We start from the raw sequence: 1,153,433 nt of genomic DNA, 5'->3' as shown, positions 1-1,153,433 counted from the left end.
TCTCATTTTTACCTCTTTGTATAGTCTATTGTAATGTACTATTTGAATTGATGTATATATGAAGACAAATCTGGTCTTGGACAGATATATAGTTAGAAAGGAGAAGAGTGTTTTAATAGCCTTTTCACATAATCATGGATATTTTTATTACTACACCAAAACTTGGCAAATGTTAGTAGAAAGGTTGGTAGAAGAAAGGTAGTTTTAGGAATATGAACACATATTGATGAACTTTAATGTAACTCTGTACCTATTATCTATTTTTATTTTTGCTTTTCAGGCCCCTACCCATGGCATCTGGGAGTTCCCAGAGTAGGGGTCAAACTGGGGCTACAGCTGCCACCCTACACCACAGCCACAGCAACATGGGATCTGAGCTGAGACCTACACCACAGCTCATGGCAACGCCAGATTTCTGACCCACTGAGCAAGGCCAGGGATTGAACCCGCATCCTCATGGATACTAGTTGGATTGTTTCTGCTGCATCACGATGGGAACACCTATTTTTATTTTTATTTTATTTTTTTAATGGCCGCACCCATGGCATATGGAAGTTCCCAGGCCAGGGATTGCATCAGAGTCCAGCTGCAGCCTACCCTGCAGCTCTGGAAACGCCAGATCATTTAACCACTTCACCTGGCTGGGGATCAGACAGGTGCCTCTGCCATGTCCCGAGCCACTACATTTGGATTCCTAACCCACTGTGCCACAGTGGGAACTTCCTTTGTAACTTTAAAAATCTGTTGATTTTCTTGCACTTAGGTGATTTTTCCTCCCGTACATAATTTCATGACATCATTTGGAAAATATTAGCTTACTGAGTTATGCAGATCTTCCAAATGTCGACACATACAATATCCAAAAATAACACCTAACATCTTATCAGAAAGTATTTAAGTATTGAGACCTGTCATACTTAGGGTGGCAGGTATAAGTTTCATATTTCTAACTCTTTTGTAAGCTTGAATTTTATCATCAGCAACAAATACTTTCATCTATTTTTCTTTGACAGGCTCACCTCACTCATTTTTTTTTTTTTTTTTTTAGGGCTGCACCCACGGCATATGGAGGTTCCCAGGCTAGGGGTCTAATCGGAGGTACAGCTGCCAAGCCTACGCCACAGCCGCAGCAATGTCAGATCCGAACCGCGTCTGTGACCTACACCACAGCTCACAGCAACGCTGGATCTTTAACCCACTGAACAAGGCCAGGGATCGAACCCAAAACCTCATGGTTCCTAGTTGAATTTGTTTCCACTGCACCATGACAGGAATTCCTTGTCACTCATTTTTAAGGAAGTGTCTGCCATATACCCAAGTCTGAGTAAGCACAGTTTGTATATCTGTTCTTTCATAACTCAGACAGTTGCCTGAATGTTTTTTGTTGAGAGAGCCATCATATTTGTAGGCAGCAGTATTTCTTTATGTGCATTTTGTTGTTACACAAAATTAAAAAAATATATATTTATTTATGGCTGTACCTGTGTCATGTTAAAAGTATATACGTTTAAGAGTGGAGATGAGTAAAAATAATTTTTACCTCTTCATTAAGGACATTCTTAAGTGAAAAGGCTCCCGTTCCTTTTTTTTTTTTTTTTAATAGCAGTGACTGCTAGTATAGTAGGGATCATTGCTTTGATTCCTGCTAAGGCACTAGCACTTTTACTCAGTATTATTTTTGCACTATGGGAAGAAACAAACAGTATTTTTGTATTATTTTGGGGGGCCACAGGAGTCTCTGGAAATCATCTGAAGAGGATAAGCTTTGCTTCTTCCTGATTTATGTATGTTTTCTTTGGGCTGTGCTTTGATAATGGCTGTTGAACAGTATCACTCAGCATTCAAGACTCAGCTTTTCCCTCTGAATTCTAGAAATATCAGGTCGATGTTACTTCTTTCTTCTGCATTGTGTTACAGTATTTAGCAGTGTGACTGTGTGAACTCCTTGAAGGTATGAACTGTCTCTTTATCTCAATGTATTCTTCTATACCTGGTTCACAGCACCTGACCAATAAATGCTTGTGGAATGAATGAGGTGACTGAAACAAACATTTAAAAAACCAAACCTAGCCTAGAATCCTTTTTTTTTTTTTGGCCACAGCTGTGATATGTGGAACTTCCTGGGCCAGGGATCAAACCTGACCCATGCTGCTGTAGTGACAGTGTCGGATCTTTAACCTGCTGATCCACACGGGAATTCCCCTGGCTGGAATCTTATTAAAAGAAGAAATACCCTGTATACCTCTATTCAGAATTCCTGGGGGAAATGGTTTTGGGCACAGAACATTAAATGTTATTTACAGTGATAACCCAGAGTTATACTTAAAGGATAAAATTATTCTTATTGGTCTTTGGTTGAGAACAGCACTTCCATGCCTAATAAGTGTGAGAATGGATCAAAGGAGCAAGTTTGAATGCCTGTCTTTGTTGAAAACTCTTTGTAAAATACGAATAGAAAGGACTTCCCTTGTGGTGCAATGGGTTAAGGATTTGGCCTTGTCACTGTAGTGGATTAGGTTGCTGCTGCGGTGTGAGTTTGATCCCTGGCTGGGGAATTTCCATGTGCTGAGGGTGTGCCCTCACTCTTCAATTCCCCACCAAAAGAAGAAATTAAAAAAAAAAAAAAAAAAAAAAGAATAGAAAGCCCCTTCCTTAAAATTACTTAAAAAAAAAAAAAATCAGACTTAACATGATAGGCTTGATCATGGTAAAGGTTACCATTCCATTAAAATCAGGGACAAGATTGGTGTGACTTCTTCCTCATTATTGCTTGGTATTAATTCTATAAATGTTAATGCAGTCTGATAGGACAGCTAAACATATGCAAATTAGAAAGAAGCAGTGTTGTTTTCAGATTATATTGTCTACTTGAAAAATCTGAGACTGTATTTTGAAAATTATAATAATCAAGAAGAGTTACAGAAAGTTAGCTGTTCTTAGAAAAAATCAGTAATTTAAAAATAATTTCAGCAATAATTTATTAGATATATAATATAAAACTATTTACAAAAGGATCCCAAAATTATGATTTCTCTTTTGTAATTGAGGACATTTAAAGCAGATAGATAATTTGGACAAGTTACTTAATTAGAACATGAATGTTTAAGATCAGGGCTTTTTTTTTTGGCCACACCTTGGCATATGGAGTTCCTGGGTCAGGAATCAGATCCTAGCCACAGTTATGACTTGAGCTGCAGCTGCAGCAATGCTGGATGTTTACTTAACCCACTAAACTGGGCTGGGGATTGAACTTGGGTCCCAGCACTCCCAAGATGCTGCTGGTCCCATTGTGCCACCAGTGGGAACTCCTAAGGTCGGTGCTATTGGCTTGAGACTCTTAGGTAAGACAAATTATTTAAGAAATCTTTTACTGATTTTCCTCAAATGTATTTAAAGTTTCAAGTCAGCTTTTTTAAAAAAATGTTTTATGGCTGCACCTATGGCATATGGAAGTTCCCAGGCCAGGGATTGAATCTGAGCTACAGCTTGAGACCTGTGCCTCAGCTGTGGTAATCCCATATCCTTTAATCCACTCTGCCAGGCCAGGGATCAAACTTGTACCTCCACAGTGACCCAAGCCACTACAGTCAGATTCTTAACTCTGTGTGCCACAGTGGGAACTCCTGAAAAAATATTTTTTTACATTTCTTTTTTAAAGTTATGAGAAATTCCAAACTTACAAGTTGAGCTAATAGCATATTAAATCCAAAGCACTTGTGGCCTAAATTCAGAAATTACTAGTTTTGCTGTTTGTTCTGTTTTTTTCTTTTTGTGATTATGTTTTAAAGCAGATGTCTGATACATTTCATACCTATGTACTTGCATATGCATGACCATTTCAGCTTGGCATGCCGTAAGAAGGTGGTGTAGACTGAGTAGCATGAACAACATAAGTTTTTTTTTCTCATAGTTCTGAAGGCTCAATATCTGAGATCAGAGTGCCAGCCTAGTTAGGTTCAGGTGAGGGCCATCCTCCTGTTTGCAGATGGCCTTCTTACAGAGTCCTCACTAGCAGAGAGAGTACATTTTGTGATAAATCTTCTTATGAGGGCACTAATCCCATCATAAGAGCCCTACCCTCATGACCTCATCTAAATTTAACTAATTACCATAGGCCCCATCTCCAGATACTGTCACACTGTGGGTTAGGGGTTCATTGAATGAATTTTGGGCTGAGGCAGGGGCCACAGATTAGTTCATAGCAGTGACTAAAAGATTTGTACATTTTCTTGTGCGTAATCACAATGTCTTATCCTATCTAACAGAATACAATTCTTTGTTGGCATCTAAAACCCAGTCTGTGTTCACATTTCCACAGTTACTTAAAGTCTTTTTACAGTTGATTTGTTAGAATTGGGATCCAAAAATAAGTCCATGTGTTACATTCTTGTTATACTTTTTAAATAAGGGTAACCAAAAGGGTGGTTTCAAAAAGCAGTGCAGTGGGACAGCTGAATTTTTTTCCATCAACAATTGTAAAAAAAAAAAAAAGGAGGAAAGAGAGGAGGGACTGCTATAGAGTAAAAGTTACTTAAAATGCAACATCAAAAAATGTAATATGTGGGCCCTTTTTTTTTTGAATCTATATTCTAACAACTCAGTTGTGATAAAGGTGGCAGTATCCCGAGTTCTCTACCTAGAAAATAGGGGTGTATAAACATTTGAATTGTAAAATAAAAAATAACATTCTGAAAATAGTTAATTAAGGATTTTTATATTGTTCACAAATTACGATCCTAGTTTAGTTTTAAAATTCTTAATACACTAAGGAAAATTTTATGTGAGGATATTGTTAAAAAGTCAAGATACTGTTAACTCATGATATAGCTTTAAAAACTTCTTCAAAGGTGAATTTATCACAATAGTTTAATAAAATTTTCCAAGGAGCACTGCTGAGATGTTTTTGACTTTAGTGAATATTTGAGGTGAAATGACATTATTGAAATATGATTTTAACCAGTAGGTGGCAACAAATCAATATGTGAGTTTATTTTTAAGAAAAATCACTGGAGAAACAGTATAGGTAATTAACAAGGTACATTGGATTTTTTTTCAACAAATAAACATTTTGGGCTTATGTCCTTAATACATGTTTTTAACTTGAAAAATTGATAATAAATTTTATTTTTGTGTGATATGCATAGTTCATTTTAAAGCCATGATTGATTTTTGATAGTTAAATAGTTTATAGTGTTTAAAAACTGAGCAATATAGCAGTTATTTGGTTTACTAGTTGGTAATAACAAATAGTGATGATTTGGAGAATTTTTTTTTTTCTCTGTTTATTAGAAGTTTAGGAGTTTTGGAGTCCCTGTCGTGGTGCAGCGGAAACGAATCTGACTAGGAACCATGAGGTTGCAGGTTCGATCCCTGACCTTGCTCAGTGGGTTAAGGATCCGGTGTGAGCTGTGGTGTGGGTTGCAGACGTGGCTCAGATCTGGTGTTGCTGTGGCCCTGGTGTAGGCCGGCAGCAGCAGCTCCAATTGGACCCCTGGCCTGGGAACCTCCATATGCTGTGGGTGCGGCCCTAAAAAGGACAAAAATAAAAGACAAAAAAAAAAAAGTTTAGGAGTTTCCTGTTGGCCTAGTGGGTTAAAGATTTGGCACTGTCACTGTTGTGGCTCAGGTTCGATCTCTGGCCTGGGAACTTCTTGGATACTACTATTTCTTTTGTCTTTTTAGGGCCACACCCATGGCATGTGGAAGTTCCCAGGCTAGGGGTGGAATGGGAGCTGTAGCTGCTGGCCTACACCACAGCCATAGCAACGCCAGATCTGAGCCCACATCTGCGACCTACACTGCAGCTCACAGCAATGCTGGATCCTTAACCCAGTGAGTGAAGCCACAGATTGAACACACATTCTCAGGGATGTTAGTTGGGTTCGTTACTGCTGGGCCATGACAGGGACTCCCCTGGCCTGGGAACTTCTGCATGCCATGGGCATGGCCAAAAAAACAACCAAAACCAAAAAATAAAAAACTAGCACCGTGTGATAGAAAAATTTGGGAAAAATCATTGTTTATCAATAAGGGCTTGTATTTCTGTGATTATTGTAGTGCTATGCTCTAGATCCATTGGTATTTTTATCAGCTGTACCTACAGCAAAATTGGAAAGTTTGATAAATGATGTAAAAGTGTAACACTTTGTGAAGTTTCCCAGTAACTCAGTGCAATATATTATTGGTGGATGTACATATATTCTCTGTGTCTTATAAAGCTTTATGAGAATGGACTGGTAGGCTTATACCATAACGTTAGTAAGTGCTGTTTGGAAGTAGGAGAGGAGATTGGGACACAAGGCTTGTTTTAAAGGGTTAATTTAGTTTTGTTTTTTTTTTTTTTTAATAATTAGCAGTTGTTAATTCTTCTTCTTCTTCTTTTTTTTTTTTTTTTTCCGGTCTTTTTAGGGCCACACCCATGGCATATGGAAGTTTCCAGGCAAGGGGTCCAATCTGAGCTGTAGCCACCAGCCCACGCCAGGGCCACAGCAATGTAGGATCAGAGCCGTATCTCTAACTCATACCGCAGCTCATGGCAATGCCAGATCCTTAACCCACTGAGAGAGGCTAGGGATTGAACCCACGTCCTCATCGATGCTAGTTGGGTTGTTAACCGCTGAGCCACGATGGGAACTCCAGCAGTTGTTACTTATGAAAAGTGGGAATGAATCTTTATTACAATACTTTTTGTTCTTTCCTGTATCTTTTGCATGAAAATCGATGCAATTGAACATAAGTAGTCTTAAGCAGAGTAACTAGTGGTTATAAAATCTTGGAGTTCCCTCATGGCTCAGTGGGTTAAGGATCAAGTGTCATTGTTGCCGTGGCTGGGGTCACTGCTGTGGCACAGGTTTGATCCCTGGTGGGATAGTTTCTTCATTCTGTGGGTGTGGCCAAAAAACCTCCCCCAGGGAGTTCCTTTTGTGGCTCAGTGGGTTTGAATCTGATTAATGCTCATGAGGATGCAGGTTTGATCCCTGGCCTCGTTCAGCGCGTCAAGGATCTGGTGTTGCTGTGAGCTGTGGTGTAGGTTGCAGATGGGGCTTGGATCCCACGTTGCTTTGGCTGTGCCGTAGACCAGCACCTGCAGCTCCGATTTGACCTCTATCCTGGAAACTTTCATATGCCTCAGGTATGGGCCTAAAAAGAAAAAGAAGAAAAAAAAGCCTCCCCCCAAACCAAAACAAGCAAACAGAAAAACAAAACAAAATGTTAATGATTTGTGACTTCAAATTTAAAGAAATTTAAAGATATATTTTTTGCATTTTCCTGTATGTATAAACTAATTTTCATTATTTAATACTTGATAATAGTTAACATTTTGGGTATTTTGAAATCTTTGCTCATATTTCTGATGTAAATTTAAATTCATTACAATTTATATAAACATTTGTAGGATTTTTGGTGGTTTTTTATTTTTTATTTTATAAACATCACTTCTGTAAGACATCTTATGTACAGCTAGTTTTGAGAGGAGGAAGAGTTATTTTTAGGTAAATAGGAGTCTATGGAGTGATGGTATGAGCAATACTGTAGTTTTTATCATTTTTAGAGTGATTTTTTTTATTTTTAATTTTTTTGTCTTTGCCCATAGCATGGGGAAATTTCTGGGTTAGGGGTCGAACCTTTGCCACAGTAGTAACCAGAACCACAGCAGGTACAACACTAGATCCTTAACCTGCTGAGATAGCAGGGAACTACTGTCTTTAGAAAGAGGAAACTAGTATACAATTCTGTTGATTATATGTATATACTTCTTCCTCATCCGTGGCAACTTTTGGTTTCATGTTTGAATTTTGTTAGGTGGATAAACACAAGTGACTATTAAGAATGTACGTTTTCCCATATAATGGTGTATAGTGTAGGCACTTGTACACCTCTTGATACTTTAAAATACCGTCTTTCATCACTTGCCCTTGTTTCATGTGTCTCGTTCATGGTGGTCCTGGGTCTTGGCTGCCCATGGCCTTGGTGCTGCTCTTTTCCCTACTTTTCATTTGGTGTCTTGGTTCTTCCTTCAACCATTGGCTTCGATGTACCTTAGAGAATTCTTTTGTAGCCATCACCTCTACAGTGGCTTCTCTGTTGTGTTCTCTTCGAGCCGTCTTTTCCTCTGTAGCACCTACAGGAAATTTCCATTGCTTCCTATGCTTTTTGCTCATTTCCTTGCTAGACCTAAGTAAGCTCTGTGAGACCAGGGCTTCTCTGCTCTACCAAACCCTCTGAAAATTCATGGCCCACAGCAGTGTTTGGAATGTTGTATGCATAATAAATAAACTTTAAACAACAATGAATAAACTGTAAAAATTTAAGGTTTGCATGTCAGAACTCATTTAACTTTTGTCTGTTCATCTCTCCTGTCTCTTCATTCTGTAGTAATGAATTTTCCTCTCCAAAGCAAGATTGTGCTTTCACGATTAAGATTTTGTTGACATTTTTATGTTTCACCTTTAAGACATCCAAAACTGATTGTAAAATATGTGAAGCCTAATCTAGAGTAATTGTGTAACATTTCTTTGCTTTAAACTACATTTATTATGCATTGAGTCATTTCTTATTGTTATTTGTGGTTACTAAGGATTTAAAATTTAAATCTATGGAGATAGTGTTTTAGTCTATGATTAATGTCTTTCCTGTTTAAACTAGAAAAATCTAGTTTTGAAAACCTGCTAGCATGAATATATAATAATTATCATTTAAATTATATATTTTGGAGTTCCCGTCGTGGCGCAGTGGTTAACGAATCCAGACTAGAAACCATGAGGTTGCGGGTTCGATCCCTGCCCTTGCTCAGTGGGTTAACGATCCAGCGTTGCCGTGAGCTGTGGTGTAGGTCGAAGACGTGGCTCGGATCCCGCGTTGCTGTGGCTCTGGCGTAGGCTGGTGGCTACAGCTCCGATTGAACCCCTAGCCTGGGACCCTCCATATCCTGCGGGAGCGGCCCAAGAAATAGTAAAAAAACAAAAACAAAAACAAAACAAAACAAAAAAATTGTTGGAAAAAAAAAAAAAAGGTGTGTTGCAGACTTCACACCTAAATAATTCATCCTGTTACCTAAGAACAAGAACTTTTTCTAAAATACAACCACAATGTAATTGCCACTTTCAAGAAACTGAATATTCATAATATGATATTGTCATTTTATAATCCACATTTAAATTTTTGCAGTGATTATGTATGTATAAAACTTAAACCCCAAATCACACATTGATGTAGATATCATGTTTCTTAGTTCTCCTTAATTTGGGATAGTGTTTCTGAAATCTTTGTAATGAAGAGCCAGTTTTTCCTGTTATTTCCAATTTGCTGTGGACCAATAATTTTATAAAATATTTTTATCATATATATTATATATGCATATTTTACAAAATACAGAAAGTAAATCACTAGAAAATAAAATGGAAGAAATAAATACAAAATATGCCTTATTTTATGTATTTAAAATTATTTTTAGTATAATTGATTTACATTGTTCTGTCAGTTTCTGCTGCAGGACTTATTTATTCATTTATTTTTTATTTCACTGCTTTTAATGTATTATTCCTTTGTCTGTAAGACTTACTTTATTTTATTTAATTTTTTTTTTTTTTTTTTTTTTTTTTTTGTCTTTTTGCCTTTTCTAGGGCTGCTCCTGCAGCATATGGAGGTTCCCAGGCTAGGGGTCTAATTGGAGCTGTAGCCACTGGCCTACACCACAGCCACAGCAACTCGGGATCTGAGCCGCGTCTGCGACCTACACCCCAGCTCACGGCAACGCTGGATCCTTAACCTGCTGAGCAAGGGCAGAGATTGAACCTGCAACCTCATGGTTCCTAGTCGGATTCGTTAACCACTACGCCATGATGGGAACTCCTGTAAGACTTACTTTAAAAGTCAGATTCTGGGAGTTGCCGTGGTGGCTCAGTGGTTAATGAACCCAACTGGTATCCATGAGGACGTGGGTTTGATCCCTGGCCTCACTCAGTGGGTTGAGGATCCAGCGTTTCTGGCAACTGTGGTGTAGGTCACAGACAGGGCTTGGATCTCGAGTTCCCGTGGCTGTGGTGTAGGCTAGCAGCTACAGCTTTGGTTCTGCCGCTAGCCTGGAAACCTCCATATGCCAACGGTGCTGCCTTAACAAGACAAAAGAAAAAGTTAAATTCTACCATCAAGTTAAAGAAATTTTGAATTCTGTAAATTGTATACTTACCTTGTCATAGATCCGTGATAAACATTTTCTTACTGATCTGTGAAATAAGTAGCATTCATCCAGAACAGTTTCTTAGCCTCTTTTTTTAATTGGCCATGAGAGTTTAAAAGGCCCGGCCAGTTGTTTTATAGCTACATTAAATTAATTAAATTCTTTTTTTTTTTTGCTTTTTAGGGTCTCACCCACGGCATATGGAGGTTCCCAGGCTAGGGGTCGAATCAGAGCTACAGCTGCTGGGCTACGCCACAGCTCCCAACAACGCCGGATCCCCAACCCATTGAGGGAGGCCAGGATTCCAACCCGAATCCTCATGGATAGTAGTTGGATTCATTTCTGCTGAACCACAGCAGAAACTCCTATAGCTACATTTTAAAATTTGGATTTGTCTAATTGTTTTGTTGTGATTAAAATCAGATTAAATACTATTGGCAAGAATACAACATAGGAGATTTTGTATCCTGAGTGCATCACAAATGGGAGACATCATTACTGCTAGTGTTAATAATCACTTGGTTAAAATGATAGCTTCCAGGTGTTTTGATATCATAGTGTTTTCTTTTTCCTTTTGAAATTAATAAGATACTTTGAGACTGTATAAATAGTGTTTTCTTTTCCCTTTTGAAATTAATAAGATACTTTGAGACTGTATAAATTTATGATATGTAAAATCATACACAGTGATTTTAATATCCCTTGATGTTTCTTGCCTGGATCAGATTTTGCAGCTGTGGGTTGAAAATGGTAATTGTCTACTTCTCTTATCCTTTTAGATGATTAGTTGTCATTCTTTTCAAAGAAGACATGCTTTTGAAAAGAAAAGCCTTCTCTGCTCTAACAGAGTTCTTAAGCCACAGAGTAGAGACAAGTCCCATCTCATTTTCCTACAGGATGCATGTCTGATGTAGGGAAGATAGAACTGGATGTTTGTATTGGTCACTTCCCAATTTCCTTTCTCTGTCTTTCCCATCTATTGCTGCCCTTTTGTTTCCCAGTGTTCTTAGTTTTCCCTAAGCTCCTGGTTCAAGAACCTTATCTAACTTTGCCTTGGTCTTTAAATATCCTTAAAATATCAACTCTTTTTTTTCTCTCTGTTAAAACATTTATCCAGTCCACATTAATGTATGAAGTTTCATTTATTTTCTTTAGCTTTTCAAATCTATTTGTATTATAAGCAGAGATTTCTTGTAAGGTGAGTGAATGAACTAGACATGGTGAAATATGTAAAGATTCAGGCAGTCTAGGAGAAAAAAAACTTGGTGGGGGTGTTTGAAACTGGGGAGCAGCATATCCTGCAATCATTACTATGCAGGCTTCTATCTAAGGCTTGACCCCAACTTGGTCCTTTGTTGTTATTGTTAATACTCTTTTTTTTGTGTGTGTGTGTGCCATACCCGCAGCATATGGAAGTTCCCAGGCTACGGGTCAAATTGGAGCTGCTGGCCTATGCCACAGCAACAAGGGATCAGGCTGTATCTGTAACATACATTACAGCGCACCGCAACACCAGATTCTCAACCTACTCAGCAAGGCTAAGGATCGAACCTGCATCCTCATGGACATTAGTTGGATTCGTTTCTGCTGAGCCACAGTGGACACTCCAGTTAAAACGTTTGACTCCTGGACTGTAGATTAATTTAAAACTCCCCACCCTGCACCCTCAATCTCCTGATGATTCCAATCTATTTTGTATGATGTTGGGGTATATAACTGAAATGAGCCAAGGAGTGGATAGAGTCATTTATTTGGCTCCTTTGGAAAAAGCTGATAATTTGTGTTTCTGGTATATTCTAGAAGAAACTTTTGTACATTCAAGAGTTCTTTAAATCAGCTCATCCAAATTTAGTGCTTTCTATCTTTGAGCAAGTGTTGGGCACCTAGTGTAAATGGGCATTGCTGTAGGCATCAGGGGTGCAGTAATGAAGGAATAAATGTGGACCTCACACTCCAGCATCTTGTAATCTAGTTGGGGAATCAGGTGTGTAACAGATAAGTATGTATTTCAAAATGAATGCACAGTGATGGGAGAAGAGTCAGATGCTATGGGAAAAGTGTAACTGGACTTGGCAGGGAAAAGAAACATTTCTTGAAGGTCAGGATATTGAGAAGAGGTGAAAAGTCAGGAGACTGTGGCAAGTTTATGTTTGACAGACTTTTTCTGTAAAGGATCAGATAGTATTTTTGGCCTTTTTGACCACATTTCTGCTACAACTGCTTAACCCTGTGATTGTAGTGCAGAAAACAGTCATGGACAGTAAAGAAACCAAGAAGTGTGATGGTGTTTCAGTCAGACTTTATGGGCACTGAACTTTGAATTATGTATAATTTTTGGGTGTCATGAAATACTATTCTTTAGATTTTTTTTTTCCTGCAACCACTGAAAAATGTAAGAACCAGGAGTTCCTATTGTGGCTCAGTGGTAGCAAACCCGACTAGTGTCTGTGAGGATGTAGGTTTGATCCCTGGCCTCGATTAGTGGGTGAAGGATCTGGCTGGTGTTGCTGTGAGCTGAGGTGTAGATTGCAGACGTGGCTTGGATCCCACGTTACTGTAGCTGTGGTGTAGGCCAGCAGCTATAGGTCCTATTAGATCCTAGCCTGGGAGCTTGTATATGCCACAGGTGCAGCCCTAAAAAAAAAACAACAAAAAAAAAAAACCAAAAAACAAAAGTAAGAACACTTTTAGCTCATATGTAACAAAAACAGGTGGTGAGCTATAGTTTTCTGATTCCTAAAATATGGTGCTAAAAATCCAATTATTAACTCTTTTAAAAAAAGAACTCTTGGACTTCCCGTGTGGCTCACAACATAACTACTTGGCGTTGCTTCTACAGTGGCTGTGGCTCAACCCCTAGCCTGGGAAACTCCATATGCCGCAGGTGTGGCCACTTGTTAAAAAAAAAAAAAAAAAAAAAAAGAACTCTTGCGTATTAGACCTGTAGTCAGTGCCTGGATTATGCTTTCAGTAAGACATACATTTGTAGATAGTGTTGAAAATTATAGTATTTCTGCACCTCTAGCTATTCTTTTAAAACATTCCAGTAATTCTGGACATTGAAAAGAAAGGATGTTGGAGATTATCAGAGTGAACATACAGAGGGGCTTGCCTAGTGCTCAGAAAGCCCAAATTCCAGTCATGATCTTGCCAGTTACTGGCTGTGTGTAATGTTGGGCAGATTGTTGCACTTTTCTGAGCCTTGTCTTTGAAAATGAGAAAATAAACTTAGTGCAAATACTGCTCAGAATTATTGCAAATAAGAGTATAAAGTATCATGTAGTGCCAGCTGTTTCTGGCATCTTCAGATATATCATGTAGATATAAGATGGCATTAGTTTGTGTCACCAAGATGTGTCCTTGAAGAATTCAGACATCATGCAGATTGTATCTGTGCTAGGTACTGTTCCAGGTATGGGGATGCAACAGTCAGTAGAAACTTTTCTGTCCTTATGGGCTATAAATTAACAGACATTATGATGTATCAATTATAAATGCTATGAAGAAAATAAAGATAAGGTGATAGGCATGGCATATGGAGATGATGGATGAGGCGAGGATGGGAGAAAGCCTCTAGAAATGATGCTTGAGTAAATAAAGACATTATGGATTTGGGGAGATGGGGGAGCTTTCAAAGAAATAGAACATACAGTGTAAAGACCCCGAGGTAAGAAAGAGCTTAGTATATTTGAAAACCAGAGTCAATGTCAGCAAGCGTAGATTAGATCACCTGATGTATGGAGGTAGTGGACAGATTTATAGAATCTGTGGACCATGGAGAAAAATGTGGATTTAATTTCGAGGATTAAAAAGCTTTTGGAGGAGTTCCCGTCGTGGCGCAGTGGTTAACGAATCCGACTAGAAACCATGAGGTTGCGGGTTTGGTCCCTGCCTTTGCTCAGTGGGTTAATGATCTGGCGTTGCCGTGAGCTGTGGTGTAGGTCACAGACGTGGCTCGGATCCCGCGTTGCTGTGGCTCTGGCGTAGGCCGGTGGCTACAGCTCCAATTCGACCCCTAGCCTGGGAACCTCCATATGCCACGGGAGTGGCCCAAGAAATGGGAAAAAGACCAAAAAAAAAAAAAAAAAAAAAGCTTTTGGAGGATTTTAAGCAAAGGAGTGAAATAGCCCAGATCTGTTTAAAAGTTATCCTTTTCCCTTTCTACTTTTTCCTGAACAGTTTTGTCTTGGAGCCATTAGGTGGAGTATAACAAGGTAGGCAGTCAAAGTGCAAGGAGATGTGAGGAGCTCTTGTGGCCCTGAGCAGCATATCTGGCCCTAAGTAAGATGAGGAGAGTGCCTGGGACAGAGTGTCTATGTTGGGAGGGCATGGCAGCTGTCCCAAGAGTCATAGACCAAGCAGTTAAAGATAGGATCTTTCTGACCTGGTGGCCTGGTGTGGGATGCAGTAGCTCAGTCAGGGTGAGGAGATTGTGTTAAGGGTTAAGCAGACTGAATGGGAAGTCATCCCATTGCCCCCACCATATACAGGGGTAACCTGGGATGGTGTATGAGGATTAAGTCATAATAATCTTATCAATCTTGATGGTTTTATTGTAGTTATCTGGACCATCCTTGTTTTTAGTTTTTTTTTTTGTTTTTTTTTTTGTTTTTTTTGGTCTTTTGTCTTTTGTTGTTGTTGTTGTTGTTGCTATTTCTTGGGCCGCTCCCGCGGCATATGGAGGTTCCCAGGCCAGGGGTTGAATTGGAGCTGTAGCCACCGGCCTACGCCAGAGCCACAGCAACGCGGGATCCGAGCCGCGTCTGCAACCTACACCACAGCTCACGGCAACGCCGGATCGTTAACCCACTGAGCAAGGGCAGGGACCGAACCCGCAACCTCATGGTTCCTAGTCTGGATTCGTTAACCACTGCGCCACGACGGGAACTCTTGTTTTTAGGTTTTAAAGAGGATGATGGAGCATTATGTTGGCAACTAACCCTCAGGTGGTTTGGGGACAACATTTCTTTGTACTGTACTTTAGTGCAGTTTTGTTGTTTCAAACCTGAAAGGAAAAAAACAAACCAAACCCGACGATGTCAGTCTGGCTTGCTTCTCTATGGGGAGTGGATTGTAGAGTGGCAGGAGACTCAGGGAGGAGGCTGCTGTAGTCTGGCCTGGGTGGGTTGTGATGGTGGATTGGGCATGTGGTGTTAGTGGAGGAGCAGAGAAGGGTCAGATTGCAGGCTTATTTTGAGGTACAACTGACTGGATTTGTTCATGAGGTTTAAGAGTCAAAGATAGCTTCTTAATAAATTGGGAGAACGGGATTAACACATACTACTATATATAGAATAGAATATATATATAGAATACAAGGTCCTACTGTGTAACGCAAAGTGGTTACTCAACGTTCTATAATAACCTATATGATAAGAAAAATGGATATGTGCAAATGTATAAATGATTCACTTTATTATACCCATAGCTTCTTAGTTTTTTAAAAAAAATTTTATTATGGTTGGTTTACAGTGTTCTTTCAATTTCTGTGGTACACCAAAGTGACCCATACATATATATACATTACACATATTATGTATATAATGTATCTATCTGTGTAATATATATGCACACATTCTTTTTTCACTTTATCCTCCATCATGTTCCATCACAAGTGATCAGAATAGTTCCTTGGGCTATACAGCAGAATATCATTGCTTATCCATTCCAAATGTGGTAGTTTGCATCTACTAACCCCAAACTCCCAGTGCTCCCACTTCCTCCCTCACCTTCTTGGCAACCACAAGTCTGTTCTCCATGTCCATGCGTTTGTTTCTTTTCTCTAGATAGGTCGTATACTAGATTCCAGATATAAGTGATGTCATACGGTTATTTGTCATTCTCTTTCTGACTTACTTCACTTAGTATGAGTCCATCCATGTTGCTGTAAATGGCATTATTTTGTTCTTTTTAATGGCCAAGTAATATTCCATTGTGTATATGTACTTAACTACATTTTCTTAACCCACTCATCTGTTGTTGGACATTTAGGTTGTTTCCATGTCTTGGCTATTGTGAATAGTGCTGCAGTGAACATGGGATGCCTGTATCTTTTTCAATGAATGGTCTTTTTTTGGATATATGCTTTGGAGTGGGATTGCAGGATCATATGGTAGTTCTATATTTAGTTTTCTGAGGTACGTCCATGCTGTTTTCCTTAGTGGTTGTATCAATTTCCATTTCTCAACAGTGTACAAGGATTCCCTTTTCTCCACACCCTCTCCAGCATTTGTTGTTTGTAGACTTACTGATGATGGCCATTCTGACCCATGTGAGGTGGTACCTCAATGTAAGCTGCTTAGTTTTTTAAGGCTTCAGAAATTAGGGAGCAGTGATGCCAGTAAATAATGCCATGAATTCATTTTTTAAAAAGATAGGTTTTGCCAGAAGAACAGGTTTCTAGTCTTAGCTCATCCATTGAGATGGTGGGTGTACTTAAGTTTTGCCTCGACGTTTCTGGTTCTGGTTGCTTCATGTGGACAGCATGGTATAGAATGTTTACAGTGTGGGCAGTAGGCTGCTTTAGCCATGCCAGACCTTGATTTCAACAAGGCCTATGATAGTCTTTTGTGATACTTTGTTAAAAAGCTGGATGTGGCTTGTATGATAGCATAACAGGTAGGTAGTTTAACTCTTGTTCTCCAGAAGTATTAATACAGCTTCCAAAGAGCTTATTAGTGGTGAAGTGAAATACTTTGAAACTATTTTGTTAACTATTTTTATCATAGACTTAGATGAAGACAAAGATTACTTGATTAAAATTAGTATATGTTGGGATCTTGAGAACTGCCATTTGAGAGGATACAGTTGAGATCATAAACTTGCTCGAATGAGATGTGAGCTGTGGTATAGGTCGCAGACACGGCTTGGATCCTGCGTTGCTGTGGCTCTGGTATAGGCCAGCAGCTACAGCTCCGCTTAGACCTCTAACCTGGAAATCTTCATATGCTGTGGGTGCGGTCCTGAAAAAGCAAAACAAACAAACAAACAAACAAAAACTTGCTTGAATGAAACGACCTCTAAGTGATTGCTACTGATGAATTCCTTCAGTTAGCTTCCCAGTATACCTACTTCATTGTACATGGTAGACTTTACAATAGGGATAATTGATTACTGATGGATGCATCTGGTAAATGCCAGTAGCATTCCTACCCTACCCTTGCTTATTCAAATTATACATGAATTAGTTTTCACTTATCAATCATTTGGTCAGAGTGTTTTTAAGGAAAGACAGTTTGAATCCTCCTAAAAATTTGTTTCTGTTGTGTGTACTTGAGTTGTCTTTTCTTATCTTTTTTTTGTTTTATGACTTTTATTTTTTCTAGTCTAGTTGATTTCGTCATTTCTTATCTTTTTTTTTTTTTTTTTTTGTCTTTTTGCCATTTCTTGGTCCCGCGGCATATGGAGTTTCCCAGGCTAGGGGTCTAATCGGAGCTGTAGCTGCCAGCCTATGCCAGAGCCACAGCAGTGCGAGATCCAAGCCGTGTCTGCAACCTATACCACAGCTCACGGCAATGCCGGATCGTTAACCCACTGAGCAAGGGCAGGGATCGAACCCGCAACCTCATGGTTCCTAGTCGGATTCGTTAACCACTGCGCCCCGACGGGAACTCCGTCATTTCTTATCTTGAAAGAAGCTTTCTTACGTGAAGTTTTCAGCCAGTTAGCTTGGCTCCACTATAGAAAGGTATGAGTGATGTGTCCTCAAATCACTACTTTAGTATTAAAGGTTTAGGTATGTTTATTTATTAAATTTTTTTTTTTTTTTGCTTTTCAGGGCAACCCCTCAGCATATGGAGGTTCCCAGGCTAGGGGTCTAATCAGAGTTGCAGCTACTGGCCTATGTAAGAGTCACAGCAACGCCAGATCCCAGCTACATCTTTGACCTGCATCACAGCTCACAGCAATGCCGGATCCTTAACCCACTGAGCAAGGGCAGGGATCAAACCTGCAACCTCACAGTTCCTAGTCAGATTTGTTTCCGCTGTGCCATGACAGAAACTCTGATTTAGATATATTTATATTCTCTCACGCATAATATAGATAGATGTATTTTTACATCTTGGAAATTACTGTGCTCTTTTCACTCTGTCCTTAAAATATTGTCCTTAAAATATTGATTCAAGAAGTTCCCTGAGTTCCCATGGTGGCTAAGCAGTAATGAGCCCAATTAGTATCCGTGAGGGGGCAGGTTCAATCCCTGACCTTGCTTATTGGTGAATTAAGGGTCCGGAGTTGTTAAAAGCTGTGGTGTATGTTGCAGATGTGGCTTGGATCCCATGTTGCTATGGCTGTGGTGTAGGCCGGCAGCTATAGCTCCAATTCGACCCTTAGCCTGGGACTTTCCATATGCTGCTGGTGAAGCCTAAAAAGACAAAAAAAATAAAAAATAAAAAGTTCCCTGGTGGCCTAGTAGTTAAGGATTTGGCATTGTCACTGCTGTGTCTTGGGTCACTGCTGTGCCATAGATTTGATCTTGGCCCCAGGAACCTTGTCGTGCAGGTGGCGCAGCCAAAAAAAAAAGTTCACCCTAAAGGTAAGAACAGTTCTCCTGTGTTGTGTTACTGTGTAGCATCTTGTACACTGGTGCTAAGTTACATAATAAGTAAATGAGGAGGAAGACTTTATTCTTAACATTCTGAACAGTGCCAGTAATATTTTATTTGCATTAAAGATCTGTCCTTATAAAAAGTAGTATACTGCCTGCAATGTCTTAAATTTGAAATATGGGTAGGTGTTTCAGAGAAATTTCTGTGCAGTTCTGTGTGCTTTGTGGTTTGAAATTTGAACCTTAGGAGGAAGTTGTTTGCTGCCTGACATTTTCTAATGTTGCTCCTAACGCAGACTTAAATGTTTGTCATTGCCTGTGCACATAGAGGCTTTACCTTCACTGGTTTTTGAATTTTATTCATGAAGTTGTAGTGTGTACTTTGCTCTGGTGTTCCCCTACCCTCCCCCTGGCATAATATTTCAATCATTTGGGTAAATATACATTCTTACTGTTTCTTTTCATAGATCATTTTTTGACCCAGTGTTTTCTCTCCAGCTGCATCTGCATTATGAGTCATGGTCTCCTAAGGTGTTGAGAAACCACTGAGCATTCCTGGATGAGGTGGAAATCAGTGACTAGTAAATGAGTTATCTGTGCAAACTTGGAAAAAATTGAGGTGAACATCACAAAATTTTAGATTAACCATTTTAAAGTGAACGGTGGCAGTTGGTACACTCACAGTGTTGTGTAACTACCAGTGCTATTGGGTCCCAAAATGTTGCATCATCTCCCAAAGAAATCCCACTCCCATTAAGCAGTTGCTCTTTATTGCTCCCTCCTCCAACTCATGGCTGTTACCAATCTGCATTTTGTTTCTATGGATTTACCTATTCTGGATGTTTTAGATAGTAGATTCATAAAATATGTGACTTTTTGTGTCTGGCTGCTTTCACATTTCTTAATATTTCTGAGGTTCATCCTGTTGTAGCATGAATCAGTACTTCATTCCTTTTATTGATGACTAATATTACTTGTATATACCACAGTTTTTGTACCATTCATCCATTGATGTATATTTGAGATTTGGGTTGTTTTTCCTCTTTTGGCTGTTACAAATAGTGCTGCTATGAACGTGTGTGTGTGTGTGTGTGTGTGTGTGTGTGTGTGTGTGTGTGTTTGAGTACCAAGTACCAATTTTCACTTCTTTTGGTTATATACCTAGGAGTGAAACTGCTGGGTTGTATTGTGATTTCTGTGTTTAACTTTTTGAGGAACCACAGACTGTTTTTTCCAGAGGCTATGCCATTTGATACTCTCTTCAGCAATGTATGAGGGTTTCTCTGCATATTTGCCAACGCTTGTTAGATTCCTTTTCTTTTTTTCTTTTCAAAATTATAGCTGAATTTGTGACTGTGAAGTGATACTTCATTGTGGCTTTTATTTTTATTTAACTTTTTGATATTTTAAATTAAAAAAATTTTTTGATTGCACCTGAAGCTTGCAGAAGTTCCCAGGTCAGGGGTCAGACCTGTGCCACAGCAATGACTTGAGCCACAGTAGTGATGCTGGATTCTTAACTGGTAGGCTGCCAAGGAACTCCTGGTTTTTACTTTTTATTTGCCTTCTCTTAATGATTAATGATATTGAGCATCTTTTCATGTGTTTGTTGATTGTTTTATCTCTTTGGGAAAATATCTTTTCAAGTCCTTTACTCAGTTTTTAATTGGATTATCTTTGTTGTTGAATTGTGTTTGTTATATATTCTAGGTATTGGACCTTTATCATATATAGGGTTTGTTAGTATTTTCAGTAGTTTGTCTTTCACTTTCTTGATCATTTCCTTTGATGCAGAAAAGTTTTAAATTTTGATAAAGTCCAAGTGATGTATTTTTCTTTTGTTGAACTTTCTTTTTCTTTTTCTTTTTTTTTTTTAAGTACTCTAAGAATCTGTTTCCAGATTGGAGTTCCTGGGTTTCTTACATTCCATGCCCCAATCCCCCACTATGTTTTCTTTTAAGAGTTTTATAGTTTTAACTCTTTTTGGATTACATTGATCCAATTTGAATTAATTTATGTTTATAGTTTGAGGTTGGAGTGTAGTTTAAATTTTTTTTTTTTTTTTTTTGTCTTTTTGCCATTTCTTGGGCCGCTCCTGCGGCATATGGAGATTCCCAGGCTAGGGGTCTAATCGGAGCTGTAGCCGCCAGCCTACGCCAGAGCCACAGCAATGTGGGATCCGAGCCGCGTCTGTGACCTACACCACAGCTCACGGCAATGCCGGATTGTTAACCCACTGAGCAAGGCCAGGGACCGAACCCGCAACCTCATGGTTCCTAGTCGGATTCGTTAACCACTGCGCCACGATGGGAACTCCTGGATTTGTTTTTGCTGCTATTTTTCCTTTCCTTCTTCTCTTGTTCTTTTCTACCTATAGAAGTTCCTTTAGTATTTGTTGTAAGGCTGGTTTAGTGTTGCTGAATTCTCTCAGCTTCTGCTTATCTGTGAAGGTTTTGATTTCTCCTTCAAATCTGAATGACGGCCCAAGAAATAGCAACAACAACAACAACAACAAAAAAAGACAAAAGACAAAAAAAAAAAAAAAAAAAAAAAAGGGAGTTCCCGTCGTGGCGCAGTGGTTAACGAATCCGACTAGGAACCATGAGGTTGTGGGTTCGGTCCCTGCCCTTGCTCAGTGGGTTAACGATCCGGCGTTGCCGTGAGCTGTGGTGTAGGTTGCAGACGCGGCTTGGATCCCGTGTTGCTGTGGCTCTGGCATAGGCCAGTGGCTACAGCTCTGATTCAACCCCTAGCCTGGGAACCTCCATATGCCGCGGGAGCGGCCCAAGAAATAGCAACAACAACAACAACAACAAAAAAGACAAAAGACAAAAAAAAAAAAAAAAAAAAAAATCTGAATGAGAGCCTTGCTGGGTAGAGTAATCTTGGTTGGAGGTTTTTTCCTTTCATCACGTTGAGTATATCATGCCACTCCCTTCTGGCCTGCAGAGTTTCTGTTGAAAAATCTGCTGATAGCGTTATTGGGGTTCCCTTGTATGTTAGTTATTTCTTTTCCCTGGCTGCTTTCAAAATTTTCTCTTTGTCTTTAATTTTGGTCAGTTTGATTTGTATGTGTCTCGGGGTGTTCGTCCTTGGGTTTATTTTATATGGTACTTGTTGTGCTTCCTGGATTTGAGTGAGTGATTCCTTCCCCATGTTAGGGAAGTTTTCGGCTATTATTATCTCTTGGTATATTTTTTCTGTCTCCTTCTCTCTCTCTCTTCTCCTTCTGGCACCCCTATAATACGGATGTTGGTGCGTTTCACGTTGTCCCAGAGTTCTCTGAGACTCTCTTCATTTGTTTTCAATCTTTTTTCTCTTTTCTGTTCCGCATCCGTAATTTCCACTAATCTGTCCTCCACCTCGCTTATTTGTTCTTCTGCCTCCTGTATTCTGCTGTTAGCTGCTTCTAGTGAATTTTTTATTTCAGTTATTGTATTTTGCATCTCTTCTTGTTTAAGTTTTCTATCTTGTATCTCTTTGGTCAGTGTTTCCTGTAAGTTATCCATCTTTGCCTCCAGTTTATTTCCAATGTCTTGCATCATCTTCAGCATCAACAGTCTAAAGTCTTTTTCCTGGAGGCTGAGAATCTCCTCATGGCTTAGCTGTTTTTCTGGGGTTTTTCCTTTCTCCCTCATCTGAGTTATAGTCCTCTGTCTTTTCATTTTTATAGGTTTTTGGTGTGGTGACCTTCTTACAGATAATAGAGTTGTAGCCTCTCTTACTTCTGCCCCCCTGTGGCTGAAGTCAGTATGGGGGCTTGGTGTAGGCTTCCTGATGGGAGGGGCTGATGCCTGCCCCCTGGTAGGAGGAGCCGATTCTAATCCCTCTGGTGGGTGGGGCTTAGTCTCTGGATGGGATTAGAGGCAACTGTGTGCCTGAGGGGTCTTTAGGCAGCCTGTTTACTGAGGGGTGGGGCTGTGATCCCACCTGGGTTGTTGTTTGCCCTGGGGCTTCTCAGCAGCTGGCTGATGGGTGGGGCCAGATTTTCCCAAAATGGCCACTTCCAGAGAAAGGCACTGCTGCTGAATATTCCCGAGAGCTTTGCTTTCAATGTCCCTCCCTTACAACAAGCCACGTTCACCCCTGTTTTCCCAGGATGTCCTCCAAGAACTACAGTCAGGTTTGACCCAGATTCCCTTGGAGACTTTGCTTTGCCCTGGGACTCAGTGCATGTGAAAGTCTTGTGTGCGCCTTTTAAGAATGGGGTCTCCGTTTCCCCCAGTCCCGTGGAGCTCTTGCGCACAAGCCCCACTGGCCTTCAATGCCAGATGCTCTGGAGCTCTTTCTCCCTGTGCCAGATCCCCACATGTGAGAGTTTGATGTGTGACTCAGAACTATCACTCCTGTAGGTGAGTGTCTGTGAACCAGTTAGTTTCCAGTCTGTGGAGCTTCCCACCCAGGAGGTATGGGGTTGTTTATATAACGCCCCTCCTACCTCTTGATGTGGCCTCCTCTTTTTCTTTTGGAGTAGGGTATCTTTTTTAAGGTTTCCAGTCCATTTTGGTGAAGAGTGCTCAGTCTTTAGTTGTGAATTTTGTTGTTTTTAGGAGAGAAGTTGAGCTCCAGTCCTTCTATTCTGCCATCTTAATCCTGTCTTCTGTGTATGTGTTTTAAAGCATCAGTGTTGCTTTACTCTTTTGAAAATTAATTTATCTTAAATATATAGGAAAACCAACTTCAGACAACATTGGAAATAAAAGCGTAACTATTTAAAGATTTGATAAATGGGGTTACTAGAAAAAGAACAGTTAATTATTGGGGGAAAACTGGAAATGGTGTAAAAAGCAGCTTATATTATTTTTCTCTCCCCTTGGATTAAATTTAAGAGTGCATGTTGAAAATAAAAACTAAAAGTTGTTAAAGTTAATTGTTAATATGTTTCTAAAAAGTTTTCAAGAATGTAGTTAAAATAATTTTAAGCCCTAATACTATTGCTAATGAATGTTAAAAATTTTTCATAAAATCACAAATACCTGGAGGCTGTTGTACTTAAATGCCTATATTCTGGGTGACTAGTATTTAATTCTAGATAATACTAGAAAATTGTTTTGTTTTGTTTTGTTTTTTAGGGCCACACCTGCAGCATATGGAAGTTCCCAGGCTAGGGGTTGAGTTGGAGCTACAGCTGCTGGCCTATGCAACAGCCATAGCAATGCCAGATCATTGAGCCGAATCTGTGACCTACACCACAGCTCATGGCAACACCAGATTCTTAACCCACTGAACAAAGGCAGTAATTGAACCTGCATCCTTATGGATACTAGTTGGGTTTGTTACTGCTGAGCCACAACAGGAACTTCCGAAAATTCTGTTTTAATTGAAAGTCTTTGATGTATTGAAAAGGATATTGGCAGTCTTCAATTAGTTATGTATAAAAGTTTAAAATAGTATATTAGTTTCATTTTCACAGAAATTAAATATGTAAAGGGTGATATTGTGAACATGTTTTTCTTGACTGTGACTGTCAGTTTTGAAATATTACAATTAAACAGTTTTTTATATATTACATGTTTGTGTTTTAGTTGAGATTTGACTTCTTGGTTTACTTGAAAATAGTGTTTTCAAACATGATTTTTCCTCATGCATGTAAATCAGTGTTTTATAAATTGACGTATAGTCATTTGATTTGTGACTGTCTTTGGTGTACAGTGATTAAAAACTCGGCCTGTGAAATACTGATACCTCATTGCTTTCCAGTGCCAGGATTTTGTACCAGGGTTTAGTGGCAGAGCCTGAAGGACATCTTCCCTGAGCCCAGAAGTTGTACACATTCTATAGTTCTCGAGTTGTTTTCTAGAGTTAGAGCTTTACCTAAAGTTCTAAAAAGAAATCGGGCAGATGTCTCGGAAAAAAAAAAAAAAAGAAAGGTTAATTAAGCTTGCACATTGACATCTGAAGGGCAAAATAAAAGTAAGTTAATAAAGTCCTTTGTTATTAGGATGTGACAGAAAGAATATAAAAGGCTCAATCAAGTGTTGAATGAGATTTTTATTTAAATTGCTTGAATTAAGGAACTTCATACAGACAATGTTTCTTAAACATTTTGCGCTCAGGACTCTTTTAGATTCTTAAAAATCATTGAGGAAGAGTTGCTGCTCTGGCACAAGGAGATCAGTGGCAGGTTGCAGGTACAATTCCCAGCTGGTACAAGTGGGTTAAAGGATCTGGTGTTGCTGCAGCTGTGGTATAGGTTACAACCGAGGCTTGGATCTAATCCATGGTCCAGGAACTCCATAATGCCATTGATTTGCCAGAAAAGAAAAATAAATTTGTTTGGTTTATATCTACTGAAACTTTTTGGAAATTAAAATTGAGAAACTTAAAATATATTAACTTGTTTAAAAGAATAGTAAACCCATTCCATGTTAACATAAATAGCAAACTTTTAAATGAAAAAAATATTTTTCAAAACAAAAATTAGAATGACATTCTTTTATATTTTAAAAGTTTTTAATGTCTGGCTTATACTAAAAGCTAGGTTCTTATAGGTGCTTCTGCTTTCAGTCCATTGGAATATGTTATTTTGGCTGAAATACATGAAAAATATTATTAAGCCCATCCCATGTCCTTACTTTTTTAAAGCAATAGCTTCATTTCATTCATTTTTGCGAGAAAGTGTCTGCCAGGTAGGTACCCAAGTGTCTGTCGGGCAAGTAAGAGAGGTGTTTCCTGGAAAAAGGGACTAGTGCTCAAAACTAAAAAAAGTGCCAAGTCTTTTTCCTTGAGATACCCATTGATGCATTACAAGTGCTTCTTCTTTTATCAGATAGAATATGTATTCAGGGTTGAGATTTACTAACATTAATGTTTTACTCCTTCATTAAGAACTCTTGTAAGTGAAACTGGCATTACCTTGACTGCAAGTCCTTGTCAGTGAATCATAGAGTGACTCCTACTGCAGTTTGGGGCCACTACCTTGATTGGTGTTTTGGTATCAGTTCTTTAATCCTTTGTTGCTTTTACATTGTCAGTGCAAATGTCAGCAGTGAAAAAGGCAGTTAATATTTTGGTATCATTATGAAAATTGTTTTGCCCATTCCTGCTGCATGTGGAATTTCCTGGGCCAGGGATTCATCCTGCACCACAGCTGGGTGACAACGCTGGATCCTTAACTGGCTGCACCACAAGGGAACTCTGAAAATAGTTTTGTATCTGATGGATTTCTTGAGATTTGTAAACCATACTTTGAGATTTTCTGGCAAGGATGGACACTCCCTCTGTCGAATTGCTGAGGTATCTCTCCTTCCCTCCCAGAAGAAAGAGGATCAAATCAGAGTCTAATTTTCAAGTGTGATGGAGAGGGAAGGACTTTCTTATTATTCATTATCATTTAATAAGCCTCTTGACTGCCCTGTAATTCTAGATATTGTTGTACCTTATTTGCAGATGCTGAGAGATTAAATAATTTGCCTAACATCATAGAATCAGTAAATGGTGGTTCATGGGCTGAGACTAAACTCTGGGTAAAATCAAAGTCCATATGCTCTTCCCTAAGCCAAACATGTCTCCAAAAGAATGTCAGGGTTCCTGGAATGATGTAAAAGCCGGGTTAACTGTTGCACCATCCTGGTATCAGTTTCTTTTCTTGTCATTAATCTTTTGTTATTAAAAATAATAGGAATCTTGGGAGTTCCCATCGTGACTCGGTGGTTAACGGAATCCGACTAGGAACCATGAGGTTGCAGGTTCAATCCCTGGCCTTGCTCAGTGGGTTAAGGATCTGGTGTTGCCGGGTGCTGTGGTGTAGGTTGCAGATGCGCTTTGGATCCCATGTTGTTGTGGCTCTGGTGTAGGCTGGTGCCTGCAGCTCTGATTGGACCCCTAACCATATGCTGCAGGTGTGGCCCTAAAAAGCAAAGCAAAAAAAAAAAAAAAAAAAAAAAAAAAGAATAGGGCTCTTGATTAGAAAGGTGCTCATGAAATCAACTGATATTTTCTAGATCTTTGATCTCATTTGTGAAATTGGAATAAGGTCAAGGAATAAAATATTGCCAAAGCCAGAAGTCAGGAACATAGTTTATCTGGTGGGCTCTCTGGTTTTTAGCGTTATCTGTACCAGCTTGCTATTGAAGGGCTTACTTAACATGGAGGAAAGTAGTAGTATTGAATAAATACTGTGCTTTACCTAGTCCTTTGGGAGTATCTTGAATGAATAATAGATACACTGTGCAAATTAATGCTACTTTCTATTCCTTTCTGAACAGCTATTTGAGAGGTAGTTGCTACTACTTAACTCTTTCTCTTCAAGTTTAAAGGCACACTTTTTTTTTTTTTTTTTTTTTTTTTTTTTTAATGACCCTATCAAGAGCACATGGAGTTTCCTGGGCCAGGGATTGAATCTGAGCCACAGCTGCGGCAATGCTGCATCCTTTAACCCACTGTGCTGGACTGGGGATCGAACCCATGCTTCTGCAGTGAGCTGAGCCACTGTGCCGCTGCGGGAACTCCACATTTTAAAAAATCATCTAAAGTATCTTTTCATTTAGTATAAACCGTTTTATTTTGTGTAAAAACAAGATTGGGAATTTTAGGATGCCTACTAGGAAGCAATTTCAGAAAACCTCTGGTAGGGAGTTTCTGTCGTGGCTCAGCGGAAACGAATCTCACTAGCATCCATGAGGACACAGGTTCGATCCTGGCCTTGCTCAGTGGGTTAAGGATCCTGTGTTGCTGTGAGTTGTGGTGTAGGTCAGACACGGCTTGGATCTGGCATTACTTTGGCTGTGGTGTAGGCCAGTGGCTACAGCTCCAATTTGACCCCTAGCCTGGGAACCTCCATATGCTGCTGTGGGTGTGGCCCCAAAAAGACAAAAAATTAAAAAAAAAGGAAACTTCTAGTAATGACTATTTATAATTTGAACCACAGGTTAGGAGGAAATTGATCAAAGAATCTCAGAATTAACAAAAATTTATTATACGCTATTGTGTAATAAATAAATAAAGGATCAGGTCAAATACAGTTAACATGGATTTTTATTATTTGTGTGTTCATCAAGAATACGTGTAGGAATTCCCATTGTGGCTCAGCAGATTATGAACCCGACTAGTATCCATGAGGATGCGGGTTCAATCCCTGGCCTTGCTCAGGGAGTTAGGGATCTCGTGTTGCTGTGAGCTGTGGTCTAGGTCACAGACATGGCTTGAATCCTGTGTTGCTGTGGCTGTGGCTAGGCTGGCAGCTGCAGCTCTCAATCTACCCCTAGACTGGGAATTTCCATATACCGTGGGTGCAGCCCTAAAAAGCAAAAAAAAAAGAAAAGAAAAAAAAATATATATAGGCTTACCAGAGGGATGAGAATACAAGTGTGTAATATTTAGAATGACATAGTACTACAAGGGGCTGTAAGAATTACCTAGTCAAATTCTTTTAGAACTTAAGAATTGTAGAACTTATCTTTAACTGAAATCATGTCCAGGAGTCTTAATTTTTAAAGCATAAAAGGTAAATGATTGAAATGAGAGTCATGGTTCTGGGTTCTCGAGCTTGTTTGGCAGGTTCTTTTTGCCACTGCTGAGAGAGCCTTTGATTAATGGTAATAAACAGCATTAACATGGACTGAGTTTTCATTCTGGGTCAAGTACTAAAATACTAAATGCATGATTTCACAGTTGGAAATCCAGTCATCTAACTCAGCTTCTCAATTTATCTCTGTAGAAACAGGCCCACAGAGCTTAAAGAGTTACCCAGGGTCTGAAACTAGCTTAGAGTTAGTGTTATTAAAATCCTTTTAATCAGTTTAGCTAATGGCATGTGTGTGTGTGTTATTTTCTCAGATGTGAAAGTAGTATTTGTTAATTGCAAACAATTTTGGGTTTTCAAAGGAGTATAAAAGAAAAAATATTTAACTTCACCAGTTAGGGATTGATCATATTTTAGTATTGATGTTTCTAGTTTTCTTTATAAATTGTTTCTTTATTAGAAAATTGATATACTTATCATACCATTTTGATATGAGTCTTTTATGGTTAGTAACACATTCTAAAGCATATTCTCTTTTTCATAAATATTCTTTGTAAGAATGATTAATGAAATTTTATGAAATTTGAACAGTTTATTTAATGGTTTCATTGTTGGACATTTATGATGTTTGCAGTGTTCTCCTCCCCCTCGCCTTTTTACTATTTGATGCTTTAATGAACTCTTAATGAGCATAAAATTTCTCTGCTGTTAACCTCTAGATTTCAAAATACTGTCTCTACAAGTGTTTAAAAATATATTTTGAAACATATTTCAAAAATTGGTCTCTGGAAGGTGTTGCTAGTTTTTACATTCCTAAACCATGTTTGTTTGTTTTTTAGGGCCACATCTAAGGCATATGGAGATTCCCAGGCTGGGGGTCGAATTGGAGCCACAGATGCCATCCTACACCACAGCCACAGCAAAGTGGCATCCGAGCCATGTTTCTGACCTACACTACACAGCTCTTGGCAATGCCGGATCCTTAAGCCACTGACCGAGGCCAGGGATCTAAACCCCATCCTCATGGATACTAGTTGGGTTTGTTAAACTGCTGAGCCATGAAGGGAACTCTTCATAAGCCATGTTATTAATCTCTTGAGAGTTCTGGACAATTGCTATTAAAATAAATAATAAATAAATAAATGCTATTAAATAATAATAAATAATAAATAAATAATAATAATAAATAATAAATAAATAATAAATAAATAATAAATAAATAATAAATAATAAATAAATAAATGCTATTAAAATAAATAAGCCATTATTTAAATCTACATTTGTTTAATTATAAATGAGATCATACTTTCCTCCTTTGTATTTATTATTTCTGGTGTTTTGTTGGTAAATTCCTAGTATTTTTACTTTGCCTGTTTTTCTGTCATTGTTTTTTTTTTTTCTTTAAAAAATAAGAGTTAGGAGTTCCCTTGTGGTTCAGTGGGTTAAGGATCTGGCATTGTCACTGCTGTGGCTTTGGTTACTGCTGTGGTGAAGGTTCGATCCCTGGCCTGAGAACTTCCATATGATGTGAGCATGCCCCCCCCACCCCCACCCCCCCGCAAAAAAAGAGTTCAAGAAACGTAATCTTCTGACTCACTCCCCCAATATACACTCCAACAGTCCCTGTCATACCTGTTACCATTTTTACTAAGATTTAGAAAAAATTATTAATTTTTGGCAGAAGATTTAGGTCTTTAATTTTTCAATGTATATATTGTCTGATTATTCCTTCTTTTGTAATGTTATCATTATCAGTAGTCATACATCTATTAATTAGGTGTTCCAAAATGCTGATACTGTAATTTTGCTGTTCTTTCCTTTCTTTATTCCTTTCCTGGAATGTCTTCTAAAGAAGTGCCCCCATTTCAACTGTTTGGATACATCAAGTGCAGTTTGTATAGGAAAGTTAACATTTGGGAAGTAGTTGATTTTACTAGTTTTTTCCCAAAAGACTAAAAACATTGCTTATGGATTTAAACATTTTTGTGTGTTACATTTATTGATGTGTAAATTGTTCCATCTGTGGCCAGCAGGAGCTCCTGCCATACTGCTGATAAGTGATGGGGCTAAGTCCACCTGTTCTGACCTCAGCTTTTGCTTTCATAAACTATATGCACTCTGTGGAACTGAGCCGAGTATTCCACGATGCCTAGAAGAGAGGAGAGGCTCACTGAAGATTGCTGGGGAATAAAGTTCATTAATTTGTTACTCATCAGCATGGCAAACATATGCTAGGGATACAGTATTGACCATGACTAAATCATTTCAGGTAAATGCTCTGGAGATTATAATATAGGGCGATATGATTAGTGAGAGAATATACTAGTTTAGGCTTTGGTAAACAGAATAGTTTTTATAAGGTCTTATGCACCTGGAGTCTGTAATATAAAAACCTTGCTTCTTAACGGCACCAGAACAAACCACAAAGTCATTGAGTTGGGCTGTGTTACATGAGTTTATGGATAGAGAAGGAGTGATCTGAAAGAGCACTTGAAAGTGGAGCTCAGAAATGTCTGTTTAAAACTTTAAGATAAAATTAAGTTTGTTAAGATTTGGGAGACTGTGTACTTCTAATTCCTCTAATTACATGTGCTAAAAGTAATTCTATGGTTAAAATGGCAAGCTATTCTATGTTGAAATCTACAGGAAGGAAATCTCTTGACTGTGAAGTAAAAGACTCCAAATTTTCAATCTCAGAGTTTGTGGTCTTTGAAGAAGCAACTTCTCTGGCTTCCTTTTCTGGAGTGATGGCTGTTAGAATTTACTGGGAGCAAGCCAAGGTGCACAGTACTACCTTCTTTGTGGGGGGAAAAATACACCTCTGTTACAAGTTTGGACATGATATCATTTTGGTAGAAGCATTGCTTAGTGAGTTTTAAAAAATCCAAACCTGAGTCCATGCTACTTTTAACAAGTATTTTACTCTCTAAGGTCTAGAAACATAGCAAGATCATTATCTGGTGTTGTGGAGGTACCTGAGTGAATGGACTTTAACCAGGCCAAAGTAAATGTTGAAATTCACTCCTTTAACCTTTCCCTTTCTGTTGTTTTTTCTGTTTTTTCTTTTTGTCTTTTCGCCTTTTCTAGGGCAGCTTCCGCGGCATATGGAGGTTCCCAGGCTAGGGGTCTAATCGGAGCTATAGCTGCCGGCCTACGCCAGAGCCACAGCAACGCGGGATCTGAGCTGTGTCTGCAACCTACACCACAACTCATGGCAACACTGGATCCTTAACCCACTGAACAAGGCCAGGGATCGAACCCGCAACCTCATGGTTCCTTGTTGGATTTGTTAACCACTGCACCACGACAGGAACTCCTTGTTTTTTTCTGTTCATGATTCCTCTTTAAAAGAAAAACAAAACTCAAGACTTTGTTTTCTTCCTACCTTTGCAGTTACTGCTTCCTCCTTTCATTGTTTTGGCAAGGATAGTTGAATGGATACATTTATTAACAAAGTTATAGTTCTTACAGTGAGGGCCCACTTTGCTTTATGATTTTGGTATTTAACTTGCATGTATATACTATTTCTATTTCACATATAGCAGGTATTACATGTTTTTCAGAGAATAAGCTCTTCGTTCATATTCTCCATGTTCATTTCTCATTTGCTCCTCCTGTCTTCCACTACGGTCTTGGTTTGTCTTGGGTGACACCTCTGCTTCTGCTGAGCTGCCATCAGGACTAGTTCCTGGGAGTTCCCATTGTGGCACAGTGGTTAACGAATCCGACTAGGAACCATGAGGTTTCAGGTTCGATCCCTGTCCTTGCTCAGCAGGTTAATGATCCGGCGTTGCCATGAGCTGTGGTGTAGGTTGCAGACGCGGCTCGGATCCCGCATTGCTGTGGCTCTGGCGTAGGCCAGTGGCTACAACTCTGATTTGACCCCTAGCCTGGGAACCTCCTATATGCCGTGGGAGTGGCCCAAGAAATGGCAAAAAGACAAAAAATAAATAAATTAAAAAAAACAAAAAAGACTATGTCCTCAGATATAGGCACAGGGTGCAATTTGTTCTGACCCTGAGAATTTACTTCTTAGAGGGTTGGCTACAGCATAGGGGTAACAGGCTGGATATAAAATTGACAACAGATTGAAGAGCATAATAAGATAAGGAGCAGCAGTGAAGTAAGTCTGTGGCTTTGGTTGAGATAAAATAGAGCATCTGTAGTATCAGTGAGGGCGGGTCCCACGCTTAGGGAGACCAGCATATATGTGGTCCTTGGCAGTGCCAGGGAGTACAGGGGGTACATGGGGCAGAGCTGCCCATATGATGCCTGCCTGTTGCTGTTTCCTCTAGTAAAAGGTAAAGAAAATTATGTTACGAAAACAGATACCTGCAGATAATTTACAAAGGTAGAAATGTGAGAAAATATCATTTGACCAGTAAGAGTTTTTTTTATTGTTGTTGTTATTTTTCTTTTTCTTTTTTTTTTTTTTTTCCCGTAGGATTGTACCTGCAGCATATGGAAGTTCCCAGGCTAACGGTCCAATTAGAGCTGCAGCTGCCAGCCTGTTCCACAGCCGTAGCAATGCTGGATCCGAGCCACATCTGTGACCTACACCACAGCTCACAGCAATGCGGAATCCTTAACCCACTAAGCAGGGCCAGGGATCGAACCTGAGTCCTCGTTTATACTAATTGGGTTCATTACTGCTAAGCCACGACGGGAACTCCTAACTAGCCAAGTTTCAATTTCATTGTTTTATATGGTATTGTAACTCTAAAAGAACAGCTTCTTAACTTAAAAAATTCCACTTTTTAATCGAGATATTCACATACCATAAAGTTCACCCATTAAAATGTATAATTTTGTGGTTTCTAGTATCTTACATAGTTATGCCACTTTTATGTAATTCTAGAACATTTTCATCACCCCATAAAGAAATCCATCCCTTAGCAGCCTGGTCCCCCTTCTCTCTTCCCTCAGCTTCTAGCAAACCAGCCTGCTTTCTGTCTCTATGGTTTTTCCTATTTTGGAAATTTCATAAAATATATGACCTTTGTGTCTGGCTTCTTTGACTTAGGATATTGTTTTTAAGGTTTACCCACTTTGTAGCATGTATCAGTATTCATTCCTTTAAAAAAATCTGGCAAAATACACACAAAATTTGCCATCTTAACCATTTTTAAGTGTGCAGTTAAATACATTCACTTTGTGAAACCAGTCTCCAGAACTCTTTTCATTCTGAAAACTGATCTTTTGTACCAATTAAATGTCAGTTTCCCATTCCCTTCTCCCTGCAGACCCTCATAACCAGCATTCTACCATTTTTTTTTTTTTTTTGGTCTTTTTTTTTTGTTGTTGTTGTTGTTGTTGCTATTTCTTGGGCCGCCCCCACGGCATATGGAGGTTCCCAGGCTAGGAGTCGAATCGGAGCTGTAGCCACCGGCCTACGCCAGAGCCACAGCAACGCGGGATCCGAGCCTCGTCTGCAACCTACACAGCTCACGGCAACGCCGGATCGTTAACCCACTGAGCAAGGGCAGGGACTGAACCCGCAACCTCATGGTTCCTAGTCGGATTCGTTAACCACTGCGCCACAACGGGAACTCCGCATTCTACCATTTTTTGTGCCTATGGATTTGACTGCTCCAGTTATCTGGTGTAGATAGAATCATATAGTATTTGACTTTTTTGTGACTGGCTTATTTCACTTAGCATAATGTCCTCAAGGTTCCATGTTGTAGCATGTGTTAGACTTCGTTCCTCTTTATGGCTGAGCAGTAGTCCATTGCATACATACTTATGTATGTATGTGTGTGCAGTGGAATATGTACCGACACACACGTTGTTTATTCATCTGGTGATGCACAATTAGGTTGTTTTCACTTCTTGGCTATTGTGAATAGTACTACTATGAACATTTAAAAGTTCAAGGATTTGTGTGAGTTGTTTTCAGGTCTTTAGGGGTACATACGTAGGAATGGAATTTCGGGGTCATAGGATATAGTTCTGTGTTTAACTTTTTGAGGAACTGCCAAACTGTTTTTCACAGTGACTAAACCATTTTATATTCCTACCAGCAATATGCAAGAGTTCCAATATGTCCACATATTTTATAAAATTTACTTTCCCTATGTTTGATTATAGATTAATTAAATTTTTTTAAAATTTTAAAAAAGTTTTTACTTTTTTTTTTTTTTTTATTTGATACAGCTACACCTGTGGCATATGGAAGTTCCCAGGTTAGGGGTCAAATTGGAGAGCTGCAGCTGCCTGGCTACCCCACAGCCACAGCAAAGCTGGATCATTAAACTACTGAGGGAGGCCAGGGATTGAGCCTGCATCCTCATGGACACTATGTTGCATTCCTAACCCTCTGAGTCACAGTGGGAAATCAGATAGCTTTTTTTTTTGTCTTTTTGCTATTTCTTGTGCCGCCCCCGCGGCATATGGAGGTTCCCAGGCTAGGGGTCGAATCGGAGCTGCAGCCACCAGCCTACGCCAGAGCCACAGCAACGCTGGATCTGAGCCGCGTCTGCAACCTACACCACAGCTCTCGGCAAAGGCCAGATTATTAACCCACTGAGCAAGGGCAGGAATCGAACCCACAACGTCATGGTTCCTAGTCAGATTCGTTAACCACTGTGCCACGATGGGAACTCCGAAATCAGATAGCTTAATGGGCTCTATCACACCTGCGGGTATATTCCTGTGCCTCATGATCCTTGGAAACTTAGAATATTTCACATAAAATTCCTTATTTTCATATTCTGAAAAAATGAGATTCTCTGGTCCATGTCACCATTCTTTCATGATTGCCATTTGCTAGACCTGAGTTGTGGTTGACACCCCTTTTAGTTAGTTTGCCATATTCCTCCACATCCCCCCATCTTAGAGGAGGCTTGCTGTCCCCTAAGTCACTTGGGATTAGATCTCTGATCATGCCATAAACCATATTTCTCCCTGGTTGGCCTTTTGGTAGACAGTAGATAGCCGATAGTTTGAGATTTTGGTTTCTGCAAGTAAAAAAAAATTTTTTTATTATAGTTGATTTATAGTGTTCTCTCAATTTCTGCGCTGCAGTAAAGTGACCTAGTTACACACACACACCTTCTTTTTCTCACATTATCGTCCATCATGTTCCATCACAAGTGCTAAGATACAGTTCCCTGCTCCATACAGCAGGATCTCATTGCTTATCCACTCCAAATGCAATAGTTTGCATCTATTAACTTCAAACTCCCTGATGCAAGCTTGAATAAAATGAAATGTTTAGAAGTTCCCTTCGTGGCTCAGTGGTTAACGAACCCGACTAGGCTCCATGAGCATGTGGGTTCGATCCCTAGCCTCACTCAGTGGGTTGAGGATCTGGCGTTGCCTCGAGCTGTGGTGTAGGTCGAAGACGCAGCTCAGATCCCATGTTGCTGTAGCTGTGGCATAGGCGAGTGGCCGTAGCTTCGTTTGACCCCTAGCCCAGAAATGTCCATATGCCACAAGTGCGGCCCTAAGAAAGCAAAAATAAATAAATAAAATAAAATAAGTAAATAACAATAAATAAAACTAATTGTTTAGTTATTGGGAAAGTTTATCATTCTGAAGTTCCTCAGTTAAAATTTTTCTTTTTAAAGATTTTGACATATTCTGTATGTCAATATATGGTTTTTTGGTTAAAATAAACTTTTCTTACCTTCAGCAAATTTTGTGGACTGGATTAGAAAACCTTTAATTCCTTTATGAAATTAAAGGTGAAATTTTGTTACTTATGTTTGAAATTCTAAGGCATTAAAAAATTGTGTTCTTGGTGTGACTGTATGTAAAATTTATGTGTACTTTTTGAGGAGGCATTTGGTCCATAATTCCCATTTTTATAGGGGACTGATCACAAGCCCCAGAGCAAAGTAGTGTGGCTGTAAGAAATCAAGAAGTGCTGCAGAGCTTTAAGCAGGGCAGTAATGGGATCGTTTGCTGTTTTTGAAATTTGACTGCAGCACTGTGAGTCCAGTGTTAGAGAAGTGAGACACCAGGGGCATGGGGTTCTGGTAGGGGGCAGAAATGGTGAGGGCTCCAAATAGAATGAACAAAAGGGAGGGAGGAATTACACCTGTTTATTTTTGCTGGATTTAGAAGTCCTTAGGTTAATTTTGAATCTTCTTTTCAGATAAAGATGAGTGAATACTGGCAGTACTGAGGCCAGCTATCCTTTTAGTAAGCTACTCTACAGACTGAATGAAGGAAAGGGTAATAGCCTCATAGCTCTCTGTAGGAGAAGAATCTTGCTTGAATAAGCAGACACTCATGATTTTACTTTGAGCAGACACTCAAAATATAGGCATCAGGTGCTTTAGGCACCACATACAGACATGGTCCTGCCAATAGGAGGTAGTTACTGGTACCAGTCACCAAACTGAGAATAGCTTGGTAACTAAAGGGGAGAGATCTTATTGTCTGGGTTTCAGTCGTGAGGTTCACCACTTCCCTCTCTGTGCTTTAGTTTCCTCAGCTATACCTAAGAATCCTGAAAGTATCTCCCTGGAAGGATTGTTGCAAAGACTAAATACATATACCATGTGTAAAATGATTACGATGGTGTTTGATATTCAGGAAGCACTTAGTATATACATTGCTTCTATTGCTGTTATATTTTTATTAATGAAGAGGTCTACAAATAAATGAAATTTCTATTACATTTTGTGTAGTTACTGTAATTATAAACAGTATCATAGGAAGAAATTCTGTTAAAAACCAGAAGAATACTGTTTGGCCTGCATTATGTTATAATGCTTTTTACTTGGCCACCACAATGTAGATTAAAGTCCATATTGGGAGAAGTCTGTACATGACCACAATCTCCTGCCCTTGTTAATTACCCTTAAATAAAAGTTCTAGTAATGTAGTACTTTGCATATAAGCCGTTTTGGACATTTTTACATGTAAAAGCAGTCAGCATGCAGCAGAGTGGTTTTTCTTTTTCTTTTCTTTTTTTTTTTTTTTTTTGTCTTTTTGCCATTTCTTGGGTCGCTCCTGCGGCATATGGAGGTTCCCAGGCTAGGGGTCTAATCGGAGCTGTAGCTGCCAGCCTATGCCAGAGCCACAGCAATGCGGGATCCGAGCCGTGTCTGCGACGCCAGATCGTTAACCCACTGAGCAAGAGCAGGGATCGAACCCGCAACCTCATGGTTCCTGGTCGGATTCGTTAACCACCGCACCACGAAGGGAACTCCCAGAGTGGTTTTTCTAGAGCTCTGCAAAGTGAATGCTTGGGAGGTAGAATGGGGGAAGTATTCAAGTGCCATCTCAGTCTGTTTCATACAAGAAACAAGCCCTGTGCTTTCATCAATAACTCCAAGGTAGATATTGCTATTATATTCCATTTTTGTAGATGATGGTTACGGATAGTAAGTAACTTAAATTTTAGGAGTTACGGAGTTCCCGTCGTGGCGCAGTTGTTAACGAATCCAGCTAGGAACCATGAGGTTGTGGGTTCAATCCCTGGCCTTGCTCAGTGGGTTAAGGATCCTGCATTGCCGTGAGCTGGGGTGTAGGTCGAAGATGCCACTCGGATCCCGTGTTGCTGTTGCTCTGGTGTAGGCCGGAGGCTACAGCTCCGATTAGACCCCTAGCCTGGGAACCTCCACATGCCGTGCAAAGCTGCCCTAGAAAAGACAGGAAAAAAAAAAAAAAAAATTTAGGAGCTATCATTCAAGTCCAGGCAGTTGACTCATACTCTTTTTTTGTTGTTGTTGTCTTTGCTATTTCTTGGGCCGCTCCCGTGGAATATGGAGGTTCCCAGGCTAGGGGTCGAATCGGAGCTGTAGCCACCAGCCTCCGCCAGAGACACAGCAACAGGGGATCCGAGCCGCGTCTGCAACCTACACCGCAGCTCACGGCAACGCCGGATCGTTAACCCACTGAGCAAGGGCAGGGACCGAACCCGCAACCTCATGGTTCCTAGTCGGATTCATTAACCACTGCACCACGACGGGAACTCCTGACTCATACTCTTAATCACCATGGTATATATCACTTGGTTGTTAAATTATTATTGTGATTATAAAAAATAAAGTGTATATTCTTATTGTAAAATATATGTAGATAGTCAAATGTGGAGACTTTAGAAATGTAAAAAAGAAAAACCTCAGACTTAATTATATAGCCCTTTGAATATAAATTCATGTGGATTGTTTTGCTTCATATTTACTGGTATTTAGCCTTCTGCAACACACTATACTGGAGCATTGAGCTATACCTTTGATATTTTTTTTCCCAAGAAGTCTTTTTAAGTGTAAAAGTATAATGTAAAAGGTAAGGTTTAAATAATACTTTGAAACAATAAGAGAGAATAAAAAATCAGAATGTATCTACTGCCAAATGAATCTCACTGCCAGCCAGTGCTGTAAGGGGGCAGGAAGCTTGTCTCACCTGCCTGTCCTTGTTGGTATTCATAGGAGTCATAGATCACCAACTTAACAGACTAAGTTCTGGAGTAACCTGCTTACTTATTGGACATTGGAAATCGTTCGATTCTGTATGTCTGCTTTTGGTTAATCATTTGTTTATCCTTTTTAAAAGATCATGGATTTTTTTTTTTTTTTAAATAAGGCTTTCTTGAATGAAGAGAAGCCTCTTTGTATCTACCATGGCAGATGGAATGGCATTTGTACTTCTAAATTTTTCAGTAGTAAGACTACTAAAATAACACTAACATTTATTGCTTTAGTTGATCCCCCCTTTTCCCTATTGGGGAAACCATAGTTAAGTCTCCAAGATAGCTTATAATCTCTTTTATGTTATAATATCTGACCCTTAACCCTAAAACTTCCTTTTGAGCTGAGGCTTTTATGTTTCCAGACCATGTTCAGTTGCACCCGCCTGATGTTCAGGTCTCTTTTTCCAATAAGCAGAATGTAAAATAAGAGGGAAAAGATTGTATTGCCTTTGTAGAACTAGGATGGCTTGATCATTTGACACCTGATCATAAATGTGTGCTTGTATTTCCATAATCAGGTTGTGAATTTGTTTCTGTTTTCAATGTTGTAATCACATCGTCCTCCTTCTTTTGGATAAATGCTCCTGTGATACTTTTAGTTTTAATTCTAAGAAATGTGTGACTTTATTCCTCATTTTCTTTTTAAAAGTTATTTTCTACTTAAGTTAGAGATGTATACAACTGAAGGTGGCATCTTGCCAACCCGAGGGCAGCAGTAAGCCAGCGTGTCTTTCTACATGACTGTTTTTTCTTTGTTCAGGCAAAGTAATATCCTGCTACTTTATTTTTTATTTTTTTATTTTTTTGTCTTTTTTTTTTTTTTGCAATTTCTTCGGGCCGCTCCCGCGGCATATGGAGGTTCCCAGGCTAGGGGTCGAATCAGAGCTGTAGCCACTGGCCTACGCCAGAGCCACAGCAATGCGGGATCCGAGCCGCGTCTGCAACCTACACCACAGCTCACGGCAACGCCGGATCGTTAACCCACTGAGCAAGGGCAGGGACCGAACCCGCAACCTCATGGTTCCTAGTCGGATTCGTTAACCACTGCGCCACGACGGGAACTCCTATCCTGCTACTTTAAACATAGAAAACTCCTCTCTTCTTTACTTCATGAGATTTTAAAAGAGTACTGTTTGCTTTGCTTGGTTAAGAAGAGTTGACCAGAAGATGACTGGTGTGGTCTCTTGAGCTTAAAAATTTCTACTTTAACAGTTTGGTTCTAATGATATGTTCTTTGCAATAATTCATAGTTATAATGATTCTCATTCATGTTTTGAAACTATTTATGGTATTTTTGGTAAATGTATTTAAAGGCACAGAGATACAGAGTGCAAAGATTAAGGGGCTCTAGGGCCTGATTAAGTCCTTTAAAAAGCCTAAAGCACTGCTTCTTTTCTCTCCTTGCAAAATGAAATATGATAATACTAAAATGCAAATTAAAGAAAATTAGAATTCTCATTGTTACTCAGGGCTTTAAAAAGTAAATAAAGGAGTTCCTGTTGTGGCTCAACATTGTCTCTGTGAGAATGGCTTTGCTCAGTGGGTTAATAAAGATCTGGAGTTGCTACAAGTTGTGGTGTAGGTTGCAGATGGGGCTCTGATTTGATACTTAGGTGGGAACTTTCATATGCCACAGGCGTGGCCATAAAAAGAAAAAAAAAGTAAAGTATCGCTCTTAGAGAAGTGTACTTTTGATTTCTTTGGTACCCCTCTTTTGTTGGTTCCATAAGCATGCTGAAGGGGAGCAGAGTGTATGCCACCCCAAAATATGCCAATTCGTTAAAAACATTGTTTTGAGCTAAGGGTGGTTGGCCCTCTGCCCTCCTACATTATGTCTAAAAACATTACGTAAATTTCCATTTGTGTTTCTTTTTCCCCTACCAGGAAGAGGAGAATGACTCTTAATTTGCACAGCAAGCCTTAATAGAACAATCCTTATTTACTGTATATCCTAGTTATCCTCTTAAAATTCCACCTCTCCACCCAGAAGCCCCAATCCCCTTTCCTTTGTTTAACTTCTTCATTCTTTATCACCTTTTGTTAAGAAAGTATGTAAGCCCCACATTCTAAGTTTTTCAGTGTCTTTTTGCATTGTGTGGGTAAAAAAATGTTTTTTCCTCCTATTGATATATCTTTTTATCAGTTTAATTTGCAGATCCCATTCTTTGAATGTAAGAGGGTCGTAAAGGATTTTTTTTTTTCTCCTTTAACAGGTGCTTCATCTTTTTCCTTTTGGGTAGTTCTGCACTGACTTTCCTGTAAATTATGCACAAAACAACTAAAATAAGATGGAGAGAAGGCACATATTTTATCTGGAAGAAGCTTTTTTCTTTTTATTTTTTTTTTCTTTTTTGTCTTTTTCTAGGGCCTCTCCTGCGGTGTATGGAGGTTCCCAGGCTAGGGGTCTAATTGGAGCTGTAGCCACCAGCCTACCCCAGAGCCACAGCAACGTGGGATCCAAGCTGTGTCTGAGACCTATACCACAGCTCACATGAATGCTGGATCCCTAACCCACTGAGTGAGGCCAGGGATTGAACCTGCAACCTCATGGTTCCTAGTCAGATTCATTAACCACTGAGCCATGATGGGAACGCCATATTTTTAAAAGTTATTTCACTAAAATAAACTAAATATTAATTCCTTTTCATGGTCTTTTATATACTGCTGTTATATAAAGTAATAGGCAATAAGATCTTGTTAGGTAAATGTTCTGTATTGTCTCCAAGGTTTTAGTGTCACAGAGAACATAGCAGTTTGTAAAAATTGATCTAAAGCATTTTGAACAATAGTATTTATTACCACAGCGTAGATGCTTTTAGACTATAGCCTGGAGTGATAGTTTCTATTATTCATTTAGGTCAGGGATCTTCTTTAGGTGGTAGTTGGTTTTAACATCATAGTCCAGGAAGGCTTTTAGCTTTTCTTTTAGCAAGAAGGTGACCCTTGTCTGAGATCTGTAGGCCTCACATAGCAATTACTAACAACAATTTGGGGCTAGGGCAGTCCTCAGGTGCCCAGAGTGGATTGCTTTTTTATCCCTAGTCTCTGGGTTCCTAGAGTCACAAATTGTTTTTCTTCTTCAGGGCCGCACCTGTGGTATATGGAAGTTCCCAGGCTAGGTGTCAAATCAGAGCTGCAGCTATTGGCCTACACCTCAGCCAGAGCAACTTGGGATCCGAGCCGCATCTGCAACCTACACCGCAGCCTGCAGCAATGCCAGATCCTTAATCCACTGAATGAGGCCAGGGATAAGAAACTGCCATCCTTATGGAGCTAGTTGGTTTCTTAACCTGCTGAGGCACAACAGGAACTCATAGAGTCACACACAATATTGAAAAGAAAAGGTAGACCAAATATTTTGGTTTTTCTAGTTTTCCCCTTTTACTTGCCATTAGTCATATAACTAAGGCTTAGGATATTATCTAATGGGAAATGAAGGGTTAAGACAAAAGTCAGTCTCAATTCTTTGAGCAAGACCTTTCTTTTTACTTTAGTATGCATACATGCATATTATGCCTTGTTCAAGAAAGAATTTAAGGTGGCACTTTTCTGTAGCTTTCATAGCCTGAGAAAAACTTATTTATAAATGTATTTACACTTACTAGTCTCAAGTTGAAATGGATCTAGCTTCCAAGTGGTGTGTACTTACTCCAACAATGCTGCCATTGTACCTCAAGGTCTTGTTACGCCTTTAGATTTTGAATATGTTCGGTGGTTATAAATCTTTATCCTTTGATGTTAGAAATAATTTTTGGCTTTGGCTAAAAGTCTTTGAGTGCCAGACCTCGTGAATAACCTGGATAGACAATCTTGGTTGTTAGAGCTTTTGGTTTATTGTTTTTGACTCATGAGCTATGAGCCAGAATGGTTTCAGAATGATGGAACCAGTTTCTAAGCCACAGTTAACTCCTTGTTAGATCCAGCAGCTTTGAACAATGGGTCCAATTGACTCTTGGTCTTTTGGGGATTGCTCATATGTTAGCAGTGCCATTGAGATCAAGTAAACAAGTTAACATTTTCCTCACTTGTGATTTTGATATGGATGTTTTCTTGGGTTTGGACTGTAGCAAAGTTTTCTATCACACATTTCTTTTCAGGTTATGAGAACTTTTATCTTTAGCTCTAGTAATTTTCTCAAAGTGCCATTTTTTTTTTTTTAAAGCTGTTCATGGAAGATCTAAAATAGAGAACAATTTGATTGGTCTTTATTAGTGAAAAGGTTCGGAACAGTCTTCACTTCCTTTTCATATATTTATTTGCCACTGTCCCTTCACCTCTACTGCCTCTCCCCCTGCACCAACTTTTTCCTGTGTTCCCTGTATAATCTTTCAATTGGATGAATCAAATTGTTACTTTGATGCATTTTATAAATGAAGAAACAGACTTATGGAAAATGAGATTTACTTAATTTGAGGAATTGGAGATACTAAGGAATCAAAATTCAAATCCCATAGTTCTTTCTTTCATCTTTTCTTTAGGTTGTACCCATGGCACGTGGAAGTTTCCTAGACCAGGGATTTGAACTCTTGCTGCTGCAGTGACAGCCTGAATCCTTAACCCACTGAGCCACAAGGGAGCTCCTCAAATCCCAATTTTCTAACTCTGGAATTGAGAATTTTTTTTCAGTATGTAATGCTGTCATGATGGAATCAGTAGTACTTTCTTTAATTTTTATATTAATGTAAAAATTATGAGCTTTCCCCCTTTCTTTCCATATATTTTACTTGCGGAATTAATGCCATACAAAATTGAATGATAATTCTTTGCCTCAATGAGGTCATTCTTACATTTATATGGAGTGTATACATGCATTCATCTCAACTGATTGTGGTTTTTTTATTTTATCTTACTGATGTCTAGTTGATTTACAGTGTTAAGTTCTACTGTAGGGCAAAGTGATTGATTCATTTATACATATGTACATTCTTTTTTATAAATACTTTTCCATTAAGATTTATCACAGGATATTGAATATAGTTCCCTTTGTCATTCAGTAGGACCTTGTTTATCCATTCAGTATATAATAGTTTGCGTCTGCTAAGCCCAAACTTCCAGTATGCCCCGCTGCCCCACAACACACCCACATCTTCTTTATCCATTCACCAACTGCTCGTTTTTTGGCTTTGAAAATAGTTGCTGCATATGAAAAAGTTACAGTATATTTTTCTTGTGCCTCTGCCTTTGCTGTTGCCAGAAAATTAGTTACATTTTATAGTCCTATTTATGTTTGTTTTGAAACATTAGTTTGTGTTGATGTTAGTCATGATGTAAGATACGTAGCCCTAAAAGTCACACTTAAAACTAATACTTGCAAGTGTTCTAATATTTGGTCATTTAAATTAATTTGTGTGTTTAAATTAGGTTGAAGCATGAAGAGTTTATTTGTTAAATATTATATTTTGTGTATGATGGTATCCTTGTGTGCTTGTGAGGTGAAGAAGTGATCATTTTTATTTTGGGAATATTTTGGACTTGTATAGATGTTTGTGTTGTATTCTGAGTTTGGATTGGAGTAGTTTATGTCACCCATCACTGACTTCATTCTGTGGGGACTGTGCTATGGGCATTCACTTCAACACCTGTTTGGTGATAGCTTCATTGGAAGGTATGAGTGTTGGAGAGCAGTGGGTCCCCAGATAAAAATTAGAATGCTTGTGGGAAAGGGGGCTAGCTGCACCAGAAGTTTCCTGTGACCTGTCACTGCCTGCCAATAAGCAAGAGTTTATAAACAAGTGCCACGTTAAACACTCTTAAACGTTAAACACAAATGCTTACAAGCTCAGTGGAAATAATTTATATAAAGGATTCTATCCATCCTGTCATATATAAGATAAGCCATTTTGGTGACCTGCATTCCTAAAAGGCATTGTATCACAATGGGTTATGCTTCTTGTGGGTTAAGGGCCTATAACATCTCTCCTGGGTCTATGGTACAACATGAGAAAAGGTTAATATTTCTTTTTTGACTTTTTTTTTTTTTCCTTTGTCTTTTTGCCTTTTCTAAGGCCGCTTCCGTGGCATGTGGAGGTTCCCAGGCTAGGGGTCTAATCAGAGCTGTTGCTGCTGGCCTACGCCAAAGCCACAGCAACGTGGGATCCAAGCCGTGTCTGCGACCTACACCACAGCTCATGGCAGTGCTGGATCCTTAACCCACTGAGCAAGACCAGGGATCGAACCTGCAACCTCATGGTTCCTAGTTGGATTCGTTAACCACTGTACCATGACAAGAACTCCGAGAAAAGTTTAATATTTCTAATTAATTTTTTAAAATTCCTCTTTAAGATGATATAGCATACTGATTTTCCCTAACTAGAAATAAATAGATTAACTATAGAATTCTTTTAGGTTCTCTCTCTCTCTTTTTTTTTTTTTTTGGTACGCCTTAAAAAAGTGACAAGATAAAGAATACTACCAGAAAGAAATAATTAAGATTTGGTTAAACAGAAAAAATTATAGAACATAAGAGCACCAAATCTCAAAGATTAAAGATCAGGGAGTTCCCATTATGGCTCAGTGAAAATGAATCCAGCTAGTGTCCATGAAATCATGGGTTCAATCCCTGGCCTTGCTCGGTAGGTTGAGGAGCCACTGTTGCTGTGAGCTGTCGTGTGGGTCGCTGATGCAGCTCGGATCTGGTGTTGCTGTGGCTATGGCATAGGTCAGCGACTCCAGTGCTGATTGGACCCCTGGCCTGGGAACCTCCAGATGCTGCAGGTGCGGCCCTTAGAAAAACAAAAAAGATGAAAAAAAGGTTAAAGAACAGAGAACTGAGGCCTAACAAACTTCAGCATCTCTTCCCAAAACTAATAAAGCCTTGGAATTTAACCTAGGTTTTGTGACTCCAAGTCCACTGTTGAAATTATTGAGAGAAGATGCTTGATACTTAGGTTGTGGAAGGAAGGATAAGATCTAGAAGAGAAAGGTATACTCTTTGTCAGATGCTCGCAGAAGTTTGGCAAGAATGATAATTGAGAGTTGCCTGTTAATCTGGTAATCTTTATCAGCAGCTTTTATTGAGTGCCTGCTGTGTCAGGGGCCTTGTGTTTGAGTTCTTAGGAGTACAGAGAGGAGGACCTTGTCATCAATTCTTGTGGTCAGGGTGAGGGAGGAGGGAAGATGAACCTTTGCACTCTTTAGTAGTGACAGACACGATCAGATGGTCTCTCAGGTTTCGTTCGCCTCTAAGATTCTGTGACTCTTTCTCAAGCTGCCAGTCCCTGGACTACTCTCCCAGGGTAGAAACTCTGGGAGTCTGTTTTGGGATGTGGGGCATGTGGGATAGGTGAGGTTTTCTTCAAAGCATGGGATATGATAGAAGAAAGTATTAGGGTTTCAATTAAAGAAAGTGTTATTTGTTCTGCAAATAATGAAAGTGAAGCTTCCCTCTAATAAATATTTAGATGCAGTTTGTTTGTTTGTTTGCTGCCCCTGCAGCATATATAAGTTCCCAGGCTAGGAATTGAACCTGGGCCATAGTAATGACCTGAGCTGCTGCAACAACAATGCTGGGTCTTTAACTTCACAAGTTTCTATAATTCTTAATTTCTGAAAAGTTTTTTTTTTTTTTTTAAATAACCAATACCTTTTTCAAACAGGTTAGTGAAATGTGAAATTCTTTTTTTTTTTTTTTTTTGTCTTTTTGCCTTTTTCTAGGGCCGCACCTGCACCATATGGAGGTTCCCAGGCTAGGGGTCGAATCAGAGCTGTAGCCACCAGCCTACGCCACAGCCACAGCAACTCGGCACCCGAGCTGTGTCTGCGACCTACACCACAGCTCACAGCAATGCCGGATCCTTAACCCACTGAGCAAGGCCAGGGATCGAACCTGCAACCTCATGGTTCCTAGTTGGATTCGTTAACCACTGTGCCATGATGGGAACTCTGAAATGTGAAATTCTTAAAACAAGTTTTATCCCTCATCCTGTCTGTGGGGTATATGGAAAAAAACTCATTCAAAAAATGATGTAGATGACTGGAGTTGCTGTCGTGGCTCAGGGCTAATGCACCTGACTGGTATCCATTAGGATGCAGGTTCGATCCCTGGTCTTGCTCAGTAGGTTAAGGATCTGGTGTTGCTGTGAGCTGTGGTGTAGACTGCAGATGCAACTCGGATCCCAAGTTGCTGTGGCTGTGGTATAGGCCAGCAGCTATAGCTCCGATTCAACCCCTAGCCTAGCAACTTAAGATATCTGCAGGTATGGCCCTAAAAAGACCAAAAAAAAAAAAAAAAAAAAAAAAAAAAAAAAAAAAAAAGTAGTGTAGATCGAGTTCCTGCTGTAGCACAATGGGGTTGGCAGTCTCTGCAGTGCCAGGTCACAGGTTCCTTACCTGGCCTGGCATAGTGAGTTAAAGGATTGGATGTTGCCACAGCTGTGGCATATGTGATCCCTGGCCCGGGAACTCTGTATGCATCATGGTGGCCAAAAAAAGAGGAAGAAAAATCATGTAGATGAAAAAGATGCTACTCAAAATGTTGAGATAGGGGATACAGCCTTTAGTTCAGGGGGGCTATGGGATATTTGAACTTTACTTGGAAATATCAAACTCTCCTATCTGAATGGGGTAATCAGTCTTAAAATTGGGTAAGTCAGACTCTCGGTACAGTGGGAATAGTAGCCCCCACCTCCATCCAGGCCCTGCAGAAGAAAAGATACTAGAGGAACCAGGGCCTTCTTTCCTAGGGCCAGTAGAGAAATTGTGCTCTCGGGCAAGCAATCCTGTTAGGGCAGGAAACAATCCTTTTAGAGTTGTGAAGGAGGATGTAGGGAATTGCTGAGGATTCTTATGTTCCAGTGGGGACTAGGGAGGGGGCTGGGAAGTTAGGGCAGATTAGTGGTGTTCAGACGATGTGGATAATGTGGACTGATTGGGCTGTACGGATCTGGGAAGTTGGCAGTTTTAAGCTGGTTTCCTTGGTAGTGATGAAATCACTGTGTGGAGGTCAAATGAAGGCCTCCTGGGCAAGGCAGGCTCAGTTTGGTGGCTTTACGTCCTGCTATCCTGCTGGGCTGGTAGGGAATCAGCCCAGAGAGTTGTTAGGCCTTTTATTTGGTAATTTTGATTGCTTTTGTATTATAGTAGTGATTGGATCGAGTTTTGTTTAATGAGGTTTTTAGCTTTTTAGTCCCCTAAAACATCTTGCCCAAAATACTAGCATGCCAGAAGTGTCTGCCATGAATACAAAGTGGTTGAGAAGAATCCCTTCCCCCCAGTAGCTATTTCCTGAACAGCCTCATTCTTTCACATCTTTGTATATCGCTTATGGTATTTCCTCTTCCTAGAATGTTATTCTCTGCCTAGTGAACTGTTGCTCAGTATAAATACCACCCCTCCTGTCTGTTAGCTGCTGAGTCCCTTCTCCTGCCATTGCACATGGGCTTACTCTGTTTTTATACTGCTCACTGTATATTTTAGAGTTGATCATGTTTTAGTGAGTTGATCATATATTCTTATATCCATAGGTCAAATATAGGTGCTTAGAAAACATTTGTGAAATTAATATTGTGGTCAGGGCCAGGACTTTGATCAAACAATAAAAATAAAAAATAATTGATACTTTGCTGCATAATATACAAAAATTAACTCAAAATGGACTCTGAACTTAAATGTGAAATTTACAGACAACTAGAAGAAAGCATTAGAAGAAAAATCTTTGTAACTTATATGTTGGCCAAAAATTTCTTAGGTAGGATACTAAAAGCATAATCAATTTAAAAAATTGGACTTCCAGAGTTCCCGTCGTGGCACAGTGGTTAACGAATCCGACTAGGAACCATGAGGTTGCGGGTTCGATCCCTGCCCTTGCTCAGTGGGTTAACGATCCGGCGTTGCCGTGAGCTGTGGTGTAGGTTGCAGACACGGCTCGGATCCCGCGTTGCTGTGGCTCTGGCGTAGGCCGGTGGCTGCAGCTCCGATTCAACCCCTAGCCTGGGAACCTCCATATGCCGCGGGAGCGGCCCAAGAAATAGCAACAATAACAACAACAACAACAACAAAGACAAAAGACAAAAGACAAAAAAAAAAAAAAAAAATTGGACTTTCATCAAAGTTTTCTCTTTAAAAGATGCCTTTAGAGTTCCTGTCGTGGCGCAGAGGAAACAAATCTGACTAGGAACCATGAGGTTGTAGGTTCGATCCCTGGCCTCTCTCAGTGGGTTAAGGATCCAGCGATGCCGTGAGCTGTGGTGTATGTAGGTCACAGATGTGGCTCGGATCTGGCCTTGCTGTGGCTCTGGTGTAGGCCGGCAGCAACAGCTCTGATTAGACCCCTAGCCTGGGAACCTCCATATGCTGCAGGTGTGGCCCTAAAATGACAAAAGACCCAAAAAAAAAAAAAAAAAAAAAAGATGCCCTTAAGATAACAAAAGGAGAAGCCACTAATTGATAGAAAATATTTGTAAATTACATATCTGATAAAAACCTTTTATACAGAATAGATAAAGAATTTTGTATACTCAGTAATAATGAAAGTTAAAAAACTGGGCAAAAGACCTGACATTTCACTGAAGAAGATAAATATGTAAAAAGATGGTCCATTTTGTCAGTCATTAGGGGAATGTAAATGAGACCATGAGATACTTCTGCACACCTTTTAGAATAAAGAGAGATGGTGTCAAGTGCTGGAGATGAATTGGAGCTGCTCGACCCCTTACATGTCATACCATACAACCCACTCCTGGGCTTTACCCAAATGAAATAAAAACTTAGGTTCATACAAAAAGAGTCGTGCAAGTTTTATAGCAGCTCTTTTGTTTACAAGTGCCAAAAATGGGAACCATTCACATTTTTCTCAACTGGTAAATAGATAAACCAACTGTGACACATTCCACTTAGTAGAATATTGCTGAGCAATAGGAATAATTATTTATTATTACCATTACAGTACCATTTCAACTAATATCATTTTAACAAATGGATGGCTCTAACATGTATTATCCTAAGTGAAGGAAACCAGACTCAAAAGCACGAAGATTGTGCAGTGGCATTTGTATTGGAAGAGGCAAGATGCTGGGACCTGGGCGTGGGGGAGGTTGGTTGTAGAGTGGCCTGGGGGAATCATTCTGGGCAATGGAACAATGGAACTCTTTTGTATTTTCTTTTTTTTTTTTTTTTTAAGGGCTACACTTCTGGCATATGAAAGTTTCCAGACTAGGTGTTGAATCGGGGATATAGCTACCGGTCTACGTCACAGCCATAGCAGCACCACATCAGAGCCCCGTCTGCTACCTACACCACAGCTCATGGCAATGCCGTATCCTTAACCCACTGAGCGAGGCCAGGGATCAAACCCAAATCTTTGTGGATACTAGTCGGGTCTGTTACTGCTGAGCCATGACAGGAACTTCACGAGTGTCTTGAAAAATCTGCAAATGTTGAATAAGACAACATTTAGTGAAGTTTGTTATTAAGGAAAATGTGGCAAGGCGTGATATATGTGCCTGCTGCACCCTCCCTTGCGTTTTCAGTGGTTGTGACCATTGTGGTTTGTAGACTGTCACTTCATTCTGTCAGTATTGTTTTCATAACTTGGCCTCTGTCCACTGGTGCCAAGTAGAAATGTGGAGACAGAGGGAGTTTCCGTTGTGGCTCCATGGTTAACGAACCTGACTAGGATCCATGAGGATGTGGGTTCGATCCCTGGCCTTGCTCAGTGAGTTAAGGGTCTGGCTGCCATGAGCTGTGGTGTAGGTTGCAGTTGAGGCTCAGATCTGTTGTTGCTGTTGCTGTGGGCGTAGGCTGGCACCTGTAGCTCTGATTCGACCCCTAGCCTGGGAACTTCCATATGCCACGTGTGCGGCCTTAAAACAAAACAAAACAATTCAGAGACAGAGTTTTGGGTGAAGGAGAAAAAATAACTTTTCTTGCCTTGCCCCAGGCAGAGGAGGCCACAGCAGGCTAATGCCTTAAAGACTGTGACCTCCCTTGGGGAAAAATTGCATGGAGTTTTATAGTCTAAAAGGAGAAAAACACGGTTTCAGATGAGAATCAGGATTTGGACACAAATGAATTCTTTCGGGGAATCTTACTCATCAAGCTATCATCAGGAGAAAGCTATCGTCAGGAGATCTCAGCATGATCCTTGCGGTGGTCTTCTGGGTTATTGCCTAGAATAACAGTTCTTGCAAAAAGGGCATATTGATCAGAAATTAGAACTAGGAAATTTCCTAAAAATATCATGTGCTAGTAATCTTTAACTCAGAGGCAATTGTGCATGGGGTGCCTAAGCTTTAGCTCACAGGTGACTACGTTTAGGGTGTAGTCAAACAAGGGAGAAGAATAAGGAAGGGCTTCTAGCTGCTCGTATTAATTTCTAAAAGAAGCGTAAAAAATACAACTTTTCTCTTGGGTGTATAAGATCCCTTGAGAGGGAACCAGGATCCTACCCTAAGGCTGTACTATTGTTGCTTGACTGTTCCTCCCTTGTCTTTGCATCCCCTCCCTTCCCTGATCTGCAACTGTGTCTGAGCTTGCCCTTTGGAACTCGGGGAAGGCCATGGAGGCTGAATGAGGCCTGTTTCCTATAAACAAGAAATGAGGCACACAGAAAGGTTTTTGTGCCCAGGAGCCCCATAGGGCCCTGCTCAGTTACAGTGTATTATTGAACAACATGTAAAACTAAAAATGTGTAATTGGAAGCTGGTTTGCTGTTTCTAACAGTCCATTCTAAAATAAAATTATTATTTCATTTTGATGGTTTTGTTACACTTGTGAGTTATTGTTACTGAAGATTTCCTAGAGTAATGCCCAGTGGGTGGGTGGGGGAGCTTAATGAGTATTCTTTTTTTTTTTTTTTTTGTCTTTTTGCCTTTTCTAGGGCCCCTTCTGCAGCATATGGAGATTCCCAGGCTAGGGGCCCAGTCGGAGCTGTAGTGCCAGCCTACGTCAGAGCCACAGCAACGCGGGATCTGAGCCGCGTCTGCAACCTACACCACAGCTCACGGCAGCGCCGGATCCTTAACCCACTGAGCAAGGTCAGGGATCGAACCCGAAACCTCATGGTTCCTAGTTGGATTCGTTAACCACTGATCCATGATGGGAACTCCTAATGAGTATTCTTAGTATCTACATTTTTAAGTTTGTTTATGACACCTGAACCCCACCATAAATGTTATTGTGACTCCCCATAACTGTTATGAGAAACAGTATATAGTAGTGGCTTCTGGTGCCAGGTTGTCGGCGTTTGTCCCCCAGCTTTGCTGTTTTTTTGCTGGCTGTGTGACCTTGGGTAAAATTATTTACCTTCTCTGTCTCTGTTTCCTCATCAGTAAACAGGGATGATAATTACACTGCTGGCTCCATTGAGGGTTTGTGTGGATGAAATGTGCTAAAGGAAAGCTCTCATAACAGGTAGCATGCAGGGAGCTCAATATCAGTGTTAGCTGCTGTTATTTTTGTTGCAGTTGTTATTTTTTTTATACTCTGTCACTCAGTATCCTCATAAGCCTTCTCTAAATGTTGAAATATGAGAGTGGCTATGATGCTGTTTCTCCTTTGGCTCCCTGAGACTAGATTTCTTTAGTTCTGGTTAGAGTCACCTGACTTAAATCCTATTTTCTTGTCTTGTTTCCCTGCAATTCCTGTATCTTATATTTCATTGCATATTTGGTTTTTAGTAAATATGCTTGATACATTTGGAATCTGCCTTATGATGAGTCTTATATAAACTAATTGTAAACAGTTTGTTACAGCAGACCCTCTTCTATGTTCAGAGGTACAAAACTATTTCATTGCCTTAAAAAATATGAGATTGGAGTTCCCCTTGTGGCTCAGCAGGTTAAGAATCCAACATTGTGAGGATATGGGACCCCTGGCCTCACTTAGTGGGTTATGGATGTGGTGTTGCCACAAGCTGGGGCATAGGTCGAGGATGTGGCTTGGATCTGGTGTTGCCATGGCTGTGGCATAGGCCGGCAGCTGTAACTCTAATTCAACCCCTAGCCTTGGAACTTCGATATGCTGCAGATGCAGCTGTAAAAAGAAAAAGAAAAAAGAAAAATGAGGCAAAACTAAATGTATCTCAAGTTAGAAACCAGGGAGTTTTGTTTTAAATTGAGATTCGGAAACCTTAGTAAATTTAGAGGACTGAGTACTGTCAGGAGAACATCAACTTGTTTAGTTCTCTGTGTACTGTGTTACTTTTTTAAAATTGAGAAGTGCTCTCAGCACAAAGCTGATTGTGTTTTTCAGAGTATTTTGAAGACGTCTATTAAAAAGCACTTGTGGAATGGTTTGCGGAAATGGCTCTGAGGTTTCAGAGTATTCTAGTCCTCTTCAAATCCATTCTTCAGTAGGAAAAAATAAGACTTGTTTTTTAAGCTTGATGGTAGCAAACTGATTTACTAGACTTTTCTCTTTGTGGGGTTGAATTGGGTAGTGTTCATTAGAGGGACATAAAAGAACCATGAACTCATTCGCTAGCAGTGTTATGCCCTCTATTGTGAGAATTTGAGGCAACTCTTGCGGCCCCTTTTACTACCTATATAAGGCACCTTCACTGGAGAACCTGAACCCTGTTTCTCCTTCCTAGTGCTTGGTAACTTCTGTTCTATTCTCTCTCTCTTTCTCTTCCTCTCTTTTGGCCGTGCCTACAACATGTGGACATTCCCCAGGACAGGAATGCCTATGTAGTGCCCTATGTTGCTACAGTGACAATGCTGGGTCCTTAACCCGCTGCACCACAAGGGAACTCCCTGTTTTCTCTCTCTTTTAACTTGCTCATCTAGGTACTTCATTTAAGTGGAATTATACAATATTTGTCCATTTGTGTCTGGCTTGCTTCACTTAGCATGTTTTGAAAAGTTCATCCATGTTGTAATGTGAGTCAGAATTTTATTCTTTTTTATAGCTGAATAATACTCCACAGATCCAATAATATATATATTTAACCTAACATATCCAAAGTAGTATCATCTTAACATGTCATCTTTTTAAAGGTATTATTGAAGTATTTTTCTTTTGTTTTGTGCTAAGCATATCTGGTAAGACTCGCCACATTTCAGGTGCTTAGGGGCTAACCGTGGCTAGTGATGGCTGCACAGGATAATGCAGGCCTGGATAAGGAAAGGGTTACTTAAGATTACTAAGTGGCACAAACTTTTTTTTACAGGAAAAGTATTTGCTGAAAGACAATGTCAGAGAAGATTTTAGTTATCAGACATAGCAAAAAAGGAATGTAAAACAATAATGAAGATCCATGCATAGCTTTTCCTTTGTTTCAAATCTCACATGACATAGGAATCTTTAGAGGAAGAAGTATTCTGCTGTGAATTTTTTTTTTTAACTAGAACTGATGGTAAGAAAACCTAAGGAACTCTTGTCAGGATTTTTTTTTTTTTTGTCTTTTTTTTGCTATTTCTTTGGGCCGCTCCCGCGGCATATGGAGGTTCCCAGGCTAGGGGTCGAATCGGAGCTGTAGCCACTAGCCTATGCCAGAGCCACAGCAACGCGGGATCCGAGCCGCGTCTGCAACCTACACCACAGCTCACGGCAACGCCGGATCGTTAACCCACTGAGCAAGGGCAGGGACCGAACCCGCAACCTCATGGTTTCTAGTCGGATTCGTTAACCACTGCGCCACGACGGGAACTCCTCTTGTCAGGATTTTTTATTTGATTCACACTGTCCTAAATACAGTGCTGGTAAACATTAGGTAATTAATGTTTTGAGTAGAAAAGTTTGAATAATGAGTAGAACTGGAACATAAATTTGCAGTGAGTGCCATAGGGTAAAAAACTTGGTAAAGAACTCTTGCTCAAGCTGTGCAGTTTTTCCTTTCCCTTCCTTAAACTTTGGGGACTGTGCCTGGTGTGTGTCCGTCACACACTCTTCTGACTCCTTGGGCTGTCAGGAACTAGGAGCATACAGATAGGGTATAGACTGGATGGATATGTCCCCTGGCAGCCCTTTCAGATGTGGCTCTGTGTGTGCTATATTACCCGCAGGGATTGCATTAGGTATGAATCTTGGCCCCAGTGCAGGTGGCCCAACATCTTGTGGATCATGTAGCCTGGCCAGAAAAGATGAATTGGAATAATGCCATTCCTACCTCAGGAATTTGGATTTCTGAAACTGAGAGATTAGGTCAGTTTGGGAGGGCCTATCATCGTAAGATGATAATAGTATTGAATTCAGAGTTTAGTAGACCCAGGGCCAAGTCTGCCACTTTATAGCTGGGTGACTTTAGACATGTTAACTTACATGTTAGGCTTTTTCCCTCCTTTACTTATCTATAAAATAGTGATGATATTTATGTTTTCATGAAGGTAAAGAAATGTAATCCCTACCAAATTTAAGAGTTATTACTGCCATTATAATACAAAGCAAAGGTTATTTTTGTCATTGTAATGTAGAAGAGCCTGGCATACTTTTATTTTCCACATGCAAGTTATAGAGCTGACTATTTGAGAAAGAACAAAGCACATGCCCAAAGAGAGAATCAGGTGTACTGTGGCACTGGGACCCTTGAAAGAGCAGGACCAGAACTTTTTTTATGAACCTTGATGTAGGACTCAAAACATTCGATTATTATAGACAGTTTAAGGAAGAACTTTATGTACACTGTGAAAGAACTATCTATCGATAGCTTTCTTAGCAGGTTAGAACGAGCCAGTTAGAAACGAGCTTATATAGTGACTATATAAGGGGCAACATAGAAAAGCAATAATAAGTAAAAGGCAGTCTCTTAATCTGGAGCCCTTGTGGCAGAAGCTGACCTTCGGCTACCTTTCAGAGGCCCTGAGAATATCAGTGTAGTGCCTAAAATGAAAGGCTTTGAGGTGGCCAAGAAACTTTGTTGTCCTCAGCATGAAGGTTTGAATCCAGCATGGTTTAAATAAGGTAGGTAATGTTTCAACTGTGATGAGCACATGGTTGTCCAGAATCGCTCATTCCTCGAAGCCTTGGTAGCTGAGGTTTACTAGTATTTCAGAGGAGGGAGTAAGAGACTATGCTGTGACAGCAGTGGAAAAACTCAGAAGGTGACTAGGCAATTGTTTTAGGATAAACAATGTTCTACTTTTGTCCTGGCACATCTTTCAGTTATTCTTCTGGTTAAAAACATTTTTTAAAGTTATGATGTCTTTGGGAGTTCCCATCATGGCTCAGTGGAAATGAATCTGACTGGCATCCATGAGGATGCAGCTTTGATCTCTGGACTCGCTCAGTGGGTTAGGGATCCAGTGTTGCCATGAGCTGTGGTGTAGGTCGCAGATGTGGCTCGGATCTGGTGTTGCTGTGGTGTAGGCTGGTGGCTACAGCTCCGATTCCACCCCTAGCCTGGCAACCTCCATATGCTGCAGGGGCGGCCCTAAAGAAGACAAAAGACCAAAAAAAAAAAAAAAGTTATGATATCTTTTATGCATGTAATACATGAATTATAAATGTAAATTTTGGGAACAATAAAATAGATACCTGAATACCCACACCCTAACTCAAGAAATAGAGTTCTTTCAGTCCATTTACTACTCCCCCCGCATCTACATTTGTAGCCTGAGTCTAAATTTCAGACAGAGTTTAGAAAAAGTTAAGTATTTCATGTGAGTTAGTATATTTCAGACTGAGGAATTGTTTTGTTATTAAAATGGATAATTATGTGACTAGAAGGAAGTTTTTTTTTTTTTTTCTTTAGGGAAGACTAAGATTTCTTTCTTTCTTTTTCTTTTTTTTTTTTTTTAGGGCCGCACTTGAAGCATATGGAAGTTCCCAGGCTAGTGTTGAATCCAGCTCCTGGCCTAAGCCACAGCCATAGCAACTCCAGGTCTGAGCCACGTCTGCTGCTTACACTATGGCTCATGGCAACATTAGATCCTTAACCCATTGAGCTAGGCCAGGGAACGAACACGTATCCTTATGGATACTAGTCAGGTTTGTTACTGCTGAACCACAACAGGAACTCCAAGACTAGAACTTCTTAAAGGTCTGTCCTTGAGCCATTTTATACTTAACTCTTTAATGCTGTAGTTCTTTTGTGGGGAGTGCTTCTTGCTCTGTAACTGCCCTGCACTTTACTTTCTTGTGAGCACATGCCTTCTTCCTCTGCATGGTCTAACAAAAGCGCATCTAATAATTTAGATGGCTCTACTTAGAAAATTTAGTGTTTTTTTTTCTTTTTTCTTTGCTTTTTAGGGCTGCAATTGCAGCATATGGAGGTTTCCAGGCTAGGGGTTGAATCAGAGCTGTAGCTGCCAGTGTACACCACAGCCACAGCAACACCAGATCTGAGTTGTGTCTGACATACACCACAGCTCATGGCAGCTCTGGATCCTTAACCCACTGAGCGAGGCCAGGGATCAAACCCACATCCTCATGGATCCTAGTAGGGTTCGTTAACCACTGAGCCACAAAGGGAACTCCTAGAAAATTTAGTTTTTATTTTAAATTGTCACCTATAGGATTCTCTTTCTCTACAGCAGAAGTTTCATAAGCACTCATTATGCATTAATTGAGACTTGCTCATTTTAGGGTTGCTAAATTAATATATACACATATGTATATATACATTTGCTTTCTTGGTATTTTTTAAATTAAAGTATAGTTGATTTACAGTGCTGTGCCAATTTCTCCTATACAGCAAAGTGACCCATTCATTAATATATATGTGTGTGTATTTGTATATGTGTGTGTATGTATATATATATAATATACATTCTTTTTCTCATATTATCTTCCAACATGCTCTACCCCAAGAGATGGATATAGTTTTCTATGCTATATAGTAGGATCTCATTGGTTATCCATTCTAAGTGTAATAGTTTGCATCTACTAACTAACCCCAGACTCCCAGTTCATCCCACTCCCTCCCTGCTCCCTTTTGGTAACCACAAGTCTGTTTTCTATGCCTGTGAGTCTGTGTCTGTTTTGCAGATAGGTTAATTTGTGCCATACTTTAGATTATGAGTGATTCATATGAGTGATATCATATGGTATTTGTCCTTCTCTTTCTGACTTCACTTAGAATGAGAATCTCTGGTTTCATCAGTGTTGCTACAAATGAATCCCTGTATTTTTAGATAGGTAGTTTTTTTCAATTCACTGATTTATTTCAGCAATTTTGTTTTGTTTTAGGAGCCTGTTCATGATGGAATTAGAAGAGACAGACTAAATTTATTTTTTAATGCTAATTCTAAATGGCCAATTTTGTACAACCTCCATAAGACTCCATTTCTTATGATAGAACAGTGTCAGAAAAATTCAGCTGTTCTTTTTTTCCCCTTCAGTATAACACTCTCAAAATTTCAACAGAACATTGCTTTGACCTTGATTAAACTGTGAATTTTGTTTGAAAGTGAAAATTGGCATTTTAGAGACTATTTATAATGGTGTGATTGCAGTCTTTATGCAGAGTGTCCGTTCGAAAGCCACGTAACCATAAAAGGGACTTTTTTAAAATGGAGTATCCTTTGGTAACACTTAACATTATTTAAGAAAATTATTATTTTTTATTTTGTTTTTGTTTTTGGCCATACCTGCAGCATTCTGAAGTTCCTGGGTCAGGGATCAAACCCAAGCCACAGCAGTGACCAGTGCCACTGTAGTGACAATGCCAGATCTTTAACCCACTGAGCCACCAGGGAACTCCAAGAAAATTATTGTTATTATTTTTTTAAATGGCTACACCTGTGGCATATGGACATTCCCAGGCCAGGGGTTGAATTGGAGCTGCAGCTGCTGTCCTTCACCACAGCCATGAAAACACCAGATCTTTACCTACTGAGTGAGGCCAGGGAATCAAACCTATATCCTCACAGAGACAACATTGGGTTCTTAATCTGCTGGGCCACAACCAGAATTCCTAAGAAAATTATTTTTAATTACACAAGCAATACCTATAAAAAATCAAGTGCAGAAGTGGTAAAATCCCCCTGTTCACCATTCCTCATCCCACATTACATCTCCAGAAGTGAGGAAGACCTTTTTCTAATCATTTGGGCATGTATTCTTCACCGACTTTATTTTTTACTTACGTATGCATGTGTACATACCTACATAACACACCTGTGAACATACATATCTATACTAAAAGTATCTAATTGTGTGTATTCTACAAGCTGCAGTTTTCTCAGTTTTGGAGACCATTCAGTACATGTAGATCTGCTTCATTCTTTCCAAATGCTGTGTATGGTGAATTTACCGTAGTTCATTTAACAATTGAGTGTTGTTCTCCATTACTTGCTGTTGAATGCAGCGTTATGATGAACATCTATTTTTGATTCTCCTAGAACATGTGAATCTTTTTCTAGCTTAGATTTGGAAGAAGTGAAATTGTTGCATTATAATTATTCCCTACATGAAAGTTAATAAATAGAATATTGTTTGGCGTGATTGACTAGTTAATAGTGCTCCTGAAATGAATTGTGGTTTGTTTTTTTTTTTTTTTGTTTTTTTTTTTTCCATGGCCAAGGCATTTTAAAGTTACCAGGCCAGGGACTGAACCTGTGCCACACCTGTGACCCAAGCCACTGAAGTGACAATGCTAGATCCTTAACCTGCTGTGTCTCAGAAAAACTCCTGAATTGTATATTTGTAATATCATTTTAGTTAGATAGGGAGGACAGGGCCAAGTATAAAAGTATTTTCAACACTGCACTAGCTATTCCCAGTCCTCTGCACCAGGATTACCTCTGGGACCTCTTAGGCGTTATCACCCCAAGAGAGTGATGTAGTATGTCTGCAGATCAGTACAAATAACTCCTTGGCATGAAGGGAAAAATTAAATATAACAGATACATCCTGAGACCTTTTTTTAGAATGCCCAAGGTATCTAGCCCCAATCTAGTATGTAACTTACCCCTAAAATGCAGTCATATATAGCAGAAAAATTTGATTTTCTTTAAACTTTGAATATAAGTTAATGACTTTTTATCCCCCCCAAATGCTTAGCATAGTATACGTGTGTAATGATTGTTGTAAGATTGGTAGAGAGGAAGAAAAAGATTATTTTTAGGGCAGGGGACAGCAAGATTATAAACATGAATTCTGATTAGGTTCATATTTGTAGGATTGTGTTACAGCTTTTGTAAATGTATATATATTTTTAATGTCAGCATATGGAAGTTCATGAGCCAGGGGTTGAATATGAGCTCCAGCTGTGATTCATGCCACAGCTGTAACATAAATGTTAAAGGATCCTTTAAGTCACTGTGCCGGGCCAGAGATTGAACCTGTGCCTACACATCAACCCAAACTGCTGAAGTTGGATTCTTAACCCACTGTGCCACAGTGGGAACTCCTAGCTTTTGAAAATATTATTAATAAAATTAATGTTTAAACTTTTTTAATACTGAAAAATGGAAGGACATTCTAAGTAAAGACATGCATCAAGTGGGAGTGGTTGAAAGCCCATACCCTATATCTAGGCCTCCTGGGTTTAGGTTCCCCTTCTTGGTCACGTAGTACCTCTGTGAATTGTGGCAAGTTGCTTAGGCGTTCTGTACTTTAGTTTCCCTTTCTGTAAAAAATAAGGATGATGGTAGTATTTATCTAACAGAGATATGGGATTATTAAGAGAGTTATTATATGTAAAGCAAGCAGAAGAGTGCCTCACACATTGCAGTTGGCATGAAATGTTGGCCGTTACTGTTTTTGTTTTTCATTACATATTCAGTGACTATAATCTTGATGTTTAATCTTCAAGCATTATTGTTTTAAATGACCAGAAACCAGCGATTCAGTACAGGGCTAAAGATGATTTGGATGAAGAACTTTTACTCTGGAGTATTGACTAAAGGTCCTTTTGTTAGAACAAAGCTAAGATTTTTTTGTGTCCTTGATATTTTTTCGGTGTTGGTTCTTACATATGAATATGGAGAACTAGTTCAGATTTCCTGTTTGTGTAATTGGTAGGAAATCCCACAGACAGCAAGACAAGAATAGAGTGTTTTGCTAAAGTGTTTGTGGTACTTCCTAACATTTTGTAAAGCAATAAAGCTTGAAAGTAGACTTACTATTGCTGCCATTAAAGATTTTTATAGAATAAGGGACAAGTGATGCCTGAGGTGAGAATTTTAGGATTTACAAATGAGTGAAGTGATAATTGGCAAAGTTCCTGAGGGGGTACTGTGTGGGTGTACAGACACAAAATGAGTTGTGGAGAATCGACAAGTCTTATAAATAGCTCCATGAAATTTAATATTTTTTCCTCAGCATGACATAGATTTTAAAAATTTGCTTTTCAATCTCACTCACCTGTTGGATGTCTTATTTTAGTTTTGGCTGTGTAGTTGGTTATATTTCTACTCTGTGTTCCATCAGAACTTCTTTATGTGACCTATAAGATGCTGTCAGAACAGGCCCATACCAGTGTCTCTGGCTTCATTTCTTACCAGCTCTTCACTCCTGCCAGCCACCAAAACAGCTCAGATGGCCTATGTGATAGGATGCTCGGTAGCTTTGCTTATGCCTTTTGCCTATTTAGAGTGGGCTTTTCTTTCTTTCTTTCTTTCTTTTTTTTTGACACTTTTATTCCATTTTTATTTGTTTTATTTTTTTTAATCAGAGTTGATTTACAATGTATACCCAGTTATACACACACACACACACACACACACACATTCTTTTTCTCACATGATCCTCTATCGTGTTCCATCACAAGTGGAGTGGGCTTTTCTTTCTACTGGCAAAGTTCTCATAACTCTGATAAGCTCAAATGCCTTCTCTCTGGCTGTTCTTTCTCCCAGACAGACCTCTCATTTCCTTCTTGCAGGCTGTGTAGCACAGCTGTGGAGGTAGGCTGTGGAGCTATACCTTCTGGGTTCTCATCCTGACTCAGCAGCCTGCTGACTCTAGAATCTCTTTTCTTTTATAAATTGAGATAAAAGTTAAATCACTTTTTAAAACCATTTAAAAGTACAACACAGTGGCTTTTAACATATTTATAGTGTTGTAAAAACATTATCATTACTTAATTTGAGAACATTTTCATCACCCTAAAAAGAAACCAGTGTGTATCCTATTCTCCTGCCCTTCAGCCCCTAGAGCTGTTTTCTGTCTCTATTGATTTCCTTGTTCTGGGCATTTCATACAAATGGAATCATACGTGTTTTGTGTCTGGCTTGTTTCATTTTCTGTAATGTTTTCAAGATTCATCTATGGGAAGTTCCTGTTGTGGTGCAGTGGAAACGAATCCGACTAATTACCATGAGGTTTTGTGTTCGATCCCTGGCCTTGCTCAGTGGGTTAAGGATCCTGCATTGCTGTGGCTGTGGTGTAGGCTGGCAGCTAGCTCTGATTGGACGCCTGGCCTGGGAACCTCCATATGCAGTGTGTGCGGCCCTAAAAAGAAAAAAAAAAAAAAAAAAAGATTCATCTATGAGGTGGCATACATCAATACTTCATTCCCTTTGCATATGGATGACACCGCATTTTGTTTCTCCATTCATAAATTAATGGACCATATGGGTTGTTTCTACTTTTTGATTGTTATGAATAGCACTATTCTGAATAGCACACAAGTTTTGTGTGAACTGTATGAACATGTTTTCAGTTCTCTTGGGTTTTTACTGGGGAATGGAATTGTTGAGTCATATGGTACCTCTTTGAGGAAGTGCCAGGTTGTTTTCCAAGGAAGAGGTATCATATTACATTCCCACCAGCAGTGCATGAAGGTCCCAGATTCTTCATATCCTTGCTAACACTTGTTATTGTCTTCATGATTATAGCCATCATGGTGGCTATAAAGTAATATTTCATTGTTGTTTTGATTTGTATTTTCCCAATGACAAATGATGTTGAGCATCTTTTCATGTGCTTATTGGCTTGTTTGTATTTCTTTTTTCCAGAAATGTCTATTTAAATCCTTGGCTCAATTTTTAAGTGGATTGGTTTTTCTTTTTTTAGTGGTCTTTTTAGGCCCACGTTTGCGGCATATGGAAATTGTCAGGCTAGAGATCAAATAGAGCTGCAGCTGCTGGCCTATGCCACAGCCACAGCAAGGCCAGATCTGAGCCACATCCATAACCTGTGCCACAGCTCGCATAGAGTAGTGAGATCCTTAACCCACTGAGAGAGGCCAGGGATCAAACTCACATCCTCATAGCCACTAGTCGGATTCTTAACCCGCAAGTGATAACAGGAACTACAGGGTTTTTGTTTTTGTTTTTTTTTTTGAAGTGCTGAGTTGTAGGAGCTGTTTATATATTCTGGATGCTAGTCCCTTATCAGATGTATAATTTGCAAATATTTATTCATTCCGTTTTTACTTCCTCCTTTTGTTTTTTCGATAGGATCCTTTGATGCACAACAGTTTTTAATTAAGTTCATCTGTTTATTCTTTTTTGTGTGTGTGCTTTTGTGTCATATTTAAGAAACTTTAGCCTAATCCAATTATCTGATTTATACCTTATATTTCCTTCTGAGAGGTTTTTTTTTTTTTTTTTTTTTTTTTTTTTTTTTTTTTTGTAGTTTTGAGCCTTTATATTTAGGTATTTGATCTAATGCATTAATATTTTGTGTATGATGTGAGGTAGGAGTCCAACTTCATTCTTTTGCATATGGACATTCAGTTGCCTCGCACCATCTTTTGAAGAGACTATTCTTTTTCTCATCAAATGGCCTGGGCACTCTTGTCGAAAATCAGTTCACTGTAATGTGAGAGTTTATTTCTGGACTCTAATTCTATTGCATTGATCTGTATGTGTATCTTTATGCCAGTTCTCCACTCTTTTGATTACCATAGCTTTTTAGTAAGTTTTGAAGTTGATGTGTGGGCCTTCCAACTTTGTTGTACTTTCAGTATTGTTTTGGCTTCAGAGTCCCTTGCATTTCCATATGAACTTTAGGGTCACTTTTCCATTTCTGTAAAAAAAAAAAAAAAAAAAGCAGTTGGAGTTTTAACAGGGATTTTACGACTTTGTAGATCAATTTGAGGAGTATGCCACTTGGAAAATAGTGAACCTTTAAATTCATGAATCCAGGAAGTATTCCATTTATTTTGATCTATAATTTATTTCAGTAATATTTTGTAATTTTCTATGTATAAGTCTCTCAAATTTATTTCTAAGTATCTTACTCTTTTTTTTTTTTTTTGGTCTTTTTAGGTCCGCACCCTCAGCATATGGAGGTTCCCAGGCTAGGGGTCGAATCGGAGCTGTAGCCGCCAGCCTACTCCACAGCCACAGCAACTCGGGATCCGAGCCACGTCTGCAACCTACACCACAGCTCAGGGCAACACCAGATGTGTAACCCACTGAGCAAGGGCAGGGACCGAACCCGCAACCTCATGGTTCCTAGTCAGATTCGTTAACCACTGCGCCACTCTGTATCTTACTCTTTTTGATGCTACTCTGAACAGAGTTGCCAGCTTTGGAATCTTTTTTTTTTTTTTTTTTTCCCTTTTTAGGGCTGCACCTGCAGCATATGGAGATTTCCAGGCTAGGGGTCCACTCGGAGCTACAGCTGCCGGGCTCCTCCATAGCCACAGCAGGATCCAAGCCACGTCTGTGGCCTACACCACAGCTCATGGCAACACCAGATCCTTAATCCGCTGAGCAAGGCCAGGGATTGAACCTGAAACCTCATGGTTCCCAGTTGGATTTGTTCCACGACCGGGAACTCCTAGCTCTGGAATCTTAAAACAAATTTTTAAGCTTTCAAAGCTTCACTTTCCTTGCATGTAAATGGAAATATTGAGTACCTACATTCTCCAGTTGTTGTGAGGATTAATTGAGTTATATATGGGGCTTAAATAAGCCTGATGGTTCAAGGTAAATGTTAAATATTAAACTGGGAACTCTGAGAGGAGGAGTTTTGCCTTACCTATTTTTGTGACATTTTTTTTCCTCTTCCTCCTTAGGTAGCAAGTTTGGAAAAATTGGACTACATCACATCAATTTTAGTTCCCAAGTTTGAAAGTTAATGTTGGTTGGGAGTTTGGGACACTAATTCCTCCTTATATCTGCATATTTTGATATGGCTTGTTTTCTTAAACACATAAAGAAATCTTGCACAATAATTTTGTCATCTTTTAAGACAGTGAAATTTCTTTTTAAGATGATTGAGTGAGCCTTGGCTTCTTGGTAAAGGTGCAGTCCTTTATAACCCAAAATTGTTAATGAAATTAAACTGTCTTAATTTAGGACATTGTAAGTCATAATTTTAGAGAACCAAGTAGTTTCAGTTGTATATTAATATCTACTATGAAAAACTGCCTTTAAGTCAAGATTATAAAAATACTTCTTTTTTCTGAGTACTAGTCTATGATGTAATTTCTAAAATTCATAATTGTATCAGTAAAATATACAAGTGATAATTATTCTGTAAGTATAAAACAGAGAGAGCTTTAAAACTTGGTTTCATGGTGAATAAAGAATTGGTTCTTGCCTGGAGTGTAACAGCTCACTTATCCAAGAACTTGTGTTACTTCTTCTCTCTCCTCGATAGAGCCAGGGTAATAGATGCTTTGTTCTGTTTAGTGGCTAGATTAACTTTTTTTTTTTTTTTTTTTTTTTTTTGGCTTTTTGGCTTTTTAGGGCCACACCTGAGGCATATGGAGGTTCCCAGGATAGGTTTCGAATCAGAGCTACAGCTGCCAGCCTACATCACGGCCACAGCAAAGCAGGATCTGAGCCATGTCTGAGACCTACACCACAGCTCATGGCAATGCCAGATCCTTAACTCACTGAGCAAGGCCAGGGATCAAACCCGCAACCTCATGGTTCCTAGTCGGATTCGTTTCTGCTGCACCATGATGGGAACTCGTGGTGAGAAACCTGAAAACAGTTTTCAGGGATTAGTTTCATTATATTTTATTGCTAATAGAAGGCATTGATGGTGAGTCCCGTAGAATTAGGAATTCATTTAAACATTCATATTTTCACACTTTAATGCTGTTTTGTATATGTTCCTGAAATCCCTCATCATAAAAATAACAAAATAATGGTAGCAAATACTGTGTGATGAACTTACCTTTTATGGTGTTTGGATGGATGATCCCGGGTCTTGGCAGCCCTCACATTGGTCTCTTTCTGCCATCTTGCTTGATGGCTTCTAGGGGATGGATGAAGATAAGAATCCTGATTTTAGAGGATTAGCCCACTTTTCTTGCTAAGATCTGGAAATCAATAACGCATCTTTCCTTTTAAACTAGTATTTCTTTGGATTATAAATTGCACTCCGAATAATAATTTTAAAAGTGACAGACGGAAAAACATTTCATCTAGTAAATGAACTTTCTGGTAAGTGGCATCAGCAGCTACTTTAGGTTTTAGACTAGAAACCTAAGCAGCCTGAGACCACCTCCTCCTCCAGTACCGATTCCCTCTCACTTTTCCACCTCCCACCCCCACCCCATTGTAGAGTTTGGAGTGACCACATTGTATTCAGTTGGCTTTCTGCCATATTCAGGTACATAAAGTAATCCTGTTTTGGATTTGTAGAAGGAGGAATTTTGATAGAAAAAAACTACTTTTAAGGATGGGGGTGAAATTGTGACTTTACCTTGAAAAATATAATCATATTCTAGAAGTAAACTTACTTTATTTAGCAAATTCAAGTTATAGTTGAAAAACATGTGCTGAGTTTTATTTATTTTTATTTTTATTTTTATTTTTTTGCTTTTTAGGGCCACACCCAAGGCATATGGAAGTTTCTAGGGTAGGGGTCCAAGTGGAGCTGTAGCTGTTGGCCTACACCACAGCTCACAGCAACACCAGTTCTTTAATCCACTGACAAGCCCAGGGATCAAACCCACATCCTCATGGATACTAGTTGGGTTTGTAACCTGCTGGGCAACAATGGGAACTCCTGTGAGGTTTTAGAATAAACCATCTTGCGCACTTAACAGTTTTTTTTCTGAAGTGCTGATTGTTTTTGGCTTATGTTTTCATATTAAATTTTGTGTACAGTCCACCCCCAAGGGTTCCAAATCTGTGGATATTGAGGGCCGACTGCACTGCGTCACCTTATATAAGGGACTTGAGCATCTGTGGATTTTTTGATCAGCAGAAGGTGGAGTAGGGGGCCCTGCAACCAACCGCCCCTCCCTCCACCCTGTGGATACCAGGGGATGACTATAATACTGTTACTGGATATCTTTTAAGTAATAATGCACTTATAGTGTTGGATAGTTTCGCAGACTATTTAAGAGTATTATTATTTCCCCTCATTAGTCTCTCATAATCAAATACTTACTCCTTAGAAACTTAGCATGTTATTGTCCTTATTTATTCTCATCAGTTTACTAACCTTCTTAACTCCTCCTATATTATCATTTTTCAGTGAGTTTGCCTGGGATTGTAACATTTCTTTGTATGGTCCATCAGCTTTGTCAAAAGTTTCATCCTCTTTTGCAGATTTTCAGTCTTTGCTGTGGAGTTGCATTTTATTTGAATTATTGGCCTGTGTGAATTCGAGTGAGAGATTGATAAAGGAGGCGTATGATGGGTGAGGGTAGAGCCTGGTGATGATCAGGGACAATTGTTTAGTCAGTTCACATGATTATTTTTGCACAATTTTTGCCTCTCTATCCATTCTCATCACAAAGAAGACTTGAGTAATGAATGCTAGGATAGCAAGGACTCCTTTTTAGGCTAGACTGATCTTCAGAGTGTTGGGCAGTTAATCATCGACTTTGTAAATGTCTCAGAGAGCTTGCTTTTTACTCCTGCCCCTTAATGAAGGTTCTCTTAGGTGTCAGTCTCTTGAATTTTGAGTTAGGACCTCACCGCTTGGTCCCAGATGGTAATATCAGGGATTGACACCTGAACCAGAAATGTGTACCCTCTTGTGCACTTAAACAGGAGCCCCTTAAAGGTACTGGCTTAAGTTGGAGACATCAAGAGAGAAGGCTTGTAAGCATGCATCCCAAGGCAGTAGAATCTGTGAACATGTGAAATAGAAGCAGTTAATTGGTAGTGATAAGAGACATGGAATTATGGTCAAAGGCGACCTCTAGGATGGGGAAGTGTTAAGGCAGAGAACAATTCCTCTGTGCGCTTCGTCTCATGAATGGGCATCAAGAGCTTCCCAGTCTTCTAAAGAGGATTCTGATTCTGAGGACTACTGAGCCTTTTTCCTGTTCTTAACTTCTAGATGAACTCTTGCCATATTCTCCTGTTGTCAGAAGTAACCTGAGCACATACCTGATTGTTGTAGCCTGAAATGGCTCCAAATTTGGCAAATGAAAAGAAATTTAGTACATCTGTTAGAATAACACCCATGTAGGTCTAAGATTTTAGGTAGAACTATCTGCCCAATTATGCTGTCTTATTTAATTTTCATTTCATAAAAGTAAGGGTCTTGTCTAAACTTATGCTTGGTGTTAAGTGATCTTAAGGGACACAGTAGCATATCCTCTCCACGGCCGCTCTATGTTACTCTTATGCTGCTGTTGCTCTTAGGATTCAAGGTGGATTTAAGCCTGCTCAGTTTCTCTCCTAGAGTCTGAACCTTTTTTTGTTTTTTGTTTTTCTTTTTTTCTTTCGTGTTTTTAGGGCCGCACTCGCAGCATATGGAGGTTCCCAGGCTAGGGGTCTGATTGGAGCTGCACCTACCGGCTTGCACCACAGCCACAGCAACGCCAGATCCCAGCTGCGTCTGCGACCTGCACCACAGCTCATCGCAACGCCGGATCCTTAATCCGCTGAGCGAGGCCAGGGATCAAACCCGAAACCTCATGGTTCCTAGTTGGATTCATTTCCACTGCACCACGATGGGAATTCCAGGTCTGAATCTTTGAAGCACCTCCTTAACTGGACTATGTTTTGGCATAGTTATCGATCACCACTATTCTTTGTCAGGGTTCTTAGGGATTAGTCAGCCCTAGACCCTAAGTGTTGCAGGAGTCATGGAATTGATGTTTTTGAGTGGAAAAGGAAATATTAGAGATAGTAGGCCATTCCCTAAGAAAGATGTGGTCTCATGGGGAGTGAAACAAGTAATGTGTGTATTTTAGTAGTTCTGTAATGCCAAATGTATGTTATATACAGGGGAACAGAGGAGACAAAGTGTATTCTGTGTGGGAAGATGTCAGGGAGGAGGTAATGATTGGGCTGAGATTAGGAAAGTGAGTTAGGTGTGCAAGGGAAACAAACTGGACAGTGGCATTCCAGGGAGAGGAAAGTGCGTAAGACTTGGTGGTGTGAGAAAGCATGGTGTCTTTGGAGAGTCACAGAGTGGAGCTCAGTATTCCCGAGGATAAAATATATTAAAAAGGAGATTGGTGACAGTGATAACCTAAATGAGACAAAGGTACCAGTCTGGGATCCCTCAAAAATGTCTGGCGTGGCGTGGGGGAGAGCAATACTACTGTTGCTCTCTAAGATAAAGACTGTAATAGGAGACGTTAGATTGGGAAATTGATGGGGTTAGTTTTGGACATTGCATTCAGGGAAGCCAGAGATTATCTAGATAGAAATGTCAGGTAGGCCTCGAATGTAGTTCTGGGTTGCAGGAGAGAGTATTGTGCTAGAAATTCAGATTTGGTTATCATCAGTGTCCTGATGGTCCTCCATGGTTGCGTTATGTCAGGGGTGTAGACAGAAGAGTCAGTGAGTGGAAAGAGAGTCATATAAGTATCACCAGCATTTAAAGACTGGGTTAAAAAAAATGATCCAGCAAAAAACTCAGAATTGTAAAAAACCCAAAAGTGTTAAAAATACTTATGAATAATGTTACTTAAAAGTTAAAGTTATGACTAAAAAATCAACTTAATCATAATTGAAAATATGGTTATTTACACTCCATGAGTACTGCTTTCTGATTTATTTGTGAAATAAGAAAGTGTGGCTTTTTTGTACTGGTTGGCTGGAATGTATAAATGGAGACAGTGTATAGTCAAATAAATAATGTATTTGCAAGGTTGTAATGCTGCTGCTTTGAAATAACCAAGAAGAGGTAGAGAAAAGAGTAATTTAGAATTGTGGGGTAGAGTGAATGTCATGTTTTAAAATTTGAACTGTAAAAATGGACCAGATCTTTACATTGATTCATAAACCAAAAGAAATTCTAGAAGTGTCCAAGATTTATAGGCAAAAAATGAAATTATGAAGCATATTAGAGAAAATAGGATAATGAAAAAATTTTTGGTGAGGGGGAAGTTTTTCTAAGTTTAGCGGGAAAAGCCTAATTCATAAAGGAAAAGACTGGTGGAATGAATTGCAGAAAAATAAAGCATAAGGTCCTGAATACTGTGAATAAAATAGAAAAACAACCAACCGAAGTGGGGGATGTATTAGCAGGGTGTGTAAGAGAGGGTCCCACATGTGGTCGTGGTGGTGGATGACTTAGGTGATCAGGGATTACTGGGGAGGCCAAGGCCCTTAGCCAAGGGTGTTTGAATCTATTAACATGAAAGCAAAGCCCCCCAGGATTGTGCCAGGTATTGTGATGGAATGAAACCCAGTGGCTTCTAGACAACTTAATGAACATGGGGAGTAATCAGGTCCATGGATGGTATTGATAAGGATTAGGTAAGTAGCATAGATGGAATGCCTGGGCCTCAGCGGATACAGTGTTAACATCGTATTTGAGAACATTCCTGAACCTTTCAGTCCTTCTGGAGCTGTAAACAAATCCGAAGCTTCAAAAAAAATGTGAAACTAATTTGGAAACGTTTCCCTGTATTATTTGAAACCTTTTTGGTTGTAGCTTCCAAAAAGCCACCAGCCAGAAAATGGTTTAGTGCTTTAATTTTTCTTTCTAATAAGATGGGCATATACTTCATTAGAGCTGTGTAGTTTAATCATGCAGACTTGTAGCTTAAGTGCACAGGTAATACAGATATACCGAAATGTGGAGTTTTTGTCTTTGGGGACTGAAAAATTGCCAAGATGAAGAAGAATTCAAATGTCGGAGTTCCCGTTGTGGCGCAGTGGTTAACGAATCCGACTAGGAACCATGAGGTTACGGGTTTGATCCCTGGCCTTACTCAGTGGGTTAAGGATCCGGCGTTGCCGTGAGCTGTGGTATAGGTCACAGACGAGGCAGGGATCCCGCGTTGCTGTGGCTCTGGCGTAGGCCAGTGGCTGCAGCTCCAATTAGACCCCTAGCCTGGGAACCTCCATATGCCACGGGAGCGGCTCAAGGAGTGGCAAAAAGACAAAAAAAAAAAAAAAAAAAAAAAAAAGAATTCAAATGTCTCATTCTTAAAGTGGCTAGTTGATAAACAGAGAATAATTTTCTAAATTGGAAGGCTGAGATACAGATTAAAGTTTAATTTCTACATATAATAAAACTATCATGAAAAAAGGTTAAGGTTGGTAGTAAGAAGGAGAAGGTGGATTAAAAGCATAGAAAAGCTATTTAAAGTGGAACAGACCTACTGTACTTTATTAACTAATTGAACACATATTTATTTAGGATCCCATCCTTTGCTCAGCACTGTCTAGCTAGGCAGAGAGGGCTTATTACTTTGTGCTAAGCACAGCGCTACACGCCTTTCATGGGTTATGTCATTAAATCTCACAATAGCGCTTCACGTAGAATTGTTGCCCCATTTTATAGGAGAGGAGATAGAGGCTTAGGGAGTTTAAGTAATTTCCCCAAGGTTATATGGTAATTAAAAGTGACAGTAGAACCTGCTTTCAAATCCAAGGCTGTTTGGCAGTGGATGGGAGAGAGGGGCGTTACTGAGCTTTCACTATGGCACCAGGTGCCAGGGTCTGTAATCCACATAAAAATCCTCAAGGTAAGTTTCCTTATCATCACCTCAGTTTAACCACTGTGCTGTGTGCTCTACCCAGTGGTTAGGTAGTTTGGCTCCAGCCTGTGGTACATTCTGTTCTCACATCAGATATTCATGCTAGCTTTATAATGCCCTTTGGATGAAGTTGTTAGCTTAAATAATTTGGAAAAAGTCTTATTTTCAACAGCATTGAGACAGTGTTTATGTACAGGTCCATTGTATTTTATGCAATTAATTATTTTCCTTTTACATCTCATATTCCTTGGATTTCTGGAATCAAGATTCTTAAAAATTAAAATTTGTTTTGCCCTTAAAAAATAAAAACAAACCCAAACTATCGAGATCTACTTTGAAATTCTGAGATTGCCTACAGTATTTCAGTGGTACTGTATTTTATTTTTGGTATGTGAATTTTTAAAATCTTCAATAGGAAAGGACATTTACAAATAGGAAAACATCTTTATATGTGAAATAGTCTGAGTAATAGGATCATGCCAGTTTTATTCACATTAAAATTATGTGCTTTAGATTAGTGGTTAGGTTTTTTTTTTTCTTTTCCCCCTTATTTTTACCATATTTTCCCTTTTAGTGTGTAATCTTTTTACCAAGTCAGTATCAACAGTCTTTTAATTACATTGAATTGGTGCTTACATTTCTGTTGTAGATAGCATTGTCAGTTCTCTCCTAAAAGGACAAGTATATTATCTGCTCTGTAATTGGGTGTTGCTGTTCACTTGTGCTGTGCTGCGAAGGAGGAGGGGAAAATTAAGGTGTAAAACAGAAGTCTTTTTCTAAAGGAATTAGGGAGTAGATATTAAATATATCTTTAATTACAGACAATCAATAAATTACAGCAAAGGTTAAAAATTTATTAATCTAAAAATTGGGGTTCTGGTTTAATATTTCATTCTTAAGTGACAAAAATGATTCACTGAGCCATATTTTTCAGGGCTAGTGAAATAGAAGTAGCCAAGGGTTGCCTGTCTGTTCATTGCAGTCTTCAACATTATTCCCAATGCTTTTCAAATTATCTAGTAAATTAAATCCAGTTGTAAGCGTTTTGGGCTTGTATTTTATTTGCTGCATTTAAAATCTTCTTGCAGAGCCTTGCTAGTTCTACCTTAAAAAAAAAAAAAACACCCCTCTGCCTAAAAGAAATGGTACTTCCTGCTTTCATAAACAGTCATGTGCATAGTTTAGCGAGGCCTGATGCCTCTGGAGCTTTTCTCTTTATAGCACCATTGAATCCCAGTCCTAACAGAAGTACTGCGAATCTTGTGGCCTCATTTTGAACAAAAGGGATTAGAGAAGAAAAATCTCTTGATATAAGGCTTGGAAGCAAGGACAGGCAATCTTGGTTGTGAATATTTTCTGATTTTTCCAGAAATCAAGCAGAAGATTGAGCTGCTGATGTCAGTTAACTCTGAGAAGTCGTCCTCTTCAGAAAGGTACAGCTACATCTCTTGCATGAACAATTAATGGTGTAGCATTGCTAAGAAACAGACCAGGACGTATCTTTTTTTCTTGTCAAGTTTGCTATGTAATGTATTGTATTGCATGCTGGTCATTGTGCTGTATTGAAGGTGTCTATTTGGGTGAGCTGTTCCGCTTTTACAAAGGGTAATTGATTTTTTTTTTTTTTTTAAATAGTGAAGCCAAATCAGCTGCAGCATGCACACCATAACACAGCAGAGTGCTGGTTCATGTGTGACAGCTGTTGAAGGCTTTAAAAAAATAATTCGCTTAGCTAACAAACAAAAATCTTGCTTTCTTTAAGGAAATACTAGTATTAGATTTTCTGTATATTTTGAGGTTGTTGTCACGTAAAATTACCAATATTATTTGTAAGATCTGGATTAAAAATACTTAGCTTTTGGTTGTAATAAATATTTTCTTATGTGGAAAGGGAGTGCCATTTGTAAATAGCTTAGGAATTGCATACCCACATATTAGTCACATTCTGAAAGAGAGATATGATGCTTCTTCAAGTCTGTGCTAGGAAATGGAACAGTCACTGCATGCAGTAATGGTTCATGCCTGCAGGTAAGGACAAAATGACTCAGAAGTATTTTTAAAGCAATTATTTTATCTGTCAATCAAATGATTATACCTGTAAGGAGATATTTCCTTAAAATGCCTGTTTTACTTAATAAATAGAATTGATATGTTTATCTCAAGTCAGAAATGAGGCTGCAGTTGCCTGTTTTGATATGTAAATGTATGTTCACTTCTGTTTACCAAAATTGCTTATACTACATAATATTTAAATTGAGGTTCTTGGGCATACAGTTGATGCTTACTTACCTTTCTGTTTGTTACCTAGTAGTTTATACCTAATGTTGATATTTTGTATTTAAGGTGTGTTGATTTGTCTTTTCCGTGGTTAGTTTTCAGGATTATCTTTTTGTTCATAGATTTAATATTTAGGAAAATATCACCGAGAAATAATTTGGTAGTTGAAGAATGACATAGGAAAAACACTGGGGAAAAATAGTAGGTGAAGAACTCAGCATGGTAAAATGAATTTAATTATTGTACACTAGCGTATGGAGGACATGATCTGCTGACAAAATCCTGACATTAAATCGATTTATTAGTATAATTGGGTGAAGGGCTCCTGGCTATAATTTAGGGAATTACAAATAAGAGAGATGTTACTGCTTTCTTTAAAGGTTGAAAATAGAAAAATTTAGACACATTTGTGTTTATTTTTATGTAGCTTCTAACTTCTGTTTTGTGACTAGCCATCCAATTTTAAGCATTCTTTTTGCTGAGATGAAAAACAGTCTTCAGCCCTGTGAATATTCTGCCAGTAAAATGGTGGTGATGGGAAGGGGACAGGGTGGTGTAAATAGTGAACCAACGGGGTGCCAACTGTAATGTTAGAGTTCTCTTACTACGAAAAGCATTCTTAATGGCATGACAGTAATAATTATGTTGGCTTTTTGAGTAGCATGTGTTCTCTATTGATAAATAGAAGGTTGAGCAGAATGGATGACTGTTATTGAGAAACAAGTTAGGAATGAGTGACGTTTTTATGGTTAAAATACCCTCTTAGAAGGAAAGACTCAAATACTTTGGTGATTATATGTATTTATTTATTTTGAAATTATTATTATTGTTTCACCTAAGGTCCTGTCGTTAAATTTGATGGAAAAGGAGGATGAATGGGGACATGGTTTTAAAGATTAGAAATTAGCCACTGTGTTTATGACAACTTTATACACAGTTTTACCAGAGCTTGCTGGTTTTGTTAATCTTTTGGAGGGATGTGTACATATTTATTTGGCAGTCATGATATGCTGACTTAATGGATTTATAAATGTAGTTTATGGGTCAGCCAACACTTTGCCAACATAGAAGTTGTTTCATTGACGTAGACATATTAAAAATAAAAATCACTCTCCCCCCCAAAAAAAATCATACAGTGATGAATAGTCAGATCATTTGTCCTTTTAATTTATTTGGAAGAAATAGAAAAATGAGAACGTGAAATTAAAAAATTCATGGCCTAATAAGAATATCCTTTGCCCAGGAATTTAATAGTTCATAGTATCATCACCACTGCATTCTTCAGTTCTTTATTCTCTAATCACCTACATTTTTGAAGTCTTCATTTTATTTTAGTTATTTGAGGCATGGCATGAGTCTTAGAGATGCCTAGAATTTACCTATGGTTAGTTTCCCATGTTTTTATTGGTAAAAAGGACGAAGAAACTCTGTCTGCTTTCCTTGATGAGGGGAGAAAGTTAATTGTTCGTAAGAAACCAAGCTATCATTTGTCATGCCTGATTTTTGTTACCATCTGCACTATAAAATGATCGTTTGATATTTCAGAGAACTGAGGGGAGGAATGGTGTTTTTAGGTCCAAAATAGAGTAGATATGTATATATAAACAGTGATTTGATATTCCTAAAAATCTTTCCATCTTATATTTTTAACCTGCTTAATTGGAATTACTAGTCCTGAGACAGCTAGTATTGGTTGAATTTTTTTTTTTCAGACAACTTCTTAAAATGGAAAAAGCAAAACAGAAAATAAACTTTATCTTTTAGATCCTTAAGGATCCTCTATTGAGAATACATGCAAATATGGTATGAAGTAATATTATAATGAAGTTTTGAAGGTTATTTTATATCCTAAATTAGAGAATGTTATCTTGACAGATCTCAATACCACCTTGAAATCTTAGGTTATTTTTTTTAACAGAATGGGAGGGGCATCCATCCAATGTCATTTGGCAGGGGAGGTATGGAGTACTTCTTTTAAGAATGGCTGACTCATAGGACAAAAACAAATGGGGTGACAAAAGTTATATTTTTTGGTGTTACATTTTGGGAGAAAGAAAAATGTCAACTTACGCATTTTTAAAACTAAGGACAGAAAACATTATTGAGTGAATAAAAAACAGATGAGGCTGATTTGCATGTTATTACCAGTTAAGAGGAAGACATATCTGTGGCAAGAGAGTGTCCTTCTGTAGATTTTAGGAGTAAACCCTACAGTGAGTATTTTCTTTTTAATCGAGCTCCTGTTGAATGAATCAATGTATTCAACTTAAATATGGTAGAGACAAGGGTCAGGCACAATTTTACTTTTTGGGGGGGGGGGTTCTTTTCTAGGGCTGCACCTGCAGCATGTGGAGGTTCCCAGGCTAGGGGTCTAATTGGAGCTATAGCTGCCAGCCTACGCCAGAGCCACAGCAACGCCAGATCTGAGCCGCGTCTGCGACCCACACCACAGCTAATGGCAACGCTGGATCCTTAACCCACTGAGTGAGGCCAAGGATCAAACCTGCAACCTCATAGTCCCTAGTCCGATTCGTTAACCACTGAGCCACGATGGGAACTCCCACAATTTTACTTCTTTATCTACTCCTACTTAATGTAAAATAAAAATGAATACTTATTTGATACAAAAATTAGGCTTGCAAGATTTTGTTTCTTCTTGCTTTTTCCTAGCTAGAACACTCCTGGAATGAGGAAATTTATGGGATTAGAGTGGGTGGGGAAGAGTAGTAGTAATAAAGGTAATAGCTAGGAAAAAGTAGTAATCATTTATTAAACGTTTTCAGACACTAGTTCTAGTGAGGTGAGAAAATTGTGTGTATGTTGGGGGAGCTATTTGGAGGACTCTGGTAAATCATTCCAGAAAGATCCGTAGTGTCCCTAGTGAACATTTTTGTCAAACTGTATTACTGTTTCTTCATTGAGCTCCTGAACAGAATTGGACAATTCTTTTTTAATTTAATTTAATTTTATTTTTTGCTTTTTAGGGCCACACCTGTGGCATATGGAGGTTCCCAGGCTAGGGGTCTAATCGGAGCTACAGCTGCCTGCCTACGCCACAGCCACAGCCGCAGTCACACCAGATCCTAGCTGTGTCTGCAACCTACACTACAGCTCACAGCAATGCTGGATCCTTGACCCACTGAACGAGGCCAGGGATGGAACCCACAACCTCATGGTTCCTAGTCGGATTCGTTTCCTCTGCATCATGATGGGAACTCCACAGAATTGGACAATTCTTAATCAGTACAGAAGAGCTGAGCCCAGAGTGCTAGAGCTATGATTTCCATCTAGGATGACTCCAGGGAGGGCTGAAGTGGTTGTGAGATGAGGGGCTTGAGAAACTGAGAATCTGTATTCACACTAATCATTACTCTCATCGGCCTCTGTTAGCTGTGAATAGAGTTTTTTGTGATTAATAGTGTTGACAGTCAGAAGTTATCTAAATATCAATGCCTCATAGGATTATATTTTCTCAGAATAGATACTAAGAGGATCATTTCTTGTTGTATATGTATTTTTGACATTTTTTTGGTGTTGAAAGGGGTCCTTGTACTGGAATGGATAAGTAGTATCCTAGGTCTTTAACATCCCACAAAACTAGCACATAGTTGATTTGACAGATTGCTAGTTACCTTTTATTTCTTGCTTTTTAGGGCCACACTTGCGGCATATGGAAGTTCCCAGGCTAGGAGTCACATCAGAGCCGCAGCTGCTGGCCTACACCACAGCCACAGCAACACTGGATCCAAGCTGCGTCTGCAACCTACGGCACAGCTCATGGCAACAACGGATCCCTGACCCACTGAGCGAGGCCAGGGGTCAAACCTGCCTTGTCATGGTTACTAGTTGGATTCCTTTCCGCTGTGCCACAGTGGGTGGTTATCTTTTTAAAAAGAGAGAGGGAGAGGGGAAAAGTATATAAAAAATAATGATCTGTGGTCTCTGTTCTGTCATATAAACAGGATTGGTGGAGAGTGATGGAGATTGTATGTTGTCCCTCTGCCACATAAAGTCGAATGAAACATACAAAGAACCTGTCCTATTTTTGTGTTTGTATTTTAATTCCTTTTCTTATTTTGGAGCCTCTTCAGTGAAGAGAAAAAGGGCATATGATAATAATGCGTGGTTGCAGAAAGCAAAAAGAGAAGTCTGGAAGAATCAAGAGAATGGAAGGGAAAGAATAAATAAATAAGGATGGGACCAGATGAAGAGAGAAGAAAATAAAGGATATTCAGTGGAAAATGATCCAGGGCCAAGGTGTCTCTTATTTGCTCTGTGTTGAATATGTTTTCCTCCATGCCTCTGTAGTGAATAAAGAGGGAGAGGAGAGCCAAATTTTAGAAAAGATTTTCTCTTCATTGGACCTGCCCCCTCTCTTTTCCAACTCAAAGGGTAGGATGGGCAGTTACTGATAATGGCATACTGAAGTTCCCAGGCTACGGGTTGAATTGGAGCTGCAGCTGCTGGCCTCCTAGCCTCGTCTGCTACAGATCCTTAACCCACTGAGTGAGGCCAGGGATCGAACCCACATCTCATGGATAACAGTCACGTTCATTACTTCTGAGCCACGACGAGAACTCCCCATCTATTCAATCTTTATGCTTTCTTCTGTTTTTTGTTTTTTCTCTGCCGCCGCAGCATATGGAAGTTCCCAGGGCAGGGATTCAACCTGAGCCACACTTTCAACCTATGCCATAGCTGTGGCAACATTAGGTCACCGCACCCACCCATGGATCAAACCCTCCCATGGCAGAGACAATGCCAGATCCTTAACCCACTTTGGTGCGGCAGGAACTCTGCTTTATTCTGTTTTTATTTAATATTTAGTAATATTTAAGTTGAAGATATATATGGAAAGGTGCATAGATCACAGATCATTATAAAATTCAGTTTCTTGATTTTGTTTTTTCTTTTGTAGTTAATGGTTTATGTGTTGTGTCTAAGAAATCTTTGCCAAACTCAGGGTCACTTAAGATTTTCTGCCAGGATTACTTACGGAAGTTTTCAGCTCTTAATATTTAAGTCCCTGATTCATCTTGGGCTTTAGAATTAAGATAGAGATTGAGATTATTTCTGCACATGACTAGTCAAATGTTTTATCTGTTTTTGAATATTCTATGTAATGGAAATCCTCTGTGTACTCTTCCAGTCAGTCTTCTTCCATCATTACCTATGTGAGATTCATCCACATTTTTGTGAGTAGTTGTATTTGATTCAGTCTCTTTGCCGTATGGTATTCATCATATGAATATACCTCACAATATATAAATAATCTATTTTACTACTGATAAGCATGGAGGGGGTTGCAGGTAGTGCTATTAGGAGTAATGCTGCTGTGAGTATTTGTATACATGTCTTTTGGTAATGGACCTTTCATGACATTTCTGTTGTGTAAATTCCTAGGAGTGCAGTTGTTGAGCTTTGGTGGATATTGCCAATTCTCCAAAGCAAATGTGCCAGTCTTCACTCCCACCAGCTGTGCTCCAGGTCCTTGCCAACTGGCTGCTGTATATGCTTTCTCCCTTCCCTTCCCCTTCCCTCCTTTCCCTGTTAACATTCTGGTTGGATGTGCCAGTGTGACCCAGGGTTTGAGCCTTTTTTGAGAAGGATTAGAAGCAGATAGGGGACTACTTCTGAGTACTGTCTTTAATAAAGAAGGTCAGAAATGAGAAGTTTAGGCCAAACAGGAGCCATAGGATGTAGTCATCTGAGGCACTGCTCTCCCACTGACTGCTTCTAGTCTTTTACCTGGCTTCTAGAGGCCATAGGTGTTACCACCAGTTTTCAGATTTGGTTTCAATAACAAAACCATTTCTTATCTGAACCTTATTGGAAACCTCTCTTGTAAAGCATAAAAGAAAAGCTTGAACTGGGAAGCAGGGAAGTAACCAGAGCCCCAAAATTGTTGGTACTTAACCACCCGCCCCTGACAACCACTCTCTAGAGCTCTGATCCTCTCTACTTTAAAACTCTTGATGTAGGTAGGCCACCTAGGTCTGACCAGGAAATTATGACATTTTTTGTATGTTTCAAGTATTAAATTTTATATTGTTCATAGTCTCTAAAATGTTAATATCATATACCAAATAAAAGTGTGGTATGGTCATAATTTATTTTGTCTAGAAGCAGTTGTTTCTAAATTATTTTGTTTGTTATATATTTAAACTTTAATTCTGTTTGCTGTTGCTTCTTGGAAGGGTTGCCACATTATAGCCAGAGCAAACTTTTCAGAATGCATATCTGCTCAGGTAGGTAACTCTACTTTACAAACTCTTCTGCTGCTTCCCATTGTTTTTGGCATAAAGGTAAACTCCATACCTGGGCCATTGAGCACCTGAGTTCTCCAGCCTAGCTTCATACTCCTCAACTTTGGTCAGGTTCCTCCTGCCTTGCTGCTCCCATTTCTTTCATCTCAAGGAAGCCCTGCCTAGCTCAGATTACACCTATTATAAGCCCTCACAGAACCACGCCTCTCTCCTTTGTAGCATTTGTCACAGCTGCTGTTTGACAGTGGAGAGTATTGGTGACATTTGGTCTGTTTACTTACTATTAGCCCCAACTTAAGATCTTAAATACTGAAGAGCTTACATTACAAAATGGCGTTTATTTTATATCATCATTACATTTGTTTTAATGTAAAATGGAAATTAAAATAAATCTGAACACTTTTTATCTCTGAGCCACACTGGTAGCATCAAACAATAGCCTTTTATTAATACCATACTTTTTTGTTTCTCTTTAACTGTGATGAAATGCACACAACATATAATATTTTTATTATATGTTTTATAAGTTTTATAAAACATATGTTTTATAAGTTTTATAATACTTTTTGAAGGTTTCTTTTCTTTAGAAAGGAATCTTTGCATCCCTACCAGAATGGCAGAATCAGTATTATTCGCCTTTAAAAACAATTACTATTAAATCCTGTCTAGATTCTGTTGTTTGATAAAGGCTTCAGGCCTGAGCCATATGCTCCCTCTCTGTTTACAAGGGAAATTAAATTGGCCAGTGTCATAAAAGGGCTTAAGTATGTGTTAGCACCATAGTGAGGCTTACTCTGTTATATACTCATATAGACTGAGAGAACCTTGGGAAAGAAGTTCCCTTGGTGGCTCAGCGGTAACAACCTGACTAGTATCCATGAGTATGCAGGTCGATCCCTGGCCTTGTTCAGTGGGTTAAGGGTCCGCTGTTGCTGTGAGCTGTGGTGTAGGTTGCAGATGTGGCTAGGATCTGGCGTTCTATGGCCGTGGCATAGGTCAGCAGCTGTAGCTCTGATTTGACCCTAGCCTGTAACTTCTATATGATGTGGGTGCACCCCAAAAAGAAGGAAGGAAGGAAGTACATTGGGAAAGAAGTTATTTTCACAGTGAATGATTCAAGACCTAGTCCAGAGTTTCACCTAAGATCATTTTGTATACCAGCAGTGGCATTTCCTCTTCACTTAGGGCCCTGCCTAAATGGTAGATTGGGGAAATTTTTTTTTTTTTTTTTTTTTTTTTTTGGTCTTTTGTCTTTTGTTGTTGTTGTTGTTGCTATTTCTTGGGCCGCTCCCGCGGCATATGGAGGTTCCCAGGCTAGGGGTCGAATCGGAGCTGTAGCTGCCAGCCTACGCCAGAGCCACAGCAACGCAGGATCCGAGCCGCGTCTGCAACCTACACCACAGCTCACGGCAACGCCGGATCGTTAACCCGCTGAGCAAGGGCAGGGACCGAACCCTCAACCTCATGGTTCCTAATCGGATTCGTTAACCACTGCGCCACGACGGGAACTCCCAGATTGGGGAAATTTTGAATAAATGTGAGCAGCTATTATAAGAATAACAATGGCAGCCATAAAAAAAAAACAACTGCTTTTAACAATCATATTGCAGATCCCTTTGTAGGATAATTCTTTATGTGCCAGTAGTTGGAAGAAATGAAAACTAATTTTAGTATAGATTACGTTTGTTATCCACCTGTCTTCCACTCATCCATTCAACATTTACAGCAGCTGCTATATGCTAGTCACTCGGTTATTGGGAAATCAGGGAGCAGCAGAGGCAGCACAAAAGCAAAAGAAGCTTTGATGGGTAGCTTACCCCTGACATACCTTGGTGAGTTTCTTGGGTATGCAGGGCTGAGTACTGTGTCATGGATGACTCCATGGTCAGAGGCCATTTGTACTCTTTGAAAGGTTACAAATAACCAACACTAACAGTTTGGAGAACTTATTTTAAGACTAGAGCTGTGATGAAGGGTTACAAACACAGTTATCTACCAAAGGCCACTGTAAATGACTAATGAGGGCCTGCTGGGGACCCTAGCCAACCGGAGACCACAACCCCATCTAAAGAGGTGGCTTTGGAGTTCCCGTCATGGCTCAGTGGTCATGAACCCGACTAGTATTCGTGAGGACGTGGGTTCAGTCCCTGGCTTGGATCTGGTGTTTCTGGGGCTGTGGTGTAGGTCAGCAGCTGTAGCTCCAATTTGACTACTAGCTGGGAAACTTCCATATGCCTCAGGGGTGGCCCTAAAAAGACACACACACACTCACACACTCTCTCTCACTCACACACACACACACACACACACACACACACACACACACACACACACACGGCTGCTGATCACTTCTTTCTATTTACTGCCATTTAGAAGAATTTGAAACTTTGATTTTCATATAAGATTTAAATGATGGCACATATACAAAAAAAGCCAAAACAGCAAGTGATGGCACAAATTAAAAACAAAACAAAGCAGAAACTTATGTCAGCCTTAAAAAAAGAAGAATATCTATTTCTCTAAACTCGGTTCATGGTAAATGTTATTCTGCTGGTCTGTAGCACATTGATTTACGACTTGTGAGCCACAGACCTATGCAGATTTACTCTAAGGAGATACAAATCCTATGAGTACTAAACATTATCTATAGAATATAAACCAGACAGTTGTCTTGCTAAGGGATGTGTTTCTGGGTTTTTCTGACATTTCAAATGTGCAAAAACACCTCTGACCACTCCTCTAATAACCACATATTAAGATACCAAAATTCAATTAGATATCAACTCTTTGGAGTAGGAAGGGACCCCAAAAGAGATGTGTTTCTCAAGCTGGGAAGTTGGTATGTTTACTCATTTATTCTACAAATATTTATTAAGTAGTCATTGTCTTGGAACTTAGATTTTTTTTTTGACCTTTTGTCTTTATAGGGCTGCACCTGCAGCATTTGGAGGTTCCCAGGCTAGGGGTCTAATCAGAGCTGCAGCCGCCAGCCTATGCCAGAGCCACAGCAATGCAGGATCCAAGCCACATCTGTGACCCACACCACAGCTCACAGCAACGCCGGATCCTTAACCCACTGAGCGAGGCCAGGGGTCAAACCTGTAACCTCATGGTCCTAGTCGGATTTGTTCACCACTGAGCCACGACGCGAGCTCCTGGAACTTAGATTTTAATAAATAATCTGAAAATTACAGAGGCAGAACAATGTTCTGTTTGTGCAAATGCCACCTGGATCCTTTTTTTTCCCTACCCCTTTCCCCTTTTTCTTTTCACCCTTTATCCTCATCCCTTTACACAAAAAAAGATTTTCGGGGCTATTTAAACTAATATCTGCAATGCAATAGAAAAAGCATCAGAGGAGTTCCCGTCGTGGCGCAGTGGTTAACGAATCCAACTAGGAACCATGAGGTTGCGGGTTCGGTCCCTGCCCTTGCTCAGTGGGTTAACGATCCGGCGTTGCCGTGAGCTGTGGTGTAGGTCGCAGACGCGGCTCGGATCCCGCGTTGCTGTGGCTCTGGCGTAGGCCAGTGGCTACAGCTCCGATTCAACCCCTAGCCTGGGAACCTCCATATGCCGCGGGAGCGGCCCAAGAAATAGCAACAACAGCAACAACAACAACAACAGACCAAAAGACAAAAAAAAAAAAAAAAAAAAAAAAAAGAAAAAGCATCAGAAAATACAGCTCAGGGTAGAAAGTTATAGGGGAGGACAGTCAGATCTGTGGTGTTTGCCATGCAGCTACTGAAGGTGTCTTGACGTACTTGGCTTCAGTTTTACTGACAACCATAACATTGCTGTTATTATCTATAAGGAGAAATTACACTAGCTTCTGCAGGAGAACTAAAATTTTCCTTAATTATGATGATTATTAACATAATCTTTCCCACATATCTCAGAAGATAATATTTATTCATTTTAGAAAATTCAGATAAAAAAATAAAAAACACTATGCTTTTATCATTAAAAGCCATTATTAATTTTTTGTTGTAAGTTTAATTTTTTTGTTTTAGTATACCTATAAAAATCAAGCAGGTGTACTTAAACATTAATAACACTATCACCTGGGAGTTCCCTTCATGGCTCAGTGGTTAATGAACTAGACTGAGAACCATGAGGATGTGGTTCGATCGCTGCCCTCACTCAGTGAGTTAAGGATCTGGTGTTGCCATGAGTTGTGGGGTAGTTCGCGGATGTGGCTTGGATCCCGTGTGGGCTGTGGCTGTGGCTTAGGCTGACAGCTGCAGCTCCGATTTGACCCTTAGCCTGGGAACTACTGTATGCTGCAGGTCGCCCCCCCACCCCCCGGTTAAGTAAGTAAGTAAATAAATAAATAACACCATCACCAACAAGAAAACCCAGTATCATATGACAAATTATTTTTGAAACTAGCTTTTTACACTTAACATATGCAATTTTTATAATGTTAAGTAATCTTAAGTTAGGTAATTTTTTTTAATGGGATCATTTTTTAAAGGCTGCATGGGATAGAGGCCATGTTATGGATAGATGTACCATCATTTTATTTATTGAGTCTTGGTCTTAGAAATGGACTCACCTGCAAAGCCAACTTATAAAGCCTCTTTGATAGGGATTATTAAACTGCTTTCAGAATGGTGCAGCCTTATGCACTCACTGGCAGTGTACAACGAACCTTTTATTTACTCCCTGCTTTGAGATTCTTACATTAGTCTTTTTTTGAGTGTTGAATATATGACTCTGATCAATATGTTAGATAGTACTGACTTACAGTCCCTTTGCTCCTTGGCTCTTCCCTCTAGTTAAAGCCAGATACTGTTGTGGTACCTTTGGTGTTTTATCAGTGTTCTGTGAAAGCGAATTCAGTATGATCAACTTTTTTTTATTTAGCTTTTTAGGGCCACACCTGCAGCATATGGAAGTTCCCAGGCTAGGGGTCTAATCGGAGCTGTAGCCGCTGGCCCACACCACAGCCAGAGCTACACCAGATCCAAGCTGTGTCTGTGACCTACACCACAGCTCACGGCAACGCCGGATCCTTAACCCACTGAGTGAGGCCAGGGATCAAACTTGTGACCCTCTGGATACTAGTCAGATTCATTTCTGTTGACCATGACAGGAACTCCCAAATTTTAATTTTCTGAGAGATTTCAAGAAGTTAAATGACCCAAGCTTCTCACTCCAGACAGATGATAAAGCATTCAACACAGATGGTTGGTTTTCCCTTTTTATTTTTTAAAGATGTACAGGAATTAAGATTCTTCAATCTTCCTTGTTTAACCCAGGCCTCGTGAATGTTTAATAAGTATTCACTGACTATTGCAAAATTTAATCATCTTTTAAATCAGGTCTTCCTTTTGACAAAATGAATTTGGGGGTGGTGGTGCTGGAATTTGAATCTTTTGTGGGAGTAGGGGTGGGAGTGTGCTTTCTTCAGCCAGAGAACTGGAATCTAAAATCCAAATCCTCAGGTCAGGAGTTCCTGTCTTGGCTCAGTGGTTAACGAATCCGACTAGGAACCATGAGGTTGCGGGTTCGATCCCTGCCCTTGCCCAGTGGGTTAAGGATCCGGCGTTGCTGTGAGCTGTGGTGTAGATTGCAGTCACGGCTCTGATCCTGCGTTGCTGTGGCTGTGGTGTAGGCCAGTGGCTACAGCTCTGATTAGACTCCTAGCCTGGGAACCTCCATATGCCTCAGGAGCGGCCCTAGAAAAAGGCAAAAAGACAAAAAAACCCAAAAAAAAAACCCAAATCCTCACGTCAGCCTTGCAGACTAAAGAAGCAGCATGGCAGAAGTCAGAGTGAAATGAAATGTTGCGGTACCATCTGGGAACTCTAAATAATTCCATAAGGCTGGGAAAGAGGTAGAGGAAAGGATAGGAAAATCGGTGAGAGAGTTGTTGTACCCTGGTGGCAAGGTCTCTTCTGTGCAGTGGTAAGATTTTTGAATTTTATGCTCTAGTTTACAAGAGCCATTGAAAGGTTTCAGTAAGGAAGATCTTCTGCTCATCTTGAGAACAAGTACATGCTCCTCTGGGCATAAGTAAGGTCTTTTAAGGAAGTTCAAAGATAAGACATTTTTCCTTCTAGGATTGAAGTTGTAAGATATCCTGTAGAGTTGGTGGCAAAATGTTCATTGGTTTTGGAAATGGGTGGAAAATTACAGCAGAACTTAAGTGTTTGAGTGACAAAGGGCAGATGAATTCTTTGATGTTGTGAGGATTACCAAGAGAGGCATGAAATATGTTTCTCTGCAACTACAGGTTCTCATATTAAGTGAAGTAAGTCAGAAAAAGAAAGACAAATAGCATATGATATAACTTATATGTGAAATCTAAAATATGCTGCAAATGATCCTATCTACAAAATAGAAACAGACTCACAGACATAGAGAACAGACATGGTGGTTGCCAAGGGTTGGAGGGGAAGGAGTGGGATGGACTGGGAGTTTGGGGTTGGTAGATGCAAACTATTTAGAATGAATAAGCAGTGAAGTCCTGCTGTATAGCACAGGGAACTATATCCAGTCACTTGTGATAGAACATAAAAGATAATATGAGAAGAAGAATGTATGTATATGTATTACTGCATCGCTTTGCTATACAGCAGAAAATGGCACAACCTTGTAAATCAGCTATATTTTAATAAAAAGAAAAAAATATGTTTCTCCAAGGCTTTAAAAAGATGGTGGTTCCTTGTTTGTTTAGATAGGTAGAGATACTGTAAAGACAGATACTTAACCTTGTATTTTTTCTGTGTTATGGTTAATGATCACAGGATCCTGATAATCATGAATATGAAATATTAAAAACATGATTGACTCAATTTTCTGTCACATTTGTAATAGTTTGCCCTGTGGATATATATTAAATATCTCTTCTGTAAATTGCTTAAAATATTCTAGGCCAGTGCTGTACAATAGACTTTCTGCAGTGATGGAAGGTTCTATATTATATAGGCTTGCTTTATTGAGCATTTGGCTGCCATGCCCAAATAACTAAATTTTAAATTTTTTTTTTTTTTTTTTGTCTTTTGTCTTTTGTTGTTGTTGTTGTTGTTGTTGTTGCTATTTCTTGGGCCGCTCCCGCGGCATATGGAGGTTCCCAGGCTAGGGGTCAAATCGGAGCTGTAGCCACTGGCCTACGCCAGAGCCACAGCAATGTAGGATCCGAGCCGCGTCTGCAACCTACACCACAGCTCACGGCAACGCCGGATCCTTAACCCACTGAGCAAGGGCAGGGACCGAACCCGCAACCTCATGGTTCCTAATCGGATTCATTAACCACTGCGCCACGACGGGAACTCCTTAAATTTTATTTAATTTAAAATTGAAAATCACTGAACATTTTCAATTGAGAATACCAGTGAGCTCTGTTGTTTTAACTTTTTTTTATTTAGAAAAGAGTATTTTTTTTTTCTTTCCTGAGCTCCAACCTATTCCATTTTCTTTTATTTTGCTCTTTTTATCCTGATAGTACTATAGTGTATGGGTAAGATGGTTTATTTCCTTTAACTCTTTTTGGTAATATAATGGAAATTGCATTTCCTAGTTATTTATTCTTTGATAAACATATTTTTAGCTTATTTAGAAGATGCTTAGTTCCTCTTCCCTTTAAGGGAGAAAATATCACTTAATTATTTGTCTTCACACCACTTAACTAAATTTTAAATCTTCTTTTTAATGTTCTGCTAAGTTAACACTGTTGGAAGATGTTTAGTTTTAAAGAGAAAGATAAAATGAGATAAACGTTTGCAGATGTGTTATATCTGATGAAAGAGAAAAAGATAAATAGGTGAATTTATGGTTTAAGGTATTCAGTGTGTACACACATTCACAAACACATACATACACAGATTATTCTGTTTGCTTTTCTTGACCTTGTTTTAGCCAGAGCTTAAAAAAACTCCAAAATTTTGATTTGAAAATCACATTTTATCCCTTTCACTAGGCCTCCCCCCACCCCCATCAGTTTAGCAATGATTGTGGTAGTAATCTTTGGACATCCTGTTTTGGGGGTCAGGATAATCCTTGGCTTGTGGGAGGAACCTGTGTTTAATGCAGGAATAAAGAATGTTTACAGTTGTGTTGAGTACAAAATTATGTTCATTTATGGAAGAGGAAGTCTGATGGGATTAAACATAGGATCGTGAAAGTTTTTTTGTTGCTGTGAAGCTCAGCATTTTTCTTAAGAGATTAAAAAAATTCTTCCTTGCCCTTTGAGTATTTTATTTCAACAGTTTGTGTTTAAAAAAATGAAAGACTTCTTTATAGGATCCTTGGCTGCCTGTCATATAAAATACACCTTGATCTATCTGTAATTTTTTTCCTCTCTTATTTTATTTTTTGCTTTTTAGGGCCACACCTGAAGCATATGGAAGTTCCCAGGCTATCAGTTGAATTGGAGCTGTAGCCGCTGGCCTACACCACAGCCACAGCAATGCCAGATCCGAGCTGCATCTTTGACCTACACCACAGCGAGGCCAGGGATTGAGCCTAGGTCCTCATGGATACTAGCACATTCATTTCTGCTGAGCCATGACAGGAATTCCCTGATTTTCTCTTTAGTTTAGGACTGTCATTTTTTTCCTGGGCTTTTGCAGTTGAAGGAAGAGAATACATTGAATGAGCTGGGCAGTGTCCAGTTCATCCTCACTTTATTCCTCCACTCTCATATCCCCCTGAGGATCTGAGGTCAGCCCTGTTCCCAGCAGCGGCCTGGGCCCTCCTTGGTGTTCCTCTAAGGAAATACAGTTATTACTCCCTTACATTAAAATATTTACTGGTTACTGACAAAGATGGAACTGATTTTCATAATAGTAAAACTTACCTGCTTTCCCCCACTTGATAGTTTAATGTAATCACAGATTTTTATGGAGAACATTCACGGGCTTCTGATTCTTAGAACTAGATGTTATGAAGTATCTCTTTGTAGAAATACTTTTAGATAAATGCAAATCAAGCATTTTCCGAGAAATTTCTTCAAATTTAATGTTTTAAAAGTGGATCCATTGAAGTTAACCTTTTCTTAAGAGGAGGCTCTTGCTAGTTACTTGATTTGGTACTTTTTGTAATTCTTAGCTTTGAAATTCCTAGTTATGGTTCATTGGCATCAGGCCTTGCATGTATGTAGCTTAAAACCTGTATATCGCCAATTGTGAGATTATATAGTGACTGACATCATTTCCCTTAATAAGTCCTACACAACCAAGAGCAGCCTTTTTTCCAGTGATGCAGCACATCATTGTTTCTTTCTCTGCACTGTTTGCGTATAAGCATGTGGTGCGAACAATGTATTTAAATTTAAAAAGTAGAACAACATCTGCCTCAGTGTTATGGTCATGTTTTGAGAATTACATGAGCAACAAGAGCTTACATGAAGAAATTGAAATTTACCTTCTCGGAGTTCCCGACGATTGTGGCACAGTGGAAATGAATCTTGACTAGGAACCAGGAGGTTGCGGGTTCGATCCCTGCCCTTGCTCAGTGGGTTAAGGATTCAGTGTTGCCATGAGTTGTGGTGTAGGTTGCAGACGAAGCTCAGAACTGGTATTGCCGTGGCTCTGGTGTAGGCCGGCAGCAACAGCTCCAGTTAGACCCCGAGCCGGGGAACCTCCTGCTGCAGGTGTGACCCTAAAAAGACAAAAAAAAAAAAAAAAAAAGAAAAAGAAAAAGAAAGAAAGAAGAAAGAAAAGAAATTTGCCTTCTTGTCTCCTATCATTCCAAAGTCAGAGCCTTATTGAAAGGTATGTTGGGAACATCTGTCACATTATCAAAATTACTGTTTTTCCTCTAACTTTAATACAGTTGAGACCGTGGAAGGTAAAAGTACATTTATGAATGATTTAGCTCAGTTATAAGAACTCTTTTTATCAATCAATCCAAAGCATTTAACTTGTTCTTTTGACCAGGCATATGTAGATGACTAGGATGTTGAAAATATCATAGCAAGTTGGCAACTGGAAGATTCAGCTTATCTTCCACCCTTGTTTTCTGCAGGAGGAAAATTGATGCCCGAGATAGTGAAGTGGTTCATCTGATTTTCCAGATAGAATTCTTGTAAACCAGTCACTTTTAGTATTTAAAGTTAAGAAGTCTGGAGTCTTGGAACATTGCACAATGGGATTGGTTTGACTAATTCTCTTTATATCTGTTCCAGTCAGATCATGGAAGAAATAATGTTAAACACCTTTCATTTTGTAGCATGTTTTCCTATTTGCTATTCATTAAGAAACCCTTGTAGATACATGGTATAGATGGATCTATTGACACTTTATAGGTAAGAAAACTGGTACGTTTATGATTTAACAGTGTCAACATCTCGGTTAGTGGTACAAGTACTTTCAAAGCCATGTTTTGCAGGTCCAACCCCTGTGCTCAGGACACATTGTCTGAAAACAGAGATTTCAAGTATTTTTATGTACCAGGTGTCCTTAGTCAGGTTGTATGCATTTAGTAAGGGTTTGTCCTTTTCATGTCCCTCTCCAGTAACCTTAGCATATAAGCATCAAGAAAGAAAGGGATTAGGCGTGCCAACTTTTGCCATGAAACAGAGCGAATAAAACTGGCACGCTTTTGCTATTTTCTGCCCTCTTTCTCATTCTGGTTTACTGATGTTTATCTCAATGCTTCACATGCAGAGCGACGTGATTCTTGAAAATATTTGATCCACAAAATATTCATGTAAAGGGAAAGCTTCCCTTTCCTGGAAATGTCACTCATTAGCAGATTTCACTGCTCTGCAATCCTCTCTCTCCTGACAATTTTAGGCAATGATTCTAGACAGTTTTTAGGCAGATGCTGTCATTAACTGGCCACCTCTCAGCGTTGGTAAAATATATAGTTGTCTTTAATATTCAGAACATCTGGCACTGAAATACATAGATATGCTTAATACAGGAAGTTCCTGTCTTGGTTAGTGAAGAAGCTGGAGTAGAAGATGAAGTAAAAGTGGTTCTTCTCAGTTTCTTTTTTAATCTCTCCTTCCTCAGGGTTTCTGCCCAAGGTCTGTTGTTCTTGCTGCATTCTCTCTGAAGATGATCTCATCTTTCATGTTTCAATTCTCATGTTTCCATGGTGTTGAGTACCATCTGTATGGTGATCACTTTTGAATCTCTACCTTCAGCTCTCCATTCTGAGCTACAGACACATATGCCCAGCTGCCTACTTTACATCACTACCTAAATTTCTATTGAAATGTCATATTTAACCCACCCTAAACCAAACTCCTTATCTTGCTTAATCCTTCCTGACTGTGCTGGTAGATAGGTTATATGGCCAATCTGTGCTTCACTTTTCTGTTTTGTACAATGTTGTAGCAAGAGGGAGACTGAATAGATAATCTTTTTGGTTTATGGCTGCCCTTAGGGGCTCTGCAATCAATGAGCAGAATTATCCTGTGTGTAACCTGTCTCTGTGGGTTTATATGTATATTATAAATATCTTTGAGCAAAAGCAGAAGGCAACAGGATACTTTGTGAGGTCCATACAAGGATAAAAGGAAGTTCCATAATCTTACCCCAGCAAACAGTGAAGATTTTTGCTGATGTGTATATGCCACTTTCAGGCTTTTTGTAACAGCTGCTGGAGTCACTGTCATCTCTCTGCCAGACTTACTCATGTTACTACTTGCTCTTTTTTTTTTTTTTTTTTTTTTGGCTTTTTAGAGCCGTACTAGTGGCATGTGGAGGTTCCCAGGCTAGGGGTTGAATCCAAGCTACAGCTCCCAGCCTATGAGACAGCCACAGCAAAGCAGGATCCGAGCTGCGTCTATGACCTACACCACAGCTCATGGCAATGCCGGATCCTTAACCCATTGAGCAAGGCCAGGGATTGAACCTGCAACCTCATGTTTCCTAGTTGGATTCATTTCTGCTGCTCCACGATGGGAACTCCTCATGTTACTTCTTAACTGCCAGGCTTTACAATTTTGGGGCCCATCGTGACTGGGAGTTGCCCTTCCCAGGGCTCTAAACTTTTGTAACTGTGCTCTTTTTTATTTTAAAAAGTGAACATTTATAACTTTCTATGGATTCAAAAGACTCAACATTACACTCTCTCCTGATTTTCCTTACAGACTACATCTACTTGGTCACTACTAGCTCCTATCGAATCCTTTGCAGAAATCCTTGCCAAATTTGTCCGCTCCTCTATGACTTTATTGCATTGCCTTTACTCAGCCATTCCTTGCCTCAGGCCTCCAATGATGCTCAATCTCTAGCCTTCCGTTTGTGCCATTGCCAGGATTGTGTTCCTCAAGAGACTCTTTTATTTTTATGTTTTGTCTTTTTGCCATTTCTTGGGCTGCTCCTGTGGCATATGGAGGTTCCCAGGCTAGGGGTCTAATTGGAGCTATAGCCACTGGCCTTCACCAGAGCCACAGCAACATGGGATCTGAGCTGCATCTGCGACCTACACCACAGCTCATGGCAATGCCGGATCCTTAACCCACTAAGCAAGGCCAGGGATCGAACCCACAACCTCATGGTTTCTAGTCGGATTCGTTAACCACTGAGCCACAATGGGAACTCCTCAAGAGACTTTTTAGTGTAGCTTGAAGAGCTCTTTCACAGCCTTGTGCTCCTCATCTTGGAGTATCCTACTGATCTGCCATTATTGGTCCTTTCCCCCTTTTATCTTCCCTACATCCTCTTCCCTCTGCTTTGTCCTCTGGACTGCTTAGGTATTGTCTTTGCTCTGAGCTGCCACTCACACTCCCTGAGGGCCCTTCTCCCTGTTTTTGTCTCCTAGTGTGCCATTTATACTTCTGTACCACACTGAGAGAGAGAGACAAGGAGTTTTACCTGTCTGCATCAGTAGACATAAATGTTTATTTGAATGAAGACTTTACAATGTATTTTCCAGTTAGTAAGGAAATTTTCTCTAAGAAAAAGTTATTTTGTCTTTTTTACTAGAAAATGTTGGACAGTATCTTCTTTTACTCTTTTCTGAAAAGTTTTGCTAAATGTTACTTGCTGTAGCTGTTTTACCTCACCTTCCTGTGCTCAGAAACCTTAAAGGACTCCTGTACTTTCAGTGGGGTCTCCAGGGGCTTCCCTCTGGTACACCCTTTACTTCTGGAAACACCTACCTGGTGTCGAATTGCCTGTGAGCCATGAGCCTTGGCAGCAGGCTCATTTAATTAATGGCAGAGTTGGGAGTTTAGCTTACGCTGCTTATTTGTCTAGTACTCTTTCCCTTGTGTCTGACTGAAGGCAACATCCAGAGTACTAGGCAAAGCTTCCTAGATTGGATTGAGAAAATTTTGTTTATGTCACTTCTCACATTTAAATTTCAGTGATCTGCTGAACTGTATGTGTTTATTAATGTGCTCTAATTTATGGATAAAATAATCTTTATAACTGCAATATGAAGTTTTATACCTTTTCTCAAATTCAGAGTTTATTAATATTCTCAACTTTGTTCACAGTTCTAAATTCACCACTTATTATTTGTGTTTTGCAAGTGACTTTAGGATTTTAATTTTAATCTTGCCATCTTTGCTCCTTCTCACGTTCCCCACCTGTGAAGTGATTCATCTTGACTTGCAGAATTAGGATTGGATTGTAAACATGTCCAGGCTTTTTGAGCCTTGGCCACACCTTCTACCAGAATAAATAAAACACTGAAACAGATAGGTATATTTGAAATGTTACTTTCTTGGCAAACTGAAAATCTTTCTAGCTTTCTCTTCTCATATTCAATTTATGGCTGCAGTCTGGCCACAAATTTGGATTGGAGATCTGACTTGCCTTAAGATTCATTGGTGATCCCAGTAGGCTGTTCATTTGGCTGCTGCAGACAAGCCTAGGCCATCTCTTGAGTGGATTTAAGCTAAAAATAGATGATTCATTTTGGGTTGCAAAGCACAAGCTCTGGATTGTTCTTTGTTACTTGTTTCAGATCAGACTTTGTGTGCCTATGAGTGAATCTTTGTATATACATTTGAACCTAATAATGGGTTACTTTGCTTTGCTTAATATGGGATTTTATGTACATCTTCCCCCTCCCCAAGTTTCCAGCCTCTTCTCACAAGCAGGCAAAGGGAGGAGGGGGTGTATATCAGATAACTTAGAAATCTAAAATGGAGGAGTCATTTGAGATCATGTTCATTTTACAGATGAAGTAACAAATATCTGTCCATCATTCACTAGGTTAATAATGTCACAAGATGGAAAAGACAGTGGGAAATCTGTAATTTTCTGTTTTAGAAATATACCAAACTTACATTGGTCCTTGGGCTTGGAGTAAGGTTATCACACAGAGTTGACAGTGGCCCTGAGGACTTCTTCTATGGGGAGGATTTCCTTATCATACCTTTAAGATTTTTCCAATTATCTGTATGAGAGTGGTGGTAGCGGAGTAGCTGATGATGATGTAAATCCTTGAGAAGTTTTTTGGTCATTTTTCTGAAAGATGAGGGGGCCTGTGGAGGGAGGAAGAGGAGAGTTACCATGGTAGCAAAAGATCCTGTCTGACTTGATCTTCATCCTACACAGAATCTATAAACACACGATGCATTTATAGAATTTTAGAACTGAAAGCAGAATGAATTATTATAGAGTATTTGGCCTTTGGTGCTATGAACCAGAGGCTAAATCCCAACTTGTTTAAGTCTTAGTTTTTTCCTCATATTTAAAATAAAGATGATAATGCCCACCTCACATGGAGTTGTGAGGACTTAAGGAGATAATGTATATAAAGCGGATGCTCAAGAGGTGGTGGGTGGCATCATTTTTAGGAGAGGCCATGTGCCATAGAGAAATGGTCATATTTTGGAATCCAGCCAGGTTTTTGATTGTGCTTGGAAAACTGAATTACTTTATTACCTTGGGCAAGTAGATAACCTTCTCTGCGCCCCAGTTAATGTATCTGTTTAAAATAAGTATAATAATACACACTAGTTGGGTAATCATGGGATTAAACTGAGGTAATGTATGAGAAATGTTTAGGCCAAGATAACAACTCAATAAATGGTCTGGGAGCTGGTAGATGCTGCACAGAAGGAACATCTATATTTAGCCCATCAGGCCTGTTATATACCTCACTTTGCCACCATCTAATTTTGGTAGCAGGATTTGAGATTCTAGAAGCAAAATTACAAAAAAGAAGTTTATATCTCTTCCCCCTCCATACTGTCTTTTGGTTAAAGGTATTTTATTTAGTATTCTTACATCATTTCTCTGTTTTCACTTAGAGTTCTTGCATCTTTTTGCCTTTGAACTCTTCCTTCCAGTTTGACAAAATGGTTCTTGAATATTTTTAAAAACTCAAAATGATAGTAAAAATAAAGAGTACAGACCATAAGCTAGAATTAGTACCACCAAAGGTTACTTTTATTAAAAACTTAAAACACTTAAATAAATATTCAGTAAATATATCTGGTAAAAATATTTGATAAATAAACATGTTGGTAAATAGCAGGTAAATATTTTCATTTGTGGTAGTTAAAATACTGCAGTAAATCAAGAGCATATTTAAAATAGAACATATGGAGAAAATGTATTTTAGAAATTACTCTTTCGAAGCAATATTCTTTCTTATCACCCAAAAATCTTTCCATTTTTGGAGACAAGTTAGGTTCGAAGGTTAGCTGTTAGTTCACTCTCTACTTTCTGAAATTATGACATATGTTTAGTTGGGTTTTTTTATTTGTTTTTGTTTTTGTTTATTTGGTCTTTTTAGGGCTGCACCTGTGGTGTTTGTAAGTTCCAGGGTTAGGGTTCAAATCAGAGATGTACGTGCTGGCCTATGCCACAGCAACAGCAACGCAGGATCTGAGCCACATCAGCAACCTACACCACAGCTCATGGTAACGCCAGATCCTTAACCCTGATCGAGGCCAGGGATTGAACTGCATCCTCATGGATACTAGTCAGATTTGTTTCCACTGAGCCACAGCAGGAACCTCTGCTTAGGCTTTTAAAGTTAAAAAAAAATTTTTTTTCCTTCTTCCTCTTTTTGTCCCTGACTGTTTATAATTTCTGTCAGGATGTATATGTAGAGAACTCTAAGCCAGGCATAATGTTTGGTGCTTCACTTTTTTTTTTTTTTTGTCTTTTTGCCATTTCTTGGGCTGCTCCCACGGCATATGGAGATTCCCAGGCTAGGGGTTGAATCGGAGCTGTAGCCACTGGCCTACGCCAGAGCCACAGCAGTGTGGGATCTGAGCTGCATCTGCGACCTACACCACAGCTCATGGCAACGCCAGATCCTTAACCCACTGAGCAAGGCCAGGGATGGAACACTAGTCGGATTCGTAAACTACTGAGCCACAACCAGAACTGCCTCACGTGATTTTTATATCTTTTCTGTGGTCTTGGGACTCAGTTTGAAGGAATATTTTATTTAAATTTATTTTATTTTATTTTATTTTTTTGCTTTTTAGGGCCACACCCACTGCATAAGGAAGTTCCCAGGCTAAGGGTCGAATTGGAGCTACAGCTGCTGGCCTACTCCACAGCCACAGCAGTGCAGGATCCAAGCTGAGTCTGTGACCTACACCACAGCTCACAGCAACACAAGATCCTTAACCCACTGAGAAGGCCAGGGATTGAACCCACAACCTGATGGTTACTAGTCGTGCTTATTAGTTTCTGCTGAGCCACAATGGGAACTCCTGAAGGGATATTTTTAAGAATGTTCATTCCATACTTCTTCTTTCAGATAAAATGCTTATATCTCTATTGCTCCATAAAAGGATAAAAATAAGTTTATAGAAAATTTACGGAGTTCCCGTCATGGCGCAGTGGTTAACGAATCCGACTAGGAACCATGAGGTTTCGGGTTCGATCCCTGGCCTCGCTCAGTGGGTTAAGGATCTGGCGTTGCCGTGAACTGTGGTGTAGGTTGCAGACTCGGCTTGGATCCCAAGTTGCTGTGGCTCTGGTGTAGGCCAGCGGCTACAGCTCCAGTTGGACCCCTAGCCTGGGAATCTCCATATGCCAAGGGAGCGGCCCTAGAAAAGGCAAAAAGACAAATAAATAAATAAATAAATAAAAGGGGGATAAAAAATTAAAAGCTTGGTGGCTCCGGCTTTCTTATTCTTAGCAAGCATTTATCACTATGTTTAAATCTGTATTGGGATTTTTCATACTTTAATGTTTTTTTTCGTGCTGCTTTATATTGTAAAGCAGTACTATTCCTATATCTAGTTCTATCTAACTAGATTTTATTAATTATGTTTTTATTTTTGTTCTCATGCCATTGTATTTTGTCAGCTCCTAGGAATATGATTGTAACAATATATTTTGGTATTCAGTTATTTTCCTCCTCCAGCCTTCTTGAGGTCTCCGACCCACTTATAGGGGAGAAAACTGAAAAGACGAGTTATCTTGTTTTGGGTGTGAAAAAATGGGATGTACTGCTTTAGTAGTACATTGATAATTCAGGAAAAAAGTCTTTTGTTCTCTTTGTGTTTTTTATTGAGTGACTTCCTGTGCAAAGACAAATTGTGTCATCATTTTTTTCTAGCTTAAGAAGAAGGAAGGTGTGGAGTTCCCTTGTGGTGTAATGGGTTGAGGATCTGGTGTTGTCACTGTGGTGGCATGGTTTCTATTTCTGTCTCAGAAACATCCACATACTCATGGCTTGCCCCACCCCCAAGAAAGAAAGAAAACATGATATCTGTGTTTTGTACTTTCTGATGCTAATTATATTTTAGGTTTTTGTTTAAAAAGTTTTTCATTGAAATTTTTAATTGGTTGGACCTACCCCCCCCCCCTTTTTAAGGTTTACCTTTTTTCGAAGTGGTAAAAACAAATTGTGCTCTAAGTAAGAAGAAAAGACTGTGTAATTCATATCCTTTTTGGATGAATAAGACTATTTCTTAAGTAGGAGTTGCTATATAGTAGGCTCAGCTATTGTGATATGTAGGGGAACTGTATACCTGGATTTGCCAGGGATAACTCCAATTTATGTATGTTCAGTTGGCTTATTAATAGTGGACGGAGGGAAAGAAGCCTGTTCACTCTCACAAGTGTATTGGGTGATGAATTATGTGGTTGCCCTCCCCTGGCTTAATGACTTCATAGATCTCCAATGTGGTTGCTCTGCCCACACTTTCTTTTCTGGGGTCAGAATGTTCACACAGACATAAAGCTTGGGAAAGGGTGCTCCAAAATGGTTGTGGTTGTTTCTGTCTTGGTGAAGGGATGGTAAGTACTATTACTTTCCTCATTATACTTATCTGTACTTTCTAACTTTCTACTAAGTCCAAGAATTTTGTTATTAAAACCAAGCAAAACAACTAAACATGCTTCCCAAAATTGTTTCATTTTAACAAAAATAAAGTGAAGACTGTGCAATGGTGAGGCCTATCATTCAGTCTTTTGTCTGCTGAGCATACGAACTGACTGGCTTTTTTTTAACCAGAAATAGAATTTATTTGAATGAGAAGAAGTTACTGGAACAGCAGAAAGCTGAGGGGAGTAAGAGAAGCAGCAGATACCCTCAAGCTGCTGGCTCAGTCTCAGGACCTATGGCCACTGGACACACCCCACCACTGCAGCTGAACCCCCTCCCACCTTGATTTTCCTGCCTGTGACCTTGAGTAACTCCTTGAGGGTAGGAGTATTCCAAGCTCAGCCTGTGCCATGGCCTGTGCCTTGGTCTCCAGTGAACCAGGGGCAAATGACATCCCACTCCAGGAATGGGATACAATGCTTTTGGGGAACTTCAGTTTGACCTTTTTTTTTTTTTTTTTTTTTTTTTAAACACCATCAGTTCATGGTGGAATGATGATGACAATGATGATAACAACAATAATGATCCTGATCTAGTTATCCTAATATTCATCTATTAGGAATATAAATGAGGTGGGCAGTGCCTTTAAGGAGAATCTGCTTTGACTTGAAAATTGTTTTTTTTGTTTGTTTTTTGTTTTTTGGTCTTTTTGCCATTTCTTGGGCCGCTCTAGTGGCATGTGGAGGTTCCCAGGCTAGGGGTCTAATCAGAGATGTAGCCACCGGCCTACGCCAGAGCCACAGCAACGCGGGATCCGAGCCGCGTCTGCGACCTACACCACAGCTCACGGCAACGCCGGATCGTTAACCCACTGAGCAAGGGCAGGGACTGAACCCGCAACCTCATGGTTCCTAGTCGGATTCGTTAACCACTGCATCACAACGGGAACTCCTGACTTGAAAATTGTTAATTGCCACTAGTTGGTGCCCCACATAATGTTATTTTGCTGTTGTTTACCCTGTGTGATTCAGCCCTTACATAGAAGCTCTTGGCGTTTGTCTGGTTAAGGGAGTAGGGAATACTTGTTATTTTGACAGAGGGATTGATTTAGATATATGCCTTACCTTTAACTCTGGGTTATTTTGCTCATGAAATGTGTCAAACCTAGTAATACTGTGGCTTTTTAATTGTCGGAATATATTGCTGCTGTTATTGGCAGTTTATAAACATTTAAATGCTTTCCCCTAAATCAATCTAATATGTAAATGTTTATAATGAACCTAAAACCAAGCAGGAAAAATAGAAATATCTTCTGTTAATTGCTCTGGTTGTGTTTCCTTGGGTTCTTAAAGTTTGCTTTTGCCTTTAATAGAGCACCCAAGTAGTAGACACCATCTATGTGGCAGCTCTTAACTTATTAGAGACAAGGTATTCAAATGTGCCCAGTAGATTGCATAATTTAGTGAGCCTTGCAGTAGGGAGTGGGGGTATGTAGGATGTTATGACAAGTAATATTTGTTAGATTTTCTATTCTAATATTCTCCTTTAGGTTTTAGAATTGAAAAATCATTTGGCAGCCTAGAGAAAGGTATTTTAGAAGGTTACACCTTTTCAAACCAAATTTGATCAAAAGCATAAAATTTGTGGGATTTGAGGTGTCCTTTCTATTTGCCGCTAAAATGCCTTGGGTTTCTGGTAATCTGTCAGAAAGCTGATGAAGCACAATGTTCTGGCTGCTCTTCAGGCCAGGACCTGTTTTGGCAGGAACCGTATCACCTACTATAATTTAAAGTGAATCCTCAAATCAGTGTCTGTCTCTTCAGAGACATTATGTCATTCTCTACCTGGCAGCACTGTGTGAAAGAAACAGTGTTCCCCAACTGCTGTTTGATTCTGTCTATATTTGTGGAGGTGGCTCTTTTGGTTGTTTTCATTTATTGATGGTTTCTTAATAAAAGTCTTGAAGTGATTCATCTTAATTGTGTAAATTTGGTGTTTGACCCCTGGTGTGCATAAAGTCTTTATTGACTCCTGTTGATATATTATGATGCATTGATTTGCCCTCATCTCCTTTCTCTCTCTCGCAAGCAAATTATAGGTCACCGTTATAATCAGTATCATAGAGGGGAAAGAGGCTTGGTTTATGTATCAAAAATTTTGGATTTTCTAATCTTGTTTACTAGCTATGTGATCTGGAGTGTATCTCTTACATTGTCTTAAAATCTGTTTCCTTACCTGTAAAATGGGAATAAAACCTGCTTTCCCTCTTATAGCACTATGGTATGAGAATAAATGACATTATTTTTAAGTGAATCATCCACTTATTTATGATATACACCATTATTTTATTTTATTTTTTATTTATTTTGTTATTTTTTTGTGTGTGTGTTTTTCTCTTTTTAGGGCTGCACTGGCGGCATATGGAAGTTCCCAGGCTAGGAGTGGAATTGGAGCTGTAGCCGCCGGCCTATGCCAGAGCCACAGCAACACGGAATCTGAGACATGTCTGTAACCTACACCACAGCTCACAGCAACGCCAGATCCTTAACCCACTGTGCAAGGCCAGGGATCGAACCCACTACCTCATGGTTCCTAGTTGGATTCGTTAACCACTGTGCCATGAGGGAACGCCCTATTTTTATTTTTATCTTTATTTTTTTTCATTTTTTATTACTCAAATGAATTTATCACATCTGTAGTTGTATAATGATCATAACAATCTGATTTCACAGGATTTCCATCCCACAGCCCAAGCACATTCCCCCCACCCCCCAAACTGTCTCCTCCGGAGACCATAAGTTTTTCAGTGTCTGTGAGTCAGCATCTGTTCTGCAAAGAAGTTCCATCTGTCCTTTTTTCAGATTCCACATGTCAGTGAAAGCATTTGATGTTGGTGTCTCATTGTATGGCTGACTTCACTTAGTGTGATAGTTTCTAGGTCCATTCATGTTGCTAAAAATGCTGGTATTTCGTTCTTTTTGATGGCTGAGTAATATTCCATTGTGTAATGATTTTTTTTCCATTATAGCTGGTTTATGATGTTCTGTCAATTTTCTACTGTACAGCAAGGTGACCCAGTCACACATACATACATACATCCTTTTTTCTCACATTATCATACTCCATCATAAGTGACTAGATATAGTTCCCAATGCTATACAGCAGCATCTCATTGCTCATCCACTCCAGAGGCATCAGTTTGCACCTGTTAACCCCAAATTCCGAGTCCATCCCACTCCCTCCCCCTCAGCAACCACAAGTCTGTTCTCCATGTCCATGATTTTTTATGGAAAGGTCATTTGTGCTGTGTATTAGATTCCAGATTTAAGTGATATCATATGGTGTTTGTCTTTCTCTTTCTGACTTACTTCACTTAGTGTAAGAGTCTCTGGTTCCATCCATGTTGCTGCAAATTGCATGATTTTGTTCTTTTTTATGGCTGAGTAGTATTCCATTGTGTATATATACCACATGTTCTTAAACCAGTCGTCTGTTGATGGGCATTTAGGCTGTTTTCATGTCTTGGCTATTGTGAATAGTGGTGCAGTGAACGTAGGAGTGCATGTGTATATTTCAAGGAAGGTTTTGTCCAGATATATGCCCAGAAGTGGGATTGCTGGGTCATATGGTCATTCTATATTTAGTTTTCTGCGGTACCTCCATAGTGTTTTCCATAGTGGTTGTACCAATTTACTTCCCACCAACCGTGTAGGAGGGTTCCCTTTTCTCCACACCGTCTTCGGCATTTGATATTTGTGGACTTACTAATGATGGCCATTCTGACTTGTGTGAGGTGATTCCTCATAGTAGTTTTGATTTGCATTTCTCTAATAATCAGTGATGTTGAGCTCACACCATTTTTTTCTATGCTACTAAGAATGATAATTCACTGCTTATATTAATCTATGACACACCATTGATTGCAGAAATGCATCTTGCTTCTACAGATTATAAATGTAAAAAATTAATGTACATTAGAATCAATGAAATATGTTATATTCGAAAGTTCCATTATCCTTATTGCTTTAAGAGTGATATTTTAAAAACCACAGATATTATGATGTCATTTCTCTACTTAAAATTCGTCTGACTCTCATAGCCTAAGGATCAAATAGAAACCCCTAATATGATGGCAAGGTCTAGCATAACTTGGATCAAAAAAAAGTGTGGTGTCCAGGCTAACAGCATTGGCATTACCTGGGAACTTTTTAGAAATGCAGCCTCTCAGGCTCCACCACATTCCTAGAGAATCAGAAACTCCATAATAGATTCCAAGACTCTGTGCTTTTAACAAGCTCTTCATGAGCTTCTGATATTTGCTAAAGTTTCAGACCCACTGATCTAGGTCAAACCTAGTCTGAGTTTCTTTTTTTCCCTCTTCCTCTAATGTACATATAGAAATTAGAAAAGTACTGTGACTGCTAGGATGTAAGGTGGGTATTCTTCTCCTCATGAAATTGTCTCCCAGAAAAGAGCATTGTACAAAATGTCTCATATGAGGGGAAACTATCTCAGTGACTTTATTTTGAATATAATTCTTTGTGATGATATTATAAATAAAAATGATTTCAGTCAATGCTTAGTTTGGGACATTTTTAGAATTCAGTAGTAGAAATAGTAAGAAAAGAAAAAAAAAAAGTTAGGGGTTCCTGTTGTGGCTCAGTGGAAACGAATCTGACTTGTATCCGTGTGGATGCAAGTTCGATCCCTGGCTTCTCCCAGTGGGCTAAGGTTCCAGCGTTGCTGTGAGCTGTGGTGTAGGTTGCAGATGCGGCTCAGATCCTGTGTTGCTGTGGCTGTGGAGTAGGCCAGTGGCTACACCTCTGATTCAACCCCTAGCCTGGGAACATCCATATGCCACCAGTGTGGCCCTAAAGAAAAAAAAAGTTGAAGGTATTTAACACCAATTTTGTAATTATTCCTCGTAGTTGCAAGTACTGATTGTCTTTCTAAAGCGTTTTAAAGATCACATTAAAAAAAGCAAAATGATAAGTGATTGTGATTGTACTGTGGAGATTGTGAGTGTATGAAATCAAATGCAAAAACTAAGTGACCTGAATGAATAGTTATTTCTGACTTGGGATAACAGTTCCAATTAGGATAATGGTGGCAATATCATACATACTTAAATAAAACAATAACAGTTTATCTCAAGCAACTTAAGACGAAGATGCTGTCTTTTGGAAAACTTACTTTAAAGAAGAGGTTTTAGGAGTTCCCGTCGTGGCGCAGTGGTTAACGAATCCAACTAGGAACCATGAGGTTGCGGGCTCGGTCTCTGCCCTTGCTCAGTGGGTTAACGATCCGGCGTTGCCATGAGCTGTGGTGTAGGTTGCAGACGCGGCTCGGATCCCGTGTTGCTGTGGCTCTGGCGTAGGCCAGTGGCTACAGCTCCGATTCGACCCCTAGCCTGGGAACCTCCATATGCTGCAGGAGCGGCCCAAGAAATAGCAAAAAAAAGACAAAAAAAAAAAAAAAGAAGAGGTTTTGATAATGGAACAAAGGAATGAGGAGGATGCATGTGAAGCTTTTGAATAAACTTGCTTCGTGAGAGTGAGGAAAACAATCTGAGCAATACTGTGAATTTAAAAATTATTAAGTATTATATTTAAGTCAAATATTAAATACTATAAATAAACATTTTGCTATTCCATCTCTATACTTAAAAAGTCACTTCAAATTTTAGGGGAACAATTACCAAATAATTGTTCCTAATGATGACATCACCTCTCTACCTGGAATTGTCTATCATGTCTTTCTCCTTATTGTGGGAAGACCTTTTTATGTTCTTTGAAACTTTGTTACCATCTTCTCCATGTCTACTGTGCCTTTTTTCTTTTCCACCCTGAGGTAAAGAGTACTTTTCTTTTGACCTCCTACAGCATCTGTCACATACTGTGTAGCATCAATGCACCTGTCTTCATTGCTTTGGTCCTTTCTATGACTTCTTTATTTCTTCTATTAATGTGCAAGTTATTTTAAGGCTCTATGGGGTAATGTTTAAGTGTAATGAGGATGGGCTTTCTAGAATGTCTTAGTTTGAACGATGGCTTTATCCAGTATTTAGTTTTACAACCTGGGGAATGTAATGTATGTGTGTATTTATTTATTTTCATTCTTTAAATCTTTATTGAAGTATAGTTGATTTACAATGTTACGATAATTTCTGCTGTACAACAAAGTGATTCAGTTAAACATATCCACATATCCCTTCTTTTTCAGATTCTTTTCCCATGTAGATTATCATAGATTATTGAGTAGTGTTCCCTGTGCTGCAGGTCCCCATTGGCCAGTCATTCCATACCACACAGTCCATGTGCCAGTCACAGACTCCTCATCTATCCCTTGGGGGGAGTTATTTAATTTTAATCTCCAGGTGTTGAAGATATTAATTAGTTTGTTGAATTATAGTAAAGATTGAATAAAGTGGCACATGAAAAACCTCGGTAAATGCTTGTTAATTATTTTTGTCTTCATATCATAGGAACCCAGGATATATTTCTTATATGAGATAGAGGTATTTTCTCTATTTACCCCATTATCTATGGATAGATCAGAAAGCAATTGTAAATCCATAGATGAAATACTAACATATGTCTCAAAATTTTATTAAGTAATATTATTTTCATTGTTTCAAACAGTATTTTTAAAATTATATACCTTAAAAAAACCACCCACAACCTCATCTTCTAGTGGCAATTACTGGTATATATGTTTGCAGTTCTTTTCTTGTCAAGTTTTTATTTTTACATACCTGAATTCACTAAAATACAGTCTCATTTACCTGATTGTAACTGGTTTAGGAACAATCTTATTAATGTGACTCTATTTTAATTAGAGGCCTAAATTTCACATAAATAGTGTGAAAGGTTTATCTGCGCTTTATCTTAATAACTATAAAATATTCAAATTTATTGTATTTTATACTTAAAAAAATGTATTGTTTTATCTGTAGGCTGGTTCATAGAATGAACAAAGAATAATGCAAATGTTATTTCTGTTGTAATATCCCCATACGTCTCCCCTCAAAATATTTTTCGCTCCGTTAATATATTTTCACTCCCATTTGAATTTTACAGGAATTGCTAAGAGGGCCTTATTTTATGCAAATAATTGAGAACTTCATAGCTTTTTCCAGTGATCTCCCCTAAGTCTTCTATGTCCTAGTTGTTCTCATTTGAAGAGCCTCTTAATGCATTATTTTTGTTGATCTCATCATCTGCAGTTGTCCGTTGGTTGGTTAGGTTCTCATTTGTCAGGAACTTTGCTACTGTTCACATCTATTTTGTTGTCCCCATGAAGTCTTCCATATTTTCAAGATTTTCAGTTTCATTGAATTGTATCGCCATTTGGTTATCAAATGTTTAGTTTCAGTGAAAGACTACTTTTTGCTTCATTAAACAGATCTGTTTGTCTAAGTAGGGAGAAATATTTGAATAGAATTTAATTTTATGGGGAGTTCCCATCGTGGCTCAGTGGTTAACGAATCCGACTAGGAACCATGAGGTTTCGGGTTTGATCCCTGGCCTTGCTCAGTGGGTTAAGGATCCGGCATTGCCATAAACTGTGGTATAGGTCACAGACGAGGCTTGGATCCCGCATTGCTGTGGCTCTGGTGTAGGCCAGCGGCTGCGGCTCTGATTAGACCCCTAGCCTGGGAACCTCCATGTGCTGCGGGAGCGGCCCTAGAAAAGGCAAAAAGACAAAAAATAATAATAATTTAATTTTATGACTTGTTAATTTGTTAACATTTTTGTGTTACTTATTTTCTTTTGTTAGTTAATTTGTGAACATTTTTGTGTTATTTTCTTTTGTAAACTCATCACTTCAGAGACTTAGATTACAAGTGTGTGATTAATTATAGTCTTCTGAGTACAATTTTTTATACGGCCATTTTTGCTTTATTGTGTTACTAACTCTTTAAAATTTATTTTAAAAATCTTATTTTTTAATGAATTCAAGAGTGATTCATATGGTCCTATAATATATTTGCTACTGTTTACATGGGTTCTTGATAATTGTTATATACCTTTTAAATCGAAAAATATTGGAATTGTTTTCCCTGAATAAATCCGTAAGACAGAATTGCAAGATAGCACTGTTTTAAGAGTTGTTGATACATGTTGCTCAGGCTTTTTAGCAGTTCACATTCATCAGCACTAAGTGAATTTCAGTATACTTTTTATCTCTGTGTGTGGTTGTTTTTAAAGAAAACTGTAACATGAAAGGTAAATCAAGGGAACCCCTTGGTTTATTTGCCTTTTTATAGGAGAGTAAATCCATTCTCTAGGTAAATTTTTTTGGCATCTTGTGTTCTTCCATTCGTTTTGTGTAAGTGTGCCAGATGAGTCCTTCTGAAGCACAGGTGGTTTGTCTTTTTGCTGTGTACTGCTCACTTGCTTTTCTACCCGTTTCAGAGCTCGCAGTGGTTTCCAGCATCTGTCTCTACCATCTTTGCATCTGAGTTTGTTCTGTTCCATGGTGCTGGCCACTGGCACCTGAAGCCCTACCTTTGCCTGTGTTCTCGTTACTGCTCCCCCTGCCTGATGTGTTCCATCCAGCTCCATCTCTACTGGAGTCTTAACATATCCTTTGGGGCCCATTTTAAGTGTATTTCTCATTTAGTAAAGGAGCACGTTTCTCTTTTATTAAAGGATTTTGTTGTGTTGGTCACACTCATCCTCAGGTGTTCTTGCTCAGACTGAGCCCTGCAGCGTGTGGCCTGTCGGTGGTATTCATTCCTGCTTTAGTCTTTTAAGGTTAAGAGGGACTGAGTCTCCCATTACAAAATGTCCTCCCCCTCCTGCCTGTGTTGTTCCTACAAGTCAGGACTAGTTCAATCCTACATCCTCTTGAAACTGTCCTAGATCACTGAGTCCTCATTATTTTCATCAGAAACACTTTGTTCTTAAATTGAAATTCTTGTGCAATTTTTGTCTTGGCTCCTGGGCTAGATCCCCAGGACACTGACTCTGCTTTGATTCTTCTGTTACCACTCTTACTTGATAGTATATGCAAATACTTTTGCCGTGTATGTGCTTGCTTGATATTTCTCAGCTGTTGGCCTCAGTACTGTATAGTATTCTTACCACGACTTATTCCTATTCTGTGATCATAGTACTTGACTCTAGAACTTTATTCCTGTTCTCCCTCTCCATTTGGGGGGGGGGAGGCAGTGTGGAATGAGAGGGAGGGGGAGAAGTATCTTTGTTACAGCAAATAATAAGGCTGTGTTTGATATAATGATGAGCTATCTAGATATCTGGAGTTTTGTTTGTTAGCACAAAAGGAATAGCTCTTCAAAGCAACAGTGTCTCTTAAAATTTTGAGGTGTTTATATATGCTTGCTTTGTTGAGATGAGCTTGCTGCAGTTTTCTTACTCTCTTGAGTATTTGCTTTTCAAACAACTGTTGGTGAGCTCGTGTCATTCCAGCTTCATTTCTACAGTGAAGAGGCAGCAAAGAGACTGTTACTTCTGTGAGCAGTCAATATAGCGGAAACTAAAGTGTTTCTATGTACACCGTAATATTTCTATATAATAAGTGCCATGTGACAATATATATTAGTTTGACTATAAAGTAAAAGAATATAAACATGTTTTGGCATCATTTCTACATCTTTACTATGGGCACGTTCTTGTTCATCTAAAGAACTTCTAATACATCTTTCAAATTCCCTTTAGTATCTAGATATTGAAATGTCATAAATTTTTGTTCAGAACATTTTTGAAAAGAGATGTTTTCAGAAAGTTGATGTGCTTTTGCACCTTCAGAGAGAAAATTTTAAAATGTTAACTAAAAACTCTAAATCCAGGCACTGTACTTTTCTAGTAATAACTACTCAATTTGCCACATACAGTGAGCTTTATCTATTTCTTTTATCATTTCTGCCATGTCATCTTTGGATATTGGTTTTGGCCTTCATTCATATTTTTGTTATTAAAACCTTCCTATTTTAAGAATAGTAGGTTAAAAATAGCTTGTGGAGGAGTTGCCATTGTGGCTCAGCAGTAACAAATCCAGCTGGTATATGTGAGGATGCAGGTTTGATCCCTGGCTTCACTCAGTGGGTTAAGCATCTGGCATTGCTGTGAGCTGTGGTGTAGGTTGCAGACGCGACTCGGATTCCGAGTTACTTTGGCTGTGGTGTTGTAGGCTGGCAGCTGCAGCTCTGATTTGACCCCTGGCCTGGGAACTTCCAAATGCCACGGTGCAGCCCTAAAAAATCAAAAATCAAAACAAACAAACAAAAAAACCACTTGTCAATACGGAGATTTACCCTTGTCAGTTATTTCCCCCTCTCCCCCTCCCTCATTTCTCTGAGGATCAAAGTAGGCTGTGAGATGTTTGCTGTGCTTTTTCTTACCTTTCTATTAATTACATATATATTTGGCTGCACCTGTGGCATGTCGAAGTATCTGGGCCAGGGATTGTTGTCACTGCAGTGACAATGCCAGTTGCCTAACCTGCTGAGCCATGAGGGTACTCCTGTTAATAATATTTTTTAAAAATAGGTTTTATTGGTATATAGTTGACTTACAAATTTGTGTTAGTTTCAGGTGTACAGCAGAGCAAATCATTTATACATATACATATGTCTGTCCCTTTTCAGATTCTTTTCCCGTATGGGTTATTGTCAGTATTGAATAGATTACCCTGTGCTATACAGTAGGTCCTTGTTACTTATCTATTTTATATATAGTAGTATATATATGTTAATCTCAAACCTCTAATTTATCCCCTACCCCCGTTTCCCTTTTGGTAACCATAAATTTGGTTTCAAAATCTTTGAGTCTGGTTCTGTTTTGTAAGTTCTTTTGTATCTTTTTTTTTTTTTTTTTTTTTTTTGCTTTTTAGGACCACACCTGAGGCATGTGGAAGTTCATAGGCTAGGGATAGAGTTGGAGCTATACCTGCAGGCCTATGCCACAGACACAGTAATGCAGGATTTGAGCTGTGCCTATGACCTATACCACAGCTCATGGCAACACCAGATCCTTAACCCACTGATTTTGGCCAGGAATGGAACCTGCATCCTCATGGATCCAAGTTGGGTTTGTTAACTGCTGAGCCACAAAAGGAACTCCCTGTATCATTTTTATTAGATTCCACATGTTCGTGATCTCCTATGATTTGTCTTTCTCTGTAATAATATTTTTTAAATGAAAGAAAAAAATAAAAATTACTTCTTTGCTTTTAAATGAAAGAGAAAAGGGAAAACAGAAGTAAAGAGGACTGTACAGCTCTAATGTTCATTCAACCAGTAAAACTTATCAAACTCATATTGCTATTTGCATCTACTCATGATTTTTTCTCTACGAATTTGCCTCTTTGGTATAATAATGTTGTGTTTGGTCACTGGCTTCTTTGATTTACCATAATGTTTTCAAGGTGCGTCCGTATTGTAGCATTTGTCAGTACTTCATTTCCTCTTTATTGCTAAATGATACTCCTTATTATACATTTTGTTTATTATAAATTTATCAGTTGATGGACATTTGGGTTGTTTCGGCTATTTTGAATAATGCTCCTGTGATCATTCATATGCATACTTTTGAGTGGATGTATGTTTTAATATCTCTTGGGTATATATTTAGAAGTGAAATTGCTGGGTCATGTAATAACTCTTATGTTTAACCTTTTAAAAAAAAAATTGCCCCCCTTTTTTTGTCCATGGCATGCAGAAGTTCCTGGGCCTAGAAATTGCCAGACTCGGACTTGCCGTTGTGGCTCAGTGGTAGCACCTGATTAGTATCCATGAGGATGTGGATTCCAATCCCTGACCCCGCTCAGTGGGTTAAAGATTCAGCGTGGGCTACGGTATAGGTCACAGAGTCAGCTCAGATCCTGCATTGCTATGGCTGTGGTGTATGCTGGCAGCTGCAGGTCCGATTCAACCCCTAGCTTGGGAACTTCCATATGCTGAACGTGCAGCCCCAAAAAGCAAAAAAAAAAAGGGAATGTGCCCTTTTACATTCCCACCTGCAATGTAAAAGATTTTCAATTTCTTCACATTCTTTGCCAGCACTTATCTTTTTTATTAAAGCCATCCAATTGGGTGTGAATAGGCGACTTCTGTTTTTATGTCCCTGATGGCTGATGTTTAGGCATCATTATTTATCATCATGTGCTCATTGGCCATTTGTATACCATCTTGGAGAAATGTCTGAAATTGAGTCATTTATCTTTTTTCATTACTGAGTTGTAAGAGTTCTGTATTTGCTTTTAGTTACGGGGTTTGGAGGTAACATGCTTCTGATTCCCAGGGGGAAAAGGACCAGGCAGCAGTTAATAGATCCAATTCTCCAGTGTTTCCAGTAATCTTAGCACAGAGGGTAGAAGAAGCCAGAGGTGAGGAATGATTTGCTTCTGAGTGCACATGAAAGAAATCACTGCCCTCTCTTGCCTTATATCCCAACCTGTACATTCTTTTGATTTAACCCTAAACTTGAGCAGTAAAGTCTGTCTTTTTGAAGTGAAGGTCTTTGCCGCTGCTTTTTTAAAGCGTGAATTTTGTTTCTTCCTTGAACACGTATGCAATCTTTAAAAAAAAAAAAAAAACCAAGCCAAAAAATGTTTTTCTCTTTTGCATCCTGGGAAATATGAGATAGTTCCCTAAATGCTTCATAGGTAAATATGATTTTATGTTTACTTAATTGAAAATAGATTTAATATTTTGGCCTATTTATTAATATATTTTGGAGGTCTTCAGATTCTGAAGACATGTCAACGGAAGTTTGTACTTGGTAGTGAAATGGTGTACTTTAAAGGTAATTTTATTAATAATATAGCTCATGACTTTTAAATTCCACTGCTCAGTAGAACTTTCTTTGATGATAGAAATGTTCTGTGCAGTATGGCAAACCAACCCTCCACCTGTGGCTGTGAAACACTTGAAGTGTGGCTTGTAAGACTAACTGCTAATTTTTTAGGTTATTTTGTTAATTAAAATTAAATTTTAAATATCCATATGTGGTAATGGCTACTTTACACAGGTTCTAGTCAGCATAGGTGTGTAGAAGCTTGCTTATCTACTGTTACTAGTAATCTATTATTACTTTTTTTTTAAAAAAAGAAACCCATGAGTTCAGTTGTAAGAAATTTTGTAAGAAATAAGTACAGTATATATTTTTAAGTATAATACATTTTTGGTTAATATTTTTAGTGAATTTATTTCCTGTTTTTGTCACAATCTTAAGAGTATGTGTTTTCTAGGTTCAGCCTATTAAACTTTATATATATAATTAAATTTCCGTTTTTGTATCTGTAACTGCAGTGTCAAAAATGGCCAGGCAGTTTTTCCACCAAATTTAGAAGGTATCTTTTAGATGTCCTGAGTGAAAATATAGGCCATGTGTCATACTTAAGTGTGGCTTTGGGAGTATGGTGGCCGTCATCTGTGGAAGCCCTGCCACACTTCATCCAGGACATGATAAAGATATAGATAGGAACAACTCATGGCGTCAAGTATGAGTCTTAAATAGAAAGCTCCTGAGACAGATGAGCTTAAGTGCTGGCTGGCAGCTCTCTGTAGTGTGCTCCAGGGTCAGAGCAGCAATGGTTCTCCATTGCTAATGAAGAGAGGTCAGTTGCTAGTCTTAAATAAAATCCATCATCCACTGCCTTTATAAGGAAAAAAGCAAGTGAAATTTTCCTGACAGTTTTTGGATGCTGGCAACATTCTAGGAAAGAGGATCTCTTATTTGATATTTTAATACCCTCTTTATATTTACGCTCATATGTGTCTTGAGATTAGGGTTTTTTTTTCTCATGAAAAGTTTAGCTTTGATTTAGCAATTAAACATTAGAAACGTTTTCAAACCAGGAAAGACGATTAGTTCACTTTAAATAGTAGATCAAGGAGTTGCCGATATGGCTCATTGGAAACAAATCTAACTAGTATCCCTGAGGACATAGTTGATCCTGGCCTTGCTTAGTGGGTTAAGCATCCAGCGTTGCCATGAGCTGTGGTGTAGGTCGCAGATGAGGCTAGGGTCTTTTTTTTTTTTTTTTTTTTTTGGTCTTTTTGCCTTTTCTAGGGCTGCACCAGCTGCATATGGAGGTTCCCAGGCTAGGGGTCTAATTGGAGCTACAGCTGCTGGCCACAGCCACAGCCATGCTGGATCCGAGCTGTGTGGTTCCTAGTCGGATTCATTAACCACCGGAGGCTCAGATCTCGTGTTTCTGTGGTTGTGGTATAGACTGGTGGCTTTAGCTCCGATTTGACCCCTATCCTGGGAACTTCCATATGCCGTGGTATGGCCCTAAAAAGACAAATAAATAAATAAAGAATAGCTCAACATACAAAATTCATGAAATAAAATCAGGTATAATGGCAAGATATATTTTCACTGACAGTTTGCAGTTTGATTTGGAATTCTAAATGCTCCAGAATGGAAGATGATGGCAAGCTGAAATTTGAGGCAACATTAACCAAGTGATAGGTGAGGCGTGCATTCACTGGGTAGTTAGAGTGTGTTAAGATCTTTTTTGAATAAAGAATATTTAGAATTCTTCAAAATACTTCTTTACAAAGCTTTGCATGTCCGTTTTGGAGAAAATGACAAAATGTTGCCAAAGACATAAAAATATTGTTAAACATAAAGTGACCAGAAGAGGGGCTGATTTAATATTGTGTGGAAGCCATTTCTTCTGAAATAGACTGTAAATTCAGTGTATGTATGTAAGTTGATAATTTGATATAAAATTAATAATTGCTGGGACAATTGCTTATCCATATGGAATAAGCCAATATCGCACTTCTACCTCACACATTAAAGAAAAACTCCAGGTGGGTAATTGTGTGCATTTGAGTTGAAGGTATATCCGTGTTTTATTCTTTTGTGACCCAGTATGTACATAGACCTTTCTGTGTATATCTGAAATATGTTTAAAGAAGTAATACTCTTATTACATGGAACACATGTTTTCTACTTTATTTCATTTTTAATGTGGTCTTTGACCCAGTGCATTGATATCATCAGGTACTGAGTGTAGCTTGACAGAGGATGCTTTTGAGAAACTCTTGTGTATGTGTACATGGAGATATGTGTTAAAATGTCAGTGTGTTTATGGTAGTGGAAAGTGATACATCCCAAACATTCATTGAGAAAAGGGCTCATTATACTGGCAAATATTCCAATGATGTAATACTTTATGATAGTTAAAAGTAAGAACTAGAATTATATCTATCACATGGGTAGATCTCAGAAAACAAATCGAGTGGAAAAAAATTATAGAGTGACACATACGGTATGATCCAGCATGATCTTTATTGGTGGTTTAAGCTGTATTGCTAAAGTATAAAAACATGCATAGGGATGATGGGTCTTAATTTTGGGATAGCTATTACCTTTAGAAGGAGGGGAGGAGTTTCTGCTGTGGCACAGGGGATCAGTGGCATCTTGAGAGTGCTGGGATGCAGGTTCGATCCCTGGCCCAGCACAGTAGGTTAAGGATACACCATTGCTGCAGCTGTGGCTAGGGTCATAACTGCAGCTTGGATCTGATCCCTGGCTTGGGACCTCTGTATGCCATGGGGCAGCCAAAAAAGAAGAAAAAAAAAGGGGGGGGTGGAGGGGAAGGAATTGAGGGGGCTTCAGTTCTGCTTATAATAACTTAGTCCTTCATTTAATCTGAAGCAATTATGACTAAATGTCAAGATTTGTTAACATTGCAGGTGGGTGTACCTGTTCTGTATGTTTGAAATATGGGCTATAATATAATAAACAAGAGGAAGAGAAGAAAGAGCAAAGGAGATGGATGAGTCTGGAGCCCTAAGTAGGGCCCAGATCACCAGAATTGTATTTATCTATTTACGATGTCAAGAATTTTGCTTTATCTTGAGGGCAGAAGGATTTGAGAAAGAAATGAGATCAGATTTGTTTTTGTTTTCTTTTTTTGCTTTTTAGGGTTGCACCTGTGGCATATGAAGTTCCAGGCTAGGGAACTAATTGGAGCCACAGCTGCAGGCCTACATCACAGCCACAGCTACACAGGATCCGAGCCACTTCTGCAACCTACACCACAGCTCATCACTGAGTAAGGCCAAGGATCGAACCCACACTCTCATGGATACTAGTCAGGTTTGTTACTTCTGAGCCATCTTTATATGTTGGAGCTGTTACTAAAAATCTTCAGAGATGATAGCCCATTGTATGTTTCATCATCAGAGATTCTGTTCTCTTGTTTGTAAATCAGTAGAGTGCCTAACACAATGCATGGCACATAGTTGGTCTCTAATAAATACATCTTTGAAGTTCAGTTATTACTTTATAAAGATAAAACTTCACTCTTGGAAGCATATTTTTACTTAAAATAAGAATATAGTGGCTTACAGTGAGTGAGATTAAATTAAGTATTTTGGGATAATTCATTGTAGCATGAGCCTTGTTTGTTTTGAGCCCTTCACTGGTCATGCAGTTTTATAAAGTACCAGTGGGATTTCCAGATTACACGTTTTAGTTTGAATTCACACATATATTAGTCAGAATTATAAGGTAGATAATTTTGTTGTATTTGGACATTTAACTTATTTTTAAAAATTAAGGATAGGAAAGGATTTAATAGATACTTTTGAAATTTGGAAGTAGTTTTATATTTTTAAAATACATGAAGTAGTTAAAATGTTTGAACATTTGCTATGTTCTCGACCTGATGGATTAAGTAGCAAGAGCTCAGTTACCCATGGTTCTTTTGTTCTTCATCTCAATTATCTAAAACACAGATGAGAAAAAAAATACAGTTTTGAAGTTTTGCAGTGTTCAAGGCACCAAGTCAGAAACTGAGTGGTGTGGGATGAGGTGGTGACAACCTGCATGTGGGAGGTGGGGGAGGTAAATGTGTGTGCAGGTAGCGGAACTCTAAGAGTGCGTGCAGGAAGTGTTGTGGCCAAGCTCTGTGGAGAATAGACCGTTCATGGTCTTGACTGTTGAAGGAAGAGTGTAACTAGAGAGATGGAGCAAGGAAGAATGGCCTTTAAAAGGCCGAAGAGACGGATTAGGAGATAACTCTGGTGGGGAGGTATGTATGGCAGGATGGCAGGGGCAGATTGGGAAGGAATGGCCTTCAGTTCCTCCTCCTGCCTGGATTATTCAAATGTGGAAAGAAAGCACTTTAGGAAGTTTGAAAAGAGGCTTTTTTTTTTTTTTTTTTTTTTTTTTTTCTGATACTAAACAAAGAATAGTTTTGTTTTGTTTTTAGGACCACCCCTGCAGCATATGAAAGTTCCTAGGCTAGGGCTCGAATCAGAGCTGCACCTGCTGGCCTACACCACAGCCACAGCAATGTGGGAGCTGCATCTGTAACCTGGGCCACAGCTGTGGCAAAGCCAAATCTTTAATCCACTGAGTGAGGCCAAGAATTGAACCCCATCCTCACGGACACTATGATGGGTTCTTAACCACTGAGCCATAATGGGAGCTCCTGATTTTTTTCTTTTTATGCTGTAGAGATGCACAGATCATTTTTGGAATTACTGCCCTTGGGTCCCTTCTTGGCAAGTGGAGTTAAGGTTGTGAAATCATGTGGTCTCGACATAGTTTTCCTGAACCGAGAGGCTGTGGGTCCAGTGGGTCTTTCCCCTCCGATGTCCATGTGCACTCTCTGATCATTTTGCACAAAGAGTAATTGCATCAATAAGTGAAAATTTCTTCTGTGCCATTTGTGCCTTTTGCAAGATTGGTTTAAAAAAATATTTGTATAAATGTGAAAACATTTAGATAATGCCTGGCTCATAGCAGGAACTAGAGTTTAGTTGGTGCTTTTTCCATCAGTAAAATTATAAACTTCCCTGATCTGATTCCATGTAATTCCAACAAAATACTCCGTAAGGTCAGGGGCCTTATTGCTCTTGTTCATGATGAAGCAAACCCGGAAAAATTTGATGCATGGCCAGTAAATTGTAGTTGCATATAAGTGCAAGTCTATTGGAAATATTTTACTTTTTAAATTTTTATTATTTATTTGTTTATTTTTATTGTTTTAGGGCTGCACCCACGGCACATGGAGGTTCCCAGGCAAGGGTCTATTCAGAGCTATAGCTGCTGGCCTACACCACAGCCACAGCAACGCCACATCCGAACTCCTAGCATAGTAACATTTTAGAAAGATACATTGGGGTTCCCCCTGTGGCACAGGGGATTAAGAATCCCCTGAGGGATTGTCCTTGAGTCGGGTGGCATGGTTTGATCCTCAGCCTGGTGCAGAGGGTTAAGGTTCTGGTGTTGCCACAGCTGTGGCATAAATTGCAGCTGTGGCTTGGATTTGATCCCTGTCCAGGAACTTCCATAGCTGTGGGTGTGGCTAAGAAGAAAATAAATACAAGATACCCATTTACTAAAGTAGAGGTCCTATTCTGAAATCTTTTGGAGCATCAGTTCTTTATTTATTTATTTATTTATTTATTTATTTATTTATGTATGTCTTTTTGCTATTTCTTTGGGTAGAGGTCCTATTCTGAAATCTTTTGGAGCATCAGTTCTTATTTATTTATTTATTTATTTTTGTCTTTTTGCTATTTCTTTGGGCCGCTCCCGCGGCATATGGAGGTTCCCAGGCTAGGGGTTGAATCGGAGCTGTAGCCACTGGCCTACGCCAGAGCCACAGCAACGCGGGATCCGAGCCACGTCTGCAATCTACACCACAGCTCATGGCAACGCCAGATCGTTAACCCACTGAGCAAGGGCAGGGATCTAACCTGCAACCTCATGGTTCCTAGTCGGATTCATTAACCACTGCGCCATGACGGGAACTCCTTTCTTTTCTTTCTTTTTTTTTTTTTTTTTTAAGCTGTTCTTACTTATATCTGCCTTTCTTTGCCTGTGTCTATGTATATTTGTTCTCCTTTCTTGTTTTGGAGTCATAAACACACTTGAGCGTATTACCAGTAGATAATCTGTTACATCCGGTAATAATTCTTAACCATGGGTGTGTGTTGGTCTCCTAGTGACATGTGCCCAGGCTACATTCCAGACCTCCTGAATCAGAATCTCCTGGTTTGTAGGCTGTAGTCTTCAGAAAATGCTTCCTCATGATCATAGTGTAGGGTCCTAAGAAACTATTGTGTTACAGAAAAGATTAAATTTTGCATGGCATTTTATAACCTGCCAGAAATAAACTCCATATTCTTCACTGAGAGGTGTCAAAATCTGGTCCCAACCTTTCTTTCTAGCATTTCTGTCTGCATTTTCCTGTGGGTAGTTTGTGTATTAGCTAATCTGGACTTTACTGCTGCCATACCTGTGTTCACTCCTGAGGTTCCCCTGCTTCCTCATAGGCCAGCCTCAGTTGTCCCTCCTTTTTGTCACTCCTTTCTCAATGGATTCCTTGGGGCTCATCTACCAGAGGGAACATTTCTGCCTTTCTGGGTATTTTGTTCATTGAACACTCTGGACCTTGAAACAGTATACTTTGAATATGTGTTGACTTAATTAAAAAAGTAATATTGTTTTTGAACCACTCTCTGCCTTGTTTTATATTGTTACTTGTGTACTTGTCTGCTCTAATCTGTTAGATGCCTGCTTCCATGAATAAATACTGTTTTACTCATTTTAACAATAAAACAGTTTAATAAATAGTTCTTGAACTTAAATGAGGTATCTTTTCTGAACTTGGGTAACAGAATTTGGAACTGTAGGGTAGAATCACGAAATTTATGACATAAAGGAAGGAGAGAATATAACAGTCCCTGTGTTCTCTTTGATTTGAGTTGGTGGTAAGTTCTGACTGATGGAGTACTTTATAGTCCCTTCCTCATGAGAGATACTAATTTGATGTTTTTCAAGATAGTCCTCAGTTGTCAGATGAACTTGCACTGAGATGGTACTGTGTTATCTTGTGAATACAAGGCGGAGTAGTTTGTAACATTTAGTTTCATGGGTGCTAGTTTCAGCACAAGCTTATGTTTTGAACTTCTCTTCCACCTTAGGTAAGTCTGTTATATTCAACAGTAAAGCTTTTGTTCTCTCTCCTGTTTAGTACTGCCTTTTCAAGGTAAAGAGTGGTTTGAAACTGGGCAGTATTTCCTATGTGTTAATGTCAATGATGGGATGGAAGTGGTAGTGGGGTAGGGAGGTTTGCAGAATTTCATCTTTGATAGTGAAAAGTATCTGACCTGAACCAATGGAAGTGTGATGAGAACATATGTTAAGAGCAACTTACAGGGGAGAATTCACTGGTGGATATGATGATATTTTTTTTTTTTGAGTCAGCTTGATTAAGGTATAATTTACATAAAATAAAGATTCACCCATTTTAGGTGTACAACTCAATGAGTTGTGACTATTGTAAATATAAGTGGTGTAACCACAGCCACAATCATGAGGTAACATTTCAGCAGTACCAAAGTTCCCCCTTTTGTAATCAGTACCGTTCCACCAGTCCTTAGCCTGTGGTGACCATTGATCTGCTTTCCAACACTGAAGTTTTGCCTTTTAAAAACTGGAATTATATACTGTATAGTTGGACTTCTTTCATTTTAGCACAATTCCTTTGAGTTCATTCATGCTGTCTTTATTGTTCATTGTCTTGTAGTGCTGAGTCCTTACTGCATTTTTTAGCCACAAGTTATCCTTCTGCTACCCTCTTCTTTGGCCAGCTTGAAATTGGCAGTTTATATGTTTAAGGGTTTACTTGATACCTAGTATCCAAACTGCACATAAGCATGACTTTTCTTGTTGGGAAGTTCATTAAAGTCAAATAGAAACTTAGACTAAAGGACTTGAATGTAGTGGTTATAGCAGTTACATGTGCATGTAGTAGTGTTTCTTAGAGTGTGGCCCTTGAACCACCTGCATAAGTCACCTGGGGTGCTTATCAAACGTGTAAATTCTCTCAGTCTTAGTGACACCATGTGAGTGGAAAAGTCTGAATGTTGTAGGTGTGTATGAGTACTACAGAGGACTCACGGTGGCCATCCTTCCTAAATGTTTCCTGTTTAGACCTGTCACCCGTGTCAGTCATCTATCACCTATTCCCGCCCTTCCAGCACAGCAGGAGACCTAGTTTCACTAGAAAGTTGGATTTTGCAGTTTCTAGTTGCTATCTGTCTAGTAGGACAAGCTTCCTTCCTGGTTCTCCACTCACTATTCATGTGACCTTGAACGTGTGCCTCATTATCCTTGTCTGTAAAAGGGGTGCCTAATAGCACTATAGAGTTGTTTGAGCATTGAGTTAATTATGAGTAAGTACTATTATATGAGTTTAATTTTTAAAATGTTATTTTAAGTATTATTTTCATTACCACCTTGGAAATATGAATTCATTGTTTTGATTTATGCATCTTTACCAGTTTGTTATCAATCACCATTTTTTCTTATAATTTAGACCTTCCTTCCTCGTCATTTCATGTCTTCCTGATATCTGTTCTTAAGAAGTCTATAAATGGTAAACAGTTTTTATTTCAAAGTATCTTTAATTGCTTTATGTATATATGTTTTCTTTAGCCACGTATATAACTGATAATGACAGTTATTGGCTCTTTGTGCTTTGATAATCTTACACTACTGTTGTTTGACTTTTTTCTTTCTTTTTGTCTTTTTTAGGGATACCTATAGCATATGAAAGTTCTCAGGCTAGGGGTTGAATCGGAGCTGCAGCTGTGGGCCTACGCCAAAGCCATTGCAAGACCAGATCCTTAACTCACTGAGTGAGACCAGGGGTCAAACCTGCATCCTCATGGATAGTAGTCAGGTTCATTACCACTGAGCCACACTGGGAACTCCTATATTTGGATTTTCAACTTTGCCCCAACCCTCAAGTTGTCAACTGTATTTTAAATGTTTTGATGATATTGTGAATGAAATTTTCTTCATTTGTCTCATTTTTTTTTCTAAGAAGAGTCTTGTTCTATGTGTGTGACATAATCTATCATCACATTATTAACAAGTCTCCCACTGATGAACATTTATTGCTCTTTGCAGGCATTGTCACTGCAAGAATCAGAAAGGTAAATTCCAGGAAGGTGTGCTGAGTTAAAGGATATTCAAATTTTGGAATCAGCTGTCAAACTTAAAATGAATACATTCTCCCTGTTTATAATTTTACAGCTAGAACTTCCAGTAGTGGGCAGTATAGAAAAATGTTCCAGGAGTTCCCATTGTGGCTTGGCTGAAACGGATCTGACTAGCATCCATGAGGATGCAGGTTTGATCCCTAGCTTTGCTCAGTGGGTTAAGGATCCGGCGTTGCTGTGAGCTGTGGTATAGGTCGAACATGTGGCTCGGATCTGATGTTGCTGTGGCATAGGCCAGCAGCTTCAGCTTTGATTTTACCTCTAGCCTGGGAACCTCCATATGCCGAGGGTACAGCCCTAAAAAGACAAAAAAAAAAAAAAAGAAAAAGAAAAAGAAAAGAAAAAAGTTACAAACTCTATTCAATTAATTTTATTTACTTATTAAAAGTAATGATAAGAGGTTTCTGTTTCTAAAATATTGTCTAGAGCAGCACTGTCCAATAGAACTCTTTGTGATGTTGGAAATGTTCTATTATCTGCACTGCTCAATACCTTAGCCACTAGCTCTTTAGCACTTAAAATGAGGGTAGAGTGACTGAAGAACTGAATTTTAAATTTTACTTTTTTTTTTTTTTTTTTTTTTTTGCTTTTTAGGGCCTCATCCGAGGCATATGGAAGTTCCCAGGCCAGGGGTGGAATTGGAGTTGCAGCTGCCGGCCTCAGCCATAGCCACACCGGATCTGAGCCACATCTGCAACTTATAACCACAGCTTGAGGCAATGCTGGATCCTTAACCCACTAAGCAAGGCCAGGGATCGAACCTGTGTCCTCACAGATGCCAGTCAGGTTCTTAACGCACTGAGCCACAAAGGGAACTCCAAATTTTACTCTGTTTAAATTCATTAGGCTGGTGGCTGTTTTACCATATAGTTATAGTTGCATTTTGATTTAAAGCTTGTGGAAGTGTGTAGAAGTCTTGTCTACAGTGGTACATTCTTGCATTATTTCCTGAGTAGCATGAGGCAATCATTAGTGGTTCTAGTAAGTTTCATCAATATATAGGTCTCTGTAAACAAGTCTTTTTTTTGGGGTAGGGGGAGCAGTTTACCCTGCACCTGCTGGCTTCAGATTGCCTACAAACAGAGCTTTTAAAATAGAAACACATGGGTCCTTAGTTTGCTAGTTCTTATATATATATCTCATCCTAATGTAAAAGATGGGCTTATATGAATTTTTAAAACATGGGTATTATTCCAAAATCTGTCTTTTGCCCAAAAGAAATTTGGCTCTCATTACTTACCTAGCTTCTTAATTCCTCTGGTCATTTCCGTTATATTAAGAAACTCAAATCTCACTGTTAAGGCCAAAATCAGATAATTTAACTACTCTGTCACTTACTGAGAACTTGGCAGCTGTATTAATTTCCTATTGCTGCATAACAAATTACCACACACCTAGCAGCTTAAAACAATGCCTATTTGTTAACTCACAGTTCTGTAGGTCAAAAGTTCGGGCTACCCAGTGTGGCTGGATTCTCACTAAATTGTTGGCTCTTGGCCAAGGCTGCAGTTCTCTTTTGGGGACTAGAGCCCTCTTGTAAGATAACTGGTTATTGGCAGAACTCATTTCCTTACATTGAAGTCCTTGTTATCCTTCTAACTGTTGCTGGCACCACTCTCGCTCCTAGAGGCCACATGCAGCTCCTTGTTATGTAGCCCTGATGAACACCTCACAACATGTATGTCTGCTTTTCTTCTAGGCTAGCTTGAGCACATCCCTAACTTACTCTGTGACCAGCCAGAGAAAACCCTCTGCTTAAAAAAGGCTCATGTGATTAGGTCAGGCTCACCCAGTCTAGCTGCCGTATGACATAACCTAATTACAAGAGAGATGTCATATTCACAGGGCTGCCCGCATTCAGAGGATGACTGTCATTGAGGCTCATTTTAGAATTCTGCCTACAGCAGAAGACACTTCACATTTAGTTTGATTTGCACAAAGTTAGAAATTCTCTTTTCACTAGAGAGTTATACATGAAGAAATCATTGTGGCTTTTCCCTCCCTCCCTAGCTGTGTGACTTTTCCCAGTGCTCCAGCAGGTAGCTTGGATGAGCTATTCTGAGAGTATATATATTTTGAGAATATATATTGATTCTTTTCAAAAGTAGAAATGGGAGTTCCCGTCGTGGCGCAGTGGTTAACGAATCCGACTAGGAACCATGAGGTTGCGGGTTCGGTCCCTGCCCTTGCTCAGTGGGTTAACGATCCGGCGTTGCCGTGAGCTGTGGTGTAGGTTGCAGACGCGGCTCGGGGCTCGGATCCTGCATTGCTGTGGCTCTGGCATAGGCCGGTGGCTACAGCTCCGATTCAACCCCTAGCCTGGGAACCTCCATATGCCGCGGGAGCGGCCCAAGAAATAGCAACAACAACAACAACAAAAGACAAAAAGACAAAAGACAAAAAAAAAAAAAAAAGTGGAAATGACAGGTTGCATATTTCCCAAGCAACCACCAAGAGGGGGATTGTGAGAAGGAGGGTGAGAGGAAGAGAGTGAGTTTCAGATCAGGTGGTAGACATGTGGAGGAAAGAAAAAGAAATTTGACTTTTGTGACTGTTCCTTGAATACTGCCTGAATAAATTAGTTTGAAATTTTCTTTGTTTTGGTTAAAGATTAATTGAATTAATGATTTCTTAAATTGTGTCAGTTGCCATTCAAGGTAATAACAAAGGAAAGTATTTCTTTTTTGATAAATGTGTAAAGTTTATTTGTCCTTTTCTTTGTTGAAGTAGAAAATAGCAGCCGGAAGGAAATCGGAACTCCTATCTAGTTACCATGGCAATTTAGAGCAGATGATGCATGCATTTTGCTAGGGTAGTTCAGTTTTTTTTCTCGCTGATAGAGCGAACATAGGGGAAAAATACAGATAAGCGTGATAAAGTAATCTTAGTATTCTAATGTCATATTTAAATAAAAATACTCTTGTTTTCTCTTTCAACTGCATTTTTATGATAGCCCTGTTTAGTAATAATTAGACTATTTGGTTATGTTTCATGTAGGGCAAAATAAATAGAGTTCTTTGTGAAAAATATCTAAAGTTGGAATTTCACTTTCTAATTTTTTTTTTTTTTTTTTGCTTTTTAGGACCTCATCCATGGTACCTGAAGGTTCCAGGCTAGGGGTCGAATTGGAGCTGTAGCTGCCGGCCTATATCACAGCCACAGAAATGCGGAATCAGAGCTGAGTCTATGACCTACACCACAGCTCATGGCAATGCTGGATCCTTAACTCATGAAACAAGGCCAGGGTTGGAACCCGAATCCTAATGGATCCTAGTCGAGTTTGTTAACCTGTGACCCATGAAGAGAACTCTCACTAAGGCTATACATTTTCTTACATTATATAAACATAATCTTAAATTACTAGTGGCTTATGTAAACTTTGAACAATTAGACTCTCAGTCTACTTTTTACAGAACTATATATTAATTTTCACTGTTAATGTAGTGGGGCAGTTGTGGAAGAGACCATGCATATAGATTGCTTAAATCTAAATGTAGAGATTTCTGGAATTCCCATCGTGCCTCAGTGGAAATGAATCTGACTAGCATCCGTAAGGACACAGGTTCAATCCTTGGCCTCGCTCAATGGGTTAAGGATCCTATGTTGCCATGAACTGTGGTGTAGGTTGCAGATGTGGCTTGGATCTGGCATTGCTGTGGTGTAGGCTGGCAGCTATAGTTCCGATTTGACCCCTAGCCTAGGAACCTCCATGTGCCACAGGTGTGGCCCTGAAAAGATAAATAAATAAATAAATAAATAAATGTAGAGATTTCTGATTTTTCTTGGAAATATATACTTTAAGGTGTAAAGTGGATATAAAGTGTACAACTGTATAGACTTTTGCTTTAAAAAAACATTTTTTGAGGTATAATACACATACTACACAATTTAGACATTAAAAATGTGCAATTGTGCAATTCAGGGAGTTCTCTTTGTGGCTCAGTGGTAACAAACTCACCTAGTATTCATGAGGATGTAGGTTTGATCCCTGGCCTCAACTCAGTGAGTTAAGGATCCAGTGTAGCCGTGAGCTGTGGTAGGTTGAAGACTGGCTCGGATCCCGCATTGCTGTGGCTGTGGCATAGGCCAGCAGCTACAGCTCTGATTGGACCCCTAGGCTGGGAACCTCCATATGCCACAGGTGTAGCCCTAAAAAGACAAAACAAAAACAAATGTGCAATTTAGTATTTTTTAGTGTATTCACATGGGTGTGTAATCATCACCACATTAGAACATTTTTATCCCTTATAAAGAAACTCTGTACCTATTAACAGTCCATCTCCATTTCTCTCCTTCTCTCTTTCCTCTGCTTCCAGTCCCCAGGAACCATTAATTCATCCTGTCTCTATAGGTTTGCCTATTCTGGACATTTGGTTATTTAATGGACTCATTCAACATGTAGTCTTTTCTGACTGAATAGTCTTTTGCGTTGAGCATAATATTTTCAAAGGTCATCTGTGTTGTGGCCTGTATCAGTACTTCATTTCTTTTATTGCCAAATAATAGTACATTGTAAGGATATATCCACATTTTATTTATTGATCTGTCAGTTGGGTTGCTTCTACTTTTTATCTGTCATGAATAACATTGCCCTGAACACTTTGCACCAGATTTTTGTGGCTGACAGGTTTTCATTTTTCTTGGGTATATACCTAGGAATGGAATTGTTGGGTTTTGTGGTAGCTTTAAATCCAACCTTTTTAGGAACTACTAGATATTCTGAAACAGCTGTATGTATATTGTATATTGTGTACTGTCCATTGTTATATTCCAAACAGCAACATATATACATTGTAGCAGGAGAGTAGTATAGCACAGCTGTTGGAGTTCCCTTGTGGCTCAGCAGATGCCATGCTAGTTGTATTCTTAACCTACTGAGCCACAAAGGGAACTCCAACAGCTGTGCTATACTACTCTCCTGCTACAATGTATCAAGGTTTCAATTTCTTCATTCTCAACAATACTTGTTATTGTCTCATGGGTTGTTTGTTTGTCTTTTAATTATAGCCATCTTGTTGGGTGTGAAGTGGTATCTCCTTGTGGTTTTGATTTTCCTTCTCCAAATGACTAAGGATGTTCAACATCCTTTCATATGCTTGTTGGCCATTTATATGTATTCTTTGGAGAAATAACTGTTCTAGTTCTTTTTTTATTCTTAAATTTGTCTTTTTATTGTTGCGGTGTAAATTTCTTTTTATATTCTAAATATAAATTTCTTTTGATTTGTATGACTTGTAAATATTTTCTTTCATTCTCTGAGTCGTCTTTACTTTCTCGATGGTTCCCTTTGAAGCACAAAAGTTCTTAATTTTGATCAAATTCAATTTATCATTTTTCCTTTATTGCTTATGCTTTTAGTGTCATATCTTAAGAAACATAGCCTAGCTTAAAGTAATTAAGATTTACTCATTGTTTTTCCTGCAAGTTGTTCATTTTGAGTTAATATTTATGTTTATGTGAGGTAGGGTTACAGTATTTATATATATATATATATATACACACATATATATACACATATTTACACACACACACATATATATATATACACACATATATACACATATATATACACATATTTACACACACACATATATATATATATACACACACACACATATAGCCACTTGTTTTGTTGAAAAGACTTTCTTTCAGAGTTCCTGTCGTGGCACAGTGGTTAACGAATCCGACTAGGAACCATGAGGTTGCGGGTTTGGTCCCTGCCCTTGCTCAGTGGGTTAAGGATCTGGCGTTGCTGTGAGCTGTGGTGTAGGTCGCAGAGGTGGCTCAGATCCCGCGTTGCTGTGGCTCTGGCGTAGGCCGGTGGCTACAGCTCCAATTCGACCCCTAGCCTGGGAACCTCCATATGCCACGGGAGTGGCCCAAAGAAATATCAAAAAGACAAAAAAAGAAAAAAAAAAAAGAAAAGAAAAGACTTTCTTTCACTATTTGTGTTTGCCCTATTGAAAGTATTTATGAGTCCCCCCCACCCCACCCCATAGCTTTCTATGTGCTTCTAGTAATTCTTATATATAACTTTTTGGTTTATTTTTTGAAATAACTTCTTGATTCTCAGTGAGACTGATGAAAGTGTTTCTTTTTTGAATCACTTGATGTATTTCATGAGTATGCACTTGGCAAGATCACCTCTTGATCTTTTATTTTTTATTTTTCTTTTAAACACTTGAGCCTTAACCAGGTTTTCAGGTGCTGTAGAAGCCACCAGAGACCACTTTGAAGAAGCAAGCCTTATAAACAGTGTAGCATTATTCTCTCCTCCATACATCTGCCCTAAGATAAACTTACTGGTGCGTCTCCTGCGTGTAGGCAGTAACATGGCTGGATGGGATGAAACAGAATCAGTGATGGGGAACATAATATTTGGCAGTTACAGTGTTCTGATCTTACTATGATGAATTGCTGATTTGAGAGTTGGTGATAATTGGGTGAAGCAGGTTACTAGGAGAAGCCTTAGAAAAAAAAAACTGGTGTGACCAGGAATCTCTGCCACACCAGCCTCTGATATTGTTGAATCTGAGGGTCTGGAGTGGTGCTATCCAGTAGAAATATAATCTGTGAGCCTCATTTGTAATTTAAAGTGTTCTAGTAGCTACATTAAAAAAATTATTAATTTTAGGGAGTTCCTGTCATGGCTCAGAGGTTAACGAATCTGACTAGGAACCATGAGGTTGTGGGGTTTGAACCCTGGCCTTGCTCAGTGGCTTAAGGATCTGGCATTGCCGTGGACTGTGGTGTAGGTCGCAGATGAGGCTCGGGTCCCATGTTGCTGTGGCTGTGGCATTGGCCAGCGGCTACAGCTCTGAATAGACTCCTAGCCTGGGAACCTCCATATGCCATGGGAGCGGCCCTAGAAAAGATAAAAAGACAAAAAAAAAAATAGCATTCATTTTAATAATTTAATGTATCCAAGACATTTTAACATGTAGCAAACATTAAATTATTAATATTTTACCTTTTTTGCACTAAAGTTTGGAAATCTAGTATATATTTTACACTTACAGCACATCTCAGGAATAGCCACTTTTTTTTTTTTTTGGTCATTCCTGGGGCGGCACCTGCAGCGTATCAGGGTTCCCAGGCTAGGGGTTCAAATGGAGCTGCAACTGCTGGCCTACACCACAGCCACAGCAACACCAGATTTGAGCTGTGTTTGCGACCTACACCACAGCTCACGGCAATGTCGGATCCTTAACCTGCTGAGCGAGGCTAGGGATCAAACCTGCAACCTCTCACGGTTCCTAGTTGGATTCGTTAACCACTGAGCCACGACAGCCACGCCAGGACTAGCCACATTTTAAGTGCTTAGTTCCCATATGGGGCCAGTGGCTGCTGTATTCTACAGCACAATTCTAGATGTTTTGATATGATAGTCGAAATATTACATCAACATTAGTCAACTTCCTCTGTATTTCACAGTTCCCAGACTCATCCCTTTAACTCGATAAGACTGGTTTGGGGAGATCTGCCTGCCTGTTCAGTGTGGCCCTCCCTCAGACTGCAGAGGGTCTAAGAATTTTGTTAAGCGTCGTGGCAGCTTACCAAATGGGTAAAGCGTAATTGAGAGACACATTATGATAAAGATACCTGAACCTCAAACTAGAGAAAGTGGGCCTGTGATAATTAGAATCTCTTCTCCTTTATCACAGATACAATCTACTTCATTGAGTTAAATCAGTATAAAGGAAATACCACTCACTGGTACAGTGATCCTTGCCTGGGCGTTATTTTGCCCCCAGTATCTGGACACATTTTTGATGGGAACAACTGATGTGTGGTGGCGGGAGGCCAGGGTTGCTGCTAGCGTTCTAGAGTTTGTGAAACAGCATCCACAACAGCAAATTATTTGGCCCAGGTGTCAGTGGTGCCAAGCATAGCAGTGCCCTGCACTCGCAGACCAAGAACTTCCAAGTTCTTCTTCCTTTTTCCTGAATTGTTACATAGTCTCTACAGGGAGTATATGTTGTATTTTGTTTGTTTCTTTGTTTCCTTTTTCTTTTTTGGCCACCCTGTGGCACATGGAGTTCCCTGGCCAGGGATCAGATCCAAGTGGCAGTTGCAACCTGCACCACAGCTGTGGCAACACCACATCCTAGAACCCACTGTGCCAGCCTGGGGATCATCTGCATCCTTTTTTTTTTTTTTTTTTTTATTAGGGCCACACCCGTAGCATATGGTGGTTCCCAGGCTAGGGGTCTAATCGGAGCTACAACTGCCGGTCTACACCACAGCCACAGCAACTTGGGATCCAAGCCGTGTCTGCAATCTACACCACAGCTCATGGCAACACCGGATCCTTAACCCACTGAGAAAAGCCAGGAATCAAACCTGAAACCTCATGGTTCCTAGTCGGATTCGTTTCCACTGTGCCATGACTGGAACTCCTGATCGTCTGCATCCTGGTGCTGTAGAGATGCCCCGATCTCATTGTGCCACAGTGGGAACTACTGTTTTTGTTTTTTAAATTTAGAGAATCTCTTTATTTTCTCATATAAAATTTCTAAGAAAGAAGCAGTCAGCTTTGAAAGTATTTCTGTCTGAGTATATTTGTCGACTAGCTAGATTTTGCCCATAACCATGAGCAATGGGTCTTGAAAACTTTTTCTCTAACCTCTTCCCTTTGGGGAAGTGGTGAGACTGCATTTCCTCTATACCTCCCCTTCCTCAGACCTCTCTTTTCCCTGGGACCATTTTACTTTCAGTAAAGGCAAGTCTGTTAAAAAGAAAATGAGCATTTGCAAGGCCACCAGAAAGGTTATTGTACTTCGTAAGGTCTGTTGGGATTTTTGAGTGTTCTGGCAGTGATGGGGGTGTTTGGTTGTGATGACTCCCTTTTAGTGGTCCATCATGAGGAATGGTTTACTCAGAATGTTATCACCTCCAGTGTCCTAATGTCTGTGACTCAAGGGGCTGTAACTTTGATTCTTCACAAATTATGTTAAGTAGAAATCAATCCAATCAGTCAATCCGAAAATGTTCAGATTATAAACATTCTTAGTTGTCCTCCCACAAGTAATCATACTTGCTGGTACTGGCCTTTAAAGTTACCTGTGGGCTGTTATCCCCACTGCATCCTCATTACTGCTGGTGTTTCTTTTGCCTCCCTTCATTGTGTTTTGATGGCAGACCACATAAATGAACTATAACTAACTACCTCAGGCTGAAGGCAGTGTAGTAAAGTCTGTCTGGGGACTCTTATATTTGGTGGGAATTTAGAGATCCAGCTTAGAAAGGGGGAGTGGTCAGGGCAGCTCCTCTGGCCTTACCTCTTATTAGCAGCTAGGATGAGTTTTGTACCCCGTAATGGCTGACTTTCTTAAGAAGGTTCCAGGGCTCTGTGCCCCAGGCCCTATTGCAGTGAGGACAGAGGATCTGGAGCCAGCCTTCCATTGTGTAAGGAGTAGCAGTGTTCCAAAAGGTGCTTTTAGAAAGGGAGCAGGCCGAAACAAAACAAAAAGGCCATTTTTCACATCGGTGTTTGTGGGATCTCCCTTCCTCCCCAGACTAGAGGCCCTCTTGTGTAGAAGAGTATATTAAGCATTTAGCCTTTTTGTGACAATCAGAAATGACTGTTGCTGCAGTGATGGATGGATTGTATTTGTATTTGACTACAGTAGATGTTTTCTTTATTCACTTTCTAGTTTGGGGCAGTGTTCTTGATAAGTAAGGTTGATAAATGACTGAATTCGTTAATGAAAATAACCATACACCACCTACAGTATATGTTAGCTTTTATGAATTGTCCAGGAAACCTAACCATATCCATACTGTTGCAATGAGGAAAGGAATTCTGATTTTAAAACGATAGAAAATAAGCCTTCCTTTTTAAAGTCCAGGGTTACTTTCCTCTGTCTTTTCATAATCTCTCTGGGATGTGTTCTAACTAATAATGCTGTGTATTATGAAGGGATAGTCTTTTATTTCACCTAAAATTCGTAATATTATAAGGACTTAAGAAATACTGAAGTTCTAAGTGAAAATGTCCTTGGCTAATAAGGGTAGTTTCTTCCCCTGGCCTGTGTATTGAAACATGTACTTTGAATTTAGCTAAAATGGGTGAAGTGACATTAATCAGCACCTCTTCTTAGTATGTGACAGTTACTGTTTTTTCCCACTCTCATTCGTGTCCATCATACAGGGTTTCACTTCTGAGTAAATGGGAATTTTCTTTCCTGTTTCAGGCCGGAGCCTCAACAGAAAGCTCCCTTGGTTCCTCCACCACCGCCTCCGCCACCACCACCACCTCTGCCAGACCCTACACCCCCAGAGCCAGAGGAGGAGATCCTGGGGTCAGATGATGAGGAGCAGGAGGACCCCGCAGACTACTGCAAAGGTGATGCGCTTGCCTCCCCACTAGGCCACCTGGGAAAGGACAAGGGGACTTGATGATGCAGACTACTTAGTCTTTATGAAATTAGCCTCTTGATGTCAATGTCATTTTAAATTCTTAGGTGATTAAATGTATAATGATGTACTTCTCGTGTGGCTCACAACATAACTACTCAGCTTTGCTTTGGCAGTGGCTGTGGCTTGACCCCTAGCTCGGGAACTTCCATGTGCCGCAGATGTGGCCACTTGTTAAGAAAAAGCAAAACAAACTATGGAATGATATCAGAAAGTATAAGAGGAGGTCTCGTCATGGCTCAGTAGTAACAAATCCGACTAGTATCCATGAGGACGTGGGTTCAATCCCTGTCCTTGCTCAGTGGGTTAAGGATCTGGCGTTGCTGTGAGCTGGGGTATAGATCGCAGACACTGGCTCAGATTTGGTGTTGGCTGTTGCAAAGCTCCGATTTGACCCGTGGTCTGGGAACGTCCATATGCCATGGGTGTGGCCTTAAAAAAAAAAAAAAAAAAAAAAAAAAGCTAAGGGGGAGAAAAAAGCTAAGAAAGAAAAGAAAAAAAAAGTGTAGGAGGTAGTGGGAGGACAATTTGTAAAAGAGAAAATATATATATATATGTACATACCTACTCACTTTGGGTACTTTGAAGAGGATTTAAATCTGCTGGTAGAATTAAAGATGGTATAAAGCAGGACAGTTAAAGATAAAAACATAATAAACCATCTGAGAAGAGCATAAAAAATGGAAGATGTCAGGCTCATACAGGGAGGCAGTTTAGCTGTTGTTCACTGTGTTGGATATAAGTTTTATGGTCGCTAAGACTAACAAGGAACTGTTCCTTTCTCTATGTAGCATTGAGTTACATAGTATGCATTGTTTATGGAAAGAAAGCCTGCATGTTTGTTTACAGAGACACACTTTTTCCTGGCATTGTACTCAATGAAAAAGATATTTTGTGGATTCTCCCATTGTGTGACATTATTATGTTTTCAGCTGTGATTTCACAGAATACATAGAAATTATTCCCATGGAATATTCTTGTATTGATGTTTCGTAAAGACCAAGAGCATATAGCTGACTCCTAAAAGGCAAGCATCTTGTATGATGAATATTGAGAATAGGTTGATCCAGACTCTGTACTCTGTGTAGACTGCACCCCAAGAATCTAGGAAAAAGGAAGAGACAGTCCATTTACTGCTTCCTTGGTACTTAAGTTACTCATTTGGACTTTACTTCCTTCTAATAGAATATAATCTAATACGGAGTTCCCGTTGTGGCGCAGTGGTTAACGAATCCGACTAGGAACCATGAGGTTGCGGGTTCGGTCCCTGCCCTTGCTCAGTGGGTTAACGATCCGGCGTTGCCGTGAGCTGTGGTGTAGGTTGCAGACGCGGCTCGGATCCCAAGTTGCTGTGGCTCTGGCATAGGCTGGTGGCTACAGCTCCGATTTGACCCCTAGCCTGGGAACCTCCATATGCCGGGGGAGCAGCCCAAGAAATAGCAACAACAACAACAACAACAACAACAAAAAAGACAAAAAAAAGACCAAAAAAAAAAAAAGAATATAATCTAATAGAATATAATCGTAGTCTGGAATTCTTAGCTTCTGACAATTGACAAGATATTTATTTGCTACAAATTGAGGAAAATATAAATCACATTCTATACAATGTAATAAGAGATGGCAGGCGCATTCAGGCCATAAAGCATTAATTACTGTGGCTCTGCTGTATTTTAGTATCAATTTTTCTAGCAATTGCAGGCCATTTATATTTTGGTTAAGGAACAATGTACTTTTTATTTATCTTTTAAGAGGAACAGAAAGTTGGAGTTCCCGTCGTGATGCAGTGGAAACGAATCTGACTAGGAACCATGAGGTTGTGGGTTCAATCCCTGGCCTCGCTCAGTGGGTTAAGGATCCAGCATTGCCGTGAGCTGTGGTGTAGGTTGCAGACTTGGCTCGGATCCTGCGTTGCTGTGGCTCTGGCATAGGTCGGCAGCTATAGCTCCAATTAGACCCCTAGACTGGAAACCTCCATATGCCACGGGTGTGGCCCTGAAAAGACAAAAAGACAAAAAAAAAATAAAAAGAGGAAGCAAAAGTTATCATTCTGCTGTGCAAGTTTAAGAAGGAATCTTCCACTCTAACCCCATTCTTCCATAGGTGTAGATTTCTATGCATAGAATCAATGTTTTTCTTAGGAAATGGAATGTTGATCTCTAGCATTTATATGAGTAGTGATTATCACCCCAAAGGTCTGTACATTATAGTATGGAAAAGAAGATGTTTTCTATCCTCCCTCTTAATCTGCATTTCTTGGTTTAGAAATAAAGTTAAAGGATGAGATGTGGGTAGTTACTTATTTAGCTTTTTAGGGCTGCACTTGTGGCATATGGAGGTTCCCAGGTCGAATCAGAGCTACACTTGCTGGTCTCCTCCACAGCCAAAGCAACACCAGATCTGAGCTGTGTCTGCAACCTATACCACAGCTCAAGGCAACAGCCAGATCCTTAACCCACTGAGGGAGGCCAGGGATCAAACCCTCAACCTCAGAGTTTTTAGTTGGATTTGTTTCTGCTGAACCAGTTCGGGAACTCTGTGGACAGTTATTTTTTGATTTTGCTGATTAGGCTAAAGCATTAGATTGGTCTGAGGGACCTGCTTCTTTAGCACATAGGCTCCACCACGCTGAAATGAGAACTGCCTGCCTCACACCTGGCTCTTCACTGTGTGGCCAGAGATTTGCTAACAACACTCTCATCCCTTTACTGCCTTTGGGGACCCCTCAGAATGAAATACAGGGCTATGAATGAAGGATTCAAGTTTAATTTTAGGTAACATTCACTCACTTTTAAACATTGTAAGAGTATTAAAGTCAGCCTCACTAAAACTTGTTTGAGATGTTAAGTTTTTTTTATACTCATGCACACATCTTCTCTTAGAATTTTGGTATGTAACTTGTGCCTCTAGTCAGCATTGCATGAGACAGATGCCTTACTCTGTGTATTTCGTGATAGAGACCATAACAGTAGGATGTACTGGTTGTGGCTTAGCGGAAATGAACCCAACTAGTATCCATGAGGATGTGGGTTTGATCCCTGGCCTCACTCAGTGGGTTAAGGATCTGGCATTGCTGTGGCCTTGGCTATGGCTGGCAGCTGCAGCTCAGATTTGACCCCTAGCCTAGGAACTTCCATATGCTGCAGGTGTGGCCCTAGAAAGCCAAAAAAAAAAAAAAAAAAAAAAAAGAGAGAGAGAGAGAGAAACTGACGTAAATGCATTCACGGAGCCCATGGAATTTATTAAGAATGTCTGGGAAAAGAACTGTGCCTGACCCCCACCTCTTGCCCCCAGTAGAATAGATGATTTTCTCTGTTGAAACAGTTGAGTTTAAGTTACAGACATGATGCTTTATCACCCCTGAGTACTTTTTTGTATCTTGCCTGCAATCAAGTTACATCTTCCAATGTCAACCACAATATGAAGATCAGGAACCTGATGCTGATACACTTCTACCACTCAGTCCTTGGACTCCATTCAGGTTTTGCCAGGTGACCAATATTATCGTTTATGTAAAACTGATGCATTGCAGCAGCGCATTGCATTTTGTTCTCCTAGTCCTTTAATCTGGAACAGTTCCTTAGTCTTTGCTTTGCTTTTATGACTTTGGCTTTGGGGAGGGGGGTGCGTTTTGGCTGTTCAGCGGCATATGGAGTTCCTGGGACAGGGATCAGATCAGAGCCACAGTTGTGACCTAAGCCGCAACTACGGCAATGCCAGATCCCTAACCCACTGCGCCAGGCCAGGGATTGAACCCTCATCCCAGTGGCTCCCAAGACGCTGCCAGTCCTGTTGCACCACAGTAGGAGCTCCTGACTTTGACATTTTTGGAGATGTAGGCCAATTTTTTATATGTTTCTCAATGTGGAATATCAAAAAAGTGTTATTGTATAAGAAGTTCCCGTTGGATCTTTGTGTGTGTGTGTGTGTGTGTGAGTGCGCGCGCGTGTCTTTTTTGCCATTTCTTGGGCTGCTCCCGCGGCATATGGAGGTTCCCAGGCTAGGGGTCAAATTGGAGCTGTAGCCACCAGCCTACGCTAGAGCCACAGCAACACGGGATCCGAGCTGCGTCTGTGACCTACACCACAGCTCACGGCAATGCCGGATCCTTAACCCACTGAGCAAGGGCAGGGATTGAACCTGCACCCTCATGGTTCCTAGTCGGATTCATTAACCACTGAGCCATGACAGGAAGTTCCCATTGGATCTTATCAGATAGTGCATGGTTTGGATTTATACCATTACAGTTGGTGTCAGTCTCTTGTTCAAGAGGGTGTCTTCCTGATAGCTCTACTGTGAAGTTATTCTCCCCGTCTGCTAATTAATAAATATTTGATTGATTGTTAGTTTGAGGCTATGTAAATATCCTTTTGTCAGGAAATTTACTTCCTTCTTCCTCTCCTTTCCCTCTTTACTATCTGTACCTCCCACCCATCCGTCTGTCTATCTCAGGTGGACTCATTCATGGATTTACTTTTTATTCAGTGGCTATAATCAGTTATTCTCCTTATTTGTTTCGATGCTGAAAATTTCCCAAATTGGTCATTAGGAACCCCTTCAGATAGATTCTATATCCTTTTGAAAAGTCCCTATCATTCTTTTCTGTTCTGTACATTATTTTTTTTAACTTAATAGAAGTCACTGTTTCAGCACCTACAAAGCTGTTTCATTTGTTGGATTATTTACTCTTTTTTAGTATAGTGTAAGTGTAAAAGCTTTTTTTAAAAAAATTTAAACATTTTTAATACAATTTTAAATGTTACTTTCCATTTACAAGTATTGCAAAATAGTGGCTCTGTGGCTGGAGCAATCTTATACTCAGTAGTTTGTACCTTCTACTCACTCACCCTTATATTGTTCCTCTCCCTCCCGACTGGTAACCATTCATCTCTTTCCTATTTCCGTGAGTCTGCTTCTTTTTTGTTTTATTCACTAGTTTGTTATTTTTTTTAGATTCCTCATATAAATAACATACAGCGTCTGCCTTACTTATTTCACTTTGCATAATTCCCTCTAAGTCCATCCGTGTTGCTGCAAATGGCAAAATTTCATTCTTTTTAAAGACTGATTAGTATTCCATTGTGTATATGTGTGTGCGTACACACCACATCTTCTTTATCCATTCATCTGTTGATCTGTCATTCTTTTAACATCTATCATTCTTTAAATCCTTTCTTACTTTCAAATAAGATGTTCCTGGTTCATTTTTTATTTTCCTTGCTCCAGCCTTGGATTCAGCTCTTTCTACAAGGAGCTCTCGTTCCTTTTGGTGAAGAATAGTATTTAGAAAACAAGTTCTGGGCATTAGATGACATTATAATTCTTAGGGTGTCACTGCTTTCAGCTCTCTTAGCACAGAGCTAAGGATAGACACTTCCTTTATGTTTATATATATATATTTCTAAATATTTACTTCTCTTTTTACTTACAGATATATTAAAATCCTTGAGTTTAATATAATATCTCATTTCCACTCTAGTATCAGGGGATTTAGCCCAGTTTTCTCACTTCTCATATCTAGGGTTTCTTTCTTTGGCACTAAGAGACTAAGCTGTCATTATCCTAATTATGTTTACTTATTTGATTAATATCCTTGTATGTAAGGAGTCACCCGTCATCATTACTGCCATTTTGGTTATCTGTCCCCTTTCCTAATTACCTAGCTTATTTATGATTACACATCCCTTGTTGCTTGGCATTACCTAATGGCTGTGGAGTGGATTGTTCAGGAAGGAGGAAGGGGAGGCATGGCTTTCATAGTCTAAGGGTATGTTTTGTATAGTCCGTGGAGCTGTCTTATCTCTATTCTGTCACTTCACCTCTCCTCTTGTCTCCTTTGACCTCATGTTTGGAGAACCTCTGCCTCGCCAGCCACTTCTCAGTACTCCTAAAGTAAAATAAGATACCAACAAAAACAAAATACACCATATCTTTTATCTCTCTTTACAAAAGATATTTTTGGTCATCATGAGAGTTAATGGTATTTTGGAGGGCAAAGTGTGGAAGGTCATCTGGGATCCCATCACCCAGCTATAGCTGCAGTAAGCATTTGGGTTCCTGTTTTTCTAAGTCATTCACGACTGACCAAATTATATCTTAACTTTTTACCTCTTTACTTTTATAAGTCTTTCCTTATTCAAAACTTGTGGAACTTCTGCCTTTTTAACAAAAAGGCCACTATTTAAAGTTCTAATATTGCTCATGCATTGCTGGTTGTTCTTATCTACTGGCTTTGCCAGTTTCTGTGGACTGGGACTCCTCTTTTCCTGCCTTCACAGCTAGCATGTTCTTGTCCCAGAGGATATGAAAGACTTGGGTTCAAAACCTGGCCCTGTTGCTTTCTATTTGTTTCCTTAGACAAATTCCTTTTGTTCTATGCTTTAGTTTCATTATCTCTCCATATAACATAATATGTAGCAGCACCTGTCACCTGTGACTTTATGAGGATGAGATAAATATGTGAAGTAGGACATACTACCTGATACATAGAAGATTCTGAAGAAATACAAATTTTATTTTCTTCAGTCCTGCTTTTGTTCCATCGTTCTCTTCTTGAATGAGTGCTCACCTGCACTTTTGTGCTACTACACCCTTTCATGCCGGCCTCCTTAGTGGTCTTAATTGCCTTGCTTGTGGTGGGCTTGTGTCTCTGGCATCTGTAGAGAGAGTGGTCAGCATTGCTTCTTGCTTTCATTTTTTGATGTTACCTGTGGTCTTTTTGTCTGGGGCAGGAACTGTAGAAGTAGGCTGTGCAGTTTATCTGGACTTTTGCCTCCAAGCTCAAAAGGATAACAGGGTCAGGCCCAGGTTCAGCCTGTAAATAAATAGCTCCAGGACACCCTTGTGTAATACTTGTCCACTTTTTTTAAGCATAAAGCCTCTTTGTCAGGACAAAACTTCCTCCTTTGGGGAGACTTTAGTCTAACGCGGGTTTTTCAGATTATGACCTGTACCACCTACCTCAGAACATTGGCAGGCTGCACTCTAAATCTTGAACTGGAATCCTTTGGAGTAGAACCTAGATGCTAAGTATTTAACAAGCTTATCACTTGACTTTTCTGCACATTGAAGCTAAGGTTGGCTCACCCGAGGCATGTACAATTTCTCTAAAACTCCAAAGCCATAGCTAAGAGAAATGACCCTTCCTTTTATTCACACTGTGTGACTAATTTGCTGTGTAAGGAGAATTTCTGTTTTGAATTACCTTATGTTCCAAAAATTTCCCAGAACTCTGAGCACAGATTTGCTCCAAAGATGAGTAAATGGTAAGAGTGGGAACATTGCTTTGGTATATCATGCAGCCTGCACTAACCGACTCCTCAGAGATCCTATTTTGTGGCTCTGCTAAATCAGTTTTAGATAAGTTGACACCTCACACAGTTTACCACTTGTATTATTTCTGGAGACATCAAGTTCATCATAATTGTGGTCTGACTTGGTACTAAAATGTGTCATTTCCTAAAGGCTTTTTAGAATCCCTAACCACATTTTATTTAGGCCCCTTCCTTATCACCACCCCTCACCAAGCCATAGCACTCATCATAATATACATTTATTTTTGTGTTTTTTTAAATGATTTCCTTCTTCTCAGTCTGAAAGATTTTCTGTAGTCAAGGGCTATATGTCTTTTCATTTTCTTGGTGTCCTGTGGCACATGGAATTTCTGGGCCAAGGATCAGATCTGAGCTGCAGTTGTGACTTAAGCCACAGTATGGCAGTGTTGGATCCTTAGCCCAGTACGCCAGGCTGGGAATCGAACCTGTGTCCCAGCACTCCCAAGATGCCTCCGATCCTATTGGGCCACGTCAAGAACTCCAATGCCTTGGTTTTTTGTTTTTGTTTTAAATGGCTGCACCTGTGGCCTATGGACATTCCCAGTCCAGGGATTGAATCTGATCCTTTAACCCACTCTGCTGGGCTGGAGATTGAGCCCTTGCCTCCACAGCAACCTGAGCTGCTGCAGTTGGATTCTTAACCCACTGTACCACAGCAGGAATTCCTGTGTGTCTTGTAAATAACCTCACTGCATTTGAACAGTCTGTTGTGTAGTAAGTATTGTTGTTGGATGAAGACGCTGTCTCTAGGTAAGCTTCAGCTGAGGGAAAGACAGTGCAGGTGTTACCTGTGTGTCTGAGAAGGCGTGTCAAGAGTGAGAAGGTTGACATGCCATGAAGGACACACAGTCGTCAAACAGATCCTTCATTTCTGCTGTAAATTTTCTTAAAATCACCCATAGTTCTCCTGAGCTCTTATATATTATACGTGTTTGATTGGCATTTAGATGATTTTCTGAAATTTAGACATATCTTCTTCAGAACCTAGGATAAACAATGTAAATAATTGCACACTAGAAAAATGTCAGATGCTTTTCTTATACATAAATTGTCTTTACCCGTGTGTGTTCACTTTCCATTTGCAGAAAGTTGAGACTGGTTGAACTTTATCAGAATTTAATGTTGATGGTTGTAAGTTCTCATTACTCTGTTTCTCTCCCCAGAATCTATGACAGAATCTTTGAAGCTATAAAAGACATGTCTAACCAATATTCCTTACATACAGTTGCCTTAGAAATGGCGTCATGTAGCTCAAGTATTTTATGGAAATATAGTCTTTATTTTGTTTGCTTGTTTGTTTGTTTTTTAAATGGGCCACAGCTGTGGCATGTGGACATTCCTAGGCCAGGGATTGAATCTGAGTTGCAGCTGCAGCAAGGCTGGATTCTTTAACTCACTGAGTTAAAGAATCCAACCATATCGCCACAGGAACCTGAGCCACTGCAGTCAGATTCTTTTTGTGTGTGTGTGTGTGTGTGTGTGTGTGTGTGTGTGTGTGTGTGTGTGTGTGTGTATTTTGTGTTTTTAGGGGCGCACCTGCGGCATATGGTCGTTCCCAGGCTAGAGGTCCAATCGGAGCTGTAGCCGCTGGCCTACACCAGAGCCACAGCAACGTGGGATCAGAGCCACATCTGTGACTTACACCACAGCTCACGGCAACACCAGATCCTTAACCCACCGAGGGAGGCCAGGGATCGAACTGGCATCCTCATTGTTCCTAGCTGGATTCATTTCCACTGCGCCACAATGGGAACTCCTGCAGCCAGATTCTTAACCCACTGTACCACAGCAGGAACTCTGGTTTCTTTTCTTTTTGATAAATAAAAAATAACCTTTATTCATTCAAGGCTCTTTTCTTTAAAACCACTAATGTTGAATACACATGTAATTCACTGAGGCTATGTGTGTTTTAAAAAATTAGTTGGCTTAATTTGGCTTACATGAAGCTTAGAGAAGAGACTCTCCTTATCCAAATGAAGAAGGAAGTAGATACTCTTGAATTTATTACATGGGGTCTCATTACATTCCTTTTTCTGGAGATTCAGGCGATTCTGACACTTGTCAGGCCTGTTGCTGCCATGAATCACTGGCATGGGTATTTATTGATCACTAAACTATAGTTGTCATTGCAGTTGTAGCCTCTGAAGCTTTCCTTTATGTAAAAGTGTTCTATTTTACTATAGGGGCTAAAAAAGGGAAATGAGAAACATCTCCTACTTTGTAGGAGTTTATGGCCTCCTAGATTTTGCTCCTAGGATGTAAGCTGCTTCAAGGCAGGGCCTTGCCTGTCTTGCCTCCTGCTCTGTTGCTCTTACCAAGATAGAATAATCTGGCCTGTTGAATGTGGACTGAATGAATGGACTAGTTAAATGCCTTAATTCTCATTTAGTGTGGTTAACTAATTATAGGAGGAGAAAAGATTTGTGAGTAATTAAAAGGAATGAGGTTGTATTTGGTTAGAGGTAAAGGAAAAGACTTCATAGAAAATGTAAAGGGGTCTTGCCAGTTAAGAATAATTGGACTTGGAGTTCCCTTCGTGGCTCAGTGGTTGACGAATTCGACTAGGAACCTATGAGGTTGTGGTTTCAATCCCTGCTTGCTCAGTGGGTTAAAGATTCGGCATTGCCGTGAGCTGTGGTGTAGGTCGCAGACGCAGCTCGGATCCTGTGTTGCTGTGGCTCTGGCATAGGCCGGTGGCTACAGCTCCGATTCGACCCCTAGCCTGGGAACCTCCGTATGCCATGGGAGAGGCTCAAGAAAAGGCAAAAAGACAAAAAAAAAAAAAAAAAGAAAGAAAAAGAATAATTGGACTATGTTGATGGGGGGGTTGGGCACTGCTCAGGGCAAACCCTGAAGACTGGGAGAGGTGTCTCTGAGAAGCTTTCGTTTCCCTAACAAATGGGCAAGCTACAGACTAGGTTAAAGAGTAATTTAGGCACATCATGTAGCGGATAAATATGAGGATAAGAAATTTTTAAATGAAGTAAATTAAAACATTATCTAGAAATAAATGTTTTTAAAACCCTAGGGAAGGCAGAGGAGAAAAAGAACCGTTGTGGTGTGATCACTTCTCTTTTTAAAAATATATGTAGATTGAAAGAACTATATCAAAATGTCAGCAGTAAGGTGTGAGGTTGGGGTGGAGGTTTATTTCTTTCTATACTTTTTGTCTAGTTGTTGTACACCGTTTGATGAAAAGATGCCTCTTTCCCCATGGAATCGCCTGGTGCCTTTGTAAATATATTCACTGTATGTATGTGAGTGTATTTATGGACTCTTTTTCTGTTCCATTCCTCTTTTGGTCTCCTGGGGCTCTTACTCCACACTGCCTTGATTTTTGTAGCTTTATATAGTAAGTCTTGAATTGGGTAGTGGATGCCCTCCAACTTTGTGCTTCTCTTCTAGAATGGTTTTTGACTTGCCTAGTTCCCTTGCATTTATGTATAATTTCAGCATCAGCTTATACCCCAAATTTTTAGACATGCCTTTAATAGTCTTGCATCTTCTAATCCATTGTAGGGGAGCAAAATTTGGCACCCCAAAAGTCTCTCGGTAAGTGGATTATTTCTAGCTGTAAAAACCCTGAAGACTCAGGAAGAACTAAATAAATACCTAAAAGAAATTAGATTCTAAGTTGAGGCATGTTACCTGACAGGAATCAAGCTATTATCAGAGATAACTGCAAAGAACATGGGCTAGATGTGGTGGGGAAGCTCAGTAGGATCTGGAATTCAGGATCCACTCTGTGTCTCTCTGTCTCTGCACAGCCCAGCACATATTTATTTACCAAACATTTGCTTTTCCATCTTCATGTGAATAGCCTTCCCTCCTCTCTTAAGTTCCAAAACACTGTGCCCAGCATCCTAAGACAATATTTATGGTCAGGGCTTAGGTCATTTTGGAGAATTACTCAGTTTTCCTGGGCCTATCCAATGTATATATGTCACGTGTGTGGTGTGTGTGTTTGTATATAATTTTTTGTTTGATTTTTCTCCTTTTAACCTGTCTTATGTAAATTTAGTTCTTAGACCAGCTAGAACAACCTATAAAGGTAGAGGAGGTTTTTTCCTCCCAGACACCACTAATATATATCTCTGTCCATTTTTATCAAATTGGTCAACTGGACCTGCACTGGGGTCCTAGCCTGGGCTGAGACCCCTTGTCTTGGTAAGGGAGGTTCTTTTTCCAGTTGGATTCATGCTGCCAATAATGAAACCCATGCTGAGACTGGAACACCACAGTCTTTATTCAACAACCAAAGAAAGGAGAAGCAGAAACTTAGGTTACAACTCAACTAAATCTATGGGAGGGTGGAAGTAGAAGGGAGGATTTAAAAGAGCGAGAGGAATATTCTTGAGTTATCTGTGAACAGCATTGTGGTTTAGAATCCGGAACTGATGCAACTTTCCTCTTCAGTCTTTTTTTTTGGACATTTCTGGTTGCTGATCCTGGCATCTGTCAGCTGTCTTGGTGCTGGTGGGTGTGTCATTTAGCATGCTAATATATTCCATTGCGTCTGTAATGAGGCTTATGGTCTACCAGAAGTTGAGTCTTCCACCATCTTGGGCCTAGCTGATTCTAACCAGTTCTTGTTTTTTTTTCTCTTTGTAGCTTCCTCTTGAAACTTAGATAAGAGTCATGACTTTGTCGTTGAAGGAAGGGCAGACGTGGTATGATTCTGGGGAAACAGACTTGGTAACACATTGATTTAAGTTGTCAGTTTTTCTCAGCAGTGTTTTATGTTTTCAGTATTGAGGTCTTGGTCATAATTATGTATTTTTGATGCTGTTGTTAGTGACAGTTGCTTTTTGATGATATGTGGAAATATTATTGATTCATGGACCATGTGTCCTGTAACTGCTCAATTTATTTTTTATTGTGATTTTTATTTTTTCCATTATAGTTGATTTACAGTGTTCTATCAGTTTCTACTGCACAGCAGTGACCCAGTCATAAATAAATATATATATATTCTTTTTCTCACATTATCCTCCATCATGTTCCATCACAAATGACTAGATATAGTCTCCTGTACTATATAGCAGGATTTCATTGCTTATCCACTCCCAGTACAATAGTTTGCATCTGTTAACCCAAAACTCCTAGTCCATCCCACTCCTTCCCCCTCCCCCTTAGCAACCACAAGTCTGTTCTCCAAGTCCATGAGTTTCTCTTCTGTGGAACAGTTCATTTGTGCCATATATTAGATTCCAGATATAAGTGGTATCATATGGTATTTGTCTTTCTCTTTCTGACTTAATTCACTCAGTATGAGTCTCTAGTTCCATCCATGTTGCTGCAGATGGCATTTTTTCATTCTACTAAATACTAAATTTTACTAAATTCCAATACTGCTTATGGCTGAGTAGTATTCTGTTGTGTATGTATACCACATCTTCTTAATCCAGTCATCTGTTGATGGACATTTGGGTTGTTTCCATGTCTTGGATATTGTGAATAGTGCATGTATCTTTATCTAGGAAAGTTTTGTCCAGATTTATGTCCAGGAGTGGGATTGTTGGGTCATATGGTTGTTCTATATTTACTTTTCTGAGGTACCTCCATAGTGTTTTCCATAGTAGTTGTACCAATTTACATTCCCACCAACAGTGTCCGGAGGTTTCCCTTTTCTCCACACCCTCTCCAGCACTTGTTATTTGTTGACTTATTAATGATAGCCATTCTGAGTGGTTTGAGGTGGTACCTTATAGTAGTTTTGATTTGCATTTCTCTAACAATCATTGATGTTGAGCATTTTTTCATGTGCTTGTTTCCATCTGTATGTCTTCTTTGGAGAAATGTCTATTCAGGTGTTTCGCCCATTTTTCAACTGGGCTGTTGGTTTTTTTGTAGTTGAGTTGTATAAGTTGTTTGTGTATTTTAGAGATTGTCAGAACATTTGAAACTATTTTCTCCCATTCCATGGGTTGGCTTTTTTTTTTTTTTTTTTTATGGTTTCCTTTGCTGTGCAAAAGCTTGTCAGTTTGATTAGATCTCATTGGTTTATTTTTGATTTTATTTCTATTGCATCAGGAAATTGACCGAAGAAAACATTTGTAAGGTTGATGTCAGATAATGTTTCACCTGTGTTCTCTTCTAGGAGTTTGATGGTGTCTTGTCTTATGTTTAAGTCCTTAAGCCATTTTGGAGTTCCCGTCGTGGCTCAGTGGTTAATGAATCCGACTACGAACCATGAGGTTTTGGGTTCGATCCCTGGCCTTACTCAGTAGGTTAAGGATCTGGCGTTGCCGTGAGCTGTGGTGTAGGTCACAGATGCGGCTCGGATCTGATGTTGCTGTGGCTCTGGCGTAGGCTGGCGGCTATAGCTCTGATTGGACCCCTGGCCTGGGAACCTCCATATGCTGCAGGTGTGGCCCTAGAAAAAGACAAAAAAAAAAAAAAAAAAAAAAAAAAAAAGAAAGTTTTTAAGCCATTTTGAATTTGTTTTTGTGCATGGTGTGAAGGGTGTGTTGCAGTTTCATTGATTTGCATGTGGCTGTCTAATTTTCCCAGCACCCCTTGCTGAAAAAAGACTACCTTTTTTCAGTTTGTTCATTAATTTTATTTGTGTGGTTTCTAGACTTTGTTTTCTTTATTTTCTGCCCACACACAGTCATTAATTATTTCATCGAAAGTGGTTTTCTTTTCCTAATCATTCTTTCTTTCTTGCTTCATTGCTTCATGCACTAGATTGAATAAAAGTGATGATAGACATCTTTGCCTTTACTGATCTTGAAGTAAATATATAGAGTTTTAGGTTGTGATGGAACCCATAAATTTAAAAGTCAAATGAAAAGCATAAGGCTTACAAAGGAAAAAAGTGACGTCTCAGTGGCCTTGGAGTAGGGAAAGAGTTTGTAGAGAATATACAAAAAGTATTAAGTATAAGATTAAAACAATTAAAAATTGGATTTCATCAAAATAAAAAATCTGATTAATAAGAGACATTTTTAAAAATGAAAAGTCCAGCTTCACAGTTGGAGAAAATAATTGCAATGTGTATAGTTAACAAAGAATGTGACTTGGAGACTATATCAAGAAACTGTCAGATTTTGGAGAAAGAAATGTTTTTCGTATTGATTAGGGTATATATGTTTATCATATATTAGGGAATCACGTCTAGATTGTAGTATTTCTCTTGGTCTCTTTTTAACTTCTTTCACTTTCTGCGCTGGGCATACATTTCTTTGTAGATAGAAAAAAATGTTTAAGAACGAAAAACTCATTTGAGGAACCATTGCAGATTTTGGACAGGGAAGTGCTGTACCTAAGGAAGATTAATTTAAAATCTTAAAATAATGGTGTTGGAGAGGAGAATGTACATATAAAAGAAAACAAGAGCAAACAGCATCACAGAGATAGCGTCTTTATCATTTTATAAACTATTGGAGATAGAGCACAATGATGAGAAAAATTCTAAGTCTTTCATCCTGGGGTGAATAGAATGGTACCTTCTAGGCATCATTTTTTTTTTTAAAAAAGGAAAAGACCTCTGAATTTTTAAACTGCTTGTTATTTCTTCTAGTTTCAGATATCATTTGGTTGTTAAAAAGCTCAGAGTCATAGGTGCAATACATCTCTAACAAGTGAAGAATTTACAGCATCTTTTCTATGTCCTAACTTCACCACAGCATTGTTCTGTTTTATTTTTTCTGGGCTATTTTTTCTTTGCCCCAGTTTCCTTCTAATTTTGTATCTTGTATTGTGGTTTTATAAACCACCTCTTTTTTTTTTTATTGAAAAGAAGTAGATTTGGTACTATTAACAGGAACAGTGAAATCATAGTCTGTAGAAATGTGATGAGTTTGACTTGATTCACTTGAGTTTAAAGAAACTGATAGAAATAGCACGAAAGTAGCTGAAGATATGAATCTGGGGCTTAGAAGAGAGGTCTGGCCTTTACCCTAAACTCCTTGATGATAGCCTCTAAGGGCTTCGAATGTCTGGAAAAAAATGTCTTGGGCCATACAAGGTAATCTGAGTGTAATTTGTGCCAGATGGGGCTTTTGAAGGGTGTGACCCTGAGGTTTGCCCTGTTGTCAGGCCGCCGTATCTACGTTAATGGAGCCCTAATAAAACTCTGTACCCCAAGGCTCGAGTGAGCTTTTGTGGTTGGCAGTACTGTGTGGGCATTGTTATTAACTAGAGTAATTGACACTGTCCACTGGGAGAGGACAGCTGGATGCTCTGAATTTGGGACCCTCCTTGATTCTGCCCCATGTATCTCTTCCCTTTTCTGATCCTAATCTGTTGCCCTTATGCTGAAATAAACTGTAGCCACAAATGAAACCACTTTCAGTGTGTTTCATGAGGTGAGTTCTTCTTACAAATTATTAATTACTGAAACTGAGCACAGTGTTTGTAACCTCCAAACCCACAGCTGGTATCAGTAGCGAGGGTGGCCTCTGAAATTCCTGTTCTGCAGTTCTGTCAGAAGTGGGGGCAGTCTTGTGGAATGATGCAAACCTTACACAAGTATTATATAGATTTGATAGGAAAGCAAGTTGTATAATGAAAGTTCAGTGAATAAAAAAGATGCAGGGAGGCTGTTCTGTGAAAAGCCTTTGACAAATTTCATGGGACACAAGAGAAAGAACAAGTGGAAGAACAGGCAGTGGTCAGGGAGGTAGGAGTGCAGTGGAAGGTGTGTGTTCCACTTGACACAGAGCAGGTTGAGGAGCTGGAAGGTATAGCCCTGTTGTTCCAAGTGGAAAATTCTTATACACATTCAGTTCTGTACTTGAAGGTTTCATTTTTGGGGTATAGATGGGATCTTGCTGGCAATCATCTTAAATATCTGTGATTCTTGTCTCCATCCATCAGCCCCTATGTAGTCTGCCCCTTTGGATCTGGACATCCCCAGAGGAGTTACTGTAGGATCTGGTCCAGAGTCACCGTGTGACGTCTGTCCTCTCTCCTGTGCTGCTGCCAGCACCCACCATGAGGGTGCTGTTGTCCAAGCCCCCCGGGTTGTCCCTACTCTGCTCAGCAGAGCAGGACTGTGTGGCATAGGTAGTGAGAGGGACCACCCAGATGTCCCCACTGCCTGTGGTCCCGCACCCCAGCGTGCCCATGATGTCCCACAGCCCTTCTCTCCACTGGCCTGCACGGCTGGTCCCTGGAGTCTGGGTTCAGAAAGAATTCACAGTCAACATGATGGCTTTGTTTTACTCCTTCTCTCTCCTGTCCTTCCTTCACCCCCTATGGGCTCACTGGTGCATAAAATTCCTTCCTTCTCCTAACTCCAAGTGGACATAGTCTTGCAAATCATTTCTTGCACTCTGACTCCTTTGGGCTATGGACTAATTCCCTAGGTGGACCCAGGCATGTTTGATTCTTTGGGATTCAAGGTGTAGGATTCTGAAAATGTTTACAGACAGAACCTGGTAATAGACAAATTTGGGGGTAATTTATTTTCTCTCCTCAAATTATCTTTACTGAGATAGAATTGACATATAAGGTGTACATTGTGTAGGTTAAAGTATTCATTTGATAGTTTACACATTGCAAGATGATTGCCACCATACACACCTCTGTCATTTCACACAACTATCGTTTCTTTTTTTGTGGTAGGAACAGTTAAGATCTAGTCTCTTAGCAGCATTGAGTTTATAATACATCACTATTGCTGTATTTTCTCCTTTATTTCCCACCTGAGGCTAGTATTCTTAGGACTGTATTGTTAGGTACCGAATCTAGCTTTCTCTCCTTAGCATTGATATTCTGGATTGGGTAGAATCATGATGATTTTTTCTATCTCTCTTGGATCCTGTTTCAGCCTGGCATTGAAAAGATTGAAATGAAGTAAGGAAGTTTCAGATTTTGTTGGAATTTTTTGGTCTTGGAATTTTTTGGTCTATTTTATGTTGTCTAGGAAGGAGTAATTGAAAATTTGTTATTTTTTCCCTTAAACTAGTTTTTAAAAAAATTGATTACATGAGGGTTTCCCTTGTGGTTCTGAGGAAATGAATCTGACTAGTATCCATGAGGACATAGGTTCGATCCCTGACCTCGCGCCATGGGTTAAGTATCTGGCATTGCCCTGAGCTGTGGTATAGGTTGCAGATGCGGTTTGGATCTGGTGTTGGCTGTGGCTGTGGCCTAGGGTGGCCTCTGTAGTTCCCTAGCCTGGGAACCTCCATATGCTGTGGGTGCGGCCGCAAAAAGACAAAACAAAATTGATTCATAAGATTCACACCCATTAAAGGGTTCATTTCAGTAGTTTTTATTTTGTTTTGTTTTTAAATAAATTCACAGAACTGTGCAACTCCTACCACTAATTCCAGGACATTTTTATCACCCCATAGAGATAGATGTCCATTTGCTATCACTCCCCATCCCTCCCTCTCCCAGCTCCTGGCAACCACTAATCTACTTTGTGTCACTATGGATTTGCCTGTTCAGGACATTTCATATGAACAGAGTCATATAGTCTGTGGCTTTTTTGTGGCTGGCTTCTTTTGCTTAGCATGTTTTTAAGTTTTATCCTTGTTGTAGCATATATCAATACTTTATTCCTTTTTATTCTGAATAATATATTCTGCAGTCTGGATACATAACATTTTGTTTATCCATTCATGAGTTGATGTGCAGTTGGGTTATTCCCACTTTTGGGATGTTTTGAATATACTGCTATGAACATTTGCCTATGAGTTTTTGAGTGGTCATGTTTTCATTTCTCATGGTTATATACCCAGGAGTAGAACTGTTGGGTTATATTATAACTCCATGTTTAACTTCTTGAGGAGTTGCCAGACTGGTTTTCCAAAGCATCTCCATCACTGTGTATTCCTGCTAGCATTATATGAGGGCTACATTTTCTCTACATCTTCACCAGTATTTGTTAATCTCTTTTCTATTTTAGCCATTGTAGGTAGTGGGTTTTAAATGGTATCTCGTAATTTTGATGTTGATTCCCCAAATGACTATTGACATTGAGCATCTTTTCATATGCCTATTGGTCACTTATATATGTTTTTTGGAGCTAGGATTTGTGTGTGTGTGTTTACATGTACATATGTAAGCATGAATGCATGCATACAGCTCCTTATTGCTAAGGTTGTGGCTCATGATAACATGTGTTGTTCTACTTAGGAGTGTCCATGAGAGTTTTCCTCCACTCTCAGTACCTGAAAAAGTTGTACCACTACCATCTTTTAATGTATTATTAATGCTATGATGTCCCTGTTTCCTTGTTGGCTCTCAGTGTTAGGAAGTACTGTATGAATTGAGGTTCATACCTGCAGTTCTGAGTGATCTTAAGTATATATTCCTATAGCTATTTATTCAAACTCTTTATTTCTAGTTCGAAATCATTATAAAGGTAGTATATGGTAGTAGTTAAAAATTCAAACGAAACAGAGAACAAGCAAAAAATTAAAATTCTCATATTTAGTATTTTATATTCTGTTCCACAGTCACCTTCTGCATGGCAGATTAAAGTGGCTTAATGTTTCATAGGTATCCTCCCAGAAATTAATGTGTGTATATGCATATCCATATATGTATAACTTCCGTAAATGATTGGTCTGTGTGTGCTCTCCCATAGTATGCTCTTTTCTTTCAGTAATATTTGTGGATGTATTTCCATGGGCCTAAATACACTTCTTCATCATCGTTTTCTGCATAATTTTCCATTCTTTGTGTTTACTTTGGTTAAGTAGCTTTGTAGTGATGAGATATTTCTGTGTTCTCAGCTTTCATTATTGTAAATAACGCCACTGGGAACTCCTTGTATATTCACTTACACGTTCGTCCAAAGCATAAATGTGTAGATGGGATTAACCAGTTTGAAGTGTAGTGCATTTGTGTTTTAAAACATGTCACCAGTTGCCCTCCAGAAAGATTATACTGACTTATACACTTTCCAGAAGTACACGAGTGTGGCTCCACATGCTATCAGCAGTAATCTCTTTGCTTTTATTTTACTCATTTGATTATTACTAAGACTAGCCATTGTATTTAGTATTTTAAAAATTTGTGTCCTTCATGTTATTTTTGACCATTTTGGTTTTTAAAACTTGCCGTTGTTCTTTTTTTGAGTGTCATATCATCTTGTATTTGGTTTTCTTAGAAAGTTTTAGTTCTTTGATTATAATTTCTTCATATCTTGATTATACTTTACTCTTCTTTGTACTTTTTTTTGGGGGGGGTCTTTTGTCTTTATAGGGCCGCACACGTGGCAAATGGAGGTTCCCAGGCTAGGGGTATAATCAGAACTTCAGCTGCTGGTCTACGCCACAGCCACAGCAGCTTGGGATCCGAGCCAAGTCTGTGACCTACACCACAGCTCACAGCAACGTTGGATCCTTAACCCACTGAGTGAGGCCAGGGATCTAACCTGCAACCTCATTATTCCTATTGGATTCATTAACCACTGAGCCACCATGGGAACTCCCTTCTTTGTACTTTTATGCAAATTAAAATCATTTTACCTATTTACCTTTTATTGATCCTGTCAGAAGCTTACTCAGCAGTATTTATTCTACCACCCATATTCACTGTGACTCTTACACCTGACCCCCTCATTAGAGTACCAAAATCCTTCCCTAGGACGATAGTAATTTGAAAAGGAAGAGTGTTTTCAAGAAGGACAGATTTAATAATAATAGCAGTGTTCTATTAAGCTACAGTATGAGGATGATGAAGGCAGAGAAAGGGCCAAGGAGCTATCTGTGGAGTAGAGGGTCTCTGGGGACCAGTGATCATGGTGATGTCAAAGAGAGGACGCGTTGGAGACAGCATAACAGATTCTTTGGTGAAATTTAGCAATGAGATGAAGAGAAGACTATAGCTTTTACGGAATGAGGCCAGGTGTGGTCAGAAGAAAGTCAATTTTAAGACAGGATACCTGAACATATTTCTAGGCAGAATAAAAATCTGAAGAAAGTTTGAAGAGCCAACAGGAAGGGAATCAGATGAGTGATTTTTGGAGATAGTGGGTTAATCTTAGAAAGATTAGGGCACATCTTTCTTGTAGATAATGGGGGGAGGTTTTGTTGCAGTGAGTAGAATAAGGACTGTTTGGGCCATTGCTGTGTAATGAATTATCCCCAAACTTAGCACAATGAGCCAACTTTTTATTTAGATTATGATTTTATGGATTGGGAATTTAGAAAAGGCAGAGCTGAGTGGAGTTTCTTCTGCTTCATGGTATCCGGGGCTTCTATTGAGACATCTCAAATGTTGGGGACTGGAATCACCTGAAACTTCATTATTCACATGTCCACCCCCCGGCACTAGATGTATTGGAAGATCAAGACTGCAGCTGAATGTGGCTCTCTACATTCTTTCCATGTGGTTTGGCTTCCTTACAGCATGGCAGCCTTAAGGAAGATGGTGGTCTTACCTGGCTGTATTCCAGAAGCGAATATCTAACTTACACAGAGCCACTTTCACTACCTTCTGTTGGTTAGAAGCACATCAGAAACCCACCTATATCTCCAAGGAAAAGAATAAGAGTCCATTTCTTGTAGTAGAACTTCAAGGTTCTAAAAGAGGCAGTGGTTAGAGAGATGCTGTTTCGGTTTTCTTTGGAGAATACAATTTGCCAGAAGAATACCGTAAGAAATTAGTAAAAGGACTTTGCAGACTTAGAGGTATGTATAGTTCTATTTTGGTAATAATCATTTAAGCATTTTTCCTAGGACATAAAAAATCATCTAATATTCTTTTTATCTGGGGTAGTTTATAAGACTTAAGCCTAAAGTCCACTAACTGTATCTAACTTGCTAGGTTGCCATTGGAGTATGTACAAGTTGGTACATGAGGTAGGCTTTCTGATGATCATTAAACTGGAAAGCGTTAATTACTGTTGGATTATAAAATGAGGTGGGGCTTTAGAATGAGGCTCAGAAAAATTAGTTCTGTTTTCCATATACGTGTCAAAGAGCCTTTACTTAGGGCATTTGAGGTCTTTCATCTCTAAGATCTTTGTTCTTTTCCCATTACTTGAATTCCTTTAGAAATAATGAGAATTTGGATTATTCAAAATGAATTATTCCTCTTTTTTTGCAAGAGGTGTAATGTATACCTGGTAACATGCCGGTAGTTGTGTGGCTGAGTCAGATACTGCTTTGTGCTGTGATACACTCTTGCACATTCAATAGCAGTAGGGAGTTCCGGTCGTGGCACAACGGAAACGAATCCGACTAGGAACCATGAGGTTGCAGGCTCGATCCCTGGCCTCACTCAGGAGTGACCTGTGGTGTAGGTCGCAGATGCAGCTTGGATCCCATGTACTGTGGCTGTGCAGCTGTAGCTCTGATTTGACCCCTAGCCTGGGAACCTCCATATGCCTCAGGTGCAGCCCTAAAAGGACAAAAGACAAAAACAACAACAACAACAAAAAAAACCCCCAAAACAGTAGGAGCATAAAATAAAAATAGGTCTTGACTTCACTTATATTTCAATATCTAAGTGTATATAGTTATGGTCTTTGGTTTAAATGGCCAGGAAACTGTTGTCAGTGTTTTTATTTTAAGTTTTTTTGTTACTAGGAAAAAAAATTTTTTTTTTAATTGTGAAAGAAATCTCAGTGTCTTCTGATTTCTGAAACTCTACTTTTCACCCAAGACTGTATCATCCCAAGACGGGTTGTTTCCCCAGTTGTACTTTTGCTTAACCAGAACATAATTAAGAACTAAGAAACAGAGTACATATGAAGTGTCCAAGTTTTTATACTAAAGCTCATGTTTACTCTGGAGACTTTTCCTTTTAAGATCTCAAATAATGTTTGTTTACTCTTCCTCTCCCTGCAAAGGAAGAGGGAAAAGGCTAAGAATAAGAAAGAAAAAATAAAAACTATGAAAATTATTGTAAAATTCCAGTAAGCATTGTAGCCTCAGCCTGCTTGATGCAGTGATAAATTTTTTTTTAGGCAGATAGACTTCATATCTTCCTCATCAGGGCGAAAAATCAGATTGGCATCAAAGTTTTGTATGGCTGCACCTTGGGCAAGAAGACATCAGATCAATACATTTGACATACTCAAGGAGAGAGAAAGTATGCATTCAAACTGACCTTCATTTATAAAGGTCCCATGTAAATTGTAATATACAGTATGTATGTAAGCCTTGAAGGAATATTTTTATCATGAGCCCTCTGGGAATCTTATTTTACAAAAAAGAACTTTAAATAACCAGAATAAATTCAGAGATATAGACATAAAGAGAGATTTCATAAAAAGATGAGAATACGCCTAAAAAAAATTAAGCCTGTATCAATCCTCTGGAATACTTATCTTACAGCATACTTTTAAGGCAGTGTATTAACCAGACATTCTGATGGACTTGATAGAATCACTATTTAGTTTTCATAGGCTGCATCCCCCCCCCACCCTTTTTCTAGCGCCGCACCCACGACATATGGAGGTTCCCAGGCTAGGGAACTGTACCACAGCCACAGCAACGCAGGATCTGAGCCGCATCTGCGACTTGTACCACAGCTCATGGCAACGCTGTATCCTTAACCCACTGAGCAAGGCCAGAGATTGAACCTGCAACCTCATTGTTCCTAGTCAGATTCGTTAACTACTGCGCCACGACGGAAACTCCCATAGACTGTATTTTTAAAATTAAAGGTAAATTTTATGTAGTAAATTTAATAGAGCCACGGTTTAGGTTCTTCTATCAAAGATATACTAAAGGGGCACTGTGCCTGGCACTGTGTACTTAGAAACAGTAGAAAGTGTTGGTAATAGATACAAAATGTGTCCATTAACTCTCTTTAATTGTGAATTCTTTTTTGGCCACCCTGTGGCCTATTGAGTTTCCAGGCTAGGGATCATATCTGATCCTTAGTTGTGACCTAAGCCACAGCTATGGCAGTGCTGGACCCTTAGCCCACTTTGCCATTAAACCAGTGTCCCAGCACGCCCAAGACACCGCCAATCCCACACTCATCCCGTTGTGCCACAGTAGGAATTCCTCTTTAATTGTGAATTCTAAGATTTATAGAGCATTTATATGCTCAAAGTACTTTCAGTGAAATTGAACACTTAGGTATATGGGTATATATGAGAAAAAAGTTCGTGACCCAAATTACGAAGTCAAGTAAATCTGTAGACTTGGCTTCTTGAAAACAGCCAATTAGCCATTTATAATCTGATGTTAACTCCTGTGCATTTTTAAGGACTCCTGCCGATCCCCAAGATGCATTTAAAATGTTGTGTACAAAAGCATTCTCACTGGATTAAGCAATGATTCAGAAATGTTCTAGACTGTTGAGTGTAGAATTTAATTTACCTTGTGGATTCTGGCTTGCCCCCTAGTGTGTGAGTTGCATTTCCACTGTGGGCTCTGTCATCATTGAGGGTCATTTCTGGAAAAGATGAAACATCAACATCAATGTATTTTAGAAAAATTTTGCTTGTAGCACCAAAATTATAGCACTAAAATGAAAAGAAATATAAATTATTGATCATAAAAGCAGAAGAGATCCTTATTTTTATTTGATGCTATCTAGAATCACTTTCCATTTTTGTAAACATAAGGAGCTATTAGTGTACTTTATACTTTAACCTCTTCAATGTTTGTGGATCTCGTGATTGCTGTGTTCAGCATCTTATGGATATTATCACAATTTGATATCCTTCTTACAGGTTTATTTTAAGTACTACACATTTTCAGTTTACAGTGTAATAAACAAAGTTTCTTACCTATACAGTTCTCTTGGCAGTGTTTTTATATGGTATGGCATTACATTTCTTTTTATTTCTTTTTTGTTTGTTTCTTTTGGTATTATATTTATATTATTAGTTCACTTTTCCCCGTCTGGTCATGAGAGAAAGGGAAATCTTCTAATGATATACTGTCTTGTTCAATTTCTTTTCACAAATAAGAATGAAGTCTAAACTTGCACAACTTGCACAACTCTCAAGGCTCCTGAGCAGTCTGATTCGAATGTACTATTCTTGTTTTCTTTCTTAACCTCAAACAGAACCATTTATTTTACCATAAACATGCCTTCTCACTGGTGTTAAGTTTCTTCCTATAGCTAACTCTTCTTCTGTCTGGGCCTTCCTTTTTCTGTTGGGGAGCGGACAGAGAACAAACCTCCCTCCAGTCCTTGCCTGTCCATCTTATGTTGCATTCTCGTGGTCTCCCTCTCTCTCCTTCCCTCCCTCACTCCTTCATGCCCTCACTCTTTCATTCTCACTGAGGTCCAGGGCTTATCTTCAGCCAGGAAAACCGGGAAATGTTTCCTAGGAGGGGGCCTTTCTCAAGTTTATCCTGAAGGATAAGTGCTATTATTTGTATCCTTTGTATGCTTGAGACTTTTTACAAATAAATACCTAGAATACATAGACAAAGATAAAGAAATTACAGAGTAGAAATAATGGAAGTCAGATTATGGTTGATAGGTAAAGTTTTATTAATAGAGAGATCTGTGCAGTTTGAAATTCTTGCAGATTTGCCTTTTGGCTTCTGAGTCATCAGAGCAAGGGAGGAAATCAGAGGTTCTAAGACCAACCGTTTTCTTAAGATGAAAACAAACTAGTTATTCTAAACAAGACTGTATGTTTTTGTTTTTGTTTTTGTTTTTTTCTGGTGCCAAAGGTAAATTATCATGAACCAAGACATTTTTGAGATTTACCCTTCTTGAGAGAGAACAGTTTAGTTGGCTACAGTTTCATGGGTTCTGGCAAAAGATACAAGACTCCTGAATCAGAGACAAAGAACTCTACTACTCACAGCATCATAGGCAGCCTGAGCTCATATTCACTGGTTCCCTTTACACTTCCCCCACCCCCAATCCAACAAGAGCCATGTGGATGCAGGCCCAGGTGGTTGTTCTGCACACTGGGTTTGTATCACAGCTGAGGAATTCCAAGCTTAAGAAACCCCAGTCTTTTATAAGGGCCCGCAACCAAATCTGTACACTTTTGTTCCCGAGGGAGACATTTATTATATTGGACAGCCCTCTTCAGAGGGAGGTAGTGTGTTTTCCAAGGTTGTCCATTTTAGAAACTTTTGAAAGGTAGTCTGGAATGAAGGTCATTAATGTCTCTGTTCAGAAGACGTGCAGAAATATGGTTGATCTGCATCAGGTTCTCTTGCAAGTTTACTAATAGTTTTTAACTGATGGGTGAATACTTAATTTTGGTAGAATAGAAAGAGCAGTGTTTAGAATCTGGCCAAGCTGGATTCCGGGGCTGCTGTCGCTTGGAGGCCTGACTGGCCCAGCAGATCTGCTTCCATGCTCCTGCCCACTCAGGTGGTTGTTGGGAGGCCTCAGTTCCTTGTCACATGGGCCTTTTCACAGGGCTGCTCACAGCAAGGCAGCCTGCTTGGCAGAGGGACGGGGAGAGTGAGCACTCAGAAAAGAAGCCACAGTGTGTATGAGATTTTGATAAGTCACAGCGTTTTTTCTTGGGAGGTGATATTAAACTTGAATGTTGAAAGTCTTGAATCTCTTATAAGAATATTTGAATGTTTGGATACATCGTTAATAAAAAGATGAATTAATTGTGGTAATCATTTTGTAGTATATGGAAATAGTGAATGATTATGTCGTGTACCTGGAACTAGCATAGTGTTGTAGGTCAGTTATATTTCAATAAAAAAAAAATAATTTGTTCCTTTTCCTTCCTTTCTTTTCTTGGCATTTGACAGTTGTCAGTCATCATATCTAGAGTATCAAAAACCTTTTGCTGATTGGCCTGTGCTGATGATCTAATGATTTAGATTATATTTTGGGCCAGTTAGTTGTATCATTTTTTTTTCTTTTTCTTTTTTTTCTTTTAGGACTGCACCTGTGGCATATGGAAGTTCCTGGGCTGGGGGTCAAATTGGAGCTGCAGCTGCCAGCCTATGCCACAGCCACAGCAATGCAAGATCCAAGCCGAATCTCTGACCTATACTGCAACTTGTAGCAACATTGGATCCTTCACCCACTGAGCAAGGTCAGGAATTGAATCCATCTCTTCATGGATACTAATTGGGTTCCTAACCTGCTGAGCCACAACGGAAACTCCTAGTTGTGTCATTTTTAAATAGCTATAGACAATATCCTTAACCCTGGCCTGCTGACTGATTGTCTGTGTCATTAGTCACGGTGGGTTTGGGTAGTGGCAGAACAGTAGCACACAGTCACGTAGCACTTAATATGTGCCCAGGTCTAAGAGAGTGAGGTAGGGTCAAGTACCCAGAGAAATAAAAGTAATCGCCCAATGTCACATAACTAGTAAATGCCACTGCTGTGATTGAAATCAGCGTCCCTGAATATAAGCACTGATCTGTATAAGTAATTGGCAGGAGCAAGGGCTTGACATTACTTGTTGGCTTTTATATTAATCTTTTTTTTTTTTTTTAATTTGTCTTTTGTCTTTTTTAGGGCCACACCCGCAGCATGTGGAGATTCCCAGGCTAGGGATCTAATCAGAGCTGTAGCCGCCGGCTGACGCCAGAGCTACAGCGACACCAGATCTGAGCAGTGTGTGTGACCTACACCACAGCTCAAGGCAACGCTGGATCCTTAACCCACTGAGTGAGGCCAGGGATCGAACCTGCAACCTCATGGTTCCTAGTCAGATTCGTTTCTGCTGCGCCATGACAGGAACTCCTATATTAATCTTTCACATGTTCAAAGTGTCTCAGTCTGTGTACTTTACACAATGTAATCTCTGTAGCCCGACTGTAAAAATTGTTTCCTATATTTATCTTATACTCAGGTAATTTTTGTTGTTAACCTCTTTAAGGGTCATAGATAAATAGGAATCCCTCTCTTTGGAGCATTTGCCTTTGCCCTGGTTTTCCCTCTACAGCTCTCTCCCATTCATTAGTGTTATGGGAAATACTTGATGTAGTAACATAACAGATAAATTTACATTCAAGAGTTTCTAAATAACAGTTTTTCTGATTGAATCTCCCCCAGTCTGAAAGGAGCTTGTGTCTTAATCTTCATTATTGCTTATTTTTTTGGTGTCTGACAGGACTAGTTTTACACCTTTATTATTGCTACCTATTTATATTTAGCATATTATTAATGTTTCTGAGGTACATATGATCTAAATTTTATTTTATTTAATTTTTTTTTTTTTTTTTTTTTTTTTTTTTTTGCTTTTTAGCGCCACACTTGTGGCATATGGAGGTTCCCAGGCTAGGGATCAAATCAGAGCTATAGCTGCCAGCCTACACCACAAGCACAGTAATACAGGATCCAAACCGCATCTGTGACTTATACCACAGCTCATGGCAATGCCAGATCCTTAACCCACTGAGTGAAGCCAGGGATCGAACCCAGCTGTCTTGTATTGAGAAAAGAGATACTGTTTAAAATGGCATTTTTAATTTTATTTTAGTTTTTCTCCCATTCATTCACAACACCAAAAAGTTAATTCACACTATAATCCTAATCATAAGGGAAAGGGGTACATATTTTAACTGATGGGTGAATACTTAATTTTGGTAGAATAGAAAGAGCAGTGTTTAGAATCTGGCCAAGCTGGATTCCAATCCTGACTCTCATGCTTTTTGAGTCCTCAGTGATCTCGGACGAGTGTGTAACCACATGCGTGTGTGCACACTCACACAGTCAATAGAAATGATTATAAAATATCCCAGTGTTCCCCTAGCCTGGGAACCTCCATATGCCTCAGGTGTGGCCCTAAAAAGCAAAAAATAAATAAAAATAAAAAAATAAAGTCAAAAGACCAACCATATATTAGGCGGAGAATATCTACAGCACATATAATGAAGGGCTAAGGTTTCAAACAAGCAAAGACATCAAGAAAATAGATTCCACAGAGACAAATAGGAACACAATTAAAAAAAAATACGTAGATGATATGATCAGGCAATTCACTGAAGAGGAAATGCAAGTGCCCAATAAACATTTGAAAATATGCCGAACTTCACTAGGAGGCAGGGAAAGGCGAATTGAAGTCATCAGATACTATTTCCCAGCCATCATCTTGGCAAAAATTTGAGAGTGGTAACAGTCTGTACAAAGAAAGGGCTGCTTGTACTATTGGTGGAAGTGGATGTTGTTACAATCTTTTCCAAAAGTCACCTGATACAATATCAATCAAAGTTTAAAGCATAAACTCTCTTTGACCCTACATTACCACTTATTGGAATCTAGCCTCAAGAAAACAAAATATGTGCCTCGGTACACATATTTGTAGATATCTATTCTAGTATTGCTCATGTTGGAAAAATACAAACTGCTCATCAGTAGTTCTCATTTGAATAAAATATACCATATTTTTATAACAAAAACTCATAAGAAAATTTGAGAACAGTAAAAATAATTTTCCAAATCAAAAAATAAAATAAAATATCCCAGTGTTGTTGGCCTGTTTGCCTTAAGTGACAGCATAAATGCCAAAAATCTAGAGTGGGCCTTGAGCAGACCTTTCATTTAATTTTTCCTTTTAACCTCCTAAGTTTGTTTCAGAGCATTTGGTGTCCAGCCTGCATGCATCGTCATGCTGCAGAGTCTCTCTGCTCTGCCCCCTTGTGGTTGGAGCTGGTCTCCACCTGCCCTGTGATTGCCTGGTCATCCAGACAGCTCCTCTTACCTTTGGAGTGAGTTAAGGGATGTGTTAAAGATGACTTTCTTTTTGTTATGGAAATTCTCAAATGTATAGAAGTTTTGAAGGAGTAATATAGAGAATTCTTGCATTTCAACCATTTTAACATTCTTGAAGAACTACTAACATTTTCTCTTACTTGCTTTATTATATGTATATGCGTGATGTATATGCATTTTTCTTGTGCTGAATTACCTAAAAGGCAGTTAAAAACATCATGATATACCACCCAAATCCTCAGCAAACATCTAAGGAAAAGGGCATTCTCCTATTATATAACCATGATAACATTGTGTTACACCAAAGAAAATGAATAATTCCATAATGTCATGTAAAATTCCTTTCTTATTTAAATTTACTTAATTATCTCAAGAAATGTCTTTTACACTTTGTTTGCTCTTTAAATCTAGGACACAATCATCATTCACCCATTACATTGATTATTATGTTCCTTAAATGCTTTTAATCTAGGAACTAGTCCCCTCTTCTTTCTGTCAGTTCCATGGTGTTGATGACCCTTTGTCCTTTTGTCATTTTAGGGCTGCACCCATGGCATATGGAGGGTCCCAGGCTAGGTAGGGGTCGAGTTAGAGCTATGGCCATTGGCCTTCGCCACAGCGACAATAACGCCAGATCTGAGCCTCGTCTGTGAGCTGCACCACAGCTCATGGCAATGCCAGATCCTTAACCCACTGAGTGAGGCCAGGGATTGAACCCACATCTACATGGATACCAGTCAGATTGTTTCCACTGAACCATGACGGGAATTCCCAACTTGTCTTTTCATTTAGACTTTTACATTCTAGATTTGTCTGATTCTTCATGATGTCCCCTTTTTTCTCTCTGTATTGCTGTAAACTTGAATTTATGTCTAGCAGCCTGATTAAATTCACATTAAGCACTTTTGGTAATAATGTTATATAGGTAATGCTGTTGTTCATTTTACATCACAGGTTGTCTCACTGTTAGTCACTTTTGTGATAGCCAGGTGTCTCCATTGTAAGGTCTCTTTTCAACTTGGCAGTTAGTAAGTATTCGAGGCTATTACTTTGACTCCACACAAACCGTCTGTTCCCTTGTAAGAATTTGACCTAAAAGTCAATCCATGGATGGTCGATCATTAACCTGGTCAGCTGTATTATGAATTGTAAAAATGGTGATCCCCCCCCCCCAGTTCTATCATTTTCTCCTTTTCCCCCTGTTTTCTAACATTCTTGTGATACAAACCATCCCCCCCACCCCACCCCAAGTTTTAGTATCAGCCTGGACTTAGGGATTTTTTTATTAATTTTTATTCATTGTGTTATAATCCATGTCAGTTATTTTTTTTAATGTTCAAATTGTCCCATTTTTGGTCAATGTGAGCCCTTTACCACCCTCTCTCTTTTGGTATGAATGACCACATTTATCTGAGTATTTTCTTACTTTCTGGTACAACATTAGTATCCCACGCTCACCTCAGACTTGGCCTAGTTCAGGCCTGGAACCATCAGTTTTCCTAATGAGGCTGGTTCCTTTGTTAGGGAATGGCCTATGGGGTGGGTGTTTGTATGTGTGTGTATGTGTATACATGCATACGTATATAGAGGAATGTATATGCGTGTACATTCAGTAGATAGTTTTATTTAGGCTCTTTTGCAAGACTCTGCAAGGACATAACTGTCTTAAATTAGTTCATAATGCTACTTCTAGTTAGTATTTAACTGTATAGGATTTAAAACTTTTCATACCTTAATGCTTTTTATCTTGAAGATCTCGGTTACCTTTTTTTTTTTTTTCTTTTTCTGGGGCTGTACCTGTGGTATATAGAGGTTCCCAGGCTAGGGGTCTAATTGGAGCTATAGCCGCTGGCCTACGCCACAGCCACGGCAACGCCAGATCCGAGCTGTGTCTGCGACCCACACCACAGCTCATGGCAACGCCGGATCCTTAACCCACTGAGTGAGGCCAGGGATCAAACCTGCATCCTCATGGATGCTAGTTGGGTTCATTAACTGCTGAGTCACAATGGGAACTCCGATCTTGGTTTCTTAATAATATTTATAGATCTACCTTTATGCTTAAGTTTTCCTTTGTTGGAAACAGAAAGATTAGTTGTATATGTTATATATATATATATATATATATATATATATATATGTTTTAAATATAAAGAGTAGTACATAAGTAGTAACATGTCATCAGAAATTTTCATTGATTTATCTTCATATCATTAGAAAGATGGTCAAAATCATTGTAGATATATTTCCCACAAGAGAGAACATGAGTAGCCACAATAGTGATAAAAACGATGCTCTGGAGTTCCTGCTGTGGTGCGGTGGTATTGGTGGTCTCTCTGGAGTGCTGTGATTCAGGTTCAGTCCCTGGTTCTGGCGTTGCCACAGCTGCAGTGTAGGTTGCATCACCTGTGGCCTGGGAACTCCATATGGCACAGGGTGGCCAAAAAATATATATCTATTTAAAAAAATGATGCTCTGGAGTTCCCATCATGGTGCAGTGGAAATGAATCCGACTAGGGACCATGAAGTTGCAGGTTTGATCACTGGCCTTGCTCAGTGGGTTAAGGATCCAGCGTTGCCATGAGCTGTGGTGTAGGTCGAAGATGTGGCTCAGATCCTGTGTTGCTGTGGCTGTGGTGTAGGCAGGCAGCACCCCTGGCCTGCGAAACTCCATATGCCGTGGGCATGGCCCTAAAAAGCTAAATAAATAAATAAATAAATAAATAAAAATAAATGATGCTCTGGACTTTCCCTTGTGACTCAGCAGGTTAAAGATCCTGCCTTGCCACAGTTGTGGTGCATATTGCAACTGTGGCATGGGTTATTACATCCCTGGCCTGGGAACTTTTATATGCCAAAGGTGCGGCCAAAAAAAAAGCTCAACCTCATTTCTTATTAATGCACAGTAAAAGTGGTTTACAGGTCATTGCCAACAAATATTTTCTCCTAGTTTATCACTTGTCTTTTCCTTCTTTGACAATTTGTCTTTCAAAAAGCAAAGTCTTTAATTTTGATTAAGTCCAGTTTATCACTTGAGTTTTTTAATAGATAATGTTTTTGGTATCCCAAGAAATCTTTGCTTCCCTCAAGGTTACAAAGGTTTTCTTTCTTGAAGTTCTGTAGCATTAGGTTTTACAGTTAGGTCTTTGATCCATTTTGAATCTGTCATAAATGATGTGAAGTTTAGATGGAATGTTTTGTGTTTTCTCTCTCAACATAGGGCTATCCAATTTATTGAAAAGTCTGTTCTTTCTCTACTTAATTGCCTTTTGCACCTTTGTCTGAAATCAGTGCTTTATATATTTCCATAAGAGCTTTAGAATTAGTTGTCACTTTATACAACAGAACCTTTTAAGGGCTTTTAACTGGAATTTTGCCTTGACTCTGTAGATCAGTTTGGGGAGAGTTGATGTCTTGGCAGTTTTCAGTTCTTTAACTGATGAACTCAATGCTTCTCTCCATTTACCTACACTTTCTTCAGTTTCTTTCACTGGCATTTTGTGGTTTGAGGTGTGTAGTTTTTTCCCGTCTTTTGTCAGGTTTAGCCCAGAATATAATTTTTAGGTTTCAATTTTTCATTGTTTGTTACTGATGTGTAGAATTACAATTGATTTTTTTTTTAAGGGCCACACCCTCGGCATATGAAAGTTCCCAGGCTAGGGATCGAATTGTAGCTGCAGCTGCCAGCCTACACCACAGCCACGGCAACTCGGGATCCAAGCTGTGTCTGAAACCTATACGACAGCTCATGGCAACACCGGATACCCGACTCACTGATAGAGGCTAGGGATCGAATCCGCATCCCCATGGATACTAGTCAGATTCATTTCCACTGTGCTACAAAGGGAACTCCCACAATTGATTTTTATATCTTAAGCTTCTATCCTGCTACCTTTATACACTCATTAATAACTTCAGTAGATTTTTTTTTTTTTTTTTTGGCAGATTCCTTCAGCTTTTCCATGTTGACAATCAGGTTGTCTGTGAATAAAGATAGTTTTACTTCTTCCTTTCCATTCCTGATGCCTTTTTCTTCATTTATTTTGCCTGATGGTGCTGACTAGAGCTTCCAGGTCACTGTTGAATAGAAGTAGGGAGAACAGATGGACTTAATCTATTCCTGATCTTAGTGGGAAAAGAATTCACTATTTCACCATTAAGTCTGATGTTATCCATAGGTTTTTTGTAGATGTTGTTCTTCTAGTTTTGCTTTATTGAGAATTTTCATCAGGAATGCATGTTGTGTATCATGAATTTTTTTCCGTGTTTATTGAGCTGATCATATGTTTTTTCTTTTTTAGTGTGTTAATTATGGTGAATTACATCTGTTGATTTTTGAATATTAAACAGATTTTTATTCCAGGAATAGACCCCACTTGGTCATGATGTATTCTCCTCTTTTATATGTAGTTTCATTTGAAACATCACCATCAGAGGGCTAAGAAACTAGGGTCACTGGGAAAAAAAAATGGTACTTAATATATTTTTTGATGATCAAATTTTATTTTAAAAAAGTTTTTTATTAAAGGATGGTTGATTTACAGTGTCTCAGTTTCTGCTGTACATCAATGTGAACTTAGTATTTTTTGTTAGAAAATAGAGAACCTTTTTGAAAATCCCTCCAGAGTATTGGCCCTGGTAGAATTCTGAACTTTTGATTCACTGTTCAAATTGAACCTGTTTTTGAGTTTCCATCGTGGCTCAGTGGTTAACGAATCTGACTAGGAACTCTGAGGTTGCATGTTCAATCCCCGGCCTTGCTCAGTGGGTTAAGGATCCACCTGGCCTTAAGCTGTGGTGTAGGTTGCAGACACAGCTCGGATCCTGCATTGCTGTGGCTGTGGTGTAGGCCGTCGGCTACAGCTCTGATTCGACCCCTAGCCTGGAAGCCTCCATATGCCAGGGGTGCAGTCCTAGAAAAGGCAAAAAGACAAAAAACAAAAACCAGAATAACCCCAAAACTGAACCTGTTTTTAAGCTCAGCAAGAGAAAGGGGGGAGTCCTTATCTGTAGCCAACAGTTCCCCCAAACAGCTAAGAATAGTTTCAGAATTGTCTGCTTTGAATGAAGCCTTATTAATGGTATGGGTAGATCTTTAGTTACAGTTTTTTTGGTTATACTTGGGGATAGGAGTCAGGGTGAACTTAATCATTGCATAACAGTCTATTACTGTTCTCTTGTGTGTACTCCAATCTAATATTTACTTTTAAAAAATGAAAACTTCCAAGTCATAAATGCATGATTTTTGTATTACATAGTATAAATAGTGAAGTATAAATCTATCAGTCAAACCTCTAAGTCAGGGTAATCCTCGGGTTCTGGCCCCTTTCTGGTGCTCTGCTGGAGGCCATTAGCAGCATCTCCCATGGTATTGTTGTTATCCTATACTCCCGAGTTGACCGATGAAGCAGCAGAAGGAGGAGTCCTTGTCTAGTCTGTGGCTGTTCTCAGGATTCTTTGTTTGCTGGACAGTGTTGGGGGCCATGGGGTGTCCTCTGCTAAGAGCCTTGTGGCACATGTTGTTTGCTAATTGCAGGATTGGAGAAAAGTGTCCATTTTCTCTTAATACCCTGGTGTTGTTGAGGTCTGCTGTGGGGAGATGCGCTCCAACCTCTGGCAGCCTGAGTATTGGGTTACCATTCTGTGAGAAGAGATTGAAAAATGGACTGTCATTTTCTGTAGAAATACAGGAGTTGGGATGTAAAAATATAGGATATGAAATTGTGTACATAAGATTTTCAAAATAAAAATTAGGATATGTTTAGTACTTTCAGTTTTTAATGTTTTTATTTAAGAATGACGTTGTTTAGTTGGCCTATTTTTAGGCACAGTATTCATAGCTAGTCTCTGGGCTCCTATGATAACTGGACCAAGCTAGTAATTTCTTTTGTTAAACTTTTAGTCTCATTGAGAAAAGGAATGGCTGTCCTTTGCTGTGATAGCAATGGAAATAGTGCTCATCTCTTTTAGCTCACATGTACACCCTCTGGCTGTTCTCAAATCTGAAACACAATGATACAGGTTTCCTCTTTATGCATAATTAAATTAGTTTTAAATTGACAAAATTTCACATTAGCAGTAATATGCAGTTAAGTGGTGATAGCTTTCAATTAAATGATCAAGTGTTCGTGTGTACTAAGACCAGGAAATGGTCTTCTGGGTATTAAAAATGAAGTGCACTTCTTATTGGTGAACAGAGCATGGGCTTTGGAATCAGACCCAGTTTGCAGCCCTGAACCTGCTACTTAGTGTCTGAAACTTTTGCCCATTTCAGCAGTGTGGAAATAACACTGTCTGCTCTGAGGAGTGAATTTAAGAAACAGTAGCCATCATTCATTTTTTCCTAAATACTTTGTGCTGTGAAATGTGGCTAGTTCCTTGAAGAAATGGTTTTGTGGACAGACAGACATGTCTGGAATTTATAGCATCCTTTGCTGTCTTAGAGGTTACTACTGTGCCATCCTTTGCTGTCTTAGAGGTTACTACTGTGCGTTGAGACATTGGACCTGAGAACCGCTTTGATCAAGAAATCTGCTGTGCTTTGTTCAACTTAGGGTTTCCCAAACAAAACTTCCTCTCCTTTCCCTCCCATGCTCCCCTTGTGGAAAGTCTAAACTGTTTGTTTACTTGCTTTATGGAAGTGGTTTTCAAAATAAAGTGCCTTGCATGGTACCCTTAATTTGTACTTGAATAGTGGTGTTTTTCTTTTCCTCTTTTTCAGTGTTAATTTTAGTGATTTAGTGTGTTGTGAATTCAGAGCCCACTTTAATTTTAATTTAGTCTTTTATGTAAGTAATAAGGCATTTTTTTTTTTTTAATTTTAGGGCTGCATCTGTGGCATATGGAGGTTCCCAGGCTAGAGGTCAAATTGTAGCTATACCTGGCAATCTATACCACAGCTTGCGGCCATGCCAGATCCTTAACCCACTGAGCAAGGCCAGGGATCAAACCTGAAACTTCATGGTTCCTAGTCGAATTTGTTTCTGCTGTGCCACAATAGGAACTCCAATAAGCCATTTTTTTTGTCCAATTATTTTGAAATATAATGGACTTGCAACACTGTTTAAGCAGTACAGCCTAATGACTTGATGTATGTATACATTGTAAAATGATTACCACAATAAATTCAGTTATTCACCCATTCACTCATTTAATCATTTGCAATACTGTATTTCTAATTTACTGTCTTTCAGTTCCTGTCTTTTGTCCAAAATGTTATATACTTTGATATTTATTTTTTGAATTTTATTACATTTATAATTGTACAAAAATCATCACAACCCAATTTTATAGCATTTCCATCCCAAACCCCCAGCCCATCCCACGAACACCCCAACCTGTCTCATTTGGAGACTATAAGTTTTTCAAAGTCAGTATCTGTTCTGCAAAGAAGTTCATTGTGTCCTTTTTTAGATGCTACGTGTAAGTGATAGCATATGATGTTGGTGTCTCACTGCCTGACTGACTTCACTTAGCATGATAATTTCTAGGTCCATCCATGTTGCTGCAAACGCCGTTATTTCTTTCCTTTTAATGGCGGAGTAATACTCCGTTGTGTATATGTACCATGTCTTTATCCACTCGAAGGACATTTAGGTTGTTTCCTTGTCTTGGCTATGGTATATAGTGCCATAGTGAACATCGGAGTACATGAATCTTTTTGAGTCAGTTTTCTCTGGATAGATGTTTAGGAGGGGGATTGCTGGATCAAGTGGTAATTCTATTTTTAGTTTTCTGAGGAATCTCCATACTGTTTTCCACAGTGGTTGCACCAATTTACATTCCCACCAACAGTGTAATAGGGTTCCCTTTTCTCCACACCCTCTTCAGTATTTATTGCTTGTAGACTTTTCATGATGGCCATTCTGACTGGTGTGAGGTGGTAAATGCCTTATAGTGGTATCGATTTGCATTTCTCTAATAATTAGTGATGTTGAATATCTTTTCATGTGTTTTTTGGCCATCTGTATGTCTTTGGAGAATTGTCTGTTTAGATCTTCTGCCCATTTTTTGATGGGGTTGGTGTTTTTTGTTTTTTTTGTTTTTTCCTTCGGTATTGAGCTGAGGAGGTGTTTACATACTTTGATATTTAAATCCAGGAAAAAAACAAGTGTAGTATGAGAGTAAGAATCTTAGAAACACAGTATCTAGGAGTTCCTGTCATGGCTGAGCAGAAATGAATCTGACTAGGTACCATGAGGTTGCAGGTTCGATCCCTGGCCTTGCTCAGCAGGTTAAGGATCTGGCATTGCCCTGAGCTGTGGTGTAGGTCGCACATGCAGCTCAGATTCCATGTTACTGTGGCTCTGGCCCAGGCTGGCAGCTGTAGCTCCGATTCCACCCCTAGCCTGGGAACCTCCATATGCCACAGGTGCTGCCCTGAAAAGACAAAAAGACAAAAAAAAAAAAAAAAAAGAAGAAGAAGAAGAAGAAAAGAACAAAGAAACACAGTATCTAGTCAAATTTTCTTGCTTTACTATTTCCACACAGTTTAAATATACATCAGCATTCCTGGCATTTCTTGAAGTATAACTCTTGGACCTCTGAGAGTTAGATAGATGTATTGGAGGATGTAGTTTAGATGATTTCTAATTTGAGCCTCTCAACGCTGGGCACAAACCACCTGTATCTTTCTTGAATGATTTGTAAGAATTTTACAGATAGAAAAAATGACAAGTAACCTTTTTGCAATAAAAACTGTAGATGGTAGGAGTTCCTGTTGTCGCACAGTGGAAACAAATCTGACTAGTAACTTTGAGGTTTGGGGGTTTGATCCCTGCCCTTGCTCAGTGGGTTAACGATCCGGTGTTGCCGTGAGCTGTGGTGTAGGTCGCAGACGCAGCTCTGGTGTAGGCTGGCAGCTACAGCTCCGATTAGACCCCTAGCCTGGGAACCTCCATATGCCAAGGGAGCGGCCCAAGAAATGGCAAAAAGACAAAAAATAAAAAATAAATAAATAAATAAAATAAAATACAGATAAAAAGAATAATCAAAATCTTTGTTTTGTTGCTAACATCATATCCTTCCAGCCTTTTTCTTGTGTTTCACAAAAACAGGTATCATATTACACTTGTGACTTTGTAGCCTGCTTATTTTACTTACAAAGCAAAGGGAAGGAAGGTCTTTAAAGATGTCAGTGGACTTCCCATCATAGTTTGGTGGAAAGGAATCTGCCTAGCATCCATGAGGATGCAGGTTGGATCCCTGGCCTTGCTCAGTAGGTTAAGGATTTGGCATTGCTGTGAGCTGTGGTGTTGGCTGCAGACCTGGCTCGGATCCTGCTTTCCTGTGGCTGTGATGTAGGCTGGGAGCTACAGCTCTGATTTGACTCCAAGCCTGGGAACCTCCATATGCTGCGGGTATGGCCCTAAAGAGAGAGAGGAAAAAAAAAGAAAAGATGTCTGTGAAGCCTTCTTACCTCCCCAGGCTTCTCTCTTAACAGGGTACTCTTCTTCTGCTCTTCAGTCCATTTCTTAGGGGGAGTTTGAGGTCCAGAAAAAGTAGTGAGGGAAGCAAATTCTCCTGATGGGTACATTGTTGTACAGTATACAATTCCTTGTTGATTATGCATAAACTCTAGGTGTCTGCAGAATTATGCAGCATACACCGCCCCCACTTTTGGTGATTTGTGTTGTACTGACTCTGAAAGATTTGCGTTTAATTTACTGCTTAGAAGAAAAAGAAGAAGTGAAATGTCAAAAGCTGAAGTATACATGTTATTGTGTACACCTTAACTTAAATATAAAACCTCCATTTATTGTTACAGCATGCTGGATGGTTCATTGCTTTTCTAAATTAAATTTTAAGAAAGCCTAACAGAAGGATACAGGATGTTTTTCTCTTGATAAAAGATAGTAGTTTAAAAGTATATTATTAAATATGTTTTTGATCTGGTTTTATTATTTAGAGCTTTCTTTAATGGTATTAAGAACTGATAAAGGAAGAATGAGTTTCCATTACTATTTTTCTGAAGTTTAAAAGTGTATGTTTGTTTGTTTTTCATTTTAAATAAAAGGTGGCTATCATCCAGTGAAAATTGGAGACCTCTTCAATGGCCGGTATCACGTTATTAGGAAGCTAGGATGGGGACACTTCTCTACTGTCTGGCTGTGCTGGGATATGCAGTAAGTGTTCGCTGCCATTTGTACTTTTGACTCCTGGTCTCGTTCAGCATCTTTACTTTATATAACACTGTGCGGCTGAGGAGCACATTTACTTCTGTTGTGGCATGTAAAGTACAAAGCACAGGCCTACCCCACTTAGCCATAGTTTCCCCTACTCAATGTGAAACTTATTAGCTTGTCATCTTTAAATACTGATTTTCTTTTACCTTTGTATCTGAAACTTATTCATTGAAATTGCACTATATTGGGATCATACTGTTTTTCTAGTAATTCTTCCATACCACAAAAACATTCAAATATAAAATAATATCATATAGGCCTCTCACATCAATGGTTTTTGACTTTTTAATTTAACCATGACCCATAATATGAAACTGCATTACTGCAGTACATATACATGTGTAGTACATGTGTGGCTGTGTGTGAACTGAAACAGAAGTGTTGCAAGATGACACTTTTATTAGACAAGAATAAACACAGAGCAAAAAGATTTTTTGACTCATGAACCCAGTACTTAGCCCTACAATTTGAAAAGTACTGTATGTATGTATGTATGTATTTATTGTCTTTTTAGAGCCACACCCATGACATGTGGAAGTTCCCGGGCTAGGGATTGAATCAGAGCTACAGCTGCTGGCCTGCACCATAGCCATAGCAATGCAGGAACCAAGCCTTGCCTGCACCACAGTTCACGGCAATGCCGGATCCTTAACCCACTGAGTGAGGCCAGGGGTTGAACCTGCATACTCATGGTTCCTAGTCAGGTTCGTTAACCACGAACTGAACTCCCTGAAAAATAGTATTTTAAATGAAAGCTTATTAAAAGTTTTTTTATTAGATAGAGTTCATTATAATGGTCATCTCTGCTGATAATATTAAATATGCATTTTTTTTAAGGGGGAAAAGATTTGTTGCAATGAAAGTTGTAAAAAGTGCCCAGCATTATACAGAGACAGCCTTGGATGAAATAAAATTGCTGAAATGTGTAAGTACCACAAAATGTGAATTATATAAGAAAAATTAGTGACTTAAAATTTTACAGAGGGATTTTTCTGGGTTTTGCTTTTTTCTTTTTGTTTGTTAAAATTTTTTTTTTTTTTTTTTTTGCTTTTTTAGGGCCGCTCCCACAGCAAATACAAGTTCCCAGGCTATAGGTCCAGTTGGAGCTACAGCTGCTGGCCTATGCCACAGGCACAGCAATGCAGGATCTGAGCTGTATCTATGACCTACAGCCTATGCAACAGCTCACAGCAATGCCGGATCCCTGACCACTGAGTGAGGCCAGGGGTTGAACCCGTATCCTCATGGATACTAGTCAGATTCATTTTTGCTGCACCACAACAGGAGGGAACTCCCTGAATCTTTTATTTTTTTAAGAAAAATTTCTTGGTTTTTTTTTTTTTTTTTTTTTTGGATGTATGATACTTTGTATTCACAATGTGACTTGTAAGAGTCTAATGCACAGCCCTGGTTATAAAGCACTGGACTAGCACAAAGCCCTGGTTCTCCTGACAAGGACACTGCAGCCCAGTCAGGGGCCGGCTCGCTGGCTCAGCTCTCTCTTGGGCCTCTGGATCCCACTTCTGCCCACCAGTGTTGAGAATGTTGAGGTTGCTGGCGGGAGGCCTCCATGGCTGCCGATGGTTACTAGTCTTTTGGTGTTTTTATTTATTGACTCTTTAAACTTCATCATCCAAGGACAGTTAATACATGACTTTTTGATAGCAAGAGAAACATAATCTAAGACTGCAGTGACCCACCCACCCCAAACAAAAACAGAACCAAACAAGCCCCATCTGACACCAGACCGTTGGAGCTGTAGCTGAAACGTGGGGTTGGTTCAGACAGGAGCTCCTGCATTTTGGGGGTGGGGGTGGGGCTCCCCAGCCAAAGAGGCCACATCTGGCCCCTCAGCTGTGGGCATCCTTTCTGCAAGGGCCGCCCCTGACAGGAGGAGCTGTGAAGATAGGGATTCAGTGGTCAGAGTGAGGGGCACCCTCCCAAGGTTACCGTACGTGCCAGTGCCTGAGACACTGCTCAGGCCAGGGGAGAGCCCTGGCAAAGGCCCCCTCAGTGTTCCCAAATCTGGAAACCACTAAAGGCACTGCCAGTGAGCAAGGAGATGCCAAGGCTTGGGGAAAAAATTTCTTTTTTGAAATAGTTTTGGTTGCTGTAATGGAAATGACTTTCAGTCTTTTAAATGCTTCTGTTCTTAAATTCATTTTTCTTTCCATAGGTTCGAGAAAGTGATCCCAATGACCCAAATAAAGACATGGTAGTACAGCTAATTGATGACTTCAAGATTTCAGGCATGAATGGAATACGTATCCTTTCTCGACAGTTCTGCTGTTTCCTAGTAGCTGAATTATACTATCATTTTTGTTTTTAAAAAATGGAAATTCAAGCCCATATAAACTTGTTTGCTCTGCTGTATCACCCTCTATATGAAGTCTCTAGGCACCATCACATTATAAGATTTTATACCTGGTATGCCTGGCAAGAGCCTTTCAAGAAAGTAGCATCTTACAAAATAATTTTTAAAACTACTTGACTTCCTTTTGAGCTCTTTTATTAATTTTAGTGAGGTTTATTTTTGCAGTGGTTGGAGGAAGTGTATGCCAGCACTTTTTTGCTTTAGATTTTTAAAAATCAGTACACAAGGGCTATATATCCTTCTGTAGCTACCTACAAAGAATCACGTGGAGTTGGGGTAGTAGAAGGAAAAATGGTCTGGTAATGTCAGCAAGTAAAGTTGCATTCAATTCTGTAGAGGATCATCTTTCTGCCAGGTCAACATGGGAGTGTATTGGTTTTATTTATTTTGCTCCTAGTTTGTCTACTTTGAAAAGGCCTGGTAAATGTAAAATGATACCTTTTCTGTACTAGTTGACAAATCTGACGTAAGCTAGTGCTTAAGGTAAGAGACTTCCATTGTTTTTCTTTTAAAAACATTTAGGAATACCTGTCGTGGCTCAGTGGTTAATGAATCCGACCAGGAACCATGAGGTCGTGGGTTCAATCCCTGGCCTTGCTCAGTGAATTGAGGGTCCGGTGTTGCCATGAGCTGTGGTGTAGGTCGAAGACGCGGCTTGGATCCCGCGTTGCTGTAGCTGTGGCATAGGCTGGCAGCTACAGCGCCAATTAGACCCCTAGCCTAGGAACCTCCATATGCAGTAGGGCGGCCCTAGAAAAGACAAAAAAAAAAAAAAAAAAAAAAAATTTATAATGTGAATTTTCCAACATTCATAAAATTAGAGTACAATGTAGTGAATTTGTGTAACTCTGATGCCCAAATTGAGTAATTATCAAGGTCTGGCTACAATTGTTTCATCTATCCTTTCTTGCTGAATTATTTCAAAACAAATTCTAAAAGTCATATCCTTTTATCGCTACAAATGTCCATGTGTGGGAATTCCCATTGTGGCTCAGCCATAACAAACCTGACTAGTATCCATGAAAATACAGGTTCGATCCCTGGCCTCGCTCAGTGGGTTAAGGATCTGGCATTGCAGTGAGCTGTGGTGTAGGTCCAGATGTGACTTGGATCCCGAGTTGCTGTGGCTTAGGCTGGCACATGCAGCTTCAATTTGACCCCTAGCCTGGGAACTTCTGTATGCTGCAGACGTGGCCCTAAAAAGCAAATAAATAAATAAATAAATAATTTAAAAATGTCCATGTACATCTTTGAAAAAATACAAACTTAAAAAAAAACCCATGAAACTCATCAAATAAAATAGAAATAATATCATGGAATCACATCATACTTATTAGTTATTCAAATTTCCTTGATAATGCAAAATAACTTTCTAAAGACTTGTTTGAATCAAGGTTATTTTTCTCCTAAGTCTTCTTCCTCCTGAGTCCGTATCAACTTACCTTAGTTGTTTAAAGATTAAATGATTTAATTACTCTTTGCTTTTTCAGTTTGCCTAATTCAGAGTATTTACTTTCTCAAAAAGACATTATCCTGTTGGAAATTAATGATTCTTGAAAGATGAAAGTTTCTTAGCCGTAAGGTTAGTTGTTCCCTTTCTTTTTTGAGTTGGGAGGCCCTCGTCCTAATTCTAGAAACACTGGAGAAGAAATGTGTCTAACAAGTAGAGCAAGGATGTTTCATAACTTCCCTTTTTCTTTTGAGGATGTCAGTTTTAACTGAGCTGCTCTTTGGTTGTTTGCATGCTCTGCAGTTTTGGAGAGAGCTCAGGAGGAGGTGAATGGTGTGTGGAAGGATCCATTGTCTTGTCTTCATCCTCCTTCTGCCTGGGACATTGGTATAGAGCAGCCCCAGGGGTGGCAGTGACAGCAGAGTAACCCTAGACCTGGAGCTCAGAGCTGATGGCACAGGTAGAGAGAAGAGGTAATGCCTTTGATTTCCAGAGTGGTCCTTCCATATTTTCATATGGATAGTCCTTTGTGTGCCTGAGGCAGTATCATGCTTCCCAAGGTTCAGGAATACTGAACGATGTTTTCAGAATCCTGTGAGAAGTGAGTGTGATGGATCTGTCCTGTGCTAGATCCAGATGTGCATTAAGCGTCAGGATTTTCTCTTCCTTCTGGACCTTTTTCTCTTTTATGTTATATTTGGAACAGGTCCAACATTTTGATATTTGGCCTGCTCAAGCCCAGAAGCCTGGGGACAAAGCCTACTCCCAGATTACACCCAGAATGACATCCTGCTTCTGTATCAACTAAGCCTTAATCCCCTAGGGAAGCACTCCCGTCACTCCTTGTACATTTTAGGAGGTTTTTGTATTTCTTCTAGAGATTGGACTTGAGGACCCCATCAGGTACCAATGACTGCTAATGTCGCTACACCCTTTGCCTGGAGATCTTTTTGCTGATGGCAGAGTGCTTTTTTCCCCTCTTGAGAGGTAGAAAGATGGAACTGGTCCTTCTTTGCCCCTGCTCTCCAAGTGAACCTGTTTGTTTATGGGCAGGCAGGGCAGTCCTTCCTTTGGTGTCAGATCTGGAAGGCAGTTCCTAGAACAGCTGATGGAAAGAAGGTTTCTTGGAAGAAATCACCCAATTGAGTTTTTTTCATATATACATTCTCTTGGCTGTTTTTACTGTTAAATAGTCCAGAATTGTCAATGCTTTGAGAAGGCTCAGGTCATAATTTAGAAGCTGTGGGCTTTGGCTCTGTATCTGCTACTAACTTGAGACCTTAGTTTCCATTTTTTTTAATGAGCTTGAGAAATAGTAAAGAACTTTTGGCTTTAGATCATCTGTGCATAAGTCTGTAGCACATATGTTCTCCAACATTTTAGAAATATTTTTCTTATTTTTGTTAAAAAAAATATATATATATGTGTGTGTGTATATATACATGTATATAGTCTTTTTAGGACCATACCTGCAGCCTATAGAAGTTCCCACGCTAAGGGTTGAATTGGAGCTGCAGCAAAGCCAGATCTGTGCCACATCTGTGACCTACGCCAAAGCTTGTGGCAACACTGGATCCTTAACCCAGTGAGCGAGGCCAGGGATTAAACCCACTCCTCACAGATACTAAGTCAGGTTCTTAACCCCTTGAGCCACAATGGGAACTCCTAAAAATATTTAAAGCAATAGCTATTATGATGATGTGATAGATCCAGATATAAAAAAATATTAAATCGGGGTTCCCATTGTGGCTCAGTGGGTTATGAATCCGAGTAGTATCCATAAGGATGTGGGTTCAATCTCTGAGCTGTGGTGTAGGTCACACACATGGCTTGGATCCTGTGATGTAGGCAGTTAAAGCTCCAATTCGACCCCTAGCCCGGGAACTTCCATATGCCGCAGGTGTGGCCCTAAAAAGGAAAAACAAAAATTAGATCAACTAATGATCTATTGTTCTTTAATATTTAATAGCCTATCTGTATGCCTCCAGGGGTGGACAAAACATTCTCACAAGGTTTCAGAGTCATTTATGAACTTCCTATATGGATGACATGAATATATTCATGTGACGGACTTTGGTGGATTATAGTTCTGGAGTGGTTTACTCGACTTTCTATTAAAAAAAAAAAACAAAACCCAAATTCCTGAAGCTTCACTTTATGGGTTGGTCTTATGGCCATGCCATTTCTTAAATTGTGATTATATATTCTTAAAAACTGGTTTGTAGGTCTAAAATTCATCTGGCGACACAGTGAAAGATATTTTTGAAGGAGAAAATTAATTGTCTTCACTGTGTTCAGTAAATTTCTATTTCATAAAGTGCTTTATGTGATGTATGGGATACAAATTTAGGTAGGCAGACAGGTCCCTTAAGGCAGGGGTGTTCTCTATTCTTTTCCCAGTGGGGCTCTATGAGGTTTCAATCTTGCTCATTTTTATTAAGGCTGATTGTCAGGAAGAGTGTGCTTAATGGAGTGAGTGGGCAGGTAAGTATGGGACTGAGTCACGGCTCTGCCACTTTTGCACTGTGTCATACAGGAGAGTTCTTTAAACTCCCTGAGGTTTACTTTCCTCATTCCTTAGTTTGTCCTGGGTACACACAAGGCACCCAGTAAATACTTAGTAAATGTTGGACATTTCTACTTAGATGAGAAACAGCAAATGACCACTTTTGGTGTTACTGATAGTATTGATATTGTATTTTATAAAGAAATAATTGTTTTCCTGAGTGCCAAGATGAGCTACTTTTAGTAATTGCATCACTTTAGGAAATGTATCCACAAATGATCCTTAACCTTGTACCAGATGTCTGCATGGTTTTCGAAGTGCTTGGCCACCATCTCCTTAAGTGGATCATCAAATCCAACTACCAAGGCCTCCCAGTACGTTGTGTGAAGAGCATCATTCGACAGGTGAGGCTTATGAAGGCAGCCTCAGTCCCCAATACCTAACTGGCTAGCCTTTTGACACAAATTCCTGTTTCAAAAAAAAAGCACATACATACACACAAACAACACATATGCACACATATTTTTTATATAGATAAAAAACTGTTTTTGGCTATGCCTGCAGCATGCAGAAGTTCTAGGCTAGGGACTGAACCCCAGACACAGTAGTATCAATGCTGAGTCCTTAACTCCTAGGCCACCAGGGAACTCCCAGAACTCTTGTTTTAAAAATATATACATATTACAGTACATAAAATTTTGGACTTGTTGAGTCAATTTTTTTTTCTTTTTTTTTTTTTTTTTTAAGGGCTGCACTTGAGGCATATGGAAGTTCCCAGGCTAGGGGTTGAATCAGAGCTGTTGCCGCCGGCCAATGCCAGAGCCACAGCAACGCCAGATCCGAGTCATGACTGCAACCTATACCATAATGCCAGATCCTTAACCCACTGAGTGAGGCCAGGGATCGAAGCTGCAACCTTATGGTTCCTAGTCAGATTTGTTTCTGCTGTGCCACAATGGGAACTCCCTCAAGTCAATTTTATATTTATTTAATGGTAAACCATTCTGTCTTATAAAAGGAGCAATAAGTAAATGTCAGGCATGTATTTCTTTTGGCATATTAATCTTTTTTTCAGGTTAAGTGATTTAGTATATTGAAAAATTATTTTATCCAACATCATTACTACACAATGTCCCACTTATTACTTCCTTAGAAAATAACACAGAAGAAACATTTTATTGTTGATTTGCTATTTCTAAGTATTTGGATGGTAAATATAAGATAATTTAAGGAAAGTTTAAGTTACGTAGGAGTATTATAAGTTATATAGGGAGTATTGTGGCTCTGTGGTAATGAACCCAGCTAGTATAAATGAGGATGCAGGTTTGATCCCTGGCCCTGCTCGATGGGTTAACGATCTGGTGTTGCCATGAGCTATGGTGTAGGTTGCAGACGTGGCTCAGATCTGGCATCACTGTGGCTATGGTGTAGGCTGGTAGCTGCAGATCTGATTCGACCTCTAGCCTGGGAACTTCCATATGCTATGGGTCAACCTAAAAAAAAATTGTTGGAGTTCCTGTCATGGCTCAGTGGAAATGAATCTGACTAACAGCACCCATGAGGATGCAGGCTCCATCCCTGGCCTTGCTCAGTGGGTTAAGGATCCACTGTTGCCATCAGCTTTGGTGTAGGTTGCAGATGGCTTGGATCCTGCGTTGCTATGGCTGTGTCATATAGGCGGGCAGCTACAGCTCCGATTTGACCTCTAGCTTGGTATCTTCCATATGCTGCATTTGCAGCCCTGTAAAGACCCCCCCCCCAAAAAAAAATTACTTTGACAAAAGAGAACGTTCACTTAGGTCTGGTTCCCTGTTGATACTCCAGGAAATAGTTACAGAATGGGAGTTTACATATATGGAAGATATCCTTTTAATTAGAAATATTTACCAGATTTTTTTTGGTGTGTGGAACATACCTGTGTTTGACTCATTTCCCTTTACAGCCTAAATTAGGGAAGTTTCAGGTATGACTTATTTTGGATTACCTATTCTGGTATAATTTATGATTATCATGGATATTTCTGCAGAGTAAGTAATATCAAGGAGGTTACTTGGTTTGCTTGAGAAGAGGGTGTGGTTTGGAGCCCCATCCTTGTCCCCAGGCCCAGAGCTTGAGCAAGACCTGCTTGGGGATTCCAGACCTTGATCTGGAATTCTTAAATAGGAAAAGAAGGAGTTCCCATTGTGGCTCAGTGGTTAACGAATCCAACTAGGAACCATGAGGTTGCGGGTTTGATCCCTGGCCTTGCTCAGTGGGTTAAGGATCCAACGTTGCTGTGAGCTGTGGTGTAGGTTGCAGACGCGGCTTGGATCCTGCATTGCTGTGGCTCTGGCGTAGGCTGGCGGCTATAGCTCCGATTCGACCCCTGGCCTGGGAACCTCCATATGCCGCAGGAACGGCCCAAGAAATAAAATAAAAATAAAATTTAAAAAAAATAGGAAAAGAATCAGGGAATGACTTACAGTTGAAGAATTGTGAATTTAAGAGATGTGGGTCTACAGAAGAACATTCCTGGCAGTTGTAGATGGTATCTGCATGCAGGCCTATATGTAGGATTTTTTTTTTTTTTGCCTTTATAGGGCCATACCCATGGCACATGGGAGTTCCCAGGCTAGGGGTCAAATCAGAGCTGCAACTACCAGCCTACACCACAGCCACAGCAACACAGGATCTCAGCTGAGTATGGCACCTACACCACAGTTCACTGCAAATGCCAGATCCTTAATCCACCGAGCAAGGCCAGGTATTGAACCCACATCCTCATGGATACCAGTTGGTTTCGTTACTGCTGAGCAGCAATGGGAACTCCCATGTAGGTTTTTAAATTTTATAAAAATTTCGAAGTTAAATTTGAGTGGTAAAAGCATCCTAGATTTTGCTTTTGAAATTGTGTATAGGTCACTTTATTTAGACTGTGTGTTTGTATTTGTCTTTTTGTACTGCAAATTGGCAGCTTATCTTTTAACATTATAGATGGTTCTTGAGAAGACGGCCTGGGGAGAGAACAGCTTCTCTCCATTGGTTTACCCAGTGAGGTACTACACTCCCATATAGTATTATGTATGCACATATGGCTAATATGGATTTGTGGGTAGCTTTTGTTGAATATCTGTTCCCTTTTAGATTTTATTTTATTTTATTATTTATTTATTTGTTTATTAACTATGGCCGCACCCATGGCGTATGGAGGTTCCCAGGCTAGGGGTTGAATCAGAGGTGTAGCCACTGACCTCTGCCACAGCCACAGCAACTCCAGATCTGAGCTGCGTCTGTGACCTACACCATAGCTCATGGCAATGCCAGATCCTTAACCCACTGAGTGAGACCACGGATTGAACCTCATGAATGCTAGTCAGATTTGTTTCTGCTGAGCCATGACGGGAACTCCCTTAGATTTTAGATAGTACCATTTTACCTCATTATGTTAATATAGCTAATATCTCAAGTGAGAAAAACAAGTTTCCTTTAATGTAGAGGTAGATACATGTGTGGAGGAGATTAGTATATTAATTGGAGTTATTCAATCCACAAATTACACTTTGGTATTTATAACTATTAGTGTCAAATACAAACTTTTTTTTTACTATTACTCAATGAATTTATTACATTTATAGTTGTACAATGATCATCACAATCCAATCTTAGAGGATTTCCATCCCACAACCCCAGCGCATCTGGTGTCAAATACAATTTTTTTTTAAAAAGTCATGTGGTTAAAACTCTGAATAAATTTCTTAATTATCTAATTTAAGAATTGTAATTTATCTCTCATAGATCCTGGAACTATTAAAAGATTTACATATTTGAACAAAAAGTAAATAATTTCAGAAATACCAGCTTGCATGAATGTCACACAGGTGCTCTCATTCCCTTGAACCCTATACTTTCAAAGATGTTTGCTGTTGCTATAGGTCATGGACTGTGTTGCCTCAACTCAGGCTTGGCAGATCAACCATTGGTAATTATTTTGTATCCCAGAATGGGAAAACAAAATCTACCCATTTTTAGCAAGTAAAAATGTCTGTAAATCCAATGATGAAATTCTTGAGAGTTTAATGGAACTTAAATGCATTCTTGCTGAAAGAACAAATGAGTTAATGAATGTGTTTTCCTCACTTTAATTCATGTCCATTGTACTTTGGAAACGAAGAGCTCTTGTAGTGTTTTATTGTTGCAGACAGATTTCAGGATGGAATTTTGATTTTACTTAGTCTATGCTTAGTTCTTGTAGGCAGTTTTTGTAGGACTCTTGTTTTGCTTTAATGTGAACCCATCTTTAATTTTCTTTAGGCAAAATATCATCATGAAATCTGGATTTTTTTTTCCCCTAAACTTACAACTTCCAAAATAGTAAATTGTTTTATTTCCCAGGTAACAATCTATTTGCCTGAATTTCCCTCATTCCCTTTGATTCACTGTGTGGATTCAGTACTATTGATTCCTGGGTAGTACTGGGCAAATCCTGTGTTAATAAACCTACTCAGCTCTGTCATTTCCCAGAGCAAGACAGGGTAGCCCAACTTATAATATTCTTTCACTGTGTGGCCTCCTTCACCTTTGAGGTTGGTATAGCTGACCGTTTTTCACTCATTCCTGTTACTGTCACTTGTCATGCTTCACCAGTCACTTAGCCATTGACCGTTCTGTATCTTATATTACTGTTCGTGTTCTTTCTCTTTGCAGCAACACAAGGTGCTTATCACCTACAGTCAGTACCTGTTAGGTTTTTCTCTGCTCTTCTGGAGTCCAGCCCATCTTATTACACGTCCCCATTTCAGATTATTCTCTTTTCTGTTGGCAGTTATCTTCCTGTGTAAAGCTTTGCTTTAATAATCTGTATCCCCACTTAGAAACCTATAGCGGCTTTCCATTGTCTGTGGTCTGAAGCTTAATGCTTTTGGCTTTTAGCAACCTATAGAGTGATAAAGCACTTGGGTTTTGGTGTCAGATAAAGTCCATTGTGTCCCCAGGTTCAAATCCATGGGTTCAACCAACTATGGGTTGAAAATAATTAGGAAAAAACATTCCAGAATGTTCCAGAAAGCAAAACTCAAATTTGTTGTGCAGGCAACTATTTACGTTTTATTTACAACTATTTATGTTGTATTTACATTGTATAAAATGTTGCCAGTAACCTAGAGATGATTTAAAGTATATAGGAGGATGTGCATAGATTATATGCAAATACTGCTGCCCTTTTGTGTAGGAGACTTTAGCATCTGTGGATTTTGGTATCTGAAAAGGATGGGGGGGTTGTACTGGAACCAAACCCCTGCGGATAACAAGGGACAACTCAATACCCTACTCTAGCAAAAGGACTTTGGCTAAGTTACTTAACTTCTTTAAGCCATAATTTCATCATGAACAAAAAGGGAATAATGATGAATAAAATGAGAATAACCTTCATTATTTGAATAAGTGTTAAGATGTCAAAGAATACCGCTATTAATAATTATAGATATTTATTCAATGCATACCGTGTGCCAAGCACAGGTATCTAGGTATTTGTAAATTTTTTTTTTTGCTTTTTAGGGCCGCTCCTTTGGCATGTGGAAGTTCCCAGGCTAGGGGTCTAATCGGAGCTATAGCTGCCAGCCTGTATACCACAGCCACAGCAATGCCAGATCTGCACCACAGCTCACGACAACGCTGGATCCTCAACCCACTGAGAGAGGCCAGGGATCGAATCCACAACCTCATAGTTCCTAGTCGGCTTCATTTCCACTTCAGCATGATAGGAACTCCCTGTACTTTGTAAATTTTAATTCAGTGAATCCTCATAATAAATCTATGAACTAGATATTTTCATTCTCTTTATTTTATGGAAAAGGAATTGAGGTTAAGAAACTTGGCCTTAGTCAAGAAATAACTTAAGGAGTTCCTGTCTTGGCTTAGCAGTAACGAACCTGACTAATATCCATGGGGACACAGGTTTGATCCTTGGCCTTGCTCAGTAGGTTAAGGATCTGGCATTGCTGTGGTTGTGATGTAGGCTGGCAGCTGCAACTCTGTTTTGACAGGTCACCTGGGAACTTCCATATGCCATGGGTGTGGCCCTTAAAAAAAAACAACAAAGACAAAAAATATCTTTAAAGGTGTATATGGTGGAGCAGAAATCAAACCAGATAGGCTTTGAAGTGCATGCATTTACATTTTCCCCAGCAGTATGTAATCTTTGGACTTAGACTCAGCTTATGTCCAGTAAAAGTTAAACCACTATTCTTCTTGTGAACCTATTTAAGGTCTTCTACCATCTGGTGAAAGCCCACATTTCGCCTTACAAAACATGATTCAGCTCCTGGCAGGTAAATTTCTTCCCAATCAATTAATCTTTTAAATAGGTAAGACACTTGTGTCCTTCAGGCGCACAGTTTCCCTTCTGGAGTCAACCAGGTTACCAATTTCTTTTCTTTTGTTTCGTTTCTTTTCGTTTTTCTTATTTTTTGCTTTTTAGGGCTGCACCTGAGGCATATGAAAGTTCCCAGGCTGGGGGTCAAATTGGAGAGCTGCAGCTACCGGCCTGCACCACAGCCACAGCAACATCCAACCTGAGCTGACTCTGAGACCTATACCACAGCTCACGGCAACACCAGATCCTTAACCCACTGAGCAAGGCCAGGGATCCAACCTGTGTCCTCATGGATGCTAGTCGGGTCCATTAACCACTGGGCCACTATGGGAACTTCCAGAATTACCAATTTCTTATGAATGGACATGTCCCTAGCATTTATAAACACATGCTGCTTTACCAAGATTTTTATTCTTAAATTTTTACTAGTTTTATAAGTTTTTCAGAGAAAATACTCATTTTGCCATTTTTAAAACTCCGCATGTTTCATTCATTTCTTTTTTTTTTTTTTTTTTAGGCTATAGGTAATACCATTCTTTATTTTCTACCCGTGTTTATAAAGCCTCAACCAAAATTCCACTTCTGTGACAAAGACTTCTCATACTACCCCAGTTTAAAGTGGTATTTCTTCCCCTGTCAGGATGCCTGCTGCCTACATTTGGTCCTTTTTTTAAATGACTTCATGGTCTTTTGGTATGGGCCAAAGTTTCCCAGCCCTCGCACTATTGACATTTTAGACTGGATAATCCCTTCTTGTAAGGACCTGTCCCGTGCATTGTAGATTGTTGAGGTGCATTGCTGTTCTGTGCCTACTAGGTGCCTGTATCAGCCGCCACCACCACCACCACCCCAACTATGACAGTTAAAAATGTCTGAACTTTGTGAAGTATTCTCAAAGAGGCAAAGTTTCCTTCCACCGAGAACAACTGGAATACAGGATTGTGTAAGGAGTATATGCCTTAATAATAGATTTAATTTCAAATTCTAATCTTGGCATTTACTATTTTTGTGACCACGATCAAGTTACTTAGCTTCTGTGAGCATGATTCCTGATTTGTAAAATTGGGATAATAGTACTTGATTTGTGGCTTTATTGTGGAGATTAATGTGGAGGGGCTGATGATAAAGCATTACCAGCATGGAATAACCTCATTGCCTCCCCAGCTACATGGTGAGTGCCTTGGAGTTACAGGTCACATGCTGTGGGTTTCACATCTCCTTGTAGCTTCCTTCATGTTGTCGGCAGTCAAGAAATGTTTTAAATGAAAGAAGAAATAAATATTCCTCTCATTCTTACTCTATTAAATGGCTGACCTTTCTGTGATTTGGCAAGCCCTTAGATAAACATTCTCACTTATTTTCAAAAAGTCATGGCATAATTGAATCAATTACTTTTCCAGGGTTCTCTATGCACTCTTATTAGTCCTTTGCTCTGTTCTTAGCTGTCCTCCTTTAGCTGTGGTGACCTTGTACAGAGTCTGGAAGGGCCAACCTGAGGCTTCTGGTGATGGTGAGGACACTTGCTTCTACCCTGCTGCTTCTCTGGCCTCAGACATGGAGTCTGTCGCCACCCACTCCCCTACCCCAACTTTCATTTCTTTTATTTAAAAATTTTTTTTTTTTTGCTTTTTAGGACTGCTTGCACAGCATATGGAAGTTTCCAGGCTAGGGGTTGAATTGGAGCAACAGCTGCCGGCCTTCACCACAGCCACAGCAACTCTGAGCCACATCTGCGACCTATACCATAGCTCATGATAATGCCAGATCCCCACCCCACTGAGCGAGGCCAGGGATTGAACCCTTATCCTCATGGATACTAGTTGGATTCATTTCTGCTGCACCACAATGGAAACATTTCTTTTCTTTTAAAATCAGCTTTATTGAAGTCTATTTTTATGCCTATCTTTTATTTCTAAAACCAAAAGAAGAAGAAAGTCACTGTGGAGTTCCAGTCACGGCTCAGCGATTAATGAATCTGACCAGCATCCATGGGGATGCAGGTTTGATCCTTGGCCTTGCCCTGTGGGTTAAGGATCCAGTGTTGCATGAGCTGTGATGTGGGTTGTAGATGTGGCTTGGATCCTGCGTTGCTGTGGCTGTGGTGTAGGCCAGCAGCTCTGGCTCTGATTAGACCCCTAGCCTGGGAACCTCCATGTGCTGCAAGTGTGGCCCTAAAAAGCCAAAATAAATAAATAAATAAAGGCAAAAAAAAAGAAAAGGCGCTGTGTTGACCATATTTGTTGTTTGTAGTGTGTTCATGATATACCTAAGGTGATCGTGTTTTTAAATGATGTTCCTAACTCTTTAAACAAGGCTTTTACTTTCGTATGTAATCAAAAGGATGTTATAAATAATAAGGATATTTTACTTTTTAAAACTTTATGATTTACGTGAGGTTGTGGGTTCGATCCCTGGCCTTGCTCAGTGGGTTAAGGATCCGGCGTTGCTGTGAGCTGTGGTGTAGGTTGCAGACGCGGCTTGAATCCCGAGTTGCTGTGGCTCTGACGTAGGCTGGCGGCTATAGCTCCGATTGGACCCCTAGCCTGGGAACCTCCATATGCCGCGAGTGCGACCCTATAAAACAAAACAAAACAACAACAAAAAAAACCTTTGTGGTTTAATTCATTATCCTTTCCAGAAACCTTGTAAAGAAGTAGCTGTTAGCCATTAAATGAAGCTTGGTAAGGCAAAGCTTTGGTTTTGGTGACTTTGCTATGACGTGCAAGTATAGCATGTAGCATTGGATTTTTAAATAATTACTCTTTCTATCGTTGTGGCTGTCACACATATTGATACAGTGCCTCTTTCAGGCATTCACTGTTTTAAGTGCTATTTTTGAATTACTCTATCCAGTCCTCACCACAACTTTATGAGACCAGGGGTCTTCTTTTCTTTTCTTTTTTAGGGCTGCACCTGTGGTATACGGAAGTTCCCAGGATAGGGGTCAAATCAGAGCTTTAGCCTTTAGTCTACACCATAGCTATAGCAATGTTAGATCTGAGCCACGTCTGTGACCTACGCCATAGCTCACAGCAATGCCGGATCCTTAACCCACTGAGCGAGACCAGGGATCGAACCTGTGTCCTTATGGATACTGGTCGGATTCGTTACCACTGAGCCACAGTGGGAACTCCCAGATCATGTGTGTTCTTATCTCCACTCTGAAGAAGGCGTTAAAAATCTTCCCTAGGCTCCACAGGGAAAGCAAGATTTGAATACAGGTGATGTAATCCAGTATCCATGCTTTCAGCTGTAGGGTAGTGTGAAATGTCTATATAGGAAGATTTGGGACCATTTAAAATTACAGCGTGTCTTGTGAAAAGTGTGCATTCATGTCTCTGTGGTAAATGGTTTTCTTTTGTGTTAATAGTACAGCTGACAGGTTGTTTAAAAGTATAGCCATTAGATCTTATTTAATTTGTAATATGTACTGCAGTATGTAAGCTAAGGGACTTTAAAACATCTTGCTTTTTCAAACCTACTTTCTGTGGGACAGGCGAATCTGCAGGTAATACCTAGAACCAGGGCCCCACACCACCAGCTGACTCACCTGTCACCACAAATGATTTTTGTTTTGTTTTGTTTTGGGGGCTGCACCTGTGGCATATGGAGGCTCCCAGGCTAGGCATCAAATTGGAGCTACAGCTGTTGGCCTACATATGCCACAGGCACAGCAATGCTAGATCCGAACTGTGTCTGTGACCTACGCCATGGCTCACAGCAATGCTGGATCCTTAACCCACTGATCAAGGCCAAGGATTGAACCTGCAACCTCATGGTTGCTAGTTGGATTCATTTCTGCTGTGTCATGATGGGAACTCCCCAGTGAAATAATTTAAATGGTAAATAAATACTAAGTGTAGACAAAATCATTTGTGGTGAGGGAATTCCCATCATGGTGCAGCGGAAACAAATCGGACTAGTATCCATGAGCATGTGGGTTCAATCCCTAGCCTTGCTCAGTGGGTTAAAGATCTGGTATTGCCATGAGCTGTGTTGTAGGCCGACGGCTACAGCTCTGATTCATAGCCTGGGAACCTCCATATGCCTCCATATTTTTTAGGGGTGCAGCCCTAAAAAATAAAAGAAAAAAAATTATTTCACTGGTCATAGTTTTCAGTGAATTCATTATGTTCATTATGATTGAGCCAGTATTGTTCAGTTTTGGAACAGAAAATTGATTTTAACTTGGTAAATATTTTTATGTTCTTGGATTTGATCATTGTGGTGCAATTCATATGATTCTGTACTAACGAATTCTCAGAATGTTGAATCAACTCAAATTCAGTAAAGTCGCTTCTTTCAAGGGAAGTAAGCCTCTTTCCCAACTTACTCTGTGGTGCCTCAGTGCTGGGCGCAGTTGTTTATTTTTCATCCTGATTATATTTAGAAGTGAAGTAGAGCTGCTAAATTTTCTCATTAATTCTCACTAGTCAGAGTTAGAACAAAGTGCAGAGGGTGATTTCAGGATGGAATGGATGAGAACAGGGTCCACGAAAGCTTTTGCTTGGGTGTGTATTATGGCAGGCATTTCCTATACTTCTCTATCAGTCTGGCATATGCTTGTCAGAGCAACTTATAGCATTTACCTCATGCCTGCTCTCATGAGGAAGAGAAATCCCATGGGAGCTTTAGCTTTCCCAGTGGAAAGCTTTCAGCTTGAGGAGATCCCTCTGCTGTTTCCTGCTGCACCTGCAGGGATCCATGTTTCAGTGAGATGCTGCTGCCCAGGGCTGCCCCTCTGCTGTCAGTGGCATTTCTCTTGGTGCTGCATTATGAGGCCTTATCCACACCATAGGTCAGGCCCTGTGTCCTCCCCCTGTGACCTTTGTTCAGCTGCAGGAGAAGGAAGGTACCCAGGTTGTGACCAGAGTCAGAAGACAAGATGGGAAGTTGCTCTCATTCTGTTTCTCTGTGCAGTTTAGAATTTGCAGGGAAGCTCGGGTGGTGGTGGGCAGGACCAAGGAGATACCCTCAAGAGAAGCTTTCGCACTATTCCCAGTGTATTCCTCCTTTTATGTTTGCAAGAAGACCTATTTCTAGTGAGCGAGGAGGAGAGGAGCCAGTGTGTGTTGTTAAGACCAGTTATAGATGGTCACTGGCATGGTTCATAGGTGTCTAGAAAGAAACACTAGAGAGTATCTTGACCAAGCTCTATATTTTATGGCTGAATTTGAGGTCACGGAAGGAAAGGACTTGATCTCATCCATAGCCAGTTCATGGACCAGAACTGGGTCTCCTGGCTCCCAGCCCTGAGCTCTGCTTGAAGCTTGCATTGCTGCTGACTGCAGGTCTGACTTCACATGGTGTGATCTGGCTCTTGAGTGGGATGCAGCCCTGGCTCTGGCCTATGGTTACACTGATCTTAGGTCTCATGGTGGAGCAGATCAGAGCTAAGGACCTCTGCAGCCTCTCCTGTCTCCTGCTGATGAGGCTAAGTTATCTTTTTTAGGCAAGAGAGACATACAGTGATATGGCAGGTGAGGCAACAGAGCATGAAGCTTGATTCATTGTTTGTTTTTTCCCCATCATAATTGTTCAGCATAAATAGTTGTAAGATTGCCCGTTATTATTATTTGATTCTGGATTCTGAGATGTTTAATTGCTTTAACTAACTTCTCCGGCTTGAGAACAGAAATGCTATTTTTGAAAATGAAACCATTCTTCTTACATAGCTCAAGATTTAAATATATATATATATATTAGTTCAGAATTGAAAGAATCAGAGCCCATTCATATTACAGATGGGATAAATGAGACCCAGAAAAGTTTGATAAGTGACTTAACAAAGTTATGGTTATTAAATCGTTGTTAATACAAGGCTTCTTTGTTCAGTTATACCATTTACTTTGATCTTCCTGTGAGCTAGACCTTGTGTTTGTGAGTTTTCCATAAATTATTTCTAATTTTTACCATATTTCTGTCTAATAGATATGTTCCCTCTTTTCTTCTTTTTGTCTTTTTAGGGCTGCACTCACAGCAAATAATAGGGTAGGGGTCAAATCGGAGCTACAGCTGCGTGCCTATGCTACAGCCACAGCAATGCAGGATCCAAGCTATGTCTGTGACCTGCATCACAGCTCATGGCAACACCAGATCCTTAACCCACTGAGCGAGGCCAGGGATCAAACCCACATCCTCGTGGATGCCACTTGGGTTCGTTACACTGAGCACAACGGGAACTCCTGCCCCCACCCCTTATAAATATGAAAGTGGAAGTTCAGACAGCTTAAATACCTTGCCTAGAGAATGAGCGATTGAGCAGTAATATAGGAGTGGTCTGAGTCTCAACGGTCATGATTTAAAAAATGCTCCATGTTTGTCTCTTAACTCTTTCCTATAAAAATTTGCTTATGTTAATTAACTTACTTGATTTGTCCCAGTAGTAGTAGTCTTTTCCTTGTGTTCATTGTCAGACATAAGCTGTACTTCCTGAGGAAGGTTAACCCAGTCGAGTGCAATGGGCAGTATTAAAATCTGGAACCTTAAATTCTTACTGAAAACATGCTGTACCTCATTGTCATTTGAATTCATCTTAACTCATTTGAATACTGATCACATTACCTGTTACCTGAGTGGCTTCACACACAGTAAAACAACCTAAGAACTGTGAAAGAACTAAGGTGGAAGGTTAGGAGCAACCTGTGCATGAGATGGAAGTGAAGGATTTATTTTTGAAAGATGCTTATGTTTTCATTTTGGGTTAATATTTGATAATTGAAATTTAAGTTGGAATAATTTAAAACAGTATAGGAGTGCCCATTGTGGCTCAGCATTTAACGAACCTAACTGGTATCCATGAGGACGTGGGTTCGATCCCTGGGTTAAAGCTCAGGTGTTGCCATGAGCTGTGGTGTAAGTCCTGAGTCGCTGTGGCTGTGGTGTAGGCCTGCAGCTGCAGCTCCAGTTTGACCTCTAGCCTGGGAACTTCCATATTTTGCAGGCGCAGCCCTAAAAAGCAAAAAAAGAAAAAAATATCCTCTAATAGAAATTCCAAAAAACAGAAAAACTTTGGCCTTGCATTTAGGTCACCACACTCTGTAATTTTTGTGATATGTATATATGTCGCATGTGTGCTTGTGGTATGTGTATCTGATAAGTATATGAATGTCTTGGTTCAGCAGTTTTTTTAGTTTATTACTGTAGTATTGCCTGGATACCAGGGCTATTAATCCTCTTCTCCTGCGATATTAAAAATGTACCCAAAGAAAAATACCCTTTACGGGCATGCAGATCATTGAGAGACACACCTCATACCTACTGGGGTGACTAAAATAAGACAGATAACAAGTATTGGCATGATGAAGAAATTGGAACCCTTGCACATTGCTGATGGGGTTGTAAAATGGTGCAGACATATTATAGAACAGTTTGGCAGTTTTCATAAAGGCAAAGTACAGGGTTACTGTGTGACCCAGCAGTTGCACTCCTAGGCACATGCCCAAGAAGAATAAAACCTTATGTCCACACAAAAACTTGCATATCAGTGTTCATAGTAATATTATTTATAGTAGCCATAAAATGGAAACAACCTAAACACCAAGTACTCCTCAAGGTTAAATAAAATGTAGTATATATTCCATGGAACATTATTTGGTATTTAAAAGAAATGAAGTATTGATACATGCTACATATGGATAAACCTTGAAGGTACTGTGCTAGTCATGAAAGACTACTTTTATCATTCCATTTATATAAGATGTCCAACCCAGCAAAGCAGATGAGTGGCTGCTTAGAGCCGGGGGAGTTAGGAGGAGATCGGGAGTGACTGCTAATGGGTACAGTATTTCTTTTTTGCATGATGAAAATGTTCTTACTTACATAGTGGCGATGGTTGCACATCTAAAAACCACTGAGTTGTAAACTTACAAGGATGAATTGTGTGACAGGTAAATGACATCTCACTGAAGTTACTATTTTAAAAAGTGTTGTGTATTAGGTGCATTTACTTTCATGAGCATAATTATCTCCAGAATGATAAATATCGGTTGCTTCTGGGAAAGAGCTGGTTCCTATGGGGGCTGAAGTGGGAGATTTTTTTTTCACTGAAACTATGCATCTTTTGTATTTTGTGGCTTATAATGATGTTAACTCTTATACAAATAAATGTTGAATAATAAAAGTATTAATATCGCTTCTGCTCTCTTGATTTTATATGATCAGGTGCTTCAGGGGTTAGATTATCTACACAGTAAGTGCAAGATTATTCATACAGACATAAAGCCGGAAAACATCTTGATGTGTGTGGATGATGCATATGTGAGAAGAATGGCAGCCGAGGCCACTGAATGGCAGAAAGCGGGTGCACCTCCTCCTTCAGGGTCTGCAGGTGAGGGGCTGAGCCATGTTTGTTTTGGTCTGCTTGGAGTCCATGAGAGCTGGCAGAGTTGTACATTAAAGGCAATTGAGTTAAAATGTGTACATATTAGGAGCTTATGTAAGAGCCAGATGACTAGAAATAACTAGACCTTTTTTCTTGAGAAGGAAGATGCCCCAGTTAGTTTGCATTCGTATTTTAATTACTGAACTTTGCCCTCCTTTAAAAGGTCATTTGAGAAGTTTCTGTTGTGGCGCAACAGAAACAAATCCAACCAGTATCCATGAGGATGCGGGTTTGATTTCTGGCCTCGCTCAGTGGGTTGAGGATCCAGCATTGCTGTGGCTGTGGTGTAGGCTGGCAGCTGTAGCTCTGATTCAACCCCTAACCTGGGAGCTTCCATGTGCCAAGGGTGCGGTGTGGCCCTAAAAAGCAGGAAAAAAAAGGGGGGTCATATGAATTCTTACCTGCTGCTTCATCTCCATTTGAATGTTGTCTTGTGTTGCCCACTTCTCTGTAGAGGAGCATGTAACACAGATTTCCTCCAGCAAACCTGCAGGCATCAGAATGCTTCCTTGTCTCCAGTAGGCCTAGTTACATCAACCTGAGTCTAACTGGTGGATTTAGAGTTATATACAAGAGTTCCCATAGTGGCACGGTGGAAACGAATCTGACTAGTATCTATGAGGATGCAGGTTTGATCTCTAGCCTCACTCAGTGGGTTAAGGATCCAGCATTGCCATGAGCTGTGATGTAGGTCACAGACACAGCTTGGATCTGGAGTTGCAGGGCTATAGCTGCAATTCGACCCCTATCCTGGGAACTTCCATATGCTTCGGGTGTGGCCCTAAAAAGACCAAAAAAAAAAAAGACATACAGAAGACCACAGGGTGGGAAAAGAAGACCAAGTGAGGAGTATTGGCATATACAGTTTTATTTCTGGTTTTCACAGAGTGTAACAGTGGCATTGAAGTGCGGACAGTGCTTTGGCCCTCGTTCACATCATCTCTTCCCTAGTGTGTTGTCAGGCCATCATGGGGATGGGAGGGCTTGAGCCTCCTGACTGTTGCATCTCTGGGAGATGCTCTGCCTCTGAACTGTGTTTTCTGTATACGGGCTATTTTTTAGATCATGAAACCGTAGTCTTTGTCAGGCTTTTGATGCTGGCCAAGTCAGCTCATATGATTTCTAGAATATTTGTTGCAGTATCTGATTTACTTTAGTTATTAAAACTGGTGAAATAGTTTTGAAACATAGATAAGTAAATTAATTGTTTTAAAATGTGTTAATTCATTTCATTGTCTATGAAACAAATTGGTTGAATGACTGTGTGACATTTATGAACTCTTCTCCATTTTCTTAAGTTATCAGTCAGTGCTTTGGGATTGACTTTTTTAAGTGAATGGGAATTTAATTTTAGATGAATAAGAGAAATGACTCCTTATGAACAACTATGGCTTGAATTTCCTTTGTGGTGCAAGTGGGTTAAGGATCCAATGTTGTCACCACAGTGGATTGGGTCGCTGCTATGGCAAGGGTTCTATCCTTGGTACGAGAACTTCCATATGCCCATGGGCACAGCCACAAAAAAAAAAAAGGCTCTAATATTTAACAGTTGTCGAAGTTACATAACCATAAAAGGTAGTAATTATTTCATTTTATAATTCAGATTACCTACATAAAGATAAGTATTTCTAAACATCTGTTTTGTTTTGTTTTTTTGTTTTGTTTTAGTGAGTACTGCTCCACAGCAAAAACCTGTAAGTACTTAGTACTTATTCTTACCTTCTCTTCCATGTCAAAAGCCACTGTTCATTCTTGAACTTCTCAAATTACTTCTCAAATTGTGACATTAGTTTTTGTTACTTTCTGCAACAGTTTTTCATTTAAGGCTTGTTTGGGCAAATTGAGTGTACCTATTTTTTGTTCCTTTCTTAAAATTTCAGATGTTATATATTAATGTAAAAGATGCTCATGCATATAAATGCTGAGTATCTTTTAATGCTTTGGTGTGGTGAGGTGATTTTTAGAGTTGGGATAATTAGAGCTGTCCCAAATTCTGTCTTTGTTTTCCTTATTTACTTTCTGGAGTGCTATTGGCAGAGTCTGGTAAAATGCGAGGTGATAGAGTTTTAAGTGTGGCTATTCCAAAAATATTTTGTTTCTGATTTGCCTTCAAGTTACCTGTTTTTTGAAGCTGCTGTTCTAATTTTTTTTTCAGCCAGTCATTAAATATGAAAGTATTATCTAAGTGGTCCTGTTAAATATTGAGTGCATGCAAATGAAACAAGCTGTTTGGAATTAAATCCTACCCCAGCAGACCTAAACCTGGCCTGATTGTAGTATTGCATGGGAGGTGTGCATCTATCTTGAGTGGATGGGACGCCTAAAAGTTTTAAGACTTTAATGAACTAGAAGCCTTTGGAAGGAAATGTACGGAGCTTCAGAGTTGCCAGCAGCCCTCAGTTTGGAATGGAAGCTCCAGTACAGAGGGAACTGTAAGAATTATGCCATTTGGCCTCCTGGGGAGCAGTTGTTTCCCCAGAATTCTGCTGGGGCTTGAGCAGCTTGTTTGGATGATTGATTCTGTGAGAGACTGGAGGTTCTCATTGCCAGTACTTTCCAAGTCAGATGGCCATGATTGGAGGCAGACTGAAACCGAGGCTTTTTCTTTTTTCCCCTCCGTATGCTCATTTTTTATAGTTCCTGCAGTCTTGGCAGCTGATAGCAGCTCATTGTGTGAGACCCAAACACAAACAGTGCTGTTGACCAACAATGAATGAAGTACACCTGTTTTGGCAGAGATTTCTTTTTTGGCAGACAGTTGAGGAAGTTGGGAGAGGCGATGTTGTTACTTTGTGGACAGGCAGAGCAAGTAAAACTTGCAAGAAGTGCTTCTTGTTCAAAGGCAAGAGTATCTGGGCATATTTAGTTCTTCTTGAGTTTAAAAAGACTTGTTGGGTTTAAGCTGTATCCCTCCAAGGACAGGAGCAGGTAGTGGTCCTGTGACTTGATTTACTGTTTCTTTTTTTCTGGTTTTGTGGTAACCCTAAACATGCCGTGGGTCTCACGTCTGGGCATGTGATTTTAATTGAATACAGCCTGAGAAAAAAACAGACTGTGTTGGTATTTGTCATGCTTCCAACAATTACACTATTGAATAGTGCCTTAAAAAGAAGCAAACTGACCGGTGGTATTTTCTTAACATGTTGTAGATAGGAAAAATATCTAAAAACAAAAAGAAAAAGCTGAAAAAGAAGCAGAAAAGGCAGGCTGAGTTATTGGAAAAGCGCCTGCAGGAAATAGAAGAATTGGAACGAGAAGCTGAAAGGAAAATAATAGAAGAAAACGTCACATCTTCTGTACCTTCCAATGAGCAAGATGATGAATATCACCCAGAGGTGAAACTAAAAACAGCAGAAATAGAGGAGGCAGCAGAGGGAGAGACTTCGAATAACAACGGTCAGTGCAATCTGGAACTCTAATAGCAGGGACCCCCCAGGTCACACATAGGGTGACTTAGTGCCACTGCTGCTGCTTCAGACATGAGGACAACCCTCTTCACCTCCTGATTGGAGGACGTGGGAGAACTGGCTGGTATTTGATTTGTAAAATGTATACAAGGAATATGTTAATATTTCTAAATATTTTTTTAAAAAACAGCAAGGTGGAGTTCCCTCCGTGGCTTAGCAGTTAACAAACTCGACTAGGATCCATGAGGATGCGGATTCGATCCCTGGCCTCTCTCTCAGTGGGTTAAGGATCCGGTGTTGCCGTGAGCTGTGGTGTAGGTTGCAGACTCGGCTCTGATCTGGCATTGCTGTGGCTGTGGTGTAGGCCGGCAGCTGTAGCTCCGATTATACCTGGCCTGGGAACCTCCATATGCCACGGGTGAGGCCTTAAAAAGCAAAACAAACAAACAAACAAATAATAACCCAGCTGGAAACCCTCTGAGGAACATCACTTATGTCTTTATCATGCTAGTGATTGTTCTTCATCTTGTAATTAAGTTTTAACAATAATGCACTCTGAGACCTTTTCTGAAGAAGATAAAAATACAGTTCTGTTTATATACTTATTTTGCCTAAGAGCTGCTGACTTTTTCTCATAAGTGTAGGCCAGGTATTTAATAAATAAAAAATAAGATTTAGAAAACCTAAAGATTTTCCCTGAGAGCCAGGAGGTGTTTGCTCTGTAGGACCTGAAGTTGGCACATTCAGATGTGTCTCTTGCTGGAGGAGATAAGTGCTGAGTGCACTCTGTTTAGGAGAGTGACATGTTCTGATTCTTACCCTTTAACTTTTTAAGGTGAAGCTGAGGACCAGGAAGAGAAAGAGGACACTGAGAAAGAAAACACAGAGAAGGATGAAGATGATGTGGAACAGGAACTCGCAAACATCGACCCTACTTGGATAGAATCACCCAAAACCAATGGTCATATTGAGAATGGCCCATTTTTACTCGAACAACAACTGGATGATGAAGATGAAGAGGAGGAAGATTGCCCGAATCCTGAGGAATATAACCTTGATGAGCCAAACGCAGAGAGTGATTACACATATAGCAGCTCCTACGAACAATTCAATGGTGAATTGCCAAATGGACGACATAAAATTCCTGAGTCACAGTTTCCAGAGTTTTCCACGTCATTGTTCTCTGGGCCTTTAGAACCTGTGGCTTGTGGCTCTGCACTTTCTGAGGGATCTCCACTCACCGAGCAGGAGGAAAGCAGCCCATCCCATGACAGAAGTAGGACGGTTTCAGCCTCCAGCACTGGGGATTTGCCGAAAAGTAAGTGTCCCTTTCCACTGGGTGTCTGCTTTCAGTGGCCCAAGTGTCATACTCTTGACAATTGCTATGAAAGGAGTTGGTTGGAAGTGGTAAATAGCTGCGTCTGTATGCATTAACCATTTTCCTCTTTTTTTTGAAATTAAAAAAAAACTTTAATTAAAAATTTACTAGGGTACAGTTGATTTATAGTGTTGACTCAATTTCTTCTCTCCAGCATAGTGACCATTTTATTACTTTTGTACTCATGAGTAAGTTAATGTAGTTTAAAATAAATTTTGTGCCACTAGGCTTTCTCTTGCTCTCTGTGTATCAGATCCCATTTCTGAGTTTTCTTCCTTCCTGTCTTTAGTGACATCATACATGTGCAGAAACCTTCCAAGTCTAGCATCTTACACCTGTAGCTTTCAAGCATGTGTAGTTTAATACATAATTTGTGCTTCCATCTCATAGTGCTATGTTTGGTTTTTTGTTTTTGTTTCATTTCTATTCAAACAAAAATGTTGTGCCTGCTCTTTATCTGTATTGAGGAAGAAGTGCCCTAGTTTATTCTGTAAGTTGTCCTTAATTATAGGACTATCCCATTGAAATTTTAAAGAAAGTGGCATGGGTTTAAATGTGTTGGTGACCTATATCAAACCTTGATTTTGAGAGTGAATGCTACATGACATATCTCTGACTGTGGTATGCTATAGGACTTCAGTCGGCGAACATGGGTGTCATGGTTAGTTTCCTTTCTGGCCCACTGTGGAAAAGCTCAGAAACCTCCTCTGCTCCCTCTGCTGACAAGAGTGTTTAACACATGAAGAGCCAGTTGATCAGCCAGCTCAGCACATAGCCCAAGATATTCTGCAGGTCCTTTCTTTCCAGCAAGCGAGAGAGCTACAGAGCCATTTCTGGTACTCATTGGTCTTAACTAATCATCTTAAGGATGTGGTTTTATTTCTTTTTTTTTTTTTTTTAACTTGAATTGACGTATTCTGCTCCTGTTCACCTTTACCACAACCAGAGGCTCTTTGAAGGTGCTTCTTAATAAAATGCTTTCATGAAGAATGTAGCTTCATCTAAGGAAAAACTCACTTCTCTGTCTCCTTTGCTCTCATTCTATTTCCAAACTACTGCTGATGCTTCTGGTTACCGTGCTAACAATTCTCTGATACTAGCTTGGTGTCCTGCAGTTTAAGTGAAGTCTGACACTTCTTGGAGATAGCATCAGAGTCCAGGGTTAAGGGCTCATTCCCACAAGACTGTCCCTTCCCATGCATCAGTCACAAGTCCACATTGTCACCTGTGCATCTGAATGATCTATTATAAATCAGAGATTTCCATGACTCTATCCTGGATTGGATTAATTTATTAGAGCGGCTCACAGAACTCAGGAAAACAGTTTACTTGCTAGGTTGTCAGTATGCATAGCGCATGGTGTGTGGGAAGGGGCCAGGCTTCCATGCTCTTTCTAGACGCATCACACATTCCTTCATATCACAGACACATTTTTCTTTTTAATTAACACATTGGGTTGTGTGTTATCATTGTTTACAGCTTTTTTTTTTAATGCTAGAATTATCCCTAATAATTTGTCAACTTCTTCAGGTTGGGTCTTAAGTCCTTTTGACGAAACCTGTTATTCGTTAAGTGCTTCCTTGCCCTTTCAGAACCATGTGCCCCAGGCTAGAGTCAGTTGTGTCTCCAAGTAATTGTTGCTTATTAATATAAAAAAATTTTATAGTGTACATAATAGATAGAAACAGTAGTATGTAAACTTTATAAACATACATATATTAAAATCAGTGTTCCGATGTCGTCTTTATCGATGGAGTAAACAGTGAAAGGGTTTAGTAATACCAAGTGTAGCATGGGCTCTTTCCCATTCCTTCTCAAAAGACGTGATAAAGAACATCTGTGTGAACATGGCACGCTCGCTCATGCTTCCATGCCTTTGCTAGTGCTTTTCCTCCTGTTTGTTTGGGCACACTTCTGTTCTTTTGCTGGGTTCTCTCTGTGTTCTGGCAGGTCCCAGTTCTTGTTTCCTTCTTTTCCTGCTGGTCATACTTTTCTTCACTGTGTGGTCATTGTTTGTTTCCACTGTCTTTCTTTTCACTGGCTGTCAACTCTGAGAGTGCTGTGTTTTTATCCTTGTATCCTCAGTATCTAATTCAGGGCTAAGATAAGCATTTATTGAGCAATGAGCCAACAGATCAGTGATACCAGGCTATGTTCTTCTACTCTTCCCTTTGCATTCACAGTCAGAATTGTACTTCTCCGAACATTGCATCCCTGTGCATCAGGGAGGAATAGGAGGTTTGTGTTTTCCATGGATCCCAGTCTCACACCAAGCTGATTTTGTTCATTTGTCCATTCCTTTGTTTGGAGGCTCTCAGTTTCGGTTTCCAGCCTGGGCTTTGGGTAACGTGGAGAGCCTCCCACATGGGAGGTGTTTTATTTCCTGTGTGGAAGGGGTATGGCCTGGAGGCTGGAAGTTGGCCGCCTGCTACTACAAGAACATGAAGCAAGAGAAACACTTTACTCAGTTTGTATAGATCCTTGTCATCAGCGGAGTGCATATGTTAAGGAATCAAAGAAAAGGTGGGGCCAGAATGAGAAGATTGAGGAAGGCTAAAGAATGTGAACTTCCCCTGGAGTAATTTGGTAGTGCTTGAAGGTTGAGAAGAGGAGGCAGGGGTCCTCTTGGGTTACTTATCTGAAAGACAGAGACCCTGGAGTAAGGTGGTACCTGTAAGAGTGTAGGCTGAATCCTTTGACCCTCACTAGGAGTGACCTGTGTCTGCAGCAGTGTTGTCTGGGCTGCTGGGACACGGCTCCATACTCATTTCACTCTAATTCTTTCTCCCTAGTCAGCTCACTGTGGAGCAGGCCAGAGAGGACTTCTTTTTTTTTTTTTTTTTGTCTTTTTAGGGCTGCACCTGTGGTATATGGAAGTAACCAGGCTAGGGGTTGAATCGGAGCTGTAGCTGGCAGCCTATGCCACAGCCACAGCAACTCAGGATCTGAACCGTGTCTGTGACCTACACCCCAGCTCACATTAAAGCCGGATCCTTAACCCATGGGGCAAGGCCAGGGATCGAACCTGCATTCTCAAGGATACTAGTCAGATTTGTTTACTGCAGAGCCATAATGGGAACTCCCAGAGAGAGCTTTTTAAAGCGCGGCGCGCGCGCACACACACACACACACACACAGTGTATTTCCACTTAGCTTAACCCCCAGAGGGTGTCACTCTCTGAAGCTTACAGCCTATGCAGTCTGTCCCCTGGCTGTTCTCCTTTTGCTGTCAACCCCCCCGCCCCCCCGCTCCCTTTATTTCCCTTGGTCATCTTGCACCTCCTACTCTGCCATCTTTCTGAAGGGGTCAAGCCAAACTTGTTTCTACCTCTTTGTGATTTGCAGTTGCTCTCTCCTCTGCCCAAAGCTTCTCTCCTCCGTACCTCCCTTCATTCAGGTCTGTCCTCAAACGTCACCTTCTCAGAAAAGAACCCCCACCCCCCCACCCTGCGAACACCCTCAACTGGTATCCATCTCCTTTCTCTGCTTTATTTTTCTGCTTAGCATATAGAGCTACTTAACATGATGTGTGAATCATTCATTTTATTTACTTTATCACCCATATTCCCAACTAGTGCGAAGAGTTTCCTAATTTGGGGTGTGGTGGCGGAACCGTATATGTCTTGTTCATGCTGTTCCCAGTGCCAGATCAGCATCTGGCACATAGCAGGGGCTTAGTATATACTTGGTGAACATAGGGGTCAGGTTTGGGCTTTAAATCTCCTAGTTCTGCTATTTTCTTAGGCTGGTACTAATCCTGCGCATATATATATATATATATATATATATATATATATATATATATAGTCTTTTTAGGGCCACACTCAAAGCACATGGAAATTCCTAGGCTAAGGGTTGTATCAGAGCTTCCACTGCTGGCAACACCAGGTCCGAAGTGCATCTGCGGCCTGCACCATATCTCACGGCAGCGCTGGGTCCTTAACCCACTGAGCAAGGCCAGGGATAGAAGCTGCGTCTTCATGGAAACTAGTGGGATTTGTTCCATTGGAGCCACAACGGGAACTCCTCTTCTGCATGTAAAGAGGTTCTTATCTTCCTTATAAAGATGTTTTAAACATAAAGAATCAGTGTGGGCCTAGCATGTGCCTTGCAGATAGTGATGATGGCTGTTTCATCACTGAAGCCCTGCTGGCTGACATCCTGCTGGTTCCTGGCATCACTTCACATTATCAGAATGACTTAGGCCCAGCTCTTCCGGAAGTGAAACCTGCTGCCTCCCTCTGCCCTCCTTGGTAGAAGCAGAGAGCAAGTAGGTGCTGTGATAGTCACATGATAGGTGGGCGTCAGGGGAAGTGATCTGACTTCTGGGCACACCAGAATTTGTGCGATTATATAGCAAGCATATGTGTCCCTGTGTTTAAATGGGCCTTTTTTTTTTTTTTTTTTTGGTCTTTTTGTCTTTTTAGGGCTGCACCTGTGGCATGTGGAAATTTTCAGGCTAGGGTTCAAATTGGAGCTGCAGCTGCTGACCTATACCACAACTCACGGCAATGCTGGATACTTCACCCACTGAGTGAGGCCATGGATCGAGCCCACATCCTCGTGGATACTAGTTGGATTCGTTATCACTGAGCCATGATGGGAACTCCCTAAATGGGCCTTTTGAGTGTTATAGTCTGGTAACCTTTCACAGATACCTCAAGCAGGAAACTATCATGCTGAGAAAAGAAATGTAAAATCGCTTTTGCTTCCTTTGTGTTCTTATATGGTTAAAAATTTGAGGTAAATTCCCTAGTATCATTTGGAATGCATTGCAGCTGTGTGACTATTTTACAAATGTGAACCGGAAGGATAACAGCGTGTCACCATAGAGACTCTGGGTAGTGATCATAAGCGAGAGATGTTAAAGAAACTGTATTGATGGTCCCTGAATTAACAGTGGTTTGACTTGATGATGGATGAAAGGCATTCAGTAGAAGCTGTCCTTCTCATTTTGAACTGTGATCTTTTCCTGGGCTGGCATATGTCATGTGATACTCTTGTGATGCCGGGCAGGGCAGGAGCTCCCAGTCACAGGGGTTAATACCTTGTGTGCTTTCAACCTCTTGTATGCAGACAGCCATTCTGTTTTTCACCTTCAGTATGGAATGCAGTAAATGAGAGGAGCTATTCAGCACTGTATTATAAAGTAAGCTTTGTGTTAGTTGTTCTTGCCCAGTTATGGGCTCATGGAAGAGTTCTGAAATATGTTGAAAGTAGTCTAGGCTCTGCTGTGATGTACTGCATGCATTTCGGACTTAGGATATTTTCAACTTAGAATGGGAATTTGGGGATGGTTCTTCATAAGTTGCAGAAGATATGTCCTGAAGGTGGGTGATGATGTGTTGAGGTATATTTCTTGAGCTGAACTGGACCATGTGAAATGTCTTCAAGGCAGCAGCTTGGAGTGGGATGGATGGCCCCTCACTGAGTCAGAACCTGCAGCTTCATCATCTTCTCCCTTCAGGCCTTTGGTCTGAATTGTTTGGGGTGGTGAAACCCACTGCTCAGCCTCCTCTCTCTGCCCTTGGGGTTCTGGTTGGTCCCTCACTGGCTGTTGAGAAGCCTTGGCCTTGGAGGGCAGTCAGGCTATGGCAGGCGGAGCACAGCCCCTGGATCTGGCCAGCCAGGCACTGCCTTAGCTCTGTTTTTGGTCTTTTTTTTTTCTTTTTCTTTTTTGGTAGAGGAGAGATGGTCCCTTTCTCTTCCTCTTTTACTGAGAATTGAGCCTCAAAGAGTTGAAGTCGGAGTTCCCGTTGTGGTGCAGTGGTTAACGAATCTGACTAGGAACCATGAGGTTGAGGGTTCGATCCCTGCCCTTGCTCAGTGGGTCAAGGTTCCGGCGTTGCCGTGAGCTGTGGTGTAGGTCGCAGACGCGGCTCGGATCCTGCGTTGCTGTGTCTCTGGCGTAGGCTGGCGGCTACAGCTCCGATTAGACCCCTAGTCCGGGAACCTCCATATGCCGCAGGAGCGGTTCAAGAAATGGCAAAAAAGACAAAAAAAAAAAAAAAAAAAAAAAAAGAGTTTAAGTCATTTGCTAGAGTCTTATAACTTGAAGTTGTTGAAACTTAGATTTGGGTCCATTTCTGCAAACTTCAAATTCTATTTTCTTGCTTGCTGACTTTCCTTGGTTAAATGACATGAGAGATTGATTCATTTAGCTGTTTTTGGTGCTGGCCATCTGTTTGTTAGGTCAGCATTTTTAGGTTTCTCTTGGAGCTCAGGTTTTCAGCCCATTCTCAGTTCAATGTGAACACCTTTCCCCTTCGTGTGGGTCTCTGTGCTGCTGTCCTTATTGTTTCTGAGCTCCTGTGGTTCGCCTCAACTCACACCTGGTCTTTGATGAGGCCTCCCAGTAGCTCAGCACCGTCATGAGAGGCGTGGGCCTGGCTGTCAGGGGTGGATCCACATGTTTGAGGAATAGATTTTGAGGGTTACACTGTTGCCCAGAGTTCTCTGGCGTTTTCTGGCCCTCCTGGGGAGCTCTGTGGGCGCCCCAGGTACTGGATGCCTTGCTCCACTCAGTGTCCCGTTCACAGCCTGGCCTTGCTGCCCGTGTGGGTTTGAGGTTCCCCAGCACTGGTCTGCTCAAAGGAGGGCTGGTCAGTCCCCCAGTACCCACCTTTGAGTGAACGAAAGGGTGTTTAATATTCTGCATTGACTAGGCTTTTCTCTTCAGTCTGTGATACTATTTCGCAATTACTTGTAAAATAAATAAATAAAACATCTCATCATTTCCAGAAATCTGAGCTTGTTGGTCAGTTTGATGTTTGATGGAGATGCTGACTCACTGCAGCATTTTCTCTTTGGGCCTCACCACACTATTGTTTCTTTGTCACTTGTCCCCTGGGTAACTGCTTGCTGCAAGCATGGTCTGGACATGTCCGTGAAGCTCTTCTGGCCATGTAACCCTGAGAATCCTAGCCCTACACTCACCCTTGAGAACCCCTGAGGGGACCCTGTGGTTGTGGTGGCCTGAGTATTTGACAAGTTCGTGAGGGACCTTGGAGGACCCAGGCTGTCTCAAGAGACCTCTGTTCTGGACTGTTTCTTTCCCAAAGCTAAACCAGAATTGATTAGTCTCGGCCTGTTTTTTTTTTTTCCCCCCTGCTTTTTAGGGCCACATCTGCAGCTTATAGAAGTTCCCAGGCTAGAGGTTGAATTGGAGCTGTAGCTGCCAGTCTGCAACACAGCCACAGCAATGCCAGATCCAAGCTGTGTCTGCAACCTACACTGCATCTTATGCCATTACCAGATTAATAACCTACTGAGAAGGGTCAGGGAACGAACTCACATCCTCATGAATACTAGTTGGGTTTGTTACTACTGTGCCACAATGGGAATTCCTCTGCCTTTAATCTGTATCTAATCTATATCTGTGTCAGCCATCATCTAACTCTTAAGATCTCTGTACTTGGCCCAGAGAGGGAGAGGTTAGGGGATGTGGGTCCCAGGTGTACTGTAGGTCATTTAGGAAGGGATTGGCCACCCACCCAGAGGATTCCTCTCTGCCCTCATGTTAAGTAGAAACAAAGTTATGTGCTGGATGGGGTCCATCAGGGAGCAGGCGTGATCCAATGAGGAGCAGCTGAAAGATACAGAAGCTGAGAGGGGCTGACCTCGAGACAAAGGATGGGGCTAAAGGACAATGGGTGAGGCAGTGTCCACGGGCTCTCTGGGCAATTTGCGCTTGTGAAGTATTTCCAAAGGTGGGGACCAAGAATTTAAATTCTCTTGAGTTCAACTTAGATGAGTCCAGGCCTAAATGATCACCCCACCACTTTTCTAGAAAAGGAGACTGTGCCCAGGAAACATTGTGTGCTCACAGGCAGACCACTTATCCCACACTAACTGTCCTGCCATTTGCTCATGCCAGCAAAAACCCGGGCAGCCGATTTGTTGGTGAATCCCCTGGACCCACGGAATGCAGATAAAATTAGAGTTAAAATTGCTGACCTGGGAAATGCTTGTTGGGTGGTAAGTAGAGTTTTCTTTTTAAAACATTTTGGTTGTGATTAGAAGATGCTCTTTTTCTTTTTTAATGTCTGTGTTCCCCCATAGTAATGCACTCTGTTCCCTTTCAGCATAAACACTTCACAGAAGACATACAGACACGTCAGTATCGATCCATAGAGGTTTTGATAGGAGCAGGTTACAGTACACCTGCTGACATTTGGAGTACGGCGTGTATGGTAAGAACGGCCTTTGCCATTTTCCTCTGTGTAAAGGCACATCCCTTTAATTCCCATGAGAGGACAGTCTCACCAGTGCCTGTCGTCTGAGCTTTCTGACCACTAAGATTGCCCACCTGGGGGTGGGTAACAGGAGAGTTGTTGCCTTGGGTGTCTTCAGAGTTGGACGAGTCCTTCTCAGGCTTGTCCTGGGTGTGTGTTTTGGTTTGGTCTTGTGAGAGACCCCTCATGGAGCTCTCCATAGCCCAAGCTTTGAGAATCAGACCCCAGCTCTGGTGATAAAAATGACTTGGATACTGAGAGCCTGCAGATTGTACACAGTTTAGCCCTCACTCAGGCTGTGGAGGAAGAGGAGACAGCCTTGACTTGGGGAAAGATTGCCTCTCTTCTTTTGTTAAGTAAATCTAGAGACTGTTCTGGCCTATTGCTTTTGGCTGTCCAGTCATGTCTGAGGCACCAGCAGCTGCCTATACCCTTTTTGACCGAGTCTCTTCCCATAGAAAGCACATCACTGTTTTTCTTCAGGGCTGTTTCTCTGATGTGACATAGCCATTTTTGCTACCAGTTGTGTGCATCACATGTGTGGTTGTGTCTAAACTCTCCTCAGCCCCACCAGTGCATCTTCTTACCTACTCCTTACCTATGAACTGATGAACCTGAACAGTCCCTTTCTTGTAAACCAGTTTAGTTTCTTACTCAGCCCTGTTTCCTAGACAGTTTAGTTTGGTACCTTCCTCTTAGTGAGCTGTGCTCTGTAGTCCTTTGTTGGAAAAGGGGGATGCTTGTGTCTGTTGCTTCAGGTGGTATTTCATTCTTTTCTTGTTCCATATTATTTTTCCTTCAAATATCCTCTGATATTTTAATGGAAAGATACGTATATAAAGCTTGGAACTTGTCTTCTCACCAAAAAGAATAAATATAATTGTTATTCAAGGATTAATGTAACATTTCTGTTGGGTGTGCTCTTTCTTATGACTTCTGATGCTAAAGTAAAAGCATTGTTAGCTAAAACATGAAAAAAGTAGGTGTTCTGTGTCTTTCAAGTTTGTGTGATTGGAGGCAACCAACATGGCCAAGTGGATCTGAAACAGTGTGCCTTTCTGTTCCCATGTTGCTCTGACCATTAATGCCAGATAATTTTTAGATTTAAGTTTCTCAGTAAGTATCAAAAACTGAGTCCTTTCCATGCTAGGTAGAAAAAGAATGGTTAAAAGAATTGGTGGACCTGTGATGGGTCCTTTGAGTGTAGGGAACTGCTGTGTGGAGAGGAAGCGGACTCCCTCTGCATGAGTCCTGAGGGCAGGACAGGGTGGAGGGGCCAGGAGGTGGTGGAAGGCAGAGGTAGGTCAGCAGAAGGGGAGCCTTTTCAACAGTTGGCGCTACAGGGGAGAAGTGTTCTGTTTCAGGATGTGGTGAGGTCAAGCCTTACTTGTCTCTAGCAGCATGGAAAGGGCTGTATCAGGACTGCCCTGAATTACACCCTGAAAATTCTTTCAACTCTGAAATCCTGTGCTTCTAATTTTGGAGTTAAAATTTGGTGATATAACCAGAAAAATAGGACAAGATCCCAGCTGTACTAGAATAATGATAGGGCTGTCAATTCAGTATTAGTAGGTTAGCTGTCTTGCCTTCCATGAGATAGGAATTGTCCCCTGCAGTTGCTGTGAATGGCAGCATCTGACACACAGGGAAAAGCATTCATCGCATCTTCTTTCGCCCCCACTCCCTGCTTCCCAGCAAATGAAGCATAAGCTCCCTCATTGCTTCTAGGGCTGCTTAAGAAGATCTTTTTAATCAGTGCAAGGATGATTTTCTGGAAGTGGGGCTGGCCTTCATTCCCACCCCAGCCCCTCCCTGGAGGTTGTGGCTTAGCGGTGCCCTCTTGTTCTTCATAAAGAACATCGTAAAGATGAGGCCATCTTTCCCCACCTCTACCCTTCTGTGTAACAGTTTAGTAGTTCACCATACCAGCTGTAATGAAGCTCCAGCTTGTTCTTGGTGGTCAAGCCCAGGGTCCTTTGTTGGCATCAGATCTTTCAGACTCCAGTGGAAGTGAGAGTAGTGGCTGGTATATGATCATTTGTAAGTGTCCTTGCTCTGCCAGGGAGGAACGCTTTCACAGCTGGACACAGACCACAGAGTGAGGCAGAGTAGATGGGTTATGTTAGTTGTTGAATCTCTTCTTCTTGAGCTTTGGAGCCCCTCCAGATTTAAATGTGTAGGATCAGAGAATTCTGTGTGGCTCTAGCACAGATTCTTCTGGTTTGTGTGTCAGAGTCCCTGAATAGGTATCATTTTATGGGCTCCAGGGGGAGTCCCAGTCAGTGCCATGGAGGTAAGAAAAGCCAGTTGGACAAATTTCACCTAACTTCTTCAGCACTGGTCATATTCCAGAAGGACTCCATGGCCTTATTTATTCGGAGTGGAGTACTTTAGTATGGGATGCTTCAGGAAGGAGGTATCCGGTTTCTCCAAGCCTGAGACCTGAGGCTGGTCCAGGGAAAAGACCTCTGAGGAAATTGGGCCAAGTGTAGAGGGAAGAACCCAAAGTTCCCAAGTACTGAAAATAAATGGTACAGAGTTCCTTCATGGGTCAGCGGTTAACAAACCCAACCAGGATCCACGAGGACACAGGTTCAATCACTGGCCTCCCTCAGTAGGTTAAGGATCCGATGTTGCCATGAGCTGTGGTGTAGGCCTTCAGCTGTAGCTCCCATTCGACCCCTAGCCTGCGAACTTCCATATACCACGGGTTTAGCCCTGAAAAGCAAAAAAAAAAAAAAAAAAAAAAGATAATGGTAATGGTTATATTAAAAGTAACTTTCTGAAGTGAAGGAAGAAAGGTGAACTTTCATGGTTTCGTAGTTGCCAGCATAAAACCAGCTGGCTAAGTACAGAGGCTGACGTTTTCATTGTGATGTCTGTCTGCCCTGTTGTCTGTGCCCTATTTGTTAAAGAAATCTTGTCACTCTGCAGAGAATCAGAACCAAGTAACATGATGGGGGAGCCTCCATCTTGCCCTTCCGTTTTTCTTTTAAACGATTTCATTGTTAGGCTTCTTTGACCTAAGTGTTTTCTTGGAACTACCTGGGTGCTGATCAAAATGCTCATCTTTCACAGAACGCTCACCTGACATATCTTAGTGTTAGGCTGTAAGAAATACATACAGCCAGATTTAAAGGCTTTTGAAAATTAATGAGAAGAGTGAGGGAAGGCCTGCAGGAGGGAAAGAGAAGCTGGCGCTCTCTTTGGGTCCAACACGTGGCTTTTGGAATCCTCTTTCTCTGTTAGGGTTTCACCCTTTTGTCTTGTCTTGTGTTCTGGGTGAGAAAGATGCTTCTGGCTACTTAGTGTGCAATCCGCTTGTTTCCTTTGGACCTGTGGCCAAATGTGAGGGTTTTTTACCCCAATCTGGGATGGGCCCAGTATCTTTATTGTTTATTGGGTGGAGAGGGGGAGACCCTGCAGTGCTCAGATAACCAGCTTACTCTGCTGAGACTCTGCACATCTGGGTCCTGCTCAGACTGTCTGGTTTAGGGCAGGGGTCCTGAGTTGATGAACTACTGTACAGCATGGGGTAGCTGGCTACAGACTTCCTTGCTTCCTTAGAGAAGAAAAATAAATGAAGAGATGTCCTAGACCAAGTGCGCCCCCTTTAGTTTGTTGAGAGAGGCCCCACCTGAGCTGACCACCTTCCCTTTCGGGTGCCTTCCCAGCACCTCATTGAGATGGGCGTGGGGAAGGCAGTGCCTGAGAGTAGTAGGGACGGGGTGGGGCCATGCTGCAGCCACTGATCCACAGGCATGGGTGAAGCAGGACCTGGCCCTCAAGGCCTTTGGAACAGCAAGAAATTAAGTATGGGAAAAATAAAAAAATGGGATTTAGCTCATTCTTATTAAAAATTCTTTTAAATTCTTGTTTAAAACATGTTATTAAAGAACATAGTATATGATCAACAGAGCAGTAGTAATTGCCATCTTTATATATTGTTAGCAGATTAAATTCATGGTCGTGATGTTTCTGTGAACAAGGGAAATAGATGCTCTGGCAGAAATGGAAACAAATACTCCTCCTATTACCCCTAGCCCCAAACCCTCCCCCCGAGCATCGTGGGGGGCAACTGTGTAATCAGGAAACCTGTTCTCCTTGCCGTCGTCGAGGTTCTGCACAGTGATCTAGCTCCTCCTGGCTCCAGGGGACAGAGCAAGCGTTGCTTTTTTGCATCTGGGATTTCCTTTGGTTGAGCCAGAAATGAATGAAGTGATGGTGAGTTGCTGTAAATAGCCCCGAGTTACTAAGACACTAAGGTCTTTTGCTTCAGGAGAGTGGTAGCAGCTGTGGCCTGGGCCAGGGTAGCCTGTGGGTTGCAGGCAGGCTCTGGGGTCAGACGGTCCTGGGCTCTGGACTTAGATTGTAGTGCAGTGCTCCAGCCAGACCTGTGCATATCTTCTTCCTGCAAAATGAAGCAAAGAGATAGAAGAATATTTCTAAAGCTTCTTTGAACTTTTGAGAAGAAGAAGCAGCCTGATGTTGAGCCTTTTCCAGAGGCTCTTTGGCTTGATAGATCCACATAAAATGTAGGTCTCCTGTAACCTAAAAAAGCTGCTAGCTTGGGGCCAGTCTCTGAAGTGCTTAGCATGTCATCTGTTGTATCCTAGGCATTTGAGCTGGCAACAGGAGATTATTTGTTTGAACCGCATTCTGGGGAAGACTATTCCAGAGATGAAGGTGAGTATTGCCTGCTGAATACCTCAGTCTGGGTCTCCTGAGAGTCCTCAACTTCTGAGAATATTGTGTTTTTGCACCGAAATAGAGCTGTGTTTCAGTTTTCAAATACCAAATTCAGATGCTTTCCCGTTGAGCTTGAAGCCCCCTCCAGTCGCAGTGAATGGGCAGCACCTCCTGGCAACACTGTGGAGGGCCCTTGGGCCTCAGCCCTCCCCGCAGCTGTTCGCTGCAGGCCTGAGAAGCCAGCTGGGAGAGGACAGGCTAGACATACCTGAAGCCTCTCTGTGGTCCTTTTGTTAATCGATCTGCTGCCCACTTCTCTGTCCTGTTGGGGGCTGAATTTAAAACCAGGGAATTCTGGCTTGAATTCCATCTGCAAACCTGACCATCTCCATGCTTATTTGCTTGCAGTGCTGGGGTGGCCTGGGGTGAGCTGGCATCAGTCACTGTTAATGCTCCACATGGGGCCTGAGGCCTGCCAGTCCCAGAAGCCTCTGCATGGATGTGCTGCAGACATTGTTGATTTGAATCTATTTCTGATTTTTTTACTAATTTCAATTTTTCCCCCTCTTCTTTTGTCCCATCCTTCCCTTTGCCTCCCCCATTCCCGTATCCTTTTTTTCTCTCCTCCATAGACCACATAGCCCACATCATAGAGCTGCTAGGCAGTATCCCAAGGCACTTTGCTCTATCTGGAAAATATTCTCGGGAATTCTTCAATCGCAGAGGTAGTACCTCTTCTTTTTGAAAAGCGCCACGATGCAGACAGAAACGGAATAGTAGCTGCTGATTGTAGCAGTAATGGTGATAAAGGCATTTCTCCTAAATTCCAAAAGCAACCCAGCAGAATTCCTCTGCTGATTTCACAGCTGAGAAGGAGACCGTGTTTGGCCCTGTGCTGCGGTCACCCTGTGCATCAGCATCTCTGTGGTGCCCTGAATCTGGCTGCTCAGGCAGAGTCTGTGCTCTGGTTCTTTAGGTGGTGCTCTGTTTCTGTCTGCGCGGGCGGTGGCAGTGTCTGCATGCAGTGTACTGATTAAACTGTCGTGTGTTTCTGTTTTGCTGGCAATGTTTCCCAATGCAGATCACATAGCATTGATCATTGAACTGCTGGGGAAAGTCCCTCGAAAATACGCTATGTTGGGGAAATATTCCAAGGAGTTTTTCACCAGAAAAGGTAACGGTATTTATGCAACACTAATTTTCAGCATAATCCTCTCCCAAACGGAGAAAATCGAGTTTGGGCAGTGGAGAAAGATCTGGACTTTTACAGCTGGGGGACTCTGCTGAAGAAAGCGCTTAAGAAATAAAGAATCATCTGATACCTGTGGAATAAGAATTTTGTAAGAGGACAACCTTCCTAAAATCCTTTTATCTCCTCCACACTTCTCTTTTAGTTTCAGCACCAATCCATGATTCCAGTATTTATAAAAATGAGTTTAAATGCTGTTTGGAAACCAGCTAGACTTACCTTTCCATTCTTCACATTATTCCCGGAGCCAGAGTGTTTTTGCAGTGAACAGAGGTGGCCTAGAGACTGGGCTTGATGACCATCTGTCTGTGTCCTTTCTCATCTCTCTGAGCTGTGTCTGTAGGGGGTATGGGCCTGCAGCGTCCTGTGTGCCTCACATTCTTAGGAACCAGATGTTGCTGTCCCAGTGCATTACCTCACACTGAACTGTACGTGATTTATTTTAATACTATAGTTCTTGGAGTTCCCATCATAGCTCAGTGGTTAACGAATCCAACTAGGAACCATGAGGTTTCAGGTTCGATCCCTGGCCTTGCTCAGTGGGTTAAGGATCCAGCGTTGCTGTGTGAGCTGTGGTGTAGGTGGCAGACACAGCTCGGATCCCGTGCTGTGGCTGCGGTGGCTCTGGCATCGATTGGACCCATAGCCTGGGAACCTCCATATGCCGCAGATGTGGCCCTAGAAAAGGCAAAAAACAAAAAAATATTGTAGTTCTTGATCTTCCCTTGGAATGACCCATAACAACTCTTTCCTTGCCCTGTATAGTCCCTAGTTAGTGATCAATTTTAAAAAAACACCCAGAAGCCCCCAAAATAAAGGGAATTTATTCTTACAGAACCCTACCACCACCACCACCACCCACTGCCAAAATCATCTTTGTGAGCTTAGCTGGACCTCTGAATTTGTATGTTTCCAGCTTAACTTTTTTTGGGGTGGGAGGGGTTTGCAACTTCCTTTTAAAAAGAACTTTATTTATTTATTTTTGCCTTTTTTTTTTTTTTTTTTTTTTTTTTTTTTTTAGGGCCTCACACACAGCATATGGAGATTCCCAGGCCAGGGGTCAAGTCAGAGCTATAACTGCTGGCCTATGCCACAGCCACAGCAATGCAGGATCCAAGCTGCGACTGCAACTTATACCACAGCTTACAGCAATGCCAGATCCTTAACCCACTGAGCAAGGCCAGGGATGGAACCCGCAACTTCATGATTCCTAGTTGGCTTCATTTCTGCTGGGCCACTATGGGAACTCCCCCGAAAAAAGAACTTCTTTAAAGTTGACGTGAGCAGAACATGGAGTTTTAGAAATTTCTAGGTGTACCAGATACTCTTATCTCCCCTGCTTTAGCCAAATTTGGAGAACCAATTTGACTTATTTTCCTTTGGAAAAAGGAGTTTTTGTAGAGTAATAACCTTTTATTATACATTGTGGTGATATTCAGTCACCCAGTCCTGTCTTAGGTTTTTAAATTCCATTTCCCTGTTAATGAGTGAGGCCTGAGGACAAACCATGCCAAAGATTGTGGTTTCCTGCTCCAGTTACTCTGAGACCATTGACCACAGCTCTCAGCATTATTGGGACCACTCAGTGGGTAACCTGTGAAATGTGTAATTAGATGCAGTTATTTTTTATTTCCTTATTAAAAACTCATCACAGAAAAAAAAGTTGTCAAGGAAAAACATTCTTTAGGTCTGTATTAATTTTGGTTCTGAGAATCTGGCTTTTGAGTCACTTGAGCAGGTACAAAGGTCCCCTTGCCACAGACTCTTACGCAGTCTCAAGTAGTGTTAAGGGCAATAAGATGGCTTTGTCGGGCGTTCCCGTCATGGCTCGGCTGTTAACGAATCCGACTAGGAACCATGAGGTTGCGGGTCCAATCCCTGGCCTCGCTCAGTGGGTCAAGGATATGGCGTTGCTGAGAGCTGTGGTGTAGGTCACAGACACAGCTCGGATCTGGCATTGCTGTGGCTGTGGTGTAGGCTGGCGGCTATAGCTCTGATTCGACCCCTAGCCTGGGAACCTCCACATGCTTCGGGTGCGGCCCTAAAAAGACAAAAAAAAAAAAAAAAAGATGGCTTTGTCATTAAACTGTGTTCAGTGGCAGAGCTGGGTTTGATTGTGCTATGATACTGGGCATGTCACGTCACGCCATCTCCGAGGCTCTGTCTTTGGAGTGATTTCCAGGTGTGTCCTGTGTACATGGAGACGTGAGGTAAGAGGACGTGTGTGCAACCCATGGCCGAGTAGGAGCAGGTATTGCAAAAGCAGAGTTACAACCGGGAAACCCTACGTGCATTATGATCTTTTAGCAACAGTAGTACTGAAAGAGGGAACTGTTGCTAGGAAGTTTCCAAAAAATGTTATTTGAACATAGTCGAAGCAAGGAAAAAAAGTTCTGGATGATTTCAGCCTGGGATTGTGTGGCTCAGAGAGTCCTATTTATTTTAGTCAAAGCAGACTCCTCCTTTCACATATCAGAATGTTTTCAAAGACTGTGGGAGATAGCCTGGCCCCAGGAGGACTTGGCTGGTGGACCATCTGCTCTCCGCCGTAACCTTCACCATTGTGCAGTGGAGGCTTGGCGGGGAGGGTGGCCAAGAGATAGCAGCCTAATCTGTCATGAAGATAAGAGAGCAGTGTTGGCCTGAGGATGCCCATGCTCAGGGGAAGGGAGAAGGCCTGGGAGGGCTCTGGACCAGAGCACCTTCTCCTCTAGCTGCGTGGGCTGTGGGAGCCTCGTTCCCCACCACCAGCATCAGGCCTGCTGAGGACTAACAGCCAGTCAAGGTAATCAGGGGTTTTTATTTAATTGTGCTGTTGCTGACTTTTCCTCTGCAGCCAGGAGCCATTTAGGGTGGCTGGGCTCTGGGTTCCTCTGTCCCTTGTCTCTGGTAAGGAACCAGAACTGTATACAGCAGGGGAAAAGATGAAGAGGAGCAAAAGAAGGGGCCTTGAACAGTGAGAAATGAAGTCAGGCAAATTATTGGCAGGCACCTCTGCCAGCAGCCTGTGGTCAGGTTTGCTCATGGAGACAGCTGCTCTGAGGCTTTCGCTCCTGCTAGGCTTTGCCCCTGGTCTGAGCTGCAGTCAGAAGGGGGTGACCCCTGCTGAGTCCCAGCCTAGGGCCAGCACTGGAGCCCCCTCCGTGAACCCATCTGGTAGGCACCTTCGCAGGTGGTTGATGAGTGATGCCTGGGGAACTGATGTCGGAGGCTGGTTGATTTCAGCTCACAGCTCTCTGTCCTGGATCCTTTGTGCTGGAAGGTGCCTTTCACATTGGCCTTTCCATAAACGCTCTTATTCCTCAGACAGCCTGACCACTGTCTGTGCCCAGAGTGCTTGCATGGGTCTTACTGTCACACTGATCACCTCGTTACGTATGTGTGCTTTAGGAATTGTGTGCGGGTCCTCGTTTTTGTTGTTGTTATTGTTGTTGTTTTTGTCTTTTTAGAACCCATGGTATATGGAACGTCCCGGGCTAGGGGCCAAATTGGAGCTGCAGCCGCTGGGTCTACGCCACAGCCACAGCAACATGAGACCCGAGCCATGTCTAAGACCTACACCACAGCTCATGGCAACACCGGATCCTTAAGCCACTGAGCGAGGCCAGGGATCAAACCTGAAACCTCATGGTTCCTAGTCGGATTCATTTCCCCTGTGCCAAGATGGGAACTCCTCCATGGCTTCTTTTTGAGGAGCTTATTTAAAGGTGACCTGCGGAGTGAAGTGCATCTGGCATCCTTGGTAGAGACAGGAGGTACTGTGGTAAGGAGAGTCATTTTTTTCTTTCCTTTGGATGATTAGGCAAGAAATCCCCTAAGTGACTGGGAATTGGAACTTATGCTTTTCCCTGATTATTGTTTATTACTGTAGAACTCATAAGGGATTTAGTTTGATTTAAGTCACAGAAATAAGGTTATGAAAGAGGACCTGTCATGAAATCACTTTCACTTCACTATTTGAGGCGGGAGGGTGATTGGGTGCATTAAGAATGTGTTTTGGGAGTTCCTATTGTGGCTCAGTGATATCAAACCTGAGTAGAATCAGTGAGAATGCGGGTTCGATCCCTGGCCTCGCTCGGTGGGTTAAGGATCCAGTGTTGCCGTGAGCTGTGGTATAGGTCTCATATGTGGCTTGGTTCTGGCGTTGCTGTAGCTCTGGTGGTGTAGGCAGGCAGCTATAGCTCCTATTCGAGCCCTAGCCTGTGAACTTCCACATGCCAAGGGTGAGGCCCTAAAAAGCAAAAAAAAAAAAAAAAAAAAAAAAAAGTGTTTTGGCGCACCTTCCCCAATAAGAGTGTGAGTATACATTTTGGAAGTAATGGGATCTTAATTGTATCCATTTAAATATTTTTCTAAAATACCTCTGTGCCAGAACTGATATAGAGAAAGGCCTAATTGAAAATTGCCATTGATTTGCATAGGTCTCATTGGGAAGCAGTGCAGATTGAGGGGGCTGAGCAGCAGGCTCTCCTACTCGTCATCCTCCTGAGTAGGAAGCAGATTTCACCCCCACTCCAAGGCCGGGGAAGAGTGGGGTCTGTGCATAAAAGTTAAAAATCAAACGCAGGAGTTCCTATTGTGACTCAGCAGCAACTAACCTGGCTAGTATCCATGAGGGTGCAGGTTCAATCCCTGGCCTCGTTCATTGGGTTAAGGATCCAGCATTGCCATGAGCTGTGGTATAGGTCATAGATGGGGCTTGAATCCTGTGTTGCTGTGGCTGTGGTGTAGGCCGGCAGCTACATCTCTGATTCGACTCCTAGCATGGGAACCTCCATATACCATGGGTGTGGCCCTAAAAATCAAAAAACAAACAAAAAAAGTCAAATGCAGTTAAATAGTATCTTCTTTCTTATGATTCAGGGGACAATGATTACTACTAGTTTGCTGCTAGTCTGCATTACTTCTTGGCCAGGCATTTTTAAATTGAGCTGTATATTTTGCTCAGGAATGTAATTACCATGCTCACCCTAGTAAGGTTTAATCTGCTAGTCATGCCTTTGGATGTGGACATTAGTCACCAAGGATCGTTAAGAAAAGCTGTCTTGATCAGTGTGTCAAGCTGTGGACCCATAGAAGTAAGCACTTCTGGGGATTTTGTCCCTATGTTGTCCTGCCGTGGTCTGAGTGTCTGTTTGGGTCCTTCCACCTCGTTCCTGACCCCTGAGGGTGACAGTGTTAGGAGTGAGGCTGTTGGAAGGTGCAGAAAGTCATGAACAGGTGTGGTGCCCGATAGAGAGACCCAGAGCGCGTGCTAGCCCCTTCCACCACGTGGGGAAACAAGTCTGACCTGGAAGAGGGCCCTCCCCCGCCCACGCTGGCACTCTGCCTCCAGGACTGTGAGAAATAACCTTGTACTTATCAGATACCTAATCAGTCATATTTTGTGGTTAGAGCCTAAATGGACGAAGACAAGAACCCGAGAAATGTCCCAGCCTTCAGGAGATGGGAAAAACGGTACAGCCAGGGGCATACTTTAATTGTGAGCCGAGCCACCCATCAATAGACATCATTTCAGTAAAAGCTGCTATATTGGGAATGGAAGTATCAGAGGAGACAGTTAACTTTACGGTTCCTGGTCAGATTCATTTCCGCTGTGCCGTGACGGGAACTCCAAGAGACATTTAACTTTAAAAAGAAAAAAACTCTGATTCTGGATGAGGGCATTGAGTGTGTGGTAATATATGTGATAGTATGGGTCAAACCGAAGATCTCTTTAACATAATGGGAAATTTCAAAGTATGCAAGAAATTTCTGTGTAGCCAAAGGACTATATATGCAAGAACAGCGTCAGGATAAGTGATGCCAAGTAGGATGGTGAGAAAAGTGCCCAAGAGGGTGAGACTGAGGAGCCGGGCCTTAAAAGAGACACTCTTCTTAATTTTAATGTTTGCGATGAAACTCGTTAGAATGTTTTTTGACTTGTCTCCAGAATTACCTAAAAAGCAGCAGATCCTCTTGTTTCTCAAGAGAGGAAAGCCCCATTAAAATAAAAAAAAAACAAAAAAAAAAACTGTAGCCTGAGGCTGGCGAGTAGCACAGCCATCCCCATCCCGAGTTGTGACCCACCTGTCCCTGGTAGTCCTCCTTGATCTGTCAGGGGTCATTCTGCCTCAGAGCTGGTTAGGAAGCCTGAGCGGCAGTGCTGCCCATCTGGCCTTGCTGGTCTCTTGGTGTGTGAGAGCCGATGCTCAAAGAAGGTTAAGTATTACTCAGTATTCTTTAAGAAAGAAAGACCCAGAGTTCCATTGTGGCTCAGCAGGTTAAGGACCTGACTTGGTGAGGATGCGGGTTTGATTCCTGGCCTTACTCAGTGGGTTAGGGATCTGACACTGTGCACGCTGTGGTGTGAGTCACAGATGTGGCTCGGATCAGGTGTGGCTGTGGCTGTGGGATAGGCAGGCAGCTGCAGTGGCAGCTCCGATTTGACCTCTGGCCTGGGAACTTCCATATGTTGCAAGTGCGGCCTTAAAAAGAAAAAATAAAGACTGGAAACAGTTTAAAAAGTAAAGACTGTCACAATCAGGTGTTTGGTTATTGGCAACATTTGTTTCAGCAAAGCATATCTTGGTATATTTTCTTAAAAGAAAAAATTGTGAAAGTAAAAGCTACTTTTATAATAGGAGTAGATACTGAAAAATTAATGTATTTTATCAGATTCTTTTGCTTTGTTTTGTATTATACATGGTGGAAATGGATTCAGGTTCTTTTGCTTTGTTTTGTATTATACATGGTGGAAGTGGAGGTAGCCGTGTTTCTTGCGTTGTGGGCAGGGCCAGAGTTGGTGAGTAGACTCAAGGCCCTTACCCATCAGACAAGTCTGTTCTTAGTGTTTCCAGCACAAGTTTGGAAACTTAGGTTTGTTCTTAAGAACCTTTATCAACTGTTTATAAGACAGCATTTGTTGTGATGACGGAATTGAACTTTAGAAGTTATACATAGGAGTTCCCGTCATGGCGCAGCAGAAACAAATCCAACTAGGAGCCATGAGGTTGCAGGTTCAATCCCTGGCCTCGATCAGTGGGTTAAGGATCTGGCGTTGCTGTGAGGTGTGGTGGAGGTCACAGATGAGGCTCAGATCTGGCATTGCTGTGGCTCATAGCTCTGATTAGACCCCTAGCCTGGGAACCTCCATATGCTGTGGGAGCGGCCCTAGAAAAGATAAAAAGACAAAAAAAAAAGTTGTACATAGAATCACGGCTGAAGTGAGTTTTGTTTTGTTTTGTTTTTTCCCCTTGGCATTATAGGGTTATTTCACCTATCTACATAATCACATATTTGTTCTTTTTAGAGGCGATACAATATTCTGTTATATTGCAGCATTAGTATGGAACTTAGAATTGTTTTGTGTATTACATGTTTTCCTGTTACAGACAGAATCTTTGCACATACAGTTTTTTGTTTGTTTTGCTGCCTCTGTGGCATGTGGAAATTCCCAGGCCAGGGACTGAACCGACATCACAGCAGAGACCCGAGCCACAGTAGTGAAAACGCTGGATCCTTAACCCACTCTGCCACAAGGGAACTCTCACACATAGTTTTTTTGTGTGGGATTATCTGGTCAAAAATATGTTAAATATTTAAGGATCTCCTTTGGAATTGTTTTTATCAGCTTATAGTGTGGCTGGTTTCTTATAGCTGTCCAGACTCGAATTGTTTTCATTGCTATTATGCAGATTTTAAGGCACTTCTCGTGGTAAAGGTTCTCTCTTTTCATGGAAGCTTGTACTGACTTGATGGAGTTTAGTTGTCGGGACTGAGCCCTCAGGAGTTGATTTCCTGGTTTTGAGTGGACAGTGCTCAGCAAGCCTGGACAGTGTTTATTCCAGGTCCTGATAACATTCTCTCCCTGCAGAGTTGGTGGTTTGCTGTATTATATGTGCATGCTTTGTTTGCTCTAACCTTGCCCTAGTGACATCAGCAGTCATTGTAAAATCAAGAGCTGCATTAGAGAAAATGCAGAAAGAAGCAACCTTAAGGAGTTCCTGTTGTGGCGCAGTGGTTGACAAATCCGACTAAGAACCATGAGGTTGCAGGTTCGATCCCTGGCCTTGCTCAGTGGATTAAGGATCCAGTGTTGCTGTGTGAGCTGTGGTGTAGGTGGCAGACACAGCTCGGATCCCGTGCTGTGGCTGCGGTGGCTCTGGCATCGATTGGACCCATAGCCTGGGAACCTCCATATGCCGCAGATGTGGCCCTAGAAAAGGCAAAAAGACAAAAAAAAAAGAAAAAAAGAAAGAAAGAAGTAACCTTAAAACAGAGCTGGTATCTGAGGGCATGCACTTTGAAAATTACTCTTAGGATCGTATGTAGAACATAGTTTTGATTTTTGTTGCTACGAAACATGCTACCATATGATCCTCCCCCTTTGAAAGAAATATTCAATAGTGTTCATCAAGTGGATGTTTTTCTCATCACCATTCTCTGATTACTGAGCATGTGCAGTTTTGTAAATATATATAATTCTGCAGTGAGCATTTTTGGGGTTGAGGGTGGATGGCTAGGGTTTATTTCCTTAGGCTGGATTCCTAGAGCTAGAATTTCCAGGTTAAAGAAGTGAGCATTCTGTGGTTGCTCGTACTTTGTTCTCATGGAGATTGTGTTTCTTGCCATGAGAAAGAACACATAACTCCTGTAAGATGGTAAGTCCACCTGCCTCAAGAGCAGGTCCACCTGACCTGTAGGCTCCAGGCTTAACTCATCCCTCGACCTCACATGGGAGCCAGAAGTTTATTTATACATAGCACCTTCCACAGGAAATAGCCTCTAATGACTTCTCTGCTGAGAATTGTGTGTACATAATGTTTACAACTCAGTAGAGAAACCAATTCAGGAGAATGTTTGTTGAAAAAGTCTAGGCCAAAAGGAAGAGTCATTGCTGGGGCATCACAGGTCATTTTTCCTTTTGTTTTTGTTATTTTCTGTGATATTGAAAATTTTTTATTATTATTTTTTATTTTTTTGCTTTTTAGGGCTGCACCTGTGGCATATGGAGGTTCCCAGGCTACGGGTCGAATCAGAGCTACAGCTGCCGGCCTATACAACAGCCACAGCAATACAGGATCCAAGCCTCGTCTTAACCTACACCACAGCTCACGGCAATGCTGGATCCTAAACCCACTTAGTGAGGCCAGGGATCGAACCTGCAACCTCATGGTTCCTAGTCAGATTCGTTTCCACTGTGCCACTATGGGAATTCCCTTATTTTCTTATTTTTGTCTATTTTTTCTGTGATTTTTAAAAAATTTTTCTCTATGATAAAAGAAAGGAGGGATGTGTGTCTACAGTGAATTGAATACATGAGTGAAGTAGACCAGGCCTCCTGAGAAGCCCTTTGTAAGCACAGCACTGACCCTCTGCTAGTGCACATCATGCACAGATGGCCCTGGTTGGTTAAGTTACTCTGCATGACGCTCCCGTCAGGTGCCTGGGTCTCCGAGGGTGTGGGCCCCTGGCGGCTGGGCCCAGAGGGCAGTGGGCTGAGGGGTGGGGGTGGGGGGTTGCTGCCAGCAGGCCCCTCAGTGGGCATGTCCTGTGGGACTTCCTGTGAAGACTGGTAACAGGCGGGGAAAACAAGTTGTTACTGACAGTCGTCCTATCATTTTGGCAGTTTGACTTAAAAATAGCTTTTGTTCCTACTATGAAAAAGGCTGTTACAGTTCACAGACCATTAACTAGTTTGTTAGTCACTCCTTGTCCGTCAGGGCTGCTTATAACCCACACTTTTCAGATGGCATTTGGCACATTTTGAAAATTATAACTTCAGGCTTTATAAATTAATATCCTGGTAACTTAGATTTTACAGCAAATATGTAGAGGTGGACAGTATTTAATTTAGGTTGACTCTAAAGCTTTGCCGTCCAGTATGTAGCCATTGGTTACTTGTGGCTATTTAAACTTAAATGACTCAAAATTAAAACTCTGCTCTGTAGTCGCACTAACCCCACTCCAAGTGCTCAGTAGCCCTGTTACGCGGGCTGGACCGTGTTGGAAAGTACAGATGGAGTATATCTCTCCCATCACAGGATGTTCCCTTGAATAGCGCTCTTCCAGAGAAATAGATTTCCTTTGCATGATAACCTGCAGAAATAACAATATGCAAATTGTAAAAAAAAAAAAAAATCCCAAATTGGAGGTGAGAGTTCCTTGGTCAGCCTTTGCAAATGAAAATATTCTGGGCATCCTCAGCACACTTTTAAAGAAACCGAGAACTGATACAAATGAACTCTTCCAAATGAACCCCTATTCATCAAGCTTGCTTGAATGGGATGCAGTCAGGTATCCATTTCAACATTGCTTGTGGGAGAGCTGGCCTTGTGTGTCATTGTGTGGAAGTTGAGCAGGTGGGTGTCTGCTCCACTGTACAGAACTCAGCTGGACCATCGTAAGAAATGCAGATTGGGAGCTTTCTTAACGTTGCCTCTTTTTCCCTGTAGGAGAACTTCGGCACATCACCAAGCTGAAGCCCTGGAGCCTCTTTGATGTACTTGTGGAAAAGTATGGTTGGCCCCACGAAGATGCTGCACAGTTTACAGATTTCCTGATCCCAATGTTAGAAATGGTTCCAGAAAAACGAGCCTCAGCTGGCGAATGCCTTCGGCATCCTTGGTTGAATTCTTAGCAGATTCTGCAGGAGCATTCTGAGCTGGCACATGCCCAATGCATTGGCCCTACAGGGGGACTCTCGTTCTTTAACAGGATTACAAGTGAGCTGGCTTCATCCTCAGACCTTTATTTTGCTTTGAGGTACTGTCGTTTGACATTTTGCTTTTTGTGCACTGTGATCCTGGGGAAGGGCAGTCTTTTGTCTTCAGCTTAGTAGTTTACTGACCCACTTTCTTCTGGAAACAATAACATGTCTCTAAGCATTGTTTCTTGTGTTGTGTGACATTCAAATGTCAATTTTTTGAACGAAAAATACTTTCCTTCTTGTGTTTTGGCAGGTTTTGTAACTATTTATGAAGAAATATTTTAGCTGAGTACTATATAATTTACAATCTTAAGAAATTATCAAGTTGGAACCAAGAAATAGCAAGGAAATGTACAATTTTATCTTCTGGCAAAGGGACATCATTCCTGTATTATAGTGTATGTAAATGCACCCTGTAAATGTTAAGTTCCATTAAATATGGGATGGGGACTCAAATTTCAGAAAAGCTACTCAGTCTTGAGTGCTTTGTAGCCTAAGTTGCATGTAACAGACTTTAACTGCTCTGAGGAGTTGTGCAAACTTTTCATTCCATGACAGTCTTTTTGCATTGAATTTCAAACAAATGGCTCTGAGTTATGTCATTCCCTACATGGCACTTTAAAGAAAGAAAAGACATGCTTCTCATTCTAAAATCCGTATTGTAGTTTAGCACTCCCATTCGTATTTTTGCATATTTTAATTAAAAATACTTTTAAGGAAAAAGCAATTTCACTATAAAAATGTGGTGGCCTGGTACCATGTGGTGTTGCCTCCTCCAAGCACTGTAAGTTAAACTCTACATAGATTAAATTGGACAAGAGAAACATGTTCAGTGTGTGGAATGAAAATACATTTATATATTTTTGGTCAAGCTCGCTCATGTTTGTCTAGAACCAAGATAGGGTATGTACAGTTTGCAGTGCAGTGGGCACAGTACTAACATCTTAGAGGTAACAGTGATTGCATTCATTCCAGAGTCAGTTTTGTATGTGGCTACAACAAATTTTACTAGTTCTTTCATTCTTTCCATGCACTGAATTTGAGAAAATGATTTTCCCTTTGCAGGTTGCACACGATTTTGTTTATGCATTTCCTTAAAATTGTAGAATCCAGGACACAAACCATAGTAGGCAATACAATTTTAGAATGTAATATATAGAGGTGCATTTAGCCTCTTTTAGAAATCAGTGGATTGAATGTCGTCTTTTTTTTAATTTTACATTCCTCAAGGTGCCTCGTTTTTCTTGACTTCGTCCATTAACATTTATCCATATGCCTCTGCAATAACTAGATTGTGAAAAAAGATAACAAATGTAACAATAATCCATTGTTTGAGGTGCTTGCAGTTGTCTTAAAAATTAAAGTGTTTTGGTTTTTTTTTTCCAGACATTGCCTTGGTCATTGGCCTGTATTTGAAGCGATAGAATCAAACAAACATTTCCTCTCCTTTTAATGTAGTGTAACCAAAACATAAAGGAAATACCAACATTCTTGTTGTAGGAAATACAGTTGTAGAACATGCATTAAGGCTTAATACGAAGAAATCATTCATTGTTTCGTAAGGGTAGGGCATGGATTTAGAAAAGATGCTGTAGAAGTTTGCACCATGGTGCAGTGGGTTAAGAATCCGACTGCAGCAGGTAGGGTCACCAGGGAGGCTCATGTTTGATCCCCGGCCCAGCACAGTGGGTTAAAGGATCTGGCATTCCTGCAGTTTGGACATAGGTCACAGCTGTGGCTCGGTTTCAGGCCTTGGACCAGGAACTTGCACATGCCACAGATGCAGCCATTAAAGAAAAAAGAGGAAAAAAAAAAAAGCTAAAGATTCATTACCTAGAATTTCTTTGATTCTTTTTTAGTAGCAGTGTTTCATCAGAAACATATGAATTATGTTTTGTTTGAACATTGCCGTGGTTTTTTTTGTTTTTTGTTTTTTTTTTTCGTTTTTAACAATGTTCACTGTGAGGGAATGAGACATGTAATCCTCTTAGGAGTTAGCGTTAGATCATATTGCTGTGAGGTGAACATACCATTCATTTGTGAAATGTGCATGCTCTGATTGAGGCTGTAGGTTACCGCATAGGTTCTGTGAAAGGTGGTGGCTGTAGACCGCTGATGCCATCCAGTTTCCACAGGAACCATTCTCACGAGAACCACAGAGTACATGTATGTCTTCCCTGAGTCCTTAAGAATTTTTATCAGGGTTATATTATAGCACACTTGAATGAAATTTGTCTAATGCAGTTTGACTCATGTTAGAAAATAATCCAGGTTATTATGAATTTTGTAAGGGTCCGTCACTTAGGATAAAATAGCCTAACTAGTTTACAGATGTAAAAGCAATTGTTCTAGAAAGAATACACATTTGTATTAGGTATAGTATGGTTTTTAGCAGATTTTTGGTGGCTTGATGATGATGAATATAAGCTAAATGAGAACCACAGGTTATGCAAAACACTAAAGCCAGCTTGGTGATTTTAGTTGAATGTCCTGTCTTCCTTTCTCTAGTCCATGTGAAGTCTTCATGGAAAATGACAAGCAGTGGATCACATATGTGGTTATAGCAGATTCAGAAGCTAGCTGTCTGGAAATTAGAACTGCCCCAAGGCAGAGAAAAAATGGATATAGAAGCCTCAAAAAAAGCGTGAACTTTCTAGGTGAAAGATGATTTACTAACTTGCTTCTTCCTATACTTGGATCATACAGCTAGTTAACAGGATGAACTACTGTTTCTGCTGGGGTAGAGAACTTCAGTTTATATCTGCAGGTGAAATTTCTTCTTGAATTCCACTATTTTCACCCATTAGTTTTTTAGTTTTTGCAATTTACAGAAAAGTTTCTGTATATGTTGTGTGTAGTAGGCAAATCTAAACCTATGAGGAATTAAAATCTTTAGGACAATCTTTTAAAAGGGGTGTGAATATTGATAGTTCATTATGCTAGTTAACTGTGTTTGAAACTATCAGGGGATGATGTAAAGCCATTTCTTCTTGGACACATTTTTCTTTTAGCAAATACCATAAGTGGAATTTAGTTTGATAAATCAAAGATGGCAAAGTTGACTTAACTTTTTAAAAAACTTGAAGATGATTAGGATTGAGCCCAAAACACGGCTGTGTTAATGTAGCTATTTTCAAAAGAAAATGGAAATTAAAAGTGTAAAACATGACTTACATTACTGCCAAATCTTAGTCTCTTTACTTTGTCAAATACACAGAATTTGTATACTGTGCCAAATTATGTCAAGTACTTGGATGCTCAAAAATGGGCTGACAAATAGTTTAATTACTATTGGATATACTTAATCCTTCTGAGAGGTAGAAGATGAAGAATCATTTATTTTTCCAAAATAACATTTCATATTTTAGCAATAAAATATTCACTTTGAGAGGCCATTTTTATTTCACTTGAGGAAACTAAGCTATAATGCCTTTTTCCTTTAGTTTTGTACATCCAAAACAAATTTTAAAAATTTCCTACTACAATTTTTAATACTACAGCTAGACAGGTGTTAAGGTTTTCAAATAATGTTGATTCCTCAATAGGACACTGGTCATGTTCTAACATGTACAAATAAGATATTCTTTGTTTTTAGGTAAACTGTTCCATATTTTCAGTTGTAAATGATCGTCTATAACTGAATCATATGTGATACTATAATGGAATGGATTCATTTTGTATGATGTCAGATGTAAGTAAATATGTGTAGCATTTATGTGGTGTGGTAGTTTCCCATGGCTCTTGCTCCTGCAAAAGTAACCTATAGGAACATGACAGGAACAAGCCCTGTTTGCTCACGCTTGCTGAAGTCCAGCGGATGTAGTAGTTGTTAAAAAAAAAAAAAAATGGAAGGCTCCTTACAAACTCTATTTGTATTCTGCAAAAACACTTGCTTAAACAGATCCCAATTTCAGAAGTTATACAGGACAATTTGGTAAAACCGACATAATTGTGATTTATTAACATGAATTAAAATGCCCAACCAGTGCTTCAATGTGACAGTATATTTAAAATAAAAAAGAAATTAAAGGCCATATACTGTACTACTTTCACAAAGATCACACAGTTTTGCAAAGACTTGTCCATATGTACAATGCTATATATCGAATGAGAAAAGCTGTAAGCAATTATATATGCAAAAGAAATGCAGTATTTACAGTTTTTCAGGAGACATTAAAAATCATCTATACATTAAATTACATTTTGCTTGCAAATAACCGATGAAACAAAATGAGCCAGGTCCACACCAAACTATAAAAACTTGTATTGCATTTTTTTTATACCTTAAGATGCACCCACAGAACTGCTGACGGAGAAAAAGAAAATTCTCATAGTGCCATTACTTAGCTGTGTAGTTAATGCATATGTATAAAATAATATAGAAAACATTCACTAAATGAATTTAACTGCAACAATAAAATGTAAGATCATGTGGCATCAAATCTACTGCCAGAAAAACAGCTGGAATGTTTACTTACAAAATAAAGATACCTAATACTGGCTTAACAGCACAGTTTAAAGGAATTTTAAAAAGCAAAAATGGGAAAAATACAAAGAGAGAGCACTGGTTTTTTTTGTTTGTTTTTGTTTTTATACAAAGTTTCATGTACAAGCTTTAAAAAGTACCTTAACAGGTACATATGAAATATACAGTTTATTTTACAGAACATTTAAAAAAATGTTTTTGGAGTCCATTCTAATGCCACCCTGAACCATGGTAATTGTTCTGAAATGTTGGTGGCACCTGTGCTCTGTGAATTGGAATCTGTCCAGGCACTGGAGATGCCTGCTGAGGTCCTTGAACCCCATGTGGCAGGGCCACAGAGCCAGGATGTGGACAGAACCCTGAAGCAGTAGGTGTTGGAATACTGTTTGGTCCTTGGGGCTGGAGATGAGGACCTGCAACTGGTAACGGACAATGTGGCCCTGCTCCAGAAGGCTGGTGTTGGGGTCCCGGTCCCAGCGTGGTGTGATGTGTAGCTTGTGAGGGATACGGTGGTACGGCTGGATGAGCACTTGAAGGGAAAAGTGGAGGTCCTTGATGAGGTGGATGATGTAAGGCTTGAGCTGATGTGGTATGATGACCAGAAGCCAAAACACTGGAAGGCGGAGGAGGAGGGGGTGGTGGAGGAGCTGAACTGACGACATGCTGGTGTTGTGCTTGCAGACCTTGGAGTCCTGTGGAAGGATGGGGCGGTGGATGGTGATGAGGGGCAGGACCAGGAGGTGGGGGTGGTGGTGGCAAATGGTGTCCAGCAGTTTGAGAATGAATATGTGACCCGGGGGTGACGGCATGAACAGGTCCCACTACGTGTGCTACAGGGTGTTGCTGATGGGAACTCGGCTGTTGTACAAGGTGTGGTCCTGGAGCAGGTGGTGGTGGAGGAGGGGGTGGGACCACAGCAGCAGCAGTCTGATGGTGAATAGTAGGGTTCTGGGAAGGCAGAAAGTGCCCTGGAGTAACGTGGTGTCCTGGAACTGTTTGCTGACTTGTGGTGCCAGGAAGTGCTTGATTTGGTCCTGATGTAAACACAGTTTGTTGGGAAAGACTACCTTTAAGCTGATTATAATTCTGAAAGTTTGCAGAAGGCTGCTGGTTTTGATAATAAGACGAAGAAGGGGGTGGAGGGGGTGGAGGGGGTGGTGCCGCGCTGCTCAGACTTTGTTGGTTAAACTGACTGTATGTTGCTGAAGATTGTCCTGAGGGTGTCTGTGTAAATAATGCTCCAGAAGTTGCCTGCTGAGTGTTGACTTGAAGGCTCTGTGCTGCTGGATAAAAATTTCTTTGAGGCTCCCGCTGAGGTGTTCCAACTTGAGGCGACTGTGAATGGTGAGGCCTGTAGGGAGAACTGAGCTGCTGTGAAGGCGGCTTTGGTGAAGGATACCCATGCTGTATGGGCGTGTGAGGCGTCGATGACTTTGGAGGATTTTCTGTGTGAGGTGATGGAGGACAGTGCAACTTCACTGGGGCAGAAGGCAGCTTTTGTGAAAGTTGCTCAGATGAACTGCGACCAAGTGGCTGTGAAGGATGATTTTTTGAAAGTGCTTGGGTGTTATTTAATAGCTGTTTTTGTTGGAGCTCTGTTTTCAAGTGAACACCATTCTCAGCTTCTGACACAATAACTGTTCCCTCCCAATGGGAGTCTGGTTTTGTGAGTATTTTCCCATGTGGTTGAACAGGAATTACAGGTCCAGGTGAACCAGGCTATGAAAAGAAAACAAATTATATAAAGTTAAACATTTTAATGTACATTGGAGTTTGTTGTAACTGTTTTGTTTTTGCTTTTTTTTAGGGCCTCACTTGCAGCACATGGAGATTGCCAGGCTAGGGGTCTAATTGGAGCTACAGCTGCCAGCCTACACCATAGCTCACAGCAATGCCAGATCCTTAACCCACTGAGCAAGGCCAGAGATCAAACCTCCAACATCATGGTTCCTAGTCAGATTTGTTCCCGCTGCGCCATGATGGGAACTCCTGTTGTTACTGGCATATAATGTTATTTGAGTATTAGTTTTAAAGGGGGTAGGGAAGAAGATAGTTCTGAGAAGACAGGAGATCAATTTCTGGTAATAGGTTTAAACTGAATTCCCCGAATTTTTATTGAACACATGTTAAGAAGTTACTATTTTTTTCCTAGGCAGTGAAACCTGTTCTTGACCCTTACTTAAAAGAACCCTACTAAAACAATAAGTTTCAAATCCGTAATTGAAGTTTCTGCACTCAACCTAATGAAATATTGGCTTGGGTAAATAAACTTGCTCACCAAACTATTTTGATCTGTAATAACTGTTATATTGTTCAAGTGCAGATAATCCAAGTGTAAGACTACTTGAATATATGATGATGTTCTTTCAGGGGTAAATCAATCTCAAATTCTTCATCCTCAGTTTATAAGGATATTGTCTCATTAGATGATAACGATCATCTTCATGATCCAGGATGGAGATAGCATTTCTTTAAATGGATGTCACACTTGTTTTTATAGAACTAACTGGGTGGTCAAATATACCATGAAAAGACTAAATTTTCCAAACACTAGAATAAGGGGGTGTAAATGGGGGCAGAACTCTTGGAGCAAATGTAAACTATTGAAATACATTTAGCACATTGGAACTTTAACAGGAAAACAGTGTCCAAAAATTATAAGCTGATATTTGGTACAGCAGAGAATCTGTGTGCATGTTAACACCCACTTGTCTGAATGGCCATGTTCAAAAGTCAGTGTTATTACCTTGCTCATTTTTGAAGGGCTTTTACAAGTATTATGGGAAGTATCTGGGGATGGACATTCATTTGTAGTCATGGGTTCTGGATTTTCAGGATCAGGATCTGTAAACCATAAGAAACCATAGAAAAACATAAAATTGTATGATAGATACTGCCTTTTACTAACACGTCAATCTACATTCTACTATTCAAGCCAAGTTTTTATAGAGAACTCTCTCCTTTCTGATTTTAAAAGGTATTTAAAACAACAACCATGATAGGTCATCTGCTTACTGACCTTCCATAAGTTCACTGAAAGAAGGGACTGGGCCCTTGGGTTGCAACTGGGGGATGTGATTTGAATGAGATGAAGGTGAAGACGGAACATGACTCGGTGAACATGGGACACATGGTGATTCTCCCCCTGGAGATGAAGCAGAAGCAGACCCAAAGAGAACATTAGAACTGTGGAGAAAGAGGGTGCAGAGTGATTAGCTGACACCACTTTGTGGAAAAGGAACAGGCTCACTTACCACTATCTTTATCTTTTCGGTGATCACTGAGAAGTAAAGCTCTGTGATAACTCCTCTCTCTCACTTGCTCCACTGAAGTTGAGGCAGTCCTACAAAATCAAGTCACATAATCTGTTCAAAAGCTACTGCTGGCTAGATCATTCTTTGCCCCTCGATGATCAACATATCCTCTCAGATCAAGACTTTTACTCTTTGGAGAAAATACTTTGGTGGGAAAATGGATCCCCCCGCCTTTGCAGTTCTCCAGAGCTGTTGAGATTTTTATATTCTTATTTCAGGAACTCAATTAGACTCCATCCCTTTGTCTTAGGCAATCACTTGGTGAAAAGGAGATGGGAGTTGAAGGGTAGCATATTAACGTTCAGAATGTCACTTCGGGTTACCAAAAGGACCAGATATACACCCCTTACAAATTACCTTGTGTCTGGATTATAAGACTAGCAGGAATCTCTCAGGGGTAAGAGGAGCAAAGAGCAAAGTGAATGTGGCCTCCTGCCCTTTGACAAGACCATTCTATGTCCAGCTTCTTCTATTCCTATTGAAGAAACACTAAACCATGGGTTGTTCTCTCAGAGTAACTGGTAGAGGTGGTTAAGAAATCACAAGAGGAGTTCCCATTGTGGCTCAGCAGTAAAGAACCCAATGAGTATCCATGAAGATACATGTTTGATCCCTCGCCTTGTTCAGTGGGTTAAGAATCTGGTGTTGATGAGAGCTGTACTCGACTCAGATCCCAGGTTGCTGTGGTGTGGCATAGGCCAGTGGCTGCAGCACCAATTCAACCCTTAGCTTGGGAGCTTCCATATGCTGTGGGTGCAGCCCTAATAAAAAAAAAAAAGGAAAGAAAACACAAGATGTTGACTGTGATAAAAGTTCTTTGCAGAGAATACCTTGTGAAAGATGTGAAAATCATCAGGGAGTAGAGACAAATGGACAGCACAGGCAAATACACAGCTGGTTAAAACCCTATCAGCAAAAAGGATCTTTCAAAATTACAATCACAAATGTCTATCTGCTCAGCCTTGGGAGAACAACAAACAGAAAGATAGCTGATTAACAAAAATTTGTTTTTTTCCAGAATAGCATACTTTAAATCTTTACAAGTAGAGCTCCATTCAAAATTAGCTATGTAAAAAGTGAAGACCTTGACCGGATGATAAAATAAAAGACTGCTTTCATTATAAGGTATACTACTTGTAGTTCTAAAATTGACAGTTTGATTTTTTAAACAGACTTACCATTGAACTTCTGGTTCATTCTTTTCACTAGTAGAGGCTTCCTTAACAGGACAGTTATTGGTGGTTTCTTCCAAAGTAGCATGATAAGCTGTAACTGGTGTTGGTAAAGGTAGGCTAGCAGTGCTTTCTACCTGCTCCCCATTTTCACTCCTGCTGGTACACCCATCACCACTGTTGCTGCTCAGGTTTCCACTTGTGTGAGGTGATACACTAACCAGTGGAAAGCGTTCTGCCTTAGAACCACTTTTCCTAGCTTCACGTTGTCTCTTCCGGTACTCTAATAGAGAAACCTTAAGCAAGAAAAATCAGGAAAAGCAAATCTTTTATTCTTGTTTGACATGTCAGAGTCAATCTATTTTTTTTTCTAAAGAGAATTACTATATTTACATTAGGAAAAATTTATGTAAAATAATTTGATTCTGAACAAATAATAATAATTAACAGTTATCAAATGCCTACTATAATCCAGGCATTGTATTTAGATGATTTACATATATTATCTCATTTAATCCTCACAACAACCCTATGAAATAGGTATATTATCATCCCCATTTTACAGATGAGGAAATTGAGTAACTCACTCACTCAAGGTCACACAGCTGGTGAGTGTTGGAGCCGGGATTCGAACCTAGGTCTTACTTGAAAGCCCGTGCTCTTTCCACTATACTATATTGCTTCCCACAAAGTTGCCAACTGGACTCTGTTACAAAAATTAAAAGCACACATCACTACAATTCTTTGACTTGCAAAGCAATAAGCCTGTTAACAAATAAAATACGTGTTGTAGTTTCTCCCATTGCTCTGAAATAAGGCATTCTAATTGTCTCAGTACGTCTGCCAACCAAATAATAGTGATAAATAAGGGAACTTATTTACATAATACTTATCTGTTAGTATATATCACTTTCCAAAATACTTTCATGTCCATGGCCTAAGTACTATAGATATTATGGATAAAGCAAGAGGCATTTCTTCTATACAGGGATGGCTATTCTATGTAAAATAAAGGTAATAGGAACACAAATATTAATCAATCCTGTTTATTTGGTTGGGAAGTGGTGATCATCTTTAAAAGGTACCCTTTCAAGGAAGTAACTCATCTTGAGGTTCCAATCTTTGAAACCATGGTCCTTATAAGAATTTTCCTTATAATGCTAGAATTTAGTTCTCTTTAAACATTATCTGAGCACTTACAAAAAAATATAAAATGCACATATAATTTAACTTGAATAACTAAAGTATGAATGCCTTATATAACATTAATTACCCTCAGAAGTAGTATGAAAAAAACATTATTAAAAGGACTATAAATCATTAAATTTGTAACCTTTTTCTTCTGTGGTGGATTCTGGGGTGTGCAACTTCCGTCGATCAAACTGTCATTAACAGTCCGTCCGAAACCAGATACAAGCCCATCTTCTGAAGTACAAAACACAGGTGTTTCCATAAACATGCCTCTAGTATCATCCTGCATCAGGCACTTTGACTCACTTATTCGGAAGCCTCCTCCAACCTCCAACTGATGTGAGGGTGTCAGGTCCCTCAAGTTAGAGTTCACTGAGAAGTTAACTCCTGTTCTATCAGGACTCTTTACCCAGGAAGAATATATTGGGCCCCGTCCAGAGTGAGCAGATTCCAGTTGGCTGTTAGAATCAGTCCTGTCATGTGTTGGTGTTTCCATGGTTTTATGCAAGGCAGTTTGCTCAATTGCATCAAGTCCCAGCTGAAGGTCTGACACAGATTCCTTTTCTCCAGGGCACTGCCTATTGACTTCAGTTCTATTCCTAGGGCTGGCATAACCAATAGTCTTTATTTCTTGCAGGCCCAGTTCAGATAAATTGGAATTTCTAAAAGGCCCCAGTGTTAACATGGTTGAAGATCTGTCATATCCCTGTTATAAAATTAAAAAAAAACAAAAACAAACCACAAATAACCACATTTCGTTTATTTTTAAATCTACCAATAATTTAAGCAAAATGATACTAAGAAAAAGTCACCCATTTAAAAAATCTTTTTTGAGTATCTCCTTACCTCTTGACTATAAGTGCGTCTCTTAATTTCTGGAGAACTTTCTGGGGAAGAAATATTCTACATAAAAAAAAGTAATCAGAATCAAAAATTAAAATATAAAATGAAACCCATGATATTTATAGAAAATGAAAAACTACTACACACTTTGGTTTCAAACTTTCTTTTCTGTTTTATTTCCATTCTTATATTTGCTTTAAGGTCAACTTGGTACATAGTCATTTAGTCTGACTATATGTCAATAAGATGAAAGTTACATTCCTCTTAATAAAGTTTAAATTCACATAAATGCATGTTCCAAATTTTCTCTTTCGGTTTCTTAAAAACTTTTTTTTTTTCTGCTCTCAGTATATACACTAATTATTAAAGAGGGAAAAAAGCTATTAAAGAAATCCCATCCCCACACGTTTTCGGATTTTTTTCCCATTTAAATTTCTCACCTCAAAGTGCATGGTATTTCCTGGTGTGCCAGGAGTTACTGGGGTAACTGGTGAATATATGGGCTTATAACCATTTCTACAAGCTTCATCATCTGACTTTATCCGTGGAGGAGTGGCAAATGATGGGTCCGTAGGAGTAATATCTGTGTGAGTTGGTGTAGCATATGGTGAAGGAGTAGGTGTGGAGGTTTCTGAGTAAGCAGATTCTAATAACTGATAAAGTCTTCTTTTTTTTAGTGGTGTAGTTAAATCTGTTGATGAAAGAATATAAGAAATATAATCTGTAGTATATTCTGGGAAAGACTGAAACATCAAAAATTTTAATTACGATGATTTTCACCAGAAAACTAAATTTCAAGGTTATTAAAGATATTACTGACATGAAGCAACCTCCCTCTCCGCCAACTTAGTTCGTCACACTATTAACAAGCACTATCTGGCCAGAAGGCTTATAGGCCTAGGGGTCTCTAAGACATCTTGCAAGTAGAGCTGTTTGTGCAACTGACTTCTTTCTTTCTTTTTTCTTCCATGAAACTGATTTCTAGCAGTCCTTTTGAATCTGTTTGATAAACAGCCTGCTAACTAGGCCCCAAATTCAACCATTAGCCCCAAGATACATGGTACTACAAATTAAGGTTTTCATATCTATCTTCAAAACATTAGGAGACAGAAACGAGAAAGTATATATAATGGTGTGTTTTTGGTAAGAAACATAATAAAAGCTGTCACATTCTCCACACTAAAACAATACTGAAAAGAAATTCTACCTGGAAGGGAACAGCTATCAGTTAATAATAGTGGACTTTTATTTTCACCATTGACTGTAGGACTTCTGGATCTTTCTTGACAGGGTGAATTAAATCTATGTAAAACTGCTGAGTTTTCTTCTTCTAAAGCTTGTTTCAACCACCGCTGAAATACATAAGACAAGAAATGAACAGAAGTTTACAGCTGTTTACATAGCTTATAAATAGTAAGCCAATTCCAAAAGCATTTCACTACCAGAAATGGTAGTAAGGAATGAAAATGTCATTTAGCTCATGCTAGATTTTCATATCCAAAGAAAAATTTACCTTCTTGCATGAACCAGATATATTTTCAGGAGGTTCTTTTCTTCTCCTTTTTTCTGAGAGGAATGGTGAGGTAAATCTAATATAGTGCTTAGGAGTAGAGTATACATGCGGACTGTAAGTGAGACCGGGTAAAGAATTGAGCTGTGTGGCTAACACTTCAGGATCTGTAGTTATGCGCAGAGGCCTTTCTGAAAGGCTATCTGAAGGTTTTCCTGTCTTCTCATTCTTCTCACTTAACCATTCATTGACCAAGTGCTAGAGAGAAGGAAGATTTGCATCACTGTATTTGTAATTATACAGATTCTCCTATAAAATATTCTATTACCAGATTTAAAGTTGATATATTATCTAAAATGATAATTATTTAATTCATTCATATATGCTATCTACGAAGTCAATATAAGTCAGTCTATACTTCCTTGATTATCAACTCAAAGTTTTTTTTATACAGTAATACTTTATAGGAACAAAACACACCATAGTTTTGGTAAAATAGTAAAAACTAGGAGATTTTAGTACCATCTTAAAAACCCAAACACTAAATTTGTTACTGCCTCTGTATTAGGTGTAAAATGTTTAGTTTGTTAGAAAAATCTGAATTGGGCAGTGCTTTTCTACCAGTCTGCCTATCAGAATCTCAGATGAGGCCAGTACATGTGTGTGCATGTGTGTATATGTGTGTATTTTAAAACTGTATATATTGATATATGTATGTGTATATATATATAAATGTAAAAGTTGTCAGCATTGACAATCATTATTGATTTTAAAGGGTTTGGAATCTAAGTTTTCATGCTTTGAAAATTCACATAATCCTTTTCTTAATGTTGATTTTTTTTTATACACAATGTACATTATTCAGTCCTTATTGGCTATATGAATATTCCTGATCCTAAAGTATAATGATTACTCATCTTTTTATTTTTAAACTAGTTAGTAAAGTTCACTTGTAACGGGCATGGAAATAAGGATTATGTTTGTCACCACAACAAGCACACTTTCTTTACTGCGTGGGCGCTTATCTTTTTTCTGTCTAGTTATCAAATGATAGGAGTTCCCGTCATGGCTCAGTAGTTAACGAATCTGACTAGGAACCATGAGGTTGCGGGTTCAATCTCTGGCCTTGCTCAGTGGGTTAAGAATCTGGTGTTGCCGTGAGCTGTGGTGTAGGTTGCAGACAAGGCTCAGATCCCATGTTGCTGTGGCTCTGGCAAAGGCAGGTGGCTATAGCTCCGATTAGACCCCTAGCCTGGGAACCTCCATGTGCCGTGGGTGCAGCCCTAGAAAATACAAAAAAAACAAACAAAAAAACAAACAAACAAAAAAACCCCAAAAAACAAATGATATTACTTCTACTATAAATGTAACTTTTAGAAAAAGTAATGTGTATATACGCACACACATATACACATTCTCACACATATATAGAAATAGATTTAAAAAAAATTATCTACCCACATCCTGTTTTCCAGAGATAATCACTATAAACATTTTGGCATCTTTTCTTTCCTTTTTTTTTTTTTTTTTTTGTCCAATTCATATATACGACCTTCCTTTCTAGGATAAGCAACAGAATGTAGTACTAAAGCACTTGGAGTCTGCAGCCAGACTAGACTGCTCAGGTGTGAATATCCTGGCTTTGCCACTTACACTGTGACTTCAACCAAGTTATAAAACTTTTCTACATCTCAATGCCTATCTGTAAAAGAAGAGTCATAAGAGAAACTAGCTCTACGGACAGGGTTACTGTGAGGACTAAAAGAGTTAATTAACTAAAGCTCTTCAATATCTGGCACAGAATAAGTGTTATGCATTAAACTGAACGAGGCCTTCACATTATAGGAAATCATACGTTGGTACTCTTTCAAACAGTGTGTTATTTAAAATGATAGTATGTATCATAAGCAGAACCTGTGGGGAAAACACTCTTTTAGAGAATCAGGATATAGGAACCTCTGTCTCAGACCACAGAGTTAAATCTATAGCGCCACAATAATTTAGTCATTTAATCTTGAAAGGGCAGAGATTACATCAAGTTCGTAATCAAGAAAGTAGCTTTTCTTGTAAACATGAGTTTTTTCTTTCTCACTAATCCAAATTACAAAAAAAAAAAAATAATTTGCAGTTAACTTTTTGTCCTCCCAAAGTCCCAAAGTGGGCAAAAACTGCTCGTTGTCAAACACAAAATACTGGCTTCAGGATCCAGGATTCAAGAATGTGAGCACAGACTTTGAATTACAGCTGTGTTTATCTCTTATCTCTTAACCCTCTGACTTGCCACTTAAGTATATTCCCAGGTTCATCCTAAATATTTACTAAAAATACTTCTTACGGTTTCATAAGACCTACAAACTACTGAATTCACTAAGAACAAAGATAAATTTGGTTTCAGAGTATTTTGTTACAGAAGTATGTCTGTGAAAGATCCATTTATGATCTACCCCACTCCCCAGAGAGCCCAAGGATTACCACTTTAGTATCTCTGCTCCATTCAGCTGTACTCAGAGTGGGAGAAAAACAAAGCTCAACAAGGGTGTTCTGTTATTTCTGAACTTACTATAAAAAAACCTCAGGTTGGTTTATCTCCCTGAGATCTTTCCCATAATTGCTTCATTAAATCTGACAATAGTTTTTCAATCTTTATTAATAAACTGATCTAAAAACACCCCTGCCTTTAAAATGTTCATTCTTAGTGCATTCTATGGAAATCAAGAATTTCTTCACATCTAATTCTTATAATCTACCTATACCATGGAATTTATTTTAAAAAAAAACCAAAGAATAAAGATACTATGTCTAATTAAAACCAGCTATTTCTGAGAAGTGTAATTTAGTACATAGGATAGGCAAAACCAAAGAAATCATGCATTGCAATACTAAAAGGAAGTCTTGATATTAACTATTTTAATATGTTTTAATAATGCAAACACTTAGGTTAACTGATTTTACAGTTTTATAATTCTCATTCTCAGTTTAAAACTTTGCAAGTATAAAAATTATGATTCATATTTCTGTCCCTTATGGGATGTTATAAATTATACTCATGTCTTAAAAATCTAGTTAATATTCTAAGACACTTGTTAGAAAATGATTCTTACATTTGTTAAGAATCATACCTTTTTTGTTTTGGGGTACTTTGTTGGACATTTATTAAGTGTTGGAACTTCAGTTTCAGCAATTATTTCTGCCAGTGCAGTTTCAGTTTCTGGTTCTATTGCAAGTACAGTATTTTCAATATCATTTTGTTGTGAAGTAACTTCTATATCAGGAGAAGATGGCTGGATATCCGAACACATGCTGACAGTTCTGTGTCTCCGACGCTGCTGTCCAATGTGAGTCCTACTCCGAGAAAAACTTTTTCTCTGCTTAGTTCTATTTACTTTGGCAGGAGTTGGCTTGCTAGCAGTTTCTTCTTTTGTTTGTTCCTAATTCAAAATACAATAGAAATACAATAGAATGGAACTTTTGATACTATGTTTATAAGTAAGTAGTTGAAATCTAATGGCATCAATCTGCCTCAGAACTTAACTTTTCCAAGTGTCTTTGTGAATTCTGATACACACTAAATTGACAGATTTTCTCACTCTCTCAAAAACAAAGCAAGTAGTTTCACATCTTAAATTCCAATATTCATAAGATTTGAAAAATACTACTTGAAAGGCTAATAATACTACACATCAAAAACTTTTCTGTATAGACATCATTAAACTCTACGTGGAAGTTTTATTAGAAAATGGTTAGGTGTGAGACTAAAACTAGATGTGAATAATAATACCTGAATAACTTCAGCATCACTGACAATTTGTGCATCTTTACATTCAGTTTTAACTTCAGTTTTGGCTGTGCTGATCCTTTCCAAAGCTTGTTCTCTTCTTTTCTCTCTTTTTTCAAGTCTGGCAAAGGCTTGCAGAATTGCTTCCATTTTCCGTTCTTCTCTTGTCTATGAAATTTAAATTTTAAGTGATAAATATTGTTGCTCTGAAGTAAAATTCCCAAGTCCAAATGTTCATGACAAATTAGAAAAAATTTTCTATGATGTTAGTGAATAAACACCTCTTATGATGGTAGATATGAGAGAAGATATTTATATTCATTTCACATCTTTCTGAATCCCAAACATACTGGTAAACCCTGTGATTACAAATATATTTCATGAAAGGAATACCTGGATGATTGAGTGTCAATGATAAAGGTAGAGCAAAACAAAGCCTCAAGAACGACAATCTTTTTTTTCTCAGTAATACATTAGTCATACATTTAAAAATAAGATCAGGAGTTCCTGTTAAGACCTCAGCAGAAAGGAATCTGGCATCCATGAGGATGCAGGTTTGATCCCTGGCATCGCTCAGTGGGTTAAGGATCCGGCATTGCCACAAGCTGTGGTGTAGGTCACAGACACAGCTCAATTCAACCCCTAGCCTGGGAACTTCATAAGCTGCAGGTGCAGCCCTAAAAAAAAATAGCAATAAGTAAGATTGAAGTTTCTGATGTAATGATATGTTGAAAAGGTTAAATTCATATGAACTTTTAAGGAGTGAATACATTGACATGTCATAGCAGGATATTGTAGGGTAAAGTTCTGGGTTCAAATCCTGACTCTACCAGTTACTATGTCTGTAACCCTAGGCAATTTAACAACACTGGTTATTAACCTTTTGAGCCTCTTATAAAACATGGGTATAATACTTAGAATGCACTGAATTTTTTTTTTCTTTTTTGGGCTGCATATAAAAGTTCCTGGCCAGGAGTCGAACTGGAGCTGCAGCTGCTGGCCTAGGACAGCAGCAACTCCAGATCCAAGCCACATCTGCAACCTATACCACAGTTTGTGGCAACATCAGCTCCCTAACCTGTTGATAAAGGCTAGGGATTGAATTCGCATCCACATGGACACTATGCTGGGTTCTTAATCCACTGAGCCACAAGAGGAACTCCCTCACTCAATTGTTAATGAGTTCAAATAGAAAATACCTGAATTTTCCCAACCTTACTTGGAAAATGGTAGGCATTTTTTAAGTGTTACTATTTCTACTCTGGCTCTCTTGCCCTCCAGTGTAATTCTTATAAAACATTCTTCTATCATCTGCTCTTCCTATCTACACTGACAAGTCAAACCAGAGACTGGAGAACAGCACAAGTTCCCTTGAGCATCAGTTCTCATTGGAGAGAGAACATTAAAAGCAAGACCCAGAACCTTGCCCACTGGGCCTGGTAAATGCTCTGGCTTTCAACCAGAAACAGGAAGCATGTATATCAACAGTCCAGTTCTCCAAATGAAAAGAACCAGGTCCAGGTCCTGAGGCTCAGATCTATTTGTCTTTCTTTTCACCCATATGAGGAAGAAGGAAAGATCAGAAACTCAAAAGTCTGGCTGCGTGGTCTTCTCAACATCGGAGCGTTAGAGTTCCAATAATTATCAGCAACGATTCAAGCATTAAGACACTTATACTATGGAAACCGTTACTTACTCTTTCCTGTATTGTTGTTGTGTGTTACACTCAGTAAGGGAACAAAGAAGTATGTAAACAAAACTCTTCTGAGAACCTTCTATGGTTAAATTGCCACACTGCAAAGTGTGTCAGTCTTATACAATGTGTTATCCTCACCCTCTCTATTTCACAGGTAAGGAACTGGAGGTCCAAAGAGGTAAGATTACTTGTTCATGGACACATATTTGCATCTTTGTATTCTTGTCTGGATGGGTCTTCTATGCAAAAGAAGACCTTTTTACTAGAACTGGAAGTTTTAAAGCCAAATTCTCTCCTTAAGTAATTCATGTCTGGTCTTTTAAAATCCCTTTACTCAAGCCCCTTTCATCTATGGTTCTCTGTATAAAAATCCTGTCTCCATATATCAAGGCTTCTTCTAAAACCCTAAATTTAGAAATCTGGAGTAGGCACAAAATGTTACTTTCATAATTGCTTCACCTGTTGAATAGGTATAGAGAGAAAAAGAGAAGAGGTTCATTATTGTGCTTCTCTTAAAAAAATTTAAAATAAATCTGGGAAAAGTACATTTTCCCCAAAGAAACAAACTTGTCTTAGACAGAATCATTTTATCTGTTAAAAAAAGTTTACCAATGAGCCAGGCACCCAAAGAAGGCATTTTCTATGTTATGATTATCCAGGGTTTTCTTAGATAGATATGAATCTTTGCCAAAATAAGTTACTTTGGCATAGTCATTATTCCCTTATTTTAGATAGTAAGAGTCAGAGATAAAGTTACTTGATATAAAGACAAAACTCATTCATTAAAAATTGAACTCCCTTGTTAAACGATATAACTTAAGAGTCAAAGCAATTTTTTAAAGCTGCTCAGGATCTCTTATACATTCTTTGACACATACAACCAGATATACACAGTATGTAATGACTGAAAATTAGCACCCATTTTACAGATCTAACTGAAAAATAAGGTATATATAGTTTGAAGTAATGATAACTGACTGTGCAGGGGACTAGAGAAATTAGGGGTCCTGTTTCACTCCAGCAGACTGTCTATAGACACACGTGGGCTGGATGCAGTTAGGTACTTGTCACATAAGACCACCACTAAGATCTGTCTCATAATCATGACTCATTCCAAGCTAATGACCATTCACATCTCAAAAGACATGATTATTCTCTGTGAGCTGGGCAATTGATAGACCCTGATTCCAAATTAGAATCAGACAGAGTTCCCTTTTAGGAATATAGCATTAGCTTTTGAGAAAATGTTAATGCTGGAATGTTGGGTGCTAAAACTAAATTATGAGGGATCGCTGATGAGATTTATAGATTGCTTTTAAGACATGGATTTATAATAACAGTACTGTAATTTTCTGTAAGCAGAAGAAAATCTGTTTAATATCTGTATAGGATTTTAATCACTTGAGGAGTGGGTATACTGAGAATTTTCATTTCAACTTTGTGCTTCACTGGAGCACAAATTTAACTTGAAGTCATGTAACTCTGTAACTTCTGAAGAAACTATGGAGATCTTCTTGTCCTAGCCCCCCTTCAACAAAAGGCAAAAACCTAAGGTCTTCATAATTAAAGGATTACTTAATAAAGAACACAAATTAAAGTTTTGTATACTATCACAACTGAAAAAAATAAACTGAGTAAACTGTTAAAATTCATTCCAGTTAGAAATATTTGGTCATTTGAAGCTCAGTAAAATAAGCTTATGTACTGTAGATGCCTTACAGTAGTTTTACAAGGAAATTTGCTGGTAGTAAATTTTAAGAATTGAGAAGGAAACAGATAATGAAGACATCTCAGTACTTGTGATTTACCTTTTTTACCTTGCCACCAAGTAGGAAGTGGCTCTTAAAAACAAAAAACTTGCCTCTTAAAGGAAAGGGAAACAACAGGGCCAACCTGCCAAATTACCCTACCTAAAGCCTTCAAATAGAGAAATTAAAACATTTCCTTACTCAAATAACTTGTCTTCTCCTTTCAAAGAGGAACTAGAGACTAATTTTTTTTTAATGGTTAAGATTACTGCTTGCCAATAAAATCATTTCAAAAGAATATGGCTGTGTAGTATCTCTATTTCTTCTCTATCACATGATGATATAGTTTATCCTCACTGTACTGTTTCCTGTTTGATGTCTGTTACTCCTTGTACCCCATCCTCCTTGAAAGCTGCTTCAGAACAGGGACCTTGCCTTTGTTCACCCAGTACTTCAAATGTATGCAGCATGTACCAAACACCCAAATATTTGTGAGGTAAATAAGAATTGTGTATACATTACATTAACTGTATGTATCACTGTTATTTGAAGGCATATAATGAAGTATTTAAACAAGATTTTTGGAAATCTTAAATTGATAACAAGGTAGCTGAAACTGAACATCCTCATTTTGTTTGAACAGAATCCCTATAAAAATAAACGGGTTTCTTTTTGCTCTTTGGTACTGCAATTAATTACTCATTCATTCATTATTCATTTTTGGAAACACAATTCCTAAACACCATGATGGAGAAAATGCAATCTTAGAAAATTAAAATTAGTAATCAGCATCAACCTAATTATGCTGTGAGGAAAGTAAAATGGATGAAACATGTCAGATGACTTTTCTGGCAAACTTACTCTAATTTCACTATTATTAAAAATTCCTGTTGCATATTCTAAAATGATCTAAATCAAGTCACTTCTTAGGGATAATAGTAAGAGCACAGATTCTGTATAGTAGTGTTTTCTCAGCATACGTTTGTTTTATGGAATAAAAATCTTCAGGATGTCATGTCTCACTACCAAAAAACAAGTTGCAAGGATGTACAAGTTTAGGAAATGCTAACAACAGAATTTCTCAAGAGTTTTTAAACCAATGTGTACTGGAAATCTCAAAGCTGGGGACATAGTATATACTGTTTACTAAACTCAACTGGCCACAAAGCTCTTTTTCACAAAACATCTTAAATTTTTTGATGTGAAGGATCAAGGATGAGAAAAGTGGGAGAATCCTATATCCTGGCAAGAACTCCAGGGCACTGCCTGGACTGTGAGGAAGCTTCATTTATTTTGCGCTCACAGGCCTATCCATGTATTTCCTCAAATAGCTATCAAGAACACTTAGTGGAGTTCCCGTCGTGGCGCAGTGGTTAACGAATCCGACTAGGAACCATGAGGTTGCGGGTTCGGTCCCTGCCCTTGCTCAGTGGGTTAACGATCCGGCGTTGCCGTGAGCTGTGGTGTAGGTCGCAGACGCGGCTCGGATCCTGCATTGCTGTGGCTCTGGCGTAGGCTGGCAGCTACAGCTCCGTTTGGACCCCTAGCCTGGGAACCTCCATATGCCGCGGGAGCGGCCCAAGAAATGGCAAAAAGACCAAAAAAAAAAGAACACTTAGTAAGTTCATTTACTGACCATCTACTTTTATAAAAGACACCCCCCTCAAGGAGTTGAGGCTGTGACGATGAATAAAACTGCAAATTCTTGCCCTTATGGAGTTTACATCCTAGTGATACACAGTTAATTCTAGACTGTCCGCTGCTGCTCGACAAGTTCAGGAATGTCATGCCTAGTGACTATCTTTTCATATTCTTTTGTTGTTCCTCAAATTTCTATCCTAACCATGAAGACCCCCCTGAACCACCTTCCATGGACTCCAGTTTAAACAATCTGACTATAATAAGCCATCAAATATTACCAAGACTGTATTCCCCAAGTACAGTTTTTCCATAAGGTTGTGGAAAATTATTTTGAAAATACAGTATTAAGAGATACTATAAAGGAGATGCTTTTCATTCCATTATAAATGGGCGGGGAGGGGAAAGCAAGCCTCCTTTTTAATTTAAATGTTTCTAAGGTTTTATATTTTAATCAATCACTTTTTTTAGTTCAACAAAATAAGGTAAGCTTCCCAATATCTAACAACCTTCCACACACCTCTGACAAGGTTATAGCCAGCTAACCTCACACCTCCATTACCACGGACCTGGGGGAGTCTACTCAGTAATGCCCTGGTTTTGGAATCAGGTGAGTACAAATAGCCTACTGTATTTCAACTTGCTGTATTATTATTGTATTTCAACTTACTAAATTTCACTATAACTGTGCTAAGATTCTCCCAAGTCAGATCCAACCCAAAGCCAAAGTATCTCTTACTAGCTAAAGAGAAAATGTCCAATAACCATCTATTCAGTTCCATACATGTAGCCACAAGTTAGCATTTGTAAGCATGTAATAATTTTTTGAAAAAAAATATTTTTATGGCCAAACCTGTGGTATATGGAAGGTTCCCAGGCTGGGGGTCAAATCGGAGCTACAGCTGCAGGCCTACACCACAGCCAAAGCAATGCTAGATCCAAGCTGCATCTGTGACCTATGCCACAACACCAGATCCTTTAACCTACTGAGTGAGGCCAGGAATCAAACTGCATCCTCATGAATACTAGTTGGGTTCCTAACCTGCTGAGCCACAGCAGGAAATTCGTGTGATAACTTCTTAAGGGATGGTGAGGAGAGACAAAATATAATGGAGGAAAAAGGAAGATATTAATAAAAGAATGGCATTCTAACCTGGCCACGTAATGATCTGAATAGTCTTTCATAAAATCTTCATTTCAAGTGATGTACAACCAATTTTATTTCCCTATATCCCTCCCACTCCCCCCCAAGAAAACCCCAGCCTTTAATTCCTGTCAAATGTGATTTATCACATTTATAACTACCTTGAGGCTATTTCCCCTAAAAAAATAACCATACATTCAATTCCAGACAAGCCACAAGCTAATATCTGCCTGTTTAAACATAAAGTTCATCAATAAATACTACCTACTTCATGAGATCCCTTCAGACTTAAGTTATCTATCATGTTCATATCTCCTTTACAACACTTCTTGCTTCATTGTAATTGTTTTGTAAATGCTCCTGAAGGCAGAGTTGTTATCTTCCATTCTCAACAAAAAGAATAAACCAGAAACCAAAATATATAAATCCACTGGTGCTATTTTTGGTAACTGAGCAACAACATGCCAATATTTGTGTATGACACCATTTGTGTAGGTAAAAATTGTCAAATGATCAGTTTCATATGGTTCAAGCTATACTACAAAAGGATGGACTGAGGTATATTTGAATCTGGACATTACATGGTACTATCTGGGAGGAGAGTATGACTCCTTTTACTTTATTTTATTTATTTATTTGTTTATTTATTGTCTTTTTTGTCTTTTCTAGGGCTGCACCCACAGCACATGGAGATTCCCAGGCTAGGGGTCTCATCAGAGTTGTAGCTGCCAGCCTACACCACAGCCACAGCAATGTGGGATCCGAGCCGCATCTGCAACCTACACCACAGCTCATGGCAACACCGGATCCTTAGCCCACAGAGCAAGGCCAGGGATTGAACCTGCAACTTCATAGTTCCTAGTCGGATTCGTTAACCACTGCGCCACGAGGGGAACTCCCCAGTATGACTTCTTTTATATTCTACTCTCATAGATATACATGAGAACTAGTATCTCCTTTTATAATGATTTGAGTCCTGTCATAGGACAAAATTTAAATCAGTTTGACATAAGTATCTCAGGACCTGACCTATCTTTCCAATTATTGATAAGCAGTATAAAAGGAAAACACTAGAATAACAGGTAGCCTGATTAGTATTTAAACTTTTTAAAACCAAATATCGGTCCACAAATACTAATATTTGGCCTGTGGTGGGGAGGATACCAATTGCCTAAGAATTCTAAGATACATGCTTTGCATTCCAGGCATTTGAGTATACCAACAATTCCATAATTAAAACATCAAAGCAAATATATCAATTACAACTAATTATGTTGCCCTGACTTTGAACGCTACAGGTTAAGAAGCCAAAGATTTTTAAATATTTTATTTTGAAAGGGACTGTTGGTGGAAATGTAAGTACAGTAACTGTGGAGAACAGTATGGAGGTTCCTCAAATAATTAAAAATATGATCCAGCAATTCCACTTTTTAATATTTAAAGAAAACAAAAACACTAATTTGATACAACCCAATGTTCATAGCAGCATTATTTATAATTGCCAAAGTATGACAAATGAATGGATAAAGATGTGATAAACACACATGTGTATACATACACACACAATGGAATGCTACTCAGCCATAAAAAGAATGAAATTTTGCCATTTGCAGCAACAATGGTGGACCCGGAGGGCATTATGCAAAATGAAATAAAAGACAGACAAATATTGTATGATATCACATTATGTGGAATCTAAGAAATACAACAGACCAGTGAACATAAGACTCAAAGATATAGAGAACAAACTGTTGGTTACTGGGGGAAGAAGAAATGATAGGGGATTAAGAAGTACAAACTACAAGGTATAAAACTACAAGGATATATATTTGGGGATAGAGCCAATATGCTATAATTACTATAAATGGGATATAACTTTTAAATATTCTGAATTACTATACTGTATACTTGTAACTTATATAATATTGTGCATTGACGGTACTTCAATAGAAAAATAAATACTTCATATCCCTTTACCAAATTCTAAATTTACACTTGTTTATTCCTATGAAAAACGCTCAGCTGCACACCCACCTTGGTGGCAGATATTAAGATGAATATGCTAAGAGATATAAAAACATGAAGTATTCATTTATATTAATACAGCATATATTATACAAAATCAGGATAAAAAACAGATTCCCAAGTAAGTCTTTTTGTCTACCCAAAGATCCATCATGCTCAACATTAACAAAAAGGGCATTTCTATTTCCTGGGATCTGAAAATGAAGATATTCTAAATTCTACCAACTTTCTCAGCATTGATGGAAGTATTTTAAAAGTAGCCCCATAGTCATATAATTAACATGCAAAATTTCATCTCCCTCCCAAAGCATTGTTACAACCCTCAAAGCCATTTGTACCAGATGCATGCCTCACACAGAAACCAGTCATACCCTAAAGTGATTTCTAAAGGTCTGCGAATTATGGGATGAACAGGCCAATAATGAAAATCTCATCAAGAAAGTGCCACAAGTAATTTGAGTGGATACAGGTAATTTATTAGATGTAACAATCTTGAAAAAGGTTCAAGATAATTCTTTTGGGTAGAGGAAGAACTCCTTTTTTCTTTGTAACCAGCTCCTTCAATATTTTTTCCTATTATTTGTTTTCCTTTTCTCCTAACACTACCCTGGTCCCATCAGAGCAGTGTTCCTGAAATCCTGAGGCTGTGAAACAGCTCTGCATTGCTTCACAATCAGTGTTAGAGGAATGACCATCAAGGCAATAAAACAGACTTACATTAAGGAGGCCTACAATGACCAAAATCCAAGATCTTACCCCAAAGTATATGATACCATGCTATATTCAATGGAATATAGCATGAAAATCAATAAAACATGAAAGAAGGGAGCATATAAATTAAAGGGGAGCAGGGAACAAAACACCCATACTAGAATCATCAATTGGTATGTATAAAATCATTTTCAAATCTTAAGGCAAACTATATTGTAATATTTTCTCAACTGGCCTAGACATTGTATCAATTGATAAATCATCATGGATTTTTAAGAAATTATCATCCTAGTATTTAATACGGGCTAAGAAGATTTTTGCAAATAAATAGTACAAGGAATATAAACACTAAACTTATTTGAATGAAAAACCTTATTTTATGATAGCAATATGAGATGCAGAAGTAGCTACCAGTGGGTTGGGTTTTTTTGTTTTTTGTTTTGGCATAAGCCATTTATTTAATGCTATTTTAAGCTTTAAAATTCCATTTTTTTGTTTTACATTAAATTATGAAGATAAAGGATACATTTAGTTAATAATGAAAGACATTTTGAACAGTAATTCTGGCATTAAAATTTATTAATAGTATTCAGCTTAGAAAAAAAATTTAATTCTTAAATGTCACAAATCCTAGATTGCCTAATGAACACACAATAAAAATACAAAAGATTAGTGGCAGTTTTTTCAATGGTAATGACAAAGCCAAATAGAAATGCTCAGTGACACATCATGTTTGCTAACTTGAAATAAAGAACACAGTAAAGGCCCTCCTAAGGCATCAACAAGAGCTCTGGGAAGGGTGACTAAATCCTAGTGACAGCATGAAGCTGTTCCTGGCCTCCCAACTTACCATCTTCCTTTTCCTTTCTGCAATTTGTTCTTCTGACTCCATTTCTACTTCATTGCTAATGGGAGTTTTTTCTTCTATATCATCAATAAAATCTGGTTCCTGAAAAGATGGAAATGACTGCCTTATAGACACTATTATTCCATATACAAACTATAGACACCAAACCATGTATTTCAAATGTCTTCCAACCAGAACTAAACATAAAAATTGCAAGTATACTTGAATCCATTTCAGAAAATTAAAAATGGTTTCCTAATTTAAGAAACTTCAAAATCATGCAATCAAATAGTTTAGCTTTAGCTTTTCAAATTTTAATAATGTTCTCTATTTTTTTGCTTTTTAGGGCCACACCCGTGGCACATGGAGGTTCCCAAGCTAGGGGTCAGCCACTGGCCTACGCCACAGCCACAGCAACCTGGGATCTGAGCCGCATCTGCAACCTACACCACAGCTCACAGCAATGCAGGCTCCTTAACCCACTGAGCAAGGGCAGGGATCCGAACCTGCGTCCTCACGAATGCTAGTCAGATTCATTTCCACTGCACCACAACAGGAACTCCTCAAATTTTAATAATGTTCTTATCTGGAGTTCTCTTCTGACTCAGAGAGTTAAGGGTCCAGCATTGTCTTTGCAGCAGTTCATGTCATTGCTGTGGTGTGGGTTTGATCCCTGGCCCAGCAACTTTCACATGCTGTGGGTACAACCAAAAAATTAAAAACAAAAAAACAAAAAAACCAAAAAACCAGATTTCTCTTAACTAACTTCCATCTGTTTAGAGGGAATATAACAAAATACTTCCTGGTGAAACAAATGTATAAATCAAAACTCTTTGCTCAAATTTATGTTATGTGTTTTTTAGAGAATTTCCCATCAAAAATCTTATGTCATCCCTATAGAATTGATTTTATGTCCCAAATATGAAAGAAAAGGAAGCATTATGGCTTATTATTTTAAATAAGAACATTTATTATAGGAGTTCCCGTTGTGGCTCAGCAGAAATGAATCTGACTAGTATCCATGAGGATGAAGGTTCAATCCCTGGCCTCACTCAGTGGGTTAAGGATCCAGCGTTGCTGTGAGCTGTGGTGTTGGTGTAGGTTGCAGACGCAGCTTGGATTCAGTATTGCTGTGGCTGTGGTGTAGGCAGCTGCAGCTCCAATTCGCCCCCTAACCTGGGAACCTCCGTGTGTTGTAGGTGCGGCCCTAAAAAAGATTAAACAGGAGTTCCCGTCGTGGCGCAGTGGTTAACGAATCCGACTAGGAACCATGAGGTTGCGGGTTCGGTCCCTGCCCTTGCTCAGTGGGTTAACGATCCGGCGTTGCCGTGAGCTGTGGTGTAGGTTGCAGACGCGGCTCGGGGCTCGGATCCTGCGTTGCTGTGGCTCTGGCGTAGGCCAGTGGCTACAGCTCCGATTCATCCCCTAGCCTGGGAACCTCCATATGCCGCGGGAGCGGCCCAAGAAATAGCAACAACCACAACAACAAAAAAGACAAAAAAGACAAAAAAAAAAAAAAAAAAAAAGATTAAACAAACACATTTATTATAAACATAAGGACAGTGTCATCTGGAAGAATTTTTAAAATTACCCAGTCTTAGGAAAATCTTGTATTCAGTTCTATTAGGATTTGCTGGCTGAGCTGTTTCTTAATAGTTTAACAAGTATTTACAAATTCTAGCAGAACCTGTATTTTATGTTTATACCTCATTAAATAACAGTATGGACTTAAAAATTTTAAGTCATTTTGCATGAAAGGTTAAAATATGACAAATCAATTTTCTTCTGTTCATTTCTATTGCTAAGAATCAGTACCTGATTATTTGATACTGAGAGTCTCAGTGGAGAAAGCTTTCTCTGTTTAGTTTCTGGGCTCTTCATTTTGTTCACTGTTCCTTCACAATCCAAAGTAATATTCTGATTTTGTGTATCTTTTTCTTTTGAAATATCCTTTTCTTTTTTTCCTTTTTTTCTTCTGGTTTCATAACCGCTATTGATATTTTCCATGGATTCAGAACTACGTTTTAGAACAGGGCACTCTGGATTTTCTTTGAGGCATGCACAATCCACCTTGTACTTGCTGAAAAGAAAACCAGTTAAAATATTTATTCAAGATATAAAACAAACTGTAAAGTTTTCTAATCCATTTTAAGCTGCAACTGCAAAAACTATATGCTATTTACTACTTAAAAAGCAATCTTTTTATATTAATTTGCATTCTCGGTAACTATGACAAGAAATTTTATTTTCTCATAAAGACACTATAATAATTAGAAGCTAATTTCTGACCAGAGATTGGGCCCTCAATCATAAGGATTACTAGTAATGGTTTGTAGAAAGGAAAAAACCAATAAATTAAAACAGGGTCTTTTAAAGTAAAATGGGATACCTTGTCTTACCTTAAGGCAAAAACCACAATTTACCTCAGAGTATATACAAAGAGTATGAGAAAATAAAATCTGACCTAAATAAAAAATACCATGTATGTATTGCTAAGTAACAATGAACACCTAACCCTAACTAGTTTATCTTATACTTTAAGGATGATTTCAATAACCAGGTTTAATAAGCTGCCTTGAAAAAACTGAAAAGTTATGTCTCCTTTTGCCTTTAAGTGTCCCCTCTTTCAAACGAAAGCTTGAAAAATAATCACACTATCTCTCATCTTCACAGCAGTAATAATTATTACTCCCATTTTACAGATGACATTAAAGCTCAGAGGGTGAATATCTTATCCAAAGTCATACAGTTAAGTGGTAGTTAATGGCATTCAAATACATGTCTGAGTCCAAAGCCTACACTTTTCAGGTCTTCACTATTTTTTTTTAAGACTCTATCCTCTTTATGTCTACCAACAAGATTTGGTTCATGTCTAGGATAAGGCTGAATGCCCAAACTGCAGTGAAACAATAATAGAAGCCTCCTACCTTGCACGTTTTTGAGTAGTTTAGTGTTTGTTCATAATAAAAAATAGTTTACTTTTCCAAGTTTCTAATACTCATTCACTTTCAACACTGGTAGAAAAGTACAAGTCAAACTGCCCAATTCTGTGAATCAGAGGTAGAATTCAAACACTATGGCCTACCCTTCACCTCTCAAATCAGGTGTTAACAGAAACTAGCTGGAAACTCTTTCTAGATATTTGCTTTGATTTTAAGATAACAGCACTGCAAGTAATAATGATGTCAAGGGCTAATGTTATTCAACACTTATTTTGTGTCAGGAATTGTTTTAAACATTCTACATGTGCTAAGACTTACTGACTCTTCAAAACAGTCTTGTTAGGTGAGTATTATTATTCTCACAATAAGGTAATGAGGCATAGAGAGATGAAGAAATTGGTCCAAGGTTACATAATAAGTGACTGAGCTAGGATTTGAAACTTAAGTCAGATTATAAAAAGCTTATATTTTAACTACTATGGGAAATAAGTCTCTCAAAGAAATGAGCAAAGACCCAGTAAACTAAATTTTCCACCTCTTTGGGAGAAAGGGTTAAAATATGTCTTTAACAATCAAGTGGAGATGCATACTGAAGGAAGAGGGATCTCACTGACAGAAAACATAATGGATATTAAAATTTTATGCATTTAAACACAAAATTAAAAAATAAAAATAAAATACAGAATAGGATAAAATGAACTGAAATCCTTATAACTCAAAGATTACAGAATACATAAAAAAGTGCCCCTACCCACATTGATCAAAACAAAACAAAACTACTCAGCAAAAAAAGTAACAGATGATTAGGCAATTCATAAGAGAGCAAACTCAAATGATAAATGAATATATAAAAGGATCCTTGGGCTCTTAAAATAATCAAGGAAAATGATAATTGCAAATATAAGAAGATACCACCTCATACGGGTTAACATCAATTTTTAATTTTAAAATTGTATACTAAAAAAATGCTGCAAGCAAGTAGAGCTCTGAGAGTATAAAATGGTCATTAAACCAAGTCTGGTAAAAAGTGAGGCTGTGCATATTTTATAAGCCAATAATTCCATCCCGGGTACCTATCCTGGAGAGAACATGTACATGTACAGCACTTTTATAAATCTAAAGGTCTACCAGTAGTAGAATGGATAAATGTCATCCACAGTGAAAAATAAATGAACTAGAACTACACATAACAATAGAACTGAATCTCACAAAAGTAATGAATAAGATGAATGCACACTAATATAGATTATAATTTACATGAATTTTCAAAATAAACAAAATTAATGGATACTATTTAGGGACACCTACAGACACTGCAAAAATGTTAAACTCACTAAATTAAAGATGGCAGTTTTATTTGGTAAAAGAGGGAAGAGAGATGCAATCTGCCTACTAAACATGAGGGGCTTCAATGGACAATGTTTTGTCTCTTAATCTGGGAAGTAGGCACATAGACTTTAGTATTATTATATTTTACATTAAATTTTTAAAATTTTAAATTAAAGTTTCCATACTCAGAATTCACTTTTTCCTTCTTCCTAGCATTTCACAACAATAGTCCTCAGAGTTTCCTTGCAGGATCTCCAATAAACCCTTTCAGTTTATACTGCAAAGAAAATTTGGCACAATTTATTTTCTTTTGAGGGGCAAAAAGTGAAATTATCCATTCCTACTGATTAACCTAATTAAGTGAATGACTATTGTGTATCCCCCACATAAATACAAGAAAGAAAAAAAGGAAAAATTTCTCAACGAAACAAGGTCAGTATTGTACTGCTGAATTAGGATTATTAATTATAATACTATGAGTATTTATATTACGATAATAAGAAAAGTGTGTAAAAGAGCTAAGCAACATGCTGTAACAGAAGCTGATATCAAAGTGCTTGTTTCCAAGTATTTTTAATTGCCTAATGATAAATTAAAATAAAAAGTTATAAAAGTAATAACAATACCTAAATTTTTATGAGGACATTAAGGAATTTTTCAAAACAACAGATATCACATTTATAGGCTTGAACTTACCAATTCCCATAGTCAAAATCAAAGGCAATAGTAATTTCAGTTCCTTTTGGAATACTTTGTATAGAATAAATGTAAAGATGTATGGTTCCATCTTCAATTTCATGCCTCACCTATCAGTTAAAAAAATTTTACATTTCTATAAACAGTTTTATATTTTTATAAGTTATTTTCTTTCTATAAGTAGTTTATATTTTTATGTTATTTTCTACCTTTAGAAACATCTCATCTTACAATTTTAAAAACTATTCAAAGTAATTCACAAATGCCATTAATTACAAGACATGTAACATAAATCAGTGGTTATCAACAGGAAGGAAGCACATTAATGCAAGCTTGATGCAGGCTCTAGTAGCATTAAATACTCTATTTCATTAATTTTATGATGCTTATTTTTTCACCTTTTAAAATCTCTGAAATTGGAAGTTTTACAAGGGCTGGCATCTTTTATTTGATGATATGCAGTAATAGTAAACACCATACTTTTCTATGATATACACTGTTATAGTACTCTACATGTATTAATTCCTTCAGTCCACATAGTACTTTTTTATGGAAAAAACTAAAGGAAAGACAAGATTACACAGCTAGTTAAGTCAAAAAGAAGACATGAGGAGTTCCCATTGTGGCTCAGCAGTTAACGAATCTGACTAGCATCCATGAGGACGCAGATTTGATCCCTGACCTTGCTCACAGTGCGTTGCTGTGAGCTGTGGTGTAGGTTGCAGATGCGGCTCGGACCTGGTATTGCTGTGGCATTTCTTTACATGCCACTTCTAAAACACAAGCTTAAAAAATTTTATAGTAGCACACATAAAATCTACTTTAGCTTTCAGCTTTATCTATTTTGATCAAATCAAAGAATATATTTGACTCATAAACAGAGCTTTCAGAATAAACAGAAAAGGCTAGTATTTTCTCTTACAAGGAACATCATAATTTTTTCAAATGCAAAGTAATTTAAGACCTCACAGCTGATGTTGCCTAAATTTTTGTAATGGAATGATGCTGAGTAGTATAAAATGCATTGACAGCTGAAGTGTTTTAGCCCACCAGATTCTTGTGCTTATTAACATTCAGACTCCACATACTCCCTACCCCTGCCTCCACAAAGGATTTCTAGAAGCTCACCTCTGCATTGGGTGTACAAGAACGCCTGATGAACCGAGCTTCATTACCGAAAGTCCTTGCATCAACACACATTTCCAGCCCATGAAATTTAGAATAGAATAAAACAAAAGGGTATGGTCTACAAAAAAGAAATTGCATTAGAACTATTAACATTTTGAATTTAAGAAACTTCTAAAAAATTCAAAGTAAGTAGGGAGGCCAAGATTTGAATAATAGGCAGTCTGATACCAGAACCCATTCTTAACCACTAGGTGAATTCATGCTAATAAAATTTTTACTTGCTCCTACAACCTTACCTTAAATCAAAGGTAACTGATTGAAGGTGTGAATTGGAATTTAAAAAGAATGATAAAAAGGGAGTGACTACTCCATCTGCATAAGGATTCATAATGGGATACCTTTATTAAAGTACCTATCTTTTAGTGCAGTTAAGATTTTGATTTATAGCACTATTTCAGATCGAATAGGCTGTAGAGATGCTTGTATATCTTCCATATCTTAAGTAAAAACTCAAATTATAAACAATAAGAAATATTTTAAGTAATTATAGTATATAGGCTGAGAATGTTATATCCCTAGAAATACAAACTGATTTCTAGACCTCAGAGAAGCAATGGTTATCACAAGATCACATCAACTCCCACCTCCCTCCCCCAATCAGTATTAAGAAAGTTGGAGTTGAAAGTGGTGACAATTTAATACAAAACCAAATCGAACATCTTAGCAATTATAAGGAATTAGGAAAGGTCCTAGATGGAAAGGGTTCCTTATAATCTCAGGTAATTAGAGTTTTTCATTAACATCCACCTATGTTGCTGCAGTTTAATCAGTGAAGTAGATTATTTTAGGAGTGTCAGCAAGATAGGGATGGATAAAAGACTAAGGAATATGTCTGCATTTTTTATGCTGTAATATTTTATTATAGTTGAAAGTTATCTTTAATCACTATTCAACCACACTCAGTTTTAAGTATTAAAATGATTATTAGAAAACAAAATATACATAAACACAGCACTGTGATAAAATAACCAAAAATTCGATACTTAACTACAGAAAATTAACATGGGGAAATAAATGAATATACCTCTTAAAGAAATATCCATTTGCTTCAAACTGTTCTCTTAGCATAAACTTCCCTCTGTATTCAATGATAAGTGCATCGGGAGGTAAATCTTTTGCAGATTTCAGAATTTTCTTATTCTTTTGTATATGACTCTAAAATCAAAGAAAAGGCTCAGATTACCAGATTGCTTTCAGTCTAAGATATACAGTAGAAAAGGGTTTGTTTTATCATTGTCAGACAAATGATGTATTTACCTCTACAGGAGGTTTGAACAGCAAATTGTTGGTATTCAAATCTGATTTATTTATCTCTTTTTTGTCCGTTCCATTGCCTAATCTCAGAGCTATTCTTTGTGCCTCCCTCTGAACACCCTCACTATACTGGTTATTATTTGCCTCTTCATATCGATCCATCCATGCTTTGATTTTTGTCTCCCATCCAAAATTTGAACCATCAGATGAAGGATCAATCTCTGGAGCTGAGCCCTAAAATGACAGAAAACTAAGCTTTAATATCTGGACTTCAAGTATTTATACATACACACACAATATGACAATCTATATAAAAGAAAACAATATAAAAGAAAGAAAGAATGAGAGCTTTTCTAAGCTGGTTCTAATGAAAAAAAAAAAAAGACCAAATAGTAGCTTACTACATTTTTATACTGCATGCCAGATACACATAAGTTGGTAAATTGAAGGAAGCGGAATTAAGTTGAATAGCTAAAATTTAAGCTTCTATGTCACTATTATAGCCAAATGGAGACTATCAAAAAAATTACAAATACCCAAAACTTTGGAGTCAATGTCAGCTAATGGTTAAGAAAAGATAGCATATGAAATTTTTTTCTGAGATTGCTACTATCTAGTTTATACTCACAGTTCTACTTAACCAGAATAAATCTGCACTTATGTAAACTACACATACTGCATATTAAGTACATACTTCTGATATAATAATATAAATTTAACATGTTTTACAATAACAATATACTTTTATATCTTAATTTCAGGTAATTTCCAAGATCTATAATCAATTGTCCATATGATAAATTCAATATGAGAATAAAATGTCTCAGAGAATGTGAATAAGGACCTTTAAGCTTCAGTGCTTATTCCTCCCCTATACCACTAATTAAAACCTGTAAGATAAGAATGCTAAATGCAAAGTAGTGAAAACTTACAACCTCTCAATAAGTTTTATGAATAGGTTTTTTTCACTGGAATGCAATTTATAGAAAGGCATAATTACCACACATTTAAAAATTTATTAAAGCCTAGATTCCCTCAATTAATTATCGGCAGTGTGAGGAAGAAAATCAACTAATGCAGATACAAAAACATACTGTACTTGTCAACAGCATAATTCAAACTTGAAGCAGATTTAACACAAAGTTTCAATTTGGTTGTTTGCAAATACTGTTCTTTTTTCTACAGTACTGAACACCTTGATGAGAAAACAGATTATTTCTATAAGGTATACAACCTAACAACTGAAATTTTAAGATCACATACATATTTTCTAAAGATTCTATATATGCTGTTGGATATGTACATATGTACATTAACACTTAACTAAAATTTACTATCAGTCCACCTTCCATATAAATAACTAATCTTTATTACAGAAAGTATCATTCTTTTCTATAATGAAACAAACTGTAGTAAGCTGCTCAACTATTGGATGGGGTAGGTTTATCTACCAACTGATATTTTATGGATTACATATTCTAAATTATAATGACCACTTGAAAAGGAAAATATTTTATTCAAATATGAAACCTTATATATTTTTGGCCTTATTTTTATTCCCTTTCAGAATTTTCTACAGTGAATATGACATACAAGACAAAAATGTTTTTACGGTTATTACATTAACTTCATAATATAACATAGCTATATAATGTACAACACAGTGATGCAAAATTTTTACAGATTATACTTCATTTAAAGTTATTATAAAATTTTAGATATATTCCCTGTGTTTATTATTATCCCTGTAGCTTATTTATTATATGCATAGTAGTTTGCACCTCTTATTCCCTTAACCCTATCCTGCCCTCCCTCTTCTCCCTCATTGGTAATCACTAGGTTGTTCCCTCCCTCTTCTCCCTCATTGGTAATCACTAGGTTGTTCTCTGTATTTGTGAGTCAGTTTGTTTTGTTATATTTATTCATTTGTTTTGTTTTTTTGGATTCCACATACAAATGATAACATACAGTATTTGTCTTTCTCTTATATGACACTACATATTAAGGTTTTCCTCAGCTTTATTAAAAATAGCTACTCAGTTTTTAATTTTTCTTTCTTTTTTGTCCCCTCTACCCACAAAGCCTCTACTAATTTGGTCTATCTTTAATTTAGCTCTTCTATATCTCTTGAACCTTTTTAATACCACAGAATTACTTTCTAAAGATCTTTTTGTGTTTTTTTGTGTTTTTTTTTCTTGTCTTTTTAGGGCCACACCCACAGATCATATGGAGGTTCCCAGGACTAGGGGTCGAATTAGAACTGTAGCCGCTGGCCTACACCACAGCCACAGCAACACCAGATCCAAGCCGTATCTGTGACCTATATCATAGCTCACGGCAGCGCCGGATTCTTAACCTACTGAGTAAGGCAGGGATCGAAACTGTGTCCTCATGGATGCTAGTCAGATTCATTTCTGGTGAGCCACAACGGGAACTCTTTAAAGATCTTAGAGAGACACCTTCAAGTTAAATATTTTGGAAGATGCACAAAGCACTTTTTAAAATTAGCCTTTTATTTATTTATTTTTATTTTTTGTCTTTTTAGGGCCACACCCATGGCATATAGAAGTTTCCAGGCTACTAGGGGCTGAACCAGAGCTATAGCCGCCAGCCATCAAACTCTCATTTTCATGGATACTAGCTGACTTCTTAAGCTGCTGTGCCACAATGGGAACTCCACACAAAGCAATTTTAAAGTTTCATTTCCCTAGTCACTTCTTTACATAATAAATGTAAATATTTCAGGGAGCTCCTGCTGAGGCTCAGCGGTAATGAACCTGACCAGTATCCATGAGGATGTGGGTTTGATCCCTGGTCTCCTCGATCAGTGGGTTAAGGATATGGCATTACTGTGGCTATGGCAGAGGCTGGCAGCTGCAGCTTTAATTTGACCCCTAGCCTGGGAACTTCCATATGCCGCACGTGCAGCCCTAAAATGAAAAAAAAAAGGCAAATATTTCAGTTAAGCAAAAGATGCTCCTTCCTCATTAAGCCTGATGCATTAAATAAAATGGGAAGAAAGGAAAACCACTGGAGCATCAATAGTTCCAACAACTTAATAAAAAACCTTTTTCAGACCTCTTTACTCCGGTGTCGAGAGAAAATCCCATAAACACAAGTTTAACACAGTAAGTATAAAATTTACAACTTTAACATATATTGAACATTTTATGAGACTTTGGACTTGCAGTATGCTGAGTGACATGTAATTAACATGCTTAAGAAAGACTTACAAAACTATGCAGGAATAATCACTGGACAGCTATTTAATGATCCATTTTCCAGGAATGTGGAATAATTCATAATTATTATGCTTTATACTATGGGGACCACAAGATACAGTCTATCATGCTCCGCACATCCTATATTAATTCTAGAAATTTGAGAAACTGATTATCCCTTACACATAACCTAGAAAGTTATAGTAACACTATATAGCTGATCTCTGTGATCCAACACAAACCTATCTTTTAAGGGGAGGCAGAGCTGGAAGCCCTTGCTTCTTTCAGCAACCATGGCATCTACAAAATTGAGGATATATTCTAATTAATTCAAGGGACAAGGGACTAGTTTGTACTTACATGGTGAACCTAGTATTTTGTATAGTATTTTGTATAGTATTTTGTAACTACCGACTTGACTAAATCACTAGAATTCCAACTATGCAAAAAAGTAAAATTTCAAATTGCAAATGTGATTTTGCATTTATATGTCTAGTATAGTAGACTAATACACAAAGTGGTACTAGAGACATGGAATACAATGATAACTGAAATTCAGATTATCCAAAATTTTAATATTAGTAATTCTTTACACACCTCTTTTTGTTTAATATTTTAACAGTGTTAATAAACTCCAAGAGTGGTATATTAACACAAATGGAATTCACTATAATTCCATTTTTGGTAAAGGTAATAAGCAATGGAATGACACACAATGAAGAGAGCATATGGTAAAGATTTTTGACAAATAACAACTCAGTAAGCTCCTGAATAATTAACAACTGATAAAAAGGACTTAAATTTAATGTGTTTACCTTAACTCTTGATGATTTCCTAGATCCTTCACGAAAGGCCTGAAATAACATGGAATTCTGAGTTAGTTTTTTAAAAACTGTATGTAATTAATAATGAGTTCACTAAAGCTTTTTATTTAAGTCACATAAATAACACAAAGTTTGGTAATGACCGATACAGCCAGAACTAGGACAATGCTGAAGTAAAGCCATCTAGAATTCTACACTACTACTAAAAATAAATAGACTATGTAAGAACATGAAAATATGTATAAGACACAATGCTAAGAAAATTTCCAAATTTTCTGTGATATTATAATCTTGGAAAAATATCGGATAAAAGTTGGAAGGGTATTCAAATTATTACAGTTATTCTGTTTATGTCATAAGTCATGTTTTTGGGGGATGAGAAAACAAGTTTGTCATTAATTCTATAAGTCAACTAGCAAGTAGTATTTGAGCACTTACTGGGACTCAAATAATAATCACTGTAGTAAACGGAGTTGTACTTAATAAATATTTAATTGGAGCTCTCTAATCAATTGGACCCCTAAGCTACACCTTCGATTGGACTTCCATATGCCACAGGTGCAGCCCTAAAAAGACAAAATAATAAATAAATTTTAAAAATTAAAAAAAAAGTATATGCTGCCTATTAAATAATCAAATAATATACAGAATTACACAAAAAAAATTCTTTTGGAGGGGGGGAAACCTTGGTTTTTTACCAAGGTATAATTTTACTGTCTAATAGATATACAGTCATTGTAGAAAGTATTTTTTCCTTTTATGACAAAAATCTTCATTAGCAATCACAACAAATTATGAAAAAACGGCTTATAAATAGTTTCCCACATCATATCCTGGTAATATTTTATTACAAAAATTTAAGTGAGACAAGTATAGACAGTAAGGAATTCAACAAATGTGAGGTATTATTAAAATGATTAAGACAAACAGCTATAAGCAACTATTCACAATCAGTATAAGCTCCTCTGTTTATAAGTTATTAAAAATTTAGAACTGTTATTTCTGTTTTCTAAAACAGCAACCTTTGTCTTATTTTAGCTTTTGCATTTCTACCATTAGTCTCATCAGTGATACTTTCAAAGCAGTTTGCAATCATATTTCTCTATTCCATTACAATCTTTAAAACGCACTACAATTGTGGAATTCCCATTGTGGCGCAGTGGAAAAGAATCTGCCTAGGAACCATGAGGTTGCAGGGTCGATCCCTGGCCTCGGTCAGTGGGTTAAGGATCTGGTGTTGCCGTGGGATGTGGTGTAGGTTGAAGACATGGCTTGGATCCTGCGTTGCTGTGGCTGGGGTGTTGGCCGGCAGCTGTAGCTCTGATTTGACCCCTAGCCTGGGAGCCTCCATATGCCGCCCTAAGAAAGGCAAAACAAACAAACAAACAAAAAAACCCACATTACAATTGTAAAATGAGGCGGTTGTTTTTTGTTTGTTTTTGCTTTTGTTTTGTTTGGTCTTTTTAGGGCCGCACTTGTAGCATATGGAAGTCCCCAGGCTAAGCATCAAACTGGAGCTATAGCTGCCAGCCTACGATGCAGCCACATCAGCACCAGATCTGAATCTCGCGTCTGCGACCTCCACAACAGTTCATGGCAACGCCGGATCTTTTAACCCACTGAGAGAGGCCAAGGATCAAACCCACAACTTTATGGATACTGGTCAGATTCCTTACCCTGCTGAGCCATAAGGGGCACTCCCTAAAATGAGTTTAATTAAGCTAGATCCTGTTACCTTTTCTAGCTACTATCCATTACTCTCCTGCCTTTCCTGTAAAACTCCTACCACTTCCTATCTACTCATCTTCAAAATAAGAAAAACTTACTTTTTTACATTTGGAAATGTTTTGTTCTTTCTCCCCACTTTTTTTCCTTCGTTTATCATTAACCTTGGAAACTCTTGAAGCAGTTAAAGTAATTGATGTCGGGGTATGCTGAAATGCAGTATATAATTCCACAGGAACCTCATCACCACTCTCAGTTGCACTGGTATCACCATCTTCAAGGCAAAATAAAAATTATTGCACAAGTAACACTTTTATTTCAAACAGTAAAACAGCAGTCCACATGACAAACTTACTCCCCCCATCTTTCTGAAGAATAAACTTTTTTTTTTACTTCCTCACTGACCTCATTCATAGTAAGACACATTTAAATGCAAACTACAAATATCATTTCTCACACATTAAACTAAAAAAGATACAAAAGTCTGACAACACACACAAGTGGTATAACTGTGGTAAGCAAATACTTGCAAACATTGCCAGTGGAAATTCAAAATTCCCTATGATGGGGAATTCAGCTGTATATAGCAAAATTCTATATGCACGGACCCTTCACCCAGCAACCCCATTTCTAGGGATATATCCAAAGATAAAATAGAAAAGGTACAAAAAACTTATCCAAGAAGGTTTTACTGAAGTTACTATTTGCAGTAACAAAAATAAGACAAAACAAATATACTGGAAACAACCAGATGTCTATAAGACAGTAAAAGTTCACTAAACTATGATTATTCAAAACCACCTATACTTGTATCAATATGTTTTAAGCCAAAGTGAAAGTAGTAGCCTATGTTACACCTTTAAATCCTGTACCTAAAAATGAAATAAATACTATTCCGCATGACCAACTAATGGATCACCATCTTTCTAAAGAGCAAACATATTTTACTTGAAGCCAGTACATTAGGAACATACAGGAAAATATTGATGTTTTAAATTTTTTATTTATTTTCCTCTAGTTTCCATATTTTCTAAAACAAATTATCATTCTATAAAATCTGTAAAAGTGTATTTAAAATCTATACCTGAGATTGTAAATTATATATTACAATCAATGTTCGTCTGTAAGGAGTTACATCTGACTAAAAATATGCAGGCCACTTATTCTCTCAATCATACTAAAATTAATTTAGTACAGATTCTTTTCACCCACCTGACATATTTTCCCTTTTCCGGCGTTGGAGTAGCACCGCCCTCTCTTTATCCAAACTCCTACAGTAAAATATTAACATGATTACTTTTCAAACTTTATAAATTTATATATGAAGCAGGTCTGTTTTAAATGTGATAAATTTATAATTTCTCTAATGTTCTTCCTGAAAAATGAACAGTATAAAATATATGTACTATTCCTTTACTTACAGTTAAGATTTAATCTAGCGTACAGAGCAGTCAATGCCAGTTAAGTGACTTTGTAAAGAAAACAATTTTTTTTTGGTTTTTTAGGGCTGCACCTGCGGCATATGGAGGCTCCCAGGCTAGGGGTCAAATTGGAGCTGCAGCTGCTAGCCTACAACACAGCCTTAGCAAGGCAGAATCCGAGCAGCGTCTGCGACCTACACCATAGCTGACGGCAACGCTGGATCCTTAACCCACTGAGTGAGGCCAGGGATTGAACGTGTATCCTCAGCGATGCCAGTCAGATTCATTTCTGCTGAGCTACGATGGGAACACCAAGAAAATAATTTTTCTTTTTTCTTTTTGCTTTTTAGGGCAGCACCCACGGCACATGGAGTTTCCCAAGCTAGGGCTTGAATCGGAGCGGCAGCTGCTGGCCTACGCCACAGCCACATCAACACCAGATCCGAGCCGTGTCTGCAACCTACACCACAGCTCACGGCAATGCCAGAACCTTAACCCACTAAGCGAGGCCAGGGATTGAACCCACAACCTCATGGCTCCTAGTCAGATTCATTTCCCTTGAGCCACAACAGGAACACCCCAAGAAAACAATTTTTTACTTAAGAAATGAATACTTTTTTTTTTCAAGCTGGATATTTAAAGCAAAAAATATGGGGGAAATGTTAATGTAATTAAAATAACAAGTGAAATTTTAAAAATTATAGTTAATTTACAACGCTGTGCCAATTTCGGTTATGCAGAAAAGTAACTCAGTTATACATATATATATAATACATTATTTTTTATATTCTTTTCCATCATGTTCTATCACAGGAGATTAGATGCAGTTCACTGTGCTGTATACATATATATACACACACACGCACACACACACACACATATATATATAGTAAGACCTCATTGCTTATCCATTCTAAATGCAAAGGTTTGCATCTACTAACGCCAAACTTCCAGTCTATCCCTCTCTCTCTCCCCTCTCCCTCTTGGCAACCACAAGTCTGTTCTCTTTGTCTGTGAGTCTGTTTCATTTTGCGGTTAAGTTCATTTCACACATTAAATTTCTAAAAGCAATGTACAACACTGAATTAGAATCCATTTTCAGCATTACTGTTTGTCTAAATTATTTCCATTTTTTAAATAAACACTAAATATTTTTTTTGTCTTTTGTCTTTTTTTGTTGTTGTTGTTGTTGTTGCTATTTCTTGGGCCGCTCCTGCGGCATATGGAGGTTCCCAGGCTAGGGGTCCAATCGGAGCTGTAGCCACTGGCCTACGCCAGAGCCACAGCAACGCGGGATCCGAGCCGCGTCTGCAACCTACACCACAGCTCACGGCAACGCCGGATCGTTAACCCACTGAGCAAGGGCAGAGACCGAACCCGAAACCTCATGGTTCCTAGTCGGATTCGTTAACCACTGCACCACGACGGGAACTCCCCAACACTAAATATTTAACAACTGGAGTTCCTGTCGTGGCTCCACAGAAACGAATCTGACTAGCATCCATAAAGTTTGACCCCTGGCTTTGCTCAGTGGGTTAAGGACCGAGTGTTGCCGTGAGCTGTCGTGTAGGTGGATCCGACATGGCTGTGGATCTGATATGGCTTGGATCCCACGCTGCTTGTGGCTATGGCACAGGTCGGCAGCTACAGCTCTGATTCGACCCCTAGCCTGGGAACCTCCATATGCTGAGGGTGTGGTCCTAAAAAGACAAAAAAGTAAATAAAAATAAGTCAATATTTAACAATTATGTAAAATATTTCATTAACCTCCTCCAGCCTCCACTCATGAACTACATCATCCATAGTAATTATTATATTTGTCCCACCCCTTCACAATGTTTCCACTGTCTAAACTTATTAGCATAAAGGTCAAATAACTAGATATTGTTCTTAGATGAGAGAGTAAGGGTTTTAGACTGAAATAGCTACTACCCAGTAACATACTTGCCTTAATATCTAATAGGAAATAAAATGATCTTAGCATCACTGATAATTCTAGTTATCAGAGAATAATAAGCAGCTAACACTCAACTGCCTCCCTAACGGTCAGTTTTTAACCAATTCTTACTGAATTTGTCCACAGATATCTACCCCTTGGAAAATATCTGGCAAAAGGCTATATAAACTATTATAAAGAGAAACAAAAATCACATAGGAACACCTCACTCATAATAAAGAAATGCAAACTTTAACACCGAGACTACCATTTCTCACCTAGAACCAACAAAAACCTGAGTCTGTCCAACACTGAATTGTGGGGCTAGGGAAAACAAGCATGCTTATCCATTACTGGTGGGAATTCAAAATTGTACAGCTCCTACTGAAGGGGAGTTTGGCAATATCCAACAAAATTTTACATACACATTTACCCTTCTGCTAAACAGCTCTAGTTCTTTTTTGTTTGGTTGGTTTTTTGTCTACACCTGCAGCATGTGGAAGTTCCTGGGCCAGGGATGGAACCCAAGCCACAGCAGTGACAATGCTGGATCCTTAACCCAATGCACACCACAAGGGAACTCCTGAACAGTTCCAGTTTTATTTGCAACTGCAAATGTCCACTCAGTGGGTTGATTAAACCATAATACATAAAAAAGACGGAACACCTTGAAGCTATAGAAAGGAATGAGTCAATCTCTGTATACTTCTATGAAGTGATCTTCAGTATATATTTTAAGATGAAAAAAACATGGCAAAAAACTCTATGTCATATACTATGGCTTATCTAAGAAGAATACAAACATATATGTGCATATTTGTTTCTAGTAAGAAAACAAACAATGAAAGGAATAATCAGTTTAAAAAAATAGTTATTTTTTTGTTTATTAACAGCCACACCTGCAACATATAAAGTTCCTGGGCTAGGGGTTGAATCAAAGTTGCAGCTGAGGCCTATGCCACAGCCACAGCCACACTGGATCCTTAACCCACTGAACAAGGCCAGGGATCGAACCCACATTCTCACAGAGACAATGTAGGGTCCTTAATCCACTGCAACACAAGGGAACTTTCGGGCACTGCTCATGGTATATAGTCAAGATACAAAAGATTTCAATCACAAGGATCCATCATGTTGCCTTTTCTAGCCATAACTACCTCCCATTTTCTACCCCTCCCATTCCTGACTTTTGGCAAACATTAATCTATACTCCATTTTAATAATTTTGCAGCTGTGGTGCAGATCACAAATGCAGTGCAGGTTTGATCCCTGGCCTGGGAATTTGCATATAATGCAGGGGCAGTGAAGAAAAAAAAAAAAAAAAAAAAAAGCAATATTCTGACTGTGATAACTGTATTAACAGTTTTGTAAGATGTTACCACCAGGATCTCTGTATTACTTCACAACTCCAAGTGAATCTATATTACTTCAAACTACCTAACCTATCTTAGGTTAGGCTTAATAACCTAAACCAAAAGTGTGTACCCACTTGGTATATAACCCCACAGTAAAATTCTTTCAAGAGACTTTAAACACAATAAATTAGAAGTTCCCATTGTGGCACAGTGGAAACAAATCTGACTAGTATCCATGAGGATAAGGGTTCAATCCCTGGCCTCACTCAGTGAGTTAAGGATCTGGCGTTGCCGTGAGCTGGGGTGTAGGTGGAAGATGCGGCTTGGATCTGCTGCTGCTATGGCTGCAGCATAGGCCAGCAGCTACAGCTCTGATTTGACCCCTAGCCTGGTAACCTCCATATGCTGCAGGTGTGGCCCTAAAAAGACAAAAATAAATAAATAAAAAATAAAAATGGGACAAAAATTGAACATAAGGATAATAACTGCAATAAACTGATATCCAATATGTTTAAATTCCTGAGTTCATAAAGATACTTAAAATTCTAAAAACTGATAAATAAAGGCTACAAATCAATGAGCATTTATCCTGCCTTTCCTCACTAAAATAACTTAAGAGAACTGAAGAGTTAATAAAGGAAAGTTTTCTATGGAAATAAGTACAGCTAGTAAGTGATAAGCAATGGAATTAATATGTCACTAATTTGTAACCCCTAATTAATGAATCTAAAGAATGACTATCAATGGGTCCTATCCAGGTATTATGTGTTACCTGATAGAACGAAGACTATGAAACAGTATTAACAAAAAAAATTTGAGGAGTTCCCGTCGTGGCGCAGTGGTTAACGAATCCGACTAGGAACCATGAGGTTGCGGGTTCGCTCCCTGCCCTTGCTCAGTGGGTTAACGATCCCTGGTGTTGCCGTGAGCTGTGGTGTAGGTTGCAGATGCGGCTCGGATCCCGCGTTGCTGTGGCTCTGGCGTAGGCCGGTGGCTACAGCTCCGATTGGACCCCTAGCCTGGGAACCTCCATATGCCGCGGGAGTGGCCCAAGAAATAGCAAAAAGACCAAAAAAAAAAAAAAAAAAAAAAAAAAAATTGAACTTAAATGTGATCACACATCTATTTATAAAAATATAGATACAGAGAAGTCTGTTAAATCATGGTAATGAACTTGGAAAACTCATCAGGATAAATAATTCAGTCCCTTAAAGAAACACACTATGAAAAGTCTGGGGTTGGTGGAGTAAAGGGTATAGATTTAGATTACTACAAACTTAAAAGAGATGGATATCAACCAATCAATACTTTAACAGTGGATGGATGATACAGATTTTGCTGCATGTACAATAATCGTTTTGTGGTCAGAGTTTTTTTTTAAAAGAATTCTTTTATAGATATATACTAAAATACATAAGAATATATGTGAATGAAATAATATGTTTGGGATTTGCATTAAAATGATATGTGAAGGAGAAAAATACACCTGTTGAAGCAGGGTAGTAGAAACACATGGGTTCATTATTTTTACATAGTTACTATTACTTGTATATAGTTTTGCAAAGTTCATAAAAAGAGATTTAAAAAACATAAAAGAAATGGGAAGAAAACACATTACTGGCAATAGGCAGAATGATAGTATAAGCCCTATGAAATTCTGTAACTAAGGGAATGTCCTAGTAATTCTTTAACATAGTGCATTCTAGTAGGGGGGGGGGGAGATGTCATCAATTAGAAGATGCACTATTATTTCATGCATCATTAATATAGTAAAAATCCTAGAAAATAAACCATGACACATTAGCAATGGAAAGATTTTTCCTGATTTTAGAGATATCAGAACGCAAACGAACCAATCATACAAATAAAACATGTATGAGATTTAATTAAATACAGTAATCCATTAATTGTTTAGTTCAGAATTCACAGATAAAGTTCTATTAACCAAAGATTACCTTAGTAAAACTACTGGCAATTTTATCAGTATGCACAACTTACCTAGGCTGACAACGTTCACATAAATATGTATCAGGAATATGCTGCCTGTCAATCCCCATGCAGTCGATATGTTGCCAAACACTTAAAAAAGGAAAGAAAAAAAAGCAGAACATATAAAATATTAAGATCATCCTTAAATTAATATTTTCTATTCCATTTAACTACCACTTAATAAGTGCCTACTTTGAATTTAGCACTGTAAAACATGCTGCGAAGAAATTCATAGAAATATATCCTTAGGGAAGTAAAACTTTGAGATACAAAAATAAAAGGACAAATATAGTATATTATATGTATGATATAAATTTCTAAAGTGAATACAAATTTGAAATGTAAACAGTATACAAATATTATTATAAATCACAAAGTGGAGGTGTCCACACTACTTGGAATTAATGGGAAAAGCACCCTGGAGACTGGACTTGAAGAGAACCTAATTTGGGAAATTAGGAAGAAAAGATATTATTATAGCAACATTTTCTCAACAGACACAGGGAGCAACAGCCAGAAGGCAGTTAATGTATCTGCAGAATGTTCAATTTGAGAAACAGAGGGGGATAAAAATGAATTAGTAAAGTGTAGTTAGATTATGTGGATCTTGGATGTCAGAATGTGTGTAGTTTTCCACTAAATGGCAACAGGTAACAACCAGGGGTTGCTTTGGTGGAATTACCATGTTGATTCAAAGAAGCTTAGAAACTAGAAGCAGAAAAATCAACTAAGAGGCTTTTCCAACATTCCAAAACTAAGTTGAAAAAGAACAACTAGAATGATGGCAGAGAAGATGAAGGTAAAGAATCCAAGAATTCATGAAGATAGAGACTAAACCTATTCTGTCCTCTATTTTTAATGTAATACATGGACCAGCTTGAAGCAAACTTCTCAGTGTTACCATTATATTTTATAGCCAAGAATTTTACCAGTCTAAGGTTGATATATCCTTGTTTCCATAAAAAGGTCTTAATTATCTTTACATAATAATGAGCTACTTTTGATACACAGCTACTAAGCTAACCGCTATGATATTGCTCTTTACTTTTTTTTTGTCTTTTTAGGGCTGCACCTGAGGCATATGGAAGGTTCCCAGGCTAGGGGGTCAAAATGAAGCTGCAGCTGATGGCCTATACCACAGCCACACAGTGCCAGATCTGAGCCACGTCTATGACCTATGCCAAAGCCTGTGGCAATGCTGGATAGTTAACCCACTGAGCGAGGCCAGGGACTGAACCTACATCCTTATGGATACTAGTCAGGTTCTTAACTTGCTGGGCCACAATAGGAACTCTGCTCTTTACTTCTTAACTGAGGATGTTGGAACAAGAACTGGTAGAATGTGGAATGTCATGGAATATGTATCAAAGAGGTAAGGGAAAAAGTATAGAAGAAAAGGAGAGCACCTGACAAGGAGAGTTAGAATAACAAATTAGGTTAAATTTGAGGGGTAAGTAATGATGTCATGCAGACAACAGAAGAAATAAAACTAGAAAATGGATAATCAGAGCTCTAAAGTCAAACTTGAAAGAGATGAGTAATGGGCAGGAGGTACATGAGAATGTAACAAGAATAGAGGAAAAAAGACTAAGCCTTGCAGTACAGGATAGGTTAAGCAGTAGAGAAACAGACTAACAAAAAATAAAATCATAGCAAAGAGAGCAGTTGCTAAAAAGCAAATACCTTGAATAACCCAAAATATGTGATCTGGTCTTTCAAAAATTTGTAGGCAGGTGTAAATCCTAAGGACTATTTCACTATTTTCTAATATAGATAATTCTATATTATATAGAGATTACTATCATTAATCAAAAGAAAAAGTTTAGATTAGGCATTAAAATAAAAACATTGTCAAATGGTATGTAACTTATTACATTAGACAAAATCTGCTACAGAAAAAGCTATTTTATATGATGGGTTATATGAATTGAGATTTGCTAATAAGTAGCTAATTAAAAAATGAGGAAAGTAAGTTATCAGTGAAGTTATATTTTTTTAAATTTACCTCCTGAATAAACTCACTGAGGTGACTGCTCATGGTAACAGTATGTACCACAAGTAATGAGAACTTGTCTTTAAATTTGAAAAAGTATCACAATATATTTTTACTACTAAAATTAACTCAAAGTATTAATATTACAACTTTCCATAAAAATATCAAATTGAACTTTCCACTTAAGACTAACTTTCCCCTTTTGGTACAGGTAAATCAACTTTCTAAAATATAACCTATAACCTTAACTGCATGTTTATATCAATAACGAACCACTCTCAATCACCTAACCTAATAGATGGGAACAAGATTATAAATAATGCAAAGTAATTTATTTTGTTGCAATGCATTTTTACACTCTCATTCAAATATGGGTATAGGTCATACAAAACAAATAATGAAACTACACCTTCAGGACCAGACTCAGGATATCCTGTAAATTATCAAACTTAATTACCCTCTACAGTCCACTGCTTAAATACCCTCTGCTTCCTACCCTATTCAGGGGATGGACTCAGTAACTTTGAGGTTGAAATCCTACTGTTCCCTCTCCATCCTCCCCAGCTCCCTCCCACCAGAAAAAAACAAAAACAAAAAAATGAAAACAAAACCCCACTTTCTGTCCCAATCACACCTTCTCTAGGGGAGGAGGCCTTTCTTGGTGGTTGAACCAGGGTTGGGGGAGGGGAGACTGTGGTTCTGGTTCAAGGAGACTCCAGTGTGCTGCAAGGTTCAAGTCAAAAGGAGGTGAGAGAGTCAGGTCAAACAAACATCAGTCAAATGTCTAATTCCCCCAAAATGGAAAATCACAGTTGATTATACAGCACAAATAATTCCAAAAGAAATACACAGGACTCAATTCTCCTCTCATTTCTATACTGTCTATGTAGTTGTATTACTACTGATGAGTGAAAAGAGAGATCTGATCGTGTATGAGTAAAGTTCAGAAATGACTGTCTGTTATTCAGTTAACAATGACGATTTCTACAACAAAAACAAAAAACTCTAAGATAGCTTTTCTCCTTGGGGCTTTTTCTAGGAGCAAAACAAACTGCACTGAGAGTAGCAGAAGCATCACTTAAAAAAAATGTATATATACATCAATTCCTTCAAAGTGACTTTATTTTTCCAACATTAACAATCATGAAGGTTATCAGCCATCAAGAAAAAAAACTGGTGTGAAATATTTTACCTGCATTTGTCACAACAGATCATGTATCCATCATCATGTGTAAAACCACATATGCACCTGGTTACATCAGTACCATAACTTCCATCCTCAGATGTGCTGATTGTAGTTGCACTGGAAGTTTCATCAAAATTAGGAGTGGTAAATATGCCTACTTCATTTTTGCTAATAAGAACTGATGGAGGAGGGGAAGCCGGAGGTGTTGGAGGAGGACGAGCACCATAATTATGGTCCTGATAATTAAACACAAATACAGCACAATATAAGTTCAATGGCAATATGAAATAAACAACTTAAATAAAATTTAATCCTTAACTTTAATATTCAAGAGATATGAAATTGGCCCATTTCTTCCTTAATACCTTTAAAATAATGACTTGGTGAAACCAGATATTAAATCATAATAGTGAATGAAAATGTCTATCTACAACCTTGGTCACCTTTATGATGTGGATTTAAGAACAGTGGTTTAAAAAAAACTCACTAAATGTGTGTGAGTTGCAATTATCTTGATGTGTGCAACTAAAAGAAAATAGAGGAACAAACTGGATATACTAATTGTTATTCATAACCTTCAATTTCATATAGTCCTTAGAACAGTATAATGATTTCCCTTTATTAACTCTTACTATACTTATGAATTCAGAAAACTATGCCAATTAAAAAATCTCAGGGAAGTGGAGGCTAAAGAATAACAAAAACAGTTACCAAAGACATTATCACCATGAAGTATACAACAGAAGTTTCAAAATTCTGGGTTTTTTTGTTTTGTTTTGTTTTGTTTGCTGCATCTGTGGCATGTGGAAGTTCCCAGACCAGGGGTCGAACCCACGCCATGGCAGCGACCCAAGCCACTACAGTGACAACATTGGATCCTTAACCTGCTGCATCACAGAGGAACTCCATAATTTTGGTAATTTTACTCTAGACTAAGTGGCAAAAACCTCTCATTTATTGTGCCTTAATAAATCACCAATGTGTCCAGTTCTGCTGCTGTTTCAATTTGTGCTCTGCCACTTACTAGCTATTCAACACTGAATAAATCAGCTTAGATAAGCTTTCCACTTTCTCAGCTCTGAAATGGGGATGAAAATTATACCTATCTTATGAGGTTGCTTTGAAGATTAAATGAGATAATACTTGGGGAGTTCCCTTATGGCAGAGTGGGTTAAGGATCTGGCACTGTCACTGCAGTGGCCTGTGTTACTGCTACATTACAGGTTTAAACCCTCGCCTAGGAACTTCCTATGCTGAAGGTGTGGCCAAAAAAAAAAAAAAAAAAATCAAAAAATGTTTAGTACAGAGCCTGATGTATAAGTGCTAAATAAGTGGTAATTATACAAATTACCATATAACTTAGAATCAACAATAAATAGTGTAATTCTACCTACCATCTTTTTATAGAGAAGGTAAAGAATTGTAACACTGAACTATTAATATCATAAAAAGCTAAATGATAATAATAATATAAAAATTTCTAGGAAATTCCTCTTACAGAATTTTAAATCCCTTGAATAAAAATTAGATCAATGAAAAAAAATTTAACTACAAATTACATACCTAATTATTTAGCTAGTATGAAACGATTCTGCTTTTTTAATATTCAGTTTTAGGCACAATACCAAACACATCAACTTTCAACCTCTAGATATAAAAAAACAGAGAGATACAGATCTATACATAGAAATAAAAGAATACCCTTCAAGAGAAACATTTGACACTTACCGCATAAGGCAAACCAATGTAACTGTGTGAATGATGCGAGCTGCTGGTATATAACTGGTGGGGATAACTGTTGGATTTCTCAACTACCACAGGGCTAGCTTCTACGGATTCTGGTCTGGAGGGAAAAAAGTTGCATCAAAGAAAATTCCATTTACTTTTATCAATTTAAAATTATAATTTTATAATTATTGGCTATTCAAAAAAAATGTCTTTAAAATGTCTAAAACACAGATATCTTGTGGATGTGATATATCCTATCTAGAGCCCATGTCATAAGCATTCCAAAAAAAAAAAAAAACACTTTTGCTTAAAGTACAATAAATGTCCCAAGTTTAAGTTCAAATATAGTTTCCTTGTCATTAAAAATATTATTAGAGGTTAAGCATTATTTAATATACTCAGTGTCATAAAGGACACTATGCAGAGGGGGTAAAGTAGGGAGAAATAATTTAAAGAAGGTTTAATCTATATGTATCACAATTTGAATGTGAAGTATTTATTTCACTGTTCAAAGCTTTATGCATGTGTTAGTGTGTCAAGACATAACAAAGCCTTGGAAATAGCAGAAATGTTAAGGAAGAGAAAATCTCATAATAATCCATAGTTTGCTCATGAAAAAGCACAAATAGCCCATAGAGTAAATCAGCAGTTCTGGCCTGATAATGGCTAAATGATAATGATGACCTAACCAACCAATGAAAAAACAGGGAGTAACAACTCACCCACTGTGGGTGACTTACAAGTTCCCTGGCCTAGCATTTTACACCCTTCACTTTCCCAATTTCCTCATTTAATATCAATCCTCCTGAGCCCTAGGCTGGTAATTCTTACTGATCGGTGTGGTAGTAAATCTACTTCTGAGGGCAATTCACACTAAAATTAATGTCTCCCTTGCATACACAACAACACAACTTGTTTCTGTACCTTTATTCTTATCAAAGCCACCATTTAAGATGACTTTCTCATAATAACCCTTGTACTTCCTCTTATTTAAAACCCTCCATTAGAATTTAGTATTATTTGCACTCTTCATGGTTTAAATGCTTCTTAATGTAATTACATTCTAATTAGTCAAATTTCTATTGTCAACTACTTCTTGATATACTGTTCGCCCCTTCACCCATTCCCTTCACAAAGTCTCAATTTAGCTCTAAGTGACTGGTGCTTGGGATCCAGAGGCTAGAATCAGTACAGGGAGGAGACATAACTGAGGTCAAGTGATTCTGAAGGATAATGCAAGTCTCCGATACGTTCTGAATATTCTGAAAACCATTACTAATGTAATGTCAATGATGTTATGTTAAAAATTGCTTATTCTTTTTTTAAAAAAGGAATGTTTCTTAATTCCAAAATTAATACATGCTCATTATACAAAATTCAAAACAGAAGTACCTAAGAATGTGAAAGACCTGTCTTCATCCAAACCATGTTAAGATGCTATGTATCCACCTTTAAATTTTTCTATCCATAAAAATATCTAAGTTGTTTTATTTGCTTGTTTTTCTTTTTTGGCCACCCCATGGCATACAGAGTTTCTGGGCCAGGGATCAGATAGATTCAAGCTGCAGTTGCAATATGAGCTGCAGGTGTGACAACCCTGGATCCTTAACCCACTGTACAGACCGGGGATTGAACATACATCTCAGTACTCCCAAGATGCAGCCAATCCCATCGTGCCACAACAGTAACTCTTAACTCTTGTTTTTTAAGTGAGAATATACACTACATATTCACAATTTACTTTTTCCCATCCTTCAGTGTCAGTACAATATGTAGCTTATTTTCGGTAATAACTGCTTATTTCATTATATAATGTACCGTAGCTTATTTAACAAATTCCCTATTGTTGGATATTTAAATTTTTTCTTTTTTTTTTTCAGTGTTAAAGGTATCGTTGCAGTTGTACACACTTCTATACATTATTTTCTGCATCCATGGTAGTATTTCTACTACATGGATTCCTTGAAGCAGAATTGCTGAACAAAAGGGTAAAATAGATAGATGCTGCCAGACTACCTTTGATTACAATATTAATTCTTTTAAAATTCTTTTAAAAAAAAAAAAGGTAGTAAGTGCAGTTTTAGCAATTTGCGATCTACAGTATTAATATTAAAGCAACATATAGGAATTATGGCCAGAAAAGATTCACTTTCATGGCAAACAATTTATATTTTAGAGTAGATAATGGTTGAGAAATTAAAAAAAAAAAAAAAATTCAGTGCAAAGGCAGGTTAAGTTCCAGCATGTAAACAAGCCATAGATCCTTTATATAACCTCATGATTCAAATGAAAGCTATTAAGTACTAGCAAGCTGGCAATGCAAAAAAGCAGAAATACTTTATCAAGATCCTCATCATTTCTAATGATGCTACTTACTAAAAATAATTTTAAAAAGAAGGTAACAATTGTTTAAAAAAATTGGTTGATACATTTTAAGGACTTTTCTAAACCGTAAGATAGTATTTAATTAAAAAAAAAAAAAAGTAACAGGACACCAGACATGTCTCCTAAAAAATCTTATAGTGCTAAAACATCCTTAAAGCACACAGTAAATCTGAAAACAACTTTGTGACAAATACCAAAAGTAAAACATCTTTTAGATCCAGTAATCCCATTTTTGGTAAGAAAGTAATTCCCACTAAATAATGACGGTCTTTTACTACTACTCATAAACTAGATATGAGTAGAAATCACTTAAATGTCCGATCAATAGATGATAAACCAAATCTTAACAAACCTACCATATTTCATATTTACATATGGACAAGAGCATGGCAAGAACTCACAGTAACAAAAATCACTACATTAAGGTCATAGGAGTTTTCTCAAAATCTCTTGGGCCATTATCGTAAAGCTTTAAAAAAAATTTTAGGAGTCCCCGTAGTAGCTCAGTGGAAATGAATCTGGCTAGGATGCATGAAGACACAGGACTGATCCCTGGCCTCGCTCAGTGGGGTTAAGGATCCAGCAGTGCCACAAGCTATGGTGTAGGTCACAGACGCAGCTTGGATCCCACATTGCTGTAGTTGTGGTGTAGGCCAGCAGCCAATGGCTCTGATTCGACCCCTAGCCTGGGAACGTCCATATGCCGTGGGTGCAGTCGTAAAAAGCAAAATAAAATAAATAAAATAAATTTTTAAAAATGTCTTAACTTCAGTTAAAGAGATAATATGCATTATTAAGTTTCTGTGTAAACAGTTGCTACGTATCCTGTTTAGCCAGTTTATATACTCACATAAATACTGAGTTAATACACAAGTATAACAATTATCATTAAGAAACTACATTAGTATAATATTACAATAAATAATTATGTATCAAAACATAAACCACAATGCTGTGTTCAGACCACAAATGAAACTTTCCTTACATAATTTTGATGTCACTTTTCTTTCTTTTTTATTATTTTTTCTTTTTATGGCTGCACGAATGGAATATGGAAGTTCCTGGGCTAAGGACTGAATTGGAGCTGCAGCTGAGGCCCATGCCACAGGCATGGCAACACCAGATCCAAGATGCATCTGTGACCTCTGCCACAGCTTGCAGCAATGCTGGATCCTTAACCTAAAGAGTGAGGCCAGAGATGGAACCTGCATCTCATGGAGACTACGTCAAGTCCTTAACCTGCTGAGCCACAATGGAAACTCCTGATGTCATTTTTCAAAGGGAGTTTGATATTTATTTGTATTTGTTCATACACTGCATCGTATGCATTTTTAAATCACTGAAACAGCAATCATTGACAAAAAGATGATCTTTATCCAGGGGAAGCTTTCTAAAAGATAATCATTCTTAAGTTTGGGAATTCGAAATGTCTAGAATGTTCAAAAGTAACAGGTAATTAAAGTATTCCCAATGCATAAGCAGTAAGGTATGGCCAAATGATCAACATCACCTAAATTAAAGATGAATTCATATTTCAAAACTCTGAATTCTGTTTCCTATAAGTAGAGGAACTGAAATGCAGAAAAGTAGACTCTAATATGCAATGTGGCTCTAAAAATGAAATAAGAACAGGGGACTTCCATGTCTAAGGCTGGCCATTAAATAGGCATAGGTGAGGAGTCACCTTTCAGAACTTGAGTTTTTATTTGTAAAGTTGGGATAAGTGTATCTGTTTCTCTCCCCAGAAATACCGATGAAACTCAAACGACACAAAGGATATGAAAATGCATTTTTCTCACCTATAATGTATTCAGAAATGCCTCAAGTGTAACTGTGACTATTTAGTCTAAAACCTTAATTAACTCCACAATAATTCAAACTTCTAACACAGTTTTAAGTACAAGTTTAGCTGGACCTATCTTAAATAAATCATTAAATTTTCAAGGTATCAAAATAACTTAATATTTCTTGAGCACCAAATATGTGCTAAAGTTCTTACACCGTTTATTTTTACTTTTTTTAATTTTACTACTTTGTGTGTGTCCTTTTGCCTTTTCTAGGGCCGCTCCCAAGGCAAATGGAGGTTCCCAGGCTAGGGGTCTAATTGGAGCTGTAGCTGCTGGCCTACACCAGAGCCACAGCAACTTGGGATCTGAGCCGCATCTGTGACCTACACCACAGCTCACAGCAATGCCAGATCCTTAACCCACTGAGCAAGGCCAGGGATCGAACCCGCAACCTCATGGTTCCTCGTCGGATTCGTTAACCACTGAGTCACGATGGGAACTCTAGGTTTACACTGTTTTTAAATGAATAATTTTAAACCTTTTAGTTTAAAATTTTTTTCTTTTTTTCTTTTTAGGGTCACACCCAAAGCATATGGAATCTGCCAGGCTAGGGGTCAAATCGGAGCTACAGCTGCCAGCCTATGCCACAGCCACAGCAGCAAGAGCAACACATGATGCAAGCTGTGTGTGCAATCTACACCACAGTTCATGGCAAAGCCAGATCCCCAACCCACTCAACAAGGCCAAGGACAGAACCTGCATCTTCAAAGATACCAGTCGGATTCATTTCCACTGAGCCATGACGAGAATTGCCGAAAGGTTTTTTAAAAAAACTATGTATGTTAAGCCAGAAGCATGTCAATGAAAAATCAACCCAATTTTATGGAATATTTTATATACAGATAAGGTATAGATACGTATGTGTGTAGATTAACACAATCTGACACAATGAGAAGTGACTGTTTTATACAAAACCTTGGTATGGGAATACTTTATTCCTCTCTTTAAAACTCCAAAAGTACCCCCTAGTTTTCATGTTTTAATATTAAGTGACTAAGAACCTATCCATACAGATGAGTTCACTCCTACCTCCATCGAACTACTGTTTCCAAAACATAGGTTTCAGACTTATTAACAATCTTCGTAACATGCCCCTTAAGCCCTGGTGACCATTTATCTTTCTTCAATAATATGTGACACAGAAAAAGGCCAAGTATTCCAGCCAGAGTATAATATACCTTTTACAAAGAAATTATATTCTCTTGTGATCCTTTTGCTGGATCCTCTTGACACAGTTTACTACACAAAGTCAGGAAATGATCTTATCTTAGTATTTCTGTCCCTGCCTATAGCAAAACATTTGCATTTTCTGTTGTCTCACGTTCTTCTTCAATCTGTATCACCATTAACATAAGCTTTCAGTACATGAAAGAATGAATCTGGAGATGTCATTACACAGTTTCTATTCCAAAGAAGTCATATAGGCATTAAAATAAAAGCACCCCCTAATAATGCTAGAGGAAGACATCACTGTTTATACCACCCCATCTGCAAAGTTTATTCCTATACTTTGTTTTCATCTATAATAAATTCTATTGAGTTTTTTTTCTAGGTTTTTTTGGAGAATTTACCTTACAGGCAAAGGAATACACAAACTGTAGTTCAGGGAATAGTTTTGTGATGTTCAACACATGTTTAAAGTAACTTGTTAGATTCTAGACAGGATAGAAAGACATAAAAAATATTCATACCCCTCTCCCTAAAGAGTTTATGATCATGGGAGGAAGAGCAAGGTTAGCAAAAAAGAGACAGGTATACCAAAAAATAAACCAAAAAAACAAAAACAGAAACAAAAAAACAACCCCATACAAGTCAAAAATAGGGTAATGCCATAAGAAAGGTATAGGTAAATGCTTTAAAAAACACTTTCCTGGAGTTCCCGTCGTGGCTCTGTGGTTAACGAATCCGACTAGGAACCATGAGGTTGCGGGTTTGATCCCTGGCCTTGCTCAGTGGGTTAAGGATCCAGCATTGCCATGAGCTGTGGTGTAGGCTGCAGACATGGCTTGGATCCCGAGTTGCTGTGGCTCTGGTGTAGGCCAGCAGCTACATCTCCGATTAGACCCCTAGCCTGGGAACTTCCATATGCCGCGGGAGCGGCCCAAGAAATGGTAAAAAGACAAAAAAAAAAAAAAAAAAACCACCAAAACCACTTTCCTTTTATGCATGACACTTTGATCTTTAGTCAACTTTCTAACTCTGTCCCCTAAAAAACACAATAAGCTAATCTGCTATGCTGCTAGATACATTAATAAAAATGATCCTTGATTGGTAAAGTAAGTATATGTGGATGGGAAAAACTATAAATAGGATGACACCGACTTCAACTTCCCCAAGATGCAGTGACTCCTATAACTGGCATGTCCCTTTCAGGGAACCTGGAAGCTCTGCCTATTCTTTTTACAAGAAATACTGGTTTCTGAGGGACATGTGGCTTCTAAATCCAGAAGACTCTCATAGCTGCCCAATGTGTATCTTATTTCCTTGTCTCTGACCAGTCACCTGAGGACTCAAGAAAATAGCTCCTGGATGGCTGACTGTACTTTCTCCACAGTTTCACACAGAGAGGAACACCTGATGCTAACCTCTGACAAGCTGTGGCTCCTATCCTATTTACCATGTAGAATAATGTCAACTATGGCCTATGGTAGTCTTGCAGGCCTGAATGTTCAGTTGAACCCAAAAAAAACCTTGCAGGAACTGCAAAAGATCAAAGTTCTAGGCTCTAGACTCTACAAAGTTCTAGGCTCTAGACTCTACTCTACAAGATTCAAGAGAAGAACAAATCTACTTGATTTACAGGAAAGATAAGAGGTAACATGAGGTTTCATTAGATGTGAAAATGCTTCTGAAAGATATGAAAGGACTTTTGAACATCTGAATGTTATACCAGGTAAATCTTCTATTGAAAAAAAAAAGTTTTAAAAAGCACTAATGATGGAGAAAGACAGTATCTCCACATATGGAAAAAGATAGGAAAAATGGGAATTCCTGTTGTGGTGCTGTGGAAACGAATCCGACTAGCATCTGTGAGGATGTGGGTTCCCTGGCCTCACTCAGTGGGTCTAGGATCTGGCGTTGATATAAGCTCTGGTGTAAGTTGCAGATGCAGACTGGGTTCTGTACTGCTGTAGCTGTGGCTTGGCCTGCAGCTCCAGTTCAATCCCTAGCCTGCGAAATTCCATATGCCACAGGCTCAGCCCTAAAAAGCAAAAAAAAAAAGGTGGGGGGGGAGTGGGCTGTGGAGTCTTTAAGGAGTATGGAGAGGTCAATTAGATTTCAAGATAGTGTTTATTTACTTACGCTACTTACGTAGTATATCTTACTAAGTAAAGTAAACACCCATAACAGAAGAAGGGAAAATTTTCTTTGTAGATTTGGATTTAGAGAAACATTACAATAAACTAGGTCTTTAGGTTATCTGTGTACCAACACCATCAAACACAAATTCAAGCACATGTGCTGAAATATCACGACAATATCTGGTATTAAGTGGCAGTCATCCAGGATGATTCTAAACATATTTCTTTCCTTAGCTCAAAATTAATACAGCAAAATTAAAACTCCAAAGAGCTCACAAAGCCCCTTGGAGTACAATCACACACCTCAGTTTGACTAGCACTGATTTTTTTTTTTTTTTTTTTTTTTGCTTTGTAGGGCTGCAATTGCAGCATTTAGAGGTTCCCAGGATAGGGGTCAAATCAGAGCTACAGCTGCCAGCCTACACCACAGCCACAGCAACTCGGGATCCAAGCCACGTCTGCGACCTACACCACAGCTCATGGCAACGCCAGACCCTTAACCCACTGAGTGAGGCCAGGGATCGAACCCACAACCTCATGGTTACTAGTTGGATTCGTTAACCCCTGAACCACGAGAGGAACTCCCTTGACTAGCACCAATTAAATAAATATTAGCAGCCAAATGTTTGCCGGGGACTATGAGAGATATAACTATAAGACACTGTCTTATCATTCAAGGAACTTAAAATAAGTTCCTTATCTCTACCTTAGAAGAACTCATAATAATACGGTTTTCATTCATTTAATAAACATTTGAGCATACATTACGTAGAAGACACTGAGTTGCTGGAAATCAAAAAATAAAGAAGTAAAGGAAGTAGTACTTTTCAAGAAACTGATTTATGAGGAAGACAAACAAATATATCAATGATTATAGTAGTGCCATCAGAGGAATGCATAGGGGCTCTTCATAATAGTTTAATTGAGTTTTAAAGAATGACAAGTTAACAAGCCCAAGAAATAAAGAGGTGGAAGAGATGGAAAAGATATTCCAGACAGAAAGAACACAATGCAGTCAGAGATATCAACAGCAAGAAACATTTAAGCATGTTTCTCCAAGAATGAGTGACATACCATCAGCATCACGACCTGTACCGCATGTTTTAATTTCTTACAATTCTACTTAATTGAATTGAATCAAAAATTCTGGAATTCCCGTCGTGGCGCAGTGGTTAACGAATCCGACTAGAAACCATGAGGTTACGGGTTCGGTCCCTGCCCTTGCTCAGTGGGTTAACGATCCGGTGTTACCGTGAGCTGTGGTGTAGGTTGCAGATGCGGCTCGGATCCAGCGTTGCTGTGGCTCTGGCATAGGCTGGCAGCTACAGCTCCAATTCGACCCCTAGCCAGGGAACCTCCATGTGCCTTGGGAGCGGCCCTAGAAAAGGCAAAGAGCCAAAAAAAAAAAAAAAAAAAATCTAAAGATCAGATTCAGCAATTTACTTTTTTTTTTTTTTTAAGGCCGCACATGTAGCACATGTAAGTTCCCAGGCTAGGGTTCAAATCAGAGCTGCAGCTGCCAGCCTATGCCATAGCCACAGCAAGGTGGAATCTGAGCCACATCTGCTACCTACACCACAGCTCACAGCAACGCTGGATCCTTAACCCACTGAGTGAGGCCAGGGATAGAACCCACATCCTCAAGGATACTAGTCGGGTTTTTAACCCATTGAGCCACAATGGGAACTCCAGCAATCTACATTTTAATTAGCACCTTCAATCTTACATTCACTGAAGTTTAGGAAGCACAGATTTAAAAGAATTGTTAAAATTCAGAGTAGACAGAGTTAAAGGTATTAGAGAAGGGGCCAGAGATGAGGGCCAGTAAGTCAGGCAAGGAATAGTTCAAAAAGTACCTTTGGTATCAAATCCAGCTAAGGAACATGATCTTTATCCTGAAAAAACTATACAGAGCCACTAATGGTTTGGCTGTCTCAAGGAATAATGTGATCAGAGTAGCAGCATGGCAATATAAAGCTGAGGGCTTCAAATGTGAGTAATCTGTAAATAATTTTCCATGATTCAGTAGGTTCTAAGTTCTGAACCTGATCAGAACAGGCGAGAAGTGCTACCTCTCCAAAACTCCTTCCTAAAAATAAGTTACCTTTTCCCAGTTCTTTGCTTTACTGAAACACACTTAGTACTCTGTCTAGTTTCAAAGTGATCCTCATGAGTATAGAGTGCCCAGGGTCCAAACTGATAACCTTTTTATTTAAAAAAGGATAGTAAACTGCACAACTTGCTATTACAACTGATAATTGTGCAATTTTATTGAGTTCCTTCAGTTTTCAAATACAGGACCAACCCACCTTGATGATTTACTTAATTTTTTAATAGGTACAGAACACCAAGTACATTAACCACTGTTAGATTCATCTGATACTTAGCTGCTTTCGATGATAATGTAGAAATAAAAGACTTTAAAATATCTTATTACTGAAAGAAGACTGAACTCTTAGTAATCTGGATCTATCAATTACACTACAAACAATTTGTAGTGTTGCCATTAATTCTCTGGCAGGCTTTCTTCTTAACACATGTTTTTAAAACCTTACCAAAACTGGTGTCATATGCCAAATATGCTTTAAATTATCTTTCCATCCATTTAATTTCATTTTGTTGTTTTATTTATAATAGCATCTTTTATTTGGCTTTTTAGCCACCCCAAGCCTTAGTCAGCTTCAAGGGCCTTGTTTTTGACCTCCAGCACATTACTAAAGAGCTTCCAAAAGCAGACCTTTACAGAGACTTCAGAGCTAAGAAAATAAAATTGTATTTTATTTTTAGGATTTTGTTATAGCTGATTTACAATGTTCTGTCAATTTCTGCTGTACAGCAAAGTGACACAGTCCTTTGTACATATATATATATATACACATTCTTTTTCTCACATTATCCTCCATCATGTTTCATCGCAAGTGACTAGATATAGCTTCCTGTGCCATACAGAATAAAATTATATATATTTATATATATATAATTATATATATATATATATTTTTGGCGTTTTTTCATGGCCACATTTGCTGTACATGGAGGTTCCCAGGTTAGGGGTCCAACTGGAGCTACCACTGTTGGCCTACACCACAGCCATAGCAACATCAGATCTGAGCTGCGTCTGGAACCTACACCACAGCTCATGGCAACGCCAGATCCTTAACCCACTGAGCGAGCCCAGGGATTGAATCTGTGTCCTCAAAGATTGTGGCACAATGGGATTGACCTTAAGGGGTGGCCAAAAAATAAAAAAATTTTCCTAGTTAAATACCGTCACTTTAAAAACACATCATCACTTGTAAAAGTTTTTATACTGGAGAACTATATATCCCTCCTACGTCTGCGTTCTGTCCTAATGCATTCTATTGTGGTCAGTACACAGTCATCCAAATAATGTAGTAAATTTCAATCTCTCTCATCTTATGCTATTTTAATTCTGCTAGTTTCCTAATGCCTTTCAGTATCTTGCAGCTTCCTGAAACAGGCACTAACCAGAACTGTTAAAGAACTACAGAACTCAACTCATTGACATCACACCAATTATTTAAGATGTTTTTACTTATACAAAGGACACTATAGAATTGGTGTCTTACATCTTTCTACCATGAAGAACTATAAAATATTTGTAGCTTTAGTTCTACCTCTCCTAAACAAGTGAAACAGATTTATCAAAGATGAGCATTCAACAATCATTCCTATGTATTAAGCTTTAGGATTAACCAAGAGACCTTTAAGCCATATGACTCATGACTTACTACTGTCTGTTTCTAAACTTTTTCACCCTCCCAAATAGGAACTTTGCACTCATTAAACAACCTACCCCCAGTGCTTGGTAACCTCTATTTTACTGTCTTTATTTGCCCATTCTAGTTTACATAAATGAAATCATAAAATACTTATCTTTTTGTGTCTGGCTTACTTTACTTAGCATTATGTTTTTAAGATTCATCCGTCTATATCATGTTTCAGAATTGTATTCCTTTTTATGGCTGAATAATATTCCATTGTATAGATATATCACATTTTGTTTATCTGTTCTCTTGATGGATACTTGGGATGTTTCCACCTTTTGACTATTGTAAGGCTGTTCTGAATACTGGTAATAAATATAAAGGTATCTGTTTTGAGCCCCTGGTTTCAATTATTTTTGGTACTTACTTAGGAGTAGAGTTGCTGGGTCGTAAGATAATTCTATGTTTAATATTCTGAGAAACCACCAAACTGTTTTCCATCTGGTTTCTTCTTAGGCCTTAATCTTTTTAAATTTTCTTCTGTTTCTTAAATACATTTTCTAGGCATCTGTACTTTGTAGACTGTACTGGAGGTTTCATCCACTACTATAGCTTTTACCATTTCCTATGTGCTCACAATTTCTAAATTATCCTTAATCTAATTCTATCTCATGAGCTCCATCCAAACAGCCCTCCACATTACCAGACCTCTTAATTTAGGTGTTTCATGACTATAAAGTACTTGTTTGTTGTAGAAAATCCTTTTCACGTCCCAGATTTTGGAATTTAAAATTCAATTAAATTTGGAGCTGGGGTCAGCAAACTTCTGTAAAGGACCAGAGAATTGGAAGAATATGGTTTCTGTTGCAACTATTCAGCTCTATTGTACCTGGAAAGCCAGAAAATATATGTAAATAAATGGGCATGACTAAGTTTCAACAAAACTTTATTTACAAAATCAGGCAACAGGCTGAGTTCAGCTCAGGCAATCTTAGTTTGCTGCCCACTTAGAGAAAGCAAACTTTCTGACTGCAATAAAGAGTACCATTTTTCTGATTGTAATGGTTTAGGCAACTACTGTGAGTTCACTGGAATAACTTTCTTTGAAAATGTAACAACTCAAGCCTTATTAATTTATAAATATTTCTTAAAGGTTTATATCAGTTACTGTTTTAAGTGTTAAAAGCACAACTCCATATCTAAAATCTTGTACTTATATTCAAATTCTGTTTTTCTCCTGCAAAATGGAAAAATGTCACTCTTTACTACAGTCCTGTTTTTCCACTTGCCCTCTGGATCTCATCCCTTCTTGCCTTTTCAAGATCTTTACACTTCACTCTTGCCTGCAGTTATTCCATGTCTCCTGCTTCTTCAGGAATCCTCTGTATTAGATCATTCCTCTCTTATTTATTATTCCATTTTAAACTTGTGCCCCCTGTTATTTATCATCCCATTTCTTTGTTCCTCTTTATAAAAAACTCCCTGAAAGAGTGTTTGTGCTCAACATCAGGCTGCAGAATACCGCTATAACTACCTATGTTGTCAAGCTAATTAATAGTCTGTAGTTTGTATAGACTTCTCAGCATTTGACATAAATAACCATTCCCTTCTCCTAGAAAGACTGAACTCTGCTGGCTGAACTTAACTGGCTACCTTTCTCATATTTTATCTTTTGCCCATAAATGTTTTCTTTTTCTTTTAACAACTCCATCTCCATCCAGTTGCTTAATCCAAAACCCTAAGATGTCACCCATAATTTAATTGCTCCTTTGCCCTGAATCTCCACATCTAATTCTTTCGTCAATCCTGTGCCTCCTTCCAATACACTTTTTTTTTTTTTTTTTTTTGTCTTTTCAGGGCCACACCCGTGGCATATGGAGGTTCCCAGGCAAGGGGTAGAACTGGAGCTCTAGCCACTAGCCTACAACATAGCCACAGCAATGCAAGATCTGAGCCACGTCTGCGACCTACACCACAGTTCATGGCAACACTGGATCTTTAGCCCACTGAGTGAGGCCAGGGATTGAACCCGAAACCTCATGGATACTAGTCGGGTTCACTACTGCTGAGCCACAACTGAACTCCTCCTAATTTTTTATTATTTTTGGCTTTTTTACGGCTGCACCTGCAGCACATGGAAGTTCCCAGGCTAGGGGTCGAATCGAAGCTGCATTTCCCAGCCACAGCTAAAGCCACGCAGGATACAAGATGCATCTGCGACCTATACCACAGCTCACAGCAATGCCAGATCCTTACCCCACTGAGCAAGGCCAAGGATTGAACCCACATCCTTAGAGGGTTCAGAACCCACTGATCCACAACAGAACTTCAAGAAGGTGTTTCATTTTAAAGATTACATCATCCAAATACCAGTTTACACACCAGGAGATGAGTGACCTAAGTGCCACAAACTCTAGAATCAAACCCTAATTTATCATCAAGTCACTGTGTATCCATGGGACATACCATATAATCACTCTGGGTCTCAGTTTGCACATTTATAAAATGAAGTCTTAATTCTAAGTGACATAATTATAATAGCAAAAAACCTCCCCACTAAAGCCCAGATTTCTTAAATTGGTTTAGTACTTTTCTTATTAAACTGCATTATCCCCACTAGTCTTAGGAAATTTACCAGAATGCTATTTATGTCTATGGATTAATGACCTGATGAGGTAAACAGCTTTACCTCATTTTTGTATTACAAAATGGTACTATGTGTGTCACTTTATTAGAGTTACACAAAGCCTGAGTTCTGGTTGGTAATCCTGAATCTATGCCACTTTAATTGTCACTACTTCACAAACTTTACAAATACAGAGAATATTTTTTGCCATTAAATTTGAAATTATGTAATATCTCCTTTTTTTTTTTTTTTTTTCTTTTTAGGGCCGTACCCACGGCACATGGAGGATCCCAGGCTAGGGGTTGAATCGGAGCTACAGCCGCTGGCCTATGCCACAGCCACAGCAACGCCAGATCTGAGCTGCATCTGCGACCTACACCATGGCAACGCCAGATCCTTAACCCACTAAGCGAGGCCAGGGATAGAACTCGAAACTTCACAGTTGCTAGTTGGATTTGTTTCCACTGCTCCAGAAGAGGACCTCCCAGTACTTCCATTTTTAAAAATGAAAATAGGCTATTTTCAAATGTGTTGTAGTTCTAAATTATTGATGAAAACTTAGAAAGCAAAACAACTACTATTTTGTTTGTAGTAATCTACCTAATATACTGCCACATTTCCCTGGAACCACTTTTTAAATTTAAAATCTTTTTTTTACCAAAATATCCTTATTCTTTAGAAAGCCATCACAAATCACATCCAATCCACATTATACATTCTTCTTTTTTTAAGAGCCTCACCCATGGCACATGGACGTTCCCAGGTCATATCGGAACTACAACTGCCAGCCTACACCTCAGCCACAGCTACACAGAATCCAAGCCGTGACTGTGACCTACACCACTGCTCACGGCAAGGTCGGATCCTAAACCTACTGAGTGATGCCAGGGATCGAACCTGCATCCTCATGGATACTAGTCAGATTTGTTTCCGCTAGGCCACAATGGGAAATCCCCACATTATATATTCTTAATGCAGATATTTTTAAGTAGTCACATGAATTGAAGATCCAGAGAGAGAAATGCCAATCATTAAAAGAAGCACTTAGAGAAAAAGGTTAGAATGATTGATTAAATAAACTCTGCTTCCTCCTGAAACTGGACTTTCATGATTTCCTGAACAAAATTTTAATTTCTTCCCTGTATAAACCTTCAAAATATAGTTGAATTTTAATAAGAAATTTATACTAGTGTGTAGTTTTCCTTTTAATGTTAAAACATTCAATACCACACAGATGGGTATAAGTAATGGCACATGGAGAGACTGGCTCCCTGCTACAGTAATGAATGTAAATGATCCCAAGTTCTCAATATGCTCCTTCAGCTTTGTGATCACAACTTGTCCATTTCTATCATTCTTGCTATAAATTATTATTTTGTAAGATATATTAAAATTACACATGATTACAATAACATACAAGAAATTTTTTTTAATGAGAAATTTTTAAATGAAGAAGTTTGGTGCAACAACTGTCCTCAGTTTATTACATGTGGCATTTTACTTCATTTAATTCATCCATTAACAAACCTTGCTCTTCTCATCTATGTGGCAACATGGATCTGGAGCCAAGAAACCTTGGGTTCAACTCTAACTCTTCACTTTTTATTAATTATGTGGCCGTAGGTAAGAGTTTAATCGCCTTGAGCTTCATTTCTTTTGTAAAATGGGAATAATACCTGCCTAACTTTTTCCTGGGGTGATTAAAAGATATTATACACTATATTATAGACAGTTGTTTGGATATGGTGAATTCTGTATTCAGTAACACAAGTAAAAAAAATTACAGGAAAAAGCTATTTATTAAGTATGAAGCAAATGAGAAATTCAACATCATTCTAAGAACAGTTCTGAACAATGCTAAGATAGTACTTTAAAATAGGCTTTTGAATATTAAAACAAAATCATATTTAAGTGAAAGCACTTCCAAATTAGGATAAGGAAGTCAACACTTTAAGAGCAGCAGAAAGTATCAGTTTTGTGATACTAGATTAAATATAAGGAAATCATAAACAGACATGTTTAAGCACTAGTGGAACATGAACAAGTAAAAAGCTCTAAAAACATTTCATTATACACAAAAGATCTTCAATTATATAAATTCAGACTAAAAGCACACAAACACTTCAACGAATTAATGAATTCTGTCAGCAGGTGGCTCTAGCGACACTTAAATAACTTAATATCAAATATTATAACAAAATACAGATGGTAAAAATGTAATGAATCTCAGCAATGTGAAGTCAAATAAGAGTCACATTAATACTTCAATCCAAGCCCTCTTTTTTAAATGAAGATACCAAAGTTTACAATAGTTAAGTATCTTAGGGGCTCACTGGTATCATAGCAAGAGAACAAAACTGAAAACCCAGATATGCCTCTTTAGTATTCTTAGTCAACACACAGGCATTTATTGTTTTGCCAAGAGTAGTATTAAAAATCCTTCTTCCAAAACAGTTCACCTATAACATATATATTGCATTTGCTAATGTGACTATTTCATCCAAAAATATACATAATTTTATAAAAGTTCATTATAAAGATTTCCAAAGCAGGGAGTTCCTGTTATGATGCAGCAGAAACGAATCTGACAAGAATCTATGAGGACGTGGGTTTGATCCCTGGCCTTGCTCAGTGCTAGCCTGTGAACTTCCATATGCCACAAGTGCAGCCCTATAAAGCAAACAAAGAAACAAAGATTTCTAAAGGAATATTTGCTGGCAATAATATTAAAAGAAATACAATGTAAGCAACTGTATTCTCAATCTCGAGAGGAAAAAATAATTTAGCTTTTCTTTTTTAAAAAGGCTAGGAAAGAATAAATTTAACAGCCCCATTTATACCTCTTCCCATTTCCCAGCTCCAGAAGTTTTCTTGTCTTTGCATATTTAACCAATTTAGTAATTCAGATGATTGGAATGTCAGACATAAAAAAGGTAAGAAGGAATAAATAAGGTCAGGTCAGTTAGGATGAAAAACATACAATTCTAATAAATAGCTGAACTCTGGCTCGATTTTCCTATCGAGTGATAATGGAGTCTAAGTTTTCTATTCCTCATCTTTGAGCAGAGACCTGAGAATACCTTTGTTACAGGCAGTCATTTATTACAGTAAATTTACTACTCCCAGAACTAAAGCTACTACTTACATGAACCATTTATAAAAATAAGTTACATAAATCATTTTTTGTAATAGTACTAGTAAAGGAAATGTAACAGAACCTAAAATCAATACATCAATAAGATCTGCCTCTACCACTTACCTGCTCTGTGACTTCAGTTTCCCCACCTATAATTTGAGAATAACAATAATCTACCTCATAGTTACATCTTTATCTTTCTTATTCAAAAATATATTGTTTTGATCTCACAATTTTTATAACTAACCTAGGCTTCATGGTTCTTTTCTCCTCTGAGACCCTACATTTCGTCATTTGGTCTACGGCTTCCCTGATTCAGTAGCTCACAGACATACGTGTTACTGAGTACTTGAAATGTGGCTAGTTCGAACTGAGAGGTGCTAGAACTGTAAAACATACACCAGATTTTAAAGACTGAGTATGAAAAAAACCATGAAATATCTCATTAATGTTTTTATACTGATACATGTTAAAATGATAATACTTCTATATATTTAGTCAAATAAAATGTAACAAAATTAGTTTCACTTTTTGTTATCTTTTTAATATGGCTAACAGAAAATTTAAAAGTAGATATATGATTCACATTATATTTCTATTGGACAGCTCTAATTTAGAGTTCTGACTTTCCAACTGATCATAATTTCAAGAGTAGAGACAAAAGTTTATACTTTACCTTCATAACCCTAGCCTCTAATAAAATACTCTCTACGTATCTGAAGCTTAAAAATGATGACCCAAAAAGTGCTTTCTCTTGGATTGTTAGTCTTACCCACTGAAATTATGCTAGAAGCAAGATTATTTCTCATATTAGCCTATATTTACAGACAAGCAGTTAATCAAAAATTTTATAGGTACAGCTTCCCAGTAATAAAAGCGGCCTCCTGATTATGCCAGTTATAGTCATTTTGCCAATCAAATTTAAAAAATTATGATTGCCCTTAGCTCAATTTTCCCTTTATATATACTATTATCTTTACATACTTTCAGTTGAACCAAGTATTATGCCAGGCCCTACTGAGAAAATTAGTCAGTCATTATGTTAACCTATAATGCTATGATCAGTATTCTTCAAATCTAAGGACAAAAACACAATGCATATAAAAACCTTTCTGCTAAGCTCTAAGACTGGCAGGCAGTCAATTTTCCAGGGCATCTTAGATTCTCTGGTACAGCAGTTGGCTTCTATTCATTTCTAGTCACCGGAGTCTAGATATTAGTTTTTGTTCATGCTGTGTAAAAGCTATTTTTAAATATGTCTTCTTCATAACTAGCCTAGTTATGTGAATGTGCCTACTTATCTGAATGGCCAATGTCTACAACTGCTTAAAAAAAAACTTGAGCAATAATAAAACATTATTTTGTTCTTTTTATTAAAGAAGAACAAAATAAATATTTATTTATAAATAAGTTTATAATTTATTAAACAAAGCAAAACAATTTTGTTCTTATTAAAGCAGATATCTCTAAATCATAGTTTTTATCGATCTTCACTACTCAAGTTATTCCTTTTTGCCTTTTTTTTTTAGGCGGTTCCTGTGGCACATGGAGGGTCCCAGGCTAGGGGTCTAATCAGAGCTGTAGCTGCCGGCCTATGCCAGAGCCACAGCAATGAAGGATCCGAGCCACCTCTGTGACCTACAACACAGCTCATGGCAACGCCAGATCCTTGACCCACTGAGTGAGGCCAGGGATCAAACCCACAACCTCATGATTCCTAATCGGATTTGTTAACCACTGAGCCACGATGGGAACTCCTCAAGTTATTCCTAATGTATTTTAAAATATTCCTTTTTGGTTCAAAATTTAGGGAGAACCAACTCTTGGCGAGATCATGGGAACAGAAAGAAGTAAAACACAAGATCCCTAATTCTGCAGGAAAGGCAAAACAAACTCAAGATGTTTTATAACTTAGTAATGACAGGAAAACAAATTGTAACAAAGAAGCTGGACTTGATGGGAATGAGTTTTATTTTGGAGATACAATAATCCAAGAGCAAATGTTACTACATATGGAAATACTAGATCAGAGTTTAGCAAACCCATTCTTCATAGATGCTGAACCAGACCTTCAATTTTTTATCTATAAAATGCTACAGGTAGACTAGATGAACTCTAAGTGATCAAATAAATGCCCCTTTATAGCCTCAGAATTAAGAATAAATGTGATCCAGTACCCTAATTCACCCAATAATCAGTACCTCCTAAATTTTATATTAATTTAATTTATAAGTGATATATTTTAGCAGCACAATTTCTTTTCTTTCCTTTTTTCTTCTTTTTTGCTTTTTAGGGCTGCACCTGCAGCATAAGGAAGTTCCTGGTCCCGTCGTGGCACAGTCGTTAACAAATCCGACTAGGAACCATGAGGTTGCAGGTTTGATCCCTGGCCTCTTCCTCGCTCAGTGGGTTAAGGATCCGGCATTGCCGTGAGTTGTGGTGTTGGTCGCAGACACGGTTCGGATCCTGAGCTGCTGTGGCTGTGGTGTAGGCCAGTGGCTACAGCTCCTATTAGACCCCTAAGCCTGGGAAGCTCCATATACCGCAGGTGTGGCCCTAGAAAAGACAAAAAAAAAAAAAAAAAAACCCAAAACAAACAAACAAAAAGGAAGTTCCTAGGCTAGGGGTCAAATCAGAGCTACAGCTGCCGGTCTATGTCACAACCACACCAATGTGGGATCCGAGCCACGTCTTGTGATCTATACCATAGCTCACAGCTCAATGACTTACTAAGTGAGGCCAGTGATCAAAGCCACAACCTCATGATACTAGTCGGATTCATTTCTGCTGGGTCACAAAGGTAATGCCCATATTTTTAAAAATATATACTTAATAACATTATATAGCCACATGAATGTAATAAAATGTAATTCTCTTTTTTTAAAAAAACATTTTGAAATAATTATGTAGCTTCACAGGATTCCAAAATACTTTAGCCTGGGAACCTCTTGCCTGTCAAGCCCTGCTTCCAGGTTTTTTCCTCCTTTAGTAGTGTCTCTATCTGGACAGATTAACTAACAATCAACTGTCATCAGAGTGCCTTGTTTTGCAATCTATTATTTTACAACAAAGTAACTTATACACAGTGCAAAAAAAAAGGCTTTAAAAACTGTATTATAACAATCATAGTTAATGAACTATATATTACAGGAATATTAGGGAGCGTCTCTGAGTATTTCATAATGGCAGAAGCAGGAGTAGTGAAAACACTTCCAGACCATTTGAAACGCCAGCAAAAGTAGAGTATTAACTGTATTTTTGTCTTTTCCTACACCAGATCCAGGAGCCCTAACATAAATAAATTTCCTTTTTTTTTTTTAATTAAATTCAGCTTTCAGTCAATGAGCATCCCACTTAGCACAACTACATAGTTAATCAGAGAGTAAATTTGCATCTTTCCATCCTCTAGCTTCCAACACTGTCAATAATAGAAGCTCTTACAATTTCCAAAACCAAATAAACACTCAATTTTCACAGCAATTACTTAGCATTAATGTAGTGGTCATTCAAAGTCAAGATATAAGGCAATCTATCCACACAATTGCTAAATGCAAATAGTCTAGAAGCAAGGTAAGAACCTCTCACTGAATTCATCAGAAATTACTCTTATAAAAGCAAAAAGTGATTGTCAGAATAATCATCTAGAAGGAAATACTCCATCCTTATTTTAAAATGGTCTGAATTTTGTTTTTCAACTGAACATTCTTGGTGTGCTTTTTTTTTTTTTGCTGCACATGCAGCATGTGTAAGTTCCCAGGCTAGGGGTTGAATCAGAGCTGCAGCTGCTGGCCTACGTCACAGCCACAGCAACAGAGAATCCAAGCTTCATTTGCGACTGACATCATAGCTCATGACAATGCTGGATCCTTAACTCACTGAGCAAGGCCAGGGATCGAACCAGCATCCTCATGGATACTAGTCGGGTTTGTTACTGCTGAACCACAATGGGAACTCCTCAACTTAACTTTCTAAAAAACAAAGCAAATCCTATGTTTAGACAGATATTACAAATTTAAGATTCAAATTTAAAACCAAATTACTTTTTTTTGCAACATGAAAAAAACTATCATGCTAAGTGAAGACAGCCATACAATGAGACACCAACATCAAATGCTTTCACTGACATGTGGAATCTGAAAAAAGGACAGACTGAACTTCTTTGCAGAACAGATGCTGACACACAGACATTGAAAAACTTATGGTCTCCGGAGGAGACAGTTTGGGGGGTGAGGGGATGTGCTTGGGCTGTGGGATGGAAATCCTGTGAAATCAGATTGTTACGATCATTATACAACTACAGATGTGATAAATTCATTTGAGTAATAAAAAACAAAATAAAAAAAAAATAAAACCAAATTACTTTTCCAATATAAACATGACAGATCTTAAAATTAAAAAAAAAAAAAACAATAGCCTATTATCTTGATCCTTGATGTCAACAATTAGCAAATGAAAAGACAAAAAAATCTGAAAAAGAGTATTTTGACTCAAAAGTTATTTTAAAAAGTAATTTCAGGAGTTCCCGTTGTGGCGCAGTGGTTAACGAATCCGACTAGGAACCATGAGGTTGCAGGTTCGGTCCCTGCCCTTGCTCAGTGGGTTAACGATCCAGCGTTGCTATGAGCTGTGGTGTAGGCTGCAGACGCGGCTCGGATCCTGCGTTGCTGTGGCTCTGGCGTAGGCTGGCAGCTACAGCTCCGATTAGACCCCTAGCCTGGGAACCTCCATATGCCACAGCAGCGGCCCAAGAAATAGCAAAAAAAGACAAAAAATAAATAAATAAATAAATAAAAATAAAAAGTAATTTCAGCTAAAAGAATTTTTGCCTTTAAACCTCTGGTATTTTATTTTAGCCAAGAGTCTAGAATGAGAAAAAAATATAAATGCAAATCAAACACTGTTTGGTTGTACTAAAATAATTATATGAAATATTTTGCTTTTCCCTATCCAAAATACCTATAAGTTAAATACTTACTCTGAGCCTGCAGCCATTTCCAAGTATGACGTTTCTGCTGTATCAACCCCCAATGGGATCACTATGCTCATGACGTTCGCCTCTGGTAAATTCGATTACTATGGAGTCCTATGCATTGGTATCCAAAACACTGGGGCATGCCAGCCACAGTGCTCATTGCAAACATCTAAGTGCATCCACAAACCCTGTATAAAAGAAAAGGGAATCAAAAGTTAAGAAACATCTGCATATACCCAGCAATAGTCACATCATAACAAAGGTAAATAAAATACATGAAGAAAGCATCTTTATCTTTTAATCTATATCAACTGGAATTTGCTCAGGGAGCCTCTAATGTTTATTCTTCTGGAATTAAGGTATGAGATTGTGATCAAAAGAAAAGCTTCTGATTCATAATCTCCCTTAGACAAAGAATTTAGGATACCAAAAGAATTACTAAGGCATATTGCTTAGTAAGGGACCAACAAATATCACTCATTTTGAAAGATAAAATAGAATTTCATATTCTACTATCCCAAAATAAGTCTTCCTGGTCCAGTGACTGATCTAACAATAAACTAACAAATACTGAATATCTACTGTGGACTAAGCACCATACCAAGCTTTTACATGGATGATCTATTTAACCCTCCCAACTTGAGAGAGAGATCTGCATTTTATGACTGAAGAATTCAAAAGCAACTAAGGTTAAATAACTTAAGCAAGATTGCTCAGTTAAAAAGATAAAACCGGGTTTTGAACCAATTCCATTTTACTCCCTTGAAGTGTTTTTTAAATTTTTCGATTTACCCTAGTAACAAAAATATATTCAATGTCAATTTTTCTAGTCTAAATTCACTGTTTAACACCTGCTATACATATTGTTTGTAAAATATCTACTTGAAATATTTTCAGCAATGGTACTGTAAACTTGGAACAAAACAGATGGAGATTATCCTATAAACAAGAGAAATAGTCAAAATTGTCCCTCTCATGTTGTACCTAAAATATTAAAGAGAAGTGTTTCTTCAAAGAGTAATTCTTGTACTTATCTTTAATTGTTACAAATAAGCTTAATACTATCCACTCAAGTTAATTCCTATTTCACAAATGATGCAGATAGTGAGTTTGTATCTCATAGGGAAAAAAACCCAAAATCTGGAGATAATGAGGTGAAAGTACTTTGAATTCTCCAAGAAAACTAGCCTTTACTTTTAAACCATGTACAACTGGGGGAGAGCTACTAGATACAAGTTATAATAAAAATATATAATAATAGCCAATTGCACCTGAAAGTTAAAAACATAAAGATATCTCTAACACTCACTTTATAAACAAGCAACCTACTGAAGAATCTTCAGGTTGCTTGTTTATAAAGTGGGGATTTATTCTCATACAGTTTCTGTGAATAAAATGAAATAATGATTATAAAGTATTTCATACACTTTGAGTTATGCATATTCAGCAATCAGCAAGTGGTAGTCAAATTAAGAAGAGTTGTTCTTATTTCATCAGCAAAAAACTGTGTGGATTACAAAAAACTTTCATTTAAAGAGTATTTTCTAATAGTTTTTGAAAATAAAATGTGTACTTATGGTTCTCTATTTGCTATGATTTTATTGTTTTTACTAAATTAAAATCATCATTTAAAAATAATTAAAGCAGGGAGTTCCCATTGTGGATCAGTGGGTTACGAACCTGACTATTATCCATAAGGATGTGGGTTTTATCCCTAGTCTCACTCAGTGGGTTAAGGATCCAGCATTGCCATAAGCTGTGGTGAAAGGCTCCCATGCAGCTAAGATCCCGCACTGCTGTGGCTGTGAGCTCAGATTTGACCCCTAGCCTGGGAACTTCTATATGCTACAGGCACAGCCCTAAAAAGCAAAATAAATAAATAAATGAATAAATAAAATTAAAGTAGAGTGAGAAAAAGGAAAAACTGTCCTAGTTCCTTTTCTTCACCTGTGACTATCTTACAATTACTTCATAAAAGTTATATTTATAATATATAGCAATATATATAAATATAAAAATCTATATATTTATTCTAAAAAGTAGTACTTATTAACCTGTACAAAGCTACAAAATTATAAAATTTCTAAATGACAAAATGTAAGCAATATATAAAACTCAATTTATTCTATTCAAATGTTATATTCTGTATTTAATTTTTTAATGACACTATTTTTAATTTTTTAAAATTTTTTTATTTTTGGCCTTGCCTGCAACATGTGGAAGGAACTCCTGGGGCTGGGGATCGAACCCACAACACAGCAGTGACCCAAGCCACAGCAGTGACAATGACAGATACTGAACCCACTAGAACATCAGGGAACTCCTGTATTTCTTCAGAATGCTGAAAACATGGACCTAAGAATAGATAATTACAATTTTTAAAGAAAATTCTCCTCCTTGTTTGTAGCAGTTTTCTTCAGCTTAGCTTATTTTTACATTGGACGCATAGGAAATCTTGTATTTTAAGTATATGCTGTTAAATATTTAGCTGTACATTTTTTTAAAACCAGAAGCAGAAACTGGAAAGCAGAAGTAAAATCATGATATATTCTTTTAGATAACTGAGTAATAGTTCCAACCTAAAACAATCTATTCGAGTATGCATTTAATAGTGCACCCCATTTTTATAAAAATATACAACCCTCAATAAACACTGTATTTGAGCTGTTCTATTTTGTGGGGGTTTTGTTTGGTTTTTGAGCTGTACCTGCAGCATGTCTAAGTTCCCAAGCCAGGGGTCAAACCCAAGACAAAGCAGTGACAATGACCCATAGCACTGAAAAGTGCAAATCCTTAACTGCTAGGCTACCAGGGGACTCCTGAGCTGTTTTTAAATAGCAAAGAAGAGCTTTCCATAAGCCTATTTCAGACAATAGCTTATATTTGTGTGATTACTGCCTGTCTTTCAAACTGTACACAGGGCCTGCAACAAAATAGGCACTCTACAAATAATTGGTGAATTAATTAAAGCACTCAGGATGAAGAATGCACCTCTGGCCTCATTAACTAAATGAGTTGTCAACCTATACAATGAAGTGCTATAAAAACAACCACACAACACCTTTTTCAGAAATGCCATCTCTCTTCTAAAATCACAGAAGCTCAGGATAACAACACACCATCACATCTGTAACAGAACCACAAACTCTGAGTTTGACTCAGCAGAGAAGATGATTTCAGTAATTTATTCACAAGAGGTCATATTTATTGAGACTGTAAAATGGCAAACATTTCACCATATTTATTAATACCAAAAACTCTATAGCTATTTAAAAATCCAGTTGATACTTAAATCATAAATTCATTAGGGTCAAATCACCACGCCTTTGAAAATAAGAAAAAAAGAAAGGGAAAGACAACATAATAAACAGAAAGGATATGAGCTTATAACACAGGCATAGCTAGAGAAAAGCAATTCAAGACAATCCAAAAGATTATCACAAAGCTTTCACATCTAATATGTGATCAAAATAAAAAAAAGAACACAAGTTCCCATCATGGCACAGCAGAAACTAATCCGACTAGAAACCATGAGGTTGCAGGTTTGATCCCTGGACTCGCTCAGTGGGTTATGGATCCAATGTTGCCATGAGCTGTGGTGTAGGTCTCAGACGTGGCTCAGATCTGGCGTTGCTGTGGCTGTGGCATAGGCTGGTGGCTACAGCTCCTATTCGACCCCTAGCCTGGGAACCTCCATATGCTGTGGGTGCGGCCCTAAAAAGAAAAAAGAGACAAAAAAAAAAACCAAACTGGTTATCCTACTGGCAAGTAAAATATATACAGAATACAATGAGAATAAATGGCAGCCGTTAAAGAAGTAATATAAAAGGAAATACCATGAGATGTCTGGTAAATCTGAGGTCCAAGAAAGAATAAATGTCTTCACAAAACCTGCTATCCAGAATAGACCTAGAAACCAAGTGAACATAGGAGTATTGAGCTGTTTTTAAATGGTATAAAATTATAGGTACTTGTGTCTAACATGGAACCTAAAATCAAAAGGGACAGCAGATATAATAAATATCTATAATGACAGCAGCCAATTCTTAAAAAGACAAATTTATTCTTCATCCTTCTATACAAATGAATGTAAACAAGTAAAGGAAACAATGTTAAATACCAAACCAAACTGAAAAGAAGCTGGGAAAAGATAGCATTAAAAACAAACTTAGCAGAGCAAAAGCAACCATACCAAAACAAAAACAAAACCCTAAAGTAGGAAAAATGAGATAAAATGCAAGGAAAAGCAATTAAATTAGAAAATAGTCCATGAGAAAAACTGGAAGACTAAGGCTGCTTTTAAGACCATGTTAAGAAATTCAGAAAACGAAATACCATTAAAAAGATGAATAACAATACCCAAAAGGCAGAAAGATGAAAATGAGAAAAAAAATTTTCTAAAATTACTTATAGAAGCACCCAACCCAATCTAACATAGTATCTTTAAGGAAAGGGTCATTTATTATTATCTTTCAGTCATTCACAAACACTTTACATAGAGCTCAGCAAATAATTAACATTAAATCCATGTTTACATTTTGGACATGTAATCCTAAGAGAATAAGTAGGTGAAAGTGGGGCTGAATTACTAATAGAAAAGAAAAAAAGAAACTTGAAAGAAACTGTGAAGGACCACATACTTGAGATTTCCTTTGCTTATAAATCAGAAATTAAACTGCCCTCATTATTCATTTAAGATTTTAGTTTTATTTATAGACACTGACTAAGGTGTAATAAAAAGAACACAGATAGATCAATATCTGTTACCAAGTTACCTAAGAAATGCTGGGCAATTCATTTCACTATTCTGGGCTTCATCTATAAATGGATGTAGGTAAGGCTGATGATCTTACAGTTTAAATCTTACAATCACAAGTACATTAACCAAAACAGCAAAATAAATATCAGAGTCTAAAAAGTTACCCCAAAAATCTGACAACAGAATGAATTATGTATTTTTTCAACTGGATTATTGTCAGTATCAGCCAGTGCTCCATCAGCACTTACTTGGTAAGATATTCAAACATCCCCAACTACAAACAGCGATGTAAATACTGAGGGCTTAGAATGCTTAATTCTCACAATGAGCCTATGGTGTAAGTACTTTTATTATCTCCATTTTACAAAGAGGCAGAGAGGTTAAACTTGTCCAAAGTTTCATAGCTGGTAAACAGCAGAATCAGATTTTGAACCCCAACAGCTGATGCTAGAACCTACATAGTAGTTTTCCTGAAATTAAAATCTGCCCCATGATTGGTAAAATAATCAATCTAGAATTTACAGTTAAGGTGAAAAAATTGAAAACTGCCTCTCAAAAAGAGGAGAAATTAAGTAAGTACCTAAGTGTTTCACTGCAGAACATCTGAACTGCATTCATTCTGCCAAGCAAAAGGAAACAATAGTAACAAAACCCAATTTGCTCCTCCTCCAAACTTGATCTACTTAGACTTATATCCATTCCACAAAAATGCACTGAAACATTGCTCAAAGTCCAAAATGTGTTTAAAGTATTTCAGGGACAGTACAAAGCACATACTCAAAGGATAAAGATTATCAAATTCCCTATTATTTTCAGGAACAAACACATTCCTCACCAGTAAACTGAAAGCAACCTGTAAATTGAGGGAACCAGGCTCCAAATTTGAAATTGCTACTGTACACATACATATACTCAATTCCTTATACAGAACTACTTATTAAGCAAAGACCACCTATCTAACCAGTTGAATTTTAAACTGAGTCTCCTTTTGATAACTATTTGATTCCTAAAGACAAAGAATTTTCACCAATTCAACTTACGCTATAATACTTTTTTATAGCAAATAAACTCTCTAGAAAAAAAGAAAATCTTCCTGTAGTCAGGATTAATGTTGATGGACCTACTGGAAAAATGGAAACCTATATATAAAATCCAATGTTCAAAAGGCACAGTTTCTGGTACTATATAAGAGCTTCACAGAGTTTCCATCATATTTTAGTACAGTTCCAAACACTACTACTAAACTCAATACCAAAATAGTAATGCTTCAGTTTTCACAATCTGCCACTTGTAATAATGGGTACTTATTCTCTTGAGACTTAGTTCCTTATCTGTAAAAGGAATAACCATAGAATTGTTTCAAAGATTGTGTGTGGCACTTGGTTAAGTGTTAGCTATGATAACCAGGTAACATTTCTAGGACTTAAATATTTAGGAAGAGTTCTTAAAGATGAATATTGGACCGTATGGTATCACCTATATGTGGAATCTAAAATATGATACATGTGAACTTATTTACAAAATAGTTCTCAAAAATTTACAAAATAGACTCAGAGACATAGAAAAAAACTTATGGTTACCAGTGGGGAAAGATGGGAGGTGGGATAAATCAGAAGTTTGGTATTAGTAGATACAAAAACTACTATATATAAAAAAGATAAACAACAAGATCATACTGTATAGCACAGGGAAATATATTCAATAACCTGTAATAAGCTATAATGGAAAAGAAAAAAATGACGATTGGAGAATAATTCTCAGCTACTACACTTGTAAAAGTAAAATAAACTAATTAAGAATTTCTGATCTATTCTAGAGTCCATTCTTGTCAATAAAGGACAAAGGATACTTCTGTACTGGACTGCAAATTCAGAGAATGTGATAGAACTAGTTTCACTACTTTAGCCAACAGCCAGATCTCTTTATTATAAACTCAATTATTGTCTTAAAATACAAATCTATACTGAATCATGGTTAGTAATATGTCATCCAGACTGTGAAATCATTTTACAGAATTTTTGTCAAAAAAAGATTGGCTCTATTAAGGTTAAATTCTTTAAAGAATAAGCCAATGGCAACCTTCATGATCTTACCCAAAAAGCACCAAACTACTCCTTTACAGTTAAGAATGAAGAACTTTCCCAAATCGCCAGTATTTGGTAATACTCCATACTAGCTTACCTTGTGACCCAGTTTACCTGATCTCTAGCATCCTAAAGATTTGATACTGGAATCAAAGTGAACTGAAGTATCAAGAACAACAACCTTGAAAAAAAAAAAAAAGAACACCAAGAGTGAGCCCTAGTGTCAACTACACACTTCGGTTGATAATGATGGGCCAATGCCGGTTCACTGAATGTAACAAGTGTAAGATAATGATGAGAAATGTTGATGGTGAATATGATATACTGAACTACCTGTTTGGCATTATATAATGGGGGTACCACTCTTTCAAATAGGATTTAGAGAAGTTTTTCTAAACATCAATTTTCAACCTGCTAAAGTACTAGTATGCTCCTCCATCACCACCCCAAAATAACCTTGAATTAAAATAATTTCAATACTGAAGTTTTTTAATGCACCATGCTGTTATTTTAAAATAGCATTTATCATCCCCCAAAGTGTTGGAGAACACTAAGCTCTAGTGTAAAATCTAGCAAAATGTGCCTTTTATGCAATTCAGTGATTATTTGGTTAGTCTCTGAGCATAAATGTACAATTTGTTTCCTATACACACACAATTTTTAGAATGAGTTTTTGTTCATACGTAAGTATATGTTTTTTTAAAAAAGTGATTTCATTCCAAATAGCTATCTATTTCCACATTCTACGTGCCACGTGTCCCACGACTATAAACCTTAGAATGCACTGCTTGATATACAAATGAGAAAATAAATCCCCAAATTTAAGAATCACGTCTTTCCAACTCTTTAAAAATCTTACTTTCATATACAACAGTAATGAGTACTGTAAAGCCTAACACCACATAGTTTTGTAAGTTCTAAAACTTACTTCAGTTACAAAAAAAAAATGTTGTCTACAGGAGCAATTTTTAAACTGTGTTTTCAATAGTCCCAACAGGATTAGGGACTGAGATAGTAAAAGAAAACAGGGAAGTTAACAAAAGAAATGAGAGACAACAAGTACAGATTTAAAAGAAAAAGTCTGAAGCTGCATGTTCTATGTGGTAACTATCAAATGGGAAAATAATATTAAGTGGAACACTACTTAACAATATAAAGAAATCTGGAGTTCCCGCCATGGTGCAGTGGAAATGAATCTGACTAGGAACCATGAGGTTGCGGGTTTGATCCCTGGTCTTTCTCAGTGGGTTAAGGATCCTGCGTTGTTGTTAGCTGTGGTGTAGGTCGCAGATGAGGCTCGGATCTGGCATTGCTGTGGCTGTGGTGTAGGACGGCAGCAACAGCTCTGATGAGACCCCTAGCCTGGGAACCTCCATATGCCGAGGGTGCGGTCCTAAAAAGACAAAAGACCAAAACAAACAAACAAACAAACACCAATATAAAGAAGCCAACTATGGATACATGCAACTTAAACGAATCTCAAGAAAATTGTGGGGTGAAAAAAAAGCCAGTCCCAAAAAATGTCACACATACTATATAATCTCATTTATCTAACATTCTTCAGTGGCAAAGTACAGAAATAGAGAACAGATCAGTGTGGTAGTGAGAGAGCACCAGGGATCCTTGTGGTGAGGGACCTGTCCTATACCTTACCTGTTGTGATGAATATAGGAACCCATACATGAGCTAAGAATACAAAGAACTAAATACACAACACACACATACACAAATAAAACTGAGGAAATCTGAATCAAATCAATGTGAATATTGTAGTCATATTGTACTACAGTTTTGCAAGATGTTACCATTGAAGGAAACCAGAGAAAGGATTTCTATTATTTTTTACAACTGCATACAAATCCACAATTACCACAAAGTTTTAAAAAGTGACATTAAAATTGTTGCCTTCAAGCTTTTTTGAGTATTGATAGAAACTTTCCTACTTATGAAATATTACACAGAAATCTAATCATTTTTATTCTAGGATAAAAATAATAGTTTTAATCTCCTATGCTTTTCCCAGTGATTGCTAGTGTCAACTTTAAGTGCTGTGTTACAGAGGCCACCGTCAGTTAAAATGGGAGGTGGCCACAGTAATTAGTGATATCTACTAATGAGCATAGTAGGCATTTTTACATTATTTGCTATGTCTGTGGTTAAAGAGATGGGCAGGGGGAATGTCTCTGCCTGCACATCCTCCCGCTTAAAAACCTAAGGATTCCTAAAGAATAGTTTGAAAATCACTAGCTAAAAGAAAACACTTACTGACTTAACGTGTGACATGAAAAACTTTTTTCACTGGTGAATTCTCTCATCCAAAGGTAGGGAAAAAAAAAAAAAAAAAAAAAAAAAAAAACCCTTCCAAAAAGTAGTGTTAGAGACTGGTGTAAATAAAAATCAAACAACATCAACAAAAAAAATCCTGTTATTTTTTTAGTCACTCAACCTATATAGACTATCAGGATGGTTTGTTCTTGGTTTTTTAGCCTTCAAATCAGTATGTCACCACAAAAGGACGTATTTTTTGACTGAAACAAAGTTCACAATAATTTTATTCTCACATTCTTTATTCTAACCTCAAGTAAAACAACATCCTCACTCTTCAGGATTAACAAAGTATTCCTTCTATCATTAATTATTTCTTCCAGACTGAGAACTTAAATCCTCTTTTTTCTCTATAAAAACAATGTGCATCAAACCTAGCTAATTACTTAGATTTAAACAAATCTTTTTTTTTTTTTTTTTGTACACCTACTCTCTACATTTTATTATCTCACACCTGGCTACCAGGATAATTTTCTAAGTGGTCTCTCTCCCTATTCTAACTTGATCTTTAAACCAGTGGTTCTCAAACACAGATCCACAAAATGCCACTTTTCATATATGCCTGGAGTTAGGATTTAAAAATAACTGTTTTGCAGGCCTCACCTGAGAGATTTTGATTCAGCAGGTCTGAGATGTGGCCTGGATGTCATTTTTTTTTTTCTTTTTTAACTTATGGCAGTTGCTCCAGTGGTCTATTTCAGAACACTTGCTTAAACACTGAATATACTTCAAAGCCCACTAGTTTCCTAATTTTGCCCTCTTCAGAAAAGCATAACAGGAGTTCCTGTCATGGCACAGCAGAAACAAATCCGACAAGGAACCATGAGGTTGTGGGTTTGATCCCTGCGTTTACTTAGTGGGTTAAGGATCTGGTGTTGCCATGAGCTGTGGTGTAGGTCACAGATGTGGCTCAGATCTGGTGTTGCTGTGGCTGTGATGTAGGCCAGCAGCTGTAGCTCTGACTGGACCCCTAGCCTAAGAATCTCCATATGCTGTAAATGCAGCCCTAAAAAGCAAAAAAAAAAAAAAAAAAAAAAAAAAGCATAACAGCTCACAGTAACAAGTTATGCTGCCTTGTTGCATATGCTAATATTCCAATATATATCCGCTGATTATGCCAGTCTTTTTGCTATTGTTGGCATATCCCTTGTTCATTCTCCTTCAAGTTTTCCAAAGTCATTTTCCTCTACTTATATCCATCACACCCAATAAATAAATATCTTATTAAACCTTCATGGATCGTTTAAATTACCAGTGCTTCCTTGAAGCCTTAACTTCCCAACTTTGATATCTCTGCTATAAAACTACCTTGGAGATCTCCAGAAGATCAACCTCCTGAGGACTGTTTCCTTATTTGTAAACAAAAATCTGACCAGGTTAACTCAAGAAACTTACAGGTATGAGACCTGTTATACACTCATCTCTTGCCTTCTTATCTCAAAGAATATATTGCTTATTTTTTTCACCACTGGTTTATATTTTGACGCACTTTTTGGAAACAAGGCTTAGATGTACAGCTTCCACAATTACATCATCTGCTTCAATCTACAGCAAGAATTGAGAAATTTATATATTAGCTCTCAAAGCCTAGAACACAGTGGCTAAGATACCACCTAAGTTATTCTTGATCAAACCACACTTTCCCTTTCTCTAGCCCAATCTTCTCTTCTCCTTTTAGATGAACACGAACATATCTTAAAAACAAAAAACAAAAACCTGCCACTAAAGAATGAAGATTGATTTCATTCTGGAAGCTTTTGTTTTTAATTACTTATTCCCCTTATTACTCTAAAATCTAGTTGTCCTTTAAGTCTCAATCCTCCCCATTATTAGTCTCCATCAACCATGGATTTTACCATTCATTCTTGATTTCCTATTGCTAGTCACCTATAGGATATATGTCTATTCAAATACCTGCCATCGCTGTAAAAACCAAACTTTCAAACTGAGTCTTTTTCACACACTTTCTTCCATTCCATCTTATTAGTACCCTATTCTCCCAGTTCTTTTTTTAATCCTTCTTTTCTCTAGTCTATTACATTTGGTCACCCAGTCTTTTGTGCCTCCATAGTGTTTCAGATTCACTCTTTGTCAGTTTCCATGGTCCCTACCACCATCTTCATCATCTGAATAATTTCCAACAATCCACAACCCTTCCAGCTTGTCAACATCAAGTTCTGAGTACCTTGTCTCCAAAACTGGAGGACATCTTAAGTGTTAAGATTCCCCCCCACCAAGATTATGGCAACTATTGCATTATTTCAAAATATAACAAAATTAATTCAAATCCATTCAACATACTTACTGAGCATATACATACTATGCTCTGGATACTACTCTAGGTACTGAGGAACGAGCAGTGAACAAAAATAAGCTGCCCTTAAGACACCTGAAATGAGCTAGGGCAATCTAGGGCAACCTAGTACAATCAAGGGTATTTTAGAGTAGTTTTCTTTCTTTCTTTCTGGCCGCACTTACAGCATGTCGAAGTTCCTGGCCAGGGACTGAACCTGTACCACAGCAATGACTAGAGCAGCAGCAGTGATAATGCTAGATATTTAACACTCTCTAGGCTACCAGGGAATTCCTAGAGTAGCTTTCTTATGTAGCTGCCTTGGATTAATAATTGGTACATTCTCATTACCTTGCCAAGAATTAGTCCTTTATAAGGCTCAATGGAAAGCTATGATGATTTTCAAATGAATTAAAATAAAAAAAATTTTGGCCACACCTATGGCATGCAAAATCTCCCAGGCCAGGGATCAAAACTGTGCCACAGCAGCAACATTAGATCCTTAAACTGCTGAGTCACCAGGGAACTCTTGAGCCTCAAATTCTTGATCAGTCACTCTTTAACCCTCAGTCTCTCTAGGCCTCTCATGAAAAATGGGTACAAGATCTACCTTGCAGAGAAAATAAGATATATAAACACACTGTAGATATTTATGGATGTTAGTGTCTTGCCTCAGAATTAAAGCCTCGAAATTTGTATTTTCCAATCCAATGATAATTTATTCAATTCCAATCACAATACTTTTGACTACTGAGGCCACTCGAATGGTTAAAGAACAGCAGCTTTATAACTGTAAAATTCTGAAAAATTGTCTTAATATTCCACATGCATCTAAAATATTTACTATAAAAATCTTAAGTCTAAAATAAGAATACTTTAATTTCTAAGTATTTAACAACCTACAAAATCAACAAGAGGCCAAAATGAATTAAAAAAGGAAAAGCACTTTCCACATTTAAACTGTCTAGTTTTACAAAATTTTTCCAAGTCCTCTGATCCCAAGACTTAACAGTATTCAAAGATCACTAACACAATATTATTAAGTCAACCATACTTCAGTAAAATTAAAATTTAAAAAACTAACAATATTTTAAGTCAACTATACTCCAGTAAAATTAAATTTAAAAAACCAACAAAGATCAACTTCTTCCTCTTCATACATCAATATAAAAACAAAAACCTAGAAATAGAAGGACTACTATATTACAAATAGAGAACTGAAACTTAGAGAAAAAAAACTATGCATCTTACTCTCAAAAATGAATTACGGCATTAGGAGATCTAAGTTTCTATTAGGAAAACTTTTAAAGGCATCACTGATAAATTTTATAATAAAAACATCACGAATGACGTTCACAAATACAATGATGCTATAGTGATGAGTATATCTGCTATAAGATGTTTATAACCACTTTGACTTTCAAACTTTATTGTAAAGACCTTTATGTGAAGAAATTATATATAAATTAAAAATAATCCACATTACTGAGCTGATTGGCCACTCTTATAAAAGGCCTTTTTTTTTTTTTTTTTTTTTTGTCTTTTTAAGCCCGCACCTGAGGCACATGGAGGTTCCAAGGTTAGGGGTCAAATTGGATCTGCAGCTGCCGGCCTACACCACAACTCACAACCACGCCAGATCCTTAAACCACTGAGGGAGGCCAGGGATCGAACCTACATCCTCATGGATACTAGTCAGATTCATTTTCGCTGAGCCATAAGGCGAACTCATAAAAGACATTTGAACATGGAGAAAGAAACTGTGAAGCTGCGGAATGAACTAGAAAGTCTTTCCACCAATCTGTAATGAACCATTTACTTTAGGACCTAAGAAGCATATAAACTTGAAAATTCTTTTAAATAATAGTTTAGGGTATACTAGCAGAATGCCTTTTAAAATCTCTTCTCTCAGAGACTTGTGGCTGCCCGATGGGAAGGGGAGGGAGTGGGAGGGATCGGGAGCTTGGGCTTAGACACAACTTAGAATAGATTTACAAGGAGATCCTGCTGAATAGCATTGAGAACTTTGTCTAGATACTCATGTTGCAACAGAAGAAAGGGTGGGGGAAAAAATGTAATTGTAATGTATACATGTAAGGATAACCTGACCCCCTTGTTGTACAGTGGGAAAATAAAAAAATTATATAAAAAAAAGATTACTTAAAAAAAATAAATAAAATCTCTTCTCTCACTCTAGAGTGAAAAAAAAATTTTTTTTTTTTTTTTTTAGGGCCGTACCTGCAGCACATGAAGGTTCCCAGGCTAGGGGTTGAATAAGGGCTGCAGCTGCAGGCCCATACCACAACCACAGCTTCAACAGATCCAAGTCATGTCTGCAACCTACACTGCAATGCCAGATCCCCAACCCATTGAGCAAGGCCAGGGATTGAATCCGTGCCCTCATGGATACTAGTTAGATTCGTTTCCACTGAGCACAATGGGAACTCCTAGATTAAATTTAAATGATAGATATCACAGCTTCTCAGATACTCCCAAAGTGATTACACAATAAAAGTACTCTCTGTTTTGGCACAACCATATCCTGTCTATAAAATCTGCCAGTTTTAACACGGAATTAAAAAATCAAGCAGGAGTTCCCGTCATGGCTCAGTGGTTAACAAATCTGACTAGCATCCATGAGGATGCAGGTTCAATCCCTGGTTTTGCTCAGTGGGTTAAGGATCCACCGTTGCTGTGAGCTGTGGTGTAGGATGCAGACACGGCTCAGATCCTGTGTTGCTGTGGCTGGCAATTACAGCTCTGATTTGACCCCTATAGGAACCTCCATATGCCACAGGTGTGGCCCTAAAAAAAGCCAAAAAAAAATCAAGCAATGACTACGTTAACATGTAACTAATAGGTTACTACTAACATACAGCAACTTGGTTACAATACTCCAAACAATTACAGAGTAAAATTTAAAAACCACACAGATTGATCCCAGAGATATTAGCCAATACAATCATCAGCTACTTCCCCTTAGGGAAGGTATGTACAAAAATCAGCAAGATAAAATTAGTAGCATAGCTACTACCATGATGGTTTCAAGCAGCACTGGTGGTACAGTGGTGAGGATGGCTGCTTTTCCATAATGCTTTCACAAATAGGGCATTCAACTATTTGCCACTAAATGAATCTAGTTTATAATACTATCATCATTAGAAAGACCCTAAAGAAAAATACAATTTATTATTACTATCTGGCTGTTCCTGTAGCATGTGGAAGCTCCTGGCAGGTATTGCATCCACATCACAGCAGTGACTTGAGTCATAGGAGCAACACCAGATCCTTAACCTGCTAAGCCACCAGAGATCTCTAAGAAGAGTTAAATTTAAATCTCACAAGATAACAAAGGCTATTGGATTTTAACGTGTCAACATATCTGTTAAATTTCAGAGACAAAAGAAATATGTTACTTCATTTAGGTTTGCTCCTATAAGCCCTACTTGGACAAACTAGAGTCTGATTCTGATAGAACATTTTTAGACACAGACCTTTCTTAGATCTAGACACAGACAAACCTATCTTATGTCCAAGATACTCAATGAAAAAAATAAAGTTACAGAATACAGTAAGATCCACCCCCTTTTGGATTAAACAGAAATCTGGATATAAAATAGGGACTAGAAGTTGAGAGTGACAAATATATATTATAAATTCTCTATTTTTCTTTAAAATCATCCATTAACATTTTGATGTCAAGCCAAAATATGTTTTGAAAATGGCTCCCCTAATTTGAATTCTGGGTTCTCATTCTCACATGAACTATATCTATAATGCACTGTGTATGGTTTTGGCTTTGGATTGTTCCAAGGTAAGAAATCACCTAGACACTTGTGAAGCAATCTGAATGAAGAATTCCTTCTAGATTTTTATTATTTTTCCACATAATCTTTTAGTTGTCTTACCAATACCTCACTTGACAACAATTTCCTTCAGCAATTAATTTACTCTTTATCAAGTTTTCCCAAGCATTTAACTTCGTTCTCATTTAAACAAATTCTCTTCACACTGACTTATCACTGGCTTATATAATATCTAATTAATATAAACACAATACAAATACAATGGGATTAGCCAATCTGGGAACAAATATGACTATTTTGAGCATTCAAATCAACTGGTGGAAACAGCACAGAGTAGTTTACATCAATCGACATGCAACCAGCATTAGTAGTTTTTAAAAAGGAATATTAATCCTGACGGTTGGTTAAATGAAAGTTAAAGAAACTTCTACAGCATCTACATAAAACACTTCAGGAAAAATATAGAAACTATAAATGGTGATCACCTCATCATAAGAGAGAAACTTGGGATGGGGGTCAGAGACTCACTTTTTTTCCTGAAACAATTACAGCAGAAACAGCATATAGAAATCTCAAAACAACTCTATTATCACCTATACTTCAAGGCAGAAAAAAAAAAAAAAAGTCCTCTGTAAGATAGGGTGATTATTATGTCCCTTTTGCAGATCAACAACCTGAGGCACAAAAAGGTAAGTAACTTGCCCAAGGTCACATAGCAGTACAACCTAGTTTAAGTGCAGTCAAATCAAAGTGGTGTGGTTCTGCAGTTTCCATTCTTCAGCCCTCTGCAATACTGCCTTTAAACAAGTACTGTTTGAGGGTGTTTTTTTTTAGGGCCGCACCCACAGCATATGGAAGTTCCCAGGTAAGGGTTGTGCCTACGCTACAGTCACAGCAATGCCAGAACCTAGCTGCATCTGTGACCTACACCACGGCTCAAGGCAATGCCAGATCCTTAATCCACTGAGAGAGGCCAGTGACTGAACCTGAATCCTCATGGATACCAGTTAGGTTCGTTGACCACTGAGTCACAAAGGGAACTCCTGAGTTCTTTTAAAAAGCACATATTACCTTCATAATCTTAAGATTTTTAGGGGGTAAACAAACATGTCCAAGTGTAACTATACAGAAGAAATTTTCCAGTGGCTGTCCCATAAAAGTTATACTCATAAAAAAAAAAAAAAAAAAAAGTCATCCTCTTTTATCCTGACATTCAAGACTCATCACAGGGAGTTCCCTGGTAGCCTAGCAGCTAAGGATTTGGCATTGTCACTACTGTGGCTTGGGTTGGATCCCTAGCCCAGGAACTTCCCCATGCCACAAGTGTGACCAAAAAAAAAAAAAAAAAAGACTCATCACAACTTGATCCAGATTGGTATTGCTATAATTCCAATTCAAGACTCTTCTGGGAACCAAAAGATCATCCTGAAATAGGATGTATAGAAACATTAAACATAGAGTATGTCATATGATATTACATAAGGACCAGTACTCCCTCTTTCAGAGATTCCAAAAGCCTGGCTTCTCAAGAGAAAAGTCAGCATGATTTCTTATCCTTTTGAACTTTTCTACAATAAGCATGTATTTCTTTAATTAAAAGGTACCAAAAATCCAAGAGTTCACTAGAGGCTCAGCAAGTTAGGGATCTGGTGTTGTCATTGCTAAGGCTCAGGTTACTGCTGTGGTGCATGTTCAATCCTTGGCCTGGAACTTCCACATGCCACAAGCGCAACCCCAAAAAACCCAGTAATAACAATAACAACAAAACAAACAAAAAACCCAAATCATATGCTACTTTGTCCTAAGAGTTATAGATGTTTGATGCTCTGTTGTATTACCATCTCACCAACCCCTTTTTAAAAAGTACTGACTTGAATATATGTTAAAAAAGAACTTGTCTCAATGATTTCAGAAAAAAACACTTTACTTCAAAAAAATTACTTGAAGTTCTTCCCTTTTAGTAGAGAAGGGAAATTGCACCATAATTAAAATACGTATCTTCAGCCTTGTTTTAGAAATCAAACTGCTAGCATTGGTAGCAAATCATAAACCTAAGCAACTGTAATACAAGGCTTATTTAGCAATAATTCTAAAAACTAAACGAGGAACTGGAAGGAATTCCCACTGTGGGACCACAGGATCAGTGGCGTCTTGGGAGCCCAAGGTCACAGGTTGGACCCCCAGCCCGGCACAGCGAGTTAAGGATCTGAAGTTGCCGAAGCTGTGGCTTAGGTCGTGACTGCAGCACAGATTTGATCCCTGCCCAAGGAATTCCATATGCCATGGGGAGGACAAAAAAGGAGGAAAAAAAATAATAATCTACTTAATTTCTGGGTGCTGAATTTCAAATTAGAGCAGACTCAAGCAACTACGTTAAATCCCATTTGAGTGAAAAACTGTGCAGAAATAGCATCTGACATTATCTTAATTATATACACTTCTCCTCCTCCTTAAAATTTCATGTACTGTTATTGAAAACACAAACTGTATGCATTTCAGAAAAACCAGAAGAGGAAAGAAACTTCACACAATCCCAATAATCCATTAACAAACCCTCCTAAAAACTTGGGTAAATGTGCAATCACAGTAAAAACTTAAGCAAGAATCAATAGACACTACATCTAGCAGAGGAAAGTCTGACAAGGAATATTTATACAATCTGAAACTATCTTCCCCAAATTACTTAATAATAGCAACATGAGAAACAGTAACTATACAATGGAGAAACTACTCAATACCTTAACCAAGCAAAGTGAACATACTAGTAATGGGCAAACATCAGCTGCCTCCAGATGATAGAGACATACATATTACTTATCTAGTATTCCAGTCAGAAAAGAAAAATCTGATTTTTTTTTTTTAAGGGCCAGAGTATGTGTAAGTTCCCAGGCTATGGGTTGAATTGGAGCTGTAGCTGCCAGCCTACACTACAGCCACAGCAACTCAGGATCCTTAACCCACTGAGCGAGGCCAGGGATTGAGCCCACATCCTCATGGATACTAGTTGGGTTTGTAACTGCTGAGCCACAATGGGAGCTCCAAAATCTGAATTTAATTATGAAGAAAACTTAGACAAACCCAAATTGAAGGGCACTGTATAAATAACAACTCTGTCAACGTCATGACAAAAGAAAGACTGAGGAACTCTCTTCCAGACTGAAGGATCCTGGATTGGCTACTTGGCCGGAAAAAAATGCTAATAAAGGGCATAACTGGGACAATAATGAAAATGGAATATAGACAATAATATAGATAAAAGTATTACATCAGTGTTACATTTCTTGAATTTAACCACTCTGGTTATCTAAGAAAAGATGCTTGCTCTTAGGACATGCATAATTAAGTATTAAGGACTCAAAGAGGACATGATGTATATGCTTTATACTCTCAAATGATTCTGAGAAAAATTTCTCAACAAGTACAGACAGAAGAGAAAAGCAAATGTGACAAAATGTTAAAAATCAGGAGATCTAGGTGAAGGATATGAGGGAAGTTTGGGACTATTCATTTGCTTGTAAATTTGAAATTCTTTCAAAAAAAATTTTTTTTCCCGCATTCCTCAACATAATACACACACATATATATTTACATTTTTAAATTTAAAAATAGAATCATCAGTTAAATAATTATTTCATTTTTTAGAGGCCCTCTCAGGTAGAAATATCTCTGGGAAAAAGGCAACTATGTTCAGATGAATTAGAGGTGTTTTTCTATTGCTCTCCATCCAAGAAACTTCCCCCCAACCCCCAAACAAACACCATAAATATTCACTGCTCTATCATCTCCTTAACCAGTCACCACTAATTAAAGGGATCAAGATGGAGAATAGTGGCTCTCTGACACCTTGCCAATTCCTGTGAGACCCAACTGTACTTTCTTCAAATAAGTTCTGTGAGATTTCCCTACAGCCTTATAGCCTTACAGCCTTACTTTAGCTAGCTGGAGCTGATTTCTGTTCCCTCCTTGCATCCAAACAAATCCTAAAACAGTAGGCTTTTGTGAAAGAGAAATAAATAGTGCAAGGGCAACAGTAGCTACTAATATTAATCTTTTGTCTGTGCTTCAAAAATAGTGTTTAGGTTGGGGCTTAATGCTAAGATGTAATAAGGCTGTGTCAATTCAACCAATTATGCAGTTTCATTTAAAGAGAAAAGCAAATAATTCTAAAATCTTACTTCCTCAAGAAGAGTTACTATGTATTAGACCAACCTCAGACTCCCATCACTTTATGACTACTAAAACACCAGTTCTAACCATCTAAATTGGTAACATCAAGAATCTTTCCATCTTTGCCACATGATTAAAGAGGAAATGGGCTTTCAAATTCCTGAAATGTATCTCTTTAAGTGAGGTACAAAAATAAGAGGAATTCAAGAGGTCTCTATAAAATCAGAAGTAGAAACTATGACTTATCATTCTACGAAATAAGAAAAAATAGAAGAGTGTATCTTTCTCAAATGTAGTTTCCTGATAGACGAAATTTAAAAAAAATAAAATAAATCTGTGCTTTCACCAACATCCTAAGTGATAATGGTTAATTATTTTCACCACATTCCTCACTTTTGCCAAAAACCAACACTGGCTTTACCTAATTCTCAAACAGTGAGAAAAAATGGAAAACATATTTAATCTTTAAACTTACTTAACTCTAAAGTTTAAATTTACTTAGTTCAAATTAATTTATCAGGGTAAATTCTGTTCAAGTCTTTAAATACAAATTATGTTTCAGGAGTTCCCTGGTGGCCCAGTGGTTAAAGACTCAGCATTGTCACTGCTGTGACTCAGGTTCAATCCCTGGCTGGGGAACTTCTGCATACTGTGGGTGTAGCCAAATAAGTAAATAAACAATGATTTAAATACCCTTAGAAAACGAAAGTCACCATAGATAAAAATTAAAAAAATTTTTTTTCTGGCATCAGATAAAATGTTAGGTAACATAATTATGTAAATTTGAAATTATAAATACTCCAAACTAAAACTAACTCAATCCTACTGTTACATTACTTAGCTTCTACCATAGGCTCAGGCCTTAAATGCTGCTCCCATGCTGGCTAGAACACAGGTGTGATTACTCAATATTATCTTTCTCAGTAATAAACTTCAGGATCAAGAACACTTACTCCTTGGAATAACTCTAAATTGAGCAATCTTCTAAGAGTTGCTAGAAAATTATCTCTTCTCCAACTGTATAAAAATAAAGCTGCACATTATCATTTTGTTTCTCATGGTGAACTGCATATAGGTCCTTCCTTAAAATTAAATTTCACATTTGAGATAGTTTTAAAATGCAAGAGAAAATTGGGAGTTCCCATCGTGGCACAGTAGAAACGAATCCGACTACGAACCATGAGGTTACGGGTTCGATCCCTGGCCTCGCTCAGTGGGTTAAGGATCCAGCATTGCCATGAGCTGTGGTGTAAGCGGCAGATGCGGCTCGGATCTGGCTTTGCTGTGGCTGTGGTGCAAGCTGGCAGCTACAGCTCTGATTAGACCCATAGCCTGGGAACCGCCATAAGCCACATGTGCGGCCCTAAAAAGCAAAAAGACAAAACAAAACAAAAAAAAAAAAAATTAATTAAAAATGTTGTGTAAGTCATTGATTATTTACTCATTAAATTATATACCAATTATTTGGTCATTAAAAGGCTGTTTTGATGGCATCTTAATGCAAAACATCAAAAAAGGATTCTGTGATTGACCAGTTGCATTGAAAATGTCTAACGTCCCAAAAATCTCTGGTAAATATAACCAAATCGGATTTTTGATAAAGCTGTAAAATTCACCTTACAAATATGGCTCCACTATACAGTTTAAAATAAAACATGATTTATGAGCTGTCCACAGGGAAAAAAAGAACTAATTTCACATCAATCGAAAAGATATATCAAGTGATACATAAGAACAACTATTTTCTTGATTTAAGTAAAAAGAATCCTAATTATCAATAGTTAGTAATAACTTCCCTTCCTTAAGAACATTTAAGAACACAAAGAAGATCTAATTAACTTAGCCAGGGTCGCTATCATTTGATTTTTAATGCGGCACTCAGGATAAATGCTCACAATAACCAAAACTAATTTCTTTTGGTTAACACTTACCTCTTTATAAAACACTCGTTAAACCACAATGGCAAGATCATTACAATTAAATATTGTCTACTTCAAAATCAGTACACTAAAAACAATTTTCAACTACATATATTGCTCTTTCATATAAAATAAGTTTTTAAGTAATATAAAAATATTATTCTTTCAATATCAAGAAAGAAATGAGGCTCCTACAACACTTGTACATTACAAAAAAGACAGTAAAAAAGAGCCAGTGAGCCACTCCAGTTTTAAATTCAGCCTACAAACTGGGTAACATTTACACAGCAATATCTCAACTAATACCTGTCTTGTTATTTTGCCAGTCAACAAACAAAGATAATTCTACCAGAAAGTAAAAATAATTATATATTCACCATCAAAAAGTCTCACTGAATTCAAGTATTTAATATTTATTCTAACACATTACAAGGAAAGTCTCTGATCACCCTTAATATTTGAGATGCAAATGTGTTTGCTTAAACAAAAGCTTTAAATTCAACAAGTAACTGAGCACCTACTATTTGCTAAGAATGAATCCTCTGGAGATAGAAGTTATTATACATTATTAAAATATTGTAAGAAAATAAACATAGTATCTCAAGAAAATTTCAGACCATTGTTCCTTAAGCAGTTTTTGATAGCCCTTCAAAGTCCTGTTGGTTTCATTCACCACTTATTTATTTTTTTCTTTTAGGTCTGTACCTAAGGCACATGGAGTTTCCCAGGCCATAGGTCTAATCGGAGCTACAGCTATTGGCCTACACCACAGCTCACAGCAACGCCAGATCCTTAATCCACTGACGGAGGCCAGGGATCAAACCTGAAACCTCAGGGTTCCTAGTTGGATTCGTTTCTGCTGTGCCATGACAGGAACTCCTCATTCACTACTTTAAACACACAATGGTAATGGCGCATCCTAAGTCCCCAAAGTAACTTTCAGAAAAGCAGAACTGTAGGGATTTACATAATACACTTTAAAAAACTAAAACCAAAAGTTTCTTCGAGAACTTTATGCATAAAATGGATGCATTATTTTTAGAAATAAGAAACCAATTTATGAAATTATAATTTCAGTAAGACCACTAAAGTATGTACTGAGGGAAAGAGTTTCTCCTAACTTATTAATTGGCTTATCACCTCACTTCATTTTTAAGTTCAAAAAAATCCCAGAGTTTACTGTGGTATATATGGTAAAAATTCTCTGGCTCAAAGCTGTGAGGAAAACAGACAAGCCAAAATTGAAGAAGACCTAGTTATCAGAGGCCTGGAGTTGAAGAGAAACGAGAGGCCCTGTAAAGAAAAGGTTCTAAACCTAAACTGAGATCAAAGGGATCCTCTAACTTATACTGACAACAAAAGGGAAGCATGATCAAAATGTGGTCTCTGAAAGTAAAATTTGCTCTCCAATTACATTACGATTTTCTACAAATCCACTTAAACAGATAAACAACTAATCTCTCAAACTCAGCTATCCTAAGAGCAAAGACTATTTGACTAGTTTTGCCCCAAGGGGCCAAATGTTTCAAAACTCTCTGGGAACAAAAATTATGCCTCACCGTTTAATAAATTTGCCGTGACAATCCAAAACATAGTCAATTGGAGTATAGATGAATAAAAACTGAGTATTTATAGCAATGTTAATTACACAGTACAATATCCAAAAAATAAATAAAAAGCCAGTCTCATAGGAACCAAAACATCAAAACAAACAAAAAGAAACAAACCTCAAAGCAATGAACCAGGCCAGTATGAAGAAAGCTCCTAGGAGTGAAAGCAGCTTCTCTTATAATTTCTAGCTTGATACTATGTGTCTGAGCCAAATAAATCCAAATGCCTTATGTGTCTAGACTTGATCAAGGTCACTATCAACACAAACATGGGTACAGACAGTGCTGACTGTATGACTCTAAGTATGACTACAATACACTAAATTTTCCTAAGAGTATCATGATTTTCTACATTAGGTCGTAAGTTTAAAGTTCCAACCTTTTGAAACACAGATCTTAACCACTTAGTCTATAAAACAAATGTACCACCTTTACATCAGCAGTTAAGGATCTGGATTACATGCTCACTCAGAGGATGATAAAAATGAGTATGGACCCCAAATCCCTACCCAAACTCTCCCCCTACCCACCAACATTTCAACTTAATAATTTCAAAGATTCTAAGTAAGGTTATGTACTCAGTCTTACATGATGAAACTTCCTAAGCCAGTAATTTCTACAATTATTTTGTAAATTAGAAATTTTTAGTTAATTTAACTCATATATGAACTTCATGATTCTTTTATTCCACTGTAAATATTTTAGAACAGAATTTACAGTGGAATAAGAGAATCATGAAAGGGTGTACCCTCTCCAACCTTTTTAAGTACTATTGGATTGAAAGGCACTTGTTTTACAGTTGGTACACAATCAGAATAGTCATTAACTGCCATTAATGGCCCACTCATATCTCACTGCTTAGTTCAGGTCAGAAAGACTGACCTCCCACCACAGAGATGAATTCTAATCATTCACACTTTTTAAAATAAAGTTAAATGACACCATTTAATTTTCTGCCCCAATCTGTAAGATTCTGATATAAGCACAAAATGGATTCAAGACCCTATTATTGATATGGTTTTAATTTAAAGTCTACTAAAACAGACTAAATCCCACATCCCATAACAGGTGGGATAAATGGGCATGTTTGGGAAGGAAAAAAAATTAAGAACTACAGCCTCACTTTTTTACTTACAGAATTCTGACAGCATGCTAGAAGACAATTTCAAAGGGCAACAAAGCATGGAACTCCACTTTATCAAATTCACAATTAATTAATCTAAGGAATTCCTAAGGAATGCTTTAATATATGGGAAAAATGGATGCAAAATATAATAGTGAGAACAAGTATCTCCACACCCAGTGAAGTAACAGGTTTAGGCTTGTTTGTACAGCTCCCTAAAAATTAAACTCAAAGAGTACAAAAACCAAAATTCAAAAAACTGGTCAAGAGTTGGATGGGAAACGTTCCACTCCAGATTAAAACGTTTAATCATACAAAATAGTGTAATACTTTACACTTGCTAAATATTTTAATTTACTTTGTTACTGAATAATAGACGCTTGGGCTAAACCAAACAGAAACTGTTTTTTGTCCCCAAATAATTTTTTTAAAAATATTCAAGAACACCCAGCCTCATTACTGAAATTTCTAAGGCTACCTGAGTGTTTTTATTTTTTTCAAAAGTGGTGTCATTTCATTTGCCTCTCAGGAAAAACCCATAAAATTAATCAACTAAAACACAGCATTGTAATTTGCAGTAAAATCAACACACTTGTGTAAACGGATTGGGGAAGAAAAAAAAAAACAAAAACCAGTCTTTTCATGTAAACATAATAAGCCTGTAATATGCTGCAGACAAACGCACTGCATGGGGTGTGGAGGACCCGAGCTGATTAGATTACCACAACATCAGCCTGGGGCCGCCATTTTTAGAATCTGTAAAGGACAAAAGAGGGAAATTTCACTTTTTACTGCCCATCTCTGAGATTCAAGGAAAAAACGGACTGTCTGCCAATTAGGTACTGATGTCTCCAGTCCAGAGTTGAATGCACCTCACTTAATTCTCTCCAAGGTCTCCAGAACTCCAAATACCTTACGCTATTCACATCTCTAAAAAGGGGGGGAAATGGGCAAAACGGGGTTTACTCTAAAGCTAACTCCAGCGATTTCCCTTCGACTTTAAACTGTATCGTTCTTGAGACAGAGTCTGGCAAGAACGGATCTCTACCGAACGGAGGCCGGTGGAAGAGAGCCCTCCGGATTGTTTTCTCTCTCCCCCTCCCCCGTTTAGCACAGTGAACCGTTTGTTTCTCTTCTGTGCCTGCTGCCACAGTGTTTGTGCCAATCCCTTGGTCAAAATCAGCTTTCCTGAAATGTGCCATATTGTGGCTTCTAAGCCTCCGGTACAGTAAAGGACGGCGATAATGCAAGAGGAGTGGGGGAGGAGACTGAGAAGGCTGGGTACTGGGGTGACCACCTCAGGGGCGGGTTTACCCTCTCCCGGGGAAGATGAGGAGCGGTCTCGTTCTCCCACAAAGGGAGAGACCCAGGGCGTTCTTTCCACCCCCTTTGCATTTATGAGAAAATTAAGCCACAGACTGCCCGGCAAGAATGGAAGTAGCAGAAGAAAATGGGGCCTATACGGGTTCCCAGCACCTGAACAAGATGCGGCAGAGGAAAGGGAGAGCTGGCAGCTCCTGGGACCTCTTCGAGCACAAACCCCACTAACAGTCAGAAGCCTCCCTCCTCACCCAAGCGGCCCTAACCCGCTGCCGGCGAGGAGTGCGCCCCCTCCCTAACTCCCACTCTCTAGGGGGTTTAACTGCCAGTTTCCCCCTTCCCCAACCCTAAAACCCGCCATAATGCTCCCTTTCTAGGGACAGGGAGGAAAAAGAATAAATTCGATTCAAACGAGCAACGTCTTGCCCCCGCCAAGACACCTGAGAGCCAACGTCGATTCCCCCCCGCCCCCCCGGAAGGATAAAGATGAGAAAGCCCCCTCCCCCTGGAAACACACGTCTCTCCATCCCGCAAGCCCCATGAACTCCCAAGGAGACGACAGGCACTGACCTGCGATGTTCACACACCAGACACCCGAACCCCGTTATGTGCTCGACCCCCAAGGAGTCTCTCCACACCTCCGCGGTCAGGCGACCCCCCGATAGCAGCCACTGCGGACACAGGACCCGGCTCCACACACCCCTCCCCAAACAGCAGCGCGAAGCCTCTTCACCAGCAACCGAGGAGTAGGGGAGGGGGCACCGAAGCAGTCAGCAGGAACGCAGAGGCGACGGCGAGGCTGCTCAGAGTGTCTATGCCCCCTCTGTTGCCGCTCCCGACTCCGGCACGGTCTCCGACTCGGCCCCCTGCGCCCGCTCAGTGTCACTGCCGCTCGCTCTGGGAAAATGGCGGCGACGGCGGCGGCGGCCGCGGCGGCGGCGGCGGCGGCGGCCGCGGCGGCGGCAAGTGCACGGGGCCCGCCCGCCCCGCTCCGCAGGGGCAGAGGGGGAGGGGACGAAGCTGCCTGCCGCCATTTTGCTTGTGGGCTGCTGCCCGCCGTTGCCTCTCCAGGGAGGCTCGAAGACGGCCAACTGGAGGCAGAGAGGTGGACAGAGTCTCCGTCTGTTTCACAACAGATGCATTCAACAATTCACTGAAGGTTTGGGGAAGTTTCGGAATTTGGTGGGATTGGTTCTTTATCCCTTTTCCCTGAGTAGCCCTCAAGTCTGGATATCGGTGAGCTCGCGCGCGCGCGCCACTACTGGGTGGAAGGATACTGATCCTAGGCCTTGGGAAAGACCCTTCCCTCTCCCTTCGTCCTCCCAAAAGGATGCGCTCTCTCCCACTCCCCAAACCACCTCTGTCCCAGCCTTCCCCTCCCCCTCCCAAGTCTAGCCTCCAGCGCTGGATGAACTCAGTTGGGGTGTCACTCGACGCCCACTAGGGGCTGAGGAAGCTCCAGTGCGCAGGCTCCGAGCACCGGATAAAAGCGGAGCTGGCGAGTCCAGCGCCGTCTCGATGGAGGAGCAAGAAACGGAAGAGGTCGGGGGGAGAAGCAGCAGGAAAAATACAGCCACCGTCAGCGCCGCCTCCCTGCCACGGTGTATCGGGGTAAAAAGCTGCCATTGCCGTCGGTGCAGTTGCCGTTGCTGCCTCCTACTTCTTTGGCCCCGGGGAAGGATTTCCCCGCCGGCGGGACTGTGTGCGGGGAGGGGAGCGGGAATTCCTTTATGTGGCGGTGATTAAATAAGGGAGGGACAGAGAGACGGTTATCTCGAAGAAAAAGGGGAGGCCAAAGAATAAATGGTTTCCCCAAACTAAAATGACACGGTGATTCCGGTTCTTGTTTTCGGGGGTCTCTCCCCGAAATGGCGCTTTCTGTCTTCTCGCTACCCAGCGACCCTGAGCGCCTAGTAAGCGGAGTGGGGAGAGGCAGAGGCGGTCCACGCAGCCAATCAGTGCCTGATGTGTCTGTCGTGCGCCTAGTGATTGGTTCGCGATGACCTCATGCTGCAGCAGCGGGTGGGGCCAGAGCCTTCGGGGGAGGCTGTTGCACAGGCAGAGGGAGAGGTGACGATGGTGGTCGTTGTCGCCGCGGCCGGTATGGAGCACAAGCAGTGGCGAGGGGAATCTCAAGGCTCTTCCCTGTTTTCTCCTGTCCTTGCGCGAGGTGAGGGCCCCGGCTCGGCCTCTGCGGATCTTTGGGGCGCTGGCGCGGACGAGGAGACACAAATTCTCCCATGACTTTTGTAACTGCGTCAGGGCAAGATGGCGCTGGGTCTCCTTGGGGCGCGGGGGGAGAGGCACGTCCACCGCCGCCGCAGCGCATGTGACCGGGCTGCATTCCTGTGGGGTTTGGCTCAGACCCAGGCCGGGGCGGGGGAGGGGAAAGGGCTGGGGCGGAGGAGACTGTGGTGCGGTCGACGTTGGCGGCCTGAAGAGGAAGAGATGGCTGTTTGAGAGCGCTTCCCCTCCCCCATACTGCTTAGCCGCTGTGGCTCCTGGGGAAAGCCCCCGGAGGGACGCTCCTCCTGGGGTGTGATGGCTGGTGGTGGAGGGAAAGGTTTGGCGCCCTATTTTCTTCTCTGCCTTTCTCCTTGCGAAGTATACTTACGTAAGATGGCAGGTCCCCGATGTGGGAGTCGAAATCCACCGTGAGTCCGAAAGGCCACTGGACTGAGTAGAAAGGAGAGTCTGGTTCCTGGGCCACAGAATGGAGGAGTATCGAGTGTTTTTTGAGAAAACCTAAATTTCAGATCCAAATAGTGTGATATTCCCTAAGTTTCGAAGTACGCGTATAAGGCGAGGTAACACCCGGGAACACTTTTCAATAATCTAAAAGCTACAAGAAACCAAGGAGTATATATCTGAATTTTGAAGGCCATTTTCATACTTCCTATTCCTTCCGTCTTAACTTTCTTCCCGTTTCTACTCTGTATATCCTACAAGAATGTTAATCTTATCAGTGGATTTGTTTTTTAATTTAGACGTGATTAGTAATACAGAATAAAAGTTGCTAGTGTTATCTGTGTGTAGTTGTGAGGCTGTTTTCAATACTTAGTGTTCCGTTTTTTGTTGTTGTTGCCCTCTTACTATCGTTTTTAAAAATAAAAGATGAAATTGTGATCACTTTTGGTAAATGTTATTCATTAAGATTCCTGAACCATTATGAAATATTAAACCTACCTCTTTAAATCATTTTTTTTAAATGAGTTTTAGTGTTTGGAACCTTGTAAAAGTGAAGATCTCCAGCATCTCAAAAGTTCTTATGTTCTATTTTGACATATTCAGTAAGAAAGACTAATATTGTTTTGACTCTTCCCACTTGGCTATTAGTAGCTATTAACCAGAGAAGATTTAAAAGAGCTTTGCTCCTTGGGTGGTGTTGAGAGCTGGGGGTTAATCAGCAAAGACTTTTGCATCTAAAACCTGACAATTTTTGACTGAAAACCTACATTTAGTGCTAGGAGGAAATGTTTGTTGGACCTGAAAAGATGAGTTTAATCTGGAGTTAAGGTTGTGCTGTTTGCTTTAGTCTTCGTTGTAGAATTGGTAGAAATAAAACAAGATTGAGTGCAAATGATTTTAAAAGTTCAAAAATATTTTCGTCCCCTCTGAATATAAATGGGCATTTTGCCTGTAGGAATTCTTGGATAATTTACATTTAAAGCAATTTTGTTCCAGTTTAGAAAAGAGGAACTAAATATTAAGTCAGTCATTTAAAAGTAATTTTCAGAATGTTATAGTGTCACTGTAGCTTAATAAGGAAAAGAGGTCATATTTCAAGCTAGTGGAAACAAATCCTTGTTTTGTATTTTTAATAAGTTTGTGTCCTCATTCCTCATTGTGAAATCCATGAACCTCTTGAGCTCTAATTTTTCTTTATATTCCTGTGGCATTTTAAATACTGCTTGCAGTTCTTGTCTTTGTCTACCTTCTTGCATTATATATTCTCCCTGGAAGTTTCATTTGTGCCTATTATTTTCTAATTAAAGGCCCAACCTTTCATCTCAGAGCTGCATGGGCCACAGGCTTCTTTAAACTCAAAAATATTAAGCTTGGTACTTGATTCCTAAGGACTTCATCTGTTCCCTAAACATTTTTTTGCCTCTCATCCTACATTTTATATGAATAATCATACTCCAACTTTCTTCACTCTATTTTTGTTCAAATTTTCATTTTTTTGGACGGTTGCAGTAATTTTCTAAGGTAGCAGGCATCCCAGTAAACTAAAACGCCTATGATCTAATGCTGTGCTGTTTGATGCCTTTGTCCACACTACCTGGATGAAGTGCCTCTTCTCTCTTGGGAAGCATAACTTGAGTCCTTCCCTCTGTAACTCTTTCAAATCCCCACTCCCAAGTAAAATGAGCCATTCTTTATATTGATGACCCAGCCCAGTGCTTGACCCTTGGAAGGCATTGAGATGTACATGTTTCTTTAGAGACTGATAACAAAACTTTACAAATAGACTGTGTTGGTCCATACTGTAAAATACTGGCTTTCAGACTTCAAAACTAAACTTTTTTTGACCATAGAGTTTTGAGAAGAGATAAAGGGTTAATGAGACTCAGTGGCAAGATTTCCTCCTCTTTCACGTGTGGGTTGGGGTGGGGAGGCAGATAGTGCTGCCCAAAAAAAATATAAAAAAAAAACTGGCCTTAGTATTTTTCAACATCTATTTCTTGAATCTAGCTGACATTTTTTACCTACATAATTAAATAGTATATAAAGATCCGTGATTATTTGGGTTTGTAATTCCTTGATCTCAGAGTTTGTGTTGTGGCTCAGTGGTAACAAAGCCAACTAGTATAATGAGGACTCGGGTTCGATCCCTGGCCCCACTCAGTGCTTTAAGGATCCAGCATTGCTGTGAACTGTGGCAAGTTGCAGATGTGGCTCGGATCTGGCATTGCTGTGGCTATGGTGGAGGCCAGCAGGTGCAGCTCTGATTCAACCTTCTAGCTTGGGAACTTCAATATGCTCTAAAAAGCAAAAAAAAAAAAAAACCTTGATCTGTTTGGGGTTGATCAAGTTGCTAGTACTCTTTACTCTGATACCCAATATGTTTGCCCTTGTGTTTTTGTCACTTTTCTTATTTTCATTTATGTATCACTCTGCCACCCTTTAGTAACAACATGTTTTATGCATTAGAAGGTTAGCATTCCAATAATAGGATTTATTAACATTGTGTGTAAAATAAAGCTTTGCAATAAGATTTATGAATCAAACTGAGATTTTAGCATAAACACTAATGACCTTTTTATCTGCTCTTTAAGTTTTTGGGGGGATTTTTGAAAATCTTTTTTTTTTTTTTAATCTTTTGACATATTTGCTGAAACTAAACTCAAAGTAAGAAAATACTTGATTTATGTGTGACTTTCCTGAGAGATAATAAGTTTACTAAGTACCTAAAAAACATTTTGAAAGTTAACTGACTTTTACAAACCAAAAAGAACAGGTCCATGGTCTCTTCCCTGCTGGCTATGTTGAGTTCAAGTTTGAAACATTGTTAATTTCACCTGGAAACCAGGAAAACTGATAGTATTCTGCTTCCACCTAAATGAAACCAGTAGGAAGGTGGCAAAAGCTTACAGAGTGCACCATTTTCTGGAGTGATCTAAGAAATATCTTATGCCATTTTTTCTTCAATGCTTATGATTGCTATAAACTCTGCATACCTAAGTGCTTATCTAGCATTTGTATTTCTTACAAGAGAAAACTGGGTGAGGGGGTTGTTTGCTCCTTTATTATGTGTGCACTACAGAACAGAAAAGGATATGGTCAACATTGTCTTTTTGAGGTATAGAATCAATGAACAACTATCTTTTATATGGTGCTGGTCCTGATAAATCAGTTATGGACCTAGGGTAAATGGTATCTTACCAACTGAAGCTTAAATCAAGTTAAATTATATAGAAATTTATCCTAGAGATTATATCACTTTAATTTTTTTCAGTGTCACTTTAATATTTTTTTATCCTCAGAAGTATTTATTTTTAAAGGTACCCCACCCAAAGTACACTGATAGTGGTGTCTCAGATGTAAAAACATATTCTGCTTTTCCCCTTTCAGTTGCTTTGTTCCTGGGATAGATTGGAATTCCAGCTCTAATTTCAATCAAATAATTTGCATTTCTACTATATTTAAGAAACATGGAACATAATTCCTATCCCTCACCTTTTCGGTTAGGTTGATAAACTATTCAGTAGTTTATAACAATCCTTTAAAAAATTGAATGGCTAAAAAGAGATAACTCTACCCATTAACAGCAGAAGTCAAGGGTTCACTTGTACCAGCTTTTGACTTTCACTGTGTAAAATTAACTAGTTCCCTTATCTCCAGACTCAGCCTTTTTAAGTTTTAATCTTGGGGAATAAGAAAAAGACTATCTGCAATTATTTACGTTTATAACATTTTGTGAAACGTCTGTGCTTTTGTGTGCTCCAGATGTGGGTGGTCTTACATAACCTATAGCATTTGATTACTTAGAAAATACCCCCTTAAAACTCCTGGTTTCTATGCTTTATTAGTTGCTACTCTTGTCCTTCATGTTTTCACTGGTTGCTTTCTTTTGCTTCTTAATTATTATTTCCTAGTGTTATATCCCCAGCGACCTTTTCACCAGTTAATCCCCACACTTTTACTTATTGATGACCTCATAATTTATAATCTCTCAACTCAACTGAAATTAAGTATCTTTCATGTCCCAAAGGTATTTCAAGCTAAACAAATTCAAAATGTAGCTTTTCTCTTTTGCCTGAAATTCAAAATGTAGCTTTTCTCTTTCACCTTTTGTTTCCTTTTTTAGTTAATGATTCTACTCTTCTAGCTTAATCTGAATAATCAGGCATCTTTTTCTTTCCTTTTTTTTTTTTTTGGTCTTTAGGGCCGCACCTGCAGCATATTGGAGGTCCGAGGCTAGGGGTCCAGTTGGAGCTGCAGTTACACCACAGCCACAGCAACGAGGAATCCAAGCTGCACCTGTGACCTACACCGCAGCTTATGGCAGATCCTTAACCCACTGATTGAGGTCAGGGATTGAAAACTCAGCCTCATGGACACTAGTTGGGTTTGCTACTACTGCTGAGCCACAATGGGAACTCCCAGACATATTTCTAAATCTTTTTTGCTTAAAAAACTCACTTAGTTCACAAGATAGGAGCATCAAGCTCAAATACACCCTGTGACATGAAGGGTCCTGCATCTGGCTTGTGAGCCTCATGGGTACCACTTGAGGTTAATATAACCTTAATTTAGGAGTTTCCGTTGTCGCTCAGTGGCAACAAACCCAACTAGTTTTCTTGAGGATGGAGGTTCAATCCCTGGCCTTGCTCAGTGGGTTAAAGACCCGGCATTGCAGCAAGCTGTGGCATAGATCACAGATGCAACTTGGATCTGGTGTTGCTGTGGCATAGGCCTGCAGCTCAGATTCAACCCCTAGCCTGGGAACTTCCATATGCTGTAGGTGCAGCCATAAAAAGGAAAAAAAATCACCCAAGTTTAAATATCTGCTTTTATCTAGAGAAAATGAGACATTCCCTTTGGTAATTCTGTTATCACTGTCAGGTTCATGTTCCTCTTTTCTCTTAGTTTATGAGATATTGGTAGGTAGTGTCTCATTCATCTTTGTAGCTAAAGTGCAAAGTGTCTGGCATATAACAGGCATTCAGTTTTGTTGCACAAATAATAGGTAATGTGCTTTGATGCCAAGTGTCTGAAAATTTTGCCATAGCGTGTATTTATGGTAATAGCAAGTCACTGATAAATATATATCATGCAAAAGGCTTTGGCTGACTATATACCATTATGCTACAAAACTTTGAGGGTTTTCTGGTTTTGTTTTCTTCCCCCCCATTTAACACCTATTTTTCCTGTGTTGTTAGCCCTCAATTCTGGTTTCTGCCATCCAGTTTTCTTCACTTAAATATTTGTACCTGTTACTGTGCAAAGTGGGGCTAGTCTCTACTCTGTTAATTTATAATCTAATTTGGGATTAAGCCATGTGGCTATGTACTCAAAGCATTCAGCCAGCAACTCGATTTCCGGGTAATGTGCTTGGCAGAGGAAACTGAATTTTTGAACTGAAAGGCAAAAATATTTGTGAATTTCAATAGTGGTTGGGGTTAGAGGCAGTGAAACAGAATGTATTTGCAGCCAGCATGGCTTTATGTGCAATGGCATAGAACAGGAATAGAGAAAATATGCTTTAAATATAAGAAATCCATTTGACTAGGTTGCCTAAAGGACACTGAAAGATAAGGCTGGCAAAGACAGTGGATTGGAACCATATCATTTCATTGTTTTTTATCTAGAGTCCTTTGCCAGTGAAGCTTAAATCATTTATTTTTCTTTTTCCTCTTATTTTGAGGAAATAAAAAGGGAAATGATAGGCTTAAGTATTACGGTAGACCCAGATCCTACTAACTCCACAGTGGAAATTGAACAATTAGTGAAGAGTCTGTCATGAACTAAGTTATAGATATCATTCCTAATATTTATCTCAATTTTAGATGGGGTTAGGGTTAGAAAGTTTTTGTTTTTTCTTTTCTACTGCCGCACCTGTGCCATATGGAAATTCCGGGGCCAGGGAATTGGAGCTGCAGCTTATGGCAATGCTGGATCCTTAACTCACTAAGCCATGCCAGGGATCAAACCCACATCATCAACAGAGACAACATCGGGTCCTTAAGCTGGAGTGCCACAATGGGAACTCTACTATTTTATTTTTTATCACATTTTTTCCTTTCTGGCTGCAAATGAGAGAGCAGTTATGAGATTTAGTGTGAGGCCTTCTCTTTCTCATTTATGCTCACCTGTTATGCTCTACTTGATCTTGATTGACTTCATTTCCTCTCTGTAAATTACTTAATTATCTACATATGTATAGCTTACTGTCTGACAGCCTTAGATGACAAGCTAAATGATAACCATTGCTATTGATAAATACTTGAGAGTCCTGACAATTTTTTTGTGCTGGGAATGTGTGAAGCACAGGCAACCTATGGTTTATACCTATACGGCAAAGGCTAGAACTTGTCGCTTTGCTGCTGTGTCAGAAAATATATCTCGATTCCTGATTTCCTTATTAAAATTTTAGGCCCCAAAAAACTTGTTGAAATACTTCAAATTTCATGTTAGCATTTTTGTTCATATTTGTACATCTTAAATTCCTTATGCCCATGCAAAGTGCATTTTTAGTGGCTTTTGGAACGTGTATGAACATTTGGCAATCAGCAAAAATTATATTATTATAATACGTATATGCCACCCTCATATGACCAAGACATTAGTGTTAAGCTGAATGGTAGCTGGCCCTCTAAAACTACTGCCGTAAGGAGTTCCCATCGTGGCTCGGTGGTTAATGAATCTGACTAGGAACCATGAGGTTGCAGGTTTGATCCCTGGCCTCGCTCAGTGGGTTAAGGATCTGGTATTGCCGTGACCTGAGGTGTAGGTCACAGACACAGCTCGGATCCCGCGTTGCTGTGGCTCTGGCATAGGCTGGCAGCTACAGCTCCAATTCCACCTCTAGCCTGAGAACCTCCATGTGCCACGGGTGTGGCCCTAGAAAAGGCAAAAAGACAAAAATAAATAAATAAATAATAAAACTATTGCTGGAAGAAAGTTGTAGTGGGAGTTTCATTGTGGCTCAGTGGGTTAAGAACCTGACTAGTATACATGAAGACACAGGTTTGATCCTGGCCTTGCTCAGTAAGTCAAGGATCCAGCAAAATGTTGTAGTGGAAGTCACAGATGCAGCTTGGGTCTGGTGTTGCTGTGGCATAGACCCCTAGCCTGGGAACCTCCATATGCCGAGGGAGCGGCCCTAGAAAAGGCAAAAAGACAACAACAACAACAAAAAAAACATGGTTTTCTGTACCAGTGCTTATTAGTAAAATCAGTTATTTGTGAAAAAGAAGTAGCTGCTTGCTTTTCTATGCATCAACTTTTTTCCCACTTACCATCCCTTGTCATCATGTGTTCCAAAAATAAGAATAAACAATACTTAGGTTATGTCTTCCATTTTTAAACTGTGAAGCAGGTCATATGTTCCCACTAAGATAAATTTTACATTTGTAAGTAAACTGAAATAGTTTTTCCTTGCCATGCATTTTTTGTGATGTAAGTATAATTTGTGTGACAATTAAAATGGAATCATTTTGAAATCTTTATGAATTAGCATAGTAAAGGAACTAGATTACAAAAGCAATTTCTGAGGTAAGGTTTGAGGAGTTGGGAAGGGGCCAGTTTAGCATTCAGGTGTGGAGTTTTAATTTAGTTCTTTGGAAAGGAATTCAGTGAAAAAGGATACCTACATAACAATCATAAAATTTGGCATTTTAAAATTCAGTGGTTACAGCCAGCCCAGCAAATTTCATAAAACTTAGGGTCCCAGAATGTTCAGGTGAAGGTAGAATGAGTGTTAGTCTTCTTTAGAATGAGGGAGTAGGAAGAATTTTTACATCACAGACTAATTTCACTTAAAGCTGTAAACTTAGTTTCATTTTTTGGTTTGATTGTTCATTCCCTTTGCAACCTCTCCCTCACTGGCAGAATTTATTTTCTTGCTTGCTCATTCTGTTGCTATGCATCAAAGAAGCACTGTGTACCAGAAGGCTTTAAGCTACTTGGAAGAAAGGTACTTATATAAGAACAGGGTAATTATTAATCATATAAACAGCCTTTGTCGAGGTGCAGGGGTAACCACATGCTTCTTAATCTAGGTCTTAAGTCTCATTCTCTATAACAGAATGAATGGTTAAGATGGAAAAGGCTCACATTCCATGTCCCAAAATAAAGAGCCATTGTTTTGAAGACAGAATAACTTCAAGGATATAGGACAAATCAAGCAGTGTGTGTCCATATGAGCTCTAAGATATGTATCAAAAATAATTATGATGGAGTTCCTGTTGTGGCTCAGTGGTTAACGAATCCAACTAGGAACCGTGAGGTTGTGGGTTTGATCCCTGGCCTTGCTTAGTGGGTTAAGGAGCTGTGGTGTAGGTCGCAGACACGGCTCAGATCCCGCGTTGCTGTGGCTGTGTAGCTGGTGGCTACAGCTCCAATTAGACCCCTAGCCTGAGAACCTCCATATGCCACGGGAGTGGCCCAAGAAAAGGCAAAAAGACCCAAAAAAAATTATGAAACTCCTGTTGGTCTCTTGGTAGACTTGTTGCAATCCAGAGTATATTAGAGGCAAAGGAAATAGTTGGCAGAGCTTTAGACCTAATCAAATACATTGATTCCCAGAGTTTGGGATTTCTTGAATGAATCAAATAATAAATAGGGAAACCAAAATAGTTGCTAGTTTTAGTTAATCTAAATAGCAATACTAGATCCTTGGTTTTATAAAACATTCATTAACAGCAAAGGATGTGTTCTCACGATTTAAAAAAATTATTTTTAAAAATTTGCTACATTGCTCTTATTCTTATTTTGCTGTGGAATACTGAAAAATTCTCCAGAATTCATTTTGGATTATTATTTGTCAATCATTCTTGTATCTTAACTTTCATTTTAATTGTGACAAGTTAGTTTTAGAAGTAGACAAATGTGTAAAAGTCTGATAAATTTCCAGTAGAATTCTATTTAAATTAGAATAAATCCATAAATATGGTCATTAAAATTATTTTTAAAGAATCATTTCAGAGCATCACATACTACAAAGAAATGGTATCAAAGATATGAAAATAGGATTACAGTTTGTGGAGTTTTTGTATATTGTGTGTGCTTTCATAGAAGTTGGGGTAAAGGAGATAAAGTAGAATGGTTTCACTGGTTCTTTCTGGGTTATAGGCTTACACGTGGATTTTCTACAACAGATAATTGTTACCAGAATGCATTTTTTTCAAAGTTCTAGTTTATAAGATAAAATGCTTATATATTATCTTTTAAAAAAAGGGCGGGGGGGGGAGTCCAAACTGTGTGGTCTCCAGCTTTTCAGAACCCAAGAACCATTCTCAATTCCTTAACACCTTGTGTCCATTATGTCCCTAAGAAATGTCCATTCTTAAGTTTTTTAATTTCTTAGTTTACCTCTACGTGTCTTCATCACCATTGCAACTACTATAGTTCAGGCCTGGGATAAGGTAGTGGGTCACTTTGAATATCTGCCCAATAAATGAGTTTTTATATATAAATCCATGTGGTGACATAGCTCACTCTGGCTTTAATTTTGCCTCTTCTAATCCATCTGTCATCCTTCAAAGTGATTTTACTAAAATATGAATCTGATCTTACTTGAAATCTTTTAATGGAATCCATGCTCCTTAGAGTAGCATACAAAGAAGATCCTGTGTGATCTGGTGGTTCCTTCCTTTTATCCAGTAAAAGATCAAGTTGCTGCTCCTTTTGTTGCTACCCACATTATTGCTTGCAGTTCTCCAAATGTATCTTGCTCTCTTAGACTTCATTTCTTTTGTATCATCCCTTCATGGAATATCCCCTTTATACCCCTTGTGAATGTATCCTTCAAGTGTTTTTCCTCTTTGAAGCTTTCTCTGGTGCTCTTCCAAGAAGTCCATTGTTTTATTTATAATTTCATGTACCTTTTACCCAATTCTACTGTAACACTTACTGCAGCTTGTTATTTCAAATCTCTTCACCCTGCTACAGTGTGAGCCCCTCCAAGGCAGTATTTAACTTAGGCATCCCTCAAATAAATGCATAGTGTTTGCAGTAATACCTAGGACATAGTAAGTGCTCAAGTAAATGTTTAATTAATTAGATCACTCTTTTCTTGGGTCTAAATATAAATCTGCAAAATCTCCTAAACTTTGGCTGCAAAGAAAAGAGATTAGACTTCCATGGCATATGGAAGTTCCCAGGCTAGGAGTCAAATCAGAGCTGAAGATGCAGGCCTATGCTACAGCCACACCAATGCCAGATCCCAGCCGCGTCTGCAACCTACAAGATCCTTAACCCACTGAGTGAGGCTAGGGATTGAACCCACGTCCTCATGGATACTAGTCAGGTTCATTACCACCGAGCCACAACAGGAACTCCCCAGACATGTATTTTTACAGTTAAAAGTTGGAAAACATAAATGGTAATGATTTATACCCCAGAAAAAAACCACTTTTATTCTAGAAGAAAGGAAAAACAAAACCAAGGAAAGTAAACTTGCATTCCTCTTTGAAGAGCCAACAATCCTAGGTAAAGCATATCTTAGTATTCTTGTCTGTCCATTGCAGATAAAATCCTTCTCTCAAAGTGTTAAATTGCATTGGGCAAGTGGAAAATACCCATCTATTCTCTGGTGTTTGGTTATAAATTCCTATTTTTCAGGTTTAACATGCCTTTCTGATGAATAATAATAATAATAAGACCATACAAGTACTTAATTACATTGGAGAGAAGAACCTTCCCATTGCAATGCTAACCAATATGCAGCAACAGTATTCATCAGGCAGTTTGGCACTAATTTAAAAATCACTTTTAAGGAGTTCCTGCTGTGGCAGAGTGGGTTAATGATCTGGCTTGTCTCTGTGGAGGTGCAGGTTCAATCCGTGGCCTGGTACAGTAGGTTAAGGATCCCACCTTGCTGCATCTGTGGTGTAGGTTGCAGCTCTGGCTTGGATTCCATTCGCGCCCAGGGAGTTCCCATTGTGGATCAGCAGAAATGAACTCGACTAGTATCCATGAGGATAAGGGTTCAATCCCTGGGCCTCACTCTAGTTTAAGGAACTGGCGTAGCTGCAAGCTGTGGTTTAGGTCGCAGACACAAATCTGGCGTTGCTGTGGCTGTGGCCTAGGCCAGCAGCTGAAGCTTGTAACTTCCATATGCCACAGGCACAGCACTAAAAAGCAAAAAAAAAAAAAAAAAAAAGAGAGAGAGAGAAAGACTACTAAAATTTGCAACACAAAATAAGTTGATACATTCAATTACACATATACCAAATTTCTTTTCCAAAGTGTTAAGTTGAAGGTACAGTGCCACATAAATAACTGGTAGAAAGATCATCACATATTTAACTCTCAGGGCAGAACTTAGTTTGTCATCCATTTCTAAGTACTTTATTGATTTTTCATTGAAGGCAGTCTCCCACCCCCGACTTGCAGCATGCCCAAGCTCCCAGGCCAGCGATTGAACCTGCACTACAGGCAGTGACAGTGCTGGATGCTTAACCTCCGGACCACCAGGGAACTCCAGAAGGCAAATTCTTATGCCTGGGTTTACAGTCATAGCTACCAAGCCTTTTTTAAAAAAATCCATTTTTAAAAGTTAGTTTCCCTATTACAGTCATGTTAAAATGCAAGTCAGTGGTTCCAAGCCAATTTGACTACCATAATTATCTGGGAAGCTTATTAACTATACATTCCTGGGCTCCACCCAGAGTTCCTCAAAACAAGAGCTGATGTATTAATTTCTTAGAATATAGCAATTCTTGAAGACCCATATGTTGAACTCCTTAGTGTGACCCCAGAATCCGCATTTTTCACAAACCTCTCATTCTCAGGTATTTTCCATGCAAAAGCTATTTTGATAAACACTTAGATGTATAGCATGAAGCATTTCACTAAAATGTCTATATAAAGCTACAATGCCAAGACAGGGTTTTTTTTGTTGTTGTTTTGTTTTGTTTTGTTTTTTTCCATTTCTTTTTTGGGGAATCACTGTATTGTTAGATTTCTACAGCCTGAGAAATTTCGACGTACTTTTGGAGTGGACCATCTCTTGCATTTTTATTTTTCCTTGAAGGTTTCATCAGAACAGCAATATAAATTGTTTTCTAAGTGATTCAGAATATTCTGATGGACTGGCCCATTTTTCTGTAGTAGATAAGGGTCAAGTCTTGTTATCCTGGGAAGCAGTCTGTCTTTTTGGGGGATGTTTAAGTTTGTTATGAAAAAGAAACCTTATTTTCTTTTTTTTTTTTTTTTTTTTTTGTCTTTTTGCCTTTTTGGGGGGGGCTGCTCCCACAGCATATGGAGGTTCCCAGGCTAGGGGTCGAATCGGAGCTGTAGCCACTGGCCTACACCACAGCCACAGCAACAAGGGATCCAAGCCGTGTCTGCGACCTACACCACAGCTCACAGCAATGCCGGATCCTTAACCCACTGAGCAAGGGCAGGGATCGAACCCGTAACCTCATGGTTCCTAGTCGGATTCGTTAACCACTGCGCCACAACGGGAACTCCGAAACCTTATTTTCTTTACTCCTCTTTTTAGTACATGTGTATTTTAAAGGAGGAGGAGCTATCAGCTGTTACTTTTAACATAGTGATGTATTGTCCTACTACCTTTACAACTAATTATTCTAAGAGGTTTAGACAATGTGATCTTTTAACTAAGGTTACTGCTATTTTCCCTTAAAGGTCAAATGGATAACTTTAAAGCCCAGAAATGCAATTCAGAGTAGAAAGAAGCATTCTTTCATTTAATACTAGCTCCAGTTCCTGGAGTTCCCATCGTGGCTCAGTGGTTAACGAATCCGACTAGGAACCATGAGGTTGCAGGTTCAATCCCTGGCCTTGCTCAGTGGGTTAAGGATGCGGTGTTGCTGTGAACTGTGGTATAGGTCGCAGACACGGCTTGGATCCCTTGTTGCTGTGGCTGTGGTGTAGGCCAGTGGCTACAGCTCCAATTAGACCCCTAGCCTGGGAACCTCCATATGCCAAGGCAGCAGCCCAAGAAATGGCAAAAAGACAAAAAAAAAAAAAAAGAAAGAAAGAAATGTAAAATTTAATTTACCCTATATCAAAATTAAGCCCAGCCAAGTCTTCCCCTGCTGATTCTGCCAAGCTAATTGCCTTGGTGTTTCACTGGATACTAGGTAGGGGTGGTGGGAGTTGCATTCATCCATTCATAGGCATCACTATTTATATACAGTATAGCATAGAATAAAGCATAAATTTGCCTCAAACTGAAAACCAACACATTATTAGCTATGGGATTCTTTAACCAGAAAGACAAAAGACAACACTATTGCATTTAAGAATATATGGGTAAAATAAATGTAGGGTGAGATGGGAAGAAATTATTTTAAGATGACTGTATTTTAACACCTCCTGCCTAATAAATTCATGATTGAAGAGACAAATGAGATATGGAATATAGTCTTTCCAATGTTCCACTATGATGTTAATCATTCTTCATGTTCAAAGAGGCAGTGAGGAATAATTTATGAGTGGCTACAATTATAAATAATGTCCTATATAAGCACCCAAGGGTAGAGATGAGGATGGAGTTATGGGTCTTAAGGAGAACTTGGCCTTCATTCTTTGTTGTTTATCATTTATGATTTCTGTTGCTCCTAGGGACTCACCTACAGTTATCACTATGAAGAATAGAATATCGTTATTTCTAGAACATGAATTTACACAAGTGCCAATTACATGAACAAGAACACTCCATTAAAATTTTTCTGAAACACTGTATCTCAAGAGAGCAGGTATATTTGTGGGCTACCACAATGCAGTCTTGCTCCATTCAGCATAAGCTTAACATATTAGTGGAGATGTAGAATTTAAGATTAGCCTAAAACCGTGTGAGGTTTCCAGTGCTGTCTGTCTTTAATGCATGCATTAGTTTGCCCAACAAGTGACTGACCTCTGTTTAAGTAGCCACAGTGATCTTGGAGCAGTTTATTATATCTTTGGTCACTCTTTTTGTCCTCTGGGCTCCTAGAATTGAATACAATACTCCAAATTGGTTCTGTCCCACAAAACATGAGTGAAATGAGGAACTGGATAGGTAGGTGACAAATAGCATACATTATTTGGATGTATAACTCACTCCCGCGGTAGACTACCAAGTAAACGAAGCAGTTCGATAAATTTAACCTTAATGTATTTATTTTTTTAAATCTTTGAGAATATTTTCATAAAGTAAGTTCTGTTAATGTTACTAGAACTACAGTAGCAAGTTTTAGGAGCCATTTGAGATGCAGGATGTTACATGTAAAACTATAAAATCATACACATGAGCGTATGATTAGTGTACCTATGTAGTAATAAACTTAAATCCCAGTGTAAGTTATTCTTACTTTATAACAGAGTTTCTTTTCCCCCAAGGTATAAAGTGTGAGTATATTTAATACTTGCTGCATTAATTGACCAAACACCATTCAGTGATAATTTCAGATACCAAAAAGCATTATGGTGAAGACCATGTTGAACCAAATATCCGGCTAGCACTTTGAAGTTACTATGATGATATATGCATTCATGAAATTGAGCTTTATTTACCTTTTTTCTCATTAAGGACTAGAATAGAAATGGGCAAGCTATAGCAAACATCGCCTGTGTTTTATAGTTGGGGAGTTAGAGTGTTGTTTATATTTTTAAAGGGTTATTGTGGGGGTGGGGGACTCTATGTGAATGAGACTGAAAGTCTAAAATACTTCCTATATGGCCCCCTTTACAAAAAACATTTTGTGGATTTGTGGACTAGAGCAACTAAAGGAAATATTTTGAACTTAAAAACAAATAATGCCAAAATGTAAACTGTTAAGCCAGAGAGCATGCTGATCATCAAGGGATCATTGGTACATAGAAAAGAGGGAAGGCATTTTAGCTAAGAAGTCAGAATACAAATACTGAGAACTGACTAAATGGATAGGCAAGAAATTATATACCCTCTGTCAGAGCCAATGGATGGAATAATACACTGTCATTAAGATGAATTTCTAATAATATTTAAAATGTTTTGATACATTTAAAATAAATAGTAAAAGGCTTTACACCCCGTCTCTTAGTGACACAGGAAGGAAATGGAAGTAAAGATAAATCACAGCACCTAACAAATTATAAACAAGTTAACTTTGCTTTCATGCATACTTCTCTCGTGGCCGCTTTACTTAATTTTTTACCTACTGAGTGCTAGGTAGGTGGTTGTACACTGCCCTCGCTCAGTGGGTTAAGGATCTAGCATTGCCATGAGCTGTGGTGTAGGTCGCAGATGTGGCTCAGATCCCACGTTTCTGTGGCTCTGGTGTAAGCCGGTGGCTACAGCTCCAATTCCACCCCTAGCCTGGGAACTTCCATATGCCGAAGGTGCAGCCCTAGAAAAAGGCAAAAAGACATAAATAAAATAAAATAATAAATAAAAGGGAAAAACTAATGGAATTGTCAGCTAAGGCCTGAGTCATGCTCAGTATTCAAAAAGAATAAACTAGTGGGATAAGTGACATTAATAAATGGAAAAGGGTTATCTGCCTCCTCTCAGGGAAAATTTAACCTTTAATTATGATATCACTAGGTAAAAGTTTTAATGCAGTGGAATCACAAATAAGCATACTTCTTATTCCTTGACAGACTACTATAAAATTAATCAGGAATAAGCATTGTGAAGATTTTCTTTTAAGATGGTAGACTCTTCATTGAGGGGTTGGCATTTTATAAAGCAATTATCAAAGCTATATTGGACTTAATTTGGTCACCAGTCCATATACATTCCCATGTGTACTTACCCTCTTTGGGCAACCTTTGACACATCGTAATATTTAAAACAGGGCTTTGTACTTAGTCACATCTTCCAATGAGAAGTTACTTCATGAGGCATTAATAAGTAATACATATTTTACTAACAGTTTCACATGGGAGACTGAGTAGGGGGTTTGAATCTCAAGAATTAATCCTATTTTGCTCACAAAATCCTGTGCACTTAACTCCTAAGTGTTTTTTGTTTTTTGGTTTTTTTTTAATGTGGTAAAAAAAATACATGAGGTTTATCTTACCAAATTTTATTTTTATTTTTTGGCCACCACACAGCATATGGAGTTCCCAGGCCAGGGATCATATCTGAATAGTATTGCTTCTCCTAAGCTTTTGTTTCTAACTTTCCAATTACCCAGTCTTACAAAAAATGTCCTCTTAGTCTTCTTTCTTATGCAGAACAATTTAGCAGTTGTGGGCAGTATACAGACTTAGCCAAGTATATTCTTATACTTGCTTAGAAAGTAGCAAATATGATCAGATTGTATGTTCTCCTTGGTGGCACGGATCGTTGGTGCAAGGTCCCACTGGGTATAGAACTGATAGTAAAGAGAATCCTGTAGCTGCCTGTCAAAGAGGGACATAGCTATAAAATAACATCTAACATCTTTGGAAAGTGCCTCAATGGATTTAGCCAACTAATTTTACCAGGTATTTGGCAAAGTGTGACTGCTGTACAGGTTGTTTTTTAAGACTTGATTCAGGTCCTGGGCCTGCAAAGGCTTGATTTGCTCTAGCACTTTCTCTAATCCCAGGCCCTTAGTCAACATTGATTCAAGGTAATGGAGGAAAACTGGTTTAATAAACTTGGAATACATTATCTCTGAGCTTGAACATCTGTAAGTAACAAAGCATTTGTAAAATAAGTTTTCCTTATAGAAAGGCCACATTTCCCCTCAGCACATCTTATTTGGCTGTGTTTCTTCTCTTTAATACAATAGAACTTCAAGAACCAAAGCCAGTTGGCACTTTTGCACAAATTAACTGTTTGGTGGCTCTGTGCCTCCATATTGTCTATTTAACTTGTAACTAACCAAAGCAATGATAGCAAGCAACCCTAATCTATTTATTTGCCTTTAAGCCGGTGGTTCTTAAAATGGTGATTATGGGTCAATCTGCAGAATTACCTGTGGTATCTATCTGGAGTGCAGGTTTTTGACAAACCTACCAAGTTCTAATCGTTCCTATATTTATTTTTATAAGATAACTACAGTCAAAAATAACATTACCTTTTTTTTTTTTTTTTGGTCTTTTTGCCATTTCTTGGGCTGCTCCCTCGGCATATGGAGATTCCCAGGCTAGGGGTCGAATCGGAGCTATAGCCACTGGCCTACGCCAGAGCCACAGCAATGCAGGATGCGAGCCGCGTCTGCGACCTACGCTACAGCTCACAGCAACGCCAGATCCTTAACCCACTTAGCAAGGCCAGGCATCGAACCCGAAACCTCATGGTTCCTAGTCGGATTTGTTAACCACTGCGCCATGATGGGAACTCCAACGTTACCTTTTTTTGAGATACTAAAACTGCAATGAAGAGATTGTCTCCTTTTAAAATACAATTATGAGAAATGATACCATAAAGTACACTCCTTATTTATGGGATGTTTTATGAAACCCAGTTCAATATTTTAACGAGACTTTAGGAATGCAAATATTATTAGAGTATAGCATGAAGAGCTATGAAGAAGAGTGTGTTTGAGCAATCATGGTTTCTTGAGGGAGCTATGAATTTACAGTGCAGTCCTACAAGAAGGGACAGAAAATAGCTATTGTGAACTGCACACTGATGAATTGCATCACATTTGAGATTTCCTGGTTCCTTTCTTCCTGTTGAACGTGAAAACTACATGGTTAAAGGTAAATTGATGTAAAAAAAGACACAAGTTCCCATTGTGGCTCAGCGGAAGTGAATCTGACTAGCAACCCTGAGGATTCATGTTCAATCCCTGGCCTTGCTCATTGGGTTAAGGATGGGTGTTTCCGTGGCTTGTGGTGTAGGTTGCAGACCTGGCTTGAATCTATTGTGGCTGTGGCTGACAGCTACAGCTCCAATTTTGACCCCTAGCCTGGCAACTAACTTCCATATGCTGCGGGTTCGACCCTAAAAAGACAAAAAAAAAAAGAGAGAGAGAGAGATACTTAAGTGTAGGATGTCAGAGAATAATGATACTACTTTCAAAAATAAAGTTATGGGGAAGAGGGAAATAAACCTGCCCAAATTAGTTAAAATAAAGAGATAACAATCTTAAAATTTGTATTTAAAAGAAATTACTTAGCTGCGTGGTGGTTTCAAGCATAATCTGATAATTGCTACCCAAATGACCGCTATTGGTAGACTTTCTTAAAAAGTTCCCCCCCCCCCGCCCGTAACGTTAGTAATCTGTGAACCCAGCCATTGGAAAATAAAGGGATTCCAGGTGCAGAAACCAGGCTTTTTGTACATAAGTAATAAAGCTTTAAAATACACCCAAAGTTAAGGATTAAAATAGAGCGATAGCTCGGAATTCTTCGTTTTCTGTTGGTTTCATAGAACCAAATTATTCGCAATAAGATTCGTTTCAATCTCCAGGAAAATATGCTTAAATGACCTTAACTGAGTTTCTTCCCGAGATACTTTCCGTGCTCCCAAATACAGTTTCTTAGCTAATTTTGTGCCATGACCTTTTGACAGCTCCAAAAGTCTCCTAAGAATAAGAATCCCTTCTCAGATCGCTGTAAATGTGTGCTGCATAGTGCCCACACAGCTCTCAATTCTGTCTACTGATTCGTAGTTAGGAATGCTTTGCCAGGTGTCAGAATTCTGGGAGAAGCCTAAGTGATGATGCTTGTAACTAATGTTACTGCAGCACCCTGTTCTAGCTGGGAATAAACCCTTCTCTCAGCTGACCTTGGAGGAACTAGCTCACCTAAGAGCAGCTGAGAGGCCACAGAGAAGAATTTGACTTTAGTTGGAAACATTAAGAGAAGTTAGACCTCTTCAAACATTCAGACCAATCATGACGAGCGAGAGGGTCCGGCACTCAATTTTGGCCTTTTGTAGAAATTAGTCTTTTCACAGATACATGACCGGCTTAATCATGCAATAGACACACCCAAGATTCCTCTTTATACTTGAGGAACCCGTTCACTTGAGAACTCGCTTGCTCCTGATGGGATGGCGTTGCCCTCCGAACTCTACCAGGCAGTCCAAAGCATTTAATCCTCACTTCTCGTCTGGGAGAGCAAGATGTGGGTGGCTGCGCAGCAGACGCAAACTCGTGGCTTGGCCGCGGGCCCGAACAAGCTGGGGCCAGGCGTTGTCCCGGCAGCCAGCGGGCTGGCCTGGCCGGTGAAGGGCGTAGCCGGGCGAATCTCTGCATCACAGGGGGCACCGCCCTCGCAGTGGGGGCGGGGAAAGGGAGGAGGAGGACGCATAGCCTGCGCCTAAGCCCCTTCGGTGCTGCAAAGCTTTGCTGCTGGAAAGAGTCTTTCCCCTCTCCGGGCGCCAACGTCCCCTCGCGCTGAACCTTCCTGGCTGCCGGGGGCCCCGCGCTCCCTCTGCGCCGCAGGGGTTGCCTCCCTGCTCGCGTCATCTGGGAGGAACTCCAGAAACGCACTTCCTCCGCGGCTGAGCCGACTTCCGCCCAGCGCCTTTGGGGGCACCGGGCCCCAGGGTTTTTAGCTTTGTCGGTGTTCAGTATCCTGTTTAACACTTTTTAACCCCATGCTCTCCTCGTGCCCTACAAAAACAATATAATGTCATTTCCAACTTCCCCAGGCTGCGGAGCCACCCCAACTCTGGCTTAACTTGGCACAACAGCCATCTTCGGAAATGCTGGTAGCCGTCAGTATGTCCATTGTCCTTCGTGGCTAGAGGAAATGACTGCTCATGACTCACGATGCTCCGCTTGAGGCCAGAGCAATAACGTCTCTGCTCTGGGAAGGACCCGTATTTGCAGTGAGTCTATCACAGTTTACTGGCTTACTTAATTTCTCTGAGTTCCTCTCATTTGTTGACGGATCAAATCAGGTAATGCATGCAAAGCCCTTAGAACAATACCTAAGGTGGTATCTAGCACAAAGGTTTAATGCAAGTAGGAAAAGTTGAAAGCCTCTATCGATAGATCACGCTCAATATCATGTTGGTTGTGTTAGGGAAGGATCCTCCGTCCCCTTCGGAATGGCCTTTTCCCACTGGTGTTTGTCACATGTTTCTTGAGTATGTTTGCCAGCTCTCAGGCCGACTTTCAAGCTCCTGGTTTCTAATCCTATCCAATTTGACTTGCCCTTACTGCAGAGCTTTGTACTGGATGAGTATTATGTAAGGATAAGTTGTACTAATGACTAGCAGTTGTCTATGCTTCTTACAATATTTATGAGGGAATGATAGAGAATTAAACATAAGAAAGTTTATCTTCCACCCCAAAATGGACAAACTCCAAATTTGTGACCAACTCATGGTCCACCGTATCTAGAGATATTGAGGAATAATTAGAACGTCTCCTTTCAGGCTAAATTAACTTGTTTCTATTGATTTCTGCATTCTCAGCAGGACTCTATAAAGTCCCTGCCCCTTCAAACACTATTCTCACTTCCCCAAAACTGAGGCTGAATACTGTCATACACCACAATTCCTACTGTGGAGTGAAATTATCTGATCTCAACACTGGTTGAAGAGGTGAGGTTCCTTATACTTTAGAACATTTAACTTTTATGTAAGTTACACTATAATAAAAAAAAATATCAAAAATGAAATGACATTGGGAAGTTCCATTGTGGCTCAGAGGTGATGAATCCGGTAGTATCCATAAGGATGCAAGTTTAATCCCTGGCCACGCTCAGTGGGTTGGGTGCCTGGTGTTGCCTTGGGCTGTGGTGTAGGTTGCAGATACAGCCGGGATCCCAAGTGGCTGTGGCTAGGCTGGTGGCTACCACTCCGGTTTGACCCTAGCCTGGGAACTTCATGTGCCTGCAGACGTGGCCCCCCCAAAAAAAAAATGAAATGAAATGACATTTTTAATAGTTAATGACATAGAAAGATGAACATATGTAGTTTGATGAAATCATGTGTACAAGGTAATCTCATTGTGTTTTTTTAAATGTGTATAAGGATATGCATCAAAATGTTAACATTTCCTATTTATGTCTATTTTTTTTAAATGTTCTGTATTGCTGAAGTTCTCCTTTTGTAATAGTGGAAAATAAAAATGATCATGTAAACTGTCTTTGAGACGTATGAGAGATGGATATTCTGTTAGCTAACTCCTTGATGTCCATAGAGGAAAATGATGATGTCAGTTTAGTAATCAAGAAACAAATATTATTTAGGAATAATCTAAAAGATGTTGCCTCTTGAAGTTGAGGATGCGGTCTTGTTCTTTTTCATTTTAAGCTTTTGGATATAGGTGTGGGTGTTTTTGTTTTTTTAGTGTGTCTTTACTAAATAAATTTTAAAAGGTAAAAATATATCTTAGTGTAATTTTTTAAAATTCATTTTCATCCAGGTTACCTGGTCCTTTTCCTTCACCACTCACCAGGCAGAGCAAAGAGAAATTAAACACCTAGCTGAAAGGCATTTTGAATGACAGTTTCAAGTAGAGACAGATTACAAATTGTGCAATATAAAGCAGGAGAGTTGGGTTTTTTGTTTGTTTTTTTTTTCTTTTAATTATGGCCTAGCAATACAGCTGCTTAATTATCATAAACTGCATCATACTCTTTGAGATGGCCTTTTGGCTTGAATCCATTACTGATTATATATCTTGTAGAACTGTGGGAACTGCATTATCAAAGCAGCTTTTTAAATGAAAAAAAATTTTTAAAGATGTAAAACTGAAACAGACTCAAAAATAGAGAAAACAAACTAGTGGTTACCAGTGGGGAGAGGGAAGGGGGAGGGGCAAGATAGGGGTATGGGATTAAGAGAGTCAAACTACTTTGTGTAAAATAGATAAACAACAAGGCCATATTTTTCTTTTTTTAGGGCTGCACCCATGGCATATGGAATTCCCAGGCTAGGGGTCAAGTTGAAGCTGCAGCTGCTAGCCTGTGCCACAGCTTTCAGCAACATCACTTCCTTAACCCACTAAGCATGACCAGGAGTCGAACCTGCATCCTATGGATACTAGTCTGGTTCTTAACATGCTGAGCCACAATGGGAACTCCCAACAAGGCCATATTGTATATTACTTTGTTATTACTTTTAATGGAGTGTATGCTATAAAAATATTCAATCAATCACTATGTTGCACACTGGAAACTTATAAATCAGTTGTAATTCAATAAAAAATAAAATGTTAAAAAAGTCACCGTTTGTGTGTTTGGCGCCCTCTAGTGCACTATTTTTAAATGACACAATTTACCCTTGCTAAGCTGTAAACTGGAAGAGGATGAAATGGAAATTTCAATCAACAGTCCCTCTCTGATTGATCCTCTTTTCCTGGCATCCAAAGAGACCTTACCCCTCTCTGCATCTACACATTATTTCCTAGCCATGATACTCACTAGGCTGTAACCTTGTACTAACTAGTTCCTTAATCTCTGAGCTTCAATTTCCTCATCTGTACAGTAACCCTAAGAACTGTAATGTGGATGTCCTGCACATAGTAGGAGCTCAGTAATCACTCACTTTCCTTGTATATTTAATAGTCAATAACAAACATGTTTAAAGTAAGTAGTTAATCTTGACTCAGGTGTTATAATCTGTTAGTTGGGGAATGTGAAGAATGTTAATGAGTAGCTAAAAAAATAAAGGATAAAACCCTGGGTGTGATTGTATTCTCTGGTCTCCTCTTATTGAGGCAATTCATGCCAATTCTGAAGTCTAGAAGCATGTTAAATTTCTTTGCATCCTTCACAATGCCTGTAATTATATACCCTTAGGAAATATCTGCCTTGTTTTAATGTTCATGGCAAATGGTTATAGAAAATGCAGAATGATAGTAAATATTTAGTCTAAACCTTTAAAGACTTGGATTCAAACTTCTGTTTTTTAAGCCATGGGCTCCAGATGCCTCTTTCTGGTTTAGTGTGGTTTCTTTTCTTTTTTTTTTTTTTTTTTTTTTTTGTCTTTTTTGTTGTTGTTGTTGTTGTTGCTATTTCTTGGGCCGCTCCCGCAGCATATGGAGGTTCCGAGGCCAGGGGTTGAATCTGAGCTGTAGCCACCGGCCTACGCCAGAGCCACAGCAACTCGGGATCCGAGCCGCGTCTGCAACCTACACCACAGCTCACAGCAATGCCAGATCGTTAACTCACTGAGCAAGAGCAGGGACCGAACCCGCAACCTCATGGTTCCTAGTCGGATTCATTAACCACTGCGCCACGACGGGAACTCCGTGGTTTAGTGTGGTTTCTGAACAGGCTATGGACAGTATTTGTGTACAGTGGGAAAGCAGCATGATTGACTAGGGAACCCATGTGAATCAGGATTTACAAATCAATGAGAGTAATTCCAGAATCCTCATCCATTCTCACCGAATTCCAGCTTTGCCTAGGCTATACATCTAAAATTTATATTCTCTCAAACATCTCTAGGAAACCACCTATAATCCTTCCCCTGCCCTGACAGACTTGGACTTTGGTGCTTAATATCACTCCCTCCTGAGCTCCCCAAGAGCCAAGTTCCCTAAAGAAAGCAGTAGGTGTTTCTGATTCCCTGAAATCCCTCTGAAGTCTTTGGTCTTATATATAATAAATATCCTCTTGCATATTTTTCCTATGTATCATATTAGGCCTGTCAATATTGTTTCTCCTTCCTACTGCCTCAGTGCTAAATCAGACTAATTTTTTTCCTTTTTCCTTTTTATTTACTTTTTTGTCTTTTGAGGGCCGCACCCGCAGCACATGGAGGTTCCCAGGCTAGGGGTCTAATCGAAGCTATTGCTGCCAACCTACACCACAGGTCACGGCAACGCCAGATCCTCAACCCACTGAGTGAGGCCAGGGATCAAACCCACAACCTCATGGTTCCTAGTCAGATTCGTTTCCCCTGCGCCACAACAGAAACTCCCAGATGAATTTTTTCTTGAAGATCTACCAGCTCACCATTAATTGAGCCTCTTTTATATGCTTAGATACCATGTTAAGCTTTTTTTTTTTTTCTGGCCATACCCACAACATGGCAAAAGTTTATAAGCCAGGGATCAAAACCGTACCATAGCAGCAACAGCACCATGCCCTTACCCACAGTGCCACCAGGGAACTCCAAGTATTTCATGACTTTACTTCTAACTCTCACAATCACAATCCATTTAGGCAGATGGTATTGTCCCTGTTTTCCAGAAGAGAACATGGTGCTAGGTCACCTAGCTGTCAGAGCCAGACTTCCAACCCAAGTCAGCCTCTAGAGCCCATGGCCTCCACAGTTATCAGAAAAACTTTCCAAGGGGAGAATTTAGAGTTATGCAGTCTTTAGAAGTGCAAGGAAAATCTTTCAACTCCCTTCAGGCACTCAGCCATCAGCTTTTTCCTTTCAAGAAAGTCCACTTATCTAGCCCTGTCATAATGATAATTTTTAGAACCATGATGGTTCACATTTGCTTGGCACCTTGCAGTTTTCAAAGGTTGGCCCCCCAGGGTGTCTCATTTTCCTTCCCAGAAAGCCTTTTGCATTCCTTATCCACTGAACCTCTAAACTAGAAGAGCAAGTTCTTTTCTAGCAGAAGATTACAACTGCTATTATTTATCCTCCAGGGGGATACACCGCGCATCCCAAGTCTTACAGCTGGAAACACTGAGATAAAGCGTATAAACGGAATCTGGAAGGGGAGGGATGTTCACATGCAGGCCATCCTGGTCTCAGCATGTTGGGCAATGAACTCTCCCAGTGGAAGCTGTGCCGCAGAATGAAAGGCACAATTTTGGCAGTCAAAACCACTTTCCCCTGTCCTTCAGCCAGGCCTTCCCAACACATGTGCATGGTTCACATGGACCAAGCATGTGGTCACCTGCTTTTCCTCCTTCCCCCCAACCCCCAACCTGTTCTGGCCCTTAAAAGGTTCCCCCTAGGTTTACACCTTTACCTCCTCCTAGGATCCCAGTGAATGTCAAGACCTGTGTGGGTGGAAGGTTATAAATCAGCCGCAGACACACAGGCCTGGGGGATGGGTGGCCTGGAGAGTAGAAGGGCCACGATTTGCAAACAAATGAGCCTCTTTCATCCCAGTGGGATTTTTGTTGTTTTCTAAAGCCAGCTGTTCCACCAGGGCACATCACCAGAAGCTGTGCTTTCTGGAACTTGCAGAAACCATAAGCACTAACAACAGAGTTGCCTGCATGTGTTTACTCTGCACAAGTTTCAGCAAAGCTTAGGGGCCTGGAAAAGTTTTGTTTTTTTAAAAGACCTCATTTTCTTCCTTAGCAAAATAGCTTTCATGGTTTTTGAAAAGTAGCTTAAAGCATAACATCAACCATCATTTTCTTCATAATTGAGAATTTTCACCAGATGACAGAATGGGTCAGATTTGAGAGATGTGACTAAATATAATTTAAGAAAAATTAAGTTCTGTCAGTTCTCAATTATGTGCTGCTGGAGGGACTCCAGAAAGAATTCCAGTGGGACTTCAATACATTGATCATTTACATTGGCTTTACAAGGCATTTTAGTCATTAACATTTTATATGGGTGTGTCTGCAGTTCTGAAAATTTACAACTGTTTACAGCAAATAACAAAGCTACTCGGTGAAGGTGCTGACAGGGCTAGAATGCTGTCAGATGACTTTTCCAGTCCCTGGACCAACTCTGCTTAGTGAGGTCTGGAAACAAAATGGGCTTTGGCCTTAGATGAAAAAACGTTTAAATCCTGATGCTGCTGTGTGACTTTTCAGATTTCTTACTTGGAAAATGGAGGAAATGAAATAATACCAAGTACCTTGACCATGATATCAGAATAACCTTAGAAGTTGGGAGCCAATTCTCAAACACAAACATGAAGTGTCCCCAGCATTCACTCAGGTATCACTTTAATCTAGAAGGATCCTGGATGGGTTATAAAATTCCATGAATAGACCAATGCTGCAAATTAACTTTGGTTATGGGGGCTTCGATAACCTCTCTAAATTATGACATTCTGGCTAAAGATTGTAAAGGGGCTCAGTATGAAGGAAGATCACACATTGAGCCTCCAGCTGGGATCTGACCAGTGAGCAGCTCACCTCAGACGGTAAGCACATTCTGTGATCCTATGAGCCATCAAAAAAGCTCAGTTTCTTTTAAGTTGCTGCTTCACGGTTTATCCTTTGTCACCTTATCCTGTTTGTTAATACATGATTGATTATTTTTTAGTAATTTATTTGGATTTATACTAAGTGGTAGATGTGGCCCTGAATTCCCAGCATTGCCTGAGAGGTGGGATGGTAAGAGGGGTTGTTTGAGCAGCTCTCCCACACAGAATCCCTGGCACTATATGTACAAATTCTCAACTGGGGGAAGAGGGGAGCTGGAATAAAGGGGGATGGGTTGGTTAATATCAGGCAGAAAGAACTAGAAAATAAGAGCCCAAGTATTTATGATCTGCCGAAGATGCCAGATGAATCTCTGCAGTTTCTTCTTCATCCCTAGTATATAACCAACATGTTCTGGATTAAGGACTCAACTGTTGATCACTGAGGTAGAATCAGGTCCTTGTGCCTATAAACCAAAGAAAGCTTGACAACTTTAACTGTCTGTTCTTTCCAAAGAGCACATTTGTTTTTAGAGTCAGGAAGTCAGAACACTGTTCTACTAAATGTTTGGATCTGGTATTCCTTAAGAGATGGATTCAACAACCAACAGCAATGCCAGAATACAGAGTGGCGGTTCAAGAGCATCAGGGGATCTGTTTCTTTTGTAGTGTGCCACCCTCAATGCATGGCTTCCAGTTTATAATCCAAGATAGCTATTCCAGCTCCAACCTTCACATCTACATTCCAGCAGAAAGGGACAAAGTGCAAAACAGCAATCAGGATATTGTGAGATCACTTCTCCCAACTCTGACCACATCTAGCTGCAAGGGAGGCTGGGAAACTTATGTCTCTGTCTAGCTAGAAATCCTGTTGTTACTTAAGAAAATTTCAGACTGGAAGACAACTCACAGTTTCTGCCATGGGATTCCCTTTCTGTGGTTTTCCTACTTGATTAATAATTCAAAGTGCTGAGTTTGAAGCCCATTGAATTCCCTGTAACAGAGAACACTGAAAACTAGAAACAGTTTTACCCCCTGTATTATTTTTGGATAGCTTATGTAATACATATTTATTCTTGGAGCAAAGAATAGAAAAAACAAATCAGTAAGAACTTAAGAATTAGCATTATAAGACTTCATCCCCCAGTGATAATATTAGGATTTTGGTGTTTTTCCTGATAAACTTGCTTAATACAAATGTAGACATAAATACCAATCTCTCGGGATGGTACTTTACATTACATGATGGCAGTGCTGATAAATGGTCTATATCACTGTGGAGGGGGGGGGGCTTTCATCTGTAATTTTCTTTTTCTTTTCTTTTTTCTTTTTTTTTTTTACAGCCACACCTGTGACATAGGGAAGTTCCTAGGCCAAGGGTTGAATCAGCTGCAGCCTATGCCACAGCCACACTGGATCCAAACCACATCTATAACCTATGCTTCACCTTGTAATAACAACATATCCTTAACCCACTTAGCAAAGCCAGGGATAGAACCTGTATCCTCACAGACACTATGCTGGGTTCTTAACCAGCTAGGCCACAATGGGAACTCCAAGATGACTTTTAAACATTTGAAAGAAAATAGAAATTTGGAGACCTGAATTTTACTTCCACCTCTTAATTGACCCCTGTGTGACTCTGAGCAAGTGACAAATTCTTAATGTTTCCATTTTTGTGTACACAAAATAGAAATGATATTTGATTCCTCAGTCCCCATTATAAAGGTAGTTATGAAAAACAAGTAGTCCTTCCTGTGTTCCTGGAAGCAACTTGGGGGCCCTCTACGCTGTGGGTGTTGAGGCATGTTCCCTACCCTGTAGAGCGGAATCCAACAGGTGAGGCATAAATACATGTTTTGAAGAAGGTCAGCTGGGACACATGCCAAGGGTTACTATTAAGGGGTGACTACCAACTATCATAATGTTCCTTGGCCCTTCACCCCTCTCTTCATTAACTCTTACCCAAGGCCCAAGTGTGGGAAGAGGCAGGAGATGAAAGTGGTCAGGTGGGAGGAGGTGCCTGGCCTGGTCAGGCTGCCATTTTTCCTCTTCCCCTCCCCACTGCAAACCCAAACAGTCCTAACTCTACTACTCCACAAATCAGCATTTTCTGCTTTCATGTCTTCTCCTTGCCCCACCCTCTTGACAGGGAAGTAGGAAAATGGAGATTTGCAGAAGTTGGTAAAAACTCATGTCAAAAGGCAGAGTTCCATTTCTAGATCCAAGAAAAACTTCCTGTTTTGTTAGGACCCTTCTTAGGAGCGGAAACTGGCTCACTCAAATGAAAACCGCAATGAATAATTTCACTGATTGGTACCGTATGTTTAGCAAGGCTAAAGTCCCTAGAGGAGGTTGGTGAATCAGAAGAGAAACCATCAGAAGGGAACTGTCCCCACATCAACCCCCAACTGATCAGGGCTCTTCCTCACTTCCTCCTCCACCACCCCCTGTAGGCACAGTGGCAACACACAGAGAAAAATAACTTTGGAGGCATGTGATGCAAAGGCAAAGGGCAGAGCCTCCATGGCTGGCTCAAGGATGGCACATCTGGGGTTGCTTGTCCTTTCTCCAGATGGATTTTCCCTTTTTACAGAAAGGTCTAGAAAAGCAGCTCTTTCACCTAGACTATGCTGCAGTAACAAGTCTAGAATCTTGGCTCAGTACCATGAAAGTCGATTCTTTCATCATGTGACTGATGCAGGCTGGTGGTGGAATGGGAAGTACAGACAAGGGAATCCTGCTCAACAGTCCTGGTTGACAGAGGCTTGGACATCAGGCTTCCACCAACCTGACAGTAGAGGAAGCACACACATGCTCTCCTTTGCACAGCCTGAAAGTGACACAGTTCACTTCTGTCCCAGCTGTTGGACAGAACACACAGGGGCTGAACTGATGGGAAGCATACAGATATATAGCAAGCCATCCATGACTCTGCCAACATAACACTTGAATGCCAAGTGCATGCTGCAACACGTAACGACAGCTCAGAATCCCAGACCATGGAAAAATTGTTTGACTCCATGTCGGCTGAGATGCCTAACAGGCAGCTCTCAGGTCAAAAACAGCCCACATCGTTCAGGGAGGATTCTTACAGGCACTGCCTATTTATTTACCTAATTAGCTCCCTCACAGGAACTGGTTGCTCGGCATGGCCTCACCATATGGTGGTGGGGGTACTGACATAGTGTGGTGTGCCTGGAAACATGGAATCCAAGCTTGACTTTTTAAAAGTCATGGAATTTTAAGCTGTTCACATTTAATTCCACAAAAATGACACCATAAAACTGGAGGATTGTTCTCTGAAGGATTGTTGACCAAAATTGTTCAAACTATGATTCAAGCCTCCTCTTGCAGTTGACTCATATCTGACTCTTGTCCAGTGTTTTTTATGCCAAGGCAGGGTGCTCTGTACTCATGATCCTACCAGTTAAACATACATACAGCCCATACATGGATGATGGAATTCTCCTGAACAAACCTGCATGCCCCTGCCAGGGGACAAGGAGTCACTTTCCATGTGAGGGCTTATCCAGGACGGGAGTTTCTCTGCCTGTCCCCACCCTCCCCACCTCTTTGCTCCTTGCTCTGGGGACGTTTTGCCAGCCGCCAAAAAGGCAAGAGAGAAGCAAGGGAAATAGAGCTCAGTTTGAGGCCGACTGACTTCACAGGGTGGTTCACAGTCAGTTTGTTTTACTTGGCCTGCCTTGGAGCTGTTTGGGGACATATGAGGTTCTTCAGCTGAGAGGCCTTTTCCAGACCTGACTTCCCCTTGGAATGACACATTATCCTCCCTTCAAATGTAGCAATTGTAAATTCCTGCCTGGGGAGCAGCAATTGCTTGGAATTACACACTATATGAATAAGCCAGTATGGGATTAACAAAGCTTTATTGTTCTGCAATCCTCTACTGAAACTTGTGAAAGTAATTTCTGGTGACATTACTTTTCCCTGCCTAGCATTTGACTATGCAAGGAACAGTTTTCCATCCTTTAATCGGTCCTTTTTAGTTGTCTGTAATAGAAACCTCTTCAAGTTCACGACGTGGCACAGTGGAACCGAATCTGACTAGGAACCATGAGGTTGCAGGTTTGATCCCTAGCCTCGCTCAGTGGGTTAAGGATCCAGCATTGCTGTGAGCTGTGGCGTAGGACGCAGACACAGCTGAGATCCTGTGTGGCTGTGGTGTAGGCCAGTGCTGTAGCTCCGATTTGAACCCTAGCCTGGGAACCTCCATATGCCATGATTGCGGCCCTAAAAAGCAAAAAAAAAAAACAAAAAAAACAAACAAACAAACAAACAAAAAAAACCAAACAACAAAAAAAAAACCAACAAAAAACCCTCTTTTTACCCTTTTATTGACACTTAACAAGACAAAAATGAGTCAGGTTTTTTTAGTTCACTTTTCTCATTCCCTTTCCCTCTCCAGCATGTTTACTGTAATTCCACATCTTAAAAGATTCTCAGATGTGTTGTGCCCCAAATACTACTTGACTGCTGTATACATATGCAATGCACACAATTTAGGATTCTCTCATTTACAATAGGAGTATATGCTATTTTTTAAAATAGATTCTCAGATGTGTTGTGCCCCAAATACTACTTGACTGCTGTATACATATGCAATGCACACAATTTAGGATTCTCTCATTTACAATAGGAGTATATGCTATTTTTTTAAATAGACAATAGGAGTATATGCTATTTTTTAAAATAAAATTGGAGCATGGAATAAAAACAGTGATCCCCACTGGTTTGTAACACAACTCTCATCACTGGTCTGGAAATGCTATTTTATTTTTTACTTTTTAAGGGTCATACTTGCAACATAAGGAAATTCCCAGGCTAGGGATCAAATCAGAGCTGCAGCTGCCAGCCTACCCACAGCCACAGCAACACTGGATCCTTAATCCACTGAGCAAGGCATCAATTGGATCCTATCAATCCTGCATCCTCATGGATACTAGTTGGGTTCATTACCACTGAGCCACAACAGGAACTCCTGGAAATGCTATTTTAAACATAAAAATGTTTTTATGACAACCCAAGGAAACAATTTGCATTTACTCCATTCAATTTTTAAAAAAAAACCCATTTCTTTCTCACTCACTTTTAATAATCTGCAAATAAAACTCAATAGTTAAGAATAAATCTACCAATATTTACTTCCTATCCAAAATTATTTCTAACAGGACCAATAGGGGATCTCTATAATGACAAAGTCTAAAGGTAGGACTATAAAAATGTTGAGACCAAGACATTATTTACAAACAGAATAGGTCTCTAAAATAGCTTCTGCTTCAGCGAATGTGAAACCAATAAGTTAGAGTTAAAATGGAATATTTTCTAGCTGGTTTTAGGCCAGTTAAATCTAATAAGGATCGTAAAGATAAGCAGCTAACTTGAAATCAAAATAACTATCGGGAACATTTTGTATTCCATTAATAGGTAATAAAATCTATGTACTGAATGAAAATATAAATTCTGATTACTTATTTATATAAAACTTTAGGCCCACATAATTATCAGTCCAAAAATAGCTTAATAGCACAATATTTTTAAAGAAGGCTTTGATGAAATCCACAAAAAAAACAATCTTTACTCATTTGTCCCTTGGTACCATCTTCTCAGATGCTGTAACTAAGTTGAGGTTTTTGTTTCAGAGGGAGTTGGAAGATATTTCAGATATGCTATAAGAAATATGATAATCTTGCAGTTTTTAAATCATTAAATGATGACCATGAGCTTAGTTTAAAAAAAAAAAAAAAGTCTATAATCTGCACTGAGAGGATGTTAATCTCTAAAGATATGAGCCAGCTTTTCCTATTTTTCAAACCAGAGGCTTTGAAGCATTTCCGCTTAGAATAAGTAAAAAGAAAGGGTGTTGCTGCTGTTACTAATTTCATTAGGAGACAGAACTAATTCCCTTAGTGAGCTTGTTTCAAAATTGAGGTGTAGATGAAATCCAATGCCACACAACTGAAGCTGAGTGGGCCTTATACAGACACTTGGCTCACAGACAGCACAAACAAGAAAGCTCAGTAAGTTCAAACAAAGTGGAGGCCAAAAGCACATAGTGATTTGCAAGGAGCAGAAGACATTTTCAACTGTTCCATAAAGAGACACTAAAGTAAATGAAAATCTTATGAGCAGGTTAAAAAAAAAACTAAGAGATTTAGAAGAACGGCCATCTATCCCAGATTTTTTTCTTTTCTCATAGGAATAGCACATGACTACAAACAAATGAGTAGGGAAAAATGACAGGAAACTTGAACTATAAACTTCCAGACCTCTGGTAACACAGTTTATAACAGGGTTCAAGTATTCAGGCTTGCTTCTAAATTAAAAAGAGAAAACAAAACAAAAAAACGCAGTTTGAGCCTAAAACATGTCATATTTGGTAAACTATTTGGGGAAATTCCGCCAAATCTGCAGGCCAAGTAATTTTATTTATTCTTCCCATCCAACCTTTCCATTTCGTTTTGCTTCAGCAGTTAAAAAAACTGAGTAGACATCTGGGATAGGCCATGTGCTCTCTTTTCCAAGAACACGTTGCATGTGCATCCTAGGCAGATAAAAAAAGTCTTTTTCTTCCAAGTTCAGGACCTTGTCACTGTGGAAGAATGTTCTCCTTACTCCTGTCTCCCACAAACGGCCGTATACTCACCCCTCGCCTCCCTGGACACAAGGTGATCACATTGCTAAGAGCTGTGCTGCGTGTTGGTGTCACGGGTGGCCGTGCCTAGGCGGGCATAGCTCTGAGCCCCAGAGGTCGCCCACATCACAGCTTTTCCTCCCCTTCCCTCTACTGGTGACCCACCCTATAGTGACTGACACGTTATGCTGCCGTGGTGCCTCCATTTCCCTCATTAGGACCAAAGACCTGCCCATTAGCTGAGGATCAGTTACTATCTTGCTCTTTGCCAGCTGTCTGTCTTCCTCTCCACCCTTCCACAGCCCTTAGCAGCTGGCACTCTGCTGGGGATAAGTCAATTGCTCAAAGCCTTGACTCCTCAAGACTTTGGTTCATGATCTAGACAAAGTCATTTCCCCCTGCTTTACTTTGTGCCCTGAAGATATCGATGGTTGCCCGGACCAGATCCTAGCTTGTCTTATCTATTGAATCCACCTGATTACCTCTTCCAGAGCCAACCTAGTCAGCCAAGTTCTCTCTCCGCCTCCCTCTTCCAACCAGCTGATGCTGCTAAAGTACTGACAATGATAACAGTAATTAACAATGGTTAAAAAGATTTGTCTATCTCAGAACTGTTCGATATATACTTTAATAATAACTAGAACAGAGAAACCAATATTAGGAGGGGTTAGTGACTTGCTCAAGGTCCCCAAAGAGTCAATAGCACAGCCAGAATTTCAACCAAATCCTGATGCCAGGTGTATTTCTGCTCCTAGTTCCAACATGTGGATTTTTCTCCCTATCAAGCAACTTTAAAGCACCAGTAGGGTGTCCTACAATTCAACTCAAATCTGACACTATCTGGACATAGCGTCAAATCCCACAGGTTAAAGGCTCAGTCCTACAAAAATCTGCAACACCTCCCCCCCAACCCCAGCCCACTTCACTTCAGATGTCAATCACAAATACATGTTGCCACCTGCACTCTGACCAACTGGCTATAGACTGGAGGTTCCAACAACTTCCTTGGTTAAATTAAATTACTTGAGCGACTCACAGGACTCAGAAAAACATTTTACTCACCAGATTAGTAGTTTATCACGTAGCTCAAGAACAGCCAGATAAAAGAGATGCACAGGGCAAGGCATGGGCAGAGGGTGCAGTGCTTCTGAACTTTCTGTGAGCATGCCTCGAGCTTCAATCTCCACCTGTTCACCAACCCGGAAGTGCTCCTAAGCCCATCCTTTTATGTTTTTCTGCAGGCTTATTACCTGCGTGTAATTGATTCAATCATTGGCTATTGAGTTCAATCTCCAGCCCTTCTCCTCTCCCCTTAGGTCAGGAGGTGGGACTGAAAGTTCCCACCTTCTAATCACATGACTAGTTCTCCTGGCAACCAGCCCCCATCCTTAGGTGGGGTCTAAAATCATCTCACTGACTTAACAAAAAGACACCTTTATCACTCTCATCACTTAGGAAATTCCAAGGGTTTTTGGAGCACTATACCAGGAACAGGGACAAAGATTAAATGTCTATTTCTTTTTCTTTCTTTCTTTCTTTCTTTCTTTCTTTTCTTTTTTAGAGCTGCACCCGTGGCATATGGAGGTTCCCAGGTTAGGGGTCGAATCGAGCTACAGCTTCTGGCCTATACCGAAGCCACTGCAACACGGGATCCGAGCTTCATCTGTGACCTACACCACAGCCCACAGCAATGCCAGATCCTTAACCCACTGAGCAAGACCAGGGATTGAACCCGCAACCTCATGGTTCCTAGTTGGGTTTGTTTCTGCTGCGCCATGACGGGAACTCCAAATGTCTATTTCTTATTATAAATCACAATATCACACCAGGTACATACTCTCAACCACAGGCCAAGGGTTTTCAACAATCACTGTACCTCAACACGGTTCCCGTGTGTGGTATGTTTGTCCAGAGAAGCACCCCTTGGGGCTGTGCAGAATCTAAGCTATGCAGCCTCCCGGTAGGCCTTGGACACCATACATTAGAAAACTGACATCTCTGTCTTTTTTTTTTTTTTTTTTTTTTTTGTCTTTTTGCAATTTCTTGGGCTGCTCCCGTGGCATATGGAGGTTCCCAGGCTAGGGGTTGAATCGGAGCTGCAGCTGCCAGCCGACGCCAGAGCCACAGCAATGCGGGATCCGAGCTGCGTCTGTGACCTACACCACAGCTCATGGCAATGCTGGATCGTTAACCCACTGAGCAAGGGCAGGGATCGAACCCGCAACCTCATGGTTCCTAGTTGGATTTGTTAACGACCGCGCCACGACGGGAATTCCTCTGTCTTTTATTTATGCTTCCATTACTTCAGCTGGCTTCACTACCAGTAGACAGGGCTTGTTGGAAACAATCAAACTTTACACCTGTGTGCAGCCATTCATCTTCTCTCTGAGGCCTGTGCAGGTTTCCCTGGGCCCTAGGATGCTCCAGATTTTAGGATACTGGTCCAAGCCTTTAGAGCTGAAACACAGAGAACTGAAGTAACTTGTCCCTGTCACACAGCCAATTAATGGCAAGGCCAGGACTGATGTTTCATGGCACCCAGGCCTTGCTAAGTAGGCTGAAAACAAGGAAGGCCACATTTTGTATCAGGGCTTTTGATGGCAAGCTATGTTGCTTGAACTTGTGACTTTCGCCTCTGTTTTAGTCTTTGACATGAAGCAGCAATAGAGGCCTGACTAAAAGGATGGTAGTGTTGCATATAAGAAAATTGAGGCATTCTTGCTGTGGTGCAGCGGGTTAAGAATCTGACTGCTGCGGCCTGAGTCACTGCAGAAGCATGGGTTCAATCCCTGGCCCAGTGCAGTGGGCCAAAGGGTCCGGCATGGCTGCAGCTGTGGCTGTGCCTCAGGTACAGCCATTAAAATAAAAAGAAGAAGCAGCAAGTTGTTCTGGAGGAACTGCTGCTACCACCCATCTTTGACAAGTACCAGGACTTTGTGAGTCCACTACCCATCTAGAAGCAGAACGATGTTCATTGATGTAGACACATATTGTGATTTAATTTACATCACAAGACAAAAGCAATTTCATAATAAGAGCAACTTTAGTTGAGCATTTACTACACAGCAGAGATGACTCTAAGTAAGAATTTTGTATGAACTTATTCAACCCGTAAGACAACCCTATGAATTAGATGCTTTATCACCCTCATTTTATGATAAGGAAATTGAGCCACAGAGAGGTCAAGTAACTTGTACAAGATCACACAGCAGGGAGAGGCAGACCAGGAACTGGATGTGTGCGTACTGCTAACCTCTGCACCAGATCTGCTTTCATGGGAAATGGGGAAGGGATGCTTTTAAAACCCAGACAGAGGGATCTGAAATTTGATGTTCAGAAAGAAAGGCAAGGACCAGGTATCAGAGAGATCCGTATTCCTAGGTTTAAGACTTGCCAAACCCACTGACAGGGAACCATAGATGACTTCATAGCCTGCAGTTAGCTTGTCAGAGCTTTTCTTTTTGCTCCAGGTAACTGTTATCCATCCCCGTGTGGTCTGTAGGCCATTTTCAGTGAGCTTTATAGTCACTTCAATTCCTAGGTTAAAGTTCAAAGAAGAGGAACATAGAAAAGGAACCAAAGAAAACTATCAGTAAAACAAAAATCTGGCAACTTTGAAACCCTTGTTGCATAACCCCTTGCTTGGGAAGAAATGCTCAAAAATCAACAAAAGGAGGAAAAAACAGGATATTAAAAGCCCCTTTTATTATGCTTTTAGAGGCTTACTGCAAGACTAAGACTATTTTTGCCAAAAATAACATACTTCCTCCTTACAATGTACACAATTTGGGGTTTGCTCGGAATTTTTGTGGGCTTTTTGGGAGTAAAACCGTAAGTTCTCACCAAGTTCATTTTCGGAAAGAATGTCCCTGAAGTGAACATACATCCAGGGAAGATGTTCCCTGGGTGGAAACAATGGTCCCACAGTGCCTGCTGGGAGTGATGTGTCCCAGAAAGCTTTGGCCTGGAGACTGGCATCTTCCATGGAGTCACTCCCGTGATGGAGGGTCTCCTTTGGAAGGTCTCGGTCCTATGCGGGGGACGCAAAATGACACAGAATCATGAACATGTGGGGGAGGGCCCAGGAATCCAAGAGAACTGGACTCAAATCCTGGATTCACCAACTCCTAGGGGTGTGACCTCTCTGACCCATCATTTCCTCGTCTGTGAAATGAGGATAAAATACCATCCTGCAGATTGTCATGAGGGTTAAATGAGATGTCAGACACACATGGCTCAGCACAGGGTCCAGAAGTAGGAGCTTAGGCTCTTCCACTTGGGAGAAGACTGGATCGAGCCATTTCGCTGCCAGCCAGGAACGGACAGAGGGAAGAAGCAAGACCTGAGAGAGCAGAGGGGTGAGGGAGGGACTGAAGGTCCAGGAGGGAGAGGAAGAGAAGAGGGAGGAAAATCAGCAAGGCAGGACTCACTCCCTTTTGTCCTCCAAGGTAGACTTGGTCTGGGGTTCCCTTTGTGACTCAACAATTTACGAACCCAACTAGTATCCATGAGACTGTGGGTCACACAGCAGGGAGAGGCAGACCAGGAACTGGATGTGTGTGTACTGCTAACCTTGTTCAATGAGTTAAAGATCCGGAGTTGCTGTGACTGTGGTGTAGGCTGGCAGCTGCAGCTCTGATTCCACCCCTAGCCTGGGAACTTCCATCTGTTGCGGGTGTGGCCCTTAAAGAAAAAAAAAAAAAAGCCTTGGAGTAAAATCATAAGTTCTTAGGGTGCAGTCCCCGGACCAGCAGCATCAGTATCACCTGGGTACCACCTGGGTACCACCTGGGTACTTGTTCGAAAGGCAAATTCTTGGGCCCCATCCCAGACCTGAATCAGTATTTCTGAGGGTGAGGCCCAGCAGTCTGTCTTCTTAAGCCCTCCAAGTGATTTGGACACAGGTAATGTTCAAAAACCATTGGTCTAGGCCCTTATGGACCAGAGGCAGCAGATGCAGAAAACATCAGGAGTAAAAGCAAAGCTTCTTACCCAGATTAGGAAAGTATTCCCCAGGCTACAGAATGAGAGGGAAGTGATGAGAGACAGGAGGGGCCAGGACTGAGTGCCAGTCTGCTTCTGAGTGAGCTCTGTGCCTTATGCCAGCGGGCTATGCTGGTTGCCTTGTGGCAGGTGTCTAGCGACCTACACTTGGTGGCAACCAGGCTTCCTCCATTGCCCGTCAGGCAGGAGAAATTGTTGGATCTCCCTTCTCCCTGCTCCATATGGACAGTCCCTCCTTCCATCATCCTGGAAGGTTCATCAGCTTTTGAGAAGGAAGGTGGGGCCCTGGACATCTAGTGGCATGGGGGTAGGGGAGGAGAAGACTTGCATTTGATTTGGGGTAGGGCTGAACAGAACCAGCGCAAGATAGCCCATGAGCCAGGGTAAGGACAACACCCCGGTCATCAGCACTGCTTGTGAGGGAAATTGACTGGCATTGAGCATCCATTCCTACCTCTCCCTGGGGTGCCTCTCTGTGTAAGCCTGGAAAGCTTACATCTCCTAGATGCTCTTGTAGTTGTGCAACTCACTGATTGTGCGAGTTTCAGAGAGCAAAAGCCGTCGGCTTCCTTTTCTTGGCTTGCTTGATCAAGATTCTAGTCGATGACAGCAGTGGTGGTTCCTGATCCCAACTTCAACATTTTTCAAGTACAGCTGCAGTGTGTTCATGAATACAGTAGTATCAGGGCAGCCCCTGATTCTCCCTGCTCCTAAACTGGGTCAAGGTTATAGCTCCTGGGAGGGCTGGGCTGGGCATCAGTTCTATGGATTTTCAGAGAGATTCCAAAGGCCCCAGCCCAGATGCTTGTTCCCTCAGTACTTCCAACTCTTTTATAAGCACCAACTTCCCTGTATTAATTTCTTTTGTGCTTAAATCCTAGTCTGGTTATATTTCTTGCACTAAGGATATACTATTTCAAAAAAGATAGGGGGCGGGGCTGCCTTTAAATTTAATTGGAGAACCACGGCATTTGTACAGAAACACTTATGATTCCAGAAAACCATGCCATGTACCAAAGAAGCAGCAGAGACAGCGTGTGTCTCAGAGGCCCCAAGGCAAGGGCACTCGCTGTCCCAGCTTTGTTAGGCTTTGCAGCAGGGTGGGACTTGAAGGAAATGTCTTCAAAGACCAAGCAGTGTACGTTCTGGCTGATTTTCCTGTTTCGGTTGACTTTGGCCTTCGCTTTGCTCCTGCTTCCTCATTTCCTCTTCCAAACCTTCTCTTGTGTAACTGCCCTCGTGGAGCTCTTCTCCTCTCCTCCTAAATATCAAGGTCCCTTTCTCCTTCCATCCTTTTACCAGCACAATTCAAAGTATGCACGTGACTATATGTTTCAATGCAGTTCATAGTTTGCAGCCAGCATGTGTAACATAAAGGATGTTATTTATTTCAAGGTGTGAGCCCCTGCTGGTTGCCATGCATTGTCCTGCATGCAGGAGGATTTTCCAGAGTTGCTATTTGCTATTTGTTAGGGGCGTTTCGGTTACCACCCACACCTAATGAGTATTGGATGAGCTTTCCACAAAGAACACAAATTTGAAATCACCCCTTCCTCCCAAGCCTGCAGAGCCAACCTGGACTGATCCTCCCTCTAGGAAGCACTTTCTACATGAAGACCCCAGCTTGGCAGGCAGGATTTCCTCAAGGATTTCAGCGAACCCACGTTTCTCCAGGCTACCCCAGTCAGGGGTACAGGTAAGAAGTAGGGTCTTGCATCCCCTCTTCTCCAGTTAGAGGTACCATGAGAGCTGCTCAAGTGGCTCTCCCACCAGCTGTGCTCACTATGTCACTGCACTGAAACCTCAGCTCCTACTCAGGAACCAACTGTCCCTGTTTTGCAGTCTTCTCATCTCCTCTTGGTGAGGTCACAGCGCTAGTGTCACTCCTTAAGAGAGAGAAATGTGGCCCTGTATTAGTCAGGGTTTTCCAGAGAAACAGAACTAATAGGATGTGTTTATATAGAGAAGAAGATTTAAAGAATTGGCTCACACCATTGTGGAGGCTTGGCAAGTCCAAATTCTGATGGTGGAGGTCAGCAACAGGCTGGCGACTCAGGGGACAGTTGTGATTTGAATCCACAGATTCTACTAGCAAGCCAGGATCAGCCAACACTGCATATGAAGTGGTAGGGCAGTCGGCTGGCAGGATTCCTTCTTGCTCCAGGAAGGTTGGCCTTTTGTTCTATTTAGGCCCTTGACTGATTGGATGAGGCCCACCCAAACCAAGGAGGGCAATCTGTTTTATTCAGTCTTATCCAAAGATTTAGCGAGTTCCGTTGTGGCTCGGGGTGACAAACCCAACTAGAATCCATGAGGATGCAGATTTGATCTCTGGCCTTGCTCAGTGGGTTAAGGATCTGGTATTCCATGAGCTGTGGTGTAGGTAGCAGACGCAGCTTGGATCCTAAGTTGCTATGGTTGTGGTGTAGGAGGGAAGCTATAGCTCTGATTCGACCCCTATATATCATGGGAACTTTTATATATCATGGGTGTGGTCTGAAAAAGACACACCCCCCAAAAAAAGTTCACTGATTTAATGTAAATCTCAGCCCAAAATACCCTCATAGAAACATCTAGAATCATATTGGAGCAAATACCTGGGCACAGTGGCCCAGCCAAGTTGACACATAAAATCAACTAACACAGACACTTGTTACTACATGCCAGGGCAGAATTGGCTCATATCCTTGAGTTCCTGCTGCACCTGCCTCTGGTGCAGTCATTTCATCATAGACCCCCTGGGCCCACCGTTCCCCTGACCTGGTATGGTTTCTCTTGGAAGTCTGTGACTGGGGTGGGGGCTGGTGAGGTGGAAGAGGGGTGCTGGGCTGGAAGTTAATTAGGGGAATGTTGGGCTCAAAATCTGCCCTTCTCAGGCATTTGCAGCCTGGATGTCCAGACCAAGCCAGAGAACTCTCTTTCCCTTCAGGTTTCTTTCCACAGCAACCTTTGACCCCCAGGTCAGGGGAAGACAGTTGCCCAGCCTTTACCAATATCTTGGTTCTGGAGCCCAAGTATGGCCAACCACTGTCTCTCCAAGAAGCCGAATCTCCAGCCTATCAGCTCTGCTAGCTCCTAGCACATGTCCCAAACTTCCTGAATCCATGCATGTGGTTGAGCTGAACCATGGTGACATTAGTCATGTTTATTTTTGATTGAAAACAAAGGAAAGCTGTAACCAAGGCCTCACTGTAACCAAGTGGTTTTTGACTTAAAAAGTTTCTCACTAACAATAATAAGACTATAAAAAGGCCCCAAATAGAAACTATATGTGTGTGTGTGTGTGTGTGTGTGTGTGTGTGTATGTGTATATATATATATATATATATATATATATGGTAAATAGGCTAAGAGACCAGACTACTCCTTCAGTAATAGAAGGTGGTTTATCTCTTTCACTGGAACAAATTCCTGTACACACACCCCCCCCAGTGCTGCCTCCGTATTTCCTGTTTTATTGAGATACAATTCACATTCCATACTATCCACCCATTTAAAATGTGTGACTCAGTGGTTTTCTGTATATACACAAAGTTGTGCAACCATTGCCACAAAGAATTTTGGAAATTTCCTCACCCCCCTGCAGAAAAAAACCCCATACCCATAAGCAGCCATTCTGATTTCCCCTCCAAACTCCCCAGACCCTAGGCAGCCACTGATCTACTTTCTGTATCGACGTATTTACCTACCCTGGACATTTCATATAAATGGAATCATACAATATGTGGCTCTGACTAATTTTTTAAACATAAAATTAGTTTCAATCTTGTCATGACAACAAGATAACCATACCAAGCATTCACTTCCTAGAGATGCTGGTGACATCGGTCATCTTAGTGCAATAGGCAAACAGGCATCCAAGCAGTAAGAAAGTCAGAAATTCTGAACTACAAGCAGCACCAAGCAGACAGAAATCCTGGATTCCGCGTAAGTTTGACTTATAATCAGAAGTCTCGAGAGGCTTTTAGTGGACAAGGCACTTGTGATCACATTGAACACTTCTGTCTGGCAGGCCAGGTGGCAAATTTCCTGGAGTCCAGCTGCACCCTTTAAGATGTATTTCTTGGGAAATTAATTCTCTTACAACCTGCGATTCTCTTCCCAAGGGGAAAGAATTGAAAAAAAATGAAATAGAGATTTCATGTTATTTCTATGTCCTGATTGAATAAGAGAAGGGCACAGAAGGTGTAAAATCAAATGGGCACAGCATCAGATCTCACCAAAGACCCAGACCTCATGTTCTACAATGTCGTGCATTTGGCAGATTGCGAGAAGAAAGATCTGAGAATCAAGTCAGTGCTTTGAAATGGTGAGACCAGCTAGGTTTTTAAAATAAAGAAAACATTCAGCTAGCTCTTAAATCGCCTTTCTCTATACTCTGGGGTATGGTGTTCCTTTCTCAGAGTCTGAGAATTAGAAGATGTTGCTTTAAAAGAAATAGGAGTTCTTAAACATAGGAGTTAAAGGATCCTTTGGCCAGTACACGAGGTGAGTCATGGACCTGTGTTTGTGACAAAGCTCTCTGTAGACTTCACGGTCTGGAGGTTACAGAAGGCTGGCCATTGGAAAAAGGCACTGCCCTGATGAGCAAACTTGAGCTTGAAGGGAAAGAATGACTATGTTTACATAACAACAATGAAGTGAGAGAGAAAGGGGAGAAAGGTGGAGACTGTCCATGACAGCTTTTTCTCAGCATGGCCTTGAAGGCAAATCCTCGGTCAGTAAAGTGTTGTGAGGATGCCTAAGCTTTGGGCAAGTGTGTCAGTGACAGAGGACCATGGCTACTCTCTTTCCTGCAAATTTATACAAAGCTCAGGTTATTTCATAGGCCCTTGGGAAAATGCCAAATTGCCTTCCCTCATAGCCCACACTTGGTTAGAGAAATGAAGAAAACAAATCACTCAGTTTACGCAGTCAATTAAGCTGGCAGACTAATACAGATTCTAAAAAAGGAAAAATCTGGAACATGGACATTACTGTAATACACTGCCTTGTACTGTTTTTTCTAATCCCTTGTGACTTCTTATCTCTCTATGTGCATTTTAATCTTGAAGGGAGGGATTTTCCTTTTATGCTGTTATTCTCTGTGTGGGGCACACAGGGGACAGGGCACTCCAGCAGTTTAAGCTGGTGCTTTGAAGCCAGGAAGCCACGTATAGGCAGGCAATGCCAAGACAACAGGGAAGCAGCAATATTTTCAACAAATTAAAGAATCAGCTTACCACTAATCAATAGTTAATTGTAGCATCTTGAAACCCATTCTAAGACCTGAAAGTGTTTTGGAAATTAATCCCATGAAGTGCATTGCACATTTCAGTGAACTAAAGAAAAGTCACAGTTTCTTAGAATATAAAAGGAATTTATATTCTAATAAATCATGTGTGTAATCCCTTGAAACAGTCTGGAAAATTTTCTTTTTATGGGGTGGGTGCAAAAGTGTTAAATGAAATGGAAAGACCAGGAAATAAAACACTAAAATTCTGTATTGAAGAAGAGTTTTCTCATTCTGGGAAGGAATCAACAACAACAACAAAACACCAAAACTTCATGCTGCTTTCTGAAGTGCTATGGCCAAAGAAAATAATGCAGGTATACATTGAATTAACTCAGATGAGTACAAAATAGTGAATATGTTCAGAAGTGGGAGTTGCTGATAAGTGGAAGAATTAGGAGAGAAGTTTGGGTGCCGGGATCCAGAGTAAGGAATTTTGGAGTTCCCATCGTGGTGCAGTGGTTAACGAATCCGACTAGGAACCATGAGGTTACGGGTTCGGTCCCTGCCCTTGCTCAGTGGGTTAAGGATCCGGCGTTGCTGTAGTGTAGGTTGCAGACACGGCTCGGATCCCGCGTTGCTGTGGCTCTGGCGTAGGCCGGTGGCTACAGCTCCGATTTGACCCCTAGCCTGGGAACCTCCATATGCCGCGGAAGCAGCCCAAGAAATAGCAAAAAGACAAAAAAAAAAGGGGGGGGGGGAATTTGTTGGTAGTCAGTCCTTAAATACAAAAGTAAAAGAAATGCAAGATAAATCCACAATCAAAATTAGAAAGTAGAAATTAGGGGATGGAAATACTGACCTTATGGCATTTAATGGTTAATGTGCCCCTCCCCAGGTGTGGCCACCCTAAATGGACCTGAGTCAGTTGTTCTCATCCAGGACACCCGAGACAGTGACCAGGAAGCTATTATAAAATCAGATGCCAGGGCCCAACTCAGATCTACTGAACTGGGGCAAGGTTTCTGATATTGGATAATTTTTACATATTTATTTATTTATTTTAAAAAATTGTTTTTGGCCAAGCCCACAGCATGAGGCATGTGGAAGTTCCTACTCCAGGGATCAAACACATGCCACAGCAGTAACCAGAGCCACAGCAGGGACAACACCAGAGGCTTAACCCAATGTGCCACTAGGGAACACCTAGATATTTTTTAAAAACTCGACAGGTGATTCTGATGCAATTGGGTTTGTGGACAAAACCTTGAAAATACACTGAAGTAGATGGGCTGCTTGTGTCCCTCCAAAATTTCTGTGCCAAAGCCTTAATCTCCGTGTGATGATATTTGGAGATAAAGCCTTTAGGAGATTTAGTTTTAGGTGAGACCATGAAAAGCACCCTCATGATGGGAGCATCCGGGCACTCACTCTCCCAGTGTAAGGACACAGCCAGAAGGCCACTGTTTTTGAGCAAGGAAGAGGACTGCCATCAGGAACTGAATCTGCTGACACCTTGGCCTTGGACTTTCAGCCTCCACAGCAGTGAGAAATAAATATCCGTTGTCTCAGTTACTCCCATCTATGGTATTTTACTGTGGCAACCTGAGCTAAGACTAGCATAAAGTTGACTCCCTACCCAGTAATGTTGGGAAAGCTGCAGTCATATCATAATATAGAGAGTTTTTCAAATAGTTTGAGGTCATATTTTCTACACAAGTTCAAACCTATATTATGCTAAGCCCTGGGAGGCTGGTGGGGGGGGTGGTAAATGCTAAGTAAAGCATCTAAGTCATTCATGGTTGGGTGGGAATGGATTCTGCAAAGATAAACTCCTTGTTGAAACTTTGTCCTAGTTGGACAATCTATTCCTTTCTGCAATACTTAGCATGATTTTTTTTTCTCCTTATACTTCATCTGTGCACACGCTTTCTTTGCCTCTAGATCATGAGCTTCAAGGAGGTGGTACCAGGACTGATCCATTTCTGCAGTCTCAGAATTTAGCTTAGTGCCTGGCACACAGTAAGTGCTCAATTCATGCTGAATGAAATGCTTGTTAAGTGAGGAGTACCTGCTGTGGCTCAGAGGAAACAAATCTGACTAGTATCGATGAGGACACAGGTTCGATCCTTGGCCTCGCTCAGTGGGTTAAGGATCCGGTGTTGTGGTGAGCTGTGGCATAGGTTGCAGACGGCTCGGATCTTGAGTTGCTATGGCTGTGGAGTGGGCCAGGGATACGAATCCCATTCTACCCCTAGCCTGGGAACCTCCATATACCATGGGCATGGAGCTAAAAAGACTGAAAAAAAAAAAAAAGAATAAAAGAAAAAGAATGCTTGTTAAGTGAATTATACCTTTACATATACTGAAGGATAAAGATTTCTGCCCATTCACCTACTAACATCAGAAATATTTAATAAATGTGCCATGTGTTAGATGCCACGCTAGGTGCTAAAGACAAAGCAGTGAATAAGACAATCTCAGTATCTGTCCTCCTGGAGCTCAGACCATGGCCCTTAAGAGTCTGTGATGGGCTCAAGCCATTTCCGTCCACACTCAAAACAGCACTTAGTTATCCTTCCCAGGGAGCTCACAGCTTCAAGAATGTCATCATCTTCCCAAGGTGAACACCAAACTGAGAGTTTCTCCTCCTTGTATGGAAAGTGAGGGAGAAAGACCCAAAGGGTTTCACTCTCAGGTGTCCAGATTATAGATCCAATGGAAGCAACTACTCTAATTCTAACAGATACTGGCCAGGCTCTCCCTTACATGCCTCTTCTAAATCAATCATGTCTGCCTTTTTTTTTTTTTTTTTTTTTTTTTTTTTGGCTTTACCCACAGCATATGGAGGTTCCTGAGCCAGGGATCCAATCCAAGCTGCAGCTGCAACCTACGCTATAGCTGGATCTTTAATCCACTGCACCAGGGCAGGGGATGGAACCCAAAACACCACAGAGACAATGCAGGAACCTTAACCTGGGAACTCCAATAATGTCTGCCTTAACTTTCTGTTTATTTTTCTCTGGACCCCCAAGTTCTTTTTATAACAGTAACAATCACCATTTACTGAATATTTACTATGCTCTAGGCGTCATGCTAAGTCCTCTCCACTTACATCATGTGGTCCCTCCAGGTATAGGGCAGGTACTATTATTATTATAGAGGAGGACATTGAGGTTTAGGGATGTTAAGTAAGATGCTGGGGGTCACACATCTAAGGGCAGACACAATTAGAGAAGTCCCATCGTTGAAGGCCAGGCAGTCTCTGATAGGAGTAATAGGCCACGGCCAGAATAATAATAGTAACAGATAACTTTTTTGTTTGTTTGTTTGTCTTTTTGTCTTTTCTAGGGCCGCTCCCACAGCACATGGAGGTTCCTAGCCTGGGGGTCTAATCAGAGATGTAGCCGCTGGCCTACGCCAGAGCCACATCGACTCGGGATCTGAGCTGCGTCTGCAACCTACACCACAGCTCACAGCAATGCCGGATCCTTAACCCACTGGGCAAGGCCAGGGATTGAACCCACAACTTCATGGTTCCTAGTCGGGTTCGTTAACCACTGAGCCACGGCAGGAACTCCAGCAGCAGATAACTTTTATTAAGCACTTATTATTGTACCAAGAACTAAGTGTTTACACTTTATTAGGGTGGGAAAAAAAAATTCTTCCTTACCCCTGATGTTTCCTTCCACACAAAGGAAGCTCTTCTGGCATAAGATTTCTTTCTTTCTTTACTTTTTTTCTTATTTGTTTGGCTTTTTAGGGCCGCACTCGTGGCATAGGCTAGGGGTCGAATCAGAGCTACAGCTGCTGGCCTACGCCAAAGCCACAGCAATGCCAGATCCCAGCCACATCTGCGACCTACCCCACAGCTCACGGCAACGCCGGATCCTTAACCCGCTGAGCAAGGCCAGGGATCGAACCCGCAACCTCATGGTTCCTAGTTGGAGTCTGTGCCATGACGGAAACTCCCCTGGCCTAAGATTCCTGACCTCTCCTTTTTTTTTTTTTTTTTTTTTTTTTTTGTTCTTTTGCCATTTTCCTGGGCCACTTTCTCAGTATATGGAGGTTCCCAGGCTAGGGGTAGAATCAGAGCTGTAGCCACCGGGCTATGCCACAGCCACAGAAACTCGGATCCGAGCCGCGTCTGTAACCTACACCACAGCTCACGGCAATGCTGGATCGTTAACCCACTGAGCAAGGCCAGGGATCGAACCCGCAACCTCATGGTTCCTAGTCGTGTTCGTTAACCTCTGAGCCACGACGGAAACTCCTGACCTCTCCTTTTTCCTTGACTCACTCCTCCCTAGGAGGCAGAAGGGGCAAGAGGCTGGGACAGGTTGGGGGAAGCAGCTTCTCAGTGGTGAGTATGGGGGTAGGAACCCCAAATACACAGCTCAGCTTCTCTCTTCTTTCTCTTGGCAGCAAGCCTCCTCCAGAGCTGCTCCTGGCACTGTCCTCCCATGATGCAGTGGTTTACAGGGACAATCCATAACTGGGAGCCCCCACCCCATCTCAGCCTGGGGGGTAGCCCGTCTGGATATAATCCTGGAGTTCACTTACCCACACATATAGAACCACTGACTCCAATATAAGAGCTATCAGTGATAAAGCTGACATTTTCATGCCGTTTGTTTGATTTCTTCATGACCATTCCGTAATTACCCAGAGCTTTGTAAGAGAGGAGGGATGGCCTTTATTATATTCTCTTGAATCCCCAAAAACGATTAACTCGTTTAATCCTAATAAGACTTGCATTAGAAAAGTATTCTTCTCCTCTCCGAGGAGGAAAGGAAGCAGTCCTCCTTTGGCCTCTCCCTTGAAAGACAAATATTTGCTCTCAGTTCAGGATCAGATGAAACTAAAGCACGTGACAGAGAGTTTGCAAACTGTTAATGCAGAACGAAGCGGAGGCCGGGAGGGCGGTGGTTCTGGCTCTGACCTGGCAGTAGGGCCCCGATCCATTACTTTCCGGCTTCCGGTTCCTTTTTATCGGGAAAGCGAGGGGTTCGCGTGGCTGCGGGTCGCAGCTCATTTCTTCTCAGACGTTCTGTGAGTCAGTGATGACTTGCCAGTGACTTTTTCCCCTGGCTTCCTCTGCGTCATTAAGGACTTTTGGATGCTGACTTTTCCCTTGATTGAGCTAGGCCCAGCCTCTGGGGGACCCGACATGCTCGAAACTCCCCCTCGGTAGTGGGCTCTGCCTTCTGAGGTTTGCTGCTTCGTTGCCTTTGGTTGCGCAGCAACATAACACACGCCCACACTTCCGGTTCCAAGAGTGTGATCTGCTGTCGTTGAAGGGGCTCTCCCAGGTCCAGCAACTCTGCTGCGTTTCCTTCCTTCCTCACAGTGATGATTGTGAGGCCAGATGTTGGTGAAAGAAACCCCCCGAGTCATTCCAGGGAGTTGCAGGGGCTGAAGCGAAAATCCTCTGACCCTTTCCCAGAAGAAATGCAATATCCGTCAGGTCAGCCTTCAGAAGAAAATTCTCAAGAAATCCAAACTTACTCTCAGAGCCTCATTCAGGACAGGGAGTCCTGTCATTGCAAAAGCCTGTCCTTTGATTGGCCTCATGAAATCTAGTTGAGTCACCAGGTTCTGGGGGCTGGAGACCATGTGGCCGGCCTTCACGCTAAGTTTCATCTGATTCTGAAACTCTGTGGTTTAACACCGGAAGAAAGCAAAATAGCAAAGAACAGGAAGTGGAAAAAACATTTTGCGTAGTGGAAACTACCTCTGGGTTCACCTGCGTTCCTCCAAAACAGTAGTCAAATTAGCCCAGATACCTCCTCTCCTGGGGGGGGCATCCCCACAAAGTGCCTCCCCTAAAAGGATTTGGTGGATGAATGTGATGCCCCAGTTCCTCAGACGGCATCATTAGGGGACCTTGAGGTTGTGGCCCTCTGCTTCCATAACAAGACAGCTCACTCCCTCATGCATTTTCTGAAAAAAAGAAACGTCGGTGGGGTCAGGACTTCAGGACAGAGCCAGGGCCAGGTTCTGAACCCACGTAAAGGAAATCTTGAAACACTGTGAAGTCCGGGGGACAGCTTCTCCAAGGGGCGGATCAGAGACGTGTGTTTTCTTTGGCCAAGGGGGACAGAGGAATAAGACAAGTACAGGTTTTGAAAGTGCAAAAAGGGTGGAGTGGTCGGTGGGTACCAGAGGGAAAAGACCCGGCAGCCAGGGCAAGAAAGGCTCCTCTGTCCTTCTGACCCTTGCCCTCACAGGACCTGCCTCCACCCATGACCAGCAGACACTTCCTCACTTAGGTGGGGGAGGGCAGCTGTGGCCCTCAGTGGCATTGTTCCCAGAATGAAAAAATGCGGGCGTTGGCAACCATATCAAAGGCCTTGAGTTGTTCAGAAACCTTTACCCCTCTGATCACCAGACCACAGAACCCAAGAGCCATTAGCAGCCGGTGGAAACTTTGGAACAATAGACTTGGCCCCCCGCCTATTTGTTTGCATGGCTTTCTGAAAGAGGTAAAAGGGCCCCAGGCCAATCCCCATCCTACCCATCTCGTTCGGGTGGGTTAAAGTCTGTGCTAAAGCCAGCAGCAGTTAGAGATGGAGCTGAGGTTAGCACAGGCCACTCTTGATAGACTGAAACTGGTGCGGACTGAGTGAGGCACTTTCCTCTCAGCATGCAGTTTAAAGGGGCGCCCAAAACCACAGTAATTCAGATAAATAATATTTAACGTCATCTTTACATTTTTTGTTCTTCATGGATTCTTTTGCATTTGTTTTGATTCTTTACATTAAAATACTGTTGATCTTAATTACTAACTTTTTGGTGCCCCCCCCCTTCAATTTTACCCCTGAGGCAAGTGCCTCAGTCACCTCACTCTAGACTCCACCCAGCTGAGAAATGATATTGTTCACTAACATTCAGAAAGAGGAGCCGTGGAAAAGCCCCGTGACAATTAATCAGGAGGTGGGGGCCCTTCGGAAGATGTGGAAAGTGTGGCCCAGATAACCCAGGCCTTGCTATTGAAGGTGGGTGAGAAAAGTCAGCCTTGTCACAGAGAACTCTGCCAGGGAATACAGCTGGAAAAGTGCCCTGCAAGAGCCCCCATCCAGCCCATCTGAAACCTTCCACAGGGAGGCTGTGGTAAGCCTTGGCAGTAGGCTGTTGCCCACTTGGTATCATCTGAGAAGGACGGAAAAGGCTCCTTTTTGCTAAGGTCATGTTGGGTACACCCACAATAGAGTGGTCGATCCTTTGGCTCTTAAAGTTGTCTTGGTTTTTAAAGAACCTGCCATTATAATACAACCATCTCTGTGGGAAATGATTATTGGCAGAGCTCTTAGCCGTGATGGACTTATTCATTCTTTCAACAAACATTTACTAAGCACCACACATCAGAAAGAGTAGGGTGGAGCGTCTCTTGTGGCTCAGTGGAAAGAAATCCGACTCATACGCTTGAGGGTGCGGGTTCGATCCCTGGCCTCACTCAGTGGGTTGGGGATCCAGCGTTGCCATGAGCTGTGGTGTAGGCCGCAGGCACAGCTTGGATTCCACGTTGCTGTGACTGTGGTGTAGGCTGGCAGCTGTAGCTCTGATTCAACCCCTAGCCTGGTAACTTCCATATGCCACAGGTGTGGCCCTGAAAAACAAAAAAAAAACAAAACAAAAAAGAAAGAGTAGGGTGTACCCTGCCCAATCTAATGGGGACGACAGGTAAGAACATCAGCTTTATGTACCAAAGTCATGCTAGAGGCCAGGGACAGGATGGTGGAAGAGCCCTTCATTCAATTCAGAGCTCTTTCCAGCTGCAGCTGCAACGTGGAAGAGCAGAACTCGGGGCAGGCTTCTGCCAGGGATTATAGAAAGGGATGGAAAGAGCTCTCAAAACACCCTTCATCTGTTTCATAGGACTAGAGAAGCCCTGGGCTTCACAGGACTAGAGAAGGCAGCCAGAACTTGGCTTTAATTCACAGAGGTCTGGCTGCACAACTCCAGGGCGTGGGGTTCTCATAGAATAGAGTGGCACTGAACAGGACTGGGAGGGCTCTATCCTGGCCCAGTGAGGACAATCTTTGAGACGGGGGAGCTCGCCCCTGCACATCTGTGGGCCTGTGCACCAGTGATCCTGACCCTCGTGGGCTGTGAAGAGGAGCCCAGGTCAGCCCCGCCTCTTGGATCTCTGCCCAGGGCTGACCTGACACTGTGGGAGTTTGCTTGGCTTTGTGGCCCTGGCCCAGCTCCTCTGGTGAGAAAGGGGCTGTGACCCTGGTTAGGCAGCCTCCCTGGGAGAGAGAAACCATTCATTCCCCTGGTGCTCTCTTTGATGTGCTTCCCAGGGGAGGTGGCCTGGGAGCTAATCATTGATTGAGTAGCCTGGGAAATGACAGGAGAAGGATGGATAGGAATGTTGCAGGTTCCTGAAACCTCTCTCTCTCTCTTTTTAAACAAGTAACCAACAAACGCTTAGGCAGCACTTTTATATACATCATCCTGTTTCTTTTTCATGACAGTACTGGTATGAGAGGCTCTTTGATTCCTGTTTTCCAGCTGAGGAAATTAAGTCCTGAGAGGTGATCTAAGGACTTCTGCATAAGACTGTCCATCAGCAGAGAAGCTGGGATCGAACCTTACATTCATGCCACTTTCCCTGTGTCACTCAGGCTCTGTGACCCCAAATGCTCCTGTGCCTCAGGCCAGACACCTGGAGTCATCCTTTCCTCCTCCTCCTCGCTGCCCCTCCCACACAACCCATGGCAAGTATTTCTACCTAAGAATGGGTATCGTTCTGCTCATTTTTCTCTATCTCCTGCCACCATCCTGGTTCAAGCCCCCTCCTCTCTTACCTCCTTACAGGTCTCTCTGCTGCCACTCTTGCACTCCCTTGGTTTTGGTTTTCTCTTCTTACTGGTTGTGTGTCTTTGGGCCAGTTTCTTAACCTCTCAAAGCTTGAGAGGTTAAGAAATGGAAATGAGAATCGCACCACCCCACTTGGGTTGTGCTAAAGATTCGGCACCATGCTGTGTTTAGAGCAGTTCCCCCAAGAGAAATATGAATTTGAAACCCATGTGTAATTTATAAACATTTCTAGTCACCGTATTAAAAAAGGCAAAAAAGTATAAGTGAATTAATTTTAGTAATAGAATCTATTTAGCACAATATATACACATAGTATCCACTTGCACATAGTAGTATTTTTTTTTTTTTTGCCACCTTTTGGCATATGGAGTTCCTGGGGCAGGGATCCGATTCGAGCCACAGTTGCAACCTATACCACAGCTATGGCAACACCAGCTCCTTAACCCACTGTCTGGGCCAGGGATGGAACCTTTGTCCCAGTGCTCCAGAGATGCCATGGATCCCATTGTGCCACAGCGGGAACTCCCATAATCAGTACTTTTAAAATATCAATGTTATATTTCATTTTTTCCCCCATACTTCCTTCCAAGTCTGATGTGTATTTCACTCTTACCACATAACTCAGTTGGAGGACTAGCCACATTTCAGGTGTCCAGTAACCACATGTGGCCATGTGGGCAGAGTGGGCCTGGTACCTACAGTGGCATGTTCGCTATTGGATAGTGGTGTGGCTGTTCCATGGCTCTGGCTCTCAGGCACTGGCTTCCTCCCCAGCTCATTGCTTTTGCTCTTGATTTTCCCTGCCTGCTGCCTTCACTGTGGGAGGTTATGGGACTGACTCTGAGGGGCAGAAGCTCTGGCATCTGTTTCCTGCCAGCAGCCAGACTGAATGTGTGGCCCATCATGCCTCAGTTTTCCTGTCTGCTCCTGGGGAGCCCTTCCACTTAGCTAACCTAATTATATCCAATCAATCCTAATATATGTAGCGTGTCTGGTGGGCTCCCCAGGGTGGGAGGGCATATTTTGGGTAAGGAGGGTTCAGGAAATGGCCCTTGGAAGTCAGGAGAAGAGGCCCAGCCACATCCCTGGCCTCCTGCTAAGGAGGAGGGAGGCACCAGGAATGCAGAGGACTGTGGTGATATTGGAGGGCTTCCCAGAGCATAGCTCTGAGTGTCTGCAGAGCTTACGGTATCCTTCCACGTTTCTCATTTTAGAAGAGTTTAGCTAGAATCATCTGGAGCCCAGGAAGAGTCTGCCCTTCAGTGGGGTTTCCTGACCCCATTCCTTCTCTGCCACAAATACGGAAACAGAACCTTCTCTTCGAAGAGCTGGGTCAGGCAGGCCAACTACAGGCCCTTGCCCTCAGCTTAGCTGCTGGCCAGGGGTCCTGGGGGCTGGGGGTCTGCTGCTTTCCTGCCCAGAGCATCTCCAAGACTTGGCTTTGCCCTTTGCATGTTTCTCAGGAATCCAGCTGTATTTGTTTGCTGGGGCCACCTCAACAGAGCTCCACAAACTGGGTGGTTTATCATCACAGAAAGGTATTGTCTCACAGGCATCAAGGTGTGGGTAGGATTGGCTTCTTCTAAAAGAGGTGAGGGAAGGGCCTGTTTCAGGCCCCTCTCTTAGCTTCTGGTAGCCTCTGGAGTCCCTTGGCTTAGACGTGATGTCGTTTCTGTGTCTTTACACCATTTTTGCTCTGTGCTTGTCTGTCTTGGGGTCCACATGTCCCGGTTTTATAAGGATCCCAGTCAAATTGGATTAGGACCCACCTTAATCACCTCATTCAACTTGTCTACCTTGGTAAAGATGCTGTCTCCAAACAAAGTCACATTCTGAGGTCCTGGGGTTAGTGTTTAAACATGCAAAAAATTTTTTTTTAATTTTTTATTTTCCCACTGTACAGCAAGGGGGTCAGGTTATCCTTACATGTATACATTACAATTACATTTTTTCCCCCACCCTTTCTTCTGTTGCAACATGAGTATCTAGACAAAGTTCTCAATTCTATTCAGCAGGATCTCCTTGTAAATCTATTCTAAGTTGTGTCTGATAAGCCCAAGCTCCCAAAAATTTTTTTTGAAGGGGGGGAGCATAATTCAACCTGTAACACCAGCCTAAGCTCCTCTGGCAAGTGTAGGCATCTGCCCTCACACCTGGGAATCCAGGAGGTGGGTGAGCCTCTGAGCCTTCCAGGGCCCGGCCACCATGCACTGCACTTCAAGTGTGTAGTGTATCCAACAGAACTGCCAGGATAATTACCCACAATTACCAAACCAGCCCACATAAACTCACAATTTCCTGGGGCGGCGGGCAATGCAATGACCAACAAAACTCAGCCGCTGCCCTTTAGAAAACGTAATCCAATGGGAGAGTTTGGACATAACCAAATAAGGAAACACAGGGTAGTGAAAAGTACAGACAGTAAAGCCATAGAAGGGCGAATGCTTTCTTGTGGTTGAGAGGTAAGGGGAAGATGCATGGAGATTCGCTTCGAAAGGTCATTCTGATTCCCAAGGCCAAGATGAGAAAGGCTGGGCATTCCAGGGGTGGCATTCCAGGGAAAGGTGGGTATTCCAGGGAGGACTGGATTGCTTGGCAGTTGGATGGAAGCAGCTGGGGTGAGAACAAAGCTTAATCGTAGTGAGCTTTTACTGCCATGGGGCCCATGGAGAGTTTTGTAGCAGGAGGACAACATAATGCAAATCACTAATTAAGGACATGAAACTGGTCCGTAAGAATGGGCTAAGAGGGGCTAAAATGGTGGAGGGGGGAAGATGAGGACTTGTAGGAGGCTGGGGGAGGGCTTCTATAGGGCAGTTACTATAGAAACCCAAAAGGGAGTTCCCGTGGTGGCACAGTGGTTAACGAATCCGACTAGGAACCATGAGGTTGCGGGTTCGGTCCCTGCCCTTGCTCAGTGGGTTAACGATCCGGCGTTGCTGTGAGCTGTGGTGTAGGTTGCAGACGCGGTTCGGATCCCGCGTTGCTGTGGCTCTGGTGTAGGCCGGTGGCTACAGCTCCGATTCGACCCCTAGCCTGGGAACCTCCATATGCCGCGGGAGCGGCCCAAGAAATAGCAAAAAGACAAAAAAAAAAAAAAAAAAAGAAACACAAAGAAAGGGATGGGGGTGGGGAGAGCTCACAGATCTTGACGCTTAGGTGTGGGAGAAAAGATAGCTTTGGCTTTTCAAGTCTGGGCAATTTGAAGAGGGCGGGTACCATTAAGGGCAGGAAACAGGGAAGTCTGGGTGTGGCTGTTCTGTTCCGTCCAGACACTCCCTGCCAGAGGTGGCCGGGTGGGGGTTGGGAGCTCCCCCTCCTCTGGCCTCCCTTCGATTGCCCAAAGTAGGAGTGGCCTCCTCTGACCCTGACTTCATTTCTTTCTGCTTCTGCCCTCAGAAGCTGTATCTTAGTCATTTAAGGGACTCTGTTTTCCCAGTTGAGTTCTTCACCTCACAATGAGGAAAAGAGAGAAGGGCAAAGGCCTCGGACCAATGTCTCGGAGACTAAGAAAGAGGAAGAGATAGCAGTGGTGTCAAACAGGTGTCTAACAACATCAGCTCAAGGCTGGCTCTGCACCCACGAAATGCCCCTGACACTGGCATCCCTCTTTTGGGGCAAAATAGACACCTATATTTGGTCCCTAGGTCCTGGCTTTTGTCCCTCTGAAATGCATAAGATATAACTTTTGTCTCCTTAGCAAAGCTTCTCATCTTCTATGTGTATAGGCTCCAGAGCATGCCTGTGGGGAGTGTGTATGTGTGGTGTGTGTGTTCCCCACATGGCATTTCCTCATTCCTACCCCATCTCAGCCCTTCTCCACTGCAGAATTGTCATAACCCCTGCTAGCCAGTTCTAGGGCCCCTGGCCTAATCAGGCAGAAACTCTAATGTGGTTAGGGAGATGTCAGCAGTATAATTGGGAAGTCATCGTCTGCTAATAAAATAAAGATGCTGGAAGCAAGATCTAGCCAAAGCCACTTTTTTTTGTTTTTGTTTTTTTGGTTTGGTCTCAGCTGTGGTCTGTTATCTCTGAGGGCTAAGAGAGGGAGCCCAAGGAAGAGATGAGGCTGGGGTCCCTACCACACCCGGACCAGGCTCATGCAGGAAAACATCTGGAAACATCCCTTAATTGTAAGGGAATACAGTGTACAAGATGCCAAGCAGTCAGGTTGGTAGGGACAATGGGGTTGAGAACTACAAAAGTCTGGGATATCACCCCTTCTGGTCTCAGCGCCTGCCACTTCATAAAATAATTAGATTCCTAGAGTTCTCATCATGGCTCAGTGGAAACAAATCTGACTAGTATCAGTGAGGATGCAGGTTCAATCCCTGGCCTCACTCAGTGGGTTAAGGATCAAGCATTGCTGAGAGCTGTGGTGCAGGTCTCAGATGCGGCTCGGATCTGGCATTGCTGTGGCTGTGGTGTAGGCCAGAGGCTGCAGCTCTGATTCACCTCTAGCCTGGGAACATGCATGTGCTGCGAGTGTGGCCCTAAAAAGACCAAAAAAAAAAAAAGTAATAATAAAATAAAATAGATTCCATCAGAAACAATCCAGATGCACTGCAGTAGGGATTGACTTAAACCATTACCTTTTACCCATACAATAAAATATCTGCAGCCATTAAAAGGGAGTGGTAGAAGTTGTTATACTGACATGGAAAGATGTTTATGATCTGTTGTTGAGGATATATACGGCAATATCTAACTTTTTTTTTGGCCACACCTGCAGCATGTGGAAGTTCCCGGGCCAGGGATTGAACTCATGCTGCAGGTGTGACCAGTGCCACAGTTGTGGCAACGCTGGCTCCTTAACCTGCTGCACCACAGGGAACTTCCAGTATCTAGTTTTTTGTGTGAAAAAATGCTGAAAGTGGTTATGTCCTAGGGGTATTATGGGTTATTTTTCTCATTATTTTATTTTTCTTCACTGAAAGTATACTACTTGTGGAGTTTTTAAATGAATACAATTACTTAGTTATTATTTAAAATTATTTAACGTATGCCATCAGAAATATTTCTTTCTTTCTTTTTTTTTTTTTTTGTCTTTTTGCCATTTTTTGGGCTGCTTCCACGGCATATGGAGGTTCCCAGGCTAGGGGTCGAATCAGAGTTGTAGCCGCTGGCCTACGCCAGAGCCACAGCAACTCAGCATCCAAGCTGTGTCTGCGACCTACACCACAGCTCACGGCAACACCGGATCCTTAACCCACTGAGCGAGGCTGGGGATCGAACCGGCAACTTCATGGTTCTCAGTCGGGATTCATTAACCACTGAGCCACGACGGGAACTCCGCCATCAGAAATATTTCATCCATCCTGAACTGGCAAGTAGCTTTAGATGGAGAGCATCTCTTGACCGCCCAGGGCAGCCATGGCCCTCCCCACCCCCACTCACTGTTTTCCATCGCAAAACTCCTGTCAGCACCATTGCTCTTCTGAGCCCTGCTGGAAAGGATGTGGGGATATGGGGCTTCAATAAGCATCACTGCCTTCACTGGGGGGGGGGTCTTAATCAGGTTGAGTGACTCTTGCTCTGAAATCCCAGTTAATCGGGTCCTGTAGGAGGTAAGGACTGGCCTTTCTTTCTCTCACCTGTTTTTCAGCTGCCAGCTGCTTCTCTCATGAATAGGTTTTCTTCTGGTTTCAGTTCCATGACTGCTTTCCAAGTGCTATTGTACCCAGGCCAGCTGGTGAGCAGGACTGGGTTTTAGGGTTATAGGGTTTTTAGGTCACACAGGGGTTAAGTACCATGGGAAAGGCAAAGACAAAGTTAGAAGGTCACCAAGAAATCAAGGGTCCAGGGCCAGGGGGAAAGGAGGTGGGCCTCCCTATACTGCGTGACCGCAGGGCCTGAGCAAGTGTCCAGTAAGTGGGCAGAACACAGCCAGGAAATCGAGTACAGGGTTCCTGCAGCAAAACTCTCAGGGCCTAAAGAATGCCCAGGTGTTCCTCAGACAGCTGTGCAGACTTTTGCCACTGCTTTGAAAGGTTAAAGTGAGTCATACCCACCTGTTCAGCCCTGCCTTGCCCTCCAAGGGGGACCACAGCTAGAGGTGAGAAATCCTCTTTTGTTCCCTTAGTGCCTGCAGCAAGGAGAGCCCAGAACCCCTGTGTAACCTTAGAAGCTCTTTGGTTGCAGGACTGCTGTCCTTTCTAAGTTTTCACTAAGACCAACACCTCCATCAGTGTCTTCATATGGGGAGATCTTTCTTGGAGAAAAGAGGAGCCCCAAGAACACCCAGGCTCCCCAGGACCTTGAACTCTTCTGAACTCTTCTTGGCTCCTCTGCTTTTTCTTCTAAGGATAAAAGAATTCCTACATGCCAATTCCAGGGGGGGTACAGCCAGAAAATATGGAGCAGGGGGTGCAAACTCTGCCTCTGACACTGATGAGCTACTTATTTTCTTTTTTTTCTTTTTGCCATTTCTTGGGCCGCTCCCGCAGCATATGGAGGTTCCCAGGCTAGGGGTCTAATCGGAGCTGTAGCTGCCAGCCTACACCAGAGCCAGAGCAACGTAGGATCTGAGCCGCGTCTGCAACCTAAACCACAGCTCACGGCAATGCTGGATCCTTAACCCGCTGAGCAAGGCCAGGGATTGAACCCGGTTCCTAGTCGGATTCATTAACCACTGCGCCACGACGGGAACTCATTTTATTTTTCTGAGCCTCGGTTTTCTTCATATGTGAAGAGAACAATGAAAGGTATATGCTTTGGAGTTGTGAAATAAGGTACCATAAAGAATTGAGAGGCCAGTGCTGGGAGCATACTAAACAAGGATGGACTGGAAAAACGTGTAACAACTAGTATGGGCTGTTCTTACTAGAATGGAGGGCAAGACTGCTAGAGCAGGTTCTGGAGCACCTCCTGGTGGTGTCAGGCATTAACTCATTAGCTGCTGAACTGTGGGGAATCTCCAGCGAGGAGCTGGGAGTGATGAGGAGGGTATTACTCTTTGTCAGCAAGTGTGAAGTTATTTAAACATTTCAACAGTTGAGTATGGCAGCATGCTACCTGAATACCAATTGTAATTCCATTGGGGGGTGGGGAGATGCACTGAGGGTTTGGGATGGAAGTGCTGTAAAATCTGATTGGGATGATTGTTGTACACGTAGAAATGTACTAAAACCATTAAGTAATAAAAAATAAAATATTTAAGGTAAAAAATTGTAATTCCAAATATTAAACATTAATCATGTATTAGAATAAATAAATATTAGCTGCAGGGCTTTTTTTTTTTTTTTTTTTTTTTTTTTGCTTTTTAGGGCTGCACCTGTGGGATATGGAGTTTCCCACACTAGGGGTCTAATCGGAGCTATGGCTGCCATAGGCCAGCACACAATGCAGCCACAGCCACACAGGATTCAAGTTGCGTCTGCCACCTACACCCCAGCTCACAGCAATGGTGGATCCTTAACCCACTGAGTGAGGTCAGGGATCGAACGTGCAACCTCATGATTATCTCCCTTAAGGTAGTGTTTTATTTCAGGTCACTATAATAAATACCTACACAAAAACCATTTGTTTACTGTAAAACCGTGGTTGAAGACAGCCTGGCATGACACCAGCTCCTTATGTATGTTCTACATGAGAAGGGTTCACAAGATTATAGTGCCAGGAAAGAGGTGTATCTCCTCCCTACCGCTGGCATTTTATTTTCTTCTGATGAGAGCTATGAAATGTACTCTCTTCTTTTTATTCAAGAAGCACAGAGTGAAATTTACAACTGTGTTACCTTTCAGGGTTTTCACATCAGCTTCTTCTTTTCCCCTTCAGTCCTGGGTTCTGTTTGGTTAAGTCTTTAGGTCTATTGTATGCCTTTCATTGTAAATTCAAAATTCTTTTTTGTTTGTTTGCTTTAAAGATTCAGGACATAAGTAAATCCAGCTGATTTCCTCACGGCCTTTCCTTGTCACCAAGCTGAGCGATGAAGAGCCTGCCCAAAGGTGCTTTGGCACCAACTGCTTTCAGGGCCAGAGGATTGCAGACTCTTTCCAAAATCCAAGACTTTCCCCCGACAGAGTGCTCTTTAAGGCTTATGATTTAACACAGACTTTGTCTTCTGACAGTGAGCAGGACTTCTGCTCTGCTTGTTAATTTCTTACAGGGATCCTGGCTCTGCCAGAGTAACTTCTGATCCACGTGTACTTGCCAGAATTCAGTTTCAGCGAGCTCTGTGTCATCATGGAGAGAAATCTAAGAAAGCAGTTATGGCTGCTGAACTTAGGGTTTAGGATTTATAGCTCTTTTATGTTTCCTTGAGATCACAATAGTTCTTGATATGCAAGGACATCAGCACACCCATTTAAGAGGGCTGTTAATCTCAGCCCTCTTAAACTTGATAGCCAGAATGTAAATAGCGTAAGGTCTGGTTTCAGTGACTGCTTATTAAATACTTATTATGTACTAGGCACATAAGTGTATTTTCTTATTTAATTCTCACAACAATTATGAAATATAAACATTTGTGTCCACATTTTCTAGAACAGAGGTCAGAGGTTCAGAGATGCTGACTAAGTGGTGAAGCTAGGATTTGAACCTACATCTGTCTCCTAAACACAGTTGTTTGAAAACATTATACTTTACTGTTTGTGTTTTGTTCCTTGCATAGAAGATTAGAGAGGAGAAAAACACAGCTGCTAGAATCAGAGTGAGAGAAAAGGAAGCCATTTATTATGCCTTTGACCCCCTCCAGCACACGTGGGGCAGGACTGTTCTTGGATGGGAGTCAGGTTAATTTTGTTTGTTTTTTCTTGGCCCCAGGCTGGAAATGACTTCTGACCACCCAGTGGCCAGTAGCTCCTGACAGTACATGTGGCAGCAGCTACACCATCTGGTCACACAGCCTTCCTCCAGAAGCCACACCCAACAGTCTACTCCCCTCCGCATTGGCAGAAGGAAAGTACCAGCAATCCAAGACCATGGGGCTCACCAAGAACTCAAATGCTTATTTAATAGAACATACGTGGCTGAAGAGATGTTGTGGTGTGAATATGTGTGTGGGCAGAGCAGCTGTCCTAGCACCTCTTATTATCTGTGCAAATGGGAGGATACTGGGACCAGGTGTGATGCTCCGACCACTTGCCCTTGGTGGGGCTGTATTTGGCTCTGGAAGTGTGAGGGCAGGAAATGTTAATTTAGGGCTCCTCTCGGGCCTCAGGGAATCCCTGAAATTCTAAGCAAACTTTGTCTTTGTGTGTATATGCCTATCTTTCTGGGGGCGGGGGGGGGGGCTTTAACTGTTGTCAGATTTTCAGAGGTGTCCCCAACCCCCAAAGGTCAAGAATCATCACTCCGGGACTGATTCAGATAATGCTTTGTTGATTTAATATTAACTGGTACTGATTTAAATTAACTTACCTTTCCGTTTGGTTGTCTAGGGATTTGGCTAGGTGGTGGGAAAATGTGAAGTAGAGTGAAAGATGTGTCACTGATTAACCACTGGAAGTTTAATCCAGCAGTTAAGAGTTCTGGGCTTGGTGTGACACTGCTGGGGTTCAAGGCCCAGTTTTGCTATTCTCTAGCTACATGGTCTTGGGCAAGGAATTTAAACCCTGTGAGCTTCAGTTTTGTCCTCTGGAGAAAGGGTGGATACCTACAATTCTACCTCATGATGTTATTGTGAGGGTTAAGCAAGGTAACAAACACAAAGTCTAGCATTACCTAAGGAAAGCCATTATTATTATTTGTTCTATTATTTCTTATTTAGCAGAGTGGGGTTTTTAATTGGTGGCGGAGTCTTTGTGGCAGGAAAATATCAAGGCTGTCCTTCTAGTCCCCCCACACGCTCAGAACAGGCTGGGACCTCCCCCATCAGCCCTCCCTCCTCCTCCCAAATCATTTACAGCTGGCTTGATTTTATGGCCAACCCACTTTCTCAATATCTTACTCAATCTCACTGTAACACTTGCACATTCCCCATTCCAGCCTGGTTTATCTCATTCTTCTTTTTTTAAAAAGTGTTTTAACTCTGAAGTATAGCAGATACACAATATCATATGTAACAGGTGTACAATATAGTGACTCACAATTTTTAAAGGTTATATTCCATTTATGGTTAATACAAACTATTGGTTATATTCCGTTTGTTGCAAAATATATCCTCATAGCTTTTTTTTTTATACATGATTGTGACTTTTACTTCCGACCCCTATACTGCCTCTCTCCTCTTTCTTCTCCCCACAGGTTTGTTCTCTGTATTTGTGAGCCTGCTTCCTTTTTCATATATTCACTAGTTTGTTGTATTTTTTCTTTTTCTTTTTGTTTTTAGTCTTCTTAGGGCTGAACCCGTGGCATATGGAAGTTCCCATGCTAGGGGTCGAATTGGAGCTACAGCTGCCAGCCTATGCCACAGCCACAGCAACGAGGGATCCAAGCCATGTCTGCAACCTACACCACAGCTCGATGGCAATACTGGATCCTTAACTCACTGAGCAAGGCCAGGGATCGAACCTGTGTCCTCATGGATAATAGTTGGGTTTGTTACTGCTGAGCCACGATGGAATTTCCCTGTTGTATTTTTTAAATTCCACATGTAAGTGATATCATACAGTATTTGTCTTTCTCTGATCTATAATGCCCTCCATGTCCATCCATGTTGCTGCAAATGGCATTATTTTGTTCTTTTTTATGGCTAGGGTTCCAGTGTATCTATATACCACATCTTCTTTATCCATTCAATTGCTGATGGATACTTTATTGTTGCTTCTATATTTTGGCTACTATAAATAATGCTGCTATAAACACTGGGGCACATTTATCTTTTTGAATTAGTGGGGTTTTTGTATATGAATCCAGGAGTGAGGTTGCTGGATCATATAGTAATTCTATTTTTAGTTTTTTGAGAAATCTCCATACTAATTTCCACAGTACTTGCACCAATTTACATTCCTACTCACAGTGTAGGAGGGTTCCCTTTCCTCCACATCCTTGGCAATATTTGATATTTGTGTTCTTTTTGATGATAGCCATTCTGACAGGTGTGAGGTGATATGTCGTGGTTTTGATGTCTCTTTCTTATTCATAGCCTGTAACTGCCACATAAACAAACACCATATTTTATATATATATACATATATATATATAAAATTTTTTTCTATATTAGGCATGCTCTCTCTCTCCTCATTTGGGCCTTACAGTAACCCTTTGAGGATCTCATTAACCTCTACCTTACTAGCCCAATTTTACAGATGAGGAAATTGAGGCACAGACACTGATTTTGCCTAAATCCACAAAGGTAGTAAACAGCAAATCTGAGGTTAAGGTCCAGATATGTATACCTCAAAGCCAATCTAGCTTGCTCTTATTTAATCATTTAGTTCCTTACAACTTCACTTATAGTATTATCTTATAGTATTAAACTTTTCATGTTATTTTATCTTCAGAAGTGTGTATATTCCTCAAAGACAGAGATGATTCCATAGAATATTTTTTCATATCTCACAGTACCTAGGACAATATCATGGGCAAAATGGGTACTCTATAAATACTTGTCTATGGATTATTGAATGATTATATGTATATGGGAAACAGTTGAAATATGTATTTTGTTTAATAATTTAACTACTTTAACTACTTTGTTGTACTATAAGCGGATAGGTTTTTTTTTTTTTTAAAGAATCATTTCTGGGGAGTTCCCATTGTGGTACAGTGGGAACGAATCTGACTAGTATCCATGAGGATGTGGGTTTGATCCCCGGCCTCACTCAGTGGGTTAAAGATCCACCATTGCCCTGAGCTGTGGTGTAGGTTGCAGATGTGGCTGGATCCTGTGTTGCTGTGGTTGTGGTGTAGGCAGGCAGCTGTAGCTCCTATTTGACCCCTAGCCTGGGAACTTCCATATGCCATGGGTGCAGCCCTAAAATTAAAAAAAAAAAAAATTAAAAAAAAAGCAAGAGAATCATTTCTGTACAATAAAATTTAAACATACATGTTACTACAAATACTACAATCTCTCTCTCTCTCTCTTTTTTTTTTTTAACATATACTTATACCTGGTCTTTCTTTTCTTTTCTTTTTTTTGGCTGCACCTGTGGCATATGGAAGTTCCTAGGACAGGGACTGAATCTGAGCTTCAGCTGTGACCTGCACCGCAGCAATGGCCTTGCCTGATCCTTAACCCACTACACAGGGCTAGGGATCAAACCTGCACCACCGTAGAGACAACTCGGATCCTTAACCAGCTGTGCCACAGTGGAAACTCCTACAATTTTTCTAGTATGGCTATAGAAAGAATAAAAACATAGTTGAAGTAATATTACAGGAAGTTTGTACATGAAATTTAAGCACTTGTACATTGCCTGGTGTGGAATAAGAGATTATTATTACTACTATTACAATGCTGATTATACAGTTATCGCCTGTTATTATCACAGAGCAATTTGCTCTGAGGGAATTCTTTTTTTTTTTTTTTTGTCTTTTTAGGACCACACCCGCGGCATATGGAGGTTTCCAGGATAGGGGTCTAATCGAAGCTGCAGCTGCTGGCCTACACCACCGCTCACAGCAATGCCAGATCCAAGCCACATCTGCGACCTACAGCACAGCTCATGGCAATGCCAGATCCTTAACCCACTGAGCAAGGCCAGGGATCGAACCCTCAACCTCATGGTTCCTAGTTGTGTTAGTTTCTGCTGCGCCATGACGGGAACTCTGGAATTCTTAATTCTAGCTTTAAAACACTGAGAAGGGGAGTTCCTGTTGTGGTTCAGTGGTAACAAACCCAACTAGCATCCATGAGGATGTGGATTCAATCTCTGGCCTCGCTCAGTGGGCTAAGGATCTGGTATTGCCGTGAGCTGTGGTGTAGGTCGCAGACATGGCTCGGATCCTGCATGGCTGTGGCTGTGGCTATGGCTGGCAGCTGCAGCTTGATTCTTCTTGGGAACTTCCTAATGTTTCAGGTAGAGCCCTAAAAATACAAAAACAAATAAACAAACACAGAAGGAAGAAGAGGAATGTTCCCTGTCCTAACATCTTTCCTTTGATCTTTACTCAGTCTTTAGTGTCATCCCCATTTTTGCTCAAGAGGAACATGAAGCTCAGAGAGGTTGTGCTATTTATGCAGGAAGCAGTGGAACCAGAATTTAAAGGCTGTGGCACAGTGGGTTAAGGATCCAGCATTGTCACTGCAGGAGCCCAGGTCGCTGCTGTGGTGTGGGTTTAATCCCTGTCCTTGAACTTCCACAGGATGTGGGGGTGGCCAAAAACCCACAAAAAAACCCTTATACGTAAGGCAGTAGGTGTACTTGTCTCCAAAGCTACAGCTTTTCTAACTACACCGATACAACTGTGACCCCAAAGCTTGTAGTTTAAAACAATAAACACTTGTTACTTTAAGTGGTTTCTGAGGGTCAGGAATCAAGGAGCAGCTTAGCTGAGGTTGCAAGGCATCCCAAGGCTCAGCAGGCGCTAGAGAAGCTTCTTTTAAGCTCCCTCGTGTAGTTGTTGGCAGGTTTCAGTTCCTTGCTGGCTGTTGCTAGAGGTCTCAGTTCCTTGCTATATAGCCTTTCCAGAGCCTTCCTGAATGTCCTCACAACACAGCAGCTGGCTTTTTCTGTGAGTAATGAGAGGGAAAGCCCAAGACAGAAGTCGTAGTATCTTAAAACCGCATATTGGAAGTGACATATCTTTGCTTCTGCTGCGTGCTGTTGGTCACATAGACCAGCCCTGGTAGAGGGTGGAAGAAGGTTACACAAGGGTGTGAATACCAAGAAGCCACTGGGGAGACTGGCTATCACAAATACTTGGGCTGATTTGGGGGAGTCAACTGGAAAGGATCTATGTGGTGGCAACTTCCTGTGCCAAGTACACTGGTCATTTTATGGGGACTCTTTAGGGGCACAGGGCACCCATTGATGTCTGCTCTGGGCTGTGTGTGTACTTTGTGCTGTCTAGCCTGACATAATATTTCTATATAGTCTGCTCCTGAAGCTCTAGCCCTGAGCAGAGAAGGGGCAGAGGACCCAATGATCCTGTAATAAGAAAAAATTTTTCTTTTTCTTTTTAGGGTCACACCTGCGGCATATGGAAGTTCCTGGGCCAGGGGTGGCATCAAAGCTGCAGCTGCCAACCTACACCACAGCAATACCAGATATGAGCTGTATCTGTGACCTATGCCACAGCCTGCAGCAAAGCCAGATGCTTAACCCCAATGAGGTGAGTGAGGCCAGGAATCGAACCCACATCCTCATGGATACTTGTTGTGTTCCCTTTTTTTTTTTTTTTTTGGTCTTTTTTGTCTTCTTTTGCCATTTCTTGAGCTGTTCCCGCAGCATATGGAGGTTCCCAGGCTAGGGGTCAGATTGGAGCTGTAGCTGCCAGCCTACACCAGAGCCACAGCAACATGGGATACGAGATGGGTTTGCAACCTACAGCACAGCTTACGGCAACGCTGGATCCTTTACCCACTGAGCAAGGGCAGGGATAGAACCCACAACCTCATGGTTCCTAGTTGGATTCGTTAACCACTGAGCCACAAAGGGAACTCCTGGATACTTGTAGGGTTCTTGACCTGCTGAGCCACAAGGGGAATTCCATAAGATATTTTCAAAAGCTGGGCCCAAACACTGTTCTTTTTTTCCCCTAAGCCCGCTGTTTCTTGGTAGGATTTTGGGGAAGGGACTTTTTGATTTTGTCTTTCTCTGGCTCATTTTACACATGAGATTCCTTACTCTGACTATAAACCATGGAAGAGCAGGTTTTCAGTTCTCCATCTCCTAAGTTATCTCTGGGATTTCCAGTCCACTGATGGGGTTAGTCCACTGTTTCTGGATCTGGTTGATCTTTTGGTTTGCTGGTTCATTGAAGCGTTTCCTGACATTAATCAATAGGTGCTGAGCTTGTTCACGTTTAGTCCTTGCTCAACCCACAAATGAAAATTAGAATCATGTGTGCTTTTTTTGGTATGTCCCTTCTTTTGAAAGCATAACCTTGACTTACCAGGCCCAGACAGCCACAGGGGAGAAGAGGGGCCCAGGTTGGAGTTCAAGAGCCACTGTCAAACAAGCCCTGGCTGCTTTGCAGTATTCGAGGGAGTTGCCTCTCTGACCTCGCTCCAAGTGTCAGGAGGTAACACAAAAGGTACCTGTGTGCATGGGTGTATGTTGAGGGGATGGAGGGGGCGGAGTTGGACCTCCTTTGAGGTCCCTGTCCCCAGGCAGGGCCACAGGGCTGCAGAGCCAGCATTTGTAAGTAATTTGGGTAAAGGGGAAGGAAGAAGAATGTGTGGCCAGGGCTCTGGTCCTACCAATTTTTTTTTTATTACTGTGGTAAAATATATATAACATAAAATTTACTCTCGTAACCATTGTTTTGGTTATATTCACTAGTTTGCTTTATTTTTTAGATTTCACATGTGATATCATATAGTATTTATCTTTGTCTGACTTATTTCACTTAGTAAAATGCCCTCCAAGTCCATCCATGTTGCTGCAAGTGACACCATTTTGTTCTTTTTTATGGCTGAATAATATACCATTGTATTTGTATACCATGCTTCACCTCTTCAACCGTTGATGGGCACTTAGGTTGTTTCCATGTCTTGGCTCTTGTAAATAATGCTGCTATGACCACTGAGGCGCAGGTATCTTTTTAAATTAGTGTTTTTGCTTTTTTTTCAGATGTATACCCAGACATGGGATTGCTGGATCATATGGTAATGTCTTTTTGCCTTTTCTTGAGCTGCTCCCACGGCATATGGAGGTTCCCAGGCTAGGGGTCCAATCGGAGCTGTAGCCACCAGCCTACACCAGAGCCACAGCAATGTGGGATCCGAGCCGTGTCTGCAACCTACATCACAGCTCACGGCAACACCAGATCCTTAACACACTGAGCAAGGCCAGGGATTGAACCTACCACCTCATGGTTCCTAGTCGGATTCGTTAACCAATGCGCCACAATGGGAGCTCTTTTTTTTTAGTTTTTTGAGAAATCTCCATATTGTTTTCCAAAGTCCATTTTCAGCATTTTTAAGTGTAAAATTCTGTAGCATTAAGTACATTTACATTGTTGTGCAACCATCACCACTATTTCATGTGCAGAGTTTTTTTCCTCATCCTAAACAGAAACTCTGTCTCCATAAAATAACTCTCCTTTCCCTTCTTCTTCCAGACCCTGGCAACCGCCACTCTACTTTCTGTCTTTTTGAATTTGACTCTTCTAGATACTTCATATACTGGGGAATCAGACAATATTTATCCTTTTGTGTCTGACTTATTCCACTTAGCATGATGTTTCCCAGGTCATCCACATTGCAGCCATTATCAGAATTTCATTCCTTTTTAATGCTGCATAATAGTCCATTGATGTATATATCACATTTTATTTACCCACATGTTTTCTGATGAATATTTGGGTTGTTTCCCACTTTTAACTCTTGTGAATGATAGTGTGATGAACATAGGTTTATGAAATCTGAGTATTTTCTTTTTTGTTGTTGTCAAAATGTAAGCATTTATTTCTAGAATCTTTTTTTCCATGAGTCTCTATTTTCTTTTCTTTCTTCTTCTTTTTTTTTAATGGTCACACACTTGGCATATGGAGATTCCCAGGTTAGGGGTCTAATTGGAGCTGCAGCTGCTGGTCTGCACCACAGCCACAGCAACACAGGATCCGAGCCGAGTCTGCAACCAACACCACAGCTCAGGGCAATGCCAGATCCTTAACCCACTGAGCAGGGTCAGGGATCAAACCTGCATCCTCGGGGATGCTAGTCAGATTCGTTAACCGCTGAGCCACGACAGGGACTCCTCATGAGTCTCTGTTTTCAATTCTTTTAGATATTAACCTAGAATTGCTGGATCCTATGGTCATTCTAGTGCTCCAAGTTCTGACCTTGGGTCCTCACTGTGTCCAAGGATCAGTTTGCTAAGGGAATGGGACATGGGGCTGTTCCACTATCTCTGCAAAGTGGGCTCACTGACTGGGATTTACCAGCATTATGGTACCTTGGGTTTCCATTGAGCACTTTGTGCTGGTCTCTGTGCTGAGTACGGTGTCTCTTGCATGACTCTGTAGGGTAGATTTGATTATTATCCCTCCATTATAGATTAGGAAACTGAGGCGTGGAGGTGTTTCATAACTCTCCATGGCTACACAGATTGGAAGTTCTGAGGTAGGATTCAAACCAGGACTGCATAATGGTAGCTCCTGTCTGTTTAATCTGTACAAAATTCTACCTTTCCAAACAGAGTGACCATTCAATTACTCAGCCAGGATTGACTGACTTATTTACCTAGCAGAAATAACAGCTTATGTGGGATAATTATGATAAAAATCAAAGACATAAGTAACAAAGCTAATATAAGAAGGCTCTGTGATTTAAGAGGTCCTCTGTTGGGGGGCTCCCTTCTATCTTTATGTTAAAATTTTTTTTCTTAGCATGCAAGGTGTCTGAGGGGGCCTTGTATGTTTCATAGAGTAGCTAGCTCTTTCTCTATTTGAAAGCATAAATCCTCAATTCTTCAGCTTTTTTGGGGGGAGGGCTGCGGCTGTGGCGTCACACCCAAGCCACAGCAGTGACAATGTCAGATCCTTAACCTACTGAGCCACTGGGGAACTCTGATTAGATGATGTTTTTAAGGCTAACCCAGCAGACCTACTGAAATGCACTCTGAAGTGTTGAGATCTGCAATGAAACGTATCACTAGATGGCAGTACAAATCAATTTTTTAAAAATCCAACTGCTTTCTAACTCTGTAAATTAAGCTCTAGGAAAGCATCATCATTTTTGACAAGATCAGGGCAAGAGAATTAAATTCAAAATGGGTTTTAATCACTAGAAGAGAATTCACAAGTATTTTAAGGTTTAAAGACCTGCAAAGTATAAAGGCTTTTATAAAGGAAGCTGTTTCTAAAATTTTAGAAGTTCCTGCTTTGGAGGGAGAAAAAGTTTTCATGTTTTGACTAGGGAAACTACACCAGCAAGATACATACATGTACTTCTGGGTTTTTTTTTCCGTTCACCGGATAAGAATCAGCCTTTAGTCTATAATTGAAAATATAGCTGTCAATTTAGTCCCTGGGGAAGTTCGTTTCAGTTAATGCCAGAGAAAAAGCCAGTATTTAAGTAATTTCAGGAAGCTAGAATTGACCTCCAGGTTGGTTTGACATCTGAGCCCCTGGGCCTATTGATTTGTGGCTGAGATAATGAAATAGCTTTCACCCATTAGAAGGGAATTCCCAGCCTTTTATTTCAGAGAGACGGTCAGGCAGTGAGAAGTGAGGTAAATGCATTTTCTCATCTCTGTTCACCCAAATTTGGCTCTCATAGGATGAATTTTAATGATCTAACTGGTATCCTGCCTAGCAGAGAGAATTAATGTTTTATTTTAGAGAAGGCCTAGAGTCAAAGTGGAAAACTAACTTAAGAGATGGATTCTTTTTATTTTTTTTATCTCCAGCTAGCATATGCAAATTATAATCTCTTCTAGAAAGTTCACAGGGAACCAGCATCAAAGAAATGGAATTCAGCTCATCCCTCCAAGAAACTGAAGTTTCAGGACATACCTTTCAAAAGACAAACACAGGCTGACAACTGCCTACAGATCACCAAGAGCCAAAGTGCACCTGAAAGCCATTGTCAAAGCACAGAGTAAGGATCCCATGGTTAAGAGTGTTCTCTTCAAACTTAAGGGCAAATCATTTAGCTGCTCTGAGCCTCAGATTCCATTTTTTTTTTAAACCTTTGTAGGGCTGCACCCGCAGCATATGGAGGTTCCCAGGCTAGGGGTCAAATTGTAGCTACAGCTGCCAGCCTGCACTACAGCCACAGCCACATGGAATCCCAGCCGTGTCTGTGGCCTGCTCCATAGCTACGGCAACGCTGGATGCCCGATCTACTGAGAGAGGCCAGGGATGGAACCCTGTCCTCAGGTGTACTAGTCAGATTTGTTAACTGATGAGCCACAACAGGAACTCCAGATTCCTCACTTGTTAGTTGGACACAATAATACCTCACAAGAGTGTTGTGAGGGCAAATGAGATAACGAATGGGAAAGCAGTTGTAAACTATATGGTGGCATCCTTAACATGGACCATTATTGCTTTTAACATGTTGGCCTACACAACCTCATTGTCACCCCGCCTCTCTGTCCCCATCCACAATGCGCATGTGCATACACACATACACACACACACACACACACACACACACACAGATTGGAAACCCAAGCATCATTTTGTTCTCTGATGCCCTCACATCTTTACCTATTAGTCTCCATTTCCACAACCAGATAACCAGAAGAATCGTCTATGTGGACTTTCTGCTTCTTCCTTTTTTTTTTTTTTTTTCTTTTCTTTTTTGGGCAGCACTTGTGGAAGTTCCTGGACCAGGGATCCAACCCATGCCACAGCTGTAACAGGAGCTACGGCAGTGATAACACCAGATCCTTAATCCAGTAAACCCCCAGGAAACTCTTGGACTTTCTGCTTCTAACCTAGCCTTGCTTAACTCCATTCCACTCACTGCAGAAGAAATAATCCTGTTAAAAGCTCACTGTGAGTATATTCTTCCCTGTTTTAAAACTTTCAGTGATTTCCCATGCAGAATAAAGTCTAAACTCAAAATAGCTGGCATGAAAAGCCACTGACAATCTGGCCCTCTTATCTAAGTCACATTGATGAGAGGGCCACATAGAATTCAAAGTGCGAGCGTTTGAATTGCTTCATCTGAGGATAGGTGACGTAGCCACAAGGGTTTGCCAGCAATTTTTCCTTCCTACTCCTTCAATTTTGATCTTGAAAATGTCCATCTGAAGCTTGCTTTTCTCTCTGGGGTCATTTTAAGTGAATCGTACCCAACCTTCTATAACTTCTAGCCTCCCCAAAGCTCCTGCTCTCACTCCCCTGTTCTGCCATGCTCTGCCATGATATTTAGCTTCCTTTTTGAGAGTTCACCATCTCGATAGAAGTCAGAAATTCATAACCCACTGGCTGAACCTGACTCCTAGATGTGTTTTGGACCCTTGCAATGTTGGTCTGCACTATGTTTAACAACATACACACTTATTGGAGAATTGATGTTATAAAAAATTCCATCTTGAGAAACTTGAAAAGCTAGCAACCCTAGTCTTTCAGATGCAAATGGCTACAGTCTACTTATTGTGAAAACTGTTTCTATAGCTGCTTCTACCTCTTCTATTTCAATTCTTTTTCCTAATTCACTGCTTACATTTCTATCATTTCACGACGACTGTTCTTGTCACCATCACCAGCAACCCCCATAATTTCCAAATCCAGTGGTCTCAGCTCTGCTTTGTCTTACATGAACATTCAGCAGCATTTGACATTCAATCATTCCCTACTTCCTGAAATACCTGCCCCCTCACCCCTAACCACTTGGCTTCCGTTATACTCCTTTTGTGGGTTCCTCTTAGTCTCCTTTGCTAGCTCCTGTTCTCTGCTCCACTTCTAAAGTCAGGGCGGCCTGGGCTTGGTCAGGGTCCTCTTCAATTTGCATATTCTTCCTAAAGGATCATATCCAGTCTTGGAGCTTTAAAAGCCTTCTATTGGCCATGTCTACTAAATGTATTTTTTTTCTAACTTGGATTTCTTCATAGGTGTCCACACATTTACATCTAACTGCCTATTTCCTGTGACATCTTCTCTTGAATTTCCAATAAGCATCTTGAACTTCAGCATCACAAAAAAGAATTTTTGGGGAGTTCCTCTTATGGCCAGTGGAAACTAATCCAACTAGTATCCATGAGAATGTGGGTTGGATCCCTGCCCTTGCTCAGGGGTCAGGGATCTGGTGAGCTGTGGTGTAGGTTGCAAACTCAGCTTGGATTTCCTGCATTGTTGTGGCTGTGGCATAGGCTGGCAGTTGTAGCTCTGATTCGACCCCTAGCCTGGGAATTTACATATGCTGCGGGTGTAGCCCAAAAAGAAAAAAAAAAAAAAAGAAGTTTTTGGATTTCCATCTCCCAAACCTTGTCCTCTTCCTCTTCTTCCTGTCTCAGTAAATGGCACCCCCATTTGCTCTCAGAGCAAAAAATCAGTAACAGTAACTCTCTTTCCTCTTCTTCCACATTCAATCCATCAACAAGTGTCATATTTCCAAAACATGTATCTGTAGGATATGCCATGATGTGCCCCTCAGAGGGGACGAGGGGACTCATGCACCCAGCTCTTCTATGTGCTGCCTCCTCCCAGCCCTCTGCCCTCTCTGGAAATTGCCCTCGCCTAAAGACAGTCACCACACACAAGGTCACATCCCTTTCCTGGGGACAAGCAAACCACACAAAGGGACGGATGCTTGAGGCCCGACTCCCTGATGTTACACAGGACAACTCTGAAAAGCCCTCCCAGCTTCACTGCTCACTGGGGGATCAGCTGAGGCCTCTTCACTGAACCTGCAAACACGGCCCAACTTCTCCAGCCCGTCCTGCTTTCTTCCTTTCCCTTTACTTCCCTGTCCGTGGGCGTTGACCCTGAGATCCCTGCATAATCCACTTATTTCACCCTGATTTTTCTCAGAGTCAGCTTCCCAGGAAAGCCAATCTGTAACCCTCTCCCACATTTCTCCACCTCTCTCCATCTCCACGGACTACTCTAGTCTAAGCCACTACCTTCTCTCACCTTGCCTACTGCCATAGCCTTTTCCCAACCCCTCTGTGCTACCATCCACTTTCCTCACAACTGTCAGTTATCTTAAATATCCAATTTGTTTTACCTTATTTCATTAGATAATATTTGATACCAAAATCTGTGTATATTTGGTTTTGAACCTTTAATAAGAGTAAAGAACAAATGCAAAAAGAACACAAAACTGACGGCAGTATGAATGTGAATCTCACTACATGTTCATTCTGATATAGTGCAAATTTTGTTCATAATATTTTGCATTTTTACAAATTGAAATCACTTTGGTTTATCTATTTGCTACAAAGTGTTGGCAACAAAATTCTTCAGTTCACATATTTTATTTATGTGAATGTCTAAATACAGACATTTCTTCAAAGAAACTTCCATATGTCGCAGGTGCAGACCGAAAAATAAAAAAAGCAGTGATTATACCAAATTCCCTTACCAACAGTATATGAATGAAAGTCATTCTAATGCTTTTAGGTTATGCCAATAAATGGATATTATCGCTGTGTAATTAATTTACATTTTTCTTTCTTTCTTTCTTTCTTTTTTTTTTTTAGGGTGGTACCTGCGGCACATGGAAATTTCCTGGGCTAGGGGTCTAATCAGAGCTGCAGGCCTAAGCCATGCCTGATAGAGGTACCGAGGGTGGCCTTGATTGTCTTGTTTTTTATTTTAGGGGACTACTCTTTACATGCCATAATTATACAAAAATAAAAATATTTTTTTGGTAGAAATTATTTCTTAGGTAAAGGAAACTTGTTTTCATTCATAGTTTTGAAAAAATTCTTGTTATCATAGATGGGTTTTAAGTTTTATCACATTTTTTTTGCATTTATCAGGAAATCATATGTTTTTAAAGTTTTACCCTTTTAATGGGGTGATTAAATAAATATATTTAGAATATTGTTCCTATTAGGATACAGGTTGGCCTGTAGTTTTCCTTTTTGAAATTGTCCTCAAAATGAGTTGTAGGACTCTGGCTTCTTGCTATTCTCTGGATAATTGTGTACGAGACTTAAGTAATCCATTCACTGCAAGTTTGATAGTTATTTTCTTCGTGGGAGACCCCCATTTTAAAAACCTGAGTCTAACACATAAAGAACTTTCTCTTTTCTTTTTTTTCTGTCTTTTTTTTTGGTCTTTTCTAATGTGGAGGTTCCCAGGCTAGGGGTCTAATTGGAGCTATAGCCGCTGGCCTAAGCCACAGCCACAGCAACGCCAAATCCAAGCCTCCTCTGTGACCTACACCTCAGCTCATGGCAATGCTGGATCCTTAACCCACTGAGCGAGGCCAGGGATTGAACCCAAAACTTCATGGTTCCTAGTTGGATTCGTTAACCACTGAGCCACGACAGGAACTCCCAAGAACTTTTTCTTTTATTTTCAATTTGTCCTTATGTTTTACAAGTCTCTTGTAAACAGTATATTGATAAGTTTTTAAAAATTCAATCTCAAAATCTTTTAACTGATTATTTTAATCTACTTCTATTTCTTTTTTTTTTTTTTTCGTCATTTTTGCTATTTCTTGGGCCGCTCCCTTGGCATATGGAGATTCCCAGGCTAGGGGTCCAATCGGAGCTGTAGCTGCCAGCCTACGCCAGAGCCACAGCAACGAGGGATCCGAGCCGCGTCTGCAACCTGCGCCACAGCTCATGGCAACGCCGTATCGTTAACCCACAGAGCAAGGGCAGGGATCGAACCCGCAACCTCATGGTTCCTAGTTGGATTCGTTAACCACTGCGCCACAACGGGAACTCCTTCTTCTATTTCTTATGTTACCTAATTTGGTTTTATTGCTTCTATCTTACTTGTACTTTTTATTTGTTCTCCTGTATCTTTTTTCTTTCTTTCTTTTTTTTAGTTCTACAGGTGTGGCATGTGGAAACTCCCAAGCTAGGGGTCGAATTGGAGCTGCAGCTGCTGGCCTACACCATAGCCATAGCAATGCCAGAGCTGAGCTATGTCTGCGAACCTACAACAACATAGCTTATGGCACTGCTGGATCCTTAACTCACTGAGTGAGGCCAGGGATTGAAACTGCATCCTCAGGGATGCTAGTTGGGTTCATTTCCATTGAGCCACAACAGAACTCCTCCTTTTTCTAGGTTTTTCTTTATTTTGGGGGGGGGGCCTTCTTTTGTATTGATTTAGTGTTTTTTCCTTTATTATGCCACTTTCCTTCATTGTTTTGAAACTACATCTTCTGTTAGAATTTTTATCATTTATATTTAACTTTCTAAAAACAGCAAAGAGAACAGTATACAGTGTATCTATTTTAGAGACACTACATGGGTTTGAAATAGTTCTTTGCTTACTAGCTGTGTGATCTAGAGTAAATTATTTAAACACTATGTGCCACTTTGTCCCCTGTACACTGGGGATAAACATAGTATCTCATTCAGAAGGTTGTTATGAGGGTTAAATGAGTTATTACACATGCCTGGTGCATTGTAAACAATCAGTTGCTAGCTATTATTTAATCTATACCTCAACTCTTTTCCCAATTAATACACATTTCTTTTTTGGCTGCCCCTTGGCATATGGAGCTCCTGGGCCGGGCATCAGATCCAAGGCCATGGACGGGGCAATGCTAGATCTTTTAACCCACTGTGTGGGGCGGGGATGGAACCCGCATCCCGGAAATGCAGCACCGCCACACTGGGAACTCCAATACACATTTCTTAAACTCTGATCATCTCATCCTAATTTACTGCCATTGTTATGCAGTATTTTAGTTGTCTTTTTTTTTTAATCACACAAATTAGATGTTTTATTATTTTGTGCAATGTTTATTTAGATTTACTCACATATGTCCCAAATTCTTTGCTCTCCATTCCTTTTTGAATCTCAAACCTTACTTCTTGACTCATTTTCAGAATTTTTTTCTGCATAGGTCTGTTGCTGGTAAATCCCCTTAGGTTTTGTTTATCTAAGGGGAAAATGATTGTATTCCATCTCTGGTCTTAAAAAAAGAATTTTGTTGTATAATATTGTACATCAACTATAGTACAACTTAAAAACATTAATTAAAAAAGTCTTAACTGAAACACAATTTCAGACTGATAATTATTTTACTTCAGCACTTCAAATATATTATGCTAATGTCTGTTGTATTTATCACCAGTCTTGAAATTATTCTTTTGTAGGCAGTATACCATTTCTCTTTGGTTACTTTTATGGTGGTTCCTCTGTCTTTGGACCACACATTTACTGTCATGTTTGAATTTACTTTTCATTTATTTTGCTTGATATGCATTGTGCTTTCTTGATATCTCCATGTGTGGATTGATATCTTTCATCATTTATGGGAAATTTTCATACAATTTCTAGTTAAATAGTATCTTTCCCTTATTCTATTTCTCCTACTGGAACTCTGATCAGATATATATATCTTCTTTGATCCTTAACCTCTTTTCATTTTCCAATCCTTTGGCTTTCTGTATTTTCCTTCTGGGTAATTTCTTTCTTTTTCTTTTCTTTTTCCTTTTTTTTTGGCCATGCCTGCAGCATGTGAAAGTTCCCAGGCCAGGGATTGAATTTGTACCACAGCAGCAATGCAATCCAATCCACACCAGTGACAACACCATATCCTTAACTTGCTGAGCCACCAGAGAACTCCATGGGTAAGTTCTTTAGATCTGTCTTCTAGTTCACATCTTTCCTCTTTAGTTATACTTAATTTGTATTTAATTTATAAATAATTTAAAAAATTTCAATGATTACATTTTTCAATTCTAAGAATTTTTAAAAAATCTATCTTATATCTAATGGATTCTTTATTTTTAATTTTTATTTATTTTTAAAATAAAAAAAAAATTTTCGCACATCGTCATGCTCCATTGTAAGTGACTAGACATAGTTCCCAGTGTTACACAGCAGGATCTCATTGCTAATCCATTCCAAAGGCAACAGTTTGTATCTGTTAACCCCAAACTCCCCAACCACCCCACTCCCTCCCCCTCCCCCTCAGCAACCACAAGTCTATTCTCCAAGTCCATGATTTTCTTTTCTGTAGAAAGGTTCATTTGTGCCTTATATTAGATTCCAGATATAAGTGATATCATATGGTATTTGCCTTTCTCTTTCTTTTTTTTTTTCTTTTCGCCATTTCTTGGGCCGCTTCCACGGCATATGGAGGTTCCCAGGCTAGGGGTCTAATCGGAGCTGTAGCTGCCAGCCTACACCAGAGCCTCAGCAACGCAGGATCCGAGCCGCATCTGCAACCCACACCACAGCTCATGGCAACGCCGGATCGTTAACCCACTGAGCAAGGCCAGGGATCGAACCCGCAACCTCATGGTTCCTAGTCGGATTCGTTAACCACTGCGCCACGATGGGAACTCCTGTCTTTCTCTTTCTGACTTACTTCATTCTATGAGAGTCTTTAGTTCCATCCATGTTGCTGCAAATGGCATTAAAAATAGAAGCATTTTTATTTCTCTTACATATAAAACATGATTATATTTTGTAATTGGTAATTCCAAAAACTAAAATTTGTGGGGCATGGGTCAGAATGACCATCATTAAAAAGTCTACAAATAACAAATGCTGGAGAGGGTGTGGAGAAAAGGGAGCCCTCCTACACTGTTGGTGGGAATGTAAACTGGTATAACCACTATGGAAAACAGTATGGAAGTTCCTCAGAAAACTAAAAATAGAATTACCATGCGATCCAGCAGTCCCATTCCTGGGCATATATCTGGATGAAAACACAGTTCAAAAAGATGCATGCACCTCCATGTTCACTGCAGCACTATTCACAATAGCCAAGACATGGAAAGGACCTAAATGTCCATTGACTGAGGAATAAAGAAGATGTGGTACATACATATATACAATGGAATCCTACTAAGGCATAAAAATGAATGAAATAATGCCACTTGCAGCAACATGGATGCAACTAGAGATTTTCATAGTCAGTGAAGTAAGTCATAAAGAGAAAGGCAAATACCATGTGATATCACTTATAAGTGCAATCCAAAATATGTGAACTTATATGTTCATGGCACGAATGAACCTATCTACAGAAAAGAAACAAACTCATGAACATGGAGAACAGACTTGTGGTTGCCAAGGGGGAGGGGGATGGATGAGAGATGGGTTTAGAGTTTGGGGTTAGTAGTTGCAAACTATTACATGTAGAATGGATAAACAAGATCCTACTGTATAGCACAGGGAACCATATTTTATCTCCTGGGATAAAGCATAATACAAAAGAATATGAAAAAGAATGCATATATGTGTATAACTGAGTCACTTTGCTGTTCAGCAGAAATTAATACAATGCTGTAAATCAACTATACTTCAATACAAAATAAATTAAAAAAAGAAAATAAAAAGAAATTAGAAGTCTCTGGAAAAACAAACTGCACAAGAGAGTCCTAATTCAAATATAAAGCAAATTATAATGTGCCATGATTTTAACAAGTGACAATGTAAGTGGGGGGAGGGAATGAATATTCATTTGACCCTAATGTTGGAAGTATTACCCATGAGTGGTATGCATTCCTGAACCTATGAAGAAGTTTATAAATATAATCTTTGTTCAAACCAGTGAGGGGGAAACACACACACACAGAGTTATCAGTAAAAAATCTGTGGGGTAACAAATCTGTTGTTAATTTTTTCTGATGATTATGTCTCGTGGTTCATTTGTGTGTTTAGTAATTTTAGCATTGTGAGCACTTACATTTTTGAGTTTAATTGGTGAGATCTGTGTGTCTGAGATCTGCCAGCTAACAGTGCCCTAGGAAATTTTTTGATTTCTTGGAGTTTCTTTGACCATATGGAGAGTGTAAGATCGAATTCCAGACTAGAGGGGGCCAAGTCTATGGGTTAAAAATTTCAGAGGGTGACCATTCCTCTCGTTTCCACCCTATTTAGAAAGAGTATGGAGACAGAGTTTTTTTCTTTTTATTTTTACGGCCACACCTGCAGCATATACAAGTTCCCAAGCTAGGAGTCAAATTGGAGCTGCAGCTGAGGCCCACGCCACAGCCATAGCAATGCCAGATCTGAGCTGCCTCTGTGACCTATGCCACAGCTTGTGACAATGGCGGATACTTAACTCAGTGAGTGAGGCCAGTGACTGAACCCGCATTCTAACAGACACTATGTTGTGTTCCTAACCCACTGAGCCACAATATGAACTCCAAGACAGAGTTCTTGATAGGCTTCTTTCGTTTGCTAGCATGAATATTCTTCCTGGCCCACCCTTGTCTAAGAAGTTGTGGCCATCTTCAAGTGTACTGGTTTAGGATGAGATTTTCAAATTCAGCCCAACTATTTCCAGTGGTCCAAGGCTTAGCCTCCTATTGCCTACTCTGACATATGGATTTTACAATTGCTTACACTTCATGGTCAGTTTTCCATTTACTCTTATTTTTCTTTTTTATGCTTTCGGAGTTTCTCTTACTTCTTGCAAGCCAAGCTGTGTATTAAAATAAGCTCACTGTGATTGACATAAGACCTGGAAATATTGTGTAAGGAAGGCTTTTAGGGTACCTAGAAGCAGAAGCCAAGGGTGATGTTTTTTTCCTTTTTCTCTTTTTACGGCCGCACCTGCGGCATATGGAGGGTCCCAGGCTAGGGGTCGAATCAGAGCTATAGCTGCCAGCCTATATGCCAGAGCCACAGCAATGCCAGATCCGAGCCGCGTCTGCGACCTACACCACAGCTCACGGCAATGCCGGATCCTTAACCCACTGAGTGAAGCCAGGGATTGAACCTGAGTCCACATGGATCTTAGTCAGGTTTGTTAACCACTAAGCCACGACAGGAACTCCCAAGCGTAATGTTTTTAAAATGTAAAAGTTTCCATCACTCTTCTATTAAGACCTTCACCTGGCCTTTTCTAACACTTAAAAATGTACCATCCATTCTGGCCTACCAAGCCAGAAGCTGGTTTCTGGCACAGCACACGTCTCCTCTCTGTCACCCTGTCCTACCTCAAGCGTAGCGACTTCATTCTTCCTGCTTTAGAGTCATTACACCAGTGGCTCCCTGTGTGCCATGTTCTTTACTCTTTGTATATATGACTGGCTTGTTTGCATCATTCAGGTCTCACTTCAAATGCCACCTGTTCATAGCAGCCTTCTTTAATTTGCTTCCCTACTTCTGCATCACATCACCGTGTTTGAATTCTCTCGAGGGCACCTATTATTATTAGCTGACATTTTCCTGTTTGTTAGCTCTTTGCCTACCAGCCCAAGAGACCCATAAGAGCAGGGACTTTGTTTGTCTGGTTTACCACTATCTTCTCAGGGTTTAGAAGAGTTCCTGGCGCACAGTAGGGATCCGTGCATATGTGTTGAATGACTGGAACTGAATTTTTGCAAATCATCGCTTTAGACACAGACCCAGGCTCTCCAGGGCTCCAGTACTTCCTACTGTCTCCCCAGCTCAGCTTGCTTTGTTCCACTAATTTATTTATCTCTCTCGCCCCTGCAGGCATTTGAGTTTTAAATCCCTGCTCATAAATATTACTCTAATTATCTTCAGCATTTGGAGAACACAGGCTGTGTTTTATGTTTCTTTTTTTCTTCAATGTGTTGCATATAGTAGGAGGGAGGGAATTAAAATTCATTGAATATCTCCTATCAGATAAGTGCCACAGCAACACTAAACTTCTTTACCGCCTCCCAACAACACTGTGGGGCCAGGTATTATGATGTGTTCATTTAATAGGTGAGGTCGCTGAAGCTTAGAGCTGTTTAGAGTCATACGGTAAACGAAGGATCTGGCATTGGAACTCCCTAGATAACACACACTCAGTGTGAACTATTGTGAAGGGGCTGCTCCTGTCTGAGGAACAGGTGGCTGTTTTCAATGTGCCAAAAGTTGAGATGGAGCAATCCATTGGATATTTCAGAAGATTTCAGGTCAGGTTTTATTTAACATTCTGGTTATTTACTTATCAATTTCATTCCACTGAGTCTATGGAGTCTATTTAGCTTGAGTTGTGTCTATGTTTGGTGAGAAGAGGCTTTGAAGATGTTAATTGTGCCTTCCACACGTGAGGGTCCTGCACAGCTCCTGATGGCAAATATTATGGAATCTGACAGCAAGGAGATTTTCTGAAGGTAGTTCTTTTTGTTAAATCACCACCTGTCACTGGATCACTGGACAAAGACAGATGCTGAATACACCGAATGTGCGCCACACAACCAAGCAATCTTTTAAATAACAAAATCTTATTTTTATTTTTATTTTTTTTACAGAAATTCAGATATTCCAACAAATTTCTTTACATTGCCTGGACCTTAAAAAAATTACACACAACTTTTGGACGCAATACAACAGAACAGAATGAGAAAGGGAGTCACTTTTTTTTTTTTTTAAAAAGATAAAAACGTACTTCTTATACTTAACATTTAGTGATTTACACGTGTATTACCTATGTACAAATGGTACATTGTCAATGATCCAACTTCAGAGCACTAAATTACACTTAGGTTTTATGGAAAAAACTTCTTAAAAACATTTGCATGTGGATAGGAAGTACTTTCTTATTTTCACAAACACCACAATTAGTGACGCAGGACTCCCAGTGGAATCTGTAATTAACATGGGTTAGAGAAAGCCAATACCTTCTATTTCACTGTAGGTAGAGGGGTACCTCTCCTTAAATAAAAGATGAATTCTTGAAAAGTTGTGTGTAATTAAATTTGGTAAGTAGGGTGTTTTGAATGCAGTGGGAAAGCGAATATTTAAAGCAACAAATGACTCCCAGAGTGATTAATACTTTAGAGAGAATAAGTATTCTCCTAACTTGGTTCTTTAGAAAATATGTATCTTTGTGTATTGGGTTCCACTTACTTGACTCTACCTGTAATTTACTTTTAGCCATTTGAAACAATCTCATCAATGGTAAAAAGATGGCTAGTACCAGAAACATTTGGCCAAATTAGGAGAACGATCCTACGAGAGACAAGGTAGAAGGAATGAACCATGATCTGTGTCTCTTCTTGTATTATCCTCTGTCTGCTGTTCCAGTGATATATGCCAAGTGGATCTCAATTTTGAATCTAAAAATCAAAGCATTCTACACAGTCACGTTTTCTACTCAGATACAGCACATGGTTTGGCTTACACCAATTACCCTTGCACATACATCTTAGCTTATGTTCATTCTCAAGCAATTGGCTACCTCAATATTAAATATTTTTCTGTTGCTGCATATTTGTAAGATATGTGGGGAGGGTGATGGTGGGGGAAGCCTGGGAGCAAAAAACTGTGAAAGACAACAGATGATTTGTCACTGCTTCCAAAGGTCAACCAACTAAAAAAAAAAATTGAGTGTTCTTGAAAGCAACATTAGTAAATAAAAAGGCAACTTACTCCTACCAAGTTTCTTTGACCTGTATAAGTATATATTCGTTTATTTCTAAGGCTATTAAATTATTATTTATTTTGTTAGTACCACTTACTATCATTTAGAAATAGATTTAACGGATTTTTTAAAAAATCATAATGAGTGCCTGTCAGTAAGGGGAAGAAAGGATATGGATTTCTGATTACATGTATGGCAAAGAAATAGGAAAAAAAGAAGATATTTTAGATGCCTAAAGTATATTAAATTTCTATCCATATACTAGGGAGAATTAGAAAAAGTGTTTATTTGATAGCAGCCTATATATTACATGTGAGCATCCAAGGTGAAAATGAACTTTCTATATTTTTCAGAGTTCCTTGATGCTGTTTCCTGAAAGATAGGGAAATCTATGTTGCTTGGGAACCTACAATGTAAAGATGTACTTCCTGTAATATACAGCTTGATGGAGTAATAGTATATGTCAGAAACACCTTCTCAGTAATAACTGATTACAGACAGATTAAACGCAACACAGACTCAGTAAAAAGTTTGAAGCGTTACATCTCTTAACTGAGTGGTTGTAACTAATTACACAGTGAAATAAATGAATGGCAGAGATGGGAACCAAAGGTCATGGCTCCTATGAAAATACTCAGAAGCATTTGCTAAGACGCTTCCTCGATAATCGATGTTGATCGGCTTCTTGGCTATTGAGATAGGAATAATTTAGGATTGATTGCCTTTTTTTTTAAATAGCGTTGAAAGATTCAAGCATTTAGTTTTCTGTTTGATTAAAAAAGGACAGTTTACAAACCTCAGTACATATATATTTTATAGGTTAATTCTAGCCCATTAATATTTCACTTCCTTCAAAATTATTTCCTGAATGTGATTTCTCATGAATGTTATCTGCCCTTATTCAATGGTGGTTTCCAATGAGCTGGTGTTTAATCCATGATCACATCTCCTGGAAAATCACTCCTATCTCTGCCGATCTATCTAGACGGTGCTTTGACGGTGGAGGTCTCACTCTCATCCATATCCATTTCAGTACTCCGACCTCTCCCAAGTGTCTTCCTTCTTGATGTGGATGTACAAAAGCTGTTATTCGATTTGTTTAGCTGTTGTTTGATTTGTTTTGTGCTCATTCTAGAGAATATTGGCTTAGCAGAACTGCAGAACAGGGTAGGGGGGATAGGGGAGAGAAAGAGAAAAGAGGGGAAGAACAAAAGCATCATTTACTGTCAGCAAGACTTTTGTGCATCTTTGTCATGGAACAACCACACCAACAAATGGTTGAAATGCACTTTAGATGTGTGATTTAAAAAAACTGAAAAGTTTGAGGTTTCCAGTCCATTAAACTAACAGCACAGTCTTCCTGGTGAGGGGCTGCTCCCCTCATAACCCAGACATGCATATTCCCTAGATCTGGGTGACGATCACAGGTTGCTTTGAGGGAGCAAGGAAGAATGCAAAATGATCCCAAGCATCACTGATTTTTCTGCCTGGCAGAGAAAATGTTTCACTTGAGTGTTTTCCTTTTCCTTCCAAGTTTTAGTTATTTACTTTCCAATCAACAACATTATAGCTGCTACAAAAGGAATGGTTCTAAAGATGGACAATCCACAATTCAATCACCTTGAGGCACCAACTATTTTCTTCCCACGTTTCTTTTTATTCCTTAAACGTGCACTTCTTTGGTATGGTTGGAATCACAGTACAGATGATATTTTTAACATGATACTAAAAAAATTTCCTGTATTTCCTCTCTCTGAATCATCAGCATTGGTTTTGCATGGCTGCATAATATTTCATTCCATTCTCATTCCTCTCCCTTTCATGATCAGTGTTCCATTCTCAACTACTTCACCACCACTAGATATGTAGGTAGGTTTCTGTTTCTTCTGTTATTATCAATAATGAAAGGTTTGCATATAAAACTCAATTTGTTCTTTCAAATTCTTTCTTTAGGACAAATTCTCAGGAGATGTCTGATTTGTCTTTTTTCCAACATATGAGGGACCATGCCTGTATGGATACAGACCACACATAGTATGATCAACTCCATTTTTGAATGATTTTTATAGACTTTGACATATTAACTGAGGGGCACCTTATATATTGTGAAGATGGGTCAGATTGGGACTGAGAGAAAACAGTTTGTTGGGTTTAGCATCACAGAACACTTAGAAACACACATTGTAATAAAATAATTGGCCCATTATTCAGTTATAATGCTCGTTCCACATCACAAGATAAGATTATGGTTTCTGACTAAGTGCTGGAGCAACCTCTGAAAGATTCTGTTGTTTTTTCTAGAATTTATCCCCTTGTTTTCCAACATGCTTTAAAAAATCTAAATGCACATTATGATTTTTAACGAACTTCTCTCAGTTTGAGAAGCTGCTTCTTGGTGAGAGAAGTTGCTTTAATGTACCCAGACTACACAGGGGATAATTGAAATATGATCATGTCATAATGAAGATTTGTCTGTCATGATTTTCTGAGCTTGAATCATGCTCGCAGAAGCCCTCTGGAAGGGGATATTTTGAAAAGCAACACAAGCAAGCAATCTGAGGATTTTACACAGCCCTAGTGGCACTGCTGAACCTTGAGGGGGTCTCTGCTTCAGTGTCAGGAAGGTGCTCTTGCTAGTTGGAAACCAAAGTTGGGCCTAGGGGTCCCTGATTCCACTGCTCCAGCTAGATTCACTTCACTCTGCATAATTTTCCATTTAAAATCCACAAAGCTGGAGTTCCCATCGTGGCACAGTGGTTAACGTATCCGACTAGGAACCATGAGGTTGCGGGTTCGATCCCTGCCCTTGCTCAGTGGGTTAACGATCCAACGTTGCCATGAGCTGTGGTGTAGGTCGCAGACGCGGCTCGGATCCTGCGTTGCTGTGGCTCTGGCGTAGGCTGGCGGCTACAGCTCTGATTCGACCCCTAGCCTGGGAACCTCCATATGCTGCGAGAGCGGCCCAAGAAATAGCAAAAAGACAAAAAAAAAAAAAAAAAAATCCACGAAGCTGAATGCCTGCGTTTTTCAGGAAGATTTGGCAAAGGAGCTAGCTGCGGGGATTGGGGAGTTGTGGGGAGAGGGAGGAGTGGATGGGGTTGTAAACACGTGAAGAAGAATAGGGAAATGGGTGATGAAAAGTGGCCATGCATATGGAAGGGAAGGTAACACCTGGAAGTGTGTGCTGTAGGGGAAGAGAGGGGCCAGAGGCCAGACCCCACTGTCTTGGGGTTCTCAAATAAATATACCTGATGTCATGATAGAAAAACCTGCTTTGGTGTGAACCGTTTGTTAGCCTCTAGGAACCAGAGACTCCCCATTTCTCTTTCCCCAGCTCTAAGCTGCCTGGTCTAGTTTTATGACATCAAGATGGGTTGGGAAGAGAGCAAATGGGGGTGGATGTGCTTTAGAGCTTTAGATCGGCACTCAAACCCGGGGAGAAGGGAGCTTCCTGCAGCATAGGCACCTCCCAAGGAAGACCCTGAGCCCTCGTGGAGGAAGGGAACATCCATGGCTGGTCTCACAGAGGTTCCTGCTTACACCCCGCCATCTGGATGCAGGAGCTGACGAGGACAAGTCATTCATCACCTACCTTCTTGGATCTTCTCTGGTCTTGGGTCATGGGTAGACTCCATGTAGCCAAATGCCTCCTTGGATCCCTCACTGTAATCTCACCATTGATTATTTAGCCCTTCCTTCTTAAAGCTCTCTTCTTTGTTGGCCATTGTCAACCTTGGACCCACATTCCCCAGCCCAGTGTTAACCTTGGCCGGGGAGCAGAGGAGTGGATGGGAAAAGTGAGTGAAGCCAGTGAGCCAGGCCTGAAGTAGGGGTGAGGCAAGTGTGGCTCCCCAGGTACAAGATTTAAGGAGGCGCTCACTCTCAGGGTCATGCAAATGCAGGGCGAGGGCCTCCTAAAAGTTTGCACACAAGGCTTGTCATTTGCCTCATCCTCATCCCAGGTCTGCCTGTGAGCACAGGCTGCACCGTCACGTGGCCTCCCGGGAAAGCTGGCTGGGCTGGGGTGACTCAGACACTGTTCCTATCGTTTGGGCTTTCTCCCCAGGGCCTGACACCCCTGTGCAACAGGAGCCCCAGGACACTCACGGAGTCTGCAGGCTGCGCTAGGCTACAGGAAACAGCACATGTATTCCCAGGGTGATCTGAACACCGACACTCCCATACCACACCAGGAAAACACTCTGCCGAAGGGGTACAATTAGAATGCTACTGCGATTACTTAATTGGCCTGCACAAAGCAGACTCTTCCACCCAAAGAGAAGCCAGCAGGTGGAAGAGGATAAAGGGTGGGGATTTCCTCTCCAGATGTTGGCATCATGCCTTCTGGCTAGGGACCGTGAGATGCCAGGGCCTTGTGCGGAATTGGGTGGCAGCATTAGCAGGGTTACACTGTGATTTTTGCTTTGTAAAACATTCTGCTTTTTTCTCCCCAAACTTTTGCTAACATTTCCCACGCACCATGGATGGAGCATAGCTCAGGGGAGGCAATTTAAAAGCTGTCATCCTTTCCCAGGTTTGTATAGAGCAGCGCTGAATAAATAAGTCATTCGACGCTGCTTTGGATCTTTGCTCAGTCGGGTTTGCCCTTGTAACATGTCATGGGCTCTGAGCCACTCATGTTCCATCTCCAAAGGGCTCTTTGGAGCCCTTTTCATAGCTGTCATTTGAATCACTGCTCCTGAGAGCAGCATTTATAACGGCTACATTGTCCAGACTTTCTAGATGCTGGTACTTCTGTAGATTGTTCCTATCTGACCTCTTCAGTTAGGGCCTGGAGCCTGCCCCCTGTCAGGACAGCTGGGGGGCAGCCAATGCCTGAGTGAGAAGAATACTTAGTGGAAAACAATCTGGCTCTTAGCAGAATGGCCTGCTGAATCTTTGTTGTGAAAATGAGTGAGTGCCGAATTCCAGGCCATTTTTTCTCATTGGCTATACAAGATTTGTCATTTTCTTCCACTTTATTGTTTCCAACTGCACCCGTGTCTAATGGCACCTTCTGATACCCTTCATCTCTGGGAGGTTGAATATAGTCCCCTGGAAATAATATTTCACCATCTAGACCCTCAGGTGCTCTAGCCAAGATCTGCCCTGCAGTGGGTGTGGCAGGTTGGAGCTTGCTGCAGATTCTCTGCCTTTCCTCTCGCTGAGAGATGGGGTCCATGTTCCCTTTGCTTTCAGTCTGGGTTTTTTAAAATAATTAAGGAAAGTTTTGTCCAGATATATGCCCAAGAGTGGGATTGCTGGGTCATATGGTAGTTCTATGTATAGTTTTCTAAGATACCTCCATACTGTTCTCCATGGTGGTTGTACCAGCTTACATTCCCACCAACAGTGCAGGAGGGTTCCCTTTTCTCCACACCCCCTCCAGCATTGGTTATTTTTGACTTATTAAGGATGGCCATTCTGACTGGTGTTTGGTGATACCTCATGGTAGTTTCAATTTGCATTTCTCTAATAATCAGTGATGTTGAGCAATTGCAGCACTATTCACAATAGCTGAGACGTGGAAACAACCCAGATGTCCACTGACAGATGATTGGATTAGGAAGATGTGGTATATATACACACCGGAATACTACTCAGCCATAAAAAGAACAAAATAATGCCATTTGCAGCAACATGGATGGAACTAAAGATTCTCATCCTGAGTGAAGTAAGTCAGAAAGAGAAAGACAAATACCATATGATATCACATATCTGGAATCTAATAGACGGCACAAATGAACCTTTCCATAGGAAAGAAAATCATGGACTTGGAGAATAGACTTGTGGTTGCCAAGCGGGAGGAGGAGTGGGAGGGAGTGGGATGGATTGGGAGCTTGGGGTTAATAGATGCAGACTCTTGCCTTTGGAATGGATTAGCAATGAGATCCTGCTGTGTAGCACTGGGAACTATGTCTAGTCACTTATGATGGAGCATGATAATATGAGAAATGAATTTTTACAAGTATGTGTTACTGGGTCACCATGCTGTACAGTAGAAAAAAAATAATGTATTGGGAAAATAAAAAATAAAGTGCTATTAAATTGAAAAAAAAAGAAATGAAAAAAATTATTTACTTATTTTTTATTAAAATATAGTTGATTTACAATGTTGTGCCAATTTCTGTGGTACAGCATAGTGACTATTCAATTTCTTTCTTTTTTTTTTTTTTTGTCTTTTTGTCTTTTCTAGGGCCACACCCACGGCGTATGGAGGTTCCCAGGCTGTCTAATCAGAGCTATAGCTGCTGGCCTACACCAGAGCCACAGCAATGCCAGATCTGAGCCGTGTCTGCAACCTACGCCACAGCTCACGGCAACACCAGATCCTTAACCCACTGAGCGAGGCCAGGGATCGAACCCACAACCTCATGGTTCCTAGTCAGGTTCGTTAACCACTGTGCCACGATGGGAACTCCTTCCCTTTCTTGTATTATCTTCCATCATGCTCAATCCCAAGAGATTGAATATAGTTCCCTGTGCTGTACATGTACAATTGGGTCTCATCAATCTGGGTTTTAAGAGTGTTGACAGTTTATTTTTTAACGTGGTTAAAAAACACATAAAATAAAATTTACTATCTCAAACTTTTCCCCTGTAGTTATTTTTTTAAAAGGAATTTCCAGTTTTCCACATCTTCTACAACATTTTACATTCTTACCAGTACTGTACGAGTGTTTCAGCTTCTCCATGCCAACACTTGTTGTTTTCTGGTTTTTCGTTTTTTTGTTAAGAACAGGTATCCTAGTGGGTGTGAAATGTTAACGTTTCTAGCAAGAATCCTTCCAGACATCAGTAGGCATATGTAAATAGGAAATGTCACATTTTACATGGTGTTTTATACTGTCAACGTGTTACAGTTACCTTTCTCTGCTAGTAAATATGGATTACCCTTTGTAATGACCATCTAGGGTTCTGTTATTTGAGGATATTATAATTTATTTAGCTAGTTCCCCATTGCTGGACATTTAGACATCTCAACCATTTTTCAGTTACAGTTCAGTAGTGTTCAGTGTATTTAAATTGTTGTGAAACAGATCTCTAGGACTTTCCATCTTACAAACTTGAAATTCCATACCCATTAAACAACATTCTCTTTTCCTTTAGGAACACACTTCCATCCCTTAGTAGCCACCATTCTGCTTTCTTTTTCTAAGATTTTGAGGCATTTAGTTAGCTTCTTTAAGTGGAATCATACAATATCTGTCTTTTTGTTACTGGCATATATTACTTAGCATAACATTCTCATGGCTCATCCATGTTGTAGCATATGGCAGGATTTCGCTCTTTTTTAAGGCAGAATAATACTCCACTATATGTACATGCCACATTTTGCTTATCCACTCATCTGCTGATGTACCTTTTGGTTGCTTCCACCTCTTGGGTATTGGCCATAGTGCTGCTCTTACATGGATGTACAAATACTTCTTCCAGATCCTGCTTTCCATTCTTTTGGATATATAGCTAGACGTAGGATTGCTGGATCATATGGTAGTTCCATTTTTAATTTTTTGAGGAACCTCCATACTATTTTATAGTGCTCTACTTTACCATCCCACCTACAGTGCACAAAATATTCCAATTTCTTCAGATCTCTCTGATACTAGTTATTTTATGGTTTTTGTTTTTGTTTTTTTTTTTGGGTGATGTCTCACTGTGGTTTTATTTGCATTTCTCTGTTGATTAGAGATGCTGAGAATCTTTAGTGTACTGGTAGTTTCTGACTCTCCTGCTGGAATGACCTCATGGAGAGGTCTTGATCATATGTGGAGAGGGAGAGCAGTCCAACTGAGCCCACCTTTCCAGCCATCCCTGTGAGGGGCCGACCTATGAGTGAAGCCTTCTTGGACCCTCCACACCACTGATCTACCTGCCAAATGCCACAAAGTGACCCTGGTTGATGCTATATAGAGCAGAAGAATTGCTCAGCTAAACCCTTCCCGAATTCCAGATCCACACAATTGTGAGATGCAATAAACCTGGTTGTTAATAGCCATCCTGCTGGGTGTGAGGTTTTTCAACAAAACTTTGACAAAGTTTTAAGCCACTAAATTTTGGGTAGTTTGTTACACAGTAGTAGGTAACTGGAACAGTGGGCTGATGCCCTTTCTCTGCAGATTGGCTGCATTTCATATACTGTAAATCACGCAACCAGCTGGACAGTTGGCACAAGGATCACAGGTCAGAAGAGTGCTGCCATATTTGACTTGAGTTTTCCTTCCCGACACATAATTTCTAGAGAAGCAATACCTGAAGCCCCATCCTCTGCTTATTGGTCTATCCGTATCCTCTCTTTGGGCAGTCGGTGGTTTATCCCTCAAGTGGTCTATCTGTGGATCTGTGCAGAAAGTAAGTGGGGCTGAACACACTTTGGGGCTGAATTAAAGTCTAACACTGCTTTTGGTTTCAGATTGATTGGCTCTATAGATGATGAGAAGATCTGAGTTGGTTGTGGTTGCTTGTATATCCCATTGCTCATCTTTACTTACTGGCCGCCCTCCCTCTGGTCAGTTCCCATCAGCATACTCTCTGGCCCCCAATTGCAGTGATGTAAGAAAACAGTGGGATGGTAAGCTACACCCGTCACCAGCCCTTCTCTATTCTTTAATGTCTTCTTACCCCAACTAGAAAGGCAATACTGGTACTTCTTTCTAAGCTTTGTGATTCAGCTTGCATCCAAATTCTTAGCTGTTCACAGCCTGAACTTTTCAATGGGCCTGGCTGTGACTGCAGCTGCCTGGTAGCATCTATAGTTTCAGTGCTGGGTGCCAGAGGCAGAGGGGTGGGAAGTGGGGAGAAAAGGAAAGAAGGGCAAAGTAGTATAATCTTTGGGCTCTTTGCACATAAGACAGTGACTGTGTTTATGTTTTTAGAACAGAAAGCAAGATACAGAATAGAAATAGCTTACCCTGAAGATGTCCCCCACCCTGCCTGTTATAGTTCATTCTGGTTTCTTTCTATCATACAGATTATGGAAGTTCCTGGTAAGATGGAACACGTGCCTCTGCAGTGACCCTAGCTGCTACAGTCAGATTCTTAACCCACTATGCAACACTGGGAACTCCTATCATATTTCAGTTTTATTTGCTTCAGAGTACTCCTCATGATCTGTAACTATCTCATGTATTTTCTTGTTCTTTGTTTTTCTCCCCCATCAGAATGTGAACTCCAGGCCATCAGCACCTCCTTTTTCTTGCTTACCAATGTACCCCCAACTCCTAGCCCAGAGCCTGACCTATGGTAGATGATCAGTAAATATTTGCTGAATAAATCAAGAACTAAGGAGCAGGAGAGGATCTAATAATTCACTAGGTCAGTGCTTCCCAGACTTTAATATGCTTAAAAATCACCCAGGTATCCTGTTAAATTTGCAGATTTTGATTCAATGGATCTGGAGTGATACCAGGAAATGAGCAGTGATGCTGCTGCTACTGGTCCCACACTCTAAGAGGCATAGTCCTGGACTGAGCTTCCTGAGGAGAGACCGTGTCATATCTACCTTTGTACTCTCTGCTCAAGGAGGTGTTTGGTATATAATACATGCTAAAGAATTTTTTGTTGAACAACCCAATTGATAAAAGGTCAAAAGAGCTAAATAGACATTTCTCCAAAGAAGACATATGGATGGTCAATAGGCACACACAAAAAATGATCAACACCACTAATAATTGGAGAAACACAAATCAAAACTACAATGAGGTACCACCTCACACCAGACAGAATGGCCATCATTAGTAAGTCCACAAACAGCAAATGCTGGAGAGGGTGTAGAGAAAAGGGAACTCTCCTACACTGTTGGTGGGAATTGGTAAAACCACTATGGAAAACAGTATGGAGGTTGCTCAGAAAACTAAATATAGAACTACCATATGATCCAGCAATCCCACTCCTGGATATATATCAAGACAAAACTATAATTCAAAAAGATACATGCACCCATATGTTCACTGCAGCACTCTTCACAATAGCCAAGATGTGGAAACAACCTAAATGTCCATCGACAGATGGATTAAGAAGATGTGGTATATATACACAATGAAATACTACTCAGTCATAAAAAAGAACAAAATAATGCCATTTGCAGCAACATGGATGCAACTAGAGATTCTCATGCTAAGTGAAATAAGTCAGAAAGAGAAAGAGGGAGTTCCTGTCTTGACGCAGTGGAAACCAATCTGACTAGGAACCATGAGGTTGCGGGTTCGATCCCCGGCCTCGCTCAGTGGGTTAAGGATCCAGTGTTGCTGTGAGCTATGGTGTAGGTCGCAGACATGGCTCGGATCTGGCATTGCTGTGGCTCTGGCGTAGGCCAGCAGTTATAGCTCCGATTAGACCCCTAGCCTGGGCCATGTGCCCCAGGTGAAGCCCTAAAAAGACAAAAGGCAAAAAAAAAAAAAAAAAAGAAAGAAAGAAAGAAAAAAGAAAAAGACAAATACCATAGGACATCACTCATATGTGCAATCTAAAATATGGCACATATGAACCAATCTACGAAACAGACTTAAAGACACAGAGAACAGACTTGTAGTTCCCAAGGGGAGGGGAGGGGGGAGGGAGTAGAATGGACTGGGAGTCTGGGGTTAGTAGATGCAACCTATTACATTTAGAATGGATAAGCAATGAGGTCTTACTGTATAGCACAAGGAACTATATTCAATCTCTGGGCTAGAACATGATTTAAGATACTAAAAGAGAAGCAATGTATATATATGCGTGTGACTGTTCAATTTGCTGTACAGCAGAAATTGGCACAATGTTGTAAATCAACTACACCTGAGTACAGAAAAGCAGTAAAAAAGTTGTTTGTTGAATGAATGGATGAACAAGGAGGAATTTTGATTGTTCGTTTATGAACATCTCTTTTCTCTGCTTCCTCCTCTTGTCCCCATTAAGGGATACTGTAGAATCTATTAAAGGCAAGGAAACAGGTACAACCACTTGGAAGGCTTCCTAAGGCATGTTGAAAATAGAATGTGGGTGCTGACATTCTAACACTGCCCACCGTCCAGTTTTAACAGGAAGTCAGTCTGTTCTTACACAGGTGGAAAGTAATAATGACCAGAAGACATGCCCATCGCTGGGGGAGAGTAGCACCCTCATTCTTAGTGCCTTTCACAGGAAGTCACGGGTCTACCTCACTATGCTATCCCCACTCTAGTGGCTTCTACATACTCTTTTGAGCATAGAAATGACACATTTTTTTCATAATTGTTTTGCCTTTCCATTAGAGGAACTAGCTCATGATGGACACTTCACTTTGTGGGCATGACAATCCTTTGAAGGTATAAATAAAAGCAAAATCATATTGAGTATGGACATACATGAAATTGCTTCTCCTTCCTGCTCAGCAAAGACCACCAAGGACAATGTACCATTTCCACATTCCTTGCTTCTGTCTATACCTGTCTCACCCCAGGTGTGCTCTCCCTCAAAGGTATGCCTCACAGGCTTTCTCTTCTCCAGACTCTATCTTGAGAGCCAACTGGCCTTCCTTGATAATGTACGTTTCCCGATTTTCTTGGAAGCATATCATTTTTTTGGTTAAATAAATATTTTCTCTGGCTTTGAATCCTCATCTCCCCACTTCCTGGCTGGATAACTCTAGAAAAGTTCTTGGACATCTCTGAAGTTCATTTGAAAGACTGGGGTCCTGATCAAGGCTTTCCTGATGACCGATTGAAATGATGCTTATAAGGAATTTATGACTTAATGGGCCCTGGCAAATAGAAGGAAGTCAATAAATGCTGGCAGGTTGTTTTTGTTTTGTTTTAAATGCAGAATAGCATAAGCAGCACTGTGTTATTCCAGAAATACCACAGGTATACACTAGCTACCAGTAAAGCATGTCAGCATTTATTTTTCCCTGAAAGGAGATGGCTCAATGGTTCAGACTGGAGACACTGGAGACAGATGGGGTGTGAATGACAACTCGGCCACTTATTAGCTATGTGACTTTGGGCACATTACCTATCATAGTTTCCTCCTCTGTAAAATGGGAATAAGACTAGCCTTGCTTATAGAGGTGTTGTTAAAATGATTATTATCCTAGACCTGATACTAACCCAATATTGTAAATCAACTATACTTTAGTAAAAAATAGTTAATACTTTGAAACTCTAAAATATGATAATTATTGTCTGGAGTTGGATTTTTACCTTGATGTTGTAAGGACAAACAAAAAGTAAAAATAAGAGGCTTAATGCTCCCTGCTGAAAATAAGGGAAGAGACTTCCTCCACACCTTCCTTTTTCTCAGAGCATTAAAAATCTTATGTTTTTTTTAATCTTTCTTTGGAATGTTGCATATCTTTTTTTTTTCTTTGCTGCTCCTTTGGCATGCAGAAGTTCCAGGGAAGGGCTTGAACCTGAGCTGCAGAAGCAACCAGAGCCACAGCAGTGACAATGCCAGATCCTTAACATGCTGAGCCACAAGGGAAGTCCTGAAATGTGTATATTTTTTATTTTATTTTATTTTTTTGTTATTATTATTTTTTAATGGTTATTTCCCCAATACAATTTTTTTCTACTGTACAGCATGGTGACCCAGTGACACATACATGTACACATTCTGTTTTTGCACATTATCATGCTCCATCATAAGTGACTAGACATAGTTCCCAGTGCTACACAGCAGGATCTCATTGCTAATCCATTCCAAAGGCAATAGTTTGTATCTATTAACTCCAAGCTCCCCAACCACCCCACTCCCTCCCCCTCCTCCTCCCGCTTGGCAACCACAAGTCTATTCTCCAAGTCTATGATTTTCTTTTCTGTGGAAGGTTTTGTTTGTGCTGTCTATTAGATTCCAGATATAAGTGATATCATATGGTATTTGTCTTTCTCTTTCTGACTTACTTCACTCAGGATGAGAGTCTTTAGTTCCATCCATGTTGCTGCAAGTGGCATTATTTCATTCTTTTTTATGGCTGAGTAGTATTCCGGTGTGTATATATACCACATCTTCCTAACTGAAATGTGTATATTTCCTTCTTTTTCTTTTTTTTTAGGGCCACATCTGTGGCATATGGAAGTTCCCAGGCTAGGGGTCAAATCAGAGCTGCAGCTGCCAGCCTTTGCCACAGCCACAACAACATGGGATCCTTAACCCATTGAGTGAGGCCAGGAATCAAACCCAAATCCTCATGGATACTTGTGGGGTTTGTTACTGCTGAGCCACAACAGGAACTCCAGAGATGTGTATAAATCTTTTTAGAAACTAAATAAAACTCCTGACTGCATCATAACCCAGGAATGTCCTTCTCAAGGACCTGGGAGCTATCTCTTTGAACAGAAATATCAAGGGGGGTAACCTCCGTCTCCCAGTTCCTGTTGGAGGGAAGGAGTCTAATTTCAGTGGGTACCTTACTTCAAGTTGCAGAACTACATGTCAAAGAGAAGTTCATTTTTCTTTTGTTAAAACCAATTAACTAACACAAACGGTCACCACCCAATTAACCAGGTAAATCTAGGGTGAACTGCCTATAATATATGGTGCTGTCAAGTCCTCTTGAGGACTAATTGTAATTTGTCCTGAAAACATGGATATAGTGAGTCATATCTGCGTGGCCCCACAAGAAAGTGTAATTTCATTCTGTCTTTGCGGATTGCCTGTGACGTGTACCACATTCTGGTTCAATGCTTATTCAATAATGAAACTCTTTTCCTTTTCTCCTGCCTTTATGGAGAGATTTTCTGAGCTGGGGGAAGATTTTGTTTTTAGTCATCTTACCTGGACAATGTATATTAATAAATCTATATTTGTGCATTTATATGCTTTATTTAATGCCAGTCCTCTTTCAGCCCAGAACTTACAAGAAGGAAGGGACTGTCTTTTGAAAATTTCTCAGAATCGGTGTTATTAAAAAGGGTTTACTAATAATTACCTCTTAAAGCTCAAGTGATGCTCCCCTTCTTTCTAAATACTCTACAAACTTCTATGAAATTATGGTAAGGCAAAGCTCGTTAAAACTGTAAACTCATTCTCTCCTTCAGGAAGTAGTGAGGCTTTTGTTTTTTAGGATGTGGATTTATGGTTGGTCTTGAGTGAGTCTAGCAGACAGAGAGTTCAAGATCATGAGGCATTACATGTGTTGATTACCACAAATTTAATAGCCCCAGTCCTAATTATCCATAGGGGTATTTGTTGTAATGAAGTAAGACATTCAAGTATGATATATGCTTCCTCTCTAGTCCAAAAGGAAGTAGAGCACAGAGCCAGTAAGACAACTGATAATCAAGATCTAATCAACACACACACATACACACACACTTCACAGTCCATTAGAGAAATAATCAAGAACTATGGAGTTCCTGTTATGGCTCAGCAGAAACGAGCCCGATTAGTATACTGAGGATGTGGGTTCAATCCCTAGACTTGCTCGGTGGGTTCAAGATCTGGCATTGCTGTGAGCTATGGTGTAGGTCACACATGCGGCTTGGATTCTGGGTTGCTGTGGCCCTAATGTAGGCCAGCAGCTGTAGCTCTGATTTGACCCCTCGCCCGGGAACTTCCATATGCCACAGATGCGGCCCTAAAAAGCCAAAAAAAAGGGGGGGGAACTAATGCATTTACAACATAGATATACATGGAGGGCATCATGCTAAGTAAAATAAATCAGATAGAGAAAGATATATACTACATGATAGGACTTATATATAGAATCTAAAAAATACATCAAGCTAGTGAATATTACAAAAGAAAGCAGACTCAGGTATAGAAAACAAACTACTAAACTAGTGGTTATAGGGAGGGGGAATACAAGGTGGGGGAGTGGGAGGTACAAACTATTGGGTGTAGGATAGGCTCAAGGCTGTATTGTACAACACGGGGAATATAGGCAATATTTTGTAATAATTGTAAAGGGAAAGTGTAACCACTAAAAATTGTATAAAAAATCAAAAAATTCCAAATGTATTTAATAAATGTGCAATCCATAAATGACTGGCTGACTTCAGTTAGCCACGAACGAAACAGAAGCACGAGAGGGGCTGAGAACGGCTGAATTGTGGAATATTAGGGCTTTTTAAAATGCAAAAGACGGAGTTCCCATTGTGGCACAGCAGAAACGAATACAACTAGGAACCATGAGGTTGCGGGTTCGATCCCTGGCTTTGCTCAGTGGGTTAAGGATCTGGGGTTGCCATGAGCTGTGGTGTAGGTTGCAGACACGGCTTGGATCCCGCATTGCTGTGCCTCTGGTGTAGGCTGGCAGCTGCAGCTCCGATTGGACCCCCTAGCCTGGAAACCTCTATATGTCGCGGGTGCAGCCCTCAAAAGACAAAAGACAAAGGAAAAAAATAAATAAAATGCAAAAGTGAGTGGATCTTTGTACAGCTTGGAACTTTATAGAAGTAATTATTTTCTGTCAAATAAATTCATTTGCCCAGCACTGCCCAGGAGGCTTCCTGTGGCCTCACCATCCCCGCCTCTCCTCGTGGGTTCCCCACTTCAGACTGTGCTCCAGTTCCCTGAACATGACCTTGTGGGTCTTAGAAGGAACCCTCCAGGTCTCTGTCCCTTTTGCCGAAATGCCCTTCCTCCAGTTCTCTAAGTGCCGAACGCCCTCTCATGGTTCAAATCTCAACTTGCATCCCTGGGGAGGCATTTCTTGGCCACTCCCTTCTCTCTTTTGGTTCCCACTTTGCATGAGGCATTCCTTACCCCAGCTGCTAGACAGTGAGCTTTCTGAGTGCAAGGGCTGCTTCTGATAAGCCTTTGTGTCCCAAGCACCCAGAGCAGGGCCCAGTGCATGTAGATGCTCAGCAAATTTCTGCAGTTTCTTGAAAGGAGCCTTAAGCATTGTTATGGACTGCTTGGATCCCCCATCACAAAAGAGTAGCTTTCTTTTTTCTTTTTACAATTGCACCTGCAGTATATGGAAGTTCCTGGGCCAGGAGTTGAATTTGAGCTGCAGCTGAGATCTACGGCACAGCTAGGGCAACACCAGATCTGGGCTGTGTCTGTGACCTTCACTGTAGCTTACGGCCACACCAGATCCTTAGCCCACTGAGCAAGGCCAGGGATTGGACATGCATCCTCACAAAGGCAATGTCAGGTCCTTAACCTACTGAGCCACAATGAGGACTCCCCCTTTTTTTTTTAATTGAAGTATTCTTTTTCAGATTCTTTTCCATTATAGGTTATTATAAGATATTGAATATAGTCACCTGTGCTATACAATAGGTCCATATTTATTTTATATATAGTAGTGCATATATGTTAATCCCATTCTTAATTTGTTCCCCCCCTTTGGTAACCATAACTTTGTGTTCTATGTCTGTGAGTCGATTTCTATTTTGTAATAAATTCATTTTTTTCCTCATATAAGTGTGTCATATGATATCTGTCTTCCTCTGTCTCATTTACTTCATTTAGTAGTACGGCAATCTCTAGTCCATCTATGTTGCTGCAAATAACAATATTTTATTTTTTTATTACGGCTGAGTAGAATTTCATTGTATATATGTACCACATCTTCTCTATTCATTCATCTGTTGATAGACATTTAGATTGTTCTCATGTCTTGGCTATCGTAAAGAGTGCTATGAACATTGGTGTGCATGTATCTTTTTGAATTAGAGTTTTCATTTTTTCTGGATAGATGCCCAGGAGTGGGATTGCTGGACCACATGGCAACTCTGTTTTTAGTTTTTTTAAGGGACTACATACTGTTTTCCATAGTGGTTGTACCAATTTACATTCCCACCAACGGTATAGGAGGGTTCCCTTCTCTCCACTCCCTCTCTAGCATTTATTGTTTGTGGATCTCATTTCTGTTCTGACTTTAGTCGGACTCATCTCTTTTGGAGGTGAAATGATCACATGGCTGTTCTTTTCCTTCCCCCTTTTTACTGCTGACTTTCTGACCTATGCTTGATTTTTCAAAAGTCGGCATGGGGATTTTCAGCAGATTAATCAAGGAAAACAACTCAGAGAAGAACCTCCCCTCTGCCTTATCAAGGGTAGTTTAAGGCCTCTGCCCTCTATATGGCTACACATGATTGTCCATGGGTTGTTCCTACACAGAGCGATGACTGCGTTGTAATGTCAAGGGTATGTCTGCAGGGGTATCTTCCTTACTGGGATTATGTGAGCCTGGATGACAAGAATTCAGCATTTGACCTCTGTGTCCTTATGATCGAGTAGCATGCCTGGTGTCTGGTAGATCCTTAATGTCTGTTTGCTGTGGCATGATGTACTTCTTTCTACTTTTAATAATTAGATTGGTTACTGGTTGAAGGAGTGAGGTATCTTAAAAATGTTTGAATATGAAAAACTCATCAGTGCTGTGTCTTTATTATCATGGTCCCCAGAGTGAGCATGTGTGTATGTATAACATGTATCTGGGGTTCTTGGTCTCGGGGACGGTGGTCAGAGTGGCTCTGTGAAGAGGAGGCCCTCAGCAGGTGGCTGCCCTTCCGATGACAACCCCAGAGGAAGTGCCAAGAGCTTCCAGGATGTAAGGCAGGACTGCTTTCTCCAACCAGGCACATCAGATCTGCTTTCTTTGGAACTTGTTCTGACTCTCAGGCTGTTTAGAGTTGTCACAAGCAAAACCCACTCCCAAGCCAGAAAGCCCCAGTTCACTTAACCTGAACCACAGTAACCTGCTTCCAAATGTAGCTCCAAGATTTCAGTTCTACTGAAAAACTTCCCTGAGTTCTCCTCTTCAGCTTTTTTCATACACAAGATGACTTTATGGTAGGACATCCATTTCTAGCAAATGATTTTGCAAAAGTCGACACACTGTAGCAGAGCCTCTTGGTTCTCTCTGCCACTTTCCCTTGGGCTTTCCCATTTCACTGTCCCCTGGATCAGTGTCCGACTGCCGTACCTTTGCCTGAGGACTTTCTCTGGACACTAGAGCCCTCAGGGGTGGGGGCAGACTTACCCGGGGGTGGGGGGCAGACCGGAAGTGCCAGGGGATTCAATCCCCTCCCCCAAGAGGTCCTCAGTGACTGATGAGGATTGATGTAGACATACCACCTCCCTTGCCCCTGGACTCCCAAGGTTCTCCAGTGGGACCAGGCTCCAGTTACCCAAGCAGTGACTTGCAGCTTCCCCCACCCCCTTCATGTCTCCTTCACATACCCTACCAGCATTTCCTGGGATCATTTCTCCAACAAACTACTTAACATGCCATACCTTGTTTCAGGGTCTGCTTATGGGGGAACTCACGCTAAGATCATATTCTTACAAAATGTGATGGACCATCGCCTTCCAGCTTCACTCTAGCCATTTCCCACAAAGCAATCAGTTTTGCTTTTTGCTCTGCTCTGTGGAGCTGATCTGATGTGCCACTAGTGGAAGTAGATATCATCTTTGTGGGGAAGTTTATGGGGGAAATGGCTGCCAGCATAACAAGCTTTGGCACGAAAAGAGAAAATACGATGGATTTCTTTACTCTAGGACACAAGAGGAAACTCACAAAGCAAATTCTCCACCTATAGTTAAACATCCAGAGTAGTCAGCTGCTTTGTGAGGCGACATCAGGCTTCCCTTCCCTTGACCCTTGGAGACCCAGGGAGGCCTGAAAGAGTTTTAATGTGATTTCTGGAATGTGCTTAACTTTCAGAGAGGGAACAGCTTAACCCCTGGGAGAATTCCATTAATATAATTTTCCAATAGAAAAGCTTCCCATTGCCTAATCTTATTAGCTCTGTTTTATGTACAGTTAAGTGGGTAAAAGCTGAGTTTGTGACTTGGTAATCGTGAATACATAATTTTTAAGTGCTTAGAATGTGGAACAAAGAAGAGATTTTCTATGTGTGCAGAGAGGAGATCCAGAACTCCAGAAATACCCATTTATTGAAATAGGAAAGGAAATAGGGGCACGGCTTATCTCAGTAGTCACCATTAAAATAACACAAGGGAGGAAAAAAGAACTAGTTACTCCAATCTTTCTCCAACTTTCCTAGCATATAAGACCTTCAATGAAACACTTAAACCACCTGTCAGTAGCTATTTTTACTTATATATATACTTTTGCTTAGTTTTGCATCAGTCATTCAACAAATATTAACTGATTATATATGATGCATCGGGCACTGTTCTAGGCACTAGAAACATAGCAGTGGGCAGAAGAGAGGAAGTCCCAGCTCTCACAGAGCTTACATTCAACCGGGGAGGTAGATAATAAATAAGTAAATACATTCTGTAACACATCAGGTTGTTTTAAGTGCTATGAAGAAAAAGAAAGCAAGGTAAGAGAAGAGTTGCTGTTTCGGGGCAGGTGGTCAAGGAGGGTTTCCCGGCATGAAGTGAGGGAACAAGATATTCCAGGGTCTCCACATTCTGAGCAAAGGCAAAGGCATGAGGAAGATTAGGGAAACTGGAGGCAGGAGACAGGTCAGCAGCATGGGTGGGGCATGTCCTGTGGGACAGCTAGACCATGGTGAGGCATCTGCTTTTATCTTTAAAGTGATGGGAAGTCCCTGGAGCAGCATATGGAGGTTCCCAGGCTAGGGGTTGAATTGGAGCTGTAGCCACCGGCCTATGCCACAGCCACAGCAACACTGGATCCAAGCTGCATATGCAACCTACACCATAGCTCATGGCAATGCCGGCTACTGAACCCACTGAACCAAGCCAGGGATCAAACATGCAACCTTATCATTCCTAGTCAGATTCTGTGCTGCGCCACTATGAGAACTCCAAGAATTATGTTATACCAAGTTCAACTGTGGCCATACGGGGCAAGGAGACTGTAGGAACAAGAGTGGAAGCAGGAGGATGGTTAGGAGGCAGTGAGGTGGTCTGGGTGAGGAGGGATGCTGGCTTGGACCAGGGTGGGAGAGGTGGAGGTGGTGAGAGGGAGTCAGATTCAGGATGCAATCTTAAGGCAGAGCTTGCAGGATGTGGTGATAGGTTGGATAAGGTGTGTGTGCGTGAGAGATGCTATTTACTGGAATGGGGAACCCTGGGGAAGAAACAGATTATTTTGGAGGATAATCAGAAGTCTAGTTTTGTACATGTTACAAAACTGAGCCACCTATTAGACCTCTAGGTAGAGGCACAGAGGAGGCAGTCAGACATAAGGATCCAGCCAGTGAGGGAGAGGTTGGGGCTGGTGACACAGATTTAGGAAACATGCCTTGTATGGATGGTATTTATTTATTTATTTAATTTATTTTCTTTTCAGGGCCACACCTGTGGCATATGGAAGTTCCCAGGCTAGGGGTAGAATCGGAGCAACAGCTGCCAGCCCATGCCACAGATACAGCAATGCCAGCTCCAAGACGTGTCTTCAACCTACACTACAGCTCGAGGCAATGCCAGATCCTTTAGTGGGGCCAAGGATCAGACTCGAATTCTCATGAATATTAACTGAATTCATTACCACTGAACCACAATGGGAACTCCATATGGATGGAATTTAAAATCACGAGGAACAGCAAAGGAAACCATTAAAAAAAAAAAAAGACCAAAAAGACAACCTACGGAATGGGAGAAAATAGTTTCAAACTATGCAAGTAATGACGGCTTAATCTCTAAAATATACAAACAAATTATACAACTCAACAGCAAAAAAACCAACAACTCAATTGAAAAATAGGCAAAAGACCCAAATAGACATTTCTCCAAAGAAGATATACAGATGGCCAACAAGCACATGAAAAAATGCTCATCATTGATTATTAGAGAAATGCAAATCAAAACTACTATGAGGTACCACCTCATACCAGTCAGAATGGCCATCATTAATAAGTCCACAAATAGCCAATGCTGGAGAGGGTGTGGAGAAAAGGAAACCTCCTACCCATTAGTACAACCACCATGGAAAACAGTATGGAGATACCTTAGAAAACTAAATAAAGAACTACTATATGACCCAGCAATCCCATTCTTGGGCATATATCTGGACAAAACTTTCTTTGAAATAGACACATGTATTACTATTCACAATAGCTAAGAGATGGAAACAACCTAAATGTCCATTGACGAATGGATTAAGAAGATGTGGTACATATACACAATGGAATACTACTCAGACATAAAAAAGAACAAAATAATGCAATTTGTAGCATTAGAGACTCTCATACTAAGTGAAGTAAGTCAGAAAGAGAAAGACAAATACTATATGATATCACTTATATCTGGAATCTAATATATGGCACAAATAAAGCTTTCCACAGAAAGTAAATTCATGGACTTGGAGAAAAGACTTGTGGTTGCCAGGGGGGAGGGAGTGGGATGGACTGGGAATCTGGGGTTAATAGATGCAATGAGATCCTGCTGTCAAGCACTGGGAACTATATCTAGTCACTTGTGATGGAGCATGATGGAGGATAATGTGAGAAAAAGAATATACATATGTATGTGTGACTGGGTACAGTAGAAAACTGACAAAACACTGTAAACCAACTATAATGGAAAAAATAAAAATCATTTAAAAAAATAAAATTGGACCTTAAAAAAAAATCATGAGGAGTTCCCTTCGTAGCTCAGCAGAAATGAACCTGACTAGTATCCATGACGACGCAGGTTTGATCCCTGGCCTCGCTCAGTAGGTTAAGGATCTGGTGTTGCTGTGAGCTCTAGTGTAGGTGGCAGATGTGGCTTGGACCTGGCATTGCTGTGGCTGTGGTGAAGGGCGGCAGCTACAGCTCCAATTTGACCCCTAGCCTGGAAATCTCCATATGCCATGGGTGAGGCCCTAAAAAGACAATAAATAAATATATAAAGTCATGCGTTAGGAAGGATTAATTTACTGGCTATAAAAGAGAAGGGGGGAAAGCCCAAGAATTGGGCCTTGTGCCATATCCACCTTTAGAGGGGGAAGAAGTGGTCTGGGAGCAACGAAGACAAGCAAGGGACTCTTAGTCCCTTTCAGCTTTAATCTAGACTGGGCAACTGGGTAGCTTTGCATTAAAAAATAAAACTGAGTAGCAAATAAAATAGAAGCCTCAGTTGTGATCATCTCTGGGATACAGAGGAAAGGACAGCAGCTAGGTCCTTTTCCATCAGTACATTCTGCAGTTGGATAATCTTGAAGCACTGAGTGCTGTGAGGGTGGGGGCATCTGAGAGGACTCTCCCCCATACAATTTCTCTCTGAACATTCCCTCCATCTCCCATTCTTCCTCCTTTGCCTTCTCTTCCTCCTCTTTTTCCTCCTCTTCATCAGTCGCCCAGCCTGGGGCTGAATTTTCAAGTGGTTCTAGGGCAGAGGAAGGCTTCCCCTGACGCATGGGTCACAGGCAAGGTCATTTTTCTTTAAACATCCATCCCAGATGGTTCACTAATTGGACATTCATTAAGGTTTGCAAAATGTCAGAATGTAAATTCTCCTGAAAGGGGAGTTTATTTGTTCTTCACAGTTCAGTGTGAATTACTTTAATCAGATAATCAGCTAATTTCCCTCCTAACAGCTGGTTGAGATCAATCTGTACCATATTCTCTATTAAAAATAAAAACTGGAGTTCCCGTCGTGGCGCAGTGGTTAACGAATCCGACTAGGAACCATGCGGTTGCGGGTTCGATCCGTGCCCTTGCTCAGTGGGTTAACGATCCGGCGTTGCCGTGAGCTGTGGTGTAGGTTGCAGACGCGGCTCGGATCCAGCGTTGCTGTGGCTCTGGCGTAGGCCTGTGGCTACAGTTCCGATTCGACCCCTAGCCTGGGAACCTCCATATGCCGTGGGAGCGGCCCAAGAAATGGCAAAAAGACAAAAAAAAAAAAAAAAAAACTCACTAGGAATATGGCAGAGATTCTCAAGCCTGATCACACATGAGCCTGACTTAGGAAGGTCATTAAAATGCAGAGTCTGAGGTTCCATCCTCAGAAACCCTCACTTCATGGGTCCAGATGATTCTGTTGCAGGTGGCTCTTGAACCATACAGGGAAATACTGGAGTGGAGAGAATTGCACAGGTATTTGGGGATCACAGAGTATTTCTGTGGGAAATGTGCTTGGCAAACTGCCAGAATGAAGACTTCTGGGAGTTCCCGTGGTGACTCAGTGGTTAACGAATCTCACTAGGAACCATGAGGTTGAGGGTTCAATCCCTGGCCTTGCTCAGTGGGTTCAGTATCTAGCGTTGCTGTGAGCTGTGGTGTAGGTTGCAGACGCAGCTCCCTCCATATGCTGTGGGAGCGGCCCAAGAAATGGCAAACAAACAAACAAACAAACAAAAAATTTCTGAACTGACCAAGAATAGGTTAAGTCTCAGGGGGGACCCTGAAGAAGGAGAAAGGAAGGGGAAAAGAGACCCCAGAATGAAAAAGAATGGAAGGAAGCTCATGCCTTCTCTGCGATGTTGTTAGCACCCAAACCTACCCTAGCATTCCCAGGATGTGCTTTGGAACTGAGCAACAGGCACGGGATTAGGTATTAAGCACTTTCCAGACACTGTCTCGTTTAATTCTCATCACCAGCCTCTGAGGGCAGTATTTGCTAATCCCCGTTTGTGGATTAAAGAGGTTGCAAAGGTTTTAAGTGGGAGAGCCTAGATCTGAAACCCTTGTCTGTCTGACTGCCAATTTGCGCGTTTACCCACTGGGTCACATTGCTGAAAGGCGCGGTCTGGGCATGGGAGCTCAGAGGGGAGCCTGTGACGATCTCCCAGATGCTTAGAAGTGCCAAGAACTCAACGGGGAGCATACCTTCCTCGGGGATGGGCTTGTTTTGGTGCCCCCTGGTGGCCGCTAACCTGTTGTCCTGAGAAGTGGCGGGGAGAAACTTCACTGAACTGAGTCTGGCTTCCCAGGACGCAAAAAATGATTCTTAAAATAGGGCCCTTCTCACCTGATCAAACACGCAAGTCCTTGACTCCCTGTATCTAAGCCTTTCCAGGGAACTCGCGTTAGACCTACATCCCTCATCTTCTGCCGAAGTGGCACATGACACACTAATTTCCAAATTACAAGCCACGACCTTTTAACCTGAGCACACACTGTCCCTCCAATCATTTAGGCCCAGAGAATCGGCTTCATTTTCATTAATCAGTAAGGAAAAGATCCCCTGGCTTCTCTACTCTACTAGGCCTGCTTCTATTTTTAACAGCTTGTCAGCCAAAGTACTAGAGGGCTAAAAATAAACTCACATATAACACAATTCTTCAGGTACTCATCTGCCAGGAGCAAGCTTAATTTAAGCTTAATACAAGATGAAATACCTTTAAGAAACACATTATTTCATGTAACTATTTATTAATATCTTTTTTAAAACAGTCCTCCGGTATGAACCCTTTGCTATAGACCTTGGTAATGAGAGGCAGAAGGCTGTGAGAAGAGATTTCTTCAGAATTACTTGGTCATAGTCCTGGCCAATTATAAAATGCTTTAGGAGCTCTTATCCTTAACTTCAAACTCCATCAGTCTCCCTTTGATTTTTTTTTTTTTTCTCTTTTTTGTCTTTTGTTGTTGCTATTTCTTGGGCCGCTCCCGCGGCATATGGAGGTTCCCAGGCTAGGGGTTGAATCGGAGCTGTAGCCACCGGCCTACGCCAGAGCCACAGCAACGCGGGATCCGAGCCGCGTTTGCAACCTACACCACAGCTCATGGCAACGCCGGATCGTTAACCCACTGAGCAAGCGCAGGGATCGAACCCGCAACCTCATGGTTCCTAGTCGGATTCGTTAACCACTGCGCCACGACGGGAACTCCTCCCTTTGATTTTTAATCTTAACTCTAGATCTCGGCTTCAACTTGATGTAGGTGAATTGGGTCATCTTGAAAAACTAGGGAGATTTAGCAAATAAAAATATATGATGCCTAAATTTCAGATAAACATCGAATGGCTTTTTAGTATAAGTCTGTCCCGAAGATTGTGTAGTTGGCCTAGGACTTCCCTGGTTTTAGCACTGAAAGTTTTATGTTTGGAAATGCCCTCAGTCCCAGGCAAATGAGGACAGTTAGCTGCTGTAAATACAACGTAAATCATCCACAGCTCTTGCAGATTTACCATCCCCTGAGAAGTTCTATAGAAGAGAGTTTTTTTTTTTTTAGTAACAGTTTTATTGGGATGTAATTCACATACCATAAAATACCTCTTAAAGTGCACAAATTATTGATTTTTTAGTATATTCATAGAGTTGTGCAACCAGCACTAATTGAAGAATATTTCCATCACCAGCGTGCCCCCATTTTCCCCTCCCTCTGGCCTTTGGAAAATATTCATCTATGTTCTATCTTTCCGGATTTGCCTATTCAGGGCATTTCCTATGACTGAAACCATGCAACATGTGGTCCATTAAGCATAACATTTTCAAGATTGATCCATGTTACAGCATGACTCAGTACTTCATCCCTTTTTATTGCCAAATAGCGCTCCACTGTATGGATATACCACATTTTGTTTATTCATTCTCCAGCTGATAATTACTTGTTCCTGCCTTTTGGCTATTCTGAAAAATGTTGCTCTAAACATTCTTGTACATGTTTTTGTGTGGAAGTATGTTTTCATTTCTCCTAAGTATTTATTCTGAGGAGTAGAATTGCTGGGTGATAGAATAACTGTTTAACTTTCTGAGGAATTTTCCAAACTGTTTTCCAAAGTGTCTGCACCATTTTACATTCCCATCAGCAAGCTAGGAAAGTTTCAGTTTCTCCATATCTTGGCTAACACTTGTATTTTTGATCACAGGCATCATAATGGGTGGGAAATGGGCATCTCATTGTGGTTTATTTTATTTTAATTATTTTCATTTAAACATGTTTATTATGGTTGGTTTACAATGTCCTGTCAATTTCTGCTGTACAGCAAAGTGACGCAGTTACACATAAACACACATGCTTTTCTCATATTATCCTCCATCATGTTCCATTACAAGTGATTAGATATAGTCCCCTGGGTTATACAGCAGGATCTCATTGCTTATCCACTCCAAGTGCAGTAGTTTGCATCTTCTAACCTCAAACTCCCATCTCATGGTGGTTTTGATTTGTATCACCCTAATGACTCATGATGTTAAATATCTTTTCATGTGCTTACTGGCCATCTAAAATTCTCATGTGTATCATTTGGAGAAATTATTGAACTCCTTTGCTGAGTTTTATAATTGGGTTACTTGTCTTTTTATTGCTGAGTTTTAACAGTTCTTGGATTTTTTTTTTTTTTTTTTGGCTGTGCCCATGGCATGTGGAAGTTCATGGGCCAGGGACCACAGCTGCGTCATAGCAGCAACCAGAACCACAGCAGTGACAATGCCAGATTCCCAATCCACTGAGCCACCAGGGAGTTCTTAGATATTTTGAATACAAGTCCCTTATCAGGTGTATAATATGCAACTATTTTCCCATCTGTGGTTTTTCTAAGAAATTTCTTTTTAACACAGGGTTCCCCAAATGGGACACTGGAATTCTTTATTTCAACTCTCTGTTAAATATTTAGTCTACACTGTGTGCCAGGCATTGGGGTTCCCAGGATGAAGAGGAGCTGCCAGGAGGAGCTCACAGTCTTGGATGTGGGGGGAGGGGGGGAAGAAGCATGCAAATGATTTTGGGGAGAGCAGGGAAGAAAACTTTTGAAAATATAGATGATCTCCATCTATCTCTAGTATTTGGTGCAACGTGAGGCAATTGTGAATGATAAATATTTGAAATAAAGATTAAATCAGTGGTTAAATAAATGGGGGATCCTCCTGCCTCTATTGTGGGTGGTTGAGTTTTGAGGTTTCTGTTTATTTATCACATAATTTAAATAATCTAAATTTATCTAAAAGGGTTGTTGAGGTCTGAAAAATTCCTATTTGCTACTAATAAGTAACATTTCCAAGACATTAATCATCCCTAAGGCTTTGAAGGTCTTGGCTAAAATGAAGCTATGTTATATAGGCAGAACGCTCTTTGACATAAGTCACAGCAATATCTTTTTTGATCCACCTCCAGAGTAATGAAAATAAAAGCAAAAATAAACAAATGGGACCTAATTAAACTTAAAAGCTTTTGCACAGCAAAGGAAACCATAAACAAAACAAAAAGACAACCCACAGAAAGGGAGAAAATATTTGCAAAAAGCGACCAACAAGGGATTAATCTCCAAAATATACAAACAGTTCATGTACCTCAATATTTAAAAAACAACTGAATCAAAACATGGGCAGAAGATTTAAAGAGACATTTCTCCAAAGAAGACAGACAGATGGCCAAAAAGCATATGAACAGATGCTCAACATTGCTAAGTATTAGAGAAATTCAAATCAAAACTACAATGAGGTATCATCAAACTACAAAGTTTTTTTTTTTCCTTCTTCATTCACAGCCTGTGGAGTTCGTGGGCCAGGGATTGAACCCAAGCCACATCAGTGACAACACCAGATCCTTAACCACGAGGCTACCAGAGAGAACTCCCTAATTATAGATTTTAATGTCATGGGATTAGGGGTGATGAATAAGTGGGAATTAACATGTATGTATTATGATTCTGAGAGCCTCCTAAAACTCAACTCATTTGAACATAAGAAAGAATCACCTTAATGTAAAAAGGCTTCTTTTTAGGCACTAAAACTCTGTCAGCACAAAGACGATCTCGAAAAATCTCTCCCATCTCTTTTTATATAAGTCAAATATTAATCAAAGCAAATAAATTAGGTTGCAATTATGTGCAACTGTGAAGTTTAGTATTAGGAGGAAATGCTTGTCAGTACTGTTAATTGGCATCAATTGCGATTTGTCCAAATTAACTTAATATCCAGAGTGAGCTTTATATTTTGAATAGTTTAATAATTAAGAGAATTAGAGAAATGAGGTTAGAGCAGCTGCCAGCCATAGATGGATGACATTTCTTGGGAGACCTATCACATTTTTGGGGTTACCTTCTGTCACCCCCAACATCCATGGTTCCATCAGTGAGGGAGGATCATCATGGGCCATTTCTCATCAGGGGTCTCCCAGTGCTTGCAAGACTGCTTATCCCTCCTTCCTCTCTGCGATCTCCCCCGCAGAAGCACTGCTGGACTTGACCATGACATTCTGAGGATGACCAAGACTGGTGTCATAAAGTGGGCACAATGGGAGGTCTTGCCAGGGGCCAGGCCTTCCATTCTGTGATCGCCCACTCTGTGGAGGCAAACACTGGGCAAAGGCAGTTTGAGAAAAAGATGTCACAGTTGAGATCCTTTCTTCTCTTCTGATTTTTTTTTGTCTTTTTTTTGGTCTTTTTTTGGCCTTTTTTAGGGCCACTCCTGTGGTATATGGAGGTTCCCAGGCTAGGAGTCCAATTGGAGCTGTGGCTGCCGGCCTACCCCAGAGCCACAGCAACACGGAATCTGAGCTGCGTCTGCAAACCTACACCACAGCTTATGGCAACGCCGGATCCTTAACCCACTGAGAAAGGCCAGGGATCGAACCCATAACCTCATGGTTCTTAGTCGGATTTGTTAACCACTGAGCCATGACAGGAACTCCTGAGAGTATCTGATTGAAGATGAGTCTTCCATGCAGGTGGGTCGGGGATAGCCATGCCCTCCACACATCCAGATCCTACACAGCAGCTTGGGTGTATCTTGGGCTGGCCATCCCGGAGGAATTCAGAGTCCTTAAGAAAAGTTCCCCAACCTTCCCTCTCAATATGAAAACTGGACCGTTGGTGTTTGGTGACATTCCTGCTGTCCCAGGCCACTTTGCTTTAGGGCTGGTAGAGTTTTCCACATGGGCTCCCCCACCTGGCTGAAAGTTTCATGAAGTCAGTTTCTCAGATGTGGGACAGTGCCTATTGGCAGTTGCCATTTATTTTGCTTTGGCCACAAGTGGGGCAGGCTCTGTGCTAAGAACCTGCCTACATCTTCACCTGTAATCCTTGCTCCCCGCAGCAGAGATCACTACTGCCACTTCACAGATGTGCCGGAGGCTTACAGAGGGAACAAGGTGGCTTGTGGTCACAGGGTTGGTAAGTGGCTGAGTGGGATTTGCCCTTGATCTGTGTGATATCAAACTCCATGCCGTCACGCTGTTAGCTGATAGTGTTTGTTGCTTCTTCATTTTTTCCCCTCTTTTTATGGCAGCACTTGCAACATACGGAAATTCCCAGGCTAGGGGTCAAATGGGAGCTGCAGCTGCCGGCTTACACCACAGCCATGCCAACACTGGATCCAAGCCGCATCTGCAACCTACACCACAGCTTGCAGTGATGCCATATCCTTAACCCACTGAACAAGGCCATGGATCAAACCTGCATCTTCATGGCCACTATGTTGAGTTCTTAACCCACTAAGCCACAACAGGAACTCCAGCATCTGTTGCTTCTTGGCTGCAGAGCTGTCTCCTGCACAGAGCGTTTGCACAGAGGGGGCTCCACAAATGTTTATCGATGGAATGAAACGACTCCTTGGAAGAGTGAACAGTTATACACTACTAACTTTGTGCCAGGCAATGATCAAGCCACTTTATGAATATACATAACCCAACAATTCCAAGAGGGAGGTCCTTTTAACATCCCCATTTTACAGGTGGGGAAGGGGAGGCATGGAGAGGTGAAGTCCCTTGTCCAAGGTCCTCTAACAAGCAGGCAGTGGACCTGGAATTTTACTGTAGGCATCTTGGCTGCTCCAGCGTCTGGGATCCTGAACGCCACACGCACTCCTTCTCCTGAAGGAACATAAGCACGTCCACAAAGTGGCTGTGAGACTTTTGTTTTGTTGGCTTGTGGAGGATTCTCTTGGTGTGAGGGTGGGCAACCCTGCACGAGGAAACTACTCTCGCAGGCCTACTTGGCCCCTGCAGGCCTATTCAGCCACTTCCGCCCCTGCATTCTACAGGCATCTGGTGCCTAATGGTTTTCTTGTTTATCTCTTCTTGGTGTGTAGTGGGTGACTCGGTACATTTTAAGTGAATAATTAGCTAAATGCAACCTCCTCCACATGTCTCCTGGCGGGGGAAGACATCAGCTAAGAGGGAAAAAGGAACGTTGAGAAATGATTTTGGAGATGCGAAGGAGAAGGCTCAAAGCTGGGAGGAAAGGTAAAGATGGAATTGTGAGAAAAAAGGATAGCAGGACTGAAACTAAGAATAACACTAAGTTAAAAATGGAGATTTTCCTCGCTAGAGAAATATGCGTCTGTATCCGCAGACCTGCTCAGCCAATATGAGAAACTTCTTTTCCAGGGCTGCTTGCCTGTTGGGAATGATGGATCCACGTTTCATGGAGTTCAGGGCCTGAGTCCCCCAGGCGCTGAAGTGGAGGGAGGAGGATGGCAGAAGGAAGAGAAAATGGGCTTTGTAACCAGAGAGAACTGGGTTCAAATCCTGACCCAGCCAGTGACTCCCTGTATGAGCTTGATGTCTCTGGGCCTGTGCTGGCACCTCTCCGATGAGGACAACAAACCCTACCCCCTCAGGTTATGTTTGAACTAAATGAGGACAACTGGAGGAAAGTACCTGGCCTGCAGTAGTTATCCGGTAAATGTCATCGGCCTTTTTTGGCTGCACTCTGCCATTCTGACTACAGGCATCTCAGGGTTTTTACCATACAGAACTCAACTGAACAGGAGTTGGTATAAGAGAGAAGATCCTAAAAACACAGCGGCTGCATTTTGATGTCACTGAAGCAAATGCAGAGGTTTTAAGCGGGATGCTTTGTCTGTCATTGGTCAGTGACCACAGCAGTTGGAGGATGCTCTTTGACAGTGGAGGCAGGGGGTCAATTTTGTTTGGCCAGAATGGAATTCAATACACTTGTAAGAATAAATGGAAATGTTTTCAACCAGAAGATCAACCTTTGTCCATTATTTTTGCATTGTTCACTTAACAGGATTTCGAGATGAAGAGAGAGAAGGAAAACAAAGGTCAAGGAAAACAAAGAAAAATATGATCTGGAATCAATACCACAAAGCCATTTCTACTCTTAATTTCTTTTCGGGGCAGGTAGGGGCTTTAATTAGAATAACCCACTAAGCCAAATAGGAAGGGCAATTAACAGAGCATCACCCAGCTTTGTGTAGCTGGGCTTTGCTGTTCACGTCAAAGACAGCTAAGGTTATTTCCAGACACTCAGTTTCTCAGCTGTACATCTTCCTACACATGCCATCCTGGGACTGGGCCCTTCAAGCAGCTGGGCTCTTCTCCCAGCTCTGCCACAGGCAGCCGTGTGTGCGTGTGCATGTGTGTGTGTGTGTGTACGTGTGAGACAGCTTACCTCTAACTCTCCTGAGGTGAGTGTTTTCTCTCTGGCTCTACCTACTTCCAGGTAGTTGTAAGAGCCAAAGATGAAGCTCTTTGAAAAGCTGGCCCCAGGGTGTGACACATCCAGTTCTGGGTCCAGCTTTGAGTTTTTCAGGGCTGAGGGGCAAGTGGATCCAGTACCCAGTCAGGGACCTAGGACCCAAGCAAGACCATAGCTCATGCACCGGCAGGTAGACCAGCCCTTTTCCAAATCACAGAGGTCAGTGCATCAAGCTTTCTGCTTGATGTTCCCCGGAGGGGAGCGGCAGTGTGACCCTGTGCCTGGGATCAGAGAAAACCTGTATCCAATGCAGCTCTATCAGTGTGTGAGCCTGGGCCATTGTTTATCACCTCAGAACCTCATTCTCTCATCTGAAAAATAAACTGAAGATAGTACCACCTACCACAAAGGTAAGCAGTGAAGATCAGAGAAAATGTGCTAAAGTGCTTAGCGCCTGGTGGTGGCAATACATGGCAACTCCCACATGAGTTAAGTCCACCCCGAAGTTCATTTTCCTCTTATTTCACCTGCATTAAAATTCAGGGGATGGGGAGTCTAACTAGCCCTGGTCTGTAACTCCCAGCAGGTGAGGGGCTGATTCTTACTGACAGACAGTCTGGCATTTTGGGGGAGCTATATTTGAGGCTTAAACTCAAAGGAGGTGAAATTTGGAGAGTATTCCATCTCCAAGTCAGTTTGTCTCCTTTTAATCCATGATAGTTTATTATTATTATTTTGCTTTTTAGGGCTGCACCCATGGCATATGGAACTTCCCAGGCTAGGGGTCTAATTGGAGCTACAGCTGTCGCCTACGCCACAGTCACAGCCATGCCAGATTTGAGATGTGTCTGTGACCTACACCACAGTCACAGCAACGCCAGATGCTTAACCCACTGATTGAGGCCTGGGATCGAACCTGCAATCTCATGGTTCTTAGTCGGATTCGTTTCAACTGTGCCACAATGGGAACGTCTCCACGATAGTTTAAAACAAAGGGCTGGAAGATGGCGCAGGAGAGGCACCCCAGCGCCACTTGCCTGAGCAAGGTCTCACCTGACGGGACCCCATGCCTCCATGAAGAAGTCACAATGCTGTCATAACAGACTGTCGGCCCAGCCCAAGCACCTGCTGATCTGCCCTCAAAAGCCCATGAGTTCTCTTGGTTCACAGTGTGGGACCCTAGCACCTACTGTGGACCTTGATGGAGAGAATAACCTCCAGGTACCTGTGCTGCTCAAAAGCCTGCCTGAAAAAAGGCTACCTAGGAAGCTGGTCTCACAGGAAAGGACTATATCCCCTCCTCCCGTAGGTTCTCTAAGGTGCACCACTAGCCATGCTTGGACAATCACCTTAGCTTCTCCCAGAGTCACCTTTGCTCAGAGGTACTTTGATGGTATGCCTAAGTTTCAAGAACTATGGAAAATCCTTTTTATTATACAGTTATAAAACTGCTGTCAAGGACACTATCCATTACATCACTCAGTGTCTCACATACAAGTTCTCTCCATAAGAAATTACAGAATTTTTAAATGGGAATATTTCCTTTTCTTCCCCCTGAGAAAATAGTACATTGCTTCTTTTCTGATGATGAGAATTATGCTTATGAAGCCAAGAAGCTCAGAATGAAATCTGATGCTCAGCCATAGGAACCAGAGTGACTCTTATGGCTAGTGTATTTGAACTGTGTTCCATTTCTTGGTTCTGATTTTTCTTTCTCTTTTATTAATAATACATGTATCTTCAGGTGTATGTATCACTTATTATAAATAATATATATAGATATAAATTTGTTATACTATATGCACATACTTTATTACAAGTGGAGTCAAATCCTTTTTTGGAGATGCAATTTTCTGCCCAGTAGAAGTGACTGGATGATGATAATGTTGAAGATTTGCTAGTTTACTCAAGGAGTTCATTTTTAAATAACCCTTTTCAGCATCTGTATCCCTGGGAAATCTCACAAATCTAATAACTCTGGGTTTTAGTTTTAGACCCTCTGTGGTCTTTGAAAAGTCATTTAATCTCAAGCCTTAGTACATGACCACTGTCCCATTTACCTAATAAAGTGCTATGGGGATCAAATAAAAGAATAAAACCTCTTTGAATTGAGGCGTTTTTGAAGAAGTGTAAGAGTGGACCAGCAAGTCCCAATTTGCAGAGCAGCACTGTTTGATGAGGAAAATGCAGCTGGGAGGAATGAGGAAGAAGGTAAAAGTGTGTGAAGCACTTTGCTTGGTATTTTCTGGTTGCTCTTCCAGATCCCTTCTCCTCCACTCAGCCCTGTGCCTTAGGAGGCTGACCCCCTTAAACTGCATCAATTGACTTCTTTTGCCCTTTTGGTTGCAGCCAATAGGAACACTGGCAGGAGGTTAAAGGATGCAAAGAGAGAAAGGTTGGGGGGATTTTCTTTCCTAATGGCCACAGGTTGGGTGGCAGCTTCCTTCTATGGAAGGCCACAGCTCCTGGGAGGGGACCTCTCCCACAGCTAGCCAGCTACAGAGAGCACAGCAGCTACACTCTCTGGCTTTTTGTAACCACTCCCTATGCAATGGCTCCCTCTGTTGGTAACCTGGGAAAAGTCTCACCACCCCTCCTGGTTCTTTTTAGTTCCCCCCACACCTTTGTAAACAGCTGCTTCAACAAACTCTCCTAAATTAGCCTGATTAAGCATGCCATCTGTTTCCTTTTGGGATCTGGTTGTGCCCTCACAAAACCTCCTTGAGGTAGATGTGATTGCTCATTTTATAGATGAAAAAGAGTCAGGGTTAAATACATTTCCCACGATCATGTAAATTGCAAGCTATAGAGCTAGATATCAAATCTAGATCTGTCTTATGCCCATTCTGTCTTATGTTCTCTTAGGTGGGTAAAATCTTTCTGCTATTATGTAAGGACCTCCAGGATAATGCTTAAGATAGCAGTGGTGAAGGCATCTTGTTCTTGACTTTATAAAGGGAGGACTTCCAGTGTTTCACAACTAAGAATTATGTTTGGGAAGTTCCATTGTGGCACAGTGGGTTAAATATCCAGCATCTCCGAGGTGTGGTAGAGGTTGCAAGAACAGCGCGTGTTTGATCCCTGGCCTGGGAACTTCCACATGTTGTAGATGAGGCCAAAAAAAGAATGATGTTTGCCAATGTTTTTTAGTGGATGCCCTATAATGGGTTAAGTAAGTTGTCCTGTATTCCAGATTTTCTGAATTTTAAACTTTTCTTAGCCAACGAGTACATGAAAAAATGCTCAACATCACTGATTATTAGAGAAATGCAAATCAAAACCACCACGAGATACCACCTTACACCAGTCAGAATGGCCATCATTAAAAAGTCCACAAATAACAAATGCTGGTGGGAGTGCAGAGAAAAGGGAACACTTCTGTACTGTTTGTGGGAATGTAAGCTGGTACAACCACTATGGAGAACAGTATAGAGGTACCTCAGAAAACTATACATAGAACTACCATATGACCCAGCAATCCCACTCTTGGGCATATATCTAGATAAAACTTTCCTTAAAAAAGATACATGCACTTGCATGTTCCTTGCAGCGCTATTCACAATAGCCAAGGCATGGAAACAACCCAGATGTCCATAGACAGATGACTGGATTAAGAAGATGTGGTATATATACACAATGGAATACTACTCAGCCATAAAAAAGAACGAAATAATGCCATTTGCAGCAACATGGATCGAACTAAAGACTCTCATACTGAGTGAAGTCAGAAAGAGAGAGACAAATACCATATGATATCACTTATATCTGGAATCTAATAGACGGCACAAATGAACCTTTCCACAGAAAAGAAAATCATGGACTTGGAGAATAGACTTGTGTTTGCCAAGCGGGAGGGGGAGGTAGTGGGGTGTATTGGGAGCTTGGGGTTAATAGATGCAGACTATTGCCTTTGGAATGGATTAGCAATGAGATCCTACTGTGTAGCACTGGGAACTATGTCTAGTCATTTATGATGGAGCATGATAATGTGCAAAAACAGAATGTGTACATGTATGTGTCACTGGGTCACCATGCTGTACAGTAGAAAAAAATAATGTATTGGGGAAATAAAAAATAAAAAATAAATAAAAAATTAAAAAATAAACTTTTATTAAATCACTAATGGTTTTTTTTTCTGTGGCTATAAGAATGATGTTGGCTTTTCAACTTTAATGGGATATATGATGAGTTTAGTTCTAGGCAGGTACACATAATCAAAAATTTTGGTGGTGGAAGATATTTTAAAAGAGGAAGCTGGAATTTCCATTGCTATATCCACTGATCTTGGAAATTTCCCCTAGTTACCTCCTTCCCTTCCTTTCCATGTTCTGCAACTTAGAGAGTTGGAGAGTTCCTCACTGGCTTGGGTTGAAGAGCATCCTGTAGTTATCCAGCTATATGACACTCTGCACAGCTTTTTGTCCCTCACAAACTTGGTAAGCTCATATCTCTATCTGAATCATTGTTGAGAATGTCAAACCAGGCAGAATTAAGGGTAAATCCCTGAGGTTTGCCCATGTGAGGTGCTACAGGGACAGCCTGGTCAGGTCTATGCCATCATGCCCAAAGGAATTTGGAAATGAATCTTGGATGGAACATGTAGACTAGAGATTTTGACATGTGAATCATTATGATTTGGGAGTCAATGAGAGGTAATATGATGGAAGCAGATAATATAGAGAAGAGAGGTAATACAGAGAAGAGCAGAGGATAAAGGTCAGAAACTTGTAAAGGGAAGACAATCTAAAGGAGGCAGAGAGGGGCAATCAAAGATGTACGCTGGGAACCAGGAGAGTCTAGGTCATGCTCGTCACGAGAGGAAATGGCTTCAAGAAGGTCAAGTAAGGTTGCAGAGAAACCCTGAGATAAAAGGTCGTGTGTGTGTGTGTGTGTGTGTGTGTGTGTGTGTGTGTGTGTGTGTGTCTGGGAGGGAGGGAAAAGGATTAGAAGCAAGATTAAATGCCAGTCCAACTCTGAATAGAGGCACTGGTTATGCTTTTTCTCTTAAGCTAAGTGGCAAGTAAACATGTGTTTATCACATTCTTTTTGTTTGTTTGTTTATTTTCTTTTTTTGGCTGTACCCGTGGCCCATGGAAGTTCCCTGGCCAGGGATCGAATTTGAGCTGTGTCTGTGCCCTACACCACAGCATGGCAATGCTGGATCCTTGACCCACTGTGCTGGGCCTCTGATGGTACAGGCAATGCCATAGAGACAAGCCAGATCATTAACCCACTGTAGGAATTCCCTATCATATTCTTTTTTGAATGCAGGAAATATTCCTAATAATTTTTTTGCAAGAACAGTGAATAGACAGTGGAGAAGCCTTCATAGCAGGAAGTAGCCTGGGACACAGCTAGAATTGACCAACTTGTTTTAACTAGATTTTAACTGCCACAGAAACTGCTATGCAGTGATGATTACAAACCACATGCCCCATCTCTCTCCTGCAAAACCTTCAGCCAGAAACTCCCCTGCTCCTCTTGGGCCTAGCTTTGCTTTTTATTATCAGGGATGGCACTGAGGAGACCAGTTTTGGGAGCACAGGATGTTTTAACAGCATTCAGGAAGGAGGAAAAGACTTTCAAATAGTGAAAGGTGTTAAAAATGATAGTTCCCCAGATTGCATGACATGCCCATAGGAGAAGTTTGGCTTGAGTAAGAACTCAAACTGGCTGTTATTCTGACATCATGATAATGCAAGGGAGTTGGAAACTACTTCCCCTGGAGAATTTGAGGAAGGCAAAAGTGCAGCTAAATGTCCTCAAGGAAGCTGGGGGCGCTGAGTTTTAATTCTGGACTTTCTATGGGACTCAACGTCATGGCAATCAGGAGCTTCTTGACACATGTTGACTCATTTTGTACCTCCAGAGCCTGGCATACATGTGTGTTTCATGGATTTAATACACAATGTATCACCATTGAAATAGAAATTGGGTGGCCACATGGTTGTTCAAAATATTCACATTTCACAGCGTCCGCTCTGATTCCTGCCTTATTAGGGAAAGGCAAACTTGCAGGGAAGTTGGCATAGTGGTGAATAAGAGCCTGCGTTCTGGAAGCTGACTGCTGAGAGTGAATCTCTGTTTCACTGCTGACAAGTGGAATAGCCCTGCTGAGCTACCACGTCCTCATCTGTAAAATGGGACAACATACTTGTACCTATTTCGTAGGTGCAGAAGAAATGAGATAATACAGGCAAAGCCCCCGACACACAGCAGAATCACAATGATGCAAGGGAGTTGGGGGTCCCTTAGCTGTTATCATGATTTCCTTTTTCTTTTTTTGGCCACACCCAAGGCATGTGGAAATTTCTGGGCCAGGGATCGAACTGCACCACAGCAGCAACCTGAGGCGCTGCAGTAACAAAGCTGGATCCTTAACTCACTGAGCCACAAGAGAACTCTCCTGATTACCTTTTCCTAATCCTAAAGATTCATGTCTAAGCCCTCTCTTGCAGCCTGAGATTGTCTTAAGTCCTCCAAACATGCAGGGTGTCCCTGATCAGAGAAGCCGTAAGGGTGGGTTAACTTGCAGACCCTGGCACAATGCCCAGGTCACAGTGCATCCTCAGTGCATGAGGACTTGGGAGAAGGAGTTGTTGAGAGAGACCTGCTCTCAACCTCTGGGAATTACAAAGCATACAAATTAGTCTTACAGAGCAAGGGATTTAGATTCTCACGCATACAATGGAACCATTGAATTCTTAGGCTTTGAAAGTACAATAATTCACTGAAATTGATGAAAGTGTTTGGAGGTCAGTGGTTCTCAAATCTTATTACCTAAGAGTCTCCTGGTTAAACTAAAAAATTCCCAAAGAATCAGAATTGGTAGATCTGGGCAGAATTGGTAGATCTGGGCAGAAAGCAGACATCAGTATTTTTTTTTTTTTCCTTTGTATACCTGTTGCACTTGCAGCCTATGCAGGTTCCAAGGCTAGAGGTCAAATCAGTCTCAGCTGCCAGCCTACACCATAGCCACATTAAAGCCAGATCCAAGCCACATCTGTGATCTAAGAGCCTTCACTGAGAAACTCTATTGGTTACTTCAGAATGTGATGGCTGTTGCTCTAAGGGCAAGAACCTTTTTGTTCTTTTACTTTTGGGTTTCCTTCTTCTTTCTCCAGTGGGTCAAAGAATGATAGGATTGAAGTGATCTTGGGTCCTAGATTGGGCTGGGAAAACCTGGGCCCAAGCAAGTTCTGCTGTTGCATAAGCATGGACATGGTTAAAAGATTTGCCACAAAGATCTCGAGTTATTTGGAACTCTATGCCTGAAAAACATCCAGAAGCACTAGTCTTCTGGATTGTTAAGCTAGAAGCCTATCCGTTTCTCAGTCTGACATTTCAGGAGGATTGTATTTTTTCTTTCAGGATTAAAAGAAGAAATACTCTGCAAGGCTATTATAAATAATTCAAAATCCAAGAGGGCTTAATGTGAACCATAAGAATATGACCTGCTGTTGCACTCCAAGTCCAAAAAGAATGTGTCCTGATCAGCATTAAAGAGTATATTACTAGGAAATAAATGCTAGGCCCATCAGTCTGCAGGGAAGACGTGTCTGTGGATCTCCATGATTTTTCTAAGGAATTAAAGTGGTCCAGAGTCTGGATGCTACCTTCGACCTCAAGTGGAGGCCACCAGCCTGCTCCATCACGACAGGGCGGTACATGGCGTCACTCTCACTTCCCCACTAATCTGTTGTTGAAAATGTTGCCTTGAAAGGCAATTATTAATCAGAACTAATTTAACAGGCTGTTAATGCCAGGAATGAAATTTTTCTTCAATTTGCAAAGCTGGGATAAGCTGATCAAGGAGAATGGAGCGATTTCACAGGAAATACATTAAGCTTCCCATGCCTGCCTAAAGAGCTTACCAGGGTTCACGAGGTGCAGAGAAAGGTGTGTTTGAGTGGATACATTACCCGTCCATGGAGAGTAATTATGAGGGATTTATGCATCATAGCAGGCCTCGATTTAGACAAAATTTTCTTAACCTGGAACGAAGGGTCAAGATGCAATATTCTCTTTCAAAAAAATTTTGCTTAAAATGTAGCCCCACAAATTTTACCTAGACAAACGGTGCTCCAGAAATGATATTTTCTGCACTTAAATCTGCTTTATTTACCTTTTTCATTCTAAAACTCTGAGGAGTTACGAGCTTATTAATTATCTTTTGAGGCGCCAGACTTCACATAGGAGGCTGATAAATGACCTAAGTCATTCACAGTATACTGGAAATACAGACAATTTGTGTTGAGTGTGAGAAGTTAACATTCTTGAGGACTTTGTTCATAAATTAATGAACTGACCTTACTCTGGAACTTCCACACCGCCCAGTGCAGACATGAGGTTACCTAGAAATGTGATGGGTGCTTATCTAAAAGCAAACTCTCCCCTCCCCCACCGCCACCTCTTAGGTTTCCTCCTGTTTCTTTCTTTTTTTTTTTTTCTCCTGTAGATGTATGGATACTAAGCTTAAATTAACTTTATGGAGTTTCCGTAGTGGCTCAGTTGGTTCGATCCCTGACCTCGCTCAGTGGGTTTAGGATCTGTTGCTGTGAGCTGTGGTGTAGGTCGCAGACACAGTTCAGATCCCACGTTGCTGTGGCTCTGGTGTAGCCCAGCGGCTACAGCTCCAACTGGACCTCTAGCCTAGGAACCTCCATCTGCCGCAGGTGCGGCCCTAAAAAGATAGACAATAAAATAAAATAAAATAAAATAAAATAACCTTTAGTCATAGATTGGGAACCTTTCCCCAAACAGGATTAGAATTTTCTCTGTTGACACTGCATAAGATTTGATGTGATTGTCTTCAAGTCACAAGGGGCTGTGAGCTATGTCATTTGCAGGCTCAGCGTTAGATGAAAATTGTTCAAAAAGCAGAAAAAAGTGCCATTAAAGATATTGAAATAGGCAGTTTTTTCTTTTTTCCTGTGGTTGCTCTTGCCTTCTCATTTCTTTTTTTCCTTTTATCCTTATTGTGGTAATTTGCACATAAAATAAAATTCGACACAAACTTTTTTTTACACATACATATCACACGTACACTTTGAGCGTATAGCTCAGTGGCATTCAATACACTCCTGTTGCTGTGCAACTACCAGGTCATGGTGTTTTTAATTTGCTATTTAATGTCATTCTAGGTAAATTAAAATTGAAAATTGAAATGGTTGGCATGACTATTACCATTCATTTATACATTATGCCATGTCTGTTTTATTTTTTAACATTTATTTATTTATCTTGTGTCTTTTAGGGCCATACCCACGGCACATGGAGGTTCCCAGGCTAGGGGTCAAATCAGAGCTGCTGGTGCCGGCCTACACCACAGCCACAGCAATGCCAGATCTGAGCCTTATCTGCGACCTAAACCACAACTCATGGCAAAGACGGATCCTTAATCCACTGAGCAAGGCCAGGGATCGAACCCTCATCCTCATGGATACTAGTTGGGTTTGTAAACCATCAAGCCACGACAGTGGTTTGTTTTAAACGCAAATTTCAACCATGACTTGAAAAGACACATGTACTCCAATGTACATTGCAGCACTATATACAATAGCCAAGACATGGAAACAACCTAAATGTCCATTGACAGAGGAGTGGATAAAGAAGATGTGGTACATATACACAATGGAATATTACTCAGCCACTAAAAGGAAAGAAATAACGGCATTTGCAGCAACATGGATGGACCTAGAAATTATCATGCTAAGTGAAGTCAGTCAGACAATGAGACACCAACATCAAATGCTTTCACTTACATGTGGAATCTAAAAAAAGGACACAATGAACTTCTTTGCAGAACAGATACTGACTCACAGACTTTGAAAAACTTATGGTTTCCGAATGAGATGGGTAGGGGGATGCACTGAGGGTTTGGGATGGAAATGTTACAAAACTAGGTTGTGATGATTGTTGTACAACTATAAATGCAATAAAATTCACTGAGTAATTAAAAAAATAAAATGCTTGTTAAAAAAATCAATAAATTAAATAGTTAAAAAAACTCCGCAATTTTCAGAGCATTGAACTCATTTGTGCAATCATTGAAATCACACCAACATATTGTGTCCCTGGAGGGTGCCTTGAGCTGGCCAGAAAAAAGCAAACACAGGCAAATTCAGGAGAGTTGGGGAGGAAGAGAGGGTCCCCCAGGCACAGAGCGGGCTCGAGAGAGAGGCTGGGGGTGGGCTTCTGGCTTAGAGACTCATAGGTGCCCAGGAGCCCTGCCCTGTCCTGTGTGCCCTCTCAGGCCTGACTGCAGCTGGTTTCCCCCCTCCCACCAGCTGGTGGATGGACACATTGTTCCCTGCCTTGGGGCAGGCTCTGGGGAATGTCCCCTTCCCACCGTGGGATACATGGGTGGATGGGTAATCCCCAGGGTACTGCAGCCTCTGTACTAAATCAGTGGATCAAGGGTGGGCGACAGGTTCCTTCCTCATTGCGTTGTGACCTCCTACCCGGTGCCCACAGACCCATTGCAGCACCACCTGTCTTGGGTGGCACAGCCCCTGCTATGACCTGCCCCAAGATACTGTAGGATAGTTGCACCCACTGTGACCTTCCCCACCTGCATCTGTGCCCTTCCTGGGGCAGAAGGTGCCGGTGGTCACAGGGCAGACAGAAGGAGGGGAGGAACCAGGTTCCAGGGGGCAGGCAACTGGGCAGAGAACCCATCCTCGGGGAGCCGGCGCCACAGGGTGGGGGTGGGGAGAGGGAGGAGGGAGGGGGAAGCAGCAGGAAGCAGGGCACCCTGAATAGTCTCCGAGCCTCCCCACCACTCTGCATGCTCTGTTCACCACTGGCCCATCAGACTTCACCTCCTGGGGCTGTGGAGCATTCAAACCCCAGCACAGGGCCCTTTGGAGCTTGGACCCCTGTAGGATTACACTGGTCCTGCACTCATGGTGCCCTGGGTACAAGAGCAAAGAACAAGGATAAAGAGGAAAATTGGCACGGCCCACCAGCAAGGTTGGCCTCCCTCATTCCCAGCTACAAAACTGGGTCCTTCCTGACCCAGGAACATCTCTAGGAAGTATGGATTTATTTATTTATTCTCTGGACAAGAGCCTTCCCTTGTCTTTACTACTGCCCTATGTTTAGCATCACCCTCTTTTTCTTTTCTTCCTCCTCCTCTCTTTCTTGCTGATTCAGGATTTTAAGTCCAGGGCAGTGGCCTGGCCCCCAACTGATGGGGCAGTGCAGGCTGCATTCCTAGACCCAGAGTGAGGTTAAAATTTGACACTATCTGTGGCTTCCCTGGGGCTTTTCCTTGCTGCTCTTCCCTTCCTTACTTTCTTTCTGTCTCCCACTGTCTCAGCCAGGGGAGATGGGAGATCTGTCTTTTAATTATGCTTTATAGCAAATTAAGGTGACATTCGCTGCCTGGCAGGATGCCGGTGGCTTCAGCAGTTAATGCTGGTGAGGCTCTTTGAGCTCCTGGGTAGGGTGAAGGCAGGGATGCTTTTCAGGATTATGGGAGGCCCAACGAGAAGAAAGAAGAGGGGTGAAAGCTGGAGAAGTTCATAGAAACAGAGGAAAGGTGGCAAAGGGAGCATGGGACATGGGTCAGGGGAAGAAGATAGAAAGAAGGTGGCAATGAAGAGTGGAGGAAGGAAGGGAGGGAGCCAGAGAGCCAGCGTTTTGCCTGCTTTACCCATGTGATTTCAAAGACCAGAGGCTTGACCTGGCAAAGCTGTTGCCCCTAAACGGATGATCCCCGAGCACTCAGGTGCCTGGATAAGGACTGAGAATCCTAGGTGGCGACAGATTGTCAGCATCACACCTCTTGTTCTGCTCCCATCAGATCCTTGAAAATGTGATTCTGCTTATGAGTCTTCCCAGAGCACAGCCCAATGATTTAGTGCCCTGTGAAGGTGTGGGTGCTCTGGAAAGAACTGGGGCGGGGGGTGGTGGTTAAATGAGACAGAGGATGAACGATGGCACTTTCCCCCCAGCCCTGAGCTTGGACCCAGCGCTGGATTGAGAAGAGTTGGGACTTTTCATTTGCAAGAATCTTCACATAAATGAGCTCTACTTTTTCCAGGGTGATCAATGCAGAGGGTATACAAGCCCAGTGTCCTCATAACCTCAAAACCGTTTCCTCCTGGCAGCATTCTTTTTTTTTTTTTTTTTGTGCCTTTTCTAGGGCCGCACCTGCGGCATATGGAGATTCCCAGGCTAGGGGTCCAATCAGAGCTGTAGCCGCTGGCCACAGCCACAACCACAGCAACTTGAGATCCAAGCTGCGTCTGCAACCTATACCACAGCTCACGGCAACGCTGGATCCTTAACCCACTGGGCAAGGCCAGGGATCGAACCGCAACCTCATGGTTCCTAGTCGGATTCGTTAACCACTGAGCCACGACGGGAACTCCCCTCCCAGCAGTATTCTAATGAACCAGTGCCTTGGGTCTTGTTGTGACAGTACCACTAAATCTGATATTGTTCGAGAAGGGCACCTTGTTATCTGATGGACTCTCTGCCCAGAGATGGCACACGCTTGTTGGTCGAGCCTGGCACATCACCCAGAGTGCCAGACTCCCAGGGAGCCGCAGGTTTCCTGTTCTTTCTCTTCCCTCAGTGATTAGCATCTCTTTCCAGAGAAAGATTCCACATTTGTACTGTGATACAGATTCCACTAAGATTTTCCTCATGGAATTTGCTAAAGCTCATTTGCTGAGGGAACAGTATGACCCCCTTCAAAGACTTGGAGCATCTGATACGTTTTCTGAGGTTTTTCTCATGGCTAGTGAGATGGGAGAACAGTATTTATCTTTAAGTCAAGAGAGAAAGCTAAACTCTGCTGGTGAAGGTGGCCCTGCTCATTTCAGAACAGATTTCCTCAAAACAGTGGTGTGTGGATCTAACTGCATCAGAATTACATGGAGTGATGGTTTCAGAATCAGATTTCCACATCCCTACTGAAGAACTACTAAATCTCTGTGGCTGAGGGATCAGCATCCACATTTACATAAGCTGAGAGGGCGTTCCCTGGTGGTTCCGTGGGTTAAGGATCCAGCATTGTCACTGCTACGGTGCAGGTTCAATTCCTGGCCTGGGGACTTTCGCATGCCGTGGGGGAGGCCAAATTAACTAAGCTGAGAGTTTGTCATCATGTACATACTGACATTTGTGAATCAGTGCTTGGGGCAGAGGGTCTCAAAGCTTACTGAGCCTCAGAGGCACCTGGAAGCCTATAAAACACAGGTGGCTGGTCTCCACTCACAGAGTTTCTGATTCAGTAGGTCTAGCACAGGGCCTGAGAACCTGTATTTCTTTTCTTTTTTAATGCTGCACCTATGGCATATGGAAGTTTCCAGGTTAGGGGCTGAATAGGTGCTGCAGCTGCTGGCCTATGCCACAGCCACAGCCACAGCAACTCGGGATCCAAGATATAACTGCGACCTACACCACAGCTCAAGGCAATGCCAGATCCTTAACCCACTGAGTGAGGCCAGGGATTGAACCCATATCCTCATGGATAGTAGTCAGAACTTTAACTCGCTGAGCCACAATGGAAATTCCAAAAACATGCATTTCTAACAAGTTCCTGGGTGATGGTGATGCTGCTGGTCTGGGGACCACACTTTGAAAACTACTGGGTTAGACCAATTAAAACAATTTAGCCTTGTGCCAGTCAGGTGTAACTCACTGTTCTCAGGAAGCCCCAAGGATCAGAGTGTGGGAGGCTGTAGCAGTGGAGGGCTGGTGTTCTGTCCCTTTGGGAGATGAATGTCTAGGGAAGCAGTGCCAGGCCACCTGGCCCCCAAGCCAGCCAGGTCTACACAGGGACCCCGGGGACAAATATGGGTTGGTATGTGTGTCTGCCAGATAAGAAGGATTCTGGCCGCTGACTCTTCAGACTCTCGGGAGCTCAGTTTGGTTTCGGGGAACAGTGGGATGATAGGTTTGTTTTAGGGCAAGGCATGAAGGATTGGCCAAATCTAGCACTTCCAGTGGATCCCAGAACTAAGCCAGGATAAACCAGAAGCACAAAAGAGGGCAGAGTCCTCATCACCATGGCTAATAGGCAGCTAGGCATGTTCTCATGGCAACAGGCCACCAGGCCCTGGGCCATTTCAGAGTCTTTAGGTATGTGATGCTCTCTTTCCTCTGCTGACAAAGAGTTTCATGCTGAGGACTCCAAAGACCTCTGTGGATGTGCTTGGCTGTGGCTTGGGAGAGCCCACAGTGACGGCTTCCTTCCCTCCTGCTTCAGACTCCTGTAGTTACCAGTATGGCCACTAGAGGTCTCAGCAGGACAATGATTATTTCAGGAAGGGGCGAGGAAGAACCTGGAAGAAGCCAGAAAAGTGCCTTTTCCATAGGCCTCCAGGCTCTTCTCATGACCTCTGCCTGCCTGTCCAGTATCTTCAACATGACAACGGGTCTTGCTTGGGTGCCCAAGGATGTACCGTTCCTCTTCAAGTTGCACTACAGGCATCATGGGAGAAGGAATGTAACACCACGGCAATGAGAGTTGACAAGGGGCCCAGTTCTGTACAAAATTTCCAACAACTGCTCCCTCCCAGTGACATGGTTGATTGGCATTTTTCAGTCTTAAGTGAAGCACGCCACAAATGCAGCTTTAAGAGCCCTCTAGTACAACCCTTCCAGCCAGATTTGCTGCCTGCACAGCCCCCACGCCACCAAAATGCTAGCGCTGAAAATTTATCCTGGTAATATTTCCTGGCATTAGCAGAGTTCTGACCACTTGGTCAGGAGCATTAGATCCCAACAAGTGCACAGGAACTTATCCATCTCTGTTATTACCCTGCTGGGTCCGGCTCTTCCCACCTAGTTTTGAATCAGCCTCAAATCCAGGGAAGATGGCTGCAGACCTGATGGGCTAGCTTGGAAAAAAGTTGTATGTTAAGCCAAACTTGATCTGTGGAAATCCACATAGGCCAAATGTTAAGTCAGTGATGATTCTTTGCTTTATGAAAAAGGATTCATGGACTTAACCATGGAAAAAGAAAGCCCCGTTAAAATGACAATTGCACGTTTTGTTAACCTCTGCATTTCTCAAATTTTAGGCAAACAAGGAGTGTATTCCACACCTCTGCTGGAAGGGGGCATGTGTGGATTGCTACCCTTGCTTTAATTGGCTTTCAAATGATTCTTGGACTGCCTCAGCGACTCCCCTGCCCATTAGCTCAGTAAGCGATACACTGAAATGAGAAAATGCGACTTTGTTCACCTGCTGAGTCTCCCTAAGTGCCAGGGCTCTAAGAGGCAGGGTCTTGGAAAGGAGAGAGGCGGATACCAGCCAGATAACCCCAGGCTGCCAAAATCACATATCTGGGATGATCCACCTCCATGTTACAGGTCTGTGGAAGGGGGGCAGGGTACTGGCCTCTCACCTACATCTCATCATATCTTTCCTCAGGTAGCAACAGAGACTCGCAGGGCTCTTGCTCCCATAGGCTGTCCCCGATTACACAGCCTGACTATAGCTTTTTCTGTCATCCTACAGTGGGCAGCAAACCCTGCTGGGAGGATGCTGCATGGAAACAGCCCAAGGTTAGCATCACACTCAACATCATGTACTATCTGATGTCAGACTCATTTTAGAGACGAGGAGCCCAAGGTCCAGAGGGGCAGGGTAACTTTCCCAAGCTCACCCAGATGTGCTGTGGCAGAGCCAGGACTGGGCTCCGGGGGCCCTTCTTGGGATAGGCACCTTTTCGTTCATTTCCTGTGTACCAGGTTCCCTCCCAGTGAGAAATGAGCAGGGACAGAACACTGATAGACTGCTTCCATGCAAACAGGAGAACTGAGTTTTAATCCAGGCTCTGCCTCATCTGGGCAAGGTACTTTCCCTCTGGAAGCCTCAGTCATTGTCTGTGACTTAAGGGGTTTGGAGTGGGTCTCTAAGGGCTTGTCAGGCCCAGGCTTGTGCAAGTGTAAATGCTGGGTTGGGGTCCCAACACCACAGGGGACTCAGTGCTCAGTCACATCTCATGAGAACTCCTGCAATTTTAAAGTCTTGTCCTCTCTGGCAGCTCACTTGTCAAGTTCCTCCCTCACTAGTTCCCTTCCGACACACACTTGCAACCTCAAGGAGGTTGAGAACAAGAGGAGGTTACAATCCTGAAATCATGGTCAGTGGGGAAAGCCTGTACAGCGAGACAAGATTCTCTTTGTCAGGCACAGGTTCCTGCTCCCCATTTGTTTATTCTGTGAATTTAGTTCATCACACACTGAAGTTTACTCAAAGGAGAAACCTAGTTTATGTAGATTCAAGGAACACCAAAAGGGATTGTGTGTATGCGTGTGTATACAATGAAGGGCCAGTATGACCCATGTTTGGCTTAAAAACCATTATCGTTAAATCAATTATAATTTACTACAAAAGGGAAAAAACTCATTATCCTTTCTCGTTCATAATCACAGTTTTGTTCGATATGTGTATATGTGTCCATCATATATATCAGAGAAAACAATAAACAAATGGGAAGATTCCTACTGTTTGTCTCCATGGCTCATGTTAGACCTGTCACACGGTACTGATTATCACATGGCATCCACTCCTGCAAAGACTCAGAGCAATCATCTGTTTAGGCTGGTGGCCCCAGAAGAACCTGGCATAGCAAAGGTGCCATGGGCGACCATGGCCTGCCTGAGGGGCAGAATGCTGCTGTGAGAAAGTGGACACAGGCCCAGGATCCTGAACTCTGACGAGAGGAGGGTTCATTGTCAGAGAACAATAACCAAACGCATTCCCCAGTGTCCCCAGCTCCTTTCCAGGGAGATGCCCGGCTGACAGCTCCGGGAATTGTGGGAGAGAGAAAACACAAATATAAAATCAGGAACAAAGACACAAGCTCTATGGCTGGAAAGTGACAGTTCATGCGGCCCCAGTGCCAAGCGGCAAAAGCAGGAATCAGAAGCGCGGAGCAAACATGCGGGGATGGAAGGCAGAAGCGCACGAGACACAGCCAGACCCATGGGGAGCCATGCTCACACTTACATGGCGTGGTCTCACACTACCTGAGTGTGCTTTAAGCATTTCCATCATCTGAGAGTTTGGGAGGGAAAAACAGAATGGTTAAAGGTCAAATACATGAAGAGCTCGCACTTTATTTTTAAAAGTTAAACACAACAATGTCATTTCTGGCCATCACATTCTGGTGTGCAGAGAGATACATATGATGATTTATAGCGGTGAGAAGCACGGTTCTGAGAGCCAGATGTGGTTTCATAACTGGGTTTTGCCGCTTGTAGCTGTGTGACTCTGGGCATTGTCTTATCTCTCTGTGCCTCAATTTCCTCATCTATAAAATGGGTCTAATCTTAGCACTTCATAAGACTGTGGTGAGGATGGAATGAATGAGTACATGTAAAACACCTGGAACAGTCCTATTCAATGCTAAGTATTACCTAAGTATTAGCCATCATTTTTTTTTCTTCTTTTGGCTGCCTTGCAGCATATGGAGTTCCTGGGCTAGGGATTGAATCTGAGCTGGAGTTGTGACCAATGCCGCAGCTGTAGAAACGCTGGATTCTTAACCCACTGTGCTAGGCTGGGGATCGAACTTGCATCCCTGCCACTGCAGAGACACTGGTGATCCTGTTGTGCGACAGTGGGAACTCGTATTATTGTTATTTTGATCTTTGGCTTCCTCAGGCAATACCACCCAGGTTAGATAATCAAAAATCAACAGGAAGCCAAGGACTCAGTGAGAATTTTAGATGCTTAATAAGAAAAACAATAGAAGAAATCAAAATATTCAGGAGAAAAAAAAGACAAAGTTAGAAATGCACAAGTTAAGCAACATTTTATGTGTTGTTACAATTCTTCAAGGATATCATTTTATATCGCAAAGCTTTTTTTTTTTTTTTTTCCATTTTCAATTGCATCCATGGCATATGTAAGTTCCTGGTCCAGGGCCAGGCTGGGGATTGAACCGGCAATGCCACAGCAGGAACTCCCTAATTAGCTTTTTAAGAAAGATAAATAAAAACAACAGCACACACATGGATCAATGGCAATCCCGAGGCGTGGTTCACGGTGGACAATTCAAGGCTGTGTACACATCATCAGCTGTTCCTTCGGACTGATGGCGTTTGATGTGTTCTAACTGTACCAAGTAGCACACTAGGGCAGACATCTCCCCTCCATCCTTTGTCAGAACCATTCTGTCAGCTTTGACCTCTCTGGGTAGGATACTGTGGTCAAGGAGTATGGGACCTCAGTCTAAAAGGAACTTGCAAGTAAAGTGCTCCAAGGATGACCTGGGCCGAGTCTGCCTTTGCCCATCACAGCCTGCATGCCCGGGGGTCAGGGCCAGGGTCTTGCTAGTTCTTCACCTGCCCCCAGAGCAAATCCCCTCCCCCACCTCCATCTCCTGGTGGAACATCTGCACACAGAGACAGGTCTTATGTACAAACATGGGGCACTCAATGGGACCCAGGTTCCTGGGCTGTCCCGTCTGACCCAGCGTCGCCCGATTCCTTCCTCTCTGACACCTCGAATGTCCTGCTTCCCATTTCACCGTCTCCTGACTTTTCTCATCTGGCTGCTACCTGACTATGTCACTTCCTATTCGTCACTGGTCTGAGAAGGTTTCCAGCGTGGAAGCTGGAGGCTTCTCCCTGTCACTTAGAGTTTCCTCACGCCTTTTCTCCCTTCCTCAAAGTCAGGGAGGACTGTGTTGGTCCTTACTGGGAGGTGAGCATTGATAGGAAGCGATGCGATTCTTTGTAGAGTTGAAAAGTTGGGTGCTAAAAGCATCATTTCAAATAAGAAATTAAAAGCAATGTCGGAAGACGTCGGCTGGTCAAACACAGAAGGGAAGGATGACAAGGAAGACACCAGGGTCTGTTTAGCAGCCTGGCTTGACCGACTCTGCCAGGAAGGGTGAGTCATAGGCTGTCTGGGTGGGGGGCATGCTCACCCCTGGAGTACAGACCCCATGAGGGTTCTCGGCTTCCACAGAAGTGCTTTCTCCCCCCAAGTAGGGTGTGTGTGTGTGTGTGTGTGTGTGTGTGTGTGTGTGTGTGTGTATGCATGCATGCAACCACAGATTGCTGTGCTCTGAGAAGGCCTCTGCTTTGAGCAGAATTTTAACCTGGATAATATTCTCTTGGGTCAATGTAACCCTAGCTGCCCGCTGGCCTGTAGGCTCCTAAAGGGTGGGTCTGGGTCCTTCTTTCTCGGGTAGCCTCTCACTCTATCAAGCACAGCAGGCCCCCCACTGCAGGGGTGGGTTATGGCTGCCGGTGATCCCCACTTCATCTGTCTGGCAGGGAGGCTGGCTTTTTAAAGACACCCCCTTAGATCTTTCCCAGTAACGGGTGCTGTTTCAAGGACATAGATTGCAGTGCCTGGGCTCTGGAATACAGAGAGACACCTAGATTCGTTCAATACCCCTTTGAAGGGATGCTATTTATGTCATCATGGTGCTGCTCAGGCAAAATTACAAATGAGAGGAAGGGGCAGGGATACTTACAGAAGCAAAGGGATTTCCAACCAGAAAAAGGAGGTCTAATGAACTGATGTTTGCAGCAACAGAGACATTTAAAGAGAATGATTAAGCAATTAGCCAAATTAGAACCAGAATGGGAAATACAAGATGATTTTAAAGGGAACCATTTCAAATAAGTCATTCTCTGGCTTTGGAGGGCTTTCATTCCATGTCACCCAGAAGATCATTCTTTTAACAGAAGAGACAGAGGCAGTTGCATTTTTCTGGCTGAGGGGACAAGCAATGCCACATCTCCCAGAGAATCAGTGATCCCGTGAGGCCACAAGACCGCATCTGGAGGGCTGGCACCCGTGGTGCAGTGAAGCCAGCTGTGGCATCGTCACCCTACATGGTGTGAGTTTTTGTAAAGAGTTCAATGGCAGAAGCTCCTAAGTTCTGCTCTGAGGCCCAGGCCTGATCTTTTCCCAAGGTGGGACAGATACTTTCAGGTGTAAGTTGTCAGCTGATTTTTCCTACATGGGGGGTAGCACACGCAGGGAAAATGCAAAAGGATGGGTTCTATCGCTAGATGATGGGCTAGTGCTGGAGTAATCTTTAGAGGATGTTGGTGCTCTATGCCTGTCTTGTCCACGTAGTCAGGTCTCAAGGCAAACCTCTTTTGGCTTCCTCTGAACTCCAAGAGTTCCCCTGCAGACCACACGTATGATAATCCAATCATGGCTGATGCAATGGGGCGAGCTTTTGCGCATCTTTCCCTAAGTGTAGGAGAGGAGTCCTTAGAGAAAAGGAATAGCGTTTCCCCTACCAAAAGGCAGTTATGGCTTGGTGGTGCCATGCACATGTGTCGCCAGCACACTGTCTCTTTGCTACAGATACAGACAGGCCTTTAACCGTCACTGCTCATATGGGACACCATTGACTGTTCAGAGGGCTCGCTATCTATGTGTTGCTCTCAGAGTAGATCAATCAATAGGCTGAGAGTCCATTCATTAAGTGCTTTTATCTCTAGCGCTCAAAACATAAAAACAGAAATAGTTTTTATGTCTAGATGTGATTAACTCACACTTAGTGAAGAGCAGTCTCATTCATTTGAAACTTTATAGAAACCAGTCCAGATATCCCTCTGAGTATTTCTTTTATATCTGGGTGATTTGCACTGAGTCCTGCGAGTCTGGGTTCTACAGTTTCATTTCCCGCTTCCCTAGGTGGTAGCAGATAATAGATGGACCGCTGAGTGTTGACTGATTTTTTTTTCCTTCAAATGCCTCACCTCCTGGGCCTCCGGTTGCTCCGTGGTGGAGGGTAACAATGAAAAGAACGGAAACAAAAGAGAGTCCTAGTGAAAACTATTTTCCCTTGAGAGGCCTTTCCGAGAAGATATACAAGATGGTGCTGTAGTTTGTAGTTAGAAATCTAGGCTGGACATGACCTTGGTAATCAATTATCCAGTCCACTGTTTCATTTTACAGATGAGGCTCAGAGAGGACAAGTGAGGGCCAGTTGGAGAGTCGGGGCTGGAGGCTGACCTCTTGACTCATTGTGCAGGACAGTCCCAGCACACCGCTTTCCATTTGCTGTAGAAAAGCCCAGTTTTCGGAGCAAGGACTACCATCAGGGAGTATAACAGGAATAGGAAGCCCAGCCTGCCCCTTGAGTTTAGAAAGGTTTAATCTCTTCATAAGCAAGCTAAGGGCAAAGTTAGGAAATCTCCATAATCCCTCCAACAAGATAGAAGTCAAATGATCTGTGTGGTTTGTTTCTAGGTCACTGATCCCCAAATTTGAACAAACTATGGACCCCTTTAAAGGAAAGTAGTCTTCTAAGACCTATGACAAATCCTCTTAACTAGCATTTGAGAAACATGTACTTAAGAAAGCTGAAGTCTCCTCCTTGGAATATTTCTCTCTTCCTTTCTCCCTTCCTCCTTTCCTTCCTTTCTTCTTTCCTCCCTTCCTCTCTCCCTCCTCCCTTCCTTTTTTCTTTTTAGGGCCGCACCTGCAGCATGTGGAAGTTCCCAGGCTAGGGGTCCAATCGGAGCTGCAGCTGCCGGCCTACGCCACAGCCACAGAAACATGGGATCTGAGCCGCATCTGCAACCTATGCTGCAGCGACACTGGATCCTTAACCCACTGAGCAAGGCCAGGGATTGAACCTGCATCCTCATGGACACTATGTCAGGTTCTTAACCCACTGAGCCATAACGGGAACTATTGGAACATGATTTTCCACTGAGAAGTCTCACTGAGAAAAGATAAGTTTTAGCTTTATAATCAGTAACACAAAAGCACAAAACCTAAACGTTCCTATTAAACCCAAAGACCCTCATCTCCCTGCAAGCCCATGTCCCTGAAATCTGCTTTGAGAAACAGTGACCTAGCTCAGAATCCATCTCTGCTCTCTCCTCTGAGCCCATGAATGAACTTCTGCAGTTTAGATTCCTTCCATCATCGCACCTCTGGTAGCTAGTTCTTTTGTGTAGGATGGACTTTTTAGTTCACATTTTTGTAACGGGCCCTGCCTGTCCTGTTCCCCCCTTACCCTATCTTTCTCTTTCTGAATCTAGGGTCACTTTGTAATTTTCTTAATATTTGCTTTAGATGAAAATTCAGCACAATTCTGCTCTTGTGGAATGGTATTTCAATTAAAAAAATTTTTAAATTTATTTATTTATTTTGAAGGCTGAACCCATGGCATATGGAAGTTCTTGGGCCAGGGCCGGAACCCGAGCCATAGCTGTGACTTACACCATTGCTGCAGCAATACCAGATCCTTTAACCCATTGCACTGGGCCCGGGGTCAAACCACCACATCCACATCAACCTGAGCCACTGCAGTCGGATTCTTAACCCACTGCACCATGGCGGAACTCAGGAATGGTTTTTTTTTTTTTTTTTTTTTTTTTTCTTTTTAGGGCCTCACCCATGGCATATGGAGGTTCCCAGGCTAGGAGTCGAATTGGAGCTACAGATGCCAGCCTACACCACAGCCACAGCAACACAGGATCCGAGCCACATCTGTGACCTACACCACAGTTCATGGCAACGCCAGATCCTTAACGCATCGTGCAAGGCCAGGGATCGAACCTGCATCCTCATGGTTCCTAGTTGGATTTGTTTCTGCTGCGCCACGACAGGAACTCTAGGAATGGTATTTTTTTTTTTTAAGCCAGTTTTCTAAAACTAAAGCAACTCAGGTTTTGAATCTGCCACCTAAGCAGCACCCGTCCCCATCTGGATTTTAGCAATGAAGTTCCATCAGTTAAAATGCACTTTAAACACCTCTGCTGGCTTCATATGGTAGTTAAGTTCCTTGTTTTACAATCTCACCAATTTAACATTGCCATCCCGTCCTCCCTCTGGGGTGACAGGTGGCTAAAAACACATTCCTCCGAGGGGGAATTTCTCTCTCCTTGACAGTCTCTCTCTGCTCCGTGTCTCACAGACAACTAGGAATGTGCCAGGGAGCTCCCCTTGGGAATATCTCTTTCCTGGCTACTCGCTTCATCTATCCTGGGTCAGAATTTTCTTTTTCGTTAAGACTGCATTCCCCAGTGGAAATGTTAAGCATGGTAGAGTATCTTCTGGGCTCTTACAGTGTTTTCGTTTATGTTTTGGATTTTATGGACAGTAATATAAAAAAAAATGGAATGGGTCCTAGTTCTACAGTGTTTTGGCTGAAAAGGAAAAAAGGAAGGATGTTTCTCCACACTGTACTTAGCCATTCCAATACAGCAGCCTCTAGTCACATGCGGCTATTTAAATTTAAATTCATTAAAATGACATGCAATTAAAAATTTAGTTGCTCAGTCTCACCGGCTACATTTCAAGTGCTCAGAACCACGTGTGTCTAGAGCACCGTACTGGACACAGCAGACAGAGAACATTTCCATCACTGCTCGTGGGGCAGTGCTGCTCTGTGACACTTACACTCTAATAAAACGTGAAGGTAAGCTGTGTACTATGTTCTAGAAGTCAAAGCCTGAAAATGACACAGTGAAAAAAAAAAAAAAAAAAGAGTTCTCATCGTGCCACAGAGGAAAGGAATCTGACTAGGAACCATGAGGTTGTAGGTTCGATCCCTGGCCTTACTCAGTGGGTTAAGGATCCTGCATTGCTGTGAGCTGTGGTGTAGGTCGCAGACACAGCTTGGATCTGGTTGCTGTGCTGTGGTGTAGGCCGGCAGCCACAGCTCCGATTCGACCCCTAGCCTGGGAACCTCCATATGCCACAGGTGTGGCCCTAAAAAGACAGAAAAAAAAAAGACAATTAAACATAAATGGGTAAGTATGTACGTCATCTTCAGTCAAAACTCATCTGTAAAGTGCTGAGGATAATTATTTATTTTATTTAATATACAGTACAGGTGGTTGGAGTTCCTTTTGTGGCTCAGTGGGTTAAGAACCCAACAGAGTGTCTGTGAACATGTAGGTTGGATCCCTGGCCTCACTCAGTGGGTTAAGGATCCAGCATTGCTGCAAGATGTGGCACAGGTCACAGATGAAGCTCGGATCTGGCATTGCCATTGTTGTGGGGCAGGCCTGCAGCTACAGCTCCAATTCAACCTCTAGCCCAGAAATTTCCACCTGCTGCAGGTGCTGCCATAAAAAAGCAAAAGCAAAACAAAACAAGACAATACAGATGGAAGTCTGGGTGTCTTTATGTTCAAGTTAGCCACACAAAGCCATACCACTTAATTTAGATTCTAGGAAGATCAGCATTTATTAAAATGAAAAGCTAGAACTGACTTTCTCTAAATGGAGGTACATGTGTACATGGCTTGGGGATAGTGGAAGTGCATGGGGGAAATGTATCAGGAACATCTGGGAACCTGAATCAATTTGGACATTTCCTCCCCTACCCAGATAGGGTGAGGGTTTGTTGGGGAAGGGGGGGGGTTGCTGCATATGGAACTTCTGTAGTTCAAAAAAGGTCATCAAGTGATTCTCATGTGTCTTCTCCCTCCATTCCTCTGGTTGGAACCACTGCTCTCCAAAATGGCTAAGCTGGTTGGGGGAGATGTGCCTAATAACAGAATATCAAGGACGATTCATGTACAATAAAAAATATCAGTCTTTACATGGGTTGTATTAGAGTTCTCTAGAGAAGCAGAACCAATGGGAGAGAGATAGAGAAACAGAGAAATTGATAAGAATTGACTCAAGTAGTAATGGAGGCTGAGAAGTCCCATGAGCTTCTGTCTGCAGTCTGGAGAACCAGGAAACCCAGTCTGAGTCCAAATGCCTAAGAACCAGGGGAGCTGATGGTGTAAGCCCCCATCTATGTCTAAAGATCAAGAACCAGGAAGGCTGAAGAGACTTCTCAAGGGCATGAGGAGATGGATGTTCATCCGAAGCAAGAGAGTAAATTCACCCTTCCCTCAGCTTTTTGTCCTCTTCAGACCCTCAACAGATGAGATGACATCCACTCACACTGGCGAGGTGATCTTTTTCTTTTTTTTTTTTTTTTTTTTTTGTCTTTTGTCTTTTTGTCTGTTGTTGTTGTTGTTGCTGTTGTTGCTATTTCTTGGGCCGCTCCCGCGGCATATGGAGGTTCCCAGGCTAGGGGTTGAATCGGAGCTGTAGCCACCGGCCTACGCCAGAGCCACAGCAACTCGGGATCCGAGCCGCGTCTGCGACCTACACCACAGCTCACGGCAACGCCGGATCGTTAACCCACTGAGCAAGGGCAGGGACCGAACCCGCAACCTCATGGTTCCTAGTCGGATTCGTTAACCACTGCGCCACGACGGGAACTCCGAGGTGATCTTTTTCACACAGTCTACTCTGTTCTGGAAACACCCTTACAGACACACCCAGAAATGATGTCTTATTAGCTATCTGGGCATCTCTTAGCCCAGTGAAGTTGATCATATAGGTTAAGTTCTGGTCACAGGGGAGAGTCTCGTGAGCAATTTTGCATAAACATCTAAGTGGAGTGAGTAAAATCTTCTGCTTAACAAGGTTACAATCCTCCTCCAGAGCAGTGTAGTAAATACTGAAGGCAAGTTAGCAGAGCATTAAACATTTACTCATTCAAGAATTATTTATTGAATATCTAAAAATATCTGGCAAACAACTTGATATGTATAGAAACTATGATAAAATAAGTAAGGGATGATGCTGTAGTATGGCAGCTGAATTCCTGTATGGGCTTTGGAGGCAGCTTGGGTTTAAATTTGGTACACTCTAGCTGTGTGCTCAGGAAATTACATAATTCCTTCAGGGTTTAGTTTCCTGCATTACATTGGGGATAATGCTTTCACTTACCTCATGGGGCTATTTTAAGGATTTAATAATATAAGATACATATAGTAAACATTCAGTAACATTTAGTGACTAGAGTGTTATTAAAGAGCATATAGTTTAGTGAGGAAGATAAATTCACTTGATCCGTACACTTCAGTGCAGAGATGGTTGGTTCAAATGACAATGAAATGGTTTTAGGGAAGTCTGAGGTTTAATCCCCGTGTAGGTTTAATTCCTGTGTGGTCCAATCAGCTGTAGGGTAGACCAGATGCTCCTGCCTTAAACCATACCATCTCACAAATGTGGGCTGCTAGGAAGTCAGGACAATGGAATACAGACAATCAAGTGTCCCGAAACCTTTGAGCTGAGCATGATCTGAGATGGAAGTGGTTCCTTCCTTCAGAGATGAGAAGATCAAGGTTCAAAGTCAAAGTACCTTGCCAAACTTTAAACATAACCCTTTGGCAGAAGAGCTGAGGTCAGAACCTGGGGTTCCTGATTCCTTGCCCAGTGTTTGTTGTATATGCATTGACGGTTTCCTAATGGAAGAGAAATCTTTATCACCGTGAAATATTAGGAAAGATGCTTATCTTATTATCACTGGGCTGTGGGGTTATTTCCAAACACACTGCATTAGCTCCAGAGCTCAGATACCACACTGGGTGCAATTTTAATTTGTTCTCAGAAGTAAACTGACATCTGATGACACACAGAGCTCCTAGAAAAGATTCCATACAGACTCACAATCGATGACAGTCAAGTGCTCTTGGGATCTACTTTGTGCTACATCCCCATAATCAACCTGGCTCATCACTGCTCAGCAGGGGTAACCCTTCAATCCTTTCTGGAATATTGGGATGACCACACAGTGAATGAATGAAAAAATAGCATGCTGGAAGATAGGATCTAAACTTCATATTCACCACAGCCCTGATACTGTCTCTTCTGTTTTTGATTCTTAGGGCAGATGGTCAACTTCCTGCTTCAGTCCCTGCTTTCCTCTTGTCACCTCCTAAAAGCACACATGATGAAAGAACTGTGGGCTTTTCAGAATGTGATGGGCTCTTGGTCTGCCGAGCACTTCTCCCTATGTGGCTGTATGGGATAGCTTCTTCCAAAGAGAGTCAATACCTCAGCACTGAGGGCCAGCACTGTGGCAGTAAAGAGAGGTGTCAGACAGCCGGGGTGCACCTTAAGAAATTTAAGCCAGGTTATATCGCTTCCAGTTTGCAGTCATCCAATGGCTCCCATAACAGCTGGCATTAAATCTGATCTCCTTACCCTGGCTTATAAGGCCTTTGGATCCAGCCCTTGCCTACCTTCCAGCTTCATTTCATATCACTCTTCCTCCCACTTGGTACTGTCTACATAGGCCTTCTTTCTGCTCCTCATTCCCATATTTGGATCTTTGACCTTGCCTTCCCACTGCCTGGAATTCTTTCTTACGACTGTTGTTGGATCAGACTCTGCAGATTTTCACTTACATGTCACAGCCTCAGAGATGCTCCCTGAACACCTAACCTGTGGTAGCTACTTGGTCACTGTCTATGATAAGACCTGGATTAAATTCTTTGCATAGCATTTTTCATTCTCTGATATTTTCTTGCCTTTTTAAATTTATTGCCTGTCTCTTCCTTGGAGAAAAACTCCAGGAGAAGTGGGGTTTTGTCTACTTGGTTTGCTACTTTATCTCCCCCTTCTAGAACTGTGCTTAGCACATACTAGGTACTGAATAAATACTTACTGACTGAAATGAATGGATGAATAAGTGATAACCATTCGAGGATCATAGCTCATCAGAGCTTACTTTCTTGCTGGTGCTGTTTGTGCCTACAGTGAATTACCTAGGCTCTGGATGCAAACTGTGAGATGTCCTGGAGAGAAAATCTAAAAATCACTCTTGTCAGCAAAACACATGCCAAATATTGGTTGGTTGAACAATAGTTAATGGTGCTTACTTTGTGTCTGATACTAGGGTCTTTACAAGGACTCACTTATTTAATTTCAATCAATCAATCAGGCAGCACTATTCTCATTTCCATTAGTGAGGAGAAGTAAACTGAAGTTGTCACATTTCAGTCTATCACCATGGCCACATACATAGAAAATGGAAGAGCCAAGATTTGAACACAGGACATCTGAGTCCAGAAGTCACACTGTTAACTGTTACAGAAAATTCACAATGGAACCCATACAAGTGAAAAAATGCAAGGAAGGAATGAATGGCAAAGAGAAAATGCCAGCAAAGATGAATTTATATTTGCTAAGTGAATGTAAATCTGGCTGAGAATTGTCTTCATAATGTCTGTTGAGAGGAACAAATGTCTCAGCAGCATGGAGATCTACTCAAGGAATTCCTTGGGTATGTTCCATTCAAACCTCATGTAACTGAAGCTGCCTTCTCTGCCTCCAGACCTGAGCAGGTCACAGTGAATGGATTGTGCACATGCATGTTGATTAACTAGTCAAGGGAATGTTGGGAACCTATCAGCTGCCTTTTGACTTAAAGTCCCCCTTCTGTCCACCTCTTATTTGTCCAAGTGTTTGTCTCTACTGGACAGTGGCAACTAATCTGGCATCTGGACTTGCCACCTTCATCCTTCATCAGACCCCACTGATGTCTACTAGGTCTAAACACGTAATTTTAGGAAGCAATAGTGTCATGGAATATTTAAGGTCCAGAGGCAAAAGCACTGGTGATGTCCAAGGGCATGTAAGCTATAAAGGAGAGAGAGGTGAGGCTTCCGAAGGAGCTGGAAGTTCAGCCCTGATGGAATTCAGAGACAGGCAAGTCCTCCTGAGGATTTAGTTATTCTAACCATCTGGTCTGACCTTTGCGTCAGGTAGAAATACTGAACACAAAGATCCCAAGACAAGGTGGTGAGCCATGACGGGAAAGAGCTTTTTAAGGTGGATGAAGAGTATTCTAAGTGAGAAATAACAGAGTCAAAGAAATGCTCTAGGACTCAATTTGCTAGGTTAAATATGCTTTACAGGAGCATTACTCTGTGACACATTTGGACAGAATGAACATTGGTTACGAAGAAAATTCTCTCCTCAGATGTATGCACTCAGGCCCTATGAATTAATGGCACTGAATGTGTAGCTGGGAGCAAAATTTGGTACTTCATAGCTACCCATTTTTAGAAAAATGTTCAGTGGCGAATATAATACTATGGGTACTAATATCGCCCGATAGGATGATGGGCAATGCAACCAGCGTTAAATTTTCCCCCATGGAGGGCCAATGACAGTTCTCTGGTGCAGCTACACTCCCAAATATTCAAGTCTATCTTCTGCGCCAAGCTCTTTAACTGGAGCGGAAAATAACAAAGGACAGTGCCGATTTCTGTAAATTTCATTCCATTTCAAAGTTTTCGCACTGTTCCAGCTTGGTTTTCACCCATACATACTGAAATGGCAAACGACAGGAAAATAGGAGAAGCAAGGGGACTGGAAAAATTTACATAGTGCACACATCATTAGTCCCTAAATAACTGAAGGGCTGAACAGGGAGAGGGACTGAGACTGTCCACTGTATGACAGGCATTTCTTTCTGCCATCTCAGGGCATTTCCATGACATCTTTGAAGGCAGGTATTATTAATCCTCCTTTTACAGATGAGGACAGGAAGTCCAAAAGGCTTTAGTCTCTTGCCCAAAGTCCCCTAACTACTAAGCAGCAGCCAGGCTCAGTGGGGACTCAAATTCAGGGTTAGCTTCTCTGAAGACTCCACTCTATCGAGCACCCTATGTGTGTCAGACAGCATTCATAAGCACTTTTTTCTGATGCGTAAGTGTTCTATGAGACCTTACCTTATTAATCTCTGCAATTATTATTTTTTTTTTTTTTTTTTTTTTTTTTTTTAATTTTATTTTCCCACTGTACAGCAAGGGGGTCAGGTTATCCTTACATGTATACATTACAATTACAGTTTTTCCCCCACCATTTCTTCTGTTGCAACATGAGTATCTAGACATAGTTCTCAATGCTATTCAGCGGGATCTCCTTGTAAATCTATTCTAGGTTGTGACTGATAAGCCCAAGCTCCCGATCCCTCCCACTCCCTCCCCCTCCCATCAGGCAACCACAAGTCTCTTCTCCAAGTCCATGATTGATTTTCTTTTCTGAGGAGATGTTCATTTGTGCTGGATATTAGATTCCAGTTATGAGTGATATCATATGGTATTTGCCTTTGTCTTTCTGGCTCATTTCACTCAGTATGAGATTCTCTAGTTCCATCCATGTTGCTGCAAATGGCATGATGTCATCCTTTTTTATGGCTGAGTAGTATTCCATCGTGTATATATACCACATCTTCCGAATCCAATCCTCTGTCGATGGACATTTGGATTGTTTCCATGTCCTGGCTATTGTGAATAGTGCTGCAATGAACATGCGGGTGCATGTGTCTCTTTTAAGTAGAGCTTTGTCCGGATAGATGCCCAAGAGTGGGATTGCAGGGTCATATGGAAGTTCTATGTATAGATTTCTAAGGTATCTCCAAACTGTTCTCCATAGTGGCTGTACCAGTTTACATTCCACCAACAGTGCAGGAGGGTTCCCTTTTCTCCACAGCCCCTCCAGCACTTGTTATTTGTGGATTTATTAAGGATGGCCATTCTGACTGGTGTGAGGTGGTATCTCATGGTAGTTTTGATTTGCATTTCTCTTATAATCAGCGATGTTGAGCATTTTTTCATGTGTTTGTTGGCCATCTGTATATCTTCCTTGGAGAAATGTCTATTCAGGTCTTTTGCCCATTTTTCCATTGATTGATTGGTTTTTTTGCTGTTGAGTTGTATAAGTTGCTTGTATTCTAGAGATAAGCCTGTCAGTTGCATCATTTGAACTATTTTCTCCATTCTGTAAGTTGTTTTTTTTTTTTTGGTTTCTTTGCTGTGCAGCTTTTCAGTTTGATGAGTCATGGTTTATTTTTGCTTAGTTTTATTGCTTTGGAGACTGACCTGAAAATATTCATGATGTTGATGTCAGAGAGTGTTTTGCCTATGTTTTCTTCTAGGAGTTTGATGGTGTGCAATTATTTTTTGATGCAGAAAAATCCCAACTGCCTCTATTTCCCAAAGGAAAAAACTGTGTGGCAGGGAGGCTCTCAGAGAATCTAGAAAGCTGCCTGGGTTTCTGGTGCTTTGGTGCAAGCAGGGCACACACCTGGGGACTGTGAGTGAGCAAGGGTCAGGTGAGGGCACCCAGGAGGAGAGGGGGCTGCGGGTCATTCTCCCCCAGTCCAGCACTTTACTCTTGATTTTCTCTCAGATACAGGATGTGCTTACACACAGCTTGACATACACCTCCAAGCTCTAAATGCTGTTCCTTGCTTTGCGGATTAAAAGCTTTTTTTGATTTTTTTTCCTTCAAAAGAAACAAGCTCAGTTTTTCGTTTAAGGAAAAATGCTCTCAAATATGGGAAAGTTTCGCGAGCATAACTACATTCTCATCAAAACCCTCTTTACAGAGTTGGAACTGCCTGAATTGAATTTTCTAGCAATCCAACAAATGAACCTTTCCACAGAAAAGAAAATCATGGATTTGGAGGACAGACTTGTGGTTGCCAAGGTGGAGGGGAGGGAGTGGGATGGACTGGGAGTTTGGGGTTAATAGATGCAAACTATTGCCTTTGGAATGGATAAGCAATGAAATCCTGCCATATAGCACTGGGAACTATATCTAGTCACTTATGATGGAGCGTGATAATGTGAGAAAAAGAACATATATATGTATATGCGACTGGGTCACCTTGCTGTACAAAAAAAAATTCAGAACACTGCAAACTAGCTATGATGGAAAAAATAAAAATCATTAAAAAAATGAAAAAAAGAATTTTCTAGCAATCTAGGAAATAAAAAAACCACACAGACTGCACTTTCATTGAAACTCTCTCTGGTTAATTTAGTATTATCATTATGCATAGTTAATATATGCTTTTAAATGAAGAATAAAAGCACAGCTTGATGATATACTACTTTAAGATAACTTAGCTTGGATATGAATATAATTTTTAATCTGTAAAGATGACCATGGCCATATGATGAAATGGTCAATACTAAGTGAAGTTATACAAATATCACATGATATCACTTACATATGGAATCTAAAAAAAAAAGGATATGGAGTTCCTGTCGTGGCTTAGTGGTAATGAACCTGACTAGTATCCATGAGGATGTGGGTTCGATTCCTGGCCTCACTCAGTGGGTTAAAGACCTGGTGTGGCCGTGAGCTGTGGCTTAGGTTGCAGATATGGCTCAGATCCTGTGTTGCTGTGGCTGTACTGTAGGCTGGCAGCCATAGCTCTGTTTCATTTGACCCCTAGCCTTGGAACTTTCATATGCAGTGGGTGTGGCCCTAAAAAGACCAAAAAAATTAAAAAAAAGGATAAAAATGAACTTATTTGTAGAACAGAAACAGACTCATGGAGTTTGAAACACTTGTTACCAAAGGGGACAGGTGGTGGTGGTGGGGAATGGACTGGGGGCTTGGGATTGGCATATGCACACTGGGGTATATGAAATGATTGGTCAATAGGGAACTGCTGTATAGCAAAGAGAACTCTGGCCAATGTTCTTTGGTAATCTATGTGGGAAAAGAATCTGAAAGAGAATGGATGTGTGTATAACTGAATCACTTTGTTGTATAGCAGGAATGATCACAACCTTGTAAATCAACTATACTTCAATAAAACTTTAAAAAATCTTAACTTTTCCAGTCTCCCTTGAGGACAAATATGACCAAGGAATTATAAATAAAAGTTGTTAGGTGGGGCATCTAGAAAAACTCTTTCAAAAACTGGGCTGGCAGGCAGGCTTCTTTCTCTCCTTCCCTCCTCTTCTGTCTGTCTGAAATGCAAATGTGATGGTTGGAGCTGCAGCAACCATCTTATGATCATGAGGTAATCTCGAGGATAGAAGCCACATGATAAAGATACTACAGCAAAATAAAGAAGGAAATTGGGACATTCTTGATGCTATGGAGCCTCCTTACCAGTGATAAACTGCTACCATTAGCCTTCACATTATATACAGGAAAATCAATCTTTCTGGGTTTTAGGCACTAATATTTGGATTTTTCTGTTATATGCAGCTGACTCAATCCTGAAACATACATTATCTCATTTAATCCTCATAACGATTCTGGACTATAGATTTTTATTATATCCATTTTAGAGACAGGAAAATGGAGTCTCCAAGAGATTATATAACTTGTCAAGGAACTAAAAGGTGGTAGAGTTAAGATTTGATTCTGGATCAATCTGAATCCAAGTTCATCATTTCCATGTTGCTTCTCTCTCTTTCTTAACAGCACAGCTAACATACGACAGCAAGTTCAGCATCAGTCCACAACAATCCATGTCTTTGCAAAAATAAAGCAGTATAAAACACAATGTAAATTATAGCAACTGGATTACTCTTGCTGCCTAAGTATGCTACAGTCCATCAGGCTCACTGTTGTTATGCTTGACCCCCACCAACCTGAGGAGCAAAGGGAAGTGATCATTTGTATACATCTGATCCCAGTGCCAGTTCCTTCTATCCCCCTCTTACTGGCCTAACACATTTCTCTCTCTCACTCATACATGCCTGTTTGAAATGGATAATCAAGGCCAAGTGCTGCTCTGTCTTGAGTTACTAGACCTACCGCTTCCAGTTTTCACTCTGTGTGCCGAGACACCACCTGAGTCACACGAACATGAATGATTCAAAGAAGCACAAGCTGGACTCTGTGCTTTCTGAGTTCCTAAATCTTGTATGTTTGTGTGTGTATGTGTGTGTCTTTGTCTGGTGCTGCACCCATGGCATATGGAGGTTCCCAAGCTAGGGTTTGAATCAGAGCTGTAGCCACTGGCCTATGCTACAGCCACAGGAATCTAGATCTGAGCCAAGTCTGCAAGCTACACCAAGCTCATGGCAATGCCAGATCCTTAACCCACTGAGTTAGGCCAAGGATTGAACCTTCGTCCTCATGGATGCTAGTCAAATTTGTTTCCGTTGAACCACAATGGGAACTCCTGAGCTCCTAAATCTTGTTTGAATAGTTTATTAGCCACATCTCTTTTTCTTTTTTCTTTTTCGTTCAGCTTCATGGCCATAACCACAAATGTGGAGGTTGATTTACAGTCGGTACTTTGTGCACTCTCTGAAGTGGAGCGAAAAATTGAAAGGCTTATGTCAAGCCCATTCATTCACAGACACATTCAAGATTAAATTAATTTTAAAGCACTTATGGGCTATTTAATGTTTCTGAGTTTTGCTTTACAAATCTATAGTGATCTTTATGGTACAATATATATTTCAAGCTAAAGCTGTTGCAGATTTGGAAATACAATTTTTTATATTAAACATTCTGGGATGAAATATTTCAGAGGACGAGACATTAAGCTCAGAGTGGAAAACCAAAACAGCTCAATAAATACAATCACCTGGGAACAATGAACCAAAATGACTCAGATTCACAGAATGCTGTAGCTGGGAGGACCCTAAAGCAAGCCCTCCCATTTTAGACATGGGAAAACTGAGTCTTAGAGCAGTTAGGACAGGATGAGTCCTTGAGGCTGGACCTTCCAAATTATTCATTCAGATGCAACTTAAAATTGTGGCAATAGAATTTTTTTGGAATGAACTCATCTCCTCTTTCTGAAATTATTTATTAGTTTGAGGAGCTGTTAATAACATATTCCCCACATACTGTGGCTGCAGGACCTATAGCATATACTATTGCGTATCATTATTTCTGATCATCACACATTGCTATGGACTGTAAACCTATTGTTGGACATATCTAAGCTCATGTCCTCATGCAAACTATAAAGTTCTGGAGGCTTGGGGCTCCATGTTACTTTAGTTTTGTATCCCTAGCAGGTATAGCCCCAAGCCAGTCACAACAAGCACTCAACAAGTACTTCTTGGTAGAATGAACAATGACAACAAAGCAGTCTTTGGGTACTAGCCCACCATCCTTTAAAAGTCTATCTTTACTTTTACTCTATCACCAATGTCCTTTCTTTCTGTGTTAGTCCTTTGCTGCAAGAACACAGTTATTTTGAACCTCTCTTCCATCTACAATTCCCCTCAGGTTGACTTGGCTTACTTGGTCTTAGGAGTGGACAAAAGAGGGGTTTGCTGACAGGCTATTGCTAGCTAAGTGTTCTCAACCTGCAGATATTTTGGATCTGAGGGAATATTTTGCAATAAGTGGAATAATAATTTTGGTTTATTACAATGGCAGGGTGCTACTGGCTTAGAATTGATAGAGGCTAGGGATGCTGTTAACATTCTGAAATGCATGGGAAAGCCCTCATGACCCAAAGGAATAGTTGGTCCAAAACATCAACATTGACATTGAGAAATCCTGCAGCAGGAGGAAAACTCAGAACTAGACTAGGATGAAATTTAAAAAAAAAAAAAAAATCAAGGACTCTGTTTTTATCTGATAAATGTGTCATACTAAGAATTTAGCATTTTCTGCATCAAGTACCTATTTGGACCAAGACTGAGTACTTCTGGACATTTGTATTTAGAAATATCAAGACTACACTAGAGTTTATTTAGGCTTTATGTTTCCACCTTTGAGAAAGACCCTTCAGACTAAGATCACTTCTGGAAGGCAGAGTGTTCTCAGAGCTATGGAAGCCTTCTTCAGTCATTTAGTGTCACAGAAACCTCCTTAAAGGGATAGATCCCCATTTATGACTGGTGGGTGTGAATCAATGAAAGATCCCTGCCCCTTCCTTCTCCAGGTGATACTGTCACCAAACGCTAAGTTCAGCTCCTCAAGCTTCACTAAATAGGCCCTTTCTCTCTGTGGTGTTGATGCCTTCTTAATATATGCAGGCTGTTATCATCTCCACCCTACAATTCAGGGGAGCTAAGTAGCTCTCTAAAACTCTTGGTAAATTTACCAACCTTTGATTACAGTACTTAATCTGTGTTTGCAAAGTGCTTCACCTATATTCTTATTTGTGCAGTTTATTGCAGCTAAATGAGGTTTCACAGCTAAATTCATTTTCCTGTGAACTGTGCTTTGGCAACTCTAGAAGCTCTGCTATGTTAGATCTTTAAAGAAAAAACTAGGTGATAAAGCAGTGTGTTGAGGTGGTCGTGCTGTAAATTATATAAGATTCCCCACATTCAGTGTCCCACCTCATTCACATCACATGGAGTGCCTTTAATGGGTCCAGCCTTTGTCTTCTAGAACCTTTGGGCCCACACAGTTATACCTCCTGGAACTCAAAGATTTGGTTCTCTCTGAAGAGCAGGGACAGGTAAATGTCCTTAGGTAATAATTCAGGATTTCATTTCAGAACCAAGAGAACACTCCCCACTTGAGCCCTCATTTAGTGCATCTGCATTAAACCTCTCTTGCTCACAGCTACAAGTGCTTCTGAATTGAAAAACTTTACCTCCCTGCCTATGCTGCCCCTACAGTGGCAGCCCTGTCAGACCCTGGATACTCTTAGCAGGGGGCCTGTGATACTCTGGAGTGGTCCATAAAGCTTTGGAGGAGGAAGATGTGGGGCAGCCCACTCAGCCTCTCTTCCCCATGTCCTCAGCGCTATGGACACTTGCTAAAACCCATGGAATAGATTTTGAATTCCCTTGCAAATTTATTAAAAATTTAGCAAAACATAATAGTATTTTTTAAAGACAAAAAACCTGCACAAAAGATTAATCTAGGTATCCAGAAGGAGTGATGTCAGCAAGATGGATAAATAAGATGTTGGTCACTTATACCCCCTCATTAAAAAGTTAGAATCCATTCAAGAAGAAATGTGCCTTAGAGGGAGCTTAGGGATCCAGGAAGGAGACTGTGAGACCCCAGTGTAGTCTAAGAATGATAAAAGCTATTCTAGGAGACAGGCCTTCATCCAGGCATCTGGCTCACTGACCATAGCCCTGCATATAGGCTCAGAAACAATAATGTCTCCCTGAGGCTTAGACTAAGGCACTTTTGGCTTTGGTCCTGTCTCAAGGATCACACACCCAGGGACCTGGGACGAGTCTCACCTACCTGTGTGCTGAGTCACCTGTGTGCTTGGTCCTGGCTATGGACAGCGAAATGCCCTCTGAACTGGCTCTGGTTATGGTATTGGAGCCCCTGGTGAACAATGACTTAGAAATCACTCATGAGGGAGAGCATCTTTGTGGAAGTCCAGTTTTCCAGAGGAAGAATTAGTGCACTACACTGAAGCAAAACAATTAAAAACTGGATGCACCGGAGAAGAAAAGAGTTACGGTTTTACTTGATCCATGTAAACCATCCCTATGGTGGCACAACTCAGTGCCAAGAGCCCTTTTTGGACTTTAGTTTCTCTTGTGAGGCAAAGTGAGAATGTGCAACTGAGTGCCCCTCTTCCGTATCTGTGCAGGAGGCAGCCAAAGAGGCCCACTTCTCTCTTGCATTATGAGCTGCAAGAATGGGGAGCCAGAATATGTCAAGGGGATACAGATCCTAATAACTGCACCAGGGACTCCATGGGACAAGCCTGCCCTAGAGGCACTGGGGATGCCTTGCCTGTAGGTCTCCTCACTGGGTACACAGACAAGCCCAGTGCTCTGTGCACCTCACCCACATTCCCTTCACTTCATGCCTGACTCTCTGTTACCAGTGTTCCCAATGATGGCAAGATCAAGCTTTTGTTGATGGCTAAGGAGCCTGAAATCCATAAGCCTGAGAGAGACCACAAAGTTGAACATTTACGTGGCCCCTGAGAAAGCAAAGGGAAGGTTGTCAGCACATGGCATGGCTCTTCAGGAGAAGAGAGAAAGCATTCAGGTTTAATAATTCTGCCACAAAAAGGGGCAAGAAGTATGGAATTAGGTGTTTCTATATAAGATCTGTAGCAGGGCTGGTGGTAGGTATTTCTCTCCCGAAGTCAGTGAGTAAAGACTGGAAGAGGTAATGCTACTTCAAATGCCAAGATAGCAATGCAAAACTTCAAGGAAAACGAAAAATCAAGGACACATGCTATTGCCAAAGGAACACAAAAATTTTCCAGTAACTGATCCCAAAGAAATAAGGATTTGTGACTCACTTAACAAAATAGCTGTATTAAGGAAGTTCAATAAGCTATAAGAAAATACAGAAAGATAAATCAACAAAGTCAGAAAACCACCACAAGAAAAACAAGAAGTTTAATAAATAGACAGAAATCATTACATACAGACACAAACACACACACCCCCCAAACAGAAATTCTGGAACTGAAGAAAACAATGAATGAAATGAAAAATGCAAAGAGCATCAACGTCAGAACAGATCAAATAGAAAAAAGAATCTGTGAATTAGGAGACAGAAACTCTGAAATTATTACATCAGAGAACAAAGAAAAAAGAATGAGAGTGAAAGCTTGTGTGATCTATGGGCTACCATCAGAAGACATAATCTGAATTATTGGAGTCCTGGAAGGAGAGGAAAGTGAGAAGAAGGCAGAAAGCTTACTTAAAGAAATAATGGTTGAGAACATCCTGCCTGGGGAGAGACAAAAATTCGTTAAGCTTGTGGGTCCCAAACAAACTCAACTTAAAGAGATCTCTTCAAGATACATTACAATAAACTGTCAAAACCCAAAGACCAAGAACCTTAAAAGAGCGAGAAAAAAAGAAGTTTAACACACGAGGGAATTTCAGTAAGGCTTACTGTGAGTTTATCAGCAGAAATCTTACATGCCAGGAGAGTTTGGGGCAATATATTCAAAGTGCTAAAATAAAAAGCTGCCAACCAAGAATCTTCTATCCAGCAAAGTTGTTCTTCAGAAATGAAGGAGAGATAAAGACTTTCCCAGACAAATGCCCACATTAAGGAAAAAGAAAGATTTCAAAAAACCCAATTTTATATTCCACAGAACTAGAAAAAAAAGAGAACAAACTAAGCCCAAAGTTAGAAGAAGGAAATAAATAACAAAAGTCAGAGTAAAAATAAATGAAAAAAGACTAGAAAGACAATATAAAGAACAATTAAACTAAGAGCTGGATTTTTGGAAAGATAAGTGAAATTGACAAATCTTTAGCTAGACTAACAAAGGAAAAAAGAGAAGACTTAAAATCAGAAATGAAAGAAGAGATTTTTACAGCTGATAACATAGAAATATAGAGGATCATAAGAGACTACTATGAAAAAACATATGCCATAAATTGGGTAGTCTAGAAGAAATGGATACATTCCTAGAAACATACAACCTACCAGGACAGATCATAAAGGAACAAAAAATTTGAACAGAACAATAATGAGTAATGAGGTTGAATAAGTAATAATTTTTAAAAAATCTGACAAAAAGTCCAGGACCTGATGGCTTCTCTGGTGAATTCTACCAAACATTCAAATAATCTTCCTCAGTCTCTTTCAAAAAGCTAAAGAGGGAACACTCTCAAATGCATTTATTAAGCCAGCATTACCCTGATACCAAAGCCAGATAAGGACACTACATGGAAAAAAACTACAGGCCAATATCCTTGATGAATATGGATACAAAATTTCTCAATAAAATATCAGTAAACTAAATTCAAAAGCACATTAAAAGGATCATACACCATGGCCAAGTAGGATGTATCTCTGGGGTGCGAGGATAGCTCAACATATACAAGTCAGAAAAATGTGATACACCGCATGAATAGAATGAGAGATAAAAATCATATGATCATATCAATAGATGTAGAAAAAGCATTTGATATAGTACAACTTCCTTTCATGATGAAAGCTCTCAATAAATTAGGTACAAGTTGAATGTACCTTAAGATAGTAAAGGCCATATAAAACAAACTCAGAGCAAACATCATAATCAATGATGAGAGTTTCTCTAAGATCAGGAACAAAACAATGATACCCACTCTCACCAATCCCATTCAACCGAGTAGTGAAAGTCCTAGCTAGAGTAGTCAGGCAAAGAAAATAAATAAAAGAACTTCCCACTGTGGTGTAGTGAGATAAGAATCTGACTGCAGTGGCTCAGGTAGCTATGAAGGCATGAGTTTGATCCCTGGCCTAGTGCAGTAGGTCAAAGTATCTGGCACTGCTGCATAAGTTGCAACTATGGCTCAGATTCAATCCCTGATCTGGGAATTTCCATATGCTTTGGGTCATTAAAAAAAAAAAAAGAAAGAAAAAGAAAAAACAGGCAGCCAAGTTGGAAAGGAAAGAGTAAAACCATCTTTGTTTTCAAACAATATGATCATATATATAAAAAATCCTAGGGAGTTCCCGTCGTGGCTCAGTGGTTAACAAATCTGACTGGGAACGATGAGGTGGCGGGTTTGATCCCTAGCCTTGCTCAGTGGGTTAGTGATCCGGTGTTGCCGTGAGCTGTGGTATAGATTGCAGATGTGGCTCGGATCCCACGTTTCTGTGGCTCTGGTGTAGGCCGGCGGCTACAGCTCCGATTGGACCCCTAGCCTGGGAACCTCCATATGCTGTGGGAGAGGCCTGAGAAATGGCAAAAAGACAAAAAGACAAAAAAAAAAATTCTAAAGACCACCAAAAAACCATGTTAGAACCAATCAACAAATTCAGTAAAGTTGCAGAATGCAAAACCAACATACAGAAACTAGTTGTATTTCTACATACTAACAACAAACTATCTGAAAAACAAATACCATTTATAAAACAATAAAAAATGAAAAAATACTTAAGAATAAATAAGGAGGTGAAAGATCTATACACTGAAAACTATAAGACTTTCATGAAAGAAACTGAAGATGACACAAATGAATAGAAATATATCCCATGTTCACAGATTAGAAGAACTAATATTGTTAAAATGTTCATATTCCCTCAAACCATCTATAGATGTAATAAATCTCTATCAAAATTCAATGGCATTTCTTATAGAAATAGGAAAAAAAGATCCTAAAAATGTATAGAACTACAAAAACCCCAATAGCCAAAGCAATCATGATAAAGAAGAATCAAGCTAGAGGCATCACACTTCCTGCTTTCAAACTATATTTCAAAGCTGTAGTAATCAAAACAGTATAGTCCTGACATAAAAATTGAATAAACACATAGGCCAACGGAACAGAACTGAGAGCCCAGAAACAAAGCCTTGCATATATGATCATTTAATATTTGACAAGGGAGCCAAGAACACTCAGTGCACCTGAATGGGAGAAAATATTTGCAAATCATATACCCAATAAGAGGTTAATATCCAAATATATAAAGAACTTATACAAGTCAATAGCAAAAAGTCCCCTCAAACAATCAATCTAATTTAAAATGGGCAGAGGATCTGAATAGACATTTTTCCAAAGAAAACATACCGATGATGAGAAATAAGAACAAAGCTGGAATTATCATACTACCTGGTCTCTAACTATTCTACAAAGCTATAGTAATCAAAGTAGTATGGTACTGTGCCAAAAAAGACACATAGATCAATGGAACAGAATAAAGATCCCAGAAAAAGACCAATACTCATATGATCAATTACTTTACAACAAATGTGGCAAGAATATACAATGGAGTAAAGACAGTCTCTTCAATAAATGGTGTTGGAAAAACTGGACAGCTACAGGCAAAAGAATGAAACCAGACCACTTCCTTACACCACATGAAAAATAAACAATTGAACACTTAAACGTAAGACCTGAAACCATGTAACTCTTAGAAGAAAACATAGTCAATAAACTCTATGACATTGATCTTAGCAATATTTTTTTGGCTCTGTACATTCATGCAGGGGTAGTAAAGCAAATATAAACAAATGAGACTACATAAAACTGAAAAGCTTTTACACAGAGAGGGAAGTCATCAATAAAATGAAAAGGCAACATATCAGATGGGAGAAGATATTTGCAAACATTATATCCAATAAGGGGTTACTGTTCAAAATTGGATTGTGATAAGCATAGTACAACTATAAATGTAATAAATTCATTGAGTAATAAAAAAAAGACGCTCTTCATTCCTAATTATCAGGGAAATGCAAATCAAAATCACAAAGGGAAATCATTTCACACTTGTTAGAATGGCTGTTATCCAAAAGACAACAAATAACAAGGTTTGGTAAGGATGTAGAAAGAAAGGAACCCTTATATACTGTTTGTGGGAATTTAAATGGGTGAAGCCACTATGGAAAACAGTATGCAGGTTCCTCAAAGAACTGGAGTTCTCTTGTGCCTCAGTGGGTTAAGGATCTGACACTGTCACTGCAGCAGCTCAGGTTGCTGCTGTGGTGTAGGTTTGATCCCTGGCCTAGGAACTTCTGCATGCCACAGGTGTGGCCAAAACAAAACCTAAAAATAGGACCCAGCAATTCTACTTCTCTGTATTTAACTAAAAAGGACAAAACCACTAATTTGAAAATATATATGCATCCCAATGTTCATTTCAGCATTATACAATGGCTGAGGTATGGAAACAGCCTAAGTGTCCATTGATGGATGAATGGATGTGAAAGATAGTATTTCACACACAGTGGAGTAATACAAAGCATAAAAAGAATGAAATCTCGCCATTTGTGAAAACATGAATGGATCTTGAGGGCTTTATGCTCAGTGAAATAAGTTAAACAGAGAAAGACAAATATTGTATGATCTCACTTCCATGTGGAATCTAAAAAAAGCAGAATTCATTGAAAACAGAGAGTAGATTGGTGGTTGCCTGGGGCTGGGCAGTGGAGGAAGTGGGAAGATACTTGTCAAAAGGTATAAACTTCCGGTTATAAGACAAACAAATCCTGGGGATTCAATGTACAGCATAGCGACTATAGTTAGTATGGTAGTATATGCTTGAAAGTTGCTGAGAGTGTAAGTCTTAAACATTCCCACTTAAAAAAATAAAGAGATAAATATGTGAGGTGATGGAGTTGTTACCTAAGCCTATCTATTCTGGCCATCATTTCACAACAGATAATCTGTATCAAATCGTCACACTGTACACCTTCAACTTACTCAATGTCATGTGTCAATTATGTCTCAGTAAAGCTGGGAAGGGGAGAAAAAAAGATTTATCTGACTGTGGCAACGCTTTGAAGTGTCTGTTTTGTAAATCAGTAGTGTAAGGGCTAATATTGGGGAGAAGGCTCCTGGGAGGTATTTGAGATCCCAGCGAAGGGGAAATGCAGTCCAGTTTAAGGGTGTGGCCAGGACCTTCCACCATAGAGGTCTCTGCTTCTTTGGCCTAGTGGGGAGGTAAGGTGTCTCCCCTGAGTCAGTGCTCACTGAGGGCATGACGGTCAGATTGCATGAGTGAGGCAGGCTGTCTGAATAGAGGGACAAGTGGCTTCTACATGATACAGGGAGGGCATTGGTGTTGCCAGTTCCACATGTGGTAGACTCTCGCGCTCTGCTCATAAACTGAAGAATAAAGATCCCTGGAAACCGATTAATCTGCCTTACAATTCTGCCAGCATCATCTCTGCTATTGGTTTGACAAGGCATGATTGGCTTATGAAAATGTATTCTGGACATTCAGCTCACATCTCTTTGAGTATCTCCCTTTTGCTAATCAAAACCAGAGAAGCATTTCAGCTGCTCAGATGCCAAGTAGAAGCACTGACACTTTAATCTGGACCGTGGCACGTTATTAGCACTCTGCTCACCCTTTCATTCATTTGCTTCTCTCACAGAAGGAGATGCTTGGACGATTTTTTTTTTTAAACTGAGAATGATAAATGGACTTGAAGTTTCCTGTTCTCGTTTTTTGCATGGTCTGTGAATGCACTTACATTTTCCAATTTTCAGATGTAACATGTCCAGATGTGTAGGAGTGAGAAGGTGCAAATGTCCTGATGAGCTCAATTTTCCAGGAAGGAACCTGCCATGATATGAATATGGAGCCCAAATGGTTAAACACACAAAGAAAGAGAACAGAAAAAGAGCTCTCTCTCTCATTAAAAACAAAAAGTCATAATCAGCTCATTTTGTGCATTGCATTGATCCTAGAGTTTCCCTTCTACCAGGATCTTGGTGACAGTGGGGACCACTGTGGCTGCTAAAGCTTCTCTAAAGCCGTGTTCAACTCTTCGTAATTTCTGAAACTGATTGTTCCTTGACAAACTGTTTATGTGCCTTCAAAGATATAGGCTGCAGTGGTGGATTTGTAAAGATGGTGTGAAATCCCTATTAAAATATGCAAATACCAACAAGCTCTGATATAAAATGACCAGAATCCTGAATGGTCAAGATTACTTTCAAGCAAAGGGCTTCTCTGTGAACTGCATTTAAAGTGATTAATTTAACTGCTATGACATGGGGCATTAGTGCTGAAGGACATATACTTTTTATTACAGGAGTAATACAACTGCTGTTTTTGATGAGAGAAGAGGAAAAAAGGCACAAGTTTTCTACCGCAAATTATTTACTGCTGGGATATTGAGAAATCATTTAGAAGCTAGGGTCATAATTTTTTTGTGTGTACTCATGTAGGAGGCTCCAGTGCAAGGCTGACAAGAGAACAGAGGAGGGTTTTTTTGTTTGTTTTCCAGATCCAAATGGACAAAGGAATATATCCCTTTGGAGACAGATGAAGGGCAGCAGAAGATGTTTGCATAAAACTGAACTGTGGTGAGCTGTGGGGGATTCATAATTGTACTATGTTAATTGTGATGGTTGTAAAAAGGACCCATCTGTTTTGGAATCAATATTAGAAATGCAAGGCCATTCTCCATCATTCACATGATTTACTACTTTCTTAGCAGGATCAAGATGAAAAATTTTCACTTGCATTTACAGGGATCAAATTAAACTGATATTAAATCCATTTAGTAATAGTGGGAACAGTTTGGGGCTTTGCCTAATGCATGTAAAATAAACATTATGAATACCAGTAAGGGGGCATGATATATTTTTCTCTTAAATTTCTATATAGCTATGAATTGTACAGGTAGTTTCTTTTAGATGGTATACATATGATGCAAACAGAGAATCCCAGTGTTGGTGATGGCATCACCAGAAATTAAAAAAGAGGAAGAAGCCTAAAAACTGGCACTTAAAGATGAAATCTCAAAGCTCTTAAGTTTGTATAAGAACTCCTTCCTGGGAGTTCCCGTGTTGGCGCAGTGGTTAACGAATCCGACTAGGAACCATGAGGTTGGGGGTTCAGTCCCTGCCCTTGCTCAGTGGGTTGACGATCCAGCGTTGCCGTGAGCTGTGGTGTAGGTTGCAGACACGGCTCAGATCCAGTGTTGCTGTGGCTCTGGCGCAGGCCGGTGGCTACAGCTCCGATTCGACCCCTAGCCTGGGAACCTCCATATGCTGCGTGAGCGGCCCAAGAAATAGCAAAAAGACAAAAAAAAAAAAAAAGACAAAAAAAAAAAAAGAACTCCTTCCTGGAGTTCCCTGGTGGCCTAATGGTTAAAGACTCAGCATTGTCACTGTTGTGGCTAGAGTTCACTCCCAGGCCCTAGGAATTTCTATATGCTGCGAGCATGGCCTTTCCCTCAAAGCAAACAAACAAACAAAAAACTCCTTCCTCCTTCCTTTTTTTCTTAGCATTCAAGTAAGAAGAGAATTTACTAAAACAAGTCAATAAATTCCCAAACTTGTGATAACTGCTACATTGTAGGAAGAATGAAACATCTCTGTTTTTCTGCCTTTGTTCCAGTTTCCCTCTCTAAGTACTTCTGAACATCTGAAATTTAGATTACTTATTATTTCACTTATAAACTTGAGTCCATAGTGATATGCCCACTGAAGATCAAGTACAAAAGAATCTCAGCAAAGCATAAAACAAACCGCAATTTTAAAAAGTCAAGTAGAAAATATAGAACTATCACATGATCCAGCAGTCCCACTCCTAGGTATATATCCAGACAAACTTTCATTCAAAAAGATACATGCACCCCTATGCTCATTGCAGCACTATTCACAATAGCTAAGACATGGAAACAACCTTAATGTCCATCGACAGATAAATGGATTAAGAAGATATGGTACGTATATACAATGGAGTATTAGCCATTAAAGAGAATGAAAAAACGCCATTTGCAGCAACATGGATGCAACTAGAGACTCTCATACTAGTGAGGTAAGTCAGAAAGAGAAAGACAAATACCATATGATATTACTTATATGTGGAATCTAAAACATGGCACAAACAAACCTGTCTACAAAACAGAAAAAGACTCCAGGACATACAGAACACAACTTTTAGTTGCCAAGGGTCAGGGGGGATGGAGTGGGATGGACTCGGAGTCTGGGGTTAGTAGATGCAACCTATTATGTTTAGAATGGATAAGCAATAAGGTCCTATTGTATGTATAGCACAGGGAACTATGTCCAATCTTTTGGCATAGACCATAATGAAAGATAATATAAGAAAAGGAATGAGTATATATGTATGATTGTGTCACTTTGCTGAAGCAGAAATGGGCACAACATTGTAAATCAACCATACTTCAACTTAAAAATTTATTCAATATGAGAAAAAGAATGTATATATATGTATAACTGGGTCACTTTGCTGTACAGCAGAAATTTATAGGACATTGTAAATCAACTATAATAAATTAAAAATTATGAAAAATCAAGTATATATTTAAAGATGCACACATTTTGGGCTGCCTAGGTCACCTGCTTTAAGTGGACAAGGGATTTCCCAGACAAGGTTAGACCTCAGAGAGAACTTCCTGCCTATATAGGTTGTGATAGGTTTGATAAATTACCCAGAAGGTGGTGAAAACAGTCTCCTTGAAATGAACAGAAAATGAAACACTAAAAAAAATAAAAAAAAAGAAGATGAAACAGAACAGGAAAATAACTACCATACTCCTCAGAAGAGTTTAAGCACATTTGTCCCTAAGGGCTCTGAAATGAACTAGATGATCCCTGCTGGCTCAATAAATCCTTCCTTCTCCTGTTTTCTCATCACTCCTCCTGCTTGCTCTAAGTCAGTGCTGCCCAATACAACTTTCTGTGATGTTGGAAATATTCTCTGACTCTACTGTCCAATATGGTAGCCAATGGCCACACGTGACTATTGATCAAAGGCAGCTAGCATGACTAAATTAGAAAATTTAGAAAAGAAACTGTATTTAATTTTTTTTTTTTTTGGTCTTTTCTAGGGCTGTACCCGTGGCAGATGGAGGTTCCTAGGCTAGGGGTCCAATCAGAGCTGTAGCTTGAGGCCTACACCACAGCCACAGCAACACCAGATCTGAGCCACGTCTGCGACCTACACCACAGCTCATGGCAATGCTGGATCCTTAACCCACTGAGCAAGGCCAGGGATTGAACCCGCAACCTCATCGTTCCTAGTTGGATTTGTTAACCACTAAGCTATGACGGGAACACCCTGTATTTAATTTTAGTCAATTTAAATATCAATAGCCACCACAGGTCCAGGTGCTTGGTAATAGAATAACAGTTCAACTGAAGACTTCATGATGAGTCAGCAATTGGAGGAAATCAAAGGACAGTGGATGAGGGGGTGTGAGGGAGGGCTTATTGAGAGCACAAGGGTGTAATGGTGTGGTTAAGGGGTTCGCATGGGATTAAAATGGGACAAATGGTACTGTCCAAGGGAGAAGGTGTCTGTGAATCTATACATACAACTGTCAATCAGTGAATCAGGAAGGCCTCTGAGTTCCTTCGGAATGTGAGGCCCACAGGGCTATATAGCAAAGCACAGGCATAGTTTTTGTCCTTAGGATCTTCCAGTCTAATGGAGAGACATAAACAAGAGTAAAGTCTATGGAGTTTCCATTGTGGCTCAGTGGTAACAAATCTGACCAGGATCCATGAGGATGTGGGTTTGAATCCTGGCCTTGCTCAGTAGGTTGGGGATCTGGCATTGCCCTGAGCTGTGGTGTGGGTTGCTTGGATCCCGTATTTTGCTGTGGTTGTGGAGTAGGCTGGTGGCTGTGGCTCTGATTTGATCCCTAGCCTGGGAACTTCCATGTGCCACAAGTGCAACCCTAAAAAAAAAAAAAAAAAAAAAAAAAAAAAAGACTACACAATTGACTGAAAAAAAAGCAAACAAGAATTGCAAGAGATTGGGCAAGGAATGGAATTCATTGTGTTGGAAAGCAAGATTGCTAAAAGGGGTGATCTCTACATGAGACCATTTCCTGGGAACAAGAAAGCCTGCTCTTCTCTGATTTTGGATTGGGCTGGGTCAAGGCAGCCAGCACAGAAGACCAATCAGGTGAAGAGGAAGGCTGATTGACGTTTACGGGGTGAGGTTAAAAAAAAAAATCTGAGCCATGGAGTTCCCACTGTGGTGGAGTGTGTTAAGAACCTGACGACAGTGGCTTAGGTTGCTGCAGAGGTGTGGGTTCGATTCCTATCCTGGCAGAGTGGGTTTAAAGGATGTGGTGTTGCCGTGGCTGCGGTAGCTTGGATTCAATCTCCGGCCCAGGAATTTCCATATGCTGCAGGTGTGGCCATGAAAAAAAAATCTGTGCTTTTAATCAGCATATTAACATTGTAGGCCCAGCATGGAACAGTCAGCATGTATGCACAAAGAATGGGACAGGGCTCTACCCTCAGGAAATCATAAGGAAGCTAACATAGCAGCACAATGCAGCACTGCACTGAAGTGCTCCGAGGGGTAGAGCAGGGAACTCCCAACTTCAGAGCAGAGAGAGGTCCTTGTGGGGTGCTGCGGCCAGGGTATGAGGAGGCGTGGGCCTGAAGAGTTTAACTGGGTGGAAAGCAGAGGAGGGAGAAGGGACAGAAGTCAGCCGGGAACCACAGGATGATTGGAGGAGAAAGCTCTCTGGAAGTTAGGGTGTTTATGGTCAGAAGTGTGCACTTGACCCAGTGGATTCTGGAAAGCCAGGAGACAGAGAGTTAATGAGGCAGGTGTGGAAAGGGCATTTTCTTGACACAGGCAGTGATGTTAAAACAACCTGTGCGAGGCCATGCCTGAGCTGCTTTCACATCTGGGCAAAGTTTGCTTAGGCACGAGCCCTCTGCTGAGTTGAGTGGCCTGAAAGTGAAATGGCTCAACTCCTACAGCCACTGTCTGCTGGGGAAAGCAGGGTCTAAGGTTCATTTTAGAAGTGAGTTGCCACCCAGACCAGTGCAGAGCTTTCAGATAAGGCTTAAGAGATTAAAACCAACATCTCCTTTATGTAACTGCTCAGTCATTGGAAGAAGGATTCTGAAACCATGGTTACCATGGAGGACTAAAATTAAGATCAAAGGTGATGATTTCACATCCAAGGAAACAGAATAGGTTCAAGCCAGGGTTCACATTTACGCTTTGTATAGACGATCTGATTGTCCTTTCCAAATGGATCTTTTTATGAGGTGATCTCAGAAGACAGTGCAGTGGTTCATGAAGCCCTGAAGATTAGCGCAGACCCTCAATCTCGGGGAGCTGGATGGAATCCTGCTCGGCTGAAAGGAAATGAGGTTTGTAATATGTATGAGCTTTGTAGACATGCTTCTCACCTACACTGCTGATTCTTGTTGCTCCTGGTGGGCCTAGCTGGGGAAAATTCTTGGCATCTATTGGCAATGGTGGTCACTGTAAAAAAAATATTTCCTCAGAAGACTTCAGAATAAAGATTTCTAATAGGGCTCAGTTCTTTAAGTTGTGCTTTCAGGCAGAGATCTCCACCTTGTACTCACAAGGAGGGTGAAGACTATTGTAGAATGTCCTAGAACAGTTGACAGGAATTATGCTATGGGGTCAATTCTCCTTATTGTGGATGGATCACTGGCCTGTGTGGGATGCTGAAGACAGTTATGAGGCCTCTCCACTTGGAATGAGAAAAGCAGTTCCCTGCATGGATCCCTCATTCTTCAAAGAGGTTTGGCGGGGGTGGGGGAGGGAGGGAAGTACATTGCCAAGACTGTAAGTTGGGCAGGAGGCTGTTCTCCCCACTGAGCCTCTTACCCCAGGCTTCTATGAGGCAGTGGGGTGGCGACCCCATGTGTCCCAAGAGCCATGCTTGCAGCCTGCCAAGAGGTGACTCCCCTTGTGTCAGAAACCAAGACAGGGTTCAGGGCATGGAATTCTACTGTGGGTGGGGTGGGGGTGGGGGGGCAGGGGAGAACTGAGCAGAAAGGGCCATCTGAGAGGGAGGTGTCACTGAGGAAGAGTTCTGAACAGAAGGAGGATAGGGTAGAGCTAGAATTCTCTGTCCTTTTTGGATAAATCCTTGTCATTAGAATTTAAAAAATCTGTAATTTAGGTTCCCTCAAATCACTATCAAGTAGTCTCTTTATCTTACAAAATTTTTTTTTTTGTGTGAAGTAGAGTACACATCCAGAAACGTAAAGTACAGATGCCCAGACTAACAATTAATTATAAAATGAACACTGGTAGAGCCATCAGTCAGGTCAAGATATTGGACATTGCCAGCATCCTGGAAACCCCACATGCCCCTCCCCAATCACAAGCCCTTCTCCTCTCTCTGGGGGTAACACTATCCTACCTTTCATGACAATTGCTTCCTTGCTTTTCACTATGGGGTTATCAGCCATGTACACATTACAACAATATTTGAAGGCCAATTTTTGATCCTAAAGGAATATTGTGTGTATTCTTTTATGGCTTCATTCTTTCACTCATCACTGTGCATTGCAAAGATTATCTGTGTTTATGTGGGTAGCCCTGTTTTTTTGATTTTGTTTTTTTTTTAGGGCTGAACTCATGGCATGGAAGTTCCCAGGCTAGGGGTCGAATCTGAGCTACAGCATCCAGCCTACATCATAGCCACAGCAACGCAGGATCCTAGCCGCATCTGTGACCTACACCACAGATCATGGCAATGCTGGATCCTTAAACCACTGAGTGAGGCCAGGGATCGAACCTGCATCCTCATGGATACTAGTTGGGTTTGTTACCTCTGAGCCACGACAGGAACTCCAGCTCTGGTTCTTTTATTTCTATTGCTATATATATTATTTTATATCCATTGCATGAATAAAACAATTTATCCATCTGTCCTACTAGGGATGGCCACTAAGTTCATGTCCCTTTTGTTTTTGAGATCATCACCTTCTCAGCACCTGTCCATCTGTAGTGGTCATGCCCAAAAAATAACTAATTGAAGTTCACAAGGAGACTTTCTAGGTTGCGATGAAGATCAGTCACTGATAAAGTATTATCAATCACTTTCCAGGTAGGACAGCATATATAACACACAACAGGGCTTACGGAGGCTCAAACTCCGAGAAGGTTAAGTCTCCGTACTGGCAACTTAAATTTTTACTTGCTGTAATTCCTCATCATTAGAGAAATAATTGTCTATATTATTGCATTCAGGTTATAGATGATCAAATAATAATTTAAACCTTTATTGTTAGCGAGCTGCATTAATTCCTCAGACTATCTGAATCCTTCATTGTTGTGTGTGTTCTCTAGAATAGCTTTCTCTTATGATGATATAATCAGCTAGGAGGTGACAGCAATAAATGGCTTCAAGTTATTTCAGGTTTAGCCTTCAAAATGAGAATGAACTAAAAGTGGAAAGAGCTTTAATATATGCATCTATTTATCCTGGAGTTGACAAAGACTGATGCCGAGCATCAGCGTGGCATCTGTCATAATAATAATAATGATAATTGCTAATGATTATAACACCCACAGCAACAACATGCTGTCATCTAGATATAAAATGATGCCACTCATCCAGAGTCAGTAGATGATCATTTTTGAGTTTTTTCCCCTCCCTCCAGGTGTGGGACGAATGTGTGTTCATCCATCCCTGCTCTCTTAACTGACCGCCATCAAAGTCTGACCCGAGGCAAGCTGTCTTTGATCACGTTTCATCCTGACTTTAACTTCAAGCTGGAGACAGTTCTCCTGGGCACATTCAGGGTGTTCCTGGACCACCTGATATGAGAAATGCTATAAGAGAAAGGACAGAGCAATAATCCTTTGCTTGCCAGCTTATTTTGGCAGCTATAGTAACAACAGCCATAAAATGTGTCTTAATTAAATCTCAGAAAGCAAGTGGAAAGAAACAACTCCCTTAATTGTTTTCCTAGTGGAAAATCTTCTGGTCAAGAATTTCACCTAAACTCAGACACGTATATCTGCTGTCTACTTTATGTCTTCACCAAATATCTTTTTTTTTTTTTGTCGTTTTTTTTGCTATTTCTTTGGGCCACTCCCGCAGCATATGGAGGTTCCCAGGCTAGGGGTTGAATCGGAGCTTTAGTCCCCGGCCTACACCAGAGCCACAGCAACGTGGGATCTGAACTGTGTCTTCGACCTACACCACAGCTCACGGCAACAGATCCTTAACCCACTGAGCGAGGTCAGGGATTGAACCAACTGAGCCACTACGGAAACTCCATAAAGTTAATTTTTTTTTTTTTTTGTCTTTTTGCCATTTCTTGGGCCGCTCCCACGGCATATGGAGGTTCCCAGGCTAGGGGTCTAATCGGAGCTGTAGCTGCCAGCCTACACCAGAGCCACAGCAACGCAAGATCCGAGCCGCGTCTGCAACCTACACCACAGCTCATGGCAACGCCGGATCCTTAACCCACTGAGCAAGGGCAGGGACCGAACCTGCAACCTCACGGTTCCTAGTCATATTCACTAACCACTGCGCCACGATGGGAACTCCTTCACCAAATATCTTATTGGTACCTCCCACCTCAATATGTCTCAAAACTAGAATGATCATAGGTCTGGTTTTCCAAGTACAGGCTCAGTTTATCTTGTTGCCCCAACAGCACCAATAGTTGCTCCTTTCCTTTTCAAATATGTGCTGGTCTGGACAATAAAGGATATGGTCACCCCATCCAAGAGGAACGCATGTCCTTCCTCCTCCAATTTCCCTCCAACTTAACCATTCCTCTGATGTTCTTTCTCAGTTACTGGCGCTATCATCCTTCCTGTGGCTCAAAATGTGGCAGAGGAATGACCCTCTCTCGTCCAGCCTTGTGGATTCTCCATCTGAAACCTCTCTCCAAGCAAGCACTTTCCCACCTCCCCAATGGCGTTATTCTCCATCCACCATCACTGCTTCGGCTGTGCCATGAAGCCTCCCCTCTGGTACCTCTGGTTTTGGTCCTTTGCAACTTAATTTCCACCTTCTTTGAATCACAAGTCTGATCATGTCACCCCTGATTAAATCACTGCAATGGCCTCTCATTGTCCTTGGACGAAGTCCATGGCTCACAGGGCCCATCACATCCAGCCCTCTGGCTGCTCCTTTTGGCACTTCTCATGTTACATTCTACCTCCCAGGCATGCAGGATTTCAGATGTTAGGAAGCTCTGTGCCTGAGCTCAGATACACTGCTCATCTGGCACACTCCTCCCCTTCCCCTGGCTTGCTCCTGCCGGGTATAGCCTGCATCTTTCTTACTGGAGCACCAACTGCAATGTGTTCTAGTTGCTTTCTTATAGACTATATGCTCCAAGTGGCTAGAACTGTGTTCATCTTGCTTATCACTGCATCCCTGGCACCTGGCTCAGTGAGCGTTCTTGGTGCTCAGAAAAGATTGATCAATGAAACAACTGACATTCAAATCCAGGTATCTAAGCCACAGAAGAACGAACTTCCTTTGTGCTGTTTGCGTCAGACTCTTCTTTTATCTTCCATAATAATCCTCTTAAACTATTCATTTGGTACTACATATAAGACTCATATGTTATATGATATAAGACGATTGATAGTCAATACCATTTACCATTAATCCAAAATGTAAAATGTGATTGTGATGTGGACGGTCCCTCTAACACTCACGGCAACACTCACTAATATGTTCTCCTAAGTGGAAAATGGAAATGGCTTGTCCCATTTTGTTCATTCTCTTCAGCACATGTACTAAGAAAAGAATCTGAAGGCATATGTACCTCTTCTGCTTGTCTCAGGAAACTGACATTTAGGAAAAAGATGTTCAACGATTTATAAACTTCTGGAGTGCTCCAGGCTAAAAGACCTGAGCTTTATTTTTAATATTTTCTCGTTAGCTTTATTCAGATATACTTGACACATAACATTGATTTGCTACATTTATATATTGCGAAATGATTATGACTATAGTGTTAGCTAGCATTTCCATCACATCACATTATTAACATCTGTTTTTTCTTTTTTTTTGTGGTGAGAACACTTAATATCTACTCTCTTGGCAACTTTCAAGTATATAATATAATATCATTAACTATAATTACCATGATGTATGTTAGATCCCCAGAACTGCCTTATAACTAGAATTTTGTACCCTTTGACCTATTTCCCTCATCCCTCAGTTCCTAGTAACTACCATTCTACTCTGTCTTTCTATGAGTTTGACTTGTTAAGATTTTACATATAAGTAATATCTTCAGTATTTGCCTTTGAGTAAGACCTGCACTTTAGATTCATTCCCAATCTTTTGACAAGATGATCCAAGATCCACGGGGTTTACATGACAGGACAGCAAGTGACCAAGTAGTGATTAATGAAATAAATTATTTTGTGAGGGATTATCCTAAAAGCAAGAGATATTCTTAATGATAACTCTTTTGTTGTCATTTACCTGTTTTTAAGACTTACTAGCCTTAAGGTATTTAATAAATACTGCTTTGCAGTGGGTCTCATTATAAGTTGGTGAACCCAGCCACTGGTAGAGCAAAAAGAATGAATATTTCTCTCTCAATATCCAGATCCCTGTCACTCAGATCTCTGGTTATGAGTTTCTGTCTCCTTCACCTCTTCCAGTTCCAGAGGATTTCTATCATGTTGTGGAAAGAGTGTGGGCTCTGGAGGCATTCAGGTCACAAAACACCTGTTGACCACCACAGTGCACCATGCACTGTTTCAGGGTCTGGATCCTGAGCAGCACAGTCCCAAGGCATAAGTTCAAATTTCACCTCTGCCAATTCTTTGCTGGGTGATCTTGGGAGATCCAGACACCTGTGAAATGAGTGGTAATTTGTGAAATGGGAATAATAATTCTTCCATGCTGAAAGTGGCAGTTGGTGGGATCAACTGGAATAATGGATACATAGTAAGTCTCTCATAGTGTTTTAAATATCTAGCAGGTGCCTGATAAGTAGTACCACTTAAAATAACCTGGGCACTCTGGTCCCTGCAGGAGGCTGGCATAGTTCGCTGTCTCATCCTTCCTTGTGTCTGTTGGGGGAAGATTGTGAGAAGTGGAGAAGGGGAGGTTGAGAGTCACAGCATCCTTACTTAGATCACAGGCAAAGCCTTCATGTGAACATAGACCACCTTTCCCTCTAGGATGGAGTGTAGAGTTCCAGAATGCCTGACCACAGTACTTCTATTGGATGGATGAAGGGGCCAGGAACTATGATTTCCTCTCAAGGAAAATACCATTAAAGGCCAGTCCATTCGCCATTGAACACCAGTGTCTACCAATATACTCAGTGAGAATAAACATGCAGCAGATTTAATAACAAGTCAGCTTTATACTCTTTGGTCACAGAGAGGAAAGACAGAGATCTTGCAGAGGCTGTTTACATCTTTTGTATTTCACAGAGGAGAGCCAGGCTCAGCTAATTCATTCTCCTCTTCCTCCTGCTGCTTCTTTTGCTTCTCCTTCCACTGCTGCTGCTTCTCCTCCTGCTTCTTCTGCCGCTTCATCAGCATCATCATGATCACCATCAGCAGCAACAGCTGTAGCAGCATCATCAATTTTTATTGAGAGCTTGGCATGGTCCAGGCATTGGGATAAATATGCCCTTTGCATGACTTTGGGATGCCTGTGTATCCCTTGTCAGTCAGGCAATTTAGAAGAGGCTTCTGAGCTGGACATAGTCATTTGGGAGTTGGGATCTGTATTTTTTTTTTTCTAGGGCTGCCGTAATAAGTACCACAGACTGAGTGGTTTACATAACAGAAATGTATTGTTTCAGAGTCCTGGAATCTAGAAGTCTAGGACCAAGGTGTGGGCAGAGCTGATCTTTCCAAAGAATGTGAAGAAGGATCTGTTCTAGGCCTCCTCCTCCAGAGCCTCTCCAGCAAGCTCTGACTTTTGCTGACTTGTGCAAGCATCATCCAGTCTCTGCCTTCACCTTCACATGGTATCCTCTGTGCGTCAGAGTGTCCGTATTTCCCCTTTTAGAAGGATGCAGTCACAATGGATTAGGACCCACTCCATGAATGCATTTTAACCTTATTACTTTTTTAAAGACTTCATTTCTCTCATTTCCGAATAAGGTCACATTCTAAGATACCAGGGATTCAAGATATCTTTTCTTGGGGGGGGGTACAATTCACCCCACAACAGGGCCATAGGAATAAATGAAATTAGTAGGAAGAACATGTAAGTAGGAAGAACATGTAAGAAGGAAGAAAGGACAGAGACAAGGAGAAGAGAATTTCCAAAAGCTGTGTTTAATGCCTGAGGCATTACAAGTACATCAAGGCCCTTGGCTATGGTTAAGAAGGTGAAGGCAAATGCCTGATCCCAGGCACAGCCCATGGTAGGTCTTTGTGCCCTTCCCTTATCCCAGGGCTCAGCTCTATAGTGCTTGATAAATATTTTGTTCATAATTAAATGAAGAAAAAGGATCTCCTTGCACGAATAAAAAATTAATCCTTATTCTAGGAATGTCAACAGAATTTAATAATTTTGATTTTTTTTCCTGAACATTCAGGTGATGTTCAGATCAAAGAACATAATGGACAAACTTCCTAAAGAGATCCTAAGTGCTCTTCATTTTAGTAGACAATCTAGAGAAAATTTTCATGGTTATCAAGAGAACATGTATCAATATGAGAAAAAAAAATTTTTTATATAATGATTTTTATTTTTTTCATTATAGCTGGTTTACTGTGTTCCGCAATTTTCTATTGTACAGCAAGGTGACCCAGTTACACATACATACATACATTCTTTTTTCTCACATTATCATGCTCCATCATAACTGATTAGATGTAGTTCCTAGTGCTATACAGCAGGATCTCATTGCTTTTCCATTCCAAAGGTAACAGTTTGCATCTATTAACCCCAAATTCCCAATCCATCCCACTCCCTCCCCCTCCCCTTTGGCAACCACAAGTCTGTTCTCCAGGTCCAAGATTTTCTTTTTCTTTCTTTCTTTTTTGTCTCTTTAGGGCTGCACCCATGGCATATGGAGGTTCCCAGGCTAGGGATCTAATTGGAGCGGTAGCCACCTGCCTATACCACAGCCACAGCAACTCAGTTTCCAAGCCGTGTCTGCAACCTACACCATAGCTCACAGCGATGCTGGATCCCTGACCCACTGAGGAAGGCCAGGGATCGAACCCACCTCATGGTTCCTAGTCAGATTTGTTTCCATTGGACCATGACAGGAATTCCAGATTTTCTTTTATGTGGAAAAGTTCATTTGTACCATGTATTAGATTCCAGATATGTGATATTATGTGGTATTTGTCTTTCTATTTCCTACTTCACTTAGTATGAGAGTCTCTAGTTCCATCCATGTTGCTCTAAATGGCATTATTCTGTTCTTTTTTCTGGCTGAGTAGTATTCCATTGTGTACATATACCACATCTTCCTAATCCAATCATCTGTCGATGGACATTTAGGTTGTTTCCACGTCTTAACTATTGTGAATAGTGCTGCAATGCACATGTGGGTGCATGTGTCTTTTCCAAGGAAAGTTTTGTCCAGATATAATATGCCCAAGAGTGGGATTGCTGGGTCATATGGCATTTCTATGCATAGTTTTCTAAGGTATCTCCATACTGTTTTCCATGGTGGTTGTACCAATTTACATTCCCACCAACAGTGCAGGAGGGTTTCCTTTTCTCCACACCTTCTCCAGCATTTGTTATTTGTGGACCTATTAATGATGGCCATTCTGACTCATATGAGGTGGTACCTCATAATAGTTTTGATTTGCATTTCTCTAATATCAGAGATGTTGAGCATTTTTTCATGTGCTTGTTGGCCATCTGTATATCTTCTTTAGAGAAATGTCTATTCAGGTCTTTTGCCCATTTTCAATTGAGTTGTTGGTTTTTTTGCTGTTGAGTTGTATAAGTTGTTTGTATATTTTAGAGATTAAGCCTTTGTCTGCTGCATCATTTGAAACTAATTTCTCCCATTCTGTAAGTAGTCTTTTTTTTTTTTATGGTTTTCCTTTGCTATGCAAAAGCTTGTCAGTTTGATTAGGTCCCATTTGTTTATTTTTGCTTTTATTTCTGTTGCTTTGGGAGACTGACCTGAAAAAACATTTGTAAGGTTGATGTCAGAAAATGTTTTGTCTATGTTCTTTCTAGGAGTTTGATAGTGTCTTGTCTTACATTAAAGTCTTTAAGCCATTTTGAGTTTGTTTTTGTGCATTATGTGAAGGTGTGTTCCAGTTTCACCGATTTACATGCAGCTGTCCAGTTTTCCCAGCAAACATTTGCTGAAAAGACTGTCTTTTTCCCATTTTATATTCTTGCCTCCTTTGTCAAATATTAATTGACCATAGGTGTCTGGGTTTATTTCTGGGTTCTCTATTCTGTTCCATTGGTCTGTCTGTCTGTTTTGGTACCAGTACCACACTGTCTTAAGGATTGTGGCTTTGTAATATTGCCTGAGGTCTGGGAGAGTTATGCCTCCTGCTTGGTTTTTGTTCCTCAGGACTGCTTTGGCAATTCTGGGTCTTTTGTGGTTCCATGTAAATTTTTGGATTGTTTCTTCCAGTTCTGTGAAAAATGTCATGGGTAATTTGATAGGGAATGCATTGGATCTGTAGATTGCTTTGGGTGGTATGGCCATTTTTACAGTATTAATTTTTCCAACCCAGGAGCATGTAATATCTTTCCATTTCTTTGCATCTTCTTTAATTTCCTTAATGAATGTTTTATAGTTCTCAGTATATAAGTCTTTTGCCTCCTTGGTCAGGTTTATTCATAGGTATTTGATTTTTTGGGGTGCAATTTTAAAAGGTATTGTATTTTTGTCTTCCTTTTCTAGCATTTCATTGTTAGTATACAGAAATGCAACTGATTTCTAAATGTTAATCTTAAATCCTGCTACTTTGTTGAATTTGTTGATCAGTTTGAGTAGTTTTGGGGTTGAGTCCTTAGGGTTTTCTATATATAATATCATGTCATCTGCATACAGTGATAATTTTACCTCTTCTCTTCCTATTTGGATACTTTTTATTTCTTTTGTTTGTCTGATTGCTGTGGCTAGGACTTCCAATACTGTGTTGGATAACAAAGGTGAGAAAAAGAATTTTGATGTTTGGTTCCCAGAAGCTAGATCTTGTATTTGTATCAAAGGTGAATTTGGGATCAAGGCAATTCTTTTATTGGGTTAGGAACCTGCCAAGGCCCAGAACCATTTGAGGATTCTGGGGCTAAACCATCATAGAAAATACCCTCTGACAGAATGAGTTTTATCCTGAGTTAATAATTCAAAAGATATAATGCATCTCTGAACAGTCTATGAATAACTCGGTCTTAAGAAAATTAAAAAGTATGAAAGACACATTATGCTTTGTAGCATATAACATCAGAACTCTGGAACAAACAAATAAAGTGAAACTAAAAACCAGAACCTTCAAATAGTTATGTCCCAACTGACTAAGGGTCAATTAGAAAAGAAATGTGAGCTTCCCCCCTGGATCCTGCTCTTTGTGTGAAAGCTTGCATGCACTAATGCCCATGTACTGGACAGAGCTGTGTCTTAACTAGGACTGCTGTAATTCCTGCGCTGTCAGTCTCATGCGTTAACAACATGGCCCCCGGCAGCTTTAATTACCCGTAAATGCACCACCTGTCGCCTTTTTAGTGCTTAATCATGAAACATATCACGGTTTACTGTGTGATGAGACTGAAATACTATAGAGAGTTGCAGAATCACAGAATCCAGAGAAGATAAAGTCCTGGGTTTAATTGGGGTAAAACTGCTGAATCCTATCCCGAGGGGTGAGGGATCCAGTCTAAACACTGTGGATCTGGCAGAGAGGAGACAGGTGTGAGCAGAATGAGAGTTTGGGGTCAGTCTAAAAAGCCCTGGAGGAAAGAGGAAATATGACTCTCCATGTAGGGCGACGGTTCTCTGAAAAGCTGGGAGACCCTGCAGCCCAACGGGACAGGCTTTGTGCTGTGGGGGCTGGAAGCTTCTATGCAGTGCTGGAAATCCTCCTTCAGCACTCCTGCAGTCCAGATTCTATGGGGCTACAGCTGTGCATCCCTGGAAAGAGTGACAGAGGGCTGGGGAAGGGACTGAAGACAGGAAGAAGGCTAGTGTGGGACCATACAGTCAACTCTGGCCATTCATGATTCCTCCAGATAGGAAAGGACATCAAAAGCAGTAACAGGTGACAACTGTCTGCATCATCACAGGCAGTCATGACCTGCCATTCACAAGGAATGCATTTTCATTTGAGTCATTTCTCTCTCTCAAAGAGCAATTATTTAGTGGTCTAGAATGCTTCTTTATCCTTCAGCTCTGCACCATCACATTATGTGTGGAGCTGACTTTTGTACTTGAACTTAAGGGATGCCAGAAGGGCCCCATCAGTGAAAAATGTCACCAAATGTCCTTTCCTTTGGGTTAAGACCTGAGGAATCTGAGATAACTGGCCCAGTTAGATGCTTCTTCTGAATGGTAAACTGAGGTTAGTGCCCAGATAAGAGAGGGGAATATGCAGGGAGCAGGAGCACTTGGCCTTTTCCAGGGTATGTAAGCCCTCTGGCTGCTCAAGATGGGTGCTGGGTGGGTGAGAGGCCAAAGCAGAAATGGGAGAGAATCTGAATGTCATATGGGAGGGAAAAATAAATGCACTGGTTATTTATTACTTTGTAACAATATTATCATAAACCTAAAGGCTTTAAACAGCTCACATTTGTTATCTAGCTTTTCTGTGTCCTCTGTCTTAGCATCTCACAAAATTACATTACTCAAGTTGTTGGCTAGAGCTGAAGTCTCATCTGAAATCTTGACTGGGAAGGATGTACTTCCAAGCTCTTGTAGTTCTCAGCAAAATTTAGTACTTTGAGGGTTTTTGGACCGAGGGCCTTAATTTCTGTCCAGAGGTCACCTTCAGTTCCTTGCCATGTGGGTCTCTCAAAATCATGGATCAACGCATGCAAGCCAAGAAGGCCACAGAGAGAGTCTGCTAGCAAGGTGGAAGTCACAGTCTTATATCTTTTTTGTTCTTTTTATGGCCACATCTGTGGCATATGAAAGTTCCCAGGCTATGGGCTGAATCAAACCTGCAGCTGCCAGCCTATACCACAGCCACAGCAACACCGGATCTGAGCAACATCATTAACTTAGGCTGCAGTTTGTGGCAATGCCAGATCCTTAACCCACTGAGCGAGGCCATAGATTAAACCTGCATCCTCATGGACACTATGTAGGGTTCTTAACCCACTGAGCCACAGTGAGAACTCCACATCTTATATCTTAATCACAGAAGTGATGTTCTATCACCATTGTCATACTCTATTGATTAGAAGAAGTCATAGGTCCCACCTACACTCAACGTGAGGGAATTGTATAAGGGTAGAATGCCAGGAGTGAGGGATCAGGAGGCCATTTAGAGGCTGGCCGTCATAGGGACAAAAGAAGGAAGGCAGATAATGCTTTTTTTTCCTGTTTTCCATCCATTCATCTTTCTTCAGGTACCTAGATTTTCCTTTGAGGGACAGCCCTCTCCATCATCCTCAAGGTGATTCTGGCAGTCCCAGCTGCAGAGGTAGACATGTGACTCAAGCCTGGTCAACTACAATATCACATGTCTGGTGACAGTTATTGGCTTAGGGTTGGACATGTGACCCAACAAGAGCCAATGAAAAATGGTGACATGTTCTTGAGAATCCTGGAAGGATATGCCCCACTTTTCAGTCTGACTTAAAACCAGAGAGAACCCTGGGCTTCTTCGAGCTGATACCTCCACTTACTATGATGTAAAACCCAGGACTGAAGGTCTTGGGAGAACCAAGAAGGAGAATCAAGAAGAGCCCTGACACTAAACAAGCCCTGAATCCAGATGTCCCTTAAGCAAATGATTCCTAAAGTGCTCAATCCCATTTGGATCAAGTTTTCTGCACCTGGAAGGGTGATAATTGACAAAAAGGAAGTATCTAACATTTATTTGACACATTTAGGGCCCACAGACATCCCATTTCCCACCTGAGGGAAACTCTGAAATCCTCTACAGTTATATTTAGAGTTGATGAATTATTTTACCTACAATAGTAAATATTTTACTTAAAATATATTTAGCCTATAATGAATTGCCCTAACATGAAGTACACAAGGTTCGAGATAAAGTGGGTGGCGTTGCTTCTGATTATAACTTTTCTTTCAGATTTGCCTTTCTTATATTTTTCACAGCCTAGAGAAAAAGAAATGCCCCAAGATACATATATAACCTGCGTAGGAAGTTATAGCTTCTTCTAGAGCACATTTATGGCTAATGTACTTAATTTTTTAAAAATCAAGTTATGCTAAGCACAATGCCTTTATTGGTGTGTATTGTGTCCTTTATAGATTCAAAAATTCTCTTATTCACTTCTCTATCCTCGTTCAAGAAATGAAGGTGAACATGTTCACATTTCAACTTACTTCAACTTGCACCAGAGTCTTTTGTTGGCTTTGCTTGGGCTCTACCTTAGCTTGAAGCCAAATGTGTGATAGTCTGTGTGGGGTGTGTGGGCACACACCAACTGGTTGGGTTTTAGAGATACTAGTAGGAAACAAACAGACCTGTAGTTTAATAAGTCACCAGTATTCCACCTATGGTCAGGATGCTATTCTTTTTATGACACAGTCAAGTGGTGGCTAAAATCTAATCTCTGAATACATTGTGCTTATTTTCAGAGACAAGATGGGGATAACGGTTACATTGCAAACATTAACTGATTTGCAATGCAATTTCAAATATTAATGTCAGTTTTATGTAATAAGCACATATTGAATACCTGTGCTGAATATTCTACAAAATGCTGGTAAATAATTACTTTTTCAATGATGCTACAAATATGAGTATGGTAAAATGCTGTGGCCAAGCCTGACATTAATTTATCATGGCACACTGAAGAATATTTGATTATTGGATGTAGTGTGATACCCTAACTATGCAAATGACAGGCACATAACCCATATAAGAGGGACAATGAACTTGTTTCCTAGACAAGTTCATTTATTAACAAAGATTTCTTTTGCTCTCATTACATCTTAGATCCCAGGGCTGTTACATATAGCTGGGCAGTTTTTGCACTAAACAAGGGCACCTAAGCCAAGGAGGTAAGTGGGTACTGAAATCAATCTTCCTCCTATTTGCCAACCGTTTGCCCTCGTTGGAAGATGGATCATCATGGGGGAGGGGTTGCACTCATGTTAGAAAGGAGTGGCTATGAAGATGAATGGACATTTGGTGTACCTGCAGTGTGCCTGGTCATCTTTGGTTCTTGAGGTCACCTGCTGCTGACATTCACCACTTCAGCCATATCCTTCCCATCCAAAGTCCTCACACTCTGTGGCCTCTTTGTCTAGATCCCAAGGCTCTTCTAGACCACTGCTGTTCTCAGCACTTCTCTGGTCCCCTCCAGACAAAGAGGAGCTTCTGAGACCCCCCTCCATGCCTCGAGCAGCCCTTGGAAAACTGGACACACATCCTTGGGACCATGCACCTGGTCACCTCCCTCAGCTCTGTCTAATCTGTGGCTCAGGGGAAAGAGGGTGTGGATTTCTGCACAAGGCTCATAAAGGGAGGCCAGGTCAAGGTCCTATCTGCTCTGGGATCTCCAGAACTTATTTGGAGTTCCATTGTATTCTCCCTCCCATCTACTCCCTGGTTTTGGCCCCAGAGTTGGGTGTGTGTGTAGCAATTCTAGCATCTCAACTGTTACCCCCTTCTCCAACCCCTTCTTCATGTACTGTTTCTGGCTAGTAAGGAAAGGAACTAGACCCCCCAGGAATTCTCAAAGAAGTGTTTGGGTAGATAGATTGATGATGGTGGGAGGAGGCAAAGGTTTGGGTGGAGAGATAAAAGGTAAATTAGTTCAGCTTAGATAGGTTGAATGTGAGCTGTCTAAGCTATTGCAAGACACCCTGAAATGGGCATTGGAAACAGGATTTGGAGCTCAAAGTGGTGGTTCTCAAAGGGGAGGCACTGTCAGCCGGAGGCTTAAGAACATCTCTGGTTTAGGGACAGCAGCCCCTTCATGATCTGCTTTTGTAACTCTTTAAAATTTCAGCTTGCCTATAGAACAGCCACAAAGGACAGAGCCTGGACTTGGTCTCTGGCACTTGCAAAAAGGAAGGTCACCTGGAAGAGCAGAAGGAGAGACTCCATCACCAACTGGCCATGGGGGAGGTAGGAGGCTGCCAATGCAATTGCTGGGAAAGAAAGTGGAAAACAACTCCCCAGAGATCACAGCTGCTGAGTTTATGCCTGGGCAGCGGCTGCAGGGTGAGTCGTGGGAAGGCAAACTTATGAAGGACATTAATCAAGGTAAAAGCAAAAGGAAAATGAGGTGCTTCAGGGCACAGTGTGTGGGAAGCGAAAGCGTGATGGAAATCACTAGGAGCCGTGCTGCCACTCCCTCGCCCAGCAGGCCCTTTTGTCTGCCTCCAGCTCTTAAGGCTAGATGCCACACTATTAACACCCAACGGTAGTCCTAGGGGAGTTTGCCTCTCCCCTATTGTGTCATGAAAAAGAACGAGGCCAAGGGCTGGGGGCTTTGGGATACTTTTCTGCCTGGACTGTTAGGGGAGGACCAGGGCAGGGAGGGGTGGGGGGAGGCCACTGGCAATGCTGGAGCGTCACCATTTTTTGGTGACCAGACAGACTCAAGAGGGTCATTTGTCAAAGGAAAAGGAAACCCTTCCCTAGGTGAGGCTGGTGTGGCTGCCTGGATGTGAATGTGTGGCACCCATTTCCCACCAGCAAGTGTCTGAAATTCCACTGCCACCCAGATTTTGCTGGGTCAGGTAACAGCCAGCCAGGACCAGAACCCAGAGGCCACATCTTCTGACTCCCTGGCCAGGCCCCCTTCATAAGCCAGCAGACCACCTATGAACAATATGTGTGCCTTCCTATTTTCATCTCTGAAAGGAGGATAGTAAAAATAGCTCTCCCACCTAAGGAATTACAACTGCATTTTAGAGTGGGGCAAAAAAGAAATCTAAAAAAATGAGCATCTTGTCAACTGTGAAATCATGCCACGTTTTAAAGATTATGACCTAATTTCAAAACTACCCAGGTAGGCTGTTCAGGAGGCTCTCAACAGCTAGACAGGGTGTTTCTGAATGCAGCAATGTAGATTATCTATAGGAGGAAAAAAAACCACTGAATCTTAAATATTACTCTCAGGGGAAAAAAAAAAAACCCTCCTCCAAATCATTCTCAGGAATTCCATACAGTTCATCTTTGTGAAGTGGTTAGAAAAACTTCACAATATATACAGGTCAGAGTCAATTCCTCAAAAGCAGCAATAGAGACAGGACATGGTTTTTAAAGTTTTTTTTTTTTTTTTTTAAAGAAAACATACTTGAGTATATGCAAGAGGTAGTTTAGTTATTCATTACTAAAATATTTGAGATACTTGTCTGTTTTATTTTCATTTGAGAACTAAGCTTTCACAAATCAGAAAATATCTGGAGAACTTACAGCACTTATCTTTTTGGTACTAGGATAATCAATATTATAGGGCTTTTTTTTTTTTGACTTTTTGTCTTTTTTAGGGCCACACCTGCAGCACATGGAAGTTCCCAGGCTAGGGGTCTAATCGGAGCTGTTGCCACCGGCCTACACCACAGCCACAGCAATGCCAGATCCGAGCCGCATCTGTGACCTACACCACAGCTCATGGCAATGCCAGATCCTTAAAACACTGAGCAAGGCCAGGGCTCGAATCACAACCTCATCGTTCCTAGTTCGATTCATTAACTGCAGCGCCACAACGGGAACTCCAGTATTATAGATATCTTTGTTTATACATTGTCATTTTAGAAAAAAGGCAATTAAGAGTAGAATGGTGGTTGCCAATGGCTGGGGGAATTGGGGAGATTTTAAGGGTACAAACTTGTAACCAGCAGATAAATAAACCCTGGAGATCTAATCCATAGCATAGTGATTAAGACAATACCATGTTATAACCTTGATGTTGCTAAGAGATTAGATCTTAGTTGTTATCACAATCAAGAAATGATGATTAATTGAAGCAATATACTTAATAGGTGTACACACAGCTAACAGTACGGTGCTAACGACATTGTGATATATAAATACATCAAATCAACACGCTATATACCTTAAACTTACATGATGTTTTATCAATTATATTTTGGTAAAAAAGCCATATTGCAACAGAACAAAGGGTAGGAAAAAAAAATGGATACATGTAAGAGTAACTTAATCCCCACGCTATATTATACAGCGGGGGGCCAGGGGGAGGGAGGTGATATGATACAAAATTATTCTTTCTGGGGAGACTACACATTAGAGCAAAAAACAGTGCATATATGTAGTTATATATGCATAACAATTAGTGATAACCCCCATAGTTCAAATGCATTTCAAACACAAAAGCTTATTTTAATTAATGTGAGACTTAACATTTTTTGTCTTCTACAATGTAGGTTCTTTTTTCCCAAGAATACATTTCTGATCTTAAATAATTGTTTACATGAATTCAAATTTCCTTGATCCCGGTAATTCTTTTTTCAAATTTCTTGAGTAATTTCTTTAATTAAAAAATTCAACAGAAAGTAGATTCCTTTTTCTTTCTTATATGTTAGGCATGTATTTATGTCCTTAAAATCATTAGATTATTTTAAAAAATTAGGAATAGTCTTTTTCTTATGTTTCCCTTGAGGACAAGGGTCAGAATTGGCAGCTCTGTCTAGAGAAGGGGATTCTCAGGAAAATGATGCTTTTTTTCTGGCTCTAGTGCATACTTGCTCACCCTGGATGACCCATATTGACAGGTAAGTGATACTGTTGTCCATCTCACCTGGCCTCCATTCCTATGACAAGACCCCAAGAGCTGGCAGATGCTGCCATGGATAGTTTTTAAAGTGGTATCAAGTACAGACTAAGATATGTTGGAGTGGAAAAAAGAACTTAGTGGTTTTTAGCAACCAAGGCTTATTTCCTGTTCATCTCCACCATGGGTTGGCTGGGGGGCTCTGTTCTATGTCTCTTCATTTAGGGATAAAGACCGAAGCAGCAGCCACTATCTGGAGCATTCACTTGTCTCCCAAGCACAACTAAAGATAGATGTGGAGGCCTCGCATGGGCCGTTAAAGTTTCTGGCCTGGCAACATGTGCCACTTCTGCTCACAACTCATTGGCTACAGCAAGTCTCACGGTCCCATCTACCAGGAAGTACAGTCCCATCCTGCCAGGACGGTGAGAAGCCAGAAACACTTGGTGGGCAGCATTAATGATTATTAGAGTCACCTACACCATATACATCTCCTCTGTCTCCTTCCTAGGCGAAGACTTTGATTAGTTATCTCTCTCTCCCATGTTGCCCAATAAGTTAGGCAAATCCAATCCTATTTCCTGTTCTAGGAATAGACCTTGATGCCTTTAAGCTAGTCGAAATATGCTCAGTCTGGTTGTAACTGGTTCAGTAAGGAACATGGGAAATAATTTAGGCCATTGAGATGCTATGAGAGAATGCAGGGCCTTTGAGGAAAGTTTCTTCTCATTTGTCTAGAAGTAACCCCCTTGTTCTCCCTGAATATGAAGGAGAAAGCCTAGAATCCAAAATGCTACTTGCAGCCATTCAGAGACCAAGAGGAGAACCAGTTTCAGGATAGAGCTGACACTGGGGATGTTAGAGCAGGAAGAGAGAAAACACATGGGGCCCTGATGAAATCATTGGCTTCTGGGTCAGCCAAACCTAAGGCCTATCTTACCTTTGGACTTTCAGTTATCTTTGCCCCCAGATGTCCTTATTGCTTAAAGTGCTTTCTTTTTAAAAATTTTTTATTTATTTTTTATTACTCAGTGAGTTTATTACATTTATAGTTGTACAATGATCATCACAATCCAGTTTTATAGTACTTTCAATTGGATTTTCTGTTACTTGCAGCCAAAACCATCCAAACTGATATATCTCCCTAACTAGGTTTCCTGTCATGTCCTTCCTGCTTGATTTGTAGCCCCCCCCAACTCCAGCTTGGCCTCTTTATTCACACCCACTGGCTTCCTTTCCCTCTTGTCATAGTTTACTCAGATACAGAATATAGACTTACCTCAGTATCCTTGTATTATATTAATTCCTTCCTTTGTTTAGTGACTTCAAGACCTTTAAGACCTTCAAGGCCTGCTGATCTTTTACTCTCTGCCTCCAGCCACTGGGACGATTGCTGGCCTCCTTTGATTAGCAGCCCCCACATCAATGCTAAGAAGGACCCCAGCTTTTCAAGGACATTTTTGCTTCTTGAAAACATGTTTTTGGTATCATTATTTTACCTACACATTGGCTGAAACTAAAGCAGCCCACCTGGTCAACTGCTATATAAGACAAAAAGTCAGTGGAGCAAACATCCACTTTGTCACATACTTTGCATATACTATCAAAAAGCTGCAAGCTCTGTGAATTAATGACATGCTGGAGTCCTAAATTGGGGCCACAGTCCTGAAGCCTCAGCAAGCTGATTTATAGCTGCTATTGAAACGTCCCATCACATCCCATACATGAGTGGGTGACAGTAGAGCCCATTTCTACGGCATGTGTCACAGCAGAAGGCCGAAGCCCCAGCCCTAAGTGAGCAGGGATATGCTTTTTAGATACACATATTAATGGGCATATTTTAGGTGAATTCTGATAGGCATGAAGTTAACACATTTTGTAGATCTACTACCCTGGCTCATTTACCACCATAAATTAAGAAGCTATGCCAAGATAAGACACATCAAGTAGTTTTGGAGAAGTCAGGGAAGAGGCAAAACTGTGAGTAATCTAAGAAACAGAAATATTCTAGGAGCTGTGTGGGGGTGGAAGGCCCAGTGTGGCTGCAGTGACTGTACACATGGAGTCTGAATTGGCCCTTTTCTGAATTATTATTTCTACGACCATATCATGGAAGACTTGGACCTCTTAGATTTGCTGTCCTTGTATCTACAACGGATGATTCCAAAGAGAGTTTTGTCAGGTTCTAGGAAAATATTCTGAAACTGCCAGTTGCTTTGGGGAATTAAGAGACAGCATGTGTTTGCTTCCCCCACCCCCCATTCCATTTCTTTAGCTCATTTTATCAAGTCATGCAAGGCTTTCACTAATACAATTGAGGCTTACAAACTGTTAGAAGAATCGCTGTCTTAATGAACATCATTTAAGGAAGAGAGGAAGAAAGAAAGGAGACAAGGGATGGGGAGAGAGAACAGAAGGCTGTTATCTAGCCCGCTTGGCTTCCTCTCATCCAGAAGGCTGACTTTCCGGCTGTGGGAAGGAGGATGGGTCAAATTATGGTAATTAGGATCTTCTGTGGCAGCTCATGATTTGCATTTCCTTCACTTCATTGTTTCCTTTCATGTTTGCTCAAGAACGAAACAATACACTTCTATGCTTGTACCAAAGGATTATTCTTGGGACTCAGAAGAGAGATGGCCATCGGAGAGTATGCCTGCCCTGGTTTTCCAGAACGGTTTTCAGGGGGGGACAAGGCAGGTGGCTTAGTAGAATCAGGTGACCTGTCTCTAGGGGGACTTTGGAGACTTTAGAAAAGGATCATAAGATTTTAAGAATTTCCCTGCAGATCTAGGTGCTGCTGACTAATTAGTTTGATGGAGCAGTGGATTATCAAGATCATTTATTTTTCCCTCCTGTGTTCTCCTAAACATATTTTGCCTTCCAGGAGACTCAAGTTGTAGGAAAAGACCACAGGGAGTTAGATATAGCTCATTTTCTTATCAAAGGGAGATTGCAGTAATTTCTCCTGTCAATCCAGCAAATGCCCTGTACCCAGGCCCTGGACTTTTCCCATCTATTGTGAGGTGTGACTGGCAACTTCTCACTGATGACAGAGATTGCCAATTCTCCCGAGCTGCCCATCAGTCACTGTACAGGTCACCTTCAAGTTCACACTAAATTAAACAAGAAAGAAATTGCTTGAAACACCCAACTGCAGGATTGGCTGGAAGTTTCTGGAATGTATTTTAACAGAATTACATCTTCCAGCAGCTACTGTTGAGAAGAAATTATTAGAGAAACATTGGCTCTCAGATACAATGTGGTCACACATATCATTAGCTGTGGGGTGAACATTTGCTTTTTTTTTTTTTCGGTTTGAATATCCATATATCTATATATATTTTTTTTATCAAATTATGGTTGATTTACAGTGTTGTGCCAATTTCTGCTGTACACCAAAGTGACCCAGTCATACACATAGATACACTCTTTTGGACATCTGCTTTTAAGCCACCTGAATTCTACTTCTTGGCTATCAACATGAGCCCTGTTTTTCCAATTATTATTCTACATCAATCCCCACACGGTGAATTTACACAGCCTTCAGTTCATTGCCTTTTCTGGGAAGGCCTGTGGCAACTTTGCCCACATTCTGATTATTATTCGAGTCACTAATAGCAGGAATATCAATGCTCTGCATTCACTATGTGTCAGTGATGATGGCACAGAGAAGCTGCAGCACTGGGATCGTCTGGTCGGTCTCCTCGTTTTGTAGAAGAAACGAAGGCTGAAATGACCTCCCCCAAATCTGTTGGTCATTTAAAGCAAATTTGGCAAGGAAATGCAAAGGCTTTTTAATGTAAATGTTTTATTGAAGTCTAATGTATATTATACAAGTATACCTATCATATGTAAGCTCGGTAAATTCACAAAGTGGGAACACCTAGCCAGATAGCACCCAGCTCAAGAAAGAGAATAGATACCTTTATGCTCCCTTCCCAACCATGTTGTGTTCCCCTAAGGTTGACCTCGATCTTGACTTCTAATACCCTAGACTAATTTTGGCTGCGTCCAGACTTTTATTAACCACCATAGTTTCTTTGGAAGAGTGATATCTTCTAAACGAGATAACATAAGAGTTTATTTAGCACTTTCAAAAATGATGCTGGAAGGAGAGTCAAGTTTTATTTTGAAGTCGTATTTTCATTATATTCAAGTTGGCAGCTCTATAATAGCTCACAGTAGGGACAAGGTCACTTCATTGGAGCCCAGTTGTTAAAACACCAAAACAAACCAGACCCAGCTCCTGTCCAGTCAGCTGTGAGTGCAAGGCCATCTGGTCACATCTTGGCCACTCTGATGACAGAATTCTGTACGTGTGGGTTCCTGTCATTATTTATAAAAATGTATTACCTTTCTGTGGCTGCTATTGATTCTTCACCCTGACATATTACTCTCCTTGACAACATTGCTTTTTTGTCATTGATGTCTTAGTAGATCCAGAGACAGAAATATCGCCGGAGTACTTTCTCAATTTCTTGATAATGAACAACCAGCTTTCTATGACTCATTTCTTATAATTCAATGCTAGTCTTTCTGTGTGTTTTCATTTTGATTTAAACACTTGGTTTCTATGACTGACATTTCCCATGACTCTTCTGTTTTCTCCCCTTTCTCCAGGTGGTAATGTAAATCTACATGCTTCATTTACCATCAAGTTGTGCAGCTGACTGCATCTTAAAAATGCTAGCAAATAGTGGGATATGATACAGACTAATGGTCAGCTTACAGAATAGCTATGAGATCTGCATCTTTTGGTCACACATCTCTCTTTGCCCAGTTAGATACTTTTTCCAAGGTAGTTTTTTTATGTATGAAATATAAGTGGCTACAGAATCAGGTCTACTGGCTATCCAAACTCTTTCAGCATACCTGTAGATCATCTTATTTTTCTGCTCTATAAGTTACTGAATATGGGAAAATGAGAATAGATCCTCCTAGTCTGACAAATGAAGGGGTAAAGTTACAGTAGTAAAAACAAGGTGCAGGAACAAAGTGCTTGGGTTTGCTCTCCAGAGGGCATTTTAAACAGTCTGTGCCTTCTTTCTCAGAGGTAGAAGAATTCTTTTGACATTTGAGTCTTAAAGAACTCTAAGAGCCAAGAGTGAAAAAAAGCTATTTAGTCATGGATAGTACCATGTCAAAGTGAACTGAAATAAGTAGCTGTGACGGAGGTGATTAACTCATCTGTAATAGAGTTTGGACTCACAGAGAATTCTAGCAGTTTTTGGACTCAGATGGGAGAGAGATATGTTATGGTTTCCAGGGAAGAAACTAGCTAGGAAGAGGCTACAAAAACTATAGGCTGCCAGGCTTCAGTTAATAAGGAGGCTCCCAAGATATCTACCCAAGTGTCTCCCTATCCACTGGGTAGTTGCAGGTCCTCCTGCCTTTGTGGGGTGAGGGAAAGTGGAGAAGGGAAACGGGCAAGAGGGCAGGGATGACTCTAATGGGGAAATGCTCTCTCTTTGACTTTGAATGGGAATGTGAGGTTCTCCTCCCATCAGCAGAATTGAAACTTCATTATTTTGTGCTTAAAGATCTGGTATTTTTCTACAATCCACTGGGAGACTGGGAGTAGGCAAGTTCTCCCAGATGAGCGCTCAGGTTCCTGAGAGCAGAGCATCGTATCTCAAAAAAAAAAAAAAAAAGGCTGAAATCATCCTGTAGCTCCCACAACAAACTCTTGAAAGCTGACTGTCAGACAAGGTTGTCCTAGTCTCAGAGACCAGGGGAATCAAACAAGCTGCCTTGGAATCCAAGAATACCAAGACCCTGCACTCAATATTATTGACAATCAGGGAGGAAATAGATCCCTCAGGATCCTGAAGGTTAGAATCTATCTCCATCTTCTTTGAGGGGGAGAAGTGGTAGCAGCCCAAAGAAGTCGAGATTCTCAAGGATGGCAAGGCAATCAGCAGTTACTGCCATAGATGCAGGCAGGAGGGAAGACCCTTAAACTGTAGGCATCACATGTCTGGAAGCTAAAAATATCAAGGAGCCTGTGACGTAAGGCTGCCAGAAACCCTTTCTCTCTACTTAACTCCACGACTAATTAAACTCTTTTTAATTATGCCAGAATTAGCCCTGTCAATAGAAATGCTGCCCACAGGCTCAGTGCCCAGCCTTTTGAAATTTCCTTTGTACTTTTGTGTTTTGTGAGCAGTCAGAAAGTTTCCCTGACACCAAGGAAGTCTAAGCCAGTAGTACCCTCCCCGCTTCTCAGATCAGATCACAATGGTGATAACCTGGTTACTGGAGAGGAAACAGCTCAGAAAGACAGTTCCAATTATACAAGAAGTAAGTGTGAAGAAAAAGGGAGCAGGTTATGGACATAATAACAGAATATCAATAAGAAAAACAATGATAGAGCCTTACATTGTTGGAGGATCTTCTAGAAATTTCAATTGTTCTATCCATACTTTTCTGTCAACACCATATAGAAAGACCAATGAGTTGATAATAAAACCATATGTATTTTAGTGTTTTATTCATATGAGCTGGCTTGGCTTATCCTGACTTGTTCGACCCTTATTTGAACCTGGGAAGTAGAAAGGTGTGTAACATATTTATTTTGTATACAAGGACAATGAAGCTCACAAATGTCATGCAACTTGCTCAGTGTCATGAATGACCAGGAATTTGGTCATCGAGTAATCAGACAGATATGAATTTCAATGTACTAGAATGTCCTGTTTAACACATTTCAGGAGGGAGAATTCTAGAAGATGGTCTTGGCATCAGAAATCAAAAAATTACTAAGATTACAGTAGCATGTTTTAGGCATGATGGGCTTTTAGGATATGGTGCTGCTCACAGGTGGCCTACAACCTGGTTGGGGAGCACAGCCCCGAAATGAGGGATAAATGAGACACTGTAAACCTCGAAGGCAACCCAAAAAAGCAAGCAGATTCCAGAAAGGAGATATAAATATGGCCAGGCAAGACTGGAAGGTTTTCAGATAGGAGGTAGCATCAATACAAACTGGATGCTATAGAGAAGTAGGTTCTGCCTATGGGGACAGCAGAGGGAATCTGACCCAGGAAGCAAAAAGGCAACTTGGGATACATCTTGATTTTAGTTATGTACAAGAAGATTTTGGAATTTGTGGGAAGAATTGCCTCAGGTAGTGAATCCATCAGGCTGTGAGCACTCAAATCATTTAAAGCTTTAGGATAAATTTCAACACATGGTACTGCACGTGGAAGCAACTAAGTAGCCAGCGTGGAGTGCAGAGCCCTGATGAACACACAAGGTCCATATGGTTCAGCAAAATCCTGTCACTAGCTTCGTTCTTGTAACAGTTTTTTTTTTTTTTTCTTTTTCTTTTGGAAGAGAATTTTTTTAAATGACAGCTTTTTGGAGGTACAATTCCCATACCATAAAATACCTCTTAAAGTATATGACTCATTGATTTTTAGTATATTCATAGGGTTGTGCAACCAACACTACTAAGTGTAGAATATTTTTTTTATCACCAGAAAACCCCATACCTCTCCATTCTCCCCTCCCTCTGGCCTTTGGAAAACACTCATCTGTGTTCTCTCTCTGTAGATTTGCCTATTCAGGGCATTTCCTCTAAATGAAACCATGCAACATGTGGTCTTGTGACTGGCTTCTTTCACTAGCATAATGTTTTCAAGATTCATCCATGTTACAGCATGACTCAGTACTTCATCCCTTTTTATTCTTGCAACAGTTTTGAATACCAAAACCTAACAGGATAAATTCAGAAACCCAGAGACAAACTTGCTTGGTTGGCAAATTCTACAACATATAATGCTAATTTAGTGCTTTCGTCATATAGCGTAGAAGAAAAAAGCTCCTAGAAAGGGCCTATAATCAGTCTGAATGTTGACAAAGAGACTTGTTAAGGTTTCGCTCTGCCATGGAGACATGTAGGGAGGACTTCTCTCTAAAAACATCTAAGTCAGCTCCAACCACCTGAACCCCGGGCTGGTAAAAGTCAGTGTTGAAGACTAAAATGGAAGGAAAATCAGAGTTTATGAATAGATGGCTATATTAAATAATTTTCTTTGTTCTTTTATTACTCAATAATTTGTCCAAGCCTGTTTTAAGGTGCATATGGATGTAGTAGAAAATGGTGGGGAAGGAGTGATTGATGCCTGATTCCCAGTAGTGTGGGCAGTGGGACAGGAAGACAGAATCTCCTTCATGGTGGCTTCCTATAGAGATGGTTGGTTGGAACATGGAAAACCCCACTTAAAGATGATCCCTTAGCCTTCCTCTCCACTCTGGGAGTCTTGGAATTTATAGTCCTTAAAACTCACCTAGTCCCTAAATTCTGTTCCCAGGACTGACTTAGATTCTCTCCATGTATTCAGCAGAACACCATGTACTGACTGATCAGTCGTAATGTGAGAATGTGTGTGTGTGTGTGTGTGTGTGTCTATGTATGTGCGTAAGAGAGACTGACTTATGTCAATGAACCTTATGATAAACAGGAATTGTTAACCTTTTAACAAACTGACTACCCTAATAAAAAAAGGAGTTGAAACAGCTCAATAAAAATTGTTTATAAAAAAAAGGAGTTTCCTGATGTCTCAGCAGGTTAACAATCCAACATTAACCTGGATGGAGGGGGAGGAGGGAGAGAAGGAGGGTGTATAAGAATTAAATAGTTGGGGCGGCGGCTGGCCTTCCGCTCCTGCAGTTCTGGAAGGGACAATGTCAGTGAGCATGTGATGGGCTGTGACTATCCCCCTGTGCTTTCCATACTGTGAACACCCTGACTTGATGTTTGTGTTTTGGAATTTGAAGACATTTTTCTTTTTAAAAAGCATAGTCTGTAAATGCAAGAATGGTGCTCAGTCAACAAGCAGCAAGTGCTACCCACCCAGGCGGAAAGAAATATTTGGTGTGTTGGGCTTGGAGAAATGGCACTGCCTCCCTAAAGGGGTTCTCTGGGGTAATTCTGGCTGTAATGTTTGTCCTGCAGCTGACTCTCACCACAACTCCTGCGCTTATGTTGTCCTGCCAAAGAATGAGGAGTGAATGGATATAGGTGAAGGGGAAGACAGAGGAGGTGGCTGTAGGAGTTGGATGCCTCTCTTACCAGCACTCCTTGAATGGTCACATCTCAGCATAGTGCTGATGCAGCATCTTTCTCTTGGGCTTCAGCAACTGTCCCAGCTTTCAGGTGAGGAAGGCAGGGAGAAGAGAGCCTTATCCTCATTAGAAAAGAAAGAAGGTCATGGTACTGGCTCGCCTTAGCTAAAGAGGAAGAATTAGACTTGGAACTCTAGACTCAGTTTATCTTCTCATGTATAATTTGTGCACAAAATAGAGCACTACATGCTTTCTCAATATTGTGAGAACAAAGGAACAGAGAAAGGTTTTTCTAGTCCCGTTGGATGAAGCCCTAGGATCAAGCCCAGTATACTGAAAAGATCAAGTGTGAAATGGAGCAGGAAGAGAATGAGTGGAGGATGGGGTCAGCCTGAGAGACTGGAGCTGACAGGATTCAGGAGGGAGCATCGCTGATGCCTTCTGAACATAGTCTTCAACAGTTTGTTCATTGCTCCTATTTTTTAAAGAAATTTTATTATAGTTCATTTACAATGTTCCGTCAATTTCTGCTATATGGCCATTCATTGACCTGGATTCACATATGCTGACCTCCCTAAGAGTTAGGCTAGAGGTGCTTCTGTTCTGCCTCTTAGATGATAAATGAACTGACCTACACCATGTGAGAGAGATTATGAGAAGAGAACCAGGAAATCTGCTGGGAATACTCTTTATCAATGAATTACATTTTCTCCTATGTGTGAGCAGAAAGCAATGGTTTCTACTCTTCCTATGGTACTACATATACTTTACAAAAGCATCACGAAGGATAGGTTGCATGGCACACGATTTAAACATTCTATGAGAGGAATGCAAGGAAGATAACCTTCCCAGATCTATTGTTCTCATGGTTTCTATTGTTTTAGGACACGTGGCTATACTGGGAATGCACTAACATTAATTTTTGACTTCGCAGCTGCTGTTCCAACAAGTCACCCCAATTATACTGAAAGCAGTTGCAAGACTCTCCAATACTTGAAGGGCGGAGAGTGTAAGCTGAGTAACATGATGCTAAGAGTGTTTCTAAGTGGTTCCTGATGTGACAGTGAGAGCAAGCCCATTTTAGAAGCAAAAGAGTATCTGCCACAATGGCCAGTGATGAAAACATTTACAGGACAACAAAACTGACACTGTGTAAAGGGGAGTGGCTTGCAATAGCAAAGATCTACCTTAATAATCACACATTGTGGTGAGGCCTAGTCATACACAGGGTTCAGTAAGAGAATTTTCTGGAACCCTCTTGTTGGTTCTGAACCATGCTGGGCTTTCAGAATATATCACATTGTTTCTTTAAAAGAAAATTTTGAATAATACAAATGCATTCATATGATCTGCGTAATTAAACTTAATTGTGTAATTAGAACAAATGAGCAGAATTAGATTGCACTAACCATATGTAACAACATTATTAGGTATATAAATCTTTTGTTCAAGTTTTACACAGAGTACACACACACACACACACACACACACACACACACACACACACAGAATAGTCTTTTTTAACAGGATCATGAATCTTCATCTTATCATGTCACTCGGGATGGCACCTATTATTTCAATTCCTCTTACCCTCCTGCCTACAAGGAATTATATAGTGGTACTCAAGATATTAATGAGGTCTGTTAGAACACATGCTTAAGTAGCAAAATGAGAAAGTTGATTCTCTGATAATAATAATAACTGCCATTTATTAAGCACTGCATTATGTCATGTATTGGACTAATCACTTTATATATCATCTCAACTGAAATCTGACAACTCTACGAGGTACGCATTATTCTTAACTTTATTTGGCAGATGAGGAGGCTGGGCAAATAGCGACCTAGATACAGAAAATTTCAAAGTTTGGTTCCCAACCATTTCACTAGTTTGATGTTGACAATATTGATTATTTTAATTCTAAATATTGCTCATCAAATTCTCCACTCCCCGTTCCTACATCTTTCCCTGTGGAAAGCTGACTTTTGTATACACATTTCAGTCTGTAACCAGTAGCTAAGCTGGTTGGACCTCTGTGCTGAGGTGAAGAATTTTTCAAGGTGAAATTGCTTACATCACAGCTATAGTCCTCCTTGGTGAGTGTTCACTTAATACCCACGAAGACTGAATTGTTTCCAGGAAGAGAAGTTAGGGGTGGTGAAGGGTCTGTCCACACAGAGGGACACAGACATGGAATAGAGACAGGCCTGGTGGGTGAGGGGAAGTGTGTCTCAATGTGGGGGATTTGCGGTGGGGTGGGGGCCAGAACATAGCACTGCTGGTCCAACCAATGCTTGTGGAATTACCTCTGTAGGAAATGGGAGCCTGTGGAAGTACTTGTGGGGTTAAAGTTGAAGCTACATTGCTGCATAAGGAAATATGCCTTTTAGAAGGAAAAATCTGGCACTGGTGTGGAGAAGGAACTCTTGGAGGAGCAAATGGAGACAGGTAAGCAGCTGCTGCCATAATCCAGCTGAGAGAGGACAAGGCCCTGGGGAAGGAGATAAGTGGTGCTGGATTCTTACGACATCTCCTGTTTAAGATCAGCAGGGTTGGGATAATCAGTGAAAACAGGTTGTGGGAATCCTGGACAGTATGAACCAAGATCAAAGGAGGATCAGGTTAAATAAATGAAAATTTTCTCAGTCCAGGTTAAATAAATGAAAATTTTGATATGCTGAATTTGTGAGACCTATAGGACAGTCAGCTAGAGGTGTCCATGGAGTAGGTGGAAAATGCAGTTCTGAAACCTTAACTTGGGTAGAGGCTAGAGAGTCAGACACTCATTGACTTAACAGATACTTATTGAGTGAATATTTAAGTTCCAGGACCTAGTTTAGAGGCTTGGGATAGAGCAGGGGTCAGCCATCAGTATGTAAGTGGTTGGTAAGGCCAAAGGAGTGGCTGAAATCCTTGGGAGGGTGAGGCAAGATGAGAGGATGGTGAAAAATGGAATCCTGAGGAACCTGACAACCAGAGGGCAGGTGAGAGAGGAGGAGGGAGTGAAGGGGCTGAGAAGGAGTGGTGACAAGGTCAGGAGCTCACAGTATTGCCAGGAACAAAGAAATGGAATTAGGTTTGTTTGTTTGAAGTTAGGAAGATGTGGTGCATATACACATTGGAATACTACTCAGCCATAACAAGAATGCAGTAATGTCATTTGCAGCAACATGGATGGAACTAGAGACTCTCATACTAAGTGAAATAAGTCAGAAAGAGAAAGACAAATACCCAATGATATAACTTATGTGTGGAGTCTAAAATATGGCACAAATGATCCTATCTACAAAACAGAAACATACAGACATAGAGAACAGACTTATGGTTGCCAAGGGTGAGGGGGGATGGAGTGGGATAGACTGGGAATTTGGGTTAGTAGATACAAACTATTACATTTAGAATGGATAAGCAATGAACTCCTGCTGCATAGCATAGGGAACTATATTCAGTCTCTTGAGATAGGCCATGATGGAGTATAAGACAGGGAATGTGTATATATACATATATATGTATATGTATGACTGGGTCACTTTGCTGTACAGCAGATATTGGCACAACATTGTAAATAACTATAATTTAATTAAAAAAATTAGGAGTTCCCTTCATGGCTCAGTGGTTAACGAACCCAGCTAGTAGTGATGAGAAAGTGGGTTCGATCCCTGACCTCACTCAGTGGGTTAAGGGTCCAGCATTGCTGTGAGCTGTGGTGTAGGCTGGCAGCTACAGCTCTGACTGGACCCCTAGGCTGGGACCCTCCATATGCGACAGGTGGCCCTAAAAAAAAAAAAGGAAAAAAAAGAAAAAGAAAAAGACAAAAAATAAAAATAAAAATAAAAAAAGGACCATGTAAGGCCAAATGCTTACAACAGACACATATAAAATTAAATGCGGTTAAAAAAATAACCTAAAATTTACCATCTTAACCATTTTTAAGTGTACAACTCAGCATGTCAGATATATTCACAGTGCTGCACAAAGGATTTCCAAGATTTTTTTCACCTTGTAAAACCAAAATTCTATATCCATTAAACAATTTCCCATTTCCCTCTCCCCCAGCACCAGTAACCAACATTCCATTTTCTGTTTTTATGAGTTTGACTACTTTAGATTTCTGATGTAAATAGGATTGTACAATATTTATCCTTTTGTGGCTGGCTTATTCTCTTAGTATAATGTTCTCAAGGAGCATCCATGTCATAGCATGTGACAGGATTTCCTTCCTTTTGAAGGCTGAATAATATTCCACTGTAGGTGTACATCATATTTTGCTCATCCATTCATCTGTTGATGGACATTGGGATTGCTTCCACCACTTGGTTATTGGGAATAATGCTTCTACTACACAAGGGTGCAAATACCTCTTGGAGATGCTGCTTTCCATTCTTTCGGATATATGTCCAAAAGACATATATGGATCATTTGGTAGCTCTGGTTTTCATTTTTTGAGGAACCACCATACTGTTTTCTATAGTCCACTTGTTTTTTGAGATCCCTATCTAATTCTGACTACAAAGAAAAGATAGCTACTTTGCATATTAGCTGTATATTAAGGAGAATTTGTGCATTATTTTATGTAATCCTCTAAACAATCCTGAGAAGGGGTATTATTACCATGTTTTGCAGGTGATGTACATAAACATGAAGTGGTCCATAGAGTGAGGTAAGAATTGGGACATGACCTCAGGTCTTTCCTGATTTTCAGATGTAGCCATTTTGCCATTTTCTTTCTTTCTTTTCTTTTCTTTCTTTTTTTTTTTTATTTTTGCTTTTTAAGGCTGTGCCCATGGCATATGGAGATTCCCAGGCTAGGGGCCGAATTGGAGCTACATCTGCCAGCCTATGCCACAGCCACAGCAATGCAGGATCTGAGTCTCGTCTGCAACCTACACTTCATGGCAATGCCAGATCCTTAACCCACTGAGTGAGGCCAGGGATCGAACCCGCAACCTCATGGTTCCTAGTTGGATTCGTTTCTGCTGCGCCATTTCATTTCTAAAGAGAAGGGCTCCTTTTCTCAAGTTCCCTAGTGTCTCATGACTGGTTTTCATAATTTGGAGGATACTTTGTGAATCACAAGGTTGCAGTGAAAAGGATTGAGAGTCAGTGATTATACTGCCAAACTTTGATAATTCTGGCCCCCAAATTCTTAAATAGTCCTACCTTTCAATGCAGAAAATAGAAGCAGTTCCTGCCTCCATATCACCAACAGCCCTCCAGGTTAGCACTCCACTGAGCCTGTCTCTCCAGCTTGGTTTCTGCATTGTACTCGGTTGCTGTTATCGTGCAGAATTAATGAAGAGTTTGCAAACTAGCATCACTTCTGTGAAAGTTGATGGACACGTTAATTATACCTTATTTAGATTTCACAGTTGCATGACCCAGATTCTTCTTTTCTGCCAAATTTCCAAAGATTCAGTGGCATTTTGGAAACTTCAGTAAACACAGTTAGTGTATTAACATGCAAGCAATGGAGGAATTGGCCATGCAGAGAAGGGAAGATGATGAGCTTAGTTTATCTGACTTCAGGGCTAGAGCCAGGGAGGTTGTGTTTAGGATTTTAGGTTGATTCAACAGTGTGTATTCTTCCCCTTTGGAGTTTAATAAAAATCTTTGGTAGGCACTGTATCTACTCAGTGTCTCCTTTCTATTAGGCAATTATCAGAGCATTTCCTTGAAGCCTGATCTCAGCTGCTGATTACCAATATCTTCAGTGCATTAACTCTCTTGTTTTTGGTATGTGTAGCCTATCTTTCTAGAGAAGACTGAGATGCACACTTGGCTTTGAAACTGGGTTTCATCCCTTTTAATTGAGCCACTACAGGCATTATGTAGATGCTGGGGATACAACAGTAAACAAGATACAGTCCTTACCTGTGAGAGCTCAGAGAGAGCCCAGTGCAGTTAAATAAGTAAATAGGGATATGCTCAGGGTAAGAAGTGGGGCCTGTGAAAACACATGGATGAGAGCCTTACCCCAGGAGTTAGGTGGAGGGTTAGGTCAGGGAAAGCTGCCTGGAGGGTATTGTCTAAACTAGTGTTTCTCAGACTTAAACATGCAGGCGAATCACTGGGGGGATTGTTAAGGAGAAATTTCTGGGCTTCATCTTTAGAATTTAGAATTTCTGATTCTGATTCTGGGGTGGGGCCTGAGAATTCACATTTCTAGCAAGTTCCTAGTTGATGCTGATGCTGTCTGATCTGGGGCCTTTTTTTTTTTTTTTTTGTCTTTTGTCTTTTGAGGGCCTCACCTGTGGCATATGGAGGTGCCCACCACAGGGGGTTGAATTGGAGCTACAGCTGCCAGCCTATGCCACAGCCACAGCAATGTGGGATACGAGCCATACCTGTGACCTACACCACAGCTCATAGCAATGCCGGATCCTTAGCCCACCAAGCAAGGCCAGGGATCAAACCTGTGTCCTCATGGATACTAGTTGGGTTCGTTAACCACTGAGCAACAGGAACTCCTGGGACCACATTTTGAGGATCACTCATTAAAGCCAAGATCTGAAGGAGGGATGGAAAATGTGCATGTGTGTGTCTGTGTGTGCATACCCTCTTGTGCTCATTCATGGGTGGATGGAGCATGGGGATGTAGGTAGAGTATTCAAAAGACTTGAAGATAAAAGAAGGTGTGGCATGCTTGGGGGCATTAATACTTGCAGGGCGTAGAGTACGAGAAGTGGTGAGAGGTGAAGGGGGCGGTATCAGCAGTGAAATGTTGCAAAAGACCTGGTTGGCTATGCTAAGGAGTTTGGCTTCCCCAACAGGCAATGGGAAACTACTAAAGTGGTTTGGCAGGACAGTGTTGTAGTGCCATATGCATCATAGAAAGGCTGCTCTGGCTTCACAGTAGATAACGGAGCAGAAGAGGCAACGTGGGAGCAGGGAGACCAGTTAAGAAGGCAGGAGCAATCCAGGAGAGACAATGATGGCCGTGCAGACTTTTTCTGAGGAGAAGGTTGTGGTGGATTGAAGACGACCACAAATACGAGGATCCCTCTTCCCATTGAGAGATGGGTGTCTCTGTCTTCTTCCTTAAACCTGGGTTGGCTTAGGACTAGCTGACCAAGAGAATAAGGCAGAAATAATACTGTAACAGATGCCATACTCAGGCTCTAAGAGATTGGCAGCCTTCTTTTTCTATAACTTGGAACCCTTGTTCTCAGATCCCTGACCTGCATGAGATGACTAGACAACCTGGCTGGAAGGACCATGTTAGAGAAGTCCTGAGGCTACATGGAGCAGGATAGAGTCCCAGATTTCTGGTTATGTCTGCCAAAGTGCCAGGCATGAAAGTGAAGACATCTTGGGACCTCTAGACCAGCCTAAATGAATGTCATTGAGTGACCCCAGTTCATGCCACATGGAACAGAAAAATTGCCTTACAAAGCCCTGCCTGAATTTCTGACTTATAAGATGATGAACATAATAGAATGATTGTTGCTTTGAGCCACTAGGTTTTGGGGTAGTTTGGTTTGCAATAATAGATAATCGCAATGGTTTCAATAACTGAATCCCCCAAACATTAATCTTTAAGGAGTAGGCAGTGGAAGAGAGGCCTTCCCAGCAGAACAAATCATAAGCAAGGAGGAAAACAGGGAGAATGTGTTATCATGGAAGTCAAAAGAAGAGAGTTGTTCAGAGAAGAGGTGGTTATCAGCTGCTGAAAAGAAAAAAGATAACGACTAAACTGTCCTTGAGATTTAATGGCATAGAGGTCACTGATGACACTGCTTGCTGAAAGTCTGGTAAATCCAGAAGACAGTTTTGCAGTGAGGAATTAGAAGCAGAAGGTGGAAAGAGGGTAGATGCAGGGTTGATAAAGGTTGTTATTTTTTATTTATTTTTATTTTTTTTTTTTGCCTTTCAGGGCCATACCGGGGGCATATGGAAGTTCCCAGGCTAGGGGGTTGAATTGGAGCTACAGCTGCCAGCTTACGCCACAGCCACAGCAACGTGGGATCCGAGCCGGGTCTGGGACCTACACCACAGCTCACGGCAACGCTGGATCCCCAACCCGCTGAGCGAGGGACCGAACTTGCATCTTCATGGACACCAGTCAAGTTGGTTAGCACTGAGCCAAAGTGGAAATTTACCTTTCAGGGAGTCTTGGTTCCCATTAAGGAGGGTAGGCTTTTGCACCAGCACTCACTCAAGTGGAAGAAGAGGCCATCTGTGTGTGGGATGAGGAGGAAGTGGCCACCCATGTGTGGGATAGGGTCCCAACCTGTCCTTGCGCATGAGGGAATCTCTCTGCCCAAAGATGGAGCCACAAGAGGAGGGGCCCTATAAAATTGTAAAATTCCTTCACTTATAGGCAAGATTTTAAGCCTGAAATAGATAAAATATTTTAAAAAATTTATACTATTTAGACAAGTTCCATCTAGAGGTTTCAGCCCTGAAGCTGTGCTACAGAGATGGATTCTTAGCGATGGAACACAGCTGTAAGAAGCCTGCAGGTTGCTGTCAGGTCAGACCTGCTGCATGTGCATGTAGTTTATGTGGAATCCATGTTCAGGGAGAAATGAAAGAAGGAAGGAAATGAAACCTAGAGATCAGGAGTTCTGGGCTATAATCTGTTAAACTATATTTCAGGTACGAAAGATCCAGACACACAATAAGGCATCTCCCTGTCCTCAAGGAGCTGAAGTTTAGTGAGAAGGATGGACATGTGAACCCATGATGATTAGAGGCTCTGCTACTGTGGCGCTTAATGTGTGCTAGGCACTGGTGAGACTTTACACATGTGATTTACACTTAATCATCTCAACCGCCCTCTGAAGTGGGTCCTATTATTATCCTCATTCTACAGAAGGAGAAACTGAGGCATGGAGATCACATAGCTATTAAGTGGCAGAGCTGACCTTGGGCCCAAGGGAGTCAAGCTGCGGGTTTGTGCTGGACAACATGAAGCTGCCTGTAACTGCAATATATGTGAAAGATCTATAGCGGGCTCAGTACAGGGAAAAAAAGAGGGAAGGATGGGTTCCCAAAGGTCACCAGGGGTGTTTAAATTGGGCCTTGAAGAAGAAGACTAACTCACACTCACTGAGCCAGGCACTTTGGCAAGTGCTCTATGTAAAATAATGCCATTGAACTGAACACTCCCTGACATCCCTCTGCGGAGGGCTTGGTTATCCTCATCCCCATCTTAGAGAAGGGGGCACTCAAGCACAGGATACTTAGAACTGGCTGAATGTGACAGAGCATGTGTTGGAGGCTGGATTTTAACAGTCTGGTGCCCAGCCAGGGGTACCCAACCTTCACACTGTGGCTGCCTCTGCCCATGAGCTCCAGGAGTAGAAATGGTGGGTGATGGTGGGAGGGGACCTGGGGCCTGAGGCAGAGGGAGTATGCTGGCCAAAGTAGGAGGAGGTGTGTGTGGGAGATGCCTTGGATGCTAGTGGGCTCAGGGAGTTTCTGCAGAGGACACGTAATTGCTGAAAAGCTAGAGAAACACAGAGTGAGGGATTTAAATTCTACCTGGGAATGGGGATAATTCTTCCTTTCACATAAGTATGCAGAGATCAGGGCACCTCTTGGGTGAATCTGTGGAGTGGTAAAGTCTGTGGTTGGTGTGTTCCTGCCTTCCCTCACCCCCCACCCCTACCCCCAGGCACACATCCCAAACTCAAGCAGCTCAGTCATTCCAAGAACCAATTGGTTCTGGCTTTGTGAGGCAATGGCTGAACAAAGGACTTGAGTCCAGGCTGGGTACCATTTCCATCCCTGTGCAAGGTGGTGGGAGAACAAGCTACTCACTGTAGGATTAGGCTTTAGATGACTCAAGTCGGTGGGGACCTGTGAGAGCCCACAAAGATGCAAATCTAAAACCAATCAATGTCCTGGTTCCAAAGCATGGCTGAAGGGTATTGTGAAATGTATGTGGGCTCAGGATCCCGCTAGCCATAGCACCTCTGGCTGCAGTGCCCTCGTAGAACTTGCCTCTGCCTCCTTCTCAGTCCTTCTTCCTCGAGACAGGGCTCTAGTCTCAGGAAGCTGAACCCAGGTTGTCAAGGAAAGAACTTGAGTAAGCACTGACTGGGGAGGGAACACAGACATGCCAGCTTCTCTTCTAGACATCAAATCTTGCCCAGGCCAACAAGCAGCTGGGGAGAAAGGCTGCCAAAATGATTTATTTAAATTACAAAGGATCCCCATCCTCCCCTTTCCTTTCACAGGGAGGAATTTCTCCAAAGAACCTGATTTCTACTGTTTCCATTCCAAGCACTTGGAAAGGGAAGGAGAGAAAGCAAGTGGTTAATCTACAGCCACTGAGCCAAATATCTGTGAGCCAGAGAGGACGGTGCAATGGCCTCCCTAGTTTTCGGTGGAGTAATTGAATAAGACAAGAGAGTTTCTCCGAAGCACTGGGGGTTTCTGGGAAGGTTGCCTTTGGGGGTTTGGATCAGGACAAGGGAATAATTAGCTGCAAAGGGCGATGAGAAACTGCCGACATAGCAACCAGAAGGCATCCTCAGGAAAAACCTTGTGGCTCCTTATTCCTGTCAGACCTGGAGCCTGCAGCCTTCCCTGACCTGATCCTATGGCAGTTACAAATGAGGACCGATGGGCCATGAGGGGCATCCGCTAAAGTACTTCAGGGCTTATTCGGGTGCCATTCCCTGCTCACCTCTTGCACTCTGTTTTCTAGGAGCCCCTGGAAAGAAAATACCAGGTGCTCAAGCCTCGGCTCACCTCCAAACATATCAGAGAATGTGCAGAGACCCATCAGAAATCATACATAGCGCACTGTCCCTTCAAGGCAGAAAATGAAGACAGAGGAGCTGGTTTCTTTCTCCCAAGGCCACACCATAAATCTATGGGGCTCTATTTCGTTTCTTGCCTCTCTTTCCTGTGGCCTGGACAACTTGAGACTCCTAGAGGACATGGCACTCAGAAGCAGACAGCACTGTGCCCTCCAGGTGATGCTGGAACGTTATGTTCTTTCCCAGTGAACTCAGGACAGAGTTCACTAAATTGAGCATCGTTATTTCTCAAGGGGGGCTTTTCTCAGCTGAATCAGAGGTGAGAGGTGTGCAGCCATAGGTAGGTATGTTCGTTCTCCTTGTCGTAAAAGCCTGTCATGCTTTTGACAGGATAGGATTAGTTGGGCAACTAGACTAGTCAACCAGTCTGATACGTATCTACACACTGTAAAACAGGAAACCAGACACAGGGGAAATATGCAATGAAAATAAAGCATCTACATGTCAGTACAAATATTTGGGATGTTCAAACAGTCATTTCTCATTAGATTAAGACCAGAGATTCTCCAAGTGTGGACCTGATAGGGATAGCATATAGGGACAAAGTAGGTGGCTAATAGTTAACCCATCTAGGGGACTGTAAGTAAAGAAAAAAGTATGGGAAACCCCTGTAAATTAATGATCACTCAAGAAAGTAGGCTTGCTTAACAACAAAGCCAAGCAAACTTGCTTAGCAACAAAACCATGCAACGGAAGCATGAGATATGCTTCAAACAATAAAACAATGATGGAATGAGACCCACATTCTGCCCAGTGAGGTCAGTAAGTTAATGATTCCTAGGACAAGCTTCTCTGCTCATACTAAAAACAAAAATACAGGAAGAGGTAACATACACTGAAATCTAACATGATTGATCATATCTTAGTATATGCTACCACCTTTTTGCTCATTTTCACTGCGCCATGACAGTCCCAGTTTGACAAGGTAGGGACAAGAAAACTCCCCTGCTGGACATAGAGGAGGAGCTGATCATGGAAGCCTGATGCCTACTCAAGATTGAAGGTGGTCTTCTCCCCGTCCCCATTTTTCCTTTGATTATAGAACTATAGCCCACTAGGTTCTCGGGGAGCGGTGATCCCTTGCCCGCCTGCATGTATTTCACACCAGCATCTTATTCTAACAAATCACTTCTCCCATCCAAGTACTAACCCAGTCTGACCCTGCTTGGCTTCTGAGATCAGACAAGGATTGGGCACATTCAGGTGATATGACCAGTAGACATATCACTTCTCATCTATCTCTTTGCCTCTCCCTGAATTCTTTCTGCGCTGAGACATAGCAAAGCTCCTCAGAGCACCCCCTCCCCAGGTGCCACCTAGGGGGGTCAGACCCAGGACTGGTAGATTCCTATCACCTAGGGGCTTGTGGGAAATGCACATTCTTGGACCTCAGCCCAGACCTCTGGATCGGAAATCCTGGGGGTGAGGCCCAGTGGAAAGAGAAGCCTGGTAGGTGATTCTGATGCACTCTGCTAGGTGAGAACCATTGATTTACACGGGCCTAAGTAAAAGGGGGAGCAGGCAGAAGGCTCTTGTGCCTGGACTGGGACTTCAGGGTATTTCATGTACAGGCCTGAGCTGGGAGGAAGGGGGAGAGGGCTGGATTGGCTGGGGGTAGGGGAGACCCATGGGTGGCTTGGTAGCATGGATCTGGGGTATGAATCTTTTCTTTTCTTTTCTTTTTTCTTTTTTGCTTTTTAGGGCCGCACCTGTGGCACATGGAGATTCCCAGGCTAGGGGTCCAATTGGAGCTAAAAATGCCAGCCTACACCACAGCCACAGCAACATGGGATCTGAGTGGAGTCTGTGGCCCACACCACAGTTCATGGCAATGCCAGATCCTTAACCCACTGAGTGAAGCCAGGGATCAACCCCACAACCTCACGGTTCCTAGTCGGACTTGTTTCTGCTGTGCCACGACGGGAACTCCTCAGGTACGAATCTTTAAAGTTGCTTTGTCTGGCATTAAAATCATGGCAATAGGCTAAATGTCATATCTCCAAATACTTGTTTCTTATTAGTGTGGGCATATAATTTCAGTTGTAGCCTGGGCGACTCTGGACTCCCAGTCCTTTGTATCTATCATGTTCACCATGATGAAGCTTCCATGTTCTTAGGGATACATTTAGAATTATATCCACTGAATCGATACACATCTACACCTTAAACCCCCGTGAGAAAGTAGGGACAGAGGCTATTTTTGGAATTGCATTTCGCTTCTTTCCTCCTACATATTCCAAGAATATTCCAAGATTCTGATACAAATCAGATGCATTTTATTTTTATTTTTAAGTTTGGGGTGGGGTGAAGGTGGCTTGGAGAGAATGAAAGAGGGGGAGGGAGGAGGAGAAATAGTGAAGGTGATGGAGACTGAGTGATTGGTAGGGAGAAGAAGAGAGAGAGGGCCTGGTGAGCAACCAGAGGGATTTGGGTGAAAGGGGCTATTGTCTATTTCTTTCTTTCTTTCTTTCTTTTCCTTCCCTCCCTCCTTCCCTTCCTTCCTTCCTCCCTATGGCTGCACCTGCAGCATATGGAAGTTCCTAGGCTAGGGGTCAAATCAGAGCTACAGCTGCCAGCCTACACCACAGACACAGCAATATCAGATCAGAGCCATATCTGTGACCCATGCTGTACCTTGCAGCCATGCCAGAGCGAGTCCAGGAATCGAACCCACATCCTCATGGACATTATGTTGGGTTCTTAACCTACCGAGCCACAGTGGTAACTCCTAGATCAGATGCATTTTATTTATTTATTTATTTTTGGTCTTTTTTTTTTTTTTTTTTTTTTTTTTTTTTTTTTTTTACCATTTCTTGGGCTGCTCCCGTGGTATATGGAGGTTCCCAGGCTAGGGGTCTAATCGGAACTGTAGCTGCCAGACTATGCCAGAGCCACAGCAACATGGGATCCAAGCTGCGTCTGCGACCTACACCATAGCTCACGGCAACGCCGGATCCTTAACCCACTGAGCAAGGTCAGAGACGGAACCCATAACCTCATGGTTCCTAGTTGGATTCGTTAACCACTGCGCCACGACAGGAACTCCTCAAATGCATTTTAGAGTCCACGTGGGAAATCAAGATTTTGGAAAAATGTGAACATGTATTTTTTAATATTCTGATAAGCTGAGAAGAAAAAGAAGACAAAGTTCATAGAATCTTGAAGAAACCCAAAAGAATAAGCCTTTTAGCCAAGAAGAAAGATTGTTACTTGTTGGTTATATTCAGAAGATTTGCATTTTTCAAGTTAATGACTAAAGTAATAAAAGCTTCCAGTTAAATTATTACAGTGGTTCCTTGCTTTAGGGCAAGTCAAAAACCTTTGAGGTTTTAAATCGCATTCTTCAGTCTGGCAGGAAAGGGTATTTTAAATTCTTGCAAACTATTTCTCTTATCTTTCTAACTTTTCTCTACCTGGCCCCTAATTCTCACATACCTGGCAGCCAAATTAAAAAAAATTTTTTTTGGTACATAAAAATGTTGGTATTTGGATACAAATGGTTCATATTAAGAGAGCTGAGGATTCCTTGGAGATATCATTTGGTTACTAACCTATAAAAACTGGTAGCTGTATTTAATTACTTGAAATGCATCATCATTTGGTTATCCTATTTTTGAGCCTTGGTATGAATCAACCTTTGACATGGGCATTGGCAATGGAGTAGGACCCTTGAAATTGAACCTGTCCCAGAAAAGCCAGTGATTTGCTGTAACTGGAACAACGTTGCTGATGCCTCAACATTTGCCTTGCCTCGAAGAGGCAGGGCCAGTGGAATTTTACAGTATGGTTCTGCTCTAATGTATAAAGATGCTGGGACTCATATCTTTTGCTTCCTGAATGACGCCTTCTATCCGCCATGCTCTTTGTACTCCAGAGAGAGATCCTCAGAGCAAAACTCCATAAAAGAACACGATCAGAAAGAACTGAATATACAAAAGTTCTTGAATGAAGCAAATGGGTATCTTGATGCCTAGCATATAAGTAATCAAAGCACACTTTCTCTATAAAGCCCAAGCTCTAGAAAACCCTGGGTCCCAGTGATGGGCACTTGGCTAGTGGCTTTCCTTGGGTTTATGTACTGGAATAGCTAAAGGTTTTGCTTGACCTCAGGTTGCAAAAATTTTTTTTTTCTACAGTATTTGAGTGAAGATACAGAAGTGTACAGTGCAGTGGTGAGAAGTGGGTTCTGGAAACTGACTGCCTGGGACTAAATTCGGGCTTTATTGCTGATTAGCTGAGTGATATAGTACAAGTTATTTAAAAATCTTTTGCATCAGTTTTTTTTTTCTCTAAACATATTTTTTATTAAAGTATAAGTTGATTTATAGTGTTGTGCCAATTTCTGCTGTATAGTATAGTGACCTAGTTATATATATAAATATTCTCTTTCTCATATTATCTTCCATCATGTTCTGTCCCAAGAGATTAGATATAGTTCCCTGTGCTTTACAGTAGGACCTCATTGCTTATCTATTCTAAATGTAATAGCACACCATTATATCTGTACAATGGTGCTGATGGCCATACAATGGTGCTGATGGCCCAAGGTTAGTGTCAGGTAACACTGTAAAGTGCTCAGAACCATGCCTGGCACATAGCAAGCACTCAACAAGTTTAGCTTCTTCTGCAATGAACTTCTAATATCACTTGCACACTTCACAGAACCCTGTAAGAAGAGAAAGCACTGCTCTCCTCCTTTCTTTTCTCCCTTCCTTCTGTCACTTTTCTCTCTACCCATTTCTATTTCTTTGCCACATTCCACAAGGGACCTGAAGCTGAGGAGTGACACTGAGCATGTTTAGTGCTGTGTGTGGACAGAGCCCTGTCTAAAAGCCGAGAGGCTGAATTCTCTTCCTGGCTTTACCATGAACTAGCTGTGTGACTGTGATGAAGTTTTCTTGCCTTCTGTATTAGTTTGCCAGGGCTCCCTTAACAAAGTATGACAACTGGGTGGCTTAAAACAACAGAAACATATTGCCTCAGAGCCCTGGAGGCTAGGGGTACAAACCATGGTGTCGGCAGGGCAGGTTCCTTCTGAGGCTGTCAGGGAGAATCTGCTCCAGGCCTTGTGCCTGGCTTCTGCGGCTCTGCAGGCCATCTTTGGCCTTTCTTGGCTTGTAGAAGCATTATCCTTCCCTTAGACTTCTGGCCACATGGTGTTCTCTCTGTGTGAGTGTCTGTGTCCAGGTGTCCTATTTTTAGAAGAGCTGGATTAGGGGCCCGCTGGACTCCAGTGTGATCTCATCTTAATTAATTACACTTGTAAGGGCTCTATTTCCAGGTCAGTTCATATTCTGAAGAACTGGGGCTAAAGACTTCAACATATGAATTTGGTTTGGTGAGGGGCACAATCTAACCTATACACAAGGGGAAACTTCTCAGAGCCTTCTGGATATTGCTGTGCTCTGTGATTCTCTGACAGGGGCATAAAGCATGCATGGTACTTCCCTAACTTACTTAACTAGAGAGCAGTTTTGTTCTGCTTTGGAGAATCCCGATGGTCTCATGCGAATTACGACAGCCTTTGGGACAATGCTGATGGGCTATGACTTCCCTACCATGATCACAGACAATCTGGGTTAACCACAACCAAGCTCAAAAAGTGCCCCCCCATCTCAGGGCAGAGCCCACCCTGGCTCTCCTCCAGCATCCCCCCGCCTGTCATGGTTAGCTCACTGGGATGATGGATGAAGCCAAGCCAGTGGCCCCTCCTTGCCCTGACAATTTCTTGGTGGGTGACAGAACCTCCCAGGGGGCCTTTCTGGCTTAGAGACAGCTGGTGTGGGTGCTAGGGAGGCTGGCGGCTACATTTACATTCAAGCAGCTGTGATCCCATACAAACTAGAAGAGAAAGCCCACAAGGGAGAAAAAGACTTACTCATAAAATTTTAATAAATAGGTTAAAAGAAAAACCTGCCTCAGAGTCACTTTGTGTTGCTGTCAGCAAGCACATCTTTCATGGCAAGCTGACACTCTTGTCGACAGTGCTGTTAACAGCATTCTGAATAAGGTAATTACCCAATAAAGTTAATGTTAGCCAAATTGCACAGAACGTGAATTAAAAATATATCTGATTGCAGGATTGAAGCCTGAGTCATGTGTCTTACTCACTGAATGTGTGGTTTTCCTCCCTCAAGAATAGGAAATGTCATGGGAAGGAGGCTACCATTTATATTCTGGATGTGAACCCACTCCTGGAAGGAGGAGCCTTGAGGATGCTTTCTTCTCTATCTCAAGTCAGCAAGCAAATGAAATTTCTGCTTGCTGCTTTATCTCTGTGTGATGTTTCCATTCACTTTGCAGGGCAGAGTGCAGTTTAGCACAGCTATCCTTTTCCTTGAAGAGGGAGCTGAGGTGGCATTAGAAAGGGAAAGAGCACTACTGTAGGGGTTCCAGTGTCCTGCAGGACTGGTGCAAGGAAACAATCTGAGCCACTGTCTGAGCTCTCCTGTCTGCATCCCTGGAATCACAAAGCTGTGAGACAGATCACACAAAGGTTTGAGTAGAGAGAGGACCTGGGGTCAAGAGAATTGTGTTCTAATAGTCACTATGCCATTAACTAACTGAATGATTTTTGGCAAGTCAGTACTCTTTTTTATGCCTCATTTTTCTCATCTGTCAAATGGAGGTAAAAAAATTCACTCTATTCCTCTGGAGTGAGATAATGAAAAGAAAAATAGGCATGGCAGTATCATGAATATAAGTAGTTATTATTAGTCTTAAATGACTGGCCAGTAGGGAAGTTGCCATTTTAGGATATTAAAAAGAAAAGACAACAGAAACTAATCAAAATCAAAACTAAAACCAAGGGGCTTCCTAACAAACGTAAATACATGCTAGATGGCTTCATTAGTGAATTCTACCAAACATTCAAAGAATTAATACCAATTCTGATCAAGGTATTAAAAAAATAGAAGAGGATGAAGTACTTTCAAACTTATTTTGTGAAGCCAGCATTATCTTGATACCACAACTAGACAAGGATGCCAAAAGAAAATTATGGGTGAATATCCATAATACCCATAGATGTAAAAATTCCTAACAAAATATTAGCAAACCAAATTAAATGTTAAATGTTATACACAATGATCAGGTGGGACTTATTCCAAAGATGCAAGGTTGGCTCAACATCCACAAATCAATCAATGTAATACATTAATAAAATGAAGAATAAAAATAATATGACTATCTCAATAGATGCAGAAAAAGCATTTGACAAACTTCAACATCTATTTATGATGAAAAACTCTCAACAAAGTGGGTATAGAGGGAACATACTTTACCATAATACAAGTTAACCATGACAAGCACATACCTAACATTGTATTCAATGGTGAAAAGTTGAAAGCTTTTCTTCTAAGATCAGAAGTAAGACAAGGATGCCCATTCTTGCCACTTTCATTCAATAAAGTATTTGAAGTCCTATCCAGAGCAATTAGACAAGAAAAAGAAATACCAGGCATGCAAATTGGAAATGAACGCAGATGACATGATATTATATATAGAAAACCCTAAATATTTTACCAAAAACAGAATAAATGAATTCAGTAAAATTGTAAGATACAAAATCAATATGTAAAAGTCTGCTGCATTTCTACACACTAATACTGAACAATCAGAAAGAGAAATTAAGAAAACAACCTGATTTATAATTGCACCAAAAAGAGTAAAACATCTAGGAACAAATTTAACCACCTATATATTAAATAAGATATTAGTAAGAAAAACACAATACAAATAAATGGAAAAATATTCTCTGCTCAGGGATTATAAGAATTTAATATTGTTGAAATACCCATACCACACAAGGCAATCTATGGACTCAATGCAATCTCTATCAAAATTCTAACGGAATTTTTCACAAAAATGGAACAAATAATCCTAAAATTTGTATGGAACCACAAAAGAACAAAGATAGCTAAAGCAATTTTAAGAGGAATAAAGCTGAAGGCATCATGCTTCCTTATTACAAGCTATATTACAAAGCTACAGTAACCAAAAACCAGTATGATATTTGCATAAAAACAGATATAGACACATAGATTAATGAATTGATTAATCTAGTAATACATAGATTAATAAAGAATCAGATAAAACCCAAATATGGTCAATTAATTTATGACAAAGGAGTTAAGAATATACAATGGGTAAAGGACATTCCCTTCCACAAATGGTGCTGGGAAAACTCAAGTCATGTGCAAAAGAATGTAATTGGATCACTATCTTATGCAATACACAAATTAACTTAAAATCGATTCTAAATGTAAGAACTGAACTATAAAATTCCTAGAAGAAAACGTAAGCTCCTTGATATTGGTTTTGGTAATAATTTTTTTTTTTTGGATTTGACACCAAAAGCTAAAGCAACTCAAGTAAAAATAAGCAAACAGGACTTTACATCAAGATTCAAAGCTTCTGCAAGGAAAGGAAACCATCTAAAAAATGAAAAGGCAACCAAATGAGTAGAAGAAAATATCTGCAAATTATAAATGTGATATGGGGCTGATATCCAAAATATATAAAGAACTCATACAACTCAATAGTAATACCCTAGATAATCCACTTTAAAAATGATCAGAGGACCCAAATAGACATTTTTCCAAAGCAGACATGCAGATGGTCAACAGGTACATAAAAAGACATAATTGGTACATCAGTAGTCATCAGGAAAATGGAAATCAAAATCACAATGAGATATCACCTCACACCTGTCAGAATGGCTATTATTAAAAGGACCATAAATAACAAGTGTTGGCAATGATGTAGAGAAAAGAGAACCCTTATGCACTCTTGGTAGGAATGTAAATTGTTGAGCCACTGTGGAAGACATTATGGAGCTTCCTCAAAAAAATTAAAAATATAACTACCATATGATCCAGCAATTCCACTTCTTAGTTTTTATCCAAAGAGAATGAACACACTAATTGGAAAAGATATCTGCACTCTCATATTTGTTGCAGCATTGTTCAATAGCCCAAAACCTGAAAACAACCTAAGTATCTACAAACAGACGAATGGAGAAAGAAGATATACACAATGGAACACTACTCAGCCATAAAAAGAATGAAATCCTGCCATTTTTGACAACATGGATGAATCTTGAGGGCATTATGCTAAGTGAAATAAGTCAGAGAAAGATGCATCCTCATTTGTATGTGGTATCTAAAACAAAACAAAACAAAAAATTAAACAAGCTCTAGATATTAAAGAATAGATTGGCAGTTGACAGAGGCAGGGGATAGGAGGTAGGGGCAGTAGGAGAAAGGGGTCAAATGTACAAATTTCGAGTTATAAACTAAATGTCATGGATGTGATGTACAGCATGTTGACTTACAGTTAAAAATATTCTAGGAGTTCCTGTCGTGGCTCAGAGGTTAACAAATCCGACTAGGAACCATGAGGTTGCGGGTTCGATCCCTGGCCTTGCTCAGTGGGTTAAGGACCCGGTGTTGCCGTGAGCTGTGGTGTAGGTTGCAGATGCAGCTCAGATCCTGCGTTGGCTGTGGCTCTGATGTAGACCAGCAGCTACAGCTCTGATTAGACCCCTAGCCAGGGAACCTCCATATGCTGTGGGAGTGGCCCTAGAAAAGGCAAAAAGACAAAGAAAAAGAAATTCTCTTGACTATTTGAAAGTTGTTAAGAGAGTAGATCTTAAAAGTTCTCCTCACAAGAAAAAAAATTTGTAACTGTGTATGGTGACATGTTAACTAGACGTATTATAGTGATCATTTTATAGTAATTGAGTAAACCTGAAACTAATATGTGAATTGTACCTTAATAAAAATAAATAAAATTAAGGGTAAATTCTTGGCTCAGGGGAAAAAAATCTGGGGTTTCTATTTTCTTCAGAGAGTAAGCAAAGCAAATCATTGAGATGAGTATGATGAACAGTGGGAGAAATATTAATTAGTAGCTACAAAATAAAGCCAAAATAACAATAATCACTGGGCTAAAAAACTAATTTTCTTAAAAAAAATTGAGTGAAATTCTCAAAATGTAACATAACTGGAACTATATAACCAGTATATATTCCCCCAAACTGTAGAATTGGAGAATATGGATATAGTCTTACCTGAAGCAAATGCTGTATCAAATGGCAGCATAATCTAGCAGAAAGAGCACTGAGCAGACAGATGCTACCTCTGACATGAACAAATCACAAGAAAACCACTTCCGTGCCAATGTTCTCAAGCCTATTCAATGGCGATTATTCCTGTTCTCTTCAGCTCATAGGGTTGAATGAAGTGAAATAAATACATCTCTGAAAAGGTGAAAAGTGCCATAAAATAAGGAGGTATCACTATTCTAATCGTTTGGTCTGGTTTCTGTTCTTACACCAATTCAATTCAACAAGCATTGATTGGAGGGCTTATAGGCCAAGTGTGGTAAGTGGTAAAAAGGTTACTCACATACATGGCTATGTGGAGCTAGAGGAGAAAAGGGTAGATTCTGGCTAGAAGGGCTGAGAAGGGTTCATTACAGAGGTGATGTGTGAGCTGCCCCCGAAAGGTCTGAGCAAGCAAAGGTTCGTGCGTTTGTTCATTCATTTATTCCATCAGCACTTGTTGAGCTCCACTGCTGTGCCGAGCACTATTCTAGGGCCTTGGGAGTTTATGATGAACAGAAGGAAGATCCCCGCATGTAAGGAACTTACATTCTAGTGGAGAAAGTTGGGGGATGGGTGAGGCAGAAGATGCATGTGAGGGTGAGGAAAGATCATCCTGGGAGATAGGAGAATTAACAAAGACATAGAAAGGGAACCCACAGGGGCTATGGAAGAAAGTTTCATTTCTACTTTTATTTCAGATTAGTTGGTAGTAAGTGTCTAGAATCGATGTTGAGGAAGATTCTGAGGATTCCTTCTGGCTCAGGTAGAAGAGTGACAGGATTGATTAATGATGTCTGCAATGGATGTGGAAAGGGAGAACTAGAGGATGGATGCTAGATGTTTGCCATTCCCATGTGACTGGATTATACCTGTGCCATTATAGCCTGTGCTCTTCTAGGCTCCTGATAATGTTATGAAGCTCAATAGGCAAGTAGTATTAAGTCCAGCACTTATGTGTACATGAAAAATTATTCAGATATTCCCAGAGCAAGGCTCTCCTACATAAATGGAAGTGTCACTGGTCTACTTTTCTAATCTTATATCTCCTCTGCACTGATACCATAGTAACTGTGTAATGCAGCTATGTTTCACAGAACCTGTATCTGTTTGTGGTGCCACTTCTTTCTGTTTGTGGGCTCTCTGAATTCCAGCTCAAAGTGAGCATTAGCCTCTTAGATTCTCAGAAATTTAAGCTGCTTATTTTCCATTGTTGTTTTCTGTTTGGAGTCATCTCACAACATCTGAGAAAGAGAATGATCTATTTCTTTCCTTGAAGTCTCCCAAGGAAACTACACAGCCCTCCTTGTTGACTCACTTTTGCCTCATACCTTATGGTGTATTGGGGTTTCAGGATATCTCCCACTAGGATGACTCCAGCTTTCTGGTTGTGCCTCAGGGGCAGATGGGAGGAAATATTATTACTTAGCCTTTGATGTGTCTTGTAAATACATTAAGAAAATCCTTTCTCTGTTGAGAGTGTATTGCTTTTAGGCTACCATGTTAGTGCAAAATTTATTTTGTATGTCAAAAGTGTTTATTTTTTCCTATTAGAAGACTGAACTCTAGGAAATTGCCATATTTGAGGTCAAAAAGGCTGCCAGCAATTTTCTGTGGTTCAACCTAATATTTGTAAAGCTTCTTTAACAGTCCTAATCTTGAGGATCTGACCTTTAGAATAAATTAGGGAGACTGTCGTGGACTTACAAAGGCAAAAGAGAAATGAACATTAACATTTTGTTAAAACATGTCTTTCTGCCTCCAAAGCCCATTCTTCCTGTTCCCTCCTTAATGACAGTAAGAAAAGCTGCTCAAAAGCCTTGCTTCCCAAACTTGAAGAACTGAATACCCTTCAACTTGGCTTTTGCAAGTGACATAAAGCTAGAAGGCAGCTTGTCCCTTGTAGTATTCACTAGTTACATGGAAAAAGGAAGTATTTAATGAAAAACTCTGGGATGTTTGAAGTGATATCCATACCCCCATTTGTTTCCAAAATGCCAATTTAGCTTCTGGACTAACAATTGAATAACATCTGTGTTTAATAGCCGTTGGAACCTTGCAGGAGAGCAAAGCTGGTGTTCAGAGTAGGTCTTGTCTGAGCATCCCATTTTATGTTATTCATGGAATCCAGTGGCTGCATGTGTATGCAGATGTGGACATACCTACATGTCTTCATTGACATTTGCATAAAGATCGCAGTGTAACTAAAGAGTGCAACAGAAGACACAAGTTGGAAAGAGGGCTTGTCTGGTTGAAGGTGGCAACAAACCCATCTTCTATAAGGGTTTGCTGGGAACAGTGTTCTACTCCTGGAAATAAAGGTCAAACTAACCTGTGCCCGCTGGACCTAGCTCTCATTGTCTGCAAACTGTCAGTCATAGACATCATGAAGCCAATTGCCTAATCAGCAGGGTTCTGTTGCTGGGAAGGGCAGCATCTACAGATAACAAAGGGACACTGAGAGATTTTGGTTACTGGCACTGTCACCTCATACTATTTCGTCACACAGTACCTCTAGCTATATGGGCAAAGGAACAGCATCAAGCCTAACTCTGCTGACTTCTCTAATAAAAATGGCAACACCCAGCATGGTTTTCCCTCTTCAGAGATAGGTGTGTGAAGTCAGTTCAGAAAAGGCCAGTGAGATGTTGTCCTTTGATGTCAACTTTTCACTAAGCCAAGAAGAGTGTTCTCAGCAAATTCTCAGACTCCCTCAGCCAAATGACCAGGTACTTAAAGCAACATAGAACATGAAGATCAGAACAAGAGATCTGAGATATTCCCAGTAAGAGGAAGGAAGGAAGGAATAGGCATTGTCCTTGCGCCCCCTCCCACTCCTACCCCCGAGCAGAAGAATCACAAGGGTGTTAGAATCTTTGCTCCAGCTCATGTCGATTCTCCTTGGAGGCTGATGTGGAAGAGATACCAGCAGCTTCTTTTTCTTGACTCAAAGTCATTATCTCAGAGCTCTAGGAGTTAGAGAGCTGAGGATGCCACGTGACAGGGATGAGGGCAGAAAACAATCTGGGAGCATTCACTTTTTGGTAAAAATGAAATCATATGTCATCTTCTTCAGCTTTGTTCTATAATTTCCTTAAAAGTCATGTCACATGAAGATAATATAAATAAAAATTATTTTACAAGTGGGGAAAAACCACAAATCTGGAGGTGTGGTTGTTAGGAGAGAGAGTCAGAAGCCATTGAACTCCGGGTTTTTATTCAAAAGCCAATCTGTGGATCTGATAATCTATTTTGGTAAATCCATTTAACGCCCATGATTTTTTTTCAACAAAATCACTCCCTGTCTGCAGTGCAAGTTGCAAGGTTTAGGTTTGTACTTTGAGAGGCTTGAAAGGTGCTTAGAAATACAAGGTACTGTAACAAAGTAAACTGAGAACGCCTTATAAAAAAGATTGAAAATATCCACGGGTACCTAAAACTCATTTTGGAGAAGCCTAAAAGCAACTCTTATCCAGATACTACATAAATACTGCCTCGAGAGAATATAATCAGCTTCCACAGGCCTCAGATGATCAGAGGCAGGGTGATTCTGGTAATCTGGTCCCCCACCCCCCATCCCGTATTACCTGAATGTCCAGCCCTTCTCTCTAGGTCCTCTCCAGGTGGGCAGCAACCTGCCAGAGGCACCTCTGGGCTTATAGATCCTCCAACATTTCCTTGTCTTCCAGAGCACATTCTCCAACTGCAGGCCCAGATGACCTCTCTCAGCTTCCATCTCAAGCCCAGCAACTCTAGTTCTAACAGTTTCTACCTGATCACTACCAGTCTCCTCACTGAGGGCAGCAAACCAGAAGACTGCAGAGAATGAACATGAGGGTTACCTTGGCAATCAGCATCTTCAGAAAGCTCCAGCCTATCCCATTAGATCAGAACTTTGACCTTTTTAAAAAAATGATTTGGATTATAACATCATCATTCAAATTTTGGAGACATTCAGTGATTTCGCTTTTAGCTTTTTAAAAAAATCTGTTCCCTTTTTTCTTTTTTAAAAATTAAAGTATAGCTGATTTACAATATTCCTTCAATTCCTGCTGTACAGCAAAGTGACCTAGTGATACATATATATACATTATTTTCATACTATTTTCCATCATGTTCTAACCCAAGAGATTGGACATAGTTCCCTGTGCTGTACAGTAGGACCCCACGGCTTATCCATTCTAAATGTAATAGTTAGCATCTACCACACCTAAATCCAAGTTTCTTAATATAAATACAAGCAATCATAATATTTCACATGATGCTAAGCTCTGCTAAATGCAGTTGTTTCATTTATAAATATTTTCTCCCATTTCTGTGGGTTGCCTTTTCATTTTGTTTATGGTTTCCTTTGCTGTACAAAATCTTTTAAGTTTTAATTAGGTCCCATTTGTTTATTTTTGTTTTCACTGTCCTTATTCTAGGAGGTGGATCTGAGAAGATACTGTTGCAATTTGTTTCACAGATTGTTTGGCCTATGTGTTCCTCTAAGAGTTTTATAGTATCTGGTCCTACATTTAGGTCTTTAATCCATTTTGAGTTTATTTTTGTGTATGGTGTTAAGAGAATGTTCTAATTTCATTCTTTTGCATGTAGTTTTCTAGTTTTCCCAGTACCACTTATTAAAGAGGCTGTCTTTTCTATATTGCTCATTCTTGCCTCCTTTGTCATAGATTAATTGTCCATAGGTGCTTGGGTTTCTTTCTGGGCTTTCTATCCTGTTCCACTGTTCTATATTTCTGTTTTTGTGCCAGTACTATACTGTTTTGACGACTGCAGCTTTGTAGTATAGTCTGAAGTCAGGGAGTCTGATTCCTCCAGCTCTACTTTTCTTTCTCAGGATTGCTTTGGATATTCGTGGTCTTTAGGGTTTCCATACAAATTAAAAAATTTTTTGACCTAGTTCTGTGAAAAAGGCCATTGGTAATTTGATAGGGATTGCATTGAATCTATAGATTGCCTGGGTTAGTATACTCATTTTGACAATATTGGTTCTTCTAATCCACAAACATGGTAAATCTTTCCATCTGTTTGTGTCATCTTTGATTTCTTTCATCGGCATCTTATAGTTTTCAGAGTAGGTAGGTTTATTTCTAGGTATTTTATTTCATTTTGATGCAATGGTAAAAGGGATTGTTTCCCTCATTTCTTTTTCTGATATTTCATTGTTAGTATACAGAAATGCAGTTGATTTCTGTGTATTAATTTTGTATTCTGCAACTTTATCAAATTAATTGATGAGCTCTAACGGTTTTCTGGTAGCATCTTTAGAATTTTCTAGGTATAGTAGCTTGTCATCTGCAAACAGTGATAGTTTTACTTCTTACTTTCCAATTTGGATTCCTTTTATTTCTTTTTCTCCTCTACCATGGCTAGGACTTCCAAAATTATGTTGAATAGTAGCGGCAAGAACAGACATCCTTAACTTGTTCCTAGTCTTAGTGAGAATTCTTTCAGCTTTTCACCATTGAGAACGATGTTATCTGTGGGTTTGTCATATATGGCCTTTATTATGCTAAGGTAAGTTCCCTATATGCCCACTTCCTGGAGGGTTTTTATCAGATATGGGTGTTAGATTTTTGTCAAAAGATTTTTCTGCATCTATTGAGAGGATCATATGGTTTTTATTCTTCAGTTTGTTAATGTGGTGTATCACACCGATTGATTTGCAGATACTGAAAAATCCTTGCATCCTTGAGATAAATCCTACTTGATTGTGGTATATGATCCTTTTAATATATTGTTGGATTTTGTTTGCTAGTATTTTGTTGAGCATTTTTGCATCTATCTTCATCAGTGATATTGGCCTGTCTGTAATTTTCTTACTTTTTGTGGTATCTTTGTCCTGTTTTGGTATCAGGGTGATGGTGGCCTCATAGAATGAGGTTTGGAATGTTCCTTCCCCTGCAATTTTTTTTTTTTGGAATAGTTTCAGAAGGATTGGTGTTAATTCTTCTCTAAATTTTTGAAAGAATTCACCTATGAAGCCATCTGGGTCTTGGATTTTTTTTTTTTTTGCAAGTTTTCAAATCACAGTTTCAATTTCAGTAATTGTGATTGGTCCCTTCATCTTTTCTCTTTCTTCCTGGTTTAGTCTTGGAAGACTGTACCTAAGAATTTGTCCATTTCTTCAAGGTTGTCTATTTTATTAGCATATAGTTGCTTGTAGTAGTCTCTTATGATACTTTGTATTCTGTGATGTCTGTTGTTACTTCTTTTTCATTTCTAATTTTGTTGATTTGAATCCTCTCTTTTTCTTGATGAGTCTGGCTAAGGATTTATCAATTTTATTGATCTTTTCAAAGAACCAGCTTTTAGTTTCATTGATCTTTTCTATTGTTTTCTTCATTTCTATTTATTTCTGCTCTGATCTTTATGATTTTTTTCCATCGGCTGACTTTGCATTTTGTTTGTTCTTCTTTCTGTTGTTGCTTTTTGTGTAAAGGTAGGTTGTTTGAGATTTTTCTTGTTTCCTGAGGTAGGCTTGTATTGCTATAAACTTCCCTCTTAGAACTGCTTTTGTGGCATACCATAGGTTTTGAATTGTTGAGTCTTTGTTGTCATTTGCCTCTAGGTATTTTTAAATTTCCTCTTTGATTTCCTCAGTGATACATTGGTTGTTTACTAACATGTTGTTTAGTCTCCACATGTTTGTGGGTTTTTTGCAGTGTTTTCATGTTGTTGATTTATAGTCTTATAGTGTCATGGTTGGAAAAGCTGCTTGATATGATTTTAATTTTTTAAAATTTACTAAGGCTTGATTTGTGGCCCACAATGTGATCTATCCTAGAGAATGTTCTGCATACACTTGAGAAGAATGTGTATTCTGCTGCTTTTGGATGGAATATTCTATAAATATCTATTAAGTCCACCTGGACTAATGCATCATTTAAGGCCTGTGTTTCCTTGTTGATTTTTCAGTCAGGATGATCTGTCCACTGCTGTAAATAAGGGTGTTAAAGTCCCCGCTATTATTGTGTTATTGTTGATTTCTCCTTTTAAGGCCGTTAGCAGTTGCCTTACATATTGAGGTGCTCCTATGTTGGGTGCATGTATGTTTACAATTGTTATATCTTTTTTTTGGATTGATCCTTTGATCATTATGTAATGACCTTCTTTTTCTTTTCCATCTAGAGACATTCCCTTAGTATTTGCTGTGAAGCTGGTTGAGTGGTGCTGAATTCTATTAGCTTTTGCTTGTCTGTAAATGTTTGATTTCTCCTTCAAATCTGAGACTATTTTTGGTTGGAGGTTTTTTTTTTTTTCTTTTTAAAATCACTTTAAGTATATTGTGCTACTCCCTTCTGGCCTGCAGGGTTTCTGCTGAAAAATCAGCTGACAACATTTTTGGGACTCCCTTATATGTTATTTATGGCTTTTCCCTAGCTGCTTTTAATATTTTCTCTTTGTCTTTAATTTTGATCAGTTTAATATGTGTCTTGGGGTGTTCCTCCTTTGGTTTATTTTATACAGTATTTGTTGTGCTTCCCAGATTTGAGTAAATGATTCTTTTCCCATGTTAGGGAAGTTTTCAGCTATTATTTCTTCAAATATTTTCTTTGGCATTTTCTCTCTATCTTCTCTTTCTGGCACCCTTATAATGTGAATGTTGGTACATTTAAGATGTTCTAAGAGTTCCCTTAGACTCTCATTTCTTTTCATTCTTTTTTCTTTATTCTTTTCCACATTAGTGATTTCCAGCAGTCTGTCTTCCACCTCACTTATTCATTCTTCTGCCTCCTATAAACTGCTATTGGTTCCTTCTAGTGAACTTTTTATTTTGGTTATTGAATTTTGGATCTCTGCTTTAATCTTTAAATCTTCTATTTCTTTGTTCAATGTTTCTTCTAATTTATCAGTCCTTGCCTCCAGTTTTTTTCCTAAGAACTTGGGTCATATTTACTACTACTATTCTTAAGTCTTTTTCATGGAGGCTGCTAATCACCAGTTCACTTCTTGGGGGGGGGTTGTCTAGTTCCCTCATCTGGCTTGTATTCCTCTGCCTTTTCATTTTGTTTAGATTTTTTTCAGGCTAAATAGAGTGTTGTAGCCTCTCTTGCTTCTGGTGTCTGCCCCCTTGTGGGGGAAGTTGATACAAAGGCTGGTTATAGGCTTCCTGATAGGAGGAACAGGTGCCTGCCCACTGATAGGTGGAGCTAAGTCTTGTCCCTCTGGTGGGTGGGGCTTTGTCTCTGGGTGTGATTAGAGGCAACTATGTGTGTAGGAGGACTTCAGCCAGCCTGTTTTCTGAAGGGTGAAGCTGTGCTCCCACCCTATTTGTTGTTTTGCCTGGGGCTTCTCAGCCCTGGTGGGTGGTGCCAGATTTTTTCCAAAATAGCAGCCCCCAGGGAAACTCACACTGATGAATTTTCCCCAAACCTCTGCCTTCAATTTCTTGCCTTCACAATGAGCCCAGGATTCTCTCCAAGACTTGCAGGTAAGTCTGACCCATATTCTAATGGAGTCCCTACTTTTCCCTGGGACCCAGTGCTCATGGAATCTTGTGTGTGCTCTCCAGGAGTAGAGTCTCTGTTTCCCCCAGTCCTATGGAGCTCTTGCACACACACCCTACTGACCATCAACACTAAATGCTCTGGGGGATCCTCCTCCCAATGCCAAACCCCTGGGCTGGGGAACCTGACATGGCATTCAGAACTCTCACTCCTGTGGGAGAGCCTCTATGATATAGTTATTTTCCAGTCTGCAGGTCACCAACCTGGTGGGTATTGGATTGCTTATATTATGAAAGCGCCCCTCCTACTGTCTTGATGTGGCATATTATTTGTCTTTGGTTGTAGGATGTCTGTCTTGGTAGTTTCCAGTTTATTTTATTGATGATTGTTCAGCTGTTAGTTGTAATTTTGGTGTTTTTGTGAGAGAAGGTGTGCTTAAGTCCTTTTACTCTGCCACCATCTTGTCCCAATCTCTCCCAAACATCATTTTATTATTTTTTTGGCCATGCCTATGGCATGTGGAAGTTCCAGGCCAGGAACTGGACCCCTGCAAAGGAAGTGACCTGGGCTGCTGCAGTGACAATGCCAAATCCTTAGCCTGCTGCACCACAAGGGAACTCCTCACTTTATGTATTTTGAGTATGACTTTTGTGGGATATCTAGTAGGTTCCCCAAAACCACAGTTTGACCTTTGCTACATAATTATAGAGGAGAAAAATTGAGGATAGAAGGAAATTACAAGAGAAAAAAAAATGGGACCCGGAGGTTTGGGAGGAGAATGAAAAAAAGAAGGTTTGCTTTCTTTCTCATCCTCTGCTGTCAAACTCTGCCACTCATCTCAGGGGCTCACAATCAGAGGATCATGCACAAGGCCAGAAGTATTGCAGTGGATTTCAAACTAGGGGTTAAGGGAACCCCAGTAATTCTTTCTAGGAGTTGCCTCATAAATGGGGGGGGGGAGAAAGGCTTCATCCCCTTTTCCCCAGGACTTTCAGGGACTTGATAGTAAAAGAAATCCTAAAGAGAGAGAGCCAATTACAGTTTCCCAGGTGACATTTAACCCATTTAGTATTTTAGATGTAAAATTAGAATCATCACAAAACAAACATGGTAGAGAAATTCAGCGAAGATCAAAAATGATCCAAGTGAAAGATCCTGTTACTGTTACTGGTTCATAGCCCCTCATGGCTGGACTTTCTAAGCTCAGGGTCTTAACAAAGGGGGTGATCCTCACATTGGCCCCTGCCAGTCTTGGTGCTGCGGCGTTCTGACTCCCAAGCTGTAGACTATCCCTATCCTCACTCTTCAGATTGTTTCCTGCAACTCCTAAGTTTCTTTTGTTCTCTAGAAAGCCGAGATAGCAACCAAGCTTGGCTTCGCCACTCACAAAAATTATTTTAGGGTCATTCCAGATAGTCATTATGGATTTCTGTGCCAGCTCAGGAACAAAGAGTTGTTATACAATGATGATATGGCAGGAAAGATACTGAAAAAAGCCATAGAGCTGGGTTTAAAGAATTATGAGAACTGACTATAAAATAGGGAAGAACATGCTGGAGTTTTAAAGCAGTTCCCAAGTAGTGGTCAGAAGTGCAGGGGGGTGGGTTCAGCCTGATGATGACCATGAAAGAGCTGCCAGAACTTTTCTGGCAGAAATGCAGGATTTCTGCCTAAGAGATGGGAGGCTTGGATTTCCATCATTGTGCCACAAAGTCATCAGACATCTGCAATGCACATAAATGGTAAGGAGAGGAAATCCCTGCTGAAAGTTTGGCTTAGAGAGAATTACAATAATTGAGTCTTCTATCACGGGGCTCTGTGTCCTGCTGACACAAGGTCACTGTGGGGAGGAATAAGGGAGCAGCTTGCACAAACCTGAGTGTTTGCTCCTTTGCATGCCCTGCATTGCGCTTTGTATGTGGCAGCAGCTAAGTAACCACTAGTTAAAGATGGTGCAGAAAATGCCTTTGTAATTTCTCTTGGGAAATATCTTTCTTCACAAAAGTTAGGTTGAAAGGAAAGTGTAAGTACTTCTGAAAGTGATGACAAGAAAGCAACAATGAATCCTTCATACTAATGCTGTTCCTCCTCAACAGAAATAATTCCCAAGGTGTACTGAAATTAGAAGGTCATCTATGCATCTCTTTGAAGTACAGCAAGAAACTATAGCAAGGTCTTTGGCCAAATACTGACTTCAAAAGCATTCTGTAGCCTGGGCTCACCTTTAAACCCTAAAGAAAACAATCTAATTCTATTTTAGGTATGTTTTATCAGCTCCTTAGTAACCTGCTAGTGTCATAACCTTTCTTCTTCCTTGTAGCCAGGCTGGTGTCTCTTCCCTTATCAAATGGCCATTATTTAGATTTATCAAATTTTTAGGGTCCAACAGAATTTTTCCCACCTACTTCATCGAGGGCAAAATAAAAACCTGAGTATTGTCTTCTGCTTGCTTCTAAGGAACTTATTATAAGAAGTGTCCTTGAGGTTTCAGATCTGATAACTGATGAGACTGAGTGCTATTTACTTTTTGGCTTTTCCTCTATCCACAGCCAACATTACTTCCTCTGCTAACTAGAAAATGGAGGTGTGACTCTTGACACCAGCTCTTATGAGATGTATGACCTTGAGCAAATCACCTAGCTTTTGTTAGCAACAACTTTTTTTTTTTTAATTTCTTTTTTCTTTTTAGGCCCACACCTGTGGCATAAGGAAATTCCCAGGTCAGGGGTTGAATCATAGCTGCAGCTGCCTGCCTACACCTCAGCCACAGCAACGTCAGAGCTGAGTCACATCTGTGACCTACACCACAGCTTGTGGCAACACCAGATCCTTCACCCATTGAGGGAGGCCAGGGATCAAACCTGCATCTTCATGGATACTAGTCGGGTTCTTAACCCACTGAGCCTCAATGGGAACCCTAGCATCATTTTTCTTGTCCATAAAGTGAAGACAATAATAATGGGACTGGTGGAAGAATTGAATGAGGTAGAGGATAAAAAAGACACATCGTAAATTGTAAAGTGCTCCACAGATATAAATACTAAAGAACCATTGGTAGTATAGTGGAATGAGCATCAAATCTGAGGTCAGGCGACATGGATATAAACCTGGAATCTTCTGTTTAATAACTGGGTGATTTGGGGTGAGTCATGTAAAACTAAGACCTACTTTCCTTCATTGTAAATACAGATTATTTAGCTATCAAAAAACTTCATAGGGTTGTGTAATTGAAATATGAGCCAAGTGAACTAGGGGTAGACATCTAGCCTAAAACTATGGCAATCAGTTTCTCTCCCTTGGGAATTTTGGATTAGGATTGAAGGATTGCCCACCATTTCTGAGTGAGGATGTCAGAGAGAGGAGAATTTAAAGCACTTTATATAACGGGCTGATCAGTAAAGAAAGCAGGTTTACTGCAAAGAATGAAGTGAGTGAAAGAGAGATACATACACACACACACAGAGAACAGGAGCAAAAAGGGTACTCCTTGATTTCTTTATGGTTCATGACTAGGTGACGTCCCTAAATATCTTTATTGTAAAATTCCTACTGGATTAGTCGGGGTTCAGTTGCAGATAAGAGAATCCATTCTAGCTAGTTTATGCGGAAAGGGATTTAATGTGGGAATTGGGTGCTTACCAAGTTGTTGGTAGGGAGAGGAGCTGGCTGTGGCCCTAAGCCAAGCTTTTAAGAAAGCTCCCCAAAGAGAGCCACAAAAGTGGCCCCCAAGGGAGTTACTGCCCTTCCAGAAAGCTGGGGGAGCAAGATCCTGCTTTCACAGCCACTGGCTTTAGAACCACATTGGTTTTGTCAGGCTTCACACTGGGAAGGTTTTTGATGCCTGGGAAGCTGAGATCTGGTCATGCAGATATTTGCTACCACTTTCACCCTTCACCCTCACTGCCCCCCATCAACTGTGGGGTGTAGCCTCCAGCTCATGAGGTAACTCTGCTCAGTAGGAGCTAAGGGGTGTGCAGAGTCACATTCTAAGGAGTCTGAGCAGTGAAGCCTCTGCTGTTCCAGCCTGAGGCCTACAGCAAACTGCTCACCAGTTACAATCAAGTTCTGGAGGCTAATCTGCTTCTCCCCACCACATCTACTTTTCCTTCTTTCTCCTCCAACTTGGTCCAGTCAATTTCTGTTCATCTGAACTGAAGAGGGCTTATCAACACACCCACGTGACTGCCCAACTCTGGGGTGTGCTGCAGTGAAGCCATTAGTTTTCTATTGATGAGGAGTTCGGGGATGGCCACCTCAGAGACCAACACAGAGCAACAAGGGCAAGGTCTGGCTCATGTTGGGACGCTGGGATGTTTACAATGTCTCTCCTGTCCTGTCTCAGCACTTTTTATACTGATTTACTGTTGACAAGCCCAGAGTGTAAGAGATGGGTACTTCCCATAGGAAATGACATAACCACAGTTGAGTTAACAAAGAGACTGGGTGATTTTGGGTATCAGTGCAATTCTGAATTAAAGTCTTGGTAAAGAGCAGATCTTTACTGTACCCTGTGATGCCTGGAACCTTATCCTTCCCTCCCTGTCCCTTCTTCAGTTCAAGCCACTTGTTGCACTGAAAGCCCATCTCCTTCCTTAGATCTGGGGGCACATGGCAAGAGCCTGGGGCCAGCAGCAGCTTATTCCATCAGTGTGCTGCTAGGCCTGCATAGGGTCATGGGAAAAGAACAGAATGTGAGATCTTTTGCTTTGCCGCCTATTAGTGAGGGACCTTAGGGTAGAATCGAATCCCTCTGAATCTCAGATACTTGTCCAAGATGGAGTAATACTGCCTGCAATAGATACCTGTGAGAACTACGGGAGACAGTAATTACAAAGCCCTTTGCAATAGTGCCTGGTGCACAGATTGGGCATATTAAAGACCGGCTTCTTTAGGGCTGAGTTGTCATATCTGTGGGCTCAGCCATGTTTCTGAAGCTCCACTCTTGGTCAATGGAACCTTGTCTTGTTGTGCCTGGTCTGAGGCTGTGCTCAGTTTTCTGCTATCCTCAAGGTCCTGCTGAGACCCCTCTCTCCCACCTCTTGTCTCCCTTCACCCTCAGCTCTCCTGCATTTGGTCATAGCTATGGCTAGAGATCTGCTGCACAGCTGCTTGCCCACACAGATATATGACATTTTCAAGAGTCCTAACTGCACCCATCACCCTTTCAATGGCCATGACATCCTTGATTGCTACTGCTGGCCTGAGGTACCACTTGCTATTTGTCACATGGCTCTCTGGATGCCAAGTCCCACCTGGTTTTTCTCTCATCATGTTTAGTTGGGTCCTTATTTTTCCTCCTTGCTCCCTGCTTTTCCCCCTCGGCTCCTCTGGCCTCAGTGAGCATACCTGCTCTCGGGTCTTGGTTATTAACCCTCCCCTGCCAAGAAGTGTTTTCAGATATTAAACAAAGTTCTCTAGGTCCTTGCTGCTCACTGTGGTGCACTGGCATCACCAGAATCAAAGTCTGCATTTTAACCAGACCCTGAAGCAGTTCGTAGGCACCTGAAAGTTTGAGGAGTGTTGCACTATAGCAAGAAATGTAGCTAGGTTAGAAAAATCTTTTGGTAGCACCTGGCAAAATCTATTACTCTTCCTCTTTGTGTGCTAGAGACAAACTGCTCTTTCCTAACCTGGCTTGCTGGAACTGCCATCAAAGGGACTGCAGTGTGGTATTCCATGTCTTTTCGTCCAGGGTGTAAGCTTTGCGTTTCAAGGATGAGGTCCAGGCTCGTGCCAAGATGCAGTTAAATGGAAATTCTGGCAGGCTATGTATTTCAGGAAATTCACTCTAAGGCAGTTCTACTTGCTTCTAGATCAAATCAAATGAAGTAATTCTGTATTTATCAAATACACTATAAAGAGAAAGAATCCTTGGAGTACATTTTTTATCTTATGTTTTTTTTTTTCCTCTTCCCACTTCAGCCTTCCCTAAACTTTCCTTCTACCAGTTCTTCAGAACCAGTGCCCAAGCACAAAGCAGAATCCAGGAGTCCTAAGCAACATGGTGAGAAAAAGCTTTGAAAAATGGCAGACATCTTTGGTGACATGACAGAACTGATAGCCTTTCCTCCTAACGTTTTTGTTCAAAACATGTCTTAGTGATCCTGGAGCATTACAGTTTTTATCTTTTTCCAGTTATCCAGATACACCCACCCTTCTCCTTCTTAAAAGCTCTAAGTGCTACAAGGATGAACTGTTCTAGAAATAAAAAAGAAAACAAAAAACCAGATCAATCCACATTCAGATAAGAAAAAAGGCTTAAAGCATCTATTATGAAAGCTATAGGTTGAGAGACTGAGTGGTCTTCCCAGCTTTATTACCCCACACCACTTCCATTTATACTGTCATTATGTGCCTGAGAAAAAAAAACCCACAGCCCACTTCTCTTTTCAGTTTAGAACACACGGATGTTACTCTTATTTCTGATGAAGCATCTAAGAAAGATAAGACTTCCATTCTCAGGGCTGCTATCAGTTTGACCTGGTCCTATCCAATCGGCATATCTGGGTCTGCTATCATCTTGGGAAAATGATGGGCTCCAGGATATGCATAAGGTAATCTATTGCTTTTCTTTAGATGTGACAGGGCTTGGGCAGTGGGTTAGAAGACAGGCCTTAAAAGTCATTAAAAATAAATAAGACGAATGAAAAGGGCTCTCCCTTGCAGGAATGAAAAGGGCTAGAGGTCAATGACTAGAAAGATTGAAAGTGTCTCCAAGCCACTTAATAAATCAAGAGGTGGTGGAACTTGCCATTAGTGGAAAGATAAATAATTTCTTGCTTCTTGAGCACAGCCCCAGTGGTTAAAAGAGAATAAGTTAAATTTCAGACTTGGATAGGATTTTTCTAAGCTGTGGTAAATGCATAGTGACTATCATTTGCTTTTAAGAAATGCCACCAGAAAAATATTTCATGATGTGGCTGTGTCTTAAATAAAAGGTACTTGCATGAATTTTTCAAAAGGAAGTAGTGATGACTTAGATGTGTGTGTGCTTTAGAAAAGACTACCCAGTGTTGACATGATGCTGGACATCCACACGAACCATTTCCTCCTCCCTGTAGGAACTGGGTGAGGAGGTGAACACTTCCCTTCTTGCAATAAAGGACTTATGCTCAATGGTTAATTATTAATCAATAAAAAGGTTCATAATGAGTGGGCCAATCCCAGTCTGTACTATAGGGTAGCTGGCTTTAGCTAGGAGAATGATAATGGACAAATTTATAGATGAAAGTTCAGTTTCTGGCAGCATTATTAGCTTATGACAGATAAATGCCCATTAAAAATGTCATGTTGAGTCTGTACAACAGAGGTTTTCAAACTGTGGTCCCTGGATCAGCAGCATCAGCCTCTCCTGGGAATTTGATTAGAAATAAAAATTCTCAGGCCACACTGGGACCTGCTGAATCAAAACCTCTGGGGGCGGAGACCAGAAATCAGTGTTTGAATATGACCTCCAGGTGATGCAGACGCTAACCAGCCTGAGAAGCACCACTACACAGCCAGGTCTGCGAGATCTGAGGAGAGACCATGATAGAGTGGAAAATACCAGGGCTCTGGATCCAAGCCCTGGTTCCTTCCCTTCCCACTTTGCCAGCACTAGCAGTGTGACCTTGGCAAGCTCTTGCCTTCCCCACCCCCACCCCCGATCTTGATTTTCTCTTCTGCAAAATAAAGACCATTTCCCTTCTCACAGACCTGTTCTGGGGCAAATGAGAAGACCTAAGTCCTTGTTCATTTTGTAGCTCAGAAAACATATGATTTTCCTCTTCCCTTCCCTGAAGCTGGGTTCCTGCTGGGAGATCCAGCAGGTCAGATTCATCAATATTGATGGAAAATTAAGAGCATTTTCACATCCTCATGGACATTATAATGAACATGAGACAACTGTGTATTAGGGGGGCTATCTGCTGCCTTGGCCCGTGCTGTCCTATTCAGGACCTACTGGCCATGTGTGACCATTGAGCACTTGAAGTGTGGCTCATTAAGATGAGCTGCATGGGAGTTCCCGTCGTGGCACAGTGGTTAATGAATCTGACTAGGAACCATGAGGTTGCAGGTTCGATCCCTGGCCTTGCTCAGTGGGTTAAGCATCTGGCGTTGCCATGAGCTGTGGTGTAGGTTGCAGACTCGGATCGGATCCCATGTTGTTGTGGCTCTGGTGTAGGCCAGCAGCAACAGCTCCAATTAGACCCCTAGCCTGGGAACCTCAATATGCCACAGGAGCAGCCACAGAAAAGGCAAAAAGACAAAAAAAAAAAAAAAAATGATGAGCTGCATGAATAAAATACACCCTGGACTTTAAAACTTAGTATAAAAAATGTAAAAATATTTAATTTACAATTAAAAATCCTGATTACATGTTGAATCAATAGTTTAGATGTACTGGGTTAAATACATTCTTAAGATTAATCTTGCCTTTAAAAAAAACCTTTTTTTTTTTTAACAATTTTATTTATTTATTTTTGTCCTTTTTTTTTGCTATTTCTTTGGGCCGCTTCTGTGGCATATGGAGGTTCCCAGGCTAGGGGTCTAATCGGAGCTGTTGCCGCTGGCCATGCCAGAGCCACAGCAACGCAGGATCCGAGCCGCGTCTGCGACCTACACCACAGCTCATGGCAACTCATGGATCCTTAACCCACTGAGCAAGGGCAGGGACCAAACCCGCAACCTCATGGTTCCTAGTCGGATTCGTTAACCACTGCGCCACCATGGGAACTCATAAAAAAAACTTTTAAAATGACTGGATTCGGAAGATGTGGTATATATATATACAATGGAATACTACTCAGCCATAAAAAAGGATGACATAATGCTATTTGCAGCAACATGGATGGAACTAGAGAATCTCATACGGAGTGAAATGAGCCAGAAAGACAAAGACAAATACCATATGATATCACTTATAACTGGAATCTAATATCCAGCACAAATGAACATCTCCTCAGAAGAGAAAATCATGGACTTGGAGAAGAGACTTGTGGTTGCCTGATGGGAGGGGGAGGGAGTGGGAGGGATCGGGAGCTTGGGCTTATCAGACACAACCTAGAATAGATTTACAAGGAGATCCTGCTGAATAGCATTGAGAACTATGTCTAGATACTCATGTTGCAACAGAAGAAAGGGTAGGGGAAAAAACTGTAATTGCAATGTATACATGTAAGGATAACCTGACCCCCTTGCTGTACAGTGGGAAAAAAAAAATAAATAAATAAAAGTGTTGGCTACAAGGACTTGTGAAAGTACTTTTGTGGCTGATGTGACATTTCTATTGGATAGTTTGGTCTAGGTACTCCCAAGGTCACTGCACAGTCCTCATGCTCGATCCAGGAGACAAAGAGCCTTCTGATAAAAACTGCTTATTAGCTTCTCGAATACAAAATATATACTCTCTGTAGAGTTGTTCCCCCTCATTATCACTTTTGTAGCATTTTGTAGCTGCAAAGGATTCTACCATCTTTTCATCAATTACTCCTCAGGACATAGTCTGTGAGGCAAGTCACTGCTAAATTATGAGACTCGTTAAAGAGATCGTTATCATTCAAAGAGCTGTGGAGGCCTCCACAGACGCACACCCTCACACTGTGGTAAAATGGGATTGCAAAGGAATGGCAAGAATTACAAAGCAGAGGCTGGAGCAAAGTGGAGGCTGACTCAGAGTAACTTAGGCTTGCTAGTCAAGTCCTCCCCTAAGAAAAGCTAACTGAGTGGTTCCTCTGCTCCATGTGGCATCACCTCTCCCCACTGCCTGTGTTTTCTTAGAGGCAAATTGAGAGACTCAAGGAACCCTTCCAATATTTTAAACTCAGTTGTCAGGAAATGAGAGCTCTTTCAGCATCAGGCCACTCTCTCTCCTCTTGCTTAACAAAAGACAGTGAAAGGCAGTTCCTCAGATGTCGGTTTGTTGTGAGCCACACGGGAAGTCCAGCCTCAGATGTCTATTTGTCCTCACTCTGACTTAAAAATCAGCTCAGGAAATTATCTGTCAATCCAGTATATTACAGAGAGAAACAGTCATGGAATCACCCTAGTTGAGATGTTTCAAATGACAATTTCATACTGCACCTCTTCAATTATTCAAGACAACACAAACCTGCTCTCATCTTTAAAAAGATTTTAGGATTAAGGAAGCTTGGCACTCTGTGTTTCAAATATTTAGTCTTACTTGAAGAACCCAACTCTTCCAGGAGACTCAGAAAGTGTTCTATTAACAGAAAGAAGCCCCTTGATGTGAGGAATGGTTCAGGCGGTAAAGACAGATGATTACTTATATGTTATGTGTATGGTCACTCTTTCATTTCAGGGTTTTGTTTTGATGGGGTGCAGAAAGTTCCCATTCAGCTAAATTCAAATAAATAGGGAGCACCTGCTGAAGTTAGGCACAATGCCAGGCACTAAGGGTGCAGAATACAAAGACACAGTCCTAGGTCTAGCTTGGACTAAAATAGAAATAAATGAATATTCCCTCTACATATCTATCATTATTACTTTATTGATTTCATGCATACAGCTCATTGTTTTGCTATTTCCTTGCTTGCAAGGCACCATTCCAGGTGTGAGGTCTTTGGTACATTTTTACAGTATAAAAGGCATATTTAAATTTAATTTTAGTATGAGAGAGAGGGATATTTTACACACAATAGTGAAAAGTCTTTTGAATCTACATGTAGTAATCAAACAAAAAATGCCTTTTTGAATGAATGAATGCCTCTTTGAAAGTGAAACTGTTTTGTTTATAATGCAATATGAATGCATATTTCAGGCTGTTTAAGCAGGTTTTTCCCTACACTGGGACAAAGGATTTATTTATTTTTTTCTTGAAAGAGACTTGAGGATACTCATCCATTTCATTAGACACCGACAATTTTTTATTTAGATTTTTTACATGCCAGACTGTAGCTAGTCAGATTTGTATGAACATAAATATCAGGCTATGAAAGTAAGTCTATCAAAGGTTCAGAGTAAGGTACTATTACTTAAAGGCTAGGAACAAACTTTATAAACACTTGAAATTTCACCTCAGTCCTTGGTTAAAGCCTCTGCTTTTTCTCTGGATTCAAGAAAGACTTTTTTTTTTTTTTCATTTAAAAAAATATCCCCAAATAGCACTATTTATCTAGTTGTCTACTTCTCTAAGGAGAGATCTTCACCCTGCTGCACATTCCACACCAGACCCCATAGTAAGGCTTACCTGTCTTTAGTTTCCAGCTGATATTATTAAAGCTAATACTACACTAGTCATGGGGATTCTGCCCCAATGTACATGGGTATTTCTGTGTGTTTGGGAGAGACTTTCTCAGGCCCACTTTTTGCATCATCTGGCATTCAGTTTTCCTGCTTTTCCAGCTAGGCTGTTTCCTCTCTCCTGTCACCCATAAGAAGGATGTGGCTCCCTGTTTTGAGTACATAAATGGCTTAGATTTTCACCCTTCCCTGTCCTCTGTCCAATCATGTTGCAGTGCCTTCCTTCCATGGATGGAGTACAATTCCCCACCTGCAGGAACGTCCATGTGACTTACTTGGACCAATGGGATGTTAGCAGATGTGATATACCAGAGGGTCTGTGCTATTGAGCTTGGTTTTTCAGTGTCCCTGTCATTACCCAGGGCAGGGCATCCTAGCCTATTATTTTCAGGAAGAGGATGAGAGACACAGAGCAGAAACACTTTCTGGCAAATCTAGCCCAGATGCTCCAAATCCCAGGTAATCCACAGATTGTAAAAAATAATAAATGATGGTCTTTTCAAGCCACTGAGTATTAGGATGGTTTGTACATAGCAAGAACCTCCATCCTCCCTACTCTGTCATCACCACAGGCTATAGATCTCCCTCCCCCTTTTCTGTTTCATAGGCTTCTTTTCCACCTAACTTCACTTTGCCCTAGTACCTGGTGGGAAAAGTGGGACCTTCTATGTGGCACTGGGGAAGTGCAAGATGAAATAAGGGGAGGAAATAAGGGCAAAGGAGAGAAGACTGGTGCCAACTGTGAGAGTCCTATTGGAAGGATTGAAAACTTACCTGTCACCATGCTCAGCCTGCTCATGCTCAATTCTCCCATCACCTTTCTCTCCTCCAGCCCTAATTTTCTATTCTCAGTAAACAAAGTTCCCACAATCAATCTTCACGATGAGGCTGATGTTCTATTAAAATTATCGCTAACACTTATTGAATACTAACTATAAACATTAAGCACCGAGTTAGATGCTTTCCTTGGATTATGTATTTTAAACCTCAATGTTTAAATGCTATAAGATAGATAATATAAACTATATTTCACTTATGAAGGAGCCTGAGAGACCTCAAGATCTGTAGCTAGTAAGTAAGTGGTGGAGCTGAGGTTCTAATCCAGGCAGACTGATGTCACAGCCTGGGCTCTCTACCCCTATACCACACTGTCTCCTCTTGTTGAATCCCCTTTTACCCATTTCCCATAGGTTCTTGCTATGTACAAACCATCCTAATACTCGGTGGCAATCACTAATGTATATATATTTATTTTAATATATTTTATATTACACTGTGAATTGTTATTAAACAATTATTAAAATTGTTTAATATATTTTATACTACACTGTGAAAAATAATTGCATTATTTTTAATTTACAATATTTTATTACCTGTCTTATTCTATTTGTTTTCACTAACTGTCTTGTTTTTAAAGATCCATCCATGTTGCCATGGGATGATTGCCAAAGCCATCCTGAGAAAAAAGAACCAAGCTGGGGGTATAATTCTTCCAGACATCAGATCATACTCCAAAGATATAGTAATCAAAACAGTGTACATGGTACTGGCATGAAAGCAAATGCATAGATCAACGGAAGAAAATAGAAAGCCCAGAAATAAACCCATGCACCTACGGTTAATTTATCTTTGACAAAGGAGACAGGAATATACAGAGGAGAAGAGATAGTCTCTTCAACAATGGGTATGGGGAAATATGAATAGCTATACGTTAAACAGTGAAATTAGAACATTCTCTCATGCCATATACAAAAATAAGCTTAAAATGGTTTAAAGACCTAAATGTAATCCATGATACATAAACACCTAGAAGAGAACATAAGTGAAACACGCTTTGACAGAAATTGTAGCAATGTTTTCTTAGATCAGTCTCTTAAGGCAACACAAACAGAAGCAAAAATAAACAAATGGGACCTAATCAAACTTAGAAGCTTTTGCACAGTAAAGGAAATCATCAAAAAAAAATGAAAAGACAACCTACAGAATGGGAGAAAAATACTTGCAAATGATGCAACAGACAAGGGGTTAATATCCAAAGTATACAAACAGCTCATACAACTCAATATAAAAAAAACACAAATAAACCAATAAAAAAATAGGCAGAAGACCTAAATAGATATTTTCCAAAGAACACATACAGATGGCCCATAGGCATATAAAAAGATGCTCAACATCACTAATTATTAGAGAAATACAAATCAAAACCACAGTGAGGTACACTTCACACCAGTCAGAGTGGCCATAATAAAAAAAGTCTATAAATAGCAAAAGCTGGAGAGGGTATGGAGAAAAGGGAATCCCTCTTACATTTTTTTTTTTTATCTTTTTTTGTTGTTGTTGTTGTTGTTGTTATTGTTGCTATTTCTTGGGCCGCTCCCGCGGCATATGGAGGTTCCCAGGCTAGGGGTCCAATCGGAGCTGTAGCCACCGGCCTACGCCAGAGCCACAGCAACGTGGGATCCGAGCCGCGTCTGCAAGCTACACCACAGCTCACGGCAACGCCGGATCGTTAACCCACTGAGCAAGGGCAGGGATCGAACCCGCAACCTCATGGTTCCTAGTCGGATTCGTTAACCACTGCGCCATGACGGGAACTCCCCCCTCTTACATTGTTAATGGGAATGTAAATTGGTACAGCTATTATGGAAAACAGTATTGAGGTTCCTCAAAAAACCAAAAATAGAGTTACCATAGGATCTAGCAATCCCACTCTTGGGTATGATTATACCAAGAAAAGATGAAAACTCTAATTTGAAAATATACATGCACCCAATACTCATAGCAGCACTATTTACAATAGTCAAGATATGGATACAACTCAAATGCCCATCAACAGACATCTGGCTTAAGAAGATGTGGTACACATATACAATGGAATATTAGCCACAAAAAAGAATGAACTATTGCCACTTGCAGCAAATGGATGGGGCTAGAGAATATTATGCTTAGTGAAACAAGTTGGACAGAGAAAGACATATACTATATGATATAACATTCATGTGGAATCTAAAATATAATACAAAATGACTATACATACAAAATAAAAGCAAACTCACAGCCATAGAATACAAACCTATGGTTACCAAACAGGGAGGGGTGGACAAATTAGGAGTATGGAATTAACAGATAACACTACTATACATGAGGAGTTCCTTTTGTGGCTAAGTGGTTAACGAACCCAACTAGTATCCATGAAGATTCAGGTTCGACCCCTGGCCTTGCTCAGTGGGTTAAGGATCTGGTATTGCCATGAGCTGTGGTGTGGATTATAGACATGGCTTGGATCCTGAGTTGCTGTGGCTGTGATGCAGGCTGGCAGCTGTAGCTCCAATTCAACCCCTAGCATGGGAACCTACAGATGCCATGGGTGTGGCCCTAAAAAGACAAAAAAAACAAAAACAAAAAAACCAAAAAAACTACTATATATGAAATAAATAGCAAAGATTTACTGTATAGCACAGGAAATTATACCCAATATCTACAATAACTTATAATGGAATATAATCTGCAAAAACCTGACTCACTATGCTGTACATCTGAAACTAATATTGTATATGAACTATACTTCAATAAAGAAAAAAAGGGAAAGATCGAAGCTTGTCATCATGGGTTGATTTAATCTGGTGTCTGACCTCATAGAGAATGTCTATGGTGTTTCCACTCACCCCAAATTATTTATCCACTCCTCTATAATGAAGATCCAGATTTTGCCCAACTCTTCATCACAAGTAATACTTCAGTGAGCATCCTCATATGTGGCCCCTCATGGTGTAGTGAGAAACCATGAGGGGCCACAGGAGTAGAAATGGTAGGTCATGGAGTATGTTTTGCTGTTGGACTAGACAGCTCTCCAAAATGGCTGCTCAAGTCCACACTCCTACTAGCAATGCATGAAGGCAAGACCCTGCCTGTTAACCTATCTAAATTTTGCCAACTTAAAAACTGAATTTATAACTCATTGCTGTTTTAATTTATATTTCTCAAAGATCTGGGACATTTCTTCATATACAAGTTCTTCCTTCTGTTCCCTCTTCTATAAATTGCCTGTTAATAAACATTGCTCATTTTGCAATTGATTTTGATTTTTTTTTCTTATTAAGTTGGAGGAATTTCCTGCTTATTCTATACACTTGCTGTTTTGTAACATTCCAAGTAAATTCTCAAAAGCTGTCACCTGGTGTTTGTCCTTGTCCTTCATGAACACAAGTTCAATTTTGATGTAATTCAATGAATTTTCTTGCCTTATGGCTTGTGCCTTTGAAGTTTAGCTTAAAAATCCTATCAAACCTCCAGTTCTCAGAGAGTTTTATTTTATATTTTTGTCTATTAACTTTACATTTCTATTGCTTACTTTTAAAATGCCACTGCTTAAATAACCTTATTCCTCTAACATTATGAAACATTCTTCAGAGGGCAGATCCAGGAACTTGACCTTTGGTTATACCAGTTGTTTCTACGAAAGGAATGTAATCAGAGTTCCAAAACACCAATCTAGTAGAGAACTTTTGGAATCAAGCCAATTTATGCATTGAAGGGTGACAAGATATTTACAAAAAGCTACTCTAAGTAACAATACACTTTGCCTATGTTTGTTGACCTCAGTATCATTATATTATAACTGTAGGGTTAATCTTCTTATAAATGACCCAGAGCAGGATTGCTTAAAATGTTGCCCTCAAAAACTGCATCATATTGACTGAATGTGCTGATTAAAAATCAAGATTTCATTTGACAGCAACACAAAGAGTGAACTCTAATGTAAACTGTGGCCTTCGGTTGATAATAATGTGTCAATGTTGGTTCATCAGTTGGAGAAAATGAACCACACTGATATGAGATGTTGATGGTGGGGAGGCTGTGTGTATGCGAAAGGGGGTAGGTGGGAACTCAAACTTTCTGCTCCCTTTTGCTGTAAACCTAAAAACTGCTCTAAAAATAAAGTTTATTAATTTAGAAAAAGAATCCTTAGAGGTATTCCTTAGAACTACTAAAAGCCATTAATTTACTTTTTTCCCATTACATTCATTTAAAATAAGCATTCCATGTAAATATTATTCTCAGAGAAGTTTGATAGCTATTACCTGATATGCAATATTTTAATAAGACGACCTGTTACCTAGTGAGTGTGAATTAGCTGGTGAGGGAAGGGATAAGGTCAGAGAAAATCAAGAGAGAGAGCCAGACAGAAATGGGTTTTTTAATAATGACGGAAGGGACTCCCCCCAATTTATTTTAGCTTCTAATAAAAATATTGTTACTCGTGTTTGCTTGACATATGGATCTTATTTGCCATGTGTAGGGTGAGGAAAATAAAGATGTGTTCTGACCCAAATGAGCCTTGTGGCACTAAATTTTTATCACCCTGTGGAAGAACTGAAGTGATTGTATCCTACATTTAGGGGACTCTTGTTTTTACTGCTTCTTCTGCCTGGTAGAACTCCTTCTCTCTATGGGAAGACACCTTTCATGGGCATTTTTAAGGACTGGGTTTGTCCCTTCTCTGTTCAGCAGTGCAGGGAAGCGATTGTTAGCTAGGCTGAAATTGGGTAACACTGTAATGAGTGAGCTTCGTTTCCATGAGCAGATCACTGGCTCTCCTTGGTGACTGTCAGTCAATTTACAGAGCCAGTTACAGTTGGCTGAACAGTTTGTGCCCTTTGAGTAGCATATGTAAAGGGATAACTCCTTCCCCACTCCAGCCTCTGCTCATCCTAAGACGTGGGTCTATGTAGGAAGATTACAAAAACAAAACAAAACAAAACCTCCAGCCAACTAATGAACCAATGCACCCACCTTCACCAGTCATATTAAAATATTCATAAAGCTACCAGATAAAAGAAATCATATTTTAAAATGTGGAGGGAGAAATCTCTAGATCTTAATGAGGTCCCCACGGGAAGTGCTAAGAACAAAGAGAGACCATAGGGCAAAGTGGCTGGGGCATGGGCTCTGCAGCCTGTGAACATACAACATACAGATAAGCTCCAAATTATGCATTTGTCAGGTAAAATCCAGTCTCTCAAAACAAACAGTTGATAGGCGTTAGACATTGTGACAGGCAGTTTACATGCATTTTCCTATTTTCACAAAATCTTGTGAGGCAGGGTCTATTAATGTCCTTACAGATGAGGACACTGAGGTTTGCCCAAGTTCCCAAAGCCAGCATGTGGCACAAATCGATTTGGCAGAGTTGGCAGAGAGCTCTGTTTCCCAAAATAGTAGCCATAGAGCCATACCTGAGACATGATTTTTCGGTCTATTATAAAACAAAATTTGACTATGGTTGTGGGTTACCTACTGATTTCTAATCATAATAATTCAAACTGATGAGATGGTCTTTACCTCCCCCCTCTGTGGCTCAGTAAAATGAAGCTGTTGGGTGAACCCACTGGTTCTCATCCCTGAATTCTCCTGGGGAGTTCTCATACCTAGATCTACCTAATGCCAAGTGAACTAGAATCTCTGCAATGGCATCCAAGCACTGGAATATATACTTTATTTTGGCTGTGCCCACAGCACGTGGAATTTCTCAGGCCAGGGATCGAAATCGCACAACTACAGCAGTGACCTGAGCCACCGCAGTGTCAATGTCAGATCCTTAACCCACCGTGCCACAAGGGAACTCCTGGAACCTTTTTTTTTTTTTTTTTTTTTTTTTGCTTTTTAGGACCACACTCACGGCATATGGAGGTTCCCAGGCTAGGGGTCGAATCGGAGTTGTAGCCACAGCAACGCGGGATCCGAGCCACATCTGTGACTTACACCACAGCTCACGGAAACGCTGGATCCTTAACCCACTGAGTGAGGCCAGGGATTAAATTTGCAACCTCATGGTTCCTAGTCAGATTCATTTCTGCTGCGCCACGACGGGAACTCCTGACTCCCGGAACCTATTTTAAAGCTCCCCAGGTGGTTGTAAAGCACCAAGTGATCTCTGGCTCCAAATGTCCTCACTCTGTGATTTTATTTCAACATTTCTTTAGTTTAACACCCCTACCCCACCAATATAGATGAGAGGATAGAATTAGTCATTCACCCTACATCTGAATGTAGCCAATTACTAAAACTTTTCTCAAGTTTATTAAAAAAAAACCAGAAAACCCCCTAAACCTACCAAATAAAAAATGGTTACTTAGGCTTTTAGAGGATTTTCCTAAAAAAGAGAATTCAAGACAGTGTCACCTGGTAATTTGCTACTGTGTACTGATCTACATAACACCTTCTTTTTTTTTTTTTTTTTTTTTTTTTTTGCTTTTTAGGGCCACACTTGTGGCATATGGAAGTTCCCAGGCTAGGGGTTGAATCAGAGCTACAGCTGCTAGCCTACACCACAGCCATAGCAATGCTGGATCCAAGCTGCATCTGCGAACTAAACCACAGATCACAGCAATGTCAGATCCTTAACCCACTGAGCGAGAGCAGGGACTGAACCTTCATCCTCATGGTTCCTAGTCGAATTCTTTTCCACTGCACCACAATGGGAACTCCCAGATCTACATAGCATCTTTGAGCTGTCCTTTTCAAGGTCAGGAAATGATATTTTCCCTTTTTTCCTTTTTTTAAATGGGTGAGTTGGAAATAAATCTCCCAGAACCCAAACAATTGCACTTCTCCTGTCTAGACAATCAGAGAACATCCGGATTCTTTTTGTACATTGGCACCAAAAGGCCAGCCTCTGACATGACAAGTTATCAGGCCAGTAGGTGGAGTTTGCTCCCGTGACTTCTTTTGGGCTTATCACCTTCTCTGGGACAAAGACAGTGTTTTAGATCTTCTTTGGAGAAGCTGCCCCCTTGTAAGGGCTGCGGGTCAGAGCTCTCCTTCCGGCAACCTTACCGGCCGCTAGGAAGGGCTGTGTCCAGCTTCCCACCAATGATGCTATAACGGCTATAGCAGATGCTATAGTGCCTGTCTAGTAGCACTGTCAGAACAGGTGTTGGGGTGGCTGACACCAACACCACAGCTGCTTTTCTCTCCAGCTGAAGTCAGCCCTCCAGATCCCTTGACAACCTCATCACTCTTGCTCTGGTGGGCTCGACAGTGCATCGATTTGCAGAGGGCATCACATGGCAGTTGCCAGAATTCACATGTCACCTCTTGGTTATTCTAGGTACATCATCAAAGGTGACATGGTCAAATTAAGCAAGAGACATGATATCTACTCAGACCAAACTGATTTCTGCCCCACCAAATCCGAGGCCCAGGTTACATGTGCAGTAATGCAAGAAAGACGAGTCAGTAAAATGCATAAATACAGTACTTGCTGGGGATCAGCTGGCTGAGTAACTCTAAAGACAAGATTTAGGGTTGATAAGGTTGGCACCTTCTCCCCAAAGCCATTTCTGGATTTCAGATTTTCTATAGGCTGCTCTAAAAGGAGTGCTTTAGCAATAAGAGAACACTCCCCCGCTCTCCTCTCATCCCTTGTTCCTGCTCCCACCCCCTTTTCTGCATTTTCTCATTTCTCCACAGCTGAGTTCCCCTTTGTTTATTTAATACTAACAGGCTCACTGATGTTTTTCTGCAAGCTGATTTTTTAAAGCCTCTCAGCAGATGAAACCTAGTATGTCAAAGTGTCCTTGGGAAGCCATCTCTGCTTATTACAGCATCATCTTTCACTGGCACTGGAGTGAGGCTGCTCTCAGGGACAGGCATGCATTCACTCTACACAGAGGTGGCACCAACAAAGTGCCCTGGTAAAACCGCAGACCTCAGAAATATAACCTATTACCTACAGTACTACATGTTCTCCCCACAGAGACAGTGGGCAAATCCCATCCCACGCTTTGGAACTCCCAGTGTCTGTTGCAAGGCTTGGCACACGTGAGACATGGAAGAAATATTTGATGAGTTGAATACTATAGTTTTGCCCACCGCTTGGCACACAGCAAGTGCACAGAACATTTTTGTGGCTGTTGAAATAAGGCCCAAAGTGGTGCACGGATATGCCTAAGGTGGTAGAGTTACTATAAATTGTTCTACCACGCCATTCTTTGATTCTTTGAAAATACGCATCTTTGTATAGCTGCAGGCAAATCTATTTCTTTCGCAATACATGAAGTAAGGGACAAACTGCTTCATGTACAGAAGACATATTAAATGCGGACATTAAATATTTATACAATATCTTCTCAGATTCACCTCCTGGAGTAATGACAATAAAAACAAAATAAACAAAGTGGGACCTAATTAAACTTCAAAGTTTTTGCAGAGCAAAGGAAACCATAAACAAAATGAAAAGACAACCCACAGAATGGGAGAAAATATTTGCAATTGAAGTGACTGATGAGGGATTAATCTCCAAGATGTTTAAACACTTCCTGCAGCTAAATATCAAAAACAAACAAACAAACAAATACAGCAAAAAATGGGAAGAAGATCTAAAGAGATATATCTCCAAGGAAGACATACAGATGGCCAAAAAGCACATGGAAAGATGCTCAATATCACTAATTATTAGGGAAATGCAAATCAAAACTACTACGAAGTGCCACTTTACAACAGCTAGAATGGCCATCATCAAAGTCTACAAACAGTAAATGCTGGAGAGGATGTGGAGAAAAGGGAACCCTCTTACACTATTGCTGGGAATGTAAACTGGTGAAATCGCTATGGAAAACAGATGGAGGTGCCTCAAAAAACTAAAAATAGAATTACTTTACAATCCAGCAATCCCACTCCTGGGCATCTATCCTGAGAAAATCATAACTCAAAAATATACATTACCCCAATTTTCACTGCAGCACTGTATACAATAGCCAAGATATGGAAGCAAGCTAAATATCTATTGACAGAGGAATGGACAAAAAAGATGTGAGATACACACACACACAGAAAAGAATTATTAGCCATAAAAAAGAATGAAATAATACCATTTGCAGCCACATGGATGAACCTAGAAATTATGATACCAAGTGAAGTTAGTCAGTGAGGGACAGACACCGTGTGATGTCACATATATGTGAAATCTAAAAAGAGGATATAATGAACTTATTTGCAGAACAGAAACAGACTCACAGACTTTGAAAACTTATGGTTACCAAAGGAATCAGGCTGGGGGGAGGGAGGGGTTGACTGGGGGTTTGGGATGGAAATGTTCCAAAATTGGGTTGTGATGAATGTTGTGCAAATATAATAAAAATTTAAAAATATTTGCACATTTTTTCATGTAATTGATTCAATAAAATTATAACAAGTGCTCAAAATTATTAAGTATTACTATGTTTTGGGAACTATAAAACTATAGGTAACAGATAAATAAGACATAGTCCTTGCTCTCAAGGAACCTAGAGTAAAAAAATGTAATTTGCAGGGTTTTTTTGGGGCTGGTGGTGGTCATATTTTATAAAGTACTAAGAGACAACACTTATTTCTGCAAGTAATCTAGACATTTATTTATCTCAGCAGCATCTCCTTGGCACTGTATCCTTACACACCCTTCCAGATGTTCAAAACAACTATGTTTCTCCTTTGCCAGGGGCAAGTGAAGTATCAGGTTCTCTGACTTCACAATGCAATCACTGAGCATGTAAGCAAGAACGTAAATGTCACTTGCCAACAGAGTTTCATGTACATTAAAAAAATAGGTCTGGGGAGTCCCTGTTGTGGTGCAGCGGAAATGAACCCAAATAGTATCCATTAGTACGTGGGTTCAATCCCTGGCCTTGCACAGTGGGTTAAGGATCTGGCATTGTTGTGAGATGTGGTGTAGGTCGCAGATGAGGCTCAGATCCTGCACTGCTGTGGCTGTGGTGTAGGCTGGGAGCTGCAGGCAGCTCGATTCAACCCCTAGCCTGGGAACATTTATATGCCACATGTGCAGTCCTAAAAAGAAAAGAAAAGAAAACAAAAAACCGGACAGGGAAACTGAGATCCAAGAAGATTTAAACAGAATTAAAGTCAAGAACACTAATGTTTCTCTTAGCACCTCTTCTTGTCCAGGTAGGGCACATGGAAAAGAACCAGACTTCAGCATGAATGAGACAAAAGCAAGAGGGGCTCATTGTTAGGAAACTAGATAAACAGAAAGAAAATAAAACTGCTTGAGTCTATTTATGCTGGAGAAAACATTTTCAAAGGTCTCTTTGAGGTCTAGAAGTTTAAGTGTATGGATGAGAAGACTATAAGTAAAGAGATTTGCCCTGAAATAAGGTTTATTTTCATGAGTGAGTCTGTCTTACATGTTAAAAACCCAGCAAATTTACAGATACTGGATCACTAATCAGTCTCAAAGACTGGGTGACTACCTGAGTTATCCAGTGCATAGATCTGAAATTAGACCTAACAGGATAAAATTACAAAGAACTGGTCACAGAGCAGTAATTTAGCATTAAGCAACATAATCCATAAACCTGGATGGGACCTCACAAGTGTTATGGTACTCCTTATTTTTTTTTAGATCTTATGATGGTTCTGTTAAAGGAGAGAAATAGGTAAATGTTAACTACACCACAAGACTTCAAATTAGGCTGGAACATTGACTGAAATCTTGGCTATCATGACTTTGTTTTATAAAGTTTCTTTTTTATTTTTAACTCCCTCCTCCTTCCTTTCTTCTAGCTGGTTTGATATTTACCTAGAGATTCTTTCTTGGGACAGAAAAAATTATTGAAATGCAAAATTATTTTGCCTATAGGAGTAAAGTGGATAATGATGGAGCATGTGACAGCCATTTAGAGTCGGTACCGCTTTTGACCTCAGATGCTTGAACGACTTCTGACTGGAAGTCTACTGATTGGGAAAGGCTGAGAAGAAGATTCTGGCTTTGAGGGTATCATTTGTGGTTGGGTACCAGTCAAAGAGAGAGCTCTCTCTTCAAGCATACTGTGGTACATTCATGATTTCAATGTGTATTTGCTGGATGGACTAGAGTCAATCTTGCAGGTGGAGAAGTTTTCCAAGTTACTTCTAGACATGGAGGGTAAATTGAAGGAGACAGTCTCTAGTAACACATCCATGAGGGACTCTGTGAAGTTCTCTCCTTTGCTCCACACTTTTGGATGTCCCCTCCCTTCTCCTCCCCAACAGGGTAGCACTCTGCAGTGGTACCTAGGGTGGGGAGTGGACAGCACTGACTGCATGGGTGTCTCCAGATGCCCAGCAAGATGTGGGGAAGGATGCCACTTGGTAAATATGTAACTTTCACCATTATGGACATGATAACTGTTTCTGAGTAAGTCAACAGTTTAAAGCAGAAGAGGGACAAGAAATGGGTGAGCATTCCAAGGAGGCACATTTCAACTTAACAGAAACAAAAACTTTCTAAGGTTCAGATCTATACAATAATGGAATGACTGTTTCATGAGTTAGAGATTAGAATAGATTCATTCATTCATTCAATAATGCACTCATTCAATGGATAATCATTGAGTACTTATATATGCCAGGCATTATTCTAGGCACTGAGGCTAGAGTAGTAAACAAAAGAGACAAAAATCCCTGCTTTTGTGGAACTTTTCTGGAGGGAGACAATTAACAAGAAAAAGAGAATATATAGTGAATGAGATACAATACATGTGTATGTAACCTTTTAGACAGATTGGCCAAGGAATGCCCCGTTGAAAATGAGATATTTGGGTAAGACTTGAAAGAGATGAGAGAGAAAGCCCTGAGGTTTTGAGGAAGAACTTTTAAGTCAGAGGAAACAGCAAATGCAAAGGCCTTGAGATGGGACTGTCCCTGGAGTGTTTAAGAAACAACAAGGACATGAATGTGCCTAGGGTAGGGGAAAAAATGGGGGAAAGCTGAGAGGAGGTCAGAGTGGCCAAGGAGGTGGATATGCAGGGTCTTGTAGACCAGGATAAAGATCTCTGGATTTGACTCTGACTGAGAGCATCCAGTCATCATAGAGTCTTGAGCTGAGGAATGGCATGGTCCAAACTACTCTTTAAGAGGATCACACTGGCTCTGCTCTGATCAAACTTGGCCTGGGCCAGGATGGCACCAGTGATGGGGGTGAGTACTGGGAGGATTCTGAATATATTCTGAAGGTAGAGCTGATACAGTTTTTGGATGGGTCAAAATGTGAGTTATGACAGCCAAACAAGAGTCCAGAATGATTCAAGTTTTTCGTTTGAACAGTTGGAAGGATAAAGTTGTTGTGAACTGAGATGAGGAAGCCTGTGGGGAAATGAGGCTTTGTGGGAAAGGTTAGGAGCTCAGTTTTGGAAATGTTACATTTGAGAGGCTAATTAGATATTAAAAAAAGGTATCAAATAGGCTGTTGGGTATATGAGACCAGAGTTCATTGAAGAGGTGAGAGGTGGATGAGACTTGGGAATCCTTAGAGTATAGATAAGATTATCTGGGACATGTGGAGACTGAACAGAAAGAGCATCACACAGACAAAAGGAAATCTAGGCAAGGTCAGTCACTGGGAGCCAACTAAGGAAAGACTTTCAAGACAGGGCCAGTGGTCAACTATGAAAAGGTTGTTAGTAAGTCAATACGAGAACTGACAACTGACTATGACATTTAGCAATTAGGAGATTAGGAGTGACCTTCATAAGTTAGAGTCTGGGAAGTGCTGAGGTGAAAGCATGAATGGAGTGAGTTTATGAAAGAATGAGAGGAGAGGAGTTAGAAGCCGCCAATACGTAAAACTACTATATAAAACTATATAAAACTACTAAGGTCTGCTCCAACTCTCAGACTGATTTGAGCCCTTCTGAAAAAGTGTCAGGATATGTGCAGTTTTTTAGAGGCACACTCTCAGATGCCTTGATGACCACAAGGACTCCATTCAACACACACCCCAGTGGGAAACAGGCAGTTCACGATGGCCTCATTCAAGTTTTAATTCAAAGCAGTAGGAGACACTTTCTTCCCTAGGCTTTCTGATCTTATCCCACTAGGTTTTTATAAAGTACCAGAGTCAAGAAAGAGGATGGGTTTCAAATCAAGGCTATCCCCGGTTCTCAATGATTAAACTTTTCATGGAAAAACATTATCTAAAAGCTACCAAACAAAAATAAGACTAAATTCTAACTTGCACAGCATTGACTGCTCAAGTGGAAAGCAACAGAATGGGCATCTATTAAGAATTGATTACATCATGTTGTGTAATTGGAAGAACTTGAAATTTTGAGTAAAAAAAAGTTGTGTCTGAGCCTTGGATTCATTCCTCCCAGCTGTGAAAATCAGTCAAAATATTTAACTTTTTTTTCAGGGTGGGAGGGAAACATAGTTTACTTAATCAATGGCAATGGGAAAACTGGTCAGACATTTGGAAAAAGGTAATGCTACATCCTTGCTTCATTCCTTATACAAAATATACCACATGTGGAACAAATATTTAAACTCAACTGTAAAACCATAGGGAGGCACCAAAAAAATGGGTACGAATTTTTATAATCTTAAGGTAGGTGAGACCTTTCTGAGCAAATAAAAATCATCAATTGTCAAGGAAAAAGTTGACAGGTATAATAAAAAAATGTAAGAAAAGACCAATATCCTAATAGGAACATAGGTAAAGGTAATTGACAGGCAACTGCTAAGTTTTAAAGATGTCAATAACATGGAAAGATGAGCAACTTTACTAGAAACTAAAGAACTAAGAATAGAAATAGTAAGATATCAATTTGCCATCAGATTGGTAGAGTTTTTAAAAATTAAAAACTGGCCACTCCAGTGTTGGCAAGGATCTAGAAATGATACAGCCTTTCTGGAGGGGAGTGGGATAATCTGTATCTGAAAGTTTAAATTTGCTTACACTTTGATGTGGTAATTTCTATTCTACTAATTTACCCAGAGAAGGTAATCACATCAACTATTTGAAAAGCCATGGGTTTATAACAATACTTTAAAAAAAAAGCCAGTTAGTCACTCTGGAAGCTAACAGGGCACTTGTTTTTCTGAAAACTGGCTTACCAAGATATGGGAGGACTGAAATGAGAAAAATTAAAATATTTAATTTTTATGAGTCTCAGTGTCTGATGTGTAAAATTAGGATAATAGCAACTATCTCACGGGGTTATTGCAAAAATCAAATAAAATGTTAACATAGTAAAAATGATTAGCAACATGCAAAGCTTACATTGATATTATTGACTATAAATTGCTTCCACACACATGCCTTTATCAGATTCTTCCAACCCTCCAGAGGAGGCAGGGCTGGGTGTTATTATCATTCCCATTTTAAAGAAAGTGAAGCTGGAGTTCCTGCTGTGGTTCAGTGGTTAATGAACCCGACTAGCATTCATGAGGATGCAGGTTTGAGCCCTGGCCTTGCTCAGTGGGTTAAGGAACTGGCGTTGCTGTGAGCTGTGATGTAGGTTGCAGACGCGGCTCAGATCCCTCGTTGCTGTGGCTGTGGCGTAGGCCGGTGGCTATAGCTCCAATTCAACCCCTAGCCTGGAAACCTCCATATGCCGCAGGTATGGCCCTAAAAGACAAAAAAAATAAAAAATAAAAAAAAAAAAATAAAAAAAAAATAAAGAAGGTGAAGCTGAGGCTCTGAGATGTTAAGGGAGTGGCTCAAAGTCACATGACTAATAAGTGCCAGAGGTGAGACCAGAAACAAAGTTGTTGTCTATGATCTGGGGCTTGGCCACTGTCAAGGTGTCCACATGGACTGCATGAAGTATGGGAATCTAATGGGTGGTAAGGAGCCTCCTCTGCCTGGGACCAAGCTTCTAAACCTGACTCATACCCTTGGCAGTGAATGAGTGGGAGCTGTGACTGCAGGTTCAATGGGGAGGTCCATAGCCAAGAGAGAGATACCTTGGCATCCTGGACCTTCTTCCCCTTGACCTGTATCTTTCCATTTTCTTAGTCGCCCCTGCATTGCTAACAAGTCCCTAAAAGCCTTAGGGTATTCATTGCTCTGAGGGTAGAAGTTCTTACCACCTTCAGAGCATCCTTAAAGGACATCTCTGAAGGTGTCCCTCACATTGGAATATTTTACAGCTGGAAGAAACCTCAGGAGCCTTTTAGGCAAGCCTGCATTTTGTGCACAAGGAAGCTGAGTTCCGGGACAATTTAGATATGAATGTAGGGCTCCTCAGGTCATATCACACTAGCTCTGGGCAGCGCAAGCTCCTTCCACACACCACGCTGCCACTTGCAATGAAACCTCAGCACGGCACCTTAAATCAAAATCCTGGAGCATCTCCCAATTAGTTACTGAAGTAAAATGAACTTATACTAACTCCCCCTATTATAGCATTAAAAAGAGCTTAAACCACTTAATAAATAAATGGTAGCTGGAGTCACCTCTTGATGGATAATCATGCTTTCTCATTTGCAGTTAAAGTGCTAGAAGACAAAGTGACTTTAAAACTGCTCTTGAGAGGACCTAATTATCTGATAAGCAATTCCAAAGACCATACACACAAATGCAGAAACAGCCCTCTTTATGAATGGTGTCTGACAAGGAAAGAGATATTTGTGGCAAAGGAGCTCTGGAAAATGTAATTATTTATCCTTTCACAATTAATGAAAGAAATTGAAAATGAAGCTTTCATTTCACATCCTTTTTATCTGGATGAAACTTTAATTTTACATAATTAAATTGACTTCACAGTTCAGTGTGTTAAAATATGCAATTAAGCAGCATATCAAGGTTAAATGCCTACTGTTGTTGGCTCACTTAGAAATCATGCTGCCGATCTCCCAAACAAGAGTGAACACCTGCCCTCTGCCATTATCCCCAGAACCAGGGATAGCACACAGCCTGCAGGCCTGGCTCCCCAAGTTCAGGGTATGCAGTTAAATCTTCTTGCATGTGCCAAATCCTGTATAAAGTCATTTGGGCATTTGGAGTTTTTACTTCTCTTTTTTTAGTGGGGTTTTTTTTTTTTTCATGAAAAAATATTCCGGACTTAGAAGGAGCTCCGTAGATTGACTTTCTTGCTTACAAAAGTTCCTTCTGAGATAACACTCACATCTTCAAAGCTGTTGCCTTCTGTTTGTTGAAAGTGTCAAAACTCTATCTAGATTTGGCCATCTCACAATTTATAATCAGTTTCTGCTTAGACCTCTCTCAAATTATCTTTACGTGCTTGGAAAAGGAAAACCTTATGCAATGTGGTGAGAGGCGTGGAACAGAGGAATTTATCTTAAAAGGCAGAGGTGGACACGTCCCTCTGTGGACCTCCCCCTGTTTTCCCTTTAAGTAGTGCCTTTGTGACAGTTAATTTATGGCTTTGCAGGCTCCGATGTTCCATTTTATCTTAAGACTATGTGAGTGGAGTACAATGGAACAATTAGAAAGGAGTTCCCTTCCTTCTGTAATATGTTCAGGAATGTGCTTAATCCTGATTCTTGTTTTATTATCCATTGGAGTGGTTGTTGAGAAGGACTCATGGATCTAAGCAGTATCTTATTTACTGGACCCAGATGGTAGCTCTTCCAGTTACATGGGCAAAGTGTGTTATTAATTATAAAAGGCACATAAAGAAGAGATGATCAAGACATGAGACCTTTTAGGACAAAATTCTTCAAACGGGGGGCATACGCCACATCTGCAGGTTTATTCTTTCTCGAATGCTCCTGCTACTTGTTATAGGATTAGGTTGTTAGGAGGATTGGCAGACCATAAAACTAGAAGATTGTAAAAGATATTACAGTGTGTATAGTGCTTTAACCTCTATCATAATGTACAAATGTTTTCTATTTCCGAACCAAGGCTTGAGGTATGGTATTATCTGCTAGGACCAGAAGGCATCATGGAGTTAATACATCCGCCTAAAATTCCATGAGCCAGACTTGCCTCTTGTTTCACTATATTACCCTGGAACCAACCCAAAAGAGACCATAGTTATCAAGGGACATCATGGTAGTTTTATCAGAAAAAAACCTAATAATGAAAAACAATGTTTCAATTAGAGAAAATTCATATTAATGTAGCCATGCAACTTGTAGATATTCTTATCAGCTCTCACTTCCCTGAGGATCTATAGAAGGTAACATTGATATATTTCATTTTGGTTATCACACGTGCTTAAAACCACTAAACTACTGGTTAGCGAAAATATGTTCATATACAAATATATAAAACCACTGATTGGTCTTCCCTCAACCTAAGATTTTCGAATTTTAACTCTACCAAGAGTTAAATAATAGAAAACAGTAAAGTCTACATTGTACAACAACTGTAAATCTCCTACCATTTCTCAGAAATATTCAGGTTTGATTGCATTTTATAAAAGCATTTAGAAATCCTGGTCTGATTTTATATAGACCCTATTGTTTAAGAATTAGAAACACCTGTTGATACCTTCACAGAGTTCGAGGAAAGGGACTTTCAACTGTGAAATAAAAGTGTGGTAGGAGTGAAATGTTTCATAAATATGACCTGATGTTCTCTTCTCCTTTATTGGACCTCTCTGATTTGATAAGATGAACTGCTACTGACTTTAGTCCTTCAGAACCAGATGGAAAAAAACCATTGAATACATGCAAATAGAGAAGATGATAAACACAGAAAAGCTATACACGGATAGTCCCTAAACCTTCTATTGACCTGTTTTAATGTTCTTTCCCATTAACAGTTTCACTAAGGTGTTTCCAATACATCGAGTGGAAAATGATGCTTTCTTTTAATTAAGACCTAGATGGAGGGGATCAGACATCCACATTTTACTGAACCACCCAGAAGAAAAGACCCTTTTTGAGAGCTGTTGAATATTCTTCTACAATTCTGCTTGATCCTTTCTAAAGCACGAATTCAGAACTGTCCACATACGAGATCATGAGTTAGAAGTCTCAGGGGCCAAGTGAAAACTTTCCTGGTTTTGTTATTATCTTTTCCACTGAATTTTCTTCTCCTTATATGTGCTCACAGGGTATCTGGAAAGGTAAAGGTTCTCAATATAACTTTGAATTCTAAAGTGACTATGTAGCGTTCTGGGTGATGGTGGGAATTAAGTATTTGCAGAACATGGCAGTTATTTTAATTCATTCTCTAGGGAAAGAAAACTTAGTCTAATATTGAGCTATCTTTACTATTAAGTTTGAAGTGAACATAATGGGACAGAGATCTGTGTACATCTAACAAGTCACAAAGACAACAGCCAAGGGCACCAAATTAATGAGTGCATGTAAAGGCATTTTCTATCTGCAGCGTGCTTTATAAGTATAATTAGCAATTTCATATCATCCTTTTTATCTAGAAAGGGCAACTCTGAGAGGGAAATAGTTGTGTTTTTAGGAAGTATGGCACTATTCCCCCCCTGAAAGACTTATTTCTGCATTTAGCATATTTTTGATAGAATCAAGTAAACTAATATACATTCTGTCTATAAAAGAGGGGGAGAAAGGGCTTGTGGATGACTGCTGATCTCCTGGACTTCTCTATTTATTTCTTTATAGTTCATGGTTTACAAGTAGAAAGAGTGATGCTCTAACATAAAGCTTGCTCCATTATCATCACATGCAACATTCATGTAGCTACTAAGGAATGCTTATTTTTGATGTGCACCCGAGTAGTGAAGAGTTTTTGAAGTTAACAACTGCTTGAGATAAACTAGATTTCATAATTCAAGGATGGATTTCGTTCTTCATTAAGAATAAAAGCCAGAAGGAACCACACAGTTGAAAGTGCTGATATAAATCCAAGAAAACATAAAGATAAAAAAGTTAAATGAAACTAAATCTATAACAACACAGAGACAGTAAAAATTCCTTCCACCCAAGAAATGGGTTTAGAAATCGCAAAAGAAAATTAAGAGATTCATCTTGAATAATGACTTGTTACCTCTCACTGGCACATTATAATATTCTTGTATCAGTAACTAGTCAACATCCTATTTTTTATTCTATTTTTTTGTGTGCATGTTTCTTTATAAACATTTCCCATATGCATAAAGAAACAAGGCATTTTCTTTTTTTAATTTTTATTTTATTTTGTCTTTTTAGGGCCGCACCCGCAGCATATGAAGGTTACCAAGCTAGGGGTCTAGTCAGAGCTGTAGCTGCCGGCCTACGCCACAGCCACAGCAATGCCAGATCCGAGCCACATCTGCAACCTACACCACAGCTCATGGCAACACTGGATCCTTAACCCACTGAGCAAGGCCAGGGATTGAACCCACAACCTCATGGTTCCTAGTTGGAGTCATTTCGGCTGTGCTACTACAGGAACTCCCTGTATTTTCTTTATAAAAAGAAATCCAACAACTTTTGCTTACCCAGATAACACGTTTAAAATTCAGCTAATTAGGTTAATACTGAAATATTTAACTATTTGGAGCCAATATCTCTATTTCTTTCTAAGAGGTTGAGTCTGAATTCAAACATAGTGATGGTAAGCAGTTTAATAAAGATGCTTACAAATAATTTTTGAAGACTCCCAGGTATTTCTTTCGACTAGGAAAATACCTGAATACATGGAGAGGCAGCACTTTCTGTGTAGACCAAAAGAAGAGTAGACCAAAAATAAAATAAAATAAAATAGTTGTATCATAGCCATTAATTCAGAGAGGGAAGGAAGAAGAAAGTGGAAAAATGTATTTAAATAATAATGGACTCAGAGAACCTCAGAAAGGTAAATGTAAAAATACACTATTTTAACCATGTAAATGTCTCCAGTCGGGGAAAGTCTGTGGACTAGACAACATTAAAAGATGTGGCAAATTAGACCCAAAGGAAATGCACTGGTACCAGACTGGAAAGAATGGAGAGTGTCACTTGGTGTGTCTGAGGCAATCTTACCTTAGGATTCCCCAAAGCAATCTTACCTTTGTTTTCTGCCTTCAGTTCCTCAGCCATCAAGCTGTCTTGTCGGTTACCAAGCACGAATGCCAGAAACGAGAGGATGAGGGCATCCAAAATCCCAATGATAGCCAGGATGTAGGCCCAGCGAACTGAACAAGCCCCAAGAGTGTACTTGTCTGTCTTTTCTCCACACATCCGTTTTACTTCATCTGAATCCCAGCCATCGGGGAAAATCATACAGCCCAGCACAAGGCAGGCAGCTGAGAGAGGGGACAAAGAAAAAAGGAGTTGACATCAATTATATTTTAACAAATAGTGCCACTGTGTGTCAAATCATTGTTCAAACTCTTGATGTAAAGAACAGCAAATCCTAACTGCTGTCCAACTCATGAGTGTTTTTTTTTTTTTTCCTAGTTAACTTGAATGCAGCCCAGCACTCTGCAGTGAAAGGAGCTTTGAGAACACTTTTCTATGAGCATTCGAAGAGAGGTTAAGGTATGCTGATCAATAGCAAAACACTAAAAAAAATTGAATTTTGGCTTGCATTTGTTGGAAGGCTTCCAGTGCAAATAGGCCACAAGGAATCATAACACTGCAGCATGACAATTCAGTGCTGGCTTTGAACAGCTGTGACGGCTGCCAGATAAGGGATTAGGATAACATGGAAAATACCAGAGCCTATACTGACTTTGAGCCACAATAAAAAATAATTTCATGTTGTGAGCACCAACACACACACTAAAAAGTTTCTTGAAACTATATTTGTTACATGCAATGCACTCCGATGTTTTCTACTCTATTCTCTGTTCTATTTCATTTTTATTTAATTAATTAATTAATTTATTTTTGCTTTTCAGGGCTACACCTGTGGCATATGGAGGTTCCCAGGCTAGGGGTCGAATCAGAGCTACAGCTGCCGGCATACTCCACAGCCAGAGCAACACGGGATCCAAGCCATGTCTTTGACCTACACCACAGCTCATGGCAATGCCAGATCCTTAACTCACTGAGTGAGGCCAGGGATTGAACCCGCAACCTCACGGTTCCTAGTTGGATTCATTTCTGCTGTACCACAATGGGAACTCCTCTATTTCATTTTAAAAGGCTGTAAAACATGGCAACACAGTGTGGCACAGAGATTTTATGGAAATTCATACATTTAAGGAGAATTTACTTATGTTCTATTTCCCAAATATCACCAAGGGGATCATGTGTATTTTTTTAATAAGAATATATTAATTTGAAGGCTACTGTTGCTATCCATTTTACATTTAACTGAACTATTTGGAGGTAAATGATGGCTGTGTTAGGTTATATAGAAGTTCCTGAATAGGTGGCTCATTCATTAATTCACTAATTCATTCACTCATTAATTCAACTATTGCTTATTGCATGCCTCCTATGGAGTGCCAGACCCAGTTCTTGGTGCTAGGAATACAGTGATCAAGAAAAAGGCCTTGGTTTCTCTTATCATAGACTTTATGTTTTGTCAGGAAAAGAAGCAAAAAAATGATTAAGAATACAAATAAAATAACTCTAAGTTGTACTAAGTAATAGGTAGGAAAACAACTGAGAGCTCAGATAGAGAATAGCAAGTGGGACCTTCTTTAGAGAAGGTGATCAGATAAGGCCACTTGAGGGGATGACATGTAAGCTAAGGCTTGCAAAGTATTAGACATAGGAAATCAATGGGACAGATGTTCCAGGCAATAGCATGTGCAAAGGCCCTGAGGTTGGAAAGACTTGCTGGGTTTGAGGAGCTACCAGGAGATTAGTGATTGGGATGGAGAAAGTGATCATGTCGATGATAATGTGAGGAAGGCAGGGGCTATGCATCTAGGCAGGGTATTGTCTCCAGGGCACAGAACTAAAGAAGATGGGGATGGCACAACCAAGCTAGAGTTCTGTGACTATCAAAGGCGAACAACCCCTGAAGATGTCCAGAGGTGGTCCCACATCACTCTTGCCTCCTTGCTACGTACTGAACAAGCCAGAAGTAGAGGACTACTCCTACTTCTTAACAGGAGCATGACTCTAGCAAGGCAGGTCTGGAGGAGACATGCCAAGAGAGGTGACAAGAAGAAAGATTGCCTGGGAGACCTCTGCATTAGGGTTCCTTGTTATTTTACAGAAGGATTCAAAATTGGCACATCTACTTGTTGGATATCTCTGCATAAGCTGGTGTCACTGACACCCCCTACTTCAAGCCTTCATTATCTCTCAAAGGGAATCCTGACTTCTCTCTGCCTTCAGTTTGCCCTCATGCTATTTCCGGTCACAAATTACTGCTCATGCTCAAAATGCTTTGCTGGTTCCTTCTGGTACACTTAGCTAGGTATTCATGGCTCCAGCTCCCACTTAGGCTGCCAGTCCTCCTTCCCTTTTCACTCACCACTTCAGGTGGGCTGAAACACATGATCCCTGACCATGTACCAAGTTTGTGGATCTCTGTTTTCTCTCTTGCCTGAGTTAACTTGCTACTCTTATCCCTAAATGTTTCACTCTTAAATATCTTTTAACGTGCAAGTCAAAAGCAACATTCTCCACAAATTGAGCCAACTCAAATTCTTCTTGACCTATATTACTGCCCTTCTCTAAACTCCCCCATAGCTTCTGACTGCACTTACCTAAAAGTTCTTTTTTGGTTGTATTTATTTATTTACAAGCATTCTCTCAGTAACAGACTATATGCTTTCTGAGAAAAGAATCCTTGGGTAAGTCGTCATACTTATATCACCTAAAGCAGAGCCTTGTAGAAAGTTGGCATGAAAATACTTTTGAATGAGAATGTGAATGAATGAATAAATGAATTATAACCTATAGACAATATACTCTAAAATATAGTTTTATAGACGTCAACATCACCACTACCAAAGACCACAGATCTAGTTAAACATGGATTCATACTTCGTTGACTTTTAACAGAGGCAATTTTGTTGTAACTAGACAACAAATTACAAGCACTTGGGAGATCTGAAAGTGAAATTGGTAATTTGAAAATATTTCAAATTCCTATTCCTTTCGTAGCTGCAAGCATTCAGTACCAACATGCTCTCCAAGGCATTTCTAGCAGTAATGATCTGTGTATTTTATTTTATTTACTTATTTTTTTGGCCATGCCCATGGCACGTGGAAGTTCCCAGGCAAGGGCTCGAACCCATGCCATAGCAGAGACCCCATACACTGCAGCGACGATGCCAGATCCTTAACCTAATGTGCCATAGGGAACTCTGATTTGAGGGAAAATTCATTTTATTTTGGGAGATCCAGAAGATCTTTGAATGCAAACCATAGTTCAGAAGAATCACCTCTAAGGGTGCTATTTTACTTGAAATATTTTTAAAAATTCTAATTTTTTACATAATTTTGAGACAATTGCCTTTTTATAAAGAAAAAAGGGAAAACCAAATATTTTTCCTTTTTGAATGGGAATCAGTTGGAGTATGATGACTTACAGTTTTAGCTAAACTTAATAGACATCACCAAGTGACACAAGTTCAGGCAGGACTGGACATTATAGGACAACTTCACTAAAACAGGATGATTGTGGAATGGTGAAATCATCAAAGACATCTTTTCTCAAGGTCTTCTGGCATTAAGAGTAAACTGACTATCTCAGAAGTTTCCATTTCTGGAAACTCTGAATTACCTATTGGGATAAAAAGAACAGAGGCAGAATTCACATTCTGAAGCTAAAACCACAACAGAATATGAATGGCAATTCAATGTTCCCAATCTTCAAAGTGTATGATTTCCTTAATCAAATTTTAAGTGAAGAATCTGGGAAGATAGATGATAAAATATATGGTTGTGCTTCATTTTATGTAATGGGTATTAGGAGAAAGTAAAAAAAAATTAGAAGTTTTGAAATGTAATTCTTGTTTTCAGTATAGACTAAGGGAGTTGGCTGTACAGAGAAATCTTAAGATAAACCTGGGTCAATACCAAAAAAAAAAAAAAAAAGACGTGTGGATCAATGGAACAGAATAGAGAACCCAGAAATAAGTCCACACACATACAATCAATTAACCTTCAAAAACAGAGGAAAGAACATAAAATGGGAAAACGACAGTCTCTTTGGCTAGTGGTGTTGGGAAATTTGGACAACCACGTATAAATCAATGAATTTAGAACACAACCTCTCACCATACGTGGAAATAAACTCAAAATGGCTTAAGGACTTATACATAAGACATGGTACCATAAAGCTCCTAGAAAAGATCATTGGCAAAACATTTTCTGACATAAATGTCTTCTTAGGTAAGTTTCTCAAGGTGATAGAAATAAAAACAAAAATAAACAAATGGGACCAACTAAAATTTATAAGCTTTTGTATAGCAAAGGAAACCATAAACAAAATGAAAAGACAGCCTACAGAATGGGAGAATATATTTGCAAATTGTGTGACTGACAAGGGCTTAATTTCCAAAATATACAAACAACTCATAAACTCAACAACAACAAAAAAACCCCAACCCAATCAAAAAATGGACAGAAGACCTAAACAGACATTTCTCCAAATGAGAAATACAAAGGGCCAATAGACACATGAAAAAAAAAAAAGATCAACATTACTAATTATTATAGAAATGCAATCAAAACTACAAAGAGGTATAACCTCACACAGGTCAGAATGGTCATTATCAAAAAGTCAACAAATAACAAATGCTGGAGAGGATGTGGAGAAAAGGGAATGTTCCCACACTGCTGGGGGAAATGTAAATTGGTATAGCAACTATGGAAAACAGTATGGAAGTTCCTCTGAAAACTAAGGATAGGGTTACCATATGATCAAGCAACACCACTCCTGGACACATATCCAGATAAAACTGTAATTCAAAAAGATACATGCATACCTTGTGTTCACAGAAGCACTATTTACAATAGCCAAGATGTGGAAACAACAAACAGATGAATGGATATAGAAGATGTGCTACATATATACACAAAAGAATACTTCTCCTTTTTTTTTTTTTGTCTTATTAGGGCCATAGCCACAGCATATGGAGGGTCCCAAGCTAAGGGTCAAATCAGAGCTGTAACTGCTGGCCTATGCCACAGCCACAGTAGCATGAGATCCAAGCGGCATCTGCGACCTACACCACAGCTCACTGCAATGCCAGATCCTTAACCCACTGAGTGAGGCCAGGGATCACTCAGTGATGATCCCTGATGCTAGTCAGATTTTTTCGACTGAGCCATGACGGGAACTCCCACAATAGAATACTACTCAGCCATAAAAAAGAATGAAATAATTCCATTCATAGCAACATGGATGCAACTAGAGATGATCACACTAAGTAATTCAGAAAAAGAAAGACAAATACCATATGATATCACTTTTATGTGGAATCTAAAATATGACCAAAATGAGCCTATCCATGGAACAGAAACAGACTCATGGACAAGGAGAATGGATTTATGGTTGCCAAGGGGGAGGGGGTTGATTGAGGAATGGATTGAAAGGTTGAGAGGTTGAGGTTAGTAGATGTAAGCTCTTATATATGGAGGGATAAACAACAAGATCCTACTGTATGGCTCAACTTCCTATAATAAACCATAATGGAAAATAATATAAAAAAAATAGTGCATGTATGTGTATAACTGAATTACTTTGCTGTACAGCAGAAATTAACACAACATTGCAAATTGACTATACTTCAACTTTTAAAAATGCAATAAATAAACAAACCAACCCCAAATAAAAAACCTAGGCCAAAAATAAGATTGGATTTTGGTCTGCTGGGGAAGAATGTTTAGGTCTCCCCTCAGCAAGTGTACTCCAGGTGTCCTTCAGGCCATAAGTCTCTGGAATTGTACTGGATTTTCTATCCCCTTTTTAATGGCTTTCTCTTAAAGTGAAAGATCGGATCTTTTACAAATTTATCTGTTTTGAAAATTTGAATGGTTATATAGTAGGACTAAAAACCAAGATCAATTGCATTTAAAAGCTTTTCAAACTTGTAAATGACGTTTGTGATTAAAATCCAATTAAGTTTTTAAAATTATGGCATGGTTGATTTACAATGTTGTGTCAATTTCTGCTGTACAGCAAAGGGATCCAGTGACCCAGTCATACATACATACATATATATATATTCTTTTTCTCATATTATCTTCCATTACAAAAATCCAATTTTTAAATATGTAAATCCTATCCTTTCAAAAGCTGGGCTTCTAGATAGCCACCACATAACAGGTTTTATTTTCTCACAGTGTATTATCAAATATACATTTTCTTCTTACCCTATCCAAACTTCCCCTGCTTGGCAGTTTTGTTCTATTTTCAAAAGGCAAAAAGCCTCCAAAAGTTATAGTGTCTTTAAGATTAATTTAAGCCATTAAAATATTTTAGGCTCTGTTGGTTTCTTTGGAAAGGTGTGATTATTACATTCTGTATTAATGCTTGAGCGCTATTATAAATTCAGTTTTCTGGCATCCTATTTACTAGAACCTTATTAACCTGCACGATTTGTAGAGCCACTGGAAACTAACAGCTGTTCGTAATCCTGACCAAGAAGTACCTGCAAGATCCTAGGCTAAAGTCTCAGTCAAGGAAAAATTTAATATTCCTCTTGGCTTTATAATTAATTATTTCTAATTTTTCACAAATTGATTACCCTGTAAGTTGCAGCACCATCACTACACTAAACATTGGAGCCTACAAGGCACCAGAACATTTGATTAATTTGGACATACTATTTCCTGACCAGGAAGGATAGTGGAGAATTAGTTCCAACTGGGCTATTGTCCAAAAACAGGTTTCTTATTAGAATGTCACCTAGGAAATGACTAAGTTACTTATCCTTCTTTCGGCAGCAGGTTTTCCTGAAGTCTATCAGAGAACATTCTTGAATGTTAAAGGGAAATAACTGCTCACAAGTTGCTGGTGAGCAGAGAAGAATGATGAAAAGAAACCTATGTCCTTGCTGAAATGGTGTCATGACATCTTCTAATCTGGAATATACAGTCAAGGTACCCCTGTGAAGGAACGACTGTTGATTTAAATTCTAAGCATGTTCCAAGTGGTTAGGAAGCATTCACATTCTAAAAGGAACCTCTGTGTAGAGGCTGCTGCTGCCCACAATGGCTTCCTCTGAACTAATACACAAACAGCTAGTGGTTTCCTAGAGCCACTAATTGCCCTGGCATTTTTCTTGCCAAAGAGCTGAATGTAACCTCTGTGAAGGAAATAGCTTCAGAAAAATCCACAAATGTTTTTAATTGGGTCTTTCTCCAAAGGGAAACGAAGCAGGATGAAAAAAAGCCATAGGGGGTTTATGATTGGCCCAAGGAGGCCACTTACGTCTGCTGATATGGCTGGACCAGCTATCCTCATCAGGACTTTCTACATTGCAAACCTGAGAACTGCTTATTTTTTTGGACAGGAAGTGAAAGTCTAAACTCCTTCTTTAAAAGTCTATGCACTGTTGCACAAAAAGTATGATAAATTGCCTCATGTTGCTAAAGCACTCAAGGGGAACTTGGTGGAAAAAAAAATGAACCTGCATTCACTTAACTCTTTCAATTATTCAGGCATACAGTAATTGAAGAAATTGATGCCAGCAGGGCTGCCAGGCTATGGAGGGGGAAATTTCACACGAGGACTATTACTCTAAACACCTGGTAAAGGAGAGACATCATTCCTTCAGCTTCTTCATTAGCACATGGCCAACAAACTTGACTATTTTCATAGTCTGTAAAAGATACCATACACACACACACCACACACACCACACACCACACACACCCCCTCAGTTTACCTCTGGAAACAAGTTGCTTGACAATCTAGGACATGAAATACTGTGGTTTGTGAATTCCAACAGAGAAAACAAATTGTTTCCTGATCAATTTTGGTTTTAAACCTAGCATAATTTTATGAGCATTTAATTTGGGGTCATAACACAAAGATACAACATACCTTAGAAAGGATAGAAAAGGGAAATTGTAAATAAACAATGGGCTCTCAAAAAAGGACCATTATAAATTGCTGTGTGGTGATGAGAAATGCTCCCCGATTCTGCTCAGACTCTGAGTCCTAACTTCTGGAGTAAAGGACGCTGTTTGTCCACCTGTACCTTGTGCTGAATCAGCCAGGAAACCCCCACCATGGGGCTTCATCAGCAAGGGGCCAATTGGGAGTTCACACCTACACTTAGGAGCCCCAGCATGGAGGAATAGCTTTTCTGGAAGAGAATACCAAATGAGAGGAAAAACATTTATCTAAGTGCAATGTAGCTTGCTAATTTGCCCAAATTTTGAGGGTTAGTAGTCAAATGTAACACAAATCAAATGCAGAACTTAAAAATACAGTGCGGTTCCAATATCTAGAATGCTAATAGGTGGCTTTGGATATATATCTTGGATCCAATCAGACTTCGTGAAATCTTCAGAGTGACATAATTAATAAAGTACACATCATAATGACACCTTATACATTATATGCTCACCATGAGTGTGACACACTGCACATATCATCTCATTTAATTCTCAAAGCTAAGACAAACATGAAAGCACTACTTCTAGGCTCCTCTAGTTTCCACAAAGAGGGACTTTTCCTGAAAGACCCTTGGCCCCTTATCAATTCTTTTGTCCTTCCCATGGAGATGGGGTGAGTTCCCCGAGGATTACCTGGAGGATAGGTACTGGGTGTACCCGCCCAGACCCCCTCCTCTCCTTACCTGGGGAGCTGTTTAACCACGTGAAACATTTGACCCACTCCTCTGTGCTGTACACTGAACACGGGGTGAGCTTGATTTTCCAGTGCTGCCCAGGAAATTGAATATGTGGGTGCAGATTAGGAAATCCTTTTGGCTAAGAGACCCAGAGTCATTTCTTCAACCTAAGCTTTCTCACCATAAAGGGTATATTTGGTTTTCACCTGCCAGCTCTTTTCTCTCTCACTTGGTTGAGAGTTTAGGAGGGTCTCACGAGGTTCTGGAGGCTCAAGCTGGAGATAAGGGTACCAGCATGGTTGAGTTTGGAGGGCACTGTCTTTCAAGTTGCAGATAGCTGACTTCTCATCGCCTCCTCCCTCACATGTTGAAAGAGAGCTAGCTACTGCTTTGCCTTCTTATAAAGCATGAGTTCCATTCACTTGAGGGCTCCGCCCCCAGGACCTAATTACCTCCCAAAGGCCCCACCTCCTAATACCATCAGACTGGGATTAGAGTTTTAACCTATGAATCTCGGGAAGACATAAATATTCAGCTCACTGCAGAGAGGGAATAGAGGGTTGTCACTCATTGCTTCTCCACCAACCCCAACAGTATTTTCTTTTTATTTTTTTACATACAGGAAAAAAGGAAGCAGGAGCACAGAAATTTCAAATAGCTTGCTCCAGTTCATATTACACATGGTTCTACAAGTGGTAGAATAGGATTTGAATTCAGGTAGCCTAGCTTGGAAATCTATGCTTTTAACACCACATATGCTATTATCCATTACTTATCAACAATAATGTTTTATTTGAAATTAGAATATTGATTTTAGTTCTAGAATACTTATAGAAACTTGGTAGGGCCTGACTTTTTTTTATAATGATTTTATTTTTTTTCCATTATAGCTGATTTACAGTGTTCTATTAATTTTCTACTACATAGCAAGATGACCCAGTCACACATATATGTATACATTTTATTTTCTCACATTATCATGCTCCATCACAAGAGACCAGATAGTTTCCAGTGCTATACAGCAGGATCCCATTGCTTATCCATTCCAAAGGCAGTAGTTTGCATCTCTTAACCCCAAATTCCCAGTCCCTCCCAATCCCTTCTCCTCCGCCTTGGCAACCACAAGTCTGTTCTCCTTGTCCATGATTTTCTTTTCTGTGGAAAGTTTCATTTGTGCTGTTTATTAGATTCCAGATATAAGTGAAATAATATGGTATTTGTCTTTCTCTTATTTCATTTACTATGAGTCTCTAGTTTCATCCAAGTTGCTGCAAATGGCATTATTTTATTCTTTTTTATAGCTGAGTAGTATTTCATTGTGTGTGTGTGTGTATATATATATACATACTCTTATTCCATTCATCTGTCAATGTACATTTAGGTTGTTTCCATGTCTACTGGCTATTGCAAATAGTGCTACAATGAACATGTGGGTGCATGTGTCTTTTTCAAGGAAAGTTTTATCCAGATATATGCCCAAGAGTGGGATTGCTGGGTCATACGGTAGTTCTATATATAGTTTTCTAAGTTACCTCCATACTGTTTTCCATAGTGGTTTGTACCAATTTACATTCCCACCAACAGTGCAGGAGGGTTCCTTTTTCTCCACACCCTCTCCAGCATTTGTTATTTGTGGACTTATTAATGATGGCCATTCTGACTGGTGTGAGATGGTACCTCATGGTAGTTTTGATTTGCATTTCTCTAATCATCAGTGATCTTGAGCATTTTTTCATGTGCTTGTTGACCATCTGTATATCTTCTTTGGAGAAATGTCTGTTCAGGTCTTTTGCCCATTTTTCAATTGGGTTGTTGGCCTTTTTGCTGTTGAGTTGTATAAGTTGTTTGTATATTTTAGAGATTAAGCCCTTGTCCGCTTCATCATTTGAAACTATTTTCTCTCATTCTGTAAGTTGTCTTTTTTTTTTTTTTTTTTTTTTTTTTTATGGTTTCCTTTGCTGTGCAAAAGCTTGCCAGTTTGATTAGGTCCCATTGGTTTATATTTGCTTTTATTTCTGTTGCTTTGGACTAACTTCTTTATAATTAGACATTTATTCTGAGTACAAGAGCTACTACTAAAACAATGCTTAGAAACTGCTAGCTTTCATATGTATAAATGTATACACATATTCATATATATATACTTTTGTTTATACCAGTATTTCACCTAATCAGAATTTCATCTTATATGTCATGCCAAGAACATTAATTATAAATTCTAAACGTGTGAAATGGGGATTAATGAGATTTTATTCCATAAATATATGTATATTTAGTTTTATAAACACTTCACGAGAAAAGCCATCCCTTGTTTTGGCTTGATTTTTTTTTTTTTTTTACTTACTGTACCAGTTTATTACACGGGATGCAACAATCAAATGGAAGAGATGCAGAGGGTGAGGTTTGAGGGGAGGAGCACATGTCTTTGATGTCTTCTCCAGATGCTCCATCTGCCCAGGACTTTGATGTGTCACCTACCCAGATGGCTTGATGTTTTAAGTTGGCTATGTGTTAGCCAAATATTTTATATGTTCTTAAAAGGTATATATTCCTTTTAGGAGTATATGAGAATATAATAAAAGACCTTTCTCTCTTTAGTTGTATTCTCATATATATACAGATATGACTGTGAATGTAAATGTACCTTATTAATTTTTATATGGTTATTTATCTGCTTTGGGTAAAAATAAAGACATGAATCAATCAGGTTCTATTTAAGTTTTTGTGAAGCATTATTTCTTTTAATTACTTCATTAGAATTCAACAGACACTTTGTTTTCATGAACATTTCAATAAACACAAAGCCAAATGTGATGGTAAGTCACAAACTTGTCTGAAAATTGCAGGAGAGCCCTTGACTCAGGCAACATTTCCAAGTGCTAATATCTACCTTGCCTTTTAGAAGCGGGATCTTTTTTGTTTTTGTTTTAATTGTTATTTCCCAAACACAATTTTTTTTCCCCACTGTACAGCATGGTGACCCAGTTACACATACATACATTCTTTTTTCTCCCATTATCATGCTCCATCATAAGTGACTAGATATAGTTCCCAGTGCTACACAGCAGGGTCTCATTGCAAATCCATTCCAAAAGCAATAGTTTGCATCCATTAACCCCAAGCTCCCAATACATCCCACTCCCTTCCCCCTCCCTCCAGGCAACCACAAGTCTATTCTCCAAGTCTATGATTTTCTTTTCTGTGGAAAGGTTCATTTGTGCCACATATTAGATACCAGATATGTGATATCATATGGTATTTGTCTTTCTCTTTCTGACTTACTTCACTCAGTATGAGAGTCTCCAGTTCCATCCATGTTGCTGCAAATGGCATTATTTTGTTCTTTTTTATGGCCGAGTAGTATTCCATTGTGTATATATACCATATCTTCCTAATCCAATCGTCTGTCAATGGACATTTGGGTTGTTTACATGTCTTAGCTATCATGAATAGAACTGCAATGAACATATGGGTGCATGTGTCTTTTTTAAGGAAAGTTGTGTCTGGATATATGCCCAAGAGTGGGGAAACAGGATCTTAATAGAAGAAAATATCATATTTCTCCACAGCCATATGAACAGTACACCTATCGTCCTCCCAGCAAAATCTGCTTTAGCCATGATAATACCCAAAGCAAAGACCAATGATTATCTTGCCAGTACTTTTCCATGTGGCTCTTTGTGGTGAGCTACTTTATCTGTAAAACAGGGATCCCTGGTCTAGATTATTGAGTGGTTATTTACTATTTACCTTGTTCATATTTAGGAATATATTTGTACTCACTTGATGCTCCAGACATACACATATGATGAGAAATAAATGCAGATTAGAAGTTATTCCTGAGTGGACCAATGTCTTCCTGCTCAGCGCACAGAGAGAGGGTGGCGTCCTTGTTCTCTGCCCTAACCCAGGGAAAATCACCATGTGCTGGAGTTAGATAAGGTCAAGAATCTCAGGCCAATCCAGCGGCATGTTAGATCTCATTGACAGGGGTAAACTTAGAGGCAAGGGAATTCCTTCTCACTGAGGCTGAGCCCTCCCAAGCCTGCTAGACCTCACAGAAACAGAGTGCCTATTGGTATACATTTTTCTGAAATGGGATTTTGCACCAATATAAGCCTTATGGTGGCCCTCTTTTAATTTTATTCTCTTGAAGTAACATTTGACAGCTTTAGAAACTTTATTTATTTTTTTTGTTTGCTTGTTTTTTTCTTTTTAGGGCCATGCCTGCTGCATATGGAGGTTCCCAGGCTAGGGGTTGAATAGGAGCCTACACCACAGCCACAGCAATGCAAGATCCAAGCCACATCTGCTACTTACACCACAGGTCACGGCAATGCTGGATCCTTAACCCACTGAGTAAGGCCAGGGATAGAACCTGTACCTCATGGATGCTAGTCAGATTCATTAATAGCTGAGCCACGATGAGAACTCCAAGCTTTAGAAACTTTAAATGGCAAAAATTTATTGTTCAAAGAAAATGTATAGAAAAATAAAGACTGCATATGAAAAATGTCAGGATGTGGAACCAAGCTCAAGAAAGACGGCTGCTTCCCCAACCATCCTTTAGAAGGAAGGTGCTTACTTTCAAGGGAGCATCAGATGCACATGCACACATTAGGAACAGGCTCCCAGGTTATGGTTTTTCACAGTTTGGCTCATCTTCTTCTCTTTCTCTCTCTCTTTCTCTTTCTTTCTTTCCCTCAGCCCACCTTTCCTCACTCCTTTCCTTCTATCTATATCTATATAGATATTGATATTGATATGCAGAAATCTTCGTCTAACTTCACTCTTGGTCCTTATACAGCTTAAGAACAGTCACAAAACCTAGGGAGTGCTATCAATCTCTTTGCAGGGAGGCCTTGAAACATCATTCAGGATAGACATGATCTAGTCCAGGCAGTGAATTATTTTTTCACCACGTTGAAAAAGGCAGAACAGCGCGCTGGGGCTCTGGATAACAAAATCTTCGATCTGACTATTCCTGACGTTGCTTTAGTATTACCTCCTCTCTTCCATTCCCTTGCCATTTCATGCTTAAGATAAAGGTGATGTGGATTCTGAGGAACAGCTCTGTTACGTATAAAACTAAATACTCCTAAAGAAAAAGACAACCGTGGCACATTTTTTTCCTCTTTATTTCTTGCTCCCTTTCCTATTAGATTTTCCTTGAAAAAAATTTTTTTAAAGGCTTCCATTCTTTGTGCTATACCTTTGAAAGGACTTGTTCAGACTTTGGAAAATAATTAGAGCTATGTAAGGCTTTGACTAATCTTTGGTCAAATCTTCCAGTAATGTATATGTTTATAGAGAATGGTGATGCTTTAGACCCAGAAACTATCCCCAGAGAAACCAAACTGGAATGGGCAGTGGGTATCAAAAAAAAAAAAAAATGTAGGACAAAAACCACGTCAAGAAGTCAGCATGTCAAATGTCCTGTCAAAAGATTTTCACATATCTTTCAACTTCACATTCTGAAAGCAGTAACCAAAAGTTTATAGATAAAACCTTGACCGGTATGACATTTGAAGAACAATGACTAATCAGAACAATGCCTTCCCTTGACTGAAATGGAATGTAACCCAGTCTTAACCTGCCAGTCAAATGCCCAGAAGGTGGTTTTGCTTTGAACTCAGGTGCTAGAATGGCCCCAGGCAGGGCTGTGGATAAGTCTGAAACATGAGTGGGAAACTTGGGCTATTTTTCTCTGCCCTTTTGGAGCTTCTCCTCCAGTTCAGTGCTATCACCCTTTAACCACAGCCCCAGTCAGGTTCCTGGTTGGGATTAAAAAAAAAAAAATCTATGTTTCATTTGCCACTCTCATAACCAAGGCTGGCATATGCTGATAGAATTATAGTACTATGATGATCTAAAGTATTCTAAATTGTGAGATAATGGCCCTGTGAATTACTGATAAACTCTGCTAGTTAGAAACATCTAATGAACTGAAAGGATGGTACACTTGTTCCAATATGTTTCACTAAAGAATTTCTTTGTTCTTTTTCTTTTCTTTTCTTTCTTTCTTTTAAAAACTACTATCTGAATCCAGAATTCCAGTTTCCTGTTTGCGTAGTCAGAGTGGGAGATATTAATTCTTGATGGAGACCAAGATATGACCAGGAGCAGAGCTCATCTGAATGCAAATTGAGAACAGTCTAGAGCTGCCATGATCTAATCTTGGGTCCTGGTCTCTATCTTAATTTGAGCTAAGCTCCAGGGAATAAAAAGAAGATTAACACACATTCTTTACCTGCCTGCTTGCCCTCTTCAAGCTACTCTTTGTATTCTTCAAAAATAATCAACTTTCATACATAAAAGAAACATCATTTGGGACAAACTGAGGGTTTGTCGATTCTATAATCAAGCACAATCTAGATTAAGTATATCCTTATTTGTAACGTGTATTCATTTTCTACAGCTACTGCAACAAATCGTATAAACTTAGTGATTTACAACAACGCAAATTTATTATTTTGTAATTGTGTAAATCAGAATTCTGACATGGGTCTCACTGGGCTGAAATCTAGGTGTTTGTAGGGCTGCATTCCTTTCTGATGGTGACAATTGGTTTCCTTGCCTTTTTCTGCTTCTAGAGACTCCTGGAATTCCTTGGCTCCAGGCCCTTTTCTCTCTTCAAGGTCAGCAGTGTTGGGTCCCTTTCATGTACATTTTCTCTCTGACTCTCTCCTCTGTTTCTTTTACTTCCACTGTTAAGAATTCATGTGATTCAGATATTCAGACAATACAGGATAATCTCCCCATCACAAGATCAGCTTTTTAGCAAATTTAATTGCATCTGCAAACTGAACTCCATTTCCATGTAACCTAAGATATTCACATGTTCCAAGGAATAGGGTGTGGACATCTTTTGGGGGCATTATCCTGCCTACCACATGATGTTACACACAATAGTGTGTTGTTATAATATTTTGTGTTTAATTGAAGTATATTTTATTTACTTTCGGGTGTACAACAAAATGATTCAGATACATATACATCTTGTAATACAAGATGCTGAATATAGTTCCCTGTGTTATGCAGTAGGTCCTTGTTGTTTATCCATTTGATATACAGTAATATATATCTATTAACCCCAAATTCCTAATTTATCCCTTTCCCCTCCTCTTCTTCTTTGGTAACCATAAGTTTGTTCCCTATATCTGTGAATCAATTTCTGTTTTGCATGTATATTCATTTGTATTATTTTTTAGATTTCACATATATCATATGATCTTTGTCTTTCTCTGTCTTCACTTAGTATAATAATCTCTAGCTCCATCCATGTTACTGTAAACGGCATTATTTCATTCTTTTTTAATGAATACATCACATCTTCTTTATCCATTCATTTACTGATGGACATTTAGGTTGCTTCCATGTCTTGGCTATTGTAAATAGTGCTGCAATTCACACTGGGTGCATGTATCTTTTTAAATTAGAGTTTTCATATTTTCCAGATGTATATCCAGGAATTGGAATTCTGGAACATATGGTAACTCTATTTTTAGTTTTTTAAGGAAACTCCATACTGTTAACATAGTGGCTGTATCAGTTTACATGCCTACCAACAGTGTAGGAGGGCTCCCTTTTCTCCACACTCTCTCCAGGATTTATTATTTATAGACTTTTTGATGATGTTCATTCTGTTCAGTGTGAGGTGGTACCTAACTGCAGTTCTGATTTGCATTTCTCTAATAATTAGCAATGTTGAGCATCTTTTCATGTGCCTTTTGGGATCTGAAGGTCTTCTTTGGAGAAATGTCTATTTATGTCTTCTGCCTAGTTTTTGTTTGGGTTATTTTTTTGATACTGAGCTATATAACCTATTTGTATATTTTGGAAATTAATCCCTTGTCAGTCACATTATTTGCAAATATTTTCTCCCATCCAATAGATTGTGTTTTTGTTTAGTTAATGGTTTCTTTTGCTATGCAAAAGCTTTTAAGTTTAATTAGGTCCCATTTGTTTAGTTTTACTTTTGTTTCCATTACCCTAGGAGTGAAATCCAAAAAATATTGCTGTGATTTATGTCAAAGAGTGTTCTGCCTATGTTTCCCTCTAGGAGTTTTATAGTATCTGGCCTTACATTAGGTCTTTAATACATTTTGAGTTTATTTTTGTACACGGTGTTAGAGAGTGTTCTAATTTCATTCTTTTACATGGAGCTGTCTAGTTTTCCCAGAACCACCAAAAGAGACTGTATTTCCATTGTATATTCTTTCCTCCTTTGTCTTAGATTAAAATTGGCCATAAGTGTGTGGGTTTACTTCTGGGCATTCTATCCTGTTCCATCGATCTATGTGTCTGTTTTTGTGCTAGTACCATACTGTTTTGATCACTATAGCTTTGTAATATAGTCTGAAGTCAGGGAGTCTGATTCTGCCAGCTTCATTCTTTCACAAGATTGTTTTAGCTATTCAGGATCTTTTATGTTTCCAAAAAAACTTTAATATTATTTGTTATAGTTCTGTGAAAAATGCCATTGGTAATTTGATAAGGGTTGCATTGAATCTATAGGTTGCCTTGAGAAGTACGGTCATTTTAACAATATTGATTATTCCAATCCAAGAACACAGTATATCTTTACATTTGTGTCATGTTCAATTTCTTTCGTCAGTGTCTTATAGTTTTTATAGTATAGGTCTTTTGCCTCCTTAGATAGGTTTGTTCCTAAGTACTTTATTCTTTTGATGTGATAGTAAATGGAATGGTTCCCTTAATTTCTCTACCTGATACTTTGTTGTTAATGTGTAGAAATGGAACAGATTTCTGTACATTAATTTTGTATCCTGCCACTTTGCTGAATTCATTGAAGAGCTCCAGTAGTTTTCTGGTGGTATCTTTATGATTTTCTGTGTATAGTATCATTTAATGTGCAAACAACTCAGTTTTAAATCTTCCTTTCCTGCGGGGAGCCAAGGAGATCCAGGAGGCCAAGGAAGGGAACTAGCCTGACGGCACAGTTCTGAAGGCAGGGTTCCTAACAGAGGAAAAAAAGCCTACCTGCTGGCACAGTTCTGAGGGCAGGTTTAGAAATAGGGAAAAGGGCTTACCCTGTGGCCCAGTTCCAAGGGCAAGTTCTAAAAATAATGAGGCTCACCTGCTAACCTGACAACAACGGCAACAATCACAAAATGAAGGCTTTGCACAATAGTGCAAGAATAAAAATTGCTTCTTGGAAAATTCAGTCTTTCCTGTTATTTACTTATTACTTAGCCTTTTCTGTTATTTGTTTGTTATTCTTTGTTATTTTTCTATATTGTTTTGTGATTCAATAAAATTGGAACAACAAAAATGGGAACAGTAATAAAATAATAAGAGTTTCACCTTGGTGAAATTCCCCCTATTCAGATCTAATGTAAGCAAAAACAAAGTGTTCATTGGTTTGTTACAAGTAAGAATAGGTTTTAGAGTTAGGTCATTGTGGAGTGTACAATAGGTTAGAATAGGTTAGACATACATTATTCTTGATGGAAAAAATAATAATCTTGCTTTTAATAAGTTTTGTAGGGGGCTTTTAAGTTTTATGAAATTAAGTTGCTTTGATATAAAAAATATTTTCTCATACTGTCCCCTGACCATAACGCTTTGAAGTTAGTACCCCAATCTTTAATCTAAAAAATGAGTTTTTGTAAATGTTAAATCCTTGTGCTTGTGACCTTTCTGGTTGTTAAATATTAGCTTAAAACAATAATGGGTGGCACTTGCTAAGAGTAACCACAAGACGTTTTATACCGAATTGCCTTATTTTCATATAATGTTTTTTCCACATAATGTTTTGTACCCATTATAATTTTACATGATGCATTGTATCCATTAGTTTTAATTAAAATTCTTAGAACACAATGTATATCTACTGTACCATGTAGTCTAAAATTTAACCTTTGAAAATATGATCTAAGCACTGTGATGTAAGTTACAATTAAGCTGTCTATATAAACAGCTACTTATACTAATAAAATTTGAGCAGTCCAGCATCCTGAAAGAAGGGACAAAGAGGCTGTCTCCATGTGCTTCACCGACACTGTCCATCCCCGGAGGGATACCCTGGCTGCTGGAGCTGGACTCCGGCACTTTCCAATTTGGATTTCCTTTGTTTTTCTTATCTGATTGCTGTGGCTAGGACTTCTAAAATTATGTTAAATAAATGTGGTGAGTGGGCATGTTATTATAATCTTGTTCCCGTCTTCTAGTTTGTAGTTACTGTGTTCCAGACTGAGGGGCATAAAGTCAATTGTAGATCTATTATGTGGGATAAACTCTGAGCACCTGTATCTCAAAAGGCTGGCTTTTCATGGATCTCTGTTGGGCTTTTGCAGCATGACCTGGTTCTATCTTGATTTCCTGATTAGATTTATGTTTTCCAGTTAGGACTAACATTTGACCTTATTTTGAGTCTGCTTGTCAAGAGTCCTATTGTTTTGCTTGTCTCTGGCTGTATAAAATCTTTTGCTTAAACACTTAAGGTCAAACTTGAATCATGTTTCAGGAGGATGGATCATCTTGTCCAAAGCAAGAGATGCTCAGAAAGGCTACTGCTTGGGGGATTTCTTGCTGTAGGCCCCAATCCATTGCTTGGCTACTTCTCTGTCTTGGATACTAACTCTAGCTTGAACCAAACCTAACTTTCGAATTCTCTGGGCTGCGGGCTATTCCTCTTAGTGACTCCATGTAAGCACAGACTTGCTAGTCTCTACTTTCTCCCTTTCAACACTGGCTCTCTTGGGGTCAAAGCAGCAAAGAAGACCATCTCAATAGGTCCAAACCTTTAGAGGCAACTACCAAAGCATATATTTTCTCCATTCTTTCTAAAAATGTGGTTGATCAACATGAATAACTTTGATATCTGCAAAGCAAGAGAGCTAAATAAAAATTTCCTGAAATTTGCCATTTGATACATTTGTAAGTTCAAAGAAGAGTGTGTATGGGTCCAGTCCTCAAATCTCTGAGTACTGATGCACTTAACCTAAGGGCTCAACCTTCACAACCCTAACTTATCTTCACAAAGGCAGTATACTGGGAGGTCCAGATGTAGTTGCATCGAATCAGTTATGGGTCGAGTGTGTAGGGTGAGCTCAATACCTTGATTCTTGCCCATTGTTTCCATGGACCGATCTCTGGACACAAAGAGTACTATTATTTTTATATAAAGCCAAAGTCATCATTTACATTTCTGAGAGTCCAGGATCCCTACTGAAATCAGTAGTTTGAACAAATGTTGAAGAAAATAAATTTCTCAGGGAAATTGGAGCAAAAACCTGTAGTACCTTAATTTTCCAAAAATATTTTAATAACAGAAAAATAATAGCTAGCATTATTAAGCAATTGTGTCACATAGACTTATATGAGTCAGCTCATTTAAACTTCATTACAATACTATGAAGTAGGTACTATTATTACCCCCATTTTTAAAAGACTGAAACAAAAACAGAGAGCTTAAGCAACTTTAAAAATGTCACAGGTGCCAGGATTGACACTTTGTGTAGTCTGACTGATGTTCCATCTCTTAACGATTATGTAATTATAGAGTTTAATTTTTACTCTTTCAGGAAAATACAGAGCTTTCCTCTGAGAGTAAAACCAGAATACAAAAGAAAAAGTAGATTCACCTAAGAACTGGTGAGATTAATAAAGATAATCTGACAAAATACTGGTCTGTGATAATTAAGTAGAGTCAACTATTAAGTTCAAAGAAGGTTGGAAAAAAACGCAAAAACTAGACTCATCAACAAATATCTGTATTGTAGTACATGGTTAGAAGGCCGTTACTGAGAAATGGTCTTGTGGTAGAACAATACTAGTGTTCCCATGAACTTTAAGAAATGGACCAACTTATCTCAAAGTATTGGCATTGTGAGCCATCAAAATGACATCCCTAGAAATAACTGGTGGCAAAAATCTCGGTCAACTAAAATGCAGGAACTTCATTGATTTTTGGTTGTTGTTGTTGAACTTTAGAGCAATATATTCCCAGTTAAGGGAGTTCTTGTCAACGGCTGATGAGAGTCTTAAGAGGTGCCATTTTTTTTTTGTATGGCCAGACAAAGTGATTTTTACATATCCTTGGCAAACAGCTTCTTCAGTCAGGTAACTATTATTTATGTCTCCGTTCTGGGGATAGCAGTGATTAAGACATATCTAATTCCTTCTCTCAAGGACTTGCAATCTAAAAGATACCTAGTTTAACTGCTGTAATGTGGAAAAAAGGGAGATATAGGCTCTGAGTGTAACTGAACATGTAACCTTAAGCTGCCAATCTATGCTTGGAAGTCTCAAAAGTTACTGAAAGGGGAAATTCAAGACTTTTAGTCCCAGACCATTATTCTTTTAAAGAAATCCAAGAGCTGGAAGAGAACTAGAGCACAGGGGACTGCCAACTGGAGGAGAGAAGTTAAAAAGTATGTGTATGCATACGTATGAGGGGGGCATGGTTATTTAACTATAGTGCATAAAATAAAATATAGTTACATATATAACTGTTAAGAATAGGAAAGTGACTAGAATCAAAATAGTAATATGTAGTAAAACTTAGAATTATCAGGGAGGACAAAAGAGATTTTTTTTTTTTAAACTAATAGTTCTAGCAAGAGAAATAAGAACTGGTGTATAGTTTCAAAGTGAGGAAGTCGGGGGATATCTCTGTTATAAATCTTGAGATTTAAACTCAAAATCCCTAGATCATCAATAGTATGGTATGTTATTTATATCTTCTACTGGAAGTACAGTAAACATCAGGACTGGATGTTTCCAGAGCGAAAGTTATGTTTCCTTGAAAGAATCCAAAGAGCAGGAAAAATAATTTACCATTCCCGTATTTTGGATGAATATACTTCATATTTTTTCTCAGTGCCAGATCTAGAATGCTGCCTAGAAACCCAACGTAATCTATGAACTATAAAGGCTGTCAAGAAAGTCTCTTGAGTCTTTCTTCCTGGTGATGGCTGTTAGTTATTTCCACCAAGCTGGCCCTTGGAATCAAGGGGAAAAGAGTTTTAGGCACTCTCACTCCTAGTCTTCCCTCACTGTTTCTTTATTTCTGACACATTCCAGTTCTTTGGCCTCTCTGATGTCCCTGTAGGTGCTGCTCCTAGCAATTTTTGGAAGTAAGCATTATGGTTTTAGATTACTCTTGCTTGTCTTGCTTAGCTGGCAGTATCAGGGCTCAATATGTACCCCAAACTTTAGCTCTGTTCCTTACATATCCTTCTTCCTGCATTGAGTAGGGGGACACATTGGTCCCTTAAATTCTACAGGGCATGTTTTCCGTCATGCAGATGCAATCAATGGAGAACTCAGAACAGCCTTTGTAAGCCAGAATGGAGCCAGTAAACAGAAACATCTAAAAAAAGGTACTAGAGAAAATGGAAAAGACATTACAGCTCTGGACCTAAAACCAGGCATGGGTCAGAGCGAAAGAAGGAATACCCTCCCTGTGGTCCCAGCAGGAACTCAATTAGGGATGGTTAAATGCTTAAGTCAAGAGTTCCTTGAGGTTCCAGCTGTCATGGAGCTATTATAGACTGGTCTTCCCAGGATATCAATTGTTGCAATGTCACAAATTACTCTCTTATGGTTGGTGGTCAGTGCATTTTCCTGGTTCCTACAGGGTCCAAATTTTGCAGGTCCACTTGATCAGGAAGTTTCCACACCTGAGGAGAGTGTGTGTGTGTGTGTGTGTGTGTGTGTGTGTGTGTGTGTGTGTGTTTATTTTATTCTTATCAGGCATATACGACCCTACATTTGATAGAATATATTTTTCAGTGAACTGGCTGGTTAGAAACGCTAAGCTCCTGACTCTCCCCTGACAGAATACTATGTGTCCTGGGAAATGGCGAGCTCTGGAGTGAATTAAGCCTAGTGGAGCATGAACTTAGGTCTCTATCTATCTGCTGTCAGGCACATTCATATATGGGGTTTGACTTGAAACGGTTGCTTTGATGTGGTTGAGTGATAATGCAACTGCTCCTCTGGCATACCTGGGCTGTAGAATGCTTGGTGTCAAATTCAGAATGAAGACCTGAGGCTTCTTTATGTTTTCTTATCATCACACTCTTAGGGATCAGGATATTGGTTAGCCTCATACCCTGGTTTAGTTGGGCATCGGATCCAGTAGATATCACTCACGCCTTGCACCTTGCCCCACTGCTAGCCCTGCTCCTGCTAGAATCTTACAATTGCAGCCATTCATGTTTAACAGTTTTTTTTAAGATGTTGCCAAGAATTGTGACTGAGCCACTTAATTTGGAATGGTATTGACATCAGTGATGGCCACTGAAATTTCATCACCTAGACAAATATAATTGTCCATATAATTAACCAGTGATGGCTTTTATCCCATTTGAAGGTTAATAAAAGAGAAGGCCATCATGAAGTATTTTGTAAGATATGCCCTACCACCTTGAACACTGACTTCTAGTGAATAGTTAATGCCTACAGTTTTTACCATCTGAATGCAATAAGTTAATACATCCTCAAACAATGTGGTTCTGGGATGCAATCTTTACCGAAAATTGAATTAAACATTTTTTTTTCTTTTTTATAGCTGCATTTGTGGCATATGGAAGTTCTTGGGCCAGGGGTCCAATTGGAGCCACAGCTGGAGCCTAAGCCACAGCAACACCAGATCCAAGCCACCAGATCCAATAGTGTACAGGAAAATGAAGGCCTGAGAACATATCCCTGACTCATTACTCTAAATTCTCCCTTGGAAAACCCAATGAACAATTGAGTCTGCTGGCAGAATCAGGAGAGGGTGTGCCAACCTAAGAGTCAAGGTCTCTGTTCCCTGTGGCATTAAGGAAGAGTGGAGGGGGTTGTGGGGTGAAAACTCCAAACTTCCTGCCTTTGGGGGGAGCCAGATAAGCAGAGACCTGTTTGCATAAGGCACTTATGCTTGGGGAAGATTATCAGACCTCACAGCCTGGAGGTGAAATACTTTGGTAGCTGAACTGTTTCCAGTCCCTCAGGGGGAGAGGACTGCTCTTTATTCCCAGAAAGTCTTCCTTCCTGTCTCAGTGTTGCAACTGTCAGCTCAATGCTTATCAACTGGCATAAGCAGAAGTTTTCATGGCCACCATTAATAGTCACAGGAACCTCAAAGTCCTGCCTGAATTGGTGCTGAAGGTAAATAAATCATGAAGATACAAATGAATAATAATTCCTTTAAGGAGATCAGAGACCCACGAAAGGGGTGGGGTGGGGAGCTCTATTGCCATAGAACTTAAAGAAAGAGTGGGAAAGAACTCAAAATACTGAAGTTCCTCAAGGAGATACAACCAGAATATATAAGACTTTCTGGAGCTAAACTTCAATCTCAATTAAAAGAAGACAGGTGTTGCTGAGAAGATAAACAGTGGCTTGGAAGACTTGCAGAACAAATGGCACAAAAGAACAAAATCCCAAGGGTATGAGGGAAAAGACATGAGATTTGGAGGTAAGAAACTTAACAATGCTAAAAAGTAAGAGCCCTGAGAAAAAGAAATTCATGGGGAAATGATTTTTTTAAAAAAGAAGAAAATTCTTTGGATAAAGACAAGTTTTTAGATTAATAATTGTTACCAAGATTCAGATGTGATTAATGGGGAAAAAATTACATACCTAGTTATACCTTGGTTAAGTTTATAAATTTCCTAGATTAAAAAAATTATGAATTTCCACAAAGAAAATTATAATGACAAAAATTATTAAAGCAATGGTTGCTATATGAGAGAGTTTTGAAATGAAATAAATGCTAAAAGGGAGAATAATAGCTCTCAAGTAAAATTTTGAAGCAGTCTAGCAAACCCCACAAATTTTGGAAGTGGATATGCAGTGGTATATTGGAAATGATTAACAACTGAGTCTATGGAAACATAATAAACAAAAAACAAAGCCTTGCTTTGTAGTGCTTGCTAATTTTCACAGTATAAATACTCCATCCCTGGTAGGTCAATTTCAAGCTATCAAAGTGATGTCCCTGAATACAGAATTGGGAAGAGACACATCAGTCTACACCAGCTCCAGATCACCACTGTATAGAGGGGTAATGTACACAGGAGTACATATATGTACATTTATATATGTGTGTGTGTGTATACATATATATATATATAAATGTACATATACATATATATACATGACTGGGTCACTTTTCTGTACAGCAGAAACTGACAAAACAATGTAAATAAACTATAATAGAAAAAAACACCTAAAAAATAAAAAGAAAAATGAACTAAAGGATCTAACATGATCAACATGGTCAGGTTAACAGACATTTACAAAGTTTTAATCTACAAACATAATAGATAGTCTGAGCCCACAGAACATTTACAAACATCAATTTGGTGATAAAGGACCTAGATAAATTAACCAAACTTGGGATTTAGAAGCTACATCTTGGTATCAAAAGATCATAAGAATATCATCAGAAAAAGTGCTTTGAAATTAAATAGATACCAGAAGTTAAAAGCTCTAGTAAAAATGAAAGGAGAGGTCTTTATATCAAACCATTTTGATCATAGGCCAATGATTTTCCCTTTAAGATAGTAGCCTGACACATGTTCATTTCATCAATCTGAGACTCCAATTAAATTTATAACACTGGATAAAAGATATAGTCCCACAACAAATAGAAGATTAGATGGGAAGGAAGGGTAGTTTTTGGCAACTGAGATAGTCCAGTATTTTATTGATGCACGGAAGAAGACTGAGGAGTTATGAATGATTAAATGAGTTGGATGAAGCTATAGCTTAGAGTGTGAGATGAAGGAGCCAGGGCTGAGGCGAGACCCTATATCAAGATACTAGAAAAGCCAGGGAGAACTGAGAATGAGTTGTGACATAGAAAACAGAGGTTAAATGAAGATGTCTACATGAAATAGTTGGCCCCATTCTCTTCCCAGATACATAATGGCCATCAGTCAGGAGTTTTTTTTCCCCAAGCAAAGTAACTGGAGACTTCCCTCTAAAGAAATTGAATTAATTGTTTCAAGAACTAAGCAACTAGTATGTGAACTGGCTTTTAAGATAAAAGAGTTTCTTCTTGGGGTATGTGTATTTCTTAGGCTAAAGGTCAGCCTCCTGACTGCACATCTTAAAGTGTAGTCCATCATTCAGACACGCACTACTCACAATTAGTTTGTCTTTACCCCATTTCTGAATTCTGAACGGAAAATTAAGGATTAGTAGATAGCTGGGGAAAGCTGGTGATATGAGTGAGAACAAGAAAAAGTGACATGGAAGGAATAAAAAATAATGTAGGAGAAAAAGACAGAATTAGAGAAGAAAACAAAACACAATCCTACTGTTCCCCTGATACACACAGAAAGGATACTAAATTCTGATTAATATCTTATAAACAGTAAGAACAGGGTGTCATAGAAAGAGTCAGAACAAAAAGGAGTTCTCAGAAATACAGAATTTCCCAAAGTTGAAAGATAAGAATTTTTAGACTGAAAAAAAAAATTAGACAACACATGTCATTGTAAAATCATAGAATGCCAAAGATAAGAAAGTAATGGTCATAGCTTCAAGAGAGAAAAAAAGCTCAGGCACAGGAGACAGGAATCAGACTGACAGAATTATCAGCAACACTGGATGCTTGAAAACAATCCAGCAATTCCTAAAGAATTCTAAGGGAAAAGGATTCTCATCTTAGAGTTCTAATGCCCAGACAAATTATTCATTAAGTGGGAGAACAGAGTAAAGACATACGTACCCAAAGATTCAAAGTTTACAAGCCTGCCATCTATTCTTAGGAGTTACTTGAGGACCTATTCCAGAAAAATGACGGTGTAAACAAAGAAAAAGGCAGGGGATCTTGAAACTGTAGAACCAAACCAGGAGGGTGGTAAAGGGTGATTTCCAGTTCCTGAATGTGTAGCAGACCTGGAGACAGCCTGGTATAGATTGGAGAGGAGGGATAGAGGGCCCTAGAATAAAAGGAAGCTTATAGAATAGAAAATATGATAGATGTTTGGGGGGAAATGAAGGCCATAAGAAAGTCAAATAATGCAAGACAAAAAGGCAATTAAAACTGGAAAAGCAAAACTGTAAACTAAAATAAGCCATGACTTTAAACAACTGATGGAATATAAAAGTGAATCCATTAACCTCAATGCTAAAAATACTCTTTTGAGTCACTGATAGAGGAAGGAAATATAATCAAACACACCGTGGGACCTAAGACAAAAGCACATTTGCAAGTCATATTAATGTAAAGGCAGTTCAAACATTTTCAACTTTTAGGGTCAACCAAGAGACATAGTAGAGATGACTTAATAGTGCTTGGAGGATATAGGAAGCTGGTTGGACATCCCACCCCCCAGGGGAGGAGTGGAGAGCCCCATTGATGCAATCAGGAGAGGGAGAGGGAGAGTTTCATGGGCAATGAATAAAGAAGAGTAAGGACCAACTGGGTTCCTCATGAATCCAGTAGTTCACCAATCTGGGTCTTAGCCGAGGGGGTTGGGTGGGTAGAGAAATGATGGAAACTTTAAATGGGTTAAGAGAAAAGCCAAAACCAGAGGGGGACCAGTAGTCTCTTTTCTAGTCATCTTTGAGCCAATATTGGAAAGGGACAAGAGAAAATGAAACGGTATGTTGATGCCAAGAGAGGATTCAAGGTAGCTCTTACTGAGTCAGCACAGCATATAGATCCTGCCTGGTCCTCACGTGTGGGGAATGTGTAAGGTGTCCAAGAAGCAGACTGGTGGTCTTAAGGAGGATGGGGGGGGTTGGTCAGTGTCACAAGGGGTGAAGTGACCTTACAGCTAAGGACTGAAGGGTAGATTCCCAGACTGAGGACCGAATAGATACTGCAGATGATCCCAGGGGATCTATGAGGCCTGATGGCTGAGTTTGGGGCCTTCTCACCAGAGAAAGAAAGCAAACTTCCTGGAAGAATAGATCAAAGATATAAAGCTGGAGGCAGTATGGTTAGAACTTCCTCCAGCTGACTCCCTAACTGAGGTCAGTATGCAAACCAAGGGGCTACCATCAATGCTATGAGGATACCTAATTCTGGGAAAGAGGAAGCAGCCAGCAGAAACCTGGAAAGTAGGAGAAACTGCTCTTATAATAAAATAAACATAACATAAAATTAACCATTTTAACCAAAGTGTACAGCTCTGTGGCATTTTAGGTATATTCAAGTTATTGTACAACCATCACCATTATCCATCTCCAGAATGTTTTCATCTTCCCAAAATGAAACTCTGTACCCATTAAACACTCTCCCCATTCCCCAACATCCCCAGCTTCTGGCAACGACCATTCAACTTTCCATCTCTATGAATTTGACTACTCTAGGAGTTTCACAGAGGAGGAATCATACAATATTGGTTCTTTTGTGACTGGTTTATTCCACTTAACAGAATGTCTTTAAGGTTCATCCACATTGTAGCATGTGTCAGAATTTCCTTCCTTTTAAAAAAAATTTTTTTTTCTGGCCATGCATGTGGCATGTGGGAGTTCCCAAGCCAGGGATTGAACATGTGCCAGAGCAGTGACCTGAGCCACTGTGGGAATGCCAGATCCCCGCCTACTGAGCCACCAGGGAACTCCAGAATTTCCTTCCTCTTTAAGGCTGAATAACATTCCATTGTATGTTCAGTGCATTTTATTTATACATTCGTCCATCAATGGACACTTGGTTTGCTTCCACTTTCTGTTTAGTGTGAATAATGCTGCTATGAACACTGGTGTACCTGTCCATCATATATGTTCAAGACTCTGCTTTCATTTTGGGGGGGTATACACCCAGAGGTGGAACTGCTGGATCATATAGTAGTTCTATGTTTATTTTATTTTTTTTTGTAAAAAATGGTACTGTATCAGTGGCTGCACCATTTAAATTCCTACCAGTCAAGTGCAATGTCTCCACATCCTCACCAACATTTGATGTTTTCTTTTTTTGGCCGCAACTGTGGCAGGTGAAAATTCCTAGGCTGTGGTTAAATTGGAGCTGCAGCTGGAGCCTACACACAGCAACAGCAACACCTGATCCAAGCTGCATCTGTGACCTATGCCACAGCTTGTGGCAATGCAGGATCCTCAACCCAATGAGCAAGGCCAGAGATCAAATCCACATCCTCACAGAGACAATGTCATGTCCTTAAATTGCTGAGCCACAATGGTAACTCCTGATATTTTCTCTTCCTTCCTCCCTTCCTCCCTCTCTCTTCCCTTCCTTCTTTCTTTCCTTTCTTCCCTCCTTCCTTCTTTCCTTCCTCTTGAGAGTGGCCATCTGAATGGGTGTGAAGTGATATTGTGGTTTTGATTTGTATTTTCCTAATGACTAGTGATGTTGAACATATTTTCATATGCTTATTGGCTGTTTATATATCTTCTTTGGAGAAATGTATATTCAGGTCTTTGCCCATTTTAAAATTGGGTAATTTTTTTTTTTTTTTGGTGTTGTTGCATTGTAGGAGTTCCCTATATATTCTGAATATCAATTCCTAATCAAATATGTGATTGGCAAATATTTTCTCCCGTTTTGTGGATTGCCATTTTACTCTGTTGATAGTGTGCTCTGATGCATAAAAGTTTAAAGTTTTAATGGAGTTCAATTTACTTATTCTTTTTTTGTTGTTCTTGCTTGTGGTTTTGGTCCTCATAAAGTTCTAAACTGTGAATTGACTAAGACCCAAGAGTCTAAAAGTTAACCCTTCCAAAGCTTAATGAGCAGAACAAGACATGGCTGATTTTAATTGGTAAATTCATGACTTTTTTTTTTTGTTTGAATTTTTTACTACTAAGTGGGAATGGGAGCTCTCCTGCAAAATATGATCAGCTAATTTTTTTTAAGTTTCTTTTTTGTTGTTCTTATACATCTGAATTTTAGTGTGGACATTTTTGACCCCTACTCAAAAAGAGAGCAGAAGATTCAGAAGCAAGATGTGGCAAAAGATGCCATGAAAACTTCAATAGAATACTGTTTCAAACCAAGAATCAGTCCTGGCTGGCATGCATATCACTTAGCAATACACACAGGTCTTGTGATGTTGGAGGAGGATTTGGAACTTATTCAGGTTAGTTTGTTTTTCTTTCTTAAGAATACGAAAAGTATCGCTCTGGGAATAAGAAACTTGTATTACAACCATGCTAAAGATGGGAATTTAAATTGGAAGTCGTAAAAGGCAAAACAGAATTTCAGAAAGAATCAATGTGCTGTTGCATCTGAGGCTCTCCCCTCAGATCCTGGGGATGCAAGTTCATTAACTGAGTGTTCTCTCTGCTGCTCTGGTTCCATGAGCACCAAGTTAAAGAACTTGACAAAGCAGCTTTCTTCCCTCTTCATATTTAAGAACATAAATATTACATTGACCTTAGGGTAAAACTCAATTACAAAGACAAGTTAGATGAAAAGCTCAAAATAAAAGCTTTGCTCTTTTAGTTTTGTTGTACTTCTGAAATCCTATACAGAGAAACTGTTCCAATCTCCATAGTATACTATGTACTCATTATTTTTGAAAAGGCAAATGAATTATTACACTTACGTTCTTTGGCTTAATATACAGCAAATCAGATTTCTGTTCTATTGCTGTTCCTAAGAAGGCTATAAACCTCCTTTCGGCAGGAAACATCACTGTATATTTTATTTATTTTTTATCCTGTGCTATTAATATTCTTGGGCAGTATATTTGTTCAATCCTTGTTTATGGATTCTTGCAGCATATAAATTATGTGAACCTCCTCATATATCTGCCAATTTGAAATAAATTGTAGGTTCCCAGATTCTCAAAGAACTGCAACTGGTTGATAAGTCTTTGCTCAGAGTTTATCTCTTATTAGTCATTAATGCTTGTCTTTATTTTGGAAGGCAGTATTTTCTTGTTATATTATTGCCCCCTCCTTCCTTATTCCAACTATTTTCTTGTTGCAGCAAAGTCCCCTTGACATGGAACTGAAAAACTATCTGGAGTGACTTGATTCCCTTCTCTCCCAGAGCTTGTTGATGGAAACAGTTTCTAACAAAAAGATAAAATGATGGGTTATTTCATTTTAACCTCACCACATTTATCTTTCCTAATGCTTCCTTTCATCTTTTCCTAATTAGTGGCATTTTTGCAAGTTCATACCCATGCTCTGAAACTCCTCTCCAGAGTCTGTCTGCTGCTCTTGTGCCTCAATGCTGTGTGTTTGTTTTATTTATTTATTCATTCATTTAGTCTTTTTAGGGCCACACCCATGGCATATGGAAGTTCCCAGGCTAGGGGCTGAATCAGAGCTATAGCTGCTGGCATACACCACAGCTTCAGCAGCGCCAGATCTGAGCCACATCGGTGACCTACATCACAGCTCATGGCAACGCCAGATCCTTAACCCACTGAGCAAGGCCAGGGATCAAACCCAAGTCCTCAGGGATAAAAGTTGGGTTCATTACCACTAAGCCATAACGGGAACTCCTGTTTATTTTTTATCAAGCAGCTCCAATGCCAACTCCCAAACAAATGCCTGGATTGGAATTCTGCAGGGACACTCATTTTACCAGGTGCTGAAAAATCCTGAGAGCCATCAATTTCTTTCATTTTCTGTTGGCACGACCTTGAATATTTCAATTCTTACTGCAATTAGTCCTCCTCTTTAGTGATGGTGAAGCAGGACTTACCCTTGTTTCTATCCTCCCTTCTAACTCAGACTTCCTCCCTTACCTAAGGTGATAAGCTTAGCCCATATTCTCAATACCCTTCATAAGGTGAATTTGGTAAATTTTACAAGGTATGTCATGCACAGGCACACACATGTACACATGTGCTCAGTGACACTTTGTCTGTTTCATTCTTTTATTTTTTTATTTTTATTTTTTTGTCTTTTTAGGGCCACACCTGTGGCATTTGGAGGGTCCCAGGCGAGGGGTTGAATCAGAGCTGTAGCCTCCAGCCTACATCACAGCCACAGCAACGCCAGGTCCTAGCCACGTCTGCGACCTGCACCACAGCTCATGGCAACTCCGGATCCTTAACCAAGTGAGCAAGGCCAGGGATGGAACCCGTGTTCTTAGTCAGGTTCGTTAACCACTGAGACAGGACAGGAACTCCCTCTGTTTCATTCTTTTAAATGTTCACCCATCTCTTTATTTAAACTCCCATTTGCTGAGCACATTTATCTGGACTCTGGTGCTTTGCAGTTCAGATGCTCATTTAATCCTCAAAATACTCTTCTAAGTATGAATGAAGCCTGGTTTAGAAACAAGAGGTTTGAAGGTCAGAATTCAAATCATCTGTCAAAGGTGATGTACATTTCAGAAGTGGGGGCACAAGGAAGAGAGCCTAAGACTGTTTCTCTTCCTACTCCACCCTGCTGCTTTTGTGTCTCGTGTGTTCCACAGTATCCAGGTTTTCTTGTCATTGCTCATTGCCCTTGTGTATCTAAGGTAGACATGTGCTAGATTTAGTACACTTATTGCTAGTCTTTGTAGGTCCCTTGGGTAGGTGGTAAGTTTCCTCCAGATGTATTACATTCCTCCTGTACCCTACGTCATCTACATGGACCTCACCCAGCAGCAACAATGTGTAAATCTTCCAGATCTTAAAGAGCCAGATGGAAAGCCCTTGGTTTTCTTAGAAGTCTCAGTAGCTTCTTTGGCCTTGTTTCCAAATTAGAGTACTTGCTCCTTTTCATCTGGCTTTTCTCTCTAGTTAATTGTTCTTACCAGAACATGAAGGATTCAAAAAGCCAGGAGAAAATAAAATTACTTGCAAAAAAAAAAAAGGCCAATAAAGTTATACCCTTTTGATAAGGGCCTCACCTGTCTTCTTGCTTCTTTGTTGCTTTGTGTCTTTTATTGTATCACTCTTACTTGTGGTTAAATGGAGATGGCACACCTATGACAATTCCAACGAATTGACATAGTTAACTCACTTATTCAATTAAAAACCAGACAAATTATTTCTTTTTCTTTCAGGAGAGAGGTGTAGTGGTAGATATCCATACAAATCTGCATTTTTCACTCTATTTTGACATCACAGCTGCAAACATTTATACAGATTTCTATCACTACTGCTTCCACTTCCGGAAAAAGAAAAAAATAAGTTTTTATATTTTTGTTTTTTGTCTTTTTAGGGCTGCACCTACGGCCAATGGAGGTTCCCAGGCTAGGGGTTGAATCAGAGCTGTAGCTGCTCGCCTACACCAGAGCCACAGCAATGTGGGATTTGAGCCACATCTGTGACCTACACCACAGCTCACCGCAATGAGAGCAGGTCCTTAACCCATTGAGTTAGGCCAGGGATCAAACCTGCATCCTCATGGATACTAGTTGGGTTTGCTACCACTGAGCCACAGTGCGAACTCCCCTGTCTGCTATTTCTTATGCTAGTTGTAGGCCTGGGCTTTTGCTACTGCCACCTACTTGTAGGGTCCAGGCACAGCCCTGGAGACATGGTCCTGGTGTCGGGTAAGGAATGGGACTTCTCTTTGTCTACTCAACCCTCCTCACACCCTGAGGACACTTTGCTCTCATTACTCACACTATGTCCACATATTTTGTCTTTTTTTTTTTTTTTTTTTTTTTTTAATGGCTTTACCCTTGGCATATGGAAGTTTCCATGCTGGCCAGGGACTGAATTTGAGCTGCAGCTGCAACCTACACCATAGATGTGGCAATGCCAGATCCTTAACCCATTGTGCTGGGCCGTGCTTCCACAGTGACCTAAGCCACTGCAGTCAGAATCTTAACCTCCTGTGCCACAGCAGGAACTCCCAAGTATTTTGTCTTATGCCAAGGCTGAGACTTTTGAAACTCAAAAGTCAAATTTGACTCTTGTTATCTGTGTCCTGCTGAATGGTCTTTTATCAGGGAACGAAGGCAGAAATCTGCCGGCTGTCCTCAAATAAGCAAAGAACAAGGGTTATATAAATACTAGAGATGCACATACAAGTTACTATTCTGAAACAGGATCTCACCAACCTTGGGTCCTTTATTTCTTACTCTAAAGGACTAGTTCTTAACTTTTTTGCTTACACTATTTCTATATTTAATACATTTCCATCAGTAAAACTCTTACCAATAGGAAAATCCATTCTCCACCCACTTACGAGTCAAAAGTAAATCATCCTCGGTGAATCTAATAAGGCAATTCCTATCTGAAATTTATCCTGAAATGCCTAAGCTACCTGAGAATCTTCTGTTTTTCTGGACTCTAAATATATCCTTGAATCTAGGCCTTGGAAGCAGAGGCCTAACCTCAGACTGGGGCCTAAGAAGGTGATGAAAGATGGACTTGGTCCCATGTGTTCACGGTCATTCTTGGAAATATTTAGAGAGGGCAAGCTAGGAAGAGACAGAATTTTGTGGTCTAGCAATTTGGCAGCTTACAATATCAAGATGAGATGACAGCTTATACTATGGAATTTTCAGTGCTACCCTCCATTCTCCAGAGAAGAAATTGAGTTAGTAATTGATCATGCCTATGTACTAAAGCCTCCATAAAATTCCAGTATTATGAGGTTTGGAGAACTTCTGGATGGGTGACCACGTGGAGGTGCTGGGAGAAAAGGGCATTTGAGAGAGAGAAAGAAGCTTTGTACCCCTTCCCACATACCTTGCCCTACACATCTCTTTCATCTGGATGTTCATCTGTATCCTTCCTCATTTCCTTTTATAATAAACTGGTAAACAGTAAAGAGCTGTTTCTCGAGTTCTGTGAGTCACTCTAGAAATGAATCCAACTTGAGGAGGGAGTCTGGGAACTTCTGCTTTATGGCCAGTTGGTGAGGAGTATGGGTGACAACCTGGATTGTGCTTGGCATCTGAGGGGGTCTTGTGGACTGAACCCCTAACCTGTGGGAACTAACTCTCTCTGGGTAGACAGTGTCATAATTGAGTTAAATTGTAGGACACCCAACTGGGGCACAAAATTACCTGGAATGGGGAAAAAAACCACCTATCTGGTATCAGAAGTATCGTGAGTGTGGCAGCAGCATGAGAGTAAAGGATAAGCACAGGAAGAGAGAGGGCTAAGATTTCTCCTATGCAGTGGTACATGAAAATTATATGAAGTTCAAGTTTCAATGTCTATAAATGAAGTTTTTGCTGAAACACAACTACATTCATTTGTTGATTACATACTGTTATGACTGGTTTCTATAATGTCAGTAAGCAGCCTGACTGGCAAAGCCTGAGTTATTTACTATCTGGCCCTTTACAGAGAATGCTGGCCTCAGACTAGAAAGCCCTTGGAGACTTTCATTTATGTCTGGTGAGAAGAACCCCATAATGACTGAAGTGAAATTTCCCACCAACTGAGGTTCATGATAGACCAAATTAGACTTAGATAGATAAAATAAATGTGATGTTTATCTTTTGAGTATTGTCAAATAAGACTTACACCTATATTATTGTTTGCAGAAAAGATTATATAAGTTTTATTGAACTGGGAACTGGTCTTCAAGTGCCTTCTTTTTTAGTCTTTTTGTATTCAAATGTCATCTCTGGGTAGGGTATAACCTTATATAATTCAACCAGTTAGTAAGAAGCAAGTTCCAAAAACAAAGATGATCCACTCATTTGATACTGTCTCATTTTTTCAGAATTTAGCTATACAATTGATAGGAAAGTTCCATTGAAAATATGTCTCCATCAAACCCATCACTCAGAGTACCACTACTAAAGGTGTTTCGAAGAGCAAGAATCAGATTCTTATACCAAGAAGGACATGTGTTCTGTTCTGTTTCCGTTCCGTTCCATTCCATTCCATTCCACCTCATCCTATTTATTTATTTTAGCTACACAATCTTGTGTTCAAAGGAAATCTGAAGCAAAAGAATGGTATGAAAAAGAGATTAACAAGATGAGCTGAGCTGTTTGGTAAGAAGATTGGAGGTAGGGCCAGGGAAAGGGTTATCCAGAATCCTGCCTCCTTCTCATTTTCCCCTGAGAAGGTCCCTTAGAGAAGGGTTTCAGGAACCTGCCTTGTAAAAACTCTGAATGAATATAATGTCATTATTTATATGAGGATTAGGCGATTCGTCTTAAACTTCAGTTAAGCAGGAAAGAAGTCTTTAGCATGAATTAACTTTAGTACTACAACAATATGGGAAATAAAAGGAAATAGCTAGAAAGCAAAACTTATATCCAAAGTCGTGGCTTAACAAGCTTGGCACTAATGTATTGTCTAGAAGCTAAAGTTTTAAGAGTAGTTCCATATTTTATTTAAAAGAGGGTTAAATTCTATCCCTAAATGTAGATATGCCTTTTTATAAACATTACAGAGAATTGCTTCTTTTTCAATAAGAACAGCATATACTAAAGCCAACACATTTTTTTTTTTGACAGAGTCTTTAACTTGAATAAATGGAGAGAAATGTCAAGTTCCTAGCTAATAAGGCTAAATGCTGTATAAATGTCAATGCTTCCCAAATCGAATTAAAGGGGTGTGGACTTCTGATTGCTGTTTTTGCTTTTATAACTTGGGGATGATATTGAAGTTTACTAAGAAACAAAGGATGAGAATTAAAATAATAGCCATCATTATATTATCCATCAACAAATAGAAACAGAAATATATATGCTAACTCCAGAGTTCATTGGCTTTGTATTTAGATTAGTACTTAGACTGCTTTGCGGACCAGGAATCAGCATAGTCTTTTTGAAGCTGACATTATGTTTCCAAGTAAAGGTATCAATTACCATTTAATTCAGGAAATTTAGGGGAGAACCAATACTAAGAAATCATCAATCATGGACAAAGATGTATAAAGATGAACATTCATCATAACATTATTTAAACAGCAAACAAAATTAGAAACTATGAGAATGTATCTTTTCAATTAGGAGTGGTTAAATTTTGAAATAAGCACAAAATATTATGCTTATTTCAAATAATAGAGAATAATAGAGATCTCATTATTTACAAATTATATAAGGTGGGAAAGTGTCTAGGACAAGTAGAAAAAAATCAGGTCACAAAATCCACCCACATAATCCCACTTTTGCTTGAAATAAGATTGATGAGAAACACATATTAGCAGCAGTGGTTCTACAAGTTTTCTGACTTGTCTACAATAAGCATGTATTACTTTTACAGTCAGGTATAAATAAGCACCATCTGAACTAAATATGTGATTGAATTCAAACTGTTGCATATTTAAACTAATGTCAAAGCACATGACACAATCAATACTAACAACAGCACAGCAGTTGAGAGGACAAAAATAAACTTGCAAATACACATTCAAGCAGAGGAAGGGGCAAGATTATCCAAAAAATTGTTTTTCCAGTTGGCACAGTCCCATTCCAGGACCCTCTAAAGCAGGACCCTCATTTCAAAGAGCACTTTGGTATTCCCAGAGGTTTCAAGGTTCCCATGATTGTAGGGAACTGAATGGTGGGTATAAGAACAAATTCTGTTGAGTATTTCCATTCTCTATCTTACCAGATGAGGTCATTGAGGCTTAGAGCTGTGCCTCTCAAAATTCAATGTGTCTGAGTCACCTGGGGATCTGAAAGCACAGTTTCTGATTTAGTGGCCTGGGATGGGGCCAGAGGTTTGCATTTCAAACAAGCTTCCAGGAGAAGCCTGTGCTGCTATTCCCCCCAGAGTGACACTTTGGGGGAGCAAAGATGTCCAGAGGGAAGTCTCTGGTCCAAAGTCAGATGGCTAGGAAAAATGGGCATGGGTATAGCTTTCTAGTTTTTTGGCTGTTTTAATTTTTTTGGCCATGCCCATAGCATGTGGAAGTTCCTAGACCAGAGGTCAAACCCATGCCACAGTGACCCAAGCTGCTACAGTGAAAATGCCATATCCTTAATCCGCTATACCAAAAGAGAACTCCCTGGCTGTTTTTACAATAAAAGTGAAAGGAATTTTTAAAAAGGATGTTTAAAATATTAACTTTCCCAGGATGCCAACGTGAATTATTTTCCATAACTAGTTAGGCTGCTAGTAACAATACCTGGCAATTATGTAGTTCATTATATTTTCAAAGATTTTTGGTAACTATTAATTTGCAAATCCACCAATTTATCTTGAAGAAAGTAATTATTATCACCTGTGCACTATGGCTCAGTCATTGCACACAGTATCTTCAATCCTTTACAGCAGGCGGATGGCAGAATCTGGATTTAAGTTGAGCTATGTAAGGATTACACACAAGTCACATGTGCATGTGTGAGACTCTAGACCAGGACAATATGTGTGGGACTTCTTGTCTTCCATGTGTCCTAATGTTGTCTTTTACAGCTTAGAAGAATGGTATTCATTGAATGAATATATCGTAGAATCAAGTCCATTGTTAGCTGTGTGGTTTAGTAAAGTTACTTAACCTCTTTAAGCCTAAATATCTTTAGTTGTAAAATAGGGATAAAAAGGCCTTGTGGGGATTAAATGTGATGTTTCCTTCCTTCCTTAATCTCTCCTTACTTACCACCCTTCCTTCCTTTCCCCTGCTTCCTCCCTCTCTCTTTTCTTTCCTTCATTTCCCCCCAGTGTTCTTAAGATATAATTGACGTATCACATTATATAATCTTCAGGTCCACAATGTGATAATTTTATACACACATATACTGAGAAATGATTTTCACAGTAAAGTTATTTAACACATCCTTCACCTCATATAATTACCTTTTTTTAAATTGTTGTTGTGGAAGTGAGAACATTTAAAATCTATTCTCTTAGCAACTTTCGAGTGTAGAGCACAGTATTGTTAACTGTAGTTACCAGCTGTACATGACATCCCCAGAACCTATTCATCATCTAACTGGATGTTTGTACCTTTTGACCTCCTTCCTCTACTTTCAATAAATAATTTTTAAATACATACATTGTGCCAGGAATTTTCTGGATGTTGCCCAATGATACAGCAATAAATAAAACAGACAAAAATCCCTGTCCTCATTCTTGTGGCCTTACATTCTATTGGGGGACCAGATAATAGGGTGCATCAAAACCCCAAATCAAAATAAAACCAAATGAGCAAACAAGTCCTTCAAAACCAATGAAAAACATTAAGCATGTAGAATAATGCCTTTCACTTAATAATTAAACTGTTATTAGTACACTGGGGAAAGAGGCTATATCTCATAGAACACAATCTGTTCAAATGCATGCTTACTTTTTCATATGAAATAGTACTATTTTATAAGCTTAAGCTTACTTTAGATTGAATGGATACTATGGTTCCATCCATTCTGCCAGTAACTCATTCATTTAATAAACATTTAGAACCAGACTAGTTTTTCCTCCCTTAGATGCTTCCTTTCCTATGTATTGGCCCTCAGGCAGAATTTCCCCTGTGTGAGCAACCGCCAAGCTTCCCTTCTTTTCTTCTTTCATGTCCATAAAGTTTATCTCCCCCCCGCCTTTTTTCTTTTTTGTCTGCACCCAGAGCATATGGGAATTCCCGGGCCAGGGATCAAATCCCATCCAGAGCTGTGATCCATGCCACAGCTGCATCTATGCTGGACCCTTAACCCTCTGCACCAGGCCAGAGCATTGAACCGGCGCCTCCACAGAAACAAGCTGGACATTTAACCCCCTGTGCCACAGCGGGAACTCTAAGTTTATCTATTTTTTGGTCCTGATCCTTCCAAGTAAGGATCTCTTAGCAGTAACAGTAAGCATCTCATATTAAAATGTCCTGGCTAAGGTGTATCTTTATGGTATGAATATTCTTTCCTCTGCCCATGGAACAAAACCCGCAAGTTGGCCTTTGGGACCAACTTCCCTGGAAGGACTTGAGAAGTGTTAGGCCCTGAAAAGGGACTTTTAAGGAGGCATGAATGATATGGCGAGGACCAGAAAATGGTAGGACCTGACAGGAAGGTATTTTTGGAGTAAAGAGGACTTCAAGTACCTTCAGGTTACACCATAGGAATTTCTTGCTCATGTTGCCCACACAATCTTTAGCATAAATGATGGATGAGTAATCCCCTGTGCTGGCAAATATTCCTGCAGCCATGAGGGATGATGAATGCTGTCACATAGGCAGTGCCATGACATCCAAGTAGGGGAAATCTGTTTTCAGCTTGGAGCCCAACTGGGAAATTCTTCTTGCTGCCAGAGGAATGGGCGACATCCCCTCCTGTCCTCTCTGCACAAGGAGCAGCACAACCAGTGGAGGAGGCAGCCCAGCAGCCCCACCACCACTTGGGCGGAAACAGCCCATTTTTCAGGGAAAGTAATGAGGGCTCAGTTTTCTGCAGGCTTATCTCACTACTTTTCTTCTTCCCTGTGACTCTGAAAGAAATATTCTACTTTGGACATGGCAGGTTTGAGGAGCCAATTAATCATGCCAGAGAGATGTGGAGTAGGCAGCTGGATACACAAATCTGAAGATCATGGAGAAGTATGGGCTAGAGATCAGCCTCGTTGAATTGCATGAAATCATCCAGAAAAAATAATGCAGATAGGAGAAAGCAGAGGGCAAGGAGTTGTTTCAAATAGAATGTCTCCATTTGTCAAAGCAAAGCTACAGAGCACCCACTATTAGACTTTTCTGCCTCTTTCTTTCAGAGTAAAGGGACCACCTGAGTTTTCTTTAGCTCTTGTTTCACAGTGAGCCTAGCAGAAATCTTAGGAAGCAGAGGATAACGTTCATTTTTTGATTTTGGATCTCACAAAGGAGATTTCTTAGTGGGGAAAACATGTCAGGCACAAAATTATAACTACTGTGTAATAGAATTCCAAGAAACTTGGGGAGGAAAAGTATACTGCAACTTTGACATTGGACTATGAACCTCAGCATACAAGTTCTATTCAGGTTCTAAGTACAGCTTTGCCTTCTCCTATTTGACAATAATAGAATAAAATAAACAGATCAGTTAAGCTAGTTAGGCTAAAGCATCCCATGTACATTTTGGATTAAAATACGTACACACATGCAGTTCCCACTGTGGCTCAGCAAGTTAAGAACCCGACATAGTGTCTGTGAGGATGTGGGTTTGATCCCTGGCCTCACTCAATGGGTTAAGAATCCAGCGTTGCAGTGAGCTGTGGTGTAGGTTGCAGATGCGGCTCAGATCTGATGTTGCTATGGCTGTGGCGTAGGCTGGTAGCTGCAGCTCTGATTCGACCCCTGGCCTGGGAACTTCCCTATGCCACGGTGGGGCCTTAAAAATAATGGAAAAAAAAAAAGTAAGTACCTGTAACTACCCACATTCTTTGGTACTGCCTTATAGTCTTCAAGAGGTGGAATCTCATTTCCTACCTCTTGGATACAGGCTGGACTTAGTGACTCTCTTCTAATGAACACAGTAATGCAGAAGTATGGCTATGTGACTTCAAGCTTGGTCCATAAAAGACAATGAGCTTCAGACTTCCTGTTTTAGATTATTAACACTGGCAGCAGTCAACTGCCATATAGCGAGGACACTTAAGCAGCCCTGTGGAGAGATCCACGTGTGAGGCTTCTGTTTCTGCCAACACCCAGTAAGGATATGAGACTTCTTGCCAACAGCCAAAATGCAAGTGGATCCCTCACTTGGAGGCTTAAGTTAAGGCTTCAGAAGACTACAGCCCTGGAAGATAGCTTGATTGACAACTCATGAGAGGCCTTTGCTAGAACCATGCAGCTAAGTTGCTCTAGGATTCCTCACCTTCAGACACTATGTAGCTAATACATATTTTTGATTGGAAAGTTCTGAGTTAATTTTTTAAGCAGCAGCAGAAAACTAATATAAGGCATAATTATGAATTAGAACTTAAAAAGTATATTTTACTTTTTGCTTATTTTATAGGAAGTTTTAGATTTTAATTCAATTTTCCATGAGTATTCTCACACTAACATAAAAACAAAAGGAAAAAATACTGCTTATGTTACTTTTATTTATTTAAATTTTTTTTTCTATATGATGATTTTTGGTTTTTTCCATTATAGCTGGATTATAGTGTTCAGTCAATTTTCTACTGTACAGCACAGTGACCTAGTTACACATACATGTATATATTCTTTTTTCTCATATTATCATGCTCTATCATAAGTGACTAGACATGGTTACCAGTGCTACCCGCAGGATCTCATTGCTAATCCGTTCCAAAGGCAATAGTCTACATCTATTAACCCCAAGCTCCCAATCCATCCCACTCCCTTCCCCTCCCCCTTGGCATATGCTACTTTTAAAAAGCAAGAAACAAGTGAAACCTAGGGCCTCACAAATGCCAGTGTTCAAATGCAGCATTAATTGCAATGTAAAGAAAGCCTAATTGAAATTTTTATGGCTATGTAATTATATCTAAATGCTTCTGCCATAATTTCATTATTCTTAAAACATTATTCTCCCATCAGAATATAATACTTACATTACCTTAAATGCTAGAAAATGTAATAACTCCGATTAAGGAGAATTAAGAATTGTGCCCTTTCCTTCTAGTTAAAAACAAAGGGCAGTAGATTTGGGAAGAAGCTTTCAAGCACATTAACTGGAAGAAAACACTCTTAAAACATGAGCCATAAAACAAAATACCAGAAAAGATTTTTTTTCCCCTCCTCCTTTTATAAGTTTGTTACAGGGTGGTTTCTCATATGTAACCTTAGCCAGCAGCACATGCAGACAGAAATAAGCCTGTTTGTTTGTTTATATTTAACTATAGTTGATTTACAATACTGTGTCTGTTTCAGGTGTACAGCTTTAGATTCTTTTCCATTATCGGTTATTACAAGATGTTGAATATAGTTGTATGTGCTATACAGTAAATCCTTGTTTATCTATTGTATGTACAGTCGTGTGTATATGTTAATCCCACACTCCGAGTTTATCCCTTCCCCTTTGCCCTTTGGTAACCATAAGTTTGTTTTCTATGTCTGAGTCTGTTTCTGTTTTGTAAATAAGTTGATTTGTATTATTTTTTAAGTCTACATATATGTGATATATATATGATATTCATCTTTCTCTGACTTAACTTAGTACGATAATCTCTAGGTCCATTCATGTTGCTGCAAATGGCATTATTTCATTCTCTCTATGGCTCTAACTCCTCTGAGCATCAGAATCTTGCTGTAACATTAGGATGGTGTTCACCTTATCCAGAATTCTATCTTAACCAGGATCCATAAGAGTTTTTTAATTATAAATTTTATGACACCAACCAATGACAGGAATTAAGGAAAAAAAAAAAAAAAACAGGAAGTTTCCGTTGTGGCGCAGCAGAAATGAATCTGACTAGTATCCATGAGGAAGTGGGTTAGATCCCTGTCCTTGCTCAGTAGTATGGGTATCTAGCATTGCCATGAGCTGTGGTGTAGGTCGCAGATGTGGCTCGGATCCTGTGTTGCTGTGGCTGTAAGATGGAAACCTCTATATGCTGCAGGACTGGCCTTAAAAAAACAAACAAACAAAACAAAAAACAAAAAACAAAAAAACAAAAAAAAGGAAAAAGAAAAGAAAAAAACAAAGAACATACATTATAGAATGAGAACTCTATTGGTTTACTTAACAGTTACTTTGCTCTTAAATTATGTGCATCTATGAATTCCGTGCAGTGGAGTAGGAGATAAACCTCCAGTTTCTCCTAGGAAACTGATGGGATCCTAACTGCAAAAGGGCTAGTAGTCTTGAATCTTGTCTACTGAAGATCTTGTCTCTTGTAATGCAGAGCAGGTTCAGCTGGTCATTTCCTCCATGCCCCAAGCCACACTGCCATGCAACTCCAATGTCCAATACCACTGCCAGTATCACTCACTATTCTGGTTCTGGACTTGATTAAAATGAAGAATCCATGTCTCTGTTGAATTAGCTACATTTCAAGTGCTCAACAGTCACAGGGGCTGTTGCTTTAGCACAAGGATTGAGCACTTCCGTGTTGTAGAAAGTTCCAGTAGGTGTGCTGCCCTAGAATGTTCTTTCTCTGCCATTTCTGTGAAACATTCCCAGCCTTTTCTTCTGTAATTGCTCCACATGCCAATGCAACTAATAAATAAAGGCCGAAAAATTGAAACAGGCAAATCTAATAAAATTAAGATCATTTCTCTCATACCACTCAGAGATGAACATGCCATTTTGGCTTATTTTCTTCCAGTTTATTTTCTAGGCATATGTAAATAGAAATAAGTCATACAGTTTCAGTATATCAGAAATATCTTTCTCTGTCATTACTTCCACGACATCATTTTAATTGCTACATGGCATTTTATCATACAGATATTTCTATATTGTTTGTGATGGTTTAAATGTTTCACCACCCCAGGTATGGATACTGTGAACATTCTCATAGTTAAAGCTTTCCCTCATCAATTATTGTTGTTTTTGGATACATTTCGAGAATCGGAATTTCTAAGGCTGGGACTGCTAGCCAAGTTTTCAGGCTTTTGATACAAATTGGCACTGTCCTCAGGAAAGAGCATACCAATTGACAAACCCTCCAGCATTGTTTCAGAAAGATGACATCCATATCTCTTAGTCAACTCTGGAATATATGCTTCTATTTTGTGTTTTTTGCCATTTTAGTATGGGAAAAATTAAATTTCATTCGTATGTACTTATATATTAGTGAGGCTAGACACCTACAAGTCTTTTCCAATGGCATTTCTAAAGTAGTTTGCTTTTCCATTAGATTGTCTTTTTTTAATTAAAAAATTTTTATTAAAATATAGTTCCTTCAATTTCTTCTGTACAGCAAAATGACTCAGACACCTATACACACCCATTTTTTTTTTCTTTTCTCATTTTCCATCGGGGTCTTACCCAAGAGATTGGATAGAGTTCCCTGTGCTGTACAGCAGGATCACCCATCCGTTCTAAATGTAACAGTCTGCGTCTACCAACCCCAAACTCCCCGTTAATCCCCCCACCCCTGGCAAACACAAGACTGCCTTCCATGGCCATGAACTGTTTCTGTTTTGTAGATAGGTCTTTTGTGCTATATTTTAGTCTCCACCTCTGAGTGATATCATATGGTGTTTGTCTTTCACTTTCTGAACTGACTTCGCTTAGTAACAGCATCTCTAGTTCCATCCATGTTGCTGCAAATGGCATTGTTTTGTCCTTTTTTATGGCCAAATAGTATTCCATTGTATATATGCACCACATCTTTAATCCACTCATCTGTCGATGGACATTTAGGTTGTTTCCACGTCTATTGGCTACTGTGGCTATTGTATGATGCTATGATGAACATGGGGTGCATGTGTCTTTTTCAATGAAAGTTTTGTCCAGATATATGCCCAGGATTGGGATTGCTGGATCAGTAGTTTTTTCTGAGGTACGTCCACACTGTTTTCCATAGTGGTTGCACCAATTTTCATTCCCACCAACAGTGAAGGAAGATTCCTTTTTCTCCACACCCTCTCCAACATTTATTGTTTGTTGACTTGTTAATGATAGCCACTCTTATTGGTATGAGGTGGTACCTCATTGTAGTTTTGATTTTCATTTCTCCAATAGCTAGTGATGTTGAGCATTTTTTCATGTGCCTACTGGCCATCTGTATGACTTCTTGGAGAAATGTCTAATTAGGTCTTCTGCCCATTTTTTGATTGGGTTGTGCATTAGATATCTTAAGATATTATTTTTTCACTGCTTTGGAAGCCAAAGATGAATATTTTAAAAGTAAAAGGTGATAAGCATAAGGCTGTGACTTCCTGACTTCACACTTGTCCATATGTATGACTCTTTTCCAATTAAGAATTCATGTTCATCCTAGAGATTTTTGAGTTTTTAAATATACCAGGATATTAACCCTTGGTTCAAAAACTTTCCCTGACCTTAGTTTTTGCCTTTAGATTTACTTGGCAATGTCCTTAGAGGTAGCAAACACTTAATAAACATAAAATGGCATAAAAACATTAAGTGAGCATCAAAGCATGGAGAAAATCATGAAGCAAACATCTGACTACACGCAATTTTTACTCTTCTATATGTCTCAGTTTTCTTTGCTCTGTCCTTCTCCTCAGTTAGGCTCTTATTGTTGGAGTGTCCCAGGTGCAGCCTCAGACAACTTTCCTTTTCTCTACCTCTTCAGCACTTGGCCAAAGAGCACCTCATCTGGTTTCAGGCTTTAAAAGATACCTGTATGCTGACACCCAGTGTCCAACTCCAGGTCCATCCCTTCTCCAAACTCTAGACTCATACATCCAACACTTTGGAGGGACATTTCAAACATAACATGTGTAAAAGGGAACTCCTGAGTTTTCCTCCCACATCAGCTGTATTCACAAACTCCTTCATGATGCAAATCCCTAATCTAGTCGCTCAGGTCAAAAAACTCATGTGTCATTTTAGACTCCTCTCTCTCACACCTCACACTGGACCCTTCGGCAATCCTCATTGACTCTCCCTTCAAAATATATCCAAAATTTGATGATTTCTCATAAGTCCTTTGTTATCACCCTAGTCCAAGTTACCTTTAGGGACCACCTGGACTGTTGCAACTGCCTCTTAACTGTTCTCTGTTTCTCTGCTTTAGCCTTTTCTCCTCTCCCGCCTTTTTCTACATAGCAACCAGAATGATGATCCTTTCAAACTTGAAGCCATATTATGTCAACCTCTGCTCAAAACTCCCAAAGGCTTCACATCTAACTCAGAGCAAAGGCAGGGAGGGGCAGAAGACCCAACACGACCTGCTCCTATATGATGCCTTTCTAATTTCATTGCTTATTGCTGTCCTTTCTGCCCACTCTGCTCAGCCACACTGGTAGCTCTTATTTTGAAGACACCAAGTACCCTCTGACTCAGGGCATTTGCACCAGCTAGGCCCTCTCCTAAAAGCTCTTCTCTTAGATATTCAAACAAGGAGTACCATCATTTCTCTGCTCAAATGTCATCTTCTTAGGCACAGAGTCTTCTGATCCCTGGGATTTCTTATTGCTTCTACTCCACTTTACTTTGTTTGTCTGTTTAATGAATCCATTTGTATTTCTTTTTTGACTTGCTCAGATCTTTTATTCCTTTTTCATTCAAGTTTTTAGTGTTTCTTTTATTGGTTTCTACTACATTTATATTTGGGATACATTACCCTTTGCTGGTAATATTTTCTCCTAATTTTGATTTGCATTAAAATTTTATTTATGATATCCCCTGAGGTATAGAAATATTAAAATTTCATGTGCGAGTCTTTCTTCCTTATAGTTTCATTAATTTTATGCCTTTCAAAGTCCTTTAACCCTTTCAAATTTAATAAAATAATCACACAAACTTTTCAGTCTATCTGAAATCTTCTTTGCTGTATGGTGTGATTGACAACAAGACTGAGGTTTGTGAGAAGTGACCAGAGCAGGATTAAGGAATCAGAGCTTCTAGAAGACAACTGACTTTGACATTTCAAAGATTATGTACTCTGAGCTTCCCTAATCATGGACAAAGCCGAAGATGCCCTACTCCTTGCTACTGGGACTCTCTTCTCTTGAGCTGATTCTGGAAAACTCTCAGCATGGCCAAGAAGGCCTTGCTGAAGCCTATGTCCAGTTGGTCTCCTCTCACTAGGGATCTGAAGAGTCCTACATAAGTCCTCTTGAGCAACCCAGTTTCTTCTCTCCTTAAATGGGTTGAGCAATATTATTTGATAGAATATACAGATGGGCAACAAGTATCACATAGTTATAGCTCCAAAAGCGTGGTTAAGTGTGCTATGTTTTTGTTGAATTCCCAGGTCTGAAGATCTAACTTCAAAACAAAGAAATATCTGTCTTTGCTGTTCTCATCCAGTATTGAGCTGCTGCCACAAACTGCAGATGTTTTGGCTTCAAGCCACCAGATCCACAGCTTACTGTGGGCAGTGCCTCTAAACTCACACGGCACTCCCAGTCTCTGGTAGGCAATTTTGTTTCCCACCATATCCTTCTCTTCTGTACTGTTATTTCATTGTTCAATACCTGTATGTATTATTTTCCCACAGAAAAAGGTTTTCTCCCAAACTAACACACACAGCTTTTGGGAAACATCAGAAAGCATCACATCTGGCTTGTTTTGACCTAAGACTTCACACAGTGTGTGTGGCAAGGGTGCAAAGACAGGTAGTAACTACCAGCCAGAGGGTCCCTGCATGTTGCCTTTGATTACAAAGATCTGTGATCATACATCAGCCCTTTTAATCATAAGACTACAAAAAATCAGTGACTCTTCAAAAAGTGTTAGGTGAGAACACATAACAGATATAAGCAAATAATTTTATGCCTGATATTCAATTTCTCCGACTTCTTAGGGCAAACCAACAAGATAATGCTAATTTAGTGTTTCCTAAGAACTTCATACTATGTGTGGCTAAGTCTCTCGGGACTTGTGTACAAACCCTTTTCCTTTTTTGCTCAAATGTTTAAGAAAATTAAACACTGATTTAGTTCACAATTCAGCTCATTCCAAGACTTTTAAAGATATACAGCCTACATGGAAGGCAGGTTGTGAACTTGCAGGAGGTCTGCCAGATGTCATAATAGAATCACACATAAATGTAAATTAATCAGTAAATGAGTTATCACTGCAAGGGATAAACATCTAAGGTCAAGTGAAAGTGGGGGAAACATCATTTCATTCAGATTAGAAATAAAAGCCATCTTGGGAGAGTCATGCAGAGAAATGACCAGGCATTTTCTTTACTGATTCGGTAGAAAAAAAGACACTGAAACCGTGAGGGCTCAGTTGCTCTAAAGAATAGGGCAATGGGAGGAAGTGATTCCTGGGATCGACCAAAATGATGGGAGAAGAAGAAGGGGAAGGAAAACAGCACATGCTCCCTGAGGGTTCTGTATGAACTGAAAAGGTGTGCATCTCTTGAGTCCATAACAGCCAAGACTAGATTAAGTTGTGATTGGAAAACAAAGGTTTGGGATTGAGATACTGAATAATACTTTGGTAGAGAGGGGGAAGAAAAAAAATCTTTAAGTTCCCACTCAGTGCTGGGCACATCCATGATCTTACGCAGCTGCTTCTCGATCATCTGTATAAGATGCGGGGAGAAGAGTCAGAGCTGGTCCTGCCACTTTCCAGCAGTTGACTTTGAAGAGATTAGTCATTTCTCTTGCTTTCACATTTCTTACTCTTTATTCACGTGTTCATTCACCTAAACATTTATTGGTCACATTCACCGTGCCAACCACTGTGCTCGGAACTGAGAACACAAAGATGAATTAGGATAGGGACTTTGGTCTAGAAGGGGGAAGCACACCTAGCAGATAAGATTATAAAACAAGGTGGTTAGTGCAACTAGCAGAGAGGGGATCTGTGAGCCCAGATCATTTATCCTTGGATGATATTCAAAATATTGAATATCTTGTTAATATGGTATCAGAGAGCCATAAAAAACCCCAACCTGTTGACCCACCAGTTTGGCCCTTCCTGTGCCTATTGCCTATAACTAAAATTGGTTATGCTGATATTTGATACAATTATGAGGCTTTAGAGGAAGACTGGCTAATCCGACTGCAAGTTCATCACCCAGGTGACATGGATCCTACTGGGGCAGCTAATTTAAATTACAGGCATAAGCACCCGGGAGGATGGAGGCAGCCGCTGGGGTGTGAGCCTTGAAAAGTCAAATCTATAAAGTGACAGCAATGGCCCATAGCATGTGATGTTTAATACAGGCAGGGAGCGTGAAAGTGATTTGTGATTACAGGAATGTGGCATAGCCACCATAAAACACCTTTATGCACTCATACATACTAGATGCCGTGTAAGCCAATTAAGGATTTTTCCCCACAAAGAAAAAACTAATTGTAGGAGGAGCTATCGGCATTGGGAATTTAAACTTTAGAAAGGTTTCACCTAAAATCATTTAGAAGATATAATGGAATATTTTAAACAGGATTTGTAAAGATAAAACAAGGTACACCGGCAATACGTTTGGAACCTGTGGTTTTATGCCCAGAAGGAGAACTCCACATGGGAAATAGAGATGAAGAGCAGGAGACCTCCCCACCTAACGCTGAGTCAGCAGTCTTCTCCAATAGTTCAGAGATTAGGAAGATACCTGTCAATCCAGGCACTGGAAAAAGTCAAAACAGCAGCAGATCAATTCTTTCCTTAGCCACACGTCCATTAGAGATAGATCATTCTTTCCTCATGCATCTGAACATGCATTTGAACAGATATAAAACATAGGCACACTTCAATTTAAAAAAATCACATTTTCTTTCATATAAGTTAGGAGAAATGGATACATGTGAATTAGGGTGTCTATAATCATAGCACCTGCTGTCTTGGACCCAACTTGGTCTTGATATAATTGCTTATTAGCAGCTATGCAAAGCTTAGTTTCTGTACATGGTCAAGTCAAAGTTACCATGAAGACTGCAACTTAGAAATTCTAGGAATTTTTTTTTTACAATTAAAAATATCTCAATACGGTTGTATTTTTGTAGTTGAATAGATCATTATAATTAGCACCTGCCTTTTCAATCTCTGAACTATATTTTCCTCATTTTCTGAAGAAAACACTTTAACTTTGGAAATAATTCAATGTCCAGTCTTCATGGATGGACCCACCAGCTAAGTATTCTGATGAAAACTTTACAGAAAAGCCACCAGTTAATTATAGATACACAAAACATCACTTTCCATTAGATGCTATATTTGTAGACTATACAAATGTTTCAATAAAAATATGACCTACTATTCTCAACATAGAATGAATTATCTCTTTCAAAACTAGTTTTACAATAGCAGTCTGGGCCAAGAAATTCAGAACTAGTCAATTAGTGATTAAGTGCTAAATTCATTTCTATGAATAGTATTGCTTTTAAGAAATCTGAAATTTAACATTCATTCCTTTTATAGGACCAGCAGAACAGTTGGTATGTGTATAATACACCTATGGCCGAGGTGGCTAAATGTCTATCAAGCACCTGTGTTTCTCTTTCATGACATAGAAGTGTTCCCAGAAAATGACTTCATGGCCATGAACTACATTTTCCAGGTATCCCTGAACCTATGTGAAGCCTGGATTAATTCTCATCAATGGAAGTGATGCGTGACCCTCAGGGCAAGATGATTTAGTACAGAGTGTGTGTGTTCTCTCCATTTTCTGAGATGAGACCCAAAAACCAGGGGTTAGCAAAATATAGCCTGTGGGCCAAATCTAATCTGCCACTTGTTTTTGTCAATAAAGTTTTATTGGAATACAACCATGCTTAGTCATATTATGGCTACTCTCTGCACCATAACTACAGAACTGAGGAATGGCAAGGGACCATGCGGCCTGCCAAGCCTAAAAGATTTACTCTTTGGCCCTTTAAAGAAAAAATTTGCCAACTCTTGCCATAAGGGATATTGGAAACAGAAAATGGAAGGAACCTGTGTTCTTGAACCATCATGAAGAAGAAAAGCATGGGATTAGGAATATCCATTTTGGATTTGAAGGAGTAAGTGAGAAAGGAATAAATTTCTGTGTTTGAGTCATTCTAAAATTTTTTATGAAAATATTCTTGGAATAATTTTAGCATGTGTTCAAAGAGATTTGGGGATCAAAGTGTTTACATGGCTGGAAGAAAGAATGCTTAAATAAAATTTGGTGTGAAACTGGCTAATGTTCCAGGGCAATAACAGTGTAACCATTATCTTTTCTATGGGATATAAATTATTTATATCTCTACTGGACAAAATTAATCAGATTGCTATCAGACAAGAGTCATTTCCATCTCTATCAGTTTTCTAAAACTTATTATTTACTAACCAACAGTAAATAGTCACAAAGGAACACATGCCTAGAAAACCAGATAATCCCCAAGAAATTCTACTGAGTATGTCACCTAACACTGAAAATAAATGCAGTAATATCTTTTGCTTATTTCAAATTTTTGTTGGTATTATAGGCCTGGTCTGAGTGACTGAATAATTGAACATCCAACTCCAAAGACCTCTCGTTGACATGGATCCAATTCTAAAATCATGGAATTCTGTGATAGTAAATACAAATTTATCTTGGTAATACACCATGAAGTCCCAGCTCTTTTAGTTTTTCTAGTTGTTCTCTTTTAGCATAAGATATGTAGTTTCCTAAACTTGATTTTGGCCATGGAAACCTGGAAAATTATGGTATATACTCTAACTCCCCTTGGCATCCCCGTGACAGTAAGGCTGCCAGTGGGGACTGTTACCCTTTACAACTCTGCATGGTGTGTGTGAATTCTCCAACCAGATGGCGTAGCCACATTTCATTTGAAATCAGCAACCTGGATCTAAGCTCAGTGAAGGAAGAGTGAGTCTTGGCTTCTCCTGCAGTTAGAGTTTGAGCCAGAACTGATACATGGTTTTCTTTAGCTGAATCCCTTCAAATAAAAGGTCATCTCTTCCTGGATTGGAATGCTATCACTGGCTACCCAAAGATGTTGAGGGAAAGAGAAATTTACCAATATGTTCTTTGTGTGTTGGATATCTGTTACTTCTGGTGTGTTTTCTCCCTCACTGTATGAGTTGGTCTTCTAGCATAGTTAAAATAATCTGTTTTAAAAATCCATAAAGCAAAAACAAAATAATGGCATTCGCAGTAACATGGATGCAAATACAGATTTCATACTAAGTAAGTGAGAAAGACAAATACCATATGATATCACTTATATGAAGAATGTAAAATATGGCAGAAATGAACATATCAGCAAAACAGAAACAGACTCACAGCCATAGAAAACAGATTTGTGGTTGCCAAAGGGGAGCAGGAGGGGATTGGGAGTTTGGGATTAGTGGATGCAAACTATTACATTTAGGATGGATAAGCAATGAGGTCCTACTGTACCACACAGGGAACTATATCCAATCTCCTGGGATAGACTATGATGGACAATAATATAAAAAAGAATATGTATATGTATATGTATATGTATATGCATGTGTATATGTATATGTATATGACGGAGTCACTTTGCTGTACAGAAGAAATTGGCACATTGTAAATCAACTATATTTAAAAAAACAAAGCATTTCAGATTCAGATTCACATGTATTGTAAGCAAGCTTGACTATAACTCAAGAAGTTGAACCTACACGTTCTTGAGTTTCATTTTATATCCTGAAGTTCACATTGGAAGAATAGGCATTCAAACAAACATTTTTTTTTAAGTGCCAAGCATGGTTGGAGTTGTAAAGAAAGGCTACATGAGGAACTGGGACTTAAATAAAATGTAGTGAAGAGGAAAATACTTTAAAACACAGATGAGCATGACTTATTTGCAATAACAGAGAATCACTTAAAAATATTTAAAGACGTTTTCTCAAAAAATCATACATTTTAATTTAAAAACTTAAAAAAATGATGATCTAATGGTAGTCATACAGAGCTTTTGCTTTTATTAAAATATTCAGAAATATTTGATCCAACATTTGGGAAGATAGGTTCCATAAACAGTTACAACCCCCAAAAGAAGAAACTCCTTTTTCTTCTTTGTAAGATGGTTGCATATTCATTCATTTGTTTAGTCAATCATTTGTTTGTATCATTCCTCCAACAAACATGCATCAAATGCCTGCAAAGCATCTCCATTGTCCTGGGAGTAGAGTGTCACCTACTACACCCCATGGGGCATATAGCTGAAAGGAGTCGGTTCTGGAGCCAAGCTCCCTGAATTTGTCTCCAGACATCTCCATTTATTAGCTGTGTGACCTTGGCCAAGTTATTAAAGGTCACTGTGCTCAGCAACTTCATCTGCAAAATGGACATTGATAATAGTATTTATATCATTGGATCTTTAGGATGATTCAGTGAGAAAATCTATTTAAGAAGCAGTGAAGATAAATAGTGAGTACTAATATACTTCTGCTATAGCAATTATCTGTAAGGCAATTCACTTCAAATATATCACCAGAACTGAACCATGAAAGCCAAGCTGTGTCCTGCTACCATAGTTATTAGTATTTATACATTAACAGGGAAACACATTTTAGATTTATTAAATACTTCTTCTTGTCCTCATCCCCCAATGACATAAAAATATCTTTCTCTCCTCTCAGCCAAGTAAATAAAACAAACCAGGACAGAGACATTTTGGATTCCTGAATTAAGAGCCTGTCGTTCAGAGAAAGGCAGTTCAGATGGCCTGCTTTCTCAAATGGTGGTCTAACATGAGTTAGCTCACTTAGTTAGGAATATCACCATGGAGGTTGTAACTGTTTCAGGAAGACTCCAGGGAAGAGGGCACTTGGGTGGAATAGTTAGAACTACCTTCTCACTCAGCCAGCAGAGCAATGCTTCTAGAGACCAAGGAGATTTCTGTGCATAGATTACATCTATATACCCAGCTGCCATCACCTCCTTATGAGAACCTGAATTTCCTTTGACACCATCTTTTTTTGGTTTGTTTGTTTTTGCCTTTTTAGGACCATATCTGTGGTATATGGAAGTTCCTAGGCTAGGGGTTGAATCAGAGCTGCAACTTAGGACTACACCACAGCCACAGCAATGCCAGATCCAAGCTGTGTCTGTGACCTACACCACAGCGCACAGCAATGCCAGATCTTTAACCCACTGAGCGAGGCCAGGAATTGAACCCACATCCTCATGGATACTAGTCAGATTTGTTACCACTGAGCCACAATGGAAACTCCTCCTCATTTTTTTTTTTTTTTTTTTTTTTTGTCTTTTTGCTATTTCTTGGGCCACTCCTACGGCATATGGAGGTTCCCAGGCTAGGGGTCGAATCGGAGCTGTAGCCACTGGCCTAGCCCAGAGCCACAGCAATGGGGGATCTGATCTGTGTCTGCAAACTACACCACAGCTCACGGCAACACCGGATCCTTAACCCACTGAGCAAGGCCAGGGATCGAACCCTCATGGTTCCTAGTCAGGTTCGTTAACCACCGAGCCACGACGGGAACTCCAGGAACTCCTCCTTTGACACCATTAACCGAGTTCACTGTGCTCTGGGTCCAGCAACCGAACCATTACTGGACCAGTAATGACTGCACCATTCCTAAGCCTGGCTGGTATCAGTGCTGACATGATCTCAATACAGAGGCATCCACCTCATTAAGAAAGTTAGCTGTACTAGGAATAGAAATGTGGTATCACCCATGACCACACTGCCAGCCAGCAGCAGCAGCACCAGTGTTAAGATTTAAGCCCATTCAAGTTTACATGTGTAGGTAAAATATGAACATGTGTGGCACCCAGTTTTAGAGGATGTTCCTTAGTGTATAGTGTAATGAAAAGAAGACCAGACAAATGGTATGACCTCGGGAAAACCATGTGACTTCTGTGTGTTATGCAAGATGAGATGAACAGTGATGCTCAAAGGGCTGTTGTGAGGCTGAATGTGGAAGTTTTTGAAAAAGAACAGAGATATGCAAATGTGGCTATGAATATAACCTTCAAGGCAAAGATGAAAGTCTTCAAAGGTGATTTAATTGACACTGACTAGGGAGTAATCTATTTCTTTCTGCCTCCACACACAACAGAAGGTGACTAGGAAGTTCATATTGGGTTGTTTATACAGCAACTTTCTAGCCCACCCTGACACACAAATCATGTACCTTCTGCTAAATCTGCCTTTAGTTGATAGAAATAGACAACTTAGCACAGGACAAACAGCAGCATGGTATGACTAACATTCTCCCTCACACTGACTGAGGAAAAGAATTTTTTTTTTTTTTTTTTTTTTTTGTCCAAGCCATAGTTGATTGTTGAGATTTCAGCCTGGGATTGCTGTTGGGCAGAGCTGGGCTGCTTGTGCTGACAAAGCAAATGGTCAGTGGATCACTTGTGGTGTATCAGCGTCAATGAAATTAAAGGGTTGCTGTGGGGAACCTGAGGGCCAGGAAAGGAATTAGCTTGAAGTATCTCATAATGATTAGGAAGCAATTGACAATAAGGCCCTTCTCTGAGACTAGCGGGCTAGCAATGCTTAGCAGGGGTCCACTTCTAACTAACACTTTCTCTCTAACATTGTGCTAGTTGGCTCAGATATAGGGTCTTTGCCTTGCCAGTGAGACAACTTTCTGTGGTTGCAGCCCAGTTTCTGCCCTAATTTCACTGTCTGAAATTTTGAGAAGCGGCACCATTCCATTTAGTTGCCTATTTAGAACACTGTACTAAGATACCCAGGTTAATGGTTCCAATTTTCATGTTGAAAAGTAGTCTCTTTGGTCTCTTTCAGGGCCTCAAATTGCCCCCCTAATCTTACTAAGAATTCCCCTACCACTGTGGATTTAGGTCACCAGAAGCATCCAGAAAAAGCATGTGGCTATACTGTGTATGTTATGGAGCACTCCTTGGCCAGCATCTGAAAGTTCCTGACCTGCTGGAACAGACTGGAATTTCCTGGTGAGAAGGAAAGAGCATGAAGAGCCAACAGAAGATGGTGGTCTGGATCCTGGCTCTACCACCCAGGAGCCTGATTTAGGAGGCACCTTCTATGGGGAGGCACTGGGTATCCAGAAGACTGCTGCCACGGAGGAGCTAACAGTTGGTGAGGGCACAGACAGATGTAGCACCAGCCATCTTAAACATGTCATGGACCTACCAAACCACCAGGGCAAGCCAAGGCCTTCATAGGTAAGAAGTGGATGGTGTACTCTGCCCCCCAGAACGGGGCCCTGAAGGACCAGTGGGGTTCTAGACACAGGAAGGTCATGTGCAAAGGTATGGGCTGTGCTCAGGGAACCAGATGGTGCAGATAGTAGGACCTCACTGAACCTCAGATTTTCCACTAGTGTATTTCTCCCTCACTGGCCTGCCTTGAAAATCCAGTAAGATAATGTTCGTTATACCCGTTCCTATGACTTGTCAGATTTTCTCAAAGTAGGGTTTGAGGATCACCTCTGTCAGAATCATCTGGGGTACCTGTCAAAAACCTAGATCCCTGGGCTCCAACCCAGACATCCTGAGTCTGAATTTGGGGTGCAGCCCAGGAGATAACTTTTTAATAAGTACTTCAGGTACTAAAGATAGAGAACCACTGATGTTGTCTACAGGGATTCTGAGCAATTCAGGGATGAACTAAACTGATTTCACAGACTCACTGTGTAGCTGGGACCAGATCAGCCTGTTATCAAAGTTGGGCTTAAGTGAAAACAAAGTAATACAAAACAGAAAGATAGACGTGTACATTTATTGGGAAAAAGTATTTCCCTAGAGTACCTTTTTCTCAATCTATCTAGAAATGCACTTGATATTTAAAAGAAGAACTGAGACCTTGCAATAATATATATATACAGATACAATTAATGGTGCATAAAGTGCTATATGCATATTATTTGACTAAGTCAGCATTAAATACCAAGCAATGCTAACTTCAAGACAGCAAGAAATTTGAAAGCTCTCCATAATTTTACTTGAAATCATGTATTATTTTCTTCCAATGAACACTTGATGATTTAATATTATGGCCCTATTTTTTTTTTCTGCCAAAGGCTTAGCATTGAAAATCATTGTACTAGTATCTATGGAAAAATACTTGATTAAATGGGCTCACATATCACTGTAATTGCTTTCTACTGGCAAGTTAGTAGCCAAATAAAATGGGATATTATTCAACTGTCAAGTCTCAGAATTTACTATCGTTAAAGCAGTTCAAGTTTAATGTGATTGTGGAAGTTTTCTGTACAATGGAGAAGAGAGAATTTAAAGCCATGACCTGTGAGTTCGGGAAGGGGAAGTTGTAAGAGGCTGGGAAGGACGCCCCACAGAAGGAAGACGAAGGGACAGAGGATGGATGAGAGAGCCAATAACACCGGAAAGGGGGCGGGGCTTGGAATTGGATCTGTATTCACTTTCAGGCCCCTTCATGCATTTGGCAAAGTCATTAGCTATACTGCTGTCTATCTTGTTGGGCTGCACTGAGGATTCAATCTCTGCTGGTATGAGACATTCAATAACTAACAACTGTTAAAATTAAACCCTAGTATATCCAACAGAAAAAAAATTAAAAACATCTAGATTTTATTTTTAATCCTTAGGATGAATTTCAACCAATGATTTGCTGCCTAAAGAATCAGACTTAAATTCTGCCTTTCCTATGTCATTAGCTACACATGACTTAGAACAGCTGAGAGTATTGATAGGCAGGCTCAGTAGAGCATGCCTTTGGGAAGCAGGGTTCCCTTTGGCAGAATTTCACTTAGAATTCTTCAAAGATGAGGTTGTGCAAACCACTACTGGCTACAGAGTTGGAAAACACGTTGGTGACAGAATAATTTGACTCCTGAGAACCACTTGGAGAGGGATTCATAAAATTAATTAGCATACCCATAAGTTTGGTTAGCATGTATTAGACTACATTAGATCACGTTCTGTTAGATGATGAATGAGTGAAAAAAAATAAAAGGGGAATGTGGAGAAACTGAGTCATCACCATCAGCCAAGCTCCTACTTACCCTTAAAATAAGGTGAATGGGAGGCCAGGGCTTTATTCCTGGCCAGGTATTTTTTTTCAGGCCAGACTTATGGACAATCACAAGTTCAGAAAATGGAAATTAACGTGTGCTCCAAAGGGAAATGCTAGACACCCATGACCTTTTTAAAAAAGGACAGCAGCATGCAAAGATGGCCACATGGGGAATTAGAATATCTGTGATGTCTTAGAAGGAAAATAAAAATGTGATTGCAGAGGGTCTTACAATCAACAGATATTTGGCCTGACAGGTCCCCCTCAGCCTAGGCAGTCCTGCAGAAGCCTGGGAGGTAGGAGGAGAAAGCTGTGAGGAGGGTGGCAGAGCGACTACGTGGTGCACAGCCAGTGATCTCCCCTGGGCAGCCTCTTCTCAGGCTGCACAGTGTCCAAAAGGCCACCCTCTTCAGGAAGCAAGAAGGGGGAGAATGCCTGCATGTGTCAACTCCTCACTCAGGATCAGCCTCTGTCAGCTGATCTGGTTACTAGGTTCCAGGCAGCCAGGAAGGAAACTGAGAATTTGGGAGCAGGGGGTCAGGGTGTCACAGCCCTGAAAACATACCCCCAGATTTGATCAAAGACACTTATTTCCTAGCAAGATACACTCTAGCTCACGTTTCCTCCCGCTATGGTCTATACTGGAGCTCACCAGCTAATGAATGCATTTGGGTCCAGGTCATTTGAACTCACAGTTGTGTAGAACAGTACTTGGTAATCATGGAAAACAACAACAAAAAAGCCTCCATGGAATGGGCTCCTCACCTGTATGCCCTAATTCCTATCTCATCTACTTTCCCCAGGATTCATCTACAACACATTTAGCCAATTCAGGGATGTTGGAGGAAATCAAACAAAATCAAATAGAAAAAATTAGCAGCAGTCATCTTGTTTATTTATTTAGGTGGAGAAGCTCAAATTATTTTTTTGTACAACCAGATTGATTATATAGAGTTTTAAATCCAGTGTCTCAATTCTGAGATCTGTGATGTGAGAAATAAAACCTCACCAGTAAAGAAAATCCCTACTAGTCATTTTCTATTTTTTTTTGTTACTGTAAGTCATTTTAGTGAAAAAACAAAATGCAATACTTTTCTGTAGACAAAAGCACATCACTAGTTCTAACCTTTGTCAATGCAGCACAAAGGCAGAGATATTTTGTTTAACATCAGAAACCCACAAATGAAAAACTGAAAGTCATTGGTAACCAAGGAAACTAACAGTGAATGGTTGGATGTCTTTCAAAGGAAGATAAGAAGGGGCAGGAGAAAGATACTGCAACATAGGTTAAATTCCACTGCAAAAAAAGATGCACTCTGCCCAAGCATCCTGCAAGTACCATCTCTATTTGCATTTCACTGATTTCTTGTTTAAAAAAACTCCCTGCCACAAACAAGACAAGGAATAGCTATTTTTGGCCTTAGTTCACATAAGAGTTGTATTTTATAATAAAATCCGTTCAGTGTTTCACTTTGTCTTCAGCCCTTTAGGTATCCACAATTTTGCCCTCAAGGGCTGTCATCACAAAGTGCATACCAAACACTATTTCCTGCTAAAATATTTATTTATGTATTTTATTTAAAAATTTTTAATTAAAGTATAGTTGCTTTACAATGTTGTGCCAACCTCTGCCATACAGCAAAGTGACCCAGTCATACATATACATACATTACCTTTCTCATATTATCTTCCCCATCATGGTCTATCCCAAGAGAATGGATATAGTTCCCTATGCTATACGGTAGGATTTCAGTGCTTATCCATTCTAAATGTAATAGCTTCCTCCCCAAATATTTGTTTGCTATTGTGATTGCCATGTTATCATTCCTGAGGATAACATCGCCAATTGTACTTATTCATGATGCACACCCAGATATCTGCTACATAATCATCTTTATTTTAAATCATTAGTCCAGTGCATTCACAGGATGCTAGCCATGCACAGAGAGGAGAGAAGAAACAAGTTGTGGAACCCTGAGCCAAGCAATAGACAACCCAAGAGAGAGAACAAACATACAGAGTGAAAAAAAAAAGTAAAAACATTCAACTGGAAAAACAGCAAGAGAAAACACCGGAGCTGCCCTTTGCAAAGCCAGCTACATAGCACTGTACACATATGGGAGAGTTGGAGTGAATGGAACAGGGTTGTCATCACTCAGGGAGGGCTTCCTGGACCAGCTGAAGGAGGCAGAAAAGGAGGCAGAGATGGAAAGAAGCCCTTTGAGGTAGGGAATGTGTCAGGTGTGAATGCTCAAAGGTAGGTGAGAACAAGTCTTATTTAGCGTAAGGCGGTGAGTATATGTGCGTGTGTGCATGTGTTGTGTGTGTGTGTGTGTAACTTGTACATGGAGTATAACTGCACTACAAGAAAGGGCTGGTGGGGTAGATAATCTGGAATTTATGGAATTAGAACTAAAAGAGACTTTGTAAAAAGTTCACATGGCTTAGTGTTTCATCTTTAGGCAGATGAACATCCAAGCTGTAGGGCATATATGGCACTTAGTTTCATTTATATTTTCTGAAATGGGATTCTATGACCTCACAAATATTACTACAATCATTTGCTTAGTGCTTTATGGGTGCCTCACTTGGTAGGTTACAAGCATCATGTCTAATTCTCACGAAAATCCTGCAAGGTATGCATGAGTATCGTCTTTTCACAGGTGAGAAGTCTGTGGTTCAGAGATGTTAGGTCAGTTGCTCAAGGTCACACAAGCACCTGAATCTGGGATTCAGATCCAAGTGTGATTCCAAAGTGGAAGATACCACTCTAATATGCTGCTTTTCTCAGAGGTGTACCGGAGAGGGTACAAGATTCAGGAAATCATGTACTCACGGCAGCCCACCTAAACCAGCTGATCCTAGAAACATGTCCCGCTATTTAAAATGAACAAACAAAAACACTCAGACGTTATCATTAGCTGAAAGGAGCAAATCCTTTCGGTTAGCCCTTGGGTTTTCTGCCAATGACACAGGGCAGAAGTACAGCATGATGCAGTGGACAGTTATCACATCTGCCTCCCTGTTCCTGTTCTTAGATAATGCAGCTGACTTAGAAACCTATTAATTAAATCACATGTGGAGTTGTATTCCGAGGGGAACTGCCTACTTGTGGTTTCTCTTTGGAAGCAAGTCAGGAATTTCTTGGCACGGAGTGAATGGGCAGACCTTAGGTGCCATCCTAAGATATTTTCAATGTGAACATTGTCATGCAGGAAGTTGCTCCCAATTAAGCTTAAGTAGTGGGCAAAAAAGTGCTGTCTCCAGGGAGGCAGCATCACCTGGGTCTGAATGGAGGCTGCTGGCATGCAGCTCGATGGAATGAATCGGGCCTGAGGGTTTGGGGGGCTGCCAAGCAACAAATTAGTTCTGCATCTAGTAGATGAGGTTGTAATTTCTTTTTCTTGGCAGGGAGGAGGGGACGAGATTTTGCAGGTAAACGTTCAGAGAAAGTCCCCAAGGCAGCGAGAATGTCAAAACGTTCTGTGTAAACCTGAGGGGTGAAAAGGGTGACCTCCACACACACGTGGGGTCAAACCGGAGCTTAATAAAGGGGTTGGCAAATGACAGCCTGTGAAATCCAGCTTGCAGCCTGTTTTGGTGCTTGCAGTTTTAAAGGTTTGAAAACAGGAGAAGAATATTCGACAGAGACCAAACACGGCCCACAAAACCTAAACATTTATGGTCTGGCCTTTTATGGAGAAAATTTGCAATCCCTGGTTGGAACGGTGCCACTGGGGGACTTTAGGGCCCCTTGGTGCCTCAGTTCCAGTGTGGGTATTTGATCTCTCCGTGCCTTTTGCCAAATCCTCAATTTCTGTTTCAATCTTTATTCTTTCTTGGATTCTTCCACTCGGCTTTAAAACAGTTTTATGCTTCCATGACGCTGCCTCCTGTGACAAAGACTCTGTCCTTGACTAAACTCAGGCTCCTCTGAGTCCTCTTCCAGGCGAGGCCCCAGCCTTGGCCTGTAAGGACTGCAGACTCACAGCACAAATGATTTTGTCTACTCCTCTGCTCCACTAAGAGAGAGGGACCAACTCCAGCATAGTTCCTCACAGTTCAAGGCCACGTCCATGGGTCCACCCAGCTACCCTCAAGTTCATGCCTGGGAAGGGTCAAGGCTGCCAAAAGTGTTTCCTGTCTGTTCCAGCCAACACCAGAAGACCAGACCCCTGTCTCTGCTAAGGGCCAGTCAGCAAACCCAGATAACCTCATCGCACTCACCAACTCCTTTAGCTGCATGTTGTGATTTTCCATTTTTCTGACTTGAGCCCCAATCTCTCCCCCAGTCTACTTCCTCCTACCTTTAAACACCTAGTTCCCTCTGCATGGATCAAAACCGAGCTCAGTTTACATTGGACTCTCTTCCCTACCATCAGCGTTATTGAGTAAAATCAATCTTCATCGCTTTTGACTAATGTCTGGCTTCCTCTCTTTGACACTTCCCACAACTTTGGTCCCTTGTCTGAGTGGCTCTCATTAATCACCTCTGAGATCTTACCCCACACCTCCCCAGCAATCAGGGTGCTAGCTCCATAATGTTCTCCTCGACCTCCTACGGCTGCCTTTCATCCTTTTCCACCTGGGAAATCACTTGATTCCATAAAAGACCTTCTTTATGACACTTCCCAAGAATCCAGCACAAGACCATCAGCTTGTTCCATTCCTACTTTGCCAACTCTTCTGGCTCTTTTCTCCAATATACCCTTCAATGTTGGTGCTCTCCAGGGCTTTTCCTTTACCTGTTCTCTGCAGGCTACACTCTCTCATTAATGACTTCAACAAACACCATCTACTGTCCCAGGATATTGACTCATCTTTTCAAGTGTCTCTGGACAGCTTTCATCAAATTCAGCAAACATCTTGTCCTAGACTTCCTCCTCCTTTTATATTTCCTTTCTCAGTTAAAAGCAACTCCATTTACCTAGTTGCCAAGATTAGAAATTCAGACATCTCTCTCCTGCTCTTTTCTCACATCTTATCACAAAACCTCTCCATTATCCAAGGGACATGGATAAGATGGCTGAGATATATATATATAGATATATATATCTCAATAGATCTCTCTATATATCTATCTCTATATATACACATGCACACACACACACACACAATTTCTTTACTTTTTTGACAACACCTGCAGCATATGTAAGTTCCCAGCCTAGGGGTCAATTTGGAGCTGCAGCTGCCAGCCCATATCACAGACATAGCAACACCAGATCCAAGCTGCATCTGTGACCTACCTCAAAACTTGTGGCAACGCTGGATCTATAACCCACTGACTGAGGCCAGGGATTGAGCACACATCCTCACGGAAGACTAGGTCCAGTTATTAATCCACCAAGCCACAATGGGAACTCCTAGGTGGCTGACCTTTATTGCGAGTCTATCATGGGTCAGGAAAACCATGCTAGACACTCCACATAGGTGATGTCATTTAATCCTCACAACCACCTGTGAGTCAAACGATAACTGTGAGGCACCATTTACAAATCGGGAAACAGGATCAGAGAGACCTTACCTCTACCAAGGTCTTATTGGTAGTGGGAGGCAGAGTGATTCAGAGCACATGCTCTGATGGACTTCACGAGAAAGATCAAAGCAGTGGTATATGCCAGAGGCATAGAGAGTGAAACCAGAAATGTATTATTGTGCAGAAGGAAGAAGATCTGGCTCAAGACATTTTTATTTCTTTGGTTCACATCTATGAAAAAAATTATGATGCTGGATCTCTTGTACCCATGTGAAAAACAAAGTTAGGTACCCTGCCTCCCTTCTCTTCACAAACTGCACTGCTAAGGGCATGTATAAGGGATGGCATCTGATCCCCTGCCAGGTGCAGAGACACCTTGGGGCAGGTGCCAAGGCCCTGGGGCTCAAGGCTCCATCCAGTCATGTTTTCCCAGATCCTTAATCCTTGGGTTCCCACAGCTCTCAGTGCATTCCAGCCTATGGCTTAAAAATCTTTATTTCAGAATAATATCAATAAGAAGCCCAGACAATTGAGGCTTTGTTCAAATTTCTACCAGTTTTAGAGCTAGAGGAGGCTGGGATTTCTAGCTCATGGAAGAGAAAACGCATCTTCACGGACAGTGCTTCTCAGCGTGGTCCATTAAAGGGCAGACTGTTTCCCACTTATTCAAAGATTTTCCCTCAGTGGCCTGCTTCAAACTCACCCTTGTTCTGCACCCTATGCAGTCTGACTATTCTCACAGTGGCTGCTTCCTCAACCCCATTACTATATTCAGAGGTGACCCTGTCAGATAAAGGCAGCAAGTTAGATTCTTACAAGTCCTTTGAGAGGAAGGGAGACTTCTTTCGAAGCAAGTCGCTGTTCAATCAGATTTTTTTTTTTACCAGATTCTCTTTGACAGTGTGACTCATTCCTTTCAGAAGTTTTGAGTGATGCCCCCTAGAAATTTTGAATCACCTTAAGTGATTATCCACTTGGCTTTCACAATCTTGTCCCTTTTTCCTGCATTGACCTCATTTGCATCTCTCCACAGTGTCAAGGACAGCTCTGCCCACCTCCCCTGCAAACGTGTTTGTGTTAACAGAGAAAAAGGTAATCAGAGGCTTGTAGCATTGAAGAGATGACTCTCTTCAAGCTGAAAAAGTATTCTGAGGTTACAAACTCAGGTGTAAGGAAAACAATGCTTTCTGCAAGGAATCAATCTGAATGGAATCACTGAATTTTGCTTATGTGTAGCTCTGCATTGCCATTACTAGACATTTTTTTTCTTTTCTTTTGTCTTTTTAGGGTCACGCCCATGGCATATGGAGGTTCCTAGGCTAGGGGTAAAATCAGAGCTGTAGCTGGCAGCCTATGCCACAGCCATAGGGACGCCAGATCCAAGCCGCGTCTGTGACCTACATCAGAGCTCACTGCAACGCTGGATCCCTGACCCACTGAGTGAGGGCAAGGATCGAACCTGCATCTTCATGAATATTAGTCAGTTGTGTTTCCACTGAGCCATAACAGGAACTCTGCCATTACTAGACTTCTATGAAATGTTTCTCTAACATTCCAGATTCATTACCTCTTAAAGGCATTTAACCGGCTAACTCTTGTTAGAAGGGACTGTTCACTAAGGAGGAAGAAAGAAAAAAAGGGACAATTTCTACCGTCGTCCTTGTTATCTGGGATCTGTCTGCTTAAGTGCCTCTCTTGGCCCCACCTTGTGGGTTTTCCAGCATCTTCCGAGGCTGCTGGGGACATGTGCATCCACCCCACAGGATGGCCTAGTCTTAACAGTGGCGGCTTAACAGCGCCTCTTACTACACACACCTTTTCCAGGTCACTGTACCAGAGCACATGACATCAGATCCTGGTGTTTTACTGTATTTTGTTGTTGTTGTTTGTTTCTTTTTATGGCTGCACCTGCAGCACACGGAAGTTCCTGGGCTAGGGTTGAACTGGAACCTCAGCTGCTAGCCTACACCACAGCCACAGCAACACCAGATCTGAACCACATTTGCAAACTATGCCACAGCTTGCAGCAATGCCAGATCCTTAACCCACTGAGCGAGGCCAGAGATCAAACACATACCCTCACAGAGACAGTGTCGGGGTCTTAACCACTGAACCACAATGGGAACTCAAGATCCTGGCATCTTAGACTGCCTCTTCATTCTTATTTGGGCAACAGCAAATGTTTATGCCTAGTTGCTGTCTCCCCTCAAATAAAAGCCTTCTACTGGGACTCATTCCTGGAGGGGATTTAAAACAAATCCCTCAAAAAAATATTCTCTCTCCTGTCCCTGTCTACTAGAGCAGTGCTTCTCAAACTTAAATGGGCATGTGGTCATCTGAGAATATTACTAAAAAGTGCAGATGAGTCAGCAGATCTTAGGTGGCGCTTGAGACTCTGCATTTCTAAGACATTTCCATGTATTTCCAATGTGAACTGCTGACTTTATTACACTCCATGATAGTATGACAGCATCTCAAGGGGATCCCTCCCCAAAGCCCACGGTACCACTGGGATGTGCAAGCACTTTCCTTGCTCCTTTTTCTTTCCATCACTCACACCTCTGTGCTAGTCACACACAAACCTATCCTCCTCCCTGGATTAATAAGCACCTTTGGAGTTCCCGTTGTGGCACAGCAGAAACGAATCCAACTAGGAATCATGAGCTTGCGGGTTCAATCCCTGTTCTTTCTCAGTGGGTTATGGATCTGACATTGCTGTGAGCTGTGGTGTAGGTTGCAGATGTGGTTCAGATCCTGCGTTGCTGTGGCTGTGGTATAGGTCAGTGGCTACAGCTCCAATTTGACCCCTAGCCTGGAATCTCCATATGCAGTGGGATGTGGCCCTGGGGAAAAAAAAAAAAAGAGCACATTTGGTAGACATGTACACTGTCAACAGAAGCTGGTGTTCGTTTGTCAAAAATCCCCAAAACAGCAAACATTGTGGTTTATCTTTCTGGGTTAGTCTCCTGTCTCTCTCCCTCACCCCAACCACCTTCTAAGTGACCAATACTGGTTAAGAGGTTGCTACAGGTCAGGCCCTGCCCTTGGACCCTACAAGCACTCCATGACATTGGTTTCCTCAGGGCTCTTGAAAACACTCTCCCTTTACCAGGAGCCCCCTCTCTTCTCCTCCGCTGTTGAGTGCCAAGAGCTACACACCCCCTCCTCTGGGAAGTGCTCTTAGATTCCCCCAGGCAGGATTGCTTACACCCTTCTCTGTGCTCTAATAGCTTTCACGACAGACCTGTTTTATGCTGTTCATTTGCCTGTCCCTAGTCCCTAAACATCTTCTCCGGAGTGTAAATTCTTCAGGGGCTGGCAAAGTGTCTTGTCCTTCCTAGCGTTGGTCTCAGTGCCTTTCCTTGTTCTCCAAATTAATGCAATAAAGTGAATCCTGCTAACTAACCTATTTACTCTGCAGACCTCTCAAATCCTCTCTCAACCCCTAGATCATGAGTGAGGCAAGCAGCATCTAAGTGGTGCTACCTATTGGTCTACTCTACTGGAATACAAGGAGTGAAAAAAAAAAGGGGGGGAGCCCTTCAAAGGACGGAAGTGTGTCCACAGCATTCCCTATGGATTGGGTTGGAGAGTTAGCAAACTGTGTCTCATACAGTAGAATTAAACATTCCCACATGTTACTCTGAGAGCCAATAGTGCATTATGGTGAAGAGGATGGTGTCTGGGATCAGACAATCTGGGTTTAATCTGAGCAAGCAGCTTTGCTTTTAGAGCCTGTTTTTCTAATAGGGCTAGTACTCACTAGTACTAGAATCACTGGGTAGCTAATGTGAGGATGAAATGGGCTTCTCCATGATCAGTACTTTCTCGTGCCTGGCACCAAGTAAGCACCCTGTACATGGATGCTGCTCCACGATGTAGAACCACGTTACTCTGGGGAAAGTAGAAAAAAGTGGTGCAGGGCTAGGAGCAGCCAAGTTAGGTCTCCAGCTGGGTGACACTGGCTGAGGTAACCAAATCTTAGTTTACCTTTACCAGCTCATGTGTGCTCAGATGGGAATAGTTTACCTTTACCAGCTCATGTGTGCGCAGATGGGAATCATACCACTACCATTTCTTGATTCTGTGATGCCACCCATGGAAAGATACTTCATTAATTTAATATCAGCTTTCCTTTTGGTAAGGGTCTGGAGAAAGAAACTATTCAGGTAGACATTATCTGAAGGACTTGTCTTGGAATTAAGGAAATATGGTTGATTGAAGGGCTCAGAGACGCTGTCCTTGACAAGCTCACTCCTGAGCACAGTGCTTGGCAGTGGGGAAGCACTTAATACACAGAGATCTTATCATCACTGTTACAAGTAGAAGCAGCCCAGGAATTGGAACAGCATACACTTCAAGACTTGCGTCTCTGCCTCTGGCTTCCAACATAGGAGAGGTCCTTCAGGGATAATTATACTGATGTTTTGATCCATTAGATGGAAATGGCCCAGCTACTCAGCAAAGAAAGTGGAAAACACACACCTAATTATATAATAGGAATAGTAGATACTTCACTCTCCAATCAGTTCACTAGAAACCTTCCTCAGAAGTCAGATGTCACAGGTCAACTTGTTTTAATGAGAAGATATGAGAGTCCAGTTATACATTCATTTTAATATCATCCTCTGCAACCATGAGAGGGGTTTATAGCAGACTCTGATGGTTGGTTTACTCATCCCCTTTCCAACTTCTCTTCCCTTTATAGCTCAATGAATTGCCAGCAGAGGCCTGTTGTAGCCTTCCTGGGAAACTTTTGCTTTCCTGACACTTCCCTTTCTCTTTGTCCTTTTCCCTAAAGGAACATGAAAAAGATGGCAGGAACTGCAGAAGCCATCCAATGACAGTGAAGAAAATGTCAGGAGAATCAAGGAGATTTTCACACTGGCCTTGTAGATTTGTTGAAACAAATTCCAGTAATGTTACATGAAAAAGATAAAACTATTTAAGCCACACTAGTGGAGTATGCTGCTACTTGCAGCTGAAAGAATTCTAATTAACACATTATGGCACTTTGAAAATGAATATTTGATATGGTAAACCTTGCAAATGTGTGCTAGGAACCAATGCAACAAAAGAAAGACAAATTAACAATTATTCAAGACTTTCCTAGATAGCTATAGGATTCATATTCATAATTTTGGCCCCAAATTCATTCTATTTCTTTGGAGGCTAGATGTATACTTTTCTTGGGCAGAAGTCATTAGCTCAAACCAAACTCAGCTACCTGAGGTCCAGAGCGACCCTAACTTGAACATATATCTGTTTTACTTAGTTCAGACCGTTGCACTTGAGGTTCTAGATGACATGAGCCTTTATGGACTAAGAAGAAAGCTTTCCAGAGTTGGTCCAGACAAACGAATTCTCTCTTCTTGAAAAACTCAGGTTCACAACTTGTACATTTTAGCAACTATACTAAGAATATTAAAAACCAGTATTCTTGTGCTTTCACTAGGTTGAAGGAAAAGAAGTAATTAATCAAGTCTGAGATACTCAGTCTGTCCTGCGTATCCCGAAGGGATTTCTCATACCTTTCACTGGGCAGAGAATGGAATCTGTGACTCTGAGATAATCAACACCTGTTTCTAACAGCCACCGAATGAAGATACTCAGTGGACCAAATGAAGATACTCAGGTCATAACTCCATGGGGGGTCATGAGGGTGGAGGTGGGTGGGCAGGCACTCTGCTTATTCATCTTTGTATTTGCCCAGAACCTAGTACTCCATAGACATTTGCTGAATAGTGAATAAATGGAATCAATTCTGTTAAGAGTGAGTGGTAATTCAAATTTCATTGCTGCACTCTCAATGTATAATACTTGCAGAAAATCAACTTACCCACTAATGATTTAGGTTATATAAACATTCAATAGCACAGTTCCCTATAATTATGTTTATCTTTGATTAGGATAACCACAATTTGTGCCTGCCCATTTAATTTGTTTTGGTACAATACATATCACAAATAAACTTGGAGTGTTGTCCCAGTTAAAACAATTTTCTTATTGAGTTTTAGAATCTGTTTTTCCAATGGAAACCAGATAATATAGCCAAAAAGGTTTTAGGCCTCTTTTTTTTCTGCCAATTTTTATATTCTATTTCATAGAAATAAAACTCTGAATCATAATCCCTTATTGTATACACATATAGCTCTATCTTTTTTCACTTACAATAATGTGGATAATTTAAATAACATTCCAGAGTGTGCTACAGAAAATAAAACTTGGAGTCCTAGGTGAGAAACTACTATGGAAGTGAACAAATTCTTTAAAATACCATATATTTACAAATTGAACAACTCATTTATCGACTACCAAAAATACAGTTGGCATTGGGGATGCTGCTGTACAAAACTTACTTGAGACTCATATGGGCATTGAAGGGATCGGGATATGCCATCCCAAAATATGCACTTTGTCATAAGGACCATTTTGAACTGAAGGCATTTAAGAAGCAACAGATACAGGAAAAATTCTCTGACCTTTTTCTTATCTGCCTAAAAACAGAGCATAAATTTCCCCTGAGGAGAGTGACTCTTATCATTAGAAATGGAGAGCTGGCATAGAGATGAGTCTCTATAAACAAAACTTACTAAAATAACTCTCATCTTCCATTAATTCCCCCATAATTTCCTAGTCACTTCTCTGTAACTTATCATTGCTTGAAGCCCAAACTCAGTTGCCTTTAAGAAGGAAATATAACCTCTCCAGTGGAACTGCTTCTTTGAGTTTGACTTTTTTTCTGTGAACTCTCATGCATGTAAAAATATTAATACAGTTATATTCTTTTTCTCCTGTTAATCAGTCTTTTGTTGATTAACTTTACAGGCCCCCATTCACTGAACTTGAGAGGCTAGAGGGAAAGTTTCTGCTCCGCAACATTATTATCCCTCTCTTAGACAACCAGGGAAAATCAGGCTCAGAGAGATTAACTACCTTATGTTTGGTTACTTGGTGAATAAGAGGTGGTGTCTGGAGGCAAACCCAGACCTGGTGTTCCTCTAAGCTGTGGTGCCTGGATAGTGCAGGGAAGCCTCTTCATCAGGCACTGTTCTGCTTTCCCAGGATGAGAGATCCTGATTCTGAAAGCATGAGTATGGAAAACTTATCCCATGGAGTAGAAACGTCAGGACAAGAAGAGGCAGACAGAGTTCCTTTAGAAACACCAAGCTGCATTTATAAATGATTTCTTTCACAGTTTTTTCATCTTCTCTTTTTGTTAGGAACCCAATTATTATGAGATATTCAGAGGGGACATAGTACTCATCAAGGTATTTTTTTTAAAAAATTCCTTTTCACTGGGCAATTATATTTCATGTGATAAGGCCAGATGTCCTTCAGCCTAATTTCTTACTTCTAAAGCCAAGGGGGAGGGACTGGGAATTTGGGGATAATAGATGCAAACTATTGCCTTGGGAATGGATAAGCAATGGGATCCTGCTGTATAGCACTGGGAACTATGTCTGGTCACTTGTGATGGAGCATGATAATGTGAGAAAAAAGAATGTATACATGTATGTGTGACTGAGTCACCTTGCTGTGCAGTAGAAAATTGACAGAACACTACAAACTAGCTACAATGGAAAAAAATACAAATCATCATATATAAAAAAAAGAAATTAAAAAAATACATAAGAGAAAGCGAAGGATGAATCTATTTTGAAAGATTCTAGGGAGGACTGAGGTTGGGAGAGGTTAGATTTGCCCAGAGTAGTTGAGGCAACTACTAAATATAAAAATTAAAAAAAAGACTCCTGTTGTATTTTTAAAACTTAAGCAAAAACTTATTTCTTTTTACAAATAAGATATATTTAGTGAAAGTTTTGACTAGATTACATGCACATGCCACAGAAATTTAAAAGTCTGAACAGGTTAACATGAACTTTCTATGCTCCACCACTCTCTCCTCACCTATTTGCTATCCTCCTACTAAATAGATCACAAGTTTTAGTCACTTGTCCTTCCTTTCTGAGGTGTCAGAGCACAACCAAATAAATTCAAGTGCATGTACACATACATATTCTTTAACCCCTTTTAAACTATATTTTAGCATGCAAAACACTTTATTCTTCACTTTGCTTTTCCTCCCTCCACAGTTGCTTTGTATCCTATTGCATATATGTACTGTCATTTAACCGGCCCTTATTTGATGGACCAAAAAATTAGTTTCTAGCTTTTTGTTACAATGAATAACTTTGTATATGCATTTTGTACACTTCCAAGCATGTCTGTAAGATCAATTCCTAGAACTCCAATTGCAGGGTCAAAGAATGTGTGCATTTGCAGTCTGATAAATATTTTTATGTCTCATTCATTGGAATTTAAGCAAATTTATGCTTCATAAGCTACATATGAAAGCCTATGTTTCTATGGTCTTACCAACACCATCAAGTGTTTGAAGTTTGTTCTCCTCTGATAAGCGAAAATGGTATCTCACTGCAATTTGAATTTTCATGTCTCTTTTCATGAGTGAGATTGAATGTTTTTTCATTTAAACCATTTGTAATTTCATTTTTGTGGTATTTTTTTTATATCCTTTACCTGTTTTCCTTTTGCTTCATTTTTTTTCTATATTAACTTCTTAGAGCTCTTTATATAATTGATAAATTTAGCTCTCTGTCTGTGTTAAGAGTTACAACTATTTTCCCTAGTTTGTTCAATTTTTTATTTTGCTTAAAGTGTTTCTCGGCCCTTTAGAAGTTTTTTTGAGTTTAATACACTTGAAGATAATACTTTTTTAATTTTATTGATCCTTGATTTCAAGTCAAAAATGAGAAAGTCTTCTTTTACTCTGACTTTATATGAAAATTCTTTTGGCATTTTCTTGTATTTTCATGGCCTCATTCTTTAATGTCTAATTTATTGGCCTGTATGGTGTGACATGTAAGTCAAAACTTGTTTTTGTTTCCAAATTGCACTCAGTGGTTCTGACACCATTTATTTATTAGCCCACCCTCACTGACTTGCAATATTACCTTGTTCATATACAAAAATTCCATCTATATTAAAGTCTATTTCTGGACTTTTCACTCAATTACATTGGTCGGATTGCTTATTCATGCACCACTGCCACACCGTTCTACTTGTTAAGGCTTTATAACATTATAGAACCTAGTGGGGGCTAGTTCCCCATCATTGATCATTCTCCTAATTTCCCTGACTATTCTTGCACGTCCATATTTTCAATTTCAACCTAATTACCTTATCTAGTTCAATAAAGGGAGAGGGGGAAGAAGAGGGGGGCTTTTAATACCTTTATTATGACTGAGCTAAATTTACAAATTGCCCTGGGCTAAATTTACAAATTGACATCTTTATGATGTTTGTTCCCATCTACAACTCAGTTATTTGTACACATAACTTTGTTTATTGTAATATTACATACAATTCTTCCCCATCTCCAATCACTTAGCAAAATTATGCCTCCAGGGAGATTCCTACCAGTCACATTCTGTGTCACCCCTGGAAGTATGGAAACCTTTGTTGGAGAACTTCAAGTTCTAAGAGGTTGTATACTTCCCTTAGGTCCAGCCATATACTACAATTGTGGGCTCTCAGTGACCATTTCATAAACATTGCTTTGCTCTTGCCTCAGTGATTGGACTTGAGAAAATCTGAGACCTGCATCTAGAAATTTAAGGCTGGGATTGAGAGAGACCAATTTCATTTCTTTTGATGGCTGGGCCTGTTACCTGTTGGCAGCTAAGTTCTGCTATATGACCGAGGAAGAGATGAAGCTGGTTTAGCAAGAGAAGGAGGAAGCAGATTCACAGGGAATAAGATGAGAATCACATCTCATCTTATGGTCCCTGGTTCTAGACCTTTCCAGGCTGCATTCCTATCCTTGGCGTCAATGAAATATCATCATATCTTTGTAGTAATCTAATTTGCTTAAGCAAGCTGAAGGTGGTTTTTGTTTCTTGCAAACCAAAGTAAATTAATACAGCCAGTTAGTGGTTCCCGTGTGAAATGATCTGTATTAATTCCACAATAATGTGGAAAAAAACTTAAATGCTCTTAAATATCTAACCATAGCAAAACTGAATATGAATCACCTGCTTATCAAGTATTAAGTTTAAATGCATTTGACCCCATAACAAGCCAATCCTGTTTTATAGATGTGAATACTTCCCAGGTATGTGAAGTAAAATGCCTGCTCAGAGTTTTGAGAAAGGCAAGACTCTGAGGTCTCACTGTGAGGTCCACTGCCTCAAACACTGAATTTGCCTTGCAAGAAGCAGTGGGAAAGTTAAAGTCAACTCACTCCCCAAGCTGGCCCTAGCTTTCCTCAATTGAGACTGCAATGCTTACCCGGGCATTTCTCTGACAGAAGCTTTGGGGGCAGAAGAGTTGGCCTGAGTAGAAAAACCCACATGGGGTTCTAGGAGAGGCCACAGGTGCAGGGGTGCCTACTCATTTCCCAGGCAAGATGAGAAGACCCAAGCTTGCAAGTGTGCTTTGATTCTGGACATCAAGTACCATGTTCTGTTGGAGAACTGCCTAAGTAGGGAATGGCTTACGTCTTGAGACATGGAGTCATATAAAAGGGAACACTATTTCTAACTACTTCTGTATTAATTAAATATAGAAATCAGGCCATGGGCATGAATGTTGAATATCACTAGGAGAGATTTGTGGGGTCTATTCTCCTTTCAAATCAATATCTCATTCTATTTTTTCAGGTGTCTACACCACATTTACCTGGCAATAAGAAGGAGTTAATTCACAAAACATACGCTAAAAACAGATTTCAGAAAAACAAGCATTTTGGAAAAGAGGCCTTTGCTGTATCTTTGGGGCTTCTCAGCAAAGGGGTGCTCTGACACTCACCTCTCCTGAGTATCTGTAGGTCAAGGGATACTCCAGTGTCACTGCTCTTGTTTCAAATGCTAATTCCATTTGCTAAGGTCTGGATTATATGAACATCTGCCACCCTTGCCCCAGTTTTGCTCAGAATTCATTTCTGTGCCCTGCTTTCCTTTTTGAAGAGAGGACTTCCTGGGGCTACTCTTCAGGGGTAAAAGTGGAAAAGCACAGGCTGAGTGTGCAGGGGCAGGTCACTGGTGAGAATCTAGACAAGCTAGATTCAACTGAAAAACCAGGGTGGTTGCCTCTTTGTTATGGTGGGAATATTTTTACAGTGGGATCAGAGCAGACACAAGGTCTGGGAGCTGTAGAGGTATGATGGGGAGGGGGCGCAGTGGAGGATGAGAGACTCAGGACAGTGGTTTGAAACAATATGCATGAAAACCATGTGGGAGCATTTTTAAAAATATCAATATCTGGAAGTTTGGTTTTGCTTTTTTTTCTTGATTGATCTGGTGTGAAGCCTAGGCCTCCTGTTTTGTAAAAGCTTCTCCAAGTGATTCTTTCATTCAGCTGGGGCTGGGTATCCAAGGGGGAAGATGACGGGCATGTGGGAGGCAGGAGGGCAGAGAGGGCGTGTCACTGGGGAAGCAGGGTCTGACTCAGGGCCTCTTTTTCATTGGAGCAGGGCTCCAATGGCTAAGGATAACGTTCTTCCTCCTGCTGAATGTCACATGGCCAGATATCAAGGTGCCTTTCTATGGAGAAAATTCAGTCTTGACCATTGTTAAGTGCCCGGTTCAGCAGATGAAGGAAATGCCTTAGTTTTATTATTAATATTTATTATTGTTTTAAGATTCTAGACATTGCTTTCCCAAGAGTGGGGATGGATGCTTCCAGTTCCCCTATGCTCTGTGTATGTGTGTGTCTGCTTTCGTATAATCACCCAAGACTATTTATGTGGTTGTGTTATGGGCAGCGTATGAAAAAAGATTTCTTGGGAACTGTTGGGTTAGAGTTAGTAAAGAACCCTCACCGTGCTGGCAGTTTGAGCTTGCGGTGGTGTTTAAACAAAAGCTCAAGGTGAGAGGATGTGGAAGCCACCTGCATCTGCGGGATGGATCAATTTACAGACACAGTTCCCCGAGGTCATTAGAAAGACTCTGAAATGGCAATTGTAATTTATGACTGCATCATTGAAATATTTGTCTGGTGATGAAAGAGGAACCTGATAATTCATATTTTGACTAATCTTTGAAATCCATGACAAGTTATTTTGACTACTGTCAATTCAAAAATGGGAAATGTTTTATCAGTGGCTACAGTCTCCTAATTCAGGTAACTCTCTACAAAGAACTAGTAGGTGACATCCATTCTTGTGCTTGGATTCCAGCTACATTAGCTTACAAGAGTTCATTAATAGATTTCTCTGAATTTCTTATGCATAAGATCCTAGTAACATAGCCATTCAAGAAAACCCTGCCTTTTTTTTTTTTTTTTTAAACCACAAGTGGTGGAGCATTCTTTTGTGAATGGGCTTTGTGCTGGTGTTTTTACAAGCCGTATATTGATGCTAGAGCCCCATGCTTGCTCAGAGGGCTTGAATCTAAATTTAAACAAAGAGTTTTCAGCCTTGGTTGCCCAGTAGAATCATTGGGGGAGCTTTTAAAAGGTCCAGGCTGTATTCCAGGCCAAATAGTTTAATACCTCTGGGTGTGGGGTCCAGGCATCTTTCTTTTGTAAAGCTCTCTAGGTGATTCCAATGCCAGGGTTAAGCACTAGCAACCCAGTCTCTCTGTGGGGCACTCAGTTTCTTTCACTGCTCCTACTTTCTCCTGAAGATGGCAAGATACAGGCAAATATTTCTAGGAACTTTTCAAGGAAAGCTATCAAGAAGAATCATAATGGATATGATAATCATAATGTATAGAATGTATACAGAATGTATATGATTAAAAAAATAGAAGACCCTTACTCTTGGGCATCTACCCAGAGAAAACCACGACTGGAAAAGATACATGTACCCCAATGTTCATTGCAGCACTATATACAATAGGCAAGACATGGAAGTAACCTAAATGTCCACTGACAGAGGAGTGGATAAAGAAGATGTGGTACATACACAAAATGGAATATTACCCAGTCATAAAAAGGAATGAAATAATGGCAATTTCAGCAACATGTCTGGACATAGAAATTATCATGCTAAGTGAAGTTAGACAGTGAGGCACAAACATCCTGTGTTACCACTTATATGCAGAATCTAAAAAAAGGATACAATGAACTTATTTGCAAAACAAAAATGGACTCACAGACTTTGAAAAACTCATGGTTACCAAAGAAGACAGGTTGAGGGGGGATGGGAAGGGCTGGGGGTTTGGGATGAAAATGTTCTAAAATTTGGTTGTGATGATGGTTGTACAACTATAAATATAATAAAATTCATTGAATTAAAAAAATAGCAGACCTGTAGTCATAGTAGAAGCAGCTACTAAGAATAGTAACAACAACAATAACTAATATTGTGGGTTATCTCACTCCATCATAAGAAAAACCATATGAGGTAGGTAGGTACTCCATTTAAAATTGTTATCTCCAGGAGTTCCCGTCGTGGCACAGTGGTTAACAAATCCGACTAAAAACCACGAGGTTGCAGGTTTGATCCCTGGCCTTGCTCAGTGGGTTAAGGATCTGGCATTGCCGTGAGCTGTGGTGTGGGTTGCAGACGCGGCTCAGATCCCGTGTTGCTGTGGCTCTGGCGTAGGCCAGCAGTACAGCTCCGACTCGACCCCTATCCTGGGAATCTCCATATGCCGCGGGAGCGGCCCAAGAAATAGCCAAAAAAAAAAAGACAAAAAAAAAAAAATTGTTACCTCCATTTTAAAAATAAGAAAACAGAGACTACAGAGGCTGCGAGAATCTCAGGAAGGCTCAGAGAAGTTTTACTTCCCATGTCCCTTTTTCACTTCCTATGTGAGAACGTGGTAGACAAGGGGTTGGAAGGAGATGAAGCCAGGAGTGCTCCCCTCCTACAGAGAGAGACAGGGGAGGAATGCAGTGCTCCACCAATGGAACCAATCTGCTAGCTAAACACCTCCTCAATGAGCCAATTTTACCCAAAATTTAGATGTTCAGATTTTTGTGGGCATACATACCCTGGTCTGCAGAGTAAAGACCAAGATGAGTTTGTTTGAAAAAAAAAAATAAAGTATCTACAGCAAAAGAGCTTATAAGCAAATAAACTAAAACCAACAAACAAAAAAAACCCCCGCAAAAACCCTGGCTAAATATCACTGAAGTTGGATGAAAAAGAGGGTAAGATTTTAACTTCACAAAACTAAAGAAAAATCACTGTGTATTACAAGGTTTGTAAAACAGCAGCTCAGGAGGCAGGTGCTGGGTTATATTCAATAATCTCTTTAGCATCCTGAATGCCACCTGATCAAGAGGTTTAGGAAACCTCCAGAGCTGAGTCTTCCACCATATATATGTCTTATAATCAGATCTGGCAGCAGGCAGAAACAGGGTGCTCCCCAATGTCTCCCCTCATGCCCTGTGTGGGAGGGTGGGGGTGTAGGTTATGGGAGTAATGTAGGAAGGCTGTAAAAAGTGGCTTTTATTTCCACACAGAGGGAAAAAAAAATCCCTCCACCTATGACTACCAAGGAGGAGGAAGAAGAAACTTCACAAGTGAGAGGCTTCATTTTATAAACAAGAGATGTATTGTGCTCTGAAAATTGAAACAGTGAAACAGAAATGTTCAGCTGGAAACATTCTTATTTATGTTTGTTCTCTACCATATTTATTCCTGAACAAGCAGATTACCTTAGGGGAGGAACAGAAACCAATTTGTGAAACGTGGAATTATGGGCCAGTAGAAAATCTCAATGTGAAGCAATTTAAATATTGCTCTGAGGAATCTTTAAAAGCAATAACCAAAAGATTTATAATTCTTAGTGTCTATTTTGTTATGTCTGGTTATAAAACTTGGGTTGTTTTTCATCATCTATATATTTGGAAACATTGGCTAATACAACGAGGTGCAAGGAATAGATACCCATCGTTTTCACACGGTGGTCTTTTTTTCTGTATCTGTAAATAATAATGATTTAAGAGTTCTTATATATGTAATGCTACATCAATTATATCTCAATTTTTAAAAAGTGCAACATTAAAAAAAGAAAGTTTGGATAGAACCTAATCATTCGAGCAGTGAATGAGTAGTGTTGGAAACCTTTTATAATCTCTCCCATTTCTTTCTCCTTTCATATAAAGCTTTCCACACTCAATTTAAGAAAGAATTTGTCACTGAAACTGTAGGCCAGAGCATATCAGCAAAAATGAGTGATTAGTCACCAGAGGAAACCCTCTCATATTTTACTTAAAAGAAACAGCCAAGAAAGAGACGTATCTACTGAATACTATCCTTTTCCCAGAAGAAATCACTTCTGATTCTGAAGTTTACCTCGAATGAAACCGGAACAAATGAAAACTACTTACTGAGAGGGAATTATGCCATAAGTGTTCAGCTGAATCCCATTTCATAAAAAACTTAGTTCATTCCTGTGTCCTCTCTATGTAACTCAAAGAGCGTGTTAGGTTATGGTGCATGAAGGGAGGGAGTAGCCTGGTCCCATTCAAAAGAAGCCACTCATGATTTTAACTTGGCTGATGATCTAATGTCTGATAGTGCCAGCTTTCTCAATCTTGCATATTGCTGGTGATCAGAAATAATGCCTGGTTGACTGTGACATACACTTTTATTACTTTTGATATTTCTCAAGTTATTTGGCATCCCACTTGGAAACAAGTTATACTGTTTAGGAAAATATGTGATACCAAAACACAGTCAACACACTTACACTGTCCTACCTCCAACCTAGCCTGGCTTATGCTTGCTACCCCACCCACAGGATATGTTCACTTAGGGAAAGCAAACCTATATTTAATAGGATTCAACCTAAGGAAGTATCCTTCTAAAATCATGCAGTGTGGTCCAAAACCAAACAGGTATTTTCCCCATCCTTCCGAGGTAACCCCTTTCAACTCTTTAAGCAGTTTTTTTCTGGCATTGACTTCCATGCTTATAAGTATGTACATAAACAGCTACTTCTTAACAAACCTGTGTCAGACACAGAATTGAAAAAGCTTAATTTCTTTTATGATAGGCAAATATACTTCCCATCCTCCTAATATAATTATGTTTCAACCTTGGTTAGGTCCATATGTATTCAGTGTTTTCTTTAGAATGACTTTGTAAGGATTGTTCACTGCCAAATCAGAAAGTTAATATGATTCCATTTCCTTTCTTGAATTACATTTTATTGTTCACACAACTGATAATTTCCTTTTTTATTTACTCATTCGGGGGGGGGATATCCGATTAAGTATTTTCCACAACTTCCATCAGCTTTACAAAATGTCTCTCAGTATGATTTTCTACATGGTCAAATTTGTCATTTAACTTACTGGTCCATTTCTCCCCTGGAGACAGACCTCCTAGTTTCCAGCTTCAATCTGGCTGTGTTCTGGCTGGAAGCAGAAATGTCATGCTGGGACTTCTTTCACTCTTGTACTGGAGGTTTCCTTCATCTCTTTCCTGTATCCATCTCCACTTGTCTTCCTCTTTCTTGGTTCACTCCCTTTGGTTTTGTGGAACATGTGCTTCAGTAATTTCTTGAGTAATAGTGCAGAGAGATAAATTTTGGGTCTGTGCTTACTTATCTGAAATGTCTTTTTTGTGCCTTCCTGTTTACATGATCATTTAGTTGGATATAGAATTCTCAGTTAAAGATTATTTTCTTTCAGTATCTTGAAGGCATTGCTCTATTGTCTTCCAGCTTCCAATATTTCTGTTGATAAATTCCATACGCTTTTATTCTTTCCTTTACATTTTGTTTCTCTGTTCTCTCCAAAAGATTTTTAGCATCTTCTCTCTCTCCCTGATGTTCTGAGATTTCATTATCATGTATCTTGAATAATATCTTTTTTTTCATTCATTGCCTGAGTACTTCGAAGCTTTTGCAAACTAGAAATTAATAACATCCTGTTTTTAGAAATTTTGTTTCATTTCCTTAAAATGTCTTCCTCGCTGTCTTTTAAGTTCTCTCTTTCTATAACTCCCATTACTTGGAAGTTGGGCATCCTGGATTGATACTCTATTTTCTTACCTTTACCCCCCATTGTACAGTCTGTCTTTTTGTTGTTGTTGTTGTTCTACATTCTGGGGTACCCTTCCATTGAGAAAAAATTATTTGTGTATACCATTCTAAATTTCCAAGGGTTCTTACTTGGTTAGATGTTCACTTAAAAAACACATAGCATAATTTTCTTGTTTTGTGTTTCTTCTCTTAGCTTTCTAAGCATTTTAATTATAGTTTCTTTAACATTTGATTCTGTTCTGTGCTATTTGTTTCCTCTGGGCTCTTTTTTTTCTGATTATTTTAGTTTCTGTATTTCATGTTGGAAACTTTCTCCATTTGTCACATGATCATTTTATGTTCATTTATATTTAAGAGTGAGGTATCAAAAGATGACTGGAAGTTATCTGGGTATAAACAGAGCTGATATATTTGAGGGCTTTACTGTAGGGCAGTGGATGGCCAACTGGCATTTTTTGGGGGAATATCCAAATTTCAGTGTCTGTAGTTCTTTGGCATGGTTCACTTTTTTTCAGAGAAGGATCCTCAATCCCCTGCTTAGAAGATATGATTCTGGATGCTAGCATATTAGAGCCGGGGGAGGGAAAAAGACTGTGAGGTTCTCACTGTTCACTCTGTAGACTTTGATTTAATCCCCTCATTTAAAGTCTTACACACCCTTTCCTCTTTGGTGTGTGGTATCCTTGATCCAGAAATTACCTGATTCATTTTTTTCAGGGCATACACCTTTTTTTTTTTTCTATGAAAGTGGCAGAAGATCTCTCTCTTAATTGCATGGGGTGGATGTAAAATCCTGAGGGGTTCTGTCTATGCATTATATAGACTTTCAAATATCCTTGCCTATTTTCAGTCATGGCCCTCCTCCTCCTGTGGTGCTCAATGTCTCCAATTTCTAACCCTTTTTAAGAGTTGCCACAGAAGAGAACATTGACTTGTTTATCAATACCCTTCCTCCTCTCAACTCTGGTGCACTGGTTCAACTTTACTTTTCTTGAATTAAGTCATTTACCATTCTCATATTTGCTCTCTCTGTTTATATGTTGTGATTCGGGATGGTGAATATCTCTTTTTTTACTTTGAGGTGAGAGATGGTGTTTGTGCTTTAGCCTTTTTTTTTTTGCTTTTCGGGGCGGGATGTGCAGCATATGGAGGTTCCCAGGCCAGCGGTTGAATTGGAGCTACAGCTTCTGGCCTATACCACAGCCACATCAGATCTGAGCCACTTCTGCGACCTACACCACAGCTCACGGCAACACCGGATCCTTAACCCACTGAGCGAGGGAGGTCAGGGATCAAACTCGAAACCTCATGGTTTCTAGTCAGATTTGTTTCCACTGCACCACAATGGGAACTCCTGCTTTTAGGAAGGGGGAATTGACCACCAAAGTGGTCTTTATATCCAGCACCAGCTGCTGGGTGTCACAAGTGGATGGAACCCACAAAGTTCGTGTCAGAGAAATGGGTGGAGAATGAGGAACAAAAAGAGGCTACCCATAGTGAAATAAAGCAGCTTCATGGAGGCGACTTTAACAGTTACTTTAATAAAGATGAAACATTTTTTTAAAAAAATGAAAGTATACAGATGGCAAATTTTTCCCAAGTGAGAAAGTTTATATCTAGGACAGATTAAAAAGATAAATTAGTTTCCACTAATGTAATTATGTAACACGATAACAAACTGTACATGTTGGAAAAGTGATTCTGTACTGCCAAAATGTAATCAACATGAGGCCGTTCCACCTAATATCAAGCGTCAGGAAGGGAGCTCTAAAAAATGGAGATACTAGAAACAAAATTATTCCTGCTTCATTATGGCTGTAACATTCAGCCAGTCTGATGGGGACGGAGGTACTGCAGGCCACTTACAGTCATCACTCAATAGGGAGGCCATGAATAGACTTGTTCAGTCCTAAGTTATAGTTGCTTGCTGTTTACCAGTGGTTTTCCCAGCCGCTTGAAATAAAATGCCTGTCACAAAGTAGGTACTCAGGTATGGGTGGCAGAACAAATGAATATTCTTTCCCTAGAAGGTTATATTTATTGGATATAATCGTGGATTTAGAATGGAAGACAGGTCACTAAATTATGCTTCCGAATGTTTAACTAGCATTCAGGATTGATGGATGTCTTCCAGAGAATTTTGGACATTGAGAAATTGAGTTAACTTGCAGACAACCAAAAGAGAAGATTGGCCAGGGCTAGGAAAGTTTCAGAAACCTCTCTCAGCACTCAAACTTGTCTTTAGACTTCATTATTATTATTGCCATCATCACCACCATCATCATTATAATCACCCTTTTTACTTTTCAAGAAATGCCTATACTGAAGGGCTCAAAGCATTATTGAGACTATACCATTACTGACATAATATTCATAGCTTTCACATCTATACCTTTGACATTTAACATCTAATCTGGTACCCTGAATTGCATATAACTCTGACTTCATTTAAAAGGGTTATCTGCATAGAAAACTAGAGGGACTAAGTCAAGTTTCTTAGAAAATATTTATAAAACAGTCATTGTTTACCTCTTAAAATGTAATTAGGTTATTTTGCAATAGCTATATATTAGAAATTGCTTCACATTATAGCATTATAATAATCCTTAAGCTAAGAATTCACATGAGCTTAAAATGAACCATCAAATCCTTTCTTTTTATTATAATAATAATGTCTACATCCTGAAGAGCACATTCAAATAGTGGTATTAGTAATGGTCCTTAATTACATAGAGGAATTCAATTATTTGTGCCTCTAGGATTGACATGATTGCAAGATTTACTGCTGCCCCTATATGAAAAGCTGATTTTAGTGGTTTCCTCATTGTTTTCTTCCTAAAAGAGGTATGACCTCATTAGGTAAAAATTACCTAGAGGATGGGTTAAATATGAGGTTTGAGCTTTGTCTCTTTGAAGCAATATTGGGATAATAAGCAGGACTACCTTAGCCTGTTCATAGAATCTCATAAAAGACCAGAGAAAGAAGGAAACCCAAGTAAATTTGTCCTACCTCAGTCCAAAGAGAGATGACTTATTATTTCCCCAAGCAGCCCCAGCTTTTCCTAAGCAACGCTTATATTGAGACAGTCCTTCTCAGACTGGATCTCAAGTTCCTTCCCATAACTTATTCCTTATGGTTCCTCTTCTGCCCTCTGGGATGACAATGAATAAGTTTAAATCATTTTCCAATATGAAGGCACTTATACAGGTTGTAACCAAGTCTTGTTTCTGCCTTCTTTTTCTTAGGCTAACATCCCCAGGTCCTCCCACCATTCTTAGCTTCTTCATCATACTGTTTTGCAAGTGCCATAATTCTTCACTGTCCTTCTTTAAAAGGGAGTCCCTAGAATCGAATGCAGTGTTTAGACCATGGTTCTGCAGATAAACAATTGAGCCAATATATCCCTTGTTCTGAATCCCACTAATGCATCCTAAGATTGTATTTTTTTTTTTTTAGGGACCATACCAAATTGTGGGCCTTTAGTGTCCTTAGAGAAAAATAACTGCCCAATGCCAGATCTTTTTCATAAGAACTGATAAATCCATTCTTCTTCCATCATTAGCATCTAGAGCTGGTCAATAGTTCTATTGAATGTAAAACTGATTTCCAGCCATGGGTCATATTCCCTCCAAGTACTAATCAGGAACTCTGGAGGAGGTGGAGTTGGGTGGGTAGGTGAAACACAGATGACTAGTTTAAAAAGTGTATTCAACATGGTTTTATATTTCATTTTATTTTTTAAGGGCTTCACCTGTGGCATATGGAAGTTCCCAGGCTAGGGGTTGAATCAGAGCTGCAGCTGCCAGCCACAGCCACAGCAATGCCAGATCTGGGCCGTCTCTGTGACCAATACCACAGCTCATGGCAACACCAGATCCTTAAGCTACTGAGTGAGGCCAGGGATTGAACCCACATCCTCATGGATGCTAGTTGGGTTCTCAACCTGCCAAGCTACAATGGGAACTCCTCAATATGGTTTTATATTTTAAAAATGAAAGTGGGCACCGGTAAACTCTCAGGAAATGAGAGGTCAGGTATTCCAGTTATCAATTTATTACTCAGCTGCAAATTCATACCTCATTGCTTGTGCTGCAAAAATTGAGTTTGAATTAGACCTTTTAAATATCTATATATCTATATAGATATAGATATACACACGGTCAACTAGTATCAGCTAGTATGATGTTGAATTTTGTCAGTAAAAGGTGTTGAAGAGATACTGTGGGAGATAGACATCTCCTTGTGAACAGCTTTTTCTGGCACCAAGGGCAGATTCCCAGCAAGTTCCATCATCACGGTACCCCCAAGACTTCTCTGCCATTTATGAGCCACAGCTCTCCTCTCTCCTACAATGTCTGGATTTTAATCCTCAGGCAAAGGTGAGGGATGGGGAGGTTTTTCCTTGGACACTCTGTCTAAGCTCTAAGGACAGTAGCTACTCCTTATAACTGATCTTCTTATCTTCTCTAGAGTCCTTTACTTTTTTTACTAGTCAGTCTCTTATTGCTCCAATCCTCTGATATGAAGAATAATGCTTTATATTCAACTTTCCTGTTCAAGCTACTGTGTGGTTTTTCTCTCCTGATTGGAACTTGACTGTTATCCAAGGTCCATGAAAAAGAACTGGCTCCAGCTTATAAAGATCAGGTAAATAAATATCTCCACAACATCTAGAAAATGTAAAACAAAATAATGGAGCTGTCCCCTGCCTTGAATTGTGTGGTGTTGAGTCATTAGATTCAACACCAGCCTGTGCGTGGAGTTCCAGGCCTCCTGTCAATTGTCTCTATCTTGCTCTACCATCTTGGAAATCTCAGTTTCAGCTTCTCCTGTCAGCGTTCCTCATCCCAGCCAAATCTGCGTGCTGTTCTCTACAAGGTGACCTAGTTTCTCACAACCACTTCTACTTTTTTCCATGTGGTTACCTCCTTCTTAAATTCTTGTTTTCTTTCTCTGAACCAGTCCTGTTTCCTTATAAACCTGGATTGCCATTCAATTTCTCTAAAAAAAAATCTTTACAAATGAAACTTATCACATATTATTTGTTCATTTCTCCTGTTTCTTTCCTTGGTACTTTTGGCCTTGGTGTACATGTGCAATATAAAATATGGATTTTAAATGTTTGAAATCACTTTTGCAAGACTATTGTGACTGTGACAGTAAATAACAAATTCCTCAATGTCAGGGACTTTGTCTTTTATTTGTCCTATATGTCTTCCTCCAGGGACCTGGTACTATGCTCATTGGAGGTTTCTTACTTAGTTGGAGCAAATTTAATGACTAGGGACAGCAAGAATCTTCAGCTCTCTGTCAGTTTGTTGACAACTGATGTGCTGACAACTGCTGCAGGAGAAGAAAAATGCCCAAAGAAGTATCCATTCCTTGGTGTATGTGACACTGAGGCAATGCACATGATCCAGCTTACACATTTTCTACTTAAGAGTAATGGTCAGAAATAAACTCCATCCAGTATGGCATCAACATTAAGTCAATGTGTAGAGTCAGCTGAATGTTACAGAGAATAGAGAGGACCATGTTTAAGGGCCAGTATAGCTGGGATACAGACTGGTTATAGCTACAATAAGTAGCTTCTTAAACAGTTTCCTCAACACCCTCTATGCATCAGTTGGAAAGTCTGAGTCATGAGTGGTGAGCTGGAACGTAGCCACTCTATCAGCACTGAAGCCAGGTTTAGAGTAGCATCAGCTCTGCAGGGTTGGAAATGTACCAATGACAGATAACATAATGCCTGCTAACCAGCTTCCATGTGGGGATGGGAAGGGCAGGCAAAAAAGTGTGGTGAAGGCTTCTTGAGGAAGACTTAAGGTGCTGCTACCTTTTGCTATAAATACTGCAGAAGCAGCAAGCTAATCAACCTGGCTTGTGGCCCTCAGGGGCAAAGTAAATCAGTAAATCAGTCTGAACTGTGGGGCCACAAATTCTGGAGAGTAAATAAGCAGAACTGTGGACAGTGACCAAGCCAGCAGCTAACTTTCCAGAACATGCAATGAGTAAGGAACTGCTGACCCTCATCAGTCTATCACCACATGAAAGCACATGAGCATCAGTGACATCAAGAGCATCCTTCTATACATACAAAGCGCAGTGAATTAGATAGGTCTAATATGTCAGAATAAATGATGGAGAACACTGACACTGTATAGCAGAGGAGAACTTTTCTGGTCCTCAGCAGGTAACATGTAAGATATTTTTGGTGGCTTAAATGGCAGTACTATAATTACACAAAAGGAATAAAATTCGAACAAAATTTATTTGACAGATGGAAAGATGGTATTTTATTTGGAAAAATTCTCAGATACTTAGGCAAAGCATATTTCCAAGATGTCTTAAGTCAATGCTAACATAACTGGTGCTGATGATAGTCATTGATTCCCTGGACTCGAGAAGTCGGCTTCATATCTAACATCAAGAAACATTCCCACTTGAGGTGCAGCCTTCCAAAATTACAGTCTAAATGTCCAAAGACACTGTTATTAATCAACAAAAGAAGAATTGGGGTCAGTTCTTAAATCTTTTTTTTGAAATAACTAAGCTTTAGTTAAAATTACATAGAAAAAAATCCTATAACAATGGTTCATTTAATTTTAACTGAAAAAGCCCAGGGAATCTCAGTAATATGAATCACTACACACACACACACACACACACACACACACACACACACACACACACACACATTTATTTCCAGTGATCAGAAAACACTGCCACTGGTTGTAATAATTTAGCAATTCTGCACGTACAGTGAAATCCTCGACAATTTTCACCTGATGGGACCACAAGGGAAGATTTACTAACAAAATTTAATATTCTAGCATCACAGGCTCAAAGTAAATATTATTTACACCATCAATGATATCTCTCCAAGAGATATTTTGAAAACATAAAAGGATCCTTCATACATCATCACATAAAAAATTTGAGCATTTGGTTTTTGTTGTCTGTCAAATTCCAGAGTTTGATTTGCCAGTATCTGAGGATTATGTTTTCCAGGGCAGTGCTGTGTTTTGGTTTCTGGTGCTTTATCTTAGCTGAATATGGAAGTGATTTAGGAAGCCTTAGGCTAGGGTAGTAGCCACAGCAATAAAGTACTGTTCTATTTAAGGTTTGCTTGGCAATGTACTTAATACAACATTACCTCCAATGAAGCTTCATACTCATGCACAATTATCAACAATGATGTAGAGAGTAGTGATCCATGTATCTTATTTTCAGTGAACAAGGGAATAGTTATCACTGTGATATACTTCAGATGTGCTTTCTTCTTTCTGCTCTTCAAGCTCTCCATCTAAGGCTTGAAGACATTCAAGAGAGAGTGCATAGCTTCCCTGACCCGAGAAGAATGTTAGAAACCTTGCTTACCCTGGTGATTCAGGATGAAAGGGTCATAAATTTACTACCTTTAATGGATCTAGACATCTGGTTTGGAGAATTCATGGTTTTGATTATTTCCTTATTTCCATTATTGCAAGAGTCACAGTTGAATACTAGGCAAGCCTGTGAGATTTTTCATTAACTCTGCCCTCACAACACCACATGAGGCAAAAGTGCTATCTTTAGATTCTGCCTTAGAGGCAATATAGGCTGGCAGTTTGTTTATGGATCAAAGTTTAGAAATTCAGTGTTCTAATCTCAGATTCTGAACACAGCTGAAGTACACGAGGAACTGCCCTAGGTGCTGAACACTTCGTAGTTTGTTATTCACAAGACCATTCAATACAAGTAATGAAAGGAATGGAGCAAAATCAGGAGGTCTCTTACACTGGATGAAGAGCTCAGGAGAAGACCGAATTTTGTGGAGAAGCCTGCTCATCTCAGATCTGTCCAATATTACAATATCTTCTTCTACTTCTTCCTGACCATGTCCCTTCCATTATCATAACAACCCACACTCCATAATTTGGTTATAAATGTGACAGTAAGCAATAATTCACTGTCTGGATGTTCCCAACCAAGACATCTCAGCACCTCATAATATCTGAAATTCTCCTGCATCTTTCGAAGTCCAGCAACCATATGTGAAAAATCCTAAATTATATAGCTTTGTATACTCTACTGGGGACCCTAGATCACAACAAAGGTGACCACAAAGGGACAGAGGGGAGGTAAGTATTTGAAAGTGCTTAAATGAGAGAACAAAGAAAGGATATTATGCAAATAAGAGTAACTCAGCTTATTGTAGATTCCTATTGGGGAAACTGAAAAAATAGAATGCAATTTTGAAGTCCTCTGCCTCTAACACTGACACTTATAACTGTGAACAGCTGGACTCTAGAGGCAGGATGTCTGATGCTCAGAGCCCTAAATGTCTTTGGGGTTGATAATGAGTCACACATACCACCCTCTTTGGAAGGGAATCTCATAAGAAGTAGGCATTCAGGTCTAAAATGTTAGGCTCTGGAGCTAGTGCATATTTTGATTAAAGGGGAAAAAATTACATGGGCATGGAGGATGTTTTTCCCATAACATTACTGTCTCATTTATATGAAAGTAATGACTACAGTATGTTGCGTTGTTTGCTCTTATGGAGTATATGCCAAGTGTGAAAGTGGAGCTTATTAAAGCCTGTCAGGCAAATTGGCTCTGGCAGGGCCATGGGAGGAAAGATGACAGCTGGTTGGCTGGGGTGTTGTTTTGGAAACTTTGACATGTTTCATGATGTGAATACCACGTGAACATTTTAAACACTGCCATTTCTGTATGGGTAAATGTGATTGCATTTGGTTGGTAAAGTCACATCCAGTGTATGAAAGACCCCATGGAAGAGTTCAAACATTAATAAAAATTTCCCCTTAAAGTTTTAAATTTAGGTGGGCCTCTGCACCTAGTGACTGAAAGTTGTTTGTAACTGAGAGGTATAGGAAAGCTAATAAGGAAGGAAGGCTGCTGTTCACATCGCAAATGCCTGGTGATATTTGCCTCAACAGAAACACCAGTGATAAAAAGGAAAATATGGTCTTTTTTGTTTTTTATGGATAATATGCAGAGGTACAAAATTAAGGCAGGTATGATAGACACTTTGAAGAGAGAAAATGCCAAGTGTTGCTTCTCTCTCTGCTGGAATGATGTACTTATTATTGCTGCTAGGCTTTTTTGGTCACGAATGGGAGGATTTCCGTCTTCTATACTGTGGAACTGAGATGGGCAGCATTTTGCTTATAGAATAAAAAAGCAAACCATAAGTCTGTTGTTTAAGTTGGCTGTTTTCTGTGACAGGCCAGAAAATGCCAAATGTCACTAGTCATTATTTGCAAATAAATGTCATAATTAATTCAGAATGGTCACTATTTTCCCCCACACATTTTGTTTGGTGAAGGAGGACAGCATATTCAATATAATTAGTGTTTTTAAATAATTGCATGATACTTAAAACTATCTAGATGGAGACTTAAGCAAGGACCATCTTGGTGAAGAGCTGATCTAACTACATATGATTTGGGGGCATGTTTTAGTAAACTAGAAGCAGAAAAGACCTTCTATATACAAGCTAAAGGCAGGTGCCACCTAAACAATTGTGGGAAGATGAATATTTAATTCTTCATAATCTTTAAGGAGCTGAAAACACAATGCTTACTTTCTATAAACCATCTCAGTGATTAACATTCCATATGATCAGAAAGTTCTTTTTATACCTGAATCCAGGTGTTTGTTTTATTCCTTAATGAATTCTCTGGAGACAAACATTTCTCATATATGATAAACCAAAGACACACCCAGCTTTTCTATTAGAGAAAGAAAGAAGAAAATATGCTACATATGAATACCAACCTGCCATTTTTCGTAATGCTTCAGTTTTTTTGAGTTGAAGGGATACACTATATGGTGTCTCAAAGAATATTATTTTCCCCTCTTTCCATTCTCCTATCCATACCATCCATATATCCTCTTATCCATCCATCTTCCTATCCATCTATCCTCTTATCCATCCTTCCATCCATCCATCCATCCATCCATCCATCCATCCATCCATCCACCTATCCAACCTTCTATCCATCCATCCATCTATCCATCCTCTTATCCATCCTTCTAACCATCCATCCTCTTATCATCCATCCATCCATCTATCCACCTATCCTCTTATTGATCCTTCTATCCATCAAAGCATCCACCTTCTCTCTCTTTCTTCAAAATAATAAAATAATTCAAAATAAAAATTCCCTTCTTTATTTCAATATTTAAGTCAGAACAAAAGCAGAGCTACTTTGGCTGAAAGGCTGGTGATGAGGAGGCCTATCCACTGGGCTTATCATCCTTTGTCACCTCTTCTTCCCCCTGAAGTATAGCTAAAGCACCACCACACACCCTGTGTGACTCTGTGGAGCTCAGGAGGAATATGAATTCCAAGGAGACGAAGTGACTTACCCATGAATGACTATCAGAACAGCTGAAATCCTACAGAGTTCCTGATTTTCAACAGGCCCTCCTTTATATATAGACCACTGGAGTTAATTAGAAGAAACCTCTGATTCTTGATATTAGCTACTTACTTAGTAGCTGGGTTGTTGAGCACAGCTACAGCACCACAAACAGCACCCTGAATTGTTTTTAAAAGTGGAGGGTGCCCCATTTTTAGATGTGTGTTAAAGTTTCAGGATATTTGGTTTAAAGTTGAAGTGGTGGAGCAGTTGAGATATCACTACTGCTAAAGGTCTGAAAAACTTCCAGCATTTACAATATTCAAGACTTATAATCACACTGATAACACAAAAGATCATCTTTTCTACAGTAGGATTCCTTAGTAAATATAACCTTTTATTTCTGAACTAGACACCGTCAATTTCATAGTGTTTTAGTTATCTACTTTTGTGACACAAACTACCTCAAAACTTGACATTTGGACAGGGTGCATTTGCATGGTTTCTATGTCTCACATTGTATTCACTGGGTACTGGAATACCCAGAAGGTCCAAAATGGCCTTATCCTCATGGTTGGCAGCTTATGCTGACTTTGAGCAGGAGCTCAGTTCAGGGTGTTGGCCAGAAGGCTTCATGTGGACCTCTCTGCATGGCTATTGGGCTTTTTCACAGCATGGCAGTTAGGTTCCAAGAAGCTTTTCTGAATTTGAAGGCATAATCTGAAGATCTTCTAAGATACAGACTCAGAAGCTGCTTAGAGTCACTTCTGCCACTCATGAGTCAAAAAACATCAGCCCAGATTGAAAGCGGAATGTAAAAATCACATTGCAAAAGAGCATGTTGGAGGAGAAAACATTTGCTAATCATATATATGATTTGTATATAGAATATATAAAGAATTCTTACAACTCAATAATAGAGCTCAAATAACCCAATTAAAAATATGCAAAGGATTTAAATAGGTATTTCTCTGAAGAAGATATATAAATGCTCCATAAACACATGAAAAGAAGCTCAGTGTTATTAGCCATCAAGGAAATGTAAATAAAAACCACGATCAAGAACACTTTATACCTATTAGGATGGCTATAGTAAAAGAGATCGATAATAACAAGTGTTGGCTAGTGGTGTGGAGAAATTGGAACCCTCATTCAGTTCTGACGAGAATGTAAAATATTGCAGCCATGTTAGAAAAACAGTCTGGTAATTCATCTAAAGGCTAAACATAAGACTTACAATATACCCCAGCCATTCTATTACTACTTATGTAACAAAGAGAAATGAAAATATATGCCCACACAAAAAAATGTGTATATGAATGTTCAGAGCAGCATTATTCATAATAGCAAAAGCCAAAAAGTGGAAACAACTTAAGTGTCCATTAACTGATGAATGGATGCATACAATGTGGTATATTGGAGGTCCCGTTGTGGCACAGCACAAACAAATCTGACTAGTATCCATGAAGATATGGGTTTCATCCCTGGCCTCGCTCACTGGGTTAAGGATCCGGTGTTGCCATGAGCTGCGGTGTAGGTCACAGACGGAGCTCAGATCCCATGTTGCTGTGGCTGTGATGTAGGCTGGCAGCTATAGCTCTGATTCAACCCATAGCCTGGAAACTTCCATATGTCGCAGGCGTGGCCCTAAAAAGAAAAAAAATGGCTTACATATCTTTACTGTGCATAATTTGGCAATAACAATAAATGAAGTACTGATGCAGGTGACAACACGGATGACCCTTTAAAACATCATTTTAAGTGAAAGAAGTCAGTCACTAAAGAACACATATTGTATGACTCCATTTTATGTGAAATGTACAGAATAGGGAAATCTATAGAGACAGAAAGTAGGTTAGTGGTTGCCTAGGGTTGTGGGGTGGGAAGGGAAGAGGGGAAAGGGAGAGTGCGAATGGGTATGAGGGTTCTGGGGGAGGTAATGAAAAGGTTCTAAAACAAATTGTGCTAATGGCTGTACGCTTGTGAATATATTAAAAACCATAGAACTGTACACTTTAAATAAGGGAATTTTACAGTATGTAAACTACATCTCAATAAAGCTCTTAGTGGGATGGGGGATATTGTTATAGCCTTCTTTGCAAACACAATCTACCTCACTCAGAGGGATTCATTACATATACCACAATAAGTAGAAATTGAGAGAATTTGATTAATTGTAAACATATATGCTTTATCTTTTCTGAATGGGAAGAGTATTTTTTGGTAGGTAGAAAATGTTGGTTTTGGTTGTCAGCATGGGTTACTAAAAGACCAAATGACTGGGCATGAGAAGCCTATTTAAAAAACTGCTTTGGGGACCTAGAGTTCGAAGTTGCTATAAAGCTAAAGTTTTGTGACCTCTATCAGTGGAAGGGTCCTCTCTTCCTGCCCTCCCTCCTTTTAACATTCTATGATAAAATAAGAGAACTGAAGTTGGAGTGTACATGCTGGCATCTCTTATCCTAGTTACAGATGCAACTAAAAAGCCAGTGACAACCCCCGTGTGAGACAGAGAACAATTCCCTGGTCTGTCATTATCTTCACAGATGGCAGTGAGATTAAGTGATCTGATAGCTCCATGGAGGGAAAGGTGTCAATGTCATCACTTTTGTTTGGAAGTTCTAGGTGCCCCCCCACCCCTTTCCAGCTCACTCTTCAGTGGTCTTTGTCATTCATCCCAGCAGTAGCTGCTTCTTTTAGTATGAATCCAATGGAGTCAGCAGTAATTCAGTTTGCAAATGTGTTAACTCTAGGAAATGACATGTTAGCATTGTGCTTTTTAGAAAGGTCACATACAAAAATGTGAGTATACTTATTTTTGGAGTGGCAAACTCTTTCAGTGAAACCTCTCACATGGAATATTACAGTTTTCTACTAAGTCATCGAGGGGAAAAACCCCAATTCAAGTAAACCTCAAGAGCCCCCAAGTTAATTTTCAGGGCTAGATCTCAAGAGACTTTGGGTGAATGGGCAGCAGAGGTGTCCCGGGATTACGCATAGGGATGGAGACTGAATTGGGAAATCTGGGGATGGGTCCACAGATTTGGAACATAAAGAAACCTGAAACCTAAGTCCTCATATTGCTCCTTGGATTGCCTGTAAGAGAGGATGTATAAGACAGATGTCTGAACTGAGCCAGGTTCTGTGAGCAGGGGATGGGTTTTTCCTGAAGCAGGTAGAGATGCATAATCTGAAGGGTTGAGGAAAGGGCTTTCTCTTTGAGGAAGGAAACCAGACTTGTTCCTCAACTTCATGGCATTTGAAGGTCAACCTCATGACCACATGCCATCTTTCTCTGTATTTTCACTCTGGTTACCAAAAAAGTAGCTAAATACTTCATTTAGGCTTCTTGTTAATCATAAACCCCCAAACTAGCCTCCTACCCACAGAAAGTATTAGCATTTCAAGATCTTCAATGATGAATTAGAGAGCGCTGGGCCATTATGTACCTAGAAGTGGAAAATCACTGGGGAAAAAAAGTGTTCCATAAAGATAAAAATATTTCTATTTGGCTAGAGTTGCTGTGCGTAACAAAAGACAAACTTGGAGGCTTAGACAAGAGGTTAAAACTGATAAGGAGTCCCTGTAGAAATAAAATGGATGTTGATTCATAAAGTATTCAAAGAATGGCAGACTTGAAGGAAGAAGGCAGAGACTGTCAGGCAGTGATAAGTGGTCAATAATGGAGGTAAAAGTTGCACAATGTGACAATGAAGCAAAAGGTGAGGTAGAAACAAAATACATGTAATACAATCTATATATACAAAAGGGTCTTATTCACCAGTGTGTCATCTAAAACTCTGAAACTTTTATGAATCTATAATAGAATAATAACTGTTTCTAATAACAAACCTAAAGCACTGTTAGACCCCAGAATTCTTGTTAAAGAATCCCAGAATCTTTGTTAAAGATCAAATTATCTTTAACAAGATCCACCTACTTCTCTGGTTTCCCAAGGCTGGGTCACAGGCATGTCTGAAGATCCCCTGAGTGCCGTGGTCTTACCCTCACCATGTGACATCTGCCATATTATGTGGTACTTGTCTAGTTCCCATGTAGACCACCAACTCCTTGGAGAGCAACATTATGACACTGTTGATTCAGCTAATATCTATTTTCTGATTAAAGGAATAAACTATGAGCGTTGAGTGATTAAGTATATATAAACTGAATTATTTGAAAACTGGTATCTCAGCATATAGATTTAATAAATATGTAGTAGTCTACTAACTAGAATAAATATGTGTTATTCTATTAACCAGAATATCTCTCATACAAATCATTCTGAATTAATAGAAACTTTATGTGGCCCTTAAAAAAATAACTATAATTGAACTATAAAAGAAATATGATGAGCACTGGCAAAAAAAAAATTCTGAAACAAGAACAAGGGGCTATATAATTTGCAACCTGATATGCAGCATTAAAATAGCAGTGCCATTAGACCAGAAATTTCAGGAAAAGTCACGTTTAAAGGAGTACGTGAAAAATAACAGAAGTACAGAGAAGAGATTTTTTTAAAAAGCAATGGAATTAATGATAGAACATTTTCCATACCGTGGTCTAAAATAGTTTTAGAAATAAATATTAATAATGACAAACAAAAAAGACTATAAGTTGTGACTATATATGAGAAAAGATATATTATTCTTGCTAAAGGGATTTATACCTACACCCCACCCCCCATAGTACAGTCTTAAAAAGCCTTTCCAATTTTCCAGTTTTCATAGGACACAAAGCATGATGCCTCCTTTCTCCTGAGTCCAAAAAGAAGGCATTAAGCCTGTGCAGTGCTCCTGATACAACCATAACTAATGGTTTTATTTGATCACCAAGTGAAAAATTACTGAGTGAGGATGAACTGATAGGCCACCAAGAGGCCTATCCTTTCAGCTGTCCTGAACTAGTGATCCACTCTGTTAGTGCAAAGGGTGTTACACATCTTTGTGAACTTGATGAAGATACACCCGCCCCCCAGACTCAGCTAAGTAGCTGGCAAGTGTATGTGTGCAGTCCCAGCTCTACCATTAAGGAGTATGGGACTTTGACCATCCTGTGACCTCTCTGGATCCTAGAGTATCCCATTTGGATCAATTAACCTGAAACTAGTGATTTTTACATTACCCTTCTATTTCAGAATCTAGCATAGAGCTTCTCTCCCTGAAAACAAGAACCACTTTTCAAAGAACTAGTATGTTACTCTGGGTTATTAAGGTCTGTGACATAGTCCAAGGAAGGTTTTCATGAAGAAATGGGAAGACAAGTAAAACTAAGACGATCAAACAACATACAATGAATTAGAAGAGGTAGGGCCTTAAAGAGGAGGTACATAGAGGCTGCTAAGTGTGGTGTTTAAGGACATGCACTCCAGAGCCAGACTACCTCGGGTGGAATCCTTGTTCTGAAACTTGGGACAAGGCATGTAACCTCTTTAAACCTCAATCTCCTCATCTGTAAAATGGGGGTAATAATGATAGCACCTTCCCCATTGGGTTGTGATGATGATTGTAGGAGCCTGTGCTGTAAAGCCTAGAGCATAAGGTGGGAGCACTGCATAAGGTGGGAGTTGTTAAGCAAGCATCTGTTCATTGAGACACTGATGGTATTACTTTCTTCATCACAGAATTTCTTTTTCCTTTACTTTTTTCATGTTTATAAAGCACAATCTAACAAAGTACAAGAATGGGTATTATATATACTGCAGCAAGAAGCCAACGTGAAAAATGTTTCTGGCTATAAAAGAGGGAACAGCTGTTTTATGGAGCTAGTATGGAAAGAGATTATGGAAAAAAACAGCAAACCAAGACTGAACATAATCCTTTTTTTTTCAGTCATACCTGCAAGTCCTGCTGTGAATAAACATGTATTCAGTCAACAGATATGTACTGAAATCCTACTTTGTGCCAGGCATTTCTGTAGGTGCTGGGATACAATGTTGAAGAAAATGGGTAACAGTGAAGACAATAATGGAATTGCTCATGATGTTGGAGAGAAGGTGTCCCCGGTGGGGGGTGGGGCCAGAATGGAACCCCTGTTAAAACAACAAGGTTGCCACTGAACAATGGGGCAAGCTGCTTATGGTTTCAGGATGTGCTATTGGTTTTTGTAAACATCAAGTGAGTTGGCCTAGCAGACATTAATTTTATCTACACACATTTCTGGGCAGAGTGTGCACTGAGGGGCTTATCTTTTCATTTCTTAAGTTTTCATAACAGAGAGCTGTCATTCTCAGAGCCCGTTCCTTAGGAGTAGACAGGTGCTCGCCTAAGACGTCCTCCATCTCTAACATTCTACCTAAAGAGACTCTTGTCACGGTCACCAGTTATCTCCATGTTGCTAAATCCAATGGATTCCCCTATACCCCTGAGATCTCTACATAATCATCCTCGTCTTGGTTAATGGTGATCCTGTCCTTCTGGTTGCTCAGCTCAGAGCCTCTGGAATCAGTCTATGGAATCATCAGCTCTTTATTTCTCACACTCCGTGCCCAATCCTCTACAGGCAAATGTATCCACCACTTCTCTCCTCCTCCACTAATACCCTGAGCCAGGCCTTCATCATCTCTCACTCAGTATGGTGCTGGTTTCCTCAGAGTGTTCTTACATTGGCCCTGCCTACTTACTATTGTCTCTTTTCTAAACATGTTAGGTCAGATCGCATGACTCCTCTGTTCAAACTCTCCAATGTCTTCTCATCTCAGCCAAAAGTACATCCCAAGTCTCTGCTCAGATGACACCATATCAGTGAGGTTTTCCCCAAATGCCCCATATAGTACAGCTGTATCTCCCACCCGACACACATCTATGCACACACTACCCTCAGAGCCAGAAAGTCCCCAGTCCCTTTAACATCCTTTTTCCCCCTCTGAGGCATTTATCTCCTTATTTGTTTTTGTTTCTGTTTTTAAAGTATTTCTTGCCTTTAGACCATAAGCTTAATGTGGGCAGGCGTAGTCTGTTTTGCTCTCTGTTCTATCCCTAGTCTCTGAGGTAGGCACTCACAAAACAGATGCATATGAATAAATGACTGGAGCTCTAGGGATGTCACAACACCCAAAGTCATTCCCTCCTTCCTTGCTGGAAGAACCTGTACATTAAATTAGGGGAAATCCTGGCTATTCTATTTTCCGTGATGGTCTCATTCTTCTTGCCAGTGACTCATTTTGGTGTGCACAAAAGGATAAATAATATGGTATGCTGTGAAAGACTGCTGGGATAAGTATCTTGGTTGATAAAAAGGGACATGTAAGGAAAGATATGTCTTCTCTTCAACACAATATCGGGAGCTGGGGCAGCTACCTTTTGGTCCTGAGGACAAGGAAGATAACCTGGGAGACTACAGAGCAGAAACAATGAACAGTGATGATACTGTTAAGCTGCAGATTCAGCTAGTCTGGAGCTACCTCACCAGTGACTTACTTCAATTCCTTATTATCAAAGCGTAAGGCCTAAGTTATTTTGAGTTTATTTTCTGGTGCTTGGCAGGCAAAGCATTATAATTGATATAGCATGCACAGATTCCTCTAGATAAACAGATATTGGCTCAGATTTTGTATTGGACAAACTATGGAATTACTACTGTCATGATTATGTTAAAGAAAACTCTAACACTCTAAAATCTCAGCTTGAAGTCATTATTGAAGCCACAGAGTAGAGAGTTTGGGGGATACCGAAAGTTAGAACATTGGGATGAAAGACAATTTTTCTAATAAAAATAATAATAATAATAATAATTTTTTTTAGGCCCACGCCTGCGGCATATGGAAGTTCCCAGGCTAGGGGTTGAATTGGACCTACAGCTGCTGGCCTATGAAGCCACAGCAATGCCAGATCTGAGCTGCATCTGTGACCTACACTGCAGCTCACGGCAATGCTGGATCCTTAAACTACTAAGCAAGGCCAGGGATCAAACCCTTGTCCTCATGGATACTAGTTGGGTTCATTACTGCTGAGCCATGACAGGAACTCCTAATAATTATTTCTTGACATCTATGTGTCTCTGTCATTCTGGCATCTGGAAATATGTGGATAATAGATATTACCTAGAAAAAAAATCATAAAGCTATTAATTAGAGTTTTTTCTTTACATTTGGGTGTTTTAGCATTATGTAAACATGAATTATATATCTAGGAAAAACAAAAGAAATGTAAGATGCTATTATTAGAACTCTTCCAACTCTGAAGCTTTGGAAGGGACCAAATAAATAGGTAAAAGAGTAAAACGGCTTTTGTTGTATTTACAGCGCCACCACAAGATAGTCCTGGCAGAAGTGAAAGCCTTTACTTTATGTTATGATTTAATAATGCTATTGTTTTATGTCATACATGAAAAATGGAGTGATTCTTTGTGACTAGAAAAAGTTTTAAAATTTCTAGATTCATTTTAATAAAGCTTGTTTTTGTGGAGCTTCACAATCAGCCATCATCTATATTTTATTTAAAAGGCAGCTGAATCACTGAATTTAGGGGAAATGTCTTTATTGAGGAGCTTGTGTTCCAGGTTCAGTAAATAATTTTTCTATTAGAACTTATTCTGCTAGTCCAAGGCTAGACTTGATGATTTAAAATGTTTATAATATAAACTATCATGACTATTTTTGAAAAAGAATGATCAATGGGGTGATTGCTAATGCTTTTCTTTGCTGTGGGGAAGTATTTCTGAGAGAAGAAAAATGACATTAATACAAATGTTTCCAAATAATTTTTTAAAGAGACATATGTCATTTCTCTTCTTCCAGCATCATTGTAAATTTGAAGAGGATATGGAGGGAGCAGGGAGGAATTCTGAAGAAACTGAGTTCTTTCATTACTTTCTCCTTTTCCCACAAATATTTAATGAGAGTCTCCTCTGTACCAGCTACTCTGCACTAAGGACATGGTGGCAAACAAAATAGAGACACTGTCCCTGTTGAAATGGGCAAAAGCTAAACAAACAGTTATACTCAAGACTGGTACATTTGGGGCTCTTATCAAAAGTTCTTCTTAAGCTTGTACATTCACAAACTTTTAAAAGCCCACACAGTAATTGCAATTGGAGCAATTATTATGAAAGTGCCATGAAAGCATATAACAGACAGAAGGACCCTGACCAAGATGTTTCTACTGTTCCCCTTGATTTGAGTAAATTTTAGACAGGCTGCTTCCTGACTATTGGTCCCAGATCACCCTTTCCTTAGAGCATTTACATCTGAAAACTTGTAAATTATTTTTCTGCCCCTTTGAGATGTAAATCTTCTCCCAATCTCTTGCCATTTTTTTTTATAACCTAAGAATGTGTCCCTCTCCATCTCCCTCTCCCTCTCTCCCTCTCTCTCTCCCTCTCAGACTTGGGAGCCACTCCTTTGAAGTGTAATCATCAAGACAGATATCACCCCTGTCTCCAAATCGGGGGCAGTGAGGGGGTGTAGAAGCCTAACTTAAGAGGCAATTAGCAAGCACAGACTAATCACATTCACTAAACTTTCCACTAGCTCATTCCCATGCTTAAAACCTCTCTCACCTTTTCTCTCAACAGAGCTGAGTTTAATCTCTCTCCACTACTGCAATAGTCTTGGATAAAGTCTTCCCTGCCTGTTAAACTTGTCTGATGCAATTTTTCTTTGATAGCCTACTCTAGTTTGAGTGGTAGAGTGGCTGGGGACACTTCACAAAGTTAGTGATGATTAAGACAGGTCTGAAAGTTGGAGTTACCTAGGCAAATGCTGATGGGGGATGAGTAGAGGGTAGGTGAGTTGGTTTTAGGGATGATGTAAGAATGCAAGGTAAGAAGAGATAAATTATTCTCTATCACCACATTTTATCAACCTTTGCCACTTCTAGCCTTCCTACTGGTTCTGAAGAGGTAATTTTAAAGGCTTGATAATTTTCTAAGTCCTGAATCTCTTTTCTTTTGACAGTAGCAATTAAAAGACAATGAGGGTCATTTGCAATTATTCAAGAAAGCAATTCTAGGATTCAAGGCAATAGAGTTTCTGTCCTAAAAGTTCTTAAATAGCTGAGATGCTTTTAAACTAGATCTGCCCTAAATTGATCTCTGGAGTTTCCATCTGGACATTAAGCTTCTAAAAATTTCTGGGGCTCTGGCATTATTTACTACTGACTCGCTTCACCCTACCCCCAACTTTACTGAGGTATGACTGGCAAACAAAAATTACATATGTTTAAGGTGTACAGCATGTTTTGATATACATTGTGAAATGATTACCACAATTCAAGCTAATTTACATGTACACCAACCTCACATAGTTACGTGTGTGTGTGTGTGTGTGTGTGTGTGTGTGTGTGTTTGTGTCTGTGGTAAGAAGATGAGATCTATTCTCTCAGCAAATTTTAAATATGCAATACATTATTATTAGCTATAGGCACCATGCTGTACATTAGGTCTCCAGAACTCATCCATCTTATAACTAAATCTTTGTACGCTTTGACCCATTTCCCCCACTCTGAGCCTCTGATAGCCACCATTCTATTCTCTGTTATGAATTTCACCATTTTGGATTCCATTTATGTGGAGCTTTCATTACAGGCACTATGATTGTTAAATACATTTCTTTGCATATTTGTTTCCAAATGAATTACTCCAATTCCACCTCTTAATCATAAACATGAGAGCTGAGTGTGGTATAGAAAGACACGGATAGGAAAAATTCAGGAACAAAGGAGCTATGATCAATGCCACAGGTTAATTCACAACATTTGGATTCTCAAAGATAGCCTATGGAGGAGGAGGAAGAGAATCATTTGGTAAGGCAGGCAGGAAAATGAAATGTCAATCTCTCTAAGCAAAGCAGTGCCATCATCCTTCACAGTACTCTACCTTCCCGTATTGGCCCACAATTACACTATTAATCAGTTGAGAGGTGTGAAGGTTTAGATCTGAGCACAGGTGCCTGTGTGGCTTTCATGGAGAGCTCATTTTTAAACTTTTAGATTGATAGTCAAAATTTAGAAGCCCAAACACATTGTATGGGCATTCATATACTTCTAAAACTACTAGAAGATATTAGAGAGGTGGTGATACCCTCTAAAATTTGTAGGACTTCTCTTTATTCTAATCTTTGGTTGTCTGTAAGTCCACTCATCTCTTCTTGAGGCATTTACTGATTTGCTTTGTTTTGCTTCTTGGCCATCCATCCATCCATCCACCCATCCATCCATCATTACCATTGAAGCACAGGATAATACTTGACACATTTTATCCAGTCCTCAACAATGTGGGAGGTGGCTAAAACAGCACTCATTCGCTAATGTAGAAACTGAGGCTCAGAGGTATTAAATAACATATTTGAGGTCCTAGAGCTAATAGGTAGAGGAACTGGGTTTAAAAACCTGGTTTAGGAGTTCCTGCTGTGGCACAGTGGGTTAAGAATCTGACTGCAGTGGCTTGGATTACTGCAGAAGGGTAGGTTCAATCCCTGAGCTGGTGTAGTGAGTTAAACATCCGTCATTGCCACAGCTGTGGCATAGGTCACAGCTGTGGCTGGGATTCAGTCCCTGGCTCGGGAACTTCCATATGCAGCAGGTGTGGCCATTGAAAAAAAATTGAAAATTGGTGTAAAGAGTTCCCTGGTTGCCTAGCAGTTAAGGACTCAGCACAGTCACTGCTGTGGTTTAGATTACTACTGTGGCACAGGTTTAATCCTTGGCCCAGGAACTTCCACATGCCATGGTCTCTGCCAAACAACAACAACAAAACAAACATAGTTTCACTACAGAGTCTACAGCCTTAATCCCTAGTCTTGAATTTCCAAGCTTATTTAAGTAATTATGTTCGTTAATGTTTCCCACACCATGTACCCCTAAAGAAGAAAAAATAGTCGACTGTTGTCTAAAAATTGAAAAGTAGTTGTTGTGATAATTATCCAAGTCAATGTTGGGGAATGACAATATTTTACCGAGTACTTACTGGAAGAAAAATGTCGTCAGAAGCTGATGTCAGAAGTGACAACATGCTCCCAAAGAGCCTACACACCAGTCTGAAGTGTATAAGGCCCCACATTACGTCATCTGCGATACAAAGCTCAGCACCTCTAGTAACTTCTGTCTTTCAAATGACCTAAGTTGAGATTTAATTCTTATAACTGGTCTCATTCTATTGTTATCCCTACATAGAAACCCATCAAAATTTCTTCTCTGTTAATACATTCCGTCTTTTAATCAACTATCTTATTTTGACCTCATGTTTCTGTTTTCTCTTCTATAATTGCTTTCACATTTGGGAATGGGGAGAATGAGCAAAGTTGACTATTCTCCTTTACCCTTTCCTTTTTTTCCTTTTGCTGCAATCAACTATTCTTACTGCCAACCTCTCTGAGTTGAGCTAAATATCAGAGATAAGTCTTCCTTGTCTGCCTTTTGATTCAGACACCTTCAAGTGGTCTAACAAATACATCTCTCCTCTAATTAGCTAAGGCAAAACTGTGCAGTGTATGATGTGTGCCCTGGGATACTTTCTGCCTGGATCCCTCCCCATGTAGCCTGTATTGCTTGGTATCGATATTCCCTTCCAGCATTATCACATGGTGGGTTGGAATTCCAACTCTGTAACTGACCTGTGACTTTGGATCTAACCTCCAGGAATCTCAGATTCTTTATTTGTAAACTGGAGACAATAATAGTACATACCCCAGAGGGTTGCTCTGATGATTAAAGTTAGTGTTATCGTGTTGTCTTCCTAATTCATTATGATCATTTAATATGCTTACCACCACCATCACCACCACCACTCAGTACTTGTCATCATTATGCTAGGGTTTTCCCCAACTCCCTTACCAGCTTACATCTGCCCTTCCTGGTCCACATTATCTCGGAGCTGCTTTATTTTCTCACCGTTCCTGACCTTCTGACCCTTGAAAAACATTTGAAGTCAGTTGAAAATCCATGTGTAACTTGCAGTTAGTCCTTTGTATCAGAACTTCCTCCATAACCATGGGTGTTCATCTGTGGTTTCAACCAACCTTGGATTGTGTAGGACTATAGTATTTACTATTGAAAAAAAAATCTGTGTTATCTAGTGGACCACCCAGTTCAAACACAGGTTGTTCAAGTGTTCAAGGGTTATCTGTACTGAGACTTCTCAGCCTCCGTAGCTATGTGAGCCAATTCCCTATACTAAATCATACACACACACATACACTATTGGCTCTGTTTCCCTGGAAAACCCAGACTAATACAGATTCACTGTTCTGAATTCCTACTGGGTCTTCTGGAATTGGCTTTTTAATCGAATTAGATTTAAAGATGCTAAGGACAATTTCCAGTAGTAAAGAGGCTACTAATACTTCACGGCGTGACCTGACAACAGAGGTGTGCAAAATATCTCCACTGGGTACACCTAATCAAACCATTTACAAGAAGTAAGAAGCTCAGTGACTCTTTGTGATACCTCTGAATATTTTTGGAAATCTAACCAGTATAAGGTTAGATAGTTGCTCCTCACTCTTAGGTTCCTCCCAGAAAAGACAAGACTTAGCTCTAGGCTCTCCCCTAGCTCCTGGAGAGACACGACTAAGACATGACTAAGTCTTCCCCAAAATCACGCGACCCAGTCTTAAAGACTACCCACTACCCAGAGGAATGTCTAAACTTCTGTTCATATCCTACTAACAATTCCCCCAAACTGATTGTTCTGTTCCTTTCCACCCTATTTACATAAGAAATGGCCAATCAGCTTCTGCACAGAAACCCTCTTTCTTGGCACCCACATATAACCTCCCCCCTCAAATGGCTGGCTGCTTAGCTCCATTTGTGAGTCAGCCCTGCAGTTTACCCCTCTAATAAAGCCTTTTATGCCTGAATCCGGGTCTCCCCCTTTCGGCCAACCTTACATTTTGGTGCCGAAACCCGGGAAGGGGTGCTTGCCAGGACCTGCTGGATTGCCCTCTCCCAGCTCTCTCTCCCTCTCTCCCTCGGGCTTGATCTGCCTCCTGGCCACCCCTTCCTCCTTCCTTGAATCGCCGTTAGGACCCTCTGGGGACTCTCTGCCTTTGCCATCACAGACCTCACACACACCACCGGACCAACTCAGAATAAGTAGTGGGACATCCTTCTTCCCTTCGGTCTCCTGCTCCCTTCCAGCTTTTACAGCCCTCTCTCAAAAATCCTAACGTTAGGTCAGGCAGACCTCTCGGCCCTTGGGCCCCAATCCCTCCAAGACCCAGGGACGCCCGTGGTTGGAGAGGATTCTCGTTCTTGGACTGACCTAGGAAACAGGGACACCTCTTTCCTTGGCCCGTCCTACTGAGGGAACCCCACTTCTTCGCCTCCTAAATTATGGGCACCTCTCATTTTTTGCCTGCCATGGACCACTCCTCTGGGGTGCCTCTTCCACTCCATTCAGGCCCTCGGTCTACAGAACGCTATCAGGCCCCAAACGACTTATATTTTACTGTAACATGGCCTGGCCTCAATATCATCTTGATAATGGGTCCCAATGACCTGAAAATGGAACTCTTGATTTTGACCTCCTCATGTACCTAGGTAACTTCTGTCACCACAATGGCAAATGGTCAGAAATTCCCTATGTTCAGGCCTTCTTTGCTCTCCGCTCTAGTCCTTCTCTTTGCCAGACTTGCTCTACCCACCAGGTTGTCCTGGCCCAGTCCCATCCCCCCAAACCAGAAACCCCTGATACTTCTTCCTCCAACCCCTCTTTTAACCCAGCTGATCACTCAGCCCTCCTGCAGCCCACGGCACCCCCTCCCTAGGAGGCGGCTGCCCACGAGGATGCCGCTCTTCCCAGCCCTCCTGTCTCCGACCCACCAACTCTAAACCCCCCTGCCCCTAACCCAGACCCCCTTCCCTCCCCCACTTCGTCTCATACTTGATCCTGAACTGACCCCCCACCCCCCACGCCCTGTCCCGCCATCATCCACGTTCCCCCTGGGGGAGGTGGCCGGTGCTGAGAGAAATGGTCGTGTCCTTGTCCCCTTCTCTCTCTCCCATCTCTCTCAGATTGAGAAACGCTTGGGCTTCTTGTCTATGGACCCAGATACCTTCATAAAGGAACTTAGATACCTAACCCAGTCTTATGATCTCACTTGGCATGATCTTTACATAATCCTCCCCTCCACCCTGCTCCCTGAGGAGAAGGAGAGAGTTTGGCTAGCCGCCCAAGCACATGGCCGTGATCGCCACAGAACAGACAATAACCATCAGGTGGGGGCAACGGCTGTGTCTCGGGGAGACCCCAATTGGGATTACCAGATAAACAGGTCCGGCCGAGAACACCATCACCGTATCTTGCCAGGCTACACAAGGCGGCCCATAGGACAGTTAATTAGGAAAAACTCCAGGAACTCTCCCAAGCACCAGATGAAAACACTGCCCAATTCCTTTCCAGTCTAACAGAGGCCCTCCAGAAATATACGAAAATAGACCCCAATTCACCAGAGGGCACTTTGTTACTACATACTCATTTTATTTCCCAGTCCGCTCCAGATATTCAAAAAAAAAAAACTCAGAGGAGGGCCCTTAAACCCCACAACGGGATCTCTTGAGTATGACCTTTAAGATATTTAACAGAGAGGAGCAACTAAAGGCAGACAAGGCCCAGAGAGATAAGGCTAAATACCAGCTCTTAGCAGCTGCCCTTAAAGGCTCTAATACTTCCAAAGGAACTCAAAGGACCCCGCTGGGGCCCTGCTTCAAGTGTGACAGAGAGGGTCAAAGTCGTGCCCTAACCTCCAATCCCCACCGGGACCATGCCCCAAATGCGGAAAAAGGGGTCATCAGAAGGTGGATTGCCCGCTACTTTCTCAAAAGGAGGGAACAACCTCCTCAACCCCTCAAATGCCTGCTTCTCATCCAGACCTGAGCCGACCAAGCCTACTAGGGCCAGCCACTGAAGACTGAAGGTGCCCAGGGCTGCTGGCCCTGACTAACATCTCCTTGGAGGAGCCTGGGGTAACCGTTCAAGTTGCAGCTAAGCCGATCTCTTTTATAATTGACACGGGGGCCTCTTATTCTGCTCTGCCCGAATACTCAGGACCCACTATTCCCTCTCAGATCTCAGTTGTGGGTGTTGATGGCCTTCCCTCTAACCCTCACATGACACCACCCTCTTCAAGGAGATAATTCCCCGTTTCAGACTACCTCACTCCCTCCAGTCAGATAATGGTCTAGCTCTTATTTCAAAAGTCGTTCAACAGGCAGCAGGGACTCTTGGTATAACCTGGAAATTACACATCCCTTACAGACCTCGGTCATCAGGAAAAGTTGAAAAGGCAAACAGCATAATTAAATCCCACCTAACCAAACTCACCTTGGAACTCCACCAACCTTGGACCACACTCCTTCCCATCGCCCAAGCCTGCATACGAGCCATCCCTCAGGGTCCCACTTTCCTCAGCCCCTTCGAGCTCATTTTTTGGAGGCCATTCCTTCTTGGTAATCTCCCAGATCCTAACCAAAGCCCCCCCTTGGGGGATTATATCCCTACTCTAAACCTTATCAGACAGCTCCTCAGACTACATGCAGACCAAAACCTTCCCGAACCCCTGACAAACCCTTCCCTCCCACCACCTCTCTCAGTGGGAGACTGGGTATTCCTAAAGACACTTAATCCTTCTGAGCTGAAGCCCAAATGGACAGGACCCTTCCAGGTACTCCTCACTACCCCGAGGGCAGTAAGACTGGAGGGCAGTAAGACTGGAGGGCAGTAAGACTGGCTGGAAAAAGCCCTTGGTTTCACCTCTCCAGGCTCAAGAAGATCCAACCTCCGCTGCCTTTGGGATAGAGAGGTCACCACTCCCATCCTCCAGATATACCTGTTCTCCATTAGGCCCCACTACAGAATGCATGCAGGCTTTCACCAATCCAACGGTACATGAGCTTCTGCTTCTCCAGCCCAAATAACACCTGATCCCTATGTCACCTTCACGACCTAAATCCAGCTACTCCTCCCCCTGAGAAGACGCCCCTTGTTAGCAGGAAGCAGCTACAGAAGAGAGTAGGCCCTGATCATGGAATGTTAGGTTCGTTGGGGGTGGGGGGAAGGGGTGGGGATGGGGGCAGGACAAGACTTAGCTCTAGGCTCTCACCTAGCTCCTGGAGAGACATGACTAAGTCTTCCCCAAAATCATGTGACCCAATCTTAAAGACTACCCAACTACCTAGAAGAACGTCTAAACTTCCGTTCATAATCTACTAACAATTCCCCCAAACTGATTGGTCTGTTCCTTTCCACCCTATTTACATAAGAAATAGCCAATCAGCTTCTGCACAGAAACCCTCTTTCTTGGCACCCACATATAGCCTCCTTCCTCAAATGGCTGGCTACTGACCTCCGTTTGTGAGTCAGCCTGGCAGTATACCCCGCTAATAAAGTCTTTTATGCCTGAACTTGGTCTCATCCTTTCGGCCAACCTTACACTAATGTCTCTTGATAAACTGGTGAAAAGAAAGGATGAGCTCAGGAATTCGAATTCCCAGCTTAAATTTATGCCACATTAAATGACTGAAGGCTTCCATGTGTGCCCTGAAGAGAGATCCTTCTCTTGTGGTCTGAGAGCTGAGACTGCTGAAAATAAAATGCAGAATCTCATTTTGCAATTACTTGAATTACAATGCAAGTTAAACTCCTAGCCTACTGTTAAAGTGAGGGCATTGATTGAGAAAGGATAAGTTGGAATAAGGACCTGTGGGAAGACCCTCTTGAGGCTGGAGATATTGCACCCCTAAATTCTGATGGGTCTTCTTTGCCAATGGAATAGACCTCTCTACTCCTGGGGCAAATAAACTCCCAATTCACAGTGGTACCAGCCTTTTCATCTCCTCCTCGGAGGGGATTAATCCTGGGTTGCCTGAGAGAATTGTAATGACCTCAGAAGCAGTTATCATGCAAAACAACACTGACTGATTCTCCATAGGATATGTCCCTACCACTTTTTGCTTCTAGACAGATAACTAGTCTCAACAGGCACCTAATGGTGAGATACAAAGTATGCTCTATGAGGAGATGTGCTACATTCCAAAAGAATTGAGTTTTCTAATTTATAAAGACAAAAATCCACTGAGCATATATGGGATGAATATTGAGGGTATAGGACAATAGAAGAAGGAACATAAAGCTAAATCAGGTAGAATTTATTAATATGTGCTCCCCAAATAGAGATTCTGCATTTAATGCTGCAGCTAGTCTAGTGAGAAAGTGCTGTAACTGTTTGTTTGGTGGTTTGACATATGGATTAAAAAGGTGCAAATTGGCTTAGTGTACAGGAAAGGATTCCAAACTCAGGGAGACTGGAATATTAGAGTGGACTGTTACTTACAACCTGCTCACCCACCTTGGGAGGATCCAAAAGACCTCGCTTTTACCACCATGAAAAATAAAATAAATTTGTGAGGGGTGCCAGAGCATCCTTGAAGAGTTCCATGATTGTTCTTCCATGCAGGCCACACGTTACAAGGGGGACTCTAGTCACTGAATTCAGTAACCTAAATGCAGTGGGAGTAGTCAGATGCCAGGGTGGCAGCAATAAACTGCCAAAGACAAGGTGGTTGTGGTCATCATCATGGACAACAGAGCCAAAGCAGCAATCTGAATAGTCTGACCCTGAAACTGGTTAGTTGTTCATGATATTCATAGAAGTGAAATAGATAAGAGTCTACTAAATTCTTGAATTGTGTAAGTAGAAAAGTTCTAGATCAAGTGAAGGAAAGTCCAACATGAATCATAAAAATAAAATCTACACTTCAATCATTTCCCAGATTTGAGCCAGTTTACAGACCCTTGAATGAAGGGAAAGTCTTGGGCCTCTTGAGAAAGGATCCTGGTGTAATGATAAACTTGGACTATTTTTTCTTCTTCTGTCTTTTTGCTATTTCTTGGGCCGCTCCTGTGGCATATGGAGGTTCCCAGGCTAGGGGTTGAATCGGAGCTGCAGCCGCCGGCCTATGCCAGAGCCACAGCAACATGGGATCCGAGCGTTTGCAGCCTACACCACAGCTCACGGCAATGCCGGATCCTTAACCCACTGAGCAAGGCCAGGGATCAAACCTGCAACCTCATGGTTCCTAGTCAGATTCATTAACCACTGGGCCACGACGGGAACTCCGATAAACTTGGACTATTAATCTTTATTCCTGCCTTCCCCAAGGGGACCTATGGCCTTTTACCAAGGTAACTGTGCACTGAGGAAAAGGATATAATCAAATTTTTCAGGTGCTACAGGAGACTGGTTCTGGATTGATACAAATACTAGAAGATCCACCAGTTAGAGGAGGGGTTCATGGAGATCAGGTGATCAATGGATTTTCAGCTCAGGTTTGTTTCACAGTGGGTCCAGTGGGTCCCCAAATCCACCCTGTGTTTATTTCCTGTTTCAGAATGCATCATTGGAATGGATACACTCAGCAACTGGAAGAATCCCCATGATGATTTCTTGTCCTGTGGCATGAACAATATTACAGTGGAAAAGGCCAAGTGGAAGCTACTAGTACTGCCTCTACCTAGGAAAATAGTAACTAAAGAGCTGCATTCCTGGAGGGACTGCAGAGATGAGTGCCAGCATCAAGGATTTGAAAGATGCAAGGATGGTGATTCCCACCATATCCCAGTCAGCTTACCTATCTGGTGTATGCAGAAAACAGATGGATCTTGGAGAATGACAGTGGATTACTGTCAGCTTAACCAGGTGGTAACTCAAACTGTAGCTGCTGTATGATTTTAGAATGTGCACTGACCCACAGGGGAATTGGCAAGTTGAGAGGAAAAATATACCTGAGTAGCAGCATCTCTGAGGTACTTTAAATCATACCACCTAATGTGGGATGTTGGCCTTGATTTAGTCAATTAAAAAAAAAAACGAATTCAATCAAAGAGGCCCCACTATTTAGTGAATCATGTAGAAGATTCAGGATACAAGGATTTTTTTATTTACAACTCAGAATCTAACATTTATTCCGAAGTTTTAATTTGTTGTATTGGATCTCTCATTGCAGCAAATAGTTATACAGCCAACTGGAATCAATACTAGAATGGGGATCAGGTAACATAATAATTGCATATAATTTGGGTTTTAGCAATAACTCTGTGAAGGAATTAAAGCAAAGTGTTGATGTCGCCCTAATCTTAGTGGTGGGGAAAAGGTGTCATATTATTTTTGGTACTTTCATTGGAATACTTTCACAATGAAAAATTAAAGAAGAAATAATTATGCCTCCCTCACAAGCCCCAAATGTCTCCACTGGCAATGTCTGAGAATGCAATATCGTTTCTTCCGAGAACAGTCTCTTCCTTTTATGCTCAGAATTGCATTATTTAATTACTGTAATTTTTAACTAAAATATTTTAAAACGAATTAGATACTGTTTTGTTTTAACTATTTTTCCAGATGTCTTCCTTGCTTACCAGCCAAATTTAGGAAGTGATGGCAAACAAGCCTGGCAGGAGCTGCACATTGAACTGTTTTATGGGCACTGGGTAATAGCAATATTGTCATTTTAAATGTACTTTACTGTTCTCCTGGGTTTTTACACTCTCTGCACCAGTTCCATCACTGGTGACTCTGTGCCTCTACCTGCTCATTTAAGCTGAGACCCCTTATTATGTCCAATCTCTTAAACCAAAGAGAATATTTATTTTGAATATTATTTCCTTCAAAATAAAAAAAATCTACATATGTATCTCAAGACATATCTCAATTACTGAAAAGAAATTCTCTACTTGCAGGAGATGGGTAGTTGCTTATATTTATACCACAGATGAACCAGTAGAGGTATAGGAGTTTAAATACCAGTTAAGATAAGGAAAAAAACTAACCATAGCTAACATTTATTGGCAATTCACTATGTTGCTGTTCTAAGTGCTTTTTCAAATTTAATCCTTTAACAACCCCTTTTGATGTGCATTATTGCTATCTCCACTTCACAGATGATAAAGACTGAGGCACAGAAAGATTATATACCTTGCTCATATGTTAGGTGGATCCAGGAGAATTGGCTTTTTAAAAACTCTGTTCTATACATGCTGACTTAGTTATGTCTAGACTTGAATGGCATTTGCTTGAATTGTTAGATCTCTGCCAGCGCTGTCCAACTCTTCCTACAGGACAGACAGCATGTCTAGAACAGTGTCAGTATCTTTTACTCTTCATTCTGACTTTAAAGAAATGTAGGTAGGCTTGTAAATGCCCATATGGTGTAGTGCCTTTGGTCTCAGGTTTGGGCCCCTCTGTGGGTGCTGACCTTCTTCCTTGAGCCCTCAGTCTTCAGTCTTGCTGGACCTCGTCATGGCTTCTAGAGGGAACATCACACAGGGAGCTTTGCAAAGCCTCTGGCCAGCCATTCAGGCAACTCTGATCTCAAGGTAGTTAAGGTTTAAGAATTGTATGGTGCGTATAAGGCACACAACTCTTTTGAGAGGCTCTTTGCAAAGCCTCTGGCCAGCCATTCAGGCAACTCTGATCTCAAGGTAGTTAAGGTTTAAGAATTGCATGGTGCGTATAAGGCACACAACTCTTTTGAGACCATTAGAATGAAACTGTACATTATTATAGTGCTTTGTGGTTTTCGAAGCCCCTTCTCAATATAGGATCTCACTTGACCTTCCTCTCAACACTTTGAGGCAGGCAGGAACAGTATTGTCATTATCTCCACTTTTTATATTTTTACAGAAACCTCAAATTCAAAGAGGATAAGTGATTTGCCAACCTCACAAAAGATGGAGCATTTCAAATACAGAATCAAAGCAAGTCAGTTATGGACACTTCTCAGGCTGTTTAAAACAACAAAGCTGGAGTTCCCGTCATGGCTCAGTGGTTAACGAATCTGACTAGGAACCATGAGGTTGCGGGTTCAGTCCCTGCCCTTGCTCAGTGGGTTAAGGATCGGGCATTGCCGTGAGCTGTGGTGTAGGTCGCAGACGCGGCTCGGATCCCGAGTTGCTGTGGCTCTGGTGTAGGCCGGTGGCTACAGCTCTGATTAGACCCTTAGCCTGGGAACCTCCATATGCCACGGGAGTGGCCCAAGAAATTGCAAAAAGACAAAACAAAAAACAAAAAACAAAGCTAGTTGTTGTCTGCAGAGACAATGAAATAATGAGTCTGAAAAAAAAAACAAAAAAACCCAAAAAGAAAATGAAAAATATAGATATAGATATATGTGTGAGAGTACACACACACACACACACACACATCTCTGAATCACTTTGGTGTATACCCAAAAGTAATACAACATTGTAAATCAACTATCTTTCAATAAAAATAAACTAAAAAAGTGACAAACAATAGTGCCTTAAGATGTCTGTCTTCCTACTTCCAAATCTTACTACTGTTTGGCCAAGAGTCAAGCATATTGAAGGAACCCAGTCCATAAAGACAGATAATTATGATGAGGGTGTGGCTTATTCCACAAATTTTCAGTCCCCATGAGCCCCCAAGTTCTGTCATCTAAACGTGTCTCCTTGGTTGGCTTTAACTAATATGTTTATATTTAAAAATAAGAACCTGTCAAAATCTGTGGTAAATTTTTTTTTTTTAATGATGTTTCTTATTTTGAGCAGTTTCAAAAAAGACTTGAATTTAAATTTGGCTTTTTTGCTTTCTTTCTGTAGTTATACCAACAATAGTTATGTGTCAGGGATGTTCTGGAAAGTTATCTGTGAACTGAATCACCAAAAATGTGATTTCAGGCTTTTAAAAGAAAGATGGCTTTCATAAGAAATACCACATACTGGTGTTTATGAGTTTATAATTTCACAGTAAGCTTTATCAAATCAGAGTAGATGTTAGAATTTTTGTGTATATGAGTGTATGTGAGTGTTTAATCTGTATGTACATATCAATAAATATTTTTCACTCATTACTCTGTGGTCAGCATTCTTCAATTAGAAGTTTGTACTACTGCAACAGTTATGACATGAGTGGGCATGATTTTGAAAGACTTAACCAAATACAGCTAGGAAAGCCATTATAAAAATTAATATATACACTAGTCACTGCCACTGAAGTCAGAAATAACCATTTTCCACTCTTTTTTTTTTTTTTTTGCTTTTTCTTTTTAGGGTTGCACCCACGGCATATGTAAGTTCCCAGGCTAGAGGTCCAATTGGAGCTACAGCTGCCAGCTTACAACACAGCCACAGCAATGTAGGACCCGAGCTGCATCTGCAACCTACACCACAGCTCACAGCAACACTGGATCCTTAACCCACTGAGCGAGGCCAGGGAGTGAACCCACATTCTCATGGATCCTAGTTGGGTTCGTTAACTGCTGAGCCATGATGGGAACTCCCTCTCCACTTGTTTTAATAGGAGAGAACTTTTCATTTCTTTTTATTCTGTTACTAAGAAGGGAGTTCTTTGGAAAGTCAGCTCATTAAAAAGGAGAGGAAGGTAAAAGGATTGTCCTTATGAAACAAAGTGAAAGCCAGTATTCTGAATGAGAAGTGTCAGTCAAAACTTTAAGAACCCTATTTGATAGCATGAAATTTTTCTTATCTTTTTAAAAAAAGGATAATTTCTGCATGTACAATGCCAAAGTCTAGGTAATTTGAATATTTAGTTATAGATACCTTGTAGACAGCTAAAAATAACAGAATTGGGTTTACTAAGAGACATTTCAGAACCTTTCAGGATGAAAGAAATGGCTGGTAAATCCTAGTAGGAAAATAACTATTTTCCCCCAATAAAGTCTATTTAATTCTGATGGTCCTTTGTGAGCATTCAGAAATAATTCTCAGTCTCCCTAAAGAAGGACAATCCTGATAGCTTCATGTGGCAGGGAGCAGACTTGAAACCAGTTCTGCATGGCCCAGCAGCTACAACAGCTGCATAATTGAGTGGAAAAATCCATTATTGGAGGCATTTGATCTTACTGCTATTTGCTTTTCCCAGAAGTTAAAAAAAAAAAAAATCATATCATAGTGACAGACATAGTTTATTCTGTTATCCTGCAGGAGCTTATTTCAGAGCTTCTGCCAACTTAGGTAGATTCAAATTAGACATTTAAGCATTTTAAGCCATAGAAACCTTAAAATTAAATCATCAGGACTTATACAGATTTCAAAAGTGGCAACTGTTATTTTTAAGTATATATTTAAAAATACATGAGAGGTAAGCTTGATCAACATAGTACATGCTAATGAATACTTGCTGAGGGAATGAATAAACTGATTTAGAGTCCAAGTACTACTTGAGAAGCTGATTTTAGAAATTCAGAATTTTGTCCAAATGCATCAATGCAAAAATGAGGAAATATCTATGGATTGAAATATGAGAAATTTTATTCAACAAATCTTCAGCACTGATGCAGAAGGCACTGTGGGACTATGAAGATGAAAGACATCTGTCTGTCTTCATACTGAGATGGGAGAGACAATCCAAATTACAAGTAAGTGCAATGTGATGTGGAGGTGCCATTGTAGACACCCAAGTATTGTGGAAGGGTGGGGGTGTGTCAGTTCCAACTTGGGGTCATCAGCAAAGGTTGTACAAATCCTGACACTGACCTGATAGCTTCTACAAGTTATAATTTATGTACAGCTCGGCTTTGTGAAAAACTCTCTTCTAGCATGTTCTAGAATTTTCTCTATGCCCCAACACAAACCTTGATAGCAGAGCTAAGAACTATTATCAAATGAATAATCCCCAGGATATGTATCATAATTTTTTCCAAGAAGAGAAAGGAATGTTAATTTAAAAAGTCTTCCTAGGGGTCATATAACACCTTTATCCACCTCATTGACCTTTTAGGTTATGGTTTAAAAAGTTTGGGGAGTTCCCTTTGTGGCACAGTAGAAATGAATCCAACTAATATCCATGAGGATGTGGGTTCGATCCCTGGCCTCATTCAGTAGGTGGGGGATCCGGTGTTGCTGTGAGCTGTGGTGGAGGTTGCAGACAGGGCTCGGATCCAGCATTGCTGTGGTTGTGGCTATGGCATAGGCCAGCAGCAGTAGCTCCAATTGGACCCCTAGCCTGGGAACTTCCATATGCCGTGGTGCAGCCCTAAAAAGGCAAAAAAAAAAAAAGGTTTGGTTTTTCACTTTTATACAGGCATAAACTTGGTTTCCATTCACCAAGTCCTAGACTGATATATTTCAGTAATTGGTTGGTATGAAATACTACTATTGACATAATTTTGAGGGCACTATTGATTCTGTGTCCTTGAGATTGAATTATGGGGAACCTCACTGCTCAACATCCCTCTGCAATAAAAACAGAATGGAAACATAGTTGCTTTTTCTGCATCCATTGAGATGATCATGTGGTTTTTGACTTCTCTTTTGTTTATGTGGTGTATGACGTTGATTGATTTGCATATGTTGAACCACTCTTGTGAACGTGGGATGACTCCCACTTGGTTGTAGTGTATAATCTTTTTTATATATTGTTGGATTCAGGTGGCTAAAATTGTGTTGAAAATTTTTGCATCTATATTCATCAAAGATACTGGCCTGTAATTTTCTTTTTTGGTAGTACCTTTGTCTAGTATGAGAGTGATTGTGGCTTCATAGAACGTCCTTGGGCATGTTCCTTCTTCTTCAACATTTTGGAAACTTTTAAGAATGATGAGTAGAAGTTATTTTTTGTATGTTTGGTAGAATTCGGCTGTGAGGCCATCTGATCCTAGACTTTTGTTTGTAGAGAGCATTTGTATTACATACTTGATTTCATTTCTAATGATCGATCTGTTCAACTGATCTATTTCTTCTTAATTCAGTTTTGGTAGGTTGTATATCCCTAGAAAGGTGTCCCTTTCTTCTTGGTTGCCATTTGTTGGCATATAATTCTTCATAGTATTTTCTTACGCTTTTTTTTTTTTTTGTATTTCTACAGTATCCATTGAGATTTCTTCTTTTTATTTCTTATTTTGTTTATTTGAGTTCTTTCTCTCAATAGATACAGAAAAAGCATTTGACAAAATCCAACATCCATTCATAATAAAAACCTTACTGGAGTTCCCATTGTGGCTCAGTGCTTAACAAACCCGACTAGCATCCATGAGGACATGGGTTTGATCCCCGACCTCACTCAGTGGGTTAAGGATCCAGCATTGCCATGAGCTTTGGTGTAGGTCACAGACTCAGCTTGGATCCTGTGCTGCTATGGCTGTGGCATATGCTGGTGGCTATAGCTCTGATGTGACCCAAGATCGGACAAGGATGCCCACTCTCACCACTTTTATTCAACATAGTATTGGAAGTCCTAGCCACAGCATTCCAACAAACAAAAGAAATAAAATGTATCCAAATTGGAAAAGAAGAGGTAAAATTGTCACTGTATGCAGATGACATACTATATATAGAAAACCCTAAGGACGCCACACAAAAACTACTCTAACTGATCAACAAAATCAGCAAAGTATCAGGGTACAAGATCAACATTCAGAACTAGGTTGTGTTTTTGTATATTAACAATGAAATATTAGAAAAGGAATATAAAAATATAATACCTTTTAAAATTGCACCCCCCAAAATTAAATACCTAGGAATAAACCTGACCAAGGAGGTAAAAGACTTATATGCCAAGAACTATAAAAAATTCATTAAGGAAATTAAAGAGGATTCAAAGAAATGGAAAGATATTCCATGCTCCCAGGTTAGAAAAATTAATATTGTGAAAATGGCCATACTACCCAAAGCAATCTACAGATTCAGTGCAATCCCTATCAAATTATGCATGATATTTTTCACAGAACTACAAAAAAAAATCCAAAAATTTATATGGAACTATAAAAGACAGAATTTTCGAAACAATCCTGAGGAACAAAAACCAAGCAGGAGGCATAACTCTCCCAGACTTCAGACAATATTACAAAGCTACAATAATCAAGGCAGTGTGGTAGTGGTACCAAAAACAGACATACAGACCACTGAACAGAATGCAGAACCTAGAAATAAGCACAAATGACTATGGCCAATTAATCTTTGACAATGGAGGCAAAATATAAAATGGGGAAAAGACAGCCTCTTCAGCAACTGGTGCTGGGAACTCTGGACAGCCACATGTAAATCAATGAAACTAGAACATATACTCTCACACCATACACAAAAATAAATTCAAAAAGACTTAAATATAAGACAAGATACCATCAAACTCCTAGAAGAGAATATAGGCAAAACATTCTCTGATATCAACCTTACAAATGTTTTGTTATGTCAATCTCTCAAGGCAACAGAAATAAAAGCAAAAATAAAGCATTGGGACCTAATCAAACTAACAAGATTTTGTATAGCAAAGGAAACCATAAAAATGAAAAACCAAAAGACAACTTACAGAATGGGAGAAACTAGTTTCAAATGATGCAACTGACAAGGGCTTAATCTGTAAAATATACAAACAACTTATACTACTCAACAGCAAAAAACACTGACAACCTAATTGAAAAATTGGCAAAAGACCTGACTAAACATTTCTCCAATGAAGACATATAGATGTCCAACAGGCACATGAGAAAATGCTCAACATCACTAATTATTAGAGAAATGCAAATCAAAACTACTATGCGGTACCACCTCACACTAGTTAGAATGGCCATCATTAACAGGTCCACAAATAAATGCTGGAGAGGGTGTAGAGAAAAGGAAACCCTCCTTCACTGCTGCTGGGAATGTAAATTGGTACAACCACTATGGGAAACAGCATGCAGGTACCTCAAAAACTAAATTTAGAATTACTATATGACCCAGTAATCCCACTGCTGGACATATATCCAGACAGAAGTTTTCTTGAAAAAGACACGTGCACCTGCATGTTCATTGCAGCACTATTCACAATAGCCAAGACATAGAAACAACCTTAATGTCCATCAACAGATGAATGAATTAAGAAGATATGATATATGCACAAAATGGAATACTACTTAGTCATAAAAAGAACAAAATAATGCCATTTGCAGCAGTGTGGATAGAACTAGAGATTCATACAAAGTAAAGTAAGTCAGAAAAAGAAAGACATACCACATGATATCACTTACATCTGGAATCTAATATATGGAACAAATGAACCTTTCCACAGAAAAGACACTCATGGACTTGGAGAACAAACTTGTGGTTGCCAAGGGGGAGGGGGAGGGCGTGGGATGGACTGGGAGCTCAGGGTTAGTAGATGCCAACTATTGTATTTGGAGTGGATAAGCAATGAGATCCCACTGTATAGCACAAGAGAACTATACCTAGTTACTTGATGGAACATGATGGAGAATAATGTGAGAAAAGAATATACATATATATGTATAACTGGTTTACTTTGCTGTGCAGTAGAAATTGACAGAACACTGTAAACTAAGTATTATGGAAAAAATAAAAAGTTTACAAAAAAACCCTGACAAGAAAAATGCAACTAAAAATAGCTATAATTAAACTGATTAGAATACAAAAAAAAGAAACATAGTTGCCAGTCACCTCATCCGTAAAAGTTACAGGACACAAGGTATAGCTGCGTCAAGAAAGGAATCTGAGCCAAGCTGCTTTCTAGAATCTTCTAGCTGCCACCTGCTCCACTAGCTGCCTGTCTTCTGCCTGTATGCTAAGTTCTATCCCGAGGGCCAGGAAAGAAAAGAGTCTAGATCCTTAACAAAGACAAACTGCTTACAGAAAAATAAACTTCCCACATCAATGCTTTTCAGTTTTTAAGAACTGTCCTGTAGAAAGTCAGCTATCATGTGAGCAGGGGTTCTGTGTGTAGGTTCTCACCCTCGCTGAAGATGGAATGAGTCTTCTTATGGGTCTGGGGAAATTTGGACCACGTGCAGGGCAGCTGTGATTCCACAGCCAGCTCCAGGCTTCGGCATAGAGTACAGCTTGTGACCACCAGACCTGCCTGGTGCTCCCTACCTTCCGGCCTGAGATGGGACTTGAGTCGTCTGAGCTCATCCTGCTGCCTCAGTGGGATGAGGGGGAGCAGTGCCAGTGCCAGCTGTAGACAAGAAACAGCCAAGACCTGCTGCCAGCTCTCTGCACAGCTGACTGCTTTTTTGCTAGTCAGGTCTTGGCCTGGACACCTTTCCTCAGAGAGAACTTCTTGACCACCCTATCCAGCAGCCACTCTTCCCCCTGTCAATCTCAGCATCCTCTTTAATTTCCTTCAGAGAACTTCTCACTGTCGGGAATATATGCTTCATGAATGTAGGGGCCTCATAGATTTTGCTCACTGCTGTATTTTCAGCACTTAGAACACACTTGTAAGGTACTCCATACATTATCGATGAAAGGATAAGATGAAGCTATATCTTAAAAAAAAAAAGACAGTTACAAGAGTAAAGAGATACAGTTTAGTGATGAATACGTAAGAGAAAAGTCTTAAACTACCCTCTCTACTGAATTTCTCTCTTCTCAATCCCCTTCCTCTGTGAGCAAATTCTGATATATCTCCTAGGGGACCAAATTCTTTATGAAAAAGCTCTGTGGTATAATATGAGATGTTAATAATGAGCATGTGCTCTGCTTATAAATGGACTGGACATGGGGAAAAGGCTGAGAACTTCTGGTTTAATAGAAAGAACATTAGAAAGGAGTTTAAGAACTGGCTGTACTGCTGGTAAATGGTGGCCTGGGTAATTAGTTGGTTTACTCTTCCATCAAATATGGATAATGGTACTTACCTCACAGACTATTATGCTTTAGATAAAACATTATAGATGAATATACTCAGCACAGTGCCTGGTCCAAAGTAGCTGCTTGATACCTCTTAGCTGGATGTGAATATGCATGACTTTGGGTAGCTATACTCCCTCTATGTACCTGAGTTTCCTTATCCTTAAAAGAGCAGTATCTCTAATTCACAGTGAAACTGAAGAATGAATGAAATAATAGTACGACCACTTATGAACTATAGAATGCGTTCAAGCATGCAACCTTCTATTCCTGGTTTCACCATGAGCTAAGTGACTAAATCATTCTTTGGTGCCTCTAAATCTTTATCAATAAAAAGATTTTATCTGCATTATCTATTTCTTCACTGGGAGGATAAAACAAGATAATAGTTTGGAAAATGTTTTGAAAAAGTGAAAAGCATTATGAATCATGAATTTCTGTCATCACTGCCATCAACATCAAAATGATGCCTTCAATGACTCTGATAACAGTTCCACTGAGCAGGAAAGGTCCTATTTGAACTTGCGTGACAGTAATCTTTCAGTTACAGATCAGCTTGGTGACATGGAAAGTATACAGAATTAAAGACAGTGCCTTCTGCTTCTGAGGGTTTGAATTCTCCACAGAACAGAGTTCAGTATCTCAATAAATATTTGGTAGTTGGAAAGAATGAGGGTTTAGTTTTCAAAGTCGCCAGCTCAGAAAGCGTTCAATAATATAGTAATGCTATGGTGATAAAAGCTACTGAATATTTTACTATGAATTCAGATATCTTCCTTCTTCCTCACTTCTCAACCTTTCCTGTGAGTCAGTGGGCCAGAATTTACAGTTACAAGGGTTAAACATGAAATAAAACAACAGAGAGGAAGGCTAGGTTCATTACCCTACACAGACGTGAGGCCAAGGGCAAAGAGTCTTAAGTTCTTATCTGAGGCTTCTGGCCTAAGCGGGGAGTCTATGAGCCTGGTCAGGGCTAATGCCACGGTGCCCCCTGGAGCTGTAGCTGTAGGGCCAGGGAAGCTCCACATGTTGTCTGAGTTTAAGAGATCTAGGGCTTTTACAAAGTTTTAAGTGCAGCTCAGCACTGCCTGCAGAACTAAACTTTGGTTATCAAGGGGCCTCACAGCAACCATTGCTGATGTTTGGATGGTAGAGGCACTTTAATTGATTGATGGGAAAACTAGAGACCAGGTCCCTGGCTCCTCGTCACCATGAGTGCAAGGAAGAGATGCTAGTATAGGTCCCTCTGTGAGGTTTTCCTAACACCTTGTGCACATCTGTATCCCAGTCCTCCTTCAGAGTATTCAAGCATTAAATTTCTCATGTTACCCTCTCCCACTAGTGGTATTGCTTGATTCATCCTCATATCCCCAAGGCTGTGCATAGGCTCTGGCACAGAAAAGGTTTTATACTGATTGACTGAACGAGGAAGGTAATGGATGATGGGTTCTTTCACTCTTACGCTGCTCTTCCTCTAAACAGAGGACAGAGGATTCGCTGACCAGGTGAGGACCATCTAACATCATTACTCTGTCCTACTACTTCTACGTTCATTACAGCCAGTCCAAGAACATCAGGTACACTTACAAGAAAAAGTTAATTTCTAAAATAGAACTTAAAAGCCCAGTTTATACTTTTTTGGGGGGGCCCACATTTGCAGCACACAGAAGTTCCTGGGCCAGGGATTGAACCCGTGCCATAGTGATGACAACACCGGATCCTTAATCTGCTGAACCACCAGAGAACTCCTTGAAAGCCAAGTTTAATCCCAATGAAAATAAAGAGAAAGTAAATATAAAACACTTCTGTGACAGAAACTGTCAGTGGTGATAACAGTGATTCTGATATAAACTAGCAGAACTCTATGGGAATAACTCTCATTTATTGGGTCACTCATTCTCAACTTGTGATCACTCAGGTGGGAGCCTCAGCAAGGTCTTCTTTACTATTACATGGGCACAGGTGGGAGAATATTTACCTATTAAAGAAAATCACAGCCTACAAGTTCTTTAGGAGCATTCCTAGATATGCAAAAGGGTCAATCACAATGCTAGCAAAAGCCACTACTGTCAATATACAAAGCGATTTTACATATTGATTGAAAGAGGACAAATTCTAGTCAGAATTTTAGCAAAGATAGTTTTAGTTCCTTAAAAATTCAGCCTATTTCAAAATTTAATTAATTAAGATTGTATTTCCTTCAAATTAATTCAAGTAAGTAACGACATTTTATTTTCTTCCAGATACCTCAATAGAAGCAGGCTCTACTTGTCTATTTATATAGTGGAGTAAAATAAAGTAGACTTGAATAATCTAATGAGAATAAGCATTTAATTTCTTCTAGAGTGACTGTATTATCAGAAACCTAAAAACTAGCTTTAATCAAGGGAGATCAATTTAAAGATGCATCTGCAAGTCTTAACTACAGTGTTTAATGATTCGGTTGTATTGAAGCTTGAAATGTAAAGAGAGGGAATGGAAACTTTGTTTTGTAGTTAATTCTAAAGGCAGCTTTAATAAATATTCAGGGAAAGATGGCTGAACTGAATTAAGTTGTATGCAAAAGACAAAAAGAAAGCAATTATCCAAAAAGAAGTTTAAATGGAAAGAAATGCCTTAACATGCTATATAAGCAAATTAATAAAAGAATGTTACTTTCATTAAGCAAAGTAATATTGACTGTGACATCTTATACATCCATCTATCATGCTGTAGCTATGTGACTTAGACCCAGCATTAAATTATCTGGCCAGCAAAGGACCACAGCTGCTTTCAGTGGGGAAGAACAGAAGAGGCAGTGTTTGGGATAGTGTGATTCAGCACTCAGATATGGGTCAGACATTGGGACTGATGCTGGGGATAAAGTAAATGAACAAAATAGGGTCATTAATTCTGTGAATGAGCTTCTGGTCACTTGGGGAGGATAGACATATGAAAACATAATTCAGAGCTGACTAGTAGGTCCAGTAAAGAGTGCAAAGGCTTAGGCACTCATCTTCTGGCAATAAATGTGGATATTAATAGAAAGAAAGCTGGCCAAGGGTAGGAGTGTGAGTCTCAAATTGTATTATTAGGTATTTGAATGCAGTCTCCACTCTACAACAGTAGATCCTATGATTACCAAGGCAGGTATGACGTGTACTGTGGTGGGGGTGGGGTTGTCACTAGCTACAGTTGTTATTTATGTGTCTTTAATCTATCTTGAAACAAACAGATCTTGAGGCAGTGGGTTAAGAATCTGCCCACAGCAGCTCAGGTCACTATGGATGTGTGGGTTCCATATCTGCCCAGCACAGAGGGTTAAAGACTCTGGCATTGCTGCAGCTGTGGCTTGGATTCAATTCCTGGCCTGGGAACTCCCACATGCTTTGGGTGTGGCCATAAAAATATCTGAACAGAGTGATTTCTATTTCCTAACATTTGATAGATCCAAAAAGGTGCAGGATTCCTACTGTTATCTCTACTTTGTCTTGGACAAAGAGACCTGAGAAGTGCTCACTTAGACTTGTAGCCACCTACCAATCATACCGAGATTCATATTACAAATGGAGAGATGTTCACAAAGATGTTGTTGCTTCTGAGGAGGGTGTGTGTGGTCTGTCTCAGCCAATCAGTTCTGAATGTTTAAATAAATGTGTCACGGGCTCATCTTTAGTTCTAGAACTAGAGTTCACAGGGAAGATCTTCATTGGCACATCTTGACTAAATAGGCTTATGGGTCCTAAGAAGGGTCCAGGCAGGGAGAAAGCATCCCGTGTGATGAAAAGTAAAGGAGTGATTTCAAATTTAGACAGTGCCACCACAGCTGCATAGAGAAAGCCTTGCTCCAGAAGCACCAGATAAACAACCGCCCTCATGACTGAAGTAATCTTCATGTGTGCTTACAGAGGATGTCTGACTCTGCAAGAGCAAGGCCATTTAGAGGGACGATTTCATTCAAAAACTATTAGAAAATGCTGGGTTCCATTAAAGCAGTCATATCTCCCAGCACTCGGCAACATTGACTGTTTACAGGATAGAGGGTCATATGATGTGGCTGGGGACGCTCTGCTACATTCTTATTACAATATTCCTAGTTGGAACAGGAATTCAATTAAATTACAAAATAACATTTTTGTTTTCACTCTTCATACTTCATGATTCCTACCCATGTCCTAACAGGATCCTAGTAAAACAAGAAGTCATTCCCATTGACACAAAGCTTAAGAGTCTCGTTGGGAAGATGGGCTTTTCCCTCCCTTTAAATTATAGAAATAATGACACAATTTTAATACTGCTAAAAGTTTTTAAGGAGATTTGTGGAGGGTAATGAGAGCATCTATCAGAAATCCCCCCTGGTCAAGGGGATTGATGTTTAGGCAGAGACCTGGAGAATAACTGGGTGGAAGTGGGGTGTGGTCGGGGTGGGTGTCCAGGCACAGAAAACAGCATGTGGCTGGACACCCCCAGTAGGCTCTCAACAACCATTTGTTTTATTAATGATGGAACAGTATGAGTTGTTCAGCTCTTTGTCAAAGTTGACAAGGTTCCATGAAGCCTTCAAGTCTACAATGATAAGTTTTCATTGCTGGAAGCTATGCTGTGAGGTCTAGAGCATTTTCAAAGAGAAGTTTCTATTTATTATGAGGGACAGCATGGGAGCCCTTTAGGGACTCAGTTTCAGAATCAGTTACCAAGAAATTCATGCCACTGCAGCTACTTGACCTCAGGAAGTTGGCAAGAGATTTCTGAAGATGTTCCCCGTAAGCTGAGTGCTCACAAGGGGAAGTTGCACTATTGATTGTGAATTTAGTCATATGTAGTGCAGACAACAACAATCTAAAACTGTGGTGAATGATCTACACTCAATGTAGTCCAAAATACAAGCCTCACTTCCCTCCATGCACAGCACATCTTTCCAGTTTAATTTACCAAACCAATTAGGAAAGATTTGTCTGGAAATCAAGGTACCTCCTCTCTCAAGTGGGTTTTCTGTACCAGCTTATTACCCTATTATAAATAAGGCTCAAATAGAAAAACATTATAAAATAATATTTCTTTGAGTTTAATAACTCCTCTTACCTTCACACCACATTTTTTGAGTTTTATTTTTCTCCAACACTAAGTGAACCTGTAGCTTGCATAATCAACTCTGTGCTCTGAGATTTGCTTGGGGGTGGGGAAGGGTTCTAGCTATTAAAATAATCATGAATATGTTAACCTAAAAGTCCATCATGGGCATCTGAAGTTTTTAAATCCTTGAATGACAGAGTAATACAAAGAACTTTTTGTAAATGCATACATAGCAACCTTGTGAAAAGCTGAGCCAACTTTTAAATGATTTAAACTGGTGTATTGAGGCTCTGACTCACTAGGAGACTGTTGGGAGTCCTCTTACTCAACCCTCCTACCCTTCTCTTCATGGCAACTCTCACAGTGGAACTGGTCACTAAAGGTGGTGACGCAACAAATAAGTTTGACTCTGGGAGTGGGGAGGAGGTCAGGGGTGGCTACATGAGAAGGAATCAGATTATGATTCCTCATGGGCCATGTCCAGCTCCAAGAAATATATTGAGGGCCAGGATCATGAGCTATTTTTGTCTCACTGGTTCCAAGGCCCATTCTAGGGCCTGACACATGAGCACTCACTGAATAAATGAATACATGTGTTGAGCAGGGTGGTGGAAAAGTAACAGAAGCTGAGGCAGCCTTGGAGCTCCAAGAGGAAGGCAAAAGAACCAGGAGGAAGCACGGTCTCTGCAGTCTGTGGAGGGTGTTATGACCTGTCTTCCATGTCACCCAGGTGACTTCTCCAATATAACTGCTGAATGTTTAATTTCTGATAAAAATAAAATATCTTTTTTGTCTTGTCTTTTTAGGGCCACATCCATGGCACATTGAAGTTTCCAGGCTAGGGGTTGAATGGGAACAGCAGCTGCTGGCCTACACTATAGCCACAGTAATGCAGGATCTGAGCCATGTCTGCGACCTACACCACAGGTCACGGCAACACCAGATCCTTAACCCACCGAGTGAGGCTGGGGACCGAACCTGCATCCTCATGGATAAGTGTTGCGTTCGTTACCACTGTGCCACCACAGGAACTCCTAAAATATCCACAAATATCTTCCCTTATATGCAAGTCCTCCCTCCCACTGCCAGACTAATCTTCAGAACTATTAACTCTGACTTTATTACTTCTTCTTTTTAAAACTTTTGGGACTCCCAAATGCCTACTAGATATAGTTCACACCCTTAACAGAGTTTAAGACAGCTGTCATGATTTGGAACCTACTTCTTTCTCCATCTTGTCATCCCCTTAGCAACTCAACACTTTGGGTAAACTTAGTAATGTAATTTCTACAACTGAGCCATTTCATGGGGCCCTATGCTGCTTTTGTACCTGTCTCCTTTACCTTCTTCCCTTTGTTAAGCAGTTGATCACACTTATCTGGTAAGACTCAACTCTGAACACATCTCTGACCTCATCCTGCTATATGCCTCTATACACCCTGCTGCTGTGGCCCCCATAATGTGTCATTGTGTTTGTTGGTTAACATCTGCAGTATATTCCATATAGAGACTTCTTGTCTGGGGCCACCTTTGTATTCATTTCTGTATATTAAGTGCATTGTCACAGAGCCTGTACCATGTAAATTCTCAATAAAAGCATACTAAATGAATGATTGAATAACTCAATGAGCATTTCTCTCTATTATTTTTGGTATCACAATGGGAATAATTTCTGTCTGTTTCACCCTCGTATATAATAACCTCCTAGTTTTATGTCTCTGAAATGAAGAAGAGCATAATCTTTCAACAAGGTATATTTGAAAAATGGGTCTTTTCAACACTTCACAAACTCCCAGAGTGCCTACTTTTCCAGGAGTTTTCCAATTGACTCATTAGGGACCTACAGAAGGAGTTAATGTTCTCTGCTAGAATAGGTTTTTGTTTTTGTTTTGTTTTGGCTTCTCTTGCAGTATGCAGAAGTTCCTGGGCCAGGGATTGAATCCATACCACAACACTGACCTGAGCCACAGAAATGGCAACACCAGATCCTTAACCTACTGAGCCACCAGGGAACTCCACAGACAAGTTTCTTATAAAGCACCCCTATCCTGCTTGACATACAACAAGACCCACATCTGTTTATTGAACCAATCACTTTTTAAGAAGTTACTACACCATCTGTTGTGACTCCCTTCTATAACAATGAAGTGAATAGATAATGCTAATTCTAAAATGTTTAAGATGTTTCCACCCATTGGAAATTTAAAATATATCTATTGTCTTTTTAGAGCTACACCCACGGCATATGGAGGGTCCCAGGCTAGGGCTCGAACTGGAGTTGTAGCCACTGGCACACACCACAGCCACAACAATGCTAGATCTGAGCCATGTCTGCTACCTACACTGCAGCTCACGGCATCGCTGGATTCTTAATCCACTGAGCAAGGCCAGGGAATGAACTTGAGTCCTCATGGATGCTCATCAGATACGTTTCCACTGAGCCACAATGGGAACTCCTAATAAGAATACTTAAACTAAGTTCCCTTAAAAAATTACCTTCCCAGTCTTTAAGAGAAGGAATCTGGGAAGGTAGAGATGAATTAGAAGAAAAGGTAATTTACCTTAAGGCATCTCAACTTTCTACTTTGTAATACTTTGTACAATCAATTCTTTTTTTGAGCAGAAAAGATAATTTATATTATATGTGTTTTCTCTTAAAAAATATGGAAGAGAAAGAAAAGGTGTGTGTACAGATGGTACCAGAGAGGAGAACTCGTGGGTGGAAGTGGTAGGTGAATTACAAAAGATGTTTTCAGTACTCTAGCAGATGGAAGAAGCAAGTGTAAGAAGAAATAATGTTTGATCTCCTATAACTTGTTTTCCTAACCATCCTTAACTCCCCTTTGTCTTTCCTCATTAGAACTGTCCAATTCTTAGTTTCCCTAGGTTCAAATTAGAAAACACCTTCTTTTATTCCCTCCTTCCAAATGAACATAAATGAATTTTTTCTCTTTTCTTCTCTGCTCTTCTCTTCTTTTGTCTTTTTATGGCCACACCCACAGTATATGGAAGTTCCCAGGCTAGAGGTTGAATTGGAGCTGCAGCTGACAGCCTACGCCACAGCCAAAGCAAACGCCAGATCCAAGCTCCACCTGTGACCTACACCACAGAGCACGGTAACAATGGATCCTTAACCCTGAGCAAGGCCAGGGATTGAATCTGAGTCCTTATGGATACTAGTTGGGTTCATTACTGCTGAGCCACAATGGGAACTCCTGAATTTCATTTTCATAGTTCACCTTCCCCACAATATATGCACGTTCTGATATCCTAATTCAGATTTTCGTTCTATTCACTTTTCACATTAATTCTCAACAGACTGACCCTCTTCATCTGTAATTATTACCAGGAAGGTTTTGAATATTATTAAACTATTCTCACTGGTTGCATTAACTTTAAGGTAATTTAATTAATTCAGCAAGCCACTGGTAGGTAGATGCAGATTTAATACCTTGCAGAATTTGTGCATTATCAGTATTTTGCAGCAACTAGATCTGAAAGATAAATGAAATCCTAGGGGACCAGATTTTTAAAAGGCTGGTTATTTCCCTGCAAGATTTGAAGTAATTTTGTTAAGCTTTAAAAAGTACGTTCTAAATTGTTTCCCCCCAAATTACAAACAGAACATTCCTCTGCATTCCCCTGCAGGCTTGGTTTAATAACTTTTCATCTCTGTGGAGCGTGTATATTTCCAAGGCTCAGTCAAAGGTTCTCCACATGGGAAAATACAATGACTTGGAGGGAGCAAAAGTTATCGACTGATAAATTGTAGAACAATGAACGTAGCCTGCCAAAATCCTCGTTGTGCCAAGGCTTCTGCTCCCTTCAACACTTACCAGGGACAAAACCAGGTTTATGTGTGTGTGTGGGTGGGTGTGTGTGTGTGCTGTTTTTTCTCTGTGGTTTCTTCCACTTCCAGCATTAGCTGCATCGTATTCAGATAAGGTGGCTGTGGATTAAAATCATGAGGAAGATGTTGAAGAATGCTCAAGAGCCCTGTGCAGATCTTGACAAAAATAAGGCCTGTTCATGTTAAGTCAACATTTTTCTTTAGAGAAAGCAGGAGTTGGTTAAAATGTTTTCTTGGGTAGAATCCCTTTAGTCTTAGGCATCCCCCCCCGCCCGACAAAGGAGCCCCTGTGGAAGTAAGTCACGAGGTGCCTCAAGGATGTGTGACAGGCCTGTGGCACAGGGGAGACAGAGGGAAGATAGTAAAAAGAGGAAGAGGACAGGTAGAAGACTACATAAGAGTGTTGGGAGCAGAGAGAAGGAGAGAGGTCACGAGGGAGGAAAAAGTGCCAATCAGGACAGATACCGATGAGGCTCAGGAGCCACTGAGGGACCACAGCATGATGGAATGGCTGCCCTTCACATATATGAAGGGCTTTGGTTTAAACATAAAACATACAACCAAAGTAAAATCCAATAGATGCCTCCTACGTTGGTAAACTACTCAACATTTCTTAGTTGATTTAGGTTAGCTGAGTTCACTGATCTACTGTGCTAACTTCTATTTATTCTGTGGACCACTATGACCAGTGAGGTTTTTTCTCTTAAGGACTACTATCTAGTGATTCTTTCTTATTTTGATGACGTATGAGTTTTACTATGTCTTTGAAATGATAATATAAGCAAGCTTCCTTAAGGAAAATATTCAAGAGTCCATACTAGGAACTCAGCGAGACTTTCTTACCTTGGTTAGTCTTCTAATTTGATAAATAACAACCAAACTCTATGACTGTATAATGACTTAGCAGTTTGTTTACATTTAGATGATATTTTAGTTAATATCTAGGAAACAAAATGAAATCATATCAAAAGACTTAGTAAACGGTCTCTATTTTCTATTTAGCTGCTTGACTGGGGGGGGGAATGAATATTTGTAATGTTTTGGTTTGGACAAGCCTATTTTGGGTGGTACTTCAAAACATCACCTATCCAGATACTCCCTGAAAAGGCTCCAGAAATGCCAGACCAGCTATTCATTGATTTTAAGTTTTTATCTGCTTTTATTAAAAATAATATACAATAAATGAAAAAATTCTTAGAAAAAATAATCAAAGTAATTCACCACATTATAGACTAAAAATGATATACATAATAATCTCAATAGATGCAAAAAGGCATTTGACAAAATTCAACACCCATTCATACAAAATACTAGCTAAATAAGAATAGAAGAGAATTTCTTTAATCCACAAAGAGTATTTATGAAAACCATACAGCTAACATCTTACTCAGTGGAGAAATGTGGAATAATTTTCCTATGATTGGGAATAAAGCAAAGATATCCGTTCTTACCACTTAAATTTTTCTGGAGACTAGTAAGTGCAATAAGGCAAGAAAAATAAATAAAAGGCTTATAGATTGAAAAGAAAGATAAAAACTGCTTCTATTTACAAATGGCATAATTATTTAAGTAGAATATATTACTAATTTAAAAATAATTATTAAATAACCTATGTATCACTGAAGAAATAAAAGAGGAAATTATAAAATACCTGGAGATAAATGAATATGAAAACAACAAAAATCTATAGTATGCAGCAAAAGCAGATCTAAGTGGGAAGTTTATAGTGATTCATGCTTACTTTAGGAAACAAGAAAAATCCCAAATAAACTACGTAACTTTACTCCTAAAGAAGCTAGAAAAAAAAGAACAAAATTCAAAGTTAGTGGAAGAAATCATAAATACCAGAGCAGAAATAAATATTTTTTAAAAATAGAAAAGATCAATGAAACTAAGAGCTGCCTTCTTGAAAAATAAACAAAATTGATAAACATTTAGCCAGACTTATCAGCTAAAAAGAGAGAGGTCCCAAATCAATAAAATCAGAAATGAAAAAGGAGAAGTTATGACCAACACCAAAGAAATACAAAGGATCATAAGAGACTTCTAGGAACAACTATATTGGCAAAAAAATGGACAATCTAGAAAAAATGGACAAGTCCATATAAATGTACACTCTCCCAAGATTGAACCAGGAAGAAATAGAAAACATGAACAAATCAAATGGCCAGTAATGAAAATGAATCAATAATTAAAAAACTTCCAAAAAATGAAACCCTAAGACCATATGGCTTTACAGGTGAATTCTACCTAACATTTAGAGGAGTTAATAACCATCCTTCTCAAACTATTCCAAAATATTGCTGAAGAAGAAATGCTTTCAAATTCAATCTAAGAGGCAGGCATCACCCCGTTACCCTAACCAGACAAAGATATTACAAAAAAATTAAAGTATAGGCTGATAGCATTGATGAACATAGATGCAAAAATTTTCAATAATCTATTAGCAAACCAAATCCAATAATACATTAAAAGGATCAAATACCCTGATAAAATGATATTTTATCCAGGTATGCAAGGATTTTTCACTATCCACAAAACAATCAATATAATACACTGCATTAACATTAAGGAATAAAAATAATATGATCATCTCAATAGATGGAGAAAAAGCTTTTGACAAAATTCAATATTGGTTTATGATAAAAACTCTCCAGAAAGTGGGCACAGAGGGAGTATACCTCAACATAATAAAGGCTATGTTTGAGTATTTTCATACTTAGTTGTGAAAATCTGAAAGCATATCCCCTAAGGTCAGGAACAAGACAAGGATGCCCACTCTTGCCGCTTTTACTCAGGGTAGTATTGGAAGTCCTAGCCATAGCAATCAGACAAGAAAAAGACATAAATTTAATCCAAAGAGGAAAGAAGTAACACTAAATTGTTTGCAGATGATATGATACTATACACAGAAAATCCTAAAAATCCCACCAAAAAGCTCATCAATGAATTGGGTAAAGTTGCAAGATATAAAATTAATATAATTTTTGTTGCATTTCTATATACTAACAATGAACTATAAGAGAAATTTAGGAAACAATCCTATTTATAATTGCATTAAAAAGAATAAAATACCTAGGAATAAATCTACCTAAGGAGGTAAAGATCTGTACTCAGAAAACTATAAGATGCTGATTAAAAAAAAATAAAGATGACATAAACAGAGGAAAGATATACTGTGTTCATGGATTGGAAGGCTTAATATTGTTAAAATGACCATACTACCCAGGCAGTCTACAGATTCAATGCAATCCCTATCAAAATACCAAGAAAAATTTTCACAAGACTGGAACAAGCAACTTTAAAATTTGCATGGAGACCCAAAGGGCTCTGAACAGCAAAAACAATCTTGAGAAAGAACAGAACTGGGGAAATCATGCTCCTGGACTTTAGGTTATACTACACAATTATAGTCATCAAACAGTAAAGTACTGGCACAAAAACAGACACATAGATCATAGGAACAGAATAGAGAGCCCAGAAATAAACCCGCATGCTTATGATCAATTAATTCATAATAAAAAAGAGGCAAGAATATATAATGGAAAAAAGCCTCTTCAACAAGTGGTGCTGGGAACACTGGACAGCTACATGAAAAATAATGAAATTAGAATATTCTCTAACACCATATATAAAAATAATCTCAAAATGAATTAAAGACCTAAATGTAAAACCAGAAACCATAAAGCTCCTAGAAGAAAACACAGATGGAACACTCTTTTACCTAATATTTTTTTTGGATCTGTCTCCTAAAGCAAAGGAAACAAAAGCAAAATTAAACAGATGAGACTTAATGATACTTAAAAGATTTTGCACAGCAAAGCAAATCATCTACAAATGCAAAAAGAACCTACTGAATGGAAGAAAATATTTGCAAATGATATGATCAACAAAAGGTAAATATCGAAAATATATAAATAGTTTTACATCAAAAAAGTGTACAATGCCACATCAATAAAGTCAAACAACCTGATTAAATAATGGGCAGAAGATTTGTACAGACATGTTACCAAAGAAGACATAGATAGCCATCAGGCACATGAAAAGATGCTCGATATCACTAACCATCAGAGAAATGCAAATTAAAACCACGAGATCTCACCTCACACATGTCAGAATGTCTATCATCAAAAAGAACACAAATAACAAATGTCAGTGAAGATGTGGAGGAAAGGGAACACTCCTACACTGTTGGTGGGAATGTAAATTGATGCAGCCACTATGGAAAAGTGTGGAGGTTTCTCAAAACACAAGAAATAAGACCACTGTATGACCCAGCAATTCCACTCCTGCATATATATCTGAAAATAAAAACAAAAACTCTAATTTGAAAAGATACACGCACCCCAATTTTCATGGCAGCATTATTTACAACTGTCAAGATATGGAAGCAAACTAAGTGTTCATCAGCAAATGAATGAAGATATGGTACATATATACTACTCATCCATAAAAAAGAATGAAATCTTGACATTTGTAACATCATGGATGGAGTTGGAGGGCATTATGCTAAGTGAAATAGGTCAGACAGAGAAAGACAAATACCGTATGATATCAATATACATGAAATATAAGGAGTAAAACTAATTAATATAACAAGAAACAAACTGACTCACAACTAAAGAGAACAAACTACCAGTGGTAGTCGTTACCAGTGGGCAGAGAGGGCAAAATAGGGGAAAGGGATTAAGAGGTAAAAAAAAAAAAAAATGAAAAGTGAAGTTAACATTTCTATTAATAATGGTGTTAAAAAACACAAAATACATTTTAAAAAGGGATCTGAAAAAGAGTAATAACATTTTAAAAGATATACAAGCCTCTCCACAGAAAACTACAAGGTGCTGTTGAAAGAAAATAAGACTAAATAAATGGGGAGACATACTGTGTGTTTGGATTGGAAGACTCAGTGTATTTAAGATAGCAGTTTTCCTGAAATGGTCATAGATTTAACACAATTCTGATAATAATCCCATGAAGGCTTTCTTTGGTAAAAAATAAACAAGCTGATTAAAAATTTTCCAAGGACATAAAAAATATCTAGAACATCTAAAGCAATCTGAAAAAGAGGATCAGAGTTAAAGGGCTTTAATATCTTACTTTAAAACCTACTATCAAGCCACATTAATCAAGACAGTGTAGCATTTGTCATCAAAATAGACAAATAGTTCAATGAAAAAGAATAGAGACCCCAGATACAGACCGACACTTACATGGCTATTTGCTTTTTTGATAAACATACCAAGATAATTCAGCAGGGAAAAGAAAGTCTTTTCAACAAATGCAGCTGGATCAAGTGGATATTTATATGGAAAAGGAAAACTTCATCACACACAAAAATCAACCTGAGATAGGTCACAGACGCAAATGTAAAAGTGAAAACTGTGACTTCAAATGTAAACGTGAAAAATATAAAGATTTTTAGAAGGAGACACAGGAGAATAGCTTTCCAAACTGGGTAGGAAAGGTTTCTTAGACAAGAAATATGCATAAAGTTAAAAACTGATAAATTCATGTTCATCAAAATTAAAAACTTCTGTTCATCAAAAGACGCTGCCAAGAAAACGAAGAGGCCAGCCACACGATGGGAGAAAATATTTGCAAAATATATATAAGACAAAGAACTTACATCTAAGTCTTTTTAACTTCCACTCAAACATAAATGGCAAACAAATCAATAAAAATAGGAAAATATTTGAACAAAAACTTCACAAAGTAAGATATATGAATGTCCATTAAACTCATAAAAAAGTGCTCAACCCCACTGGGCTTTGGGGATCTGCAAACTAAACTACAGTATGATATCACTACACATGTGTCAGAATGGCTAACACTAAAGAGAATAATGACTTCAAATGTTGATAAAGAAAGATGTGGAGCTCTCATACTTTGCTGATGGGAGTGTGCAATAGTCTGACCACTTTGGAAAACTTTCTGGCAGTTGCTTATACAACTTAACATACACTTACCCTATGACCCAGCAATTCCATTATTAGCTCCTAACACAAAGGAAATGAAACATATCCATAAAAAGACTTGCATAGGAATGTTCAGCACAGCTTTATTTGTAATATTCATTAATTGGAAATAACCTAAATGTCCATCAGTAGGAGAGCGGTAATCAAACACTCATACATAAGAATACTACTCAATATAAAAAGAACTTGGATACAAGCAACAACATTAATGGATCTCAAAAACATGATGAGTGAAAGAAGTCTTACACAAAAGAGTTCATTTAATTTATATGAAGTTTTAGAACAGGCAAAACTAAATTCTTATGGAAAAAAATCTGAACGGTGGATGCCTCTGCTGTTAGGAGACAGGATTGACTGGGGAGAGTATGGGTGAATTTTCTGGGGTGACAGGAGTGTTCTATATCTTTATAAGTGTTCAAGTTACAGGGGGTATGCATTTGCCAAAATCTACTGAATGGTAAGCTTAGAATTTCCAATTTATAATATAATATCAAACTCTAGTTGATGATGAATGCTGAAGTGCATAGGTGTTAAGGTCCGTGATACTTGCAATTGACCTTGAAATATCTTAAAAAGTAAGACACATCGATGGATGGGTAGTTAAAAAGATACGTGATAAAAAACAAACGTTAATTCTAGAATCTAGATGGCAAGTCCATGGGTGATTACTGTACAATTCTTCCAACTTTTCTTACGTTTGCAAACTTTCATAGTAAAATGTTTGGGAAAAAAGAAAAAATAACATACATTGCGGTTGTCACTTGTGAAAGACTGTACTCCTTGGTCCTTACAAACAGTCATCGATAGTTTACATACATCAACACTTTAGAGGGAACTTGACAGGTCAGCTGAAAGGAGTTTATTAAGCCTGAAAACATTCTTAGAATTTATTTTGACCAAAGATGAGTGTTTCAGTTTCTATAGATCTCCTGGGAATCTTTGCCAGCACATCACTGGGTATTTCACCTTTCCATTGATGACTGAACACTGAAAGGTCTTATATTTATAGCACATCATCCAACATCAATAATTTCAGCAACTACCTCATTATAAAAAGCTGAGTTTTGAATTGTTAATCATGAAATTAACAGGTAAAGAGACTTAACTCTCAACCCTCAAGAGCTGCAACATGCCCTGTAAGCAAGCTGAAGCTCTAGGTCAATTACTTAGCTTCAGGAGGATGGAAACTGTTTTAACTTCATTACTGGGTCCCCAGTGCGAGCAGAGCTACGGGCACGTAGCAGATGTTCAGTAAATATTTATTGTACTGAATGGGTAGATAATACTATGGGTTGGGCTCAGATTTTTCTAGAACTCTAATCAAGCTTAATTCAGTACTAATTATTGAATGGAGCAATTTAGATATTTATAAAATAAAAAAATAAGTGAACAATAATAATGACAATAACAAGAACTAAAGTTGATTAACTGGCTGATTTACTTGACCCTTTAAAATATGGGGAGAAGACGAGCATAAGCTAAGATCAAGTAATGTAGTTCAGCCCAGAAGACCTCTCAAATGTATTATTACATCCTTAAATAGCTGGCCAAATAATGAAGATGCTTCAGGAAACTGGTGGCAGGGCTCTAAATTCAAATTAGGAGACTTAATATATAATTCTACTTTGAGCTCAGGAGTAGCCAAGTATGATCTTTGACCACTTTTAGTTGTATCTCAGTTTGTCCTTGACTTTATCTGCTGATCTGCCCATGTATCAGTTCTAACTCTTTTCGGGGACATATCTAAATGTAGAGTGCGAAGGATAGGGCACAGAGTGGTCCCTACTAGTAGTACCGTCAAGTAGCATCCATCATGCTTAAGGTGGGGGTACTGATGGGCAGGGTCCAGTACTATATGCTAAGGATTAGACACCAGGAAAGCTGAAGCAAGGTCGGTAATGCAAAACAGGAGACTAAAATATAATACATTTTATATGATATAATAAAATATAATATCAAATCTTTTATGGTTTTAAAGTATTTTCAGATGCTTTCTTTCATCCTCAGAACATTTTTGCCTGGCTTCCTCGAGGCCTGGATCCCACAGGCAAAGATAAGGGGTAACCCTAGCTGGAGAGGGGGGAATGTGGATATGGCAGCCAAAGGCAGAATCTCTCTGTAGAAAGATGGGAAACCCCCGTGTTCAAATGTCTCATGAAGTGGGATGGAAAGAGACAAGGATTATAACTGAAGCAGCCTCATCACAAGGCAGCTCCACGGAGGCCTCTCAGGAGGGGGGCTCACTAGGAGTTATCCGTGTCTAGAGGAAGCCTTTTTAGAACAAGTCTATAATACTGTGAGTCTTCAAACATAAATCACAGTGATTCTTTCTGAAATCTTTTTTCCTGGGAAAGCTAACTGCCTATAACTTTTTCTTGACACTTGAGACACAAACAGTAAAAATTAAGTGACTTAGAAAAATGCCTTGAATAATTGTCCTTTATTGCATTTCTCTATCCCAGGTACCATTCTTCCTAACATTCTATATTTGCCACAATATAAGATGATTAACAGAATTGCCTTTGAGAATTTCTATTTGTTCTTTCATAGAGAAATAGACCCAAACTTTTTTTTTTTTGTCTTTTCTAGGGCCATACCCACGGCATATGGAGGTTCCCAGGCTAGGGGTCCAATCGGAGCTGTAGCCGCCGGCCTACACCACAGCCACAGCAACACCAGATCCGAGCCGTGTCTGCAACCTACACCACAACTCACGGCAACACTGGATCCTTAACCCACTGAGAAAGGCCAGAGATCAAACCCACAATCTCATGGTTCTTTTATAAGATGCCAAGTTAAATCATCAGTTAAATTTAAGGTATGCTTTGCCATCACTTAATGAGAGTAAATAAGGTACTGAACACAACACGTGATACAGAGTAGGTCTTTGGTGAACATTTGCTGAATAACTAAACAAAATGAACTAGTTCTTTCTAAAGTTATCATGGAATAGAAACTTGAAATGTCAAGTGGTATAGCTGAAATAGAAAAAAATACCTCAGTTAGTTCAAGCATATAATTCTACGGTTTATTTTTGTTTTTAATTCATTTGCCTTAGTAGACAGAGCCAACTACATTGGTTTCTTAACCTGCTGAGCTACAATGGGAACTCCTATTTCCTTTGTTTAAAGTCATGATTCTTTTTGCTATTCTGATTGGGTGATTTTCACTATTTTATCTTCTATATCACTTATTTGTTCTCTTGTGTCTCTTAGTCTGCTATTCATTTCTCATAGTGTGTTTTATTTTAGCTATGACGTCTTCATTGCCGATTAGGTTTTTTTAATATTTTCCAGTTCCTTGTTAAAGTCTTCCCTGTGGACATAAACTCTTTTCCTGAACTCAGTTAACATTTTTATTACCAATGCTTTGTGAATTCAAACTTATTTTAAATTTATTTTACCAGATAAATTTGCCAAATTTATCTGATAAATTGTTTCCATTTCATTATTTTTTTTCAGCCTTTCTCTTGCTCTTTCACTTGAGAGTAGTTCCTCTGCCTTTTCATTTTGCCTGACTCTCTCTGCCTCTATAAATTCAGGTGAAGACTGCCTACTGCAATTTTGAAGAATAATCTTATATGGAAGCATTCCTATACAGACTGTATGTTCCCAATGCCTTTTGTGGGAAGGTTGGATTTGATATGAACATAAAACACATCTTTCCCCAGTGTGTGCTGGTAGCTATCATCTTGGTAGGGATTGGTGCTAAAGATGAAAGGGCTAGAGCTGGAGCTGGTTATGGGGCAAGACTGCCTCTTTGCCCAGTGGCACCCCCTTATTGAGAGAGGGACCTGACCCCAAGTTGCTAGATCAGAAGCCCTGAAGGTCGACCCAAGCAGGCTGTGTTCCCTTTTACGGCATGTTTTCCCCTCTCCCCAAACCAGGCATCTTGCCTCAGAGTGGGGAAGTGCTGAAGAAAGTGGGGCCTCTGTAGGATCTTGGCTTATAACAGCCACAGACAGAGGTCTGATGCTCTGCCTATGCAGGTGCCTATGGCTCTGCTCAGATACAGCCTTGGGTGAAGTTGCCCTTTATCTCTCACAAGCCAATCACTGTCCCCAGCCTCTGCCACCCCTGCCTTGCTGTGGAATCACTTTGCAGGGCAGATGGGGCCCCTGTGGCCTCCCAGCGTGTATTGGAGGTGAGCTGTGATGGAGTAGGTGCTGTCAGAGATCTGGGCTGCTTCTGGGGCTCTGTTTGAGTGAATGCCAACAATGGCCACTGCCACCCCACCTGGCTCCTCCCTGGGGCCGGACTGCCTCTACATCCCATAGTTGAGTCTTTTACCTAGTTGTGGGTACCCCCAAACCAGTGCTGTGCTGTGCTGTGGAACGAGGAGGGCTAGAGTGCTCACGGAGCTCAGGCTGGGGTGTGCAGTAAGGTGGTCACGTAAAATCCAGCAGCTTCTAGATCACACCTCCTTCTGCACTGTCCCAGGGGCAAGTCAGCAAGCCCACGCTAAGAGTGGATTCCATGCTTCTCATAGCCCTTCTCGGTGGTCCTCCAACCTGACCGAAGGTCTTGTCTCCCCTACCTTCCTCCACCCCCCCACGCCTGGGGCACCGACTTGTGGCTTCAACTTCTTGCTCTGCAGGGCAAGTGTCCACTTGTATTATACTCTCCCCTCTCCTCTGAGTCTCCTGCCAGGGGCATAGGTCATGATCATTTTTCTTCCCTTCCTACCCCATTATGTGTGGATCTTTCTTACAGTCTTGGTTGTGCAGAAGGACTTCTGTCAGTTTCCAGTGAGAGTTGTTCCACATGTAGATACACCGTTTTTTTTTTGGTTTGTTTGTTTTGTTTTTCTTTTTATGGCTGCAGCTGTGGTATATGGAAGTTCCCAAGCTAGAGGTCAAATCAGAGCTACAGATGCCAGCCTAGACCACGGCCACAGCGATGTGGGATCCAATCCTCAGGGCAACCTACACCATACCTCAGGGCAATGCCAGATCCTTAACCCACTGAGAGAGGCCATGGATTGAAGCTGCCTCCTCCTGGATGCTAGTTGGGTTTGTTTCTGCGGAGCCACAACAGGAACTCCATGTAGATGTACTTTTGATGTGTTTGTGGGGAGAGGTGAGCCTCATGTTCTCGTACTCCTCCACCTTGATCTGATTCTTCTGAAAATACCATGATTGCCTATTACTAGTCACAATCTATTAAGGATCAAGAGCAGATTTTTCACTCATAAAACAATAGTTTAGGAATGAGCAAATAAATTTCTCTGACACAGCCAAAAAGCATCAAACCCTTTAATTTAAATTTCTGATAGTTTATCCATCCAAAGGAACTAAATGATGCTTGGGAAGTACAAACTTATAAACCAGGAGGAATTAGATGATTCAATTTGCAGACAGTGAACAGAAAGAAAATCCTTAGAAAAGGGTAAAATAGTTGATAGTATTGACAGAAGATAAATTACATGTGGTTCTAAAATGAAAGGCAGTGGCTAAAAGTTTAAGACTCTGTACACACAAAGGTTAAAGTATACAGTAAAAGGATGTGATTATTTTTCCTCATATATATCACAATACCTCTAAGTAGAACATGGAACTTTAAATGTCAAAGGAGGTTAAAAAAATGGTGTAAATTCAAAGAACAGCAGCAGCAAGTGATTAACAATACAAGGTGATTGGATTACGAGACAAGATTAAGGAAATTTATCGTGTGTAGCTGGTCCTGTGTAAGCCAGTGCCATGGAAAAGAAAGGCAAGGAGAGAATTTTATCCAAGACATGAAAGTAGTGGTTCCACTTCCACTTGACGTTTGTGCAATAGAGAAACTGAGGCATGGGGGATGATCTGAGCTCTTTAATCCTTCACATGATGATAAAGATTTAACTCCAATCTTCAGTTCTGTAAGTGTCCCAACAGGTGAGATAGAAAAAAGTCCAGTAAGAAATTTTCTCACCAAACTTAAGGGGATCTTGGAATCCTGAATTTTTCCTCACTGCTCTGTTTCTGGACCAGTGACCACAGTAACTGTTCCTATATAATATCAGCCAAGGGCTTATCTCTCTTGACTGTGGACCATTCAAATCCCCAGGCAAGAATGAGTTTTATAACAGATATCTCACGGTGGCACTATCATCTCCTTCCCAAAACATCCTGCTGTCACAGCTGTCATCATACAATGACAATGATGAAGCCACAGCTCTCTCCTTGAAGCCACATTCCTGTCTTATTCACCTTCATTTCCCTTGCACCTAGCACACAGTGTGGCATATGCCAAGTGTTCATAAATGTTTGTTGAATAATAGAACTTATAGATATTTTCAAAGAGGATGTTTCAAGGAGGAGTTGAGCTAATTAACTAAAGAAAGTACAGTCTAACCGTGTGGAAAGTTTCCAGACCATGAGTTCCAAAGGTGAAACTCACCCAAGGACTTTGGAGGAACTCCCATTCTTTTCTCTTATTTCCAGAGGTTTTTAATATGAGGCAAGATGGCTTATAAAACATTTAAATTTTGACTTAAAGAAGCCTTCTCTACTACGATGTTTATCCTTGATTCTGCCTGATACACCAACAATGAAATTAACAGGACCAGTGATTCTGGATTTTTCAAGTATTCTCAGAAGGGAGAACTGCTCAAGCCCATCATACTTGTTCCTTCTGTGATGGAGTCTGATTCCTTAAGTTAAAGGTGTCTCTGACATACTAGCTATTCTACAGTGAAGGACAGGCCAGTTCACCGATGAGGTGGAAACCCTGTGCAGCTGCTCCAGGTCAGCAGCTATTTGAGGACTGATGTCTGAATTTTAAGTGTTAGCATTGTTGCACTTTCTTTGACATCAAACACTTTTCTTTGGCATCAGCTGAAATACAGCTGGCACTAGCACAAAAATGGTTTCAGCTCTTATTTTCACATTGCTGGGAATTAAGAATCGCAGAAGAAATTTAGATCCAGGAGATGGGAACTCAGGAGCAGCTGGGGGAAGAAAGAGAATAAAGAGAGAACAAGAAGCGTACAACATTAAATTCAATGGGGGCTCTTCATTAATTCACACACACACACACACACACACACACACACACACACACACACACACACACCACTGAGAGCAGGTCTCTGAAAAATCGCTATAGAAAGAGGTCTAATTTGCCCACTGCCAGTTTCAACTATATCACCTCTCTTGGAGCATCAGCACTTTTAGAAACAAGAGAGAAGGATTCTCTTTCTTTCTTCATCCCAGCTTCCCCATTCCCCGCAACACCCCAACAGAGCTTCTCTGCTACCACCACCTACTGGGGTGACTTTGAAACTAGGACAACCACTCTGGTCCTTTATTTGCTAATTGGGCCCAGCATCAATTCCCCTGCCTCCCAAGTGCCCAGAAATGCCCAGAAGTATCTCCCAACAATCTTTGTACTTGTCTTTGCTCAGCTCCTTCTCTTTTCCCCTCAGCTGGAATCTCAGACTTACCTCTCAAAGGGCCAGTGGGCATGATTGAGAACTTCTTGGTTGAGGTTCTCCTTAATTTCCTCCAATTTACTTACACCCAACTAATCTTCATATGCAGACTCAAGTTTCAGAGGGTGACATGGGTCACGTCCAATACTCTATCTGTGCCCTTGACCATAACTTCTCGGTAAACTCTAGAACTATTTTTTACCTGCCATTCCCTATCCCTTGCCCATATCTTCAATTATGACCATTCTTCTTTTCCTTCCATTGGTTGTCTCTCTCTAGTTCTAAGATTGACCTTTCTCTTCCCTTTCATCTAAACTCTCGAATACATTTTTTCTTCTTTCCACCCATTCATAGACACCACCATTGCAATCTGGCTGTCATCACTCCGCCTTCCCATCCATTGGCTTGCAAAACCTCATGAGCACTTTTCAGTCCTTCACCACGGTACCGAAGTAAGGAAATCTCTCCTTCGTTTAGACAGGATGGATTAGACAGATAGAAAGCAGTCTGGAAGGTTAAGGATTAATAGCAATGTCTGGCATTGGAGGTATATTGGTGGTACTTGAACCTCCCTGTTGAACCTCAAACTGGTGATTATGTTTTCCTTGCCCCAATTCATTCCTCCTTCAACTTATCTTTCCTCCTTTTCTGCTTCCTCCAGTTGAGGGTGTCACCATTCACCCAATCCATATGCTAGAAGTGGAGTCCTACTTCATAACCATTTCTTTCTCATACATCCCAAGGCCAAGTAATTACAAAGTCTTGCTTATTTTGAATCTTACTGGTCTAGTTCAAGTTCTTGTAATTTTTTCTTTAGATTATAGCCACAGCTTTCCTCACTTATCTACTTCAAGCTTTATACATCTCAACTAACTCTCCCTTTTTGGTGAGAGAGATCTTTCTAGATTACCCCCATGCTTAAAGTTCTCCAGTGACAGAGTTCTCATTGCTGCTCAGTGGCTTAGGGACCCCACATGGTGCCCATGAGGATGCGGGTTTGATCTCTGGCCTCAAGCTGTGGCCTAGTTCACAGATGTGGCTCAGATCTGGTGTTGTCATGGCTGTGGCATAGGCCTTGGCTGCGGCTCCAATTCCTAGACTACTCCCATGCTTAAAACTCTCCAGCAAGTACCTAGCCACTCACTCCCTCTTAATACTTTATGCTCCCAAATGTTGAACTAGTTTAAATTCTCCATATTCTCTGTGCTGAATCTGACATCCAGGCCTTTGCTTATGCTATTCTTTCTGCCAGGTTACCTTTCTCCGGCTAATTATTATTTCATGCCTACTGATCATGTGAGGTTCCGATTAGGAGTGACTTCTTCCAGGAAGCTCTCCCTGGCATCCCCAGGCTCCCACCTGCTTCTCTACACATTCCCTTAGCCTCTCTTAGAGCACATGGTCTTTGATTATCTACTTAATACATCTAGCTATCCAACTTATAAAATACACCCCTGTCCTAGGGCAAGAACTGAATGTTTATATTCTTAGAGCCACAGTTCCTGATTCATGTTTAATGTTCAATTAATGCATATTGAATGAATAAATCAATGAACCATGGGGTCCTTTTCAGGGAATACAGGAAAGCTGAGGCTATTTGATTTCAACTGATTTTGAAGTGCTTCATAAATAAGAGTCATCAGAAGGTAACCAATTAAACAGAGAATTGAGCTAAAGCCTGGGGCCTAAGGAATGCCAGCAGAGAATCTTTGGGGACAGATTCATTGTAGACAAGAGCCCAGTGGGAGACTGTCAGTAGAGATGAATACATACATAAAGACCCTTAGGAAGTGATGGCAGATGAGACTGATGGCTTTTGGAAATTTGGCACTAATCACTCTCCTGTTTCAGCCTTAGTGATGATGTGGATGTAGCCATAACTTGTTTCTCAAGGAAGCTGGAGGTCAAGGCATGAGATTGTTGACTAAAGGGCACAGGGGAATGAATGAACAGTATAATTCTTGTCAGAAAGGACAGAAACTTTCTCCAACAGGACAGAAGATCAGTATGTTTGCCCTGGGAGGAAGACCTATGTTCACCACGGTACCGAAGTAAGGAAATCTATCCTTCGTTTAGACAGGATGGATTAGACAGATAGAAAGCAGTCTGGAAGGTTAAGGATTAATAGCAATGTCTAGCATTGGAGGTATATTGGTGGTACTTGAGCCCATCTATAATCTCCATTGGTTCTCTTCCTCACACTACTCAAAATAAACATACAGTCTAAATATGAACGTGTGTTTGCAATCTTGACTACGAGACAAATTTCTTAACCATCCATTCCCAAAACATGGCCTCCCTTAAGCCATTCTATTTGGAAGTTCTGGAGACAATGCTTTCAAAAACAACACATTAAGAACAGTTGGGGGTGTGGGGAGTAGTTTCCCTCTTCCTATTTTAAGAGTAAAGTGAAGAAGCCTACCATGGGGACCTAGGTAGCTTGCTTGCATCTGATTTTTAAAATTCTTGGGTGTGCTGTTTTCTATTTAATCATTCACTTCCTACATGTTAAAAATAGGCTTGTTTGTCAATTACATATTAAAAATGCACATAGCACTTTCGGTGAGTTCTACAGTCAGTCATGTAGCTAGTCATACTGAATTTCTATTATTATATTCTTTAAATAAACTAATCCCCAAATGCCTTTTCAAGATTGATTTTTCAAAGTTATTAGGGGCATAATCACAGACTGCATGCAAACCCTTAAAAAGAATTCTTTAGCCCAAAGGCGAAGATAATGGTGCAGTGGAAAGGGGAATAGTTTGAGAGGCAGAGGTCTTGATCTTTATTTATTCTGGCTCAGTGATTAATTGAGTTAGGCACAATTTCTCTGGGCTTCAGTTTTCTGATTTGCCAAGCAAGGGAAAGTGGATCCCCTCAAAGGCTGATTCTAAGACAGGAGGGAAGTGGGCAGGGTACAGTCATGAAAAGAATGACATACCTATTGAAGATACGACATAAACTAGTTAGAACTGATTAGGCCCAAGATGTCGAAAGATGTGACTTCCACTTGAATTTCATTATACACTCATTATAATATGTCAGCAGTTAAATGACACACCCACAGGCACCATGACAGTTCCCAGGCCCATCATAAAATGTCAAAAAGTGGGCGGTGGTCCAATTTCTGGAAAACTCCACACCTTCTCCAAAATACTTGGAGTAATCCTTCCATTTGTTAACCTATGAAATTACCCAGCCCATAAAAACCAACCAACCCTACACCCCAGGGCTGCTCTCAAGCCTTTTCAGACAGACCACATTCTGTCTATGGAGTGTGTATCTCCCTAAATAAATGTATTTTCCCACTTAGTACCCAGGGGAGAGCCCCCTTGTATCCCTTACAAGCATCCTATATTAATAAATCTATTTCTTGCCTGTCATTTTGCCTCTTGCTGAATTCCTTCTGTGCTGAGACATAAAGAACCTGAGTTTCATTAAATCCTAACACCAGATGAGTGGTTTTAATTAAAAGACGGTGGGGTTTGAGTCCCAGCCTGTAGGTTCAAGTCCCCAATCTGAGTTTTGGCTGGGTTTGAATCCCATCTGAGCTGTGAGGTTTCACTTCCAACTTTCAAGTTTAAAGAATTAATAATATGCAAAACGTTCTTAGCCTCCTTTAAAGGAAGTTTTGTGGGAGCTCCCACTGAGGTGCAATGGGATTGGCACTGTCTCGGGAGCACTGGGACTAGGGTTCGATCTCTGGTGCAGCACAGTGGGTTAGGGATCCGACACTACCAAAGCTGTGGCTTAGGGGGTGACTGCAGCTCTGATCTGATCCCTGGCCCAGGAGCTCCATATCCTGTGGGGCGGCCAAAAGTGAAAAGGAGAGTTATGTTGTATGTGTTCCATTTCTGTTCTCTCTGAAAAAAAAAAAAAGTACGAATGTGTAATTCATTACTTTCATTAGACTTTACTGATGATTAAAGAGTTAATATTTATTCATCAAAAGCAGAGATCATTTTCTAGTGAAACACTCATAGATTACACTGTCATTAAAACGTACAGGGCGCCTCTTCTCTTCTCATCCTTTTCTCAGGACCTCTATGCTTAGTGTCACATTTTAACTCTTGACTGCTACTCTTTAACTCAAATACTCTCTTCTCTTTCTCTAGCACAGCAGTACTTATAAAATATTACCAGCAGCAAAACCCAAAGAGTATGCAAGACTGGGAAAAAAATCCTAAACAAACAAATAAATTATTAAATAAAGTAAGCTTTACAAGTGGTCTAAAAAGATCCCTTATCATATATCACTTCAGAAGAGGTAGTTAGGTTTCTATTTGTCAAGGAAACATAATATAAATGGATTTTTGGTAATATCTATGCTTTCCACCCTCAAATTCTTACAGCACTTTTTAAATTTTAATTTCTAGAGGGTACCTTGCTAATTCCTTTCCCTCTCCCCTTCAAAAAAAAAAAAAAAAAAAAAAAAAAAAAAGAAAGAAAGAAAGAAAGAAAAACACTCCAATAGAATTGGAAACTCTGAAAGCTTATATTTGCTTGAGCAATCTTTCATAGATTCAGCATCTGCTAAAACTCTTACATTAAAAATGTAAAGTTCTTTAAAAGATTTTCTGCATAAAAAGATGATAGTTATATTTTCAGCACAATTTTATGTTGTGTATTTCACTCTATTCTAATTCTCTAAAAAATAGTAATCCATCAATGATACTGTAGGACTTTTATGATCCTTATCCAGCAGAGCTTGTATCTGTCCTTGTGCCTGCCCCTTAATGGAACTTAGAACATAGCATGCAGGCTGATGGACTTATGCAACATGTTTCTTATCAGCTGAAGCAAGGGTGTTCTGAGTAGACAATTAAACCCTCTCTTAGTTGGACTTTCTTTGATTGACAATCATGGGTGGGGAAAATAATTGGAAATTTCACTTCATATGATACTTAGATTACTGGGAATTTCTAAAATTTCTTAATTTTGTTGGGGTTTTTCGTAGTTGCCTAAAGTCCACTTTTATGATTTGGACACAAGAGAACTGAATTAGCAGTAAATACTTTTCTTTTTGGTCTGTCCCATGGCATATGGAGTTCCTGGGCCAGGGAGGAGATTTAAGTCACAGCTGTGGCAATACCGGATCCTTAGCCCACTGTGCCAGGCTAGGTATCAAACCTGTGTCCCAGTGTTCCCAAGACACTGTTGATCCTGTTACACCATAGCAGGAACTCCAGCAGCAAATATTTAAAAACTGTGGCACAGTCATCTTTTATGCCCAATGGTGATCATTCCATTCTCTGCTTCTTTCAGTTCATGCTCTTTTGTGGATGGATATCATACTCACTGACACCAACATGAAAGTAGGATATGATTCCTTTTTAACAAAGACAAAGGAGAAAGCTTAGACAGGGAACCTTTGAAAAGAAAAGGAACATGCAGCCATCAGTTGTGCAATGCAAAGCACTATGGCCAGGATAAATGATGGTATTGAGAGAGAAAGGAAATTCACCCACTAATCTCCTTTTTATCAGGAAGGGCCACTAAGATGAGTGTATTGAAAGAAGACCAAAAACAGTAACAGCCTTCTCCCAGCCTATACCCAGAAACCTTGCTGCTAGGAAGAAAGGGCAATTCAGATGAAAGTATGTCTGTAGCTGAGAACAAAGAGCCAAAAAAAATTCCAAATGGAGAAAACACCTCAATGGGAAAATGGTCTCATACAAGTTGGTCTCAAAAAGTATTTCTCATTTAAATCTCAGTTTTCTAAATTCATCTATATACCATTTATTTATTTATTTATTTTGCTTTTTAGGGCCAGTGGAGGTTCCCAGGCTAAGGGTTGAGCTGGAGGTACAGCTGCCGGCCTACACCACAGCCACAGCAACATCAGATCCGAGCTGCATCTGCAACCTACAACACAGCTCACTGGCAACGCCAGATCCTTAACCCACTGAGTGAGACCAGGGATTGAATCCACAACCTCATGGTTCTAGTTGGATTCATTTCTGCCATGCCATGCCGTGACGGTAACTACCAATACCATTCAATAGCCAAATACCACCTGTGCATTACTTACTGAGCGTTTTTCTTTAAAATCAATTCATTTTTCTTGACTAAGTGAACTGATTTAAAGGAAACTTCCCCTGCTAACTTTAATGGAAAATGAATTATCAATTGCCATAAATATAATTATTTATTATTATTAACATAAATTAATAATTGTTAATATAAATACAATGAAAATAAAACACTTCCCTTTAATTCCAGCTAAATCTTGTGGTTGGCCAAAAACTATACTTTCTCTTTCTATTTAAAAGAAAACTGGCTAATGTTAGAGGCCAACATGATACTTTGTTCTATTAATTAAAAGAATTGAAAGATAATTAAAGAAATGCCTTTCTTACTTATGATTCAACGTATTCAAGGCAGTCCCCAAAATTTCTAACATCACCTGCTGTAATAACAGTTGTAAAATTCCAGATCTAGGAAAACATTGATCTCCTTTAACCCCTCTATAAGATTAACCCTTAGAAATAGAGCACTATTAGGAAATATGTGCTATTATGAGGTAACTAATTAATAGACATTTTTTTTTTGCTCTTTTGCAAAGTTATCAAGCAGACATACAATATGGTAGATTGTATTTTTCAAAGAGAGGGAAAAGGTACTTGTGACCATGGGTTATATAAAAAGGGCTGAACAATGTTATTATGAATATTCCCAGTGTTTAAAGAAAAGGAAATCTCCCTAAAAGGCTTGATTTTAGCACCCCAACTGAACCCATGAAGCTATAAAATTGTCAAGTAGATATTCTTTTGAACAAAAACAAACTTGATCATTTGCTAAATCAAACCCATGTCTCTCTTGCTTCCAAAGCCCCATCTCTAACAGGCAAACCAGCAATGAGCCTAAAATTATAATTGTATGTTATTTTTAAAGCTTTTAAAATAACAAGATATAAATTTAAACAGTGAGGAAAATACTTGAAAATACCACCATATTTTTTTATCTGAAAGATTTTTTTTTTTTTCAAAACTTAAGTGGTATATCTCTTGAAAGGAACAGAATGACTCAGTTAAAATCTGTAAAGTCAGACTGAGAGCCCAAATACCCGCCCATCCACCAAATGGCTTAGAGTGGTTATCCCTGAGTTGGGGGGGGGTTGGTTATGTTCAAGATTTTAGAAGGTTTTTATATTCTACCTTACATATTGCATATTGTTAGATTATTTTTAAAAGAAAAGAAAAAATACAACTTTTAAAAGATTTTTTTTTTAAACCAAAATAGAGAATATCCAAAGAATGCTCAGGGTGGTAAATATAGTGAATACTATTCAGAAGGAATAAGAGTGTGAGAATATTTACTCTTGGGAAGACAGGTCTGCAAATACCTAAGAGTTGCTGGGGACTGGGGAGCAGTGGGAGGGAATATGTGACATTTCTTCTGAGGACAAAATTCAGGTTAACTGGTGGAAATAGCAGGGAAACAGATTTTTGTTTTTATTCAGGGAGCATTTTTCTTATAACCTGAGCCACTCATCAGTGGATTTGGCTTCTTTCAAAGGAGTGAACTCCTGTTCACTAAATGTGCTTAAGAAAAGGCTTGAGAACTTAGAGAGGAGGTGACTGGCTGCACTGTGAGCAAGCCAAGAATGGAGAATGGAGGAGCTTTGAGGCTCTTTCCAAATAGAAGGTTCTCTGATTTGTGCTGAAACAGAGAAATGCATTCCACTCCTCATTTATGCCATTGATCAAAGAGTGAAAAAACAGAGGAAAGAGTTTGGTTTAATGGAGAATCATTTATGGTCTCTTGACAGGAATGATGACAAATTCTTAACTTTTTCATGGCCTTTTTATTACACAGTCTAAAGCAGACACTTCAGGGCATGGTATAAAAATGAGAAGTATGAATTACTGACATCATAAACCATTTAGGATGAAGCTGCTGAAGGAGTTCACAAGAGGCTTTTAACACAGAGGCAAGATGACTTTACACAGAGTATGAAATGTAATCAAATTAACATTTTAATTCAGATGCTACTCTTATTCACAGTTGCTAGGGTCTCTAAAAGAGCTCTTTTTACTAGGTGAACACTGAGAGGAAGATGTCTGAGTAAAGTGAAAGTGTCTGATTATTTATAAGGTAAGAATAGCTAATATTCCAGAATGATCATTATAAGGAAAAATAGGGTTATTTGGGTAGAGTGTATATTTACAAATAAGAGTTCATAAGAAAGCAGTACAGAACTTATTAGGGACATTTCTATTGGTGGAAACTGATAATAATAGAACTGCAGCTGCTCAGCAGTCATTCTAGGATAAACAGGGACCAGTACAGAAAATAAATTTGCTTCAGACAGAGCATCTGTCCATTTATCAACGAGACCAAAGTTCAAGGAAATTGCTCCTTTTTTTTTTTTTTTTGGCTTGTGATATAATAAAAAATGGAAATCATACCTTCAGGCCTAAGATCTGATTTGAATCCAGGTCTACCTAACATATTGGCTGAGTGACAGTAGTGTTACCCGAGGATATAGCTAGTTGAGCTCATGAAATTTCATCATAGAAAGTCCTTTCAGGCGAAGCATTCTTGTAATATAAGTCACCAGAAAAGGAACACACCACCTTTAGTCAAAGTGTGGGTGCCATTATGATGTGTGTGGGCAATTCTGACAACTGCTGAGCATAGAATGGGACTGACAAGAGCAAGGAAAAGTAGAAATGGAAAGGCTTCAATCAATCAAGTAATCAAAACTGATGGGGTATTAACTCTGTAAGGATAAATTTTACCCATCTACAATTTTCCAACAGCTTGTGGAAGGTATAGCTTTTATACCACAGAAAGAGTCTAATTTAATCTAAGCCATCACTTTTAATATGGAAGAGCAAACACAATTTTGGAGAAATTAATGTTTTCATGTTTAAGACTCTTATGCTCCCAAACATACTAAGTCATGTCTCTGTTAGAGAAAATATTTATGATTCTCATGAGTTTAAGATTTTCCTTGAAGATAGTCAGGAAAATTGGGTGGTGGCAGGGGACAGAAGGCAGCACAGCGCAGTAGTTGAAAAGATAGTTTGTAATCTCAAACAGAAAGTAGAGTTTGTTTGAATCTTATTTCCATTTAAAGGCTATGAGGCCTGGGGCAAGTTACTCAACTTTTCTAAGCCTGTTTTGTATCATGTACACAGGGGAAACAACAGCATGTCCCTTACAGGGCTTGCTGTCAGACAATTCAAGGACGTAACTTCCCAAACTGAGCATCGTGTCTGGCAGATAATAAACCCTCAATCAATGTTTGATGGCATTATGAATACTGCACTTACAATTGTTGCTATTAGGAGATGATTGAATGAGAAGATGTGGACAGTCATGTGCAATTCTTTCTACCTTTGCCATGAAAGTAGGAATATTTACCTTTAGTTTGAAGGCCAAATATCATTCATTCATTTGAATGTATTTATTGAGTATCAGGTAGAAGCTGGTGATAGAATATGGAAAAGATATTTCTCCTGTCCTTAAGATGCTTGGAGTCTAGCAGAAGACACAGTCATAAAAAACAAATGCTTGTAGTATGATGTCATGGGTACTCTACTAGAGATAAAATTAAGAGATACCATGGCACAAGGATGGAAGGTAAAGACATAGAAAGACCTCATCCTCTGATTCTTTCTTCTTTGATCACTATATTGTCTATGGTTGGACATCTATCCAGTCACAAAATAAAAAGATGAGTTGGAAACATAATGTAATAAAATATGGCATTAGAAGCATTGGATTTTTTTTTTTTTTTTTTGTCTTTTGTTGTTGTTGTTGCTATTTCTTGGGCCGCTCCCGCGGCATATGGAGGTTCCCAGGCTAGGGGTCGAATCGGAGCTGTAGCCACCAGCCTACGCCAGAGCCACAGCAACACAGGATCCGAGCCGCGTCTGCAACCTACACCACAGCTCACGGCAATGCCGGATCATTAACCCACCGAGCAAGGGCAGGGACCGAACCCGCAACCTCATGGTTCCTAGTCGGATTCGTTAACCACTGTGCCACGACGGGAACTCCCAGCATTGGATTTTTAATGAAGACTAACCATCAAATCTTTTTTTCTTTTCTTTTATTTATTTATTTATTTATTTATTTTTGCTTTTTAGGGCTGTACTTGCAGCATAGGAAAATTCCCAGGATAGGAATTGAATTGAGCTGAAGCTGCCAGCCACAGCCTCAGCCACAGCCACAGCCACGCAGGATCTAAGCCTCATCTGCAACCTACACCACAGCTCACGGCAATGCCAGTTAACCCACTGAGTGAAGTCAGGGATCCAATCTGCATCCTCATGGATACTAGTCGGGTTTGTTTCTGCTAAGTCACAATGGGAACGCCACCAAATATATTAATCTTAGGAGGATGTTTTCATTGTTGTTTAAATATACTTAAGTTAGTCTGTTAATTTCATGTGCGTTGAATATGTGCTTCAATATTCAGTCAAAACAAAGCTTCTTTCCCTGATTAACTCACATAACTCAAAAAAAAAAGTCCACAAGATTTTTAATAACATTATGTTTTTTTACATCTCAAGACATAGAGTCATGGGAAATTTAACAGCAATCTGCCTCTGGCAGAGAACCACCAGTGTGTTTTTTGGGAGACAAGAATCTGTACCATGTCATCAATGGTAATGAAGACAGAAACAATCAGAAAGGAAAAGGAAGCTGCCAGATGGGCAGTATGATTTCTTGCATGTCATATAGGCTGCAATTGGGGATTAGTTAAGTCCTATGAGAGAGGCTATGTAGATACTATTAGGTTTGAGGATAAATGTAAGATTCAGTCCTGGAATAATAGAGCAGTGACTTGGAGTAAGACGATCTGAGCCCTAGTGTTAACTGTGCAAAAATTCATATGTGACCTTGGTTAAGTCATTTAACATTCACCATCCTTGGCTTTCTCAGTTGAAGAACTTCCCATCTCTTCTACAAATACTGAGTACTTACCATAGAATAAGTAACAAGATTCAAAGAAGACTGGGACATGGTCCCTGCCTCCAAGAAGCTCATAGGTTGGTGAGGGATGAGCAAAACACAAGTTCCTTCAGCAAAACACAAGTTCCTTCATCATGTAGGAGGAGTACTACATGATATCAGATGCTTAACACTGCACAACAGAATCACTTTGGGAGTTCCATCTTATAACGACAAACTCACTTGCTCTCTATAAAGACTGAGTTTGAAAATCCTCCCCAGGTGAATCTCAGGTCATACCTATTAGGGATACTATTGGAAGATTTTGTCTCCAGAGTTCATTAAGGGTCCATAGGAGGGGCAAGGGGACCAAACAAGAGAGTAATTTAAACAAGAGTATTAGACTCAGGCCACTTCCATCTGGACATCTTTGAACCTGCAGAAGAGCAAAGCGTGACTCTTGGGGAAGCCATTATTGGTACCCTGAGACCTGACTGAGAGGGCATCAGATATGCATCAGTGTCCAGGGCTTAGACAGATGGAAGGAAAAGTATCTAAGGTCTGAAAGGGGTGGAGGATCCACAGGACAATGCAGCTGGCATGACCATTAGCTCAAATGCAGGGCTTGTGTGTCTGTACTGAAGGTACGTCATCTACAGAATGAGGCAGGGATTCTCAGGAGCATGTGGAAGGATGCACTAGGTCTTAGGGCATATATGTGACATAAACTAAAAGGAAAGAATCCCCCTCCTTCACCACCAGCCCCAGTCACTTTCCTCATTGTGGGCAGGTCTATGACAAAACAGTTTTTTCACACTGCCTGAGAACCTCCCCAAAAGAGGAATGCACAAACAGCTTTATGACTAGAGGAATGCTTTTGTACTACTTGTCTGTTGGTTTTGACCCTAAAGCTTGTCCATATCCTCATTTGATGCCATAAATGGACCAGACACACCATCTTTGGGGAAGTCAGTACATTCACAAGAAGAATATAATAATGTCCATGTATCCTGACACAATGTGGGCATAACCAAGGCAAACGAAAGCTGCACTGGCATCTCTTGAAGGCTCATCAGGCCAGTGGCATCACCTGAGAATGACCGATTTATTAAGAGGGCCTCAAATGATAAAACGCTGCTCTACAGCATTTGTGTTCTGTTGGATATAATTACTGAGAAAAAGTCACTAAACTCATTGATAAAGTAAATAGAACCTTCTTTCAATCACTAGAAAGCACTTTGGAAACTGCTGTCACAAAAGTTAAGTAAAAGATTGTACTACTTAAAAACTTAGTCTGATATAAAGCTGACTCTTTTGCATGCAACATATAGAAAATACATAGCTGTCTAAGAAGAAGCTATGCAAATAAAACCAAGTTTGCAGAGAATTATGCCAGTCATTGGGGAAGACTGGCACAAAAGAGTGTGAGAGAGGAGCTACAAGAGACATCATCTGAAGAAGAGAAACCCCAACAGAAGATCCAGGAGAACTTTTAGTATTACTTGAAAAGTTGTAACATTTTTCTCCTTATAAAGTACCTTATGTGACATAGTTATAAAATGGAAAACTGCATGTAAGAAATAAAGTTTTTCCCTGGTGCCTGGATGAACAAAGAAATAAATGGCACAGAGGGGACTTGACTCCATCTCATGTAGTATTTCCTCAAAACTTTTCATCTTAAAATATACAAATATAATTCTCATTAGATAAGGTGCATAACTGCCCTGGTGTCATCACTGGGGCAGAAAGGCAAGACTTCTGGGGCTATCCACTGAGTAGTGAGAAAGCGGTCAGAACAAGGCTTAGGGCCCTGTTGTGGTCCCCTCTACATCTCTCAGTTTTCATAATAGGAGTAATCTTCAGGTCCTACTCAAAAATCCATCATTTTCCTCCTTAAGATTAAAAAGAACCCCCAAAAGCCCCTGTACAAAATTTATGATTGACAACTTGGTTTCTAACCATGTATAGAATGACTTCTCATAAAAGGTCAGGGTATTTTTATTTCTAGATGTTGAATCCGAAGGTCGGTATTGCGTGTAGTGAGAAGGTGGGTTCTGAGTCACAGAACTGGTTAGAGCTTACCTCCCAATTCTTACCTCTGTTTAGCTCTTTCAGTAAAAATAATTTTTTCCTTTGGTGAATGGATGGCTATGGGCCTTAATAATGTGCCATGCTTGTTAGTCCTGTCACACCAGGTCCCAAACAGTCATCACTCATCAGTGATTGCCCCAGAACGGGAGCCCAGAGGATCTGTTGACTGACTACATAAAGACTACTAAAAGAAAATAATTAAAAAAAAGTCACCTATACCTGTACAGATCCCATTTTGTTATTACCATAAATTAAAAAAAAATCATCTATACCTGTATGGATCCCATTTTGTATAGAAGCCACTTATTATCATATTTTCTAATGAATCAACATGCCACGTGAGACATACCCTTGCCCCAGAATTGATCTTTAAAGTGACAGGTCATATGGCAAAATTATTGGAAATTATATCGAAACAGGAAAATTAAGCAGGGTGCCACTTATGCAAACATAGGAAAACTTGAGAAATAAAAGGAGGATAACTATTACCTATCTTCATCTGGTTGGAGTGCATGCATTTGCTGAGTGGCTTTCATTAAAACACTGAGCAATAAGTAATTTGTATTTTAATTTAGTATTTTCCCAGGATTTAAACATTTACTCAGCTTTCATTTCTCCTCCTATATGTCCTGTCCATTTCTTCTCTTCTTTCCTCTCTTAACACAACCTCCCCTCATATATACTGAACAAGTTTGTTTTAGAAAAGTTAGGCCAATTTCTCTAATAGGCCAGTTTAGTCTGATTCTTAAATACAGCTTTTTAAAAAGTACTCAAGTAAATAGCAGCATTTCATCTTCTGCATTAGTCTGTTTAATGTTTTATTTAAAGCACAGAGCTTTCTGAACAGGAGGTAGACTTAAATTTATGATCTTCTTGAGGGTTTCAGTTTCTTTCAAAATATCTGTGAGTCACAACAGTGGATAAGGTTACCTCCACAGGACTTAAATTTTTTTTTTTTTTCAATACGTTATGACTCATATGTTTGAATGCTTACGTGATTTCAAAGACTTATTTGCACTTTTCTAAAGTCTACTAGTTAATTTTTAACTCATTAACACTATTTTCTGTTGATGATAAATTAGGCCATTTGTAAAATGACTTTCCAGATCAGTGCAGGCCACACATTGTTATTTAATTTTCTACATTCACAGGATTCCATCACTGCCTTCTTTCAGCTTACATGTTATTATCATTAGTGTAGAATCGCTGCGAAGGGGACCAGTGAGCACGGGTGATTCACATTCACACAGCCAGCATCCTAGCCTCTGTTCCAGCAGCAAAAGGAAGATGGCACTCTCCTCCCCAGTCTTCTACCTGCTTTGGGAATCTGGGCACACTTTTCTCCTACACAGAGACAAGGCAGGTGTCATGGGGTGGCCCTCCCAGGCTTCAGAACCAGATTTCTCAGCAAAGTCTGTTAGTTCAAGGTCGACACAGACTGGGCGCACAATCGCATCTGATTGCTTTGGTCATAGGATATTACCAGACTACAGAGAGAGTCTGCAGAATAATCTCTAGGAGAACACATTTCTCTCTGTCCAATTTTTCCTGTTTTATTTTTTTCTCATATAAAAACATTTTTTATTTAGGTGATCAGATTCAGTGAAGTATCTAGGTGAGTTCATTATATTATTCAAGCATCTTTTTATCCTTAGCAACAAGCAACTTTTGTATCTTACACACTACAGGCCTTCAGTAAAAGTTTATTGAATTGAATGAAGTACAATTGAATGTCATCAGTTCCCACTCCTGGCTATTCTACCTATCTTACTGGTATATTTGTAATGTAAGGGAGGATTTTCTAAAAGTGGTCCCACTACTTCAAGAATCATTGGTTTTGACTATGGCAAGTAAAGCTGTGACTGTAACTTAGACTTTTGAACATCAATCAGTAAAAGCAGAGGCAATAAAGTGCATAACACAGGGGTGATGGACACAAGGTTTTTTGTTTTTGTTTTTTGGGGTTTTGTTTTTGTTTTTGTTTTTTGCATTTTAGGGCCTCACCTGTGGCATATGGAGTTCTCTACGGGTCAAAGCAGAGCTGTAGCTGTGGGCCTACACCACAGCCATAGTAGCAAAGTGAGATCCAAGCTGCATCAGTGACCTACACCAGAGCTCACAGAAACACCAGAGCTCAGAGATTCTTAATCCACCAAGTGAGGCCAAGGATCAAACCTTCATCCTCATGGATACTAGTCAGGTTCCTAACCCACTGAGCCACAACAGGACTTTATGGACACAAGTTTGAAGTCAGGCAAACAGAGGTGTAAATCCTGATTTCATCTGATATGTGACTTTGGCCAGGTTACTTAATCTCTTTTTTCTTTCTTACATGAAATAACAGTGGCCACACCACAGGATTGTTGAAAGGACCAAATGAGATAGTACACATGAAATGTTTAGCAAAATGCCTGATGCATAATAAGTACATAATGCTTATTAATGATAAATTTAGCTTATAAATAGTAGCTAATATTATTGCTAGTGGAAATCCTCTTATGACAGGAAGATCAGTTATTGAAACTCCATTTGCCTAACACTCAATCCTTAAGTCCTTGGCTGAATGTCACTTTTAATATGTCTGCCTAGCCAGCTGATTTCTTTACATTTATTGAGTTTTATATATAAAATGCTATATTTGAAGGGAATAAAACACCTCCTAAGAATCTTCCAATCAGATTGTTGGCTTGCTGTTTGGCTAGCTGCCTTGCAAGATATGAAACTTGATGACAAGATCTGTAAATCACCTAGAATGCATGATAAGAAAAATAAATATTAATGAAGATAATTATAATATTATTATAATCCTTTTCCTAGATGAAGACAAGAATGTCAAATCAACTCAGACTGGTAAGGACATTCAATAACAAAAACAAAAACAGCCTTGCCACCAAAAATATTGAGCTGTTAATCAAAATGAAATACACAAGGACAACTCGTTGTAAGACTGATGGACAATATAAAGCATAGTGCAAAAGATCAGAGCTCTTTTACTAATGAATTGTCATCAGCCAGAAATAGCTACATTGTGAGATACCTTGGTATCACATGGAGCAGACTTTGGAATAGAGACATCTTGAGCAAATACTGGGAGACAGAATAAATCACAATAAATCCACAATCCACAAAAATTCATATTCACACAGTCAACACCTGAGCCTCGAGTCTGGCCAGACACTAGATACTGGAGAAGGACGATTCCTCCATGCCTGGACTAATTAAGTTCCAGTGTTTACTTCTCAGCATGAAATGTCAATAACAATTGGGATGTTAGTGTGGCAACAGAGTGGATTTGCTTATTTGTAAGAGTATGAAATAATCTCAACATTCTGTGGTTTTAATTTATAAACTGCCTGAAGGCTCATGAAGAGTGTCATGTACATCAGGAAGGCACAGCAAAAGAAAAGTGAAACTGAAAAGAGAAATGGGAACAAGGTGACCTGAAGCAATTGCACTTTAGATTCATACTCCTAAATTCACTGGCCTAGAGGCAATTTCATATTGAACCAGGAGAGTTAGGGTTAAAATTTTCTGAAAGCTATTCAAAGATTGGAGAAAGTAGCAAGTGGTCTCAAGTCATTCCCTTCCCCTCATGCTAGGCAACAAAAGAAGAACCTGATCCTATCTGGATTGAGGATGTTGGGTACTTTATCACTTATTATCAAAATAGACAGAAAGGTGGCAAAGGAGCAGAGGAGAGCACATTTTTGGGTCTTGCCGCACAGTTTCTGTGGGCCGCTTTCTGCCCTGAGTTATTAATCTGAAGGCCAAACTCTGGCTTCAATTCAAAAGGTGTGAACTCTAAGAATGTGAAATGTTGTTTCTCTTGGGCAAAGGATATTGCAAAACATCTATAGAATAAGACCTGAATTCTTATTTTAGATTCAGGATCAAAATAACATGGTAGAAAGCTACACACTGAGCTGGAGGAGTGGAGATATACCTTAAAATAAGAAATCTAATGTATAAATAGTCATCGTTATAATATGGATTAATGATTAATGGGGCAGCAGTCAAAGTGCTTTAGGGCCATTAAACCATTTTGAAAACTTCAAAATAACACACAAAATATGTACTACTCATATCTTCACTTAAAGAGGGAAAATCAAAACATAGAGAATTTAAGTAGTATGCCACGTCATGCAGCTAATAAAAGGCCAAACCAGGATCTGAACCCATGAGATTGATCCTTTATTCATATTTCCAGATTATAAAAATCTATTTTAAAAAAGATGAAAAGTAGAAGACAGCAATTTCTTCAATGGATTCATTAGATTACAATCAGCAAGCTTAGAAACCTGCTACATTTAATAATATTTTAATTATAAAATCTACATATACATGTTATAAGTTTCATAACACAGGTTAATTACAGGTAATATATGTACTGTCTTAGAAATGGCCAAAAATTGAATTTGCTCCCTTTTAAGTTTCCAACTCTGATTCAGACATCTATTGCATAACACAAAGGTGATGGTAAGCCCCTAAAATAATTTTATTGAGGGAGAAAGAAATGCCTACTCATTCCTTCTTCACCCCAGGAAACATAAATCCTCACAGGCCCTTCAGTGACATCTGTCAGGTTAGAAAATCTCAAAGAGCCCAACCATGGACAGGGTGATACTCTGGTCACCTTTAAAAGCTAGTGAGCCCTAATCAATTAGGAGGAAATTGTTACAGCAGTAAGTTAGGAAGGCAACCCTTCCTTTTATTTGGGCTTTTTTTGTCTTTTCAGCACCGCACTCACAGCATATAGAGGTTCCCAGGCTAGGGGTCCAGTTAGAGCTGTAGCCACTGCCCTACGCCATAGCCACAGCCACGCCAGATCCAAGCCATGACTCGTGACAGCTCACGGGCAACACCGGTGTTTAAATCCACTGAGCAGGGCCAGGGATAGAACCCACAACCTCATGGTTCCTAGTCGGATTTGTATTCCCTGAGCCAAGGGAACCCTTAATGGAAAAGAACACACAGCTGCACGTGCATGGAGCTGTCCGTGGTCCTGATCTCCTTTTGCCCTTAACTACTCCACCTGGTCTGGCTAGTGATTATTCCCCTGCATCTTGATTACTTCGTTCTTGTCTTGCTCACTCAGTTGCTGCCTGATGCCTCTCCAATGTTGCTGTGGATGACTTTAAGCCCTTTGGCCTATTTAGGCAGAGTTTTACAGATTAGGAAACTGAGGGACAAGTCACTTGCCCAAGGCATATTGTCACCAAGTAGTGAAGGTGGGATTCAAACCAGTGGCAGAGACCACATATCCTTCACATATAATCACCTCCCTTGAATAGAGGTCTATGAGGCTTAAATACTCCATAGAACCAGGCAGAAAGTGCCATGCTGTGAAACTGAGAGTTCTGGAGAGGAAAAGGTGGTTAATGAACAGAGCACACCAGGAAATGACCAAATGGCCAGGAAGCCAAGTTCCTATGAGAAAAGAATCACCTCTTGGAGACTCATTTGCCTCAAAGGGAGTCTGTTTTCTCACACCCCTCCCTTGGGGAACTACCCAGCATTTCCCCTGATTATTCAGTTTTCCTTTATTTTTATTTCTGAAAATCACCAATACCTCTATTTTAAATAGGATTGTCAAGTTTAAGTTAATTTTTGAGTAGTTGTATGGCCAAGCGTCAGGAGGGCATGCTTGATTTCCCACTTTTCATCAACACTGTAATTACTATTTATATTAATACTGTAATAATAAATAATACAGTAGAGGCATTTGTGGAAAATAACTTGCTTCTGCATTCAAAGTACCTTGACAACATGACAGAGGTCTCTAGGAAAATCAGTCCACAAGAACAGTGCAGCAAATTTAGGGGAGGGGACAAACGGGGGGGGAAGGGTTCTTATTTCTAGGAAGAACACTACACCCCCGCAGGTCCATTTTTGTATACAGATCTTGCCAGCAAACCAAACCATACCTGAGAAATAGAACCTAAGGGTGAACTATTTAAAATTTATAGCTATTGGCAACATGCCAACATAATGCAAACAGAAAGAAAAATTTCCTTGGAAAAAAAGAAATGCAAATCTCTGCTTTCCCTAAAGCTCAAAGAAACAAAGACTATTAAAACCCTATATTGTCACCAAAATCATAAAACATCTGTCTTCCCCTAGACCAACTAAAAAGCTCTTTTTCAAAATACCCCAAAACATGAATGAGAATGTGTGTGTGTGTGTGTGTGTGTGTGTGTGTGTGTGTGTGTGTGTGTGTAGAAGGCCTGGGATGGGGCCACTAACCTCATTCAAGTCTATTAAGAAATGTTCCGATTAGTGTATCGTGTTGTGCAGTCTATTGAAAAGGTCAAGGTCTATAGCTGAGCTAAATATAACCTGGTGAGAGAGAGTTAGGAGAGCTCTGGAAATTTTTGAGAGGCTTTCACACTGTTTAGAAGATAAGAACATTTTTTGAAGGGATTTTGTTCTTTTTTATGAAGTGTGTGATTGGAAAGAAAGAGGTATCAAGGACGACTAAAACTTTTTAGACAAATAGCTTTAAAGACAAATCTAGAATAATTTCTTACTGTTTAAAAAATCATAAAAATAGTGCTATGTTCCTCTGGTCTAAGATCTTTTCTCTAAGAAACTTAAATCATTTTCACACATTTAAATGAAGCTGGTAATCTTGCCGCATTTGTGAGAGCTGAGGTCAGTGTGACCTTCCTAAGACATACAGCTTATGGGGATACTTTGCTGCTTAAAGCCCCAATGACTCCTCATGGCCTATAGGACAAAGTCCAAAAAGCTTCTGCCACGCAATCAAGGCCTTTAGTGTTCTGGCCAATGATTATGTTTCCAGCTCCCTCTTATACAGTTTTTCTCCCACTCATTCTGTGGTCCTTCAAGTGACTCATATAACCGTGTGTCTTTGGGCAGAATGTCCTTTACCTCATTGCAGACTCTTCCTCACCCTTGAACTGTTATTTTCCCAATCACACCACCACCTGACAGCTCTGCCCCAATCTCCTTTTCTCTTTCCAGGGCAAAAATAATTGTCTTTTCTCTTTAGCCCCCACTGTACCTTTTACAGGCCTATGATATAACACCCAGCATGGTTTATCACATTTATTGGTTAACATCTCTGTCTTCCCCTTCAGCTGTAAATTGCAGGATGGCAGTACCCACCCAGCACAGTTCTTGGTACATAATAAGTTGAACTATGAATAATCAAGGTCTCCAGACAGATACAGAAATACAAAGTTAAGCAAAGTTTCCCCCATTGTGTAAAGACATTCTCAAATTAATCACAGCTGTTACTTGCAGACATAGAGAACAAACTTGTGGTTGCCAAGGAGGAGGGGGGAGGGAGTGGGATGGATGAGGACTTTGGGGTTAGCAGATGCAAACTATTATATTTAGAATGGATGGGCAATGAGATCCTACAGAGGCAGAAAATAGATGGGCTCCAGGATAGATAACTGCAACTAGCCTCCTTTTTACACTTCCTGAGGCAGAAGATAGGTGGACTCCAGGATAGACATTTACAGCCAGCCACATGTCTATACTACAAGACAGAAATAACAACAGGCACAAAGCAAATAACTGGTACTTGTCTTCTGTGAACTTGTTAAACAATGGTGATAATAGGATCAGAAGAGGGCCTAAGCCCTACTTGGGCAGAACAAAGGGGTCACAAACTCCCCGTCCTCGGGATCATGGAGACCCCAACCTCACATGTGCAGAGAGGGAGGGGTACCAGGCCATAATAAGTCTGGATAACCTTCCCGCCATGCTCTGCTTGGGAATCCATCTTGGCCAAAAGATGCGCACACGGATAAGGGAAGGGCCCTAGATCTGGTCAGATGTGAAAGATAAAACAAGTTAATTGGCCAAAGGAAGACAAACTCCTGGAAGAACTGTCCTATGTCCTCTCTGGTACACTCCTCATTCAGGGGGACACCCACACCCTCACTTCTCCTTTGGGTGTGTATTAGTGCTTTACTTCTGCCTCAGGTAAAAAGACTAATACTCTGTATTTCTGTGCTCTCCCACATGTTGTACTTTGTTTCTAACAATAACCTATACCTGTTTTTATAGTCTTGGTCTCCTTGAAACATTCCTGCTTTCAATGGGGGCAAGAATCAGGGCAATTCTACTTCTAGCCTCTAACTGGTCTAGTGGCTAGGGTTCCTGGTTTTCATATAGGCTGCCCAGGTTCAATTCCTGAGCAGAGAATTAGGATCTTGCTTCAGGCCATCACCCACTGCTACCTCTCTGAAATCACTACTGTACAGCATAGGGAACCGTGTTCAATCTCTTGGGATAGAACCTGATGGGGGAATGATATGAGTAAAAGAATGTATAGACATGCATGACTGGGTCACTTTGTTGTACAGCAGAAATTGGCAAAACATTGTAAATCAACTATAATTTAAAAAATACTATGCCCCCAAAATAAAAAATTATTTTAAAAAGAAGGCCAAAAAAATCACAGCTGTTACAGTTTTTCTTTTTTAATGTCATCTATCATTTTCTGCCAATTATAAAATCAAAACCCTGAAAGCAATGTCCTTTGTGAGTTCCCACCATCCCAACACATATTTGGGTAGAGGAGGCGCATACCAAGTGTATATCGTATATATATTTATTTTGCATATATAAGCGTGTGTGTGTGTGTGTGTGTGTGTGTGTGTGTGTTGGTGAGGTGCTGAAAAGAGTATACACTGAAAGAATACTAGGCTGGTGACTCCTCTAGACTTTCCTTAATTGATTTTGATTATTTGCACCAAGCAAAGATAGTTACCATACACCAAGCACTGAAAAATATTAGAAATAGTTCTGCCTCCATCTTATACCATTTTACATGGCAGAAGACTGAGATCTCACTTGCACAAGATTATTTTTCTCAAGACTCTTCATGCATCCCGGACCAGTTTCCTAAACTGAGCTAAACTGAGCTCAATAACAGAAAATCGTCACACTTAATGTTCTTTCCAGCACTTCCTTCAAGAGTACCATAAAGTAGTGGTTGAAAGGATTGTCTGGAAGCAACTACCTGGGTTCAAATCCTAACTCCATTACAGGTTAGCTATGCAACCTAGGGCAGTTTATTTAACCTTTCTGTGCTTGTATGTCTTTATCTATAAAATGGGGACTTGCTGGGTAGCATTGAGAATTATGTCTAGATACTCATGTTGCAACAGAACAAAGGGTGGGAAAAAAATGTAGTGTATACATGTAAGGATAACTTGATCCCCTTGTTGTACAGTGGGAAAATAAAATAAAAATAAAAATAAATAAAATGGGGACTAACAATGTCCACTTCATTGGGGTTGTAGTGAGGGTTAAATGAGTATTATTAAAATATAGTACTTATAAAATATAACAATGTCTGCAATATAATAAGGACTAAAAAAGTACCATTCTTGATCCAGAACCTTTAGCAGCCCACCTTGATTACCGCATCAAGTGTGAATTTTTATGTACTTTTAAAATAATCTTTGCTGGGAGTTCCCATCATGGCTTAGTGGTTAACGAATCCGACTAGGAACCATGAGGTTGCGGGTTCCATCCCTGGCCTTGCTCAGTGGGTTAAGGATCCAGTGTTGCCATGAGCTGTGGTGTAGGTCGCAGACCCGGCTCGGATCCCGCATTGCTGTGGCTCTGGAGTAGGCTGGTGGCTACAGCTCTGATTCAACCCCTACCCTGGGAACCTCCATATGCTGCAGGAGTGGCCCAAGAAAATGGCAAAAAGACAATAAATAAATAAATAAATAAATAAATAAATAATCTTTGGTATTTACTCCTTTATCCACCCATACACCAGGTTACCCCATTACTCCCTGTGTAGATCTTATTAACTCCCAACTCGACCTATAGCGGTCTCTTTTCTCCACGGGTCCAACTACCGGATTCTTCAAAGTTGAAGTAAAGTCCAGTTCTCCCAAATATTTCGTGACTCTAAAATCCTGCTCTAAGTATCCCTTAAGGACTGCACAATTCTGTCAAACACTTAACAATAAACATACTGAGCTATTGTCTAGTCGTTTTGTGCAGGAAAGCAAGAACCATGGCAGCTGCCTCATTTCCTCCAAGGCTGATTCAGTCTGCAGTCTGTGTGCAAACGGGCAGAGAACTGCAGCTTTGTGTCTCTCCCACAGAAAGACAGAGAAAAGGGGTGTGGGCACCTCTTTATCCCTACCACTCACCTGGGGGTGGCTAATCAGTGCAAGCCTGGCCAGGCTGTGACTCTCCTAGGCAGGGATTCTTATTGAATTAAGTTAAAGAAGGGCATTTTCTACAATTAAACAAATATAATGCTTAATTTAAAAAAAACTAAGAGTTAAAAGAAGTTTCTGGGTGTGCATAGATTATACATGTCTATATTTACTTCAACTCCACATTTTCTTCATTTCTTCTCTTACTTTTACTTTATTTAACACAAAACTCTTTATGTGTTCATACACAGACATGCAACTGGAGAATAAATGTTTAAAATAAAACAGGTAATCAAGACTGAAAGGAACTGCATTAATTATTGGAAAGAGAATTTTATGGTTAAAAGAATATTGGTTTCAGACAGTTTGGTTCTTATTTAGCTTAAATATAGGATGAAAATACTACTCTGAATAAAATAATATCCCCAAAAATCTAGTGACCTTTTAATTTTCAATAATTAACTGTGTTATTTATCACATTGCCTAGATGTATTTTATATTTCTGAAAAATCATGTTATAGCATACCATTTTTCCCAGACTTGGACTAGCCAGGATTTAACTTGTATTTGCTGATATTAATTCTGAGAGCAAATGACAAGATTTTTTTTCTAAAATGTTGAAACTCTAGCTAGTTGTCATATTACTTGTCATTAGATGCATTTGATAAAAATGAAAATCGAAGAGGGATGGCCCAAATATTCCTTCTGTAAGCTTTTCTGGATCCTGGAACTTGGAAGGGTTTAAAATCTGCATTTCATTCTCCTACTTTTCCTCATGTCCTATGGTATTGAAAATGGGTACAGGCCCCGAAGTCTTTGTGTTTTGAAGTAAAAGCCTTTTCCTTTAGCCTCCTAGACCTCCCCTCAGTCTCAAAAGCCTGACTCAAGAGTTAGTGATTAGGAAATTGTGTTACAGCTAAAAAAAAACTAGTTTTAAAAAAAGTCTCCATTATGTTATGCCCTGTCTTGGCACACTAACTTATTACTAATGTTTACTTTCTAGCTAGAGTTATGTTGTACCTAGTGTCTGGCTTTTCACAAATGATCCCTTCCTTGCTTAAGTGCTTTCTTTTACCAATGGTTACTTTCCAGTTGGAGTTACATTGCACCTAGTGTTTTCTTTTGTAATTGGAACACTCCCTAACACCACTTCCCTGTATGCAATCTTCATTCCAGAGAGAAAGTCAAAGAATGATTACTCCAAAGACAACCAGAAACCATCACTGGACAGACTGATGCCAGCCTTGACCACTCTGAAATGATTTATGGAAGGAGAATAATGTAGATACCTTAATCAATAACCCTGCCTCCTGAGCTAAACCTTTTTAAGAACATTCATAACACAGCCTCTGGATGGTCCAATAATTTATTGTAGGTGATTTCCCTAAATGATCCTCTATATGTCCAGTGGATCTCTAATTTAATGTGTTACTAAGAACATTATCAACAGTAACAATTTGTACTACAATGAAAGACGTCTATCACTTACATTACAGGGAGGAACCCATTCATTAAAAGACTGGTCTTCATGTCAATCACTAGTTTCATTTTTTGACTTTTCTTAGAGTGTCTTGTGTCTCCTCCACCCCTCAACACACAAAATTACATTTGTTATCTGGAGCCTTATTAACCTTCATTCTACGATGTGTGATTAATAATAGTTGCCAATGAGTCTTGGCTACGTTTCAAGGGAATTTCAAAGATACATTTACTGATCCAAAGGTGCTAGATTAAATATTTTGTTATGGATTTGGTATTTCCACTAGAAACAGACAATTAAATACAAACTACAAATGAGGTGTTAAATCAAATTCTGTGGTTCTTTCCCTGGGATATTTCTTGAAAAGTCAGGCTGCAAAAAGCATGCATCCACTAAAGACCCATTAAGTGCACTGTGGTTCAGAAAGTTAGGTAAAACATTTATGCCACAATGAAACATACCTCAATAGTGCAAAATCAGCCTCTGAAACAAAAGTTTAGTTTGCTAATACCAAGCCAAGTTTTTCTTCCTTTGCAATGTGGGTGTTTGTGTGTGTGTGTACAAGTACATGCATACTATCCTTTGTAAGATTTTTAGCTTGCAGAGGGCTCACAGGCAGCCAACAATCCATTAAGTTTCACTGTTTGATAAAGAATTGAAAGTAATGGTAATAAAGATTGTAATTAAATTTGGAAAAGAATGTATGAACACAGTGAGAACCTCAATAGAAATATTGAAGAGATAGAAAATATAAATACAAAAAAGAGGTCACAGAGCTGAGGAATATAATAACCAAACTGAAACATACACTAGAGGGGTTCAATAGAAGATTAGATGAAGCAAAGAAAAGATCAATGATCTAGAAGATAGGGCAACCAATGAAATGCAACCAAACAGAGCAAAAAAGAACAAAAAATTAATTGACGATAGTTTAAGGTACCTGTGGGTCAACATCAAGTAGAATAACATTTGTATGATAGCAGTTCCAAAAGGAGAAAAGAGGAAAAGGAGCAGAAAAGTTATTTGAATAAACAATGGCTGAAAATTTCCCTAATCTGGGGAAGGGACGACATCCAGATACAGGAAGCCCAGAGAGTTCAAATGAGATGAAACTAAAAAGATCCCCAGAAATATGTTTTATAATTAAAATGTCAAACGTTAAAGAGAGAACCTTAAAAGTACCAAGAGACAAACAACTTGTTATATACAAGGGAACCCTCATAAGACTACTAGCAGATTTTAAAGTAGAAACCCTGTAGGCCAGGAGGGAGTGGTATAATATACTCAAAGTGCTGAAAGGAAAAAATTCCAGCCAAGATTATTCTACCTGGCAAGTTTATCAATCAGAATTGAAGAAGATATAAAGAGTTTCCAGACGAGTAAAAGCTAAAGAAGTTCTTTGCCACAAAATCAACCTTACTAGAAACGTTACAGGGACTTCTTTAAATTGAAAAAAATGGGCATTAATTAGTAAAAAAAAAAATATATATATATATATATATATATATGAGAGCATTACTATCACTGGTAGAGGTAAATATATAGTAAAGGTAGTGGATTAATCATTTATAAAGCTAGTATGAAGGTTAAAGAGCAAAAGTGGTAAAAAAAATTTATAACTACAATAATAAGTTAAGGAATACACAAAATGAACAGAGGTAAAATGTGATATTGAAAACAAAATTTCATGGAGAGTAAAAATATGGAGTTTTAAAAGCAGTTTAAACTTCTATCAATTTATTATTTTTTTAAATAAACAAATTTATTTTTTTATTTATTCATTTTGCTTTTTAGGGCCGCACCCGTGGCATATGGAAGTTCCTAGGCTAGGGGTCGAGTTGGAGCTACAGCTGCCAGCCACAGCCACAGCTACAGCAACACAGAATTCAAACCACTTCTGCAACCTACACCACAGCTCATGACAATGTCAGATCCTTAACCCACTGAGTTAGGCCAGGAATCAAACCTGCAACCTCATGGTCCCTAGTCAGATTAATTTCTGCTATACCATCACGGGAACTCCTAAACTGCTATCAATTTAAAATAAACTGTTATATATATATAGACTGTTATATCTAGGCCTCATGGTAACCACAAAGCAAAAGTTTATCTATAGGAGACCCCATAAAAGGTAGTAAGAAAGGAACATAAGCACAACACTAAGGAGAGTCATCAAATAACAAAAGAACGCAAGAGAAGAAAGGAACAGAGAGCAACTACAAAACACTCCCACCACACTCCAAAATGAACAAAGAGTCAATAAGTACATACATATTAATAATTACTTTAAATGTAAATGTACTAAATTCTCCAATAAATACATAAAGTGGCTGAATGGATAAAAAACAAAACTAAACTATATGCTGCATATGAAAGACTCACTTGGAGTAAGGACACACAGAGACCAAAAGTGAAGGGATGGCAAAAGATGTTCTACAGATAGGGAACCCAAAAGAAGTGAGGTAGCTATACTTATAACAGACAAAATAGACTTTAAAACAAAGACTCTAATAAAAGATTCGACTAGGAACAATCATGTTGTAGGTTTGATCCTTGCTCAGTGGGTTAAGATCTGGCATTTCTGTGAGCTGTGGTGTAAGTCACAGATGTGGCTTGGATCTGGCATTGCTGTAGCTCTGGTGTAGGCTGGCAGCAACAGCTCCAGTTAGATTCTTAGCTTGGGAACCTCCATATACTGCAGGTGCAGCTCTAAAAAAACAAACAAACAAAAAAAAAAAAGACAAAGAAGGGCATTAAATAATGATAATGTGATCAGTCCAATGAGATGATACAACATTTGTAAATATTTGTGCACCCAACAAAACAGCAATATAATAAACCAAATGTTAATACATATAAAGGGAGAAATTGACAGCAATACAATAATAGTAGGGTACATTAATATCCCACCTAAATCAATGTGGTAGATCATCTCCATATAGAAAACTAATATGGAAACATTGGCCTTAAATGACATGTTTGATCAGATTGACTTAATAGACATATGTATAATACTCCATTCAAAAATAGCAGAATAATTCTCAAGTACACATGGAACATTCTTCAGGACAGATCATATGTGAGGTCACGAAAAGTTCTCAATAAATTTAAGGAGAGTGAAATCATATAAAGCATCTTTTCAGGCCACAGTGGTATGAAACTAGAAATCAATTACAAGAAAACTGGAAAAATCGCAAATACATGAAGATTAAACAATATGCTGGAGTTCCCAATTGTGGTGCAGTGGGTTAAGAATTCCATTGCATCAGCCTGGGTTGCTGCAGAGGTGTGAGTTTGATCCCTGGCCCAACACAGTGGGTTAAAAGGTTCTAGCATTACTGCAGCTGTGGAGTGGGTCACAGCTATGGCTCGGATTTAATCCCTGTCCTGGGAACTTCCATATGCTATGAGTGTGGCCATTAAAAAAACAAAACAAAACAAAACAAAATATGCTACTGAATAACCAAAAGGTCAATGGAGAAATCAAAAACTACCTTGAGATAGATGAAAATGGAAGTACAACTTAACAAAATGTATAAGACTAAGCAAAAGCAATTCTAGGAGAAAGTCCATGGTAATACACAACTACTCCAAGATTCAAGAAAAATCTAAAATAAACAACCTAACTTTACACCTAAAGGAACTAGACAAAGATGAATAAACAAAGGCCAAAATTAGTAGAGGGAAGGAAGTAACAAATATCAGGACAGAAAAAAAAGAAACAGAGACTTAAAAAAAAAAAAAAGGTTAAATGAAGGTAAGAGCTTGTTCTTTGAAAATAAAAACAAAATTGACAAACTTTCAGATACATTCACCAAGAAAAAAAAGAAAAGTGCCCAAATAAATAAAATCAGTAATGAAAGAGAAGTTACAACTAATACCACAGAACTACAAAGGATCATAAGAGACTGCTGTGAACAATTACACACCAACAAACTGGAACCTACAAGAAATATATAAATTCTTAGAAACACACAGCTTTCTTACAATAAATCATGATGAAATAGAAAATATAAATAGACTGATTACTAATAAGGAGATTTAATCAATAATCAAAAATCTCCCAACAAAGATCCAGGACCAGAAGTCTTCACTGGTAATGTCTACTAACCATTTAAAGAAGATTTAATACATATCCTTCTCAAACTTGTCTGTGAAATGAAAGGAAAGGAACATTTTAAAACTCATTTTAGAAGGGCAGTATTATCTAGATACCAAAATTAAAACAAGGGCACCACAAAAGAAGAAAATTATGGGCCAATATCCCTAATGAACATAAATGAAAATCCTCAGCAAAATATTAGCAAACTAAATTCAACAATACTTTAAAAGGATCATACATCACAATTAGATGAGATTTACTTCAGGGATGCAAGAATGCTTCAATATCCACAAATCAATCAGATATAACACATTAACAAAATGAAGGGTAAAAATCATATGATCATCTCAATAGATGCAGAAAAAGCATCTGACAAAATTCAACATTTATTTATGATACAAAATCTCAGCAAATTGGGTAAAGAAGAAACATACCTCAACGTAATTAAGGTCATATATGACAAGCCTACAGCTAACATCATACATAATGATGAAAGATCAAAGATTTCCTCTAAGATCAAGAATAAGCAGATATGCCCTCTCTACTTATATTCAACATAGTTTTGGAAGTCCTAGCCAGAGCAATTAGGCAAGAAAAAGAAATACAAGGCATTCGAATTGGAAAAGAAGGAACAAAACTGTCATTATTAGCAGATAACATGAATTTATATATAGAAAACCATAAAGACGCCATCAAAACCAGTTAGAAGAAATATATAAATATATAAATTTATATATAAATATATAAATTCAGTAAAGTTGCATGGGAGTTCCCACTGTGGTGAAGCAGAAACAGATCTGACTAGTATCCATGAGGATGCAGGTTCAATCCCTGGCCTCGCTCAGTGGGTTGGGGATCTGGTGTTGTTGTAAGCTGTGGTATGGGTTGCAGACAAAGCTCAGATCCTGTGTTGCTGTGGCTGTGGCTGTGGCTGTGGCCAGCAGCTGTAGCTCTGATTTTGACCCCTAACCTGGGAACTTCCATATGCCATGGGTATGGCCCTAAAAGGCAACATAAATAAATAAATAAATCAGTAAAGTTGCAGTATATAAAATGAACATATAAAAATCTATTACATTTTTACACGTTAACCATGACATAGTTAAGGCATTAACCATGAAATATCAAAAAGAGAATTAAGAAAACAATCCCATTTACAATGTCATCAAAAAAGAATAAAATACATAGAAGTAAATTTAACCAAGGAGGTAAAAGACCCATATGTTGAAAACTATAAAACATTAAGAAACTGAAGAAGACTCAAATAAATGGAAAAATATTCCATGCTCATAGATTGGAAGAATTAATATTGTCAAAATAATCACGCTTGCTACCTAAAGCCATCTACAGATTCAATGCAATCCCCATAAAAATCCCAGTGGCCCTTTTCACAGAACTAAAATAAATAATTCTAAAACTTGTATGGAACCACAAAAGACCACAGTAGCCAAAAAGAACCTTGAGAAAGAACAAAGTTGGAGATATCAAGTTCCTTGGTTTCAAACTATACTGCAAAGCTACAGTAATCAAAACCACATAGTACTGGCACAAAAACAGACACATAGATCAATGGAACAGAATACAGAGCCCAGAAATAAACCCATGCATATATGGTCAATTATTTTATGACAAAGGATACAAGAATATATAGTGGGAAAAGGATATTCTCTTCAATAAATAGTGTTTGGAAAGCTGGATACCACATGCAAAAGAATGCAACTAGACTATCTTGTACCACATACAAAAATTGACTCAAAATGAATAAAGACTTGAATGCAAGATCTGAAACCATGAAAATCCTAGAAGGAAAGATATGCAGTAAACTCTTTGACGCTGGTCTTGGTCATGATCTTTTAGATCTGATTCCAAAAAGCAAAGGCTACATAAGCAAAAATAAACAAATGGGACTACATAAAATTTGATAAACTTTTGTACAGCAAAGGAAACTGTCAACAAAATGAAAAGACAACATATTGAATGGGAGAAAATATTTGCAAATTATATATCCAATAAGGAGTTAACATTTAAAATATATAAAGAAATCATAAAACTCAATAGCAAAAAAATCAAACCATTGATTTAAAATTTTTTTTAATTTTTATTTTTTTGCAGCAAATCTTCCTCCTTTTTCTAAAATTAGTTATTTCCCCAATACATTTTTTTCTACTGTATAGCATAGTGACGCAGTTACATATACATGTACACATTCTATTTTCTCACATTATCATGCTCCATCATAAGTGACTAGACTAGACTACACAACAGGATCTCATTGCTAATCCATTCCAAAGGCAATAGTTTGCATCTATTAACCCCAAGCTTCTGATCCACCCCACTCCCTTCCCCTCCTCCTTGGCAACCACAGGTCTATTCACCAAGTCCATGATTTTCTTTTCTGTGGAAGGTTCTTTTGTGCCATATAGTAGATTCCAGATATAAGTGATATCATATGGTATTTGTCTTTCTCTTTCTGACTTACTTCACTCAGTATGAGAGTCTCTAGTTCCATCCATGTTGCTGCAAATGGCATTATTTCATTCTTTTTTATGGCTGAGTAGTATTCCATTGTGTATACAAACAACTGATTTTTTAAATGGGCAGAGGATCTGAATAGACATTTTTTTCCCAAAGAACATATATAGATGGTCAACATGCACATGAAAAGAAGTTCAACATCACTATTTAGGAAAAGCAAAAATCAAAACTGCAGTGAGATATCATCTCACATGTACTAGAATGGCTATTATAAAAAATAAGTGTTGGAAAGAAGGTAGAGAAAAGGGATTCCTTGTGCACTGTTGGTGGGAATGTAAATTGACGTAGCCACTATAGAGAACAGAATGGAGGTTCCTCAAAAAATTAAAAATAAAACTACAACATGAACCAGCAATTCTACTTTTTCCAAAGAACATGAAACACTAATTTGGAAAGATACATGTACCCCTATGTTCACGGCAATGTTATTTACAATTGCGAAGACAAGAAAACAACCCATATTCACTGGAAGACAACTGTATAAAGGTGTGTTATATATATAATAAAACACTAATCAGTCTTAAAAAATGAATTTTTACCAACTGTGACAACATGGATGAACTTTGAGGGAATCATCGTAAGTGAAATAAGTCATCAGAGAAAGACAAATGCTATATGATCTCATTCATATGTGGAATCTTAAAAAACCCAAACAAATGAATAAACATAACAAAATAAAACTCATAGAAAAGAGAATAGTAGTTGCTAGTGGCAAGGGGCTTGGAGGATGGGCTAAATGGATGAAGAGGGTCAAGAGATATAAGCTTTCAGTTATGAAATGTCATAAGGATAAATAATATTGTATTGCATATTTAAAAGTTGCCAGGAAATTACATCTTTCAAAGTTCTCATCACAAGAAAAAAAATTTTATATAGTGACAGATGGTAACTAGATTTACTGTTAGTCATTTTGCAGTATACACCAATATTAAATCATTGCATTGTTCACCTGAAACTATTACAATGTTATATGTTCATTACACCTCATTTTTTTTTTAAAGATAGTGATTGTGGAGAAGCACTCATTTTTACAAGAATGGTGTAAATGGGAATAATTTTCACATCATTCAGTTGGTCCTAATCAAACCGAGGAAGGAACTGGAAAACTTACAGAGGTAAAAATGATTTGAAAACTTATTAGGGGGACATAAGGACACAAAGACTTAAATTTGAGGCTTAAATGATGTTGTCCTCCATGAAGGCAGATACATTTTCAATGGCTAAACCTTTGCATTTCTCCAGAGCCTGCTTTATAATACCAGTTCCACTTGGTTAGGGGTAGGAAGAAGACCTCTCATTCTAAAGAATTTCACAATTGCACACTCCTTATTCTCAAATCACTTTCCATTTACCACATACTAACACACCACTTTTCTTTAGTAATCATCTTGCAGATAATTAGAGTTGCAATATGCAAGAAGGGTGGAGTGTCAAGGAACCTACCCATGGCTGGTTTTTTGTGTGTGTTTGTCAAGAGCCCCTATCACTGCTGCTAAACTGCTCTCACTCATCCTTTCTCAGCAAAAACTCCTCATTGACCTAGAAAGAACAGAGAGAGAAATGGCTTTAGGGCTTGGGGTTAATGGGAAAAGAAAATGTTATACTTCTGAGGGAGAGGAAAACAGATGTCTCATCAAAATGCATCTGATCCTTTAATGTTGCAAATTTCCGTCTTTGTGAAGGCAAGTTATAATCTTGTGGTTACTTGCCTAACCACCACTTGCTCTGTAAAGTGACTTGTGAATGTGGTTAACTTACCTCCTGAGATAACCTTGAGACATACACATCTTCCCCCAGACCTATAAATGTGAGTTTGAGTTTACTACTGGAGTTACTTTAATTACCTCAAAATGGGATCTTAAAATTCTTCGGAAAGGACTGAAATTCCAGTTATCAGTGATGTTCTATGACCATCAGCATTTGGGTTATAATACAATGATTTATTTCTATTTTCTCTGAATGGCACCTAGATTACTGAGAAGAATTAAAATCAGACAGTTCTGTGCTTCCTCACCCACATCTGGGGGTTGAATGATTGAAAATTCCAAATTGCAGGTATCTTAAAAAGAGCTCTTGCACTGAGAAAAGTCAATGAAAAAGGAAGCAGCGTCAGTGGTCTCCTCACTTCCCGATGCAGTGGGCCAGTTCCAGCAGCCTCCTACTTGGCAATGGGTGCATCTGGGAAGGAGGCAAGGGCCATGCCCTATTGAGGACCATGAGTTGTCTGGGCAGGGTCTCTTATGCAAGATTCCCATCTGGGGGAAGATGGAACAATAGAATTGGGTATCAGTGCATGTTCTGTACAGGACTAATTCAGGAAAGCTCAAAGAGCTGAGATTGGGTCTCAGTTTTTTTATGACAGTCCGTCCTAATATCTGCTTTTGTTCTTCAGAAAATGAGACCACTCCTCACTGGCTTTTCCATTAAAGTTATGGAATAAGCACTTATGGCTCCTTCAGACCACTCAGACTACTGGAGGGCTTTAATCTTCACTGGTTGAATTGCCTTATCTTGCTTAGGGAAACAAAGTCAAAGTGAGACAAGGAATGAAAACTTTTGGAGTTTCCGTCATGGTGCAGCAGAAACGAATCTGACAAGGAACCATGAGGTTGTGGGTTTGATCCCTGGCCTCACTCAGTGGGTTAAGGATCCGGGGTTGCTGTGAGCTGTGGTGTAGGTCAGAGATGTGGCTCGGATCTGGTGTTGTTGTGGTTGTGGCATAGGCTGGCAGCTACATCTCTGATTGGACCCCTGGCCTGGGAACCTCCACATGCAGTAGGTGTGGCCCTAAAAAGACAAAAGACAAAAAAAGAAAGAAAGGAAGGAAGGAAGGGAGAAAGAAAGAAATAGAGAGAGAGAGAGAGAGAGAGAGAGAGAGAGAGAGAGAGAGAGAGAAAGAAAGAAAGAAAGAAAGAAAGAAAGAAAGAAAGAAAGAAAGAAAGAAAGAAAGAAAGAAAGAAAAGAAAGAAAAGAAAGTAAAAGAAAACTTTTAAGGCCAAGTCTCTGGGACCAGTTTCTGGATATTGGACCTCAGAAGACCAAGACCCTTGAGCTGTTGTCTCTGTCCTCTCTGTGTTGGCTGGCACCCTGGTACTTCCTCTTACCAGGAGGAAAAGTCACTTCTCTCCCTTATCTTACTCAGTTTCTCAGCAGCTTGACACTGAGAGGACCAGTTCTTTCTTCAAACACTCTCCTCTGTGGTCTTTCATAGCATGTTCTCACTCTTCTGATTTTCTCTGTCCATTTGGCATCAGCTTTTTCATTGCCTTCACAGGCTTCTCCTTTAAAGACTTATAATTGTTGGCATTCCCTGGGCTTCCTCCTAGGCTCCTTTCTCTTCTTTGTGAGACGTTCTCCTCAGGGGATCCCATTTATTCCCGTGGTTCTAAATGCCATCTATGCTTTATTTAGATGGTTCTCAAATTTAAAGAAAAACATTCAAATTATCCATTTAATATTTATTGAGATTATGCAAGGCACAAGCTTGCTTCCATGTTATCATTCTGACAACTTTAGCATCCTAGATACTTTGACTTACAAATCCTTTCCAGTAATCTCTCTCCATTCTCCCACATTGCCAATCTGTCAGCAAGTCTTATAGACTGTTTCTTTTGTGTATTTCATATCTCCTCTTTCCTTCCCCTTATTCAAGACCCTCGGCACCTTTTGTCTATGGGGAAAAACAGTCTTTTCCCTGGCCCTCCTGTGTGGAGAATACTGAACCCAACTTGGTGTTCACGCAGAGGGATGGTGGGGTCATTCACTCAACATTGGGGTCTACTATGTGCCTGGTGCTATTGGAATCACACTGTCCTTGCTCTTAAGTTGGTTACATTTTAGTGGGAGAGACAGAGAAATGAGTGAACCACTAATTCAAAGGGTGGTAAAGGCAATAATGGGATATGCACAGGTGCCAGGGAGCATATAGGAAGGGCAGGAGCACATAGACTTGGGGATCAGAGAAGTTCTCCCCCTAAAAGTAGGTTCTGAAAGAACTAGAGTAGGAGTTAGCCAGAGGTGTGAGTGTGTGTGTGTGTGTGTTGCAGGGGGATGAGGAAAACAAGCACAAGCACAGAGAAGTAGAGAAATTCCCAGTGCCCTCTCACTGCAGGGTTTTAAGCAGGAAAGCGATATGGTCAGAAGCACTCTTTAGAAAGCTCCCTTTGACTACAGTTGCAAGAAGGGATGAGAGAGAAGCCAGTGGGAGGCTGTTGCATTCAGTAACCTAGGCAACAGATAACGGCAACTCTGAACTAAGAGAGTGGGGATGGAGAGAGCGGAATGATCAATGCCTGACTGGCCTTGGTGAATGATTAAATGGAACAGGGCTAGGTTCAAATCTGATCTTGATCATTAACTGGTTGCAGGCCAATCACCACCTTCCCCAGCTTCACTGTCCTCGTTTATAAGAGGGAGATAACAATAACTAACACCTAGGATCATTATGATGCCAAATCAGGATTTACTGCCTGTGCCTGACATATTAGAAGTTGTCAATAAATTTTCATTCCCTTTCTTCCTCAACCATTGTATTGATCTTTTAATACTGTACCCCAGAATGCCTAGTAGTTCTATGCTATTTTATTACACTGAAATTAACTTCCTATAGAGCAAGATTTCTCAGCCTTGGCACTACTAACATCTGGGCTCTAAAAATTCATTGTTGTGGGGTGCTGTCCTGTGCATTGATTAGATGCCATTTGATGCCAACATGACTTGAGCACGAGGCTAGTGGTACAATGTCAGTAGTATCCCAACTCCAGTCATGACCATCAAAAATGTCCCCAGACATTGCCAAACATCCCTGTAACCTAGGATGGGGATGGGGGATGGAAACTGGCTGTGGTTTAGAACCACTGCTCTAAATTTTCTGTCCCTTTGCTAACCACACTTTCAATACCTTCTTCATTCTCAAAAACATTGTTTTTTATTACCTTCCTCCATAGACCACCTCTCTAGCCAGGTAAGGTGTGTTAAAATCTCGTTCTCATTTTGTACCACCTCATTTCCCCACATCTTAAACAAGGCCTAGAAAATAGCATTGAAGGTCTCTGAATGATACTTTCATCAATTTTATTATCAAGAGATTAAAGCCCAAACTCCTAGTATGCAGTCAACACCGCATACATCTAGCCCTTCTAACTCCCCAGCAGGATATCATTATTTCCTATTATTCTTCTCTCCACCAATTCATCCTCTGCCATAACACTCTGCCTTCCAGACTTCAACATTTAGTGGATCAGGAACTCCCCCTTTCCACCTTAGCTTACCCACTCAAAGAGAACTAACATAGGTTTGCCAACTTTATTTTTCTAGGTAATAACATTTCAACAACAACAACAACCACCACCATTCCAGTATCATTTTGTTAAAGGGAATATTAATACCAGAAAAACAGAAAAGAACATAATCTCAGGATAAAAGAAAGGAACTTATTGAAAAGAAAACAGTGCACTGAATTTAGCTTTATGAAAGAACTCACTACCTTGTTCTCATCTTCCTCATTTCTGAGAAAACTGGTACAGATTTCATCACAGACCAACTTTTGAGAACCACTGATCTTATTTCCAGGCCAGCCAGACTAGATTATTTTCTTGCTTGACCTGACCCTCTTGATCCATGGGCTTCTGGATGCACCCACCCCAATACTCTTCCCACCCATCCCTGCCCAGAAACTTCCACTCCCTCTCCAAAGTCGACATATAGACATTAAGTTGTGTCCAGACCAGAGGCAATCTTTCTCTATTTTACTTTTGATACTTATTATAGTTATATTAAGTTTTTATTAGATACAAGCATATCATCACTTTCAATAAATAATTATCTAATACATGCATCCAATATCAAATGGTCCATTGACTGTGCCTTATATCAGTTTTTCATTAAATCCTACTCTACTGATTTCCTTTTGCTGCCATGACAGATTAGCACAAACTCAGTGATTTAAAGGAACACGAATTGATAACCTCATAGTTCTATAGGTTAGAAGTCTAATACGGTTCCCACTGGGCTCAAATCAAGGTGTTGGCAGGGCTGTTTTCCTTTTTGAAGGCTTGAAAGGAGTTTCTGTTTCCTTCTTCCACCCCATCTTATAGAGGCCACCTGGATTTCTTGGCTCACAGCCCATTTCCTCTGTGTTCAAATCCAGCAATGTTGCATCTCTCTGACCCTTCTTCCACCGTCACATCTCTCTCTGATTCTGCCCTGAGCCAGAACAGGTTCTCTGAGTCTAAGGATCCATGTGATTAGACTGAGCCCACTTGGATAATCTAGGATAGTCTCTCCATCTCAAGGTCCTTAAATTTAATCATATCTGCAAAGTTATTTTTACCATGTAAAGTAACATAGTCACGGGTTCTGAGGGCTAGGCTGTGGATGTCTTTGGGGGCCATTTTTCTGCCTATGACATCCGCTTTCACTGTTCTTTATCAATCCACATTCTTCACTCTTTTCATGATTTAAAACTTGCTCATGATCACAAAAATAAGAGAGGACAGAATCAGGATTTGAACCAAGGTCTACATGGACATAAAGCTCCCTCCAATACCTTTCTGATAAAGAAAGCAAAACATCTGCCTGGTGCAGTGGATGGCCACCATGTGGAGTAGATGATGAGGCAGTGAAAATACTTTATTCTGAGCCTCTTTGAGATGGCATCTGAAAATGCACTGATGCTGTCCTGCAACACCCTGTGGGTGTTTGGTTCTGTGTTCAAAGACAAATGTCATGACCATACAGGACATGTGAACGATAATCTTCCAAATTGGGCTCCAGCTTTTGTAACTCAGCTCTGCATGGTCAGGTGATACTCATCCCTAGGTGTCAACGTATTTTTAGCCTCTTGAAACCTTCCACTGTTAGGCTTCCTGAGCTTTGATCTCAGAACACATTTCTTACAAGCTTCACTTTAGCTGTCACAGTGTTCAGATTTGCAAAGCCTGTGTGGAGTAAGGAGGGCTATTTTTGCTAAAAATTTAGCATTGATTACACAGTGGTGATTCATGGCTTGGGCACTTCAAAGCTTAATTAATACAATAGTGCATGGTAAGTACGGTCTTTGTGGCAGAATTCATAACTAATTGGCACTGAACAGAAACCAAGAGGTGCTGAGTTTTATTTTCTCTAGCAGGACTCAGGAAGGACTATTTCTTGCAGAAGAAACCTTGCCTTGACTTCCATTCACTACGACCTACAGTCTGTTGAGAGACAGTCAGATAGATATTGCCTAAAACTGACACTTGTTTCAGAATAGCCTTTACCTACCCAAGGAGGACGTTGGTGGCAAGGAAACTAAAGGAATCATCTGTTCAGAGGTAGGATGGTATATAAGTAATACTAGATAATTCTCTCCAATGTCCCTTATCCATTTGCCTTAGAGACTATTAGGGAAAGACAGTGTTATCTCCCCCTGGCCCTTGTATAATTAGCAAATGGAAATTGGATATAGTTAAGGTATACAAGTTTGATGTTTTGATATATGTATACATTGTGAAATGATCAGCATAATCAAACTAACATATCCATCACCTCACAAAGCTACTATTTTCTTTCCAGCCCTCTTTCTCTCCTCTCTCTCTCTCTATTTGGGGGAGTGGTGTAAACACTTAATACCTTCCCATTTAGCAAATTTTAAGTATATGATGTGGAATTGTTAGCTACAGTCACGAAGCTGTACATCCAGAGAATTTATTCTTCCTGCATGAATTAAACTTTACACTCTTAGACAAATACCTCTCCATTTGCTCCCACCCTTCAGCCCCTGGCAACCACAACTTTACTCTCTGCTTCTGAGTTTGACCTTTTAGATTTTAGATTTAAGTGAGATCATGTCTTTCTGTGTCTGATTTATTTCACCTAGCATAATGTCCTACGGGTTCATCCATATTTTTGCACATGGTACAATGTCTTTTTTAAAGGCTGAATAATATTCCATTGGAAATATATACCACATTTTAAGACTGCTGTCTTGATTTAATTTAGCAAAAGGGGTGTCAGTGATAACAATCCTTCAAAATGTTCCTATTCATGAAGCAGGGAATCCAAAAACTTTATCTGTGTTAATGAAGCTAACAGATGCATCATGGATGGACAGGCACAAATTTCATCACTCATCAATACAGATAAAACAGCTACAGAGGTTGGGTGATGGTTCAGATGCAGGCTTAGATCACCATGTTTCATCATATGTGCTTCAGATATGTACAATGTACCTAGGAAAAGCAAACAAGTGGGGCTGGAAGCCACAACAATTGAGTAGGAGGGGTAATAGACAAACAACCAAAAAGTAAAACCAAGGTTGCCTGACTGAGGAAATTTAGCACAATAATATCTTTCTTATATATAGTCTAAAGATTCCACTGATAATCTCATTTTATAAAAGTCCTTCATGGGAAATGGAAGTGTCAGAGTAGGAGGATATGTGAAAAGAAGCTGAGGGCTTTTAGAAATAATTATTGTTAACTGGAAATGTCACTCTCTCCCACATCCCCAAGTCTCTTTTTAGATTAGTAAGTAGCAGTGACCAGATGGAGGCTATGTGTTGAAATGCCTTCTGTGACACTAGCCAAACAACTGCAGAAGTCAAGCTCCTCTTGAGCAGATGGACCACCAATTTCTCAGGTTAAAGATCAGCCAGCCTCATTAAAGAAGCTGCAAGGGTTCAACAGTTAATATTCCTTTTTATCCTCCCATCCTGAGGGACAGAAACATCTTCTGCAACTTAAGAAAAGGTTAACCAGAATTGGGGGGTTAGATAGCCCATAGTATTGAGATCAAGGACTTCAGGAAAGAATACAGATGAAGAAGGATGGAATTAATGCTTGTTTAAGCCTTAGGCTACTGCCCATTATTGACATTCTTTGGTACTTTTTGATGTGTTCTATTATAAATGTATCGATGTGAAGGGAATTAGTGGAAGAGTTTTTGTGTAAATACAAGCTTAATTTACTACCTTTTGGAAATACCCAGTACAAGTGGGATATGGGAAGTAAACAATGGGGGCCTCTTATCAGTGTAAAATGATTAAATCAAACAGGAAATTTGAGGCTAGCCCTCAAGGGGAAGCATGTGTGGAATCAGAGGTCAAAAGTTATGTTTCATGTTTCCTGAGCAAGATCAGATCACAGAAGATTGGATCAATAGCTTCCCTTGACAGAACAACTTTAACTGATATTGAGAAAGAGCCAATTATTTATTCCTACTTTAGGGGCAGACTTGATGTAATGGTCTGGGAAATCATACATGGGAAAAAAACTTTCAAACTGACCCAGAGATGAAATCAAAAGTCTTCCCAGGCACATGGGCTGGGTCAACCATTAAAAGATATGTGAATTTGTCAAGATTTAACTTCTCCATCCTCTCCCATTCACCTGCCTTCCATCTTCATTGATCACAGTTTGAGGTGCCGGATGTCTCCCAGTTTCATTAGAGATAAATATTAGTTATTATAGGTCAACCTATATGAACCTCACAGTAATCATGAATCAAAAACCTATAACAACACATAAAAACCAGGGAGAAGGGAACACAAGCATACCACTCTACTAAATATTTTTAAAATTAGAAATCTTTAACAAAATAATGCCATTCGCAGCAACATGGATGCAACTAGAGATTCTCATACTAAGTGAAGTAAGTCAGAAAAAGACAAATGCCAAATGATAGCACTTATATGTAGAATCTAAAATATGGCACAAATTAACCTATGTACAAAACAGAAAAAGACTCAGGGCCATAGAGAACAGACTTAGGGTTGCCAAGGGGGAGAGGGGAAGGAGTGAGATGGACTGGGAGTGGGATGGACTGGGCTGGTAGATACAAACTATCACATTTAGAGTGGATAAGCAGTGAGGTCCTACTGTACAGCAGAGGGAGCTATAACCAATCTCTTGGGATAGAAAATGATGGAAGATAGTATGAGAAAAAGAATGTGTATATAAATGACTGAGTAACTATGCTGTATGGCTGAAATTGGCACAACACTGTATGTCAACCACACTCTAATAAAATTTTTTAGAAAAGGTACTGTATACATCTGCACTTTCCTAAACAGGAAAACTAAATGACATCCTATGTTGGTTTGAGTTTGGGCCCTCTTTATGATCACGAATTATTCATGATGCCCTCTCAGCAGCTATGGCAGTAGACAAAGGTGTAGACGTTGTGAGCCATTGGAAGATGATGTAGCTTCCATGGCAGTCCTGGGATGATCCCTCCAGGTGGCAGAGCTACATTAACTGTGCTGAGAGGCACATGCAGCTCCCACAACAAGTATGTTGGTGCCACGTGCATCCTACCTTCCAACAACATAACTATTCTCTTTTCTTTCTTTCCCAGGCTTCCAGTCCCAATATGTATAATAAGCTTATGATTTCCACAGCTTGCTTTCCCTGCTGCTTTTAATATTCACTGCTCTCCTCTCTCTGCATTGCTTCTTTCTTGTCTCTTTGGATGCCCGCGCTTCTCTCATGGTCCTTAGCTCGCAAAGGCTAGCCTGATCTTGATGTATTCCTCCCCTGGCACGGGGTTTTTCTTCTTTATAGTATGCCTAATGACTAATCTCAGAGTTCTCTGTTGGAAATTTAGCAGATCTGTTGCTTTCACTGTTGCTGGGCTCAAAGGTTACTCCTCTGCTGGTAAAGACCCTTTTTCACTTAAACCTGTGTTTAGAACAAAACTGGAAGCTTGAGGGAGCTGTTTGTGGGGAGGGCTTCTATTGGTTATCAAGGACTTGCTGAGGTGGGTCTTGAATTATTTCACTCAGTAACAGAAAATGAATGTTTTCCAGCTTCTACATGGGTTTGCACAGAATCAAATGAAGGGTACAATTCTGAATGCCTTGGAAATTGCATCTGGGTACATTTCATTGGATTGTAGCCAAATACAACTTCTTGTAATACAGATCCAGAATGACAATTTATATTGCTTGATAGAAGCATCATTTGGATTTTTGGCAAATTCTCATCAAGTTATATGATAGGATCAATCCTTTCCCAGAGATGTAAAATAATAGAAAATATTTCATTTTCTCCTAGGGTTTCTTTCTTGCTGAAGAATAATGTGTCTTGAATAACTTATCTGCAGTTGAACCAGAGAAATACTGATGCCTAAAACACCTGGTTGTAGAAGTAATAAGCATCTTAAATGTGGGTTAACAAGACCAAAAAAATGACAGAAAGGGTAGTAGGAACTTACTATACATATACAGTCTTGGTAAATTCACTCTTTCCACTAACTCCCAATATTTTATGACCAGGTCTATGTCAAGCATAGGACAGGTAACAATGAGGGAGAAATTGTAATTGTATGTCCTAACTACTATCCTGAGGGGGCTTACAGTCTAGCTCTTCAAAGCAGAAAAGCCACAATTATAATATTGAGGAAAATAATAATTCAGGAAAAATTACCACCTTATAAAGGAATGGATTTCTAAATTAATAGTGTGGAAGCAAAACGCATACTGCTTAGTTCAGCGATGACTAAGTGAGGATACAAAAGATGCCTATAAATACTTTAAAGGTGTAAATACCAAGTAGGGTGAGGAATTATTTTGTCTAGTGCTCTACAGAAATAGCACAGAACAAAGAATTAAGAAAAGGAATTTATTGAACTATAGTGTGATCCATTACAAAGGAATTCTTAAACTGAAGCTCCAGGGCACTTAATGACCTCAAAACAAACAAACAAATAAAAAAACCCAAAAAACAAAAAACACCAGCTCTGGCTCTTTGCTAATACCTGCTGCCATCCTGCAATTGTCCAGTTACTGTCAATGAACATCAAGACTGTAATAGACCCCAGGATAGAGAAAGAGAAGAGAGAACCTCCAGTGCTTTTGGAGAGGAGGTGAGGTGGAAATGAGGGTAGAGGCTGGCCAAGGTGGATTTGGGAAGGCCACGCTAAGGAGGTTGCACATCAGAGTTACCCAAGGAGCTCTTTGAGCACACTGATGCTAAAACCCTGTCTCAGATCCACTGAATTACTGTCTCTAGAGTTGAGGCCAAAATCAATGTATTTGAAACATTTCATAGATTTTTTTTCTGATGAGATATCAGAGTTGAAAATATTTGCTGATTTATTCATTGGCACTGCATTTTAGAAAAATCATTTTGGCTACCATGTGGGGAACAAAATAGGAGACTGGGAACCACACGGGTGTAGTTTGAATAATCCAGGGAAGAGGAGGTGAGGGCTTAAATAAGGCAGTGTCAGCAGGGGTGTAGAGTCCAGAGCAGATTCAATGATGGCTGAGTGGTTTGAGGAAGTCAAGGAAAGTGAGGAGTCAAGATTTTAAGGCAAGTTTGGAAGTTAGGACATCCTTCACCAGTGGAGGGCAGCCTGAAACTAGTTGAGGGAGTTGCTTCTAAGATTGCAGGGGACAATATAATCAAAGAAATAGAATGGGATCAAATATTAAAAGGGGAGTTAAATCCAAGAAAGAAAAAGGGAGACCAAAATTTACCCAGCTGGCAGGGGTAGATGCAAAAAGTGCACTCAAATCTGGAGTCCCAGAGCCAACTGGATGACAGCAGTAGCAAGGAGATGGGAATAAATCTAAAGCAGCAGCAGCAGCTACTTAGAATAGGTATTCATTCTGTGTGCTTGAAAGGACTAGTCAAGATTAGGGAGCAGGGATGGAAATAAAAACCATATGGATGATAAAAAGAACTATAAAGCAGGGTGAGGTTAGTGGGATAGAAGTTGAGGCATTCTACTTTGGCAGTGTTGAGTTTGAGTGGCTAAGGGACATTCAGAAAGGGGTGTTTGGCTTGTATTTGGATGTAGGGTCCAAAGTTCAGAGGGCTGGGCGGGGATAGCAAGTGGTTAAATCACAGAGAGTAAGATCATCTTGTTAGAGGGATAGAGGACCAAGATTGGAAACCTGGATTTAAACATGGATAGTATTCAGATGTGGATAGATGAAAAAGCCTCATGAAGGATTTCAAGGAGGAAAAGTCAGAAAGGCAAAAGAACCATAAAAAAGTGTTTCTGTGGAGTCCAAGGGAGATGAGAGATTCAAAAAAGAGTGGTTGTCAAGATGTGGAAACAACCTAAATGTCGGAGTTCCTGTCATGGCGCAGTGGTTAACGAATCCGACTGGGAACCATGAGGTTGCGGGTTCGATCCCTGCCCTTGCTCAGTGGGTTAACGATCCGGTGTTGCCGTAAGCTGTGGTGTAGGTCGCAGACGCGACTTGGATCCTGCGTTGCTGTGGCTCTGGCATAGGCTGGCAGCTACAGCTCTGATTAGACCCCTAGACTGGGAACCTCCATATGCCGTGGAAGTGGCCCAAGAAATGGCAAAAAGACAATAAATAAATAAATAAAAAGTTATTAAAAAAAAAAAACCCTAAATGTCCATCAACAGATGAACAGATTAAGAAGATATGGGTGTATATACACAATGGAATACTACTCGGCCATAAAAAAGAAGATAATGCCATTTGCAGCAACATGGATGGAATTAGAGACTCATACTAAGTGAAGTAAGCCAGAAAGAGAAAGACAAATACCAAATCATATCACTTATACCTGGAAACTAATATGTGGCACAAATGAACCTATCTGCAGAAAAGAAACAAACTCATGGACATGGAGAACAGACTTGTGGTTGCCAAGGGGGAGAGGGAGGGAGTGGGGTTACCGGGAGTTTGGGATTAGCAGATGCAAACGATTGCCTTTGGAGTGGATAAGCAATGAGATCCTGCTGTTTGGCACAGGGAACTCTATCTAGTCACTTGTGATGGAACATGATGGTGGATAATGTGAGAAAAAGAATGTATGTATATGTATGACTGGGTCACTCTGCTGTACATCAAAAATTGACAGAATATTGTAAATCAACTATAAAATTTTTTTTTAAAAAGATAAAATGGATATATTACTAAGGAAAAAAAAAAAAAAAGAGCAGTTACAGTTCCTGTTGGGGTTCAGCTGGTTACAAAACCAACCAGTATCCATGAGGATGCAGGTTTGATCCCTGGCTTTGCTCAGTGGGTTAAAGACCGGGCATTGCCGTGAGCTGTGGTATAGGTTGCAGACACAGTTGAGATCTGGTGTGGCTGTGGCTGTGGCATAGGCTTGCAGCTACAGCTCTGATTCAACTCTTAGCCTGGGAACTTCCATATGCCACATGTGCAGCTCTTTAAAAAAAAAAAAAAAAAAAGAGTGGTCACTCATGTCCAGTGCAGTACAAGGTCCAAGAAATTTCATTAGTTCTGTTGTTTCTATTTATAAATATGTACCTTCATTAAAAATATTATAATGTAGAGGATTTCATCCAATGCTAAAAGATGACTATAAAAGTCATTAAGTTATATACACACACACATACGTATGTGTAAAACAGTTTAATTTGGAAGTGGAAGCAAGAAAATTATAGATCCCTTGGAAGATTTGGGGGAAGCTGATTCTCTTTTCAATTTCTCCTTATTGGCACATTAAACTCAGTTTTTCTTTTACCCTGGACACTGTGACAAATTCATATATTATTTGATGCATAAGATTTGCAGGTCCTTCTGTCCAGTGTTTTTCTTTGTTTGTCCAGTGCAAAAATGAATCAACCAGGCGTCTGCCTTTTAGACTGTATGCAGGTACCTATACCGGATAATTTTTGTGATAATAATTTATAATTTTCATCCTATACTTTCTATGTCCTCTTCCCTTCCAGAGAAAGACATAAAGATTGCCTACAGAATCCTCTCTGTGTGGCTTTTGTGTCCAGAAGCAAAAGGGGTATAAGGAGATGTGGGTACTTGTGAGGAAAACATGAAGAGAAAAGGACTTCCCCAGATAAAAATAGATTACCCAGGGTCAGAGGAACAAGAAAGAAAAGTTTATGTGCATGCTGTCGATGGAAAAAGGGAGAAAGAGAAAGATTTTCTAAGGCTAAAAACATTATCTAGGCTGGAAGGAGGAGAGAGAGCTCTGGTTTCTTGGACATTAGAAACTATAAGTTTGCCCCTGGCACTAAGAACTGGGAGAACCTGGGAGAAATTAAAGCCTTGACATAGTTTCCTGTGTGCCCAGTGTTAAAACAAGGTCACTGATGACATGGGCTGGGATATGTAGGGACAGGTACCTAATGGTCAGAGGGACTATCCTGCCTCCTAGAACCTTAGAAAAACCATGGAGAGCTCTATGGATAGCTGAGGATATTATATGCCAGCAAGTTGTGGCATATCATCAAGTCTGAACTAAACTGTTAACTGAAAAATAAAAAGATATGATATTTCCTGTACTCTTGAGTTCATGGCCTTCTATTCAAACCCACAACATAAATAATTTCCCATATGGATCCCATGGTTATATATCTAGATGTGATCCTTGAAGGAAATCCTAAAAGACATGTTCACACACAACCAGTGGCCAGGCTGTCTTTGTGAGCGTCTCAGGTTGCAGGAAAAACTAAAACAAATGCCTTTCAAGCATCTCTGAAAGTAAGAGTCTCATTTTAAGGCCAATGATGTAATTGGGCCACAAAGTCAACTGGGCTCCCAGCAGAAGCTTAACCTCCCACTAGGAAGATAATCAGTTCAGACCCAATGGCCCTTGCCAACTCTTATTTTATCTAGTGGCTAACAGATGTTGTGGTTGTTGGCTTGTGACAGCCACTTCCATCTTCACTGGAGTTCTACTGTTCCCTGAAGTTCTCAACTGACAAATTGAGCTGATTAGCCTGGACACCTCTGGGAAGAGGAAAGCGTTGCAGAGGGAAAGAAAAGAATACTCACTACTGACAGGAATAAAATCAAATGAAAAGACATGCAATCATTGTTGTAAAAACGAACATCAGTAGTTTAGAGCACAAAGCAACTGATAAGTGAGCATCCTTCAGTGCTGACTTAAGACTTTGTAACTCAGACCCATTCCAAACCATGTTCCAACTTCCAGAATTCTTATTTATTTTTAAAATACAGGCAATATTTTTGTTTCAGATGTTACATAATTGTGAAGCACTTTCTACAAGTACAACCAAAGAGCATTATGCCCATGCCATGGAGAGAAAGCAGAAATGAAATCAATATCACAGATCATAAATTACTTTTTATTACAAGACAAGTAAATGACTGCCTCTGAAAGTGGACTTGCTCACATGGTGAAGAATTAAAAGAATGTTTATTGTTGCAATCCAAACCTTTGAAACAAAACCCTTGGAGGTAGAAAGACAGATTTTAGTGCTTCTATTACTATTCGACAGTACACTGTTAAATCAGTCCCCTTTCTTAAAGCAGCTAGTAATTTATTGCCCAAAATATGTCGCTGTTGTCATCTGTGAATTCAGAGTCACACAACTGTTAAATTTAACGAACTATGGTTAAGAAATGAATGCATAGTTATGAGCTTCACAAATCAAACTCTCACATCTATACTTTGCCTTTCTTGAATTCTAAGTATGTTTACAACAAGCACAGCTCCACCCCTCATTGGCTTGTCACGCTCAATTTTACAAGGACAAGCAAACAACCAGACACACTAGCTGTCTGCCAATTACATCTGGCTGCGCTGGGCCTTGGGTGAGCTGGAAATATCACTGCTGGGCAGGAAGGCATTCTCTAGGCTACATGCTTGATGTTTATGGCCATAAAGAGCCATGCGGCCTCCAGTGCAATGGGACTTGGGCTATATTTGAGTCACTGGAAAATAGAACCAGTATCTCATCTTCTGCAAGTCTCTGGGAACTCATTTGCTTTCCTCTCTTTTACATAGGATGTAAAATGACTTAGATCTAGAACTCTGGCCCACATCTCAAACTCTGAGTTGCAATTATAATCATCATCCAAATGTATCATCTTTTCCTTCCTAATATGTCATAGCCCTTTTCAGATGTTATACTACTGTTAACACTCCAACAGAAGCTGTAGTGAGGACCCTTTCGGCTAGGAGGATAAAATCACAGCATAGAAACATGCTTGGATAAGAAGCAATGAAAGCAGTATTCTCTCACAGCCCAGTTTTGTACCTGCACATCCTCACTCCTCTCATCATGTCTACATTCCTTGACTCATACTACCTGTATCTCAGGCTCAGATTTGCCCGTGTTAGTTTACCCCAGTCTGACTAGTCTGATGCTAGACTCCCACCCAGTAGCCCTATCCTCTGTGCTGACTCAGCCTTTTCTGAAATGGCCCTACACAGGTCTTCTCCATCCCTGATCTGGCTCACCAGACCACTAGCCCAGCTGAAGAATCGGCCTGGCTCTTCTCCTGCTACCTCCCCAATTAGTCTGGTCCTCCAGCTGGGGGCCAGATCTTTCAGCACCATTTCCTGCCTGCTGCAAAGAAAGAGAGATGCCACCTGAAGACAGGATATGGAAATTGCTTGCTGAAGAGGGTGTTCTACCCAATATTTGATGTATATTCTTTATCACACTTCTTGGAAGACCTTTCATCAGCTCAGGCCAGGCCAGAGTTGGATCTTGAACAATGAGACTTTTTCTCTGGAGAGAGGAGATGGTATCACAGGTAGTGACAACTGCAAAAACACCAGCTCATTATTCCAAAGAGGGCCTGGGGTTCTTAGGAAACAGGAATTAATTCTTTGTGATTGTAACACTGGGGGTTGAAGAGGGAACAGCAAGAGATGAGGTTGGGGATATAGGGCCTAAACGAGGAGTCGTGGCATTAAGGTATGTTGTGTGGCTGTCCCAAAGACAGCAAAGAATATCCAGGGGAAGGTGTGTAGGTGTGTTAAAAGGTCTGGCCAATCAGAGCAACATACCCCCTTTTTTTTTTCTTTAGGGCCACACCCATGGCACAAGGAGATTCCCAGACTAGGGGTCCAGTCGGAGCCACAGCCACTGGCCTATACCATAGCCCACAGCAATGCCAGATCCCCAACCCACTGAGCAAAGCTAGGGATCAAACCTGCAGCCTCATGGTTCCCGGTCAGATTCGTTTCCTCTATGACATGACAGAAACTCCCATCATATCCTTTGGACTATAGTCATTGGTTCAAAATTGATTCTGATTGGACATGTGATCCAATCAGAATCAAAAGATGCAATGAACCTTTTCTTGGGCCTACTGGGAAAAAAGTACATGCTGTGAGCCTGGAGCTGCCAGGAGCTAACATGTAGAGTCTGAGAGCGAAGGCAATGCAAGAGAAAGCTTCATAGAAAGCTGGGGAGAAAGAGCTCCTAGATCAAGCCATGCATGAAAACAGGCCCAAACCTAGACTGTTTACAGGAGCTCATGCATTTCTTTTTCTGCCAAAGCCACAGTTAGGTTTCCTATCCCTTACACCCAAAAAAGTCTTCAGACATACATCGTGGATGCCAAGCTAAGGTGCTTGGACTTAATTCGCTAGGAAATAAAAAGATGGAGTGTGAGAGCATAGAATCTACATAATCATGATGTTCTTAATTAATATGAAAGTCATAATTAGTCTTTCATAATCATGAAAGAGGCCTGGTGATCTTAGGGAAAAATAAAGCCATGAGATTGGAACATTTGTTAATATATTCTATGGCACTTGGTTTACAGTTCTTCATTATAGATTACCTTAGATAGTTCATCACTGATTCTTAAACATTTGTCTTATTCGCTCAAGTAGCTCTTCTCTTGTTCATACCAGGGACTATGATTCTGTATGCACTGTAAAGTTCTGGGCACACAGTAGGCATTTTTAAACTGCTTTATCTGCCCAGGGTGAAAAGAGAGTCTGTGAACGCTTCTCACCAAATTTAGCTTCAATCCCTTTATTCTAACATTGTTCATTCTCCAAGAGGAAACTAAATGACTCAATTTACATAACTGCTAAGTCCTCCTGCTCTTGCATATGTTTCTACCAATCATAGCAACTCACCCAATGGCTTTGAAATATGTTGATAAATCCCTTAATGTCTGCCGAACCCAAAAGGAAAACTCCAATCCCTCTGCAATGATCAAACCAACAGAATTCCTGATGTAAAAGTTAACGCATTTCTATTTCCTTTGTGGAAAATGGATTACAAGGCCTAAGGAACTATTCATTTAATCATCAGCCTTCTACATAAATCCTCTGCTTTCTTGAGAATTTCATTAATTTGGAAGAGCCATTTCCAAGAGAATGGAGATGGATAGATCAAGGTCCCCAAAGATAATCATGAGTAAACTCTGACATTTGATTTACATTTAAATCAATATGGTCACCCTATTTGAATACCAAAATACAGTTTTTGCCCTTGTTACAATTTTCTGAGTCCCAGGGTATCCTCTATCGGGTGGAGAGACAGACATAAACAGATATTCCTTAAAGGGTTTAGAAGATGAGAAGTGAATTTCCCTCTGTATTCAGACCTTTAACTGAGGGCAAGCGAGCCACGTGGCCCTAGTGAGGCCAGGACCTTCCAAGGGGCCCCAGGGGCTCTGTTGCCTGATCTTCCTCATCCCCTTCTCCCCCCTCATTCCTCTCTGTCTAGCTTCCTCCCCAACACTACCTGCATCTCTCTCAAAATCACCACTGATATTCTTCTTTCTATTTGAAAATAAAATTGACCTATTCTTCAAGGCCTTTTTCTCTGTCTTCACTCTCTCTATTTGGAGGAGGGGTTCTTTTTTGCTTTTTAGGGCTGCACCCACAGCATATGGAGGTTCCCAGGCTAGGGATCTAATCAGAGCTACAGCTGATGGCCTATGCCACAGCCATGACAATGCCAGATCTGAGCTGTGTCTGCAACCTACACCACAGCTCATGGCAACACGGGATCCTTAACCCACTGAGTGAGGCCAGGGATCGAACCCACAACCTCATGGTTCCTAGTCGGATTGATTTCCGCTGCGCTACAATAGGAACTCTGAGGGGGGATTTTTTTTTTTTCCCACTGTACAGCAAGGGGGTCAGGTTATCCTTAGATGTATACATTACAATTACATTTTTCCCCCACCCTTTCTTCTGTTGCAACATGAGTATCTAGACATAGTTCTCAATGCTATTCAGCAGGATCTCCTTGTAAATCTATTCTAAGTTGTGTCTGATAAGCCCAAGCTCCCGATCCCTCCCACTCCCTCCCCTCCCATCAGGCAGCCATAAGTCTCTTCTCCAAATCCATGATTTTCTTTTCTGTGGAAAGGTTCATTTGTGCTGGATATTAGATTCCAGTTATAAGTGATATCATATGGTATTTGTCTTTGTCTTTCTGGCTCATTTCACTCAGGATGATTCTCTAGTTCCATCCATGTTGCTACAAATGACATTATGTCATTCTTTTTTATGGCTGAGTAGTATTCCATTGTGTATATATACCACCTCTTCTGAATCCAATCATCTGTCATGGACATTTGGGTTGTTTCCATCTCCTGGCTATTGTGAATAGGGCTGCAATGAACATGCGGGTGCATGTGTCTCTTTTAAGTAGAGTTTTGTCTGGATAGATGCCCAAGAGTGGGATTGCGGGGTCATATGGAAGTTCTATGTATAGATTTCTAAGGTATCTCCAAACTGTTCTCCATAGTGGCTGTACCAGTTTCCATTCCCACCAACAGTGCAGGAAGGTTCCCTTTTCTCCACAGCCCCTCCAGCACTTGTTATTTGTGGATTTATTAATGATGGCCATTCTGACTGGTGTGAGGTGGTATCTCATGGTAGTTTTGATTTGCATTTCTCTTATAATCAGCGATGTTGAGCATTTTTTCATGTATTTGCTGGCCATCTGTATATCTTCTTTGGAGAAATGTCTATTCAGGTCTTTTGCCCATTTTTCCATTGATTGATTGGCTTTTTTGCTGTTGGGTTGTATAAGTTGTTTATATATTCTAGAGATTAAGCCCTTGTCAGTTGCATCATTTGAAACTGTTTTCTCCCATTCTGTAAGTTCTCTTTTTGTTTTCTTTTTGGTTTCCTTTGCTGTGCAAAAGCTTTTCAGTTTGATGAGGTCCCATGGGTTTATTTTTGCTCTAATTTCTATTGCTTTGGGAGACTGACCTGAGAACATATTCATAATGTTGATGTCAGAGAGTGTTTTGCCTATGTTTTCTTCTAGGAGTTTGATGGTGTCCTGTCGTATATTTAAGTCTTTCAGCCATTTTAAGTTTATTTTTGTGCATGGTGTGAGGGTGTGTTCTAGTTTCATTGCTTTGCATGCAGCTGTCCAGGTTTCCCAGCAATGCTTGCTGAATAGACTTTCTTTTTCCCATTTTATGTTCTTGCCTCCCTTGTCAAAGATTAATTGACCATAGGTGTCAGGGTTTATTTCCGGATTCTCTATTCTGTTCCATTGGTCGGTCTGTCTGTTTTGATACCAGTACCATGCTGTTTTGATGACTGTGGCTTTGTAGTATTTCTTGAAGTCTGGGAGAGTTATGCCTCCTGCTTGGTTTTTGTTTCTCAGGATTGCTTTGGCGATTCTGGGTCTTTTGTGGTTCCATATAAAGGTTGGATTGTTTGTTCTAGTTCTGTGAAAAATGTCATGGGTCATTTGATAGGGATTGCATTGAATCTGTAGATTGCTTTGGGTAGTATGGCCATTTTCACAATATTGATTTTCCCAATCCAGGAACATGGAATATCTTTCCATTTCTTTACATCTTCTTTGATTTCTTTGATTAAAGTTTTATAGTTCTCGGCGTATAGGTCCTTTACCTCCTTGGTCAGGTGTATTCCGAGGTATTTGATTTTGTGAGGTACAATTTTAAAAGGTATCGTATTTTTGTATTCCTTTTCTAATATTTCATTGCTGGTATACAGAAATGCAACTGACTTCTGAATGTTAATCTTATATCCTGCTACTTTGCTGAATTTATTAATCAGTTCAAGGAGTTTTGGGTTGAGTCCTTAGGGTTTTCTAGGTATAGTATCATGTCATCTGCATACAGTGACAGTTTGATCTCTTCTCTTCCTATATGGATGCCTTTTATTTCTTTTGTTTGTCTAATTGCTGTGGCTAAGACTTCCAAAACTATGTTGAAGAGCAGTGGTGAGAGTGGGCATCCCTGTCTTGTTCCAGATTTGAGTGAGAAGGCTTTCAGTTTTTCCCCATTGAGTATTATATTTGCTGTGGGTTTCTCATAAATGGCTTTGATTATATTCAGGAATGTTCCCTCTATACCCACTTTGGCGAGGGTCTTGATCATGAATGGATGTTGAACTTTGTCAAATGCTTTTTCTGCGTCTATTGAGATGATCATATGATTTTTGACCTTTTTTTTGTTAATGTGGTGTATGATGCTGATTGATTTGCGTATGTTGAACCATCCTTGTGAACCTGGGATGAACCCAACCTGGTCATGGTGTATAATTTTTTTGGTATGTTGTTGGATTCGGTTGGCTAAGATTTTGTTGAGAATTTTTGCATCTATATTCATCAATGATATTGGCCGATAGTTTTCTTTTTTGGTGGTATCTCTGCCTGGTTTTGGAATGAGGGTGATGGTGGCCTCATAGAATGTCTTTGGGAGTATTCCTTCTTCTTCAACCTTTTGAAAGAGTTTAAGGAGGATGGGCACCAATTCCTCTTTATATGTTTGATAAAATTCACCTGTGAAGCCATCTGGTCCTGGACTTTTATTTGTAGGGAGTGATTTTATGACCTCTTCAATTTCATTTCTAGTGATCAGTCTGTTCAGTTGGTCTGTTTCTGCTTGATTCAGTTTTGGCAGGCTGTAAGATTCGAGAAAATTGTCGATTTCTTCCAGATTGTCAAACTTGTTGCCATATAGTTGTTCATAGTATTCTCTTATGGTTTTTTTATTTCTGCTGTATCCATTGTGATTTCTCCTTTTTCATTTATAATTTTGGTTATTTGGGTTCTTTCTCTCCTCTTTTTAGTGAGTCTGGCCAGGGGTTTGTCAATTTTGTTCACCTTTTCAAAGAACCAGCTCTTGGTTTTATTAATTTTCTCTATTGTTTTTTGAGTCTCTATTTTATTGATTTCTTCTTTGATCTTTATAATTTCCTTCCTTCTGCTGACTTTAGGACTTTTTTGTTCTTCTTTTTCTAATTCGTTTAGGTGGAGGGTTAAGTTGTCAATTTGGGATCTTTCTTCTTTTTTGAGAAAGGCCTGGATTGCTATAAATTTCCCTCTGAGCACTGCTTTCGCAGCATCCCATAGGTTTTGAGAGGTTGTGTCTTCATTATCATTTGTTTCCAGGTAGTTTTTAATTTCCTTTTTGATTTCTTCATTGACCCATTGGTTTTTTAGTAGTATGTTGTTGAGTCTCCATGGAGTAGGTTTTTTCTCATTTCTTTTCCCATGGTTGATTTCTAATTTCATGGCATTGTGGTCAGAGAAGATACTTGAGATAATTTCTATGCTCCTAAATTTATTGAGATTCGCTTTGTGTCCCAATATGTGGTCGATTCTTGAGAATGTTCCATGAGCATTTGAGAAGAATGTATATTCTGATTTTTTTGGATGTAGTGTCCTGAAGATATCAATTAAGTCTAACTTTTCTATTGTTTCCTTTAGGATCTCTGTTGCTTTATTGGTTTTCTGTCTAGAGGATCTGTCCATTGATGTGAGGGGGGTATTAAGGTCTCCTACTATGATTGTATTCTCATCATGAGGGGGGATTCTTAACATTTGTTACTGTCCTCTGCTTATTGAAACTCTCTTCCCCTTGGCCTCCAATCCTGTGCATTATCCTTCAAAATATATCCAAATCTATTCATGTCACACACCATCTCCTTTGCCACCACCTGAAGACAGCTTTTATAAACTCCTACCAAATCACTCATTCAGTCTATGCACCCCACAAAAACCAGATAGATCTTATAAACTTTAAAGTTTTCTCACCACAACCACCTCTAAATTCTCTAGTGGCTCCCCACCACATTTAGAATACAACTTCCTTACAGACATAGTGAATGAACTTATAGTTGCCAAGGGGGAGGGTGAGTGGAGAAGGAAAGGATTGGGAGTTTGGGATTAGCAGAGGTGAACTATTATATTTAGAATGGATGAACAACAAGGTCCTACTATATAGCACAGGGAACTATATTCAATCTCCTGTATAAACCATAAGGGAAAAGAATATGAAAAAAAGTATGCATATATGTATAACTGAATCACTTTGCTGTACATCAAAAACTAACACATTATAAATCAACTACACTTCAATAAGGTAAACTCAAAAAAAAAAAAAACCACGTCAACTCCTTGCAATGGATTATAGGCCCTACAGTATAAATCCCCTTCCTGTGCCTGCAAACTCATCACCCACCATTGCCTTGCTGAACACACCAAGCTTGTTCTCGCCCTTGGGGCCTTTGCCTTTGTGCCCTTCCCCAGATCTGTACATGACTGGTGCTCTCATTTCAGTCCTGTGTCATCTCCTTGGAAGGACCATGTCCCTGGTCCTGCTGAAGTGGCATCCCCTGTTACTCCATCAAGCTTTATTTTTCCTCATTGCATTTAACATTATTGGGCATTTTATTTTATAGATGTGTATTTAGCTATTGTCTGTCTCCCCACAAGAGTGTATGATCCACCAGGGTAGGAATTTTGAGAATCTTCCTTATCACAGCAATAGTGCCTCTCACTTAATAGTTACTGAGTACAACCACTGAATGAGTACTTGTCTGTCTTTGCTGAGAAGAACCCCATGGTATTAATACTGGGTCCACAGAATCAGAATTAATTTCCAAGATCTTAAAACCGCTTCATGGCCTCTGCTGTTCACACACTAAAAAGTCTGAACAGCAATGCCAATAAAAGTCCAGATAACATTTCTCAAGTGGTTCAACAGGATTATGCATCAGTGTCACAGACTGAGTAGCTTATAAACAACAGAAATTTATGTCTCACAGTTGTGGAGGCTGGGACATCCAGATTAAGGCACCAGCAGAGTTGGGTGAGGGGTCTCTTCCTGTTTCACAGCTGGTGCTTTTTGCTGTGTCCTCACAGGGTAGAAAGGGTAAGAGAGCTCTCTGGGGTCTCTTTAATAAAGGCACTAATCCCATTCGTGAGAGCTTCACCTCCCAAAGCTACCACCTCCTAATACCAGTTAGGATTTAAAAATATGAATTTCCTGGGGTGGGGGGGGGGCACAAACATTCAGAATACAGTGATCAGCATTTTAAAGAAATGCTTGCCTAACATCATTAAGGGGTATGTCACATTTTCAAGTTGACACTGGCCATTATTTACTTATATTACTTAAGGAAACAGCTAATAAATTTGTCATTTGTAACTAGAGAGCTGAGGACTGCTATGTTGTTGTCATACAAAAGGCACCATCTTTTTTGCCCACCTCTATGTTTTGATGGTACCATGCCATAGACATGCTTGTCAACATTTTCACAGAATCACAAATCCTAAAGGAAGTTCTTTTATGGATGTATTTTTTTTGTGTTTGTTTGGCTAGTATCCTTTTGTTTGGGAAAACCACCTCATTCCCACTTCATGTGGTTTTCCTAACCACTGCACTGGAATTTCTGCTAAGGATGCCTGGGAATCTGAACTTTCCAAAGTACCCAAAGTAATTCTTATGCACAGTAAATGTTGAGAAACTTTAATCAGAGGGGTAGGAAAAGGGCTCTTGCAGGACCAATTCAAATCTTTTCTTGCATTGATGATATGAACTTTGAGAAAAATCTTCTCTCTTTCTACTTGAATAGCCAGTTTGAGAAGGTAGGAATCTGGGTTTTTCAGCAGCCCTCTCCTTACATGGGGAAAGCCTCCCTATCTGCATGATAAAGCCAGGGAAAGACAAGCAGAGTCAAGAGACAGAGACAAAAACAACAGAGAGACAGAGATCTAGAGGCAATTCCTCTGGACTAGTCCCTGAGACCTGATTCTTTAAGGTCTTCCAATCTTGTGAAAGCCTTCAGTAGCCTTTCTCTGCTGCAGAGACAACACTTTCTCCTTTTGCTTAAATTCACTGACTTGGGTTTCTGTCACTTTCAAAACCTATCCTCATAATCCTAGAGTAAAATATTGCCCATGAAAACCATACATTCAGGAGGCTCTAGAAGGCTCCTGGAATATTTATCATATGCATTTATACAGATGTTGTTGGTCTTCAGAATCCCAACGCCTGACATCGTTACATTCCGTCATGAGTAGATAGGTATGTACAGAAATGGTGACATGAGCAATTTTAAAAGGAAAGGTATTGCTTTCCTTGAGATGATTTAAATTGGGTGGTTTTAGGAGCTAAAACTGTGAGCAGCATATTGAGTTTTAAGATGTGTGATACACATTGAGGAGCTCAACTCTCGAGTGGGAAACAAACACCCACTACTACTTTAAGCAGAGCTGTTACTCCAACACAAACTGAAGGAGCTATGTTCCTATTTCCATGATGATGCATATGGCCACAGCACAGTCTGCTTCTCTAGGAAGCCAACATTGCAGCAGAAACACTGGATGCATATGATTTATCAGTGGTTTGAAGCACTGCAGAAGCCAAACCAAAAAAAAAAACTGAATGAAATCCATTTTTTTAAAGCAAATTGCTAAGAGTGAAAAGAACAAATAGGTTGATATTAGCAGGGTTCAAAGAGTACTTTAGGGGAGGCCTAGTACCTACACGTTTCGGAAGAAATTTGAAGAATTGTGAGCTAAATATGACTCAGCATTAAAATGTTCCCATTATCCTTGGTCTTTATCCAAAGTAGGATTGTAATTAGTGTTCCAAAATTAAAACATGCCTTTTTCTTGGGGATAAGATATTATAAGACACTTGAGCAATACCATAGGTCAGAGTCTATCAGGTGTTCTCAGTTCAGCTGAATTCAGTTCAATAAACACTGGCAAGCATGAGGCTGAGCCGAGGATACAGGGAAAGATGCTCCAAGACCTTGATGACTGCGGAAGTCCAGAGAAATAGGCAGGAGGAATTTCATGAGTGCTGAAGACAACCCCATGTATAATTTATAATTCTTCACTGGTAAAAATGATGCTCCTGACTATTCCTCAATATGAAATCTACAGTAGTTTCCCCAGAAGCACATGGAGGCATCTGTGCACAGCAGACTTGTCTCCTCTGTATCAATTATTGTCTATAGCTCTCAGGTAACATAAAATTAACAGTCAACGCAATCATCAAAGCCATGAATTTGGCCTGCTTATCCAATTTTTTTGTAATGGAAAAAAAAAAAAAGAAAGGCATTTTCTTGACAGAGTTCTGTTGGAAGAGGACTGAGTCAATGCAATGTAAAAAAAACCCAAATAAACCCAAGAATGCAAATGATCAGCTTCTTCTAAAGGTTCTAAAGTTTCAGTCTTGCTTTGGATGTATATACCCATGTATCAAAAATACTGGAGCAGGCAATGTCAGAAATATCATCACTGAAATATAAAAAGCAATACATATCTAATGAGTTGGATTTTCTCAATCATAAGTTTAGCCAAAATTCTATTTGGTCCATGAAGTTGCCAATGGCTTCTCTCTCTGGTTCAGCTCTCCTAACAATCCCTATTTATTTGTGACCAGAGCTGGTTCAGCTCTCCTAACAATCCCTATTTATTTGTGACCAGCAAATCTCTAAGCACCCATAAAAGTTCTGAGAACTTTCCTTCTTCCTTCAAATGCCTTTGTGTCTATTGGAAACTCTCACCATAACATTATTTGCTTAGGTTACATCATTATTTCCCCAGGAAGTCTTTGTACAGAACAAATGCATTTTAAGAAGAAAAACTGATTAACAGTCACCAGTACCAAAGTGTCAGGCTGGGAGGGAGCACCCAGGACACTAAGGAAAGAGGAGGAGGAGAGTTTTTTGGGGAAGAGAAAAGAAAGCTGTAAGACAACGGTCTCTAAAACATTTTTCCTCATATATCCCAGCACATCCCCACCTAGTTTTGAAAAACTACATGCCCCTTGGCACATTTTCCAGTTAAAAATCTAGAATAATCTATTATAAAAATTAAACCACTATAAAGGAAGTATATTAATATTCTAAAACAAAACATTACATCACTCTTTCAAACATATCCAATGGTGTTTAAATAGCATAGAGACTGTATAACCCACAATCATTTATTTAACACAACTAGACCCAAATTCTTTTTTTTTCCCTGAGTACATTATTTTTTTTCTACTGTACAGCATGATTATCCAGTTACACATACATGTATACACTTTTTTCACATTATCATGCTCCATCATAAGTGACTACACATAGTTCCCAGTGCTACACAGCAGAATCTCATTGCTAATCCATTCCAAAGGCAGTAGTCTGCATCTATTAAGCCCAAGCTCCATCCATCTCACTCCCTCCCTCTCCCCCTTGCAACCACAAGTCTATTCTCCAAGTCCATGACTTTCTTTTCTGTGGATAGGTTCATTTGTGCCGTATATTAGATTCCAGATATAAGTGATATCATATGGTATGTGTCTTTCTCTTTATGACTTACTTCACTTAGAAACACTACAGGCCAAAAAAACACATGAAAAGATGTTCAACATCACTCATTATTAGAGAAATGCAAATCAAAACCACTACGAGGTACCACCTTACACCAGCCAGAATGGCCATCATCCAAAAGTCTACAAACAGTAAGTGCTAGAGAGAGTGTGGAGAAAAAGGAACCCTATTACACTGTTGGCGGGATTGTAAATTGGTGCAACCACTGTGGAAAACAGTATGGAGATTCCTCTAAAAACTAAACATAGAACTACCATTTGATCCAGCAATCCTACTCCTGGGCATCTATCCAGAGAAAACCATGACTCAAAAAGACACATGTACTCCAATGTTCATTGCAGCACTCTTTTCAATAGCCAAGACATGGAAACACCCTAAATGTCCATCGACAGAGGAGTGGAAAGATGAAGTGGTACATATACACAATGGAATATTACTCAGCCATTAAAAGGAACAAAATACCAGCATTTTTTGCAACATGGATGGACCTAGAAATTATCATGCCAAGTGAAGTCAGCCATAAAATGAGACACCAACATCAAATGCTTTCACTGACATGTGGAATCTGAAAAAGGACAGACTGAACTCTTTGCAGAACAGATGTTGACTCACAGACTGAAAAACTTAGGGTCTCCAGAGGAGACAGTTTGGGGGTGGGAGGATGGGCTTGGGTTGTGGGATGGAAATCATGTGAAATTGGATTGTGATGATCATTGTACAATTACAGGTGTGATAAATTCATTGAGTAATAAAAAAAAGAAATACTACAGGTCAGAAGGGAATGGCGAGATATATTTAAAGTGCTGAAAAGAAACAATCTGCAACCCAGAATACTCTATCCAGAAAAAATATCATTTAAAATAGAATGGGAAATAAAGAATTTCTCCAACAAACAAAAGCTAAAAGAATATAGCAATACTAAACCTTTTCTGATAGACCCAAATTCTTAGTCAAAATTTTTATACAATTCCTTTGCTCCTTTAAATTGTATTTGCCTTCTACTTTCCCCACTAATTATTATTCAAGCACATTTTCATCCTTGGAAATCTTTTATTTACTAACCTATCACAGTTCTCTGAAATAAACAAAAAAGTACATAAATCAAATTTTAAAAAAAATGTCCTATCACCGTAAGGCTGCAAAAAGTTCAGAAACTTTCTTCTCAATGAAGAAATTATAATTATTAAGACCAATATGTAAATATTATCAGTAGGATACAAATGATGAAAACAAGGCTTGCAGATTATAAATTTTGATAAATTATCAAAGTAAAATACTGTTGGAAATGCAGCTCTTAATCATTCATTATTCTTATTGTTGATCTAGCTCACACATTTCTAGATTAATATTTATTATTGGAATAAACAGTGCTAATTTTCAAATAGATTCATATTTTTCACTTCTATAGAGGTATACTGGGAAATGTAGCTCACATAAATCAGTAGATGGGATTGTGTTACAGTAATGCCAACCAATGAGCTATATACCAAAAACAGCAGGGTCATTTACCGTTAAAATTCATTAATAATTTCATTTAAAATTATTTTATCAAATTAATTAAAATTAATAATAATTATTTAAAATAATTTTAATGATTATACCTTTTAATTCACTTTTTAAAACTGAGGTATATTGACATATTGCATTAGTTTAAAGTATACAACATGATTTGGAATTTGTATATATTGCAAAATGATCACCACAATAAGTCTAGTTAACATCCATTACCATATATAGTTTCAAATTTTTTTCTTGTGATAAGAACTCTTAAGATCTACTCTCTTAGCAACTTCCAAATACATAATTCAGTAACATTACCTATAGTTGCCATGCTGTATGTTACATTCCTAGTACTTCCTTTATAACTGGAAACTTACACCTTTTGATCCTCTTCACCCATTTCACTCACCACCATCTCCCACCTCCAGCAACATTTAATTTATTTTGGAAAACAGAAACTTGTCTTACAAAAACATTTGATATGCATTTGTCAGAGTCATTAACTTTATCAGGTTCTGGGAAGTGTATCAGAAAGATTTTACCAAGATTTTTCAAACAACTATTCATTATACCTGTTTCTCTTTCACTTAAAAAACATCTTATCCAACTCAGTGTACCCAGAAGCAACTGTAGAAGGGAAAATATTGTGGATTTCAAAACTCACTTGTCAACAAATTTTTAAATAACATGACATTTAAGTTTTGGTCAAAACTTTGGAGTGCAGATCTAGCTCATTCTGTTCATGGAGGATGTCTTTTCTGTAACGTAACAGGCAAAGCGTCCTTATTGTCAAACAATTGGATTGACAACAACACTTTTTGTTACACCAGTTTGGCCTCAAGTTTCAGTTCTTTTTTTTTTTTTGTCTTTTTGCCATTTCTTGTGCCGCTCCCGTGGCATATGGAGGTTCCCAGGCTAGGGGTCTAATCAGAGCTGTAGCTGCCAGCCTAAGCCAGAGCCACAGCAACGCGGGATCCGAGCCGCATCTGCGACCTACACCACAGCTCACGGCAATGCCAGATCCTTAACCCACTGAGCAAGGGCAGGGATCGAACCCGCAACCTCATGGTTCCCAGTCGGATAAGTTAACCACTGCGCCACGACGGGAACTCCAAGTTTCAGTTCTAATAAATGTATTAATATGCATCTCTGTGACAGCCACCTCACTTTGGATACTTAGTGCTCACATAGTGAGGAAGATGGGGCATGGAGCTCTGCCAAGAGTTAGTTGCAAGAATGAACTAAAGCACTGCCATCTTCACTATTTCTTTCTTTCTTTTTGCTTTTTTAGGTCTGCACCCATGGCAATATGGAAGTTCCCAGGCTAAGGCCTATCCCAAAGCCACAGGAATGCAAGATCAGAGCCAAGTCTGTGACCTAAACCACAGCTTATCTCAACGCTGGATGCTTAACCCACTGAGCGAGGTCAGGGATCAAACCCGGGTCCTCACGGATACTAATCAGGTTCATTACTGCTGAGCCACAACAGAACTCCTTCACAATTTCTTTTTATGCTCTGTTAGCTTTGTTCTCCAAGAACTCTCCCTCAGGAGCAACACATTATTTGATAATAGTAGGGGATAAAAACAATGAGGTCCTTAAAGAAAAACTGCCACCACTATGGGGTCTGGAACATCTCAACAAGGACCAGCACACTTGTCTCTAACACTAAACTTGGCCTGTAACAGAAATGTGTCTAAGATAGGAAGATGCTTGTCCCGTCTAAGTGCTTTGATTAAGGAAGGTTACCCAAGTTCAGAATTTCCAGATGAACCCTTCGACATTTTGGAGGTTACCATAGTGAGATTTTGGAAGGATGGAAGGGATTTTCTTTTGTAAAGCAGAAAAGAGTGACCAAGAAAAAAGGTGGGAAGGAAGAACCACATGACAGCTTGGCATGTTGATTGCAAGTCCCCTCTTTGGTAGATCAGTTTTAGGAAAGAGTATATATGAACACTAAGGATCTGGAAATTGATTTCCTTATGTTCCCTGTGTGTGCCTACTGCATGGACACGCTCTGTGAGTCCTGGGAGAACATCAACACCAGTGTGGAGGTCTCTGGTCTTAGGCAACCAAGGTGAGGATGGAAGACAGCGCTACAACCAGACAGAGAAATTGTGAGGGCAGCTGGCTCCACTCTGGCCAACTGCACGAGCTTTCCTAAGGAGGTCATACTTCTTAATTTCTAGTTTAAGAGAACAAAACCTCCATTTTTTGCCTTTGGCAATGTATACACCCAATGTAGAAATAGGTATGGGATTTTTTCCCATTATTTTTCAGATTATTTTCCCATATAAGTTACCACAGAATATTGACTAGAGTTCCCTGGGCTATATACAGCAGGTCCCCATTGACCATCCATTCCATATGGTAGTGTGCATATGCCAATCTCAACTCCCTAATCCATCCCTCCCCCCATTTTTCCCCTTTGGTAGCCATAAGTTTATTTGCAAAGTCTGTGAGTCTGTTTTTGTTTTATAAATAAGTTCATTTCTATCTTTTATTTAGGTCCCAAATACAAGTGATACTGTATGATATTTGTCTTTGTCTGAACTACTTAGAATGATAATCTGTAGGTCTATCCATGTTGCTGCAAATGGCATAATTTCATCCTTTTTAATGGCTGAGTATTTCATTGTGTATACGTATCACTTCTTCTTTATCCATTCTTCTGTCAGTGGACATTTAGGTTGCTTCCATGTCTTGGCGATTTTAAGTAGTGCTGCAGTGAACAATGAGTGCATGCATCTTTTCAAATTACAGTGTTCTCTGGACATATGTCAGGAATGGGATTTCTGAATCACATGATAGTTCTAATTTTAGGTGTTTTTCTTTTCGTTTTTGGCTGCACACATGGTATGTGGTCCAAGCCTCTGAAGAGACAATACCAGATCCTTAACCCACTGTGCCGTAAGAGAACCACTATTTTTAATTTTTTTGAGAAGATTCCATTCTGTTTTTTGTTGCACCAATTTACATTCCTACCTACAGTATAGGAGGGTTCCCTTTTCTCAAAACTCTCTCTAGCATTTATAGTTTATAGACTTTTTGATGATGGCCTTTCTGGCTGGTGTGAAGTGATATCACATTGCAGTTTTGATTTTTATTTCTCTAATGATTAGTGACAGTGAACATCTTTTCATGTGCTTTTTGGCCATCAGCTTGTCTTCTTTGGAGAAAATGCCCACTTAGATCGTCTCCCCATTTTTTGACTGGGTTGGGTGTTTTTTTAAATTGAGCGGCATGAGTTGTTTGTATATTTTAGAAATTAATCCCTTGTTGATTGCTTTGTTTGCAAAGATTTTCTCGCATTCTGCAGGTTGTCTTTCCATTTTGTTTGTGGTTTCCTTTGCTGTGCGAAAGCTTTTATGTTTAATTAGGTTACATTGTTTTATTTTTATTACTCTAGGATGTGGATCAAGAAAAATATTGCTGAAATTTATGTCAAAGAGTGTTCTGCCTGTGTTTTCCTTTAAGAGTTTTATAGTATCTGGCCTTATATTTAGATCTTTAATCCATTTGAGGTTTTGTGTATGGTGTTAGAGAGTGTTCTAACTTCATTCTTTTACATGTAGCTGTCCAGTTTCCCAGCACCACTTACTGAAAAGGCTCTCTCTTCTCCATTGTATAGTCTTGCCTCCTTTGTCATATATTAGTTGACCATAGGTGTGTGGATTTATTTCTGGGCTACAATCTGTTCCGATCTGTATTTCTGTTTTTGTGCCAGTACAATACTGTTTTGATTACTGTAGCTTTGCAGTATAGTCTAAAGTCAGCAAGCCTGATTCCTCCAGCTCCATTTTTCTTTCTCAGGATTGCTTTGGCTATTTGGGTCTTGTGTATTTCCATACAAATTTAAAAATTTTTGGTTCTAGTTCTGTGAAAAATGCCATTGGCTATTTGGAGTTCCCTTGTGGTACAGTGGGATAAGGATCTAGCATTGTTCTTACTGTGGCATGAGTTCGATCCCTGGCCTGGGAACTTCCACATGTCACAGGCCAAAAAAAAAAAATGCTATTGGTAATTTAATAAGATTGCCTTGAATCTGTAGGCTGCCTTGGGAAGTACGCCCATTTTGAGAATATTGATTTTTCTAATCCATGAACACAGTATATCTTTCCACATAATTGTGTCATCCTCAATTTCCTTCACAAGTATCTTATAGTTTTCAGAGTACAGTCTTTTGTCTTCTTAGGTAGGTTTATTTCTAGTGATTTTATTCTTTGTGATTCAGTGGTAAATAGGATTGCTTTCTTAATTTCTCTTTCTGATCTTTTGTTGTTAGTGTATAGCAATGTAAATAATTTCTGTGTATTAATTTTGTATCCTGCAACTTTACCATATTCATTGCTGAGATCTACTAGTTTTCTAATAGCATCTTTAGGATTTTCTAAGTATATTATCATATCAGCTGCAAACAGCAACAGTTTTACTTCTTTTCCAATTTGGATTCCTTTTATTTCTTTTTCTTCTCTGATTGCCATGGCTAGACTTACAAAACTATTCTGCCATTCTGTAAGTTGTCTCTTTGTTTTCTTTTGGGTTTCCTTTGCTGTGCAAAAGCTTCTCAGTTTGATTAGGTCCCATGGGTTTATTTTTGCTCTTATTTCTGTTGCTTTGGGAGACTGACGTGAGAAAAGATTTGAAAGGTTGCTGTCAGAGAGTGTTTTGCCTATATTCTCTTCTAGGAGTTTGATGGTGTCTTGTCTTATATTTAAGTCTTTCAGCCATTTTGAGTTTATTTTTGTGCATGGTGTGAGGGTGTGTTCTAATTTCATTGCTTTGCATGCAGCTGTCCAGGTTTCCCAGCAATGCTTGCTGAATAGACTTTCTTTTTCCCATTTTATGTTTGTGCCTCTCTTGTCAAAGATTAATTAATTAATAGGTGTCAGGGTTTATTTCTGGGTTCTCTATTCTATTCCATTGGTCTGTCTGTCTGTTTTGATACCAGTACCACGCTGTTTTGATGACTGAGGCTTTGTAATATTGTTTGGAGTCTGGGAGAGTTATGCCTCCTGCTTGGTTTTTGTTTCTCAGGATTGCTTTGGCAATTCTGGGTCTTTTGTGGTTCCATATAAATTTTTGGATTGTTTGTTCCAATTCTGTGAAAAATGTCATGGGTAATTTGATAGAGATTGCACTGAATCTGTAGATTGCTTTGGGTAGTATGGCCATTTTTACAATATTGATTTTTCCAATCCATGAACATGGAATATCTTTCCATTTCTTTACATCTTCTTTGATTTCTTTGATTAAAGTTGTATAGTTCTCGGAAAGGAAGTATTTTTTTGCTGCTATATAGGTCAATGGCTAACTTAGGGAAACGTACAAAGTAGACAAATCCTTTTTTAAATGCCTCTGGTCTAATACCTCTGGCTCCTGGACCACACTCCTATGCCTAGCTCTCAGGAGCTGTCAAGACTGCTTCTAAACCATTTGAAACCCCCTAAACCGGCACCCCATTCAAACCTTTTCTTATGCCCTGAAATTAACCCTACTCCTCATCTCCCTCCCAATCCCAACTCTCAGTTTCTCTTATGGCTGATTTTCCTAAGGAGGAAAGAGACTTGATTTTCTAATTTAAATAATTCATACTTAAGTGTGAATAATTGAAAGGCTTAATTCTCCCAGAGGTTTCCCTCATTCTCAAAGATGAGTTATTGGTGGATTATGGCCAGAGCTATTTTGTTGCAGGGTTGGAAGTAAAGAAAGGGGTGTTCCCCGCTTTTACTCTTCCCTCCCTCAACACAGAACAATAGAAAGTCAGCCATTTGCCAGCCCCTCTCCCACTACAGACATAAAAAGTTTGCCTAACCTACTGTGAATATAATCAGGCCTCAATCTTTTACTAGTGAGTTAAGCACTCAGGGAGGCACCATACAAATAACTGAACCACTGAAAAATGGGTTCACACAGTATCCTTCTGATGTTAACAAGTAAACAGGCTCCCCAGGCACTCACCTGGGTATCAGAGTGACTCAAGCAGAGAAGGAAATGTATTTGTCTACTTTGCTCAAGAATGAAGAAGGCAGCTCTTCCTGATTGCCACCCAACAACTTAAATTATCCTGGCATCTTCTTCACACACCCTGTGAAGGGACCACCATGGAAGGGCATTTAATTTCAAGGACTGCTAAGGGATGTAAAAAACTTCCTCTTCATGTTGTTTTTGTTTCTTATGCCAATGAATTCCTCTAATTAGAATGAAATTATACTACTTCAAAGCATGATTTCTTTATAATTCCAATCATTCTACTAATCAGCTGAGATTTATGTCACAACCCGAATAAACAACAGCAAAAATTATACAACTTGGAAGAAGCTGGTGCAGCCTTGGCTTTTTCCTTCTGGAGCAACCTCTCATACGCCTGGGCAACAAGCTCTTAACTTATTTGCATTTTGTGATCCCAGTTCTTTGAACAGGGGCACTGCTCTGCTATGGATAAAAGTTAACGGAACTCAGAGAGTTCTTTTAGATCTTAGAGTCAATTATAGCTAAAAAGTGACGACAAATGAAATTTGGCATCAGACTTTATTTTTGGTGCCAAATATTAAAAACCAAACCAGGAGACTGTTAAAGAGTGAAACATCTCAGGGAATTAATCTTCAATGCAGATTAATCCCTCTGGGCATTTGGATGGAAAGATGTGTTTTTAAACTGCTATTTTGAAAATCAGAAAGTTAAAAATCAAAAGAGCAAAATTTTATTTGCTCTGTTTTTATGTCAATAATTTATTCCCAAGGTACCTGTACCTCACCTAGCAACATCCCACAATCTCACTTCATGGGCCAAGTCTGTGGAAAGATGGTAGTGCAAACAGTACCATTAATGAAAGCAGAAGAAGCAGGAAAACATCAGGGTGGTAGGTTACAGAGACCTTGGGCATGGTTTCCTTTGCGTACAGATTGCCCTAACAGAAAAGGATGGTTATTTCCCCAAAGAGGTGGTTGCTTTATAGACTCCTAGAATTTTGTCACTGTGCCAGGTTTTAGACAGCATTAAGCTCAGTCCTGTGATTTTCAACTTTGCATATTCAATCATCCTAGCATTTCAAAATGTCTAATATCTGGGTACCACCTCAAATCAGTTAAATGAGAACATCTGTGTTGAGTCTCCCAGACATTGTTGTTTGAAGTTTCCCCAGGTCTAACATACAGCAAAGTTTGAGAACCATCTCTGTTTCACAGATATATACACTGACCTGCTCAAAGTTACTAACTAGTTTTCAGTGGAAGCATTCCTAGGCAACTCCTTTTTTTGACATCCTCTAACTCTGATGAGCATGTCCCAAGTTTTTAAATAGAGACTGGTTGGTTCCCTCAAGCAAGGGATTATTTACAGAACACCACCAATATATCAAGTAGTGAGCTTGTGCCTAGGGATAAAACAGTGAGCAAAACCTGCTGAAATTTCTGCCCCTGTAGAGATTACAGTCTAGTGGGAGATACAGACATTAATCAAATAATGACAAAAGAGCTGTAAATTATAACTGTCATAAGTATTCAGAAAGAGAAGGTCATGGTAGCACAAGAGTCTGATTTTTCTGAGGAGGTGAAGACTGAGTGAGATCTGAATGAGAACAATTAAGAGAGGGAGAAAAATGAGAATGGGGTTGTTGGGGGTTGGGGAGATGAAGAGAGGGGAAAAGAGAGGACTTCTTTTTTTTTTTTTAATTATTTAATGGTTGTACCTGTGGCATATGGAAGTTCCTGCACCAGGGACTGAATCTGAGCCAGAGCTGTGGCAACACCAGATCCTTCAACCCAATGCACCAGGCAGGGAATTGAAACTGTACCTCTGCAGAGACCCAAGCTGCTGCAATCAGATTCTGTTTTTCTTTCTTTTGTTTTTTTTTTTTTTAGGGCCACAACTACAGCATATGGAAGGTCCAGGGCTAAGAGCTGAATCGAAACTTCAGCTATGACCTACACCACAGCTTGCAACAACACTGGATCCTTAACACACTAAGCAAGGCCAGGGATTGAACTTGCATCCTCACGGACACTATGTTGGGTTCTTAACCCACTGCGCCACAGCAGGAACTCTGAGAGAGGACATCTTGATTTGTGTAGGAGAATGGCATCTGTGGCAAAAGAAAACATGGAATGTTCTAGGCGCTGGAAGAAGCCCAGTGAGGCAGGCAGGAAGTTTAGGGGAAAGCTAACAAACTGTGTTAGTCAGTTTCATTTACAAAATAACTTCTCCCTTAAAACACATACTCAACCTACTCACCACAGGCACAGTGAAACAATTCACACACATCACCACTTTGTCCCTATATTTTTAGATTGAAACACACCCAAGATGTGGACCCACAAATAAGAGTCAAACAGGCTGTGGACCTTCGCTTGGCCACTGATTCTCAGACTTGGCTATATTTTGCAATGACTTCAAAACCTTTAAAAATGCTAAAGCCAAGGAGATGACCTTAGATCAATTTAATCAGAATCATGGCGGGGGGTGGGGAATGATGTCTAGCCATTGATATTTTTTAAAGCTCCTTTGTGATCCCAATGGGCAGCCATGATTGAGAACAACCGCTCTTCTAGGGTGAGGATTCAATCAGGAAAACAAGGAGGGAAGAGAAAAATTGTTTGTATTTGCTATTCTCCATCTTTAATTACTGCCTCCTCTTGATACATTAGGACTCGCCATGTAATGGAGATCTCCTCTGTGTTATAACTTCTTAATAACCAGCTGGATTGGAATTAAAACTGCAGGAACACCAGGGAGAGCTCCTAAATGAAACGTAAAACTTGCTCTGGTTTCTCTGTCGCATTCTCTCTTCTCATCTTCAATCTTGCCCCTTCTACTGGTTCAGTGCATTTTATTTTAAAAAATATAACTTTACATTTGGAGATCATTGCAGATTCATAGGCAGCTGTAAGAAATAATGCAGAGACTTCTACACCCTTCAATCTCCCCCCCCAAAAGTAACTTCTTGCAAACCTGCAGAACAATGTCACCACCAGGACACTGACATCCATACATTCAAGAAACTGAACATTTCCATCACAAGGATCCCTGTGTTGTCCTGTTATGGCTGCAGCCACTCCCCTCCACCCTCACCTACTCCATGACCCCTGGCAACCACTAATCTGGTCTCTATTGCTACAATTATGTCATTTAGAGAATAATTACATAAGTAAAATCATACAGTGTATAACTTCCTGAGGTATTCATTTTTCACTCTGGAGGTTCATTCAGGTGGATGCACGTATCCATAGTTTGTTCCTTTTAACTGCTGAGAAGTATTTCCTGGTGCAAAGGTACCACTGTCTTAATTCTTCACCTTTTCTAAGACATGTGAGTTGTTTCGAATTATTGGCTATTATGAACGAAGCTGCTATGATTACTTGTGTATAGGCTTTTGTGTGAATATATGTGTTGATTTTTCTGGGAGAAATGTCCAGGAGTGCAAGTGTTTGGTCTTATGGTAGTTAAATATTTAGTTTTTTAAGAAACCACCAAACTCTTTTCCAAAGTGGCTGAACCAGTTTACATACCCACAAGCAATGCTGAGTGATCCAGTTTCTCCATGTCCTTGTCAGAATTTGGTAGTGTCACTGTCTTTTTATTTCAGTTATTCTGATAAGTGCCTAGTGATGTCTCATGGTGGTTTTAATTTGCATATCATTAATGGCTAATACTGTCAAATATCTTCTCATGTGTTTATTTGCCATTTGTGTATCCTCTTCAGTGAGACGTCTTTTCATGCCTTTTGTCCATTTTCCAATCAGATTGTTTGTGTTTTTATTGTGAAGTTCATTTTGAGAGGTCTTTGTATGTTCTAAATACTAGTCCTTTGTCAATATGCAGTTGGCAAAATATATTCTTCTACTGTATTGCTTGTATTTTCATTCTCCTAACAAGTCTCTCACAGAGCAAGAGTTTTACATTTTGATGAAATTCAATGTAAATTTTTACTTTTATATATTACATTTTTGATATCAAGTTCAGGAATTCTTTGCTTAGCCTGAGATTAAAAAGATTTTCTGGAGTTCCCGTCGTGGCGCAGTGGTTAAGGAGTCCGACTAGGAACCATGAGGTTGCGGGTTCGATCCCTGCCCTTGCTCAGTGGGTTAACGATCCGGCGTTGCCGTGAGCTGTGGTGTAGGTTGCAGACGCAGCTCGGATCCCGTGTTGCTGTGGCTCTGGCGTAGGCCGGTGGCTACAGCTCCGATTCAACCCCTAGCCTGGGAACCTCCATATGCCGCGGGAGCGGCCCAAGAAATAGCAACAACAACAACAAAGACAAAAGACAAAAAATAAATAAATAAAGAAAGAAAGAAAAAGATTTTCTCCTATGATTTTTTTTTCTAAAGGTCTTATATGTTTATGTGTAAATCCATAATCCATTTTGAAATAATTTTCTTTTTTTTTTTTTGTCTTTTTTTACTATTTCTTAGCGCGGCATATGGAAGTTCCCAGGCTAGGGGTCGAATCGGAGCTGTACTGCTGGCCTACACCAGAGCCACAGCAACACGGGATCTGAGCCGCCTCTGCGACCCACACCACAGCTCACGGCAATGCCAGATCGTTAACCCACTGAGCAAGGGCAGGGATCGAACCCGCAACCTCATGGTTCCTAGTCGGACTCGTTAACCACTGCGCCACGATGGGAACTCCTGAAATAATTTTCATATAAGGCATGAGACTTAGATCAAGAATCATTTTTATATATATGGATTCCCAATTGTACCAGCACCATTTGTTGAAAAGGCTATCTTTTCTTCATTAAAATGCTTCTGCACCTTTGTTCAGTTTAGGGTTTTTTATTTTGTTCCATTGATCTATGCCTCTATCCTTTGCTAACACCACTCTGCCAATGTTTTATTTTTCTGTGTTTAGACCATTTGTATTTAAAGTAATTATTGATTTGTTAGAGCTTAGGTCTGTCATTTTAATCTTTCGTTTGTTCTCTCGAGGTTTTTGTATCCCTGTTTTCTTTTTTACTGCCATTCTGCGAACATCTTTTTTATTTTTTTTGTAATTTTTTTTTTTAATGAGCATCTTTTTAGAATTCCATTTTAATGTCTCTATAAGGACTTTGAGTTTATCTCTTAGGATAGATTTTGTAGTGGGTGCTCCAGGTATTTCATTATTCATACGTAACAGTCTAACAGTGTCATCATTTCACCAGTTTGACTGAAGTACAGAAACTGACCTCCTTCCATATCCCTTTACTCTCCCTTGTCTTCGATATTTCCTCTACATCCAAAGTATTAGAAATTCTGTATGCACCGCACCAGTATTGTAATTTTTGCTTCAACTGTCAAACATAATTTAGAAAACTCAAGAGGAGAAAGCAAGTCTATTGTTTTACCCACATTTCTACTGATCATATTCTTTCTTCCTTCTGAATGTTCCAGTGTTCCTTCTCTTATTGTCCTTTCTGTTCTAAGAATTTCCTATCTTTTAAGATAGGTCTACTGGTGAAAAATTCCTTTGTCATTATCTGTTTCTCATTATCTCATTATATTTCCCTTTATTTCCTGAGGATATTTTTTGCAGAATTTAGGGTTGACAGATTTTTATTTCACCGCTTGAAAAATAGTGTTCCAATTCCTGCTTTCCTCCATGGTTTCTCATTAGAAATCCATTGTCATTTGAATTTTTTTCCCCTATAGGTAAAGTGCCATTTTACTCTGGCTGCTTTAAATTTTTTTCTTTGTTTTCAGAAATTTAAGAAGATGTTGGTGTGGATATCTTTGGGTTAATCCTGTTTATCCTGCTCAGCTTCCTTAGCAGGTTTATTTCTCTTGACAAATTTAGGAAGTTTTCAGCCAAAGTTTCTTTAAGTGCCTTTCCAGTAGGATCCTCTTTCTCCTTTGATTTTGAGACCCTGATGATATGAATGTTAGATCTTGTTATAATCCCACAGGTCCCTGAGTCTCTATTCACTTTACTTCTTTTTCCCCCCATTTCTTAGATTTGCTAATTACTATTGTTCTTTCAGTTTAGAAATTCTGCTGTTGATCCTGTCTACTGAACTTTTAATTTCAGCTAAGTGTTTTCAGTCCTAAAATTTCCACTTTTTAAAAATCATCTCTATTTTTCCAGGTTTTTCTATTACTTTCCTGAGGTTTTCTATCTTCTCATTTGTTTCAAGTTTATTAGTAATTTACTCATTGAAGTATTTTATCAGCTGCTTTAAAATTTTTATAAGATAATTCTAACATCTCCGTCCTCTTGGTGTTGGTAGCTATTTGATTGCCTTTTTTCTTTTTGGTTTGAGATCTTCCTGGTTCATGGTAAGACCAGTAATGTTTAGTTGAACATTTTCTTGTTATGCCATGTGACTCTGGATCTTATTTGAACCTTTTGTTTTAGCTGGTTTTCTCTGACAACACCCTGGTGGAAGTAGGGGGAGATGCACTATGTTGTCACTTCTAGGAACTGGTAGAACTCCACATTCCCTGTTTGGGATCTGCTGATACACAAGGTGTGGGTTCTTGCTACTGCTGGGTGGTGATGGAAGTTTTAACTCTAGATTAGACTCCAGTGGGGAGAGGAAAGAGCACCTGGTTACTGCTGGGTAGAGATGGAAGTCGAGGCTTCCCATGTGGTCTCCACTGACCCAAAGCCTATTATAGCATGGAGAGAGTGGAAGAGAACAGAAGTTGAAGCTCCCCACCTGGCTGTTACTGGCATGGGTAGAGGGGAGCCACAGCCTCATTTGTGATGTTTGGATGGAGGGGATGGGCTATAACCTAAAAGTTTTCTATCTTGCTAGGCTTTCCCTTTCCTGGTGCCCTGGCAGAAGACAGCAGGCTTTTGTTGGGACCTTTTTTTTCTCTCTGCCTACTGGAATTTCTGTGTTCCTGGTTTCTACAGCTCCAAGCTTGGGAAAACCCAGGGAATTCACTTCCATTTTGTTCTCTGAGGCCTGAAGGTCCACAGCCTGTCTGCCTTCTTCTGCCTCCCATTCAGAGTTGCCTTATGTTTGTTTTTTATATAATGTTCAAGGTTTTTAGTTGTGCTTAGCAGGAAGAATAGAGGGAAATGTATCTATCCCATCTTTCCTGGGGAAGAACTTGTCTCTGTGCTTTAAATGTGCATTACATCTCTTCTTCTGAACAAGAATTTGCTTAATACACCTTAGTAACTTCTACATCTTTGTGGTCTCCAATGGAAAACTTTGTGAATTACTCAGCTATTTATACTACTTCCCGTTATTGCAGCTAGATTTCTCTAAATTTCCTGGATTTGAACTTCTGCTGAGACTTCTCTCAAAGATTACCTGTTTACTCCCATACTTTTTCTTTAAATTAAATCCAAATGTCTGCTGCATTTAGAATTGTTAGGTTACTCCTGTTAGCATTGTATCTTCCTTGGTTTCAAATGTTTAAATCACAGCTCTTTCAATAACTGTCAGTATAACTTTGTGCAAATCATAGAAGTTCTTAGAGTCTCATTTTCCTCATTCTAAAATGGGGATTATAATCTGGACCTGTACCTTCTAGGACCAATTTCAAGTCCAAGTGATATTATGTTTATGTATTTAATAAACAACAATTAGCATTAGACACTGCAGTAGGCTCTGGATACACAACAGTGAGTATAATATGGCTTCAAGGACTTGACACAGTCTAATGGAAAAGACAGATAAGTGACCATGTCATGGGATAAGTGAGAGAGAATATAATATGCATAGCAATTGTCATGGGAGCTTGGGGGCTCAGGCAGGGCTTCCCAAGGTATGTAAAAGCTGAGTCGTGAGGTATGAGTAGGATTTTGGTGATGGAATAACACATGAGATGTGTTCCGCATACTCTGAGGTACTAGGAGTCAGTTTTCATGCTATTCCAGCGAAGTGCGAGTGAAGTTCACTTTCTATGAAGTGTGTACACATTATGTGTAATCAACTCCATGTTCGGCTTTAGAGAGAGAGATATGTACAAGACATCTCTTCACCCATAACTTCTTTTCTATAATTATGATCTTTGAAAATGGTGAAGTGTAACTTTTAAAAGATTTTTTCATTAATCTACTTGAGAGAGATTAACTTTTATATTACAACGCCATGCTCTGATAATTGTAACAGGAACTAATTCTATTAATTGCATTTATTCATATTTGAATACTCGATTGGGTCCTTCCATTATCATCATTCGTTCATCACCTTGTGCCTATCTTTTTTGGATATACAAATATACTTTATATACACGATAATTAGCTAATTGCAATATTCCCAAGAGTTTTAACATTTTATTTCACTCAAAAAAACAAAAAAATTTCAGTCATCCAGGCTCAAGCAATCTTCTCCACAACACCCAACATCATTGATGTTGTTATGCCTTTTTCATCTATAACTCACCGACAGCTCACCATTCTCCATCTTAACCATTTCCAACTTTTTACCCTCTGATTTCTCATTACCTCCAGGCATATACAAGAGAACACACAGTTGTGCTTTGTAATTATCATCATTTGCTTCTAATTTGCTCTTCAACATCAGGAACATAAAAGCTTTCCATTTCCATATCTCATTTTAATGCTATGGCTTTAAAAATAAATGCAGCCCAGGTAATATGTTTTCTCCTGTTCATGACTGAATGTAATCATGGAGTTTGAAGACAAAAATTCCATGGGTTATATGACTTATATACCTAGGACAGAAAAATAGTATATATTTTCTGTAATGCTCATCTTTCTGAATATGGATTTGTGGGGCCAAGGCCATTCTGATACAATTGTAAAGGCTGAAGAGTTTTGCATGGATGAACTTCCTCCTACATATAAGCAGTGTGACCTTGCAATGCTTGAAGACTAGGAAAATTTCATCAGGCCGTTGCTGAGAATCAGCCAATGAAAATCTGCCACAGTAACTCTATGAAGAACAAAGCATGCTGAATCGATTGTATTTATTTTTTATGCTATTAACACATAGAAAAAACAAAGAAGTAGTAACTCAAGCACTTTACTTGAAATATGGCAAAGGTTTTAATACCTTTACACACCATGTCTCTTCAACAAAGTAGGAAAGTAAGCTGTTTATTGCTGGGACAGACACTTGATCAAGGATAGAATGTGGGGGAAGAAGTGACAGTGTGTGTATTGGAATCAGCCCTGAGGCCACTGCAATTGTATTCAACATTCATGACCCAGCATCAGGAATGCACTTACAGGTCTGTCGAGAGTCTTGATCAGAAGAGTTGTTATTGCTCTTAACACCAGACTGCATTCAAAATGACTTAAATATGTTTGAGATATTTCAGTATGAAAAGAATGCAGTTTAATGCCATTTAATGCCATAAGGGTAAGCATATAAATGAGAAAACATTTAGAACAGAAATCTAACAGCAGACATTAAAAACTGGAATAAAGTGTAATCAGATAAAAACGTAGCCAAAGGAGAAAATCCTGGGAAATATTAACTGCTTATAAATATAAAGTGAATACACATTTAACAATGACTATGAAAAAAAAATCACTCATGAAGAGCTAAGGGTTAAGGATAACTCCTTCCGTATAGTCTGTCTTAGCTGCATTTCTCCATGACTATTTCCAGTTTGATCACTGCATTTTAATTCTATGTGAAAAAAGTAGGGAATGGTCAGAGATGAGCAACAAATAAAGATTAAAGGAATAGAAAATCAGTTCTCAAAGAAAGATGAAAGGAATGGGGTCTTTAGGCTTAGAGAGAAAAATGAGTTACAGGTGACTTGATTGCCATCTTCAACTAGAGGATGGACTGTGCGACAGTTTTTCCCATTATCAACCAAATGAAAACAAAGCAAGACATAGAAAACAAGAGCCTAATGAAAAGAAATGGGCTACATGAATGCTAAAGAAATATCAGTTGAATTTAAGAAAAAAAAATCTATGTATGGAACTTATAAAACTATGAAATAGAATACTTGAAAACATTTTGGAAAGCATTGCCTTGAACACATAAAAATATTTTTTTCTTATGGAATAAACAAACATTCACTACAGAAAATCTAGAAAAAATGTGGGCAAAGAGATGACTATAAATAGCACCTATAATTCCACAAGCTGGAAAGAGATTACTCCTTCCAGTCTTTTCTGCACCTGTGTGTGCATGTGAGTTAGTATTGTGTGCATGCATATATGTGTCTGTTTTTACCAAAACAGGATATATTTGTTCATTCTATTTTTTAACCTGATTCTTCCACTTAAAATTATATGGGAACATCTTTTCACAACTTCTTAGTATTCTATTGTCCTATGAAGTTGATTTAACTAATCCCTTATATGTGGTGTTTGGGGTATTTAAATTGCCTCTGATTTTTCTTTTTACAAATAAGTGATGATAATTTATATAATTAAATATGTGTAAACATGTAATTACTCTTTTTTTTTTGGCTTTTTTTAGGGCTGCACCTGCTGCATATGGAAGTTCCCAGGCTAGGGGTCAAATTGGAGCTGCAGCTGCCACAGCCACAGCAACATGGGATCCTTAATCCACTGAGCAAGGCCAGTGATAGAACTCGCATCCTCATGGATACTAGTCAGGTTTATAACCACTTAGCCAGGACAATAACTCCCTGTAATTACATTTCTAATGTAAATTTCTAGAAGACAACTGTTGAATCAAAAGTTTGCAGAATTCTAAGGCTCTTAGTAACTATTTCTTAATTATCTTCCAGAAAATTGGAAATGATTTATACTATCACTAACAGTGTGAAAGAATGCCCTTTTCTAAAGACCCAGAAATAATTGAGTATTATTATTTTAAAACATAATGCCGAAAAACTAGGCCTTCCAGAACCACTCTATAACCCAGTTAGTATAGAGTTCAGTAAGCAATAAGAAATATTATTTATGTCTCGATGATAGGATATTGGAAAAATAAATGAAATTATTATAGAAGTTCCCAGGCTTGGGGGCAAAATGGAACTGCAGCTGCCAACATATGCCACAGCCACAGCAATGAGGACTCCTTAACCTACTGAGCGAGGCCAGGAGTTGAACCTGCTTCCTCGTGGATCAGGTCAGGTTCCTTACTGCTGAACAACAGTGGGAACTCTGATCTTCTGTAATCTTAATGTGGAGCAGTAATCACTCACACCATCAGAGTCAAGAGCTCTGTTAAGTCCCACCAGAGAGATGGCTGAGCCAACATGTGGACATTGCTTCTGTGGTCTTTTCCTGCATATCTTTTTGACTTTAAATAAGAAAAGTATAATACCATTATTTTTCTGTCTTCTTCTTCTTTTTTTTTTTTTTTTAAATGGCCACATCCACAGCCCATGGAAGTTCCTGGGCTAGGGATTAAATCCCAGCTGCAGCTGTAACCTACGCCTAAATTGTGGCAATGCTCTTTCCTTTAACACAATTTGCCAGACAAGGGATAAAACCTGTGAAACTGCACTGACCCAAGCAACTACAGTAGGATTCTTGGCCCACTGCACCACAGCGGGAACTTCCTTTTTTTTTCCCCTTAATTTGGTGCTAAGCATTATATTTTTTAAGAATGGAAGCATTAAAAACTGACTTCTGGAATTCCCTTTGTGGCTCAGCAGAAACAAACCCAACTAGTATCCATGAGGATGCTGGTACAATCCCTGGCCTCGCTCAGTGGGTTAAGGATCCCACATTGCTGTGGCTGTGGTATAGGCCCACAGCTGCAGCTCTGATTCAACCCCTAGCCTGGGAACTCCCATATGCCTCAGGTGACACCCTAAAAAACAAACAAACAAACAAACAAAAACAAACAAACAAAAAAACCCTGACTTCTTCCCTTCTTTTTAGGTAAAAGTGGAATTTATTTCCAAATTCCAAACCATGGAACAAAGATAACAAATTTTAACTAGTTAGCAAATAAAATGTGCTTTGCACTATTATACTTCATACAACATAGAAAGTAACATGCTATATAGTTAGAATACCAGATCAAGAGTTCAGGAGAACACAAACAATTCTAATTAACAGTTTCAATATTTATAAAATCTCAATAATGGTAAATGAAGGTTTGATGATTCATGCATATTTTCACTGAATCATTTTCTTTAGAGATATCTTTTAGGAATCTAATTGCTACCCCTTTGACCAAATCCATAAGAAGAACACATAAACTGATTATTTTAAAATTCTTTTTTAGGAGTTCCCAAGTGGCTCAGTGAGTTAAGTATCTGGTGTTGTTATTGCTGTGGCTCGAATCACTGCTGTGGCATGGGTTTAATTCCTGGCCTGGGCAACTTTTGTATGCTATGGGTATGGCCAAAAAAATAAAAATAAAATAAAATTTTTTTCAGTGAAATCTATTCCCAGCACAGCACAGTAGATCTCATTTATTGTTTAGAAATCCAGTTATTACAGCCGGAGAAAGAAAAGAAAAGAAAAAGGACAACCATCAAATCAACTATGCTACAGCTAATTCAATAGCAGAGTCTAGACAAGGCTGCAAAATAAGTTTGGTTTTCTTTGAGATTTTCCTTGACTTACAACCCTTCCTTCTCCCTCTCTTTCAAATGGGAACCTGTCATTTCTAGCATTATCTTTCATTTCTCTTAACATACCTCAGCCCCGGGCTGTAGCAGGCCAACTGGCTCAGAACGTCTGGAATTTCAGGGTAGGTGGCAGGGAGGAGCAGGGCTTGGAAAACACAGCCTCCAAAACCCGGGGAAAGAAAGAGTGAGTGGCTTGTCAGTATGACTCACCATTTCACGTAAGGAATAAGGGGTTTATCTTCAGTTTTACAATTCGCAACAATAAAGCCTCCTACAAAATTCCATTGAAATGGAGCTCCAAATTTTATTAACATCGTATTTGCTCTTAAGTTCAAATCTAAAAATATTTGTCTTCAGTTTAAACCACATTAGCAATTGTATGGAGCACTAACTGCTCCCAAGTGACTAGAGCAGTTTAGTTGACTGCTTTTGAAGGCTTCATATTACTCAATAGCTTTTAAATTAGTAGAATGAATGTTGTTGAAAGAAAAATAGTCTTGGAGTTCCCATTGTGGCGCTGTGGTTAACGAATCTGACTAGGAACCATGAGGTTGCAGGTTCGATCCCTGGTCTTGCTCAGTGGGTTAAGGATTCGGCGTTGCCGTGAGCTGCGGTGTAGGTCACAGACACAGCTCAGATCCCGCATTGCTGTGGCTTTGGCGTAGGCTGGTGGCTACGGCTCCGATTCAACCCCTAGCCTGGGAACCTCCATTTGCTGTGGGCATGGCCCTAGAAAAGGCAAAAAGACAAAAAAAAAAAAAGAGAAAAATAGTCTTAAAGTGGTATACAGTATTGGCTTATAATTTTGTAAAGGGTCTGTGCAAATGCACTTATGATTAACCAAGGAATAAGATGTCAAATTCATAAGGATACACCAAACCAAGAAGTCAGTCCCTTTCTTTATATTTTCCTTCCTTCAATCAATACACATTTATTGAGCACTTTTGCCAGAGAGTGTGATAAACCACAGGGATATAGGAGTGATAAAGACGAGGTGGCAAGAGGCAAATACAAAGTTGCAATATAAAATGACAAGTAGATATACTAAGATGACTATATTCTGGGTGATGAAGAGGGTAAAGCTGCAGAAAGTGTAGGGTTAGATGGGGCAGGTTTGAGGGAGCTTCCCAGGGACAGGTGACACTTGAAGGATGACAAGACATTTGAAAGGTCAATGGGAATATTCCTGAGAGAGGCAGCTGTCAGACATAAAGGAACAGAGGATGTTCAGAGAACTGCACACAGTCATGTATGAAGAGAAGAGGTTTATTTCATGGGCAGGGATTTGCTCAAGAATTTTAGGCTGCCTTGTACATAGAAAATTCACTCATTCTTCTATGAGGAGGAAAAGGTGTAGAAGAGGGAAAGATGTGAGATAGGGGGACAAACATAGCCTAATTACAATGGTCCAGGTGAGAGAGGATGAAGGCTCAAGATACCCCATAAGTAACAAGGAAAGAGAGAAGATGGGTGGATTTAAGAGACAGTGCAACTATTCACAATAGCCAATGCATGCAAACAACCTAAATGTCCATTGACAGATGAATGGATGAAAAAGATGTGGTACATGTATGTATAGAATTCTACTCAATGATACAAAGAGCAAAATAATGCCATTTGCAGCAACATGGATGGAACTAGAGACTCTCATACTAAGTGAAATAAGTCAGAAAGATACCCTATGATATCACTTATATGCGGAATCTAAAATTTGGCACAAATGAACCTATCTACAAAACAGAAACAGACTCACAGACATAGAGAATAGACTTACGGTTGCCAAGGGTAAGTGGGGAGAGAGAAGGATGGACTGGGAGCTTGGGATTGATAGACGCAAACTATTATATTTAGAATTGATAAACAACAAGATCCTCCTGTACAGCACAGGGAACTTTAGCCACTATCCTGGGATAGATTATGATGGAAAAGAATGTATGTATATGTGTAACTGAGCCACTTTCCTATACAGTAGAAATTGGCACAACATTGTAAATCAACTATACCTTAATTTAAACAACTTTTTAAATGTTTTTATTTTGCTTTTTTAGGACTGCACCCATGGTATATGAAAGCTTCCAGGCGCTAGGGGTTGAATCAGAGCTGTAGTTGTTGGCCTACATCACAGCCACAGAAACGTGGGATCTGAGCTGTATCTGCAACCTACACCACAGCTCCTGGCAAGCTGGACCCCAACCCACTGAGCGAGACCAGGGATTGAACCCGCACCCTCATGGATACTAGTCGGATCTGTTTCTGCTACACCACAACAGGATCTCTCTAAACAATTTTTTTTAAGAAGGAATAATGCAAAACCTACGCAGACCTCAACTCTCATCAACATATAAAAGACTTAGTAATGAAAAAAAAAAACCAGCAAAAAATAAGGCTTAGTAATGAAACTCATTATATATACATATATTCACATATATTTTCATATATTATATACATATATAATTTCACCATCTTTTTGTTACCTTCATAAAGTGAAATGTTAACATATTTTCAGCTCTATAAAGCAAAATTTAGTAAGCAATACTTTATAAAATCACAAACTAGGCTGGAGCAAATTCTTTCCATTTTGTTTTTCAAAATATCTAGGATTGATTTCCATTTAATTAGACAAGATCATAAAGACACTGATAAAATCAGCAGGCTGCTGAAATATATTTCAAGAAGCTGTCTAGCCCCCTCAACTGTCTCTGAGAAGAACAAAGGCTTATGATTACTTGCAGAATATCTGAGAAACCAATACTTACCCATATTCCCTTTTCTACTTGGACTCAATCAGTCCTGGAAACAGCCAGCCAATCAGGGACTCTGTACAGTCAATGTTTACCCATCCACATTGACCCTGCTCATCTTTAGGATTCAGTCCTCTATCATATGGTCAAAGTATTCTTTCACCGAATAATACATTTACTGCATTGGGGAGGAAAAATGTAGAACATCTCCCTAATGTGTTGGTTCATTTTATTTCCAGCAGTATTTTCTTTTTTCTTCTATTATTAAGAAAGAACTATTAAAATATCATGTAATCTTTTAAAGCAATTTACCCAATTCTGTATAGTTTGGGGGTTAGATGTGATTATAACTGCATGCGGTTTATTATCTTGCTTCAAAATATGGATGAGATCATTAGTTTAACGATTTAAACCTCCCAATAAAAAGAAATTAACGTAACAGATTGAGCTAATTCATCTTATTACTACTCGACAGGCCTCTTTGGGGAGGGAAAATATTCTGTAATTAATGACATAATATTGGTGCACTGAAAGCTAACACACACATACAGAATTCCCTCATTTTCTTGAAGGCCTTTCTCCAAAGGCCTGGGAGCCATTGAGAATGGCTGGTGGAAGAACTTTCTAACAGGACCTGCCAGGGTGATATTAAGACAGCTACTTAAAGGGTAAGAGCTGGGTCACACTTCACAGTAACCTTAATGGGCTTCTTCCCTTAAGAGCAAATAATGACAAAAATGCAAATGTTGCAGGTTTGAGATGTATTAAGTTTTCTTCTTCAAAGCACATGGACATCAATCACTTCATTTTATAACAAGAACTCTGCTGAGCTGCTTTTTAGGGCATCACTCACGGCATATGGAAGTGCCCAGACTAGGGATAGAATTGGAGCTGCAGCTACCGGCCTACACCACAGCCACAACAACGTGGGATCCAAGCCATATCTGCAACCTACACCACAGCTCACATCAACACCAGATCCCCAACCCACTAAGAAAGGCCAGGGATCAAACCCGCATGGATACTTGTTTCCACTGTGCCACAATGGGAACTCCAAGAAAAATTTTGATTCACTTTTGCAAACAAGGAAATAGGTAAACAAGGGTTACATGGTTTTCCTAAGATCACCCAGCTAGTGGATGGCAAAGAGGGGACTGGATTCCATGGTTCCTGACTCTCATCCTTATTACCTTCCTTTCCTCATTAAGTGGTTAATATGACACTGTCCCCCTCAGGAAGAAGACGAAGGCAATAAAAAGCCTTTTGAGCCACATTCCAGGCCATCACTTTTGGAATAGAAAAAAGACTTTGAGTGTTCATGAGTTATTGTACCTGGAACATCCATGCCCAAATCCTAGACCCATTGTCCTCATGGAAGGAAATTCACTGAACATTTTTGGAACTGGTCCTCAGATATATAGATGGAATAAATCTTTCCATTAAAAAATGTGCTTAAATGTTCTTTTTTTAGCTTAGAATGGATAGTGGACCCATTTTCGCCCTAACAGCTGGGCCTTTCTCAGCATTCTTATCGACAAAGGAAAGAAAATTTTTATTAAAAATTGTTTCCATGTGCAGAGCGTGAAGCATAAGTGAATGTAAGAAATGAGGATTAAAATTCATTTCAGGTTAAAAGATCATGGACTAATTATCTTCTAGTGCAAAGATAAGACATCTGGAATAAGGAACAAAGGTGGGTGATGAGGAAGCCTCAGGGCTCCAGGGTTTGAGAGAACACATGGGGATTGTTTTTTCCAGTAATGGTAGTTGTGGTAGATTTTGTTGTCATAGTAATAACCACAACCACAGTGATGAAAGACTGCAGTTTATAGTACTCTGAGTCCACAAAATACATCCACGGTGATTATTTTACTTAATCCTCACAAAAACGCCATGAGGCAAGTATTAGTTTTTTGTCCTCCTGTCAGAGATTAGGAAACTGAGGATAAAAGATAAACCTGCCTTAAAAAGAGGAATTTGGCAAAGATCATTTGGCCCATGGACACCTATGCTTGCCTCACCCCCATGCCTCATTTTTCTGATGTCCTTAAAACCCAGGCCTTTGGATCCTGGCTTCTCGCATGGCATCCACCAGGCTATGACACGTTAGGACTCCGTGACTCAGGTGTCCAGATTCTGTTATCAGAATGAGTCAGGCAGGGCTCTGGCCCTGCATCTCTACCCCTGGGCGTCTGTTGCCTTCCACAGTGGCAGTGGACATAGGATTAATGGTCATCATTGGAACGTCAGAGCCAAGAGATTTCTGACCAGGCTCCTGGAGGCTCCCAGCAGTGGGTGCCACTGGAGAGAGGAATGACCAGCACCTTCCACACCCCAGCATATCCTGTATCCAGTTTTGCACACTTAGGAAGATGTCATTATTGAAATTTGTCTGTGCTTTCCTTTCCTTTTTTTTTTTTTTTTTTATTATTGGTGTGTGCAGGAATTCTGTAGGATGGTAACCATAGTAACAGAGGAATAAGAGAAATGAGATTTCACCTCAAAAATGCATATCATGGGCTGTTTACTAAAAGTGGCAGATCTGCTCGCCCTCACAGATGAAGACAAAGCCTTTTAATGTGACTTCCAATTGGCTTTATTGTTCTACCATATATCTAGCTATCCTCACATTATGTCTACATGTGTATTTTTTGATCAATGATGTTCAAAAGGAAATTTTACTTTTTGAGGTTGAAGTCTAAGTATCTTTTTTGTTAGATAAATTAGCAATACTTTTTAAATATATACAGTCTTACACTGTACGTACATATCTTTTAATTAATAATGTTCAAATGGAAATTTTTATTTTGGTGAGTTGAAACCTACACATCTTTATAAAATGAATTAGCAGTGCTTTGTTCTGTCACATAAGCAAATCTTGTAAATGCATAAAACATGCTTTGGGAAGAATGCTTTTGGTTTTTGTTTGGCTCTCATACTTAACGACTATAATAATGGTAATCAGATCATCTATTCATTCCCACAGGCCCAGCAGCTCAGCTACCTGGCAAATCAGCTATAAAAATCAGGGTCTCTAATCACAAAATAGTCCTCAGGATGGTATCTCCTGGTTCTAGGGAGACTGGGAGATGTTTAGGGCAGGAAAGACAAAATGAGCACAGGGACCTTGTTCTCCACTTAGGCCTTTAATTTTATGTCATAAAGAGGCAGAAATGACATCTGAAAAATAATTTGGGAACGTTCATAAGAAGTGGAAAGTTTATAAGAGCCGAGACTAACATTTTTTCTAGGTATACCCTACTTTTCTTTCCAGGAGCGCTTTGTATTCACATCTTCTATGGTCTGCTCCATGCTGGGCACAGAGGGTGAGCACTGCTCCCGCCCACAGGTAGTGATGAGATGCATATCCAAGGGCAAACATTCAATTACATCTAAGCTGAAGTAACACAGGTTAATGGCTAAACACAGACTTTGAAAACAGGAAGGTTCCAAACATTTTTTAAAATACTGGTTTCTCTATTTATGACCTGTGCCATTTCAGATGATTAGTTTATAAATCCAAAATGAAGTAATAAGTGAGGATTAAATGAGATAATGTACTGAGTGTCTGGCGTGCACTGAGGACAAAATGAACTGAAACACTGCTCAGATTAAGGTGTCGTGAAAATCCAAAGAACACAGTGACTAGCTGGCTGGTGAGAGCAGAAAAAGCAGAGGTTGAGCCCTCCATGAGGAGGAGATGCTTGAAGCAGAGAAATGCCTCAGGAGAGAGAGAAGGATAGACATACTGGGAAACCACCTGTAACCTTGGCTTCTGCCTCTTACTATGGAGTTTTGAAAGACAAAAGGATCAAGCAAACATGAGGATCATGAAGCAGTTTGCACACACCACACGGTGCAATAAAAGGAGCTGGGGGATACATTTTTCTGGCATGGAAGAAGCAGGGAAGATTCTATTACGGGGGGATATAGACATGTGAAAATGAGAAGAGAGTCCTAAGCAGAAGACACATTATAAACAAAGAGGGATGGGAACACAAGGGTATAAACAACATATACGGCCGCTATACCAACCACGGATCCTTAACCCACTGTGGGAAATCCACAGGTGTGTATTCTTGGGGGTGGGGAACAGTGCAAAATTACTTTATGTTTCTTTTTAAAATTTTTATTATAGTAGATTTACAATGTTCTGTCAATTTCTGCTATATAGCAAAGTGACCCAGTTATACACACACACATATACATATACATTCTTTTTTTCACATTATCCTCCATCATGTTCCATCACAAGAAATTAAATATAGTTCCCTCTGCTATACAGCAGGATCTCTTGCTTATGCACTCTAAATGCTATAGTTTGCATCTACTAACCCCAAACTCCCAGTCTACTCCACTCCCTTCCCCTCCCTTGGCAACCACAAGTCTGTTCTCCAAGTTCATGAGTTTGTTTCTTTTCTGTGGATAGGTTTATTTATGCCATATATTAGATTACAGATATAGGTGATATCATATGATATTTGTCTTTCTCTTTCTGACTTAACTTCACTTAATATGAGAGTCTCTAGTTTCATCCATGTCACTGCAAATGCCTTATTTTGCACTTTTTTATGGCCAAGTACTATTCCAATGTGTATATGTGCCACATCTTAATCCATTCACCTGAAGATGAATATTTAGGTTGCTTCCATGTCTTGGCCATTGTGAATAGTCCTGCAATGAACATAAGAGTGCGTGTATCTTTTTGAATTGTAGTTTTGTCAGGATATATGCCCAGGAGTGAGATTGCTGGTAGTTATATATTTAGTTTTCTGAGGTACTTCCACACTGTTTTCCATAGTGGTCTGTAGTAATTTACATTCTCACCAACATTCTGAGAGAGTTCCCTTTTCTCCACCCCCTCTCCAGCATTTGCTATTTGTACACTTACTAATGGTGGCTATTCTGACCTGTGTGAGGTGGTGCCTCGTATTTTGATTTGTATTTCTCTAATATTTACAGATGTTGAGCATTTTTTCATGTGCCTGTTGGCCATATGTATGCCTTCTTTGGAGAAAAGGCTATTCAGGCCTTCTGCCCATTTTTCAACTGGGTTGTTTGTTTTTTTGTTGCTGAGTTGTATGAGTTGTTTGTATATTTTAGAGATTAAGCTCTTGTTGGCTGCATCATTTGAAACTATTTTCTTCCATTCTGTAGAGTTTTTTTTTTGTTTGTTTGTTTCCTTTGCTACGTAAAAGCTTTTAAGTTTGAATAGGTCCCATTTGTTTGTTTTTGTTTCTATTTCTATTGCTTTGGGAGAGTGACCTAAGAAAATATTTGTATGGTTGATGCTGAAGAATGTTATGCCTATGTTCTCTTTTAAGCGTTTGATGGTTATCTTATGTTTAAGTCTTTAAGCCATTTTGAGTTTATTTTTGTGCAGGGCATGAGGTGTGTTCCACTTTCACTGATTTACATGCAGCAGCTGTCCAGTTTTCCCAGCACCACTTGAAAAAAAAAAAAAAAAAAAGACTGTTCTTTTCCCATTTATATTCTTGCCCCTTTTGTCAAAAATTAACTGCCCATAGGTGTCTGCATTTATTTCAGGTTGTCTATTCTGTCCCATTGGTTTGTATGTCTGTCTTGGTACCAGTACCACACCTTCTTGATTACTGTGGCTTTGTAATATTGCCTGAAGTCTGGGAGAGTTAGGCTTCCTGCTTGGTTGTTGTTCCTCAGGGTTGCCTTCGCAATTCTGGGTCATTTATGGTTCTATATAAATTTTTGGATTGTTTGTTCTAGTTCTGTGAAAAATGTCATGGGTAATTTCATACAGATTGCATTGAATCTGTAGATCGCTTTGGGTGGTATGGCCATTTTTACAATATAAATTTTTCCAACCCAGAAGCATGGAATATCTTTCCATTTCTTTGCACCTCCTTTAATTTCCTTGATGAATGTTTTATAGTTCTCAGCATATAAGTCTTTCGCCTCCTTGGTCAGGTTTATTCCTAGGTATTTGACTTTTTGGGGTGCAATTTTAAAAGGTATTGTATTTTTGTATTCCTTTTCTAATATTTCATTGTTAGTATACAGAAATGTGACTTATTTCTGAATGTTAATCTCACCTCCTGCTATTCATGCCATTGCAGTCAAGATACTTGAAGTAATTTCTATACTCTTAAATTTGTTGAGGTTAGTTTTGTGCCCCCATCTGTGGTCAATCCTTGAGGATGTTCCATGTGCACTTGAAAAGAATGTATATTCTGGTTCTTTTTGAATGTATGTGTCCTGAAAATGTCGTTTAAGTCTAACTTTTCTATCGTGTCCTTTAGGATCTCTGTTGCCTTATTGATTTTCTGTCTAGAGGATCTGTTCATTGATGTAAGTAGGATGTTAAAGACTCAGGCTATTATTGTGTTCCCATCAATTTCTCCCTATTAGTATTTCTCCCTATTAGTATTTGTTGTATGTATCTGGGGTTTCCTATATTAGGGGCATATATATTGATGAGTGTAATATCTGCTTTTGAATGGATCCTTTTATTATTAAATAGTGTCCTTTTTTGTCTTTATTTATGTCCTTCGTTTTAAAATCTATTTTGTCTGATATGTGTATTGCAACTCTTGCTTTCCTGTCTTTTCTATTCGCATGAAATATCTTTTCCCATCCCCTCACTTTCAATTTATATGTGTCCTTTGACCCAAGATGAGTCTCTTGTAGGCAGAATATTTTAGGCTCTTGTTTTTTTTGGGGTTTTTTTGGTTTTTTTTTTTTTTGTCTTTTTTTTGCCATTTCTTGGGCCGCTCCCGCGGCATATGGAGGTTCCCAGGCTAGGGGTCGAATCAGAGCTGTAGCTGCCAGCCTACGCCAGAGCCACAGCAACGCAGGATCCGAGCCGTATCTGCAACCTACACCACAGCTCATGGCAACGCCAGATCGTTAACCCACTGAGCAAGGGCAGGGACCAAACCTGCAACCTCATGGTTCCTAGTCGGATTCGTTAACCACTGTGCCGCGACGGGAACTCCAGCTCTTGTTTTTTTTTTATCCTGTCTGCCATTGTATGTATTTTGATTGGAGTATTCAGTCCACTGACATTTAAGGTAATTATTGATAAATATCTATTTATCGCCATTTTAAACCTTGTTTTCCGGTTGATTCTGTTTCTCCCTTGTTCCTTTTTTTGATTGGATGTTTTCCTTTTATTTTATGCTTGCATCCTCTTCTTTTTAGTTTTTAATGAAAGTATTGTTTGGTTTTGATTTGCTGTTGCTCTGTTTTTCAAGTATGTTAGCCCTCTCCTATATCTGCTTGCTTCAGCCTGATAGTCATATAGGCTCAAATACCTTCTAAAAAAAAAAAAAAGAGTCTAGATTTTCTTACTTTCTTCCCCACATGTATGAAGTCCTTTTTTAACATCTTCATGTTCATCCTTTTGCTGTTCCTTGTGTTTGTTGTTGCTTTTATGATAGGTTTTTTCTTTCCTTTTAGATCTGTATACTGGCTTATTTAAGTGATTCCTTTCCAATTTTGATCTCCTCCATCCTATTTTTTTTTTCTTTTTTTATTTAGAGGAGCCCTTTCAGTATTTCTTTTAGAATAGATTTAGTATTGCTGCACTCTTTTAGTTTTTGTTTGTTGGAGAAATTCTTTATTTCTCTATTTTAAATGATATTCTTCCTGGGTAGAGTATCCTAGGCTGAAAAATTTTCCCCTTTACAACTTTGAATATATTCTGCCATGCTCTTCTGGGCCCGTAGTATTTATGTAGAGATATCACCTGATAGCCTTATGGAGCTTCCCTTATAATTAATTCTTTGTTTTTCTCTTGCTGCCTTTAGAATCCTCTAACTTTTGACATTTTTAATAATATGCTTTAGTGTAGGCCTGTTTGGGTTCAACTTATTTAGACCTCTGTGATTCCTATATCTTGATATCTATTTCCTTTAGATTTGCAAAGTTTTCAGCCATAATTTCCTCAAATATATTTTCAACCCACTTTTCTTTTTCTTCTCCTTCTGGAATTCCTATTAAGCATAGTTCGGACCACTTTATATTATTCCATAGATCTCTTATATAGCTTTATGTTTTTTAATTTGGTTTTCTGTCTGCTGTCCTGATTGAGTGAGTTCCATTATTCTATCTTCCAAGTCACTAATTGATTCCTTTGCTTTATTCTTTCTGCTCTTCACTGTCTTTAACTCAGCTATGTCTCTGCAAATGAATTTTCTAATTTTTCTTGGCTCCTCCTTATATTTTCTAGTTCCCTTCTAAGGTAATCTGCATTACTGTTCATATCTGCTCTTAATTCCTTCATATCCACTCCTAATTCCTTCAGTATTTTCAACATCTCCTTTTTGAACTCATTGTCTGTTAAACTGCAGAGGTCTGTTTCATTGCTTGCTCCTTCAGGTGAATTCTCCTGTTCTTTTCACTAGGAATGGTTCCTGAGATTCCTCATTTTGCTTATATTTTTCTTATTCTGTGAGTTTAGGGAAAACAACTACTGTAGTCTTGGAGGGCTATTTATATGTAAGGGTGTCCCTGGGTATTTTGTGAGGGTTTACTATTTTTGGCATGAGGCCTGCTTTTGGTTTGAAGGCTTGCTGTCTATGTCCTCAGTGTATGCAGGCTGTTATCCCCTTGTTAGGGTACTGCATGTGCTTCCAGGGAGATGGAGGCAATGGGCAGGGCTAGTAGCCAGTGCCTGGATGCTAGACCCTTGACAGTGGCAAGGACCCATGGGAAGATCGCATAGGCTGCTCCTAGTTGCAGGACCTTGGGAAGTGGCAGTGACCCTCAGGCAGGTATAGGTGGCACCCAGAGCATTTGGCAGAGGCAGCAGCCAGGTGTGTGCATTCCTAAGTGGAATGAGAGCAACATCAGGTGATGCTTGGTTGCAGTGCCCTCCTCTATGCCAACCTCCAAGTTGACTGAAGCTGCAGGTGGTGCCTGTTCAGGGTCCCCTAGTGGTGGCAGGCCACACCCACCTCTGGAGTCTGGAGTGACTATAGTAGTTTGCCCCTGCCACCTGCAGACCATGCAAGAGTCACCCCACCATGCTTATCTCATGCAGGAGGTGCCGCCGCAAGAGGGGCTTCACCACCTATAGCCCAGACCTCACAGTCCACAGGTGCACAGAGAAATATATTCCTATGGCAGACCACCCCTCCTCCTCATGCCCTCCCCAACAATGGTGCCTTGCCTCTCCTGTTGGCCCAGACCTCCTCCTGGTTACCCTGGCCATGGTGTTCTGATCCCCAGCCCATGAAGCACTAATCCCTAGTCTCTCAGGCTGTCTCCACACAGCAAAGCTTAGTCCTCTTCCTGGAACTGACCTCCAGAGCCTGAGTCTCAGTGCTCACCCTCTTCCTAGCGTCTCAGGCTATGATATCTGGGGGCAGTGGTATCAATGGTCTGTGCAGCTCTCTCTCTGCTTTGCCCTCCTCAGTCCACCTGCTGTGCTTTTCTCTGAGTTTTTGAGATTCCTCCATCTCAGTTGATCTCCCAGTCAGTTAGGTGGCTTCCCAGGATGTGGATTCTTTTCCTCTTTCTCTCTCTCAGGAGTGATGGTCTCATCCTGATTCCTTTTTCTCTTTCCATCTCTCTCTTTTTTTTTCGCTTTTGTTCTACCCAGTTATGTGGAGGATATCTTGTGCTTTTGGGAGGTTTAAGGTCTTCTGCCTATGTTCAGTACATTTCTGTGTGAATTGTTGTACATGTAAATGGTTTTTTTTTTTATGTTTGTGAGAGAAAGTGAGTGCCATGTCTTACTCCTTCACCATCTTGATCCCATTTTGTGTGTGTGTGTGTGTGTTTGTGAGAGAAGGTGAGTGCCATGTCTTACTCCTTCACCATCTTGATCCCACCTCACAGGCATGTATTTTATACTTACTGTATATCTCAGTTGGGATCAGCCATGTTTCTAGTGCTCAGCAGCCACTTGTGACTAGTAGCTCCATACTAGATAGCAGAAGTCTGTAATAGCTGTAATGACTGTAATAGCTCAAGAGAGAAGTAATGAAGGGCTCAATTTAGATAGTGGTGGTAAGAACAAAGGAAAAAAGACAGTTGCAAGAATGACTGCAGAAGTAAAAGCAACATTCCCTGAATATTAACTTTATAGTGGGATTAAGGGAAAGGAAGGAGTCAGGGCTGATCCCAGCAGCTCCAGGGCTGTAGGGTGGGGCACCAGCAAGATAAGAACATAGCAGGGGCAGCAGACTTGGTCTGATAAGTCTGGTTGATGGGTTCAGTTTTGAAGGTGTCTGGAGGACATGGAGGAGAAAAAGGCCAGAAGGCTCTTGAGATACAAGAATTCTAGAGAGAGAGGATGGGTTCTGAGAGCTCACATACAAGAGGATCAAAAATACCACCCAGAGCTCCTGTCTTGGCTCAGTGGTTAACAAATCTGATCAGTATCCATGAGCATACGGGTTCAATCCCTGGCCTTGCTCAGCGGTTTTGGAATCCGGCATTGCTGTGAGCTGTGGTGTAGGTCACAGAGGCAGCTTGAATCCCGAGTTGCTGTGGCTATGATGTAGGCGGGCAGCTACAGCTCCCATTTGACCCTTAGCCTGGGAACTTCCATATGCTGTGGGTGTGGCCCTAAAAAGCCAAAAAAAAAAAAAAAAAAAAATATATATATATATATATATATATACACACACACACACCACCCATACTTGGATGTGGGATGGGGGAGGAAGAGGAAATAGGGAAGAAGCAGTTAAAGACGATGAAGGAGTCCTGAGAAAACCATGTCCAAGGTGGAGATCATTCCAAGAAAATGGGGGTCAGATTGCAGAGAGGATGGGGAGGATGAACACTGAGACTAGGGAGGAAATTTAACAAGGTGACTGGTAACCTTCAAGATTCCAGGGCATAGGGGAAACAGTAGCCAATTACAGAGAATTGAAGAGCACATGGAAAATGAAAGGGAACAGTGCACATATATTACTCTTTTAATACATTTGAAGAATAAATCAATAAGGAGTAAAGAAGAATTGCACGAAGGATAAAGGGAAGGATTGATGCTTTTGTCTCTTAGGATTAGTGAGACTTGTGCTTCTTTATAGACTCAGAAGAAGGATCTGGTGGAAAGAAGAGATGGAAGAATGATGATGGATGGATGAAGGACCTCAAAGAGGCAGGATCAATGATGTAAATGGAGGTAATAGATAAGCATCTACATCATCCTCTAAGACAGAAAGGAAGGGAGAGAGGGTGGGTTAAAATGCAAACAATTTAAATTGGAAAGCAAGATATTTGAGGGCTCTCACAAGGCATCGATCCTTCAAATTAGTGGACATGGTGGTTAGAAATGAATGTGAAAGCAGAAAAGATTTTCACAGAATTTGCATAAGAACCAGAACCATATGTCTTGAATATTTATTTTTATACAATATTTATTAAGCTCTTCTGTTGTACATGTCTCCAAATGGAAAGCACAGCCAACAAAACAGAGAGCATGTGCCAGGCAAAGTCTGAAGACAGAGCTAGTGCCCAATCCTCCTTGCAAGGTACCATTTCTTTGTTAAATTCAGTATGGTCTGTAGTTTGATCCCAGGTTCAGGCATGCTCTGAAGGAATCTGTTTCCGAGATAATCAGTTTGAAACTTAAACTTTCTCCCTAAAATAAGCGAAATGAATCTGGGTCAAGACAGACCCCTCTTTGCCAGACAGGGTCCACAGATTCAAGAATGTTACTACCCAGTTTCTATCATAGGGATTTTAACGTTGTTTCCTCTTAACTATTTATAAGTAAGAAAAGGGAAACAACCATTTAAGGAAACACAAGTGCAAAAGCAACATTTTAAAATAAAATCCAATTTATAAAGCATCATTATTCAACTGACCCTACAGTTCTACTAGTTGAGAATTTGTGCTGCTATAGAAAAGAAAAAAAAAAGACCTTTAATAATTTTAAAATAAATTAACTCCTGGTGAATAAGCAAGTACAAAGGGATGAAACTTTCAGATTTGATTACCTTTTACCACACAAACATTCCAACACTAGTACACACACATTCACACACACACACACACAAATGCTTTCTTAGAATATAGACCTATTTTTTTTTTTTTTTGGTCTTTTTGCCTTTTCTAGGGCTGCACCTGCGGCATATGGAGGTTCCCAGGCTAAGGGTCGAATCAGAGCTGTAGCCACCAGCCTACGCCAGAGCCATAGCAGCGCGGGATCCGAGTGGCATCTGTAACCTACACCACGGCTCATGGAAATGCCAGATCCTTAACCCACTGAGCAAGGCCAGGGATTGAACTCATAACCTCATAGTTCCTAGTCGGATTTGTTAACCACTGAGCCACAACAGGAACTCCTAGACCTAATTTTTGTATGACTTTAAATGAGAATATTTATGTTAAAAACATGATGGGAATGAAACTGTATAAGCACCGTGCTAACCAACTGTGACTCTGGAGCATGCTGAAACTGTAAATTGGTAAACATAAAACATTTCTAACTGGGGAATCTGTATTTTGTGGACTGTGTTGGTCATTTGAATTTGGATGGGAAAACTTACTATTGATTATTTTGGATATACTATTAGAATGTTCAGTTTGGATGATGCAAACACAGGCTACAATGGAAATCACTTTTAAATATAAATGGGTTATAATTCCCTACTTTTGCTTATTTTCTGCCTCCATCCTCCCACCCCTACATTGAAGGGGGGTGGTAGGAGAACAGTGAGAGGCCGGCCCTCACTGCTGTGATCTGACACTCCCAGGCACATATCCAGTAGTGTCCTAACATCTCCCTGCCCACCCCAGGCAATGTGTGGGCTGCTGTTTTTATGTCTAGTCTCTCCACCCCGTCAGTCTACAATTTGTCTTTATACACGGAAAAGTCCTTGTTATTGTGCCAAGCTTGGTAGGGTCATCTCTCCTCTTGCAACACTAAACGAAAATCCTGAGAAAGGAATATGAACATGGAACTTCAGCTGGAATATATCACGATCTACACTAGGAGACACACGCACCTAAGCACACATTAAAAATCCCCTCAAGCTCAGCTGAGAGTGACCACGTTCCATTCCATTTCCCCCAATTGTTTATTCTGTGGGGAAGTAGAGTCCTGCCAGAATTCCTAGTTAACCTGACTGCCAGTGCACAAGGTAAATCTATGGAGTCAAGCTATATAAATGAAAGGCCAGCGCTGAGTATTTGAGTCTCTGCTCCAATCTAAGCCCTAGGTTGTCTTTCAGAGCTACAGCTGGAGTGAAGCCCATGGCTCCTGCTCTCTGGAGCCTGTTCTTCTGGATCTGAGCATCCCCCAGGCATAAACCCTGCATCCCCGGAATCTAAAAACAAATCTTTACAGGAACTTTCACTGAGTTTCAAATGAACTCAGCATGTAAATGAACGCTTATGTAAATTCTGCAACCTCTGGAAGGGTCACCAGCACTTAGACAAAGCATGGATGGCTATGGTTATTTTAACTGTACCTCCTTTAAAAATAGGAGGTGGCACCCCAAAAGGAAACATGTGAGAGGAGGAAAGGGGGAATTCAAGAGAGTAGTATTTAGATAGAAGAGACCCAATTTTTATATTCTACATTGCTCTACCTGGAAAAAAAAATTAGAGCTAGTTTTTTTTAGCAAAACATTTACATTAATTTTTTCCTGCTTATTTTTCTGAATAAGTATTATCATGCCTTAAACATATGGGGAATTAACTTTTCATTTTTGTAGCTTTAGGTTTTTAGGCCCTCTTGGGGTTTTCTGTGTATCCAATGGAGAGAGAGAACGCCAAAAAAAAAAATTTTTTTTTAAGGCTACATAATGTGATTTGTGGATCTGAGTCCTGAGGGGTTGATTTTCAGGTATGGGTCAGGAAGAATTAATGGCCCCCTGCATTCGTTACACGATATGATGACCCTGGAGGGAAATCATTATTTGTTTGTAAATCTCTTACAGATTCAAAGGAGATCTCACTCTACTGGGGGTATATGGGCTGCTTCCATGTCGAAGCAGGTTCAGGAGAAAAAGGGGAAGGACCTAAAAGGATGAGGGAATGCTGATCACTCACCTGAGGATTCTATTTACCTTTTTTAGTAAAATCATTAAGGAAAGAGGGTTGGCAAGAAAGTCCAGTTTTTAAAGTAAAAGAAAGTGGATAATGTGAGGAAAAGAGAATGTATATATATAAAGTAAAAGAAAGTGGACTGGTAAGAAGGTTCAGAGTGAAACTAACCATAAAACTATGTAAACTACCTGAAAATCAGCCACAAGACCATCTAACAAGGGCTTTTCAGTGAGGCAAACACAGAGATCTCAGTGCCAGCTTCTCAAGCCCCCACACTCTCCTGGAGGATGGCTGGCTCATATAAACTCTCCTAATAAGCATGTAATAAGTCTACATTGGGCCACAGTGTGAGGGACCCTAAGAACTAAAAAAGCACAGGGCATCAGCAGTGAGGCGGCACTAAACTGCACTGCTGTTTGCACCCAGCCACATGGCAAATAAGAATGAACTGATCTTCCACAAAAATTCCTCACCTCCCAAATTATTCCAGTGAACTAGATGGTTATATCTACCTGAATTTGGGGCACAGGGTATTGGCCATGGCACTACGGTACCACATATGTCACACAGAGTACCACATGACATCATCATCTGTGGTCTTTGATGGGCCCCCTCCCGGTCCTCACGCTTCTCACTGCATCGAGTTGAGGAACCTGTGGTTTATTCCCAAAGAAGATGGACTGAATTATGTGGACCTCATGCTCCCTCTTCCAGTGACAATTATGCTAATTTACGAAATGTTTACTGAGGCACTCTAGATGACAAGAACACAAAGTAAGAGAAGATATATTTGAGGATCTGAACTGAAACATAAAGGATGAGTAGGAATTCCCCAGGGCTCTACTGGGAGTCACACACAGCACCTGCTAGAGAATTCACAGGGCACAGTGCAAGTGAATATTCAGGGCCCCTTGTTCAGAAAGTATTAAGAATTTTAAGATAGTGACAGCAGAGATGTAAATCATGTGAGGCCCCTTCTGATTACAAACACTGACTGTGTAGGCTGCATGCCTGGGAAGCCAGCCCTGGTTAGACAACCTTGATCTCTTTGCTTAAAGCTCGTCTTCCAAGAACTTGGAGCTTGCCTTTTACTATTGTTACTCATTCTCAGGGGAGACTGTGGGTCTTGCTAAATGCAGACAGGATTTGGTGCCTGCCTGGAGCTTTGCTGCCCACTCTAGACTCTCAATACACTGTGTCATTGCAGAGGGGGCCCCCTGCCTCCACATTCCTACCAGAAATGCCCCTACAATCTGTTGCCAGGTATCTGGATGCCCTATGATGCCCCACTACCTAGACCTCCGCTCACCATCAGATGGACATTCTCTCCTCCCTTAACCGTCTGACACACCCCTGAGAGGGTGAAAGTGTAGGTATAATTCAGGTCCTGGACCTTCCCAATTCTTAGTCGGGCTCTGGAAGTGAGAGAGAGAGATCATGCAGCCATTCCCCCAGGCTAAAAAGAAATGTCCCAGGATCCTAAACTCACGTGAACAAGATGAAAAGCAGTGTGATGGCCTTCTTGGCCCTTTTATACTCTCCGCTCTCCAAGGAAAAGTGAATCCATGAAAATAGCATTGCTCCCCAAAGGAGTTTGGGGACAAACATGGTTGCATAACTCAGCACTTTCCATTTCTCCTCTTGAAAATCATCCAAAATCACACTCAACTTTTGGCAAAACTAGGAGAAGAAATTCTAAAATATTTGTAGGGGTTGCCAAAAGCAATCAAGTTCACTCAGGAGCTGCATGGAGGAAACTGGAGAGGAGCCAAGCAGAGATTTCTATGGCCAGACTTTGGCTGTGGGAGGTCTTAGAAAGTAATGACAAAAATACACTTTCTGAAGTCACGAGGCCCATTCCTAAGGGGACCATGCCTGCAACAGTGGGGGTGGAAATGGGGGCAAACTGATGTGGTTTAGTTCAGACACAAAGGAGAAGGAACTACTTGACAAATCAGGGAGACAAGCTGTATTTACAGGAAGCCAAGAAGAAGAGCTGCAGGTTTGTGAATCCTAGCATGCAAGGTGACCCCTAACCCTTCCTGCCCTCAATTTTTAAAAAGGTGACAAAAAAATCTATAGTGTCTCTTTTCCACACATGAAATATAGGATCAAAGTGATCATCACCCATCCCTAAAATGAGTCAGGCAAAGAAGCTTCCACAGGAAAACAAATCGAACCCTTAAAAGGAAGATAATTGCGATGCTATTTAAACTGTTGCAGGGACAAACAAAAGAAATATTTCCAAATTCTTCTCATATGGTCAGCATAATATTAATACCGAAAGACGATAAAGAGGACATACAAAAAAAGTCCCAAACTTTAGGTCAATATCACTTATAGATGTCAATGTAAAAAATCCTAAATAAAATATTAGTTAAATGAGTACATTAAGGAATAATGACTGAAAGATGGTCCAGTATTAGGATTATATTAATATAACTCACCATACAAGTAGTTCCAAGAAAATAAAAACACATGTAACCACTATTTTTAATTTTTAAAAATTCCATGAAATGAGAATTAAAGATAGTGCCTTCACGTGATAAAACATATTTCTCTTCGTGCAAAAGTCAACATCACACCTAGGAACTGAGAGGGTGGGAATAAGACATGGGAGACAGAGTTTTCTCTGCCTTCGTGATGTTTAAATCACATGAATGAATTACCTATAAAAACTGTGTGGTTATAGATAACCAACAAGGACTTACTGTATTACACAGAGAACTATACTCAATATTTTATAATAAACTATAATGGGAAGAAATGGAAAAAGTATATATAAACATGAATATATATATATATATATATTCTCTGTATATTATAAACATGTATATAAGTGAATCACTTTGCTGGACACCTGAAACTAACACATTGTAAATCAACTACACTTCAATCGACAAAAAATTTTAAAAAAAACAGTATGACAAAAACAAAAACAAAACAAACCGTGTGAATAATGTTGAATAATTATATGAATAATGTGTTCAAAAAGAAACAAACATGGAGTTCCTGTCGTGACGCAGTGGTTAACGAATCCGACTAGGAACCATGAGGTTGCGGGTTCGGTCCTTTCCCTTGCTCAGAGGGTTAACGATCCGGCGTTGCTGTGAGCTGTGGTGTAGGTTGCAGACACGGCTCGGATCCCGAGTTGCTGTGGCTCTGGCGTAGGCCAGTGGCTACAGCTCCGATTCGAGCCCTAGCCTGGGAATCTCCATATGCCGCGGGAGCGGCCCAAAGAAATAGCAAAAAGACAAAAAAAAAGAAAAAGAAAAGAAACAAACAAACACATTATTTCTCATCAGGCCTTCATTCCCCTGCCCCAACCCCATTTTCACCTCTGGAGACCTCTCCTACTCTGTGTGAGGGGCCTTAAATCCTCTGCCCCACCTGCCTTGGTAGAGAGAGAGAGACGTCAAGAAGGTCAGTCAGCCAAAGGGATATTTCCTGTGGACTCCAGAGCTTTTAACCTTCTCCCTTGCCCCCGCCCCTCAGGCTGTATCCCCAGCTCTTTGGCCCAGGAAGGTCCATGCTCGGGGGTGCAGTGAAGGTGGGAAGGACGTGGAAGGTATTTCTGTGTGAAGGTGGTGGAAGGTAACATGAGTTTTGAAAAGGACCCCCCAAACTCATGTCACTAGTGCCTGTCTGCTCAGTGAGTTTTGAGGACCCCCCCCACACCCCATGTCACTAGTGCCTGTCTGCTCAGTCCTGCCTCCCTGGATCTTTCCATGGCTGTGGAACCCTTCAAAACCTGATGCAGGAAGAAGTGGAACACCTCCATTTCCTAAGTTTTCTTACAGAAAGACATGAGAATTTATTTAAAAGCCCCAATTCACAGAAGGGAATAAAGGAGGAAAGGATTTAAAAAGCCTAATCTCCACGCCTAATTAATATGTCCTGGATTAAGACATCTCCAGGATTAATATGTCCTAGAAATCTCAAGGATACAGTGGAAAGACATATCAATAGAGTTGCCACATAAGCCAACTCTGCTTGTTAATTTGAATCAATATCTATATAAAATGACTGCATGTTCAAAAATAACAAGTTCAAGAATTTTAACTAAGTGACTTGGAAGAACTACAAATATTTCAAAATGTGTCAATAGGATCTTGCCCAGGAGTTCCCTTGTGGTGCAGTAGATTAAAGATATGGGGCTGTTGCAGCAGTGGCTTGGGTCACTGCTGTGGTATGGGTTTGATCCCTCCCCTGAGAACTTCTGCATGCTGTGGATGTTACCAAAAAAAAAAAAGTATCACGCACACATATTTACTTTCACAGCTCCTTTACATGAGATACTTTTTTTGGAGAGACAAACAGTAAAAACCTCTGTGTAGCTTTAAAAGTCTGTAGGTATCAGTTTAAAACCTTGCTGTTTGGCTAAGAAAACAAAGGAACTACAACTGAACATAAAATTTATAAAATACAGAGTTCCCAATAACTCAGGGGGTTAAGAACCCAACCAGCATCCATGAGGATGCCGTTTCAATCTTTGGCCTCACTCAGTGGGTTAAGGATCTGGTGTTGTAGCAAGGTGCAGCACAGGTCGAGGTGCAGCTCAGATTTGGCATTGCTGTGGCTATGTACAGGGCTCAATTGCAGCAGCTCTGATTCGACTCCTAGCCCAGGAACATCTGTAGGCTCCAGGTGTGGCCCTAAGAAAAAAAAAAAGAAAGGAAGAAAAAGAAAGAAAAAAGAAAAGAAAGAAAAGGAAAAATCCTAAAATGAATAATTAAATAATAAAATTTATAAAATGGTAAATTAGAGTGGCAGGCACTGTGACTCAGACCTTTCCTATTCAATCTCACCAGCCCCCAGTTTACCAACAATTACTTAAGCACCACCACTTGCTAGAGATCATTTTCCATCATACTTTGGACAAAAAGGGTATCTAGGGGAAAAGAATCATTCTTGCAAAACGAATCAGGAGTAAGAGCGAGAATAAATGACTGTTCCTGTCCTTTGATCAGTGGATGGAGAGGTCCCCAAACCTGTGATCACAGTGAGCACATTTTCACAGAATTGAATGATGTCTACCTCTTTTGGAGTCAATACCTCAGTTCAGTGAACATGTCAATCTCTCTGCAAAACCCCTCAATCTCAGAGAACCCACATGGTTGCCTCTTCATCCATTTCATCACCACACAAAGTGCATGCAACATACTCCCTGTATCCCATGTCCACTTCCCTCTGGGCAGATAATAAACACCGTCCAACAAACCAAAACCCAGGTGGTGACTTAGCTCTGGGAAGAATGATGCTGAGCATATCTTCCAGATCTTCTCTAGCCCTCTGCCTGGCCCCCAGCCAGCCCACGAGCTGCCAGTCAAGAGGGGATACACCTGGGGTGGGAAGCATGGCAGATGGCACACTGGGCAAACTGCCAGCTGCTTTTTGGGTCCTAAATCTGTTCGGTGTTCACAAGATGGAAGCAATGACTGTTTTAGGGTTTGCGGAGGTGGTGGAGAGAAGGGACAGGAAAAGCAAACCCCAGAAAAGCAGGGTCTTCTTTTAGCCCCATTTGTGACAAATGACTGACTCACTGCAGCAGGGAGAGCATCACAGCAGCATAAACACCTAAGAGCCTCAAAGGACAGACCCAGCTTAAAGAAGAGCTCTGCTAACTAGGCCACTGATGGGACATCTATTCAGAGTGAGTAGAGTGGCTCGAAAGAGGTTCCATCTGGGCAAATACATGATTGGCAGCCACTCTCCGGAGCCCCTCAGTCAGGAAAGTCTGGTTCCATGAGAGGGTTTTAGGACTGCCAGTGCAGTTGAGGTTAGGTCCCAAGAAGCAGAGCCTGAGCCAAGTAATTTTGCAAGTGATCTGTGAGGAGTGTTCTCAAGAGACAAACGTGTAAGGAAGTGAGGACAGAGGGAGATGACAGGGGAGAGGTAAAATGAGGATGTAGTTCAGCTGAAATGTAACTTCAGCATGATCACCTGGGGAGCTCAAGAGTGAACAGCAGGCACTACAAGGTTCTTTCACCTTGCAGCAAAGAAGCTAGGCTTTTGAACACCTGTCTCAATCAGTCATCAGTTCCAGGCCACCCTCGAGGGGAGGAAAGCAGGTAACCATTCAGGCAATTACCCTCCAGTAAGGGCAATCCTCCCATGAAAGGTCCACGTGTGAGCCCATCACAGCCAACACTTCTGCGGTGAGAGGGGTAGGTGGGTGCAGCATTATAGATGTGGGCTGGGTTACCACACAGTGGCATATCCTAGATTGCAAGGTCAACCACAAAGTCCTTAACCTAGGTCCTTTCTAAAAGATATGTCTTCATAAGCAGTGGCCCTTAGTCCACTCAATGCCTGAAGTGAGGTGCCATATACCTTGTATTCGGGAGACACATAAATTTCAACTTCCTGTTATGCACAGCAATACTCTCAACATTATTTCATCCACACACAAGATCCCTCACCAGCTCCCATGCCCTCATCCTCTTTTCTGATTCCTAACCTCCAATCATATTTTCTTTTTCATATCTTTCTGTAGTCACGAGAGTCCCCATGCCCTGTCTCCACTGCTCCTCCCTGGTGGCATCTATGTTTTATAAAGAAGGAAGCACAAGTAATGAGAGCCTAGTATTTTTCCTCAGAGAACAAAGAGTCTCCTTTCAAAAAAAATATGGATTGCTACAAAATGAACTGAGTTTGGTCTTTGGGTTCTGAACTGCCACTTATACGTATCCAGGTGTATTAGAAACTTTCAAGTAATTTTGTGTGGCTGGAGCCTAGGCGGAGGGAAAGTCAGAGAAGAGGCATGAATGACAAGTGGAGAGCCTGACTGAGAAAGGCCTTGTCTTCAAGGGCCTTGGTCATGGAAGTGTAGAATGTTTGTGTTAGAACAGTCCAGCATTTATTAGGGAAGAATCACGTTGCCCAGGAAGGCGAAGTGATATAACTGACCAGAGGCAGAAATGAGACTGAGTGCTGCCTTCCTTGCTTCATCCTGGCGTTCCCTCATAAGCGGTTCCTCAAGAGGCCAGACCTAGTGCTCTTATTTCATAAGCAGGTAAGTCTCACATTTTTCTAAATAAATCAAAATCTCCAACACCCCACCCTCAGCCACTCTAGTTTAAATGCCAGCCATGAGTAACTTCCAATTTTGCCCATGGGTTATTCAAGATTTCATTACTGTTAGCTCAGCTGCCTACCAAATACCTGCTTTATGCACGGGCCTGTCTGGCCATAATTTCAGCTCTGGGACACTCAATGTGTAGAACAGTAGGATATGTCCCATAATTTGTTATTCTTTTTGCAGACACTTAACTTTCTAATGAAGTGATTCAAAACAGCCTACAATAGAGAGCTGTACAAAGAAGCAACTCTCTACTCAACAATTGGGCATAAGTACAAATGTTCAAGTCTCACAATTACACATCCTTGAAGTATTTTCTGAGAAGAGTCCACTCCAAATTGTCCAAGAAAAGTTGTTTATTCTCTTTTCTATTTCAGATACATTTTCCATTTCATGGAAGGGCGTTTTCTCTATAATTTTTCATCTGCAGTTGAATAGGGCTGTCTGCAACCAGCTACTCTCAATTAAGCTTTCATCTGTGAATCTCGCCACTTGATGCCTTTCGGACATTGGGGAGGCCAGATTGGGGGTGGGGGAGTGTCCTTTGTTGAGCACCTGCTATGTATTAGGTACTGAATTACATGATTTGCATACGTAATCTCATCCCATCTTCATGACAATTCTGTGAGGTAGACTGGTGATTCTGCTTTTACCGTTAAGGATGGAGGCTCAGAGAGGTTAAATGGTTAATCACAGGACTTAGAGGATTCACACCCCCAAGGCTGTGACTCCCCCAAGGCTGTGACTCCCCTCGGAAGCAATCCTTTCTTCTCTCCATCCTTGTCTCCATGACAGGATGCTTCCAAATTAGGTTTAATATCAACCAGTGATGGGTAAATACCAAACATTATAAACTTCATCCTAAAGTTTCCCTTTTCTCTTCTGCATGTGACAGTAATGAAACCTATTTTCCCAATCTTACAAATTAATTTTGAGGAACAAATGAGACAATCAATGAGGAAGTCCTAGAAAATAACAAACTACTACACAAACAGAAACCATTATCCTATGCACAGTATACAGTTGGCTCAACCAAGGGGGCTGAGAGTAGAAAACAGATGCTGGGGCCTCAACATTTTTGCAGGAGTTCCCATTGTGGTTCAGTGGGTTAAGAACTCGACTAGTGTTCCTGAGGATGAGGGTACAATTCCTGGCTTCACTCAGTGGGTTAAGGATCCAGTGTTGCTGTGAGCCGTGGTGTAGGTCACAGAGGGAACTGGATCTGGCGTTGCTGTGCCTGTGGCGTAGGCCGGCAGCTACAGCTGTGATACAGCCCCTAGCCTGGAGACTTCCCTATGAGTCAGGTGTGCCCCTTGGGAAAAATTTTAAAAATTTTGCAGTTTTGGCAGATGAGGGAAGTCTGGGAACTGAGAAAAATCCCCCTCAGGGGCTGTAGGATGTTAGCAGAAGTGGAAGCAGCACCCAGAATGACCCCTAAATATCTGGGGTTAAGTCAGGTATGGTATGGAACCAGCAGACTTAAAAACCCCAAGGGGACCCTTCAGAATGGCCTTTAGAAAATTAATCACATGAGGAAAGAAATAACTCCTTCAGGAAAATGGCTAGTGCTTATCTGTTACCACTCATAGTGAAGGATGCCTGGTGACTAGATTTGGGTAATTTCATGGTCCTCTCTCCTTTCAGGTAAGGGACCTATGGGTCCTTGGAGCTTTCTTCCACCATGAAGCCCTTCCTTGCCAAGGGAGCCAGAGCCAGCAGCAAGCCCAGCCTAGGGCAGCCTCCAGCTAAGGCAGGCTTTTTTGGAAGTGGTTCTACTCTACAGTGGAGGGAAATCTCCCACCATGGCACACATGTGTGGTGTCACCAGTTACTTTGCATAGCTCTCAAAAAACTATTTTAACCAGACTATAGTCCCCTAATCTGTTTCTGGGGCAAGGTTGTCCTGGGAAACCCCCCTGCCTCCCACTCAGGTCATGCTCACTGTCTCCATAGGGATATTCCTGCTTCTCTCTTAACTGTGCTTTGCAGTTAAGACTAAGAGTTGAGAGCTAACCATGTTGCAACACACCAAGGACAGCCTGAAACTCAGGATAAGTATTCACCCGAGTTTCACTAAGAGAGAGATTTAAGAGGCAGGACAGAATGCATGGAGCAGCACTCAGAGGACAAATTCCTGCTCCATGGGACCCTTACACTAGGGACATGGGTGATGTAAGAAAAAGTAAGAGGGTAAACCATCAGCCAGTGAAGAATCAAGAAGGGCTGAGATGCTCTGGTTGTTCCCATCCACATCCCACCCCCTCCATTTTCCCTCTGAAGGACTCCAAGCCTCCTTAAGATGTTCTGCATCGCGAGGAGTGGAATAATGGTGAGAAGAGAAGGGACTAAAGAAGCAAATACCAAAATTGCCGCAAGGTCCGTGATCTTAGCTCTTAACTCATTCAGGAGCTATGACTTCTAGGAATCCCTGGTGATTAGAGTCCCAGAAACCAACAGGCAGTGAACTGAATTACTGTCTCTGACTCCTCGAGTCTAAGAGACAATTAACACAAACACATAGAAAATATACCAAGAATAAATAAGTCTACCCTCCGGGAAGAAATATTTATTTTCTTGTGTATTCATAAGAATTCCACGCTTATTAGTAGTTGCCTTCTTATTGGTGTGAGAGATGTCTTTGTACAAAAGCTGACATTTCTTAGACTCACTGGAAACAGAAATCTTCAACAAGGCAAAGGGCAGAAATAACCAGTCCATGAGCCGGGCTGGGAACTGGTGGGAAGGTGGGAAGGCAGTTTCCTAGATGTGATGTGTACGCTGGACAGAAAAGTTTCCACCAGAAACTAGATTATGGAAATGAGGGTTGGAATGTAAGGAAAGTGATGGAAAAAGCCAGAGGAATTGCTGTGAAGGAAAAGCATGGATGAGGAGACCTTAACAGGTGTCTCCACACCTGCAGGGGAAGGGGGTCAAGAACCAGGAGGGAGGGCCAGTGTGCCTGGGTTCAGATCTTGCTTTGGGACTCACTGGCTATGTGACGTTGACAAAGTTCTCTGCCCTCTTCATCTTGGTTTCCTCATCTGTACAATAGGGCTGTTTTCAGAGTTCAGCAAATTAGTGTTTGCAGAGCTGTTTGCAGCTGCACAGAGTATGCACTGAAAGTGCAGAGTAAATATAATCTGCTGAGACTGCTGCTGGGCCGGGTATAGAGATGTGCTGCTCTCTCAGCCAAGGTTAGCTAGAGATGTTACACATGCTTTAAAATCCTCTCTTACACATAGTTTGTTACATGAATGAGACCACGCATGAAACGGAGGCTAACAAAGAATGAGTAGTTATTAAAATAAGAGGATGAATATGGATTAATCCATTTGTGAAAGAGTTCATTTCCTCAAATTCAGAATGATCCTACAAGAGAGAAGTTGCATGGAATTATCAATAAAGACAAATTCTGGCTAAGACCACTATAACTGGCCATTTTTCCTTTTCTTGCTTTTGAAAATATGGAGCCTGAGGCAAAGATAAGAGAGCAAAGAAAAAAGAAAAGAGAAAAAAAACAAGATTCATTTTCTTTTCTCAGTATCTTGTAGCTGCTCCATTCTGCAACCTCTCATCAGCTGTTCTGTCCTTTCAGAAGAAAGCACAAGGCAATGAGGTCTCTAACCTAACACCCACCCCTACGCAGCACCCTCACCTGCGATTGGGGCATTCTCAGACTGTGGCATTTTAACTGCAGCCACCTACTTCCCTACACTTTTCTCTGTTAATCATTGTGCTCAAAGGGAATGTGTGGATAGATATTAATATATTATTGGTCTCACATTTAGGGCAGTGATTGCACCTCGTTTAGGCTCTGAAAGTTGAGAAATGTCACCTTTCTCTAACCGCCAACAATTAAATCCTGCTACACTGATTTGAGTTGATTAAAGTTTTTCTGATAGCCATTTTTCATGGACTTCTAAAAGACAAGACATAATGTTTACGATTAAGGAAAAGAATTCTACCACTGTTAAAGGTAATTTAGAAAGGGGGGAGGTGGATGGCCATGAATTCTGGAGCTCTCCAAGAGCTAAATTCAAGTGGGGTGAGCTGGAAAACTAATGGAAAATGAAAATTTTCAGTTACTGGGTACCTCGGTCACATGGCCAACCTTTGGAGATTTGCTACCCAGTTTTATGAGTTATTTACACCTGGCAAATAATATTAAAAATAGCTAATAGGTGATTTATTTGGGAAGGAAACTTTCACTAAGATAAAATAAACTAATTCACTAAGAAAAAATAATCGAATTCACTAAGACACAAACAGAATCCAGTTTGGCATCCCTCCCAATTAATGCCCCCCAGGAAGTAGCCATAAAGTACTCACCTGCCTCAGAATGTAAATCTACATCACCAGATGTGCTGATTTCACAAGTCAAGGCACAAAAGGTAGCAGGAGATTCAAAAGACCCTGTTCTTTGCCTACTTGTACAAAACACACTGCTGAGGAGCTGGGAATAGAATGGAGGTCTGCATTCAGCCCCCCTGCAAGGCAATGCTTCTCTGTTTCCACATAGCACTTGTAAGGATTTGCAGCAGCCACTTCTCAAACAAATGCATCAGCCCTGAAGCTGTTGGCACTCGTTGTATTTACTCCAGTGACCTGAGGCTGGATGAAACCATCCATAAGTCCACCAGGCAAAGGTTGGATTGAGCTCATTAAATTGGAATCCCCCATGGAAAGAAAGACATGAGAACTGAGTGAATCAAAGTTCTCTTGCCCTGGAAGCACCTCAGTGGTTAAAGGTAAGAAATGTCTTCACAAGCCCTGCTTTGGGGAGTTTGTCATTCTCCATGGAAACTGCTGCATGTTGAAACATGCCTGTACAACTCCCAATCTGGGAGCAGATCTTCACATCTTTGCTCTTAACTCGTGAGGGTGCAAATGATGTATCCATTTTATTGGTTTTCTATAACCCAAAGTCATTATGTTCCCTTCTTTGTTTCTGAAAACTTCAGGATGATTTGACGGTGTAAACTGAAATTAAGGAGACCAGCAAGATAAAATAATTCTGCACACATATAGATGGATGTATCAAAATATAAGGGGAACCACTAGTCAAATAACTGTAATTGTCACATAAAAATGAAAAACCAAGCCAAATGTAACAATAAACATGGTCAGCAAATCACAAGAAAAGACAACAAAAAAAGGAAGGGAAGAAAAAGACCCAAAATAGCATTCTCCTTTCCAAAAAATTTAGGTAAATGACAATAAATACATACTTATCCATAATTACATTGAATGTAGATGGATTAAATGCTCCAACTAAACGAAAAAGACTGGCTGAATGGATTCAAAAGCAAGACCCATATATATGCTGTCTACAGGAGACCTGCTTCAGATCTAAGGACATATACAGACTTACAGTGAGGGGATGGAATAAATATAACATGCAAATGGAAATTATAGAAAAGCAGGAATAGCAATACTGATATCAGACAAAATAGATTTTAAAATAAGGTCACAAGACACAAAGAAGGACATTACATAATGATCAAAGGAACAATACAAGAAGAAGAAATAACAATTTTAAATATATATGCACCCAATATAGGATCAGTACAATGTATAAAACAACTACTAACAGCCATAAAAGGCACAATAATGACAGTAACACAATAATAATGGGGGACTTTAACACCCCACCTACAGAACACCCAGACAGAAAATCAGCAAGGAATCACAGGCCTTAAATGATACATTAGACCAAACAGACTTAACTGATATCTATACAACTTTCCCCCCAAAGCAGCAGAATATATTTTCTTCTCAAGTGCACACAGAACATTCTCCAGGAAAGATCGCATCTTGGGCCATAGATCAAACTTAATAAATTTTAAGAAACTGAAATTATTTCAAGCATTTTCTCCAATCACAATGCTATGAGAATAGAAATAAACTGCAAGAAAGAAAAAACAACAAAACCCACAAACTCTTGGAAGCTAAACAATATGATACTAAATAACCAATGGACCACTGAAGAAATTAAAGAGGAAATTAAAAGATATATAGAGATAAATGACAATGAAGATACAACAATCCAAAACCTATGAGACTCAGCAAAAGCAGTTCTGAGAGAAAAGTTTATAACAATACAATCTTAGGAAAGAAAAAAATGTAAATTAGCAACCTAAACTTACACCTTAGACATCTAGAGAAGGAAGAACAGACAGAGCCCCAAATTAGTAGAAGGAAAGAAATCATGAAGATTAGAGCAAAAATTAATAACAGAGAGACAAAGAAAACAATTGAGAAGATGAATGAAATCAAAAGTTGGTTCTTTGAAAAGATCAGCAAAATTGATAAGCCATTAGCCAGACTCATCAAGAAAAAAAGGGAGATGGTTCACATCAATAAAATCAGAAATGAAAAAGGAGAAGTTATAGCTGACACTGCAGAAATACAAAGGATCATGAGAGACTACTATGAGCAACTGTATACCAATAAAATGGACAACTAGAAGAAATGGAAAGATTGTTACAAAGGTACAACCTACCAAGAATGAACCAGGAAGAAACTGAAAATATGAATAGACCAATAACAAGTACTGAAATTGAAAATGTGATTAAAAACTTCAAAAAGCAAAAGTCCAGGACCTGATGGCTTCACAGCTGAGTTCCACCAGACATTCAGAGAAGCGTTAACACATTTTCTTCTGAAACATTTCCAGAAAATTGCAGAGGAAGGAACATTCCCAAGCTTATTCTATGAAGCCACCATTACCCTGATACTAAAACCAGACAACGATACCACAAAAAAAGAAAATTACAGGCCAATATCACTGGTGAATATAGATGCAAAAATCCTTAACAAAATATTAGCAAATCACATACGAATATACATTAAAAAGATCATACACCATGATCAAGTAGGATTTATCCCAGGGATGCAAATCTATCAATGTGATATACCACATCAACAAACTGAAAAATAAAAACAATATGAACATCTCAAGGGATGCAGAAAAAGCTTTTGACAAAATTCAACACCCATTCCTGATACAAAAAACTCTCCCGAGAGTGGGCATAGAGGGCAACTACCTCAGCATAATAAAGCCATTTATGGCAAACCCACAGCTAACATCATTCTCAATGATGAAAAGCTGAAAGCATGCTACTAAGATCAGGAACAAGATGAGGATGTCCTCTTTCACCAATGTTATTCAACATAGTCTTGGAAGTCCTAGCCACAGCAATCAGAGAAGAAAAAGAAATAAAAAGAATTCAAATTGGAAAAGAAGATGTAAAACCATCACTCTTTACAGATGACATGATTCTATACCTAGAAAATCCCAAAGACATTATCAGAAAACTATTCGAGCTCATCAATGAATTTGGTAAAGTCACAGGATACGAAATTAATACACAGAAATCAATTGCATTTCTATATACTAACAATGAAAAATCAATAAGAGAAATTAGGGAAACAATCTCATTTACCATTGCATCAAAAAGAATATCTATGAATAAACCTACCTAAAGAGACAAAAGATCTGTACTCTGAAAACTGTAAGACACTGATGAAAGAAATCAAAGAAGACACAAATAGATGGAAAAATATACCATGCTCTTGGATGAGAAGAATCAATATCATCAAAATGACAATGATACTTAAGGAAATATACAACAGCCACATGGAAAAGAATGAAATTAGAACACTCCCTAACACCATATACAAAAATAAACTCCAAATGGATTAAAGACCTAGATATAAGACCAGACACTACCAAACTCCTAGAGGAAAACATAGGCCAAACACTCTCTGACATAAACAACAGCAACATCTTCTCAGATCCACCCATCAGAGTATTGACAATAAAAAGAAAAATAAACAAATGGGACCTAATCAAACTTCAAAGTTTCTGCACAACACAAAAAGACAACCCACTGAATGGTAGAAAATCTTTGCAAATGAATCGACTGACAAGGGATTAATTTCCAAAATTTATAAACAACTTCTGCAGCTCCATACCAAAAAAACAAACAAGCCTATCAAAAAATGGGCAGAAGATCTAAACAGACAATTCTCCAAAGAAGACATACAGATGGCCAAGAAACACATGAAAAGATGTTCAACATCACTCATTATTAGAGACATGCAAATCAAAACCACTCTGAGGTACCACCTTACACCAGCCAGAATGGCCATCATCCAAAAGTCTACAAACAATAAGTCCTGGAGAGGGTGTGGAGAAAAAGGAACCCTAGTACACTGTTGGTGGGATTGTAAATTGGTGCAACCACTATGGAAAGCAGTATGGAGATTCCTCAGAAAACTACACTGAGAACTACCATTTGATCCAGCAATCCTACTCCTGGGCATCTATCCAGAGAAAACCACGACTCGCAAAGACACATGTACTCCAATGTTCATTGCAGCACTATTTACAATAGCCAAGACATGGAAACAACCTAAATGTCCATCGATAGAGGAGTGGGTCCAGAAGATGTGGTACATATACACAGTGGAATATTACTCAGCCATTAAAAAGAACGAAATACCAGCATTTTTTGCAACATGGATGGACCTAGAAACTATCATGCTAAGTGAAGTCAGCCATACAATGAGACACCAACATCAAATGCTTTCACTGACATGTGGAATCTGAAAAAAGGACAGACTGAACTTCTTTGCAGAACAGATGCTGACTCACAGATATTGAAAAACTTATGGTCTCCAGAGGAGACAGTTTGGGGGGTGGGGGGATGTGTCTGGGCTGTGGGATGGAAATCCTGTGAAATCAGATTGTTATGATCATTATACAACTACAGATGTGATAAATTCATTTGAGTAATTTAAAAAAATGGAAAAAAAAGGAATTGCAAATTAAAAAAAAGGATATATACAGATTCAGTGTAATCCCTATCAAATTACCCATAACATTCTTTACAGAACCAGAACAAAATATTTTAAAATTTGTATGGAAACATAAAAGACCTTGAATAGCTAAAGTAATATTGAAAAGAAAAAACAGAACTGGAGTAATCAGGCTCCCTGACTTCAGACTCTTCTACAAAGCTACAGTCATCAAAACAGTATGGCACTTGCACAAAAACAGAAATACAGATCAATGGAATAGGATAGAAAGCCCAGAAATAAACCCAAATACCTATGGTCAATTAATCTATGACAAAGAAGGTAAGAATATACCGTGGATGTAAGACAGTCTCTTCAATAATTGGTGCTGGGAAAACTGGACAACTGCATTAAGAGAATGAAATTAGAACACTGTCTAACATCATACGCAAAAAATGGATTAAAGACCTAAATGTAAGGCCAGACACTAAAACCCCTAGAGGAAAACATAGGTAGAATCCTCTTTGACATAAATCATAGCAACATCTTGTTTGATCCACCTCCTTGAATAAAGACAATAAAGACACAAGCCAATGGGGACTAAATAAACTCAAAAGCTTCTGCACAGCAAAGGAAACCATTAAAAAAATGAAAAGACAACACAGAGAATAGGAGAAAACTGTTGCAAATGACTCAATCGACAAAGGTTTAATCTCCAAAATATACAAACAACACATACAACTTAACAACAAGAAACAAACAACACATTTGAAAAATGGGCAGAAGACCTAAATAGACATTTCACTGAAGAAGATATACAGATGGCCAGCAGGCGCATGAAAAAAATGCTCAAGATCACTAATTATTAGAAAAACGCAAATCAAAACTACAATGAGGTACCACCTCACACCAGTTAGAGTGGTCATCATTAACAAGTCAATAAATAAACGCTGGAGAGGATGTGGACAAAAGGGAACTCTCCTACACTGTTGGTGGGAGCGTAAATTGGTACAACCACTGTGGAAAACAGTATGTAATACCTCAGAAAACTAAATATAGAACTACCATATTACCCAGGAATCCCACTCCTAGGCATATATCCAGACAAAAATTTCATTGAAAAAGATACATGCATCTGTATGTTTATCACACTGCTATTCACAATAGCCAAGACATGGAAACAACCTAAATGTCCACTGACGGATGAATGGATTAAGACGATGTGGTACACATATACAATGGAATACTACTCAGCCATAAAAAAGGACAAAATAATGGCAGTTGCAGCAACATGGATGGAACTAGACTCTCATACTGAGTGAAGTAAGTCAGAAAGATAAAGACAGGCACTACATAATATCCCTTATATGTGGAGTCTAAAATATGGCACGAATGATCTATCTGCAAAATAGAAAAGACCATGGACATGTAGGACCAACTCATCTTTGCCGGGGGGAGGGGGAGGAAGTGGGACATATTGGGAATCTGAGGTTGGTAGATGAAAACTCTTGCATTTGGAGTGGATGGACAATGAGATCTTGCTATATAGCACAGGGAACTACATATCTAATCACTTGTGATAGAACATGATGGAGGATAATGTGAGAAAAAGAGTGTGTGTGTGTGTGTGTGTGTGTGTAACTGGGTCACTTTGCTGTACAGCAGAAATTGACATAACATTGAAAATAAATCATAATAGAAAAAAAGAAACTAAATGACTTGATGTCCAAATTGATAATTTGCTCAATGCAAATTCTCAATTATTGCCAGTCTATGTTTTCAATCTGTCTATTCTCAAATATGGTCCTGTCCAAATATATCTAATTTCTTGATTGGGTGAGGAGAAATCAACCCAAGAAATATTATTAAATTGGATGTGCATCTATATGCCATCTGCCAAATAACAGAAGACAGCTTGCTTGTCATGCAACACAATCTAATTCAGGGATAATGAAATGGATTAACCCCACAGAGTCAATTTGCTACTTTTTTCCTGAACAGAGATAAGCCTGCATAATCTGCATTTTATAGCACTTGACAGTGTATAAGCTATATTCATATACCACATCTCATTTGTTTCTAACATACTTTTGTGAAATGGATAGGTAGGAATTATTTTTACTCCTGTCTGACAGTGGAAGAAACAGACACTCAAGAAGACCCCAAGTTATTGAGTTGTAGAGATGTGAGTTAAGCTAAAGTCTTCTGCCCCTCCCCCAACCCTAGGTCCTTTCCATTGCCCCTCACTGCATCCTATTTACTCACATTTGACTGTCACACCAACTATGTGAGACAAGTAGAGCTAGGAACATGTCCCCTCCGATTTTTATAGTGACTCTTATTGACACCACCAAAGAACAAGACACATAAAGTCACGGCCTTTGTCCTGACTCAGTAACTTAAGACTAAACTGAACCTCACAGATACAAGTACAAAAATAAAAACCATTTTATTCTAGAGAGAATAAAAAATGGGTGGGGGCACGAATGTGTGTGATGTTAATAATGGAGGTGACCACTGGAGAATCATTAGGATGGGTTTATTCCTAAAGTGGTGAGCATTGTAGAAGGAGGGAGAGAGGATTAAAGGCAAGTGTCAGACATATGGCTCTCAAGAAAGAAAAAATGGAAGTGGGAACCAAAACTCAGATGAGGATTCTGGGTAAACGCTATTTTGTTGGAACATGCGGAGTCCTACAACATGGTTTCATTTGATTCTCACCAGAAGATTTTCACTCTGGCTAAAATTCCTTTTGATCCATAAGCAGGGATTAGAGCTAGGTCAAACACCTAGTTCCACTTACAAGTCTCGGCTCAACAATAAGACCACAACATAAAAACCAGTCTGCTTCAATCAGGTAGAACTGATGGAAATACTGGCAGAGCTGTGGCTCAACAAGAATTGACAACAACATGGGGACATAACTGGACACTGCAGAATTTGAAAAAACAACGTTCCCTTTTTAGCAGTTGAAGAGCAGACTGATCCCATTACTTAGATATTTTTAGTACTAGCATTAGTGAAATGCTATACAATAACTGTATCCACCCAAAACTCATATGTTGAAATTCTAACCCCCAAGGTGATGGTATTAGGAGGAGGTGGGTGTGGGAAAGTGATTGGATTAGGAGAGCAAAGCCCTCATGAATGGATTAGTGCTCTTATAAAAGAGACCCTAAAGTGCTCCCTTGCCCCTTCTGTAAGAAGACACCATCATCAATCAGGAAGCCAGCTCTCACCAACCATGGAATCTGTCAGTGCCTTGACCTTGGACTTCCCAGTGTCCAAACTGAGAGAAATAAGTATCTGTTGTTTATAAACGACCCCATCTGTGGTATTTTGTTATGGCAGCCTGAATGGACTAAGACATGCCCACAGTTGTCTGAAGCAAGATAATAGTCTACTTATCTCTCTTGCTTCCAATGTCAATATTTTCTGCTCTCCTGGGGAAGGACAAAGATGTTTAAATATTGTCTAAAAACACATTAACTAGAGTTCCTATCGTGGTTCAGTAGTTAACAAACCCAACTAGTATCCATGAGGATGTGGGTTCAATCCCTGGCCTTGCTCAGTGTGTTAAGGATCAAGTGTTGCCATGAGGTGTGGTGTAGGTTGCAGACACAGCTCCGAACTTGTGTGGCTGTGGCATAGACTGGCAGCTGTAGCTCTGATTCTACCTCTAGCCTGGGAACATCCATATACCACAGGTGAGGCCCTAAAAAGACAAAAGACAAAAAAATTAAAATAAAATATATTAATGTGATGAGCTTCTGCAGTTCATCCTTTCAGTTCAAATACATCTCTTACCTCTAGGAGATTGCCCAGAACTACGTTTCTAGAAGACTGAAATCAGAAACACACCTACGAGTTCTAACAATATTAGGAATACTTTTTATTGGTTTCTGCATACTTTCAGTAGCATCTATAAATTTTCAGATGATGGAAATTGTTGAGTAAAGGTGTGATTGATGCGATCTTTTGATAAATCTGTTTAAGCAATAAAGAGGGTGAACTGAAGTTTGGCACTTGCCATCAGCCTCTACATGGAATAAAACATGAGCCACTGCAGCCCCAGAGCAGAGTTCAGGGTAGAGACCAGGAGTGAGGCACTCTGTGCTCTGGGAAAACTGGAAGGGCAGGTCTTTAGATACTTAGATATTTTTTTTTAGGAGAAGATGTTATGAGCCCAATTCTTGCATCTCCTCCTGTCTAGAAAACACTAAAATCCTTCGGTGATGACTGATGTCTGTGACTAGTAGTAACGAGGCAGAATGATAGCTCAGGTAGTCAGTGTAGGAGCTGACTTTGATACATGCTTTGATATGGCTATTGATGCATATTTGTGGCTTAAGGGCTCCAGGGAGTAACATCCTTATAGGCCTTGTTTACTATAGGGAGTATACCTATGCCCAGATGGACATTAACCTCTAACCCCCTGTGACTCTGGCTACAGGAAGAGAAGGACAAAGAAACCATGAGACTTATGGGACATTTCCACCCTTAAGACCCCCATGGACAAAGACTGATACAGGTAATTGGGCAATGCCAATGGGAGAAAACGACATCTTTCAGGACCCCACGTTGATAACCCCCATCTTTAAGGAATAAAAAACCCTATAGGACAATAGAGAGGGGGCTCTTCTCCCCACTCCCAGCTGTCCTGGGAACTGTTTGCTTTTGTGTAATAAAGACTTTTGCTTGCTTGCTGCCTGCGTGTCCGCAAACTTCATTCTTCGGCTCCATGAACAAGAACCAGATTCTGGTAACATCTTTCCGGCATCAGTAACAACCTTCAGGACACCAGCAGCAAACTTCTTTAAAATGTGTGCCTGGCTACATGCACCACCATGCCCCAACCCCATTCCCGCTTCACCTTTATGATTTATATCTTGATATTCTCCCTTTCCCTCTTTGTGGCAGTATTTCAGAGCTTCGGAGAGCTCTGAAATACTGCCTCCTGGGCTATAGCTGAGTGGACAAAACAAAAGATGTCATGGTCATCTGTGAGAACAGCCACTTCCATGGGTGGCCTAGTGGGCCCTGAGGTAACTCAAGAAAGAAACAAAGAAGACTGGCCCACAGCTGACATATCAAAGGAGTGATTCCAGTAAGCCCAGACATTTACATCTTCCATAGAAACTGGTTTTCTATAAATCTGGTTATCTGTAAACGTTTTGCCCCTATCACCTTCCCTTTGTGGCAAAAACTCATGTATCCTACTCCCCTCCTCACCTCCTCAGAGCCGTTTCCCAGGGATACCTGAGACGCTGTCTCTGGGGCTTAAGTTCTAATTTCACCCCAAATAAAACTTAATTCTCAACTCTCACCTTTCAAGTTGTACATTTTTTTAGTCAACAAGATGGATATTTTTTTAAAAAATTAAGGTTTATATATCCCTGAAAAATAATATGTGAAAAGGAGGATACCCTGCTGAAATGTTAATCCTGGAACAAAAAGACAAATATGTAGCCCTCTAGCTATTTACCTCCTCTCCAATACCAGTCACTGATGGGGCTTTTCTTCTTCTGCCAGTTTTCAAAGTGATGATTTGGGGGTGGTGTGACACAGCTAGGAACAAGATGGGTAGAGCCAGCCATAAAAGTTCTCGGGTCCCTGTAAACTCATGCCTTCTACACCTTCCATAGCCAAACATTACATTAAGTACTCTTTAAATGGTCAGTGGCAGCTTGCACTAAGAATTTTAATCTCCTCAGACCAATACTTCTGTCCACTCCATCTTGTTACACTGACTTCTTTGGAGACTCAGAATGAAGCCTCATGCCTATCAAGGCTATAATTTTATTTCAGGTGAAATCTGTTACTCCTGGTAACATACAGAGTACATTAACATACTAGGATTTGGACACATTAAAGGTAACAAGTGGCATTTAAATGTGAGATTGACCACAGTGCATTAGGAACTGGTCTGAGAACAGGAGCCACTCTAGATATTCGACAATGAAGATATTTAATAGAAGAATTGGTTACACAGGTGTTGGAAATGCCTCAGAATCCAAAAGCAGACAAGGTTAAGCTACTCAAAGATTAACTGATGCTCTGGGTTGGAAAAACAGAAACAGTCTCAGGGCCACAGCTCTGTGCTGCATGTTTCTGGCTGTCCCTTGCAGCCTGGAGCCCAGGAGCCTGCTGCTAAAAGCTCTGCTGCCCAGACACCCCATTATTCCCCACCCCACAATGGCCAAGGCTGACAATGCTGTTACTTCTCCTGCACTGTTGGAAATCTTCCCCTATACTTACCTGCCAATCCCCTAACAGTGCCTTTCATCAGCAGAATCTAATGGAAAGCCCACTGACAACAGGATGTGAGAAATATAGTCTGAACGCTGGGATTTAGCAGAGCACCAGATGGCTGAGAGCAAACAGGCCAATAAAAGCACACAGGTTTTTTTTTGTTTTTTTTTTAAATATAGCAGGAGAGAGACCGACCCTTCAAAAGTGAGTTGGGGATAAAAGATGAAAACAATCATAAAGCACTTACAGATAAAATGTGAAGCCACTGTATATTTCCTTCCAGATCTTTGGTAATACCTCCTAACTTAGTTTTTACATGTTGGGATTTTTCATTTTTGAAAGTATAGTCTGAACACACTTACATAACTCTTTAATGTTTCAGGTTATTACATATCATTTTATTAAAAGGTGGGTACCATGAGTCCTCTATTCATTGCCCCCTTCCACCCTTCATCTTCCAGGTAAACATAAAGTTCTTCTGGGAATATCTTTTTGTTTGTTTGCATTTTGTTTTGTTCTTTTAGGGCCTCATTCACGGCATATGGAGGTTCCCAGGCTAGGGGTCAAATTGGAGCTGCAGCTGCTGGCCTACACCACAGCTATGGCAATGTGGGATCCAAGCCTCATCTGTGACCCTCACCACAGTTCAAGGCAATGCCAGATCCCTGACCCACTGAGTGAAGTCAGGGATCAAAACCACATCCTAATGCATACTAGTCAGATTTCGTTTCCACTGAGCCATAAAGGGAACTCCCGGAGAACATCTTAATAACTCTGTCTGGAGTTAACTATTTCATAATTTTTGAGCTTACAAAAAGATAAAGCATCACATTGTATAAATGCAACTTTAAGTTAAATGTATATGCATATTTATATTGTTCCTCATTTATAGAGTACATAAAATTGCAAAAGACACTTTTCATTTATATGTGCAGAACTCTAACAGTTAAGTTACTAAAAATTGACTCTATAATCACACTAATAAATAGAGAAAACACTTGGGTGGCTCCATACTCCGTTTGACGGCAGAAAACAAAAACAAAAACAAAAACAAAAACTGCATGAACAACGAAATTCCCATTGTGAACACTTAAAATATGAAATAATTACCACTGAATGATAGACACAATGATTTATAAAAACAGAGACTACTATGCCTTTGAGTATTTTTTCTTAATATAAATACTTGTACAATCTTATGAGGAGTACACTTAGTCATTATCTTGAGCTGCTAATTCTTAGGAGTTTGGAATAAATAACTTACATAGAATTCAATGTTTAAGTCCTTCCATTTTTTATGACTCTGAGTTTTGATTCTGTTTTTTGAAGTGTTTGCCATACACTGTCCAAATCTTCAGATCAGAAACTTTTCAACTAGTTGTGAGTCAACTAATTTGCACCTTATAGACCTGAGATAAGCATTTTGTGACTCAATTAATTTGCCTCATCACCAATAACTCATTAAAAGAAAAATGCTAATTAATGGGCACTTTAAAATCATGGAATTCATTTTCGGTGAACGGCTGCCTATAGTCAATGCTGAGACTAGTGATGAAGTGAAAAGTTGAAATCTGCACCTAGTTTGTGCATCAGGATTAAATAAAATGTTAAAGGAAAAACACCGAGGAGGCTCTGAGGCAAAATGACGAAGGCGCAAGGAAGAGGCCAGCTAACTGAGACAGCTAATCAGGCAAGACGGAAGAAGCAGGTTACACTTCTCATTTCCTCACTCCTCATTCAGACACTGCAGACTAGGCCATGAAACCAAAGGATAGTGTTGCAAATGCAAATTCCTTTTCCTGCCCCTTGGGGATGTAAGCCTTCTATAATCCAGAAATATTTTTCTCAATGGCCTGGGAAATGGAATTATCAAGAAAGACAGCACCCCTATTTCCTGGTCTCTGTGGGAGGGTAGGCACCCAATATCAAGAAGCACCTATTAGCAAACCCACATGGCCTAAATCACACTGACTAACCTCCTGCCACCCTAGAGGCCTCCAGTACTTTTTCACTAGCTCACTCTAGGGGCTTAAATATGCCACCTTTTGTTTCACTGAAGTTGGGTCCAATCTCTCTGCCTGACTACAATAGTCTTGGGTAAAGTCTTCCTTGCCTGTTTAGCTGATCCAGTACAACTTTTCTTCTGTACAAGCATGTATCAGATCAAGAATCAGCCAACTGTGGAGTTCTCTTCGTGGTGCAGTGGTTAACGAATCCGACTAGGAATCATGAGGTTGCGGGTTCGGTCCCTGCCCTTGCTCAGTGGGTTAACGATCCGGCGTTGCTGTGAGCTGTGGTGTAGGTTGCAGACTCGGCTCGGAACCCACATTGCTGTGGCTCTGGCGTAGGCCAGTGGCTACAGCTCCGATTCGACCCCCAGCCTGGGAACATCCATATGCCTCGGGAGCAGCCCAAAGAAATAGCAAAAGACCAAAAAAAAAAAAAAAAAAAAAAAAAAAGAATCAGCCAACTGTAAGCGTTCTATTAAATAAGTTTTTAAGACAAATTACAAACCAGAAGAGTATCTGAAATACATATAACAAACATGAGGTTTGTATTTACTATATATTTAAAAAAATACAAACTCTCCTACACTGGACCAATTTATAGCACAGAGAACTATATTCGATATCTTGTAACATCATATGATGTAAAAGAATTAAAAAAAATAATAAATGAATGGCTGTGCTATATACCTGAAACTGACACATTGTAAGACAACCATCTTCAATCAAAAAAATACAAAACAGGCCATTCACCAAAAAAGATACAAATAAAAGAATAAAAGAAATATCAGTAAGATAGCAATAAAAGAAAAAGATACAAATGGTTCACTCATATATGAAAAGGTTAAGTCCATCTAGTAAACAAAGGAACGTAAACTAAAACTATAAAATACCAGTTTACCCTTAGGTATAAAATGTCTTTTAAATAGGCATACCCTCTGACTCAGAAACTGCTTGTCTGGGAATGTACCCTATGGAAATAATCTGAACCAGTAAGCAAAGTTTCAAGGTACAAGGATTTGTACTATACTACTGTGTGAAAACTGTGAACAACTTACATGTCCATCAGTAAAGCCATGATAAAATAAAATTCATCCACAGACTGAGATACAATGTGGCCACTAAAATTGATGTCTGATGTGAGACGTAGCCATGTCATACTTTGATAAATAAGCAGATTTCATTCATGTAAAAGTCACATAAACCAACCCATACCTATGAATGAAGAGGACTCTAAGGAAAGAACACCAAAATGGTAGCAGTGACTATTTCTGGGTGATAGTTCGGAGGAAGTTTTTACTTTCTTTCTTTTGTACTTGACTATATTACCTGAAAATTTTAAACAATGAACATGCATCACTTTTAAACACAACAAAAATGACAGAGTTCCTGTTGTGGTTCAGCAGTAACAAATTGGACTAGTATCCACGAGTATGCAGGTTTGATTCCTGCCCTCGCTCAGTGGGTCAAGGATCCAGCATTGCCATGAGCTACTGTGGCTTGGATCTGGTGTTGCTGTGGCTATGGCTGGCAGCTACAGCTCCCATTTGACCCCTAGCCTGGGAACTTCCATATGCTGCGGGTGTGGCCCTAAAAGGGCAAAAAATAAACCAAAAATATGTTAAACATAGACTACATACCTTAAAATCAATTTTATCATATATATTCAGGCAAAAGAAAAAAGATGTTTTAACCAAAGTGTTGATGGTTATCTATATGTACTAAGATGATTGCTAATTTTTACTTTCTTCATACTTTTTCCATATTGTTTGTTTTCATATATAGTACTTTTAAAATCAGAAAAAGCTACCTCACTAGAAAACAAACAGATAAAAAACAAGTCTTCATCACTAGCATCAAGGCATTCCTCCTACCTTAATACCCTAGTATTTTGTAGATTAGATATGCTTAATCAATCCATAATTGATTGACTTGCCTTACTGACTCCAATTCCATCACTTGTCTTAACTGTGAGCACAGCCACCAAGTATACTTTCCAGCCTTGCCCACTTATCACCAGGAAGAGATTCTAAAAGTAGTTATCTGCATGAGTCCTGAGACACTCTCTCTGAAAAAAATAACTAGCCATTGCATACATATAATATCCAGAAAAGCAAAATCTAGATTTATGGTTTCAATTCCACTTTCAGTTCTTTCTGGTCCTAGTCCCACTGGGTTTTTAGGAAGAGTCATGGGCTCCTTGCTCAGGGCTCAGGTCTACCTGCTGTGAGCCTCCCAGCTCTAAGGATGCCCCTAGGATGGAAGGGTAAAGAGAGACATAGTGGAGGGTTTGTAGGAGCCTGATCCAGTCACATCCACTCAGCTTTGTCTTTTCAGTAAAAGCTTTTCAGAGAAAAAATGAGAGAGAGAGAGAGAGAGAGGGAAGGAGAGAGAGGGAGGAAGGAAAGAAAGAGCTCACTGCAGAACAAACATAGGACATTCACAGGGAAATCATGTGGACAAACACAGAGCTAGCTGCCATTCCTTCTCTTATTATTCCTATCATGTCCTATAACAGCTTTTTAACAGGCACTATTTAAAATTCAGAAGTCAGGAAGGGCTTTTTAATGCTAAGGATGGCATTTTGACTGCCATAAGCAAAACGATTTCTTTCTTTCTTTTCTCTGTTCTCAGGTAAGTTTGAGTGATTTTCCCACCAAGATTCCTCAGGAAAACTCAGAACACCACAGGTATTTCTGAAGGAAAAAAATTCTTAAAGCACAGATAATGAGTTGCCATATAATAGCCATCTATCATGAGGGGTTTTTCTTGAATGCTTCCAACTCAAAAGAGGGAGGAAAATGTAAATATAAAACGAGAACGTTGTAAGAGCTGAGGGAAGCAGCTGAATGTGAAGGAACTGCTTCCTCCTATGTCGCCAACCAGGAGAATCCAGGCCGACACTGCTCATTATCAAGCAAGCTGTCAGTCACTGAGACAGAAAATATTCTGACACCTCACATTCTTAGGGGAGATCACCTAGGGTCACTAACCTGAGAAAGAAGGCAGAGTCCAAGGCCAATGTCACCACAAAGGATAATGGGAAAGCTCCAGGGAAAAAGCCCCTTTTTCCTCAAACTTAGTTTTCTGCCCTGGTTAAATCACATACGGGAAGCTCCTCTGGTGGTTCAGCAGGTTGAGAACCTGACTAGTATCCACGAGGATATGGGTTTGTTCCCTGGCCTCGCTCAGTGGGTTAAGGATCCGGCAATGCCGTGAACTGTGGTGTAGGTCACGGATGAGGCTCAGATTCCACGTTGCTGTGGCTGCAGTGTAGGCCAGCAACAGCTGCAGCTCTGATTTAGCCCTAGCCTGGGAACTTCCATCTGCCACGGGTGCAGCCCTACAAAGACAAAACAACAACAACAACAACAAAAAACCCACACATGGATTAGCAGGACAGTCTGAAGGACTGTTTTCAGAAACATAAATAGATGAAGTCAAACACTCCCAGAAAGGCCTAAAAAGACACCTGGATGTATTTACCACACATATGAGGAGCAATCAAGATCTTATGCTGCCTTGTCCTCATAGTGTCACTGAATGCAGCAAGGCCTGATGTGGTTTGTGGGATTCCACTGCCGAGTCCTTACATGATTCCATTCTCATTTCCCACTTCTGTGCCCTGCAGAGACTTGATAAATATACTTAGATTGTCGCACCTGGCCTTAGTATATGTATCATGCCATTAGGGAAAGAAGCAAGAAAATAGCATGACATTTTCCATCAAAGCCTAGCAGCACAGTGTGGCAGGACAGCTATTTTTGTCTTTCAGGAAAAAAAAAATCATTTCAATGGGATACTCTATCTACACCCTAATGCACTGCGTTGTTAGAAATACCTTGCCTGATGTCTCATGACCAAAACAAACAAGCACAGACTCCTCACCATTACCTCTAAGGAATTCTATTCTGAAGTTAACTTCTTTTTTTTTTTTGCTATTTCTTGGGCCGCTCTATGGAGGTTCCCAGGCTAGGGGTCGAGTCGGAGTTGTAGCCACCGGCCTACACCATAGCCACAGCAACTCAGGATCCAAGCCGCGTCTGCAACCTACACCACAGCTCATGGCAACGCTGGATCATTAACCCACTGAGCAAGGGCAGGGATCGAACCCGCAACCTCATGGTTCCTAGTCGGATTCGTTAACCACTGCGCCACGACGGGAACTCCTGAAGTTAACTTCTTGATGTTTGTTCCCCAGGAAGATATGCCAAAAATCCCATATCATGATTTCATCCAGAAGGAAACGAATCCCTTCAAATGCTAAGTGCAGACATCATCTTATTTTTAATCTGAAAGACATCTTTGTTTGTAAAACTATAAACGAATTACTAAAGCGGTGTCTTGCCAGTGCACACTGGCTTTCAGACAGCAGGACAGACACTTCAGCACATCTTCTTAAATGCATCTTATACGTCTGTCATTAAGTCATTCCTGATTTAAATGATCAAACAAAAACTGCGCCAGGATCTAAACATCATCAAATAATTTCTTCCCGTCTTTCAAAGGCAAGCAAAGCCATTTCCTTTTCTATCAAAGCAATTTACATTAATAGTCCAGGCATTGTGTCCTGGTATCTCTAACAGTGAGAGACTGCTCGTAATAGAAATATCTATAAAAACAAGTGATTTTTACATTGAAGTAGAGCATTGTATAGAGTTCATATAGTACAGGAATGGTTTTCAAAAAGAGGTTTCAAAATACTCCCAAAAGGTGGGAGGGAATTAGCTGAATGCTGTGGATTGACAGGCTATCAATGAAATAACACACATTTTTCATGAAAATGGCTAAATCACTATTTACTTGATGAACTGCAATGTAATGGCTCTGAAGGAGCCATTTTGCTGTATTGGCTAAATAATGTGTGTTTACCAAAACTGGGTAATTATAGAGTCATCATATAAAGCACTGTCTGTGCCTGCCAAGGAACGAGATGAACCTGCTCCAGGGTGAGACCTTGAAATTTGGCAACAGTTATTTCTAATTCTGTCACTGTACACAGGAATGAATAAACTATATCTTGAAGAAAAGCAAAGGAAGGAAAAAATTTCCATGTCGTTTTCACTATTCAATACTTTTCAGGAGGAGGAAAAAAAAAAGTCAACCAGCTAAACCTGTGATTCCAATAAATCATTTCATTGAGAAAGAACCCAAGGAGGCCATCTTCTTTTGCAATATTTGTATCATATTAATGATAATAGAATTTACCCACATGACTTGAGGAGGAAAATATAACATCAGAATAAATCAATTTACTTGAAAATGAGACTTTTTTCATTAAAATGAATTGGAAAGCCTAAAGGTAAATCATATCTCAATTTATACAACAGAAGATAGATTTCCTACGTAGCAAGAGATAAAGCAAATAAAATATAAGAGAAAAAGAGGAAATTATGAAACTTTGACCATTTCCGACCTATGAAAATAGTAATCTTATATTGTTCAAGTTATTATCATACATGTGTCCTAAACTTTTACTTTCAGATAAGTGGATATTTTCATTTATTTAAATTAACTAATAGAAAAAAGGGAGAAAAGTGTAAGGTAATGCTTTTAAAGCATTTCTATAAAAACAAATGTTTCAGAAGTTCCCACTGTGGCATAGCAGGTTAAGAATCTGGCATTGTCTCTGCAGCAGCTTGGGTCACTGTGGAGGTGTGCGTTTGATCCCCAGCCTGGCACAGTGGGCTAAGGATCTGGCATTGCCACAGCTATAGCATAAATCACAGCTGCAGCTCAGATTTGATCCCCCACCCAGAAACTTCCATATGCCCCAGGTGTGGCCAGCAAAACCTCAAAAAGCAAAACTACTCAAATGTTTCAGAGAGAATAGAAAATGCCTAATATGTGAACCTTGATGAAATCTCTATTTAGGAAACCCAAAAGTCAGAAAGGTAAAAGGAGTGTCAGCCTAGCGAACCCCGAATGAGGGGCAGGCGTTGGTGCTAAATGTAGCTGAGAGCTAAAGAAAACAGTAGTAAGAAAATGCCATTGGGAGTTCCCACTGTGGCTCACTGGGTTAAGAACCCAACAAAATCTCTGAGGAGGCAAAAATCTCCTTGCTCAGTGAGTTAAGGATCCAGTGCTGCTGTGGGAGCTGCTGTGGTGTAGGCTGGCAGCTGCAGCTCCAATTCAACCCCTAGGCCTGGGAACTTCTATATACCACAGGCGTGGCCATAAAAGAAAAAAGAAGAAGAAGAAGAAGAAAGAAAAGAAAATGCCATTGGACGTAAAGATCTGGAGACCATTGGTAGTCTTCATTTATAAGAACCTGGCTGGCTTTTTAACCTGTATCACCAATTAGATGAAAAAATTCTTGAATGTAAGAAACTTGTAATTATTTGAATCACTTATCTAGTTCAATAAGTGTCTTTATGGGGTTTTTTTGTCTTTTTGCATTTTCTAGGGCTGCACCCGTGGCATATGGAGGTTCCCAGGCTAGGCGTCGAATCAGAGCTGTAGCTGCCACCAGCCCGTGCCAAAGCCACAGCAATGCGGGATCCGAGCCTCATCTGTGACCTAAACCACAGCTCACGAGGCAACACTGGATCCTTAACCCACTGAGCAAGGCCAGGGATCGAACCCGCAACCTCATGGTTCCTAGTCGGATTCGTTAACCACTGAGCCATGACAGGAACTCCCAGCAAGTGTTTTGATAATCTAAAAAAATGGGAATGTATGTATGTGTGTGCATATATACACAGACACACACACACACACACACACATATATATATGACTGGGTCACTTTGCTGTACAGCAGAAATTGGCACATTGTAAATCGACCATACTTTAATAAAAAATGTTTAAAAATAAAACAAATTTTTAAAAATAATACAAATGAATTTATATACAAAACAAAAAAAAAAGACTCATAGACATAGAAACAAACTTATGGTTATCAAAGGGGAAGGGGGAGAGGGATAAATTAGAAGTTTGGGATTCAAATATATACACTACTACACATAACATAGGTAACCAACAAGGACCTACTGTATAGCACAGGGAACTCTACACAGTGATGTGTAATAACCTATAGTGGAAAAAAATCTTAAAAAAATTATATATGCAATATATATAACATGTAATATATATATATAATATATACATTACATATATGTAATATATTAATATAATAATATATAGAGAGAGACCTGAATCACTTTGCTATACACCTGAAACTAACACAACACTATAAGTTAACCATTTCAATAAAAATTTTTCAAAAATAAATGTTTTGGAGTTCCTGTCCTGGCACAACAGAGACGAATTCAACTAGGAACCATGAGGTTGCGGGTTCGATCCCTGGCCTCACTCATTGGGTTAAGGATTCAGTGTTGTTATGAGCTGTTGTGTAGGTCACAGATGCGGCTTGGATCCGTGTTGCTGTGGCTGTGGTGTAGGCCAGCAGCTGTAGCTGATTCGACCCCTAGCCAGGCAACCTCTATGTGCCAAGGGTGTGGCCCTAAAAAGACAAAAGAAAAGAAAGAAAAAGAAAATTACTTCTCCAAGTCCAAAAAATTTTTTTTTCATTTTTGGGATAATTCTCAGTCCTCTTGAGGAAAAATTCATAGAAACTGACCTACAAGGCATATTATCAAATAAATATCCAGCTTTGTCCAATTACCCTGTGTCCCTCTGAGAAGGCACTAACTAATAACCTTCCTGATGATAAGAACAATATCTTATAACACTTGACTTTCATTAGCAGCTCCTGCAGAAGATGAAATATCCTGCTTTGCGGATCAGGGTCAAGAGGCTCAGATTAAATCAAAGGACAGAAAAAAGGGTCTTGGTTCTCTTCTTGCTTTGCTGCTATTAACTTGTAGGAGAGATATTAAGAGAGGTGGAATCCTGAGTTCCCACTATGGTGTAGTGGGTTAAGAATCTGACAGCAGAGGCTGAGGTAGCTGCAGAGGTGCATGTGTGATCCCTGGCCCAGTGCAGTGGGTAAAGGACCGGCGTTGCCACAGGAGGCACTAATCTAGAAGTCTGGTCACTTTGCGTCACTTCCTTAAAATAAATGCAGTAACCAGATAAGGGAGCATTAACTCTAGGGGCAGGCACTGTTTCTCAAGCCTGTGAGAACATTAACTGATGAAATGATTAAAGTTTATTGAACATTCATTGCGTGCCAGGCTCTGTATTAGGTGTATTATTTCATTTGATCTTTACAACAACCCTATAAGGTAGGTATTAATACCCCCATTTAACAATGAAGAAACCAAAGATTAGGAAGATTAAGTAGCTTGCCCAAGGACACACCTAGTAAGAAGGAAAGCTGGGGTTGGACTCAGGAAGTCTAATTCCAGAACCAATGCTCTTATCTATTATGTTATACGATTTCCCTATACACTGAAGCTATGAAATTGATTTTTCAGTTCCATAAAACACCAACCTGTGTTTTAATAGTGTAAAGCACTTAAGTGTACTAGGAACAAATAAATACACAAGTCCACCACATCTTGGCCAGATGACCAACAGAGTATTAAAGACAAAAACAATAAAAAAAAAAAACCCAACTGCTTGGACAATGCAAAACTTCTGATCAAAGTACATTCAAAGTAACAAATATCAAAAAAAAGGTCCCCACATCTCTAGCATTCTTTTTTAAAAAATCACAGATCTACCCAAACTAGGCTCCGTGTTAGGTCCTGCCAGTTCTTATTTATGATTCAGTGAACACAGTGACTGTGACTTAGAAATCACAGTTAAGGATTTTTAGAAGAGAATAGGTTGACAGAAGGTATGCTGTAACTAAAGCAGTGGAGGTACCCAGAACCTTCAATGAAGAGTTCTAAAATTCCTTTAAACATAACCCAGAGATAATGAATGACTTAAAATCCTGAGGAGTGGCTTCTAACACAAAGTAGGTCAATTAAACTAACACTTGAAGGGATTTCAAAGCAATCATAACCTAGCACCGGCTTCTCTGACACACATATTATTGTCCTGGCAACACACACAAAAACCCAATGCTATTGTTTGCTTTCTTCAGGCATGTGAACCTTGCCATAATCATCATGCATGGATTTCCTCTAATGAATATAGAAGTCACTCTGCAGGCATGTCACAGCTGCTCTGCTGGTTACAAATGGCCCCTGGTTGGTATCTGTCTCTCTACTCCTGTACTGAATCACAGATGAGAAAAAAAATGGAAGGAATCCTGTTTCAAAGGGTACGTAGTTAACTACATGTGGAATGGCAGCTTCCCTACCATCTCTAAAATGCCCAAAGGTGGTGTTAATTTGTCAACAATTCATTTTATATAGTGATGGTCAGTCAACTCCGGGGGATGAGGATTGTATTAATCTATATTTCAGTTCAATAAGTCCATCAAGAAGCTAGATTGTGATAAGTCATCTTTTTGTCGTTATAATTTCTCACGTCCTCTCTGTATGCGCCCCTATGACTCTCTTGCAGTTTGTGAAAGAAATACACAAAATCTGCTTTTTCTGACCACTGAAGAAGCTCTCCATCATCACTTAACAAAGAACCTGCAGACGTGTAGGCCACCAGTGTCGGCAGCAGGATAGAGGAGGGCAGCTGCAGACTGAAATGGGGGTGGGGTTCCAGACTCCTCACTTAGACCACTTAGCAGGGGGTCAAGAGTCACAGCTGCTCTGGGATTGAGGAATTGTACAGGTACACATCCTTGGAGGTTACGCAGAAGCACCTGGGGCCAGGCTCCTTTCCTTTTGTCTTGAATGCTTTTGAATTCTCTCATGCCTGATACAGAGGGTCTTTTTAAAATTCTAGACATTTCTGAACCATTTACCTGATTGACGAGTGGTGGACCCCCGCCTCCCCGGGGTGGGGGTGGTAAAGGAAATCATGCAAAGATGGCTAATGGTGTTTGTATCCTTCAGTGCTGACAGGCAATCACAAAATAATCAGAGCTCACAGGAGAACACAGACCCTAGAGACCAGACATCCATGTACCGGAAAAAAATGGTTATGGACTCCTCCTCTCTCCTCTGACAAGTTACCGTCCAACTGTGCCACCCATCTCCACCTGGCATATGGGTGGGGTTGGGGGATGCTGGTATTGTGTGATGCTATGCTGTTCACTTTGGGGACAGGCTCAGGGCTACATGTTGCCTGTCCTCCATCCTCTTCAGTGGCTACGAAGGCCCACAAAACCTCCTATTTCTTCCAGCCACAATGATCTCTCTCTTCTTAAGTTACCCTCAGCACATTTTCTGAAAATGGGGTCCTGCCATGGTTACCAATGGTCAGATAGAAACTATTGCTACTCTCCAAAATAGCCAAGGCAATGAGGGAACTCAGGGTTCAATCACCAGTCACTAGATCACCTATGACAATCACTCCAAAGGACACCTGCAAATGCTTTGAAAATGAGGAATCAGGCTTAAAAGTCAAAAGCATCTAGGTGGGAGTACAGTGAGGTCCAAAGAAAGGAAGCCCTGTTCTTTGGCATCCCAGAGCATAGGAGAGTAAGGAGTCATCTCTGGCAGCCCCAGTGATATACATTAAAAAAAAAAAAAAAAAATCACACCCCAAGCTCAGCTGTTTGCCAAGGAGACTCTTTAAAAAGATACAATATGCTGCCAGAAAGAGCGAGCTTTAATAAACACACAATTAAATAATCTAACTAAACATTGCCTGGTCAGATGGCACCCAGCCTGTAGAACCATCTGGCTAAAAAAATATTCAGAGAATCATCAACCTAAAAACCTAGATTCTACCCAGTAGGCCACAAATCTAGGTTCCTAGATATAAACTGCTTCATGAAAATATAATGATTCACAAAATCTTAGCAATCTACTCTTAGATATTTTCCCTCAGCCTCCATAACTTTCTCATTCAATTCAAGCCAACATATAATGTGTCAATCCTTTTATGTTTTAAAAGCAAGAATCCTTACCAAGGTTTGCTGTCAGTGTCTATACACATAGATTGAAATGGAGAATTACAGTAAGGCTAAGATGTTTTTAAAAAAGAAGTGCTTGGGCTGTGGGATGGAAATCCTGTGAAATGAGGTTGTTATGACCATTATACAACTACAGATGTGATAAATTCATTTGAGTAATAAAAAAATAAGCAAATAAATAAATAATAACAAAATAAAAAAGAAGTGAAACAGATAAGGGGTTAATAAGTAAAACATATAAGGAATTCCTGTAATAGCAAAATATACAAAGAATTTAAAAATGGGCTAATTGACATTTCTCCAAAGAGTACAAATAAGTGGCTAACAGGTACCTGAAAAGTGCTCAACATCACTAATCATCAGGATAAATGCAAATCAAGAGCACAATGACATATTATCTCACACCTGTCAAAATGGCTATTAGCTCAAAAAAAAAAAAAAGATAAGTATTGGTGAGGATGTGGAGAAACTAGCACTCTTGTACCCTGTGGGTGAGAATGCAAAATAGTACAGCCGCTATACAAAACACGGAGGTGTCTAAAAAATTGAAAATAAAACAACCTACCATAAGATCAAGCAATCCTACTTCTGGGTATGTATCAAGAGAACTGAACTCAGGACTTAAAGAGATGTTTGCAGTCCCATTTTCATTGCAGCATTATTCACCGTAGCCAAGCTATAGAAACAACCTAAATGGCCATCAGTGGAAGAATGGATAAAGAAAATGTGGCATACATATACAATGGCATATGATTTCATCTTAAAAAGAAGGAATTTTGCTATGTGTGACACAGAAGAACCCGGAGGACATTATGCCAAGTGAAATAAGCCAGGAGCACACACACAAAAATTGCATGATTCAACTTATAAGAGGTGTCTAAAATAGTCAAAATCATAGAATCAAAGAGTGAAATGGTGGTTGCAATTTTCAGGGGGAAATGAAGGGATGTTGTTCAATAAGTATAAGGTTTCAGTTATGCAAGATGAATAACTTGTTCGGATTCGTTGCAAAACATGGTACCTGACTTACTCATACTGTATTGCACACTTAAAAATAATGTATTAACAGGGTAGGTCTCATGTTAAATGTTCTTACCACAAAACACACAAACAGAAGAAAGAGAAACAGAGGCACAAGGCAACTTTTGGAGGTGATTGGTATGTCTATTACCTTGATTGTGGTGATGATTTTCCGGCTGTATATATATCTATCTAAACACATTAAATTATACACATTGGAGTTCCCGTCGTGGCGCAGTGGTTAACGAATCCGACTAGGAACCATGCTAGGAACCATGAGGGTGCGGGTTCGATCCCTGCCCTTGCTCAGTGAGTTAACGATCCGGCGTTGCCGTGAGCTGTGGTGTAGGTTGCAGACTCGACTTGGATCCTGACTTGCTGTGGCTCTGGCGTAGGCCGGTGGCTACAGCTCCGATTGGACCCCTAGCCTGGGAACCTCCATATGCCGCGGGAGCGACCCTAGAAAAGGCAAAAAGACCAAAAAATAAAAATAAAAAAAAAATAAATAATACACATTAAATTTGTATAAATTTTTGTATATGAATTATACCTCATTAAAGTTGTCTTAAAAAAAAGGACTGAAATAAACCACTTACATGACTTAGGTCACAAATCAGATATTAGCGTATGTTAATATCCTACAAGTAGATACCCAGTCTTTCTTAGGACTGAGGGTTAATCTGTGTAGTCACACAGTTCCTTAGGAATAGAAAACATAGTCCATATGTCTTGAACCAAACAGAAAGTTTCCATGGTTATGATCTTTCCTGACCTTTCTACCTAGCCTTCTAATTCAGTCAATAAGCAATCACAGTTTATGCAATTTCTTTTCCTTTTTACTTGCTCCTCTTCTCCTCCAACCATTTTTGTGCTAATTAGTGCTAGTCCCTAGTCCGAGAGAATCTGGGAAAAAGAGAAAACAAGGTAGTGAACTGTTCTTTTCAATTTGCTGAGCAACTGAAGAGAGGATAGACAAATGGTAGGCTGGATGTCATTTGCTTATATATATATATACAGGTATGTAACCACACATGTACATGTTAGCTATAGGGGAATTTAAATTGCTCATATTTTCCCTCGCACTATTAGGCTGTTCCATGTAACTGCTGTTGTAATAGGCGAAAATTTCATACTGTCAAACTAATACTTTGGTTCATTTAAAACCGTATTCTATGGGTGACAAGTTTACGGCTTTGTTTTGTATACTGACCTCGAATTGTGAAACTCAACATTAGTTCTAGTTTGTTTTGTATACTGACCTCGAATTGTGAAACTCACCATTAGTTCTAGTTTGTTTTGTCATGGTGGTTGAGATTGTGGTTGTTTCCTTGGAATTTTCTGTATAATCATTTTGCTTATATAGGTACAGTTTTTCTTTCCTACCAATTTTTGTTTTACCTCTTTTTGTTATATTGGTTGGAATTTCTACTCCTATGTTGAATAAAAGTGGTGACAGTAGATATCCTCGCTTTGTTCCTGATCTGAAGTTTTACCACTGCTATTTTAGCTGTGGGCTTTCTGTAAACGCCCTTTACCAGATTGAGGAAGTTCACTTCTATTCCTTGTTTACTGACAGTTAATTTCTTTAAAATCATGAATAGACCCTGAATTTTGTCAAATATTCTTTCCACACCATTTGAAATAATCATATGGTTTTAACTTTTAGTCTGTTAGTATAGTAAGTTACTCTGATTGATTTTTGAATCATTCCTGGGATAAATCCTAGTTCATCATATATATTTTATATAATATTTTATATGTACTTGTGGATTTGATATGCTAATTTTGAAAGGATTTTATGTCTGTGCTTATGAGGAATACTCATTTGTAGTTTTCTGTAATGTCTCTGCCTGGCTTTGGTATCCAAGGGAAAGTGTTTCTCCTTCTGCTTTCTAAAGGAGTTTAAGATTATTACGCTCAACAGAACTTTGATCAAATTCACCAGTGAGGAGTTCCCATTGTGGCTCAGTGGTTAACAAATCTGACTAGGAACCATGAGGTTGTGGGTTCGATCCCTGGCCTTGCTCAGTGGGTTAAGGATCCGGCATTGCTGTGAGCTGTGGTGTAGATTGCAGACGCGGCTCGGATCCTGAGTTGCTGTGGCTCTGGCGTAGGCCGGTGGCTACAGCTCTGATTCGACCCCTAGCCTGGGAACCTCCATATGCCATGGTAGCGGCCCAAGAAATGGCAAAAAGACAAAAAAAAAAAAAAAAATCATCAGTGAAACTACCTACATCTGAAGTTTGCTTTGTGAGAGATTTTTTTGTTAAATAAATTTAATATTGTTTATAGACATAAGCCTATTCATATTTTCTACTTCATCTTGTATCACTTCTGATAAACTACATTTTTCAAAAAATTGTCCATTTCATCGAAGTTGTTGAGATTATTGGCAGAGACTTGTTTGTATTATTTATTATTCTTTTTAACTTGTAGAATCTATAGTGATATCTCCTTTCCTTTCTGATATTAGTAATTTGCATTTTCTCCTTTTTCTTGAACAACCTTGCTACAGAGTTAATACTTTTGTTGATGTTTTTAAAAAACCAAACTTTTGGCTTCGTTAATTTCTCTGTTGTTTGCTTTCTTCTTAATTTATTATTTCCTTTATTAGACTTACTTTTGGGTTAATTTGCTCATCTTTTTCTGCCTTCTTAACAAGAAAATGTAAATCACTGATTGTTGAGCCTTTCTTCCTTTCTAATACAAGCATTTGAAGCTATAAATTTCTCTGAAACACTGCTTTAACTGCATCTCCAAATTTGGATATGTTGTGTTTTCATTATCATTCAGTTTTAAATATTTTCTAATTCCCCTCATACACTATTATACCTCAATGACAAAATAATGAAGAATTATTTTCATAAGTCTCTAAAGACAAGGTATACTAGAGAATCTTTATGTTCATAGTACATGAATTATTTGATGAGAACAGTGTTTGATGGAATATCTCTGCAAGTATAACCAGTGGTGGAGTAGCTTTTTAAATTAGGATTGTAAAGAAAGTTTTTTCAAGGTAAGGTTACAGAGAAAGGGCCAGACATAAAATTCATTCACTGCATAGTCAAACTAATGCCACTAACAAGGGCAGCCAAGATGCACAAAGTAAGCAGTGTCATCAATGCAGTTCAATCTGTACCCATATTTTTAATAAAGTAGAATCTGGTAGAATCTCTACAATACTTTAAAATACGATCGTTGCTAACCATAAGCATTGTTTCATCTCTGGTATCTTGAGGCAAAATAGAGAACTGAAGAAAACTGTCAAACATGAAAATGTTGCACATTTTTTGATGAAGGACAAGTGTTATAAATCTTCCAGATTTCTCTGTGATGACAAGTAGTATGTGACATAGCAGATATTTTGAAAAAAATGTAATTACACTTAACCTGTCTCTTTAAAGCAAAGGTGTCATTTTTAGCAATGACAGCAGAAAGATTTAAAAGGTAAACATACGGAAATGTTTCAACATATGGAATTTTAGAGAACATATGGAAATGTTTTCATTTTTCTTCATAAAAATTATGTGTCACCTCTAAAAAGCCTCACGTCATTTTAAACCAGTTTCAAAATCTTTCAAACAAAGAATTTTAGTAGGAACCACTTGATAATATAAAATTGCAACATCATCCAATTAGTGTGCAAGAACAACTTAATGACATGAAGAGAGACAGAAATCTATGAGCAGAATTTCAATAAAAGCCTTTGCATAATTAATGAATGGATTAAAAAAACTGAGCATCAAGGTTTAGTAAGTGCAGTCAATGACACCCTTCCTCACGTGATGTACATATTGTTGTAAGGTCTAGATTTCAGCTATCAGAACCTCTAAAGGCACGCATCTGAATAATGAATGAGACCTTTGAACTGTTCCATCACAAAGCAAGAAACCAAGATTTAGGTTTGTTTGATTTTTTTCTTTCTTTCTTTGTTTTTGCTTTTTAGGGCTGCACACACAGCATATGGAAGTTTCCAGGCTAGGGGTCAAATAGGAGCTGCAACTGCTGGCCTATGCCACAGCCACAGCAATGCGGTATCCGAGCCAAGTCTGCAACCTACACCACAGCTCACAGCAACACCAGATCCCTGACCCACTGAGCAAGGCCAGGGATCAAACCTGCATCCTCATGGGTACTAGTCAGATTCATTTCCACTGTGCCACAACGGGAACTCCTTTTTTTTTTTTTTTGAAAGCAAGATTGAGAAATATAAATGCTATCAAAAAGGCTTGAGGCTACTACTTAAGAGCATGAATTGGGTTTGCGTACTGGCTCTACCAAAGACAACTCCAGGATAGCTCTTTAATCTATCAGTTTCTTCCTATAAAAAATGAAAATACTAAAAATTCATATGTTATATGATTGTTATAAAGATTAAATGTGATTAAAACAAATATAAAGTACCTAGACTAGTGCTAGCCACTTATGTAACTTTATATAATTTAGTGCATAATATTATTACATTAACAATTATGTAATAGAACAATTAACAGAACTTCATATAATAAGTATAATGTAAGTCACTTATGTAACTTTGAAATGTTCTAGTAGCCTCATAAAGAGTAAAAATAAAGAGGTAAAACTAATATTAATCATGTGTTTTATTTAACTTTATATCTACAAAATATTGTTTCAACATGTGGCACTGGTCACCTTTCAAGTGATGAGTAGCTACATGTGGCTAGGACCTACCATATTGGTCAGTACGGTTCTTGAAGCATGTATAATAGTGATAATCTGAAATATTTTTATCCTACTGCAACTATAATTTTCAAAACACTAAACATCCTCACATTCAAATGAAATCCCAAACACATTCCTGGATCAAATATTATAGTATTATCTTAGCCTGTTTCTCTTCTTGAATCTTGGAAATGACCTTATTTTCGTTGTTTGAAAATCATTAAGGAACCCAGAAGACCTTATGAGGTTGAATCATAGGCCATGAATTCCATAAGAAAAAGACTTTCTTGAAGTGAACATTCAAAAGGGAAAAAAAGGAAAAAAAGATTCCAAAGCATCCAAGCAAGGGGCCATTGCCTGAGGATACTTTAAGCTCTAACAAATCCAGAATGTTTTAATTGTGAAGACTACAACTGTGTATATCTTGGGTGGGGAGAAGTGATAAAAACATGTAAAGAATTCTAATCTGGAAAGAAAAAAATCAAAGTCTAATGCCTTTTAATAAATGAATATTGAAAAGAAAACTATGAAAAGCATTTAATCCCATGATTTCCATTAATTTTCATTTTTAAATGTTTACTTTTCTTTTGCTTTAATGTTGCTGTGCCACCAAATAAGAAAACCATATCTTTAGCAAAAAAGATATATCCCAGATGCAAACCATTTAATAAACACTTAATATATTTAATAATTGATAATATATAAATAAGTAAACACCTAACAAAATGAATCACACTGTTAATGAGTATCTATACGAACAATATCAGTGTTTTTTTTTTAAATATCTGTCTAAAGAACTGATCAGCAATTGCAACCCGATCTCATAAAATAGCTTTCTGAGCATAAGGCTATTGTGAATGTGATTTATTAGCATTAACCTGTAAATTTTGGTCCAAATTTGCCTCTCATCACTTTCCAAGTATATTTGCACAGTAGCTGTCTGATTTAGAATGACTTACATCCTCAGTTTATATTATATACAATACAGAACTCTACAAATTCAACAAGGAATTCTCACAGAGTCATAGTAGGTATAAATATGCCATCATAAAATGGCCGTGGAATACTGATTGATCTTGCACCTAAGTTCACTCTTTTCTTTCTTTCCTTTTTTTTTTTTTTGGCTGCACTTGTGGCATGTGGAAGTTTCCAGATCAGGGATAAAACCTGTGCTGCAATTGAAGCATGTGCCACAGCTGTGGAAAGGAAGGATCCTTAACTTCACGGAAAATAAAAGAGCCCATTATCCACTGAAAAACCAAATTTAAAGTGTTTGTTTTGCTTTTCTAAATCCTTAAGTCTTTTCAAAGGTGAAAGCTATATATCCCCTGCCCAGAAAAATTGACATATGCAAAAACCTTTCCTATGTAGTTTTCATTGTGTCTCCTTTGCTTCTTTGACCTTAGGTTAATCTACTGCTGGCACAAAAGGGTGGTCCACAGGCAAACATCCCATAGTTTTAGGTGGCAAAAAAAGTAGTCACAAACACATGGAACTGCTTCTCCTTGTTATGCCCTCGTCCCACCATACGATCTCCCAGTTGTCAGGAGGAAGGTGGATGCAATCAGGAGCAGTTAGTGTTAGCCCTCTGTGGCCATCAAATAAGTTGGTCCATAGCATATACCCAGTGGCATGCACAACTAGTATCTTACTGGTAGTTTGTTTTTTTCTTTTTCTTTTTTGGCCGCCCCATAGGATGTGGAGTTCTCGGGTCAGGAATCGGATCCAAGCCTCAGCTGCAACCTACACTGCAGCTGCTCCAATGCAAGAATTTTTAACCCACTGTGCTGGGCCAGGGATTGAACCTGCATTCTGGTGTTGCGAACTGCTGCAGATCCCTTTGCACTACAGTGGAAAATCCTTACTGGTGTTTTTAAATTGGAATTTTTTTAGAAAAGGAGTGAATTAACACACATATTAAAGAAAACCATAACCCCAATTTACTATGCACCTAAAGGAAAAATAGGTAAGTCGGCTATAAATGCCTGATACCACTATACATCTGCTTTTTTCATCCACCAACTCAACTGTGCTATTGAATATCTACTGTGTATCTGGCACCATGCTGGAACACCATGACAAAGACCCAAGGAGTTTCTAGTCCAGTGAGAGAGACACAAGTAAACAACAGTTTGCAAAAGAAGAGGATACGTGCTAAAATGGGGCTAACTTCAAGGAAACCAGAGAAGGCGGTCTGGTTTTCAGGGAAGGTTTTAGGCCAGGTTGAAGACAAAGTTGAGTCCAAAACAACAAGGAGGGACACAAGGCACCCCAGGCCAAGAGAAAATCAGGAGCGATGGCCTGGAGGAGAGAAAATGGCAAGTGCTGAGGCTGGCAAGCCTGGGGTCTGGCCGAAGCAGAAGTCCGAGTGGGGACATCATAGGAGGGGAGTCTGGAGAGATGGACAGAGGCCAGACCGTGAAGGGTTGTGTATATCTAGTTGGAGTTTTTGGACTCCACGAGACCATGGCAAGCCATTAAAGTGTTTGAAACTAGGAAGTAAAGGGTTCAGGCTGTCATGGATCAGCAAGATTAAGTGCAGTCTGGTGCGATGGGAGAACAGGCTGAGGGACAGCCTTTACATTTTCCTCTAGTCTCCACCCAGCACTGCTGTGGAAGATCATAAAAACCAGCACAAGCCACCTGTTTCTGTGGTACCACATTAGGCATCCAAAAGCCAGTGCAAAGGGAGCTGGAGCAAGCAGTGAGGCTGATTAACCCCTGGGACATTTATTCCTCCACTTCTCCCCTTTACACCTCCAGGACTCAAAGAGGACAAACCAAGGAGACTGGAATGATGGCGAAATGTAACACAAGAGAAAACTCTAAAGCCTTGCAGAAACAAAGAGTTTATCCTTTCCAAAGGGATAAAAATCTGAATGAAATCATATCTTGGAACAGAAAAGCTGGATGCAAAAAGACGATAAAGTAATATTTGAAAGCACTAAAGGGAAAAACTCTGAACCTATCATTTTATGTCTAACAAATTATATACACCTGATGGCAAAATAAATAAACTCTCAAGCTGAAATGCAAATCAAAACTGCAATGAGGAGTTCCCTTTGCGAATCAGTGGTTAACGAACCCAACTAGGATCCATGAGGATATGAGTTTGATCCCTGGCCTTGCTTCATGGGTTGGACATGGCTTGGATCATGACATGGCATTGCTATGGCTGTGGTGTAGGCCAGCAGCTGTAGCTCTGATTCGACCCTTAGCCTGAGAATTTCCTTCTGCTGTGGGTATGGCCCAAAAAAGAAAAAAAAAAAATGCAGTGAGATATGGCTTCACACAAGTCAGAAGGGCCATCCTCAAAAAGTATATAAATAATAAATGCTGGAGAGGGTGTGGAGAAAGGGGAACCTTCCTACACTGCTGGTGGGAAAGTAGGTTAGTACAACCACTGTGGAGAATGATATGGAGGTTCCTTAAAAGACAAAATAAAGAACTACCATGTGATCTAGCACTCCCACTCCTGGGACTATATTTGGAGGGTATAATTTGGAAGGGTACATGAACCCTATTGTTCACTATTTACAATAGCCAAGACTTGGAAGCAATCTAAATATCCATTGACAGAGGGATGGAGAAAGAAGATGTGGCACATATATACAATGGAATATTACCTGACTATAAAAAAGAGCAAAATAATGCAATTTGCAGCACCATGGATGCAACTAGATATTATCATACTAAGTGAAGTAAGTTGGAAAGATAAAGACAAATACCACAGGGTATCACTTATATGTGGAATCTAAAATATGGCAAAATGAACCTATCTACAAAACAGAAATAGACTCACAGACATAGAAAACAGACTGGTGGTTGCCAAGGGGGAGGTGGGGAGGGATTGGGAGTTTGGGGTTAGTAGATGTAAACTATTACTTTTAGAATGGATAAGCAATAAGGTCTGACTGTATAGCACAGGGAACTATATGCAGTCTCTTGGGATAGACCATGGTGGAAATAATATAAAAAGAATGCGTGTGTGTGTGTGTGTGTGTGTGTGTGTGTGTGTGTGTGTGTGTGTGTGTATACACAGCAGAAATTGGCACAACAATTTAAATCAACTATACTTTAATTTTTTAAAAAAACGGAAAAGAATTCCACAACAATGACCACAAGAAGAATGGCACAATCATGGCCAAGAGAAAGCCTGAGAAAGCAATCTCTGCTGAAGGAGATTGTTCCTGACTGTTTGGAGAATCGTTTTAAGAAAGGTAGAGGGGATTCAAGCCCAAAAGCAGTAGAGTTAGGAGAGAGCAAGAGATAAAGAAACAGACCTCAAGCACAGAAAACTCTTCCAAAATTGTCTCTATGGAACAGAGAGAGAAAGCCATAGATAGGTGAGATCCTAGGTTGTGGGAGGGCTTCTCAGACAGGAAGGAATTGAGCATTATTAATTTTATCATCACAAATCAAGTGGTTTTAAAATACATACAAACCAGACAAGAAAATAAGGATAAAGGGGAAGTGAAGGGGGGAAAATAAGTCATCAGATGTACAACATGCATAACTTATACACCTGTAAAGATGGGTGGAGGAGCAGCCAATTCAAAGACCACAGCCAATTCAAAGACACGTTGCTTAAAAATAAACCCACGTAAACATGAATTTCAGTTAGAACCTTGATCTACATTCATACAAGATGCCACAACAGGCCATAGATGAGCTGGCTAAGTCCTTGTCTTTGGCCATCGCTTTTCTGCTCTAAAGTCTTCATTATCTTCCGCAGAGAACAGATGTCTCCTGTATAAGGCATCAATTCTCCAGCTTGAAGGCAGACAAGACAAAAACTGAAAGGATATTTTCTGCAAATTAGATTTTTAAAAGACTGTCTTAAATGTGGATTTTTCCCCATCTTGTTGTCATTGTCTCTGTCATTCCTTCATGATTTCTAAATGAGTGTCACTGTCACATTCAGTTGATATTGAGGCCCTGCCAGGAGCAATGGCCAGAGCCAAATGGGAAGAGCCACAGAGCCATTTCTCCTTGATTTTGTCCTTCTGGGTCTCAAGTAGAACAGAAAACTGTCTTCGAAGAACAGTTCAGGAGTTCCCATTGTGGTGCAGCGCCAATGAATCCAACTAGTATCCATGAGGATGCGTGTTCAACCCCTGGCCTCACTCAGTGGGCCGGGGATCTGGCATTACCTTGAGCTGTGGGGTATAGCTCACAGATGCAGCTCAGATCCCACGTTGCTGTGGTGTAGGCATAGGCAGGCAGCTGTAGCTCCATTTTGACCCCTAGCTTGGAAACTTCCATATGCTGTGGGTGCGGCCCTAAAAAAAAACCAAAAAAAAAGAACAGTTCAAACATCAACAAGCACATTGATTTTCATAAACCCCATGTCCATCTCTGTTGCTCTTTTTCTTTCTTTCCTGAACTTCCAAGTCTATCTGCATTATTCTCAATGGATTTGCCTCTGTCATGTCTCAAATTCATATACAAACACAATTTCTTTTTTTTTTTTTTTTTTTTTTTTTTTGTCTTTTGCCTTTTTTTTGTTGTTGTTGTTGTTGCTATTTCTTGGTTCTTGGGCCGCTCCCGCGGCATATGGAGGTTCCCAGGCTAGGGGTTGAATCGGAGCTGTAGCCACCGGCCTACGCCAGAGCCACAGCAACGCGGGATCCGAGCCGTGTCTGCAATCTACACCACAGCTCACGGCAACGCCGGATCCTTAACCCACTGAGCAAGGGCAGGGACCGAACCCACAACCTCATGGTTCTTAGTCGGATTCGTTAACCACTGCGCCACGACAGGAACTCCCTACAAACACAATTTCATTTAAACTTCTGAACAACACTATAAGGGTATCATTACCCTTTAGAGACTTTATATCTACCTTTATAAGTAAGGAAAATTAAAATGACAGTAACTTGCCCAAGTTGTACTGATTACAGCTTGAGGGGCAGTGCTGAGATTCCAACTTTTTGAAGAATAATTAAGGAATGACAGATAGAAGCTTGAATGCATGTGCCTGGATCTTTTCATGGATCTGTAAATAACTGGTGATCTGCTCTGGTATGCTCTACACTATTTTGTTTGTTTGTTTGCTGTTGTTGTTGGTTTCAGTAATATAAGGACCGGTTAACATAAAGAGTCCTAGATGGGAGAGCAAATCTATTTCAGAGTGCCTGGCAAAAACAGGAAGGGAAAATTGCCATCCTTTGGTTAGTGCAGAAGCAACTTCTTGTTTGCTTCAGAAAGCTGAAGGAAGACTCTGGGAGCACATGGATAGGTGCTGACAAATTTTTCTACAGGAAAGAGTGAAACCTTGTCCCACTCTTGTGGAAGATGGAAAAGGAAATATTTTGATACATTATCTTTCTGTATTAAAAAATATCCAGGCTGCTGTTTCTAAATAGAGCAAATGTGACCCCAGTTGTCTTTTGGGAGTTCATTTTTAAATGCTTACACACCAGCAATCTCATAAATAAAAACATCTCTCTCTTAATAAAACGAGAAACACAACCAAGAAGAACAAGAAATAACATCACTGGTAGTTGGTGATTTTACAATGTTTTTCAGTTTATCAGAAGGATTTGTCTTTTTGTGCAGGTATTTTGCTTGTTTACTTTGGGTCAAATTCTAAGCCTAACCCTGACACCAGTGCTTCATTCCCAGAGGCTAGTATATGTACACAAAGAAAGCTTCCAAAGATATCTTCCTATAAACAGAGTTATTTTAAACAACAATCTATTAGTCAGCCAGAGAAAACCATATTGATATCATATTAAATCTAGGCTTTGTATGTGGAAATATATCTTGCTCTTCATTTCTAAATAATTTAGGAAAATGGAAATATGAAAATAACTACAAAACAACAGTTTCTAGAGTCATAAAATTATTTTACAATCCTTAGTGGTTAATTCTAATAGTTAATTCTAATAGCTCCTAAGACAGGTCATAACTGACAGGCCAGAAGCCATGACTTGGGCTTGAAGTAGACATTTTAGTACTACATGAGGCTCTGTGAACATCTGATTAAGTAAAAAGTTATATTAATCAGACAATATAATCAGGAGAGCAATTATTGATATGTCAACTACACATACACAGACAGTGGCAAGAGAGTTGGCTCAACTGTCAAACCTGAAAAGAAAATGCCTACTCTTGTTACTTCCTTAGTCATCAAGAAGATTCCATTGTTCTCATCTTTGAGAAAAGGATATTGCCTACAAAGAAAATTACATACACAATAGCATATACTCTTAGATACGACGAAACAATTTAATTAACGATTATGTTAGGATCCTGTTTTCATACATGAATTGTTCTACTGTCTCTACGTTAGGAAAATCTGGTATTATGGGATCACACCACTAGGTTATATATGTAGATTTTTTTTTTTTTTTTGTCTTTTCTAGGGCTACTCCCACGGCTTATGGAGGTTCCCAGGCTAGAGGTCTAATTGGAGCTGTAGCCGCCGGCCTACGCCACAGCCACAGCAACTCGGGATCCAAGCTGTGTCTGCAACCTGCACCACAGCTCACGGCAACACCAGATCCTTAACCCACTGAGCAAGGGCAGGGATCGAACCCGCAACCTCATGGTTCCTAGTCAGATTTGTTAACCACTGTGCCACAAAGGGAACTCCATATATGTAGATTTTAACACCATTGTGGACAGACATCTAAAGACTGCTGCCATCATTTACGATGATGTTAGACAAAGGTGACATAATATGATGGCAGTTCCCAGGGGTTAAATGACCATTTGACAACTAAGTGAGCAAGGTGAAGTGTTACCATTCCCTACCTGATGCATTATGACATTGAGGTATTGTGTGCAGCTTTATCCACCCATTTTAATTAGCATTTTCCACCCATTTTAATTAGACAACTTCTATCTTGGCATATGCTATATAACCTCAGCTCTCGTATTTTGAAGAAGCACTTGGTACTGCTGGGTGAGAGTCCTCATTGCTGATGCTCATCACAGCCAAAACTGATGTGTGAGGTGTTTCAAGTCGTGATTGCCTGAACTGAACAATCCAGGCTATTTTGTGCATGACCCTGCATATAAAAATGTCAACTACTCGAAGAACTAGATGATCTGAATTTGTAATTGGGTTGAGAACATCTGATTCCACATGAACTGCTGGTCTGCTTATAACCCCAGATGGAGGGAGCACAAATGATTTCAACTATGGCAAGGAAAAGCCCTAATGCAGATGGAATCAGCCAAGGAACAAGTCAGACTGCATTAGTACAAAGATTGATCACAGGTTATTTTATAAATTACGGGGGTTGCTTCTTTCAAATGTATACAGTAATTCATACCCCATGTTGACAAAATAATTTCAAGCTGAGACCCTTCCAGGCCTGTGTTACAGACACTAGCTTCATCCATTTTTATACAAGCAATTAATGGATTTAAAAGGATGCTTCCTTTAGGAAGTAGGAGAGAAGCTGTATGCTGGCTTTTCCTGTTAATTTCTTACCATATCCTTCTACTTAGATAGTTGAGTGTGGGCTAGAACAGATTTAGGAATAATATTTCACTTATTCATAATGCCAGCTTTTCAAGTTCAAGAGGTATCATTTGAAAACTGGACTGGTCTCCTTGAAGATATTCAAGGACACATATGTTTTTTTTCCCTCCCATCCTCGTCTTTCATCTTGCCTTCCATCCCTCCATAAACATCACTGAATGTTGACAATGGGCAAACTAGATAGATTCTGAACACCTCGAGATACAATGTTTCTGAATCCCTAGCACAGTACCTAGAACACAGTAGATATTCTATAAATATCTGCTATTCATTCATCATTTTAATTTTATTCAGCAAACATCTTTTGAATGTTTATCATGTGTCACACATTGAGGTAGGGGGTGGCTGGGGCAACAATGAGGGCAGTGAATAATACACAATTCCTTCTTTCTCAAAAAACTGCATCTGGGAGTTCCCATCATGGCGCAACAGAAATGAATCTGACTAGGAACCATGAGGTTGCGGGTTCGATCCCTGCCCTTGCTCAGTGGGTTAAGGATCCGGTGTTGCCGTGAGCTGTGGTGTAGGTCGAAGACGCAGCTTGGATCTCGTGTTGCCATGGCTGTGGTGTAGGCTGGCGGATACAGCTCCGATTCGACCCCTAGCCTGGGAACCTCCATGTGCCACAGGAGTGGACCTAGAAAAGGCAAAAAGACAAAAAAACAAAAACAAAAACAAAAAACAAACAAAAAAAACTGCATCTGGTAAAAGAGAAAGATCACAGCAGTTAATTAAAAAGCAGTGAGGAATTCAACATAAGCCATTCATCAAAAAATACTAATGTAAATAAAAGCATAAGGTTGGTCCATGGGGAAAGAATTCTTAACAAAATGTATGTAAGATAGAGAACTGTTAAGACACAGTGACCCCTGGCACATCTAGTTTTAAATTCTCTGATCTGCTCCTAAGTGGGTCCCTTTCATAAACACTGACTTCATATTCTTAAGAGCTTCACTATGCTTTGGAATATAGTGTAGAACCCAGGAATAAAAATTAAAATATCACATACACATCAACCAATGAAGTTTTAATCCCTAACAAGTTAGAAAAAGTAAAGTTGAAATCAATTTCTTAGAATAAAATGCTTAAATGCACAGTGTAAAAATGCCATGTCAAAAAACTAGGAGATAACCTAGCATCATACTGCATGAGCATCAATGGGGCAAGGGTAACATTTTACATTATTCTTTGCTTTTTTTTTTTTTTTTTTTTTTTTGGTCTCTTTGTCTCTTTAGGGCTGCACCTGCAGCATATGGAGGTTCCCAGGCTAGGGATCAAATCAGAGCTGTAGCCACCAGCCTACACCACAGCCACGGCAACGCATGATCCGAGCCTCGTCTGCGACCTACACCACAATTCACGGTAACACAGCATCCTTAACCCACTGAGCAAGACCAGGGATCAAACCCTCGTCCTCATGGGTGCTAGTCGGGTTTATTAACCACTGGGCCATGACGGAAACTCCCATTTTACATTATTCTATGGCTGTTAAGTTACAACTTTACCATTGTGAACAGAAGTAACATGCAGAGTTAATGGACCAACAATTAAAATGACACAAAAGCTTCCCTGACATTTACCTTCTATGTACAACAGTTTAAAAATATTCTGGGAAAGGATAAGAAAGCCTCTATTTTGTAAGTAAAAGGTTAAAAATGAAAAGATGAAAGAAATACTTAGTCCTCTCTATGAAAAAGCTTCAGAAAAACTTTCTAGGAAATAATTTCACCAAATCATCTCCCAGAGTTAAGAGAATTCCTCAGGCATTCCCAACCATGAAAATATAAAAACAATTTCATTACTAAAAATAGAAATTAGTAACATAATTGATCACCTACAGATGTGATATTAGAGCTAAGAAGAAAGCTGAAATCTTTAAGGAAAGTGTTTTAGCTAAATTTTTTCTTTTCCTTTCATTTCTGGTCCTTCTTTCCCCCTCAGGTGACAAGACAGAAAATCCTCAGAGGTATCTTTCTAATTACCATCATAACTGTGACAGTAAGATCTAATTAATATTTATTGAGTACCTAATATGTGCCAGGTAAGCACTATGGTAAGAGCTTACATTCGCAATCTCATTCACCATTTCTAATAGGCAAATGAGGCAAATATCCCCTTTTTTTTTTTTTTTTTTGGCAGATAAGAAAACCTTATTTTCAGAGGTGTTAACAAAGACCACAAATCTACTGCATGGGAGTTCCCGTCGTGGTGCAGTGGTTAACGAATCCGACTAGGAACCAAGAGGTTGGGGGTTCGATCCCTGGCCTCGCTCAGTGGGTTAAGGATCTGGCGTTGCTGTGAGCTGTGGTGTAGGTTGCAGACGCGGCTCGGATCCCGCGTTGCTGTGGCTCTGACGTAGGCCGGTGGCTACAGCTCCGATTAGACCCCTAGCCTGGGAACCTCCATATGCCGCGGGAGCCACCCAAGAAATGGCAAAAAGACAAAAAAAACAAAAAACAAAAAAACAAAACTACTGCATGTTGAAGTAAACATTCAAGTTCACATTCATATATATGTGACATACAAAATCCTTTGTCAATATCAATAACTGAAACATCCCTATCCAGGATCCCCATTTCGCACATCCCCAGTCTCCAACCCTATATCTGCTTTTCCATCTCAACTCCTCCACTGCCATGATTCCAGCGTGGCTTTACCCCTACCAGACCCTACAATCTACTGATTGCGCCACTTTTTACTGCCGTTCCTCTATTTCATGTCTTTGTCACCCTTTCCCCAACATTTATTCCATGCTTTGTCACAGGGTTTCTCAACCTTGGCACCACTGACACTTTGGGCTGGGTTGATACTCTGTGACAGGGGCTGTCCTGTTGCACTGCAGGCAGTTCAGCAGTGTCCCTGACCTCTACCCACCAGGGTAGCCTCTACCTCCCAGATGTCACTAGCATCTTCCCCAACCAGCTATGTCAACCAAAAATGTCTCTGGACCTGGCTGGCTGTCCTTGTACATTAAGCAATATTTAGATTTATTTGGTGGGGGGAGAGGGGCTACAATGTATTTATTCAGTTTGTCTATACTTTTATACATTTTCTCTTTCTTTGGTCTTACAAAACTTCCTCTGTAATGCAAAGCTGTGAGCATTTTGAAATGAAGTGAAAGACTGCCTAGTCCTGGTATGGATCCCATTAAGAGCTCCTCTGTGCCTCAGTGGATGGCCTTTCTTCTTTCTGTCTCTACATTTGGCAGCACTTCTGTGAATGAGAGCAGGTACTTCTTTGATTCCTGGCAAAAGTACCTCCAGCCAAGTAGAGCTCCAATGCCTCTTGCACAGCAAGTGCTGATGGAGAGACAGCTAAATTCAAAAACCAATTTCTCTATAATAATACCAGTAAATCATACCCTTGGTAAAGTAGTCATGGTTTAAAGAAACTTAATATGAAAACACTATAAACCACAGTCCCCTCCTTCCCCCCCACCATGCCACCTCTTTTTTTAAGGGAAAGATGCATTTATAAGATATTTTATTGTCAAAAGCACTAGTTCTCTGCTGCCTTTTCTTTCTCCATCCCCACCTCACCTCTGCAGATTTACTGAGACATATCTGCTACATAACATTATATAAGTCTCAGGTGTACAGTGTGGTGATTTTATATTTGTATATTGCAAGATGATTATCACAATAAGGTTAGTTAACACATTCATCAGCTCACAGAGCTACAGTTTGTGCGCAGGTGGTGACAGTTTTCAAAATCTATTCTCTTAGCAAATACCAACTATATAACAAAGTATTGTTGACTATACTCATCATGCTATTAGGGCCCCAGAAGTTATTCAGCTTATAACCAGAAGTTTGTACCTTTTGACTCACCTCTCCCCTCACCAACCAATCTCTTCTCTGTTTCTATGAGGGTTTTTTGGTTTGAGATTCCACATATATGTGAAATCAGAGAGCATGTGTCTTTCTCTGTCTGACTTATTTCACTTAGCATATTGGTCTCATGATTCATCTATAATGTTGCAAATGATGAAGGAGTTCCTTCTTTTTTGACTGAGACACCACATTCTCCTTATCCATTCATCGTGGTAACTTAGGTTGTTTCCATGTCTCAGTTATCATGAATAAGCCTGCAATAAACATGGGGGTGAAGATATCTCTTTAAGAGAATGATTTTTATCACAGACATGAGGTTGCCAAGGGGGAGGGGAGAGGGAGTGGGATGGACAGGAAGTTTGGGTTTATAGATGCATACTATTACACTTAGAATGGTTAAGCAATGAGGTCCTATTGTACAGCACAGGGAACTGTATCCAGTTTCTTTGGGTAGAATATGATGGAAGAGAGTATGAGAAAAAGAATGTATATGTATATATGTATGACTGGGTCACTATGCTTTACAGCAGAAATTGACACCACAAAGTAAATCAACTATAATTTAATAAAAAATAAAAGTATTTTTTAAAATAATAAAATGTAAAAAAAGACAGTGATTTCATTTCCTTTGTATATATACTTAGAATTGGAATTGCTTCTAACTGCAATTTTTTGAGGAGCTTTTACATTGTTTTCCATAGTTGTGCCAGCCTTTCTGATTGCCAGTGGCCCTTTCTAATTCAAACATCCCCTAGACTGGGAAGCCTTTTCTTTGTCTATGGCCAGGCCAAGTTGGTGGCCCACCTCTCCACTTCCTTAGTCAGCCTCTCTGATGACTTCATCATGAATGTCCATCACAACCCCAAACATCTTGCTCAATGAGGTCTACCCTAACCTCAACCTCTATTTTAACTGGCATCCCCACCACCTCTCCTCACTCTGGTGTCCATTACCATTAGCTTGTTCTCCTTTCCTCTTATAACACATACCACCTCCCTTATAATAGTCTAGACTTACTCTTTTTTTTTTTTTCTCTCCCCTCACTGGAATACAAATTCCAGGAAGGCAGGGATTCTTGGTATGTTTCATTCACCACCATAACTCCAGCATCTAGAGCACTGTAAGGGGTGCTCTATAACCATCTGTTCAATGAATTAATTCATTTAATCATAATTGTTGGTTTACTCAAAGGTATTGCTATATTTCCCGATAGCGTCTGGGTCTTTAAGGACAGAGACTCTGTTTTATTCATTTCTGAAATCTTAATATATTTTGCGTCACCACCATCATCGCCACCATCAGGGCAATAGGGAACATTAACAAGTGGTGTACAAGTTGCCAGTTCTGTGACCTTTTTTGGTGTAATACCATAAGTAATCTTTACCACGAGGTTGCTAGTACATTATTATCCCCTTGGTATAGGTGAAGAAACTGAGGCTCAGAGAGATGAAGCAATTTGCCCAAGTCACAAAGACTATTCATAAAGGAGTTGGGACTCAAGCCCAGGCAGTTTAACTCTAGAATTCTTATTTAACCACTTTGTGATACAAGTTAGTTGAAGATAAGTGAATCTCTGTAAGCCACATAGCCTAACAACTTATTTATGGAAAGAAGGAAATTAGACCATTATTAGGAGGACTATGGCAATCTTTGCTTTCCATTTCTGCACAATTTCCAAATCCAGTTCTTCCTCCTCAATGTCTTGACAACTTATTCTTCCCCCTTTTATTTCTCTGTAGAGCTTTTTCTTTTCCAGTGTTTCATGTATTATCCATTGTTGACAACCATCATCTTCTCTCTGGCTTCCTTGGCTGAGACTCTCCAACACTCAATAAAGACTTCATTTCCTCTAGTTCAAGATGCTGCAGGAAAAAAACCATCTTCATGACCTCTTCCCAAGCACATTTTTAAGTGACCTTACCTCATCATATGTGATGTTCCCGTACTTTGTCTTGTATTTTCAGCCTATTTTCTTCTTCCCAGTGTGCTCCTCTGGGTCTTTTCTTTCTGACCCCTAATTCGATGATATTATTCCATAAGAATCAGCTGCCCACAGGTGGCCATCTGCAATACATCCAGTCTTCTCCTGTTCCAATACCCTTCCTCTGGTCAAGATCACGCCCACATTTTCGCTTCTCTATCCTTACCCAAATCTGCTCACATTATATCTTTATTCATTAAATCTATTGGCGCAAAGCTATACTTGCTCACCAAAGCTAAACTTGCTCATTAAATTTTTTCTCATTCTATCCTTTCTCATATCCTCTAGGAGCTTACTCCATTAAGTGTGTACTTCTCTTTTGCATAAACTTACTGCATTTGCTATTTTCTCTCTCTGCCAGTCTCCCTTATTTTCAAACAATATACCATAACAACTACAAATGTCTTAGTTTGGTTATACTCTTGAGTTCTTGGCCTGACTATTTCATTCCTTTCAACTCAAATTACTTCCAAATGTCATCCACATTGTTCCTTTCCATGCTTCCTACCTGATTATTCTTCAGTCCTGTCAATATGGTTTAAATCTACAGTTCTACTAAGTTTATCCCTTGCAAGGCCATCAGTAACCATCTAAATTTAAAATTGTAGATAACTTAAATGCAATCTGTCTTCAGTTCTCACCTCCTCCATCCTTATATGGAATTCAACACTTATCACCACTGCTATCCCTCAGCTCCTTTTTTCCTCTTTGACAAATATCTTGGTTACCTACCTGGCCACCTGTCTTGTCTCATTGTTAAATAGAAGGTAGAGGATGATCAGGATTGTTCTATGTCTGGTGCTTCCATTCCACCTGCAAGGGAGGGAAGGCTGTCATGGACGCTTTGCTGACCACTGTGTCAGTGGTGTGGCCCCTTCTGGATCTCTTTCTTCCAGGTAGCAGAAACAATAAGAAAGCCTGGCTGTAACTCCTGGAAGAAGGCCCAGAAAAGTGCTTTCCATCCTCTGTTGCTTCTGGGCTCTTAAGGCTTATCCAGCTGAAGCAGAGGGTTCTCCATAGGACCGAGTCTGAGCCCCTGGAACTCTTCCTAGGGTTGGAGCCAAAGCTCTCTATCAGTAAGTGTTCTTCTGCCTACTCTGACCTTTCTTTTTCGCTTGGAGTCTGAGGATGAGAGTAAACATGTCAAGGGTATGACTGCAGTATTTCTGGTGCCGTGGTCCAGTTCAATCACATTTTCATGCCATCATAATACAGAGGCAGTTACTCTTCATTTTCCTCGCTGAGCCCCTTTCTCCCTCCCTTTGCCTCATGGTGATATCCCTGGGCTTCCAGCCTCCATCTCACTCTCTTCCACCCCTCCTTCATTCAATGCAAACAGCCACTGCCCTCAATCGCCACTCCAGGACCCCCAAATCTGTAGCTTTAGACGCATCCCTTCTTCCAAGTTCTAGTTCCAAATCTTGAACTTTTTGTTGGCGATATCCAACTCAAAATTGACAGGTCTAAAGTTAAGTTTATAATCTTCCCCCTAAAATCTGCTCTCCTTTTAACATCTAGATCTGTTTTTGGTGGTATCATAAACCTCCAGTCACCCAGATCTGAAACCCAAATCCATCTTTGACTTCTTCCTTTTCTTTCCTTTTCCCTGTTTTCTATGGGTCACTAAAATCTGTTCACTCACCTTAGAAATGTCTTTAAAATTCACAACTATATTAATCTCTCGACTGTATCTCAAGCTCTTGTTACCTTACCAATGGTAATTTCTCTCTTTAACCTATGCTGTCAACTCCAGCATCTCTCAAAAACGCCTATACAATGTCATCTGACTGCCCTTTCAAAGCAACACTCTGAACCTGTCACTCTGCTCCTCAGAACCCCAGTGGCACTCTAGTCCCTACTAAATGAAGTCCAAACCTCTTCACCTGAGACTTAAGCACCCTCCACAGTTTTTCACTAATATACCTCTTCTTCTGTTTTCTCTTTCATCACTATCCAACTTGCTTTCTAAACTGCATCCAAACTGACCTGCTAGTATTACTGTGTAAAACAATTTCCTCACACCCAGTAAAGAGCTTGGGTTCTAGAGTCAAACAAATAAGGATTCAAGCTATGAACTCCACCACCTCAAGCTGTGGGCCTTGCGGAAATTCCATAACCTTCCTGAGCTATAGTTTTCTCATCAGTAAAAAGGAAACAATGGAGTTCTCGTCATGGCTCAGCAGAAACAAATCTGACTGGTATGCACGAGGATGGGGGTTCAATTCCTAGCCTTGTCCAGTGGATTAAGGATCTGTAGTTGCTGTGAGCTGTGCTGTAGGTCACAGACACGGCTCAGATCCCATGTTGCTGTGGCTGTGGCACAGGCCAGCAGCTATAGCTCCTATTTGACCCCTAGTCTGGGAGCTTCTATACGCCGCAGGTGTGGCCCTGAAAAAGCAAAAAAAAAAAAAAAAGAAAAGAAACAATAATGGTATTTCGGAGGCTTCTTTAAGAATTTAATTAGATAATGCACATGCAGTGCCTGACATAGTGGAAGGGATTCACTATGTTTTAGCTAGAATACCAGTAATTATTTCTCTTTGTTGGAGCATGAGTTATGCTTTCCTATCTGTGTCTTCCTGGGCCATCCCTGCTGCCTAGAGTGCTTCCACTCCACCTCCATTCATTGAAATCACACTTGCTCTTAAAACCTAGGGTGAAATCCCTCCCTTCTATGAAGGCTTCTGGATTGATCATGCTCTGAAGTGATTTTTTTCCTTCTCTGAAAATCTGTTATCACTCTTAGGAGGCTTATGACATTATACTCACAGTTCTTTGTCTTTTAGGAGGCTTATCACAAGGAAGTTCAGTTCTTGGCAAGTTTTCTCATTTCTTACACTCAGTTTAAAGCCACCTGATCCATATTCATGGTTGAATCATCTACTGTGCCTGGTTCAGTCCCTTGCCTCCAGGAAATATTTGTTGAAACAATGAGAAGATAAAGTTTGGATGTTACTTTTCCTTAAGAAGAATAGAAAATACCCACAACATAAAAATCACATGAAAGTTATCGACGTTTTATTGAGCCTATTGATGTACTTCCCCTGGGTTGGGCACTGCTAAGCATTTTATGACATATTAGGTATGCCATACGGATAGGACTTCCTCATATATTTTAATTAATGTAACTCGGGGGAAAAAAGGATTGTTTCCTTAGGTATTTCACATACAGTTTGGTTGACCCTCAGCATAAATACTGGCAAGACGAATGTTTCCAAACTAGGTATTAGACTCAAGTCTAAAATCTAAAAAGTGCTTACTTACAACTATCTTTCAAAAAATAGCAAGGCCCCAATAAAATCAGACCAGAAGAAATGCAAACTTTAAAATACACATGGAAGACTTTGCAATATTTGATTCGAAGTAAAAGCAGTGTTCCACCAAGGAACTCCTATATCCTTACATATTTGCTTAGATCTGCCATGAATTCTAAGAATCATTAATTAAATGAGAGTTTTTAATTTCAGAAGGCAGTTAGTACCATGGGTCCATGGTTATAAGATTCCTTCTTAGACCTGGTTCTGTGCAGATTCATGTTGCCCAAATTCAAATTCACTTTTCCTGCTGTTCAATTGTTGTCTAGTTAGCTCTTTTTAACTTACTGTAGAGCAAACCATAGGTCTTCTTAAGACATCAGTTCCTTAAGCCCTCATTACACAACTACACCTTACTTTTCCAAAAATTAATATTTTTTGACAGGTAACATGTCATCTTTATAAAATGTTGGAGTATCACAAGTTTAAATAGCTGTGACCATTTATATCTTCTGCTTATTCTGGACTGGGCACTAGCAATAAATTAAAAAGACAGCAAATAAATAAATAATAAAATAAAATACATATAGAAAAATAAGTATTCTTTCTAAGAATTGAAAATCAAGTCAAATCAATCCTAATGTATTTAACAATTACATACAAATAAACTTTAAAAAAACCCTTAATCCTGGGATTATGATCAAACAGGCACACATGTATACTATCCATGAAGTTATAAACTGAGAAGATGTTTTTGAAAAGAAATCTATGAATATGTAATTGGAGTAATAAAGACTGTAATATTCCATTCAAGACATGGCTTAAGAGAAGCAAAAACTTACAGGCATAGATATGTAAAAAAGCAATCTGGAAGTTACTCTTACTGTCCAAGAAAAATAGAAAAAACTTTTTAGAAATGGCATCAACATAGTGTAACATTATGATGCCCTTAAAATTCATAATTATAAAGTCAGTTATATCAGACTCTTGTCATTCCTTTCAGTTGCCTGGCATCTAAGACCCTTTCTAGTGTTGGGAGAATTCCATACCTTAGGAGTTTTGATGAGAGATAGAAGCAGAAAATACCATTTTCCCAGGTCTCTCTGGAGCTAGGGTGTGGGCATGTGTCCTAGGATGCACCACTCAAATACTCCTGCCATGCTTTAAAGAGGAGCTGGTGAGCCAGAAAGAGGAGCTGGAGCAGGTTTCTCACTGAAGATAGTAAGGGCCATGAATAGGTGGTGGGTGGACTATTAGTCTACTAGGGCTGCTATATATAAGACCCACAAAATAGATGGCTTAAAACAACAGAAATCATAGTGTAGGCAGGACCCTGCCTCCTCTGAAACCTGTAGGGGAAAGTCACTCCTTGGCTCTTATAGCATCTGATGTCTGCCAGCAATCCCTGGTACCCACTCTCCACCTTCACCATAATGTGGCCATCTGCTCCCCACACATCTCTCTCCTTCTATAGGGCTATCAGTCATACTGGAATTAGGGCTCACTCAACTCCAGTATGAGCTCTTAACTACTTACATCTACAACTATTTCCAAACGAAGTCATGTTCTAAAGCACTGGGGGTTAGGACTTATTTCTCTTTTTTTTAGGGGCCACAATCCAATCCCTGACAGGTGATACCCACAGACCTGTGCCAACCTGTCTCCAGTGCAAGTTTCAATGTCTGGGGCTCAGTGGCTTCCTCCTCCTGCTTAAGACTTTGCTTTGGGTTCTTTAGACAATTACAGCCCTCCTGGAAATTCTAGAAGTGATCTAATGTCCATTTATAATTCTTTTTCTACTTAAATTAGCTATATTTCAGTTGCTTTTAACTAAGAATGCTACACAGCTATTTATAAGTACAAAAATATTTATGTATCTGTGGGTTTTGATAAATTTTAATGACAGGTATCTACCCTTATATCACATAAAATAGTTTCACCACCTTAAAAATCCTATTCATCTCTCCTTCCCCTTCCCCTCCCCCTCCACCACCATTGATCTTTTTACTGTGTCCATAGTCTTGTCCTTCCCAGAATGTCATATAGTTGGAATCCCATAGAGTGTAGCTCTTTCAGATTGACTTATTTCCCTTAGAGAGTTTATCCATTCATTGACTGAATAACAAATGTGCAACACAAAGAGTGAACCCCGATGTATACTGTGGACTTTAGTTAATAACAATGTATTCATACTGGTTCATTAATTATAATCAATGTGCCATATTTAGTCAAGCCATCAACAGAGCAAATTGTGTGGGGACAGAGAGCTATGATAATATGGGAATTTCCTATACTTTTGCCCAATTCTCCTAAAAACCTAAAAGTGTTCCCCTCAAATCTACTAATTAAAATATATATTTATGTATCCCATTAAATGAAAAAAAGCAGGCTAGAAAATGGAATGTGTTTTAGAAGCATGTAAAAAATATATACTTAGGTAGCCAAGAACTGGAATGTAGCAGGAAAATATTAATTGGGGTTGGGGTGAGAGAATGGCTGTGGTGCATCAATTTCTCATAATTGTCTTCCATATTGTTATATAATTTTCTTAGTTTTTTAAAAATTCTGGAAGTCGTGGGAAGGAAAGAAACAATGACTCAAAGTCTACCCTCCAATCTGACACTATCGTTTATTATTTTCTTAGGAGGAATTTTCAAATACTGTTTGGGGATCCATCTACCACTCTGGAATTAAGAAAAAAATATCAAGCATTATCCACAGAATAGGTAAGTGTGACAACCACTCTTTCAAGTCAGAAATTGCATTTTCACTATTTTATTGTTAGCACCTAGCACAGGCATCCCCAACAGGTCATGTTCAACAAATACTTGTTGAACAGTTAAATTATTAATAATTGTATGAGTAAGCAAGAGTCTTTGACGTAGAATTAAGAATTTATTCTCCCACTTCTCTGTTTCGATTTCCAACTCCTTGGCTCTGCTCAAACCTACGCCGGTTGACTGAATAAAAAGTTATGCTCTTAAATCAATTTCTGTGCTCATTGTTTTTCATCATGATCTCAATTATATGCCAATCAGAGTTAACATTTACTTGTGGTACAACGATATGGGGCCATTTGTTTTCTTCTCAGGCTGACTCATGAATGAATACTAACAACCATTAAATCCAAACACATCCTAAGCAATGCCATTATTAAATATTGGAAACACACTCATTTGGAATGGTGGATAAAAATTTTAGATGGCAACGTTATCTGACTTTGTCGAAGTCCTTTTTAAATCAGTAAGAGATTTCAACCCTCACAACCGAAATGTTAAGGCTGCTGGCTGGCAGCATGAAATTGAATGCAATGAGCCTATTTTGGATCACTGCTTAGCTGCTAAGGTCAATAAGACTTTGTTTGTGCCATCTACAGTTTATGCATAAATCTAAAAGCATAAACAGATACTCTAGCCAATTTTCATTCTCAGCAGCAACTCTGCATTTACAATTTGTTTCTGTCTTCTGAAAGAGGGGGAAAGAACAATTTAATTGATTACACATAGTGTCTCCCCTACAATTTTGTTAAAAATATCAGGACAGCTGTGTTTCATTTCAGAGTTCCCTATCCTCAGATCAGGGCACAATCATGTTTTGCTTAGAATATACAGGCTCCTAAGAAACTCTATGAAATGCCTAACAATGTTCTCCTTCTGCAAGATCCTTAAAAAAAAAAAAAAAAAAAAAAAAAAAAAAAAAATTCCTCTGCTAAGGATCCTGAAAAACTCATCAGCTACAATTTTCTCTTCTTATTCCTGAAGTTCTATATGTTTCTTAAAAAGCAAAAGGGAAATTCTAATTAAGAGCATAGTTAAGAGCATATTTTTCACATGGGTAAAATATGAAAGCTGCCGTGACTGATGGTTAATCATTTTCAGTGTAACTTTGATTCTCCATCTACTATTCATACTAAATGCCAACAAACCAGTTTCAAAGAAAAAACAAACTTTTGTGGAATACGCTTCTCTTTTACTGAAATAATGGAGAAATACAGTGCCGCATTTAGAAGAGACGAAGGGATTAATTCAACTACACCATCTCCTCTGTAATATTACACTTTTTAAAAATCTGTCTTTCTAATAAATGAGAGAGTTTTTTATTTTAAATCACTTCTTCTGCAGAAAATAAATTAATCTGGCCAGCGAGTCAAATGGAAAGTTTTTTGTGTCTTTTTTTTTTTTAAAGGGTTCCTAGTAAAAAGATGATCCCACACATGGGAAGTTTGCCTAGTGTTTAACTATGATAGAAATAGAAATGAGTCATAAGCCATCACCCTAGGATGCTAAAAACCATGTGAGATGGTATTTCTATGAGCAAATGCTATTTGTAGTACAGAATATGTCACCATTTGGAAGATCTCGGAGAGGTCCTACCAGAGGTGAGGGACATGGAGCTGAGTTCTCTTCGAGGAGGCAGGAGCACACTGGGCAAGTGCATGGCCTCTGGAGCCAGAACATGTGGGTTCCAATTCCCACTCTACTTCTGACTGACTATGTGACCTTGAGCGAGTTATCTTACTGCTCTGTGCCTTAGTTTCCTCACCCATAAAATAGGTATAATAGCATCTCCCCCATGGGGTTGTTCTGAGGATTAAATGGGCTAATATAAAAAGACCTTGGAGGGGTACCTACCAAATAAGTACTCTCTAAATCTTAGTCAGTAAAATGGTTGGTGGATATTGAGGATTCAAAGAACAACCAAATGGTGAGAGCCAACTGGAGAAACAGGAACATCTTAGGCAAAGACAAACACGGGGGGGGGGGGCGGGGATGTGGTGCCTACATCACAGCCTTTAGGTCAATGTTGGCTTAACAACATCAAATTCATCTGAGGGAAGAAGCTAGTCAGCACCTCCTGGGGTCTCATGCTGCTGGATGATGCCGGCCACCAAAATGACTGGTCTGATGGTGACAGAATCAGCAGGTGGCAATAAGCCATAGCCTACCCCTTTCCCTCCCTTTGCTTGACATATTCTAAAGCCAGGACTTAATTTTGAAAAGACCAGCAGCTACTGTTCCTTCCTCTAAGCTTACGGGGTGCAAATGGGTCAACAGTAGGTTTGCAATCCAACCTCTTCCTTTATTGTGAATGGGTTGTGGAGTGGACTGGAAGACGATGAGAACTTTGGAAAGAAAAAGGGCAAAGGACTGGTTCAAATTTCCTTGTAAATATGCTAAGGGCAGACTTCTAAAAAACAAACAGCATTCATTAGCAGAAGAATCCTTAGCTATAGAATACTTTTAGTGGAATGTGAGAGTAAATGCTATACCTGAACTATCTAGGATTGCTTATGGTAAATGTACTTGGAATCTATAGATTTATGGGACATAAAGTAGAAAATTATCACATAAACTATGGAATTCTCCAGGATAAAAATGGAGATTCTTCCGTATAAGCACACATCACTTACATACTTTCTGCACACATCACCTTACACACCTTCTGTGTTTATCTTGGACCAGAGTATATCCTTGGGCAACAACAACGGCTGTGAGGTGCTGTGTTGGTGGTTCTGGACCACACTCTGCTTTGCCTGTACCCTGCAGTTACCTGCAACCTTGAAATTCTTAGTGAGGTTGATACTGGATGAGGTCTATATAATGTGTCAGATTTCTCTATTTGGTGCTTTGCATTATCTAGGCTCATTTTGAATAACTGATGAATAATTCTACTTTCATTTGTTTCCACTCTGTGACAATCTTCACACAGCAGCCACACACAGGGAGGCAGAGGAGTAGAGAGGACTGGTAAAGAGCCGGGGCTTTGGGCATGATGCCACCTCTCACAGGTTGCAAAATTCTGCACAAGTTATTTGATCTGTTTTCAGCTTCCTCATCTGTCAAATAAAGAGAGCTTCCCCACCTCTACTCCCAGGGGCTGCCATGAGGATGAAAAGATCAATATCATATATTTAAAGGGCTTAATACAGTCCTTAAAATCCCAGTAAACACTCACTAAATCATAGTTCTTGTTGAAATCAAGGGGAGATCTTACCAAGTCTTAAATCAGTGCCTTCTGCTGGCAGACCAGAGAGGGGAAGAGAGACAAGTGAAAGAGAGATCACGTTCCCTTCATCTTAATTTTTTGCCATTGTCTTTCCTGTTCTTATCTGAACAATCAGAGAGTAGATTTGCATGGAGAACTTCAGCCGTATCTTTAGAAACGGGTTTTTTAAAAAAACAATTTAAAATATTGCTACTTGCTTTGTATCTGTTTTCTGCAGTGAGCATTGCTAGTTCTATAGATTGCCACCAATTTAAACAAATGTTTTTAACATCAGCATTGCAGTGCTGCAGGATTACTTCTAAAAGGAAACTACTTCTTTGGTTTATTTTCAGTACTGCCCTCATGTGAACTGCTTTTCTTGTGTGTATTTGTCCTGCTGGTATTCTGATCAACCCAACAATGAAATTAGAACAAACCCACAATCATAAAAGGAGTTGAAAAGAACAAATTTTGTCTCCTGAAGACTTTTTCTCACAGCTTTTTTTCATTGTTCTGAAACTGTTACCTCAAAGCCTCAATGAGGTCTATGATGGGTGATTTTAGGAAAAGAGTGGGGAGGGTCCCAGAAGGACATATATGTTACCTATATGTTTCAAGGAATTAAGACTATTAAATCTATCAAATTCCAAAACCACATAAAAATTGTATAAACTTTCCCTCTTACAACCTTTTGTCAAAAAGTCATGCTAATAAACCTTTTTGGTTGTTCTCCTGAAAGATATATCTAGCCAAAACAACCTGCCATTCTGACTAATGACTTCAACATATTCATAATACACCAATGACACTGTAGCTATCTATCATTTTGTTAATCTTTCACATATAAAGTAATCAACATTATTATCAATTTAAAAAACCGTACTGGAACTTAGACTGGACCTGTAAGTCATAAATCGAGAGGTTAACACATTCAAAACCAACTGATCCCCATCAGGCATGAGAGGAGAGTTAAAATATGTTCCATACAGCTAAACCCCTATTACCTTTTGATTAAAATACTCTCACTGAAATTAATCCAATTGGAAAGAGTCTACTTTTATGAGGGCACAGTCCCGTCAATAAGCCTTCTCTATTCTTCAGTGCTTAAACCGTAGGAAAAGGTATTTTCCATTAAAATAATTTCTGGTTGAGGCCTATAATACTCCTGTTTTCCTGCATGATTGAGGAAATGAATCACTTCTGAAAATCACTCAGAATCACATTGAGACACTCAAGATACATCAGCATTAGACGTTTGGCTTTGCCAATCCATCTCTCCAGTGCTTTAATGTACATGTTTCCTAATATCCTTTTTAGCTGCTTCTTTGTAGAGCTATTAAGGCAGGTGATTATCTTTGTGTGATCAATATTAATCAACACAATATTAAGTACATTTTTACACACACTTGCCTCACCGCTGCAAACTAAGAACATACTTTATGTCCTTTGCATGACCTTGCTTGAATCTTTAATATATAATATATATTATAACTCACAAATGACTAAGTGGGCCAGTTTAATGGTGAAATATTTCAATCTGAGGATTATTACTCCCTTTGGTCACTAAATTTATGTTAATTTTTAACTTGTTTTCACATTTCTTATTTTATGTTATCCAGTTGATTCTCCTAGCAACTCTGTGGACAAGTAGGACAGGTTCTTACTTGGAAAACGGATAATAAAGATACACAGATTAAATCATTTTTTTTAAGTCATGCAGCTGGTTAGTGAAGAAATCAGGTCTCCTGGTTTTTGTTCCAGTGCTCTTCCTAATCACTAGGGAAGACAGCCTCACGCCTGTTACATGACTGTTACCAAAAAGACAAGAGACAGCAGGGGTAGACAAGAAGGTGGTGAAAAGGGAAGCCTTGGGCTCTGCTGGTGGGAATGTAAATTGGTGCAGCCACTAGGAAAACTCTATGGAGGTTTCTCAAAAAAATTAAAAATAGAATGACCACATGATCCAGTAACCCCACTTCTGTGTACACATCTGAAGGAAATTATATCACTATCTGGGAGAGATACCTACATCCCCATGTTCATGGGCAGCATAATTCACAATAGCCAAGACACAGAAACAACCTAAGCGTCCATCGACCAATGAATAAAGGAGATTTTACACACACACACACACACACACACACACACACACACACACAGAGTCAAATATTATTCAGCCACATAAATAAGGAAAGAAATCCTTCCTTTTGTGACAACATGAATGAAACTTGAGGGTATTGTGCTAAGTGAAATGACAGACAGAGGAAGACAAACACTATAACTATCTCATTTATATATGAAATCTAAAACAGCCAAACTCAGAAATAAAGAGTAGAATGGTGGTTGTGAAGGGCTGGAGGGCGGGGGAAATGGGGAGAGATTGCCTAAAGGTTACAAACTTCCAGTTATAATATAAATAAGTTCTGGGGATATAATACACTGAACAGTGACTATAGCTAACATTACTTTATTACATACTTGGAATTTACTGAGAGAGTAGACCTTAAATGTTCTCATCACATGCACAAAAAAGGTAATTATGTGAGGTGATGAATGAGTTAACTAACTGTGTTGTGATAATAATTTTGCAGTATACACATGTATCAAATCATCATTTATGCACCTTAGACTTATACAAAATTATCTGTCAGTTTTATCATAATAAAGCTGGGGAGGATCAAACTTAATGAATACACACTAAAAGAAATGAATACTGAAAAATAAAGAGCATCTGACTATCAATCCCTGACTCAACCTCTTTCAGTCTTCTTCTACCTACCAACCTACACATACACACACACACACACACACACACACGTGGTTAACTCATTAAAATACAAAACAAAACAAAATTTCGGGTACTACCATGGAATTTGCAGGAAACAGGGCCAGTATAACTGAACTGAGACTATGAGTCAAAGCTTGCCATATATTTCACACTTAAATAATACCAACAACTTTAAGAAGACAGACAGATGTTCTCCCCAACTACCAACCTCCAGCTCCCAACTGTTCCTGGTCCCTGGGCTCAATAATCCAACATCTGAACCAATCAAAAACCTTTGCACCATCTCTGTATGTGGTTCTTAAGTGTTGGCGCCAACTCCTCTCTGAGTCCCTCCCTCTGCATTCATCCCGAAATTCTTACAACCAGAAAAGGGGGAGGCTGGGCATGAGAAAAGGAGGTCTGCTAGCAGTGTAATGCTTTCTGAGAGGTGTAAGTCCTATTGCAGGTGGCAGGACAGCAAATTGATACAACCTCTTTAAAAAGAAATCTAATAATCTGTAACAGGAGACTGCTCATTCATAAAACCCCACTAATTCCATTTCTAGGAGTCAAGAGAAATATACAAGCAAAGATTCATGTTCAAACATATTTGTCACATTATTCGCAATAGTGAATAATTGAAAATCATCTGGACATTCAAAAAGAAGGGGATAGTAAAATGTTTTAATCATTTAAAATAGTTCATTTTCTTCTCTTTTTTGGCCAGGCCAAAGGTATGTGGAAGTTCCCACCACAGCATGGATCTTAACCCACTAAGCCACCAGAGAACTTCCATTCAATTTATTTTCAAGACTACTGAACAAATGGGAAAATGTTTACAATTTGCTCACAGGATAACATCTGCTAAGCAGTACTTATCCCTGGATAGCAAGATTATGAGCAATTTTAACTTAACTTTTCAGCATTGTCTAAAATGAGGTTTTTTAAAGTCTATTCTTGAACTGAAACAAATCTGAGAATCAGAGCAATGCCAAGGGTTCACCCAATATTCTTTCCTGTCTGTAAGACTTGATAACTTTGAGACCAGACAGACAAACATACACACAAACACAGTTTCAAACTTTCTGATAGACTTTATCAAATCAAGATAGAGGAAGGCCACTTCTCTGGTTTTCTGAAAAAGTGATGGACTCAGGGCTATTTCCCTCTTTCTCTACAGGGTTAGGTGATTTCTCCACAGGTGCTGCCACTCCTTTTCTGTCCCTCCCACTCCACTCACCAGCACAAAAGGCAGGCATTGCTAGTCTAGCACAGAGCTCATTCCAATGAGCAGGAGGAACATTTCTCAGACTTGTGTCTTGAGTATCCAGATAGCATCCACTTGCTCAGAACTGGCCTATGGAGTGTAACCTATTTGTTATTTCTGAGACAGACCCCATGGCCCATGGATCAACATTATGAAGTAGGTGGTGATAAAATGAATTTGGTAATGGAGGATAATGTGAGAAAAAGAATGTATATATATGTGCATGCCTGGATCACTTTGCTGTAGAGTAGAAAATTGATAGAACACTGTAAACCAGCTATAATGGAAAAAATAAAAACCATTTTAAAAAATAAAAAATAAAATGAATTTGGCCAGATAGCTTCCTTTTTGGTTTCAAGGAAACCAAAAAACAATAGCAATCTGCTCAGTTCACATGACACCAGGATAGAACACCAGAGTTGTAGCATACTGTTCAATATTGATCAATATTTGGGGATACAGAAAACTACCAAATTTATCACAGATATCTGAAGATCTGAAAAGTAAACTACCAGTTGGTATGAATAAACACTACAAATTCACATGTAGAAATATCTGGAGAAAAACTATTCCCACAAGAAGAAAGTAGCTCAAAAACTGACCTTTGGTATTGGCTGAAATTGAATAATAAGGGGAGTCTAAAATAATAGAAATGAAAAAAAATATATATATTTCAAACACACTCCTCTTGCACAGATTGGAAATACTGTTAAAGCCAGAAAAGAAGGGTCAAAGATCTAAAGCACAGACGTAATCATTGTAAACTGTGCTCGATAATAATGTGTAAGAAGAGTCCCACTCTCATGTCTCTGGGTTAGTTGGGCCAAGCAACTAGACTAACCATGTAAAGCAGGGAATTTCTGGGTTTCCTAATCCATTCCATCTGAGAAGCAGTCTGATTCCAGTCCTATCCCCAAAGAGAGTGAAATTAGATGAGAGGCAATATGCTGAAGTGGAAATCAGTGGATTTAGAATGATAATCATACATGGATTCAAGTCCAGACTGTGCCACTTACTACTTGTTCAGCTTTTTTTTTTTTTTTAGATGAAAGAAATGCATGCTTTTTATTGTTCGGAATTATGTAAATCTTAGAAATTAAATCTATACATTGGCACTTAGAGGATATACCCCAGATCTTTTAACCCACTGTGCTGGGCTGGGGATTGAACCCCAGCAACCTGACCTGCTGCAGTCAGATTCTTAACCCACTGTGACAAAACAGGAACTCCTGTTTCAGTGTGTCTGAAAATATACATTACATTTCTTGAAAACATACATAAGATTTTTTGAATCATCAGCCCATAATCCTCAATTTCAAAAGCCGAAAAAGGATAAAGCAGCCATGATGATATTACCTAAAAACAGAGTAGCAAACCTATTTTGCCCCCAGCTATTTCCCTTTCTCTTCCCATCTATAAAAATGTTACATGCACTTCATCTCCCATTTACTCTTTAACCATCGATATCTGCCTCTGTCCCCACTGCTCCAATAGGTCACCTTCTACTGGTTTCCTCTTAGCAAAGCCTTTGTTCCCGTGACTTTATTAACATTATTCTCTCCTAGTTCTCCCCAACCCTAGGCCTCTGCATTTCTACATTTGTGTTTGTATCTGCTTGCTCTTTAATCTGTTTACCCCCTTTCCTTTTTCTTGCATTGAAACCATTTAATTTTCCCTTTTTGAAAAGTGCATTTTATTTTGGGAAGGACACTTAACATGAGCTCTAGCCTCTTTTTTTTTTTTTTTTTTTTTTTTTTTTTTTTTTTTGGCCAAGCTAGTCACATAGGGAAATTTTCAGGCCAAGGACTAAACCCATGTCATAGCAGTGACCGAAGCTGATGCAACGACAATACTGGATCTTTAGTCTTCTGCACCACAAGAGAACTCTAATTTTTGAGGGTAAACACATTACTGTTTACTATAGGCACAAAGTGGCACAGCAGGTCTCTCAATCTTATTAATCTTGCTTAACTGAAACTTTATGCCCTTTGATTAGTAACTCCAAAGAATACATACAAATTGCCAACAGGCATAGAAAAGTTACTCAACATCACTAATCATCTGGGAATTTATTAATTAGTTCAAGGAGTTTTGGGGTTGAGTCCTTAGGGTTTTCTAGGTATAGTATCATGTCATCTGCATACAGTGACAGTTTGATCTCTTCCTATATGGATGCCTTTTATTTCTTTTGTTTGTCTAATTGCTGTGGCTAAGACTTCCAAAACGATGTTGAAGAGCAGTGGTGAGAGTGGGCATCCCTGTCTTGTTCCAGATTTGAGTGAAAAGGCTTTCAGTTTTTCCCCATTGAGGATTATATTTGCTGTGGGTTTATCATAAATGGCTTTGATTATATTCAGGAATGTTCCCTCTATACCCACTTTGGCGAGGGTCTTGATCATGAATGGATGTTGAACTTTGTCAAATGCTTTTTCTGCGTCTATTGAGATGATCATATGATTTTTGACTTTTTTTTGGTTAATGTGGTGTATGATGCTGATTGATTTGCGTATGTTGAACCATCCTTGTGAACCTGGGATGAACCCAACCTGGTCATGGGAAACACAAATCAAAACCACAATGAAATATGGTTTTATATCCTTATACCCATCAGGATGGCTGCTATCAAAAAACAAAAGCCAAGTGTGGTCAAGTATATGGAGAACTGAAACACCTGTGTGCTGTTGGTGGGGATGCAAAATGGTGCAGCCATTACAGAAAACAGCATGGAGTGCCCTCAAAATATTAAAAATAGACTTACCTTACGATCCAGCAATTTTACTTCCAAGCATTTATTAAAAGAACTGAAACCAGTATCTCAAATAGATATTAATACTCTCTACTATGTTCCTACCACCTCTCATGTTGAGGTCCTACAACCTTCAAGTCCTACGTTACATCCCGGTTGACATCAAGGTTTTCCCCATTCTTGATTTCTTTTGTTTCCTAAGATCCACACAGCAGTTTCTGTGCCTTTCTTATAGAAGCTATTTTATCTACTATTAAAATTATTTTTGTTCTTAACTATCCTCTCTAAACTTTCAATTACTTTAGGGCAGGGATCGTGTTTTATTACCTTTCACCAACCATAGAACCCAGAAGAATGACCTGGTCTCCTAGAATTTGCATCTAGATGAGAGTAACCTCGAGAAAGGAAGTGCAATTCTGGTATCCAGCAGAGGGTCAGATGTGGTTACATGGGATGTCATTGAACCCTCATGTCAATATCATGGGTTAAGTCCTATAAATGCCCATTTTACAGATAGAGCAACTATGGCTCAGAGGGCTTCTGAGGGAACCCAAGATCCAACAGCTATTCAGTGGCCAAGCAGGAATCCAATGCATATCCTGGACTCCAAAATCCAAGGCCTCTCTAACTCATGACCAAAGAGACATATGTTAATAAGCAGAGGTTTCCAGAAAGATAGACAATGCAGGTACCCTAAGATGTTCCCTAAATTATAAATTCCCTGAAAGCAGTGTTGTCTGTTATTTTTGAATCCAACAACAGTGCCTTTGGCCACAAGAAGAAATCAGTAGGTATCTATTGTTTCTAACGCATTTGCCTGTCAGTCACCTGAGAATCGGACATGAGCTGGCCACCTCGCGGCAGCAATGACATCACACCTTCTCTCTGCATACCCTCCTATGTCTTCCTCTGAGAAGAACAAATTTAGTTGAGTAGAAAGAACATGGGCTCTGGAGTCATAGGACTAGGTATGAATTCTGCTATACAACTATGAGAATGTCACCGACCCCCTGACTTTAATTCATGTATCAATTAAAATGCAGACAGTTATAACAACATCCTAGGGTGATTCTGAAGAACCAGTGATAGAAAATACATGAATTTCCTTGCACATAGTAGATAGGCAATTGTCTTAAACTGTTTGGGCTGCTATTACAGAACACCATCAACTGGGTGACCTATAAATGACAAATTTCTTTCTCACAGTTCTGGAGGCTGGGAAGTCAAGAACAAAGCACCAAGCAGTTGTTTCTGATAAGGGTTGATTCCTAGTTAATAGATGGTCATCTTCCTGCTGTGCCCTCATATGGTAAGAAGGTATGAGGGAGTTTTGGGGGTCTCTCTTATGATCTAATCACTCCATTGGCCTCTACCTCCTGATATCATCACACTGGGGATTGGGTTTGAACATATGAATGTTGGGGGGGGACACAGATATTCAGTCTGTAACGGCAATAGATATTAGTTATCTCTTTGACCCTTCCCTGGACAACCACTGCTAGTGTTAGCTGTGTTCTCTAAATGCAGGTAAAATGCTCCTACATCTCCTGCCTACAAGGATGCTTTGCTGGGCCAAGTCTCTGATCTTTGGACTCACAGTCTCCAGATAAATAGGAAATATATCGGTCGCACAATTACACCTCTATTCGCCTGGGTCCCAGCTCACTAGGAAGTTCCCAGTTTGCAAAGTTCTAGGTGGAGAGTGGCTGGGATATAAATGGAAAGCTATAAATTAGTGAATGACGAAGACTTGACAGCATACTTGTCGAAAGTGATGACTCCTCATCTAGAGGACAATAAAGGAAAAAGAGACTCCTAGCCAGATACAGTCAGAAATGAGTCATTCCGTGTTAGAATTCTGGCTGTTTAACACCGGGGAACTTGCTTAACCTCCTAAAGTTTCCATTTGCCATTTTATAAACAGGAATAATGAATATTACATCCCAAAGCACTTGTGAGGAATAAAGGGAATTATATACGTAGTGAATGCCACCGGCTTACTGTCTAACATGCAGTAAACTCAACTAATATATGCCAAATTCAAACCTTCTCGAATATACCCATGCTTTAAATGTTCTGTTTTGTCCCACAGTTTTAAAAACAAAGTTTAGAATTAAAAAGTTGCCAGGAAGATAATGATTGGGAGGCAGTATAGTATAGTATTTAAAATCTTGGGCGTTCCCGTCGTGTCGCAGTGGTTAACAAATCCGACTAGGAACCATGAGGTTGCGGGTTCGATCCCTGGCCTTGCTCAGCGGGTTAAGGATCTGGCATTGCCGTGAGCTGTGGTGTAGTTTGCAGACGTGGCTTGGATCCTGCGTTGCTGTGGCTCTGGCATAGGCCAATGGCTACAGCTCCGATTCGACCCCTAGCTTTGGAAAGTCCATATGCCGCAGGAGCAGTCCAAGAAATGGCAAAAAAAAAAAAGCCAAAAAAAAAAAAAAATCTTGGATCATTAAACACTTTGTATTTGAATTCTGAATTCACTATTACTATGTGACTTTAGACAATTTACTTACCTTCTCTTTGCCCAGTTTATAAAATTGGAATAACTGCAGTACCTAGTTCATTAGACTACTGACAAGATGAAGAGAGAAATTTTATGTAAAGCACTTAGGAGAATGCCAGGCATAATATAGTCCCTAGTAAATGTTAACTACCATTATTTGGGAACACCTCTTTTTTTTTTTTTTCAATTGGGGTAACATTGGTTTAAAACATTATATAAGTTTCAAGTGTACAACACTTTATTTCTACTTCAGTACACAGTATAGCATGCTTGGCACCAAAAACTGGCTTTCCATCCACACAGTTGAGTGTGCAGATTTTATTTTTACTGTACCACTCATCTGATGAATTAAGTATTAAATGTACTACTAAAGTCAGCAACAAAGAAGATTTTACTTCCTGTCAATTCTACATTATTAATAAGCAAAAGCGCAGGGAAGAGAAATAATAGTTTTATACCATAAAATATTAAACAGGAGAAAATAGTATCTCAAATGTCATTTTTTAGTTCATTCTGTAATTCTACAGTATGGAAATTGTTTTGCTAGGCTCAAGAATTTAATCATGAGAAAAACAGACAAATCCCACCATGATTTTACCTTAAGTGAAAAGATCTCACCAATAGCGTCAATACTATTTTGAAGAATTACCCATCTGAATTTATTAAAAAAATATAAATCTCCCTCACACACGCATGCACACACACCATACCCACACACCTCTCCTTAAAAACCCAAGTATAACTGGAGTCCCTGCTGTGGCACAAGGGGGTCGGTGGTGTCTCTGTAGCCCCGGGATGCAGTTCCATTCTGGGCCCAGCTCAGGGTTAAGGATCCTGCACTGCTGCACGTGCAGGGGCGGCCAATAATGAAAACAAACAATCCACCCCATCCCCCACCCCCCCCCCCGCAAAACCCCACGTGACTAGGGAATTCCCTCCGTGGCTCAGTGGTTAACAAACCTGACTAGGATCCACAAGGATGCAGGTTCGATCCCTGGCCTTGCATAAAGGATCCCGTGTTGCCCTGAGCTGTGGTATAGGCCAGGAGCTGCAGCCCCAATTCAACCCCTAGCCTGGGAACTTCCACATGCCTCAGGTGCAGCCCTAAAAGGAAAAAGAAAAAAAAAAAAAAAAAAAAAAACCCAAGCGACTAAAGTTACTAACCCAGCCACTCTAAAGATAAACTTGCTGAGGAGGTTTTACGGACCATCAGCTAATTGCCAAATATGAACAGTAGACCAGAGAGAAACGACAAAATCAAAAACCACCTAATTTTCACCTCCTTTGTACAGGTAATCCTATAGAAATGTGTTTACTTTTTTTTTTTTTTTTTTTTTTTTTTTTTTTTTTTTTGTCTTTTTAGGGTCACACTCTTGGGATATGGAGGTTCCCGAATCGGAGCTACAGCTGCTGGCCGCAGCTACAGCCACAACCACAGCCACAGCAACGCTGGATCCGAGCCACATCTGCGACCTACACCAGAGCTCATGGCAACGCAGATCCTTAATCCACTGAGCAAGGCCAGGGATCAAACCTGAGTCCTCATGGATACTAGTCAGGATCATTAACTGCTGAGCCATGATGGGAACTCTGTATTTGCTTATTTTTACCTGAACTACAAGGATAATAAGCTATGAGGTCAAGGAACTTAGAGTACCTATACAATAACACAAGTTGAAATAATAAAGTGGTTCAATAAATATTTTGCTAGGTTCACAGGTGGCTGGTTACCAGCAAAAAATGTGCCACCTACTCACCTGAGTCTTTCAGGTCAGGTTCCTGGAGCTCAGCTACTCTTGCCTCCTACAAAGGTGCTTCTCTAACAGAGGCAGAGGCAGAAAACCATGGAAACAAAGCACTTATTTGAACCAGCACAGTTTGTCTTACACTTTTATGGCTCAATTCTGATTCCTTTTATGACTGGAGACGTGACTACTGTGATTTACTGCCGCTAACCAGAGTCAAAAGTCAGTAACCTTGATTCTCAAGCCAGACTTTACCTCTCCAAATACTCTGCCTAAAATATAGAGTGCATTTCTCAAACAATTTTACTTCAGTAAAAATGAAGGTATAATCAAATCATTATTGATCTCTAATGAATCACATAAGTATTTAAAACAATCTCTGCTTCATACAGCCAAGAGTCTAACTCCAAAGACATTTAATTAAATGTAATTATATTTTGAAAATTTTTCTAAATATTTAGTTTCACATATTCAAGCATGGCTATTTCATTCATACCTATTACAGAAAGTAAGAAAACCAGAAAATACTTGTCTAAGTGATCTAATTAAAATAACCATTTAAAGGTTGAGCTTATCAGTCAAGATACAAGATATTGTTTTTTTCCAGGATATGATAAAACTCTATTCTCTCTCAAGAACAAGGATCAGCCAAGTTTTTCTTTATAGGGCCAGAGATACCTCTGAGGCTTCAGGCCATATGATCTCTATCGTAACTCCTGAAAGAATGTTGGTATAGCACAAAGCCAACCACAGATAATATGTAGACAAATGAGCATGGCTGTGTCCCCATAAAACTTCGTTTATGGCCACTGAAATGAGAACCTCACATACTTTTCACATATCACAAAATATTCTTTTGATTTTTTCAATCACATAAAAATGTAAAAATCATTCTTGGATTAAGATCCATACAAAGCCGGGTGGCAGGCCAGATTTGGCCAGGTAGCTGTAGCGTGCCAACCCATTGCAAAGGAATGATGCCTCCATTATAGGCTGTTTTGTAATAAGGAGAGAACACCTAGGCTCTCAGAGGACATGCTTTGATCCCCAGTGTCATCAAAACCACAGCCCGTTCTATGGAGACAGAGATCCTACAGGTTCACTTTCTAACCTTTCTCTTTCTTTTTTCCTCCAAAGATATCTTTAAGGGCACTTGTAAAAAGGGCATAAAGAGATCTGAGAATGAAAAATTTATCCAAAGACCAAACGAAGTAATGCACTCAAAAGGAGAAAAGTTGAATAGGTTCATTATTAGTTGTATCCTTTTTCTCATTCATTCATTCATTCGTCCACGTGATACTAAAAAAACAAAACAAAACAAAAACTGCAGTGTGCCTACCCTGTGCACAGTACCTTAAGAAGTGCTGGGAATACAGACAAGAGTAAGGGACAGCCCTTTCTCTGAAAGGGGAGACAGATAAGTAAACGCAGGTTCCATGCACCGAGCTGCGGGCTAGGGTGCAAGTTCTCCAAAGGACCCAGCTCACACACCTATGTGGCAAAGCCTTACCCCAGTCTAATGTATGAGCTGAGTCTCCAAGAAAGAGTTTGCCTGATAAGGTGAACTCCAACACAATAAGCAAAGTCTCCTGGCAAAAGCCCTTGGCTCAGCAAACCAATTTCCTTCATTCAGACTTCCATATAAATTAATTTTAATTAGGCTGTGGGATTTCCCCCCACCTCCCTGGAAGTTGGATCTGAGAATGTTTGTGCACTAAGTGAAAAGACTAATAAGTAATAACAAAGAGGACCTTTTCTCTTTCATTTGCTCCAAAAGCTCCATGTTTAAAACTTGTAGCACTTCCAGTGGGAGTAAATATTCAGTCATCCAAAAGTATTCACTGGTTGGAAGCTTTTTAAACATATAACCTTTCTGAGTTTACCCTGTTATTTTTATTATACCCACATGGCATATTCAAATAATTCTTCTTTCTCTCGGTGTTTTACACATTTTAAACGTTTGTAGACTGTTATTATCACTCCCCTGAGTCCCATCTAAGCAAAGCTAGACATTCTTTGCTACTTTAATCTCCCCTCATAATTTAATTCCATTGTTCCCTTAATAATTTCTGTTATTTGTTTTCTCTTCACTGGGTTCTATCTTCAATTTTCTGAATCTTTCTCTTGGATGGTACACAGCTGAGCCACTCAAATACCAAGACCAAAAATAGAGAATGTATGTGTTTATTTATGGCTGTTTTTAGTATAAATCTAGTTTGTCTTGAATTATATTTTCTAAATAGTCTCCTTTCCAAATTGAATTTCTGAAAAATACCTGGCACTGGGTAGCTTCTATTTACTTAAATAAAATTTATTTGAGTTTAGGACTTCTGCTTTTGTTTTTCAAATTCTAATCATCCAAAAGGTTATGCTCATTTTTTTTTCTTCTCCATTGGTCTCTGTCCTTTTCTATTTGGTAAATACAAGTTATTTTCTGGTCTGCTGCACCCTGCTGAAATTGATTTGGCTCTTTTTATTTAATGAAAATGTTAACTTAAATGTTTTGCCAAATACATTTCTAAAAATTCCATCCTTTAAAAGATGCACAAAAATAATATTTTCTCTAAGATTTTCTTCTCCTCCAAGAATTTCAAGAATCTTTACAAATTTAGGATAAATACTAGGAATGAGCCTAGAACAGTTATGTTCTATTGTGTTTAGACCATGTGGCTGGGAATCTTGATTTTTCTCTAGGTGTAATTCATTCCTTGTGCTACTTTCGGTCACTCTATAGGGAGTGGGAGCCCTTACCCCTGACTGGGGAGAGGTGAAGTGACACAACAGGCAAGTTCAGGTGTGGGGTCCAGTCCCCAGGCCCAGTTCCAGACTACAACTTGTCCTAGAACTTCCTTTCTATGTAACAAACAAGAAAAGTTGATAAGTCTTGTTATTTCTACAAGACCGGAGTGCAGATGTCAATATAAAATCCACAGTTCTAAATGGTTTACAACAATGTAATGAGGCACAAGAATAGCCTAGGAAACCTTTACAGACGGTGGCTGTCCTCACCCACAGGGTGTATTTATAAAAATGATTCCAAATGATGTGTAATGGGAAATTCATAAATAGGTCTCATGAAAGGCTTAGAGAAGGAAGAGGCTGAAATTTTGGATGTCAAAATTTTGAGAAAGTTTTTTTTGAAATGTCTGTGGTTTTCACAGAAATTAGAGAGACTGGGCCAGTTTAAACAAAGTTAAAGGATATTGAGGTTATTAGTTCAGCTGAGTGAAGATGATATTGTCTTTGAGGTCGAATTTCTAGATTTTTTTCCATTTTAACATTTTTATAATCTGGTAAAAATCATCAGGTGACACGTAATTGAAATTTGAAATTTTTTCAGCCATTACTCATAAGCTTGGGGACCTCAGTATGGTCTACATAGACTATTTGATTTTCTTCAGTAAAATACAACCAAATGGCTTGTCATTAAGAATAACCTTAAGAATATGCCCCTAGGGGAGTTCCCTTCGTGGCTCAGTGGTTAACAAACCCAAATAGGATCCATAAGGATGTGAGTTCAATTCCTGGCCTTACTCGGTGGTTAAGAATCTGGAGTTGCCGTAAGCTATGGTATAGGTCACAGATGCGGCTTGGATCCCGCACTGCTATGGCTATGGCTGTGGCCAGCCACTGTAGCTCTGATTAGACCCCTAGCCTGGGAACTTCCATATGCTGTGGGTGCAGCCCCAAAAAGAAAGAAAAAAAAAAAAAAAAGAATATGCCCCTAGGTAGCTGAAAGAATTGACCTACCAGATAGGGTTAATTATATTCTCCCACTGAATGTTGGATAAAATCTGCCAAATACAACTCTAGTTGCAGTATAATTTATGCCAAACTATTCTTTTCAACAAGAGTTAATTGGCATGTTCAGACACTTCTTGTGTCCATCATCACAGCTGAGAATATACGTCTTCTTCTTTGAACTTCAGTAAGTAACTTGACCCTGCATGACTGCTCAAAGATATCAATCTGTAAAAACACATGCAGGTCAAGTTCTAATTCTCTCATCAGGTATATAGCCCTCCATACAACCCCCTGTGGTATCTTGGGGAGCCCCTTCAGGGTAACACAATTGCCTTAAGAAGAGAAGCACACAGTGGAATTCTCAATTTACTCTGATCTCACCCAGTTATAGAAGAGATGAAGAAAAACATCATTAGAGCAGTAATAAATGACAAATAAAAATCTTAAATCACTCAGAAGAATGAAAACTGCCCAAAATACAAATATTCACTCTAATTTCAAATAACTTAGTACCAAGGGGCTTACTCGAGCATCCTGAGCTGTACTATAGCCTCGCCAATCCGAGAACCTAGGATGTCCAGGGAAGCAAGAGGATAGCAGGGCTAGCGGCTTCTGGGCTAGGGAAACTCTCCATCCCCCAGAAAACTCCACAGGAAGTGACTGCGTCTCCCTAGTTCTTCGCCATCTTTCAGCAGCACACATAAGCTCCTGGAAACGGGTGTTTTTACTCTCACCATGACTATAAATTCAGTCAACAGAAAAGGAATTAACCATTTTTAAGCACCTACTTGTTTTGATGGATAGGTCAGACTCCTTGGGAAGCATTAGGAACATTGAACTGAATAAGACTTAACCTAGACTCTCAAGGTGCTAAGGCCAGCAAGGGAAGAAAACAGGTAAACTAACAGTAAAATGTGTGACAGGAGTTGTGGTACAGGGACATGTAGCTTCAATTAGAGGACTCAGGGTACTCATTTTTGTCAGGGAAGGTTTCCTGAAGGAGGGGAAGTAGAAATTTGCCAGTGAAGAACAGAGGAATAAAAGGGAACAATGGGACATGGCAGCTGCTGGGCAGCTCAGCACTGCCAGGTGCTAACAACGTGTGACAGGCAGAAAGATGGACCTGAATTTCCATCAACGGCTAGAAGATACTGAGAAGTAACATTATCTCTGTGTGTCTCAACTTTCCTGTCTGTAAAATGGGATAATAAACACAAACGGATGTGAGGACTCAATGAGGCAACACGTAGAAATGCCTGGAAAACTACACAGCATTAAAAATGCGGTTACTGCTTTTACTGGGACAGGTCTTCACCTCCTCACTTTGTCTTAGTTTCACCACACAGTGAGAAAAAGGAAATCTACAAATAGCACCAGGAAAACGATCCAGATGGAACAGCAATAGGTTACTGACTCCAACCAAGATTACCTCTGCGTGTGCGCTCTGCCCTCTCTGTTCAGGAAATGGTATTTGGAAACTGGGATGGAACCCTGGAGCTCCGTCTTTCCTGGAGCTTTTCACATAGACGATAATACAGAGTTGTTTCCCAGGGGAAGGGGCCTAACTCTGAACAAGTAGAAAGAGTCCTGTGAACTTTTTACAAACTGACAATCACTTCTGTAGTTCACACTAGACTTCAGAACTGGTAGAACCTTCATAGGGAGGATTTTGTATAGTTTGATATTTACATTAAAAGAAAGTTGAGAAGGATGGCCAAAAGGCACATGAAAAGACGTTCAACATCGCTAATGATTAGAGAAAGGCAAATCAAAACTACAATGAGATATCACCTCATACTGGTCACAATGGCCAATACTAAAAAGTCTACGAATAACAAATGCTGGAGAGAGTGTGATGAAAAGGGAACCCTCCTACAATGTTGGTGGGACTGTAAACTGGTACAGCCATTGTGGAAAACAGTATGCAGGTTCCTTAAAAAGCTAAAAACAGGGCCTTGTAGTTGAGTATCTGGTGTTGTTACTGCTGTGATGTAGGTTCAGTCCTTGGCCTGGGACTGCTGCATGTCAAAATAAAATAAACTTTTAAATAAACCACAAAAACTAAAAAGAGAGCTACCATATGATCCTGCAATTCCACTCCTGAACATATTCCCAGAGAAAAACATAATTTGAAAAGATACATGCACCCACCTCAATGTTCACAGCAGCACTATTTATAATAGCCAAGATATGGCAAGACCCTAACCTAACAGAGGAATGGATAAAGAAGATGTGATATGTATATACAATGGAATATTACTCAGCTATAAAAAAGGAAAACGAAATAATGCCATTTGCAACAACATGGATGGACCTAGAGATTATCACCCTAAACTAAATAAGTCAGAGAAAGAATACATCATATATAGTTTATATGTGAAATCTAAAAAAAATTGATGCAAATGAACTTATAAAATAGAAATAGATTCATAGACATAGAAAACAAACTTACAGTTACCAAAGTCAGGAGGGGGATAATTGGAAATTTGGAATTAAAATACACACATGGAGTTCCCGTCGTGGCGCAGTGGTTAACGAATCCGACTAGGAACCATGAGGTTGCGGGTTCGGTCCCTGCCCTTGCTCAGTGGGTTAACGATCCAGCGTTGCCGTGAGCTGTGGTGTAGGTTGCAGACGCGGCTCAGATCACGCGTTGCTGTGGCTCTGGTGGAGGCTGGCAGCTACAGCTCCGATTCGACCCCTAGCCTGGGAACCTCCATATGCCGCGGGAGCGGCCCAAGAAATAGCAAAAAGACAAAAAATAAAAAAATAAAAAAAATTCACACATTACCATATATAAAATAGATAATCAACAAGGACCTACTATATAGCACAGGGAACTATACTCAATATCTTGTGATAACCTATAGTAGAAAAGAATGTAAAAAAGTTGTATGTTGTTTTGCTGTACACCTGAAATTAACACAACTTTGTAAATCAACAATATTTCGATAACAATTTTTTTTTTTTTGTCTTTTTGCTATTTCTTTGGGCCACTCCCGCGGCATATGGAGGTTCCCAGGCTAGGGGTCGAATCGGAGATGTAGCCACCGGCCTAGGCCAGAGCTACAGCAACGCAGGATCCAAGCCGCGTCTGCAACCTACACCACAGCTCACGGCAATGCCGGATCGTTAACCCACTGAGCAAGGGCAGGGACTGAACCCGCAAACTCCTGGTTCCTAGTCAGATTCGTTAACCACTGCGCCACGACGGGAACTTCTCGATAACAATTTTTTTAAAAGTTGAGAAGCTGAAGAGACTTATCAAAAAAACAAAACAAAAACAAAACACACCCCTCCAAAAGTGAAATGAAAAGAAAATAACACCCATGTTAAAAATTAAAAGAGGTTTTGTATTCTCATCCCAAGGGAGATAAATGTAAAATAAGGGCTCATCTGCCTACCTACCATTAGAAACTGCTCATTGAAAAGGTTCTGTTTTTTGCTATCTACATGGGGATCAGGATAAATGTTTTACCTACAGGGGCCTTTACTTGTGCTATTTGCTTAACATGGAAGGCCCATTCCCTATTCACCGTCATTAAATTCCCACTCTCCAAAGGCACAAGTTTATTCTCCCCTCCCTTTTGAACTAAACACTCTTGGGTTTAGTTCAAAGCACCTCAGTTTGAGACACTGCTTCTTTTCTGATTGCTCACACATCTGGTTGCTTCTGCCTTTCAAGTAGTAGGTTCTCTGTAAGGGTTTGCTGAAGAAGTGGCTTATTGGAGGGTGAGAAATGTGCCTTCTTTTTATACAATGATGTGTAGGCAGGGGGAGGAGAGACTGCTTGCTCCCAGAGAAGGGAGAAAGAACAGTGCTGGAATGGGGGAAAAACGAGAGAGAGTAATGGGATGAAGTGGCTGAACACTCCTTGACCAACAGTTACATTTTTCTTCTTATGCTACCACTGCCAGTATGGGCATGAGTTCCCAGCAATTCCCAGGAATGTCTCAAGGGTCTCAGGTTTTCTTAGGTACCATGGCTGGTGGGAAGGTCAAAAATTAATTGTGATTCACACACGGGCATACCTCCTTTTATTGTACTTGACTTTACTGTGGTTTTTTTGCCAAGTTGAAAGTCTGTGGCAACTCTACATTGAGCAAATCATTGGTGCCATTTTTCCAGCATTTGTTCACTTTGTTTCTCTGTGTCACATTTTGGTAATTCTTACAAAATTTCAAACTTTTCATTGTTTTATATTTGTGGTACAGCGATATCAGTGATCTTTGCTATTACTATTGCAAAAAGATTATGACTTGCTGAAGGCTTAGAGGATAGTTAGCATTTTTTAGCAATAAAACATTTTTTAATTAAGGTATGTACTTTTTTAGCATTATGGTTTTTTAGACATAATGTTATTGCACACTTAATAGACTACAGTATAATGTAACCTAACTTTTATATGCACTTGGAGGCCAAAAAATGTGTGTGACTTACTTTATTGCAATATTCACTTAATTGGCATGGTCTGAAACCAAACCTGCAGTATCTCCAAGGTACGTCTATTTAAAAAAAATCTTTTTAACAAAAAAACGATGGAAGTTAAGAGGAATATGGTGAAATGATTTTTTGAGTAATGAAATGGAAAAAAAAACAATAATAAGATTCTCTACTCTTAACGTTAACAGTTCTAGGGTAATTTTTAAGATGAGAATGTTACATGATATAAAATTACAGTCTATAGTTTTTATTTTAATGGAATCTGTATGATTTTATTGGAAAATTCACTTATTACTGATTACTTTAAATGTGTCCCAAGGTCTTTAAGACTGTTCTTTATGCTCTAATAAATTTATTTTCACATTTGATTTTATTTTCAGTCTTTTCTGATTTCTAGTTTTTAATGTGACTCCTTGGATATATGAATCTAATGAATTTTAACCCAATCAAGCAAGACACTACAAATAAAAAAAGAATAAAATCTCCGCATATTTTCCACCTTTATTTTTCTTAATTTATTATGGTGCTTTTGTACTGTATTTCACAGTAGAAACACAAGGGATCTAATGAATATGGGTTGGAGAAAAGAGGATGCCTCTGATTTCCCTAGATCGAGTTTTGATGAAACTTTAAAATAATATCTCTGCCATTCCTTCCCCTGAGAAACTCAGATTTATAGCATCCTAACTGTAACCTTGCTGGCTACACCCTCTGCTTTCAGTCAGCTGAAATCTCAACTTTCTCTGGTATCTTACCATAACCATTGCTCTGGAGACCTTCATTTCTGGTCTGTTTTTTCTGTTAGGTCGATATCATTCTGTGTCATTTTCTTTCATCTCCATTCACTTATATTTGACCTCCTTCATGTCTCCCTGTAGCAGAAGTCTTTGGAAACCGTTTCATACAATGTGACCCTAACATGTGGTGGGCAACTGAAAAAAACTGAGCTAAGTCCCTTTCCTAAGAAATATGGAAGAGGTTCAAGAGAGAGTTGGCCCCTATTAAAGTGGCTGAACCTACAGGATTATGAACACATAAATTTAGAGGTGCAAAAAATTAATAAACAGAAAGTTCAATGAAATAGAGTTGGGAAACCAGAAGGGGGAGCTCTCACACCCTGCAACCATAGCAGAGCCCAACCCACCAAGGACTCAACCAACAAAAAGCCATGGGTCTGATACCCTTGCTGTACAGTGGGAAAATTTTAAAAAAAATTTTAAATAAATAAATAAATAAAAAGAAAAGCCACGGGCTCTTTGTCTACTGAGCCCTACCGACTTCCTTTTCCTATCAAAATGTGCTCCTTCCCTCGACACTGAGGAACTTGCGTGTGACTTATCATGGTTGCGGCTCCCGACTGCAGTTCTCTGCTTAATCCCAAATAAACCCATCCTTGCTGGAGAAATATCTGAAAGCCTATTATTATTTCAGGTCAACAGAGACAATTAAGTTGCCAAGCTTTCTCCGCGGACCCAAGAAAAGGAAAGGTGCTGTACAGAGAAGGAAGAATGAAGAAGAGGAGTCTTGGCAGTCTCCCCAAAAATATCCTTCCTTCAAGCCCACCTGCCTTCTCGTTCTTGAGGCCAGTGAGACAATCTGGATGGATCCCCTTTGGGGTTTAGGTTTACTTGCCTATTTCTATCTCTGTTGGCCAGAAGAACTTTTGTTGATAAATGCACATTCATAAAAAGCCAGGTTTTACTTTTGAGGGTGTTGTAAGATCTAAAGCTAAATGAATACCATTAGGAAATAAAGAACAAACCTCATTATGACTTAATCCAATATGTGAAATTACCTGGTGCCCTAGAAAAATCCAGACTGAGGAAATTCATTCTCATAATGTACTGCAATTTATTCTCATAAACTATGTTTGGGACAGAGTGGAAACAGACAGGAAAATGCAGAAGAAAGTATCTCAATAGCAGGCAATTTATTTCTTCTACCTGTTGTCCAATTACTCCCATGTCTCCTAACTACTGCTTCTCCTGTCAGTCAGAGGGCCCTTCTGATAACTAAGTAGATAAAAACTATGGAGAGTGTCTGTGGGGCAGGAGTGGAGGAGGCAGTCTGAGAGTAGGTGGCAAAGAAACTGGCTGCCAGTTTTGGAAGAAAAAAAAACATTGCCTGTAACAATACAAGTGACACTAAATGGCAGACTGGCTGGAGCACACAGGTGAGTCAATGAATGTACTCAATGAACGTGGAGCATGCAAGCAGACAGGAGAGTCCAGCTATTGCCACAATGGAACAGCTCTGCAGTCAGGTTTTTAAACAGACTATGGACACACATAGTTATGAAAAATTGCATTTAATTTTAAAACCTCCATAGTTGTTGATCATGTTAAAATGTCTTGTAATTTAGTAAGCTATCCAGTACTTAATAAAATAACCACAAGCTCCTTATAAATCAAATCTTTAGAATCCCTTCCCCCTTAGTGTCTTTCATAGCAATGAGGCAGATAGTAGATGTCAGGTAACTGCGGTATTAAAATTAGCTCTCTGAACAAGAACTAGTCACAGCATATGGCAGAGTTGATCCTTAGAAAATGCCGGCTAATAATTATAACTAATTCATCTCAATTGAGTTATTAATGCTAACCAGAATGTTTAAAAAGGAAATATAAACTCGACCATAATATGAATATGTGCATTTAGATTTTCATCCCTAATTTCTTTCCAAAATTAAGTCTCCTGACAGAAATGCAAGAGAGAAGGAACATTAATGCTAACTGTAAAACAAAATATAACATGCTTGCAGAGGATTTATTTTCCTTTTTAGAAATGACTATTTATATCTTTCTGATTATTAAAAAAAAAAAAAAGAACGTTCAAATCAGAAAACTTAGAAGGGTATAAAAAATTTAAATGACCTAAATTACATCAATGGGTCCATTAACTGATATCTCCAAAGTTATCTTTCTAGACTATTTTTTTTTTTTTTTGTCTTTTTGCTATTTCTTGGGCCGCTCCCGCAGCATATGGAGATTCCCAGGCTAGGGGTCGAATTGGAGCCGTAGCCACCAGCCTCCACCAGAGCCACAGCAACGCGTGATCCGAGCCACGTCGGCAACCTACACCACAGCTCACGGCAACGCTGGATCATTAACCCACTGAGCAAGGGCAGGGACCGAACCTGCAACCTCATGGTTCCTAGTCGGATTCGTTAACCACTGCGCCACGACGGGAACTCCTCTAGACTATTTTTTTAAAGTCTGTTAGTTTGAAGATCAGAAGCATCAACACTTCCTGGGAGCTCACTAAAAATGTTGAATCTTAGGCCCCATCACAGATCCGAATATGTATTTTAGTAAGATTCTCCAGGTGATTTGATGTACACTAAAAGTTGAGAACTATTACACTAGGTGGAATTTTAGTTTTCTTTGCCAAAATGTTAAACCAGAATTTTTATAACAATTTGAGACAAAACTCACATACTATACAGTCCACCCTTTTAAAATCTACAAATCAGTTTTTAGTATATCCAGAGAGTTTTACAGCCATTGCTAATTCTGATTTTAGAATATTATCCTCCAAAAAGCCCTTACAATTAGCAGTCACTCCCCACTCTTTCTACCCCCAAGTCCCTAACAAATATTAATCTATTTCCTTTCTCTAAAGATCTGCCTATTTTGGAAATTTCATATAAATAGAATCATACCATATGTGATCTTTGAAGCTAACATCTTTCACTTTGCATGTTTTCAGTATTCATCAGGTTACAGTATATGTCAGTACTTCATTTCTTTTTATTGCTGAATAATTTCCCACTGTATGGACATACGACATTTTCTTAATCTGATCATCAGTTGATGCACTTCCGCCCCACCCCCACCCCGCCACTTTTTGGCTATTATGACCATTCATCCATTCATGCACAAGGTTCTGTGTAGACATATATATCCACTTCTCTTTGGTACATATCTAGATGTGAAACTGCTTTGTTGTATGGTAACTATGTTTAATTGTTTGAGGTCCTGACAGACTATTTTCCAAAGTGACTGCGCCATCTTACATTTCCACCAGCAGTGTATGAGAGTTTTGATTTCTTCCCATTCTTATCAAACTTGCTATTATCTAACTTTTTTGATTCTAGCTATCACAGTAGGTGTGAAGTGGTATCTCACTGTGATTTTGATTTGCATTTCACTGATGACTAACACTGTTTAGTATCTTTTTATGTGTTCTTTGGACAGTTGTTTTATATTTCTTAGAGAACTGTCTGTTCAGACTCTTTGCCTATTTCTAAATTGGGTTATTTTGTCTTTTAATTGCTGAGTTATAAGGGTTCTTTAAATATCCTGGAGTTCCCATCGTGGCTCAGTGGTTAACGAATCTGACTAGGAACCATGAGGTTGCCGGTTCGAACCCTGACCTTGCTCAGTGGGTTAAGATCCCATGTTGCCGTGGGCTGTGGTGTAAGTTGCAACGGATCCCACATTACTGTGGCTCTGGCATAGGCCAGTGGCTACAGTGCCGATTTGACTCCTGGCCTGGGAATCTTCATATGCTGCAGGAGCGGCTCAAGAAATGGCAAAAAGACAAAAAAATAAATAAAAAATATATAAATATCCTGGGTACAAGGCCCTTAACAGATATATGATACTTTTTCTCTTTCTGGAGGTCAGAAAGATTTACAACTCTATTTTCTTCTAAGAATTTTTAAAGTTTTAATTCTAACATTTAGGTCTATGAACTATTGTGAGTTAATTTTTTAGTATATGGTGTGAGATAGGATATCCATTATTCCATTACCATTTGTTGAAAAGACTATTCTCACCCCCATTAAATGGCCTTAGCATCCTTGTTAAAAAAAAATCAGTAGATGATAGATATAAAGGTATATTTCTGACTCTCAATCCTATTTCCTGATCTGTATGTCAGTTCCTATCCCATTATCACATTGTTTTGAATAACGAAGTTTTGAAGTAAGTTTTGAAATTGGGAAATGCGTCTTAACTTTGCTCTTCTTTTTCAAGATATTTTGGCCATTTGAGTCTCTTACAACTTCCATAGAAATTTTAGGATCAATGTGCCAATTCCTACAAAGAAGAAAACTGATTTTAATAGGGGTTGCCTGACTCTGTAGATTAATTTGGGGACTACTGCCATATTAACAATACTATGCTTTTGGGTCCATGAATATGGGATATCTTTCCATGTATGTCGTCCTTTAATTTCTTTCAACAATGCTTTGTAGTTTTCAGTGTACAAGTCTTACATTTCTCTTGGTAAATTTATTCCTAAATATTTTTTCTTTTCAGTGCTATCGTAAATGGAATTGTTTTCTTGATTTCATTTTCATAGTGTTCATTGAGTTTGCAGAAATAAATCTGACTGTTGTACTTTAACTTTTTATCCTGTCACTTTGATAGGCTGATTTATTAGGTCTAATTTTTTTTTGATTTCTTAGGATTTTCTATATACAAGGTCATGCCATTTGCAAAGAGATAGTTTTACTTCTTTCTTTCCAATCTTGATGGCTTTTTTTTTCTTTGTCTCTTTACCTTGACTGAAACCTCTGATAAAGAGGTTTTATCAGAGAAGAATGTTGAATAGCAGCTGTGCAAGTGGATATTCTTGTCTTGTTCCTGATCTTAAAGGGAAACATTCAGTCTTTTAAAGCTTTTAATAGTCTCTTAAGTATGATGTTAACTGAGAGCTTTTTAGACTTTTCTTTATCAGACTGAAGGAATTCCTTCTATTCCTAGGTTGTTGAGTGTTTTTATCATGAAAGGATATCATATTTTATCAAATGCTTTTCCTGCATCTATTGAAATGTTCATGTAGTTTCTGTCCTCCATTCTATTAATAAGATATAGTATATTGCTATTATTTTGTTGAAGATTTGTGTCTGTATTTATAAAGGATATTGGTCTGTAGTTTTCTTGTGATGTCTTTGATTTTGATATCAGGGTAATACTTCTCTCAAAGAGTAAGATGGGAAGTAGTCACACTTTTCATTTTTTTAACATTAATTTGGGATATTGGTCTGTAGTTTTTTTGTGATGCCTTTGTATGATTTTGTTATCAGGGTAAAGCTACTCTCAGAGTAAGATGGAAGTATTCACACTTCATTTTTTTAACATTAATTTGTAAAGGATTCTTGTGACATTCTTTGGGCACTCTGAATATATCACTGCACTGCCTTCTAATTAACAGTTTCAGTGAAAAATTAGTTGTAATCTTACTGATGATCCTCTGAACTTAATGTATTTTCCTCTCGCTACTTTCAAATTCTGTTTGTCTTCCAAAGTCTTTCAAAGTCTTTCAAATCTAGGTATAGATGAATTTATCCCATTTGGAATTTGCCGAGCCTCCAAAGTCTTTCAAAGTCTTTCAAATCTAGGTATAGATGAATTTATCCCATTTGGAATTTGCCGAGCCTCCAATATGTTCAGATTGATGTTTTTCATCAATTTGGATGAAAGTGTGCCAACATTTCTTGAAACATTCCATTGCTTCCTCTCTCTCTCCTCTACCATACCGCTTTTTCTGGGATTCCTACAATGCATGTGTTTATATGCTTGATAATATCCACAGGTCTCAAACTCTGATAATTTTTCTTCATTCTTTTTTCTTTCTATTCCTTAGACTGGATAATCTCAATCAAGCCTTCTTCAGTTTTGCTGGTTCTTTCCCCTGCCAGCTCAAATCTGCTTTTGAGCCCCCTAGTAAATTGTTCATTTATTGTACTTTTCAATTCCAAAATTACTATTCAGATCTTTCAAATCTACCACTTTATTTATATTCCCTATGTGGTGATACATCATCTTTATGTTTTCCTTTCATTCTTTAGACTTTTTTATATATTTGAATATATTTATATAGCACAATAAAGTCTTTGTCTAGTAAGTTCAACATCTTGGCTTCCTCAGAGATAGTTTGCTTTGACTGCTTTTTTTTTTTTTTTTTTTTTCTTGTGTATGGGCCATACTTACCTCTTTGTGTATCTTGTAATTTTTTTATTTAAAAGTGGACATTTTAAGTAATATAATGTGGCAGCTTTGGAAATCAGATTCTCACCCCCATTGTCGCTATTACTTTTTTTTTTTTTTTTCTGTTTTGGTTTGTTTAGTTACATTCCTGAACTAATTTTATAAAGTCTGTATTCTAGGTTATGTGTAGCTACAGAAGTTTCTTCTCAGTTACCTTAATGGTCAGCTAATAACTGGACAGGGATTTTCTAAATTAAGTCTCCCAACCTTTGCTGAGGCATGCTCTATGTGTATACTGGGGTACACCCACAACATGCTGGAGGCTTGTAACTCTGCCTTAGAGCCTTCACTTCCTGCTTGTATAGAGCCTCAAAGTCAGTGAGTCATGATAAATCGGGACATTCTCTGATCTTTCCTGAAATGATCACAGCCTTACACATGTATGCGGCCTTCTCCCCAAGACTATGGCAGAGGTTCTCAAAAACTCCTATGGACATCTTGCTTCTCACATCTTCCTCTTAAGTTTTTGGCCAGGTTCTTGGTTGTCACAATTGGAACTGCAGCCTCAAGCAACTGTAATATTAAATAATTCCCAATGATCATTTTTATACTTTTACATTTTATCCTCAGGGATAGCGATCTCACCACGAAGTGAGCTTCAAATCAGGTCAAACAGTGACAATGCCCTGTGAATAGAGCTTTTTCAGGTCAAGTAATGACAATACTCTGTAGATACGACTTTTTGGAGAGTTCCAAACCTATTAGCCCTCTCCAGTGGCTGCTAGATTACTGGTTTTCATAGCTTCAATGGTTGTGAGGCTGGTAATATTCAAGGCTACCATAAAGTCAGGTAAAGAGGAATGAATACAGGACAGATAAAAATGCCATAAAACTCACTGTTCCTACAGAGATTGAGCAGTTTTTCTTTAATAGATTTTTGCAGGGTTTTGCAATCCTTTGGTTAGTTTACAGAGCTCTGAAAGAGTTGATTTTGATAAATTTTGCCAGTGTTCTCTTTGCTCTTAAGGAGGTGTAATTTTTGGAGGTTCATCCCCAAAATGCTTCCTCCTTCCAAACTTTTAAAAATAAGTATTTTGTTGAGATGGAACTAGAGACTCTCATACTGAGTGAAGTAAGTCAGAAAGAGAAAGACAAATACCATATGATATCACTTATATCTGGAATCTAATATATGGCACAAAAGAACCTTTTCACAGAAAAGAAAATCATGGACTTGGAGAACAGACCTGTGGTTGCCAAGGGGGACGGGGAGGGAGTGGGATGGATTGGGAGCTTGGGGTTAATAGATGCAAATCATTGCTTTTGGAATGGATTAGCAATGAGATCCTACTGTGTAGCACTGGGAACTATGTCTAGTCACTTATGATGGAGCATGATAATGTGAAAAAAAAGAAAGTATACATGTATGTGTAACTGGGTAACCATTCTGTACAGTAGGAAAAAAAATGAATTGGGGAAATAACAATAAATATACATATATATACACATATATATGTATGTATGTATTTTAAAACATACTCCTATAGTAAAACAAAAAATGAGAGCCTGACATTTGATGCATTAATCTTCAATTTAGAACCACTTAGAGTTCACAGTTTTATAATGTAGGTAACAAAGTGCAGTTGCTTTAGCTCATATTATCATTAAAGTAAAGCTCACTCAATTTCTTGAAGAAGTGAACGAGTGAATTGGTATGTGAGAATATAAAAGAATGAGTGAGTGAGCACAAGCACAAATGATGAAGATCCATCCTACCCAGGAGCTCAAGTGTCACAAACAGAGGCAGGCTGGCTGACTACCAAGATGCCATCTAGAAAGGCAATCATTGTCTTGGTGATTTTACCCTGGTGCCAAGTGTGGCCTTCACATTTGCAGACTCAGCTTAAAGCCAGTCTGTCAGCACTTAAGTGGGGCCATACCTCTTAGATAGCTTCTCATTAGCCCAGCTCAGAGATCAGAATGCCAACTTATTAATTTACAATAAGAACTATAAATACCATGAGGACCACATTAATTATATCAGCAGGTCTAGATCTACCTCCCTGTAGGTAGATCTAGATGTAAAGACAGATTCTTTAGAGATGTTTGCCAGGTGAGCATGGAAACAGGACAAAAAGAATTGTTATAAAACTCAAACACTACATCACCCTGGGCTACTAAGGCCTGAGAATCTATTAAAACTTAGCTTCTGCCTGGCTTGGGCTTTAGGAGACTAGAAGTAATGAAAAGGTAATTTCACCATATAAGATCTAAGACCCTTTTTACCTGGAGGAGGGAGAAAACTAGCAGGGAAGTAAAAGAAAGGGAGGGAATAACATCTTCTTTCTGCTTTTGGGGGGCCACCACTAGTCTTTGGATAGCTGAACCAGGCAAGGAGTTAAGCTGGTATGGCCCTAATTGGGATGGATAGGGAGATGGATGCTTAAACAGGAAGAAGAAGTGGCCTGACCTGGAGAGAAGAACATGATTTCTCTGATCTTGAGAAGAATGAGAGGAGAACAGAGTTTAGGACAGTAGTTTCACGAATAGAAGAGGCCTACAGTTCCCCTTTCAGTACCTATCAGCTCAGAAGCCCTAAATTTCACATGGACCATTCCAGCTATGAAAAGTAGGATGAAAACCAGAAGCCCAGTTTCTCTAGAACCCATAGAATTTCTCTATAATCTGTAGAATTCCTCAGTACAAAACTAAGATGAAAGTGCCCTGCTCCTTACTTTTCCCTCTTTGGGCAATATCTGAATGATTCTTACCAAGGTCCTTTTTGCTGATTCCCCTTTTAATATGCGCCCTTTTTGAACAAGCCTTCTTTTGATATGTTCCTTCTTTAGTCTCCCTTTGGCTTCACTCAAGTCCCTCAGATAGACTAACAGAGCTACTCCAACCCAAGTTCCAAGAGGCATCTCATTTTACCACCACCTTTAGATTCTGCCATTCAGTTTTGTATTTATCATGTCAGCACTGTCAGGTTATCATGGCATTTGTGTCCAAAGAACTGTGTAAAAAAACTTCTGATCTTTCTCTCTTCCTCTTTACCGTAATCTCTATCTCCTTTTATTTTTAAATTTATTTACTCTCCCTCAATTTCTGGAGTTGATAACACCTCCTGACAAGCTTACTCACATCTTCTTCTCCCATCCTCAACTCCCTCAATGGTTAGTTTCATTTTGTTTCCTTCGCCACCATTATTTTCCACTGTTAACTTATCCTTCCCACATACTGTGCTCTAATTATTCAAATGTCCCTCGTTTCCATTTCTCCCACCCATACGGGTTGCAGTTGGAAACAGAAAAGCCAAGTCAGTAAAACTAATTCCACCATGCTTCCAGGATCCTCAAGTTGCCCTCCTGATTGCTGAGACAGGCTATGGCTAGAGGTTAAGTAACTGATGACATGCTCAAAAATAATTTTACAAGACAATTCAAGATTCAATATTAGCCTTTAATGAGGGATTTTCTTCATTCCCCAGATAAGAAAAGAAAGGGGGAAAAAATGCCACCACTTTATTGCATATTTATAGCTCTTCTGTAAAAACAGGACAGCAATTCCTGCAATCTTACCTTCAGACTTTAAAAGACTGTCAAAAAGAGCAGCAAACTCTCAGCAAGGTCCAGGCCTCCCTGAAAGCAACATTTTTCCGTCCAGAAATCAAATGAATTCTCCTAAAGAGCAGCATTTTTAAAAGACCATTTCTTTACAACCACTTTTTGAAAGAGAAGCCAGGTGCTGTGTATTTAATCAGCAAATGTTAATGAAATGCTAAGATCTCAGGACATAAATTGTCAAACGGAAGATCTTCAAATGCTGGTTCATCTGACTATCTTGTTAAAGGGAGTAGGCTCACAGGGACCAATCAGCATGTACATTTAAAAGAATTAACCTGAATATGACTGACAGGGCCAGCTTACATCCACGCTGTTAATTTGTGAGGGATCTTGACAATCCTGTGTCCAGGACACTGTCCATAGTTTGTCTTGCCACTTGAAACCTCCACACCATTGTCACTGTGTTAGACAAGGAACCACCTTAAGAACTGACACTAACACATGCACAATTCACATGAGGAAAGAAAAGGGAAGAAAAGCTCAGATGTTAAAGTACCACTAGGGTTTTTTCACATTTGTGATTACATATGATCCTGTTCCTACATAAGATTTTCACAAAAAATCTCCCTAATTCCAATTGTTGCTATCATGACAAGGCATTATAGCATGGTGGTCAGGAGCACAGGCTGTAGGAGTAACTGGACTTGAAGCCTGCTTTGTCATAACCTAGTGCCTCACTCTGCCTCAGTGTTCTCATTCGAAAAATGAGGCAAGTTATCTACTTATAGCACTGCTCTAAATGGTAGATTAATTACTGCAGATAAGCTGCCTTTAAGAATGGCTGGGACACGGTAAGAATGTAACAAATACTTTGATTATTATTTTCCAAAAAAGAAAACTTCCTTCCATAGGGAAGTAAAGTAGCATGCTGACATTCACGCAGCAGGTAAATGCCAGAGCCCTGAACAGTAATGAGGGCTCTGGGTCTCCAAGCCCAGGCATGCACTTTGCATACCATCTTTCCACAATAAGAGCTTAATGATACTGATTGTTTTGTTTTTCAGATTTCTTTGTGGAAATGGGACACAGGATATGTAAACTGTGACCAGATGTGGGGTAAAAAGAGAATGACTGTCTGATTTCTCCAAAGACATAAAGATAGCCAATAAGCACATGAAAAGATGCTCAACTCTGCTAACTATTAGAGAAATGCAAACCAAAACTACAATGAGGTATCACTCCATATTGGTCAGAAGAGCTAGCAATAAAACGTCTACTAGTAATAAATGCTGGAGAGGGTGTGGAGAAAAGGGAACCCTCCTACATTGTTGGTGGGAATGTAAATTGGTACAACCACTATAGAAACATGAATGGAGGTTCCTTCAGAAACTAAAAACAGAATTGCCATATGATCCAGCAATCCCACTCCCAAGCACATATCCAGACAAAACAATAATTCAAAAAAATACATGCAGCCCTATTTACATTACTCAAGACATGGAAACAATCTAAATGTCCACTGATAGAGGAATGGATAAAGAAGATGTGGTATATATATATATACAATGGAATACTACCTAGCCAAAAAAGAATGAAATAATGCTATTTGCAGCAACATGGATGGACCTAGAGATTATCATACTAAGTGAAGTAAGTCAGAAAGAGAAAGACAAATACCATATCACATATAGGTGGAATTTAAAATGATATAAATGAGCTTATTTACAAGATGGAAACAGACCCGCAGACATAGAAAATAAAATTATGGTTACCAAAGGGAAAGCAGGAGAAGGATACATTAGGAGTTTGGGATTAACAGATACAAACTTCTATATATAATATAGGTAAACGATAAGGTTCTACCGCATACATAGAGAATCACATTCAATATCCTGTAATAAACCATAATGGAAAAGAATAAGAAAAAGAATACACACACACAAACTAAATTACTTTGCTGTACACCAGAAATTAACACAACATTAAAGAGTCATCGACCTTTATGTATTGAAGATCATAACGTGGAAATACGGAAGAGAAAAACATATAAAGCAGAAATACTACGGGCTTAATAGTAGTAAATCTTGTTGAGTCATCCTATTTAACATCTGCTCTTCTATACAGTATTTCTTTGAATTTGCTTGTTAATTGGCTTGATCTGTAAATCGTGGTCAGCACATAGGGGAATGGCACTTACATTAACTTACAGTCATCACTGAATATAGTCATAAGTGAGCACTGGGTTTTAATCTTCTCATCACACTTTATGGTTTTTATTCTGTATAGTACTTTGATCTTTACAGTCTATTTTTGTAACATGGATCATATTTTATTTTTCTATACTTTTTAAATACAGTTTTATTGCAGTATAATTTATATGCCTTAAAATTCACCTGCTATACATGCCTATTTGCAGTCTCTATGCTTTTTGGAAAGTATACTTCTATTTCTAACTCTACTTATAAGTACCTTTCAGCTCTAAAAAACACACTGAGACCATGACACCAATTATCAGCAGAAGAGTGAAACAGTACTTATTAACTCTCTCTCTTGAGGTTAAAAAAATTAGCATATTTACTATTTTTCTCTTTATAAGTCCTCATACTTGCTGTTTTTTTCTCTTTCAGCCACACCACAGCATCATACTTGCTATTTTTAAAAATAATTCGGAATTTTCTACAAGCTTATAAAAAATAAACTAGTATTTATTCTCTTAAGAATTATTTGTTACAATTACATTCTCAGTCAGCAAATTTGCAACAATTAAGATTTAAATCTGCACAACTGATTTTACTGTTCATAACTATTGCTTTTATGATATGAATGTCCCTTTCTTGTTTTCTTTGTATTCATTTCTTTCTTGGCTAGAGGATGCCTGTAAGTAAAATTTCCAAGATTATACATAAATGACATATTTTCTAAGCCCTTCTAAATCTGAGAATGTCTTTCCTTTCTGATTCTTTCAGGCATATATGGTTTAGAATTCCTCTGTCACAAATGTTTTTCCTAAAATTCTGTTGACACATGGACTTTCTTACGGAAATGTCTAAGACTAACTTGACTTTTTACTCCACCGTAGGCAACTTTTCTCCCCCTTACTGAATGCTTACCATATTTTTTTCTTTACTCTCTAAATTCAAAAATATCACACAGATATGTTTAGATTATAGCTATTTTCATTATTTTTCCTGAAACATGGTCAACTCTCTCAAATTATAGCTTCAGGTCTTTCTTGAGCCCTGGAATATTTTCTTCTATTTATATCTATGAGTTCTGCTTATGTTCTATTTCTTCTTGAACTTTCTGTTAGAAACACCAATTATCATGTGCTGGATTATGGTTTCTCATCTCCATATATAGCATCTCTTCATTTTCATTTCTCAAAATGTATAACTCTACCAGGATGTTATTTGGAATAATATAATAGTTAATATCTGTTGAGGACTCACCATGTGCTGGGCACATGGATTATCTGAATGAATCTTCATGAGAAAATTCTTAAGATGGGTTCTGTTTTATATTCTTTTTGTAGTTGAGAAACTTGAGGCTCAGAGAAGATATAATTACATTTTTTAAGGTTGCACAGCTGATAAGTGATGGAGTTATAACAGGAAGGCAAGCATTCTAGATGTTTGATGCTATGTAATTATCCACCATGCTTACTAATAAGAATATGATATATATCATGAAACAGATAAGACTTTATAATAACAAGTAGAAAGTATATTTTCCCACTAAATCAATGCCATTCGCAGAATTCAATGTTTCCACTCTAATCAGAGGATTTTCATATAACCAGCCCAATAAATACTCAAATATGACATTTCCCATCATGATACACATAAGATTTGGTAAAAATGGGAAAGCACTGCAACTGGGAGCCCCAGACTGTGGTTCCACATTTATCCATTACTTCCCCTACAGAGCAGAGCATCCCTCTTCCCCTATATATTAGCCAATATATCTGTTATAGCACTCTCCCCCTCTTCCTTTCTGCCAGCTTGGACAATTTTAAAATAGCTGACTTGTTCAAAATTTTTCTAAAGAAGCAGTTTATTCCTTTTAGATATGTTATTTCTCTCAACTATATCATGATCCATAAGAAACCCCTTTATTAGTCTCCTGGAATAAGGAAGTGACTCTATTTTCATGTTCAAGAAAGCATCAATAACAGACAGCACACCTACAAATTTATAAGGGGAATACCCCAACGCTGGCAGTGAGTTTGGTCTGGTTCAGGCCAATCTTCACCAAGGAATGCCCTGGAAGTATGTAATCTTCCCCAAAACTACCTCAAATTCCCTGAGAGATAAATTGGGGACCTAGCTCTGTCCTACAACAGCATCAGGGATTTGCCCATCAATCTGGATTTCCATGTTTGCTCTAGAAGTAGACCTGGTTGGGCTGAAGTTGGCAGGAAGAAGCAGGGTCTGCATCTCCAGGCCATATGGCACTACTTCTTTCAAAACTTCTGTGCTAAGTTTTTAAAATAAAAGCCAGCATTCTTTTCTGATATAATTGGTTCCTGATTTCAGAATTTTGGAGCAATATATTGGATGACATATTGGGAGACCAGAATAAATTGAACCCAAAGCATAAAAGAAAAACATTGATAAACTGAACTCTTTGAAAGACTCCATTAAGAAAAATGAAAAGGCAAATCATGACTGGAAGAAAAAAAAAATATATATATATATATCTCAAAAGACTAGTATCAAGGATATATGAAGAGCTCTCACACTAAACTCTTACAAAAGATTTGAAAAGCCTTCATTGAAGAAGATACACTAGTGGCCAAGAAGCACATAAAAAGATGCTTAACATCAGCATTAGTCATCAGAAAAATGCAAATTAAAACAATGACATACATCCACTGAAGGGCCATACTCAGAGGACTGACAACGCGAAGTGCGAAGGAAGATATGGAGAAAGTGGAACTCTCATACCTTGCCAGTAACAATGTAAAGAGTTATAGCCACTGTGGAAAAGAGTTTAGCAATATCTCAGAGGTTAAATATGGACTTACCCTATGTCCAAGAAATCCCAAGAAAAGTGAAAACACATGTCATCACAGACTTGTACATGAATGCTGATAGCAGCTTTATTCATAGCAGCTAAAACCTGGAATGCTCACCAACAGAAAAACAAATGTAGTCCATCCATACAACGGAATACTACTCAGCAATGAAGGGAAATGAACTACGGATAAACTCAATCGTGTTGATGAATTTGAAAAGCAGGCTTTGCAAAAGAAGCTTACGACTATACACCGTGCAATCCAATTCTCTGAAATTCAAGAAACTGTCAACTCATCTATAATGATAGAAAGTAGACCAGTGGTTGCCTGGGTCAAGGAGGAGGGGAATGACTGTGAAGAGGTGGAAGGAAATTTAGGGGTTGATAGAAATTGTCTACCTCTTGATTGTGATAGTGATACTCAGGCCGTATGATTTGTCAAAACCCTCAAGTGCACACTGGAAATGAATGCATTTTATATGAAAATTATATATTATAAAAGGGTTCATTTTTTTAAAAAAAATAAGTCAAAAGTAAATTTCATTTGAGAAAGCTCAGAATTCTAGCTCCATCCATTTCATCTTCACAAGATGGAATTTTTACAAGAATTGAAGAAGTCACAGGCAAGTAAACTCTGCATTTCTAAGTTAAATGAAAACTCAGCTATTATTGAAAAGATACAAGGAAATTCAGGAAACATTATTAGTTTGGTGGGGGGGTAAATACACAGATTCATCCTTCCCAGGGGTTATGTAACGCTAAGAAGACAGAGCGATGATTTAGGTTGGGAATAAAGGCAAAATGCAGAGTAGTCACTGTTTTGTTGACTGTCACAGAAAATGGAGAAAGGGTCAACTTGTGCTAATTGACCCAGTTCCTTAAGGTGCAATCTGATTCTTCAAAAATGCCAATAGATGGTTTTACATCTTCCAAGCAATGAGACCTCTATCATTTGTTTTAAAATTGATTCCAAAGAGGAAAAAAATATTGTGATAAAGATGCTTTTCCAAAGTGTTTTTTCTGAAATGTTTCTTCCCTTAAACTTTCTTTTCCTCCTGTGTGAGCCTTTGTGATACATCACAACCTGATTTCTTTCCTCTTCCTACAAAAAAATGGAGCTATGTCTCCCCTCACGTAACAAATAAACATGGAAACAAAAAGTTAAGAATTAAGTGTGTTTCAGGCACTCAGCATTTACAGAATCCCGTGGTTCCTCTCTCGGTCACCTTTCATAGGGATGGTTTAAATCAAGCAACTGCAAGGTTGATAGGTGAGCCAGCAAATTCTTCCCTTCTATCCTGTGATTAAACAAGGCATGGAACTTTACAAGATGTCACAGCAAATCCAGTCCCTTGCCACCCACAACAACAGAGATATTTTTGACCTTCCTACAGTCCTGTTGGAGTTATTTGGGAACTAAAAACTGTCCAGATATTTGGGGGAAATGTAGCCAATTTGTGATGGTTCCTTTTTACCCTTACCAAACAAAACTTCCAACAATAAAATTTAAGCTTTATACTGCATCCCTTATCAAAATATTAAAGTCATAACCCAGGTATAGTATATACCAACCTTGCTTTGCAGGACTCCTAGAACTTTAAGGAAAAAAACTATATCTTTTAAATTGCAGATATATAAGTATTATTAGTAAGATGGCTAAAATAGCCTCATTTGGAGTTCCCGTCGTGGCGCAGTGGTTAACGAATCCGACTAGGAACCATGAGGTTGCGGGTTCGGTCCCTGCCCTTGCTCAGTGGGTTAACGATCCGGCGTTGCCAAGAGCTGTGGTGTAGGTTGCAGACGCGGCTCGGATCCCGCGTTGCTGTGGCTCTGGTGTAGGCCAGTGGCTACAGCTCCAATTCGACCCCTAGCCTGGGAACCCCCATATGCTGCGGGAGCGGCCCAAAGAAATAGCAAAAGACAAAAAAATAAAATAAAATAAAATAAAATAGCCTCATTTGCCAATACAGTCTATCAATAAGAAGTGCAACCACAGCTTTCCTGCCAACCCAAGTAAGAGAAACTGCCCAGCAGACACTTCACCAATTGTATTATCTTCTTGATAATTGTCTGCTCAAGAAGCATATTTTGACAAAAGCTTTACAGAACAAAAATTCTTTCACACAATGCAACTTTTCACAACCCCCTGTCATTTCAATCCCATCTCATCACCATGACAACCTACATCCCAAATAAAGCGGCAGGGTATCACCAGGAGGATGGAAAGAAGGCAACATCCAATGTTACCCTAGCCCTTAGTGGGGAGACAACTGGCTTCAGAGATCTCATCTGCCATCTCCCTTCCTGTGGACTCTTGGCATTTGATGATACACTGGTAAAAACTTCCTTATACTTCATTCATTGCAGTTAGAATACCTTAAAATATACACTTTTTACTTGTGTATTGTTTAATACAGAAGATGTAGCAGGCAGCTATCATAATGGTAAGGCAATGCAGGACTGCTGGAGAACTGTAATAATGCATTCTCTGTAAAATAAAGCAAGAAAAACACTAGTCTGTGCAGGTTTGCCACTAGAAATCCATTACTGAAGTGGAAGACCCAGGACAGTGTCTGTGAGGTTTCCTTTGCATACATTGTTTCTACCAAATCCATTTATTTTTCTGGGATCAAATCTCCTCAAGCTAAATGTTGACAAGATTTTATTCTTCTGTGAACTCTTAGCCAATAAGAAATTTAACCATGTGTAATTTGGAGTCTTGTTAGTTTTATATTACTTTGATTATTTTTCATCAAGTCTAATTTTCCCCAAGACAACTTTTACAGATTTCAATTTTACGAAACAGTTTAGTTTTACCACTAGTTTGCCAACATGCTACATTTTAATATGTGCAATGTTTATCATTTTCATTTTCACCTTGCATTATTATTTCTACAGATAAAATTCTTTACTAATTGAATTCAAAATAAAGGAATACTTTGTATTTATTGCTCAAAGTAAATAGGATTAGTAAGGGAAAGAAGTATGATCCTAATGACAGCTAGGGTCAAAACATTCTGCTTCCAATTCTACCAGTTCACTGGTGATTTAGAAAAGTAATTTCATGTTGACCATATGCCTCGCACTGTGCTAGGACCTAAGAGATACATAGAGACCACCCTAAGAAGAACACAGTCAAGTGGAGGAACCCACACTGCTGGTGCACTCCAAAAGTACCCACAATAGCATCAGTCCCTCTGATGCCATTTTCAGTTGTTTGTTACCAAAAAGATAATATTAGATGAAGGCAGGGCTCTGTATATTTCCAGCACCCCAGAACCCCCCCGCCCAGCACTTCTCGTGCTGTGTCTTAATTTCCATTTTTCCTATGTGTCTCCCACACACCCCCATCCCTAGTCTGCAAAGAATTTTTAATATCCATTCAGAGATAACAGAATTACCCTCCAAATCAACTAATATTCAAGACATGTTTATTCCCAGTTTGGGAGTTGACAAGGTAGCAGGTTATAACACACCATCAATAAATAGGAAGCAAAAACAACTTCAAAAATATTAAAAGCATCTATAATACTTTTGAACCAAGTGCTTCCTAGGTTCATCCAGCTAAAAATTCATTTATTTCACAACTTTTTCTGAAATGTGACTGAAACTAAGAGATAAGAAAGACTTTTTTCTTTGACGTTATTTACAAGTTAATTTCAGGTACTTTGTTGTATTGAAAAATTTGCTTAAAGCAGAATATGCCAATGGATACATGGAGGAAAAGGTCTAATAGTCACATAAGAGAATGTATTGAATTAACAAAGCTAACCGGCATTATTTATTGCAGAACATCTCAGAATATCTGCTATGTTAGTGTGTTTGACAAATCTTCAGTAGAGGACTACAGCATGCAGCAGTTCGCATAGTTACTTGCTTACAGAAGTGTTTTTCTTAAAACACTTTCCTCTGTAGCTCATCAGTTAAGGACCTGGCATTGTCACTGCAGTGATTTGGGTTGCAACTGTGATCCAGGTTCAATCCCTGGACTGGGAACTTCCACATGCGCAGCCAAAAAGAAAAAAAGCATGTCTCAAGAAAACCTCTTTGCATGTTTATGCCATAGACATTCTCTTTCACTCAGAAGTATAGACAATGACGGGCACAGTGTGTTGTCTTTAGATTAATTCATTATTCAACCATTCACTGATAATGTATAACAAAAGTGCAACCAGCTGTCCTAGAAAAAATAGGATGTGAAGAGCATCCTGGAAATACTGAAGTCACAGATGAGTCAAGAATTATCTAATCCTTAGATCCAAGTATTAAATTTACTGTTCCACTTGGCCCCCTATCAACATCATATATTCAGAACTACAACCTGGAATTTCCATTTCATAGGCTCCCTGACTGGAAAAGGACAAAAACCTACAATTCAAAGTACACATGAGAAAGTAGCTTCCTCACCACCACCCAGGCCATAAGAGACTAGATTTTTACATTGTGGGTAGACATCTGAGTACAGACTGAAGTCATGTTTAGGTCCTGACCACTCTGGCTGAATTCACACTGTTTTTAATGGTTGTTTAGAACAGTAACAGATCATCACCAAAGAGCAAAGGCTTTTGAAAGAGCTAAGTGATTCTTAAATGGACTGCAACTTTCACTGCAACGAATGAGGAATTAACTAGGCATTAACAATTCACCCACCAAAAATTTTATCCTCTCTGATGTTTTAGGTGCATTGAGATCATTCTGGTCCACACTTTGGTCTGAATAAATGTGTCAGGGGAAAAATATATCTCCTACATATATATTCACAGAATGGGGCAGAGGATACTCATATGCTATGTGCATATCCCAGACAGCTCACTTTATTTTGTTGCAACACTATTTTTCTGTGCAAAATTACATACTTATATTCTTACAAGTATTCTAAATTGTCACTTTCAAATTCTAAGTATAAGAGCACCACACAGCCTACTGAACCAATTATGTATGCAAAACATCCACACAGTGAATCATCTGGGAAAAAAAAGAAAATGTGCCTAATTTCTCAGTTGGGGAAAGTCATGGGAGTATTACTACTCCAGAACTTGCAAGTTAATGAATAAAAGCATCAAGTTCAGGTCCCAAGCAAAAACAGTGAATTATATTCTGAAACTTGGAGAACCAGAAAACAACTCAAAAATAGGAAAGACATAACCAAATGGAAAATACCAAATCAAGTGAATTAGATGCTTACCCTAAGAGAAAACTATCTCCAAATGATTCTTCTCTAATGCCAAATTCTCCCAGCCCCTTTGGGTCACTCTGCTGGAGAAAAACCTAGTGCCTCTGTTAGTAAACCATTCTGATGTTGGAAAATTGAAAGTGGGACACAGAGTTGGTTGTTTTTTTTTTTTTTTTTTTTAAAGAATAAGCCAGGCAGATTGGCTTCTTTTGAAGACTGAAGCTAAAGCTCACCATCTGGGGTCTTACTAAATAGGGTCTAGAATTTTACAATTTGCTTATGCATTCAAGAATTCAGAAGAACTGTGGCAGCTTTTTCTCAACTCACAAGACCACAGGACCACAGAAGATCCAAGAGTTCAAAACAGGAAGGAGCTCTGTTTGCAAACCAGATGTTTTGTTAAAACATGCTGTTGGATCAGAGAGGCAAACTAAGTAGCAGTTAAGAAAATGGGCTCTGGAGCCAGATATGTGAGCTCAGATCTCAACCCTGTTACCTGAATATCTTGGGAAAGTTACATAACTTCTTTGTTCCCTGGCTGCTTCACCTGGGAAAAGGGAATAAAAGTACCATCTACACATGCTGGTTATTAAGCTATTGTCTGTCAGTTTCAAACCCATCCTTTTATACCATATTCTTTGATACTGGGGCTAGGAGTCTACAAGCCACATTTCTGCTTTGTTGAACTGCTCCTTTTTGGCTCTGCCAATGCAGGGGTGGAGGGGAAGAAGACTAGAAGGCTAGAGGGGAGGAAAAGTGACTGCTTCTTTATCATTCTTTCTGCTGCCCTAACCTCTATCTTCTCATGAGTTCCAGTAGTTGCAGCAGTTTTCAACACTCCAAAAACCAGTCTCCCTGTACCCCCTCATAGACACCAGAACCAACTAGGCAGTAGCCTTTCCTTAGAGGACTAAGTTCGTTCTCCAAACTTCTGAGTCATAATTTTAACCTCTTTCCTTGATTCCCCCATCCTTAGAGAAGTTAGCTGCTTCTTGTGGTGCTTGCCTCCCTGAAGCTTTTGTATTCTTTTTTCGCTTTTTCAGTTCTTCAGTATCTGGTTAACATATATGTTAACATGGTTAATAATTCTTCATATTAAATTCTCTCTATTAAAATAATTGAGCTGGGGAGAAAACATTTGCAAATTATGTGTCTGATAAAGGATTACATCCAGGATACATAAAGCTGTCTTCCAACTCAAAAATAAGAAAATAAACAATAAACAAGAGACTTGAATAGAAATTTACCAAATAAGATATATGAATGGCCAATCAGCACATGGAAAAGTGCTCAAAATCAATATTCATTTGAGATATACAAATTAAAACCACAGTGAGCTACCACTGCACACTTACTGGCAAAGCTATAATCAAAAGGCAGACAATACCAGATACGGACAAGAATGTGTATGGAACTCTCATACACTGCTCATGGAAATGTAAAATGGTACATACTTTCTGCAAAGTAGTTTGACGGTTTCTTAAGAAATTATTCATAAACTTAGCATACAACCAAGTAATGCCAGTCCTAGGAATCTATCCAAAAGAAGTGAAAACATATGCCCACACATTATTGATAACAGTCAAAACTGGAAAATGTAAATGTCCATCAACTGGGGAATTAATAAATAAAATGGGGCATATCCATACAAATTCTATTCAGCAATAGAAAGGAGTGATAGATGCAACTACATGTGTGATGTTCAAAGTATCATTCTAGTGAAACCGCCATGAGATACCACTTCACACCAGTCAGAATGGCCATCATTAATGAGTCCACAAATAACAAATGCTGGAGGGGGTGTGGAGAAAAGGGAACCCTCCTGAATTGTTGGTGGGAATGCAAGCTGATACAACCACCATGGAGAACAGTATGGAGGTATCTTAGAAAACTATACATAGAACTACCATATGACCCAGCAATCCCACTCTTGGGCATATATCCGGACAAAACTTTCCTTAAAAAAGACACATGCAGCCACATGGTCATTGTAGCACTATCCACAATAGCCAAGACATGGAAACAAGCCAAATGTCCATTGACAGATGATTGGATTAGGAAGATGTGGTATATATACACAATGGAATACTACTCAGTCATCAAAAAGAACAAAATTATGCCATTTGCAGCAACATGGATGGAACTAGAGACTCTCATACTGAGTGAACTAAGTCAGAAAGAGAAAGACAAATACCATAGGATATCACATATCTGGAATCTAATATGTGGCACAAATGAACTTTTCCAGAGAAAAGAAAATCAAAGACTTGGAGAATAGACTTGTGGTTGCCAGGGGGGATGGGGAGAGAGTGGGATGGATTGGGAGCTTGGGGTGAATGGATGCAAACTATTGCCTTTGGAATGGATTAGCAATGAGATCCTGCTGTGTAGCACTGGGAACTATGTCTAACCACTTATGATGGAGCATGATAATGTGAGAAAAAAGAATGTATACGTGTATGTGTAACTGGGTCACCATGCTGTACAGTAGGAAAAAGTAATAATAATGTATACGGGAAATTTTTTAAAAAGTATTTTGCTAGTGAAAAACACCAGACACAAAATGCCACCAACTATATGATTCCACATTTATGAACTATCCAGAAAAGTTATATCTATAGAGATATAAAGAAGAACAGTGGTTGCATGAAGCTAATAATGGGAGCAAATATTGACTGCAAATAGGCTCTAGGGAGTTCTAGGGTGTGATGGAAATGCTCTAAAGCTGGATTATGGTGATAATAGCACATGTCTATAAATTTACTAAAATTCATTGAATTGTAAACTTAAGATGGATAGTTTTTATGGTACATGATATCCTAAAATCTATGAAAATAGTATGGTTTCTCTTTCTAAGATAGACCTGTCAGATATAACCCTCATACGGTTGCTATGAATATAAAACAAGTTAATATGCAGGTGTATAGAAGAGCACCAGGGACATAGTGCAAAGTGAGTGTTAACTCTTACATTACTTTGTCCGACCACAAACTAAATGTTATATGTACATGACTCTTGGCACAATGCTTGGCATATAGCAGCTATCAGTGCAGAACAAGCTGGTCACACCCTTCTAAGAGGCCAGTATGGAGGTATCATATCAATAGTCTATGGGAATGCTATGCAAAGAATAACAAAACATCACACACATCCACACACGCAGGCACCCGTTCACTCCATATTTCGAAACAGGACAAAGATACTGGGGCTAGGAGTCAAGGATAGGAAAGGAGAGGAAGGACTTAGACAGAGGCAGAAACAAAGAAATAAATTCAAGTCAGAAAATGCTAGTGAGCATAAAGGAACAGACGGCAAACCAGAGAACTGGGTCCCCACATCCCCCACCCCATTCAGGTATTTGGATGTCTGCAGGCATCCAGCCCTGGCCAAAGTCTTGCAGCTTCCTGTGAGTTAAAATTAAGACCCTTGAAAGTCCCAAACTGAACCACTCAGGTCCCTTACTTCCTTTCTCCCTCGTCCTTCCTTTCTAAAGAAGCTGGATGGAGACTTTAACCACAAGGAAAATGCTATTCATTTTCCAAATTGTCCTGCTGGGGAAAATAAAGTGCAGGACCCACGGCAAAGGCTGCCTGGTAAAGCTGTCTCATCAGCCCTCCTGCATGCCACAGTTCACCTCAATCACATTCCTCGCTGCTAATGAGCTGACAGCATCACTCAACACGCTCTCTGTGGGAGTTCCCGTTGTGGCTCAGAAGAAACACGCCCCACTAGTATACATGAGGACGTGGGTTCAATTCCTGGCCCCACTCAGTGGGTTAAGGATCTGGCATTGCCAAAAGTTGTGGTGTAGGTTGCAGATGTGGCTTGGATCAGGGATTGCTGTGGCTGTGGTGTAGGCCGGAAGCTACAGCTCCAGTTCAACCCCTGGCCTGGGAACTTCCATATGCCCATATGCCACAGGTGCGGCCCTAAAAAGGAAAAAAAAAAATACACTCTCCATGGATAAACAACCCAGCAAGAGCACTGAGTACCCATTGAGAGGAAAGCCAGGTTCTCAAGCAAGAAACAGAAGCCAAAGAATTACAATGGCAAATGTCTTAGTGCTTCTGGGCTAAAGGTTTAAAGTTCAGAAATACAGGGGAAAGTAAGCACTGGGAATACAGCTACTTCTAGCAAATAGACCATTGCAGACATGCAATTTTTTTCCTTGGGTCTTTAGATGAAATTCTTAAAAATTTGTACTGTGGGATGTCCCCCCCTCTTAAGTCCCATCAATCCCTCAGCAATGGCCACTTTCATCTGCAATTTTATTTGCCTGAGCAGCCAAAAATAAAATTTAAAGTGCGTGTGCACATGTGCACACACACACACACACACATTTTTTTTCTAAAATTACATGAACAGATCTAGGATTTCCAAGTTGGAAAACACATATCCATTGTGCTGATGTTTCCAATTCCACTATTTTTAACTGTGGTCATCAACATGACAGTAGTCTCCCTCTTCCACCTGCCTAAAATCTGATCATCTATATCCCAGAGCCAAAAACAAAAATGCACTTGACCTAACATTAACACTTGGTAGGGCTTAAAGTTGAACCCCATGTTAAGATAAAGCTAGAGTATAACAACATACCGATTTACTAATTTAGAAATAGGAGAATAAGAAAGACATTCACTTGGGTTACAACTTAAACACAGGACATTAATCCCCTAGCTGGAAATAAAAGGGCTACTCCACATTTATAGCTCATAAAGCCCTCAGAACTCAGCACCAAAATAGTTCTTTTTGATGATCAAATGCATTATTTGCATGCTGTAAAGGTAGAAGCTTCATAGAAAATTAAAAATGCCTCTCTGGTATTTTTAGTTTGATCATTAGAACCTAGCCAAATCCACCCCAGTGTAATTAACCCACAAACTCCATAGCAAACTTAAACCACTTCTCAGATAAATTTTAATAGCAGAATAACAGAGCATGAGGGCCCCATGCAGCCCAGATTTCATTACCTTTGGAAAACAGGCTTCAGGACATTCACAACTAAAAGCTCTGAAGTATTACCATAAATATATAATTATCGACCATCCACACTTAGCAAAATAAATGAAAAAAATCTATGTTCAGCAGTGCTGGCTGTTTGATTTATTTGTTTTCTCTTTCCTGGCTATTATTCAAAATTCAACAATCCACAAATGGATTTACCCATCTCTAATATAAGTTAGCTGGGTTCTCATTTCTGTTTCATTATCTCTGCATAATATACTGAATCTCCTGAATTGACTCTTTATCAAGAATGTGGCTAAAGCCATGACCATAAAATGTGTTCATACAGGCATGCAGAAGGATATAATTTTGTATTAGGATGAGAGTAAGAAAGCCTTCCTATAGAAGTGGGAGGCACAGCTGGTACAGTTAGGGAAATTACCCCTCATTTGTGGAGCCAGTCATAAGGGGAGGAAGAAAGCCTGGGAGAGGGAACTTGGCAGGAGAAACTAGGTCAGGTCACCTCCCCTGAATGAGACAAGACCTTCACACGTCAACTTTGTCTACAGTCAGTCATGGCAGAATTTTCTTCCTGATTCCATCTTCAGCCATCATCATGGATAACATTCGGCTTACTTTACTTCCAAAAAGATGGAGTGAGCCTCCCGACAACATGCTAAGAGCTAGGATGTCAAAATAAGAGAGACTTTTGGCACTGGCCTTTTTGGGGTTATAGTCCAGCACCATGTCCTCCCTCTTCCTCGACCTTCTCAAAAAGAGAATGTAATTCTCATTCTATTGCAATCACTCCTGGGTCTCAGAATATCCTTTCCAAGTATTATTTTGCCTCCAGTGTTTCTTTCGTTCTTTCTTTTTTCTTTTTCTTTTTTTTTTTTTTGGCTCTTTTTAGGGCCATACATGGCAGTTCCCAGGCTCACGGTCGAATCGGGGCTAGAGCTGCCGGCTACAGCCACAGCAACAGCACCATGGGATCCAAGCTGCGTCTGCAACCTACAGCACAGCTCATACAACACCAGATCCTTAATCCACTGAGCAAGGCCAGGGATCAAACCTGCATCCTCAGGGATACTAGTCATGTTCGTTACCACTGAGCCATGATAGGAGCTCTCTGCCTCCAGTGTTTCTTTACATGTCAAAAAACATCCTTTTCTACCATCTTTTCCACACTCTTGTGCCTACTGACTCTTCTCTACTCCCCCAGAGACAGCACAGGAAACTTTAAACACTCCTGGTTTTCTCCCAAGCCACACTGCCAAGGGCAATCACTCCAAGATGGCCCTGTCTTCCCTTCAGACTCCGTCACCCCTTGTCTGTGTGTCAAAGTACAAAATATATGGTAACGGGTTCACAGCAATTCTTGTTGTTTAACTTCAGTTGGGCCCTCACTGTGCTCCACAATGTTACCCTCTTGATAACTTCTGTGATCAATCTCTATACTGTTTTTCCAAACTTTTTCTCTAGCCCTTAATATAGCCATCTCCCCTCCCTGCCCACGTATCTTAGGAAAATGACCAAGCTAGCCCAAGGCCTTTCATCATCTTGATGCTCCCTCATGCCCCTCACTACCACCTGTGTCTCCACCCACTGTGTCCCCGCTCCAGCCCCTCACCTTTCTGGACTGAATCTTCCACACTGATCTCTTGATGACACTCTCTTCCACCTCCTTCACAACCTTGCTATGGCAGAAATGGTCTTTCTCCTGTACCTTGAATAACTCTCTCAACTAACTCCTTCTCTCTGCCTAAGTGTGAATACTCTGAAGTCTCTTCTAGCCTAAAAAAGAAATTTCTCAGTCCTGCTGTCCCTCTGAACTGACCACCTCTTCCTTTATTTTCATTGCCAAATTTAGAGGTATCATTTTCTCCTCCAGTTTCAACTTACAAGTCAAGAAAGCAAAGTCAAATGACCTGCCCGTGGTTACACAATTTGTGAGTGTGAGAGTGGACCAAAAACACAAGGATGCTACTCTCTATCACCCTGATAGGATTTCCTTCCTCCTAACATTGCTCGCTCCCCCAATTCTAATCTTGACTGTCCCATACCACTGTCCATGCCTAGAACTTGCCCCCAAGACAAGAATAGAACCTTGGGAGAAGAGCTGGGTTCCTTGGACTTCTGAACAGGGCTACACACACACACACACACAAATCTAATATCTACTATCAGCTTTGTTGTTATTGGTTCAAAGGCATTTTTCTTCTTGCAAAGCCTCTTTGAAATGTGTGTGTTGTGGGTATGTGGTTAATATTCCTTTTCCATTTACTCCGTTTGGTTATGCTTCCAGCTCACAGAGAAAAGGCAGCCCACAACAAAAGAAGTTGCAGGACCACATGGGAAAAAGGGCAACCATTCATAAACAAGCCCCACAGCACAGTCATGCTGTAATATTACCAAACTGTACCTATTGCCAAAGGCTCTTATTACATGTTCAAGACAAAATCTCTGAGTAATAATTACCTGTCTGTCTCCAGGCCATCTAGGAAATGGCTAAATCCCAAGATTCACTGTTGGTGGCTGATTTGGGGGCTTTGACCAAGCATCCCCCTTGTTACTCTACTTCTAAGACTCAAATGTAGGAACTTTGAGCTGCAGCACTTGGTCTCTTTGAATTTTCATGAGACCGCATAGAAAAGTCAATATCCGAATTAAATATATTCCTAAGCCGTGATGATCTCCTTAATAGCTTAAACTTGTTAACCTATTAATAAGAAAAGGACAAAGCTTGTGAAAATGAATTAAATCAAACCTACTCTGGAAGACTTTATTATTGTTCACCAATATCTGGTGTCCTTCTCACCTTTTCAAATGAAATGTGAACAGAAGTAGCCTTTCACCCTGGTTGAAAGCTTTAAGAGGCTACTACATACACATACTTCAGCAGTGTAGACTAGACTAGGGGAAAGGAAGTGAGGCACCTATGGTATAAAATATAGGAGGCATCACTCCCAGGCCAAGTAAATGCAGGGTTGGCACTAGTCTGACCGTAAGAGTGAGTGCTGATGGTGCCTTACTGGCCTCACCCTAGAGTTGGCACCACCAGATAGCTGCTTCTCCATCAGCCTGGATCCCCAAGGAAGGATGCTATCAGCATGAAGCCACATGTAGTGAGGTAAGTGGCAGTTAAATCACTGAGATTTTGAGGGTTATTTGTTACTGCAGCATAACCTCTCAATATCCATCCATCCTTCCAAACTTCCAAATTAAAAACAACTTAAAATTTTAGTAGGAGGCAATTATATTGTTACACAGCATAGAGGAAAGAGCATAAGCAGGGCTGTTAAACAGAATTGGATCTCTGTCCTAGGACTAACACTTACCAGCTAGGTGACTTTATGTCATTTATACTAACTCCTCAGTTCTAACTCCTCAGTTTCTTAAAATATGGCTAAAGATACCTTTCCAGATTTTTTGGGGGATTAAATAAAACTACTCAGGCAAAGATCCTGGCACAATGTACGACCTCAAAACTTGGCAATGGTCAAACTTAGTATATAAGATGAGTTTACTATCTCCAGCCTCCTTAGGAATCCAACACTAAATTTACACAGTGTCTCAGAGGGTCCCCAGCAGAAGGAGTCCGGGTTGCCCTCAGGGTTGTCCATCCCTGAAGAGTGATTAATAGAAAGCCTTGTGGTTGCCAAGGGGCAGAGGGAGGCAGTGGGAGAGACTGGGAGTCTAGGGTTAATAGATGCAAACTATTGCATTTGGAGTGGATAAGCAATGAAATCCTGCTATATAGCACAGGGAACTATATCTAGTCATTTATGATGGAGCATGATGGAGGATAATGTGAGAAGAATGTATATTTATGTGTGACTGGCACTCTGCCGTATAGTAGAAATTGATAGAACACTGTAAACCAACTATAATGGAAAAAATAAAAATCATTTAAAAAAATAAAAAGTAGGAGTTCCCATCATGGTGCAACAGAACGAATCCGACTAGGAACCAGGAGGTAGCAGGTTCGATCCCTGGCCTCGCTCAGTGGGTTAAGGATTCGGCGTTGCCGTGAGCTGCGGTGTAGGTTGCAGATGTGGCTCAGGTCCCACGTTGCTGTGGCTGTGGTGTAGGCTGGCGGCTGCAGCTCCGGTTAGACCCCCTCGCCTGGGAACCTCCATATGCCACAGATACAGACCTGAAAAGACAAAAATCCACCCCCCCCAAAAAAATCACCACTCAATATAATAATAATGCTAGAACACACACACACAAAATTTAAAAAAAAAAATTTAATTTTTAAAAATAAAAAATAAATTAGAAAAAACAAAAGAAAGCCTGGATTTTATCCCCAGAAAACACCCTCTCTTGGGTTTCTTCTTCCTTCTCCTAATCTCCCTGCTCCTCACTTTTACTTCTCAGGAGCGCCTTCCCCAAACTGTCTTTTTAAAAATCGAGACAGATTGATGTATCTTGAAATCACAATGGTCTCGCTCATGACTCTAAGATTTCCTTGCTAGTTTGGCTCCATTATAAGCACACGTTTAATCATCAAATCTGAATTGTTTTACTAGAAACCTATTATTTTGTGAGTCAGAGATGAAGATTGTTACCTCAAGGCCCTCTGTGTGTCATTAATAATGATGTCTTATACTTATCACTGCCTTTCCTCGAGAAGCACAAATATTGCCTATACATTATCCATTAATTCTCACGGCAGCCCATGAGGAAGTGGGGGGGCGAGGGCTGCTGTTACCTGCCCCGCCCTTTCTCTTGAGTGTCCACTTGCAGATGGAAAAGTTCAAAAGCAATTTAAAAATTAAAGCTCTTTTACCAAAATCAATCATGAGAGATTTTCCAGATGCCACTTAGAATGTACCTTCACAACGTACAATTATTCCAGCCCTTCACGCCAACACAGATTAAAGTTACACCTAGGAATCTATAAATAAAATCAATCTGCTCTGCTAGAAGCCTCCTGAAACAATGGAAACCATGCTATTGTTTCCCCATCAGCCTTCAAAGGGGATGGCACTACCACGGCTGAGAGCAAAGATTGGCAAATTTTTTTCTGCAAAAAAACAAGATAAGTGAATCTTTTAGGCTTTATGGGCCATAAGGCCACTGTTGCAACTCCTCATCCCTGCTCTTGCAGAATAAAAAGCAGCCATACGTGCATGGGCATGGACAGGGCTGCGTTCCAAACTTTACTTACGGACACTGACATTTGAGTTTCACATGATTTTCATGTCATGAAATATCCTTTGATTTTTTTTTTTCAGCTGCCCCTGGAAGTTCCCAGGGTCAAATCAGAGCTACAGCTGCAGGTCTACCCCACAGCAATACCAGATCCAAGCCACATCTACAACCTATGCCACAGCTCACAGCAACCCTGGATCCTTAACCCACTGAGCAAGGCCAGAGATGGAATGCGAAACCTCATGGATACTAGTCAGGCTCTTAACCCACTGAGGCACAATGGGAACTCCTGCTTTTTTTCAGCTGCTGAAAAATGTGAACATCATTCTTAGTTCGGTTTTTCTATGACTGTACAAAAACGGACAGCAAGGGGGATTTGGCCCACGGGCTCTAAAGTTGCCTAATTCTTAGCTTACAGGTCAAAATAAGGATTTTTGAGTCTTTAGAACTCCCCATTTTCACTTTCTCTGAAGTCTTCCTCCAGGTTCGTTCATTGTTTTCATCTTGGGCAAGAATGTATATAAACATTCGAACACACAGACACACACACACACAGACACACACACACACACGAGAAAGCACTTACTTAATATATATCCACTGTGGAAAGCAACTTCTCTAAAGCCGATTATACAATGAATGGAAAGGGTGAATGGGAGTTCTCCTGTGGCGCAGCAGGTTAAGGATCTGGCATTGTCACTGCAGCACCTCAGGTCACTTCTGTGACACAGGTTTGAACCCTAGTCCGGGAACTTCCACATGTCATGGGCATAGACAAAAAAAAAAAAAAAAAAAAGTCTGGATTTTATTTTCAAGTCTGTCACTGCATTTATATTTCAGGTGCTGGCTGATCCATCCTCAGGCTTAGAAATTGGTGGCTGGTCTTCCTGTCCAGTTAGCTAATTCCTGGTCTCCTACTTCCCACACCCAGTCTCCCTCCATTTCTCCAAGAAGCACTTGGATGCCTTCAGCTGATTAATTTAATAAGCACTAATTCAGTTCTTAATCTATGTCAGGCTCTGTGCCAGGCACAATAAAGGATGACAAGAGTGACCACAGACACCAGAGAGGGTGTAGGGCCAGCATAGAGGAGGGTGTGGTGATCTATGAGACAGGATACCTGGGAACACAAGGCTCCAAGAGGGGATTATGCTTAAGCTGAGACAACAGAAGCTCTTCAAGTCAATCGCTTGCCACTGCTCCGGTCTTCTATCAGGAAACATCCCCTGGACTGCTGTCTCCTTTAAAAGTTCAGGTGCCCTATGCCTTGTTTTCTGGTAACTAGCTGCTATGGACTGAATGTGTAAACTCCACAAAATTCATATGTTGAAATTCTAACCCCCGAAGGTGACAGTATTAGGAGGCAAGGCCTTTGGAAGATGCTTAATTCTTGAGAGTAGAACCTCAGGGTCTTAGACTTCCAGCCTTCAGCACTGTGAGCAATCCATTTCTGTTGTTTATAAGCTACCCAGCCTGTGGTATCTTGTTAAAGCAGCCCAAACAGACTCAGACATTAGCTTTGTGGCTAAAATTTCTGGTTAGTATGGTGCAAAGCACAGTGACAGGGTCTCAGAATCAGACTGTCCTGGGTTTGAAGTCAACTCTGACACTATCTGTGGGACTTTGGGCAAGTTAGTCACCTTCCTAAGTATCAGCTTTATGATATGAGATATATTGCACAAAATTGTTGGGAAAAAGTCACATATATGGAATGTCTCATGACATTCTAGGCATCCAACATACTATATCAACTATATCATGCTCAAATAACCATCTTTCAACAGGTGTCCCCTAGAGATAGGCCAGCCTGAAGCATGGATCCTAACAGAGGTCATTGGTGATACAGTTGTACAGAATTCTTCCTCCCATAGGTATAAGGCTGCTCAGAGGTCCCCATGTGCAGGACTCAGTGGACCTGAATAAGTCAAAGGAGGCCTGAGATGGGTAAGTTGGATGATTCAGTTTTGTGGAAAGGGAGGTCACCAAACTGTACTTAGCTTTTCTATATATCTAAGGAGTCATCAAGAATGGTAATATTCACACCTCAGAAAATTAATTTTGTCTAAAATCTGTTTTTTTAAAGGCTGAAATCAGCTATATACAAAATAAGCATTTGCGATGGTTAAAAGTAACTTTTTTTTGGTCTTTTTTGTCCTTTTTAGGGCCGCGCCCACGGTATATGGAGGTTCCCAGGCCAGGGGTCCAATCGGAGCTGTTGCTGCCGACCTAGGCCAGAGCCACAGCAATGCCAGATCTGAGCCGCATCTGTGACCTACACCACAACTCACAGCAATGCCTGATCTTTAACCCACTGAGCAAGGCCAGAGATCGAACCTGCAACTTCATGGTTCCTAGTCGGATTCATGTCTACTGCTCCAAAAGAACTCCAAAAGTAACTTTTAAATTTTAATTTTTAACTTGTAAAAATGGCATAAAGGAAGCCCAACATAAGACTTCCCAAAAATTCTTTCAGTTGTCTGTAGTCCCACTTATGTCAGTAAATAAATTCTTCCTTCACAACTTCGAATTACTTACTATTGCTCCTAAAAGAACTAAAAATATTTCCAAGGAGAAATCTCTATACTGAGAGCATTAAACATGTACTGTGTTGTTTCCAGTTGAGGGAGAGGACACCTGGACATAAACAGAAGGCTGTTCTGAGCTGGCCCTCTGTGTCCAGCTCTGCACATCAGCTCTGAACACATGCCCCATGCAGCCTCTTTCAGGGAAGGCCCATTTCACTCCCTGGCCCCAGGGCAGTGTCAGAGCCCATTTTCTTGGTGATCCATAATTCAAGCTGGGAATTCATCTATGTCTGTCAGTACCAACAAATTTGAAAAACATTTCTCTGAACTGTCACCACCGCAAAAGGATCATTATGTTGACATTCACCACATGCCAAGCAAGAGCTCATGCTATACACAGAGGAAAGGACCCACACATCCCAGTACCCAATAAAGAGCGAGCCTGAAAAGCACTTATTGAGAAGAAAACAGCCATGGCAGTAAAATATTCCCAGGAACCCAAGCACAACAGCCAAGCTAAAGCTCAGTTTCCTTTCTGACAGCCCAGAGATTCATGACTGTCTTCCCAATCGGCACACTCTAAACAAAAACTCCTTGTATCTGAAGATTTCCATCACCGGCTCTGTGAAAGCCACCCAATCCTGTATTATCTTTATGACTCAATAGGCTTTCACAAGTTGTCTAAGCAAAGCCTGCCTGTTCCCTCACATTATAAGCTGGATATTCAGAACAATAGGTTTGAAGAATGTCCATCTCAAGTGTGTAAGGGAGCTGAGGCTGCCACTTGTCAAGGACCTGAAACCCTTGGTTGAGCAAAGGTACACACACCAAACTGGCACTTTTCAATGACATCCTACCAATGCAAGGAGAAGTAGGTCCCAATTTTGAGCCCGCTGCAGTCAGGGGTGCAAAGCATTGTCGAAATGAAAGTTACATTTGCTTGTTGTTGTTTTTTTTTATTATTATGGTAAAAATACACATTACATAAAGTTTATCATTTTAAAACAGAGAATTCAATGGCATTAAGTACATTCACAATGTTGTGCAGCCACTGCCACTCTCCAATCCAAGAACGTTTACAGCATCTCTAAACAGAAACCCGTAATCATTCAGCAGTCACTCCCCATCCCCCACTGTCCCCAGCCCTTGGCAACCAGAAATCTGCTTTCTATCCCTGTGGATTCATCTGTCTACTCCAGACATTCATAGGAATAGAGTCTTATACTATATGGCATTTTGTATCTTTGTTTGATTCCCCTGTGCCATTGCTGTAAATTGCCTCACCCCAGATAATATAAATCTTCTCCCCTTAACATCAGGGCTGGCCTAAAGAAGGTGTGATGGTCATTTCACATGTTAATTTGGCTAAGCTATAGGCCCCAGTTATTTGGTCAAACATTAACCTAGGTGTTGCCATGTAGGTATTTTGTAGATGTGATTAAAGTCCATAATCAGTTGGCAGGCCTTCAGGGCATAACTGAGGCTTCATTGAAGATAACAGAGAAGACAGTGTACCCGTGAAAAGCAGCTTCAGCTCATGCCCAAGAGTTCCAGCCTGCCCTTCCTGACATTCTGCCCTGCAGATTTCAGACTTGCCCAGCCAGTCCCCACAATCAAATAAGCCAATTCCCTAAATAAATCTCTTAATATATTGGTTTTGTTTCTCTGATTGAACTCTAACTGATATAGGAGGAAAAGAGAGATTTAAGTACATAGTATTCTGATTTTTGTAGTCTGCTGAAGTTGGTTACCTGAAAGTTAGTGTTTACAGAGTTTAAAGATAGCCTATCATAAATAGCTGTTTTTAGGTAGTCATTTGCTCAGATACCTCTGTCAATAGCTATTAATTACCATTAAGAGGAAGAAAATGTCTGACTCTGTATCCTGGGTTCAGATTCGTACTTGGAGGCCAGGTATCTGGCCCACTTGCCGAGGAAGCAAGGAAGCACTTATCTTACAGCTCTGGGATTACCCTGGGTTATCCTCACAAAGCTTTGCAACAGGTAGGACAAAGACATTGATGCCTTCACTACTTAGCCCTTTACTCTAGGTATAGGAGACAAGGAATTCTGACTGCATAACACCTCCTGGGACTTCTCTCTGCCTAAGAAAGTTAGCACGCTTTCTCAGGCTCATCTTTGTCTATGGGACTCCTACTCATCTTTTAAAGTTCACCTCAAAGACCATCTCTTCGATAGTTCTTTCTAAGTCTCCAAATTAAATTGAATGTGAAGGCTTCCCTTTGAATTCCTATAAAACTCTGTGTCTCTCTTATACCACTTAGCACAGAGTCTGCCCTTGAATTTCACTGTCTCTGTGTTGGTGCTATCTCTTCCCCATCAGATTATGGTAGTGATTTATCACTCATTATTGGGATGCTATGAAGACTAGCACAATGTCTATTAGGAGCCTGTATGCTGAAGTGAATTAAATTCTAGGAGCCTGGGGAGAAATGAGAGCCAGAAAGCCCATCTTTAATCCTTCTGGGTTAGAACTTGGTTTTCTCTTCTTCATTTGTTTGTCTGTTCTCCTACCCCCTCACCTGCTCTTTCTGTCACCCTGTTCTACCAAAGCTAAAGGGAAATACTTGCACCCCATAGCTGCATTGTCCAAAAGAAACTCTTCCTAGAAGTGATTTTTATTCCAAAAGGTCAGGTAAGGATGATTTCAGGCCTAACATATACCCCTATTCTCCCCATTATTCCTTTCCATCATGTGCTTCTCTGGTCTCCACCAAATTTAACACTTAAAGTTGTTACCCCTTTCTCTGGATATCTGGTCACAGGAAGTCTGTGGTTAATATCAAGGACTAGAGAAATCAAGGAAGAAAATTCTATCCAGACAAAACTATAATTCAAAAAGATAAATGCACCCCAATGTTCACTGCAGCACTATTTCCAATAGCCAAGAGATGGAAGCAACCTAAAAATCTATTGACAGAGGAATGGATTAAGATGTGGTATACACACACACACACACACACACACACACACACACACACAATGGAATATTACTCAGTCACAAAAAAGAAACAACGTCATTTGCAGCAACATGGAAAGACCTAGGGATTATCATACCTAGTGAAGTAAGACAGACAGAGAAAGACAAATATCATATGAGATCATTTAATTGTGGAATTTTATTTTTTAAAAGATACAAAATAACTATAAAACAAAAATAAGTTCAGACTTCAAAAATCAAACTTATGGTTAATATAGGGGAAACCACGGGGGAAGTGATGAATTAGGGGGATGGGAATAACATATGCACACTACTGTTATAACATAGATAATAAGAATCTACCACATAGCATAAGGAAATCTACTCTATAATTTGCAATAACCTATATGGGAAAAAAGAATGGATATACGTATATGTATAACTGATTTACTTCATTGTATACCTGAAACAAATACAACATTTTAAGTCAACTATATTCCAATAAAAAAAATTTTTTTTTTTTAAAAAGGGAATGTGGGAGTTCCTGCTATGGCACAACCAGACAGGCAATGTTCTGGGAGCACTGGGTCACAGGTGTGATACCCGGCTGGCACAGTGGGTTAAGGATCCAGTGTTGCCACAGCTGTGGCTTAGGTCACAACTGCAGCTCAGATATGATCCCTAGCCCAGGAACTTCATATGCCACAGGACAGCCAAAAATGAAAAAAAAAAAAAAAAATAAACAAAATAGGAAAGTGAACAAGAGGCTCAGTGCAGGGCAGAGACCTAGAGGCAAGCCAGTTGTCACTAGATAAAATGTGGTAGATGTGGCTGTGAAGTGTTGTGCAGGCATTGGCAGCAATAGACCAGAAATCTCTGCAGCCAATGCATGGATCTTCAAAACATAGTGCTGCACCAAAAAAAAAAAAAAAAAAAAAAAAGTCTTAACTAGAGAAATGGATAACAAAGAAAGAAATCAAACTATCCTATCACAGAATACCATCTACTCAAGTTAAAAATACAGAAACACAATAGAGAAAGATATTTTCATACAAGAATCCATACAATCAAAAAGAGACATATCAGACTCATTACAATGGTTTGCCAGTGAGGGAGGAAGGCAATGGGAGGGAGAAATGAGGGGGAAAAGGGACTAACTACAAAAAATATGTATCAGAGGCACAGATTGAGCCTTGCTTTTGCACGTAGCATGGTGGCTGTGAGCAAGTCACACGACCTCTTTAAGCTTCAGTTACATCCCTAGCAAATGACAAAACCTACCTTGAAGGACTGTTAGGAAACATAAAGGTGTCAGTAAAGGATATAAAGCACCCATTCCAGCGCTGGTCTAACCCGGGGCTCCTTAAATGGCAACAACTACTATCACCGAGTGTTTATACAGGTTCTGAGTACCCTCTGATGCACATTCTCCTACTCTATGATGCTCGTGGTTTAACTCCAGACTAATCAGGCATCAATGAAGAACATAAGGTACCATAACTCAGATCTTAGGTAGTTTGAAAGGATTACCCTTTTTCTTATAGGAATTACTTTCACTGTGCAAATAATTCTTCCACTCAGAATCTACTCTATTTACATACAAATGAATAATTTATCACTGTTACCTATTAGGAACACAGACCCTAACTGAGGCCTGAGGAAACATAAGTAAAAAGGACTGATATGATTCAATGACAGAATATTAAGAAGTTTGGAGAAAACTGTGATTCCTCTCATACGTCATGTTCCTCATTTGGTCTCATCTAACATCAGGGCAGCACCGTGTCCTCTAATTCACTCCTTTTTAGTGCCACTGCCTATAAGCTCAGGGAGCTTTAAAGCGTGAATTTCTCCAACACTGGCTACTGCTATATAGCTTACTCTTCCTCACAGAGTAGCCCATAGTGTGATATATATGCATATACACACACACATAAATATTTGTAATATAAATTGGACAAAATGCCTGGTTCCATGAACATGTCAGAGCTCTTAGTGCTTCCTCACAAATCCACTGCAAACAGAAATCAGTAAATTTCAACCCCTTCAGAGCCTCTGAGAGGCATCCAGAACTGCAGAGGGAAAAGAGCCTTTCTGTGTAGCCCCTACAGGCACCCCACTGAAACCAGGCACCTATCCAGGGCAGTTGGAGACTCACCTCCTCTCAGATGCCAACTTTCAGCTTTTTCAAACTGTTCTTAAAATGGGGATGGAGAGCCCCCAACTGTTACTGGAAGTTTAGCCAGGAGGTTGTGGTTGGTTCTACCTGGATCCCCACCCACACTCACTGGACCCGGCCTCCTGGCTGGAATCCTGGTGGTGGGCCCACATGGTCCCCCTTCCACTGAGGGAAAAGGATGGAGAAAGCTCTACCCCTGGAGAAACAGGCTTATTGTCTTCTGCCTTCAGGCCTCCCCATTTGGATTTTAAAATGCATACAGTAAATAGCTGAAATCTCAACAGCGCCTAGTACAGGATATTACCGTACTTGCAGGATATATTAGAAGAATTAGGAAGAGAGTCAGTGCAGAGCCCACTTACAGGATCTAGTAGAAGAATTAGGAAGAGAGTCAGTGCTCACCAAAGGGCAGATGCACCATGTACGAACTATCTGAGACACAGGGGCAGAAGTGGAAGATAGAGGTGGGCTGCAGCGAGAAAAGGTAGGACACTAGAGGCAAGACCTGCTTAAACAAACCAGAGAAAGGGATTAGAGAATTGGGGGTGATAATGAGAATAGCTAACACTGATGGAGTTCTTACCATGTACTTGATACTGGTCTAAGAATTCTACATGTAAAAGTACTTTACATGTAAAATGCTTGGAATATAAATATGAAAGTAATACTTTACATTAATTCATTCATTTGTTTTGTCCTCACAATTGAGAAGGGAGTAGTGATCTGGTTGTACTAGATTTTGACAGAGAAAAGGAAAGCACAGACTTGGACTTAGAGGATGGAGAGACCAAGGGAGAAACAGTACCACAGCCAGGAAGGGAGGGTGCACAGAAATTCCTAGCAGTTGTCTTACGAATCAGAATAGAAGCCTTCCAAATACTGGGCAAATAAGAGGCTGAATGTATCCTTATGGTGTGTTAAGGTAGTTGTCATCTTGAAAATTTTAACTTTACTCAGAGATTTGGAATTCATTTTCTGTTTGATGAAGCTACTCACAATTAAAATCACAAAACTGTTTCTTGATTCTAGAAGTAAAATTTTAGACCATGATTTAGTTTCTTTCCATCTTAATTTTCTTCTAAAAAGAATTTTATCAGGGAGTTCCCTTTGTGGCTCAGCGGGTTATGAACCCGACTGGTATTCATGAGGCTGTGAGTTTGATGCCTGGCATCACTTGGTGGGTTAAGGAACTGGCATTGCCATGAGCTATGGTGTAGGTCGCAGACATGGCTCAGATGCCATGTTGTTGTGGCTGTGGTGTAAGCTGGCAGCTCTGATTCAACCCCTAGCCTGGGAACCTCCATATGCCACAGGTGGCGGCTCTAAAAAGGAAAAAAAAAAAAAAAAAGAATTTTATCAGCCTGGCTTTGCATATAGTAACTTCTGATCTGGTAGACTTGTCTCTGTTTATTGGTGGAAAGCGGCTGTCAAATGAAGCAAGATTTTTCCAACAAATATGACCCTGTAATCCCGCTGAGACAAGGTTAATCACAGAGGGATATCCAGATGTGCCTTGTGATGCAAAGTCTGCAAAATACAAAATCAATAATATTTTTAAGAGAAATGCAGAGGGCTCTAAACGCTCAAAGAAAAACATACAGCAACTAGGGAAGAAAGGTTACATCACACCAAAGGTGAGGGAGGCTGACTAGATGCGACATGACCATGGGGAACAGAAGGGACTCCCGTGGATGCCTGCTGCCTTAGGTGGCCCTGAACAGGTTAACTGAACTCACTGATCTCAGGGCCCCCACACTGCTGCTCCCATTGCCTGGCTGCTCCTCTCCCTCTCAATGTGCCCTCTTACTCCCAGGTCTCTTCTTAAATGGGGGTCTTATCAGAAAGACTTTTTGTCAGCACTCCCAACATCATTCTTAGCCTGCTTTGCTTTCTCCACAGCACATAGCACCACCTGATATATTCAGTTGTGTGTGTGTGCCCCTAGCAGAATGTAAGCTCCAGGAGAACCCATCTATTTAGCTCTGTGCTACACCATGCACAGCATCTAGAACAGTACCTATCGCTCTATGAATATTTGTGGAATGAATGAATACATGTCCCGTTCTGTCTTCAGTATTTAGTCTTGCCCCTTACCCTTCAGGGAATGTCAACTCATAGACTCTTGGTACCAATCCCCTTATTGTCAATGGAAGGGGGAAAATAAGACAGTTCAGTGGAGTTATGAGTGCAGACCCTGGAACCAAACTCTCTGGGTTCAAGCGTGGCATCATTCCCCAGAGAACTTTCTGCTATGGTAAGAATGTTCTGTTTTACACTGTCCAATACAGTAACACGAGCCACATGGACCTATTGAGCAGTTCAAGTGTGACCAGTGTGACTAGGAACTGAATATTTTTTAAATGATTTTTATTTTTTCCATTATAGCTGGTTTACGGTGTTCCAATTCTCTACTGTACAACGAGGTGACCTAGTCACACATACACTGATACATTCTTTTTCTCACATTATCCTCCATCGTGCTCCATCATAAGTGACTAGATATCGTTCCCAGTGCTATACAGCAGTAACTTAAATTTATTTTTTTTCATTTTTATTTTTTATTTTATTTTTTTTTTTAATTTTTCCCACTGTACAGCATGGGGATCAAGTTATTCTTACATGTATACATTTTTCCCCCCACCCTTTGTTCTGTTGCAATATGAGTATCTAGACATAGTTCTCAATGCTACTCAGCAGGATCTCCTTGTAAATCTATTCTAAGTTGTATCAATAACCCCAAGCTCCCGATCCCTCCCACTCCCTCCCTCTCCCGTCAGGCAGCCACAAGTCTATTCTCCAAGTCCAATTTAAATTGAAGGAGCCACATGTGACTACAGGCACAAGTATGGGACAGCACAGTTTTCACTGCATTATCCTGGACAAAATTTCTTAAACTCTATGCGCTTCTGTTTCCTCATTAGTGACACTGTAATGAAAACAAGAACATGACAGCAGTAGGAGTTTGTGAGGGTTAATCAGGCAATATTCAGTTCCTTAGAACAGCACCTGGCACAGAATGAACTCTCAGTAAGCGGTACTATTGGGGGCAAAAGGAGCAGACTCTGTGATAACAGAGAATCTTTATTCAGACATAACAACAATATTAATCTAATATACAAATAAGCAAAGGGAAACATAGGCATTGCCAGAAGGCAAAATTATACCAAATAGGTGATAAATCAGAAAATAGAGTAAATGTAAGGGAAACCTAGAATCACATGCCAACAAGTTGACAATTTTAATTGACTCTGTTACTCTTTAATAAAAGAGCAGTTACCATAGCAGCCAGACATCACAAAATCATTTCAGAATCAAAGACAGTGAGCATCTTCTTAACAAATCCTTGTGAACAATGTAACTAAGCAATACCAGGAAAGGGCTCCCTGGCGTGTCTGGGGTTTATCACTGGGCATAGTTCATTTTCTGAGCCTTTTCTCCAGTTTCCCATCTCTACCTTACTAGTGCACCCAAGATTATATACATTTTTTTAAATTTTATTGTTACTATTTTTGAGCTGCACCTGGCTTGTGCAAGTTCCCGAGCCAGGGATCAAACAACGCCAGATCCTTAACCCACTGTACCACAAGAGAACTCCTCTATACATTTTTCTTATTTCTGAGAGTTTGTTTAGATGTCTTTCAAAAACACAACAGTATAAAGGTAAAACAATTATTTTGTAGGAAACATGATTATGAAGGACAGCTTATAACATCACTTTATTATTGCCCTAGGAGGCAGCAAACTTGTTATTGCAGTTTGAAAAAGGCTTGAGTTAATTTTTTTGTATTTTATATTTTTTGGAACCTCCAAATAAAATGCTCTTTCCCTACTTTTACAGGTTTTATTTTCTTTGTAAAGTTCATGCTTTTCTTCCTTTCCAGAGAATTTGAATGGCAAGCCACATTTGCAAAGAAGAGGGAGGACAAGGGAGAGGAGGACTGAAAAATGTTATTGTGCTCCCTGATTAGACTCTACCTGATCAGCTCCCCTCTTGCCATCGTTATATAAATGTCCATAAATGGAGCAAGGATGGCAGAGACCACACAAGATCACTGCTGCCTGTGTCACAAGCCAGACCCATCTGTCCAGCTCCTCGCACTAGAACTGTCTAGCTCTCTTTTGTCTTTTTCCTTTGTCCTCTAGATTGCCCCACCTTGCTCAATACTCTGATTTTACCTTGAAGGCTGAGAACTTCAAGAATTTCTTTTGGAAAATAGCCGATTTGAAAATGAGGTTTAATACTCATGTGTGTTAAACACCATTCCTAGAGTGTTTACTTGGTTCTGTAACATTTTCATTCTTTGTGTCAAGGTCAAAAGCTACAAACCATAGGACCCACATATCTGATTTGAATAAAACATCTATGTTTTTCAATGCCAAATTTCTCTGGTCAAGGGGGAGCCATTTAGAATTTGACATTCCATAAGATATTAAAGCATAATCAAGTTTGGTTTACAACTCATCATTTTTAAACCTGAAATAACAATAGGGTGTGTAGGAGTTTGCGTTATGGCTCAGCGTTAATGAAACCAATCGGTATCCATGAGAACTCAGATTTGAGCCCTGGCCCCGCTCAGTGTGTTAAGGATCCAGCGTTACCTTGAGCATGGTGTAGGTTGCAGACACAGCTTGGATCTGGCGTGACTATGGCTATGGCTTAGGCCAGCAGTTGCTGCTCTAATTCCACCCCTAGGCTGGGAACTTCCATAGGCCACAGGCGCAGCCCTAAACAAACAAACAAACAAAAAAAGGACCTGTTTTCTTTCCCTTTTGGCCACACCCATGGCATGGGGAAGTTCCTGGGACAGGGAGTGAACCTGAGCCACAGCATTGACAATGCCGACACTTTAACCACTAGGCCACCAGGGAACTCCAAGACCTGTTTTCTTAAGTAGAGCTCAAATCATACAGAAATGATAAGATCCCTAGTTATACCGGCTCTGTGAAGAAATCACCATATTGACCCCTTCTCTAAAAAGAGCTGAGAAATGTCTACAGATCAGTTCCTAAGATAGAGCTTTGAGTTATGGCATCAACAATGCCTTGGAAGGTAAAGCAAACTTAAAACAACAAGCATCCTAGGCATGAAATGTGCATTGTTGTAAAACAACCATGATCATGACCTTGTCTTCAGGAGGCTTCCAGTAAGAAGGGCACAAGGAGCTAAACTGCTGACTGCTATACTTCCTGGCTGAGCCCCACTGATGTCATTCTGCAGATCCCCAATCTTCAAACCCAAAGAGAGCCAAAAAGGCTCCCACTTGAGGGAAGCTGCACAACTTTCTTCGTTCTCCTCTCACTATCATAAAATCCCCACAAAAGCCTAGAATGGAAAGGGCTAAGCTCACCCAACAAAAAATAGAGGAACAATAAATTGACAACTTTGAAATGTACATGATTCCTCTTCTAGTTTAAAAGAGACATAAAATGTTGAAGTCCTATGGGAGTTTTATAGAATAGCAACCTGCTATGTCCTTCACACTTCTTTTTGTTTCTCCTGGGACTGCCTTTCTAGAATGATGATGAGGACATATCAAAATAATGATAGTAATACCCAGCATGCATGACTGTCTTCCATGTTCCAGATAAGAAAGGGACTGTTTTTATTCTCATTTTATGAATGAGGAGACTGAGGCATACATAGGATAAGGAACTATTCCAAGGTCATACAATGACCTTGTAAATGAAGCAAACACCACACAAACCCAGATGTTTTGGTTTCAGAGCTAATGCACTAATCTAGTATGATAGAGCTGCTTCCATGTTTTTCTCCTTGTGAATGCAAAAATTTTTCCAATCCTGTGAAGAAAATCAATCACAAAAAGATCCTTAATATTAGAAAGTGTTTTACTCTTCATATCTTCCCTAATACGCGTACTAGGCATACGGTAGGAAAGGATAAATGAATAAATGGAAAAACTGAGAATTCGAGCACAGTATTTCTGTTATTTAATTTGGTACTTTTATATTAAAACTAAGAGAAATCTACATTCCATGCATATGTCATTGCAAGTTGAGACCTATTATATAGTTCCTAATATCTAGTTTATCTTAGAAAAAGATGATGCTAAATCACCATAGGAGATTCATGAGTTTTGAGTAGTAGGTTATGAAGTTAAAGTTGATTTGCATGAATCAATCCACATTTTTCCAATCATGTCCCCCTTCTAGCAATGTCATAGACTGACTGAATTGGCACTTTGAAATTTAAATTCTATTTGGCCATAGAACTAAGCAATGTCAATTAAATATTATCCACGGGATTTACATTTTGGGCAATACAGCAGATCAGATCACCCACGCTCGCCCCCCCTCAAAAAAAAAAATCTCCCGGACAGAATACCTAAAAATGCTGGATAAATTTTCCTAAAAAAAAAAAATGTTTAATGTGCATGGCTTAGCAATAGCAAAGTAAGAGAAATACTGAGAGGTAACAAAAAATTCAGAGAGGCAATTGAACACCAAAACTGACAGTGACCTTGGTGGTATCAACTGACCTTTAGTGGTTGAGAGTTTTTTCTCATCTTTTTCATATCATGATACACATTAAAAGTATCACTATAATAGCAATTGCTAGAATGAATAAGAGAGTTTTGGTGAGTATTTGTGTGTAACTTTGTAAAAACATTCATCATGGAGGAGTTCCCATTCTGGCGCAGCAGAAACAAATCCGAACAGGAACCATGGGGTTGCAGATTCGACCCCTGGCCTCATTGGGGTGGGTTAAGGATCTGGCATTGCCGTGAGCTGTGGTGTAGGTCACAGACGGGACTCAGATCTAGCATTGCTGTGGCTCTGGCGTAGGCTGGCAGCTGTGGCTCTGATTGGACCCCTAGCCTGGGAACCTCCATGTGCCGCAGGAGCGGCCCTAAAAAGACAAAAAAAAAAAAAAAGAAAAGAAAAAATTCATCATATTTACTTCATTTAAGAAAAATAAAATAGTAACTAGTAAATATATTGAATATTCAATATTAAATATACTGAATATGTATAAACCTGCCATTAGAATATTTGTAAATATTTTTAAAGTAACTTAACTTTTCTCTCATGAATGTATATATTATTTTCATTTTATGCCATTCTCGAGATGGTTGCATGTAATTCCTAAGAAAAACTTTTTTTTTCTATCTTTTTAGGACTGCACCCACAGCATATGGAAGTTCCCAAGCTAGGGGTCGAATGGGAGCTGCAGCTGCCAGCCTATGCCACAGCCACAGCAATGATGAATGTGAGCCACATCTGCGACCTACACCACAGCTCATGGCAATGCTGGATCGTTAACCTACTGAGAGAGGCCAGGGATCAAACACGCATCCTCATGGATACTAGTCAGGTTCATGACCCCTGAGCCACAACAAGAACTCCATAAAAACTTTTAAAGACGATCTCTTCAAAAGTCTCACTATGGGAGTTCCAATTGTGGTGCAGTAGAAACAAATCTGACCTAGTAACCACGAGGTTGCAAGTTCCAACTCTGGCCTCGCTCAGTGGGTTAAGGATCGGGCGTGGCCATGAGCTGTGGTGTAGATCACAGACACGGCTCAGATCCTGCGTTGCTGTGGTGTAGGCCAGCAGCTGTAGCTCCAGTTCGACCACTAGCCTGGGAACCTCCATTTGCCACAGGCGTGGCCCTAAAAAAAAAAAGTCTCACTATAGATAAGCCATTTTTTCCATAAGCTTGTAATGTAGCAGCTAAAAAAAAAATCAATGAGCTTGGTTACCAATTAAAGTCAGAAAAAGAACAAGAGAATAAATCCCAAAAAAAAGAAAAGGAAGAAAATAAAAAATAAAAGGAAAAATTAATGCTATACAACAGAGGAATGTAATAGAGAAGAACAATAAAAACTAATAAATCTGACAAACTTTTGGCAAAACTGACCTAAAGAAAACACAGAAGACTGCAAACACTTCTTGAATGATTATAAGAGTATAGTATGAATAAATTTACACCAATAAATTTGACAAGGTAGATGAAAAGGACATATTCTTTAAAAATTATCTATAAAAACTGACTAAAGATAAAAAGAAAAACCCGAATGATTCTAGAACAAGGAACAAAATGTAACCAGCAGTCTAAAATCTGCCTACAAAGAAATACCCAGCCCAGACACTTTTACAAGGTAATTCTATTAAACGTTCAAGGTATCATTTAAAGGTATGCAAATACTTTGGAAGAAAAAAGAGAGACTTCTTAATACTTTCATGAATCTTACATAACTCTGATACCTAAACTAGATAATGACAGTATGATAAGTCAAAAAAAAAAAAAAAGACAAAAAGACAAAAAAAACCTTACTCATGAAAGTGCTTTAAAAAATAATATTAGAGACTGCTGAGTCACACAATGTATGTGAAAGTTGGCTTTGTTTTAAAAATGCATTATTTCAACATCAGAAAATTCAGTACTGTAATTCATTTCATCAACACATACTATATCAGAGAAGTCATCTGATAGTCTCCAAAGTGCAGAAAATTTATTGAATACAACTCAACATCTATTCACAATCTAAAAACTTCTTATCAATGTAGAAACTTCCTTAACCTAATAAATAGTATTTGCAAATATATATCATATTAAAGAGTGAAAGGTGAAAAACATTTCCTTTAGAAAAAAAAAAGACAAAAATTGAACATGTTACTCAGGAACATGTATTTCAGTGATGAAACTATAAGGAACGCAGGGTAACAACACAAAACTCACAGAAGTGGCTACCTCTGGGTGATTATCATCAGGAAGGTGGACAGCACATACACAAATATTCATCTTCTTATCATTTTTAAACTCTATACACAAACACACACAGGCACGTACACACAGTGTAAAATATATTATTCGTAACATGTGCAGAGAAACTGAAATAATGATTCATCCAGTAAATGTTAAACAAATCTAGAATGCTGGCTACTCTAAATAACATTATACCTACAATAGAAAAAAAAAAAAAAAAGAAAAAAGAAATTTAAATCACCTTATCTTCCATTGTACAAGTTCAAGCTTGCCTTCATGTAAGTCATATTTCTACACCAAACTTAAGTAATAGTTTAAACATTTAGGAATAAATTCCAAATGAACCGCTCACATTCCCATGAGACTTAGAGAGGAAGAATTGTATGTGAGACTTGTTCTACTTCCAGAGTAAATCTATCACAATTAAAACTTTAGTGTTTAGGGAGCACCTCTCACATTATGAGGTTGGTTTTTTAGAAAGCTTTTGTAAAAAAAAAAAAAAATCAATTCTTTAACAGTACACAAAGGAAAGGAATGGCCCTTGTCAAATGAATCCACAATGATTATAGAATTCTTGCTCTTTGTTCTATGCACATTAAATTCAGCCCTCAAATTCTAAGAGGCCCCAGGGCAATGCTAGTGTGCTGTACCCAACCTCAGTATCAGGATGGTTCCAGATTTTCTGCTTGGTCTGTTCAGGCACAGACACTTTGGTGGGCACTGGGGCCAGAGCAGGACATTGAGGCTAATGAGGGGGAATTCTGAGAAGGATTAAAAAGAATGTTTTCTGAGTATGAGATGGGGAAAAAAGGCTTGATATTGAGGAAGTAAGTATGCTTCTAGAGATTTCCTCTAAAGAACTTTCTGCACTTCCGGTTCCCAGAGAGACAAAATAGAAACCAGACTGAGGCGTTCCCTTCGTGGCTCAACAGTTAACGAACCTGACTAGAGCCATGAGGATGTGGGTTCGATCCCTGGCCTGGCTCAGTGGGTTAGGAATCTGGTGCTGTCGTGATCTGTGATGTAGGTTGCAGATCTGGCTCAGATCCTGTGTTGCCGTGGCTGTGGATCCGATTTGACCCCTAGCCTGAGAACTTCCATATGCCGCAGGTGTGACCCTAAAAATCAAAAGAAACCAGATTGAGTTCGAGTTCCTTTTTTTTTTCTTTTTACAGCCACACCTACGGCATAGGGAAGTTCCCTAGCTAGGGGTCAATCAGAGCTGCAACTGAGGACTATGCCACAGTCACAGCAACAGCAGATCTGAGGCATATCTAGTAACCTATGCTGCAGCTTGAGGCAATGGTGGATCCTTAACCCACTGTGCAAGGCCAGAGACAGAACCTGCATCCTCATGGATACTAGTCTTAACTCACTGAGCTACAATGGGAACTCCCCCATTAAAAAAAAAAAAATTAAAAGAAGAATGGAATTTGTGTGTCCTTTGAGTGGCTTCCAGTAAAGAAACTTATGTGTCAGTACAGGGAGCACTCACACATTCTCTTTTTTGTTGTAGGTGTGTTTAAGGAGATAGAGATTGTAATATGTGCGTGGGCACTAGGAATGAAATTAAGTGCCCAGTTTTTTATTCTGATCATGTGAAGCATTATTTGCTTATGGCTGAGGTTCATGTTCTAAATCATTATAAACAGTATTTTTAAATTCTGCAAAGTCCCTAAAATTTCCCCCTAAAATGGTATTTCCAATGCTACTTAAAAAAAAAAAAAAATTCAAAGCATGCTCAGTCTGCTGCAAATGTAACCCAGCATGACCCTATGGGGCCTTCCCTGGACAGACCCCTCCCCCATATCCTTTGCTTTAGCCCCTCCCTAAAGTACCTAAATAATAGTATCTGATGCACATTTCCTGAGTTGTTTTACAACCAGTACCAAATGGAAGAAATGAACCACTTGATGATCCCGGGCAAGGAGTGCCCACCCCTACTGGCATCTAGGGATTGATAATGTTGGCCCCTGTGTCACCTCCCTGTCACTCACCACCAACCAAGCAGAGAACTGTGCACAAGCTGGTCACATACCCTGGGACACTGCTCCCTCACCTTGCCTTTAAAAATGCTTTGCTGAAACCCATTGGGGAGTTCAGGTACTTAGAGCACTAGCTGTCCTGAATTCCTTGCTTGGTACCCTGTGGTAAATGCTGCACTTTCCTTTACCACAACCCCGTGTCATTACACTGGCTTTACTTCACAGAGGCAAGCAGACCCAAGTTTAGGCCGGTAACAGAGAGAAGCAACTGTAATGCATAGTTCACGGCTGCCAAGATCAAACAGCTCTTTAGAATCCTACAGTTCTGAATTCCTCAACTTCTTTTGAATTCTCCAGTAACCTACTATTAACAAGTCTCCAGTGCCCTAATTCTCCAGGGATTTCCAAGTTATTCCAAAGTGTCTGTCTCCAAGCTAAGAAACAATAGCCAAAAATGTTCAGATGGGAAAGGACCATCCCCAGAAGTGCTCTGTAAAAAACAGGCCAGTGGAAAGTCACAACAGTTTAACAAGTCAGATAAGTTATAGAGAGTAATTTCAAAGAATTCATATCAAGGAATGGGGCTGCAGAAAAGTCCAGGAGTTGACTTTGTCCTCATAGGTAAATGAGTATTCTCTTCTATTGTTTGGATTCTGGATTAATGCCTTTTCTTGTTCTTTTCTAACCTTCACATTTTAACCCTCCATCCTCTAAAATGGTATCACACATTGTGTCAAGGGGGAAAAAGACTCTGAACCTGACCCTAAAAAAAGAAAGGTCTGAGAAGCACAAGATGACAGGGCTGGAGCTCCCTCTAGAGCCCATCCTACAGTGCATGGAGGGGTCTTCAGTAAAGTGAACTAGGCCTGGAGGGATCTTGGTCCATAGCCCCATCCCAGCTCATCTTGCTAGAAAGCCCTTTCCATGCCCTTCAAGAGCAGAGCTATTCTCCATGCCCTGCAGGGTGCAATGGGAGGCTGCCCAGCAGTGCTCACCAGCATCTCTTCATCATCATCTCTAGAAGAAAGTCTGATCAAGAATGCTTATTTAATAAGTTCTCCTGTCAACCTCAACCCTAGATATTCACCACAGGAGTCTTGATACTGCATAAAATAGGAAATGCTCATCTGTTCATTATTCTTTTGGGTCATAGTCATAGATATAGTCATAACACACTGATTCTCTCATTTTACAATTAGCTGATGACTTTATTTTTTAAACGATTTTTATTTTTTCCATTATAGGTGGTTTACAGTGTTCTGTCAATTTTCTACTGTACAGCAAAGTGACCCAGTCACACATATATACACATATTCCTTTGCTCACATTATCATCCATCATGCTCCACCACACGTGACTAGATATAGTTCCCAGAGCTATACAGCAGGATCTCATTGCTTATCCATTCCAAATGCAATAGTTTGCATCTATTAACCCCAGATTCCCAGTCCAACCCACTCCCTTCCCCTTCCTTTGGCAACCACAAGTCTGTTCTCCAAGCCTATGAGTTTCTTTCCTGTGGAAAGGTTTATTTGTGCAGTATATTAGATTCCAGATATAAGTGATATCATATGGTATTTGTCTTTCTCTTTCTGAGTTACTACACTTAGTATGAGAGTCTCAAAATGAAAATATTAATAAGGAGCAATGTTGGGTTTGGTTTTTCAAACCTTCTTTAGAAAAGCTAAAGAAACAGGAGGAATGAACCTGTTATTAAAAAAAAAAAACATAGCAAAACAATCTTCATTTTAAGCACAGATCTGAGAATCTTAAATCTCTACTTTCTTTGCTTAGGAAGAAAAATAAAGATTCACAGATATATTGAGAAATCTAATTTTTCACTATATTACAGCTACATGTAAAATAGCACAGAATAAAATGCTACCTCTGATTTATTCTTGTTACATGATGCTATTAAAAGTAGAGAATATTCATTTTTTTTTGATAACTGTGAAGAGGGTAATACCTGATAAAATTTCTGTCATCTGGAGGGGCCTTTAATAAGAATGCCGAAGTGCTTAGACATTGACATAACCAGAAAATTGTCTGGTCCACAATGCCTTCAAAACATGGCTTCTTTTTTCAGCTTAGTTCTGCTGAAGTTTTTAAATAGTTCAAAATTATCTCCAAAATATTCTTGTTACTTTTGAGGCACTACCGTAAACAAATGAAAGGAAAGAGCTAGATGCTGTGAACACAAAATTAAACCCTTCACTGAATATAGTGCTTTCTTAGTAATGTATAAAATCCATTCTAGGAATCACAATGGCATTTATATAAGTTCCCACAGTTTCTAAAAGGCTTTCACAGCCATTATCTTTCTTGATCCTCAGAACAAGGTAGGTCTGGCACATACAGGTTGTGAAGTGAAACTGTCCTTAAGTTGGGTATTGTGAGTCTAATTTTTCTGTCTACAAAATTTTCTGTATGCTACCTACTCCTCTAGTCCTGCTCTCTTTAGTCACAGTAATAACAAAAGCAGCAATCATAGCTAACATGTATTGAGTGCTTACGGTGTGCTAGGTCCAGTTTTAAGTGTTTTATATGCATTAACTCAATAATTCTAAGAACAGTACAGTGGTGTTTTGAAGTCTCATTATACTGAGGAAATCTATCTCTAGATACCTATCTATCTACAATTGTTCCCTACTTACTTCCTCCTTTAATTTCACCCTACCTTTGATGGTTTTCCTGATATTTACCCTACTAGTAAGTACACAGCAACACTTGGTTAGCAGATGATGTATTTTTAATGTCTATAACCTGCAATCTGTTTTTTATATGTCCAAAATATAAGCTTAAGAAAAATAACATGAAGAAAATGAAAAGTCAAGAGTAGTTAAATGACTTGTCCAAAGTCATCTAGCCAATAATTTGTCAAGATGCAAATCTTTCAACCACACACTCAGTTCTCCAACACCTCCAGAACCTGCCCGAGTCTATTTCTAACCTTTCAGGAACTGCATCTGTGACCAGTGATCATGTCTACCGTCACCATCGATAAGCAAATTTATTAAAAAGGCTTCTATAACGGAGGCAGGACAAAGAAATGAATGACACAGAGCCAGTAATGCTGACACTGTTACAGGAGATCAGACATACAGTCAAGGGACACTGAGGTAAAGAAATACCCAGGCTCCAGGTTACAAAAATGAATGCCTCATCACCCCTAAGCATGCTTGAAGAGGGAAGCCTAATAAATAATAAACATGCAGGTATTTTCCCTGTAATACCAGCTCCTTCCCTTCATGTTGATACAAAAAGATACAAATGCATACTGAAGACTTAAACTAAACAAATGCACATTAAGCAGGAGGCAAAAGAAAGTGAGAAAAAAGGCACTGCACTGGGAATCAGATATGTTAGTTCCAACTCTAACAAAGTGTAATTTTGGCAAGACTTAATTTCTCTCGGCCTCCGAGGCAAACTATTCTGTCAGACGGGATGCATCTGATTTGGGACTCAAACCATTTACCGGCTCTGTAACCCTGAATAATTTTTTAAGTCTCAATGTCTCCATGTGCAAAATGGATATAATAACTCTAAACTTGTAGGTTTAATATTTATGAAGGTTAAATATTACCAAATGAATATATGAAGGATTTTGCAAATGGTACCTGCTTAATAGTATTTACCACTATTATTTCTTTATTGAGAAAATGTGGAGATTACAAAATAATTTTTACTATCACTGCAATTTCTAAAGCCTATGAGTCTACATTCCTTGGCACTGGATTATATACACTTGTTTTAAATGTTTGTCTTGCTAGATAGCCATGCCATTTTAATACCATGAATGGCCAATCAAATCGCATCTAGGAAAAGCATTCCTATTTTCAATCAACTCATAATCTAATTGGGGTATGTAAGCATTAAGTCGTTAATGTAAGTGAAATAAGAAAAATGTCTCAAGTTGCTTAGGTTAAGTATGTTTTCCCTACCCTACTCCCTAATGCAAAATCATCTATGAATCAGTGTAAAACTTTCACAATTTTTCAAAGAAGAGATAATTATTTTTCTAATCATACTACATCATCTTTTCTCCAAAATAGTATCTTTAAAATGTACTGACTACAGCCCATAGCAAGGGATATGCTGCAATCTAGTTCACACACACATATGTAAATATTTTAAGGAATAAAGGTTTCACAAAATCCTTACTATTTGCTTTGCATTCACATTTTCTATTCTGTTTCAATCCAAGCTTTAATGCGGATCATCACATATTAAATTGATATCATGAGCCATCAAAGGTCACCAACCAGGGTTTGTAGAATGCTACCATACAGCGGTTCTCTTTGAAGGTTTTTAAAAATGCTAACTAGTCGGAACTACCTCTTGCCCGGTCAACTGGTTAAAATACGGTTCAGTTAAATAACATGTAGCATTACACAGATCACAATATTGCTAGTTATTAATCATTTAAAATTTAGATAAATTCGATTAATCTAGTTTCTAACTATATACATGCTTAAAATGCTCTGCAAATATTATCTACCCGACATGTTCACTGTTAAGTTCCCTTTCCCCACTAAAGGCATTATAGAAATCAATTTATCTTCACAATCCATAACAAGATTTTCAAAAAGAAACTGGGGTATGTAAGCATTAAGTCGTTAAGTATATTTTAACGACTGTTGTTAAAATTTGCTGTTTATCAAATTTTATAATGACTTTTTCTTTCTTAGGGTAACTTATTTTAACCCTCCATCTTTCCATGTACCATACAAGGAAGCACTATCATCTCTCTCTTTGAATAGCTTGATCTTAGAATCTCTTGGGGGGGGGTGAATGGAGCTATGATTTTTCTTTCCTAATAATTAGACTTTGTGTACATATGGCTTTACACTATCATGCACACTTCTGCTCTATGCTTGTCCTATGTCAATACATCTTTAAGCCATTGATGATACCAAATTCGACAGGCTTTTGACGTTATCAAATTTCACGGGCTTTTCAACTTTGAATTTCTTCATGTCTTCTCTATTCATACTTCATTTATTTTTGCTGTCACTCTTGTATATCCCTGTCATTCTTCATGCCTGGATCTATTTGCCTGCGTTTCAAATACTGAGCCTCCTGTCAATGACAACACACATTTCCCACTTTGATTTTTGCAACCTTACTCTTGATCTTCATTGAAAGCAATAAAAAGCCATGTAAGCAGCCTGCCCCAGGAGCTTCCAAACACTTAAGTAAATGGGCCTATGATGCATTCTGCACTAAAGCCAAAGTTGACTTCCCTTCAAACTCCTGTCTGCCATCATTTTCTAATAGGACATTTTCTAAGAATGTCAAGACTGTGAACTTTTCTGATTAGTTAAGTTCTGCATGTCTGCCTCTGAGCTAAGGCCTCTTTTCTGATCTACAACTATTTAGCATTCATTTCACTACCTTTCGCTACTCTTCCATTCACCCGTTCATTGATAAGTCATAATCTCAAATTGCATGGAATTAGACTAACTTCACACAGCCTATCAATTAGGATCTTTTCTCCTATTAAGGACACACAGACTGTCCCTACCTGATGTAGACCTGGTTTCATTAGGAAAGATGTCAGAATCCAGGTATGAGAGACCCATTTTGACAATTCTATGCCAGCAATTCTAATTCAGAAAGGTTTGTTTTCTTTTTTCATTCCTCTCAACAGTAATTAGATATGGTTCATGTCTATATTGATCAAAAAATTATTTATCTTCCTCTTGCAAGCTATCATTCTTCTGTTTTATTTTAGCAGAAGCAATAAGAAATGTGCTCAAGATTACAGTTTGGACAATTTAACTATGGACAAGCATTATCGAAACGTAATCATACTCTGAGAGCCACATGATATTAATTATGTGAACATTTAGGATGCTGGGGTAGGTTGGCTTTGTTTATTTCTTTTCTCGAAATGCCCCAATGACTTTTCATAACAGATTTATGTTGGAGTCATCAAATAACTTGTCTTCTATTTGCTATGTGAACCAGCCTCTTAATTTTCTGTCATAATTAATATCTTCCTGCCATTATTGAGAATAAAGGTCAAAGCCTTGGTCTTTCCTCATATCAAATGAAAAAATCCAGTTGGCCCATTATAAGGATAAATCGCATTAATTAAAGTTGGTGCTGACCCCCAAAGTTCAAATATATTATGGGAATTACACTTTAAAATTCTCCCAGTTATCATACTATTAAGCCCCTAAATTAGAATTCTCCTGGAGTGCTCTCTGCTTCACGCCAGTGTGAGCTAAAGTTCTGTCTACTCCTCTCCCCATAGTTTATCTCCTCACACCACACACAGAAGGGCACTGAGCCACATTCTGCAACTAAAGCTATATGCTCTGCTGGGTTTGGGGGCGGTTTCTATTTCAAATTTTGCTTACTTTGAAAGATTTCTAAGGTATGTACACAAAGTGTAATATACTGACCTGGTCATCTGAAATCTCTCTACTACATGATATCATCACACTTAACATAAGCACGAATCAGTAAATAATCATTTTCTGAATAAGCATCCTATTTTATATTCTGGTTAGGTAGATCTGTGTGTGTGTGTGCGCGCACACATGAATATCTGAATTTATTATTTACAAAAGTATATAAGCACCTTGTTAACACTTTTACAGTGGAGAAAAGCTGTTAAAGGTGCAGCTTCACACCAAGAAAAACCAACACCTAATAATATATTGTATGGGTTATATGAGGTCTGTTAGTTTTCATAAGTGTTCACTTAAAATCTCGCTGTTATAAAAATCACTTGTATTCACATTAATATACATTCCAACATCTCTTCAATGGTCATAGTCCTTGTCACACTACCTTAGAGCAAAAAAAAGTTTCTAAATTCTCATTTCAAATCATTTTGTTGTTAAGTTTGGCTTGGTCAATAGAAATTTCTTTTTAGGACTGCACCCATGGCATATGGAGGTTCCCAGGTTGGGGTCGAATTGGAGCTGTAACCTCTGGTCTACACCATAGCTGGGGCAACACCAGATCCGAGCCAGGTCTGCAACCTACACCTCAGCTCATGGCAACACTGGATCCTTAACCCACTGAGCAAGGCCAGGGGTTGAACCTGCATCCTCATGGATACTAGTCAGATTCGTTTCTGCTGAGCCATGACAGGAACTCCAGAAATTTCTTATACGTGAGATGTGCTGCTAGAAAATGAAAACTGCCTTCCCTGGGGGTACGCATTCTTCTCTGCATCTGGGGAAGTATCTGAAATGCTCCGTCAGAGGGAAAACCCCTCTTTAAGGCCTTTCCACAATTGTGAACTTAGGATGGATTAGCAGCTTTAAGAGGCAAGAACTCACGTTCTCATATGCTCAGTACCAAGCAAATGGTGAGAAATGGTGATGGTCCTGAACTTGAGTAAATCCCAGCCTCATCCTCTCGTCCCTGCAGCAGAGCTCCGAACATGGAGGGCCACCCATCTGAGCAGGCCTGAAGGGGCCAAGAAGAGCACCTCTCCACTGATGCCCAGAAAAGAAAAGAAAGCCTAAAAGACAGGTGCTCTTCTGTCCAGTTGCTCCTTGGTGTATAAGAGAATCCAACCTGGAACGGGAGTCACCATTCTTATGAAAGAAAGTGTGACCTTTTGATATTTACAGAAAACCTCCACTTTGAATAAAATGATTTTTTTTTCAATGAAAAACTAAAAGAAAAATTTTGCTGAATCCTAAAATATAACTGATTATATCCCGGTATAATAAAGATCATTACCTATGCATCAGAAAGAGCCTCCATTTGGAAATAAGCACATCATGAATTAGGTCATCAAGTCACAACCACTGCTCTCAACGAATTTTGGGAGAGTTCCTTTAGTGCAATTAGTGCTAATGCTACAAACCAATGAGAAAGATGAGCACTGTGGCTTTCAAAGTATATGGTATATACACTTCTTGACATGGCATGTGGGGCATTTTAAATCACGTCCTTCTCTTTTCATTATTAACCCCATTCATCATTTATTTTTTTATTCATTACCTCACCAAAAAGTTACTGAATACCTATTACGCACGTAATAGATATACATACTACTGTGTGCCAAGATACAGCAGTAATAACAACGTAAGAACAGTAACCATACCTAGCATGGATAGTGCTTGCCTACTGTGTGCTGGACACTGTTCTCCTATATACCTTAGCTCATTTAATCCTTGCACAAATCTCCTGGGATAAATACAATTATATGCTCACTTTGCAGATGAGCAACTGAAGAACAGAAAGATAAATTCCCAGGTCATACAATGAGTGTCAGAGCCAGGATTCCAGCCAACATCCTTTTACTCTAGTGAACGTGATCTTGACCTCTATGCTATACGAAGAAAAATGGACATGGATTCATAAAACTTTCACTGTACTAGAAAAGATAGGCATTGAACAAATAAATTTAAAAAAAAAAACACATCTGTCATCTCAAATGCTGACAAGATATATAAGAAAAGAGCAAGGTGTCCTGAAATAGGATGGTAGAATGCTGCAAAGGCTCTTTGTGCAGGCTAAGAAATGCAGTAATTACCTCTGGTGAATCTCATCTCACCTAAACGACAAAGGTCTAAAATTTAAGAAAGCAAGCTGGCTAGAAAGAGCTAGAGAAAAGTAAGGCTGGGAGCCGGGGAAAGTGACTAAGCAATTCCGCCCTTAACCCTTGCCATGGAGCCTCACCATCTTGGGGGCCCTTCTTGTTGGTGCCCTCAGAGTGACAAGAGATAGGGATCTGGTGACTACAACACCCTCCTCCCATCTTCTCCCTCCAGAACACCGAGCTCCAACCTGGGTCAGGTTCCCTTCCTCACAGTTGAACGCAGTGTCTCCTCATCTGCGGCCTCCAACCAAAGAAAAACCTAGGGTAGAGGTCTAAAAACTTCAAGTCCTGCCTTAATGCTTTACCTCATTTAAAACAGAAAAGATTTCATTGGCCTGTAATGGTTAACACTTGCATTTCAGGAACAATTTAAGTTATGGCTTATACTCAGTTAAAACAAACCAAAAACAAACAAAAAAAACCCCACCTTTATGAGACTTGGTTATTAATAGACTTGGAAACAAGCTGAAATACCGATTTGAAAACAAACACATGAAAGCAGAGAATCAGGATCCCAGAGAGACAAGAATCCCCTTTCCCTCCTGATTTTTTTTTTTTTTATATATATAAAGGTCCAGACATCTAGACTTTATTGCCCTGCTTGACCCATTACAGATTAGGGTCAGAGAAATCATACAGAAAGAAAAGACTCTCTTTTCTTCTGAGGAAGTTGTCTCTTTGTGGACTTGGGACATTTTGCATCTCTAACTGTTATTATTTATTTACACATTATTTTTATGTCTTCAATCTTTATATTAGTCAGGGTCCATGAGTGCAGGATTACATCTGGAAGCGGCGTGACACATTAGCCTCTAACTCTGTAGTTTGACTCCACCGAGGTGAATGATGATTCAGACGGAGAGAGTGAGGGAGAGGGCAGGTGTTCCTAATAGCACCATTAATTACGTGTGCTTCACACATCTAGGTAGAAGAGCAACTTCATTTTCAGGTCTAATAAATTCAGTTCTTTTTCTAGTTCATTGTTCAGAACCATAAAAAAGAATAATTCTTGATGTATTGCCACAAGAAAGCCTTCTGCTTCATCATCTCAGTGCACCATTTCATATGGGATTTTATCTTGCACCTGGCTCTGCTTTATTTTGTTATTATATGAAAATGCTTGCATAACTAAATACACAACTTAATCATTTGACTTTCAATGAAGGTTAAACAGTCTCTAATAAGCAAAGGGCACATTAAGACTCATGTTTGGTAGTTAGCAAATTATACTTGAGAGGTCTAGGTACAGTTAAATTATGACGGGACTTCATAATATTAAAGAGGAATAGTCTAATGGATAGAAACTAAACTTTGAAAACAACTTACAATGCACTGTGCTAAATATATCGTCAGTATATGAGACTTTAAAAAAAAAAACCCTTAAAATCCACATTAAATGTGACTTTCTTCAGAAATATCTTCTTTAGCCCATCCCTTAAAAAAAACTATGACTTTAATTCACAATCAATTCTTCTTTAATTAATATACTTTATGAATAAAAAGTATGTCCTTCTGTAGTTAACCCAGAAATAAAGTACCAAATAAATTGCAAATAAAGGTTTTTAAAAGTATGCCAGGAACTTAAGGATCTGGATGTGTCCAAAAATGAATTAAATGTCATTGTATCTTCATCAGTACAAATGCCATCTCATCACATTTTACATTGATATATGGGAAACAGAGGAGTATACTTATGTTAAATCTCTAAAAATATGACATCCTATTTCACTACTCCAGAATAAATGATTTTTGTGTGCTCTATTGCAGGAAAAAGAAAAACATTGTAATAGTTGCAGCTTATATTAACTTCAAAGCTGGTAATTCTTTCCCAAAGACAGTTTTCTTTCTTTCCTTTCTAAAACAACTATAACAATTTCAGTTTATAGGATGAAATCTCATGAAAATAAAATACCTAGTAACATGTTGTTGAGAAATCACCTGCAAATTACTTTCAGACCTTTGAAAAACAATCTAATTTGAATCACCAGTTCTAAATAGGTCATTTAACTTAGAAAAAATTAAAATTAGCTGTGCAGGGTCAATTCTGTCTCTAAAACATCTGCATCCTCAATGTCCTGCTGTCTTCAAAGTTAAACTAGAGCTAAGTGTCAAGAACAACAACAATATATGAATTTATTCCAAATCCATCAAAGTTAGTCTGCTCTTGAAATGGCCATAAAAGATAACATTATATATCAAAACATGGGGGCGACAGTATGCTTCAAGAAGTTGGGGGTGGAAGGACAGAAGGGAAACGAAAAACACATTTCAGAAGAATAATGGTAAATGTGAGGAGGGGTGTCTCTACTGGTGTACATTTCTTGCCTTTTACATGCACATGTTCACAGTATATGACAAACCAAAAGCAGCTGAGGCACACTTTATACAAAGCAAATACTTCCAAACAAGTTTATTCTCCCACAGGCTTCTCATATAGCAAACCAGTGTAAGATCAGGAAACTTAATGCTTTTGTCCTGCATCCTTAAGGACGTAATCACTCTCAACACTGTGTAAACTCAGAGATCAAATACCTACCCCCCAGAAAACCTTCCTAGGCATAGGGGAAACCACAAGATCTTGAAGGTAATGTTTTTAAAGAAAGAGAACAATAAAACAAAACATAAACGAGAAAATGCGGCTGCCTGAGACATCCTCTATTCCTCCACAACCAAACCATCCATAAAATCAAAAGGACTCCAACGATGTTGGAACAAGAGGGTATGAAGTGTCCCAGGAGAGAGTCTCCCTTTAGAAGACAGGGCACCCAGGGTGGCTAGCAGAAAGAGAACTGGCATCACGGGAGGTAGAGAAAGGAGGCGATTTTGTTTCGGGACTCTTCAAAGCCAACCGGGAAATGCACCCTCATCCTTTCTGGGTTAAAAGTAACTTTGATGATCATAAAAAGTACTTTCATATTCTCCAGCCAGCAACAATCTATCATCCACAAAGAGTGCTCAGATACCAATGAAACAGGCTTTCCTGGCTGCCCATCTTCGTAAAGCCACTCCCCCGCCCAAAAAAAAAAAAAAAAAAAAAATCTTGAGAAATCTTGATTCCCTCAAGACGGTTCTCAGTTTAAAGCTGGAATGGAAGGACCTTTGCTCTGACAAGGAAACAAACTGAAGACTTGACATTGGGGAATTGCTAAGGAACATTCTAAGCTACATTTTTCTTAAAAGGGTAAAACCCAAAAGGGAATCAGTATTTATTCATCTCCAGATGGATGATAAAAATTTTGTAACTTCCCAGGACAGAGAGAAACAACTTCACTTCAGCCCCCACCCCCAACCACCCTCTCGGAGCAACGACAGAATCAGTCCCAGAGAGGGACAGAGCAGGCTGATCCTCCTTCCACCACAACCTCTCAAATCCGCTTTTCTCCTCGCGGTGCCAGTCCTTTCTTAGTCCCTCAGCTCGCGCCCTAAGAGGCTGCTCCTTCTCCCCAGCTCTAGTTCTTAGCGGACTCGGACCAGCAACCGCCCTGCCTCCGGCGCGTCCCTCTGGGTGGCATCCCCCGCACTTGGGAGGTTCTGGAAAGCGCGGGGACCAGGCGCTGGTGCCGAGGCTGGGGAACCCCGGGGGTTCCGGCCTCCCAGAGCTCCCGCCTGAGCGGCTTAAGTTGCTCGGCCCACAGCGGTGCGCACAGCCCCCCGTCCCTCCCACTCCTGCCCCTCCCCGGCTTCGGCGCCCGGGGTCCCCCCCCCACCTCAGCCTCCGCCGAGGTGAGCGCGCACTCACCGGAGGTGAGCTGCATCCAGGCACATATCTTATACACCGTAGCCGTGTTGCAGAAGAAGAAGAGGGTAAAGCAAATAATGCAGGCGATGATGAGCATCATGGAGAGGCCGATGAAGAAGGACGCGGCTTTGAAGGCGCCCGAGGGCAGCGTGGAGAAGTCCGTGAAGCTGCCCCTGCAGGTCAGCTCCCGGGAGAAGCCGTTGCCGATGCAGTAGTGGAAGAGCCCGAAATAGCCGGCTTGCGGGGTGTCCACGCCGTCGCCGATCCAGTAGGGCTGGATGAAGCACACCACGTTGACGATGGCAAAGCAGATGGTGAAGATGGCCCACAGCACGCCGATGGCCCGCGAGTTCCGCACATAGTTGGTGTGGTACAGCTTGGCAGCCTCCTGAGCCGGGAGCATCGCGGCGGCGGCGGCGGCAGCGGCGGCGGCTCCGGGCATTCTCCCCCTCCTCCTCCTCCTCCTCCTCCTTGTCCTCCGCCTCCCCCCGCCTCTCCGCGCTCAGGAGACACACTCACCGAGCCGCGCGCTGCAACTCCCCTGCCTCCGCCTCAGCCCAGCAGCGCCAGTTTCAGAGTCTGCATCCTCGCTCCCGGAAGGAGGGCGGGGAAGCGCCGAGCACCCCTCCGGCTCGCCTGGCACAGCCTCCCGGCCCCCCTCTCTCCCTCCCTCTCTCCTGGCCCGGGCTCCAGCCCTCCTCACCGCCCTCCACCCCTCTTCCCGCCGCCGCTGCAGCTGCTGCAGCTGAAGGCGGCAAATCCCGCGCGGGGCGTCGTGGCGCGCGAGCTCGGGCGCCCCCCGCTCGATTCCCGCCTTCTGCCAGCTCCACGCCCGGAGCCCCACCGCGCGGAGGACCGCGACGACCCTGGGACGCCTCTCTGGTGGCGGGCTTGGGCCGGGGAAGCGGACGAGGGAGGAGCACCCACAGAGATCCTAGAGAAGATCCCAGGGTCCGGGTTTTGGTTGGGGGCCTGGCTCCGGAGGCTGATTCTGGGAGGATTTCAAGCACCGCACAGCAACGTGCTTCGACCTCTGCATCTTTGCGGACGCGCGACAGGCGGCACGGCAGGTGAAGGCGAGAGAGGCCAGGAGAGAAGAGACGTGCTGCCCGCAAGAGACTCCCCAGTGACACCCTCTGAAAACTGCCCCTGGCAAACTCCTCGGCCTCAGGTTGAGGAGGTGGAGACCGAAGTTGGGCAGGAAACTGGTAGACAATAACGTAAAAGACACACCTAAGTGTGTTCTCACACCAGCTCAGCTCAGCTTATTTCCTCTTCGTGTTCCCCACTTCCATGCGGAGCCAGATGAACTGTAGCCTATTGCTGGCCTATACTTTCCTGTAAATCAGGCCATTTTCCTCACAAACCCTGTCGTAGATGAGGCCCGTGTCACTGAAATGTCTAGTTTGTCTGAAATTGAGTAGTTTAGCCAGTGTTTCTTGTACAAATACTGATTGGCAGCTACTCTGCCCAGACACTGTGCTGGGCTCTGAGGATACAGTGGCAATTGCACATGATTATTTCCGCTTCTTGTCCAAGTATTTGCCCCTCCCCCCATAATCCAAAATTCCAACTAACCAGAGAGTAATTTCCTCTCATTTACTGATATATAACCCCTTACATTTTCATATGGCATTGCTATTATACACACAAACTTAATATTGCTTTTTTAACAAACAGTTCCTGCCTTTCAAACTCCATTTCTTTCTTTCCCTTTTAATTTTATGGCCGCACTTGCAACATTTTGAAGCTCTCCGACTAGGGATTGAATCCCAGCCCCTGCTCAGCCTATACCACAGCTGCCCCAACAACGAAGGATCCTTTAAACCTACTGACAACCAGGGGGATCGAACCCACGTCTTTCAGCTACCCAAGCCACTGCACTCAGGTTCTTAACCCACTGCATCACAGCAGGAACTCTTCAGGCTCCTTGTCTTTTATTTCCATTTGTTACTCTTTTGTTCCTTCTGATTCTGACATAAAACTTGTAACCCTTACTCAAAGCAATGAAACTTGAATGTTCAATAGCAGCCTCAGATTTTGGTAACAAACCAGTTTGAAACATATGCCAGCTGAATTCTCTGAGCAGAAGGCAGAGAATTCTGTTAGATTTTGACCCTTAGGTCTATACTTAATCACATGTCTCATTATAATGCAAAAACACATGGAAGCTCCTTGACACTGGCTTACACTTATGCTCAATCTGCCCACCTTTTTACTAGATCAGTGAGAGACCTGAGATACCAGATGCAATATGAAGTTAGCAGGAAGAGGTAAGAACACTTAGAGTGGTTCCTTTCGGAGAGGGGGCTACTGGGGAGGAAGGAAGAAAAGCTCCAAACGGTATTTGGCTACATAAATGGCTATTATATGGAAGCCGGATCATACTCTAAATGATGAAGACCAATCATGCCCCTCATTTAATAACCTGAAGGTCTGAGATTGTACAGGGAGAGAGAGAGAGACAGTGGAAATACGGACGTGGGACACAGAAGCTTATGAAGGGGTTGAAACTGAGAAAGAATTTTAAAAGGTAAGTGTTAGACTCTTACACTTAGTTTTTCCTGTAGGCATGAATTTCAGGTATTAGAGTTCAAAGTCCATGAGGCAGGACTTTGGAAGTCAAGAGGACAGAATTAAACAATGGTGTGAGACGTGTAAGTTTAGGTGACTAAGAACTTCTTGCAAATATAACTGTAGACTCTCAGAAGGTCTTTTAAAATTCAGAGGAATTTGGAGGGGGGAGGTGGGGAGGATGACCTAAATATGAGCCAACCCAATATAACACTTGCAGGTCTCTAAAAATATAATTCGTGATGATGCATCATCAGTGCATTGGTGGCAATAGAGGGTCACAACTTCTGTTAGGTCCCATTTGTTTTAACTCCCTTGAAATTGCTGGTAAATCAGAAAATCAGAAGAGTTTTAACATGGAAGGAGGAAGAGGAAAGGTGAGAGTAATTGAATTTATGGGGCCATCTGGCAAGCCATGTGTCCCAGGGGCAGAGATAGCTTTCTAGCAAGAAGTGACAGTAATCTCTAGTGACTTTTCCAAGCCCTCAAATCCCCCCCCCCCACCAAACCTGCTTGTCTAAAGTGGTCTTTCTTTAAAATCAGTGCCTAAAAGAGATCTTACCATTCCCCTGGGGTGGCTGAGATGGAAGGTTGCTGAGAGGGGCAAGGCTGAGAATCAAAAAGCCTGGTTTAGATCTCAGTGCTTAAATTGCCTTTACAGGACCAAGAAAAGACTGGTGAGTGACTCAGATTCAAATGTTGTGATTCAAAGAGCTTTTCTATTTGAGTCATGTCCAAGGAGAGCCTTATTCCAGTTTTGGAATTGCCTCTGGGTTCCTGCTCAAAATTGCTATGCCAAGGGGCACACTCAAGGTGTCCCCTCTTCTCAACAGCAACTAGAAACAGACCAGTGTTGGTGAATTGCTGGTCTAAAGTAATCCCTTCCCTGGGAGAATCTGAGTTTTGCTTCTTCAGGTGAGGGTTCAGTCAGGGGCATACTGAACCCTCCCAATGACCTTTCTCCCTACCTTTTTTCTTCCCAACACTGCAGAAGATTTCCAGGATGGAGCAGGATCTCCCAAGACTCTTGGAATTAGGGATGAGCTGGAATACCTGTAAACTCTGCAGTTGCCATCAATGAGTGAAGGATTGTCTTTTTACATCTTCCCCAATGCTTTGGCAACCAGTAACCCCAGAGGTAAGCCTGTCCATGCCCTTAAGCTAAAGCTTTAGTTTGTAACCAAGCAGAATTTAGGAGTTTAGACAGCTAAGCATCTAGGCAACTAATTATATTTATCAAATATGACGTGACCAAGAAAGCTGTTAGGAGAAGAGGAAATAATAAAAGTAGTCTGGTTGATGCTAGGAAGTTACTATTGATAGAAAAGTAATCTGACACTATAACATGATTCAGATGTGCTAAATAACTAGTAAAAGTCAGTGTTGTTGACAGCATCAAATTAGAACCACTGAACACTCACATCTGAAATTTTAAACACTGTTAAAGATGTTTTTCTCTTACTGCCACAAAGGGTCAGTAGTGAGACTCAGTTTGTCTCTAAACTGTGTCTTAATGTTAGGGCTTTATTATAAAAGCGTAAATAACAGAATAGTTGGACTGTGTAAAACTACGAAAAAGATGCCTCATGAGTTAAAGGACTAGACGTTTTGATCCAAAAACTAATCTGTGATGGCTAGGGAGAGTGTGAAAGCTTTGGAGGGCAAGGGACTCCGGATCCAGACCCAGCACCATCTTCACCTAATCGTGAGAGACCAAGGCACAGGAGGCTCCTTTTGTCATCTCTAGAATTATGGTAAGGGAGAGGGGACATCTGATGGATGCTATTCTGTTTTACAAAGACTATTCTTAGATGACTTTGCAAAAAAAAAAAAAAAAAAAAAAAAAAAAAAAAAGAAGTGAGGCCTAACAAGAGTTATCAGATTCTGATGATGCAGACATTTTATTTAAAATTGAAAATCCTTTCCAAAATCCAGCTGCTACAAATTTTCAGGCAATGGGTACTCAGTGTTTTTAGGTGAGTCATTGCTATGATCTTGGAAAATGGGGGAAAGGTGATTTCTAAAATCTGTTAATCAATTTCTAGGCTCTTACCAAGGCCAATATCAGATCCCTCTCCGAATATAAAGATTTTAATAATGAAGCTCTTTTCACTCACCAAGAGGTTACCTCTGCCCCTCTCCCATCTTTGCTTTCTTTTAGGGCTTTTTAGAAATCATGAAACATCTCCCAGTTAATCAGTCACTAGGTAAGCAGTGGCAATCAGAAAAACTGGGAGTTTCGATCCCCTGTACAAAGCAAGCCAACATTGATCACAAGGCTCTGATTTCATCGCACCTTGGTCTATACTATTTTGCAATGAGTGCAGAACTCCACAAATGGAGAAAAATGGGAAATATGAATATCAGTCATTCTCTTTACCTTTTTCCTCTATTTTGAAATGGATTCTGTGCAAGAGTTATCCCTCCCTCTTATAAGTTCTTTTTACTTTTCCAGAACCCAACTAAGACCATAAGTTGTTTTAAGGCTGAACAATTCCAACAGCCTACATTAGAAGAACTAACTCTCTGTTAACACTTTTAAGCCCTTGATGATTTTGGAACAGTTCTGTAAGTAGTAACCTCTCCTGAGTAAAATACTATGGAAACATAACCATCGCTTGAAGTATGGTTTATTTAAGTCTGCCATGGAGTGATATAGTAAAGTTTTAAATTCAGTATGTAAGTTCTGTCCTCTTTCAGTCTAATACTGACTGGTCTTCCTGATCTTTAAAAAAAAAGATGAATTCTATCTGCTATTCCTTCTGAACTTGTTTCACGGAGTTTCCCATTCAAGGTATACCTTGACTGAAAAGTCAACATTTGCATTTGGAACATCTACACTTGTGTTTTTATTATTGGGCTCATATTTGAAACCACTCTTTGGATTATCACGGAAGGCATCTTTATCCAGGAAATTTGTCTCTCCTACTTGGCAATCACTTGAGTCTCTCATATTTTAGGTTCAGCCTTGGTGAGAATCTGCTCCAAGCCACATACTTTAAGTCTGATAATCCCAAACACCCCTCTATATGTGAAGAAAACCCATCCAGATGCTTTCTTTTACTGCAATACTGACATAAAAATATTAGTCTTGATAAATCAGTGCTTTATCAAAGGGGCACATTTTCATGCCTACATTAGTCAGCTTTTGCTGGAGAAGTAACCCAGCCCTCAGTGGCTTATAAGCACAAATGTGTTCTTCTAATGCACACTACATGATGGTTGTTGGTAGGCTAACCAAAGTCCAGGCCATAGACCTGACAGCAGGTCTGCTTGTATTCTCATTCTGAGGTCTAAGTTGAAGGAGCAGCTCTTATCTAGGACATGTTGTTGGCATAAGGACAAAAATGTAAGAGGCTGAAGCAAATTATAAAACTCTATCCAAAACTTCTGCTCAAATACAGTATGCGGCATGTCATTTCATATTCCATTGGCCAAAGCATATCATAAGAAAAAGCTGAAAGGCATTGTGCTGGGGATATATAATCCTCTTACAGGAAATAAATAAGTAAAAAAAAAAAAATCAAGAACTTTAATCACATCTGTCACATTCATCCTCTGATAAAACTTTCATTTCAACTTACTTTTCACATGGTTCCTGGAAAGACTATTTACATGTATGACTTTTGTTTTAAGACTGTATACTATCTCATTTTGGATAAATACTTCATCCTACTCACTCTTTTGTTGAAGAGTCTGGTTTTACTTGGTTTTTTTAATGGAAAAATTCATAAACTGAAAAGGTTTCCATGAGAAGATAATGTGTAATTACTTTTTTATTTTACAGTATTTAAACATGCTATATGATTCTCCCTTTTAAAGCATGTATCATCAGAAATGGTATTTAGTTTCAAAGTGAATGTTACCTTGTGAATTCTCACAAATATATAGATAGTGTTTTTCAAACTTGAGTGTGAATTCTTTTTTTACAAAAAAGCCCTAGTATACCCATAGAAATGACTTATAAGATTATTATTGTAATGTAACATACATGTGCAGAGTAAATATTAAAAGCATAAAACTTAATTCAATCAACTTTCAGACATGGCAGCATGAAAAAGCCAGTGCAGCCCAAACAAGTATAAATCTGAATAAAATGATCAAAACAGCCATTTTAAGGTTCTGAAGGTTGACCAATAGCAAACAACCAACTGCGAGGTGTTTGTTCATGAAGAACTGATGGAATTTGGATAAGCAAACTAAAGTCTGTGGTCTTTTTGCCTGGGGTAGCTCACGTTCTACTTACCCCCAGCTCAATCAGCCTATTGTTTTAGCAGGACAGGGCTGGCAGTGAATACCAGCAGCTTCTGCCAAAGGGGGAAGACTTCATTTGGAGTGGAGGACCAGAGTCCATGCCAAGCAACATTATCACTGAAATTAGCTAGCTCAATAAGAAATGAGGTTGGAAACCCAGGGCTCTGCTAGCCTGAGGTCCCACTTAGGGCAAGCAGTGGACTAGTCAGAAATTTAATGGGGACAGCCTGGAAATGAAAGAGGCAGAGAAAAGCTAGATAAGCTCTCCATGAATCCACAGCCAACTGAGGAATGACATGCACATTCAGAGAAGACAGAAAAGGATTTGATGGAAAGTAAAAGCTGAAAAAGACTTGAGAAATGCCAGAATCCATTGTCAGAGGATTGAAGCTTTACAGGTCTGATGTATTTGAGCACAGTTTCTACCCAAATCATTGCCTGACCACAAAGCTATGCAGGCCCAAAGGGAAAACTCTAGGAAACCAAGTTGAAAAATAAATGTAATAATATTTTTAAAAATCTGAGCAGGGATAGTAGCAACCAGACACCCTGAGTGAGACAGACTTTGCAAGCTAAGTCTAGGCAAGTTACTAAAAAAAAAAAAAATCCCTCAGGAGGAAAAAATGAGAATAGAGAGTTGCTATAATTTATTATTTAAAATGTTCAGTTTTCAACAACAAAAAATGAGTCATGCAAAGAAACAGTTAAGTCTAATCCTTACTAAGAAAAAAAGATTAGTCAGTAGAGAATAACTTTGAGTGGGCCCAGATATTGGTTTTAGCAGACAAAAACTTCAAGGCAGCTATTTAAATATGTTAACCCCCTACAGGGGGTTAATATCCAAAATATGCAAACAGCTCATACAACTCAATATCCAAAAAACAAACGATCCAATAAAAAAAATGGCCAGAAGACCTAAATAGACATTTCTCTAAATAGACGTAAATAGACATACAGATGGCCAAAAGGCACATGAAAAGATGTTCCACTTCGCTAATTGTTAGAGAAATACAAGTCAAAACTACAATGGGGTATTATCACTTCATATTAATCAGAATATCCATCATCAAAAGGTCTACAAATAAATAATAAATGCTGGAGAGGGGAGGGAGAAAAGTGAAAGCTCCTGCACTGCTGGTGGGAACATAAATTGTTGCAGCCAATATGGAGAACACAGTGGAACATTATGGAAGTTCCTTAAAAGACCAAAAATAGAGGTACCATATGATCCAGCAATCCCATTCTTGGGTATACATCTGGAAAAAATGAAAACTCTAAATCTAGAAGATACATGTAACCTACTGATCATGGCAGCAATATTTGCAATAGCCAAGACACAGAAACAAACCCAAGTGGCCATCAAGAGATGACTGGCTTAAGATGTTGGAGGGGGGATCAAGATGGTGGAGGAGTAAGACATCACACTCACCTTCTCCCACAAACACATCAAAAGAAAAAAAAAAAAAAATCTGCATGTAAAACGATTGGCACAGAACATCTACCAAATGTTGGCAGAAGATCTTAAATCTCCAAAAAGGGCAAGAAACGCTTGACATAACTGGGTAGAACAAAAGAGAGAGAGAAAAAGAAAGAATCAGGACAGGACTATCATTCCTAAGAGGGAGCTGTGAAAGAGAAAAGGAACCCCCATCCTGAGAAGCCACCCAACTGACAGGGAGATCAGCCAAGATGGAGGGACCTCAAAGTTGCTGAGAAAAGCGCAGCAGCTGCCCTGAGGAGGGCAAAGTAGAAAGAGAACCACACAGATCATCTGCACCACCGCCCCGGACACTACAGTCTGAGATGCTCAGGTAGGGGCTGGGCACTGAGACTCAGGCTCCGGAGGTCAGTTCCAGGGAGAGGACTAGGGTTGGCTGTGTGGGGACAGCCTGAGGGGCTAAAAAGCAGTGTGCCACGGGCAGGGGAGTGGAAGGCCAAGGCAGAGGGAACCCAGGAAGAGGTCTGGGCCACAGGAGAAGCAAGGCACCATTTTGGGGATGATGAAAGGAGGAGGGGCGGACCAGCATAGGAATCTCCCTGCGCACATGTGGGCTCTCAAATGGTGGGGCACCTCTGGCACAGGCTATGGGTGGCAAAAAGCCACTAGCTTGGGCTATGGGAGACCAGGCACTTCTTGTGCAGGCTATGGGCAGCCAGGCACCACTTCTGTGAGCTAAGGGCAGTGAGAGGCTAAGTGCAACATGGTGCCTCTTGTGTGATCTACAGGTGGCAGGAACGGATTGCAGCAGTTGGCTCAGAGGTCAGAGGGAGGTGTGGCCTGCCGCCACTGGGGGCCTGTAAGTGGGCTCCACCAGTGGCCCCAGTCCCCTCAGGGGTTGGCACAAAAAAAAAAAATAAATAAATAAATAAAGAGGGCACTACAACCGAGCACCATCCGTTGTTGCTCTCACTCCCCTTGGGAACACACCCACCCTGCTGCTGCCACTGCCAAATGCTAGAGGCAGTGCCCACATGCTTGATCACTGCCACTTTCAGGACTGTGCAACTAGGAGCAGCTTGTGCAGCACCTCCTGCATGGGCTAAGTGAAATGGGGTGCTTCTTGTGTGGTCTGCACATGGCAGGGGCAAGCCAACAGAGTTATCTCTGACTCCAGAAGTGAGCGTGGCCCACTGCCACTGGGGGTCCCTGAACAGGCACCACGTATGGCCCAATCAGCACCACAGAGGAGGGCGTTGTGACAGAACACCACCTATTGTTGCTCTTACTCCCCTGGGACCATACCTGCCCTGCTGCTGCCACTGCCAAATGCTCCAGGCAGTGTCCACACACTTGATCACTGTCATTTCCCTGGATCCTGCGACTAGGAGCAGCCTGTGCAGCAACTCTTGTGTGGACTAAGTGGGAGGGAATGTTTCTTGCACAGTCTACGGGTGCTGGGGGCAAATGACCGCAGTTATCACAAACTCCAGAGGTGGGTGTGGCCTGCCACCACTTGAGGTCCCTGAACAGGAACCACTTGCAGCCCCAGTCACCTCAGAGGAGGGCATTGCAATCGAACACTACCTGTTGTTGCTCTCACTCCCCTGGGAACTCACACACCCTACCACTGCCACTGCCACTGCCAAATGCTCTGGACACATCATAAATCTGCCTAAGGCTCATTACCACTTCCCAGAGCCCTGCAACTAGGAGTAGCCTGTGCCACCTTTCTTCATGTCCTTACTGCTGTTAAGAGCCCAGCAACCAGGCAGTGACTACTAGCCCTGCCCATTGCCTCCTTCTCCCTGGAAATGCACTCAACACCCTGGGGATAACAGCCTGCTCACACCAAAAAAAGAGACAGCAAATATCCAAACTCCCAGGCCAAAAATAAGTAGTAACCTCCCACAAAATACAAATTGGTGCTCTTGCATAGAAGTAGCCCCCCAAGACTACAGCTTGCTTCCCTAAACTCACAGAAAAGGAAAAACATAAGGAAGATGAAGCAGTTCAGGAAACATTCCTAGTTAAAAAGCACAGGAAAATTCACATGAAGCAGCAAACAATGAAACAGACCTCTGTCATCTGACAGACACTGAGTTCAAAAGGGAGATAATGAAAATACTGAAGGAATTAAGGCGGAATATCAAGGAATTAAGAGAGGATATGAATAGTAATGAAGATTCCTTTAGAAAAGGACTAGAAAATATAAGGAATAGGAGGGAAAATTGTAAAATTTATTTGCAGAGATGCAAACTGAGCTAAAGGCACTAAAGAGCAGAATGAATAATGCAGAGGAACAAACTAGTGACTTGGAAGATAGAATAACAGAAATCCTCAATAAGGACAGCAGAAAACAAAATGAAAAAACACAAAAGCAGTATAAGAGATGTATGGGATAATATAAAGTGGGCCAATCTACACATACTAGGAATTCCAGAAGGAGAAGAAAAAGACAAGGGGATTGAAAATATATTTGAAGAAATTATGTCTGAAAACTTTCCAAGTCTAAAGGAAACTGATATCAAGATACAGGAAGCACAGAGGGCCCCAAATAGGCCCACAACAAGACATATTAAAATAAAAATGGCAAAAGTTAAAGAGAGGATTCTAAAGGCAGCAAGAGAAAAACAAAGCATCGATTCTAAGGGAACCCTGATAAGGCTATCAGTTGATTTCTCTACAGAAACACTACAGGCCAGAAGAGAGTGGCAAAATATATTCAAAATCTGAAAGGAAAAAAAAAATTCAGCCTAGAATACTCTATCCATCAAGAATATCATTTAAAATAGAAGGAGAAATAAAGAATTTCTCCAACAAACAAAAGCTAAAAGAGTACAGCAGTACTAAACCCATTCTAAAAGAAATACTGAAAGGGTTTCTTTAAATACAAAAAGGAGTAAGAAGAAATAGGAGGGAGGAAACCACAGCTAGAAAGCAATCACTTACATAAGCCAGCATACAGATCTAAAAGAAGAAGAAGAACAAGAACAAGAACAAGAAACTACTGTAATAGCAATGATAAATACAAGGGACAGCAAAAGGACAAACAGGAAGATGTTAAAAAAAAAGACTTCAATATCATAGACTTTGGGAAGGAAAGTAAGAAAATATAGACTCTTTTCCAAACAGTACATTCAAAAAACTAAAAAGAAAAGTACTCAAGCATAAAATAAATGGACATCAACCAACCAAAAAAAGAAAGGAAGAAGTGAGAAATATAGAATCAACTGGAAAACAAGGTTGAAAATGGCAATAAATACATATCTATCAATAATTACCTTAAATGTCAATGGACCGAATGCTCCAAGCAAAAGACGCAGAGTGGCAGATTGGATAAAAAAGCAAAAACCTACAATCTGCTGTCTACAAGAGACCCACCTTAGGGCAAAGGACACATACAGATTGAAGGTAAGTGAATGGGAAAAGATATTTCATGCCAATGGACAAGACAGGGAAGCGGGAGTTGCAATACTCATATTGGACAAAATAGACTTTAAAATGAAGGCCATAAAGAAATACAGAGAAGGACACTATTTAATGGTAAAAGGATCCATTCAAGAAGTGGATATTATAATCGTCAATATATATGCCTCTAATATAAGAGCACCCAGATACCTACAACAAATACTAACAAACATAAAAGGAGAAATGGATGGGAATACAATCATAGTAGGAGACTTCAACACCCTGCTCACATCAATGGACAGGTACTCTAGATATAAAATCAATAAGGCAACAGAGATCCTAAAGGACACAATAGAAAAGTTAGACTTAATTGATATTTTCAGGACATTTTCAAAAAAATCAGAATACACATTATTCTCAAATGCACATGGAACATTCTCAAGGATTTATCACATACTGGGGCACAAAGCTAACCTCAACAAATTTAAGAGTATAGAAATTATTTCAAATATCTTCTCTGACCACAATAGCATGAAATTAGAAATCTACCACAAGAAAAGAAATGAGATAAATCTAACTACATGGAGACTAAACAACATGCTACTAAAAAACCAATGGGTCAATGATGAAATCAAGAAGGAAATTAAAAAAATACCTCGAGACAAATGATAATGAAGACACAACCATTCAAAATCTATGGGATGTGGCAAAAGCAGTGCTTAGAGGGAAATTCATAGCAACACAGGCCCTCCTCAAAAAAGAAAATTATCAACTTAACCCACCACCTAAATGAATTAGAAAAAGAAGAACAAACAAAACCTAAAGTCAGCAGAAGGAAGGAAATCATAAAGATCAGAAAGGAAGTCAATAAAATACGGATTCAAAAAACAATAGAAAAATCAATAAAAGCAAGATCTGGTTCTTGAAAAGGTAAACAAAGTTGACAAACCTCTGGCCAGACTCATCAAAAAGAGGAGAGAAAAAACCCAAATAGACAAATTAAGAAATGAAAAAGGAGAAATCCCAACAGATGCTGCAGAAATACAAAAACCCATAAGAGAATACTATTAACAATTATAAGCCAATGAACTTGACAACCTACAAGAAATGAACAACATTTTAGAGACTTACAGCCTGCCCAAACTGAATCGAGAAATAGATCAAGTGAACAGACTGATCACTAGAGATGAAATTGAATATGTAATAACAACTCTCCCTATAAATAAAAGTCCAGCACCAGATGGCTTCACAGGCAAATTCTACCAAACCTACAAAGAGGAAATTATACCCACCCTCCTTAAACTTTTCCAAAAGTTTGAAGAAGAAGGAACACTCCCAAAGGCATTCTATGATGCCACTATCAACCTAATACCAAATCCAGACAAAGATAGTACCAAAAAAGAAAACTATAGGCCAATATCTTTGATGAATATAGACATAAAAATTCTCAACAAAATTGTGGCCAACTGAATCCAACAACATATAAAAAAGATCATACACCAGGACCAAGTGGGATTCAATCATTCACAAGGATGGTTCAACATATGCAAATCAAACAACATCATACACAACATTAACATAAGAAAAGCCAAAAACCATATCATCATCTCAATAGATACAGAAAAAGCATTTGACAAAGTCCAACATCCATTCATGATAAAAACTCTTACCAAAGTTGGAGTTCCCGTCGTGGCACAGTGGTTAATGAATCCGACTAGGAACCATGAGGTTGTGGATTCGGTCCCTGCCCTTGCTCAGTGGGTTAATGATCTGGCGTTGCCGTGAGCTGTGGTGTAGGTTGCAGACGCGGCTCGGATCCCGCATTGCTGTGGCTCTGGCGTAGGCCGGTGGCTACAGCTCCGATTTGACCCCTAGCCTGGGAACATCCAAATGCCGTGGGAGCGGCCCAAAGAAATAGCAAAAAGACAAAAACAAAACAAAACAAAACAAAACAAAACAAAACAAAAAAAACTCTTACCAAAGTGGGTATAGAGGGAACATATCTTAACCTAATAAAAGCCATTTATGACAAACCCACAGCCAATCTAACACTCAATGGAGAAAAGCTGAAAGCCTTCCCACTAAAATAGGGAACAAGACAAGGATGCCCACTCTCACCACATTTATTCAACATAGTATTGGAAGTCCTAAGCCACAGCAATCAGATAAACAAAAGAAATAAAAGGTATCCAAACTGGAAGAGAAGAGGTAAAATTGTCATTGTATGCAGATGACATGATACTATGTATAGAAAACCCTAAGGACTCCACCCAAAAACTTCTGGAACTGATCAACAAATTCAGCAAAGTAGCAGGATATAAGACTAACATTCAGAAATCAGTCTCCTTTCTGTATGCTAACAGTGAAATATTAGAAAAGGAATACAAAAATACAATACCTTTTAAAATTGCACCCCAAAAAATCAAGTACCTGGGAATAAATCTGACCAAAGAGGTAAAAGACTTATATGCCAAGAACTATAAAACATTCGCCAAGGAAATTAAAGAGGATTCAAAAAAATGGAAAGATATTCCATGCTCCTGGGTTGGAAAAATTAATATGGTAAAAATGGCCATACTACCCAAAGCAATCTACAGATCCAATGAAATCCCTATCAAATTACCCATGACATTCTTCACAGAACTAAAACAAACAATTCAAAAATTTGCATGGAACCACAAAAGACCCAAATTGCCAGAGCAATCCTGAGGAAAAACATCAAGCAGGGGGCATAACTCTCCCAGACTTCAAGCAATATTACAAAGGCACAGTAATTAAGACAGTGTGGTACTGGTACCAATACTGACATATAGATCAATGGAACAGAATCGAGAACCCAGAAATAAACCCAGACACCTACACTCACTTAATCTTTGACAAAGGAGGCAAGAATATAAAATGGGAAAAAGACAGTCTTTTCAGCAAATGGTTTTAGGAAAACTGGGCAGCCACATGTAAATCAATGAAACTGCAATACATCCTCACACCATGCACAAAAATAAACTCAAAATAGCTTAAAGACTCAAACATAAGACAAGACTCCATCAAACTCCTAGAAGAGAACATAGGCAAAACATTCTCAGACATCAACCTACAAATGTTTTCTCAGGTCAGTCTCCTAAGGCGACAGAAATAAAAGCAAAAATAAACCAATGGGACCTCATCAAACTGACAAACTTTTGCACAGCAAAGGAAACCATAAAAAAAAAAAAAAAAAAAAGACAACTTACAGACTGGGAGAAAACAGTTTGAAATAATGCAACTGACAAAGGCTTAATCTGTAAAATATAACAGCAACTTATACAACTCAACAGCAAAAAGGCCAACAACCCAATTGAAAAATGGGCAAAAGGCCTGAATAGACATTTCTCCAGGGTTGGGAAGGAGTGGGATGGACTAGGAGTCTAGGATTAATAGATGCAAGCTATTGCCTTTGAAATGGGTATGCAATGAGATCCTGCTGTATAGCACTGGGAATTATATCTAGTCACTTATGATGGAGCATAATAACGTGAGAAAAAAGATTGTATATATACATGTGTGACTAGGTCACCTTGCTGTGCAGAAGAAAATTGACAGAACACTGTAAACCAGTTATAATGGAAAAAATAAAAATAATTATTTTAAAAAAATCAAAAAAGAAAGAAAAAAGATATGGGTGTGTGTGCATGTGTGTACTGTACATGTGTGTGTGTGTGTATGTACATATTGTATATATATGTATATGTATAATATATATACAACTCAACCATAAAAAAGAATGAAATATTGCCATTTGCAGCAATATATATGAACCTAGAGATTATCATACTTAGTGAAGTAAATCAAAGATAAATACCATATGATATCACTTATATGTGGTATCTAAAAAATAATGCTAATGAATCCATATGCAAAATAGAAACAGACTCACAGATCTAGAAAACGAACTTATGGTTACCAAAGGGGAAAGGGAAGGGATAAATCAGGAGTATTGTGTAAACAGATACAAACTATCCCACATACATAAAATAGATAAGCAATATGGATTTACTGTATAGTACAAGGAACTATATTTAATATCTTATAAAAATGTATACTGGAATATAATCTGAATATATATAAATATAAATACATATAAATATATCACTTTGCTGTATACCTGAAGCTAACACAATATTATAACTCATCTATACTTTAATTAAAATTATTTTTAAGATGCGTTTTTAAAAATGAAAGGAAGCCATGTTTAAAGACAAATATAAATTTAAAAAACTATTACTCAAGAAATAGAGAATTTCAATAGAAAAATAGAAACTGCAAAGAAGAACCAAATGGTGATTCTAGAGTCGAAAAGTACAAGAACTGAAATGAAAAATCAATAGATAGGTTCAACAGCTGGTTTGATACAATACCAAAAAGCATCAATGAATTTGAAAATGTCTGAGAAATACCCAATCTGAAGAATACAGAGAAAAAAAAGATTAAAGAAAAACAAGCAGAGCTTCACAGATATGTGGGACAATAGCAAGTGTACCAAAGAGTGTAATGAGAGTCCTGTATAGTGGCAGAAAATTCATCTGAAGATGAATTTAGACAAAAATTTCCACATTTGATGAAAAGTATTACAGATCCAATAAGGTCAACAAATCCCAAGTAGGATAAACAGGAAAAAATTAATATCTAGGCAGTCATAGTTAAACTGCTGAAGCTAAAAAGAAGGAGAAAATATTGAGAACAGGAAGAGAGAAACAACCCACAGGAACACTGGAACAACAATGCAATTCATGACTAATTTCTCATCAGAAACAATGGAGGCCAGTGGCACTGGGATGATATATTCAACATGCTGAAATAAAAAAATAACTGTAAACCAAGAATTCTACATCCAAGGAGTTCCTATTGTGGCTTAGTGGGTTAAGAACCTGAACAGTGTCTGTGAGGATGCAGTTTGATCCCTGGTCTTGCTCAGTGGGTTAAGGATCTGGTGTTGCCATGAGCTATAGCATAGGTGGCAGATGAAGCTTGGATCCTGTGTTGCCAGGGCTGTGTCACAGGCCTGCAGCTGCAGCTCAGATTTGATCCCTAGCCCAGGAACTTCCATGTGGGGCAAGTGCAGCCCTAAAAAAAAAAAAAAAAAAAAAAAAAAGAGTTCTATATCCAGGAAAAACTGTCTTTCAAAACTGAATATCACTCAGTAATTAAAAAAAAAAAAAAAAAACTAACAAACTATTGATACATGCTTAAGCCTGGATGACTCTCCAATGAATTATGCTAACTGAGGAAAAGCTAATCCCAGAAGATTCAATTTATATAACATTGTTAAAATAACAAAATTACAGAAATGGTGAACAGCTTAAGAGCTGTTAGCATTACAGAGGGCCTGGGTATCTGAGGGAAATAGGTGTGGCTATAAAAAGGCAACTGATACGTGCTTCAAGATGTGGATGTGTGAAGATCAAAAGCATTATGCTAAGTGAGAGAAGCCAGGTGCAAAAGATTTCATTTATAAATTTCAAGAAAAGAAAAATACCTAGAGGCAGTAGATTAGTGATCACCTACAGCCACAGTTGGGAGCAGGGATTGCTTCAAACAAGCACAAGAGAACTTTAGGGGAAATTTAAATGTTCTAAATCTGGATTATGGTGATGGTTGCACAACTATAGAAGTTTACTGAAAAAAAAATTCTTGAACTGGACACACACTTACAATGCTTGAATTTTGTGGCATGTAAATTACACTTCAATAAAACTGTTTACCAAATTAAGTCCCTATTCTTATACTTCTTTTGAAACCTACTCATGTAAATGTCAATCCAAAAGTCATTTACAAATTACAGTCCAACCACCACACCAATAAAATTCAAAGTAACATTTCTAGAACATAACTGAGAAAGTTAAAGATATCACCTAATAGAAATCTTTTTCTTAAATAGGATTTATTCATTCATATTAATATAAATTGATATGCACAAAGACAAGATCAACTCGAAAAATCTGCTCTCACTCTAAATTGCATCATGGTTGATCTGGCACAGGTCTCTTAGAGGGTGCAATGTCTGGAGTACAACATGCCCTGTGGCAAGTCATTATCTCAACAATTTTCTCCCTCCAAACTACTGCAAAATTCTGCCTTGCACAGTTGGACCATAATGTGCTTTGGCTTGACTTGGTGTTTAGACATCATTCACTAGAATGTAAGCTCCACAGGACCAGGAACTTGTTCGGATTCACTGCTGTGTCCCCAAAGCATAGAACTGTAGTACCTGGCATATGACAAATATTAAAAGAATGAATGAATGACTTTACAGATAAAGACCACTTCTCTAATGTGTTACTACTTCATAATATTACTCTGATGTACTACATCATTTTCCAGTGATAGTATCATAGTCTCTAAATAAGATATGAACATCTTATTCTATGAAAATGATTTTCAGTTGCAAATTATCACTACAAAAAAAGGAGTAATTTGGGTTTGTTTTTGTCTTTGAAAATAGTAAGGTTGTCTAATAGTAGATGACGGTTATCATTGTGACAACAGAATGTGCAGTGGAGCTAGACATGCTCTAAACTCTTTGCTGGATCACTCAGCATCAAGGCAGTCACAAATACAGAGCCTGTCTCTGATCTAAAACTGTTTATCAGTACTGACTTTTAGCCTGACTCCTCACCAGACAGGAAATATATTGGATAAATTTAAGTATGTTTCTATTAATATTTAAATTAGCACCTACTTAAAAACTAAAATTAAAAATTCTCCTAGAGAACTCACAAATACTGAGGAATACATCATGTGGATCTCAGTTGAAGAAGCTCTGGCCCAAATCATTACACCTTTCACCAGGTACCATTTCTCAGTTTTGTGAGCATTTGTATTTCATTAGCAACCTCACTAGAAGCATGAAATAGTGCTCCCACTAATGATTCTGCTGTGAGGGGTAGTCTACTTAGTACTTATTTTAATTGAAAACACCTGCTTAACTTTTTGTTTCAGGCCCAATCAATTCCTACTGTGTTTTATGACGGAGAATTCTGGAATTTCAGCTGAGTATTTCTTCAAATGCTGAACCAGATTCTTGGCCAGGGGAGGTGGAGAGGCTGAACACTGGGGCGGGAGAGAGGAGAATAAAGACAGCTCACTGGCAACCTTCTGGTCTGTTCTCGGGCAGAGGCAATGGCAACGCTTTGAGGAAGAAAATTAGTGGTACAACAAAGTTTTCCTCACAGGATATCAGCTCTGATGCCTTTGCCTTAGGGGCTCTTACACACATAGGATTCATTCCTTGAATTCAGTGATGTAAACATACACTAACTAGTGCCTACCGTAGCTTGTACAGTGTGCCAGTTGTTGGGGTTACAGATGTGAACGAGATGCAGTCCCTGCCTGAGAGGGCACACGCTATCAGGAAAAAGACAAATTGAGTATTGCAATGCGTTGTGCTAAGTTGAAACATCTGATAGAAGCACCTTCTGAAAGCACAAAAGAGAAGCATCTAACTAGCCTTAAATCCAAGAAAGATCCCTTGACTAGTGATGGATTGATGAGGGGAATGGAGAGAAGTGAGGACAAGCAGGGAGGACGTTCCAAGTAGAGGCAGCAAAACCGTAGAGGTACTAAGGCAAGAAAAAACTAAGGAACTTGGAATTGAAGGGAAGTGTCCACTTTCTTATTCACCCCTCCATCCATCCATCATCCATTCATCCAACAAATACTCATTAATTATCTCTTAAATTCCGGATTCTGGGCCAAGTGGTATGGAGTCAAAGGTTCTCAAGATTTGACCCCTATTACTCTAGAGTAACCGGAGTCCAGTGGTTCAGAAGAGACCTAAATAAATGCAGGACCTTCCATTTACTGTTTCAATCTGTTCAAGTCTCTCATTTTTATCACCATCCTAACCGAAGTTGTTAATCACCTCTTGCTTGAGTTACATGATAGCCACATTACTGTTCTCCTTGCTTTTACCCTCTTCTATTTATCCTTCACACTAAGAAGAGCATACTTTTTGAAATGCAATATGATTAGACTATTGCCTCTGTTTAGAGTATGTAGTGACTTCTCACTGCTCTGAGACGAAAGGCAAATGTCTTAGCATGTTCTTGCTTGGTCTGGATGCTCCTACCAGCCTCTCCAGCTTCAACTTACTCTGTCCTTCTCACTCACTTCTGCAGCCACAGGGGCCTTTGTGTCCTTATTTTCATGACGTTCCCTTTCCCTCTGCCACCCAGCTTTTCCACATGCCATCCTCTGTACATGGAATGCTCTGGAGAAATTTACCTTTCCTCATCCTTAAGATTTAAAGTTAACTCTTAATTGTTCTTCCAGAAAAAGGCTTTAACAACCTCTGGCACCTCCTTATACTCCCTCATGATCTTTCATTTGCACTATGTATCACCATTATAATTATATATTTATTTATGTGATGTTTGAGCAATGCCTATTTCTCTCACCAGAAAGTAAGTGTATATTCTTTTCCTTACCACTGACACCTTAACTTCTAGTTCAGGGCTCAATAATGAATGAATGAATGAATGGATGGATGAACATATATGGTATGTCGGGTTGCATTTTCCAAAAATGCCAGCCACAATATCTCCCATAACCCCATGCTTTTCTTAATATGTGGCTTTAATATTCCTGCTGTTGAGAGGTGGTAACTATGTTCCCTCCCCTTGAGTCTAGGTTGGCTTGTGATTACAGCAGAAGTGATGCTATGTGAGTTCTGAGGTTCGCCATGAAAGACAACAGCTTGTACCCAGTTCTTTTGAGACTTTTGGTCTTGGAAATCAGCCACCAAGACACAGGGAAGCCCAAGATGAAGAAGGGAGACTCCTCATTCCCCACCTCTGCCTGGACTCCCAGCTGACAGCCAGCACCATCTTGTGTGTGAGTGCTACCTTGAAAGTGAACCCACTGAGCCACCCCAGCAAGTACTGTGTAGACAGACAATGAGCCACCTCTGCAAAGCCCTGCCCCGAATAAATGATTGCCATTGTTTTCAGGTATGAAATTCTGGGGTTGTTTGTTACAGATCAAGATATAACTGGAATATATAGTTAAAGAGATTCATACTTAACTGACAAAATATCCAGATTAGTTTAACGAGATCACTAAATTGGATTGAATATTTGGTCATTCACAAAGTGCTATTCAATGAACAATTTAGTAATGGATCAGAGCAAAGCAACCATCAAAATAGCACATCAAAGAGTCACAAAGAAATCATAGTAATATAAAGGATGTATCCCTTTTCAGCCAATCTAGATCCCAGCTCTATGCTAAATTTCTGTCCACTCCTTTATTCTTAAGTTTTCCATTCTTCATTTCCCATTCTTATGCTATTTTAATCTACTAAATTGCCTCGTTCTAATCTTCGTGATACAGAGCTCAAGCCAATGATAATTTTGTGATTGGTAGAGAAGCAGCTTAAAAGACTACTACAAAGATAATGGAAAGTCTGATCAAAGGAGTTTTCAGTGACATCTCTTTTGAACAGAATTATGTGGAATTACTTAGGTTCTTAATCTTACTTTGGCATGTTTGTGTCATGTGTCTTACTGGATATATGAGGGACTTGGTGGATCCAGTGCAGTGTGGCTGCTGATTAAGCTGACAATGTTATCATGTTTGTGATATGTGGTATATAACTAATTTCACTCTGGACTACACATTAAGGCCCTGCTCCAGTTTCCCCTCAAAAGTTCAGCATCTACTGAGAGGATGAAAAGAGAGCATAGTATATTGTAAATAGAGTGTCAGATCCTTTTTTTTTTTTTTTAACAATTTTATTTATTTATTTATTTAACATTTATTTTTTGGCCATAGCATGCAGTGGCTTGATGTGGATTCTTTTTTTTTTTTTTTTTTTTTGACTTTTTGCTATTTCTTGGGCCGCTCACACAACATATGGAGGTTCTCAGGCTAGGGGTCAAATCGGAGCTGTAGTCTCCAGCCTACGCCAGAGCCACAGCAATGTGGGATCCGAGCCACGTCTGCAACCTACACCACAGCTCATGGCAATGCCAGATCCTTAACCCACTGAGCAAGCGCAGGGACCGAACCCACAACCTCATGGTTCCTAGTCGGATTCATTAACCACTGTGCCACGACGGGAACTCCGGATTCTTAGTTCAATCCCAGACCAGGGATTAAACCTGGGCTACAGCGGTAAAAGTACCAAGTCCTAACCACTAGAATTTCCAAGAGTGCTAGATCTTGAGTCTGGCTGCCCGAGTTTGAATCCTGACCTATCATTTATTACTTGCGTCCCTGTGTCCAAATTAATTATTCTTTCCACGTCTCTGTTTCTTTAGCTGTACAGTGGGTACAAAATTGTATCCATGCTGGAGGATTTTGGCAAGGTTAAAGGAGAAAATACACACGAAGCACTGGAAAGGTACTTGGCCATAGAAAGTGCTCAGTAAATCCACTCTTACAGTGTATCCACCCTGTTTGTTGCTTCCTGTTTCATTCTAGATGGCCAATCTCTGCATAACCTTTAGAGAAAGATGGTGTGTGGAATACTCTTAAAAGAAATGAGTCAGTTCACAATTTTAAAGACTTCTCACCACATCAAATCATTTCCCTTTCAAAGGTGGAAATCAAGATAGCGGGGTAGAAGGATGTGGAGCTCACTGGCCCCTACAAACATATCTACCTGTGGAACAATTCTCACTGAAAACCAGCAAATACAACCAAGGCTGCTAGGAGGATTCTCACATAACCAGATAGGACAAAAACCAAAATCATTCCCTTCCCACCTCTGTTGTCTTCATGTTTGTTGCAGTTTTATTACAAGTTTACCAGGTGAAGAACAACTCTGTTTGCTCTAGTAACTTGGGGAACCAGAATATCATTTAGAAAATTATGACCACACTTCACTGAATGCTCCCATAGTGTTTTCAACAAATTCCCAGAAATGCATACCTTACCTCCAGGAAATTGTTTAATAAAGTTTCAGGTAAATCTAGTTGAACAAGTGTTTAAATGTGACCATAAGAATATTTTCCCAATGAAGTGAAGCAAAGATAATACAGTATGTCTCCTTTTTCAAAGGCTTTATCTCCTTAGTCCTGTGGAATTTCACCACATCAAGGCATAACTGATATGATTAAATTTAAAAACGAATTGAGACAACCAAAGACTGAAAATCAACTGTGCTGGCAAATCAAGTGCTTTCTAGTCATACAGATTCTAGATGATGAGAAAATATTCTTCAACTCTACTGCCTGATTCAGGTCTGCAATACATCAAACAATGTCGAAAAAGTATGTTTCTGTATTAAAGTTAACATGAATAAGTTAATTTTGTATACCCCATAATATCATGATGTGAACATATCAAAATTGTGGTTTTATGATGTATATTTTAAGATGGGAATAAAATAATGAGTATTACATGGATAATGATGTGGAGCATAATAATAACAGCTTGAGCACCTAGTATTGTCCCCTTCATATCAGTACCAAGAGATGAGACTAATATTCCTGTTTTATAGATGAAAAAACTCAGGTTTAGAGAGGGTAAACAATTTGCCCAACAGGGTAAATCTAAGAGTCAGAACTGGTATTTTAATATAGATATGTCTAATTTCAGAGCTTACTTTTATAACCACTATGCTGTTAAGTTGAACTGCATTAAAATTAAGAAATTCAGAGTTCCTGTTGCAGCTCAGAAGGTTAAGAACCTGACACAGTGTCTATGAGGATAAGGGTTTGATTCCTGGCCTAGCTCAGTGGGTTAAGGATCCAGCATTGTCACAAGCTGCAGTGTATGTTGCAGACGAAGCTTAGATCTGGTGTTGCCATAGCTGTGGTGTAGGCCTCAGCTGCAGCTTAGATTCAGTCCCTAGCCTTGGAACTACCATATGCCACAGGTGCAGCCTAAAAAAAAAAAAAAAAAAAAAAAAAAAAAAAAAAAAAAAAATTAAAATTCTGTTGTTTAAAAGGCACTATTAAGAAAGTAGAAAGAAAATAGCAGCATTTGAAAGAAGATATTTGCGGTATCTATATGTGACAAAGGAATCACACTCAGAATTTTACCAAATCCTTGCCAATCAAGAAGAAAAAGATAAAAACATAACAGAAAAATGCACAAAATGTTTGGCTAGGCACTTCACAAAAGAGGGTAACCACATGGTCAGTAAATAAGTTAAAATATGCTCAACCTTAATATTCATTGAGAAAGTGAAAATCCAGAGTTCCCATCATGGCTCAGTGGTTAATGAACCCGACTAGCATCCATGAGGATGTGAGTTCCATCTCTGGCCTCACTTAGTGGGTTAAGGATCCAGCATTGCCATGAACTGTGCTGTGGCATAGGCCCGAGTTGCTGTGGCTATGGCATAGGCTGCTGGCTCTGGCTCCAGCGCCGATTGGACCCCTAGCCTGGGAACCTCCATATGCCATGGGTACGGCCCTAAAAAGACAAAAAAAGACCAAAAAAAAAAGAAAAGAAAATGAAAATCGTGGTACAACCCCTATGGAAACCAGTATGGAGTTTCCTTAAAAAACTAAATATAGAGCTACCATATGATCTAACAAATCTACTCCTGGGTATATATCCAGAAAAAATGAAAACACTTTTACTTCATTCAAAGAGATGCATGCACCCCAATGTTCATAACAACACTATTTACAATAGCGAAGACATAGAAACAGCCCAACTGCTCATCAATAGATAACTGGCTTTAGAAGGTGTGGTATGTACAAAACAGGATATTATTCAGTCATACAAAGGAATGGAATACCGCCATTTGCAGCAACAAGGATGCACCTAGAAATTGTCATAGTAAATGAGGTAAAAGTCAGAAAAAGAAAGACAAATACCATATGATACCATTTAAATGTGGAATCTAAAAATAATACTAATGAATATACATACAAAACAGAAACACATACACAGATCTAGAAGACAAACCTAGGGTTGCCAAAGGGGAAAGGGAGGAGATAAATCAGGAGCCATGGTATTAACATATACAAACCACTATACATAAAATAAGTAAGCAATAGGATTTACTATGTAGCACAGGGAACTCTATTCAATATCTTGTAATAACCTATAATGGAAAATAACCTGAAATATAAATATAATACTATATATAACAAAATCAACTCTGTAATGTACATGAAACTAACATAATATTGTAAATCAACTATACTTCAATAAAAATAAATAAATAAAAACAGGTCATGTAAAAATCAAAAAGAACATGAAAATCATAACCAAAGAGAGATACCAACTGCATACCCACTGGTTAAGGCTAAAATGAAAAAGACAGACATATCAAGTGTTAGCGACAATGGAAACTATCTGGCAGTCTGATATTATGCTAACTAGAGTGCAATCTGGCAAAACCACTTTGTTGAAGTGAAGATACTAGTTGGCCAGTATCTACTAAAGCTAAACATTAGCATGCTCTGTCTTCCAGCATTTCCACTCTTAGGTATGCTCCCTAGCAGAATTGCAGGGGATTCTGTATAAACGTACACCAAAAGATGTGTACATGAATGATTATTGCACCATCCTTTGTAAAACTTCCAAAATGGAAACAACTCAAATGTCTACCAACGGTAAATGGATTTTTAAAAATGTGCTTTATATTGATACAACAGACTACTATATCATAATCAGGATGAACACACCACACTGCACATAACATGGGTGAATCTCTAAAGGTTCTGGTCACTAATTCCAAGGTGGTGGGAAGGTTGGCTCCCCACACCAAGAAGAAATTCTCTGACACTATAATTTAACTCAATTCTGACACTTTCTATGCGGAGGTAGCATCAGATCCCACAGGTTAAGGGGTCATCCCTGAAAGACTGCCCCTCCCCAATTTCAGGTGCCACTTACAAGCCCAGATTGTCACCTGTGCGTCTGACCTACCTGCTATAGATTGGAAGTTCCAATGAACCCCTCCTTTGGTTTGCTTAGTTTGCTAAAGTGGCACATAGAACTCAGGAACATCTCACTTATAGGATCACTGGTTTATTATAAAAGTCTATGACTCAAGAACAGCCAGATGGAAAAGATACACAGGGTAATGAATAGGGAAGGGCACAGAGCTTCCATACCTTCTCCAGGAATCTTAATCTCCCAGGCCTCCTCCAGCTGTGTTCAAAAACTCTTTGAACCCTGCCTTTTAGAGTTTTTATGGAAGCTTCATTACATAGTCATGATTGATTAAATTACTGGCTGTTGGGAATTGAGTCACCCTCTATCAATCCCCCTCCCTAGTGGTTGGGGGTATGAGACTGAATGCTACAAACCATTAACTACCTAATTGGTTCCCATAGCAACCAGTCCTCACCCTTAGTTACCTAAGGACTTGGCAAAAGTCACCTGCTAACATAACAAAAGACACTGTTGGGGCTCAGGCAATTCCAACGGCTTTAGGAGCTTTGTGCTAGAATGCTTTGAAGACCGAATATATATTTCTCATTATAAATTCAGTGTCACAATCTCAACAAGAATATTGTTGATGAAATGAAATCAAAGACAGACAAATATATATTGTATGATTCTGTTTACAGAATTAAAAGATAGGCAGGTCTAACTGACAATGATAAGAAAATGTTTACTGTTGAAGGCAGTTATGACTGGGAATTGGCCTAAGATAGATAATGTTCTATTTCTTTACATATGGGTACCTGAATGTACTTACTTTAATAAAAATACGTTAAGTTGCACAAGATACTTTACTTCTGTGTGGACGTCATACTCCAATTTTTTTTAATTTTTATTTTTTTATATTTTTTAAGTCAAGCAGCCTGTCTCAAGTCTATACTCCACATCCATAGCTATTATTAGCTGATGGTAAAAGTTTTATTTGGTAGCCAAGACACTCAACTTTTGTTCTCCAAATCCTTCTCTGTTGTACCTTCAAAAGCTCTGGAACCAAATGACTAGCACTTAGTTGGCTGGTCACAACCTTTCTTAGCCTTCTAGAATGAGTGGATGCAATAAAACCTACTATAATCCTACTTCCGCTCATTACATCTTATCAAGCCTTTTCTGCACATTTTTGACTAATTCTTGTTTTGGGATTATCATCCTATTTTATTGTTATTGGTTTTCTGCCAGCTATCACCTGATCACTTGAGGATTTTTTGTACCACAGACATGGCATGCTTATACCCTCTATTTAATCTTACTTACCAAACTACAGTCAAAACAGGAATTAAACTTCACCTTGTCTCTCAGAACTTGCCAGTCTTGTGATTGAGATTGGGCCCAAGTAGGTGCATTAAACATTGAGAGCTATAGAGGAAGGATGGCTGAGTGGTGAATGGTCTTTGAATAAGAGCTCCCAAGTATTACCTGAGAGGTACAATGTACCAAATCAGGAATAGAAACAGAAGTAGAAGAAAGTAGCTGAGAATTTTAGTTCTCTCCATTTTACAGATGAGGAATTTGAAATTAGTCATATGAAGTAACTCACCCAAGACGGTCCAGTAAATGGGTGGAAGCGATGGAATTTGAACTTAGGTCTATCTGGTTGCAAACTCCATTATCTCAACTGGTATCTTCTAATATATATTTGTTGTACATAGACAATTGTATGCTGATTGGAGATGAAGGATGCAGGTCTACATAGGAAGGCTGAAACGAGATGTATTACAGGAAAGCGTCATAAAGGTAAAGCAAAATTCAGAAAGTGAAAGTACACGTGATACTAATCCAGCCTGATATGGAGAGACCACCAGTAAACCCAACCATATGCCATGTAATTTTATTTTATGGGACCTGGATGCATTGTACATTCATCAAAGATGTTTCTGCTCTCTTAACATTCATCAGTATTTATTTGTTTAGAAACTCAAGGTTGTTTTATCTGTTAACTGAGACTAATTTATAAACGTTGTGGGTTTTACACATCGTCTGGGACCATTCTTTATTACTCAGTGCCAATACTAGGAAAAAGGAAAAGAAGGCTTGGAGGCTAGAGGTTCACTCTCCTGTATTACCGTTACCATGACAACTTCCAGGCTCTTCTCTGATGAGCTGTTACTATCATTCAAAAAACAAAAATACTAAGTTTTGTATTTTTATTTTATGTCATTTTTTTAATGTATTTTATTTCTTATTTCTTATGACCCATAATCAGACAAACTACAAGGCATAAATAATCATCTTAGTTGCTTTGGGATCATGTTGACCAGTTTGTGTAATTCAGATTTTTAAAAAGACATGGAAATAATTACTGTGCTTTCAGTTTAAATTTATGATGGATTATGGTTGAACCACCCATAAAAAATAAAATCGTAAAACAACAGGTTTAGCTGATGCTGAAAGATTATGGTAAAATCAATAGACTGCTACATAAATGACCAGAAGCAGGCTTTCCAGTCTAGTGTGGTAGATTGTGGAGGTTGCCTGTCTGAGCAGTAGGCAAGATAAATTGGGTCCCTGATGTGGTTGAAGGGACTATGAGTATGGAGGACAGACCGTGGAAGTGGCTTTCCTTCCCAACTACATCGGCTCCAGTTTCTACTGGAAGAAGTAGTAGGTAGTGCTACTGCCCCATGACACACTTTTGTCACCATTTCAGTTCTGACTCTGATATAACTATTGTCTGAGTTACCCACTGGCTCCACTTCTGCTCTGGTCCCAGCACCAGTGACCAGCCCTGTTCCCATTTTTCTACACTTTCAATCTCTAATGTTTGTTTGTCTCTGGAAACCAAGAGACACCAAACTTTCAAATCTCAGAAATTTCACTTCAAAAGCAGTAGGTCCTTGAAGGGATTCACGTGACACAGCTTGAAAGGTCATTACATGGTGCCCAGGGTATAGTAAACCACCCGAGAAACAACTCTGTACCTTGAAAGAAGGCACAAGCTCTCTGGGTCAGAAGAATTTCCTGGATTCTTGAGGGAAAAATAATCTCTTCTCTTTAGGGAATAGGATGCCTCATTCAGTGGTCCACCTGAGTTCTAAGTTGTCCACCTGAGATCACTGAGCTTCTGTAGAAAGAGAGCTAGATGGCTACAGCTGCTGAAGATGCCCTCAAAGGTCCTTATTTTCCAGAAATTATTTTGCAATGTCATTAATGTATCTTCTGGACAAGGTTAGACATCTCTCATGGACTTTTTAGCCAGTCACTATAGTAGTTCTGCTTCCATTTTAGCCAATTGGCTTTAGCTTTCCAGTCTACTGCAGGTTTGTTATGGAGATGCTTGCATGGTAGAGCTCTGCATGATGTATTTATTTTATTTTATTTTATTTTTCTCTTTTAGCTGCCCTGCGGGGTATGGAGTCCCCGGGCCAGGCCAGGGATTCAGATCCTGGCTGCAGTCAGTTGTGACCTACACTTCAGTCTGGATCCTTTAACCCACTGTGCTGGGCTGGGAATCAAACCTATGTCCCAGTGCTACAGAGACACCGCTGAACCCACTCTACCACAGCGGGAACTCCTATGTAATATATTTCTGATAACTAACAAGACAATATGACATGAACTTGTGTAGGAGCTGAAAATCATGTCACAAACTCTGGTATATGAGAAATTTTATTCTTCCTTTTACTTTCACTATTTCTTTCTTTTTTTTTTTTTTTGTCTTTTTGCCATTTTGGGGGCCACTCCCGCGGCATATGGAGGTTCCCAGGCTAGGGGTCTAATCGGAGCTATAGCCGCTGGCCTACGCCAGAGCCACAGCAACGCAGGATCTGAGCTGCATCTATAAACTAGACCACAGCTCACGGCAATGCCAGATCCTTAACCCACTGAGCAGGGGCAGGGATTGAATCCGCAACCTCATGGTTCATAGTCGGATTTGTTAACCACTGAGCCACAGTGGGTACTCCCTATTTCATTTTTTTTTTTTTTTAATGAGAAATAACATTTTATTCTTTCTAGTCTTTTTTTTTTTTTTTTTTTTTTTTGTCTTTCTGCCTTTTCCGGAGCCACTCCCGCGGCATATGGAGGTTCCCAGGCCAGGGGTCTAATTGGAGCTGTAGCCACCGGCCTACGCCACAGCCACAGCAATGCGGAATCCGAGCCGCGACCCACACCACAGCTCACGGCAATGCCGGATCATTGACCCACTGAGCAAGGCCAGGGATCAAACCTGCAACCTCATGGTTCCTAGCTGGATTTGTTAACCACTGCACCACAACGGGAACTCCTCCCTATTTCATTTTTAATTCTAATTCCCTATACCACCACGTTGGGGGGAAATTTCACTATAGTTACTGTGGAGTTTGCCTTTCTGTCCCCCATTTTCTATTCCCACCCCTAATTTTTGCCAAGACCTCAGCAACTTTCACAATGAACAGCACCAGGTTCAAAAAGGCAGAGGAGGATAATCTGATCATCAGCCATTGTTTCACAATACTCATGGTCTTCAGTAATCCCCTCTTAGTTGTCCACCATCTCCTCCAGATCCACAAGCCCTCTGTAGTTTCATGTCCCTCATGAGCAAGGCCAGCAACCTCAAAGCTTATGTTTTTGTTCTCAACTTGTTCTCAGTGTTGTCCCCAAGGAACATTGGGCAATATCTGGAAACATTTTTGATTGTCACAGTCTGTAATGGGTGAGTGCTACTGAAATCTAATGAATAGAGGCCAGAAACATGCTAAACATCCTGCAATGCAAGGATAGCCACCTACTCTCCTGCCATCTAAGAATTATCCATCCAAAATATTAATAGTGGAGTTCCCATCGTGACGCAGTGGAAATGAACCCAACTAGGAACCATGAGGTTGTGGGTTCGATCCCTGGCCTCACTCAGTGGGTTAAGTCTCTGGCATTGCCGTGAGCTGTGGTGTGGGTTGCAGATGCGGCTCGGATCTAGCGTTGCTGTGGCTCTGGCGTAGGCTGGCAGCAACAGCTCAGATTAGACTCCTAGCCTGGGAATCTCCATATGCTGCGGGTGCAGCCTTAAAAGGACAAAAGACAAAAAATTAATAGTGCTGAGGTTGAGAGACTGCTCTAGACTAGTGATTTGACTGCTCATAAAATTTACCTGAAGAGCTTTTGAAAACTGTCTCTTCTGATTGAAACCTGCCATTTGAGTCAGAATCTTTGGAGGTGGACTTCCGTATTTGATATAAAATATAAAAAACAAAAAATGCTCCCAGACATCCTGATGTGCAGCCATGGTTGAGTACCACTGCCTTGGCCAATCCAGCCAGCTATTTTTCTGGGGGGTCTAGCAGCCCATTGTGCTACCAGGAAATTAAGCATGAAGAAACTTTTAAATATCTCAGCTCTCCATCATCCTGAGAGCATCTTCTTTTAATCTGTGGAAGATCCTCTCTCCTTTCTATTTCTTTCATCCCACTTTTCTTACCTATACCACTTATAATGGATTTATGGGTTTAGATTACTAGGTCCTATAACCACTTTTGGACTTTCTACCTGCCCCTTACTCTCCATTAGGAAATGAAGCACAGAGTCTACTACTGAATTAATGAGAAGAAATGAACAGGAAAATGCTGTGTGTGTGTGTGTGTGTGTGTGTGTGTGTGTGTGTGTGTGAGTGTGAGTGTGTGTGTGTGTGTGTGAGTGTGAGTGTGTGTGTGTGTGTGTGTGTGTGAGTGTGTGTGAGCGCGCATATGTGTGTTTGGGGCAGAGACCAAGGTTAGGATACATATGAATTAATGTCTCCAAATATCCACTTGTAAACTTCACAAATATTCTATAACTTCAAAACTACCACTGGCATCCTTCACCAAAGCACCTGAATATGTTCTATTTCATCTCAGTAAAAAGAGTTCCTTTGTAGGTTTAAATGTTTTTAGTTTTGTTGAATGCTTATCTGAATTTATATTTCACATTTATAATTGTTAAAGGAAAATTTCAATAGGATATTCTACCATCCACTTACACTCATATTTCCAAAACAAACTCATCCTCCTCTATTTTATTTTATTTTATTTTATTTTGTCTTTTTGCCATTTCTTGGGCCGCTCCTGCAGCATATGGAGGTTCCGGGCTAGGGGTTGAATCGGAGCTGTAGCTGCCAACCTACACCAGAGCCACAGCAACGCAGGATCCAAGCCGCGTCTGCGACCTATACCACAGCTCACAGCAATGCCGGAACCTTGACCCACTGAGCAAGGGCAGGGATCGAACCTGCAACCTCATGGTTCCTAGTCGGATTCGTTAACCACTGCGCCACGACGGGAACTCCTCCTCCTCTATTTTAAATGTTCCCTTTTTCTAGATACATGTACCCCCAATGTTCATAGCAGTATTATTTACAATAGCCAAGACATGCAAACAACCTAAATGTCCACTGATATATGAATTGATAAACAATATGTGGTACATATACGCAATGGAATACTACTCAGCCATAAAAACGAATAAAATAATACCATTTGCAGCAACATGGATGGATATAGAGATTATCATACTAAGTGAGCTAAGTCAGAAAGAGTAAGACAAACACTATATGATATCACTTATGTGTGGAATCTAAAATATGACACAACTGAGCTTATCTACAATATAGAAACAGACTCAGACATAGAGAACAGACTTGTGTTGTCAAGGTCAAGGGGGTGAGGAGGTGGATTAGGAGTTTAGGATTAGCAGATGCAAACTATTATATATAGGGTGTATAAACAATATAGTCCTACTGTACAGCACAGGGAACTATATTCAATATCCTGTGATAAATCATAATGAAAAAGAATATGAAAAAGAATGTATATATATATTGTATATATATATGTATATATATATGTATAACTGAGTCACTTTGCTGTACAACAGATGTTAATACAACGTTGTGGGGAGTTTCCGCTGTGGCTCAACAGAAATGAAACTGACTAGCATCAATGTGGATATGGGTTCCATCCTCGGCTCATACAGTGAATTAAGGATCCAGCATTGCTGTGAGCTGTGTTGTGAGTCGCAGACTCAGCTTGGATCCAGCATAGCTATGGCTGTGGTGTAGGCTGGCAGCGATAGCTCTGATTTGACCCCTAGCCTGGGAACTTCCATATGCTGCACCTGCGGCCCTAAAAAGCAAAAAACAAAAGGACCCCACAATATTGTGAATCAACTGCATTTCAATAACATAAATAAAAATTTCGTTTCTAAAACGAAAAAAATACTTTTTTAAGGTCCCCTTTTTCTTCTCCCTGACTCCTTCACTTCTGAATTACCTTAAACAGAATAGCATTCCTCTATCGCCCAAAGGTGAAAAGGTGGAATCACTTTTAATAACCATCTTTCCTCCATCCCCTGATTCTATTACATTATCAAGATCTTTTAAATCTTTTTTGCATGTCTCTTATTCCTATTTAATTCTTCCAATTTCCACAGCTACCACCTTAATTCATGATCCTATCATTTCAAGCCTGTTAGTCTAATCTTTTCAATCATACTTGGTCCAGTTGATTGATATGTTCCTTTCCTTCTGCAACCAGAACAATGAGGCCATTGAGCCCTGCTTTCACTAACTCATTGTTCTGCATAACTTCAAGAGTTTCCTCACTGTGAGTTCCATCAATTGCACGTTCCTTTATGTTGTCTTCAAGTTCTCTACAAGTTGGCTCCTTCGTTTACCTACATTCTCTAAATCTATAGGTCAGCTAACCCAACCAGACTATGACTTAACAATCACTGACTGGCCACCATGGCCAATTCTAGAATTGATATTGCAGATAGTCTGACATATAGCTGGGACTGTAACTCCTGCCACTCCACTGGGCTGCCTTCCTCTCTGGAGACAAATTTTTCAGTCAGCCTCCACATAGAAAACAGAGGGTATTTTTCTGGAGGTGAGACCATTCAGCAGTAACTATAGGATTGAGCCTTCAGGAGTCCTCCATTCAAATAAATAAATAAAAAATACTATCCTTCCCAAAGGGAATGACCAAGATTACTCCTACCCTTAAAAACATGAAGGATGCAGGAGTGGTAGTTCCCATCATATTCTCATGTCATTCATCAGTTTGATCCCTACAAAATCAGATATGTATGGTGGTAGATGAAAGTAGAGTACTGTAAATTCAGCCAAGTAAGAACTGCAGTATTAGATGTTGCATCTTTGTAGGGGCAGATAAATGCAGCCTAGTGTATGGTATGCAGCCATTGACCTGGTGAATGCGAGAAGAATCAGGAATAGTTGTATAAAAGTGTCAAGGACCACAGCACAGTCTGTGTCTTCATCCAGGGCTCTATTAACTTTCTTTTTCTCTGTCATAGTCTGGAGGACCTAGAGCATCTGAACATTCTGTAAAATATCACATAGGTCAACTGGATCCACTGTATCAGTGAGATCTTGTTCATCAGGCTGGTTGAACAAGAAATGCTAAGTATATTGGGGCCTTGGTAAAACACACAAAATCTAGAGAGTGAGAATGATAATGAAGTCCTGGCCCCTTTCCATCAACTGGAGACAGCTCTGAAAGAACATCCCAACTCCCATGCTTTCCCTGGAATGAGCTGAGTCCTCTCTTGCAGCTACTTCAAGGACCAATTTTTACTCCATTGAATCCTGCTTCCTCAATTGTCTTACAGGTGTTATTCACAGTGCAATTCCCATTAGGTCTCCTGTGTGCAAATATCCTCTTGAGAATCTGTTTTATGGGGAATCTGAACCTTAGAGAAAGCCTGAAGTCAAGTCTTCAACTAATGAGAGGGAGTTGGTAGATGACATCAGCCAGCGAGGTGGTGGGTGCAGATTCTGATGATTCAAAGTTCTAGACTAGTCTTTTTGGGGGTGAGGAAGAAAGAAGAATGGTCTACCAGCTACTTGAGAAGCTGGGACAACCTCCGATTCCAGGAGCTTGCAATATGGGAGAGAAAGCAGCCTTCCTTTGAGGGTACGAAAGCAGAAACAAGAGTCCTGAGGGTCTTCCCACCCTTTAATGAGGGCAAGAAGGTGAAGGAAATGTTTAGAGAAGCCTGAGATTTTCTGATGGTAGAACATGAGTTTCAGAATGCTGGGGAAAAAGAAGGAATGAGATAGAATCTAAAAGGAGGATGTGCAGAATTGCTTGGGGATTAAGGTTCATGGGAAGAAAGGCATCTTGGGTGTCAACTAGTAATTAAATTAGACAGAGAAGAACATAATGAAATTAGTCTTGTGATTGTTAAAGCAGAGCCAGAAGAGAGGCTGTGCTGTGGATAAAGAGATGGTGAGGGCATAGTTAGGAAGGCGGATTGTCGAGGTCCCACTTGCTTCCACTGATGTGAAAGCTGGGTAGAGTAGCTTATCCTGGGCATCAGACACTCTGAGGCCCTCCCTTCAATTCTGGCATGAGGGAGAAGCAGTCTTTGCCTAAATTATAACTTCTAGTACATTTGTGAGATCAGGTGAATTATTTTTGTATTTCTCACAATAGTCAGCAGCTATGAGACATACACTCCCCTGTCATAAAAATTTTCCCTTCCTAATCACTGATATAGCATTAAATTAAAGATGTTTGGTTATAACAAGAAGCTTCAGAAATTGAAGCTGTCAAGCAATAATATCCCTGTTAATTTCAGCTCCATTAAACATACACACGGAAAGAAAAAAATGATTATCTGCCAAGTGGGGAGAATAAAATCATCAAGAAGTAAAAATATGTTCACATTTATAAGAAGCTGAGATGAAGAATAGACAGGGAAAAAAGTGAATTTAAAATATTATTATGGTGTTTTTGTCTATGATAACAGTGTTTACTTTTGGGTTTGGAGAAGCATTTCTTCTCATAACTTCAATAACTGCTGAACAAATCTTTTCCATTTTATCCCAAAAAAATGATCAAATGCCTATGGAGAAAAGACTAATTCGAAGCTCATCTTTGCCCTGAGTGACCTGGGAAAAAAATCATTGATTCATTGATTCATTCCTAAGAGAAATATTTGTTTTGCACCACCACGTGCCAGGCACTGATCTTTGTCTTGAAGATAAAGCTCTGGAGAAGACAGAGGATTCTTCTTGTAGAACTGGGGTGACAGCAGTATCGTATGTTAAGTGTTGGTAGAGAAAGTACAAGAGTTCCCTGTGATTGGGGAGTTCTTGTCGTGGCTCAGTGGTTAACGAATTTGACTAGGAATGATGAGGTTGCGGGTTCGATCCCTGGCCTTGCTCAGTGGGTTAAGGATCCGGCATTGCCATGAGCTGTGGTGTAGGTTGCAGACGTGGCTCAGATCCTGCGTTGCTGTGGTTCTGGCGTAGGCCGATGGCTACAGCTTCGATTAGACCCCTAGCCTGGGAACCTCCATATGCCATGAGAGTGGCCCAAGAAAATGGCAAAAAGACCAAAAAAAAAAAAAAAAAAAAAAAAGAGTTCCCTGTGAGCACTTAGGAAGGGTCCTCCCTTAATTTAAGTAGGAGTTAGAATAGTGAGATGACTAGAGGGTTGTTTGAGGCAGAAGCAACAGCCCCTCAGAGGCATAAGGTAGAGGTCTTGGCAAATCAGACTGGACTGGTTAATGTGTGGTTGGGGAGGGGGTGCGGGGAGCAGCTAGAGTGTGAAACCAGGTAAAGCAATCTGCTCTTTACCTTGGGGAGGATGAGGCACCAATCACACCTGCATTTTCGAAAGATTATGCTGACTACAGTATGAAAAAGAAAATGGATTGGTTGAGAGGGCTTGAAGGCATTGGACCAGATGATTTTTAAGATTTTTTTCTACCTCAAACTTTCTATAAAGTCATTAAATAAATCGTATAGAACCTTTATGAGTAATCACTAGGCCACTCAGAACAGCTGCAGATTACAATAAAAGGGCTTTTTTTTTTTTTTTCATTTTTTTCTTTTTAGGGCTGCACCTGTGGCAAATGGAAGATAACGTGTATTATAGGCCTATGTAAATCAGGATCTATTTAAACATTTCACATCAATCAAAAAATTTAACACTCACAAGGACCCTACGATACATGCTCTGTTATTATCATCATTGTTCCACTTTACCCAGAAGGAAACTGAGGTGCAGTGAGGATCATTAGCAAGCGACAAGTCTAGATTTGCATCAGATTCCAGTGACTTGGGATGTAAATACATTCACTGACTACTTTGCTTCCCATTATTCAGCAAACGCATGTCCTACAGGAAACATGTGCCAGGTGAAATGAGAAGGGATCTTCCTTCATAACCAGGAGTGACAAATCTATAATCTGTACCCCAAATTAGGAGGTACTTCAATGCAAAAGCAGAAGCTGGTTTCCTCAGGGTCTGGGCTCAGAGGCCACTATCGTGTTATAAATAATAAAGTCTTCTAACAGACTTATGGACATAGAAAACAAACTTTTGCTTACCAAAGTGGAGAGGTTGGAGGCGGGAGGGATAGATAAGTTGGGAGTTTAGGATTAACATATAGGTACCAGTTTATAAAAAATGGATAATCAGGAGTTCCCTTAGTGGCGCAGTGGTTAACAAATCCAACTAGGAACCACGAGGTTGCGGGTTCGATCCCTGCCCTTGCTCAGTGGGTTAAGGATCCGGCGTTGCCGTGAGCTGTGGTGTAGGTCGCAGACACGGCTCGGATCCCACGTTGCTGTGGCTCTGGCGTAGGCTGGAGGCTACAGCTCCGATTAGACCCCTAGCCTGGGAATCTCCATATGCCGAGGGAGCGGCCCAAGAAATGGCAAAAAGACAAAAAAAAAAAAAAAAAAAAAAAAAAGGGATAATCAACAAGAATTCACTACATAGCAGAGGGAACTCTACTCAATATTCTATAATAACCTATATGAGAAAAAGAATCTGAAAAAGAATAGATATATGTGTATGTACAACTGAATCACTTCACTGTACACCGGAAACCAGTACAACAATATAAATTGAGGACACTTCAGTATAAAATAAAAATTAAATTAATTGAAAAAATAATAATAGAGTTCTAGCCTTCATAAAATCTTTTTCTCAACTTCACCACCATCAAATTTAAATTGGTCAACCAAATGCCTCCTCTTTTTGCATAGTAAAATTAGAGAAAGAAACATGTAAGAAGCAGTATAAGCCTATGATCATGTCCTTTATAAATAACTAGAAGTGTTCTTTTTTTCTTTACACTTAGTTGTGTAATTATTCCTAAGTTTCAATTAAATTAAAAGTGGCTTGAGTTAATAAATTAATTAAATGCACAACAAATGGGAAGTCACTTTGATACCCCAGGTTTGGTAATTGAAAGCATTCCAGCTCTTATCTAAAATTAGTATTAATAATAGATTAAGAAAACCTAGGCAGCCTGGTGGTTGAAGAGAATCAACTTTCCATTTTGCGATTTTCAGAGAAGAAATAGTCCCTTCAAATTGGAAGTGATTAATATACTAAGATATCTATTCATAAAACCACCTATTTTGTAAACTAGCAGAAATATTTGTAATATATTTAATGGCTCACATTTTTACATGCTGGTTCAGTTTGAGGGAACTACCTAATTGATATAGACTGGAATGCCTCATTTTATTAGTAAAACATTATTCAAGATCTGAAGAATCTATTTTCCCTTTCCTTCTTGGCTTTTGGTATTATACTTTTCTTACTCTCTATTTTCCAGTGATTTTATCCCACAATAAGCAAACAAGGTTTTAGGAGTTTACACACATGCACATCCAGACTGTATAGGGTAGTGTTAGAACACTTCATGTTTCTTTTCTGGTCCTACGTATTCTGTATTTTTATGGATCCAGCTATTTTTGCTGATTGAATCTAGAAGTTGATTTGCATTTACCTCCTTTATTATAATCCTTAACAAATTGCTACTTGGTGAGAGATTTCTTTAATAAATTATCCACTTGCTTGTTTAAAAACATTTAACTAAGTGTCTGCTACTATGTGTTACAAAATGTGTTTGGCCTTGATACAGGAAGACACAAGAGGGAGTTCCCGGCATGGCTCAGTGGTAACAAACCTGACTAGTATCCATGAAGACGCAGGTTCGATCCCTGGCCTTACTCCATAGGTTAAAGGATTGGGCATTGCAGTAAGCTGTGGGTGTAGGCTGCAGAGGCGGCTCAGATCTGGCATTGGTGTGGCTGTGGTATAGGCTGGCAGCTGTAGCTCTGATTCAACTCCTAGCCTGGAAACTTCCATATGCTGCACATGCAGACCTAAAAAAACAAAAAAATTATGAAATAATTTGAAAAAAGGAAGACACAAGACCATCCTTGCCTCAAAGACCTTCTGGTCCAGTGAGAGGGATGTGATGATGCTGTGGTGAAGGTGACCTTAGGGAGAAGAGAGAGAGCTGGGGTTTCATCTTTATGTCCTGTGTTAGTTTCCTTTTGCTGCTTGAATGAAGTACTACAAACTTAGTGACTCAAAAACAACACAAATTAATTTTCTTAAAATTCTGAAGTTCAGAAATCCAAAGTGAGTGTCGCTAAGCTAAAATGAAGCTGTTGGCAGGGCTGTACTCCTTCTGGAGGCTCCAGAGGAGGGTCTGTTTCCTTGTCTTTTGCAGCTTCTAGAGGCTGCCCACATTCCTTGGCCTCTTTCATCGTCAAAGGCAGCCATCACATCATTCCAGCCTCTACTTCTGGATTCTTTGCCTCCCATCTCCTTCTTGCCTCTGCCTCACCTCTTCTCTCTTTCAATTATAAGGATACTTGTTCTTCCATGAGGCCCAATAATACAGGAAAAGCTTCCCATTTCAAAATCCTTAATTCAATCTCACCCACAAAGTCTCTTTTACTATATAAGGGGATATATATACACAGGTTTCAGGTATTCGGACAACAACACTTTTGGGGGTGAGAGTATCCTGCCTACAGCAGTTTCCAAGACACCTGTGCCTCCTCAACAGCCCTTCTTTTTCTTTTTTGGCCGCCCCATAGTACATGAAATTTCCAGGCCAGGAGTCAGATCAAGTTGCAGTTGCGACTTACACCACAGCTGCAGCAACACTGGATCCTCAATCCACCGTGCCGGGCTGGGGATTCTTTATCTTATATGAGTAGTTCCCTGTTTGGCCTTAGAGGATGAATCTCTGGTCCAAAACCATCGTATAATCTCATTCCTGTTAATCAGTGACCTTTCTAAGGGTATGACCTAGTCCTGGCCAAAAGATAAAAGTGTCAATAATATAACTAGATACATAAAGTGTACATAGGTACTATTCTAAGATCTTCATATAAATATAAAAATTTAATCTGCACAAAAATCCCATGAGATAAATTGGTATAACCATTTCATAGGTGAGAAAATTGAGATACAGATCAATTAAGTAACATGAACAAAGTCAAGCAATTTATAAATGGCTGAGGTGGGATTTGAACCTAGTGAGCCTGGCTCCAAAATCCATGTTCTTAAATGTGATACTTCATCACCTCCAAGGGAAAATCTCCTGAGGGGAGCTTTCCTTCCCGAACACAAAAACAAAGCTATAGGAGGAGAAAGTCAAATGCCCCACCTCTTTCTTCTTGCCTTAAAACTAGACATGATATCTAGAGGTACAGTAGCTGTCATAGAGTCACAAGGAGGCAAGAAAAGAGTGAATTAAAGATGGAGAGAAGTAAGGAGTTCTCTGGTAGCTCAGTGGGTTAAGGATCTGCTGTTGTCACTGATGTTGCTCAGGTCACTGCTGTGGTGTGGATTCAATCCCTGGCCAGGGAAATTTGCATGCTGTGGGTACAGGCAAAAAAAAAAAAAAAAAAAAAAAAAAAAAAAAGAGAGAGAGAGAGATGGAAAGAATACAACTATTCCCACCTTTTTGCTGAGAGTTATTGAGCCAATGGCAATAATAACCCGCCTTTGGATTTCATATTATGTAAGAAAACTGAAATCCTGTATGTTTAAGCCACTGTCATAGGACTGGCTACAAATCGCAGTCAAGCACCTTCCTAATTGATGCATTTGTGTACCACATTATCACATTACTTTTCAAAAATCTTTGCAACAATTTGTACTCATGTCTCCCTCTCTTACTAGACTGGATGTTCCTTGACAGCAAGAGAAACCTAGTCCAGAAATTAGTGCATTTCATAGATGGCTCCCAGTGATCCTCACTCCTGCATTCATGCCCTTATATAATTCACTTTCCTTAAATGTGGACTAGAGCCTGTGGCTTGCTTCTAATGAATGATTTATGGTATATGTGATGAGGGTGTTACCTCTGAGACTGGGTTATAAAAGACTGTAACTTTCATCTCTCTCACTTGCTTTTTCTGATGGAAGGGGCCACCGTGTTTTGGTACGATGTGTGGAGACACAAGGAACTAAGGGTAATCTCAGACCAACAGCCAGCAAGAAATTGAATCCTTCAGTCCAACAGCTCTCCAGGAACTCAATTCTGCTATCGTGAGTGAGTTTGAAAGCTAATCCTTCACCACTTGAATCTGAAGAGGGCAGCAGCACTAGACAACACCTTAAATGAAGGCTGTGGGAGACCCTAACTGAGACAGAGGACCCAGCTAAGCTATGCCCAAATTCCTGACCCCCAGGAACAATTGTTTAATAAATGTTGTCATTTTGACCACTAAATTTGGGGGTAATTTGCTATAGAATGATAGGTAACTAATTCAGTGTTCAGTAAATATTCAGTGAATAAAGTAATACACATTTGTTGAGTTGAAAAATGCGTAAAGTGAAGTACGAGAAATATTAGGGAAGAATTTTTCCATAGAAAGGTGAACTGAGGTTCAAAGAATGAACAGGGGGAAAGGAGTCCCAACAGAGGGACTAGCAGGTAAATGGCAGAGAGAATGGAAGGACATGTGAGTTAGGAAACTTACTAGTAGATCCTTAAGAATGGAGGGCAGATAAAAAAAGAAGGAAATAATGTCATCTGTAGCAATGTGGATGTACCTAGAGATTATCATACTATGCCAAGTCAGACAGAGAAAGACAAATATCGCATATCATTTATATGTGGAATCTAATAAAAATGATACAGAAGAACTTATTTATAAAACAGAAACAAATTCACAGATTTTGAAAGCAAATTTAGTCACCAAAAAGGAAACTGGGGAGGGGAAGGATAAATTAGGGGGATGGGATTAACATATTCACACTACTGTATAAAAATAGATAACTAACAAGGACCTACTATATAGCACAGAAAATTGTACTCAATATTCTGTAGTCATCTATATGGGAAAAATGACATATGTATATGATCCAAACGGATTCACTTTGCTGTGCACCTGAAACTATGGAGTGGGCGGTGGTAGTGGGAATGGCTGGAGGGAGGCCAACTGGAAGACTACTTCAGTGTTGCGAGACATGTTTTTATAATATTTTCTTAGCCTCTTTGATGAAAAGTCCATCTCGTCCTTCCTTACTTTGTCCTGTCTTCCTGCTTGAGAAACAGTCTGGGTGATGGTAAATGACTTAAGCTTAAGAACAAAGACCTAAGGGCATGGGTTATTTGCGGGGTCAGCTGAATGTGGATATAATACAATGGTCTAGGCGCACCGGACCTGGGCAGAGTGGCATGCCATTTGCACAAGCATGATATGTCCTCTAAAGAATAAGAGAAAGAGGAACCTCATGACCAAGTGGTTTATGAGTGGTCCTTAACAGAATATGCATTAGAAAAGAGAACCAAGGTGCAACCTAGGCACCCAGGGTTGCCACAAGTAAGCATGCTTTTTGCAGAAAGCACAGTGAGGATTCTCTGAAATGCTATGCATAGATAGCTAACTCAAATGCTAATGATTCTTAAATGCCTAAAGTTTAGAGTAAAAAGTTTAACCATTTACCAGCTAAGTGACTTTTAAAATAATAATAAATAAAACCCTATACCCTGCACCCACAACCCCCTTTTCACTTGACATAATCCTCCAGAGCACAATAAAAGCGTGTGGTTTCTTGAGGTGGGCTTTTGGTCCCTGAGACCTTGAGTCCCCCGGTTCCCACCTTTACTTAAGATAAATGTCTCTGTGTCTTGTTTTATGTTAACTTTTTTTCCTTAAGTTCCATAGCACCCGTTCTTCAGCCCCATCCTGCTGAGCTGGTCTTGGCACTTCAGGAGGCCAGATAAAGGATGAAGGTTCCCCAAAGTGAGACTGAAGTCAAAGCAGAAAATGAGAGGATAAATGATTCAAGACCTTTAAGGACAAAGCAACCCTACATGGGAGTGAAGTAGAGGGTATGATCTAAGGTGACTTAGAGGCCTTGACAGGGTGTACACCTTCATGGAGAGACGACTGAGCTGAAGACATAAATTGAGGCATCATCAGTGCAGAGGTGGTAGGTGAAGGAGGGTGAATGTTTATTGAGCACATACTGTGTGGCAGATCTGAGGTTCTCTCTTTCCTTAATGCTTTCCTCTTTGTTTCCTACAAGGACTTGGTAATCTACGCATGATTATCTCCACGTTGCTGAGGATAAGGAAACTGAGGTTCAGAGAAGTCAAATAACTTGCTCAAGATCACATAACTAATCGAAAAAATCAATGTTCCGGCCCACATGATTGTTTCAGAAGCTCAGATTATTTCCACTTTCCATATATTCTGGGAGACTGACAAAATAAAAGAGCCAAGAATGGAATTTGCAGAAAGGATGATACTGAATAGTTAGGTAGAAAAAGAGGAGCCTGCGAAGTGGACCTCAAACAGATGGTCTCGCCAAAGGGGCAGGGGGACTAGGGAGCTGTGGGGAGGAGATTAGAAGGGGTGGTGTTATGGAGGCAGTGGTAAGAGAGATTCAAGATGAGGACCCTGTCAACAGAATTACTGCAGCACCAACATGAACCACAGAAAAGTGGTTATTAGCCACGTTAAAGGGTGATCTCAATAGCTTGGTGCCGAATTGCTAATGCCTGAGGCAAGACTTAGATAAAGAACCAATAAATGAAACAAACGAACAAACAAACAAAAATCCTCTCTGAGTCGGGCTGTGAAGGGAAGGAGAGTGAGAGATACATGCACTCAGGGTTCAGGTATAATTATGCTTGTTTCCAGGATCAGTTTAGACATTAGGAGTTGATCAAATTCTGTGCTGGGAAAGACCTAGTGGTTAGGGTAGGGTTGGCAGTTACAGGAGAGGGAGATTATGGATGGAATCAAGTTTTGTCACCTGAGATGAGAAATCTCAGACTGCAGAGAGATGACACGCAGATTCCACCTTGGTCTCCAAATTTAGTCTCCCCTTCATGTGACCAGGAATGATTCTTCCTCTGCTGTCTTGAAGGTGAACTACTTGGTTCCAATATTCTTATGTCTGCTCTTGAAAACAACTTGAAATCTTTAAGGCTTAATCAAAACTCTGCTTCTTAGAGGCAGCACCAGACTACAAAAAGAAGTTCTAACATGGTTTCTGGTTCTACCATCAGTGTTCTGTGTGACCTTTGTTTCTTACATTTAGCTCCTTCTTCTTAGATCCCTGAGATACGGTAAGGATTCAAGAGATCACTGTGTTCATCTTACATCTGCCTAGTACTCAGCACAGTTTTAGGCACATAATGTTTTGTAATAAACATGTTCATTTGCATCTGCTTGATCCTGAGAATCCCTCTTAAGGAAGATTTCCATTTTTCTTACACAGGAGGAAAATATCTCAGTATTTAATCCAAGCAATCCCTAGGCTAGAGATGAGAACATAAGTTAATATCTAAGCAGCCTTTGTTATATTTCTGATTAGGTAAAATTTTACCTAGCAACATCTAAATAGACTGCGATTTAGAGGTAAACAGTGCCTCTACCACAAACTGCTGGCTCCTTTCTCCTTTAGACTAACTGTGGAGATAGAGGTCTTTTCCTCAGCATGCAGAGACAGAATTACTCTTATTTCTATACGTATCAGTAAGTTATTTGCAAGCAGCCATTACCAAAACAAATGAATTAAATAATAGTATGATGATAGCTAGTTGATGTAGAAATCTGACCCAGAGACAAATCCATTAACTTGCTTTCTGCTTGTTTCTAATTTTAGAATTCTATCAGATTAAGGTGAAAGTGAGTCAAGTTGTCACTCAGCTGCACGTAAACTGAAGAGGCTGTTCTTTTTCATTTCTATCTGGGAACCTATTCTATCCAGCATTTAAATTCAATGCAATGTAACAGGTGCACGGTTGGTACATGCAGATGATTAAGCTAGCTTGTCGATACAGAACAAGCTCACATCTAGAAAAAAGGAAGACATATTCAGTTCTCCATCCAGGCAGGTTTCAGGATCATGGTTGGTATTTTTTATTCTTTGTAAGGCTGCTCTGATATTGTGTGGTCTCCCTCTTCAAATCACACATCTACATCTAGATGAAACCCTGAGCCACCTTGGTATCCCTTAGTCCTCGGAAGCAAGAAACATGAGAATCACAGCATGAAGAGCTCAGAATATTTTCCACTCCACCTAGACTCCAGATCGAGTTGAATATCAGTAATAACCTTACTGCACTGGACAAAAAGATACACTCTGGCTGCATCACTTACATCCTAGTCTGCTTGTGTCACTCAGTAAACAGGCTGGTGGTGAAGCCCTATTTTGAGCCCAAGGGTAGGAGAATCAAGAGTGAAGAACCTTCCCAGCTTTGTCATGAATTTTCATCATGGGAGTGTTTAGAGGCCCTGTTCCTTGGGACCGGAGGCTTGTCCATCAGCAAAGACATAAAGCAGTGTTCTTGGCTGGGGATCAATAAATATCCCTTGGCCCTTCTGTGAATTGCAGAGCTGGTGACCTCAGTGTCACAGAAAATTTCTAATTTGGATAATTACATTCTGCTTCTCTCTGTTGCTCCTGTAGCTTAAATAGAAAATGGAATTCTTCATTTTCGTTCGTCAACTGCTGCTTAAGTTACACTGCTGTGAGGTGTCGCTGTGAGCTGTTAAACATCTGCTGTGCCCTACTTTGGAGGTGGTTGCATTTTAATTGAATTTTACTTTAATTGACTTGAACACACTATATTGGTAATAAATCTGTTTGCAAAATGCTTTCGAGTCTACTTAAATAGAAAGATTCCCAGAAATATTAAAACACAATCATTGGCTTTATGAGAGAGGTTTGGGGGGTACGTTTTCCTTAAAATATATTTTGTGCAACAAAGTCTATTACTGCCTGCTTTTCATGAATGTGCAGTTAAAAAATTGATTTTTCTTTATAAAGCTAAGAGTTTCCAGTTAATAAATTAATCAATCAGTGAGTAGCTTCTCAACACCTGCTCAGCACAGGGCTGGGTTCTGGCTCTTATAAAGAGGTGCTAAGCAGATCTAAGAATAATTTGTTCCCACCAGAGGTCAGGCCTATTTCACACAGGCAAGCACTGGGGATACCAAAATATGAGGTGGAGGGGGTGGTGTTCAGGAGAATATCAGGTGCTCTGACACCCTAAACCTCACCTCCTTCAAATACCAAAAAACCCACTATTAAAAGCCTGTGGAAGATCCCTTGAAATGTTATTTTATGTCCTTTCTTTCTTTCTTTTGTTCTTTTTCTTTTCTTTTCTTTTTTTTTAAGAGCCATACCTGTGGCATATGGAAGTTCCCAGGCTAGGAGTGGAATTGGAGCTGCAGCAGCTGGCCTACGCCATAGTCACAGCAACGCCATATCAGTAACCTACCCAAAGCTTGCGGCAATGCCAGATCCTTAACCCACTGATTGAGGCCAGGGATCAGGCTCACATCCTCATGAATACTAGTCAGGTTCTTAACTCCTGAGCCACAATGGGAACTCTGGTATTTTATGTCTTGAGAGGACTTCCAAACTATCAGATATTTTTACAAGTAGTTTTTTCAGCATTTACTGAGAGGCTACTCTGTACTGGGAGCCTTGCCTACAGTATTATCATCACCATTGGGTGGATGAAAAAATTCAGTATGGTGGATTAAATTAGCCAAGGATGCTAAATGTTTATAAACAGAAATGGGATTCAATATCTTTGGCAAGTTGTTGCGTTTTCCACCTCTAAACCTAGCCTTGCTGATGAGGTAGATGTGTCCCTTGTCCCATAGGCTGAGAGGAAGGCAGACACGTATATAACAATACAATGTCATGAGAACTACCTCAGAACTACACAGTGGTACCACCAGTACTCAGAGGAGAGAATGACTAACTCTGCCTTGGGGGCAGGGCAGGGAGGTCACCAAAAGTTCCATGGAGGAGGTAGCATTTTGGACTGACTGGGTTCGAAGGACAAAGAGAGGATGAATTCCAGGCTAATTCAGCGAAAAGCACTTTAGCATCAGAAAGCTGGAATTCGGGGTCTAGCAACGAATTGGAGCAATGTTTCGAAATTTTTCTAAGCATGATTTTTCTCATTTTATTCTTTTATGATTTTTATTTTTTCCATTATAGGTGGTTTACAGTGTTCTGTCAATTTTCTACTGTACAGCAAAGTGACCCAGTAACATGTATGTGTGTGTGTGTGTGTGTGTGTGTGTGTATATGTATATATACACATATATATATTTACATTTATATATATATTCTTTTTCTCACATTATCCTTCATCATGTTCCATCACAAGTGACTAGATATAGTTCCCTGTGCTATACAGCAGGATCTCATTGCTTATCCACTCCAAATGTTATAGTTTGTATCTAGTAACATCAGATTCCCCGTCCATCCCACTCCCCCCTCTTCCCCCTTGGCAACCACAAGTCTGTTCTCCAAGTCCACGAGTTTTCTTTTCTGTGGAAATGTTCATTTGTGCCATATATTTATACTTTCAGGGATTTTTCTCATTTTCAAAATGGGAAAAATCACTAACCTCTATGCGTCTAGGAGGAGGAAATGGATGGCACAATGCCTGGCTTATAGGGAACATTCTGTGATGACCATTCACCATTTCCTTTCTCAAGCAGAGAGAGTGACATGTGCCAAGACTGGCTGATGTGAGAGCCAGAAATATGGTGTGGCTCCAGCAGAGGAAGGGTAAGGTGTCTTGGTGGGAAACAAGGTTTATACAATTCTAAGAAGCCCTAGGTGTTCTGTAAGGAGTTTGGATTTTATCCTATAGGAAGTCAGGAGCCATTAGCCATTTTAGGCCAAAGTATGTCCTGATCAGATTTCCATCTCAAAATAACTCTGAGGTAGGTGTGAAAATTGGATACAAGGGTGACAAAGAGGCCAGTTAGGAGGCTGTTACAATAGACCAGTCAATAAGAATTGAAACCCAAATTCCAGACAGTGAAAGCAGAGATGGAAAAGGGTCACTCAGTAGAAGAAATTGATGGATATTTTTGATGGACAAAAAGTAAAGCTGACTTGAAAATTTTAATTAATGGGTATATGTAAATGGTGCAGGTACTGACCCAGTTCAGGAGAGTGAAAATGTTCTGAAAGGAAGGATTATTAATTTTAGTTTATGTAGTAGAATTTGAGGAGATTGCTGGACACACCAGTAGATATTTCCAATGTAGTTAGAAGTTTGACCTGATGCTCAGGATAGAGATATTAACATGGTTGTTAATGTCAGAGAGGTGCAAGTTGAAGTCATGAGATCAGTCAAAATCACCATGGGAGGAGTTCCCATCATGGCTCATGGGTTAGCAAGCCCAACTAGCCTCCAAGAGGACTCTGGTTCGATCCCTGGCCTCCTCGCTCAGTGGATTAAGGGTCTGGTGTTGCCGTGAGCTCTGATGTAGGTTGCAGACGTGGCTGGGATCATGCGTGGCTGTGGCTGTGGCATAGGCTGGCGGCTACAGATCCTATTTGACCCCTAGCCCCGATTTGACCCCTGGCCTGGGAACCTCCATATGCCTCGGATGCAGCCCTAAAGAGACAAAAAGACCCCCGCCAAAAAAAAAAAAAAATCACCATGGGAGAGCAGACAAAGCACTAAGACAAGAGGTCCATGGAAGAAACTGTGGGAGAACAGAAACGTGTAAAAAGAGAGCAGAGGATGAGAGGATGTGAAGCTAAAAATGTCCAAAGAACTATGAGAGAATTTGAAGGAGACTTAGCACAAGCCTGGAAGCCAGAACCTCCCCCTTTACTATGAAATGAGTTTCATGAGACCAGGGGGTTTGCTGTTTTTTGTTTCATTGATATTTATCCCAGCTTTCGAACGGTACCTGGAATATAGCAGACGCTTGATAAATTCACTGAATGAATAAGTGATAATTAACATGATATGAAAGAAGGGAGTTTCAGTGAAGAATGGTCAATAGTACCAAATGCTTTAAAGAGATCAGGTATAAAGAGAACTGAAAAGGTCAGCAATTAAAAAGTCATTTGAGGAGTTCCCATCGTGGCGAAGTGGTTAACGAATCCGACAAGGAACCATGAGGTTGTGGATTCGATCCCTGCCCTTGCTCAGTGGGTTACCAATCCGGCGTTGCCGTGAGCTGTGGTGTAGGTTGCAGACGTGGCTCGGATCCCGAGTTGCTGTGGCTCTGGCGTAGGCCGGTGGCTACAGCTTCGATTTGACCCCTAGCCTGGGAAACTCCATGTGCTGCACGAGCGGCCCTCAAAAGGCAAAAAGACAAAAAAAAAAAAAAAAAAAAAAAAAAATTATTTGAGCAACTTTTTGGTTATTATTATACCAATTTTACTGATGAAAGAGACAGAGGTAAAATTTAAATCTGGCAATTCTTTTTTTGTTTGTTTTTTGAGGAGTTGCTGAGAGTATAAACAATGTGTTCATTTTAAGGATATTTATGTAAATTTTAAAACATATGAATCAATTCATATGCCATTTAAGGATAAACATAAAGTGAGAGTATACCCTTGCAGGCATGATAATGTTTTCTTCCAGGGAAAGAGGGAAATTATGTTAGGAAGGGATACAGATAGGACTTCAAATTTATCTTTTGTTTTTTTAAACATTTTAAACAATTATGAGGAAACCTATGTTTGTTCATTATGGGTAGTAAGTTCATTGCTATTAGTTAAATTGTTCTCTATGTATTCTTAGTCATTATTCTTTCTAAATTAAAAAAAAAAACAGCATGAAGGAAAATTTTAACAATACATGTGGCTATTTTTTAAGCGTATTTAAATATTTGCTTTTTAAGGTTCCCCAACATAGATTACCTACAAAGATGCCAAGTAAGTGAAATCCTTCCCCTCTGTATTATCTGTTGAGCTATCTGCTTTATCAAAATAAACCACCTGACTCAATCTTTCTCATAGGGAAAAAAAAAAGTCATTTGAGACCTTTCAGTACATAGTGTCCATATTTCATTGTGTTATAATCTAAATGGAAAATAGTATGGAATTGTCTCAAGAAACTAAAAATATAACTACTGTATAACTTAACAACCCCTCTTCTGGGTATTTACCCAAAGGAAATGAAATCAGTATCTCTAAGGACATCTATACTCCCATTGGAGCATTATTCACAATAGCCAAGATATGAATACAACCTAAATGTCTAGTGACAGAAGAAAGGCTAAAGAAATTCTGGTGTACATATACATGAAATGGAATATTACCCAGCCTTGAAAAAGGAGATTCTGCCCTCTAAAACAACATGCATGTTGAGTCAAAAAAGCTGAACACAGAAAGATAAAAGCCTGAATGATCTCACTTATATGTGGAATCTAAAACAATCAAATACATAAAAGCAAAGAATAGAACAGTAATTACCAGGAGCAGGTGGTGGGGGAAAGGGGGAGATAGAATACAAAGTTGAGGTTATGTAAGATGAATAAGTCTAGAGATCTAGTGTACAGCATAATGATTATAATTAACAATTTGGTGTTGAATACTGGAAATTTATTATGACAGTAGATACCAAGTGCTCTCATAAAAAAAAAAGTTAGCTATGGGAGGACATATGTGAATTGGCTTGACTATAATAATCATTTTACTATGTCTATATATATGAATCATCATGCTGTATACCTTAAATATATACAATTTTTATTTAAATGTTTAAAAAATAAATAAATTGAGAAGAAATTAATAGATGGAGAAGAAAGTATATAATGAAGAGTACCAAGAAATTGGAAAGTGGAGAAAAGAGAGGGTAGTTGTAAAGGACAGTTTTCAGGAAAGTCATTATTAGTATGTCTGCACAGAAAGAAATGACTAGAGAGTGATCATACAAAGGAGAAGGCTGGCAGGGGACTTTGAGTCAAGGTGGAGGGTTCAGCCCTTCAGAGAAAGAGGGGCAGAAGTTACCAAGAAGGACCTTGGCTATTTTTGTGTTTCAGGATGGAAATGGATCGACCTCAGTGAGGAAAGGCTACCTGATGAATTTAGGGAGACTTGGGATTGGGTAAGGGTTAGGGCGAGTGAAGAGTAGCTAAGGGGAACCAACAAAGCAGGAAAACTGAGGTGAGTTTAGAATAGATTAGTTTATCCCATTAGCTAATGGGACCTTTGAGAGCAGAGATCAAAGCTCAGAGGGAAAGTTATTTAGAATAGGTTTGTCAAAGAGCAGTAGATGGGACATCGGCCAAAGAAAGAAACTCCAGGAGTTCCCGTCGTGGCACAGTGGTTAACGAACCCGACTAGGAACCATGAGGTTGTGGGTTCAGTCCCTGCCCTTGCTCACTGGGTTAACGATCCGGCGTTGCTGTGAGCTGTGGTGCAGGTTGCAGACACGGCTCGGATCCCGAGTTGCTGTGGCTCTGGCGTAGGCTGGCAGCTACAGCTCCGATTTGACCCCTGGCCTGGGAACCTCCATATGCCAGCGGGAGCGGCCCAAAGAAATAGCAAAAAGACAAAAAAAAAAAAGAAAAAAAGAAAGAAAGAAAGAAACTCCAATAGAAATACCAAAAGGGGAATTGGGGCTCAGCAGTTTAAGAAGCTGACGTACTGTTTGTGAGGATACAGGTTGGATCCCTGATCTCACTCAGTGGGTTAAAGGTCCATCATTTCTACAAGCTGCAGTGTAGGTAGCAGATGCTGCTCAGATCTGGTGTTGCCATGGCTCTGGCATAGACCTGCAGCTGCAGCATAGACCTGCAGCTGCAGCTCTGATTTGACCCCTAGCCTAGGACATTCTTTATGCTGCGGGTGCAGCCCGAAAAAGAAAAGAAAGAAACACTAAAAGAGGACTTGGCCCTTGGGAAAGTGGAGATAGGTGGGCAATTCAAAGAGGAAATGGAATAGATGTTCTTAGAATGATAGAATTTTGAGTTAAATAGCAACTTAGTGGCTGCCTTGTCAGAACTCTCATTCAGAGCGGCATGGTGACACTTACTATGAGCTTGGTAAGTAAAGCATGTATATGTGTAGCCTAATAATAGTTCTTAAATGAATGTGTTTTTTTCTTTTGCCTTCCTGAGGATGTAGCTCTCACTCAGTTGAACCTGGGTAGTCAAATGTGGGTTAAATGGTGTATCTGAGAAATTAGGAAGTTTAAAGGAGAAATGCAGAGTAAGAACCTGGTAACATTGTGAGATTCAGCTTCTGATATGCAAAATAGGATTAGACAACAAGACTATAGCTTTGCTGACCAGCATTTTGTCTCGAAAGAGCATTTCCTAAAACCCCTCATTCCCTACCCCTGCAAATTAACTACTGAGCTTGGAGGACAAAACTCATGGTGTTATACCATCTTGTAAGTGACAGACTGCATCCTCCAGTAGACTGGAAAGTAAGGTGGAGGGTGTGACAGAGATGCTGGTCTTCTCAAAGAGTGGAAGAGGAGAGGAGACTACATCAACCAGGCATCCCAGTTGGGTCCTGACCTAGAACAGAGACCAGACTATGAATTACATATTGTGGAAATAAAACTTTTGTTTAAAAAGCTATTATTATGAATGAGGAACTGTGATAATTTCTGCTCAGTTCTACTCTATTCTATACTACTTTGTTTTATTTTATGACCACACCCACAGCATATGGGAGTTCCTTGGCTAGGGGTCGAACTAGAACAGCAGCTATAGGCCAAGGCCACAGCCACAGCAACAATGGATCCAAGCTGCATTTGTGACCTACACTGCAGCTTTCGGCAATTGCAGATCCTTAACCCACTGATTTAGGCCAGGGATCATATCCATATCCTCACAGAGGCAACATCAGGTCCTTAACCTTAACCTGCTGATCCAATGAGAACTCCTACAATTTTATTTTTTTTTAACTAGTGGACACAAGCAACTAAATTGATTTTATAATCTACAAATTGAGCTTGATCAATAGTTTGGAGAACATTTCTTTAAGATTTGTAATGAGGACTTATATATCCTTTATTTTCAGTATGTTGGAGATGTTTTACTACATTCTAACACCATTAGAAAACATTGGGATATCAAAGAGGCTGATGAAAAAGACGAAGAAGAAATGAACTTAAAAATTAATAGAAAACAATGTCTCTGGCTAAAGAGCCTCAAAGAGCCCTCTGTACCCCAAACCAGATTTTTTTTTCCTGCTTTTTAAGGCTGCACCTGCGGCATATGAAATTTCCCAGGCTAGGGGTTGAATCGGAGCTACAGCTGCTGGCCTACACCACAGCCACAGCAGCTTGAGTTCCAAGCCACGTCTGTGACCTACACCACAGTTCACAGCAACACCAGATCCTAAATCCACTGAGTGAGGCCAGGTATTGAACCCACAACCTCGTGGTTCCTAGTCGGATTAGTTTCTGCTCTGTCACTATGGGAACTACCCAGAAGTCTTGATGTTAAGAAAAGTTTACATGGAATTAGAACTGGAAGATTTCCCGTGTTGCTGTGGCTCTGGTGTAGGCCGGCGCTACAGCTCTGATTCTACCCCTAGCCTGGGAACCTCCATATGCCGTGGGAGTGGCCCTAGAAAAAGGCAAAAGGACAAAAAAAAAAAAAAAAAAAAAAAAAAGAACTGGAAGATTTTGAAGGACAAGAAACTATAGGAGAAAAAGCGGGAAAAGAGAAGGCTTTGAGGGGGCACCGTTGGCTCTCACTAAGATGGTTTCCAGGAAATCCCTGGAGGAAATCTCCCACCTAAGCCTGTCTGATTTACAATTTGCTAGAGAGAAATAAGCAGGAACCATTCCTGAGAACAGTAGGATGTGCAAAGCTCTCTGGCAAGGTGCCAGGTGCTTATTTGAATTGCTGATTGTCAATGATGAACATCTTGATTTGAATTGCTGATGAAGTAAGATCCAATTTTGGCATATCAGGGTTTCAGATGTGTAAGGAAGTGCCACCAATCTTAGGAAAAAAGGGATATGACATCTAAAATACTAAATATTTGTAACTAAAATTCTTATTCACCTCAATTCCTAGTCTTACTATATTCTCTTGTAGAATCCACTTAGCGGTCTCCAGGCCACTCACCAAGTGTCAGAGATGGTGAGGAGAGTGGAATAAATGGAGAAGTTTGAACTTGGGGACAGATGCTCCAGAGAGAAAGGTTTTATAGGCTGAAAGGCATACCTCAGTGAGTAGGGGTCTTTGTTTGCAAGCAAGAGGGGGAAAAATAGCTGATATAAGCAGGAAAGGGGAAGAAGGCAGGAAGGCAGAAAAGCAGGAAGGAAGGAAAGAAGGAAGGAAGAAAGAAAAGAAAGAATGTTGTTATGACTTGCAAATTCAAATCAGCAAGAATGCAATAAGGACAGGGTCCAGAGCAGTCTGGGGACCTCAGTAATAAGAACCAATGGATAATCTCTCCAAAGCCCCATCACTGGCAAAGGTCATCTCCTTGTATCGGTCTCAGTTCAAGAGTCATATTCCTGGAAGAAAGCCTCTATGGACCTAATTTGGGTCACAGACTTACCCCTTGAGCAAGGAATGGCTGGACATCTGAATTGTTACACCATCAAGTCCACATCTAGTGAAAGAGAGGAGAATAATTCTGCAAAACTGGGACACAAATGACACACTAGGGATTGGATGCTGGACCGTGGGAAATCAGTGTCCACACCATGCCGATAAAGAAGGCAGCTTTTGGGGAACCTTCTGGAACAGTTCTGAGAGGTCTGGGATCAGCATATGACTCATGTCCAAAGCAAATGCACTTGACCACTTGCATTCCTTTCTAGGACTGAATTTGGAATTCAAATCAAACATTATTTGGATGGAAGAGATATGACTTTACTGGACTGTTTCAAAGAGCACATCAAAGGAGCTCTTTGTAAATAAATCATACTGCTATAAGTGTTACATAAATCTTGAAGGATTGCTCTTCAATATGCAAGTGGGTTAAGTTACAATTAATGGAAAATGCCAGGACATTGCTGAATACATTTTTTTCTTTTTCCTTTCATCCTTTCAAGAGGTAGAAATGCTGATTCCTTGCCTTTGGGAATTATAGATCAACCCCATCTATACTTGGCTTGTCACCTGCCATGATATTCCATATTTTAACACTTACCTAATGCAAATTGGGCTTTTCCCCATGCAAATATAGGTTTTTACTGAGAACATTAGATTGTTTTTAAATCAGAGGAGAGCACAGATTACTTAAAGATAAAATACTCCTGTAACGCTACTTTTCCTAAATGAATAAACTTCATGCATAACTAGAGATGCTTCTCTTTAATAAGTTTAAGTAAATGAATAAACCTCATGCATAACTAGAGATGTTTCTCTTTAATAAGTTTAAGTAACATATCACACAGACACAAGCATTCAAACCCACAATTCATGTTAATGTTGCTGCTGCTGCTTCTGCTCTTGCTAGTTCTTGAGTGCATGAGCCCATCTGAGGTTGAAAATGTCCAATTGTGATCAGCTCTTCTTTCTCCATAGGACAGAGGAACACCCTAGAGAAGACTGCCATTTGCAGAGCTTAAATCATATAAAATGTGTGCTCCTTGCACCATGGCCTTTCTTTAACAAAAATTTTCAGCCATCTTCTGACTGCCGCTCAATTTGTGGTCCCTGCTGCTCTTTCCCAATAAGCTACAGCTTTGGTTTGAAGAGAGTGCAAATTCTGAAGCAAGATCAGCAGTATCTGATCTTTGAAGCTATATTGGAGATGCCAAACTGCTTATCCAGAAGTTCCCATGAGGCTTAGGACTAAAGAACTCTTGGACCTAGATTTCAATTCCTGGACCAATTTCAAAAAAGACTGTGCAAATGCTAATACCATAGCAACAGAAGCAGTTTAAGGAGGCCATTACCTTTGAAAATCTGTGGATGTTAAACCTAGCTGGGGAGGAGGAAGATGACTGGGGGACAGTGAGGGAGCTGAGAAGGCCACCTGCTTTCAGTAAGTGTAATTAAATATGTTGACCAGTCATTCGTTTGTTCCAATTTGATCCCTAAACAATTTCTGCCTTTTGACAGAATACCAGTTTCACTGAAACCAGACATGTATACTTATATAATGGATTTCATATTTTTTCCAGTTGTAATTTCCTTGAAAATATGTCAATATAATTGAATGAAGATAAATATATTTATAGATGCAGCTCCTCACTACCATTTTAGGGAAAGCTATTTCTAAAGATATTTGCTCAAAACATCTAAGCAGAAAAATTTTTGTGAGATCTCCAGAAATTCCAGCAATCTACATTTGATTTCATTTTCCAAAAATGAGTAAACCAAACAAATATAAATTCCTAGTTATCCCTATATCATCATTGTGTAGTTTACCCCAAGTTACTAGCCTTCCCCAGACATTACATATATTAATTATGGATCCTTTTTGTGCCAATGGAAATTTATACTAATACTTTATATGGCCTTCTTTCCTTTGGTTTTACATCTGAGCTACCAACTAATTCTGCTTCTACTAACGTCAACCTTACTGATGTACCACCTCTGAAAATGCTGAAAGTTCAGATTTGATTTTTCCAGATGAGAGATTGCATTTTTCATGATGAATCAATTTGAGGGGTAGGCTAAATTTTTTTATGAAAGAAAAATTGCTTTTCTTTCTTGTTTCTGGCCTTTCTTGTTCCTAATAAGATTGGTCTTCTATGGGGAATCACCAATGGTGTCTCACTATGTAGTCTGCTCTAGTAAAAGCCTAATTTTTGGTTGGAAGGATCATCTTTTGATCTTCAACATGGCTCTATCAGAGGAACCAATATTTTTCTGTCTTGACCAATCTTGCTAAGAGCTATGACTTAATCAATTTATCAGAAATTATAGTTGCTCTCATGTGGGATTTGTTCTTCTGTCAGACATGCAGACTCAGGTGTTGCTCACCATGCTGTTGAATAACTCACTGTAGCTCCTGGGGCTTGTGAAACAAATATGTAATTCAATAGTTTTTGTGCTCTTAGGGCCTTTGTTACAGTCCCACAAATTATGAAAGATGCATGTTTGATTCCCTTTGGGTACTCTAGGGGTTGAATAGTAACTTCAGTTTTCATTTTACTCTAGAAATCTTGGATCATTCCCTGTGTTGGACCTCTCTGTAGATTAAGGTCACTATCAATCTAACAATTACATAATTGGTCAAATTAATTGCTACCAAATTTTGGAAGCAGTGGTGTGTTTCTTTTTCTTCCTCAAACTTTTGCCTTGTCATTTTCTTGAAATAGTTGTCTTTTACGAGACTGGCCCAGACTCTTCACTGCCTGTTCTGACAAAGCTCCCCTTTATCTTAGGCACCTCCGGGGCCCACCTTCGACATAATCTGATTCAGGAACAGAAGAAAATAACTCCTCTGCCAAAAGCAAAACCTACTTCGTACCTGCTGACTATGGCCTGAAATTCTTTTCACAGAAATCAAAGTGTCTCATTTCACAGTTAGAAATCAAGGGCAAACACCTCGAAGATTTAAACTTCAGTGTAGATGAGATTCAGTCTAACTGAAAATGCTGCTTATGGGGGTTGATTATGTAGGTCCAGGAAGATAAAAGATGGACCAGCAACAGGGAGGATGGGAGGTTGTTGGTGAAGAACAAGAGGCAGCAATAGCAAAGCTCCAGGGGGAAAACAGCCTGGTAGCAGCCTGATCAGTAGGCTCAGAGAGTGGCGAGTGTTTTGCCCTATTGGGTAAGGCCCTCAAGAGAAAAAGATCAGGGGAAGTCAAGAAGATGCAAAACAGGAAGATGATGGCGTTTAGACGTGTGTATTTGCTTGATGAGATGTTTCTGGAAAGCCGTGGCAATCGAGAGAAGTGAATCTTCAATTTCTTGGCAATATTTTAGAATGTGGAAAAATCTTGAGGCCAGCGTTTATGCTCTAGTCAAAGTGTTTGGAATGTTTGTAGCAGAGTGTGAAATAAACCCATGGTATAGCTAATCACAGTTTCCTGAAATATGTCCTATTCATGTGTCTGGGATTAAAATACTCAATGAAAATCACACTTTGAATCTCACTAACATGCTTAGGAGACTCTGATTTGCAAGAGGCAGTATAAAAGCAGTGTTTATATTTTTGGACACTCTTCTATAACACAATGGTAAGACTTCAGAGAAGAAATCTGTTATTTTTCAGGCTATTGAGAGTTTCTCATCACTATAATGACCCATGCTGAGAAATGTGTCAACAAAATACCCTGAACAATGAAGCAACTTCTAACAAAGGAATTCTCTCTGGCCAGTGATCTGTCGTGACTACTTGAGGCAAGTAGACAAATGGGAAAGGAAAGGAAAATTCAAATTTTCTGAAAATAAAAATTAAGATAAAGCAAAGACTTTTGGACATATGATAAAATGAGTATTTAATGGAAAGTGTAGTGACCATTGACTAGAAAAATGAGTTCAGTGAGAAAATAATATTAAACTATCTTTTCCCTTTTGCAGAAGACTCAGGGTTTGGTGGGAACCAGAAGCATCACAGACATTTAACGTATCTTGATTTTCAGTATACATTGATGAAGACTTCCACAACAGCCTCACGGATGGGCTGTTGACATGAGAGCATCATTAGTGAGTTAGGGCATCTTGCACAAATAGCAGGGATGCTCATGAAGACAACGTGTGAGTCGGTGCTCTTCTAGAGCAAAATATGAGTAAAGCACACAGCACAACCATTGAGGCATCATCTTCAATATGTGTCAGAAGCTCTTCTTTGACTTCATCCTGTTCACCCATCTCAGTGGCTTGGATAAATTCTCAGAAAGCAAGATTATCCAAATTTTTAGAATGTAAAATTAGGAATGATGATTTATTGAATAGGAAGAAACTATACAATAGATTTCGTATTACAATTTATTATTTCTAGAAGCTGGAATACTGAATCGAAAATCTGTTGAGCAAAATTTAATAGAAATAAATGATACCTCATGTGTTTTTTAAAAAACCAATTGTGCTTTGGAAGTACGTTTGGAAAACAGGTTGTTTCATGAAAACATCTCATAGAACATCATTCTATTTTGAAAAGAATAGTGTCCAGATCATGAGACTAACAGCTTCTTTACTTCTGGAGTATTGTACATGTTTGTTTTTTTTTTTTTTTTCCGCTTTTTCAGGGCTGCAGTTGCGGCATATGGAAATTCCCAAACCAGGGGTCAAATTGGAGCTGCAATGCCAGATCTAAGCCACATCTGCAACCTATGCCACAGATGTGGCAATGCTGGATCCTTAACCTACTGAGTGAGGGCAAGAATCAAACCTGCATCCTTATGGACACTATGCTGGGTTTTTATCCTCTTGAGCCACAAGGGGAACACCTATATTTGATTTTTTTAGGGACGCATTTTAAGAAAGACATTAACAATTAGTGGAGTATCCAGAGGTGACTGGAGCATCCTGGAGACCATGCCTACTGAGGAACAAAAGAAGGTAATATGCTACCTAGTGTTGATAATGGAAAACTTAGAAAGTCCACTATAGGGATTTTTAAAGTCTATATTTTAAGAATTTTCCTGGGTAAGCAAGAGGATATTAATATTGTTTAATATTGCCACAATAACAACAAAAACCCCAGCATCATTAAGAAGGAAGATTTCAATTTCATATTCCAATTAAATGAGGAAGTCCTCATTTAATTAACTAGAACAGTGATACAGGTTGCTTGGCAAGGCAAGGAGCTCCCTTTGCATCATGGCAGAGAGGTCCGCAGGATATCTACCACAGCACAGAGGCAGTAATTAAGACATGGGAATAAGCAGAAAGAGAGCTACAGATGAGCAAGAGAAGAGCACCAAAGATGGAACCCTGACATTAGGGGCCCCGAGGAAGACAATCCAAAGCTAGGAGACAGAAAAGAGCATCAGTTTTTAGAAACCATGGGAGGGAGCTAAGAAGAGATAAAATGATCAACAGCATGGAACAACTCAAAAGAGATCAAGTAAGATAAGAACTGAAGAGCAGTATTTGTATTTTACAGACAGGTCACTGACTATCTAAAAGATTTCAGTCACATTACGAGGACAGAAACCAAATTACAGAGAGTTGTGGGAAAATGAGAGGCAAGAAAGAGGAGAAGAGAGTGAAAGTTGTTCTTTCTAAAATGTTATCTTCAAAGTTTCAAAGGAAGCACAATGGAGCAATGCTATGGAGTGAGCTCTTGTGTCCCCCAGACACCCAATTCATAGGCTGAAGCCCCAAGCTCCAGTGTGATGGTATTTGAAGATGAGTCTTTAGGAGGGAATTAGGGTTGGATGAGGCCATGAGAGTAGAGCCCTCATCAGGGGATTAGGGCCTCATAAGAAAACAAGTTCTGCCATGTAAGAATACAGCGAGAAGGCAGCCATTGCAAGCCACCAGAAAGAGAGCTCTCACCAGAACCGACCACACTGACATTCTGATCCTGGATGCTCAGCCTCTAGAAATGTAAGAATATAAACTTCTGTTGCTTAACCCACCAAGTCTATGGTATTCTGTTACAGCAACCTGAGCTGACTAATAAGGGCAATAACCAAAATGAGGTTTTGGATCAAAAGAAAGATTTTTAATTTTTTTTTTTTTTTATGTTGGGCAAGGGTGACCAAGTTTCTCAGCTTAGGGGAGGAATCCAGGGAAAAAGTAAAGATTGAGGAGACAGCAGATCAAATGGATAACTAATGGAACATAACTCTTGGGAAAGCTTGTAGGAAGTGGAGTCAAGAGCATGACACAGGGATTGAGCTAACAGAGGAAAAACGCATACTGGATGTAATGAAACAGAGCTTCCAGCATCCCTAATTACTGGATCTTGGTGTATTTAATATTCTGCATTCAGGAAGTGTTGGAGGACAATAAAGTAGAAGGTTGGAGAAGAGTGGATTCCACAAAATTCTCAGTTTATGGTGGAGCTATGTTGGTTTACTACTAGCATTTCAGAAAACATTTTCCTCCAAGTATAGGAACCTCCACCTATTTGGGAGGAAAATGGGGAACATTTCATTTCCACTATAGCTGTATGATAAAAAGATTGACTACCCACCAACCCTCCCACCAAAAAAATCAAAGCTTAAGTAACTGCTTCTAGGTAGTGCTATCAAGCCAAGGACATACAAGTCTACAATAGTCAAGGAAAATAAATAATAAACATATTACTGATGCTTCACAATACTCAGCCAAAAGCATTTTCTAAAGATTTCCAATGCAAATCGAGTGTCAGAAATATTTTTCAATGAAGAGAATAATTTCACCTCTCATGGGGCTATTAAGTGCCTGATATTTAAGGTATAAACACATTTCAGTATTGGGTTCTTTTAAAAACACATTCAGGAGTTCCTGCTATGGCACAGCAGGTTAAGAATCTGGCATTGTCTCCGCCCCAGTGCAGTTCTGATCCCCAGCCTGGCACAGTGGGTTAAGGGTCCAGTGTTGCCATAGCTCTGGCATAGGCTGCAGCTGTGGCTTAGATTTCATCCCTGGAATAGGAACTTCCATATGCAGCCAAAAAAACCCCACCACATTTAGTGTTATATGGGCTCGATTAGTCTCTGCTGATGAACATTCTTAACACAATTTAACCCAGACTTTTCCCACTCCCATGGCTCAGGGAATTCCACACATTCCCCCAGTAACACCTGGCACCTCTCAAGTAAACAGATAATGTTTGTTAATTCAAGTTTCATTGCCTTTTAGCATTTTCCCAGGATGTAATAAATGCGAGAATCAAAGCATGACTGTTTTGTAGAGACTCATCTATATATAATATAAATAGCCTAATTAAAGATAATCATCCAATCGTCCTGATTTGCAAAGGAGGAAGTTTTAAAACACTGCCATCTACTGCCACCAATTGAATAGGCATTTTAAAAGCAAAGTAGACACAGGAGAAATAATTTGGCTGTACCATACCCAACTCTATCATTAAACTGGTAAAGATGATTTGAAGTCATAATCATGTTATTGGTTTTCTTAGGTGTTATACTAGGAAAGACAGAGTTATACGTGCTCTTCTATGACACTTTTTAGAATAGTCAGTCTTGTGGAAAGGCAGGATTGGGGAGCAGTTGAGAGTTCTGACATGGGAAGCCTGGTGTTTAGGATACCACTGGTGTTAGTGGCCAAGAACTTCCTGCTGTGAATCACGAATCATCATGAGCATGGAATCTATGCTTGATTTAAAGGGGGTGCTTAGACAACCTTCAGTAAAACTAAACAGCTTTTTGTTGGGCTCTCAGAGTCCTTGAAATTCTCAATTCAAGGAAGGTCAAATAGTTATATAATAATCATAGAGTTAATTCATCTTTTTCTGCAGAACTTCCCATTATTAAAAAGTTGCTTTCAACAGAATAATTCACTGATTCTTTTTGTACGTCATTTGAGTGTATATATTTTGGTAGAGAAAATTTTAAGAGAATATTATCTGCAGGGCTTCTATCACCCCAGCATCATGAAAAAGTAATCTTGGCTGAATTAAATAAAAAGAATATGCTTTCATTGTTAAGTCTCTGTTTATCAAGGGGGAAAATGTTCTCTAAATCTCAGTCATTTTTATCTGTTTGCCTTTCACTGGAGTGGATGATCTCTTCTGTGATTTTGCAGTTATTGTCTAGTAATACATATTAAGGTAACATATCTTAGGATTTCAATTGGCAAGACAAATATAAACAAGCAAGATCAATAGCCTGATGACCCCATGGATCAGAACTTTGGAGTCTTAATGTTTACCCATTATCTTTCACAGGCTATTTAGGTATGTGCCATGAATACCAAATTTACCTGCTTGCAATCTCTGAATAAAGCATATTGACCGAGAGAAAAGAATTGGGAGTAAGCATCATAGACTGGTGCTCTCCTATTCTAACCATTAATCATTAGAACAAGCAATTTAGAAAAGTGTGTAGCAGAGAATTCTTGTGCATTTAAATTCAACATTTTAAACTGAACTCAAGCTACATTGAGTTTACTCAATGTAGTCATTCACTTTTTGAGGACCATCTGTAGAAATAATTCTTAGGAATTCCCTGGTGGCTCAGTGGGTTAAGGATCCAGCAATTGTCACTGCTGTGGCTTGGGTTTCAGTTATGGCACAGGTTAGATCCCTACCCTGGGAACTTACATGTCATAGCTGCAGCCAAAAAAAAAAAAATCTGAGTTTATACTGCATGTTCTCAGTATTGAAATAAACAGCTTTATTTATCTGATATGATAGTTAATTTTGTATCATTGTGGCTGGGCCATGATGCCCACATACCTAGTTAAACATTTTTCTGGAAAATTCTGTGCGAATGTTTTCATGGGATTAACATTTAAATCAGTGGACTCTGAGTAAAGCAGAGTGGTCTCCATTGGGTAGGATTCATCCAATTAATTGAAAGGCTGAATAAAGCAAAAGACTGACCTACCTGAGCAGGAAGGAATTCTACAGCAGATAGCTTTCAGAATTGAACTGTCACAATGGCTTTCCCTGTGTCTCCAGATTCTCAGCCTACCCTAGAGATTTTGGACTTGTCATCCTCTGTAATAGCATGAGCCAGTTCCTTAAAATAGATTTCTACGTAAAATACATATCCTAATGGTCCTGTTTTCTAGACAATCTTGACAAATACATCTGGTGTTTTTCTTAAGATTTTTATTGTTTCTATTACAGTTGATTTATAACATTCTGTCAATTTCTGCTGTACATCAAAGTGACTGAGTCATATATATATATGTCATATATATATACACACACACATGTCATATATACACATATATATGTGTGTATATATATATATACACACACACATTCTTTTTCTCACATTATCCTCCATCATGTTCCATCACAAATGACTAGAATTCCCTGTTCTATACAGCAGGATCTCATTGCTTATCCACTCCAAATGCAGGAGTTTATATCTACTAACCACAAATTCCCAGTCCATCCCACTCCCTCCCCCTCCCCCTTGGCAATCACAGGTCTGTTCTCCAAGTCCTTGAGTTTGTTTCTTCTCTGTAGATGGGTTAATTTGTGCCGTATATTAGATTCCAGTTATAAGTGATACCCTATGGTATTTGTCATTCTCTTTCTGACTTACTTCACTTAGTCTCTAGTTCCATGAGTCTCTAGTTCCATCCATGTTGCTGAAAATGGCATGATTTTGTTCTTTTGATGGCTGAGTAGTATTCCATTGTGTATACATACCACATCTTCTTAATCCATTCATCTGTCAATGGACATTTGAGTTGTTTCTATGTCTTGGATATTGTGAATAATGCTGCAATGAACATACGGGTGCATGTGTCTTTGTCCAGATATAGGCTCAAGAGTGGGATTGCTGGGTCATATGGTAGCTCTATATTTAGTTTTCTAAGGTACAACCATACTGTTTTCCATAGTAGTTATACTGGCTTACGTTCCCATCAACAGTGCAGGAGGGTTCCCTTTTCTCCACACCCTGTCCAGCATTTGTTATTTGTGGACTTATTTATGACGGCCATTCTGACTGGCATGAGGTGGTACCTCACAGTAGTTTTGATTTGCATTTCTCTAATAATCAGTGATGTTCAGCATTTTCACATGTGCTTGTTGGCCATCTGTATATCCTCTTTGGAGAAATGTCTATTCAGATCTTTTGCCCATTTTTCAATTGGGTTGTTGGCTTTTTTGCTGTTGAGTTTTATAAGTTGTTTGTATATTCTAGAGATTAAGCCCTTATCAGTTGCATCATATGAAACTATTTTCTCTCATTCTGTAAGTTGTGTTTTTGGGTTTTTTTTTTTTTTTTAAAGATAGGTATTCTATTTTACTTATTTTTTTGCAATTTTTTTCTTCCTTTCTCCATATATATATATACATTTCTTTTTTGCATTTGGGATTTCCCCTATCTACTTTTATTCTAGATTATACTACTTGTTTACTTTTCTTTTTTTTTTGACAGTTTTTATTTCTTTTAATGTTTCACTTTTTATTTATTTATTTTTTTTCCCACTGTACAGCAAGGGGATCAAGTTATCCTTACATGTATACATTACAATTACATTTTTTCCCCACCCTTTCTTCTGTTGCAACATGAGTATCTAGACAAAGTTCTCAATGCTATTCAGCAGAATCTCCTTGTAAATCTATTCTAAGTTGTGTCTGATAAGCCCAAGCTCCCCATCCCTCCCACTCCCTCCCCCTCCCATCAGGCAGCCACAAGTCTCTTCTCCAAGTCCATGATTTTCTTTTCTGAGGAGATGTTCATTTGTGCTGGATATTAGATTCCAGTTATAAGTGATATCATATGGTATTTGTCTTTGTCTTTCTGGCTCATTTCACTCAGGATGAGATTCTCTAGTTCCATCCATGTTGCTGCAAATGACATTATGTCATTCTTTTTTATGGCTGAGTAGTATTCCATTGTGTATATATACCACCTCTTCCGAATCCAATCATCTGTCGATGGACATTTGGGTTGTTTCCATGTCCGGGCTATTGTGAATAGTGCTGCAATGAACATGCGGGTGCATGTGTCTCTTTTAAGTAGAGTTTTGTCCGGATAGATGCCCAAGAGTGGGATTGCAGGGTCATATGGAAGTTCTATGTATAGATTTCTAAGGTATCTCCAAACTGTTCTCCATAGTGGCTGTACCAGTTTACATTCCCACCAACAGTGCAGGAGGGTTCCCTTTTCTCCACAGCCCCTCCAGCACTTGTTATTTGTCGATTTATTAATGATGGCCATTCTGACTGGTGTGAGGTGGTATCTCATGGTAGTTTTGATTTGCATTTCTCTTATAATTAGTGATGCTGAGCATTTTTTCATGTGTTTGCTGGCCATCTGTATATCTTCTTTGGAAAAATGTCTATTTTGTTGTTTTTTTATGGTTTCCTTTTCTGTGCAAAACTTGTCAGTTTGATTAGGTCCCTTTGGTTTATTTTTGCTTTTATTTCTGTTGCCTTAGGTGACTGACCTAAAAAAAAACATTTGTAAGATTGATGTCAGGCAATGTTTTGCTTATGTTCTCTTCTAGTAGTTTGATGGTGTCTTGTCTTACATTTAAGTCTTTAAGCCATTTTGAGTTTATTTGTGCATGGTGTGAGAGTGTGAGTTAAATGTGGCTGTCCAGTTTTCCCAGCACCACTTGAAAAAAAAAAAAGACTGTTTTTTCCCCATTTTATATTATTGCTTCCCTTGTTGAGAATTAACTGACCGTAAGTGTCCGGGTTTATTTCTGGGTTCTCTATTCTATTCCATTGGTCTGTATGTCTTTTTTTGTATCAGTACCACACTATCTTGATTACTGTGCCTTTGTAATATTGCCTGAAGTCTGGGAGAGTTATGCCTCCTGCTTGGTTTTCATTCCTCAGGATTGCTCTGGCAATTTGGGTCTTTTGTGGTTCCACAAAAATTTTTGAATTGTTTGTTTTAGTTCTGTGAAGAATGTCATGGGTAATTTGATAGGGATTTCATTGGATCTGTAGATTGCTTTGGGTAGTATGGCCATTTTTACAATATTAATTTTTCCAACCCAGGAGCATGGAATATCTTTCCATTTCTTTGAATCCTCTTTAATTTCCTTGACGAATGTTTTATATAGTTCTTGGCATATAAGTTTTTTACCTCTTTGGTCAGATTTATTCCCAGGTACTTGATTTTTTTGGGTGCAATTTTAAAAGGTATTTTATTTTTATATTCCTTTTCTAATATTTCATTGTTAGCATACAGAAAGGAGACTGATTTCTGAATGTTAGTCTTATATCCTGCTACTTTGCTGAATTTGTTGATCAGTTCCAGAAGTTCCAGAAGTTTTTGGGTGGAGTCCTTAGGGTTTTCTATACATAGTATCATGTCATCTGCATACAATGACAATTTTACCTCTTCTCTTGCAATTTGGATACCTTTTATTTCTTTTGTTTATCTGATTGCTGTGGCTTAGGACTTCCAATACTATGTTGAATAAATGTGGTGAGAGTGGGCATCCTTGTCTTGTTCCCTATTTTAGTGGGAAGGCTTTCAGCTTTTCTCCATTGAGTGTTAGATTGGCTGTGGGTTTGTCATAAATGGCTTTTATTAGGTTAAGATATGTTCCCTCTATACCCACTTTGGTAAGAGTTTTTATCGTGAATGGATGTTGGACTTTGTCAAATGCTTTTTCTGCATCTATTGAGATGATGATGTGGTTTTTGACTTTTCTTTTGTTAATGTGGTTTATGGTGTTGTTTGATTTGCATATGTTGAACCATCCTTGTGAACCTGGGATGAATCTCACTTGATCATGGTGTATGATCCTTTTTATATGTTGTTGGATTCTGTTGACTAAAATTTTGTTGAGAATTTATGTGTCTATATTCATCAAAGACATTGGCCTATAGTTTTCTTTTTTGGTACTATCTTTGTCTGGTTTTGGTATTAGGGTGATGGTGGCATCATAGAATGCCTTTGGGAGTGTTTCTTCTTCTTCAATCTTTTGGAAAAGTTTAAGGAGGGTGGGTATAATTTCCTCTTTGTAGGTTTGGTAGAATTCGCCCGTGAAGCCATCTGGTCCTGGACTTTTATTTATAGGGAGAGTTGTTATTACATATTCAATTTCATCTCTAGTGATCAGTCTGTTCACTTGATCTACTTCTTCTCGATTCAGTTTGGGCAGGCTGTAAGTCTCTAAAATGTTGTTCATTTCTTGTAGGTTGTCAAATTTGTTGGCTTATAATTGTTCATGGTATTCTCATGGTTTTTTGTATTTCTGCAGCATCTGTTGGGATTTCACCTTTTTCATTTCTTAATTTGTTTATTTGGGTTTTTTCTCTCCTCTTCTTGATGAGTCTGGCCAGAGGTTTGTCAACTTTGTTTACCTTTTCAAGAACCAGATCTTGCTTTTATTGATTTTTCTATTGTTTTTTGAATCTGTATTTTATTGACTTCCTCTCTGATCTTTATGATTTCCTTCCTTCTGCTGACTTTAGGTTTTGTTTGTTCTTCTTTTTCTAATTTATTTAGGTGGTGGGTTAAGTTGTCAATTTGATAATTTTCTTCTTTTTTGAGGAAGGACTGTATCGCTATGAATTTCAGATTGTAGGTTTTTGCTTTTTTCTATCCAATCTGCCACTCTGTCTTTTGATTGGAGCATTCAGTCCATTGACATTTAAGGTAATTATTGAGAAATATGTATTTATTTCCATTTTAAACCTTGTTTTCCAGTTGATTCTGCTTCTCCTTTCTTCCTTTTTTTTTTTTTTTTAATCTTTGTCTTTTCCAGGGCTGCAGCCACAGCATATGGAGTTTCCCAAGCTAGGGGCAGAATAGGACCTATAGCCACCAGCCTATGCCAGAGCCACAGCATCATGGGATCCAAGCTGCGTCTGCTACCTGCACCACAGCTCACAGCAACGCCAGATACTTACCCCACTGAGCAAGGCCAGGGATCGAACTGGCAGCCTCATGGTTCCTAGTCAGATTCGTTAACCACTGAGCCATGACAGGAACTCCTCTTCCTTTCCTTTTTTGGTTGGACGATTTCCATTTATTTTATGCTTGAGTATTTTCTTTTTAGTTTTTGTGAATGTACTGTTTGGTTTTGATTTGTGGTTGCCCTGTTTTTTCAAGTATGTTAACCCCTTCCTGTATCTGCTTGCTTTAGCCTGATAATCATATAGGCTCAAACACATTATTTTTAAAAAGAATCTATATTTTCTTACTTTCCTTCACCACATTCTATGATTTTGAAGTCTTTTTTTAACATCTTCATGTTTGTCCTTTTGCTGTTCCTTGTGTTTATCATCGCTTTTACTGTAGTTTTTTGTTTTATTTTGTTTTTTGTTTTTTTTTTTCTTTTAGATCTGTATGCTGGCTTATTTAAGTGATTGTTTTCCAATTGTGATTTCCTCCCTCCTGTTTCTTCTTCTTTTTTTATTTAGAGAAGCCCTTTCAGTATTTCTTTTAGAATGTGTTTAGTATTGCTGTACTCTTTTAGCTTTTGTTTTTTGAAGAAATACTTTATTTCCCCTTGTATTTTAAATGATATTCTTGCTGGATAGAGTATTATAGGCTACAAATTTTTTTTGAAGGTGTAAGGTTAGACAATTTATTTGAGACTTTTCTTGTTTCCTGAGGTAGACATTTATTGCTATGACCATCCCCCTTACAACTGCCTTTGCTGCATTCCACAAAATTTGGTATGATATATTTCAATTTTTATTTCCCTCAAAATATTTTTTGGTTTCTCTATTTCTTCTTTGTCCTCTGGTTGTTGAGCCAGCAGGTTGTATAGTCTCCATATATTCATGAATTTTCCAGTTTTATTTGGGTAATTAATTTTTAGTTTCAGGCCATGTGGTCAGAAAAGATGCTTGATATGATTTCAGTCATTTTAAATTTATTAAGATTTGTTTTGTGGCCTAATATAGTCTCTATCCTGGGAAATTTTTCATGTGCACTTGAGAAGAATGTGTATTCTATTGCTTTTGGATGGAATATGCTCTATGTACCTATTAAGTCCATGCATTCTTGTGACTGCCATACTTTTGTCATCTTGACTTGGCAATGTGTAGATTCTCTTGTTCCAAGTCACCTTCTTCCAAATCTTAAGCCTCATGTGGGTAGTTCCCATGGGTGGAATCCAAGTTATTTGACTTGCTATGGCTGCAAAGAAGGCTAGAGAGGAGGCATTGAATTCATAAGCTTCCAATTCCTCAAATATATTAAGAATGTTAAAAATATGGTTAACAGTCAGAAAACATGACAGATGCCCATCACAATGAAAATAAAATTATATTAATGAGAACTATGTATACTTAACTATTTATTTACATTTGGTTAATTGTTGAAAAGAGAAATTTTTGTGAATGTGTTTCAGGAATGAAAGGAGAAAGAGGAGAACAGTGTAGTGACTAGGAGAAAGAAAAGGAGATAAAAAAAGGAGGGTAGAATTGAAGGAGAGAATCGGGGGGAGTGGAAAGAAGTTAAAGGACTTGATAGGAAAGAAGCTAGAAAGAAGGTAGGAGATCTTGAGGGAAGGGAGAAGAACTGAGGGAGAAAGAAATGTAGAAAATTCAAATTCAGGAGATGGCTTCAGGAGCTCACACTTTAAAACATTATAATCAAAGTTTACACAGCCAGTAAGTGGCATTGGGATTTGATCTAGAATTCTTGTTTTGAGAGCCTTTGTTTCATCCAAATGCCCTCTGGATAATTCAAACATCCAGAAAGAACTTTTTGCAAATTTTTTTCATTTGATTTAGTGCACAGAAAACTATAAAATCATGTACAAAATAAGATGATAACTTATTACATGAAACATGTAGTTTGTTCTATCCAGTCAACCCCAAAATACTAATTAACCAGCTCCTTTGATTCTGTATTTTATTTTGCCTAAGGAGACCTTGCTCCTACATATCCTCCATCCCAGAAAGTAGCCTATAGGACTGTTTCTTATTAACCAGATATTCCCACAGAAGCTAATCTTTGCATTTTCTGTAATATCCTATATATGGTACCTTAGTTGGTACTTCCATTTATTACCAAGTTTGTACAATTCTGATAGGAGTATGTGATGTACAATTTAGGTAATTATAGTTAAGTTAAATACAAAGTGTAAGTAAATGGATTAATTTTTTTCTGGTGTAAATTCTCATTTGATTTAGGCCAGTATGATTACAGTTTTATAACAAGATTTCAGACTATAATGACATTACTATGCTAATCCTGGGGAAGTCAATTGGATTTTATATACTAGCTATAACAATCAGTAATATTTTATAGCTATATGATGGCTTTTATGAATATTAATTGCCACTATCAACTGTTCCTGGACTGCTACCATTTATTCTCTATTCTTTTGACTTTATAATGAAAGATCTATAGTGAAATCATTATTACCTTTGCAAAACAATTTTTAAAAATGCTTTTTGAAACTTTTGGATTACTCTATTTTCCTATTTTTAATGAATGAACATTGTAGAAGTAGATTATTTTGGAGCTGAAAGTCTGATTTTATCTTTCTATTTCTTACACAATTTCAGCCAGTCTTTATCCATATGCATATATTATTTTATTTTCTAGCTGTTTTAGGGGAAGAAAAAAAAACGTTAAGCCTTTAGTGACTCCAAGAGATAACACACAGAAGAAATGAATTAGAAAAGCATGAAAATTAGGTAAATTTCAGAATGAAATAATTATGTTTAAAACCAATAGCTATGTATGATCTGCTTGAATAAGACTAGTCAACAGGAGTTCCTGTCATGGAGCAGTGTAAATGAATCCGACTAGGAACCATGAGATTGCAGGTTTGATCCCTGGCCTCGCTCAGTGGGTTAAGGATCTGGTGTTGCTGTGAGCTGTGCTGTAGGTCATAGACATGGCTCAGATCCAGCATTGCTGTGGCTGTGGTGTAAGTGGGCAGCTGTAGCTCTGATTAGATCCCTAGCATAGGAACTTCCATGTGCCATGGGTGTGGCCTTAGAAAGCACTCCCCACCAAAAAAAAAAGACTAGTCAACAATATTTAGTGAGAACTCTTTACAGTATTACTGTATATAAGAAGAATATATCCCAACTATGGCTATACTCTTTTCGTCAAAAATACACTAAGAACTCTTAAAACTCAAAAATAAAAAAAAACAACACCCAATTTAAAAACTGGGTGAAAGATGTACACAGACACTTCACTAAGAATATGACAATGACACCTAAGCATATGAAAAGAGGCATTTGTCATTAGACAATTGTAAACTAAAACAACAATGAAATACAACCACATATCTATTAGAATGGGTAAAATCCAAAAAATCTGATGATACTATATAATACTAAACCAGCAAAGATGTGAAGCAACAGGAACACTCACTCATCATTGGTAGAAACACAAAATGGCATAACAATGTTGGAAGATGGTTTGGCAGTTTCTTACAAAGCTAAACATAGTCTTGGCATATGATTCAGCAGTTGTATTCCTAGGTATTTACCCAATCAAGTTGAAAATTTATGTCCATACAAAAACCCACACAGGAATAGTTATAGCAGCTTTCATAATTGCCAAAACCTACAAGCAATTAATAGGTCCATCAGTAGGCAATTAACAAACAAACTGTGGGAGTTTCCATCGTGGCTCAGCAGAAACGAATCTGCCTAGTGTACTTGAAGACACGGGTTCGATCCCTGGCCTTGCTCAGTGAGTTAAGGATCTGGCATTGCTGTGAGCTGTGGTGTAGACTGCAGATGCGACTTGGATCTGGTGTTGCTGTGGCTGTGGTATAGGCTGGCAGCTGCAGCTCCAACTTGACCCCTAGACTGGGAACCTCCATATGCCACAAGTGTGGCCCTAAAAAAAAAAAAAAAAAAAGAAGAAGATAAATTGTGGTACATCCACGCAATAGAATATTATTCAGCAAAAAAAAAAAAAAAAAAAGAGATGAGCTCTCAAGCCACAGAAAGATGTGGATGAACCTTAAAGGCAATATGCTAGGTGAAATAAGTGAGCTTGAAGAGATCTTATTTCAATTATATGATTTTCTGGAATTGTATTCCAATGATATGATATTCTGAAAAAGGTCAAAGTACAGAGACAACAAAAAAATCAGTGTCATGAAGAACAGGCTTGTGGTTGCCAAGAGGGAGGGGAAAGGAGTAGGATGGACAGGTAATTTGGGGTTAGTAGACTCAAATTATTACATTTACAATGAATAAGCAATGAGGTCCTGCTGTACAGCACAGGGAACTATATCCAATCTCTTGTGATAGAACATGATGGAAGATAGCATGAGAAAAACAATGTATGTATATATATATATATACATATGACTGAAATTTGTGTATGCAGCTCTAAAGCTGCCTCACTTTGCTGCACAGCAGAAATTGACACATTGTCAATCAACTATACTTTAATACAAAAAATTTTTTAAAAGATCAGTGATTAGATCTTCTCCCATGATAGAGGTTCATGGGAGAAGAGAAGGAATGAAGAGGTGAAATATAGAAGACTCAAGGTGTGGTAAAGCTATTCTGTGTGGTACTGTCATAGTGGATATACAACATTATGCCTTTGTCACAACCCATAGAATTCTATACAAAGAATGACTTTTGATCTAGACAAATTTTTTTTTTTAAATTAGTTTGGGAGATCCCAGGAAAAAGGCAGACTGTGACAGGAGAATGTAATTGTATTACAAATATATGAAACAACATCACTGAAGGGAGTCGGGGGTGGGGCGGGAAAGGTACTGACCTAATAACTTTGGAAATGAATTTAAGATGAAAGGCAAAAGCAACTGCACATAAATAATGTAATCTACTCGGCAAAGTTTTTTCCCACCGGAGTATGGGTTAACAATTGAGAGATTGCTATATATGTTCACCAGAGGTGGATGGCAGATGGTGGAAGCCAGATTTCTTACTGCTGGAGTAGAAATTTACAGATTAGCAAAGAGAGAAAGCTGGAATAATCCTCATAGTAATGGATAAGATTTAGAAACACTACTAAGAGTTCTTACTTAACTTCACATACATAAGATGGCTACATATAGAAATATTTACAGGAGTTCCCATCGTGGCACAGCGGAAATGAATCTGACTAGGAACCATGAGATTGAAAGTTTGACCCCTGGCCTTGCTCAGTGGGTTAAGGATCTGGTGTTGCCATGAGCTGTGGTATAGGTCCCCACATCCCATGTTGCTATGGCTGTGGCATATGCCGGCAGCTGTAGCTCCAATTTGACTCCTAGCCTGGAACCCTCCATATGCCACAGGTACGGCCCTAAAAAAAAAAAAAAAAAAAAAATTACGGATATGTGTATATACAAGGGTTAGTATACACATATATATTTCTTTGGTCTGTCAGGTGACAAAGACTTAAACAAATGACACTCCTATAGCAATGGACACACTTAGCACCCAGTGTGGGTTTCTAATTAATACATTCTCCAATAAAAGGAAGAGAAATATTTGAAGAGATAGCTGATTCTAGGACTGAGGCAGGAAATATATAAGATAAACATAAAGCATCTTGTAGTGCCAGGAAGAAAATTCATAAAATGGATTGGGGGGTGGCAGCTAGGGTTGGTATGTCCCAAAGACCTGAAGATTCTTCAGTCATCTCAGGTTCTCAGGTAGAACATTTTTGTGACCTTACAGAGGTAGTGTTCTGAATATCTTTATGACTAAGAATCCAAGAAGACCCCTAATTTCAATTTGTTATCTCTAAACGTATAGGTTTTCTTTACCTATCAGTATAAAATATGCCTAAATGTTCCAAGTGAGATGGAAGGTTCTCTTTTCTCATTTTTCACCTGAAAAGGAAAGTAATAAATCCAGCATTTTGAATATGAGGTCTTTAGGAAGGACAGTTAGTCTGTGCTTGCTCCAGACCCCACAGTCACTTTATGTTTTATGTTACTTGCCTATCCCTGAAGTATTTGCAATTGGGATCTCTAGAAATAAATTTTTATTTTCAGAATCCTCCATATTTTAAACTATACCACCAGTCTCTAATTGTTAAGCACCTGTTTTTATTCATTTATAAAATTTGCAACATGCAGAAGTTCCTGGGCCAGGGATCGAACCTGCGCAGCAGCAGTAACTAGAGCCACAGCAATGACAATGCCACATCCTCAACCTGCTGAGCCACCAGGGAACTCCTTAAGTGCCTTTTTATAAATGATTCATCTAATTGGGAAAAGGAAGGGTTATTTAATAAATTGTGATGAGACGTGAGTTAATAATTTAAATCACAATTTAGAGTCTTACTTCTGAGCCATCTATCAAAATAAGTTGAAGGCAGATTTAGAGCTATGTGTACAAATTTAAAACCATTAAAAAAAAACTAGAAGAACTGGGAATGGGGTATTTCTGGAAGGAGGAGGAGTACTAAATTAAAAATATGGATAAAGGAGTTCCCGTTGTGGCGCAGTGGTTAACGAAGCCGACTAGGAACCATGAGGTTGCGGGTTCGATCCCTGCCCTTGCTCAGTGGGTTAACGATCCGGCGTTGCCGTGAGCTGTGGTGTAGGTTGCAGACGAGGCTCGGATCCCGCGTTGCTATGGCTCTGGTGTAGGCTGGCGGCCACAGCTCCGATTCAACCCCTAGTCTGGGAACCTCCATATGGCACGGGAAGCCGCCCTAGAAAGGGCAAAAAGACAAAAAAAAAAACCCCAACTAATCAAACAAAACAAATGCCTAATTTTTACTGTGTAAATATGGTAAAAAAATAAAAGTAAAAAATAAAACTATGGCTGGGTATCAACAAAGGCTTTTTCTGTATCTACTGAGGTGTGATTACATTATTATTTTCTTTTGGTTAATCTATTCAAATTACAAATATCAAAAAAAAGAAAGAAAACTGATGTAGAAGGTGACAAGAAAAACATTAAGACCATGTTAAACATGTGAAAAGAGCATTTAAACAATTGACAAAAGAATAACTGAAGTTGGTCAACAAACATGTAGGAAAAATTTTATCAATAACAATAAATGGCAATTACAAATTAAAATACCACAAGATATCATTTTTCATATCAAATTAGGAGAAATTATTCCCTTTTTTTTCTTTTTATTTTTAGGGCTGCAGGTGCAGCATATGGAGGATCTGGTGTTGCTGTGAGCTATGGTGTAGGCCGCAGACGTGGCTCAAGCTGGCATTGCTGTGCTGTGGTGTAGGTCGGCAGTTGCAGCTCCAATTTGACCCCTAGCCTGGGAACCTCCATGTGCCGTGGGTGTGGCCTAAAAAGACATAAAAAAAAAAAAAAAGACCATATGATAAGTTATTTTATGAGGTGTTAAGTAGCTTGTTTGTGGTAACTCATTATGCTGTATACCTTAAATATATATGTTTGTCAATTATACCTCAGGAAGGCTGAGAAAAACACACTAATTCTGAGGAGGATGTGAAATCCCTACTACATCATGCTTTACTAATAATGTGCTACTCTTCTGAGCTTGATAAATAAATGCTTTATGAGTTCTGAAAAAAAACTAATTAAAAAACTGTAAATAATTTTAAAAGTGCAGAAACTAAGGAGCAATGACCACACAGCTATAATTTTCATATATGCTTAGAACGAGTGATTTTCTCCCACTTTTTCTATTTTTCCTTAATTACTAAATTGTCTTTAGTAAGAATTCCCTTTTTTTTTTTAAGCCTGCACCTGTGGCATATCTAAGTTCCCAGACTAGGGGTCATATCAGAGCTGCAGTTTCTGGCCTACACCACAGCTACAGCAACACTGGATCTGAGCCTCATCTGTGACCTACAATGCAGCTTGCAGCAATGCCAGATCTTTAACTTACTGAGTAAGGCCAGGGATAGAATCTGTATCCTCATGGACACTGTCAGATTCTTAACCCACTGAACCATGATGGGAACTCCTAGAATTCACTTTTTCTAAAATTTATTTTTTATTAGGGTATAGCTGACTTACAGTATTGAGTCAATTTCTGCTGTGCACCATGGTGATCCAGTTAGACATATATATACAATCTTTTTCTCATATTATCTTCCATCATGGTCTATCCCAAGAGACTGGATATAGTTCCCTGTGCTATACAGTTGGACCTTGTTGCTTATCCATTCTAAATGTAGAATTTACTTTTAAAAGGAAAAGTTTTGTTTTCAAAAATTCCTATAGAGAAAAATAGCCATAGCTCTTCAAACTTTGTCTGCTGTCCCCTTTCTCAGTCACTAAGGAGTACTTAGGGCCCTGTGGTGAAGATAATCAGAACTTAAGCTTTTAGAGTATTGAAGGGTTCAGAAGTCTAGGGCAGGGAAGAAACTTTGAAATCAGGTACTGCTCAGAGCAGAGATTCTTATCCATTCTAGAGTCATGAGATAGCACTTTTGGGATCTGGTAAAAGCTGAAGACCTTCTCCCCAGAAAAATGCACCTCTGTTTATTCATGTACAATTTCAGGGTGTTTCCAGACCTCTTTATCCACAGAAACCCAGGCTCAGAAGAACTGACCCCGGCAGCAGCCTCCCAGACAGGACTACCTCACGACCAGGGTGAAAAGTGGAGAGATCATTTCAACAGGGGTAAAGGAATGGTACTTCTCCCCTGCCTGCATTTTAATTTGACTGCTAGAGATGTGTTTGGGTGATCTAGGAGTCTTTTTCAAAAACGTTAACAATCTTGGGGGAGTAAAAGAATGGTGAGCCATTAACACTGTAGTATAAGCAAATTCAGTCAGAGTGCTTTCAAGCATATGGACAAGATCAGATGCATGAGAGCAATGAGAGTTTTATTATTCTGGACCTTAGAGTACTTTGGGAAATGAGATAGACCTGGAAAAGGATTTAGATCACTGATCTCTGGTGGGGTGAGGGCACTAGAGGAGGAAAAGGAGCGCAAAAAGGAAGAAATGTTTTCAAATGCAAACTTCACCACTGCTTAGTAAAAGAAAAGCTAAATTTTAAAAAATATTCCATATCTGCCAGCAGTTATGAAAGTCAATTTGTGTGCATTATTATAACACTTAATTCTCCCAACAATCTTTGTTATTTTTCCCCACTTTACAGATTTAAAAATAAAAACCAAAACTCCATAAACTCCACAATAGAGTATAATTTGCCCAAATCAGCTGATTAGTGACATGGCCAGGATTGACTGAATCCAGGTTTGTTTTCCTCGAAACAAAGCACTCTTTGCCACAATGATTTCTTTGCACTAGAAGCTAGTCATTGCCTATAAGATTATTTCTATGTGGAAATGTAGGTCAAAGTCGTGACTTACAAATGAAATTATGAAACACAATCTGTTTTTTAAATGGAGTCTGCCAATGTTCATTTTGATCATCACACTATCATCATTCTGGGGTGGGGAAGCGTTCTTCATAACACACAGAACTGGCCTGATGGGCTTCTTACATCCATGATGGCTTTTTAGATGATCTCCCTGCAAATATGTTGGCACTCTCCAAACAAACATATGCCTGGGTGTTATTTAATTAACTATGAGCTATGAATATTGTGAAATTCAAGTTTACATATGTTTTCAAACAACATATTTTAAATAAAGTTATTTGCAACCAGAAGAGGAAACTCATTTATTCATCATTCAACTAATGTCTGTCGAGCATCTCCTTGGTGCCAAGCTCTGCAGTAGGGTGGGGGTTGCTGCCATGACTCAGAGAGACTATGTCTCCCGAAAACTCTTCAACAGTTTGAAATGCTCTTATTACAGTGCCCCTGTGATAAGTGGAGTAAAACTTAAAAGAATCAATGTATTGAGAAGAAAAGGCATGGAAATAGCTTTTCCACCACATAAAATATAAATCATCTCTAGATTTTCCTGCTCATCTGGTGCACTTAAAAATGATTCTTGGATGAATGCCTGTCATTAAATCAGAAATTCAACTCTTTCCTTGTCTGGAGTGTGTTAAAAGTTGCAGTGAGAGAGACACAGATATGAGTTTAAGCAGGCTGCAGTCTAATGGAGTGGATCAGAGAAGCTAAGATTAGCAAGAAAACTCAGGGTCTGGTGTCAGCAAACATTCTTTAAAGGACTGGATACTCCTTTTTTTTTTTTTTTTTTTTTGTCTTTTTGGGGCCGAACCTGCAGCATAGGGAAATTCCCAGGCTAGGGGTCTAATGGAATCTGTTGCTGCCAGCCTACACCAGAGCTGCAGCAATGCCAGATCCGAGCCGCATCTGCGGCCTACACTACAGCTCACAGCAGTGCCAGATTCTTAACCCACTGAGTGAGGCCAGGATCGAACCCGCAACCTCAGGGTTTCTAGTCGGATTTGTTTCTGCTGCGCCATGACAGGAACTCCCCTGGGTACTCTCTTTTAATTTTAGATTTTTCAGCCGGTATGGTCTCTGTTGCAACTATTCATCTCAGTCATTGCAGCATGAATGCAGCCATGGACAATGTGTGAAAGAATGGGTGTGGCTATGTCAATAAAGCCTAATTTACCAAAACAGGCAGCTAGCTGGATGTGACCAACAGGCCCTGTTTTGTTGACCCCTGCTTCAGGTGAGGCAGTCTTGCTGTTGCTACTCTCCCATGGAAGGCCAATGTAAGAATCCCTTTCCTTCCTCACCACAGGATGTGTGTGTCCTTTCCAAAATGACAAGGCTATCTTCCCAGATAGGTAGGGCATGGATGGAGTAATGACTTTTCAAGGTAATGCACTCCTACGCCAGAACTTCCTTAAAACCACACATAAACCCACACTGCAAAATTAAAATATTAAAATTAAAACTGTAAGTGATTGGCAAAGAAAAGAGGCAAGATCATTGCAAATGGGAAACAGACTCAGAAAGGGTATGAGGGCATGAGGAAGAGCCTGACGGAAGGAAGGGCATGCATAGGCATGAAACACTGCAGGGGGTTTCTATGGGGAAGATAAGCATGATCTTTGGAGTTGCAATTTTAATTCAATTCAAAAAACAAGAAAGGGGATCTAAGGGAGAGAAATACCAAAGTAATGAGAGTTGAGTCAGGAAGAAGTTGCAGTCTGGAAACCAAAATGTATCTAGACCAATAGTCCAGGGCATGGCATGTGTAAGGTTTACTCTAGTCCAGTCTGTGGCTTATTACACAGCTGAGGGTCATCAAAAGCCGTGGAAAATTACTGATGTGATTGGAGGTGATAAACAGTGACCTGGTCACCTGGGAAGACAGAACTGGGTGACAAAACCCCGACTTGGGCACTTTGCATGCAGAACAGAGACATGTATCTTATGTAAGCAGCAGAGGCAGCTGAGGTCATAAACCTAAATCAGGCACCAACATAGCCAGCTCCACCTCCAGCCAGCCCAGGACCTGTCTCTCCAACAAGTCCAGATACTGACCACCAATAAGCAAAACTCAGAAGATTTGCTTTCCTGCTGTGTGACAGACTCAGTTCTGTTTTTTGGCTTTAAAAGACCCATTTCTCTTTCTCTGAACCTCATCCTCTGGAGTCTAAACTGTCCTAGATGTGACCCAGTATCCACTTGGTGCTCAATATTTGTTGTTCTAGTGTTTGTCTTTTCCCTTTAAAGGAGTGAAGCCCAATTTCTACTTGTCCACTTACTTCCCACACGTTTTATACTTTTGGATCTTTTTTTTTTTTTCATTTCCATATCCTGCTTCTCCTTAACATCTACTGTAAAGTGACCCACTTTCCCCACCATCTGGCTCAATTAGGCCCTACAAATATTTAATGAGCATTTGCAATGCCCAGACCCTGTTTTAGGTTCTGGAGATATAATAATGAATAAGATACTGCATTTCTCCTAAGAGTTCACAGTCAGATGGGATTTACAGTCAATATAGAAAGAGGTTTATTTATAATTTATTAGATACTGATGCATACACCACTGTAATAAAAGTTTCTCTTAAAGTATTGATATTAATAATATCTTACATATGCATAAGCACAATTACAAACTCAATAGTCTTCAGGGCCAGGCAATTTATATAAATTGACAAAGCCCACCAGGTGTTACACCTGTCGAGGACTGTCACTCATCTGAAGGTATCCAGGTTAGAGAATATGATTCTATCAAAGCCAAACAGGTCTCTGGGCTATGTGGTTGAGATCATTTGTTTACTGCTTTAGTTTTTATGAACTCATATTTTCACTTGACTAGCACAAGAAGCTATAAGGTAGCCTGGACAGGCATTCCTATGATTATTTTACAGACAAGGAAATTGAGATTATAACCCACTCCTACCTGCCTGGGTGAAGTTGTATTTATTATTTTGGAAAGAGCATCTAAGATGTTTATCAGTTTAACAACTGGTCTCTGAGGAAGGCTCCCTGTGGAGTCTGGCCTTTTGGAAAAAACATGTGTATCATGAAAAGACACTCAACATCGCTATTTATTAAAGAAATGCAAATCAAAACTACAATGAGGTATCATCTCACAACAGTCAGAATGGCCATCATCAAAAGTTCTACAAACAATAAATGCTGGAGAGGGTGTGGAGAAAAGGGAACTCTCTTATACTGTTGGTGGGAATGAAAATTTGTGCAACCACAATAGAGAACAGTATGGAGGCTCCTTAAAAAAATAAAATATAGAACTACCATATGATCCAGTAATCCCACTCCTGTGTATATATCTGGAGAAAAAAATCAAAAAGATTCATGCACCTGAATTTTCATTGCAGCACCGTTTATAACAGCCAAGACATGGAAGCTACATAAATGTCCATCAATAGAGAATCGGATAAAGAAGATGTGGTACATGCAATGAGATATTACACAACCACAAAAAAGAATGAAATAATACCACTTGCAGCAACATGGATAAATCTATAGATTATCATGCTAAGCAACGTAAGTCAGACAGAGAAGACAAATATCATATGAGATTACTAATATGTGGAATATAATAAAATGATATAAAATAACTTACAAAACAAAAATAGACTCAAAGATTTTGAAACCAAATTTATGGCTACTAAAGTAGAAACCTAGGGGGCAGGAATAAATTAGGGGGTTAGTACTGACATATACACATGACTACATGTAAAAGAGATAGGTAACAAGGACCTACTGTATAGCACCGGGTAATCTACCCAATACTGTGTAATAACCTATATGAGAAAAGAATCCGAAAAGAAACAGATCTATGTATATTTTAACTGATTTACTTTACTGTACACCTGAAACAAATGCAACTTTCTAAGTCAACAATCCCCCAATAAAATTAATTTTTAAAAGGAGAGAAAAAGAAGAGGAAAGCATGTGTATAATATTGAATATGACCTCTCTTGCCTAGAGCCAGAATTCTGAGCCCTGACCTCCTTAATTACTTGCTCACAAATACAATCTGGTGAACATAGCCTTTTAAGGCCACCCATCCTTAAAGAACTGCCTGGCATGAAAAATGAGATTCAGTGACTAATAGCAATCCATGAGCACCTTGTTGATATAATCATTCTCATCCACTACCCAGTGAGGATAAGCCAGGAGACTACTGCTTGTGGAACTTGGTCTCTTACTGGACTCAGGTATGAGACACCAATGCAAAAGTAGCTGCTGTATGCCCAATCCTGTGCTTGGGAGATGTAAGGGCACATAGGCTGGGATGTGTTCAGTCACTTTCTGAATGTTGCTGTTGAAGCTCATGGCAATAGCTGGGCTCTGGAGGAAAGAAAGTATGTAATACATGAAAAACTAAAAGCTTCTGCTGCTCTGGGGCTAGTCTCCAAAGGAGAAATTTCTCATCCGTACATTTTGTAAGTCTTCGGGGGAAAAGGCTTAATTTATCTCTATAAACTCCCAGATGGTAGCTTGGGGTTTCTGCTACAGTAGGTGTTCTGCAAACATTAGTTGAATTGGATTCCCTTTTCTGTGTGATCTGCTGAAAGAGGTGTAACCCCTGGCCAGAACAGTTGGATATTCCAAACTTTTATGTCCTAATGACAGTCAAACTAGGGAAAATGTGGATGACTGAATTTGGCCAAGAGAAGATGCCAAGCCAGGTGGACTCCTATCCAGAAGAGGACCCCATGACCAAAGGACCACATGAGCTGAGTCCAAAGGCTTGAGATCCCTAAAGAGGACAGCTCCCACAGTCTGAAGAAATGACCAACAGTGGAGTGAAGAGAACCCTCATCCAGGAATAATGATGTGATTTGCTTATTAGGCAAGTGTTACAGGTGGGGCTCCTTGGGGAGTAGAATCTGAGTCCTTGAGATCAAGACCTTGGAAGGTAGAGGAAGGAAGCAGGGTTGGAAGGAGGGAGAAGTGGAGCTGCAAGGCAGGCCATTGACAGCCTTGACTGACCACAAGGAGAGCCTTGGTGCTAGAACAGACTTTCAAAGTTAGCCGAGTTTGTCCACAATGGCCAGGTTTTATATTCCCATGTTAGTCAATGATCATATGTGGGCAACCTTGGGAAAGGGCATGACCTTGGGTGAAGGCACTCTGTGCAGCTGAGATGAATCCCTGAAAGGGCTGACAGCTGGAGGCTGTCTGCAAACAGCACTGCCATCAACTGGGGAAACAATTTTTTTACTGAAGATAGATCCAGGCAGTCAGTACATCACAGTGTCTACCACAGTAAACAATTTGTGCCACTTGGATCCACTTCTTTATATATATTCTGGACTTAGCTCTTCCAGGATTCTAGTAGACTGTTTTTCCTGAAGGAACTCAGCAGAGAAAGTGAGTGGGGTGAATTACATCCCTGACACTCAGCTGGTTTCAAGGCTGCAATTGAAAATCAGCTCCTTCCTCCGCTGTCCATTCTAGCCTCTCCTCACCTTTCACCAACACCTCTGCTGGTCTCAGTGCTCCACCTTGTGGTGTGACCCATCTTTGAGGGGTCAGACCCCGGTCACCACGATTTTCTCAGGACAGGTTGCTGCACTATTCCATCCACAGGAAAAATGGCCATGGAGGTACCAAGTGACACTCCAGTGGGTCACGTGAGTATCTAACACAGTTCTCCCTGCTCCCATTATGCAGCTCTGCCTCTTCTCAATGACCAGGGTCAATTGCCATCCCCAGGATGGTGATGATTCTTCTTGCCTGCTGCTCCTTTGTGGTCTCTGAAGTGCCATAGGAGTCACAGTATATAATTCAATGGGATTTTTGCTTTGTCCTGGGTGGAAGTATTCCCCCTTTTGGAATTAGGACCTCTAAACTGGCAGGGGTAAGAGTTTCAGGGATGGGAAGCCTGCAGGAATAGATGCCTCATGTGGAAAACAGTGGGAGTTACTTGGGAGTGATGACAAGCAGGGCCACTCCTGCTTTCATGGACCCATCTATTCTTCCTACTGGTGGTACAGCATCCTATTGAGTTCATTGATTCCCAGAATGTATTACATCCTTTCATTCTTGTGAAGTGCTATCTCCAAGCTTACATGCCAGCTATGCCTTTTACAGAATGTCCTAATGCTCTATCAAGCTACTATCTTCTGGGTATGAGAGGAATAATGGGTCCCATAGTCAAAGGCTTCCGTCCACTCCTCTTCAAGTGAGCCCCTTAGCTAAAATGACATTATGTGGGATTCTATGTCTGTGGATCAGATATTCTGTAAGCCCTTGAATAATGGTGCTGACTGAAGCCTTGAAGGGAGAAAAGGCAAACCAATGCCAGAATATGTATCTATTTCTGTCAGCATGAATTTCTGCCTCTTCCAGAATGAAAAATGTCCAGTATAGTCAACTTGCCATCAAGTGGCAGGTGGACACTTCAAGAGACAAGAACATAATGGCAGATTAGTGTTGATTTCTATTGATAGAGGTTGCATATTTGGCAGCAGCAGTAACTAGCTTAGTCTTGGTCAGTGGGACTCCACGCTGCTGGGCCCATTCACACCCTCCATCCCTGCCACCATGGCACTTCACTCGTGACCCACCTGTCCAAAACAATTTCTTGCCTAACTTCTAAGATACGAAGCTCTCCTGCTTTTCCTCCCACCTCCCTGTTCACGCCTTCTCAGTAACTCTCCCTGATTCATTTTCCTCTCCTTAACTCCTAAACAGTGTTAACACCCCAAGTTATGTCCTCTATTGTCATTTCTTCTCCAGTCACTTATTATCCCTGGGTGAACTCATCCATTGCCAAAACTTCATTAATCGATTCCATGCTAATGGGTCTCAGCTCCAGAGTGAATAAGATCCTCACCTTCAGACTCATATTTCCATTTTATTCTATTTTATTTTACTTTGTCTTTACAGGGGTGCACACATGGCATATGGAGGTTCCCAGGCTAGGGGTCGAATCGGACCTGTAGCCCTGGCCTACGCCACAGCAACAGCAACACAGGATACAAGCCGCATCTTCGACCTACACCACAGCTCAAGGCAACACCAGATCCTTAACCCAATGAGCAAGGCCAGGGATGGAACCTGCGTCCTCATAGATGCTAGTCAGATTTGTTTCTGCCGAGCCACGATGGCAATTCCTCATATTTCCATTTTAGAAAGAGAACTCTTGAGGCATTATGGAAGATGGATTCATTCAGCCATATATTCATTTCTCCAATGGACAGTCAAGTTCCTATTATCCAGTTAGAAAAGGGAGAGATTGGAAGCAGAGACCAGCATTTGGGCAGGTGGTGACTGAAGCCATGAGACTGGATGAGGTCAAGCAGAGTTTGCATTCAAGATTAGACAAGGTTAGCAAGAATCAAACCCTAGGATTCATCAACATTTAATATTCAGGTGAGATATGTCCTACTGAATCTGGATAAGTTGAAGAAGTCTTAAAATCAGCAGGACCACACACAACCACACACACACAAAAAACCCTCATGTTTCTTTTCCCCTTCCTCTTGGATCCTTTTGCAGGAATCCCATTCTCTTACGCTGAAAACCTGAAAGTCATCAGTGTCTCACTCTCATTCTCATCTTCTGCATCCATTTGGTGGCTAAGTCCCATTAATTCTTTCTGTGACATCTTTATTCCCAAGACCTACATCTTTGTTTAGCCTTTTTTCTTTTTTTTTTTTGGCTGCCCCACAGCATATGGAGTTCCCAGGCCAGGGATCAGACCTATGCAGCTGCATCAGCAATGCCAGATTTTTTAACCCATGTGCCTGGCTAGGGATCAAACCCATGTCCTTGGCAATGGAGAGACATCACCAATACCATTGTGTCACAGCAGGAACTCCTTGTTTAGTTTTATGTCTCATCTAGAGGTAACATTAGCCTCCTGACTGCCTGGGGCCAACTCTTGGAACCAGAGAAAATCTGGTATGAGGAGGAACATACATTGGTATGTGAGGAACATACATTGATGGCAGAAGTTGTGAGGCTGTGCCAAACAGGTTTGTAACCAGTATTACTGTGAGACTTCCTGCAAAATGAGAAATCTGAACCAGAATTCAAAAGATCATGAGACAGGAACCCAGAAATACACAGGTGCCACCTGTATCCTGAAATGTTCCCATCAAGTGTGTTTCTGTCACCTGTGGGAGTGGAAACTCGATTTTAAAGAAACTGAGCTGAGTGAGATGGTAACGGATCTGTTGGTTTCTAGTCTGTCCCTCTCCAAATCTGGTACATGAGAAATAATCCACTAATATCCACCACAGGCACTGAACACTGGCTATAATGTCATTGGCTCAAGCAGGGAATGAAGACTGGACTCTGTTACACTGAATATTAAAGGAGAAGGGAACAAGTTAGACATGAGGGTAGATGCTTTCATTCCAGTATGGTCAGTTGACATCTTAATGCTGTGATTTTCCTTTTTAGACATGACTTTTAAAATTATTCTTACATCCCGACTAAAATATGGTGCTAGTATTTAAAGATCACATCTATTTGTGGTTGGTGAATAAAGCTTTCCTAAACAAAATAAATAAAGCTCTCCATTTTAGCCTAATTTTCACATAGTTCTCACATGTCACTTAGAAAGATTTTATACCCTAAATATAAAATGCAAAGGAAAGGAGAGAGGAAAAAAGAAAGCAGAGCAGGAGGAAGGAGGACTATGTTAACTGGCTTTAGAGGAAACAAACTTTCTTGGACCTATGGTATATTCTGAAAATTATTTTAAGCATGTGATTACATAAAAATATAAAGATATGTCTTTTGCTTACCTCCTTTCATTTATATGGTAAGAATAAGAGAGATGTTCCTAAATTAAAAAACAAAACAAAAACTACACATAGCAAGATTGTGCAATCAGTTATTCTGACCATGTGTCTTCATTAGAATTCAGGATGCCTTTGGGGGCATCCATAAATCTGGACCAGATGCCAGGAGGCAGCTGTACCCAATTGCTTCTCTGTTTGCGAAATAAATGACAAAGATCATGTCCCTCCAACGAGCACCTTAATTCATACATATCAGCTTCCTACATGCTTTCATGGATGATATTTTCTCATTTTTCCAAACTGTGCTGTGGTTAAGATTCTCGCTTGATGCTTATTAAAACACTGACTGCTTAGACAGCAAGCTGCTTCGCTTCAGCCATTTCATTAGATTTACACATGAGCAAAAATGGATTCCAACTGGATTATGAGTCTAAAGAAAGACTCTTTCTCCTCCCCGCCAAACTACTTTTTATTCCATTAAATTAAGAAAGCAAATAGGATTTTAAAATGACTAGTTAATGCACAGAAATTTAGTAGGTTTTCCCTCTGTGCCCACCCTTCAATTTTACCACAGAGTCCAAGACTCATTTCTTTTCCTAGATTGCTCTGTCCAGATTTGCTTTAAAGCAGGGTCCATGCTACAGGATGACAGAATGTCCCCTTCTGTCATGAACACTGCTAGCCTTTAGCTTCAGCACACTTGTCTGACGGTTCTGACTGTATTAACCTTTTCCAACTGATGACTGCCCCTGTGGCTCTATTTGAGGTGCCTCTAAATGAGACATATTTTGTATTTCTCTAATTACAGAACTATCCTAACAATGACAGTCACTCCCTGTAATTACTCACACTGGTGTTCTCCAAATCTGAAATATTTTTTTTTATTTTTTATTTTTTGTCAAGGCTGACAGGCTACTCTAACATTTCAAAAATAGTTATTTTTTTAGGTATAAAATTGTGTGCTATCCTGCCTCCCCTATTCTGCCTACTTGGTTGTGACCAGGCATCCTCCTCCTCTCTCCCCAAAGGTCCTCATCAATCATTTGAGTACAGATGCTATGCATATTTCTCTCCTCTATGGCCACTGCCCTGGAGCCCCCAGAACACTCAATTGCATATGTGTATTTCAAGGCCTTGTTTACAACATCTCTCCCCCAACTTATTGCATTTTCCACCAAAGGATGGGAGTGAGAGGAGCATAATGAAAATTTAGCACTTTGTCAGTCTCCTGGACAAAAGATTTCATGTCTGTTAGTCATGTTAGCATTCCTGTGAAAAGCAATGAAGACGCTAATGAATTATCCTGAAGCATATTAAAGAGGAAGACAGACACAAATCTATAGGGGTAATGAGACTTATCTCTGTGGGCTTTTTATTAATGAGAAAAAATAGGACTTTTCTATACAAAATGAAATCTTTCCACAAGAAACGATTGCTTAAGAAAGATCACTGAGGCCACTGTATTATCACTTGTCTACTATCTCTAATTTACATCTGTGCTCTGACACAGAAAAGAACCAAAATGTGACACTTCTGGGTACCAGAACTGTTTGTAATGACACAAAGCAAATTTAATCATCTGAGTTTCTTGCACTTGTTTATTTTTTTAAACCTCCACCCTCCTTCCCTTAGGCCTCTACTTCTCAAAGAAAACAGTCTGTTATGATGGCAGACGTTACCCCCGGTGTCTGCACCAAGAAAAGTTGATTGATGCATTGGTGACTGTTGCTTCTCTATAAGGCTAATTAGGAATAATGAGAGCACATCTTTATTAGGCATTATTATCATTTACCTGGCACCATTCATCTCAGGCTAGTCAACAAACATAATGTGAATCCAGATTCTGCATTTGTTACTTGGTCAACTGCTAAAAATTCATCAGATTGTGTGACCTTGGAAGAATCACAGAGAACTGAGTATGAGGGTAGAGAACACCTTAGAGATGACCTAGTCTAGCACCTTCCCCTGTTGGATGTGCATCAGAATCATCTAAGTTATTTTAAAATGACAAATGCTTGCATAAGACATATGTCTGTAGATTTTGATTCACAAAATCTGGTATGGAACTCAGGCATCTCTATTTTTTAAAGCCCCAAAGGGAACTCTGATGACCAAGAGGAAATAGCTTGAGAGTTACCATCCGATCTACTTCTCTTATTTCAGAGGAAGAGAAAACTGAGACCTACATAGCCTTTGAGACTTTCCAAGAGTAATATGCAGCATGTGATACTGTTAAACCTAAATCCAAATTCCCACACTATTTATTCCATGCTCTTTTATATTGGACAGGATGCATTTGGTTGCAAAAGGCAGAATTCAATTCAAGCTTAAGCCAAAAAGGAAGTGTACTGGCTTCTATAATGGGAAAGTTCAAGGGTAAAACTGGGACCAGGGGCAGGGTCTCTCTCTCTCCAAGTCTCTCCAATATATCCACTGGTAGCCTTAAAATCATAGGCCACCAATTTGACAACTACAACAGAAATGTGTTTTCTATTAGCTTTAGGGGAAAAAAACAACAACCGGGGAGAACTCTGACTATACTGGCTTGTGCTGCTTGCTTCCTCCTCAGCCAATCACTATGACCAGAAGATGGAGCTCTCTAATGATAAGGTCAGGAGAGTGAGGTAAATTTTGTCCCGTAAGTATGAAACAGAAGTGGCTTTGCTGCCAGAAATATGGCTGGAGAATGTTTTAGACAGACAAAGCAACAAATATCTAGTCTACCTGTCCAACCCACCCTGCAATCTAATCCATGACTTTTGAACCTTTTAAACCATGCCCTACAGTGATGAAAATAACTTGATCCTAAGATTCCCAACTTCTGTGAAATACAAGTTTCACAAAACAATACTCTTGCAATGTACTCTGATATTTTCTATTGTATCATATTCTACTTCATTAAAAAAAAATCCTGTTGTGGCACAGTGGGTTAAGAATCTGGCTGCAGAGTCATGGATTTGATCCTTGACCCATTGAAGTGGAGTAAAGAATCTGACATTGTCTCAGCTGCAGCTCAGAGTTGATCATCTAGGAACATCCATGTGCTGAGAGTGTGGCCATAAGAAAAAAAATCCCAGCCCTGACATTCCACAGTGTTTTCATGACTGCAATTGACTATGAGTGGTTTGAAAACTAGTTTGATTGATATTTAATTCAACAAATATTCAATGAACAATTAATAATGTCCAGCAATAGAGATAAGAATTATGCAGAATTTAAATGACATAGATGGCAATCTCTGGTCTCTAAATGCATAAGTAATCAAGAACAGGCTGATTAAGTGTGTGGTATAGAAGAGGCTAATCAGAAGGAAAAGCAATACAGCATGTCTCAGGAAGAGGGCTGAGGGATGGGGTACACTGAATCTAGCCAGAGATGATGCTGAGTGAGAACCAGGTAAGCAAGCAAGATGGAAGGCACGGCAAAGCCAGAAACTAACACACAAACCAAGGGTGAACAGAAGGTAATCCCAGGAGGCAGCCAAGATGAAGTGAGAAAACAGTCAGAAGCTGAGAGGAAAGACAATTAGCAAGATGCTGGAGGTAATGTCAGATGGGAACCAGCAGCATGTAAAAGTAGGTCGAAGGCCCTTCCTACAGCTTGTGCTGAAATCCTGCCCCTGCAACCCCGTGGTGAGACAGAGAGGGAGGGAACCACCCTGCCACATCCACAACCTGGAGAGGGAAATGAAACATTGCTTAAATATTACCAGGGATCTGAGGGGTAAATCAGCCTGTGAGTATTACACCCCCTCTTCAGTCTTTTCATAAGAATATGCTTTGTGGAGCAGCATTAATATATATGGCTAATAAGGATTTCAACAGGGCAAGTAGATAGCCAGATCTCAAATACCAAAGATTCTAAACCAGTCACATCCTGTGGTGAGTTCCTTATAGCCCACAGAAATAGTACTATGTAAGAAACGTGCCATTTGCAGCAACATGGATGGAACTAGAGACTCTCATACTGAGTGAAGTGAGTCAGAAAGAGAAAGATAAATACCATATGATATCACTTATACCTGGAATCTAATATATGGCACAAATGAACCTTTCCACAGAGAATAAAATCACAGACATGGAGAACAGACTTGTGGTTGCCAAGGGGGAGGGAAGGGAGTGGGATGGATAGGGAATTGGGGGTTTATAGATGCTAATTATTGCGTTTGGAATGGATAAGAAATGGGATCCTGCTGTATACCACCAGGAACTATGTCTGGTCACTTGCCTGATAATGTGAGAAAAAAGAATGCATGCATGTATGTGTGACTGGGTCACCTTGCTGTGCAGTAGAAAATTGACAGAACACTGTAAACCAGCTATGATAGAAAAAATAAGTATCATCATAAAAAATAAAAATTAAAAAAAAATGCACCAAACACCTCCAGGATGAGTGTGTCATATATGTTGTGATAGAGAACTTTATAGTTATTTACTTGTTGACATCTCTCTTGTTTATCAAAGCATTTGAACCAGCTCATATTTATGCTTTATTATACCAAAAAGTCTTCACGTTACGGATGCTTTTTCAAACTGTGAAAATAACTCCCAGATGTTTTTTCATACTGTGAAGTAGCAGCAAGGAGGCCCATGAATGTTAGTCTTTTTCTTCTTGATTTTCTTGGATTCCTGCCTGTATCTTTACCTCTTAGAGGATTTCCTCTTTGTGTGTTAGCTCTGGTCATCTCATGTAAAGAAATAAACCCCTTCCTACTGAAATGCCTTCCTATTTCATCTTCCTTAGTGCTTTCTTTTCCCCAACTACATCTTTGTCATAGAAAGCTGAGATCTAATAAGCATGCAGTCTCTACCTGGTAAAACCCCTTGGTAAATTGCAACATCAGGATTTATGGTCCTCAAAAGATCTCTTTCTGCTAATTAGTTTCAGACTGGGTTAACAGCAACTGCCTACTTGTCTCCTCCCCTGCTTTTCTTCCATCTCAAGGACCTAGACCACAGCCTTAGCTTCCAATTTAGTTCCCATTGTGTGAATAAAGCCCAGCCAACAGGGAGGGAGTTTTTGCTTTCCTGGATTTATTGCATCCTTAGCCAGCAGACTTACACACCACACAGAGAGCCAGGGAGTCCTGGCCACCGAATACCTCTCCTCGCGATTCATTGCTCCATCTCCACCCTCAGGACAGACCAAGCCTTCAAGTTAATCAACCTCAAGTGTGATTACCCTGCACATCCGCTCAGTATTACATGTTCCTGTGGTTGGAAATCAACGACTTTAGGAGTCAATCATGGAACACTTCTGTGCACGAGCCAGGAAAATCAACGTACACAAGTTCCACAATCATTTTTCTAAAACTTCTGTGGTTTAATCTTTTGTATTTCAGAATCTTTCTGATTTTTACAAAGAAAATATGGTGCATGGGCCATATACTACTTAATATCCCTGCAAATCTAAGACAACACTCTATTATCCAGCACATTAATAACTCACCACAAAATATGTGACTACTCACACAAAATAAGGCAAATAAAGACTATAAAGAGTTTTAAGTCAGATGAGGCCAGATATTGCTTTTAAATGATTACCAAAGCCTTTCAGTTTTCAGAGTTTTCTAGATATTAAGTGTGTATTACAGACGATAGCTAATATGTAATGCATTGGGTGGCAACTGCAGTGCCTGGTTATTGATTGAGGATTGGCTAGTCATCAGCTGAGGTTGTTGCATTGCTAGCACTGAGTCAGGGATTCTGATCAGACATCTCCATTCATAACTGCTCGTTTCCTTTTTTTTTTCTTTTTTCTTTTTTTTTTTTTAGCCGTGCTGTGCAGCATCTTGATGTGGGATCTCAGTTCCCAGACCAGGGATCAAACCTGGGCCACAGTGGTGAAAGTGGTGAGTCCTAACCCCTAGACCACCAGGGAACTCCTTTAACTGCTCTGTTCTTAAGTCTGGGAAGTACAAGCACCCCTTCCTAGGTGGTCAGTTTGTGGCCTAATCAAGGTGCTGAGCCTGGCTGAGATTATACAAGGTTTCTTTAATGTAAAAGCATAATTTGTTGATATTAATTTGTGTTTCTTTCTCAGAATTTTCCCCAATTCCTCTATGTTCCTTCGCCTCTGGGGAGGCAACTTCTTTCTCCGACATTAATTTCCCAAAAGGATGAAATCCTTAAGGAAATGACATTAGGAAGAAATGGAGAGAAGTGAATATTTTAAGGAGAGACAGGAGAGAAAGTAGGTTTCCTAAGGACTTGGAAGAATTTGGAAGTCAGCAGGCTCTACAAGGAGTGGAGACTTAAGGCTGGATTGGAAAATGCAGCAGAGTTTGGGTTGGAGGTTGACTGCATGGTTGCTGTTTCAGACTGAATGTTTGTGCCCCTCTCCCAAGTCCATGTGTTAAAACCCTAACTCCCAGTGTGATGGTATATGAAGGTAGAGCCTTTGGGAGGCAATTAGGTTTACATGAGGTCATGAAGGTGAGGCCTCATGATGAGATTCATCTCCTTAGAAGGAGAGACACCAGAGCACCCCCACCACCACCACCACCTGCACTCTCTCATGTAAGGACACAGCAAGAAGGTAGCCATCTGTAAGCCAAGAGGAGGGTCCTCACTAGCAACCAAATATTCCAATCTTCATCTTGGACTTTTCAGCCTCCAGGACTATGAGCAATAAATTTTTGTTCTTTAGCCCACTTGGTCTATGGTATTTCGTTAGCGCTGACAGTTATCTAGCATCGACAAAAATTCACTTGCCCAATAAGTAGAAGAGCCCTTCAAAGGTCAGTTAAGGATAATGGGAATATTAGTGGTCACCTGAGTAGCCTGAAGATGGGAAGTTCCACCTATAATATTTTGTAAGTATTTCCCTGGAGTCCAATATCAGTGGCAGGGGGAGACAGGAGTAGGGGGTTCCAGAATGATTAAGATCAAAATTTCTGTCGAAATTCTCTGGTCATGAGAATTGGGACCAAAGTCATATTACATTAGACTTTAAAAAATACAGGTAATTGGAGTTCCCGTCGTGGCGCAGTGGTTAACGAATTCGACTAGGAACCATGAAGTTGCGGGTTTGGTCCCTGGCCTTGCTCAGTGGGTTAACGATCCGGCGTTGCCGTGAGCTGTAGTGTAGGTTGCACACGCAGCTCAGATCTGGCACTGCTGTGGCTCTGGCGTAGGCTGGCAGCTACAGCTCCGATTAGACCCCTAGCCTGGGAACCTCCATATGCCGTGGCAGCGGCCCAAGAAATAGCAAAAAAGACAAAAAAGACAAAAAAAAAAATACAGGTAATTGTTTTGTACACCTGAGGGTATAGGTTCATATTTGCCATCATTAATTTTCCATCATCTCTCTCTCTCTCACATACACACAACACACACTTTTTTCATCTCTTGGCTGCTTTCTTAGATATATTGCCATCTTCCTCCTGATATCAGTGGTTTGGTTTACATATATTTTTGCTTTATATTTTACATTTTCACTCCTCCATATTTCTGTCTTATGCATCCATTTTCTTCTCTTCTTTTCTTGATGAGGAAGAATCTCCTACCAGAAAATTTGGGGATGACCCAATAGGACAAGAATGGAGGTGAGAGTCTGAAAGTGGCTCCATATAACTCAAACAGTTCAATTGCTTTTGTTTCTACTGGAGACCCTTGATCCATCTGTCTTTTTCATAGGTGAGGCCCTGGGCTGGGATGTTGGAGCAGGGACTAGGTGGGAGGGGAAGGCTTTGAACACTTAATCTGTATTCTTTGCTGCTGGGCTGAGAGCAAATAGTAGTATAATATGTACAAAGTGTCTTGAATAAAATGCCCCATACCTGCAATAATCCTCCATGCTTGGCACCACCACTCAGTAGTGTTATATCTTTGAAAAAAAAAAAACAGACAAACAGGTGAAGAATGAACCTCAGTAATCATATATGAAGAGTGTTTAGGAACTAGGAAGAGCTTCTCAAAATGTAATAGCATGTTCCTTATGAAGAAGCCACCAGTAGACTCTTCAGATATCATTCCACACCTCAAACGGGCCATAGTTGTCTGGCTGGGAAGTGTTGTTGAGGACTGGTTGATGGCTTCTCTGAGGGGGCAAACATCCAGCTTCATGTCAGGCCTTCTCAGCATCCTGCTTCCCCAACCCCTAGGGTCTTCCTGCAAGTGGCCCTGAAGATTTTCTCAGTGTTCTCCCAAGCAACTGCAGGTGGGAATGTATAGTTCAAAGTTTACATACATGTACTCTATATTTTTAGAGTTATAAGCTCACAGTTCTGTAAAGGTCTTGCTTATTTTTTTTAGATTTATTGCCATAACTTGTTTTGGCAAATAATTTTCAGTATCACATTGCATAGTGTTTATTACCAGTGTGTAAAAACTGTTATTGACTTTCATCCTTTGTACTTTCAATATTGTGAAATATTCCTGAGCATTCCTTTAAGGTGAAGATTTTTGGCAGTGTCACTTCCACTGGGACATTTTCATTCTTTACATTACAACCCCTTTCCTTGTTTATGATGATGCATTAACCTTCACAAAATTTCTCTGAGTTTCTTGAATGGTGGCATTGTCAATATACCCACAGTCAGCTGTTTCTTCTATAACTCCATTCACCATGATTCAAATTTCTCTTCCAATGCTACCATTTTTTCATTCCTTGGCTGCACTTTCATCTTTGATGACTAATTTCTTCTTTTGAGCATTCTTTTTAATAAAGTGTCATGTGGGCTGTATTATCATTGAGAGACAAGAAAGTAGCACAACTACATGCTTTGCTGTGTTTGAACTTAGTATCAAATACACAGTGACTGATCCCAGACAGAATTTGAAAGTAGTGATATGATTAGACAATGATCCTGATGCTCATCCGTTCTTTACGCACTGACTTGATATATCCCCTAAAAGAGTGGGTTTGTATCTGAAGAAAATGAAAACAATAATTCAAAAAGATACACACACCTCACTGTTCATAGCAGCACTATTTGCAAGAGCCAAGATATGGAAGCAATCAGGGGTCCATCAACAAATGAATGGATTAAGATGTGGGATGGATATATAATGGAATATTACTCAACCATAAAAATGAATGGAATTTTGCCATTTGCAACAACATGGATAGACCTGGAGAATATTATGCTTAGGGAAATGAGTCAGATAAAGACAAATACTGTATGTTATTATTTATATGTGGAATCTAAAAAAACAAAAGAAGGGAATGTAGCAAAAAGGAGGAGTTCCCCATAGCATGGTGAGTTAAGAACCTGACTTTAATGGTTTGGGTCACTGCAGAGGTGTGGGTTCGATCCCTGGTCTGGAGCAGTGGGTTAAAGGATCTGGTGTTGCTGCAGCTATGGCATAGGTTGCAACTGTGGCTCAGATTCAATCCCTGGCCCAGGAACATCTTTATGCCGCTGGTGTGGCTATAAAATTAAAAAACAAAAACAAAAGAAACAGATTCATGGATATGGAGAACAAAATTGTGATTACCAGTGAAGAGAAAGAAGGATGGAGGGGCAAGATAAGGATAGGGGATTAAGAGGTACAAACTACTACAGATGCAATAAACAAATGATAAGGATATATTGTACAGCACAGCAAATATAGCCAATATTTTATAGTAAATATGACTGGAGTATAATCCATAAAAATTTGAATCACTATGTTGTACACCTGAAACTTAATACTGTAGATCAACCATACTTCAATAATTTTTTTTAATTAATGTGCTTGCATGCATGTGTGTGTGCATATATAAACAAAAAATTCCACACGGGGAGCATAGATGGCAGAATTAAGGAGAGATTTTCACTTTATACACTTCTGAAGTTTACAGATGTCCATTTTATTTTTCCCTTTTGAAAGAAGTTAAGAAAGGATTTATACAAAGCAATGTATATCAAAGTCTAAAATTAATGTATTAAATTTACTCCCCTCTGAAAAAGGTCTTTGGGAGATTTAGACTCCTATCAACTCCCTGCCATCTTGCATGCCATTCTTGGCCTGTGGCTAAGTTCTGTCCTTTTTCAATACCCCAAAATTAGACACTATTACTATTAATCATCTTTTTTTTTTTTTTTTTTTTTTACAGAGAATGTTTTAGATTCATCTGTGTTTACTACTTTCTTTCCTCACCACATCTTCTGGCCTTTTCAGATCTTCCTTCTGCTGTAATATTTTCCTTTTTTTCTTTTTTCTTTCTTTTTTTTTTTTTTTTTTTTGGTCTTTTTGTCCTTTTTTTAGGGCTGCACCCATGGCATATAGAGGTTCCCAGGCTAGGGGTCGAATCGGAGCTGTAGCCGCCAGCCAATGCCAGAGCCATAGCCACACCAGATCCAAGTTGCATCTGCAACCTACACCACAGCTCACCGCAATGCCAGATCCTTAACCCACTGAGCAAGGCCAGGGATCAAATCCACAACCTCATGGTTCCTAGTCGGATTTGTTTCCACTGTGCCAGGAAGGGAACTCCTAATTTTCCTTCTTTTTAAAGAACAACTTTCCACATGTAATTTAAATTGGTGGCAAACTCTAAATGTCTATTTGTCAAAAGAAATTAATTTTTCTCTGATACTGGAAAGAAGGTTTTCTTGACACGCAACTTGATAGAGATATTTTCTCTCAGCTCTCGGTACATATTCTTCCTCTCCTGGTTTTCACTGTTGGTCTGGCTGGGGTTTCTTGTTAGACTCTTCTTTGGGGCTGTTTGTCTGATCTCGTGGTTTGTTTCTTCTTTTCTGCAGTGCAGCGAAGCGGTTAATGATGAATTCTTCAGGATAACATGGCCTCGTTAAGGAACAGGCTTTACTGGGAGACACTCACAAGATAAGGCTACCAACCAAAGACCGAGGGTCTCAATTCTTTCTCCACCCCATAGAGATCCACGGCACTGTCGTCACACAACCCAGTTGTAGTAAAGCGGCATCCCCTTCATCCTCTCACCTGTTCTACTGGGCAAGCATGAGAATAATCTCAGTGGGGCAATCACAAATTACTTAGTTTCCAGGAAACGATGATTTAGGTACCAGCCATTTAGAGGGAGTTCTCTAGGAAACTCGGCACCTTGGCAGTCTCGGGACCAGGAACAAGTTGGAGAACCTCCTCTGAGGACTGGAGGTAGCTCTTGGCCCAAACTAATTCTTTGTCCAGGCGACAGAGACTTCTGGAGTCTTGGATAATTTCAGTTACTGCAATTCTAACCTCTAACCTCTGGTCTCCCACACATCTGATACAGGAAGAGAGAGAACAGTTATTTGCCCCTCACTCCCATCCCTTAGCCCTTCAGTTTTGGGATTGGATATGTCCAAGTTCAACCAGTCACTGTTTGTCATTCCCAGGAGCTTCCAAGCAGATTCCATGTTCTTAGAATACATTCTCAGGGATCTAGGAGTTGTTATTCTGATTCCAAGGGCGACCTCTAGAGGCAGAGAAGAGTAGCTGCAGAGCTAGCTGAAACTAAGGTATCTGTATCTGAACTGTCCTTCCAACCGTTGTCCCCTGTGTCCCTCATTCCTGGAGACCAGCGTTCCTGCTGGGGAAGACTGGCAGAGGGCAGAGACTGCTCCTTGAATGTCCGACTCTCTCTAGTCCATTTTGGACTGCATCCCTGTTAGATTTGGCCCTCTGTTCTAAAAGCTGTCAGCAAGGAAACATCGTGAGCTCTCGTGGTTTAGTCGGAAGTCCCAAGTCCAGTAAGTGGAGTCCCACTCTCCCTTCCCCCAAGATTAGCAACCCCAAGGTGGGGGTGGGAAGGCATGGACAACCAAGCTCGCCTTCATCCTCCTCTAATCCTAACAGACCAAATAAGACAGCGAGAGGCAGGTGGGTGGCTGTGAGGTAGGAGGTAGATGGGCCCCTGGGCTAAGAATAGCTGGGACTTGTTAGGCTGAGTGCATTAGGCCTTGCTTCTCTTAATGGCAGGAGCTGAGCTCTGATGGAGTAAAAAGATAACCACTTGAAACACTTCTGGGATCAAGGAGACATCACCAACCACACATGCACAGAAAGACTCCTAAAGGTCAAAAGGGGCAGGGGCACCAGGCCGTATTAAGTCCTGAAAACCGTCCCCGAACCCTGCTCAAATGAGATCTAGAGGTGTCTGAAAGTTACATTTGCTTCATTGTCATGCTAATATCTGAACACGAGGAGGGGATTTGTACTCTGCTAGGTCTTAGAAAGTATGTGCAAAGAAAGTCTAAGACTGCACATGCCCAGCTGCCCCTGGAAATCTCCACCCCTTTCCTAGAACCCTGATGATGTCTACTTCCTACCCCTTAAAATTTATTTTTTTGCTCCCTTTCCTTCAGGGAAGAGGTTTTTTAGAGCACAAGCTCTCCCTTTCCTTAATCAAATAAATGAGGTTACTGCTGTGCTCTGCCAAACCTGGTTTCATTTGATTGGCATTATGCCACTCCAGGGAAAGGATCCACTGAGGGGTCACCAGCCCACCGGAGATGGATAATAAGGTCAGAACATCTATAGATTCTGAAGATTTGATATATTTACCAAATTGCCTTCAAGTAACTTTCTCCCATTAGCTAAACCTTTGACTGCTGAATTAAGCCAGGAAAACTGGAAGGAGGTGAGTTATAACAAGCTAGTAACGCCACCCGATTCTTGGCAGAAGGAAACAATCCTTTCTAGAAAACATATATAGACAGAGTCACCATAGATGAAGATCTACCAGTCCTAGGGCCTGCAAGACAAATTGCTGGACTGGCCAACAAGGAGGTAGCAGGCAGGCCCTCCTTTTGTGAAGACTATAGAGGAAGCCTGATGCTGCACCATCGGAAGACAATATGCCAAGTTAGGAAAATCCCTCATTGGAACAGGGTTGTCCAGAAGTGAATGGTTTCTGGCCCTAAGCCAAATTCTTTGGGTGTTTGCAGGCAGCAGCAGCTATAGGGTAGAGAAAGAAAGCCAGAAAATGGATAGAAAAACCCTGACCAGATCCATAGACATTGCCCTGGGTCTGGGTAAATAGAAAAGAGAAAATTAGAGCAGATTTTAGGAAAAGGAAACCCTCCTGGAAGGTCAGCAAGGAGGGAAGAGAGCCTTGAAGAAGGCAATGCAGGTGGAGGCCCTGGGGATGGGAAATGCCATTCCCTCTAGAGATCAGGGTCTTTGTCCTTCCTTCCAAATTCACAACCTCCTCATCAAAGAAGGTAAGGGAACCCAGCCATGTCCCTCTGATCTCAGAGAGATAGCAGTGAGTGATAGCTTGGAGTGAGATCTTAATTCTCTGCTCAAGAATTGAACCTGGGCAGCCTGGATGAAGGCCAGGAATCCTAGCCACTAGACCAGTGAGAGGCTAAAACAGAATTGTCCTGATTCTTGCCCTGTTGAAAGCAAGAATGCTTCAAGGAGGCAAAGACTGTAAAAACAGGTACGAAGTTTATTGTTAAAGAGACACAGTATGGCATGTGGTCAAGCCCATAAAGAAGTAGTTTATTTAAGATGGAAGCAAAGCAGTAATAAACACCCAAAAGAGGAGTGCAGTCATTCACCTGAATAAGGAGCGCACCAGCGAGATGATTTGAACTACTTATATGGGACAGTTCTTCTAGTCTTTGTTTTCCTTTGGCCCATTATCTTATTTCTCACACTTGACCAGACCCAGGGCCCTCCCCAATATGCATACACATCTTTTGGCCAAGATAGATTCCAGAGCAAAGAGTTATGTGTGGATATCTCAGCATGGCAATGAAGCAAAGGTAAATTTCAGACACTTCTAGGTATCACTGAACAAGGCTTTCCTGTGGTTAAGTCAACACTGGTTCAGGGTCATTGAGAACTGCCTAGTTCTTAAAGCACAGCTGCAAAACATCTGTCAAAAAACAGGTGATTTTCAAACAAACATAGGGATAAATCAAGGGAAGGATCAGCTCTCAGGAGGTGGTATGGGTGACAACTTAATAATTCCCATTCTAGGATTTTAACCTAGAGAAATATTTGAACACATGTCAAGATCTATATACAAAAATATTCATAGAAAATTTTTTTGGCCATACACATAGCGTTTGGAAGTTTGGCCAGGAATCAAAACCACACCACAGCAGCAACCCAGGCCACTGCTGTGACAACGTCAGATCCTTACTTAACCTGCTGAGCCACAAGAGAGCTCCATATAGAATATTTTTGCAGGGCGGTGGGGCGGGGTGGGGGGGGCAGCACACGTGCAGTTTATGTTAGTTCCTGGCCAGGGATTGAATTAGCCACAGCTATGACCTATGTCATAGCTGAAGCAACACTGGATCTTTAACCCATCGCGCTAGGCCAGGAGTCACACCTGAGCCACCACAGAGACAACACTGGATCTTTCCTGTTGCGCCATGGTGGGAACTCCCTTATAGAAATTTTTACCAAAGCAGAAGTTGAGAATAATTTTAGCATTCAGTTGGTGATTGGTTAAATAAATTATGGTGAATCCATACAATTGAATACTATGTAGCAGCTACCCTGTGGCTATTTAAATTTACAATGCAGATCTACAGTTATTGAAAAACAAATCTTTGCAATAAAGTGCTAGGGGCTACATGGAGGCTCATTGCTAAAATGGCTCATTGTGCTGACCCATGAGGCTGACCACCTGCTCAAGCGACATGCTGCTTTTGCTGCTGATGCCTACTTTCCTAGGACTACAAGACCACCCTACCACAGGACACCTTCAACTTTCTCAAGACCACCAGAGCCCAGCTGCAGGCTAAAGGTAAACTAACCACCACCACCCCTTCAGGGCATCCAATTTCCCGTCCTCGGGGTATAAGAAGGACCCACTGGAAAGGCAGGGAGCTGGCTCTTCTCAAGGGAGGGTCATCCTCTCCTTTCCCTTTAATAAATTTCCTTCTTTTTCCCTAAACACATGGCTAGGTCTCTTTTTCTCCTCACTTGCCTAACATAAGGGGAAAAAAACCAGCCTACAGAACAGCATATGTGACATGATCCCAATGTGTGTTTCATTTGACCTCTGGAGCATTTGGCACTGCTGATTATTCCCTCTTTTGTGAACTTTTCTTAGTTTCATGACACCTCTTTTCTCACTGCTAATATTCCTGTGCTCTGTCTGGCTGCCTTCTCAATCAGTTAGTCTATTCTTTTGCACACTTCTGAATGTATATGTTTTTCAGATTTTCATATTCCCCTTCTTTCATCTCTTCATTCTATCCATGCTCCTTGAAGGACTTCACTTAGTCCTTGAATTTAACAGCCATTTAAATGTTAATGACTCTCTAATCTGAGTGTTTAGTTTAAGCTGTTTTTTAAACTCCAGAACCGCTTAACCAACTGGGCATCACCATTTGGATGCCTCTCGGGCTTCTCAAACTCTGCCCACCCAAAACTGAACTCTTCTTCCCTCTCCTCCCTGAGCTCTCCCCAAAGTATTTCTCACAGCAGTGATGACCCCTACCTCTGCTCAGTATACTGACACTCATTCTTGTTTTTCCCCTCTCTTCATCCAAACAAATCTGTCATTCTACCATCTGAATAGCTCTCTAACCTGTATTTCTCTTCATAATCTCTTTCTGATGTTGGATTATCTAATTCATGGCACAATCGGGGCATCAGCAGAGTATGGGGTCCCAGGGAACTCAAAAACTCCCACCTTGTGGCCAAGCCTCTTGGCTATTTGTCATATAAGAATTTACCCTCACCGGAGGAAAAGATGAACTTGATGAATGGACACCAGAAGACCAAGATCTGCCCTGCCCTGTTTTTAAAAAATATTCAATATGTCACTGCAAGAGGAAGACCTTGAAACATTAGATGCTCTTCAAAAATCTTACCTTTTCCAGTTGTGGGAATTTTTACATAGTTGTTACTTCATGATATTTTCAATAAACAGTAGAGGAGTCTACTTTTCAGTCCCCCAAATTAGAAAGGAAAAGTTATACTCACACATTCTCACTATCAGTCATCTTAAATATAAAAGCAAGAGGCATTTAATTTTCCCCCACCCCTCACCACAACACCATTGAAGCAGTGACCAAATTGTGTCCAGAGTTTAAGAGTAAATGGATGTAATTTTATGAGTTATCTCTGTAACAGGAAGGGCTTCACTAACAGAATCATGAAACAGTTCTAAGAGAGAAACATCACCAGTAAAGAACTGAGAAACCAGTGTGTACATAATATATGATTATTATTTAATAAAAATGTTTAAAAAGACATGGAAAAAGACCTTTAAGAACCCTTTGATTTCTGTCACTTAATGTTCTATGTCGTTCAAACTAGTAATTAATTTACATCCTGACAAGTAGGAGGAAGTTTTTCCAGATATTTGATCACCAATTTCTCTAAAACACTTGGAATTTTTTTAAAAAGGAAAAAAATGGGGGAAGTTTTTAATATTTGATCTATCAGACAAGACCATATTTACACAGGGAAGTATCAGAACATAACTGAATTTCCTTGCAAGTGTTTTTATGGTTTAATGCAGTTTTTATTTGAAATCTACAGATGGGAAACTTGAAAACATCACAATCCATGCAAGATTTCAGTCCTTAACTGACCTTCCTTCTGCCATTTCCTATTTGAATTTCTTAAAAACCTCTAAACCAGTTTCCCAAATCAGAGATTTAAAAGGTCTCTGTGTTTCCAATCTTGCCTGTTTAATACTGTTCTCAATACTGTGGCCACTGTGATGTTTCTAAGATGTAAAAAATCCCCGCTCGAAATCCTTCAATGGCTCCCTATAATCTTTGAGATCCTATCTAAACTCTGTTATGGCCTATATGATCTTTTATACCCAGGACACTCTTACCTCTCCAAGTTTGTTTTTTTTTTTAAATTCTCCCTCAGCCTTCTCTCTACCTAGTACCCGATGCCCTGGCTCTGTTCAAACACCTGCAGCTTTTCTAATGTTTTTATGCTCTTTCTAGCACTGCAACACTATACCTTCTTCTTACTTACCTGGCTAACTCCTACTTCTATTTCTGTATTTATATCACATCATTTTCTTCAGCAAGTCTTCTATGATGTGCACTTTTGATTTTATGTCCCAGTCCCAGCATGTTGGTGTGGGTTACTCAAGCCCTGATTTCTACAGACCAGGTAACATCTGCACAGGCAGTGGGTTTTGTTACATCAAAGGGAACCCTAAACATGGGGAACCTGGACCTTTTATAATGGATAGTAAATACACCTGCATTTGACTCCTGAGAGATTATCTTTATTACACCAGAAAGAAATCCTTTGCCCCAGAGGGAGATACTATGGCTTCGATAGCTGTTGGCTAGCTCAACACCCTGGAATAGACAGTCCTGGAAAAAGGGCAGTTAGCCTCTTGCTTACAAGACATGTAGAAATTCTGGACACTCATGGAGGAGTGACTGAGAACCATATTTTGAAGTTATAGCCAGGATTTATGATGGATTTGTGAGTTTTAAGAAAAAAGGAAAAGAAATATGACTTTAAAACTATTGGCCTAAGCAACTGGAAAAATGTAATGCCAATTTACACAGATGGAACAACTATGGGGGCGGCAGGTAGACAAATAAGTTTAATGCTGGTCAGGCTGATTCATCAAAAAATAATTATAATCATAGTATATATTGGGTATTTGTCATGTGCTGGGCACTGTGTTAAACACATCATGTAACTTTCATTGATAAATATTAGCTGAGCATCATACATGCTAGTCATTATTCAAGGTGCTGGGGAGAACACATAAAGCAAAGCCAGCAATATCTCTGCCTCTTACTGTGGTGCTTGCATTGTAATGAAGGACAGCAAGGCTGCTGGGGATGTTCAGTGTGGGTGGGGATCATCTCCTCTTGAAGATAAAGGAAAGCCAGCCTTGTGAGGTAGGCTTTATTTTTATTTTCCTCACTTTAGAGATGAGAAAAAAAAAAAAGACTTAGAAAAGTAATTTCTAATATGCCTAAGGTCACAGTTAATGAGTGTTGGAGCCAAGATTCTAAGTCAAGTCTATTTAACTCTAGAGCCTATGTTTCATTATTAGTCTTTTGAATAAGAAAGTAATCATGAATATTCACTAGTAAAAGCAAATATAATGTCTTTTAAGAAGTGTTAAATCACCCTGTCCAATAAATTCTCCTCAGAAATGCAATATTGAAAGTTTTAAAAAAAACGTAATGTAAAAATAATGGATCTGGCTATTGCAGTGGAAAAGTTAACAAAATTGCTTTTTCAACTTAATATTGATTTAATCTCACTCTGATATTGGATTTTCTTTTATTTCATGACATAAATTACTTTTGAATATAGTTTCATTACATATCCTTATTACTTTTTCTTGGGTGGTATAATTTTTTAAATTATGTCATTGAAATGAATTTGAGTAGAGATGAATTTTAAAATATTTGTCCTATTCAGTGAAATTTTTTAAAAGACTTCTAATATATGTTAGTAGTTCTCAGATAGTATAAAACACTGAATACTGTGGTCCTGTAATGAAAACCCAATGCTTAGAAAGAGATCCTTTTTGAGCATTTATCAAAGAAAGGGTTTTGTGCAAAATATTTCCTGGGGCTATAAGAAGTGAACTTCTCAAGTAATGTGATAGGGACCATAAGAAACATTATAGTTTAGGCTAAATGTAACAAAGAAGAGAGGGAAAAAATGTGGATAAGGGATTATTACTCGTACATTTGTTCAACCACTCATTCATTTTTAAAGTATTTATATTAATCATTATTATTTAATGAGACTCGGCATTTGGAGCACTCAATAAGGGTCTAATTACATCTTCACTGCTTGTCTTCTCTGCCAGATTCCAATTTTTCACAAGGATGGGTACAGTGTCTCTCTAGGTCACACTGCATCCCACTGCACTCCAGCATTATCAGTTCTCAATAAATGCTAGATTAATAAATGAAGGAATTAATAAATGAATCTGGGTATTTTCATATTTAATTGTTGCCTGAAAAAAACCATAGGCACAAATACCTGTAACAGAAAGTTGATAGTTGTAGGTGCTATAACAAGTGTAAATGATAGATTCCTATGAGACTTGATAAGAAAATTTTTTGAGAAAATTGGGGGTGTTATATAGCATTGGGGCTTAGACTTATGATAGGCAGATGTGTTAGGTTTGGCTGCCTAGAAAATGCAGCCTGAATCAATAATGAAAGTACTTTCAGATGGAAGGTTCAAACCAAGGGCAGAAAGGATGAGTAAAAAGGGAAATGAAACAAGGGAACTGCCTGGGTTTAAAAAATATTTAGTTGTGTTCCACTATTATCTAGATTGTAAAGATCTGGAAAGAACATCACATCTACCCTAACAACAACAAAAAGCTGGATAAACCAAAAAAAAATTTTTTTTTTCTTTAACCCATCAGTGAGTGAAGATTACAGGAAAACTAAGTAGGCTCCTCCCAGGAGAGATGGGATGGGAGACCCAACTCACCTGTGGTAAAATAGGGGCTGGGGAAAAGACAGGTGCCATACAAGCAGGTAAAAATATTCAGCCAAAAATTTAGATAATTCGTTAAAGGCCGACTGTGGCCAATGCAGAGCCACAGACAGAAGGGGAGCCCACACCCCCTCATAGGCTTCTCTCCTCAGAACTCCACTGGATGCCCACCACAAAGACGGGAAAAGAACTTTGAGAAATGTCAGGAACTGAGAAGTGAACAAAAGCCCTGCTTAGACCCTTGTTCTCTATAAAACAAAAGTCTTAAGCCTGAACCTACGTCTGGGAGGAGGGTGAAAGGAAAAACCCTCTCCTCCTAGAAGCACAGCAGAAAATATGCTCCCACACAAGATCTTCAAAAGACACACTGAAGAGTTCAACTGCTATGGGGAGTACAGGTTTACGGAGGGAAAAAAACACTCTTGATGTCCAGAGTTTGCCTAAGACCGAAGCAGGACAAGATGGACAAAGACACTCTCTCACCCACCAATCAGATAAGCAGATACTAAGTCACAAAAAGCAACATTCTGTTTCTGGGGGAGAAGTAAGAATGTGGCAAGAGACCACTTCTGAATGGCAAGTGGGAAAGGCCAAAAGCTAAGTGTGCAGCAAGAACACTGAAAAAAAAACACAAACAAATCATTCAAACGACTGTCATAGTCCATTCAGACTGCTATAATGAAACACCACTGACAGGGTAGCTTATAAGCAACCGAAAACCATTTCTCACAGTTTGGGAGTCTGAGAAGTCCAAGATCCAGGTACCAGCATTTTCAGGCTCTGCTGAGAGCGCGCTTCCTGGTTCCACAGCTGCTGCTCTTCAACCAAATGCTCAAGGGGTAGAAGGAGCAGGGAGCTCTGTGGATCCTCAGCTATAAGAGCAATAATCCTATCAGGAGGGCTCCACCCTCTCGACTTAATCACTTTCCAAAGGCCCCACCTCCTAAAACCACCATATTGGGCAGTTGGATTTCAATATATGATGGGGGGCGGGGAACACAAACACTGAGACAGTAAGACTAAGTTTATTAGCATCAAGTTTTTCAATATTATTCTCGCTATAATTTTAACTGCATATTTATTTATGAAAACATTTCTACTTATTATCAAATTATACCTCTGGTATGTTACTTTTTTAAAAGACAACCTTGGCTTTATTGATTCTCCCTATTTGATATTTGTTGTCTATTTTATAATTTTCTATATTTAATCTTTATTTTTCCTTCTTTGTATACTTTTGGGGTTTTTTTTTTGTCTTGTTAAGTTGAATTCAGCTTTAGTTTCTAGTTTTTTAAGTCTCTACTTCCCTCTTATAAAATGCATTCTACAAGATTTAACTATTTCTTATTGCTAGTGTTATATGTTTTTAGAAATCTGATATTTTCCCTTGAGTTATTTGTTTATTTATGGCCATACCTGTGGCACATAGAAGCTCCCAGACGAGGGGTCTCATCTGAGCTGCAGCTGCCCGTCTAGCCCATTGGCTAGGCAATCACAGCAACACCAGCTCCAAGCCTTATCTGCGACCCATGTCTTAGCTTTCTGCAACACCGGACCCCTAACCCACTGAGTCAAGCCAGGGACTGAAACGCATCTACACAGATATTATGTTGGTTGCTTAACCTGCTGGCCCACAACAGGAACTCCTAACTTGATTTTTTTTTTTTTTTTGTAAGTATAACGTATTTTTATTTTTTCAATGATTTTTGTTTTTTCCATTATAGCTGGTTTACAGTTTTCTGTCGATTTTCCATTGTACAGCAAGGTGACCCAGTCACACACACATATATATGCATTCTTTTTTCTCACATTACCATGCTCCATTGTAAGTGACTAAATATAGTTCCCAGTTCTATACAGCAGGATCTCACTGCTTATCCATTCCAAATGCATCTATTAACTCCAGACTCCCAATCCATCCCCCTCCCTCCCCCTTGGCAACCACATGTCTGTTCCCCATGTTCATGATTTTCTTTTCTGTGGAAAGGTTCATTTGTGCCATATATTGGATTTCAGATATGTGATATATGGTATTTGTCTTTCTCTTTCTGACTTATTTCACCCAGTATGAGAGGCTCTAGTTCCATCCAGGTTGCTGCAAATAGCATGATTTTGTTCTTTTCTATGGCTGAATAGTATTCCATTGTGTATACAATCCACATCTTCTTAATCCATTCATCTGTCAATGGACATTTAGGTTGTTTTCATGTCTTGGCTATTGTGAATAGTGCTGCAGTGAACTTATGGGTGAATGTGTCTTTTTCAAGGAAAGTTTTGTCTGGATATATGCCCAAGAGTGGGATTGCTGGGTCATATGGTAGTTCTATGTATAGTTTTCTAAGATACATCCATACTGTTCTCCATAGTGGTTGTACCAATTTACATTCCCACCAACAGTGCAGGAGGGTTCCATTTCCAGTGCAGGAAAGGTGTGTATCTGGCAAATCAAGCTTGTTGATTCTGTTTTTCAAACCTCCTATATCCTTACTATTTTTGTCTGCTTAAACCTAAGAATTATTTAGAAATATGCCATTGAAATCTTCTGCTATAGTGGTGGATTTGTTAACTTTTCCTTAAACTTACACCATTTTTTTGCATTTTATATTTTGGTATAGTTTTAATAGAGTTGTTCCACAATTTTGACACAATAAAAAAGTTATGCTTCAGAGTATATTGCGTTATGGCTCTTACTCTTGATAAAATAGGTAAGTATTTTAATCACTTAACATCCCTGGTTGTTTCCAAACATGATTACTATGAAAACTAATCAATGTGAGTACAGTGGCCCCTCGCTGTTCATGAGGATTGACTCCGCAGATGCTCAAGTCTCATAAAAAGATGATGTATTTGTGTATAACTGATGCACATCCTCCCATATATTTTAAGTCACTTCTAGATTACTTATAATATCTAATACTATGTAAATGCTATGTAAATAGCTGCCAGAACAGAGTCACAAGAAGTTGGAGCAGGCTCAGCATGGTCCAGAGAAAGCAAGGAGGCCAGGGAGGCTGAACGTGAGCTTAAAGACGAGAAGCACAAGGTGAGAAGCTTCCCTTAGGAAGAAACACTGAAAGATTTGATGGATGGTCCCACTGTACCCTTTATAATTGTCTTAAAGGACTTAACTGCACTTGAATTGGTTAAAATTTGATTTTGACTAGCTGGTAAGTTAGACACCATGACTATCAAAAGATCTTTTTGGCTATTACAAACACAAGATTCTGATTATGATGCCCATGACTTAAATCATTGTACATCAGGCACTAAGTATATAATCTTTTACCCCTAGCAATAACTCAGCTATTATTATCACTCTTTTATAGAAAAGGAAGTTAATTTTCAAAATGAATGGGTCAACAATTCTTTCAAGATCTCTTTGGAAGTAGTTGAGTCAGTGGCCCAACCCAACAGCTTCAAATCCTGTTTTCATCATACATTTCTTTCTACATGTCTTTTTCCTTTCGGCTGCATCCAGTAGCACCTGCGTAAGTTTCCAGGCCAGGGACTGAACCCGACTCACAATGATAACCCCAATCCTTAGCCGGAAATGCCTAACCAGGGAACGCCTCTGAATCTTTTTGTTTCCAGAATCTTCTAGAGTGTTTGGTTTCCAGTAGGTAATTCCACAAATAAATGGAAAGCCTTATGCTAAAAGCAGCATTGTTTTTCACTCTTGTCTCCCTCACCCACTTACAAAGGGACTTCCTCCCATTAGGAGGAAAGGCTTTTTTTCCAGATCTGTTTTGTAGCTTGCACTGAGTAATAATTCCAAGCTGTTTCTTCAACTCTATCGGTCTTTTTTACACCAAACGCCATTAATTTCCCACACTCTCATCAGGGGGAAAAAACCCAGCTTTTGAGACTACCGGTCTTCTGAGCCCGCTTTCGGCCTGCCCCTCTAAGAAGGCGGGTCTACCTCCGCGACCGCCTTCCCCTCCTCGGTGGGGCTACGTGACAAAGCTCCCAGGGCTTAAAAGTTTCTAAATTTGGGGCCGCAAAGCAGGAAAACCAAAGGCACAGGTTCGTTGTTCACTGGGAGCCCACAGGGTTCCTGAGCTCCTTCCGCCGCTTTCTGTTCGCACATCCCCGCACTGTCCTCGCGACCAACGGGTGGCAAGACGCCGCACCCGAGAAGCCCAGCGCAACGAAGCAGGTTCTGCAACACCATTCTGCCCGGTGGCGCAAAACATCAACGCCCAGCGCTTGGCGCTGGGAAGACTACGGCGTTGCCGACGGGCCTTTTGCGCGCTGACGTCATGGCGACGCACGGCCACGCCAGCTCCTCCCACAAGCCCGCGAGTCTGGTTTCCGGCGGGAGCGCTGAGACCCTTGCGCAGACAGGGAGGGGGGCTGCAGGCCGCTTTGTTTGCTCGTGCTCGCCAGAATGCCTCACCTGGAAAACATAGTGCTTTGTCGCGAGTCCCAAGTGTCCACGTTGCAGTCCCTGTTTGGAGAGGTATTGTGGTCCAACTCTCTTTTCCAGATTCCGGAGGCAAACAATTCTGTGGTCCGGCGACATGTTCCAATTTTTAAATTTTTGTTGGAGTGGGGCGGGGGGGGGGGGCCCTCTAGACCATCTTTTGCATGGGAGAGGGGATGTTGTAGGTCAACCCCACTTCTCACTCAGATAACTTCTGAGAAGTCTCTTTTGAGGAAAACTGCCCAGGAAGGACCGGCCTGCATTAGAGCTCGCTGGCACCAACGTGTTATTTTTTACACATGCTACAGCTTTGAGAGGGTGTTAGTCCAGAGTAGCTACTCGAAGTTGCTTCCTACCCCACTGAACAGGGTTTTATACAACAGAAGTGTTTGCGTAGTGTCTTGTAAAAAGGACATTCGTAACCTGGTGGCTGGAATGTAATAATCTTTGTGATTATGGTTGACCTTTGGATCACATGAAGTTAGGGGGTCCTGACCCTCTGTGGCCTGGAAAATCGGCATGTAACTTTTGACTCCCTCCAAATTTAAGTATTGATAGCCTTACTGATAAACAGTTCACACATATTTTGCATGTTATTTGTGTTACACTCTGTATTCTTATAATAAGGTAAAGGAAATGTTAAGGAAATTATAAGCAAAAGAAATACATTTACAGTACTCCGCTGTATTTATCAATACCCTGAGTTTACATTGTCTGTTTATAAAATGAATTGTCTGTCAGTACCTACGTCATTCCTGTCTTAATAATACAAAACACTGGAGTAGTTATACGTATTACTAAAACTCAACATCAAAAATGAAAAGGTGGAGTTCCCGTCGTGGCGCAGTGGTTAACGAATCCGACTAGGAACCACGAGGTTGCGGGTTCGGTCCCTGCCCTTGCTCAGTGGGTTAACGATCCGGCGTTGCCGTGAGCTGTGGTGTAGGTTGCAGACTCGGCTCGGATCCCGCGTCACTCTGGCTCTGGTGTAGGCCGGAGACTACAGCTCCGATTCGACCCCTAGCCTGGGAACCTCCATATGCTGTGGGAGCGGCCCAAAGAAATAGCAAAAAGACAAAATAAATAAATAAATAAATAAAAAATGAAAAGGTGATGTGAAAAAAAATTTTATACTTGCAGGTATAATGATTCATGCATTGATAACAAAGCAGCAACAATATGACTGCTTTATGTAGCCTACTGTAATGGATAGGATTGCTTCCTGGTAACCTACTTATATACTCATAAATGAATTGTTATAAAGTTTTTGGCATACAGTATTACCCTCATATTTACAATACAGTGTTGGAGACACATTGTTAAGTTTTTTAAAAAAATTGCTTCTCTGTGATGATAGGCCGATACACAGTTTCTTCAGTTACAGAAGGGAGGGAGAGAGAAGGAGGAGGAGTTTGGGAGTCACATGCATACCAAATGGTGTGTATGGTAATGTAATCCTTTGAAAGCAAAGTTACAGAGAATTAACACAATTTTATTTGAAATACCACTTTATGCCTGTGTAAGGATATGTTAGTATCTACATATATTTTATGTTGCATGGCACACATAATTTTTTCTGTATTTTTAGACTACCTGGTTCATCTGTTTTTTCAAATTGTTGCAAATCTGCAAAAAATTTTCCAGTATATTTATTGAAAAAAATGCGTGTATAAGGGGACCCATGCAGTTCAAACCTGTGTTGTTCAAGGGTCAACTGTACTGTTGTAGATAATGATCATAGATAGAAACTTTACTTTTTCATGCAAATTGCATTATCCAGTTTTCTTGTGATTATTTGTTAAATGTCTCTCTTCCCACTAGACTGTGAGTTCCTTCAAAGCAGATTTTGTCTTTAGCTAATTTTCGTACTCATCAGTGCATCATGGTTTTCAGCATGTTGTAGGTGTCTAGTACATGTTCATTGAATGAATGAAACGCATTTGACCAGACTAATAGAGGGGAGTTCGACAATTTTTACTTTTCTCTAGGTAGCTGACTCATAATGTACTTGGGAATATGTATTTTGAAATATATGCTATGTAGATTTTATCATCGTTTTATTTTATGAAATGTATACATTTAGGCTAGAATAAAAATGTAGTATGCATAATTCAGAAGTATTCTGTAAGCTTTCCTAAGAACAGAGGGCTCTTGAAGTTCTTTCTAATCCTATGATTACATATGCTTAGTTTTCAAAGCTTTAAAGTGTAGAGTGAAATTGCATCCTGTGGAATTAGATTAGTTTCTATAAAGAAGGAGTTGTGAAAAAAGTGGAGTACGGTCAAGATTATTCTTGAAGAATCTCTTAAATCTCTCATAAATTTGAAAACACAAGCATTTATATATACAAATCTAAAATTTAATAAAAAGTTTATGTACATATATACATACATATATAGTAGTATGTAGTATGTAATACCAATAGATATATATCATTTTCCAGAAATTTCAGGAGAGAATAGAGTGTAGTTCAAGTAAGTTCAAAGTGTGATGATGAATCCATTAAATGCTTACTGTTGAAACAATTTGGATTGACTTTTTTACTGTACCACATAAAACTTTCTCACAATTTGATAAATGTTTATTTTTTGTATGTACAAACTGATATTTGTCTCTTCTCTTGTAGAGGCATCATTTCAGCTTTCCATCCATTTTTATTTATGGACATACTGCCAGTGGAAAGACTTATGTAACACAAACTTTGTTGAAAACTTTAGAGGTAAGAATTCCTCAAACTCAGTGTTTATTGATTTTCACTCGTAGCCTCTTAGAAATAGAAGGAATCTGGGAGATGGCTGGTCTAGTTTACCTTTTGCTATTCTTTTTTTTTTTTTTTTAAAGACAACACCTGTGGCATATAGATGTTCCCAGGCTGGGGGTCGAATCAGAGCTGCAGCTGCTGGCCTACACCACAATGGAGGCAATGCAGGATCCTTAACCCACTGAGCAGGGCCAGGGATTGAACCCACAACCTCATGGTTCCTAGTCGGATTCATTAACCACTGTGCCATGACGGGAGCTCCTATCAATTTCTACTGTACAGCAGAGTGACCCAGTCACACATAAATATACATTCTTTTTCTCACGTTATCCTCCATCATGTTCTGTCATAAGTGACTAGTGCTATACAGCAGATCTCATTGCTTATCCACTCCAGAAGCAATAGTTTGCATCTGTTAACCCCAGACTCCTGATCCATCCCAATCCCTCCCCTTCCTCCTTGGCAACCACAAGTCTATTCTGCAAGTCCATGATTTTCTTTTCGGTGGAAAGGTTCATTTGTGCTGTTAATTAGATTCCAGATATGAGTGATACCACATGGTATTTGTCTTTCTCTTTCTGACTTACTTCACTTAGTATGAGAGTCTCTAGTTCTATCCCATGTTGCTGCAAATGACATTATTTTATTCTTTTTTATGGCCGAGTAGTAGTCCATTGTGTATATATACCACATCTTCTTAATCCATTCATTTGTTGATGGACATTTAGGTTGTTTCCATGTCTTCGCTATTGTGAGTAGTGCTGCAGTGAATGTATGGGTGCATGTGTCTTTTTCAGGGAAAGTTTTGTCCAGCTATGTGCCCAAGGGTGGGGTTGCTGGATCGTATGGTAGTTCTTTGTTTAGTTTCTGAGGTATCTCTATACTGTTCTCCATAGTGGTTGTACCAGTTTACATTCTCACCGACAATGTAGGAGGGTTCCCTGTTCTCCACATCCTCTCCAGCATTTGTTACTTGTGGACTTGTTAATGATAGCCATTCTGACTGGTATGAGGTGGTACCTCATAGTAGTTTTGATTTGCATTTCTCTAATAATTAGTGATGTTGAGCATTTTTTCATGTGCCTGCTAGCCATGTGTATATCCTCTTTGGAGAAGTGTCTGTTGAGGTCTTTTGCCCATTTAGAAAGTATTTTTTAAGTTGAGCCAAATTCCCCTTTCTAACTTTCATTGGCTGATAATAATTGAGGGAATACAAACAGAATAATAAATTCTTTAAAATATTAAAAGCTTCCTTTTCCATTGTACATATTTGTAATATTGATACTAATAAGTCTGAATCTCTACAATTACAAAACTAAATATATCATCTTTACCCTTCTTTGTGTTTTGCCTCTCACCATTCACACAGTTGTTTCAACTTGCTCTATGCCTTTTTTTTTTTTTTTTTGACTTTTTAGGGCTGCACCTGTGGCACACAGAGGTTCCCAGGCTAGGTAGGGGTCCAGTCAGAGCTACAGCTGCCAGCCTACACCACAGCCATAGCAACATCAGATCCAAGCCATGTCTGTGACCTACACCACTTGCAATGCCAGATCCCTAACCCACTGAGCGAGGCCAGGGATCGAACCTGCAACCTCATGGTTCCTAGTTGGATTTGTTTTTGCTACCCCATGACATGAACTCCCCTGTACTCTTTCTTTATCCTCACTCTCAGTAAATTGAACCAGTAAATTCCTCTTGATTCTAAATCATTAATCTTGACTCTGTGTAGCTTTAATCATAGCCATTGGTGCTATCTGAGTTTGAACCACCGTTGTTTCTTCCATTTACTTCTATAGTGGTTTCCTAAGCGTGGTCTCTTCTTCATCCTGTAAGCTAATCCTTGAAAATCTTACCTTAGATCTTCAGAAAAATGTCCAGGTATTTGCCTGATACATAAGACCCTTTATGAGCTGAATTTGGTTTATCTTTGATAATATAATGCCTAGGAGTTTGGGATAGAGTCTGACAAACTCATGTTCTTCTGGGTCCACCCCTTAGTGCTTTCCCCATCTGAAAAGTAGGCTAATAGTGACAAAATTTGGGAATTGTGAGAATTCGGTGAGTAATACATGAAAAGTGCTTATTACAATACTTAGTATATAATAAGCTCTCAGTAAATGTTAGCTGCTATTTTCCTGATTATTGCCACACACCCTTCTTCATATCCTAAGCCAGGGATGGGCAAATTTTTTTTAAGGGGCCAGATAGTAAGTATTTTAGGTTTGTGGGCCATGTAGTTTTTATTACAACTACTCAACTCTACCTTAGTATGAAAGCAGCCATGGACAGTATCTATCTGAACAGGCATGGCTGTGTTCTCATAAAACTTTATATATCAAAATAGGTGGCTGGCCTGAAGGCTGTGGTTTGCTACCCCTAGTCCTAGCTCTAACTCAGAGTATGCGTGGGTTTTTGTTTGTTTTTGTTTTTGTTTGCTGGTCCTGAGCATCTGGACCTGGGCCAGGGATCCAACCCAAGCCTCAGCAGTGACAGTGTGGAATCCATAACTGCTAGGCCACCAGGGAGTTCTGGATTTTTGGTGTTTTGTCTGACATACTGGACTACTTGGAGTTCTTGCTGTCTCTTTAACCCTTGGCACGTACTGCTCCCTCTGCTTGGAATGGTTTTCTTTTACTCATTCACTCCACCTTGGCTATTGTTTGGGAAATGCTCATTTATTTTGCTAGATTTTCTTCTATTTATACTCTGGGTAGCCTTTCTTAACTCTCTAGTCTGTGTTAGATGCCCCTTTGTTATGCTTAAACCTGTCATAATATTTATCCCTTTCAGCTCTGATGTATGTTTGTGTTTCTCTGGTGTGAAACTGAGTTTCCTGAGATTACCCGTAGCACAGTTCTTGGCATGTTTCAACTTGTGGGTTTTAGCCTTCGATCCTGAAGATTGCCTGTGCCTTACCAAATACTGATGCGTGGGCTTCATACCAGACTTAAGAACCTGAGTGTGAAAGGTCCTGGCTTAGTTACCTTTGCATTTGTAACTCCTTGCATGAACTGTCCAAAAATACCTGTATTGTATAAAAGCATGACAACTGAATATGACAGTTCCCTATTTAAGGGCTGAATTTCATTTTTTAATGCATGATGATTTTTGCCATTACTGCATCACTGTAGTAAATGATTATCATCACTTCTTCAGGTACAGGTATACAAAGAGACTTAGAATATACTTATATTAAAGGTTATAGATAACACACAGATAGCAGTTAGCAATACACTATAATGGAGATTTTGTAGACTCTAGTTCATAAAGGAGTGGGGGTAAAGGAAGTCAGAAAATGCTAGTGAAATTGTGCTTGAGTAAATGTAATGTAGCCTTAGTTACACTGTTACTCTGAGAAAGAAAAGCCTCCTTATTGGGTGAGAATTACAGTATATCACTAAAAATAGTCGTAGGTTCCATTGTTTGTGCCAGATGCCACAAGCTTCCTCTGAATGATCAGTACTGCTTTTGGGATTTTATTTGGAAGACACGCTGTATCTGTAAGTTTAGTTTTCTTGTTACATCTGGAATTACTTCCATTTTGTTAAGTTTCTAAACGAAAAGCTAGTTTTCAATCCTCATAAGAGGATTATTATGGTTTCTAACTCTTAGAATTCTTTTTTTTTTTTTTTTGAATGAGTGTTGCAACGTTTATTTCAGGTTCTGTTCCGCTCTTTTTCTTTTCTTTCCTTTTTTGCCACACACATGGCATGTGGAAGTTTCTAGGCTAGGGATCAAACCTGCATCACAGCAGTGACCTGAGCCACAGTGGTGAAAGTGCCGGAGTCTTAACCTACTAGGTCATCAGAGAACTCCCTCTTAAATTCTTCTTCTTTTTTTTTTGGGCCTGGGTCTGTTCACTATTAAAAATATTATCTTAAAATTATAAGTACGAAATTCCCACTAGAATTTTAACGTTATCATGTCCTTGGATTTCTTTGTAAGAATTCTTTAGAGGAAATTGCAAGTTTGTTTTGAAGCCCTGTGGGAAATAAATGAAAACTCAAATTACTGAAGTGAGTTTAGTGAAGGGACTATTTTACAATTGTTGAAAAAATGTTAAAAGAATTAATAAGGGGCTGTGACACGGTGGGAGCTTTTACCCAACTCCCTCAGACTGGAATAGACCACAGGAAGGAACTGTTACCGCACTCCAGCAAGAACCTTAGTCTTTGATGAGGGGCTGCCCAACTCAAGATGTATTGTCTTTGGTAGAAGGTGGCGCTACTGTCAAACTGTGGGTCACTGAGGGGTGGGGATGGGGGTCAAGGGAATAAATACTCAGTTTCTTTCTCTTACCCTACCTCCTTTGGTCTCCTGGTTCTTCTAACTGACTGATACAACCAGAGCCAGAAAACAAGAGTCTGGGTGATACAGTCTTTAGTGGTCAGCCTCCTAGAGCACAGAGGAATGTAGAGAATGGTGAGATAGAGATTTAGAAGGGCAAATGGGAAATATCCAGCAGATATTGTTGTGTTTTCTGTTTACACTTTGTTTCTGTTTTTTTTTTTTTTTTTTTTTTCAGCTGCCACATGTCTTTGTGAATTGTGTGGAGTGCTTTACCTTGAGGCTGCTTTTGGAAAAAATTTTAAACAAGTTAAATCATCTTAGTTCTTCAGAGGATGACTGTTCTGCTGAAATAACTTGTGAAACATTTAATGACTTTGTTCGCTTGTTTAAACAAATAACCAAAGCTGAAAATCTCAAAGATCAGACTGTATATATTGTAAGTAATTTAATTTCATTATATCGTCTCTTATTTGAAATCTGATATATTGGATCACTTTCTATATGTTTGTTTTGAGTCTTATTATGTACAGTGCATTGTTCAAGGTGCTTATGGGATGTGAAAGTGTTTTAGATGTTTTGGGGTTTTTTTGGTTGTTGTTTTTTGTTGTTTGTCTTTTTAGGGCTGCATCTGTAGCATATGGAGGTTCCCAGGCTACGGGTCCACTCAGAGCTGTAGCCTCTGGCCTATGCCAGAGCCACAGCAATGTCAGATCTGAGCCACATCTGTGACTACACCACAGCTCATGGCAATGCCGGATCCCTAACCTACTGAGCAAGGCCAGGGATCGAACCCGTGTCCTCATGGATGCTAGTTGGGTTCTTTAACCACTGAGCCAAGATGGGAACTCCTAGGTGTATTTTTTTAATTGAGATATAGTTGATGTATAGTATTTGTATAAGTTTCAGGTGTACAGCATAGTGATTCACAGTTTTTTAAGTTATACTTTAAAGGTTTACATAGTTATAAAATATAGGTTATATACTCTGTACTGTACAATATATCCTTGCAGCTTATTTATTTTATATTTGGTAGTTTTTACCTCTTAGTCCCCTACTTCTGTCTTGCCCTTCCCCACTTCCTTCTCACCATTGGTAACCATTAGTTTGCTCTCTGTCTGTGAGGCTGTAGATACATTTCTTTAATCTAAGAAATGTCATATATGACATACTCATATATGACTATATGCAGAATGTGATAAGTGATAACCATTAGATACAAAGAACCGACCCAGGCACATCTGCTACAGCTTCATAAGGTGATAATATTTGAGATAGACCTAAAACAGTGATTAGGGTATTATTAGATACTAAAGAAGAGGAATTTCGGATGGAGGGAATTAGGCAAAGGCATGCAGATGGGAATGAAGGCCAAGGAATGCCACATAGTCTGGTCTTAGTGGGTTATAAAGTATGAAGGAAGGAAAAAGACTAGAAAGGTGCATGGGGTAGGTCATGGAGTGTCTTGAAAACCATACTAAGGTGCTTTATTTCATTTTTTAAGCAGTAAGAGGAAGTATTGTAGACTAGAGCAACAAACATGCTTTAGAAACATTGCTGTGAAAGCATATTGAATAGGTGGGTAGAGGAGGGTGAACCACATAGGCTAAATGGTTTTGAGGCTCTTGTAACTGCTTCCATTAGAGGAAATGAGCCTGGACTAGAGTTGGGGCAAAAGATGCAGAAAGGAATAAATGGAAGAGACAGCAAAAGTCAAACTCGTCAGTTGTGTTTGGAGTAGATCTGTAGGGAAAGATGAATCATTTGATTTTAGATTGGCTAAGTTCAAATTATAGTTGTTACATCAATGAGAAAATAACTAGCACACAGCTGAAAATATGTAATGTGATTTACATTAGTGTATTTATTTATTTTGCTTTTTAGGGCTCCACCTGTAGCATATGGAAATTTCCCAGGCTAGGGGTTGAATCGGAGCTATAGCTGCTGGCCAACACCACAGCCACAGCAATGCAGGATCAGAGCCATGTTTGTGACTTGCGTCACACAGCTCATGACAGTACAGGATCCCCATCCCACTGAGTGAGGCCAGGGATGGAACCCACATGCTCACGGATACTAGTTGGATTCGTTTCTGCTGTGCCACAACGGGAACACCCATGGTTTTTTAATAATACCCCAACCTTTTAAAAAAAAAATGATTATGTTTGCAGTTGAAATTAAGCTTTAAATTTTCATATAATCCCTTTGCATAACAGCTAAGTTAATAAACTCAGTGAATGGACCACATCTAAGGATCAACTCCTTAAATGTTTAGAACTATTCTTTCCATGTTTTAGTTTTGTTCATTTATTTATTCAGATATTTACTGAACATTTCCTATATGCCAGGTACCTAAGCAAGTTAATATATGTAGTATGCCAGATGTGATACATTAGAGTAAGGGGGAATTAAAGAATCAGGTGGCCAGGAGAGAGTCGTTATTTTTCTGAGAGAGGGAGGCAGAAAAGATCTCACTGAGATGATGATAAATGAGTTGAGACCTGAAGGAAGTGAGAGGGCAAGCCTTGAAGATACCTGAAAAAAAGAGTGCTCCATGCAAAAAGCTTTACATGAGAGTACAAAGGAGACTGGAGCATATCTTGAATATGCTCAAAGATTATCAGGGAGGCTGTTTTGGCTGGGATAGTGTAAATAAGTGGGAGAATGGTAATGCTGACATGCAAATGAAGACAACAATACAGAAGCCTGCAGACTTATGTGAGTTGATTTGTTTCCTCCAGAAATTCATATGTTGAATTAATTAAGTTGAGGTCATACTAGAGTAGATTGGGCTCATCATCCAATATGGCCAATTTCCTAATAAGAAGAAGAAATTTGGAGACAGACTCATACTTAGGGAGAGTGCCACATAAAGATTGGCATTATGCTGTCACAAGCCAAATGACTAGGAGCAGCCAGAAGAGGGGCCTAATATAGATCCTTCTCTAGTAGCGTCAGAGGAAGCATGGCCCTGCCAACACCTTGATCTTGAACCTCTAGCCTCCAGAATGGCGAAATAATAAGTTTCTGTTGGTTAAGCCACCCTGTACTTTGTTATGATAGCTCTAGGAAACTAATGCAAGTAGTTATGAAGCATTTGTAATATTCTAGACAATACCAGATGTATTTTGAAGGCAGAGTTGGCATAATTTTCTAATAGATTGAGTGTAGAGGAGGAGAGAGAGAAGTCAAGGATGACTCAAATTTTTGTGCACCTGAAGAGATAGGGTTGTCATTATCTGGAGAAAACTATAGTGGGTGGGGTCTTGCGGGGGAAGAAAGAGCGGTTAGGAGTTTGGTTTGGGGCATTTTAAGTGCAAGTAGATATGTTGGGTTGGCACTTGGACAGTTAAGTCCGAGGTCAAGAGAGGTCTACCATGGAGATAACCATTAGGCTTGTGAGCATATTGGTAGTATGTTTAAAATTATGAGACTGAATTAGGTCACCAAGAGAATGATGAGAAAAGAACTGAGTCCAGGAACTACTGTGGCTCCATTGTTTAGGGGATGAAAAAATGAGGGATAACAGTGAAGAGACAGCAGAAATCAGTGATGTACATAGGACCTTTAGAGAGTGTAGGATCCTGGAAGTTTCATTAAGGTGCCCCTTTCCTGGTCCTTTGGCTAGAGGAAATAGGCTTTTGTTGGGGCTCTTATGGTATGTGCTCCTTGGCCTTTCTGTGTTCCTGGCTTCTCCAGCTCTATATCTGGGATATGTGAGGCAAAAAGACAACTTAGAAAATTCACCTTCTAAAGTGAGTTGTCATTCTTCTGGTCCTGAGGTCACTAGCTCTGGTCTGCCTTTTTCTTTCTATCTTTCAGAGCCCTATTTGTTTTATATGTAATACTCAAGACTCTTAGTTTTACTTAGGAGGAATAGGAAAAGGTACATCTACTCCATCTTAGAAGCAAAAGTCCAGTTTCTTTTTTTTTTTTTAAGTGCAAGTACATAGTGAAGAATGTTCTGCTAATATAGTTTGACACTATCACCTTGATTTATGCTAAAGCATCTCTAGTTTAACTCAGATTGCTTTTGCACCATCAATGCAACTGTTAGTGGAGAAAAAAGCATATAATATCTGAGTGTCATTATGAAAATAGTTTTGACCTCACCTACCTCCTTTGAAGGGTGTCAGAAATAGCCTCACAGGAGGCCACAGACCATGCTTGAAAAACCGGTAATGTAGAAAATAAGTTTATCTTTGTGTAGGCAGGATTTGGCAGTAAGATCATTGGTGGAGGGAGAGATTGAAGGAACTAAGAGTCAGCCATAGCAGAAGGAGGTCATTTATGTGGATTTTAAAGTATCCAAAAAATATAGGAGTTACATTAAAAGAGTGATAGAAGTTGTAATACTTAAAGAAAGAGGACAGATGACCCCAGAGTATTGGATGACTCCAACAAGCAGCGTTTCAAAGCTCAGTGTCTTTAGGTAGGAGGGAGAATCAGTATTCTACAAAGAGTCGTGAGGAATAAGGAGGTCCAGCTCATTTTTTAGGTCTAATACATTAAAGTAGGCAATCAGTAAGTATTTGTCAGTTGACTAAATGTTAAAAGTGGAAAGGTTTGCAGGTATTTAGCATAGAACATTATTTAGAGTAAATCTGTAGAATGTTCCGCTAATATATGAATTGGTAAGCTTCAGCACTTAGGAAATAGTGCAAAAACATGACTGAGAATGTTTTCTAATCAGTAAACAAGCTTACAAATCAAGAGTCTATTAGAATACCTTCATGTTAATTATTAAGAAATGTTTGGATCTGAATTAAAATTTTAACTTTTTGAATATTAGTTATTTGATAATTGCTTTTGAAGGATCATTTATTACAACACCATAAAATCATTAATTACAGGGGGATAACTATATCACATCAGAAGAATGAACTTTTACAGCTTCAGCTTTGTGTTTTGCATTAAAATGGGCATAGAAATGGACCAATTTATTTGAATTAATCTGTGTCCTGGACTTGAAAGTTTTTAGATGGCAATTGATGGGAAAATTGCATGCCTAGAATACGTAGTGGAGAAACTGATTTGTATCTTTTTAACAGTAAATAATTTTAGCTTTATTTTATTTAAATGAATTAGGAATGAAATATCTTTAGTTGATTACTACATTGTTTCAAGCTGTCTTAATTAAAACAATTACAAAACAATTTGGACTATTTGGGAAAATAATATTATATTCCCTGCGTTTTAATTTTATTCCAAATTTAAATGATTGTAATTTGCAGTAAGATTTACTAATAATGAGTTTCTGTTGTGGCTCAGTGGTAATGAACCCACTTAGTATCCATGAGGACATGGGTTTGATCTCTGGCCTCGCTCAATGGGTTAAGGATCTGGTGTTGCTGTGGATCAGAAGAATTACTATTGTTAAAATGTCTATACTACCCAAAGCCATATATATAGGTTCAGTGCAACCCATATCAAAATTCAATGGCATTTTTCACAGAAATAGAAAAAAACTATCCTAAAATTTGTATGGAATCACAAAAGACCTTGAATAGGCAAAGCAGTCTTGAGAAAAGAGGACAAAGCTGGAGACATCACACTTGCTGGTTTTAAACTAAACTATAAAGCTTCAATAATCAAAACAGTATGGTACTGGCATAAAAATAGACACATAGACCAATGGAACAGAATTGAGAGCCCAGAGATAAACTCATTCATATAGATTCAGCAGATACTTGGCAAAGGAGTCAAAAACACTCAGCAGGGAAAGGGTTGCCTCTTCAATAAATACTGTTGGGAAAACGGAGTAAATATATGCTTAACAATGAAATTGGACCCCTATATTATGCCACTCACAAAATTAACTCTAAATGGATTAAAGATGTAAACGTAAGACTGAAACTAAAATTCTTAGAAGAAAACAAAGGGAAAAGGCTTCTTAACATTGGTCTTGGCAACAATTTTTTTTGGATATGACACCAAAAGTAAAAGTGAGACTATATCAAACTAAAAAGCTCTGCACAGCAAAAATAAATAAAATAAAAAACAGTATGGAATGGGAGAAAATATCTGTGAATCAAGTATCTGATAAAAAGTTAATATTCAAAATATATAAGGAGCTCATACAGCTCAATAGCATAAAACCAAATAATGCAATTAAAAAACTGTCAGAAGACATGAATTGACATTTTTCCAAAGAAGACATACAAGTGGCCAACAGGTACATGAAAAGGTGCTCACCATCACTAATCATCAGGGAGTTACAAGTTAGAACTGTAATAATCTCTCATCTCTCATCTGTTAGATGGTTGTCATAAAGAAGACAAGACATAAGTGTTAGCAAAGACATGGAGAACCCAAAGAGAACCTTTGTGCATTGTTTGTGGGGATGTAAATTGGCGCAGACAACGCAGAAAATAGTGTGGAGGTTCTTCAGAAAATTAAAAAATAGGACTACCATGTGATTCAGTGATCTCATTTCTGGGTATATATCCAAAAGAAATGAAAACAGGCTCTCGAAGAGAAGTTATCTGTACTTCCATGTTCACTGCAGCATCATTTGCAATAGCCAAGGTGAGGAAACAACCTAAATGTCCATTAGTGGATGAATGAACAAAGAGGTTTCTCACACACACACACACACGCTGGAATATCATTCACCATGAAAAAGAAGGAAATTCTGCCAGTTGTGACAACATGGATAGACTTTAAAGATGTTATGCTAAGTGAAGTAAATCAGGGAAAGACAAATACTGTATGATCTTGCGTATTTGTGGATCCCAAAAGAGCCAAAGTCATAGAAACAGAGTCAGATGGTGGTTACAGGAGACGTGGGAGGGGAATAGAAGGGAAGGGAAGTTGTTAGTCAAAGAGCACAAACTTCCAATCAGAAGATGAGTAAGTTCTGGGGCATCTAATGTACGATGTGATTGTAGTTAATAGTACTGTATTAATACTTGGAAGTTGCTAGAGTAGAGTACATCTTAAATGTTCTCACCACAAAAAGAAATAATAATTATGTGAAGTGATGGAGGTATTAGCTAACACTAGGGTGGTAATCATTTTGCAATACAGAATTATCAAATCAAGACCTTAAACTTACACAGTGTTATGTGTTAGTAATACCCTAATAAAGCTGTGGGGAAAAGAAAGGCACAGAAGCCAATTTGAAAGCGACTTCAGCTGACCAAAGATAGGACAATTTGACCATCAAAAAGAATAATGACTTTAACAGAAGGAAGCACATTTTTTAGGTTGAAATCAGTGAATTCATAATGATACTAGACAGATAAGTAAAACCTAAAAAACCTCGGCTCGGTTATCCTAGGAGTTTAACTTACTAGAATGCCGTAGTAGACTGAAAAATGGGCTCTGTTAATTTTACTTCATTTGGAAAAAGGGTCTTCACAGATATGATTAAGAATATTAAGGTGAGATGGAGAGATTTACCTGGATTTCATGGGTATGCAAAATGCAGTCACAAATGTCCACATGGGAGAGAGGCAGGGGAGATTTGACTATACCACACACACAGACAGATAGGTAACAGAGCAGAAGCAGGCAGAGTGAGAAGCTTGAAGATGCTGGCCTTGAAGATTGGTGTGATAGCCAAAGAGTGCTGGCAGCCACCAAAAGCTAGAAGAGACATGGAATAGAGTCTGTCCTAGAGCTGCTGGAAGGAGTGTGGCCTTGTCAGTGCATTGTTTTTAGCCTAATGAAACTGATTTCAAACTGTGGCTTCCGGAATTGTGAGAGAATAAAACATTCATCTATTTTACGCCACCGAGTTTGTGGTAATGTGTTATAGCAACCTCAGAAAGCTAATACAGGCAGAAACTCATTATCATGAAAACTAGTACTCAAAGGGAATCCATCATTTAAATCCCTCTTGTTCTATGTGAACTATTTCTGGGTCGCTAAATGATGGATGAGAGAAAGTTCTAGAAAAAATGTCCTCCAGTAAATGCAGAAAGATTCATAGAAGATTATAGTTACGTTTTTTAAAAAAATCCTGTTATCTCTTAACAGCTGTATACTGATAGCATACCGATGGAATAGTATGTTTGGGATTTACTTTGAAATAATCCAGCAAAATGGTAGAGGAGAACAGTGAAGGTGGATAGAAGAAACAAGATTGACTGTGTGTTGGTGTTTCTTCGGGTTGGGTGAAGTATATGTGGGAGGTCATGGTAATAATCACTCTGCTTTTGTGTATATTTTTAAATTTCCATAACAAGAAGTTAAAAACAAAAGTTGGAATAAATATTTTGATAGTGCTTTTAAGATCTTGAATTTTTAATGGACTAATGGATGATCTCTTGAAGCAGGTTTTTTTAAAAATGTTTTTTATTATTAGTATTTTAAACTTTAAAATAATAGATGTCCCCCTATGCACCCATTACTTCAGTAATTATTATTAACAGTTCAACAGTTATTAACATGTGGCCAGACTTGTCTTCTTTACCTGATCCATTGTTTCTTTCATCATATTATGTTACCCATAAGTATGTATACTATATATCTCCATATACTATATATATATCTACTATATAGTGTGTGTGTGTGTGTATATATATATGTATGTTATTCCTAGGTACATGTACATGTATGTAGTATGTATATATACTATATATCTCAAATATAAGTACCTTAAAAAATGTAGTCCCAGTAGCATTATCATAACACTGAACAAAAATTTAATCTTTTTTAACATGATCGGTTTTCTAGTTAACATGCAGTTAGAAAGTTGAAGGAAGAAAAGTGTTCTTTTCTAGGGCCGCTCCCGCAGCATATGAAGGTTCCCAGGCTAGGGGTCGAATTGGAGCTGTAGCCGCTGGACTATGCCAGAGCCACAGCAATGAGGGATCTGAGCCGCATCTGCGACCTATACCACAGCTCACGGCAATGCTGGATCCTTGACCCACTGAGCAAGGCCAGGGATCGAACCTGCAACCTCATGGTTTCTAGTTGGATTCGTTAACCACTGCGCCACGATGGGAACTGCAGAAAAGTTTTTTTTTTAGGTTTTTGTTTCTTGATTTTTTTAGGGCCACACCCATGGCATATGGAAGTTCCCAGGCTAGGGATTGCCAACCACAGCAACGCAGGACCTGAGCCACATCTGCGGTCTACACCACAACTCACGGCAACGCCAGATCCTTAACCCACTGAGCGAGGCAAGGGATTGAACCTGTGTCCTCAAGGTTACTAGTTAGGTTTGATTCCACTGAGCCACGATGGGAACACCAAGAAAAGTTTTACATGATGAAGTTGAAAATTTTCTTCTCTCTCTCAGGTCAGAAAGCTTTGTAATTATCTGTACTTGGTAGACATTTGTTTTTTATCAGATGAAATAAAATATATACATAGTTGTATTTCTTGTATACCTAAGAAAATGTCCTTAAAGCGTCTTAATTTATTATCTTTTTGATGGTATATCTTTAAAATAAACTTTTTTTTTTAGTATAACAGTGATGCGTTCTCTAGAAATTTGGTTGAAGCATGTTAGTAGTTCGTTTTTTTAACTTAATTGACTTAAGATGTCTTCCACAATTATAAATACCATTTAAAAATTAATTCATGAGTTACTTTTTTTTTAAATGTGGAAAGTTTAAATCTTGAATTGTACATTATATTATGTAAATGTTAAAGGGCTTTTGAAATTGACATTGCATTTTTTTTTTTTTTTGTAAGGTTCTAGATAAAGCAGAGTATCTAAGAGATATGGAAGCAAATCTTTTACCTGGGTTTCTTAGGTTACAAGAATTGGTAAGTGATGTACGAGTCTTTTAATCAGTAGATCTTTGTTGTCAGATTTTTCATTTTGCCAATTTGATAAGTGATAAATAATCTCTTAATAAAAATTTGATAGGCATTTTCTTTTATGAGGGAAGTGGAGGATTTTTTTCCAAGTTAAGCAATTTGTAATTTGTTACACCTATTCTTTGATTATTTTAGCTTTTATTTTTCATTGTGAAGTGACTAACACTGCTTTCTAGTAAAAGATTTTAGGTTTTTGCTAGAGTAAATGGTTGGGGGAGCTGGAGTTTGAACTATGCAAGGGTTTTAAAACTTTCTTTTCAGCTCAATAATCTAGAAAAAGAATGAAATGTCTATTCTGGGTCATCTAATGATCTGCTTCATGGCCACTCAGTTTTCAGAACCGGTTTTATGTTTCAGCTTATAATTATGTTGGCACTGAATAATATTAATACTGTTCTAATTGTCATGGCCTAATGAGAAAAGAATAGGGATGGACCTACCATATATATGTGTCAGGTGAAAGCCAAATAATAATATGATGGCAACAATGGGTAGTAGTTTTCATAGTTTGAAGAAAGGAAATTGGTGAGGGAATTCAATTTTCACCAATACGACTTGGTCCAGGAATGCTGAACACAAAAGGACCATGGCTGTTTCCTGTTAGTACTATGTTCATAGAGTGAGCAAAGATTTAGTTTAAGCCAAGCAGTAATGTTTATCATATTCAATTAATGTTAATTTCCATTTTAATAGTTTTATAGTTTTGTATTTAAGTTACAAATGAAAATATTTGATTGTATAATTTTATAAGTGCCTTGAGCATAAATAGTTTATGATTACTTATTTAAATGTCTATATTATTAAATATTAAGGAACATTATAATAAAAATGAAATAAATATTTAGGGAGACAGTGTCTAGAGCATTTCCACCTTTGAAAAGTTAAATACATTACTCAAATTTGAGAAAAGCCCAGAGTTCTCAATTGACTGCTACTGATATTGTGTGCTTAAGGCTGACTCTTAAAAGTCTGATTTTTTTTTGCTTTTTGGGGCTGCACCTGCTGCATATGGAAGTTCCCAGGCTAGCGGTTGAATCAGAGCTACACCTACTGGCCTACACCACAGCCACAGCAATGTCTGATCCAAGCTGCATCTGCAACCTATACCACAGCTTGCAGCAACACCGGATCCATAGTCCACTTAGCACAGCCAGGGATCTAACCCATAGCTTCATGAATACTAGTCAGGTTCATTTCTGCTGAGCCACAATGGGAACTCCTAAGATCTGCTTTTATTAATAGTCTTGGGGAGAAGATGTGGAGGGTACGGGAGGAGAATAAGGCTTGGTGACTTATCCTGGAAATTTCCTCATGCAGTCCAGCCTTTCTCAGTTTGATTAACTCTTGATACTTGACTACTGATACTGGGAACCCATCCTCATTAAGTAGAGGTCTCTTTCTCTTTTTCCTTTTGTTGTGTTGTGTTGTCTTTGTATATTTTTGCATATGTTCATCCACTATTTCCCATTTTGTTCAAGGACTCCCTCTCTGCTATCAGAGTATGCTCTTGCTGTCCTCTCACCCTTCCAGTGCAGCTTACCCTATTATTTTCTCCTGTGCCCAGAAATCATGTTCATGCACCCCATCACAGTACTTAGGCCTTTCACTTTTTCTTAGTTTTAATTATGGAAGCTATATGAAGAAAATGAAAAGATTCATAGTAAGCTCAACTCCATCAGAAAAGAAAATTGTTTTGATGTTTCTGAAAACATGGCTAATTTTTAAATGCCTATTTTATTTAAGAGAAATATAGCAAAAGCACCCCCTCACACACACACTTTTTTTTTCTTTTTAGGGCCACACCTGTGACATATGGAAGTTCCCAGTCTGGGTGTCAAATTGGAGCTGCAGCTGCTGGCCTATACCACAGCTCAGCAGCGCAGTATCCTTAACCCACTGAGTGAGGCCAGGTGTCAAACCTGTATCCTCATGGATACCAGTAGGGTTTGTAACCTGCTGAGCCACAGTGGGAACTTTGCATTTCCCTTTTTTATATTAAATACTTACCAGAGTAAAATAAAGTTTAAATTGTGATAGATATCACTGTACATTGAAAGTACTTTCACTTGTGCTTTGAGATGAGAACAGATGAGAACATTACCAATTTAAAATACTTTCAGACTGATAAATAACCTCTACTTTTTTAACTGCTAAGTATTTTTTTTAGCTGAGTTTATAAAATACTTTTGGATAATCATTTTAAAGCAAAAACTCATTGCTTTGAAATCAAAATTGTGTTTAGAATATGCTTTTTTATCCCTATGGAAATAAATTTAGGGACTCTTAAAAATAAGACAACAAGAGCATTTGAAAGTAAAAATCTTTTTCTCTCTTTCATAAAGATGCTACATTTTCTGTAGAATTACTAATTTATTGAACTCAGCTATCTTGGTCAGTGAGAAGTATATTTCAGTAATGAAAATTGGATTACACATAAGTTAGAAGTCAATAAATAGTAAATCACCATCAAATTATAGTGTAATTAACATATGAGATTGGATCCTAAGAATAGTTACAGAACAAAACAGATGTCATGTCTGTTTTGTTAGCTTGGGAGGTGTTCAAAAGAACATTGGGAAAATTAAAATTTGTTTTGAGAATGCAGAGTTGTCTGCAGATAAATTCTGACTCACATGCATCATAGAACATTTGTAGCCGCTCTCTAGAAGGATAGCATACACATTGAGCTTGTTCTCTCTATCTCTCTCCCCACCCCACCTCTCCTTTTTGTGGCCTTACCTGTGGTATAGGGAAGTTCCCCGGCTAGGGATCGAATTGGAGCTGCAGCTGTAGGCCTAATGCCACAGCCCTGGTGACACTGGATCTGAGCTGCGGCTTGTGGTAATGCTAAGTGAGACAGGGATCAAACCTGCATCCTTGTGGACATTATGTTGGATTCTTAACCCACTGAGCCACAATGGGAACTTCTGAGCTTGTTCTCTTAATGTTATTTTTGGGATACTAATTGCAATTTCTAAATATATTTCCAAAGATGTCTACTTACCTAACATTGGTGTGTATGTACTTATACTTGTTCGTGTTTTTAATGTATAGTCAACATCTTTTTCAACTCATATTTTCTTTTCTCTGGATGCTGTAGCCATTTTAATAATGAGATGTTAAGTTTTGCTTTTTTTGGTTTATTGATTGCAGGCTTATGATTTCTTTGAAAATTCCCATGAAAAGGTCTTGTCTAAATCATTCAAACAGATGGGTTTCTTAATTTCTATAAAATAAGTCCTTGTGTGACTGTCCTAACCTTTAACGGGTAACTGAATTGTCTGTTAACCTAAAAGTTTTATGGAAATTCTTAATAATTATGAAAATTTGCATACAAGGATGAGTTCCTTGATTGGGTTTTCTAAATATGGCTTATTAATATGCAGATAATTTGTTATATGTTGAAACTTTGCTGGATTTATTTTGAAAAAAATTCAAACGGAATTACTCTTCTGATTAAGATTTTTTAATGCAGAGTTACTTTTATTTCTTTTACAGACTGACAGAAATGTGACTGTTATCTTTCTGAGCGAAATTGTTTGGGAAAAGTTTCGTCCAAATACTGGATGCTTTGAGCCATTTGTCTTGTATTTCCCTGATTATAGCATAGGTAAATTTGAAAACATTGTTTTTGATAAATGATATTCAATAAAATAGTTTTTCTTGTTTGAATGATGAGCTAGCATGTTCAAATGGGAATACTTTGATGTCTTAATTTGTTCAGGTTTGCTGCCAGTCAAAAATAAAATGTTGCTTATATTCACTCACAGAGGTTTTATTTTGGAACTGTGAGAGGCTGTTCTTGTATAATTTTTTTTTTTTTTTTTTTTTTTGTCTTTTGTCTTTTTGTTGTTGTTGTTGTTATTGTTGCTATTTCTTGGGCCGCTCCCGCGGCATATGGAGGTTCCCAGGCTAGGGGTTGAATCGGAGCTGTAGCCACCGGCCTACGCCAGAGCCACAGCAACGCGGGATCCGAGCCGCGTCTGCAACCTACACCACAGCTCACGGCAACGCCGGATCGTTAACCCACTGAGCAAGGGCAGGGATCGAACCCGCAACCTCATGGTTCCTAGTCGGATTCGTTAACCACTGCGCCACGACGGGAACTCCTGTTCTTGTATAATTATTAAAGTTTTTTGAATGAGCAGTTCTTTCTCACATATTTGTGCTAAAGGTGTATTTTCACCTTTTTTTTAGTACAGTAATATATATATATATTTTGATTATAACAAGTAAGAATCAGACTAGATTGGCAAAGCACGTTAAAATTGTACTGAAATTTTTATATACCATGTACTTGAGTTAAGTACTATGTGGAGTGTATGTTTTGATTTTGTAAATCTCGTTTTTCATTGCAGTAGCTCTTATAGTAGCACCTGCTTACCCTGTGTTTATTTCTTTTTGGTTTGTGTTTAAATTTCATATATCCTGATGATTTTTGTCTTTGGAAGAACACAATAGCTTTATGTGTTGCTCAGTAATTTTGTAGATGATTACTGTTCTATTAGTGTACAAATATAGTACTTCTGATTCAAAGATTATAGCTGTAAAGCGTAAAGTGGTTAGAGGCTATGCAGAATATCCTTCCTTGACCTTGGCCTCATTAACACTATCCCTCTGAACTAATCAGATATAGACATTATTACTAAGATCAACACATTTTTGCCTGTTTTCACAAGAACAGCAATCAGATAACACCTCCTGCCTTAGCTAATTAACTGAGATAGAAATAAGCAACCCAAAATAGATGAAGGGAGCCCTTATTTTCAGTAGCTCCCCTTGTATGAAGATCACAAGGAGAAAAGGGGAGGAAGAAAATTAAATAAAAGGATTTCATTAAAAACTTTCTTTGTACTTATGTCATCACTGTAAGATGTTAAAGTTTATCATGACTCATTTTACGTTGAAGAATGAAAAATTATTTAGAATTTAAGAAAATTATAAAAAAATACTGATTTTCTAGTGAAATCAAAATTAAAGTGTGCTATAGTCAATTGTAGAATTTGATTACATATTTTTTATTTTTATTTATTTATTTTGTCTTTTTGTCTTTTTCAGGGCCGCGCCTGCGGCATATGGAGGTTCCCAGACTCGGAGTCTAATTGGAGCTGTAGCTGCCGGCCTACCGGCCTACGACAGAGCCACAGCAACTCGGGATCCAAGCCGTGTCTGCAACCTACACCACAGCTCACAGCAACCCTGGATCTTCAACCCACCTAGCGAGGCCAGGGATTGAACCTGCAACCTCATGCTTCCTAGTCGGATTTGTTTCTGCTGCACCACGACGGGAACTCCTACATATTTTTTAAATGTTAAGGATACAAAGCAGAGATGGAGAGAATTTGAGGACATAATTAAATAAAGTGATGTTGCCAGTTTTAGAGAGTGTAGGCTATAGTTTTTTGAAAAGCATAAAATAGGGAGCCAAGTTCACTTGATTATTAAAGCTTTGGGCCTTTAACATAACAGCTTTTTAAAAAATAACTCAGAAGCACCATAATCACACAGAAAGGCATTCAAAAAGGTAGCATTAATTGTTAAACCAGATTATAGTCAGAATAAGCAAACATGGAAACAGGGCAGAAAAGATAATCTTAGTGGCTAAGTCATTCAGGCATTACCTGAAATACACGTCATCTCTCAATGGAATCTACTGTTTAAGACACATTCTCCTGTCAAGAGTATCACTAGGGGCCCGGTTTGGATTTCTTGTTTTCTGGTCTCTCCTGCATGCACACTACTCATGTTTTGGTAATACATTTTTTTCTCTAGGTGTATTATAGTGCAGTTGATCAGATTTTTAGTTTGGTTTTTGCATCAATCAGGATAAGTTGTGCTCTGATAAACAACCTGAAAATCTCAGTAATTTATGATTTTCTACTTTACAGCCTTTGTGCTATTTTTGTCCTGCATTTTACACATACATTTATTATAAACCTTGTAATTTGGACCTTATATTATTTACATTATTACTTGGGGCTTTACAGAAATAAAAAGGCAAGGTGGAAAATATCTTTTATTTATCCTGCTGGAAATTTGTTGAACTCTTTGGGGATATGAGTGTACAATTTTAACTTCGGAAAATTTTCAGCCATTATTTCTTCAAATATTTTGATCTGTCCACCTCCTTCCATCTTTTTTTGGGACTGCATTACATGTAGTCTGCTAGATGTATAGTCTGTTAGACTACTTGATACTGTCCTGCTGAATCTCTTATTTATTTATTTAAATTTTGCATCTTTTTTCCTAAATGTCTTTTTAAAAAATTTTTTTTAAATTTTTGTTCCTGTGTCTTCAAGTCCACTGGTCTTTCTCTAAGGGTCTAATTTCTATAAGTGTCTAATTTCTATAAGTGTCTAATTTGCAGTTAATCCAATTCAGTGGAATTTTTCATGACAGATCTCATCATCTTTTGTTTTCCTTTATATCCTTGAGCATGTTATAATAGTTGTCTTAATGTCTAATTCTGTTACCGCTTTCATTTTGAGGTTGTTGCTCTTGACTAATTTTTCTCTATTACGGGTATCCATTATGCTTTCTCATGTGTTTAGTAATTTTTGATTGGACAATATTAAAGTTCATGTTGCATGTTGAACTTTTTTCTGGAAGCACTTAAATCATTTGAAAATATATTTGACCCTTTTGAGGTTATTTTTAAGCTCTTTTGGAGAAAGGATCTAGCCTTTATTCCAGGGCCAACTTTAGCTCCACTTTTAAGACATAGTCCTTTTTGGTTCTCTGCTGAATGTCCCATGTGTTTAGCAGTTTGTCCATCTTATCAGTGTCAAAATGAAGTTACCGCCCTGTCTAAACTCTGGAAATTGTTTGACTTATAGCTTCTCTCATACACTCTAGCCTGCAAATTCTAGCTGCCTTAGCTCCCTCTACTCTGATCTCTGCCTCCTCGACTCACTGAGATTAAGGGGTTCCTTTTGGAACTCTCCTCTAATAAGTGCTAAAATTACCTCTAGTTAGAAGGCCTGGCTGGTGGTTAAGACTTAGCTCATTTAATTCCTTTTACTCATGTGTCACAGTCCTTTATTGCCTGTTGCTTGATGTCTGAATATAGTTGTTTTCCTCTGTTTTATGCAATTTTTAGTTGTTTATTGTGGGAGAGTATTTCTGGACCTTCTTACTCCCTTATAACTAGAAGCAGAAGTCCCTCTCCAAGTTAGAAACGGCTGTTCTTGGTGTGTTGGACCACACTTTGATAGTGAAAATGTAAGACAATGGGAGACCAGTCAAATGTTTTCTCTTTCACTTTATTACTTGCTAGTACACTGCTTTCAACTTTCTGTTAGAGATGGGATTTTTAATAACTTTGAATAGTCTTAGACTGTTAGGGTTGGCATGACTTCCTTTTTTTTTTTTTTTTTTTTTCTTTTTGTCTTTTTAGGGGCCCACCCATGGCATATGAAATTCTCAGGCTAGGGGTCGAATCGGAGCTGCAGCTTCTGGCCTCTGCCACAGCCACAGCAATGTGGGATCCAGGCTGCATCTGTGACTTACACCATAGCTCATGGCAATGCTGGATCCTTAACCTACTGAGTGGGGCCAGAGATCAAACCTGAGTCTCCATGGATACTACTCGGTTTTGTTACCGCTGAGCCACAAGGGGAACTCCCTAGCATGGCTTCCTTAATGTAGAGTTGTATTCTAAAATTTTGTCTGTAATTTATAACTGAGCGTCTGGTGTACTTTTATAGCAACCGAATGAGAATTCTAATTCTTAGAAGACTTTAATCAGAACTGAAATGGGTCATTGGTCACATCTAATCAACTTTCATATGAGGCACTGAGGGTCACCTGTAATGGCTATCTAGGGTCAAGAGGAGCTTCCAAGTGCAGTCTGAGCTGGAGACTTAATTTTTTTCCAGATTTCCTCATCCACATGTTTAGAGACCATCTTTTTTGCCTATGTATGTTCGTCTGTCTGACCATTGATTGATTCCTTCCCTCCTTTCCCCCACTCCCTTTTTTCCTTCCATCTATCCAGTTACTTAGCAGCTTTTAATGTATCTTTGTCTCCAAGTTTTAGGGTAACTTTTAGAAATTTTTATTGTACCAATATTTATGCTTTAAAAAGCTTAGTAATACTAATTTTAAAGTCGATGTTGGAATGTGAAGATACATAGATTCCAACATCAAGTTTTGGACTTGGTATACCTTTTTCAGTGGTTTTGTTATAAAAATGCAGATGTAGTAATAGTCCTCTATCTGGAATTCCTTCAGAATAACATCCCAGGTGTAAAATTAGGCTTTGAAATGTTTTTTCAGGGAGTTCCCGTCGTGGTGCAATGGAAGCGAATCTGACTAGGAACCATGAGGTTGTGGGTTTGATCCCTGGCCTCGCTTGGTGGGTCAAGTATCCAGTGTTGCCGTGAGCTGTGGTGTAGGTCGCAGATGCAGCTCAGATCCCATGTTACTGTAGCTGTGGCATAGGCTGGCCGCTGTAGCTCTGATTGGACCCCTAGCCTGGGAACCTCCATATGCTGCAGGTGCGGACCTGAAAAGCAAAAAAAAAAAAAAAAAAAGAAGGAAAAAGAAAAGAAATGTTTTTTAGGCTTTTGTTTGCTAATTTTTTTGGTCGCTTGCCTCTTTTTTTTTTTTTCTTTTCGCTGCCCTGTGGCATATGGTGTTCCCAGGTCAGGGATCAGATCCAAACCATAGGTCCAACCTACACTGCAGCTATGGCAATGCCAGATCCTTAACCCATTGTGCCAGGTGGGAATCGCCTCCAGAGGTGCTGCTGTTCCATATATATTGTTATGTACCTATATCTAACTGACTGTGATGGAAAATTGCGTAGTTAAAATCAAAGGCTAATGGTAAGTGGCAAAATATCCATGGTTAAAAAAAAAAAAATACCTAATGCGTCCGTAGACAAAAGGAAATTGACATGATCAGAATATCCCATAAGAATTATCACTTCTAAGTATTAGAAATGTCTTGAACTCTGTGGAATTAGGCTTAAAGTACTAGTTATATTCAGTGAGCTCTTAACTGAGAAGTATAAAGAGACCATTGCATCAAGAAGTCAGAGGGAATTGAAATAAGGAATGAATGATCAATTGATTCATGTGCTCTAACTGGGAAATTTTGAATAATGTAACTGGGAAATTTCTCTTTAGTTTTAACTGTGCTTCTATAATACGGTATTTCTAGCAGGATAAAATATAAATTTAGGTCTCTAAACGTGATGTTGTATAAAGAGTTTAAGACAGAAATAAAGATACTAAAGTTGTAGAAGAAAATGTGTTTTATAAAAAAGGGAATGACAGAGTAAAGATTTTCATTAAGAAATTCATGAGTTCTTTTCATTTTAGAAAAAATGAAGAGCATTTTCCAGTTTCCTGATAGTTTATGTAGTACCCCTTGTTTTTATGTAGTTGATTTACCTAATTGGCAGAAAAATGAACTAGAATCCATATTATTTTTTGCCCTTGATGTTAATGTTGCCTGTTAAAAGCTTCTTGAGATTTTTCTTTAGGTGTCATTGCTTAGTGTTTGTCTTAAGTGAAATTTATTTTATTTTATTTTATTTTTTTAAAGAACATTAGATTTTCTTTACCTCAGTTTCAAAACTTGTATTACTTTTCCATTCCAATCTTGTAACTGTTTTATTATTCCTTATAATTGTTGAGCCTGTGTATTTATTGTTTAAATCTTTGTTATAAAATGTAACTAAGGTGCCATGTCAATCATTTCTGTTCATTTATGTCCTGTGAACAGGGAACCTTCAAAAGATCTTGTCCCATGATCATCCTCCAGAATATTCTGCTGATTTCTATGCTGCCTACATTAATATTCTTCTTGGAGTTTTCTACACTGTCTGCCGAGATTTGAAAGAGCTCCGACATCTGGTGAGTGCTCATTTTACTTGAAAAAAACGTACATCTTTTAGTATTTTTTCATATGTAAAGGGTGTGAGATAGGCTAGAAGCTGAAAATTTATTCTCGAAATTTGGATATGGCCTTTTGAGGCCAGTATACCATGAGAAGGTAGAAGTCTGTGGGTTAGGACAAACTTTGACCTATTCAGGAAGTTTTAATAATCTTTAGTTGTGTCTTTTTTTTTTTTTTTTTTTTTTAATTTTATTTTCCCACTGTACAGCAAGGGGGTCAGGTTATCCTTAGATGTATACATTGCAATTACAGTTTTTTCCCCCACCCTTCTTCTGTTGCAACATGAGTATCTAGACATAGTTCTCAATGCTATTCAGCAGGATCTCCTTGTAAATCTATTCTAGGTTGTATCTGATAAGCACAAGCTCCCGATCCCTCCCACTCCCTCCCCCTAGTTGTGTCTTTTCATATTTCCTTGGGAGTGGTTTTTTTTTTTTTTTTTTAATGTCTTCCTTTCTCTTTTCTCTCTTTTCTCTAATGGCAGAAATGCAGCACTTCATTAAAATTATAATGAAGGTTAACAGAAAGGAGATGTGGAAAGCAGTTTTTTGTTTTTTGGTTTTTGGTTTTTTTTTTGTCTTTTTGCTATTTCTTTGGGCCACTCCCGCGGCATATGGAGGTTCCCAGGCTAGGGGTCGAATCAGAGCTGTAGCCACTGGCCTATGCCAGAGCCACAGCAACGCGGGATCCGAGCCGCGTCTGCAACCTACACCACAGCTCACGGCAACGTCGGATCCTTAACCCACTGAGCAAGGGCAGGGACCAAACCCGCAACCTCATGGTTCCTAGTTGGATTCGTTAACCACTGCGCCACGACGGGAACTCCTGTTTTTGGAAGTTTTAAATTTTAGGCCTCTTATGATTTAGCTGTTGATTTCAAGCAACTTCTGAGTAGGGAAAGAACAAAAGACACTGCTCTAGTTCAGTTTCATCATTAACATCTCCTTGGAAGTTAAATGTTGGGATTCCTGGTGCCTAAGGGAAGTGACAGCAGAGGGGCAGAGGAGAGAGGGACTGTATAGTCCCTGGATGAAATGGAGCTGGGAGTGAGTTCTCATCCACTGTCCTTCCTGGGAAATAACTTACAGTTACTACTCCTTAGCACTGATGTCCTTGAATCCTGTGGGAATCTGTGCTGGCAGCCATTTCAAAGTAGATTATAAAATACAGGAAGGAAGAATTATTTAGGGAAACTGTTTGTAGGAAAAGAAAATATAAAATTTAAATGGGTTTTTATAAAGTCCTTTGGGTTTCACTGAGGAATGATTTTATTTAGGGCTGAGGTTGCCGCTTTTTTATTGTTATTGTTACCTTGTATTCATAAACTTGAAGCTTGAAATATGTTTAAGACTTTACTACTAACAAATAGAAGAAATTATCTTTAAGCATTAAAGGAAAAAATAGTATAATGTTCTTATTTTTCTGCATATGTAGAACATAGGATAATAAAGATACATTTTCCTTTTCCCTTCAAATGTTTTGAAGTTTGTAAGTGGCATTATTTCTTTAGAATTTAATAAATCACCTACAGAAGTTTCTTTTGGGGCTTGTTTTCTGTGTCTGAATTTAAATATGCTTTAGGAATTGGTATTTTTTAAAATATTTTTTTGGAAGCTAACTCTGGTAGCTTGAGACAAGAGGAGGTAAAGTACTACAGTGACTAGTCATTTGGGTTTGTCTTCTCTGACAATTCTTATGATCTCCTAAAGAAGTAGTAATTATAATTTTAGGAGGGTCAGTTGAAGAAGTTATTTTTATACTCATATGAATTCCAAAATTTATTTTCTAAAATTTAGTTTAGCATGATTTTTTTTTAAAAAAAATAGCTATCACATTAAATTTGCTGTATTTTAAAACTTTCCCTCCAAATACCATAATTTTCTTAGAAATTACTCAGAAAAATGAATTGCTCATCCAGAGCTTAGTAATTTTTTAGGGTATAGCTCCAAATTTCTGATGCCTGTTTTTGATTTGGTCCTGTGACTATGACATAATGACTAAGAAGGGGATGCCAAATAATTGCAGTGTATATGGTAGAATGAGCAGAGGACTTAATATTAAAATACCTTAACTCAGCTGCTTACCAGTTGTGTCATGTCGAATATGATACTTAATCTTCTGTACTTCAGTTTCCTCATTTCTAAAGAGGGACCAAGAATATATACCCCGGATGATTTCTATGGGTATAAAATGAAATATACTGTTTAAGTGCTTGTAAATAAAAATATATATAATGATGTTAGGTGATATTACCAGTAACACTAAGTAACTTGATACATAGTCTCTTTTTAGATTTTTTAGATTTTTTTGTTTGTTTGTTTGTCTTTTTAGGGCTGCACCCACTGTGTATGGAGGTCCCAGGCTAGGGTTCTAATCAGAGCTGTAGCTGCTGGCCTAACATATATGACGAAACATATATTTTAATGTTTTTACCAAGAAAGAAAGCAGTATATTTTTATTCAGCCACGTTATTTACCAGTTATTGCTAAAATTGTGACATTTTAGCGTTATTAATCAGTACCTAGAACTAAAAATCTGAAATCTGGGAAAGTTGGTCTCTCTCTACTTAATATTAGCAGAATTTGAAAGATTTTTCTGGTTTAAACAGTTACCTTTTATTAAAGAAAATATGAAAAAGTGTTCCAAGGATTTGGTTCTTAGTTCTCTTATCTTCCTAATTTGAGATTTTATAGTTACACGTTTATATACAATCTTTCCTCTAGGTTTTTATTATTGAATCATTTCACTGTGACATACTTGTGACCAAATTAATATTAAAAAATTGCAGTAGCATGTTTTTATAAAGTTACTTAAACTACATTCAGTAGAATTTTGATGTGGAAAACTATTAAGTAATTATGATTAGTTAGTGTTTTTCTGACTTTAGAATACATAGAATCCTGGAGAGATTTTTTTTTTTAAAACTAAGATTCCTGGATCTCATCCTCAGAGATTCTGATCTAGTATGCCTGGTATGCTAAGAACTTGAAGTTATAACAATCATAGGTGGTGCTCTTAATCATATAATATGAGGTGAACTGAACTAGATGACATTTAATTTGTGAGAATGGTCAGACTTTGGAAAAAAAAACAGGTTAATTCTTTGGGCTAGAGGTACTTTACTGTATGTGTTGCGGTCCTTTGTGACATAATTCTGACCTAAAATTACAAATTATGCGTTGTTACACTATTTTATATCTAGAGGCTAATACATAGGCAGAATTTAGCCAATTAAGGAATATTTTACATGTTTTATTATTGTTGATAACTGTGGTTTTATTGTTGTAGGAATAAGCTATAATTAAATTTTACTTGTGCAATTATTCTGAAGTAAAACTGCCTGAAATCTAATAAAAATTTACTTGAAAAATAATTTCCTTTTTTTTTTTGTCTTTTTCTAGGGCCGCACCCGCAGCATATGAAGGTTCCCAGGCTAGGGGTCCAGTCGGAGCTGTAGCTGTGGACCTACGCCAGAGTCACAGCAACGTGGGATCCGAACTGCATCTGCGACCCACACCAACTCACGGCAATGCCGGATCCTTAACCCACTGAGCTAGGCCAGGGATCAAACCCGCAACCTCATGGTTCCTAGTCAGATTCGTTAACTGCTGAGCCATGACAGGAACTCCTGAAAAATAATTTCTAATGGTGATAAAATGCTTTCTTCTCTTTTTTTCCCTTCGTTTATAGGCAATACTTAATTTTCCTAAATATTGCGAACCTGTGGTTAAAGGAGAAGGTAACTATAGTTTTACTATCATAGTATTTCTTTTGAAGAAAATTTCTGTAAGATCTAAATTACTGAAATTTTTCCCCTTTTGGAGTAGCAAGTGAACGTGATACACGGAAACTCTGGAGAAATATTGAACCTCATTTGAAGAAAGCCATGCAGACTGTTTATCTCAGGGAAATATCAAGGTAATTTTCTAAGTAGTATGTTTATTATTTCTGTATCTTTTATTTGTGATATTCACTAAAGTATACATGTTTCTTTACCTTCTTCACATGGGGAAAAAACTGGTTTCAATCATTTCTTATCATTTTGAGAAGGACAAATAATTTTCAGCCAGTGCATTGTACAAGAAATATTTCTAATAGTTGCTAATTTTTTTAAATCTGGAAAGTTACAGGAAAATCAGTTTCAACTTTGTTTTTCATGTTTATGTTAGCTCTTTGGTATAATAAAAATTAATTATTAAATGTATAAATCAAGTCATAAATCTACATTTGTCAATTATTAGAATTTCATAGTAATGAAACTACTCAGGAGACAGTTGCACAGACATAGTGTAGTGAGAACATGGTTTTGATTTCCATCTTAGCTATTTTCTGCCTTATGTGGTCTAAGCAATTTACCTTAAACTTCTAAACCTCCTCTAAGAATCTTTAGATGATTTCAGTAATATATTTGAAAATGATTTGTGAATAATAAAGTGCCTTATAGATGTTAGGTTAAGCCTGCAATACAAAGCAACATAGGAAATGTAAAAATATCAGTACTTTTGTTTTCCTCACTTTTTTTTTTTTTTTTTTTTTTGGTCTTTTTGTCTTTTTTCAGGGCCACACCTACTGCATTTGGAGGTTCCCAGGCTAGGGGTCCAGTCGGAGCTGTGGCTGCCAGCCTATGCCAGAGCCACAGGAACGCAGGATCCGAGCCACGTCTGCAGCCTACACCACATCTCATGGCAACGCAGGATCCTTGACCCACTGAGTGAGGCCAGGGGTCGAACCTGTGTCCTCATAGATGCTAGTCAGGTTAGTTAACCACTGAGCAACGACGGGAACTCCAGTTTTCCTCACTTTCTAATCAATTTTGTTATCATATTTCTTTCATGAATACCTTATTCTGTAACTACTTTGATTTAATTAGGTTGTTATAAGAACTTAGTTTCTGAGTAAGTAGAAACATTACAAAGATAACTGTTATTCCTCTTTTTAATGATAAAAAGTTATTTGATGAGGATTTTTGGAAGTCACAGTAGAAAAGCTTGTGATCTGATCTTTTAAAGGTAGAAAAATGTGGATGTGTCTTAAAATGATTCTTACATGTAATTAAAGGACTTCTAGTTTCCCATAGGATAATGATGGCCACCTAAATCCAGGTCTCTCCACAAGGTCAACAAGGCGAACAAATAAAATCATTCATAACCCTTGCCAGCAGTGTAGCTAGGAGTCTACAGAGTTGACCATAACCTTCAGTTTCTAAGCAACCGAAACCAGCAGAGCCAACTCTGAGGTTCTTTGCTTAACTTTTCAGAGGAAGACTATGAGGAAAAGAGGAGAGGACAGTGGGGGCAGGGGTTGGTGTTGACTTGTAGTGGGGAAATACAGATGAATCACCTCCAGAAAGAGAGTCCAACTCTGAGTGGGAAAATACTGAGAATCTAAGTGAGACCCAAAGGATTACAGCACTGGCTATTGGAGCATCAAAAGAAAGTGTTTCAAGAGTATGTAGGACAAGAATTAACAAGGCAGACTTGGGAAAGTACTGTTTTTGAGGGTAGGCAGATGACTTGGAAGGACATGGTGTCTCGGAGGCTTGGTGGTAAGTAAGAAGCAGTGGGTGGAAATTAAGGATAACACCCCACAGCCCTCATCAGACAAAAAGAGAATGGTAAAATCAGACAATCAGCAATCCTTCCCTCTCAAAATAGCACTGTATTAAAGAAATAGCACTTCTTTATTCTTGCAGATGAAAACATTTTATTTATTTTTTTAAATGAGAGTTGCAACATTTATTTCAGGTTCTCTCTTTTTTTTTTTTTTCTTTTTTACCATACAGGCAGTATGTGGAAATTCCTGGGCCAGGGATTGAACCTACACTGCCCAGTAGCAACCAGAGCCACAGTGGTGAGAACACGGGAGCTTCAACCTGCTAGGCCATCAAAAAAACTCCCGCAGGTGAAAGAAAGCACTTCAGATTTAAGACTCTATTAAGCCATCCCAAACCTTTACCCTGATCCAAGCAAACATTAGGCATTTCAAAATGAAGAGAAAAAATAAGAAAGTCATATAAAGGTATTATAAGAAACAGAAAAGGTGAATGAAAACATATTAGCTGATGAAAATTTCCCCCTTCCTACTCAAAGTAAAGCAAAGGAATACTGTAACACAGTACTCCAACTTAATTTAAAATTTTTGAATAAGCATTTTCAGGTATGAAAAAAAATACCTTAAATTAGAAATTCAACGACTCAGTAAATGGGCAAAGAGCAAGAGGATGTGAAACAAAAGTTGACCAACTCAGGAATGAAATTCAAACAAAAGCAATCATCTCAGAAATGAAAATGAAATTTTAAGATACCCAAGGGAGAGTATATTCAACTGAGAATACAGTAAAGTATGTTGAGGAGAAGAATAAAAACAACAAAAAGTACAAAACTAAAAAGTGGTAAAAATAATAAAGTAGAAAGCAATAAATGTGAAACGATGATATATACTTGGAGTTCCTGAAGAAAGAATAGGAGAAAAATGGGTTTGAATTAAGATCTAAAACTCTAATCCAACAAAACTTTCCAGAAGTAAAACAGAGACTTGACTGTACATATTAAAAGGTTCATCTTTTTATTTAACCCGGAGTGGTCACTTCTGAGATTGTCTCTAGTCTCTTACTCTGTAACAAATCACCATAAACACCACACATATGTATTCTTACAATTCCAGATATCAGAAGTTTAAAAGGGCTGGGTTCCTTCTGAAGGCTTTTGAGAGAATCTGTTTGCCTTTTGGCACATCTGGAGGCTACCCGCATTCCTGGGCTTATGGCGCCTTCCTGCATCTTCAGAGTTAGCAGTATCTCATTTTTCTAATTGAGATTAAATAATGGTGATAAACAGAATAAAGAAAAAGGAGAATAGAGCTATAGAAGGCTAGATCCTCATTCTGCAAGATATTATTGGGAATATATGTTTTGTAGCTTTTATAAGGAATTTGGACAAATTATGAAAAAGTCTCCAACTTTGTTCCCTGGTTCATCTTAAAATTCTAACCCATGTGACCTCAACTAATACAACTACTTAATACATCTGCCATAACTCTGCATCACCTCTAGAAATTGGTAGTTCATATATATTTATTTAGAACATGAATGGACTTCTTTTATCAGACAGGTCTCAATTGAAATGCTGGTTCCACTTCTTAGAAGCTTTGCAGCCCTAGTCAAATTAGTTTATTTCTCTGGATCTCAGTCTTGTTATTTGTTTAAAAAATAAAAAAAAGAAAAAAGCAATGATACTGTCTTGTAAGTTTATGAGGATTAAGTGGAGTATGTTAAGAGCTGGGTTCGTAATAGACATTAAGTAAATGTTATTTTTCTCTCTTCCCATTGAAGATAGTTTTCCCCTGGTTGTCCTTTGAAAGTTTAAATAACATTAAATTGGTAATTGCCATATAAAAAAATCTTACCAATTTAAACTCTCGAAGTCTGGTTAGATGACATTGTAACTGATAAAAATTTATTTTTATTTGCATTTATAAGAAGAAATGAATGTGAAAGTGCCTTATTTGTGAAGCACTGTTTAGCTATAAGGTGGGGAAAATGATTGATCTGGAAAGTAAGATTGTTGAAGTAGGTCTGTTCTCCACATACATTAGTAGCCTTTAGAATTCCTTACATTGCTATATTCCTACGATTTTCAGCTGTGCTTGAAGATTTGAAAAAATATACACAGTTAATTTGGGGTATTTAATTGTTCTGATCTGGGTTTTTTAAATTATTTATTTATTTTTTGTTTTGTTTTGATTTTTAGGGCTGAAGCCGTGGCATATGGAGGTTCCCAGGCTATGGTTCCAGTCAAAGCTGTAGCCGCTGGCCTATGTGCCAGAGCCACAGCAACACCAGATTTGAGCCGCATCCATGACCTACACCACAGCACAGCAACTCCAGATCCTTAGCCCACTGAGTGAGGCCAGGGATCGAACCCTCAACCTCATGGTTCCTAGTCAGATTCATTTTTGCTGAGCCACGATGAGAACCCCCGGCTTTAATTTTTAAATTAGCGTCTTTTTTTTTTTTTTGCCATGCCACGGCATGTGGAAATTCCCAGTCCAGGGATCAAACCTGCACTGTAGTTGCAGCCTGCCCCACAGCTGTGGCAACATCAGATCCTTAACCTGCTCTGCCGCAAGGGAACTTCCTTAATTTAGTATTTTAAGGGCTGTTGTAAGAGAGTTTGAGAGTTGTAGAGGGTCTTTGAATATCCTTGTGCCTAACTGCCTAGTTTTATAATGAGATTATTGCTTTATTTAGGGTCATACGGCCAGTATTTCTGTTGCCAGGGCAGTCTTTGCCCGTCATTGTTATGTGCTTCTCTATGAAATTGATTTGTTATATCACTTCTCTATTCTCAGTAATATTTAGGGCTGTTTAATAGTTTTAAATGCAAGTAAGATCACAGTTGGGCCTGGAGTTAGCATGAACTCTGCAGGTGTTTTACAAGGATTCAGCTCTTAGCGCCACTACTGACTGGCTGGGGAACATATCCTTAGGCAACTTAACGGTGGGCCTCAGTTTTTTTGATGTAATGATACTTACTGTAGGAGTTGTTACAGAGTTTAGAAACCATTTATAACAGTTGTATTTAATATGATAACTAGAATATTGGGAGTTTTATTGAGTGGTAGGTGATACTTATTTGTTGGTGCTTTTTGATAGCTTTATAATTATGAATAGAGGAGATTTTAAAGAGTCAACATCTGTGTATTGATATATTCGTTTATATTGTTATGTACTAAATGATTTTGTAGAGGTACAGACATGTATATGTTATTTATCTTGTTTATAAGGAAATTATTTTGTCAAATTAAAATTAGTTTTTCTAGGACTCTGTTTTAAGTACAGTGTATTGATTTTGTGTTTTCCATCCTTTATTGCTCTTCCATTTTCTTTCAGTTCACAGTGGGAAAAGCTACAGAAAGATGACATAGATCCAGGACAACTGAAAGGTATCAAAGGAAATATTGAGACAATTACCAGAGATTCTTCTTTAATTGATTACTAATAATCAAGACACTAAAGTTAGCACTAAAGATAATGTCAGTCAGTAGTGTTATATAAGAGAATTTACAAGCCACCATGATATTTTAATTAATGATTTTCTTTTAAGGAATGCACTAATGTAGTGGGAGGAAGTGAAGTTTGAATACCAGTTTTATGTTCAATTATGTCATGTGAAAACCAAGCTGTTTATATTTCTTTAAATGCTTATATTAAAACAACACAATTTTATTTCTGTATGGATTTCATAAGTTTTATGGAATAAATTCAATTTTATGTTAGTGTAGTTTGGGGGATGAATTTCATGTGGTTATATTTTGAAAGCTTTGTGCTTTTGTTTTCTTCAAAGAAACTGTTACTCTGGGTTTATCCCAGTAGAACAACAGTTGAGCCTTGAACAGCACAGATTTGAGCTGCATGGGTCCACTTATACACAGATTTTTTTTTTCAATAAATATATTGGAAAATTATTTGAAGATACACAACAATTAAAAAAAAAAAAACAGATGACCTGCATAGCCTAGAAAAATATCAAAAAAAATTAAGGAAATAAGGTATGTCATGAATGCATAAAATATATGTAGATATACATAAAACATGTAAAATATGTGTTAATTGATTGTCTATATTAACAGTAAGTGTCCCAGTCAACAGTAGGCTGTTACTAGTTAAGTTTTGGAGGAGTCAAAAGTTATATACAGATTTTCTATTTCATAGGAGAGGTGTTTCAGTGCCCCTAACACTCTCCCTCTCCTTTTATTTAAGGGCCAACTTATTTATTTATTTTAAATAAGTAGGTATCTAAAGTATTCTTTATTAGAAGTTCCCGTCATGGCTCGGTGGTTAACGAACCCTACTAGCATTCATGAGGATGCAGATTCGAACCCTGACCTCACTCAGTGCGTTAAGGATCTGCAGTGAGCTGTGATGTAGGTCACAAATGTGGATCAGATCCCGTGGTGCTGTGGCTCTGGTGTAGACCCGCGGCTACAGCTCTGATTGGATCCCTAGCCTGGGAACCTACATATGCCATAGGTGCAGCCCTAAAAAGACAAAAAATAAAATGCTATGTTTAAAAAATAAATTAAAAAAATACTCTTATTTAAACAGTTGAGTCAGTAGCTAGTGGTGGGCCAAGTGGTATGAAATGAAGTGGCATTGAGATTCTATTTTGGTTTCTAAATGCTTGAGATGCTAAATGATTTTCAGTTATGTGTTATATAATGGAAAGGAATAGATGCTGGAATTTTAAAAAATCTATAATAATTTGTTCAACTGCCTGTGTGATCTTGAGCCCAACTTGGTGTCTTCAGAAAGCTAAAATGGAAAGACTCGAGCTTTAAGTTACTGCAGAGATTCAGAGATGCTTAAGTAAAGCACCTAGCACAATGTTTTACACATACTAGATATTTAGTAAATATCAGATTCCTTTATTCCCTTCCATAAAAATCATTGCTGCTTTGACTGACTCTTTGGTTTTATTTATCTATTCATTTAGTTCATTTGTACAAGGTAATGTGGGGATACAAAAAGAACATATTAGCCATGGCTTCTTCAATGAACACTATAATGTAAGAAATGTAACTTCTGTTTAATTAGCTCTTAATATAAGGTATAAAGTTATGTGGGCCACAAGTAAAATACACGAAGTAGGAATTCACAGTAGAGACAAATTTGCTGTTTTGTTGTGATAGGGGAGCATCAAGGAAGGTTTCATGGAGAATGTGGCATTGCAGGGCAGGATGAATAGAATTTAGACTTCAGAAGAGGAGGAGCCAAAAAAAATAGAATGAGCAGAGCATATCATTAATAATAACGTTCACGTCTGCCACCATCATTCTGGCACTTTGAGCTAAGGGCACTTTAAAATCTTTTGACTAGAGGACACCATATGGAAGTCAAAGGAAAAGATAAGAGATACTTAAAGTCTAATGGTAGCCTGTTATATACCTTCATAAAATTTTTTTGTTGTATAGGTCTCTCGGCATGTACTCATGTGGAACTTCCATATTACTCTAAGTTTATTCTAATTGCTGCATACCTCGCTTCTTACAATCCAGCAAGAACTGACAAGAGGTTTTTCCTTAAGGTAATCATTATTTCTTTTCACTCAGTTTTGAAGATCTAGGGAATATTTTGAAATTCCTCAACACCTGTAAATTTGTAAAGGACAGAGATTGGCAAAAGAGATTGCATTTGCTAAATTACATATTTAGGACTCATTTTTTAAAGATTTCATTTATTTGTTTATTTTTCTTTAATCATTTATTCTTTCCCTTTGCCAATTAGCAGTGTTCTTTGAGAATTTACTGTAGGATATTGGGGATGGGTGAGTGCCACTTTTGGGATGGGGACAGTGCTGGAGCAGAGAAGCTAAAAAGTGATTGTATTTGTGTCTAGTAAGTGAGATATGATAATAAACAACTTGCAGGGAAGTGTTGAGGAAGGAAAGATTTGTGGAGGAGGTAGAATTGGTTGCTGAATCTTCAAAGACATACAGTGTGAAAATGACAGCAAAAAACAGATGTGTCTTTCCTGGAAAGAATATTGATAATAAAATCTAGAGGCCCTAAAAGCTTTATCTAACAATGGAGCATTCCACACACTTCAACACACCTCAAAATAGAGTTTCTTTGGGATGCATGAGCCATTATCTCCATCACCTTTCACCAAACCCTCCTTCTCCATGATGAACTCATTTGCCCTGTATGGTCTTCTCCATACAGCCATTTGCTCGATGGCATCGTGTCAAATAGGTAAAAAATAACCTTGTAACCAGATTAACCAGATATATTTTGCTAAAACCCAGTTACAAGCTGATAATAAAAAAGTTTAGTCAAACTGAACTTTTCTGTTTCTAGAACTTGGCTGTTTTTCCACCTCACTCTCTAAGCTTTTGTTTACCTTGGCTTTTCCATCTTAGAATTTCTTCTTCTCCAATCTCTATATACTTAAATTTCAATATTCTTTTTTTCCCCCTTTAATCATTTTTCCCCCTTTAATCATTTATAATTTAATTATTTAATCATTTATTCTCTATCTCTCACTTTAAGATCACAGACCAAATGGTTGCAGTAGGTAGTTTCAGGTATACCTTAGGTAATACTTCTACATTAAAAAAAAAAAAAAAAAAAAATATATATATATATATATATATGTATGTAAATGAAAGTTTCTTAAAAATATGAGAGCTGGAAATAATTTTATGGCTAGTAACTCCTTTATTGTTCTAAAGCCCTTACTATAGTACTCCATACGTCATTATCCAGAACATTCAAGAGCTTCTATGCATGTACATTAATTGGAGAAATATCATTTTAGAATTGTTTTCTTTTGAAAACAATGTGCAATTTGATTTATTAAATATATTATAAAACATTTTTATTTATTTTTTGCCTGTCTCTACCACTAGTCTTTAGTTTCAAGAGGGCTAGGGCTGCATCTGGTTTTTTTTCCTCACTGTTGAATCCCAGTTGTTTAACTTCATGTTCTCAATTTTATGCAGATTGACAGGCTGCCTTACAGAGTGAATAAAAATCCATTTATCTTTGAAAGTTTTGTCATTATAGAAATAAATGTGCTATAATAAATCAATACAAGTTTTTTTAGGAAGTATCACTATTTTAAAACCTCTTTCTTTACATGCAAAAGTAATCTTGCATACAAGCAAGATACATAATTATCATAATTAGCATTAATTAGCATTATGTGTGACATATTTTAAACAAATTATTCTTTCTATTTTTGTGGAGTACTGTATCTTTCATCTTAAAAAATTATTTTCCTTAATTGCAGCATCATGGGAAAATCAAGAAAACCAACTTTCTAAAGAAACATGAAAAGGTATTTACATTGTAATTTCTCTGATGGAAAGAACTTATGAATTTAGGATATTATAAGAAGCGTGTATATGCATAATTATATTATTCAGATATAAGTATTTGTACTGATATGGTACCATTATGATGTTGCGGTAGGATTTTGTTATGTTGAATACAATGATTGAGAAGGCACAGTTGAGGTAAACTGGCACTAGAGATACAAGTGAGTTGACAGAATTTTTTTGGTGAATTAATACATGGAAAAGGTCACCATAGAATTTTTAATTAAATTTTGCTGGCTTTCCTCTTTTCTACTTTGGAATACCCACAAAGATGATACTGAATAATTTTAAAAAGTAAACTGTTAAGAACCAAGCAGATGAGAAATGTATACAATTTGGAGTTGAATAGTAGATAGATACCCAGATGACTAAGCAGATGTAAGAGGGCTGAAATCTGACCCCCATGGCGAGCTATTTTAACTTGGGGAATCTGGAAAAGCTTAGGAATTAGAAGCACTAAGCACCTTTGAAGGTCAAGGTGTGGGGCAAGATTGAAATTGGTGAAAGGATTTTACTGATCTCTTGTATGTCTAAACCACTACAGCTTCTATTGGCAGAAGATAAAGAATTTAGAATTATGGACTTTGCACTAAAAAAGCTGTGAATTTTGTTTCTCACTCTCATTATTAAAAGCAGTTTTGCTCAATATACACTTCTGAATTGAGGGCGTTGTTTTACTGTCTTTTGGCTTTATCGTTGCTGCTAAAAAGCCTGCTGAGTCCGTTATCCCTGTGTTATTCCTCTGTTTCCTCTGGCTGCTTTCAAGTTCTCTTTTCTTTTTATTTTAGTGTCCTTACAGTTTCACTGTGGTGTATCTGGGGTTGAATTTCTTTTTCTTGGCATTATTTTTGCATCCTAACTTTGAATAATGATGCCTTTATTTAATTCTGGTAAATTCTCAGTCATTAACTTTTCCAGTATTGCCTCTCCTCTGTTCTCTCTAGCTTCTCTAACCAGTGTCTCTGGCATTCCTGAGACACTGGTTAGACATATGATAGACCTTTTCACACTACTCTCTTTGTTTCTTAAGTCATTCATAGTCTTTATCCCTTTCATCTCTGTGTGCTATATTCCGGGTAATTTCTTTAGTTCTCTCTTCTTATTTTCTCTTTAGCTTTGTCTAATCAATCTGCTATTACATCAGTTTTATAATTTTAGTAATCTTATTGGTAATCTTCAGAGGTTTTGCTGGTTCATTTCAAGTCGGTCTGCTCACTTTAATATTTTTCCTAGTCCTATTTTTCTTTAACATAAAAAAACCTATTTTGTACTCTGTTGTGTATTTCAGTGTTGGAAGTCCTTGTCAGTCTTCCACATTTTCTATTTTTTGCAGACTTGTGCACATAACTGTCCAGTTTCCTGAACATTTTATTATTTTTAATTTTTAGCTGAACTTAATCTTTAGAATTTTTGAGAGTTTTAGAAATATTTTTTACATCTACTTCTGTGCAAGCACTTATGAACACCAGTAACCTGGGATCATTTGAAAATCAGTTCTCAGCCTGGGGGTTTTTAGACTGCAAAGATACTCTGTATTCTGCCCCCACATCAGAATTAGTTCTAGCTGCTAGCTAAAAGTCTCAGAGAAGACCTTTTTTCCTCCTCTGGAGGAGTTTGGTAGGCAAGTTTCCTTACCAAATACATTTGCTTAGCATGAAAAGACATTTCTAGTGTGCCCTTTCCCTAAGACTTTTTTTTTTTTTTTTTTTTTTTGTCTCCCTGAGCTGTCTTTGATTAGGCTTTTACTACAGGCCTATCATTGATTTTGTACCCTCTCTCTTGTGTGTAGCTACTTCATGTCCTAAAAGATTGGTACTTCTTTAAAAAAAAAAAAAAGGAGTTCCCACCATGGTGCAGCAGAAACGAATTTGATTAGGAACCATGAGGTTGTGGGTTTGATCCCTGGCCTCGCTCAGTGGGTTAAGGATCCGACACTGCCGTGAGCTGTGGTGTAGTTTTCAGACCAGGCGTGGATCTGATGTTGCTGTGACTGTGGCGTAGGCCGGCAACTGTAGCTCCTATTCAACCTCTAGCCTGGGAACCTCCATATGCCAAGAGTGCGGCCCTGAGAAGCAAAAAAAAAAAAGATCGGTACTTCTGCCTGGGGTAGTGAAGGAAGGAGTTGTAGCAGAGCTTATATATATATATATTTTTTTTGTTTGTTTGTTTGTTTGTTTGTTTTTTGTTGTTGTTGTTGTTGTTGCTGTTTCTTGGACCGCTCCCGAGGCATATGGAGGTTCCCAGGCTAGGGGTTGAATCGGAGCTGTAGCCACCGGCCTATGCCAGAGCCACAGCAACGAGGGATCCGAGCCGCGTCTGTGACCTACATCACAGCTCACGGCAACGCCGGATCGTTAACCCACTGAGCAAGGGCAGGGACCGAACCGGCAACCTCATGGTTCCTAGTCGGATTCGTTAACCACTGCGCCACGACGGGAACTCCAGAGCTTGTATTTTGAGTGAGCACTCAAGAAAGGTGAGGATTAGACCTGCAAAGATGAGAGAAGATGTTCCAGTTGGGAAAGTGATTTGAGCCAAGAGGCAGAGGTGAGAAATTATAAGGTGTATATAAAAGAAATAATGAAATACAGTTGGCTGGAATGTATGGTGAGTTTGAGAGAAAAATCACTTGAGGCCCAATTGTGGAAGAATTTCCTCACTCACCAATTCCTAAAAGGAAGGAAGCCCACTTATTCATCTCTGAATGTTAGTACTTGGTCACATTTGGTGGGTATTTATTGCACAAATGAATAAATTGAATGAATGAAGAAAATTAAAGAATGAACATAAAGCTAAGAATTTTAGGCTTTATGTTTTTCTTTCTTTCCTTTTATAGCTGCACATGTGCACATGGAAGTTCCTGGTGCTAAGAGTTGAATTGGAACTGTAGCTACAGGCCTACTCCACAGCCACAGCAATGCCACATCTGAGCTGTGTCTGCCACCTACACTGCATGTTGCAGCAATGCCAGATCCTTAACCCACTGAGTGAGGCCAGGGATTGAACCTACATCCTCATGGCTACTAGTTGAGTTCTTAACCTGGTGAGCCACAATGGGAATTCCTTAGGCTTTATTCTTGAGAAAGAAAATATCGTTTATGAATTTTGAGGAGGGAAACACATGAATACTGATCACTGAGGACTGTGAAAGAGCTGGCACTTTAGACACATCCTTGTGGAATGAGTGGATTTGTACAAATCTAGGTAGACAGTTTTGGCAGAGGGAACTATATGAGCAAAGATAACATGAAGATGTGTCTAGTTCGAGGTGAACTCTAGTTCTGATGTTCTTATAGATTTGACGTTTATAGTAGCTTCTTTTGTCTTTAGTTCATGTCATTTTAGAATCAGAGCTTATTTATTAAAGTCTGTGTACACTTGCTACTTTCTTTGTATTTTTTTCCTTCTCTTAAAATCTTGATTTAATGCTTACTTTATGCCAAGCACTCTGCTAGATGCCACAGACATAGTGGAGAACAAAATATCCATGGTCTCTGCCTTCCTGAAGCTCTCCATTTAATAAGGGCATCACATATTAAAAAATAAACCACATGAATAATTACCATAACAGTTGCTTTAAATCTATTCTGTATCTTCAGTTGTGTAATTCCTTTTCTCTCTATATTCTCGGTTGATACTCACTTCTTAAAGATTTTACTTTTAAATTCCACTAGTACAGGTGCGTGATACCACATTATTTGCCAGTTAGTTTATGTGAAAAAACAACATTTTTCCTCTTCTCACCCATAGTTCCATTTCCCACAATTAAACTTCTTTTGTTTCTATTTTAGTTTTCCTAGTGTAAATATTTATAACTGTAAGTTTATGTTTCTGTCTCTATTTTCCTTGATTTGATCTGATACCAATTTTGATTGCATTTTATCTGCAAAAATTTGTTTGGTTTCTTTTTGTGATTCTTTCTTCCACTTGTACAGACCTTCATTCTCTCTAATGAGCTGTTGTGAATCTAGTGAGGTATTTCTCACACTCTGACTTCCTCTCTAGCTGGGAAGCCGCTTTGCATTTATAGCACACAAAATCAGTCCAGTGAAGAAGGTAAATATCATAGGCTCTGCATGGCGCTAGATCACTTCAATTTTAAATTGGAAATGTGTTTGATTATAAATTAAAATGTGAAAATCAGAAAAGTATCAGCAGCTTTCACAATGTGATTTTCAGCCTGAATTGCATCCCACGTTACTCCAAACACTTTAGGAAGTTAGGTAATATTTACTAACCTCAAAGTCATTGCTAAGTGTTATGAAGCACAGGGACACCAACTCCATTGAGATGTCGCAACATTTATCTTTATTTTTTTTCTTTCTTCCCTCTAACACCATTTATTATCCTTTCATTTATTCATTTATTTAACTAACGAAACTGACAACCCCAAGTGCTAGGGATGAAAATGGTAAATAAAACATCTTCTGTTTTCAAGGCATTTGTGTAGAAAAGGAAAACATGTAATATGATATATGATAGCAGTATAAGCCAAACATTGTTAATCTCTGCATATGATATTGCTTAATTCTCACAGTGACCTAAATGAATGTAGTTAGTATCATCATCATTTTCTAGATGAGGAAACTGAATATTAAAGAGAAATTTGTGTTAACTTGCCAAAGATTACATAGTTAATATGGTAGAACCAGCATCAAATTCCAGGACTTTCTGAATTCAAAGACTCCCATGATATTAACCACTGCTCTTGAACTCATACAACTGACAAATGGTTAGTATCTAGGATTTTTTTTCTTTTTTGGCCACGGCTATAGCATGCAGAAGTTCCCGGCCAGGGATCAAACCCAGCCATAGCAGTGACAGAGTAGGCCACCAGAGAACTCTAGTATCTAATTTTTTGTTTGTTTGTTTGTTTAGGGCTGCATCCAACGACATATGGAGATTCCCAGGCTAGGGGTTGAATAGGAGCAATAGCTGCTGGCCTATGCCATTGCCATAGCAATGCCAGATCCAAGCTGTATCTGTGACCTACACCACAGCTTATAGCAATGCCGGATCCTTAACCCACTGATCAAGGCTAGGGATCAAACCCGCAACCTCATGGTTCCTAATCAGATTTGTTTCCACTGCGCCACATTGGGAATTCCAGTATCTAGGATTTTTAAAGACATACAAATTAGTAAGTAAAAGGCAAAAATCCAGTAGATAAATGGGTAAATGATACAAATAGAAACTTGAATGTCTAGCAAAAGTGACATGATTATTGGCCTCATTTACTAGTGAGGGAAATGCAACTTTAAACAACAGTGGGATAATATTTTACACTCTAAGACTGGCAAAATTAAAAAAAAAAATGTCTGATAATTCCAGGTGTTGTGATAATGAGGAAGAATAAGAGCCTGTGTATTTTGCAGGTTCATCATATCCAATAAAGTTAGCATGTGAATGTACTTTGTATTTGTCAGAATGGGCTGGGCAGTACTGTACAGAAAAGCAAACTCCCTATCCCTCAATGATTTAACATCACAAAAGTTTTATGTATTGCACACTACACAGTTCAATATGAGTTGTGCAGTCCTCTTTCATTGTATAGTGATGTTAAGTAAAACATGGTGGCCTCCACAGTTGCCCCCAAAGGAAAAGAAGACTAAAGGATCCACTGGTTTGAAAGGCCAGGTTTGGAAGTAGCTTGCATCACTTGCACTGATATCCCATTGGCCAGCACTCAATCAGATGGCCTCCATCTAAGTGTAGGAGATTGTGAGGCATGTAGTCTATCTAAGTGCCTAATAAGAAATGACATCGAGGAACATATAGCATTCTCTGCCCTCTCCTTTTTTTTTTTTTTTTTTTAATTTTATTTTTCCCATTAGGGGGTTTATAGTGTTCTCTCAGTTTTCTACTATACAGCAATGTGACCCAGTCACACATACATAAACACATTCTTTTTCTCACATAAACACATTCTTTTTCTCACATTATCATGCTCTGTTATAATTGACTAGGAAATAGTTCCTAGCACTATACAGCAGGTTCTCATTGCTTATCCATTGCCCTCTAATTGAGCAGTCCCACAGAGAAATTCCCACATGTGCACAAGGAGAAATGTACAGGATTGGCCATCATAGTATTCCTTGTCATGAATTATAGTGATTAGTTTTTTAAAGCAGATAGTGGTCATAAAATGGAATTCTGTAAGGTAGTTTAAAAATGGGGCGTTCCCATTGTGGCGCAGTGGCCCTAAAACAATTAAAAAATAAGTAAAAATGGACTAGAGTTATATGTATTAAAATGAATCTCAAAAACAATGTTGAAGGGAAAAAGCTTGATAGGGTGAAATGTCCAAAATTATTTATATGGGCCGGATCATGCAAATAATGTTGTGTATTATTTATGGATACATATGTAGTGGTATAAAAATTGTCATGAAAATGATAAAAACACCAACTTTTGGGTAGTAGTTCCTTCTAGGGAGGAAAAGGAAGAGTGGAATGTGGGAGGGGGCAAGGGAGCTTCAGTTTTTCTGTAACATGATCTAATGCTTTCTTTACATGTGTTGCATAATGTTTGAGTATGATAAAGTTGGGTGGTGGGTGCAGTGTTATGTATAACCTCTTTTCTAAATGTATTTAGTAAGAAAAGCATATAAACTTTAAGACCTGGAAGATGATTTGAAACTATCTTTTAGTTATAAATAGCTGAAGTAAATACTTTGTTTTGTAATTCTGAATAGTTTTTTTTACTTAGTCATTCTTTTAAAGAAATAATTATTCTCATGCGTGTAAATAGAGCGTCTCATTTTATTTGCCCTTGCTAATATAGAGTACTTAAATTCCTATATTGCTACTAAAATTATCTAATAAAATTATCAAATTATGCAGACCCTTGAGCACGCAATTATCTAAGGACAAGTAATTAATATACTCCTGACTTTATAGACAAATATGAACATTTACAGTCTTAAAACTTGAATAAATTTTGCATTGTTTCAGACTGACAGCTTGTTCACATGGTGTACAACACTGAGTTCATTTTCTAAGCTAGTTTTTATTAAAACTGACCTTTTAAAATCTATGAATGTTGAACAAATACATTTTTCAGGCAGTGGCACAAAGAGGGATGATGAGGAGTTAGTAAGTTCTGATCTAGGGCTTAGAGCCGAGACCCTAGTTTTGGTTGTGCACTGTCTTGACAAATGACTTGGCTAAGTCACTTAGCATCTGGTTACAACGCCAATATGGGGTGATGCTCAGGACAGACTGCATGACTTGTGAGTTCTTTTCTTTAATATTTGTTAATGCTAAATCAGAACATCTTGAAGAAAATGTAAAAAGGTAAGTCATGGTCATATCAGGTAAAGTTTTAACCTGGAGACTACAAGTTAGATTTATCAGCCTCTTTGGGAAGCTATGCACAGTGTAAATATGTTATTGGGAAATTATAGTACAGAAAGTGAGTGCTCTGCTAGAAGAAGAAAGTCCATGCTCTTTTTTCTTACAGACAAGCAATCATCTCCTCGGACCAAAACCGTTTCCACTAGACAGATTATTAGCAATATTATATAGTATTGTGGACAGCAGAGTTGCTCCAACAGCCAATATCTTTTCCCAGGTAAGCTTAATGATAGATTATTGTATATCATCTTCATCTTTATGGAATTCTTCAGGTAGTGTGATTCTTAGAGTTCTAGGTATATAGATTTTTGGTCAGCATATGTTACTATTTTAAGTGTATAAAGAAGAGTGTCCTTGGTAAGTAATTGAAATTTCAGATGTATAATCTTTGAGGGTGTCACTGAATTTGCATATATTTAGATATAACTTAATGACAAGAACAACTTGATGTTTCTTGCCTTTTTCTTTTTTCAATAAAGTTGTTTAAAAATTATTATAGTTACCTTGCTTAAGTTAAAAGGGGCTTCATGATTAAATTAATGAATTATATAGAAATATAATTTAATGAATAAAATTTTTTAAATTTGTAAGAAAATAATCCATAATGTTCTTATTTCCTCATATGTACAGTTTGCAGGTTGACAGGCATTTTTTAAAAAATGGTGTATTTTCCACAATGACTAAATTCTCAAAATTTTCACTAGATGGCAGCAGTAGCATAAAAACAGAAAATGTGACAATTCTTTTATAAAGTGTTTATAATGTTTTAGGTGACATTTAAGAAAAACCTATTTATTAAAGATAGAGTCATGGTTGATTTCCTGAATGGTCCAGAAAAACAGTACTTAACACATGACGTGAGTGAATAGAAGAAAAAACAAATGATGTAACTAGTATTTATTTAAAAGCAAAGTCACCGCAGATGTTTAATGAGCGTTTTGTTTTATGTTTATAGTTTTAGATTGAAAACGTGTAAATAATAGCATTTCCATTTTATTTCACTACAAATAAATTTGGTCCCTGAATGGATGTTAGACTTTGTAATCTAAGGCATGGTGGTAGCTTTTAAGTCTTCATTTAAAGAAGTTTTTGGAAACTAAAAATAGCTGTGTTCTCAATGTGCTCAGCATTGAAGTTAGATGATTTTTATGTAAGTCAGCTTTATAGAAAATTGTATCTACAATTTACTACATTTTAGAAGAAAGGTAGTCTAGTCAGTTATTAGATTATTTAAATAGCTAGGTGGGTAGTTAGATGGTAGCCCTGATGCTAATCATTTAAAAACTCTAATTCCATTTTAATCTATATTTCAGGATATATATGTGGAAAAAATTTTTAGTCAAACTGTACATTGTATTAATAGCTTTCTACATAGAATACATGAATTTTTTGTTTGGTTTTTGCTGTTGCAGTAACTGAAGTAGACAGCTATGACCTTTATTGTAAAGAATTGAGCCTCAGGTTCACTGACTTACCATTTTGACAAAGCAGGTGAATTTTTAAGAATTAAAGTCTAGTTAAGTGAAGTGGGCAATGCTTCTAAATAAAGCAGAAAGGTTTTTGCATCACGTGTTTAAAATTAGGTATGTTAGTGGGATACAAAAATAATAATAATAATAAATGTGGGTTATTTTCTTTTAGAGAGCTTATAATTTATTCTGGGAGGATAACAAAACATGTACATAAAAATAGTATTGTAAGGCTGTAAGTGAATCCTAGATAGTTTAGAGAAGTAAACTCTGCCGAGTTTAGAATAGAAAGAGATCACTTCTGGACTGAGCCAGAGGAGAGAACTTGAAAACTTCACAGAAAAGGTGAAAGAAACATGGAGCTGGCCTACAGAGAATGAGTAGGATTTTTTTCTTTAAATATTTCTAAGTGATACATGTTTATGGTACAAAACTGAGAAAATGAGTAAGTAAAAAAGTAAAAATAAAAGTAAAATTAGCTGACATTTTATTTCTAATGGATAGGAATTGTAAAGCTCCAAGAGGGAGGATAATATGACCAAAATTGTGGGACTAGGAAACAGGAAGACACAGTTGTGAAGTGTCAGACCTGCTTAGTTGAAGGTGAGCGAGGTTGTATTGTAGTAATGGTGGCAGTCACTGTAGTTGTGATCCAGTAGTAATACTGCCACCCCCGCGTTCACACCTTATGCAATTTAACATTTTTAATGATTTTTATTTTTTTCCATTATAGCTGGTTTACAGTGTTCTGTCACTTTTCTACTGTGCAGCAAGGTGACCCAGTCACACGTACATGCATACGTTCTTCTTTCTCACATGATCATGTTCCATCATAAGTGACTAGATATAGTTCCCAGTGCTATACAGCAGGATCTCGTTGCTTATCCCTTCCAAAGGCAATAGTTTGCATCTGTTAACCCCACAGTTACGTATTATACTTAACATTGATAGCGTTTCCTAGCAGCAGATCTAAGTTGATAGGAATCAACAATCATAGTAATGAGAGGCTGCTGACTTAGTGGTCTACTAGCTACTCTGAAGCTTTAATTATAGATGCACACTGTCACCGTCTTTATGTTTTCAGCAGTGCCAGTAATGTTGTACTTAACACTTTAGCCCAAAATGTGTCTTTATTTTTTAATGAAGCTAAATTGTTTTCAACTTTAACAACCTCAGTCTTTTTATTCTTTACCTCTTCTCATTAGCATTAATCAAAATGATAAATTTTGTATTTTTAAAACATTGTTTTAAAAGAATTTGCTCATGTTTATTTGATGAGAAATCAGAGCCTGATCTCCATAATTCCATTTGGGACACAGAGATTGGGTCAGAGGTGGTCTCTCCATTTCTGCAGGTTTTGCATCCATAGATTCAAGCAACTAGGGGACTAGGATCCATGAGGATAGAGGTTTTAATTCTAGAAAGTTTTAAAATGCAAAACTTGAATTTTCCACATAGCCAACTATTTACAAAGCATTTACAAGTATTTACATAGCATTTCATTGTAGTAGGTATTATAAGTAATCTAAAGAAAGTTTAAAATACATGAGAGGGTGTGTATAGGTTTTATGCAAATACTATGCCATTTTATGTAAGGGACTTAAGCATCGTGGGATTTTGGTATTTAAGTGGGCGGTGGGGGTGTCCTAGAACCAATTCCACGTGAATACTGAGGTTGACTGTAACATCCCTGGAAGTTGACCTTTACTTTTGTTTGGCCCATGGAGAATCAAAGAAAATCAAATAACATACTGTGTTTAAGAACAAAATGTGGGAGTTCCCGTTGTGGCGCAGTGGTTAACGAATCCGACTAGGAACCATGAGGTTGCGGGTTCCGTCCCTGCCCCTGCTCAGTGGGTTAACGGTCCGGCGTTGCCGTGAGCTGTGGTGTAGGTTGCAGACGCGACTCGGATCCCGCGTTGCTGTGGCTCTGGCGTAGGCCGATGGCTACAGCTCCGATTCAACCCCTAGCCTGGGACCCTCCATATGCCGTGGGAGCGGCCCAAGAAATAGCAACAACAACAACAAAAAAGACCAAAAAAAAAAAAAAAAAAGAAGAAAATGTGGCAGAAATTGCATCCAGAAGAAAGGTATTTTTCCCACGTCTTAAATTTTTTCTTCCCATTATCTCTCAGTGACTTTTTTCTGTCTTTAATCCTTTTATTTATCCATCAAAACTATATGCCTTCCCATAGGAGTGTTTGTATTGGAGGTGCTTATTTGATAACAACACTAGATGGCAATATTGTTGCATTCTAGTTTTGAGACTAGCAGGGAAACCTAGCTTGTACTTGTTAGTACTGTCTTTGATATTTAGAGAAAGCTGTTTATTAATTGGTTTATTAGAATAAAATGAAATTTCCCAAATATATTTAATGATATGTGTGTGTGTGTGTGTGTGTGTGTGCGCGTGCTCACATGTATACACTTTCATGAAAATGTAAGTAAAATTGCTAAGGAATTGTTTTATATGAATATTTTCCACCTGAAACCAAATTGCTTTTTATTGGTTATAATATGCCTGTGTAAGACGGTATTGTTTTTCTATTCATTTTATCTACTACCTGCAGCTGTTTTAAGGACTTGTTTTATAGTAATAGGTTATCTTATGGCTTGGTTTATCAGTTACATATTTGTACTTTTCTCATATAATAAATTGGTTAAATATGGTATATATGTTCAAAATTCTCTTGAAGCAGAAGTTTATCTCCATCAGTTGTTTAAATCTGTTCTATAATAAAGTTATGAAAATAGGAGCTTAAGAATCTCTAACATTAAAAGTCCAGTTCAGAATAATAGTCAAATTCAGAATAGTGTGAATAATAGTAGTTTATTTTAGTTGGCAGTCTTCTGAATTTCTTTACTCTTTATTAAATTTTAGATAAAATTCTCCTCATTAATTTTTTAGTCCCTTAAAAAAGTAAAAGAATAGTAACGCTTTTAGCATTTTATAGTACGTTAATGCTCAGATTTATTGAACTATATGGTTTTTAAATTTTTCTTTAATTTTACCCTTGTCCAATTTAGTACAATTTTACAGTCAAGATCATGAGTCATTTAAAAAATTTCATTCAAATAAAATAAATGTAGCCTTTCTATATATACCTAAACTTAATGAATGAAAGGCATTAATTGTGATGTTTTCATTTTTTTCTTCCCTTAGTATGGATAGAATGGATAAACTCTACCATTTTTAAGCATATGTAGGTATTACCTTCAAAAATTAGTTGATCAGATACATTTTTGAAGACCATGTATTGTCTTTAAAAGAAATGTTATTGGGAGTTCCTGCCATGGCTCAACGGTAATGAACTTGACTAGGATCCATGAGGATAGAGGTTTGATCCCTGGCCTTGCTCAGGGGGTTAAGGATCCGGCATTGCCATGAGCTGTGGTATAGATTGCAGATGCAGCTCGGATCCTGGGTTGGTGTGGCTGTGATGTAGACCTGCAGCTGTAGCTCCAATTCAACCCCTAGCCTAGGAACTTCCCTATGCTGCAGGTGTGGCCTTAAAAAGCAAAAAAAAAAAAAAAAAAAAAAAAAAAGTGTTATTGAATTGTCTTTTTTTTTTTTTAAGTATATTAAAACCAAGCTATGCTTTTTATCTTTTATATCTTAAAGAAAACTGATAATTTATTTGGAAACTTGTGAATGATTTATTTCATTGTTTCGATATTTCTGTATTTTCTCTTATTCAACCTTGCCCACCCCCTCCAGAGTCTTATATTTAGGTGAAGGCAGTAGGAGTACAGTTTCTTTGTTACAAATAAATTTTATTGGAGCATAGGTGACTTACAGTGTGTTTCAGGTGTACAGCAAAGTGGATCAGCCATACATATACATAGATAACCATTCTTTATCAGATTCTTTGCCCATATAGGCTATCACAGGGCATTGAATAAATTTCCCTGAGCTATATAATTGGTCCTTATTACCAGTAAATTTTGTATATAGTAGTGTATATATGCCATTCTCAACTTCCCAATTCATCCCTCCCCTCAGTGTTTCGCCTTTGTTAACCATGAGTTTGGTTTTGAAATCTTTGAGTTTGTTTCTGTTTTGTAAATAAGTCCTTTTGTATCACTTTTTATTAGATTCCACATATTAGTGATCTTATATGATGTCTTTGGTTTATTTTTCTTACTATGATAATCTCTAGCTCCATCCATGTTCCTGCAAATGGCATTTTTTTGTTCTTTTTTATGGCCAGAAGTACATACAGTTCTTTAAGATTATCATCTATATAATTTATTTAAAAATATTAAGCCATATTGCTTTATTTTTTCCCAGAGGATAAAATTGCTGAAGAGTTTATTTCTGAAATTGTTGGTGTGGGTTTCTAAAGTGACTTTTTAAAGGAAAATTATCTTTAAAAAATTAAGGACATTCAGTTATACATATACTTAATCACATATTATTGATTTTCATTGAACAGTTAGCATTTTGAAAAATTACTTTTGAAGATAATTCACTGTAATTCTGCCCTTTGGGAGGCTTAAATTTTTTTTTTTTTTTTTTTTTTTTTTTTTTTTTTTTTTTTTGCTTATTATAAGAGTTTGCTCTGAATTAATATGAAGAAACAACTGAAAAATAAAGGGAGCATAGTTCTTTACAAATTAGTTCTGGCTATTCTTTGTACCAGATTGACAAGTTGTATTTTATCAGTAATTAGTATTTCATATCTGAATCATTTCATATTTAGTTGTACATAATTTAATAAGAAATTTTAAGTTAAAATGTCCTTGTAAAATTTGTTTTCATTTTAAAGAGTATAAATGGCATTTTGGAGCAAAGTTAGTAATGTGCAGATGCATTGTTTTCAAAAATATACTTTTCTGTTTTCTTTTTTTCCTTTTGAACTCACATCATGCTACTATATGTTGGAATATATTTGGACTTATATTTTTTACATCAGCTTTATTTTTTAGTCAGAATCAATTTGATCTTTCCCGACACGGGTTGCATTAACTATAGTAGCATTTAGTTAACCTTGTGCTTTTTTGCTTATTTAAGTGTTCGTTTATGATACAGGATATATTTAAACTAATTATTTTGGTATTTTCCAGATGAATTTATCATTAATCAGAAAGCAAAATGATGTAGTTATTTTATGTATGATAGTTTTTTGAAAGCAGATGCTTCATCTCTAGTTTACCATAGCTGTAGGAGTGTTTTTGCTCTACATTTTATGGCAGCTAACATTTATTCAACCAAAACCAGGCTTTTGGCATTTTTCTTTAACGGTAGGTAGGTATATGAAAAACTTACATAATTTTCAGTTTTTTAAAGTGAAAAAATTTTGTCCATATTTATTTAATTAAAAAGGTTTAAAAATAAAAATAATTCACATCTCAAATTCAGAGTCAGTATTGATTTTTTTCCCCTAATTGGAATTAAGTTTTTCTTTTTCTGCTTAAAAATGTGTTTAACACATGTTTATTAAAGATCTATTATGTTCCAGGCTGTGTTGTATAAAGAGAATATGGAAGTCAAGAAAATGCAGTTGTGGCCCTCAGAGACCTTAGAGTAGTTGGTCTGTGCTCCCACTGCCCTTCCTTAGTATTGGGTGCAGCTGCCAGATAAGAGCTAGACAGATTTTTACTGGAAGGACATACATGCTGAAGGAACTAATACTTAAATAATTAAAGTGAAAACTAAACTTAAATTCTTAAAGGGAATATATAAAGGTAGAATTTTTCACTTTGCTAGTACCTGATGTTTGATAATACAGGTATTTAAGTGTTGTCTTCCAAGTAAAATAACAAACTGATTTGTTGGATGTTTCCTTCTGATGTGCCTTGAACTTAGTGTATGGAGCATGATTGTTTGATACCTATGTCATAACTAAATTTATTTGACATTGGTGTCAAATATCTCAGTTAAAACTTGAAACTTGTTAATTTATGGACAATAAAAAATGTTTTATGCAGAGCCTATTATAAACTAAGTGGCTTTTCTTAAAAAGGTACATGGTTCTATTTCAAATATTTTATGATTAAAAGTTACACTCATTATATCACTCCTTTATGTACAATATTTCAAACTACTTTTAGAGATTTTTAACCAAAAGCACTTTAACCAAATAACTCATTTCATAGACTTAAATTATAAAACCTCTTTGCCTTAAAACATTATGTTGTATGATACACTTGTTTGATTTATATTTTTAATAGTAGTTATATTTATCAAATAATGTCACAGAACATCAGAGATCGTAGTTGATGAGATACTATCCACTGCATATATTGTTAGATAAGAATTTGAACCTCGTAAGCATAAGATGTAATGTCCTAAAATCTAGCTTATAATCTGTTCTTATCAAGTGATTTGAGTATGAGAATTATTTTAGTAGATTATGAAATTGGTGAACAGAAGGGATAGCTCACCAAAAAAACAAATTCCCAGGGTACTAGAGTATTAGAAAATGTGAAAAGCTCTCCTTTGTAAATTTCTGTTTCATTTTGCTTTTAGCAGCATTCTAGTGTCTATAATATACAACTGAAATAAATACTTGATGCCATTGAATTATGTAAGTCACAGGAAATATGCGAGTGCTAGCATTTTCTAATAATTTTACTATGTTTTTATTTTCTTAACCACAACAGACGTTGTGGGACATTCTGTTCCAAAGACAAGCCTTACTTAATGCCCGCTTTGCTGATGGATAGGTTGTCAGGAGTGCTGTTTGACAGTGGTGGGCTCTTCTCTAACTGCAAGAGGCGTAACCTTAGTTCTGATGCTCTGTCTCACTGGTGCAGTAAATTTCGGTTCTAAAATCTCTTGCTATCTTTGGTGTGGTTGTATTACTGTTCTGCCATCAGACTACTCTGCACTAGGTGCCTATTTCAGGAGATTTTTTGAAAACCGTTTTGGGGTGCTTCATATTTGGAGAGAGTAAAGTTGATTTGTTTTCACTAGCTGCACTATTGTTGTAAGGAATACTAATATTAAGTATTACCAAGGATTACCAAGGATAATAAAAAGAACAAGTATCTTTTACTCTGTTGCCCAGTGATAAAATCTTTTCTCATTTTCATTTGTAAAAGGACAGTATTTACCCCTAGTCTTCTGTTTTCCCTCACTCTGGTGTTAAATTTCCTCAGTGTAACCAATTTGCCTTTGTGAATATATTAGCCCAGGAGTAGGTATTTTTACTGAACTCTAGAAAAATGGAACCATTGCTTAAGGGTGAGACGTAAAATACTGCCTAAGGGATAGAAAAATTGCATAAATTATACTTTTCAACTGTTGAGTAAAATAATACCTTGGTACCTTATTTTTATGGGCAATATTTTATAACTATCTTTCTTAAAGCCTAGAATTGCATCTAAAAAATATACTCAATGTATACCTTTTATTCACATTTTTAAGGAAGTATATGCAACATCAGTAAATTTTATTTTACTTTTCAAATTTTTTGCTGAAACTACACAGAAAAGTTTATGGATATATGCTTGCACAGGCCTATTTTAGAAAATCTATACTATTAATATAGTGACTGTATAGGCAAATGCATATCTTAGAACTTGATGACTAGATTGTTTTGGTGAGAGAAGGAGTTTATTTATTTATTTATCCTTTCATCTTTTTACGGCTGCACCCATGGCATATGGAAGTTCCCAGGCTAGGGGTGGAATCAGAGCTGTAGCCCCTGGCCTGCGCCACAGCAGTGCCAGATCTGAGCCTCGTCTGCAACCCATACCACAGTTCACGGCACCACCAGATCCTTAACCCCCTGAGCAATGCCAGGGGTCAAGCCTGCATTTTCATGGATACTAGTCAGATTTGTTTCTGCCGAGCCACAATAGGAGCTCTGAGAAGAGTTTTAATAAGAACAGTTTAGAAGTTAAATGCTTTGGAAAAATCTATGTTATGGAAATGTGTGCTACATTTTAAAATACTCTATAAAAATTGATTAAAGGAAATGTTGATGCTTAAGGGGGTTTCTAATGAGAAACTGTCTTGAATCCTTGTCTGCTCACAACTAATTGGAGTCCTTTGAAGGAGACTGGCTTCACCTGCCTATTGTAAGACATTTTTCATGAGCTAGTGCTGTACCAAGCCCTTGTCCTTTCCCCTAGAAGAGAAATTTAGGGTCCTTAGTTCCAAGTCACCTTTGGAACCTAATTGCCCCACACCTTGACCGCACTGAATAGTGGTGCAGAGTAATTAGGAATGAGAAAGGGAACTGAGTTTACCCAGACTGTCTTATCTTTCCTTTGGCTTCAGATTCTTTGTGCATGATAACTTTTGAACTTTGTATTTCTAGTCCTTTTCCTCTGGCTCTGGACCCAAATTGCCAACTGACAGTGATACCTGAATGTGCTATATCCATCAACACTGGTATATCCAAAACCATGTTATTCCCAAAACCTTTTCCTGTAATTTTTCAGCCTTACCTAAGTTTAAAAACTCATCATTTACTTGTTCATCCTTGACTAAGCACATGCTTTGTGGCATGTACAATGTTAGGGACTAGAAAAAGATAAGGCAGTTTCTGGTTTTTAGTTTAGTTAGATGGAAAAATTGTCTCTGAATCCTCTCTTTTTTCACTTCACTTAGTTGTTCAACAAGCCTGGTCTGGGTCTGTTTTTTCTCCTAAATACAGATATCTCAAACTTACTCCTTTCTTCCAATTTCCACTGCCATTGCTTTAAATCCAGAGCTTCATTATTTCTTAGACCATTCCACCAGCATCCTAACTGGTCTTCCTGTCACCAAACATCTTCAGATTCTTCTTGCATATAGTCATCAGCAAAAACCTTAAAAAATAAATGGTTTGGGAGTTCCCATCACGTCTCAGCGGTAATGAACCTGACTAGGATCCATGAGGATGCAGGTTCAATCCCTGGCCTTGCTCAGTGGGTTAAGTATCTGGCATTGCCATGAGCCGTGGTGTAGGTCACAGACACTGCTTGGATCCTGAGTTGCTGTGGCTCTGGCTTAGGCCAGCAGCTATACCTCAGATTTGACCCCTGGCCTGGGAACCTCCATATGCCACAGGTGCAATCCTAAAAAGACAAAAAAAAAAAAAGAATAAATAAATACGGTTTTGTTTTTCTGCTTACACTTTTTTAGTGAGTTGCATTATCTACAGAACCAAGTCTGCATTCCATAGCATTTCTTGTGAGGCCCTTCAAATACTGGCACTATTTTCCACCACTGTCTTTATTCATCCTGTACACCATTTACAGTGAGCTATTTCTTCCCTGAAACCACACCTGTTTTTCTTGTTGTATGGTTGCATATACTGTCCCCTACTACTGTTGAGCTCTCTTTTATGCTTCGTGGCCTACACCCCAAAAGCCATTTCTCAAGGAATTCACTTTTCCTATTAGTCATTACCTTTTCTAAAGTAACATAATCGGATTTATACATATCACTAGGGTAGCACTCATATTGTGTTATTGCTATTTTATGTTTATCTCCCCCTGATACTTTGAGTTCTTTGAGGGCATAGACCTTGTTTTCTTTTGTATGTCTCTTGCACAGTGCCTTGAACATGGGATTCACTCATTGAATGAGTTCCCATCTTTTTAAGCATCAAGTTAAGGTGTTCCTGGGTACTAAAGATTTGCAGTCCTTTGTATGCTAAAAAGTTCCAGAGACTAGAAGCACTATCTTTAGTTCCTCTAAGTATAAATGTTCACGCCACTTTTTGTTTATCTGAGTGTTTTTTTTTTTTTTTTTGTCTTTTTGTCTTTTGTTGTTGTTGTTGTTGCTATTTCTTGGGCCGCTCCCGCGGCATATGGAGATTCCCAGGCTAGGGGTCGAATCGGAGCTGTAGCCACCAGCCTACGCCAGAGCCATAGCAACGCAGGATCCTAGCCGCATCTGCAACCTACACCACAGCTCACGGCAACACCGGATCGTTAACCCACTGAGCAAAGACAGGGACCGAACCCGCAACCTCATGGTTCCTAGTCGGATTCGTTAACCACTGCGCCACGACGGGAACTCCAAGAGTGTTTTTGAAGATGACAATACGGTATTCACAGTGGTGATTTTAAATTGAATGGTTTTGAGAGTATTTGCCTCTCTTACATTGCTGCACTCAACTCTACATTATATGTACAGAAATGTCAGTTGAACTCTTTTGTTGATATCTGCCATATGTCCATGTATTACCACATTGCCTGAAATCAGATCATATGTGTTGCTTGTTGGGTTGTTGTGGACCTCATACACTGACGTATCACATGTTAATTTTTTTTTAATTTAAATAATGTAATGTTTGTTTCAGATTTTAAAACTCCTCCAGGACAAACAGGATAGGATGTTTCACAAATCGGTTGACACATATGCCAACCTATAAAAGTACAAAAATAATGAGCATGTTAAAATTTAATTACAGTTGTAAATTGATTTCCTTCTGTTGGCAGAAAGAACATAGTTTATTCGCCCAGGAACAGGTTCACACTGTTTAACATTAAGCATTTCCAGCTGAAGCTTGTTAGTGACTGCCTCTCAGATTAAGAAAAAAAAAAATCGTCCCTGTGGTACATGAACTCCTATTGTTAGGACATAAATAATCAGTTCATCTCCTACATGAATGAGAACAAAGAATATCCTGATACGTGGAGCAGTGATTAACTAAGCAAATATTGCACAGTGACATTAACAATGTGAATTATTTTGTGTTTAAGGAGGTTTTTATTCTTTATTTTTCTTTGTGAATGCCTCCATCATGACATAGGTGCCAGTCAGAGGGAAACATGCTTTGGCTTTTGAATCAGGTGGAAAGCTAAAGTAAAACAGTAAAGTAATTAGTGTCAGTATGCTACATATTAAAATACACATATGTTTTTTATGTAAAAGGGAAATACCATTCTCTTTGGTAGCAAGATGCTTCAGATTTTTAGGAGTTTTGTGTATTTTTAAACCAAAGACTAAAAACCAGAATTTATATTTTAGGGAGAAACATCAACTTAGAGGTTGAATTTAAACTAAAACTTAGAAGTAAAGTGATTGACTTTTAGTACAACTTTTTGAAAAACTTCTGTATTTCTTAGCACAAAATCTAAATCCTCACTTTGAAAAAGAAAGCCCATTTTTTAGGCTCATTTTTTATTTAACTGAGTTTGACTCATTTAAATTTGAGCTTGATGCAATAGACAAGAAAAACAGCTATGGGGAACAGTATATACTTCCCTAAAGTCAAAAATTACTGGCAAAAGAGTTTTGTCTTCATAGGTAATAGAAACCAAGAATGAGGGTAACAATTTCCCCACAGAAATTTATATTTACTTAAGTAACTAAAATGACACTTCTTGAAAACAATTACAGTGTTTTAGGAAAGACCTTTTCATTCCTTTGCTTTTAAAAATTTGAATGTTTATCGTAACTTTTAATTTATTCACCTATTAAAATATATAATTTCGTGTTATTTATAGTCAAGAACTTTTTTTTTTTTGTAAATTATCTTTAATTCCCAAAGATATAGGAGATTTTGCTTTGGGGATACATACCATTTTTATTGTTATCTAATAATTTCAGAGTTTAAGAAATTGTGCTTTTTTCCCTCCACTCTAATTTATTTATCTTTTAAAAATTAAACCTTGAAATGGTAACTGTGTGTCTAATATTTAATTCGACTTATGAGAAGTTAAGACATCGTTAGTTTGATAAATTCCACATTAATAATTACTTTGGTGACATCAAACCTCTTATATCTGATAATTTTGTTCACAGGATTATTAATTGTTCATTCTCAAGGCCATTACCTATATCCTCAGGGCAGGACATTTCCCTCTATTGAGATATTTCTTTATTCTTTTTGCTCCAATTCCATTTGAGGTTTTTTTCTCTCTTTTATCTGCAGTGCCTTTGCTGCTGGGTTTCCAACCTTCAGCAGACTCATAGTATATCCCCTTTCATTGTGGGATGCTTGCAGAGTTGTCATTTTACTCACTTTTCCTTTCGGTGCCTTTCATAAAGCTTTCCTTAGTCTGTCTCAATACAATGTTTTCCTCCCTATATTCTGCATCTCCTTTTTTGGGGTAGTGAAAGGAGTATAGGCTTTAGATTCAGATGGTATTCAGATCTAGTGTTCTTACCACTGTTAGCTCGGTGACCTGAATATTTACTAACCTCTCTCAAGTTGGAGCCTCTTCTGGAAAAAGAGGTTTATTTACAGTACCTAACTCGTGGCTGGGTTGTTGTGAGGTTTGGAGGAATTAAAGTGTCTAGTCCAGGAGTTCCAGCTATGGTGCATCAGGTTAAGGATCCGGCATTGCTGAAGCTCTGGCGCAGGTCACAGCGGTGGCTTGGATTCGACCCCTGGCCTGGAACTTCCGTATGTCACAGGTGTGGCCAAAAAAAAGTGCCTAGTCCAGTGTCTTTGTCTGTAGCTTGTAGATATAGATCTGTCAGTGTCTATATCTAATCTATAGAACCTTGACTCAATAACAAATTCCATACATCTCTAAAACATTTTCTTTTTTTTTCTTTTTTGCTATTTCTTGGGCCGCTCCCGCGGCATATGGAGATTCCCAGGCTAGGGGTCGAATTGGAGTCTACGCCAGAGCCACAGCAACGTGGGATCCGAGCCGCGTCTGCAACCTACACCACAGCTCATGGCAACGCCGGATCGTTAACCCACTGAGCAAGGGCAGGGACCGAACCCACAACCTCATGGTTCCTAGTCGGATTCGCCAACCACTGTGCCATGATGGGAACTCCTAAAACATTTTCTTATAAACCTCTAACATGGTATATGTCTTATATTCTTTTCGGATTGGATAATTTGAAACATCTGCTAATGTGTCCAACATATTAATTTGTTTGGCGTGACTGACCAGGGACTGATGATACCAGTCATCCTTTTCCGAAGTCTATTTTCTTATCTGTAAAACAAAGCATTGATCTCCAGCATTTCCAGTTCTAAATGGGCTAGCTCACAGTTTTATTTCATAATAATTTTTATATTGGAACACTTTGGTAATTAGTAAGTTTAAAGTGCATTTGGTTTCTCTAGTCCCCAAACAAAAATAAGACTTTGACCATTTAAAAAGAATAGAAACAAAAAGTAGAATTTGGGAAAATGTAGAACACTGAGGTTAGGGTTTACATAATAGTTTTGCTGTAATCGTCCTGTGCTTTAGAGGAGGTAATAAGTTGTACTAGCCCCAGGTTTGTAGCAACTTTGTGATATCTTTTATGGACTCACAGCATGAAACCAGTAGCTACAAATCCTCTTTGTGGCTGAACCACAAGTCACAGCTAATCATCTGGCTTTCAGTAGGAAAATCTGTAATCTGTAACCTTAAAATATAGCCTCACCCCAGTGGCATATCAGTATTGAAATAATATTCTCAAATTTGTCTACTTTGAGCCGTATTTTATCAAGTAGTTTCTTTAAAATTTCTGTAAATAAAAGTTAAAACATTCTTCTATGAGTAGATTTAAGTACCTGCTTCATAGGTACATAAATATTTTGAGATAAAATATATTCTGGCTGTTTATAAGGTCTTTCTCAAAGCCCTCCATATTTCAGTGTGGTTATTTTTTAATTAAACTCTTTTTTGAGTTGCGGTCACTTCTTGAGCAGTTATAAGAAATAATAAGGGCTCTTTCGTGCCACACGCCCTTTACCCAGTTTCACAACTAGGAAATTGACATTGATGAAATCTCCTGATCTTATTAAAATTTTCCACTTTTACATGTATTCATTTTAGTATATGTCTGTGTATATTTAGTTTTGTGAAATTTTGTCCCATGTGTGAGTTTGTGTATTCACCACTACAGTCAATATATATTGGTTCAACTATCAGAAAGACCCCTCCTTTTGTAGGCAAACCCACCTCCCTTCCACCCATTACCCCAGTCCCTGGCAACCGTTAGTCTCCAACTCTTGAGTTTCTAACATTTCAAGAATTTCTATAAACTGAATCATAACAGTGTGCAACATTTGAGATTGGCTTTTTTTCACTTGGCATAATTAATTCCCTTGAGATCCATCCAAATTGTTGCATGTTTCAGTAGTTCATTCTTTTTTTACTACTGAGTTGTGTTCAGCGATATGGATGTACCATATTTTGTTTAACCATTCACCCAATGAAGGATGTCTGAATTCTTTGCAGTTTTTGACTATTACCATCAAAACTGCTGTGAATGTTCATGTACAGGTTTTTATGTGAACGTGCAGTTACAGTGGTAATACTGTAGTTGCGTGTTTAGTTTTACAAGTGGTATCAGTGTTTTATTATTTCCAATGAAATATAACCTTACTGCCATTTAATTTCTTTTAACTTTCTCACTTTTTAAGTACTATTGTCTTGAGTATCAGATGCTCTCAGTTTTTAATCAAATAAGATTTAGAAAACTCATGAGGATTTAGTTTACTTTATCCATTGTTCTTTATTTCTTCTTGATGCTCAAGGTTCCTTCTTTTATTACTTCCTTTTTGCTTAAAGAGCTCCTTTTAGCCACGCTTTAGAGGTAGGTCTGCTAGTGACAAATTCGTTAGTTTTCCTTCTTTTGAGAATGTCTTTATTTCCACTCCATTCACAAGGGGTGGTTTTGCCAGATATAGAACTTAAAATTGGCAGTTGTTTTTGGCAGGATTCTTGTTCAGTCCAGCAAAGAAATATACCTACTGGGGTAGCTTTCTGTTCTGGATTGGGGGTCAGGAGATGGTGGACTTGGATCATCTTGTGCTGTTAGTTGGGGAGTCATAAGACTCCCTGCCTTTAGGTTATTCCTCCAGTCTTGGGTCCTTAAGCGGTCTGTCTTCCTCTTTCTGCTTTTCACAGTCCTTTGGTAATTTTTAGGTTATTTCCAGGGTTTATAGTTGTACTTAGCAGGGAAGAACTGTATCTGAATCTGTGCCATATTATCTGGACCAGAATTCCTCCTGTATTTTTTAAGAAATATATTTTCTTCTGTCTAGACTTGTTTATGAAACATGTTCTTAGGTTATTTAAAGCTCAGTTATGTGAGAAGCCTTCTGTAAATTGGACAGTGCTAAAAAAGATTTTAAAATAGTCAAATATATTTTGCCATTATTTTAGAGAGCTCTTCCCCAACAAAGATTAAATACCTCTAAAAGATTAGTTTTATTGGCTGCAAATATTCCACTTTATTCTTATTTGCTGTAACTAGAGCCTTAGTCTAAATCACCTTTTGCATTTAGGGTCTTAACAACAGTAGTGACTCTTGTGTACCTGTTTTCTTTGTTACTAAATCCTTGGCTGCTGCAGCATATGGGAAGGACTGTGGTTCCACCTCTGTCTGATGATTGCACATGTTCACATGCAAAACTGAATCTGGTCCTGAGTACCTTCACTGTCTATAGACCTGCTCTATTCCTAGTGATCACATCAAACTGTTTAGGCATTAGTGCCAGCCTGAAGATATGACTTCATCATTTTGTCATGGACATTTAATGTTGGGCAAGGAAGTAAATCAGTATTTTCCATGATCCTTTTCATCTTTTTATGCACAGTACCTAGATCAAGTCCTCAAGATTTTCATGGATATGCAGTGGGAAAAACTAGGTAATTTTAAGGATTCAGCGGTGGAGGAAAAGGTAGATATTCTTGTACTATACAATTGTAGAAATAACTTTCCAGAAGTTTCACATACTTTTTCCAGAATTTTTTATCTAGGCATAAAGAATATGTTTGAGATTCAAAATGTTAACCCCATAAGTTAGTCTTTGTACTTTATTTTTTTTTCAATTTACTCAGGCATTATTTTAATAAACTGGCGAAGTACTTGTAAATTGTTGGTATCTGTACACTGCTTTCTGTAATGTTCTCCTAAATTATGTATTTGTATGTTATTTTTGTTCATTTGGTAAGTCAAGGAATAAAAGGTTTCTGAAATTAGTATTTTTTTAATGTGAAAAATCACATTACAATTTAATTGTTTCCCTTTTTTTTAGGTTTTTTTGTGTAGTAGCTTTTCCTATATCAGATCCTCCCCCACCCCACCCCCAAAATTGAGCAATCATGTTACTAGTATTTTGGAAATGTCTTTTGACTGCTACATCTGAAAATTATACTATATTCTTTATATAGTTTATGTGATTAGTTTATCCGTGGAATTTTGGTAGAACTGAAAGTGATTCACCTATGTTTCAATTTCATTGCCTTTGATAATTTGCTATAACTAATTTAGTGAAAGTAATAAAACATGTATCTGAAAATATTGAAATTCTAACTTAACTAGATTAATGATGGATTTTGTGTTTATGAAAAAATGGAAGAAGTGTAAATTTAGCCTACTATTTGGATTGAAGAATTGAATTAAATATGTGAGAGTATTTGAGTCATGGGAAAATAGAAGTTGTAAGAAATAGTATGAGGAAATGCTGGTGACAAAGTAAGTAATGTTTTCTATATTAAAAGAAAAAGAACTACGGAAGAAACCTATTTTTAATAATAAAGGGAGATTAATGTGTCAGTTTCAAATGACTATTACTAACCTACTTTAGCAGATGAATCCCTTGTAGAAAAATAGAAAGGAGTGAAGTTAATGAATATATTTTGCCATAGGAGACTATGTTAATTCTTTTCTATATAGCCTTCTATTCATTAAAATTTCAGGCCTACTTTCTCATCATCATTCCTACCTGTTTCTAAACTGAGAAGGATAATGAGTTTGTCTTGATTTTCAGCAGTCCTTTCTTTCCCCCAAAGATCCCATTATTCCTTAGCTGTCCATCCTGTTCTCTCATCCCTTCGTAGTAAGGATTTCTAGCAACTCATTTTATGAGAGAAAGGAGCTCAGCTCCTGCATTTTGTTGTTACTAAGAGAGCCTTTCTTTCTTTGTTTCTTCCTTCCTTCCTTCCCCTCCCTTTCTTTCCCGTTCTTTCTTTTTAATTTTTATTTATTATAATTGATTTACAATGTTATATCAATTTCTGCTGTGCCGCAGAGTGACCCAGTTACACATACATACATACATACATACATCCTTTTTTCTCACATTATCATGCTCCATTATAAGTGACTAGGTATAGTTCCCAGTGCTACACAGCAGGATCTCGTTGCTTATCCATTCCATACGCAGTAGTTTATATCTCCTAACCCCAAACTTCCTCCCTCTCCCCCCAGGAAACACAAGTCTGTCCTCCAGGTCCATGATCTGTTTCTGTTTCGTAGGTAGATCATTTGTGCCATATTTTAAACTCCCCATATAAGTGATATCATATGGTGTCTTTCTTTTTCTGACTTACTTCACTTAGTATGAGAGTCTAGTTCCATCCATGTTGTGACAAATGACATTATTTTGTCGTTTTTTATGTGTGAGTAGTATTCCATTGTATATATGTACCACATCTTAATCCATTCATCTGTTGATGGACATTTAGGTTGTTTCCATGTTTTGGCTATTGTGATGATGAACATAGAGATGCATGTATCTTTTTGAATTGTTTTGTGTGGACATGTGCCTAGGCATTGTGTGGACAATGCCTTAGGTATTTTCTCTTTATTAAATGAGATGAATACTAACAGTTGAAGTAATTTCAGCTAGAAAATATCAGTATAGGCTGCTTTGGATTCTCTTTGACTTTATTTCTATCACCTGGATTCCCCATTCTGTTATTTCCTTACCCTCAATTAAAATGTGAAGAAATCTTATGGTATTTAAATTATTTAATCAGCTGTTTGACCCTGTCTTTTCATTTTAATGCCTAATTCAAAATTAGCCAAGAAAACAAGATCTTTCACTTTTTTTTTTGTCTTTTTGCTATTTCTTGGGCCGCTCCCACGGCATATGGAGGTTCCCAGGCTAGGGGTCCAATCAGAGCTGTAGCCACCGGCCTACGCCAGAGCCACAGCAACGTGGGATCCGAGCCGCGTCTGCAACCTACACCACAGCTCAGGGCAATGCCGGATCGTTAACCCACTGAGCAAGGGCAGGGACCGAACCGGCAACCTCATGGTTCCTAGTCGGATTCGTTAACCACTGCGCCACGATGGGAACTCCAAGATCTTTCACTTTTTATCTAGTATCTATTTTAAAACTCTCAAACTAAAAATAAAAGTGATAATTAAAAATATTCTTTTTAGGAGTTCCCATCGTGGCGCAGTGGTTAACGAATCCGACTAGGAACCACGAGGTTGCGGGTTCCGTCCCTGCCCTTGCTCAGTGGGTTAAGGATCCAGCGTTGCCGTGAACTGTGGTGTAGGTTGCAGACGCGGCTCGGATCCCAAGTTGCTGTGGCTCTGGCGTAGGCCGGTGGCTACAGCTCTGATTGGATCCCTAGCCTGGGAATCTCCATATGCCGCGGGAGAGGCCCAAGAAAAGCCAAAAAGACCAAAAAAAAAAAAAAAAAAAAAAATTCTTTTTACATCTCTATTGTAATACACAACAATTTTGATATTTGCAAATGCTTATACTATTTGGAGATAAACCCTAGGAAAGAAGGGAGTATACCTTTAGTTATTTTATGAATTGGGGGATACTTAAACATATGCCAAATTGGTTGATCCAGAATAGGTTTTCACTAAATATATCTAATGATTTAAGAAATGTCGTACATAGAGTTCCCGTCACAGTGCAGTGGAAACGAATCTGACTAGGAGCCATGAGGTTGCAGGTTTGATCCTTGGCCTCTCTCAGTGGGTTAAGATCCAGCATGGCCATCAGCTGTGGTGTAGGTCACAGACACGGCTCGGATCCCACGTTGCTGTGGCTGTGGTATAGGCCGGCAGCTGTAGCTTTGATTAGACCCCTAGCCTGGGAACCTCCACATGCCATGGGTGTGGCCCTAAAAAGACAAAATACAGAAAAAGAAAAGAAGAAATGTTGTATATAGTAGGTCATTATATTAACACCACTCATTTGTAGCTTACTTTGAGAGGAGGTATGTGATTAGTTTCTAGTAAGCCTGGGTTGCTACTTTCTTCACATGAGCAGTAACAGGGCCCTTTGATACCTGAAATGAAATTGAAATCTCCTTTCTGAAGTGTGGCATAAGAAACTGGATAAGCAGTAAAACAAAAATGCTTCTTTGGGTGAGGTCAGTGAATCTAGTAAAAGTTTTAAAAATGGTGGTATAAAGAAGCATTTAATTCTGTACTGTGTATTGAGAGGATCTTTCCTTTTTTCATTTTCACTTTATGTCTGATGGTTCATCCTTACAGTAATCATAGAAGATGCTTTAAAAATTTGGCTCTTTTCTCATGTTCAATCTTTAGCAAAGGCTTTCTAAAATATAGATGGAAATTTATTGACAAACAATAATACTACCTTGTAAGGATTTTTATCCCCAGAGAAAGTCTATATCTAATGATTAAATTTCCATATGGGTAGCAAATATTATCAATTTATTAGTTTCTTGTTTTGTTTTTTTTTGTCTTTTTGCCTTTTCGAGGGCCACTCCCTCGGCATATGGAGGTTTCCAGGCTAGGGGTCTAATCAGAGCTGTAGCCACCTACCTAAGCCAGAGCCTCAGCAAAGTGGGATCCGAGCCGCGTCTGCAACCTATACCACACACAGCTCATGGCAACACCGGATCCTTAACCCACTGAGCAAGGGCAGGGATCGAACCCGCACCCTCATGGTTCCTAGTCGGATTTGTTAGCCACTGAGCCACGATGGGAACTCCCCTCAATTCATTAATTTTGTTGATTTTTTAAAACCTTTCCTATCACTTATCATAATTTGTATAATCATTTAAAATAAAGGAATTGGTTTTCCTTCAGATAGAGTCTGTGTTCGTGGATGTTCAGTCATACACATCAGTGTCACATCTCAGAACTTCTGTCATTTGCAAGTATTAAAAACAATTTTGAAATTTTCATGTTGCAGTTTGGAAAATAAAACAAAAGGTGAGAGGCAGCTCAGTGACAGTAGGGATTAGCAGTGGTGAGGGAGGGTGGAACCGCCTGAAGAGTCAGGATTCTTAACACAGTTGTTTTGGTGGTCAACTGTAGTTCAGGAACTGACCCTTCACTTTTAAGTTTTGGGTTTGTTTTTGGTTTTATGGGTTTTCTTGGAGGCGATCAGTATCTCAGGGATATTAGAATTGATGTTATCAATCAAATCTCAAGACACAAATGTTTAAGCCACAATGCCCGTTTATTGATAAATATTGTTAAGCAGACTAGTTATTGGAAAAAAATGTTAAGAGTTTCTGTGGTGATGCAGCAGAAACGAATCTGACTAGTGTCCATGAGGATGCAGGTTCTATCCCTGGCCTCACTCAGTGGGTTAAGTGTTTGGCGTTGCCATGAGCTGTGGTGTAGGTCGCAGACATGGCACAGATCACGCATTGCTGTGGTAATGGTACAGGCCAGCAGCTGTAGCTCTGGTTCAGTCCCTAGCCTGGGAAATTCCATGCGCTGCAGATGCAGCCCTAAAAAGCAAAAAAAAAAAAAGAAAGAAAGAAAGAAAGAAAAGAGATGTTAATCAGATAGGATATTTAAGTTTACTGATCATCTCAATACACTCAAAATTAAAGTCTTAGTTTCTTAAATAGGTATAAATTTATACCTGTTAACATATGAGGTATAATTTGTGGGCCGGTTGCTTTGTACCAGGCATTGCAGTAGGACCTTACGCTAATTTTTAGTTATCTCATAAATACAGACTTAGAGCATACCCCCATGGTTGATGTATTATTATTAGGATTTTTAGTTTTGAAAATTGAGATTTACCTTGAGTAATCTGAATTCTATTTATTAATAAGGGGCAGAAGATAGGCCTTTCTAACTTCGAAGACCTATAGTTCTTTCTCTTAAACTATATTCTCTATCTGCTGAAATTCCAGTATTAAGCATGGAATTAGAGTGGACTCAGGTGGAAGCAGGAAGGAGATAATTGCATGATCTTAAAACCTAGAGTGACAATTGGACAATATCACCTCCGCAGTGAGCCCATACTTACAGCATGTACCAGATTTACAAGTTAATGGGCAAGGAGCCCTTAGTCCTATTGCTGGAGGCATACTGCCAGGTCTGTTCTCTTGAACACTCCCTTTTTTACAGATCATCCCCATTCTTTTTAACACATTCATTATTCAGGCAACTGAATATTGATTATAATAGCTTATTAGAAGTTAACTCTCTCAGCTGTGATCACATTTTAGTCATGCTTTTCAAGTTTTGGAACTGTAGTTAGGAGACCTAAATCGTAGTCAGGTAAGTTTCTGCCATTTTCCAGTCATCACTTCGGAACTTCGGACAAGTCACTGAACATTGTGATTTCTACATTGGTTAAATTAATCATCCCAATATAGCAATTTTTTAATGCAGGGGTTGGCAGACTTTTTCAGTAAAGGGCCACAGAGTAAATATTTTAGGCTTTGCAGTCCAAGAGCAAAATGGGGGATATGACATAAGTGGTTGTATAAAGAAGAGTGAAAAGTTTTATCTTACCCCACCTTGTTTGCCAGTCGTGGGTCATCCCATTTTGTAGGCATGTTTTGTACTCCCTTGCCATCAGCTGGAGACATTCTTGGGACAGAAAGGGGGGAAGGACAGGCAGGGTGAGCACTGGTCAGTTTCACTCTTTGCCACAGTGGAAGGAGGTCTTATTTCCTTCTGGAGAATCCAGTTTCAAAGGATTACCAGTGTACAGACCACATCCTGTGATATCCTCGCCTAAAAAAGCAAATCAAAAAATGGTAGAGAAACTTCATGAGTTGGAAATTAAAGAAGAATTCTAAAATAGCTTGGGGCCCAGAGACAAAATCAAAATGGAAATTAGAGTTAAATTAGAATATAAAACTACTTCCAGGATGGTAGACTAAAACAAAAAATGAAAAGTCTCAGAAGTAAAGCCTTTTTCTTTTTTCTTTCTTAAAGCCTTTACTTTTGAGACTTTTTTTTTTGACTTTTGAGAATGAAAAAAATATTGCAGTTCAGCTCAATAAAAGGCAAGAAATGAATGAGAAACACATTAGGAGGACAAATAGAAAAGTTGACATAATGGTATAAATAACCATTTAGAATATCATTACAATAAAAGCAAATGGAGTATATTTGCTTTTAGGCAAAGGTAAAGATTGTCACACTAGCTACAAAAAGAAAATATCAGTATATGTTTATGTCTAAAGTTAAAATATAAAACTAAAAGTAAAATGATGAAAAATAACATAAGAAAAAAGATAACCACCTCAAAGAATGTGGATGTAGGTATATTAGAAAAAACACACTGTAGGGTAAGATAAATGCCTTATTGAAAAAAAGGACCATTAGATAATAATGAAAAGGTTTCATTTACCAGCAAAAATTTAAATGTCTACATTAAATAACATAGACTCAAAGATAAAAGCAAAAACTAAAAATTACAAAGAAAAGGACAGACTTATCATAATGGGAGAATTTTAGCACCTCAATTTCTATAGTTCAAGTAGATAAATAATGATGTATGTAAGGATTTCACTAAGACAAATAAGCTTGATCTAATAAAAATAGAACAGCATACAATAGCTGCAAAATACATAACTATTCAACACATAGAAGATCTATAAAACATTTTAAGGCATAACCTAATTTGTGATATTGAATTAGAAATTAAAGTCTTAGCCTTTTGAATGCAGAGCTTCATAGTTTGATGTGTTGATACCAAATGTCTTACTAATTGAAAAAATGCTTCGTATTTACTAAATATAGCATTTTCTATATATGAAATACTGTGGTATCTACTCATCTGTTCATTTAAAAAATGTTGGTAGGAGTTCCCATTGTGGCTCAGCGGGTTAAGAATCAACTAGTGTCCGTGAGGATGTGGGTTCGATCCCTGGCCTTTTTTCAGTGAGGTAAGGATATGGCTTTGCCTCAAGCTGTGGTGTAGGTTGCCAGTGGAGCTCAGATCCCACTGTGGCTGTGGTGTAGTCTGGCAGCTGGCAACTTTGATTCAGCCCCTAGCCTGGGCACTTCCATATGAAGTAGATACAGCCCTAATTAGAAAAAAAAAATATTGGTAAAGTGATGACAGCTGACTGAACACTGTATAACAGTTTTCCCTTTAAAATTGTGATGGAAGGAGTCCCGCTGTGGCACACTGGGTTAAGAATCCGACTGTGATGGCTTGGTTTGCTACAGAGGCATGGGTTTAATCCCTGGCCTGACATAGTGGATTAAGGATCTGGCATAGGTCACAGCTGCAGTTTGGATTCAATCCCTGGCCTGGGAGCTTTCCATATGCCACAGGTGCAGCCGAAAAATACTGTAATGGGAAACATAGCAGAGTCTGTGTAGCATAATAGGGTTAGCATGAACTCTAAGTCTAAATTCTTACTGAGCCAGTTAATACCAGTTCTGGGACCTGAGGAAAAGCACTAAGGCTCTCCTGTAAAATGAGAATAATAACGTCCACCTTCTAGGATCATGAGGAATAAATGAGATATGGTATATAAGTACTTGGTACCAGCAAATCACAATTACTACGATTGTTTTTATTACTCAGAATGTTTACTACATATGCAAAGTATTGGTCACAAAATAAGTGAGCATTCTTAATTCCTAAGATATATGATTAGGTATTATGGGTATTATAACTCTTACCTCTTAAATTGCTGCTGGCAGTTACAGATCACCAAGTTTCCAGATCTTTTCTTCTTGCCATTGCTGGCCTCTTTTCTCTTGGCATGTAGAAGATAGAATGAGAAATTAAAAGAAGAGAATGGGCAAAGAATTTTAGCTCTTGGGTCAGCTGTCTTTCTCGGATTTCAGAGCACTTAATACTTTTGTTGGCATTATGAATGTGAAGTTATTTTGTGTTTTGATTTTAACCTGTCAAAATGCACTTATAATTTTGCCACTATTACACCTCCTGGCAGTGCCTAAACTACCTAATTGGTAGTCAGTTTTTTTTTGTTTTTGTTTTTTTTTTTATTTTTTGTCTTGTTGTTGTTGTTGTTGTTGCTATTTCTTGGGCCGCTCCCGCGGCATATGGAGGTTCCCAGGCTAGGGGTCGAATCGGAGCTGTAGCCACCGGCCTACGCCAGAGCCACAGCAACTTGGGATCCGAGCCGCGTCTGCAACCTACACCACAGCTCACGGCAACGCCGTATCATTAACCCACTGAGCAAGGGCAGGGACCGAACCCGCAACCTCATGGTTCCTAGTTGGATTCGTTAACCACTGCGGGAACTCCGGTAGTCAGTTTTAAAGCAAGACAAAGCCCATGTCTGAAGGGTATGTTCTTATCTCTTGTTCAGTCAGCTTCCCAACTCTGAAAAAGGTATACTGCTACATTTTAACTGCTCAATTCTCAAGGGAGTACGCATTTGATATTCTGAGGTATTTGGATGGAAGCTTCATAAAATTTTTATTATGTAGAGAAGGAATGTACTTTGTTTATAGTTTTTAAAGTTAGCAGTCATCTGTGTGAGTTATTAATGAATCAAATCTATCTCTAATGGATTCTTAAAGATTGATCGTTAATTAACTAGGACTTTGAGCATATGTATAAGTTTGTATATACAAATTTCAAAATAGTCATGTTCTTTGCAGATGTTGTTGTGAACTGAGTTATATATCTTTATCAAAGGAACTAAACATGTTTAAACAAGGACATCATGCTTATTAAACAGTTTTCTCATAAAGATGCTTTCTTATTTTTAGATTACCTCTTTAGTGACCCTTCAGCTGTTAACCCTGGTTGGCCATGATGATCAACTTGATGGACCAAAATACAAATGCACAGTATCTCTAGACTTCATCAGAGCTGTTGCTAGGTAAGCATAGAATAATCGTTAATGTAAAATGTCTTGAATTATATAAATGATACATTAAATATAAAAATTTATCTTCTTCCTAATGTAACATCATTAGCCATTTCAGCAAGGAAGGTTCATGTAAGTGCCAAGAATGAATAAGTTTCACTATAGAATGAAACCCTCTCATCAAATTTACAAATGACCTAAAATTGGGAGAATTAGCTAACATGTTATATGGCAAAAATAAAGATTCTGAAAGACCTTGACAGATTGGAATAATTGTCCTATAGTAGCAAGGTAAGATTAATGGATAGTTGACTCTAAATTCGTATTTACTGTAGTGTGTACAGAAGTTGAAATACAGTTACGCCTGAAACTTATATAATGTCATAAAATGATGTTATCTCAGTTAAAAAAAAAAGCTCATATGTACTAAAACACAGTGGAAGAGACCTTGTATTTTAGATGACTACAAGGTTTTAAAAATCTTGGTGTCTCATTCAAGGGACGTAATAAGTGTACTGTGTTACCACAGGCAGATCAAATCTGGTGTGCTATGTGCTGTGTTTGGAGTTTTAAGACAGGGAATTGGCAAGTGCGTACGTGCTGAGGGGACAGGAGGAGAGGAGTCGAATGAGGAATGGTGTCACATCCTTGAGTGAGGGGCGAGGTGTGAGAGAAAAGCCTTAGGAAGGATCCAGTAACCACCTCAGGTACCTCAGGGACTGTCATGTGCGAAATGGATGAGACTAATTCTCAGTAATTCTAGAGCATTAGAAATTCTATGGAAGAAAGTATGTCTGTCAGAATCAGAGCTATCTGAAAATGTAATGAGTTTCCTCATGGAGAGGAGGTATACTTGCCTTTATGGAAAATGTTCCAACCATTATGTCTGCAGCTGGATAACAATCTGTCAGGATTCATAGTAGAAGAGGTAATGTGCGGGTGGTCTGGTAGGTGGAACAAGATAACCCATAAGACAGTGCTTTCCCAGCCTTTTCAAATATGAAGATTCCCTTTTAACATCCTTTTAAAATTAATCATGAAAATATCTACATATATTTCAAAATTAATAATATATAGGCATGGAACATTATTTATTCACCTGAAACCAGTGCTTGACATGGGTATGGATTTGCAGATCTCCTCTGATGAATTTTACAACTACTTGGAGTTCCTGAGGCCCACAGGTTGGCAGTCCTGTCCTGAAGTCTTTTCTGAATTAAAAGTTTTCTGATATGGAGTTCCCCGGTGGTCTAGCAGTTCAGGATCCTGCATTGTCACTGTTGTGGCACAGGTTCAGTATCTGGCCTGGGAACTTGCACATGCTGCGGGTGCAGTCAAAAAAGAAAAAAAGTTCTGTGATGTTATAATGAAGGTATTTGACAAATTTCGATAGCATTTCGATAGATACTGAAACTTGAAATGAGGATTTTGAAATGTATTGTTATGGTGAAACTGAACAAATTACACAGAGGAAATTGAGCAGAAACATTTTTGGAATGTATTCAATATGACCATAAAGCAGTAATTTGCTTTTTCTAAACAGTAGTATTAAAAGCTCTCTATCTTAAGAGCCTCTGAAAGGCATGCCTTTTGAATGAGGCGTCTTTACTTCAGGCATTTTGTCTTTACTCTGTACGCGGAGTTGTGCCCCGTCATGATCACGTAGAGGACAGTGGTTGTGAACATCCCACAGGAGGATTGTGCAGCAGATCAAACTGACCTGGGTGTTACAATGCACAGCATCAGGGATAGCAGACACATCCAGAAGGGTGCACTTCCATGCACCTCAGAAAGGAGCAGGAGTTGTAGGCTTGGAATTTGGACATAGAGCTAGGAAACTCTGTCACTTACTTTGTTATGTGTTTTCTCTACTTTTCCTTACTTTCCATAGGTAGGGTCCAAAGAATGATCACCTTCTTTCCACATCTGCCCTCGTCCACCCTCTCATCCCCATGATGTTTTACACTTGTTTTGTGCTGATTTAACCTGTCATCATTGCCCTTACTCCCCTATTCTGTCTTTCCCTAATTTGTTCCTCATTATCTTAATGAAAACTTGATTCTTACCTGGAGATATTATTCCCCTGGAGTTAATCTCCGGCAGCAGCCTCTGTTTTCTCAAACCTCAATCCCTCAGGGTTGGATGCTCTTTAAGTACTATCCTTTCTTCTTGTTGCCACTTGTAGATTGTTACTTCCCCACAATTTCTTATGAAAATGTGGGTTTCTTTGAGATTCTTGCAATCTGGCTGTATTTCACTCTTCTCCTAATGATAGATTATCTTTTACCAGCCTCCTAGCCATTCTTCCTCATGTATTGAACAGTTGAGCACATTGTTCATAGTTTCTTTTAAGCCTAGATTCTTGATTCTATTCAGACCACAAATCCTAACGTCTGTATTCACTCTGTTCAACATTCACTGTTTCACAGGACAAAAATTCATGAGTTGAGAATGCCTTCAACTACATACATTGATGCCCATCTTCTCTCTTTCCTTTTTTAGTAGTTTGGAGTCCCTCTTTGTGTCTAGGGCGAGTCTTCCACTTCTGCTTTGAATTCCATCTCCTCCCTTTGCTGAAACCTTTTTCAGTCCTCATGCTATTTCTTCTCTCGGTGGCACCTAATACTGTTGACCATGCTCGCTCGTGCATGCGCGCGCTCTCTCTCAAAACTCTCTTCTCCTAGAGCCCATGATTCCTTTTCATCTTTATTCTTTGGCTATTTCTTCACAAGCTCATTTGTCAGCTTATCCTGTCCACCTGACCTTCAAATGTAGCTGATCCTTTTCTCTCCCATATTATATTTTCTTCCTAGGCAATTTTAGCTTTACCCTTGACTTCAACAGCCATCTATATCCTAATCTTACTCCCCAGTTTTTAAAGGCCAGACCTTTTTTCTAAGATTCTTGACCCTTATTGGATGTTTCCCACCTATATCAGTATATTTCCAAAACTGAACTCAGGAATTCTTCCCTGTTTCTGCCTGCCAACAAAAACAGTGATCAGCTTTCCTCCAGCATTCCCCAGTTCAGTGATTAGCACTGCAGTCTGTCATGTTGCCCAGGCCTAAAACCTGGGAGTCATTCTTGACATGTTTCACTCCTGCACTCCCCGTGTCTAAGTATTAGTCCTTTTGAGCCTTTCAAGTCCCTCCTCTATATCTCAACTTCATTTACTTTTATCATCTGTACTGTTACCCCTCTAGATGAAGCCATCATCATCATCATCTCTTTAAGTAGTCTCCTAATTGATCTTCTGTCAACTCTTATCCCCTTATAATTTGTTGTCTACACTATAGCCAGAATGATGTTAGCAATTTTAATGTCACCCTCCTACTTAAAAGTCTTCAGTAGTTTCCCATAACTCTTGGGATTGAAAAATAGAATCTTTAAAGTAGCCTACAAGGCCCCAGTGATCTGGCCCTTGCCTTTATGCCCAGTCAGACCTGCCAAACATGTCTTCTCCACTAGGTATTTTCACTTTAACCACTCTGGCTTTTAACAATTCTTCATATTCACCATTCTTTGCATAGGCAGCACTTTCCAACTCTTCCTTTCCTTTATCTAGCACACTGCTGCATAACCTTTAGATTTCAGTTTAAATGTATTCCTTGAAGAAACCATCTCAGACCTACTATGGCTCCCCTCAGCCCCCTCTCCACACATACATACCATTCAGTTATTCAGGTCCCATGTCTTCTGAGGCTTGTTGTTTTACTTGAGTAATTTTTTTTAATTTTTAAAATTTAAAAAATTTTTTTGTCTTTTTGTCTTTCTAGGGCTGCACCCACGGCACATGGAGGTTCCCAGGCTAGGGGTCGAATTAGAGTTCTAGCTGCCGCCCTATGCCACAGCCACAGCAATGCCAGATCTGAGCTGCGTCTGCAAACTACACCACAGCTTACAGCAACGCTAGATCCTTAACCCACTGAGCGAGGCCAGGGATTGAACCCGCAACCTCATGGTTCCTAGCCGGATTCATTTCCACTGCGCCTCAATGGGGACTTCATTAAATAATTAATTCAATAATTAGAACGCATCTTTCTTCCTACAGTGTAAGTCCGTGAAGCTTCAAGTAGAGACTGTGTGTCAGTTGCTGTTTTTCCTCAAAGCTATCACAGTGCTTTAAACTTAAACCGCTAAATGTACAAAATACTGCATTTTAAAAATCATGATTACCAGTAAAACTTTAGATGAAAAGGGAACAATTGTGGACTTGTCTGTGGGTGCAGCAAGAAGAAAGGATCTACTAATGCAGAGTTTCATGCCAAATTGAGGTTTGGTGGAGATGAGAGATCCCAAGAATGTAGCCCTAGTTCCAGACACTTGTGGCAGAGAATGTACAGTTAGATCACAGGACACAACCTGAACATCCCAAATAAGGGACTAGATCAGTAATTTATTATATATTGTTAAAAAAAATCCATTATGCAGTTATTTAAAATTGTAATTTTAAAGAATAAAAACATAGAATACTCATGATATGAGCTTATGTGGATAAAAGAGTGATACAAAAAGTTGTGTATGCAAGAAAAGTATAAGAACCTAAGGGAAGGGAGTAATGGTCAAAATTGTTAGTTCCTGCCAAGAAATCAGGCAGAGTCCATCTGATTTAATGATAAAGCAGTCATTTGTTGTAACTTTATCAGAAACACTTTCAGGGATACAGTAGGGTGAAGTCAGGTTATAGTGCATTAAGTAGTGCTTATAAGAAAGTTGATGTAGCAAATAGAATGCTTTTTATTCACTTAACATTTATCATGTTGCCTGTTAAAATCACTATGCTAAGTTTTGGGGGTAGAGTAAGAAGTGTAACAGATCTGTATCCTATCCTCATGAGCCTGTATTCTATAATATTTTTGCTGTAAAGAAGAAGAAAGGATTGTTACCTGCTAAACATGTTGTGGGGTCATGTGTGGGATTATTATTTTTTTAATATTTGAGGTTTTTTTGTTTTTTTGTTTTTTGCTTTTTAGGGCCACACTTGCAGCATATGGAAGTTCTCAGGCTAGGGGTTGAATCGGAGCTATGGCTGCCAGCCTGCACTACAGCCAAAGCAACACAGGATCTGAGCTGCATCTGCAACCTACACCGCAGCTGACGGCGACACTGGATCCCTGGCCCACTGAGCGAGGCCGGGGATGAAACCTGCATCCTCATGGATACTAGTCAGATTCGTTTCTGCTGCACCACAATGGAAAGTCCCAGATTTGAGCATATTTAAATGCTGATGGAAATGGACTTGCAATGAGGGAGAGTTAATGATATAAAAGAGAGATATTAAGTTAAAGCAGAGTCCTTAAAATGTTATATAAACATGGGATTTAGAAATATGAACTAAAGAAATAACCCTAGATGAGAGAGGGGATTGAGAGGAAAAAGTGGATTTAGATGTAACTGAATTTGGAGATTTGGTGGCAAGAAGTTGAAAGAAGTCTGATATGATGTCTTCTATGTTGCCTGTAAAGGAGGCGACAAAGTTGAGACTAAGGACAGAAGTACTAGCAGTTTGAGAATAATAGGGATATTTGAAATTGCTGCTATGGGGAATGGAAAAAAGTGCTGAGAGGGAAAGCAACTTGCTGGGAGTGTTGAGGGCCCAGTTGACGTTCCTGACCTTGAATTTACAGTGGCACCAATCTGTGAAACTTGTGATCTCCAGCATCATTCCATATGCTGGGTACTGGGACAGCAAAGGGGTGTAATTGAAATCACATAGGATTGGGGTTTTGCCAGCTGAATTCAGTGGATGCTAGCAAGTGAATGCTTGAAGTGACAAACCATGGAGTCTAAGCTAGGAAGGAAGAAAAGCTGGTAGAGGGCTAATAGTTCAGTTCCTGGCACAGAATTCTCTCAGTATTTATTTATAGATCTGGAAAAAGTGAAAAGGTTTATGAACTGATTGTTGCAAGGTGTTCCAGATCACTTGAAGGGAGAGACTGGGGATCAGAGTGGACTGTCTGAATTTGTATTTAGAGGTGGACCATTTCTGAATGTGACCATGAGAGTAGAAGGCCATTGGAGGTAAGAAAGTCACTAAGGCTGAGGCAGATCTTGGGTTGGAGGGGAAGACTGAACTGGGTACTGCATTATTCACTGACTAAGAGGTGGTGACACAGGGATAAAGGTTGGTTAGTGGAGTGGTCTGAGGAAAAGCTTCTTGCACAAGGATACCAACCCCACCTGACAGGACTGCTTGGGCTATGGTAGAGTCTAATAATCTCATTAGAAATTCTGAGCTGAAGAGGAGGCTAGGTCCTTCAGGGAGAGCCAACTTTCAGTTGAGTCTAAAAGAGAAAAAAAAAATTATGGAGGAGATTCTATAAAGCAAGTTTTATTGTACAAACTGTTCAGCGCTAGTAGTCCCTACTGCTACCAAGTCACAGTATTTTCATTTGTTTTATATTCTAGTACTAGTCTTTTATGCAGACATTTCTTTTCAGCTATCACAACATAGTTGCAATTCTCTGTTCTTTCCCCTCTTAATATTGTAGTTATGGTTTCATATTGATCATTTTATGTGGCTTTGTAATTGTCTATCAAATAATGCCCTTTAGTCCCACTCGTGTTGGAATTTTGTTTCACTCGTAACTTCTTTTAAACTTCTTCTTTTCCACTCAATGCTAAAAATAAAATAAATAAATAAATAAAACTTAAGTTCGCTATACCTTTCACTTTAGGTTTATAACCTTAAGACCAAGAGTCATAGTGGGAGAGTTCCCATTGTGGCTCAGCAGTAACGAAACTAACCAGTATCCATGAGGACTTGGATTTGATTCCTGGCATTGCTCAGTGGGTTAAGGATCCAGCATTGCCATGAGCTGTGGTATAGGTCGCAGACGTAGCTTGGATCCATTGTTGTCTGGCTATGGCATAGCTCTGATTCGAACCCCTAGCCTGGGAAGTTCCATATGCCTCAGGTATGGCCCCAAAAAGACCAAAAAAAAAAAAAGTCATACTGGGGAAATATGCCTGAAGGGATATACAAATTCTCCTTTTTGCCTATGATAAAAATAGCCTATGTCTGTCCTTTTAAGATCCTCTAAAAACAATTTTTCTTTTTTTTTTTTTTTTCTGTCTTTTGTCTTGTTGTTGTTGTTGTTGCTATTTCTTGGGCCGCTCCCGCGGCATATGGAGGTTCCTAGGCTAGGGGTCGAATCGGAGCTGTAGCCACCGGCCTGTGCCAGAGCCACAGCAACTGGGATCCGAGCCGCGTCTGCAACCTACACCACAGCTCACGGCAACGCCGGATCGTTAACCCACTGAGCAAGGGCAGGGACCGAACCTGCAACCTCATGGTTCCTAGTTGGATTCGTTAACCACTGCGCAACGACGGGAACTCCTAAAAACAATTTTTCAACCAATCATGAAAAATCCTTTCATAATTTTTAAAAATTATTTGTTAGTGATACCTTGTTACTAATCATTGGGGGCGGGGAGTTGTTTCTAGAGTTGAATGAAAGGAAAACACATAAAAATAAATAGCTCTATGATATAACAACTGTACCTTTTGTGTCTTTATACCTGAGATATTTTTTTTTAATTTTACTAACTATCTTTAATTGTTTTATTACTGCTAATGATAACGGGATTGTTTTAGCAGTGTTTTTAGACAATTTGGAAAGTTTTAGTATTCTTCAGATAGGCACTGTTGTACTGAAACAAAATAGTCTTCATTCCAACATTAGGTACAATAGCCATAGCATCTCATTTGAGCTATTTTAAAATGTGTTTTCATAAGCAATATCTATGGTTCCTTATTCCAAATTTTAAAAAATATTTGCTATGTCAGTCATTTGCTTAGAAACTTTTTTAGAAAGTGTATTACAAAATGATAGACAAAAACACTAATTGATGATGGTTTAATAAATAAGAGCATGCAATTAGTGAATCTTTAAAAGGCTGTTCTTACATGGATGATTATTTTTGCAGAATTGAATACTTTAAGGCTTTAATTTTATACTTATTGCTAGATCATTATATCTAATTATTTTGACCATTTATTCAAATAATAAACCTCCAAATCTGAATATTTATAGTGAAGAATGAGTTGGGAGAAAAGAAAATAATTACATGTCTCTGTCTCCTGCTATTTTATTCTGCCTTCCATCAGAGTACAAAAATAAACATTCACATCGTCTGTTTGTTGTATTGTATTCTTGGATCGTACAGATTTAGTTACAATACACACACAGGTCAGCCAGTGTTAAAAGACTGAAAAGAATGAAAACTACAAATGAGGACAGATGAGCTATGCATTATATAATGATAAAACAGGTGTTTTGGAAGATAAACAATGTTCAAAAGCAAAAAAGATTTAAATACTTCTGCATTTCTAATTACTTTATTCTGGTTATTAGACCAAAAGAAAATAGCTTTCAAGTGAAATCCAAACTTTCTGTAGTACAATTGAAATACAGAATATTCAGTAGTTCTAATTTTGTTCCCTTTTTTTAGAAAAGCAAACTTTATGCATTGGGAAAAAAACTTTTTAAAGAAACTCTGTTCCTAGTAATATTTTTAAAAATTAATGTCTATTGTGACAGCATTATAGGATTGTTTAGCATTAGTTTTGAATTATTTTTCATGTGCTTCTTGGAATCATACATACAAAGCTGAGCAATCTAGGGAACAAGGATGCTAACATATTATCTGTTTTTGTTTATAGGACGGTGAACTTTGACATAATAAAATACTTGTATGATTTCTTGTGAAAACAAGCTTCAAAGCCATATGGACACTGTGACAGTGACTGAGCCAAGCTGTGTTCATCCAGCAACTCAGCTGGCCAGGGAGAGGAGTTCTTTGGCTCTATTGGATTTGTCCAGACAGGTGCTGGCCCAGCATGGAATCTGATGAAAATACTCTGATTGGTCTGGGTGAATGTGAGCAGAAGACTATTTACCAGGGACCCTGGAGTATTTGGAAGGAACGTGTTAATTATAAACAGCAGGGTTTGAGCACAATCTGTTCTACTCTTAATGATGTTATCTTAACACTGAAATTGCCTGAAACCCATTTACTTAGGACTACATTTTGCTCTGTGAACTATCCCCTGCGCTTTGAACGTGCCAGCAGCCCTTGTATATAAGCCCAGTCTTTTCACTTCCTCTCCATAGGAGCCTCTGCAGTCGCTTGCCAAAGCAGATTTTCCTAAGGCCACGGCTTTAAAAGATCATAGTTGCAAAATATAATAAATAGAAGTGTTTTTTTTTTTTAAATGCAAGTTTGTATATGCTTATCTTTCACCTTGATTTTTCAAAAGGCCGGGTAGTTTGATCAGAGATAGGGCAACTTTCCATCTCTAAGCCTACTTGATAATTGTGGTATGCTTAGGTGAGGTTTATCTGGTCACTCTTGCAGTTAACCACCCAGCCTAGCTTTTTAATCTGCATGATGGCTTTCTTTTTAAAAATCATAGTCCTTTAATAGTTCCACAATAAAAATTTTTCTTGCTGTATCAGTTATGAACCTTGAGTCCCATTTCCTTATCTATTATTCATATTTTTGAAGAAGTTTTCTGTTAGCATTTAAATACTTGAAAATTGTTTTGAGCAGATTTAAACTGCTTAATTACAGTCTAGTTTAGATTTCAGTTGCAATTTATTCTTTTTTTTTTTTTTTGAAGAAAAATTCTTACAATGAGCACTCCCAGATAGGAAACCTTTTAATGTAGTGACTGATGTTTTCTGTATCAAAACAAGTGAGTGTCTACTTGCATTTATTTAGAGATACTAAGTAGAGGGAGAAGGAATGAAATTCCTTTTTGCCTCCCTACCTAAGACAGCAAGGAGCACCCTCACCCTCTGTCCCTTGTCCTATGAAAGATGGTGAAATTGTGTTTTCCACAAGATGTTTGGAGAAGCCAGGACCATGGAAAAACCATATACATTGCAAATTCAGGCTCACGTTTCTTGCACATAGAAAACCATGTATCATTCAAGTGGAAAGAAGTTTGAGTAGCTGATTCAAGGAAGAGCAGTGCCATTTGGGGGAATTTTCAGCCCCTCAAAGTTTGCTATAAAAGTGGCAGGTCTGCTGTGCAGCCTTCTAGGATAACCTGGGACCAATCTGCATTTTGAGGAAAGAACTCTGTAATACGCATGGGAAAAGAGATTGTCAATAATAGGAAACTAGGGAAGACAGAAAGGAGGCAAGTTTCCTTGTAAGTGACTCTCCATGCTTCCTCACTGCTGGACGCCTGTCCGCCTGCCCAGCACCTTGCTTATCTTGTACTGCCCCACATGGTCCTACCAGCCCCATGTGTGGCTTCTCTGCAAAACATCTTGTAACCAGATTTTCCCTGCCTCTGGGCCATCAGAACTTTATGTTTTGTAATTTACTTACTAATGGCTTGCTAAATGACTCACTAACTAATTTGATTAATTTATTTAAACGAAGACTAACAGAGCTTAATATGGATATTAGCATTTTAACAAGGGTCATCTGCAAATGAATTTTCTAATTGGAAGATATAAATCTCCAATTACAGGAGAGAATCTAATGATGAGAATTATGCTGGCTGGTGGGCCAGACATTGCCGTTAAGAGGAGGTGCTTAAATTATACTCGGCATCTATTCTACTTAGATGTAAAAATGATTTAGGTGGTAGAAGAACAAAGTTATCAAGCTCTGGGTTTTTAGTTTTTTTTATACGTGGGTAATCCTCCAATTTAAAACCATCTTTCAATTACCATGACTCAGATATAAGTGACGACCTCATTCCCCTCTTTCTTTCAAGTCAGTTTCAATTCCTAAATCAATCTTAATTGCTGAAGCATTTCCTTCACCCTGAAATAACTTTGGAAGGGATTCTGATCCAACAAGCCTCATTTCGTTAAGCCCTAAAAAGTCAAAAAGAGGTCAGGTTTCTAGAGCAGCAGTTAAGAGTTAGAGCTCTGGAGTCAGACTACCTTGATCAAATACTGGCTGTATCCCTGGGAGCTGAGTGACTTTAGGCAAATTGTTGAATCTTTCTGTTCCTCTCTTTCCTCACCTATACTTTGGAAAGTGGAACTTTCCTCATGGAGTTGTTTAGAGAATTAAGTAAATTGATATATCTAAGGTGGTAAATCTCAACTGGAGGCAGTTTTGCCCATTAGGGAATATTTATCAATTTCTAGAGATGTTTATGGATGTCATACTGGGTGTGGGTGGAGTCTGGGAGAGTGGGGGCTTGAGATGCTCCTAAACATCCTGAATGCATGTCCCACAACAGAGTTATCTGGTCCAAAATGTCAGTAGAACCAAGGTTGAGAAACCCTGCTCTAAATAAGGTTCTTGACACATTGTAACTGCTCAGTAAATTAGCCATTATTATTATTATCATGAAATATTTCTGGCCTAGAAAAAGAGTAAGTGAGGGAATGTGGCAACATTCCAAGTAAAAAGTGAGGAGATAATTCTCTTACCTAACCATGTCTAAGAGACATATTTCTTATTGAAAATTTTCAGATTATTCAAATGGACACAATACTTTGGATTTTTATTTTTAGAACTGAAGGATTTTCTACTGGGTTTTGTATCACATGCAGATTTCATTACTTATTTTTCAGGATCTTGTTGAATAGTCGAAAGCAAAAGCTGAGAATGGTCAAATCAGAGCGCAGGTGACTGAGAAAATTACATTATTTGCCCTCAAGGTGTGATGACTGAACAATTAGTGGTATACTGCCAACGGATTTAGTTAACCAACAACTGTTTAATGTGATTAAGGTGATCTGGAGCAAAGAAAGCTCAGCATAAGAGGAAGCCTCCTTTGTTCCTCCAAGGTATGCCCTACTCTGCTTATACTATGTAAAGAGCAGTAAAGTAATGGACCAATTCCAGGAATAATGCATCCCTTAGAACATTAAGTACTTGATAAATCCGTAAAATAGTAGGTAAAATATAACAGTTGCCCCATGTGTGTGATGGAGGGCTGTAATAACATCCTCCACTTTTTCCCTGAAGTCTCACACTGTTGTATACCACAGTTGCATTTTATGCCTTTATCCTTGATTAGAGACCTGTATTGGAGGTAATTAACCAGAGGTTGATATTATTCAGCTTCATACCCTCCATTTTGAAAGCTTCATTTGCTATAAAGTGTGATTGTCTAGCATATGTAAAATAGTTTAGATAATTTTGCATGTAATTTCAGTCTGCTGACACAATTTGCCTTCAAAAATGCTTAGTAGAGCTCAAAGAAATCTTTCCTATCAAGATATCAACACTTCACTCAAATTTGCTGTTAAATGCCCTGAATGCACAGTTAGTGTTCATTTTCCAGCAGTGACACATTCATGAAGCACAGTTTGAGAAGTAGAAATTTGATAGAGCAGAGAAAATTATAATCAATTCATTCATTTAACTGCATGTTGATGCACAATAATGATGGGAATTTTAGAAGGCATTCAACTGTTTTAGTAAATAGCGGTAGCTTTGGCATGAAGAAAGAATCTGGATTTTAGAGGCAGTAGAGATTTGCTTGGGAGTTCCTGTTGTACCTCAGTGGTAACAAATTTGCCTAGTATCCATGAGGCTGTGGTTTCGACCCCTGGCTCCATTCAGTGAGATAAAGATAAGGTATTTCTGTGAGCTGCGGTGTCGGTCACAGACGCAGCTCAGATCAAGCATTGCTGTGGCTCTGATTCAGCCCTTAGCCTGGGAACTTCCATATGCCACAGGTGCAGCCCTAAAAAAAATTTTTAAAAAAAGATTTGCTTGAATTTTTGGATGCACCATAAATCCATTTTATTGGTCTTTGAGAAGGTTGAGAGTCTTATTGGCATTCGCCATAAAAGTATTCCAGATTCAAGACAATATTAAGTATCAGCTATATGCTAGGCATTTTGTTGAATGTAGGAGATACAACAATGTGTCCTGGACAATAGGTGCTATCAGCATTGGCAGAGCCAATGAGGAAATCCTGAGAGGAGGACTAGGTCTATGGGATAAAGAAGATCCTAAGTTCAATTTTGAACATGGGGCTTTGGAGGTGTCTATCCAAGTGGAAATTTGAAGTAGAGATCAGAGTTACTGCCAAACATAAATGTGTAGGGGTCATCAGAATAGAGATGATTAGTGAATTAGAGGTCTTATTAGTTCTTTAAAAAGTGTTGTGGAAAGGGAGAAACCATCTTGAAATGAACTAATAAGAAGGTCATCACAACTAAAACTCTTCCCACTCACCAAAGAACTGCAAGTTAACTTCTTTTTTTCAAGTAACAGTTCTTCACTGTTCATAGAAATCCCATTCCCTTCAGTATATGAAGAGATACTAAGAGACCTGGACTAAGTGCCATTTGGTATCTGGTTCCAGAAGGAAAAGTCAGACCACTTAGAGTCTTAGTGCTGGGGAGAATGTAAAAATCCAAACACATGATTTCATCACTTTGGGCCAACTTTCATAGTAATAGAGGCATTGCACTGGCCAGGTGGAATTTCTAAACCCATTTTAGGTTCACTTTCTCTGGGAAGGAACATTCATCCCTCCTTGTTTATGGGGACTCATCCAGCTGGAAAAGAAGAGAGACTTAGAGGAACTGGGATGTGCTAACCCCCACAAGCATCCATGAGAAAGGATGCTGAAATTCCTACCCTCTCTTTCCTACATTGGTCTTTTTTTTTTTTTAATTCAAAAACATTGACTAACTGAAGCCTGGTCATTGAGTGGATGGAAAGACATGGGAAAGAGCCACATGGCTCGAGGTAGGATAGAACAAGCAGCTGCTACAAAACATAATAAGCTGAACTGACCTACAGAGAAAGGAATTAAGTAGATCTAAATAATTGAATTGTTTTTTATTGTGATACTGTTAACTTAAAGTTATGTGGGAGAAATAAAATATGTACCAATAAGAAGAAATTTTCTTAGATTACTGGACTAGGAGATCTGTGACAGAACTCCCCAGCTTAGTTTAAGAATAAACTTTGGAACTGCCCACAGCTCCCTTTAGCATGGGCTAGTCACCTGAATTTTTTTTTATGATTAAAGTTCTGGGTTAAACTGAAAAGAAACAAGAAGAAAAAAAATATTAGATGAACCCCACCCCTGTTTAAAGATAAAACAATTTAGAACTTTTTTTAAATGCTAATATGCATAAATTAAAAATCTATTTTTGGTTATTATAAAAGGAACACATGTTTACTGCAGAAATTTGGAAATCATGAAGAAGTAAAAATCACCAGTTAGCAATATTCAGAGATAACCTCTGTAAGTAAAAGCTTTGATTACTATTTACTTTACTTTAGGTACTATATTGTTCTTGTAGTTTAAAGAAAAACTTTGTGTCTTTTATATTGAGGTACGACAAACCAGATGAAGACTAATGGTTCTCATAGCAGCCTGTGAAATATAACTGGTAGGACTTAAGATTGATGTTTCATCAAAAATGTTTAGACAACAGTTTTTTTAGAAAAATGACTTACATAAAAGTAGTCAGATGTGAACCCACATCAACATAATGAAAAGCAATGTATTTCAAAGATATAACATCAAAAATCATTTCTCCAATATGTATGGCCAATATGTCTCTTAATAGAATTGCTTATTTGAAATGTTTGCCATTATGTTAAAATGGAAGAAAGAACAAAAGAAACACTCAAGTAAGGGAAGAGAGACAAAAGTTGAAGTATGGAAGGAGGAGGGCAGTGAAGTACATGCTAACTTAGAGAAATAGGAATCAAAAATGGCATGGAAAAAATGAATTTCCAGTTATCTCTTCCTAGATGACAAACCACTGCAAACTTAATGGCCTAAGAACAGCAATCATTTTTTTTTTTTTTTTTTTTTTTTTTTTTTTTTTTTTTTTTGTTTTTTGTTTTTTTTTTTTTTTTTTTTTTTGTTGTTGCTGTTGCTATTTCTTGGGCCGCTCCCGCGGCATATGGAGGTTCCCAGGCTAGGGGTTGAATCGGAGCTGTAGCCACCAACCTACGCCAGAGCCACAGCAACGCGGGATCCGAGACGCGTCTGCAATCTACACCACAGCTCACAGCAATGCCGGATCCTTAACCCACTGAGCAAGGGCAGGGACCGAACCCGCAACCTCATGGTTCCTAGTCGGATTCGTTAACCACTGCGCCACGACGGGAACTCCAGAACAGCAATCATTTATTTTGACCATGAATTGGCAGTCTGAGCAAAGCTTGGCTCCATGTAGTGTCCTAGGGGCAATGTGAGACTGGAGTTTAATCACTTGAGGGCTGGTTTCCTCACTCATGTCTGGAGGCTGATGATTCCTACCTTGAACACCCACACGTGGTCTTTCCTTGTGCTCTCTCCACTTCCTCATGGCACAGTGACTAGGTCCTGAAAGTCACCATTCCAAGAAAAACTAGCAGATGCGCCATGGCCTTTTCTAATCAAACCTCAGAAGTTTCATAGTGTCACTTTTGCAGTAGTGTGATTAAGACAGTGATTAAGTCCTTGTGTTTAAAGGGAAAGGAATTATACTTAACCTCTTCTTAGAAGAGTGTCACATAATTCGCAGATATGCTTTAAATCACCACACAGAAATTAAGGCTCAAAGGGAGTTCCCGTCGTGGTGCAGTGGTTAACGAATCCAACTAGGAACCATGAGGT

General features: G+C 39.6%; 5 protein-coding genes, 1 long non-coding RNA gene and 1 other non-coding gene across 37 annotated transcripts in view; 4 read left to right on the top strand and 3 right to left on the bottom strand.

Moving 5' to 3' along the window:
- SRPK2 (SRSF protein kinase 2) overlaps window positions 1-221,609 on the top strand; it is a 255,140-nt gene extending 33,531 nt beyond the window's left edge. For 2 of the 16 annotated variants that reach the window (XM_021102578.1, XM_021102585.1), the window contains exons 3-18: window positions 72,619-72,682; window positions 130,157-130,308; window positions 169,263-169,371; window positions 170,269-170,356; window positions 171,608-171,695; window positions 176,059-176,165; window positions 190,274-190,439; window positions 192,162-192,187; window positions 193,643-193,889; window positions 194,736-195,218; window positions 203,155-203,255; window positions 203,363-203,470; window positions 208,129-208,198; window positions 208,834-208,926; window positions 209,283-209,375; window positions 219,887-220,071. In XM_021102578.1, the coding sequence (XP_020958237.1) occupies window positions 72,619-72,682; window positions 130,157-130,308; window positions 169,263-169,371; window positions 170,269-170,356; window positions 171,608-171,695; window positions 176,059-176,165; window positions 190,274-190,439; window positions 192,162-192,187; window positions 193,643-193,889; window positions 194,736-195,218; window positions 203,155-203,255; window positions 203,363-203,470; window positions 208,129-208,198; window positions 208,834-208,926; window positions 209,283-209,375; window positions 219,887-220,071 (2,180 nt within the window). The other 14 variants (XM_021102582.1, XM_021102591.1, XM_021102581.1 and 11 more) reach the window with 12 other exon arrangements.
- On the bottom strand, window positions 223,998-354,858 carry KMT2E (lysine methyltransferase 2E). 12 transcript variants are annotated; one of them, XM_021102569.1, is made up of 29 exons: window positions 319,000-319,352; window positions 299,964-300,047; window positions 296,860-296,932; window positions 296,085-296,150; window positions 293,027-293,211; window positions 271,028-271,142; window positions 269,306-269,535; window positions 266,130-266,210; window positions 260,632-260,690; window positions 259,521-259,693; window positions 257,686-257,724; window positions 253,653-253,883; window positions 253,420-253,550; window positions 252,336-252,453; window positions 251,208-251,317; window positions 248,056-248,320; window positions 246,244-246,342; window positions 236,435-236,599; window positions 235,776-236,084; window positions 232,660-232,914; window positions 232,354-232,498; window positions 231,587-231,837; window positions 231,150-231,206; window positions 230,446-231,009; window positions 229,119-229,408; window positions 227,881-227,969; window positions 227,646-227,771; window positions 227,373-227,470; window positions 223,998-226,345 (listed from the first exon to the last, which is right to left on the bottom strand). In XM_021102569.1, the coding sequence occupies exons 5-29, from the start codon at window positions 293,095-293,097 to the stop codon at window positions 224,837-224,839; spliced, it is 5,580 nt and encodes a 1,859-aa protein (XP_020958228.1). In that variant the 5' UTR covers window positions 293,098-293,211; window positions 296,085-296,150; window positions 296,860-296,932; window positions 299,964-300,047; window positions 319,000-319,352; the 3' UTR covers window positions 223,998-224,836. The 12 variants fall into 12 exon arrangements, with proteins under 12 accessions (XP_020958228.1, XP_020958229.1, XP_020958225.1 ...); XM_021102576.1 differs by lacking the exon at window positions 299,964-300,047 and adding an exon at window positions 268,748-268,836 and having other exon boundaries at window positions 224,074-226,345; XM_021102570.1 differs by lacking the exons at window positions 299,964-300,047; window positions 319,000-319,352 and adding an exon at window positions 354,727-354,852.
- Window positions 313,024-313,096, top strand: TRNAD-GUC. Its single transcript has one exon. It is a non-coding gene; the product is annotated as a tRNA-Asp (tRNA).
- LOC106504991 (translation initiation factor IF-2-like) lies at window positions 318,354-347,646 on the top strand. The gene is made up of 3 exons (XM_013979822.2): window positions 318,354-318,659; window positions 318,965-319,588; window positions 340,628-347,646. Exons 1-3 carry the CDS (start codon window positions 318,354-318,356, stop codon window positions 340,721-340,723), a joined length of 1,026 nt encoding a protein of 341 aa, XP_013835276.1. The 3' UTR covers window positions 340,724-347,646.
- LOC110262248 lies at window positions 368,557-373,027 on the bottom strand. Its single transcript, XR_002347081.1, has 2 exons — window positions 372,694-373,027; window positions 368,557-369,823 (listed from the first exon to the last, which is right to left on the bottom strand). It is a non-coding gene; the product is annotated as an uncharacterized LOC110262248 (long non-coding RNA).
- On the bottom strand, window positions 402,473-961,495 carry LHFPL3 (lipoma HMGIC fusion partner-like 3). 3 transcript variants are annotated; one of them, XM_021063499.1, is made up of 4 exons: window positions 955,096-961,495; window positions 571,466-571,702; window positions 451,725-451,752; window positions 402,473-404,783 (listed from the first exon to the last, which is right to left on the bottom strand). In XM_021063499.1, the coding sequence occupies exons 1-3, from the start codon at window positions 955,535-955,537 to the stop codon at window positions 451,736-451,738; spliced, it is 696 nt and encodes a 231-aa protein (XP_020919158.1). In that variant the 5' UTR covers window positions 955,538-961,495; the 3' UTR covers window positions 402,473-404,783; window positions 451,725-451,735. The 3 variants fall into 3 exon arrangements, with proteins under 3 accessions (XP_020919158.1, XP_020919157.1, XP_020919156.1); XM_021063498.1 differs by having other exon boundaries at window positions 451,705-451,752; window positions 955,096-961,494; XM_021063497.1 differs by lacking the exon at window positions 451,725-451,752 and having other exon boundaries at window positions 955,096-959,515.
- On the top strand, window positions 1,064,629-1,152,367 carry ORC5 (origin recognition complex subunit 5). Of its 3 annotated transcripts, XR_002335901.1 has the most exons (17): window positions 1,064,629-1,064,841; window positions 1,067,432-1,067,524; window positions 1,072,095-1,072,295; window positions 1,081,505-1,081,579; window positions 1,085,132-1,085,243; window positions 1,091,366-1,091,496; window positions 1,095,230-1,095,278; window positions 1,095,367-1,095,457; window positions 1,100,430-1,100,482; window positions 1,102,511-1,102,623; window positions 1,104,330-1,104,377; window positions 1,111,879-1,111,989; window positions 1,137,771-1,137,883; window positions 1,146,537-1,146,700; window positions 1,149,424-1,149,639; window positions 1,151,987-1,152,065; window positions 1,152,157-1,152,367. XR_002335901.1 is itself a non-coding variant. In XM_021063496.1 (14 exons), the coding sequence occupies exons 1-14, from the start codon at window positions 1,064,770-1,064,772 to the stop codon at window positions 1,146,580-1,146,582; spliced, it is 1,308 nt and encodes a 435-aa protein (XP_020919155.1). In that variant the 5' UTR covers window positions 1,064,629-1,064,769; the 3' UTR covers window positions 1,146,583-1,151,271. The 3 variants fall into 3 exon arrangements, 1 of the variants encoding a protein (XP_020919155.1); XR_002335900.1 differs by having other exon boundaries at window positions 1,151,987-1,152,367; XM_021063496.1 differs by lacking the exons at window positions 1,151,987-1,152,065; window positions 1,152,157-1,152,367 and having other exon boundaries at window positions 1,146,537-1,151,271.

The sequence above is a fragment of the Sus scrofa genome, chromosome 9 (genome assembly GCF_000003025.6).
Source record: "Sus scrofa isolate TJ Tabasco breed Duroc chromosome 9, Sscrofa11.1, whole genome shotgun sequence".
Classification (NCBI taxonomy): domain Eukaryota; kingdom Metazoa; phylum Chordata; class Mammalia; order Artiodactyla; family Suidae; genus Sus; species Sus scrofa.
This window is presented reverse-complemented; position numbering and strand designations above follow the sequence as displayed.

Coding starts and splice junctions, on each gene's coding strand:
- LOC106504991 (XM_013979822.2), top strand. CDS start 318,354: ATGCAAGAGGAGTGGGGGAGGAGACTGAGAAGGCTGGGTACTGGGGTG. Junction 318,660..318,964: donor GAGCACAAACCCCACTAACA/GTCAGAAGCCTC, acceptor CCATCCCGCAAG/CCCCATGAACTCCCAAGGAG. Junction 319,589..340,627: donor CATTCAACAATTCACTGAAG/GTTTGGGGAAGT, acceptor CAACTTCCCCAG/GCTGCGGAGCCACCCCAACT.
- KMT2E (XM_021102573.1), bottom strand. CDS start 293,097: ATGAGCATAGTGATCCCATTGGGGGTTGATACAGCAGAAACGTCATAC. Junction 252,454..253,419: donor AATGGATATTTCTTTAAGAG/GTATATTCATTT, acceptor TCTTTTTTGTAG/ACCATACCCTTTTGTTTTAT. Junction 231,010..231,149: donor GACGCACTTATAGTCAAGAG/GTAAGGAGATAC, acceptor ATTTTATAACAG/GGATATGACAGATCTTCAAC.
- ORC5 (XM_021063496.1), top strand. CDS start 1,064,770: ATGCCTCACCTGGAAAACATAGTGCTTTGTCGCGAGTCCCAAGTGTCC. Junction 1,095,458..1,100,429: donor TATCTCAGGGAAATATCAAG/GTAATTTTCTAA, acceptor ATTTTCTTTCAG/TTCACAGTGGGAAAAGCTAC. Junction 1,100,483..1,102,510: donor AGATCCAGGACAACTGAAAG/GTATCAAAGGAA, acceptor TTTGTTGTATAG/GTCTCTCGGCATGTACTCAT.
- LHFPL3 (XM_021063497.1), bottom strand. CDS start 955,537: ATGCCCGGAGCCGCCGCCGCTGCCGCCGCCGCCGCCGCGATGCTCCCG. Junction 571,703..955,095: donor CTGGATGCAGCTCACCTCCG/GTGAGTGCGCGC, acceptor CCCCTCTCTCAG/CTGCCTGCCTTGTGCTGGGC. Junction 404,784..571,465: donor ACTGAAGGCAGAAAACAAAG/GTAAGATTGCTT, acceptor CCTGTTCTGCAG/TTCTGCTAAGCCAATATTCT.